Raw genomic sequence first — 1,123,833 nt, forward strand, 5'->3', positions numbered from 1 at the left:
CCAGTGACCCCACTTCTCATCAACTCCCAAAATGCATTATCTCCTCCTGACAGACTAGTGTAAAGAGGGGAGGGAGGGCTGCTTATGCAATTGAAAGAACTGTGATGGCAAGCTGGGAAAAGGAGGAAGAGGAGGGGGCAGATGACTCCACTTCTTTTCAACTGCCAAACTTCAGGAAGCGGTGGGGGCAGGAGGGAGTGGAAATACTGTACAGATTAAAAATATTTGCACATGCCCAGATACTGAGCAACCAGAGGGGATAAAAATGTAAAATTAGAGGGCAGGGCCACAAGGCAGAGCTTGGAAAAGTTACTTTTTTAAACTACAACTCCCATCAGCCCCAGCCAGCATGGCCACTGGATTGGGCTGATGGGAGTTGTAGTTCAAAAAAGTAACTTTTCCAAGCTCTGGAAATAGCAACACTAACCCTTCCCAGAGGAACATCTACTTGTGTGAATGCAAAACAACAGATTTGCAGCTACCACTGAGTATGAAGTGTGGACGATGCAAAACTATTATGATGGTAAAAGCAGTGTGTTTGCTACGAAGAAATGCTCCCATGTAGATAAGCCCTAACAGTCCTATGTATGCTTTACTCAGAAGAAAGTCACAAATGGGAAATGTGCTTAGGACTACAGCCTTACAGTACAATTCTATGCATTCCTACTCAATAAGTCCCACTGGATTCAATGGAACTTACTCCCAGATACTTCGGTTATAGGATTGCAGCCTTAACAGTTTTTTCCTGGTATTCTTTTCAATTAATTCAAATGAGAATTTTTTAATATATCTCTTCTTTATTCTGTTTCACATATTTTTCATAGGAAGAACGTAAAAATCAGGGCTTTCATCTCAGTCTTGGGAAATCAAGGGCAAATGGCATGATTCTATTGTTTTTAGCAGAGAGGGCACAAATTTAAATCCACTGAATATCCGTGCATTTTAAAATTGGGAATAGAAAGGAATGGGATAAGACAGAGAAGCTGCTACAAGAAGAAGTGGATGTCAAAGGATGGATGGAAGAAACTGGCAATTTAGGGTGCATAAGTCAGAAGTTAAGTGTGAAAGGGAAGAAGAAATTACAGGAGATAAGTAAAAACCATTTGAGAGACATGGTGTGGAGGGGCAAACAGAAATGTAAAAGCCTCCGTATTTACAGTTTCTTGATCAGCACATTCTTCCTAAAATGTCCGTAACTTGAAAAAAGATGAATTATGGAATTCTTTATTACAAGGAAGATGCTATGGCAAAACATTTAGTAATTTCTTAAGAGGGATTAGACATCAATAGAAAATGATATCAGTAATTGCCACCTGATTATGCCAAACTCCGCCTCCATCTGCCACCATTTTTAACTGGCTCTGCCCCTGCACCACCATCTTGTGGGCCTCAGTTATTTGAGCCCAAGGTATAGAACATTTAAAAAAACCTTGGGTTGTATTCAGAGTAGCTGTCAGGACCCCTCCCGTGTGGTCTCCATCTGTCACGATTCCACCTCAGGGTCCTGCTCTCTTAACTGTTCTCTCACCGGCCCTAGCACAGATCTCTCAAGATCCCACTGCTAGGCACCACCACCTGACACTCTCTGCAAATAATATAGCCTTGAGACTGTGCCTTAGTCTCCTCATGGCCTATTGCTACATTGTGTCTGGGTGCACTTACAGGCAACAACCCCCCTGTATCTTTGTGTCTATAAAGATTACAGCCCTGGGTTGTTTTGGATACCTGCTGATGTTACACTATCTCTTCACGGCTGCCACCGTTGATACTGTTTCCCAACCTTGGTATATGCCCTGCCCACCCTTCTCGTCTGTGAAACCCAGCCAAGGATAAAGCATTTTGGTAAACCAAGAACTATTTATTTATTTACACAGGGAATAACAAGATTACTTAAAGGTTCAGTCAACATGCTTGTGGTTTCATAAGATGTGTTACTCTTTATGTTTCTTAGTCATTAATAACCTGCCTCATTACCCACCTGAATCCAATCTACCCCTCCAAAAACCCCTCTCAGCACTCAACCCCCCTCACCACTGTCATCCTCTCATTTATACCTTCAGACACCCAGACTCTCAGCCAATCATCATACAACACTCATCAACATTCCAACCCATGTACTCCCCCCTCTCACTCAGTCTACTTATCTCATATACTCTAATAAACCTGCACTTACCATATTTACAGTATTTACATTTACAGGGGCATCACAGTAGCACTAAGCTGAATGTTCCATCAGTGCAAGAGTTTTTCCTTATACAACAGAATATTCTTCCCCCCTCCTCCCTCTGTGTTCCCCTTAATCTGTTCTGGGGGTTCCCTCAACCCTCCAGAGCAGATTTGGAGGCACACAGAGGAGGAGAAGAAGAGAAATCTCCTTGTGCTAATTGAAGTCGTTCTGCTAGCACAAGAATTTAGTTGAATACTGCCCTGTTTTAGATGGCAGTGCTATTATTTTATGATTTGTAACATTATCAATTTTTTAACATGTTGGGAGACACCTTGAGAGGGGCAACCCTGTATATAAATTAATTAATTAAAAATAAATAACAGAAAATCCATGAAATGGTAGTGTATATTTTTTTATGTATGGCTAATTTATTTATTTATTTATTTAGAACATTTATAACCCGCTCTATTTCCGAAAACTCAGAGCAGCGAACAAAAAACACTCACATACAAGATTAAAATTCACATAATAAAAATACTATTAAAATAAGCATAATCAACAGCAAGGTCTATCAAGAATTAAAAACATCCTATACATCACTTAAGTTAAATGCTTGCTGAAATAAAAATGTCTTGACCTGACGGTGGAATACAATAAGAGATGGAGACAGCCGCACTTCTATCGGTAAAGAATTCCACAGACTAGGGGCCACAACAGAAAAGGCCTTGGATCTAGTTCCCATCAGATGAACTTGAGAGGTTGGTGGGACCAAAAGAGGAGGGTCAATAGAGGACCTCAAGGGTCGGGAGGGTTCATAAAAGGACATACGACCAGCCAAATAGAGAGGGCCCAAGCTGTGTAAGGCTTTAAAGGTTAGAACCAGCACTTTGAATTGAGCTCGGAAGCAGATCGGCAGCCAGTGTAGCTGTTGTAAAAGAGGAGTTGTATGGGCCCGTAGGCCAGCTCCTGTTAACATTCTAGCTGCTGCTCTCTGAACTAATTTAAGCTTCCAAGCTGTTTTCAAAGGCAGCCCCACGTAGAGTGCGTTGCAGTAGTCTAATCGGGATGTAACTAAGGCGTGTGTTACCTTTGTCAAGTCGGATGTCTCCAGAAACGGGCGCAGTTGGCGGACCAGTCTTAACTGAGCAAAAGTGCTCCTGGAAACCGCCGAAACCTGGGCTTCCAGGTTCAAGGCCGAATCCAGAAGCACACCCAAACTGCGAACCTGAGTCTTCAGGGGGAGTGCAACCCCATCCAACATTGGTAAATTCCCTATGTCCAGATCAATCTTACGACTAACTAGGAGCACTTCTGTTTTGTCTGGATTTAATTTCAGCTTATTCACCTTCATCCAGTCCATCACTGAAGTCAGGCACTGGTTTAGGGGTCGGACGGCTTCCTTAGTTCCTGGAGGAAAGGAAAAGTAAAGCTGAGTATCATCAGCATATTGATGGTATCGAATTCCAAACCTCCGGATGACCTCACCCAGTGGTTTCATATAGATATTAAACAACATCGGGGACAACACTGAACCCTGGGGAACCCCACATGTTAGGGGCCAGGGGTCCGAGCAGAAATCACCGAGTGAGACCCTCTGAGTCCTACCCTCTAGGAAGGAACAGAGCCACTGCAGGACAGTGCCTCGCAGTCCCATCCCAGAGAGACGGTCCCGGAGGATACCATGGTCGATGGTATCGAAAGCCGCTGAGAGATCAAGGAGAACCAACAGGGACACACTACCCCTGTCTAGTTCCCTACGGAGGTCATCTACTAAGGCAACCAAAGCCGTTTTGGTCCCATGGCCAGGCCTGAAGCCAGATTGGAATGGATCATAATAATCCGTTTCATCTAGAAAACGTTGAAGTTGAGTGGCGACTACTCGTTCCACGATTTTACTTAGAAATGGAAGATTGGAAACTGGGCGAAAATTATCTAAACACAAAAGTGTCATCACCATGCTGTACTGTGGGCCTTGGTGGTATTACTATCGATGCTAGAGGTGTGTCTGTGTTCTTTTGTTATGTTTTGCTTAAAGTGATATTGCTTTTTTTTCAGCTTTGCTGCTGTGAGTGCCTACAATCCCAACTATGCTATGCTGACATTATGCCATTTTTGTTTGATTGTTTATTTTATCTATTTTGTCAATTTATTATACACTATCGCCTTTTGGGGGGGGGAAAGTTGTATAAGAAGTTAGTGTTCTGCCAGCATACCAGGACCATAGGATGGCTCTCTCAAGCAACAAATAGGTAACAACTGTGCATTTGTTGCAAGGGGGAAAAAAATTGATTTGTGGAAAGGTCCTGCCCATGTGGATTGCATTAATGTACTGATATTCCTGGACATTGTTTCAAGGTAGAGATTCCATACAAAAGAGTGTGACTAACTTCCTCAGACAGACAGTTCTCTTTTCAGCTATATTTTCTTTTCAGATGCATTCTGCCCAGATCAACTTTTCAAATGTGAATCTGGGGTGAAAGGAAGAAGGTGCTCCCATAAATGTACACAAGCAAGAAGCTTTCAGTAGGTTAATAAACTAACCCATTGCCTAGTTGGATATGTGTGTAGAGGGGAGTTGGTGAGGGTCTTTAATCCCCACTTTTAATAAATAGAAGACATTCTAGTCATAATAAAATGTGTTTTACACTCAAGGGGGGAATGGTGGGGGGCAATTGGCTGGGTATTGCTGGCTTCTGAGCCCAAACAATGAGGTTAAGAAACATAACTGTAACGCATTAGTAAATTGACAATGAAATTGCAGTTACTTCACTGGCTCTTTATTAAATAAACACAGCCTGAAATGGACCTGTCTGCCCTGGAGGTATTTGTATAGGGTTCATATTACTAACTCAACACTGCTGCTCACACACACTCAGGCACTGCATACCCTGGCATGCAAACACATTCCAGAACAGCCCCTGCAAGGTGGAGCAGACCTCCCTTTTCCCCTTGTTTTCCTTTACATTTCATCCTCGGATTTTATAGCTTTTGGTTGCTACTTCAGCTTCTTGTCCCCGAGATTTTAGCTTCTTTGGAGACTAATAGAGAGAAGTCTATACAGGATCATACATGCCAACAGCACCCTCCAAGACCACCCCACTAATGAAACAACAACACACACACACACACAGAGAGAGAGAGAGAGAGAGAGAGAGAGAGAGAGAGAGACCCTGCCTTACAACCAAAGGAAAATGCCTTCCTCCACCACAACCTCTTTCTGTGGCCTTTGAACAACTGCAGCCAACATATATGCCATTCCCAGTCTCGCCTTCCGACACAAGACTCCTTTACACATGCAGCTACAGCTAATAGCCATCCATACTCCTTTATACGTGTCACACAGAAAAAGTAAAAACTGTCAAACTGCATAGATTCTAGGGGCCAGAGTAGACATGATGTGGGAGATCCATGATAAGATCTCCTTAAGTAAATAAATAAAGCAATTGTGTGAATGTGGGGGAGAGGGACAGAGAAGGAGAGGGGAAGAGAGATTTTGATCTAGGCAGCAATACTGGGGGGCAGGGGGAGAGGAGTGGTTTTACCTTTTCCCCAGTGCAGAGGTGCTAACAGAATTTCCTGGGCTCAGAATACTGTATGTAGACTGGGTCCCCCACATCCTCACCCACCTCCTGGCAATCTATTGGTTTGGCAACATGTACATATATTACCAATATCAACAGTAATTTTGAATGCACAGAGTAGATTTAAGATGTATTTAAATAACAGATTTTAACTAGCCTTTCAGAGTTCCTGCCCTCACAAGGCATTTACAACAGTTATAAGTAGTTCATAAACCATAATCATATAACAGATCTAACATCAAAGTATTAAAAAGATAGCAGCAACTAAAAAAATCAAAATGGGAAAATAAATCAGACATCATAATAATTAAATGACATCTAAACATTAAAATAATATTAAAAGATATTAGCAGCTAAAAAAACTTTTCAAATAGGGAAATAAACAGTGTACATTCTTTATGAATGAGAACAATACACACATCTTTCTGAAAAAGAGCAATATCCAAGTGGCAGCAGTAGATCAAATGGCATGACATAATGAATAAATTACTTGGAACATGCTCTTCAATACCTTCTTCTTGCTTTTTCATTCACATAGATTCGTTCATTCACTCTCAGCCTAACCTACTTCACAGGGTTGTTACAAAGATAAAAGAGGAAGGGAGGACCCAGGAAGAAGAGAGAGGTGCAAATATATTATGTCATATTCACAGAGCATAAGAGAGGGGAAAAGCATGCACAAAGCCATCCAACCGTATTGCTTTAACAGCAACATTCCACAGTTCTGATATTTTACAGCACAATACCAATCAAAAAGGGCTTGCTACACACACAGACACTCCATGTATGTGCAGCTTGACTGAATCAACTCTCAGTCTAACCTCACAGGGTTGTTGGAAAGACTGCACACAAAGTAGAGATGTAAAAATACATATACCCCATATAACAGATAATTGTCAAAACCAGTTGGTCATTTTTTAAAAAAATCAGTATTAGTTTCCCACCAAATGACTAGACACCTAACTAAGCCTTGCCTAATTGCTTAATAATAGGGAGGGTGGGTGGGAGGAAGGGAGAGATAGTAATAACACAATCCTGTGTGACTGTCTTCTCAAAAGTCCCATTGACTTACAGCACAATCCTAACTATGTATATCCAAAAATAAGTCCTATTGAATTCAATGGGGTGATGAGACACTACAAATAAAAAAACCCACAAAGCCAGGAAAGTAGGCATCCCCCATCCTCCATGCTTTGATTGCTGCATTACACTCTTTTTTTTACCACAAAGAAGCCTCTTTGTAGAGTGTTCAGTTTGCATTTCCCAGTTTTTGTGGGGGGTGGGGGTTCTTTTACACCCGCTCATATTTACTGTGTAGTAGAATCCTCAGACAATAACTCTAGGGAGCATCTGATGATCAAACGGAGATTACAAAGAGACACATCGTTAGCCAGAGAGGAGAAAACAGCAGCTTTTGATTAGCTGATGCCCAATCATCAATCACTGCTCTGACTTCACTCATTGGCTAAAAACCTAAAGGGTGGGGACTTGGAGCAGCAGGCTAGCTCATTTTGCAAAAATTGTGTGTGTGGGGAGGCTCACATTTTGTTGTCTAGTTTTGTTTCTACAGCAGGTAGAAAGTTGCTTTTAAAAGAAAGAAAGAAAGAAAGAAAGAAAGAAAGAAAGAAAGAAAGAAAGAAAGAAAGAAAGAAAGAAAGAAAGAAAGAAAGAAAGAAAGCTAAGAGTCCAGGCTCCCTGATGGCCAAGGGCCCACTAGAAACCTACCCTTTCTACCTGTCTGTCAATGGCTCTGCCTCAGTGCCATTTTTCTGACTGAAACCACACCTAAAAGCACCTATTAGCCTATTAAAGATTAAAAAAAATAAAGGCATGAAAGGTCTGTGCGCTCCCCACCAGCAGCAGCTGGGAGATTGCAACTGAACACACTGTATGTGTATTAGGGTTGCCAGGTCAGAAGCATCCCAAACCCTGAGATTTCAGGGGCGGGCCCTACTGCTGTTAAAGGGGCGGGCCCTAGTGATGTCATTAAGCATGATGCATTAAGCATCAACCACAGTTGCTTGGAGCATACAGTTCAAACAAAAACATTTATCTGATTGGAATTTAAGATAGAAATCATAGCTAAAAGATGGAGTCTGGGTAGAGAACATTTAATCTAGCCTACTTGCTCTAGCAAGAAGGGTTTAAGTGCCCTGAGGCCAGCCCAGTCACCAGAAGGCCATTGTAGGAAGAAAGCCTAGCGTTGTGAAGATGTTAGATGGGAGCACTCAGGAGTTAAGAGGTATGCCCCTGAAGGCTGCAATTCTAAACGCACTTACTAAGGGACTAAGCCCCATAAAACTCAATAGGACTCACTTCTGAGTAGATATAATTTGGATTGTGCTGTTGGTAAAGCTTGACTAGGAATCCTCTGCAAAAATATCCATATCCAAGCAGGGTTGGCAACCCCCTGCCTGGAATGCCCTGCCCCTACCTTTTAACATGGCTGCTCCAAACTTCTTTACAGATTTGACCCTTGGGGACTGCAGTTAGTGCAGAATGCTGTGGCACCATTGTTGACATGAGTGAGACCCTATCAGCACATAATATCTCTGCTCTGAAACCTGCACTGGTTGCTTACTTGCTACCAGGCCAAGTTCAAGGTGTGCTTTCCATGTTATGGGTGCCACATAGTACTTGTTCTGCTCTTCTAAGAAATCAGTCCTTCATTGTGGCAGCACCTACGCTTTGCAACTTCCTGCCTATTTACATTAGGTAGATGCTTTCATTGTACTCTTTTTGGCACCTGCCAAACATATTTTTGTTTAGCCAAGCCTACCCAGGCATGTAGAAGCCATTGTGTTTTTTATCTGTTTTTAACTCATGGTTGGTTTTATTATTTTGAATGTTTTTAACTGTCTTTAACAGTCTTTAACTGTTTTTGCCAAAAATTATTGTTTTAATTTCTTCTGTAAATGCTTTGAGATTTTTTACAATAAAGCAGTATATAAATGTTGTAAATAAAATACATAAATTTTGGAGTCACTGTTGCCTTTGGGTCTCTTTCCACTTTTAGGAATAAAGGAATCTGCCTTATATTGACTCAGGTCATTTGGTACCATCTAGCTCAGTACTGATGAGATGGACTAGCATTGGCACTCCAGGATTCCAGGCAATAGTCTTTTCCTGAAATTGAATTTTGGACCTTTGCATGCAAAGCAAATGCTCTGCCACTGAGCTACAGCCCTTCCCCTGTTTTAAAAAAGTATCTTTTAAAATTGTTCATTTCAATTCAACACACATTTGAAGGACATACATCACGCCACACAATCATGGGAACTGTAGTTTGTTAAGGGTGGTGGGAACTATAACTTTCCAGGATTCTTTAGGGGAAGTCATGCGCTTTAAATGCAAATTGGATGTGCTTTAAATGTATTGTGTGGATCTACTTAATAAACCTTGCCTGCATGTAAATCATTTTAATTAATTTTTAAAAATAGAAATGAGTGACAAAGTTTACTGGGTGACCATGGGCTCCTCACCATCTCTCAGGTTAATCGGCCCATCAGGATGAAAACCATGAACACCCCAAGAAAGAAGGGCACACTGAAAATGTAGAGGAAGTAATAATGTACAACCATAGTGTGAAATCAGATACTTATCAAGACATAGTATGAAGAAATATTTATATAAGTATGACTGTCAAAGAAGTTTATTTACACAAACTGCAAAAGTATTTGTAGGGCAATCCTATGTTTGTTTACTCAGAAGCAAGTCCCAATGTATTCAGTGGGGCTTGTTCAAACAGGGAAGTATGCACAGAACTGCAACCTGAAGTGATAATCCAACCCAAAATTCCGTATCATGCCATTTTAAGCTGTTTTGCAACTGTTTATATTTTTTTGATGGTTATTGGATTTTAAAGGGATTTATTTCTTGTTGTGAGCTGCCTTGGTTTTCAGTCACCAACTCTACCTCACAGGGTTGTTGAAAAGACTCCGTATACACACAGACACTGGAGATATAAAAATACATACACCCCATATAATAGTTTGTTGTCAAAGCCAGTTGGTCACTGCAGCACATTTTTTTAAAATCAATATTAGTTTCCTGCATAATAAAAGCAGTGATACCTATGTAAACCCTGCATAATTTGGGGTGAGCTGTCAGCAGTATGCCGATGATACCCAGCTCTATTTCTCTGTAATATCTGAATCGGGAGAGGCCATGCAAGCCCTGGACCGGTGCCTGGCCTCGGTGGTGGGCTGGATGAGGGCCAATAAACTGAATCCTAGCAAGACAGAGGCACTGTGGGTTGGTGGTTCCTGAGCTTGGATAACTGGTCAGTTGCCTGCTTTGGATGGGGTCGTACTCCCTCTGAAAGAGCAGGTCCGTAGTCTAGGGGTGCTCCTGAATCCATCTTTGTCACTAGAGGCCCAGGTGACCTCAGTGGCTAGGAGTGCCTTTTACTAACTTCGGCTCGTAAGACAGCTGCAGTCATTTCTGGACTGGGATAGCCTGACCACTGTTGCCCACACACTGGTAACCTCCAGGCTGGATTGCTGTAATGTGCTGTATGTGGGGCTGCCCTTGAAGTTGGTTCAGAAGCTGCAGCTGATGCAAAATGCGGCGGTGAGACCGCTCACTGTGGCAGGGTATCGCCAACATGTCACCCCGCTGCTGAAAGAATTGCACTGGCTGCCCATTAGCTACCAGACCAAGTTCAAGGTTCTAGTTTTGGTGTATACAGCTTGGGACCAGGATACCTGAAAGACCATCTTATCCCTTATATATTATTGATTTATTTATTACTAGTATTTATTAGTAGCTTTTTTTCAACAATAGAACTCAAAGCGACTTACAAAAAGGAAGCAAGGACACAATAACTGAAATAGCTTGCAACAAAAGCAAACAATTACAAAACAATTTCAAGCAAAATAATACAACCATAATAGAAAAAATAACAAATAGCAAATATTACAACAATACAAAAACTATTTCCACACTATAAGTATATACCCAGTCAATCACTGCGCTCTGCAGGTGAGGGCCTCCTGCAAATACCATCTTATCAGGAGGTCCATTCCACACAACATAGGAAGCAGACCTTTAGTGTGGCGGCACCTACCCTGTGGAATTCCCTCCCCTTAAATATTAGACAGGTACCATCTCTGTTATCTTTTCAGCGCCTATTGAAGACCTTCCTCTTTCAACAAGCCTGTTAAGCTGAGACCTTATCCCAGTCTGTGTCTGTGTTGGAATTTCTTTTTAATATGTTTTTAAACCTTTTAAAGATGTTTTGTTTTAATGTATTTTAAAGTCAGTTTTTGTGATGTTTTAAAGTGGTTTTAATGCTTTTGTTTGCTGCCCTGGGCTCCTACTGGGAGGAACGGCGGGATCTATATCTACATCTAATCTATATCTATATCTATAAATAAATAAATAAATAATTGCTTTAAAACATAGGATTGGGAGAGAAAGATTAACAACACAAACACAATACTTTGCTATGTTCGGTCAAAAGTCCCATTAATTTACAGCACAATCCTAACCATGTCTACTCAAAAGTAAGTCCTATTGAATTCAATGGGGTTTACTCCAGATATGTGGGATTAGCATTGCAGCTTTACTTCCAGAAAAGCAAGTATTGAATTAAAGCTTCATATTGTGAAAGTTTTCAAAACACTGGCCTCTTCAACAGCCCAGGAAAATTTATACTTGTTTGACTCCTGCACACAAGAGAGAAAAAGACTGAAAGCTATATACTTACTGAGTTTATTAGATTTTCAGATCAGGAAAAAAACAGTTTTCTAGCCTTGCAATGGGGTCTAGGTACTACCTGGAGATCAACAGTTATTGGCTACAAACCTGAACGGACGAAGTTAGAGCAGCCACCTATGAGCTAATTTAACAGAAGTTGCAGGGGGTGGATGGGGTGGCTGACGTTTGGTGTATATCCTGAGAACCAAACCACCTAGAAACTTTTTTTTAAAAATAAAAGCTGAGAGTCTGGAGATTAAGGTGACTTACCCAGAGACCCAGAAAGGACCCCAGACATCCAGAGTCTCCAGGCAAAAAGTGGAGATCTGGCACTCCTAATTATGTGTGTGGAGGGAGGTTAAACACCCAATCTGCCAAATGGAGTTCTTCTGCCAGCACAGGGGCAGGTTCAATCACATATCTCCTGTATTGTGTCTGTTTAGTCCTAACTCTGTAGCTGAACCAGAATCCCATTGATTTCTGTACTCACAGCACAAACTGGCATCATTCCATCTTATGTCTACACTTCAAATTGAAACCTACAGTCCTTGTGCTACACATACAGGTTTAACTAAAGAACATCTGCTCTAATACTGTGTGCTAAACTGAAATGATTAACTAGCCACACACACACCCAATATAAAGTATTTGTGTATTTTATTTATTTTTGTAAAGAGCCCAGAGGACTTTGGTCAATGGTTATTCTAGAAATGGAAATAAATAAATAAAATATATACATGCATATCCATAGCCAGCAACCATCTCTTCCCCTTCCTACACGTGCAGACTGAGCAAGCTCTCAAGACCAGCTAACCAAAGCAAGCCACTGCCACCATTAACAGTCAGCCTTCCCACACTGAAATTAATCAACAGATGGCCTGACTTGGCCTTGTGTGCCTTTCTCATTTGCGGAGATGAAACAGTGGTGCCTAACATGTGAGTGCTAGAATTTTCTGCAGTTCTTAGGGTCACCTTTGTCTGAACAACTGTCTGTGTGGTTAGCTCTGATATATTGGCTTAAGGTAGAAAAAAATGCTTCCTGTACAATCACCCCTTCAGTAAAAATATCTGCTCCTATGATAAGCTGGAAATAAATATCTGTGTCCCTGATACATATATGATCAATTAGGATTCAGGCTGTAAGCAGACTATACTATGCTTTCCAATCATGTCACCATCAAACCAGCAACAATAACAAAATCACACTACTAGCAGAAACCAGTAATGATTTGAAACGAATGCTGGTGAAAGTTCAAGAGGAAAGCACAAAAGCAGGACTACAGCTGAACGTCAAAAAGACTTAAGTAATGACAACAGAAGATTTATGTAACTTTACAGTTGACAATGAGGACATTGAACTTGTCAAGGATTATCAATACCTTGGCACAGTCATTAACCAAAATGAAGACAATAGTCAAGAAATCAGAAGAAGGCTAGGATTGGGGAGGGCAGCTGTGAGGGAACTAGAAAAGGTCCTCAAATGCAAAGATGTATCACTGAACACTAGAGTCAGGATCATTCAGACCACGGTATTCCCTATCTCTATGTATGGATGTGAAAGTTGGACAGTGAAAAAAGTAGATAAGAGAAAAAACAACTCATTTGAAATGTGGTGTTGGAGGAGAGCTTTGCACATACCATGGTGCGAAAAAGACCAATAATTGGGTGTTAGAACAAATTAAACCAGAACTGTCACTAGAAGCTAAAATGATGAAACTGAGGTTATCATACTTTGGGCACATCATGAGAAGATCTGATTCACTAGAAAAGACAATAATGCTGGAGGCACATAACAACAACAAACAACAACATCTCAGTGTCTACCTGATTGTCCATTCAGTTAAAAGCACATGGCCATATCTGTGAGAGGGCAAGATAGTGTGATTTCTATTAATACTATTGCCAATTGCAATGTTAAATTTTGTTGATCAGCTTTGGTAGATCTGTGCTGATTCATCAGGTGATTATGTTTCGGTTCATTGGTCTCTAGTAAATGTACAGGCTTGAGATTGATAACTAACAATTGTTACACGTGTTATAACTGACAATAATTGTTACAGGTGTTATAGGTTGCAAATAACCTGAACCGTATATTTTGGAGCTGCCTTTATTTCCTTTTAGAAAGATGCTAGTGAACAAATCAACACAGCTCTGTCTCTGACATTATCATTTTAATTGAAGGGTCTTGTTTAGGAAACATTACAGCATTATATTAACAGTGCAACGTTAGCAATGGGCAAGTTGTTGCTGGTGGCCACACTTACTGTTTTCCAGTACTGGAAGTCCAAACACTCTCCTTCTGCAGAACAATGAGTTAAGGATTTATTGGATTTGTCCAATAAAAAAAATGTCTTATAACAGCAGGTGCCTCAGAGACATTTTATTCCATTTGGCAACCATTTTTATGGATGTTTACCATTTATTGTAATTTGTGGATCTTCACCGTCTCACATACAGAGGCAAGTTTATTTTTTATTACTGTTGTTATTTATGCTCACTCAAAAAGTTCATAACTGATGCACTCTTTTATATATTCACTAATAGGCAAAAAAACCCCTTGTGTTTTAAGAACGTACCTATAGCCAACAGATATTTCTATCAAACTTTAAAAAGCAGGGAACTTGAGCAGTTATAGTGAATGTACCAGGGGAGCAGGAGATCTGACCTCCTCTCTGAGATATAAGACTGTCTTACAAATTTGTAAAAATGCAAATACAATTTGGGTTGGTCTTTCCAATCCACTTCCTGTGTAGCTTGAAAGAATTTGGTAACATGCCTCTGAGCATATGGTGAGTGGTGGCAACCTGCTATCTCCAAAGATGGAAAATTACATTTTTGTATGTTTGTTGGTGTTCTTCTTACTTTGCTTCTTTCCTGTGTTACTACTGTTTCTATAGAAACTCTAACCTAGAAAATTATATTTCTCTCATTATTCATCCTCGAAATCTGTGTCAGATTTATTTTTATTAATTTCTAAGCCTTTTTAATGGTCAATTTCATATGATAGTGAAGACAGCCTTTTATGTTTCAAACTGGAGGTTATGATCTATTTCTGTTATGGGTGTGTTAACAGTCAAATCTGAAACTGCAGTTTGATGTAAAATCAGACTGATTACAATATGTTACTACTTAAGCAATGACTCTAGCTATTTGAAAAAACAAACTGGGCCTGCCCAAGATGCATGTGTTCAGCCTGCTATGCTTAAACAACTCCACTTAAGGAAAGCTGGACATGGTCAATTAAAAACATAGAGCACACCTAGAAATTTACAAGAATGTATTTCACCTCCACCTGTTTTATCTTGTGCAAATTGAGGCACTCCTCATGTCCATTGGAAACTATTCTGCAGAATAGTTCGTGCCATTATTCCATGTTTTTGGAGTTTTTTAGTGTTGCAAAGTGTTGCTGTACTTCACACCTAGAATTTTGCTAGAATGTATTTCACTTCCCACTGTTTTATTTTATGCAAACTGAGACACTCCTCATGTCCATTGGAAACTATTCTGCAGAATAGTCAGTGCCATTATTCCACAATTGTTTTTGGAGGTTTTTTAGTGTTGCAAAGTGTTGCTGTACTTTACATATTCACAGAAACAGAAGCAAAAGAAAATGATTTACTATAGGAAACTTCACTAAAATTGCAAAGTAAATCAAACATATTTAAAGTGACTATCTGAACTATATCAACTTTCTATATATTGTTGCTTCCTCCCTGCTAAAACAAGATCAGCACAGCACTTGTTTCTTTTATTTGGGCTGATTGCAGGTGTTGCCATCACTCACCATATACTCAGGGGCGCATGTTACCAAATTCTTCCAAGCTACACAGGAAGTGAATTGGACTATGAAAGACCAACCCAAATGGTGTTTGCATTTTGACAAATTTGTAGGGCAGTACAATATCTCAGAAAGGAGGTCAGGTCTCCTGCTCCCCTGGTGCATTCACTATAGCTGCCCAATTTCCCTGCTTTTTAAAGTTTGATAGAAATATCTGTTGGCTATAGCTACATTTTTAAACTGCAAGGAGTTTTTGCCTATTAATGAATTTCTCTGTTTTTTAATCTGGGAGATAAGAAATGGGATCCTGTGCAAGTTTGCTGAGAATGGATTGATCATTTCCATGCTTATTGAGTTCAGTGGGATTTGCTCCCATGCAATCATGCTTAGGATAGGTGAAACTGGCCATGGGGGGAAAGGAGGAGGAGGAAGGGCAGGGATAGGGGAGGAGGAAGGGCAGAGGAGAGGGAGGGGAGTAGGCAGCAGGGGGAGGGGAGTAGGCAGCAGGGGGAGGGGAGGAGGAGGGCAGGTTTGATCATTTGTATGTTTATTGAGTTCAGTGGGATTTACTCCAGTGCAATAATGCTTAGGATAAGTAAAACTGACTCTAGGGAGAAGAAGAAGGGGAGAAGAGAGGAAGGGAGAAAGGCAGGTCTGGTCATTTGCATGCTTATTGAGTTCAATCATGGTTAGGTTAGGTAAAACTGACTGAGAGGGAGGGGAGAAGAGAGGGAAGGAGGAAAAGAGGGGAGAGGGGAACAGAAGGAGAGGGAGGGGGAAGGAGGGAGTAGGAAAGGAAGGGGCAAAAGAGAAGTGATGGGAGGGCAGGTTTGATCATGTGCATGATTATTGAGTTCAATGGGATTTACTCCCCTGCAATCATGCTTAAGATAGGTAAAATTGACCATGGAAGATGGGGGGAGTGGAAGGAGGAGGGGGGAGGGGGAGGGGAGGGGAGGGGGAAGAGGGAGGGTAGGGTAGAGGGGAGTGGGAGGAGGAGGAGGGGAGGGCAGGTTTGATCATTTGCATGCTTTTTGAGTTCAGTGGGATTTACTCCTGTGCAATCATGCTTAGGATAGGTGAATCTGATGTGGTGGAGGGGCAGGAAGTGGAGGAGGAGGCAGTGGGAGAAAGGGAGAGGGAAGGGGAGGGGATTGGGTGGGTGGGTATTGGGCAGAACGGAAGCCCCTTTCCTTTCCAAACAGAAAACATTGTGAACAGTATCATTTTTCAGCATTTCCCCTACCTTTTTATTCTACAGCAGACACATGCAGGGCTCATTCACATGGGATCTGAACTTCATATTAAAGATGCAGCTTTTGCCATCGCGATAGATTTGCAAGGTTCACACGTCCTACCTTCAAATCTGCTGTTTTCCTTTCACTCTAGTTGGCGTTCCTCTGGGAAGGATTTTTACTACCTCCAGAGTATTGCTATTTCTAATGGAGAAGAGGTCAGTTTCATTGTTTCTTGTCAATTGTATGCCTCTCCCAGCTAAAGCTCTGGGGTGCAATTGACATGAAACTGATTAGAGAGGGGGAGTGAGTGAAACAGGCAAACAGAAGGGGATGGTTGTTTCTTGTCAATTGCAGGCCTCTCCCAGCTGAAGCAGAGAGCATTGGGTGCAATTGACATGAAACTGATTAGAGAGGGGAGTGAGTGAAGTAGGCAAACAGAATTCCAATGTGTGTCGGGAGGATGAGCTGGGCTCCTGGGGGGTTGTCAGAAGAGGATTCAAATGGCTGGCAGAGGGAGGAGGGAGGAACTTACCCTCTGTGGAGCGAAGCCGAAACAGAGGACATGCCAGAGATAGGGTCGCCTAGCAATGGGGAGCCTGAGAGCCTTGAAGTTTTAGAATCCCCCCCAGACATTCCCAGGCCCTCCCTTCTCCGCAGCTCAGAGCAAGAGGGAGGGCTGATCACAGCAGAAAGGCGGAGAGATGGTTTACCCTCAGCCCCTCCTTTATCACCCATAGGGGAATCGGACACTTCAGAAGAGGAGGAGGTGATGCCTCCCCCCTCACCACGCACACGCAGACGGTTGAAAAGACAGGAGAGAAGGGGGGGAAGGCGGGCAGTACCTGAGGGGGAGTTAAGGAGGAGTGAAAGGTTGCGCGCCCGTTTAGCCCCTTCTTAAAGAACAGGCGGGAAGCAGCCCCTTGCTCTGTCAACTTTCTCCCAATGTCGCAGGACCTGTATCCCTGTATTGCTTCATGAGAAAGCGCAGTCTTTGTTGGACATTACTCTAATAAAACACGAATTAACTACAACCTCTGGTCTGGTTCCTGAGTCGCATCCTGGGCCTGACAATGTGGGAGGACAGAGCTAGGCGGAAGTTGCTGGTTAAGCCACTTTTTTCATTATCAGCAAATTGGGTTGATACGGATTTAAAGGGGAATATCTTCTCCTTGCCTGCAGTGTCATGTGAACCACGCAAATTAAGTGGGGATTCAGGTAGCACCAATCACACAGTAAGTCACTGTGTGAACGAGCCTGTAGTCTCCCACACAAATTTAATCCAAAGCTGTCCCTGACCACATCCACACCAGACCTTTATTGCACTTTAGTCAGGCATAGCTTCTCCCAAAGAATCCTGGGAAGTGTAGCTAGTGAAGGGTGCTGAGAGTTGCTAGGAGATACCTTGTTCCTCTCACAGAGCTTCAGTCAGAGCGGCTGACTGTTAAACCAGTCTGGCCACTGGAGCTCTGTCAGGGGAACAGGAGTCTCCTCTCAGCCCCCTTCACAAATGACACTTCCCAGGATTCTTTGGGGGAAGCCATGACTGTCTAAAGTGAAATAAAGGTCTGGTGTGGGTGTGGCCCCCTGATTAGCCAAGCCCAGCAGCTGTGAGTCTGGCTTTTAGAACACTGACAGTTGGTTCTTACTGAGCATGCCCAGCCTTATCATTGAGTTCAATGATAAATTTCTTAAATTGATTAAAAATCAGCCAAGCATTTTTTTAACTTTTAAACTGCAGAAGATGGTCATAGTATGGGGCAAGGTCAGTAATAAGATTACAGGTACTCTGTGAACATGGCTGATTTTTAATTAATTTCAACAAATTATGAGAACTGTAAGAGAAAAAAGTCCAAAAGGGGTCTGTTTTCTAGCTCTCTCTTTTTACATGTTGAACTCTCGATTCTCTCTGACTGTTTTGTGTATCACCATGAAAACTTAGATGGTTGTTAAGCAAGCGTTTCTAAGTTCAGGACTATAAGTTTTGTAAGGTTTTGTTTTGAAATGAACTTATGGGAATCATCAAAGTAGCATGGGGGGTATTTTCAATTTAACATTGCAGAATGCAAAAAATCCTTGCTGGCTATAGTATACAGCCACTGTATTCCTTCTTTTATTTATTACATATTTGAGTATCCAATCAGCCTGTTTAGTATAAAGATTCAATACTGTATATGACCTAGCCATCTCTGCTATCTTTTCGGCACCTTTTGAAGACTTTCCTCTTTCAACAAGCCTTTTAGGTTGAGACCTATCCCAGTCTGCGTCTGTGTTAGAATTGCTTAATATGTTTGTAATAATGTTTTAACCCTTTTAAAAAGTTTTTTTAAATGTTTTTAAAGCTGTTTTGTTTTAATGTCTTTTAAGATCTGTTTTTATGATGTTTTAAAGTGTTTTTAGCACTTTGTTTGCCGCCCTGGACTCCTGCTGGGAGGAAGGGCAGGATACAAATAAATAAATAAATAAATAAAAATATGTATAAAGAATTCTAAACCAGATTTGGTTTGTTTGTTTGTTAAAAAGATTCTTTTCTGACCTTCAGTATTTCTGCTCCCAGGGCAGCTAACAATTAACAATAAATATTTAATAAACAATTAATAATAGTGAAAATAATAAAAGCAACATATCAGAACATAAATTAACACATTAAAATGTCAGAAACAATAAAACCAATTCAGGATAAAACCAATTCAGATACTATTTAGGAAACGTGGCCCATACATTAGTCTAACACAGTGTGACCTGCTGAGGTATCCTATTGAGGTTTAGAATTTTGGTAGTCACTTTTCTCTGCTATTAAAGTGATCTGCCAATGGATTCTGCAGGGCTTTGGGGGATGTCCCTGCTAGTATTGCTAGTCTTCCCTTTGAAGCCCTGGTTATTCTGTAGAATGACACAGTCATGCCCCAAGTGCCCTGTCCCTCCGATCAGAGTCCCTGCAGCTCCTTGGTATACCCCTGCTCAGAGCTCTTTATCGAGACCATTCTGTGGAGGTGATGGTGGTAAAGAAAGAGTACTTTTCCACCACAATTGGATCATCTCAGTGTCATTCAGAGGAGCTTTTCTGAGTAGTTACAATCCAGTCCAGAGAGATAGATGATAGAACATTTGATTGCACTGAAGAAAATTAATGTGGACTTGGGGTGGTATTCAACTAACTTATCCCATTAGTGCAAGGATTTCTGCTTGTGCAACAGGACTTTCTCTCCTCCCTTCTCCCCATGCGCATCCCACACCCTACCCAAATCTGCTCCTGAGGGTAGGGGTAACCCCTAGAACAGATATAGAGGCTGTGTGAGGGGGGGAAGTCCAATTGCACAAGCAGACATTCTTGTGCTGAAAGGATGCTGATTTAGCACTATGTTGGATACAACCTTTGAAGAAGCAAGCAACTATAGGCCAGTTGCTCACATCCCCTTCCTAGGCAAAGTGTTTGAGTGGGTGGTTGCTGGCCAACTCCAATCACTCTTGAATGAAATTGGTTCTCTAAATTCAATCAGACTTTAAGCCTGGGTTTATTTATTTTATTATTTATTTATTATTTGATTTATATCCCACCCTTCCTCCCAGCAGGAGCCCAGGGCAGCACTGTTCTTGTTCGGAACAGAAACAATTTTGGTTGTCCTGTGAGATGACGTTTGTTGAGAGAGGGGAAGTGGAAACTAACTCTTTTGGTTCTCTGGAACCTCTCAGGGGCTTTTGATACTATTTACCATGTTATCTTTCAGGATAAGCTGTCTGAGTTGGGTGTTGAAGGTACTGCACCAAAATGGTTCTGCCCACTTGGACAGTCGGTTCCAGAAGGTGATGCATGCTGAGGGATTATTGCTCTGTCCCTTGGAAATTAGGCTATGGGGTTTTACAGGGCTTTGTTTTATTTCCCATGCTATCTAACATCTACGTGAAACTACTGGGAGAGGTCATCTGGAGATGTGGACCAATGTACAAATAACACTCAATTCTATCTCACCTCTTCATCAGACCCAGGTGAGGCAGATCTTCATTTCATGAGATCCAGAGGAGCAGAAGCAATGAACAGGCATAATAATGGACCGCATGAGGGCCAATAAACTGATACTGAGACTCAGTCCAGACTAGACTGAGGTGCAACTAATACTCAGATGATTCACTTATCCAGCTGAGTGGTGTTAAACCTGTTCTGGCAGGAATTGCACTCTCCTTAAACAGAGGATCAGGTTCATAGTTTGGGACTGCTCAGAGACCTAGCATTGTCACTGGAGGCACACGTAATCTTGATGGCTCAGAGCACCTTTACCAGCTGAGGCTGATATAATGGATAGAGCTAGCCTTGCTACAGTTATCTGAGCCTTGGTAACTTTCCATTTAGATTATAGTGATGAGAGATATTTAGGGTTGCCTGAAAATGGTTGGGAAACCATGGGTGGTATTCACTGCTAGTTCTGCTTAGAGTAAACCCATTGAAGTTAACAGAATACTCTGAGTAGGACTTAGTTGAATACAACTCCATACAACTATATTAAACCAGTGTTTGTCATCCAAACAGGCTCTCGATCTATTTTTGGGTCCAGTTCAAAGTGCTGGTATTAAACTTTAAAGCACTAAATGGTTTGGGGCCAGTTTTTCTGAAGGGTCACCTTCTCATAAATACATCTGCTAGACCTTAAGATTGCCTTCTGAAGCCCTTCTGCAAGTGATCCCACCAAATGAGGTAGAGTGGGTGGTTACTAGAGAGAGAGAGAGCTTTTTTAGTGATGGCATCCTGGTTGTGAAAGCAATCCCAGAGAGGCTCGTCTAGTGTTTGTACTGTGGACTTCCATGTTCCCAGGCTTTTTAGATCCTTTGTATTTTATTTGCCATTGCTAGTTTTTTTATTTATAAAAATATTTGTATACCACAATTTCAAAGCGGTTTACAACACATTGTAGGGAAGGATATTTGGGTGCCTCAGAGGGAGACAATGGTAAACCACCTCTGATTACTGCTTACCATGAAAACCCTATTCATAGGGTCGCCATAAGTCAGAATCGACTTGAAGGCAGTCCATTTGTTTTCATATTTGGGTGTTTCGGATAAACACATGAATAAATATGGCAGTTCTGATGTGCTTCAGCAGCTATCCATAGAAATGAATGAGCAGGACATCACCGTGCTGGAAAGTGCTAAAGTATATGCTTCAGCCAGAGGAATCAGTGGGAGCCTGTAGCTTTTACAGGGCAATTGTGGTGACAAAAGCTTGCTGGACTCTCTGTTTTCTGCTTTCTGCCATTTGCCATTTCCTTGACATCTGATAGAAAAGATTGTGAGCAACTTACGAATTAAACTCTGCTCCTTGTCTCACTTTGCTCTTTGCCTAAAGACCTCACCAAAGGGGCTGTGAGTGTCATGGTGTGAAATCTACAATAAACCACCACAATACAGTATGTTAATTCACTTTGTTGTGTGTATCTTTTATTTAAAGCATGCAGTTTATAATTAAGGGACATCTTTTACCCACATAAAAAAACGTAATGTTTTGCAGAAGTCAGTAAAAACAAAAGCATGTGTGTTTATTTATTCGGTTTATCAGTCGTCCAATAACGACACTGTCTCTCTCTCTAGGCAGCGTACAATAATAATAACAGATCAAAATCACAGTTATGAACTGGATGGATAGTAATAGATTTCACATATTGTACTGTAGGTATCATTAAGGTAACAGAGCTAACTGTCTCAGTTCATATGATTCTCTCTTTATAGTTGCATGTAGTTGTAATCCACATAAAATTGAGTTTGTGTTTCCTCTCCATCTCCCACTCCTAAAGATGAAGAAGCAGGGTTATCTCTATCCAACCTTCTCACTTTATTGGTTAAGCTTCAGTTCTTGGAAAGTAAAATCTAAGAACAAGAAATGTAATTGATACTGTAGTTGGGGGGGTTATCTGTTGATGTTTTTAGGCTATTTGTCAGCAAAGCAAGAGGCAAAGCCAGTTCCTTCCTGCCAACAGTACTGTTGCCCCTCCATCATGATGTATCTTTCATCTGTAAATGAACTATCACCTGTCTAATGTCATGGAAAGCACTTCCATGTCAACTGATATAACTTCAGTAATTGTTTTATTTATTTTCTTGGGGAAAAGTAATAGTTTTCAATGATGACTGTTCACACATGCGGCTTCTAATAATCAAAGCCCTTTTCAGACGTTATATGTGCAGAAAACAAAGGTGCATGGTGGTATGCACAGAAGCCCCAATCTATGCACATTAATTAGAATGAGTGAACGCGTCCCTGTGTTGTATTTGAGAAGGGCTTAATCCAGCACGCAAACTTGTATGCACAAGCATGCTCTGTCCAGACATTCTAATGAATATGTGTAGGTTGGGAGCAAAATCTGCTCCCACTATCCCATACAATCATAGTATGTGATTGTGTATACAACATCCGAAAATTGTTCAAATATTAATCAGTGGCTAAGCAATCACATGAGAGGCATTCTTGCAAGCTTCCATGCTTTCACTGAATTGTGCCCACTACCCACACCCCTTTGATGTCAATGCACAAACTGAAGCCACACCCTGACAGCTGTGAATTTGGTATTAGTGAGAACACATGCAGATGTGCACATAGGAGCTCCTCCACTCGGGTAAGGACACTGAATGCACAGCCACTTTGGTGCTTTAGGTCATGAGCAGTGGATGCATAGGAGAGTATTACTTCAACACCCCTATTGTGTACGTGCAAGTTGACCAACCCTGTGTTATGAAACAAACATTTTAGTGTGAATTAGCATTTTGATTCTGAAGATTTCAATGTGCAGGCCTCTTGGCATAAATTCCCCTTAGGAAAGATTTTTGAGCATCATATTGACCGGATGCACCACAGCAGGACAGGAAAGGACCATTGCTCAGTGGCAGAGCTTCTGCCACTATATATATATAGTCCAGGGAAGGCTGGGAGATACCAGTCCGAAACCTTGGAAAATCACTGCCAATCAGTGTAGACAATACTGAACTAGATAGATCAATTGTCTAATATCAGTAAGTATAAGGCAGTTTCCCCACGTTCTAATGCTGTGGTTGGGTCTAACAAAGAGGACAAATGGAATATGTCCAAGGAAAGAGAGAAAAACTAACCCCCCACCCCCTGGTTTAGCATGAACTACATTTAAGTTGGTACTTTGAGCTGGGTTTGCTTCAAAAGGATTCTTAAGAAGAAAAGAAACGTATTTCCCCCTGAAGATGCTTATTTATTAAAATGGAAGTGGGGCCAGGGAACAGCAAAGTGATCAAGAGAATGCATGCACCATAAATGGTTCCTCTGTAGTGGAGAAACATGACACAAATGCCTACAGATGGCTAGTTCCTCTGGAAGAGATATGTTACTAAGGGTTTGTTTGGCAATACTCCCTTTCTACCCTCCATATACACAGAGTGCAGAGCTTGGAAAGTTACTTTTTTGAACTACAACTCCCATCAGCCCCAGCCAGCATGGCCACTGGATTGGTCTGATGGGAGTTGTAATTCAAAAAAGTAACTTTTCCAAGCTCTGACAGAGTGACCCCACAACTTGCAAATTGAAAAACCATCCAGCCTGGCTTGACTCGACTCAGTGCCATAGTTTTTTCCATCTTTTGCTGGAATAACAGGTTCCTGAGGGACAATGAAGCCAAATTTTTGTTGCTTCTATTTTCCTCCCTGTTATTATTAATTTTTTTCCAAGCAGACACAAGGCAGACATTGCTACTGATCCCACATGCCTGATCTAAGTGTTGTGCTATGGTTGCTTGGTCCATATGAGGTGATGGAAAACTGTTTCATCAGCATCAGGTGCCGCTGTCGAGACCAGCCATGCTCTAGTTACACTATCAGCAAACGTTATAAACACATAGGCACATTCCAAATATTTATCCCACATGAAATATCCCATCTGCTATTGAAGAAGTAAGAGGAGAGAGGGGGAGAGAGACTTAAAAAAAAAAAGAGGGTAGCTAAATTAAAGATAAACTCAGGGTGGAGCTAGTATCAGAAGCAGGGGTGCGGGAAAGAATTGTGATAGAATTTGAACTGCAACTCCAGTTTGACTTTGTGGGAAGGCTGCTGTAACCAACCTTCCAGAGCTGGAATCTGTCACCGCCTCCATTAATCCTTGTGAAATCAAAGCTGCAATCCTATGAACCCTTTCCTGGGAGTCAGACGAAATGAACTCAAAGAGGTTTACTTCTATTAATGCTAGGGGTGGGTGAGAATATCGATTCAGTTCACATTTCAAACAGAATTTATCAATTTTGCAATTTCTGAAACAATATGAGAACCAAAACACAGCCATCATTCGAAATTTGCATTTTTTAGAATTTTGGGATGCAGTTCGCCAACTAGATAACATTTACAAAAATGAATATATATGGGGAAAGTGTGCATAAAAATGAATACATGAGTGAAAATAACATGCAAAAAGGCATGAAATGATGAGAAATGGCTTGCAAAAATGTGCACCTTTGTCAAAACTGCTTACAAAAATGTGTTTATTTGGAGAAATTCACACTAAAATGGTAGAGAATTTTATGAGGATTTTTGGTTTTTTTAAAATTGCAGATCATTGTAGAAATGTAGAGAACTGAATTTAACAATGGAAAAATGAGAATCTGAGAGAACCGAAACAGGCCGATCTTTCCATCCCTAATTGATGTTCATCGGATTGTGCTCAAAGTGCTTGTTTATACTGGTTGAGGTTTTGTCAACATTAAAAACACATCTATAAGGTTTTGTTAACCTTAAAAATTGTATTGTATATAAGTGTTTTATTATCAAATGAAACAATGAAGACACTGAAAACGTTTGCTTTTTCTCTCTAATGTTGTAGCAGGCCTAAGCCAATTGCAACAAAAGGATGCCACATCAAACAAGGGAGGATTCCCATCCCAAAACTACCTGCTAGGCCAGATCCCCAGCTCATGTAGATTCCCAAGTCAAAAAGACTAACAATATGAGTTTTGAGTGCAGCTCTGGGTACAGATATGAAAGCATGCCTTCAGAATAGGTGGGGTCCATGTGTTATTTTTAGCTCAGCATTAATATCAGAGCAGAAGGATTTCAGTTTTCCTCCCCGCTAAGCCTGAATCTCATTCCAATATCTAACTATTTGCAATCTGAAAGTTAGAGTTGGAGTAAACTTTAACATGCTTAATATTCCAAGGATCTGACTTAAGTTGGCTACATCTATAAAAAAGAAAAGCATGCAAGGTTATAGCTGGAATCTGTCAAGATAAAGTTTGCTCCTTTTAATCATGAGAGAGGGGCTGTTTCCTTAGGACTCTCCCTCCCTCTCTTTTTCCTTTCTTCAATAGATGGTGTAAACACCTGCAAGTCTCTCTGACTTCAAGGAATAGCTCCAGGTGTCCCTCTGCTCCATGCTGCTGCCGCCAAAGTAACCAAGCAAGCTGTCAGCATCAATGCATCTCTTAACTGTCATCAGATGAGTAACCATCCAAGAGAAAGTCAAAATTGATTCTTAATTTAGTGAAAACCATCTCAGGTCACAATTACAATTGACATCTGCCCAAAAAATATCTTAACAATAACACGCCACATCTGTAGCTGGCGTAGGGTTACCAATTGACCAGAAGGGAGGAAAAAAAAAAAAAAAAAACAGCCAGGTCTACTCTTGTCCTTTTAACAGCAGCTTGATGTACAGAAATTAGCAGGTGATGCTTTTCTTAGCATGGAGATCAACATTCATTTGCTAAAGTCTTCAGATCACACTGCTGCTATAGGCATGGGTACAGTGGCTGGTTCAAAAGTTGGCAACCTAGGCTGGTGTACATGGACTCCAGCAGTGTTGCACATCCAATTCAATCAAGTTTGTCTTCCTTAAGATCTAAAAGATCTTAAGATCCTTCTTTATGATCTATAAGATCATAACATCTCTGAATTATTTCACAAAGACTGATTCAGTAGCACTAATGTTGCAAGTGCACTTCTGTAAACAAGGCATAAATGTGCCAAGATACCCATTGCTTTCAAAGTTTCAAGAGAGGTAGTTCAAAGTGCATTTGAACTGACTGCAGATGTTCTTGACTGCATAGTAAATCTATATGCTAGCGTAGTAGCTAGAGATAGGTGAATGTTTTCTGTCTCATTTTTCCAATCTTAAATTCAGTTCTCCACATTTCCGCATCAGTTTGAGATATTTTTTTAAAGTCCTCATGAAAATTCATCAGCATTTTAGTGCAGATTTCTCCTAATATACACATGTTTGTATGCCATTTTGCCTAATGCACACTTTTTTGCAAAGCAAGTTTCTCTAATATAATGCATTGTAGTATGTTATTTTCACTGGTCTGTGCCCTTTTCTGCACACTTTACCCTAATCTATGCATTTTCGAACACATACCTTGGCTGGAGAACTGCACTGCAAAATTCAGAGAAGTATGAAATTCAAAGGATGACTATGTTTTGGTTCTCGAATTATTTCAGAAAGTGTGAATTAGGAAGGTTTGCCTTTAAATGCGAATGGAATCTAATTTCTCCCCCCCCCCATCCTTAGCAGTAACCATGCTTGTTTTTCCTGGTTACTTATCTTTATGCAAAGCAGTCACAGGTGGGATGAGTAAAGGACTGGCAGAGGGAGAGGTTACCTTATCATTTACCCTCCAACTCTTTGCCCACTTAAAATTGCCCCTCCTCCAGCTGCTCTCTCATCCACAGAGGGAAAAATTCACAAGAATCACCAACATGATGCCCAAGTATGCCTCCCAGATGGCACTGCAAACTGTAGCATGAATGCTTCCCACCTCACCTGCATACCACTCACACTGCCTGCCACCGCCCACCTCACCTGCAGGCAAGGCAGCAATGGCAGTCTGGCTGGGGGGTCAGCTAGTGTGCCACGCAATGGAGTTTGTCCAGGATAGGTGGCAGGGCAGGGCAGCAGCAGCAGCAGCAGCCTTGGCAGGTGGGTGCTGTGCATCTGCACTGTTTGTCCAGGGTGGCAGTGGCAATAGAGGAACAGGCAAGGTAAGTGGCTTGGCAAGGGGAGTGGGGTGTCTGAGGGGGTAGAGGTTGGCGAGAGGAGTGTGGTTGCCTGGGAGGTGAGGGGGAGTTGGGATTGGGGGTTGGTGAGTAGGGTGAACAGAGTGAGTGGTGGGTTGGTGAGTGGGGGGCAGAGCTACCCTAGTACTCTCTAAAATCCCAATGCACAAGTGACTGTTGGCTTTCCTGTTAGCCCTGGCTCAGCCTCTCCTAAACTGAGCATTCCCTCTTAAACATGCCCATGTTTAATTGGATGCCAGGACTGGACACCCATCCTTCCTTCTGTTTCAAACAGAGAACAGGTGCAAAGAGCTTCTCTCTATGAGTGACTGACGCAGTGGCTGAAGTAGGTGTCTTCCACTCGCATTGATGAGGGTAGCTGGTAGAAGGGGAGAATCCCACCACTTGGTGGTTTTGTCTCTTTCTTCTCTTTAAATGTGACAGACATTTTGTGTTCTGCCACACACCCTATTGCTGCCATTTTGTGACTGGCACCCATGGCACTTTCTCAAAATTCCAGATATGTCCACTGGCCCGTAAAGATTGGTGACCCCTGCAGAACAGGGTCCCTGTATCTTTTTCTCTACAAACAGAAAAACACAAATGGTGGATGGGGGAAAGGGTTGAGCAGACTCTCCCCACCCCTAGTTCTCTCTGTTCAGCCTCTCTCCCTGCTTGCTAGGGCTTCCTCTAGGCTTGAGCCCTGGGAAAAGTGTCTTCAGGTCCCCTTCTACATCAGTAGCCAGGCCCTGGTGTCAGGAGACCACAGCACTATGAGAAACTGGCAGCTTGGAGACATAATTTCCATAATGTGGCCGGAGTAATGCTATGTTGGAGGCATTGTGAGACGAGAAGGCATCAACACAGAAGAGGATTATCTTGGGGCAATGTCCGGGATGCTGTATTCTGGTGCCAGGCCTGCTGCTTATTCATTCTACCTCAATGATCTGCCCAACCTAGTCACTTGTTGCATTAAAAAAAAAAGTTGAGCAATTGCCAGATCTTAACAGTAAGGAAGGTAGTGTAACCAGAATGTTAAGGATATTAAGGATTGTTCAATGGATGTTTGTCAAGCTATTTTAGAATCATGCAGAATCAAGGAGGATATACATGGGGGGAAGAAGTATGTTCCTCCTCTTTCCCTCCTTCTCCATCCACAGCAATGGATCAAACTCCAGACTTTACATAGCAAAAATCACTTTTCTTGCTCCATTTCCTGAGTTTTGTTGTGACTGCAAAGCATATTTGGAAGGCCCTGGCATCCAGCGAAATATATGTGTTAAACAATGGCCCTTGAGTCTTAAACCCTGGAATATAAGGTATACCTTTCCAGCTGAAACTATAGAAACACAATTAAATGCAGACCTATTTAATGTCAGACCATAGATCTGATTCTGGAATCGGTGGTTTCATTTATGTCGCTGGTTGGGGTTGATGGGAGTCATAGTTCAAAACATCTGGAGGGCCCCGGGATGGCAAAAGCTGTTATACTAGAGCTACATCACTCAGCTCAGCTGATAACATTTATGATATGTGTCTTTGCTATTTATACACTGTTACTTGAACTGCTGGCAGTAATGCAGTCAAATATCCATTGTCTGAACCACATATTGGTTATTCAAGGTTACTGTTTATGTGCTTTCTTGTAGCCCCAAGTCAGTATGACTATGAAAATAGCGCTTTTGCTTATCCGTTCCCCTAGGCCATTCAGATAAACCAGACGATAACTTGTCCTGTACTGTATTTCACATCTTGAAAATTTAATTGATGAAATGCTAAGATTCTGCAGCTTCAGTGTCTACATAGTGGAGGGGAACAGAGATTATCCCTTTGATAAATGTCATTATGGTAGATTTTAAGGAAAACTCATACATCCTCTAGCCTTCCCCCCCAAAGAATGAGGGTTTATAAAAGCAGTATTTACACACACAGAAGTAGGCTGCTTAAAGACATGTGTAGTTTGAGCTGGGAACCCGCCATGGATCTATATTCATGCCAGTTTTGAAAGGTATACAACTTTCCCAAAGGAATAAAATTAAGGAGCAATCAGTACTTCCTGTTTCTAGGAGAAACAAGCTGAGCAGAGTGCTGATTGGCTGGCACTTGTTGCAGTCACAATGTCACCCTATTCACCACCACCACCCAGAACAATGTTTCAAGATTTATTTATTTATTTATTTAAAGGGACACTGGTTTGGTTTGGTTTTGTAAGTGCTGAATAAACATGAAACTGGAAAAGCATGCAAAGCATACAAATTATGTTATTAAAGCAGGCAACTGCATGCCATGGAAGGAGGAGCAGACAAGAAAGAATGAATGAGGAAACAATGCTTAGCTGCAGAACCACATTATGAGAAAACTGAATCCAAATTAAGCTTCATCCTTTGTGGACCCAGGATCCAGCTTTTAACCTCAACTTACAACATGGGACCCACTTTTCATTTTGTCCTTCTTTGGGTGATCAGACCCAAAAGAGGCAGAGGAAAAAGAAGTTGCACCTAATGACATTTCCTCATCCACTTAATGACTCAAAGTAAAGGCTCTCTGTCTCCCTTCCCCTGCATATGATCACTCTTGGCTTACTTCCTCCCTCTTTCCTTTCTCTGTCTTTCCCCTTCTCTTAAGCAACCTAAACAAACACATACAAATACAATTGTTATTATGTTGCCCGTTTGCAAGTAGAGTGACCACTTACATATTGCCTCTCCCAAAAGGAAAAAAAAAGGAAATGCATCATAAAAAAGAGAGTACAAATTTACATAATATTTGGACTTGTTAATTTATATGCATAGGTGTGCATTTGCAAATAATTACCATAGTAGAGAAGACTGTGACCAGGTGACCTGTGTCCTTAGGCTACTTTATCTTTCAGCCAGACTTGGACCAGACAGCCAGGCCATCCTCTTTAAAGAAGGACATGTAGCCACCCTATTTGCAATCCACCTAAAATCAGGGTGGGACCCATGTGGGTCCTCTAACCCATCAGTTGAATATGAATAGCTTAAAGAATTTCAGTTGACTCTATGTAGGATTTTATATTCATGACCCCCTGCACGTATGCACACACGCCTTCTGGTCTGGTCTAGAATATTTATTTGATTACCTGTACTTACATGCACAGAGTTGTACCTCTCTTTTTTAATCTTGAGAGGATTGCCACCAGAGTGGCTAACAATTAAAAACATCTGCTAAGCAATATTTTGGTGATATAGTTTCTGCCAGAAATTATAGATCAGCAAATTGCTACAGTCTCTGCTCTCTGAGCCTTATACAGCTGTGGCTTCAGGCAAACAGAGAAGCAACCTGGAATCTTCTATGTGACATAATAGTGCTCAGGGGTGTGTGTGTGTGTGTGTGTGTGTGCAAGCCATTGGGGAGGGGAACAGAAAGAGGGGGGCATGAGGCTATCTACATTATCACTTTGTGCGCTACCTCCTTCTTGCCTCCCAATAAGATAAACAGGGCTCCTTTGGGAGGAAAGGTGGGATATATATTTAATTTAAAAAATCAGAGCTTAGAAAAGTTACTTTTTTAAACAATAACTCCCATCAGTCCCAGCCAGCATGGCCACTGGATTGGGCTGATGGGAGATGTAGTTCAAAAAAGTAACTTTTCCAAGCTCTGTAAAAAATACATAACTTACAGTGCAGACTGATTCATGAGGCTCTATGGTAGACAGTCCTGGGGCCCTGATTGGGGTGCAATCCAGTCAGAGTAAGCCCAGTCCAGAAAGTCCCACTGGCACTCACTATAGTGGTTAGAATGACAGTTTGCTGTCCCTGGATGGTGCCTGAAAAGATGTCCCCAACTCCTGTGGTGGGCCCATCTCATATTGGCTAGAGGTAGGATCCAGCTGGACACTACTATGCTGTTGTCTCCAGTTGGTGCCCTCCAGATGTTATTCAGCTCCCATCAGCCCCAACCAGCCTGGCCAATGGTCTGTGATAGTGGGAGTTGGAGCGTACCAACATCTGGAGGAGATCAGCTTGGATTGCTGAAGAAGCTTAAGGCAATGCAGAAGTTCATCAGACAATTCAAGAAGCCCATTTGTGTTCAAGATGAACAAGTGGTTAAGTGCTAAGGGCTCAGATAAATTGGCCTAAATCAGCCGTTATTTTCAGTAATCTGAATCATTTTCTATTATTTCTTCATGTACGTTCCCTTTCAGGTGTCACCCTCACAAAGCACACATTTAATCTGCAATGTGTATTTATTTTAATTGTGTGGATTTTCCTTTTTTCCGTCACCCCAGGTTATCTTGGCTTTGCTTTAATAATGTCTTAAGTTGGCTAAAACAGAAACAGAAAAGGGATGGGGAAGTGAGTGCAATATGGAAAAAGAGAAGAGTTTTTTTAAAAAGAGACTTTTTGCAGCAAAAACCACAAAATAAGCTTTTATGGACAAAAACTCACCCAGTAAGCTGAAAAAAGGCTTGTGCTCTGAAAACTTTACCTACCTTTAATTATATAGATGACATTTCAGGCATTCAGACTCCCCCTCCATATTGAAAACACCCATTTAACAAAAAAAAAACTTTACAAAATAGCTGCAACAAAACGTTTATTTAGTATAAAGTAAATCTTATAAAAATTCAATTGCAAAGTAGCTAAGGTATTTGAATTAAAAAAAAAATAGGGAAGAATCCCAAGAAAGGAAGTATTTGATGGCTAATAATCTCATTTCAATATAATAGGACCTTTCTTTTGCAAAGAGCAAGACAGGTTAAAAGATATAATTATGACTTTGCAAACTCTCCCAAGTGCTGGAAGATCATCTGACAGTTCTGATCCCAGGCTCAGCTCTCAAAGGGGAAAAAGTCTTTGTCTAGTTACAGAGTTAAAGAGACAGGATCCCTATTTCTCTCTCTGCCTACATTGCAATTTAACTGTCAAAAAAATCCAAGCTGCAAAATTGTCTTATTCCAACACAGCAAAAGAAAAAGAAAAAGAGAGAGAAAGGATTGAAACTGACCTGTCAAAAGCACCCTGTTTAAAAATGTATAATATATTTTAAATATTTTTTCAGGAGGTACTTAAAGGTTAAAGATGTGCCAAAAAAGTAGGACAATTTCCCCCTTTCTTTCATGAAAGCTTTTTAAAACAATTAAAAAAATCATTTCAAAATTAGGGATCATCAATGTATAATCCCCTAAAGATCAAAAAGAAACACATTAGAATCACATTAATTCAGCTTTTTAAAAATATAAAAAACCCTTTTTCAATGGAAGAAGAACTTTAAGAACATTTAATAATGTTTTCATTGTCAATTTACAACAAGGTGGAGCTGAGTTTTGGGAAAAGAAAAATCCCTGCAAGCTGTGCGCAAGCTGCAAAAATGGGATGCAGAAGACGAGAGCTGTGACAAGTTGACTACAGCGTGCGAAGCGGTTTCAAACTCGCTATTCCCTCCCCAAAAATATCCCCTTTCTTCTTTTTTTTTAAACAAGAAAATGTTTCAAAGAGCAAAAGGGAAGAGAGAATATGTTCTCTGCCAAGTTGACTCAAGAACAGGGCTATTGCCTTCTTTAGCCTTTTCAAACAAACCTTTTTAAAAAAAATAAATCTGAGAGACAGAGAAGGACAAATGATACTACTTGGGAGAGAGAACACAGAGCTTCATGGATGGAGGCCTATGAAAACTGATCAATAGGTATCAAAGGAAAGAAGAGGGAAATATGATACTAAGAACTACAATAAATCTATCCCAGTCTGTTAGAGAATTCTGCACCGTCTTCATCCCTGGCCCAGAAAAATCTCCCATCCAGTACCCAGGAGAATGTGTCAGTCTTATTTTGATTGTTAGGTATTTAGTTGTTTTTTTTTTAAGGCAGCATAAACACATAATCAAGAAAAGGTTCAAGCAAGTGAGCAAACACAGCACTCCTTGGGATCTGCCGACCATCCTCCTTTCAGTTGACACAAGTTTTTCTCCTTTGATGGACAACAGCATGTGTGGTAAATGGCCGCCATGAGGACAAATTCAAATAGCCTGTGTGGATTTTTTTCCTTGCCTCATTGCATGGCATGGAAAGTGGCAATCAGTATTTGTAGTAGCCAGATCACGTGATGGGACTGTGATTCATCACTAGGAATAGGGTAGACATTTAATTTGGTTCACATTTAAATATGAATCTATCAAAGTTCTGCTTTTTGTAACAGTATGAGAACTGAAACATAGCAATCCTTTGAAATTTGCACTTATCTGAATTTTTGCAATGCAGTTCTCCAACCAATGTTTACAAAAATGCATATATTAGGGGAAAGTGTGTGTAAAAAGGAATGCATTTGTGGAAATAGCATACAAAAAGGCATTATATTAGGATAAATTGCCTGCAAAAATGTGTACATTAATCAAAACTGCATAGAAATATGTGCTTATTAGGAGAAATTCACACTAAAATGCTTTAGAATTTTCATGAGGAATTAAAAAAAGAATTGCAAATTGCTGCAGAAATGTGGAAAACTGAATTTAAAACTGGAGAAATGGAGAGAACTGAAAGTCAAATCCTTCCATCCCTATTTACCACTCGTGCATTCCTTCTGTGCAGTGGGAGGCCGTCATAGTAGGAATCAGTCATTAATACCACCTTATCTGAGTAGCGTCCTCAACCGTACTGGTATAAATGCAACTGAGTAGACATGCCTGGTTTTCCTTTCTTTGATGAGCATAGCTTATTCTAACTGCATTGGTGGGGCAGGAGAAGATTCTCTAAATATAATGTTGCAAAGGTTTTTCTTGCAAGTTAGGTATGATCCCTTAATTTAACACCAATACTTATTTTTCTACACTGTTGTGTGCCTGACCCAATCACTCTGGATTAGAGCTGCACTTATATACACTTAAAAAAACACACATTCAAAATGCAAAGATCATCCAGAATCCTTCTGAATAGATGTACAGGTGAACTTTGTTGACAAATTCTGGATTCTATATGTGACATGTACTGACATTTAGGGAGCAGACAGTTGCCAGTTTGCTCACAATCTGGAAAATTGGGTATTGATCTGAAAATATTGTGTTTTATATACCAAATTATAAAACACAAAGGACCTTTTCTGCGGTGGCTTCCAACCTGGTTAAATGCTCTTCCAGGTGAGATTTGTCAGGTGCCAACACATTGCTGTTTTAGACATTTAAAATTTGAATGTTCAAGAAGGTATTTTGCTGGATGTTCTCCTGTCTTGTTCTTTTAATACAGTTCACTTTTATAGTTATGATTTATGGAATGCTGTTCATAATTTGATGATTTCATTTTATTATGAAGCTGTATTTTGCAAGCCGCCTTGACTTCACCTGAAGAAAAAAAAGCAGGATATAAGTTTCTTTAAAAATAAATAAATAAAACAATATTTTGATTGTCATGTATGATGTGAAGGGTTTGCCCAAAGGCAGTACGGCCTAGCGTTGCCACACTGCTGCAGATATCTCCTCTCCTGCCCATTCCTCTACCAGTCCTTCCAGCCACCCTTTCCCTCTACTTGCTGCACCAAATAACAGACAGGGAACGAAGACAGAGAAGAAGAACGAAAGGCCCAGCAGCTACAGCCTCCCTCAGTGCCTCAGAACAGCTAATGTGTAGGCTTCGTCTCTGAAGGTGGAGCTCACAAACTGCATTGTAGGTTTACTCTGGAACTCCTTCTGTACTTCTCATATATGCAATTTAAAATAGGCTGGGCTCCCCCCCTTCATCTCACGATTAGAAAAAATATTCTTAAAGAAACCACTACAAAACAAAAGGACAAATGGAATGATGGGGCTTGAACTCCAAAGAACAACAAAGATATTTAAGGCAGGAAAACCTACCCCAAACATTGTCCTTAGGAGAGAGGGTAGCTTAGTGGCAGAGCTAGATGGACCAATAGTCTGACCTTGTATGAGTCAGCTTCCTATATTCCCTCCTATGCTCTTGGGCACTTAAGTTCCTGAGTCGCAGCTAAAAATGGGACAAACTAAGCATTATGAAAGATGTGTGACATCTCCCCATCTCTCATCTGGTAAGATAAGGCATGTGATGTCATCATGATGCTCAGAGTTTCTCTGCTCCACTTCAGTGACTGCTGCTTGCAGAAGGAGGAGCAAAAACAACTGTGTCATGTAGGCGTCGTCTTTTACACAATGTTCCCAGGGAAAAGCAGGGAGGAAACGTGGGACTGCTGGTCTTGGTGGCAGCCACACATCCCATGTAATGTCTAGTTTGGTCCTTAGACTTTTGTGTAGTATATTGAAGGGAACACGAACACACAGAGAGAGAGAGAGAGAGAGAGTGTTCAGGGCCTCTCAGGGATAGGAGAAGGATCTAGATTTAGAGTTTCACCGGGTAAGGCCTTTTCCAAGGAAATAATCTGGCCCAAGAATCTATTGGAGACAGGTGAAGGGAGAGGAGCAGATAACAGGACTGATAGGAACCAGGGAAAGGTTTGCACTGTTGGAAGACAAAAGAACAAGCAAGGAAAAAGGAGTGAAGCCCTTAATCAGCACACACTAAGTGCTTTGTGTGTTGTTGCCTACTAGGGTTGCCTTTTTTAGAAACAACTCCAAATACCTCAGGTAAACTCAAACTAGAACAGCTTTATTTAAGTATTAGTACACATGGAGCCAATTAAGTCATTCTCCTCTAGGCCTCTCTTTCCCCTTTTGCTCCTCCCCCTCTTCTCCTCAAAAAGTCCTCAGTTCTAGTACTTCCCCTTGACCCAGGAAATAACTATCTACACATTCCTCCTTTTCTTTTAAATTCCAGTTTGGTTCTCCTCCTTTGGCACCTTCCAGATTTACAAATCCATCCGCTGTGGTGGCCTAACTTCCCAATCACTCCTGGTTCGGTATGATGGGAGTGGAGATTCCAGTTCCCCAGGGCTCTGTGGTTCTTCCTCATGCAGTTGCCCCTGTTGCAGTTGATGGGTGAAATAAAATGCAGAGACATCAGCTTGGGTTGAACAAGGGCCACTTTATTTAAATTACAATAAACAAAATCCCCAATTTAAAGTGACCTGCAGAGGGAAACCTAGGTGCGGGAACTGTCTATAAGCAAGTAGCTTAACACGCAGCTCTCGGGCGACCAGCCCCTGCTGGGGCAAGGGCAAGCCCATCTGCTTACCCTTTACCCCGGCCACACCTTGTAGGTCAGTAGGGGGGCCTTCCCACGTCATCCCCACCCGGGACCGTATAATCCCTGGGTAGATGAGGATAAGTTGGCCCCAGAAGCAGCCCATATCCTGCTCTAGGGCCGTAAAGCCCTGAGAGACAGGCCCTCCGGAACCGCCAATCACCTCCAAAGGTGCCTAAGGGGGCCACCTAGCTGTCCTTACCTATTTCCCTTCCCGCACCTTCCCGCCACAAAAGGGGGACAAATCTCTATTTAGTCCCCCTTTACCCCACTGCCGAGAAGCACCTCCCGCAGACATCTCTGCAGGTCTCCCAAAAATAAGTCGTTACCTGTGTCTGACAGGTGAACGCCATCGGCCCTGTATAGTTCACCCTTTTGTTGCTGAATTTGGGGATGTGGAATGACCAACCCCCCTTGCCCAAGAAGAGCCAACCGAATCTGCCGGTTGACCTTCTTCCTTGCTCGCTCAATCCCAGCTGGGTCCCAAACATCACGCCACACCTGGCGTGGAAGCATGTCTGACCACATCAGACGCACGCAAGGCCAACGCTGCCTTATCGCTTGCATGTCCTTACATGCCTGCACGCTGAGGGCCTTGCCCTTCACCAAGCCAAGGTCATTACCACCCAGATGAATGACCAGCACCTGCGGATTTGTCCGCACCAAACCTTGCCGGAACAGAGCGGGTAGGAGCCCCTCCCAATGCATTCCTCGCTGGCCAAGCCATTGTACCGCAGCCCATCTACTGAGGCCCAACTGCGAGCCCATGCTCGACTTCGCTGCCCTCCTGGCTGCCCAGAAGACCATGCTGTGGCCGCATATAAGGATCTGCGTCTGCTCCGTCCCCGTCCAGCAACCTGCCGAAACAAATAAAAGGTGTTAGGCTTCCGCATTCCCGCCCTCTAGAAGGGGCGAATGTAGCCCTTATATGCGTCAGAGGACCAACGTCCCACGGCCTGTACTGTCACCTGGGGAAAACCAAAACCAGCTGCCGTAGAAGCAGCTCCTATTCGGAATGAGTGTGTTCCGAATTGTGAGGCATCGTAGCCCATCCTTTGTAGTGCTAGTTTCATTAATGCCCAAAACTGGTAAATAGAAAGAGGATCCATATTCACATGGGTAAATAAATAGCCTTCAGCTGTTCCCCTGGTTCTTAAGAAATCAGTTAAAGCCCGTACCGGGCAGAGGTGAGGCTCCGATGATGGGGCCAAGCGCACCTGTCTCCCCTTACCTGTTTGGTCTGTCTTAGACCACCTCAAAGTGATACAAGCGCAGCCTCCTTCTATGGAGACATCCGCAAACTGGAGGGCACGTCGAGACATGTCATGTTTAGAGCCTGCCACCACCTCACCTATCCGAAACGCTCCAAAAAACAGCGTGAAGGCTACTGCCTGGAATAGCTTGGCCTCATAACTAGTAGAACAGACCATTTTCTACTGGTTAACCATCCCTATTATAATATCCAGTGAGAAAGGTCGACGGGAATCAGGTGTGGCGGGGTGTTCTTTAGCCCACCCAGCCAACATGCGGCGGACCCTAAAGTCCCCGGTATGATCCTGAAAACCACCTGCCTTTGCTGAAAAGGCAAGCCCTGCCAGCTTACCTTGCAGTGTTCGGACTGACAGGCCCCGTTTCCTGCAGTCCACCAGGAATTCAAGCAGGTGGCTCACCGGAATAGGCCACTCTGGCGCATGGCCTTTGGAGGCCCAGAAGTCCTGCATATCCCTACCTGCTCTCTGCTAACTGGTGAGCATACTGGGGGCAATGGAAAGGCTTATGGCCCTCTCCGACTCTGCTCTCCAATCTCCCATAGCACAGGGGGCACGGCTTCCGGCTGAGCCCTGGCCAGCGGCGCCAACTGCCGGAAACGGTCCATCTGGTTCCGTGACAGAGCATCAGCAACACTATTGTCAATGCCAGGAACATGCCGCGCCCGAAAAAGAATATTAAAACGCAGGCACTGGAGAACAAAAGAACGGACCAGACCCATAACCCTGGCATTCCTGGATGTGATGGAATTGATAACATGTACTGTAGCCATGTTATCACACCAGAAGTGGACCGTGGAGTTCTGCAACTCCACTGCCCACAAATAGACTGCTACCACTATAGGGAAAAATTCCCAAAAGGTCAGATCCTTGTCTAGACCCTCTTGAACCCAAGTCTGTGGCCATTGTCCCTTACACCAGGAAGATCCAAAGACTACCCCAAAGCCATAACCCCCAGACACATCGGAGTGGACCTGTAACTCAGCCTCCAGGAGCTGATCCTGCCTCCAGAAGGATGTTCCATTGAAATCCTGTAGAAAGGAGGACCACACAGCCAGGTCGGTGCGTAAAGCCGCTGTAACCCTAAATCGATGTTGGGGTCGTAAGAGCCCCACCATGGCCTCATATACACGCCTCAAAAATGCTCTGCCCGGTGCTATGACCCTGCACGCAAAATTAAGGTGCCCTGCTAGCTCCTGGAGGGTGGAGAGGAAAACTTTCCTCGCCCTTATAACTTCATTTATCTTGTTATGGAGGATTAGCAGCTTGTTCTGGGGTAGCCTACAGCATTGCTGCTCAGAATCAATTTCGATGCCTAAAAAGGTCAAAACTGGAGCAGGTCCCTCCGTCTTTTCTATGGCTAGAGGAACCCCCAGTTCTTCGGCCAAATCCTGAAACTGGGCCATTAAGTGTAGGCATTCGCCTGTACCAGCTCCACCCGCAAATAGAAAATCATCCAGATAATGAACGACAGCAGTCCTGCCCATCCTATGTTTGATAGCCCATTCTAAAAAAGTGCTGAAGCGCTCAAAAACTGCACAAGAGATTGAACATCCCATAGGCAAGGCGCGGTCCACATAGAATTTGTTGGCGAAACTAAAGCCCAGCAGGTCAAAATCTGCTGGGTGGACGGGCAGTAGTCGGAAAGCTGACTTAATGTCACACTTGCCCATTAATGCTCCTATACCGCACGCACGAACCATGCGCACGGCAGAGTCGAATGATGCGTAGTGGACCGTACATAGACTGTCAGGAATGAAGTCATTAACTGAGTGTCCACGCGGGTGGGACAAGTGGTGAATAAGCCTATACTCCCCTGCCACCTTTTTGGGTACTATCCCTAATGGGGATACTCGAAGGTTAGGGAGAGGGGGTGATTGGAACGGCCCAAGCACCCGCCCTGCCTGCACCTCTTTGTAGATTTTCATGCGCACTGTTGCCTCCTTACCTATGACAGATTTTAAATTTTGGGACATGTAAGAAACCCTAGGACTGTTGTAGGGAATTCGGAAGCCTGACAAAAAACCATTAAAAAGAAAACCGGCATCTCCAGCTACTGGATAAACGGCTAACAAGCCCTGTAAAACATGTAACCTAATTGGGGAGGGGCCCTTTTCCTTGATTAGCCCCAGGTGGGGGCTGTTTTCTGCCCCACTGCTGGTCCCTGCCGCCTCCTCTGTACGACCTGCCTCTGTTGCAGGTGGTGGAATGGTGTGAGGCTCCACAAATTGCACACTCGTGTCGGAAACGACATGGGTTGCGATTGCAGGTTCCACGGGCATTGAAATCCCAGCATAGCAGCCGTTGTTGAACCCCTTGTCCCGCATTAAAGCGGGGAAGGGTGGTGGTCGACTGCCTGCTTATAAGATGCCCACTATCACACCTATCTCCTGTCATGGCACGGGCCGCAGTCATAAACTGCAGCCATAGCTCAGGTTCCTTCTTGTCCCATGAAAGGGTCGCATCGCACGCCGCCCACATACGAAATGCCTCTTCATAAGACAGCCATGCCAGACCAGAGAATTCTACATACGCTCTGTATATTATGTCTAGATATTTAAAGAGAGACAATGCCCTTTGAGGCTGTCTCTCGATCAGCACTCCTGCGTATATCAAATACGCTGGTAGCCAATTAGCCCAGGTGCGGTCTATCCTCCTGCGCCTGGGCCTGTCTATGTCAGTCTCATTCTCCTTATCTTTGTCCCTTTTGGGTAGCTCCCTATAAAGTAGAGAAAAGACATCCACATACTCTCCTCTCCAAATTTTTTCTTTTGTTGAAGGGAGCAGGTGGAAACCCATGGTGACAGATGTATTCCCAAAAGGAATAGCATTACTTGCCACCGACCCTAGAGGGTCTGAATTAGTACAGGGGCTTGTAGTCGTGAGTGTCTGCATCTGTGCAGCAGCTAGAACCGCTGTTGGAGCCGACCCCTCCTGTGGCACAGCTGTTGTCATCACCTGTCCATTGTCTGCATGCTGCCAAATTTGGCTGCATGCAGCCTGGAGCGGCGGTTGAGGTACACTTTGAGGAGGCCAACCCAAGCTTGAAAACCCAGAAGCCTGAGCAGACCAGGCAGACTCACCCGCTCCTACCAGCTGCCCCGTCAGAGATGATGTCATGCCAGCCTGGGGTGTAGCCATCTCACCGCCAGTCCCCATTGCCGCTGTTGGAGCAGGAGGAGCCGCCATTCCCTCGCTCACCATCTGTGTGGAATCAGGAGGGGTTTCAAGCGCCTCAAGCCTGGCCAAAATCAATGCAAGGACATCACGGTTAGACCCTTGCTGTTGCCCCTTACGTGTGCCACCCTGAGCATTAGCGTTAGCTCGCTGTGGCCTGGTAACCCCCCCAGTGGAAGTTCCAGGAGTAGCAGCTTCCTTTGAAGCAGCTGGAGTAGACCTGGGTGCAGGGGTTGGCATCACCCTCCCCCGCTGTTCTAAAGCCTCAAGGCGCGATAATATGGCAGCCCATGGAGGTGCCTCCTCCTCATCCGAGGAGCCAGGCGCCGGGGTAGGGCGTTTTTGCGGAGGCCTGTGAGCTCTCCCCTTACCTTTTGCCCCCCCTTTTCCTTTTTTGGATGGCATGACAATTGTATCAATTTATAAACAATTTCAAAATTATTATTATTATTATCAGATCTTACTGGATAACAATGTAATATTATAAACAATTTATGTTATAGACAAGGTATATATTCAAAGTGGGTGTGATCTTGCTTAACTAGCTGCAAAGAACTTTGAATATTCAAAGCTCAGCCGCCCTTATTAACTGGCTATAGAAATAGCCTTAATGTAATCTTGTTTTAACTGGCTATGTAGAATAGCCTTGGAAGCGGCTCGTCTCCCTTCCCTTTCCCTCGTGGGGGGGGGGGCGGCGCGAGGCTCTGTGAGCCTTTGTAATGTCTTGTTACAGCTGCTGCTGCTTCACCAGCTCTCCCAATCTTGTTTTAACTGGCTATGTAAAATAGCCTTGGAAGCGGCTCGCCTCCCTCCCCCTCCCCTCGTGGGGGGGGCGGCGCGAGGCTCGGCAAGCCTTTTTTACAGCTGCCGCCGCTTCACCAGCTCTCCTTCGTGAATTCGCGGGTCCTAACGGGCCCGAACCAGCGCCTGAATGGCGGGAGGCCAGCAATACTGCCTGTATTGCCACAAATCGGTGCCTCGAAATGGCGCCGATCACATCGTTCACACGGTCAAAATGGCCGCCGCTGATCTTCTCCAGCTCCGTCTGTCTGCCGGCTGTTCCAACGTCGCCGCACAGCAAAGGAAGGAAGGTAGGAGGGGCGGCAGGACTTAAATAGTCCTGCAAGCTCCGCCCCTCCTGCTATGCGTCGCGCTTTTGTCATAAGCGCGACGCGCGACGTTGCCTCCATTAAAGATGGAGGCAGCGTCTTCACCCCCCCATCTGCAACCTTGCCCCGCTCGTCAGCTGCACGGCGAGCGGGGCATCATTTCCAATGACTGAGTCTCCTTGTCCTCTGACAGGGGACTCTGCTTGAGCCTGGCTTCATGACACTCAGGGGGATTGTTTCTATAGGATCTTGCCAAATGGAAGCTATTCCTTCTAAGCTTACCCTTTTGGGTAACATCCCAATATGATATTGGGTATGAGCTTTTTCAGCTACTGTCCCCCATGTTTCTTTAGCACAAACCCAAATTACTTCACCAGGTTTCAGCTCACTGCTCCATGCAGTTGGACTCCATGGAAGTTATCATAGTACCTCTTTTGCCTCTGCCTTCTCTGGTTTTCCCAGTTAGCCAGTTCCTCCATATCCACCTGTCAGGGGAGGAACTGATGTAGGGCCATTGGTAAAGTGGTTCTGATATGGTGTCCCATAAGCAACTCTGATGGGCTGTATCCATTTGAGAGGGGGGAGGCCCTACATTCCATCAGCACCTTATACGGGTCAACATTATTGTTTAATTGCATCTTTACTATTTTAACAGCTGCTTCCACAAACCCATTGCTTTGAGGGAACCTGGGACTAAATGTTTGATGCTCAAACCCATATTCTTCTGCAAATCTCTGGAATTCTGAAGTTTTAAGAGGGAGGAACTGGGGTTCATTGTCACTCCTGACAAGCTCTGGGATCCCATGTCAGGCAAATATGGACTTGAAATGTTGGATAATTTTATCGGAATTCAGACTGGACAAATTGGCTACTTCAGGGAATTGGAAATAGTAGTTTTGCCAACAGGCAAGAAAGATTCAGAATTTCAGAAGGCAATTAATCACACTGGTGGAAGACGATTAACTGTTTTATTGGAGATAATGGTGTAATATTAAGTTGCAGGCAGGTAGTAAAGCAATAAAACAGAGATAAAAGCAGCTAATGAGCCCCACCCCACCCCCAGTCTTACGTTCGCCTTTAATTGCTGGAAGCCCTGGAAGCAGCAACAGTGAGATCCCTGTGACCAATTTCTTATACAGCACCCACCAATCTGTATTGAAGCATACCGATCAAGATCTAGGGGGCTGTATTTATACCCAAAAGAGCAAGACGTGGGCACAGGTTTGCACTTGTGTTTTTAGCTGGCTATACTTGTGAGATACTTGGATCTCATGCCTCTGTCTTTTGTTTATCCCTTCTGCTGGTCAATGTTCTTGAGCTTTGCTGCAGCCTGCCCTGAGAACCCAACTTTGAGGCTATGTTCCAGCACTTGGTAGCATATGTGACAATACATCCACTGTCTGTTTTGGCTAACAGAAGGCCTTTCCCCAGCTTTTTGTACTGTTATGTTCAACATGAGAGCCAGTGTGATGTAGTGGTTAGAGTGTTGGACTATGACATGGGAGACCAGGGTTCGAATCCCCACACAACCATGAAGCTCACTGGGTGACCTTGGGCCAGTCACTGCCTCTCAGCCTCAGAGGAAGGCAAAGGTAAACCATTTCTGAATACCGCTTACCATGAAAACCCTATTCATAGGGTCACCATAAGTCGGAATCGACTTGAAAGCAGTCCATGCCCATGTTCAACAAGAGTGAGAAAATCTGTAAATTGAGCTTACTGGCCTAAAGAGAGCTTCTTAGACTTCTGTTCTATGCAAGAAGCCCAAGAAAGCAATAAACAAGCCCACCTGGCCTAAATGTAGGCATGGGACAGGAGCATGGAGAAACGAATGGAGCATGCCACTCTATATCTCCTCGGTTACATTGATATGTCTTCCATTCATTTTCCAATATAGCAGTCCATGAGTAGATGGTACCAGTTTCCCTGGCTATGAAAGAGATCTAGTGCAACCTTTTGCCAGGGGCTCTTGGGAAATTCCAAGAGCATAAATGATCCATGGCAGGTGCCACCCTCCTGAATGCAAACCCGGCATCACTTTACCATCTCTTCTATTTCAGTTGACAGTCCTGGCCACCAAACTGATTCCTTCACCTATGCCCAACATTTGTTTATTTATTGCATTTGTATACCGCCCCATAGCCAAAGCTCTCTGGGCAGTTTACAACAATTAAACACATTAAAAACAGATATACAAATTTAAAAACACCTTTTTTAAAAAGCAATTTAAAAACACATGCTAAAATGCCTGGGAGAAGGGGTATACCCTGGTGTTCACTATGGATTCTGGAAAGAATTTCTTCTGGCATCTTCATTGGAATGACCAAGTGGGCCCCCTTCATTAACAGCCCATCTTGAACTGCAATGTCATGGTGCACCTGCCAGAATTACACAGTATTTCTCTGGCCATCCTTCTGCACTGTGCTGTGCAATCTTACACAAAATGATACCTGTCTGCTGGGGCCTCCAAATTTCCTGCAAGTTTTTGTCCAAGGCTGGAAGGCTTGCCACGGTGGACGGGATATATTCTGTATATTCCTGTTCTATTTCCCCATTTTCACATTCCACTAGAGATTGTCTAGAAGGTGCATCTACAACAGTCAATTTCTTCTCTGGTACATGAGTAATATCAAAGGAGTATCTCATCATTCTCATCTGGAACCTTTGTAACCGACGGATCACATCATCCAATCTCTCAGTAATGAAAATGAGAACAAGGAGTTTGTGGTCTGTCTCAGTCATGAAATGTAGTCCTGTAACAAAGTCCTGGAGTCATTCACATGCCCAAAGCCTCCTTTTCAATTTGAGCATACTGTTTTTCTGATGGTGACAAGGTCCTTGAAGCAAAGACAACTGGACAGATGTGCCCATCATCCTGGCATTGTAGCAGTACTGCTGCTAAACCATAAGATGAAACATCTGCAGAAATAACAGTCTCTTTCAGTGCATCAAATGGCACAAGAACAGGCGCTGTCATCAAAGCCTCTGTGACAATTTCAATGGATAATTCTTGACATAATCCCCAGACAAGTGCATTGTCCACTTTTAACAGCTGGTTGAGTGGAACAGTAAGATCAGATAGACAGGGCAAAAATTGCCTCAAGAAGTTTGAAAAATTGACAGGCATTGGTAGATATGGGAACTGGGAATTTTCTATTTGCTGTGATTTTATCTGGGTCAGGATGTATCCTATCACCATAAATAACATGTCCCAAGAAGCACACTTGTTGAACCCCATACTCACATTTTTCACAGTTAAGAGTGACATTTGCCTTTGCCAGCTGCTGAAGGGCCCATCAAAATCTTGTGTCATGCTGTTCCATAGTGTTGCTAGTAATGATCATACCATCCATATGACATAACACTCCCTCAGTCCCTCTGAGGAGATGGCTCATCCTCTTCTGAAAGTCCTCTGGAGCTGACGTGATCCCAAAGAGCAGTCGCTTGAAGCAATACTCTAATGGCATCACAAATGCTGTCAGTTTCATGGAACATTGTGCTAATGGGATTTGCCAAAATCCACTGTTTGTGTCCACTTTAGAGAACTTGCTTCCCCCAACTGGCCAAGGGTCTGTTCCACACTTGACATTGGTTGCAGTTTTCTTTTCACACATTTATTCATCCATGCAAATACACACATCTCCATTTGGCTTGTCAATAACCACTATGGGAGCACACCAATCAGTGGGCTCATCAGCTGGCTCAATGACTCTTGTTTCAATCATTTCCTCAAGTTTTCGCTTGACTTTGTCCAAAGGTGGAATGGGCGCACGTCATGGAACACTTACAGAAAAGGGTTTTGGATCCTCTTTCAGCTGGATCTCATGTGGAGTCTTCATCAGACCCAGTCCTTGGAAGAGTGTGGGGTATTCTGCATATGAGTTTACCCTTGATTTTGTGGCTGACATAACTTGTTCCAGATGTTTGATTAATCCCAAGTCCTCACATGCTCTGAGTCCCAACAAGGGACGTTCAAGACCATTCACCACAAATATTTTCTTTGATGTCAGTGCCCTTACTCTTTTAAACAGTGCTGAATATTCCCACAGTTGTCAAGACTTTTTTGAAAGGTCCACTCAGAGTTTTGTCAGATTTTAAGAGACTTTTCTTGAACTTTGATTTAAATAGAGTTAACGGAATCACTGTAACATCTGCTCTTGGGTCCAGTTTAAACTCCACCAGTTGTCTATCATCCTTGATTTGTGCTGTCCAGGCTTTAGTTCTGGAATCTTGATCCTCTGTTAGGGACCCTAGAAAGCCAACTGGGTGTGTGGCAATTTATTTCACAACTGAACCTGCAAAGCACACTTTTGCAAAGTGCCTCTTTTTATTGCAGTTATAGTATACAGTATCTTTAGCTGGGCAGTTGTCCTTTCTGTGTCAATTCCCTTTACACCACAGACATCTGTCCTCCTGGCTTGGAGTATTAACTGTTTGGACTTTTCCCATGGGTATTTCATGCTGTAACTTTATTTACTCCCTCTGGGTCTGAATTCTGTCTACTTGAAGAATACTGTTGCCCTCATGGATGTCCAGTTTGCTGTTTCTTCACACTCTCCTGTTGCCTCACCATATTAAATGCTTTTCTCAGGGTTAGCCCCTCATCCAACTATAAGCGTTAAGACAGTTTGAGATCTATGACTCCCACAACAATCCTGTCCCTGATGATCTCATTGTGCAGCATGCCATATTTGCAATGTTCAGCTAGTGAGTACATAAAGGTAATGAAGACATCTACAGGTTCTTCCTCCTTTTGCCCACATAATTAAACTTAGCTCTCTCATATATTACATTGCGCCTCACAATGAAATGCCTCTCAAATCTTCCTATTACAATGTCATTTTTTTTTAGATCATATGGACTCAGTTGGAATGAAAGCAGAATATTGTCTGCCTGGTCTCCTATTAAGTAAACCAAGGTATTCTTCAGGTTTATTATTTAGTCCTCACGCTATCCTGAAACACTCAAATCTGTGCCTCCATCTAGGCCACTCCCCTGGGGTTGCAAATGCAAATTGCTCAGGAGAGCAATTGAACCTGAAAAGAAGCTGCTGCTATTTCCCCTTAGCCACAGACAATAGATGTTCTCTCTCACCTCCAATCTTAGCAGGCTGGAACAGGCCCAGGCTCCTTGGCTATTTTTCTTTTCCTTTATCTTTTCCTTCACCAAAGCTGTGGGTGTCAGGAATCCACTAAGCTGCCACCATGTGTTGTTGTCTAGTAGGGCTGCCTTTCTTAGAAACAACTCCAAGTACTTTGGGTAAACTCAAACTACTTTGGGCTCATCTATATGGTAGTTTACTGTTTTTGGTGCTACTCACATCTCCTTTTAATTTGCATGGTTCACATGATGTTACTGGCAAACAGAAGCTATCACGCAGTGTTCCTCCTGTAAATCTGTACTAACCCAATCCACTGATAATATGAAAAGAGAAGGAAAAAAACTTTACTCCATATCTCTAGTGCTTGCAGACTCTTTGCTCCAATGCTTTTAGGTGGGTGTGTCAATTGTTCCCCTCTCCATGCCCACTATCTCCTCCTCCCTTCTTTCATTTTGTTTCCTATAACTGACAAGCAACTTCCTGCTGCTCTCCTCCATTCTGCTGGCCTTTTTTATGTTGCTGCAAACGGTGCCTTATTTTTCTTTTCCCCCTAACCTGTGTGCAAAAGCATAACACTGCTCAAACAAAGATTTGTATTTCAGCTGTATCATACCAGTGAAAATACAAATAATCACACGTCTGGGTGGTTGTTGTTGCTTTTAATGGAACCTACTGTAGTTAGTAGAACAAACTGAGCATGCTTGGTTGCCAAGCAACCACAGGCAGTGGAAATGTTAAATTAGAGGGTGTGGTCATTAGGAAACTGTATGATTGATCCTTTCCCTCACTGTGAATAGAAAGCACCATATTTGCGGCTGGCATTGAGCCCTTACTGTGGACAGTGTAAACAGAAAATGGAGGTAAAAACAGCATCTTTAGTACAAAGTAATGCTCCTGTGTGGATAAGCCCTTCGGTGAAAAGCCAAATGCCATTTTTGGAGGTTATTTCAGGGCTAAATGACTGGGGGAGGGAGCAGTTGTGCCATGTCTGCAGACAGCTCCTCTGACCTACAGATGTAAGAACAGGAGCCCTCTGCATAGATTGTAGAGAAGAGCCTGCCACTGTGTGATGCCATTCCCTCCTCATGCACATTAATTGACCACAGATGAATGAATGAATGGCACTACTGTCTGATAATAAGAAAAGGAAGAAAAATTATATAAGAACAGGAAAGGGCAGCAACCAATCACACTGGGGAGTGGTAGAGCGAGGACAGGGAGTTGGCAAAGCTACTTGGACCCAGAAAGCCTATGGTTTTCCACAAGGATACTCAGCAGAGAAGGGCTCCAACCCAGCAATGCAAGGCCCACAGCTCAAGCCTGCCCATGGTCAATGGCCTTGACACCATAGCTCTTACGACCTTTTGGTAACTGATCTTCCAGAAATGAAAGGTGATGTAATGTTAATAGTAATAATAGTTAGTCTATCTTGCACAGCCGTGTAGTCTAAATACATTTACTGGGCATACACTGATTAGTCTTCCATCAACAGTTGGACTTTCTTTTATTATTCCAATCAAGCAATTTATAAAATTATTACTGCTCACTGGGGGCTTAAATGAAATTGTTGCCTTATTTTTGGCAATAGCATGTGGCAGAGTTTTGTGTAAAACTTCCACATGCTGTATTGCTGTATTGAGGACAAGTTTCTTCACAGAGACAAAAGAAAGGGTAGGATTTTCAGTATTTTAGGGTAAAGTACTAGAAAATATTTCTCACACCACCTCCAAATCCTGAAAACATAAGCATATCTGCAGACTTCCTTGTCTGCATACATCAAGCTGCACATTTAAGGTTATTTCAAAGCTGAAAGTAGTCTGAAAGATTATTTCCTTGAACCAAAGATGGTTGGGCCAGTATTACCTTCAAGGCCCATATTGACCTTGGTCATATGATCTTGGTTTGATTGAAAATAGGATCCATGGGTCTGTATGCATGTTTAGCACAACAAACAAAAGACATGACCCCAAATGTATGAAAAGGAGAATATGAGCTCTATATTGTTTACAGTGAAATAAGAAACAGTTCAAAGTACATGGATACAACTGAAATCATTCAACAACCATACATTGTTAGTGGTTCTCAGTGGACCCTCTTCCTCTCTGGTTTTGCACATGAATATTTAGCAGATCATATGTCACATGAGCTAATCACAGATATGCCAGAAATAATTGGGTATGTGGTAAATCCAGTTTCAGCCTGGTTCAGTGCTTGCCACATATGCCCAGCAACCTGTGTCACACTATACTAGGACAGTTGTTGTGCAAATTGGCTCCTGAGAAGCAGATTGGTCAAGTGTCTTAGGCTCAGCTGTGGGCCCCTTCACAAATTATAGAAAATTTGACATTTCCGTCATAGTTGTTGTTGTTTCGGTAAAATATGAAGAGCATTGATGTGTCTGGAAACATGCAAACATGCAATAGGTCTACCCTGGAAGCCATGATTTGCTGGGACGTGTTTACCAAACATGTATTTTTAGACATGTAAATAACCTATAAAAGAATATTGTCTTTTGGTGCAGTATGTGAAGCTACCCTGAGAGTCAGCTCCTCCTAAGGGCTACTATACATGTTGCAGCAAAAAAAAAAAAAAGTTCCCTATGTTTTAACATTTTGCTGTTTGCCACCCTGGGCTCATTTAGGAGGAAAGGTGGGGTTCAAATTTAATAAATAAATAAAATAAAAATGTTTTTTGTGCACATGCATTTCTCAGAACACACAGGAAACAAGTGCCCAGGAGCACCAGGTATACAAACATCCTTCAAATCCTACAGGCTGTCAACCTTTGGTGGAAAGTTTGTGTTTGCAGGTACAAAAATATCCTTCAAATCCTACAGGCTGTCAACCTTTGGTGGAAACGTTGGAATCCATCTTCAATGTAGCATTGTTTTAACATTTTGATGTTTGCTGCCCTGGGCTCCTATGGGAGGAAGTGCAGGATAGAAATCTAATGTCTTAGGGACCATCTGAACCCTTATATCCCAGCTTGATCACTGAGATCATCTGCAGAAGTGGCCTTGGTCATCCCCCGAGTTGGTGAGGTTAATTTAACATTGACATGAAATCGAGCCTTCAGTGTCATTGGCCCAGTTCTCTGGAATGCTCTGCCAACAGAGATTCAGCAGGCGTCTTGTGTTTTAACTTTTAAACGCCTGCTGAAAACCTTTCTATTCTACTAGGCTTATGCAGGCAATTAAGAAGGTGTCATTTTGCAATAGCTGACCTTCGTTTTTATTGTATTTTTAATGTTTTTATTGTATGGTGGTGGTTGTTTGTTTTGCTTTGTTTTATTTTTAACTTGTAAACCGCTTTGATGTTTTTAATGAAATAGTGGTATACAAATATATTTATAAAATTATAAATAAAAATAAATAAAAATAAATGTACATCAGCTATAAATCCCAGGCTGGCATTCTAGCTGAAGACTAATTTATTATTCATTCTAGTCTGGTACTCCAGCTACACTTTCTTAAACAAAGCTAGACATCTGGGCTACAGAAACTGAACCCTTGTCCTTCAAAACCTAAACTGTGGGTTAACTTGAATAAGCTCTCATTAATAGATTTGCTGTTGATTGGTACTACGAATCAGTGGTTCTATGGGTGAGTGTTCATCCTCAATCCACAAACCAGAGGAGGCAATTCCCATTCATGTTGCTACTAGCCCACATGGCTTTACAGGATTGTGATCACATTGCTTGAACATCTATTTCATGTACACCACACATACTGGCCACGCTTAGTAATGATCCCTTTATAAACAGCATTGTGTATCACCTGCCCTACACATTCATGCTTTTCCTCTTTACATCCTGTTGGGACATCAGAGTACAATAACCTGGGAAATATTATTTTATTGACTGCTGAGCTCCCTGTTTAGAAGGGGATGACTTTCCATAACATCCAAATGAATTCCCCCCTCCCAGTCTTTCAAATGCATGATTGTGGGTAGGGATGGGGGGAAATTCAATTCAGTTCACATTTAAAGCAAAATGTATCAAATTTGCACTTCTGAAACAATGTGAGAACCAAAACACAACCATCCTTCAAAATTTGCAGTAATCAGCGTTTTGCAATGCCATTCTCCAACCAATGTTTACAAGAGGGCATATATTAGGAGAAAATGTATGTAAAAAGGAATATATTATTGAAAAATGTAATACAGAGAATGTATTATATTAGGAGACATTGCTTGAAAAAATGTGTACATTAATCCAAATTGCATATAAAAATGTGTTTATTAGGAGAAATTCATACAAAAATGCTGAAGAACTTTCATGAAGATTTTTTTAAAAAATTGTACATTGCTAGAGAAATGTGGAGAACTGAACCTGAGATTGGAAAAATGAGAAACTGAGAGAACCAAAACTGACGGATCCTCCCATCCCTACTTTTGGGTGGAATGATGATTCCAATCCACAGTAGATAATTTCTGAGTACGCGATCAGGGGAATGGTAGCTATTCTGGTTAAATGAACACAGAATTGTGAGGTCTGTCTTTAAGTGGTACAAGAGCGTGGCTCAATCAGTGTGCTAGGTAGCAAACACTTGAAGATTTCTGTCTCCAGAAGATGTGAGAAGATGCCACTAGATGAATATGTGTGTGCGTGCGCATGTGCACAAATGGCATATGTCTGTGAGAAGAGCTAGTGTGCACTTTGCATTTATAAGTGATTCACTTTCATGCATGAATGTATGTCCAGTCTCTAGGTGTGGGTGGATCATAGTGTGACTAAGCAAGTTTATTGGAGGATGTACAAGTGGTAAGTGCTGCACTGGCATGTGTCAGGAAAAGGACAGGAGGGCCCAGACAGGGTCAGGGGCTAAGGTGCACTCAGAGGCCATGCGACTCGGCTGCTCCAAAGCAAAGGAGATCAGATTTCATGACAGACATGAAGCCAGGGGCTGCAAGGGACAGGAGGTGGGCTCGGCTGGCCTCTTTGCATTTCCCTGGCAGGCAGAAGAAGTCAGGTTTAAAAGAATATCCTTCCATTTAGGATTTTGTTTATTGTTCTTAACTAAGCAGCTCAGACAGGCAGCCTGGCAGGCCCATCTCCACACGGATTTCCCAGGGAGGGGATCAGAGGAGACAGAGCTTTCCAAGCTGGGGCACAAAGGGATGGCTGTATGGCTGCATCTGGGGAGGAGGCAGAGAAGGTGGATGAAAGGAAGCTTTGCAGCCCAGATGGTGGGAGAAGGCATCAGTAATACATTTAGGACATCTGTTTTTTGAATACTCTGCCTAAGGCTATTAGCCTTCCCTGAACATGTCATGGCAAGGAGTTCCGCTGGTTAACCAAATGTAATTGCACTGCTAGTACTCAGCCTGCAGCATTTGGTTTCATCAGTGTACTTTTACTCTTGAATTATGAGAAAGAATACATCTAATCACTCTGCTCCTTCCATGAACCTTGAGCATCCCTATTAAATTCCTTTCCCGTTGCCCTCCATGCATGTCGTCACACATGAATGTACCATGTTTACCCACATCACATATAGCAAGAACGCTTAGTATTATACCACTAGAATACTATAACAAGGTGCTTAGTATTTACTTATTTTAAGCTGCACTCCCCAGCACACACTGGGAAGTGACAGCACAACTCTATGTGTGTCCATGCAGAAGTAAGTCCCATTGAATTCAATGGGCCTTACTCCCACGTGAGTGGGTATTGCTAAATCCTGTTGTACTCAATGGACTTTACTTCTGATTAAACATGCATGGGATTGCATTGCACATTGTATCAGGAATCTTTACAACAATCCTGCAAAGGCAGGCCGGGTGTTCCTTTCCCCATTTTACAGTTGCAAGACTGAGGTTTGAGACATGAGAGCTTGCCTAAGGCTAACTAGTAAGGTAAGATTTGAGCCAGGGACTTCCTAGTTCAGAGCTCACTCAGCTATGCATATTGTGACATCCCATGCCATGTCTTTTCCATTCCAACGATAAACCATTATGCTTTATCTTGCTCTTTATTTCACACAAATGACATCTCCCCGAAGCCTCTATCTTTTCAGGGTTTCTCCCACATGTTTATGTATGTCAGTCAGTAGTCTCCTGTGTAATGTGCATCACATGATATGAATAAATATCCCTTATGTGCTATCCGCACTAATGCCTTGTTCTTGGTTGGCTCATTATGTGAAATTTTTCCTACGTGGAGATTACCTTGGTATATGGGGAGGGGGGGAAAAGTGCAACATCACGTCTGAAGCGCTCCATGCTGTTGTAGGGGTGTGTGCTCATTCTGTCATAAAAACAGGTCAAGAAAGTTCACTCCAAGATATCCATCAAGCTGAGGAGGAGAGCTGTGGGGAGTAGAATCCTCCTGAGATCTCACCAATGGGCAGTCAAAGAGGGATGGGATGTGGGGTAGGGAGGGGGAGAGGGAAGAAGGGCTTCTGATGAGATGGAAATAGCCACGTGAAGGCGAGAGAGAGAGAAAGAAAATAACTGTAAATGAAACCAGCCAGATTGCTGCAGCCAAAACAGGAGACAGGAAACGCTTGCTTTTTAGATTATTTATCCTAAACTCTAACCTATGGGCCACACGCTGGCTCCCTAACTGAGGAAGGGCTGCTCCGCGCCCTCCAGACTCAGCCTGCTACAGCCAACTTCACCCTCACACAACAATTCTCACTTCTGTTAGCAATTTGTTGCCAATAACAAACATCCTGCAGCAGAGTGGACCAGCGGGAAGAGCCTCCTCATTCCTGTAGGCACGGCGCCCCCATCTGGTGACCTGGTTAATAATAAGATGAAGCGGGCAGTCCTTTCAGTCTCTATTCCTCTCATTCTTTCTCTAACACCACCTCTTTCCCCTGCATTCCCCGCTTCTCTTGTTATATCTTATTTTTGCTCTGCATGTGCCCCCTCCATCTTCAATTATCAAAAGGGATTTGGATCTTTCTACTTCCTCTGAAATCATGACACTCCCACAGCATTTCTAAAGCCGTGCTCCCCCAAGCACACTTCTTTGGAAGGAAGTCCCATCTAAATCAGCCAGGTGCAGATCCTTTTATGCACCAGACACTACAAGACACTTCTGCCTGCCACACAAAATGTATGCTACAGGTGAAGAATGCTGTGCATTTGGGGTAGTTGAACCTAGAGGAGAAATCAAATGTATATTGATTCAATTTGGGCTTTATATTTGCGACCCTGATTGTCTTCAGCGAGCACTGATTGCAGCCTCAGACACGAATCCACCCTAGTAAATGTGACCATTGGAATGTAAATGCATTGAATTTGTATTCCCTCCCTCCTGCGGCAGCGGGAACAGGTCTCAGTACATGCCTTTTCGGCTTGGATCCCATTGGTCCTAAGATTCTAGGGTTCGTCAGAATAAACATCTCCCCCTTCTTTGCGGAGAAGCGTCTCTTTCTCCTGTCTCCTAATATTTTCCATATGAAGAAGCTTTCCTGAAGCTGCACGCTGCCCTGCCGGTGAGTCTTAGGCGGGTTAATGATGACCCTGGGATCCTTTAATCCTCTCTTTCTCTTTCATCCTCAGCCACAGCTGGATGCCCCATTGATGTGGAACAGACCAAACACCAGGCCTCTCACTAAGCTGCTGATGGCTGCTGTGGGGCCTCTCTTGCTTTACAATACTGCCAAGGCCACTGTTCTCATATGTATCTCTGCAAGCTCACCACCCTGTATACCCAGAGATCTGCCATACATTACATTCAGCCTATGCAGTGGCCTCCTCTATCCATAATTCCTGAACAAACACAGCTTGTTCTCACCTCGCCCCCAATTCAGATCGGTCCATCCAAAATCTTTTTTCCCCAGCTATAGTCCTTCTGCATCTGTTCTCTGATCTCTTCCTATATGTTCTTGAAGTCACAACTCAAACGTTCTATCTCAATTTCTTCCCCTCGCCTCGTGATTACTGACTGAGCTACCAATTTTGTGTTAAAAGCCCTGCCCTCTAAATGACTGAACCAAGGGATTGTAGGTGTGGATGCCCTACAGCAGGCTCCTTTCGGTGCTTTTCGTGCTCTTCGTGTCTGGGTGAAGAAGCACCCAGAAGGAGAAATATCAAGAGCCCAGGCACACAAAGGGAAGAGACAGTGGCACTAAAAGTACGGTTCTGAGGTCACTTCTACACCATATATGGATGAAAGAAAGCTTTGCAGCCCATTTAAAGCACATTACTCCCCCCCCCGAATCCTGGGAACTGGAGTTTGTTAAGGGTCCTGGAAACTGTAGGTCTGTGAGGGGTAAATTACAGTTCCCCGGATTCTTTGAGGGAAGCCATGGCTGTTAAAGTGGTATAAGAGTGCTGTACATGTATGGTATGGATGTGACCTGAGTATGTTCCAGAGCCAGAGGCACAATCTAACAGTCAGGGCAACTCTGTCCAACCAGTAGTGGCCGGTGAGGCAGTGTGGATGGGCTCCGTTGCTCTCCTGGCTTCTGAATACCACAGGTCACTGCTGCTGACTGAGAGGGGAAAGGGGGACGAATGGGGAGCACAGTGCAGCAGAGCCAGTTCGATGCTCCTGCTGCCACACGCCACCCTGTGTCGAGCTGTGTCACTCCACCAGCCACTGCTGAGTCCAGCCAAAGCTCCCCTTCAGTTCAGGGCTAAATTGTTGCACTGGCCTCTGAATGGCATTCTCCAAAGGCTTCCTGTCAGTCCAGCTTTTGAGGAGTACGTTTTTCTTTGGACTTTCCCCCAAGGCAAAATAACCATGCAGGAAGTCATTAGGAACATAGGAAGCTGCATTATACAAGGTCAGGCTTTGTCCATTTAGTTCAGTATTGTTTACTCTGACCAGTTGTGCTTCTATAGGATCTCATACAGTTCACATTACCTGAAGATGGCACCCTGGGTGCCTCCAGGAATTTCTCTGTGTGTGTGTAAATACTACAAACAATCCTATACAACTAGCATCAGAGAACCGGTTTCCCATTTCTGGTAGGTCTGGTGACTGAGTGGTGGTGAGGCCTGGATAGACCTGGCATCTGAAATACTTGTGTTCCAGGTCTATCTCTCCATTGGTTCTCAGTGGGTAGATGTGCTGGCCATCTACAGGTGGATCTGACATCCAGACAGCCCTTGAAATCCTCAGTTCTTTCCCTGACTCTCTTCACCTCCTTCATCCCTAAATTAATTGCATTGCTGCTATAATCAACTTCTCATCCCCTCTCCACTGCATTTCACCAAAAAAAACCCCAACCCAAATGGTTAACAACACTGGACTACACTTCAGGGTTACCATACACTTCCTCTCTCTCCCTTCAGCAAAATGGATATAACCGTTATGACTGTGCACCAGATTCAGCTGAGCACCGAGCTAAATCCGGCCTATTTGGAGGCATTTGGACCTCGGTTGAGCTGGGTTGAGATAGCCCCAGATCTCTATGGGTCAGGTTGGGGTGTCAGGCAGGAAGGAGAGGCAGGTGTGTGAGGGACCTCTCTTTCCTGCCAGGCCTCCCCAAGCCCTCCATAGTATCCAAATCCCCTTTTCGAGCAAAGAAGCAGCACCCCACTGTATGGAATCCTCTTGCTTATCAATTGGTAAAAGGGATGATTCATCCTGTAAGGTGCCAGTCACTGCTTATTTGCAGGTGGCTTCCCTGCATGTAGAGAACCTATCCACAAAGGAGCAGCAACCGACACTACACAGGATGGAATCAGCCTGCTTACCAGCTGGTAAACAAAGTGATTCCATCCTACACGGTGCTGGTTGCACCCGCCTGCTGTCAGGATGGGAGAAGAAGACACTCCCTCCTGACCATATTTTTAATTTTTTTAAAAACCCTTAGTGGGGTTTAGTTTGCCGTTAGCCAAGATGGCTGCTTAAATGATTAGCTCCTAATTCTGAATGGGCCTTGTTATTGTAGGCTGGCAGATAAAGACACTGATTTGCACTTCAAAAGGTGGAAGAAGTAAGGGAATGTACTTGACTCACAACAGAAAGCAAAATAAAGCTCTGAAATTATCCCTGTTAGAGGCAAATTCCTTGGAGGAATTGGAGCTGTCAAGCTTAGAGGAAACTGACATGATTCAAGGAGGTCTTAAATACGAAAAGGGGTAAAACTAACTATCACTATATTGGTGGAAGTGGATGTCACTTCTCATATGGAGCTACTTAGAAAAGAACTGGTGGGGGCCTGGCAAAATGCATTTGTTCCTATAGATGGTAAGCCTTTAGATTTGCAGTCCCAAATGTTGGAGGTTGCTACAACTGCAAAGGAAGCTCTCAGTTTAAATCTGTGCCATCAATCTAAGCTTGAGAAACTCAAAATGACCACTGATGATCTTCAAATAAAATGGGAGGAACAGGAAAACAAAGCCTGTGGAATGAATATTAGACTTTGTGTAATTCTGGAATCAGTTGGGAGGGATCCTATAGAGTTCATCTTCCAATGGAGGAAAGATCTGGACATTTCTGTTGAACTTTCATCAAGAAATATTGATGAAGTCTACAGGGTTCTGGGCCCATGCACCAAAAATGGCAGTGTTCAACATGATTTGGTGGTAAATATGGGGACCATGAAATACAAATATATCAGGATGTATAAGCAGACATACTTAAGCATAGACAAAGCTTTAGACTAGTAACAGAAACCCTGCAAAAAGCTGGGCTTCAATATTATTGGCATTTCCCCTTCAAACTTGTGGTCCACCATAAAGGAAAAAAAATTACCACCTCAACTCTGCATGAAGCAAAGTTACTTCTTTCAGAACACCAGGTGGAGTTGCCTAATGTGTGGGGACAAAGTGCAGTGGGACAAGCAAAAATCAGCTATTGGAGGATCCTCAGCCACGAAAGTAGTGAGAAACATCAGCTCACCATCTGGATAATGCAAACAACACAGAATGAAGCTATAGGCTGTCATTTTTTTCCTTTCCACGGCTTTTCAGCTCTATGTGTCTGTCAGCAACTAGTTATGAAATATAGCTGATTCATCAGAGGAGAGGGTCCATGTTGGGCTTAGTTATTGGGTCATTTAAGTCTAACTCTAGGTATATGTATGGCCTGAACATGGGTCAGGCTGACTTTCTGTGAGAAGTGCTGGCAGTTCTAGATACTTTTGGTCAGGGTATATATGTTTTGGAAGGAGACTTCATTACTGTGGCCCATGTGCTGGACAATTCAGGAAGCTTGAGGGATGATGTTTCTGGTCCCATCATATTAGTTGATATTGCCACCCATTTTGGTCTGGTGGATGTATAGCATCACAGTAACCCATAAGCAGTGGTGTGCTGGAGGCGGCTCGTATGGGCTCACGAGAGCAGATTGTTAAAGTTTCGAGAATTTTGCAAGCCGTTTGTTAACAGAGGGAGCAGGGGAAGTCTTCTGCTCCTCTGATTGGTGGATGAAAGACATGTGCCAGAAAAATGGGCTTCTGGGCAGAGTTTTAAAAAGTTACTTGTTTGAACTTCAACTCCCATCAGCCCAATCTAGTGGCCATGCTGGCTGGGGCTGATGGGAGTTGTAGTGTCCTGTCCAGGGTGCAATTAAACTCGTTTTATTAAAGTAATGGATACATCAAAGGCATTGCGCTTCATAGAAAAACCTGCTCTAACTCACTAAAATCCCTAACTACACTCTAGACATGCTCTGCGGCGTATGAAGGAAGTTGACACAACAGCTCCCCACTGTAAGCTGCAAGCTTAAGTAGGGAATGTTTTCAATCGTAATCTCTGACTCCTTCGCAAGTCCTGTCTCTGCCCTGTCTGTTTCTCGCGGCGGCAGGAGCAAGATGGGCGTGTCCAGAGCTTGGAAAAGTTACTTTTTTAAACTACAACTCCCATCAGCCCCAGCCAGCATGGCCACTGGATCGGGCTGATGGGAGTTATAGTTCAAAAAAGTAACTTTTCCAAGCTCTGGGCGTGTCTCTAATGTTTCATCAGAAGACACCTGCTCCTGAGTAACGGATTCAAGGTCAGGGGGCTGCGTCCACTGGTAGCATCCTGGGAACTGCCTGGTAAGGGAGGAGTTGGCACTTTTGCTGGAGCTTCCCCCAACAGGTCCTCAGCAGCAACTGGGGGCAGGGCGCTCTCCTTCTCAGAGATCGTGTCTTCCATGGGAACTGACTGGAATTCAGGCTTGCTTCCCTCCCCAAGGTCTCGCTCAGACTCAACAACTCCCAAGTCTCCTGTGTCTCCTGGCAGCGGAGGCGCCTGAAGTTCTTGCCTCCCTCCTTCCTGTCCCTTCTGGGAGAGCTGAGGCTCAACATGTAGTTAGGGTTGCCATATTGCCTGGTTAGCCGGGTTTTACCTGGATTCTTTGCATGTCACCCAGTGCCTGTTTAGCCCCTTAGGTGGGCCGGATTCTCATCTTTAATTAAAAAAAAACACTAAGTTTCTAGGTGGTCCGGTTCTCGATATATACATAAAAACGTCAGCCACCCCCGACTGTTAAATCTTTTTTAAAAACAAATCTGTACTTTATAGCACTTTGTAGCTCAGTCTAACCCCGCCCGTTCAGGATTACAGCCAATCAGTGTGAAGCCAGTTTGGTTGACCTGGGCAGTGTCTAGAAAACCTCACTGCAATGCCAGAAAATGGTGGTCCCCCCCCCCCCCGTTTATCTGAAAATCTCATAAATTGGGTAAGTATATACATTTCAGGTTTTTTTCCCTCTTGTATGCAGGAGTCAGATCCTGGGCAGTGTTTTCAAAACCTTCCTAATACTTGCTTTTGTGGGGGGTAAAAGCATGCTAATCCCATATGCCCAGAGTAAATCCCATTGAATTCAATAGAACTTTTTTTTGAGTAGACATGGTTATGAATGTGCTGTAAATTAATGGGACTTTTGAGTGAATGTAAAAAAGAATTGTGTTTGTGTTCTAACTCTTTCTGTTCCCCTAGTCCTATTTTAAAGCAAGTAGGCAGGTATTACAGTTTTTATTGTGTAGGAAACTAATACTGATTTTTTTAAAACTAATACTGATTTTTCTGCAATGACCAACTGGTTTGACAATAAACTATTATATGGGCTGTATGTATTTATACATCTGCAGTGTGTGTGTGTGTGTGTGTGTGTGTGTGTGTGTGTGTGTGTAGTCTTTCCAACAACCCTGTGAGGTAGGGTTGGGAAACCAAGGCAACTCACAATAAGAAATAAATCCCTTTAAAATCCAATAACCATAAAACAAGAATAAACAGTTGGAAAACAGCCTAAAGAGGCGTGATTCTGAATTTTGGGTTGGGTGAATGAAGTTTATTTATTTATTATTTGATTTATATCCCGCCCTTCCTCCCAGTAGGAGCCCAGGGCGGCAAACAAAAGCACTAAAAGCACTTTAAAACATCATAAAAAACAGACTTTAAAATATATTAAAACATATTTGAAAATATTTTTAAAGCTTTAAAAAAACATCTTTTTTAAAAAAAGAAAAGGCTTAAAAACATATTAAAAAGCAATTCCAACACAGACTCAGACTGGGATAAGGTCTCAACTTAAAAGAACAAGTTGAAAGAACAAGCTGCTTATCATCTGAGGCTGTAGTTCTCTGCATACTTCCCAGTTTGAGTAAGCCCCATTGAATACATTGGGACTTGCTTCTGAGTAAACAAACATCGGATTGCACTATAAATATATTTACAGATTGTGTAATTCATAAACATATTTGATAGTCATGTTTATATAAATATTTCTTCATACTGTGTCCCAATAAGTATTTGACTTCACACTATGGTTGTAGATGATTTTTTCCTCTACATTTTAAGCGTGCCCTTCTTCCTGGGGGTGGTCATGGTTCTCCATTGTTTTCATCCTGAGGGGAGGATAGGCTGAGAGATGGTGAGTAGCACATTTAAGGTCTCTTCACCTCCCCCCCCCTTTTATTTGTATTTATTTTATATTTCTCCAATATCTTCCCCTGGCTGTTTTTTATGTATTTTAAATATTTTTAGATTAAATAAATAGGAAATCATAATTGTGAACCTCCCTAAAAGCAATTTACCTATCCTTATGTTTTGGCAAAGTGATGGTGTGAAGGCATGCTGGTAGAACAAGAGACCATGTTTGAGGCATGTTATAAGGTGTTTGAGGACTTTGTCACACATTACTTTTTGAGACCCGTAGATTCATGTTGGAAAGAACACGTGCACATATTGAATGGTGGCGTGGGTGCTGTTTTTTCAGTCTACGCTGCACGCGTAGGGAAGGTGATACATCATCTGGCAGCTAGCTTCATAACGTGAGAATGAAAAACATTTGGATCACCATTCACTTGTTTACTTTTCTCACTATTGAGACCACTTCATATATTACTTTTTCATACACAGAAATTTAATCTTTGTATAGGAAAAAAGTATTTTGTAAAATATGAAGGACAGTGGCTGCCCAGTCAGTATAACCACTGTACAAGATCTACTCAGCCACTGTAATTACCTTTTTGTTTTGAGTGCCCTGGTGTCTGGGTCTTGGTTCAGGTCCAACTTTGATGTGCTTATGGAAGGGGTGTGCAAGTAGTGCCCCCCCCAAGTGTGGAGGCTTGGACAAACATTGTGTTATGGAAAGCCAAAGTCTGTGTGAAAGGACATATTTGGGAATGCCATCAGTGTAATCCTAAACACACTTAATAAGTAATATCAAATTTGCATGTCACAAAATATTTTACAGTCATGTCCATAAACACCAGAAGAGTAGTCGCCCAGGGGATCTTAGTCCCTCTGCTTTTTTGGGAGCAGGGTCCTTATGTCTCCAAGCATCCTATAATCAGCATGAAAAGGGAGTGTGTTAGTCACTGAAAAGAGTCTTCTAATATGCTTCCTTGCCTTTCCTGCTGATTGGAGCCAATCAGAGTGAAAGGAGGTGAGTCAGCCACTGAGAAGACTCTTCTCAGTTGCTAATGCTCTCCACTTACATGCTGATTGGCTCCTAGAGATGTTTGTTGTTGTGAGAGAATGCATTAACAAAGATCTCATTCTTAATCCAGGAGCAAAAAAGGGTATATGTGGCTGCAACTATCATGAAGGGACTCTGCACTTCTGAATTTTCTACTAACCAACTGATAAATACCTATGTAACTTTGTGTCTGGAGACCTATTATTAAGAATCACTTTCCATAATTGTAAGGAGGTATGTCCACACGCATGCATCCCAGGCACCTAAATGAGGGGTGAGAGCAGCATAGGGACATAAGCAGATGTCTTATACCAGGGGTTCCCAAACTTTTCTTCTACATAGACCACTTGAAAATTGCTGAGGGTCTGAAAGTATCTGAAAATATACTATGGGCATATGCACGATAATTAACTCCCATTAGTTATAAGAACAAGAATTTATAATTATTATTTTAATTAAAACAAGAGGCTTATCAGTACTTTGAAGAGGTGGTTGTTGTTATGTGCCTCCAAGTCGACTATGACTTATGGCAACCCTAGGAATCAGCGACCTCCAAGAGCATCTGTCATGTACCACCCTGTTCAGATCTTGTAAGTTCAGGTCTGTGGCTTCCTTTATGGAATCAATCCAGCTCTTGTTTGGACTTCCTCTTTTTCTACTCCCTTCTGTTTTTCCCAGCATTATTGTCTTTTCTAGTGAATCATGTCTTCTCATTATGTGTCCAAAGCATGACAACCTCAGTTTCATCATTTTAGCTTCTAGTGCCAGTTCTGGTTTAATTTGTTCTAACACCCAATTACTTGTCTTTTTTGCAGTCCATGGTATGCACAAAGCACTCCTCGAACACCACATTTCAAAGGAGTTCATTTTTCTCTTATCTGCTTTTTTCACTGTCCAACTTTCACATCCACACACAGAGATTGGGAATACCATGGTCTGAATGATCCTGACGTTAGTGTTCAGTGATACATCTTTGCATTTGAGGACCTTTTCTAGTTCTCTCATGACTGCCCTCCTCAGTCCTAGCCTTCTTCTGATTTCTTGACTATTGTCTCCATTTTGGTTAATGACTGTGCTGAGGTATTGATAATCCTTGACAAGTTCAATGTCCTCATTATCAGCTTTGAAGTTACATAAATCTTCTGTTATCATTACTTTAGTCTTCTTGACGTTCAGTTGTAGTCCTGCTTTTGCGCTTCCTCTTTAACTTTCATTAGCATTCGTTTCAGATCATTACTGGTTTCTGCTAAGAGTATGGTATCATCTACATATCTTAAATTACTGATATTCCTCAATTTTCACACCTCCTCATCTTGGGCCAATCTCGCTTCCCATATGATGTGTTCTGCATATAGATTAAACAAATAGGATGATAAAATACACCCCTGTCTCACACCCTTTCCGATGGGGAACCAACTGGCTTCTCCATATTCTGTCCTTACACAAGCCTCTTGTCCAGAGTATAGGTTGTACATCAGAACAGTAAGATACTGTGATACCCCCATTTCTTTTAAAACCATTCCATAGTTTTTTGTTATCTACACAATCAAAGACTTTGCTGTAATCTGTAAAGCACAGGGTGATTTTCTTCTGAAATACCTTGGTCCATTCCATTATCCAGCGTATGCTTGCAATATGATCTCTGGTGCCTCTTCCCTTTATAAATCCAGCTTGGATATTTTTTTTTCTGGAGAGCCGGTTGTTAAATATTTACCAGCACACCACTGCCCACAAGGGACCGATTTCTTGTTCTCATCCCATCATAATTCATACTCCCATATAAATTACATATTAATATTTCAGAGGTAAGAGGATAGGATACTGAACTCACATATTGGAATGATTTGGGCATCTGATCATGCCCCTGCTACTGCAACTTTGCATCTGCATGAAGTGGTTAATTTGTATTGCCACTGGTGACTCCCAATTCATTTGCTTCTCTGCAAAGAGGTTACTGATAGATTGAGGGAAGCAATCACAAAATACTTTGATAATAATATGGGGCCCAATATACACCCAGTACTGGTGTGGGATGCTGTTAAACCTGTTACCAGAGGGCATTGCTTCAAAGAAGCATCAATGCTTAAATGTGCTAGGGAGTCTGCCAAGATAACATTGACTGCTGAAATGGCTGAACTAGAACGAAAACACAAACTGTAGGAGAGAAGAGAAATTTAGAATGTAAATGCAGTGAACTGGCATCACTGGACATTGATCGTATAAACACTAGTATGATTTAATTGAACCATTCTGATTATGAATTTGGCATCAAGTTATCTCGTTTGTTAGCTAGGGTTCTGCAAAGAAAGATGGAATGCAACAAAATCCCCTATATTGTGAATGCAGACGGTATTTCTTGTTAGAGTGCCAAAAGGATTAATGTTGCATTTGTGTATTATTATTCTCGTTTGAATTCCTTGGACTCCACAGACCCCAAGTCAGTCATGAATTCCTCTCCAAACAGGTTTGAAGCTGCTATCTCCAAATCACTCAGCAGTACTAAATGCCCCTATCACTATAGAGGAAGTTTAGGAGATTGTTAAGAAATTTAAAAGGGGCAAGGTGCCTGGGATGGACAGTTTTGGGATTGGTTTTTATTTAAAAAAATTTGTTGATGTCTTAGCTCCCTAGTTAACTCCCCTATTTAATCTTATTATGGAGGGAGACAGGCAGCATGACTCTTGGAAGATATTGCCTTTAAAGGTAATTGCTAAGCCCAGGAAAGACCCAGCACAATTGGGCTGTTATTGCCCTATTGCCCATATTAAGTATTGTCAGCTGTTTTGGCAGCTAGATTTAATAGGGTAGTGACCGATTATGTCCATTCTGTTCAAAAGGGGTTTATTGCAAATAAGCAAACTGCTGATGCTATACGTAGGGCTTTAAATGTTATTCATTATAGCAGTTCCTATGGGCTGTTGGCATCCTTGGTATTGTTCAATATCCTTAAAGCATCTGATTGTGTTGAATGGTCTTATGTTTTGAGGGTACTAGATACTATGAATTTTGAGGATCATTTTCTTAATGTGGGTATTACATTAAGGTATCTTAAAGGTATCTACTCTGAGGCAAAAGGAACTGTGGGATTGTGATATCTCCCCTTCCCCCTTCATATAGGGGAACTAGGCAAGGTTGCCCCCTATCGCCTTTACTTTTTGTGGAGGTGGTGGAGGAGGGTAATGTTATCCAAATATTCATGGAGTGGACATGGGGGCAGGAGTCTCACACCATTAGCCTTTTTGATTATGATGTTATTTTTCTCAGCAGAACAATGCAATCTTTGTCAATTTTGATGGACGCTAATTTCAGAAATCAAGTTTATTATGCATAGCCATATCTCCCGCATTATTGAATAATCTCCCGCATTATTGAATACTATATATCTGACTGTAGTCAATAATCAAAAAAGTACCTTGCTTATACTATTTTAAGAATGTATCCTGCCTCATTTCTGTAATATGATTTTTGGACATGAAATGACTGTTACTGTCACCTCCCTGTTTATTGTTTATTGTTAAAATGTTTTATTTTGTTTAATTTGAAAATTCAATAAAAACGATTTGATTTTGAAAAACTTCTTAGCCCTGCTCCCCACAAACAGCTTTGGGGATGGATCCGGGGTGGAGCAGGTGGTCCCCTGTTCTGGCTAGGATGGATTGGCCTTCTCCTACAGATTGGGACCACAGGATGGAAAAGGAGGGCTGTGCACAGCCCTAATAACTACAACACTGAGCTACTTTGCAGGGCTGGCATAACCCACACTCTCAGCCACACTCCTGCTCCCTGCAAAATGGATATAATATCTGCCTTGGCATTAACAGAGTAATTTTAAAAAATCTGACTCAGAAGAAAACTTTTTTTTGTATGTAATAATTGTTTGAAAGGTCATAGGTGCCTGTCTTTGCTGCTACCTTCCCCCCCCCCGGTGGTACAATTCTCCCCTATCACGGAGGCACTAAAATGCTTATTTGCTATGAGGCAGAAACCACCTCTCCCCCACAGAAGACCAGCAGAAAACGATGAAAAACAAACAAAGAGTTTAGCACAGGTGTGTGGAACCTTTGGCCCTCCAGATTTTGCTGAACTACAACTCCCATAACTTCCATGGCCAATGGCCAGGGATCGTGGGAGTTGCAGTACAGCAAAATCTGGAGGGCCAAAGGTTCCACACATCTGGTCTAGTAGATAATGGTTTTTTTCCCCTTCATTCTAGCCTTCTCTTTGTTTAATTGGCTAGGTCGGCTTTCCTATGTGTCAGTCATTGATATGACTTCATTTATTGGCTAAAAACACTGAAAGGTGGGAGCAAGCTGGTTTCTCACAAAAAAGATGAGAAGAATAGCACCTGCATATTTTGCTTCATATCTCAGGTTTTTGTAAATGCTAGAAACTTACTTTTTTAAAAAAAAAAAAAAGAAAGCTAAGAATCTGGGGGCTATGGTTCTTCTTGGAGGGGGGGACTGCCTTGCTTGCCTCCCCCACCCCAGAGATACCCATGGATTAAACCTGGGACCTTCTACATATAGTACAATGCATGCACACTACCACTGATCTATGATCAGATTTCACCTGCCATCCCCACTCACAACTGATACACATCTAGCTTGAGCAGCCCTTGGACTTGTACAAATCCTCCTAGTTCTCTCGAAGTCTGCAACCTGTCCATAATGTTTATAATTGCATTAGTATTATACTGCAAATAACTGCATCAGTTATACAAATATTTTCGCTCCTTCCTTCCGTCCAAAGTGTGGTCTTCTTGCATACCTCTCAGCTGGAGGGTTTCTCTGCCTTACCAACCCTACTGTTTTCCTACAGGGATGGGGAACCTGTGGCCTTCAAATGTTGCTGGACTCCTATTCCCAGCAGACCAAGCAGGATACCCAGTGGCCACAGATGATGGCAGTTGTAGTCCAGCAATATCTGGAGGGCCACAGGTTCCCCATCCATGCTATAGTACCATTGGCTGGCCTACAGGAAGGAAGAAGTCCCTGGCAAATCAGTTTGAAATCACCTCTGTTCCAAGCCTGTCCAGTCCTATCGCACCCAAAATGAAGAATGGATCAATCTGAATACTGGTAGCTGCTGCTTCTTCCTGTTAAGTCAGTGAGGTGTAGTTAGGGGGGAAACTATACAGTTGGCAGATATGCTTGTGAGTCTTCAATAAAATAATCCTCGGTCATTTGCAGGACTGTGATCACAGAATACCATCAAGTGGCCACTGACTGAATTGTAGGCCTCTCACAAGTAGGGATAGGACACTATTAACACTTGTGTATCTCACCGACAGAATGCAATTCACATAATGCATTTCTTATCAAATCTGAGATTCTGAGTAAACATTGCTATGAACGTAGAGGTTTGCTCTTAAAAATTAAAACGAACAACTCTGAATATACAAGAAAGTGAGCCAAATAGGATTGATTTACTATCTATTGCTGCCCTGTTTGAAAACTGCCAATTGCATTTCTTTCTGATCCTTGACTGCCCTCTAGAGGCTGGAATGCATCAGTCACTGTAGGAAGGCAATGCAATATTCACTCCAATGAACTTAATACCATTATTTTTGCTTTTCAGTTCACAGCTACACTCCCACTTTGGGAGGTGTGGATAAGTACTGATAATCAATGGAATCAACTCCCAATTAAACTATCAATAGAGATTTATTTATATGTAGTAAAAATAAATATATACATAACAAACTTTCTTAAAAAATCAAATTACACAGATTCCATGTAGTATATGATATAAAGTTTGCTCACTGGGGCAGGGTATCGCCGACTTGTCACCCTGCTGCTGAAAGAATTGCACTGGCTACCTATTAGCTACCGAGCTAAGTTCAAGGTTCTAGTTTTGGTGTACAAAGCCCTATATAGCTTGGGACCAGGATACCCTGATCTTATCCCTTACATGCCCAGTCGATCACTGTGAGTTACCATCTTATCAAGAGGTCTGTTCCGCACAACATAGGAAACAAACCTTTAGTATAATTGCACCTACCCTTTGGAATTCCCTCTCCTTAAATATTAGACAGGCTCTGTTATCTTTTCAGCATCTACTGAAGACCTTCGTCTTTCAACAAGCCTTTTAAGTAGAGTCTTTATCCCAGTCTGCAGCTGTGTTGGAATTGCGTTTTAATATGTTTTTAAACCTTTCCTTTAAAAAAAAAAAGATGTTTTTAAAGCTTTTTTAAAACATGTTTTTCAATATGTTTTATTTTAATGTACTGGAAAGTCTGTTTTTATTATGTTTTAAAGTCTTTTTTGTTCTTTTGTTTGCCACCCTGGGCGCCTACTGGGAGGAAGGGTGGGAAATTAACAACAACAACAACAATAATGGCAAAGTCACCCTTCAGGGAAAGCTCTCTTTAAAAGCTAAGTTTTCAATAACCTCCTAAAAGCAAAACAGCTAGGCATGTGTTCAGTCAGCATATCCAGAGAACAGCTACTTCGAGTATGAAGTAAATACTGCTCAGTGATGTCACAGATATAGTACAGCATGTCCACCAGGGCCAGCCCTACTTCTAGATGACCACCTCAGCTGACAGATGCTGAAGGGTGACAGCAGTAGAAGCCCCCTGGCTGTTCCTCTGAAGGTCCCCTAGCTATTTCCCTCTTATGGAGGACAGAGCTGTGTATGCTACATGGTATGTTCTTGACCCCCATAACTTGACCCCCATGCCTCAGATGTTGTGGAGGATGCTATCCTGTCACCAGTGGTAAAGTAAGAATCAGTGGCTAGTCTGGCCGGCTTCTGTATGGGCCAGCTCTGATATCCACTCTGTGTGGTCAGAACTAGAAACCACCATGAATATATACAAATATGTATGAACCCTTAATCTAGACTTGTGTAGGTGCTCTGATAAGCACCCTTGGACTGTCCTAATCATCACTTTTGTGAACTGTAAAGAATGAGCACATGTGTCATGGCCCCGTCAGAGGACTCCTCAGATGAGGACGACTCGGGAGTAACAGCAGCAGACCCAGGAGCAGCAGGAGACACGGAGGAGCCTCCTGAGAATCCAGCTCCTTCTGCCCCTCAGCTGCAGAGCACCCCAGGGACAGCAGAGGCCCTGCAGCCAGACACAGACAGTGAACAGGATACTCCCCCCTCACCTGCAGAACGTAGACAGCAGAAGGTCAGGCAGAAGAGAGGCAGGCCTGTCTCCTTAAGGCCCAAACGCTGAGGGCTCACACCTGCTGTCCATCCTGCTCTTTATAAGGCACACCTTGGCTGCAGCTTGTTGTTGACTGCAACGTCAGGCGTGGCTTTGTGTAGACCTAGTTTCCCTGCAGCATCTCTTTGACTGACCTCCTTGGCAATTGATCCCAGACCTCCTCTGACTTCGCTTCTGGACTTCTGACTCGGCAAGTACGCTTCGGATAGGCCTGGCAGATTTACAACCTGACTGCTGGCTAAGGACTTTCCTTCCCTGCCAAAGACCCAGGAATTTCCAGCCCCCCCCCCCGACACTGCTGAGTGTAGAGCTGACAACATGGATTTTCTGGAACAGAATGCTACATCAGGGAGCACTTGATCGCAAAAAAGACAAATAATTGGGTGTTAGAACAAATTTAACCAGAACTATCACTAGAAGCTAAAATGATGAAATTGAGGTTATCTTACTTTGGACACATCACGAGAAGACATGATTCACTAGAAAAGACAATAATGCTGGGAAAAACAGAAGGGGGTAGAAAAAGAGGAAGTCCAAACAAGAGATGGATTGATTCCATAAAGGAAGCCACAGACCTGAACTTACAAGATCTGAACAGGGTGGTTCATGACAGATGCTCTTGGAGGTCTCTGATTCATAGGGTCGCCATAAGTCGTAATCGACTTGAAGGCACATAACAACAACGAAAAGAGATTTATTGATCCAACATTTTTGGACCTTATTTGTGCTTCTTCAGGGAAATCTAAAATCTATTTTATTTTATTTTTCTTTAATTACAAAACTGAATGGCATATATAAATTGTGAACTCTCTCAATAAACAATATATGTAAAGATCAGTACAGTCTAAAAAAGGAGAGCAATTTGTATCCCACATTCAAAACAAATGATAGAAATCAAATATATATCTCATCTGTCAAATGTGAACTCTTAAAAAAACCTTTCTAATAGAACAGTGAAAGCTCCAGTTCTTAATATTTATTTATTTATCATAGCATTTATATCCTGCCTTTCCTCGGAGAAGCTCGAGTTGACATATATGGTTCTCCTCCTCTCAATTTTGTACTAAATTTTATGAAAACAGCGTACATACAGGTGTATAAAAATGTTGAAAATAGACTACTCCATCCAAGAACAGTGATTCAGAATTCAGATGTGCTACCTCTTCTATTTCTTATGTTATACTAAATCAAACAGCTAAGACCAACCACTTACCAATCCTTATTCCAAACAGCTCTGTCTCAAAGTAATGACCTTAGTTGCTTGATAAATTTTAAATAGGAAATTATTGGCTGATTTCCAGCACATCACATGCTTCCAGTGTGCCCTGCATTGCTTCACAGGTTGCCCACTTTTAATGCAAATGCAATGATAGCTATGAATCTGGAAACAAAGGAGTCAATAATACCACATTGAAGAGATAGTTAACATCACTGGGATGTGGAGATACCAGGAGCTTCCAGACTGACTGTTTATTGAGCATTCATGTTGATATGTGCACACAAAACTTACACAGAGGTTATATCACCCAATTATTGAGCATTCATCCTGATATCTTTGTGCACAACATTATCAGCGGTTCTTATCGCACACTTTCCAGAATCCGCCAAGGATCGGTATTGGGACCTGAGCTTTTTAACTTGTTAATAAACGATTTAGAGTTAGAGGTGAGCAGTGAGGTAGCCAAGTTTGCTGATGGTACTAAATTGTAAAGGAATCACAAAGTGTTCCAACAGGACCTCTCCGAACTGAGGGCTCATCCAGATGACTGTATAATGTGTGACATGATCGGTTTGTGTATTCATTATTTTTCGGTCGTCCATATGACATCACGCACTTTTGCGCATTTTCATGCGGTTAAATCCGCTTTGGCATTACCGCAAAAAATGCGATTTGCTTTTTTAAATTGGGAATCATCCGCTGCAACATTAGGGGCTCGGATGCAATACCGTGGACTTTAGAGCAGGAGGCGTTCCGTGGGCGGTCATTGGGTGTTTCCCCATACTCCTTGCCGCATCCCCAGCCAATCATGTATTTCCACAAATGTACTTCACTGTAAACAAATGTATAATGATGCAAAAAATCTTAATTTCACATATACAGTATGCTTATTGGGGCTGAACTGGCAGTGACTGACCAGGAACGAGGCCTTGGGATCGTATTGGATAGCTCGATGTAGATGTCAACTGTTCTGCCAGGGGCAGATGTTCTTTTAGGATTTGAACGAGACAATAATCATGCCAGATTGATGTCTTTCCCAGATTTTATTTAGAGGGAGAGGCAAGAAGTTAACAACAAAGGCAAAGTGAAAAGGATCAGGCAGGTACACTAAACATATGTCCCTTTGGTTACTGGGAACCCTGCTGCAGTAACAGATGTGCTCCAAGGGCTGGTCAGTCATGGCGCATTCAAAACCTAAAAGAACCTCTGCCTCTGGGAGACTGTCAATACAGTGTGCAGAAGCTGTGAAAAAGTCAAATTCCATGCTAGGGATCATTAGGAAAGGAACTGAAAATATAACTGCAGATATTATAATGCCATTATACAAATCTGTGGTGCAGTTGGAGTACTGTGTACAGTTTACCCCAACTCAAAAAGGATATGGTAGAGTTGAAAAAGGTTCAGAAAGGTGCAACCAAAACAATCTGGCTAATCCAATGATCAAGCAGATGAAGCAACTCCCCTATGAGGAAAGGGGCTTTTTAGTTTAGAGAAAAGGTGAGTAAGAGGAAACATGATAGAGTTGTATAAAATTATGTGTGTTGGGGAGAAAGTGGATAGAGATAGTGTCTTTCATTTAACCTATGGACATCCAATGAAGCTTAATCCTGGAAGATTCCGGACAAACAAAAGAAAGAGCTTCTTCATGCAGGACATAGTTAAACTGTGGAATTCACTCTCACAGGAAGCAGTGATGGCTGTCTACTTAGATGGCAGAGGTTTAGATAAATACATGAAGGACAAGGCCATCAATGGCTACTAACCATAACAGCTATGTTCTACCCCACTGTTGAACGCAGTATGCTTCTCAATATGCTTGCTGGAAACCGCAGCAGAGGAGAGTGCTGTTGCATTCAGGTCCTGATTGTGGGCTTCCCAAATAGGCATCTGGTTAGTCACTGTGAGAATAGGATGCTTGACTAGATGGGCCATTGACCTGATCCAGCAGGATCTTCTTGTGTTCTTGTGTCCACTGCAATTTTCTGACACTTTTCATATTAGATTCTTGCTGTTAGAAAAGTGACTGGATAATTTCACTTAAAGTGTGGGATAGCAACCAAATTGTGTATGAATAAATAGTCCACCTGGAGAAGGGGAAAGGGTTAGTTATTTGTTATATTTTATTTATGCCTATTTCCAACAGTTGTATTGGTAATGGAAGATCTTTAATTTGAAAATCAATAAACATTATATAAAAAATAGTCCACCTGGAAGTGTCCATTGCCCATGGTTTTGTGCAATGGTTACAGTATGCTTCCCCATGCTCATTCTGCTAGTATGTTTGGACTAGTAATGAAGAGCATGAGAAGAGCACTGATTCTGTCTCAGTGGCTTGTGGATTTCTAATATGCCAGCTTATCAGTGTACACTCTTCACCTGCAAAAGTATTAACAGTCACTGCACAAAATGGCCATTTGGAAGCACCTTCAGCTGCAATCTTAAAACATACTAACAGCAGGTTCCTATACATGTCTACTCAGAACATAACAGGATGTACATGTAGGGGGGAAATGCAATACTTTTCATAGTGTGGAAAGTCAATTGTAATTCTGCTTTGTAGCTTAAAGCAGAAGAGCAATCCTTAGGTAGTGCTAGGAGCTGCCCATCTGGAAGCACCCCCAAGATTCACTTAGTCCAGCATTCTTTGCAATAATCTTGGCAGTTAGTAAGCACCGGATAGTCCACTGGTGGTCGCAGTGTACCTTCTACATTAGAAACAAAGTTTGGACATTTTCGTTTATATTTAAGAGGAGGATCAAAATGAGGCTTCTCAAATTATGAATAATATGGGGACAGTTAATGGCCAAGTCTCCATACATTTCTCAAAAGAATTGCATAACTGGCCTACACCAATAGATTTTAACCAGGCATTCTGTAAGCCAGTGCTAAGATTCAACTGTCAGTCTGGTTGGCTTTGGGACATGGAATGGGGAGGTGCCAACTTGTCCTTTGCCTCAGGCAATGTTTTCGGCCAGCCCTGCTGAATAATTTCTGAGCTTCCTCGATGCATCAGCCAGGTCACTATGGGAGGCGAAATGCTGGATGAAATAGACCTTTAGTCAGCTACAGACATTTGTATGATGCCTTTCCACATAAATGTACCCAAAGCAGCTCATGACACAAGAACAGCAACACAACAGCAAAAATGCACGTCAATACAAAACAACATAAGAAACCTTCTTATATTGAGTCAGATCATTGGTCCATCTAGCTCAGCTTTCTCTACACTGACTGGCAGCAGCTCTCCAGGGTTCCAGCCAGGGAACATTCCCAGCCCTACCTGGAGATGCCAGGAATTGAAACTGGGACCTTCTGCATGCAAAGCAGATGCCACTGAGCTACGGCCCTCATTACAATAAACCGTCATTTTGAAACATAAATTAGCAAGCCAAATAATCAGTTCATTTTGATAATATGATAACATCTTACAGTCATTATAAAAAAGCTATACCAACTATAAAACATATATCAATATTATTTGTCAATTGTTCAAGTAAACCAGAGTCAGTTATGAAAACTTTCCAGTGCAGTCAGGCATTACAAAAATAGTATAACCAGCAGCAGACAGTTCCTCAAAAGTGCCAAGTGCAAGAAATAGCAACCAGATTTTGTGCAGTGTGTACCAGATGATCTCTTGCATGTTCTGGTGCAGGTCCTGGAAGCACCAGCAGCAACACAGTGGATGGTGTCATTCAGTCTCTTCCTTTGTGCCTTGGCTGTTCCTACAACTGGAGGCTCTGCCATTGCTGCAGAGGAATCCCCACAGTAACTCACCTGCTGTGTGTTCAGTTTCTTTCCATGTTCCCAGGATAGAACTTGCTCTACAGCTGGAGTCTTAGGGGCTGGATGGCCTCAAACTAATTTGCCCTGAGGAAGCTTGTCTTGTCATAGCAAAACTAACAGAAGTTATTGGTCTGCAGGAACCAGAGGAGGGGAAAGCAGTTGTTCTTATTTTGCCTGGGTTTTGTTCCATCCAGATGACCCTTGAGTACAGAATCATGTATTTGTGGTTACACAGTGCCTCAGTTCACACGCAATAGTAAAGCCATAGTTCACAGCTGGGTGGGGCATCTTTTTCAGCCCAAGAGCTGCATTGCCATCTGGGCAATCTTCCAAGGGCCACATGCTGGTGGTTGGGCAGAGCCAGAGGCAAAAGAAGATGCAGCAATGAATGTAAACTTTACCTCTGTACGGCAGGCTAGTTTCTACACACATTCACATCCCCCTCTCTATCCTCCATCCAAGACAAGCTAGGGGCACTATCAGGGTTCAAAGACACATGAAAGACAGGCAAAAGCATTTGGTGTATGAAGCAGGACCAGTGAAGGGTTTGGCCTGGGGAGAGTTCTGAAGGCCAGACAGAGAGACAGAGAGGACTGCATTTGTCCCCTAGGTCTGAGGTTCCCCACCCATGCCATAATGGATGGCTGCAAACACAGCGATTGTTCCTACTTCACTCCTCCCCTGGCACAAGAGGGCCATGCTCCCTCTCTCAGCATTCTTACTGAACAAATTGTTTCACTCAAACAGATCATGATTGTAAGCCAAGAACAAAACTCCAACAAACCATTCCAACAAACCACAATCCCCAGTGCAGACTTAACTCTAAACCAGGGATTGCTGCTTCTGCTCACGCTAGGGGAGGCATGAAGTGGGAATCACATGTGCATTCACAGTAAACCAGTAGCAGAGCTTGAAGTAATTCGTTAGGAAAAACAAATTACTTGTCATTTATTACTTTTTCAAGGAACTAGTGGGTAATTTCTTTACATTTTGATTGTAATAGAATGAGGAGTCATTTCATTACTTTTCAGCTGTAATTGTAATGTTTCCGGCTTTACTTTTGGGCATTACTTGGGGGGAGGAGCAGGAGAAACATTCTGCTCCTCTGATTCATGGATAAAAATCATGTGCTTTTGTGCAGCATAGCTCTTCCCTTGTGCTCTGTGGGTGTTTAGGAGGCAAGAAGGGAGGAGGTGGAAAGTGAGGTTGGGGTGGAGTGGAGAAAATATGGTTAAAAATGGACAGTGGTGAAGAATGGAGTGGAGGGAGAAAGGAGCTGGAGGGCAAGAATGGACATGAAGAACTGTGGATGACGTATAAGAACATAAGAAGAGCCTGCTGGATCAGGCCAGTGGCCCATCTAGTCCAGCACCCTAGTCAGAGGCAGCATGGTTCTGAAAACCAGTTGCCGGAAGCCTCGGGAGGGGAGAGTGTTCTTGCACTCGGGTCCTGCTTGCGGGCTTCCCCCAGGCACCTGGTTGGCCACTGTGAGAACAGGATGCTGGACTAGATGGGCCACTGGCCTGATCCGGCAGGCTCTTCTTATGTTCTTATGTTCTTCCTAACAACCAGGATGCATCTGAGGAAGGTATTCCCTGGAAGTTTTTTCGTGCAAATGAAAAAATCCCTCTCCCCAAGGCAAATACAAAGAGTTCCAAACAGGCACTTGTCAAAAATCATTGCATAGTTAACTTACAGTACAATATATATGAGTCTACTCAGAAGTAAATCTCTTTATGTTTAATGGAGCTTACTCCCAGGTAAATCAGATTGGGTATAGGATTGCACTAATTAGGCAAGATAAGGACTGGCTGAAGCCTTGAAGCTGTACTAATTAGCTGGGGGAGGGAGGGAGAGAGAAATATGACACTTTATAGTACAAAGATGCATCAATCTGGTTAAGGCAAGTAAAATTTGATGCCTATAATACAAGGACTAACTGCAATCCAATACATGTCTTCTCAGAAGTAAGTTCCATTGGGTTTAATGGGACTTACTCCCAGGCAAGTGTGTATTGGAATAGAGCTTACTTCTGAGTGGACATGTATTGGATTGCAACCTTAGTTTCCTTTTGCAGCCATTTTAATTCCGCCTTCTGTATCTTCACAACAGCCATGTGAGGTAGTTTAGGCTGAGAGTTAGGGACTAACCCAAGGCAGTAAATAAATAAAAATAATGATGAGTAAAAATTAAAAATGTTCATGCTCAGAGTATTTTTGTCGCTGTTTGTCAAGACTTTGTGTGTGTGTGTGTGTTATGTCTATTGTCTCATAACTTCTTTTTGCCTGAGAATGTCGTATTTCATACAGTTACAGATGTTCTTTTTTTAAAAAAATTGCCCAAATTCTGTGGTGGTTCTTTTTTTTAACAGAAGTTCTTTGCATGGTTTAGGGTTGGCATTGCAGGAGATCAGGCTCTTGTGCATTTAATAGCTGTGGGGCAGGTAGAAATTAAATGGAGTAAACCTTTTCTACTATAGAAATAAAATTATGGGGAAAGCTTCACATGTTAACATTCTGTCTGTCAGACATCTTATTACTTGTGTGTGTCCCCCTCCCCAGATTTACTTCAGATTTGTGAATGTCGTGACCATTGCCATTTCCTCCCCCCATTTATCTTTGCAACAACCCTGTGATATAGCTTAGGCTGAAACAATATACGTACATAAGCAGCAGTTGGTAGTTGTAGTTGGTACAGCATTAATAAAGTATAGCCCCGAAATGCTGAAATGTAATCTGGTGAAGTTCAGTCCTATATATGTCTACTCTGAATTAAACCTCATTGAGTTAAATGGATAAGTATATAGGATTGCAGATTAATTTTTACTTCTGAAAGGAACGCTCTATCAGACATAGACTTTTAGAGACATACTTTTCTGGACATGTCTGAAACAGGCGGGTAGGTAGGAGGGGAGTTGTGTTAATCTAATTGGGCCATCAACATAGTACCCTCCAGATGCTGTTGGACTACAACTCCCATCAGTCTCAGATAACATGACCAGTTATCAGGATAATGGAAATTGTAGTCCTACAATATCTGGAGGGCACCATGTTGGCTATCCCTGGTCTGTAAGGCCCCACAAGTAACTTTTGTTGTTTGTTGCAATACATACAAGAACGTAAGAAGAGCCTGCTGGATCCAACCAGTGGCCCATCTAGTCCAGCATCCTGTTCTCACAGCAGCCAATCAGATGCCCTAAAGCAGCCTTTCCCAACCAGTGTGCCTGACTGTTTTGTGTATTGCCACGATAATTTAGAGCAGCCTTTCCCAACCAGTGTGCCTCCAGATGCTGTTGGACCACAACTCCCATCTTCCTGACCATTGGCAATGCTGGCTGAGGCTGATGGGAGCTGTGGTCCAACAGCATCTGGAGGCACACTGGTTGGGAAAAGCTGCCCTAAAGGGAAGCCCACAAGCAGGACCTGAGTGCAAGAGCAGCACTCTTCTCACTTGTATTCCCAGCAACCAATATTCAGAGGCATACTGTCTCTGACTGTGGAAGTAGAACATAACCATCACTGCTAGGTGCCGCTGATAGCTTTATCCTCCATGAATTTGTCTAATCTTCTTTGACAGCCATCCAAGTTGATGCCCATCACTGTTTCTTGTGGTAGCAAATTCCATAGTTTCACTATATGCTGTGCAAGACTACATTTTTAATTGCAGGAGAAGGGATAATGTTTATTCTGGTGGATTACTTTTGATATGCGCATTTTCTGTTTACCTACATCATGTCTCTTAAGTTCTACTTCTGGCAGTTCAATTGTGCATACATATCCACCCAATGAGCTCAGTGGGACTTACTCCCAGGTAAGTATGTACAGGATTAAGTGACCTCTAAGTTATACTGTTGACAAAAAAAATTACAAAAACAACTAGTAAAGTACTAAAGTTTGCATTTTTCTTTGATGATAAGGGATTGCCATATTGATAAAAATGTGTTTTAGTTGAAAGGGGTGCTGTGTTTTTTGCAACACAATACAGGCATGCCTTTAAGCACCGCAACAGAATGCCTGTTCAGTACTGGTGGCAACATAATGACTGTAAAAAGACATTCCTTGTCTTAGTATTGCAAAAGCACCATTTCAAGTGTAAAATTTGATTTCGAGTGAAAAATTATACGTGGTATCACCTTTGCTGGGGTAGGGGGTGGATGTGAGATTCTGTTATGCCATTCTGTTAACCTTATGGATAAAAAAAAATTCTACTACCCTCTGTGTGTGTGTGTTTATTTTTAATGTTGTTTTAGGCTACTTAGATATGCAGCAACCAAGGCCAGCACCTTGTAGGCACTCCATTTTTAAAACAAGTAACTTAAGTGTAATTGTAGTGATTACTTTTGAGTAATGGTAAAGTAATCCGTTACTTTCAGAGCAGTTGTAATGGTAATTTATTACTTTTGGGGGCCATGTAACAGTAATTGTAATTTATTCCTTTTTAAAAGTTATCTTCCAAGCTCTGACCAATAGTTATGTCATTACCATGACATGCAAATGCAGCCACTGAGTTCCTGTTTCACTGATGACAGCTTTGCCTTCCAGAATGTGGACTTATAAAGAGTGAGCCCCCAAACAGAACGTAAGATGTGCAACAGGAATGGAGTTGTGTGCAAACCAAGCACAGCCAATATGCGGAAACAAAATGTACTGCCACCTGTCTAGTCCCCCAAGCAGCAAACCCAGAGAGAAAAGAGCAATTAAGACACTGGACATAGAGGTGCAAAAGCGGTACAAACTGTACACAGCTGCCATGAAGCATGAGGCATTAAACCTTCCTACACAAACATACCCACGGAGAACAGCTGTGGAAAGTGACAGCCAAGTAGAAGTGGTAGGAAAGTGGAGGATATTTGCAGATACAAGCAGACAGGAGGAACTGCTAAACAAAGCAAAGAGAAAACAAGGATCATGGGGAACAAAAGCAGAACAAAAAGTACAGTGTGCTCATGAAGGCTGGGTGTCAAGGTCTGGTGGCAGACCAAAATATGCAGAGGAAGTGGCTTTTGCCAAGGAGGATACAGTATGCTGGGTGATTCAGGACATTATCCAGAGCATGATGAGATTTTTGTATGAAGGACACAAGAGCCCTGCTGGCTCAGGCCAAAGGCCCATCTAGTCCAGCATCCTGTTCTTACAGTGGTCAACCAGTGCTAATGGGAAGCCTGCAAGCAGGACTTGGGTGTAACAGCACCTCCCCCACTTGTGATTCCCAGCATCTGGTATTCAGAGGCATATTGCCTCCAAGAGTGGAGAAACCAACCACTGAAATTACTTAGGCCAGTGTCTGGAATGCCAATGGGCTAAGTTCATTTAACCCAGTTCCCAAGCGTAGTTAATACCCAGCTCCCAGAAAGCACCATCAAATGTTAACACAAACCTTAGCGAACTCTCTGTGAGTAGCTTACTTTCCTGAGGAGCTCAGATATTCAGTTCCATTGTGGCAAAACTAAAGAGGGCCTGCTAATGCCAGTCTGGTTGTAAGGCATAGGATGCTACAGTGCCAGCCTCATGTGGCATTGCTAAATATCTGGATCTGGGACACACAGAGACTCTTGTGCCAAACATAGAAAAACATAAGATTTTCAGGATTTCACAAAGCCTTACCAATCATCATCAACTGCGTGTATGCAAGCTTCTTCACTACTTTAAAGATATGGGGTGCTCTTCTGCCAGTCCCTCATATCTGCAATATTCTCTTCTTGTCCAGTTAAGGTGCATAAACTGTGTACCTAACATGTGAACCCAGTGCAATAAGTATGACACACACTGAATCATTATTGTTCATTTACACAACCTGTGAATTAAGGGACACTGCAAGTGCATTTATGGCTATCAGCTTCATATTTCAAGAAGTTGTATGAATCTTTGCAAATCACCAGAGAAATCAATGGGACGTCAATGAGCATCAGCAATGATGGCCATGCATGGGCTGTTATTGGGGATCAAAGCCTATCATCATGACTTCCTCTCCTGAGGTAGCAGTCCCTCTTCCCCTTTTAGGTTCTAGATCCATCCCCTTTTCAGGTTTTATACATATCACTGCTGATCCCTACATTTTCAGCAAGTGAGTTTTTTGCTGGTATATTGCTTAATCCACAACAGAGTGTGACAGAAGTTCCTGTTCTTTGTCCTTTGTGTCTAGTAAGGCAAAAGATCTACCCTTGTGCAAGAGTCTCTTTTCTTCTTTACTTGGGAACTTTCTCCCTTGATCTGCCGTAGAGAGATGGAGAACTTTGTGCATCTCATCTTCTTGGTCTCCTTGGCAGGTATGAAATTTAGAGTTCTGTACCGGTTGGAGTGGTGATAAATAGGCTATAGGAATAAATTATTGTCTGATTCACAGTATGAATGCGTCAAATAAGGACTGGATTGATATATATGCATAATGCTGAAGGCAGGGCACAATGGATGCTGCTGAGACCAAGCTTTTCATTTTATTTTATTTTACTAACATGTAATTCTTAATTTGCCAAGCACCACAGGTACATGTTGCTTGCTTCTACTGTCTCCTTGTGGCACATTTTGTAAACTGCATGAAATGGGATATTTGGCTAGAGATACTTTGTATGGAGAATTACGTTTCAGTACAGGAGATTGAGCTAATGACCCCAATGAGTCTCTTGTAGTTGTACAGAACTAAAACTCTATAAGCCTGAACACAATATATAAGGCTATGGAAACTCAAATTTGGCCATCCAAAGGGCAGAGCAGAAGCACTGATATCCTTGATGTTGCTCTATGCCACTTAAGAACATAAGAAAATCCCTGCTATATCAGGCCAGAGGCCAATCTAGTCCAGCATCTTGTTCTCTCAGTGGCCAACCAGATGCTTATAGGAAGTCCAAAAGCAGGACCTGAATGCAACAGTACCCTCCCCAACTGTGATTCCCAGCAACTGGTATACATACACATACTGTCTCCAACAATGGAGGTAGAACATAGCCATCATGGCTAGTAGCCACTTATGGACTTACCTTCCTCTGCTTCTATGTATATATTTATTTGGTTATTTGCTTGCTTGTTTCATATCCCACTCAATCCAGTAGGTTTAGAGCAGTTTACAGCACTTTGTCTAAATGTTTGTAGTCCTGTCCCCAAGCCGCTCACAATCTAAGCAAATCAAATAGTTTAAGGGATAGAAAATATTCTAAAAGGGGCCAAATAACACAAAGACATTATTCTAAACTTAAAACCTTTTTTTTAAAAAACCCAAAACACCACACCACTCCTTAAATAACCAGTCCAAAAAGAATCCACAGCAGAGTTCTTACTGCAGACCTATGTGGTTTGGTTTGGTCTGAGTTGGGCTGGCTAGGAAGCAGAGCTCAATTCCAGGTGTAGTGCTGAAGGTTTTCTCTGGAGCTCTGCCCAGGAAGAAGATGGAGGCACACATTCATCACTTGTTGACTGTAGCATCAGGTGATGATTTGCACATCACAGACTAAACACCACCGACAGACTAAACACCACATATTCCCCAGTATAAACATTGCAGACCCAATACTTTTCAATGGAAACAGCTCAGATTTGCAGCGGAGTGCCAAACTCCAATGCAGCTGCGTAAGAATGACGAAGAAAGTGGTCACTGCCACATTCATATAAAGGGGGGGAGGCTCTAAAGCTCAGCATTTTGACAGATGGCACCTTTCCCTGTGTGCACTTTTTCCCCTTCATGCTCACAATCACCCTTCTCCTGAAACTGCTTTGCCCTGGCTGTTTTCTTCCAGTGGAATTAACTCCTGGCAGGAGAAAAACAGGTGGGCAGGAGTGATTTCAAGGGGGTAAAGCAAGGGTGAAAGGAGTATTCAGCTCTCTTTGCTGCTCTCCAGTCATCTCCACTCTTTGCTTTAAATGAATTTATCATAGCCAAGCAGGGCTGTGCTGCTGAAATGTCTGTTTTGGCCTTGAGAGTCACCTGATGTTCAATAATTGACTGCTGAGAACTAAATTGTTGTATACTCTTTGGTGAACCAGCCTCTACATTCTACATTCTCTTCTGAGCTCCACTTGTTCGTCACTCTGCACTGTTTGGTGACAGGGCTGATCCATATGGGAGCATAACTTTGTGCTAAAGACGCTGTTTTTACCTCTGTTTTCTGTTTGCACTGTCTACAGTAAGGGATCAGTGCCATCTGCAAACATGGTGTTTTCTAGTCACACTTGAGGGGAAGCATCAATCACGCAGGTTCCTAAAGACCACGCCCTGTAATTTAACATTCCCACTCACTCTTGTTACCTGGCAACTGCACATGCTCAGTTTGTTCTACCAGTAAGTTTAATCAAAAACAACAACAACCTGGAAGTGTGATTATTTGTATTTTCACTGGTACAACACAGATGAAATACAAATCTTTGTTTGAACAGTGTTATGCTTTTGGGCACAACTAAGGGGTAAAAAGAAAATAAAGGCACCATTTGCAGCAATATAAAAGGAGCTTACAGAATGGGAGAGAGAAGCGGAGTTTCTCTTCATCCCACAGGAAATGAAATGAAAGAAGGGAGGAGGAGGGAGTGGGCGTGGAGAGGGGAAATATTGACACACCCACCTAAAAGCATCAGAGCACAGCATCTGCAAGCCCTAGAGATAAGGAGTGGAGACATTTTTCCTTCCCTTTTTGGACTATCAGAGGATTTGGTTAGTATGGATTTACAGGGGGAAAACTGCGTGATAGCTTCTGTTGGCCAGTGACGTCATGTGAACCATGCAAATTAAAAGGGGATGCAAGTAGCACCAGATACACAATAAATTGCCGTGTGGATAAGCCAACAGTCTACCCTGCTTTTCAGGTACCAACTGGGATGAGGGTGTCTTGGGAGGCATAGTGACAGAAGAGAAGATGCCTTGGACAAAAAAATTCTCTTGAAAGTAATATTGCTTAGTCCTATATTTGGAACACCCCGAGGTAACCCAAAGTTTGTGCGTGTTCACAGTTTACTGTGTAGACTTTAAATAAGACTGTCAGTATTTTGCAGGAGGGGTTCAGGCACTTACCAGAAATTTAGGGTCATGCAATCAAAGTGCATTAAAGTGCTCTGTCGCTTTAGCACAATAAATCCACTTTAAGAAGGGGAAAAGCCTAGCCTAGGAAAGTGGCTGGGAAATGTACTGAAAAGTGTGGGATGAACAAATGATTAACAGGAAGATGTGCAAACAGCCTGCAAGCAAATCAGGATGAATCCTCATTGTTGTCTAACTGCCCCATAAACAAATCAGAACAAATGCTCCCTAAAGACTCTACCACTGCATAAGCTTTGTGGAAAGAAATCAGGATGAATGTTGAAAAACCAGGTTGTTGGAGAGCCCTTGGGGACAGATGGAAGATGCCCACCGATTATTGTCTACTCTGACTGGTGGCGACTCTCCAGGGTCCCACCATCTAATTTACCACTAAGCTATAGAGCTGTGCCACCACCACCCCAGATTTTTTTTAATTATCTTTTTAATTTGTAACACAACAGACAATGGCAGTCTCCATTTAAAGAATGACAACTTGTCAGCTTGTTTTAAGAACAGGAGCAATTTAAGAATAGGATCCTCTGAAAAGTTCAGTGAATAAGGCAGGGTGAGTGCACAACAATAATAAATAATAATAATAAAATAATAAAATTTAATTTTTGTGTCGCCTATCTGACCGAAGTCACTCTAGGCGACATACATATTGAAATTCAATAAAATACAATATAATATACAATATAAATACAGAATAAAATACAGTGCAGTCAACAGTATAGAACAATGTAGGGCAATCAATAACCAATTTTAAACAGTCATAGAAAAATTAGCCTACCCCGGAGATCCCAAAGGCCTGTCCAAAGAGCCAGGTTTTTAAGGCCTGGTGGAATGTATCCAGGGAAGGGGCATGGCGAAGATCAAACGGGAGGGAGTTCCAGAGAGTGGGGGCCGCCACTGAGAATGCCCTCTCTCTAGTCCCCACCAACCTAGCTGTTTTCGTTGGTGGGACTGAGAGAAGGCCCTGCGTGGTTGATCTAGTCGGGCGGCTTAATTGGTGGTACTGGAGGTGCTCCTTCAGGTAAACTGGGCCGAGACCGTATAGGGATTTAAAGGTTAAGACCAACACCTTGAATTGGGCCCGGAAAACAACTGGAAGCCAATGTAGATGAAATAACACTGGCGTAATGTGATCACGGCGGCGGCTGTTTGTAAGCAAACGAGCTGCCGCATTCTGTACCAGTTGTAGTTTCCGGACTGTTTTCAAGGGTAACCCCACGTAGAGCGCATTGCAGTAGTCTAACCGAGAGGTGACCAGGGCATGTACCACCAGTGGGAGCTGATGAATAGGGAGGTAGGGTTGCAGCCTCCGTATGAGGTGTAGTTGATACCAAGCTGCCCGGCTCACTGCCGAAATCTGAGCCTCCATGGACAGCTTGGAATCAAGAACAACCCCGAGGCTGCAGACCTGATCTTTCAGGGGTAATCTCACCCCATTAAGCTTCAGGTCAGCAACACCCAACCTTCCCCTGTCACCCACAAGTAGCACCTCGGTCTTATCAGGATTGAGCTTCAGCCTGTTCCTTCCCATCCACCCACTCACGGATTCCAAGCACTTGGACAAGGTCTCCACAGCCAACTCCGGTGAGGATTTAAAAGAGAGATAGAGCTGCGTGTCATCAGCATATTGGTGACACCGCAGCCCAAAACTCCTGATGATGGCTCCCAGCAGCTTTACATAGATGTTAAATAGCATGGGAGAGAGGATAGAACCCTGTGGCACTCCACAAGTGAGGGGCCAAGGGTCTGAAACCTCCTCTCCCAATGCTACCTGTTGATGCCTGTCAGAGAGAAAGGAACAGAACCACTGCAAAACAGTGCCTCCTATTCCCAATCCCTCCAGGCGATCTAACAGGATACCGTGGTCGACGGTATCAAAAGCCGCTGAGAGATCCAGGAGGACAAGAAAGGTGAATTCTCCCCTGTCTAATGCCCTCCTCATATTATCTACCAGAGCGACCAAGGCTGTTTCAGTACCATGTCCAGTCCTGAAACCCGATTGGTATGGATCCAAATAAACAAAAGCCTCAACTGGAAGAACCACCCAAAGTCTGCTCATTCAAGACTTTCCCTGACTGAGTTTGGATTTTTCATGCTCACAATCACCCTATTATTACTTAAGTGAGCCTTAAAATTACAGCCTGTATATAGAACTTAGAAATATTAGAACTTTGTATTATGGGCTAGAGTTAGACTCCACCTCTTGGACTTTCCTTTGTTCTGCTTTTCAGTTTCAGTCTCAGTTCTGTTCTCTACTCTGCCAGCACTACCTGTTTGTTTGCCTGCAGAAATAAGAGGGTTTTTCCCCCTGCAGTTATTATGATGAGTAGAGCAGGGCTGGGTGCTTGTTGCTTAAGGGTGAAATAAAGAATTCACTTAAAGTGATCTGAAAAAATGGCTACCCTAAGTTACCCTTTACTCTTTTAAAGCTCTCACTATACAATCATAATGGCTATTTTTTCTTCTTTTTCATGAGTACTTGATTGCAAACAATGAAAATAGCCCTAGAGGAACAGAAATATTGCTCTGCACACTACAATTTAGCTAGCTGGCTGGCTGGCTGGCCGGCCACCTAGGCTGTAATCTCTGATTTTCCCAATGTGTGCATCTCAGCAAGGTCTTTTCAAGGTTTCTGGGCAGAAAAATCAACCCAGCAACCAATAAAAAAAAATCGAAGTGCTTTCCACTATTAGCTTCCATTCGCTTAGTCAGTCCTTTATACAGCAACCAGTTTAAAAGTTTTCCCTTGATTATCCAACAAGAATGAGGATCTAAAGGTCAGGAACAAGACTAGGAGGAGGAACCCTCAAGAAGGAGTTAACACCTTTTGGTATACCCTTGTTCACTGTATCCTTAACACCCTTTTTTATTATCAAACAAAAAAGATATGCAAGTCATTTAATTCCTGGTGTTCATACAAAATTTTATCTTGACCTTTACATAGCCCATTATGTAAGTTAACATACTCTCTGCATGGAGGAGGAGTAAGGGGGAAGATCACATGCCTTTCCTTTTCCCTGGCTTGGCCCTCACATCCTCTCCACCAGTGAGCTATGTGCCTCCCCCACAAAAAATTCCCAACCTAGAAATGTGGCTGCTCCATCTATGAAGGAAAGGTGAAGACAGGAGTGCATGCCTCTTCTGTGGCAAAGGAGTGAGGAGATAAGAGATGCATGAAACATCAGTAGACATGTTTAGACAAAGGATAAATGTTTATGTCTGTGGACCAGGAGCAGGATTAATGTTACATCACTGGCCAATGTACTTTTATCAGTGATCGATTCCCTGCCCCTGAGTGAGCCAGCAGTCTAATCTATGACTAATGCCCCAACTAGACATGATACAGAGGAATGTATATATCCTTCTAACTTTTCTTTAAAGCCAAAAACAGCCTTGGGAGGCTGTGAGTTTAAGCAAAGAGATGGGGATGGAGAGGGAATGCTAAACCCTGTCTCTTCTAGCTATTTTTCTGCTCAGCCTGACCCATTAAATTTTTTTCTCCTCAAAGGGGAAAACTAAACACATGCACACATGCTTTGAAAAGTTGCAATGTCCAAAATATGCATCATTTTGCTGGAGAAAAACAAGGACTAACACATAAATAGAATATTATTGATTGCAAGGGAATTGCACTGGTGTGAACACAACCTTAAAAAGCTGCAGTAAAAGGTATTCTGGACTATGAAGCAACATGAAACTCTTGTTTCAGGCAGCAGATTCCAGACAGGGCATTTTTGCTGCCTGTAGTCTCATTATGAAAAGAAAAATACAAGGTGCTCCAACTCAGAGAATGGGTCGAAGGCCATTTTGATTTCAAGTGCAAAAACCTCTAATTCCACTATACTGTGGAATCACCCATGTCAAGAGAAAAGGTGGGCGCTCCTCTGTCTATAACTATAGGTTTCCTTCTCTAAAAATTGGTAGCTGAGATATAGGGCTCTTCCAGACGACTTGAGCACTCATCCCGTGTTTGCACAAATTTTGCATAGAGATTATATCAAGTTATACTGAGCATTCATTCTGATTTGTTTGCACAGAGGTTTTCTGACCAGATATCATCTAATGTCACTGTTATGCCACACTTTCCAGTGAATTTTCCCTTTACTTTTCTAACCACAAAAAAATGGGTTTTTTTGAGGGGGGGAGGAGGATTTGTTGCACAAGAGTCCCAAATCCACTTCAATTGTTCAACCTACATTTGCCACGATACGACTGAATCATATCCGCAAAATAGTGACAGCCTGGAAGCAGCCTCAGCCTGCTCTTCCCCAACCCCCATATTGCAGGACTCTGTCCCAGGAGCAGCATGTATGTATGAGTCACACAGGGCCAAACTACATTACTCATGCTTTTCTTCAAAATGTGCTTAAGCTGGCCATTTTTATTTTGAACAAAATGCAACCCTGTGGACCTCTGATCCCGAATTTGCTCCTGATCCAAACTGATAGCCTCTCTGTTTTTCTGCTGAATATTGTCCCATCAGCTGCTTTTTGCCCCTGTGACTACAGTAAACAGCACTGAGAGGAGCGAACAAACAGCAACAGAAGAGGGGCAATTTTCAGCAAGAAATCAACACAGAGCCTGATCTAGATTAGGAGCATATTCTGAATCAAGGACCTACACAGCTGCTGCTCCTTTAAACTAAACTAAAATAAAAAATTGCCAGTTTAAGCATGCTTTATATAAAGTGTGGCTACAACAATGTTTTATATTCAGAGAACTCAAGATCTGATGCAAGCTGAACTTTTAATAGGTGTGGGTGTAGGCTAAAGCAATTTACATGCAAATTAGCAGAGGGGAGGGAGAATTTGCTTTCCTGAATCTACGAATCTCCTCCCCATTTATGCAGGGCATGCAGATGGCAAGCTTCAGACATGTGGGCCCTGCAGGGCTCTGGATGATGTGGTGTCGGTACTATAGTCTGGTCACCTCCCAATACAGAAATGAAAGAATAGAACACAACCCTTCTCTCTTTCCTAGAAGCATACACGACTGAGGATGTTGCAGTGGTGTATGGTATCGAAGGGGAGTCCATCTCCATCAACTGCACCTACCGCCCTAAGGAGAACCAATGGAGAGAGAAGAGCTGGTGCAAGCACATCAGTGAGATGGAGTGTCAGCATGTTGTCAGTGCCCGGCGGTTTTGGATGCCGTTCCTCAAGAGAAGGAATGGCACCACTGCCATTGCTGACAACATCCAGAAGGGGATCCTCACGGTGACCATAAACCCACTCCAGAAGAAGGATGCCGGTTTATATCAGTGTAAGACAGACTTCTTGGGGACCGTGAATACTTTGCAGAAGGTGAACGTGAAAGTGCTTGCAGGTAGGTCTCTCTAGGCCTTTAATTAGCGGAGTGCGCCGCCTTTTAAATAGTCAAGTCTGTGACAGAACATTATGACCCCAGTTTTGATTTCAGGCCGGCTGTGCAAAAACATGGTGAAAAGCAAGCAGAGTCCTAATCATCTTGCACAAGACAAAAGGGGTGAGGAAGAGGTCCTCCTGGCTTCTTGTATAAGTTGCCTATTTCCACAGAAACTGAATTTTTAGGCTACAGAGCAGTGTGTAAAAAGGTTGCAATCCACTGGGTTGAAAACAATGAGCCTTACTAAATTCTGGGTAGAAATACATAGGGTCCTACAGCTAGCTTTCATGTATCTAATACTGGTTGTGTGACAGTGGCCTGTTCTTTATGATTGCCTTAGTACCGGAGCAGAAGATAAATCTGATCAGGGTCTATGGGTAGATCTCTGACTGGTTTACAGTAGTTGGCAAGGGTTTCTGACTCCGATTGTCTAACAACATCAACAGCCATCAAAAACTTTCCTTCTCTGTATTAGGGTGCTGGAAAAAGAACTCTTAGGGGAAAAACAGGGGTGGGTTTTTATGGGAAAGGACCTATAAGCTTCATTCTGGCATTGATCACAAATTCCTGGGCAGAGCTTATGCTCAGATGCACTTGTTCCTTAATTTTTAGCATATGTCCACCTTCTGCAGGAGCTACTAATTCATACTTGGCTCTGGTTGGTGGGTCTCAAGGTTCTAGTGAAAAAACAAAGTATATCTGGCCTGAGGTCTGCTCACTCTTGCCTTAAGATAATCACTAATGTCATTTAAATTGCTGTTTCTACCCCCAGGCATATGGGAGACTGAGGCACCTGAGGAGCCTAGAGCAGTACACAGCATTTCCAGGTAAAACTGTACATTCATTTTAGTGAATAATTTACACCATTACAATAGCAAATCAGCGGGGGGGAGGGATAATTTGCTTTCCTGCATCTGGGAATCTCCTCTCCATTTATGCACAACATACATATATGTAGATAACATTTTTAGACTGTGAAAAGTACACTCTGGGTGGCTTAAAAGGCAAAATGTAAATCACAAAACACACTGAAATAAATAATAACTATCAAAACCTAAAAGTAGCAGCAGCACCCCACTACCACTACCTCCATAAAACATTTCAGCATACAGCTGGGGGGGGGGGAAGCCCAGCTGAATAAAATGAATAAATACCAAGCCAAACTTCTCTGGCCTGGAGAGAAAACAACAGGTTCAAAGCACCAAGCTTTGCAACTTTTACTATATGAAGATAAAAGAATGAAGGATACAAATGCAGTCGAAGATGGAACTTTGCTTTTGATTAAGGATATCTGTCTATCTATCTACACATATAATATTTTTGTAAGCCATCCCACAGTGTAATGGCAGCATTCCATGGAGCGGTTGGGGCTGCAGCGTGAGGCATGCGAGGATGACAGACCAGCAGGCAAGTGAGATGGGCATGAGGCAAGCAAGCAAGCAAAGTGGGAGAGCGAGGTGGCCCAGGCAAGCCATGGAGGAATTATCAGGGCAGCCCAGGGTAACCCCTTAGCAACCGTCCTTCTCTGCTCTTGCTATCCCTCCCTCCACCTCATCTACAGCTTCAGTGGCAGAAGGCAAGGAGGAGCGAAGTGGCGGGAGAGACCAATTGCTGAGGTGGTGCCCCAGCCACTTCCCACTCTTCCCGTATCTCTTGCCTCAGCCAGCTGCCTCCCTTCTCCTCGCAGAAGATCTACAGGGGAGAAGAGGAAAAAAAGCCTAGTAACCCGTTTGGGGAGAGAGAAGAGGAAGCTTAGCGACACTTGGGGGGGAGGGTGACCTGTTTAGGAGTCCATGTGTGTGTGTGTGCATGCATGCGTGTCTGTCTGTCTGTCCTAGGGGGGTTGGGAATCTCTCTCTGTGTGTGGGCTTGTGTGTGTGTGGTGGGGAGGTGGCAAGCAAAGCAGGCAGTGGGGGCAGAGCCCCCAGTAAGAACATAAGAAAATCCTGCTGGATCAGGCCAGTGGCCCATCTAGTCCAGCATCCTGTTCTCACAGTGGCCAACAGATGCCCATGGGAAGCCCAGAAGCAGGCCCTAAGCCCAAGAGCACTCTTCCCCCCCCCATACGATTTCCAGCAATTGCTATTCAGAACTATGCTGCCTCTGACTGTGGAGGCAGAACGTTGTGGCTAGTAGTCTACAGTTAATGATAAAGGCTGATGGCAGAGAAACCTAGCCAACGACAGACAAACAGGATGGGCAAATAAATGATGCCTATTCATTGACTAAAAGTGTCATGCAAATCACCTTGACCATCCATTATGATTATCCATTATGATTTCTTCTCTCTCACCATCAGAACAACAATCCCCTGTCCTGTAACTTAGTAGCTCTCGGGCTTATGTTCTCATATGGTTAAGTTATAGGCAGATCCTTGGCCTTAATAGTTGTTACCTTCTTGGAAGGTGGTTAATTTGTCAGGTGGAGCCCATATGTTCTATGTGGAAGGTCCCAGGATCAACATCTCCAATTAAAATGTAGCAGGTGATGGGAAAGACCTCTGCCAGAGAACCTGGAGAGCTGCTGCCAGTCAGAGTACAGAGTACTGCACTAAATGGACCAACAATCTCGTTCTATAAAAGGTATTGTCATATTTGATAGCTCTAAAGGGGATCAGGCAAATTCCTGGAAAATGAGTCCATCAATTGCAATTAATCATGATAGCTGTGTGTTGGCTAGGGTTGATGGAAATGATAGTCTAAAACACCAAGAGGGCACCAGGTCGGTTAAGGCTACTGTATGGTACTCTCATATTTAAAGGCATAATGCCTCTGTATTCCGGTCCATCTTAGGGACAAACAATGGGGGAATGCTTGAGTGCTTCCTGGAAACATATGATTGGCCATGGCTGGAAACAGAATGCTGGACTAGATAGACCCTATGTCTATCTTGGAATTAGATTTGCCTGACCATCTCTTAAAATTAATAAAAGAGGCACTATCACAATGGATGCTGTCATATGATTGGGCCTCCAGATCTTGGTCATTTGATGCAGGGAAAGTCCAAGAGCAAGGCTGAAATTTAATTCTCAGCAAAGAGATGGATGTTCAAAGCACATACTGACTATTGGGCAGCTTAAGATAACTAAAGCTGAGACTCTTATTGGTGGTGCAGTTAGGTCATTTTTTACTCTGGATTTAATGGCCTGATGTCCTTTCTCTGGACTTAATGGTCTTATGGGTGGGCATGTCTTTAGATAGTAACATGTATAAATTCATTGAAAATGTGGTGAGCCAATTCTGCTGCATTTGGGGACCTTCCTCATTCTGTTAAATGGGGGCCCTGGACTTCTGCCCCCACGTCTTGCCCTGATGGCACCACTGTACGGCATGCACAGGCAGCAGCTTCCAGCTCCTGTTCAACATACAGACTGTCAAAAAACCATCATGGGGAGAAGCACTTAATCCAGCTAGACTGCAGGGGATTGGAAGTACTCAAGTGCATTTCCAGTCCTTGGAATTAGATTTGCCTGACCATTTCTTAAGAAATTACCTTAATCATCTTCTCCTCCCCCCCTCCCCATGCTGCAGAAAGGAAAATGAATTCTTGGTCCTGTGAATTTCCTCAGAGACCTCTGATTCTGTGCATCCTCCACTCACCAGGGATATGCAAGATAGTTCTGACACAGAAATTACCAGTTCTCATTACAGTCCCCACACTTGCATTGTTATCAAATCACAAAGGGTGGGTTCAAATAAAACTGCTAAATGCGATCTAATCAATTGCCTTGTACATAACTCACTGGGGCTCTTCAGCTGTGACATCTCAGGGATGATGCAACTATTATTTGCCAGATTTGAGGTGCAAATGGAGAAACTGGTAACATATTGCAAGATAGACCTATAAAGCAAGGTAGGGGGAGAAATTTAAAGCAGAGCATGGGTGGACAGGAGGGGAAAACCAATCACATTCCTCTCCTGAACTCCTCTGCTCAAACTTGGATTACTGCCATGCATTATTGGGCTAGCCAAAGTAGTACCCTTCAGATGTTGTTGGACTACAAGTCCCATCAGCCCCAGCCACTATGATGAGTGGTCAAGGATAATGGGAGTTGTAATTCAAAAACATCTGGAGGGCACCATGTTGGCAACCCCTGCATTATACATAGGGCTGCCTTTGAAAATTATTGGGAAAATTCAGCTGGTCCAAAACAGGGCAGCAAGATTGTAGTTAACAGGCTGAACTGATCATATTAAGTCAGTGCTTTCCCATCTGCACTGACTTCAAATCTATTTCCAGGATCAATTCAAAGTTCTGGTATAACCTTTAAATAGCTTGAGGCCAGGAATCAACTCCTCACACATACTTGCCTGCCCCTAAGATCATATTCAGAGGCCCTTCTCCATCTCCCTGCCCCTGAAATTAGGCCACACAGCAGAGGACCTCTTCAGTGGTAGCACCCCACTTGTGGAAAGCCCTCTTCAGAAAGCCTCACCTGCCACACATATTTCTGACTTTATGCCATCAGGTGAAGACCTTTTTATATTTCCAGGCTTTTCGTTTTTTTAAAAAAAATTTAGACCTTGGGCCATGCTGTTTTCATTCTAAATTTGCTTTAACTAGTGCTTGATTTCATATTTTTGTCATATTTTTGTGTTTTATTTGTGTGTGTTTTTAAAATGTACACCATCCAGAGAACTTACTGTTAATGGGTAGCATAAAAAGGCTTTTTTAACAGCCACTTTTGTTCTGGTTACCTAATAGGAATTATTCCTCCCCCCCCCCAAAAAAAAAATCAGGAGAAAAAAGAACTTTTCAAAAAGCAGGTTAGGGTGTTGATAGGGAAGGATTTGGCCCTCTGTCCTTGCTACCCCACTTTGTACAGATTTGGCAGCAACCCAATCTTGACACTCAGGATTGATGCCATCATGTCTACTTTGGTGCTTAGAAAACAGAATATTTCCAGTCTCTATAGGAAGAATTTCCACCCTCCATTAGGCTTCCATGTGGAATGCAAACTCTTGGCAGTGAAGGGAATTTTACACTTGCCAAAAGCTATGTTAAACAAATGCAACTTGACAGGAGGAACATTTTCAAAGTACAATGAACTGTGAAGGAAGAAGAAAGCACCTCATAAATCTAACCAAGCTCAAAAATCTTCACTTTCCTCTTCCAAGTGAAGTTGAGAGCTACAGCTCCATATCCCACTTCTTTTTTAGGTTCCCAGGTGGGGTCTCATCCAGACTCAGGCCACCTTAACCTCAGCATGCTGCTGTATCATATTCCATCAGGCTGTGTCCTGGGCTAGAGGAGAAGGCAACTGAGCAGCTAAAGTTACTTTAAAAAACACCCCCCCACACCACTCCCCGCTGCCATCATCTGAAGTTCAAGTAGCCAAGTGGGATCAAGAAGCTCCCAAGGTTGCATACCTGCCTCTTCTCAGGGAGTGTGAACCCAGGACATAATTAATTCTTACTTTGTTCGTGCATGACCTGCCGCCTAAAACTGCCATAAAGCAAGTAGAGTTGAGGATCTTCTTCATATAGAACTTCATATAGAACAGAAGTTCCCAGCCTGTGTTCCATGGACCACCAGTAATCTGGCGGTCTGTGGCATGTCTGCATTAAATATTCATACTGATTTTAATGGTATTTTTATTGCTTCTTGTGTTTCCTATTTTGTATTTTATTGTACTACAGTTCATATTGATTGATTGATTGATTATTTGATTTGTATCCTGCCCTTCCTCCCAGCAGGAGCCCAGGGCATATTCTATGGCATACAAATTGAAATACAATAAAATGCAGCATAAAAAACAAAAGAGGCAATAAAAATACAATTAAAAATCATGCAGCATCTAGCGCAGTGCATTACAATTGCTACAGCAGGCAACAAAAATGGTCCGCCAAGACTATCAGCGATTGTCAAGTGGTCCCTAGGGGAAAAAAATTGGGAACCACCTATATAGAGGATACTGCACTCTGTAACTTTGGACATTCTTACACAGCAGCTGCTACATGTAAATACTGACAAGTGTTGGAGGATGAATCCTTGAGGTATCTCATAGGTTAGAGCAAAAGTCATCTAGGGGCAACTTCTGATACCATATGCGACATTAAGTGCTTGCAACAGCTCTGAGTCCCACAGCTCTAGACAACTCTGAATGTGAGGCAGGTGTGTGGAACAAAAGGAACTAAGCATGGCCCCGCAGAGTTTCACTCACTGAGCTTTTATGTTACTGCATAACATAGTTGGTGGAAACTGGCCCACCAAATGTTGTTGGACTCCCATCAGCTCCAGCTAGCATAGCCAATGGCCAGGGATCATTGAAGTTGTCCAACAACATCTGGAGGGCCACAGGTTCCCTCAGTCCTGTGTTACTGTATAAAAGGTAAACAGTTAAGTTCAAAACTAATTTTGGAACATTACGTCTGAGTTCTTATGGGACCCATGGAACCACTATCTTGTGGTGGTCTTCATTTTCATTGCTTTGCTATTTCTGCATGTGCTGTGCAATCATTTACTTGTCTGTTCAGAAGCAAGTTCCACTGTATTCAACGAAACTTAATTCCAAATAAGGGAGCATAGGATTGCAGTAAATATACTTACTTTATACATTTAATGTGTAATCAATGTGGTGCACTGAGCTGATTGTTGTGAATCATTATGTTATTTTTCTTGCAACAAAGGGGGGGGGTCTTGGGAGATCTAGAGCAAAGCAACATCCAAGAGTTATGGCCTCAAAAAATCCCCCAAACTGCACACATCAGCTCCCTGCCCCCCCAGCTTTTCTATTAACCAGATTCTCATAAACAAACCAAATATGTGTTTATCAGTAGCGCACTGTACAACAGAATGTTTAAGCATTAGGTGGGGCAGAGGTTCAAATAAATAGGTGTATTGATTGATGTTCTTAATTTAAAAAGTTTGTGTTTTAGGAAGTCAAATTTCACTGAATTCAAAACCTAAAAATGAGCCATTTTTAAAAAAAATTTATACCCCTATAAATTTATTTCTTTTAAAATATTATACACCTATAAATTTGAATGCGCATTTGCTTGAGTTACAGACTTCTAGAAATTGAATCCAATTTCACACCATATATTTAAAACACATCTCCACTGTAATATCCACCACCGCCCCAAGAATCCTTGGAATTGTAGTTTACCTGTCATATAGCTACAGTTCCCAGCACCCTTAACAAACTACAGTTCCCAGTATTTTTTGGGAGAACTGCAAATAGAATTTCAGCAATGTAAAATTTCAACAGCCGTATCATGAAATATCACCAGGAAATCTGCTGAAAAATTGGTTTTTCTTCCTCTGTATTATGTTTTCATAATAAATTACCTGATTCATACCATAGCACCCCATCAGATGCTCAAATCAATCTTCACTTCCTTGTGGCTACATTCTTGGGTTTCAAGCTCCTGGTTGCAGTAGTCCTCTTGATTGTTGCCAAGACCAGCTGCAGTAAAAGGCAGCAGATGGAAGCCTCAGCAGAGAAAATGAGCACCAGCTCCTCCCAATCACAGGTGATGTCACTACTTTGGGTGCAAGAGATTGAGAGCCAGGTTGTCACAGAGGTTATTTTTAAACACCTTATTATCAGAGCTTGGAAAAGTTACTTTTTTGAACTACAACTCTCATCAACGCCAGCCAGCATGGCCACTGAATTGGGGGAGTTGCAGTTCAAAAAAGTAACTTTTCCAAGCTCTGCTTATTATACAGACAATAGTTTGTACCAACCTAGTGGGACAAGGTATCAGGGGAGTGTCTCCCTGTGCAAAGCGAGACTGTAGCAGACGTCCTTGCATCATCACAGAGCATTCCAGAGAATACTACCAGATTACACAGGGAGCCAAAAATGCTAAAAGTAGCATGAGAGCCCAGATTTGTATGCTGTTTCCAGGAGGGCAAGTGCCCCTTGAATTGAATTTCCCCGGGCAACTGCCTAGACCAGCCTTTCCCAACCAGTGTGCCTCCAGATGTTGTTGGACCACAACTCCCATCAGCCTCAGCCAGCATTGCCAATGGTCAGGAAAGATGGGAATTGTGGTCCAACAACATCTGGAGGCACACTGGTTGGGAAAGGCTGGCCTAGACTACCTGTATACCTAGTCTCAACCTGAACATCGCAGGATTCTGAGGCCTGTTGTCAATTACAGTAGGGAGCTGGCCACACTGCAAATACACAATCTTGGACATCTTTATTGCTTCCAGAATAACTGGTACCTCTTGAATTGTGGCTCTCCTGGTGGTTGCCTATTCTGACTGTGTTTTTGAGCTCTACCCACACCACAACTGAGGAATACATTCACAATGCAAATACATGCCTTCCCTCAATTAATCCTAGTAGTTTAAATTCTGTGAAAATGCTGGGAATATGTTGAAGTCCCTCCCCTTTACAGTTCAAGCAATGAAACTCTGATGTGCTTTCTGGAAACAAATTCTTTTTTTTTTTTAAGGCAGAGTGAGTGTTTTATTTATTTATTAAAATATTTGTCTGCCACTACTTCATTAAAAACAACAAAGCAGTTTACAGCAGGTTAAAAAAAAACCCCATAGAATAAAACATTAAAAATACAATAAAAACTAAGGTCAACTGTTGTGAAAAAAGCATGTTTTTAATTGCCTGAGTAAGCCTGGCGGAACAGAAAGATTTTCAGCAGGTACTTAAAAGTTATAACGGAAACACCTGCTGAATCTCTGTTGGCAGAGCATTCCAGAGAGATGGGCCAATGACACTGAAGGCTCAATGTTGTGTTGATGTTAAATGAGCCTCGCCAACTCGGGGGATGACTAGAAACTCTTCTGCGGATGATCTCAGTGATGGAGCTGGGATATAAGGGTTCAGGCAGTCCCTAAGATACCCTGGACCTAAGTTCTTCAGGCTTTGTCCATTAATACAAGGATCTTGAACCTTGATGTGCAGCCAGTGCAGATGTTTGAAAAGGGGTATCACATGTTGTTGGCCATGTGCTCCCATCAGCAATCTGGCTGCCACATTTTGCACCAACTGGATCTTCCAAACCAGGGCCAAGGCCAGCCCAACATAGAGCGCATTGTAGTAATCCAACCTCGAAGTTACCAATGCATGAACACAGGGTATGCTATACAGTATATTGTTAAGTCTAGAATGGATCCGATGGGGTAATGGTAACTCTGGGCTGTATATGGCTCCCTGCTTCATCTAACTTTATGGCTATTCTTGTTTCTAGGATAATAGGGAAAGTTTGGCATAAATGGATATGATGGAAGGAAGAAGAATGTGTAAGAATTCACAGATAGGTGCGTAGAAGTGGCTCCAACAGACAGGATGAGAAAGATATGTTTGCTTTATCCTGTGCCCTGTGCCTAACGTAAGGACTACTGTGGTTCCATTTGCAAAGCCAGATTTTGCCAGCAAATCAAACAAACACTGCTTTGCTATAGACAATACCGTGTGTGAAACAGATGCTCTGTGCAGATGCACTTTTAATCTTATCCTGAGAACACACTATAGAGTGTAATAATTAATGTAGTAGTGTACATTTCTTTTTCTAAGCTTTTTCTATTGCAAAAGGGTGCATAACAACAATTATGTGCAGAAAAAAACAACAAAAGCTGTAACAAAATATACATAAATTGCAAGAATTCAAAACAAAGGTAATAAAGAAGAACTTCATTATGAACAAGTGATTGTTTCTTCCTAGGTATACTTCCTCTGGCTTTTGTTTTTAGAACCATGTGCATATACCTTTGTGGATAGCCTGTAGCATGAAGCGAAATTGCACCTGGAGCTAATTTGAAACGTCGGTATGACAATTATGTGTATATGTAAAAATGAGCCAGAGTTACATTCCTTCTGAGATACAGAAGGTTTACATAATAGAAGAGGCAACCTACTGGTTGGTTGACATAAGCATCCACTGCTAACCTCCCTTCCCTTAGAAATACTATTGAGGGAAACTGAAAGCAGGGAATGGTGTTCTTGTCTTTGGGTCTGTGATGCAGACAATGATCCCTCTGATGTGATCAATATCTTTCCGTTCTTTGAAAATCTGAAAGCAACAGGCTTGCAGTTCTAATCTAACCCAGACTCACCTGATCAAACCTTTCAAAACATTTCTTTATTAAATTGCAGAAGTGTTCTAGCAGTCTGATATGATCTGTCCTTCCAGTATATTCATGATCCTGTGCATTTCAAATGATGGTGACTGATAAGGTTGCCATTTATTCTCCCCTATTGCATGAAGGCCATGCTTTCAACAGCTGCATGACAGACTCGCAAATCTAGCAAAGAGCTGCAGAGATTCAAGACACTAGACCAGCCTTCATCAACCCTGGTGCCCTCCAGATGTGTTGGGCTACAATTCCTATCAGCCCAAACTAGTTCTGACTAGGGCTGGTGAGAATTGCAATCCAAAACATATGGAGGGCACCAGGTTGGCAAAGGTTCTACTGGACAATGGGTAATTTTGAAGCTGCATGTGTTGAAAACTGCTAAATACAAAGCTCTGGCACTTATAAAAAAATAAACAGGATCAAATGCTTAGCATTGCCATTTTTTTCTCTAGCAGGGCCACTGTGACTTTAATTCCTGCTTCCAGCACTTAAGCAAGTGTTATTTTCCCAGTAGAGGGATAAAGGCCCAGGGAAACCTAAGGCCCCACTTAATTTCTGCTTGCTATGCAGTTGTTAAAGACACACGCACAAAAAGGAGTCAAGAACTGTAACAAACTCCTGAAATCTGTACCATGAACCCTTGGCCACTTCCAGTGTCCCAGGTGCCAGGTTACTGTCAGAAGATAATGGGTGTTTTCTGCCTCATGACCACTGACGCCCAATTTACATGTGACATGAGCCACAACTAAAGTATTAACCCACATAAGGATTCCAAGTGACTTTGATCTCATTTTAATATACCTACCATGTTTACCAAGCCAGATGCATGCAGTGTTGGCAAAGCAGTAGCAGGTTCCAATTTTGAACTTAAATGTGCCACGTGGAACATTTATGCAGAGCGAGTGGTTTGCCCATAGTTCACATCATACCTAAATATTAAGTCCTGATTCCTAAGATTGCCAGCTTTCACACCAGAATCACTTTTTAAATCTCCTGCTGAAGCAAAAGTAAAGGTGTCCTGGGGTCCTCTTTGCCCATTTTTTCTGCAGTCCAGTAATCTATTCTCTTGATGTGCTGGCCGGTCTACAGATGTGCTACACAACAGGGGGCTGGATGAGAATGAGCAGGAAGACTCACAACTGTTTTTTAGCTCACTCAGAGATTTAGGGAACAGCAACTCCAATGTCTGTATCAAATGCTGGCAACCTGAAATATACCTCAGTAACTGCAGGATGAGAGATGGCAGGCTGTGCACTACACAGTATCCTCATGTTCACATACAATTTATGTGCATGTGGCCTAGAGACAAGGTGTATCTGTCCCGACTCACACATAATACAATCCTATTCAGTTTTTCTCAGGAGCATGTACCACTGTGATAAATGGGGCTCACTCTTAAGTAAATGTGCACAGAACTGCAACCTCAGAAATATGATTTACAGGGACCCCAAGGAGGAAGATGAACTCTGAAGAATGCTTGCTGTAGCAAATCATGCTTGCAGTGCAAACCTACACACACTGATCAGAGGGTAAGTCACATTGAACACAATGAGCAAACATGAATAGGAATGCGCTTTCACAAAACTAACAAGGCGACCCCAAAAGACAAAAACAAGGATGATGAGTTGCCAGGGCAGGTACCAGAAAAACAAAATGACCCTAATAATTTGGGAAGGCTAAATCTCTTTGTCGTAATTTTGTAGAATCTTGGGGAAAAAGTGGAAAATGGAATCGATACCAACAATGGAAGAATGACTATTGAAATTAATGGACTTAGTTGAGATGGACAAATTGACATGTCTTATTAGAGAAAAAATGACAGATACATTTCTTAAGGAATGGAAGCCTCTTTTGGACTTTTTGTTGAAAGAAAAAAATGAAATGATGATAATGGGATTTGACGATTAATTAAGATAGACTTTGGAAAAAAGTGAATTTCGTATGTTCTAGGAGACAGGTTTGATATATATTATATACTTATAGCTGATCTGTAACAAATCGGAAGTCAAGTTTTTCTTTTTCTTTTATTTTTTTCTGTTGTATTGTTTTTGTTGTATTTGTATTTGTTTTTATAAAAATTTGAATAATAAAAAAATTATTATAAAAAAAAATCTTGGAAACTTGTCTATGAATGTTACAGAATATACCAATCTTGTGCAGAGCCTTGGGAACCTCAGCTGCAAACTCCTTTCAAAGTCTGTAGATTCAAGAAGTCTGAAAGTTCAGGTCCATTGAATGTGGTGTACAGGCAGAGTGAGGTAGCCACCTGAGGGAGCAGAAGCTGGGGGAGGAGGGTGACAGCATCCTCCCTCCCCCCCAGCCATTCCTTCTGAGTCCCCTCCCTCCCAAATGTTTGCTTGTTGCTGGTCTGGGTTTTCTGGCTGTCTTGGTTAACTTCTCTCAATGCATTACAGTCAGTGCACAGAATGAGCAGGCAGAGAGGCAGTCAGGCTAGGCCACACACTTCAGTGGGCAACATTTGTGTGTAAGGGTTTGCTCTGATCACATGTTGCATGCTGGCATCACCCCAGCTATACTGCATTGGAGTGGGCAGGAGAGAAAATGCCAGAGCCATGAGCAAGCAGTGGTGAGAAGTTGGAGGACTAAGTGGTTTATGCTTATGTGTCTTGCTCTGCACCACTTAAGCTAGTCCGCTGCCCTCAGGTGGTGTAGAGGACACTGTCCTGTTGTCAGTGTTGAGACTGCCAGTCTAGTCAGCGCTCATCCATGGAAAAGGGATGTGCCATCTTGTCCTTTTCCTCAGACAGTAAAATGACTTGGGCCAGCCATGATGGGTGTGCTAAGGAAAAGTACAGAAAAATAGAGCTCCTTCTTCAGAATAAGGCCTTGTAAGGAGTCTGATCTCAATTCAAGTTGCAAAAGCCCATTTCCTAGTTGCACAATCAGCATGCTGCAAATATAGGAAAATCCAGCTACCAAACCATTGTTGCGGTTTATGCTTCCCCCACTGTTTGCAATGTCATCACCAACCTATAACTCCTGTTCATCATCACAAGCACTGGAGTAAAAATGTGCTTATTTCCTCTGGTTAGAGAGCTTTCTACACAATTAAAATTTTGACTAATGAATCTCTTTTAATGGAGCAAAGTAATATGAAGAAAACCATTTGGACCGTTTGTGTTCTAGATTGTCGTGCATAACCAATTAATCATGCTTACATTAGTGTTTAAAGCCCTAAATGACTTACGCCTCACCTCCTTCCTTACAGACCCTCTCACATGTTAAGGTCAGCAGAGAGGGCCCTCTTGATGGTTCCACTGTCTTCAGAGTTCAGGGGGTGGTCTAGGAGAGGCCATTCTCTGTGACAGCACCTAAGCCATGGAATTCCCTCATTTCAGTGATGCTTCTAGCATCTTCATTATTTAATTTCCATCATATGCTGAAGATGCACCTCTTTGACGCCTGATATATGTGACTATAATTTCTTTTAAACTGTTTGTAATAACTGTATTTCAAATTGTTGTAACCCAACTTCAGACCTTATGGTGAAGGGCAGGTAACAAATTGAATAAATCAGCAACAGAACAAAACCTGGATTCTGAATTTCAATTCCCGTAGCTAAATTATGTCTTTTTGATACCTGAGTGAAGGGTCCACTTCACCCAAATTGCATGTTGGCATGTATATTCAAAATCATCATGATGGACATCAATAATGCTCACAAGCTGTTTTTTGCTCACCTCAAATCTTGGTGAAGTGAAAGGAGAAAGCAGCTCCAACAGTCAACATACTCTCAACTAGGGATGGGCAAGAATTTCAATTCAGTTTGCATTTCAAGCTGAATCTATCAAATTTGCACTTCCATAAACAATATGGGGATCAAACACAGCCATCAGTTGAAATTTGCACTTATGAAATTTGCAATTCAAAATTTATGAATTTTGTGATGCAGTTTGCCAAACAATGTTTACAAAAATGCATATATTAGGGGAAAGTGTGCATATAAATGAATATATGAGTGAAAGGTAAATGCAAAAGGGCATTATATGATGAGAAATGGCTTGCAAAAATGTGTACACTAGTCAAAGCTGCCTACAAAAATGTGTTTATTAGAAGAAATATGCACTAAAATGCTGGAGAATTTTCATGAGGATTTTTTAAAAAATCCTGCAAGTTGCTGCAGAAATGTGAAGAACTGAATTTAAGACTGGAAAAATGAGAAACCAAGACGACCGGAATTGACAGATCTGTCCATCCCTACTCTCAACCCTAGAGAGGAGCACATGCCCCAAACATACACAGTCCTGTAATAGTCTTTGATCCATGAATAAATACAGACAATATGGAAAGATTATTGCGATAAAACCCAGCTTTAATCTAAAGCATTACAAAGCGACTAGTACAACCTTTTTTCTCAAGACTTTATGTAATATAACAGGAATTTAGAGCATGTCATCAAATCACTCTTTTCTCAGTGTTGTGTCTTTTGTCCCATGTAAGGGAACAGATTAAGTGATAGGCTCTATTGTTACAATTCCTACATATGCTTACAAATTGCCACTGCAGTCACATCAAATTGAGATACGAAGTTGCAACAAGCATAACTGGCTTTATCAGTCACTGTTCTGCCCAGTGTCTTGTCTATTAGGAGACATCTGGCAGCAACTGCCCACAGTCCTAGCTGGGCAACTCTTCCAACACTAAAATTAAGACCTTTTTTAGAGACTCTTCCCATAGCTCTAAACCAGCACTGCTGATCTGGGACAAGAAAAGTGACAGGCAATGACAAAGGGCATTTGTTTCCTTCCTGCAAAGGCAAATTGACTCATGTGGTGCTTTGCAATCTAAACGCTGCTCAGTTCCAGGATGAAGGGATCCTCAGGTCTCCCGCTAGTGCTGATGCTAACAGGTAAGTCACAGAAGGAGACTCCTTTCCCAGACATCAATATAGAATTCACTAGTATGATGTTGAATTAAAAGGAAGATTTTGCTTATTTATTTTTGTAGTTATCTTTGTAGTTGACAACCAAAAGGCATCAAGTGTTGTTCTCATTTGTTAAAAGACAGGAGGGAACAAGATTCCCTGTCATTAGGGGAAGTACCATAGCTCAGTGGTAGAGCATCTGACTTGCATGCAGAAGGTCTTCGTCTCAGTCACCAGCATCTCCAGGTAGGGATGAGAGAACCGTCTGCTTGCAGTCCTGGAGAGCCACTGCCAGTCAGTGTAGACAATACAGAATTAGATGGACCAATGGTCTGACTCAGTATAAGGCAGCTTCCTATGTTCCATTTATACAGTCCTAGTGATTCACAAGGGAAAAGCTAGATTATGAATAATAGCTAAATTATACTTTGGGTGGCGGGGGAAGACTGGTCACCACCACCTCCTTTTATGAACCAAAATAACCCCATTCATTTATTTCAGTTGTTCATACCATAATGTCAATGAAGGAGTCTGCACATTACGAACAATATGTGAATTAAAAGAAGGCTGCAGTGATGCTTTCAGGAAAGCAAAGACTATGACCAGTCTGATGGCATCACAAGATTCTGTTGTTTTTGCTGTAGCAGACTAACATGAGGAAGTACCTCACTGTACCTCAGCAGCAGAGCACACACTTTGTCACAAAAGGTCTCAGGATCAAGCCCTGGTTCTCTTGATGGGGCTGGGGAAGAAGATCCCTGCCTAAAACTCTGGCAAGCTGCTGCCAATGAGTGTCAACAATTACTGAGTAAGATGGACTAGTCATCTGACCTATTATAAAGTAGTTTCTTATATTCCTATAGCTAACCCCTCTGGAAACTGTAGGGAAACTAGCAATTAACCTCCCAACAAAAAAGCTCAGATAGCAATCATTTGCCTTCCCTGAATTTTAAGTCAAATAAATGGGATTGAAGTGTTTTTTATTCACATGAAATGATGTATGAAAAAAATGGAAATGGACTGCCTTCAAGTCAATTGCGACTTATGGTGACCCTATGCATAGGGTTTTCCTGGTAAGTGGTATTCAGAGGGGGTTTACCATTGCCTTCCTCTGAGGCTGAGAGGCAGTGACTGGCCCAAGGTCACCCAGTGAGCTTCATGGCTATGTGGGGATTCAAAACCTGGTCTCCCAGGTCGTAGTCCAACACTCTAACTGCTACGCCACACTGGCTCTCGAAATGATGTATATAAGATGCCAAAGTATATTGGAAAAATAAGTTCTTGATACATTTGCTAGAAATTGGGGGATGGGGTTGGTACCATCCTGCTGAGGAGGCACCCAGACCTCATGGCTAGATTTCAGACCAATTCTGCTATTTATAATTATCTGTGCCTGAGCTGGTAGCAAGTAGCTTTATAGCACAGCGCCAATTCATCCATTTCTTTCCTTCCAGGATCAAAGTTTCTTCTCATTTTCTAAAGGAAAATTAGGTAGATATCTGATCATTCCAAGAATGATCTATCTTGTACCTAGCCGTATTTGAAAAAGAAAGTGACATTTAGGATATGTCTAAACTTCAGCCTCCTGAAACATGTTGTACTAGAAACATAGGAAACCAAAGAAGTTGGAATTACACATATGTGGTTACTGCTGCAGAAACAGCATAATCTGTGTAAGTTAGCTGTTGAATTCAGCTAAATCCCACTCAGAGTAGACCCACTGAAACTAATGAACATAGGTTAGCTATGGGTATGAGCTTCAATGGCTTTACTCTGAGTAGGACTAGCATTGAATACTACCCCATGTTTGCTGCCACCTGACATGTGGGTAGGTGGGAGCTAGCATGTGGAGGGATTGCATGGAACAGATTATGTTGGATGCACACCTGTCCTCCTCCACAGCCATATTCTAGAGCAGCCCGACATCTCCTGTGTCAAACACATTCATCACTGTTTACTCTTGGAGAAAGCCTTGCACCTCACAATTTTAGTTCCAAGTGAGTACCAAATTAATTTACCTGAAAGGTCAAATTTTTGCCATTTGTCAATTGTATATTGGCAACTGTGGCTCCTGCTGGGAGGAAGGGCGGGATATAAATTAAATAATATATAAATAAATACACATATATTTTACCTGCTCTTGTCCCAGGAATTTTGTGCCCTCTTAAGGCTTACTCACCTCCAGTGTCTGAACATCTTCCCTTACAAGGCAGGAAAGAGTCCAGAAGAGGCGACACTATATCTCTTACAGGCTTTTTGTGCCCCTCACAGTATTCAAGGAGAGAAAATCCTTGCTGCCCTGGGCTCCTGCTGGGAGGAAGGGCGGGATATAAATAAATAAATAAAATCGGGTGCAAAGAAAAACTAAAAAAATGATGTGACCTTAGAGCACCTCTAAGTTTCTCAGGACCAGGATGGAAGCATCTAATTAATGAACCAAACCAAAAGATCATACCACAAAAATCTCCCACAGACCACTTGAAAATTACTGATGGTCTCACAGATCACTTCACAATTTTTCTGCCTGTTGTAGCAATTTTAATGCGTTGTGCTAGATGCTGTATGATTTTTAGTTGTATTTTTTACTGCTTGTTTTATTGCTTATATTGCATTTTATTGTATTATCAATTGCATTCCATAGAATTCAAACTGTAATATAATAACATGCTTCTTTTATTTCCTCTGTTATATTTTATTGTATGACTGAATTCTAAGGAATGCAAATTGTAATACAACAAAATATAATAGGTTTTATGTTCACCGCCCAGAGAGCTATTGCTAGTCGGGCGGTATATAAATTTAATAAATAAATAAAATAAATAAATAAAAGAAGCAAAAAAATACAATTAAAGATCAGTATCTTGCATGTGGACATACTATGGAACACCTGAATGAAACATGAGGACCACTGTGGTCCACAGTCACAGTTTAGGAACCCCTGCACGAGATCATTCAACAAATGGCTGTATTTCTTTATCCATGTGAGATCTCCAAGTTAAAGATTCAGGGATATTTTGGTTTGGGCTTTCTTTCCCTGCCTGTGAATCATCAAAGGGTGTATCTCTCCACTATAAACCTAAATTGGTTTTAGATCAATTTAACTGTCATAGATTCCCTCAAAGGATCCTGGGAAGTGTCGTTTCTTTAATGTGCTGAGAATTCTCTGTTCAAAGATCTCTCCCCTTCCACCCCAGCAGAATTAGTTTCCCGGAGTTCACTGCAGATAGAAATGACTATTATCAGTGTTGGTATGTTCATAGTCCACTGCTAAGAAGAGAAGCAGCCCATGGACAATACCACCACTCTAGTGAGTTGCTTAGAAACATGGATAACAGAAATCAAGAAGCAACAGAGGGAAGAACAGGCCAGAGGTTGGCTTATCCAGATCATCAGTTCAGAGATTTTTAACAATTGAAATATAATCCTGAAAGCCTTGATTCAAAGATAGTTATTTATACAATTCACATGTAATGGATTGGAGAGCAGTCTCACGATAAAAGCTGTGGTGCGGGAGGCATAGGGGACAACCTGTCCCTCTCCTCCATCAAGATGTTTTGTATTTTAATATATATATATAATTTTTAAAATAATGATGAGTTGATCTCTCTTTTCAAAGGACACTTGCAGATTAGCCCTTAGAGAAAGTTTGATGTTGCTCAATTTCAGTGTCTACTTTATGATCACTAACCAATTTCTCCAGTCTACTTAACTTGTGAATGCAAGAATCCTTAACACTGTAGTATTGTATGCAGAGCCCCAAATTCAATCCCCGGTATCTCCGGATGAGTTTAATCTACTCACCTGAGAAGAACAGGTTCAACTCCCAGCATTTCCAGTTAAAAACAAAAATAGGCAGCCAATATACAGAAAGACCTGAACCACTGCCAGAGTAGACAACACATTATTGGGATAAATGAACACATGAAAGGTCAACTTTATGTCACCGTATGTATTTTTGTTGTTATTCTCCTAGGTCTTCTTGTGCCTACCAACACTTTCTTACCTCCAACATCTAGGATTCCATTCTTTGAAAGGTCTAACAAGCCAAGGAGAAGACTAGAAGAGGTAACAAAGGTGCAAGGAGAGTCTCTCAGCATAGAGGGCTTCTGTTCACAGCAACAAGAGAAAGTTTGGTGCAAAGGAGACCTGCTTGGAGAATGTAATCCTGCAGAGCCTCTTAGCCGATCAGGACCAGGATGGAAGCATCTGACTACAGTACCAAACCAAAGGGTTATACTTCAGGATCTGAGAAATGGCTGTGTTTCTTTTTTCATATCAGCTCTCCAAGTAGAAGATTCAGGGATATACTGGTTTGGGATTCTAGAGGGCCTGAATATTACGCCTTTAAGAAAAATGAAAGTGATTGTTCAGAAAGGTGAGCACTGGTAGGTACTTGGGGGTGTCAGATGGTATAACCTTTCTGGGACTGTACCATAGTCTCAGGTTCAACCCCCAACATTTCCTGTTAAAAAAAAGGCAGCAATATTGGGAAACACCTCAGAGAGCCAATCAAAGCAGACAGTACCATATTGTGACAAATGGACACTTGAAAAGTCATCATCATTTGGGAAAGGGCCATAGCTCAGTGGCAGAGCATATGATTTGCTTGCAGGTCCCAAGCTCACTCCCCAGCATCTTCAGATAGGGTTGAGAATGTCCCATATGAAATCTTTGAGAGCCACTGCCAGCCGGCATAGACAATACTGACCTATATGGACCAAGGGTCTGACTCTGTACAAGGCAGCTTCCTATGTTCCCATGTTCTCATTTTACTGTATTTTTACTGTTATTCTCCTAGGTTTCCTTGTGCCTACCAATACTCTCTCACCTCCAACACCTAGGGTTCCATTCTTTGAAAAGCCTAGCAAGCCAAGAAGAGGACTAGAAGAAGTGATGAAGATTCAAGGAGAGTCCCTCAGCATAGAGGGCTTCTGTTCACAGCAACATTTGCACGAAGACAAAGTCTGGTGCAAAGGAGACCTGCTGAAAGAATGTAACCCTACAGAGCCTCCTAGTCTCTCAGGACCGGGATGGAAGTATCTGGCTACTGAATTGAACCAGAGGATTGCATTACAGGATCTGGGAAATGGCTGTGCTTCTTTTTTTATGTCAGCTCTCCAAGTAGAAGATACAGGGATATATTGGTTTGGGATTCTGGATGGCCTGAATATTACACCATTAAGAAAAATCAAAGTGACTGTTCGTAAAGGTGAGCAACGTAGGTAACTGGATGTAGCTCCAATCTACCACTTTAGACTGCATATAGTTCATTTTATTTATTAAATTTGTTAGTCACTTTTCTACACAAATATGGCACTCAAAGAGTGATGAAAGTTTTATAGTTAATAAAAATTAAAATTAAAAAGCAAAGATTAAAATATATATATAAAGTTAAAAACGAAACAGTACATAGGCAGTAGAGCAATCCTTCTTAGGAAAGCTACACAACCAAAACGCCTGAGTTCATGTTTGATTACTCTCCCAGACAGAAAAGTTGTGTTCTGGCATAGCCTTTCCCCTTACTTTTTTTTTTTTGATGTTCAAGAGTTTTTCTTTATCTGTGGAAGCATTGAACATGCTTCCTACAGTCTGAAACAGCCTTTCCCAACCAGTGTGCCTCCAGATGTTGTTGGACCACAATTTCCATCTTTCCTGACCATTGGCAATGCTGGCTGAGGCTGATGGGAGTTGTGGTCCAACATCATCTGGAGGCACACTGGTTGGGAAAGGCTGGTCTGAAATGTAGTGGCTTCACTGAGTCACTGTCAATGAGAGCTTTATTAGAACAGAGTCTGAGATACATCACCAGGGAAACATGCACAACTAGAATGAGAAAGCAATGCCTCCTCAGTTAGAACAGATGAATAATAACACCGTTGTCTTAAAAGGAAGCTGCAAACACTGTCCCAAAGACCTGTATTGAGTCCAGTGTTGAATATTAACATATCCATTCATGATCAGACAACAAAGGGAACAAAGTAGTAAAGACAGCAAAATCCAAATACACCTGGGAAGAGCAACAACGACAAAGCAACAAAAAAGTCTTGTCTTATTTGGTACAATTTTATTTTCAGGACAGCAAAATAACAGCACCGTGACAGCAGCCAGTGAAAATGAACAAAGGTACCAATATTACATTTATTATTTAAAGGCATCAAGATTAAGGATTTATGTATTCATTCTATCTCTCTATGTTGTACTGCAGTTGGGTCTAAACAATTTATGTGAGCAAAGAAGCAATTACAGGTTTTGACTTTTCCACTCACAGACTTATATAACGGCACTTCTAGACTTTTGTTTTATGTACTCTTAAGTGCTATGTTTCTCTATATCTAATATGCAGTATCTAATATGCATGTACCTTTTCTCTGTTGCACAACTGTGCTAACAAGCCTTGAACCATTTGCATACTTCTAACTTCCTCTGATAACAAGGTAAAGCTTGACTGCATGATATGCATACCAACCATATCCTAACAAATGTACTAGACACCTGTTAGCAAAGCCCATTGGCTGACTTTCAGCCAGTCACAGTATCTCTCCGCCTAAACTACTTCACAAGGCTATTGTGAGGATAAAAGCGGGAGAGGGGAGAACCATGTTCACCAATTTGAGAAAAGTAGGTTATAAAATGTAATTAACTAACAGGCAGGTTTAACTTATGTCCTATGGATTGTTTCAGAGTTTACCAGGTTGTCTTAGTCCTGGTTTCCATTGCAGTTGGCATAACTATCATAGCTGCTCTTGCATTAGTTGTTGTCACGATGCTCCTCCAGAAGAAAATGACAGGTATGATTGAGATTCGTTTGCTTTTATGTAGCTCAGCCATTTTAAACATTTCAGAACATGCATAATGGTACCTGCAGGAATATCAGTGAATGGATTTGGATTTGAATACTGTATAACAGATTGCCAGGACTTCGTTCTGGAATGCTTTTATTTGAATAGCTTTGTCCGCTTCCATGTCAGTTTGTTGAAACACTGTTTAAAAAAACCCTCTGTGCTATACGAAAGAGGAAGAGAATTTGAGGGTCTGTTTGATAGATATTCTAAAGTATGAACTGATTGTACTAGATGGCAAAAGGGGAGAAAGGACAAATCAGGAGAAGGGGTCAGGCTGAATGTATATGGGAGACCTGCTAAATACACAGAAAAGTTTTGACAGCGGGGGGGGGGAACTGATGACTCCCAAAATTGGCCTGAGGCAAGGGATGCACATGTTGTTGGTAAACCTCAGCAGCCATAAACAGCATTAGGGATGGGTGAGAATTTCGATTCAGTTCGCATTTCAAGCAGAATTTATCAATTTTGCAATTTCCAAAACAATAGAACTCAAACACAGCCATCCTTCAAAATTCACATTTATTAGAATTTTGGGGTGCAGTTTGCCAGCTAGACATCATTTACAAAAATGTATGTATTAGGGGAAAGTGTGCATAAAAATGAATACATGAATAAAAATAACATGAAAAATGTGTTTATTTGGAGAAATTCACACTAAAATAGTATTTTCATGAGGATTTTTGTTTTCAAAAAATTTGCAGATTGCTGTAGAAATGTAGAGACCTGAATTTAACATTGGAAAAATGAGAAACTGAGAGAACTGAAACAGACAGATATTTCCATCCCTAAACAGCATAGAGGTGCAAAGCCTTAGCCAATCAGGGCTGAGAATTAGGCTAATGCTTGCTTGTTACTTGTTTTCTCTCAACCAGGGGACTAAAGGAGGTAGTGAATTGTATTTGGAGGATGTATGCTTCCAGGCACGCATCCTTAATCCCCACCCTCTGCGGATTCATCTAGTTGCGGGTGTGTATGCTAATATTCACAATGTAAATCCACAGGAAGGGGCTAGAATTGATCTCTAGAACACGTTTCTCAGAGTGCATATTGTCCAGGATCCATTCACCACAAAAACATTCCCCTTCAGTAGTGAGGACCCTCCGTGGCGCAGAGTGGTAAGTGGTGGTAACGCAACCAAAGCTCTGCTCACGGCCGGAGTTCGATTCCAATGGAAGGAGGAAGTCGAATCTCCGGTAAAAGGGGGCAAGGTCCACTCAGCCTTCCATCCATCCGTGGTCGGTAAAATGAGTACCCGGCGTACGCTGGAGGCTAAAGAAAGGCCGGGGAAGGAACTGGCAATCCCACCCCATATATATGGTCTGCCTAGTAAACGTCGCAAGACGTCACCCTAAGAGTTGGAAATGACTCGCACTATGAGTGCGGGGACACCTTTACCTTCAGTAGTGAGAACGTCCAGGGGAGAAAGAACTGGCATTGGAAGATCCGTACCTGATGGCACACATTCCCTAAACCCAATTCTCCTGACAGGAGTTCTACCACAGCCCCTCTGTTCTAGTAGGGTGGTTTCTGGGGTTGCATGACAACAGCTGTCACCTGAACTGACTCCATGGAACCAAACTGGGGAAGATCTACAGCAGCCCATATGCTTTGGGGTCAGACATATGCATGTGAAAAGTGGAGATGGAGAGTAGAAGTAGGAAATATCTCCTTTTTGCTGAGCCTTTCTCCTTGAAATCTTTCAGAAGTCTCACACAGCAGATATTTAACAGGGGAATATTACCATTTCACAGTTAGCAGCCATCATCCTATCTTCTGATCCAGCTTCTCTACTTTAACACAGTAGCTTTTTTGTAATTAGTTGTGCTGATCAAGGAAAGAAGGCCAACACACTGAAGTAGTGCAGATCCACTTGCTGGATTAGGAACCACATATGCAGACTGGATGCAGATCTAGAACCCAATACATCTGGACATGAAACATCTAACACTATCCCACTCTATGACATGGTGGAGATGGGGATGCATGGCAGATGCACATTACCACCTCTTAAACAATTTCTCCAGTATAACACCTTACTGCATGTGACTATCTCACAGTCAGGATCAATAGCTTTACACTTCTCACAATCATCTTTTAATGAAAAACACAAGGATGACTTTCAAAAATTTCATTTCCTCTCAGCTCAGAGAAAGCCCATGTACTGAGTACATGCCACACTTTTAGCAATCTGTAAATATAAACAGAACCATTTCATATATTATGCAGAGGCAAACCTAAGTTTGCCAATGAACATACATTCAACAAGCAGCTGCAATTGATCAGTTTGCCATCTTCACTTTTTTAAGGTGTACACTTACTTACGTTTTTAGCATTCAACTAAAAATTTAACATGTGAAGTGGCCCATAGACAGGTACATTTATATACTAAAATGAGACTCTCTTCTTAATAGAAGCAGATGACCTGAATTTTGGTGATAACCCAAACTGTAGAGTAATAACATTACAGGTAAGATAACCTTTCACAAGTTAGGAGAAATTCTGACCATAGGCAGTTTCCTCACTGTGAAAAAGTAGTAGTATGAGCATTATCAGTTTCCTTAGGAACATATATTCAAATATGCATTGCTTTGCTAGATTATCACATTCAACTCAGACTTGCAATAAGATCTACAGGGATTCTGGAGCCTGTATGTGGACCAGAGTTCTCACCATTTCTAGCGGAATTTTTAAAAAAGTGTTGGCATTTAATTTCCTGAAAATATACAATTGCCCAATGCCCAGCATTAAGTTGCAAACTAGGCACCGACCTTTAGTGTGAATGCCATATGCAAAACTTCAGTAGCATACAACTGTCATATTCTCATTACTGGGAAATTAATGTGGGCTATTGGAAATGCATTTAATTCAGTCACAGTGCCTTTTCTTGAGCACTTCTGAGTAATGTGCACATTCACATTCTTACTCTGGTTGGCCACTGTGGGAACAGGATGCTGGACCAGGTGGGCCTTTTGTCCAATTCAGCATGGGTTTTCTTATGTTAATTATCAGTAACAGAATATGGTGTGGTGTGGCTTTTTAAAATTGTGTTTTATTTAAGAATTTTGTTGGGGTCCTGGCATAAGTACACTGTGGTTTTTCCAGTTCTGAGTGGCCTATAGAACAAGAAGAGCTGCTTTTATTATCAGTGCAATACTGTGCTCACAAGTTAATCAGTTGAGGGGCATTAGAATGAGATGGAACAAAGCCTTTTTGGTGGTGGCACTCTGGTTGTGGAATACCTTCCCTAGAGAGACTCGCCTGACACCCACATTATGATCCTTTCACCACCAGGTGAAGATCCGTTTATGTTCCCAGGCATTTGTAATTCTTAAGATATTTTGGTGATTTTTAATGCTTTTACATATGGTTTGCTGCTCTATTTTTAATTGTGATGTTTTGTTCTTGGTTGTTTTAAAACGTTTTGTGGCTTTTAAATTCACCACACAGAGACCACTAATTATAGGGTGTTACACAAATGTAAGTAAATAAATGATACCACTAGAGATGTGCAGATCCACTGCCTCAACCAAACAGCCGCCTACATAAATGCATGTGTAGAGAAAAGCTCCAACAGCTGAGTTCTGTCCACAAAAATGGGTTGGAGTAGTGGGCAGCATGGGGGAGGACCACATTTTGCCAAATCCTACCCCCCCTTCCATAGACATGCACACAAACACAGCAGAATCTATACCAGTTCAGATATCTTGGATGCTACAGGCATTCCAGACATAAATATGCCCTCCTCTCCTGCAGAAATGTGATAAGATTGCTCTATTATACTTTTTCGCTGGCCTATGCTATTGGGCTATGAATATATTACTACATACAATGTACATATTTATTCTAGTAGTAGTGCAACTAGCTTATTTTAAATAAGTCTGTCAAAACTGGAAGAGTCAGACAGAAACCCCTAACAAACCACTAATACATGCAGATACAATGCTAAAAATGGGAATTGACACTCGGAGATGAAATAAGGATGGTATTTAAGAAACTAATTATTTCCAAAATATTATTTCTCTTCCATTACTTATCAATGTTCAGATACATGAAAGCAATGCTACCAATAATTCTATGGACAAAGAAGCAAGCCCAGCATATGCCATATTGAAACAGCCAAAATCAAGGATAGAGGATGTGACGCATGTCAACACAAAGTTTCCAAGGTCAAGTTTCATCAAATGTTCTAGTGTGCTCTCCTCTTCAGGCCAGTGCTCTCCTGGTGTGCTCTCCTCTTCTGGATCTGTCAAGTATGCAAACATCATTTTTGGTTCCCGGGTTCAACATATCAAGGACTAAAGACAAACCGGACTTACCTGTATGAATTCTATGGTCCTGGTTCTGAAACGTAGTAATGAAATACACCTACCAAAGGTAGAAGTTACATTTGGCTGAGAATTCAAAGGTATTTTCCAGATGCCTCTTTAGTTTCTTAGAAGTGTTAGACTGATTATTATTTTAAGAGCTGTTAGACTAACCTAAAATATAATAGGTTCATTATCTGGAACTAATATGTAAGCCAGCCCACACATGCAGGCATCCCTACCCCCCACATGGGAGTAGCTTTGACCCCCACGCTATCATACGGAGGCACATTTCCTCAAACCAGGCTGTGCACAGGAAGCCAGCCACTATCTCTAACAGTGAACACCGTGGATGTGAAAACAAACTGTGCGTTTGCTCTCCCACCACCCCTAGACTCCCAAGTTCAGTTCTCATTCATGCTATGGATGCTTTAAACTCCTCTCATAAAAAATATAATTGAGTATAGCATGTAGCATATGTACGCATAAAGTGCCCTGAGTATAAAAAAAGGCTTTCAGCCCATTTTTCTCAACAACTGCAATTTGTGAAATATGTTGGTGAAGATAATTTCACAGACACAAGTGGGAAGAACATACTATATCTTTTTAGACACATGGGTTGCCTAAGACTTCTTGGCAGTGAGGAGGGGTGTTAAAATGTTTTCTTGTTCTTTTGATATGTAATGACCTGGTTATATACTTTTTAACTATGAACAAATGATATATTTTTTAAAAACCTGCAAAATGTGAACTATCAGTCAGGAAACTGGCTTCCCTGGATAACATCTGTTTTAAGGGTTCAAGCCTGATTAGGGGTATGACAGGGTGGGGAACCTTTGGCCCTCCGTATGTTGCTGAACTACAACCCCAGCAAGCACGGCTAATGGCCATGGAGGATGGCAGTTATAGTTCAGCAACATCTGGAAGGCCAAAGGTTCCTCACACCTGGGCTAAATAGTTGTATTTATTTAACATTTGTTGTAAACATTTAAGGCCAACCTTAACGACAACAGACATTCTGTGCATTTAAAACACTGAAGTATCCCATTTTGGGGGTGGGGGAGGAAGGGAGAGCAGGAGGGTTGTTTTAGCTCCAACACCAGATGTGTGTTTGAGCAGCTGAAAAGCAGTTGAGAAGGGCTGCGGGGAGACATGTGGAGGCACAGGGAGGGTTTAAGCCAGAGCTTGGAAAAGTTACTTTTTTGAACTGCAACTCCCATCAGTCCAGTCCAGTGGCCATGCTGGCTGGGGCTGATGGGAGTTGTAGTTCAAAAAAGTAACTTTTCCAAGCTCTGGAACTTTAAGCACCCCTCGCAGTTTGTTGGAAAAGTGATGTACTTCATGAATATTAGCTTTCAAGTGTGTTCAAATTTTTATGAGGCAATTCTAGTTGCTATTTATACGACTGCCGCTGCACTGACTACATGGAACTACACCATGAACTGTCTCTTTATAATTTTTCAATTGAAAGACAACTAATTAATTTACTTTTATTATTGTTGAATTCACACAAACAGTGACCATATTATGGGTTGGGGAAGGCAATTGTCTTATACTACATGCTAAACTAGAGGTATCTTTATCTCCAATCCCGGGAGTGACAGCAGTGCAACTTGCCATTGGAAAGTGAGAAAGATATAAAATGCTCTCTAATGGCATGAGCTTCCAGTGGCAATCCCTTCTCACAGTATGTGATACACAACATATTATAAGAGTTATGCAATTACCAAATTGCTTGGCGATCACTCTTCCTAAGTATATTCTGCAACTCAGATGAGACCAATACATCCAACACAAAGTACAGAGTTTCACCTGCTACTGTAAATAAAACCAAATGTGAGAATGTTCAACAAGCGTAGGTGAAAAAAAATCTTTAAGGCTCCCTCTGCTGGGCAAACTAGGAAGATATCTAGTTTTGATGGGCAGTCAAGGCAGTTAATGAAGGCAGCTCCACATTCCCTTCGCAAGAACAAGACTGGGAATTAGCATGTAGCATTATTTTATTTATTTGATTTGATTTATATCCCGCCCTTCCTTCCAGCAGGAGCCCAGGACGGCAAACAGAAACACTTAGAACACTTTCAAACATCATAAAAACAGACCTTAAATTAAAACAAAACAACTTTAAAAACATTTTTAAAAAAGCTTTAAAAACATCTTTTAAAAAGGGTTAAAAACATTAAAAAGCAATTCTAACACAGACACAGACTGGGATAGGTTTCAACTTAAAACGCTTGTTGAAAGAGGAAAGTCTTCAATAGGGCCCAAAAGATAGCAGACATGGCGCCTGCCTAATATTCAAGGGGAGGGAATTCCACAGGGTAGGTGCCGCCACACTAAAGGTCCGTTTCCTATATTGTGCAGAACGAACCTCCTGATAAGATGATATCTGCAGGAGGCCCTCACCTGCAGAGCTCAGTGATCGACTGGGTATATAAGGGGTAAGACAATCTTTGAGGTATCCTCAGTATACCTCTTATTTACCCACCAATTTCCTCACCTGCCCAAATTCCATGCCAAAAGGCAAGCACACATCTCTTTGAATTTGAACCTCTGTAGTATGAAGTGGGCAAAATGAGAAGGATCCTTAAAAGCAGAATCCAGCCAAAAAATTCCTGCTCAGCCCCTAAGCGGCGATTGGCAAAGCCCATACTACATACAGGGAAGAAGGGTGGGTGCAACAAAAGCATGAGTATCCTGGTCCCGAGCTGTATAGGGCTTTGTACGCCAAAACTAGAACCTTGAACTCGGCCTGGTAGCAAATGGGCAGCCATTGCAACTCTTTCAGTAGTGGGGTGACATGTTGGCGATACCCTGGCCCAGTGAGCAGTCTCGCCGCCACATTTTGCACCAGCTGCAGTTTCCATTACATTCACCTATCCAAATATTTTTTAGACATTTGCACCATTTGATGGAACCATACCCACTCCCAATTTGCTCATCCAGTTTTTTCACTAGCTTCTTGTTCTTGTTGAGTTTCTTCAAAGCCTCTATGTCCATGTGAGACATGGCAACTGCTTTGGTCTCATCACAGTGCTGCTAGTCCCCCAACACACAGAGAAAAACTTAGGCCGCAGAGCAGACTTGAGCCTGAGAAAGAAAGAAGGCAACACCACACATAACACTAAACATCTGCAGCTATACAAATCCTCAAAGAAAACTCAAACCATTGCTGAACACTCTTCCCCATTCAAATAGCCAGAAAATGTTCAACCACATCTACTTTAGCTTCTTAAAATAGTCAGAGAGATCCACAAGAGTACTTAAAGACACCACCCTCCCCTTATGTTCCAAGATCTAGGGTAAGGGGTCTCTACAGCTACATCCACTATTACACGGAAAGGTCTAAACAGGAACCCATTTCTCACATGGCCAACAGCAAATGCTCTCACCTATGCCGATCAACACTGCCTACGTGCAAGCACTTTCCTGAGCACACAAGGGAGCTTTGGGCACCCACCCTGTGTGAAGAATAGTCAGGACTGAGGGCCAATCTGCTAGCTTCCTACTATGCTGCCCTTCTCCCCATACACCTAAGAAAGGAAAATTATTTCGACAAGAAAAGAGTGGATGCAGCCAGGAAAAGAGCAAGTACCTCATCTTGGCTTCTTGTCAGTCACCAGAAAAGGAGTGCAGACATCCTTTCATGAGAGAGGTGAACCACCTAATCTTGTGAGAAGATGCGTCCTGTGGGATGCCATGCTAGGAGCAGGAACATGCCAACATTATGCAACAGAAGAAAAATAGTTCCGTGCGTGTTGGAGGGTGGGGTGTGAGCACACACTTACTTAGCAAATGGCAGGAAAGAGTCAAGAACCCAAGTAGATTGTGGCTGCTTAAACAGGTATATTGTCACCATTGAAGCTGCCCTTCAAGTCAGTCCTTACTGCAATACAGCAACAGGGCTAGAATTTGTCAAGAATTAAGTGAATTGTAAAATGCTGCTGTACTCAGCAATTCTAGCCCCAGCTGCACTATACATTTAACAGAGCTTGGGAGTAATTAGTTACAAAAAAATGAATTACCTGTAACAAGTAGGTAATTTATTTACATTTTGATTGTAATAGAGCGAGGAGCAACTTTATTACTTTTGAGGTGTAATTGTGTTACTTTTGGGTGTTCGGGGGGGAGCAGGGGAAGTCTGCTCTGATTCATGAAAATCATGTGCCTCAAACTGAGGTATGCAGCATCGCTCGTCTCGTGTTCTGTGGGTGTTTAGGAGGCAGCAAGGGAAGAGGTGGAGGGCGAGATGGGTGGAGAAAACAGTTGTTTAAAAAATGGATGGTGGTGGTGGTGAAGAATGGAGGGAGAAAGGAGTCGAAGAGCAAGAATGTGGATGGAGGAGAAGGCAGCAGCAGAATGAAAACAAAGAACTGTGGAAGTGAGAGATGATGATGTGTGCATGTTAATACTGTGTTTGTGCGCCTCTGCTGCCCTCCCTGGCTACTTTGCTGCATTTGCAGTGTTTTAACTTTTTGGCACCCCGGTGGAAAACGTTTGCTTAGTTGGTGGCAGGGCAGGGTCCGGGAAGTGAGAGAGATGATGCTTTCTGGCTGAGAGTGTGTGTGTTGGGGAGGGGAGGTTGCAATTGCTTTGGTGCACAAAGATCTGAGTGGTGGCCTCTGCCTCCCTCCCTGCTTCCCTTATCAGGGGAGAGACCACAACTGCTACCTTATGAATAAAAAGAATTCTACTACCTCTGTGTATGTGTGTTTATTTTTAATGTTGTTTTAGGCTACTTAAGGTGTGCAGCAGCCAAGGCCAGCACCTTGTAGGCACTCTAGGTTTTTTTTAAAGTAACTTAACTGTAATTGTAGTGATTACTTTTGAGTAACTGTAAAGTAATCAATTCCTTTCAGCACAATTGTAATTATAATGGTAATTTATTCCTTTTGGGGGCCATGTAACAGTAATTGTAATTTAAAAGCAGTATCATACAACTTTAAACAGTCATGGCTTCTCCCAAAGAATCCTGGGAACTGTAATTTGTTAGGAGTGCCATCAGTTGTCAGGAGACGCCAATTTCCTTCACAAAGCTACAAGTCCCAGAGTGGTGTAACAATCAGTCCCTCTTCCCCAGGAACCCTCTTCATAAGTAGTCTGCTTATTTCTGGTTTTATACTCTATTCATTGGCTCCATGTATTGTCCTGTGACCTAGGGCGTCCCATCTTTCCATCCCAATTCTGAAAAATTACATTGGTTGAACTGGATTGATTTTAACATGCCATGTTTATTAGCAGCCATACAATTAGGTCCGTTAACTTATGGAACCTAACACTTCAGCACTGGGATATATACCACCAATAAAATTGAGCTTGGACCCATTAACTGCTGTTTTCTGTCATTTAGTTACATTCCCCATTAACTGTATCACCTCACAACTTTGAGCTGTAGTGGCCTAGATCTTCCCAAGGTTGGCTCTCAGTTACTACTGTGGGCTTTCCCCCATTCCAGACCTCTTAACTTTTACCTACTTTACTCCTCATCTCAACTGCCCCAACTGGTCAGCCATCTCTCCTTTTATGCTCCATGGAGTGCATGTCCCTTGTCCCTGCCCCCCCCCCACATCAGAGATGCTAGGCAACTCTGAGTGATGCATCCTTAGGGTAACTCATGAAGCAAACATGCCCATTTGCCCCAGCAGTGGCATGCCAGGGAAGCTGCTACACCCACTACATACATGCCCTCATTTATTAATATAGTTAAAAATATATATTGCTTATAAATACACACAACATATGTGTAATCCTGAATTACAGCAATCTGAGAATTATGCATATTCCATCTGAGCCATGTAAGTGCTCAGACCAAGTCATCTAGCTAGCATTTTTGTAAAGTCACATAGATAAAGAATCAAGTTAAAAGTTAATGGTTCAAAAGACATGGGTATATTTGATTCCTCAGCCTCTTCAGTTTTCTTCATCTCATGGCTACCAGTATTAAAGAAGAGTTGCATTCTTCCACACAGGATGGATGGGTAGACCTGGATGCCGAAAAATCCCAATGCATTTTGATTGGCAGTAGACCTGGCCTCCCTGTCTTGGGACGGCAGGTCTGTTTCACCCATTTTCCAATGGAGACACCTGGATCCTGAAAAAAACCAGCATTTCTCAATGCACTCAAGTTTACTTTTTATCTGAAGTCACTCGCTTTAGTGCAGCCTGGAGAGACTTTTTCAAGATTGTTTTGTTGAGGTCCAAAGCACAAGATAAGCGATGCTGGTGGGCCAATGTAATCTAAAAAGGAAAACAAAACATAGCTCATGCTGGTGGAAACCCATAACTTCTTCATTACATTTACCTAGGTTGATTGTGCCTTCATCCTCTACTCCAATTGCCTAGGTAGTCTACAGTAAACACAAAAGCTCAAGGGCAAAGCCTATTGGTTTATTTCAACATTAATTGTAGGGCTCAGTTACACATTGCTTTCCAATAGATGGCATTTTTTGGTCATTCTCACAATCACTTGGGGCTCTGCTTCAAGATACAGTTTAAGGAATTTCATACGAGAAGCACATTAAAAGATGAGTTCTTTCCTTAATTTTGCAGATTCAAAGAATATTAATTGATCAAACACAATACACAGCTACGTTCACCATGCATTAGTAAGACCAAAGTCACACCTGGTGGTGCCATACTCTGAGAACATAGGGTTGGGAGTGGAATTCACTATTTTGTCTCTGTTTCTTAAGGTTTTCTATGCCAGTTGTGTCCTACTGGCCTTTCCAACCAAGCTTCTAACTCAGTCAATATTCAGTAAAGAGGGAAAATCTGGAAGGACTCCCTCTCTCTCACACACACAGAGAAACAACCATAATTTTAATACTGAGAACAATACACTAAGAATACAGAATTGGAAACCCAGCCTACTATCTAAGCTTCATTATCAGGTCAGAGGAGCACCTGTATTCCGCCACAGATCTCAACAGAATTGAGACTGCTCAACACTTCCTATGATAATCAGGGTCTCAGTTTCAAAAGGCATTCCAAGTTTATGCTGTGCAGTAATCCAAAAGGTAATCCAAATTTATGCTGGGCTCCTACTGGGAGGAAGGTCAGGATATAAATCTAATAATTAATAAATAAATAAGTGAAGGAAATGCTACACACAAATATACTGAAACAGATCCATTTCACCAATGGGATAGTATAAATCAATAGAGATATTCAAGAGATTAAGTTGCCATTTTCCATTTCTCTTCAAGCTCCTGTTGCAATTACTCACACTGCCTTGGTAATTGGTCAACACCGTTAGAACCACTTTTGCATAATGCATTGATGCGGCAAATTCTTGAGCCATCTGGCAAAGGTTTAAGATCAACATGTTGAAGAACTCTGTGGACAACTCCACCTAAAAAGAACAGAAGAGGAGGAAGAGAGGCAGCAGTTAGCCTAAATATTAATTACCCATGTGTGCAATATCGTTCAGGTATTCTCAATACAAGCCATATTGGTGAAGAATAAATTAGCACCAGGCCAGTAGAAAGTTGCCCAGGCAGAGGCTTCCTTACAAACCAAAGGAACTCAGACCACAAGTAGCTTTGTGCTACTTTTTGAGATGCTGCCATTTGTATGTTCCACATTCAACAAGGCACACACCGTGCTGTCAAGAGAAGGAACAAAAATGCACTCACCAGAGAATTGGCAGCACACTAGTCTGAAGAGACAAGTCTGAAAAGATAAGGTTGTCTCCATGGCTATCCAGCAAACATATTCTATATTGAAGCACAGGAAGATTTAAATGCATATTATAGTCACCTGTCTTCCCAACAAAGCATGCACAGCTGTGAGGAGATCTTCTGACCATGGCATCTCTATAATATGACTGCAAAGTAATTTAGAGGAGGAAAAGACAGAAAACCAATATTATATTTGTGGTGTACTTTGTGCCACTCACTAAGCCTATTCCCTGGCTCATGAATACGTTAATAGTCACAACTGGTTAATAACACTGTCTCAGCATTGAAAAGACTTTGGGTCTCTATGAAGGAGTGGTTAGAGAACAGTGCTGCAACCTTTAAACAATTAATTGATCAAAAGCATTTTAATAAATTCATAAGGCATTTCTAATGAACCAAGCAACACAGTTTCAAAAGTGATTTTTTAAAAACTGTAGGTGGCGGGCGCCATTTTACTTTTACACAGGACAAAATGCTTCTAAGATGATACCTGTGGACGTGTATGTGTACCATCTAACAAAAGCATACAAATTTTCTTCACAGCTATTATTGTAATAATATGGACATTTATGATTACTCATTGATTAGTGATTAAAACACCTGATTGACTCAGATTTCTTTAATCTTAGTGCTAGATAACATAAAAGTAAAGAAAGTACAAGAAATACACTTTTATAAGAAGTTGGCAACTTTTAATACAAGTTTGGGAGCCTGTGGCCCTCTAGATTTGGACTACAGCTCCCAGCATTCCTACCCATTGTCCTTGTTGGCTTAGGCTGATGGGAGCAGGAATCCAACAAGCTGAAGAGCCATAAGACTATCACCCCTGTTTTAATTTTTTTTAAAATAAGAGTAAGAAAAGATTTAGATTTTATTCATTGTTATAAAGTGCCGCTATATATATGATAACACAGAGGGACTTTATAATGAAAAAGTGGGAGTAAAATGAGATTGTGTGATATGCAGCAGGTGCATAATCTGCAATTTATGTTCATAAGGAGGCATAGAAGCCTTCCTATTACAGTCCCAGATGTCAGATCATAGCAACTGAGGATTCTAGAGCACTTTGACACTGACTAGGTTTCAGTCTGATCAAGATTGGAAATCAACTACTTTTTCATGCAGTTCTAATACTACATTTCACTGTATACTAGGAATGTTTACCTGAATACCAGCTTCACATATGCTGGGTCCAAACACTCCTCAATTAGTTTGCACACCAGCTTCATCTGCTCAAGGCCTGCAAAAGCAAAGATACCTCAGATTTGCATTTTATATTGTTTAAGGAACATTCAAGAACTTTATTACCAGAAAGGGGATGACTTAGTTAAGTTGGTGACATTCTTATTTGGTAATTTCTTTAAGAAACTTCAGAGGCTGATGATTTTATTTATTTATTATTTGATTTATATCCCGCCCTTCCTCCCAGCAGTTACCCAGGGCAGCAAACAAAAGCACTAAAAACACTTCAAAACATCATAAAAAGATGTTAAAATACATTAAAACAAAAGAACTTTAAAAACATTTTTAAAAGCTTTGAAGAGATCTTAAAAAAGTTTTAAAAACTTATTGTTTTAAAAAAACAAATTCACAAGTGTCTTGTACTCAAACCAGTAGTTTGAGTCTTAAAAAAAAGTGTTGTAGTGCCAGCCTACTCAGAGCCCTAACTCAATATACTAGTTCTTGTTGTGTATGGTTCTGATGATTTGGGAGAGATATGCTTTCTATGCAAGATCATAAGTCTATTTATTATAATGTTACATATTCTTGAACTGATGTAGATAAGTGTAAAATCTACAAGAATTTTATTATTATTATTATTGTTATATTTGTATTCCACTTTTCCACCAAATTGTGCTTAAGGCAGCTAGCAATAACACAATACAATAAAATATGATGAAATACAATGAAACACAAAATAAAAAGCATAAGGCAGAAAAAACAGCCAGTTAAAACCAACTTCAGCAAATCTACAACCCAGCCAAAGGTCTGTCGACACAAAGATGTCTATGTCTTCTGGAAGGTCATGAGACTCATGTTAGCAGGTTACCTGGGAACTGTCACTGAGAAGGCCCATCTTGAGTTCCCACCAAATATACTTCAGATGTTGGTGGGACACAAAAGGGTGTCTCCTCAGGATCTTAAAACCTGAAGCATGCTGATATCTGGGATAATGTGATCTTTCAGATAATAGAGGCCTAGGTCTCTATTACATTTATCATAGGCCTATGATATTAGTATCCTAGGGTCCTTGTGAAGATGATCACAAACATTGCAAAGCATTTTGCAAATTATATTGATAAATAGCAGGAAGTACCAGACTGAAGTAATATGGTTTAGCTTAGAACCAGAGGCAAATTTTAAAAAATAGTTTATAAGACCTTTAAGTGAGACCTGCAAAAAAATGTTTCAGTGTACCTAACATGAGTGCTTTTGTTCAGGGTTCCAACCAGAGAGGCAGCAATGCCTTCTTTTAGGATACTATAACCCAGGGATAGGGACCCTGTGGCCCTACAGATGTTGTTGGACTCCCAACTCCCATCAGTCCCAGCCAGTATGGCCAATGGTAAGAGATTATGGGAGTTGGAATCCAGTAACATTTGGAGGTCTATGGGCTCGTGCCCCCCCCCGTTATAAGAAATTCAAGCAGAACAATTTATTCCCCACCCTTTTCTATATTTCTTTTCCAACTGACACTCAACATTCTGTGGCTCCTGGCGATCACTAAGTATGGTCAGCATTCATTGGGCTTTTGCCCCGTCCTTTAACATTCTATTTATTGAAACATGCTGATACCCTCTCCCCCTTGTTTCTCAGTGGTCCCATTTTGCCTCTACTACTGCCACTGCTCAACCACCTGAATTTGCTGTTAGAGAGAACGACTTATGCCACCACTCAGGGCCAGCACTAGAGGGCGGCCAGGTTGAGCCATGACCAAGGGCCTCTGGGTCCCGAGGGGCCCCTCCTTAGGGTAGGTAGGTAGCGCTCCCTTCTGCAATCCACAGTAGTGTCGCCTCCCGACCCTGCCATGGATCGCGAGAAGGAGCTCCCAGGCACCCCCTCTACTGCCGCACAGGCCCGCAATGCCTACCTGTATGCTCCACCTACCTCTCCCTTGATGTAAATGTTGATTGTGCTGTAGGCGCAAGACTGCCATCAACCAAGATGGTGGCTGAGGTTTCCCTAAGAGGCTGATGTCCCGGCTGCCATCTTGGTTGATGGCAGAGATGCGCGCGTGTAGCATGCATGCATGCCATCAACCAAGATGGCAGCAGAGGCATCAGCCCCTTAGGGAAGCCTCGGCTCCCATCTTGGTTGATGGCAGGCATGTGCGCACATTGCGGGCAGCATTCACCAAGGGAAAGGTAGGTAGGTGGAGCGTGTGTGCATGCATGTGTGTGCTGGGGCCTGGGCATGCCTGGCACCGGCCCTGCCTCCACAATAAACTCAGCCTCAAGAAAAACAAATTAGTATTTTTTATTAGCAAAGCCAAAAAGCTCACCTTTCCCTGGAGCCTGTATAATGGAAGAAATCAAGGTGCAACAGATTGGTCGAGCATATTTGGAGCAGAACATCATTAGGGCAGTTGTGAGAGGCCAGGATGGTGGCTCAGTCAGCAAGAGAACCTAAAGACCAGAAACAGCACACAGAGAGAATATGGTTGGGTACACCATCGACAACCTTGCATACGAAGTCTTATGACCAAGGGTAAAATCACTAATAGGCAAAAAACCTTGTAAGAATGTACTTATAGCCAACAGATATTTCTATCAAACTTTAAAAAGCAAGGAAACTGGGCAGCTATAGTGAATGCACCAGGGGAGGAGGAGACCTGACCTCCTCTCTGAGATATTGTGCTGCCCTACAAATTTGTCAAAATGCAAACACAATTTGGGTTAGTCTTTCACATGTTACCAAATTCTTCCAAGTTACACAGGAAGTGGATTGGACTGTGAAAGACCAACCCAAATTGTGTTTACATTTTGACAAATGTGTAGAGCAGTACGATATCTCAGAGAGCTGTATAGGTCCCACACAGTGAAAGACAGACTAGCATGACTGGCCATAAACAACTGACATCGGGGAGGGGCAGGAAGAGGAGGAGGAGGGCAGGAAAGGGGAGGGGAAGAGATTGGATGGGTGGGCACTGGCAGAAGGAAAGCCCCTTTCCTCTCCAAAAGGAAAACATTGTGAACAATATCGTTTTTCAGGGTTTCCCCCATCTTTTTATTCTACAGCAGGCACATGTAGTCTCCCACCCAAATTTAAACCAAAGCCGTCACTGGACACATCCACACCAGACCATTATTTCACTTTAGACAGTCATGGCTTTCCCCAAAGAATCCTGGAAAATGTTGTTTGTGAAGGGTGCTGAGAGTTGCTAGGAGAAGCCCTATTCCCTTCACACAGCTACAATCCCCAGAAGAGGAGCTGACTGTTAAATCACTCTGGCCCCTGGAGCTCTGTCAGGGGAATAGGAGTCTCCTAACAACTCTCAGCACCCTTCACAAACGACACTTCCCAGGATTCTGTGGGGGAAGCCATGACCGTCTAAAGTGGAATAAAGGTCTGGCATGGGTGTGGGCCCCTAACTAGCCAAGGCAAACAGCTATGAATCTGGCTGTTAGAACACTGACAGTTGGTTCTTACTCAGCATACCTGGCCTTATCATTGAGCTCAATGCTAAATTTCTTAAATTAATTAAAAATCAGTCAGGCATTTTTTTTTAACTTTTAAACTGCAGAAGAGGAAGGTCAGAGTATGGGGCAAGGTCAGTAACAGGATTACAGGTACTCTGTGAACATGGCTGATTTTTAATGAATTTCAACAAATTATGAGAACTCTGAAAGAAAGAAGTCCAAAAGGGGTCTGGTTTTTCTCTCTCTTTTTACACTTTGAACTCTCGATTCTCTCTGTTTTGTGTGTTGCCATGATAATTTAGAGCAGCCTTTCCCAACCAGTGTGCCTCCAGATGTTGTTGGACCACAACTCCTATCTTCCTGACCATTGGCAATGCTGGCTGAGGCTGATGGGAGTTGTGGTCCAACAACATCTGGAGGCACACTGGTTGGGAAAGGCTGATGTAGAGGGTTGTTAAGCAAGCGTTTCTGAGTTCAGGACTATAGGTTTTGTAAGGTTTTGTTTTGAAATGAGCTTATGGGAAGCATCAGAATGGCATGGGGGGGATTTTCGATTTAACATTGCAGAATGCAAAAAATCCATGCTGACTATAGTATACAGCCACTCTTGTGGCTGTATAATACATACACCTTTGGTAAATCCAACAAAACCCATCTTTGGAGAGGAAGCTATAGCTCTCTTTAGTTAAGAGTGAGAAAAGGCTAATAGGATGATCCAATGCCCCTTTCAGGTTGTGTTGCTTCGATACCAGATGTCAGTATGTCTTATAAGATGAACAGCTCAAAATGCAGAACTAGCAGAATTCTGCAGAAGCATTTTGTTTCCACTATTCTACAGAAGGATGTGGAACTGATATCTAGAATGATCAAATTATGGACAATGAATACGCCAAATACTGATAACTGTCCCATATTTCAGGATGGTTTCCAATTGTCATTTCTTAAAAGGTACTGTTCGCAGGTACCTTTTGTTTGGCCATAAACTATAACAATGTTACTATTGTTACATTTTATGGCCAAATACATTTACTTAGAATGCAATCCTAACCTCCCCAATGTTGATGGCTGGGGCCCCCCAGTAAGGATGGCCTTTAGCTATCTCTCTCCCAGCCACTGTGGGGACTTTGTCCTAGTGGGTGAAAAGTTACTCCCAATGAAAAGTCAAAAAATGGGATGTTTCAGGGCAGGGCATTGGCAGCTTTAGATCCATTGGATACAGATCCTTGTAGATCCCTGGGCCTATCCGCTATGCCAGCTTGTGGCAAAAATGAGCAAAAAATTCCCACCACTTTTCACTCTAGCTGGCACGAATGAGAGGGCTTCCAATGCTACGACTGAAAGCCATTCCACTCCATCCTGCTTCTCCTGATTAGGGATGGAATCCTCTCCTTTTTTACATTTTGTTTTTAAGTGTGACCCTTTAATGGTCGTTAATGATCTGATTCCTTTTTCCTCTGATATCGTTTCATTTTTCCGATCTCCTTTGATTTTTTCTTTTGCTTTGCAGAGAATTATCAATGTTATCATTGCTATTTATTCACAAATCTCCATTGGTATTGATCTTTATTCTGAATTCTGTATTGCCTGTTTACATTCCTTTTCAAGTGCATTGCAGAGCAGATTAAGGAAGATAAGTCAGTGTCTTCCCCCTTGCTGCTTACAACCAACACCTCATTTCCCCCTGCTGCTTTCTGTCTGTCAGTTACAATCAACTCTTCATTGACATCAATGAAAGGGAATACACATTTGAAGAGCTTACAATGAAAGGGAATACACATTTGAAGAGCTTACATAGAAAGTATATAAAAAAAGTATCACTCACACTATTATTTCCAAGCAAATTAAAAAAAGAATCAGAAAAAAAGAAGAATCAGAAACCACGTGTGGAGAGTTCCTACTTCAAAATTCTCTCCACAAACATAAAGAATATCAGAAATAATAATTAATCCAATGGCTAATCCGATTATTGCAGAAACTGAGCCCATCGCTACTCCTGACTAGGGATTAAGTTTGCTTTGCCTCTTACTTACTAAATGACCTGCTCTCTCTCAAACACAGAATATGGCAGAGCAGAGACTAAAACATTCAGGTTTTGCGGCCCATGTCAGCAGCTTAGAAAAAATGTTATTTTAAAGGCTGCCTTCATCTATCATTTGACTAGTTGGTTCTCTCCCCCACTTCGCTTCTCCTTAAACCATTTCTATGAGTTTCAGTAGTTGTCTCCCAAGTCCCCATATTTCTCCAGTGTTTCAATCCTCATACATACATTTCTTTCCTATTCCTGACTTAGGCTGCAATCCAATACATGTCTACTCAGAAGTATACATGTCTACTCAGAAGTAAGTTTCATTGGGTTCAATGGGATTTACTCTCAGGTAAGTGTGTATTGGAATGCAACCTAAATCTATCCTAAGTTCTTAAGTTAACTGGTTACTTTATTTCTCTAAAAAGCTAACATTAATGTTTAAACTGAAATGCTTATTTGTAACAAGAAATAATACGTATGCAGAGTGTGGATAGCAGGCTACCCAGAGAGGAACTGCAATGTCCTTTAGCACCAAACATGTGCAACAGTCTCCTGATTTATTTATTTTTTAAAAACTGTGAAAAGTTGCTGTGAACGGTTGCAATCAGGAAAAAATGCAATCAGAAAATGCTGAGGGTGGGGTGGCTGCTTAACTCTTTCTTCCAGATGTTTACCCACTCAAATTCCCTCCTCCCCTGATACTTTTCAGATCTGTAGGTGAGGAAAGATGTGGATATATGTATCTCCCTTCCCCAATATCTATATAGAGGAGCAGGTGGAAAGCAAAAAGTTGAGACTGTTACACACCTCTCCCATGTAACATCTAGTCTGCCCTCTTTCACAACCTTTAAATAATTTCTTACTGATATGACATAGAACTGGAGCATGAAATATGTGAGCTTTATACCCTAATAAAATCCATAGCTAAATGTTATGTCTAATTACATCCTACACTGCAAATCTTATATTGAGCAGAATGTTGCATGAAGATGTCCAAGGTCCCTTTCAACTCTATGATTCTATGACAAGGAACTCTTTTTATAAAGCCTCTTTCAGGCTAGTGGACTTGAAAGCTTTCACCATTGAAAAAGCTGCTGAAGACTCTACTATTATTAAGGTAATATGCCTATCAATAAAGCACTGAAGTTTCTGCCAAAGGGAAAGGGACTTCTTCCTCATCCGATTGATATTCTTATAATATTTCTGTTTGCTCTTAGTCGGGCAGGGATGAGTTGCATTTTTTAGTGTATTTTGTGAGCATTTTAATATGTTTTTATTGTTGTTTTCAAGTCTGTGTTTAAAGTTTGTGAGCTTCATTTTGGAAAAGAGCAATTAATAAATAATACATACTTACCCGAGGTAGAAAGAGCTTTTTAGCAAGTACTGCTGCATTACTATAGCCAAGATCAGGTGAGAGCGCCACTAACCAAGTGCAAAAGTGCAGAAGTACATTTTCCGGGCACTCTGAGAGCTCCAGCAATGAGCACAGACTTTCCAACTAAAGGAAGAGGACACAAACATTACCAAGTGGTTTGTTTCCGAAATGTCAATACCACCTGGCTAGCTTTAAACAGGATACAGATTTAGTTGGTTGGTTTTGGTAAGATCCTGAAGTTTGGGGATATGGAATGGAGCCCTACCAAGTGAGTTATTTAGGATGCAATCCAATAAGTGTCTACTCAAAACTAAGCTCCATTGGGTTCAATGGTACTTACTCCTAGGTAAGTGTGTATTGGATTGCAGTCTTAGTTAATTAACTTTCTTAGATGCTTACAACTCAGCTGTTAACTACTTACATTCTTTTTACCCTACTAACCTGGCTTGGAGTACACTTGTTAAATACTTGTAGCTCAGGAGGAGCTGTCCCATCAGAATGCTAAAAGTCAAAGGAGAGAAACAGAAAATGTTTTAGAGAATAGAAGATGTTTTGTGCAGGCATTATGCCACTTTGTGTTTTTAAGGTAGAATGAGAGGATGTAAATATGCCTCCTCTTGAAATAAAATTGCTCCAACTGAATAGAACTTTCTTCAAGAGATGTTTGAGTAAAACTGCCAGAGCATCTGCCCCAAGTGGAAATGCAGTAACAAATACTTACATCAAACTGCATCTCTAAAAGCTCTTTAAGTTTTGGTACGTGATCCTAAAATACAGAAGAAAAACCAGTTAAATTTCACAAATTACTCTGAAATAAGGAGTCTGAAACGAAGCCGTTGTGATGTTCCTATATTAATGTATATATGGTAAGTGTTGTTGTTTTAGAAGATACATGGTAAGTGGAGTGAAAGAGGAGGGGGAGTGAATGGGCAGTAGAATGCGAGATGATTGGCTGAGTGTTTAAAATGGCTGAATGTATAAAAGGAAGAGTGAGAGTGGAATCGGGGGGGGGGGAGAAGAGAATGAGTGGGTTGCTTGGTGGGGTTTAGAGAGTTGTTTACCAGGAGGGAGGTGGAGTTCGGATTAGTATTGAGTAAAACCATATGCTTATGTGCCTTAAGAAGAAATCTTGTTAATCTTGTTAGCTTTGTTATCTGTAATAAATACTTAATTTGGTTTACCAAAGGCCTGATCCTTGGCTGGGGTTTCACAGACCAGAAGGGAGGGTAAGGTAATGACCAAGGCTGAAGGGGAACTGTAACAAATGGTGGCAGCGGTGAAGAGAATAACAATACCAGTATTCAGAGTCTCTGGGAATACTAGTATTGGGACGTTACTGGTGGTTGCCTAGCAGGGGGATCTGTTGAGATCTGTGCTAGAGCGGATAGGTAAACCATAAGAGAGTGCGGTCCGGACTGGTGGAGTCCCTGGTGGTGCCTAGAGACAGGCAGTAACTACGAGCAGGTAGGAACCTGACAGGGAGAGCCAGGGAAGGACGCATCACAGCCGTCTGTCAAGCATTTAAATGTTTCAGAGTAACAGAAGACACAAAAGCAGTTGGGATTGCTGCTGTTTCCCTTTCACCTCTTGTCTTATTTGTAAGGAACTCCCCATTGGAAAGTAACATATCAAAATGGCTGCTCTTTTTTTCTGGTAATCCATAAGCATTAAACACAGATTGCAGGCTTTCTTCAGACATTTCTGATGGACTGTCTGAAAACTGAGGTATCAAAGGAGCCCCAAAGTAATATAGCAGGCTTCCCCAAGTTGTTGCCTTCCAGATAGTTTGGACAAAAACTCCCATGAGCCCCAGCCACTGTGAGAGTTGCAGTCCAAAACATCTAGAAGACACCAACTCGGAGAAACTGTCAATATGGCACGGACATTAAACATAGGGGAGTATGGACCTTCATCCCCTCAAGGACTTGCCCTCACATTCCCTTGAGTTTGACACATTCTGCTCACTTTGCTGTCTGTTTGGACTTGCTAATCTTGTTCACAATGCAGCTTCTCAAGACCCACAAAAGATTCAGGTAGTAATTTCTCTTCAAACACATAGAAGAGGCAGATAGTTGTCACCAAAGAACCCATAAGTTTATCATGGGTTGGAAGATCTCACCAAAAAATGAAATATTTTTCCAATCCTGCTCCATATTTCCATAAACTAAGGTAAAAGATGCCTTGACTGCACAATCTACTCTGTCTAACATTTTCCTAAAGATTACAACTCACATTCTGTAATTGTAGAACATGCTCCAGCTGTTCAGTGGATTATTTTGCAGCCAGAGGGCCAATATTGCCTAGCAAGCATAAATAGAGAGGCCTCCCTTGCGCTCCTAGTTCACAAAAAAAAGTAAGAGAATCTGAATTTTTCATACCTTGATATAATCAGGGACCTCTGCAGCAGTGACCTGTTGGGGACTCTGATTGACAGTTTTAGTTTCTTCTGCTTTCTCCTTTGGGGGGCTTTGATATACATCATTGCTTAGATTATGAACATCTTCATTTCCAGAAACCTCAATCATGAGTTCATCCCTTGTGTTAGCTCCATCATCTCCCTGCTGCAGAGCACGTGGTCCAGCAAGTTCTGTATTCAGTTCAACTTCCAGTCGGGACGTCTTCCCAGGCACCTCTTCATCAGGACTCAAAGGTTCCCCTGCTACTTTCTTGTTTTTCCTAATCTGAGACACAGAATCAGGACCATCTCCAGACTGCACTATGCAGGGATCTACCTGTTTAACATACCAATGTAGTTTTCTTTCTAAACCAGGTTTACTGCAACTAGGAGCCATAACTTTCTGGCAAAGATCTTTCAGCTGCTGCTGACATGAATCTGATAGCGGGACTGGCATCAAAGAGCTATTCTCTTGCACCCCCACTTCTAGTAAATCCCTCAATCTCTGCACCCATAGGTCTGGGCTGGGATCCTGTCTAGAGGCGTAAAGTAGATGGCGGAGGCACTCTTTGGGCACAGTAGACTGTACTGTAAGCAGCAAGGAAAAGAGGTTTCTTTGACACAACACGGGAAGCAGCAGCAGTAGTGGTTTTCTGAAATAAACATATAAAAGAAGGAAAGGAAGAATAATTTTCCTTGATCATGACCAAGTTAAATGCTAACTCTATTGTAACATAGTAAGTGTTGGAAGTGGGGCAAGAGCAACTCCTGTTTTGTTCTTTTGTTTATGTTCCAGAGGGAAGATAGAGCTAGGGTCCTCCAGATGGATAGGCTTGTTTACCTTTACCTCTGATGCTCTGACTGACTTCCTTCTGTCGCTAGACTGTTACGTCTTTAGGGAAGCTTACCTGCCCCTCCTCCTCCTGCCCTTTTCACTCCTTTTCTTCTCCGACTGTCCGGAAGAGAGGAGACATCCTTTTTCTCTGCTCTCTCTCCTAGCATGGGGCTAACTCCCGCACCTGGGTGTTACACCTCCAACCTTAGTTAGTTAGTTAGAACTAGGTTTGCCTTTCTATCTCTATGTATTTGTATAAATAAACTAGCTTTTCTTATTTTACTAAGTCTTAAGTCTCAGTGATTTCAATGCAGGGTAAAAGCCTGCTTTCTTAGGTAAACGCGCACACACACTGGGACACCCCCATTTCAACATCTGCTGTTACTCTCTGCTTGCTGTTGTGCTGCTTTAAACGAAATTAAGCAACACAAACACACACAGCAACAGTAAGTACAGCTCAATGTGCAACATACCTCAGGAACTATACTTCAGGAACATTAATGAATGCTGAATGGGTTGAATGTTATTTACTGCTATTGCTGTTTTATTGCTATTAACTCCCAGTGTTGTCTTATGCAGTTTATTATTATTCTGTTGTAAAGGATGGCATTTTATATTCATATGATGGAAGCTGCCTTATAAGGACTCGGCCCTCGAACAGGGGTGGAAAACCTGTGGCCCTCTAGATGATGCTAGACTTCAAATCTCATCAGCCCCAGCCAGCATGGCCAATGGTCAGCAATGGTGAGTTATAGACCTACAATATCTGGAAAGCCACAGGTTCCCCAGCCCTGCTCTAAAAGGTGGCCTAAAAATACTTTCCTTTATATTGAATAGTCCTTTTTGCCAACATGTATTTATTTATTAGATTTACATCCCACCCTTCCTCACAGTAGATGCCCAGAGAAGTAGCCACTTTCCATCATGTTCTGGTGTTGTGTGCTTTTCTGCCACCAGGGGAAGTGGAGGAACCAGATACAACATTAGGACATCATGACATACAATGTTATATGAACATAAGGAGTTGCCTTATACTAAGCTAAAGTTAACCATTGTTTCATCTACCCCTGTGCTGTTTACTCTGACTAACAGCACCTCTCCAAGGTGTCAGGAAGAGAGCTTTCCCAGCCCTGCTTTCAAACTTTTTTTTTTAACTGGGGACACTACAGATTGAACTCAAGATCTTCTGTATGGAAAGACTTGTTGGGCTGTTGACCCATAGGCATTACTGTCTCTAGTTGTTTTCCATAAAGCCTGCAAGTTTGGAGAAGTAACTGTTATCTCCTGGCCTGAGAGAGCGCAGACATCCAAGGCCAGCGGTTGTCATGGTAACGTGAGATAGCAACTGGGAAAGTTCTAACAGAGTCTGTAAGTTGTGTCTTCTGTATATTGCCTCTGAACTGAGAGGTTGTCTTCTGTGTACCTTTGGAGAGAGATGTACCAGAAGGGGGGGTGACTGAAGAAACTCTACATGTATTTACTCTTAAGCCTGTTGGCCCTAATGTCTTAATAAAGACTCTTAACCTGATCTAATGCATCTGAGAAGTTTCTTGCTCAACTTAACTCCAAAGTAATGTATGCTGTGTCACGCAAGAACCGCCAACAAGACTGTGCTCTACTACTGAGCTATGGCTCCTCTCCCACATTTCAGAGGGAGAACCCAAGCAAAAACCTGATACGACAATGCCATTTTCAGCAGCAGTCCTGTATCTTCCTAATATGTAGTTCTAGCCGCAAAAGCCAGCTGAAGGCCTTTAACTACATAAAGGGCAGACAGGGTCCAAGCATAGATATGACCTTGTCTAACACAGTACAGAATTTTAAAAGGAAGTTCAGGTTGTTACTTCTGGATATCCAGAAGCACTGGGATCCAGAATTTGACCTGAGATCAAGCTACTAAGAGGCCATTAATGCAAGAAAAGAAAATGGAATTTCAACACAACACATTATAAGCACTATTATCAGCAAATAATACTTATTCTCTGACACAATCCAAGATTTTCATCTAAGCACAAAGGATGATTTCTAAAAACAAAACTTTCATTCATGCTCAAAGGATCAATTCTGCCATCTTTCACAACCCAGATTGCCTACTAAAATCAACAGGAAAGGTATATACACTTCAACACAATCTCATTTGGTTCTGAGCAACTTCCACAACCCACTATATCATCACTAAAGAATGTGTCAAATATTGCATAACTGAGGTTCTTAAGACTGAAATAATTCTAGCATATAAAGACACTACCTCAGGCTTTTTAATGAGAGATTTGAGCAACTCACAAGGTGAGGGTCTTCTCAGGCCCTTTGAGCACAGGCTCTTGAGAACACAGATTCTCTGTGAAGCTCTGCCAGCTGAAGCCCTGTCTTGGTTCTTCCCCAGGTAAGGAACGTTGAAGAGTTCGGAAGGCAGCCAGGGCTCCCCAATGCCCAGACATCAACGCACAGAGGAGAAGATGAGAAGATTTATCAAATCGCTGCAACCAAGGAACAGATGGACTATCCATGTTGACCGCACTGTTGATCAAATTCAAATGAATACGAAATAAAGTATATAAAACAAATCAACCATAGAGCAGGAATGAACCCAACAGTCACCTAGTCTAGCCCTAGCCTTAAGGCAACTATCTCTGTTACAATCAATAGCTCATACTTTAATCTCCATACAGCACTTAGAAAATGTTAAGTGCTTTATAAAAAATAATAATAATACTTTCCATATCACAAGTAGCAGGTGTAAACCGCATGCACCACAATAGAGGGATCCATGGAATAGCAAGTTTTGCCATGTTCCAATTTCATCTACTAAACACTTAAAATTTTCTAAGCACTGCACGTACAAGACAAGATAGATAGATGATCTAATAGACATGATACAAAAGGAAAACGAAATGAGCATTTTACACACACATAAATATACACGCACGCACACACATATATTCATTCCCAGGGTGAAATTCTGGCTCAGTGAATCCTTAGCTACAAGGTATTTCCCCAAGTACTTGTCTTTGTCAAACATTCAGTGAAAAGCTGTGACTCCTCAAGACAAATCCATTCTGGAGATTAGGGGTTTGACAGTTTCCTTAATCTTTCGAAGAGCCATGGGACTTACCATAAAGACTGCACAGCTGTTAATGAACCAACCTACCCAAAATGTTTGCCTCTCAGCACATTCACTCAAAACAGTGAAGTTATCTGTTTGAGACCAAAAGTCTTGTCATGCAATTCTTTCTGCATGATAGTTCTTTTCCTGCTGTAGCCTGAGTGGCAGCAATGGGGGAAAACAAGTCAACTGATTAATACAGAAACTAGCACAGTATTTTAAACTGCATTTTTCCTTTGTTGTCAGAGTGAGAAAAGCCTCACAACAGAGGAGGTCTAAGATTCTCTTTCCCTAACATCCAACGGAAGAATAAGCCGAGTTCTATAAGCATTTTCTTGAAAGTGAGCTCCACTGAACACAGCAAGCCTTACTTCTGTGTAAGCATATACATACCTACTTGGGACTGAGGCCCACTGCACTCAGTGGGGCTTACTTCAGAGCAGATACTCACAGGATCACACTGTAAGGTTGCAATTTGATGCATACTTCACCTGGCAATGCACCCACTGAATACAGCAGAATTAAGTTATAAGGAAACTGAGAAAGGCTCGAACTACACAGCAACTACTACTGTACTGGTCTAGCCCAGACGCAGTTCTCTTCGGGCGGGCGTTCCTCGCTCACCTCAGTCGAACCGCTTCTTTTGAAAACACGCAAGCGTTCGCTCAATCCGCCCTTGACTTTTCATCTTCCTTTCCCCGCTCTATTTTTCCCGCAGAGACGACTTCCAATCAGGTTGAAGATAGGCGGAGCCAGCAAGCTTGTCATACCCCTAGGAGATAAGAAAATATAGAGTAATTAACTTTGCTGTGAATCACTGGAAGTTTAGACCCTGTTTCTTTTTTTTTCTCCATCGAGACGACGATGAGAACAACCCATTGAAAACAATGGAGAAATCCTTGCTATTATCCCCCCAAAAGAGCTAATTCTCTTTCTAACAGTCCTTATATCGTGAGCGAAATTTATTTATGAATTGCTGTTTTATAACCATTTGAAAAATTGTCCCTCAAATGGCAATGCACTCCACTGTCCTCCACACGTAACGCAATGAGGAACAGGGCTTACAGCTGAGGCGCTGCAGGCGCAGTCACAGGTTAGCAGCAAAAGCATTTAACAGAGCTTGGAAAAGTTACTTTTTTTGAACTACAACTCCCATCAGCCCAATCCAGTGGCCATGCTGGCTGGGGCTGATGGGAGTTGTAGTTTTAAAAAAGTAACTTTTCCAAGCTCTGCGTTTTCATTTCGGCACACTTTTGCCTGCTGTTTTAAAGGTGCTGTGGTGTCTGCCCTTTGTTTGATTGTAATGTATGTGTAAATTAAATTTATGATTTCGTGATTTTAAATTATTGTAAACTGCTGAGTGTTGAGTAGGCACTAGAAGTACTGGGCAGAAATCTCTGTATGAAGAAAAAAATTAAAGGTTGCAATTCTGTACGTAGTTATCTCATAGTAAGACCCATTGAGGTCTAAGCGCCTACTGAGCAAGCATGGAATTGCTTTTTAACTAGTCTTGTAATAATGTGACCGAGAAGGAGGACTGATTTCCGATTTAATAGTTCTTTTTCCCCTAGCCGGAAGTGAGCGCTGCCCATTACAATCAATGGAGAAATTCAGGATTTTAGGCTGCAATCCGATAATGTTTACTCGGAAGTCCATTGGATTAAATGGAATTTACTCCCAGGTAAGTGTGTACTGGATTGCAGCCTTAGTGGAGTTGTGATTGGGCGGCATCTTGTCCACCGTAGCAAAGACGCTCGGCTTTGTTCTTTCTAACCTGCGTCTCTTTCTTGGGGGGAGGGGGTGCTTTGAGGCAGCCTGTGTGTGTGTGTGTGTGTGTGTGTGTGTGTGTGTGTTATTGGAGGGAGTTTTTATTTCAAAGCCTAACACGTCTGCATGCAACTCAAGCGTGGACGCAAGGCTTCTGGTTGCAGCTGAGCACTGGAGCCTGGCGGAGGTCCTGAGGAAGGCATGTGGGTAGGTTGATTTGCTGCAACAGTTTTACATGGATAATTTTTGGCTGCAGAGCCCCACTTCTTAACTAGCAATATGAACAGTGTACTGTATTGCAGGGATTTTGTAAACCACTCTTTCTGTCTCACTCTCAGACCATCTTCTTGCTCGCCCTTCAGACCAGGTACTAAGGACGCATAAGCATTTCCCCAGGGACACGTCCCCACTTCTCAGTTCCATAGACCGGAGACGACAGGAGGCAGTCATTTACCACAACAGTGTAGGGAATTGCTCAGCTGTGAAGAGAACTCCGGGCAACAGGCAGATGGATCAGGATTAGGAGACCCTGTGACACTTACCCATATGTAGGCTTCAATTCAGCCCACACGAGTCAGAGTGTTACATATACACACACCTCTTCATGCAAGCAAAACACTTGATCATGGTTCACGTACCAGCCAGGCAAAAGCATTTATTTATTAAACTTCTATCCTGCCTTTCCTCCCAGAAGGAGTTCAGGGCAGCAAACAAAGGACAAAACACTAAAAACATTTTAAGAACATTTAAAAAAATAAAACATCTTTAATACCTTTTAAAAAAACTTTAAAAACACCTCAAAAGGTAATTCCAACACAGACTGGGATAAGGTCTCTACTTAAAAGGCTTGTTGAAAGAGGAAGGTCTTCAGTAGGTACTGAAAAGATAAAAGAGATAGTGTCTCTCTAATATATTTAAAGGGAGGGTATTCCAAAGGATAGCTGCCACAACATTAAAGGTCTGCTTCTTATGTTATGCAGAATGGACCGCCTGGTAAGTTGGTATCTGCAGGAGGCCCTCGCCTGCAGATTGCAGTGATCGACTGCCTGATATTCAAGGGGAGGGAATTCCAAAAGGTATGATGATCTTTCAGGTATCCTGGTCCCAAACTGTATAGGGCTTTGTACACCAAAAACAGCACCTTGAACTTGGGCTGGTAGGTAATGGGCAGCCAGTGCAATTCTTTCCATAACGGGGTAACATGTTGGCGATATCCTGCCCCAGTGAACAGTCATGCTGCCACATTTTGCACCAACTGCAACTTACAGACTGGATCAAGGGCAGCCCCACATAGAGCTTGGAGGTTACCAGTGCATAGACAACAATAGTCAGGTTATCCTGGTCCAGAAACAGCCAACACTGGTAAATGGGACTCCTAGCCACTGAGGTCACCTGGGCCTCTAGCAACAAAGATAGTTCCAGGAGCACCCCCAGATTATGAACCTGCTCTTTCAGAAGGAGTACAACCCCATCCAAAGCAGGTAATTGACCAATTATCCAGACTCGGGAACTACCTACCCAGGGTACCTCAATTTTGCTAAGATTTAGACTCAGTTTATTGCCCTCATCCAGCCCACTACCAAATCCAGGCATTGGTCCAGGGCTTGCACGGCCTCTCCCAATTCAGATGTTACAGAGAAGACATACTGCTGACATTTTGCCCCAAATCTTCTGATGACTGCTTCCAACAATTTCATATAGTTGTTAAACAGCACTGGGGACAAGATGCCCTGCGGCACCCCACAGCACAACTGCCAGGGGACTGAAAAACAATCACTTAATGCTATTATCTGAAACTGACCCCAGAGATAGGATTGGAACCACTGTAAAACAGTGCATCCAATACCCATCTCACTAAGTCGGCTCAGAAGGATACCATGGTCAATGGTATCAAAAGTTGCTGAGAGATCAAGTAAGAATAACAGGGTCGCACTCCCCTCCTTCTCCCAATAAAATCATCCATCAGAATTCAGTACAGGAGCTATGAGGGATGTGGCCTGGAAGATGGAGTGTAGCCCAGGGAGAGCCTCATTCAGCCTATGTGCCTGTGGTTCCCACCACTGGAGTAGATGAACACACTGATGACCCAGGGCAGTGGTGGTTTCTTTGTGTATATCCACAGGACTGAGAGCAAGTGCATGCACCTGAAGAACATGTGCACTACAGCCAATTAGAAGTCAAGGTGAGCAATAAGGTTACACATTTAGCCTGTCCTATGTGCTGGTCAATGGACAAGATGGTTAGGGAGTAGTGGGTGAATATGCCAACCTGAGCATTTTTAGTAAGAAAATACTTCTCACAGAATTGTACTGCAAGAAATCCGCTTCAATATATATGTTTTCATTAGCAAGTGCAAGTGGTGTAACATGGAACCTAGGCTATTTCCCTCTCTCAACAGTGTATTTTTTAAAAAAAATATTTTAGGTTAGATATGAGAAATCAAATTAGATAGATATACTCAGCTGTTTGTCATGAAATGCCCAGAGGAGACTGTGGGAGATAACATAAGAAGAGCCTGACCGGTGGCCCAACTAGTCCAACAAACTGTTCCCTGAGTGGACAACTGGAAGCCCGCAAACAGGACCTGAGCACAAGAACACTCTCCCCCACCACGTGGTTTCCAGCAACTGGTATTTGGAATCATACTGCCTCCAACTGTGGAGGCAGAGCATAACCATTTGTCTAATCCTTTTAAAGCGGTCTAAGTTGGTGGTAATCACTGCCTCTTCTGGGAGCAAGTTCCATAGCTTAACTATGCATGAATGCATGATGGAATGCTCCATCATGCTGGCCATTGAATACGAACGGGAGGAATGCCTGGAGCACATCGACTTTGATAACCAAACTTTAGGTGCTGGACAGAGTCAGGTTTGTTGGACAGAAAGCAGCACCTAGAACCACTCAGCTGGGCAAGTGAACTGTTCACCCAACCCTGTCTGCCTGTTGCTGTTCTGGAACTCTCCCGCTCTGCCTGATAACACCGGCCTTTACACCAAGGAAGGAGAGAAAACATTTTACTTCTGGCTTGAAGAAATCTGCTTGCTGTGTCCAGCATTTGGCATTTTTGAAAAACTGGCTGCTGCTTATATTTTTGTTGATATTTCACTGTCACCAAAATCTGTTTCATGTCTAACTCTGGTTCATAAGTTCTGATGGTGTATTTTAAATGTTATAACATCCATGTTATCAAAATGAATTCTTTGTTTGGATTGTTATATTATGTTTGAATAGACGTTGGCCTGTTACTGTCATATTGATATGCATTTTTTCGTTTGTGTTGTGAGCCACTTTGAGCGCATTTGTGCGGAAAAGTGGCATACAAATTGAATGAATGAATGAACTATGCGCTGTGTGAAGTACTTTCTTTATCTGTCCTGAATCTTCCAGCATTCAGCTTTGTTGGATATCCACGAGTTCTAGTGTTACAAGACAGGAAGAAAAACCTCTCTATCCACAGTCTCCATGCCATGCATAATTTTATCAGCTTCAGCTAGTGGCCCAGTTATGACCCTATCAGGACAGGGATAGCCTGCCTTCTGTTTAGCTCTGCTAACCTCTAGGCTAGAATACTGCAATGTGTTGTACATGGGGCTACATTTAAAAAGTCTGGAAACTGCATCTGGTGCAGAATTTGGCAGCCAAATTGCTCACCAGGGTAAGACAGTCTGAACACATAACACCAATTTTGGCACAGCTGCATTGGCTAACAATTAGCTTCTGGGCTCAATTCAAAGTACTGGCTTTGACCTATAAAGCCATATATAGTTTAGGAGCCCAACACCTCAAGGACTACCTCTCCCCATATGAACCAACCCAGACCCTGTGTTCAGCATCTTAGGCCCTTCTTGTGTGCCTCCTCTGAGGAAGGTGTGGAGAGGTGGTAACATGAGAAAGGGCCTTCCCAGTGGTGGCTCCCCACATATGGAACACTCTCCCCATGGAGAGTGCCATCATTATCTATCTTTAGGCACCAGGCAAAAATATTCCTCTTCTCCCAGCCATTCAGCTCTTAATTTTGGGATGGTTTCTGACATTGTAGCCTTTTTTAGGGGGTGGGTTGTTCCACCCTGTTATGTATGTGTTGTGTTTTTTTAACTTTTTAGTTGTGTTAGTTTCATATTGGTTTTAATCTTTTTATTGTATGTCGCTTTGGATTCATTTTTGTGAAAAGCAACTAATAAATTTAATATTATAACAATAATCTGTCAATAATAATCTTACTCACCTTTTCTCTAAACTAAAAAGCCTCAAATGCTGCAGCCTTACCTCATAAGGGAGTCGCTCTATCCCCTTGGTATCACATTGAGGGCATGGCAGCAGAGGCTGTAGATCCAGCATTTCTCCCATTCCTCCAGTACAGGGAACAATCTATGCTGACCCTGGCACCAATGTAGTTTATGTCCTTCGCACAGGAAACCACAGGAGGAAAATCGTAAAAAGGGGAAATGCAGAAACACTGCATCTTTTGCCCTGTTGCCACATGCCTGGCAAGGCTTTGGATGATTAGGATCCCTGGGTAGCAGAGCTCCCCAACCCACCAGTGGTATTGTGCTGTAAGGTCAGGAGTTGAGCATGTAGGAACATAGGGCATGGCAATAAGTCTTTCAGATGCCAGCTGTAATTACACTGTTTGTAATGTTTCTGTAAATAATGCCTAAATGAGCAACATTTGCCACCGTAGCATTTAGTACTCATTATATTGTTAGCAATTGTTGTTCATAATTGAAATTATACATATTCTCTCTCTAGGGAAACATTTCTAATTTTTTTTTCTCTTTGAGAATAGTCTTCATCTCACTCCTGACAATAGAAGCGAACTTGAGAACTGCAGTAGGGGAAAAAGAGTGGCTTGAGGAAACCTTATAGCATGGTAGTGCAAGTCCCATTTTTTATTATTATTATTAAGACTCATTAGTCACTTGTTACATTTAAAAATAAACATAAATATATACCACTTACAATTCATATAAAACATTAACCATTCTCATACAATCACCTACAATTCATATACACAGAGACATGCAAAAACCAATACCCCCCCCCAATAACTGCCCTTAAAGCAAGGAATCCTGAATACAGAAGCTTGCACACTGCCAGCATGGGAATGCAGACTGTGGTTGCTTGGTACCATTTCTTCAGTCTTCTCAAGAAAGAATTGTGTTGCCTGGCCTGCTGCGTATACACAACAGGCCTATTGGTTGACTGTGAATGGAGAGCAGATTCAGAAGTGACAGTGGTAAGCAGAGCCTGATATGAGGCAGGTGTACTGTTTCCTGCAGCCTTGCCAAAAGCTTCTCCATGATACACCAACAGTGTGCTGTATTTGTACAATACAGCATTTCCCAGCCTCTGACAACCAAATTTCTCAAGTTGAATAGTCTATCAGCACACGCACTATCTTGAGACCCAAATTTGTTTGTTGAAGATGGGTGAAAGGCTGCCATGTAGCAGATGCCATTCTCACCTTTAAGGCATCATCATGCTCAGTTTCTGCTCCTGATGTCTTCCAATTCAGAGACAGATAAAGTAGAAGGAGCTGCTTTTGAGGATGGTCTCACTGTATGGTGTTTCAGGAAGTGTCTGGTTCCACTTGGTTTTGAGGCCACACATTGCAATATGCTTCTGTTGGCACTGGAACTGGTGAGTTTACCATGTTAGAACCAGAAGCTATCCCTCTTCAGAAACCCAGTCTATTACTCCATCCTCCTCTGAATTGTTATCCAAGGCCTTGACCAGCACAAAATTGTCTGCCTGGTCAGATCTTGGAAATCCTCTTGCAGTGATTCACCAAACACATCCTGAGGATTCAAGGTCACAGACAGGCAAATGCAGACTGTATTAAATCCTTGGTTATACAAGCTTCCACTATTTGATATCTCATTCTGCTGGCTGGCCGTATTGCTAGGATGATCACAGTGCAGCAATAAAGCAGAGTCTAGAAGAAAAATATTTTTTAAAAAGTAAATTATGTCTGCAACAGAGAAAAGAAATAGCTTAACACAGCTGACATTGCCAGGCTTAAATATGAGGCTCAGGGCAAATGAGGGAATAAAATGAATGAAATGGAACCTGGTATGTAAAAAACATTCAAGGAGAGCCAAAATTCACATCTTTTTCTACTAGGCCTTTGCAGTATATCAAGAACCATTACCCCCTTCCTGTTCACTAGTTCCCTGAATTCATAAATGAGTATATCTGAACTGGAGGCTGCAATCACATGCACACATACCTGGCAGTAAGTCCCATTGAACACAGTGGCAATTATTGCTGAGTAGGCATGTATAGCATTGCACTATACCCAGCTAAGTGAATTGTTTAGTTTTGTTTTAAAGGAGATATAATTTGTTGTTTGGAATTAACTCCTTCCAGGATTTGACAAAGTTCAGAAGACTTTTGGCATTTTCTTCTGTGCAGGAAGATTTTCTTTTTTGGGGGGGGGAGTCCTTGCAAGAATGTTGTGTGGTTGATGTCCCCATCCAGATCTAAAAACCGCTAGCTGGCTTTTTAAAAAGAGTAAGTCAGTTAATGGTGGAAATATTAATCATAGTCAGTTCATAATTACACCAAAATGAAAACTCCGTCTTCAAAAGTATACAACTATTTACCAGGTGAGAAAAATGTAGGGCAACTGCAGAACCCACACTCGATTAGCTGGTTAGTCTACATGCCTAAGAGCTCTTTAATATTTAAATCTGGCTCAGGAAAAGAGAGGTTAACCTCAAATTGCAACCAAAGCACATTCTACACCAAAATGCTTGGGGAGGTGTGCTCTATCACATACAAACGTTTTCCTGAAATCACATACACACACACCAGAAATTCCCCTTACACCTTTATGGTGTTCCTGTGACTTGATATAATTAATTGGAACAGATACATAAAAGTGCTAATACTTTGTCAGTGTCACAAAGGCCACATTTGCAGGTCATGCAAAATCATGGTTTTAGCACCACATCCATGAAACAGAATATACAGTTCTATTCACAACAGTGGGGAATGGGGAAACAGGCACAGGGTTGTTACTGCTGCCTCCCAGCATCTGCTAACCAAGACTGTTGTCTCATTATGCCTATGGCAGGGCTGGCTCCATTCCTCTCCCTTGCTACATTTGGAAAGTACCCTGTGCTAGAAACCTGTGAAGCCTTTTAGACCAGAGTGGGCAAACAGTAGATCAGGATCTACTTACTGCTAGCTCTCTAGGTGATTTGCAATGGATCAACAAGGATTTCTGACTCCCAATTGTTTATCAGCCTGAGTAACCAGATGTTTGTGTGTGGAGGACTTGGAGCTCTATTCAGTTCTCATATTCAAATCCAATTTCCAGGCTCAGAATTCTTCAATTCTAGATGTGCGGCTTCTGCAGCAGGCTCTGGTCAGTGGATCTCAGGGTAATAAAATCAAGTCGATCTCACAAACCTGAAGTCTGCACACCCATTTTAGACATTAAGATTTTTCTGTAAGTTTGTATAATTGCTGAGGAGACACACACAACCCCAAGAGATAAAAATGAGTTGTGTTGGCTATTTTATGACCACCCATTTTACGTAAGCTTTTCCTCAAGTGTGCATTACTTTATTGGACAAGTTTTATATCATTATTCAGTTTGTAACCTTGTATATTCTTCAGAATCTAATCCTGCACTCATCGCAAGGGGGCAGCGGCCAAGATTTGCAGACAGCTCACTAAGATTGTTCTTCAGTGGCATTTACTCCCATTTTACTGTTCTTTAGATAAGTATTATTGTACATAAAAAGATTACAACTAGGCTGTCAGAAAATTACCGTTTCAGGAGAATGGCAAATCCAGGAATTTACCATAGTGTAATTGGGGAATGGACACACTGGTATCCAACCAAAAGCAAAAGCAAAATGCCTGTTCTTTCTAACTCAGACCTTAATAAATTTTAGTCTTAAGGTGCTACAAGACTGTTTTCGCTACGAAATTAAATTCTTCACCATACTGTCCAGTCCATCCACTACATAGCTCAGTGACAGACTGGATCAAAATTTCCCATTGGAAAGTGTCCAATCAGAACAAGTCCAGTATGTTCACAAGGCAGAATACCCATTAGCCTTGCATAATTCCATTACATGCAATTTACCACCCATCGAACCATACAAGTATTGTGGCCCTTGGTGCTGAAGTACTCTCAGCTGGAACCTGTCTCTCAACATGCAGCCAAATCAAAACCTGCTAGAGCTATTTGGTTCAGGTAGTGTCATGAACTTGAAATACTGTAATTTAGTACTGGAATACTCTCATTGTATACGCCAGCAGCAGTGCTACTGCAAAGAAGCACAGGCCTGTTTTGTCTCACAATGGAGGATGGAAAATGGTTCTTCAGCACTTAAAAACAATTCTAGCAGTCAACAATGTAAGCTTCTTAGAAGCACCCAGAGATGGATGCACACTGAACCTTTGGTATCTTCCTAATAGTCACTCATCTATGGAAGATGGTCACAGGATAAGAAAAACAGGAAGAACAGGCTGTTATCAGAGTCAGAAACATAAGTAGCCTTCAAGGAAATACAATGTTTCACATTAGTTGGAAGTGCCAGTCTCCTAGATCATAATTTGGACTCAGTTTGCAGGGTGGGGACAGTCTATTGACCACTTCAGACTGCACTTACAAGTTTGCATGCTTAGGAATGTTGTTTGAGTGGCACTATACCTGCGCTCCTTGGTACCTTCTCTGTAGCCAAAGACAGCAATAGCACTCTGCCTAGCACTGTTATCTGTTACCATTCTGCCAGCCACACGGCCAGAGAAGCACATTTCAGTACTGAGAAAGGGCGGGGGGGGGCAGGATACCACAGAATATAGGAAAAGATTCCAAATGTATTTGTGTTCACATGCTGTATTTATATCTGTGTGTGCACAATATATTTTGATTAGTGATTATCTGTATTTTTAAATTGTGTTTTATGTTGTAACAGTCTACACTGCCCTGATATTTTATGACATGGCAGTGTAGAAACACTTTATAAATATAAATAAGATACTTGAAGAAACTGTTCATACATCACATCCAAACAAGTTTTAACAAGAACTGGAAAAAGAAGAGACTTTGCATGGCTAGATTTTTAAAGCTCATTTTATTTCGTGTTCTCCAGATCCTTCTAGGATTAAAAATACATTCAGGGGGCTTACACATCCCAGACCTAAGGGTTTAAATCACTGATTTCTAAGCCTCCAATACTAAATTGATCACTGCATCAATAAAAAAATCGAGATATAGTTTACACTACCCCATGTTACCCCTCCTTTGTAGGCTTACCATAGACACCCAGCACTGCTAGACAAAAAGCAAGATGTAGGTGCTGCCTGCTGTAGATAATAGCATTGCTCAGCAAGCCTGCCTTCCTGAGGAAACTAGCAGCAGCATGAACATACCTGATCACTCAGCCTGTCCAGTACACACAGACACTGTCTGAGCACCATCAGAACCTGGCACACTTCAAGAAGAGATAGCTGGGAGGCTCTTCATGGATCCCATGCTGGGAAGCCCAGGATGTGATAAAATGTTAAGGGCAGGGAAAAGGAACGTGAAGATAATAGACAAGCAAGGGGTAGGAAAAATTGCAATGCACTTGTGAGATGTAAAATATTATGTACTGACAATGGTGACAGCCACTATCTTGCCCTGTGCAATCAGGAGGCCTTCCCAACATAAAATAGGTCCTTGCCCTATATTCTCCCATCTTATGGATTCCAGCCAAAACACTATGAAGACCTGCCAGACAACTAAGGGCCATTAAGTTCATCAAGACACCTTTCATTCCCCACCCATCCTCCCCAAGCCACAGCTCCACATGTCATTAAGATTGTTCTCGCAGCCTCCGATGAGGTAGTCATCATCATCATCTAGTCAGAAGAATCACTCGAATTCCAGATGAGAAAGTCTGAATAGTCAATGTCTCTCTCTCTCTGCAACAGCGCAACAGTAAGAGCCCATTGGATGAGGTACATGTCATCATCGTCATCATCCGAACTCTCAGATGGAGATGGGTTATAGACCTAGAACATGCGACACAAGGAAAAGCATTCTGAAATCACATCACTGCTCTGCCAGCAAACAGGTTTGTGCTGAAAGCACAGACAGGTTTCACTAGAAAAGCAAAAGGAATTATTATGTATACCAGGTGAGGAACACCAATTTAGGCTGCAATCCAATACACACTAACCTGGGAGTAAGTCCCATTGAACCCAATGGAGCTTATTTCTGAGTAGACACACACACAAGCTGTTGTCATCTACAACTCTGAGGAAAACAAACCTTTATATTGGAATAACTAGGGCCAGACCAACTACAGCCAAAGCAGTTGTGTGGGGAGGCAGTGTGCATTTCAATGCTGCATCCTCTAGGGACCCCAGTATGCAGAGGCTTTGGGCAGCAGGGCTTGGGAAGGGCATCCTACTGTTCAGGGAAATAACCTGCCTTAAGATAATTAAAGGGCATCAAGGTGATTTTACTTACAACAGGTCGCCGTCTCCGCAGGTCAGGTCTCTGTTGTGGCTTTGCAGCTGGCAGCCGACCTCCAGGAAGCTCATGCAGGTAAATACACTCTGATTTAAAAGGGCACTGACCATTGCCTCTTACAAAGAATTTGCATCTTATTTTGCTAGGGAAGTTAAGATAATAATTAGACCACAGTAGAGCCAGCCTTTCATTAGCCAAGTCAGCTTCCACCCTAATTCTGCTCTCCTTTTTAGCTGAGGTTAAGTAGGTATATTGAGGTTTATGACACAAAAGCAGCTCAGCCGTATTATGCCACGTGTTAATCTTAAGCAAACACAGGAGCAACCTCCTTGATCAGCAACTTGTTACCTATAATAACAAATAGTCTGAAGGAACACAGGCGGTAATTAGAACTGACGAATCTGAATAAATGTAGACCAGACTTTCCCAACCTGGTGCCCTCTCATCAGCCCCAGCCAGCACAGCTTTGCAGACTGTAGTCTTAAGCAACTGAAGGATACCAGGTTGGGGATGTTTGTTAGGGACCAACATTGTCACCCAGAATTGAGGCTAACTGGAGCAGGGAACTGGGTATGCAGACAGAATCACAGGCACAGCAGCAAGACATGCTTAACAGTGAAAGGAACACAGAACTTGGAAAAGTTACTTTTTTGAACTACAGCTCCCATCAGCCTAATCCAGTGGCCATGTTGCCTAGGGCTGATGGGAGTTGTAGTTCAAAAAAGTAACTTTTCTAACCTCTGAAGGAACACCACAGGGTATGTACATGAGTGGAGCCTCCCTCCTCGGGCAACACTGATGGGTAGCCTTAATCAAAACACACTATTTCCTGTCTTTAGGTCTTAAACATCACATTTAACCACAATCAGAACACCTATTTCAGCTCAAGAAGCTTATCCTTGGCCTGGTCTTCTCCACAGTTCTTGCCAACGGTTTTGACTGAAGAACTAGGTATTTCAACAGCATTAGAAGTATTCAGTGACAATTGCTGAAGTGTTAGCTGCTTACCTAGTCCGTGCCTTGAAATTCTTAATCAGTTTTTCCTTCTCTTCTGAATCAAAAACCCAGTATTGGTTGGGGATAAAATAAGTTGAAGTGACTCTGCACTCTGGGCAGCCCCTGGGGAATGAAAATAAAGAGGCTGGGATAAAATTCACAGTTCATTTGAACCTTCAATCCAACATGTTCCTTAACTACTGGCAGCCCTCAGGTTTTCAGTCAAGATCAGACGCCTCGAAGGATTTCATCTTTTGACCAGCTGCCTTACCAGTAGGGATGCATCTCTTGAGACTCATAGCTGCTTCATGTATAGTACAACAAAGTACAAGGATCCCTGGGGTGTGAAATTGTGTTCTTCGTAGAACTGCATGGGGCAATTTATGCATGTAGCGTTTTTGAGATATGAAAAGTGATCCTAAAATCCTGCTGAACAGTACCGCACGACATTATCACTAGGTATTGCACTGCTCCTTGACTACCAGCGTGATGTAGTGTTTTATGTGTTAGATTAGAACCTGGGAGATAGGGTTCAAATCCTCACCCAGCACTGATATTCACTGGGTGACCTTGGACCACTAACGACCTCTCAGCCTAACCTACCTCATAGGTTTGTTGTGAGAATGAAATAGGAACCGTGTATACCTCCTTGCGCTCCTTGGAGTATAGGCAGGATAGAAATGTAATAATAAATAAAAATAAGTTATCAGCATGCCTAGTGTATGCTATGCATTGTTTTCATCCATCTAATATAAACTATACTGTTGTGATACAGAATTATAGAATAGTAGAGATGGACAGGGCCTATAAGGCCATTGACTCCAATCCCCTGCTCAATGCAGGAATCCAGCTTAAAGCATGCCCGACAGGTGGCTGCCCAGCTGCCTCTTGAATGCCTCCAGTGTTGGAGAGCCCACAACCTCACTAGACTTATAGACAAGTCTCTTTACAGTTTATTGCACCTGCATTCATTTTCCGATATTCTTTATGTATATTTTTTTAAGATTACGAGTCTTTCCAGTATCCAATTCCATGCTCATGAAACCTTCCAAAACTGTTTCCTTTCACAAACACCCATACGCCATGGCCTATTGCAGTCATGGTATGTGTTTAATATCACAACATCACTGGTGGGCCTGATAATCATCCTACCTCCCAGCAGAGTGGCAAAGGCCCATTAAAACAAATTAGCCCTGGTTATGACATTCATATTCAAAATGTGTCCAGGAAAAGTATCTCCCATGCAGCTGCAGGAGTGTATACACTGGGGGAGGAGGTCTTTACTGTTATGTTTATTCCAATTTCTCCCTTCTCATCAGCAACCCCATCTGTCCTTAAGCCTATACTTCTTTGCTAAGACTCTGAGAAGCGTTCAAGAGCATTCAATGAACACAACTGCTAAGGCAATGGCTAAACCAAGTTTGGGAAGCTATTGTTTTTCTGCAAGCCTGCATTCTCTGCCTTTAGGAACTATGTCCTTGGCAAGTGCCCCAGCAGATTTAATTTCTCAAATGCAGCACGTAATATACCCAATCAAACCCTAGAAGGATAATTGCTGTGCTTCTAGCTCAAACCAATATGCACAATACACCCAACGTTAAGAGTGTTTTGCAACGAGGGAGCATTACAGCAACCTCCTGGGTATGCTGGAGGGAGCAGCACAGCCAAGAACCCCCTTGATAAAAAGTGCTTTTATAAAAGGCTGCTATCCGACACACTCTTACCTGGGAGTAAGCCCAACTGAACTCAGTGGGGCCAACCAGAATAGACATGCAGAGGACACACTGCAAGACTTGCTATTTGGCAAGATTTTGTAAAGCTGATAAGGACTCGTGACCAAGACTAAGCAGCTTACCATATGCTTATAACCAAGATGGGCACCCTCATCAATACTTCCCCAGGTCCCTTAGTGGAAATCAGGCCATTCAGTGTTGAGGGTAGTTTATGCCTCCATTGTTTCCTCAAGAGTATCACTTCATTTCCACAGGAATGAATGGGAGAAAGTCAAGGTATATGTGCATGGACACTTTTGGTACTAGATGTGCCCTTCATAAACCCAGTGTTCCTGTAGGAGGTTAGCTTCTCCTCCAGTTGTGGCATTCCACTTACTTGCTCCCATACAACTTCAGTGGGAGCCTTCGAGAATAAAGCTTGCTCTTTTGTCCAGAAACCTGCCCTCACTTCCAATTCTTTTCCATTCTAGACCATTGGTCTTCAGCTGGTAGATCAGGAAACACTACAGGTTCATAGCCTGATCTCAGGTGGGTCACAATAACAGTAGTGGTACCACCACACAAATATATGGTAAAAAAAATAAGAAATGGGTCCCGAAATGTAGTTTGGTTAAAGGTGGGCCTAAAAAAGATTGGAAGCCTGCTGCTATAGACAGCACATAGAAACGGGATCCTACACTTCCTCCAAACAGCTCAAGGCAGGAAGAGAGGCTTTTCCTACATTGCAGACAAAACTGGTAATAGAGTACAAGAATCTGTAAACAGGAAAGTGACTGTCTGGCTGAAAGCCAGTGCAGAGATTTTATACACACCAGATAGCAACCTGACAGAAGTTTCAATTTACAAAAGCACAAGGCAAGCGACTGCCACAACGCGCTTACTTTATCACCGCGTTATGAAAGTCCCGGCTTTTCCGCCACTTCCGGATACAGCCCACACAATAGGCATGGGTGCAATTGGGAAGAATACCAAAGAGACGTTCCTGAGGCAAGGTCTTCTGAGAGACTTTGTCCATGCAGATGCCGCATACTACATCCTCACTCTTCTGTACCTCTTCAGCAGCTGCTGCCACCACTCCCAAACCATCAGTTGCCTGAAAAAGGAACACCACAGTTGGAAAGTACTTCATAAAGCAGATCCCAGCTGTCTTCTCTACTACTACGGTTGCTCTGAAGACTTGTCCTGCAACCCGAGGTCTGCACTTGTTCCACGTGGCAGGATGTACTCCAGAGCTTGGCTTCCCATTTATCTTATTTACAATGTTAAGTTAAAGAACTTCTGCAGCTCTGCAGCCTGTTTATTGCAGGCTCACACCAAAGGAAGACTATGGGTGGTGATAGTACAACCTTCACCAATCTGATGTTGGGTAGGTGGAATCAGCAGTGACAGCTGGGCTACCACAGGGCCTGGACCCAATAGGATCCCATGCTGGTATAAAATCACCACCCCTCCCTGTTTCCCACAGTTTTTCAGAAAAAATGAAAAAGTTAAGAAAACCAGGGAAGAACATTTTTTCCTGAAATTTTCCAGGCCTTTACATCTTTATTCCTCTTCCCAATCTTTTCTTTCCACATTCCATTTTTTCCCTGTTCCCTCTTCCAAGACTGCCTGGACTACCTTGTTCATAGCCACTGGAGCCTACCTGTTTCTTTTGACAGATCCAGCGTGGGTGGTAATGGGAGGAAAGGAAAAGAGAAAATACAGCATGCAGCCAGGGGAGAGAAAGGAGCATGTGCCAAGAGGTGTTTCTCTACAGGTCCCCATGTCCACAGGTTGCAAGATCCAGCTTTTGCACCATGCCGCAAGAGACCAGCTAGTTGCTTAAGATACGCTAAATATGTTGTTTATGACCAGTCATGCTAGTCTGTATTTCACTATGTGGGACCTATACAGCTGTTCACTAATAAGCAAAAAAACTTGTGGTTTAAGAATGTACCTATAGCCAACAGATATTTCTATCAAACTTTAAAAAGCAGAAAAACTGAGCAGCTACAGCGAATGCACCAGGATAGCAGGAGACCTGACCTCCTCTCTGAGATATTGTACTGCCTTACAAATTTGTCAAAATGCAAACACAATTTGGGTTGGTCTTTCACAGTCCAATCCACTTCCTGTGTAGCTTGGAATAATTTGGGTAATATGTGCCTCTGAGCATATGGGTGAGTGAGGCAACACCTGCAATCAGTCCAAATAACAGAAACAAGACATATGGTGTGCTGATCTTGTTTTAGTAGGGAAGAAGCAACAATTCATCTGCCTCTGGTCTCCTCTGCATGCCTGGAATAAAAGATGTTAGACTGACAGGCACGTGGGAGAGAGCTTTTTCTGCTGTGGCCCCCAAGCTTTGGAATACCCTCTCCCAAGAAGTCTGCTCTACTCCCTCCCTGTTGGTTTTCCAGAGACTTTTGAAAACGATCTGGAGAGCCTTTGGGAGGGACTGAAGGTAGAGCCTCTGATTTTATGCCTTCTATGTTAAATTTTACCTTTGTAGTCCCTTTAGTACCACCCCTATATGTGTGTGTGTATGTCTGTGTGTTTGTTTGTTTATTAAATTTCTTAGTCGCCCATCTGGCTGGTTATCCAGCCACTCTGGGCGACGTACAAAATAGGCATACAAATATAATAAACATTAAAATCTGAAAACAATGATGATAAAATCTAGCCTAATGGAATCCACTGGATTCCTGAATGCCCTGGGGGAGTTCCCAGTAGATAGAGCAGGTGACCCTGTTGAAGCCCTTGTCACACTGTGGAACAGTGAGGCGCTTTGGGCTCTTGACACGGTTGCCCCTGAGTGCCCTCTTGGGCATTGTGGAGCCCGGTCTGCACCTTGGAACACCAGTGAGCTAAGGGCAATGAAACAGGATGGCCAATTTTTAATTGAAATTAATTAATTAACAAATTATGAGACCACTGAGAGAAAAAAGTCCAACAGCAGTCTGGATTATTTTACTCTTGTTTTAGTCTTTGAACTCTAGATTCTCTCTTAGTCTTTTGTGTATTGCCACAAAACCTTAAGAGGATTGTGAATCAAGAGTTTCTGAGTTCAGGATTATCGGTTTTGTAAGATTTTGTTTTGAAATGAGTTTAAGGGGAACAACAGACTGGCATGGGGGATATTTTCAATTTAACATGGCAGAATGTGAAAAATCCATGCTGGCTGTATAATCTGTGTTTGAAAGCACAGACTAGGGGGTTTAGCAGCAGATCCATGCAGCACCAACATAGCGGCCTGCGCATTTCACTTGCTAACTTGCTGCAGAGAAGAATGGCTAGGCACCCCAAAAGCTGACGGTTTACTGTCTTGCCATATGGGATAGAAGCAACAGTATCTACGAGAACTCAAGAGAATCCCATTAATTTTTTTCCCCATTGGCAGTTTCCAGCCTTATCTCTATGTTTCAGACATCCCACCTACCTTTGGCTCCTCTGAGACCGCAGGAGGAGCAGCCTCCTTGGTGGATGCATCTTCTGACAGCAGGGATATGGTATCCAGTCTCTGTTCATGGGATCTGGAACCTGAGCAGCAGACAGACACCTAACTATGAGGTTAGGTGAAACCACTACCAGTCCAACCACTATCATTATGTTTATGAAATGCTTGAAAATGCTAGACTCTGCACAAATCAAATGTCCAGGGGTCTTCGTAACAAAGTCATTTTGACATAGATTTATTAGTTAGCTGTCATGAAGATCATGAGACACAGGCTGGGGTAATGCAAGAAAAAAACATAATTGGAATTCAAGTCAAAGGACAACCAGAGTTTGAGAGTCCCATGACACACTGCTTCTAGTGGAAGGTCATGCTTCTGGTCAGAATGAACTGAAGCTGGCACTTGCATTCCCACATGTTTTGCAGATGTGCCCCACTACATATCCAGGAGCTATATAACCATGGCTGCAAAAAGAGCCCAGCCCAATACACCAGCCTGTCTGCATTAGCCTTGCCGGGAGCTTACCTGAAGCAGCCTGCCTGGGAACGAATTCTTTACTGAGGGCCCAGTTTGGAGGATGCTGGGGAGTGATGGCTTTATCAGCATCTTCATCTTCCTCCTCAAATGTCATCCTCATGCTTCCAAAGTTCATCTGTAGCTGTGCCATACTGGAGACAGCTGGTTCAGAGCCACGCCGGCCTCCTCCCCAACTCCTTACTGAAGCTTCTGGTAAGATGGCTGGCTCTGAGCCCCGACGGTTCAGTGTCAACATGCCTCCCTGCAATCCATGGTAGGCAGACTCTGAGCCACATCTGCTCAAGGCTGGTGCTTCCGAGATATGCTGGTAGCTGAGAGATTGAATGTCAATAGCATCTCATTCACAGCATAGCAAGCAAGTGTATATTCTCACCCCAAAAGAGAGTCTAGCTCAATTACCTCATTGCTAAAAGTCTCAAACAGGGAACAGCTGCTTTTGAGAAAGAGACTCTAAAGGCAGCAGTTGCACCTCCATAAACAGCAAGACAGGATCACTAGAGCTCAACACACATTTCTGTATGTATCTAAACTCTGTTTCTCCAGAGAGAACCAGCAAACTACCACTGAAAGGGATACTGTGCTGGGATGATAAGGACAGCTGATGTTCCCTTGCTCTCTCTCTAGGAGCTGTCACCTTTTTAAAAGGTGCTTCATTGCCCAGTTAGCAGGGGCATAAGAACAGGACTCCCCTGCACAACTCATTTTTATTTAGTAACCTCCAACATCTTTTTTCTTATAATAGCTGGATTTTTCTTCTTCCAATATCAAATAAACTTATTCTACTGTTTCAATTAGTCTTTTCTTGGTAACCTCTCCCTCCAAGAGTAAAGTATGAAATCTTAAAACCATAATATTCTGTACCAAACATTATTTTCTCATTCTCCTGCTGATGGCAATCCCCCCACCCCCAGTTTTTAGTCACTAAAATCCAGACTGAGATAAGCATATTGACAACTTATTTTACTTTTTCATTTTCTCCAAGCCTTCCAACATGCCTGGCACATGTGGAAATTTAATTATTTGTAGATCACTCCACCAGTATTTTGGAACTACAGCATTTAACTAGAATATCCAATTTAAAAAAGGACTAGAGAGAAACTGATCTTATGAACTTTTGTACTTACAATACAAAGAATTTATGTACTTATAAACAAGGAGCCAGAAGAAAATCTAGCAGTAAAGCCTATAGTGTGGCAACCAAGGGTGAGACTTTTACCCACAGGCAAGACCTCAGTAAGTGAGATGCTTTAAAGCATCTGTGCTCTCTGCCCTTCCATATACAACAGGAGAGGGGACTGGATTTGACCAGTAGGCCCAATCCTTATTCCCCCTCCCATAGGCCAAGTCTGGCAGGTGAGTAGAGCTGCCCACCTGTCAATCACCTGTTGCTACATAGACATCAAAGCACAGCACTTTGCAAGTCCTGCCCTTTTGGTCCAGCCACATATCTACCTGACCCATGCCTGATGTCATATATGATGTCAGGTGGGTGTGGCTTACCATAAAGGACCGGCAGGCCAAATGGGGATGCCTGGCAGGCCTAATTAAGCCCAGAGGCTGGAGCTTCTGCACCCTGATCTTTAATATGAAGCTAATGTATTTATTTTATTTATTTATTTTATCAGATTTATATCCCACCGTTTCTCCCAGTAGGAGCCCAGGGTGGCAAAGCCCATTGTAAAAAGGTTTTCCCCAGATGAATTTTGAGAAGTGCTTTGAATATCCTGAAGAATGATATGAATTACCAACACCTTCTATAATGCTGCACAAAAGTGTTGTCTAATATAGTTTAGGGATCATTCAGAAGATAAGTAATGTACCTAGTGCAACATCTACTGTAAAGTCTTCACTGGGGAGATGTTTCATTAAGAGTCCAAACAGAACTTTGTTCTCTGAACAGTTGACAGTGGCAGAAACCACAGAAAGACGATTCGAGAAAGGGATGCTGTTCTAGCTACTAAATTTCAGCTCTAGATAATCTGCCCTTCCAGCCTAGTTTCTTGTGCTGGCCTAGCATCAAGTCACCATTTCCAACATCACCATAATACAGCAGGAACTTCAGCACATTATACACAACATCAGCTTGGCCAATGGGGTGTGTATTTTTACAATACGCAGAGGCCAAAACCGCCTGTCCCAGAACATCAGCAGTATTCTATTAACTCGTCCCATCAGCGCAAGGATTATTGCTTGCACAATGGGACTCCTCCCCATCTACTCCAGAGGGTTGGAGGAACCCCTAGGACAGATTTAGGGAGCGTGCGGGGGGATGTCCTGTTGTTCTAGAGGTAATTCTTGCACTGATGGGGCCCCAACTTAGTGTTATGTTAAACACAACCCTAAAAATGGCCTTACTGGATCAGACCAGGGATGTGCACATTTACAAGGAGGGTGTGAAGGTAATGCCCATTTCCTGTAGGTAACCAGCATCTAATGTGTAAGTATACCATTTCTGAATATTGATTTCATCCAATTACTATAAAGCCAAATACTATTCTGAAGCAGTTAGTTTTGTCTTTTCCCAAAGGTTTCTGCTACCTTAAATTAAGCCAATGTTTGTAGGACTGGAGACAGTCCTGGTGGAATATTTTTTTTCCTCAAAAGGAGTACTTCCACTGGGCCTTAGTAATCAGAATATTTATAGATGGGCAATATGATCTCGAAGTTAAATTTCCTTTCTCCTGTGGCATTTTTGTGCAATCCCCAGAACTTTATTTTAACTTGAAGGAATAACTTTGAACATAAGCCACTAATACATCTGAAAAATTGTGTTGTTAAGTTTCTAGTTCCTTCCATCTAGCAGATTTGGGGGTGGGGAGAAGGAAGAGAGTTTCTGGGTTTTTTAAAAAGAAGTCTTTACCTGCAGCGGTCTCCATAATCACAGAATCCATTCTGGAAATACCTGCAGATCTGAGCAGACTTCCTATCATGGGAGAATCGGCAGTTCTGACCCCATCTGCATGCTCCGCGGGCAAAGTTCCTGAAAACCAAGTAAAAACAGATTTGTAGTAGGTATCAGAATTCCATCCAAAAATGATAGTATCTAGATAGCAAAGTCCCAGTAAAATCAGTATGCCAAATAGAAAATACAAACACCCTTGAACTCTTTACTGGGCTTTAACAAGCTGCTTCCTACAAGGATGAAAAGAATTTTTTTATAAAAAAAACAAGCCACTAGCCTTTTTAGAACAAAGGTTATGAAACAATCTGCAGGCACTATTCAAAACAATTGCTTTGTGATATACAAGCCTGCTCCTACATTTCAGTGTTTTAAGCCAATGAGTGAAATCAGAGATGCGTCTGATGACTGCTAGAAAGAAATTTAGAGTTATATGTACGAGCCCAAATTGGCTTCAACATTGTTCATTTTGAAGCCGTTTTTTGCACTTCCTTGGTACATGTATAGAGTTTGTTTTCTAGATTCAGATGAAGAACCACTGCCATGTTCATTTTGAAGGGACTTCCTATTTCATTTTGATGCTGTTTTTCATCTTCCGTGATTGAAAAGTGATTGTTGCTCTGATAAATTAATTGAGAAATCTAGGGTTTCTCAATTGCAATTGGGCACTAACATGTCCATGCAAAAGCAAAAGGTAGCAGCAAAGATAGGAATCCATGCTCTTTCTAATTCAGGATTAATTCCATGCAATGTTAATCCCCCCCCCAGTAAGTAAACATTAAATCTATCCTTAGCATATCTATATTGCAGGGGGTGAGTATTGTGGCAGAGAAAGTGTGGGTTACATCATCCCTATGAAGTAGCTGTACCAATATTACTGGGGGGCTGACAGAGATTAATATACGACAACCTGCAGTGCAGTCCAGTGTTACTTTCCAGTCTCTTAGAATGTTGGGGGAGAACGTTTAGGGAAATGCAACTGGGGTTCAGTTCGTAGCACCAACCAAGTGAGTGACTAATTGCTTTCCCACCCATGGAAAGGAAAGGAAAATAGGGGACTCTGGGTTGTTGCTGCTGCTGTTATAAATACTAAAACTGGCATATTCATCTCAAAGGCTCATATACATTTTGCTCAAAAAATAAATAAAAGGTTGGTTGTTTGACCCGTGCCAATAACATTGCTGTCCTTATTAAATAATAAATAAGCACAACAAATGCTTTTAGAATACACAGCTTACTTTTTAAGTCTAATCCAGAATTTATTCACGCATAAGCACCTGAACCTTTGCTGCTGTAAATCTGAGAACTCTTTTGCCCCCATCCCAGCTATCTGAAACACCATACCTGGGCTTGCACTGAATGTAGTATTGCCAGCCAAAGATCAATTGATCAAGAGACCTATAAGTAACATAAATGGCTTACAACAAGCATTCTTTGCATGTTTTAGGGATGGCATTGGGAAAAGTACCTTTAGCAACTTGTGGAAGGCAGAAATTCAACAGGTCAAGTCTTTCTAGTATGAAATTACAATTACGAGGACAATCTTAACCTGTTAACACTGAGTCAGACATCTTATTACTTGCATGTGGTCCTGACTTATTTTTAGGCCCTCCACCCCCACATGCAAAAAAAAGGATACAAATCTGCAAACGGCGCAAAGCAGATGCATTTTTTATGTACATCTGTGTCCTCTTTTAAAAATAGGGCAGAGGGCCCAATCCACATGTAGTACACCGGGCCCAGAAAATCCTGCTGACACCTTGGCTGGGTATATACGGACACAGTCCACATGTCTAACGCAAGTTCAAGCATGAAGATGACCAGCAACATTCCTCATTCAACAGAAACTTATAAATGTCCAAAAGGATGGAGCAGGAGGTCACATTTGCCAGGCAGTAAAGGGGCTCAAAATTCCAGGAAGAGGTTCAGAAGAGCAGGACAAGAGAAGGCACCACTCTATGCCATTGCTGTGTTGAGTGAAAAACCTACAAAAGCAGACAGCTATATGGTAAGCCCTAGAAATCAAAGCCAGGACAGTCTATAGACAGATTTCAAATGTGTCCCTTAAGCACTTTTGAGCATCAGTCCCACTATTTAGTGTCATGCAAGAGACAGACAGAAATATGATTTTGAATATCCTTGTACCAGGGCTTGTTTTTAGTTTTTAAACATTATTATTAAATTTATTACCCGCCCTTCACCAGCAGGTCCCAGGGTGGGTTACAACAGTTTAAAATTAAATGTTAAAAACAATCAAAACAGATTAAAATCACAGGAATAGGGCGATGACTATTACAATTGCATTTCAGTTCAGATACATCCTATCCAAAAATGCATTTTCAATACTCCACCCATTATTTTGGTACAGAGTTCAACCAATTTGAGAATGGAACTTTTCATATTTTCTCCTCGTGACACAAAGTCTCTCTTTGATCACTCCTAACAGGCATGGCACAGTACTTGCCAAATTCCTCCTCCTTCACCATAACCCTCAATGGAATGACCATTGCCCATTCTCCCTTCCTCTAGCTGACAAACTGACAAGGCAGGAAAAGTCCTCAGATTAAAAAAAATTCTGATACTTTTTGAACTTTTATTGGAGGAGATAAAAAAAGAACCATAATGAAGGGTAGGGTAGAAAAGTGCAGATAAAGCAAGAAATGCTATTGGCATACAATCACCAGCCATATCACGATGGTACTACAAATCCAGTTGCAGGGCAAAACAGAAAGCACTTTTGCCTACGCTATTTGGAACGGCGGTAAGGAATATAGGAAGTGGTCCGATTGGACTTCCGGGAAGGGTGACTTAGCCTGTGCCTGCTTTTGAGACGGGCTCCTGCCTCAAAAGAAGCTTATTCAGATATATCAGTCAGTTTTTTCTTTTTTTTTTTGACTGATTAAACTTCTCCCGGGTAGGGAGAAACGAAGAGATTAACCTCAAAGCCTATTTTTGTTGGGACGACCAGATCTCATTAATTTATGGGACGAGGTCCAGCCGACGAAGGTGGGACGGATTTTTAACAGCAAGCTCTATCTGATAAAGCGAACGTTCACCTTATCTTCTAAGAGAGAACGCACTAACAGGCAAGCACCCTTCTTTCTATATTTTTCTTTTACTTGACTTAAATTGTTGCTGTTTAAAAGAGATTTGCCAGATTGATCAGTTTTTGACATCTCACTGGGGAGCCATAACTTCTCTCTGCTACGCACTAATTAATAGCTTATCTCTGTTTTTGTTGCAAAAAGCTGTCCTGGATTTGCATTCTAAAGATATACACAGAAGAGGGATTTCTATTCCAGATTTTTATTTTGAAAAATATTATACTGTTTTGAGACTACTCTCTTTTTGGTCTATTTTATTTTGACGAATCTGTTTCTTGACGATTGCCATTAATTGTTTCGATCCTGGGAACTGCATTTTGTTTACTTAACTATTGGAGAGATAAGGCTGTCTGCTCTGTTTATACTGTGATGTCACCAAGTTTGGAGTATTAACCCAATTGTTGCTGAAATAAGAAGTGGTTTTCCTATATTTTTCTTTTAAAATGGCAATTAAGAAAGTGGCTGAAAATCTGGAAATAACTATGTTTCAGAAAATAATGGATGAGATTGAGATAATGAAAATTGAATTGAGTAAAATGAAGCAGGAGATTAAAGATATAAGGGTCCCTGTGAGAGAGGTGACCCTGGAAGGGGTCCCTGTGAGAGAGGAGATCCCGGAGATTGGAACAGGGGTCCCTGTGAGAGAGGTGACCCTGGAGACTGGAATAGGGGTCCCTGTGAGAGAGGAGATCCCGGAGATTGGAACCAACGTGGAACAGGAACAAGATTTGGAGTCTATGGACTTTAGAAATAAAATCTATTGTTTGGAACTCAATGTTATCTCTGAAGAAATGAATGAAGATTCTAGAGATAAAGTTATCAATGGCATGGATAATCTTCTGGACTGGAATGATGTGATGGAGCCCAATATAGAGAAAATCTATGGAATTAACTGCAGCCATGTGACAATGGAAAAACTTTTAAGAGATGACCCAGTGTATTTTGAAAAAAAGAACAGAGATATGATTTTACAGCAGTATTTCAGCAACCTATTCAGAATGGATGGCAAGAAAATATTTGGGATAGAGGTAATCCCCATCAGACTTTTACTATATGACTATGGCTTTGACAGCAAGATTATTATGGAATACTGATAATGGAAGATTGGATATTGAAATTACTGGACTTAACAAGACTACTGAAGATGGAAGATGGAAAATGGAACTAATAGAGATAATAGAACAATGGCTACTGAAATTATTGAACCTAACAGATTCTGATGTGATGGATTAATTGAAATGTTTATTTTGACTATGGTTATGACAATAAGATTATCATAATTAGTAATGAGATGGATTAATCGATATGCTTATCTGGAAAAAAAAATTGATAGATATATTTCTTAAAGAATTGAAACCTCTCTTTGACTTTTTGTGGAAAGAATAAAGTAATGTTTATGAGATTTGATGATTAAGTAAGATAACTACTGGAGGAAAGTGATTTTATAATATGACTTAAGAGACAGGATTGTTATATATTATAGACTTATAACTGATTTGATCTTTGACAAATGGGAAGTCAATATTTTACTCTTTATTTTTTATTTTTGTGTTTTTTTTTTCTTTTTTTCTTTTTGTTTAACTATTTTTGATTTTGTTTTTTGTCTTTGAATGTTTTATGATTTTGTCTTGTATGTTTTATGAAAATCTGAATAAAAATTATTGAAAAAAAAAAAAAAAAAAAAAAAAAAAGGAAGTGGTCCGATTAATGAGGCAGACTATTGGTTTATCTGGTTCAGTACTGTCAACACTGCCTGGCAGCAGCTCTGTAGGGTTTTCAGATAGGGGCCTTTTCCAGCCCTACTTGGAGATGCCAGGAATTGAACCTGGGATCTTCTGTATGCAACGCATGTGCTCTGCCACTGAGCTAAGGCCTCTCCTTTGTGTGGTGGCATTTAGAGTGGGGATAAACAGCAACAGTACAGTCAACTGAAGAAGAAAGCCTTAAAGGACCTGGAAATGAGATGTGCAATTTGCACCTGATACATCCTCACTTCATTAAGTACTTATATTTAAAGCTGCAGCAGAGCCACAGGGGGATGCATGTATTTCTTTTTAAGGATACCTATTGCTAAAAACTAGGTTTGACACAAAAGTCAGCAATACACTGCTCCAAGCCAGCAAAAACGCTGCAGCGTATAGACAGTACAGCCAGCAAATCTGATAACTTATTTTATGAAGTTTGGGTGTTATTTGGGACTGTGGCCTTACTATGCCAAGACTTCTGTTCTAGCCTCATTCAAAGGGGCAGCTTTCAGCAAAAGTTGGTAACTCTTATTAGAAGTTCTCAGCCCTTACCACATTACCTTGGCTAAGAGACACCAATCCTAGACAGTTACTTGCTTAACCCTTATGAGCAGAAACTGAGCCACTCAGAGCGTGCCGCTCCTTATCCCGTTTTATTTAACAGCCAATGTGCCATTAACTTTGCACGCGTGCGTATTTTCTCCACATCGTTTTCCATACCAGCCGAACCGGGAGAGGGACCCTCTCAAAGTTTTTGTTTCAGAGGACAAAGGGCGTGATCTTGTGCACAGCTTTCCTTCGGCCGGGCTACAGCCAACGCCACGCCCTGAAAGTACGAGCAACAATACTGGGAAATGGTGTTTAAGAGGCCACCCTCGTATCCCCCTCTTCCTCCACCCCCACGATTGCGAGCGCCGCACATTCATTAAGGTAAAACAATCCAACCGGATTTACTCTTCCCGCCCGTCTCCATAATGTACTGGGCCACAAAGCCTGCGAGCGCGCTCCAAGTCCTCAGTCGGGGGGATAGGATACAAGCGGAAGCGAGGTCACCAAAGTTTGCCTACCGCTGGTAAGGAATCGCTCAGTTGTCGTGCAAAACAACACTGCTGCAGAATCACTTTCCCAGACCTTCGACTGCCTGTCCCAGCCATTCATTAAGTAAAGCCTACATCAAAACACACCCACACCCACAAAAGCGAACCAACCAGTCAGGGAGGTTCCACTTTTGAACCCTGCTACCATCAGAACGCACATGAAGCCTGGCACAACTCTTCTAAACTATCTGAGCGAGGAAATGCAATGCCGGAAGAGTCAAACGATTCCTTTTCTCGGCCATGATGCTCTGTACCTGCACGGAATCCTACTGGATCCACTCGCTTTGGTAGCCCGGCGGCCGCCACCGCCACCGCTTCCTCCTCCACCTCCTACAGGTAACCATGGTTCCATCTCCCTTGCACTCAGACCTAGAAACTCTGAAAGATGATTAGCTCTTTCTCCCTGCAGAAATAGTTATAGCAGGGGAGTGGTTTAGGGCAGCAAAGCCCATTGGAGAAGAGAGGACAGACACACACGGCTTCCCATCAGACGGCCGAAAGGAAACGCTTGCGTTTGAAAAGGACTCTCCTCCCACCATCCCGCCTCGTCGGGAAACTACGTTTGCCACAGTAGCGGAGGGCGGACAGGCAATGCGAACATCCTGTCTGTGGCTTCCAGTGTCTCTCTCTCCCCCCCCATTACGTTGTGTTCGCTTACAGTTCTGTACCCGTTTAGTTACAAGCAGAGCTTGGGAAAGTTACTTTTTTAAACTACAACTCCCATCAGCCCCAACCAGCATGGCCACTGGATTGGGCTGATGGCAGTTGTAGTTCAAAAAAAGTAACTTCCAAGCTCTGGTTACGAGTAAGGCCCATTGAACTGAGTAGAACTTTCTTCCGAGTAAATATACATAGGGTCGCACAGTTAATCTCTTTGCTGTGCCCCCAAAGTTTTATTACCAAGGCGTGGAAGATGGACCTGCGTACGTTGCGACATCTGCTGCGCAATTAAACCTATGAATAGTAAAGAGAGGGCATCAAAGCAACGTGATAGCGAGTGAACATCAAAGAGAGACTGCAACTTCAAACCTCTGAATTACAGTACAAAAAGAGATTAAGGGCTATCACTTGTGGACTGAACCGAGGCAAACGATGTTTAGCGTGTATGTGTTAATTGGCTTACCAATGCTAGGATCCCTTTGTTAGCAACAACAGTTTTGTGAATTATCAGTGTTAACTACCTTGGTTAGTACTTTTCTGCCTTTTATTTCCCTTTGACCTTACTGTTTACCCCCCCTCCCCCCGAAAAAAAAACCCCTATATTTGCATGTCTTACATATTTAGACACACAGTTCAGGATTATTATTTTTTGTTAAATTTATATCCTGCCCTTCCTCCCAGAAGAAGCCCAGGGCAGCAAACCAAAACGCTAAAAGCACCTTAAAACATCCTAAAAAAAAGAAAGACTTTAAAGCATATTAAAACAAAACGTCTTTAAAAACATTAAAAAGCAACAGCACTTGAAGATAACACTTTATGCATCTGATGAGGTGAACCATAGTCCAGGAAAGCTTATGCCATAATTTATTAGCATATAAAGTGCCTCAAGACTCTGTTCTTTTAGTTCCAAGATGGAGATTACAGACTGAAATACTCTCTGCTAAGTGATGTAAGCATCAGGCATACACCTAGGATTCTTGGATAAATAAAGTAGTAATGGCTGTTCTCCATTTTTTAAATACATAAAGACTGACAAAAGACATTGCCCAACTGTTGATTTTGCAGGGTTTTTTTTCTTATGGACTAACACTTCTGCCTTTGCTTTTTATGTGCCTTGAAGCATACTGAATTTAGCCATTCAGGTTGGAATTTACAACCAGAAGAACGTATTGCATTTTGAGGGCTACATCCCCTCCAACCACTAGGTAATACTATATAATTTGGCTTCAATTTACTCTTTTTATTTAGTACACCATCCAAAATTAATTCCTACCTTTGCTAAATTAAACACTGTCATGTTTCCAGTCACTTCTCTACATCAGTCTGAGGTAGGTTCGTTTAGGGTTTGGGACAGATCTGGGTTACAAGCCACACTTTAATTTCTCAGAAATGGTGACAGATGCCTTTGCTTCTTTAGCCCCAAATCCTAGGTGTGTAACATGATATCTGTAACACCTGGGGGAGAGAGACTTTCAGCCTGTGGTCTTCATCTTGGAACTGAGTCTACAAGCTGACCTCATAGCTACAAGAACAGCCTAATTTGTGGTGTTTTTTTCATTCCTTGTACCCACACCCCTGCTTTGTGTAACATCTTGCCTGAAGAAAAGGTCTGGAGAAACCTGAAAACTTGCCACACTTTTGTGCCATTTTGGTTGGTCACAACAAATATTTCCTTACTGTGAATTGTGGAATCTTTTTCCTATGGATCAACATGGCTCCCTGATTACTTCTGCTTTCTGTGCAGATCTGCCTCATACCCTAAGTGAAACATATTTGTAATTCTTGATCAAAGGGTTATATTTCATGTTGGCTTGGTATCTTGTGTCCCAAGGATGGAAGTAAGAAGCAAAAGTGCTGTATCCCACTTAGCCAATTTTTTTGAAATGTTGCTTTTAGTTTCCCTTTTTAACTTCTGAAAGTGAACGGAATAGCTTTGATGTATTATTTAAATAACTTTGGAAATATTGTGGAAGCAGTTCTTTCAGCATTCCAGTGTTGATATCTGTATTACTCTGACTATACATTTTCATGCCTCTGCTCATACTGGAGGGGAGGGAGTTAGCTTGCCTGAAGCCACCTAGAGTATGAACGCATTACAGGCTTAAATTGTAGCGAGGCTGTTTTTCCTCCCCAAGTTTCAATTGGATTTTGCAAATCCCAATACATATCGCTACACTTCGTTGTGTTCCCACACCAACTCCTACCAGTGAAGCTTTTATCCCTCCCTCCCAATTCTACCTCATCTTGTTGGCGTCATCTGCATCCATGATCCTATACATCTTCCAGATGCAATGGGATTTACTCCCAAGTAAGAGAGGAAAGGTCTAAGTGAGCACATTGCAGGGTTGACGTTTAAACTCTTTCTAAGCATTCGTAGTCCCTCCTTTGACTGATGCACATACACCTTTCTCCCACATCACCTTCTTAAAGGCCAGAAATATTTTTTTTCTGGCGAGCAGCAAGAGAGGCATGGGGGGGGGAGGGGAGGCAGCTGCTCATGCATTCCATGGCACCAACCAGAATATCTCAGCTTTGTTTCTCCTGGTGTTGCCACTTTAAATAATCAAAGTGAGAGGAGACAGATCCTCCCCTTCTTGTTTGCAGAGACTGATGGGCAGAGATAAACATGGGTCTCTTCCCCCCTCCTTTTTTTTCCCAATAAACAAGACTTAGATTGCAATCTTAACCCCTTCACCAAGGAGTAAGCCCCATTGAATTCAATTGGGGCTTACTTCTGAGTAGACACTGATAGGATTGCTGAAGGCAGATGGGAAGTGGGATGCTCCTCTAAGATACACCCTCCCCCCTGTTGACATCAGACATGCAGGACCATCCCCAGGAAACAGTTCCACTGTATACACCTGGGATTTACCAGTCACGTTTTGAAGCTGGAGTGCAGCTGATTTTGGGGATACCGCATCAAAAGACAGTATTTCAGAAGAAATGAGTGGACTGTGGGTAATTGTGGGTAAGTCATGTGTATGTGGTTTCAAAGAACAGGGGTGAGAACACACTGAAGCCAGAGTACACAATGCTGTAGTGAGTTCATAGCACAGGTCAGACTTGAACTGGGGGCATCCTGATTTGTGATGCAAACTCTCAGGGCCCCTACAGGCTGGTGTGTTTGTTTCTGCAGGTGTATTCTGCAATGTGTCATTGACGTGATAATAGTGTGTTAGTGGTGAATTTATAATGGACTATCCATGCATCCTTCTGCTTTAGGGATAATATAGGAAGCTTCCTTATGCCAATGCAGACCACTGGTCCATCTAGCTGAGTACTGCCCACACTAGCAGTGGCTCTTCAGAATTTTTAATGCACCCCTGGAGATGCAGGGATTGAACCTGGGACCTTTTGCATGCAAAGCAGATGGTCTATTACTGAACTATGGTCCTTCCCCTATGCTTTATTAATTGTTATGTAATGCTTTCCCAATGTTACTACATTATTGCTGTCTGGAGGGGCACTCCTGCACTATAGTGCAGCAAAAGTGGGACAACCTCCTCTATCCCCCTCAAAAAAAACATTTTGTAGTATAAAAGGTTAAAGGATTTCAGCAGGAAGCTATAGAATCTGCACCAATTGGAAACAAAGCAGTGGGGGGTATCTAACTTAACTCATTCTGTTAGTGCAAAGATTTATGCTTTCCCCCTCCTCCCCCCATATGCCCCCTAACTCTGTACTTAATGGTTCTAAAGGCTACATAATATGTAGTGTTACTTCCAAATGTGGTAATCTAGCACAGTATAGTTGGGGGCCTCCTGCTCATTCTGCTGGGTGGAACTTCTGCCCCCAAGTTTCACCCTGATGGTACCATTGTTCCAATCCACACAGACAAATGCATCTATTTGTACTGTTGGAGCAATGTGTGTCTATTATATGTACAAAGAGGATTTATTTGGGTGGTGATGGTTATAGGGAGCTCTATGATATTTTGCTTATCACAGCATTCCCCATTGATGTTTTCCCATGCCTATGTTGTAAGATGGAGTAAGCTTCCTCCCATGTTTCTGCAGAGCTTGTGAAGCTAAATATATCCCTGCACTCACAGCTCATGGGAGTGCCATGACCTTTTGTCAATGCTAACAGTGCATACTGTTGACACTCTGTGTGTGTGTTTGTTTATAGTGGAGGCATTGCAAAATGCCCTTTTTGTTATATTGTGAAGTACTCCAAAGCATTCAAGGTTAAGATCTATGACTGCATACTCTATCTAATACTCATCATGGTCCATTCCCTTTCTGGGAGACTATGGACACTAAAATAATTAACAGTGGAAGCAAGAATCCCAGAACATCTTAAAGATTAATTAACTTATTATGGTATAAGCTTTCATGCACTGGAGACTACTTTATAAAATGCATCTGATGAAGTGGTTGCTTTGTTGTTGTTATGTGCCTTCAAGTCGATTACGACTTATGGCGACCCTATGAATCAGTGGCCTCCAAGAGCATCTGTCATGAACCACCCTGTTCACATCTTGTACGTTCAGGTCTGTGGCTTCCTTTATGGAATCAATCCATCTCTTATTTGGCCTTCCTCCTTTTCTACTCCTTTTTGTTTTTCCCAGCATTATTGTCTTTTCTAGTGAATCATGTCTTCTCATTATGTGTCCAAAGTATGATAACCTCAGTTTCATCATTTTAGCTTCTAGTGACAGTTCTTGTTTAACTTGTTCTAACACCCAATTACTGGTCTTTTTTGCAGTCCATGGTATGCACAAAGCACTCCTCGAACACCATATTTCAAAGCAGTTGATTTTTCTCTTACCCGCTTTTTTCACTGTCCAACTTTCACATCCATACATAGAGATCGGGAATACCATGGCCTGAATGATCCTGACTTTGGTGTTCAGTGATACATTTGCATTTGCATTTGAGGACCTTTTCTAGTTCTCTCATAGCTGCCCTCCCCAGTCCTAGCCTTCTTCTGATTTCTTGACTATTGTCTCCATTTTGGTTAATGACTGTGACAAGGTATTGATAATCCTGGACAAGTTCAATGTCCTCATTGTCAACTTTAAAGTTACAGAAATCTTCTGTTGTCATTACTTTAGTCTTCTTGATGTTCAGCTGTAGTCCTGCTTTTGTGCTTTCTTCTTTAACTTTCATCAGCATTTGTTTCAAATCATTACTGGTTTCTGCTAGTAGTATGGTATCATCTGCATATCTTAAATTATTGATATTTCTCCCTCCAATTTTCACACCTCCTTCATCTTGGTCCAATCCCACTTTCCATATATGTTCTGCGTACAGATTAAACAAATAGGGTGATAAAATACACCCTTCTCACACCCTTTCTGATGGGGAACCAATCGGTTTCTCCATATTCTGTCCTTACAGTAGCCTCTTGTCCAGAGTATAGGTTGTGCATCAGGACAATCAGATGTTGTGGCACCCCCATTTGTTTTAAAGCATTCCATGGTTTTTCATGATCTACACAGTCAAAGACTTTGCTGTAATCTATAAAGCACAGGGTGATTTTCTTCTGAAATTCCTTGGTCCATTCCATTATCCAATGTATGTTTGCGATATGATCTCTGGTGCCTCTTCCCTTTCTAAAGCCAGCTTGGATGTCTGGCATTTCTTGATCCATACATGGTAAGAGCCTTTGTTGTAGAATCTTGAGCATTACTTTACTTGCATGGGATATTAAGGCAATAGTTCAATAATTACTTCATTCTCTGGGATTCCCTTTCTTGGAACTGGGATATATACTGAATGCTTCCAGTCTGTGGGCCATTGTTTAGTTTTCCATATTTCTTGACAGATTTTTGTCAAAATTTGGACAGATTCAGTCGCAGTAGCTTGTAGCAATTCTATTGATATGTCATCTGTTTCTGGTGATTTGTTTAAGAGCAGCTTTTACTTCACATTCTAAAATTTCTGGTTCTTCATCATAAGGTTCCTCCATGAATGAATCTGTCATCCTGTCATCTCTTTTGTAGAGTTTTTCAGTGTATTGCTTCCATCTTCCTTTTATTTCATCTTGGTCAGTCAGTGTGTTCCCCTGTTGATTATTTAACATCCCTAGTCATGGTTTAAATGTCCCTTTCATTTCTCTAATCTTTTGGAATAGGGTTCTTGTTCTTCCCTTTTTGTTGTCCTCTTCTATTTCTATACAATAACTATTGTAATAGTTCTCTTTGTTCCTACATTCTAGTCGCTGTATTGTTGCATTTAGGGTTCTGACCGTGTTTCTATCGCCTTTTGCTTTTGCTTTCCTTCTCTCTTTAACCATTTTAAGAGTTTCTTCAGTCATCCATTGAGGTCTTTCTCTTTTTTTAACTAGAGGTATTGTCTTTTTGCATTCTTCCCTGATAATGTCTCTTGCTTCACTCCATAGTTCTTCTGGTTCTCTGTCAACTAGGTTTAAAGCCTCAAACCTGTTCCTTATTTGATCTTTATGTTTTTCTGGGATGTTATTTAAATTGTATTTTGGCATTATGATTGCTTTGTTGCTCTTCTTTAGCTTTACTCTGATTTTCGATACGATCTGTACCACAGTCTGCTCCTGGTCTTGTTTTTGTCGAAAATATGGAACTTCTCCATCTTCTGTTACCAATTACATAATCAATTTGATTCCTATATTGACTAGCTGGTGATGTCCACGTGTACAGTCATCTTTTCAGTTGCTCAAAAAATGTGTTTGCAAGAAACAAATTACTGGCTTCACAGAATTCAATAAGTCTTTCTCCTGCTTCATTTCAATCTCTTAAGCCTAATTTTCCCACAATTCCTAGTTCTTCTCTGTTCCCTGCTTTTGCATTCCAGTCCTCCATGATTATCAGAACATCTTGTTTTGGTGCAAAAGTTTGTGAATGTGCTGATCCTTGCTTTGCATAACACATCCAGCCTGAGGAAGTGTTCTAGACTCAAAAACCTGCTCAGTATTTTTTTTATGGATCCTATTAAGGGCATGGAAAGCCAGTGTGGTGTAGTGGTTAAGGTGTTGGACTGGTTCGAAACCCCACATAGCCATGAAGCTCACTGAGTGACTGTGGGCCAGTCACTGCCTCTTAGCCTCATGGAAAACCTATTCATAGGGTCGCCATAAGTCGGAATCGACTTGAAGGCAGTACATTTACATTTTTTATTAAGGGTATTGCCCAAATACAGATGCAGGATTTCTGTGTTATTCTTCCTACAATTGAGTAATATGCCTACGCCTCTAGAAGCTACCCATGGAGATCCTTCATATCTGCTCTTTGAAACAGACAAAAAGTTAATTGTAAGTAACTTCATTAGCAAGTGTTGCCAAACTATAAGAAAAAGATGAGATATCCCACCTATCGAGCCCCAAATCACAGGGTTCCCTTTATTTCTAATTCTGAGGCATGATGCTTGTGTAGCCAAAACAGCACTGCCCACACAAAAGACAGACTCTCAGCAAGCTCAGTAGTCTTGAGAGTTGTAGATGTACAAAAATATGGTAAAAAATCTCCTAAGTGTTAGAAACTCAGTGGGGTGAAATGGAATAGCACAGCTGACTAAAACACTATAAACAGGAGCACTCTACACTGCAACACTTTGTTGCAGGTACTTGTTCATTGCTTAAGCCAGAAAGAGAGGCATCAGTTACTATTAGGGTCACAGTTATACTGCCAGGTAAACAGCAGCTGCCAGGTTAATCCTATTAAAATGGAACACAAAGTAGTTTCACTATCTTTATATGCATGAAAATCTACTTTTTTTTAAAGCCTTCTGATGCATCAAAGAAAAAAGGACAAAAGAATGCTACTACACAACAGTAAATGTCCTTCTGGGGCACTTAAGAACCATGAAGTACATTATAAGAAGAGCCCTGCTGGATCAGATGAAAGGCTCATCTAGTCCAGCATCCTACTCTTATGGTGGTCAACTAGATTTATTATTATCCCACCCTTCGTCCCAGCAGCAGCCCATGTTAAGATGGCTATGTTAAGCCTACAAGCAGGACCTGGGAGCAACAGCACTCTCCCCACTTGTAATTCCCAGCAACTGCCACCAGTACATAGTTTTATCCTCCATGACTTTGTCTAACCCCTTTTAAAGCCACCCAAGTTGGTGGCCATTACTATATCTTAGGGTAGCAAATTCTATATGTAATTTCGCACTGTGTGAATAAATACTTCCTTGTCTCTGTCCTGAATCTTCCAACATGCCACTGCAAAGGATGGCCCCAGTGCATGTTTACTCAGAAACGTGTCCTGCTCTGTTCTATGAAGCTTACTCCATAGTACTGTACTGTGTGTAGGATTGCAGCCAGGATATGCTTAGCAACTTGCCTAGGTTGTATAGGTGCTCTTTATGCCTTGTGTAGGCATCCTCCTACTCAATATTTATTCTGCACAATTGCTGTGGACAGGTTCAATTTGCACTGAGGTTAAGTCTCTGACTCTTTATTCAGTGCCAGTCCCTTTGCTCTGTATGCCTTTAGCAAGTACAGAGCAGGTAAGTCTCATCAATGAGCAACCACAGCCCACATCTAGGATTATGGAACAGGGCTTCTAGGTCACAGATTTCCTGATACCTCTTTTTGATTAGGAATTGAGTACTGCTTGTGTACAGCTTGCTTGGCGTAGGCAAGTTGCTAGTATTATGCCTCTTAGTGTGGTTGCTATACTGGACATTAGACTAGGAGTTATAAAATGACACAACATTGGTTATGGCAAGAAAAATGAGCCTGGAAGAGTTTCTACTGGAAACAGCCACCACTTAATTGCATGTGTTTTCTGCAGTGTTTGGAATTCAATACATCTTCATTAAAATGTTGAGGAAATCATAGTTTATAAGGCATATGCCAGAGACAATAAAATTAGGTCAAATCACACTTTTTAAAGAAGATCAACTTCTCTTAACGAAAACTCCTATTCAACTTGTATATGGCATGCGTATTTATTTATGCAGATATTTGGATTAAGCACACTGATGATACCCAGTTCTCAGGTCTTGGGCTGCGTCTAATCTGGCTTTGAGTGGTGCGTATGTGAGCTGGCCAGACTAAATCCACGCAAAGAGGAAACAATTGTGGACACTAGGTTCTGTTCCCTGGAATGAGGACAATTGTCACTGATAGTGGGCAGCTTCTCCCAGGTCAAAAAGGGCTGCCACACCTACACAGATTCAGCTAGTATCCTATGTGTATACACAAGGACCCGAGTTGAAAAACATCACTTGACATCATCTGCCAAAGTGAAATGTAGAGTGAATACATGCACTTATACCTGAGAATTTCAAGTTGTGCTAGAGAAGTTTGGTTAATTGCTTGCTTTTGTATTTCCAAAAAGAGAGCCTCTATTTGCTTTTCTGCCCTCGCATACTTCTAGATAACGCTCTGTCTTTTCACACGGCACTGTTCAGTTCTGATGAGCCTGCAAACCTTCCTCCATTAATCTAGCAAGATTGAAAGAAACTACAAGGCTTAATATAATACTTGCCCCACAAACAAATTTTCCCTTTAAAAAATGGTTTTGATAATCCTGTCCGAGGAATTATTTAGCGTAACTCAAAAGCTTGCATAATAGTGTGAATGGTGGTTATTCTTAATGAAAAGAATTTATAGTCTCTGTGAGTTTTAGAAGAGATAGATGAAATGTTAAGCCCAAAGAGAGCCTGCAATGGGTGAAAGAAGTGCTACAGTGTAATAGTTTCTTAAATATTTATTTCCAATTTAAAATTGTCAGTCACTATTTATATTATTAAAAACACCTGGAGTCTGAACTTCTAGCAAAAATATACATTTCAATCTGAGGATTGCTACAACATCCCATTAAAAAGAACAAAGAAAGGAGAGAGAGTGCTCCCCAAGTGCTGGAAATACATGCCCAGCAAGTCCTGAGGGAAGCAGAGTAACAGGTGAAGAGGCTTTCAAGGATAGCGGGCAAAAAAGGTTTAGGGCAGGTATTCAAAGTTTTTTTAAAAAATCACAAACTATTCTCAGTGATTTTTCCACCTCTGGCTCCTGCTACATGAAGGCTCCCAATTACTTTACTAAGACACATTCCATGAGCCTCACACAATTCCTGGGAGGTAGAAGTGGAACATACCATTATTCCAATCTGGAAATTTAGGCACAGCAATAATCAAGTACCAGCCAGTCCATCAGTGCAGTCTTGGAAGAAGATTGCAAGGATTAAGCAACTTACTTCCCTACACTAGCAATAAAAACAACATTCCAAACAATTCTATATATTAACCATCGTATCTAGGTAGTGAATGGAACAATCCTAAGGTCAAAGACTGCAAAGGATTTTATGACCATTAGGGACTTGGGAGTGAAGAAAAAAGCAGGTATGTAATGGAATTTGCTGTTAAAAGCATTGGGGGCCCTGAGATTGGAAGTGGCAGGAAAAAAAACATTTCCAGTTTCCTGCCAACAGCGATCCCAGGGACCACACAGATGCTCTACCAAGAAGAAACAGCTAGTTCCAATGCACAGTAGATCTTTGCTTTGTATTTGAGACAGAAGGGATCCAAAATGGCTCAGATGAGAGCGCTTATAGGGTCATCAGTGTATCCAAGAATTTTCTGCACTAGCCAGCACTAAAGGAAGATGAGCCAGGCATTGTAACACTGTAGGACAGTGGTCTTCAACAGGAGAGAGAAGGGTTGCAGCAGTGCTACCACAGCCATTTTGTTTTGTAGCCAGGACAGGTGCCTTCTGCCATGTGAATGGGGTCTTGGAAATAAGTCCCATTTTGCAGGTTGGGGTCCAGGTGCTACTTAAATAAGTCTTGCCTGTGCTATCATACGCCCACATCACCAGAAAGCTAATTTTGCATCAAAAGCACAAAGGGCAGTATCTAACATTGCAGTTCCACTTGAACTTCTTCCTCTCCTATACCCTCCAGCCCCTAATGTGCCCTCAAAATCAGCTTATTAGATATAAAGAGAAGATGAAGGGAGCATGCAGGGGGAGGAGAGGAAAGGGAGAGCCATTGTGCGAGTGTAATTCTGCTTGTGAAGTGACTGATACAATACTTCCGTATTGTCTGGCAGATGCAGAAGAGAAGCTTGGAGACAACACGTGAGCACTGCAGCTACAATCCTATACCCACTTATCTGAACTTACAACCTAGACACTTAACTCACTTCTTGCACTCTAAGGTAAAAAGACCCTATGGAGGTGACAGACTCTGGTACTGTTTGAAAAACAGCTGGTGACAAATTAGCCAACTTATAATCAAATTCGAGCCAAGTAGCCAATTCAAATCTCCATGACAGTGATTTTACATTTTTGGTTAATAAGGAATGCATACAGGTTACAGACGTCTATCCTGTGATGGGTGCAAAAATTTATCTCACAATATTATTTATTGCAATAGAAGACATTTTCCAGGCCAGAACAGCTGAGCTGCCTGGCTTTAAAACAGGAACAGAGGATATCTAACCTTATACCTAGTTAGATCATTGATCCAAGTAATTCAGTATTATCTGCATTGACTGACAGCAGTCTTACCTGGAGATGCTGAGGACTGAACCTAGGATCTTTTGAATGCAAAGTATGTGCCCTATCTCTGAGCTACAGTCCTGCCCCAAATGCCAGTGTTATGTATGTTATGGGAACAAATTCAGTTATGAATGCCTGTCCTAGCCCAAAGTAATGTATGATAGTGTCACTGAAAGAAAGAACACACATTTTGGAGGAGCTGGGATCTTTCCACTTTCTGTGTCAAGTTAACTAATATAAAGTTAATGACCATAAAAACAGAATAATCTCACACAAAGCTATGGGTCATTCACCCAGATTAGGTTCTGTTGCCCAGCAAATCTGCTCCACAATTCCCAAAGAAAAAGGTTCTCTTCTTGTCCCATTGAATGTGATTGGAGTAGAGAAAAATCTCAGAGGCATGTGGACCACTCTTTCAGGTCATACATGCACAAAAACTTGCACATCAAGTTTCCACAGATGGTGTGTTGAAGGACAGGAACTGCCAAGAACTACAGCAACAGAGAGCAGAACTGGTGTTATAGCTATTACTTCTGTTCTCCACATACTGTCAAGGGAAATCCAGATTAAAAATATATCATGCAAGATGCAGCAGACAAAGCAGAGGAAGATCATACTATCTGCCCATCAAGCACAGCATTGTCTGCTCTGACTAGTAGCAGCTCTCCAGGGTCTCAGGCAGAGGTGATTCCCATCACGTGCCTCCTGATTCTGTCTACTGGAGATGCCAGGGATTGAATCTGGGACCTTCTGCATACAAAGCAAGTGCTCTGCCATTGAGCTACGTTCCCTCTCCAGAAATATTAGGTGTATTTTAAAATAGCAAATTTAAAAATATTCCTACCTTCTAATGAATAATCTTTAGGATTCTCTGCACCAAAATCTAGATATAAAGGCAAAATGATAAAATTGCTATTTGGAAGATCCAAGGGAGGAAAAGCAGAAAATGTATATGTTTTGAGCTGAAATGGTTGGACAACTGGCAAGTTCAACAAATTTTTGCATCACCTAAACATCTGTCACCACAAACTTGTGACTATTACATTCTGTTTGCTATGTCAAAATGATTTTCACAGAAAGTTCTCTACCCCTTTGAAAGCACACTGTATTTGAAATGTACTGAAATAAACAAACTTGCCTAAAGCCGCATAGCAATACAACAGAATGAAAACCTAAGTGTAAAGGCTTGCAGGCCATTCCCAAACATCATGCTGATCTAATCCGATGCCATACATGCTGGGAATAATATACTGGAAGTCCCAGATGGAAGAAACTTGACAAGTCACACAGCGCTTCAACTATGTCTAGGTAGAATGGCCTCACATTGTCCACATAGGCATGTGAGAATGACCTCCCTGCCACTAGAGATCCCTCTGCAGTTACCAGCAAAGAAGACATGAATTGTTCAAAGTGAATGACAACAGGAAAAGGTGTATCTGGTGAGATCCTTAAGGGCTGAAGCAGGACCAACTCAGGAAGAGAAAAAGGAGCTCTAATATTTTGTAACCTGATCTTTCTCGGAAAACACAGAATAAATTGGCCATTTGGGGAGGAAATGTTGAGGGGGAGGTGATGAAATGCTGTTTGCTTCTGCAGTGGTTCTTGCTTTCACTTTTATTATGACGGTGGGGAAAGCAATGGGCAAAACCAGCAAGTTGTGCTATATGTGCTTTTGGAAAGGCACAGTTGCAATTCACATAAAGAGTCTTCCTTCAGATATCTTGGGCAGTTTGGGAACACCAGGAAGACCAAAGCAGGGGGTGGGGAGGTACATCAAAACAACAAAAGTAATCATCACTGTCTTGACTAACATCCTTGTATCACCTTGATCTCACAGTGGATTGTATGATGCCCTTTTAAGAGCAAAATCCGCATTATATCCACTCCAGGCAAGGAGACACTCAAGTGCTTATAATGATTCTTCTTTCCCGACTTTGTGGAGTGTTGAATCTATTCTGGAAGGACGCAAATGGGCTTTCTGCAGGTCTCATCCAAGAGCAAAATTCCACCCTCACCCCCGGTTAGGCCCAACTCCATTATTTGGCAAGTGCTAGAGCACAGCGCAAGGAACGGAAAAAGAAGCCCGTTTCTCTTCAGTAAGTCAGCAAGTGCCATACATACTCATAAGGGGCTTCAACAAACTGCACTGTATAATGACCCAAAGAAAGAAAAAAAGAAAGAGCCCAGTATGGAGGATAGGAGGTATGGCCTTTCATGTAAAAGGCGTTTCTATGCACTGAGGAGATAAGCAAAGGCCCTTCCCCCTCAAAGTGTCACCACAAGGAGTGTTCGTACCCTTCTTCAAACACTTGGAGGTTTCTTTGGATATGTATACACAGACACACACACACACACAAACACACGTGCCCCTTCCTTGTAACATCCTAGAACTTACATCTGAGGGCTGAGCTAGAATTCAGAGTGCAAAATAAAAATAATATACAACGGATATATAATGTAAGCGCTGTTCCTGTATCCGCCAGACAAGCTACTGCTTGCTCTGATTGTATGGAGAAAATCTGTGTTGTCCAACAGAACAATCCAACCCACCGTTCAAATGTATTTGCAAGGTGTAAACACATCAGCTGCTCTGGAACAGTGTAACAGCTGTACTGTAGCAACAGATATTTAGCTTATCATGTGCCTTTAAGTTTCACTTAGTGTATGTTAACGGAAGCCCTAACCTACCATCACGTGGTAGATGCCAAGTCCTTTGCTGTCCACCCCCTCCCCCTATGTACAGTATGCAGCAATAAGATAGAAAAAGCAATTCCAGTAGAAGGAATGGAAGACACAGGGGATTTCTTTGCTAATGTACAAAGCATCTTGCTGAATTCCATGGCTTTAACCTCTCTCATAAATATAGGTTCCTCAGTACATGTCCTTGTAGATTTCCTGCAAGAGTGGGTGCAGAGAAGTCTCTGTCTCTGTCTTTTTGATCTTCTGCACCAGCTGCGCATTCTCAGTCACTAACTGTCGCAAGTCAGCCATTTTCTGCAGCAGTTTAGGGAAGAGGTATTGAGTATCTGGGTGGTTGGCCTTCAGGTGGAACTCAAGGGCCTGGAGGATATTGTCTTGAATCTCTTCTACCTGTTTAACGTTCATTAGGCCAGGACGATCTACCAAAGAGAGAGAGAGAAAGAGAATTATTTTCCAAACATTTACCTGCCTGAACACGTCTCTGATTTAATATTCCCCATTTTACTAGGAAGAGCTCCTCAGCGTGATTTTGATGTCTGCAGGGAGCTTTTTTCATGAAGGAGCATTCAAACATGTCTCCTGAATACACAAATACATCTGCCACATGGAGTGACACAGTAAAAAAAAAAAACCTTAATCCCTTGATGCTGCTGATTATATAAACTGGAAAAACTAGCAGAATTTGAAAAATAAAACTGATTTCACATGTGCCATTTAAAACACTTTTGAGCTCAACCTGACACATTTCCACCATTGTGTCTTTCTGTTTTACTTGTGCATTGGTGTCTTCCATTTGAAGCACATTTTTAGTCATTACCCATCAGCTCTCTCATAAATGAATACCCATCTGGAAATGACTTTTTCACATGTTAGTCTTGTAAGGAAGCTTCTTTTTGGTTGTTTTGTGGGAACAGCTGCAGCACTAGGGGGACTGCGGAAGACTTGGCCTGGGAGTGCATATCTGAGCATCTGGGTGCTTGCTGCTTGCTCCTCTGGGTTGCTGTCTTTTGAGACACCTGAAGTTCCTGCTAAGTGCTGTAAGGACTGGGACCCCCTGCTTGACCCTGACTTCAGAGAGAGAGAGGCTACAGTTAATATTGCAGCCTCTTGCATCAGCACCTGGCTGGGTCAGGAGGCATAAAAGCCTGGCTGCCCTTGGATGGCGGGACTGCTGCTGGCGGGGTTGCCACTGAAGTGGCCCCCCGAGGGCTAGGGCACTACCTTCTTCTGTTTCTTTCTTTTCCTAACCAATCTGGAGGAGATTGGTAGTGGTGAGGGTGTATGGCTCATGTGTAATTCCTGCACAGGGTGAGAGCCTGTGCAGTGAACTGAATGATAAGACAAAGTCGCCAGATGCCTTCAGAGTGAGAGTCTGTAACTGGCAGAAGGCTGGCCCTCCCTGGGTGAGAGACAAAAGGGAGTAGATGTGCCCTGTGTGAACAATACTGAGTAAGTCTGACTGTTCCCAATTCTCGCAGAGGCCTACTGGGATAATTGGCTCAGGTAGGTTTTCTTGGTGGGCTCTTGTTGGGTCCATATCAGGTGTTTAGGAGGAGTTTTAGTAAGGAGGGATCATTTCAGTGATCACAGGTAGAGGGAAGTATAACCATGGGGAGGTAGTGAATTACCATAGAAGACAAGGGCAAGGCTATTTATGCCTTGTTCCTCCCTCCCACTCCTATCATGGATGGGTTCCTCATTGCCCATCTGCTATGCCCACTTGCTGTGCCCACTGGCCTGTGTGTGTTGTTTAACGCCAGATCGGTACACAATAAGACCACACTCATCCACACTTGTGGAGGTGCTGATTTGGTGTGCATTACTGAGACCTGGGTGGGGTGAACTGGGAGGAGTTGATCTGACCCAGCTTTGCCCACCTGGATACTTGGTGCAACACCAGCACAGGCTGCAGGGATGGGGGGGGAGGAGTTGCTGTGGTCTACAGAACTTGCATCTCTGTCACCAGGAAACCACTCTGTCTTGGAGCTGGCTGTGAGGGCTTGCAGCTGGTGTTGGGCCAAGGAGACAGAAAACTAGGGTTGCTGCTGGTGTACCATGAACCATGCTGCCCAACAGCTTCTCTGACCAAGCTGGCGGAGGCTGTCACAGCTGTGGTGTTGGAGGAGCCCAGAACAATAGTCCTGGGTGATTTCAATGTCCATACTGAGGCTGCCTCTAATGTTTGGGCTTGGGAATTCATGGTCTCCATGACAACCATGGGGCTGTCTCAAGTTGTCACCGGCCGGATGCATAGGGCAGGGCATACCCTCGACTTGGTGTTTGCTCCAGATGGAGGAAGGGGTGGTCTGGAGATGGGTGGTGGTGGATGTCATCCCATTTTCATGGTCAGACCACATCATGGTGAAGTTTAGACTTATGGATCTGATCCTTCCCTGCAGGGGTGGTGGACAGATTAAGATGGTCTGCCCCTGGAGACTAATGGAATCCACAGGATTCCTGAATGCCCTGGGGGAGTCCCCAGTAGATGGAGCAGGTGACCCTGTTGAAGCACTTGTCATGCTTGTCACTGCACTGGCTACCAGTTTGCTTCCAGTTCCAATTCAAAGTACAATCACAAAATTGTAGAGCTGGAAGGGGCCTATAAGGCCACTGAGTCCAACCCCCTGCTCAATGCAGGGATCCAAATTAAAGCATACCCAACTGGTGGCTGTCCAGGTAGCTCTTGAATGCCTCCAGTGTTGGATAGCCCACCACCTCCCTAGGTAATTGGTTCCATTGTCATACCACTCTAACAGTTAGGAAGTTTTTAAGCTGTAAAACTTTATATAGCTCAGGATCCCAATACCTCTCCCTGTATGAGCCTGTCTTGACCCCAAGGTAAACATCAGAAGGCACACAGGGCAAAATGTCCTCCCTTCACTAGCAGCAGCTAATGCTGACAAGAGAACTAGCCTTTTCTGTAGTGCCCCCCCTCATTTATGAAATACTCTCCTCAAGGAAGCTTGCCTGATGCAGACATTGACTTATTTATGGCACCAGATAAAGTAGTTTATCTTCTTCCAAGGATTTGTATGCTAATTTTTCTTGCAGCAGCCGGTGGTATTTTGGGGGGTTATTTTGTGGGGGCCAGATCTATGTTTGTGGGGGATGGGAATGGAGGGAGTTTTATTAGTTTGATTACTTTGTGTTGTGTATTGGTTCAAATATTGTGTACTGTATATTTTACTATTTGTAAGTTGCTTTTAGACATTTGAGTAAAATGGCAAATGACTCCAATGTTTTTTTAAACACCTTATCAATTTCATCAGATAATGGGCATCAGTGAAACTGACAAGTCTTTCCCTCCTCCAATTTTGTCTGTTTTACCAGGGATAGGGAATATGAAGGAATGACAGATGGGGCAGGTGAGAGGCAAACGATCTTACATACTAGCAGACTGTCAGCAAACACATTGTGAATTATGGTAAGCGGCATTGATTGAACTGGGGGAAGGTTCCTCAATTATTATCAAAGTGCTTGAAAACATGTATGTGGTTTCAGCTAAGGTTCTTGAACCTTTCTGTGTATGATCTGGATAAGCACTGACAGCTTGGGAATCTCAGGTACAACAGAAACTAAACACATTCATTTTAAGCACCTTCTGCTTCCAACTCAAATCTGTATGAGGATGAAGTCAGATGGCACATTTTAAGAGAGAGGTGGTTAGCTTGATGTCAGTTCCTAAAACATACACCGTATGCTTTTTTCTGTCCTCCTGCAAGCTCCAGTCAAATAACTTCTGTAGGTTTGGGGCAACTTTAGATGAATGGAAAATACCCAAGTCTCCTCTCAAAAGATTGTCAAAAACAGTGTGTGTAGGGCTGTTGTATGGCTAGTGCTTCATGACATGACTGGAGACAGGTAACACACCCCACCCCCAAAACCCCTGAAGTAGTTTTCCAACTGTTTTAAAAAGATATCACATACATACCTATGCACACATGTGAAGGATGAGAACATAGATACAGATGGGCTTCCATAAAAAAGGAAAACATAGTACAAGGCTAACTGCTCCTTTCACCCAATATTTATTTTTTAAAGCCACTCTTTATTGATCAATGCAGCACTAGAATGAACATCTCTTAGTAGGAGCAGACAGGCTTCCCCCCTGCAGCATGGTTTATTCTCTCCTTCACTACCTTTGTCTGGTAAATCAGCTATAGAAGCTGAACCAGACTGAAGTACAGAAGTCACACAGGTCAAAATGGCCAGAGATCTCAAAAGTGTTAAGGCAGGTACAGAGGACTAAGACCCAAAGAGCTAATGAGTTATGGGAGGTCAGAGAGGAGAACAAGAGACAGAAAAGATAAAATGAGAAAAGGGATTTAAAAAGAGGATTAAAAATGAGGAAGTGGCAAATATCCTAAACAAGAAGAAAGGAACAAGAAGGATGCAGTGGGCAGTTAGATGTGGATGCCTGGACATCTGAGGAGGCGACAGCAATGCAAATTACACCCTTGACGGGGAAGAGAAGTATGCTTTGGAATTAGGCTGGTGTACCCAGGGGAAAAAGAGTAACACTTAAGATGTGAAGTGCAATCCTATGCATATTTACTTTGAAGTTAGTCCCACTGTATTCAACAGGGGTTACTCTCAGTTAAGTGTCCACGGGACTATAGATTAGATGATTTAATAAATCTTATTAGCCTTTTAATCCTGTCTGCATTGCTAGCATAACAATTCTACCTTCAGACCATCATGAACGACCCTTAGTTCAGTAGGGTAATGTGCACTATCATGGTCCTGTCTTCAACAGCAAGCTTTTAGAATGCCTGCACTGTTGCTAACAGCTACCTCCCCCCTCCACCAGCTCAAGGACTTCCCAGTCTCACCTCCACACAGGATGATGGCAGCTACAAACAGAGACAGGTCACTGTCATCCAGCTCCAGGGCATTGAACTTCACAGCAAACTCAAATTTGGGCTCCATTATTTCACTGAAGGGCATGCGCAAGCTGCGCAGGAACTCACGTGTCACAAAGCCATTCCCACTGGCCACCAGGAGTCCATCCTTGTTCATGATCGAGGCAAGCATGGCAAAGATGGCCTCATGCACCCCATATTTCAGCAGAGTCACTTGGTCATTAAGATACAGGTTGACAAAGCTAGGGATGCTCTTGGCAAATTCTGTGAGCTCCCGCACAGTTTCCACGGTTGTGCACTGGCAGCGGTAAAAAACGTGGACACCAATCTCTTTGTATGGTGGTATCCCATTTACCAGCTGTTTCCACACCAGACCTTTTTCTGCTTGCCACAAGGTATCCATGTCATGAATCACAAAAGGCTACAAGAACAAAAATGTAAAGTTAGGATTCTGTAGTGAAGAATCAAACCACAGGCTGTACCCCAGTGACGGGGAACCTAAGACCCAGAGGCCAAAGGTTGCTCTCCAGGTCTTTCTATCTGGCCCTCATAACTCTCCAGGACATCCCATCCATTCCCAAGCCACACTCCTTACTAGCCCTGTTTGGTGCTCCAAGTGTTTTTGCCTTGAACTCTGCTAATGTTTCTTGCTTATCTGGATGGAGGGCACAGAAGGGGTGAGTGTGTGTGGGTAGAAAGTAGCCTACTGTTGCAAAAGTAAAATTGACATTTCTTGTTCTGTTCACTTTTGTTTTTGACTGCACCCACAACTAGTATGTGGCCCTCAGAACATTGTCCAGAAGGGAATGTGGCTCTTGGATTGAAAAAGGTTCCCAACTCCTGTTGTACTGAGTGACTCTGCTTATCAGCCAAGCCTGGGTCTGCTGATCAGTCAAAACCTTCCACCTTTGCACCAACAAAACACAACAAAGAAAATGGCAGTTACAGGAGTTTTGTGACTTCAGAAGATATCTCTGCCATTTTAGAAGCAAAGTGGCTACATTCCTTCCCATTTAATTATGAAGCTATTCTCCATCAATTCAAACTAATCATCTACAAAATTAAATGCAGTTGTGCAAACACAAAGTTTTGTTACTGTTTGTAGAATGAGGGTACTTCCACACAGAGGGTTTTGGGGAGTGTCTGGATATCCTGCTACAGTACATCTCGCTGTGCAAGCCTCCTGAGAACTGTGCCAATCCCTGCACTGATTTTTGCTTTTCTAATGGATCAGCAAATGTACTACAATCCAAATTGCCTAGGTTAGCACCAAAACCCCATGCTATTTGACACTTTTTCATACTTTTCCCCACTTTCCCCACATTTAGTACTAAAAATTGGGGGAAGTTGCAGTTCAATTTAGACTCAATGGATATTACTGTTTAAGTGGCAAGATCACTGATTCAATTCGTCCTGTTTGAGATATCGTATAACTGAAGCTTAAACTGTATCACTAACAAAAAAGCAGAAGTAACACGACCACGCTGGTAATGCTCCTGGATACCCTGGTGTCTCCAGTCATCAGAAACACTGGCAGACAACATTGTGCAGGATTCAGAGAAGAAACAGAGGTTAACAACAACAACCTTCCATAAAATAAAACTCAGGCTGATTGGCAATACAGAAAAAAGACAGCACTGAGGACTAGATGATAATCAGGATGGCGAGGCACTATATAAAACAATTTACTGAAATCTATGAAGTGCAAAGTGACGTACAGAATAAGAAACTATGGAACTTTCAGGCACCAGTTCTGATTAATGTGAGTTATGCTATAATTTTCAAGGATCACCTCCTGAGAAGGAGTAGGATATAAAAAGAAAGCCCAACTTACCTATCTACAATTATTATGACACTTGAGTACAATGGTGAAATAACATTCTTCAATAGTATTGTGCAGTATATTTAAATGTATTACTACTCCTTCATTACATTATAGGGATGCTTACGTTCTTGACCTTTCCCCCTAAAAATATGAGTTTTTCCCCTATTTCTGTATGATAATTATTCTCTCATACTAAGTTGTTTAAGTCACTGAAATAAGACATGCATCAGAGTTTTAAGATTTAATTATTTTATGTTGTTTTGAAATTTGGAGAGGTTTCTCTTAAGACTTTGAAACTAATGTTTTTATTTTTGTTCAGGTTTGCTTTGCTAAGTAGTTCACTTTTATAGTCCCTTGTGAGCTGTATGCACAAATAAATGTCTAATTCAATTATTTTGGGAAACCACATGGGACACAACCTTAGTAGGGAAGACGGATGTCTTTCCTTGGAACACACTCCCTCAATAGACTCTTTGTGTGTGCATGTTCAGGACTAAACTCAGTGCAAATGGTGATGGCCAACTTAATTCAGTAAAGGAAAATCAAGTACAGAAAACATTTGGCTATGCAAACTTTTCACAGCCTCTGGTGATGCAATTCAGGTCTCACCTGACTACACTAGAAACCTCAATATTAACAAACATCAAGCTTCTCTTTATAAGCAAGACCAAATTACTGATTAAAGTTTTTCAATGTCAGAGAAGATGTTTTGAGCACAGCACTAAATCTCTTGGACTGCAAGTGAAAGGGGCTTGCCTGGCAGTCTCTGCTCTATTTTTAGTCCTCTGGGACTGATACTCACTGGAGTACTGTTAGCTTTTCCCGTCAGGATGCCTCGTGCTTTCTTTTTGGTCATATTGAAATTTTTCAGGTAGGCGTTGTAGATGTGCTTGGAAAATACTTTCAGGTCAGCCACCTGCTGGTTCTGACAGTTGATCTCGCTTGCCGTCAGTCCTGCCACCAGCTTTCTTTTCTCAGCTTCTGGCATACGACCAAAACGAATAGCTGAAGAAGCATAACAAAGCAGAGGCTGTTAGGAGTCTGGAATCAGAAAGGCTGGGAATGGTTCCATTTACACATCACATCCCTATATCTTTCCAACTTTCATTGAAGACTTTTCTTGATACACAATTAAAGTTGGAGGAAGAAAAACAAGAACTTAAAATGTTACATATTACACTTATATCCCACCTTTCTTCCAAGGAACTCAAGGCAGCATATACCCTACTCCTTTATCCTCAAAACAACCCTGTGAAGCAGGTTAGTCTGAACACTAGTAACTGGCCCAAGATCACCCGAGTCAAGGCTTTGGTGGCCGAATGGGAAAGCATTGTAATTCAATGGTGAGAGCAATCTGCTTTGCATGTAGATGGTCCCAGATTCAGTCCCCAGCATCTCCAGGTAGGGCTGGAAGAGAACCCTCCCTAAAACCCTGGAGAGTTGCTGCCAGTCAGTGTAGACAATACTGAGCTAGATGGACCAACAGTTTGACTCAGTATAAGACAGCTCCCTCTTTAAACCTAGGTCACTCCAATCCTTATCCAACTCTAACCACTATACCACTCTAATTATTAAATTAGTTTGGCTCCCAAGGTAATTATTAAATTAAAACAGAGCTCAAATCAGTCTAAAGAAACAACAAGGAAAAAGAAACTGGAGACAACAGATATTAGACATGTATTTCTGAGGACTCTGATTTTCAGAAGGAAAGACAGGCAGCTCGTGGCAGTTTCTCCCACCTACATGGCTAATGAGGATGACTGTCAGAACCGTATGGTTAGACATCCCTTCCACACCCAAACCATCTCTAGACATCGCTAAACATGTTGCCTACAGGAAACACATAGTTCCATTTGTCCCTTCCTTGCTGTGCACTTCTCACCGCCATCCAGAGCTATAGAGAGGAGTCTCACCGTTGTGTGACATGCCCAGGGAGAGGCATTTCTGAAAGCGGCAGTACTGGCACTTGTTTCGGTTCTTTTTCTGAATCTTGCAACTCCGCTCACATTTCTCATACTCCAGCTTCATACGGATTGTTCGACGAAAGAAGCCCTGTTGGTGAGCAGGCAGAGCAAGGAGGCAGAGGGAGGAAATAAACAGGAAGATGGTTCTTGGTTAAAAGAGCAGTTCCTTGAAAGATATTCTATGATTATTGGCACCTTGAATCCCAGGCCAGAGAAATGTTCTCCATAACAAGTAGAGATGTCTTAACAGGGAGCCACTACAAACACAGACGTCATGCAGGAAAGATTGCTATAGGGAGGTGGAAAGCCTAAACATGGTTGTCCTGTGTAGAAGACATGGCACGAAACAGACTTGTGATATCACAAACAGCCAGCAGGAGGATAGGAATAAACAAATTAAGCTTCTCAACATCGTCCTCTCTCTCTCTCTCTCTCTCTCTCTCTCTCCCTCCCCCAGCACTTTTTTGTTATTATGTTGCATCACTTAGACAGTGAGTAAACTCCTTTGGCATTTCCAGCAGGGCATGGAATTTTGCGATTTCTGTAGCCAACCAAACAATTAGGAGCAGAATATGTTCACAGGTAGTCTGTGGAATATGTCAGCCAAGGATTACCTCTAAAAGCAATGTCTACGTTCTCATTAAGGCCAGAAATTCACTGGAGAATAATGACAGCGAAGGAGGATAGAGTCAATGCAGAGTTGGAGAACGTATTTGCTATGCAAAATTCCTGTGCAGCTTAGTGACTAATTCCAGAGGGACATCCATATTATTCTGTGCAGCCTAGGAATCTTACTACCTGTCCATTTCAAGGGGATATCATTACGTCATTTTCTCAGAATGCAGCACCTTGTTAATACCATTGGTTTGCAGAATGGTGTTCTGTTCTGCATGGCCAGAATAGAGGTCTGTCTTAGATCTCTGTTCTAGTGGTGACCTAGAGACATTTTAATCTTTAACTCAACAAGAAAGGATTCTGTTTCCTTCCACATTTTACTCACTGAAACCCAGTAGGCCTGCCTCTTATAACCTTCAGGCTGTACAGTAGGGGGTAGCCAACATGTGGTCCTTGTAGCTCTAGTATAACATATGCATATTCATATAATATATGGCTAATAAATAATGCTTTCAGTAATAAAAGGGCCAAGAAAAATGCATAGCTAAAAGCAGTGAGAACTCACAAAATAAGTAGACGAGACACTTGGCTCATACTTAAAAGCAAATAAGCTTGGGCAAGACCAAACGATTTGATGAACACAGACTTGTAGAATCAATATCCTTAGGTCAGGGCTTTTTAGCAGTATAGACCAACAAATGTCTAGGTTAAAGAAAGGAAAAGGAACCAGTTGGGGAGTGGCATGATGTACTACGCTGGAAGACAAATTTGGACATGATTTAATCTGTTCTTGTCTAAAAATGAAGCAATAGCAGGGCAAGAAACAGGCCAAAAACTTACCAACAGAGGAAGACAAAAATCTATGGAGCCAAACTGAAAAGAGACTCTCCAATTTGAATGAAGTCAAAGTGGATAAAAGACTATGGGATGATGGACCGTGGGGATGGGGGCTTTTGGGGTGGGAATCAGACCTGGGGTTATACCTGTATCTGGATCACCTGGTACACTTGAAGCAGAGGTCACCCATGCTTGCAAGCTAAGCATTCATTAAAAACAAGAACCAATATCTTAGTTGCTTATTCTTTAGGTTATTATAGTTGTAGCTTAATAAAACTTTGAAGTCATTTGAATTGATCTGTCACTGCCTGTTTCAGTTGGTGAGAAGACTCCTATGGACTCTACAAACACATAACTTTAAACAGGATGGTAGGATACCTGATGAAAGGTGCTGGGACCACATTTTAAACTCCCCTCAGCTCCAGTCAGCATGATCAAAGGCCAGAGATTTTGGGAGCTGCAGTCGAGCAACATCTGGAGGGCCACAGATTAGCCACCCCTTCTCTACAGACTTTGTATGTCACATGTTGTCCATACCTTGCAACCCTCACATGCATGCACTCCATAGTGGAACCCCGATGCCTTGTCACCGCAGACCCTGCACTCTACATTCAGACTTCCTGAAGTTGCCTCATCACCGCCCATCTGGAGTTGGTCTGACAGAGAAGGAGAAGAACTCTGGGAAAGATCTAATAGGGAAACAAAATGGAAAGCCATCACATTGCTATTCTGCACCAGTGTACAGCCAGGTACATAGCAACATTACAGCAGAACTATCTCAACCATATTTTGCATTGTCTAAACACAACCAATTAGCTGGCATTTGTAAAGCACTGGGTTTTAGAGAAAGTACCAGCTTCAGCCTATATCCTGTATGACTGAGTGTAATACAAGAGTTATAGAGTTACATATGGAGTTATCTAATCCATTGCATATAATGTATTTGTCATTTTCTTCATTTGTTTGTAACTAATTTCATCCAGTTCACAGAATCTAGAAATGCAATACCCATTAGAATCTAGCAGTGCTACTGCATCAGAGCCCTCCCTCCCCTGCCCAGAAAGTTTAGGTGTTTGAAACCAATACTCCTCAACATATGAAAATACAGGGCTGCTGTTCAGACTATAATTCCTTGCCATGACAACCAAGCCAATGGGTGGTATCCAACTACCTTGTTCCATCAGTGCAAAGATTTCCACCTGCGCAACTGAACTTCCCTCCCCCACCATGCGCTCCCTAAATCTGTTCTGAGTTTCCCCCCAACCCTCTGGAATAGATCTGGAGAAGGTGCAGGGCATGTATGGGGAGAGAAGAGGGAGGGGAAATTCCATTGTGCAAGCAGAATTACTTGCACTGATGGAAGAAGATAGTTGGATACTGTCCACTATCTCTTCTCAGTTTGGGCATTAGTACTGTACTAGGTGCCTATACCTTTCCTTTTCATTCCCTGGTCAGGCTAAATCATTTGTTCTTCTTCAACGGAATCATGAAGTCTTTTACAGTCTTAGTTCTCAATTAATTAGCTCACAAAAAACAAAAATAAGCCAACTCAGTTTGCATGCAGATATCTCTACAGCTCAGCTGATTGGAATAATACCTGAAAGTGACCAACATTTGATGTTTCAGAGGAAGATTTTCCCACCATTTAAGTCCACAAATCTGAGCATGCATGTACCACATGTTTGTGGCAGAAATACACTTAAGACCTTAGTCTAAGGCGTTAATTTGCCTTTCTTCCCCACTCATGGTATTACTTCAACATTCTTTTTCAGCATTTGTTGAAATGTTAATTCTAGTATCTTCTCTTATAAGTTCACTCATGTCTCTTAATGTGAGACTGGAGAATATACAGCATCATACTGATTTCAGCACAGCTTCTCTTAAGAGTATGACTAAACAAGAAGTGGAGCTGTAGTGAGTTTTTTGTCCTATGAGGCCAGCTGCCTCTTTCCTTTGAAACGTACATGAAAGATGCACCTACCAGTGAGTTGAATGCTGATTTAGTTAACAGATTTGCCCCTCCCCCACATTTCAGACCAGCTGTCCAACTTTTAAAAAGTTGTTTTTTAAAGTGACACATCTCCATTTAGTCATTTAAAATGTCCATTCATCCTCTATTTCTTTGTTAGAGGCCAGTCAGTTTAAGAGTTGCAAAACTAATCCAGGGATGGGAGGAAGGTAGGTTTGAGATGTAACAGGTGCCAACCAACTAGCGCAATGCACAGCTAATTTATGTTGTAGAGTCTACATTCAGTGAACCAGTTTTCTCTGAGATGCCCTCTGGAGAGAAAAATTGCTTGTTTGCACTTGCCATATTCTACATTTTTTACAAAACTTATTAACCCTGGCTTCTTCCTGCTTTCCTCACTTGCACTGAACACTGTAAAGTTATGCTATACAAACTCCCTAACACAACCTTAACAGAGAGGAGAGGATGCAGAAAATCTAGTAATGAATTTGAGTCCTGTTGCAGGACTACTTTCAGCGGATCCCTACTCCAGGGGAGTACAGAGCATCTGGTGTCGTCTTTGACAGGAAGGGTGTGGGTATAATCAGTTATTTCATGCATGAAGGGAAACATGAAGGTGCAGCTGGGATTAAGATGCAAAGGAGTAGAGAGAACAACAAGGAGAAGAAGATAAGATGAAAGAGAGCACAGCCTAAAACATTAATCTGAAATGTGAGAATTTCTGGCAGAGGAATAATATGAAGGCAGTGCTGAAACAAGAAAAGAGGCATAACCATAGCAAAAGAGGGAAAACATTATCTTATGGAGGTGTTCCTAATTGTCTCAGAGTAGAGAAAGCAAAGGAAAGTGAACAAGCAGAAGGCAACTGCAGTAGTCTAAACCAGATTTGGCCAGTTGGGGGTCTGTGGGCAAAATCCAGTCCTATCTAAATCAGATAGATATCTTTCAAAACCATGGATAGTTTTAACAATATAAACCATTATTTGAGCATTGGTATCGATAAGAGGAAGCAACAGGAGAATGACCATAGCCTGGTTGTAAAGCCATTAGGAGGAGCTGAATATCACTCCATGGATATAGTTCCTCACAGTGAAAGATATGTTTAGGACAAGTGAGTGGCTAAATGCAAGGATTGGAAATCTTCATGGCTAGTTGGAAACATCAGCAGGATACCCAAGAGGAAACTGACAGTGAGACATTCACACATGGGACTCGACAGAAAGCAAAAAGAGAAAATGAAAGAATAAATGCAACAATCATCTAAAACTGTAGGAATCACAGGAAGGTGGTAAGTGAAACAGAGTACAAATGGAAACACAATGAAAGAATGTAGCATGAGAAGTAGTAAAGGGTGAAGATCTGAGCCTAAAAGGCCATCTACAGAGAGACAGAGAGGGAGAGAGAGAGAGTGTGTGTATAGGGGGAATACTGAGAGTGGCGGAGAAGTAAAAATCAGCCACAGACAAGAAAGAAGAATGTTGTGGAGCCCAAACTAAAATGAATTAGCATCAAAGGTGACAGAAAATACAAAAATAAAGGCAAAAGAGCTACTTAGACAACCAGCTTCTGGGTGGGGGATCAGTATAAAAGGATAGATCCAACCTCCAACCTACCTGTGTAGCTGATAGAAGGTGCTGAATTATCTGGTCCTTCACTTGTGTCTGAAGTTCCACCTACTGCCGTTAGTGCCTCTTCCTCTTCCTCCTCCTCTTCCCTGACCTCAGGTACTTCCTCCTTTGGCTGTTCCATAACTGATCACCACCCTTAAGTGCCAAGACTGCAGTCCCTGTCATAGCTCTGGCATCATCCACGTCTGTCTGGAAATGGGCCCCTATCAGGCTCTTCCTGCTAGCCTTCAAGGAAGAGAAAAAAATGTTAGAGAGCTTCAATAAGAAAAAACAGACTGCACTGTGGCTCTTTCCATAGCACAATGAAAACTAGGCAAATGTATTCCAATTGCAATTGGAATATGTTGATTTTCACAGTCTTGATATGCTATGGCAAGGACCGCTGTCCTCAAAGTCAAGGAAGGAGAAGAAGCTCCTTCCTTATACCACTCAGGGTGGTATAACAATAGGAAACTGTGAAAAATAAGGGTGTCCTACTACTTGATCACTGGAAGATCCCATTAACCTCTGGACTGTCAGCAAGCAGAGAACTCACTATTTGCAAAAATTTCCCGTCACATAAATACAAGTGAGCCTCTGAACAGAGGGAGAAAGGTTATCACCTGCTGCTAAACTCCAGAGAATGTTGAGCATTTTCCAGAATGTTTCTGTATCCAGTTTAAGTTGTATTTGTTGTGTACATATGAACAGTTTCTGACCTTCCTTAGAAATGCATGAACAAACAACATATGAAGCAAGAAATCACAAATACGGTCAGCAACTTTTCTCATAATCGTAGTGGCACTACTTCCAGCCACTACAGCCATAGTAATTGCTGATAGCCATATCCCTGAGAACCCAGCTCATACAGTATCTTTGATCACGTGAATGTTTGCCTAGTAATAGATTGCTTTTATGTACATAGAACATAATGTGTAATATGGCACTCAAAGAGATGTTTCTATTTCAATATATGCTGAGGGATTTTTTATTCAATGTAGCTGCTGAGGCTGCAATTTAAAGCACAAGTCCAGTGCCCTTTTCCTTAGCTCATTTTTCTGCTCAAAGTCCTCCCCTCCCAGCTCCCTCCTCCTCACACACACACTGAGACATTTTCAAATTACTGCCCCAGTGGTTGCATTATATGAAAAACAACAAAAATAAAAGAGTATCAAAACTGCACATAAGGTATAGTACCATCCTACTTGTAAAAAATCTAATTCATCCAAAACCTCTTCATTTTTCTATATGTGCAATAATAATTTTGATAGAATTTCCTTGGATTTTAGATGTAAACCATTACCTTATCACATAGCCATTCAGAGTGCTGCAATCATGCAGCCACTGAAATTACTTCTGTGCCAAATAATGTAACAATAAAGAGTGTTGTGGCACCTGAAATACCAACACATTTTTATTATGGCTTAAGCTTTCATGGACTAGAGCCCACTCCATCAGATGCATGGAGTATAAATCCTCAGATAATTTATTTAATTATTTATAAGCCGCCTTTCAGGACACAGTCACCTTCCCAAAGTAGTGTACAAAAATCATACAACTAAAGCAATACATACAATTAAAACCACCCCTTGAAAAACTGAGCAGCAGCAGTTAGTTTATCAAAAGAATTAATAAAATGTGACTTGAAATAAAAATGGTTTAAGTAAAGTTTGTAGAGAATGGGGCTGCATACATTTCATGAGAAGGGCCATAGCTCAATGGTAGAGCATTTGCTTTGCATGCAGAAGGTCCCAGGTTCAATCCCCGGCATCTCCAGGTAGGGCTGGGAAAGACCCAGTCTGAAACTCTGGAGAGTTTGCTGACAGTCAGCATGGACAATACTGAGCTAGATGGACCAGTGGCCTGACTCAGTATAAAGTACCTTCCCATGCTTTTACTGCCACAATGGGCTCGTAATGGGAGGGAGGGATATAAATCTAATAAATAAATAATAAACAAGTGAGTTCCAGAGGTATGGGACCACCACTGAGAATGCTCTGGTACCCATCAACTTAACATCTCATTTTGATGGGCAAGAGAACAGGGCCTCAACAGCTGATTGTAATACTGGGGCAGGCTCATATGGCTTCAAGTCAACCTTCAGATATCAAGTACTTCAGCTCTGGAGAGAGGGGTGCACAGCCTTCAAGTAACTAAACTAAACCCACCAAGGCAGGGAACTACTGCAGTGGGATAGGGATACTCTTGCTGGGCTTTGGTTGTTAAATGGCTAGATGAGCACTCTTGCACTGAAGTAACGGGAAGCACTCAGATCCTTAAAAAAAGTTCTTAACACACAACACATAAAACCTCTGAAGAGTCCACATAACACAGAGGTCATAGGGAGGGAATGTGTTAATCATCAGTACCTCAGGTCATAGGTGCTGTAACATGCAGGACAAACAATCACAAGAGACAGGCAAGGTGGGAGTAGGACAGGACTGGGGCAGGCATTCCATTTTCTCAATGACAAACTACTGTGTTCGTTTGCTCAAAAAGCACAACATCCCTACAAGACAATCACCTCCTTGAGGGAAGGTGCCTGTATCCCAAGAAGCAACGGTGTAAAGACTTGTCACACACAAAAAATGACAATCTGGAAAGGGGGCCTTAACATCCAAACAATGGGTGTTTTACTTAAATTTGTCTGGATTAAGAGTATCATTACTGCAAGTTTAGCCTGTAGATGCACTAAAAATGTGGAATCATCATTTGCATTTATAGACAGGTGATATGAGTTCAGGGAAGCAGATGCTGGTATACACAGGTACTGTTTCACTTTGCTTCTGAAGCAGTTTGAAACCAAAGTGCATACATTATAGTTAAAATGAATGCCTATATATTGCTACAGATGAAGATGTAGGCCAGGAAAGGAATCTGTGGAAGGACAGGCACCAACAGGTCTCTAGAACTGACACTGTGGTTACTGGGCCAAATGCCACCCCCACACCCTTCACTAATTCATAAGAGTTAATTAATCCAGCACAAAATTGCATCTAGGCATTTTATGACTTAAAACATAGACAATATCAGACACAAGACAAAGGCTAGCTATTAAACTCCAATCATACAATGGGCTGGCAAGAAATAGCTAGCATGACTGATTACTTGCTAGAGCAACAACCTCTCCAGCTCAGCTGAGATCACGCCACTTTCTATCATGCTTTGAGACATCCAGGTCTTTTAAAAAGTTCTAGGTTAATTTTTATTCAACATGTTGTAACCAATTCTCCTTTTTGCTGCCAAAATTATCTTAGTGCTTTCTTACCAACCTGAGCAGATATTGAGCCTTATCCAACCACAAGGACCTATAACAAGATCTAGTCTGCATTCTTGTCTTGCTGCAGAAATATGACCAAGTCTTACCCACATCCTACCTACTTGAGCAGAGTCAGTTGTAATTATAACAATCATATACACTATGAAATGAAACAGCATATTCTTCATAAAACTGAAGGACAGCATACAAATACCTTACATAAAAATGTGTATGTTATATCCATTCATTTCAAGTATTTATAAGTCACTTTTTACAGCCAAGTCCTCATAAAATGATCTACATAAGATAAACAATACAAGAAGCGTAAAAGAAAGGTATACCTTTCCATGGTATCCCAACTACCAACAGCTTTGAATCGCATAGGTCATTTACACTGTCAAGGAAAGGCAGTTGAAAAGAGGTTTTCAAGGCCCTGTGATGAAGGGGCCAAGTGTAAGTTAACTGGAAAGGAATTCTGTAGCTGAGGGACCATCACTAAGAAGGTTCTGTCTCTCATGCGTGCCAGCATACCCGATTACTGGCAGACACATGAGGAGAAATCAGATTTTAATGTATGGGGAGGGTCATATGGGTGAAGGAAATGTTTACACTAAGCCAGTTCCAAATCATTTGGGTTTTAAAAGTGAACACTGGCACTTTGAATTGAGCCCATAAATGTATTTGTAACTAAGGCTGGTAGAAGGCACTCTTGGCCACTGCCACTACCTGTGTTTCTCCAGACAGCAACAAGTCCAGGAACACTCCTAAGCTGCATTCCTGTTCCTTCAAGGGGAGTACAACTCCATCCAGGATTGGTTTAATTCCTCCATCCATACTGGCCAATTTCCCATCCTACAAAACCTCTGTTTTACTCGGATTAAATTTCAGTTTGTCCACCCCAATACTGCATTCAGACACCTGTCCAAGAGTTACACAGCTTCCTTTGGATTTGCAGGTGAGAAACAGGTAAAGCTGTCTAACGCTGGTCTAATCTGATCAAGCAATATTATTTATTTGTTTAAAAGTAACACCTACTCCAGCCTTTCCCAACTAGTGGACCACCAGATATTGTTGGACTACAATTCCCATCTTTCCTGACCATTGGCAATGCTGGCTGAGGCTGATGGGAGTTGTGGTCCAACAACACCTGGTGGCCCACTAGTTGGGAAAGGCTGACCTACACCATACATTTAAAACACATGACTTCCCCCAAAGAATCCTGGGAACTGTAGCCTGTTAAGGGTGCTGGGAATTGTAGCTCTGTAAGGGTCAACTACAGTTCCCATGATTCTTTGGGGGAAGCCATGACTGTTAAAGTGATATAAATGTGCTTTAAATGTATGGTGTGGATTTGATTCCTCCCTGCCCTTCATCATAACCAATCTTAAGGAGAGAACATAGAACATATATTAATTCAATAAAACAGGAGGAGATAAAATGCACAAATTAAAAACCTATCACATTCACACTAAAACAATATTAAAATGGAAGACAATTCCAATAAAACTCATATCACAGAAATGTCTGGGAAAACAGAGACGTGTTTTAAGTTGAGACCGAAATGTTCTGTCCATGGAGCGGAACCATTGCTGGCTCTCCTACATATTATGCTATTTATGTTCTAGGGCATGTTCTGCATATATTTTATCATATCATTTGTTGCCCTGTGCTTGGCACAGGGAATGGGAGGTACTACAAATTGAGAGTGATGCATCTCTGGGCAAGCATTAGTATTGTATGCCCCATTCATATAGCCAAAGGCTCCACTGCCATTTATAAGCCTACCGCCTTATAAATAATGTAATCTCAGTGCAAGTTACCAATATATTGATCAGACTTAGTGGCACAGGCGTGAGGTGGCTCAAGATACAGCATCCACCTTTGAAAGACATTGATATACACCAATTGAGTATCTAGCCCTGTGGCAAAAGCCAATACGGTTTCGGCCCAGTTTATCTGAAGGAACGCCTCCAGCATCACCAATTATGCCGCCAGACAAGATCAGCCACACAAGACCTCCTCTCGGTCCCACCAGTCAAAACAGCTAGGCTGGTGCGGACCAGAGAGAGGGCATTCTCGATTGTGGCCCCCACCCTCTGGAATTCCCTTCCTTTTGACCTTCGACATGCCTTAAAGACCTAGCTATTCAGGCAGGCCTACAGGATTTCTGGGGTGGATTAGTTTTTATGATGTATTAATTGAAGGCTGGTTTTAGATTAACTGATGATTGTGGCTTTTTGATTTGTATGTTGTGTTTTACTATGCTATTGTACATCACCTAGAGTGTCCATTAATTCGGACAGATAGGCGACTCACAAATAAAATTTTATTATTATTATTATTATTATTATTATTATTATTATTATTATTATTATTATTATTATTATTATTATTATATCAGATACAATAGCGATAGCAACCACTATCAAGGAAAAAACAGCAACTGAGCAGTAAGTCTTTTGTGGTAGACGTGCAGTGGTAAATTGATGAGAATTCCTTAGAGAACAAAATCAGAATCTGCATTTCCCAATTAATCTATTAGTCATCTTCCCTATTATAGAAATGTATCTTTTTTCTACCTGGCCTCGCTAGGTGTCAGTTCTCAGGATGCAGATCATCTTATCCTTTTGTCTGCTATCTTAAAAAGCCCTGAATGATTTCTGTGTAAGAACATTTGTAACAGTGTTATGGCTTCCGAAGTGCTGAAATGGAAAACAGCCACCAGCTGGTTGCTGTTATGGTGGCCCATGCAGGATGACATGATGGAACTGAGTGCAGGCGTTAGTAGAAAGATAAACACTAAACAATACTACCTGTAGTTGATAGTTAAGCTATAGAACTCACTCCCAGAGGCAGTGATGGCCAACAACTTGGAGGGCTTTAAAAGAGGATTAGACAAATCCATGGACGATAAGGGCATCAAAGGCTACTAGCTATGATGACTGTGCTCTGCCTCCACAGTTACAGGCAGTATGCTTCTGAATACAAGTTGAGGGAAACTGCAGGAGGAGAGAGTGATCTTGTGCTCAGGTCCTGCTTGCAAGTTTCCCACAGGCATCTGGCTGGTCACTGTAAGAACAGTACACTGGGTTAGATGGGCCACCGGACTGACCCAGCAGGGTCATCTTATTTAATTTTCTTCCTGCTGAAAAACTAAGAATAAAGTTACAGAGATGTAATTTGTCTCTCAGAGTATAGGCAACTGAGATATTAAACATGCCACGATATTGTCAGGAGAAGGAAAAGGAAACATATTTACTTATAAATGCTTTCTACAGAAAATTAGCTCCTCACTGTCAAACTCAACCAACAAGCTATCCATTTCATACCATCTCAGCCAATAACATTCCATACACAGGCCAACACAGCCAAATTATCACTGCAAAGTGGCACCCAGTCACTGTTTCAAAATGGAACTGGTTTTCATCTCTTCCTGTTTCTATGATTAGCCTTATCTGGAACTGCTAAATCAGGAAGTGAAAGGGGGGGGGTTAAAAACAGAGGGTGTTGAATTTTAGAGCCTTGCCTTAGTATGCAACATACTGTACCCTTTTAGAAAATTGAGACATAATCCTGAAAAGGATTCTTGCAACAAGAAATTGCTCTCATTCTTTTGTAATTATTTTTTGTTATAAATGCATCACTACTACAATTAAAAATAGCTGTAAGCATGGCTTTCCTCTTAATTCGACTAGAGATTTCTCGTCTTATGGCAAGAAACTTGCCAACTCATGCAAATAATTGGCAGTTCTCTTCATTGTAAGCATTGCATCAACTCTGATGCCTAGCCAAGCAGGAATATTTAATGCCCTGCCTTTTTTAGAACAATTAAAAAATTACAAGTTAGAAGTGATTGTGACTATGTGTGTGCATGTGTAATTTAAAAATTGTGTTCTTTTATAGTTAATGAAATAGGGGGGAGATTGTGTAGCATAACACTTTCTAGGAATGTAAGTTTCTACTTATCCACTCCCCTTGTGCTCCAGTATTGAAGGCAAACGTTTGTGTGAATCTGAAGCAGAGGTTTCCTGTATGAGACTTCAGAGTGCAAGGCTGCAATCCAATACATGTCTACTCAGAAGTAAGCTCCATTTCGTTCAATGGGACTTACTCTCAGGTGAGCATGTATTGGATTGCAGCCAAGAGAGAAACAAAACTGAAGTATGCAACAGATGGATGAATATAGCCTTTCTGAGCTAACTCTTTTGTCTTAAGGAATGGACTTTGCCCTCCATTTTCATGCAGCCACTTCAGTGTTTCTTGGAGGTGTACACCTGAGCCACAGGGTTTTTGAAAACTACACTTGAGGATGATGATAACAACAATAACCGCACAGAACTCTCTAGTTTCAAGACACAGATTTCTTATAAGAGCTGGAGAAAACTGAACATCATTGCCTTCAGTGGAGGAAAGTTCAGTTTATTTCAGTTGGGCTGCATCCTGCTACTTTTATACTTCTAGAATATGGGAGATCAAGGAAGTTGTTGGAAGGAAATCACATGGGTATAGAAAAAGCTATAGATGTACCAACAAATAAAACCAACTCCAAATCTGCCTCACTCTGTTTTTAAAAGTGTCTGTATGAGACACAGAGAACTCTCTCAATCAGAGTTCCAGGCCTTTGAGGGCAAGACATGTTTGTGTGCACATGCATCTATTTATAATAACACACATGCATGTGCTTTTGTCTGTATTGACACATATAAATGTAGAGTCACTCCTTTTCGTGCTTAGAGCTGTAGTTCGGTGCATTTATCTATTTTAGGAATCAGAGGAGGTACCTCCCAAGCTTCTGCTCAAACAACCTTAGCTTTCATTTAATAGTGAAATCATATGAAAGCAGTGAGAAAAATAATACAGCATGCTTTTAAACAAGTGAAGAGAGCTCCCCTGTAGTGCCTCATAAAGGACACTGAGACCCCATTCACATGCAGTGTTATCCTTGGCCCTCTCCCACACACTTCCACTGTAGGAAATGGCACACACAGAGGAAAAACTATTCACTATAGTTTGAAAGTAATGAACTAAATCCTTTTTTATATACCTATATAAAAAAGAATGCAAGACCTTCAGGAAGAGCATCTGGTGGAGTGCTGAGATGAGGCTAGGCATGGAAAGGCATTCACAGTCATTACTCAGCCTCCAATTAGACTTCTTCCATCTTTAAATTCCATCAGAGCAATGAGGCTTGGGTATTTTATTTTAGAAGGATGTGCCCATGTTTCCTTTCTTTACAGTACACAGGGACTTGAACAGAATGCTGGCACATTCCTTAACATGTTTTTGGGGAGTATACTGATCTATTCCTCTGGACAAACCCAAAACAAAAATTAAAGCGTGCTGACTGCTAGCTGCTTAAGCAGAACAGACACAGTCCACTCACTTTGAGGCATCAATCTTGCCTACATAAAACAATGTAAGTCAAACCCTCTAAGAACATTTGGTGCAACATTACGGTTCATGACAGATCACAGCTATATAGTATATACTACCTTCAGGATCAGAAGCATCATGCCTCTAGATACCTCTGAATAACAGTTGCTAAGGATCATGAGCAGGAGAGTGCTAATGCATTCATCTCCTACTTGCGGGCTTCCCATAGGCATCTGTTCAGCCACAGTGGGAAACACAATGCTGGATTAGATAGGCCTTTGCTGTGATCCAGCAGGGATCTTCTTATGTTCTGAAATTCCACAATGGTATCTGCAGAGACTTTACAAAGAGGCTAATGCTCTGCCACAGGACTTGACATGCTGCATGAGAGGCCGACTTTAAGAACAGATAATTCATCCATCATTATTCACATTGAACTGCAGGTAACTTTGTATACAACACAGAGCACACAAAGGCATAATCTATAGCCAGTTTTTGTAAAGATCGTTAGAGAGCCAAGATATTACTGCCACGGGTGAGATATGAATTGCCAGTTTAGAGGTATTATGATTTCAATCTAGAATCTAGAATACATTTCTGAAATTAAATTACTGGGCCTGATCTTTCACCTGTACTACAAACACAATCTGCAACAGTGCTAAGTCAGGCACTTTCACCTTGGCAAAAGTTTCCAACCTGTGAATTGAAACTGAGCCCCCATTATGAAGGCACTGGTTGCAGAGTACTCCATCCTAACACTTAACAATATTAACAATATTTTCCACTGAAATGAACATACCCACATCCAAGAATGTCTATTTGATGTTTCACTTAAATAAATGAAAGTTACCTCTAAAGATGATGTTTCAGATGAGGCTGCAAGTGCTCCATATGATTATAACACTGCCTATAACACTTTATCCAGATCACTGAAATTCAGTATTCATACAACTGTGTTTTTGTTGCAACACCCTGCATTCCGAAGATGGCAGGGGGATTTGTTTCCTGTGGAATTAGTACTCACTTAAACACCTCACCCATTTCAGTAGATGAAAGGAAGACCAGTCATCATCCTAAGTAAAGCTAACACAGCAAGTAGGAAAGCAGCTGTTAGCAGTAGAAAGTAATCAAAATAGAGTGAAGGAAGCAGAGCAGCACAAACACAAAGGAACTTTGTGCCAAAAGACACTTTGGTGGCTGGCTCCAAGGATAACAACATGAAAGAGGTTTTTTATAATTGACTATAAAATGAGTTGGGAAGGGAAGCTTTCTGCTACTGTCAGCTAGCAGCCTTAAGATGGCAATTGCTAAAATACTCCAGGGAGCCTCAATCAAGTTCCCAACAGACTGTATCCACATCAGCATCATCATGACTGGAACGGGAGCTAATTTAAGAGCATTAATATTGAGAACACACTCCATTTTGTCTAAGATTTTATCTACACACATACACACCAATATCTTGGCAGACAGAAAACTCAAGCCACAAGAAATATTTCTAATGTCAAAAGGGGAGGGGTCATCTGCATGTGCCAATAGCAAAATAAAAATAAACTGCAGGTGCACAAATTCATGCCAAATGACTGCTCCCTTGATGTGTTTGGTCTAACGTCAACAGCTTTACCAGCCAAGTGAAGCAACTTTTGCAGATGCTCAAGTGACTGATTGCCTCTTTAGAGTTCAACAGAAAGAAAATGTGCAAGCATCTGTGGCACTTCTTCACTGTCATTTCCTAGATTTCTTCTCCTAATTATTGAAGAGAATATACTATGCACATTACATGTAAAAGCTGAACAAGTGTAACAAATGGTAAACTTGGTTCATGTATCCAACCTGCTCTGGGGGTTAGCAGCCACCTTTCTTGCCACTGCATTGCATCCTTGGTCTGAAACCTCTTATTTTTAAAAAAAACACTATATAGAGCCAAGGCCTTCCACACTGCTCATTGGCTTTTGCTAATCCTGAACAACCTAAGTACTTCCTAGTCATCGTTGCTCAGCAACAGGTTACAGTGTTTCTGTATCTTCTTCTCTACTTTCTTGGAGTTTACTTCTTTCTCATTTCCTCCAGCTCCTGTTCCACTTCCTTGCACACCCTGGGTTGGATTAAACAGTCAGCATTTGACCCACCTTAGATTTCAAGCCTGGATTACCTTTCATTGAAAACCCAGTAGATCAGACCTGATCTGCCTTCTTGCTATTCAAATCTTGCCTTTATTCACCATAATTTTAAAGCCAAGAGGCAATATAGACATTTATTTATAAATAAATAACACGCACAATCTCCAGTTTAGAAATCCATAATAGCTTTCCCTTGGGTGAAACTCTGATTCTGTTCCTATGTGTTGACACTGGGCTGGCTTTGCTAAATGCTGAAAGCAGGATTCTCAGTGGTGTTGCCACCTTGTTAGTCTTGCTTGCTCCTATGCCTTTAATAAGCACCACACACAAATTTAAGGAGATGATTACTTCCATGCCAGGAAAAGTTACACCTGCTTAATGGTTACACATCCAACTGTTTATGAAAACACTGGACCAAGGGCAGTAAAAAGGTTGCCCCCGTCAAACTCCTAGTTTTTATATGGGGCTCTTCTGTTTATACTCCTGCAGGTAAACATCTGTTCCTTCCTCTGATTGGAGCTTTCCCCCAAGTTGAAAAAAATGATTGTAAACTCATCTTCAGCAAGGCAGTGTTTTAATATGGCCTGTCTATGAGGCCCCATTTTGCCTATTTCACAGTACTGCATAGTTTGTTACTAAATCATGTACTTTTTCTGCCTCTGAATATAAACCTCATGAGAAGAAAATACGGCAAAGGGAAAAAAAGGAGGAAGAGGATAAGAATCTCAGTGTTTTTAAGTGTAGAGAAAGATGAGAGACTCATGACCCAATAAGGCTGCTCATATGTTCAAGCCAAATGCCCACAATGGATTTTCTAGACCTCAATTGCTCCCTCTATTAGCAAACAGGTGGTGAGTGCTAAAAGCATTGGAGCCCAAACAGGAGCACTGAGAAAGAGGTATCAGTGCTCAAAGGAACTTTTGAGGTTTACAGGATTTCTTTTATTTTTAAAGAAGTTTATCTCCTAAGGGGCAAAGCCCTTCCCTTCAAAAATAACCTAATTAGGACTATGCTTAGCAGCCACAGAATGTTGACTTTCAGATAGAAGAGAAAAATGGAAAGGGAGGAGGAACAGTGGAATAAAGCACCCTGGAGCAGAGCTTGGAAAAGTTACTTTTTTGAACTACAGCTTCCATCAGCCCAATCCAGTGGCCATGCTGGCTGGGGCTGATGGGAGTTGAAGTTCAAAACCAGTAACTTTTCCAAGCTCTGCCCTGGAGTAGAGCATAGCTATCTATAATCCTGAATAGGAGCACTCCTGTTGGAAAATGAGTACATGCTGCAATATTTTGTTGCAGGTCCTACTTGTAATTTTCTATTTGTGTTTTTTGTGCAAAGTCACTTATTTTATTGACTACATCTATATGTTGCTAGGCAGATACACCTTATGGGAAATTATGATTTATTTAGGCAGCTAAACTCTAGCATAAAATGTTTCTTCTAGTGTACAGCTTTTAACCACCATTCATGCAGGAGTATCTTAGAATCTGTCCTATTTCACAGTTTCAGGGTTTGTTGGCCATTTCTCCAGAGACTCATGCCTCACATTAAATGCTTAATACACCTTTCATTATCCTTCTGCCCCACACGGTAAACCACTGTTTCTCTTTTGCCTTTTGGGGAGATGAAGGGCTGTGCTGTGGCTCAGTGGTACACCTGCACTGCATGCAGAAGTTTCCAGGTTTTATTGCTGGCATCTCCAGGTGGGGCAGAGAGAGAAGGCTGTCTAAAACCGCGGACAGTCATTGCCATGCAGACCAAGATTGGACAAGCTGTGGACCACTAGGTGTGGAGAGACAGAAAAGGATCAGCTTCTTGGGAAAGGCTTACAGATCTGTGGTAGAGCATTGGCTTTGCATGCAGAAGGTCCAAAGTTCAATTCCTAGGATCTCCAGGTAGAGCTGGGGAAAACCCTAGTGTGAAGCCTGGAGATCTGCTCAGTGTGGACCACTGGTCTAACTTATAAGCCAACTTTCCATGTTCCTTTCAGATATAAGAAATGTCTTTAACATAAATAACTAGGGTGCAATTGCTTCCCTCCCACTCTTATTTTCATCAATGAGAACAAAGAGGATATTTATTATTTCTGTTGTAGAAAGGCAAACTATACATGCACTAAATTATCTTAATTTATTGTTTACAGTCTTCTCTTGCTTTTTTTCACCCAAACTCAAGGTATGTTCTCAGGTGGTCTCTCATTCAGACCCAGACCAAACCCAGATTAGCTTTGGTTCAGAAAAGTTGCTCCATCATGTGCCTATCTGTCATTGCCCCACTGAAGTGAACAGAACTCATTGGGGCAGGGTTTTGAAGCACTAGTTAATCCAGGAGATAATGACATGCTTCAAGTTGCTACAACAGTGGTATAAAATACATATACCCATAAAAGCTAAATGTTCTGCACTGAACTTGTTTATTTTTGTGTGTGCTTATGATCTGTTTTGGATTTCCTAGTACACTAGTAGCTGTTGACAATGCCCTCTACTCAACTGACACAGCACTTTAGGTGTTTTGTGATATCACTTACTATTAAATTATTTGTCTCTTTGAACATCTGATATGACAGTATGCCTGCATTTTTTTCTCATTGTTTTAAATTAACATACACTGCTGCGCACTCCTCAAAGTATGGATTGAGATTTGTGACTGCCTATTTAAATATTTAAATTTGTGGCCAGTTTCTGGCATCAGCATGTTTAGTACTGCATATTTTATTTTTATAAGGAAGTTCACCAGCTGAATATTTCTGTTCAGGGATCTCCACTAATCCAGCCTGGATCCCATTTCCTCCTTTTTCCAACAACTTATATATTTTTGTTACAACATTTGATCCAGCCGACAGAACACCTTCTTCACATAATGTATTGTATTTACATAGCACATAGCCCTTCATATACATGAGCATCCCTGCACATTAGGCTAGTACTATTCTCTCTCTACTGCAGAGGCTCAGGCAAACAGAAGATTCCCCTACAGTTCAACTAATTACATTTTGGAGACTTGCTGGCTCATAATACACTATTTTAGTTGCTGCATTACAGTAGCCCCCTTCAGATATTCTACTAGTGTACAAAAGCAACATGCAAGTAGAGATGAATGAGCTACGGTCTACCCCACCTCCCCACTTGCCCTCCACGAGCTGGAGGATGATTTTCTAAAAAAGCAAGGAGCCTCCTGAAGTCGTTGAAGCTTACCATGTGTTACAGAACACTGGAAAAATCAGTTCTACATCATATGGGGAGCTTTTATGAGTACACGAGGCCCCCTGCTTTCATGAGTACACAAGGTTCCCTGCTTTTTTAGAAAACCACCCTTGAACTTGTGGAGGACAATGCGGGGATGAGAATTAAAGCTTGCCCTGAAGCTCATGGAGATAATGGGGATAGCAGAGGCTGCAAGCTCGGCACACTTCTCCTCGCTCTCATGTTGCTTTTACATCATGAGTAGGACACCTGAAGTGGGCGAGTAAGATGATGCACTTTTATTTTTAAAAGTCGCATGTATTGAGGTTGCCTGGTCCCAGGGTGGATTTATTTAAATCAGGTGTAGTCAACATGGCACCCTCCAGATGTTGCTGGACAACTCCCACCATCCCCAACAATTGGCCATGCTGGCTGGGGGGGGGGGGTGACTGGAGTTCGGAGTCCATCAACATCTGGAGGGCATCATGTTGACAACATCTGATTTTAAATTAAGGCAATTAAGATCACTGATTTCACTTAGCAAGAAAAAAGGTCAATTTAAATAACTGATTTAAATCAAGCTTCCCATTGATATTACTTTTAATTTAGTGGCACAATTCTGACCACTAAATCATGTTAATTTATATCTAAATAGAGTATTACTTCCATAGTTTCATTCTTACAAATGAGGACTTGCATTCCTTTATCTGACTATATAAATTTTGCATGCTTTCCTCATTTTACCTATGAAGGGAATGTCTTTAAAATATTCCCCCGTAAGATCTTTCTTATGACAAGCACCCATGATCGTTTGTGAGATAAACAGTGTACTCCTTGTCAACTCAGAAAAAAGTCCCATTGAATTCATTGGGGCTTACTACCAGGCATGTGGGTATACGACTGTAGCCTAAGTAGGAAGCCACAAAGGAAGGTGAATTGGTGGAGAGGAGATGCAGTATGTTAGGAAGGCTTGTACCACAAGTTTAGAATCAAGATTAGACTTTCAAAGAATACATAGCAGCAAGCACCCTCCTAGCAGGAGATATATTTCAATTTGCATCCACTGCCATCAAAGTGAGACTACGTGTTAACAGCCTAGTATATCATAACTGCTTTGTGTACACAAACCTATGAGCCAACAGCCAATTCCAAGAACTGTGTTTACCAGGAAGCATCAACAGCGAATGAATTTATACAATGATTTATGTTTAGGATTTACTTTTATTTATATTTTTAAGGAAAAGGAATTCTCATTTTTTGTTATGTTTTTCCAAGCATATTATTTTCAGGTTTATGCATCACAGCGGCTGCCACTGTACTCTTTAGGTACTGTCCTAGACCTTCTCAGGTGGCAGGGCGTATCTTGTTGGCAGACATCCGATCATATTGGCTGAACAGGCTGTAAAACAGGAGGTGCTACTAAGTGCATGCTACTGCTAGAGACAGCCAGAATGTCTGGAACACTTCCCAAGGACACTGCACCATAAAACAACATTTCAAGGGAACAGGCAAGTTACAGACTGGTGAAATATATTTACATACGGAGTTCATATTATGGAATCTCAGCTTATGCTCTATGAATAAAGCTTCTCTATCACATGAAATTCTGTACTGCAACTAGTACAATAGGAAGAAATTAATTAGGCTCTAAACTCAATTCATTTCTGAGTACAGAGTCCCTGCAGAAATAAAAACAAATTGCCCTGTTATTTCTTGGGTAAATTGCTACTGTTGCGTGGGTGTAGGTGTGGACTGTGTAAACACACAACAAGCTAAAATAGAAGTGAAGCGACTTGAAAGTGGTAACTCTGATGTTTAGAAGACCAAACTGGCTCACTTGCCCGACATCTCTGGAGAGCTATATCTTGTTCTTATGTTACTATGCAGGCTGAGATAGTCAAGAACCACGTGGTATGTATTCTCTTCAGAAAACACCTACTGGGTAACTTCCTCTAGATGACCATTTCACACAGTGAAATATGAAATGCATGTGTAGGGATCCAATCCACCTGCTTTTACCTTATGCAAGTGGCCAAACATTTTGCCTGCATGGTACACTTGAAAAATCTAATAATTGCAGCACATACATGGGTAGTGTGGGGGGCAGTGCCTGCTAGTTTCTGCACACAGGATTTAGACATCAACTCCCAGGCTATCTGTAGTTTAATCAAGTAATCTGTAACCCATTCTTCAACTGAAGTCTCCAAGGCAGCTAACATATTTAAAACAATATTAAAATCCTCTAAACACTTATAAAGCCCTCTATAAAAACTAATAACAACAAAAACTGATCAGAGCAGCAGAAATGAGAGATTGTTAATCAGAGCAACCCAAAAGCCCTTAGGAAGACAGTTGCCTTGACCTGGTGTCTAAAAGCCAGTGAGGTCTAGTACTGGTATAGTGCTATCATCTGCACAACTCTCCTCTAGTTCTGCTTAACCATCAAAGCCATTAGCCTAGAGTTCCATGGAAATACAGAGGATGGAAAGGGGATACAAACAGCAAAAGGAACAAGAGAACGATGAAGGGTTGATAATTTCTGTTGCCTTGCTTGCTTACTTGCACCATGCATTTCTACACAAATCTGAGAACTACTTGCAAGTTCAGAAAGGATAGTATTCAGTGCTAGGAGGCATGACTAACTTAGGTTCATTAAATTTAATGGGTCTACTCTGAGTAGGACATAGCTGAATACAATCCTATGTCCTTTGGGAAAACAGTATGACTGGGAAAATTTAGTCATGTTCTAGGGGGATCTCTTCCCTCTGCAGCCTGTGGATATGTTCTGTCAGAGGACAGGCTGCTGTCAGTCTGGTAAAGTGGCACAGAAACTAGTACATTTCAAATCAAGAGGAACGCACTGTAAAGCTCCCAGGAGGGAAAACAGTTGACTTTGGGATTTAACTCAAATTATTGTCTTATTGCAAGACAATAGTAGATGTAGGCAAGTTACTGAAGGCACAGAGGAGGGAGAAAAAGTGGGGAAACTAGTGAACCAAAGGCTGTGTGGTAGAATCCAGGCAAAGGAAGAGCAAGGGAAAGGGAGATTTTAACTATTCTTCAGTATGCTGAAGTGCATGGAGGGAGAGGGATCTTCAGCTGCTGGGTTAGATCGAGACAGAGAGGTCAGGCTTCCAGACTACAGTAGGGTTTCTGCAGGGTGCAAAAGGAATTTAGGGGGCCTGGCATTTCCATGCCACAAAAGGGGTTCTACTGGGAAGAAATGCAGAGAGGTAGGACACAAAATAGGGTGCCCAGTGAGGAAACAAACAACTTATATTGTAATGCCTTCATATGAATCTAATGTGCAACTACATTTGGAGTACTGTACACAGTTCTGGTCATTGCACCACAAAAAGATATTGTAAAGTTGGGAATAGTGCAGAGGAGAAGTATGTTGTTCTGGATTTTTTGGTTTAGAAAAATGGCATGCAAGTAGAGAAGCATGCGAGATGTATAAAAAAAACATGGTGCAGAGAATGGTGCTATCTCAAAATAGAAACCAGGTCATCCAAAACTGAATGGTAGCAGATTCAGACTAGATAAAAGGAAGTCCCTCTTCACACTGCACAAAGTTAAACTATGAAATTTGCTATGACTAGTTGTAGCAATGGCCACCAACTTGAATGTCTAATTCCCCTTTCAAGGCAAATTTATGGAGTAAAAGGCTATCAGTGACTATGTATGACCTCCAGTACTGTAGGTGGTATGTCTCTGAAGAACAGTTGCCAGGGAGCACAAATGGTGAGAATGCTGTTGGGCTCATGTCCTGCTTGCAGGCTTTCCATAGACATTTGCTTGGCCACTCTGGGAAACAAGATGCTGAATGATAATCATTTGGTCTGATCCAGTAGGGTTTTCCTTATGAGAAAGAGAGACATGAACAGCATGGATAGTAGCAGGGTTATTCTCTTCCCAAGTTGTAAGCCTTGGGAAACAAAAAGACAAGAGTGGCTACTGAAAGGGGCTTTCCAGGAATATAAGAAGGCTGGAGATGCCCAAACTATTGTCTGAAAAAGAGGGCACTAGATGCTTGATGGATGTTTGGCACTAAGTAGGAGAACACAAAAATCCAAGGCTCTTGGTGTTATTACTCAATGAGTAGCAGACTATTATCTTGATGGCATTTGGATGCAGGGGTCTTTATTTAAAAATACTTCTAGACTGCTTTTAATTAAACATTTTTTGGTTAATATTAAAACCATTTTGTATGCACAAATATAAAAAATTAGGCTATAAGATCCAGTGTTAATGATCAAGAAAGCAAAGAGATGTGTTTTCAATAAATGACAGAAGCATGCTAATATTGATGCCTCCCATATAACACTTTGGATTTCATGCACCCAAGAATTCTGTAGCCCAGGGCATTTAAAGGTTAGGATACACTCTTTTCCATAGTGCTGCACATGTGTTACTCATGTGCAGTTCATAACTGTGTAGAGTTGTGCTTGTGCAGGTGTTCTGATCAGGCAGAGTCCTTACATGCAAGCAGGAGCTCATGCATTCAGCTTTCCTTATAGACAACCACACACAACATGCACATGTGCTAAAAGCACAGCCTGCTTCTGTCCCTTCATGGTCATGGCAACTACAAACAGACAAGATGAAAGCCAAAATGGAGATATCTGACAAGTATCCCTATCACAATCTTGCTCGGGCAGCATATATGCGGTCCTCTAAATCATGAAGTCTGTGTGTTTGCCGTTTCATCCATCCGACCAACACCAACAAACTGATCACCAGTGCCACTTGAAAGATTAAAATCACTACAATAGGATGGAGAGCAATATTTAGTATACCATTTGAACTTGGAGACCATCCAAGAAGCACCTCCCACCAAGCATAGTCTCCAGCTGACTTAACTGTGGCTACAATCTGAGCAATCTCCTGATTGCTATGTCGAATCTCAAGTGCAGCATTTTCACCCATATCTCTGATTTTCAACAATTCCTGCTTGAGGGAGGGGTGAGAAAGCAGATTTTTCAGAGTAGAAAGACCAAGGCCTAGAGAAATAGGAGAGATTTCTCTATACAAAGAGGGGTAAGCCTTCATGTGCTGCACAGTCCAAACAGGTACCCGAAATTGGAAATCACATCCTACAATCACACTAATATTGCAAAAACAACGATTAATATAAGGCAACATAGGTTGAATAACTAGACCATTAATTATTACAAACTCACATGGAGTTCTTACGCAAATACATCCCTTCCCAGTATACACAACAGTAGAAGTTTCTTCTTGGATTACATCAAAAGAGCAATGAGAACTATTTACAAACTGAGGAGAGAAGCATTCATGGTGTTCTTCTAAACTGCTGTCATCACATACAAAACCCAAGTTTTCCCTTTTTACACACCCTTGCACATTAACTGTTTGCCAATCACCGTCCCTCATCCGTGCCCACCTATTGGAGTCTCTGGAATACATGACCAAATCCTTGTCAATTTGGAAACCCAAGGGAACCACTGGATAGATTGGAATAATCTGGGTGGCTTCTACAGTCACTAAAAATAACCGCAACATATTCTTGGTGGAATCATAAGATGCATTGAGCAATTTCCACCAAGCTTCCAAGGCTATTTCTCCTGGAGTGAGCTCTGGCCGAATTAAATTGCTTACCTCCATGGGAATTTTTCCTGCCTTGGCCTCTCGAATCATTCCCATGACTATATTCTGTGTGATTGTTTGTGCCTGTTCACATGCTAAAGCCAGCGAAACATTGTTTTGGAGGGACTGGATTCCAGAGACTATCAAAATGTTGTCATTTTCTAAAATTGCTTCCCAGACGGGGAGCACTTTACTGATAGCTCGTGGCTGTTCTGTGAGCTGCAAGAGAGATTTGGTTAAGGGGGCAGTCAGTTTCCCTATCTGTTTTGTAGAATATGAAAGTTTGTTAGCTAGCACTTCTATGTTGGCTGCATCTATGAAAGAAACACCTGCTCCCAGGGGCCCGAGCCAATCCTTCAGTTCTCTTTTAGGCCTTTCCCCATAATGTACTCCTTCCCACATTTTAATCCATTCCATCCAACCTCTGTGACTGACTCCAAGAAAAGGCGCACATTGAGGTGCTCTCTGTGACACATTCAAGCCCTCAAAATGAATTTGCACCTCCTTCAGTGAGGTCTGGGGGTGCATGACAATTTGTTCAGGTTGATCCAGTTTCAAGACATGAGACCCAACAATAGGGTTTGTCATATGGCGAAGCGGGAGGAGGTCTGTTATCAGGGGATTAAATTTAAGAATTGTTTTGTTTTGAGAGCCAAATTCCACCCGATACAAACCTTGCTCACTTATCTCCTCTGTGATGGCAACATGACCATAGAATTTAAACCTAACAGAGGACATTTGGTGGTCACAGTGTGTCCCCTTGATGGGCACCACCCAATCTGGGGGACCCCATCTAATTAAGTCAGTTCCCTTTAATTCCCACTCCTGAGATTCCCAATTAACAATCAGGCGGGTGATGTTATTTCCAGAGGGTGAAATCAATGACAGCTGCAACTGATCTCCAAGAAATCTAGCGTTCTGGGTTCCAACTATAGTTCTTAGATGCAGTGGTGCACCAGGTTTCCATAAAGCAGCAGAAATTAGAACAACATCACATGAACCATCATGGGTGATGCTGCTTCCGGCTGAACGAGAGTCCAGGTGTGTAAGCAAAGGTCGGCAAGAAACAGGAATGCGAAAACTTGAACTGTCTGCTTCCATGCCATAACAAAAATGTCCAACTTCTCCACTGGCCTTCAGGGTGCAATTGGCTATGTCTCTCCAGTGGCAGCTGGTTGAGTCCGAGACTGCATGGAACATGTAGAGGCTCTGGAATGCTCCTGGGTTGGATCCGTTGGCATACAATCCATGCATGCGACAAAGCAACTTTGCTTCAGCTGCTCCTCCTTTTGGCAAACAGCTCCACTGCTTCACAGGGATAGCAGATACATTTGGGGTGGCAGAAGCAAGCATCCATCCATTCCACAGGAACAGCAACAAAGGCAACATCCTGGAAAGCACCTGAGAGAAAGAAAACAGAAAAAAGGGTCTCCAAAACCCCAATTGCTTGGGTGTGGACTGGTTATGTGTAAAAGTGAAACAGAGCATTTCTGGACTCCTCCTGCCAGATTTTAGATCAGAGGATCAGTTTCCTATCACTGCTTCCACCTTATGACAGTAATTTGCTAGCAACTACAAGACAATAGTGGCCTGATACTATCTGCAGTTAAGAACATAAGAAGAGCCTGCTGAATCAGGCCAACAGCCCATCTAGTTCAGCATCCTGTTCTCCGAGTGGCCAACCAGATGCCTATAGGAAGCCCAAAAGCAGGGCCTGGGTACAACAGCACTCTCCTCACTTGTGAGTCCCAGTAACTGGCATTTAGAGGCATACTGCCTCCAACAGTGCAGGTAGAACATAGCCATCACCTCTAGTAGCCATTGACAGCCTTATCCTCCATGAATGTGTCTAATCCTCTTTTAAAGGCTTCCAAGTTGGTGGTCATCACTACTTCTTGTGGAAGTTCCATTAATACCAGCCCAGAACTCTAAGTATTCAACCTACCAGTACTCCAATGGCTCTTCATTGCACTGCCCACGCAACCACATGTTGTCAGTGCCAGTGTGAAAATCCATTACACAGGTGGTGATCTTGGCTCCACATATATATAGCTTTTGGTGCATCAACACTGAAACTCCAGTTCTTTGGTGGCATATCACTGACAAGTGCAGTACACAAAAAAATGAAATGTCTGCTGGTCCAAGTTAGTAACAAGGAAGGCTGCTAAACGATGGACAGAATTTATACTAAACCCAGGAAGCCCTGGGATGTGCCCCGAGAAGGCTGCATATATTATTGCTCAGAAAGGAGGGTATAACAAGGGACTAGTGGCACAAATCCGCTAGCATCTTTTATTAATTCCTTAGCTGTTTTTCAGTATAAACTTATCCAGATTTGGTACCCAGAATCAGAGTATTTCTAGTGACCCAAGTTTAAGAGATGCTTGGCATCCCTGAAAAGAGAGAAGCTTTTTTATTTAGTTGTCTATAGATTTGGCATCCAACATGGAAATGTTCTGGCTAAAATGCTTAACAGACAGTCAAGGAACAGCAAACCAATTTCTACTTTAATTATGAAATGGATGTATGACTTATTTTTCTGAAAATTAATAAAATTGAAATTATTTTTTTAAAACTTTCCACTCTTCCTGACATTGTAAACTTCCATTCCAAACTTTCTATGACAGTACAATAATTATCAATCTTTCAAGATTTTTTTTACTGAAGTGACAGGACAATCTAGAATATAATCCAGGCAATGGGAACTGTTTAAATGCTTGAGAACAGAAATGCTGATAAAGCAGTCATCTATACATAGATCCTGCAGCTGAGCAATAGATGGAATTATATAAGCATTGCATTTTACTTGTACAAATAGGAATATGTATATTAAATTATGCAGTATAGCTGTAGCAATTATTTTCTTCATATACATATTTTTTAAAAATGCTAATAAACACCTCAAGACCACATTACAGTGAGCAAGAAATTCTGGTTTATTTCTGCCCTAAATGCTTTTTCCCCTTACCTTCTATGTCAGCCTTCCTCAATCTGCTGTTTCTCCAGATGTTTTGGACTATAACTCCCATCATTCCTCACCGTTGGTCATGCTGTTGGGGGCTGATGGGAGTTAATTCAAAACACTGTAGTGCACACCAGGCTGAAGAAGGCTGTTCTGCGTAATTAAACCCAGACTTACAGTGGACCATGTCTACTCAGAAGTAAGTCTTACTGAATTCAATAAGGCTTACTCCCAGGTAAGTTGGGTTAAGATTCCAGCCTTACTTTCTTTTATAAGTGGTCCATTCTCTGTATTCTGAATGAAAGCCTATGCTGAAGGTTCATATGATTTCACTCAATTACTCAAGCACTATCATCTAGAAGCTAGTAGATTCATCTCCTCCTCTGTTCTCTTAGGCACACAGAGTAACTGCAATTCACACCAGCAGTTCAGTGTTGTACTGGTAGCATTTGAGTCTAGTCTGCATTGAAAAAATGTTTAGCAACCCTTTTGCCTCCTCTGCAGATGGCTTGAAATTGCTGTGTACAAAGTGAAGAATCTGGGACTATTAAATTTATAGGGTTCCAGTTATATCAACTCTTTCCTGTCTGGTACCAAAATACATTTTCAGTGTATAAACAAAAACATCTGTGGACTAATAGATGGCCCTGCAATGTTATGACTACCAGACACTGTGCCTATGAGGTCCTTTGGAACTGGGAGTGCATTAATCTATATTGTGTTTGAAGAAAAGATCACTGAAATCACTCTCCTGGAGTCATTTCACTGTACACAAACAAACAATGGCACCAAGGCCAACAACGCAGTGTTAAGAGATAACAAAATCTACCCCGCCATCCACTCATCATCAGAACCAGAGGCCTCAGAGGACGTTTCAAGGAGATCATGGCAGGTTCCCTCATCCTTAGGGCAGATTAAAATTTTACAGCAGCACGTGTAATAAAATCAGATGAAAACATTTATCAAAATTCCTGCCTGTACAAGCTTAACTCTAGCCACTGAAAGCCAGCCCAAAAAAGGTGGTTTCCCCAACGCTTCTCAAAAGTGCTTGAGCTTGCTGAATCTCAAAAGAAGATAATTTCCAAATAATAGTGCAGCCACCAAGCACACTATATGACTTCTCCTTGCTTCCAAACCTGGCAAATAAATGGAATAATTAAGAGGGCCTTCTTAGCTGATCTATGATGTGTCCTTATATTTTAAATTACAGAAGATGAGGGTGAGAGAGAGAAATCATATTTGTCCACTTGTTTCAGAGCAAGGAAAGGAGGGACTCTTGAAAAGATGTCAGAAATGCCTTGAACAATAATTTAGCAGTCATTCAGTCACTGTCTCTCAGCCTAACCTAACTCACAGAGTTGTTGTGAAGATAAAATGGAGAGAGGAAAACCATGTACACCACCTTTAGCTTCTTGGAGGAAAGGTGGGATACAAATGCAATAAATAAATAAATGAAGTGGTCATTTGCTCACAAGCATGAATTTAGAACTACTCCAGCAACATCTGCGGACTCAAAAGTTGGGAAAGGCTGAAGAGCTAACTTTATAGAGCAGCTTTGACAAACCCATGAGTGAAGATTTAAATTCAAGAGGAAGAACAAAATACTGTCACAGGAGCATTTTTTTCCTACTAGGAAGTTGAAAGCTATGTGTGGAAACATTTATATGAATCAATCAGTCAGTCAGTAAGTTATGAAACAGGAACGAAGGCTTTCTATGGGAATCTAGAGATTCTTTTCTCCAGAAATCATAGCATGTTTACATCTAGGGGAACAATTTTAATAGTGAATTATTTTTTAAAAATTAAGAAAGGCATATCCAAGTCAAAAATTCAAACAAATATTACTCTTCTGTTTTGGAGAGTTCTTTTTCCTACATACACCAAAGGGGGTAACACACAAATTCTTTCACACAGTGAAGTATGTTCAAGGATGTTGTGCTGGTTAGTCCTGCCCTGGCAATGATATGTGCAACCAGCAATGTTCATTGGCCACACATTCAGCCATGTGTATGGACCCTAAATGCATGTACGCTACAGAGCCAAACACATGGCTGGTGGAGTGTCAGTGCATGCATCATCATCAGGGGCAGGGCTAGCTGGCATGTTTTCAATACATTAGGGGGTTCATTCAGATACTCTCAAATCTGAAGAGGTCACTACAAGAGTACAAAAGCCAGGCCCAAACCTTCTCCAAACAGAACTGTCTGTAAATCTTCTCTCTTCAGAAGTAGATCACTTTAGATAACATTGTGAAGATTAAAAGCTGAAGAAGCAATGGGAGATAATTCTGTTAACGATTTTCATGGGGATTTAGTAAGGCAAGAGTAACTTTCCTGCATTTCTCATGGCACTGTATTTATTCCTTACCCAAAAATATAACAGGCCTCAGTCATTGTTATTGGCTTTCCAGTCCAAAACAAGATAGATGTTGGAACAGATGAGTTGCTACGAAAGATTTAATAGGCATTTTTACTTGTCATAAAAGCAAACGCAGAATGAAGTGGTGCAACAAAAAGCGTAGGATCCCACTGATCTGCACTGGTCTTCAGAAATCACCAGAGATTTCCCACCCAAAGTTTATGAATATGGGTAGAACATTTACACCCCACCACATATGTACCTCAAACACTACCCAAATAGAAAGCAATGTAATACTATGTTGGGAGGCTGGGGAAGAAGGGAAGCCAACTAAAAGCTTTGTTTCTACTAACATTCAACATCAGTTTTAGTATGATATGTATCACTATAAATGCCCCTACTTTGAAGCATCAAGACCTGACAGTGGTGAATACCATGTTAAAATAGATTTACTACTGAAAGCTAGTATCAGTCTCTATTTTAAAGTAACACAAAAGGCCTGTGAGGAAGTGTCTCTGCTAGGGTGTAACCATAACTGTCCATCTGAAGAGTGGCATGATCCAGGACTGGCACCAGAGGGCGGCCAGGTTGGGCCCTGGTCGAGGGTCCCTGCGGGTTAGAGTGGCCCTTGAAGGGCTCCTCCCTAGGGTGGGAAGGTAACATTCCCATTCCACCATCTCCAGCAGTGTCGACTCCCATCCCTGCTGCAGATAGCAGAGAGGAAGCTCCCAGGCACCCCCCCATACAGACCACGCAGGCTTCAGTAAGTCTGCCTGCAAGGCCCACCTACCGCTCCCGTTGCTGTGAATGCTGTGCCAGCTGTGCACACATGCCTGCTATCAACCAAGATGGTGCCGGAGGCTTCCCTAACGACCCCTGCCACCATCTTGATTGATGGCAGGTATGTGCGCACATACTGTAGCGCACATGTGTGCCATCATCCAAGATGGCAGCGGGGGCATCATCCCCTTAGGGAACCCACCACCACCATCTTGGTTGATGGTAGGCATGCACACACAGCACGCATGGCACTCATGTTGATGCGATCGGAGAGGTATCGGCTGGGCATTCAGGTGGGTACCGCAGGCCCGGGGCAGACTGGTGCCCAAGGGCCCAGTCATGCCTGGTGCCCAAGGGCCCAGTCATGCCTGGTGCCTGCCCTGGCATGATCACTGCTTGTTCATATCTGGTAAGCTCTCTTGCTATCATCAAGGCCACATGATGAAAACAGACTGAAGTTGTTGTGTCAGTAAATACAAAGGAGACAGTGGCCACATTCTCAACTCAGAAATGAAAGTGGCAGTAGACTGGCTTACTATACTAAAAGTGAATACAACAAGTCTAATACTAATTTGTTGCATTTACATTCCATTCTTTCCCCAAGACGTGTACAACAGCATTAGCATACCAGATGTTTTGGTGATGGTGCATTAAGTGAGAAATTATTAAGAAGCCATTTCTAAATTACAGTGAAGCCATTTCCATAGCAGCAAAGGCTTCTTCCCAGAGGGTGACTTTGAACGTTGATGAATGGACAGCCCTTTCCTCTTGGTAAACTTCTAGCACACCTCAGATTTATGGTCTTTGCCCAGCCAAGCTAGATGCATGCAAATGCTGACCACTTGATTGGGCAACTGGTCCTGCACTCTGCATATTTCTTGAAGATGCCACACAACTCCACGCAGTGGTTCTGAAATGAAAATGTTTATCCTGAGGACAGTGTGAAACTCCAAAGAAAAGGGCTTTATCTTGCAGATTGTTTTGTTTCACAGATAAACAAAATTCCAGCTGTGAAAAGAGAAGCCAGGGCTTTCCAGACTCTATCACTAAACAGGAAATGAGTGGGCAAGGCTCTTTCCTAAACCCTTGATAAAGGCGACTGGCACTAAAAACTTTAGACAAGGGAAGATATGTGCATCCACAGTCCACTAATCTTTGAAAGAGTCTGCTGCTGGGCCTTGCACATATCCAATTTATGAGATGGCACAGAGAGACACTTAAGTGAATACAATGCTATTTTAAATTTGTATCCCATGTCTTTCTCCAAGAAACTCAAAGCAGAATATATAAATATATAAAAATGAAATGGACTGCCTTCAAGTTGATCCCGACTTACAGCGACCCTATGAAGAGGGTTTTTGTGGTAAGTGGTATTTAGAGGGGGTTTACCATTGCCTCCCTCTACGGCTGAGAGGCAGTGATTGGCCCAAGGTCACCCAGTGCGCTTCATGGCTGGGTAGGGATTCGAACCCTGGTCTCCCAGGTCGTAGTCCAGCACCTTAACCGCTACACCACACTGTCTCTCTATATAAATATATAGTGACTATTTTAAAACAAAATAGCGAAATTTATGGACACATTACTTAAAAAAAAAAGTAAATCCCCCAAATTTGTAAAATATCAAGTTTTCAGTTGTGCCCAGCATCTGTATCCTACTGCAAGGGCTCCCAAACGATGGTCCATGGACCACCCGTGGACCACTAATTCAAGTGGTCCATGGTGCGCCTACCAATTTGTGGTTGAAGGCAGTAGATGGCACATCGATCATATTAAATATTCATATTGGTTTAACAGTATTTTATAGCTTATTTTATTTCTTATATTGTATTTCAGTGTTTTATAAGAAATAGAGCAAACAATAAAAAATCCAATTAAAAATCATACAGCATTTAGCACAGTGCATTACAATTGCTATAACAGGTATAAAAAATAACTTAGTGGTCTGCCAAGACCATCAGCAATTTTTTAGTGGTCTGTGGGGAAAACGTTTGGGAACCACTGCCCTATTGAATATGCTGATGCCTTAGGTGTGAAACTATACAGTACAGCAGTTAACATAATAATGGCAATATCTCGTAAGTGTTATAATTGATGTTTAATCTTGCATACGCACTTTAATAGCTCAATCTACTTGACATGTGAAATTGCACGGGGAATGATTTCCTGCTGAGTTTGTTTGGAATGTTACATTGCTTTTTCAATTTTAGATTAATGCTCAGTCTATAAAAGAAGAAAGATAGTATAGGCACGTTACCAACATCTAAAATCTGCAGTATCTTTCACATCAAAAAGAATCATATTATGAGTCACTGATGGTAATGTCCAGCTAATGTTAGGAGGAAGAATGCCAAACCTTTACTTTAATAGCAGATTACAAGCTTAAATATAATTTGCTATAAAACAGTTACAGTGTTATGTGCTCCCCACTTCCACAAGCACTAAGTTCAGAAAAGCATTGCAAGGGTTTGTTTTGTTTGGGTGAGACAGAGAACACAGTTGATTTGTGTCTCTGTACAAAGGCAAAGCCTATTGAAAGCAAACTAGGCAAAAATCCAACGCCCATACAGTGAGCTTAATTAACATAGTTACTTTGAAAGAATCAGGGCAGTGGCATATTATACTAGCTTCCATGAGAATGTTCATAACAAAATTCACACAACTTATTCAAGGTCCCACAACTCAAACAGAACTGGGAATTGATCAGATGCTGCTCAAACACATTTCCAGCCTAGATCTCTGTAGGTCCTAACACAGTGTTTCCTTTTCCACATGCTAAGCAAACAGAATCAAAGTCTTATTGTCTCTAAGCAATAAATCTACCCTATAGCACAGCACCCTAGATACCCTCTTGCCTACACCCCTCTCACAGTATTTTGAAACCATGAAAAATAGCAACTCACCCACAAGGAGAATTCGACAGAATGCCTGCAGCATCTAAAAGGAGCATGTGACTTTGTGTACTTCTCTGTTGCTCCGCCTCTGCCACCACCACCTGCTCTGAGTGTTTATGGAATTGCTGGCCAAGAAAATAGCACAGCTACTGCTTCATAACTGCACTCAAGTTCTTTGCCCTTTCTCAGTACAGTTTTAGAACAGGGTTGTATGTAACTACTTGGGCCTGGAGGCAGCAGGGAGTCACCAGAAAATCCAGAGATGTGGTGTTATGGACCAATTATTCAGACCCATGTTATGGTCAGGGTGCAGGCATCTTCCTCTTTTGAACTGAGACAGGTCATCCCAGAGTGATTCAGAACTTGTACGCCTGTTCTGTTCCCTCCCCCACTTCTTCATTCAGGTTTACACACTTCCTGAAAAGAGGTTGTGAAATAGAAATCAGAGATGTAAGTAAGACTGACTGAAGTTGCTCTTTTGCCATGGAAATGTCATAGCCACTACAACATTCCCTTCTACTATGCTGAACATCAATAATACAACAGGCAGGTTTGAAAACAAGCCCTTTGGACTTGGACTCCTCTTTTTTGGGGCATGGTGTTAAAACTTGTAAGCCTCCTACAACTACAAACTCCGGTCAGCTCCAGGCGCTCTTGGATGAAACCGATTATCTGGATCCGTTTCAATCCGGTTTTAGGTCCGGTTTTGGCACTGAAACAGCCTTGGTCACCCTGTATGATGACCTTTGTCGGGAGAGAGACAGAGGGAGTGTGACTCTGTTGATTCTCCTTGATCTCTCAGCGGCGTTTGATACCATCGACCATGGTATCCTTCTGGGGAGACTCGCGGAGTTGGGAGTTGGGGGCACTGCTTGGCAGTGGTTCTGCTCCTACTTAGCGGATCGTCGCCAGAAGGTAGTGCTTGGGGAACATTGCTCGACACCCTGGACTCTCCATTGTGAAGTCCCTCAGGGATCGGTTTTGTCCCCCATGCTTTTTAACATCTACATGCAGCCTCTGGGTGCGGTCATCAGGAGGTTTGGAGTGCGTTGCCATCAGTACGCTGATGACACGCAGCTCTATTTCTCCTTTTCACCTTCTTCAGGTGAGGCTGTTGATGTGCTAAACCGCTGCCTGACCGCGATAATGGACTGGATGAGAGCTAATAAACTGAAACTCAATCCAGACAAGACTGAAACACTGTTGGTGAGCTCTTTCCCTGCCCGGATGGTGGATGTTCATCCTGTTCTAGATGGGGTTACACTCCCCTTGAAAGAACAGGTTCGTAATTTGGGGGTCCTTTTTGACCCTTCCTTGTCGCTTGAGGCTCAAGTGGCCTCGGCGGCTCGGAATGCATTTTACCATCTTCGTTTAGTAGCCCAACTACGCCCCTATCTGGACAGCGACGATCTCGCTTCAGTTGTTCACGCCCTGGTAACTTCTAGATTGGATTACTGTAATGCACTCTATGTAGGGCTGCCCTTGAAGACAGTTCGGAAACTTCAGCTGGTGCAAAATGCGGCAGCCAGGCTATTGATGAGGACCAATCGGTCTGCGCATATAACACCTGTCCTGGCCCGTTTGCACTGGCTACCTATTCGTTTCCGAGCCAGATTCAAGGTGCTGGTTTTGACCTATAAAGCCTTACACGGTGTGGGACCACAGTACCTTGTGGAACGCCTCTCCCGCTATGAACCTACCCATTCACTTCGTTCAGTATCTAAGGCCCTCCTCCGGGTACCATCTCATCAGGATGCCCGGAGGATTGTTACCAGATCTAGGACCTTTTCTGTAGTGGCCCCCGAATTGTGGAACAGCTTACCTGAAGAGATACGCCTGGCGCCTACGGTGCTTTCTTTTAGGCGACAGGTTAAGACCTGGCTGTACTCCCAGGCTTTTTAATGTTTTTAATGTTAATGTTTATGTCTACGTTTTATTTTAATATTGTTGTTGATATATGTGATTGATTTTATTATAATATTGTATTTTTAATCTGTTTTGTACACCGCCCAGAGAGCTACTAGCTATGGGCGGTCTAAAAATGAAACAAATAAATAAATAAATAAATCCAGAAACAAGGAAATGTAGCTTTTTAAACCAGACCAATAACCACAAATGCAAGCCAGACTTCGTCATCCAAACCTTCTACCCACCCTTTGTAGAAAAGCTCCTTTGTCTTTATTGTCAAAGACACCTTAATTGCAACAAGGCTCTGAGATATCCCAGATGTTGCTGAACTACAACTCCCATTAGCCCTGAGCATTGGCCATGCATCCCCTCTGCAGCCTCTTCTTTTTGCAGATTCATGCATGAAACTTGTTTCTACCTGAGGATCACTTCTTGAAGGACTTGGGCCACAAGCTGTATCTTGTATAATAGTCTCTTTTATATTTTGTTGGAAATTGCCCTGTGATTACAATAAAATGATGGGCAGTATAAAAGGAGTTAAATAAATAAATATCCCTTCCACAATAAGAGTCAAATTATAAATGTAAATGTACTGCCTTCAAGTCGATTCTGACTTATGGCGACCCTATGAATAGGGTTTTCATGAGGCTGAGAGGCAGTGACTGGCCCAAGGTCACCCAGTGAGCTTCATGGCTATGTGGGGATTCGACCCCTGGTCTCCCAGGTCGTAGTCCAACACCTTAACCACTACCACACTGGCTCTCAAATCATAGCGTCAAATTATATATATTTTAGAAGACATTTATTTATTTGGTTTCTTTCCTGCTCTTTACTATAAGGTCCCAGGGTGGGTTATACAAAATATACAATTACAAAACAAATACAAAAGCTATAGCCACAAAACAGTTCCCCATATAAAAACAATGCAAACATTTAAAAACAATTCCATATGTAAAAACAGTTAAAATGAGTTTGAATACAGATGCAGATATGTTCATTTCATAGCAACTATAGAGGTTAAATCTATATATTGTCCTTTAGATGAAAGGCAGGTTAGAAATATCCTTAATAAATAATAATTCTCCTTTCTTCTAATATCATATGTTTAGTCCAACAAAGATGCAACTTCCCACATAGGATTAAGACAAAATTAAATTGTAGAAATAAATCTTCTGTTCTGCAATAAACAGCTTTATTACCAACCGAAAGTTAAAGATTACAGTGAGTAAGTTTACTCATTAAAGTTACCTTTGAGGTCAATGGACAATAACATCTCAGATATACCCTTAATGGTTATAACAACCATCTCCTAAAAGTTCACTATTTATTATATTTTTATCTGGACATTTCTTTAAGGACGTCTGAATGTTTACTTTTAACCTTGCAACTCTTATTGTTTGTTATTTTGTGCTCACTTTATGGCTCAGATTCAGATTTTAATATATTTAGTGATATATTGATTATTTAAGAGGTTTTAATCATTTCATTTTATTCTGCATTACATGAAGCTTTGAAGATCCTGTGGAGTACAAAAGTGGTCTATGAATATAAATATAAACAAACAAGCGAACTGTGGATGCATGCCTTAATGTGGTGAGGGGGTTTGAGAATGTCGAAGAAGCTGAGAGCAATGCCATCAGGACCAGTCTAGACCAAGACGCTAGACTCCTAGCAGGGTCACCCAAGGCGGAATGGTCAAAGCTGAGACACCAGACTAAGATGCATCCAAACTCAGAGGAAGGCAATGGTAAACCACCTCTGAATACCTCTTACCATGAAAACCCTATGAACAGAGTATCCAAAATGCAACACAAGATAGTGCTGGAAGAGAAGAGCCCCAGGTCAGATGGCACTCAGCGAGCTGCTGGGGAAGAACAATACACAAGAACAAGTAGTGCTGTGACTAATTATGTCAATAGGTCAAAGCTGAATAAAAGCCCAGAGGCTGATGCGCACAGATGCAAAAGGAGAGTCCAGAGTTGTACGACCCACACAATAGGAACATGGAATGTGAGAAACGTGAACCAGGGAAAGGTAGAAACTGTCACACAAGAAATGGAACGCATCAACATTACAATACTTGGTGTGAGTGAATTAAAATGGATGGGAATCGGACATTTTCAATCAGGCAACTGATTTTATGCAGGAAAAGAGAAATTAAGAAGAAACAGTGTTGCTGTAATAGTGAAAAGTGATGTAGCAAAAGCAATTAAGAGCTATAACACAAGGTCTGAGCGAGTGATATCAATGAGATTAAATGGAAACCTATTAACATAATCATCATCCAAGTGTATGCTCCAATGGCAAACACAGAAGAAGAGGAACTGGAGAGATTTTATGCAGAAGTACAGGAAGAAATTGATCACATGCCAAACAAGATATGCTAATAATCATGGGGCACTGGAATGCAAATGTAGGGAACAAAGAACTAGAAATTGTGGGAAAATGGGGCTTAAGAGATAGAAATGAAGCAGGAGAAAGACTTATTGAATTTGTGAAGCCAATAATTTGTTTTTTGCAAACACATTTTTTGAGCAACCAAAAAGACGACTGTACACATGGACATACCAAATGGTCAATATAGGAATCAAATTGATTATAATTGGTAGCAAAAGATGGAGAAGTTCCATACTTTCTGCGAAAACAAGACCAGGAGCAGAGTATGGTACAGATCATGAACTTGTAATATTGAAAATCAGAGTAAAGCTAAAGAAGAACAACAAAGCAATCATAATGCCAAAATACAATTTAAATAACATCTCAGAAGAATATAAAGATCAAATAAGGAACAGACGTTAAGGCTTTACACTTAGCTGATAGAGAACCAGAAGCTCCTGCTGGGAGGAAGGGCGGGATATAAATCATATAATAAAATAAATAAATAATAAAAAACTATGGATTGAAGTCAGAGACATTACCAGGAAGAATGCAAAAAGACAGTACCTCTAGTTAAAAAGAGAGAAAGACCTCAATGGATGACTGAAGAAACTCTTAAAATGGTTAAAGAAAGGAGGAAAGCAAAAGGAAAAGGAGATAAAAACAGTCAGAACGCTAAATGCAATAATACAGTGACTAGTATGTAGGGGCAAAGAGAACTATTACACTAGTTATTGTATAGAAATAGAAGAGGACAACAAAAAGGGTAGAACAAGAGCCCTATTCCAAAAGATTCATTAGAGAAATGAAAGGGAAATTTAAATCAAGAGTAGGGATGTTGAATAATTAACAAGGGAACACACTGACTGACCGAGACGAAATAAAAAGAAAACAGAAGCAATACATTGAAGAACTCTGTAAAAGAAATGCAAGAATGACAGATTCATTCACGGAGGAACCATTTGATGAAGAATCAGAAATTTTAGAATGAGGTGAAAGCTGCTCTTAAAATAGTTGCAACAAATCAATCACCAGGAACAGATGGCATACCAATAGAGTTGCTACAACCTACTGAGACTGAATCTGTTCAAATTTTGACTAAAATTTGTCAAGAAATATGGAAAACTAAACAATGGCCCACAGACTGGAAGCATTCAATATACATCCCAATTCCAAAGAAAGGGGATCCCAGGGAATGCAGTAATTATCAAACTATTGCCTTAATATCCCATGCAAGTAAAGCAATGTTCAAGATTCTACAACAAAGGCTCTTAGCATATATGGAGCGAGAAATGCCAGACATCCAAGCTGGATTTAGAAAAGTAAGAGGTACCAGATATCATATCACAAACAGACATTGGATAATGGAACGGACCAAGGAATTTCAGAAGAAAATCACCCTGTGCTTTATAGATTACAGCAAAGCCTTTGATTGTGTAGATCATGAAAAACTATGGAATGCCTTAAAAGAAATGGGGGTGCCACAGCATCTGATTGTCCTGATGCACAACCTATACTCTGGACAAGAGGCTACTGGTATATAAAAAAAAAGACTTTTGAGTTTATGCTCAGAGTTATTCCCTTTCCGTAGGATTTTGAGTGTGGTGCTTCACTGTTACTTTCTCATTCATGCTTGCAACAATGCTGTTAGATAGATGGTACAGGGTATGAAAACAGACAAATGTTGATTTGCCCAAGCCCATTCAATGAGTATGATGAGAAAAAGATCTGAAGCCAGGTCACTCTGGTCCAAGTTCAACACCCTACCGACTGTCTACAATGGTTCTCATTAAAGGTGGCAGACAGGGCATCTTATTTGCCATGTATTTTATTTACTTATTTATTGCATGTACATCCCACCTTTTCTCCAAGGAGCTCAAGGAGGCGTACATGACTCTCCCCCTCCTCATTTAATTCCCCCAACAACCCTGTGAGGTAGGTTAGGCTGAGAGGCAGTGATTGACTCAAGGTCACCCAGTGAGCTTCGTGACTGAGTAGGGATAAAAATATTTTTTCTAAGAGCCAGACTACACATAATTCAGGAAATTTATTATTGGATCTTTCACCTTTAGAACGCAATCACTGCAGAGTAGAGGCTGCAAATTTGACTGAAACAGTTATGTGGGGAAGATGTGCTTAACCTGTTCCTCCCCAGACCAGTCCCCTGCTCCTGAGAAATACCAACCTGGTATTTTTTCCACAGGGCAAACAGTACGCTAGTTAGGATTTTGATAGTGAAAGCAGAGTAGAAGAGGAAAGTCTGACCACCACCATCCATCACTGATCCAATTAGGTGGGCAAGCCCCTGCAGCTGCATTTCATAAAAAAAGAAAATATCCAATAACAAATAACATACACTTTGAACTGTATAATCTGGAAGTTCATAAGAGTCAAGGAATTGCAATTATTACTGGGATTTTAAAACAAAACAGAGATTGCTATGTTTTGGGAGATTTTTTAAACTAATAGTATACTCCCATCCATATTATTTAAGCTGTTCCCAGCACCTAACCACTGTTTTCTAACAAAAGCATTAGAACACATAAACAGCCAAATGATCCCACTGACTGATTTACAAGACTAAATACATACCTGGAATCTTGGGGGTGGGGCAGAGAAGAGCAGCTTTTGGGGAAGTTATTTCAAGTACAAAAAACAGCTGGTGGGGAAAGAGTGCAGCCTTCCCTTTCCCCTGCCATTCCTCCTCTCAAATATTAACTACGGTTCATTTAAAAAAAATTAATGTGTGTAAGAAGTTAATATTTATAATTTATCTTCTGGCTACTCTGTGATTAGCTGCACTGCCAATTAGAGGCAATGCCAGTCTAGGCTAACATTCATCCTGATACACCTATTTTTTTAACGTTTTGTACTGTTCGGCCCAGAACTATGAAGAAAACTGACAGAATTCTAATCCAGAATCAAATTCAAATCCTGACAAAGGCAGGTGCAGCGTAACTGAACCAATGTGCCAAATATTTACACACTGTTGACAACAAACATCCAAACAGTACTCTAAAAGCATGGCTAGTACACACAGATCTTCTTGTGAGTCCTGCAAGACCTGGCCCCTGCTTTCTGTCTGGTTTATTTCCACCTGGCCTGGGAGGACAGAGCCAACTGACTGACTGCGGCTACAAAGGCTGCTTCTGCTGCTCAAGGGGGTCATTGGGGTGGGGTATTCTTTAAGGATTGTTGCTGCGGTCAAGACAGAGTTTTGGACATATGTTATTTTTGCTGCTATCTGGATTGTGTTCTTGTATTTTATCGTTAAACCTTATTGTGAATATCAGTGGATTGTTTAATTTTATTGTATATTTATTAATACAAGATGTTTTCACTAACCTATTCTGTTTATGACTATTTAAATTTTGTTACATCTTGTAATTGTTAGTGAATTATCTCACATAAACTTTTTGATGCATTTAGCTGCCTTGAACATGGTTCACCATGGGAAAGCAGCATACAAATAAATGTTGGTGGTGATGATAAACAGAAAGCTACTTGGGATTTCTGAAAGGATTCAGTTGCTCTGATTCATTCCAGCCAATCGCCATATACTACAAAACAATGATACTAATCCATGCTTGTTCCCTTAACAGACCACTGGATCAGTACAGGTGAGACAATATCACAACATTGCACAAAATTCCAGGAAGCATAGTACCTCCTCCCTTTACTCAGATACTATTTTACAAACTTTTGGTTTGGTACTAAAATGCTGAACTGGCAACGTGGGAATCTATTAAATATTAATAGAACAATTTGCAGAAGAGCACAAAAAACATCTACAATATTCTGCCCTCGTTTTTGAAAGATTCCATGCAGAGGGTGGAATTGTGCCATTACAAAACTGGTAAAGCCCAGGAAACACATAACCTACATTCCACAGCAAGAAATCACAATGTTATCTCAACTAAGGTAACTGGGTACACTTTGTGTCTCAGTCAGTTAAGCCTTCCAAGGACAGCCTGCTACATAACTCACAAACCAATTTTAATGTTTTGCATGTATCATAATTCCATAGTATTTACTGCACAGTATTTACCAGACAGCAGCGTGGAACAATTTCATGGGCTAACAGCACTGTACCTAAGTACCGAACAGACTGTTAGTCTCACCTGAAAGGTGGTTTTCCGGCCAGAGCTTGGAAAAGTTACTTTTTTGAACTACAACTCCCATCAGCCCAATCCAGTGGCCATGCTGGCTGGGGCTGATGGGAGTTGTAGTTCAAAAAAGTAACTTTTCCAAGCTCATGCCTAATGACATGCCACCTGGGGGGAAAAGGCATCAACTGTCACGGTTCAGTGTCTAACAAGCCTAATTTTAATGCTAATGATTCTTATTTTTAAAGTGGGGGTGCTACAGAAGTAAGATATGTAGAGAATAAACTACCAAAAATCAGCAGTGAGAATTTACCGGCATGCTACTCACACATACTCTTACTCCATAATACTCAGAATTCTAAAGCACAGGTTATAATAGATTAATATATATTCTCTCCAGAGCTTGGAAAAGTTACTTTTTTTTAACTACAACTCCCATCAGCCCAATCCAGTGGCCATGCTGGCTGGGGCTGATGGGAGTTGTAGTTCAAAAAGGTAACTTTTCCAAGCTCTGATTCTCTCACCCATTACTATATTTCACAGTTAGCACTTCTGAGACAGGTAGTGTTCATTCATATTGAGTATCATCTGTCCAAACATAGCACTATTATCACACATGCAGAGTTTGCAAACAATAGACTCCTACAACCACTACTGGGACCTTCCAGAGAACAACAGTATGTATTCAAAGATACCCAGAAGCCTCAAACTGCAATTTTAAAAGCAGGTTACCTCTTTGGACCAGATGTCTCCATTCACCTCCTAGTGAGAGCCAGCCTGTAGTTACCATGTCAGCATGAGGGAAGTCCCAAGTAGAAGACAACTGCAAGAGAGCAAAACATATTTCCACTCCATGCATAATTGGCACCAGAACACAGCTGCAATTCAAAGCACACTTACAAGGAAGAAAATTGTACTGAACTGAGTAGGGCTTACTTCCAAACAAACATATATAGCCTTAGGATTTATATTTAATGGACACATTGGACTACATCTTCGTTTATCCCTGACCACTGTCCATGGTGGTTGTAGGTGATGGGAGTTGGAGTCCAACAATAAATATTTATTTGTATCTGATGTGTTTTTAGGTTTTTATTGCCTATTGTGTTTCTTTTTGATTAGCTTTTAATATATAGATGCATGTTTAGGTTTTACTGATTGTGTGTGTGTGTTTATCTGGTTTTAATATAAGTTGCTTTGGGTCACTTTGGTGAGAAAAGCATCTAAATAGTAGTAGTAGTAGTAGTAGTAGTAGTAGTAGTAACAACAACAATAATAATCAGGAAGGCCACAGGTTTCCCATCCCTATGTTATTCCATCATGAGTCAAGAAAGTCATATTCTAAGTCACATAACTGCATTTTCCTTGTAGACTAATGCTGCAATCCAATACGTGTCTACTCAGAAGTAAGCTCCATTGGGTTCAAGTGGGACTTACTTCTACACAGATGTGCACAGGATTGCAGCCTATATCTATCAGTGAGCACCTATGTGGAAAAACTCAATTTTTAAAAAATACTATTTGGATGGCCCAGTAATAATATACGTTACCAGATGGCACCAAACAGGCCTGCCACATGAGCAGGAAGGAGTCATGGTTAGGTTTAGCTCATTAATTTAAATATCTGTACAATACACACAACTGTGAATCCTCATTTGTCATATGGTTACAAAATGTAACATAATATGTGAAACAGGAAATCTGAGTTCAATTCCCATATCCTTTTTAATATGGATATCTATATGTAATGCAACTGAATGAAAAATCACAAGGGCTCTCTGGTCTTATTGCTATATCAACTACACATCTCCATTCATATTGGCAGAGAGCTGACTATTTATGATGGCTTTCCTCCTAACAAGAGTCACCAGCAATTTGTACTCAATAGTACAGGCGGGCCCCGCTTATACAGCAGGTTCCGTTCCGGGCCCCCGCCATAAAGCGGAAACCCATTGAGTATAATGGGGCGCATCACGTGAAAATGCCACAAAATCGGCTTTAAAATGGGGAATGAAAGCTGCCGCATTAGCGGAGCGCCGGGAAGCGGGGCCCTACTGTACTCAACTGAAACCAATGGCAATACATCTTTGTCCAAAGTTCTGGTGTGCCTTCCTGACTTCAAAGCAATTTTGTCCCTACTTGATGCATTCTTGTGATTAGAAATAAATAATTCATAATGATTTGGGGTTTTCTGATATTTCAATCCAAATTTCAATATTGTTTTTACTCAAGATGACTAACAAAAGTACAAAATGTAAAACATACAAAATAAGCAAAATGATAATCAAAACTAAGAGTGTTTTAATTAATTGTTTGAGAACTCTAGCAATAATATTTTTCTATTTCAAAAGATCTAATACAATAATAACTAAGGAATTGCTTACACAAGACTGGTGTTATTTATTTTATTTTGAAAAAAACAGTTAACTAATACTTGGATAAAACACAGCTGCAGCAATAAATGACTGTATTCATATGATTCTATCTTGGCTTAAGAAACCAAGATGTGAATGAGCCTTTTCGTCACACATGCAGTCACTTCTCTCCTCCCTTTACAGCAGGAGCAAACAAACCATAAAGTGTTCCATTACCTATAGCTTCCCATTTTATCCAAACTAGGAAACTGTATTAGACAAGCCAGGGCACTAAGCTAAGTTCCAAAAACAGTTTACCATAGTTTCCTGGTTCAGGTGAAATGGGCAGATGAAATCAGAAACTATGGTTAGAAGACTTCCTGGTTTCTTTGCTCATGCCACAAAGGAAGGAGCAAAGGGGCTGCATACACAGTCAAAAGGTTCGTTCATATCTTGGCTTATTAAGACGTCATCCAAACTCATCTGTCCTGAAGCTTTCCAGCCTACCCATCCCCCCCACCAGCCCTTCTACTCTGCCTCCCAAATAATACAGAGTTAGGTACAGACATATAAGCAACTTTCAGTTTGAAGAGAATCACAAACTGACCTAATATCTACAAATAAACCGAGTATCTGCTATTTTCTGGGCTATCAGGAGAAAAGCTAGTTAGTAAATGATCTGTTTTGAACGGCCTTTGAATACAATTCTAGTACTGTAAATTAGTATAGTCAAAATGTCAGGGCTTCCACCATACCGAATTCAATATTCAGCACTTTGTGACCCAGGTCTCTCAAGTTCACCCTACTTCAAAAGAAAGCAACATACAAGTCTCTGCCCAGTAGAGGACAGCACTATAAAACATTAGCCTTCTTTTCAAACATTTCCTCAAATCTGAACAGATAGTGCACCCTAGAGATAGAAAAAAAGTAAAAAGTAAAAAAAGCCTGAACATGGTTTTCTAAGGACGCAAAATGGTAATGCTGTGTCCATATCTATGGTGAAAGCCTTTGCCTTGGGGAAAAAATAGTGAAACACAGCTCAATTTTATACCAGTAAATGCCAATAAAATAACATGGAATATTTTGAGATTGTCCCCACGCCTCCTTCTGCAAATGTCTGCCCCAACAATGTCACAAAACAAGTGTTCCTATTCAAGAGAATTCATTCACACTACATAGATGATCATTTTGGTCCGCTAGAAAAAACAACAACAAAAAAGCCACAATAGAATTATACCTTTATCAGGGCCAACCAAAACTCACACAGTAGCGAGTAAGCTTTCAAGTTCTCTGTAAATCTTGGAATTTAAGTAAAACTTCGGAAGGGAGAGAACAGTAGACAAGAGAAAGCCAGGCAAGATTAAGAATAAAGTTAATTAGATGTGACTATGCCAGCTGCAAAACAGATTTCAGGCTGTACCAAGGGCTACTGGGGACAGACACAATAGTGGCTGTTATCTCATTCTTTTGAGAAATATATATTTCTTTGCAATTTTTCTCTCCAACTCTTCCCTTCCCCTCCTCCTTCACTGATTATGTGCTTCTTTTGCCAGGACTAGAGTGCACAACTCCTACTATCTAAAAAGAAAACAAACATCAGATTGTCCTAACCTACAGGGCCAGCCCTTTCATTAGGCAAACTGAGACAATCTCCTCAGACAAGATACTGTAGGGCAGCACCCACAGCCATTCCTCCATTGGAGATCAGAACTATGTGGGCCACACAACCTGTCATGGACCCCCTTAAAGTAGCCTGCTGCAGTGGAGGATGCTACCCCATTGCTAGTAATGAGATAGGATTCAATGGTCAGCCCATTCAGCTTCTGTACCTGGAATGAGGAGGAGGCACTGTCTTGTCCTTGCTTCAGGCAACATCTTGGGCCAATCCTGCCAACCTAGCAAGGTTAGCCGTGCAACTTTTCAGTACTGGGGGGGGGTGAGCACTGATGTCTGAATAGGGCTCAGGGTGCCAGGCAAATGTGTATTAGGGATGGCATTCCACAATATAAAAGGGCCTGTCCCTGGCAGCCATGCCCCTCTCCTCTGAAGATGGAGGTACCTGCAGCAAGGCTCAGTAGATTATCTCTGTGATTTATAGAGGAAGGCGCGAACCTTCAGATTCCTTGGTCCAAGGTCATTTAGAGGTTTCTAAGTCAAAACCATAATTTTGAATTGCATCCAGAAACAAACAGCATGCCAGCAAAGAAAATTAAATCCCAACAAAATGTATGGCATTCACTATAGAAGTGATTACCACGGTTTGGGCTTCTATGGCTAACTTTCTGTACAATGCTCTGAGACGGACACAATATTCTACATGGGAAAGTTCTGGGAAAGCCTTTAGAGTAGTTCACCAACTCTTAAAAGGATTCCATCAACCAAATTTGCAAAGTACTATTCCAACATCTGATTCAGAAGTAACACCTCACTTGTTATACTGGTCTTATCACCCAACAGAGAAGCACAGAAAGCCATTGGCTCTCTATCTCTACCAGTTAATAATAAATAGAAAACGTGTTTCTTTTCTCTTTATCTCAGGGATCATTATGAAACACTCAAACACCTAGATCTGAACCATGGAATAGGATAATCTTCCTTAACCTGTGGCCCTCCAGATGCTGTTGGTCTACAACACCCACCATTCCTGACCATTGGCCATGCTGACTTGGGTTGACAGGAGTCAGAATCCAAAATATCTGGAGCGCACCAGGCTGGGGAAGGCCTAGTAGTTGAAAATGCTACACTTACAGCACTTCCCCTATTTACAGTACAAATACATATCCACTCCCAATAAACTAACTTGCTAATTGCTAATTTATGCAAAAAGCAACTGCTGATAGTCAGTGACAATTAAGGTTGCCAGATCTCCGTTTTTCGGCCTGAGACTCCAGTTTTTGGGGGTCCCCTCCGGCTCTCTGGCTGACCCACCATAATCTCTGGACTCTCCGCTTCAATTAAAAAAAAAGTTTCTAGGTGGTCAGGTTCCCGAGATATACACCAAAATATCAGCCTCCCCCCGCGACTGTTAAATCTGTTTAACGGATTTGTTATAGCAGCTCCTAGCAGAGCTTGGAAAAGTTACTTTTTTAAACTACAACTCCAATCAGCCTCAGCCAGCATGGCCACTGGATTGAGCTGATGGGAGTTGTAGTTTAAAAAAATAACTTTCCCAAACTCTGGTACTAAGCCCGCCCTTTCAGGATTGTAGCCAATAAGTGAAGCCAGGGTTGTGATTTGTTGACCCAGGCAGTGCCTACACTTAATTGCAAAGTCAGGAAATGGTGGCTTTGAGATCTTCAGTTTGAGTAAGTAAGAATATGCCTTAAAGGTTTTTTCATCTTGTGCGCAAGAGTCAGACCCTGGGCTGTTGGAGAGGGCAGTGCTTTGAAAACCTTGGCAATATGAAAGTATTTAATCCAATGCTTCCTTTTTTGGGAGTAAAGCAATGCTAATCCCATGTACCTGGAGTAAACCCCATTGAATTAATTAGGACTGACTTTTGAGTAGACATGGTTAGGATTGTGCTGTAAATTAATGGGACTTTTGAGTAAACATAACAAAGAATTGTGTTTGTGTTGTAAATCTTTCCCTCCTCCTCCAATCCTATTTTTAAAGCAATTAGGTAGGGTTTACCTAGGTATCATATTTTTATTATGTAGGAAACTAATATTGATTTTTTAAAAAATGTTCTGCAATGACCAACTGGTTTGACAATAAACTATTATATGGGGTGTATATTTACAAGTGTGTGTGTGTGTGTGTGTGTGTGTGTGTGTGTGTGTAGTCTTTCCAACAACCCTGTGAGGTAGGGTTGGTGATTGGAAAACAAGGCAGCTCACAATAAGAAATAAATCCCTTTAAAAACCAATAACCATAAAACAAGTATAAACTGTTGCAAAGCAGCTTGAAGTGGCATGATTCTGAACTTTGGGTTGTGTGAATGAAGTTTAGTTATTTATTTTTATTTATCATTTGATTTATATCCTGCCCTTCCTCTCAGTAGGAGCCCAGGGCAGCAAACAAAAGCACTAAAAACACTTTAAAAATCATAAAAACAGACTTTAAAATATATTAAAACAAAACATCTTTAAAAACATTTTTAAAAGCTGTGACTCCAAAATTTATGTATTTTATTTACAACAGTTACATACTGCTTTATTGTAAAAAATCTCAACGCGGTTTAAAACAATAAAATTATTGGCAAAAACAGTTAAAGACATGTATTGAAAAACATTCAAATTAATAAAACCAACAATGAGTTAAAAACAGATTTAAAAACACAATAGCTTCTACATGCGTGGATAGGCTAGCCTAAACAAAAATGATTTTAGCAGGCGCTGAAAAGAGGCATCTGCCTAATGTCAATAGACAAGGAGTTCCAAAGTGTAGGTGCTGCCACTTCGTTGTTGTTGTTGTTATGTGCCTTCAAGTCAATTTTGACTTATGGCGACTCTATGAATCAGTGACCTCCAAGAGCATCTGTCATGAACCACCCTGTTCAGATCTTGTAAGTTCAGGTCTGTGGCTTCCTTTATGGAATCAATCCATCTCTTGTTTGGTCTTCCTCTTTTTCTACTCCCTTCTGTTTTTCTGCATTGTCTTTTCTAGTGAATCATGTCTTCTCATTATGTGTCCAAAATATGGTATGTGTCCGAAGTCAGAGGAAGGCAATGGTAAACCACCTCTGAATACCACTTACCATGAAAATCCTATGAACAGAGTATCCAAAATGCTGCCACTTGACAGGACTGATTTCTTACAAGAGCAGAACAAGTACTATGTGGCACCCATAACATGGAAAGCACAGTTGAACTTGGCCTGGTGGCAAATCAGCAACCAATGCAGATTTCAGAGCAGAGGTATTATGTACTGATAGGATCTCACTCATGTCAGAAATCATGCTGCAGCATTCTGTATTAACTGACTGGCTGCAAGGATTTTTTTAGTTTTGGTTTTTGGTTATGAATCCTGACTGGTTGTGGGATGCTAAGTTGTCTGCCTTACTCATAGGAATCTTGTTGTGTTTGGTATGGTATTGCATTTAGGAAAGCATCGCTGTATTTTGTTTTTCAGTTTTTGTTTGCATTTCATTTACCTTTAACCTCACTCCCTTACATCCATAGAAGCAACAGCAGTGGTTGCATGTGCTCAGCTCAACCTCCTAAAATCCAGTGATGATGCACCTTGTTGGTTTCATGGCAGTTTGTTTCTTGCCCAATAGTCGTAAAAGAGAATTCACATATTTGAAAGTGTGGCTGCAGTTGTTGTTCCCAAGCTGCTGCCTGTGAAGGTAGACCAAATCATGTGTGTTTTCTCTCTGTCAATTATTACTCACTGGAATCGGGTTGGCTGTCAAAGTGATTTTATAGCAGCCCACAGGGTAGACAGAAAGGGTAGAGAATCTTCTTACTCTTACTCATTTCTCAGACCCCTTTCTGAAGTGAAGGGTCAAATCTGTAAAAAAGTTTGGAGCAGCCACATTAAAAGATAAGGGCAGGGCATTCCAGGCAGGGGGTTGCCAACCCTGCTTGGATATTGATGTCTTTGCAGAGGATCCCTAGTCAAGCTTTACCAACAGCACAATCCAAACTATATCTACTCAGAAGTAAGTCCTGTTCAGTTCTATGGGGCTTAGTCCCTTAGTAAGTGTGTTTAGAATTGCAGCCTTCAGGGGCATCCATCTTTACTCCCAAATGCTTCCATCTAACATCTCCACAACAATAGGCTCCTTTCTTCCTACAGTGGCCTTCTGGTGACTGGCCTGGCCTGGTGGCACTTAAACCCTTCTTGCCGAAAGCAAATAGGCTAGATTAAATGTTCCCTACCCAGGTTCCATCTTTTAGCTAAGATTTCTAGCTTAATTTCCAATCAGATTTTTTTTTAATTGTATGCTCCAAGCAACTGTGATTGATGCTTAATGTACCATGCTTAATGACATCACTTGGGCCCACCCCATGACATCACTCGGGCCCGCCCCTAAAATCTCCGGTTTTGGGATGCTTCTGACCTGGCAACCCTAGTGGCAATGCATGTTAGAGCCTGGCTGCTCATACATTGTAACAAGCCTGAACTTAAGTCCACCAACCAGGAAAGATTTAGGAGAGAAAAACACAATGACAAATGCCAGAACATATCACTACAAAACAATGCAAGGCAATACTTATGTCAACTAAGCATAACAAGAGTAAGGTCCCTGACAACCTCTGAACACTTCCCCCATTGTCACCTTATTTTTTCAGAGACACAAATATAAACACCTATGAAAAATAATAATTCTAAATCAAAACCCACTTGATCGTGTACAACACACTACAATGAAAAGAGACACCTAAGAGAAGTATGTGGTCGTCTCTTCTCTCATATGTCTCATTATCTTTTAGGCACCGTTTTGATTCTTATGGAACCCTGCAAAGCACAGAAGTACAGTTGGATAACGAACCATCTTACCTAAAACTCAGAGATGGTAGCACAATAATAGGATTCACCCTATTTTGCGGTTTTTGTTGTTATATGCCTTCAAGTCGATTACGACTTATGGTGACCCTATGAATCAGCGACCTCCAACAGCATCTGTTGTAAACCACCCCGTTCAGATCTTGTAAGTTCAGGTCTGTGGCTTCCTTTATGGAATCAATCCATCTCTTGTTTGGCCTTCCTCTTTTTCTACTTCCTTCTGTTTTTCCAAGCATTATTGTCTTTTCTAATGAATCATGTCTTCTCATGATGTGTCCAAAGTATGATAACCTCAGTTTCATCATTTTAGCTTCTAGTGATAGTTCTGGTTTAATTTAACACCCAATTATTTGTCTTTTTCGCAGTCCATGGTATGCGCAAAGCTCTCCTCCAACACCACATTTCAAATGAGTTGATTTTTCTCTTATCTGCTTTTTTTACTGTCCAACAAGTTCTCTCATAGCTGCCCTCCCCAGTCCTAGCCTTCTTCTGATTTCTTGACTATTCTCTTCATTTTGGTTAATGACTGTGCCGAGGTATTGATAATCCTTGACAAGTTCAATGTCCTCATTGTCAACTGTAAAGTTACATAAATCTTCTGTTGTCATTACTTTAGTCTTTTTGAAGTTCAGCTGTAGTCCTGCTTTTGTGCTTTCCTCTTTAACTTTCATCAGCATTCATTTGAAATCATTACTGGTTTCTGCTAGTAGTATGGTATTATCTGCATATCTTAAATTATTGATATTTCTCCCTCCAATTTTAACACCTCCTTCATCTTGGTCCAATCCTGCTTTCCGTATGATATGTTCTGCATATATTTTAAATAAATATGGTGATAAAATACACCCCTTTCTCACACTCTTTCTCATTGGGAACCAGTCGGTTTTTCCATATTCTGTCCTTACTCTTGTCCAGAGTATAGGTTGTGCATCTAAACCACATTTGTGGTTTAGATGGTTGTTAATTGTTTTCAATGCTGTATTTTAAAATTGCTGTAACCCATCCTGGGACCTTTGGGTGAAGGGCAGCTAATAAATGTTAATAATTATATCTACCTAGATTTCTCAAGACTAATGCCCAAACTGGGCCATTCTTCTTCTGCTTGGCCAAAAAAACAAAACAGAACAGAACACTGGAAAAAAAACAAGAAAGCCAATGTGGTGGTGTAGCTAGAATGTCAGACTAAGGCAATTCCCTTTTCAACCATGACATTCACTAGTTACCTTTGAACTCTATTCACACACACTCTCTCAGCCTCGACTATCTCACAGAGTTGCTATGAAGATAACATGGAAGGGGAAAGAACCATATTCTCAGCTCCTTGGAGAAAGAGGGATAAAATATATTTAAAAGAAACCATAAAAGTAAGCAAGCATGTATGAGTCCCCTGTTATCAGTGGACCAACGGGGTGACCACAATTTGCAATTGTCCCTAAAGTCACTAGGAGGCTTAGATGGGTAATTTCAGAGCAGTTTTAAAAAACATATTGCCTTTACTACAGAAATCAGGATTCAAGAGAGCCTAGAAACTGACCCCCTTTCATATGCCAATATATAACCAAGTTGAGCTTACTTGCCACTTCCTATATCCTAGAATTCCACAAACTCTTCATTCTTTGGCAAACTCCATTAAAACCACCTTTATCAGTGCAACCTTAGACATGTCTATTCAGAAGTAAAAAAACCCTGAGTTCATCAGGACCTACTCCCAGGTAAGTGTGCACAGGTCAGATTGCAGCCTTAAATGTTGTGAAACTTATTGGGGGCAGGGGGAGAGGGGAAATCACTTTCAGGTGCTTGCCATCTACTAGACTGGAAGAATAATTAATGTATGTTAAGTTTCAGGATAAAAAAATCAAGAGCTGCTAGTCTTTCCGTTAATGGAACATACTATTCTAGGTAACTGCCAGGCCAAGTGCTTCCCATTTGGCCCAAGCATTTTATTTAAATGTTTATATCCTGCCTCTCCTGCATTTGAGGTGACCTACATTTTACCGAGTATCCCACAAGCCCAGGGTCCACCTTATTATGCAACTCAGCAACTGTCTCCCATAGCTTGACATGGACCCTTGCCCTCTACCCGCAAACTGTGAACAGAACCAGAGATTCTATCAGAATTCTGTCCCTCAGTGCTCATTCTTGTTTCCCATTGTCTTAGCTCATGGAGAAAATGAAAGGTTGAGGTGCATATTAAAAAGTTCTATTATTGTCTGCTGATGCTGGGGAGGAAGCGGTTAAAGGACCCTTTGGCTTTGTCCACTTACTCACTCCCTCGTGAGGCAAGTCACAGACAGTGACGCTGGCCCTTCATTGCTTAATTCAAAATATGGTTCCTGTTTAGAATTATTGGTGAACTAGAGTATTTTCTGCCAAGCAAAGTGAGAAGATTACTTTCTTACTACGTCAGGGGAAGGAAACATGTAGCCCTCCAGATATTTTTAGACTACAATTCCCATCATCCCTTACCACAAGTCATGCTAGATGGGGTTTATTTATTTATTTATTATCATTATTTTTACCCCGCCCTTTTTCCAAAACTGGAACTCACGGCGGCTTCCAGATAAAAGCACACATATAATTAAAAACATACAAAAGTCTAGATTAAAATCGAATTAAACTATTTACAGTATTAAAACCATTCATACATACAGTTAAAATAATTCAACCTCAGTTTAAAATAATACAGTTAGGCAACAGCAATGCAGCACCCTTCAAGTCCTGTCCTTAACAGCTTTCAGTTCCAAAGGCTTGTTGAAATAAAAAAGTCTTTGCTTGCCGACGGAAGGACTGCAAGGGAGGGGGCCATTCTTGCTTCCCTAGGAAGGGAGTTCCAAAGTTGATCTGTTCTAGGTGTTTGTGTAGCCTATACTTAACTTAACTTAAAGCAAGTTGCTTAATTAGTTTTGATGGCTAGTGGCTACTTCAAGTCACTGGAATGTTTGTGTTACATCCCATTTCCTTGTGCGGGAACTGAAGAAAATAGTTTGGTAGTTTAATTACATCCAGCAACAGGGCAAGGGGGAGGAGTTGAGTCTTTGCAGCTGCCCGGCAAGAAATAGTACTGGAAATCTGCTGTTGCTTTTGGGGACTGATGCTATGTTAAGACTAGTATTGCTGCACTGCCTGCTGGTCTGCCTAATAGATTCCCCTCCCCTTCTCATTTTGCACGTATGTAAACAGATAAGTATCACAAACACATTGTAATTCTCCTGTATACATTCCTCCCAAGGAAAGTGATGCTGTATTCAATCAAATTTCAGCAAGCCCATCTTTCCATCCCGACCCGTGCTCATTCTAGAGATTTCTGAGCACTCCTTGCACTGTTTCCTACATTTGTATCTGTTACACACGGGGAATTAACTATCTTCCTGCCCTACCTTCCAGTTCTTTCAGAAGTTACTATTGTAATGCTGTACAACATTGTCAACTAGGAGCATGTCCAATATATTAGAGATGTTTGTATTATGGAATGACTGCACTACATTATGCACTTCAAATTACCATTTCTCCATCTCTGCAAACCAAATGGGTTTCTACTGAAGCTTTCATCCAAGTCTTCTTCCACACATTAAAACTAACAACAAACAACATTTCTGAAGTATTTCCAATGAGGTTTTTGAAACCTAGACAAAAGTAGGGAAAGCTATGTGGTGGACAAGTGGATAAATATTAAAACAAATACAAGTAAATTCAACACAGTTAATCTTCCTTGTCATCTTTATATATTTAACTCAATTAAACAAAATTAATTTTAACGCATTTGCCTTAATCTCTTTGCCATTTAATTTATTTGATTATGAGCCTGTTAGGAACCGAAATGTATGTGCCAGGAAGAAGTGTTTTAAATAAACTCTACAGGGATGGCAGATTTCAGGCTTGCAGGAAATACTTTTTTACTAGAACTGAAGTCCACCAGTTGGAGCTAAGTGCAAAACAGTGGCTCAGGCAGACAAACATAAACTAAGAATTAAGGGACAGGGTACCCCTGAACAAACTGCTCAGGCAGTAATTTGTGATGGATATCACAACCAAGCTGACACGTTCTTTCAAACAAAACCTACTCCTTACTTCCCCCAAAAGTTCTTTTTAAATTTTTTTTACAATTTTATTTTCAAAATAAACAAAATATAAACATAACCAACAAAATAAACCCAAAATATTACATTATGCAGATCATAATCATATTGCTTATAAAGATTACATTTTGATTATCCATAGTGAATTATTAACACAATTTTAATTCATACATTAATACTGTTCCCTTTTTTCCTTTTCCAAGAGTTCTTTTTCAGCAACTTAATTGTGTGTGTGTGTGTGTGTGTGTGTGTGTGTGTGTGTGTGTGTGTGTGTGTGTGTGTGTGTGTGTGTGTGTGTGTGTGTGTGTGTGTGTGTGTGTGTGTGTGTGTGTGTGTGTGTGTGTGAGTGAGAGAGAGAGAGAGAGAGAGAGAGAGAGAGAGAGAGAGAGAAATAGTTATTTAGTTGTTGTCCTCAGACAACTGGGAGCCAGAAACCTTGCTGATCTGCAAATTACTCAGCGATTCCCAAAAGATCCAGATCTACCTTCTACAAGATAGAGCAGACTATAAATCTGATAAATGAAGCATAATAAAATCAGTTACTCTTATTTATTAGATTTATATCCCGTCCTTCCTCCCAGCAGGAGCCCAGGACAGCAAACAAAAGCACTAAAAACACTCTAAAACATCATGAAAACAGACTTACAACAAAAGATCCTTCAAAACATATTAAAACAAAACATCTTTTAAAAAAAACTTTAAATATATATATATTTTTAAAAGCTTTAAAAACATATTAAAAAGCAATTCCAACACAGACATAGGCTGGGGTAAGGTCTCTATTTAAAATGCTTGTTGAAAGAGGAAGGTATTCAGTAGGCACCAAAAAGATAACAGAGATGGTGCCTGTCTAAGGGGGAGGGAATTCCAAAGGGTTGGTGCCACTATGCTGAACCTATGTTGTGCAGAATTGACCTCCTGATAAGATGGTATCTTCAGGAGGCCCTCACCTGCAGAATGCAGTGATTGACTGGGTATATAAGGGGTAAAACGGTTGTTCAGATATCCTGGTCCCAAGCTTTATAGGGCCTTGCACTAGTGGAGCATAGATTCTTAAAAAGAAAACAGCACACACCAAACCAAAAACTCCAACAATTATGCAAAAGCCTTGACTTTTCCCAAAGGCTTAGGTCAGGGATGGAAAACCTTTTTGGCAGGCCAACTTTGACAGGTGGGTAGGAACACCCACCTGTTAATCACATGACATAATTGTGGATGGTTGAAGCATACCTTGCTACAAGCAAAGGAACAATCAGGAACCTACTTTAAGCTTCTGACTTCCTCTGAAGCCACATCTGTACCTGCCCCACATCTGATGTCACTTATAGCATCTGGTATGGGGCAGGACAATGTGGCTTGAAGAACATGGCCTCACAGACTAAACTGAAACCCCTGGCAGGCCATGTTTAACTTGCGGGCTGGAGGTTCTCCATTCTGGCTTATGTATTCTTCATAAGACAAGAACATACACTATTACACTAGGGAAAGCAAAGCAAAGTACACAGCTTGTGAAGGTTGCCTACCACCATCCTGTCTATGGAAAAGGGGACACAATACTTCCTTGGTGCCCTATTACAGATACAATACCTGTGTCCTATTCAAAGCAATCTGATTACTCTGGGATGCTAGTTCAAGCACTAGAACAATCCCACCTACTCCCAAAGCTAGGGCAACACCTTCAGTCCCAGAGGCAAACCAGAGCATTTGGAAACATCCTGCATGACCAAAGTGAACTTCTTTTAAAAGTCATTTCAAAAAACCCAGGTAATAACTGTCAAAGAAGATAGCCTTTTCTTCAAATATTGTAAATTCTATGTTCTGAATATCAAAAGAACTTTTACAAGGATTTTACTATAATTCCAACCGTTAAATAATGAACGGTAATAACTAATGTTATTTTAAAATATATGAACTTCCACAAAAAAGAGTTATTTAGAATCAGAGACCATAATCAGGAATGCATTTTATTTAGATTTGTAGTCCACTCAGTCCTTCCTCCTAAATATCGGGATAAGATGAATAACAAAGCAAAGTAAAAATTTCAGCTATCCATTACTCTGTCTTTCCCTATCACTTTTTCTGACGTGCTGTGCTTTGGTTTTTTTGCCATTGCTGCTAGGTGTATGACTTTTTGCTGGCACATAATCTTGTCAAGTCTCAGACAGGACAGTCTTTGTTTTAATGTTAATTTTTAACTGTGTTTAAAAGCAGAGTTGTATGTATTTGGGATTTTTATTAAAACAGTCTATATATTTAAAAAATAAGTATGCTGGGGAGACGATGGTGGTGGCAAGACAGAAAGGCAAATCTATGTCTTAGCCTTTCCTCTTTGTACTTCCAAACCCGCAGAGTCAGTACTAGGTTATAGGGATCTTCAACAACATGTCTCCATTGCTCCTAATCCTTCTCACGACCCCTATCTGACAAATACAGTCCACTACACTGCCAAAAAGGAGGGGGGTAACAAGCTGGGCAAAGATGGCAGATCATGTGTGCTCTTTCTGGGTAGCACGCTAGGAAGGTTTGGTCCCAATGCCACTGCCCAGCGACAGAGAGAGAGAGAGAGAGAGATGCAACCTCAGCTTGCTTGTCCTTTTCTCTCAGATTACTGCCTTAGGGTGACCAAGGATTGGGCTCCTGGGTCCAGTCCCTGCTGATATTCCACCCAGAGGGAAAGTACAAGTGAGTGAAAGAGGATGAGACAATTGCTTCATGCTTAGGCTGGCAGCTGAGTCTGCCCACTTGAACATCCATACTCAATCTCTGGGCATCAAAGTGGTGGGTATTGGGCCCAATCATTTCTCCTGCACCACCTAAGCAGACTGTAGTCACAGGTCACATGCTTTCCTTAAGGAAGTGTTGCAGAGCCTAATAACCTGCCCAGAGATAGAGGGTGAACAAGCTAGAGGAGGCAAGCTACTCCAAGTACAGGCACTGCCTTCTCTAGGCAGATCTGCTGGCTGGACTTCTCCCCACAGTGGCATCCACAGTGGACAGCGGCCAGAGCAGCTACCGCTCACCTCTGTTCTCTGACTGAACAGTGTGGTGAACCCAATCCCTACCGCTGGACCTCCCAAAGTGGCAGGCGAGCCATCACGGGCAGCATAAGCCAGTCGTTGCAACCACCACTCACTTTCCCCCTTGAGAGAAAGCCAGCATCACCTGCCCTGTGCCATCTGCCCTTGGGGGGGGCGGCATAACAGTGGGGATTTGGGCCAGTGAGCCCAATCCTTATTCCTCCTAAAGCAGTGCCCACAAAGGAGGGGGGTAACAAGCTGGGCAAAGATGGCAGATCATGTGTGCTCTTTCTGGGTAGCACGCTAGGAAGGTTTGGTCCCAATGCCACTGCCCAGCGACAGAGAGAGAGAGAGAGAGAGAGATGCAACCTCAGTAAGCACGTACATAAACAAGCAGAAGTAGCAGATCACACTCTCTTAGGGAAGTGCCACGGGCATACCCCTAACATACTATTCAGAAACAGCATGTATGACGCGCCACTCGCTTGGGTGCCTTTGAGGAGCACGCTGGGGTGGGGTGGGGACTGAGGAGGACGGGGGTGTTGAAGGTGAGTCGCTCAGGGTCCAACATAACCCACAGCTAGCTGGAGGGGGCAGGGGGGGAACGTAAGAAAAGGCTAAGACACAGATTCACATTTCTGTTACCTCTTTCCCACCTTCCAAAAGGGAAAAAAGCACAGACAAGCGAGCATCAGCTGTCCTGCGCCATCCCTCCATCATCACCCCAAAGTCTTGAGAAGAAAAGGTTTGGAGAGGGTGGTGTTGGTGTCGCTGTGCAAGGCACAGAGCCAGACAACGGCGCCCAAACCTCGCAGAGACTGTTGCCCCTCAGCAGCAGCTGGCCAACACCCGGCGCCACTGGGTACTCCTGAGGCCTCGGCAGCACCCCCAACGTAGACATCCCCCCTAATCGGGAACACTACGCTCCCTATTGTGAGTTGTCCCGCACCACAACCCGTCCCAAGGGGGGAGTCGTCCTACCAACGCCAGGCGCTCCTCCGTCACCTCACCTGCTGGCAACGAACCACGCACACTCCTCGGCCACGCTCGGCGAAGAACTTTTGTCATTAAAAACCCCAACCCGGCCCGACAGCCACAGCTCTCCCCGCCCCTCCCTCACGTCACGCGTGATGAGTCTGACGCCACCACGCATTGCCACCCCGTTGGCCAGTCAGCGGCGTGAGGATGGTATTAGCATATCGCCACGACGACGGCCCAAGCCCATCCCCGCCCCCAAAGAGAGGTTTCCGTCGTCAGCAAATAGAGCCGACCCAGCGCGCTCCCCCGGCGGCGGTTGGCGGGGGTTCTTCTGCTAGAAGGGGTGTGTGCGTGTCATATAAGGCCGTCTGAGGGCGGAGAGTTATTCAAACTTGGGTGAGAAACGCTGGGTCGTTGCCTGAGTAGAATTGGTCTCAAACATTTCACGGACGGATGTAAATAGGTACAGGGGATGGATGAGCAAGCAAACAGTTTCCAAAAGAGTGCAACAGCAACCTAACGTTTACGTCAGATACTGTATCTGCATCATAGAAGCTATACCCTCTTACCTTGGAATAAGCCCCATTGACATCTAGGGGACTTACTTCTGAGTAAATATGTACAGGATTGCATGGTTAGATCTGGGGAAGAACCTCAGCTCAGTGGTAACAGAGTATCTACTTTGTATACAGAAGGTCCCAGGTTCAATCCCCTGCATCTCCAGGTAGAGCTGAGGAAGAAGGGCCCTTCCTGAAACTCTGGACAGCTGCTGCGTGTTGACAGTACTGAGCTAGATGGACCAATGGTGTCTCTCAGTATAAGGCAGCTCCCTATGTTCTATAACAGGGGTTCCCAAACTGTGGTACCCAGACAACTAGTGGTCTGCAAGCTTCATTCAGGTGGTCTGTGGCATATCTGTGGATTTGTGGTTGAAGACAGCACATCAACCACATTAAACACAATGTTTTTAATTGTATTTTATTGCTTTTATTTCTTATATTGTATTTCACTGTATTACAATTTGAATTCTGTGGAATTTGAACTGCAATACAGTAAAATATATAAGAAATAAAAGAAGCAATAAAAAATCATAACAGCATCTAGCACAGCACATTACAGTTCCTATAACAGGCAGAAAAATCATTAAGGATCATTAAGTGGTCTGTCAAGACTCTATTTTCATGTGACCGAGAGAGAGAGAGAGAGAGAGAGAGAGAGATTTACTAGGATCTCTTAGGACATGGAGTTGGGGAAGGGAATCTTATTTATTGTTAACAGTGACAATTTCTATACTGTGTTGTGTGTGTTTTGGATTAGCCTGACATTACTATCTAATTTCTAAAAAAGAGATCAGTCTAGATTTAGATCAGCCTAGAAGCCACATGCTTTTAAAGCCTTCCCTCCTCCTCCCCCATGCACAACACAACATAGACACATTAGACTCTGGCACATACACAGAGGAACTTCACTACTACTCAATATTGATAAGCTCACTCCACTACTCACAAGTGGCAAGAAGTTTCTAGGGCACAGTGCTTGCTCAGGTTTGGTTCCCTGTAGGAGATCACTACAGCCTTCCTGGCGTTTTGTAATATTTGCATTTATTTACATATACAGGTTGACCACAGATGAAGGCACAGCTTAAATACTCTTAACAAGGCCAAAGCCCATTGCTTCCACATCTGATTTTCTGGGAGATACCCAGCACCCTAAGAAGCTTAGAGAGCCCAAATTCAACTTTCTGTCTCTCTTCCTCTATCAGTCCTGCTTAACCCAGAAACACCTTGATTACCTCATCCTTAACTGGGAAACAGGGAAGTTCTGCCTTTTGCCCCTGTCAATGTATTTCCAACTTAGCTATTCAGGATAAGAGAAACAAATTTGAAGAACTACTCACATGACAAAGCTTTGTTAGTGACTACCTGCAAATCAAAATACCAGTTAAAACATTTATTGGGCTTGTGGCTGTTGCCTTTTTAGAAACATAGTTGCTGGGAGCAATGGAGGCTGGTGGCTCCCCCCCTGGCTCCAGGGGGGCAGTGAATCTGCTCCGAGTTTTAGTCCAAACTTTCAAGGTTGTAAGTACCTTGGACAGCTCCTTGGAAGTTTGGACTAAAACCCAAAGCAGATTCACTGCTCCCTTGACATCAGAGCCACCAACCTTCACTGGCTGGGAATGAAAACAACATAGTTTGAGCAAACCACCAAATCTAGATTTCATGGTTTTATTTTTATGGTGTTGCCAATATGTTTTCATTTATCTTTATTATTTTAAATACTGCCGATTTAACTTTGATACTGCTGCTGATTTTTGTTAGCTTTTACTTCATTGTATTGTTTTAATCACATTGCTAGCCACGTTGAAAACTATACTAATTGGACAGGATACGTTGCTCGCCACCCACGCTATTTATTATCTCGGTTTATGGCTTCAGAGGCTGAAATGAGCAAGGGGGAGTTGAGTTGAGCAGTGTCTAACCCACAGGCCAAATGAGACCCACCAGGACTCCCTTCAGGATACACTACCTCTTCTTAGGCCTCACACCTCCACAGTTCTATTCTGGGCCCTCAAGTGCCCTGCTGCAATACACTTGACCATTGCCTAACCCTTATTGTCTCAAGAATCTGGGGTGGTAGCCAAGTATAAGCGGACTTCTATACCAATATCTCCTGTCTTTCTCCCTGCCACTCTTTATTGATCCTCCTGCTTTTCTTTGCCATTCTGATCACTATTGGGAAAAAGTAGTCAAGGATCAGATCCACCAGGACAAGTTAGTACCTTTGCCCAAAGAGCAAAGTTAGACAGCACGGTATTGGAGGGGGAAAAGATTTCTTCTCTTTCTCTCACACATCGATGGTTTCTGGCTACCTTCTTGATCAGCAGCTGCACTTTGAATTGTTACAGAGGATAGCCAAGTTACTGCCAACACCCAAGAGAGAGGCTTGTGGCACTCTAAAGACTAACAGATTAATTGTAGCTTAAGTCTTTGTGCACTAGAAACCACTTCTTCAAATGCATAAAGAATTATCGCCAATGGGCAGGTATAGAACTGGGTATGTTTAAATTGGAGAAAATTATGCAGAGATATGATCGCTGACTTCAGATATCCAAAGGGCTATCATGTAGGTTAGAGCAGACTTGTTCTCTGCTGCCCCAGAGGGTAGGACTAGAACTAATGGGTGGAAATTGAAAGGAAGTCACTTTCAGCTAAACATTTGAGGAAGCTCCTTAACAGTAAGAGCCATTTGACAGTGAAACAGATGGCCTTGGGAGGTGATGGTTTCTCCTTCACTGGAAGAATTTAAGTAGAGGCTGGATGGTCATTTGTCAGGTCTGCTGTTGTTACATCCTGCACTGAGCAGGGGGCTGACTAGATGACCTCTAAGTTACTTTCTAACTCTTAAATTTTCTGACTTTATAATACATATCTATAAACACACCCACATGCATGTGCACATGAAGAAAAATCTGTAAATTTAAAAGCTCTCATTCCCAAAGGCTTATACCACAAGATTCTTTTTTGAGTCTATCTTGAAGTAGCAGCCTCATACCCAGTGGTGCTTGCGAATTCTACGAAAGCAAAAAATCAGTGTGGTTTTGAAATCAATGGTTAAAATTAGTGCAGTTTTTAAGTTCAGTCAAATTGTATTCAAATTCAGGTCACATCCACACCTTAAACTTTACGTACTCATTTGCTTCGGACCCTGCAAAACCTGTAGGATAAAAGACTTGAGGGTGTATGCCACTTTAGAGTCATGGCTTCCTTCAAAAAAAAAAATTCTGGCAACTAATTTGTTAACAACTCTCAGCACCCTTAAACTACAGTTCCCAGGATTTTCTGGGAAAAGCCATGCCTCTTAAAGTGGTATAAGAGTGTTTCAGATTTATGCTGTGGATGTGACTGTGAGGCGTCCTTCCCTGGCTCTCCCTGTCAGGTTCCTACCTGCTCGTGGTTACTGCCTGTCTCTAGGCACCACCAGGGACTCCACCAGTCCGGACCGCTCTCTCTTATGGTTTACCTATCCGCTCTAGCACAGATCTCAACAGATCCCCCTGCTAGGCAACCACCAGTAACGTCCCAATACTAGTATTCCCAGAGACTCTGAATACTGGTATTGTTATTCTCTTCACTGCTGCCACCATTTGTTACAGTTCTCCTTCAGCCTTGGTCATTACCTTACCCTCCCTTCTGGTCTGTGAAACCCCAGCCAAGGATCAGGCCTTTGGTAAACCAAATTAAGTATTTATTAAAGATAACAAAGCTAACAAGATTAACAAGATTTCTTCTTAAGGCACATAAGCATATGGTTTTACTCAATACTAATCCGAACTCCACCTCCCTCCTGGTAAACAACTCTCTAAACCCCACCAAGCAATCCACTCTTTCTCTTCTCCCCCCAGATTCCACAATTCACCACCTCACATTCACCCAGATTTACCTGTCATCCTTTCATTTATACTGTCAGCCATTTTAAACATTCAGCCAATCATCAAGCATTCTATTACCCATTCACTCCCCCTCCTCTTTCACTACTTACCATGTATACTCTAAACAACCAGCACTTACCATATATACACTAATATATAGGAACATCACAGTGACCATAGACAAAAAACTGTTCCTTGATTTCAGACATGCAAAATTTGGCTACAGTATCTTAAGAGTTGTCCAAAGCCATAGCAAATCCATGTTTCCAAAACATACAGTAGATTATAGTGGTCTAGATAGCTGCCTGTTGTTCAGTTCAACTGAGCAGGCCCCTCCTCAGTGGACTTTATGCAAGGCAAAAGTGGCTATGGCCCTGAAATCTCTTGCTACAATAACCACAGTCTCCAAAAGGTACCATATGCCTTCTTTTCAAGTTAGCAATTCAGCTGCCCAACCTCAGGCAGTAGTAGTTTGCATGCCTGAACCATTTGGTGACCTGTTACCTCCTTCTCCCACAGTATTGCCTCACTCTGCAAACCTTTCACTTTTAACAATTTTAAAAAATGTACATATTTTTGTACATGTTCTCCCTGCTCTACCAATGCGCACAACCACCAGGATAGCTTTTTTTAAAAAAAACAAGGCAGGCAGCAAGCAACAGTACAGCTATTCTCTACTCCCCTTCCATCTATTATATGTGAACTAGGCATCATGCTAAAATGTTATCTACTGTGGAAACCATCATGCAGATATAGTTGAAGTGCACTTTTACTGATTATCGAGATCAGCTGTAATACACCAAGCAGGTGTGTGGTGTTTCAACAGAGGACGCACTCAGCAACATGCTGCTGCAAGAAGTTTCTTCTCTGATGGCAGCTTAGTAGGACCAGAAATAAAGAGAACAGAAACAACACTGCTCAGTGTTTTTAGCTGAAAAAAAGAAATGTTTTTAAAAGCCAGTTGCCACCCACACTGCATATGAAGTAAAAAGCAAGCGGAGCTTATCTTCATTTCTTGAGGAGGGATAAAGTCTAAACAATAATACATTTATAGTGGTTGTTTCCTACATTCCATGCACAAGAATCTCTTCACCATGAAAGCATTCTACCAACATTTACAGAAGATGCATGTTTTCACTTCAAATGAATGTAACCTTATCAAGAGAAAATCAGCAACTGGAAGCCCCAGGGCCAATTCCAGTCCTTGAAGGCATATGCATTACCTCATTTGTTAACCAGTGGCAACAGAAGGATGTGGAAGCAACAGCACATATGACAGTTGAACATGCCTAGGCCACTTTGAGGGATAGAAGTTGGGATCCTGGTTCTCAAAGCGGCCCTCCAGGAAATCTCATTGCTGGACAGGGCTCTGTAAGATTCTATGATAAAAAATAAAGTTTTCTATTAAGACATGAGAATGTTTAATTGCTAAAAAGGAAATGCAAAACCAAGCAATTCCTGCCTTCACTGGCCAATATGGTAAGCCTAATCTCTTGGATGGGGTTGTAAAAGAGATAGGCGTTATTATGCAACACTTAGGTCCCATACTGAAGCACTGGCAAGTCTTGTTTTTTAGAAAAAGGACCAGGTGCAGGTAACGGGAAAAACCCAAGACTCTGGACAGATGCTGCTAGTCAGAGCAGACAATCCTGGGCTATGTGAACAATGATGAGCATACAAACTGATCATTTACTGTTTGTTAAGTTTGCAGTGCCATCACCTGTGACAAGGAGTAGGTGATAGACTATATGCCCAATGCTGCCTCTTCTTTATACATACATATCAGTTAATAGGTACTGTCAAAACCAACTGCTCCCATCTTCTCAGAGAAGAATACACACCCTCAGTGATTCACATTCAGTTTGCTACTAGATGCGAGAAATTGTCGATCAAAGATAGTATGAATAATTCATGCCTTATTATCATATATTTATGATCTTATTTATTTATTTATATTATATTTATTTATTATTTCAATTTATATACCGCCCTTAGCGAAATAGCTCTCAGAGCGGTGAACAAACAAAATAAAATACAATATATCATAATAAAAATACAAAAACATATACAAACAAACAACGAAAAGCACAGCAAAAACAAAATAAATACTACAAAAATTAAAATACAGATTAAAAGATTAAAGATTTAAAGATTAAGATCTTCATTTTACAAGTATTAGACACAGTGGAACAGCTGCCCATTTCCACTGAAGGTAGGGAAGGAGCATTACTGAATGCTCCAGAGAAGGGTAGGAGGGAAATCCCTGCACATAAAAGTAACTTATCAGGAAGAAGGCCAGACTAGAATTCTTCTCCCCAGTATTGAAATTTAAACACATGGAGAGGAATTTGATAAAAGCTTAGATTATTTTTATTGAGACTGTACCCTGACAATTGTTTTTCAGAGAGTTGAAGCTGGTATGTCAGAACCATCATTGCTCATGGTGTATCCCTGGTCAAACAGGGTTTGCAGGCTTTTTTGTAGTGCTTCGGACCCTGCAAAAACTGTGGGACAAAAGAGGGTGCATACCACTCGTACCACTTTCTGCTCTGAGAAACTACTATTAATCTTTCCGATTCCTAGGTTGCCATTCTAAATATACTTTGTAAGGAGTAAGTCCCATTGCATTCAGTGGGACTTATTTCTGTGATTAGGTTCACATTTTATCATGCTATAGTGCAAAGATAAGGTCCCCACTTCAAACTTTTTTTTAACTACTTCTATTTAGTTAGAACTCTTTTCTTACGCTGGAGCATAATATCTTTCTCCTTCACTTTCCCACCCTGTCTTCCACTAATCCTTCCTTTCCCTTGCCTTTCTTACTACTCTCCATCCCCCCCCCCCGATTACGCACCAGGAATTCTATTTACAGTTGCTTTTATAAGAGACTCTTCTTAGGACACCAGCTGTGGCCCCTCTGCAAAATGTTATGATGGATCTTCCAGGGCCTTTCCTCTCTCTAAAGAATTCTTAGCTGGCTCTTTGCATTTTGGAAACAAAAGGGGCATATATTTCATAATGCTTGCTAAAGAAAAGTACAGATTTTCAGTTTAAAATTCATACTATATATTACACAGCTGTCCACTGAAGTTGATTGTTCCAGACAACCTCTTTGACAAGGTTGCCGATTGGTTTCAAGAGAGTTAGAAACATAATTCATTACACAAACTCTGGCTGTACGTGTTCAGTAGCTTCAGCTGCCAAATAATAAAAGATTAATGAAAGAAGCAGAAATTAAACAATATTACCCTGAAGAAACAGGGCCTAGTTTTTTTATATGAACATATTCCAAACCACAATAGTGCATAATATAGATTTTACCATTAAAAAAAAAAACTTTTAAAGAGAATGAATGACAAACTTCTTGGCATATTACAGTGGTGGTAACCAGCAACAGCAGCCGTTAGGAATTCCTCGTGCCAGTAAGAGCAAAGTATGAGACAGTGTGACCAGGATTTCTCATCTTCTGCTGAGGCCAAATAAAGTGTGCCACAGTGGGAACTGTAACCCCAAAGAACCATATTCATGTATTTTGGATTCTGTCCATTTTATATACATCAGGTGCTAGAATCATCACCATACTTCCCTATACAATCTTTACATCTGTTCAGTACTCATATGTATATAACCACAGCTATTTCAGGCTGTTGTGGTGTCTAATTCCTGGTCCCTAAACTTCAACAAGTGGGTTTGCATCACTTCTGTAGCTAATCAGAGAGTTTCTGAACTAGGATTTTTCTTATCAGATGCCTGCAGCTGCTTCTCAGTCTCTCCATTTAGGTTTTCCTGGTTTCCATTCTTCATAAAAGAATCATCAGATTTCTTCTTTTCCAGATTCTGCTTCAGTTTGAGGGAGGAATCTCTCCTGGACAGGAGTGCAGGACTGAAACCAGGGAACCCTCCACTCACTGCTGTACGCTTGTCTAGAAAGAGATGAATACAACCACATGGCAGCTTAACTTAAAAACAAAAACAAAGTATTGTCACACATTGGCTCATCACTATCAGTGCAACCAAGCATCTTCAAAAATGTGCAATGTAAAAGTGTGTGTATTCAAAGTACATGTAGTCTCCTTTGAAATGGAACTTAGCAGTCATGGCAAATAACAGCACAGGACACAAATGAGCAAGTTGGAATGTTCCAAATCACTGGAATTAAACAAGGACATTTGTATTTGTATAAGAGCACAAAGGCTCTTTGAAACAACACTATGGTTCATAAAACCTGGAGGGATTTGACCTCTGCGCACAGTCAAAAGGAACATCAAAAAGAATCACCGCTATCCCTTTCTACAACACAATATTATCCCCTAGTAAGCAAATAACTACCAGATAGAGCTGTGTGCAAGTTTGTACCAACAAGTTAACTGGCTACAATTGTTGTTAGATTTAGCCTTGTATTTGCTCCAAATTTGAAAATGGTGTGCAGTCACTTACCTCCTGGGGCAATGGGGTGCATCAGCCGATTCATCTGAACATTCCAGTGTTTTACATTCGTGCTGGCTTGTTGGAGCTTCTGCTGGGCCAACTGCAGTGAAACGGGGAAAGTGTTAAACAATCAGAAAACACCACATTTTAATCATGTTTGTTTGTTTATTATTTTTATATATGCCCATCCAATTATTCAGGGCAGTTTATTATTAGTATTTATTCAATTTCTTATGCACCTTTCACCATCAGGTCTCAGAGCAGGTTACAACAATTTAAAGTTCAATATTAGAAAGAGTTTAACACAAATTACAGTGATAGAAAACATTAAAATATAAAATACAAATTACAGCAGAATTAAAGAAACACTTAAACCAAGATTAAATAAAGCACAACAGCAAAAACTCCAGCTTTGTATAGCACTTTGAAGTGTTCAAAGTGCTTTACATGCATTAAAATGAAGAGGCAACAATGAACCACAAGTCTTGAACCAGGGATGAGACTGTGCTGGGACCATCAAGGGGCAAGCATTTCCACCTGCCTTGCCCCACCCCTCTGCCTGGGCCTTATCAGGAGGAGCTGCGGGCTGAGTCGTGCTGCTGCAGGGATGAGACTGTGCTGGGACCATCAAGGGGCAAGTATTTCCACCTGTCTTGCCCCACCCCTCTGCCTGGGCCTTATCAGGAGGAGCTGTGGGCTGAGTCATGCTGCTGCAGGGATGAGACTGTGCTGGGACCATCAAGGGGCAAGCATTTCCACCTGCATTGCCCCACCCCTCTGCCTGGGCCTTATCAGGAGGAGCTGCGGGCTGAGTCGTGCTGCTGCAGGGATGAGACTGTGCTGGGACCATCAAGGGGCACGCTTTTCCACCTGCTTTGCCCCCCACCCCTGCTCTTAGTGACATTTTTCTGGGGACTGCCCTTTACCAGGAAGATGAATGATTTTGGTCTGCTGTTCCTGTTTTTTTAGAGATGTTAGGACTTTGTTAGTTTGATTTTTTTTTGTAATTTGTATTGTTTTTATTTGTATTTTGTATTTGTATTTTTTTGTGTGTGTGTAAGCCGCCTTGGGGGCCTATTTGGCCAAAAGGCAGCCTAGAAATAAAACATTACATTACATTGAACCAGTTGCAAGGAGTCATCATCTTGCTCCTTGAATGAAGACTTGTTCTATTTATTATACAGCAGGGAGGCCTGTTGAAATCAACACGGATCAGTAGTAGGGCTGCATTGTTTAATTGGTCTAACCGATTACAAGATTAAAACTTCCAATTAATATTAGTCAGCTGTTTAAGAACCTTTACATTATTTGGACTATGTGTACTGATAAAAACTACAGATGTCAAGAAGGAAACGCCTCTTCTAAGAGGAGGCCTCCTATGACACATGTGTACACCATCTGAAAAACAAAATGTTTATTTCTTCAGAAGTATTGTTTTTACTTGTATACAAATGTTATTAAATTATTCATTCATGTGCTTCAGTTAATTCACGAACCACCTAATAGTGCAATCCGAATGAGGGGGTAGGGAGGAGCAGAACAGTGGATCAGACACATCTTAAGTCGTGCTGGCTGACGTGGATAGGATTTTCATTGCTGTTTGTGTTACACCAGTTCCTGGGGTTCCACAAGGCTTCAGATTCATTGGATCCCATCCCATGGGTGCTCCACTCTTACCCCTTGAAATCCTATTTCAGGACTTTCTATGCCCTATCACTGGCAGGAGAACCACTGGTGGGAAGTAACCATCCACTGGGGGGGGTAGCTTGGGTCTCTGCTGTGTCACAGCCCTGCTGCAGCAATGCTCCTTTATGCTGAAAAAGGCCGGAAAAGAGGAATCTACATTTTATCCTAATACACATACCCAACGATTGGCATGGGGTGGGGTATTCAGATTGTGCTTTACGGTTTTTTTTAATCAAATCGCAGCTCTAGTAAAAAGGCACTCTGTGATTGGTAGGGTCGGTGCAGATGATTGGCTAAAGTCACCAATAATTCTCGAGGAATATATTAGCATTGAAGTGCACTCGACACCTCGGAAAAATCACTCATTCCAGAATCTTTCTCAAATGGCAAAAGGCTGGGAATGGATGATAATCACAGGAGTTGCTTTGTTCATTTTTAAAGAAGCTACTAAATGACTGGTGATTTGATCACCTTATATTTTCAGGGAAGTGCTGATAACTATAAAAAAAGTTAGCTTCAGTACTTCTGTTCAACTGAAACAAAGGACTGGCATATTCTTTTAGTGCTTTTGATTCCCACAATCAAGAACTGAGGGCAGGGTGGGCTCAACTGCATAAGCCACCACACCAATTCCCAAAGACAGCAATATTTTTAAGAGTGCTAATGAAGCAACATTCAATCCAAGAGCCAAGTCTCCTTGTAAAGTTACCAGGGGTACTGGGATGCAATTTTCACACTACATACACCATCTGGAGCCATCTTTCTACAGTGTACCATACTGCTTTTCTGCTAATGATTTTCTTTGGTCCAGATTCCACAGTTTAATGAGTGTGTCTATATGTATGGAACAGGTTTGAGTAGAAGGCTACACAAGATGGCCTAAAAAATATGGTAAAACAAACAACAGCAAGAGCACAGATGACTTATTTATGTACTTTTGTGCACTTAACTGGAAAGAGGCTTTCTGTTGAAACCCACAGCTTAGTCCTGTCTGCTACATCAGTCCTATGTAAGTATAATTCTGCTTCCAGGATGATGGCCTGTACTAGTATAAATTTAATTTAAATGTAAAGGTTGTTATTATTATTATTATTATTATTATTATTATATCACAGCAGGAGTATGTTACAACAGTTTAGAATTCAATATTAAAAACAGGTGTCAAAGGACACATCTCAGGTGTCAAAAACCAGGGTAAAGAGGTGCATCTTCAGCACTGATCAAAAACTGTACAGTGAAGGTGCCAGACACACCTCTGTGGGGAGGGAATTCCACAATTTAGGGCCCACCACAATGAATGCCCTCTCCCAGGCCACACACACACAGCCTGAACTTCTGAAGGTGGCAGAACTACCAAGGGGGCTCCCTCTGCTGATCTTAACACCTGAGAGGGTTTGTAGGAAAGGAGGTGATCTCTTTGATATTTGGAGCCTAAGTCATTTAGGGCTTTAAACACCAATGTGAGCACCTTGAACTGGGCCTAGAAACAAACTGGCAAACAAGTAGGTGCTTTGGTATCTGTAGTCTCACTTTCTTCAATATTAATCAAAATTATGACCTTAACAAGAGCATCTGTTTTTAAGATGGAAATGCTGACTTCAACAGTTAAGTAATATTACATTGCTCTTAGCCTCCAGGCCCATTTTGCGTGAGATTAAGTGAGCATCTATCATATTTTGGAAATGCCTTCCCTAAAGAGATTCACTTTAGATCTTGCCTGCTGGCATTCATGAAACAGGGAAAGCATTTTCGGTTTGCAAATACTCAGCACTCTTAGAGGGATTTCTAAAATGAATGAATGAAACTATAAATATTTAAGCCTTTAATGTGGTTGCATATTCCAGTTTTTCACCATGCAAATGTTATAATCATTTGACTGTTATACCATGTTATTAAGCATGCCTTAATAGTTAGCCACTTTCTATCCTGCTTCCCCAGAAACAGCTCAAGATGGCAAACTAAGATAAATGACATGTTTCCATAGGGCAAATCATTCTAAGAGGGAATGAGAAGCAGGGATATCTCCACTACTCACCATGACGTCCTGGTCCACCCTTTCTCTGTTAACTCTCACTTCTTCCAGCTGCTGTTGGGCCTCTTCCAGAAACTTGCTCTTGTTTTCCATCTCTTGCTTGAGGACCAGCTTTTCATGTTGGGCCTTGATGATGTACTCCTCCTGCTCTTCCTTCAGCTTCATCAACTGCTTCAATTTTTCTTCCTCTTCAGTCAACAGCCTAACAAAATTGTGCAAGAGTCAATTACAGTTCACACACACAGAGAGTCCATGGGTTATATTCAATGTAGCACTAAGGCAATAGTTCCATCGACGCAAGGATTTCTCCTTGTGTGAGGGAACAACCTCCCCTATTCCTCTCCCCAAGCACCTCATAAATTTGTTCTCCAGAGCTGATTTGGGAATAACATGGGATGCACATGGGGGGGGGATCTGTTGCACCAGCTCTAATGCAAAAAGTTAGTTGAATATCGTCCCATACTGTGAAAGAAAACAACATGCTCTGCAAGAACAGTGCATAATTGCTTATGGCATAGTGAAGAGGTGGAAAAAAAGAGTGCAGGGAAACTCAAATATCTGCTTTATCCATAACTCTCATTTTTTATGATCCCAGGATTCAATCCATTGCCAAGTACTTTAATTTCACCTTTTGCAATATTGCAAAATATGGTCCTTCCTCTCCATCCTCTCAGCAAAAACTGTGGGTCATGCTCTGGTCATCTCTCAAACTGACTACTGCAATCTTTTCCTGTCTGGCTTTCCATTGTCTCACTTCAACCTCTATCTACAACTATTTCATCAAAATAATTCACCTCTGTTGTCACGCTGACCATGCATCTTCTCCTTAAATCCCTATGCTGCCTTCTGTCTGCTCCCAGAGCCAGCACAAATCCCTTGTCCTTTCTTTTAAAGTCCTCCAAGGCCATACCTCTACCTTATCTTTCTGCCCTTATCCTGATACATGCCTGTCTATGACCTTTGCTCCTCCAGCCTCAGTTGTCTGAAGGTTTCCTGTTCCCTCAAAAGCTTCCCCCCCCTCTATGATGCACACCTTAACGTGGTGAGGGGGTTTGATAGTGTTGAAGAAGCTAAGAGCAATGCTGTCAGGAGTCTAGACCAAGAGGCTAGACTCCTAGCAGGGGCACCCAAGGCAGAATGAAAGACCTCAATGGATGACTGAAGAAACCATTTGGTTAAAGAGAGAAGGAAAGCGAAAGCAAAAGGAGATAGAAACAGTCAGAACCCTAAATGCAACAATACAGCGACTTGTATGCAGGGACAAAGAGAACCATTACAATAGTTACTGTATAGAAATAGAAGAGGACAACAAAAAGGGTAGAACAAGAGCCCTGTTCCAAAAGATTAGAGAAATGAAAGGGAAATTTAAACCAAGAGTAGGGATGTTGGACAATCAACAGGGGAACACACTGACTGACCGAGATGAAATAAAGGGAAGATGGAAGCAATACACTGAAGAACTCTATAAAAGAGATGGCAGGATGACAGATTCATTCACGGAGGAACCATATAATGAAGAACCAGAAATTTTAGAATGTGAGGTGAAAGCTGCTAAAATACTTGGAAGAAACAAATCACCAGGAATACATGGCATACTGATAGAGTTGCTACAACCTACTGAGACTGAATCTGTCCAAATTTTGACTAAAATCTGTCAAGAAATATGGAAAACTAAACAATGGCCCACAGATTGGAAGCGTTCCATATACATCCCAATTCCAAAGGAAGGGGATCCCAGGGAATGCAGTAATTATCGAACTATTGCCTTAATATCCCATGCAAGTAATGCTCAAGATTCTACAGAAAGGCTCTTACCATATATGGAGCGAGAAATGCCAGACGTCCAAGCTGGATTTAGAAAAGTAAGAGGTACCAGAGATCATATCCAGCTACAAAAGCAGCAACTGCTGAAGGGGCCAGAGACTGTGTGTGTGTATGTGTGCGTGAACCTGCTGCTCGGGATGTCTATGGACTACTGGGGTTAGTTGTTTTTTAGTTGTTTTGGGGGTCAAGATTTAATTTTGGAGATTCATTTTTGCTGTTATTTGGACTATAGCATATTTTTGTTAAACACTGTTGTGAAGTGTGTGGGGATTGTTTAATTGTATATTGAGATGTTCTCATTAGTTTGTTGTTTATTATTATTGTTTGGCTACTTATATACTGTGTATATTTATATGTTAAAAATAAAAATGCTACTTATTTGCTGGGAAATTGAAGATTTTTATCTAGGCCTTTTTATAAAGTGTTTGGTTCTCTTATTGTGACACATTTAAATGTTTTTTCTTTTCTTTTAATAATGTTATTTGTTATTTAATTTTGAGAATTGCATTATTGTATTTATGCTTTATGATGTGTTATATTCATGTTTTTGTAAGCCGCCTTGAGGGCCTTTTGGCCATAAGGCGGGATATAAATTTAATAAATAAAATAAATAAATAAATATCACAAACAGACATTGGATAATGGAACGGACCAAGGAATTTCAGAAGAAAATCATCCTGTGCTTTATAGATTACAGCAAAGCCTTTGATTGTGTAGATCATGGAAAACTATGGAATGCTTTAAAAGAAATGGGGGTGCCACAGCATCTGATTGTCCTGATGTGCAACCTATACTCCGCACAAGAGGCCACTGTAAGGACAGAATATGGAGAAACCAATTGGTTCCCCATCAGAAAGGGTGTGAGACAGGGGTGTATTTTATCACCCTATTTATTTAATCTATACGCAGAACATATCATAAGGAAAGCAGGATTGGACCTAGATGAAGAAGGTGTGAAAAATGGAGGGAGAAATATCAATAATTTAAGATATGCAGACGATATCTTACTACTAGCAGAAACCAGTAATGACTTGAAACGAATGCTGATGAAAGTTAAAGGGGAAAGCACAAAAGCAGGACTACAGCTGAACATCAAAAAGACTAAAGTAATGACAACAGAAGATTTATGCAACTTTACAGTTGACAATGAGGACACTGAACTTGTCAAGAATTATCAAAACCTTGGCACAGTCATTAACCAAAATGGAGAAGAAGGCTAGGACTGGGGAGTGTAGCTATGAGAGAACTAGAAAAGGTCCTCAAATGTAAAGATGTATCACTAAAGTCAGGATCATTCAGACCATGGTATTTCCGATCTCTATGTATGGATGTGAAAGTTGGACAGTGAAAAAAGCGGATAAGAGAAAAATCAACTCATTTGAAATGTGGTGTTGGAGAAGAGCTTTGCGGATACCATGGATTGCAAAAAAGACAAATAATTGGGTGTTAAATTAAACCAGAACTATCACTAGAAGCTAAAATGATGAAACTGAGGTTATACTTTGGACACATCATGAGAAGACATGATTCATTAGAAAAGATAATAATGCTTGGAAAAACAGAAGGGAGTAGAAAAAGAGGAAGGCCAAACAAGAGATGGATTGATTCCATAAAGGAAGCCACAGACCTGAACTTACAAGATCTGCACAGGGTGGTTCATGACAGATGCTGTTGGAGGTCGCTGATTCATAGGGTTGCCATAAATCGTAGTTGACTTGGAGGCACATAACAACAACAAAAGCTTCCATTCTTTCTACCTTTTTTAATTATTATTATTATTATTATTATTATTATTAATAATAATAATAATATCCCACCCTTCCTTCCAAAGGAGCCCAGGCAGCCAATACACAAACAATAAAACATCTAAAAATTCTAATTCTAATACAGATGCAGACCAGGAAAGATCTCTACTTAAAAGGCTTGTTGGAAGAGGAAGGTCTCCAGTAGGGGCTGAAAAGACAACACAGATGGTACCTGTCTAATATTTTATGGGAGAGAATTCCAAAGGGTAGGTACCATAATACTAAAGACCCAATTCCTATATTGTGCAGAATGGACCACCTCATAAGATAGTATCTGCAGGAAGCCTCACCTATAGAGTGCAGTGACTGAATGGGTATATAAGGGGTAAGACAATCTTTCAGGTATCCTGATCTCAAGCTGTATAAGGTCTTTATATACCAAAACCAGCCTGTAGCTAATTGGCAGCCAGTGTAATTCTTTCAACAATGGTGTTACACAGTGGAGATATCCTGCCCCAGTGAGAGGTCAAACTCATGCATTTTGCACTATCTGCTTTTAACTGCCTCCCAGAAGATCTGAGTGATATTCTGCCACCTCTCTTCCTTCCTTTAGACCCCTCCTCAAAATTCTGCTTTTCTATGAAGACTTTGGCTTCATGCATACCCTACTGCCTATGAGCCTAAATATATGCAACTGTAATAGATGCATATCCTCCCCGTTTACCTCTATCTCCATTTCCTTCCCCTTCCTCCGTTGTAAGCTCCTTTGTACTTTGTAAAATGCATATACATTGATGTCATTACATTACATTACATTATACTGAGCAAAAGCATCCAAACTAGGAAATGTTGTAGTAATGGATGACCTCCGCTACCCTCACATAAACTGGCTACATATGTGTTTCAGTCACAATAAAGAGATCAAATGTCTAGATACCCTAAATGACTGTGCCCTAGAACAGTTGGGCCACATCCACACCAGACATTTATTCCACATTAAGCAGCCATGGTTTCCCCCAAAGAATCCTGGGAAGTTTAGTTTGTGAAGCGTTCTGAGAATTGTTAGGATACCATTATTTCCCTGACAGAGCTCCAATTCCCATAATTCTCTGAGAAGAGGGGCTGACTGTTAAACCACTCTGGCCATTAGAGCTCTGTCGGGAATAATAGATTGGTATGGATGTGGTCTTGTCACGGAGCCAACCAGAGGTGCAGCGACCCTGGATTTAACTTTAAGTGGTGCCCAGGAACTGGTGAGAGTGTTGTCAAACTGATCAGGGGCAGTGACCATAGTGCTATTAAATTAAACATACATGTAAATGACCAATTGCCAAGAAAATCCAACATGGCCACATCTGACTCCAAAAGAGGAAACTTCCCAAAAATGAGGGGATTGGTAAAAAGGAAACTGAAAGGCAAAGTCAAGAGGAAGAAAATGCTTGGGAGTTGTTTAAAAACACAGTATTAGAAGCTAAATTAAGTGTACACAGCAGATCAGGAAAGGTACCACCAGAGCCAAGAGGCCAACGTGGTTAACGAGCAGAGTGAAAGAAGATATTAGAGGCAAGAAGGCTTCCTTCAAAAAATTGAAGTCTTGTCCAAATGAGGAAAATAAAAAGGAACACAAACTCTGTCAAAAGAAATGCAAACAAACAAAAGGGGATGCTAAAAAAGAATTTTAGGAGCACATTGCTAAAAACATAAAAACTGACAATGAAAAATCCTTTAAATATGCTAAACGCAGACTGCCTAGGGAGGCAGTTAGACTTTTGGATGCTATAGGACATTTGGTTGTATTCAATGTAGCACTAAGTCAGGGTCCCATCAATGTAAGGATTACTACTACCCTTCCTCCCCCCTCCCCTTGTGTGCCCCTTACATCTGTTTTAGGAGTTCCCCCAACCCTCCAGAGCAGATTTGGGGAGGGTGTGGGACACGTGTTTGTGTGTGTGCGAAGTCCTGTTGTGCAAGCAGAAATCCTTGCGCTAACAGGATGTGTTAGTGGAATACCACCCTATATTTCCAGAGTTATTCAAAGGAAGGAAGCTGAGCATACACCAGCCGTACCTGGCTTGTGCATATCTCACAGACTCTTCATCCTGACGAGCTTTAACCTCCTGCTGCAGTGCATCTTGGAGTCGTTGTTGCATCTCCTCCAGTTCTGTGATGCGCTTGCGCTGACGTTCCGCCTCTGCCTCTTTCAGAACCATCTCAGCCTGCATGTTAGCACGAGCCTGCAGATATGAAAAGAATATGCAGTTAGTATGTAGAGTACACAGCCAAACAGTAGGGGGCAGAATCAGCTACCTAAATTCAGCCTACTCGCCAGCAGGTGGTCGAGACGGTAGCATGACTTTTGTCTGGGCAAATACCAACTGTATTGTCATTTTTAGAACAGAGTAACTGAACTGCATATGTACAAAGAAATATATATAAGAACTAATGGCAAAGAAAGAAGCAAAAGTGATTGGCTCAATGGGATCCCGGCCTCAGATCTGGAATTCTTTGGAATAACAGTTATTGGAAAGTTAGAGGCTGAGGGTCTCTGGTCTCCAACTATATGAGACTGCCTTGGTGGCTAACAAATGATGCTGCTAAGAATATTTCTATGCTGAGTTGGATACCCTGGAATATGGCTGTCACTTTTGAGCTGGATGGTGCCTGCACCGAATTCCTCATAAAGCAAGAAAAATATTTTTTCAGATAAGTTTTTTGTTGCATGTTGACTCTTTTTACAGCTTTCCCCCCCACTTAGATATGTGACAATCATGCCACAAATAATAAGAAATCCACAGGCCATGACAAAAAAGAAGCACGGAAGTTACTAGCATATAGCAGTCCCTTATCTATGTCAAGCTTATCCATTAACGTGATGTGCTCCTTCTGGAAGGAACGGTGGGATATAAATTTAATGAAGAAATAACTAAAAAAGTAGTTTTCAACTGCATATTGTCTTCAAAATGCCACAATATAAAGGAAAATTACAACTGTGAAGCTGAACATTGCAGGCCTCAAATATTTATCTTCCATCCCTAGGCCTAGGTAAGGAACTCTGCCTGAGGAGACTAACCCTCACCAACATATCCTGTAGTGGAATCACACAACCATATTTGCTCACATCTTCCTATCTCCTGGGTGCCACCACTTTTCCAATCTTGTCTATATGGTTTCAGCCAGTTTGGGGACACTGCAGGAAAGCCACATGACTGCAATGCTCCCTAATCTGTAACCACATCCCTGTATATGGGTTATGTACCCTACTCCAGCAAACTCTTCCCACACAACAGGGGTGAGGAACCTGTGGCCCTCCAGACATTGTTTTGCTCCAATCTACATCAGATCCAGCCAGCATGACCAATGGTCAGGGACGAGAGATACTGTAGTAGCATAGCCAATGGTCAGGGATGATAAGTGTTGTAGTCGAACAACATCTGGAGGGCCACAGGTTCCTCATCCCTGCCCTGCAGCGCAGTCATTTCTGAACAGCTCAACATACTTAGATCTGCTGGACAATGAGAAAGTAAAAGAAAACTCTTAGTCAACCTCTAGGGCTCAGTGGGGGAAATGGAGCTAACAGCAGAAGGCTGCCCACTGCAAACACCACAAGGTTTCTGGCTTTTTTCTTTAAAATTCGAATCCTTTATTTTATTATTTATTTATACAAATATTGGTAAACTGTCCCTCATATAAAATATTGGGAAGATGTACAAGAAAATTCACAAGTTCGTTTCTTTCCTCGCTCTCCTCAGCTTCTCTTTTTTCCTCCTTTTTCTTCTCTCACTCTTTCTAGTATTAAGCTCTTTATCAAGGTAATATGGTTTTTGTTAAGTCTTCTATATTATTCTTATGTATAGATGGGATTCGTTGGCTGGTGCCGCTTCGAAAGAATTCTGCCGACCTAACAGGCAGTGTCAATTTGAGTTCGTTCTTTGTCTGCTATCCACTGCTTTTACCAGTCCGATTTTTTCCCTCCCCAAAAATATTGATATTAACATCAATATTTTGAAAGGAAATATCAATATTTTTGAAAGAAAATATCAATACTTTGCAAGGTATTTTTTAAAGAAAATATTGAACATTTGAAAGAAAAATTTCCTTTCCTACTGATTTATCAATAAAGGAAAGCGGCTTTGCCACCTCCTCCTCCTCCTCTGCTGCTACTGAGGCTGGTCAGTTTTCACATCAGCAAGCAGAGACCAAATGTTTTCCTGTTGGAAAGGAAAGCAGTTTTCATTGCCCCCCCCCTTGTCCTCAGCAAGCCCTGAGTCCTTAACGTGGGTGAGTCTTGACTTGTTTCCTTCCGCTTGGAGCTTGGATTATTCAAGTGGAGGAGGGTGGCAGAGGGAAAGAGAGAGAGACCTGTACTGCTGTACTGTGAGTAAAATCAATAAAAGAACAATATATTCAAGGGAATATTTGAGGGGGGGGGAAACGGAGTCGGGGGGAAAACTGCTGAAGTTTGGAGCAAGCGTGATCACTCCACAAAGATGGAGAATATGTGGACCATGGAAAAATCTGGTGCTAAATCTGAATTCAGCACAATTCTTGCCTGTCTTGATTCTTATGTTATCGAATTGTAAACATTATTTGAATTTTTTTAAAAAATATTACAAGTACAATTAAATTACAAGGTACAATAAAATATCATAAAACAATACAGAATAATCCTAAAAATGACTGCTTCATCTTTAAAAAAATTAAACTGAATAAGCTTGTTGGCATAATATAAGTCTTCAAGAGATATCTGAAGGTTGGCAGTGAAGATGTCTGCTGAATCTCTACTGGAAGAGTATTCCACAGCATGGGATCAGTGACACTAAGTGCCCAACTCCTAGGTGAAGCTAGTTGGGCTTCTGAAACATGGGGGACATCTAACAGTGACTGTGCTGTGTTTTAAGGGCTCAAGCGGGCCTTAAGGTATCTTGAACTCAAGTTGTTCAGGGCTTTACAGAAGAATACAAGAACCTTGAACCTGGTAGCATATGGGCAGGCAGTGCCTATGTTTTAGCAGAGGTGTCACACGCTGTCTGCCATCTGTCATCAGCAGTCTAACTAACCACTACATTCAGCACTAGCTGGAGTTTCTGGAGCCACCCAAGGGCAGCCCCACATACTGAAATCATAGTAGACTGCTTAGAAGTGTGGCTTACCAGCCTTAAGATAAGGGAAAGTAGGCCTTCCATTACTTCATGCATTTCGAAAGGATGTGTTCCCTTCTAACTCAACCAGAGAGTCTGGGATGGATGTCCCAAGGACTGGTTGCACAGGCTAGGGGAATGACAAGCCCCCCCCCCCAAAAAAATCCATGAGATTTTCTAATCACTTCTTGGTAACTTTGGCAAGTTGGCTCACCAAAAATACCAGGAAGGGATTAGAATCTCTACTGACTGATGTGGCATCTGTGGCAGGCTGCGGAACTGGGAGGTGGCTTGCCTTCCTTGCACCCACCTGTTCAGCCTCCTGCAACTGTATCTCCAGCATCCTCTGCATTTCCTCATGCTGCTGCTGGCGCCGCTGCTCTTCCTCCTGGAGCAAGAGCTCGGCCTGGCGCTGGGCCTCCTTCAGCAGCTCCAGCTCCTGCAGCTTGCGCTCCTTCTCCTCCTGCAGCTGCTTCAGGTGCTGCATCTCCTCCTCCTTGGCGGCCTTCTTTCGCTCTCGCTGCTCTCGCTGTTCCCGCCTCTTCTGCTTCAAATCCTTGTGCAGGGACTTCTTGCTCTCTGCCTGGAGGCGGATCGCCATCTGGATGGCTGCCAAAGGAGGAAAGGCCAGAGATATCAGCTGCGGGCATTTTGCTGCCTCCACTGAAGAGCCCCTTTTCTCTTCATCCCTTAGGTCAGGAGTGGGGAACCTCAGGCCCAGGGGCCAAATGTGGCCCTCCAAGCCTCTATAGCCTTTTACCTTGCTGAATTGGTCTATTTATTATCTGTCAGTATATTTAATCATTTTTATAGTGTACTGTATTGCATTTTTAAAAATTGGTAAACTGCCCTAGAATTGATGTTAATGAAGGGTGGCATAACAATATTTTTAAAAAATGAAATAAGGAAGAGTTGTAGCATTTCAGCACCCATGTTGCCCAGACATTTGGAAGAGCTTATCAGGAGCTACTCATTAGAGGCTAAACCAAAGTTTCATGAGATAGAACCAGGTTTACTTGCTAGACTGCAAGGATCATGTTTTGAGGTATGCAAACAGAGAACAACACTACACACATGAGGAAGAGTCAGACTGGCATGACTCTGTGGTCCCACCTTATCAAGTTTCCTGTCTCTAACATTAAATATTACCTAGCCACTAGTAGGTGATCCAAGATCCCCGCAGAAGATAATGTTGAAAGAATCTGCCCCAAAATCCCAAATAGTTACAAGACCAGCATCAAATCCAGGCTCATGTGCGCTTTTTGTGTTTTTGTAAAAATGTTGGCAGCTTGAGTTACTTTAGCTTATGCTGCTCAAGTCATACAAGGAAATAGTTCATCCCTGAATAAGAACTAGCTGAAGGGCCAGAGGCTGCTGCTCTTGCTACTGTCAATTTAACCTCTTAGTTTCAGCAAATCTCCAAAACAGCAGGAGAGAAGGGCCACAGTACTCACCAAGAGTCCACTCCTGCCTTTGCCGGGTGTCGGAGGCGCTCATTTCATAAGTCCGAGAAGCTGTTTTTACACAGAACATGCACCGTTTCCCATCCTTGTCGGGCAAGATCTTTGATTAAGGAAAGAAAAGTTAACTTCTCCCTACTGGCTACAAGCCCACTAAGAACAGTGTCAGGGTATGAAATGCCTCATGCCAAGGATAGCAGTGATTGCCTTTTCCATGGCATCTCTCAACCTTGAATCAATACCACCCCAAATCAGGACTCTGCAATCTAGCCTGGAAGAAGCCACCCGCTTCTTGCTCTTTCTTCACAGTGAGACAATGAAGGGTTCTCACAGCCATGTTTATCACCTGATAACTGAAAAGGATCATAAGATCTCATTGACGTGAGAAAGAGCCTTATCATCACATGAATACAAGAAGTGAGGCAACCTAACAAAATGGTAACATCCAACTTTTTTTTAATAACTACCATACGAGTGATTGGTCTGATCCCAAACCCCTTGATGATTCTGATTTCCCTCTTTTTTTAAAATAGCAGATGTGCTCTCAGTTCCCCATCTTTACCCCATGGGACCCAGAGTCCATATTCCAGCCCAGTTCTCTCCAGCCCTTTCATTCCAAGCAAGTTAGCTGGATGGGAGAGAAAATTCGGCTTTTAGCTTCCTCCTTCCCTCTTCCATTTAGAGAGATTTTTACAAATGCCACTAAAACCACTTTTGAGCCTTCCTTGCACTGTTGGCAATGCACACATATGTGAACAGCAGCAATGTAGCTGTAAATGAGTTCATATCAGGTTTTTAAAAATCAATCAATGCTATGCAGGAAGATGGATAGGCAACTGCATTACAGTCTTCCTGCATTTTTGTGTTACCTTTGAAAAGCATTATTAGACTTAAACCGGTACATTTTACAACAATGTGTCATCAGATGTGCAGGGCAGGTAAAGCTCCGGCTGCAGAGGAACAATCAGAAGCCTCTAAATGCATTCCCAGTTGTTCCTCTGCAAGCAGGGAATTCATTCAATGCCTTTTCAAACTGGCCTCAACTGCAAGCCCTAGTAGGAGCTCCGGAATGAAGCTGATCCCTGCTGAAAGCACGGTTTGCAGTAAGAGCTAAATTTAAATTCAGCACTGAGTGCAAGCTGGAACCGGCTCTGTTCAGGAATTTCTGATTGGACCTGATCCCTGCTGAAAGTGGGGCTTGCAGTCAGTCCTGAATTTAGGCTGTGAGCACACTAGTTGCCTACAGCAAAGCATTTCCATTGGCCACATCCAAACAGGGAACAGGTCGATTTGCCAATCAGTTGTGGAATCTCTTCGAAGCAATTTTTTTTTAAATGGAATCAAGCTAATCCCATCAGGTTGTACCGTAAAAAAGGGTGAGGTGTGACTAGCATTGTGTGCCCCCGTTTTCAGAAAAGAGAGGTGGAGACGCACTGGAACCAGCAGAACAGTGAGTGTGTCTTTACCCTTATTTCCAGTGCCGAATGCAAGTCCTACTTTCAACAAGGATCTTTGCGACCTCGGCCTGCCTTCAAATCACAGCTGCAAAGGTCTTTCGTTTACAACTCCGGCTTTTAATTAAAGCTGGAGCTATAAAGGAAGAAAGAAAGGATCACCTGATCATATGAATGACAGGTAAGCAGCCCTGACCACTTGCCAAAAGTGGCTCATAGAGGGTGGGGCAGTGCTGGGCTGGATCCAGTTCCGCCAGCCCTGCTCTAGAATCACTATTAACAGGCATGGCATGGCTCCCTTTCTCAGTTCCTCTCAGTGATACAGTAGATCATTTTAGATTGTGGACAGAATGGACTTACAAGGGGCGTCCATATTTAGACATTAACACATAGTAGTTCTCTTCAAAATGTGGTAAGAAACCCCTGGTGCAACTGGAGATTCTCCTGCTGACATTGCTAAGCAGCGGCATAAACTTTCTGTCATGATGGCACCACTGATTCTTCCTTATTTTCTGTGATCTTGGGCATTGGCAGAATGGCCATTTCCTCTTCTGTATCTCTGTTTTTTGGGGGAGGCTGGGGAAACTGACAACGGTTGGGGAAAGACTTGTCAGTTTGTTTTGACTTCTTTGGCTGAAGTTCTTCTCAAAGTGTCCTCCTTATCAGAAGCCAGTGTAAAATAATAAAAGAAAGGGGCTGGGGGGTGCGATTATAGAACACTGTCCTTAAAGAAGGGTGTCTGACACCCACATTACAATTTGTAGGTTAAAACACATTTTCCTAGGCTTTTTTAATGTATGTAACACTTTAGCCTGCTAGACGTTTTTAGCTGCTGCCTCATATTATGGCTAATAGTGGCCATTTAGTGCATATTTTTAGTGTTTTATGATATAAATAATGAATTTATATTTGTCGTTCACAATCTTGAAATCTATTGGCTGAAGCGCAGGATACAAATCCTTTGATTAAATAAATAATGTCCTTAGCAGGTACTTTTTTCCCTTCAAAAGGACATGTATATAAGCTTCAATCATGAAGCTGACAAGGCCTCATCAGTTTCACAGGAGACCAGATGGGGTGGGATAGTGAAGGAAATGGGCTGGGGTAGGCGGGCAGCTAATGCAGGGGAGGGAGTGACACACACAATCAAGCTCTCACCAACTGTCTCATGAGAGGGCTGCATCTACCTATTGTGCTCCTTTTCATTCAGAGTAAGTCCAATTACCTCCACGCATGAGTTTCTGTCCAAAGAAATGCTCCCCTTTTTCTCCTTCCGTTCCTCACTCACATAGTAAGAGAGATCACTGGGTTTTAGGGTGAACCATCGCTCAGACCAGTTCCGCCTCAGATGACCTTTCTTCCACAGATAGCCCTGCTCCCAATCAGAATGGGGCAAGAAAAAGACAGAGTGAAAATGAAGAAAGATCTTTGCAAGACTCCACCTACATCACAGATGTAACAAGAATTTGTGTCACAAAGGAGCCAAATCCCGTTATCAAACTTGCATGTTCATAGCCTGGTTTATGTCAACTGGTCCCCAGTTCATCTCACACAGGCATACTTATTAGAAATATGTAAGAGTGTATACATGGATATTCTATATTCTGACAGATAAACTAGATCACTGGCATCCTATGAGGTTGCATCCATGTAGCGCCTTCTGACATGGCCAATTTAGTTCCAATGTGCTAATCTAGGAGTGGAGATTTAGGAAGTACCACCAACTGGCATAAAGCTTTCTGCTTCAGTTTTTGCTTTTGAATGACCCAGATACTGTTCTTGATCTAACATCTGAACTGGTTCAAATCAGTCCATGTGCTTTGTGGTTTTCAGGAATGCTGACTTGTTTTCCTTCCTCTTAGTGAACTTAGCACAGTGTCCTATTTCCTCATTGGCTGCTGGCATTTCCTCAACGCTTTACACTCAGCGTGCTTCTAGAAGGAGAGGGGATTGCCCACTATCAGACATGCTGACTTGGCACACTTGACATCCCACAAGCCACAAGGGTATTGTGATTCCTGACTGGCCAATTGGCCAATCAGGATTCAACGGGATTAGCAAAGCATGAAAAATTCCAAAACAAGGACTTGCATGAAAATCCCCACATCTTGGCATGTAGAACCCAGGAGAAAAATGGAACATATATACAAGCTTCAGGCTGTCTACCAGATTCTCTTTAGAATATTCAGTTACCATTCCATAGGAAAAGACAAATATCAGTACAGGCTCTCTGGTCTCTCCCCAGCTGGCTGCTCCCCGCTCCTTTCGCTTTGTTCTACTGCTCCTCTTACTTCCAATACTACAAATGATATCATTTCCCATTCATTTAGCATTCTTATTATCATCGTCCAAAAGGTTACTAGAATGTGCAGTGGACACAGTCCCCATCATGGCAATACAGACTTTCTTGGTTAGAAAGAAAGAAAGAGGCCTCTGCTGGGGACCCTTGTTTCTGATTGCTATACCAGTACAGATTATTTGCTGTTCGCAGGTGGCTCTACAAACCCAGGCAAAGTGTTTCCTAATCAAGAATCAAAGTGTTTCCTAATCTTTACCTGTTTGAGCACATCTCCAATGATCTCCTGGTAGACCTCTTCAACAGCCATACTAATGGCCTCACGCTCAATTCCCCGTAAAAACCGGCCTGAGTTAACCAAGTCAAGAAATTGCCAGACTGTCAAACCACTCTGTTGTTGGGCTTCTTGGGAAAAGTAGTCCTCTAACTCACCACTGCTGAGCTCAATGCTCATGGCTGTACAGATCTTCTTCAGGAGGTATTCCACCTGGAACAAGCAGGAAAAGTCAGCAGGGAAGGAACTAACCATGTTTTGCACCTATAGGCATCAGTTGCAGTCTGCATTCTCCATGAGATTACATACATTTCCTTTTTGCTCAGGGGCATTTCACTCCTTTTTGCTTCAAGTTATTTCTTGCTTCAAGAATCCCAGCTGTGGTTCCACATGGGAATAGTGCTACATTCTCCAAAAAAAAAAAACCAATAACCATTCCCATGGAAAAGATTATCAGTACAGTTGTTTAGAAGTACCATTCAGTTCAATGGAACTTATTCCTAGAAGGTATAGTTAGGACTGCAAATTTCAATCAGCAAAGGGTCTCCTCTCCTTTAGGAGCAGAATTACAGCCACTTCTTTCAAGTTGGCTAGGACTGCCCCCTCTCACAAGAAGGCATTTATTACCCCCTGGACTCAGCCAGTCAACCCCCCTTTGCTTGATGTTATCAATCATGAAAGGAAAGACTCAAGTCAACATGTGGTAGATTGTACCCCCTGAGCGGTATACGTTCATGTCATCAGGCTACAATAACTGAAAATTCTCCCACAAAACCAGAACCAGGCAGCGTTCTGGATTCATTCATCACCTGAACAGTAAAACCTGTGGTACCCAAGTCATAGTAAATGCAAACAAATTTACACTCAAAGTGCCTTGCAAACATGTCACAAGATGCTTCCAAGGGTACTTGTACATCCACCTGTGGGCCAAGCTGAAGTAAACCCTGAACCACTCAGAAAAGCTCTGCTAAATGACATCCCAATTATGGAATGGTGACAAAGAAGTATTGCCTTTTTGCTGCCATCACCACCAGAGTAGGCACAATAACATGCTCTTACCTGTGTGTTCAATTGTAATCACACTGAGTTTTACACCACCTGTATTCCAGCCATCTCCCTAGCTGCTTCATCACCCCCAGTTCCCTAGTAAAACAAAGGGCTGACTGGACTTTGCACTGCAGGAGGCAGCTCTTAGAAGTGATCATGTCAACCACACAAATCATTAAAGAACACAGAAGGACAATAAGAGTGTTTATCAATGGTTCCTTCTCAAACTGGGGGGAGGTAAGGAGCGGGGGTACCACAAGGCTCGGTCCTGGGCCCAGTGCTCTTCAACATTTTTATTAATGACTTGGATGAGGAGGTGCAGGGAATGCTTATCAAATCTGCAGATAGATACAAAATTGGGAGGGATAGCTAATACCTTGGAAAACAGAAATAAAGTTCAAAGGAATCTTGGCAAACAACAGAATTAAATTTTATTTATTTATTTATTATTTGATTTATATCCCGCCCTTCCTCCCGGCAGGAACCCAGGGCGGCAAATTTAACAGGGATAAGTGCAAAGTTCTAAACCTAGGAAAAAGAACCAAATGCAGTTATAAGATGGGAGATACTTGGCTCAGCGATACTACATGCGAGAAGGATCTTGGGAGTGTTGGCTCATATTCCGCTTGTGATCGACAACAGTGTGATGTGGCTACATAAAAGGCAAATGCTATTTTAGGCTGCATAAACAGAATAGTTTCCAAACTGTGTGAAGTATTGCTTCCCCTCTATTTGGCACTTGTTAGGCCTCATCTTGAGTACTGTGTCCAGTTCTGGACACCACACTTTAAGAAGGGCAGAGACAAACTGGAACAGGTTCAGAGGAGGGCAACGAGGATGATCAGGGGAGTAGAAACAAAACCCTATGAGGAGACATTGAAGGAACTGGGCATGTTTAGCCTTGAGAAGAAAAGACTAAGGGGAGATATGATAGCACTTTTCAAGTACTTGAAAGGTTGCCACACGGAGGAGGGCCGGGATCTCTTCTCGATTTTCCCAGAGTGCAGGATACGGAATAATGGGCTCAAGTTGCAGGAAGCCAGATTTCAACTGAACATCAGAAAAAGCTTCCTAACAGAGTGGTACGACAATGGAACCAATTACTTAGGGAGGTGGAGAGCTCTCACCGGAGGCATTTAAGAGACAGCTGGACAGCCACCTGTCAGGTATACTTTAATCTGAATTCCTGCATTGAATAGGTGGTTGGACTCTATGGCCTTATATGCCCCTTCCAATTCTATAGTTCTGTGATTCTATACAGAAAATACTACCAATGCAATTTTTTGGCTGTGATATTGTCTGGATTCCTTGCAATAACTGAGTAAACAAGTGATGTTAATTCCAGAGAAAATGGTTAATATGGAAGCAACCATGGAGAGATAATGTTCTTCAGTTCATATCTGAGAGGTTTCTTCCCAATAACAATTGGTTCTAAATCTTATGAATCATTTCTTTATTTACAAATAATTACTTCATCTTATCAACAGAAATGCAGAGTGTTGTATCCAAAGTTACTCGTACTCAGAACAGCCACATTTAAATTAATGGGCACAACTAACTTAGGCCCATTCATTTCAATGGATCTACTTGGAGTAGAATTTAGCAGGATAGAACCCAGAATTGTGAGGAGTCAGGATCTGTATGAGGTGTTGGATAAAGACCTCAATATTTACTATATGGCCTAATGTGATTTGATAACAATACTTTTGGCTGGTACTAAAGACAGTACCTCATGGATGTTTTGCTGAGATAAATATGATCAAGTTGGCCCAGGATCTGAAGGGAAAAGGGACAAAAGTGATGGGTGTAATTTATAGGAGAAAAATATGCCCATTAAAAAAAATAAATTCAATTATTTTTATTTGGGGTGGTTTTGTTAAGTTAACTTTTCAAAGTACCTGCCTTTCAGATGCTACAGTTCAAATCAAGAATTAAGTTTGGATTGCTACCTGGTAGCCTGCCTAGAATGTCATCCTATAGGCCATGCCTCCTTTGCTCTTCAGGCTTTGTTGTGCTGGGACTAGCTGGAGAGGGAGGAGGAGCTTTACATGCTTACTCAGAAGCAAGTCCCACTGAGTTTAATGAGGACTTACTCCTGTGCCTTCGATTGCAGCCTTACAGCCTATTCCTATGTATGCTTACTTAGAAGTAGGGCTGCTTTCACACATGGGGCTAATAGCGCTAGTTTAAGGGATTAAAAAGGTAGCGCTTCTGTCTCGATTTCTAAAATACCTTTCACACTGCAGTACCTCTTGCAATAAGGAACAGTACTTTTTCAGCCAATATAGTGGCATTTCGCGCAACTGTCTTTCACATAGCTTGTTTTTGTCCCTCACCCATGCATACTGTTCCCCCTGTGTAGGAGGTCTAAGATCTTGTCCCGTTGCCATGCAAGCCCTCTCCCTTTAGGATCTGACTTTTTAAATTGTTTTAGTTGTATCAAGATGGGTGTGTGTGGGAAATGCTGCTGCTATCTGCGCCAATGCTGGAATACCGGTACAACTTTCATCAGGCAAAAAAAATAAAAGCCTGCGTGACTAAAGGGCGGGAACGCACTGCATGCTGGGATGTGTTATGTGAGCGGCGGCAGCTAGCGAAAAACTCCCGCCATCTTCCAGGTTCCCAGCCTTGCTAACAGTATCATTTATTGCGGAAATTAGCACTATACTTGCACTACATTCCACCAGAATTCCGGAGCTACCCAGTATGTGGTGTGAAAGCTCAAATATAATGTGTAATTTACCAGGTAAGAAATCGTCAGAATAACGGAATAAAGTGCAGTGTGAAAGCACCCCAAGTCCCATGGTATTCAATGGGGCATACTACCAGGTATCTCAACCAGAGGAAGATCTTCAGAAAACTCTGACAATGCAAATGAAATTACCAATCCCTGCTCCAAGTGAATAGTACTTTTTCAGTGCTTCTGGCCCTTACAGTCCAGACCTGCTAAGCTGGTCTACACAGCTTACAAGAGATAGTGAGTGACCAATTCAAGTTATGCAGCTCATAAGGTACTTCTTCACGCAGCTCATAGTCAAACTACGGAATTTGCTCCCACAAGCGGGAGTGATGGCCACCAACTTGGGTGGCTTTAAAAGAGGATTAAACAAATTCATGGAGGATAAAGCTAGCAATGTCTACTAACATTGATGGATGTGTTCTGCCTCCACTGCCAGAAGCTGTATGCTTCTGAATACCAGTTGATAGGAACTGCAGGAGGTGAGAGTGCTCTTGTACTCAGGTCCTGCTTGCGAGCTTCCACAGGGATCTGGTTGGCCACTGTGAGAGCAGGATATTGGACTAGATGGGGTACTGGCCTGATCCAGCAGGCTCTTCTTATGTTCTTATGTGAGCATGAATGCATTCTAGGAGAAAAAGGTGGTGCCTGCCTTTGCCAGAGATACTGCTATATCACTATCCCATGGAGGCTGGTCCATTAGGGTGAATCAGGCACTGCACCACCAACTTCAATCTGCCCATATCCAGCCCCTACCTGCTTGCCTTTGCCCAGGGGGTGGCACTGGCTCTCAGCTTCCTCCACCCTAAGCTCAGTACTGTCCTTCTGCACCTCAGCAGGGAACAGGATGGGAACAAAACTACAATTAGTTATTGTTGGCTTCCCTGCTTGCCGCCCTACCAGTCGCAACTGGGTACCAGCCATCACTGCCACTACCTGTGGTATGCAAAGGTGTTTAAATACACCTGAAGGCTGCAATCTTATACTTACTACCCTAGGAAGAAGCCCCAGTGAACTTATTTATTTATTATTATTAATTAGATTTATATCCCACCCTTCCTCCCAGTAGGAGCCCAGGGCGGCAAACAAAAGCACTAAAAAGACTTTAAAACATCATAAAAACAGACTTTAAAATATATGAATATATATGAAACTTATGAATAGAGGCACATCAGATTGCACTGTTAAGTCTCCTAGAATTTATTATTTATTTAAATATTTACTCTCTGCCTCTTAGGCTCATGTCCCCAGAAGGCAGCTGCCAACACTAGATTTTTTTTAAAAAAAGCAATTTGTGCATCCTCCTCTATTGTGGATGCTTACACAAAAATACCTTTAAAAAAAAAAAGCTAGTTGATGCTCAACTGCTGACAATGACAGTGGAATTAGAAAGACAGCGTACTTTTTCAAGACCTGAAGAACAGGAAATGCCGTGGTGAGAAACAGGAAGCGTAGCTGGTGACTACATGTGCATGCAGGGCCCTTTTCTGCTGAACTGTAAGGGGGATGGAATAAGAGCATCAGACACCGTGAGAGTCGAAAGCTTGTGAGTTCTTTGGAAATAGGGCGGGGTATAAATATTTTAAATAAAATAAATAAATAAGTTGTCATCCCATCTGACATCAGCTGGTGAGCAGGATGCAATGGAAACTGCCAGAGATTAGTTTCTTTCTGGTTAGGCCTTTATTGGCTTGGGGACCAATGTGAGTGGGTTTTTTATTTCCTGTAGACTTACAAGCCACCTGATTGAGATTTTGCCTCTGTACCAACCAACAAGAGAAACCTCGCTCCTTTCAGCATGCCTTGTGGAATTTACAGAATATTACTGTTATTACTAGCTTTGTTAGACTGAATAGCATTTCTTTATTGCAATTAATCCTTTGGGTGGCATCAGCATTTTTCAGTCATACATCAATGTGTTCAAGAATGAGTGTGTCTAGACCTGCAGTTTTTCAGTCTACAGCAGAAAACATAAGATATCCTGTCACTGTACACTCTCACTCTAAAGCATGGATGGCATTAATTAGAAGCACATGTTTCTGTGTGACTAGCCTAAATGGAAGTCTCATGCTGCCCCATTTTCTGGCTATTAAGCCGCCCTGAGTGCCCTATTATAGGGTAGAAGGGCGGGATAGAAATATTTTAAATAAATAAATAAATATTGTTTCTCTCCTCCTCCAAGCTGGCTTGTTTATTTGTTGTTGCCATTTTTAATAGGGAGTCACTGGCACTATAATTGTGCATCCATTCATGTAGATACCTTGTCCATTTGTTGGTTAATCTTTTTTAGAAAGGTAAACCTGGCCACACTGTGATCCTAGAATACAGCTACTTCATCATCTTATCCCTCAAAATCTCCCCACCATAACTCTGCCTGAGGCCATCTCCATGCTATATAAATGTAAATGTACTGCCTTCAAGTTGATTCCGACTTATGGCAGCCCTATGAATAGGGTTTTCATGAAGCTGAGAGGCAGTGACTGGCCCAAGGCCACCCAGTGAGCTTCATGGCTATGTGGGGATTCAAACCCTGGTCTCCCAGGTCATAGTCCAACACCTTAACCACTACACCACACTGGCTCTCCCATGCTACCTTATTAAAAAAACACTACATAAAATGTATCAGGTCAGGTATGGAACATAGGAAGTTGCCCTGAACTGAGTCACACTCAATGGTCCATCTCGCTCAGCATCGTCTATACTGACTGGCAGTGGCTCTCCAGGGTTTCAGACAGGAAGTCACTCCCAGCCCTACCTGAAGATGCTGGGGATTGAACCTGGGACCTTCTGCATCCAAAGCAGATGCCCTACCACTAAGCTACAGCCCTTCCCCTGTGTTTGTATGTATTTTAGGTGCAACTGGGCAAATTCAGCATTTAAGAACCCCCAAGAGCCTCCTGTTTTAGGAGGAGAAGCATGCATGTATGGGAAGCACATAGATTAGTATCGGGGCACCATGGGATGAAAGTGAAATGCAAGACTTCAGAAGGAGCGTAGCTCAGTAGTAGAGCACATTCTTTGCATGCAGAAGGTCTTAAATTCAATCCCTGATATCTCCAGGTAAGCCTGGGAATGACCCTTGCCTGATACCCTGGAGAATCACTGGCAGTTAGCGGAGAATAGTGAAGTAGATGTTCCAATGGTCTGACTCAGTATTCAGGCGCTTCCTGTGTTCCCTGGACAAGAATGTTAGTTTGGATGCACCCAAAAACAATGCTATTTGAAAGTATGAATGAGGAACAACTCCCTACAGAGGAAAGAGCACTAGGCTTAGTTGTCTTGATAGCAGTATGTAACAGGGGGGAAAGTATAACCAACCTGTACTTTTCATTGTATCTGCCAGTGTAATCTGAGTAAGAACAGATCTTATATTGTGCAGGATAATAATAATAATAATAATAATAATAATAATAATAATAATAATAATAAAATTTTATTTTTAGGCCGTCTATCTGGCCGAATGAACGGCCACTCTAGGCGGCATATATAATTAAAAATACAACATATAATACAGTTTTAACATATAAAACAATTATAATCCACCAGCCTACATCTATACACTGTAAACTAAAATTATCTAGGAGACTTGTATGCCCGCTGAAACAACCAAGTTTTCAATCCTTGGCGGAAACCTACCAGGGAGGGGGCATGGCGAAGGTCGTATTGCAGAGAGTTCCAGAGGGTGGGGGCCACAACTGAGAATGCCCTCTCTCTGGTCCGCACCAGCCTAGCTGTCTTAACTGGTGGGACCGAGAGAAGGTCTTGTGAGGCAGATCTCGTCAGGCGGCATATTTGGTGATGCTGGAGGCGCTCCTTTAGATAAACTGGACCGACACCGTATAGGGCTTTAAAGGTTAACACCAACACCTTGAATTGGGCTCGGTACACAACTGGTAGCCAGTGCAGATCTTCCAGCACTGGGGTGATATGATCCCAGCGGCGGCTGTTTTTAATCAACCGCGCCGCCCCATTCTGTACCAGTTGTAATTTCCGGACCGTCTTCAAGGGTAGCCCCACGTAGAGCGCATTACAGTAGTCTAAGCGAGAGGAGACCAGGGCATGCACCACCCGTGGGAGCAGATGGACTGGAAGGTAGGGTCACAGCCTCTGTATCAGACGTAATTGATACCAAGCTGCCCGGCTCACCGCTGACACCTGAGCCTCCATGGACAGCTGGGAGTCAAGAATGACCCTGAGGCTGCGAACCTGGTCCTTCAGGGGCAATCTAACCCCGTTCAGCGTCAGGTCAATATCTCCTATCCTTCTCTTATCTCCCACAAGCAGTACCTCGGTCTTGTCAGGGTTCAGTTTCAGCCTGTTTCCTCCCATCCATTCACTTACAGACTCCAGGCACTTGGAAATAGTCTCCACAGCCAACTCCGGTGAGAACTTAAATGAGAGATAGAGCTGAGTGTCATCCGCATATTGGTGACACTGCAACCCAAATCTCCTGATGATAGCTCCCAGCGGCTTTACATAGATGTTAAACAGCATGGGAGAGAGGATAGAACCCTGTGGCACACCACAATTGAGAGGCCAAGGGTCTGAAACCTCCTCTCCCAATGCCACCCTCTGGTGCCTGTCAGAGAGATAGGAACGGAACCACCGTAAAACAGTGCCCCCAATTCCCATTCCCTCCAGGCGATCCAGGAGGATACCGTGGTCAACGGTATCAAAAGCCGCTGAGAGATCCAGGAGGACGAGGAAGGAGTGTTCTCCCCTATCCAACGCCCTCCTTAAATCATCCACCAGAGCGACCAAGGCTGTTTCAGTTCCATATCCAGTCCTGAAGCCCGAGAAAGTGCCAGAGAAACTGGGGCAGTAAGGAACAATTCTCATAAGTGTTTGCATATGGTCATGCAACACATTAAAATGTAGAAAAGGGCACCATCTTATTCACCAGATTCATCACTTGACCACACAGGGTGAAATCTTTATCATATAATGTGAGAGACTGCATTGTTTGGATCTGCAGAAATCTATAGCTAGATTCATACACATCCATACAGAATAATACTAATTATTATTATTATTAAAATTAAAATTATTTACCACCCTTCCTCCCAGTAGGAGCCCAAGGCAGCAAATAAAGACACTAAAAACACTCTAAAACATATTAAAAACAGACTTTAAAATATATTAAAACATCTTTAAAAACATCTTTAAAAACATCATTTTTAAAAAAGCTTTAAAAACATCATAAAAAGCAATTCCAACACAGACGCAGAATGGGATAAGGTCTCTACTTAAAAGGCTTGTTGAAAGAGAAACGTCTTCAGCAGACGCCAGAAAGATAACAGAGATAGTGCCTGTCTGATATTTAAGGAGAGGGAATTCCAAAGGGTAGTGCTGCCACACTAAAGGTCTGCGTCCTACGTTGTGTGGAATGGACCTCCTGATAAGATGGTATCTGCAGGAGGCCCTCACCTGCAGAGCGCAGTGATCAACTGGGTATATAAGGGTAAGATGATCTTTCAGGTATCCTGGTCCCAAGCTCTACAGGGCTTTGTACACCTAAACCAGAATCTTGAACTTAGTTCGGTAGCTAATAGGCAGCCAGTGCAATTCTTTCAGCAGCAGGGTGACATGTTGGCGATACTCTACCCCAGTGAGCAGTCACATTGCCACATTTTGCACCAGCTGCAGCTTCTGGATCAACCTCAAGGGCAGCCTCACATACATGTAGAACGCATTACAGTAATCCAACCTGGCGGTTACCAGTGCATGGACAACAGTGGTCAGGCTATCCCAGTCCAGAAAGGGCCGCAGCTGTCTTACCAGCCAAAGCTGGTAAAAGGCACTCCTAGCCACTGACGTCACCTGTGCCTCTGGCGACAAACATGGAAATAGGCTTCAGACAGTTATTACAATCAGATGGTTAAGCCCTAGCAATGCAAAATATGCATGGTGCAACTCATCCCTTATCAAAAGCACTACAAAACAAAGAAGAAAATTGCTTAAAAGCAATCATACCTCATCAGGAACCATAACAAGAGGGTACTTGTCTTCCGATAAGAAGTTAAAGAGACACCAAAGTTTGAAAGCATCTTCATGGGGTACAACACTGTTCCCATTCCGGTTTGGCTTGTAATTCTTCTTTGCTGTCAATGTCCAGCAAAGCTCATCAAAACTCTCTTTGACGAAAGCACCTTCTTCTACCTGCAAACAAAACAGCAGTGATAACTGCAGCTTCCACCAATTTTACGTGTGGCTTTAATCCTTACATGAGTGGAATTGCAGAAAGAGTGGTATTGACAAGTATTGGTGGCAATACTGTTATGTGTTTCCATCTAGGAAGCTTAACAGAGAATTGCAACACACTTTCAGAACCATCCTGTGTGAGATAGATAATAATCTCTATTTTCACATTTGAGCCTACTAAATAATAGGCAGGGAGCAGATGCAACACAGGGTAAGGCTCTTGCGCCATTATCCATTCTGTAGGAGAGGAACTTTCAGGAGATGCAGGCTGCCATAAGGGGTGGAGTTTAATCACACAGTGGTAGCAAGTCATCCTTGAATCAAATGCTGTAGTATTTCCTTTTAAATTTAACCATCACTGGTAACAGCCTTACCATACATTTAAAGTACTTTTAAACTACATGGCTTCCTCCAAAGAATCCTGGAAATTGTAGTTTCTTAAGGATACTGGGAATCATAGCTCTGTGAAGGGTAAACTATAGTTCCCAGGATTCTTTGGGTAAAGCAGCGTCCTTTAAATGTGCTTTAAATGTATGATGGAAATGGGACCGTAGTCTTCTAGTTCACTGAATTCATGGTGGCTTAATACAAGGGTGGGGCATCTCTTTCTGTCAAGGGCCACATTCCCCCAGAAATAATATGCCTGGGGACGCATGCCTGTGATGAGTAGGGTCAAAGCCAGCAGTGGGTGGGGCCAGATCCACCCCCTCTCTCTTTATGTCACTCCCTTTTCTTTCTCTCCTCCTTTCTTCCTGCCGAGCAGACTGTCAATAAAGTGACGGATCACTCTTTCCAGAGGCCTGAGTTGATCACTTGCCAAGTATTTCTCCCTTCCATGCCTTCCATTGCTACATCCACTTGGGCTTTCCCCCATTTTTTCTCTCTTACACTCTCCTCTTCCTCTGGGCTCCCCACTCCCCACTCCCCACCCACAAATGAGGCCAAGGTCCACATACGGCCTTTGGTCCTCAGGTTGCTCACCTCTGGTTTGATCTTTGGCAGCTGAACAGACATATTTAGCATCTGATGGCGGCTAGTTATTGATCTCATAGGCTTGTATCCAGTGTAGCTCTAAGTAGCTTGTTCTGTTAGCGCAAGGATTTACACTGGTGCAAAGGAACTTCCCCCCTCTGTGCCCCTCCTAAATCTGTTCCAGAGGTTCCCCCAACTATCTGGAGCAGCTCTAGGGAGAGTGCTGTGTGCACAGAGTAGGATGGGGGGTGGAATTCCATTGCACAAGCGTAAATCCTTGTCATAATGGGAGAAGTGCACTATATACCACCAATGGCATCTGGTTTCAGCAATTCTAAAAGGCATACCTTTGGGGCACTTGTCTTTGGGCTCCTTCAGATGTCCTTTTTATTGTGCACTCATGATTATTTGTATTCATGATGCTATCAGGGTGGTTATGAGCAACCTCATTTTCAATACTATGTGCACTTCTCTGTTCATATAGAGGTGAGACAAGCTACACCTACTGAAATGTCCTTATCTACACAACTGTTAATGATAAAAGAGCCCTATCTCCTTTTGAATGTGGTTACCCTAACAGCGACAAGCAGTGAGTGAACTACTTTTCCTTCAGCTGGGGGATCTGCATTTACACACTTTCTTGGGGAAAATGTTGATCTGTTTTCAGAACTTATAATACTGCACCAGCACATGTGTATTCCTGTACCTTAATAACAATATTCTTCCTTTAAGAGTGCAGCTCCTAGCACCAGCCATGGTAGAGAGCTACTTGGAAATTCCAGCCACCACCTCTTCCAAAAAACCCGCACTACACTCAGGCATAAAATAGGGCTGGATGCAGAGGAAGAAACCACACATTTATAAGAAACAATCCAAGAGAATTGTCTCAAATAGTATGGATTAACTAAAATAGTATTTTAACTTTCGTCATTGTTCTCTCTTTTTTTTATAAAACACTTCTGCTTTCCAGTTAATTTTCAACAACAGCATAACATCTCACAGAACATACAAATTACACACCAGTCTGACCAAGCTCTGGAAGCTTCCCCAACACAGATGGTCTAAAGCTTAAACCGCCTTCGCCAACATGCGCTGGCTGGGGCTAATGGGAGATAGGGCTCTTTTATCATTAACAGTTGTGTAGATAAGGACATTTCAGTAGGTGTAGCTTTTCTGGAGGGTACCAGGTTGCAAAGCATCTGGAGGGTACCAGGTTTGCAAATGCTACTTTGTATACTTTCTAAGCCCTCCCACAGACCATGTGACTTATAAAAGGTGCACCTACACATCTCTGCTATCACATGGGCTAGAGGGAAGGCTTACAAATCTGATATAAAAATGGATTCTGCTTCAGCTTTAGCCCATTTGGATAGGGAAGCTGCTATAGGCTGTAGGCACGCTAGTTGCTCCATAAGCAGCCAAAATGGTTTTTTTGGCTGCGTTTTGAAGTGACTCTGCCCTCTGATGGCTACACCTCTCTTCCCCACTGCTGACTTCAGACCTTTCAGGACTGCCCACAGCAAAACCTTGGGCCAATCACTGTCTCTGCCGGAGCCCGCAGCAAAGCATTTCCAGTGGCCACAGCTGGAACACAAACGAGTTGATGTACCAGTCTGTTGCAAAATCTCCTGTTAGCTGAATTTTTAAAAAACACATGTGAGACAAGGTTTTAAGAGTAAAAAGGGGTAGAGTTTGACTAGCGTTGTGCGTCACAAAGCAGAGGTAGAGATGCATTGGAACAAACAAGTGCAGGGATTGCATAGTTCCTTTGCTCTCTATTTTCAGAAGCTTGTTTGAATCAGTACACATCTCTGTGTAAGGTGTGATTAGCATCCAGGAGTTGGATAAAAACATAAAGCAGCACTTTCAATTTCAGTATAATTTGCTTAGCCATTCAATTATAGGTTCTCCCTCAGTGAATATGCAAATTTTGACACAAAATCCAGCTTAGCTTCATCAGATAGAGAAGATTCTCAACAAAGACTGTTCAGTTGGGTGGCCTGGTCAAGTACTTCTCGGCAACCAGTGAGTGTTTCATCAGGAGTGAGGGGCTTATGTTAAAAGAACTTCAGTGCATGTATCTACAAAGCAGCAACTTCAGTGCATGTGCCTACAAAGCAGCTTGGTCAGGGGTAGGGAACCTTTTTCAACCCAAGAGCCACATTCCCTTCCAACCTTGTGGGGGCCATATACCAATGGTGGGAAGGGACAAAAGTGGGCAAAGCAATAAATATTAATATTACCTTTGTAAGCAGGCTAGCTTCTTAACACTCAAACATCCCTCTCTATCCACCATCCAGGCAAACAACAATTATTAATTATTAAAATTCAGTCTAAATACAATTTAAACAAATTACATTCACAAGAATAGTGTGGGTCCTGAAAACATACATCTCAAGTGCCAAAGGCCATAGTATAAAATGCATCTTTAGCATTTGCTGAAAACTGCACAGTGAAGGTACCAGGTGCACCTCTGTGGGGACGGAATTCCATAACTTAGGGGCTGCCACAGAGAATGTCCTCTTCCATAACTTAGGGGCTGCCACAGAGAATGTCCTCTTCCAGGTCACCCCCCCCACTTCTGAGGGGGCAGAATTACCAAGAAGACCCCCCCTCTGCTGATCTTAACACCCAAGAGGGTATATAGGGAAGGAGACAGTCTCTCAAATATTTGGGGCCTGAATTGTTTAGGGCTTTTTACACAAGCATAAGCACCTTATATTGAGCCTGGAAATGAACTGGCAACCAATGCAACTGTTTAAGAATAAGGGTTATATGAATTCTAAAAGAAACCCTAGGCAGTAACCTGGACCAGTTGAAGTTTCTGAGTCATCTCTAACGGCAGCCCCACATATAGTGTGTTGTAATAATCCAATTTGGAAATTACCAAAATATGGAGTACTGTGGTCATGTTATTTCTGTCCAAAAGGGGCCACAGCTGGCAAACCAGCCATAGATGGATTATTTATTTATTTATTTATTTATATACCACCCTCCCAGTAGAAGCCCAGGGTGGCAAACAAAAGCACTAAAAACTCTAAAACATCATAAAAACAGACTTTAAAATGTATTACAACAAAACATCTTTAAAAACATATAACAAAACACCTTTAAAAACATCATTTTAAAAAGCTGTAAAAACATCTTAAAAAACAAATTCTAACACAGAAGCAGACTGGGATAAGGTCTCTACTTAAAAGGCTTGCTGAAAGAGGAAGGCCTTCAATAGGCACCAAAAAGATAACAGAGATGGTACCTGTCTAATATTTAAGGGAAGGGAATTCCAAAGGGCAAGTGCCGCTACACTAAAGGTCCGCTTCCTATGTTGTGCGGAACAGACCTCCTGATAAGATGGTATCTGCAGGAGGCCCTCACCTGCAGACATAGTGATCGACTGGGTATATAAGGGTAAGATGATCTTTCAAGTATCCTGGTGCCAAGCTCTACAGGGTTTTGTACACCTAAACCAGAACCTTGAACTTGGTCGGGTAGCTAATAGGCAGCCAGGGCAATTCTTTCAGCAGAATTCTTTCAGCAATAGACCTCCTGATAAAATGGTATCTGCAGGAGACCGGTATCCTGGTCCCAAGCTATATAGGGCTGTCCAGGCCACCAAGGCCACCTAGACCTCAAGTGACAGCGCTGCATCCAGGAGTATACCCAAGCTCCTTCCAGGGGAGTGCAACCCCATCCAGAACAGGCTGTCTTCCCATCTCCTGCACTTGAGAATTTGTAACACATAACAGCTCAGTTCCAGCTTTTTGGCCCACATCCAGTCCATCACTGCCTCCAAATACGTCTGGCACCTCAACCACCTCTCCCAATTCAGATGGAACAGAGTGACAGAACTGGGTGTCAGAGTCATTAGAGCTCACCATTGTATTCCAGTCAGGCAAAAACACTCAAGGAGTGTACAAAACAGGACTGAGGAGGGGGTGTAGTCCAGGAGGGTATGTGGACTGGGAAGAGGGCCAGAGAGGTCTGGAGGGCCACCTTTGGTCCCCTGAACCTGAGATTACCCCATCCCTGGTCTAAATGCTAACTGTTCATGAGCAGAATCTGGTGTTACATTCTGAGCTGGAAAAGAACTGTTCATGCAAATGATGCCCTTGTAAGCTGTCAATTATATTATCTCCTATATGGCAAAGGAGGGGTGGCGAGAGTGACTTCGGCTAAGAGTTCATGGCAGAGGTAAGATTTAAACTGGGGATTTCCTGCACAGCCTAGCCTCTTATCTACTAACACTGCACCAGCTCTTTATTTGTTTCTGGTGTGCAATAACATCAAGCCTGAAAAAGTACTTTGCAGTAAGGAAAGTGGTACAGAATTGTTGCCCAGCTCTTTAAACAGAGGTAGGATTTTGTGTGTTTCTTATTTGGACATTTTCTGCGGCTACTCCAACAACTGATTCATTATTTCATCCAGCTAAAGATTATTATGCCACCATGACACTAGGCAGATGTGCCAGTTCTGCAACTGGCTAAAGGGGGCAAAAACGATAATAAAACAGCTATGAACATCCTTGTGATTTGTAGCTGGGCACCACTTACTTAGTTGCCAGCATATAATTGGCATTCAGATAATTGTGGGCAGTGAGTGGCAACCAGCCAGGAATTCAACACATGTCCCGTGACTCAAGTCTGTGCTTTATCCAAGGAATGAAAGAGTCCAAAGCTCATGAACATTCAACAATTGGAACTGAAAACCATGTTCTGGAAGTAAAAGAGTCTAAGCTTAAACCTTAAGCTTAATGTGATGGCTGAAGTCTAGCATTACCTATTAGGTCTTACCCACATTTTACAGTCCTATAAAGCATGCCTGCTACTTGGAAGGGTATTAAGCTACATCCGTACAAAACTTGCCTAAACTCCCAATTTGATGCTCCTGCGCATTATCAGAAAAATCCCTAGCAAAGACAGACATCTTTTTGCTTTAGGACACAATATGCCACTAAGCATTCCCAGCTTGAGGCAAGCGACTTCTGCTGGGGTGGCAATTAAAGTGCAAGTCAGGCCTGCTACTGAATAATATTGGAGGGGAGGGGAGGGGACGGGAGGGGACCCTTAATGAAATTCACAAGCTCCACCCCATGATTCTACCTTTAGCCAAATCTTCCCACCAGTATAAGCCTTTTAAAAATAGTAACCTATGGGAGGATCCTAAGCTTGTTTGATCATATCTAAGTCCCATTCAGCTCAATGGGACTTTCTTCCTAGTAAGTGCAGTTTGGATTGCAACCTAAGGATATCATCCGAAAAGGTAAGAGGGCTGGACCCCTGCAATTCAAGCACTCCTGAATTCCCTTGCAACAGGGATGATGAACCTGGGGTCCTCCACATGTTGCTGGACCACAACTCCCATCACCCCTGACCACTAGCCATACAGGCTGGAACTGATGGGAGTTAAAGTCCACCAATATCTGGAAGGCCACAGTGTACCTTATGAGGAACAGTTTTATGCTCAAGAGAAAAAAAAATCTGTACATAACTACAGGTTCAAATTGTTATGGGTTTGGAGTTGAGATGGATGATTTCAATGAGCGCCTTCCAGCCTCTGATTTGGAACCCAGCACTTGGGGGTGAGAAACCCGCTCCGCTGGTCAGATGAGCCCCCTTTTGTTAATCTAATAGACCCATTAACTCACCTGGCCAGATGAGCCAGGGAGATCCTATTGTAATTGAAACTTTTCAGGAGAGCCCCCCCCCTTTCTGAGGCCAAGGAGAGGCTTGTATTTTTTAGTTGGGTCTGAGGAAAGGCTGGGAGCTGGAGACACACAGAGAGGCTTGCTCCCAGCACCATGGCTTTAGGATGCTTCCTGTAAGCACCTGTTTGACAACCAAGATCAATTGGACTGCTGATACTTTGAACCCCTCCATCTTAAGCTCAGGCTGGAATGTGTGCAAATAAATAAACCATATTTCATAAAGACTCCACAGTCTCCGCTGACCTTCTTTCCAAGGAAACCAACCCCTGGGTAAGCGTAGGGAGATCTCTCACTGCTCAGAGATTGGGGTGACACACAACAATATGCTTGCTGGCCCTCCCCCAGCCTGTGTAGCCATCAGACCCCACAACTGAGGATGTGAATTTCCTTCATCACAACAAGGCATTGAGGTGACCAGGAATAATGGGAGGGAGGCTGTGGCCACATCCCCACCAGACATTTATTCCACATTAAACAGCTATGGCTTCCCCCAAAGAATCCTGGGATGTGTAGTTTGTGAAGCATGCTGAGTGTTGTTAGGAGACTCCTATTCGGCTGACAGCTCTAATGGCCAGAGTGGTTTAACAGTCAGCCCCTCTCCCTAGAGAATTCTGGGAACTGGAGCTCTGTGAGGAGAATAACAGTCTCCTAACAACTCTCAGCACCCTTCACAAACTACACTTCCCAGGATTCTTTGAGGGAAACCATGCTGTTTAATGTAGAATAAACGTCTGGTGTGGATGTGCCCTTAGGACAGCGTTTCCCAACTAGTGGGCCACCAGATGTTGTTGGACCACAATTCCCATCTTTCCTGACCATTGGCAATGCTGGCTGAGGCTGATCGGAGTTGTGGTCCAACAACATCTGGTGGCCCACTAGTTGGGAAAGGCTGCCTTAGGAGCACTGCCAGCCACTTTGCTGTAGTAGCAAAAAGTGCTTAAAGCAGGAATGGGGAACCTGTGGCCTTCCGAAGTGCAACTCTCATCAGTCCCAGTCAGCATGGTCAACTGTCATGGATGATGTGATCTGTAGTCAAATGACAGCTGAAGGGCCACAGGTTCCCCACCCTGGCTTGCAGTTTAGCACTAAAACTTCAAATAGCTTTTGCCACTGCAACAACATGGCTAGTGATGTTCCTAGACTTCTAGGTGGTCCACAGCTCACAAGGGGCAAGGAGTGGGTAACAGCAGGGGGCAGCAGGCACCTGCTTGCTCTGCCACCCTCCCAATCCCCCCTTTAGCCAAAAGGCTCAACTTCCCTCATGGGAGGGCCAGCTATATGAAGCTGTCATGTTATTTTTTCCCTTTCTCCAAATGCCTGGAGAAGACAGCTCATAACTTTCCTCTTTAAAGAACGAAGATGCCTTTCAAATGCAGAGAACCAGAGAAAAACATCAGACTTTATGAACGCATTTTTTAAAAAACACTTCTCTTCCTAACAAGCATCCAAACAGATTTTAAAAATGAAGAGTGCTTTTTTGTGTGTGCGCAAGCCACAAGTTATAAATGAAAAACACTCAGATAATACTAAGTACAAAAATGCAAAACACAGATGACTGTGAACAAAATATGTAAATACAAAACAAATGGAATATAGCAGAATATCATCTGCTTTAAAATGAAACTGAGGCATTGAGGAATTGATAGCTGCCATTTGACATATTCCTTATACTTATATCCTCCATTCTTTGAGAAAGCACAAAACAAGTTGGCAGTCTTGGAGAGCTCTGTACTGATATACTTCGGAGTCCTGTTTCACTTATCATCCATTCGTTTTGGATTTGGATTTGCATGTTCCCTAGGGTCTGATGGCATGGGGAGGGCAAACCTGCTACCAGTTGCTGCCCTATCTCCTCAATATTAAGTAGGATTATATTCATACTGAAACATGTTGAGTACCTGCCAAACCCAGGTATTCCATGCAAGAAGCCTTATTACTGCCTCATAGTCACCCTTTTTTTGGGAGGGGTAGCACAGCTCTGACCACACTTGGAAGAGCTTCCATTCTACTTCTCTCCACCTTCCCTCCTCACATGACACACCTACAGCTTTCGAATCAATGCTAACTGCCTCTTCCTTTTTGCTCTTCTATCTATACTTTGGATGGGTCTCTTCCCCCTCCTCAGAAACACTCCTAGCAAGTACTGGAAATGTGACAGTGCAACTCAGCTTGAAGCCTGGGAGGGGATTACATGCTACATGGGAAGTAGAGTGGTAGAGAGAAGTCCTCCTAAGTTCCTAGACTGTTCTGTTTCTGTTCTGTAAACTGATATCTTCAGAGGAAACAAATCTCCCTTCCTGCTCCTTCTCAGTCTTCCTTTGTTCTTCATGCCAGCATGGCTCCCTGAGGAGGAGCACAGTTGCAGCAGACATCTCTTCTGCAGCATCTCCTATCTAGTCAGTCAGATGTAGGTCTTTTCTATCTAAACTTATTTCCTACAATAAACTCAGTTTGTTATTTTTCTTATACCAGACTCTCAATGCATTTTCTACCAAGCTGAAGTGCAGCTACTGCTTAGTGTTTACCACATGCACTTAATTCCCCCAAACACCATTATAATCCATAGATCTTAACAGCAAGTTCATCCACTTAAAAGTTTGTTTGATGCCTCACTTACATTTTTTAAATAAAAAACTCAGTCAGGCTTTTTAAAGTTGAAAAACTGCTCTGGGGATTGGGAGGGAAATGGAAGTGCTTTTGCCACACAAACCCCCAGCCATTCATCAGTGTGCACAGCTGCTTCTGCTGGCAACTAGTAGATCTGGCTTTCTCCCCTGAGTTTGATACTCCCTAGAACAGCCTTTCCCAACTAGTGGGCCACCAGATGTTGTTGGACCACAACTCCCATCAGCCTCAGCCAGCATTGCCAACGGTCAGGAAAGGAATTGTGGTCCAACAACATCTGGTGGCCCACTAGTTGGGAAAAGCTGCCCTAGAAGCTTGCATGTCTGACCAAAATGGGGCAAATGCAGTTCTATAACAGCTGGAGCGATGTAACTGTGTATACCTGTCTGCAGCCTCAGCAGTCGCCACTATTGAAGGAGCAGCTGCAGTTACCATGCAGCACTCCTTTGAGTTAGAAAAAAATACCTTTAAGGACATTGAGTTTCAGCACAAATCCTGGCTGTTAATTGGCCCTACTTTCCCCTTCCATTCCTGTCACCCCTCTGTTAATCTTGAGACTGTAGAGGCAGCAGTACACAGGAATGGAAGGGGATTTGGAATATACATGGATAGGAATTGGCATAGGTTTAAGCCTGCGATCCTGCTAGTTGGGAATATAAACAGCTCCAGATCTACCAAGACCATTGCATTCTCATTATATAAATACAATTGCAGAACACTGTTGATTCCTAGGGAAACTGTATCTAGACTTCTCTGGTCATGCTCTATATTAGGGCTCTTGATCTAATTTTGTGAGGATGGGGAGAGCCCAAAGGCAGAAAAGGAAGGGGGAGACCAGGAGGGAAAGCCAAAATGGATGGAACAATGGCAGGAGAAGGAAAAATAAGCAATCTGCAAGCCATCAGTTCAGATCTCTGGCAAGATCCATCTGTCTTTCTTCCCATGGCCCACTGGGTGGGGAAGGGGAGGAGATAGAAGTGGGTGGCGGGGGGGGAAAGAGCACCCACCCACTTTTGGCTCTCATCATCCCACTCACTACCATCATGTGGCCCCTAATAGTGCCCTCCCAAACTAATGCAGTCCTCAACAACAAAAAAGATTCCACTATGCATCCCTACGGTAGATCATATTCCTTGAGCACTAGGCTGAGTGAAAGTATTATTTTATTTATTACATTTATACCCTGCCTTTCTTTTCATGATAGAAACCCAAGGTGGCTTACATACGATTCCCAGGCGGTCTCCCATCCAGGCACTGACCAGACCTGACCCTGCTTAGCTTTAGCAGGGTGCTGGCCTCATGTGCCTTCAGACCATGGCCTGGGATGCATCTCCAATGATGTTTCCAATTAGAAGTTTTAATCAGAACAAAATTTCTGTAACAGAAAAATATCCTGACTCTAGTCACATTTAATTGGGGAGAAGCCCCATTGAGTTAAATGATGTGTGTGTCAATCGGACTCTTCTCTCCTCCCCCCTGGGATCTTACTGGATTTGAATCCCCTATTTTGGACTAGATGTGTTCCTGTGACAGGAGAAAAGAAAAGGAGTAGTGTAATACCTGATAAATGTATGAGGAGCTCTACAACAGCAGGCCTACTGTTGTATTCAGTTTATTTAGCACTGAATATATGTTGATACACTTGTATTATGTCTATGGACATACATAAAATTCAAATGAATAAGTATACAAAAAAATCCAATGTGTACTTCTAGATAAGTAGAACACATAAATTACAACTACAAAATCTTCTTGAAACAGAAAACTCAGGGCTTTTCCTTCTTAAAAAAGGAAATAGCATCCCTACTCTTATATACAATCAAGTAAGGCAGCTGTTGGGAGGAACAACTTGGAGACTACAGAAAAGCAAGACAGGTGGATCAGGATGCATGAAGGTGCATAAAGCCACCACCTTGCTGAAACTCAGCAGGTCTGGGTCTAGCCAGTGCCTCAATGGGAGACTACCTGGGAACCACATGTACTCTTGCTTCCTTGAGATCCTTGATGAAACAAAAACAGGATATACTTGTAAGCAGGAGGTAGGGAGGGAAGTCCCCCTTAGATGCCATTCATGTCTAATGTTTCATGTCCCACCAAAGACTGGAACTGCCAGTTTATCTGAAGTCAGGGGTGGGGAGCCTGTAGCCCTCCAGATACTGTTGGACTATGTGGCGGTCCTTCCCCGGCTCTCCCTGTCAGGTTACTACCTGCTCGTGGCTACTGCCTGTCACTAGGCACCACCAGGGACTCCACCAGTCCAGACCGTCCTTTTTTATGGTTTCTCTCTCTGCTCTAGCATAGACCTCACCAGATCCTCCTGCTAGGCAGCACCACCAGTCACGTTCTATAACCAGTATCCCCAGAGACTCTGCCTGAGTCTCTCTCAATCAGGTTACCTCTGTGACTGCGTGCTCAAGCTGTCCCACTCCCTTTGTATCAATGCAGATACATATATTTCTGATTTGTTCTGAATACTTGTGGTGTAATTCTTCCCTTCCCCGCTGCCACCATTTGTTACCCTTCAGCCTTGGTATTTACCTTACCCTCCCTTCTGGTCTGTGAAACCCCAGCCAAGGATCAGGCCTTTGGTAAACCAAAAGTATTTATTAACTAACAAAGATAACAAGATTACTTTAAAAGGCACTTAAGCATATGGTTACATCTATTCCTGAGGTACTGGTCTTAGTATTAATCCGAACTCCACACTCTCCTCTCATAAACCCACCCAAACAACCCACTAACATCCACCTCACATCCACCTCACATCCACCCAGATTTACCTGTCATCCTTCCATTTATACTGTCAGCCATTTTAAACATTCAGCCAATCATCTAGCATTCTACTGCCCATTCACTCCCCCCTCCTCTTTCATTCCACTTACCATGTATCTCCTATACAAACAGCACTTACCATATATACACTAATAGAGGAACATCACATTCCCCCCCCCCTTAAAACAACGGCAGAGTATTATTCCTGTTCCAGGATTTATACGTCGCGTTAACAATATAACAAGTCTCTATGGGGAAAATGTCTTTCTTTGTTCCTCCGTCTGGTCACGTCACTGCAGTCCCAGCCACTTGCCTGGAAAGTCCATCGGCCAATATATTGTCCTTGCCTTTTATGAACTGGAAGTCCACTTGATAGTGTTGTAGGGCCCAGGACCACCTCTGCAGCATAGTGTTATGGTTTTTCATAGTCTGCAACCATAACAAGGCCCGATGATCCGTTGTTACCGTGAATCTTCGTCCCCACACATATGGGCGCAACTTGGTCAGTCCCCACACGACCACTAGGCACTCCTTTTGGACCGACGAATAGTTTTTCTCCCTCGGCGTCAGCTTGCGACTCAGATATGCCACTGGATGTCTGGTGCCTTCTCTCTTGCAGCAAGACGACTCCCAGCGCGAGGTCTGATGCATCTGTAGCCACGATGAATGGTTGCTCATAGTCTGGTGCTATTAATATGGGTCCTTGGCACAAGGCTTGCTTCAGCAGATCAAAAGCCTTCTGACATTCATCTGTCCATACCACACGCTCAGAACACTTTTTCTTTGTCAATTCATGCAAGGGGGTTGCTATTTCCCCAAACCTTTTCACAAACTTCCTATAAAAACCAGCCACACCTAGAAATGCCCTAACTTGTTTTTTTGTTAAGGGGATAGGCCACGCTTGTATTGCCTCCACCTTGCTCCATAAGGGGGTGATTTTCCCACTCCCCACCTTATGTCCTAAATAGACCACCTCCTTCAACCCAAACTGGCATTTCTTCGCTTTTATTGTGAGTCCTGCCTTTCTTAATGCCTCTAATACTGTTGTCAGGTGTTGGACATGCTCAGGCACCGACTTGCTAAAAATGGCCACGTCATCGATATAGGCCACTGCAAAATCTGACATGCCTCGCAACACAGTATTGATTAGCCTCTGAAACGAACTTGGTGAGTTCCTTAGTCCCATGGGTAAGGTCACAAACTCATATAACCCATCCGGTGTACTGAAGGCAGTTTTGGCTCTGGATTGCTCGTCTAGTTCTATTTGCCAAAATCCTTTACAGAGGTCTAACGTTGAGATAATGGTTGCTGCCCCCAATAACTCTAACATTGCGTCTACCCTGGGCATAGGATACGCATCTGGGACTGTAATTTTATTGATTAGCCGATAATCAATGCAAAATCTTGTCGTTCCATCTTTTTTCGGAACCAGGACAATACTTGAGGCCCAGGGACTGATGGATTCCCTGATCACTCCTAGTTCCAGCATATCTTCCACATCATACACACGTTCCCTGGCTGTTCTGTTATACCAGTAACTTTGCTTCTCCTGTGCTTGACCCAAATTCTTTTTCACTACTTCCATCATTGATAATTTATTGTGGAATTCCAATACAAAATCTACTACAGATGTTTTGTACTCTCCCAGGGTTCCTTCCCATGAATTTTTTAACAGTTCCAAAGGTCCCCTCACTTTTCTAGTGAACATCAGTTCAAAGGGTGAGAAGCCTGTTGACTCCTGAGGGACTTCTCTGTATGCAAGTAAGAAGCATCCCAAACGTTCATCCCAGTCTTGTGGGTGATCTTGAACATAGCTTCTGATCATGCCCTTCAAAACTCCATTGAATCTCTCAGTTAGCCCATTAGTGGCGGAATGGTAAGTAGTGGTCTTTAGATGTTTTAGACCACAACATTTCCACATACATTGCATCACTTCTCCCATGAATACACTGCCTTGATCCGTCAGCACTTCATGAGGGAAACCCAGCCTCATAAAGATTTTTAATAAAGCCTCTGCCACTACAGGGGCTTCTACAGATCTTAGTGCTTCTGCGTCTGGGTACCTGGTGGCAAAATCCACCACCACCAATAGATATTTCTTGCCATGCCTTGTGGGTTTGGAAAAAGGGCCCACCAAATCTATTCCCACTCTATAAAAGGGTTGTCCAATTATAGGAAGGGGCTTTAAGGGTGCCTTAGTCTTTACTCCACTTTTTCCCACCTTTTGGCATATACCACAAGATAGACAATGTTGTTTTACATCTTTGGAGATGTTTGGCCAATAATAGTGTGCAGCCAATCTCCTCTTGGTCTTTTTTATTCCCAGATGTCCTGCACATGGGACATCGTGGGCTACCTCTAGCAATCTGGTTCTGTATTTGCTAGGTACTATCAATTGCTTCACTGGTTCACATTCATCCTTTCTCTCAGCAGGCATCCACAGTCTATATAAAATCCCATTCTCACACACAACTTGATTCCTCAGTTTGTCAGTGAAAGGAATCTGTTGGGTCAGGGCTTGTTCCTTTATTTGACTCAAACTGGTATCCTTATTCAGTTCTTCTCTGAAATGCTCTGTCTCTTCCCCAGAGACCAGTTGATACAGTTTGTCTCCTTCAGCAGGCCTGCCAAGGGTTGCTATGGGGACCTGAGGCTCGTAAACAGATTCCACCCTGTTTCCTTCAGCCCCCCTTAACATGGCTTCTGTTTCTCTGCCAAGTTGGTGTCTGGTCATCACATATATTTTCCCTTGTGCCCCCATAACATCTCTTCCCAGTATCACTGGTTCTTGTTGCTGGGCATTAATGCCTACTTTATATCTGCCCTCTCGGCCTCTCCACGCCATTTTCACCAGGGCCACAGGCAAGCTTTCTGGTTGACCCCTCACTCCTTGGATAGTCACCGTTTCCTGAGGTAATATTTCTTCAGATTTTATTAAATCTGGCCTCAGTAACGTCTGAGCGGCACCAGTGTCAAGCAATGCCCAATAATTTGCCCCTTGTACACTCACTTCCTCTCTCAGACTTGAATCAAGGTCTGTTACTTCTGTCCAGTTTATCTGGCAGAACTGAACCTTTTTTGTGGTTAAATCTTTTGGTTCTATTTTTACTGCCCTTGCCTGAGCAGGATTACTAATGGGGTTGGCAACCTCACATTGAAAACGTAGGTGCCCCGGTCTACCACATTTGTAGCATAATTTCTCCTCACTTTTAGGGTACACAGATCCACTCTGGGGTGTCCTGTCCCCTTCAGATTTTACTGGAGGACTCACTCGCTGTGGCACCACATCCTTTCTGCCACCATTATATGGTCTGGGTTTAAACTCTCTTGATGTTTTCCCCACCCAGCCAGTTCTGTTGGAGGCGAAGTGATCCGCCATCTCTGCGGCCTCCTGCACCGATGTAGGGGAACGGTCTTTGACCAGGAGCCTTATTTCTGGTGGTAACTGATGGAATAATTGATCCAGTATCATGAAGCTTTTCACCTCTTCCACTGACTGAGCTTTGGCACTACTCATCCACTTTCCAAATATATCCATCAACTTAGCTCCCAGTTCAACAAAAGACCTCCCTGCTTGGATCTGACCGTTTCGGAACAACTTTCTAAAATAGTCAGGTCCCAGTCTGAACCTTTTGTATACTGCCTCTTTAAACTCAGCATAGGTGACGGGCTTGTCTGAGGGGAAATATTGGTATACCTCTGCCAATTCCCCTTTAATCAGGTTTGATAAATATTGCATATATTTATCCTCTGGTAGCCCCCACAATTGAGCTGCCTTTTCAAAAGTGCTGAGGTAAATCTGTGGATCTTGTCCAGGCTCAAACACTGCAAAGTCTTTTGGTGTAACTTTTATTTTTGTTTCATTTCTGTCCTTTCTTGTTTCATCAGAATGAAACTTCTCCCTTTCAAACTTTAACTTTTCCACCTGTAATTCAGCATCCAATGCTCGTTGCTTCTCCCTCTCCTCAAACCCCATTCTCATTCTCTCAATTTCCAACTCCCTCTGCTTGTCTTTTTCCTCAGCCTCCATCCTCAACTTCTCAGTTTCTAACTCTCGCTGTTTATCTTTTTCCTCAGCCTCCCATCTTAACTTTTCTCTCAAATACTCTATATAAGCGGGATTGCTTGAGTATCCTTCTAGGGTCTCTTCCCTGACAGGTTGTTTTTGCTGGGCAGTTGCAAATCCTATAAGTGCTACCCTCAATTCATCTACCCCTTTACCCTCGTGAGGTAAATTGAATGTTATGCACTTCTCCACCAGCTCCTCTCTTTTCATTTTTATATATTCAGCCATGGTCACTCACTCTTTGCCAGTCACTCTTTGCCAGTCACTCTCACAAGTAATCTTGTTTTGTTATTTCTGTTTGCCACACCACTGTTAGGGATTCTCTAGTATTCGTACCACCGCTACAGCCAACACCTGTGACATAGTCTCCTTTGTTCATATCCCACCTCTGCCACCACATGTGGCGGTCCTTCCCCGGCTCTCCCTGTCAGGTTACTATCTGCTCGTGGCTACTGCCTGTCACTAGGCACCACAGGGACTCCACCAGTCCAGACCGTCCTTTTTTATGGTTTCTCTCTCTGCTCTAGCATAGACCTCACCAGATCCCCCTGCTAGGCAGCACCACCAGTCACGTTCTATAACCAGTATCCCCAGTATATACACTAATAGAGGAACATCACAGACTACAACACCCATCATTCCTGACCATTCACTATGCTGGCTGAGGCTGATGGGAATAGAGTCAAACAACATCTGGAGAGCATAAATTCATTCCTTCACTATAGCTTTCATCATTCCTAACCACTGACCATGCTAGCTGAGGGAGTTGGGAGTCCAAAACTTCTGGAGATCCCCATCCCTGATCTAAGGGCATGTACAAGCTGTGCAAGAATGTGCGTTCAGTGCTTGATGCAAGCACTTTTTGGGGCTGCTGTACACATGGCATTATCCCCATGTTGTCCCTGTCCTACACTATTTCTTGATCTAAAGCACATTCTGCTGGCAAGGTTATAATTTGTTTTGTGCCGAGAGTGCACTTCTTAAGTGCTTGTTGCATACATGTGTACCCAGAGAGTGCTTTCTTAGGTCACCTCCTATTGGGGCAGACCTACTGACATCGCATGGCTATGCTGCTCCCCCTCACCATGTTTAACTTGTCTATGAATGAAATTAGGCAGAACAGGAAACAGTACAGTAACTTAACTGTATATGTTCTCCATATCAATATATCAACACAGTAGTTTCTGTGGGGGGAAAAGGGTTTGTGGAAACACTAATTTAGAGGAGCGGACTTTGAAGACACACCCAGCTATGTATACAAGCAGCATGGATAGTAGCTGCCACTTGAGATGATGTGATCCTGTGAAGGTGTGTACAACTGCAAACCACTATGTACTAAAGCACACTGAAAAAAACAACCCCTGTGCATTTCAAAGGCTACACAGGTGCACAGCCTAAGAGAAAGGAGCTTCACATACATGAGTTAAGAGGAAATGGACTTACTTTATCCAGGATGTATTTGTTGAGATATGGCATATACCCCTGACTTGATACTGGCCCATCATCATCATCCTTGAAGTGTTCCTCCAGTGCCACAGGATCATGAGGGATGCAAAGCACAGTGTAGAGGTTGTGAGAGAGCACCTGGGACGGTAGAGGAAAGACAGCCAATGAGGACAACACAGGACCAAATTAGATGCATTGGGGGAAGCCATATCTGTTTGTTCATTATATATGCCTTACTGATATAGCAAGCAGGGAATGGAATGGGGAAGGGTTCAAGTACCCTCACGTGCACACCCCTATTGATGCTCAAATTGGCCCCCCTGCCCTGCTTCCCTTTGGCCTATACACAAGCAAATGCAGGAGCATGAACAACACACATGACTGACAAAACATGATCCTCTGATACTTTTTTGTTTAAGCCTGAGTTATGGCAGTGTATGGTATGTTGGTATTCAGCCTCTAAGCAATTGCATGCAAGGGTTGGGGAAGGGCCATAGCTCAGTGACAGAGCAGCTGCCTTGCATGCAGAAGGTTCCAGGTTCAACAGCCGGTATCTTCAGGTAGACTCCTGTCTAAAACCCTAGAAACTCTGTACCAGACAGTTTCTTATGTTCCTAAAAGAGAATATCCAATACTTCAGTTTAAAGGCATCCCAGAACGCACTCCTAACTCACACCCTGAAATTATGCTCAAGCAGAAAGCAGAAAATTATTTTGCAAAGAAGTGGTGGATGTAGGAATTTATTTACTCAATCAAACTTCCACCCAAATAAAAAATACATTTACTTGGAAGTACATCCTACTGGTAGATTCATGCCGAAATAAGCGTCAGCTGTTGAATTTCAGCTGTACACAGCCGTTTATGCACAGGAGCCCTGAAAGGAAAAAAAAAAGCTGGCAGCAGCACTATGAGAGAGAAGCTGCCTGCTGAGAATTTCCCTTCAGTGTAAATATTAGAGGCATGGGAGACCTTGTCCTGCATTTAAAGTCTCAGTCTGATTTTCCATCCCTATAACCAAAAAGTGTAAGGCACAAAACAACTACTGCCCCCTCCCCCAAAGTCAAGCTGTGATTAGCTGGCATAATTCAAAACTCACCCTATTCATCTTTCGCATCCAACCCAGCACAAAGGTGTTTGTTATTAAGTGCTCAGCTATTGGAGGATAAATAATCTTCAAAACAATGTAAAATTATTTCCTTTGCTCAAGTATGCAGGACTTCTGGAACTGATATACGCGCTGTTATACAACTGATGTTCTGGCTACGCCGTAAATGGCCAAGCTGTTTGCCATAGGTGACTGTGGCATGATTGGGAACAACTAGGAAAGGTTTACAGAAAAGGGTAGCAGGTTGCCTAGGAAGGGGCTCACCACTGCCAGAAAACAGCTGCTATCCGTTGCAGTGTTTGCCTGCAGGGGAAAATTATCTGTGATGGGATCTCCCAACAGTCATTTCCTTTGCTTAACAGGAACTGCGAGAACCCCAAACTGGATCAAGGCCAGGTGCTGGCAGAGGGGGAAACAGTAACACCAACAACAATGCTGATTATGTCCTGCCTTTCTTTGAGTTTATTTACAAACAGTCTAACTGGATTAAAAACAGCAAAACATCAAATACAATAAATATAAACAAAGCAAAACCACAAACACATAAACAGAAGGAAGGGGACTCGACAGCCCTGAGTTTTAACAGATGAAGGCGGCAGTCCTTAACTGGGAGTAACTCCCATTGAATTCCATGGGACCTACTTCTGAGTTGACAACATTAGGATTACACCCAAAATCATATTCATCAGAGGAGACCCCCTGAATCAATAATCTTCTGCATTGATTTTAGTGGGTTACTCTGAGTATGACTAAGCAGGATATATCCCTAGACAATAACCAGCAACCCAGAAAAGAAAATGAACTGACTGAATATTTTTACTACTCTTAGTTTCATTGTTGGTTATGTTTTATATTGCATTTGTAAATTGTAAATTTTAAGTGTGTGTGTGTGTGTGTGTGTATACATATACACCACATCCTGAAAACTATTTTTGGATGAAGATGCAGCTTCTAAATGTATAAAAGCAATCAACAACAAAAATTAACCAACAAATATCCCACACAATTTCACGTGGTTCCAAATGCCTTCCAAAGGAGTCATGTTTTCACTTGATGCTTTGAAGATACATTGTGTTAGAACTAGGCCTGCCTGCCAGGGAAGGCATTCCATAAAGCTGGCACCACCATGAAAGTTCCTGGTCAACTCATCAGAAGTTGAATGGATAGCATGAGGATATACTTCAAACTTTTCTCTTCCTGCCATTTCCTGGACTAAAGTTTTTCCCACACAGTTATTAGCCAAGGGATGAAGGAAGATAGGCATCACACCATACCTTTCCCCCACCATCACCCTGTACAGGGGTTAATAGCAGCTTTGGGATTATTTCAATAAGGGAAACAAAGAGTAAAAATCCTCTCACCCCATACTGTGGCCTCAATTCATTATGGAGAGAGGTAAGGCTGGGTTTTGGGGGGAATGATATTGGGAGATCTGATTGTGGATCTCACATGACATGCTTACTTTGGCTCCAATGGTTTGGTGCAGAAATAACGTTCATGTACAGACACTTGTAGTAAGGAGAGTAGCCATGTGTGGAAACTAGGTATTTAAGGTATTCTTCAACAAATGTTAGATGAGCATTCTTACTTTTGAAAAACAAAAAACCTGGAATAGAGATCTTGAGGCTAAGATTTGCATGAAATATCATGCTTGCATTTCCACATTCCTTCCCTTTAGATGAGGGGTGAGGAACCTGTCACCCTCCAGGTGTTGTTGGACTATAACTCCCATAATCCCTGTCCTCTGGCTATGCTCACTGGGAGCCTGGGGCTGATGGGAGTTAATAGAGACTAACAATATCTTGAGGGCCACAGGTTCCCCATTCTTCCTCTAGGTCAGGGGTGGGGAACCTTTTCTGGTCAGTGAGCCAGATCTTAAACTTTCCAAATCCAGCTTGTAATGTCAGGAGATGCTATGCTTTGAGATTGTCTGGGACTTCAAAGAGCAACGCGGGCATTTCAAACAGCCCTTTGTAAACATTCCTGTGCTGTTCTTTAAGCCTCCAGTTTTTGGAAGCTCAAGGAGCAGTGTCAGCACTTTTACAAAAGGCTGCTTGAAAGCTCTGCGCTGTGCATTGAGACGCCAAAACTCTAATATGATGCAATAATAACCAAACACTAATAAGGTTACTGGCAGGCCCAAGCTTTTGAATCATTACCCAAGGCAAAACAAGTATACCAAATATATGGAAAAGCAGAATAGCATATAAAATTAGGTATACTGTGAAGATATTTGGGCTTTGCTAGCTTTCACTCTCTGCTGGGTATACTGAAATTGCTAGGAAAAAGACAACTAGGAGTCTTGTAGCACCTTGAAGACTAACTAATTTACTATGGCATACATTTTCAGGGACTAGAAAGCACTGGAATTTACAATATAAGTATGTGTGCAGGGTTCCTGATCATTGGGAAGCCCTGTGTGTATGTAGTTCTGCACACACAGGGCCTTCTTCACACTAATGTCTAATGCACGGCTACCAGAGGGCATGGGCCCATTTCCTGCATGGGCCCCTGAGATTCATGCCCAGTACAGATGGGCACAGAAATGTGGTCAGCAAAGTACAATCCAATCAGGAAAAGTGTACGGGAGGTTGAATGCACACACCTACTTGTTTGAACATTTTCCCTTATCAATTTGTAAATAAAAATTTAAAGGCTAGAGCAGGGATGGCTAACGTGTTTTGGCCTGAGAGCCACATTCACCCTCCTGGGGCTGTATCCCAGTAGTAGGTATGGCCAAAAGTAGGTGTGGTCATTCCACTCTCACTTGCACACACACAGAAGCAGACATATACAAAGGCCTACACTCTTCCTTTTCCTCAGCTGATCTGTGCAGATTAAGTTGATGAAGGGGGTTATTAGCCCCTCTATACTTATCAGATGATCCATCTGATGACCAGGAAAAGGTCATCTCCATCAAAGTTCTAGGCTCTGCCCACCCCAGCATTGTGGCTAGTTTTTTATCACTGTGAAAATCAGTGGACTCTTGGGGGGCAGATAAGCCCCCCAGAATCTGGGGTTTAGCCACCCCTGAGATGAACTCTTGTAAATGAAAACTGAAAATTCAGGACCGAGCTCTATAATATTCCTGAGTGAGTTATACAGGCTATAGCCGCGAGAAAGAGGCAGAGGCACAGCATGACTACAGCCTTATACTGGGGTTAGCTAAGGAACAGCATCTGGCACACTGCCTCCTTGCTTTGGCTCTGAATGACTGATCAGATGGATTTCCATTTATTTCTTTGAGATCCTGTATTCTATGATCAGAAAGGCTCACACAAATCCCTTTGGTCTACTTTTGGCTGGTTTCACACCTACCCTTCTGCTCCCTCCGCCTCCATACATTTACACTCCTGCTTTTATACAAGTCAATCATTCAGTTGGTATCCAAGCCTGCATGGTTAGGCCAGGTGTCTCCAGAGGGATGTACATGGTCTGATTCCAAGGTGAAGTTATATGCTTGCTGTTAAATACACACACATACACTCTTTCCCCTGCTTCTTCTGGCATTCCCAGTCCCAAAGAGGGAGTTGCAATCTGGGCTATGACAACGCCTCCTCTGTATGAGATCACTTGACGGGCTGGAGTGAACAGTGTTCTTTGCTCTAATTCACAGCAGCAGCTGTGCTGGTCCAGTGCCTCCTGGGTAGGAGACTTGTTGATTACTGGCCCAACTTAGTAGTTAGACACATCAAAATATACATTCCACTTGCATTGTTTTTCCAGTCACATGCCTGGCCTAAGAATCCTTGACTGAGTCCCTGAGATAACTGTTCTCTACAGGTGGGTACAGGAATATGTTCAGTGAAGTACAATCTAATCACATTCTGTTTCTGCTGCGGATTTTGTATAAACTCAATCATGGTAACAATAGAGTGCCTGTTAAGCTGATCTCCACCTGCCCAGGCTAACACTTGAAGCATTTGCTAATTCAACTCACACACAAAGGTTCTGTTCTACCTTTAAGCACATTAAAAATTAGAATCCATGGGTCTTAATATGGCCCCTCCCTGACGTGCCATTAGCCCTATTTATACCAGGTATATTGACCGAAAGCAATCTGGCACAAATCCCCACCCCAAACCAGTAAACACCAGATTCTAGGTGCTTTGCAGCCAGTCCATAGGACGGCGTAGAGCAAAGGACAGAGCATAGTAATCAAGTGCATGTCCTAGAGACCTATGCCATGCCAATCTCAGTGTGGGCCTAAGAAAGTGACATAAGAAGGGCCCTGCTGGATTAGACCAAAGGCTTATCTAGTCTAGCATCCCATTTCCCATACTGGCCTATTTTCCCATATTGTTTCCTATACTGGTCAATACTGGTTAGTAGACCAAAGCCAATGGATATCCCATAGGCAGGACATGAGGGAAATATTTATTATTTATAAAATGTATATCTCACCCTTCTTCCCAGTAGGAGCCCAGGGCAACAAACAAAAACACTGAAAACACTCTAAAACATATTAAAAACAGACTTTAAAATAAATTAAAATATATTTAAAAACATCTTTTTTAAAAAAGCTTTAAAAACATCTTAAAAAGCAATTCCAACACAGAAGCAGATTGGGATAAGGTCTCTACTTAAAAGGCTTGTTGAAAAAGAAAGATCTTCAGTAGACGCCGAAAAGATAACAGAGATGGTGCCTGTCTAATATTTAAGGGGAGGGAATTCCAAAGGGTAGGTGCCACTACACTAAAGGTCGGCTTCCTATGTTGTGCAGAACGGACCTCCTCCTCACCTGCAGAGCGTAGTGATCAACTGGGTATATAACAGCCATCTCCTGATGTCATTCCCCAGCAACTGGCATTCAGGGACAACGCTGCCTCTGATTCTGGAAGTAACATGACTACTAGTCATTGATAGCCTTATCCTCTACCGTTTCTGGAAGCAGCAACTGAATCTCTCTCACAGATAGTGCTTTTGACATGGGCAGGTCTGCTCTTCACTCCCTAGCCCAAAAGCGGTGCTTGAATGATAGCTGTGTAGTCTTCAACCTGGCATGTCCCAAAGGCTTCTGGTGCAGACTCCTCTGAGACACAGGAGAGGGCAGGTGCCGGGAGCCACACTGGTTATTACTGCTTTAGATATTTCAAAACTGCTTTGCTTGAGAAAGTCTTCACAGCTCTAAGCTACCGGGGCATTTCATGAAGGCTGATAACTATGCACTTTAGTACCATTATGTGGGAGACAGAAACAGAGAAAATGAAATGCCAAAAATGCAAAGGATACATGGAACTGAACACCCTGTGCAAAATATAACTGCAAAGAAAATAGAGCCAAACAACTAGGAGCTGTTTTTTTACTGAACCAAGCTATTATGTACCTCAGGGATGGGAAACCAGTGGTCTTTCAGTATACTGCTGGACTCCAGCTCCCATCAGCCCCACCCAGCATGGTGCACCAGGGATAATGGGAGTTATAGTCTGGAAGGAGGAACAGAGGTTTCCGACCCCTGATAGAACTCTTTCCTGACTGACAGTGATTCGCCAAGGCTTTAGGCACAGGCCTTTTCCACTCCCTAAGCTCCTTTAAAGTAGAGACGCCAAGGACTGAAACCAGGATCTTTACATACACCCAATGATGGAGGCTGCAAGCATTTATTTATTATTTTATTTATTTATTTATTATTTGATTTATATCCCACCCTTCCTCCCAGCAGGAGCCCAGAACAGCAAACAAGAGCCCTAAAAACATTAAAACATCATCAAAACAAACTTTAAAACACATTAAAACAAAACATGTTTAAAAATGTTTATTTAAAAAAGCTTTCAAAACATCTTCTAAGATTAAAAACATTTTAAAAAAGAAGGTTTAAGAACATATTAAAAAGCAATTCCAACACAGACGCAGACTAGGATAGGTCTCAACTTAAAAGGCTTGTTGAAAGAGGAAAGTCTTCAATAGGGGCCGAAAACAGAGATGGCGCCTGTCTAATATTTAAGGTGAAGGAATTCCACAGGATAGGTGTCGCCACAATAAAGGTCCATTTCATACGTTGTGCAGAACGGTCCTGGTAATAAAACGGTATCTGCAGGAGGCCCTCACCTGCAGAGTGCAGTGGTCGATTGGGTATATAAGGGATAAGACGGTCTTTCAGGTATCCTGGTCCTGAGCTGTATAGGGCTTTGTACACCAAAGCTAGAACCTTGAACTTGGCCTGGTAAGCAAATGGGTAGCCAGTGCAATTTTTTCAGCAGCAGGGTGACATGTTGGTGACACCCTGCCCCACTGAGCAGTCTCACTGGCACATTTTGCACCAGCTGCAGCTTCCAGACCAACCTCAAGGGTAGCCCCACATAGAGCACATTACAGTAATCCAGCCTGGAGGTTACCAGTGCATGGACAACAGTGGTCAGGCTATCCCGGTCCACAAACGGCCGCAGCTGTCTTACCAGCCAAAGCTGCTAAAAGGCACTCCTAGCCATTGAGGTCACTTGGGCCTCTAGCGACAAAGATGGGTCCACAAGCACCCCAAGACTACTGACTTGCTCTTGCAGAGGGAGTACAACCCCATCCAAAGCAGGCAACTGACCAATTATCCGAACATGGGAACCACCAACCCACAGTGCCTCCGTCTTGCTAGGATTCAGACTCAGTTTATTGCCCTCATCCAGCCCACCACCAAGTCCAGGCAGTGGTCCAGGGCTTGCACGGCCTCTCCCGATTCAGATGTTACGGAGAAATAGAGCTGGGTATCGTCAGCATACTGCTGACATCTCACTCCAAATCTCCTGATGACCGCTCCCAAGGGCTTCATATAGATGTTAAACAGCATGGGGGACAAGATGGTACCCTGTGGCACACCACAGCACAACTGCCAGGGGGCCAAAAAGCAGTCACCCAATGCTATTCTCTGGGAACAACCTTGGAGATAGGATCGGAACCACTGTAAAACAGTGCCTCCAATACCCTTCTCACCAAGTCGGCCCAGAAGGATACCATGGTCAATGGTATCAAAAGCCGCTGAGAGATCAAGTAACAATAACAGGGTCACATTCTCCCTCCTTCTCCCAATAAAGGTCATCCATCAGGGCGATCAAGGCTGATTTAGTCCCATAACCAGGCCTGAACCCAGACTGGGATGGGTCAAGATAATGTTTCATCCAAGAGTACCTGCAATTGCTGCGCCACAACTCTCTCAATCACCTTCCCTAAAAAGGGAGTATTTGCGACCGGTCGGTAGTTGTCAGAAACCAATGGGTCCAGGGTGGGCTTTTTCAGGAGCAGTCGGATCACCACCTCTTCTGCAAGCATTTGCTGCACATGTATTTATTTGTAGCTGCCACTCTCCATGAACAGTGACAGTTGCAAACAATTCATCAGAGATAGAGGGAGACATCCCCTCCCCCGAATATTTGGTTGTGATCTCCCGTCTCCTGTCATCTGGCCCTGAAAAAAGCATCATTGCTTCAAGGCAGGTGGTAGATATGCATTCTGGTGCCATTTCCCCATATCTTCAGCACACTGTATCTGTTTCTCTAAGCTGAATGTGGAATTATAATTGGCTTTTGTGTGGCACAGAACCGTGCTCTGCAACAGGCGCCAGCATGAGTCAGGGGTGGAATGTTTAATGCAAGAGGAGAATGAAGCGCCTTTTCTTCTCACTGGTTGGGATGCTTGGAGACTATTGCTCGAGTCTGGAATGATCCTTTGGGTTTCAGATCAGCAGCTTGCCTTGCATGTAAAAAGGTGACAAGATGCTGCATGTATGATAGAACCAAGGTTAGCAAACCAAAGCTCTGTAACAGAGAGGGAAAGCATGCTCTGTAAAGGTCAGAGGAGCTGAACTCTTTCCCTGATATGCTATGTTCCCAGGGCCAAGTTACTTCACTGCAAAAAGGACTGCAGCATCAAAGAAGTAAGGGTAAAGAATAGATTCAAAACCCTTTGATTCTGTGCGTGGAACAGAGAAACTGATGCAGCACCTGTATGTCTAGTTAAAATGTCGGATCTCTGCCATGTCAGATTATGGAATACCAGTCTATTTTCTGGACCTGGGACACCAGGCCACGTCCCATAGAATGATAGGGTTGGAAGGGACTGTAAAAGTCACCTCGTCAGTACAAGAAATCTACGGCAAGCACCCTTGACAGGTGGCCATCCAGTCTCTGATTTAAAACTCCTAACAAAGGAGACCTTGCTCCCTTCCAAGTCTTTGCCATGGATTCACTGTGAGGTCTTGGACAACTCACTTCTCCCTTGATCTGAGTCCCCCATCTTGAAAATAGAAACAACAACAGTAACTGGTGTTACAGTTTTTTGGAGAGGAAAAGAGGAAAAACGTGGGAAGGACTTACCACACAGTTCTGAGAATGAAATAGGAACACCCTATGTATGTAGCAATGGACTCCTTGAAGGAAGGATGGACTATAAATATGATTGAAGCCCAGAATAATCAGTGGTGGGGCTGTAGCTCAGTAGTAGAGAGTACATTCTTTGCATGCAGAAGGTCCCAGATTAAATCCCTGGCCTCTCCAGTAATAGGATCATGTAGCAGGTACTGGGGAAGACCTATGTCCGAGACCGTGAAAAGGTGCTGCTATGTCTGCCCCACAGTCTTCTCTTCCCAGTTCCTTCAAACTTTATTCATAGGACTTGTCTTCTATACCCTTGATCATCTGTGATGCCCTCCTTTGAACCCATTCAAACGTGCCTATATCCCTTTTAAAGTGCAGTGTCCAAAACAGGATATAGGATTCCAGATGAGGTCTGCCTAGTGTAGAATCAAGTGGAACTATTACTTCCCACAACTTGGAAATCATGGCTCTATTAATTCACTTAAAATCACATTAGCCTTTTTTGCAGCCATATCACACTGCTGACTCAGGTTCTGTTTGTGACAAAGTACAATCCCAATATCCTTTTCACGTGTATTACTGCCAAGCCAGGTATCCCTCATCCTACACTGATGTCAAGCTCATTTTGAATTTTATTCCTATCTTCTGAGGTGTTAGCTATCCCTCCCAGTGTTGTGTAATCTGCAAACGTAGCAAGGATTTCCCCTATCCTTGTCACTGATAAAGACATAGAGAGCCCTACAGCACCCACCCCCACCTCCCACTTGAACCTTGCTCCAATTTGATGAGGAATCATAAATGAGAACTGTTTTCCAACCAGCCGTGAATCCATCTAACAGTACTATCTTTTAAACCGTTTGGTAACCAAAATATCAAGGGGGACTTTTTCAGCAAAGCATTTGATATCAAGATAAACTGTGTCCACAACAATTCTCACAATCCACAAAAATAGTAATCCAATCAAAGAAAGAGATAAAGTTAGTCTGGCAGGATTAATTCTTGAAAAATCCATGCTGGCTCCCAGTAACTACTGCATTGTCAATCAATATTGAGTCCTTTATCATCTGCTCCGGATATTATCTTCCCTGGCATGAAAATCGGCTTGACCAGTCTGTAGTTTCCTGGATCTTCCTTCCTTCCCTGCCCCCTTTTGAAGTTTGGGACAACATTTGCCCATCTCCAGCCATGTGGCACCTCTCCTGTTCTCTAGGATATCTCAAATTAGATAGTAATCTTCCCAATACCACACACCTATTCTTTCAGCTGAAGAGCACCAGCTATCAGACAACTTTCAAGAATGAGTCACAGCTTCAGTCTGTAGTGTGGGTGCTTTGTCTGTCACAGCAACCCCCACTTCACCAGAAGCAGAAACCACTGTTCAGCAGAGCACATATTTGGGAACGTAAGTGAATTCACTAATAGGCAAAAAACCTTTGGGTTTAAGAACATACCTATAGCCCACAGATATTTCTTTAAAAACTTTAAAAAGCAGGGAAATTGGACAGCTACAGTGAATGCACCAGGGGAGCAGGAGACCTGACCTCCTCTCTGAGATACTGTAATGCCCTACAGATTTGTCAAAATGCAAACACAATTTGGGTTGGTCTTTCACAGGTGTGAAAATTGGAGGGGAAAATATCAGTAATTTAAGATGTGCAGATGATACCATACTACTAGCAGAAATCAGTAATGATTTGAAATGAATGCTGATGAAAGTTAAAGAGGAAAGCACAAAAGCAGGACTACAGCTGAATGTCAAAAAGACTAAAGTAATGACAACAGAAGATTTATGTAACTTTAAAGTTGACAATGAGGACATTGAACTTGTCAAGGATTATCAATACCTTGGCACAGTCATCAACCAAAATGGAGACAATAGTCAAGATATCAGAAGAAGGCTAGGACTGGGGAGGGCAGCTATGAGAGAAATAGAAAAGGTCCTCAAATGCAAAGATGTGTCACTGAACACTAAAGTCAGGATCATTCAGACCATGGTATTCCCGATCTCTATGTATGGATGTGAAAGTTGGACAGTGAAAAAAGCAGGTAAGAGAAAAATCAACTCATTTGAAATGTGGTGTTGGAGGAGAGCTTTACGCATACTATGGACTGCGAGAAAGACCAATAATTGGGTGTTAGAACAAATTAAACCAGAACTGTCACTAGAAGCTAAAATGATGAAACTGAGGTTATCATACTTTGGGCACATCATGAGAAGACATGATTAACTAGAAAAGACCATAATGCTGGGAAAAACAGAAGGGAGTAGAAAAAGAGGAGGCCAAACAAATGGTAGATTGATTCCATAAAGGAAGCCACAGACCTGAACTTACACGATCTGAACAGGGTGGTTCATGACAGATGCCCTTGGAGGTCACTGCTTCATAGGGTTGCCATAAGTCATAATCGACTTGAGGGCACATACAACAACAAGCCTCTGAGCATATGGTGAATGGTGGCAACACCTGCCATCTCCAAAGATGGAGATTTATATTTTTTTATGTTTGTTGCTGTTCTTCTTACTTTGCTTCTTTCCTATTACTAATGTTTCTACAGAGAATCTAACCTAGAAAATTTTATTTCTCTCATTTTTCATCCTAGAAATCTGTGTCAAATTTATTTTTATTAATTTCAAAGCCTTTTTATTGGTCAATGTCATATGACAGTGTGAAGACAGCCTTTTTTGTTTCAAAGTGGAGGTTATGGTCTATTTCTATTTTGGGTGCATTAACAGCTGAATCTGAAACTGCAGTTTGATGTAAAATCAGACTGATTACAATATGTTGCTAAAGAGGATGCATGTTTTCAGCCTGCTATGTTTAAACCACTTCATTTAAGGCAAGGTGGGCACAGTCAATTAAAAACATAGCGTACACCTGGAATTTTGCTAGAATATATTTCACCCCCCACTGTTTTATCTTGTGCAAATTGAGACACTCCTGATGTCCACTAGAGACTATTCTGCAGAATAGTCAGTGCCATTATTCCACAATAATTTTTTGATTTTTTTAATGTAAATTTTGCAAAATGTTGCTGTACACATATTCACAGAAATAGAAACAAAAAATGATTTCCTATAGAAAACTTCACTAAAATTGCAAAGTAAATCAGACATATTTAAAGTGACCATCTGAACTATATCAACTGTTTTATTAATGTTGCTTCCTCCCTGCTAAAACAAGATCAGCACAGCATATGTCTTCTTTCTGTTATTTGGGCTGATTGCAGGTGTTGCCACCACTCACCATATGCTCAGAGACACGTTACCAAATTCTTCCAAGCTACACAGGAAGTAGATTGGACTGTGAAAGACCAACCCAAATTGTGTTTGCATTTTGACAAATTTGTAGGGCAATCCAATATCTCAGAGAGGAGGTCAGATCTCCTGCTCTCCTGGTGCATTCACTATAGCTGTCCAATTTCCCTGCTTTTTAAAGTTTGATAGAAATATCTATCAAAGGAGGGAGGGCAGTGGGCAGTGGAGGAGGAAGAAGGAAGAGGGGAGGGGAGGAGAAAGGGAGAGGAGAGGGGAAGGAGGGGAAAGGCAGATCTGATCATTTGCATGCATATTGAGTTCAATGGGATTTACTCCTATGCAATCATGGTTAGAATAGGTAAAACTGACCATGAGGGAGGAGGAGGGGGAAGGAGCGTATTGGAGGGGATAAAGGAAGGGGGAGGGCAGGTTTGATCATTTGCATGCTTATAGAGTTCAATGATATTTACTCCTGTGCAATCATGCTTAAGGGAAGGAGGGGATTGGAAGGGGATGGGGATGGGTAGGAAGGGGCAAAGGAAGGGGGAGGGAAGGGGCAAGAGGGAGGGGATAGGAGGGAGCAGAAGGGATGGTGGGTTTGATCATTTGCATACTTATTGAGTTCAATGGAATTTATTTCTGTGCAATCATGTTTCAAAATGGAAATGGACTGCCTTCAAGTCGATCCCAACTTATGGCGACCCTATGAATAGAGTTTTCATGGTAAACAGTACTCAGAGGTGGTTTTACCATTGCATTCCTCTAAGGCTGAGATGCAGTGACTGGCCCAAGGTCACCCAGTGAGCTTCATGGCTGTGTGGGGATTCGAACCCTGGTCTCCCAGGTCATAGTCCAACACTGACCTAGGGGAGGGGCAGGGAGGGTAGGAGAAGGAGGAAGGGAGGAGATTGGATGGGTGGGCACTGGGCAGAGGGGAAGCCCCTTTCCTTTCCAAAAGGAAAACACTGTGAACAGTATCATTGCTTTTCAGCGTTTCCCCCACCTTTTTATTCTACAGCAGGCACATGAAGCCTCCCACCCAAATTTAAACCAAAGCTGTCCCTGGCCACATCCACACCAGGCCTTTCTTTCACTTTGGACAGTCATGGTTTCTCTGAAAGAATCCTGGGAAGTGTAGTTAGTGAATGGTGCTGAGAGTTGCTAGGAGACGCCCTGTTTCCCTCACAGACCTTCAATCAGAGTAGCTGACTGTTAAACCAGTCTGGCCACTGGAGCTCTGTCTGTGGAATAGGAGTCTCCTCTCAGCACCCTTTACAAACTACATTTCCCAGGATTCTTTGGGGGAAGCCATGACTGTCTCAAATGAAATCAAAGTCTGGTGTGAGTGTGGCCTCCTGATTAGCCAAAAGAAGCAGCTGCGAATCTGGCTTTTAGAACACTGACAGTTGGTTCTTACTGAGCATGCTCAACACTATCATTGGGCTCAAAATTTCTTAAATTAATTAAAAATCAGCCAGGCATTTTTTAAACTTTTAAACTGCAGTAGATGAAGGTCAGAGTATGGAGGTCAGTAATAGGACTACAGATACTCTGTGAACATGGCTGATTTTTAATGAATTTCAACAGATTATGAGAACTCTGACAGAAAAAAGTCCAAAAGGGCTCTCGGGTTTTTTTCTCTCTTTTTAGACTTTGAACTCTCGATTCTCTCTGACTGTTTTGTGTATTGCCATGAAAATTGAGAGGGTTGTTAAGCAAGCGTTTCTGAGTTCAGGACTATAAGTTTTGTAAGGTTTTGTTTTCAAATGAGCTTATGGGAAGCATCAGAATGGCATGGGGGGTATTTTCAATTTAACATTGTGGAATGTGAAAAATCCATGCTGGGTATAATATACAGCCATGCTCGTGGCTGTATAATATTATGGATGTCCCTGGAGGAGAACCTAAACATGACATGGGATTATTGAGGGACCGCAAGGGGCTGTCCCTTCTCTCACGTGACTAACTGGACATTTGTGTCACAAGACACACACAGGCATCATTTCAGCTCATTTACAAGATGAAATAAGGTCCTCCAGGGTATAATCTGTTTTAACCTTTAAAAGCCTGCTGAAAACCTTTCTGTTCTGCCAGGCTTATGCAGGCAATTAGTAAGATGTCTTTTCACAATAGTTGACCTTTGTTTTTATTGTATTTTTAATGTTTTTATTACATGGTGGTGGTTGTTTTTTTAACTTCTTGTAAACCGCTTTGATGTTTTTAACAAAACAGCAGTATACAAATACATTTATAAATAAATAAATCCTATACAAACTTACCCGGGCCTAAGCTATATCAAACATACTGGGATTTATTTTTGGATAAACATGCATAGGATTGCACTGCCTGTCATACTGGATGGCTTGTTAAGGCATCCTATCTTTTGGGTGGGGTGGAAGAAATGTTTATGATAAGAACAATTGTGTTTGTAACCGATTCCCTCATTTAATCCTCTTTTTGTGCCTTGGTAGTTCCTATTTATATTTTCAGTGCTATATAAAAAAGTGTGTTGCTTCCAGGACAACTCATTTAAATTATCTTCAGCATTTTTGAGATTACACTATTTCCACTTTAAATTCTGATGGCCCATGTGGCACTTTGCCTAAGAAATGTGCAGGGTTCTAAATTGTGGGGCATCAGTGGGAAGTAATCAACAAACTCCCCCCATATCTTTCCCCCAAAACAATTGTAGCCACTCACACTTCTGTCACCAAAAGTGGACATGGGGAATTTTCCATCATGCTTCCTTCATCTACTAACACTTCTCTTCCTCCTGATCAGGCCACCACAAATCTGGTTTGCCAACTTGCCAGGGCTAGTACCTTTGGCCCTCTGGCAAGGCAGGCCACTGCCAGTACACAGAGTTCTCCACAAACTGCAGAGAGGTTCAGGAACGGGAGGGTCTTTTTTGCTGAGTTGTGGAGCAGACAAGAGTTCATGTTCCTAAGCTTAAAATGCTGAGAAGGGAAGCAAGGTGGTCCTCTACTTTCGAACAGGCAGAATTCCAAAGTCAGCATAATGTAAGAGACTATCTCAATCCCCTAAGGACTCAGACCCACTCAGATTTAGGGCAGACCAAGTCCTCAGATGTAGGGAAGAGAAAGAAACAGTGGCAAGCAGAAATAATGACTGGCTACTGAGCAAAGGGAAAAATTCTGTACACCCCTTGTCCTAACAAAGAATACCATTCACAATTTTTTTCTCAAAGAGCTATAAAGAAGGGCCCATTCAGAACAATGCTACTTCTATCATTTTGCTCTGCTCCCCTCCCTGCCTCGTAATTAGTAACTACACGGAAAAAATCACAACAGCTTGTGATCGACAGCAAGAGACAACATGGCTTGAGGTAACTTGAAAGTTTAGGCAAAACAGATGTTCCTTTTGCTGACACCAAACTATAGCTTCGAGCAGGTCATTTGACTCCTGCCTGGACTCAGAGGCTTCACCAGCAACTTCAGAACAAACTTAAAAGTACATTTTAATTACATTGATTAAACAGTATGGTACCCTCGGACTTCTGTTGGTTAATCGTACTGCCATCCGCTTAGTTAAGTTCTCTAAATTCAACTCAATAGTTCTTACAGGCCAATCTTACGAGAAGACGCATAGGTATGGTGACTGCTTAGGGATGGAAACTTCTGTCCATTTCGGTTCTGTCACTTTTTCATTTTTCCAATGTTAAATTCAGTTCTCTACATTCCTAAAGCAATCTGCGATTTTTTTTAAAAAAAATCCTAATGAAAATTCTCCATTTTAGTGCGAATTTCTCCAAATAAACACATTTTTGTAGGCAGTTTTGACAAAGGTACACATTTTTGCAAGTCATTTCTCATCACATCATGCCTTTTTGCCTATTATTTTTGCTCATATATTCATTTTTATGCACACTTTCCCCTAATACATGCATTTTTGTAAATATTGTTTAGTTGGTGAACTGCATCCCAAAATTCTAATAAATGTGAATTGCAAAGGATGGCTGTGTTTCGGTTCTCATACTTTTTCGGAAAGTACAAATTTGATAAATTCTGCTTGAAATGCGAACTGAATCAAAATTCTCACCCATCCCTACCGAGATCAGATAGTTGTGACACAGCATTTCCCCCTGCCCTTTTTACAACCCCACATGCAGTACTTAACTATCTCTCTTTACAACACTGACAGCAAAGGACTAGCCTGGGCAGAGGGTCATGGAGAATACTATCTAGTGATCCACTGTTGTGCAGCATGGAAACTATATCCTATACATTAATAGTGAACACATTATCTGAGAGCTGAGCTGGATGTAGGCAAGACAGCGCTATCTGCACACAAGAAGGTGGTATCAGCAGGCTTGCGTAAGTACAAAATATATTTAGGGGGAAAACCCCAAATAGGCTGAAAACTGAATGTGCTCAGTGGGCGTGGAATGCTGGCTGACTGGGTAGGAGGGGAGTTGGAATAGCATAGCCTAGACATTTTGTTGCAGCCCCCACTTCTTTCTATTATACTGCAATCCCCACAGTGCTGCCATGTTCTGCACCAGGCCACATGGCGCCCTCTGGATGTCACTGGACTCCAACTACCATCTGTCCCAGCTAGCATGGCCAACAGTCAGGGATGATGGCAGCTGTAGTCCAACATCACCTGGAGGGCACCACATTGGCTACCCCTGTTCTATACAGCAGTTCCTAGATCAGAAATAAGGAATCTGTGGCTGTCTAGATGATGTTAGACTCCAGCTCCCATCAGCTCCAGCCAGAATGGCCAGAGATTTATTTGTTCATTTGTTTAGAAAGATTTATAAACCACTCTCTAAGTAATGTGCACAATAAAATTGCAGATAACAGCTAAAATCCACAAAATTGTTTAAAATATATACATAAAATAACCATCATTAAAATACAGATAGAATCAGTAAAACTATCAAAACAAATATAGGTAACTAAATTATCTCTCTGGGTAGGCTTGCTGAAATAAAAGTTTTCAGCAGGTGTCCAAAACAATATACAGTAGCAGGGATTCCTGCCTAATCTCAATAGCACAGGTGCTGCCACACTACAAGATCAACACAGAAGTAACATTATGTGGCACTTGTAAAACTGCACATTCTGCAGATTGAAGCAGTCGAATATGGGGCAAGGTGATCTTTTAAGTAAACTGGTCCCAAACTGTTAAGGGCTTTCGATACCAATAGCAAAACCTTTAACTTGGCCTGGTAACAAATCAGTAACCATTACAGATCTTTGGGCAGGAGTTTAATATGCTGACAGAATCTCACTCCTGACAGCAATCTTGCTGTACCATTCTTCACTAACTGCAGTTTCTGGATCAGCTGCAAGGGTAGCCCCACATAGAGTGCATTGCAGTAATCCAATCTGAAAGTTACCAGTGTTTGAACTACTACAGTCAAGCTATCCAGTTCAAGAACAGCCACAGCTGATGTACCAGCCAAAGCTGGTGAAAGGGACTGTAGTCATCAAGGCCACCTGGACTTCCAGTGACAAAGCTGGATCCAAGAGTACATCCAGGCTGCATACCTGCTCCTTCCCCATCCAGAGGAGGCAATCAGCCAATTTCTAAGGCACAAGAACTACTCACTCACAGGGCATCTGTCTTGCCAGGATTCACTCTCAGCTTATTTCCCTTCATCCAGGCATCAGTTCAGGGTCTGCACAGTTTCTCCCAATTCAGATGTTAGTGCTGAGTGTCATCAGCATACTGGTGGCACTTTGCCACAAATCTAATGACCACACCCTATGATTCCATGTAGATGTTAAACAGTGCTGAGAATAAAACAGTGCCCTGCGACATTCCATAGCATAATTGCCAGGGGACCCAAAAGCACTCTTTGAACACTGTTCTCTGGACTCAGCCTCATAGGTTGGACAAGAACCACAAAAATACTGTGCCCGATACCCATCCCATAAAGTTGGTCCAGAAGGATACCATGATAAATGGTATCAAAAGCTGCAGAGACATAGAGAAGAAGGAGCAAAGTCATGCTCCCCCTGTCCCATTCCTGATAAAGGTCATCCATCAGGGCAACTAAGTCCGATTTGGTCCCATCCCATTTGGAATAATGGGAGCTGGCGTCCAACAATATCTGGAGGGCTTCACTTTGACTATCACTATCCTACTCTAAGCAGTTTCCCACATTACTTACTGCCCACTGCCTAGCATCAGACTTAACCTAAGGAGCTAGGCACAAACTTGTGGCAATAGTAGAGGTGCAACATTTAGTTTATCAAATAAAAACATTTTGATTGACTAAGAGAAAGTGCCCCAATTAACCAGGCAGCATGTTTTAAATGTAATTCTCAGTACAACTACTTTAAAACTGCACATAGTAACTACCATTTTAGAAAAGGCATACCTTCCTCTGAGTGAGAGAAGGAAGAAAACTTAAAATATCTTTTCTAAGATTGTATTTCCTGCAATGCATGTGCACCACCTATAAAACAAAGGGTGCTTATTTTCTTTAGATTAATTGTGTTTTTCTCATATGCAAATTTAAAATCAGCTATGAATTATACAATTAATTGACTAAGCTTTTGTTAATCCTGTGTTAGCCCTAGTTAACAGTAAATTAGAAGCATATGTAAACAGCCCAAGATAATATGGATGCCCAGAACTATCTGTTACACACATTTAGCTTTTCCACTATAATTTTGCTGCAAGGTAAAATATTTTAATTTTCACCAGTGGGTTAGATGAGAAGATTCACAAGCTGTAAAAATTGTTGGATTTTAAAAGGAGATAACGTACAAATCACATGAGAATTACTACTTTGCTGTAAAACGCAAAGCATAAGAATTACTAGCAGCACCAACATGGTTCCACATCTGCAAAAATCCCCCTTTCTGAACTGCACAGGAAGCCACAAATGCAGTTGCACCCTCTGTTTCAGCATATATTTTACTGTAATATCATCTCTAAGAAGCGTTGAATTCCTTAGTGAACCTGCTGTGAGAAAAAGTTTCTACAGGTAAGCAGACTGGAGCACACACTGTTTTAAACAGGTGATAATTTTGCAAAAATGAAAGAATTCGGAGCTCAAGCTTGCCTCAAAACCATATACGTCACACTTAAAGCCCTACTCAGTAAAACCAGTTGTTGGGGAAAATGCATTCTGCATATGCATAGGAGGCACTCATATTAATGTTGGCTGTGTTTGCATGTAATAAGTCTGACTTTCTGGCTTATCATTTCTTACTGTAAATGCGCAGCATGCTGATTGTGCTGCCCAGTTCCTTCCACTTGGCTTCTCTCCTGGCAAGAATAGGATAAGACAGGAAACATTGGCATTCCATTACATCCAAACCAGGAATCATAGTTTGTTGTTCCCTAACAAACCGCTGCCAGCAAGTCAACAACAAACCATGTTTTAAAGTTAGCTAGCGATTGTGACTTGTTAGAGAACAACAATCCACAATCCTTGGTTCAGATGTAATGGGAAGGCAAGGTTCCCTGGTTCATTTATCCTGCTCTTGCCAGGGGAAGAGTGAAGCAGAAGCAACAGGGCAAGGTGTACCAGCACACTGCTCAGTCACAGTAAACTATGATAAACTAAAAAATCTGGCTCACTGTTATGTTCAAATGTGGCCATTGCAGGCTCCTGGGCTGATGTCTGGCTTTGAAAACAGGTCTCCATGTTAAGTTTGCTAACAAGCCAAGAGATATACTTAACAGGCCATGCTGAAAAGGCAATGCTGGCCTCAGTTTTGTTTTGTTTTTTATTTATCAAATTTATATCCCGTCCTTCTTCCCAAAAGGAGCCCAGGGTAGCAAACAGGTGACAAAAACATCTTAAAAAGCAATTCCAAAACAGACACAGACTGCGATAAGGTATCTAACACTGTTTTTATGCTCTTTATTTTTATGCCCTTTATTTTTAATTTTTATCTTTTGATTCCTTTTAGTATCACTCCCCCGTATATCTATGCATATATATACTCATGTATATATGTCTGTCTGTATGTATATATATGCATATTGCATTTTATGTATTTTAATTGTACTTTATGTATTTTAATTGACTGTAATGTTTTGTGTTTTTATTGTGCATAATTTTATTATGTATGTGTGTGATTTTATTGTAAGCCGCCCTGAGTGCCCTATTGTAGGGTAGAAGGGCGGGATAGAAATATTTTAAATAAATAAATAAAATCTACTTAAAAGCCTTGTTGAAAGAGGAAGGTCTTCAATAGGCACCGAAAAGATAACAGAGATGGTGCGTGCCTAATATTTAAGGGGAGGGAATTCCAAAGGGTTGGTGCCACTACACTAAAGGTCCGCTTCCTACGCTGTATGGAAAGGGCCTCCTGATAAGACAGAATGTGCAGGAGGCCCTCACCTGCACAGCACAGTGATCAACTGGGTATGTAATATTTAAGACAATATTTTATCAAGGGTAGAGCACATGATTTGCATGTAGAAGGTCCCTTGTTCAGTCCCTAGAACCTCCAGCTAAGAGAGGATCACGCAGCATGTGATGTGAAACCGCTCTGCCTGAGCCCTTGGAGAACCACTGCCACTCAAAAGTAGACAACACTGGACTAGCTGGACAAATAATCTGATGCAGGAGCAGGCACCTTCCTACCTTCCATCAAGCAGAGCATTATGGAGGAAGTTTGTTCCCAGCACCTAGTCTACAGGTGCCTAATGTGTTGCCCTCCAGACATTCTTAGACTGCAACTCCCATCATCCATAATCATTGTCCATGCTGGCTGAGACTGATGGGAGCTCCTGTCCAACAACATCTGGAGTAGCATACCTTAGTCACCCCTGGCCTAAGCAGCCTTTCCCAACCAGTGTGCCTCCAGATGTTGTTAGACCACAACTCCCATCAGCCTCAGCTAGCATTGCCAATAGTCAGGAAGATGGGAGTTGTAGTCCAACAACATCTGGAGGCACACTGGTTGGGAAAGGCTGCCTCAGAGAAACACCACCACTATAAATTCAAGCTATTATACTACAAGAACTATGGCCACAAATGCATCATTCATGGATTTGTTCAATTGTGAGGCAGCTCGAGAGCCTGGTTTGGCAATAAGGGGGGGGGAATCATTCTTTAACATGGCACTGTCTTAAGCATGTTTACTCAAAGGTAAGCTCTACCAAGTCCAATGGGACTTACTCTCTAGTAAACATGCTTAGGCTTGCACTAGTAGCCATAATCTTAATTGGTGGCAATGAGTGCCTTATAAACTGGGTAGCTCAGCAGCATTTATCATCAAGTGCTGTGCATTCTTTTAAACACAACAGTGCAGTTCACTCTTTTCCAAAGCTGCAGGAAGCAGTCTTATAGGAATCAAGGGGAAAATGTGATTGCATTACAGTTCAAATTTATTCCTTGTTGATTTCTAAGCAGCTCAGTCAAGATGCAAAATATTTTACCTATGCGCACCAGTTTTAAAACCATGAGGTTCTGCAATTGTCTAACAGTGTAGCTTTCTAGAGAAGCAAGAGATGTGTACAACAGGAAGAAAAATCTTATCGCTAACGTTAGTACCATCATTTCTGCATACCCACAGGAAGCATATCTGTGAGGCAAAGCACAGTTTAACAACCATAAGCGAGGGGAAAAAAAGCCCCACAAAGGCTCTACCTATGTTACCTAATACTTGGAATCCCCACTTTTTTCCCCAGCAGGGCAGGTGAATAGAGGTGATGTTCACTGCATCCTGATGCTGAGAAAACTACCAGCTAATGTAGGGATTGCCCTTCAGATGGATGACTGGATTACAACTTCCATGATCTCTGACCAGTAGCCATGTTGGCTGAGGCAGATGGGAGTCCAACAATATCAGGAGGGCCACCCCAACCAATGGCCTACTGAATTACTGCCTGTCATACAGAAATGACAGAAGGAAACTCTCTGGGGGAAATGTAGGAATCCTATAAATACTACTGGCGGTAAGAGAAACAGTATTTTGTTCCCCTCGACTATAATTTTATTTCTAAAACTACCTGTATACCACAATTTCATTTAAAAACAATCAAAGCAGTTTACAAGAATTATATACACACACAATAAAAACTACATAAAGATTCCTTCTGGCATAAAGATTTAAAATTGCAGATCATCAGCCAACTATTAAAGAAAATGTTTTTCTTAATTATCCGTATAAGCCTGGGAGCATAGAAAAGTTTTCAGCAAACATTTAAAGGTTAATATAGAAGTTGCCTGCTGAATCTCTATTGGAAGAGCATTCCACAGGACTGGGCCAATGACACTAGACTGAGGCCTAGCTTCATATGGATGTCAATGAGCCTCACCTACTGGGGGGGGGACACTAGTGATGCTCCTACAGATGATCTCAGTGACCAAGCTGGGATAGAATAATTCAGGCAGTCCCTAAGATACCCTGGACCTAAGTTGTCCAGGGCTTTGTAAATCAATACAAGGGCCTTGAACCTGGCTCAGTAGTAAATAGGCAGCAAGTTCAGATGTTAACAATGCTGCCACATGTTGTTGGCCATGTGCTCCCATCAGCAGTCTGGCTGCCGCATTCTGCACCAACTAGAGTTTCCAGATCAGGCCCAAAGACAGCCACACATAGACCGCATAAATATTTTCTCCTTTCATTGATGAAATAACTACTCTGTAGTTAAAGTAATTAATAAGATCAGGCCCCTCTGGATGAGTATATGATGTTATTCCAATATTCAGAGTACTTATATTACATGAACATCCATTGCACACAATACAAAGGCTCTGAAGTGTCCTTATTTTTAGTGACCTCACTTGTGCAATGTGAATACCATTGGCTATGGACAGTCACATAATAGTGAATTCTGAATAAACATGCATAGAATTGTGCTGTTAATATGGCTTAGAATAATATAGTCAAGAAAATCCAAAGTTTCATTTGTTAATTATTTTTACTGGAATACTTATAAACAACAAAACAACTGAAAACCACACTGTTTACTTTTTCAATTTTAACAGAGAAATGGAGGTACCAAAAATATTAATATTAATTTTACCAGGCCTGAAAAACTATGTATATAAATGTGCATGCTTCCTATACAAAGTCACATGAAAAAAGTTAATTACTTTAATTCTAGATTTGACTAGTATTATATCCATTTCAGTTAACCAATTTGACTGGTATTGTATCCATTATGGTAGTAATTACATTTATAAAACAATGCATTTCCAGAAAGAAAAAGTTTTAAATGGAAAAACATATAGCAGGAGAAAAAATTCCAGCCCACTAACCATTAAAAAGAGGAAGGCCAAGCAAGAGATGGTTTGATTCCATAAAGGAAGCCACAGACCTGAACTTACAAGATCTGAACAGGGTGATTCATGACAGATGCTCTTGGAGGTTGCCATAAGTCAGAATCGACTTGAAGGGACACAACAAAAAACCATTAAAACAATTAAATAGGCCCATGTATTATGCAGGCCCATGTATTATGCATGTCAAAAAGCACAAATTTATTTATTTATTGTATTTATATACCACCCCATAGCCGAAGCTCTCTGCTTAAGCACACACACACACAGGGACTGTTTGACCTGTGCAGCAATGTAATTATGATATGTAAAATGGGACTACAAAGAATGCTTGTAAATGGTAGGGAATTGTTTTTGGTTTTGTATTATATTTTATTTAGAAGATTTCTCAATCACTTCATATTCAAAAGAATCTCAACACAATGTACAAAATGGAAATCAAATTCAATAGAACAGGATTTCAAAACAATGTACAAACTTGCACCTATCCTCCTGACATCTGAAATGGTGCCCCTGCTTTGAGTGGAAGTTGCTGACACAAGCATGCAAAAATTTTTGACTTTCTGCTCTCCGCAAAAGTCCATGAAGAAATGTCTGTGATGTAATTCTTGCAATGGCTCAATGCTGCTGTTTGTTTTGCTCTTCACCCTTCATGCACTAGCATGCACAAATAAACAGAGACTGGCCCTTATCAATGCTCCTTTTCATACTGGACGTGTTATTTAAAAAAGACCACTACAGACAAATAATTTCTCAAAAGCCAAATGAGTACACATCCGCACACCTAAAGCCAAGTGTAGCCTGGGGCTGCTAGAAAGATGTTTTGAAAAATTCTGCTCTCTGGCCTGCTCAAGTAGCATGTCCAAGTAACAATTATAGTGTACTTAGGGGAAGATATACTAATAGGGAGGGGGGAGACTGTAGTACAATGCTACCTCCATGAGATATCTATCTCAAACTTTCATGAGACAGAAAAAGGAAACTTCTGCAGAAGTTATAATAGCGTACTTGCAAGAGAAACAGCACATTTGACACATAGTGGCATTCAGGCATAAGAACTAGCAGAATATTTCTACAAAAAACACAACCTGCAGCAATGTGAGAGTTCTCTGAAAACAGTTGGGAGATGCTCCAGCCTTTACATTCATTTGGCACTGCTCAAGGGCTGTGGATGGTGGTCCAGAAGTACAAAAATAGCTTTCCATTGATTCAGTCACCACTTTTAAGTAAGAGCAATGAAGGAAGACAGCCACAGCCTTTATCACTTCCAAGCTTGTGTTGATTCCACAAGGTGTCGGCACCATTTGCATCAAACATTCTCCGCATTTTTTTCTGCCCTACTTTCGCCAGCTTGCATGCATTTGCATCTCATCTGCTCCTCTCTTCCCCCCAACTTCCTAAAACTGTGATTCAACAAGCTCCAGCATCTACATTCTAATTCAAAGCACCACCTTTGTTATTACTTAAAAGTTAACCTTGCAGGAGAGTCTCTCTTCTCCCCCCCCCCTTAAAGAAACCAAGGGTTGTCAGCTCGTAAGATCTTTCACACCCATCCAAACAAGACTAACGGAGGACAGAGACAAAAATCTATATTCGGCACAAGATTTGCCCACTTGAAGCAGCCTGCTATGAGATCAGAAAAAGGGTGGGCAAAACCACAATATTTGCAACCAGTTGCTTTTATTTCTTCAGCGCCGAAATTCAACAAAGAGGAGGCAATCGTTTATTTCTTTCCCCCGTTACCCCCCCCGACCCAGGTGTATAAATAAACCATAGTGCAGAGATAGGGCGAGGGAATCGTTAAAACCATCAGAACATTTATCCCTTCCGTTCTCTCTCTTTAAATGATCTCTTTGGTTTCCTTGCAAAGACGGGAAATATCTAAACAGTTAATCACCACCACAACTACGAGGGTTTGTTTGTTTTGCTTTTTGCTACCAACATTCCCATGCAAGCCCCAAGCTGTACGCCCCGCAACACGCCTGGCTAGCAGCCTCGCTGGGGACTACCGGAGAGAGCCCTCAAAGCCCGCCGCGGGCTCGCAAGACAGACGCGCTGCCATCTTCGGCAGGTCTCTCTTTCTCTCCAGCGTGCTTTTTAAACTTACTTTCAGCTGAGATTTGGACACTTTGCCGCTTTTCTCCGCGTCCAAGGCCGTGAAGGCGTACCAGATAGATTTTAAAAGCTCGGCTCGCAACTCCATGATTCGAGAGCCCCGATGACAGTCTGCCGCTGCAGCGGGGAGGATCCTCCTTCTATCTCTCAGGAAACTCGCCTCTCTTTAGCAGCCGCCGCCAGGGGGTAAGAGCCCAGGAGCCGCAGCGCCTCCTGTCGGACCAACGCTCAGAAACTCGCCCGCTGCTCCGCTTTCCTTTGGGTTTTCAATATAGTTGAGAATAGTTTTTAGACAAATAAAACAAAAGGTTCGCACATCGTCAAACATCAGCGGGAGTCCAGTTTGTACTCAGTCCAACAAGATTCAAATCTGGCATATTATTCACCACTCAGTTTTATTCCCGTTCTCCCTTCTCCCACGCTGCAATGCCCTGCTTGCAAGTAAAGCCCACTTATTTCCATGGAGTTTAGAATCATGGAATAATAGAGTTGGAAGGGACCTATAAGGTCATCAAGTCCAACCCCCCAGCTCAATGCAGGGATACAACTTACAGCATACCCAACAGGTGGCCGTCCAGCTACCTCTTGAATGCTTCTAGGGCTGGAGAGCCCGCCATCTCCCTAGGTAATTGCTTCCATTGTTATACCAGTCTAAAAGTTAGGAAGTTTTTCCTGATGTTCAGCCAAAACCTGGCTTCCTGTAACTTGAGCTTGCTTACTAGAAGCTTAGAGTGTAGGATCGCAGCTGGTGGTAATAGTTTCCAGTTAATTCAGTGGGGCATGCAAAGGACAGGCTCACATAAGTATTCTGACAGTTTTTTTCACCTATTCGGCAATTCCCCCTCTAGGATGCACACCTTAACGCGGTGAGGGGGTTTGAGAGTGTTGAAGATGCTAAGGGCAATGCCGTCAGGAGTCTAGACCAAGAGGCTAGCAGGGGCACCCAAGGCGGAATGGTCAAAGTTGAAACACCTGACTAAGATGCATCCAAACTCAGAGGAACAACGCAGCAATTTTACTTATTATTTAAAATATTTGAGCTGTGTCTGTCCGTTAACACACTCAAGGCAGCTTATAATATACCCAGTCTGGGAATGCTCTAACTCTAGATTTCCTGCAGGGACCCAGGCCTTAGACTAGATGGGTTACAAGGGCCTCTCCAACGCTACCATTCTTGGTAAGACAATTACATTATCAACACCAGATGAGAAATGAGATTACAGGGCCTCTTCATCAGTTCTGCCATAAGAGCCACACGTTTCCCTTCTTCCTCCACTTTAAATCTTTGCATTCCAGTTGGCAATTATGACTTTGGTACCTAAAAAAGAGGTTGCTTCCAGACACATTTTTTTAAGCATTCATCCTGATTTTTTCCTCACAAAGTCTGTGGGGAGGTTAGACACCGCTCGCTATTAACTGAGCATTCCTTCCGATTTGTTTGTGGGGAGGTTATATAATGTCGCATCAAGCATTATCCCACACTTTCCTGTGCATTTCCCTACTTTACTTATCACAGAAAGTTCAATTTGGGGGGAGGGGATGGGTTTGTTGTGGAAGAGCACCAAATCAACTTTAATTGTGCATCATAATTTGTTGGAAAGTGACTGAACCCCACCCCAAAATAGCAATCCATTTTGGTTTTTCCCCTCCTCCCCCCCAGACCCTTTTCCTTTTATGTCTTATCTTTTCAACTGTGAGCCTGAAAGCGGAAGCTCTTTTAGCACTGACATTCGTATGTCTCGGGAGCCTTTTTTGGCTGAGTGGGATAAAACAAATAAAACTTTTGTTTCAGTCATGTCAACCCATGCATGGTTATTAAAGACAGCACTCCTCCTCCCTTGCCACAGGTGTGGTTGAATCCAACCTGCACCTGCAAAGAAACATTTTTTCCTTTGCTTCACAGCTTAAGATCAAGGTGGGCTGCAAAGAAAAATGAGGAAAAGTTAAAAATGGGCCCTGTTGAGGTGGCCTGTGGTGGGTAGCTCAGAATCCAGTCCACCGACTGGATCCTATTCCCTATCCTAGCTCTCCGGGACAGCTCTAAAGCAAATCCCACTAAGTTCAATGGGGCTTACTGCCAAACAAGTGTAAATAGGATTGCAACCTAAAAGCTGCAATCCTACTTAATTCATTGGGAGTAAGTCCCACTAAAAGCACACTAGCACTTGCTTTAGAGCAGAGGTTCCCAAACTTTTTCCCCCACGGACCATTTGAAAACTGCTGAGAACTTTGGCAGACCACTTAATTATTTTTCATGCAGCAACTGTAATATACCATGCCAGATGCTGAATGATTTTTACTTGTATTTTTATGGACACACTGCCAACTACCCGAATGAAGGTCATGGACCACAGTTTGGGAACCCCTGCTTTGGAGTAAATATGTATACCTTTAAATGCACTCAGCTCTCATCTGCACACCCAATGGAAAGTCTAGAATTTGAGAGCTTTGCAGTAAAAAAAATTCTGTCACATAAACACAACTCACAATCACAAAATCAAAATTAATTAGCATGTCCTTTTGGGGGGGAATTGCTTTTGAACAGCAATACAACTGTCAGACTACATTTTTAATTTGTTGATTGGCTCTTTACTGATAATCTTATAAATACATTTACATATTTAATACTTTTCCATTAATTGATAGAGGAATGCAGTACATTAACATTTTAATTACATTGAAGCCAGAGTAGCTTTAAAAAACCCAGTATGTTCAAGGCTCACCAAATTCATGGAAGATCCTAGTATACCTAAACCCCCACTGATTTCAACAGAGCAATGTCAGCTTTTGATTCCATGAGATTGGTTCTTTTTGTTAAAAGGTATGCCACACTAAGTTTGCCTTTCTGCTTGAAACATCTGCTACGTTTTTAGATACAAGCTGGATGCAAAAGTGATATTTTAAGTTTCACTTTCACCAAATGTAGTGCAGGGGGAAAGCAAGCACTTCTTGTACCCACCCTGCAAGCTTTTCAAGAATTTCAGCTTTGCTTTTCAGTTCCCCACTGGTGTGTACAATTTTTATTCTGCTGTTGAAGCTTTGTATCCATTCCCATGCATGCTCAGACATAACTACCACTGATCTCAATGGGATTTAGTCCCAAAGAAGTGTGTATAGGATTGTACTATACTTCCCAATCCAAAGCAGAGTTACACACATCAAAGCACATTAAAGAAATCAATGGGATTTTAGGTACATTACTTTGCATAGATTGTAGCCTCGTTGATTCTTTACACCAATTAAAACTTTGTGCCCTGCATACGGTCAAGAAATATCACCAAGTCTCATATCCTATAACGCTTTGGATACTTTAATAACTTTTCTTCAGTTAAGAGAGAGTAGTGAAGCTCAGGAAAGCAGTAGTGAAGCTAATGGACACGTAGATTAAGAACCTAAGAACAGCCTGCTGGATCAGGCCAATGGTCCATCTAGTCTAGCATCCTGTTCTCACAGTGGCCAACCAGTTGCCCATGGGAAGCCCACAAGCGGGACTTGAATGCATCATTGAAAATGTGCATCATTGGATTTCTCTGAAATCTCTAAGAAAGTTACATTAGTTTTAAGAAGGTCCTATAACTGTGGAACTAGCTCAACATGCAAGGTATTTCTTTATCCCTAGAACTCAATAAAGATAAGTTAATTCCCTTTGAGATCATTCCTAAAACATCAGTTTCTCATCTCTCAAATAATCCAGTCTAGGTTGCATACTTTATATTTTATCAGCTTCACTCCTGCCCCTGTAACAATTGATACAAGTTAATCATATAAAGCTCTCTCCACATCAGAACATTTTCCAGTTGATCAATTCTTCATGTCACCAGGCTGCTGCTGCTGGCTGTTCACCAGCTGCACACCAGCAGAGTGCTGCCTTGGATTTATCTCCTTTAAAGTCACACACACATAGCCCTTTCCCATCAGCCGACAACTCAAAGAGAATGGCTAAGAGCTGCTTCCCATTCCCTACCTTACCAGCTGCATTGATAGCTTTAAGAGGAAATGATTTGCCAGGATGCTGGCCTGACTACATGTCAGACTGCTCTTAAAAGAAACCAAGAGCAAGGTGAGGTGTTTACAAAAGCCATAGCAGCCTTTTTGTGACCATAAGACAGGAAGGCTTTAGCCACTTCCCTTCCTTCAGGGCAAAGGAAGGAAGAAAGAAATCACCAGGTTGCGGTGGGGGGAAGAGAAGACAGTCTAGGGAAAGTCTGCACCTTTCCGATCTATCATCCTCCCTCTGAAAATCATGGCCCTAAAGATAGATACAATTCTTCACAACCAGGGGCTGCGAAAAATGGTGAGGGGGTAGAAAGTGAAAGACACACAAGGAACTTGTAACAGGTTTCCTATCATGCTTTATTAGGAAACCTCATTTTTTTCAGTCTAAGAGAACAGAGGTCCTTTCTCTAAAGGATCTGGCAATACTGGAGTACAAAAACTGTGTTTACTCTTAAGTCAACTTGGATGTGTCTTCCTGGTCTATAAACCTTCTAAGATTTGCTCTCAGCACTTGAATCAAATGTCAAAAGAAAAAAAGGGTGTGTGTTACTCCTTATAACACTTGGTAATGCTCCAAGAACAAACGGTGATGGTCCACAGAGGCTTGAAAAGACACTTAGTACTGCACTTGGTAAATATTTAAATAAAATGCAACTGCAAGAGAAAAGTACAACAATATTTGAGTGGCGTGTGTCTCCATCTTCAAACCAATACAGCTTAGTAAAGAGAGTAAAATAATATAATTGCTGAGCTATATTGGAATATGCAAAACGAACAGAAGAACAAAGAAAAAGCAAGGTAGCATCAATTTAAAATGGTTCATATTGCCAAAAATGGGATAAGCCCATTCAGAGCAATGTGCTCCATGTCTTGGTTGGGCAAGCTGTTGCCTTTCTCCCTCATGCTACAGAATGCCCATTTAGATGGCAGAACTCAATAACCTCTACTTGTCATCTATTCTTTGTCACTCATTCAGGGGACCTGACAGGATAAAAAAAACACCTGTATGGTAACATCAGTAGAGATCTCTACTGAAGGTTGCTTAACTGGATTATGGTCACACAACTGTACAATTTCTTGTAGTGGAGTATTACTGAGGAGGTGGGCACATTTTGCTTCCATCTCAATTCCTTAACAAGGAAGTCCATGCTGCTCCTGAGAAAATAGAAAACATTGAGTCCAAAGTTTTATTAAATACACATTTAGTGTCTTCCACTATGTCAGAGAGTGAAAGAGGCGAATAAAATGTCATACAAAGCCTTTTCTTTTCCTTTCAAGCTCTCTATTTACATTGTATGTCTGCTTTAGTCTATTTCACTTGCTGAGGCTGGGAAGCAACCTTGATAAGTGGAGGGAAGCTCATAAAACAGAACCACCACACAAATATTTGCCCTTTCCCTGTGTGGCCCATCCCAGTCCTGCTCAAAGTGGACTTTATTGCTCCCATGCTGACAATTCATACTCCCATGTGTACTAGGAAGGAACGGTAGAGAGCACCCAACTACCTGTGATCCCTTCTTCAACCATCTAAGCCTAAAGACACATTTAAATGCCAAAATCTTTGACCTGATAAATGGCGTCCCTTCCAAGAAATGAAAGGTGAGATACAAAGGCTTCCACCTTTCATGTCACCTTCATGTCATGTCCACCTTTAATGTCAGCAGACATTAGAAAGGGTGCTATCCCAGAAGTTAAGGGAAGGCTTTCTTACAGAGGCCATAAAGCATGTTGTAGCATTTATAGGAGGGCCATTTATAAACAGAGTCTTATCCAACAGTCCAAGTAGCTCCATCTTCCATGCTTGTTGATTATCATCCAACCTATGCTGGACAGATGGCAGCAAATATTAAGGGCTATTTCCAGGTCCAGAGGAATCAGTACCCATTCCTCGGCTTTTGAATTGAAGGTTCTGAAGTCTCCAGTTGTCCATCCAGCTTCAGTTGCTTCTGCTCACTGTGAGGTCTCAGCATCCATTGTTTGATGTGGATATCTTAAGAGATGCAGACTCCTGTTGAATTGCTGAGGTTGCCCTGCTAATGGCATCCTCCAAGCTCTGTTGCGCTTTCACCTGGAAAGAGAAATAAACAGGGCATTACTCTCAAATTTGCAAGGGAGTAAATAGAGACTCCCACCTACCCAAGTCATGGTGCATAATACCCAAGGTCAAATAATTTTGGGACCCAAAAAAGACCATCCCACAAGCACTTCTCCTCCTCCCTGGCAGTAAAAATGCATAATAAATTAAAATAACCAATAATTTGCTACCTGTTCATGACACCCAAAATCAATTGCCTGAGGAGACTCCCTCACTCTCCCTAATGACACCATAGAGTGTCAGGTGTTCCCTAGTGAAATACAGAAACATGGATTGCAGAAAGAGACGTATTTGGTTAGGTCACACACAAGTGATGATCAGGTCCATGGAGGATGATAGTAGTAATATGAGGTGTACAACAAGATTAACACTAAGGATTTATTCACAAACCGGCTCTTCATGTAGATTTCGCAGACACAGGAATGACTTTCAGACCCATGCATACAAAAATATCCCATGTACATAATCATACCATGTGATGGGATGTATATACCACAGCCATGCAACCTGTTGCCCACAAAAGGGGTGGACATATCATATGCATGCCTGTGTAAAATACACCTGATCAAACAACAGATCTACACACAAGGCTGGAGAGGACGCACCAGCCAAAGATTCATACCTTTACCCCGCACCCTTGGGTACAGAGATTACATGTGTTGTTGTTATGTGCCTTCAAATTGATTACAACTTATGGCGACCCGATGAATCAGTGACCTCCAAGAGCATCTGTCATGAACCACCCTGTTCAGATCTTGTAAGTTCAGATCTGTGGCTTCTTTTATGGAATCAATCGGAACTGCAGCTGACCCTGTTAGGGAAACTGTCTAGGAATTCTAAAAATAAAATCCAACATCAGCCAAAGGAATACCACTTACAAAGCAATGACTAAAATCCTAGATGTCTATATCCAGAGTGTTGATACATGCATACTATCAAATCAAATGGGGTAAAGTACAGTAAAAATAGACATTCGCATAGAGAATTAAGTTTAGCTGACCACAATGTAAAATCAGTGCTATTTTTGAATGACAATGGGACTATTCCAGCAGGATAGCTATGAATGTCAATTACAAAAAAAGTCATCTTGTGGTATCTTTAAAGATTACCATCACAGTCCTGTGTTTAGTTGGAAGCAAGTCCCGCTATGTTTAATGGGGCTTACTCCCAAGCAAGTGTGTATAGGATTGTAGCCTAACAGACTTTAAACAAAAGAATAATGGTAGATCTGTGCATGTCTGTGGAAAGTCCAGATGTGTACTACAAGACAAGTGTAACTCATTCAAAATACCAGTAGCTGGTAGTGACAGTAAGCCTACAGTAGGCCAATGTATTTATTAGGACCAAACACCTAAGCAGGGAAGAAGCCCATAACCCTGATCAAGTTTTGAATTAAATAAAATTTACTGATAAATTCTAGTTCAGCAATTTCATACCAGAACATTCCTTTCAAGTCTTTGCTGAAGTATAGCACCACCAACAACAACAGAGTGTCTTAGTCACCCTAAATGTTACCCCATCCCACCCCTAGTAGCTGAGCCCATTTTGAAGTGTCAGATTTATTGCCATTTATTCTCTTGCTGAGATCTGTTTGCCCTGTGTGAAAAGCAAAAGGGCATTGCTAGTAGATGATGTGGCATATCATGTTGGAGGATGAGCCCATGGTGGGATGAGTAACAGACATATTTTCTATTATTTATATCCAGCCTTTCCATCACATGAAACCTCAATGCAGCATACAAATATCGCTTCGAACAGTATACAATAAAACAAAAAAGTTGAAATAAGCCCAAAAAAATCCCAAAGCCTAAATCAGGAGCAGGAAACTTCAGACGGGGCAAAGCGGCCCTCCAGGTCTCTCTATTTAGTGCTTGGGACTCTCCCTAGGTCACCACCAGCCCTGCTTCGCACCCTCCTTGAGTGTTTTTGCCTTGCTGGAATTTCTCCTTGAACTTTGGTAATGGCTGTTGCTTGCCTGGCTGGAGGACAGTGTATGTACACTACTGTACAAAAGGAACATTCATATTCATTGTTCTGCCCACTTTTGTCTCTAGCCAAACCCACCACATGCATGCACCTCCTGGAAGATTACCCTGAAGGGAATGTAACCCTCAAACTGAAAAAGGTTTCCCCACCCCAGCCTAAATAAAACAGACAGCAACGAGAATCAGATTAATATTAAATTGCCATTAAAGGCTCAGGCCTGGTGCCTAAAAAATTACCACCATGGTACCTGGCAAATGTGTTTATGGAGAGAATTCCATAATTGGGGTGATGCTAGAGAGAAGGTCCTATGTCCCAACTTCTGAAGATGGGAATGTTCAGATCTTGTAAGTTCAGGTCTGTGGCTTCCTTTGTGGAATCAATCCATCTCTTGTTTGGCCTTCTTCTTTTTCTACTCCCTGCTGTTTTTCCCAGCATTATTGTCTTTTCTAGTGAATCATGTCTTCTCATGATGTGTCAAAAGTAAGATAACCTTTTTCATCATTTTAGCTTCTAGTGACAGTTCTGGTTTAATTTGTTCTAACACCCAATTATTGGTCTTTTTCACAGTCCATAGTATGCACAAAGCTCTCCTCCAACACCACATGTCAAATGAGTTGATTTTTCTCTTATCTGATTTTTTCACTGTCCAACTTTCACATCCATACATAGAGATCGGGAATACCATGGTCTGAATGATCCTGACTTTAGTGTTCAGTGATACATCTTTGCATCTGAGGACCTTTTCCTAGTTCTCTCATAGCTGCCCTCCCCAGACCTAGCCTTCTTCTGATTTCTTGACTATTGTCTCCATTTTGGTTAATGACTGTGCCAAGGTACTGATAAGTTCAATGTCCTCATTGTCAACTTTAAAATTACAGAAATCTTCTGTTGTCATTACTTTAGTCTTTTTGACTTTCAGCTGTAGTCCTGCTTTTGTGCTTTCCTCTTTAACTTTCATCAGCATTCGTTTCAAATCATTACTGATTTCCGCTAGTAGTATGGTATCATCTGCACATCTTAAATTACTGATATTTTCCCCTCCAATTTTCACACCTGTGAAAGACCAACCCAAATTGTGTTTGCATTTTGACAAATCTGTAGGGCATTACAATATCTCAGAGAGGAGGTCAGGTCTCCTGCTCCCCTGGTGCATTCACTGTAGCTGTCCAATTTCCCTGCTTTTTAAAGTTTGATAGAAATATCTGTGGGCTATAGGTACATTCTTAATCCGCAAGGTAGAATCTTGAGCATTACTTTACTTGCATGGGATATTAAGGCAACAATTTGATAATTACTGCATTCCCTGGGATCCCCTTTCTTTGGAATTGGGATATATATTGAAAGCTTCCAGTCTGTGGGCCATTGTTTAGTTCTCCATATTTCTTGACAAATGTTTGTCAAATTTGGACAAATTCAGTCTCAGTAGGTTGTAGCAACTCTATTGGTATGCCATCTGTTCCTGGTGTTTTTCTTTCTTCCAAGTATTTTAAGAGCAGCTTTTACCTCACATTCTAAAATTTCTGGTTCTTCATCGTACAGTTCCTCCATGAATGAATCTGTCATCCTGACATCTCTTTTATAGAGTTCTTTAGTGTATTACTTCCATCTTCTTTTTATTTCATCTCAGTCAGCAGTGTGTTCCTGTTGATTATTCAACATTCCTACTCTTGGTTTAAATTTCCCTTTCATTTCTCTACTCTTTAGGAATAGGGCTCTTGTTCTACCCTTTTTGTTGACCTCTTCTATTTCTATACAATAACTATTGTAATAGTTCTATTTGTCCCTACTTACTAATCCCTGTATATTTGCATTTAGGGTTCTGACTGTGTTTTTATCTCCTTTTGCTTTTGCTTTCCTTCTCTCTTTAACCATTCTAAGAGTTTCTTCAGTCATCCATTGAGGTCTTTCACTCTTTTTAACTAGCAGTATTGTCTTTTTGCATTCTTCCCTGGTAATGTCTCTGACTTCATTCCATAGTTCTGGTTCTCTGTCAACTAAGTTTAAAGCCTCAAACCTGTTCCTTATTTGATCTTTATATTCTTCTGGGATGTTATTTAAATTGTATTTTGGCATGATGATTGCTTTGTTCTTCTTCTTTAGCTTTACTCTGATTTTCGATATTACCAGTTCATGATCTGTACCACACTCTGCTCCTGGTCTTGTTTTCGCAGAAAATATGGAACTTCTCCATCTTCTGCTACCAATTATATAATCAATTTGATTCCTATATTGACCATTTGGTGATGTCCACGTGTACAGTCGTCTTTTCGATTGCTCAAAAAATGTGTTCACAAGAAATTCTGGCTTCACAGAATTCAGTAAATCTTTCTCATGCTTAATTTCTATCTCCTAAGCCCCATTTCCCCACAATTCCTAGCTCTTCTCTGTTTCCTACTTTTGCATTCCAGTCCCCCATGATTATCAGCACATCTTGTTTTGGTGTGTGATCAATTTCTTCCTGTACTTCTGCGTAAAATCTCTCCAGTTCCTCTTCTTCTGCATTTGCCGTTGGAGCATAGACTTAGATGATGGTTATGTTCAATGAGATTAAATGGGAAACCTATTGATATCACTCGCTCAGACCTTGAGTTGTAGCTCCTAAGTGCTTTTGCTATATCACTTTTCACTATTAAAGCAACAGTTTCTTCTTAATTTCTCATTTCCTGAATAAAATATTTTGTAGTTCCCTGACTGAAAATGTCCCATTCCCGTCCATTTTAATTCACTCACGCCAAATATTGTAATGTTAATACGTTCCATTTCTTGTGTGACAGTTTCTAACTATCCTGGTTCTTGCTTCTCACGTTCCACGTTCCTATTGTGTGCGTCGTACAACTCCGGACTCTCCTTTCGCATCTGTGCACATCAGCCTCTGGGCTTCTTTTCGGCTTTGACCCAGCTGCATCATTAGTCACAGCGCTACTCGTACTTGTCCTTTGTTCTTCCCCAGTAGCTCAGTGGCCTTCTGACCTGGGGGTCTCATCTTCCAGCACTATCTTGTGTTGCATTTTGGATACTCTGTTCATAGGGTTTTCATGGTAAGAGGTATTCAGAGGTGGTTTACCATTGCCTTCCTCTTAGTCTGGTGTCTCAGCTTTGACCACTGCGCCTTGGGTGACCCTGCTAGGAGTCTAGCCTCTTGGTCTAGACTCCTGACGCATTGCTCTCAGCTTCTTCAACACTCTCAAACCCACTCACCACGTTAAGGTGTGCATCCTAAAGGGGGCTGAGACTACATCGCTGGACAGAAATGTGTTGTTGTCTTCATTTTAAAGGAAGGCCCCTTCAAGGAAGGGATGGAGGCAGTGGGCCAGTTCTGGCCTACCTCACTTCAACCCTACAAAGTGCACTACTAGCAGCAATTCATATCATAACAGATACCAGTAGCTCCACATTTTGCCATCCTTTGCATCTGTATTGGCAAGTGAAGAGTCAACTGGCATTCCTCAAGGAGCCTGATTTGGTTGTGTAGCTTCCACTTAGTAATCACTGGTCTACTTGCTAGGCTAGCATGTGAACTGGCTCTAAGATGTAGTAGGCAATGGAGCACAATTTGGTTATACTGGGAGAAAAACAACAAATGCCCAAAATTTTACAAAGTCTCTTGAAAGCAAACAATGGATACAAAGTACACCACTGCAGGCTCTATATTTTACATAAACAATTTTAAGATGACAATAGCTGCTTCCTAATATGAGCAGTAATTGTATATACACACTACTTAGAAGCAGTTGTGAAGAAGCAGAAGTAGCTCAAGGAGGAAGCAAAGACACAACATAGTAAGTTATGTGGAAATGAAGCAATTCCATGGTGGGAAAAGACAACAGATGGCAGTGTAAAAAGGTGCACACAGAAACCTATGAACATATAATAATTACACTCTTCAGCTTCATCAATTCTATACATTGTTACTTGGAAGAAAACCTCATTAAACTCAATAGACAACTTCTGAGTAGACATGCATAGCATTGTGCTGTTGATGACACTACTCTATGAGGAACAACTACTTAATACTGCCCTCTATAGACAAGTATATGTGCTCTTTATAAATCCTAAACCACAATAAGAAAAAAAGTGCAGTACTTTAAACAATGGCCCACATACTGGAAGCATTCAATATATATCCCACTTCCAAAGAAAGGGGATCCCAGAGAATGTAGTAATTACCAAACTATTGCCTTAATATCCCATGCAAGTAAAGTAATGCTCAAGATTCTACAACAAAGGCTCTTACCATATATGGAGCGAGAAATGCCAGACGTCCAAGCTGGCTTTAGAAAGGGAAGAGGCACCAGAGATCATATCGCGAACATACGTTGGATAATGGAACGGACGAAGGAATTTGAGAAGAAAATCACCCTGTGATTATAGATTACAGCAAAGCCTTTGACTGTGTAGATCATGAAAAACTATGGAATGCTTTAAAAGAAATGGAGGTCCCACAGCATCTGATTGTCCTGATGCGCAACCTATACTCTGGACAAGAGGCTACTGTAAGGACAGAATATGGAGAAACCGATTGGTTCCACATTGGAAAGGGTGTGAGATCGGGTTATATCTTATCACCCTATTTGTTTAATCTGTACGCAGAACATATCATACGGAAAGCAGGATTGGACCAAGATGAAGGAGGTGTGAAAATTGGAGGGAGAAACATCAATAATTTAAGATATGCAGATGATACCATACTCTTAGCAGAAACTAGTAATGATTTGAAACGAATGCTGATGAAAGTTAAAGAGGAAAGCACAAAAGCAGGACTACAGCTGAACTTCAAAAAGACTAAAGTAATGACAACAGAAGATTTGTGTAACTTTACAGTTGACAATGAGGACAATGAACTTGTCAAGGATTATCAATACCTCGGCACAGTCATTAACCAAAATGGAGAGAATAGTCAAGAAATCAGAAGAAGGCTAGGACTCGGTAGGGCAGCTGTGAAAGAACTAGAAAAGGTCCTCAAATGCAAAGATGTATCACTGAACACCAAAGTCAGGATCATTCAAACTATGGTATTCCCAATCTCTATGTATGGATGTGAAAGTTGGACAGTGAAAAAGGCGGATAAGAGAAAAATCAACTCATTTGAAATGTGGTGTTGGAGGAGAGCTTTGCGCATACCATGGACTGCAAAAAAGACCAATAATTGGGTGTTAGAACAAATTAAACCAGAACAGTCATTAGAAGCTAAAATGATGAAACTGAGGTTATCATACTTTGGACACATAATGAGAAGACAAGATTCACAAGAAAAGACAATAATGCTGGGAAAAACAAAAGGGAGTAGAAAAAGAGGAAGGCCAAACAAGAGATGGATTGATTCCACAAAGGAAGCCACAGACCTGAACTTACAAGATCTGAACAGGGTGGTTCATGACAGATGCTCTTGGAGGTCGCTGATTCATAGGGTTGCCATAAGTCGTAATCGACTTGAAGGCACATAACAACAACAACAACTTAAGCCTGGACCTTATCAGGAGCAGCTACAGACTGAAAGGTACTGCTGCAGGGGTGAGACTGTGCTGGAACCATCAAGGGCACAAGCTTTTATTTATTTATTTATTGCATTTGTATACCGCCCCATGGCCGAAGCTCTCTGGGTGGTTTTCCATTTGCTTTGCCCACCCACCCTTGCTCTTAGTGACATTTTTCTGGGGACTGTCCTTTACCAGGACGATAAATGCTTTTGGTTAGCTGTTGTTGCTTTTTAGAAATGCTAGGATTTTGTTAGCTTGATTTTTTGTAGATTGTATTGTTTTTATTTGTATTTTGTATTTGTGTTTTTCTATTTGTGTGTAAGCCGCCTTGGGGGCCTTTTTGGCCAAAAGGTGGCCTAGAAATAAACCGTAATATAACATTTTAAAACACTCACATGCACACTCTACAAGCAATCTTAACTGATGTGGAACAATCAAAGAATTCTGAATACAAGAAGGAAGCTACCGAGGTAAGAAAATGAGTAGAGTCTAGATGGGGTGCACACATTAAATGGGAGACAAGTGGAAAGCACAGCAAGGCAACGTAGAGACATGTGTGCAAAAAGAGTGGGTGGGGGGTGTTTTTTTTTGCTGCAGAGGTCTGCTCTCCCTCCTTCAGTCCTAAAAGGACACAAGTACCTGGTTGTAAATTAAATGTAGCTCATGCTTCAGATTGTGTCTCCTTTGTTTTTCAAGAACCTGCATTGTTCTGTGCTCAAACCTTTTGTGCATAGCAGTTTTTTTTTACACTTGAAAACCTGCTTTGTGTGACTGAGACAAAGGCTACCTAACCGGTGCAGTGCACAGCCCTGCTCCAAGATGGAGTGGATAGCTTCATGACTGACATAATGGTCAGCCAATCAATGCTCTAAAAAAAAAGTGGCTTCTGCTGCAAACTGGAAAAGCAGGTTTCCCCTGGGGGCAGCCTTGGGAAGGGGAAGGTAAGTGTGTCTAAAATGTGGAGAGCATAATTCCACAGTGCGCTCACCACTGAAATTATGTACACCTGTATTCACCCGTGGGGAGGGAGACAAAAGGCTCTCTTCCTACTTTATACAAACAACTGTGTCTGCAACACAATGTAAGTCTAATACTGACACTCCTACAAACATTTTTAAATCCGACATGCTGCATTTCTATACACACATGCAGTTTACTAGAACCTGGCACAAATGGCAAAGGAGTGGCTGACTATGATGGGGATTGACAGCCCTCACCAGTTATCTCAGACAACACATCACAAACATACTCTGGCAGGAGAATCAATGGCCAACCTAACACTTCTGGAAAGGTCTGAGTCCTGGATATTCCACACTCGGGCACAGTTGACATGACCCCTGAAACATGCACAGCGGGTACGAACCCTTTAAGAGGAGCATGATGGGGGATAGAGGGAGGAATCAATGCTGGGTGAACTAGGAGAGCTAGCCTAGGAATATACCTGTGGCCTTAAGCCTGGCAACCAAAAGGTCTTCTGTATCTTTAAAAGTTGTGCAGAGGCAAGGGAGAATTCCACCATGTGGTTTTTCCCATTACAGAGTTGTGAGAACACCTGCACTTGGCTGACTTTCTCTTCTCCTAAAGATACAGGATCAGTCTCAGGGACTGAACATGGCAACCCTACTTGTAGCAGAAAGGCGATGCAGAGAGAATCATAGAGGGCAGAATCTAACTCTAAGCAACACATGCATAGGAAATACCTGAACTGCAATGTGAGTGCCATTAGCTGTTGCCAGCACTGCCAACCGCTGATGGTGGATGGATGTTGTGGGTGAATCCTCAGATGCATTTGCCCCAGAAGCAACAACTGTAATCTGAAAAAGATCACATTACAGCCATTACATTTTAAAAAGCATTCCTCCAAACTATGTCCAAGAAAGACAGTTTGAAGAAATCTGTACCGGATGTATCTCGGTCCCATCGGCACCAATCAAAGTCACAGCATTTGCACCGCTTGTTGAAATCTGTTCCTGGGGCACTGATGCTACTGCGCCACTCTGTGTTACCATGGCGATATCACAGCCAAGTGCCTGCATGTCTTCATGAGACAGACTGACCTGCAAAGAGCAGATGAAAATGCAGTCAGGACAAATCACAGGCTACAGGTAACAAAGATAAATAAAAAATAAAGCCAGTTCATGGGCTAAGAGCATGGGGAATAAAAGCAGTGAAGTGAGAAAGGGCTGGTTGTCAAAGGTGTGTTCTTCATCTGAAATTGTGCTATACATTTCTGGGGAGATGTGGAACCATGATGTTACTCTGCTGGTTTACCAATCTTTGTGAGTATAGATTAGGCTAGACAGCTTTGTTATTTTTATCTGTGACTTGAACTCTCTCTGCCTTTTGTATTTTACCAAACCCTAGCGGTGTTTGGTTTAAGGAACTATTTCGCTGCTATACTTTTTACACATATTTTATTCTAATAAAACTACCTCTTATTTACCAGTGTGTGCTCATTTCAGGGGGGAATTGGCTCTGAATCCATCAATTAGCCACAGACTACCGTATATTTGGGTATTTTGCCTAAGGCTCCAAGACAAGGAGTGCATCTTTGGCTCTTGTCTTCTGGAATCCTTGGCAGGTCTATTTCTGCCACTTTGGGTTTCCCCAGAGTGGGTGACCAGGTTTCAGTGGTGGTGGCAGTCTACCAACCTTGCAGGGTTGTTGTTGGTTTACTTAGCCCTGGTAAGGGAGGCACAGGTTGTGCCTGGCCAGGGTCAATTACCCTCCTCGATCTCGCAGCGGCTTTTGATACTGTCGACCACAGTATCCTTCTACTTCGCCTGGAGGGATTGGGAATTGGAGGCACTGTATTACAGTGGTTCCGTTCCTTTCTCTCCGATAGGTACCAACAAGTAGCATTGGGGGAGGAGGTTTCAGACCTTTGGCCTCTCAATTGTGGTGTGCCACAGGGCTCTATCCTCTCTCCCATGCTATTTAACATCTATATGAAGCCGCTGGGGACAATCATCAGGAGATTTGGGCTGCAGTGTCATCAATATGCGGATGACACTCAGCTCTATCTCTCATTTAAATCTTCACCAGAGTCGGCTGTGGAGACCTTGTCCAAGTGCCTGGAATCAGTGAATGGATGGATGGGAAGGAACAAGCTGAAGCTGAATCCTGATAAGACCGAGGTACTACTTGTGGGGGACAAAGGAAGGTTGGGCGATATTGACCTGAAGTTCAATGGGGTGAGTCTACCCCTGAAGGACCAGGTCCGTAGCCTTCGGTTGTGCTTGATTCTAGGCTGTCCATGGAGGCTCAGATTTCGGCAGTGAGCCGGGCAGCCTGGTATCAACTACACCTCATACGAAGGCTGCAACCCTACCTTCCTGATCACCAGCTCCCACAAGTGGTACACGCCCTGGTCACCTCTCGTTTGGACTACTGTAATGCGCTCTACGTGGGGTTACCCTTGAAAATGGTTCGGAAATTACAACTTATACAAAACGCGGCGGCTCAATTACTTACGAATAGTCGCCGCCGGGATCACATCACACCAGTGTTGTTCGATCTACACTGGCTTCCAGTTGTTTTCCGAGCCCAATTCAAGGTGTTGGTATTGACCTTTAAATCCCTACACGGTTTCGGCCCAGTTTATCTCACGGAGCGCCTTCAATGCCACCAATTATGCCGCCCGACAAGATCGGCCACACAGGGCCTTCTCTCAATCCCGCCAACAAAACCAGCCAGATTGGCGGGTACTAGAGAGAGGGCATTCTCAGTGGCGGCCCCCACTCTTTGGAACTCCCTCCCACAAGATCTCCGGCACGCCTCTTCCCTAAATGTATTTCGGAAAGCCTTAAAGACCTGGCTCTTTCAACAGGCCTTCGGGGTTTCTGGGGAGGGTTAACTGCTATAACTGTAATGCCTCCTGCCCTCTTTTAATACTGTTGTTGCAGATTTATAGATTTGACACTGTTTTATATTGTATCACTGTATTTTATTAATTGTATTTTAATGATTTTGTACGTCGCCTAGAGTGGCCATTGGCCAGATAGGCGACACAGAAATTAAATTTATTATTATTATTACTATTATGGGTTTGGGAACTGAGTCCTGGTGGGAACTGGCAACATTTCTTGACAAGTTTGGCAAGGAGAATGTGTTACTATGGTTTCCTAGGAGATTGGAATCTCCAGTGCTAAAGTAATGAAATTCAATAATCAAAACCTTGTTTAATGCAGAAATAACTGGGAGAGGGGGGAGGCATACCTGAGATTAATACAATGCAGAATCGGGAACTATGTCACCATTAACAGACATATATCATAACAATGCTGCTCCATAATGTTTGTTTACCCAAACTGGTATGATTAGAATCTAGGTTTAAATTATGAGATGTTGAAAAGTTTCAGCAAGCACCTAATTCATGTTAAAACAAGAAAGCCCAAGCCCCAGTAACTGTAGACATCCTTCTAAAATGCCACAAAACCCTGGTCCTGTGACATACCAGCAACTAAGTACCTAGGATGGGGCCTAAAATGGATGTTGCAGGCAGATACACTATAGCAAAAGTTTAAGTTTAGAGCATTTTCAGGGTAAAGATTACCATTAGAATAATATAATCTGATCTGTCCTAGGTATCAAAACGTCAAGATTTTTACCTCTGGATTTAGTTTCAACTTCTGCAGACCCCATACCTGCTCTGCTCCATCCTGAGATACGAGAACTGCTGGCGTAGTCATGCAGTCCTCCTCCTCCTCCTCCTGTTCCACCTTCACAGAAACAATACACTGGTGTTTCAGTAAAGGCATAGTAATCGTGGCAACTGAGGGAACAAGGAAAGGGGGGTCAGTGGAAGTATCCTATTGAATGGGGGCACTGAAGTGGCCTTTAGAAAAGTCCCTGAAGGCAAGACAGGCACAGCAAAAAGGAGTATGCAAAGATTAGGAAGCAGAAGGCTGAAGAGCAATGAGCTGGAAAGTGACAAGAATATATAAGCCTAAGATGTGAAGCTTCCCACAAAACTCTAGCACCTACTAACCTCTCATTTGCTGCTCATAGAGGGCCTGTTCGCTCTCTTCTGTGGCCTCCAGCTCCCCATGCCCTGTGCGCTTGTGCATAGCCAAGGTAGAGGTCTGGCGGTAGGTTTTGCCACAGATGTTGCAGGTGTATGGCTTGCAATGTGTGTGAACCACATGATGTTTGTAAAGGCTAGAATATTCAGTAAAGCGTTTTCCACAGCCTGGTACCAAGCAGGCATATGGCTTCTCCCCTGGAACATAAGCAAATACAGAAGGGTAGGTCTCTCACTTCATGGCATAAAATAAGGTTGCAACCCTAAAACACACTTACTAGGAAATAAGCCTCACTGAACACAGCGGGTTTTACTTCCAAGCAAACATACATAATACTGCACTGTAAGAATACAGTAAGCAAGGGGGGGATTCAAACCTCACTCCACTGGCTTTACAGTACTAGTTCAACACACCTTTTCTTTTTCCTTGTCATTTTACTGATGTGGACCCATTCAACTGAGCAAGCCTAGTATAGTTTGTTTCCACATGGATCCCCAGAATCCAGAAATGTGTCACTGGTCTCGTCTGCTAAATTGTCCACCCAAGTTCAATCAAATGTCACCACCCCCAAAGACTCTGAAAGTATACCATGCCCAAGATTACCTGTATGGATTCTCATATGGTTCTTGTAGTTGGTGGCACTAGTGAACCCTCTCCCACAGTTGCGCTCTGGGCATGTATACGGTCGCTCACCAGTATGTGTCCGGATGTGGACCTTGCGTATATTGGAGGTGGTGAAAGAGCGGCCACAGCCTTCAAAAGGGCATCTGAAGGGCCTCTCACCTTCAGAGGAAGGAAGGAAGAGAAGGCATCTTCAGTGAACCAGTGATAGCACTGACACTTCAAGACACTCTTTCCTTTAAGTGCACAATACATCTACGCTAAAGTTGTGCGAATACCATACTGTCAAGCTGGGCAGGACAATGGCAGGGGTCTTCTATCTTCATTACAGTTTCAAAGAGCCAGATATTATAACATATGTGAAGCTATTACTAGCAAGACAGCTTAGAAGGCCCTCAGTTATTTCCCTCAGATAGCTACAACTTGAACAGTGCCTCATTCTAGATCAGGAGTGGGGAACCGATTCTGGCCAGTGGGCTGGATACTATTCTCCACAAACAGCCCAAAGGTCAAGTTTGACTGCTGGGCATCAATCACCTGATGTCACAATGAGATCAGGTGACCTGTTTTTGCCCACATGGTTTGAAATCAAACCACAGACAAAAAACTGTATGCAACACTTCCCAAGCACCATCAGCTGATGAGTCTTTGCAGTCACTGCCAATCAGCCGATTAGTGGTGCCTGCAAAGCCCCTTTCATCCAAGCCCCATCTTTACCTGCCCCACACCTGATGTCATATGACATCAGGGGTAAGGCAAATGGGCTTGACAGAAACAGCTTGGCAGGCCAAATGGGGAGGGCTAGTGGCCTAATTAGGCCTGCAAGCTGGAGGTTCCTTACCGCTCTTGTAGACACTGGAGGCAGGGATGGAGAACATTTGTCTGTCAGTGTCTTATTTTACAAAGTGACTAGTGGGCTACATCAAAGATGCACTAACAAGCTCACACAGGCATCGACACTCTCCCTTTCTCTCAGTACTACCAGCTGGGATCTGTGCAGCTCCAAGAGGGCACAACTACTGGGAATGGAAATGAGGAAAGCATCCTTGTTCCCTGTGGTGCTTCTCCCTGCCTTTCTAAGCAGCTCTTATCTCAGAAGCCCTACCCTGAGCTTAGGTGGCTAATAATACTGTTAACGGGAACAACAGTTGGAAGGGGCTTGGTGGAGAGCACATATTTTGTCTCATAAATCTGAGTTTCTCCATTCTGACTAAGGGTTTAGGCAGGAAAGCATACTAATCTCAAGTGGCTGACAACACAGGAATGTATTTGCCAAGAAATGTGCTGCGATAGTCTTGTTTGAATGTCCTAGTGCTGTAAATCAAGACAGGCAGCAGCTCATTTTTCAGGGCATCACTTATTTTCATGTATTCTTAATTGTGGTAGCCTATGGCTTTGAGCAATAAAAATTCATTTCATTTCATTTCTTAATTATGATAGTTTCCTTTTTAAAAGAAACCAGAGATTATCATCAAATGGAGAGGGAGAGAGAATGAGAGATCATGTTTGCTAGCATATCTGTTCCTAGACTATTCCTGTGAGCATTCATGGTCCCAACTCATAAGGAGCCTACATGCATCCAGCAGGCTTTCCTTCTGCAGACATGCCCCCTAATGTGTAGAAAGAGAGGCAGCGGGGATGACACTGCTTGCTCACTCTCTCTTCACGTGATGTTATATATGGAGATAAAACAACTGAATAAAACTTAGGTCTCTAATCCTCCCAGCTATGCTAAATGAAGCTTCAAACAAAGCTTTCAATAATGTGGAAGAAAAATATTTTTGTTCCCAGCACAAATCTTTCCCATTGCTCCAAAGATTCCTTGCTTCTCTTCCTCTGACCTTTAGCACACCCGCCTTTGCCAAAGTTCTAAACCACACCAAAACTCAAACACTGTGCTAAAAATTATGCAAATGAAGTACATTTATATACATTTGCACAATTTATTCTGGATCAAAAAATATGGAATTCTTTGGTACAGAATCTGGACTTAAAACAAAAAATGAGTACATCTTTTGATTCCATTTGGAATATTGGGTCTTGTTGTCGTCGTTGCCCCCCCCCCCGCTTTTCTTGTTAAGACTTCAGTTCCTGGTTAGCCCTGAATTAAAATAATCAGCACAGCAGCACACACCAGTATGCGTCCGGATATGTTTTTGCAGGTCTCCAGAAGTTTTGAAGGCTTTGGTGCATAAATCTTCTGGGCACTTGTATGGCTTCTCGCCCGTGTGGGTTCTCACATGGCTCTTCAGGCTATATCCTGTAAGGGACAAAGTCATGCAAGGTTAGCACCATCACAAGGTGGTGCAAGCAACACAACAACACAAAGAACCTTCCCCAGATACAGCACATTGACTACAGGAAGTTTCCGGTAAGCCAGGTGGCCTTGCTCACCAAAAACTATACCTTTTGTCTTGCACTTAATTTCATCTCTTCATCCTTTTGAGTTCAATACTTTTCAGGTTACTGCAACTGGATCGTCATCTTTAGACCTGCATAACTCCACTAGAGGAACAGAATCTTTTGTTCTTGACATTTTATGGTGTCTCATGACAAATGACCTACAAGTGTTACCTGTAGCAAAGGTTTTCCCACAGCTTGAAAAGTCACATCTGTATGGACGATCACCTGTATGAATCCGCTCATGCACCTGTAGAGAAATACACAAGAAAGCCGAGCCTCAGGTAAACTGCCTGGGGCAACGCCAATTTGGAATATAGAAGCAGAGGGGAGGAGAGATTTACACTCTCTTAACTCCACTGTATCAGATCCTATCCATTCCCCCAGAACTATTCTGAGAGAGTGTTTTGTTTTAGCTTGCATTGGTGAATTGTCATCTAGAAGGGCTATGTGACTTTAAGGCAGGGGTGGAGAATCATTTTCAGTCCAAGGGCCACATTCCCTTCTGGGAAACCTTCCAGTGGTGGATGGGGCCGGAGCAATAGTGGGCGGTGGAATTCATGTAAAGTTTACCCAGATACGGCGTTAGCATAGTTTCCGCACAAACTTCTCTCTAGCCTCCACCCAGACAAGCAAGCGTCATTAACAGAGTTCAAGGCCGCACTCCAGGCAGGCAGAGCACAAGGCAGGGCCAGGAAGGGTATGGCTTGGGGAGAGTTCGAAGGGCCAGACAGAGAAGCTTGGAGAGCCACATTTGGCCCCTAGGACTGAGGTTCTACACCCCTGCTTCAAGGTTTGCAAAGACGAGAGATTCCAACTGTTGTGTAAGCTGTGTGCATGTTAATATTTTAAATGATACTTTAAAACAGGAGTAGCCAATAGGGCTGTGCACAGACGCCCCATCCACCCCATGGCTCCAATCTGGAGGGGGGGCATCACCTGCCTTGGGTTGACCCGGGGACCACCTACCCTGGCTCAGAGACACTCCCAAATAAGTTTGGGGGAGCATGGCTCATGTTTAATTGGGGCAAAGGAACCCTAATTAAACATATGGTGGGGAGGGGGAGCGGAAAGGAAACGTTGCATCTCCCCCTTCCCTGACTGAGAGCAGGGCCCATTTATCCTTGGCAATGCTGTTTTGTAAAGAAAGCCCCTTAGAAAAGAGCACCCAGACCCTCGGAAGCTTGCTGCCTCTGCTCATCAGACAAGAACAAGAGCTGCAGCTGCCTCTTCTTCCTGCCTAATGCCCCACCCCAAGAGCCCCGGGTTGCTCTTGGTCATTAAATCCAACCCACAACAATCCGTGGCTGTCAGAACCGACTCGGCCAAGGCTCAAAAGTGTCCACTTGGGCCCAATTTGGCTTGGGCCATGGCCAAATCTGGTGCGCAGCCCTAGTAGCCAACATGGTCCTTTCCAGATGTTTTTGGACTCCTGCTCCCATCAGCCCCAGCCAGTATGGCCAATAGGGATGATGGAAGTTGGAGTCCAACAACATCAACACCCTACCCTAGCAACAGTTAGGCTGGACTAATACAATTACTTCTTGCTGCTCATTTCTAGTGCCACTAGCCCCTCTTTGCTAACACACAGCATCAAGGGAGCCAGTACCAACTCTGTGCTAAAATTTCTATAGCTCTGCCTAAGCCCCTCCTTTCTGCCTCCTAGCTCCCAGCACTACCAGAGTCACTGCACACTGACAACTGAAAACTGTGCACACTGACAACTCTGCAGTGCTCGTGATTTCCCATTATGGCCACAGCAGAGCTTTCAGTCCTCTAAATGGCAGTATTACAAGCTTACATTAGGCTGAAGGTAGAATGACTTACCTTCAAGTGGTGGGATGTAGTAAATAGGCGGCTACAACCACTGTACCCACAACAATAAGCTCTATCAGGAACCTTGGATCCCTTTCCATTGCTCTCCACTTCCTCCTCCTGGAAGCCCTGTTAGGCAACATAAAGAGATTAAGCCTGAAGGACACCTGCAACTGATCTTTCCCTCTCACATATATTATAAACACCCCTCCCAAAAGCAGAGTCATATTGCCAGACAAAGCACAACTATCAGGCGGATCCACAGTTGGCTCCAGAATCGTACTCAAAGAGTGCTTATCAATGGTTCCTTCTCAAACTGGGCGGAAGTAACAAGTGGGGTACCACAGGGCTCGGTCCTGGGCCCAGTGCTCTTCAACATTTTTATTAACAACTTGGATGAGGAGGTACAGAGCATGCTTATCAAATTTGCAGATGATACAAAATTGGGGGGCATAGCTAATACTGTGGAAGACAAAAAGAAAATTCAAAGGGACCTTGATAGGTTGGAGCATTGGGCTGAAAACAACAGAATGAAATTCAACAGGGAGAAATACAAAGTTCTACACTTAGGAAAAAGAAACCAAATGCACAGTTATAAGATGGGGGACCCTTGGCTCAGCAATACGACATGTGAAAAGGATCTTGGAATTGTTGTTGATCACAAGCTGAATATGAGCCAACAGTGTGATGTGGCTGCAAAAAAGGCAAATGCTATATTAGGCTGCATTAACAGAAGTATAGTTTCCAAATCGCATGAAGTATTAGTTCCCCTCTATTCAGCACTGGTTAGGCCTCATCTTGAATACTGCATCCAGTTCTGGTCTCCGCACTTCAAGAAGGATGCAGACAAACTGGAACAGGTTCAGAGAAGGGCAACAAGGATGGTCAGGGGACTGGAAACAAAGCCCTAGGAGGAGAGACTGAAAGAACTGCGCATGTTTAGCCTGGAGAAGAGAAGACTGAGGGGAGATATGATAGCACTCTTCAAGTACATGAAAGGTTGTCACATATAGGAGGGCCAGGATGGGCTCAAGTTGCAGGAAGCCAAATTTCAACTGGACATCAGGAAAAACTTCCTAACTGTTAGAGCCCTATAACAATGGAACCAATTACCTAGAGAGGTAGTGGGCTCTCCGACACTGGAGGCATTCAAGAGGCAGCTGGACAGCCATCTGTTGGGAATGCTTTGATTTGAGCAGGGGGTTGGACTTGATGGCCTTATAGGCCCCTTCCAACTCTACTATTTGATGATTCTGTGGAGTCAGGAGTGCTGTATATTTGTTTTAAGACACTCTGGGGGCCAACAGCAGTGGATGGGCACGATATAACTTTTAAAAATAAATACAGTTAATACTCATTTATCATTTCTGTAGATTTATAATGTGCAATGTGATTTACCCATCTTTGTGTTGTTCATTTTAACAGCAACCACATGAGGTAATACTATTTTATGGATGAGAAGCTGAGCACAATCAGAATGACTTATCTAAGACCACTCCTAGTGGCTGGGTATACATAGATCTCCCAGGTCCAGAATCCTAGGTAGGAACTGCAGTTCCTCTATTCCTTTGTTTCCTAACTCATAAAGCACTAATGAGCACCTTTGTTTCCTAACTCATTTACATCACCCAAGAATTTTGATGTTTCATTCTGTTTACAGAACCATCTAACTTCCTGAATAAATGCATTACAAAAGACCAAAGTACCCTGCATCCATAATTCACCCTGCATGCATATCACACATGTAATCTTGTCCAAGCCTTACAAAATGCAACTGATCTCTTGACCATATCATGGCATTGTGATATAAGCAAATTAAATCTTCCGAACTTCAGAGTCATAGTCATGCTAATAATGAAATTCACGTTTAGTAAGAACTGGAAAATCTCAGAACACTTGAAGCCAAAGCTGCACGCTGTAAAAGTGGGAGTGGAGGAAGCAAATACATGAACTAACACAGGCCAGTAGATTCACTTCTCAGCTGGAATTGCTGATCTGTGCAATGGAGGTAACAGTAGCTACCTCAACAGGCTGTTGCAATGATCTAGTTAACCCTAAGGGTAAGGCAGACTATAAATAAAAGGCTATAATGTTAGCAAGAGGAACATGGTGAATAAAGATTACACCAATGGCAAATAAGGCTCCTCGTTTGGAATATGTAATCCTGGATCTACTGGCAATGTAACATTATGAAGCACAAACTTGTGAAAGAACATTGCAGGGATTATTGGTCTGAAAGTGGCAGATGTTAGCCACTCCCTCTTCTTCCTCACAGGCCTGCAAGGCAGACTCTTTAACATCTTCAACCAGCCATGTGTGTAGCATTGAATAAACAATTTGCCTAAGCATTCTTTCATAAGTTGCTGTCAACTATAAGGGTGCACTAATATGCAGTGGCAGAGGAGTTAGGACTTTGCCTGACTTATGGTTACACTGGCAATTATGTCTATACTTTGACATACAGTTGAAACAATCCCGTTCCGTGCCCGGTACCTGCCGGGCAAAAGGGGCGTGTTTGCGGCTGCTGCCGAAGCCAGGCCGCCATCAAGGGTGTGTGCGTGCGCACGTGGCGCGCCAGCGCGCCGTCGTGACGCACAGTAAGGAGGCGGGGCAGCTGAAGGCCATTTAAGGCCACTCCACCAGCCTCCCGCCCTCCTTTGAATTTTGGCGGCGGAGGCCTTGTGGCGGCGGCTGCTGCGCGCCGCGGGGAGCCTTCCGGCCGCGGCGGGCCCTTTGGTGCGCCGGCCTAGCGGGGGCAGCGGCGGCAGCGGGACGCGAGGGGCCTTGGGGCCGCGGCGAGGCTCGGGAGGCCTTACGGCCACGGCGAGGCCTTTGATGGGCCGGCCTCGCGGCTGCGACGAGGCACATGGGGACTTCCAGCGGCGGCGAGGCACGGGAGGACTTTCAGCCGCGGTGAGGCCTCTGATGGGCCGGCCTTGCGGCTGCGACGAGACGCGTGAGGACTTTCAGCCGCAGCGGGGCACGGGTGGCTTTCCAGTTACGGTTTCAGTTTCAGTTACCCCTGAGGAAGAATCTTTATTCAGAACATGTCAGGCCTAAACAAACTGCACTGCTATGGGGGCACCTTTGATGCTCTTCTGCTCTCTCCTGTTTCTTTCCTTCAAACTATCACCTTCTGATTCCATCATTTATCATAGAAATAATGTTTGGGATTAAGGGAAACACAACAACCTACTTCTAGTTAAATAGTACCCTAGACTTTCTATCATAAACCTGGAATATGTGGAGTAGGGGGAGAGACAATGTTTAAAATTTAATTCTATGCTGATAGTAAAAGAGAGATTGAAAAGGCCAAATATGTCTTGCAACCCAGGGCATGTGTGTCTGTGTTTTAAGTATGCAGAGAGAAATGTTTACTTTAGCTGAAGGTGAATTACAGTCAGCATTTTTATGGATTAAATATAATTTGAAAAGAACAGTAGGGGAAAAGGTTATTTTAAGGATTTTCTATTTAAACTAAACAAAATATTTATGCAGGCAGGCTTCTGTGCAGAACATAGAGGCAAGTATTCATGGAGAGCTCCTGTCTGTTTCTCTAAGCATAGTAATGCAGCAGGTAAAGGGATGATGCATAGACGAAGAGCTGTCTCTCTCCTCTCCTATGTATTTAGGTCCAGTTCCACACCTTATGTGGCAATTGACATTGCCACTTGCTCACTACATGTCTCTCACAATGCTGTAATGGGTGGCAAACCTCCAGTTAGGGCCAGGAGATACTTCTATTGGGGTCCCCTGCCCATTACAGAAAGCAAAATAGGAATAGACTCCTTTTCTTGATACTGAAGTGTATTTTTAGTTTAAACTAAATGTTACTTTTCAGTTACCAATTACCTAGAGAGGTAGTGGGCTATCTGACACTGGGGGCATTCCAGGGGCAGCTGGAGAGGGGATGCTTTTATTAAGGGATGTACTGAGAAGGCCATCCCACTTCCTCACTGTTTTGCAAACCAGGAAAGTTCAGAGAAGGGGTTAGTCAATTAGGGAGAACTTGAGATGAGAGCCCCCCCCCCAAAAAAAAAAAAAAAAAAAATTGCCTGCACTCCCACACCCTTCTGCTGCCTGTGGCCGCCACTTCTTTTGCAGAATAACCTAGAAAGATGCTCTGTCATAACGTAGCGGCCATTTGGATTGGAGCAATGCAATGTAATTACAAAGAGCAGAGGCTTTCTGATGAGGGTGGGGGGCAGCTGGAGACAGAAAGGAGGCTGCAGGAGCCAGTAGGGACCCCCAGTTAGTGCTGCAACCTCACCTCCAAAACTACTTCAACTCCAAATGCAAAGGGAACTCATCCCCCCTTTTTTCACTGTCAAGCTTCTCCCCCCCCCAAATACGTTCTTCAAAACCCAGGTAAAAATATATGAACCTTTCCATCAGTTAAGTCCCATAAACCTCTGTCCTAAGACCCATTTAATCTGTGGTATTCTGAGTAAACACACATAGGATTCTGCTGTATGTGTGCAATCACATGCACCCTTCCAGGGGAAGAAGTAACGATACACTCGGGGATTTTCTCATAAGTAAGTATGCATAGAATTGGTCCAATTCATATTTCTCTGAGTAAATTATTTAAACATAATGGAATTAATCACGTGCAGGCTGCACATTTGCTTGCATCTTCTCTTTAGCTAGTTTACAAACTGGTCTGTAGATAAGGTGCCCACCTTTTTTACAGGCCTCTAGTCCTGTGCTTTTAAGAGTCATCTGATCTGCAGACATTAGAAGATGACATTGCTTAACTCCATGCCATCTAATAACTGCTGAATACGAACCTGCTATTAAAGGCACAACAACAAGCCAGAAGGATATGTGGGGCCAGGGCCCCCCAAAGGAGTGGGAAGCAGCCCCCAGCAGAGGCTGCTTGAGAAAAGTGTCCCTTCCCAGCTACGCTCGAGGGCTATGGACCTTGCTTGCAGACTGCCCAGTTATGGGGAGACTCATTTTATGATGTGGTTTTTCTTTATTATGCAGTTTTCCGGATCCTATGGACGCACTGGTCCAGGGGACAATTGATGAAGACACACAGTTGGGCAGGGTTATTGGCCCCTTCCCATCATCCCCTACCTCTGCTCTCTCAGTGCCCCCCCTGTATAGTGCCCAAAGTGGCAGTGGGCAAAGTCTACCTGATTCACCATCCGTCATACAAGTGGGGTCAGTCAGTGATGGCTTCATACCAGATAGTCTATGCACAGTGCACTACACTTCATTCAATATAGTGCGCACCTGTGGCAGAGATGCCTTATGGGCAAGTGTGGCAGCTAATCTGCCTGCGTTGCCAGCTGTTACACATGGTGGATTTTGAGCTGCTGAGTTTTGCCTTTTAGGTCAACTATGCAGCAGAGCATTACCTATGGGCTGCTGTATTCTTGCATGGAGCACTTCAGCCCCTTCTGGGAAGGGACAGCCAGGAGACGAGAGGCCCCAGAAGCGGTGGGGCACTATTTTCATGATGTCCAGTTCTCGGGTAGGGCAGACTTTGGGTGCATGTTAGCGCTTGATGGCACAGTTTATAGCGTAGCTATGAACTGGGGAGTTCTTTTGGCAGCTGGGAAAGTGGAGGATCCTGCCCCAGTGTTCACCTTCCAGGGTATTAAAATCGACTTTTGGACCCAGGGCTGCAGGCTGCCTGGAAAAAGCTTGAATTGTTGCAGATCAAGATCCTGAAGTTTTCAGGGGCTGGGAAAGTGTTTGCTTTCTGCCCTTCAGGTATTGGGGGCCTTCTGTGGTGGGGTTTATAGTGCCATAACAGGGATTTCACAGCCTCACCACAGGTTCAGGGTTTTGGCTGCCTTATGCGCCAACCTGCGGTGTGGCCCCCTCCGTTCCTGCAGTGCGTCAGTGGTGTTCCAGTTAGAGGAAGGACCGACTCTGCTAGTCCCATACCGCATACTGGGAGATGGGGGAGGGGAGTCAGAGATGGTCAGGGCAGGAGGGGACTCCTGGGAGTTGGGGGGATGGCAGGGGCTATGCAAAGCGTGGCCTATTCCTAGGAATCTCGTCCTGGAATTCATCACAGATGGTAGGAGTAAAGCTTGTCTGCCAGTGTGTCGCAAGGTAGGCTTGCAGGGGGCCTTTAGGACCATTCACATGTCTTGGGATATGTCATGTGCTGGCCAGCTGGCCCATGCACACCCCCATACCCCTTATCCTCACCCTCCATGTTCACCTGACCCGCCAGGGATTGTTGATCAGGGAGGTGCCCTGTGACCATCATGCTTCAAAGCTCAGCGGTTACATGTAGCACCCCTCACACTTAATTTTGGAGCCTTCCGGATGGGGGGTGGGGGTGTTTGGGGCCAGGTCAGACTTCCCTTCGAGCCATCCTGGGGTCCAAGGTTTGTTTCCAGGCAGACCAGGGGTACAAGAGTCATTCCACATTATTTTACCCTCCCCTGGACTGGACACTTCCCCATGACGGCGACATAGTGTTTTTGGCCGGAAGCTATAGGCCTGGCTGCCTGATATTCAGGGGGAGGGATCTTCCCTCATAAAGTTTCGGTCTAGTGTCGCGATGCCTGGGAGCGGACCCATGGGGGTTTGAGGGCCATGCCCCTCCGGAATTGGGGTTGCCTACCCGGCAGTGGAATTGCCTACCTGGGACGGTCTATTTGGTTTTTGTATATGCAGGTGCAGGCCGCTAGGAGGTGGAAGTAGGGGGCGCATGGAATACATTCACCCCAGGGGCGAGTCTGAAGGTCTGGGACCCAACTGTTCACGATTGTTTCTGTTTTTGGCAGGTTGCTGGACGGGGATGGAGCAGATGCGCAGTCTACTCTGCAGCCATGGCATGAGCTCATAGGCTGGCCTTGGGGCCGCAAACGCACATTGGTTCACAGCTGGGCCTCTGATGGTGGGCCATGGTTTGGTGACTGGGTTGACAGAGTATGCGCTGGAATGGTCTCCTACCCATGTCGTTCCAGCAGGGTTCAGGGCAGAAGGTTACTGAAGGGCAAGACATGTGAGAACATGCAGTTGAGGCCACAATAGCCTCTGGTCGTCTGCTATGGTCAGACAGGAAGGGCAAGGCCCTCAGTGGCAGGCATGTGAGGACATGCAGCTGAGGCCTTGGTAGCCTCGGGTCGTCTGCTGTGGTCAGACATGGAGGGCAAGGCCCTCAGTGGCAGGCATGTGAGGACATGCAGTTGAGGCCACGGTAGCCTTGGGTCGTCTGCTGTGGTCAGACATGGAGGGCAAGGCCCTCAGTGGCAGGCATGTGAGGACATGCAGTCGAGGCCTCGGTAGCCTTGGGTTGTCTGCTGTGGTCGGACATGGAGGGCAAGGCCCTCAGTGGCAGACATGCTTGGACATGCAGTTCGGGAGGCAACGATGCCATCCTCCTGATGGACCTGCAGAGGGGTCTGCATGAGATTCTTATCGGGTGTGGGGTAAAGGGAGACTAAGCAGAGGCTTGTCCCCCTTTTGTGGCAAAGAAGTGCGGGAAAAGGTTTAAAGGGAAAGGGCAGCTAGGTGACACCTTTAGGCACCTTTGGGGGCGATTGGCGGTCCGGGGGCCTGCAGCTCAGGGCTATACGGCCCGGGGGGCAGAACACGGGCCGCCTTTGGGGCCAACGTGCCTCATCCGCTCGGAGTTTCACGGCTCCGGGGGGCGGTGATGCGGGTTGGACCCCCTACACATCTTCAGGGTGTGGCTTGAGCTGGGGTCTGGCATAGGGCAGCCCCAGGCTCAGGCAAGGTTTAGTCGCCCTATGGCTGCAAGCAGGCTTTGCCTGGATCATCAGAATGCTCCCGCACTTGATTTCCCCTCTGCAGGTTCATTATTCTAATTGATTCCGTTTAATAAAGTGGCCCATGATTTAACCCAATGAATGGTGTTTGTGTTTTATTTCGGCAATAGGCCGCAATCCCGTTCCGTGCCCGGTACCTGCCGGGCAAAAGGGGCGTGTTTGCGGCTGCTGCCGAAGCCAGGCCGCCATCAAGGGTGTGTGCGTGCGCACGTGGCGCGCCAGCGCGCCGTCGTGACGCACAGTAAGGAGGCGGGGCAGCTGAAGGCCATTTAAGGCCACTCCACCAGCCTCCCGCCCTCCTTTGAATTTTGGCGGCGCCCGCCCGACCCTCCCTCTACTGCAGTGTGATTCATTTGGTCGCTACGGGGCCGACTAGGAATTTTTGGCCTGCCTGCCTCGCTTTGCTGGCAGGTTTCTTTTGCCTACTCCACACTGTGGTTGGGGGGACGGGTCAAGGGTTAGCACGGGTGCCTTTGGGGTTAATAGGCTGATTGGTGTGTTTTTAGCTTCAATATGTCAACGGTCACTTGTGGCAAAGAAGTGCGGGAAAAGGTTTAAAGGGAAAGGGCAGCTAGGTGACACCTTTAGGCACCTTTGGGGGCGATTGGCGGTCCGGGGGCCTGCAGCTCAGGGCTATACGGCCCGGGGGGCAGAACACGGGCCGCCTTTGGGGCCAACGTGCCTCATCCGCTCGGAGTTTCACGGCTCCGGGGGGCGGTGATGCGGGTTGGACCCCCTACACATCTTCAGGGTGTGGCTTGAGCTGGGGTCTGGCATAGGGCAGCCCCAGGCTCAGGCAAGGTTTAGTCGCCCTATGGCTGCAAGCAGGCTTTGCCTGGATCATCAGAATGCTCCCGCACTTGATTTCCCCTCTGCAGGTTCATTATTCTAATTGATTCCGTTTAATAAAGTGGCCCATGATTTAACCCAATGAATGGTGTTTGTGTTTTATTTCGGCAATAGGCCGCAAACAGCATGTGGTCTCCAACTGTATTGAGAAGAGAACTACACTGCTGAGAGTAGTATTGTGTAACAATGAAGAGAGTGATCTATGAGGCTGAAGGTCCAACGTTCACACCTGATCTCTGCCATGAACTTATCAGGGGTCTTAGAAAAGCCACTCTCTCTGAGCCCCAACCTCAGTAATATAAGACATACCTTATATGGCTATTGTAAGGATTAGTAACATGTATGGGTCAACTGCTTTGCATACGCTAGAATGGAAATGCTACACTATTATTACTGTAGGTAACAGTATCCTGTGTTTGATTGGATGGACTCTGCAATTAAGATGATGCATCATCTGTTTGGTTTAAACGTCATCAGTGCCGCTTTGATTGTGCCACAACTATTACGGGTTTGAATTTTTGTTAACAGGAGAAAGATGCTCAAGTCTGATTTAGGCTATGTGCACAGTTGTTCCTTAAAAAGCAGTGAGACAGTTTTGTCTGGCTGTGGCTTGAAACTAATCTGCACGCATCTATACATATCTTTATTATTTGATTGGAATACACCCAGCCACACTGCTGATGTTAGACCTTTTAGGACCGCCCACAACAAAGCGTTTTGATTGGATGCACTTCACAGTCACAACGGGTTGACTGACCAAACAGTTTTGAAGTCGGTGCGAAGTTGGCTTGAAGGAAAAATGCATCTGATCTCAAAAATCCCAGAGTCTGAGTAAAAAGGGCTGGAGTTTGACTGACGTTGTGTGTCCCTGAATTCACAACACAGAGGTGCAGATGCACTGAAACCAGTATAGCTGCAAGTGTGTCCATAGCTCATGTCACCACTTATTGACATGATCATTTTTTAGGGCAGCTAAATTACTAACAATCAATAATGCCGTTATGAATAAAGAGATTACAAATCACACCCTTTGCCAAATATTGAGAGTGTTCTTGCTCATGCAACCAGCTGAGAACACCTGGGACAATGAAAGGGGAGCCATCAGCTGATGGAGGCAAAAATAAGTAAGAAACTAAGTGCAAGCAAGGCCAATGGACAATTACACAATGATGCTATGCTTGGGCATGGTAGGTTATCATAAGTTATCAGTAAGGAGCCTAGAATAGGAAACCATGTCAGATAAATAGGACAAGGAATGCTATTGAATCTGAAAAAAATTATGGATATTTCATTTCATTTTTAATTTGTCTACTGCCAGTCTACATTACTGTACTCAAGATGTTTACAACCATAGCAATGACGAAGTATACCAACAAAACCCCACTGTCATTCTATAATAATTCAAAATATAACTAAAAATAAACAATTGGCAAAGTATTATCATAATGACAAAATATACACATATGACAATAAAACAAAAATACCTTCATCAATTACGATAAATCATAAAAAACCATACCTGCATCCAATAATACAATTCAGCCACTTCTCAGGTATAAGGTGACAGCTGTCTAGCATGGAACTACCACCTTATATGTACATTGGTATAAAGCAAATATAAAACAGATTCTACCCGATAGAAAACAGAACATGAATGGAGTGGAACCACATGCACCTACATCCAAAATATGAGGTTGTCTCCTGATACTTGCCCTTTCTGAACTGTTGACAGATTAAAGTTGTGGATCCATTTTCAAGTTCAAAGACAGATACAACTGAAATTAATCCAAGTCTAAACAATGAACTATTTCTCACAGCTCTGACACAAAACCACCTGTATTAAATTAAACTCAAATGGTCCTTAAGACAGTTGGAGAAGCTCTAGGCTTTGAGCTAGAAGCACACTGTCCATTTCACTTAACAGAGGGACTGAAGGAAAAATGTGCCCCAATGCTAGTGAGAGTCAAGAAAATTGATGTAATCTCCACACAGGACCTTGGCTTATCTGTTCTGTAACTACCATACTGCACCCATGCCACTTCAGCTCGCTATAATTGATTATTTGAATTCTGCTATTAGTATGTCCCAGAGAAGAAGCAGAATATCCTCACCTCGCCAGCATAGTCCTTCAGGGCAGTAATGGTATCAAGTTCAAAGGAATCCTCTTTCTCTCCTACAGCCAATTCTTCCAGTCCCACATCTGTTTGCACTGCCAGGATGGTGCTGCCCATTGACATGGAAACAGGACGATGTATGAAAGCTGTAGATCCATCTTCCAGCTGGATTGCTTCCAAGGTGTTGGGGTCATAACCCTCTGGAGGGGACCACAAACACTGCAGTAGCACATGTCAGCTCTAATTGCTACTTATCTACCACTTGATCATTTAGAGCTGGCAAAAAGACGAAGAGTTAAAAGGATCAATGGCAAAATCTTCACTGCATTTCAAAATTCAATCTTTGCATACCAATAGAGCCCAACTCTATTTATGCCGAAAATTGGCAACATGAAACACATTCCGCAATCAAAGGGTGTGTAGAATCATTATACAGACTTATTTTTAAAATGATGTCCATAGAAGGATCCCATCCACCTTTGATTTGTTTGAAGAGCAATCAGGAAGAAGTTACTGGATTATTTTTGCATGGTAGCAATTTCTCCTTCTGGATGGCATATCCTGCTTGGTTATAAGGAAAAGATTAGATAAAATCCTGACATGGGCCACATTCCCAATCTCCAAACTGCTTATTCTTTCATCTCCTTCCTAATTTCCTCATACCACAGTTTACCATGATATCCAAACCAGCAAGTGTGGCTTTCAATTATCCCTCCTAATCAGGAAGGGAGGATGTAGCCCTTTAGGCTGCTCATCCCAGACCTCCAACTCATGGTTTGCCAACGATGCAAAGTGGTACACCATCTGCCTACACATCTGAAAATTTTCTGAGAGTTTCAGAAGCTACCCATTTTCACTGCTAACCCTGAATTGTTTTATATCTTGACTTGGGGTGAGGTATAATTAATTAATCTAAGTCATAGAGCTATAGTGTTTAAAAAACAATCGCTGCATACACAGCTATGATTACATTCCATACAGGCCTGTCTGAATTCTTTTACCTAGCAAACTGAAAGGAAGATTCAAAGACACACCACTACCTTGGGGAGCATGATGTATAAAAGCCATAGTGCCGTCTTCCAATGCTACTGGCTGACCATCTTCAAAGGTGATAGACTCTACAGAACAAATCAGAACACACATACACAAAATTAAATCCAGACATCAGTTTGTTCAGTTTATTATGCAACAGAAAATGAACAAAGCTCACTCAACAAGAGTGACTCAGAGTTCCTGCCATGTCTTGCTCACAGGCCTACCCTGCCTCTTTAATCCTTGAAGAGAAGCCACTCCATGTCAGTTCAACAGACAGAAATAAGTTATCCATTTGTATACAGCAGAAATGAAACTTATTATCAGAGACATTTCACACAGTATGGACGGTAGTAGATAGACTTGAACCACAGGTGGAGGTATTATTCACTGCTCCTCCCACAACAAATCTTACATGTGGTAAGTTCAGACATCAGGGAGAGGACCCTTTCTCCCTGTTGTACTGCATGACTACATGCAAGCCATTTGTATTTTGCTTTTATATGGAGGCATTAAATGACAATGGCACAAGGCTTCCAACTGGAATGAGCCCAGTCCTGACTTCTACCACCTCAAATCTACAACTGCAATCTGCTTCATAATGCGTAACACAGTTCTCAGATAAGATATCGAGGGTATTTAAGTTGTGATGTATACTGTAGCAGCTGACGCCCACCAGACCTGATGGGGCTGCGAGGAGGTCACAGCGGCATGGCTAAATTGTTTTGGTTTTCTCCCCATCTTCCTCCCTTGCAAAGAACAGTGTAGATCAGTCTTCACTCCCTGAATGTTGTCTGCTCCCCACTGCCGCTGAGGACAACACCTCCCCCTTGCTCCAAAAGAGAGGGACTTTTGCTGAAGCGGCAGAGCATCTTTCAGGCATACCAAGGGCAGGCATCTGCCTACAAAACACATGGCAGATGCCGAAGTAGACTGAGGATTGAGCTACCAGGAAGAATTGTTGTAAACCACCCAGAGAGCTTTGGCTATGAGGTGGTATATAAATGCAATAAATAAATAAATAAATAATAAGAGGGGATTACTATCACCAGCTCCCGTCTCCTCGCACTACCGCTAACAACGCCCTTGCTCAGAATGAGAGGAAAGCCTTTCCGTGAAGCAAAAGGAAGCAAGACTACATCAATTTTTTAACTCCCCACTCCCAAATAAAACCCCTCAAAGCCACACATTCTTTCCTGTCCCACAGACATTTTATACTTCTATGACCTTCCAGAGACTGGGGGAGGCATTTCAATTTCTCCTCACCTTTCTGCAATGTAACATGTTGAACAAAAGCTGTGGATCCATCTTCAAGTTCAATCACTTGCCCTTCAATTAACTTCTCATCTGAAATAGATGAAAAGAGAATTCTTTGTAACATTGAAAAGCCTTCTAGGTTAGCAGGATTCAGAAGTTTCATATATGCTCACCTGACAATCTCTCATCAATGAAGGCAATTGCAAAGCAGAGTGCTTTTGAGAAGCCCAAGCCTATGCATGTTTATTCAGAAGCAACATAAATTCAAAGGTAGCATGAATTGAATTGCAGCCTATATTTATCTTCTCAGAAGTAAGCCTCACTGAGTGCAATCTAAAAGTAAGACTCACAGAGTTATGTGAGACTGCAGCAGTAATCAACATCTACTTACATTTATAAAAGAGTTGGATACAAGAATTCATATGTCAATAAATATATTTCTCTTCCCTAAACTAAGGGGGGGGGGAATCGAGTAAGAAAAACATTACTTTTAAAAAATCAGAACTTTTCTGCGAACACCTTTTTGTAATTAGTTATGTACATGTTTTTAAAAATATCTTGTAATGACTTAAAAAAAGGACGTGGGCGTTCTCTTTTCCTGCACGTGGTTAAAAAGAGATTTCTTAGAAAACATACTTTAATTACTGACGCAGAAAGTACTTTCTCACATAGGTAACTGTAAAAATTTCACTACTCTCTTATTTTGGTAGCATATATCCAGGTGTGCTGCAGTTAAAGGTCAAATTGCTTTGTTGGTTATAGCTGCACCATACTGATCATTCAGTCATGTTCTGATCAACCTGTACTCACAAATGACTTTCCACCTCTCTTCTTTCAAGAAGCACACAGTACAACAATTTAGCGGTATCTCAATTAGATTATTATGGAAATGTTCAATAGCATTAACTTAGATGTGGCTTATAATCTTACCTTATAGAAGAGTCTGTTTTCCTCTATTAATTACTGGAAGGTGCCTTTTAGTACATTCTGAACTCTGTCTCCTCCGGTGGCCCTCCCAATGTTGTTGGACCATCATCCACAGTCAGCATAGCCAACACTTGGGGATTATGAAAATTGAAGTCTAGCAACAACTGGAGGGCCACAGGTTCCCCAGACCTGGTGCGAGGAGACACTGGCCACATTCACACCATACATTTATTCCACTTTAAACAGTCATGGCTTTCCCCAAAGAATCATAGGAAGTATAGTTTGTTAAGGGTGCTATTCTCCTCACAGAGCTACAACTGTCAGAGTGGTTTAACAGTCAGTCCTCCTTCCCAGGGAACTGTAGCTCTATAAGGGAATATAGGTCTCCTAACAACTCCCAGCACCCCACAAACTACACTTCCCAGGATTCTTTGGAGGAAGCCATGACTGTTTAAAGTGGAATAATAGTGTAATAAATGGATGATGTGAATAAGGCCACTGGCTCAGGCATGAGCATGCTCTGTCCTTCCCTGCCAATGTATAAAGGGAGGGCGCAGCAAAAGGAGTGGGAGACCAAGCTCAATACATGACTAAGAGCAACTGATTTTGAAGGTGAAAGGCAGAAGGATCCTGTGGCATACCTTGAAGAGGGAACCACTTACAAGGTAAATGGGTAAGCTACTGAAAAGAGGTGTGAAGTTAACTCCATAAATACAGGTCAGAATTGTGAGGATTTTGTTTTCCCCTGTTAAATGCTGGAAGGTGCTGAAAAGGGGCAGGCAAACATAATACTTGATATATGTGGGAGCCCTATGCTGAGAAGCGTCTTGAACTTTTGTAACTCAAATATTGTAAACCACTTTAGAGGCAAAAAGTCTTCCTTCAGAAAATGGAAGTCTTGTCCAAATGAAGAAAATAAAAAAGAACACAAACTCTGGCAAAAGAAATGCAAGAAGACAATAAGGGATGCTAAAAAAGAATTTGAGGAGCACATTGCTAAGAACATAAAAACCAACAACAACAAATTCTATAAATACATTCAAAGCAGGAGACCATCTAGGGAGACAATTGGACCCTTGGATGATAAGGGAGTCAAAGGTGTACTAAAGAACGATAAGGAGATTGCAGAGAAGCTAAATGAATTCTTTGCATCTGTCTTCACAGTGGAAGATATAGGGCAGATCCCTGAACCTGAACTAACATTTGCAGGAAGGGATTCTGAGGAACTAAGACAAATAGTGGTAACGAGAGAGGAAGTTCTAAGCTTAATGGATAATATAAAAACTGACAAATCACCGGGCCCGGATGGCATCCACCCGAGAGTTCTCAAAGAACTCAAAGGTGAAATTGCTGATCTGCTAACTAAAATATGTAACTTGTCCCTCGGGTCCTCCTCCGTGCCTGAGGACTGGAAAGTGGCAAATGTAACGCCAATCTTCAAAAAGGGATCCAGGGGGGATCCCGGAAATTACAGGCCAGTTAGCTTAACTTCTGTCCCTGGAAAACTGGTAGAAAGTATGATTAAAGCTAGATTAACTAAGCACATAGAAGAACAAGCCTTGCTGAAGCAGAGCCAGCATGGCTTCTGCAAGGGAAAGTCCTGTCTCAGTAACCTATTAGAATTCTTTGAGAGTGTCAACAAGCATATAGATAGAGGTGATCCAGTGGACATAGTGTACTTAGACTTTCAAAAAGCGTTTGACAAGGTACCTCACCAAAGGCTTCTGAGGAAGCTTAGCAGTCATGGAATAAGAGGAGAGGTCCTCTTGTGGATAAGGAATTGGTTAAGAAGCAGAAAGCAGAGAGTAGGAACAAACGGACAGTTCTCCCAATGGAGGGCTGTAGAAAGTGGAGTCCCTCAAGGATCGGTATTGGGACCTGTACTTTTCAACTTGTTCATTAATGACCTAGAATTAGGAGTGAGCAGTGAAGTGGCCAAGTTTGCTGACGACACTAAATTGTTCAGGGTTGTTAAAACAAAAAGGGATTGCGAAGAGCTCCAAAAAGACCTCTCCAAACTGAGTGAATGGGCGGAAAAATGGCAAATGCAATTCAATATAAACAAGTGTAAAATTATGCATATTGGAGCAAAAAATCTGAATTTCACATATACGCTCATGGGGTCTGAACTGGCGGTGACCGACCAGGAGAGAGACCTCGGGGTTGTGGTGGACAGCACGATGAAAATGTCGACCCAGTGTGCGGCAGCTGTGAAAAAGGCAAATTCCATGCTAGCAATAATTAGGAAAGGTATTGAAAATAAAACAGCCGATATCATAATGCCGTTGTATAAATCTATGGTGCGGCCGCATTTGGAATACTGTGTACAGTTCTGGTCGCCTCATCTCAGAAAGGATATTATAGAGTTGGAAAAGGTTCAGAAGAGGGCAACCAGAATGATCAAGGGGATGGAGCGACTCCCTTATGAGGAAAGGTTGCAGCATTTGGGGCTTTTTAGTTTAGAGAAAAGGCGGGTCAGAGGAGACATGATAGAAGTGTATAAAATTATGCATGGCATTGAGAAAGTGGATAGAGAAAAGTTCTTCTCCCTCTCTCATAATACTAGAACTCGTGGACATTCAAAGAAGCTGAATGTTGGAAGATTCAGGACAGACAAAAGGAAGTACTTCTTTACTCAGCGCATAGTTAAACTATGGAATTTGCTCCCACAAGATGCAGTAATGGCCACCAGCTTGGATGGCTTTAAAAGAAGATTAGACAAATTCATGGAGGACAGGGCTATCAATGGCTACTAGCCATGATGGCTGTGCTCTGCCACCCTAGTCAGAGGCAGCATGCTTCTGAAAACCAGTTGCCGGAAGCCTCAAGAGGGGAGAGTGTTCTTGCACTCGGGTCCTGCTTGCGGGCTTCCCCCAGGCCCCTGGTTGGCCACTGTGAGAACAGGATGCTGGACTAGATGGGCCACTGGCCTGATCCAGCAGGCTCTTCTTATGTTCTTACTTAGAGGGTTTGGGTTTTTTTACAATCAAGTGGTATATAAATTTTAATAAATAACTACACTTTCTCCTAGAAGAATAAACGACCCGCAGGAACTCTCAGTGAAGAATAGAGGGTTCTGGGGCTCTGAGGGTACATTGAAACTAAGCAACATTTATACTGAAGGAAAGACAGTGAGTAATCTCACATCTGGTTTAGATGGATGGTGGAGGAAAGGGCTACTTTTCTGTTCCTTTGCCAATTGCCCAGGTAATTTTTTAAACTATGCATTATCCTCCAAAATACACATGAGAAACAAAGCAGCCAAACGCAATCATGCCATCTATTTCCCAAGTAACACAGAACTTTATTCACGTGGGGTATGCCTGCAGACCTTTAGCAACTAACATCTAGTTGAGGGTGAATCCACTCTTGTTGAAGAAGTTGTCATTAACTCAAAAACTAACCATTCACTTTGCTAGTGATCCAGCAAGTCTCTAAAGTGTAAATAAAAACATGAAGGGCTCTGAATAGATAAGAAACACCTGAGAATGATAGAGATCAGGTCCCTATTATCTGAAAGTAACTGTGACCCTATCATCTGCCTCTGATCAGCAAATACTTTTATTTCAGTTAAAACATTCGCAAGTCCGCCAGTTCTCTCAACTCAGTGCTGTGTGTCTGTTATTTTTTTATGTTCAAAATTCCCATCCTACTCGAGAGAAAACCACTTTAACCTGTACTGTTTTTACCTTTATTTATATTGAAATACATGCACAATTTGTTGAGCAGAAATTGGTCCAACGGACTGTTTTAACCTAGCTTATATATCCAAAGATCTTCCCATGTGTGTGCAGTGATTTAAGCATTAAATATATGATCTCTGATTTGTCCCAATCTCACCAACCATAACATGGCAGCTGCCACCACCCCAAAGCAACTCACCATCAGCACCTTGCTGAACGTAGGCGGTTGTCCCATCAGAAAGGGTCATTGCCTGTAAGCTCAAACTCTCCATTCTGTTCTTGTGGTGGCTCCTTAGACATGTATTCAGCATTAGAGATTGCACTCCGTGTTAGAACTAAAACATAAATTGCAAGTTATATATATTTCTCCTCATTTCTTCTTAACATTTGTATGAAAAGTAATCCAAGTAGAATTCTTTGTACAAGCTTAGAAGATAGGCCTATCAGATAATCTTAGCCATGATAGTTAAATGGAATCTCCATGTTCAGAGACAGTCTACCTCTGATGGGGGACAAATAACATTGAATAGTTATTGCTTTCATGCCCTACTTGTAGGTTTCCCCAAAGGCACCTGGCTGGCCAGTGTTGTAAAAAGGAGTCTGGAGCTTCACTGGCTTGTCAAGAACTCACAGTCCGTAAACTTGCAGGACAGCTACATCCTTATATCCATGAAAGACAACCGCTACAGAGTAGCTGTTTTAGTCCAGGGATGGGAAACTGGCGGCCTTTAAGCTGAAGCCCTTTCAACACACACACCATGATTAAACTTTAAGTCATACAACTAGAAAAGATTCAGATATATTTATACTAGCTGACCGAGATGCTTTGTGAAGGCTTTAAATACATAAATAAAATTAAATAAGAGCAAAAACCTAACCTCCTGATGTTGATGCTTGGGTGTGGGGGAGATTAGAATTGTAAGTAGTCTCCTCTCCACCAGTGCCAATGGGAGGTGGGGTCTCCCACAGTGGAGGCCCCAGCTTGACCCAGGCTTCTCTGTCATCTATAGGAAGTGGACAGCTCTGAAACAGGGCATTTTGGGTCAGGGTGATGCACTAGTGGCCTTCGATCCCCCCAACCTGTGAGTGCCCTGATGCTAAGGTCCATTAACTATGCCAGGTTGGAGCTAGTGTAGACTTTTTGCAAGTGTCCCTGCTACACCTTCTACCCTTGCTGGAGCTAGCTATCAAGATTGTGGCTGCAGTGCATGCTCCACTACAATCTCCCCCTCCCGGGTACATAGGATTACTCTGTCAGAATACTAGATGGATCCTCAGTCTGATTTAGCAGGCCTGCTATTATATTCCTGTGATACCATTATATATTTTCCAGCTTTAGCAGTAAGCAGATACAAATAAATAAACACAAACAAATATACAAATAATGTGTAACCAACAAAAGTCCTTTTCCGTATTAGGTAGAGTTTAAAGAGAATGGCCAGTTCTTCACAGCTGCAGGCCCAACAGTTATGATTCTTGGATAAAACTTAAAATGGCAAGAGTTAGCTCCACTCCTGTAGGCGCCTGGCTCACTTTATTGAATGTTGAGAGGTTCCATACTTCTGTTGCAAGCAAAGAACATTTACCCTAGCAGATCAGCAACCGAAAAAATAGAGAACAAGAAAAGAGAGGCAGGTTGTCCCAGACCTACCCTGTGCTTCCTCTTACGCCTGAAGAGAGAAAATTCCAATTTCAGAATTACTTTGACTAGCCTGGTGACACAAGAGAGATTATTTCTGTAAAGCCAGTTAGAGCCATGCAAGGCCTAAAGCTAAAATGAACTTTAAGCATGCAGAGAGTTGCAGCTAACAAGCCATATCTGGCTCTGTAAAATAATATGTTGGCCTCAGTTGGTGCAGTTTATTGTGCTGGTGCTAATTTAAAGAGCTGTCACAGATGACGGACCAAATTTATGTTCGGCTCTTCAATGTGGTAGGACCCGAACCAAGAAGTTCAAATTACAAGGAACAAGACTAAACATAAAGAATTTCCTGAGTGTACAAGCTGTATGTCAGCAGAACAGACTGCCTCAGAAGGTGGTGAACTGTCCCTTAAGAGGTTTTATGACCACCTATCAGGGATGCTGTAGTACAGGGGCAGGATATCTCAGAACTGGGGGCCAAATCTCTACCTGGCCCCTGGAACTCTTCCAAGGCCACACCCCTCACTAGCCTTGCTTTGCACCTAGGTGTTTTTGCCTGGCTAGAATATGCCCTTTAACTCTGATAACCACCTCTTGCTTGTCTGGATGGAGGATAGAGGGTTGTATGACTGTAAGCATAGAAACTAGTCTAGTATACAAAGGTAGGGTTTAAATTTGTTGCTCTGCTGATGTTTGCCTCTCACCCTGCTCACCTCTGGCATGTAAACCAAAGATTTTCTGCCCCTGCTGTATTAGGTTTCCTGCATTGGCAAAGGGTTGGACCAAATAATCTTTCAGGTACTTCTAACTAGCTACCAGCCATGATTCTTAATGAACAAGGCAGCTTTTTGCTGTAGTGCAAGGCTCTGCTTGCTTAGTCTCCCACCTCCAATACCCATGAACATATTCCTATGTCATGTCAGAACGTCTTTAAAAACAGCTTTTAAGAAATAACATAGAACATAAACATAAAAATAAATTCAGGTAATTGAAAACAGATTGTGATGCACAAAGACAGTTTTATACTGTCATGGCATAATTCTTTCTTTGGGAGATTAAAGAAATTACAGAAAGATAAATCAGGGATCATGAAAATTGTCAGAACTTCTTTGACTCCTTGTTTCCCAGAACAGGCAGGTGAGCATCATTACTTCCCATGCTTTGGGTTATGTCTGTATGTGGCCAAATATAATGCTTCCATTTACAGACTCATGCTATTTTGCCTATTAAAAAGAGACTAAAAAGCAAATTCATATATGGGCATAGCAGGGCTTTTCCTCAATAACTGTTGTTGCCCAGAATGCAGAAACCTCCCTTGGTCTTCCTTGCACAAGCAGCATAGCACCACAGACTTTGTTCGCAGCAAAAGATCTTATAAAGAGGCTAAAAATATCCAAGGTCTACATAATAGGCTGTAGTAAATTGGCTGGAAATCATACTCCATTTTACTCCATAACACAACAATTTTTATATATGTAAGTCTCCAACAGATGCAGTTCACGAAATCTGCAGGCAATCAGTTGGTTCCAATAGGGGGAAAATTCAGTTGCTGTCTTCAAAAATGCAGATGTTCCTTTTCATTACAATATGGAGGAGGGGCTGGCAAGCACATACGAAATCCAAGTTCCCAGACAACTGGGCCACTTAGCCTGGTATTGTCTACTTTGACAGCTCTGCAAGGTCTTTCCCAGCCCTACCACCTTTCAATGAAGATGCCAGCAATGAACCTTCTGCATACAAGAAGGGATTGGATGCTGTGGTATACAGAGAGAACCTGTAGCAGTACAGAAGTTGGGCCAAGGACTGAAGTTGCAGCAACATGTGCGGTGGAAGTAAAGTAAGAGCAGTGAATGTGGAAATATATTGCCTGAATCAATCATCTGGAGAGTAACTGGGGTGAACAGGTCAGAACAAAAGAACTGAAGCCTTAGCCTTGAACAGAAGAAAAAGCTCATTAGATTAGGTCTGCCAAATGAAAGTGAGACATATGACAGTGGATACCGATAAAGGGACTGGATGAGTCATCACAGGCATGGAATTGAACTGATATAGTAATGAAAATATTTAACATGCAAGAGCTGGCGAAAAGAAAGCACACAAATTAAACTACTAATTGTGTAATGGGTACAGAGCTTTCTCCTCCCAGGATTTCTCCTAACGTTTTAGAAAGCAGTGTGTCACATTAAATGAGGGGGAGAAAAACTGGAAACATGCTCCATAATTTGGAACACAAAAAGCTGCCATTACTGAGTCTGACCATCTAGCTCAGGATTTTGTACAGTGAATGGCAACAGCTCTCTGGGGTTTCAGGCAGGACTATTTCTTAGCCTTATATGGTGATGTCAGGCACTGAACCTGGGGCCTTCTGCATGGTCTACTAGTGAGCTACAACAACTCCCCATTGTTTGCTTTTCATACATTTGTGTTCCTCTCTCCTTTTCTATCAATGTGAAAGGAATTGACATTATTCTGGAATTTGCTGAGTAGCCTTCTGAAGGGCATTGTCCCATTTTATTTGATTAAAAATACAATAAAAATAGAAATATGTAATTGAAATGCATCCAGGTTTTACTTTTTAAGAAAAGCGGGGGAAAGACAGGGTCAGACTTGGGGAAATCTGTTAAATATCAAGAGAATATCCAACAGTGGGCTTGGGGTATAATGCAATAGATAGATGATACTGTACAAGAATAGATGAAGGGTTACAGCTGAGGATTTAGCAACCAAACCTCAAAGCTAAAGTGTTAGCATTTGAACTCATGAGGTACAGCCAGCGCTCAATTTAGATGAGGGATGCAGAACTATGACAGATTTTACACCAAAGCAGAAAAGAATTGGGAGATACTTCACAGAAAATTATCTAGCTGCCATTATTTTCTGGCCATGCTCCTGTGCTTATAGCTGCATGTCAGACAGAATTCAACAGTGAAACATTTTCCCAGCACCCAGCGTACTTAATGGGAAAACATTAGGCCACTGGATTTTTGCTTGCAATGCTGCAATTAATACACAGGAGCCCTCTCAGAAAAAGTTGGCAACTCTGGTAGCATACCATCTTTTTCCTCCCTGGCAAATTAACTCTTATGACTTTAACAACCTCATACAGACAGAAACTCAAGAAATGCAGCTTCCCAACGCCGTCAGGAAGATCTTGACTTGAATTTTTGCCTGCCAGGCAACTGTTAAAGGCCTCTCAGAATGGGGGAGGGGATGGGGATCCAGGAATCTTGAGATGCCAGGAAAGAAAGCGAGAAGATACAAAAGGATGGGCAGGTCGTGCAAAAAGGGGAGACATTGGGACGTAAGAGGGGGACAATAAGGGCTCGATTGGCGGAGGGGAGCCTCTTTCTTTTCCAGGGTTCAAAAAGTGGGGACCGGGCCGGTGGGTGTCGGCGGAGGAGATGGAAATCCTCCCCCCACCCCATGATGAGCCGAGGTTCTGCATCTCCCCTCCTCAAGCCTGCCTCCCTGCCGGCACCGACCTGTGGAGGGCCGAGTCCGCCGCCTGACCGCCATGCACCGGGCCTCACCCGCAGCCACGAACCCTGCAGCCTGTATGACAAGCCCTTTATCCACCTTCCTCAACCAGCGGTCGGTTTTCATTCAGGTTCCAGGGCCCCATAAAGTTCTTCTCCAAATCCCGGAAAAGGAAAGTAGTACCCATGCTGGTTGTTAATACGCGTGCTCCGCATTTCTCGACATGCGCAGGAAATACGACGAAGCATGTGCCCTTTCTTCGCTTTACACCTTACAGGTGACACAAAAACAAAATTGCCTCAAAACAAAGTTAAATCATGGCGAGGTGCTCCCTCTGCTGGATTTGTGGCAGAAACCACAGATCAGGATGCTGTCTTGGTAGAATCAAGTGGCAAACGGCAAGAATATCCTTACCGCCGGCACCGCACAGTTAAGCAGAAAGGAAGAGCTCTGCGAAGGATCAGTCCAGTTGCCCAGCCCAGCATCCTGTTTCCCACAGAAACCAGCCAGATGCCTACGGGAAGCCCACAAGCAGGACATGAAAACAGCAATAGTCTCCTCTTGCTGTTGTATACCAGCAACTGGCGTTCAGAGGTATGTCGCCTCTGATCTTGAGGGACGCTCTAGTTCATAGCCATCATGACTATAGTAGCCATTGGTAGCTTTATCCTCCACGATTTTTGTCTGATTTCTTTAAAGCAGTCCAAGTTGGTGGCCAGCACGCTTCTTGTAGCAAGAATTCCATTGTGTACCTATGTGCTGTGTAAAGATGTACCTACTTTTTTCTCTCCTCAGTCTCCTTCCATTCAGCTTCATTAGGTGACCCCATGCTACAGTATTAAGACAGTGAAAGAAAAACAGCTCACCACTTTCTCCACACCACAAATACCTTTATACGTTTCTGTCACATCCTCCCTTATTTGCCTCCCCCCCCCCATAAAAGTCCCACATGTAAAGAGAGCCAATGTGGTGTAATGGTTAGGATGTTGAGCTATAACCTGGGAGACCTGGGTACGAATTCCCACTCAGCCATGAACCTCACCAGGTGACTGTCAGCCTAACAGGGTTATTGTGAGGAAAAATGAGGAGAGTCATGTATGCCACCTCCAGCTCCTTGAAGGAAAGATGGGATGTAAATGTAATAAATAAATAATATTTCCAGGTAAGGGAGTTGCTCCAGCTCCCTGATCATTTTTTTCTGGAACTTTTCCTTCACTAGATCATCCTTTTTGAGGTGAAGTGACCACAACTGTACACAGTGTTCCAAGTGTATCATATCACAGATTTGTATGCAGGCATTGCAATAATATTGGCATTTTATTTTTGATCCTGAATTTGCCATTTTCACTGCTGCTGCATGTTCGATTGATGATTTCTTTGAGATAGCCACCAAACCACCAAGCAAGAACACTCCTGGTCAATCAGGACCTGCTCAGACTCCATCAGTGTTTATATGAAGTTAAGGGGTTTTGCCCCAAGGTGCATCACTTTACCCTTGTTGACACTGGACTGCATTTCACTTTTTAAAAAAGTTTTTATTTATATGCAAAGAAAGAATAAGTAGAGAATACAGAAATGACAGAACTGATTATCAATGGTTCTTGGATATTCTACAATACTGTGTAAGTTTTAGTTAACAACAGTCTGGGCTACAGAGTTAATTACTATTTTCATTTCTCTTCTCATTTTGTGGAGAAAATAATTTAGATGACATGATTAGTACTAACTGTATAGGGGTAGATCGAAACAGAAATAATTTTTCAGCAAATTGTCTTTATGATTTCCATGCTTTCAGGAAAGGATGAGGGATACTGCATGCCATTTTGATTTGTGTGTGAAGTGTGTCATGTTGCATAAAAATTACTTGCTTTGCTATGCCTCTCATTGTTTTGACTTCACATCTAGTTTTTCAGCAGTTGCTATCTTCCAGACATTCCTGTACCACAGTGCTATATTTAATTCTTTTGAATTATCTATGGATAATATTGCTGCCATTATGAAAAAAAAGCAGCTCTACAGGCGTTATGTTATTTGAATTGGGACCTTCAAAGTAATAGGATAATAAAATTAATTCAAGTATATAATTAATAGATTCTCTCAAAATTTAAGAGATTTCTTCTTATGACCCTTGGCCAGATCCACCATAGATGGTATAGGTACCTCGTCGTCCACAGTTGTGCCAGCAAGTTGTGGAAATCCCATTTACAAAATGTGCTAATTGCATTGGAGTCCTGTACCATAATTTCAAAGTATTTTCTTTTATATATGTGGAAGTTGACTGTATTGGTTTGATTAACCAGATAAATTTCCTTCATATTCCTCCATGGGTTGACCCACATCAGGTCCCATATTATCTTTAATTGCGCCTGTTGTGATTTTTCTAGCTCTGCAATAGTTTTGATATTAAGACTCATCCAGAGACATGGATAGATTGCACAAGGCATGGGAGTGGGCAATATGCCTGTACTTGGATGCCATTGTCCTTAAGGGTACAGTTTAACTGGTGTATTTGTAACCAATTCAAGTTGTTCATTGACTGCCCTTAATTGTTCCATAGTGACAGGGTGTCCTGCCCAGAGCCCGAAACACAAGACGGAGATGAGGCTTAATTTAATTCTCTTTTTATTAGAGTGATGCTTATGTCCAAAGCAGTACGCTTCATAGACCTGTCTACTCTAGCTCACTACCTTCCCTAACTAAGCTACCTGGATAGTCTCTGGAGCGTGTGGGGAGAGTTGAATCAGCACTGAAGCCTGGGCAGGCACCTGCTTAAGTAGGGAAGGTCTTCGCCCATAACCGATGACTCCTCCGAAGTTCCACCCTCTCAAGGACCCTTTTCTTGTGCCGTCTGACGTGGGGTGAGGGGGGGGCGAGCCTCCACTGGCCCATCTGACAGCGGGACTTCTATAGGCGATGGCTCAACCTCAGGAAGCGGGAAGCTGGTTGGCTGGGAGGCATTTCAAATGCCAGGCGGGGATTCCTGTGGGGGTGTGGTTGGCATGCACGAAGGGTCGCTTCCCAATGGCTCAGGCGAGGGGCTCGCAGGCAGAGTGGGAACTACCTCGATGGGGGGGCTGGCTGATGGAGTCTGTGGACTGACTGTGCTCTCCCTTCCTTCAAAGCTCCCAGGGACCTTGTCCTCCTCTGACTCCTCTCCCTCTCCCTCTCCCTGAGCTAACTCCTGGAGCGCCTGGGGCGCAACACAGGGTTACAATTTTGGTAAAAATGTTTGAGTCTGAAATACCCTTTCTCTTCCCATCTTGTTATTTTATTTTTAACTATTTCATATTTAAATCTGGGATGATATGCAAATGATATTAAAGGGAAAATTCCTGGAGATATATGCCTTTGCCATTTCTTCCAGTTTTGGAAGTTGCATCTGGTGTCTGGATTTTTAATTTGGTGTAGAAGTGATAAGGTACAGTGGTGAAAAGGCAATACCCATAAAGTATCTGCCCCATGGCTTTTTTCCTCTTTTTTTAATTCAAGGCTTTTCTGCTTTTACAACTATCTGCTACATATTTTGGAAGGTTTTTTGTCTGTTCGCTGTCCATGTGGACATCTCTTAAAATATTGTAACCAAATTTTGGACAATGGTTTCTGAAATGAAGGAGCAGGTTTTCATCTATGTTTGACTACAATTGGACACCATTTTGAATCAAGATGTCTGACTGGACCTTTCAAAACTGCACTGATTTTTTGTTATTTCTTAGAATTCCCAAACAATGCTGGGTGTGAGGCTGCTAGTATAACGTAATTGGCAAAGTTGGAAGATATCATAATACACAGCCAGGTTAGGGTGAGGCATTTCACATTTTAATGCCCATTCACCAGGTTTAGTGAGGGGCCTCTGGAGCACCTCACAATTCCTCTTGTTTTTATCACTCTTAATTATTTAGTGTTGTCAGGAAGCCTTGCCATCTCTCTCCTCAGTCCTGGGCTTAGATATGCCTAATTCTGTATGGGGACTGACCTGAAATTGCACCCATTACTCAGTAGTTGCAGAAGACCAAGACATCATTCCTTAATATTAGTGCTGCTATCAATTGTTGCAAGGACCTGAATCAGAAATCTGATTTTGCTAGCATTCAAACATTTTTGTTGGAAAAATGAGATTTTTTTCTTCTTGAAGGACTGTGTCGCAGCCACCTCATTAGTTAGTGCCACTGATGACAAGTGATTCTGCTCCTCTTCCTCTTCATGTCTGGACTGTTTTTTTAAACTTTTATAATTTATTTATTCTACTGAAAGAAGCACTTTCCTCACTGTAAGCTAAGGCCAGCTCCACAGGGTGGCCAGGTTGGGCATTTGTCAGGGCCCCAAGACTTGTAGAGTCCTAATAGTGCTACCATTTCACTTATGCCCAAGAATATCAGATGCAGCTTCAGGGAATTCTCAGCATGCCTCATTTTTCCAAGGTAGAGAGTACCTTATTGAAGGCACCAGACCCAAGCCCCCCCTCCAAATCCTGCATCCTGATTAAAGTGGTGGAACTCTTGTCTAGCCCTTTAAACAAACCAAGTATCAAACATTAGCAAAACTACCCTCCTCCATGCAATATTGTTTCCCAGACCGTTCCCCCCCCCAATATATTTTTGGAAGGTTTTGCACCTCTCCTTTCCTTACATTCTTTATTGAATGTAAAATACATTTCCTGAATATTTTATACAGATAGATGTACCTGTCAACTTAATTTCCTTGATTCTGACAGCAAGGATGTGAAACTGACAGCACTCTAGACAATGCATTATCTCCATTTATACTATTCTGTTGAACACTGGATTTAGAGTTAGATGGTTGGAGACCCAAATGAGATGTTAATGATGGCAAATGTATGGTCCAAATCCTGCATTTGCCAAGATAATGGAATACTATCAAATGACTACTAGTCAAGATGGCTATATGATATCTCCAAGATTCATGTCTAAATATCAGTTGCTGGGGAACACCAATAGGAAAGAGCTATGGGTTCTCTTGTCCTGCTTGTGGGGCAGTATGAGAAACAGGATTCTAAAGAATGGGAGAAGAAATTACAGAAGATGGGCAAAATAAGAGGCATGTGCAGATGGGAAGGGGAAAATATGACTCTTCTCCACTTGGCGCCTCTTGAAGAAAGCTAAGTGATGGAATGCGTTGCCACAAGGAAAACACTGTGGCAAAGAATATACCAGTAGAAAGTGATGTCAGTAATTGCCAGGTGATTATGCCAAATGCTGCCTCCATCTGCCCACAATTTTTGACTGCCTCTGCCCCACCATTTTGTGACTGGTGGGCCTCAGTAATTTTCAGCTGTCTCAGGTGGGCCCTAGGATTAGAGAGTTTAGGAACCCCTGCCCTATAACATCTAGTTTTGCCCTGAGAGTTGTGGGAGGACTGCATAGGGAAATGATTATTATGCTTGGCAGGAATGAAAGTGTTTTTTCCTCCCACAGGCGCGACCAGTTGCTAAAAGTATTGCCAAATGTTGCTTTTCTCCAGTGACTGTAGGGCTTTCATGGTTGATTGGCATGCATACGTTCTGGCCATCAGGAAGCCAGTCATCAACTTTGTCTGTGACTCGACTAATTGCCATTAGACCAAATATACTAGTAGGATCAACAGTAGGAGAGACAACTATGATGTAAAAGCAACAACAGCTATCTATTGTTCATATTCTATCATTACAAGGTCCTCTTCCGTGAAGCACATTCTGCTTCATGTCTAGTTATGCAGTTACCATTGATATGGTGACACCCCAAATCTCTGTATGGATGGAGAAGCACTCTGTCTTTCTTTGTGTACAAGGAGATAGTTTTTGATGAATAAATGTTTTTGTTTCTACCATTACCTTTTTCGCCTCCATTTATATTATGGATGCATTATTTTCTCGTATGTTGTTTGCTCTTGGGTTGGGAAAGAATGAAGGGTGGGCTTTATTTTTCTTCATCTGGCATCATGGTGGACTGTATAAGGAATGCCACAGTACTCAAATAACTAGGTGTCTAGAAGCCTTATAGTGCAAAAATCTGTCCGTTTCCAGAGTAGAAAGAAAGTGGGGAAAAGAGAATAAAATTCCAAACAGTAGTAATGCTATGCATTAGGAATGTACAAATAAGCAGTAGAAAGCACATGTGAAAGATCAACACAACACCAAGAAATTCCATTTAATAATTAAAAAAGACAATATGAAATGCAAACTTTTGTTTTTACAAGCTCAGATACATTTTTTATCAAGTGCAAATAACTTTATGGACTACACCTTTTTCATCATTTAATCATTACATTATAGGAGATACTGGACTGTGGCATACTGCACAATGCAATTATAAATATTTTACTTTTGTTGTTTAAAATTGTTATATTTCTTATGTTGAGATGGAATTTTCAGCTTTTCAAACCTTTAGATTTTCTACATTTTGATGACAGAATGGAAACAAGGGAGCTAGCTAGAAGGAAATCAGGTAGAATTTCTAAGCTGAATTCAACACAAATTTTGCCTTCACAGCTGGCCCTAGTTTCTGGTTTGGCCTCTTCTACCTTCATCCATAGTAAACAATAGACTTGCATATGTCCCCCTCCCCTCAATATAAACAAATGCTTATATGCAACATGAAATAGTTGAATAGGATGACATCAGAGCTGGATATCACTTCTTATCTGTCACTATAATATTTGTCCTGGTGAAGTACTGCAAAAATGTTTACATCAGAGGGAATTCTACTTCAATGCTAAGATAATTCCATTGAATTGAATGGAGCAAACTCTTGATTCTGAACAACAAAGGGAGGAAAAGCAAAATATTAACACCCAGTCAGAAAAGCTTGCGTACCACTAAAGGAAATGGGAGATGATCTGATCCAAGTGCAGGCTTTTAGATACATTTCCAATTGTAAGTTTCAGGTCATGGCTCAGAGGAGGCAACAATTACTCCAACAGAAGTTGGGATTTCATCACTAGTATTTGCACTGGATTATGGATCAGTGACTGGCGAGGGAAATTTTACATTGACAAAGATGACACACTGGTCCGTTCAATATCAGCCAGGGCTCACCAGAGCTCACCCTAAAACCTGTGTTTATTGCTGAGCTCAGCTTTGAACATGGGAAGACTAGAGTGCCTTTGACTAGGTGCAGAGAGCATTTCCCTTCTCACTGAGAATCCATGGCTACAGCTCTGGGTTTAGGGGGAAAAGCCTTCAAGTGGAGGATGTAACTTCCCAGAAAACCTGAGCCCCAGCACCTCTTATTTCAGAAACCAGAGCCAACTGAACCATTCAGAAGGGGAACTATACCACCTCAATATCTAAATGGTGAATCATAGGTTTGAACATATCAAAACCTCCCTGCCTGTACAAAGCTAACTTGTCAGAATGAGTGACGGTTAGTCTATACTCTGCACGTCCTGGGAGAATTTAACATGGGGATGGATTTCAATATGTGATTCTAATATGCCTTTGGCAATATTGGATCAAGAGTTGCTTGTGGCTAAAACAATTTCCAAACCTCTGGAAATGTTCTGTGCATGCCCTGTGTACCTTCACTGGTTACAGGATAATGAATGAGCTTGATCTTCTGGATTTAAACTGGAATTTACTGTGGTAAGGAAAAACAAGATTCCAAGAGCTGAAAACATAGTCGTATTTAGTCATAATTTCCCCAAACCCTTGTTTGAATTCATTTCCATTTCATTTTAACACATGTGCGCGCATGCACACACACACACACACATACACACACACATTCTCTTTTCTCAGGCAGGTATAAATATTGTAGTTTCTAGGAGAAAAAAACCTTCCCTCTAAATAATATAAAGACAACTCAAAAATGATTGCACTTAATAATATGAAAAAGGTAGAAAGGAGAACGTCCTAGTGCACAAACATTCACTCACTCCTGCCCTTCACACTGCTTGCTTTTTGTCATTGAGTTACTCTTTGGCAGAGCTTATAAGAAGTCTGATCTCTCAGCATAAGTGTCCATGGGGGAGAAATCACATCGGAAAGTCTTACTTTTCACCACATTTTCCTCCCCTTTTCCCAGACATCATTCCTTATGAGATTGTGGCTAGGCCATGTTTTCTTTGACAAAAAGTCAGACTCCATCATGAAATGATGATACTCTTCTTCACCAAACCTGCCATCACGAACATGGGCTATTTTCTTTCACACTTCTGTGATATGTCTCTTTCTTTTATATGATCTTCCTACATTTTGTTTTGTCCTGTCTGATCCTCTCTGCAAGACCGTGCTTAATTTATTTTGTTTTCTTTAAAAAGACAACAGTCTGATAAATAAGGAATAACCTTCTGCACTCTGGATGTCCTTTGTCCCCAGTTCTTTACCAAAGAGTTCAGCTAGACCAATTCCAGTGCTTAGAAGCCGGTCAAAGTCTCCCCATTTCATCTGTGACCCAGAAGCGGAGGCATGATATGGTAGTAGCCAGGGTGTTTCTTTCTAGAAGAAGACAATCATGCAGAGGGAGGTACAAATGGCCACTTTGGCAACTGCCTTGTAGCAAAAGGGGCTGCGCATAATTTGCATATATGGGAGAAGGCGGAAACTGTCCTAGAGTGACAGGTCCCAGTAGAGGCCACTTGTGAAGAGTTACTGGGATATGTGGTCTCCATAGCTGAGATTCCAATATGGAAAGCTCAGGGAATGGCTGCCAGCTGCTCCTTCCATGGACAGTGTCATCAGTTAATTTGGTTTGGAGAAAAGCCAAGGAAAGACCAATGGTTAGTGTCATCTGCATAGTGAGAGAATTAGGGGTTGTATTTGTAGAAAAAGTCATTGGAAAATAAGAATTAAGTGTAAGAAAAAGTTTTCTTGGCTGTCAAGGAGCCTTGAAGGCTAGTGAAAGTGTCATGAGGCTATTTATAAGGCCTGAGAAAGCTGGAAACTTTGGAGCGGAGAAGTTTGATAAAAGAACGTGGCAGCATTTCCTTGTGCTTCTCTGTGTATTTGAAGTAGTTTTGCGGGTGTGCCAGCACGTCAAAGAAGGCTTTGATCAGCTTCTTGTCCTGTAGTGAAAACAAACACAACAGATACATTACCTTTAGGAGCAAGAGCCTGTAGTACATATTGCCGAACTCTACAGGAGCTGCCTCCAGAGAGTGCTACCCAATTATTGCTCTACCACCATAGACTACAAATACAATTGCAATTTACTTTCCACACTATCAGGAGTATTGCACTTTTTCTGTCTGTACATTTTGCTATATTCTGTCCATACCAATATTGTAGTGCTATGATGCTGTATGACAAAAGTGTTATAGTGCTATACCTTTCCTTCATTTTTAGTTTCCCAATATATCACTGCCCATGTCAAAATCCCACATTTTAAAAAAGAAGGAAGAGTAGTGCTCAAAGCATCTACATTTGTGGAGACTGTGCTGCTGTTTGTTCTTCTGTAGTCTAACAAAAAACAGAAGAACTACAGGGAAAATACAGAATGATAGTGACACCGTCATGTAGGTGCCCCATGAAAACTGAGTGAATGAAGCATGGCAATTCCACACTAAATGCCTAGTGTGGAAGAACCCAGGGTTTGCCTTGACAGATGAACAGTCAGCCTCTAAATCAGTACCAACTTTGCTGTGTTAATTGCAAGACTCAGAAAAGAATCTGCCTATGCTGATCCAACAACTTGAATTTCAGTCAACAGATTTTAGATGACATATGCTAAACCTGGATTCCTAAACTATTGTGAAGTTGTGACTTTGGGATTTGTGGATGGTGGACAGACTTGACAATCCTTAGTAGAAATCCATCACATATAGGTAAGTCAAGGAAACCTATTGGTACACAGCTATACACAGTGATGGCAAGTCCTTGAGCTGTTGTTCTACTGTTTCATACCTGCACAACTTGGGGCTCACCAAACCAAATCAAGCGCACTCTAGTAGCCATGGATTCTGACTTTCCAAGTAATTGGCTGTACTTCCCCAGTTTTGCAGGCCCAAGCAGGTAACAAAATCAGGAGTGGTTTTGTGCCCATTGTGGACTGCCATACATGGCTAGAAAGCAACGGTCAGCTTGGTGAATCACAACACGTGTAGACCTGTGCTAAACCTATTTGAACAGTATGATTGAAAACCAAACTATATGTAACATAGCAAAGATGGGACAGATGTGGCCCTCCAGGTGTTGTTGGATTACAACTCCCATCATCACTGAGCATTGGCCAGTGTTGGCCGGGGCTGATGGGAGTTGAGAGTATGTGTAGTTAAAAAAAAAAGCATGACTTGACAGCCAAACTACACATTATGTTTAGCACACATTTTTGAAAGTGTGCTAATAACTCACTACTCTCTCTCCCTTTTTTTAAGCAAAAGCAGCAGGAGCTCCCAATCTAAATTGGGACTATGGTGGGGAAGGGGGTTTAACTTTTTCCTTCCTGGATCATTTTTGTAGCAAACTGCACTTCTGGGGACACACAGCAGCTTCAGATGCAAAGGGGTCATTTTTGGTAGGAAAATTGTGCAGGAAGGGAAGAGTTGAACTCTCTCCTCTCATGCCACAGTACTGATCTGAACTGAAGTTCCCTGCAGCTGCTTTAGCAATTTTAAAAAAAGGTGTGGCCAATTGTAAGCATGCTGTGAGTGGCCAATTGGAAGTACGTATCAGGGATGTTGTAGTAGTAGATTTACTGCACCAACAAAGGGTTAGACTAGATGGCCTTTGATATGCCTATGATTTTTAAAGTGCATGTTTAACATAATGTCTAGTTTGGCTCTTTAGGTCATCAGATTAGTGTTTCCCATCCCCTGCAAGGAGCTCTCCAAGGTGAGAAGCACAGAAATCTTTCCTAGTCCTGCTGTCTGAGATCCTTGTTCAACTGGAGATGCCTGGGCATGAATATGGAAGCATGTGCATGCTAAGCATGTGGTCTACCACTGAGCTATGTCCACCCCAAATAATGCAAGAAAGCAGCCTCACCTTCAGTATTTCCTGATGGTTTTCGGATGCATATAGCCTGCCATCCCGTACAATGTCCTCCACCAGCTGTTCATAATCCTCTGCATTGTTGAGAAAGAAAAAGGATCAGAGAGATACTGAAGAAGAAAAAGCAGTCAGGAAATTAACTTATCTGCCATTATTTAAAAGCAACACAGGATGTACACGATACATAGCTATCTGAAAGAGGAATGTGATACTCCATAATGCTGTTTCAAGGGCCTTTTTTGGGGGGTAGCTCCTTTATTTCCCAGAAACTCTGAAGACAGCATACACATTTCAAAATGGCTCACTGACCTAAAGGAGGGCAGCTGACATCAGCCTGGAAGCTGAGGGGCCACTAGCAGCCGGACAGACTGTTCAAGGGACTTGCCTCTTTCTTCTATTGGAAGTGGGGCAAGAGTAACCCCTGTTTGGGTTCTTTTGTTTGTGTTCCAGAAGGAAGATAGAGTTAGGGTCCTCCAGCTGGCTAGGCTTGCCTACCTTCACCTGTGCTGTTCTCTACCTAACTTCCTTCCATTGTAAACTGATATGCTCAGGGAAGCTGACCTGCCCCTCCTTCCTTTGTCTTCTTCTTCAACTGTCTGAGGAGAGAGGAGACATCTTTGTCTTTGCTCTCTCTCCTGAGCCATAAGGACAATACCCAAGTCTGGGCATTGTGCCTCCAACTTAGTTAGTTAGAACTAGGTATGCCTTTCCTATCTACTATGTATTTCTATAAATAAAGTAGCTTTTCTTATTTTACTAGGTCTTAAGTCTCAGTGATCTAAATGCAGGGTAAAAGCCTGCTACTTAGGTAAATACACACACTGGAACACACACAGCTCAGATGCTGAGTATCTCTGCATATTTCCATAACATCTCTTCTCCCCCAGCTAGGTGTAATACGGGTCAGAAAGAGAAGAGACGATGGTGACAACAGCAAGCTTGATCTATGAGACCCAGAGCTAGGGAAAACCAGGGACTCATAGGCTAAGGTGGGGGAGGGAAGAAAAGATCTGCAGGATGAAAGAAGTGGCATCAGAGAGGGAGGGGCCGTGCCTACCAACCATATCAAGATTTTTGCATTTCTTTAGGCACTGGAACTTAGGGTCAACCTAGTTCTAGAGCTACTGATTCAGAATGGAGGGAAAGGGAGTGAAGAACTCTGTGAATACAGTGATGGGCCAGAAAAGCAGGGGCTGTCAAAGGTTAGAAAAGCAACAAATGCAGTGGCTGCAGAAGTGAATTTAAGAGATGCTGATAGATTTCTGTGGTCCATAATAAAACTTTCTATTATTTTAAATTATCTACTTCTTAAGCTTCACTGCGCACCCTTTACATTTTGTTATCTATGTTGTTCAATGGGAACAGAAGCCTTTTGAATAAAAAAAAGCCTTTTTGCAGCATTGCATTTTTGTCATAGAGTGCAGGAGGGTTAAGCACCTCGGGCCATGCTCCCATCCTTAACCATGCACTGGTTTCATACACACATCCTATACAGATGTTCATCCAACTGTAGGGCAAACACATGGAAGATAGAGAGGTTCTAGCCCCACTCCTGGTGTTGTGCTAGCCCTGCTCCCCATCTCCATGCAATGAGCACAGACACCTGTAGAAGCCTATTAACAAAGAGTTGCATGTGCACAGGCTCTCTGAAAGGAAGGCTTAATGCATCGACTTTGGGGAGTAGGGGCAGCATGATGTCAGGGGCAGAAGGTACATCCCCAGTTCATCCTCCAGATATCTGTCCTACACACAGAGGAATTTTTGCATCATGCAAATTATGCACTCACCAATAGTCTTTCCTTCCTCCTACTTACCATCATAGGTGACATAGGGGATCTGGAAGCCTCTGGCACTGTTGGCTTCACTAGTTTTAAAGTTGATCCACAGCTTTCGGGACCTTGCAGTGAAGGCAATGGGCCTCTCATAAGTCTGGCATGTCTCATAGGTTGTGATGGAGGAAGGAGAGGCTGCAAGGGAAAACAGTACAGGTCCATGTATTATCTGGAATCACCCATACCTCATATCCCCAGAGACACTACATTAAAACATCTCAGAAGGCAGAACAAAAAGGAAAGCTCTACTGAAATCTAAGCAAGGCTCTTGCAGATTCCTTTGCCTTACACCTTTGCTGAAGTCCTAACAGCTGTGAGACAAAAACGAGCATGTGGTTCCTTTCCAAGGAAGTGCACTTTGAGGATAGCTTAAGGCCATTTATCAACTTTACTGGAGACACCTTTCGTTTTCAGTTGTGATGAAGCTGAAGAAGTGCAGATTCATTCACATAGTAGCCACTTTTTGAAGATTTGGATATGAAGACTCAAAAATGTGAAGTTTGGGTGTATGCATCGTATTTGATGGCAAAGCAAGATTGCACTTCATGCAAGCAGAAAAGGCACCATGAAAGAGAACTTGCAGAGTCAAAGTTGGTCCATCTAGGACAGGGATGGGAAAACGTTTCTGGCCAGGGGGCCAGATCCTTGCCTCCTCCCCCTTTGTTGGTCATTCTGACAGGTGTGTGGGGCTGCTCACCTGTCAATCATCTGATTTCAGTATGATGTTAGGTAACACCTTCAAAGGGGCTTGCTGTCAGTTCTGATCAGGTGACTGGTGTTTACAGCACACCTTCAAAGGGACTCTCTCTGAGTCCTACTTTGTCCAATTGTAGGCACAGTTTGAATCTAAACCACACTTGCAAACTGACGAAGTGGGGATCCCAGCAAGCCCCTTTGATGGGGCACTGTCAGTGCTGATCAGCTGACTGGCACTGAAAGCATGCCTTCCAATGGGCTCGCTTTCTGCATCAATCAGTGCTGACAGCAAGCACCCTTGGCTGCAATATTGGGAATTCCCTAGTGCAGTTGATTCCCATGGGGCTTACTGTCAGCACCAATTAGTTGATCTTGCTGACATGACAGCAAGCCCTACTTTTAAAAGAAAAATTAGGAGTGCACTTTAAATACCTGATTGTTCCTTTGCCATCACGTCGTTATCATCATTGTCATTATTATTATTTGCCCGCCCTTTCCCAATAGATTCCAGGGCGGGTTACAATATCCTTACCTGCCTTTTTCCTGATGTCATCTATGTCAGGTAAGAGCAGGTGGGTGTGGTTTGGGGAAAACAGCCTCATGGGAAATATTTGAACCCCTGCTCGGTCTAATCTGGGTCATGGGCTGAGGGTTCACCTTGCTTGATCAAGGAAAACTGCTCCAGAGAACCCTACAAGAATCCTACTGATGGATGCAGCAAGGAAAATGTACACTGGTCCCAAGCCCATCAGAATGACTGACAGGGACCATTGTGAGACAGTGAAGGCTGTGCAGTCTACAGACCCTTACTACAGCGTTAGTTCAGGGATTGCCCAAAGCAAAACTATTTTAAAAATAACTTTTTCTGCATTTACAGTTTAAGTATATAAGGACATTCTAAGCTAATTACTCAATCCAGAGGAAGCCAGTTTTTTTCCAGCTGCCCCAATATCCTGTGGGCTGTCAATACTGTAAGGCACCAGGAGTCTCAACCTGGAGACTCCAACAACAGAACCCAGGCACTTTACATTTTGCACACTATGACAGCTTCCTGGAGGAAGAAGTTCACTGCAGCACCACCACTGTGGATGGCAAGGGATGGTTTTGCAGTAACCAGTTCAGCAGAGATTTTATTTAGTATTGATTTATTTATTGATATATCACTTAATCATTCACATTTCTAAGCAGTGTGACTGATCAGGTGACAGCTAACTTATAAAGCTGCTGACTCTCGCTTGGTCCCCAGTCACAGGATGAATTGTCATCCCTTCTTCCCATCAGCCTTGGGAGGCACAAATCACTTGGCTTGGCCACTTACTGGTGCAGACAGGGAGACAGAGTCTCCATTGCTGCCTAGGTTTCCACTGTCCAGAGAGCTGGGAGGAAATGGTTTCCACTGTCTCACTACCCTTTGCACGGCCCTACACAGCATTTGGTTACCTACAGTTTTTCCGCATGACTAGGACATCCCCACATTCATCCTCAGATGGCAGGAAGATTTCAGGCACCACAATGAGAATCTTGCGCTTTGGTGGTGGGTTGATATTCCAAGTACACTCTACATTTGAAGGGTAGTTTCCAGGGTAGTTGGGAGACTCAATATAACCGGTGTACTCGCCCAACTCCCCTCCACATTGACGGTCTGCAACAAAACACATAGAGATCACTGGAACATTATTTGCGAAACAGAACTCGATTGGCTGTCAAGGGAGACCTGTCTTGACACTGTACAAGCACAAGAGGTGGCACAAGTCTCATGCATATCAGTGTATATATAGGTGTTGTGAGTGAACACAAATACAGACTGGTCCATAAGCTTGTCCATTGGCATGCATAAGGAAAAACAGTACAAAGCCAATGACACTGAAATAATTTCAGTGAATGACTCCTATACATAACACTAACAAGTCCCTACTCTTCCCTTCTTCCAAATACCATACAATCTACAGAGAATAAAGCATACTTTTGCACTGTGACACAGAGGTCGAGCCGTCAAAGTCTGTGGTGGTATTCCCAGGGCATGTGATGCAATAGTTCTGGCGGAAGTCAGGCTGATAAGTGCCTACAGCGCAGCGGATGCAACGATGGACGCTGGTGTTATAATAATGGCCTGGGGAACATTGAACTATATGCCGAATAAAAGAGAGAAGTGTCAGGGGCATAAATAAACAATACAAGACCAGCAAGCATTATGTACATGAAAAGTCATTTGTACAATTGCTGGTGGTATACTTTCACTAGTTATGCAAGAAAGCTGTATGAATATCATAGAAATGATGCAAGGCAACTTGAGGATTAACTCTAAGAGTGTATAGTAACACTTGCTGAACATTATTTTAACTTCTCTTTTTGCCTCCTGATAAAATACACACTGAATTTGGAGGCTGATTATTTCTGTACATTGGTCCTAATGAAAACGTTTACCATCTCACATATGGAACCATTATTCTGCAAGCAATACACAAATTCCATTTATTAAATTATTAATATTAATTTAACACTTAATTTTTTATAGCGCTTCCAAGTGTTCAAAATACTTCCCACACACTTTCTAGTTGTAATCTTTACGGCAATCCTGTAAGGTAAGTCAACATTATATCCCATATACTACAGATGGATAGCTTGCTGAAGGCCACCTGGTGAGTTCATGGCAAAGGTAAGAGTCAACCCAGGGGCTTCCTGATTCATAGCTCTATTTCCTAGTTACACTCTTATGCTACACTTTAGTGTTTTCATCTCTAGCTGCTTTCTGGTGGGTTACTGAACATTGTGAAGCACTAGCATGATTTGGAGAACATATGCATACTGGAAGAAGGTCTGCTGGTCAAATATGGATGTTCAATCCACTCAAGAGTCAACCAATTGAATCAAGGGCAACATGCCACCTTAGGAATGGCAGCCATTTGTACCCTTAGACCAGAGGTGCAAAATCATTTGCAACCTGAGGGCTGCATTCTCGGCAACCTTTCAGGCCACATGCCAGTGGTGGGCAGGGTCAGAGGCAAAAGTGGGCAAAGCAGAGAATATGAATTTTACCTTTGTACAGTAAGCTACTTTCCTCACACATTCCTCCTCTTCCAGGCAAGGAAGACACATTATCAGAGTTCAAGGACTTATTCCAGTCAGCCAAAAACACTCAAGGAGAGTGCAAAGCATGGCCAGTGAGAGATGTGGTCTGGGGAGAAGGGGTGTGGCCTAGTGAGAGCCCTGACGGCCAGATAGAGACTGGAGGGCTACAGCTGGCTCCTCAGCCTGAGGTTCCTCATCCCCAGCTTAGATGGAGCTGTTCCCAAAAGCATACCTTTGGTATCGCAGTCCTGGAAGGAAAAAGCTCCATCGTGCTTGGTGTTCAGTCCCCCACCACAGTGGAAACACAAAGCTCGGCCTGCTTCAGGTTGGTAGGTGCCGCGTGGACATGGTTGGCAGGGTTTGAAACCATCTACAGAGTACTGACCAGGAGGACACTGACCTGTGGGCCATGCAGAAGAAATAGATGCTCATTGGTCCACCTTAAGGATTGCCTCCTCACACACATTGCTTCTAATGTACCAGCAGCATGCAACATGCACTATAATGTATGGAGTCATGGGAGAACACCTTGGGAGCCATCCACTAGCCCAGAAATTGGTAAGAGCAACATTTGTGCCTCTGCACTGTAATGTGGTCATGCCATGGTATGAAGGAGAAAAGCCACAGACCCGTTTATCCAAATCTCGGATGTGAAGTACCTTGGATGAAATGGGTCATCAAGCTGAACTGTCCAGTGGCTCCAGCTTCAAAAACCTGTATTTAACTCAGATCCTTTATTTAACTCAGGTGTGGGGAACCTCTGGCCCTCCAGATGTTGCTGACCTACAACTCCCATCAAACATGGCCAATGGCCAGGGATGATGGGAGTTGTAGTTCAGCAACATCTGTAGGGCCAAAGGTTCCCCACACCTAATTTAACTAATTGTTGTTTGGTAGAACAGTTTGTCATTTCAGAGTAACAACCAGATGCTACATTATTTATTATTATTATTGTTGTTGTTGTTGTTGTTGTTGTTGTTATTGCTGCTTGCCCTTCACCAGCAGGTCCTAGGGCAGGCTACAGAAAGTTAAAACACACAACTAAAAATATGAGAAAGGGAGGAATTCTAAAAATTGTCTGGCACTCCCTGTTGCCCATCCTACCCCAATTTGAAGTGCAATTTATGTCAACAGCTATTTTCCTGTCAGTAGTTAGAGAATTAGGAAACATTTTGGAACATATCTGCAGCTGTAGCCTCTTGTGAATCACGGATTTTTCTGTGATTCAAAGTGGAGTAAACTCCAGATTGACAAGAAAAAAATACTCAAGGGCAACCAAAGTGTCTTGTTATCTTTGGGACCTTTTTCAAAGGGAACATTGAGATATTGCTGTAGCTCATCCCTGTACCTGCACAGGAGTTTATATTTGTTGCTCCAGCTGGCCCATAAGGATCACTTCCAGGGCAAAGTTTACAGGAAAGCTAGCCTTCTCTCACCTGGTGTCCTACAGAAGTTTTGGTCTACAGTCTCCATCTGCTCAATTTAGCATAGGTAATGGTCAATAATGAAGGGACTTGTACTCCAAACATCTGGAGGGCCTAGGGTTAGGAAAGCTGCTGTAGGCCTGAAGAGGCTACAATGACAGTTACTTACATACAAAACCACCATTGTAGGCATTTTGCATATGTTGGCTTTAGGGCCAGTACTCATAAATTAGAAGCCCTTATTTGGTGTGGAAGGGCTGTATATATAAGGGAAATAGCAGATATCACTGCAATACTCTTTTTATGGATGTTGCTAATACCACTCTGTTTGCTGGGGTCAATAATTCCAACTAATTCCTAGAGGTACTGTTAGCCACTGGGACAGGTTTGTCAAGTGTACTAGGATACCGGACCTCAGCTATAAGCTTAGGGTACCTTGCAGCTCATCCCTGTACCTGCACAGGTGCTTATATTTGTTGCTCCAGCTGGCCCATAAGCATCACTTCCAGGGCAAAGGTCACAGGAGAGCTGGCCTTCTTTCTCCTGGTAGGTCCCTGGAGGGCAAGGGACACACTGCTCCATCTGACCATGGTAGTATGTTCCTTGCAGGCAGCTAACTAAGAGAGAGGCAAAAGAGCTAGTGACACATGTGTGAAGACAATGCTCAAGATAACCCTTGTCTTTCTTGTAGGACAGAGACCCTAGGATCTCCCCTTGTCTAGGTTACAATAATACAGCTCAGGCCCTCAAAAGTATGAGCATAGTAACTAACTATTGTCTATAAACACATGTGGCTGCCATGGATGTTAAGAGTTGGCCGCAGGGACATCAGAGCAGCAGTGTAGCATTAAAGGCTTGCAGTTAATTTGCAAAAGGTTCTTTTACTCTCCCTTTCCTCACTCTCAACCAATTCAGGTAGTTCCTTACCACACTTAGATCCCAATCTCTGCTGTCCTGGCCCACAGCTCTCCTGCCTCTCAGGAGTCATGCTCAGCTTCCGTGCCACTTCATACTCCATCCCTGAAAAGCGGATCAGGAATCGCTCCTGGTTTATGGATTTCTTCAGTGTTTTGATTGCCGACTTCAGTTTTTTCTCCACCTTCTGCCGCACACAGTTCATATTGCAGCTGGCTGGAGATGAGGGAAGGAAACTGTGCTGTTTACATAGCACTAGGACGGGGTGGGGAACCTCCGGGCCAGTTGTGGCCCTTCAGGGGGTCTCATTTGGCCCCCGAGGTAATTTTCCCCAAGCCACGCCCACCCATCCACCAGCTGATGTCACTAGTGACGTCAGCTGGTGGGCAAGAGGACAGGATTGAATCCTGCCTTGGTTCCACAATCCCGTTCCCAGCAGGAAACAAGATTGCACAGCAAAGGCAACAGGATTTAATCTCTGCTCATCAGCTGATTAGCAAAGTTAAATCCTACTCAGTTCAAACAGGTGTCCCTGTCTGAAAGCTCCCTGCCTCCTCCATGCTGCTGGTCTTGCACCAGCTCCTTCAGTTCTCTTGTTCGCTCACTTGTCTAGTCTGAGGGGGCTAGTTAAGCCCAACAGCAAAGTTAGGAAGAGAGAGAGTGTGTAGTTTCTCCTCTCCTCTTCCCTCTCCTCCCCCTTCTCTTCTCTTAGTCATCCTGCCCTTTGCAAGAAGCTGGCTTTCTTCCTCTTCTCCCCTTTTGCCCATCAGCAGTTTTCCCTTGGGAAAGGCTGTCCCACGGTCGGGGCAGCAGGGTAACTGAGAGAAGAGAGGAGAGAAGCAACTACTTTTAGGATACAGACACACTTAGGGTTGTGCTGTCTTCAGTGCTTCTTTTTTCTGAAGCTGGACACACATGGCACTAGTCAAACTCCACCCCTTTTTACTCCCAAACTTGGGGAAACGCAGCTCCAGTGCATTTCTCTGAGAAATCAGCTTGAAGCTGAAATCAAAACTTTGGTAGAGCAACTCATTTCCACTCTGTGGTGTGTCCAATGAAAATGTTTTACTGTAGGTTGGGCACAGACAGTGATTGGCCCAGCGCTTTGCTGGGGGTGGTCCTAAAAGGTCTGAGATCAGCGGAGGGGAAAGGAAGTGTGTCCAGCCATGGGCAAATGTGCTTTAAATGTCTTTTAAACCGAAGCCAGAGAAACGGTCTGGCAGCTTTAGAGGCAGCTAGTGTGTCTGCGCCCTCAGTATTTTATAGGAATCACTGTGCTCAAAAGAAACCCCTTTTGCAGTGAATTTACAAAAAGAAGGCTTTTACCCTCTGCTTTTTGCAGATCTGCTGCAAAAAGAGCTTCTCTCAAGCACAGCGATGCTTGTAAAATACCAGGTTTTTCACCCTCCAAAGAACCACATTGGAAGCCCTATGTTCAGGGCTTGCAACAGAGCACTGTCTCCCCTCCCCATGGTATTTTACATGCATTGCTGCACTGGAGAGAAGCCCCTTTCACAGTAGATCTGCAAAAACTAGTGAAAATAAACCTGCTTTTTTAGATCCACTGTGAAAGGGGAGTCTCTTGAGCACAACAATGCCTCTCGCAGCAGATATGCAAAAATCAGATTTGTTTCCTCTGCTTTTTGAAGACGGGATTCTCTCCAGTGGAGAGATGCTCATAAAATACCAGCATCTTTCTCCCCACCCCTCCATGGGGAGGGGACCAAAAAAAACAGCTTTGCCAGCCATATGCTCAGGGAGCACAGGGCTAGCAATGGCCTTCGTGCTGCAGTTCCCAAGCACCGACAACCTGCTGGCTGTCGGGTGCTGTGGAATGCCACAAGGAATTTTGACAGGTGAGTAGGACACCCCCTTGTCAATCATGTGAGAACATAATGATGTCATATGATTGACAAGTAGGAGCCCTGTCTGTCGAATTTGGCCTGTGAAGCTGATTCTGATGAGGATCTGGCCCATGGAGCCAAAAAGGTTCCCCACCCTTGCACTAGGAAGAAGGAAATCATTTCTGTAGACAACCTTATGTCCCTTCCTACTTCCAGCCATTGTTCAATTAACACCATTTCAGTCTCATGCAACAGGAAGGTTCATAGTTCAGTAGCACACCACAGGTTTTACATATAGAAGGTTCGAGATTCTATCTCTGTCACCCCCAGTTAAAAAGACATCGGGCAGCAGAACTGGGAAGAACCTCACCTGAGATCCGAGAGAGCCACTTTCAGTCAGAGTAGACAGTGCTGGACAAAATGGGCCAATGATCTGTCTCTGAATAAGGCAGCTTCATGTATTTCATGAATTTCCCCAAACTGGTGCCCTCCGGATAATATAGACTAAAACACCCATCATATTATAAGTTGGATACAACTTCAACTCAGAGTACACCCACTGAAGTTAATGGACCTAAGCAAGTCATGCCCATTAATTTCAATGGGCCTGTTCTGAGTAGGAATAACATTGGGTACATTCCATAGTTCTGTGTATAGATATTTGTGTGTTTACATATTTATGATATTTTGGTAATAATTACTGGTTACTTCTTTGAATATTAAACATAAATAAAGTGAGACATTAGCATTGCCTTTTCTATGCACTCTCTTAGCAATGCCTAGGGAAGGTGGGCCTATTAGTCCCCCCCTTCTCAAACAGGTGCTCCTGGAATGTAAGCCTCTTCCCTTTTCCTACTTTGCCCCATCCCTTTGGGGGAGCCGAATTTTCTAAGCCACCTCCTCTACCTGTGATCTCTTCGGGTTTGATTTCAGCTTCAAACTCAAGTGTGATGCGAGTCACCTCCTTGTTGGGAGAGTTGCGGGCCCGGCGTCCTTTGCCCTTCTTTGATGAGTCACACTTTAAGTTCACAAATGTCACCTGGCAATCTGAGCAAGGGGCTGGCCCACCTAGTAAAGATGGGACAGTGTCAATATCCTTTAAGCAAGATCTCTCTGAAATCCTGACTGGCATTTGCCTCTGTTACAACCAAGCAGGACTTTTCTCCTTTATCCCATGAGTAGGAGCTCATATTTTGACTCCCTTGTCTGCCCCACATCAGCTAACGCACTTCTTTGGGCACAGATGCCTAATGATACAATCCCACACAACAAAATGTGGCACTTTTGCTTTCACTTTTTTCTCCCCACTATACCATCTGCTGTGGAGGGTAGGCCCCCCCTGCTTAGGGTTCTTTATCCTCCTTTTTCTATTTCTGGGCTCTTACATCTTCAGATAAGGCCCGAAAGCATAAAAGCCTCAACCTGATTCTCCTCAGATCACACGTACTGAGATGTCTCTTAGCCAGACAGTGAGCAAAAGAAGCCTGGACTTTCTGAGCCTCAAGCTCTCTCTGGAAGTTATGCCTGCTTTTTAATGGTTACAGTATGTAGCTTTATGGCAACTGCAGAAAGCACGGTTCCTGCCTGGTCATAAAAGCATCACAGGAGTATGTTTACAAGGACTACGTGTTGCATCCAGAGAGCTGCTTTCAGGACAGACAACACTTAGCGTTGGAAATACTCCCAATGGAACACTGTGAGAAGACATACAAAGGAGAGAGTACCTCACCTAGTGCACCATTCCTGCTCGCCTCATCCTGCTTGCCTTTCATGCGTGGGTGCAGGTAGCATTTAGCATCCTTGATTTTGAAAGAAGCCTTCTGTTTGATTGGAGCAGTGACAGTCTCTAAAAAAAAAAGACAGGTGCTAAGTATCAGGGGGGCCACCTGGGTCTAGGAAGGAGCTCTAAAGGCTCAGAAATTAAACTTACCAACACAGGAATTGCTGACATTGCTGGACTTTTGTGGAGGTCCCTGCCGCAGGATTGGGGTCCCACAGCTCACTGTGTAGCTATTGTCAGACTCTTGAAAAGAGAAAGAAGCAAGGCGGTGTCAGCAGAGGCTTATGGCCAGATGTTTCTAAATGCATGCTTGCATGGACCTGTATTTGCAAGCCCAGCCCAACCCAAACCCCAAATGTACTTTGGAAAGATTAGTCCAAGCCTGATCTTGCCCACTGATCATATGGATAAAAGCAGCCCAGTTTTGGCCAGAAACCATTACCATGTTATTTTCATTATTTGTCTTCAGAAAGGATAAACAACACTCCAAATAATCCCAGTGCAATAAAAGCACATTTAAAAAGCACAGATGGTGCCAGAGTGTGACCCATCTGAGTAAATTCTCATGGCCCACAGCCTTTGTGGAGCCATTCATGAGTCAGAACACATATCTGATTAGAAGGAGGGTGAGCCAGAGCTAAATGCATGAAAACTAGTTTATCAGAGTCCCCGGTGGAAGCTACCCCTGCACAGCTATTAACAGGAGATGAAGATGGACAGGAACAGATAAAATGTATTAATCAATACATAGAAGTTAAGGGTAGTGACAAGACAATGAAATAATCTGGGTTTTTCTTTTGGGATAGGCTGTTGGGTTGGCAGAGGCATGTATTGTCCCTTGCCTAGAAAACCAATCAGTCAGATGTGTATATTTTTCAATCTTGGAAATCAAATGAACACTGCATAGACAGAACCACCTTCAGGTTTGAAGAAACCCTTGACAAAGTGCTACGTGGTCAGCCTCCTCTTCCGGCATACCTGGTGGTGATGGCAGGCAACAGTAGAGTGCTGAATTCTGCACTGGGCAGTTGGAAGCTGCTTGCTATTATAATTTCCCACTAAATCCTCAATCATAGCATTGTGGGAAATGGTGCAAAGCTGCTATTCCAAACTGCCTCTATGGCAGACATCAGCGGTGGGCCCTGCTGGGGTAGTAGGGCCTTGGCATCTGCCCAAGGATACCAAGTACTGATGCTGGCCCTGCACATGAGTTAAGCTCTATACTAGCACAGCACAAAGAACCTCAGTTCAAATCCCAGTTCTCTGTCAATTGCTTCTCCTTCTACTAATGCTGCCACTGAAATCAAAGCAGAAAACCTCCAAGATCTTATGTGGGAGCAAGAAAGGGAACAAGCCATAGGACTGGGGAGTGGGACTGAATAAGACTTCAAATGCAGCAGAAAAATGATAGAAAAGGGTACAGGTGTGTATACAGAATTACATCTCTGGTAGCAGGAGAATAACATGGCCCCATAATGGCTCAATATCCATGAACCTCCAAATATTGGAGCCTGAAGCTACTGTATTTCTGGGTGAGAGGGATCTGTGTACCTACCTGGCAGAAAGCGAGCCTTAGAGGAACAGGTGAGAGAGCAGCTGTCCTTCTTGCCATTCTTGTTGCAGGCAAGTGTGGCTCGTGAAGATATTGTGCCAGCCAAACATATCACCAGCTCTGAAGAACAAGCATCAATTGATACATGCAAGTGAGAGAGTACAGTTTACAAAAGAGCTGCCAGACTCAACTACTGGGATGACTACAGTGCAGAGCTAACCCTGGTTCTACAGTGGAAGTAAATAAGCATTAGTTACACCATAGCTGTTTCCACTTGTCTCTGCCATGGCAATGGCTTCTCTGCATGTGCTCTCGGTCTTTCAGCTCATTGTTGAAGGCATAAATTCTTATTAATAACTTGGCAACTTTTAACAATGCAGAAATTTAAATTATGAAAACAGTGCCATGCGACAATGCCATGTTTGTGCTGCTCCATGGGCTAAATACAGCCTCTAAGTAATTGTCAGTGTCATGCTCAGACTCAGAGGCAATAAAAGTCATTCACATAAAAAAACAGTTTCCTTGTTCTCTATTCGGCAACTACAGTAATATTGACTCCAGCTAAAACTTTGTCTGCTGAAATGCATTCTGCCTCTAGGGGGCAGCATGACCTCAGCCCTTTTATACACTCACCTATACAATCCTTTTTGTTCCAATGAAGTTTGCACCCAGCAGGACAGGTACACTCATAGCTTCCAGGGGTGTTTATGCAGCCAAACTTGCAGCCTCCTCGGTTGATGCTACATTCATCTACATCTGCAGGGCGACAAATTAACACAAGTAACAATTTAATGGCGACATCACACAAAACAAACATTCTCACTATGGTAACCAAGATTCCTAGATCTGGTCCCAGAACTGTAATGTGGGATGGTAAATGGATCAAAGAAAATAAGGCGTTAAGAGTAAGGAGGAAATGGGGGGGAGGGAGGGGGGAGAGAGACACACACACACACAGAGACAGAGAGAGACAGAGATGACAATAAAAAGATAGGGAAGCTCTGCTGCTTGTCATTCAGGCAAGACAGCTGCTAGACAAGTCATTCATTCATTATGCGTATTGTGCCATGAGTGTACATAGCGTTTTACAGCATAAGCAAAAGATATAAGGTCCTGCCATCCCAAGGTATTTACAAGTTTGTCAATGGGGGAGAGAACAGAGGATAGGGAAAGTCTAGCAAAGGTATTGATACTGAGCTGAATGACTAGAAATGATGACAATCCTATCGATACCTGCGGTTTGTGCAGTAGCACTTGCACTAGTGAGTAGGTGAGCATGCTAAGATGCATGGTGGCCAGGAATCTGTCATATTGGCTTTCCATTCAATGTGAAGCTCAGTGGTGGACCATCTTGATTGCATACAGAAGGTCCGAGGTTCAATGCCCTGCATCTCCAGGTAGGGCTGGGAATGTCCCTCCATCCAAAACCCTGGAGTGCCATTCTGAGAGCTCATTCACACAGAACAATACTGAGGGCTCATTCAGATGGGAGCGGAACTCCATTTTAAAGACGAAGTTTTTCCCATTGCAATAGAGTTTAAAGGTTCACACTCCTACCTTCCAATACGCTGTTTTCTGTTCATTCTGAAAGGAAAGAGTCAATCATGCAGCTTCCTAATGACCTCTTAAGGTCAAACTACTACTTCCTCTAGTTACCTTGCCAACCAAGCATGCTCAGTTTGTTCCAGAGTAAGTTTCATTAAAAAAAAGAAAAAATCCTCAAGTATGAGTAGTTGCATTTTCAGAATCCAGCAGAAATACAAATATTTGTTTGCACAAGTTAGGGGGGAAAGACAAAAAAAAAAGCACAGTTTGCAGCAGGCTTACAGAACAGGAGCCAGCAGGAAATGACATGAACAAAGGAAGGAGCGGGGAGTGGGCAGGGACTCACAAAAGTATCGGAGCTAAGCATCTACAAGCCCTAGAGATACGAAGCACAGACAGTTTTTCCTTCCCTTTTTGGATTAGAATTGGATTGATTTGATGCGGATTTAAAGGGAAAACAGCAGCATGCCTTCGCATTCACAGATACGTCATGTAAACCCTGCAAATTAAATGGGACTGCAAATAGCGCCTGATTCACACTAAACTTCTGTGTGAACCAGTCATGAGCTATCTTGATCAATGTTCTGAGTCAGTATAAGGCAGCTTCTTATATTCTATTCATCAGTGCTCAACACAAACTATAGGATTAGACTGGTAGATAAACAGTTTTTAAAGCATGCTGTAGTCTGGCATGCCAAACTAGAGTTTCATGGGAAATTATTTTCTGAGAAGTCTAATGCCTTCATGCCATAAGGAAACAAGCATGGTAGAGGAGGTGAAAGAAGAGAGACTTTAGAAATATGAACTTGCTACTAAGTACTGCTTAATTCACACATACAAAATTGCTCCATCGCAGATGCATCTAAGTGCACATTCCCCAGCATCTGCTGCAGCTGTGGCCCAGTCAGTGACATGATCTCTTTAGCTCATGGTAGTCCTTTTTCCATCAGTCCAACCTGGCTCCCAGTTACACCGCAACTTATGTGGCTACATTGCCACAGGACAAATTCAGCTTTTGGTATGCTACTGCTAATTCACATTTTATTTGGTATTCCAAAAGTCAAAGTTGGTCCCCAATGGAACAACTACACCTCACCAGCTGATGGCAATGCAGTTTCCATAGGCTGAAAGGAATAAATAGGGCCTGAGATACCTGAGACAGGCACATTTTGAAAATATTGCTTGGTTCCTTCCTCAGCTTGGTGGTCTCTAGGTGTTGTTGGACTACAACTCCCATCTTCCCTGACCGTTGGCCATACTGGATGAGGCTACTGGGATTTGTAGTTGAAACATCTGAAGGACACTAGGTTAGGGAAAGCTACTCTAAATCTGTTCTAGGAATACTGAACAATTGTCAGGAAAAGCAGCCAGATTCCTGCTTAGTCTATGTAGCATTTCCCACAATGGAAAAGGTCTTATCACCTCCATCATATATGAAGCCTGCCTACCTTTGCAAATAAAGGTGAATGGGCAACCAATGATGAGTGAAAGAACTCATCAGACCCTTCTTTAGAGTAATTCCAGAAATCAAGAGTGGAACTGGTAACAGAGATCAGAAATAAATGGAAAGGCTTGGTAGCTGAAGTTCAAAAGACAGCTATGTCAGACAGTCTACCAATGCTACCCCATTTCAGCACACACACCCAACCTTAGGGCACACAAGAACCACAACCATGAAAATCAGTTCTAAAGGTCTGGCATGAAGCAAGTAAACAATGAGAGAGGAAGAGTCAAAACAACTCATGAAGGCAGAGCTTTGTTCTGAAACCTCCTCTTACAAATGCTTCAGTCTTCCAGGCTTTGCCAAAGCACGATCCCACACAATGGGGCATGCTAAGGTCAAGACTTTGCTCCCAACTCCTCAGCGCTGACTCATATGGCATTGCCAAGGCATTCTCGGGCTTGGTTACACCCCACCATGTTTCTTTATGTAACTCACTTTCTCCTGTCCTAAGTGAGCCCTTAACTAGAGTTATGAAAACAGAAAGGTGCCTTACACCAAGTCAGACCCCTGGTCCATCTAATTTATTGTCTATGCAAGGAGTGGGCAACCCTTTTATCCCTGAGGGCCACATGCAGTGGAGGGTGGGTGTCCAGGGGCCATATACCAGTGGCCCCACCAAGTAGGAGGTAGGGGCAGGGCAGGCATTCAATCTTTCCCTCCCTCTCACAGACACACAACCTTGCTCCCCTCCTCTCTCACACACACCACTTTAATGAGGTTCACTAGGGAGGTTTAAGCCTGCACTCCCCAGGAATCCCAATGCAGCTAAAGTGCTGTCATAAATGTCTGCCTGCTTCTCAGCAGATGACTGATCAGCTGGGCAATGAGAAAAAGCAGACAGGGCTCTCTGGAGCTTGGAGGGTCATACTGAGAGCAGCCAAAGGGCTGATTCAGAAATAACTGATCCAGAACAGTACAAACTGAAAGTGTTTATGCAACCAATAAGCATGGATGAATGCTTATTAATATGCATAATTTATTTTGACCAGAACTGAGTTAATTTTGTACAGTCCACAAAGTTTTTACCTATGCTGACTCAAAGAGTTATAGGCTTTCCTTTTAAGTCTGATGAGGGCTTCTCTGTGTGTAATATTGAGGGGTTTGGCTCATAATCATGTTGCACACTTGAGTCTGAGTTATTTCTGCAGCCTAACAAGGGCATTCATGGGTATATCTCTAATGGTGCTTCTTAATAAGAAGGTCTGTCTGACATTTCCCTTTTTGTTTTGCTTCTTTCAAACTTCCCCCACAAGGTTAAGTCCAATTTACTGAGAGAACACAATATTCCTGGGGCTTAGATTAATGTTCTAAACCAGCACTGCAGATTGTTTCAAAAGGTCTTTGATAAAGATTCCTTCGCTGCTTTCAGTGTGAATCAGAGAATTCCACAAAAGAACTCAAAGAACGCTAATGATCAGATTATATAGCTGTAAGGTAAAGCAAGAGATCATTGAGTTAAGCCCTACTCTGGCAGGAAAGGTGAATGCCAATCAAACTATCTAGTGCCAATGTTTACTTCTCTTTTTTTCTTTTCAAATAATTTCCAGTTATCAAGTTTCTACAACCTCTTGTAGTAGCATGCTTCATTGATATATAGTTTTAGGGTTAATACTTATTATACAACCATAAGAGTGGCTGTATGCCATAGCCAGCATGGATTTTTCACATTCCGCAATGTTAAATTGAAAATACCCCATGCCATCCCGATGCTTCCCATAAGCTCATTTCAAAACAAAACCTTACAAAACTTATAGTCCTGAACTCAGAAACACTTGCTTTAACAACTCTCAAGTTTTCATGGTAATACACAAAACACTCAGAGAGAATAGAGAGTTCAAAGTGCAAAACGAGAAAAAAAATCCAGACCCCTGTTGCGCTTTTTTCTGTCAGAGTTCTCATAATTTGTTGAAATTAATTAAAACTCAACCATGTTCACAGAGTACCTGTAATCCTATTACTGACCTTGCCCCATACTCTGACCTCATCTTCTGCAGTTTAAAAGTTTTAAAAAATGCATGGCTGATATTTAATTAATTTAAGAAATTTAACATTGAAGTCTATTAAGTCAGGCATGTTCAGTAAGAACCAACTGTTCTAAAAGCCAGACTCACACCTGTTTGCCTTGGCGAATCAGGAGGCCACACCCATGCCAGACATTTATTCCACTTTAAACAGTCATGGCTTCCCCCACAGAATCCTGGGAAGTATAGTTTGTGAATGATGCTGAGAATCATATTCCACTGACAGAGCTCCAGGAGTCAAGAGTAGTTTAACAGCCAGCTTTCTTCTGGGGATAGAAGCTCTGTAAGGGGAATAGGGCCTCTCCTAGCAACTCTCAGCACCACAAACTATATTTTCCAGGATTCTTTCGGGGAAGCCATGACTGTCTAAAGTGAAATAAAGGTCTGGTGTGGATGTGTCCAGTGACAGCTTTGGTTTAAATTTGGGTGGGAGACTACATGTGCCTGCTGGAGAATAACAAAGTAGGGGAAACCCTGAAAAACGATATTGTTCACAATGTTTTCCTTTTGGAGGGCTTTCCCTCCGCCTAGTGCCCACCCACCCAGTCTCCTCCCTCTCCCCTCCCCTTCCTCCCCCTCCCCCAGGTCAGTTTCACCCATTCTGAGCATGATAGTACAGGAGTAAATCCCTCGGAACTCAAAAAGCATGCAAATGATCAAACCTATTTTCCTCTCATCTTCCTCCCTATCCCCCCCTTTTGCCCCTTCCCTTCCCTCCCCCTTCCCGCACCCCTCCCTCCCCATCTTCCTCCCCTTCCTTCCTCCTTCCCTCTCCAGTCCCCTCCCCATCCTCCTCCTCCATGGTCAGTTTTACCTATTCTAAGCATGATTACATGGGAGTAAATCCCATTGAATTCAATAAGCATGAAAATGATCAGACCTGACTTTCCCCTCCCCCCTCTCCATCCCATCCTCTTCCTTCTTCCTCCTCCCCTGCCCACTCCAGTCCTCCCTTCCTCCTCCTTCCCCCCCTCCCCCCATGGTCAGTTTCACCTATCCTAAGCATGATTGCAAGGGAGTAAATCCCACTGAACTCAATAAGCATGCAAATGATCAAACCTGCCTCCTCCTATACTCCTCCTCCCCTCTGCCCTTACTCCTCCCCTCCCTCCTTCTTCCCTCTGCGCTCCTCCTCACGTCCCCGTTTCACCTATCCTAAGTATGATTGCAGGGGAGTAAATCCAACTGAACTCAATAAGCATGCAAATCATCAATCCATTCTCAGCAAACTTGCACAGGATCCCATTTCTTACCTCCCAAATTAAAAAACAGAGAAATTCACTAATAGGGGGAAAAATCCTTGTGGTTTAAGAACATACCTATAGCCAACAGATATTTCTATCAAACTTTAAAAAGCAGGGAAATTGGGCAGCTATAGTGAATGCACCAGGGGAGCAGGAGACCTGACCTCCTCTCTGAGATATTGTACTGCCCTACAAATTTGTAAAAATGCAAACACCATTTGGGTTGGTCTTTCACAGTCCATTCCACTTCCTCCCTGTTCAACAGCTCCCACTCGTAATACATGCCCTGGTCACCTCTCGATTGGACTACTGTAATGCGCTCTACGTGGGGTTACCCTTGAAAACAACCCGGAAATTGCAACTTGTACAGAATGCAGCGGCGCACTTACTTACCAACAGCCGCCGCCGTGATCACATTACGCCGGTGTTATTTGATCTACACTGGCTGCCGGTTGTTTTCCGGGCCCGATTCAAGGTGTTGGTATTAGCCTTTAAAACCCTGTACGGTTTCGGCCCAGTTTACCTGAAAGAGCGCCTCCACCGCCACCAATTATGCCGCCCGACCAGATCAGCCACGCAAGGCCTTCTCTCGATCCCACCAACCAAAACAGCTAGGTTGGTGGGTACTAGGGAGAGGGCTTTTTCTGTGGTGGCCCACACTCTCTGGAACTCCCTCCCGTTTGATCTCCGACATGCCCCTTCCCTGGATGTATTCCGCAAGGCCCTGAAGATGTGGCTATTTCAACAGGCCTTTGAGATCTTTGGGATGGGTTAATCTCCATGATTTTGTCATCTATTATATGCTGTATATGTAAATGTTTTTATAAATGTACTGATGACTGTCCAGTATTTTATTTATTGAGATTAATGTGACTGCATTTGATACTATTGTATTTTATCCCATTTTAATGTACGTCGCCTAGAGTGGCTATCTGTCAGATAGGCGACACACAAATTAAATATTATTATTATTATTATTTTCCTGTGTAGCTTGGAAGAATTTGGTAACATGTGCCTCTGAGCATATGGTGAGTGGTGGCATCAGCCCAAATAACAGAAACAAGACATGTGCTGTGCTGATCTTGCTTTAGCAGGGAAGAAGCAACAATATTAAGACAGTTGATATAGTTCAGATAGTCATGTTAAATATGTTTGATTTACTATGCAATTTCAGAAGTTTCCTGTAGTAAATCATTTTCTTTTGCTTCTGTTTCTGTGAATATGTGTACAGCAACACTTTGCAACACTAAAAAAAGCTCCAAAACAATTGTGGAATAATGGCACTGACTATTCTGCAGAATAGTTGCCAACGGACATGAACAGTGTCTCAGTTTGCATACGATAAAACAGTGGGAGGAAATATATTCTAGCAACTTTCTAGGTGTGCTTTATGTTTTTAATTGACCATGCCCACCTTTCCTTAAGTGGAGTGGTTTAGCACAGCATGCTGAACACATGCATCTTGGGCAGGCCAAGTTTGTGTTTTCCAACAGCTAGATTCATCGCTTAAGTAGCAACATAGTGTAATCAGTCTGATTTCATATCAAACTGCAGTTTCAGATGCAACTGTTAATGCATCCAAAATAGAAACCTCCAGTTTGAAACACAAAAGGCTATCTTCACCATCATGGAATCATAGAATAGTAGAATTGGAAGGAGCCTATAAGGCCATCAAGTCCAACCCCCTGCTCAATGCAGGAATCCAAATCAAAGCATTCCCGACAGATGGCTGGCCAGCTGCCTCTTGAATGCCTCCAGTGTTGGAGAGCCCACTACCTCTCTAGGTAATTGATTCCATTGTTGTACGGCTCTAACAGGAAGTTTTTCCTGATGTCCAGTAGAAAACTGGCTTCCTGCAATTTGAGCCCATTATTCTGTGTCCTGCAATCTGGGATGATCGAGAAGAGATCTCGGCCCTCCTCTGTGTGACAACCTTTCATGTGCTTGAAGAGTGCTGTCATATCTCCCCCTCAGTCTTCTCTTCTCCAGGCTAAACATGCCCAGTTCTTTCACTCTCTCCTCATAGGGCTTTGTTTCCAGTCCCCTGATCATCTTTGTTGCCCTCCTCTGAACCTGTTCCAGTTTGTCTGCCTCCTTTTTTTTTTTTTTTACAATAATTTTTATTAACCAGTTTGTCTGCCTCCTTCTTGAAGTGTGGAGACCAGAACTGGACACAGAATTCAAGATGAGGCCTAACCAGTACTGAATAGAGGGGAACTAATACTTCACACAATAATTATACTTCTGTTAATGCAGCCTCATATAGCATTTGCCTTTTTTGCAGCCACATTGCACTGCTGGCTCATATTCAGCTTGTGATCAATGACAATTCCAAGATCCTTCTCACATGTCGTACTGCTGAGCTAAGTATCCCCCATCTTATAGCTGTGCATTTGGTTTCTTTTTCCTAAGTGTAGAACTTTGCATTTATTCCTGTTGAATTTCATTCTGTTGTTTTCAGCCCAATGCTCCAGCCTATCAAGGTCCCTTTGAATTTTCTTTCTGTGTTCCACGGGATTAGCTGTGCCCGCCAATTTTGTATCATCTGCAAATTTGATAAGCATGCTCTGTACCTCCTCATCCAAGTTGTTAATAAAAATGTTGAAGAGCACTGGGCCCAGGACCGAGCCCTGTGGTACCCCACTCATTACTTCTGCCCAGTTAGAGAAGGAACCATTGATAAGCATTCTTTGAGTATGATTCCAGAGCCAACTGTGGATCCACCTGACAGTTCCATCCAGCCTACATTTAGCTAGCTTGCTAATCAGAATATCATGGGGCACTTTGTCAAAAGCTTTGCTGAAGTTGAGATATATTATGTCCACAGCATTTCCTCAGTCTACAAGGGAGGTTACCCGATCAAAAAACGAGATAAGATTAGTCTGGCAGGATTTGTTCTTCATAAATCCATGCTGGCTCCTAGTAATCACTGCATTATTCTCAAGGTGCTTACAGACTGACTGCTTTATAATCTGCTCCAGAGTTTTTCCAGAGATTGATGTTAGGCTGACTGGTCTGTAGTTCCCTGGTTCCTCCTTTCCCCCTTTTTGAAGATAGGGACAACATTAGCTCTCCTCCAGTAATCCGGCACTTCACCAGTCCTCCATGATTTCGCAAAGATAATAAACAGCGGTTCTGAGAGTTCTTCAGCCATCATATGACACTGACCAAGAAAAAGGCTTTGAAATTAATAAAAATAAATTTGATACAGATTTATAGGATGAATAATTACAGAAATATAATTTTCTTGGTTAGATTCTCTGTAGAAACAGTAGTAGCACAGGAAAGAAGCAAAGTAAGAAGAACACACACAAAAACATACAAAAATGTAATTCTCCATCTTTGGAGATGGCAGGTGTTGCCACTACTCACCATATGCTCAGAGGCACATGTTACCACATTCTTCCAAGCTACACAGGAAGTGGAATGGACTGTGAAAGACCAACCCAAATGGTGTTTGCATTTTGACAAATATGTAGGGCAGTACAATATCTCAAAGAGGAGGTCAGGTCTCCTGCTCCCTTGGTGCATTCACTATAGCTGCCCAATTTCCCTGCCTTTTAAAATTCGATAGAAATATCTGTTGGCTATAGGTACATTGTTAAACTGCAAGGGTTTTTTTTGCCTGTTAGTGAATATACATTTGGCTAAAAATGTGACGATACCAGTCCTTGACCACCATCATCTTTTTAGCTGCTATTTCCTCACAAAATGTTATTGAATATTCCAAAGGCAGAGGTGGAATGGCCAGTTTTAAAAGCAAGTACATCTACTGTGAGGAAATTAGAAGGAATAAAAACATCATACTGTGCCTAGAGATTTGTGGGGCTGCTTACTGCAGGTAGAATGTGAAGCCATGCAAAGCTTTTTAGTTTAGAGAAAAGGCGGGTCAGAGGAGACATGATAGAAGTGTATAGAATTATGCATGGCATTGAGAAAGTGGATAGAGAAAAGTTTTTCTCCCTCTCTCATAATACTAGAACTCGTGGACATTCAAAGAAGCTGAATGTTGGAAGATTCAGGGCAGACAAAAGGAAGTACTTCTTTACTCAGCACATAGTTAAACTATGGAATTTGCTCCCACAAGATGCAGTAATGGCCACCAGCTTGGATGGCTTTAAAAGAAGATTAGACAAATTCATGGAGGACAGGGCTATCAATGGCTACTAGCCATGATGGCTGTGCTCTGCCACCCTAGTCAGAGGCAGCATGTTTCTGAAAACCAGTTGCTGGAAGCCTCAGGAGGGGAGAGTGTTCTTCCACTCGGGTCCTGCTTGCGGGCTTCCCCCAGGCACCTGTGAGAACAGGATGCTGGACTAGATGGGCCACTGGCCTGATCCAGCAGGCTCTTCTTATGTTCTTATGTTCGGTTCTGGTCTAATAAGTGAAAGAGGATGGGGACTACCACACACAAGGCCTTCGGATTTGAGGGGCAATCTGCTGTAGAGAGATAGGGGAGATATGGAGTCTACAAGGAAGAGTGACTGAGGGGATAGATCATGGAGAAAGAAAAGTGACAGGGAAAGTCCCACATATGGTTTAGGGATTATGAATTGCACCTGAATGGAGAGGATTGGGGCTGAAGGTCATGTAGTCAAGGAAGGAAGAGAGAGATGTAGGAAACTTCATACAGTCTTGCAACAGGAAGGACTGTTTTTGAAAAGAGGTGTGAAAAAGTGAGGAAAGCAGAAATTCACATATTAATTCAAATTAACTGGGCAAATCTATGACTGCTAGCATATAATTAAAGTTCTTAATCACTTAGCTGAGCCAAGGAAAGCAAAAAGTAGGCAAGTCCTAAGTATACCAAAGCCTTTCAGTCTTGTCTTCTGAGATTTGCAATTTTTTATTGTCTTCATATTATTGCATCTGAGGCCCAAAACAAAAACAGAACTGCCATCTTGTGTGGTGCCAACCACAATATTTCTCTTGATAAAACTCTCAAAATGATGCGTACCTTCTTCAACAGGACTGCCCTGTCAGCACTCTAATTACTCATTTTCCACTTATATATCATAGTATCTAGCTCCTTTTCTGTTGTGCTGTGACCTAGCCAGTTGTCCCTAGCTGCCTTGTGTATTCATTTGGCTGGTTTATTTCCTCAAGAGGTAATGTGGCATAGTGGATAAAGAAGCTGTGCTATGAGCCTGGAAGCCCACCCTTCAAATCATGAATTCATTAGGTAGCCTAAGGTAGCTGTGCTCTCAGCTCCACCCCCACCAAATAATTCTGAAATGTTTTTGCCATTGGAACTAGATATGGATGCAGTTTGCTCTGCCAAAATTTCAGATGGACTGTGGAACAGAGAAACGATTCTGCAGTTCACTCTGGGCATATGCAGATAGCCCTAATGCATCCTGGTGTTATCCCTGAGCTATGCTGGACCTTACTTCACAAGCATGAAGGCCTCCAGTGCAGCAGCCCTCTTTAGGCATTCAGTCTGAAAGTGTGAAGGGGCAAGTGGGAACACTTGGAGACAGCCCCACCCCCTCAACACTGTACACTCTACCCCCAACATCCTGTCGATTTCATCCCTACTTTTCATGTACAGAGTAGGAAAATCTGAATGAGCAACCATCATGTATTCAGCTAAACTTTCTTAGAAATCTCTCCAAAAAGTCAGGAACCCTGACCTTGTGGAGGATTCTAAATGCATTCAGCTAAACGTCTGAAGGTTCACCCTTCAGACCTTCCTGCTCAACACACAAAGGTCAGGGGTAGAGCTGGTAGGGATAGGTACATTGGGGCTGGGGCTGGTGTAAGCGGCCCTGCCCTCCACATGTTCTTTGACTTTGTGGAGGAAAAATTTCTGAAAGAGTGTTTGGAGTAAATTACATCATCAATCTTGCACTCCACCAAAGGCCTTCACAGGACTTCAAAACATAGGAACGCACTGGATTCCTTTGAGTAAATCATTCTCTCTCTCAGACTCAGTTCCACCCCAGGCCAAAATAAGACTAAAGGGTGGGAAAAGATTTTTTTAGCCCTATAGTCCTTATTTTTCCTAGGAGCGTCCCCCCCCCCCGTTTAGCAATACTGCACTAGAGGTATGGGAGCTTCCTATACATATGCATCTATGGCTAAAAAAATCCCACCTTCCTTTGCAAGCTTCCTTTGCAATACAATAATCCTTTAAAATCAGAATAATTAAATGTCAAAATTTGTCCCAAATCACAAAATATGCTACACTTCTAGTGATGCAGGCATGCTCCATCTAGAAGAGTCTCTTTGTTATGTGATTTCTGCATTCCCACCTGTGAACCATAGATGGGCTGTGCTGTTATCATGCAAACGACTAAACAAAATTGGTTGCCTAAGCAGAAACAGCTTAATCTCAAAATAATAGAGAGGATCTGTACTTGGCAGCCACAGAACCTTAGCACACTTTGGACAGACATCAAATAATGGTCCAGTTTAAACAATACTTATAAATCTATGTGCCTGACAACAGTGGCATATGAACAATATGCTGTTTCTGATTTGTGATTATGTTGAAGTCCACAAATCTGCGCCAATTTGACATGAGTAGCAAATATAGCCTACTGGGTGAATTTGTGTTTGCAGTTTTCAGGTGCACTTCACTTTTGCCAGTCTACATACTTTACTTGTGTGCATGTTTGTGTGCGTATAACTGCTTAAGTCTGTTTATGCATCTGCCTCAATCTGTGTAATCTAGGGCATCTTGAGAGATATAACTCTTCCTTAAATTTACCCTGGCAAGCTACACTGCTGCAGCAACATGCTCCAACAAACCCCTCTACGCCTTCCATCTGCATTTCCATTTTTCTTGCTGGGACAACCCCAACCCTTTCCTCCCCCTTCAAGGAGCAACTATAAAATTTTCTGAAGTTCCCCTCCTCCCACCTCAAATTCTCTGCCAAAAACTCACAGTGGGGATTTCCCTACTCCCATCCCACCGGACAAGACACAAATCATTCTTGTCGCCTTGTTTATAGCTGCAGAGACAAGTATCTGATCCTGCCACCCTCTGTAAAGAGCAGCAAGCATCTTTTAGGAAAGATCATTCATTAAATGTTGCCTCACCAAAACTTAAGAGTTAAGAAAAATAAAAAAGAGAGAGATCTTCTTTGTGGTCCAGGTGCTGGAATGACAGGCCTGGATTTAGGAAACCTGTTCAACTCTTGACTAATTCATTGGCTCGGGCAAATCTGTTTAATTTTAGTGTAAAATGAGAATTGTTGTGATAGAACTGTTTTGTGGACAAATTAAGAATGGATTATAAAGAACATAAGTATTAAATATTTCTATATAGACCATAATAATTCTATATTACTTCAAGCAAGAATAGAGTCCATAAAATCCACCAAATAAGCAATGTAAGGGTTCAGGGTTCACCATACAAAAACTCCCTGACTAGACTCCCTAAGATGCATTGGGAAGAGCTCAGGGATAGAGCACATGTTTTACAAGGTCACAGGCTCCATCCCCACTACTTACAATCAAAAGGATCTCAGCAAGACTAGAATATATCTCTGTCTGAGATTGTACAGAGCCGTAGATACTAAGAACAGATTATTCTGGGCTATATGGTACAGTGATCTGACCCATTATAGGTAGCTTCATACATTCATACGCTTACCGATGATGTGAGGAGATCTAATAAGTGTTTAGCTTTGCACAGTTTATCTTTGCAATGAACAGATTTGCTTTTGTTTTCCTTTCTTAAAGGATAAACCACCGGAATAATCCAGACAGAAGCACTGGGATACCAGACGCCCAGTAATTTGTGGTACACAAATAGCGAGTGACCTGTGTTCTGAAAGGCTCTTCCTATCTGTGCTTGCAGATTTTCACAGTTCTATGTTGGTAACCTTGCCATCTCCACGGCCACCCGTGGTCATCTTGGTTATCAGCTGCTCCTGAATTACATTATTCTAGTTATGTCTGAGCCATGAAGGCAGGAGCTGTTGGATCTAAACTTGCTGCAGCAATGTCCTGTATAACATTGATGCCATACTACACCATAACTTACTTACTTACTGAATTTATTTATTTATTAAATTTATATCCTGTCCTTCCTCCCAGAAGGAGCCCACCACAGTCGAGATTTCATTACTAACTGCCTCACCAAGTGGGAGGAAATATGAAACTGCAGTGCACGAGAGCAGACATGTTCTCAGTATTTAGAATAGGAGATCTTTGCAAAAAGCTTACTCAGTGTCCCCTTTTTGTTATCATTGACCTGATCTCAACCTAAACTGTTAATAACCTTGTTCAGCATCCTGTCTATAGATTTCCATCCAACACAATATGCAGGAGAGTTATCTTTGATTAATAATGCATCAGTTGCCTTTCTGAGCCTGCAATCCACCATCTCATAGTAAAGCGTCCCATTTCCAACTGAGGCCAGCAGCTACGTCTTCTGAAGATAAAAGAAACTGTGTATTCATGAACATTACCTTGCACATTAATAGGAATCAGCTTTCTAAATTCTAGCAGTGATAAAATGCAGCAGAAAGTTTTTAGTCATATCTTGGGACTTAAAAATGACTTCACCTATCAAATGGGCAGCTCTTTTCTAACTTCCGTTCAGCTCTTGGGCTTGCTGATATTCTTCAGGATCTGTTCAACTAGAGCTAAACGTCCTGATGAGAGGACAACTAAGGGTTACTGACAATATTATAGGGTGGACAGAAATGGCATGAACAATGGAGACTCTCAAAGCATCTTGTCCATAACTGAAGACCAATCCTATGTGAGGCCAGCGACTCTGAACTGGTCCCTTGGAGATCAAAGATACTAGATTCCAGCTTGCAGCAGAAAGAGGACAGCTCTACTGGAGAAAGGTAGAAAGTTTAAAGTTCAAGAAAGCATCTAAGAGGCCACAAAGACAGCCAAGCCCCACACATTCCCATCTGTCACACGGATACCTCCACAGTGGGTGAGTCCATACAGTGTGTAGCCTTTGTGACACAGGCACTGGAAGCTCCCTGGTGTGTTTACACAGATGTGGTCACAGGTTCTGTCAAAGGAGCATTCATCAATATCTGGGAACAGGAAAAGAGAGCATAAGCCACATTCCAGCAAGTAGGCAGCACCTCCCTGAGGCCTGGATTATTTTACTTCCTCACTAACCAGATATTCTGAAACTGTACCCGTTGTCTGGGTCTGGATAACATTTCCTTTGTCAATCTCATTTAACAGCAGCAAACAGGAAAAAAATTGTCCAACTGTCATTATTGCCTCTGTAGTCTAGGCTCCATTGTCAGGTCCAGCACCCTCAAGAAAAATAACCATGGAAGTACACATATTCATGATCATTGCATGCACATCACTTACCCCTTAATGCTCTTAAATACCACGTTACACTAAAAATAATAAAGACTGAGGAAGGTTCAAATCTCCATTTAGCCGTGAAACTCACTGGGTGACTTGGGGCCAGTCATGCTCCCTTTCTCTCAGCCTAACCTACCTCACAGGGTTGTTGAGGATAAAAATGGGGGATGACGACAATGTATGCCACTCTGAGTTCCTTGGAGGAAGGCTGGGATAAAAATTGAATGAATAGGTCTGTTTCCCCCATTTTTTAAGTACATGATGGCCACAAGTGAAACAAATATTTCAAACTGTGCTAGTGATTACAAGTACAGAACTGGGAAGGGGAGAAAAGGTGGCAATTATTGCCAACTAATTAATATATACAAGAGTACATGCTTGGGTATGAGAGCCTATACATTCCTCATTTTAGCATGCAAGTCAAATGGCTGAATCTTAGGGATGACACAAACCTCCCAAACTGGAACAGAAGGGCTGGGTATGGGAAGAATATCTGCAAATTTTCCATTGCCACATTCCCAGGGAGATGCTGAGAAGTAACCATAAGTAAAATTATGCCTTCCCAGTAGTCATTACTGAAGGAGATGCTAAGGCAACCTACTTTTTCCTAATAGGGGATTTCACTGGAGCTGTGAGGCACAATCTGTGGGCCACAGTCAGTCTATTGGCTTCATGTTTACCTCATTGGTTTCACAAACCTAATTGCCACAAACTCATAAAAATGCATGAAAACAAAACCTGGATGGAGATGAAAGCCTAAGCATACAGCAGCTCTCCCCACTTCAATCCCCAACACATGCCCAGCTTCCCTCATGCGGTCAGAATAAAACACCTGAGGCCTAGGTTGTGACCTGGTATCATGTCAGTCGACCGTGGAATGTATGAGGGTTAGCTAACACTTTGCACACTCAAAGTGCCATGTGTCTCCAAGGTATTTGCACAGGAAGAGAAAGCCTTTCCCCTCTTTACAGTTAGTCATGCTGAGGCAAAGCATAGGGAGGTGGGATTACTTTAGCTGAGTGGGATTAAGCACTATTGGGATTTACAAAGAAAAACTTCCCTTTTCTATCAGACCTTGTGGTCTTACATCTTACTGGGATTACTTAAAGTTTTTAATTGCATTTTTTGGGGATACTGCAATTAATTAATGTTAATACTTCTTATGAGGTTGTTTTTAATTGTTTTCTGTATGACACCTGGAGAGCCTTCATAGGGCCTTCACATTAACCCCACAAGGGCGGTCTATGAGGAGTGATTGCATAACAACAGCAGCAGTGTAAACCCCTTCCCTTAGGTAGACTGAGGCAGAAACTGCTGGGCTAGGGGAGCAATGGCAGCCACACATCCCTTGCCATTCCTTCCAAGGGGCTGGCCATTCCACTCTGTTGCAGGAAGAACTGTATGTGTCACATGGTCTGCCTGATGTTCCTTAAGCTAACCTGCTGTCCTCAGGTGTAGTAGATGATGGCACCAGTGTTGAAGTAAAATTCAATTGCCAGTCTTACAGAATTTATTTATTTATTTATTATCATTATTTTTACCCCTCCCTTTTTCCAAAACTGGAACTCACGGCGGCTTCCAGATAAAAGAACACATATAATTAAAAACATACAAAAGTCTAGATTAAAATAGAATTAAACTATTTACAGTATTAAAACCATTCTGTACATGAAAGGGGAGGTTGCCATCTTGTCCTTTGCTGCAGGCAGCAAAATATCTTGGGCTGGCCCTGGGAAGTGGACAAAGTACCCCTGCAGCTGCAAATGCACCCTAAATTTGAAGATATGCTGAAGTAACATCAATTTCAGTACAGCGGGGTTTTAAACAGAGCACCTAGGTGAAAAAGAAGACAGAGTTCCTTATTGTTAATTTCTGCAGGTAAAATTCCCTATTCTACACAAAAAAATTCCTCGTTTTCACCTAGTTTTAAACTTTGTTTTCAGTGTCATCAAACCAACATTTTAAAGTGTTCAGAAGTATGAATTAAAATTAATGTTTATTTGTGCATATCTTTACTTCTTTATTTTTAAATAAAGACTATAATGCAACCTTTGTATTAAATTTTTCAGCTAGGTTTTATTGAGGACTAAGGATAGAGACACACTTACTGTTCTGCCAGTTCCAGTGTGTCTCCACCTTTTTTCTAAAACCGGGGGCACACAACACTAGTCAAACCCCATCCCTTTCAATTGTAAAACCTGCTGGGACCTTGAGCGCGTTTTTTTAAAAAAATCACTTCAGAGAGATATTGCAACTGATCAGCAGATCAACCCATTTCCCCTCCAGTTGTGGCCAATGGAAAGACAACAAGTGTGCTCACAGCCTAAGAAGGCAATTTCACTTAGGAAAGAAGCCCAAGGGAAAGTAAGGTGTTGATTAAATGCCATACAGATAATTTTATTGCTGTTCAATACCAGGTTGCCAGGGGTTAATAGGAATGGTGACTAATGTATGCAGTTTTATCCTGCATCAGATCCCTCTTTCATCTCTGAACCAGTATTTTAGAATCTTTCCTTTCTGCCTGGGTGGGTGTCTGAAGGCATGGCTAGTTAGCATATGGCCTGCTACTGCAGTCACATCTGTGATCATATCTTCCAAAGAATCTCAACTGCTGTTGTTTTTACTCTAACAGAGAATGGAAGAAACAAGTGGCAATCGTGTTTCTTTGAAAATTACCCCATCACTTCTTAGCTCTGGCTTATGTTGTGTGTTTGGAAGAAGGATCAGTCCAATGTTGCCTGTTTTAACAGTAAGCAAATTAAGAATGGAGTATATCTCATCTAGCTCAGTATAGAATGGAGTATATCTCATCTCATCTAGCTCAGCTTTGCACTGAAACAATATTTGCATCATTATTTTCAGCAAAGATCCTAAGAAGACTTTACCTTGACACGTCCTTTCATTGATCAGCAGCTTATATCCTTTCTTACAACTGCATTCAAAACTGCCCACAGTGTTCCTGCAGATGTGGTCACAGCCACCATTATTCAACCTACATTCATCAATATCTGTAAGGGGGAGGGAAAAAACACAGGGCAAAACATGCTTAGCTAAGGGAATTAATTAAGAGAAGTGTGACAGCTGGGGACAGAGGAGAAATTAGATTCAGTTTGCATTTAAAGCCAAATCCATCAAATTAACATTTTCCAAAACAATATTAGATGAATCTACATGTATCCAAATTTCCTGATGCATTTTCCAAAGAATGCTTTAAAATGCACATATTGGGAAAGTATGTACAAAAATGAATATATTAGTGAAAATAACATACAAAAATACATTACCTTAGGAGAAATTGCTTGCAAAAATGTATACATTAGTCAAAACTGCATACAAAAATGTGTTTATCAAAAGATAAAAGTAAAGGAAAAGGTGTCCCTGCACTTATAGTGCGAGTCGTTTCTGACTCTTAGGGTGACATCTTGTGACGTTTACTAGGCAGACCGTATATATGGGGTGGGATTGCCAGTTCCTTCCCCGGCCTTTCTTTACCCCCCAGCATATGCCGGGTACTCATTTTACCGACCACGGATAGATGGAAGGCTGAGTGGACCTCGACCCCTTTTACCGGAGATTCGACTTCCTCCTTCCGTTGGAATCGAACTCCGGCCATGAGCAGAGCTTCGGCTGCGTTACCGCTGCTTACAGTTTTCATAAGGACTTTTTTTTAAAAAAGTGCAGATTGTTGCAGAAATGTGGAGAACTAAATTGAAGATTTAAAAAATGAGCAACAGAGAGAACTGAAATTAACAGAGCCTTCAGACCCTAGTGACAGCTGAATGTGTGCCCAGACATGCAGTGAAGAAGAAAAGGAATGGGCGTGTGGGACTCCTGGGTTCAAATTATAGGACACGTTTGCACATAACACTAAGTCAAACCATGGCTTAGGATGTAGATACAGGCTCCCAGGGAGGAAACTGCAGCCTCTTTGCTCCTCCCTGGTACTTTTAGCTCAGTGTGGCAGAGCAACTAATGAGGTTGGGCTTGTGATTAAGCCCTTCTCCTTAACCACAAGCTGTAGCCAAGGTTTGTTCTTGGCTATAGCTCGTAAATAAGGAGGAGAGAGTTTAACCAAAAGCCCACATTCAGGCTACACACTAAGCCAAATCTGGCATAGCTGCTGTGTTGAGCTAAAAGGACTCAGTTCAAGCAGTGGCAGTGACCTTATCCAAAATGTGCCATTCATTGCCTCTTTCAGGAGAATAGCACCAGAAAGGTGGAAGCCAAGAGAGAGGTGAACTTCAGAGGAGGTTATGTGCACTTGTTTATATTAAGAAGCATGTATGTTGTAGCCCACCATAACGTTTTGAGTGTAACTACCTTCCTCAGAGGCAATTGCTCAAAATACATCCTTGTGCACAAGTTATGTTGCCTAAGCTGATGTTGGTCATGCACACAGTATGCTGTCTTCCTGCAGCACTGCTCTAAAGCAGCAGTATTATGTCAAAGATGAACAGGAAGCTACCAGTTGTCGAGAAGGAACAGATATGTGGCTAAGGCCTGCCATGGATTGCAGGACCACAATCAACAATGTTTGGACAGCAGCAGATGGCATGGTGGGGTGGTGCCACTCACCCGCCCTCTGATCAGTTGTGGTGCTGCTGGTGCCTTTGCATTGCATTAACCTAGCCACCTCCCTCTCCCCCTCCACCTCTCGGTAAACAGCAGTGACACAACTGACTGAGGTCAGGTGAGCACTGCCACCCCAACATACCATCTGCTACTTTATTTGGATGAGAGGGTGAGCAGAACAATCTGACACGAAAGAGAAAATCCAAGGTGAAGGAACTGTCCGATCCAGCACCCTGACAGACTCACACCAGCAGGATAAAAAGTGTGTGTTTTAGGGGTTTTTCTTCACCTATCTGTCCCAATGAGAGGGAAAATAAATACAGCCAAAGAACTGGCATACATCCCTCCCCCTATCCTAGGAGTGCATTGGAGGAATTGGGGGGGCGGTTGAATCCCATGAATCCAAACATGCCATTACCACCATCAGAACAGAGATGACAGAGCAGAAAGGGCAGGGTAGGTTTCTGTGCCCACAGCAGAGAAGCTTATGAGGCCAGACCTCCTCATCTGTTCAAAGACCTCCCTCTCCACAAGCAGAGGGGGAAATCTGCTCAATCCTATGATCCCTCTAACACCTGCACAGGGACTACAGAATTGTGTCCTAAATGGGGGGAAGTGGCAGTGGCTTAGCCTTATTAGCTGCTTGAACATGAAGACTAAAACCAGCTGTAGACCCCAAGATCATGATAATCAGTGTCTGGATGAAATGGCTAACTAGCTTTGAGCACTCAAACAATGAGCAGGAGGGACTGCAAAGAAACAATTTTCAGATAACATTAATTTTGAATATAAATGTTTGCTGTTTTGCAAACCCCATCATCAGCTCCCCGCTCCTAATAATTCCCTGAATTTTCAAGTATCTCCTGCTACCTGCTAAGGAATATTTTTACTTATAAGCCAGAAAATTCACTGCTAGGAAATGGGCTGTAAAATAGAATGAGCCAAGGCTGATGAAGCCCAGAAAGAGAGTTCAAGCAGATCTCATCCAAGGCTGCCCCCTTGTCTCTCCTTCATCCCATCAGTTCTAGTAGGAACTATGAAGTTGGAGCTTTTTATTATTATCATTGTTGTTGTTGTTGTTGTGAGCAAAATGAACTAGCAGTAAAACAGCTCCAAACTATAATAAAATCCCAGACATAGGGGATATAGCTCTGGGTTATTATGCTTTCCTGGAACTCTAGCATCTTAGAGGCGGTGAGCTCTGAAAAATAATAACGAAGCAAATGGGGTCTGGAATCAGTAAGGTGGTTAGACAGCTTTCAGCAGAACGACTTTTTTCCTTTTAACTAAGGTCATGTTCCCTGGAGCTGCCAGAGACAGAAAACAGACGCCTTACATTTGTGGAGTCTCACCTTTTTCTCTGCGAGCCATTCCAGATGATAAAAAAAGCACACACTTCTCTTACTGAGAAATTCATGCTAGTGCTGATCCAGCACCAAGAATGTGAACTCCTGTCCTCATTTAATTAATTGAGAAGGAGGAAAGCCATACAAGCACAAACAAACAAATAAATGAAATACAGCTTGATCTCTGGAAGGCCCAACCCTTAAGGAGTTAATAGAAGTAAAAAGCAAACAGTCCATGAAATTGAAGAGCACCGCTGTGATTGGCAGGAGGAGCATTTTCCCAGCAAAAAAGCAGTGCAATATGAGTGCTGGGTAAATGTGAAATCCTCACAACAGAAGTGCTACCTGGGGGGAAAATGTTGGATCCTGTTCAACAAGTAAGTAACAATTACACTTGCACTCTGTGTGTGTGTGTGTGTGTGTGTGTGTGTGTGTGTGTGTGTGTGTGTGTGTGTGTGTGTGTGTGTCTTCTAAGAAAGCCCACCGTAGATTAGTGGCAAAGCACATGTTTTACATGCAGAGATACATCTCTAGATAGGGCTGGTGAAAGACTCCTGTCTGAAACTCTGGAGTGACACTGCCAGTCAGTGTAGACCAATGCTCTGATGTGATACAAGGCAACTTCCTATGTTTCCTAAAAACATTGGCAGGATCAAGGATCTTTCCTTAAGGCAATATATGTACATACAGAGTTAGTTTAGCATAATGGTTAGAAGAATAAGCTAGAAAATCCAGGGTCAATGCTCAGCCATGAATTAACTTGGGGATGCTTCAACTAAAGGAGTTTAGTGTGGAATAGCCATGGTTTGTTTACTCATTTTTTAATGGGGATCATAATAAAATCTTCTCCTCCATTTTCCCCATGCCTTTTATGCCTTTTCTCAAACTTTGGAAAATCCATCTTGTTTAAAAACAAAAAAGTAGAGTAGCACAACCCCCACAGGTGTACATCACATTAGTGCTTCTCTTCTGTCTTTTTTACAAGACATGGTTTAATGTGTACAATGATGAGTAGCTGTTTTGAGTCTATTATGTTTGTTTATTTATTTAAAATATTTATAACCCACCCCTTATATTGTGATCTCAAGCCAGAGAACAATAAAAACTTCATTTAAACCAACAGTCCTTTTACAAAGAAGAACAGTTTTTTTAAAAATGCATATTATAATCCGTCATAAAACTGCAGAACATCTAAAAATTCCAGCTAAACATTAAAGGCTTCCAAAGGCTTGAATAAATAGACATGTTTTAAACGAGCATTTAAATGCTAAAAAGGGTAGCCAAACTTCAGAGAGGAGAGAGTTCCCTAATGAGCATCACAGCAGAAGTGGCTCTCTCTTGCATTACTGCACAGTGTATGACCCCTAGTGATGGGATGCTAAAAAGGGCCTCCCCAGCAGATCTTAACTTCCAGACAGGATTATATAGGGAGATGTGCTCCTTCAAGTATTCAGGTCCCAACTTGCTCATGGCTTTGTAAGTCATCAGCAATATCTTGAATTTGAACCAGAAATGTATTTGCAACCAGTGCAATTCTTTTCGGTATGCCTTCACTATTACCTTTCAATTCATTTTCTGATTTGGACTTTTGCACCTCAAAATATTCACGCAATAACACTTACATGAAAGGCGCTTTAGTGCAAATTTAAGCCCTGCTTTTTTAAAATAATGGACCCCAAAAGGTTTTAAAAATATGTCCCGCTCAGATGAATTATCTCTTCCCTGCCCACACAGCTATGTCATACCCACTAATGAGGATGGAATCTAGTGAGATGTATACACACAGAGCTCTATGCCCTCAAAAACTAGAAAGTCAAGCTGCATCCACACAGTAGGCCATTCATGCATACATGGGTCACCATGTTTGTACACCTTCGTCCACACATGAGTGCTTTCAATTTTATACCTCCAAAATCTATGTCCATGCTTTCTGTCCACATTAGTGGGCAGTGCTTGATGAGATACATTGATGCTGTGTGTTGTCCTTTCCCCTCAATGATTATTTCTGCACCAACCATAAATTCCAAAAGCCTGAGGTCCGTTGCTGGCAGGTGCACAGGTATGTATTTAGCTGTGTATACACCTTTAAAATTTTTATTTTTGAAATATATATATATGTAGGGGAAATCTAGATTTCAACTGTGGCATGGGGGAGGGGGAGCTCTTCCCCTCACTATGGCCCCTATTGAAATTGGGGAAGAAGTTTGGAAGCTTTCATCCTGGGGCAAACAGCAGATTCTTGCTCAGGCAAAGAAATAATGAAATATTTGGCAGTCCTTTTAAATAATGATGCTTGGTAGACCTGTGAAGAGGAGAAAATGAGAGTAGATTATGGCTGCTTTACAGCCTTGAGATGCCCACAGACCCATCACTACACTTGGAAAACCAGGTGAAGCAGTGGCTAAGACAGTTGTCATCAGCACCCTCTGGTGAAAAGGCTGCAGTCTTAGATTTGGACCAGTAGTTTTAATTCATGACATAACAATCTTAAGGACTGATTTAATATAAAACTCAAGACATGAGTATATCACTAGAGGACTGTTTGGCAGCCACAGCAGAGTGTGGCAGAACACTCTTTCATGGATAGAGGCAATTGGAGATGTCACATAATTATAGCATACCACCTAGGTACAAATCAGCTTACCAACTTGTAAACACTCAACCATATCTAGTCCTGTCCTCTGGGGAAAGTGCTCTCTCATACACTGGATGCACACTTTGCTGCCATTTACCTTTGCATGTTTTTCTGTCAGGCTGAAGCATGAATCCCATTGGGCAGCTGCAATGCACCCCAGTGGCTGCATCATGGCACTTGCTGTCACAGCCTCCATTGTTGACAGCACAAGTCTCTGAAAGAAGATAAAGAAATAACTGAGAACATTAAAGCATGCATGAATTCATTATTTCAGTGACAGTTCCTGAAGGCCATTCAAGCAGTGATAGTCAACATATGCAGTTCTATAAAGATTCTGGGTAATATCCAGTGTTAGGCATGCTCAGAGTAGATCCACGGAAATAAGTGGACTTAACTTACTTAAGTCAATTGATTTCAATGGATCTACTCTGGGTATGACTAACATTGGATGTTACCCTCTGATTCTGACGCAGGAATGTCCAGTTTGATATCTCACTAGTGGATTTATAGAAGTATTAGCTCTAATTCCAGGTTCTAAATTTACAAATATTTTAACTCAAATATCGAATCTGAACACATCAATTAGACACAAATCTTTAAACTTCTAAGTCTTAGATTTTATAGTAGGGTAAAGTTTTTTAAAAAATGAACTAACAGTAATTGAAAGTTTATTTCAATAAACTTCAATATTTACATTTCAAACTTTACTGAATCCAAACTTGAATATCTTCATTCACTGTAATTTAAAGATATTAGTTACAACTTTAATTTAGATAACTTTGTTCTGAATATCAAATCTCAGCCTTAGTCAATTTGAACCAAAAGAGAAAAGGAAAAGGTCCTTTTACTTGCCCTCTCATCAAGGACAGTTTGAGCTAGCTAAATCAATGTCTAATACTTTTCATTCCTATTTTTATTGTATGAATGAATGAATGTATTCATACGGTCAGAGACCAATACAAAGGCATCAAAAGTAGTATTAATATAACCAATACAAAAACATCAAAAATACAATATTAATACTGCACAAGTTAAAACAAGACACACGTTCTAGGGAAGGCTGGGACCACCTAAAAAGGCCAGCGATCAGGACTGGGCGGGCTGTTGGCCTAGCAATGTTCTACGTTGTGTAATTGCAGTGGCACAGAATCTCGCTACCTTGCTTGTAACTTGGGGTTTTTGATCTGATAGCATTTTATAACATAAAATACGTCGTCCCTACCCGGGAATTGTTGGATGATAGGGGTGATGGTTAAAAGACGAAGGTCACGATAAAAAATACAAGCTAAAAGTACGTGGCCAACAGTTTCCACTTCACCCGCACCACAGGGGCATAACCGCTTGGCAAAAGGAATCTTTCGGAATCTACCACCAAGAAGAGCTGACAGTATTACATTAAGCTTCGCCAGCGTAAATGCGTTTCTGAGCTGAGAGGTGGGAAGAGAAGTTAAATAATATGCTGGAACAAAAGCCCCGGTGGTGTGAATAGGGCCAAGGTTGGACCCTATCTGGGAGAGGTGGTTTTGGTAGTCAATGTCTAAAATTCGTTGAAAGATGGCCTGCCTTGCGTTGGTGAGGCCTAGCAGGGAAATGGCAGGGAGTGAAAAACCTAGACTTAAAAGTTTCTTGTTTAGTGATTTTTTCCAGCTTGATAGGTATACATCAGAAAGAACAAGGGGAGCCAGGCCCACAGGAGAGAACAACAGTTTTAACCAATACCCAACCTTGAGCTTCCATATACGGGCCTCGATTGTGGGGAAACCTACTTCGAGGCGCAAAACATTGTTTGAAACACAATATGGAATACCCAGAATAGATCTCAAGAATTTGGATTGTACAGGTTCAAAGGAGGTGTATTTGGAGCAGACCATTACCTGGGAACCATACAGCAGTTGGGAAATGACTTTCACCACAAAGACTTGTATAGCAGAGGGGACATATTGCCCTCCCTTCGTGTAAAAAAACGAGAGGAGAGCCTTAGAGTTCCTCTGTGCATTGGTAATGGCGTTCTTGGCGTGGAGATGCCATGTTCCAGAAGAGTGGAAGGTCACTCCCAGATACCGATACGAGGGTACTTGTTCAATTGGTAGGCCGTTCAAGTACCAACGGTGCTTCCTCTTTTTCCTAGTGAACACTAGTACCTTCATCTTGTCCTGGTTGATGACTAAGAGTTCCTTAGAGCAATGGTCAGCGAGTGCTTTCAGCAGTCGTCGGAGGCCGATACTAGAAGCGAGATTAGAACTGCATCATCAGTGTACAATAGAATGGACACTGGTTTATTCAAAAGAATAGGCGGGTGAGATGAAACTTGTGCCAAGTGTCCAACCAGAGAGTTTATATAAAAGTTGAACAGGGTAGGAGCTAGGATGCAACCCTGCTTGACGCCCTTGTAGGTGGCAAAAGACCTAGTCAGATGGCCGGCCTTATTGCACCTGATGCTCAATGTGGTGTTTTCATGGAGGCACTGTATAAGAACTAAAAGTCGTCTGTCAATATTACTGGTCTCAAATTTTTCCCATAGCTTATCTCTGGGAATGAGATCGAAAGCTGACTTGAAGTCTATAAAGGCTGTACAGAGGCAGCCCCCCTTTCTAGATGAATATTTTTCTACAAGATGTTGGAGTATCAGCACATGGTCCATGGTGGAGCGCTCCACTCTGAAGCCTGCTTGTTCTTCCACCAGGATATTTTCCTGGTCCATCCAGCTTTGCAGTTTTTCGAGTAGATGGGAAGCATACAATTTGCTAATGATGTTTAATAAGCTAATTGGTCTATAATTAGCTGGATCAGATCGGCTGCCTTTTTTATAGATTGGGATAATGATAGCTAAACCCCAATCTTCAGTCAATACTCGTGAAAAGGGCTGCCAAGACCGGGGCCCACCAGTCAATATTGGATTTGAGTATTTCAGGAGAGATGTTGTCGGGCCCAGGAGACTTACCCGGCTTCAGTTTTGTAATTAATGAGGAAACTTCCTTGACCGATACTGGAGGCCATTTGGGGAGATTGTTTAGCGAGAGCTCAGCATGCTGGGTTCAATTCTGGCCCCTTGAATAGATATTATAAAAGTGCGGTTCCCAGGATTGCACAGAGATGTGATAGTCCAGACTAGTGGACGGTCTGGGTCATCCCCTGGCCACCAACTGCCAGAAAGTGGCTGCATCTTTAGCCCGTGAGGCTTGGATTAGGGTTTGCCAGAGCTGGATCTGGGCTGATCTTTTCTTTGTCTTAATTAATAGTTTGTATCTCTTCTTCAGTGCTAAGCAATCAGTAGGGAGTGCCAGAAGATCCTCATCCCTGTAAACTCTATATTTAGTGATTAGAAGTTTTTTCAGGTCAAGGCATTCTTGGTCAAACCAAGGTTTAGAGTAGTATAGGCATGTACATGGCCTTGCCTTGGACTTGGCAATTAGACATTGTTGAAGATCAGCAATCAAAGCTTGATACTCCACGAGTAAAGTTTCCCCAGAAGCCGACGCCAGGATAGTCTCCCGCTGACGAAGGCATCTGGATGAGTATAGTGTTCCTTTAAATTCCGACTCTGTTTTAGTTGACCATTTGACACGCACAAACCTTGGTGCATAATCTAGTTCCACGACGGGGAACCAGTCGGTGCGGGGAAACGCATTGCCACAGCACAGGGATAGGATCAATGGGAGATGGTCACGTTCCGTGCGATTGCCTACTGAGCAATTGGATACTGCACTTAGAAGATCAGAAGATACAATAAAAAAGTCTATAGCAGATGCACCAGATCCAGAGAGGTAAGTGAACTCGCCATTTCTATCGCCGTCGTTCACCATGGTCAAGTTCAAACTATGTAATATTTGAAGCAAACAGTAACCGGCAAAGTTACATCCTAAATCTTTTGATTGTCTGGCCGGAAGATTGAGCGCCTCATCTGCAGGAGGTGGAATTTAGTGGAAATAGGCGTATAATGCTCTGTCGTTCAGGCCAATTCTGGCGTTAAAATCACCAGCAATCAGCACCATGGCATCTGGAAATAGCGAGGACAGACTGGAAATATAGCACTGTAGCTTCTGGCTGATAACCTTTACCATAGTTTTCTGGTGAAGCGGGGGCAAATAAATGTTTATAAGTAAGAGCCTAGCCTAATTAGATTCAATACATAGTGACATGGATAGCCCAGGAAGAGAAATTAGTCTGTTGATGGTGGCACAGAGATTTGTGGCAACCAGCACAGAGAGGCCTCCTTTAGGCCGACCCCCTTTGTCACTTAGTGTTGCCTCCAGCGAGTAAGCGGAGAAGCCATTCAGTTTGAATTGTTCTCTGGCCCACGTCTCCTGAAGGAGGATAATATCATGGTCATTCAGAAAGTCTAGAAAGGAGGGGTCCGTGGCCTTGTTCCTCCATCCAACGATGTTCCAAGACAAAATTGAAAGCCGGGGAGTGGAAGAACTCATGGTGCGTCAAGCTAACCTAGTTTGGGTCTTGTTGATTGAATGAGCAGTTGGCGCATTGTAAGAAGTAAGAGGGTTGGATAGGGCAGACGGATTGGCCGGCGAGGAAGTTATTACCTCTAGGGAGGGCTCTAGTTGGCTGACATTTGAGATTGCCTCCTTAGATAGGATGACAGGAAAGACCACTGGAGTGGGCACCTTAATCGGAGAACCCTCTTCGCTTTTATCCAACAGTCTCATATCAGTCCAGGAGGGAGTTGAGCGTGTACACTCTGAGTTCTTCGGATTGCATTTTTGTGTTGTTTTATATGCTGGTAAGTTGATTTCAGCTACAGTCTGTAGGAGAGAGGTGCCTTTGCTCATGGGCAAGTTTGATGTTGGTGCCTTTAGCCTGGCAGTGTTGGTAATTTGCGGCTCATCGACAACCTCCGTCGAACAATGTTTTCCGTTCATGCGACAGATTTTGCGCTCAGGTTTCAACAGTCAGTCACGGAGATGCTTTATCAGTCTCTGGAGTCTAGCAATAATGTCCGACTGAGCTGGGAATGGGAGGGCACCAAAGGCACTTAATAGTCTCTCTTCGTCTTCGTTAAACTGGATTGGTCCGTCATTATTTTCTGAAGTATATTCAGGACCGTCTGACCCGTTGTTAGTTACATTGGCCTGGATCGAGTGGGCTTCGTGAAGAGGAAGCTCAGGCTGTGGCTCTGACTCGGTAGAGTTCTTTGCCAACTCAAGAGTTGATTTCGCCGATCTCTTTTCGGGTTTGACAGAAGGAGGGAGTGGATCTGGATCCAGATCAATAAGATTATTTACTATGTCACAGTCTGGTTTTTTTGGGCACACTTGGTTGGATGAAAGAGAGAGGGCAATTAGTGACGGAGGCCAGGCAGCGTTCTCAAAAATCCTTTGCGTAGTGATTCCAATTGTATGAAGCGCATCTCTGTTAGAAAGAAAGAGACTGGCTTTGTCAGGATTGCTAAAGGTCACCACTATACGAGCGTTGAAGGAGTTGTGGTAAAGATGTTCTATGTAATTAATATCGTCCCAGGTGAAAAGACCTGGCATAATGGGGTCTAGAGTCTTCAGAAGATGAGCTTTGCATTCCGTCTGCGTGGGATGACCATAGGGTTTAGAATAGTTGGATAAAACTAACTTTTGGCGATTTAATATTAATCACCATCTGGTCTCAGACAACTGACTCTGGGGATGTTTAGGTCCCTGGGATACAAAAGTCCGCGGATCCTGTTGCTCAGAGTTCTGAAGCTGAGACGAGCTATCAGTAAAAGGAGACGATAAGCGTGGAATTGCCATAACGTTCAAAGGATTGATGTTAGTTTTATCATCCTTGGAAGAGTCATCCAGTTTTGCGGTGTTGGATTCTTGACTGTTCCTCAAAGTGGGAATGGAGTCTAGTAGTTTGAACAGTTTGGCAAAGTTCATTTTCCTATAGCGAAGGAACTTAGAGTGTTTGATGTTCTTACTCTTTTTGACATCAATGTTCCTTCTTTTTCTAGAAGGTCCCATATGAGCTTTGTGTCCCTTCCGTTTGGGATTGGTAATCCGTGGTGGTTGCAGTGGGCCAGTGCATTGTCGAATGGTCTTTGTGTCAATTTCATGTTGTGAGCCAGGTTTCCTATGGGCTTCCACCAATGTGGTTAGTAACTTGTTGGATTCAGTCAGATAGTCTTTAATACAAATTATGTCCCTAGTTATCATATAGAGCCAGCACTCAAGTAGGGGCTGGTCAGATTGACCTGTTGGCGAGTCAGGTATCCTGTTTGTATCCGTACTAGATTTAGACTGTTTGGGACTTGACTGCTTGGGTTGTTCAGGGCACTCGTTGGTTGTTTCATGAGAGAGCTTATCCGTCAGCACGTTGTGTGTTCTGTGCTCAGCCAGGTTCTCCGCTAGCTCTATCTCATGTGCGAGACTGGTGGAAAGAGGGTCAGCAAAGTCCATTTGAAGGGGCCCGTTAGTATCCAGGGACCAATCCAGGGGAGCGTTGGACTGGTTTGTAGTAGTTGGTTCGGACTCCGTAGCCGTTAGAGCATAGTTCTTATCAGGTCTCTTTGCATCCTCAGGCGAATCTAGTCTCCCAGTCTTCGCTTTAGGGGGGGGGAATGTATAATTTTCGACTGCCTTGTACTTTTTGTGTGTGAAGGCATCTCACAGTTTGGAAGGATTCCCAATTTCCCGTATGTATTTCTGGTATAAACCATAATGGGATGCTATCACTTTAAAAGAAAAGGAGAGCTAAAATTACAGCTGCTGTTGTCCAGAGAAAGCCAGAACGCAAAACTAAGGCAAAGCAATTCTTTATCTTTTCGATATATTTGTTCTCCCCAGGAATTCAAACAGCCCAGGAGGGAGGGGAAAGGCTGCGACAAGTCATAAATTGTGAGAGTTTCTTACTTGGAAAGACTCTTTGTCTGTGGTAATCCCAGGTAAAAGGAAGCTGAGAAATGGACGCCAAGCAGACCAGAAAAACAGTCCTCCTCACGCTCAAGGTCGACCAAAACAAACACCAGGAAAGAGTGGGTGGTGTTGAAGTTAGTAAATCAGCATGTCGATAGGAAAAAGTAGGCTGCAGCTGGCATTTGGAGAGCACTAGAAAGGAATGGTCAAGGGAGCAGCTGGAGTAGCTACCTATCAGTCTGCCATCTTTTTCCCAACTCCATTGTATGTTTTGATATTTCCAAGAGAGGTAGAGGGAGATGAATGCACCACATCATATACCATGATATACCACATCATTGCACCTGTGTCACATAGTGCTTTGAATAGAGATATAAAATTTCCAGAAATTTTGAAGCCACAGAAAAAAACTGTGCTCCCCCCATTCTTTTCAGAAAAAACAATGGAAATGTTGGGAATAATTGATTTATAATCAATATACAATACTTATTTTTAAATACCTTTTACAGATCAAAACTCACTTTGTTACCTTAGGTACATAAAATGTATCATGTACAACTTGGTTTGCCATTAAATTATCATGTTTGGTATATTAGTAGTACAGTTTAATAATAACAAATGTAATTCACTTTTTAATGTTTTTTAAAAAAATAGTTACAATTACAAATGAAGCTACAAGCTGCTGAACTAGCATCTCTTTTGTTATGCCAGTTTATGAGAAGCAGGCAAAAGGCAATAAAAATAGGAAAAACCATCAACATTATAGTAAAAAAAAGAAAACAATTTTGTATTTTGGAATTTACTATGTCTCCTCTAGTCCACAGTGTCAAGCAGACATAAATCACTCATTTTCATAAAAGCAGCTGAGAAAAAGAGTTGAGGAAAACAAGACTCATTGAATTCTACATGAAATTTAATCAGTCTGATTTCTGAGCTATTACTATCAGTTTCTGCTTCCTCATATGTTTATTTATTTATTATTTTATTTATATCCCACTGTGTTTTTAGTGCTTTTGTTTGCTGCCCTGGGCTCCTGCTGGGAGGAAGGGGGGATATAAATCAAATAATAAATAAAACAAATAAATAATAAACCTTTTATTCTGAATAGGTCCACCATAAACTTTCTGCAGTGATTGCTATGGGTGGTTTCTTTTAAGCATTTCAGTGTGATATTCATGTTTTCAATTTTTTTATAGCTACTCAGAATTTAAAAAGACAAAAACTACTATTAAAGACAGTGGCTCATTGAAAGTTCGAATGAAAACTCGGAGCAGATGCCACTGCCCCACTGACATGCAGCCAACAGCTAACACTGATTAAAGATATTTATCACAGAGGTATCTCATCCTTTCTCCAAGCAGGCCAAGGTATATGAGATAAGTGAGGTTTATCCCACTTTATCCCCACAACAACCCTGACAAATAGAAAAAAGCAAAGGAGCCATGTTGCTCTATGAAGAAAAAAAATCCAAAACCTATGTTCAAGCAATACCTTTAGGACCAACCAAAGTGTCACAAGACAGTGAGTAAGCTTTTGAGTTCTAGATGTCACTATTTTGATGCATTGGGTTGGTCCTAAAGGTATCACCTGCATGCTGTTAGTGTGACAGAAGGTGACAGGGCTGGACAAGAATTTGCAGGGGAGAACGGAGGGGTTCTCCCTTGCAATTATCAATTCCTGGTATTTTTAAAGGGTTTTTCCTTCCTAGTTGGGTTCTGAACCTGGAAGTGAGTCTATCTGAGGAAAATGATTGCGATAAAGGGCTTTAGCAGAAGAGAATTGACAGACTCAGGTTTAAGGAAACGAACCCTCCCCTCTAAATGTCTACGCTGCCCGCTCCAGTCCTGTTATATCGGCAAATGCAGAGGATTTACTGGGGAATCTATTGGCTCAGATGAGTATTTAATTCCATCCTTTGGGTGATAGCCAATGTTAGTCCTACTCAGAGAAGACCCATTGAAGTTAATGGACATGACTAATTTAAGATTTATTAATTTCAATGGGTCTACTCTGAGTAGGATTTAGTTGACTACAATCCTATGTTTTTTGCATATGGAAGACCAAACTGCAGAAGACGACTGATGTGCCTTGTTTGAGATTCAGAGGTAATGCATGATGGCAGTACACTCATTTGTGTAAACCTGCATCTGACCCATAAAATCATAGAGTTGGAAGGAGCCTATAAGGCCATCGAGTCCAACCCTCTGCTCGATGCAGGAATCCAAATTAAAGCATATCTGACAGGTGCCTGTCCAGCTGCCTCTTGAATGCCTCCAGTGTCAGACAGCCCACCACCTCCTTAGGTAATTGGTTGCATTGTCGTACTGCCCTAACAGGTAGGAAGTTTTTTCTGATGTTCCGTCGAAATCTGGCTTCCTGCAACTTGAGCCCATTATTCCGTGTCCTGCACTCTGGGACAATCAAGAAGAAACCCAATTATTTATGAAGAGTATGTGTAAAAGGGTACACCAATGAAGTGAGCTGAACTCTCCCCTGGCTGTTGTTTACCTCCCATAGTCTCCCTTCCCTCTGTGCTTTTCTCTCAGTCAAACTCACTTCTGGTACTCAAGTTCAGCTGGAGATAAAATTGCCCAGGGAGACAGACAGACAGTGAAGGAAAAGTTTAGTGGTCCTCACCTTGACACCCATCTTACTTTCACAATTGGACATACACGGTTTTCTGTGTAACTGGGACAAGTCCAGATTTAAACAAGATGTCTTCTGCCATCATATTTAGTTTGAGCCTGAGTTGCAAATTGGAAGAGAACCCAAGGCACAGATTCCTCACCCTCACTTTTATCATCCTTATGCAAACCTGTGGAGTTTCCACTCTAGCTCTCCTTCTCAGCCTATTCAAAAGAAGCTGCTCATTACTAAAATCTCTGTCTTCTGCAACATCCTGGTTATATAATCTCAGACAAGAGAGGTGGGGAGGGGCAACCAAGACCTGATTTTTCTGACAACAGGCATTGTCCACCCCCACCCCATTTATTTAAAACGTGTATCAGGTAAAAAAACAAAACACAAGAACAGATGTTAAATAGTGTCAGCATATGAACTTCAGGTGAGAGCTGGGCAAAGAGGTGAACTCACTTCCATCTTTTGATGTATACACATGGACAAGTTAACAGACACAGGTGTGTGCTACTGTGACAATGAGATAAACATTTCCCAGAGAGGTAGCCGTGATAATCAGATGCAGCAAAAATGATGAAGAGTCTTATGGCATCTTAAAAAAAGGATATCAAACAATAATAAAAAAGGATAACAAATTTAATTATGGCATAAGCTTTCACAGGCCACTTCATCAGATGTATGAAATGGAATCCAAAATCGGCAAACTGGGAAAACAGTTTCTTCTGTAGCATCTTCAGAGTAACAAGTAAAAGTCTTGACAAAATTTCATATTCAAAATAAGTAATAGTATAATGGAAACAGGTTATCAATGAAGCGTTAACATTTTATTTGGAACACTAGCAAAAGCAGCCTGAAAACGAAGCAAAAGTAGATTAGGTAATGCCGAGGCAATAGCTTTCCATGAACTCAGCTAAGACCACTCTTTCAAAAGAGCAGAGCACCCAAGATGTTCATTCAGTCAGATAATCTATATCACACAACTTCATTCTGTCAGCCAAAGACATTGGAAATATACATGGCACCCCTGACAGAGTATGTACATGGCAGAGTTTATTGTGCCACCGACGCACACACACCCCTTCACTGAGCCCAACTGCCATACGAGGAAGAGAAGCAGCAGACAGTGAGGAACTGTCATCGCCACATGCTGCTGTTCTCATCAGCTAGGCTGGGCCCCTCCACCCCCCAGGATTTCAGAACCAACTGCCCAATGACAGAGACTAGAAAAGCCGTCTGTTCTGAGGGGTGAAAGTATTAGTTGAGTAGCATCCTGTGGGTCCATCTCCTGAAGCCAGAACATTCTAGTCAGACTCCTGGTGGGTGAGACCCTACCCTGTAAGCTCAACAACTTCTGGCTGCAGGCACTTCAGCGACAGTAGGCTTACCAGGCTATTTCTCAGTGGCCCAACAAGGCCTCTTGCAAGAACTCTGAGCAGCCTGATTCCATGCCAGTTGGTTAACTTGGTAAAATTTAGTTTGCTTGTTTTCCTCTTCCCTTCCCACCTTTTTTTTGTGTGTATTGTATTTAAGATTGCAGGCTGAGGGTAACAGCTGTCTTATTTTTATTGATAGGTAAGCCACTCTGGGAACCTTTCTGGCTAAAGAGTGGGATATAAGTACTTTGCATGAATAAATACATGCATACATAGAAAACAGTAGCAGAGAGTTTGGGCGGATGCCACCACTCACCTGATCTCCACTCAGCCGTGCTGCTGCTGCTTACCAGGGGGTGGAGGGAGAGGGGCAAGGAACCAGAGACTTTGTCATGGTGAAAATGCACCAGCAGAAACACCAGATCGGCTCCACCCATTTGTTTGCACCACGTCAACCTCGCACCTCCACCTCTGCCTTCCAGTAAGCAGCAGTGATGCAATTGACTGGGGTTAGGTGATTATCGGCGGCCCACAGTGTTGTCTGCTACTGATCCAGACATAACCTGCCTGTGTGTACAAGAGCAAAAGCATCACTGGCTAGGATTTTACTTCAGCTAAAGTGTTCACACCACCTCAGATGCTTGTTACACAGGACAGGGAAACATTTAACTCATTGGTCACAGCTTGACAAATGTGCTTGGAAACTGACCTTCATTTTTTGCACCTGCCACAAGGAACACTGCTCAGTAATCAAATAACTTGTTAATGAAGATTAATATTCAAGAATATTAGCAACTATGTGTCTGGGCTTTAAGGAATATAATGTGATCCACTATTTACAAGGGAAGAAATTGGAATGCTCTCCATTTAAAAGTACCCCATGACTATGAAACTAAAATACTATAAACATACTTCCTCAGTTTATGTAATGTTACCCACCAAAGGAAATGTAGTACTTTAACCCTTGTAGTTTCAGGGCTGGGCCAAAGCAAGTGAGTGAAGATTTTATTTCCTCTTAAGCATACTTTGGGGGAAGCATCCACAAAGTCTGGGCTTAGTTATGATTTGTTGTGAGGCAGAAAGAGAAGACAAACAATAAGTTCCGAAGACAGCAAGAGTTCATGTTCAGGGTACTAGTGGTTACACAAGTCTTTCCTTTGGGGAAATATGTAATCTCTTATTCCAGAACAAGGAAGTTCAGAACAGAACGTTGTGGGTGGCCCTCATTAAGAACACACTAGTTTCATTGAAAAGCTCTTATGTGTCCTTCTTTTAACATTTTTAAACAGCAATATGCTTACATAGTGAACTTGAAAAGTAATTGCCCTCAGTACAATTATGAGGTAATGTCACAACCATTTTAAGGTATGTAACTATACAAGGGCTATAGCTGACAACAGCATTTTCCTTACAATATAATATTATATAATGATCTGATCTTCTGAATAGGAAGAAAGGTGTGTTACATTACACTTTTTTTAGCAGCCCCCCATCTCCTCAAACAGGGCACCTATGCATGCATTTGCACTAGCATTTTAGATCAATTTCATTTACTATTTCTGCAACTATTACACATTTTAGGGTGCAATACAACTCAAATTTAATTTGAGCTTTATGAGACATGTACTGCACATTTAATTTGCACCAGTGTTTTACTAGGCACTCTGCAGAACATAAAAGTGACACAGTCCTGTAGAAAGCATTTTGCCTAATTACATCTCTCCCTAAACATTCCATCACTGAAGCTGCCTCTGCCTCCCCGTCATTCTGTGACAACGGCTTGTCCAGTGATTTTACAAAGAAAACAATGAAGCCTCAAATCTTACTAATCAGAATTTTGAGAAATTATATTACTTGAACATTGTGTTATCCGGCAGTAGCCAATGTGGTGTCCTCCAGATGTTTTCAACTACAACCCCATCAGCCCCAGCCAGCATGGCCAATGGTCAGGACAGACGGGAGTTACAGTGCACAATATCTGGAGGGCACCACACTACCTATCCTGCATGTCAAATTTTGGGGATACATGCCTAGACCAATAGTGCACAGTAAACTTGGTTTTTCTATCTGTGTACAAATCCACAAACAAGATTCAAAGACTAACTAGTACTACTAATATTATTCATATTAATTAGTCATTTGATTTTAGATTAAGCAATGTAGGTGGTTACCTTCCCATTGCAATTGTTCAGCAATTGCACACCCACTATAAGATGCAACCAGAAATATTCAGATCAAACTCAGGCAAGTTATCTTCATCATCATCATCACCATCATCAATCATTTTATCTCTTTACAAACATCCTAAAATTCTGTTTTCCATCTTAAACTTTGGATGGGGAGTACTACTGAGCTGGTGATTATCAATGACAGATCCACAGTTACCATTATCCCATACACATATAGAGCATTTCTTGCCTCAGAATGCAGTAGCCCTAAAGCACACATAATTTGAAAGGTCATCAACATCCTATGGAGCTGTAGACCTGGAATAAATAACCAAGATCTTTTCTTTCTCTTGTCATAAGTACTAATGAAGTGTTTTATATTTGCTTACGTCTAGTATGTAACAACTACATAATTATGCAACAACTGCTATATAATCAGGATGTTAAAATGTTTTAAACCTATCAACAATGAATTGTACTTTGTACTTTATTGCTCTGTCATAGTTTTACATGATCCTTCTGTAACTCAACCATCTGTGCTGAATTTAATTGCCTTGAGTAATTTTGTATTGTTTGCATATTTCATCTGTTCACATTAATGAATATCTTGTGTCGCAGATTAAGAAACAACATATCCTGCTGTTAACCTCTATGCGAGATGCACTAATGAGCCATATAGGATAAGAATATATTGCAAACCAATAAAGACATATAACAATATTCATGCAGAGAGGAGGCATCTGATAAATCAGATGAATGATAAAGTAGGCTGTTGCTTATAAACTAATGTTATAAACAATAATCCAGTTAGCCTCTAAGATGCTGCTCCAGTAGCTGCCAACAATGTGTCCTTCAGATGTTGTTGGACTCCAGCTCCCACCAATCTCAGCCAGCATGGCCAAGTCAGGGATGATGGGAGCTACAGTCCAACAACATTTAGACAGCACCATACTGGAGGACACCAGTTTTACTGTGTACCCACCATACCTATAAAGCACATTCAAGCACATCCCCCCCCCCAGAATCCTGGCAACTGTAGTTTACCCCTCACAAAGCTACAATTCCCAGCACCTTTAACAAACTAAAGTTCCCAGGGTTCTTTGGAGTGGAAAATGTGCTCTGAATGTGCTTTAAAGGTATGGTGCAGATGCAGCATTGCCCTTCCAAAATTAAGAGACAGTGGTATGTGCAACAGTTTCTATTGCTTGATGGCAATATTCATCCTGAGTGATTAAGGGGAACATGGCTCTCCAGACCTAAGCAAATAAACATGATTCACAAAACCACACAGCACACAGCATCCACAAATATCTGTTGAATCATAGGAGGCAAGGCTTCTAGAACACTACTAGATTGCTATACAGCAGATGCACTGGGCTGCAATCAGCACAACTTGCTAACAAAGAAAAAGGTCCATGTGTGTCAAGACAATATCTCAGACACCATACTCCTGCTTCTACTCTATGGTATCCTGCCAAATCAATAATGGCTAGGTTCTCAGTCAGGTGGTAGACCTATGTCTGGATTGTATTACTTCAGAGAAAGCAAGTCTCCCATAATTAAAGGCTGCCTCATGAAAAAAAATATAGAAAACACAACTACACATGAAACACTAACAGCCTAGGCTACTATCCTTCTCCCTGAAACTTAGTTTTCTATGTTCAGGGATTGTCTTTGTTTTTGTGGAATGGTGGGGCATCGTGTAACTTCTCCTTCCAGTCTGAAGTTTAGACATGGGTTTAGACACAGACTTCCAGTCTGAAGTTTACATAGGTGAGAACACCACCTATGCTCCACCTGTTCCAGTTCATTCTATCTCTCATCGCGATCTTCGGGATCAGCACCCCTTGTGATAGTGTTTATTATTATTCCTGCACATAAACTACATGATAAAGGACCACCTTAGAGCTCAGATTGTAAAACTTGCCAATTTTAAGATCGGACGAAGAGCGATGACTGCCATCACAATACAGATGGTTCATTCACTGAAAGGCAACGCCTTCCTGGATGGAACATGGGAGTTGTTTAACCGTCAACCGGACATCTCCAAGCTGAAAACAAATGAGTTTCCACAGCCTGAACAGAAATGTCAAGCTAAACATCCGGGTTGCAAAAACAAGGAAATATGCAACACAGACTGATGAGTGGACTGAATTATATAGCAGCCAAAGCAGCTTTTTCTGAATATGAAGCTGACATGTTGGACTCTAATCTCTACGTGTAAGTGTCATTAAAAAGGAAAAGGATCAGCTTCAGTCCAGAGCAGGGGTGTGTGTGTGTGTCATTTTGAATTTATTTATGGTGCAAAAAGAATTTGTAAATGGGTGTAATGAAGCCCAAATGTTTGCTTTAATAAAAACAGTGGGAGGCAATTTTGTTCAGATGAGCAGCAATGTGGGAGGAAAGATGACGAGAGGAGGAAAACATAACCATTTCCTCACCAGTTTTTGGTTCAAAACTCTAAGCAGCCTTCCCCCCCCCCCCATGATTCCAGAAGCATGCTTACCCTCATAGCCACAAGTCAAAACCTTCTGCATTGAAAATTTTATAAGCACATTTCAAGGGCATTGCAAAATATCGACAATGTCTTTGCAAGTTTACACCAGAATCAATGTGGTCTTGCAGACAAAGAGATGGATGTGAAGACCTTGGTTCAAACCTCTGTGGTGTCATTTAAACAAGTCAGCATGTCTTAGCCTCAGTACCCTGTCTGCTAAATGGCAATAATAGTATCTGACAGCCAACAAAGCCTGTTATATACATTATGCAAAACCATTTGTTTATTTATTTGTTTATTTATTTATTAGACTTATATCCTGCCCTTTAACCCAGTAGGAGCCCAGTAGAGCAGTGGTAATAGTAGATTGTGCTAAACTAGAGTGAAATGTCTGATGGTATAGTTCCTAAGTGATTTTGTGTGTGTGGTATACATCACTTAATGTAATGATCCTCTCTCTTGTGAATATTGAGGGGCAGATTTTAAGCAATAACAATAGTTATATCAGTAGAGGGTAGTGATAGCTTAGCCATTCACTCTAGTAACATGAAGCAGAAGGATAACAGAACAAGGAAGCCAGCAGCTTTCTGCTCTGCAGACATAACAGAAAGAATAAACAAAAGCAAATTGAGAGTTTCTGAAAGAGTAGGGATGTTGGAATGCAAATGACGAAGAGTATTATATGCTGGCAGTTTTAGTTATTGTTCTATGTACCCATTTTGTTTCAAATACTATGTAAACCAAATAGAGGTTTGTGTTTCTTTTAAGAAAAAAACAAATAAAATGAATATACAGATGTAACAAATTTGTGATAGAATTAGATGGCATCTTATTGTCTGAGTAGTGACCAAAGATGCTAAGAGCTATTGTGATTCTAGAGGATTGCTTCTGAGAGCAAAAGACCCATTTGCTGCATTATGTTTTTCTCATTTTAGATACTTTGAGTTTATATAATGGATTTCAATATCCTGGATTTTCTTCTTTTCTCCCTGGCCACAAATATGTCAATTCATTTTTATACAAGCAGGCTGTTCCTTAATAAATTTTCTTCCCACCTTTAATCAATATTTACATCCCTGCATGTCCTGACTGACATGATACATTTTACATGATACATGATACATTTTGTCTTCCCTTATATCATTAGTTTTAACGGTTTTGGCAAAGTTTCATCAAAGACTATGTGGGCTAGGAAGACACATGAAATATGTTCCAATTTTTTTTTTTGGAAATTACTTTCTGGAAGAAGCATGAGACCTGGGCTGAATCTATAGCTGTGTAAGTTGGCCTCAAATAGGAAAAAAATAATCTAGGATCTCATGATAGACTCCACAGCATGTCCGTGGGTTGCTATATTGGTACCATTATGACAGACAAAAGCATATTCCCATGGAGGACATGCAGAGCCCTTGCTTTGAATTAAATAGCAGTGGGTGGTCCATGTAGAGTAGGGAGGGTGGTTGGGAAGTAATCAAGACTTAGCACTCTTGTGATGTAAAAAAGTAAAATAAAAATGGATTGCTAGTGATGTGAGACATGCAAGGGTGATACCAGCAACCTGAAAAATTACCACTCTGTGTAAATAGGTATCCTTCATTTTAAGCACTGGGAATGTAAAACAACTAAGGGTTTGAGGTATAGACTGTGCATACCTGGTGCAAACCATCTATTAGCGAGGAGTGATGAAATGATTTACTATCATCCACAAAAAATGATAATCCAGAAGAGTCCTTAGAAGAATATGCAACATATTCAGCTTAAAAGAAAGGGGGTTGTCTATCACCGATTATGTCACCACCTTGTTTCAAACAATTTTGCATTACTGTGGGAAAAAACCCCGTAAGAGGCCCTTTAGTCTCTGCAGGTGTTATCTTTACTATCTATGAGATACAAAATAGAATTTATTTTTGCCTTCATCCAAGGTCTGCTTCAAATTCATCTCAGTGCTTGACTCCTACCTCAATTCCCCCATTACAAAATAAGGCAGCAAACAGCAGTTTTTTTCTTTCTTTCTCCCAGTCACAAAAGACTTTCTTCTTATGTGTATGTTATGGAAAAATAGGGGAATGATGCACTTAGCTTACCCTTATGCTTCTGTCTAGACTTCAGGGTCGCACACAACAATGTGCATTAGAACAAAGCCACCATTATCAGTAAGTGGCAGAAACGAACTAGCCAATGGCATCCACAGCATGTCCCACTGTTCTTCAAAGTTCCCTGCAGCATCTTTAGAGTTAATATGGATGTAATTCCCACAGTAACTACTTAGCATCCAAGTACAATTCCCCATCTTTATCCAGAAGGCCTGTTAGTATCTGCTGTTGTAAGCTACTCACAGCCCTTTCATTAGGTAGAACAAAAGCCAGTATTTGATGTAGTGTGTGGTAGTAATGAGGACTCAAAAGCAAGTTTCCCAAATGGAATACATACAGGCTCTCAACACCATCTTGGGTAAGTCACTGAATCCTTGTTGTCTTGTGTTTCCATTGATGTAATACTGCTAGCCTTGCACACATTATGATACATTAAAGATTGTCATAGTTTTTTTTTAAATGGAGTGATGAAGGTCAGGTAAGTACCTCACAGAGACAGAAAAGCTTCTGGAATATTCCTAGATAGAATGAATAGTCTGGGTGACTGTTTTAACAATTATATAATATAGAAGCAAATAAGAGAACACACACTGCCCCTTACCCCTAAAAACTGATGGTTATATTTTCTAGCAAAAGAACAGGCCATTAGCACAAGCAAAGCAAGCAGCCACCTGAAGCCCCACATTCCACAAAAAAATTGTTCCTTCTGTTGGTCTGCAGGTCTTTCTCCACCATCCAGGCAGCTCCAGACCTGCACCCTCTTTTCTAATAGCTTGGACCATGCAGATTACAAGGGCAAAAAGGGGATTTAGAAATGGCAGAGGTGGGGCAGGTTAGATAGATAATAAACACCAATGCCCCTTTTAGCAGCCCTTCTGCCCTAGTCTCTAGGGTGCAAAGTGAGGCATGCAGTTAGTACAACAGCTCAGGCCCCTGTGCCCAGTTATTATATTCCAAAATACAAAATGCAGCTACAGTTAAAACTCCTCATAGAGATAGAGAACAAAAATATTTACCATTAGAAAACGTCTGGGGGGTAACGTGCTGCTGGAGGTGCCTCTCCCCTGTTTAACATTATAAAAAAGTGGTTTAGAAACAGTATCCAGCAAGGAGTTTGGCTTTTTAAAAAATTGAAATATTCCCAAAGCACAGATGAGTCACAATTTTTCAGTGATCCTCCCTTCCCCCCACCCCCCTCAAATCTAGCTAAAAGAAACTACCCAGTCACTTGGCCAATGAATCATTTTCATAATGGTTTCCTTCCTGTTCACCATTCACACATCCCACCTTCGTTATCATAGATTAGGCTCCACTAGAATACTACTAGGTTTATCAGGAGATAGGCTGAGAAGCAATAGACAAAAAGAGAGAGATTAAAAATGAGTATTGAAAGTATATTAAACTACCGTCTTGAGCCAAATGTAGAAGTAACTTTGAAAGAGCTCTTGTTTATCACAGGATAGGACAGCAATGTCTGGCTAATAAGGGAGCACGCATGTAAAATAAAACGTGACTGTTCAGAGCAGCAAAGAATTTCAGCTAATACAGAACAAGTGGCCAAACGGCTTCTGTTTTAAGGGGGAGTCAGAAGATCTGCTTTATGTGTGAAGTTGTCATCTGCAAACAGGCACAGACGTCTCCAGAATCAAGTCAATTAACTGAACTACTACAGCAAAATATAAAGGAATTACATTTCTAATAACATCCTGTGATGATTATTCAGAAGTAGGTCCTACTGAGTTCATTTATTCTTTCCCTCTAGTAAGTGTGCATAGAATTGCAACTTAATTTGTATTTAGGGGTGTAAATTCAATACAGCCCAGCTAATTGCTATATAGTCCCTAATTTCTTAGGTGCTAAATGCATTTTCCAAGGCATCTTCCACAGAATTTGACTTTGGACTCTTCAGATACCAGCTATGACTATGCACATCTCATGGCTAGAGATGCACAAAAGATATCACATGAGTTTTCCCAAGCCTGCTTCCATTGCTTTACTGAACATGCATCTTCTCCAAGGAATACATGTTTCAGATATCTGAGCTGATGTCTGGGAATACTAAATCGGGAACAACTAGGCCATGATCTACAGTGCATAGTGAACCAAAGGCTTTCTCAAAGTTTTTCATGCAGTGGTTGCCAGTGCTGAATTGTGCAACAATTTTTAAGCTTCATCATATAAAAAGTGATTTCCTCACCCAGGGTCAAGAGCTGCTTTTAAAAACGACAACAACAACTATGAAAGATGCTTTGCAGTTCAGCAATGCTTTCAAGTTGGAAGTGCAACCAAATGGTCCCAGGAGGACTGACAAAACAATATCCTGTTTCAGAAAGGTATCGGTTACAGTTGAAGACCAGAGATATTTTGAGTAAGCTCAGTTGCAGTGAAGCAAGGGTTCAAAACAGGTCCAAGTCATCTCAGAGGAACATATGTTATTAAGGAGGGCTTGGAATGGATAGTGAGCAGCACAAGATCTTTCATGCAAAAGAAATAGGGAAGACCAAGAATCAACCTATGTTTGATAAAGCCTGGACCTATGGCCTATTCCAGATTTACTGGAGCCTACTAAGAAATGAACTTGTGCAAGCTTCCATTTCCATTTCCTTCTTTAAAAGGACATGAAGAAGTGAGGTTTGTAGCAGCAATGGGAGGACAACTTCATGAAAGCATCTGCCATTCCTGGGACATCTCAGGGTTGACCCATATTAATGCCTTGCACTTGCAAACACAAAGAAACAGCTAATTGGACATGCCTAACCCAAAGTTCAACAAACTGGCAGCACAAGAGAGCATACAACCGGGTAGTGCACACCAAGCATGTGGAATAAATTATCCCAAGGGGAGCAAGAGAGAGTCATAGGGTCTGAGTGCTAGCTTGTTAGGCCTAATGAGAACCAAATACTGGAGTCAGGAAACAGTGTGGAGAAAACACAGAGATGCACCCTGAAAATGGGAGAGAGAATAAACAGAAAGTAATACCCCACTCCCCATTGCTCCAGGCAAAGTCAAACCCACAATTTTCAGCACATCTTGCTGCAAATAACATCTCCATATCTTGTACTACACTTGGCAAACAGCTTTTGTAAAAAGGGCTCATAAAACAGGTTGCAAAGGATCAGCTTTCCCCTCCTTGCAAAACATTTGAGCATGTATGTGTGTCAGGGATGGGTGTTCTTTTTTCCTCTGCAGCAGAGAGGAGAGGAAGATTTCTATATTGTCAGCCCCCAAGAATCCAATGGTTTTTCAGTTTTCTGCTCATCCACCTTTCAATAGCATTCTTTCCAAATCTGTTTGTTTCATCCACAGTTCTCATGCTTCCCATAAGACTTCTGGGCCATCTGAGTTTTTATGCTTGGCATTAGGCAGCCAGCAGGGTGGAGCACAGTCAGCAGGACCTGGGCCTTACAGATTATCCAGCAAACAAATGGGCAGGGAATAGAACAGGAGCCAGGCAAACATAGTTGGGCCAAGGCCAATCCTAGCCTAAAAGTATTTATACACCTGTCAGATCAGCAGAAAACAATGGCTCACTGGATGGGTGGACTCCGGAGCATGAGAGGACATCACTGCCCAGGGAACCTCTCATCCTGAAGGCTTAAGTGGTTCACCAGACAAGACAGCAGAGCACAACCCCAAGGGTTGCTAGGTCTAGTCCCAGAAACTCCTGACATTGTTAATTGTGAAATCAAAATGTTGAGGAAAACAGGATGATTAAGGAGCACAACCCCACCTTTTCTGTTAATCTCAGTTTAGTGCCTACTGGACAGATGTGTTAGAAAATAATATATACAGATACATGGTAAATTGGCCATTATCTGTGTATATTAAATTGTTGTCTCCACAAAAGTAAATAGGCTGTCCACTAACACTACCCTCCGGAGCAAGATCCTGAATTCCATGTACAGTCTGTATTTTGAAATCACCCACACAACGGATAAGGAATTGGGAAGCTTCACAAGTACAATAGCAAGAGCTCTAGATTATGGGATATATGTATCTTGCAATTCATGAATAAAATATAGTTTGCTTCAGACAGCATTCAAACAGTACATTCTGGAGACTCATGTCCACTGCCTGCTGAACTTTCTAGGCCCAACTACCAGAACTTTATTATCAGGTATGACCCTCATCTGTTCAGAAAGTTACTTCATATCCAGAATCGGGCAAACAAGAATCCCTCAGACTGCAGTGTCCTACTGGGTATATAAGGGATAAGCTAGTCTCTCAAATAACCTGGTTCTGAGTTGTAGAGGGCCTTATATATTGGTACCAAACCTTGGTCCAGTAGCAGATTGGCAGCCAGTGAAAATCCCGCAACCAAGATGCTATATGCTGATGATAGTTTGCCCCTACAAGCAACCTAGCTGCTACATTTTGCATCAGCTGCAGCCTCCAAACCATCCTCTAAGGTAGCCCCACAGACACTGCATTGCAGTAATCCACTCTTGAGGTTACCAATGCAAAGAAAACTGTGGTCAAGCTATCCTGATCCAGGAATGACCACAGCTGCCTTACCAGCCAAAGCTGGTAAAAGACACTCCCAGCCACCAAGGGCATCTGTGCCTCTAGTGACAGAGATGGATCCAGGAACACCCCCAAACTATGCACCTGCTCCTTAAGGGAGAATGTGACCCCATCCAGGGCAGGCAACTTACTGAATTCCCAGACCCAGGAACCACTCACCCACAAAGCCTCTGTCTTTCCAGGATTGAGACTCAGTTTATTTGCTCTCACCCAGCCTACCACTGCATCCAGACACTGGCCCAGGGCCTGCTCAACCATTCCTGATTCTGATGTTACAGAGAAATAAATCTGGATATCATCAGCGTACTGACGACACCTTGCTCCAGATCTCCTAATGATCACTCCCAATAGCTTCATGTAGATGTTAAATAGCACTGGAAACAGTATTGTGCCTCATGGCACCCCATAGCTCAACAGCCACGCAACAGAGAAACACTAATCCAATGCTACCTTCTAGAATCATCCCTGGAGATAAAAACAGAACCACTGAAGAACAGTGTCCCCAATACCCATCTCCCATAGATGATCAAGGAGGATACCATGGTTAATGGTATTAAGAGCTGATGATAGATCTAGCAAGAGCAACAGGATCACATTCCCCCGTCCCTCTCCTGATAGAGGTCACCTATCAGGGCAGCCAAGGCAGATTCACTTCTGAACCCAGGTATGAACCCAGATTGTAATGAATCTAGATATTCAGTTTCCTCCAGAAATGCCTGCAGCTGTGTCACCACAAACCTTTAATCAGCCATGAAGGGCAAGGTTCAAGAGGGCATGTGGTTGGGCTCATACTCACAACTAACCCGTCAATGTCAACAGGCTACAAAAACTGAAATTGATCTCACAAAACATGGCCTGATGGAGCATTGGAGCTACATCAATTGTGCCATCTGGCTCACTACAGAGACAAAGGACTTTGTCCTCAAAGTTCTCAGCAAGCAATTTACAGAGGATATCTGAGGAATCCCAGATTTCATCCATCAACATAAGTGTCATCAGCCTACAGATCACCCTTAAGCGCTCCGCAGGACAATTACTCCAGGACGTGATCAACCACTTTAATGGTTAATCCAATAATAATCCCCCAAGAAACCCAAGGAAGCAAAGATGAGCATCTGAAAATTACCAATTGTGCACCACTGACAGAGCACTATGCAGTAACCTCTGTAAACCAGTGCTGCTGGTTCCAGGATTTTAAGGGCTGTCCAGCAAGGTACTCTCAGGAGTCCCCCAAAACCTGGAAGAGGCAGGTAATGTAAACTGAGTATTCTCTTGGGTGCTCCATGTAAAATGAAATTGTGGCACTACTGGAGTAACAGGCTATCTGCTGGTCTTGTGGCTTTGGCACATGTCAGACCTTGCACCTTCTGAAGCTGGTCCTGCTCTGAACACAAGTCCTAAAAGACTGTATTTAACATCTGTCTCCTTCCACTTATATAGTATTGAATAGTGAGTATTGATTTGCCAATTCTATGATGCACCTCTCAGACAGACAGACAGACAGACACACACACACACACACACACACACACACACACACACACACACACACACGTTGCTTGATCTTACAAACAACTTAATGCAGGCAGAATGCATCTTTCAATAGGAAAAAAAATCTGAATTCCAAGAATTTGATGGCTAATGCTATGGGGCAAAGAGAAGTTGGGATAGAGCAAACTGCCATTGAAAACAGCTTGGAGCAGTGGTGTTTAGTGCCAATGACTTCAGGCTATGAGCTGCTTGAAGTTGGGCAGTGAAATTTGAGAGGTATTCAATGGCTTATGTACAGCAACTGTGGAAGATCAAAAACTCCAGTACTTAGTTTTGTGATGCTACCTCTCATAAATGGCCACTGTACTCATTGTTCAACAAAACACCAAGAAACCAGTGGTTTAACCAGCTTTATAGGTCATCAAAAAACAAGGGAAGACACACTGTTGGAAATGACATATGGGAACATCATTAGTCAGTCTGCAAGCTTGTCAGTCTTGTCCTGATGATATGCTGTCTGGCTAGGGTTGCATAGTCTGTAGACTGCACAGCACCAATGCAATGTTTGTGCCAAAACAACATTAAATGGTAGTAGTGTCCTTAGAGCAAATTGCAAGAAGAAAGCAAGTCACTGTTATAATAAAATATCCACATATGTGAGCTCTATCAATGTTAACTGGATTTTGTACAGAATTATATAGAAGCACATTAATTCTGCACATATGTTTTTGAAATCCTGTTCAGCAGTTACCCAGATACATCTCATATATGTTCTTTTTAACGGGAAGAACCAGAAACACTGTCTCATAGTCTGTGGCACTGCATATAATGGGTCTCACTCGAGCTGGGCATTTATCTGCTCAATAACTGGCAACTGATTTTGGAGCTATGTTGTTTCCAGCAAGAGAAGGAGGATGAACTGCATAGGACACCCCACCAGAAGTTCTCAAGCAACACCTCAGTGGATATCCAGGGTAATCAAGTCTCATAATTGATTTTAAACAAGCACGTTAACTGCTATAGTAGCATATTCCAAACAATATTTGAATACCAAGTTTACCAAGCACATGATGAAACAATAATAAAATTATTGCACTTAAACTGTGAGATTGACCACCTTCTAAAATCTTTATCCTTCCTTAATGGCAAAAAACTGAATTTATCTACAATCAATTAATAAATGTAGCAGTGCACACTTATTCTCAGGACTGTGTATATATTGCAATATTATGTGCACAATAAATCATGCAAATAAAGCAAAATTGCATATATTTACATTTTTCTTCTGCTGTTGGCCATGAGGCGAGGAAACACAGAGGTATGTGAAGCACTTGATCCCCAATACTGAATATATGAAGCTGCCTTATATTGAATCAGCATCTGGCACATCAAGCACAGCAATGTCTACTCTGATCAGCAGTGGCTCTCAAGGGTCTTAGGCAGAGAGTCTTCCCATCACCTGGTACTTCATCATTTTAGCTGGATCTGCCAGGGACTGAATTTCTGTAAGCAAAGCATGTACTCCACCACTGAGTGATGGTCTTTCCCTCATTAAAACTTCTGCTCATCCTTCCACAATTTCACTGGTCCTTGTCTGTATATTTTTCAATTTCGCCTCTGTAGCCATAAGGGCTAGAAGTTTGCTTTTATTTTATATTTTTAAGAATGAAAATTTTTAAATTCTCAAAATGCTGAATCCTGCACTGAATTCTGCATACATACAGTACTATTAGCACTAATGCATGTAAACACAAGTTCATTGTTTTCATTCTGCTCCCATGCCTGTTAGGCTAGTCTTCTACAAAACCATTGTGCAACACTTTATTCACTAATCATTTTTATAGAAGATAAATAACTGATACTTAAAAGTTACTGCCTCTCTTCCCCAGCCTTTGATCCCAGGGACAAGGCAACCTTCATTAGGATTGACCCAACTCTATAACAGGAATGTTATTCATTATCTACATTTTTAAAAGCAGCATTAAAAAGTGGGGTGGGGGAATGAAAAATACTAGCCGTGGCCTAATGAAACTGTCATTCAAGCAAGCTCATTGCACTTCCTGCCACAGTGTGATCTGAAGGGGACCTGTATTAGGCGACCTGTTTGGAGCAGCTCTTCAAACACACCGCATTCAATTTCAAAGTGCTTGGTCAAGGGAGTGGGTTTGCATTTGCCTTGCTAGAAATTTTATTCCCTGTGAAATGATAAAAATATTTCAGTGGAAATGAAGGATGAGAAGGGGGAGTGGGTGAGGATGGCTGTTTGCTAAGACTCAACTATAAAACAAAAAAGGGCAGTTATAAATATCGAAGCAGGTATCTTACTCTCTCGCCTAGCTATAAATCTGTCCCCTGGGTTTCCTCCACAGGGAGGGAAGGTTAGATGACATGTAATAACCCTTGCCTGCACAATCAACAGTGTTTTCCAAGTGAAGCAGCTATGAGCAGAGAATACCCTGCAGTACATACTAATACGATGCTTCAGCCTTCACTGCTTTCCTTCCCATCCACATAGCTGGGAACAGAGACAAAGAGGACAAGTTCAGGCTATGTGCTCTGCAAGACCAGCTTTTCAGTTTCTGTGCAGAGGTGTCCCATGTCTCAAGTTCCCTGCCTTTTTTCCATGAATTCTTTGATGTGCTCCCTGTTGTTGTAGAGTCCACAATAAGTTCCTAAGCAAAATGGAACCTATCTTGTGGCCGACAGTAAAAATAGAAAACAGGACTAATACTGCCTCAAGCAGTCCTTGAAAATATATTGGTAAATGCCTTTGAAAAATATCTACCTATCTCTGGCCCAGTTCCAACATAATGGGAAGCCATGACAGCAAGCTTTGGGCTCACACACATCCTCCTCCTTTTTCATAATCCAGAGGTGACTGGAAAGTTTCACTTCTGATTTTAACAAACCAGTTCCCTGTAATCTCCAAACTCAGCAAACTGTGGTTGTTTAAATTATGGCAACTGAGAATATGCCACAATCCAATTAAAGCTTCAAATCCTGGCTTGTTTTGAACCCACGGTTTAAACCAGGGGTGGGAAACCTCTGCCCTCCAGATGTTACTGGAGCACATCTGGAAAGCCGCAGGTTTCCTACCCCAGTTTAGACCACAGGTGTGGGTAACTTATGGTTCTTCATTTGTTGTTGGACTGCAACTCCCATCACCCCCATCCAGTATCACCAACAGTCAGGAACGATGAGAACTGTAATATTAGAACTAGAATTATCACCGACACTGTACTGCACATGAAAGAGCTGAAGCCAAATTGATGGTAGAGGCAAGAGTTGAACAGGGACTTCCTGATTCACTGCTCAGCCCCTTAGCCTTTATACCACGGATGGGGAACCTGTAGCCCTCCAAATGTTGCTGGACTCCCAAATCCCATCATCTAAAAGAGGGGTCTTTATCATTTATCAGTGATGAAACTGTACACACTATCCCATAAGGTTCCATGATACTCATACAATCTCATTCAACAGAGCAGAAAGGACTGAAGATGATTTTTTAAAAAAAGTTTTTAAATGGGATTTTATTTATTTATTTATTTATTTAAAAGCTCGATTTCAGTAAATGTTTCTATCTAAAAATTACCTAGCTTAAAAGAAAATCTGAATTTAATACAAGCGTGTTTAACCCTATACTTATATATTCTTAAATCTGAAGCATGGCCATTTACCAAACACAGAGCTAAATGCTATTTTTCTGTGTAAAAGAGAGAACTATCTTGATGCTAATAAAAGGCACTGTAATGTACTATACTTTCATTCTGTACTTTCTACTGGATCCAGGGACTGGTAGGTCATCACCAGTGCTGGCATTTTGGAGATGCCATCTTCATCTCACCAGGATCATCACCTGAGCCCACTGTCCTGCCCAGAGCCTGAGACGGAGGTGAGGCTTGGTTTAATTCATTTTATTAGTTTGATGGTTACATTCAAAGCAGTGCGCTTCATACACCTGTCTATTCTGACTCACTGCTTGCCCTAACTAGTCTAACTAAGCAGTCTCTGCAGCGTGTGGGGAGAGTTGACTCAGCACTAGAGTCTGGGTGGGCACCTGCTTAAGTAGGGAAGGTCTTTGCCCGTAACCGATGGCTCCTCCGCAGTTCCACTCTCTGATAGTCCCGCTTCTTGCGCCTTCTTGGGCGGGGTGAGGGGGGACAAGCCTCCAATGCCCCATCCGACAGTGGTGGTTCGCTAGGTGACAGCGTGACCTCAGAGAGTGGGAAGCTGGTTGGCAGGGAAGTGTTTGAAGTGCCAGGCTGGGATTCTGGCGCAGGAGGGGTTGGCGTGCGAAGGATTGCTTCCCAACGGCTCAGGAAGGGAACTTGCCTCGACAGGAGGGATGAGTGAGGAAGTCTGAGGACTGACAGAGTCCCCCCTCCTATAATGTCCCCAGGGACCTCATCCTCATCTGACTCCTCTCCTTGACCTGACTCCCCTTGCGCCTGGGGCGCAACACCCACATGGATGATCATACATTCCTGTTTTATGCCCTCCACTACCTGAGTTCTATAATGTTCTCAATTCCAACTATTTATAATTCTACTAACCAAAAAGGATGACTCCTTTTCCACCACAAGAAGAAACACTACTTTTGTTAAGTACATATCATTCCTTCTTTCTGGAAAGTTCTGGAAACCCGTTACAACCTGATCCTATACATATATACTGTGAAGTAAGTCACCCTTTGTTCAATGGAAATTTCCAACTAATTGTGCATAAAACTGTAGCCTTAGCTTTTAATAAGTGATCTTGTTTATCCTTGTATGTGTAAGAGTGAACCATACAGAAATCTGTCTCCTGTTTTGAAAGCAGACATCGGTATGTAGTGCAAAAGGCACTTGAGCTCCATGGCCAAAGGATGCTTCTAGACTGTATAAAAGCCAGGATGGGGAAGCTGGGCCCAGATGCTGTTGGGTTCAGTGCAGCCAGTACAGTGTGGTAGAGCCATAGAGCTATACTCCAAAAGCCGGCATCACTGCAGCTTAGCTGAACAGGGCTGGGGCATGTCAGGGGCAAAGTCAGGACTGTGTGGATGCACTGGGGGAGCCATTCCAGTACTACCGCAGCTGCAAAGTCCCAACCTCACAGCCACTTTGCTTCAGCACTGTCCAGGTAAGCTGCAGTTATGCTGATGTTTGGAGGGTAACTCTGCAGCTCTGCTCCACTTCAGCTGCTATTTTTTGGACTACAACTCCCATAATCTCCAACACATTGATATGCTGGCTGGGGCTGATGGGAGCTGAAACCCAACAAATTCTGGAGGGCCACATTTTCCTCATCCCTGATATACATTCAGTTGCAAATCAATATGTTTTAATTGTTTTAGCAAGCAGTTATTACGTATATTTGTATGAATTTCAAAATGAGAAACTTGATTTAAACTTGTATTTTTACTTGGTGATTTAAATCACAGATTTTTAAAATTTAGAAAAAATATTTTTAAAAACTCATTGCTTTAAATCACCTGCATTGAAATTATTCCACCCTGCTTGCTAGTACCTTGCTTGATGCATTAGTTAAGTGAAACATTTGTATTTTCCCATCTACAATATAGTTGTTGGGGTTCTGGGAAAATATAATGTTCTTCAACAGAAGTGCTACTTTTAGGGAAAATGTCTCGGTTTCATACTATAACTGAGCATTAACTGTGGATCTGTTACACTATTAAGTTAATTGACTGGAAAGGCACTTAGTGAGTGAAAGGTACTTTCCTGCCAAACTCGAAGAACTCAGACTCAAACACAGCTGTAGCTTTTTCTTTTACTGTAGTAAGAGACAGTTTCAATTTAGTGCGCTTCATGAATCTACCTACAGCTTACTCAGAACTCAGCATCTCTCTAGGCTAACTAGGCACAACTTTGTGGCATTAAGACTACAACTACTTCCCCCTCTTGGCTTAAGTAAGGCTGGGCAGGTTCCCCCTGCTTGCGTGTGCCAACTGTCACTGTTGGGAGCAAACCCATAGGTGAAGACTCGGCCTCAACTATGTCTGTGGAATCTCCCACCACATTTACCTCCTGGTGCGAGGCGAGGGCAGAGCCTCCATCACCGTTCTGTCTTCCCCCTCTGAAAGAGGAGGGCTGCTTGTTGGGGGTGCAGATGCAGGGGAAGCGTCTGGCTGGAAACAATTGGCTGGTCTGGTTGGCTCTCCGCTGGGATGTCTGGATCTGCGGGAGTTGAACTATCAAAGTCTGGAGCTGGGGCACCCACTGAGTCCAATTCCCCACTTGGCCCTTTCCCGGCTTGAACTTCCCACTCTTCCTCTCCCTCCTCTGCTCCATTCTTGTCCATCCACCCCCTCCCAGCAGGACTCACGACAGGTACAATATAATTGGCATCACCTGAAATCAGACTGAATAGATGCATCAGTGAACATAGATGTGAATGAACTCTATCACATGACTAAAGAAAGCCCAGATGATTATATGCAGAAAGAAATAGTAGTCTTCATTTCAAGAGTTCTACATTAAGCTGAGTTTTCTCTTCCATGCTTTAAGTTACTCACAATCCTCAATTTGAGCACAATATTACATGGGGAAAAGGAAGATGTGGTGTGAAGACAAGCCATACAAAAAGTGATGAGAGAACTACTTTTTTAGAATTCCACTTTGGCAAATAAAAAAGCTAATCGTTATTCCATATGACCAAAATTAAAGATGAGTCTTGGCCCTTAACACAGGATCAAGCTTTTAAACTGCACCCTTAAGCACATTACTTGGAAGTTCAATTGAAATGAGTGTGACTTATTTCCAAGTTTATTTGCTAGGAATCCAGGCGCCAGCGTTTCTGGACCACAATTCTCCATACATTACATAAAAATAACAGTACCAAATGGCTGACTTGGGAATACAAACTGGTTGTAAGATACTCAGCTACTGCCACAATGGAAGAGATATGTATTCTATGCTTACAATAATGGTGGGGGGTGGGGGGGAGCAAGTTTTGGGTTGACTTTGGTTGGTATGGCAGCAACATCACACTGGATGTTAAATCAAAGGGGCCTTTCACAGTACTCAGTGAATGGATCAAGATTGGCTTGACTGCCTCTAGATCCCAGCAAGAAATTGTCATGTGAAAACTGTGCAGAGTACTGAGAAGCTCAGGAGATGCACTCAAGGGTAATATCTGAACTGTTTTTAATTCCTTTTTTAAAAAACGCAATAAGAATAGAAATATTTACAGCAATTTGTGGCTTGATCACTTCCTATATGGGACTTCTTAAAATTAATCTGCTGTCAAGCTGCATAAGCATCTGAAACCAGTAACCTTTCTCTCTCTCTCTGATGTTTTAGTATTCCAAAACACACACAAATCAAATATGGGGAACTCTCTTTCATTCTGGCAATTGTTTTCAGGCTGAAACTTCATGATGCCAAGTTTTTTGTTAGAACTGGCTGTTATGTTCTAATATTAACCTTTCCAATCCTTCCCAGGAGAGCAGAGGATAATAATTAAAGACAAGACAGCAACTGTCCCTGGTGCAAGTATCAGACTCCTTCCTTCAAGACGCTGAAAATTCTGTAATTCCTAAGCATTGACAGAGTACATGTCTGAAAGAGGACAAATCAGAAAATAAACCAACTGTGCATCAATATAACATTATATTCAATTAAATGGAGATGAACAAACATGAATATGTTAAATGTTCACACATATTTTCTGACTGGCATGTTCATATTAAAATTATATATTAGAGAGAGAGAGAGAGAGTTTGGATATTCATCCACATATCTCTACTAATATTGTGGTACTTGATTAATTCTTCCATTTGTTCCATCATACTTTGTTCCCTTTATTTCAGACTCAGCACAAACTATTTGGGCCAAAATAAACCAATAGCTGGCAAGGGGCTGAGCTGACATAAATATGACTTTTACCACATAGTTTGGCATTGTGTCACTGTTTTTTGTTTAACCAATAGCTGCCGGGGGAGAGGGTTCAGCAGGACTGGGCCCACCATACCTGCTATTTGCATTGGATTGGAAAAGTAAGTTTCTATTGGAACAAATGGAACTTTTTCCCAATGGCTGCAATCTGTCCATCCCACCACGCACACGCACACACAGTGCCAGCTATTGGTTAAAGAAAATTAGCCACACACAACCAAGTACATGAAAAAGGGCAAAACTAGCCATAAAACTAAACTTATCTCTGTTTGTTATTTAGTTTTAAAGTGACATATTGTACGAACGCCAAGTTCCAAAGATGCAGTATATTCCCAGCTAACTCTTTCTTGTTGCAATCCCTAGGAATTTCCAAATTTATTGCGCACAACCCTCCATTTGTAGTATTAAGCAAGCACATTTTTATTTTTAAACCTTTTAGCAATAAAATCTTTTTTAAACTTCATTTTGCATTAGGAACCTGAAGAATAGCTGGGCAACAATGATTGTAGCCAGCATGGAGAACATTCCTATACATGTAGCTTTTGCATTGCATTGCGTTATTTATCTGTCCCACTGCTACCCTCTCAGCAAAACTACAGATGACAGATCTGTAATGATCTCTCCCACTGTTTTTTAAGAGCTTAAGGCTGCCGTCCTATACAGTGTCGCAGGGATGGTGTCAGGACTTGGCTAGACACTGGCCAATGGTCCCAGGACTCAAAAGGCCCCATTACCACTCTAGCTGCTTCTTCTACCAGGGCTCCTTGCTGGCACTGCTGTTGCCCCACTACTGCCAGTCACTCATGTCTCCCCTTCCAGACAAATCCCTGACTAGCAGCAGTAGTGGCAGCATTTTGCAATGGGAGCTGAGTTGATTTCCCAAAATGCAGTCCTCAGTGCTAATGTTTTGCATTTTGGACAATTTAAGATTGAAGGCTGCCACCATGCAACTGAGCTGAGCATCAGATTGCCTCCCTTTTCAAACAGCCATTGCCTCTCATTAGGGAAACACATCCAGGCCTAGGCAGAGGAGCAGAGAGGAGTGACTGGCAGCAGTAGCACCTGCTTCAGCAGCGCCAAAGGTGATCTGGGCAGTGGGAGCCAGGCTGATGCTGGCCAGGAACTAAGAAAGTGTTGTGGGCACCACTGAAGTCTGGTGCTGGCCCTGTCAAATCCTCTACTATCTAGCAGGTGCAGAGGCAAGGAGAGGTGGCACACTTCCACTCCCCCCTCGCTGTGTGGCTGGAGGAAAAGGATGGAGGCACTTCCTTTCAAAGCTGCAGTATGAGGTCAGCTACAAGGGCACATCCCAGCAGCTACAAATGTTTGCTTGGCCACCAAGGCCTTGCTCAGCAGTGGGCGAGGGCTGTTGTGACTGTAACACACACAGAGAGAGAGAAAGGAGGAGCCAGAGAGAGCAAATGGGGTGGCTCAGCTCATTTCTGGCTCTGCCTGCATCCATTGTCAGCTCTAGATCAACACTGCCTTTTCCTGTAGATCAATGGCCCTCCATCGAAAAAAAGTTATCCGCCCCTGCTATCCACATTTGGAAGTAAGTCCAATGAATTCGACTACACATGTATAAGATTACACTGTAACAGGAGCTGCAGCCCCCCTCCCCAAAATCCAATGGGAACCATAACACTGGCTAGGAGGGAACTAACCTTTCCTCCCCATCCCCATCCTGTCACATCTCCAATATCCCACAGGGGGAAATACAGATATGTGTATGGAACCTATACCGTTTCCCTGTAGAAACATATAGCAGCCATGGTGTGTATACAATTTTCGATGAGAAAACAACAAGGAGATAAAGGATTAAACTTCCCTCCCTCAACACCATGGTCCCAATCTATTGAGGTTTTTAAAAAGCTGAGATTGAGGTGATTTTTAAAAAAAAAACAGTGGGAGACCCGATCACTGAGCTGCTGTCATAAAGTCTAGTCTGGTACCCTGAAAGGGAGGAGGACTGAGCTCATCCTTTCAACTCTGCTTTGGCCCTTAGGTTATTCAACAAGATGCAGCCTGGCTCTGTGCCTTACAACTACCTAGTAGTGTAAGTTACCTGAATGTAGTAATCTACAGAAGGAGAATGGTGAAGCCAAAAGGCTTTCTACACTGAATAAGAACTAGAGGCCAACAATCACCATTGTGACCTGCCTGTGAATGGGACTGCCAGATTGTCTTGATTTTTCATTTTTCCTCTCCCTACTCCCTCCTGTGCCTTTTTTACAAAAGCAGTCTAATACACAGATATTAAGAAGGCGAAACTTCCCCTGAGAGGGCCCTGACTAGGGATTGGGAAGAAATTCAGTTTGGTTCAAATTGTGATGTGAACTTAACCTAATCAGCCCCTTCCAAAACAATATGCAGACCGAAACACAGAAATCCTTTGAAATCCACACTTCTCCAAAATTTGTGAGGCAGCTCTCCAACCATATAATATATTTTTAAAATGTGCATTTTAGGAGAAAGTGTGTACACAAATGCATATCCTAGTGAAAATAACATAAAATGCACTGTTAGGGAAAGATGCTTGCAAAAATGTGTGTATTAGGAGAAATTTGCACTAAAATGCTGATGAAGTTTTTGAAAAAATCACACACTGATGCAGAAATGTGAAGAATTGAACTTAAGACTGGAAAAATGAAAAACTGAGGGAAATCAAAATTAACAGATTCATCCATCCCTAGTCCCAACACTGAGTTGCACAGAAGTACATTTAATTTGATACGGCTTTTCACAGTCATATTCTAGCAGAGACAGAAGTGGCACTTGGTGGACTTTCCCTATTCTATGCCTCTCTTAAGAGTACAAGCTTTGGTTCTGGCAACCCTATCAGGCTCTCTCGCTCACAGTCCTCTGGCTTCCAAAGCTCCCTTGTCTATAGTAATGTCACTTTATCTTCCCTCTGGCCCCACTCCTCTGCAACCAGACACAGAGACAGTAACAGACAAAGTTTTTCTAGGTAGGAGATAAGATCATAGGGGAAAGTGCATCAGCCTAATTTCTACGTGATAGGCTGCTGTTAAAGGCACAAGAGAACAAATCTATAGGATGTCTGTCTTGCCTTGCAGCCCCTTGCAAAAGGACTGGAGGCTATATCAAAAGGAAGGTAGGAAGCAATCACAGGGATTATGGAGGGCAGAGAAGGAGAAGAGGGAGAGAGAAACCAAAGCACATACTGACCTGGGGGGGAAGCATCTGCTGCCAAGCCTTAGAGGCACCAGGATTTTCTTCTTCTCCTTGCTGCCAGAGCCAGCTTGTTCATTTGGAAGCAAGCAGTAACAGAAGCATGGAGAAGGAATCGAATCCTGCCCTCTCCCTCTGGGAAGTGCTGAAAATTGGGTCTACAGGGACAGACCAAGTAGATATGAGAAGGTATAGTGAAGATACCCAAGGGGCTCCTCTTCCTTCAGGGGACATCTTGTCCAAAGCCCCCCTCTCCCCAAAAACTACAGCCAACACTCACAGCATTCCCTTATAGCAGTTGCTTCCAGACAACCTGTTTATTAAGCATTCAACCTGATTTGTTTGCAGGGAGGTTATGTACTGTCTGCTATTCACTGACCATTCATTCTGATTTGTTTGTGAGTAAATAACAAATCTCTTGCCTTACAGCAAAAAAATCTGGCGGTTTTTTTGGAAGCAGGTTTGTTGCTCAAGAGCACCAAATCCACTTTAATTGTCTGACCTGAATTTGCTGGTATGTGACTGAATCACAACTGCAACACAGGAATAATCTGGAAGCAGCCAGAGGCAGTAGAGATATTTTCCTCCTGAGGAGGAACTTGTAGCATTGCTGGTAGTGCAGAAGGCTCTTAGCGCTTCTGCACTTTTTTTTTTATCAAGAAAACATTTGTGTGAAAGCTCAGCAACCAGAATATTTGTGTTCTGCCAACACATATTTCATAGTCAGGTTATATGGAGAATGAAAATCCTAGAAGACAATTTATATGCACATAGGTTGAAGGAAATGTATGCGTTCATCCTAGAGAAAAGGAGAAGGAGAAGGGGCGGCACAGTTGCAACTTCTATATATTTTAACAGGTTGGGATGGGGAAAAGCTCTTTTTGACCATATTATCTGAAGAAAGTACAAGAAACAAAATTATAAACATTATAGCATGGAAGGTTTAAGTTGAAGCTTGGGGGGAAAAGAACCTATTAACTCTAAAAATTAGTTCACCAATGGATCAAGTTGCCAGAACAAATTATGAAGTCACCTTCTTCCCTATGTGTATGTGTGTGTGTATGTGCATGTGCACACCAAATAAAAGCATCTGTTGGTGAAGATTTGAATTTTAGATGCCCTGCCTCAGGGCAAAAAGTTGTACTAGGAGATATGTGGAACCCCTTTGATCTATAAAGGCTCACACACCTCATTAATGACTCAAGACCAGCAGGGATGAATTCTCCAAGTTGCACATCCATTTTTGTAAGTATATATTTCATAGAATCATAGAATAGTAGAATTGGAAGGGGCCTACAAGGCCATCGAGTCCGACCCCCTGCTCAATGCAGGAATCCAAATCAAAGCATTCCCAACAGATGGCTGTCCACCTGCCTCTTGAATGCCTCCAGGGTCGGTGAGCCCACTACCTCTCTAGTAATTGGTTCCATTGTCATATGGCTCTAACAGTTAGGAAGTTTTTTCTGATGTCCAGTCAAAAACTGACTTCCTGCAACTTGAGCCCGTTATTCTGTGTCCTGCATTCTGGGACGATCGAGAAGAGATCCCGACCCTCCTCTATGTGACAACCTTTCATGTACTTGAAGAGTGCTGTCATGTCTCCCCTCAGTCTTCTCTTCTCCAGGCTAAACATGCCCAGTTCTTTCACTCTCTCCTCATGGGCTTGGTTTCCAGTCCCCTGACCATTCTTGTTGCCCTCCTCTGAACCTGTTCCAGTTTGTCTGCATCCTTCTTGAAGTGTGGAGACCAGAACTGGACACAGAATTCAAGATGAGGCCTAACCAGTGCTAAAAAGAGGGGAACTAGTACTTCACGCGATTTGGAACCTATACTTCTGTTAATGCAGCCTAATATAACATTTGCCTTTTTTGCAGCCACATCACACTGTTGGCTCATATTCAGCTTGTGATCAACGACAATTCCAAAATCCTTCTCACATGTCGTACTGCTGAGCCAAGTATCCCGCATGTTATAACTGTGCATTTGGTTTCTTTTTCCTAAGTGTAGAACTTTGCATTTCTCCCTGTTGAATTTCATTCTGTTGTTTTCAGCCCAATGCTCCAGCCTGTCAAGGTCCCTTTGAATTTTGTGTCTGTCTTCCACGGTATTAGCTATGCCCCCCAACTTTCTATCATCTGCAAATTTGATAAGCATGCTTTGTACCTCCTCATCCAAATCGTTAATAAAAATGTTAAAGAGCACTGGGCCCAGGACCGAGCCCCGTGGTACCCCACTCGTTACTTCCACCCAGTTAGAGAAGGAACCATTGATAAGCACTCTTTGAGTATGATTCCAGAGCCAACTGTGGATCCATCTAATAGTTGTTCCATCCAGCCCACATTTAGCTATCTTGCTAATCAGAATATCATGGGGCACTCTGTCAAAAGCTTTGCTGAAGTTGAGATATATTATGTCCACAGCATTCCCACAGTCTACAAGGGAGGTTACCTGATCAAAAAATGAGATGAGATTAGTTTGGCAGGATTTGTTCTTCATAAATCCATGCTGGCCCCTAATAATCACTGCATTGCTTTCAAGGTGCTTAGAGATTGACTGTTTTATAATCTGCTCCAGAATTTTTCCAGGGACTGATGTTAGGCTGACTGGTCTGTAGTTCCCCGGTTCCTCCTCCTTGCCCTTTTTGAAGATAGGGACAACATTAGCTCTCCTCCAGTAATCCGGCACTTCACCGGTCCTCCATGATTTCGCAAAGATAATAGAGAGCGGTTCTGAGAGTTCTTCAGCCAGTTCCTTCAATACTCTAGGATGCAGTTTCTTGCACCCTGGAGATTTGAACTCATTCAAAGTCATTAGGTATTCCCTGACCATTTGTCTGTCCATCTCAAGGTCCAATCCAGACCTCTCTACTTCATGTTTCCCCTGAGGGTCAAAGGCCCTTTTTTGGGAGAAGACTGAGCCAAAGTAGGAATTGAGCACTTCTGCCTTTTCTTTGTCATCTGTTATCATTTTGCCATCCACAATGAGTAGCTGTGCCCCCATTTGTGTAGAACATGTCCTCCCCCTGCAAAAATGTGTAAGGTGCTCCTTCAATCAGAAATGACCCCAGCTGGCCTATGCTCTATATAGGGATGGGGCAGAAATCCAATTCAGTTCACATTTAAAGGCAAATCTACCAAATCCACACTTTCGGGGGGGGGTTGCCACCCTGGGCTCCTTCTGGGAGGAAGGGCAGGATATAAATTTAATAAATAAATAAACAGTCAGGGGACATGGTTTTGAAAAAATGTGTATATTAGACCAAGCTTCATACAAAACTGTGTTTATTAAGAGAAATTTACACTAAAACACTGATTAATTTTCATCAGGATTTTCACAAATGGCTGCAGAAAGGTGGAGAAATGAATTTAAGGTTGGAAAAATGAGAAACTGAGAGAACCAAAACTGACAGATCTATCTATCCCTAGTTCTATAGCAGGTCAGTCAACATATTACATTAATCTCAGTTAGTACAAAACCTTTGTCAGATGAAATCTGTCATCCTGGAAGAGTACTATTTTTAAGTCCCCCTTTCCTTCAAATGTACCAGATGGTAAGCAATCCAGAATAGCTGGACCTTTGGGTACAAGCTTGAATCATCATATGATTTTATGGATTCCAGGAATTATTGTTATTTGATTTATATCCCACCCTTCCTCCCAGCAGGAGCCCTACACTACAGGAATGTAGTGAGACAATTTTCATTGGGGAGGCAGAGACAAAATGGGGGAGCAGAAGGGTTGAGACATTGGTCACTATAAAAAAGGTTTTTGGAGGAAAAGTCTTCATAGATAATGACAAAAATAAACTCTAATTCATACATTTTAATTAGGACCTATGACTTGTGAAATTTACAGAAAAGCAAATCAATTTAAATACAATATTTTCCACATGCAAAATAGTGGTGTAAACTAAATAACAGTGACTAGGAAGTAAATGTATATTGTGCAAGTCATCCTACCATAATTATCTAAGTTGTTAATAACGTCTAATGCACTGTGATTCCTCTGCAAACTTGCAGAGGAACTGTTCACTTGAAATTCCTTCAAATATGTTACTTTCAAAAGCCAAGATTACTAAGTTTGCTTTTCTCTGATTAAGCATCGAACACCTGTATGGTGTCAGCACATGTGTCAAAGTTGAGAATGAATTTTCACACACAGCTGTAGATGCACCAAAGGTGAGTCCTGCAGCATACAAAGTATACATGCGTGGAAAGGCTTCCTTGTACAGGTACAATGTTTTAGTAAGCTCATGAACTGTGACTTCAGTTCTCCTAAGGCAGCTGCTTCCCGGAACTAACTACCCTGGACCCCTTTGCCATGCCAGAAAAGCAATTAAGAGAATTTTCACTTTAAAAAACAAATTAATACCTATAAACATCACTTTTCATAAGGAAATGCTTGACAGCATCACATAGGAACTATACGTCTCTCCAAACTACAGGTGCTAGAATTAACTGCACAAGCACACAGTCTCTATTCTACAGAAAGGCCTTGGGCTAGCCAGCTAACACTGCTTCTGATGGCTCTACCAGCAAATGTCACATGCCCTATTTTCGTAGTACAAAGTTAAATGAGATTAATTATTTATAATGATTCGTACAGTTGGGTGTAGGTCTAAACTGTTGCAACTAAGGCTCTAGCCACATTATACTCTTCAAAACCATTTTGAAAGGGTATCTTTTTCAACTTTTTTAATGAACTAGGGAACAAATGCCTCCCAGACACACAAGCACACACAATATTCCAGCTCCCCATTGCCTGATCTAAGTTAGTAAGGACATTAGGCTTCCTGGGCCTTGGAGAGCTAGCTCAGTCACCTCTCGGCTTCTTCTCAGGTCCTGCCCCGGACTCGACTAGGCTGCTGCACAGTCTAGACCTCAAATCCTAGGCACACCCACCAAATGCACTAATAGCACGCGCCACCTACAGAAGCTGCCTGAGCACTATAGGGGAGGGGGATATCAGTGTTGCCAACAAGAAAATAATTTCCCCACCAGACCCACGCCCCAAATCCACCAAAATCTGACCTTAACTCACTACACACCATGTTTGAAAACATTCTTGCATTATTGTGAAACACTGTTATGAGGAATCACTTAACAAGATGGGTAATAGAATTTTAAAGTATTAGCAATGGTTGGTGTGTTGTATTTAAGTTTGGAACTGCAGATATAAATATGTGTGTCTTTTAGACCTGAGAGAAGTATGGAGGTTTTGCATTCCTGGCTTTTTTAGATTTAAAAAATGCTTTGCGCGTGTTTGGTTGGTTACTCTGAGAACAGGATGCTGGACTAGGTGGGCCTTTGCCTGATCCAGCAGGCTGTTCCTGTGATGATTATAAGATGTACTGGGTTTACAAAAGATACCCGTTGTGGAATTACCTTATTAAATACAAACAGAGGTTCTTCATTGGTGAGGCAAGTGCACTCTGTGCAAGCTCAGGCCATTTATTTCTGAGGCTTATAGTTTCTAACCATCACATCTCCTTTGGTGGTGCTTAGGCTGCATCACATTTTGATTGGGTAGAATATTGCCTGCACATTTTGCTTCTCGGTAAGACAATTGGCAAGAACCTCCTTGTCTTTATACCTTTAAAAAACAAGCACTCCAGAGGATCTGGACACTTGACTTAAAAATCCTCCTCTCCATTTTCCTCTGGTATCCTTTCAATCAAAGGGGTAGCCAACTAGCCATGGCTTACAGCAAAAATGCAAACAGTCAAGTCGCACTTTAGAGACTGTACATAGGAACAGAAATGCAAACAATGAAAAATACAAGAAAATATCCAAAAGCATTTTTTTTTAAAGGCTAGGGTTTGGCAACACAGTTTCATGAAATACATAATAGCAGGGGAAAAATGAAACTGAAGTATTTGTAAAAAAAACCCCACCAGATTCTGACCATAAAATGTTTGACATCCACAAGATTTCCCACTAGGCACTAGACAGAAAAAAATTGCCACCAGACATGCACTTAAAAACAGTAGATTTTAGTGGGGAAATCATCAAATTGGCAACAATGGAGGAGATGCTCTGCAGTGCATCACAATATTGTCCTTCCCATCTTGCCTTCCTTCAATTGCATACCCTTAGGTTTGCCAACTCCCACCCTCATCCATCAAGATTTGTGTTCATTCACACTTTTAACTCTTATATCTGCTGTGTTGGTATCTACCCCCTTTTATCCATGAGAGAAATATACTGTGGATTCTCGAGGCGAGATCTTTATTGATTATATCCAGTCACATTCTTGGCCTAATCCCTCTTGCCCCTTTTCCCTCTCCTCCCAGCTCCTCCCCTCAACTACTAGGCCCTGCTCAAGACAAACTTCTTAAACTCAAACTTCTTATTAACAGAATACAACAATGTGTTCACATTCCCTTGGTAACTTTGCCCTGCCCCTCTCTTTGGATGCCTAAACTGTATTTCTAAAAGCTCAAGTGAAGTTTTAAGCCAGAAGTTTGGGGACTGAAGGAAAATTTCATTTGGGGGGCAGAATTATCATTTGGGGGTCAATGCCCTCATTTCCCCCCTCCCCATCGCTACATCCCTGATGGATTCTATTCCCAATGTGAATGGTGGCAGATGGCAGAAAGATGCCTTTTGACACAGTGATGCTTTATAATGGCTATGTTTGAACTTCAAGCTACTCTATGGTTTAGTGTAGGGATCCCCAATCTCTTTGCATTTGGGGACACACTTGAAAATCTAAGAAATTGTTGTGGGCACCACAAAATATCCATTTCACAGGGAAAAAACCCTGGTGATACTCAGAGCCTCCCCTAACAAGCAAAAGCTTATTCTGTCAAAACAAATAAAACACAGACAAAAAAAGCAGAAGAGCTCCCCTCTCCACAAAATCAGACAACCTCCTTCCACCACAACAAAAAAGCCACCCCTCAATTTAAAAAAACAAAAACAAAAATAAACTGGGATGGGCAAGGGGTCTTGGCAATCTCCAAAGAGGGTATCTAAGGGTGCCTTGGTGTCCAGAGACACCATATTGGGGCCCTCTCTTGCCAATCTAACCTGTGACAACTTAAGCACAAAAAGGCCCAAGGCGAACGAGTCTAACCTCCTCTCAGGCTGACTAGCTCTGTCTTCAAGGCAGCTGGGAGGAGGAGTTTGGAAGCTTTTGATAAGTACAGCATACCATGTCATCCAAACCCTGATTCGAATGTTAACTATGGTTAATTTAAGCAAGCCACCTTCAGGAACCATGGTTTGAAGAAGGCTTGTTTGAAAGTAACTATAGCTAATGTTAACCACAATTTTTCAAGTTTGGATGACAAAACAAACTATGGCAATAATAACTGGAAGTGAAAGTTTCTGAACACCTCCTCTGCGCCACATGGGAGGAGGAGAATGGAGGGTGAAGTACACAATCGCAGGAAGAGGCTAGGTTTATTCACATATTGCTAAAGTACAGTTTAGCATGATGTCTGGTGCCTTGGACATTTTTAAATTGTAGGGTTTTTTTCTTATCCTCTCTCAACAGTGACTTTTATAGGGACAGATTATAGCATCATATTTTATTCATCTTGACCATAATTTGGAATTAAAATTACATAAGGTGGCAAAATGCAAACTGCTATAAATGATAAAGACAGAAGCCTTACACAGTCTTAACCACACGAAGTTTAATAAATACCACACTCTATTCCCCATTAAAAATACACACACACACACAATTTCAGGCAAGGTTTGCACTATAGCTCTCACCTACCTATGCATGTCTTCCCATCAGAGTGCAGCACAAACTTCACATGGCAACCACACTTTGGCCCTTGATCTGTATCATCGCAAGTGTGCTGGCATCCTCCATTGCCATAGTTGCAGGTTACTGGAAGGGGCAACAGAACACACAAACGCTAAATAGCAGCTCCCATATATTATCATCATGATATCAATTACACAGTAATTGGGTCCAAGCTGTCAGGGCACTGGAAATGCCAATCAAAATAAAACTAAATGGTTTATTTATTTATTTATTTATTGCATTTGTATACCGCCCCATAGCCGAAGCTTTCTGGGCAGTTTACAACAATTAAAAACATTAATACTTCAAGGTCATTCATCAGATCATCCAGAAGGCTTGTGGCATCAAAAACAACACGTTTTTGTAACACCTTAAAAACTAACACATTTATTACAACATAAGCTTTTGTGGAGTAGAGTATTCTTCCCCAAATCAAACAGAAAATCTGCTCCATTAGCCCAAGGAAAATCGATTTCCTTCAGGTGGCACCATGAGGAAGAGATAGATGGAAGACAAGAATTGGTTCCCAAATGGTACAGCAAGATTTTATATATATATAGTGTTGGCCCTAACTGGAGTGGGAAGGGATTGGCATTTTGACTGTGCTCCAGGTAGCAAAAGGTCTTGGTCACACGCTGATCCCAGCAACCAAACTTCCTTCCTATAAAATTTGACCACTTTAATCCATTCCACCATCTCAGTTCTGATCTAATGTAAGGGAGATTCCCTGCATTCCCAGGCAGATGTCTTATTGCACAACTGAAAGTATAGGGAAGCAATCTAGAGAAAAGAAGGCACAAAGAGAGTTTCTTGCACCAACACCACATCATTATCAGTAAGAACTGTAGTAGCCATTCATAGCCCTGGATTCCCCATGTCTGATGTGTAGTTGAGCAGACGGTCACAGCAAGCAATGCACAAGTACCACATACCTTGTATGTTTTAGAAGCACTTAGTTGCACTCCCCTAAAAAACACCTCGACTTGAAAATGTCCTGACCAAGACAATGTAGGTCATCTAATTCAAGCTTACTTCCAGCCATAATGGATCAAATTTTAACTAGATAAGCAAGAGGAGATCAGCAGGGCACTAAGTTTCATGGACATAAAATCCATTTCATAGTCTAAGTAATTATAATACACAAAGTAATGAAACAAAAGATGATTTAGGGATTAAGTCTTTAAAAAGTGCATGAGGAAATGGAATATAATTTCTCCTTGAAAGCAATCACACTTGGAAAAACTAGAACTGTCCTCAAATAGGCAGTGAAACCACAAGTGTGAACCTGCTTAAAGAAAAAGTGTAACCAGACCAGCATTTTTTTCCACACAATCTGTTCTAACAAAAAATATTTCATGAGCAGGGACACTACACCAAAAGCTTTGATCAGCCAGTATGTATGCACCCCACTTCCTGGCTTGTACCTCCTTAAAAGATGTGTGTTGCAAGACTGATGTGTAAAGAAATCTAATACTATCACTTTTCCTGGCTGCTATCTCAGTCCTATTGCTGTTTTTTAAATGGTAAATTTGTATCAATACACCTGGATACATGTTAGGAGACCATGCTAATTTCATCAGCTACTTTCTTTTAATAGTAGCTAACCATGGGCAATTTCACAATCTGGATCTGGCTAATTTGTAATCCCTTTTTAAGGGAAGGTTAACTTTTTTCCATTAGAACACTGCATCAAACATATCAGGGCAAGATTGGGTGTATGGATACATAGATATGCAATTTTTAAAAAATAAGCCCCCCAAAAAATGGAGCCTGCAGTTTTGTCTATCAGGTCTTAGTCACAGAATATGAGGTTGGAGTTGTGCATTTCTTCCCTCTTCTAGGAAATGGCACCATTTCATTAAAAATCCATCCAATGTTGCTTCTGTAGGGCTTTCATGACAGACTCTCCAGACAGTTACTTACACTTGCAGTCTCGTTGATTCTTGGTGAGCTCAAAGCCAGGTCGGCATTCACAGGCAATGCTACCCTTTGGGGTCTCCCGGCAGATGTGGGCACAACCATGATTTTTGTTCATGCAATTCATTCCTTCTAAAAGAGAAAGGAAACAACATAAAAGCTACCCATAAGACACCAAGACAAGCAAGGAAGACCTCCAGATAACCTCTGGAGCTCTGAGGCAGATTCTGTAAGGCAGCCTTTCCCAACCTGGTAGCCCCCTCCCCAGATATTCCAGACTACAACTCCCATCAGCTTTGTTCACTGGCCATGCTGGCTGGGGCTGATGGGAGTTGTAGTCCAGAAACCAGGCTGAAGGGCTGTAAACCATAACTGGGATTACAGGTTGTGCAGAAAGGCTGGTGTCTCTTCCTATTCACAGCAACAAGTCAGCAATCTGGACTGCACAACCCATGCCTGTCCCAGGCACTAGTCTCTATCAGCAGCTATGTGGGAAAGCCCACTCTGAAGCTCCCTGTATGACTAGCATGCAAGGCCTGGACCTATCGAAACAGCACACTGAGACCCTTAATGTGAGCTGTCTGGATGTTCCCATTGTTAAATGCAAGAAAGCCCTGGCTAAAAGGGCTGGACAGCCAGCTTCTGGGAATCTATCTCTGGGTAGCAATGAAAATATCTGTGGAAAGTGTACTAAGAAGAATGTGGTATAGACACATACTTTCTAAACACATGAGGAACAGCAAAAATTCCTGGTCTCCATTAATTTCAATAGCAATCTAAGCCAAAGTTTATTAAACATATACAAGTTAAAATACATATAAAAAACATAATAAATGAAAAACACAACACCAAGCCCAGTAAAAGATTGTACTAACTTTAAACACTTACCAAACCAAAGAATGAAGTAAAATTGCTTGAGATCAGCTGATTACCCTGGAAAGCTTATCTGAAAGGTAGGTTTCTGAGCCCTGCTAAAATCTTGCAGGCATAGACTCAGGCACAATTTCTATAAAAATGTACTACAATGTGGAGATGACTATCGTTCACACCCTTCTAGATGAAAATCTAGGATGCGTAATATGTGTTACATAGCTTATCACCACTTACCACTGCATTCCCTCGCATGTCATGGTATTGCCATCACTCCACAGTGGCCAAAGCTTAATGCCCAACTTTTCCCATTATATATCCCACATCAAACAGAAAACCATTCTTCAATTAGATCCTTCCAATCATTCCTACACGCCAACCCATTCCCTTCATCCTCCAGGAGTGCAATACCCAAAGTAGCCTTCTCATTCCACATCCCAGGCTCTGTTCTCCAGTGATGCTGCAGGCAGGCAATTCAAGGCCCCAGGAGGGATCAAAAGTCTCTCAGGCACTCTCTGTGTTGCAGACTTGCCAGAGGCAGCATTAGCTACAGACACTGCTGTCTGGCCAATTGAAGCTGCAAACAAAACAGGGTGCTTCTGACTCATGCCTCTGGATTGTTTGTGCTTTGCTCTGGTATGGAGGACAGCAAGTTCCAAGTATTAGCATTCATCTCTCCATGTCAGCCACCCACCACAAGCAGAAACCAGAGCCAGGAGGGCCATGCCCCCTGCCTCATGGCCTGGGAGAGCTGAAGCAGACTAGGAGTCATAGGGATTGGGTCTGTCTGCCTGCCTTGTTGCACAAGGCAGATGTTAAGGTTTGAATAGGAGAAGCACCATCAATGAGTAACCGGGACTTACCACAGAACATTGAACCCAAACACAGTATCTAAAGTGCAATGCTAAAGGCGTGTATTTGGAAAGAGTTTCATTGAATACAGTTGTATTTTTTCTGAGTTGGAATGCATAGGCCTGTAGCAGCACATAACCTAGGAAGAGCTACGTCTGAGAAACCAATGTGTTCTCCTGGATAAGTGGTGTGGAAGGGACCACTCAAGTCCCAAATATAAAAACTGGAACTCCTTAGCAACTCAGAAATGAAGAATAAGGAGTCAGGCTTCAGTAGGAGTCTTTTATTCATTAGAATATACTGTTCCTGACTCAGATGATTACAAATGAGGAATATAGCAATGAGGACCCATACAGTTATGACATGAGAGTTCATGACGTAGTAAGCATCTGTAAAAATATGTTTTCCTGCTGATCCAGGTAATAAATTGATATGATGGCAAAAAAGAATACCTAAGTGAGCAGCCATGCTCATTCTGTCTTCCTACTGCACTAAACTGTGGTGTTGTTTCTGTCTCATACAGTAAAATCAAAACTGGTCCCAGGCTATGGTCTGAAGGCACATAAGGCCAGCTCCCTGCTGAACCTAAGCAGAGTCGGGTCTGGTCAGTGCCTGGGTGGGAGACCGCCTGGGAACCATATGTAAGCCACCTTGGGTTTCTATCATGAAAAGAAAGGCAGGGTATAAATGTAATAAACAAACAAATAAATACATATAAATAAATATAAAATACATGAAATACATGAATAGAAGAATGCAATCAGTATACAGAGCTACAAATCTGTGTGTTTAACCAACCACACCCCAAGATTATAATGGATTCCTATATAATATCATACTATCCAACAGCAAATCTGGGATAAAGTATCACAAAATAATCTGAGTCTGGCTGCTATGTACCCCAAGTTCAGGGACAACAGGAGACCATTGGTGCCCATGCATTATTAAAAAAAATGAATATCTCTAAATTCAGAAGACCTTTCACTGCAGCTAGGTTCAATGTTCTGCCATCTGCTCTCTTGGATGGAAGGTACAGAAGGGTAACCTATCATGAATGGGTGCCCATGAGTAACGGGAGAAGTGGAGAGTGTGGATCATGTTTTATTATACTGTTCCTTCTATAGGGATTTTGGTAATTCTTTTATTACTCCAATTCTACAGCGTATTCCAGGTAAATCTGATGGTTTTTACTTAGCGCATTCATTGGCAGATATGAATCTACAGGTTATGGAAAAAGTGGCTAGTTTCTGTCTCATATGTACCAGTGCCAGAAATTAAGACTATCACACCAGTCCCACATATGTAATGACTGGTATTGCTAATGTGACACCCATAGATGCAACGATGCCCTTGAAAACTTCCCCTGGTACCTGCAAAGCCGTCCAGCTCACTGCCCCCTTCCTCATGAGGTGGCAAGGCTGGTTACCTTTCTTTACCCCACCCCTTAAAAATATAGAGAGCTGAAGAAGCTGGAAAAGTGACACTTTTTCTCACTTCCTCTTTCAGCTCTATGTGCTTTTCAAGGTTCAGACTGACACTCAAGCAATTGAACAGAAAGTGGAGCACTGAACGTTGAGGGAAAGGGGAGTGTATGGGGAAGAAAATAGAGCAGCAAGTGTGGGAGAAGATAGAGTGCCACAGTTGCCAGGACTGCCAGAGAAACAACACATCTCAGATCCAACAGAATCTCTTGAAATTTCTTATTTTTTCATGAGTTCCTCCCCTGTCTCCATCAAATGACAGATCACATCCGTCTCCATTGACTGAACTGTAAAAACCATGGATCTATTGCTTTCCGGTGCTGTCATGGTGCAAAAAAAGAAGGATCCGAGGCACAGATCCTTAAGGAGCACCAACTCAGACAGACTTCTGAGGATCTCAGCAGCAATTCAGATCTGTTTTATTCCTCACCATCACTATTATTTTTGGCAGGCTTATGCATCTCCTAGCAGGAGAAGGCAGAGCTCTGTGTTGCGGTCTCTGCCCTGCCAAAGAACTGCTGGCAGAAGCACATCAAGGAGCCCTTAAACAGGATCCATAATTTGTTAGCCTCTCCTCCAGTGAGCAACATATGCACAGCCTGGATTGCAAATCTGAAGGCATTTGATATTAAGTACCTTATGGAGCCCTTCATGGACATTTCATGGCCTTTTTACTACTTCTGCTGGTAACAACCCTAAACATTAATGAAGGAGGAGGAATGAGACAATGGGAAGAAAGAGAATAAGACTTCTGTCCAGACAAAAGCTTTTTAAAGAGATGAAGCATGGTGGCATTAGTACATGGAGTGGGTACGGACACATTGCAAAAGGGGTACTCAATGAAAAGCTGACATAGCCTCATATTCTTGTAACATTTGGTTGCATCTTGCTACTTTCTGGTTGGCCACTGTGAGAACAGGATGCTGGACTAGATGGGCCACTGGCTTGATTCAGCAGGCATTTCTTATGTTCTTACGTTCCTTGGAAGGTAGTCTAGAGGTGTTTGGAACAGGGAGTTGGGAAAATGTGTTGGGAAGTATAATTTACCATTTAGTGTTGCCTCTCTATATGTGTGTTTTTGGAAGGAATCCTGCTATGTTTTAGAGAGCACAATAAATACTCAACACTGTAGGAAAACAGAAGTTCAAGTAATTATGGTTCTCTCAGATGACACAAAAACTTTTGCACAAACAAACCAGAATGTAGCAGAGAAATAGTGACAGTACACAATGTATTCCATAATCTGTCACTATTTCCCTGCTACTTTGATTTTTACAAGCATATTGCAAATAAATGAATAAATAAATAACTGCACCAACACTCGATTATCCCAATATCTGTTGGGAGACAAATTCTGCCAAACACGGCCCCTCCAAGAAATTTCTGACTTGTGTTGGAGATAACTTTCTCCTACAGAAAGTAGAGGAAGCAACCAGAGGATCAGCTATACTGGACTTCATGCTAACCAACAGAGATGATTTGGTGGATGAAGTGGCAGTTACGGGAACTCTGGGGGAAAGGGACCACACCATACTTGAATTCTTGATTTTAACAGAAGCAAAAGCTGACAGTAGCCATATGCGCACCCTGGACTTCAGGAAAGCTGATTTTAATAAACTCAGAACAATTATAAGTACAGTTCCATGGCAAGTGACCCTAATGAGAAAAGGAGTCCAAGATGGGTGGGAGTTTCTAAAAAAGCAAATTCTAAAAGCCCAATGGCAAGCAATTCCAACAAGGAAAAAAGGGGGGAAACAGCAAAAGAAGCCAGTGTGGCTTCACAAAAAGTTTAGAGAGGACCTGAAAACAAAAAAGGACACATACAGGAAGTGGAAAGAAGGCCAGGCCACAAAGGAAGAGTACGGGCAGGTATCACAAAATTGCAGGGATGGTGTCAGGAAGGCTAAAGCTGAGAAGAAGCTGAGGCTAGTGAGAGATGCTAAAAGCAACAAAAAAGCTTTCTTTAGGTACGTCCATAGTAAAGGACAGAGAAAAGAAATGGTGGCACAGCTACTCAATGAGGATGGCAAAATGACAACAGATGACAAAGAAAAGGCAGAAGTGCTCAATTCCTACTTTGGCTCAGTCTTCTCCAAAAAGAGGGTCTATGACCCTCCTGGGAAACATGACATAGAAGGGTCAGGATTGGAGCTTGAGACTGATAGACAGTCAAAGAATACCTAATCACTTTGAATGAGTTCAAATCGACAGGGCCTGATAAACTGCATCCTAGAGTATTGAAGAAACTAGCTGAAGAACTCTCAGAACTGCTGTCTATTATCTTTGCGAAATCATGGAGGACCGGTGAAGTGCCGGATGACTGGAGGAGAGCTAATGTTGTCCCTATCTTCAAAAAGGGGGGAAAGGAGGAACCGGGGAACTACAGACCAGTCAGCCTAACATCAATCCCTGGAAAAACTCTGGAGCAGAATAAAGCAGTCAATCTGTAAACACCTTGAAAACAATGCAGTGATTATTAGGAGCGAACATGGATTTATGAAGAACAAATCCTGCCAAACTAATCTCATTTTATGATCGGGTAACCTCCATTGTAGACTGTGGGAATGCTATGGACATAATATATCTCGACTTCAACAAAGCTTTTGACAAAGTGCCCCATGATATTCTGATTAGCAAGATAGCTAAATGTGGGCTGGATGGAACAACTATTAGATGGATCCACAGTTGGCTCTAGAACCATACTCAAAGAGTGCTTATCAATAGTTCCTTCTCTAACTGGGCGGAAGTAACAAGTGGGGTACCACAGGTCTTGATCCTGGGCCCAGTGCTCTTCAACATTTTTATTAACGACTTGCATGAGGAGGCACAGAGCATGCTTATCAAATTTGCAGATGATACAAAATTGGGGGGCATAGCTAATACTGTGGAAGACAAAAAGAAAATTCAAAGGGACCTTGATAGGCTGGAGCATTGGGCTGAAAACAACAGAATGAAATTCAACAGGGAGAAATGCAAAGTTCTACATTTAGGAAAAAGAAACCAAATGCAAAGTTATAAGATGGGGAGTACTTGGCTCAGCAATACAACATGTGAGAAGGATTTTGGAATTGTCGTTGATCAGAAGCTGAATATGAGCTAACAGTGCGATGTGGCTGCAAAAAAGGTGAATGCTATATTAGGCTGCATTAACAGAAGTATAGGTTCCAAATCGTGTGAAGTATTAGTTCCCCTCTATTCAGCACTGGTTAGGCCTCATCTTCAGTACTGTGTCCAGTTCTGGTCTCTGCACTTCAAGAAGGATGCAGACAAACTGGAACAGGTTCAGAGGAGGGCAACAAGGATGGTCAGGGGACTGGAAACAAAGCCCTATGAGGAGAGAGTGAAAGAACTGGGCATGTTTAGCCTGGAGAAGAGAAGACTGAGGGGAGACATGACAGCACTCTTCAAGTATATGAAAGGTTGTCACATAGAGAGGGGCCGAGATCTCTTCTCGATCATCCCAGAGTGCAGGTCACGGAATAATGGGCTCAAGTTGCAGGAAGCCAGATTTCGACTGGACATCAGGAAAAACTTCCTAATTGCTATATGACAATGGAGCCAATTACCTATTACCCAGAGAGGTAGTGGGCTCTCCGACACTGGAGGCATTCAAGAGGTAGCTGGACAGCCATCTGTCGGGAATGCTTTGATTTGGATTCCTGCATTGAGCAGGGGGTTGGACTTGATGGCCTTATAGGCCCCTTCCAACTCTACTATTCTATGGTTCTAAGCAATTTATAGGCTAACAAGGTTCAGCCGCACAACACATTAGGCCCTGTGTGAACAATGCTCACTGGAACTATAACTTGTCAGTTCATTCAGTGTGATTGTTTGCTGGCATATGAAATGCTTGAATTTCCAAGGCAGATGCTATGCCTGGGCAGTGCTGTGGTGGTGTCTTCCCAGCTATACAAGTGAGAGAAAGAGAGAAAGGAGGAATATCAAGAGGAAAGCTGTGGCTGCAATTATAGACCTAACCACACACATACAATCAAAGTCTGTTACAGGCAGGAGCAGTGGTTGAGAAGGATCAGCACTAGCAGAGCTTTGTTGCTACTCCACGTGGCCTGGAAAACCAATTGTGCATTTTATGGGCCTCAGCTCCACAATATGCTAAAACATGCCATATGAAATACTCACTGTCCAGGATCAGCAACAGAAAAATAAGCAGAGAAAAATAATGATGGCTCTGTCCCCCCAACACCTCACCTTCCTACACGCATACACACGTGCTTTCCTCCCCCCCCAACAATCTCTCTGCCTCATCTGAACTGGAAAACCAAAGATCTTGTGATGCCCACAGTCCTGGTTATCCCATTCTCATCAGAGATAGGAAAAAGTCACCTATAACCTCAGCTGTAAAAGGTGAGTTCTGTGGACACTGAATACAGCATTGAATAGATTTTAAATATTATTTTAAAAAATCCACAGGCAGACAGGAGGAATGGAGACAGCTAGCATAGTCACACAGAGCTTGATTCCAGTAAGAGATTGAACGTTGAATGCTCTGGCCTGTTTCCTCAGAGGCATCTCATATTAAGCACAAGTACGGTTCATGACAGATGCTCTTGGAGGTTGCTGATTCATAGGGTCACCATAAGTCGTAGTCGACTTGGAGGCATATAACAACAAACACAGTGAGCAGCTGCAGCCTTATTCCCTCTGGGAAAGACTACATAGGAAGCCCAGGGTTTCTCATGCCATTTTATAGCATCAAGAAGGAACTGATGCAACTGCAACAGTATTCTGACTATTTTACAGTCCATCCAGGGTATAATCTCAGCGCAGTGCCAAAATTGAACTGAAAGGCTACTTGACTTCAGGACAGATCTTGGTGCTGAATGGCCAGCTACAACACTGAAGGATCCTGTTGTAATTGCCCGGGCAAGGAAGCAAAGGAAAGCCCCTCTTCAACAATTGAGGCATGTTTAATGGGTATGGGGAGATGCTCATGGTCTGAGGGTTCTTCTGCATGAAAGCTATTCAGGGATCAGATGTGCTCAATTCAACCACTCAGCCTCTATACTTATGTTTCTCCATTCTTTGAAGACATGAAAACATGGGAATATAGGAAGCTGCCTTGTACTGAGTCAGACTATTGGTACATCTAGCACAGTATTGTTTGCACTGACTAGCAGCAGGTCTCCAGGGATTCAGACAGAAGTCTCTCCCAGCCCTACCTGGAGACATCAGGGATTGAACCTGGGACCTTCTGCAGGCAAAGCCGATGCTCTACCACTGAGTGCCATCCCTTCAGAAGCTTAGAAAGTACCTGATGCATTTAGAGAAAAGAGCAGAGAAAGCCTTGCCTCATTCTCCACACTCCCTGTAGATTTACTGTTATAGGTAGTAGTGCTTTACACTTTTTTAGTTGGCTCAGAATTCCATAACAAAAGGTCACAGTATGAAGACATGTTGTCAGGTACCAGATTCAGGGTTTCAATACAAAGGAAGTATACACAAAGCATTTTAGTTCATGAACAAAGTGTTACTAGAAAAGGCAGGAATGCTTTCTAGAGTGAGAATCCTGTGGCAAGCCTGTGCATCTATTCAAGCAGACTATAGAAGCCACACTGACCCTACTTTCACCCTATATGCACCTCAGATTATAGGGGTGGGGGCAAGGAGAGAGCAACACAGACAGAGGGGGCTTACTGTAGAGTACAGGGCTCAGATGTGCATTTGCTTGTGCTAAGAAATATGAAGAGATCTAGCCTTTCACAGAACTAGAGTTGAAACACCCATGACTTACACCATGTTTGGAAGGAGAATGAACAAGAAATAAAAGCTCCCTCAATTCTAAGTTACTGGTTTGAGTCCAACCCGAGTCATTAAAATCAAGTCTATTTCAATCCCATGGCTATCTAGCTAGATGCATGAAATTGGTTTTGGGAAAGCTTGCTTCAGTTTCTCAGAAGTTTATGATCAGTTTACATTGTAAAAACTGCTGCCACTGCAGACTTTAACTGACACCTCCCCCTTTCTGGCAGTCTCAGTTAAAATGAATTGAACAGGGAATATACACTGAGCATCTACGCCAGGACTGAAGAGGAATGGTGAGATGTCAACGGGAGAATTACAAATTACTGTAGAAAACATGATGCCCATTTCTAGGGAACTTCTTTCAATATCCATGTACAGTTGAGCACAAACAATTGTCCAACACCAGCACTGCAAAGCTGAGCAGTAAACTTAAGCAGAACTGCTTCCTGGAACAAATAGTTAAGCCAATAGTTTGTTGCTAAATTGAGCCCACAAAGCATAGCCACACATGCCTGGGTTTCAACAGAGAGCAACAAAGGCTGATTCCTTCTAAGATTTGGGGATGAAGAGTGTAGAAGATCAAAAGCTTATAATTCCATGTAAGGTCCACTGAAAGTTTAACAGAAGTTGGTTGAATCTAGATATCTGAATGGGAGCAGAAACAATAATACTGTTGCACCAAGAATGACCTGTGAAAGATTTAAATGATTGGTCGGACCTACCCTTGCCCATCTTAAATGCAATAAAGCACAAAGGTGCTTTCACACTAGGTGTTAAGTGTGGAATTGCTATGCTTCATTCACTCACTTCTTACAGGAAATCTGTATGACTTGTATTTTCCCTACTGTTCTTCCATCTCCTCTCAAACTGCAGAAAGTCCGACTTCAGAAGAATGGAACAGTAGTGCAGTCTTCGCAAGCGTAGATGCCTTTAGCAGTGCTCTTTCATCTTTTTAAAAGAGTGGGGTTTTAACACGGGCAGCGATGTATTGAGAAACTAAACCTATCACAGTTCAGCAAACACAATCCCCCTCAAATCTTTCAATTAACACAATGGTTATAAAAGAGAAGTATAGAGCACTAATACCATAAGGCCACAATGTTAATATATTCATTATTTTAAAAACCCTTCTGGTCACCACCATTAAACACAATGCTAAATCAACCATCTTGCTAAAACAGTTATTTTTAAAAAATTGTGTCATTGTATTCTAGTGCTATTGTATTGTATTTTAGCACTATAACATCATAATACAAAAATTAAGATTATATCGTTGTGGTGTTATAGTGCTATAATTCTCTTTCATTAAAATAATATACAGTATAGCTAGAGAAGTGTTTTAGTGCTAATTAAAAGATCAATTTAAAAAAACAGTGTCATAAAATGGCATCCATCACAAGAGGTACAGTGCATGTGTGCTGAGGTTCATATGGTACCACCACTCATAGCAACTATATTATACTCACTGGCATGGGTGGAACAAAGCGGATGTACACATAGAAAAGAACCTAGAACAGCCCAGTAGCTAACAGGTAGCCAGTGCAATTCGTTCAGCAGCAGAGTGACATGTTGGTGATACCCTACCCCCAGTGAGCAGCTTTTGGACCAACCTCAAGGGCAGCCCCACATACAGTGCATTACAGTAATCCAGTCTGGAGATTACCAGTGCATGGACAGTGGTCAGGCTATCCTGGTCCAGAAACGACTGCAGCTGTCTTACCAGCCAAAGCTGGTAAAAGGCTCTCCTAGCCACTGAGGTCACCTGGGCCTCTAGCAACAAAGATGAATCCAAGAACACCCCTAGACTATGGACCTGCTCTTTCAGAGGGAGTACAACCCCATCCAAAGCAGAAAACTGACCAATTATCCAAGCTCAGGCACCACCAATCCACAGCGTCTCTGTCTTGCTAGTATTCAGATTCAGTTTATTGGCCCTCATCCAGCCCATCACCTAGTCCAAGCAGCAATCCAGGGCTTGCACAGCTCTCCCGATTCAGATATTACAGAGAAATAGAGCTGGGTATTGTCAACATACTGCTGACACCTCGCCCCAAATCTCCTGATGACTGCTCCCAAGGGCTTCATATACATGTTAAACAGCATGGGGGGAAAAATGGTACCCTGTGGCATCCCATAGAACAACTGCCAGGGGGCCAAAAAACAATCTCCCAATGCTATTCTCTGGAAACGACCTTGGAGATAGGATTGGAACCACTGTAAAACAGTGCCTCCGATACCCATCTCACCAAGTCGGCCATGATCAATGGCATCAAAAGCCACAGAAAGATCAAGTAAGAATAACAGGGTCTCAACCCCCTGTTCTTCTCCTGATAAAGGTCATCCATCAGGGTGACCAAGGGCAATTCAGTCCCATAACCAGGCCTGAATCCAGATTGGAATGTGTCAAGATAATCTGTTTCATCCAAGAGCACTTGCAGTTGCTGCACCACAAACCTCTCAATCATCTTCCCTAAAGAGGGGGTATTTGCGACCGGGTGGTAGTTGTCACAAACCAAAGGGTCCAGGCTGGGCTTCTTCAGGAGTGGTTGGATCACCGCCCCTTTCAGGGCAGCTGGAACCACTCACTTCCACAATGATGCATTGACCACACCCTGGATCCACTCAGTCAAACTCTCTTGGCAAGCTTTAATAAGCCAAGAAGGACATGGGTCAAGAAGACATGTTGCTGGCTGCTTTGTCGTAAGCACCTTGTCCACATCATCAGGCCGCATCAACTGAAACCAATCACAAGAAGCTGCAGCAGACATTGCACTGGACACTTTACTGGGGACTACAGTAGATGTGGATGAGTCATCAAGATTGCTATGGAGGCGAGCAACTTTACCCTCAAAGTGCCTTGCAAACAATTCACAGTGGGCCTCCGAAGGGTCTAAAACTCCATTTCCTAGAAGTGATGTCAACAGACCCCTGACAATGTGGAAAAGCTCCACTGGACGGCTACTTCAGGATGCAATGGTGGCAGAGAAGTGGGCCTACTTCGCCACCCTCACCACCACACAGTAGGCATGATTATGATGTTTTACTCATGCCCAATGAGCCTCACAGCACATCTTTTGCCACTTGTGCTCTAGCTGTCATCCAGCCTGTTTCACTGCCTTTAGCTCACCAGTGTACCAAGGTGCAAACCGGGCTCCACAATGCCAGAGAGGGTGCTCGGGGACAATCGTGTCAAGAGCCCAATGTGTCTCACTGTTCCACAGCGTGACAAGGGCTTCAACAGGGTCACCTGCTCTATCTACTGTGAACTCCCCCAGGGCATTCAGGAATCCTATGGATTCCATTAGTCTCCAGGGGCTTAATCTGTCCACCACCCCTGCAGGCCATAAGGCATAAGTCTAAACTTCACCAGGAAGTAGTCTGACCATGACAGTGGGGTGACATCCACCTCCCCATCTCCAGACAACCCCTTCCTCCATCTGGAGCAAAAACCAAGTTGAGGGTGTGCCCTGCCTTATGTGTTGGGCCCGTGACAACTTGAGAGAGCCCCATGGTTGTCATGGAGTCCATGAAGTCCCGAGCTGGAACACTAGAGGTAGCCTCAGCATGGACATTGAAATCACCCAGGACTATCATTCTGGGCTCCTCCAACACCACAGCTGAGACAGCCTCCACCAGCTCGGTCAGAGAAGCTGCCAGGCAGCAGGGTGGACAGTACACCAGCAGCAACCCTAGTTTACTGTCTCCTTGACCTGACACCAGGTGCAGGACCTCACAGCCAGCTCCCAGACAGAGTGGTTTCCTGGTGACCAAGATGGAAGTTCTGTAAACCACAACAACTCCTTCCTTCATCCCTGCAGCCTGTGCTGGTGTTGCACCGAATATCCAAGTGGGCAAAGCTGGGTCAGATCAACTCCTCCCAGCTCACCCACCCAGGTCTTGGTAATGCACACCAAATCGGCATCTTCACCCACGATCAAATCATGGATGAATGCGGTCTTATTATGTACTGATCTGGCATTAAACAACACACACAGGCCAGTGGGCACTGCAGATGAGAAACAAGGAATCCATCCATGGGAGGAGTAGGAGCGGGGAACAAGACGTAGATAGTCTTGCCCTTGTCTTCTATGGTAGTTCACTACCTCCCATGGCTATACCTCCCTCTACACATGATCACTGGAATTGGGATGACATCAACCATGTCTCTCCTTGCTAAGACTCCTCCTAAACACCTAATATGGACCCAACAAGAGCCCACCAAGAAAACCTGCCCGAACCAATTATCCCATTAGGCCTCTGAAAGAATTGGGAACAGTCAGACCCACTCAATATTTTTCACTTAGGGCACATCTACTCACCCCGGCCTGTCTCACACCCAGGGAGGGCCAGCCTTCTGCCAGTTACAGACTCTCACTCTGAAGGCATCTGGAGACTTTCTCCTATCATTCAGTTCACTGCACAGGCTCTCACCCTGCACAGGAACTACACATGTGCCATAGGCCCTCCCCACTACCAGTCTCCTATAGATTGGTCTAAAAAAATGGAAGGGGGTAGCACCCTTGCCCTCAGGACTCCCTAAGGGGCAACCCCCTTTGGTGGAAACCCCAAGGGCAGCCAGGCTTTTATGCCCCTGACTCAGACAGGAGCTGATGCAAGAGGTTGCAAGATTAACTGCAGCTTCTCTCTGGAGTCAGGGTCAGGCAGGGGGTCCCAGTCCTTGCAGCACTTACCAGGGACTTCAGCTGTCTCAGGAGACAGCAAGCCAGAGGAGTGAGCAAGCAAGCACCCAGATGCTCAGGTGCTCACTCCCAGGATGGGTGTTCTCCAGTCCCCCAATGCTGCAGCTGTTCCCCTGGTCAATATGCAGACTTTCAACCCTCCTGGAATGTTGCACAAGGGTTTCCTTTGCCACACTTCTGTTCTGTGTCCCATTTTGAACACATGTGAGATGAGTGGTAGCCATCATGATGCTAGCCATCATGAGAACAGAGGCACAGCTGAAACACACACTTTTTACTGAACAGAGTCACTTGCGGAGTAACTTCTGTGATAACAGTATCACAACGGAATGAGGGCTGCTACCTTTTTGTTCTTGTTCTCTGTGTCTTTGAAAGTGGCTTGCCAGCCAAAGGAATAACAGATGCAACTTCACCCATTTTACACCTTTTTTTTTTACTCAACTTTACATCCATTTCATTAATGTCTTGCAAGCAGCATTCAAAGGTACAGGAGCCCGGTAAGAACAAAAAGCTGACAACCCCACAGTGGAACAGCTGACTTCCCATGGATCACTGCTGTTGCTGATGCAGATTTTGCTTGTGGTCTGCATGGCACTGGGAACACTTTTGTCTTTGTGCCTGCTGGAAGGCTGCCTGGAGAGACAAAAGAAATATCAGGAGAGTGATACATAATGGGAAGCAGCTGTAACAGATAGTGTGTGTGGTGGGGTGCTTGAAAAATGATTAACTGAGAAAAGGTGCCATCACCCTGGTGTTCTTATGTTCCTTGTGCTACACTCAGACTCTACTTTCCCAGTGAGTGTGTCCTCACCTGGCAGACTCCCCTGGGGGTCACCTGTTGGGGGAGATAATTCTCCCCTATCCAGGGCAGGGAGTGACACTAGAACTCTTTCCCCAGCTATTATTTGTTCTGCTGTGGCTCAGATCATGCAAAGGGGAAGAGTTTGGCCAACGCTAGTAATAAGTGGAATTGAGTACTTGGTGTTCACCAAACTAGCTGTTCCCTATTGCCTTCCCCAGTGCATAATCAGAGCTCACGTGGGTTTGGGGGGTTGTTGTCAACACGGAACCTTTTGACGCAAACTACTTACTATGTGTCCTCTTTATAGGCATGTCATGTTCTTCTCTTACACTCTTCACAAATAGGATATTCTTGCTCTCCATTTTTTATAAGAGATCTCCATTCACACCCCATTCTAGGTAAAGAAAGATGTCTCACATCCATCTGTTTCGTTAGGGAAACTGATGACTAGTAGTCCTTTTCTGGGATTTCTGGCTTGTACTTTACCACTCCAAAATAGCATCCCCACAGCTGAAGCAGATATGCTAGAAAGTGCCACCTACAAATAGCCAGAAAGCTTTGGTAATTCTTACTCTCTGTGTTTCCCTTTTCGCTGTCTTCAGCCTGTACTTCTCTCCTTCCCTGATTGTCACTTCCAGTCTTCTCTCTCTCTCCTCTATCCAATTCTCTTCCAGACCTTCTCCTTAGTTTCCACTTCTCTTATCGACACCCTGTTGGGTCTTCCAAATTGTTCTCCTTCTGCCATGGAGAAAGGCCATTGTTCAGTATAGAGCATCTGCTTTGCCAGCAGACAGTCCCAGGTCCAGTCCCTGGCATCTCCAGGTAGGGCTGGGAATGTCCTGGTATGAAACCCTGGAGAGCTGCCGTCAATCAACATAGACAATACTGAGCTAGATGGACCAATGGTCTGACTCAGTATAAGGCAGCTTCCTATGCCCTCTACTCTCATCCTTGTTCATGCTTTAGGTCTTTCAGACTTTGTTTCTCTCACCTGTTTGCTCTCTTGCCTCCAATGCCACTTACTCTCCTGCCTCAGCTCACCACCTTTCCCTCCACTAGGACTTCAGTATTGTCTCCTAGTTGTGCCATATACTGCAGAAGTTTGTTTTATGCAAGCAGCGGGAGGGCCTTTTCTGTTGTGGTGTCCTCTCTATGGAATCACCTCCCCTCTGAACTGAATCAGGCACTAACACTGTTGTAATTTCAGTCCCTGCTGAAGGCACACCTTTTCTACCAAGCCTTTTCTAGCTTTTAGTACCATTGGTTTAACTTTGCTTTGTTATATATGGTTTTAGTGTTATATTTTACCGTTATTCTACATCTCCTTGAGATTTTATGGATGACAGAAAAAATGTTTAAACCCAATTCGACAGCTGGCAGTGTCCCTTTCCTCTCTGCAAACCACTCCATCAGCCTGATCTGACTTTTGGGCTGGCACATAGGCTCCTGGTGCTGTCTTCTGTCAGAACTTGCAGAATTCAGCCAACATGGATCAGTGCCAGCAACGCTGAGGTGGCGGCATGCTGAATCCCAATGATTAAGGAGAAGTTTGCATCACCTGTTGAGTAAGAGTAAATTTTTGAGTGCAGTTTCTTCAGGTTCCAAGGACAGAGGGGGACATACTTTGTGCTTATGGCTAGAGTGCTCTGCGCATCTTGAAGTGCTTGGGGGGTGAGGGATGAGAGATGTTCAGGAGACATGTTTTTGGTATGTGCTTCCCCTCCCTAATAAACCCCCTCCCCACTTACTTGTTTTAGGGGTCGTCTTCTTGCAGCCACGGGTACAAAGGCGAGTATTTGTGTCTGGGGTCCTGAGGCACAGAACCTGTCAGGGGATCTGAGAACACACGTATCAGCAGTCTGCCCTTTCTACTTGTTAGCCTTGATGTGCCCATGTCTAAAGTGTGCTTTCACCAATGTTCCCCCACTTGTGTGATCAGACTTCTGTTGATGTCAAGGTAGAGTGAAACAAACTCATGTTGCACATCTTGGTATGGGAGCAATATTCCCTTGCTGGGGCTTACATGGTCCTGGTGCTGTGCCAAGACTGACTATAGAATTAGTTGACTTCTGATCTCCCTGTATGGCCATAGAATGAGGGGTATGTGGAAGCAGCTGACGTCCGAGTCTCTGAGATGCCTTTGATTATAAAATCACCTTTATCCCTTGTACTCTTTTGCTAAAAACAGAGTTACCTTATAGGGAAGGGTAGGCTCTGGGCATGGGTGCCTGGGCCAACCTACCTCCTCAGTCTCCAGTAAGTGAGATCTCAACCATTTTCTCCATTCCTGATTCTTTTCTTTAGGCCCTCAGGGAGCAAGACAGCAGACTAAAGCCAACTGTATGTGCTTAATGCAACAGAACTCATAGCCTTAGAGTCACAACCTGCCATGTGCCATGATTTATTGATCTGCACAGGTCCCTGCCCACATGCTCACAATCTAAAATATATGAGAGAAAAGCCAAGGAAATGCAGAGGGAGGGGGGAACTTTGCATGTGCTTGGTTGTAAAGCAAAAGAAGTTAAAATAAATTCTGTTCAATAAATGATCTAACAAAACAAAACAAAACCAAAGAGAATTTCAAGGAGGAAATACAAGGGAGAAAAAGTGATTTTTAAAATTAGTTTCCTAAAGTAGGACAAAGAGAAGGCATACAAGAAACCACACAGATGGGCAATAGCACAAGGGCATGCAAGTTTAGAAAAAAGATGAGTATTTGAGAAATGGAGGAATTGAGGAACTGAACAGATAAGGGCATTAAAGGTTAGAAGAAGTTTAAACTTAATAAAGAACAATAAAGGAAGCCAGGAAAGGGAAGCATATTGATATAACATAATTCAACTACAAAAAATAAATGAGCAGAAGAACTGAAAACAACCGATTAGCTGGAAGGCAGGAAAACCAGTAAGCAAAACATTACTTGCTCATCAACAATTAATCAACACAGGACAGAACAGGAGTCTGAATAAGGGTTACAGTAGAATCAGCAGATAAGAAAGGACAATTTTTAGAAGTATTATAGGAGGAAAGCTTGCAAATCTTAGCTAGAGCAGTACTGTGCACCGAGAAAGAAAGAGAAGCATTAAAAACAATGCCCAAGCTCTTACCTGGACGTACAAGGACAACTGAGAGACAGAGAAGGAGTGAAAGTGAAGTGGAGATACTGATCTGACATCTGAACAGAAGTAGCTGTAGGACAATTTGAAATGTGAGCGAGAAAAGAGGAATAGAAGGAGGGAACAGAAAGACAGAACTGGAGTTTGTGAGGATGCCATCAGTGATACTGTAGACCAAAGGGCAGTTTAATTGCCAATAGGAAGAGGCTGAAGAATGAAGAGAAGGGGGGCTAAAAATGACCCTTGAGAGATTCCAGAAAGAAAGGAAACTGTGAAGAAAGAGAGCCACTGGCTTCATTCACACATTATGGTAAATCACAGTTAATGGTTTACTATGACCCTGCTGATCTTGGCCACTTGCTCCTCCCTGCTTGCAGTGGGATGAAATAAATCATAACTGCTGGCATAACATTGCATCTGAAGTATAGATTTTGGTTTGGTTTGCTCCCGCAAGCCATGATATGTAACCAAGGTTTGTTCTTGGCATACTGATGATCTTGGTTTGTTGAAGCAAAACAAACTGTGATCCCTGGTTCAGATGCAGTGCTAAGCCAGGGGTCTCAGTATACTAGAAGAAAGGAGACAAACATACCAGAAAGGAACAGTATTTCTCAGTGGTGGTTCCCCATCTGTGGAATGGTCTCCCCAAGGAAACATGTCTGGCTCCATCATTGTCAGTTTTTAGGCGCTAGGCTAAGATATTTATATTTACCCAGGCTCTTGGTGGTTAAGTCTCTACTGTGGTGCTCATCTTTTAATAGGATAGAGTAGGACAGGTCCTTTTTATTGTATTGCTGAATCAGCATTTTAGGAATTTTGTATTGTACTGTTATTTTAAATATGCTTTTTATTGATTTTATCTGTTTGAATTGTATTTTGTTGTTAAGTTGCTTTGACACATTTCTTTTTGTATAAACCAATGAACAAATGTAAATTATTATTATCATTATTCATGGCAAACCATTACTTACAGTTTACTGGGATGTGAAAAAACAAATGTTTTGTGAAATGAAAGTGAAGCCAATAAAGGACAGTGTCACAAAATCCTAAAGAATGTGAACTAAGAAGCAGAGAGTGATCAAAACAGAAGATAAAAGAAAGTAAGAACAGAAAAGAGTTCTTATGACTTAGCCTATAGATGGCAATTAGAATGTAGAATTTGAAAACTAGACTCGAAGAACAACAGCAAGTTGAAGCAGAAGAGGGGAGTGTTGAGGAGAGGAACAATGAAGTGGAGGAAACTCTATGGAAAAGGATGACAGGAGCAGAAGAGCTAGAAGACACACTGTACTAGTGGAACTATGGAACTGTTTTCAGATACTTAAGGATGAGACTGGAGGACAACCTCCAGAGGAAGAATTACAGGAGACCCTGTGAGGCAGCAGACAAAAAGCTGAAGCTCAGTCAAGAAGGCAATGAAACCATGCCCCACAACAGCAAGAAGAGAAGAGGAGGAGGAGGAGGAGGAGACTCTCTTCCATGTGGGATTGAAACCCAAGTGTGCCAAGAAGGCCTATGGACTTGCCAAGTATGTTGTCTAATCTAGAGAATAGATTAGAGCTGTGACTGAAGGGTTGCCAAACACTCATAAAGCCCACTAATACTTATCCCTTTCTTGTCATCCATGTGGGAACAAATGATACTGCCAAGTGGAGCTACAAAGAAATCATGTCAGACTTTGAAGCTCTGGGAAGGAAACTCAAGGACTTTGGGGACCAGATAGTTTTCTCATCCATACTTCCAGTACTTAGAAGAGGAGTAGAAGGGGATAAGGAAAATACACAGGGTGAATGACTGACTAAGAAGGTGGCGTCGACGCGACAGACTTGGATTGTGGGACCACAAGTTACACTTATTTAATCTATATGCAGAACATATATAGAAAGCGGGACTGGACCAAGGTGAAGGAGGTGAGAAAATTGGAGGGAGAAATATCAATAATTTAAGATATACAGATGATACCATACTACTAGCAGAAACCAGTAATGATTTAAAACGAATGCTGAGGAAAGTTAAAGAGGAAAGCACAAAAGCAGGACTATAGCTGAACATCAAGAAGACTAAAGTAATATCAACAGAAGATTTATGCAACTTTAAAGTTGCCATGTTCACTGCCCAGAGAGCTATTGCTAGTCGGGCGGTATATAAATTTAATAAATAATAAATAAATAACACTGAATGACAATGAGGACACTGAACTTGTCAAGGATTATCAATACTTTGACACAGTCATTAACCACAATGGAGACAATAGTCAAGAAATCAGAAGAAGGCTAGAACTGGGGAGGGCAGCTGTGAGAGAACTAGAAAAGGTCCTCAAATGCGAAGATGTATCACTGAACACTAACGTCAGGATAATTCAGACCATGGTATTTCCAATCTTTATGTATGGATGTGAAAGTTGGACAGTGAAAAAAGCAGATAAGTGAAAAATCAACTCATTTGAAATGTGGTATTGGATGAGAGCTTTACGCATACCATGGACTGCGAAAAAGACAAATAATTGGGTGTTAGAACAAATTAAACCAGAACTATCATTAGAAGCTAAAATGATGAAACTGAGGCTATCGTACTTTGGACACATCATGAGAAGACATGATTCACTAGAAAAGATAATAATGCTGGGAAAAACAAAAAGGAGTAGAAAAAGAGGAAGGCCAAACAAGAGATGGATTGATTCCATAAAGGAAGCCACAGACCTGAATTTACAGGATCTGAACGGGGTGGTTCACAACAGATGCTGTTGGAGACAGATGCTGTTGGAGACAGATGCTGTTGGAGACAGATGCTGTTGGAGACAGATGCTGTTGGAGATAGCTGATTCATAGGGTCGCCATAAGTCGTAGTCAACTTGAAGGCACATAACAACAAGAAGTTACACTTCCTGGAAGATGGACTGCTGGTAGCTTATGAGTTTTACCTCACAAGAAGTGGAAAGAATGTGTTTGGCCACAGCATGGAGAACTTCATCAGGAGAACTTTAAACTAAATCCTAAAGGGGAGGGGAACAGAAACTTGGACATAATTATTAATGAAGGCTTATGCACAGTAACAGGAACTGAGACAACAGCTCTAATGGGGCCTAATAAAAGTCTTCATAAAAATTTAGCAAGGAAGCCAGACCATAAATCACTTGGTGTTTGAGGTCTATATACTAATGACCAGAGCATGGGAAACAAACAGGACGAACTTGAACTCTTAATACAGGAGGGTAAATATGACTTGATCGATATAAGTGAAACTTGGTGGGATGACTCCCATGACTGGAATACTGCAGCTGAAGGATATAACTTCTTCAAAAAGAAACAGAAGGAACAGAAAGGGAGGCAGAGTCACACTATATTTTAAATATATATGTCCCTGCACAAAAATATAGGAGGATGAGTTTGGTAGTCCCACTGAGAGTATTTGGATTAAAATAAATGGGGCAAGGAATAAAAGGAACATGGTAGTTGGAGTCTATTACTGACCACCCAATTAAGGAGAAGATGAGGATGAAACATTTGAAAAGCTCATTGCCAATGTCTCAAGGAGAACTAACAAACTGAGACTCAATCCTGACAAGACTGAGATGCTGTTGGTGGATGGTTTCTCTGATCGGATGGTGGATATATACCCTGTCCTGGATGGGGTTACACTCCCCCTAAAGGAACAGGTGCGTAGTCTGGGAGTCATCTTAGACTCTTCCCTCACACTTGAGGCTCATGTAGCCTCGGTGGCCCGGAATGCGTTCTACCAACTTTGGTTGGTAGCCCAGCTACGTCCCTATCTGAGTAAGGAGGACCTCACATCAGTGGTACATGCTATGGTAACCTCACGTCTGGACTACTGCAATGCGCTTTACGTAGGGCTACCTTTGAAGACGATTCGGAAGCTACAGCTAGTGCAAAATGCGGCGGCCAGACTGCTAACAAGAACTAAGAGGTCTGAGCATATAACACCTGTGCTAGCCCGTTTGCACTGGCTTCCAATATGCTTCCGGGCCAGATTCAAAGTGTTGGTACTTACCTATAAAGCCTTATACGGCGCGGGACCACGATATCTGTCGGAACGCCTCTCCCGATATGAACTGGCCCGTACACTACGGTCTACTACGAAGGCCCTCCTCCGGGTTCCGACTCATAGGGAAGCCCGGAGAGTGGTGACAAGATCTAGGGCCTTCTCAGTGGTGGCCCCCGAACTATGGAATGGTCTCCCCAAGGAGGTGCGACTGGCGCCGACACTATCATCTTTTCGGCGCCAGGTTAAAACCTTTCTCTTCTCTGAGGCATTTTAATTCCTGTTAATTCTAAATTATTATATTTTGATTTTAGACTGTACAGTTTTGTGTACAGTTTTGTATTGTGATATACTGTATTGTGTTATTTTTATTGTATTTTTAATGTTCACCGCCCAGAGAGCTGTTGCTAGTCGGGCGGTATATAAGCTTAATAAAATAAATAAATAATAAATAAAATAAATAAATAATAAATAAATGTAGTAGTAATGGGGGATTTCAATTATCCCAATATATGCCAAACACTGCTGCTCCAAGAAATTCCAGACTTATATTGCTGATAACATTCTCCTACAGAAAGTGGAGGAAGAAACTAGAGGATCAGCTGTCCTTGGCAGTTACGGCAACTCTGAGGAAAAGTGAACATATGGCTTCATAAAAAGCTTAAGAAATGACCTAAAACCAAAAAAGAGCACATATAGGAAGGAAGGCCAGGCCACAAAGGAAGAGTACAGAGGTAGCACAGGGATGGCATCAGGAAAGCTAAAGCTGGGAATGAGCTGAGGTTAGCGAGGAATGCTAAAAGCAACAAAAAAGCTTTCTTTATGTATATACATAGTAAAAGACAGAGAAAATAAATGGTGGTTCAGCCAGTCAATGAGGATGGCAAAATGATAGCAGATGGCAAAGAAAAGGCAGAAGTGCTCAATTCCTACTTTGGCTCAGTCTTCTCCCAAAAGAGTGTCTGTGAGCCTCCTGGAAAAAGTGAAATACAAGTTGAAGGGGCAGGATTGCAGCTTAAGACTGATAGATAAATGGTCAAGGAATACCTAATTTCTTTCAGCAAGTTCAAATCTCCAGGGCCCGATGAACTTCATCCTAGAGTATTGAATGAACTAGCTAAAGAACTCTTGGAATCACTGTCTATTATCTTTGTGAAATTGTGGAGAATGGGTGAAGTACCGGATGTCTGGAGGAGAGTTAATGTTGTCCCTATTTTCAAAAAGGGCAAAAAGGAGGATCCTGGGAACTTCAGACCAGTCATACTGACATCAATTTCTGGGAAAATTCTGGAGCAGATTATAAAGCGATCAGTCTGGAAGCACTTTGAAAACAATGCAGTGATTACTAGAAGCCAACATGGATTTGTCAGACTAATCTTATGTCATTTTTTAATTGGGGAACCTCACTGGTAGACTGTGGGAATGCTGAGTACATAATATGTCTCAATTTCAGCAAAGCGTTTGACAAAGTGCCCCATTATATTCTGATTAGCGAGCTAGCTAATTGTGGGCTGGATGGAATAACTTTCAGGTGGATCCACAGTTGGCTACAGAATTGTACTCAAAGTGTGCTTATTAATGGTTCCTTCTCAAACTGGGAGGAGGTAAGGAACAGAGTACCGCAGGGCTCAGTCCTGGGTCCAGTGTTCTTCAACCTTTTTATTAATGACTTGGATGAGGAGGTACAGGGAATTCTTATCAGATTTGCAGATGATACAAAATTGGGAGAGATAGCTAATACCTTGGAAGACAAACAAAATTTAACGTGATCCTAATAGGCTGGAGCATTGGGCTGAAAACAACAGAATGAAATGTAACAGAGATATGTGCAAAGTTCTACACCTAGGAAAAAGAAACTAAATGCACAGTTATAAGATGGGGGATACTTGGTTCAGCAATACTACATGCAAGAAGGATATCACCCAACAGTGCAATGTGGCTGCAAAAAAGGCAAATGCTATTTTAGACTGCATTAACAGAAGAATAGCGTGAAGTACTAGTTCTCCTCTATTCAGTGCTGGTTAAGCCTCATCTTGAGTACTGTGTCCAGTTCTGGACACTGCACTTTAAGAAGGATGCACACAAACTGGAACAGGTTCAGAGGAGGGCAACAAGGATGATCAGGAGATTGGAAACAAAGCCCTATGAGGAGAGACTGAAAGAACTGGGCTTGGTTAGCCATGAAAAGAGAAGACTGAGGGGAGATATGATAGCACTGTTCAAGTACTTGAAAGGTTGTCACACAGAGGAAGGCCAGGATCTCTTCTCGATCATCCCAGAATGCAGGACATGGAATAATGACCTCAAGTTACTGGAAAAATTTTGGCTGAACATCAGGGGAAACTTCCCAACTGTTAAACCAGTATGACAATGGAGCTAATTACCTTGGGAAGTGGTGGGCTCTCCAACAGTGGAGACATTCAAGGGGCAGCTGGACAGCCACCTGTCAGGTATGCTTTAACTTGTATTTCCATTGAGCAGGGGGTTGAACATGATGACCTTATAAGCCCCTTTCAACTCTACTGTTCTATGATTCTATCCTTTGCCAGTGCAAAACAGAAAAAAAATGTCAATGGTTAGAAAGGAAGTCAAAATAATTAAAGAACAGAATCCAAGGGTTGGAACCTGTGGCACTCCAGAGGTTGCTGAACTGCAACTTCCATACTCCCTGCCATTGGCAATTCTAGCTAGGGCTGATGGGAGTTGGAGTCCAACAACAACATCTGGAGAGCCACAGGTTCCCCACCCCTACTCTAATGATTAGGTTTGGGGCGTCAGATCTGGGATTACAACGCAGATCATGGATCAAGCAATTCAGACAACTTTGAATTGTACCACGAGCCAGGTGCATGAGAACAAAGTTACCTCAATAAACTATTATAGCTAGAGAGAAAGCAGGGATTGGAGTGGGGAGAAAAACAAATCAAAACAGAGCCCTGTGCCAGCTGGAGACAGCAGCTTTAGTGGCAAAAACAAGAACTCTTTATTGCTTGGCTTTTCAGCTTTTCTTAGAGGTTATTCCAAACAACAGAAAATAAATGCCAAGGATGAGATGGTAAAACTAAGAAGACACAAGAAATGACAAGAAAAGGCGAGTTCTGTGGGTTGTTGTGGCAATATTCCCTCCCCCATCTTTTACTTCAGTAAATCATTTGAGATATACATTAGCTGCCTCTACGTGGCATTAGAGTTTCACATTCCTTTGAAAGGCACCTGCAAGGTCTTTGATGCTTGGATCAAAAAGCTTGTCTGGTTTTACTGCAGCTTCTCTAACTGACATAGTCACCAACAAAACTAAGCCCGACAATCAACATCAAACACAGATGTGCCTATTCCTGACAAAGCTGATGGTGGAGTCTTCTGCCCTGCTTGCTTAGAACTTATCTAGCATAATGGCTATGAATCTGAGATACATATCAGGGAGCTGTCGGGGCTACAACTGGGAACCTTTTGTTCTGTGGGCAGCTGCCCCATGTGGTAGACCATTAGAAATGCAGCTAGGAGTTCTCAGCAGTGAAGTATTCTCAGGTTCTAGACTGGCCCCATCCAACCAGACTGGGCTTTGGGGCCCTCTTGGACAAAAGGGCTATGAAAACTTCCTGCTTGGGCTGGAACCTTGCTTCCTAGCTCTGGTGTGTTTCTGTGCTGACTCTTGGCCTTGTCCCTCAGCTCTGATTCCTTAATTCAACTCTAGATTCCTGCTCCTGGCTCACCTCTGACAGCTGTCAGCCTTGACAACAGGTTTGAATCTCATTTCTGCCATGAACTTATTAAGTAGCCTTAGATAAATCACTTTCTCTCAGCCTCAGTTTCCCCATTTGCAATAAAAGAATATAAATCCCAAGTAGGTACCAGACCTAGCAATTTTCCTACTTGGCTAATCCCGCTGATCTACTTTTCTCTCTCATGGGAAAACACTAAATCATAAAATTCCTACAAAGCATAGGATGATGGCATGATAGCAATTAGGTACCATACTGATGGGCACAGTAGGAGGGCCATTTCAAACCACCAATTTGCCATGTTGGTAACATGGGTTAAGTAGATCTGTGCATATGTCACACTTGAATAATCAAGTGTACAATTGCATCCCCACTCCCAGTTTGCAATATAACCCATATACACCACAACAGCAGCAGCATAACACTGTCCAATGTGACTAGGCAAAGGTAAACATAAGGTGAATGATGAGATAGGTATGTTTTCTTTAAAAAATATATTTTAATTTATATCTGTCAATGATAAACTTTAAAACAATTATTCAAACACACACACACACGATTCCTCACATCTGATGCCCCAGACAAAGGAGTTGACACTTAATACAAAAAGCCCTGATTGTAAATGGTTTAGTTGTAGTTCTTAACTTTAGGCTCTAAATCCATATGATCTTATTAGCACATCTATAACCAAGAGACAAAACACAACATATGAGACATTATGTGCAGAAAGCCTCCAGAACTCGCAACTTCAGCGAAAGAGACGGAATTTCTAACTAGGACTACAATTAGATGTCAACTTGGAGAGTTTCCAGAGTCTATAGCAAATGAATATTCTGAACCAGTATATTAAAACCTGCAGTTAATGTGAGGAATGGGACTGGCCCATTCCCATAATGATCACTGTTAATCCAGACAGACCAGAAAAATCAGAGACCAGCAAAATTACCCACCCTCCCTCTGCCCTTGACCTCCAATATGGGACTATCAGTACATCACTTTTTGAAGTGATGTCAGGAAGTGCCCAACCTATGATCTAAAGACTTTCCAACAGGGGTGTATTCAACCATATATAAGCCCCATTCAAATTTGACATCCTATACTGCCCATACAGATGTTTAGCCATTTATTTTTTCAAGTTTAAAGTCCAACGGAGGCAGAGAGTGACATGCATGGCAGGCAATATAGGCTTTAATGACCAACCTTCTGGACGCTGGATGCAGGTGTGCTGGTTATCACTCAGAAAAAAGCCATCACGGCAGTGGCATTCGTAGCTCCCCATCATGTTGACACAAGTCTGCTGGCAGCCACCATTCCCCTCTGCGCACTCATCCACATCTGTTCCAGGAACCAAAGGAGAGAATGAGGAGAGTCTGATGCTTACACTGTTTATTCAACAGAAGGACACTGGAGTATATAAACATGTCACTTTATAAAAACCAGTTCCCAACAGTCCATTAAAACCACCCACCATTCTAGCACAGCCAAAAAACAGAATGCACAATGGAGCTATGTAGGGAGGAGCAGTCCTGATAATTAATGGCTGGGATCACTAGGGGCAAGTTTTTTTCTGAGTATATCCATTTACTTTTCCCATGGTGAAAAGTGAAGTGCCATACTTAGGGATAACATGGGTCAGAGTGAAGAACCTATCCACTTACATGCCCCATCCTCTTATAATCATGCCATGCAATATACAAGCCCTCCGTCCATACAAATTCTGTCCATCATAATGACCGACCAGCATTAGTAACAGCCTTACAGAACACTGTTTAGGTAGGCAAAGCCATTCTTCCGTTCACAGACTTTTTACCGTGCATCTGTATGACACCATTGTTTGTATGTTGCATTTCTGTGTTTTCTGAGTAATCATCCTGTGTTTTTTCAGATTTGAATTGTGGAAGTATGTGTGTGTGTGTGTGTGTTAAAATACCATTTTCAGCACTAGCCTGCCCAGTGTGAACAGGCAAAGCCTCATTCAGATTTTTTAGTCTGAATCTTCAGTATCTTTAAACTGAAGAATTTCTCTTTGCAAGTTCCTCCTCTTTTAATTGTAAATCTGGGCTACAGGATTTGGGCAGTATTCAACTAAATATGTGCGTGCACAAGGATTACTACTAGCACAACAGAACTTCACCCTTCTCCTCTTCCCACACAGGCCCTGCACTGTCTCCAAATCTGCTCTGGAGGGCTGGGGGAAAACCCAGAATGGATTTGGGGGGGAGAGGGGGAGAATATGCCATTGAGCAAGAAATCCTTGCACTGATGCAATGAACAATACAATCCTTTGTGATCAGTATCCTTTGATTTGCCCCTTGAATATTGATTTATTTAAAACATTGCCTTTTAAAGTAACTACCCCCAGAAGATGGGTTCCATCCAGTGTTGGAGTCAGTAAGCCTATGAATATCAGTGCCTGGGAATCACAAGTGGAGACAGCACTGTTGCGTTCAGGTCCTGTTTGTGAGCTTCCCATAGGAATCTTGTTGGCAGCAGTGAGAACAGGATGCTGGAGTAGAAGAGTTCTTCTTATGTTCTTACATGTTAAGTTCTTATACAACATTAAAAAAAAAAAAACAGCAAACATTTCCCAAAAACTATCACACGATATCAGGAAATGAAAACCCTATATCAGCCATAATAAAATACCTAATCAAGCCTGTATAATGCTATTTAAAACCACTAGACCTTAAAAAGCTTATAGCCAGTTAAAACCCTAAAGGACCATAGCAACTTTTAGAAAAAGCCCCGTGAAACAGATGTGCCTGTTTAAAGGACTGTAAGGATGGAACCATTCATATGCACCCCTCCAGACACAACTAAAAGGGTCCTCCGTCTTTATTGTTCCCCACCAGTAATTGATCACACTGGCAGCCATACAAGGAGGATCTCAGAGGCTGATCGTAAAGCATGGGCAGGCTACTACGGGTAAATGTTCAGATGACCTGGCCCCCAAACATTTAAGACTTTATAGGGTATCACCTTTGTATATTGTCCCAACGTCAGCTTCTCTTTGTACCACAGAGAAGGGGGTTGGGCTTTCATTATTGATTTCCTCTCATTACCTTTTCTCTTCAAACGGCAACATGGGGTTATTTTACAATTTTTTTTTTAAATTGGGAGAAAACCCACGAGGCTTTCAATCACCATTAGAAAGGACCTTTGCTAAAGTGAATCTACTTGTGAATAGACATAACATTCACTAATAAGCAAAAAAAGCCTTGCCATTTAATAACGTACCTATAGCCAACAGATATTTCTATCAAACTTTAAAAAGCAGGGAAACTGACCTCCTCTCTGAGATATTCTACTGCCCTACAAATTTGTCAAAATGCAAACACAATTTGGGTTGGTCTTTCACAGTCAAATGCAAAGACGTATCACTGAACACTAAAGTCAGGATCATTCAGACCATGGTATTTCCAATCTCTATGTATGGATGTGAAAGTTGGACAGTGAAAACAAGCAGGTAAGAGAAAAATCAACTCATTTGAAATGTGGTATTGGATGAGAGCTTTGAACATACCATGGACTGCAAAAAAGACAAATAATTGGGTGTTAGAACAAATTAGACCAGAACTATCATTAGAAGCTAAAATGATGAAACTGAGGCTATCGTACTTTGGACACATCATGAGAAGACATGATTCACTAGAAAAGATAATAATGCTGGGAAAAACAAAAGGGAGTAGAAAAAAAGGAAGGCCAAACAAGAGATGGATTGATTCCATAAAGGAAGCCACAGACCTGAATTTACAGGATCTGAACAGGGTGGTTCACAACAGATGCTGTTGGAGACAGATGCTGTTGGAGATAGCTGATTCATAGGGTCGCCATAAGTCGTAGTCAACTTGAAGGCATATAACAACAACAAGTTACACTTCCTGGAAGATGGACTGCTGGTAGCTTATGAGTTTTACCTCACAAGAAGTGGAAAGAATGTGTTTGGCCACAGCATGGAGAACTTCATCAGGAGAACTTTAAACTAAATCCTAAAGGGGAGGGGGACAGAGACTTACAAGATCTGAATAGGGTGGTTCACGACAGATGCTGTTAGAGATTGCTGATTCATAGGGTCCCATAAGTTGTAGTCGACTTGAAGGCAAATAACAACAACAAAACCCCCTTTTTTATTCTACAGCAGGCACATGTAGCCTCCCACCCAAATTTAAACCAAACCTGTCCCTGACCACATCCACACCAGGTGTGGCCCCCTGATTAGCCAAGCCCAGCAGCTGTGAGTCTGGCTTTTAGAACACTGATAGATGGTTCTTACTGAGCAAAAGGAGCCACAAGAAATAGGAAGTAACAACAAGAAGTGGCCAGCATCCAAACCAAGAACAAAAGGGGGGGGCAAAAACCAAGATGCTAGAAAAGTAGGAATTTATTGTACAGGCAGGCCCTGCTTATACAGCAGGTTCTGTTCCGGACTGCCGCCGAAAAGCAGAAACCGCCGAAAAGCAGAACCCATAGACAATAATGGTGTGTGTCTCACGAAAATGGCACACAACGAGAAAACCGCTGTAAAAGCGGAACAAGCGCCTTAAAGCGGGGACTTTCCGCATTTGTGCAACACCGCATTAGCGGAACGCCAAAAAGCGAAGCGCCATAAAGCAGGGCCCACCTGTATGTATAAACCCAAAGCGTTTCAGCCTGTTGAAATGCATTGGGTTTATGCATACAATAAATTCCTACTCTTCTAGCATCCTGGTTTTTGCCCCCCCTTTTGTTCTCACTGAGCATGCCCAGCCTTAACATTGAGTTCAATGCTAAATTTCTTAAATTAATTAAAATTCAGCCAGACATTTTTTTTAACTTTTAAACTGCAGAAGGTCAGAGTATGGAGCAAGGTCAGTAATAGGATTACAGGTACTTTGTGAATATGGCTGATTTTTAATTAATATCAACAAATTATGAGAAGTCTGACAGAAAAAAGTCCAAAAGGAGCCTGGTTTTTCTTTCTCTTTGAACTCTCAGTTCTCTAACACTTTGAACTCTCAATTCTCTCTGACTGTTTTGTGTATCGCCATGAAAATTTAGAGGGTTGTTAAGCAAGTGTTTCTGAGTTCAGGACTATAAGATTTGTAAGGTTTTGTTTTGAAATGAGCTTATGGGACGTATCAGAATGGCATGGGGGTATTTTCAATTTAACACTGAGGAATGCGAAAAATCCATGCTGGCTATAGTATATAGCCACTCTCGTGACTGTATAATAAGACTCTCAGCCATGGGGAAGGGCACTGCTCCATGACATACAGACATATATGAAATACTGACATGCTGTGTGTCACCTCAGCTAATTGTGGAAAAAGAAATCCCTCAAAGAAATGCCTCAGCTGTACTAAAGAGCTCCAATACAAATCCTCTTGCCATGGACACCTGACCCAACATAATGACAGGCTAACAGTAAGTACCCTGGGTTTGTTTGGTGATGGTGAGTAAAAGACTGAAACTCTCCATCCCTCCCTATAAAGTCCCAGTGTACATATATCTCGGCTGGGGCCTCCAGCAGCCAGCTTCCAGTGTCTTAGCTCCTACACTACCTGGTCCTTCAGCCAGCCAGTTGGACAAGGCTCTGTGGGGCAAGAGCACCCCCTAGGATGCAGTACCAGCTTCATTAGTCAGGAGGCGCCACAGCCTGAAGCCAGTCAGCTGACCTTGCAAGCAAACAAGAGACATGCCAGAACTTATAACACCTGTCCATGCAAGCCAGTTCCTCATTCTGGGCAATGCACTGGACCAAGTAGCAACAGATACTTCCTTGCTTTGCTCCACCTGCCTTCTCCAGTATCTGATTACAAGCTATCCATAGTGGTTTCTGTGGCCCATGGCTCCTGTTTGCCTGATCCAGTGCCTGTTAGACAGCCCGTCTCTTACCTATGGCCCATTTGACTCTGTGTTAGAATTGGACCCCAGCTGCACCCTATTTTAAAACTAGGCTCCAAGCCTGACACTCCCTCTTGTCCCTTGCATTAGAATGTAATTAATGGAAACTCCTAGGTTTCATTTTATTTGGTGCCAGTGAGTAGATATATTTTTATCCATGGGAAAACTCCCTTATTTGTAATTTTTAAAAAGTCATTTGCACTGAATTGGGTGATACTTTGCAAAAGGAAGCAAAGATTGCCAAGAATCACAACAGTATAAGGCTAATTTTCAAACAGATGCTGGTTTTTCTCCGATTGGTTGATGAAGCAAAGTACACTTATCCAAGTGTTCTTTGCATAGCTCAGATGCACCTTTGCAGCTCTTGTGCTGGCCAAGGTGTTATGATGACCAAGAATCACTGGGTAGCAACTCAAGATACAGCACAGGACCACAAAGGAACAGCCACCATTTTCCGGTTTTGCCTAGAATGCAACAAGCTGCCCTTATTTTTTTTTTAAGTTGAGTTGGTTTTGTGGGGGGAGGGAACTCTTTATTTTTTTGAGAGAAGAAACAAACCTTAAGTGAAACATTCAAAATCTTAATCAGAGAAGCTTTCCAGTTCTTTTTGCCTTCTTTAAGGGCCCAGAACTTAACAGATGTTTTGGTATTTAGAGCAGAAAAGCCTCTGCTCAGAAGTCATTAATGGTAGGGAAACTCTCACCTCCCTGTATACTCTTGTGAGCTCTTGTCTGCTTGCCTATTTTGGTTTAATAAAACAAAGCTGTAAGCAAGACATAATGCTTGCAAGACCTATTAGCTTGATTAAAAGAGTTGTGTGCTTTCCTACATTATTACTTTAGGCAGACACAGCCACTGTCTCTCAGCCTTACCTTCTTCAATGCATTGTTCTACAGATAAAGGGGACCATCACTCATGCCAACCTGAGCTTCTTGGAGGAAAAGTTGGAAAATGAAGATTGTGAAATCAGATCATGCATAAGCAGCTTCCACATCACTCCAGTAATCATGAATTAAACTTAACCAGAATGCCTAGAATGTCACTCTTGAATGGTTAGATCTATAAAGCTAGCTAACTGTCATTTGGGGAAATAGTTGATATCACCAACTTCCCCAATAAGATTACTGTCTCTCAACTTCTGTAGTTGTTATGCTCCTAAATTGTACATCTTTTCCAGTGGGACACTAGCTAATTTAAATGTTAGAGGCAGCTGATGGAAAAGATACATGCCTCAAGTTGGCTCCCATGTGGAGAAGCCCTAGCATGAAAAGCCTCTGGGCATGGGAAGGTTCACATGCCTGAATGACCTGTGCAGATGTTCTGCATACCATTGAACAAAGATATAGTTTGGGGCAAAACTGACAGATGATTTAATACATAAAAGAGTAGAAGTGTTGACTTAACAGTTCATGAATTCAGCTACTCCCTTTGCTTATTGTATTTTTTTATTTATAAAATTTATATCCCACCCTTCATCACAAACACTGTCAGAGTGAGTTACATTCCAATAAAATAATGCAAATGCACACAATAAAATCAATCAATAACTTATTTATTTAAAACATTTTAACCTGCCTTTCATCCCAATGTAATATCAAGATGGAGTACAATAATATGAATTAAAAACCACTCAATACAATCATAAACAAAAAAAATTAAAGAAGCAGATAAAATCACAAGAGCAGCAGTAACATGAATAATCAGACACCAATATTAAAAATGTTTTGCAGTCATTCAAGAAAGGTACTAAAGAGGAAGGAAGACACTGGGTCCAGCTTTTATTTTTAAGATTCAATGCAGGGGCGTTCAAAGGTTTCAAGGAAAGACTAAGGAGAGTATGTGCTAGAAGCCTTTTACAGAGGTAACTGTCAGTTCTGGAGCAGATCTTTAACAGACAAACTTTTGCTTCAGTGGCTAGCTGCTCTACAAACAAATCCATTGAGACGCAAAGGTCAGCACCAGCAAAAGGTCTGTTTCTTTTCCCCCAGCAGGCCTTCTTGATACCACCCACTGTTCTTGTGACTTAGTGGTGGTGACCCTCCCTCAGATAACAGCTTTTTAGTCGGGCTCCAGCCTTTGCTTTAGTAATTCATTCAGCTCTCTCCTCAGGTTTGGTTCCTTTGCTGCTTCAGTATCTTGACCTGGTTCCTGCAGCCTGCTGGTTTACCATATTTCCCATTGCTTTTTTTAATGCCCCAGTGTCCTAGGTGCGGCTACCTGGTTGTTGGCACCAACTGCACTGACAAAGTCTGCTTTGTGGCCCTCCTTGGACCTGGAAGTTCTTGACAATTATTGACCAGTCAAAAATATCCTCTTTTTAGGCAAACTGCTGGAGAAGCTATTCAAGTGTGCTTGGGTGAAGCAGATTATCTATACCCCTTTTCAATCTGGCTTCAGGCCTCATTTGGCACTGAAACATTCTTGGTTACTCTAATTGATGACCTTTGTCAGGAATTGCACATGAAACATGTAACCTCTTTGATTCTCCTTGATCTCTTGGTGTCTTCTTATACCATCAGCTAGCGATGGACTCAGTTTCTGCAGTAATAGGATTTGCAATCGGATTATCAATTTTTTTCTGATATTCTCTATCTTTGCGGAGAGAATTTAGAAGTCGCAACTCTCCATGCCTGTTTTCAGAGTCGTTTCCCCCCCGATTCATTTTTTAATCTGTTTTGAAATCATTGCTAGTGTGAGCATTAATTACATTACATAGCTAATTTAAAATAAGCAAGCCTCATTTAATTGCAGGGGTAAGGGTTTTTTTCTTAGGAAACTGACAGACAGAATAGGGGGAAGACAATATTTATTAAATTTCTATCCCGCCCTTCCCCTCAAAAGGAGCCCAGGGCAGCAAACCAAACACTAAAAACACTCTAAAACATCTTAAAAACAGACGTTAAAATATAGCAAAACAAAACATCTTTAAAAACATATTAAATATATATATATATTAAAAACAACTTTAAAAACTTCTTAAAAAGCAATTCCAACACACGCAGACTGAGATAAGGTCTCTACTTAAAAGGCTTGTTGAAAGAGGAAAGTCTTCAGTAGGCACCAAAAAGCTAAACAGAGATGGCGCCTGTCTAATATTTAATGGGAGGAAATCCAAATGGTAAGTGCCACTACATGGAAGGTCCGCTTCCTATGTTCTGCGGAATGGACCTCCTAATAAGATGGTATCTGCAGAAGGCCCTCATCTGCATAGTATAGTGATCAACTGGGTATGTAAAGGGTAAGACATTTTTTCAGATATCCTGGTCCCAAGCTGTGTAGGGCTTTCTGCACCAAAACCAGAACTTTGAACTTGGCCCAGTAGCTAATGGGCAGCCAGTGCAATTCTTTCAGCAGCAGGGTGACAAGTTGGTGAGACCCTGCCCCAATGAGCTGTTGTGCCGCTACATTTTGCACCAGCTCCAGCTTCTGGACCAACCTCAAGGGCAGCCCCACATAGAGCACATTACAGTAATCCAGCCTGAAGGTTACTAGTGCATGGAAAACAGTGGTCAGCCTATCCTGGTCCAGAAATGGCCCCCACTGTCTTACCAGCCAAAGCTGGTAAAAGGCACTCCTAGCCACTGAGGTCACCTTGGCCTCTAGCAACAAAGATGGATCCAGGAGCACCCCAAGACTACAGACCTGCTCTTTCAGAGATAGTACGACCCCATCCAAAGCAGGCAATTTATTAATTATCCAAACTCGGGAACCACCAACCCACAGCGTCTCTGTCTTGCCAGGATTCAGACTCAGTTTATAGGCCCTCATCCAGCCCACCACCGAGTCCAGGCTCTGGTCCAGGACTTGCACGACCTCTCCCAATTCAGATGGTACAGAGAAATAGAGAGGGGTATCATCCACATACGACTGACACCTCGCCTCTAATCTCCTGATGACCACTCCCAAGGGCTTCATATAGATGTTAAACAGCATTGGAGAGAAGATGGTATCCTAGCGTAATTTTATCCCTATGTGAAATATCTGTATACTTTGTATTGACAATCTGAGTAGCAAAAAGTTCAATTTAGTAATGGAAATGCTAATAAAGACTGTAGTGGAATTGTATGTCCTTAGTTTCATGTGAAACAGCCACCATATAGAAGCCACTTTGTTCATCAGATTTTTATGCTGTCCTACAATATATTATGAACAGGGTGATTTATAAAAGTTGGAGTAAAATGCAACAAAACACCAGCAAGTTCATAAAAGCAGCATTAATAACACAGGTCAAGAATGCCTACAGATGATTAAAAACTCAGGAAAATAAATCTTTGTCTGGCACAGTTCTACAAATCAGGCACCACAACAGAGAAGGCCCTCTCCCATGATTGCAGTTTATAGCTGCAATGCAATTCCAGTGAGCTGTTTTGCAACAATTTATGTTAGCTGGCTGCCATCACATGGTTTGTCTCTGCAGTATGGCAGTTTGTGGTGACTGTACAGCAACTGAGCTATAACAGCCAGATGGCTTCCACAGAATTGTTCATAGACAATCTACACATTCAGGCAAAGAACATGGTACAGTCCTCCTAATCTCTGCAGAATTAGCCATAGGAGAGGTTGAGAGATAACAGTTGTAACACAGCTGAAGCACAACCTACAAACCTGGAATAAGCATGTGCTTCTGTTCTCATGGGACTGCATCACTTCGGAACACAAGTGTGGTGGGTTCACCCACCTGAATGCTCTCCCATGTATTATGCCTCCTTCAGATGAATCCTCAGAGGAGGATGAGGAGCAGTGGACTGGCACAGCAGACCCAGGAGAGGGAACAAGCAGACTCATCCAAGATGAAGCTCCTGACCTCCCACCACTGGAGGATGTTCAGGACACAACTGGAGCCCTCAGAGCAATGCAGGCGTTCTGGCAGTTTAAGGCTACAAGCTCCTGGGAGTCGGAGGGCTGATTGTTAGCACCTGAACCAGGGAGGGGAACTTAAAAGGCAGTGAGAGGCCTTTTGCCCTTTGCGGGAAACAACGTCAGACACCAGCATCAGACCCTTGCTAGCCATGCCCTGTTGAGTCTTGTAACCGGATTGCCTTGTTGGAATATTGAACCTTTGATTTGCTACTGACCTTGCCTTTGGAAGATGAACTGGTACATGGAACTGAAACTCCTTGACCCCCTCCTTTGCTTATCTATATTCTCTTTAAGCCTTGTCTGCTTTATAACCAAGCCCCTGCTTAGGCACCTGCTGGCTAATTGTTTTACAGCGCCATTAATCACTTCGGTGCAGCCAGCAGAGACTAACACCATGTAAAACAAATAAACAAACAAAACCCCCAAAACAACAGAGGCTTCCCTCAAATAAGCACTAGGAGGATCAACACATCAGCTGACTTTAAAACGGCACCTTGCACTAACCTCTTCTGAACCTCAAAGCAACCCTTGGAGAGAAAGGGGAGGACAGAAGCTTTTTCCTGTGGGATGTGTTCTCTTTTTGAACTACAACATCTGCTTCCAATGTCTCCATCACAAGAACTAGGGACAAATGAGATTTTCACTAAAATTGAACTTGGCACCAGACTTCTTGATATGTTTGCTGTCTTTGCAGACCAGTCTTGAATGCTGTGAGTTTCTGCAGCTTTTTCCGACACTGGATTTTTGTTTTTAAAATCCAGATCAAACTTTGGTTTGCTAATATGAAACTGACCAGCCTGTGCCTTTGCTTTGCTAATGTTAAACTGACCAGCCTGCTCTTTGCTTTGCAGCCTGTTTTTGCTTTACTCAGCCTGCCTCTTTTCTTTGCTAACTGTGAAACTAACCAGCTTGTGTCTTTGCTTTGCTAACTGTGAAACTAACCAGGAGATTTCTTGCTTGCTCCTATGGTAATTGACTAGGCAATCTCTCGCTTTCTCCCAGGTCAGGGGGTGGGGGGGAAGGATCCAATATGATTTGGGAGGAGAAGGAGTCAAAGGGGGGACTGGGTTGGGGGACACTGGGCAGAGGGAAAGCCACTTTCCTTTCCAAAAGGAAAACATCAGAGGAGCAGCCTCTGAGCAACTTGGCCAGGGTATGTCTGTTCCTCCCTCAAGCTAAAGAATTTGGCCACAGATGATATGAAAGGGGAAATATATTGCTAGTTATATTTTCTAACCTACTTATGATTTTGTATTATTCAATCACAATCTCCTCTTAGTCATCTCTTTTCCAAGCTACAGTCTTAACCTTTGTAATTTTTCCTTGGTGTGCCACACATCCCCCTAATGACTGTTACCGCTCACCACAGTGCTTTTCCTGCTTCTGCTATGTCCTTTTCAGGACCAGAACTTCACACATTATTAATACTCACTGTGACTAATGTACATCTTTTTCCTAACAACTTCCAATACCCTGAGTATCTTTTCGGGTGACTGCTATCAAACAAACTCTCATTTTCTGGCAGCCATCTACAATTACTCCAAGTCTCTTTCTTGAGTTATAGCCAGTACTTTGGGAGACTAAAGAACATTTAGATCCAACCAGGTCAGTGGTTTGGCCTAATGGGAAAACCTGTCCAGTATACTACTACCATAATTTGTCTGATCTTTTGAAATACTGATGGCTAGAAATAGACATCTTCTCCTTTGAGCTATTATGGGCCAGATGACCGGATGAAGTGCTGAGCCAGTGCCCTGAACAGAAGAAAGGTGCATTTCTTACTCTCAGAATTTTTCATGACCTTGATCAAAGAAGAGAAACGCAACCAAACTCATTTATCAACACACACACACAGAGGCACACACACACACAGAGGCACACACACAGAAGGCAAGAGGCCCAGTGCCAAAGAAAACCTCCTGTGAACTCGAGCATTTGAAACCCAACAGCTAAGTGGAAAGCTGAGCCCCTCGGACATCAGCAGTGGGGCCATGGAGAGGACTCCGGAAAAGCCAGAATAGCAGGTCGATGACAGCATGCAGAGGAAAGGAATTTCAGATCAGACCTGAATACCTGAACAAATGTCTAAGGGGCTAATTAAAACACACACACTGGCGCATATGCACAAGAAAAGCCAAACGTTCTGTCATGTGTGGCATCTGGCAGACAGACACCATCATTGCCAACTATTAAGATATTCTTCCCAAACATATCAATTTTAAGGATTGTTTAACCTTCACAAAAAAGAACAAAAAGTTTTGTTATTTTCAACTTTAATTTTAATCATCAAAGGAAGGCTTGACGGTAACTATATGCATAGGGGTTAATACAGAAGAAACTCCTCATCGTTTTGTCAAATAGTAACATTCCAACACAGTATCAGGATGTTTTGGAGCCTTGCCTTACCATTTTCCAGATTTTGATACATAACAATTATCAATAAAGAACTAGGTTTATACATATCTACTGAAAACACAAGGAAAGTCAACACAAAACGTGACAGAGAGACATGGAAGATCAGGGAAAGGGTAATGTCCTTTTCACCTGTTTGCATGCCTCATAGTATTCAGTATTTGGCGGGTACACACACTCATAATCTAAGCTAAGGTTGTGTCAGAAGCTGCCATGCCTAAAACCAGGAACCCATGAACTGTGCGTTGCTATCCTCTGTGGAGACCCATCAAGCTTCAAGGCAAAGCATTCACAGGAGACCACTGGCTATCCTGTGACCGGGACGGAAGAGAAAGCTTTCCATGTCAGCCAGGGATTTTGCCTGGACAGCAGCAAATAGTATCTACTGAGCTTGATTCCTGTTTCTTCCTCAGTGGTTGCTTAAGGCCCAGCACGGATATGTGTTCCTAATTCATTGGAAAAGACTATGGCCACATTCACACCATACACTGAAAGCACTATTATACTACTTTAACCATCATGGCTTTCCCCAAAGAATCCAGGAAACTGTTGTTTGTTATTTGGTGCTGAGAGTTATTATGGAGACCCCTGTTCCCCTCACAGAGCTAGAATTCCCAGAGTGGTTTAACAATGAATCTATCTTCCTGGGGAATTCTGAGAACTGCAGCTCTGAGAGGGGAACAGGGGTCTCCTAACAACTCTCAGCACCCTTAACAAACTACAGTTCCCAGGATACTTTGGGGGAAGCCATGACTCTTAATTTGGTATAATAGCGCTTTAAATGTACTGTGCAAATGGGGCCTATGTGCATACAGCAGGCTCCCCTTCCCAGGTAATTCTCCTCAGTGAATGGATGGCAGGAATGGGGTGGTAGGGGATGTGATGGTGGGTGGGTGCCCAATGAGCACAGCCCTGCTCTCTCCCTCCACACAAATAGTTGCATGGAGGGGAAAGCCCAAACAGATCTCCCCTTCTTGAACTAATTATCTGCGTAGTGGCAAGGTTAGCAAAGAGGCAGCTAGTTCAGCAGACAGACTTGTACCTGGAGTCCTGATTTCAAGTTTCATCTTGTTACAATTAAATAAAATGTAAACCAAGAGAGGGTGTATTAAACTCAGAAAGTGCCAATAAGAAGCATTCAAGTCCCACCCCTGCCGTGAACTCATGTGACGCTTTGGGCGAATTTCCCATCTGCAAAACTGTAATAAGAGCAACCCCTCCTCACAGGGTTGTTCTACCCGTACAAATTATTAAGGATAATAGAGGCTAGCTACAAAGCTGTTCAGAAGGAATTTTGTATCTGGGTAATAGAGCTTCCTGCTGCTCAGCTTCAACCTAGATAATATTCTTCTGAAAACACAGCTTTCAGCTTTGGCTCTAGAAGTGTGTTCCACCCAAGTGTCAATGTTCAATGGAAAGAACTATCCTAGACTGTCCTTGAGACAACTTTAAAGTGGTGAAAGACATGCTGTGAGGCTGATTGGGAACAAGTAAAACTTTATAACCATGCCTACTGTGTGGCAGTCAGGGTATAGAAGACCTCCATCTCTGCCTCCATTGCATCCTCAAGTAACCATCCAGTGGAGCTTTTCCATATTGTCAGGGGTTTGTTGGTATCAACTCCAGGAAATGAAGTTTTACACCCTTCGGAGGCCCACTGTGAATTGTTTGCAAGACACTTTGAGGGTAAAGTTGCTTGCTTCTGTAGCAATCTTGATGCATCATCCACATCTACTGTAGTCCCCAGTGAGGTGTCCAGTGCAATGTCTGTTGATCTGGTTTCAGTTGATGCGGCCTGATGACACAGACAAGGTGCTTGTGACAATGCGACCAGCAATATGTCCTCTCGACCCTTGTCCTTCTTGCCAAGGGGGTATGATCCAGTGGATCCAAAAGTGGTCAACACATTGTTTCAGGAGGCAGTGGTCCCAGCTGCCCTGAAAGAGGCGGTGAACCGACTGCTCCTGAACAAACCCATCCTGGATCCACTGGTTTGTGACAACTACCATCCAGTTGCAAATACCCCCTTCTTAGGGACGGTGACTGAGAGGGCAGCAATTGCAAGTACTCTTGGATGAAACAGATTATCTTGACCCATTCCAATCTGGGTTCAGGCCTGGTTATGGAACTGAATCGGCCTTGCTGATGGAAGGACTGGAGGACTGCAACCCCATTATTCTTCCTTGATCTCTTCGCAGTTTTTGATGTTATTGACCATGGTATTGTTCTGAGCTGACTTAGTGAGATGGATATCAGAGGCACTGTTTTACAGTGGTTCCAAACTTACCTCCAGGGTCATTTTCAGAAAACAGCATTGGGAGATTGTCTTTCAGCCCACTGCCAGTTGTGCTGAAGTGTGCCACAGGGTATCATTTTGTCTCCCATGCTGTTTAACATCTATATGAAGCCCTTGGGAGTGGTCATCAGGAGATTTGGGGTGAGGTGTCAGCAGTACGTTGATGATACCCAGCTCTATTTCTCTGTAATATCTGAATCGAAAGAGCTGTGGAAGCCCTGGATTGCTGCTTGTACTCGGTGGTTGGCTGGATGAGGGCCAATAAACTGAATCTGAATACTAGCAAGACAGAGATGCTGCGGGTTGGTGGTTCCCAAGTTCGGATAATTGATCAATTGCCTGCTTTGGATGGGGTCATACTATCTCTGAAAGAGCAGGTCCGTAGTCTTGGGGTGCTCCTGGATCCATCTTTGTTGCTAGAGGCCAAGGTGACCTCAGTGGCTAGGAGTGCCTTTTATCAGCTTCGGCTAGTAAGACAGCTGCGGCCATTTCTGGACCAGGATAGCCTGACCACTGTTGTCCATGCACTGGTAACCTTCAGGCTGGATTACTGTAATGTGCTCTATGTGGCGCTGCCCTTGAGGTTGGTCCAGAAGCTGCAGCTGGTGCAAAATGTGGTGCCTAGCAGCTCACTGGGCCAGTATATCACCAACATGTCACTCCACTGCTGAAAGAATTGCACTGACTGCCCATTTGCTACCGGGCCAAGTTCAAGGTTCTAGTTTTGGTAGACAAAGCCCTATGCAGCTTAGGACCAAGATACCTGAAATATTATCTTACCCCTTATCTACCCAGTTGATCACTGCATTCTGCAGGCGAGGGCCTCCTGCAGATACCATCTCATCAGGAGGTCTGTTCCACACAACACAGCAAGTGGACCTTTAGTGTAGTTGCACCTATCCTTTGGAATTCCCTCCCCTTAAATATTAGACAGGTACCGTCTCTGTTATTTTTTTGGTGCCTACTGAAGGCCTTCCTCTTTCAACAAGCCTTTTAAGTAGAGACCTTATCCCAGTCTGTGTGTGTGTTGGAAATGCTTTTTAAGACATTTTTAAAGCTTTTTTAAAAAGATGTTTTGTTTTAGTATAGTTTAAGGTCTATTTTTATGATGTTTTGGAGTATTTTTGGTGTTTTGTTTGCCGCCCTGGGCTCCTTCTGGGAGGAAGAGCAGAATATAAATTTAATAAATAAAACCAAGAAAGAAAGAAAATAAATAATAAAACAATAGCATAAAGGGGGGAAAATTAGGTTGAAAAGAGTTGGAAGAGGGGAATCAAAGAAAACATACATATTGCATATAAATTTTGTATCCAGGAATTTGCACTGTTCTTGTTGCTTCATATATATACACATACATACACAAACACTTACTTACTAAATAAATAAATAAATATTAGATTAAGCCATAGCCAGATTATGTCAAACGGCTTCAACAAGGCAGGAAGAATTGTGTGTTTGTGGTATTATATGTATGTGTGTTTTCTTAATAATATCTTAGACAAGTCCCCATCATGCCAGTAACTCTCTGTAAAACTCTTACTGATAAAGAACCATAACTCCTTAATTTCCCTAATGTCAGCCTAAGAAAGACAAAATGATGGTTAAAACTAGTAGCTAAAGCAAGACTGCAGACCTAACGCCTATTTTATTAAAGGCAACACAGACAGGCAGAAGACTGAAGATCCCCATCTTTGATTTGGGCAGCAGCTCAAATTCCTGTTCTGGATCAAAAGGTCACTCAGAATCTTATTAGGGATAAAGCAAGATATGATATTGGGATTTATTCTAGTAATAGCCAAGTTCCCAACAATCTTCTACAGGCCTCGAAAAAAGCAAATCTGTAATACCCTCCTCAGACCCACACTTTCGCTCTCCCATATTAAGAGTTAGGCTGAAGGCAGAAGACAGACTTATTAGGTTATTTAGTCCTGCTGAGGCAGAACTCTTCCATAATCATCAGGAAGTCAAATTCAACAAATGTTTCTACACACTTAATATAGCTCTCTATTCCCTATAACCAGTGCTCTTTTTTTCTTTTTGATACAAAAATGAGGTGCCGGTACTCATACCTTAATAAATGTGCTGTGGGTGTCAGCACAAAATGGTTGCTATGGGCAGCAAAAAAAAACAGGTGGTGGTACTCTGTACTGGTAAGTACAGTCACAATCACTGCCTATAACAATCTTGCAATTGTTATCCCCGTGGGCAAGAGCCTAATATATTTACTCAGAAGCAAATCCCATTTGGTTTAATGGAAGTTACACCTAGAAAGTGCATTTAGGATTGCACTCTTCAATCAGTAAAAGTCTCCCTGTTTAACACACAGCGCTCTTCTCAGCTTCCACTCCTTTCTACTACTACTACTACTACTACTACTACTACTACTACTAGCCCTTTATTTAGTCACATCCTCCTTCCCTATTTGGTTTTAAAACAGCTCCTGCTTCTCCCTGCTACTAACTCTTTAGTCAGTTCTCATCCATCCCAGTCCAGCATTATAGATCAGCCCTTTACAGAAAAATCTAAACATGCCTACTCAGAAATAGAGATGTGCTAGAATTCTGCCTAATTCAGATTTGGTGCAGAATTTTCCATTAATTCTCTTATAGTAAGACTTCAGTTAAGAATTCTCCGGGAAGTAAGCTCCTTTTAAGGAAGGCTTTTTTAAAGGTGAAATTGACCACCTTTGCTTTGCTATTGATAAACTTTCAAGCTTGTGCCTTTGCTTTAAAGTGAAACTGACTAGTCTGTGCCTTTGCTTTGCTTTGCTAGGGTGCAACTGACAAGTCCATGTGCTTGCTTTGCATTAAAGACATCTCTTGCTTTCTCCCAGGGCTAGGGAAGGAAAGATCCCATATGATTAAGAGGAGGAGGAGGAAGAGAAAGAAGGGGGAATGGGTGGGTGCTGAGTAGGCACCATTTAAAGCTGCCCCCACCATCTATGAGTGGGTGTAGCACCCTATCCCTTTTCTTTCCATGTTACTCCTACCTTAAAGAAGTAATGTCCAGGAACACAACTACTTTGTTAACTAAGATATTACTGTACTTTCTGTCATTGAGGATCAGATTTTTATGTAGTGATTTTCTGTAGTTATTTTCAAAATTGATTTTTTTTAAAAAAAACAGTCTCTAAAATAATATTAAGAACAATAATTTTATCAATATTTCCTTTCATTTATTGATACTTCCTTTAAAAATATATATATTAATATCTGTATATTTTGCAAAAGGAAAAAGATTGGTAAAAGCAGTGACTAATGGACAAAGAATGAACTCAAATCAGTACTGGCTTGTTAGGGTGATGGAATGCTTTCAAACCATCACCAGCCAACAAATCTCATCCCTACTCAGACAAAGTCCCATTGAGCTCAGTGAATTAATATTTGCTTTTCTGAGATACTGGCAGACATTGCTCACACACTTCCAAACATGTATCAATTCCCAACTGTGTCATAGGTATCCTTATCACTTGGCCATGTACTTTCAGCATATAAACTGGACATAATTGTATTTCTCTTCTCACATCTGCTAAAGGGTGAGATCCATAGGCTGAGGAAGTTAGTGTCTCTTCTATAAGTTAGAAGAAGGGGCTAGATTCTAGAGGTTTGATAGGGGTGGGTGTACGAAAAAAAGTGTACGGGTGTGAGAAAGTGATCTAGAAAGAAGTGTGGTCCAAGCACTTAATTCCTAGAGTTCTAGCCCTAAGTGATGTCCTTGCCAAAGCCAAGTAAATTAATGATCTTGCTTTTCAAAATGTCAGGGTTCATACTCAGCATCTGAGTATCAACTGTTATTAAGCCAACTCTGCAGGAGGCAGAGACCAGTAGGAAATGGCCAGGTTTGCCATGAGAAGAGAGTGTTGCCTCAGAAACGATAGCATAATCTGCAGCTACCAGTTCTCTAAAATCAGCACTTAAAAACGTTGCACTGAACATTGCTACTGTACACTTCTGTGCTGTTTCAGAGATTGTATTGCTAATTCTATTGATTTAAATTTTATTGGTTTTACTTATGTATTGTGAATTTCCCTGTAATCTTAATTGATAAAGGGCACTCTTTAAATGGAATGAATGAATGACTAAATAATAAAATAAAATAAAAATGTGGCACCTTTGAAAAGATGAAAGTGTTCACCTTGGCAAAGGACTCAAAATCAAGGCGATAAGACAAGACAGGCAAGGAGGCCTATCAAAGCAGCTGTATCCACAGAAACATAGGGATTCCAAGGAACCTTCGTTTTGTGATGAAGGAAATGGTATATGGAATAAGGGATGAAAACCTGGCGTGTCTGAAGGAAAAACCTAATGGAATTAAGGTTCCTCTGCACCCCATTATCTTTCTGTCTCACACACCCTAAGAATGTAGGAAGAACCCTGCCGGCTCAGGCCAAAGTTCCATCTAGTTCAGCATCTTGTTTTCACAATGACTAAACAGAAGCCCAGAAGCAGGACCTGAGTACAACAGCACTCTCCCCATCTGGGATTCCCAGCAACTGGTATTCAGAATCATACTGCAACAGTGAAGGGAGATCATAGCCATTGTGGCTGGTAGCCATTGATAGTCTTATCCTCCCTGAATTGTCTAATCTTCTTTTAATGCCATCTGAGTATATGGCCATCACTACATCTACATAATGAGACATGAAAATGTCACCAAATATTTCTGTGAGGAAACACAATTAGAGCCTCTGGTGGTCACTTGGGAAACACTGTCTCATAAATTTGAAGCAGCAAAAAAGCAAAATCCCACATGTCACTTTAAATGTGGAGCCTCTTTCCCCCTACACAGCCACCAGAGTATGAGCCAAAGCAGCTACTTATATGGAAGGACAAAGTATAAATTGTGCCTAGATACTCTCAAGAGCATCTTTGTACATTCATTCCCCTTTTTAAAATAAACCTACCCTTCATCATGCTGATGTTTTAACCAGGTGGGTTAAAGCATTTAACAAACTTCAAACAAATCAGGCTGGTGCAAATCACACTAATTACCATAAAAGCATTTTAAAACATTCACTTAAATTAGTGAAACAGTTCATAACAATCCAGCATAAGATAGGCAAGGAAGCACAAACAACCTATGTTGAGATGCACACGTTTCAGACACATTAGTTGCTAATAGATATCACTGTGAGTAGACCTGTGTGGGGTTACTGCTCTGGACCTTATGCAAGAGATGCAAAAAGGAAAAGAGCTAATCTCCCACTTTTCCTCTCTCCCTCTCTCTCTTATTTGTAATGTGTGGTGCTGTTCTTAAGAATGAACCAATCAAATAATTTCATTCTTCCTCCTTCCTGTGTTCAGCTGGAAAGCAAGTATGGAGCCAACGAGTAAAAAAAAGACAACAGGTGTACTGACTTTCAGTACAACTGCCCCCATTGTCCTTTCTGCCAAAACCACCTTCAACATGGATCTGACTAAGCACAGTAATACCTCAGTGAACAAAGTAGATACGTTTCTGGACATCACTTCTTTAACAGAAACTTTGGATACCAAAGGTAGGAATAACATGGAAAGAATAGGAATAGATTCCTACACCCACTCATAGATGGTGGGGGCAGCTTTCAAAGGTGCCTACCCAGCACCCACTCCTTCCCTCTCCTTCTCCTCCTCTGAATCATATGGGATCCTTCCTTCCCCAGCCCTGGGAGAAAGCAAGAGATGTCTTTAATGCAAAGCAAACACATAGACTTGTCAGTTTCACCCTAGCAAAGCAAAGGCACAGGCTTATCAGTTTATTGATAGCAAAGCAGACACAGACTGGTCAGTTTCACCTTAAAGCAAAGGCACAGGCTTGAAAATTCATCCATAGCAAAGCTGGTCAGTTTCACCTTTAAAAAAGTCTTCCTTAAAAGAAGCTTAATTCCTGGAGGATTGGTGAACTGAAGTATTACTGTATTTATGCTTCTTTCTTTCTTTCTTTCTTTCTTTGGGCTAAATATATCACGGGAAAGGAAGGCAGGAGAATGGCTCCACCCTTGGCTACTTCCAGCTGTTTAAACTGTAGAGTTTAGGAGTGAACTAGACATCCAAGGGATTGTGTTTAATGGAAAGCTTATGTGTGAATAATCCTTTTATAATAAGCTTACTAATGATTCCTCCACATACACTAATTGGAATGAAATCTGCCCTGCCCATTTCTCCCATTTCAAGAGGATTCAAAGATGGTTCCATAATTGCCCTTTCCTCTTTGCTGCTCTTTCAGACTTTCAAATTCATCAATAGAAGGCTCTTGTGGGTGGGTCAAAACAATATCTAGCATAGCAACCCTAAAGAATGCAAAAGGAGGAAGTGGACAGGAGATTGTATCCTGGGAAAGACAGTTTGCTTTTGTTCTTAAATTTGGGACACTGCTCAGGAATCTGCTTTTAGCACCAGTATCAGCACTGAAACATGTGAAGTTGGTATGTCCTACTATAGGCAGTGGTTTTTGGTTTTTTTAAAAAAATGAGATGCCCAGCACTCATACATTGATTAAAGTGCTGTGGGTGCCAGAACATAGTGGTTGCCATCGGCAGCAAAACCACAGGTGCCGGTGCTTCACACCAGTGAATACTGTCACAAAAAAGCCATGGCTATAGGTCTTGTTACAAGCCCTGGACTCCTGATGGGAGGAAGGGCAGGTTATAAATCAAATAATAAACGAATAAATAAATAAATAAGCTACAGAAATGAATCAACCTCTCTCAACAGAGAATGAATATTCACCAGCTGTTTTTATGTTGCCAAGTTGCATTCACAGCTAGAATAAATCAAAGAATGTCCTGGAACCTCAGATTCCTGTATCATGCATACAGCTGGCTCTGTTTTGTTAGAACACAATCTAACTAGAAATGATAGTGCCTCTGACCATGTGCACAGTGCCAGTTCAGCAGCAAAGATGTTAGTGGATGCTTGTCCATGGGATCATATTACACCTATTCAACAACAGCTGCACTGTTTGCCAATTTGTTTTCAGACACAGTTCAAAGTGTTGGTGATTATCTTTAAAGCCTGTCGGAGAGGCCCTTTTCTGTCTCTCATCTGTGTCTGAGACTTGTGGCTCATCCACACGGCAATTTAGTGTGTGTCTGGTGCTACTTGCATCCCTTTGTAATTTGCATGACGTTGCAGGCAAGCAGAAGCTATAATGCAGTTTCCCCCTTTAAATGCATATCAATCCAATCCAATCATAATGCAAAAAGGAAAGGAAAAAACATCTCAGCTTCGCTGTGCTCCTCCATGTAGGCGCTTTGCTTCAATATTTTTTTAGTGGGCGGGCTCTCTTATGCCCCATCGCCCGCTCCCTCTCTCCCTGCCGCCAGCAAAAGCTGCCGCAGCCACTGCCTACTTCTTCTTTCACTCACTCCTCCCTCTAATCAGTTTCATATAGTTTCATAATTTTTTCTAAACAATATGTTTTTAACCCTTTTTATTTAAGATGATTTTAAAGCTTTTTTAAAAAATGTTTTTAAAGTTGTTTTGTTTTAATGTATTTTAAGGTCTGTTTTTATGATGTTTTAAAGTGTTTTTAGTGCTTTTGTTTGCCGCCCTGGGCTCCCGCTGGGAGGAAGGGCAGGATATAAATCAAATGGTAAATAAATAAATAAATAAATTGCACCCCAACAAGCTGGGAAAGGTGTGCAATTGACAAGAAACAATGAAACTGACAAAAAATCTCTACCCACTGACAAGAAAATCCCTCCCCTTCTTTATTAGCAATATTATACTCCAGAGGGAGTAAACATGTAAAATTGGGGGCGGGGCCACAAAGAAACAGCAATACTAAACCTTTCCAGAGGAATGCCTACTTGTGTGAAAGGAAGAAGTGTGGACCTTGAAAAGTTATTGCAATGGTAAAAGCAGCTTCTTTAGCATGAAGTTAGGCTCCCGTGTGAATAAGCCCATGATTGGACAGGACAAAAACAAGAGGGCCTTCTCATGGCTGTGTCCACCTTACCCCATGAGATCTACTTGTTCCTCCCCCTTCCTGTCTTTCACTAGCTGGTTAAAACTTTCCTGTTCTGGCAAGATGATTCTTACATGGAAGACTCTCATTTTAAAATGTTTTTATCTGCCAAGCTGGTTTCTGTTTATATGCTGTTGTTTTATTTCTTTTATGGGATTGATTGGGTTTTGGCCCCATCTGTACTATACATTTAAAGCACTATTTTATCACTTTTAATAGTCATCCCTCAAAGAATACCGATAAATGTAGTTAGTTAAGGGTGCTGAGTGTTGTTAGGAGACCCTGCTTCCTTCACAGAGCTACAATTCTCAGAAGAGGGGTTTACTGTTAAACCAACTGTAGCTCTGTGAGAGGAATAGGGGTCTTCTAAGAACTCTCAGCACCCTTAAAAAAATGACAGTTCCCAGGATTCCTTGGGGGAAGCTATTACTGTTTAAAGTGGTATAATACTGCTTTAAATGTATAGTGCAGATGGGGCCTTTAATTTGTTGTAAGCTCCCCTGAACAATGCCAATGAACACAGAATATAACTTATCTAAATAAAAGAAACAAACAATTCTTCAACATTCTTCTCCCACGAATCTGCATGGGATATGGGAGAGAAAGCTAACATGACAGGGGTGCGATTTCCAAGCAAACCTGAGCATTAATACCTCTGTTTTTATAAATTAATGACAACAGGGTGGCTCATACACTGAGTTGGAGGGAAGGAGCGCAAAGGGTCTCAAAAGCGAGGCCGAAGGTTTGTTTTGGCCAGGGATTTATTTGCACATTTCCTTCTTGTATTATGATTCTCACCATATTTGCTATTAACTCATTTGTTTGGGCAGATGTGGGGCTCACCCCTGTGTTAGTAGAGCAGGAACCTGGGGCTTCTGCACTGGGAGGAAGGCCTGTCTTCTCCCACCCACCAACCCACCCAGCAGGGTTAATTGGAAAAAGAGGTGTGCTCCCACACATCAGCAGGGCCAGAGGGACAGGCAATTTACATTAGTTACATTAAATATGTCAAATGATCCTTGTGGGAAGTCACTCATGGTACAGATTATTACAATGTCTTTAAGCTTCGGGAATCACAGTACATAAAATCAATGCCACCTTTCTATGGAAATAAATAATATTTTCTGACTAGAAGCAGCCCTGTCTGTTTACAGTGCACTCTGTAAAGAAACGCCAGTTCTTTACTCTTAGTGGGAACGTGGCTTGCTGAAATTTCATAGGCAATCAAGCCAGCAGAACATGCAAAATATTAAAAGGAGGCATGGCTCATCAAGTTTATAGCAATATAACTGCAGTTATGTCAACAAAGGAAGAGCAGCAGACCTTCAAATGCTCTCATGTTATAGAACCAACTGAAGAAAGGTAGACAGGGGCCATCCATAAATTCCAGGCTAGGCTTTCTGATGGCATGCAAATCCCATTCCAGTACTAAGAAAAAATAAAAGTCCATTCACTGCAAGATTGTCAGCTCTGAAGCAAAAGCAAGAACCTTCCCATGGCTGTTCCCAGAAATAAAATCTTACTGTTATAAGTCGCTTTGTAATGAAAGTGACTATTATTATTATTATTATTATAGCTACGGTGTACCCAGCTATGCCAAACAGGAACCAAGGAGGCACGGCAGTACACCTTCAAATAATGTCACATAACATGTCAGAAGCAAACCGCTTCCAAAAACTGAATAGATCCACTTTGGATCAGCCACATTTTTGGAGTTTTCGCATCTATACAGGTCACCCTTTTTTCCAGTAAGAGGAAATTGCATTAATATGGGGGGGGGACTGGGGATGCATATCATCGTATGGATCCCCCCCAACCCCCCCTCCCACACACAAAATGAGTACCTGGGACATTGCAAATACACAATAAGTGATTAGTGTGGATGCTCCCTAAATGGACAAGATACAGAAAGGGCTGTGACTGGGTGCCAGTCATTCAAGGCTTGGGCACTGCTATCACCCCCATCAGTAGCTCTACATTCACAAATTTATTGCATGGGAGTAAGAATCCAGAGCCAGTTACCTCCCCTGTCAGCAATTTCCCCTAAAAATGTGTTTGAAATATATAACTTGGAGATCGCAATCTTTCAGCATGAGACCCTGGGGCTCTGAGGGTGGGAGGGGCAGCATTTCACTGATGAAATGTCAGTGTTTAAATAAGTCTGAAGAATCCCAGCTGTTGCTGCTGTTTTTACTTAAACTTGTATGTCCAGACACAACAAAAAATAGTTACATGACAATTCTTTCTCAATATTCAGTTTGATACAGGTCTATACTGGAAAAGTTTTACAAAACGGTACTGAAATGAAGCTGCAGAAAACAGGAGGAAACTCAAAAGGAGGTGCTCCAATATAACTGCAGAAAGCAGGCAACTGTAGAAGAGGGTACACTGCTGCAAAATATGCCCACAGCCCAAATTTTCACAAGGAAACGAAGACCTGTCTGAGAGAAGGAAACAAAGTGCCAGATAACAAGAGAGGGATTAACGCGGCAGAGATGACAAGTCACTCAAGAAAACAAGTCGCTAGACACCCCTAGTAGGCACTGAAGGTCAGGTAACATGTTCTTTTTTTGTACCTCCCTACCTCATTTAAATCTCATATTTTCTCTAAGTTGCTCTGGGAAGGATAAAGGGAGGGGGGAATTCTTGCTTTCTCCCCAATTCATATTTAATTTTCCTGTTACAGATTTTGATTGTTTTATTGTAAGGCTTGCCATTTTTGTGTGTTTGGTTTCTCCGGGGTAGCCAGTGTGGTGCCCTCCATATGTTGTTGAACTATAACTTCCATCATCCCTGACTATTGGTCATACTGGCTAGGGCTGATGGGCCCCAACAACATCTGGGGAGCATCAGACCAACAATGGAGACACTTTTGACAATTCTAATCTGGACAAAAATGTCAAATTATTCCACATCCACCATGCTTCAGCGGCAGAACATATATTTTCCATCTAGAAGGTCCTAACTCCAATCCCAATCATCTCCAGTTAAAGGATCTCAGAAAAGAGTGCAGAATGACCCTTGCCTGACTCCTAGGAGAGGAACTACCAGTCATAAGGGACAATACTAGGCTAGATGGACAATACTAGGCTAGATGGACCAATGATTAACTCAGTATGAAGCAGTTTCATATAGTCATAATATGCCTTATATGCTCCTTTTTGTTCCAATTTCAGAAGCGTAAAAACCTAAGTGGTGTATAATGTTTGAAAACACAGAAATTGAAAGGGAAAAGGCAGCACTTTATAACCCATAATTAAATTCTTCTCATCATTTGTGGCTGCAAGTCTAATGATTTTATTCATCCCTATGCAAGAGGCTCAGTGAATCATCCTGGCAGGCAGGTAATCCATTTGCCAGCTGGCAGTATCCAGGGGCTCGCCAGAACCTGCTGCTGACAGGCAAAGTTTCTAGGAATGTTGTCTCTGAACGTATTAAGGAAAACCTGTAGCACTGCTCACTTGCTAGAACAAGAACTGAAGATAAGGAGTGTCTGACTTAGGGATGCAAAGGCTCCCAGTGTTTACCGCCCCCCAAAGGATCAAGAAATTCCAGGTGTTCAAACTGAATGCCCACAAAAGTTCAATGGTTTTACAAATGTTCAGTTCTAATGCTCATAGGGCAAAGGGCCTGCCCTTGCCACTTCCACTTTCCCACAATTGGAAAAGAGGTGGCAGGCCATTCCAGGCCCCAGTAGAACTTTTTTTCCCACAAGGAAACCAGAACAGGTACTACAATTCCCAAAACGACAGGGAGGAAACAGATCCTATGCAAGGGAAAGTGATTTCTTGGTTAAGATTTTGGGCCTTAGAAGAAGGAAAGGTTGAAGAAGCAGCTCACAGGATCAAAGTTAACACAGTCCTGTAAAAAGGGGTGTGCTCAACTTGGTCCTGCTCATAAGCATTTGACAATATCCCTAGCCTGAATGGAAACCTCCAGATGGCAATGAGAAGTTTGCGTGATGGATGGTGCTTTGAACTACTTGAGTGTTAATTGAAGCTGTGCATATTGTTTCCATTTCTTCATAGGGAGACTGTTGATTTCCATGTTCCCATTTCAGATTTCGGCGTAAAAGCATTGTTTTGAGGTCCCTGAAATTTTTTCCCTTTTACCATCTGAAAATGCTCACCTTTTTTTCATGCTTGTTCACATTGTTGACCCAATCTTAAGCTGTTTCAGCAATGTTTTTACCCTTTCTCAACACCATTTCCCCATTCTTCGGACTTTTCTCCCACCCAATTAGAGATCACACTGTGAACTTGATGATGCCACAGCGTTATCAGATTAGATTTGGCTATGTGATATCATAAACTGACAGTGAGGGCAGTACTTCCTGGATTAGTCATTTTAATGATCCCAGCCAATGTGATCCCTGATTGACTTCATTCTGAATGGCTGACTACAATTGCCCTTTTTCCTCACACAACTTTCCTCACAACAATTGCCAAATGGGGGTGCACTTTCACCAATGCCAAAAGTACATATGAAACGTAACCCATCTTTTCAGCTGAGCCCAGTTTCAACGTCTACAGCTAAAAGGTAATAGAAAGCAAATGCTATTTGACAGTTTCCCTCAAGAATCTGTATTGGGATTGGTGTTTTTAATTTGTTCATAAACAATCTGGAGTTGGGGTGAGTAATGAGGCGGCCAAGTTTGCTGATAACCCCAAATTGTTCAGGGAGGAAAAAAAAGAAAAACAAATCTCTCTAAACTGGTGAATGGGTATTAAAATGGCAACTGTAATTCCACAAAAAACAAACGCAAAGTGATGCACAATGTGGCAAAAATCCTAACTTCACATATATACAACAGGGTCTGAACTGGCAGTAACTGACTATAAAAAAGATCTTTGGGCTGTTATGAATGAAAATGTCGACCAGGTATGTGGTAGCTGTGAAAGTGGTGAATTCAGTGTTAGGGATCATTAGGAAAGGGACTGGAAACAAAACTGCCAATATCATAATGCTGTTATGCAAATCCATGGTGCAAACCACACCAGGAATACTGTGTACAGTTTTGAACACCACATCTCATAAAAGATATGGCAGATCTGGAAAAAGCTGCAAAAAGGCCAACTAAAATGGTCAAACGCCTGGAGCAACTCTTTTATATGGAAAACTTTGGGGCTTTTTAGTTTAGAGAAAAGGCAAGCAAAGGAGGGATATCATATAGATGTACAAGATTATGCACAGTGCAGGGAAAGTGGGTAAAGAGAGATTTTTCTTTCTTTCCCACAATAGTAGAACCCAGCTGAATGTTGGAAGATTCCAAACAGGCAAAAGCAAGTAGTCCTTCACAAAGCACATAATGAAATTTTGGAATTCAGTATCAGAAGGTATAATGATGACCACCAAGTTGGGCAGCTTTAAAAGGGGATTACACACATTCATGTCTAGCTACTAGTCATGATGGCCCTTTGCTACCTCCAATATCAGAGGGAAGAGGCACCAGAGATCATATTGCAAACATACATTGGATAATGGAACAGACCAAGGAATTTCAGAAGGAAATCACCCTGTGCTTTATAGATTACAGCAAAGCCTTTAATTGTTTGTATCATGAAAAACTATGGAATGCTTTAAAAGAAATGAGGGTGCCACAGCATCTGATTGTCCTGATGCGCAACCTATACTCTGGACAATACTGTAAGGACAGAATATGGAGAAACCAATTGGTTCCCAATCAGAAAGGGTGTGAGACAGAGGTGTATTTTATCACCTTATTTGTTTAATATGTACACAGAACATATCATATAGAAAGCAGGACTGGACCAAGATGAAGGAGGTGTGAAAACTGGAGGGAGAAATATCAATAATTTAAGATATGCAGATGATACCATACTACTAACAGAAACCGGTAATGATTTGAAACAAATGCTGATGAAAGTTAAAGCAGAAAGCACAAAAGCAGGACTACAGCTGAACGTCTATCTTAAAGCCTATCTTAAAGAAGTCCTCCTTGGATCCCCAAGTTTTGAACAACTTTGGCCCAGTTTCGAATTTGCCATTTTTGGGCAAGATCATTGAGCGAGTGGTGGCTGACCAATTGTCAGCACACTTGGATGAAACGGATTATCTGGATCCATACCAATCGGGTTTCAGGACTGGACATGGAACTGAAACAGCCTTGGTCGCTCTGGTGGATGATATGAGGAGGGCATTAGATAGGGGAGAATTCACCTTTCTTGTCCTCCTGGATCTTTCAGCGGCTTTTGATACCGTTGACCACGGTATCCTGTTGGATCGCCTGGAAGGACTGGGAATAGGAGGCACTGTTCTACGGCGGTTCCGTTCCTTTCTCTCTGACAGGCATCAACAGGTAGCATTGGGAGATGAGGTTTCAGACTCTTGGCCTCTCACTTGTGGAGTGCCACAGGGTTCTATCCTCTCTCCCATGCTATTCAACATCTATATGAAGCCGCTGGGATCCATCATCAGGAGATTTGGGCTGCGGTGTCACCAATATGCAGATGACACTCAGCTCTATCTCTCGTTTAAGTCCTCACCAGAGTTGGCTGTGGAGACCATGTCCAAGTGCCTGGAATCCGTGAGTGGATGGATGGGAAGGAACAGGCTGAAGCTAAATCCTGACAAGACCGAGGTGCTGCTTGTGGGAGACAGAGGAAGGTTGGGTCCTGTTGACCTGAGGTTTAATGGGGTACAATTACCCCTGAAGGACCAGGTCCGCAGCCTTGGGGTTGTTCTTGATTCCAGGCTGTCCATGGAGGCTCAGATTTTGGCAGTGAGCCGGGCAGCCTGGTACCAATTACACCTCATACGTAGGCTGCAACCCTACCTCCCTGTTCATCAGCTCCCACTGGTAGTACATGCCCTGGTCACCTCTCGATTAGACTACTGCAATGTGCTCTACGTGGGGTTACCCTTGAAAACGGTCCGGAAACTTCAACTGGTACAGAATGTGGCGGCTCGTTTACTTACAAACAGTTCTCGCCGTGATCATATTACGCCAGTATTATTCAATCTACACTGGCTTCCAGTAGTTTTCCGGGCCCAATTCAAGGTGTTGGTGTTAACCTTTAAATCCCTATACGGTTTCGGTCCGGTTTATCTGAAGGAGCACCTCCAGCATCACCAATTATGCCGCCCGACAAGATCAGCCATGCAGGGCCTTCTCTCAATCCCACCAACAAAAGCAGCTAGGTTGGTGGGGACTAGAGAGAGGGCTTTTTCGGTGGCGGCCCCCACTCTCTGGAATTCCCTCCCGTTCGATCTTCGGCATGCCCCTTCCCTGGATACCTTCCGCCGAGCCTTAAAAATGTGGCTGTTTGGACAGGCCTTTGGGACCGCCGGGATGGGCTAATTACATACTGAATGCCTGTTGTTGTGTACTGCATATGTTGTTATTTTTGTTACTGCAGATTATATTGTATTTTATTGTAATTATTGTATTTTATTGTAATTATTGTATTTTATTGTATTTTATTGAAATTTAATATGTACGTCGCCTAGAGTGGCTTCGGCCAGATAGGCGACCTAAAAATTAAATTTACATTTTACATTTACATTTAACGTCAAGAATACTAAATAATGACAACAGAAGATTTATGTAACTTTAAAGTTGACAATGAGGACATTGAACTTGTCAAGGATTATCAATACCGGCACAGTCATTAACCAAAATGGAGACAATAGTCAAGAAATCAGAAGAAGGCTAGGACTGGGGAGGGCAGCTATGAGAGAACTAGAAAAGGTCCTCAAATGCAAAGATGTATCACTGAACACTAAAGTCAGGATCATTCAGACCATGGTATTCCCATTGTCTATGTATGGATGTGAAAGTTGGACAGTGAAAAAAGCAGATAAGAGTAAAATCAACTCCTTTGAAATGTGGTGGTGGTGGAGAGCTTTATGCATACCATGGACTGTGAGAAAGACAAATAATTGGGTGTTATAACAGTGTGCCGTAGTGGTTAAGGTGTTGGACTATGACCTGGGAGATATGGGTTTGAATCCCCACACAGCTGTGAAACTCACTGGGTGACCTTGGGCCAGTCAGTGCCTCTCAGCCTCAGAGGAGGCAATGGTAAAACCCCTCTACTACTTACCATGAAAACCCTATTCATAGGGTCGCCATAAGTCGGAATCGACTTGAAGGCAGCCCATTTCCATTTTCAACAAATTAAACCAGAACTAGTAGCTAAAATGATGAAACTAAGGTTATCATACTTTGGGCACATCATGAGAAGACATGATTCACTAGAAAAGACAATAACACTGGGAAACACAGAAGGGAGTAGAAAAAGAGGAAGGCCAAGCAAGAGATGGATTGATTCTATAAAGGAAGCTACAGAACTGAACTTATAAGATCTGAACAGGGTGGTTCATGACAGATGCTGTTGGAGGTCACCGATTCATAGGGTCACCATAAGTTGTAATAGACCTGAAGGCACATAACAGCAACAATGCCTCTGAATACCAATTTCAGGGAAACATGGGTTGGGAGACTGCTGTTGTGCTCATTTCCTGCTTGTGGACTTCCCATAAGCCACTAGTTGGCCACTGTGAGAGTAGGATGCCACATTAGATGGATCTTTGGACTAATCCAGAAAGGTTTTTTAATCAGCAAGTGTCTTGGAATCGGACAGCACCACAACTGCAATCCAGTACTTTGTTTTCCTAAAAGTCCTCCAAGGAGTGCAGAGCCAGCTACTGCTAAATTGGAGGAATACTCTGACAGATGTCTTTCTGTTTCAGTCTGTTTATTGTTGCAATGAATTGCAATCCTTTATGCCTTTGATCATTCTGCGATACAAATTCAGCATCAGAGGCACATCAGACAGGTAAGGTGGAGCTACCCTTGTGTAATTTACAGAGTTGGTATAAAATCTCTTTTTCTTAACCACTTCATTCCAAACTTCCATGAAGGAAGGGCTACAGCTCAAAGGCAGAGCACATGTTTGGCATATAAAAGTACTCAGGTTCAATCCCTGGCATCTCTACGTAGGACCAGGGCAGCTGCTGCCAGTCATTATAGAAGACAGTACTTATTTAGATTAATCAATGGTCTGTCTTGGTATAAAGAAGTTTCCTAAGAAAGCTTGGTCCAAAAGGTACAGGGCGTACTCATACAACAACAACAGTTTCACCATAATGATCATTCACTGGAGATACAGCTTTATCTGCCATAGTTACAGTTCCCAATATTTTGCCAAGTACACATCCGTAATGTAAATATATCCAGAATGGCTCTGTTGCTCAAACACTAATACTGCTAAAGAATCCACTGCTTTGCCTGTTGCACTGAAGCAGCTTAGCTTTTCTGATCAGTTACAGTTATTGAACTGTACAGTTTACAGTTATTAAATCCTGAATCCTTAAATATAAAACGTCTTAACTTAGGGGGAAAAGGAAAAAGCTGTTCTAACAGGTAAGCTGATAGTTTAAGGATGTAAAAATTATCAGCAACTATTCTTGTTCCTAAAGCTCCTCCACTAGCATTTACCACCTCCACCTCCCCCACTGTATCTGGCTTTTTCCCTACTGTAGCAAAAGGATGGACAGTTTATTTACCAACACGTTTTTTGCTCCATTACATTTTTTGCTCCATTGGAAAATAAATCCAGCAGCCTCATTTCTGTCTCCTGAGAAAGGGTGAAGATTAAAGTATGGTTCTTTAACAATGACAACAGAAGCCACTTGAGAAAAGTTTGCATTTCTCTGTGGGATAGAGAATCAATAAACATTGCAGCAAAACTTCTCATCTGGAGTGTTTATGCAGTGCCATGTGATGGCAGAGAGTCAGCAGAAATAGTCTTCTATTTCAACCATAGCACTGGCCCAAGATACTTTTCATCTTTCCACTGTACTTGCACAAGACAGTGCAAAAGGAAAGAGAGGAGAAACAACGTGTCTGTGGTTCTAAGAAAGGATGCTTCAGCAGATACTGTAAACATTATAGAGTTCATTGCCTGTGACTGCTTTTAAGAGTGCAGTGCTCTATAGTCACATATGTAACAGTGATGAATTTGACCACATGACAGCCCCCTTCTGCATCTCTCCCCCCCTCCATGTACTTGAGTCAGAAAAGGCACATTTAGCAAGTCTCTGGAAGAACTCAACATTAGGATTCAGACTGCAAATATTCACACCTCTGTGAGCTATTGTTTCAGGAAGTCTACACAGCAAAACGTATGCTTTTTGAAAATATTTTCTGAATATAAACAGTTTGACAGTATGTGAAACTCTTACCAAGGCAGTTATGGCCATCATGTGCCAAGCGGAAGCCATCGTAGCAGGTACATCGATAATTCCCTGGGATGTTGACACATTCGTGGACACAGCCAGCATTGTCATCACGCTCACATTCATCAACATCTGAACACAGAAGAAAGAAGATTCATGGTCTGAGAAAACCAAGAATTATTTGGAATTAAGCAATTTGGCTGCCTCTGTACCAGTGTTAGGACTTTATCTCCCATGAGTGATCATTGAAGCCATCTTGAAACAGAATTGTGATGGCCAAACTGTAGATCATGTGATAAACAGGGACTTGGGTTTTGGTACATCCCTTACCAAGATCCTGAGGGTACCATACACATGAATTCCTGATAGTTGAAAATAAAAAGGCTATTTTCTGGGATTATGTTGGATCCATCCATCCTTCATTTAATGTAAAAATCACAAAACACAATTATGGTGGTTTTAATAAATGCCCATACTGAGCATTAGTAGCAGTTTCTGACAGGATATGTCAAGAGGGATGGATCGGTAACCCAGCTGCACAGAGTAACTTGGCCATTCCTTTGATTCAGGTTTTCAGCAAGAAAGGACCACAAAGAAATGTCAGATGAAGTTACATTGTAACAGCACCTGGGGTGGGGATAGGGTGTGTACCTCCATTGTTCATCATGTTTTAGAACAATTACTCATACCCAAATGCATTTGTCAAAAAACACACAACGGAATCGAATTGTATTGAATCAAAGTTTCATAACTGGAGTCAGCATACATGAGCCTTTGTAGCAGCCTTTTCTGCGTAAGAAAAGCCTACAGGGGCTACTAAATCCAGTCTGGGTCCTACAGATTAGATTTGTTAGATTCTTCCTTTGCCAGCAAAATATGCTCTTGGCTGGTGCTCTTCTGAGTGGTGCCTGTAAGAGGTAGAGTGAGCCTCATCTGTAGGGATTACAAGATGGATTTAAGCTTATACAGCAAGGATGGCTAACCTTTTTTTGTCCAAGGGTATCACCCCAGAAGGGTGGCCAACCCTCCAAAGGCCATTACCTCATGTGTGTACACACAGTTGCATGCACATATGCAACACATTCATCGCATATATAGCGCGCACACACACACACATTTAGGCAGCCCACCCTGCTCTTCTGTCAATCAGCAGAAGAGTGCGGGGGGGGGGGTTCTTCCCCACTGTGGCATTGGGATCTGGTGGGCAAACAGGGAGATGGAAACTCTCATCTTACAATTAAAAAGGGCCTCTTCTTGTTCTGCAGCGCTGCCATTGCAAGAACGATCTCAGGAAACAGGAAGGCACCCTCTTTCCTGAGGTCTACAACCTGCAATGGCAACAACTCAGAGGGAGAAGGGGCCCCTTCGAAAGGTAAGAAAAAGTGCCCAATTTGATGACTGAAGGCACTTTGGACACCAAAAATACCTGAAACGGTTAGCAAGGATAGCATGGATGAGGAGGAAGTGGTGGTGGTGGTGGTGTGTGTGCATGTGTTTGAAAACAATGTTTTTTTAAAAGGTGAAATTTGAGAGGAGTATCTTGGGGCACTCCACATAAATGTCTGGGGGCCAGATATGAGCCACTAGTTAGCCACATCTCCTATACAGGATAGCCCAGAGTCCGAGGAAACAGACCAACAACCTCCTTGCCTGAGGTTCTTTATTGCTGTCACTTTGTACAGTCTCTCTGTTCCCCTCCCTCTCCCAGCATGCCTGTTTCATTGTCTTCTGCTTCCTTTTCCCACCTCCTCCTCAAACCTCTTACTGCTCAGCACCCCCTCCTTGCCTGCCCTTGGTTCCTGGCCATCCTCTCCATTATTTTTCCTGTCCTCTGTTCCTCCTTACTTTCACTTGCTTCCTTCTCCTCACCTCTTCCTCCCCCTACTGAGAGCTGCAGTTTAAATAGGGTCAGACGTGTCAAATGGCCACCCCACCCCACTGTTTCTAGCTGCAGTAAGTCAACTTCCTGGCTGGTGTGTGAGCTCCCACCACTCAACTGATTTGCATCAGTAGGGGCTTGTGCCTGTTTAGGAGGAGCCTCCACATCAATAGGGCAATGGGGAGGTAGATTAGAGGGATACAGGAAACTTCCTTATACTGAATCAGACCATTGGTCCATCTAGCTCAGTACTGTCTAAACTGTTTGGCAGTGGCTCTCCATAATTTCAGACAGGGAGACTTTCCCAATTCTACCTGGAGATGACAGAGACTGAAACAGGGGCCTTTTGCATGCAAAGCAGATGCTCTGCCATTGAGCTACAGCCCTTCCCCGAGAGACAGGCTGTTGTGTCCTAATGGGGGTTGACATACACAATGAACAAAAATATCCACAAACTCTTAGGGACATGTGGATTCTCTATGCTCAGTAGTGAGGTGGCAAATTCAGAAGTGCAGGGTCCCTTCATGATAGGTTTGAGAATGAGATCCTTGCTAATGCCGTCTCCCACAGCAACAGATGTCCCGAGGAGCCAATAAGAATGAAAGGGGAGAGTGTTAGTTACTGAAATGAGTCTTCTTAATGGCTGACTCACCTCCTTTCACTCTAATTGGCTCCAATCAGCAGGAAAGGACAAGGAAGCATGTTAGACTCATCTCAGTGGCTAACACACTCCCCTTCATACTGATTGGTTCGTAGGATGCTGGAGCCACAGGGACACTGCTAGGACCTTGGTCCCAAAAAAGTAAAGGGTCTAACCCCCCCAAGACCCTTAGCAACTGTACCCCTGCTTATGCTGTGGCAGACAACTGGGAGCATAGGGATTGTTGGGGGGAGGTGGCTTTTTCCCCCTCAGGACATATCTGTAATTAGTACAGGAATGTACAGTACACCAGGATCTTGTGCAAGTTTCTTTCAGCCATGATGACCAGTGAAGACCACTGCATCTGACTGTGGTGGTGGTAGGGAGGATAATGAAAGCTGAAACAGAAGCCACCAAATTCTTTGTTGCCCGGAGAATTATCAGAGAGTACATATTCAAGCTATGCAAGCCTCTGCCTGGTCAGTGTCTAAACAGAGGCAACCTGAGAGCACCCATGCAAGATGCTGGATTTCCCAAAGACACTGAGGAACATGTGAAACAAATAGTACATTTATTTAGCCAAAAAAATAAAATGAAAACAATCTGGAAAAGCCATTATTCTAACCATATTGGCTGTGATTGCAGCAGAGCCGCCTTCACTTTTTAAAGAGGCACCTAAGAAGTTTCACTGCAGCTAACACACATGTAAAGAAACTCTTTGAAAAGTAATGGGTTTCCCTGCGCCTCCCTTTAACAGCATAAATGAGCATGCAGACACGGCTGCTTTTCCTCCTTACCTTTGCAGTGCTTCCCATCCCCCGTGTAGCCAGATTTGCAGATGCATTTGTATGATTTCGGAGTGTTTTGGCAGATGGCATCGATGTGGCAGTTGTCAGTCCCATCAACGCATTCATCAATATCTGCAAAGGAAGAGGGGGAAGTGACATCATAAAAGTCTGAACTCTTGAGTTTCATTAAGTACACCACCAACTTTTATCTCAGGAAGCTTGGAAACCAAATTCATAAGAGCAGGTACATCAACGGAATATCTCCAAACACCAGTGTTATGTTTCAGAAGGGTCACATTTTGAAGCGATAGGTCAGTTTCCAGGATTATGGCAAACTGTTCCTCAGTGGCTAAAACTTACAATTGTCAGAACGGTTTGGACTGCAGTGAAGTGAACTTGCCATGTGTTCTCTTTGCTAATGTGCAGGATCTGATTTCAGCAGATACTGGCAAGCACTTCTCCTGTGCTAATAGCTACAAATCCTCTGCTGCGTGCATCCAAAGCTGCTGTATATGCAGGGGCCACTGTGTATAGGCTTTTCAAGAAGCCACCACATGCCTAAACAGTTATTAAAACCACAGGCCAAATCCCATGAATTTTACAGGAGTCCAATCAGCATATACAGAAAGTTCTAATTGGTCTGCCAGATGGTAAGTGTAATGCATAATTTTGCTGAATTCATACTGTTCTGTTCCATTACTTATTTTATCATTGTAATGATTGTATCTATTTTTACAATAGTATGTTCTATTGTTATAACCTGCCCTGGGACTTATGGTGAAGGGTGGGTAAGAAATCTTATAAATGAATGAATGAACGAATGAATAATTATAATTTGTTGTTGTGTTGTCATGTGCCTTCAAGTCGATTACGACTTATGGCGACCCTATAATACAATATATATTATATATTAATATATAAATGAATTATATATTGTTGTCCACACACTGGTAACCTCCAGGCTGGATTACTGTAATACGCTCTATGTGGGGCTGCCTTTGAGGTTGGTCCAGAAGCTGCAGCTGGTGCAAAATGCAGCGGTGAGACTGCTCACTGGGGCATGGTATTGCCAACATGTCACCCTGCTGCTGAAAGAATTGCACTGGCTGCCCATTTGCTACCGGGCCAAGTTCAAGGTTCTTGTTTTGGTGTACAAAGCCCTATACAGCTCAGGACCAGGATACCTGAAAGACTGTATTACCCCTTATATACCCAGTCGATTACTGCGCTCTGCAGGTGAGGGCCTCCTGCAGATATCATCTTATCAGGAGGTCCGTTCTACACAACATAGGAAACAGACCTTTAGTGTGGCAGCACCTACCCTGTGGAATTCTCTCCCTTTGAATATTAGGCAGGCGCCATCTCTGCTATCTTTTCGGCGCCTTTTGAAGACTTTCCTCTTTCAACAAGCCTTTTAGGTTGAGACCTATCCCAGTCTGCATCTGTGTTAGAAGTGCTAAATATGTTTTTTTAATAATATTTCTAACCCTTCTTTAAAGTTTTTTTAAAAAAATGTTTTTAATGCTGTTTTGTTTTAATGTATTTTAAGATTTGTTTTTATGATGTTTTAAAGTGTTTTTTGCGCTTTGTTTGCCGCTCTGGGCTCCTGCTGGGAGGAAGGGTGGGATACAAATTAAATAAATAAATAAATAAATAAATAAATATATATATATATATATATATATATGAACGTAATTGTGATTAACCAAACAGAGGTTTTTATTGTATTAACAAAATGTTTCAGCTTCCGCCTTCATCAGCTGCTAACATACAAATGCTGTTACCAAGGTGGCAGTTATAGAACTTTGAGGATGGAATGCTCAGAGGGGCTTCATTTGCAGAAGCTAAGTAGTGGTGGTGCTGTCCTCCAGGTTCAGGCCATGTGGTGCCAATGTGTCCAGAGAGTAGATCCAAAAATTCTCGCTTTTAGACAATGCTGCTGGATCTGCTGGCATCTCTATAGCTGTTATAGAAAAGTCCAACAGGCTGTGACCCTCAGTGGACTAGCCTCTTGGTCTAGACTCCTGACGACATTGCTCTCAGCTTCAATACGTATGTCTGAACTGGTATCCCAGTTCAGACATACGTATCTCAGTTTAATTAGCCAAGCACAATCCTTGTGCAACATACTCCTCCTTGAACCTCACCATGATTCAACATTTCCCGGGCTAATTAACTATAGTTTCCTGGTACACTTGAAAATAGAAGCTATGGTTACAAGGATGCATACAAGCCAGGATCATAAGCCATGGTTTGCAACTGATTTAAAATCCTGGCTTGTTCTGATCCTGGTAACTCTAGTTTCCCATTCAGATGTAAAGCGAAACAATGGTTAACTGAGACTTCCTGGTTAATCATGGTACACCAAAATGGGAAGAGAAAAAGAACAGGGCAAATACCAGGTGTTTGGGCACAATGCTTGTGAACATCTTGGCTTATTAAATTGAGATATGAATGTCCAAAGCAGAACAGTGTTTTGAAGAGTTAATTTTTGATATTAGATAAAGCAGTAAAAAAAAGTAGTATTTTTGTCTATTTAAAAAAAACATTTTTCAGCCTGATCCAAGCTAGAATAAGGAACATCTAAAATCCATTGAGATTAGTAGGCTTAGACACATCTAACTTTTCATAGCATCAGCCAGTTTGCATGTAATAAATATAAATATGAAATGTAATAAATAGTATTCAAAAAAGGAAATCAATGGCAAGATTCCCAGGAGCAGGAATGTGGCTTTTGTCTTGTTAAACATATTCCTTATGCTTCATTTACTTCTGGCAGGGTTCACTATGGTTCTTCCAGCTCCGCTTGTAGAACACTACAATCTGCATTATAATCTATCAAAAGGGCTAATCTCTTAAGAATGGTATAGAGGATTCTGCTTCATTGCATGGGGCTGAAATAGATGGCCTTTGTGTCTCTTTCAGCACGACAATTCTGTGAACCTACAAAGCCAGTAGGCGACATAATTAGTGGTGAGTATAAATAACTGTGGTCTCTTCTAAACGTATAATTTTTGGTTTCCCTTTACTGAGCATTGTTACTACGATTGCTCACCTGGCTCCTTTCAAGCCTCAACAGCACAGTGACTAACCCTTGTTCTCAGGTCCTTCAGGAAAGAACACGATTAATAATAATAAGCTCTGGCTTTGCTCAGGATGTGGTTCAGTTGGTAAATGGTCAGATTTGGGTCATGCCTGGATCTTGAATAAAGCACTGTGCATGAGAGTCTTCACAGCTTTTCTTCTACTGGTTGTAATCTACACATTGTCTGTGCAGTATTCAAGACTTTAGGCTTTAAAGCTCAGAGAATGGTCAAAAAGTATGTGACATGATTCTCCTGCTAGAGCTCAACAGGTCAGGTCCTGACCAATGGGACACTGCACAGGAACAATGTTGCTCTGATCTCTTCAGAAATAAGTGAAATAAAATAAAGAGTATTTCATGCATGCATATTAAGTCATGCTATATCTCATATTTAATCTAAATTCTGACTAAGTTCTATTTGTGGTGTTTACTGTCACATTTGCAATTAATCTTTGGTGTTGCAGTCAATGGGACATCTGGACACGATACAGCAAATGTATGTATTTCAAAAAACTATGTGGGAGTGTGGAAAATGCCAGTACAAAGTAGTCATAAACAGACTCCTTAATTTATAAGGCAGGACAGAGGAATCTGTGAAGATGTTGTTACACTACAACTACTTTCGTCCCTGACCATTGGCCATGCTGCATGGAAGCTGGAGTGTTCATCAGTCCCCTCCCCCGATACTACAGCGGAATGGGGAAGAATTTACCCTTATCCTCATTTTCCCATGATCTGGTGGTATTATAAGTCAGATGTAATAACTTTGGCTGTCTTCCCAGCCCAAGTCATTATTGCTGGCTTTACCTGTGTGTGCAACATGACATTCCAAACTACAGAGTGTGTATTTTAACCAAACTAAAATTACTTTACCAAACAGAAGACTAGTAAAGGGGGTCTGTAAAAGTCTCCACCTGAGAAACGCATGACAACCGTAATCCCTTCCTTATTCCCTCCCAGATCGTTTCATCCCGCAATTGCATTGCATCTGGCATGGAGAAATTAATGTGTGTATATGTGAAGCTTATTCTAAGCTACCAAGATGCTCAAATTTAGCAAAATGTACAGAGCTAAAATCTCACAAGGTGCTCTGCTTTGATCTATTAACTCAGGTTTTGCTAAGCTTATTTTTCAGTTGCAGGAATGTTACTTGTACTTTTTTTTGTTCTGCCTTCCAACTTTGGCTCTTTCAAATATTGCTTTAATAATCACTAGGAAATTTCAAAGATGACAAAAAACTAGTCTGAGGAAAAGCAAAAATGAGAGATTAGACTTCAAAGTGGGTGGATGGAAAAGAGATCAGCCCTAAAGACAGTGGACTCTTCTTCAAAGCAGAGGAGAACATGCCAGTCTTCTCATTATAATACTCAAGGACCACCACCAAAAAAGTATCACCGGAACCACTCACTGTGTATTGGTTGGGTTTAATGACTTGTACACAGGAACACAGCCCCAAACATTATAATGTCATTATAATGTCAGTTCACAGAGCCAGTGTGGTGTAGTGGTTAAGGTGTTGGATTACAATCTGGGAGACCCGGGTTCGAATCCCCACACAGCCATGAAGCTCACTGGGTGACCTTGGGCCAGTTGCTGCCTCTCAGCCTCATGAAAACCCTATTCATAGGGTCGCCATAAGTCGGAATCGACTTGAAGGCAGTACATTTACATTTTTTAATGTCTGTTCAACCATAAAAACCTGTTCACTTCTGTCGGGCTCCCATCCTATGCTTTTTAAAACTGCATGACAGGCAGAAATTCATCAAGTGAATCACTGGAATGATGTGCCTGGGAAATCTTCACAGGTTGAATTTCTACTGCAAAATTCTATTTATTCATTTATAAACATATTTATAGGCTGTCCCTCATAGAAAATATCAAGGTGATATACAAGAAAATATGAAAGTACAACAAAACATAAAATATCAGATAATACAAAATAAGATATTAATTGGAAGTCGCTTTGGGTTCACTTTTGTGAAGAAAAGCAACTAACACATTTCATAAATAAATAAAATAATCATAAAAATGTCTGGTTCATCTTGAAAAAGTTTAAACAACTGAATCAGCCTGTCAACAGAAAAGGTCTTCAAGAAACATCTGAAAATTAAACGCAAATATACCTGCCAAATCTCTGATGGAAGAGTATTCCATAGCATAGGACCCAATGACACTAAATGTCCACATCCTGATTGAAGCCAGTCAGGCTTCTGAAACATGGGGGACAATTAAAAGCGCTCCTCCGGATAACTTCACTGATCAAGCTAGGATATAAGGGCTTAGGTGGTCCTTAAGGTATCCTGGACCCAAGTTGTTCAGGGCTTTGTATATTAATATGACAACTTTGAACCTGGCCCAGTAGCATATGGGCAGCCAGTGCAAATTTCTCAGCAGAGATGTCACATGCTGTCAATAGTCTGCCCCCATCAGCAGTCTAGCCACTGTATTCCTCACTTCCAGTTCTGCCTTGATATTTTTTCACTAGGAGGAGCAGTAAAAATAGCCTCCGTGCATGTTAACTGTTGTATGCTATGAAAAAGGTCACTCACCAAGCAGGAGAAAAGCCTAAATGTTACAATGCATCCCCTCTATTACTATTCTCATATTTCCAGTATCTTTTACTAGGAAGCTTTAATTTGCATCAGCAAGGCAGTACGTACATATGCAGTATGCACTGTATAAACATTTACACAATGTATTCATATTTGTTGTTTTACATTAACCACAGCCCAGGGTAACCACCACATCCCTGGGTCATCAATCAAGAATTACAATCTGACCCAAACCACAGGAGACATGAAAAGATTTACAACAGGGAGAGGAAAACTGAATCCAACTTTTTGTTGAAAGACTCACTTCCTTGTCTTGTGATAAAGTAGCATTGTGAAATTGTAATTTGGCCTGATAACACAACTAGACTGCTAAACTGGCATGAGGTGACACTTGGCATTGCCAAGTTTCATTATTTTACCACATATATGAAAGCCAAAACTGATCTCTGAGTAAAAATCGGAGCTTCTTTAAATCAAGTAAGGCTGTTTTCACAAGTGATGCTTAAGTAGGTTTTTTGCATTTCCTGGATCTGTATTTAGGTTGTAAAACTATACTGGCTAAAAAGTACAATTATCAACCCTCAAAACTGATGCATTCTAGACTTGTCCTGCAATCCTAAGGTCCCTGGGAGGGCATCTCAGGGGTTAGTAGAAGAGTTCCAACCTCATAAAGGGAGATCCAACTCTCCACATGGAGCAGCCACTTCCACAACCCTCACCCCACCAACACCGGAGATCTGACTTCAGTGGGGACGAGAAAGGGGGTCTGCTGGAGGAAGGCATAATCTGAAGGATCCACAGCCTTCCCAGTCCCTCAAAATGCCCCCTAACCAGGACATAAACCACACCAGCTCTGGAGCTAGTGTAGCTTCATCCCTTTAATAGCTGGGGGGGGGAGAGAACAGGAAGGCACAGAGGTACTCAGAACTCTAATTTCTGCCAGCAAGACCCCCCACCCCCAGGATTGCAGCCTAAAAGGCATTTCTTCATGTCTTTTGTAAACCTTCCTCCTGCAAGGTTGCAATCTAAATATACTTCCTTGGAGTTACAAGTTGATGGATCAGTCTATTTCTGATTTGCTTCAGTTTCATATATGTTTCTGTCCTGTTTGCACATTAATCTGCAAATTTTGAAACAGTCCATAGAAACATTTGTGCTTAAATGCATATTTTATTGCAAAATATGTATTTAAGTATTATTTGATCTCTCAATGTATGCATTGATCCTAAGATACACTTTTTTTACACATTTTCATACTTTTTTGAGCCAAGAACTATATCATAAAATTAACAAAGCATGAAATCTGAACAATAATTCTGTTTCAATCCATGAATTAGCCTAGGAGGTGCAAATTAGGTCAGTTTGCTTGTAAAATGGAAATGGAAATGGACTGCCTTCAAGTCAATTCCAACTTATGGCGACCTTATGAATAGGGTTTTCATGGTAAGCGGTATTCAGAGGTGGTTTACCATTGCCTTCCTCTGAGGCTGAGAGGCAGTGACTGGCCCAATGTCACCCAGTGAGCTTCATGCCTGTGTGGGGATTCGAACCCTGGTCTCCCAGATCCTAGTCCAACACTCTAACCACTACACCACACTGGCTTTCATTTGCTTATGAATGTGAACCAAAAGAAATTCTCCTCCATTCTCTCTTGGAATGGAAATTAAAAAAAAAATTCAAAACAAATGGGTGTAAATTTCCTTGACTGACAAGAATTCTTCTGAATAGCTCACAAAAGGAATGGGGGAATTAAACAAACATGTTGTTACTAAAATATTCCTACCAACCATATGTATAATTATGAGTGTAGTATATTGTAGTGACAGAAAGGCTCATAGCCATGAAAAAAAGATATATGTGAAGATGGATGTTCTTCCTCATTTCCCTGCTCTGAATGTTTGACAAACTCAGAACGGCCAGCTGAAATATTTTGGATCTCAGCATAAGTTTTCAGATCTAAACATACTCAAATTATTACTTATAAATTAACAGCCCTAAGAATTCTGTTTTCCTTGTATCCCCCGCCATGTCTAAAATATGTACAAATATTATAAATGTGTTCATCAGTAATGACTGTTAACATGAAAATATATGATACAACCAAAAAAATCTAGCATAATGAAATAGTCCACGTGTTAAGTTTGCATACAGAATCTAAAGGTAAGTTTTCAGATAACTTGTCAGATCTTTGGGTAACAAACAACTAATACATCCAACCACCACCACCACCACCACCCCTTGCAGAAAGGGCATAGCTCAGTGGAAGAGCACATGAAAAAGGTTCTAAGATCAGTTCTTGGCATCTCCAAGTAGTGATGGAAAAGATTCCTGCTCAAGGCCCTGAGAACCACTACCAATACAGTGTAAACCATACCAAGCTACATAAACCAATGGTCTGAGTAGCTTCCTATGTTTCAAATACAGGTGTTTTGTTTTTTTTCCAAAGATAACCAAGATCCTTAGGATATTACCAGGATCCATCTCGTCACAGTACTACCATCAGCTGACTCTGGGAATCCTCACAGCCCCATCTCATACTTCTCAGTACAAGGAAACCTCATGAACCTCAGAGATGGGAATCACAAATCTATCGCAAAGCAGGAGGACCTCCATACCCTGAGCCTTTCAGACACAGCTAATACAAAATGCAAATAGAGAATTAGCAAAGTGCACATCTGGCTGCATTGATGTTGCCTCTTGAAGAATCCACTTGTAGCTAGAAAAATTGAAAGTGGCTGTGTTGGTCCATTGTTATTAAGCCTATACTTGTTCCTGATTGCATATTACCCTTAATATACATGTAGGGATAGGGAAGAATCCACCTTACTAAGATTCCAAAGCAACCTCACCAGATCCAGTCTGGGCAGATCATGACCCTGATCAGATCAACAGTCAACTTCAGAATGTGCACTTTTGCAGATTCCATCACAAGGTGGTCTGAGGGTTATGCATTGCCTCCATTTCCCTTCTCCCATTTTTTCCCTTTAAATCTTCTGAAATAGTGGATCCAGCCACCCACAGCCTAAGCAGCTAATGCATGAGCTCCTTGCCAATGTGCTATGATGCACATAGATAAAGCAAGTCCCTTTGGGAGTGACAGGCCTTGATGACATTTTAACATTCCCAGGAGGATGTGCTCTGTACTCATTGAAAGTGTGCAGCAGCAAGGAGCCCTGCACACTAGCTCTGGGAACTGGGATTGACCAGACTTTAATGGGTCTGTCCATCCCTTCTGGAACTACAGGAGCATGATATTGTGAGTTCTTGGGCCCAAAGTTGTAGCATACCATGGGGAAGTTGAATGATATTCTTATTGTTAGGGGAAATTAGCAAGAACCACTAAGTCCCAATTTGGGTACAAACTAAATTTGTAATAATAAACATTGTAATAACTGTACACAAATTGTAATAATAACCACCAAAATAGCATCAGAGAATCTGGCACATTGCCATGGAAGGCTAGACACACCAGGGGAAGCTCAAATGTATATAGCGGGGCTTTGGGCCATGTAAAGATAGAAAAGATAGTGAGATCTAAGAAACTGGGGAGATAGAAACAGAAGTATAGAAATGTCCCTCAAATAACACTCACAATCTGAAAATTCTGAAAGGCTGTCTATGATTCATCCAGAGGAATAGCAATGATTGCAGGAGGAGGGGCAAAGGTAGGCAAACCTTCATAGGTCACCCCTGATCCCCACACAATGCAATTTCCAGATAGGCAACCTGAATTCCTTAAAATGGTAAAAGGTAGAAAAATTGTCCTTGAAGCAAAACAAACACCATTATTCCCTTTCAAGGGTCCTGACTAACCTAAAGAAAACAACAAACAAGGAGAAGAATTATGGGGATGGAGGAGCAGTGGCAGGATAAGAGCTAGCTGGTGTTGGAGCAACCTATCCTAGAGTGTCCCATGGAGGTTGACACCTAAGTAGACTGAACAGTGTAGTCCTTTGGGGACCAGAACATAAAGACTTTGTTACCTATGGGCAGGATCTATCTGAGATAAAAAAGTGAAAGGGAATAAGACTGTGGGTAGAGGAAAGAGGGGGTTCCAAAACAGATGGGTTGTATGCTACATGACCAGAGGTATGACAATATATGTTTCTGTCTACAGGATAGATAGGGCAGTCCTAAGGAGCTATGGTGAGGACCATGGCCAATCCAGACAGGTATCCACAATTCAGACTGTACTTGGCCTTGAGTGCTGAGTGCAAAACAAACTAATGGAGTCCCAGGTGCAAAACGTACACTGAGGATCCTATCCTTAAAGAATGCAAATGGCTGCTGATTACTGGAGGAGGCTGTCACTATGGTCTCACCAGGGCAAACTGATGGTCAAATTGTAGTGTGTGTTGACAGTTAGCAAACAGATCAGGTGCAGAGTTAGGCATTTGCTTACCTCCAGAGCTCTTGCCCCTCCCAGATTCTGAGAGCACATTTGCCTCCTATTAATGAGGATAGTTGATTTATATCATGATTTGCTGCTTCTGTTGTGCTTGTCAAAGCCTCATGCAGAGTGAAGCTAAAGGGGCCAAGGAATAAAGTTGGATGCTCAAGACACCAACCAGACTGGACAACTAGGTAATACCATTTGAAAATAAATAAATCCAAAAGCCACATTAGGGTGATAACTTTATAAAGACCAACTAAAACTTCACAAGTTGTAGGAAGTTGAAAAAGCTTAGCTTAGCTCCCAACTTCTTAAAACAAGATGCAACCTACTCCATTTCTTTAAATCTGCTTCTGTCCCAATTCAATGCCCTCTTGTGGGCACTCAAGGGACATGCACATTTCCTCTAGTAGAAATTCTCCTTGACAGCACTACACTGTTTAGCACAGAGATACACACAAGGGCCAGAAAGTGCAGCACATTCACTATCTTACTATAGAATCAAAGATCAGAGTATGTATGTGCACGCTCATATGCATATCACAAGGTTTGCAAGCCACACTGGAAATATTTTTACATTGGTGGATGAGGTATATATATATCTTCTCTCCCACCCACCCCGGCTTTTAGAGCAATGCATAGTTGAGAAAAACTGAGTCCCCAGTCAGAAAAAGACAAAAAAGATAATACCACAAGGTGCTAAAGGAAATGATATAATTCATTTACAAAGGCACCCCAGTTTTCTGTTGTTTTGCCTAATGTGTTTCAAAACTGCTTTCCCAAAGGACAAATTCCCTCATTCAGGAGAGAACAAATGACCATTACCTTTGACAAAGCAGTCCTAGCTGAGGTCCCAAACTCCATGTTACATTCAACACATTGTTTGGCAATGTGTACTTGTGTTTTTCACTTTAAACAGCAGCTGTGGGCCTCCGGATCAGGGAAAAGGGAGTTGGCATTTTCCTTCTGCCCTGCAGATGTTACTGACAAAAACTGCTCCCCCTTTAGGCATGAGAGGGAAGAGATTACACTCCTCTTCCTGAAGACCACAGTCTTGGTCCCCCCAGCACCAATGGCTGCTGATTAAAGTGGCAAAAAATAATCATGCAGTGCCAAATTAGAGTATGCATTTAATGTAGCATATTGTTTAGGCCAGGCGAGCGTGGAAGCACCTGAAGTTTCTACTGTTATATTAATTGAGGAGGCACACTTAAAAGAACTTACCCACTGTACCCTACATATTTTAATTTAATTTAGGGGAGGAGAGATGTGATTATTGATTATTGGGGTTAATTAATTGAAGAGAAAATGATTTTGGAGCAGAATCTGGATAATCTGAGTAGGAAATTAATTTGGGTAATGAGTAAAGTAACTGAAGACCTGAATCGGACCATCTAGAATGAAGTGCAAACATTTATTTGGGCTGATTTGGCTGAGGAATTAATTGGCTTCCGTATGTGAAATTTAAATTCTACAAATATTTTCTAACTTTGCATATATGCATATAAATTAGCACATGAAAATTCTATGCAAATGTGTGTTCTCTTTCATCCTCTTTTTCAGTGGTACATATCCTCTTTTTTGGCAATACATAAGTGGCCACCGTACCTCACTACTTCTGGAACGCAGCAGAACAGAGGTGAATCACTTGCTGAAAATTACAAGTGTTACGAATCAATAGGTCTGATTTGCAGGAGACCCAGTTATACTCCCCGGATTTAGGGATCTGGCAAGAGAAAGGAATCATCTGTTCCTCTGAGGCATCTTTTCACTCTGGTATAAGAAGCTTGTCTCTATTCAATTCTACACATACATGTAACCAATGCACATGTAGATATACCCGACACACCTGCAATGACATCATTTTTCATATTTAAAACATATGTAAATAAAACAGATGAGAAAAAAATGGCAACAGCCCGCAAGAAAGTAAATTGTACTCTGAGTCATATTTTCTTACTCCTGGGAATAGAACCAAGCCTTCAAAACAAGACCATACAGAAAACTCAAGTGACCACATTTTCCTAAATGAGACTAGGGGTTCATAGAGAGCCTGCCACAGAATGGGAGCGGCTCCAGACCCTTGGAGATATTAGGCCAGTAACCCACGAGTGAGGCTGTGGTTGAGGGTTCATAAGTTAAATACTAACAACTCACTGCAGGATAACCTAACCTTTTCCTTCCACTTCAAAGCGGTGGCTGTTGCTCACATGTAGCCGCAGGCTCCACTTTCTGACCCAAGTCAGATTTAGGGCTTCTTCATACTTTGGCAAAAGCCTTGATATGGACAATAGCATCTTGTCCCCCAGCACATCACCACTGGTGTTGAGTAATTCTAGCGGCAGGTACTGGAGCTTTGGGCAGGAACAAGCCAGGGGCTTGCCACCATGCATCTAAATCACTTCTCATTCAAAGGGCAATTCAACTAAGATGACCGGCCTTAAAAAATTGGCATTGCATCCATTCAACTGTAAAATAATATTTACCTTTGGGTAACCCTTTCCTTCTCTTTTGAAGGGCCATTGAGGTCAGTAAGCATTACTACTGGCTGCCACCCTAACCAAGAAGGGCTGTGGCTTAGTGGCAGAGCATCTGCTTTGCATGCAGAAGATCCCAAGTTCAGTCCCCAGCATCTCCAGGTAGGGCTGGGAATGTTCCCTGTCTGAAATCCTGGAAAGCTGCTGCCAGTCACTATTCATGATACTGAGCTAGATGAATCTCCGGTCTGACTCAGTATAAGGCAGCTTTCTATGCAACTTTGTTTCTATCTTCTAGAGGCCTCTGGGGACATTAGCTAAGAAAAAACATAAGGAAAACATTAGCTTCATTTTTTTTAATGAAAAGTAAAAGTCAAGGAATAGCACCTATTTTCCAAAAAAAAGCTAAATACCTATGTTAACAATTGGTTTTTACAGGCAATTCTGGTTTTTTTGGCAATTGATAGGATTCACAACTACAGAGCTAATAGGATAATGCAATCTATAGCAAACTACACAGACCTTCTGACACCCAAATAGCTTAGCTGTAATGCAGAGGGAAATCACAGTTTTCTTCCCCTTCACAGCACTGGGCTGAGAGGACAGGGACTGCTCTTCCTAGCCTAGTGTTGCAATGGTGAGGAAAGCCCTCTGCTTGCCTTGCAAAGGGCCCTCCCCACCCCCGGCACAACACCACTGATAGGTCTTGGCACTCAAGGAAACAAGGAGCGCTCCTTCCTGTTTCCTGAGCACTAAGACCTCCTAGCAATGATGGCATGCAAGAAGAGGCACCTTGCAAGAGGAACAGGCACCACTGATTCACTAAGCAACTGACAAACCACTTCAGATGATAAGCCTGATCATGCTCACAGGCCATTGTTTGTAAAACTATGAAGTGGCTGGTTCCTTCTGGCACATTCTGGAAGAGAAAGGAGAGAATAGCACTCAAGCCTGAAAGCAAGCTCATTCAGATAGCATTAAACTATGGTTTAGAGCAGGGATGGGGAACCTGCAGCCTCCAGATGATGTATAATATCTATGCATACATATCTGGCTATTCAGACTATGCACAAAACATAATTATATCAAACAAAATAATGTATATCACTGATGAGGAACCTCCAGTTTGAGGACCTAATCAGGCACACCAAGCCTTGAAGATTGGCCTACAATGTCATTTAGGATGTAGTATGTCCACCTTTCCCCAATATATGCAGACATCTGTGTCATTATGTTATCAAGTGACAGCTTGTACTGGATTCAGGAGCAAACAGGAAGCCAGTACAGAGATTTAAGGAGGGGCATCACATGATCAGAGTGATGAGAGAGATCATAATTTGGGCAACACAATGCTGGATAGACATGAGTGGACCAAGATAAAGAGATGACCACAGAAGAGACATCTGCAGTAGCTGAGGCAAGAGATGATCAGGATGTGGATCAGAGTTGTTGCCATGGAGGCAAAGAGAAATGGCAAAGGTTTTGCGATATTTAAAGGGAGATGCAGCATGCCTTGGCAATGGATTGAATGAAGGGGACAAAGGGATCAAAGATAAACACAACATTACATGCCTGTTTAGCAGGGTAGATGGTAACATTGTTAATGGATGAAAACAGACAAAAAAGAAAGGAGCTTAGGAGGAAAGATGAGAAGTTCAGCCTTGAATTTATTTATTATTACATTTACACCCCACCTTTCCTGCAAGGAGCTCATGGTTCTCCCTCTCCTCATTTCACCTTCACAACAATCCTTTGGGATCGCTTTAGGCTGACCCAGTGAGCTTCATGACTGAATGGAGATTTAGACCCTGGTCTCCCAGGTCCTGGTCCAACATGCTAACCACTAAACCACTGGCTTACAATAACAGCAGCAAAGCATCCAAGCTAAAATATCAGAGACACATTTGAAGACATGGGATTTGAGTCAGGAGACAGTTCCCAGTTACAGAGGTGCAGCTGGATTTGATCAGGTCACCCAGGGACAGCATGTAGAGAGAGAGAAGCAAAAGGCCAAGGACAGATCCACAAGGGGCACCAACAGAGAAGGGGAAAGCAGAGGATATTAGAAATATTATACATAATGTAAATAAAAATGTATGTATAAGTGGAGTGGGTGACAAGGATAAGCTTCTGCCTCTGCAGGGAAGCTCATCCCACCCTTGAGAATACAGCTATTCACAGATTACTGCTTTTTATTTAATGATGAGATAAAAATCAAAGAATAAATCCAAGCTCTTACATTCATATTTATAGGCATGCATAAAAGTTGGTGTGATATATATAAAGTTGGTCTAGATATGCTATGGGCAGGCTGCCATCCAGCTGTTCAGGAGGGAGCTTGCATCCCAAACATACCAAATATTGACAGATTTCCACCAGCATCAATTAAGTTACGTCTTACTCTTATTTCATTAGGATGCTACAAGGTCTGCAGTTATCTTAACAGGAGACTAAACTTCAACAGTTATCTCCACTGTGTCAAAGGTAGAGTGGCTCTAGAGTTTATCTCAGTATTGATTGAGGGAGGCAGATTGATGTGGAAGTGAAAAAGCCTTCGTCAGTGGCATTAGCACTTTTAACAAGGTCTTGGGTCACTGGGTACTTAAAAGTCAAGGTTTTTGAGGATAATACACACCTAGGACTACATTTGCCCCAAATCAACATAGAGTGTTCATTTGTGGAATGAGTGACCTAAGTGGAAGAAATGGTCTTTCTTCCACTTGGTCCTACCTTGGCGACCTTTGGAAAACCAAACTCTTTAGGGCAGAGGCTCTGTAGAACTCTGTGTACTTTAAACATGCAACCATCTCAATATGAATAGAACTAAGAATCTAAAAACTAGGAAAACAAGTGTAACACCAAGCAAATAAAATTACAGTCCAACAGTCTTGACCTATACTGTATAACTGTAAGGCTGCGAAATTATTTTTAAAAGGGGAAGGGGGCACTTAATTTACGTCATTGAATACTTGTCTAACAAGGTTGAAGTTAGAGAGGGTCCAAGCAGCACCCTTGTGAGATGTATATGTAGTTACAGAAATTCTATTGGGCTGGGGGTGGGGAATAGCCCTCCAAGGTCATTTCCCTGCCTGTCCCCATACTATGGCTAAATCCATGCATATAGTCTTGCAATCACATGGTAAGCTTTTTATATAAGTGATTCCTCACACAGTAGTGGTTATTTCAACTGTGCCACAGCAACTATTGGAGAGGGGATTTTTGAATTGGAATGCTGAAATCACTGCAACTATATAGGGAGGCACCTCTCATGAATAGCTTACCATGGTGAGCTGCATTTTTGTGGCTGTGGTTTAAGTGGGCACTATACAGATAGCTGCTTGCGTGGATCAATTCACAACTGTTCATTATCTGATTTTTACCCATATGCAAATGAGCCTCCTCAATATAAGCTCTGTGGATGTCCTTGCAAAGCACACCGGCAGCTCATAAAATGAAGTTTCAAGAGACACAGCTTCTTTTATATTTATTTGGTGGCTCCCAATACATTTTTCTGTTCCATATCATCACCCTATTATTCTCACCTTCAGGAAGAGGGGACTTCTAGACTTTGCCCTGAAGATACTACTCCCATATGTGATGTGACAATAATTTCTTGAGATTGTTGTGCAGCTTAAATTATTAGGTTTATCCAGCATCTGCTGATACTGATAGCACTATGAAAGAACTCATTCACATGACACACCTGTCACATTGAAAATGTGCATTCATCTAATATATCCAGGGAAGATTTGGCACAAGCTAAAGTGAAGTGACTTGGAAGTTAAGCAGTAGCACAATAAATATGGGTTGAACACATCAGGCTGAGCAACAGGCTGAAGCAATTGCACAACTGCTTCTGCAAGTGCTGAATACTCACTCTATGGATTGGATCCACTCTATCCCTATTCACAGCATGTCAGCTTGGTTGTGCGAAGTGGCCCTTTGCTTTCCAAAACTGACAGAAAGCAAGTTTAAGGACACATCCCACGTCAGGTAAAAGCTCTCAAGGAGGATGCAAAGTCATTGATGCTTTCAGCCTGGGGAGAATGGGTGTGGCATACAGAGAGTCCCCAGGGCCAAAGATAAGTGACTGGAGGGCCACAATTTGGCCCCAGGTCTGAGGTTCCCCACCCCTTCTTTAGAACCAGGTACACAACCAGAATATTGAAGCAGAAAGAAAGAAGGAATGCACATTCACACATGTGAATGCCCACTAAGAACATAAGAAGAGCCTGGCTGGGTCAAGACCAAATGCCTATCAAGTCCATCATCATGCTTCTCGCAGAGGCCAGCCAGGTGCCTCTGAGAGGCGCACAAGCGAGATACGAGGACAATAGCCTACTCTTTCTGTTGTTCCCTGTCAACTGGTTTTCAGAAGCATTGTACCTCTGATCCTGAAGGTGGCATACAGCCATCATGACTAGAAGCCATTGACAGCCTCATTCTTCAAGTCTCAGGCCCGTAGCTTCTCTAATCTAAGTGGTGGCTACTTGTTACATTACACAGAAAAACAAATCAGAATAATATACGCATAACCCAATCAAGCAAATTCTTCTGTAGATGAACAAAACTATTCCGTCCTCTTTGTTAGCAGTTTAAGAGGGATATTTTTTCTGGAGGAGACACTGGAGTGGTCCAGTTGCTTTAGCTGTTATGAAACTCAGTACATGTTATCTATAACAGTTAGCCCCAAGCTGGATTTAACATTCATATACTATTTGCTATACGTGAAAAAAATGAAATGGCCTGCCTTCAAGTCGATTCTGACTTATGGGCGACCCTATGAATAGGGTTTTCACGGTAAGCGGTATTCAGAGGGAGTTTACTTTTGCCTTCCTCTGAGGCTAAGAGGCAGTGACTGGCCCAAGGTCACCCAGTGACTTCATGGCTGTGTGGGGATTCGAACCCTGGTCTCCCAGGTCCTAGTCCAACACCTTAACCACTACACCACACTGGCTCTCTTTTGCTATACATAAGCATACAGAAAAAAATTATCCCACTTCACATGCTTGTCATCTCTCTTAAATGAGCATGAAAGGCCGCATCCTTCCCTACAGACCCTCTCAGCAGAGATCAGCAGAAGGGGCTCTTTCAGAAGTTTCACCACCCTCAGAAGCTCGGGGTGGTGGTGGCCTGGGAGAATTATCTGTGGCAGCCCCTAAGCTGAGAAACTCCCTCAGGTATGCCTGGCAACTTCACTGTACAACTTTCAGCGAATTCTGAAGACATACCTCTTTACCCTGGCCTTCGACACCTGAGATGTATATTTTTTAGGGCCCACCTTATTTTCTGTGATGTTGTTTAGGTTGTTTTTAACTGTTTTAATTATGTGTTTTAAAATTATTTAACTCACCCTAGGAGCTCTAGGTGAAGGGTGTGTAATAAATTATAAAAACAATAACAAAAGAACAATAATGACATACCTAGCTGTTACATACATACATGCTACCTTCCCTTCCAGCTAACTCCTGTGCTTTAAGTTTAAAGCGCCAGCCAATTATTGTAAAGAGGGGAAGATGGGAACTGGGCAGCTAGCAAAAATAGAAAACTAAACAAGAAATCCATAATTTTTTTTTCAGTCCCAAAGAACTTCACAGGTTTTTAAAAGTGACTTTTACTTTTACTTTAATATAATGTACATTAACAGGTATTTTGTATGTGTGTTTCATGAATGTGTATATGTGTAGCTGTTGGCAGCCTTGCAGAGTTTCCTCTTGAGTTAATGCCAAATTAAAGCTTTATAACTTCAGTAGCCCTTTTTTTACCAGCACACTAATAACCACCTCAGACACTGCGGTACACTTTGTTTGGCTCAGAGCACAGCAAGGGAGAATTGGAAGGAGCTTGCTAAGGCAATTTGTATTGCACTTAAGGAGTCTGGTCACAAGACAACAGATTGCTTTGTCTGGAAGATGATGAAAAGGGGTGTCAGCAATGCTGAAACTCTTGGCTCCCCCACCTCCAAAGATGGGTTTAAAGAGCCTGGGGGGCATTCTTCGGGTATCGACAAAGAACTTGGCTTGCTGTGGAGATTTTCCGTGGAATCATCAACTCTGTCTGGAGTTATGTCTAAGTCACTTCAAGGATGGGTGAGATTTACAGGCATTTGCAGTAAGGAGTGGCATGGGATGGGGGACTGATCAAAGCAACACCTAGCACAGCATTAGATATAATCTATATATACACAACAGCTAGACTCTCAACATTCTATTATACTCTAGAGCAGCCTTCCCCAGCCACTGGCTATGCTGGCTGGGGCTAATGGGAGTTGTAGTCCAAAACATCTTCAGGACATCAGATTAGGGAAGACTGCTTCTGTTTGGTGGCTCCCACTGACATCTATGAGACAAAGTAAGTGGGGTGCAATACAGCTGGAGAGAGTGGAGAGAGGAGCTGATGGAAGGACTGTAACTGTAAGTGACTGTATGTGATGAATCTTAACAAATTGCCCTTAATACTTTGTTTGCTGTTTTTGCCTGCTTCTTTGCTTTGTCTTCAGGCACTGCAGGTCTTCAAGGATATGAGAGAAGACACAGACCATTCAGCAACGATATTTGTTGCAATTAAATCACAAATAAAGGAAAAGGAGGGGAAAATCCCTACACAAATAAAATAACATTTACAAATAAGGGGGGGGACAATACAAGGGAGTTGTGGCATTTCAGGCATATGAAATGGAGGAAACAATGTCCACTATAGTAAATGACTAAAGAGCATGTCTCAAGAAAAGCTATCCAAATGTCTTCACATTTTTCCTCTTTATGCTTCCAGTGATACATGACAACCTCCACATGAACAAGGAGTACAAACCATTATCCCATTCTTCTGTCCTCTCTTTCCAGTGTTGAAGCACCATATGCTTAGCTGTCCCTGCCATCCTAACTTGTTAGTAGAATGTTGTTATCCTCCATGGCTGTGCTCCCCATGTGCTCAGCAGTGTGGGCTGAATTCAGACAATTGTCCAAATAAGCCATGGGCTCAAGCAGTGGGTGCAGCTAGGGTTGGACCCCAGGGGCATCATTTCTTCCTATAAGAAGGTTTGAGGGCCACCAGCCAGGCATATTACATGCTTACAGATGCTCATTTTATTATTTTTACTTTATATGGTGCTTATTCCCAAGTAAATGGAGAAGCAAACCCCATTTATCCCTCTAGTCATGATTGTGCTACGATTTAAGTGAGTTTCAAATGTGAACCTGCACACACCCAAGAGTATTTCTTTTTCATCAGGGTTAGCAACCTGTTTTTTGTTCCAACATATCAGGACTGCAGAAACAGTTATAAAGCATGCTGGGGGGGGGATAAATGTTAATTGTGTGCTTCACAACTGACGTAATACACATGGCTGTCCAAAGCTGCCCCACCCCCTGGATAAACCATTAAGTCCAGGGTTTAAAATTATCTGGCTGCACCACTGGGCTCAAGCACTCTCTTGCCCTCTCGTAAGTGCATGGCTTACTCCAAACCAGAATTGGAAACCACAGTTCTAGTTTGGAGAGCTTGTAAACTGAAAAGTTGAGTGGACTACCAAGTGCCAGTGCTACAAAGGGATAGTGTGGGGAGGGAGCACTTAAGCAGCCCATGGCTTATTTAATGTCCTCCACAGCATGGAATGCATACATCAGTTGGCCAGGAAAGAGTTCTCCCCAAAAATGATCTGTCCACATTCATCCATTTTGTTAAGTAAAAGTTTGAATCTTCAGATATTATGTTGGGACATGCCTTGCTTCTTGTTAGGCACGTTAAGTAAGGGAAAGTAATTTTACTGTATGATTACAATGAGACAGCAGACCCTGTATACATAAATCATGAGATGGTATTATATGGTTAGCATGTCTTTGAAGTCCATAAAAAAGAATGTGATGTATAATTTTTCTGCCATTAAAAGGGCCCAGTCCTTTTAGTACTCACTCTCATTTCCATCCCTTTGAATAACCAGTCATCAAATCAAACCATCAAACCAGCTCTTTCATTAACACTACTTGCTTGGACCAAATAGTCAGTTTGAGCACTCCTAAAGTCATGGGAACAGACAGGTGTAAGTTCTGTACTCTCTTGAGGTCTGCTGGAGCCAACAGTTATATTAGGAATGGGGCATTTGACAGAGTTTTCTACCATTATAGCTTGCTGTCTTTTCCTTGTTTATTAAACATTCATTCCAGTTTGTTTGTGGGGAGGTTAGATGACATTGCATCAAAGCAAGTATTATCTCACACTTTCCAGTGCGTCAGCCACTATACTTATTGCAAAAAGTCCAACCTTTGGGGGAAATGGGTTTGTTACACATGACCTCCCAATCAACTATAATTGCATAGCTTGAATTTGTGGATATGTTATTGAATCCCACCCCAAAATAGTGACAATCTAGAAGCGCCCTCTGCCTCTTGTTGCTTTTTACAATCAAATTGTGGTCATGTGAATTAATACTGCCAAACTGGGCATTATAACTGGGATCATGCAATATTAAATGCCTTACTGAAACTTACATTTCTTGAATAGATTTCATTAATTATTTTTGTTTTCTTCCGTAAGAGGCAAATTTGGTTTTAAATAATGTCCCAAACTGTTTTTCTATGGCCTGTCCTGGAAAAAGAGCAACAATTACTGTTAGTGATTACTGCATGTAATTAGTCTGTATTTTAGAAAACCAGTCATGAATTTTCTAAATCAGAATTATAGCCTTGTATTATTAAGTTGATTTCTATATAAATTGATGACATATTAGTCATAAAAGCGAATGGGCAACCTTCTCCACCCCAAATAGAAATCTCTACTTTTTTAAGTGTTGTTTTTGACTCGTTAAAACCGTCCTTAAAGTACTTACATTTTGTTGGAGAAAACAAAATTTACATGAGCTTCAGGATTGGAAAGAAGCCCATTATGTTTGGTGTATAAGCTGAAGGTCAGCCAGTACACTGAGGCTAGTTTTAAGATTGTTAAGGCAGAGTACAATTTATTTATCATCATCGTAAGCATCTCTTAAGCCTCACTAGGGACTTATAACTGAAAATGAAGGTTGAAATTATTCTGGAATATTTTCCTAGGTAACTACTCCAGTGTGACTTTTCTTGTAAAAACAATATAACCCTTACACTTTGGAGACAGTAATGCCCCTCAGGACAGGATGATTCAAGGTGTCTGAAAATTTAGACTTGGCATCAGTGTTACAAAAAAACCCACAAAACTTTTGCTCCTTCCCCCAACCCCCTTTCCCTGTCAAATCTAAGTGCAGGCATGTTAGATGTCTTCAATCAAAGTTCTTTGAACTGCTGCATGTTGAAATGTTTACAGTTTTATATTTCAGAGGTGCAGGAGCCTATCCTCCTCCTCTATGGTTTTTTTGAGTGAATAAGCAGAAGAAGGAGAGGACGGAAGGGAAAGGGGGAGAGGTTGCAGTAAGAAGTACTGAAAAGGGAGGGGAAGAAGAGTAGATCATGATGTATCTACAATCAAATGAATTTTTTTCTTTAAAAATTCCCCTGTTTTAAGCCTTGCAGGTGCATTCTGACTTTAAAGAACTCAACTCATTATCTCCCAAGCCCATCAGTGCTCTACATCATCCATCTCATAATTGTACTCTACGCCATTGCCTCTGGGCAAGTATGGATTGTAATGGGAGTCTGAGTAAATTCCACTGAAACATGATCCACAGTTGCATTAAATTTTAGCGTTGCCAAATTAATGATTTTAACTGTGAATTGACAATTATTTGAGTTATTCATTCTACCTTAATTCTCACTAGATCTTTAAAATGTCATTTTGCTTCACTGCTTTTGACATCAGAAAGTTTTATTTGTTTACTGGCATGTGTAAAAGGTACAATTAAAAACTGTGAGTGGAAAAAAAATTCTGAACTCTGGGCTACATGAGAAACCCAATGCATTGTTACCTGCTTCTGAACACATGGAGGTTTCCACTGGTTTCTTGATTTGAAGAAGGTCTAAAAGAAACTAGTGCTTTATTGGGTCAAATTAATTGTGTACCTTACCATTGCCTAGTTTCACAAAGACAAAAAAGGATCCAGGCTGGCCCAACAAGGGGGACAAAATGGTGATCAGGGAGGGAGCAGTAATGAATGATTACTCCAGATTTATATGCATTCAATCACCCATCACCATCCACCACCTGAACACCATGGCGCCACATATGAACAGCCATCAAGAACATGGCAAGAACAGGTTGAGATAGGAATTCACTAACAGGCAAAAAACCTTGCTGTTTAAGAATGTACCTATAGCCAACAAATATTTCTATTACACTTTAAAAAGCAGGGAAATTGGACAGCTATAGCGAATGCACCAGAGGAGCAGGAAACCTGAACTCCTCTCTGATATATTGTACTGCCCTACAAAGTTGTCAAAATGCAAACACAATTTGGGTTGGTCTTTCACAGTCCAATCCACTTCCTGTGTAGCTTGGAAGAATTTGGTACATGTGCCTCTGAGCATATAGTGTGGGAATGGGCAGGGGAGAAGGAAGAAGAAAGAGGGGAGAGGAGGAGGAAGGAAGAAGGAAGGGAGAAGAGAGGGAGAGGAGAGGAGAGGAAAGGCAGGTCTGATCATTTGCATGCTTATTGAGTTCACTGAGATTTACTCCCATGCAATCATGCTTGCAATAGGTAAAACTGACCATGGGGGAGGAGGACGGGGAGGGGGGAGGGGGGAAGGAGGGGATTGGAAGGGGATAGGGAAGGAGGGGAAAAGGAAGGGAGAGGGAAGGGACAAAAGGGAGGTAATGGGAGGAGGGAGGGCAGGTTTGATCATTTGCATGCTTATTTACTCCCGTGCAATCATGCTTAAGATAGGTAAAACTGAGCTGGGGTAGGGGCATGCAGGGGAGGAGGAGGGCAGGGAGGAAGGGGGAGGGAAGGCTGAGTGGAGAAGATTGGTTGGGTGGGCACTGGGCAGAGGGGAAGCCCCTTTCCTTTCCAAAAGGAAAACATTGTGAACAGTGTCATTGGTTTTCAGGGTTTTTTCCACCTTTTTATTCTACAGCAGGCACATGTAGTGTCCCACCCAAATTTAAACCAAAGCTGTCCCTGGCCACATCCATACCAGACCTTTATTTCACTTTAGATAGTCATGGCTTCCCACAAAGAATCCTGGGAAGTGTAGTTAATGAAGGGAGCTGAGAGTTGCTAGGAGATGCCCTGTTCCCCTCACAGAGCTTCAATCAGAGCAGCTGACTGTTAAACCAGTCTGGCCACTAGAACTCTATCAGGGGAATAGGAGTCTCCTCTCAGCACCCTTCACAAACTACACTGCCCAGGATTCTCTGGGGGAAACCATGACTGTCTCAAGTGAAATAAAGGTCTGGCGGGTGTGGCCCCTGATTAGGCAAGCCCAGCAGCTGTGAGTCTGACTTTTAGAACACTGACAGTTGGTTCTTATTGAGCATGCCCGGGCTTATGATTGAGTTCAGTGCTAAATTTCTTAAATTAATTAAAAATCACCTAGGCATTTTTTTAACTTTTAAACTGCAGAAGATGAAGGTCAGAGTATGGGGCAAGATCAGTAATAGGATTACAGGTACTCTGAACATGGCTGATATTTAATTAATTTCAACAAATTATGAGAACTCTGACAGAAAAAAGTCCAAAAGGGGTCTGGTTTTTCTCTCTCCCTTTTTACACTTTGAACTCTCGATTCTCTCTGAGTATTTTGTGTATTGCCATGAAAAGCTAGAAGGTTGTTAAGCAAGTGTTTCTGAGTTCAAGACTATAAGATCTGTAAGGTTTTGTTTTAAAATGAGTGTATGGGAAGCATCAGAATGGCATGGGGGGTATTTTCTATTTAACATTGCGGAATGCAAAAAATCCATGCTGGCTATAGTATAGAGCCACTCTCTTGGCTATATAATATGTCTAGCAATAATACCTTTACACAAAACACTGATAATGAGATTAAGGTCCCCAAAGAACCTTCTTCCTGATTTCCAACCATTAAAAGTGCAGCTCTTGTTTCTGTCCGAGTTTTATGAACAAAACCTAGTTGATAAGCACATTGGTTTCTAGGTGGATTACAAAATGGTTTAAGAAAATAAAAGGATAAATTAATGTTTTTAAAAAGCACAAACATCTAACTATTTGAATTAGTCATTCCGAAAAGATAGGTTGGCACCAATCAGTACATCACAGGAACCTTGTGAGTGCATTTTAAGTCTGCCATCAGAAGCTGGGCAAAAATACCTCCAGTGGCTCTACTTTTGGAACAGGGGGAGGAATTGATAGATGAGCCTTCAACAAAGGCAAGATTCTTTGGGTAGGCTTCACTGTTAAAAACAGCTGAAACCATGAACATGAGAACACTTTCCCTTCTCCATGGTTGCAAAAGCATCTTGGCTCCAATGTTTATAGTGAATTTATCATCACTTCACCCACTTCCAGATGAAGTCAAGCCCAGTAAGATCAAATCCACTTACTCTAGAGGAGCCCCAGTAAGTACAATGTCGGCTTTGGTTTGAGAATGGCAACATAATTGAATTATCAAAATTTGCACACTAAGTATGAACCCCAAAAAATATTACTTAGATTTTTCTGGCCAATGGGTTAAGGCAATTTTTGGCTAGTCCATCTTTCTTCCTGCATCAGCAAATAACCAAGCAAATTCCACCTTCTGAGCAGTTTGCCTCCAAGTTTATGAAAAGGAAATAGAATGTTCTGGTAGTTCAACACTTGCAATTCTTTGTTTGTTACCATCTTCTGTTATCTGTTTTTGAGATCCAGATTATGTGGGTTTATATAATTCTGCCCACCATTCCAAAACTGACCCAGCTAGTTTAATAGAGACCCAACCATTCTTAAATTGCCTGGCTTCTCTTGAAAGAGGCCTGGAGGATGATGGAAATAAAGCTGTTTCTTTCTTTCAGACTAAACATCCAGCAGGAAACTCATAGCGTTATTAAGAATGTCAGCAAAAAGTAGTCTAATATTCCAAATAAGCCAGCAAGCCAAACAAATGCAGGAATCATTTTTTTTAATTGTTAATGAAAATGCAGGCAAGTCCCATGACATGCTGTTGTGATGCCTTCAGCACAGTTGTGATTGGGCAGTAGGCAGGTGAAACCTGGGCAAATCCATAATTTAAAAGCCTGCTCAGCAATTATTTTTCCTAGAGGGCCAATTTGAAGATCAGATAGTGAAAGATAGAGCAGCTCTCCTGCACCATCCCCCAAATTAGACAGGCAGCTATCACATTCCATAGCCAGAGGCAATGCTTCTTTCATGCCCTTTTTTTGCCATGGAACAGTAACTCTGCATGAAGCTAGATTTGACCCTTGGCCTCCACTCACTGATTCATGAAGGTACTCCACTAACATTTTGTAAGAGCCACAGTGACCTGCTGTTGTACAACTACGTTGGGGCACATATTCACACACGCTTGCTAAGGATAGGTCACACTACTATTAATCAGAACAAGTGTAAAGCCACATTATCATTATTGTTCATTGTTGTTGTTACCTCCAGGGCCGGTGCCAGAGGGCAGCCAGGTTGGGCCCTGGCCAAGGGCCCCTGTGGCCCAGAGGGACCACTTCTTAGGGTGGGAGGGTGGAGCTTCCATCTCTTGATCCACAGCAGCATCAGGTCCTGCAACCCAACCCTGCTGAGGATCGCAGAGAGGGAGCTCCCAGGCACACCCCCAATACAGACAGTGCGGGCTTTAATAAGCCCCTGCACACTCCACCTACCTCTCCCATCAGTGTGAATACTGTGTGTGCCGTGCGCACATGCCTGCTATCACCCAAGATGGTGGTGGGGCTTTCCTAAGGGGCTGACACCGACACCACCATCTTAGGTGATGGCAGGCATGTACGCTACGCACACACTACAAGACAGGAGAGGTAGGTGGAGTGCACGGGTGGGCTTATTAGCCCCATGCCACCTGTATGGGAGGGGGACTTTGGGATACAGTGTTGCAGGCCCAGTCATGCCTGGCGCTGGCCATGGCTACCTCCCCCTACCTATCTTTTTCACTGTAAATTAAATATGTTCTTTTAATTTTAAATCCTAAGTGTGAATGCACAAAAAAGAAGGAAAATTTTCTTTCTTTTAGCCCTGCATCTCCACACGCACATGCTACCTTACCACATCCAGCTAAGGGAAACACAGACTAAACTGGGTGCACATACAAGTGTAGATATGAACTACCTGCACTGTGTTGCATTCACAGGGATGCACATCCTGCTGAAAGCAATGCAGTGTAGACAAACTGCATCAATGTGGATAGGCCTCTGGTTTATCTCCAGTTCCTGACCCAGCAGGTCACACATGCCCAGAAGCATGCTTCAGCATGCAGATCTCCAAGTAAAGAAACAGGGCACTGTGGAACTGCCTCTGGGATCAGCACCTCTGTTTGAGTGCACCCTGTTTGGGCCTAAGGCGCTCTACTGAACTCAATGGGACTTATTTACGAGTAGACATATATAGGATTGTGATGTCAGCTTAACACCCAGTCTCACCAGCTTCTCTCTCCTGCCAACATTTGGGGACAGCTTGAGGACAGTGTAAATATGTCACACTTCAGGGTTTGAAAAAAAGGGGTTTGGGGACAGCGATTTAAACCTGCAAACCTCTGGCATGCAGAAATGCACTTGTGACCCTCTGCATACACTAGTTTTGCCACTCAACACATCCATTCACAATGCACCCACTTTACTAATAGGGGAATGATACCTCAAAACATGCAGTGCCCCTATTCTTAATGTACTGGTATTAAACATTCACTTCTTCACTTCCCAGGGTCACTTGCTCATTCAGAAAACAAATGGATGCTACTTTTCAGATGAGGATTTTTTTAAAAATCCAATTATGCCTATACTTCTTTCAATGTAAACTTTGTTACTGTAAAACATCACAAATCTGCCATTTTCATTCATCATCACAACAGAATCCAGAAGAACAGAAAGAGCAAGGAGCCTCAAGTTCAAACTTTTTTGTGTGGCTTTCGCTCCCTCCTCCCCTTCCAAGAAAACATCCCTTCCATGAAAAACAGCCAGTGTGTGAGTAACGGAATATACACATCTTGCAAGATGGGCTACTGATTCAGGTATTTTGAAACTGAATGAGCTCAATACATCAGGGAAAAAAAAATTTCAATGAACATTAAGATTAAAAAGAAAAAAGGTCTGGGTTCTCAGCTAATGTAAGTCAGCATGGCTCTACCAAAATGTCATTTCAGTTCTCCTCTACTGGAAAATCAGATAGTTTTTATGTGCTAATTCTTCATCAACCAAGAATCTAGCCAAACTCCACATCATGTTCCCTCCCCTTCTTCCCCTAAAGGTATCCGTCAAGTCTCTACAGGATGGAATTTTGCTTTGCTATTTTAGCATAAATCTGGCCAGGGTTTCAATGGAATTTGAAACCAAATGGCCTTAATAAATAAATATTGTGATAAGAATATGAAAGCACTGAAGATAATCAAAGATGGGAGAAAAGCCTAAGCATTCCTTTCTGAGCTAAAATCATAACGCTTTACATGAAGCCAGATCTTCTCTTTATAGAGCCTATAAAGGATAAAATAAAACAATAAACAAAGAACACCCTATTTTACTTTTCCACTCTGACTTCCTTTAACATCTATTGTGTGTTTGCTTTTAAAAAACTCTTTAAAAGAGATAACACAATAACCTTGAGATTCCTCCCCCCCTCCAGTGTTGCAGGAGAAAAGAAATAGGAGATACAATCCACATGGCTAATATGTTGTCATATTACAGAACTTAACACTTACATGGTGGAATCATTAAAAACATCTCCCACTCTGGTTTTTCTGCCACATGCTGTCCTTCCATTTCATCTTGAGGTGACATGCTACTATTACAGCAAAAGGAAAGCTATACACTCTGTATGTGTGTCTCTGTGTGCATACACATCTGCTTTCTTTTTAAAAATGTGAAGAGGATGCAAAATAATCAGGCTACTTGCAGGTAGGCACGTGTAAAATACGTCTCTTCACTACAAATATCTGTGTCTACACCTCAAATCCCAGTGCAGTGTATAAACACTTATCAGACTGAACAAAGATAACCATGCATTTGTATGACCAATTAATATTTTACAAGCAATAATTTCTAAAAAATATTATTAATCACATAAGAGATGGAGGAACCAGGGAGGGGGACTATTGACAACACTTTTCTTGTTTCTAGTTCTGGGACTGGGGGGGGGGAGAAACTTTCCCCCAATATCCATTCTCTTCCCACCCCAAATCACTGAACAGCAATTTTCAAAGAATCCAGTAACAAAACACAGTTACTAAAAGTTTACGGCGCTTGAAAGGGTTTGCAGTTAGGCAGTTAGATATTTTGTTCCTGCTTGCTAATCTCACTGGCTGATTTAAGGGGTTAAAAATTAAGGGTATATACATACATACTGATGGGGGAATGGCGGAGGGGGGAGAGAGACAGAGAGAGATTCTTCTTACCTTGACTAGCTTTGGCCATGGTGTTGCCAGAGTACAGGAGAAAGGAAAGCATGTACAATCCAACCATCTCCAGGGCCCCCATTACTATTGGCTTGTATGCAGAAAGGTCGGACCAGGAAAGGAGGGAGGGGGTGTCTTCTCTGTTGCTTTCAAACAACGCACTGAGCGCATGCAAACTTTAAACCAAGAAAGAAAGAAAAAGAGATCTATTCTTTTCTAGCGGTGTATACTGGAGAAAGCGGTACTAGGGCAAGGCTGGCCAGAGCTGCTCAGGATTCTGTTTGGCTTTCCTGATGCTAGTTCAGTAGGAAGGCAGACCCGCGGCGGAATCTTTTAAGTGGACTTGGTCGTCCTCCCTTCAGCTGCTTCCTTTTTGAAGAAGGAATCCAGCCCGTTCCAGTTTTGTTAAGAGAGCAATAGATAAAAAAAAAGTGCCTTGGTCTAGTGCTGGGGACCTGTGAAAGGTCCATCCAAGCAACGCCCTTCTCTCTCTCTCTCTCTCTCTCTCTCTCTCTGCCTTTGCCAGCTCCTTCTTCACTCCCTCCCACCCGCCGGGGCTCCGCTCGACTCTGCCTGCAGGAATTTACAGTCTGCCACTGGGGGAGCAGGGCCAGTAGCCATGGAGACCGCTTCCCTGGGAGCAAGGAGGTCAGGCGAGAGACCATGTGCAATCAATGGATCAATGCAAACGCCCGTGCGAGCTCCAGACCCAACAAGCCCTTTCGCGGCCGCTTCCCCCCACTTTGCCGGGCTGGGGAGGAAAGAGGGGAGGGGCACGGGAAAGGGGATTGTGTGCAGAAAAGAGAATTAAGAAGGAAATAAGAGGAGGAGGAGGAGAAGAAGAAAAGGGAGGGGGGGAGAAACCAGCTTGCAGATGCCATGACCTGCAGCACTCCCCCCTCTTTCTCTTTTTTTTTACTTTTTGGTGCCTGGGCTGTAGGCAAGGGACGTGTTCTCGGATCAATGCAAACTCCAGATCAAACAGCCTCAGGCGCTTTCTCCCCTTTCGGCTGAGCAGAGGGGGATGGGTGGGATGGCGAAGAGGCAGAAATCTTTTTTTTCTCCCCAAAATAAAAACGCTAAGCAAAGAGTCTTTGCCTCCATCCTGAATGAACCTCCGACGATTTTTCTACCAACTTTTTCCCGAAGTTAGATCAACGAAGTAGATTCCCCGAAGTTTCTTGTTGTGCGTCCTTTTGGACGGGCCGTCATCGGTCGTCCCTGATTAAGTCCAACGATTTGTTTTGTTTTTAAAGAACGAGCATTGTTCCTGGATAAATCATAAACTCATGGAGTCCAGGAGTTACAAATCAAAGTCTGAGAGGATCTGGTGGTCTACATCTTAGAGCAGAGGGCGGGCAGATTTCAGGCTTCCGGGATCTAATAGAACTCAGAGATCCACCAGGTGCAAAATGGTGGGGGTGGGAACAAGGTGCCTTTGAGTAGATGCTCAACCCAGGAATTTGTTCGCAGTAGCAGGACAGAGTTCATAGGCCTGTCGCACAAAAATCCACTCTTGGTTTTTTTTCGTGAAGGTTCCTCCAGACGACCTGTTCATTGAGCATTCACCCTGATTGGCTTGCACAAAGCTTCCTCGGAGATTGCACTATGCCCTGTCTCTACTGAGTGTTCTAATTTTTTTTTCCAGGGAGGTTATATGATGAGCATTTATCCTGAATTCATCCTATTTGCTTATGCTGGGATTATACTTCTTCCCCTGAACATTTATTTATCCCACACTTTTCAATGCTTTCCTCCATCACTTTCCTAACTGCAAAAAGAAGGGTTTTTTTTTAATGAAGTGGATTTGTTGCACTTTAATTATGCAAACCTAAATTCCTGGTATGTCTTTGAATCCATCCCACACCCCACAAAATACTGACAGTCTGGGGGTACCTATGTGACCGAAATACAATGGACTCCAAATACTCTTATGCTTTTCTTATGCTTTTCCTAGCTAGCTACACCTTGTTTCCTGTCTTACACCAGTGGGTGGTCCTTGATTAAATGTTTCCTTGCTATTGGGTTCTCCCCTTAGTAAGTACTCCCCAGCCCTCAACTTCCTTTTCCCATTCTGGGAATGCATGCAAATATTTCTGTACTTGTATGCACGCTCACTTAAAAAAAAAACACAGATGTGTGCAAGAGCAAACATTACCAGTCCTTAGTTATCATGTTCCACAATGAATACAATGGATTCTTGTGCTCGGGGAGGGGGGGGGAGTGGGCAACATCCATTTCCTGGGAGCTGTAGTTTACCCCTTATAAAGCTACAATTCCTAGCTCCCTTAAACTACATTTCCCAGGATTCTTTGGAGGAAGCCATGGGCTGTATCCAAAGTAGCACTAGGTAATGTGGCTGGTCAGCACAAGGATTTCCACTTGCACAACACGACTTCCCTCCTTTCCTCCCCCCGTAACCCCTAAATCTGTTCTACGGGTTCTCCCAACCTTCCACAGCAGATTTGGAAATAGCACAGGGCACGTATGGAGTAGAGGAGAAGGGGGAGTGTCCTGTTGCACAAGGTGAAATCCTGGTGCAGACAGGATATGTTAGTTGGAAGCTGCCCCTTGTGCTTTAAATATATGGTGTGGATATGACAAAAATAATAATAATGCAGAGGTCTTGTATAAGACTGATATTTAGCTGTACTTAAATTCTGATAAACAGCTCTTGTGCAAGATCTTTGTACTAACTTTTTAAAGTGCCAATGTATGTACTACAATTACAGTCTTCAAGGTAATCTCCCACGTGTCACAATCTTGAGGGAACAGCTCCTCCAAACTGGGTTGTTGAAATTTCAATGTGCCTTCAGCATCTGGCAATGACAGAAGTAGGCACACCAGCATCATAATTTTGCTGCTGGAAAACAAAATATCTATATTGTGTTCAGGTGAGGAATGAATGGAAGTTTGGATATGATGACACAGAACACCCACTGAAACAACCACACACAGCAAACCGCCCACCAAAAAAAATGTGCTAATCAGCTTCCATACCATCAGTGACTGTGAATGTATAATGGGTTATTCTTACTTTTCAGATTTACTGTTAAAAGGAAATCCAAATTAAAATTTTTAAAAAGTACAGGCTGGCATGATGATGACATCATGTGGACAGTGCAAAAAACACACATGCATAAGCAGCACCAATTCCACAATGAAATCCTGTCTGTAAGCACCCTTAAGAAGAGAGAATTAACAAAGGGCAAGGTGAGATATGTCATGGACAAGACCATATAGACGATTAACAACAGAGTGATCCTGGATGTTGTGATTTACTCTTTGCTAAGTTGTGTTGGGCACTGAATATGAAATGATGGGCTAAACTTTGTTAGAACAAATAAATATTGTGTTACATTAAAACTGAGGACTGTGAGGTTGCAGGCTTTGCAAATGCTATGTCCCACATTTCAAGATGTTATGTCTGTTACTTTTTCTGTCCCTTATTCATATTGTTGAACCTTGTAATCCCTACACTCTAGTTACATGGTACAATGATAAATTCTAAGTAGTCCATTTCTGGAGTTTCTGCTTCACAGCTGTCAGAACTAATCTCATCCTGCTGAATCAAATAGGATCAGCTATGTAATCAGATAGCACAAGGATGGGCTGGAGGAACACATTTAACAAAGCGGCTGAAGGACAATCAATAACACAGATTTTGTTTGCCAGTCGGTCAACATCAAATTAGAACCCAGACCTCAGCAAGTTGAAGATCACGTGCTGATTGCATTAACACTAGCAAACAGTATTTAGCTCCAAGACAACTTCAACTCTTTACAATCAATAGCAAGGCAATAAAAATCAATAGCAGTAGGATTAGGAACCTGTGGGACTTGAGAAGTTGATGACAGGTGTGGAGAAACAAAGGTGGGATGGGAAAAGAGAGAGAGCGTTCAGGAAGAGCTTACTGCTGTGGGTGGGCAGAGCAGTATTTGCAAGCAGGATGGGGTTGTCCCTGGGTACATTTTTTATTTTTTTTATCATGTTTACAGTTGTGAAATACAAATACCTGTCCACCCTGACAATAAACATGTAGTACTTTCTTGCAGTTATCTATTTTGTTCCATAACTATGATTCGTAAATAAATCTCTTGTCTAGATGGATGGCTCCCTATAGTCCAATAGAGCTTTGTCTCTTAACACCAGTTCCACTTTAAAGGTGGAACTCAACCCAAGAGGTCCATTGATAAAGAGCCAAGAGTGAGTTCCAGGCAACGTGATCATTCTTATTAACACATTTAATGAACCCAAGCCACTGTGCTGCTCAGTCTTCATTGGTTAGTAAGTTTTTCTGCCAACATCAAGGTACATAATATATTTTGAGATATTCCATGTCAGGAGGCGTCAATCTGCAGAAGTTAGTAGTGTATGTTCTGCCTTTGACCTTGTTGGATCACATCAACCACAGATGCTTCTTAGTGCCAACATCAAAGCATGCAGAGACTTGTACTAGTACTAGGGGCTCATGCACAATAGCTCCTGACTCAAAGTCAGGCAAACCTATGGATTTGATATCTTTATACGTTGTTGGCAACATGGGACCTTTTCAGATGACAAGTGGAGAAAACATGGTTTTTAATGCAATACTAACAATGTCCTTATCTAGCATTCACAGTACAATACTCTTTCTCTCTCTCTACACAGTGGGTGGAGTCAGCCATGCCCTAGAAAGAACACAGCCATGCCAGGGTCGGTGGGCATTGCCTGTTTGCCACTATTTTTGGAAGGGGAGTCTGTAAAAACACAGGTGGCAGATATTCCACTGCTGCAGAGGAAGACTGCTTAGAACTAAAAAACAAAAACAAAATGATAGAAAGGTTCCAGGGGATAATAGAAGCAGATGGAATAGACTTGTTAGGATTTTTTTTCATATTTAAAGAAAAAGATTATTCCGTGATATTCATGCAACTGCATTCCACACAGTGCTGACTCCAAACATGCACAAGCAGGGAGTGTATTGCAGACGTCTCCAGGATTTCAGGGGGGGAGACTTTCTCATCTCTACCTGGAGATACTGGGACTCTGCATGCAGTTCAGATGCTCTACCACTGAATACCACTTCTGAGTACCTTTGAATACCAGTTGCTGTGGGAGAAACAGAGGGAGAGAGGGGTTTGCTTTCATATCCTGCTTGTGGGCTTCCCAGAGTGGACCACTGAGAAACAGAGGTTGCTTGACTAGAAAGGCCTTTAGAGTGATCCAGTAGATTATGGTCTGAAGGCATTTACCACCTTGCTGAAACCAAGCAAGTCTGGGTCTGGTCAGTGCCTGGATGGGAGACCTACTGAGAACCACGTGTATGGTTCAATGCCAGAAGAAAGATAGGATATAAATGTAAAAAAAATAAAAAAGAAGCCTTCCATCCTTGTTGGAAGGACCTCATGTTGACACCAAAGGATAAAGGTATTTGATCCATACATTTATCTGACTCAAGTTTAGGAGCTATTGTGAACAGATCTTTAGTACTGGTTTCAAATTTCTGCATGCATTCATGCCAGCACTAGGAAGCATCTGCTGTCAATGTGATCCAACAAGGTCAAAGGCAGAATATACAACACTGACTTCCACAACTTGGTATCTCAAAAGATTTTTTGTTTCCTGAAAACCCCCTCTTTGCTTGCAACTGCTACTCCCCCCCCCCATTTTTCCTGCAGAAATTTCCAGGCAACAGCAGGCTGTAGCTTTAAGTACCGGGAAAAATAAAGTGACATTTATCACAACAGATGGGCTGCTGAGAGAATTATGTTTGGATTCCCACAACAACTGAGTAACAACTGCATCATCTGCAAAAGCCCGTGATCCCTGACATTTCAGCATGCTTTCTGACTCTGACCTTTTCTCCAACATCTACAAAACTGTTGTTCTCCCCACTCCCATTGATTCTTGTCTGCAGCTACTGACAGATACAGAATGGAAATCTCATGGTATGATCTATCAAAATGCTTGAGATATTAGAGCTGTTGATGAAAGTTCATGCAGACATCCTAAAAGAGATAAAGGAAATAGTTTTTCTTTTACATATTATTCATAGCTAATCTACAAAAGGGAGGCAGAAAGAGGAGACCGATCGTATCTGTGCCAAGTGTATGTTTGTATGTGTTAAGGGTGTTAAGTGGTTTGTGTGTGCATGCACAATTACATGTCTCTGTGTGAAGGGTTATGATTGTCCTCTGTCTGGCCCCCCACACTTTTAGAATGTGCTTTTCTTTTCCACATTATTCATAACTAATCTACAAAAGGGAGGCAGGAAGAGAAGGGGAGATAGTTGGTATCTGTGCCAAGTGTATGTTTGTATGTGTTAAGGGTGTTAAGTGGTTTGTGTGTGCATGCACGATTGCATGTCTCTGTGTGAAGGGTTATGATTGTCCTCTGTCTGGCCCCCCACACTTTTAGAATGTGCTTTTCGCAGTGATAATGTGTCCCTTAGCCCCAAAAGATTAACATCTCATTGCCACAAGATTTCATGAAGTCCTGTGGCTGACTAGAAATTACTTTTTTCAAAAGGACAGCTTTTATGCCCCCACCTGTTATTCTGACTACATTTCATAAGATCAGTACATATTTTAAAAATATAAATGAATGTGTTGTATACAGAATGAGTAGAGCATGCTAAATCATGAAGTACAAAAAAGAAAAAGGAAAGAATAAATCATAGTTTCTGTAGTGACAATTTGCTACTTTAGGCCAGATGGTAACATCTCATGGAAGATCAGGAACAAAAGTCTTTGGAGTTCAGGTTTTCACATAACTGCCTATAGTAGCCTTCCTTACTATACAAAATAAAGTATTTCACAAAATGAACAGATTAAATTCACTGCCCCAAGATGTGGTGTCAGCCATTGGCATAGATCACTTTAGAGATATTCATAAAGGATAGAACTACTAATAGCTCTTAGATATGATAGCTAAATGCAACCTTCATGTTCATGGGCAAACAACAGGGGAGGGTTGTTGCCTCCAAGTCCTGCTTATGGGTTTCCTAGAAGCACCTCCATGATCACTATAGCAAACAGGATACTAAACCCAGGCTGCAATCCTGTACCCACTTACCTGGGCGTAAGCCCTTTTTAGATCAGTGGGGCTTACTTTTGAGTAGATATGTCTACAATTGCACTGGAGCCTGGATCTGATCTAGCAGGATTCTTATTACACCCTTTGACTTACTTTATTCATTTAATTAATTTGTGCCCTTTGGAAATTATGTCCAGGGGGATTCACATAAAAAACCCAGCATATTTTTAAATCAATAAAAGAGCAGGATTTAAAAAACCACCCAGCAGCATAACATGTTAAATTGGAAGTTCTCCTCAGTGATGCCAATAAAAGCAGTAATGTAAGCACATGGCAAGTTTCCCTAGGAAGAGCATTCCATCAGTGGAGTGCCCCAACTGAAAAAGTCCTCTTTCTCCACTCACCATCCACCTGACCTCAGATGGACGTGGGACTTAAAAGAGGGCCTTAAAAGAGGGCCTCTAAAGTTTATGGATTAAATTGTTCTTCAGGTGTCTAGATCCCAAACCATGCAGGGCTTCAAACGAAAGCTGTTTAGATCTTGCTGAGAATTGAAGTGGATGATAGTGCAGTTCTTTAAGCACAGATGAGATATGTTGTCATTGACCAGTCCTAGTTAGTAGCCTAGCAGCTGCATTTTGCAGTAACTTAAATTTCTAGTCTCCACAGGTATCTGCTTGTACAATGCATTACAGTAATCCAACCAGATATTTACTAAAGCATGGATAACCACGGTTAGGTTTTCTCTATTCAGGAGAGACTACAGTTTGTACACCTGTCTCAGTGGATGGTTCGATAATGCCACTTGAGTCTCCAGTGACACAGCTGCATCTATAAGCACTCCAGACTTTGGACTTGGTCTTTTAAGAGGAATACATCCGGAGAACAGAATGAACCACCAGCTCCCTGAGCAAACCACCCACCAAAAATACTATCACCTTGTCAGGATTGAACTTCCCTATGAAACGTCATCCAGTCCACCATCATCATCATCATCATCGTTTAAATTTATTTCCCACCTTTCCTCCCAGTAGGGTGGCAAACAAAAACACTATAAATACTATAAAACATCATAAAAACAGACTGTAAAATGTATTAAAACAAAACATCTTTAAAAACGTATTAAGACAAAACATCTTTAAAAACATCCTTTATTAAAAAAAAACACCTTTAAAACATCTTAAAAAGCAGTTACAACACAGACACAGACTGAGATAAGGTCTCTACTTAAAAGGCTTGTTGAAAGAGGGAGGTCTTCAGTAGACGCCAGAAAGTTAACAGAGATGGCACCTGTCTAATATTTAAGGGCAGGGAATTCCAAAGGGTAGGTGCCACTACACTAAAGGCCTGCTTCCTATGTTGTGCGGAATGGACCTCCTGATAAGATGGTATCTGCAGGAGGCCCTCACCTACAGAGCATAGTGATCAACTGGGTATATAAGGGGTAAGACGATCTTTCAGCTATCATTTTCTCAACGGTATAAGGCTTTGTACCCCAAAACCAGAACCTTGAACTTAGCCCAATAGCTAATGGGCAGTCAGTGCAATTCTTTCACAGTGGCATAACATGTCCCCATGCCCCATGGGGCAGTCGCATCGCCGCAATCTGCACCAGCTGCAACTTCCCCAACCTAAAGGGCAGCCCCACATAGAGCGCATTACAGTAATCTAACCTGAAGGTTACCAGTGCATAGACAACTGTGGTCAGGCTATCCTGGTCCAGAAATGGCTGCAGCTGTCTGAGGTCACCTGGGCATCTAGCAACAAAGAGACTATGAATTTACTCTTTCAGAGGGAGTGCAACCACATTCAAAGCAGGCAACAGATCAATTATCCAAACTCAGGAACCACCAACCCACAGCTCCTCCATCTTGTTAGGATTCAGACTCAGTTTACTGGCCCTCATCAACCCCGTCACCGAGTACAGGCACCGGTCCAGGGCTTGCACGGCCTATCCCGATTCAGATGTTACAGAGGAATAGAGCTGGGTATCATCAATGTACTGCTGACTCCTCACCCCAAATCTCCTGATGACTGCTCCCAAAAGCTTTGTATAAATGTTAAACAGCATCAGGGACAAGACGGGACCCTGCGACACCCCTTAGCACAACTGCCAGGGGGCCAAAAGGCAATCACCCAATGTGATTCTCTGAAAATGACCCTGGAAGTTGGATCGGACCCACCGTAAAACAGTGCCTTCGATATCCATCTCATCAAGTCAGCCCAGAAGGATACCATGGTCAATGGTATCAAAAGCCACTGAGAGATCAAGTAAGACTAATAGGGTCGCACTCCCTCTGTTCTTCTCCTAATAAAGGTCATCCAGCAGGGTGACCAAGGCCGATTCAGTCCCATAACCAGGCCTGAACCCAGATTGGAAAGGGTCAAAATAATCTGTTTCATCCAAGAGTACTTGCAATTGCTGCACCACAACCATCTCAATCACCTTCCCTAAAAAGGGGGTATCTGCGACTGGGCGGTAGTTGTCGCAAACCAATGGGTCCAGTGTGGGCTTTTTCAGGAGTGGTCAGATCACTGCGCTTTCAGGGCGGCTGGAACCACTCCGTCCTGCAACAACGTGTTGACCACACCCTGGATCCACTTAGTCAAAACCCCTCGGCAAGCTTTAATAAGCCAAGAAGGGCAAGGGTCAAGAGGACATGCTGGCCACATTGTCGTAAGCACCTTGTCCACGTCATCAGTAACTGAAACTGATCCCAAGATGTTGCAGCAGACATTGCACTGAACACCTCACTGGGGACTACATTAGATGTGGACAGGGCATCAAGATTGCTACAGAGACAAACAACTTTACCCTCAAAGTGCTTTGCAAACAATTCACACTGGGCCTCTGAAGGGTCTAAAAGTCCATTTTCTGGACTTGATGTCAACAGACCACTGACAATATGGAAAAGCTGCACTGGACAGCTACTTGAGGATGTGATGGTGGCACAGAAGTGAGCCTTCTTCGCCACCCTCACCCCCACACACACAATAGGCACGGTTATGATGTTTTACTCGTGCCTGATCAGCCTCACAGCAAGTCTTTCATCACTTGCGCTCTAGCCAGCCTGTTTCATTGCCCTTAGCTCACTGGTGTACCAAAGTGCAAACCAGGCTCCACAGTGCCAGAGAGGGCACTCAGGGGCAATTGTGTCAAGAGCCCGACATCAGATTTAAGAGAGAGTAGGGTGTCTTCTGCATGCTGATGATACCCAAATCCAAAACTTCAGAGTTGTCAGCAGTTTCATGCAGATGTTAAAAAGTACTTTCTTTTTAAATGGTTCAGAGTCTCCTTTGGTAATAATGACTAAAAGGAAGAGGTGTAAAAAGCCAGAGATGTTTTTGCACATTTTCTGCTTCATCTTTTTCATTTGTAACACTTTTTCATATGAAATATGTTAATAAGCATATCATTCATCACTGCAATTATGATGCATCATTTATCATTGTAACAACCTATTTTACAAATGGGAAGCAAATGCCAAGGTAAGATAAAACTACAAGGCCAGCAAGGATGTCAATGATCAAACAGAAAGCTTAAATTTATGTCTCTCCAAGCCCTTCAATGATGCAAAGAATCTTGGTGGTTGTGATGTTAAAAGTCTCAATGACAACACTTTCTTATAACAATTTTGTCCATATGGGATGAGTCTATTTCCCTGTTTTCCAAACCCTGTTCCTGCTCTTTGAGCTGGCACCTTTTAAAGAGAATCTTGTGGTTACTGGAGTGCCTCTTGATAGCTGCTGTTAAGAAACATATCCTGGGACCACATATACGGTTGGCTTGCTCCTTGCTAGAGCATTTGCCACTGTTATGAAGCAGACTTCATTCTTCTTCATATGTAACCAGCAGAAAGAGAACCACTTCTGTGTGGTGTAAACTCATTTTGAAATGGCCCATGTGCAAATAACATGATCATAGAAGCGATGAGTTTTTCCCATGCAATCAATGCTCCTCTAGGAGGGACAGTGCCAATTAGATGGATCAGACTGGTGCAGTCATCCCTGTTTATGTGACTATATTATTTAGAAGCATTGTAGGACTGCAAGTGTTTCCCACATTGCAAGATGCACATTTGAAGAGGTGCTCTGTGAACAGAGTCTCAAATAAGAGGTATATAAATGTCTCATTTATGGACTCTTTGAAGTGGGAAAGTTACTCTGGATTAAGTACCAATATGAAGCTCAGCTAGTTTATTCTCTCAAATGTTAAACGTTACCCCATAGCTGAATCTCGGTATGAGAAGCAAGTTGTGCTTCAGTTATGAGAAGCAACTCAACTAGACAAGTCCCTGGGCCCAGGGCCATGACAGCCACTGAAAGATCCAGATAGGAAACAATTCATTGTGCATATGTAAAATTTTCTGACAAGCCGTTGCCCCCCAAATTGTAGATCAAAATATTCATTCCCCCCCCCCCCATATGGACATAACTTTGCTGTAACTGATGATGGTTGGTTGGTTGTTGCTGGTGCCTGCTTTAGTTCAGAGCAGTATATGGCTCCCCCCGTGGACTGCAACTAGAGGAAAACTAAACAGTATTGTTTTTTAAAGAAATCTTCTAAATCTGGAAACAGACTTCAAGGCACATGGGAAAAGACCTTTAACTATGTTGATTTATATGCTGCAGTTATAAATTACACATTTACACACTAGTGTAAACACTCATAAAGCAGGCTTATATCCACAGTATTGCATGCAACCAAACGCCAAAACACTGAATAGATATGTACATAATAGGAAAACACAGGGTATTAGTAATGCACTACCCAATCAAATTCAGAATCAATAGCTGCACAGGGACAGCCAGCTGCTACTCCATGGAGAAGTCAATAGGATTATAAATATTGATTTTAAATAGGATGGGCAGTCTGAGCCCATCCTTATCTGATGTTAATTATCCATAATGTGTGATGAAAGCAATGAACTTTGCTGAATCACAACAGCAGCTGATCTTGGCTCTCTGTACTTGGGACACATTGCTCAGAAGGAGTAATTGCACAGATCAGTTACATACACCTACACATTTTTTTTCTACTCAAGATAGAGATTTTGCTTTTGATTGTGAATATTTAGGAGGAGAATAGCTCAGCATATCCTCTGCAAGGAGAAGGTCACAGGTTCAGTCCCTCGTGCCACCAGCAAAAATGATTTCAGATAGGGTACTCACATTTAATGGGCAGCTGCCAGTGTCTTTAAAGACTTGCACGAGAGGCAGAAAGGCATACATTGAACTCTATTCTTAGGATATAGATTTATTTCTGATTTAAAGAATAAATGTAGTGATGGGAAGAGGTTGCAGTGATGGGAACAACTTCAAGTGGCAATCCCAGTCATAGGTAGCAAGGTTAGGAAAGACTTCTGCCTGACCCCAAACACAGTAGGCTGTACTGAGAACTTCAGTACTGGTCTGAGATCATCATATGTTCATAGGTTTCAGAATTAACAACATCTCAGGATCCGTTGATAAATACACATCCTTTCCCTTTAATACTGTCTCCCAAACCAATATTTCTATGTCAAAATCCATATGGCAAAATTGGAAAAACAATCAGGGACAGGTCCTTAAAAATGATCTGGCAAGTGAAATGCCTTCCATACAAGGAGGAATGGAAAATTAATGGGATTTTCAGCTTAGGAAGAAAATGGTACACCATCTGATAAAGATCTATGAAATCAGAAATGATGTGAGTGTAGTCCAAGAATGCCTATTGAAACAGGTGTGTGTTTTCATACAGTGCAGTTTGTATGTAGAACAAATTACAAAGGGGATTTGCTAAGGTCAAGGCAGTGTAGTATAATCAGATTTTTGCAAGACTAAGACGCATCCATACTCAGAGGAAGGCAATGGTAAACCACTTCCAAATACCTCTTACCACGAAAGCCCTATGAACAGAGTATGCAAAATGCAACATGAGATAGTGCTGGAAGATGAGACCCCCAGGTCAGAAGGCACTCACTGAGCTACTGGGGAAGAACAAAGAACAAGTAGCACTGTGACTAATGGTGCAGCTGGGTCAAAGCCGAAAGGAAGCCCAGAGGCTGATGTGCACAGATGCGAAAGGAGAGTCCGGAGTTGTATGATACATATAATAGGAACATGGAATGCGAAACAAGATCTGTACAGGGTGGTTCATGACAGATGCTATTGGAGGTAGCTGGTACATAGGGTTGCCATAAGTCGTAATTGACTTGAAGGCACATAACATCAACAAAAAACAAATATATGGATATATCTATCAGTAGCCATTAGTCAAGGCACTGAGGGGAACAGACATGTTTATGGTGTCCCCAAACCTCAGAATGAATGAAGTTAGATCACTTGCATTTTCTGTGTGTCTCTCTTCTGTACTATATCTAGCATCTTGTTGCTGGCCACTATTAAGGCCAACTTCTGATCTAACCTGACAACTCTTGTCTCCTTTACCATTTCACATTAATTCTTCACACATTACTAGAAACAACGCATGCTTTTAAAGATGTGTACATGCAAGAGGGAACCTTGAGCAGTTAACAGTTCCTTGATACATGCCCCACTTCTTTTGGAGGGATGCTGTTTTAGATTTCAGAGGAAAGACTCACAGGAAGGATAAAAGACATGCTCTTTGATGTATTCAAGATGAACAGTGCAATCCTATCCATGTTTAGTCAGAAGTAAATCCCACTGTGTTAGAATTAGAGCCCAAATTATGTTTCTTCACATTTAAGAGCATTAGCTGTGGATTGTTTGTTTGTTTGTTAACAATACATGGAAATATAAGTAAGAAATAATCTCAAGGAACCTGAAAAATGGGGTGTGTGTGTCATCTGTCCCTGTCTCACAAATGGCACCTGTGTTTTATGCCACCATATATGCCTTTCAAAATACACATTCATCTCCATTACACATATGTTACCATACTAGTACATATTTACAGCAAAGAGCTTCTAGACATCGATTGACAATGTGTGGCAAATGTGGGTTGAACTTCAGTCCAGGAACTTGGTGAAGCAATCACACAACTGTGTCACAACAAACCTAGATGAGCCCAAATACACTCAGTCCATGCAAATGATTGTACAATCCTTTCCATGTCTACTCAGAAGTAAGTCCCACTGGGATTAATGGAGCTTACTCCCAGGTGAGTGGATACAGAACTGCACTCTTCACCTTTAGAGCCTGTCATTACAGTGAATAATGTTCATGTAAAGAAAAAAAGTGAAATAAATGAAATAAATAAATACTGTGAAATTGGGACAATTTTCTCCTTTCTTTTATTTATTTATTAAATTTATATCCTGCCCTTCCTCCCAGTAGGAGCCCAGGGCAGCAGCAGGATTAAGGACTGGACAAAATTGTCCAAGGCTGCAGTCCCAAGTATAATTACTTGGAAATAAGACCAACTGAAACCAATGCAACCAATTTCTGAGATATGCTTAGAGGCTCAGAGTCTAGGAACAAAAAACAGATCTGACTTCCTTGACCACAGAACATTATCCCACAGCTGTGCAAATTCAAAGTATTTTCAGTGGTAAGGTGAGACTCAAATTGCGCAGACCTCCCTAGCCTTATCTCTTAGGGGTACTCAGAAAATTAGCCAATCTCTATGGCAGAATGGGAATATATTTATTTTATTATTGCTATTATTATTATTTTACTTGGCATTGGTTTCCCTCACAAGAATCCTGGGAGTTATAGTTTACTGAGGTGCTGAGAAGAACCCCAGACACAGAGTGACTATTGCCAAGATTTTCTAGGAAAAGGAATTGACCGGTAAACCAGTCAACATTTTTAAATACTCTTTGTCTTGATAATGATGAAACTGCAATGAACTGTATTTTGTGTTGATAGCTACTTAGACACAATCTAGGGTGGCCATGAGATCTATTTTGCACAAGACAGTCCTCTGTTTGAAAAGTTGTCTGGTCCACATCCAGTTAAAAGATAAAGAACCCTAACAAGCAGGAGTAGGGACCTTGCAGTTGCCTATCATCTGTCAGCAACATGAACAGTTTCACGTTACTGGTCCCAGTCTTCCTCACTATGGTGAGATGGATCATATCTCTGTTTAAATCAGGTATGGGGAAATTTGGCCTGGTATGGGTCCCAATTTGGCCCACGAGGACTTTCCCCCCACACCATGTTCACTTGCCATGCATCTGACATAATATGCAATGTTAGGTGTGGGACAGGTAGAGGTGTGACTGGATCGGATTTACATACAAGCCTCTTGTTAGAAAGAAAGAAAGAGGGGCCTCTTGTTAGAAAGAAAGAAAGAAAGAAAGAAAGAAAGAAAGAAAGAAAGAAAGAAAGAAAGAAAGAAAGAAAGAAAGAAAGAAAGAAGTTTACAACATTGCCACAGGGAAGCCATAAACATAATAATACAAAATGAAGATAATTTTTGGTAGCTATTGAATATCATTGTTGTGGCTCGCTTGCCGACAACAGTAAACAGTAAACAATTCTATTGAACATCGTACACATGCGGCCTTTTGGATTCTTGCAGAAAACAGCCCTTGTGTATATATAAATATTATATCTAATTTATGTATTATAGTCTTATATTATATTGCTTAATTATGTTGTGTTTGACAAACTCCCAAATAAAGAATATGCACACATATAACTTGCATTTTTAATATCTATATTACACGACTATCAACTTCCATTTAATTGTACAGCCTACATTTTGCATTTAATTTTTTTATTATTTGTTGAAGAGGGATGGGCCTCACTCATGTTATAGCTTAGGGCCACAACAAGTTTAAATCCGGCCCTGCCTGTGTGACTGGGTTCTCTTGGGGAACTCCATTGTGTAGCTTATCCCTACAGAAAGCAGGCTTTAAGTCACTGCGCATCATGGTCAATAACTTCAAGTCTGCTGATAAATGGTGCTACAAAGCACTGCACAGGGCTCTTTGCAAGCTCTGGTGAGTTAGTTTTGGCTTGTGAGGTTTAGGGGAAATGAGAATCTGGTCTGCTGGCCAGATCAGGTTCCTCATCCCTGATTTACATTAAAGGAATCATTTTTAAATTTACATTAAATTAGTGTGTGCAAAGTTGATGCAAATCTGCATCCTCTTTTTCGGTAATGCATAAATGGCCCATAATGAAAGGCAAACATTCTAAGAGGCAAACTGAAAAGAAAAACACACAAATCCACATTTAGATAAACAGGCAGCACGTCCACAGATCAAAGGAAGTTTCCTTCTTGTTCTGTTTTTAAGAAGATTCTGCAACTGTGAAGTGTTTACCCAGAAATAAATACACATGCATTGTACCAATGTTGTTTCCTTTCTTCATTTGGTAGAGAGCGGTTCAAAAGAGATGGCTGTGAGATCATGCAGACCTTGTGTTGACTTCCTCATCCTACAAAGCCCTCAGGCCAAAGTACAATTAATTTCCCATTAACAACTTGCAAATGTTTTTGTTTTTCCTTTTAAAAATCTGGGTTTTTATTTATTTATTTATTTATTTGTTTCATTTTTAAACCGCCCATAGTGAGTGGCTCTCTGGGCGGTGTACAAAAGATTAAAATACAGAATATCACAATAAAATCAACCTACCAACAGTAAACATAAACAGCAAACAAAAAAAGAGATTTAAAATTAAACGCTTAAAATGCCTGGGAGCATAGCCAGGTCTTAACCTGGCGCCGAAAAGATAGAAGCGTTGGCGCCAGGCGTACTTCTTCTGGGAGGCTGTTCCACAGTTTGGGGGCCACTACAGAAAAGGCCCTAGATCGAGTAACTGTCCTCCGGGCTTCCTGATGGGTTGGTACCCGGAGGAGGGCCTTAGATGCTGAGCGAAGTGACCGGGTAGGTTCATAGCGGGAGAGGCGTTCCACAAGATACTGCGGTCCCACGCCGTGTAAGGCTTTATAGGTCAAAACCAGCACCTTGAATCTGGCTCGGAAACAAATGGGTAGCCAGTGCAAACGGGCCAGGACAGGTGTTATATGCGCTGACCGGCTGGTCCTCGTCAGCAGTCTGGCTGCTGCGTTTTGCACTAGCTGAAGCTTCCGAACTGTCTTCAGGGGCAGCCCTACGTAGAGCGCATTACAGTAATCCAACCTAGAAGTTACCAGAGCATGAACAACTGAGGCGAAGTCATCCCTGTCCAGATAGGGGCGTAGCTGGGCTACCAACCGAAGGTGGTAGAACGCATTCCTTGCCACTGAGGCCACTTGCGCCTCAAGAGACAAGGAACGATCGAAAAGAACCCCAAGACTACAAACCTTCCTTCAAGGGGAGTGTAACCCCATCTAAAACAGGGTAAACATCCACCATCTGGGCAGGGAAGGCATTCACCAACAGTGTCTCAGTCTTGTCTGGATTGAGTCTCAGTTTATTAGCTCTCATCCAGTCCATTATCGCGGTCAGGCAGTGATTCAGCACATCCACAGACTCACCTGTAGAAGATGAAAAGGAGAAATAGAGCTGCGTGTCATCAGCGTACTGGTGGCAACACACTCCAAAACTCCTGATGACGGCACCCAGAGGCTGCATGTAGATGTTAAAAAGCATGGGGGACAAAACCGACCCCTGAGGGACTCCACAATGGAGAGTCCAAGGTGTCGAGCAATGTTCCCCAAGTACTACCTTCTGGCGACGATCCGCCAAGTAGGAGCAGAACCACTGCCAGGCAGTGCCTCCAACTCCCAACTCCGCGAGTCTCCCCAGAAGGATACCATGGTCGATGGTATCAAACGCCGCTGAGAGATCAAGGAGAATCAACAGAGTCACACTCCCTCTGTCCCTCTCCCGACAGAGGTCATCATACAGGGCGACCAAGGCTGTTTCAGTGCCAAAACCAGGCCTAAAACCAGATTGAAACGGATCCAGATAATCAGTCTCATCCAAGATTTCTTTTCCATGTCTGTTTGTACTGGAGATGATGCAATTATAACAATATGTTTTCCCTGAATCAGAAAGGTTCAGCAGAGCAGTAAGCAACAACTCAAGTTAGATGAACGTAACTCTGAAAAGGCGGCATTCACCTGAGCACATGAATAGACAAATGAGACCACATTCACTCCGTGGAGGGAGCTACTTTTAACCACACATTTGGAGAGGGAGGAAAGCTGGTCCAGCAATGTGCAAGTGGATGGCTTCCATAGGCCAAACACATGCAAATTAAATGGATTCATATGAACAGTCAGCAGTGAATAACCTATGTACTAAAAGCAGGACTTCCTCCTATTGCGTTAACTGTACAGACAGCTGCACAGGTAAAAATAGCAGCCTCTTGAAGAGATTTCCCTCATTCCCTATCCTTCTTCCATTTTCACACATTGGTGAGGAAAATGTACTCTTCACATTTAAGGAAATAACTGATTGGCATTTGAAAGGGTGGATCTACAGAAACATTTGAATTCTGTCCTCTCACTCTGATGCAGAACGGTTGGAAACAAACTGGAGTGCACACAAAAAACTCTGCTGTTTACCATAAACAGGCCCCTTTTACTGAGTCAGGCTATTGATTTCTGACTGCCTATCCAGTGTGCTCATGTAGAGGACTTTCCCAGATCTTTTACCTGGGATCCTTTTAACTCAGGTGTGGGGAGTACATGGTCCTCAATATGTTTTGAGCTACAACTCCCATCATCCATGGTGGCTGGGGCTGAGGGGAGTTGGAGTCCAATTCCCTCCTTTTTTAGAAGACATTAGGGATGGAATTTGGGATCTTTTGAATGCAGAGCACATGCTCAATCATAGCTGTGATCTTTCCTTCCTTTAGCAAGGGTTTGCAGCCTAAATCAGCAAGCATTGCTTCCAAACACTGTTCCTATGACTCAAATGTGGAGAACCTGTGGTCCTCCAGATTATGTTAGACTACAGCTTCCATTAGGCTCAGCCAGAATGGCCAATGATTAGGGATATGGGAACTGTAGTCTAGCAATGTCTGATGGGCCACAGGTTCCTGGCTATAAGCAGGATCATTCTAACAATTCTATTTCTCCCTCCTCAGCCAACATATGAACAGAACTGGTTGCTATATTACAGCTGCTACAAAAACTCTTTGGTGGTTTGGTACACAATCAACAGCTATAAAGTGTAAATGGGACCCTTTATAGTGGGACCTCTTACACTTACAGCACAATCCTGTACATATCTACTCAGAAGGCTCATTGATTGGAGCTTATTTTAAGGTAACTGGGTACAGGATTGCAGCCTTAAGTCTGTTTGTGCACCATTGCTTAAACCTCTGTGTCACACATGGTCATGGTACCCCAGTTTGAACAAGGGCCTGATCCTACATTGCTAATAATTTACTTCCGCAGTCAGAGCTTTAAAGTAAAGCACATTCATAAGTGGTACTCACTGCAGCATAAATATGTGTTTGATTTCTGCCTCACATCAAGTGAAACTGAAAGCTGACCACGTATCTAAATGGGAGCCTGCAAACTTCATCCAAGTTTGCTTTTTGGTCTGCCTAGAAGATAATCCCTTTCAGAGGCGGTTCATGAATCAATAGCTCTTAACAACTTGTGGTCAGAAATTATAAACAGTGACTGAAAACAGCTAACAGAATGCTTGTTTGCTTACATAGGAAGCAGAACAGTTATTAGGTGTTGAGTGTAGGATTGCTGACTCCAAGTGTCCAAGAAAACATAAATGGGGCCCATGGAGTTGGTTTATCAATATGAGATTTTTTAAAAGAAAGATTATTTGCTTTATAGTTTCTAAAACTTTAGGGTCTCTCTTCAGTCATAACATCTAGCTTTTCTGCTCAGGCAGGAAGGTTAGAAATGTGGGATCATACACACCATGAGATTTACTCAAGGGTGTGTTTAAGGCTGGGACTTTTTTTTTTTAATGAAAGCTGAGACCTTATGAGTCTGTCTCTAAGAAACAGCTAAAGTTCTCAAGATAAAATCATAGGATTTAGTAACCCTGTAATTTCACATACCAAAACTTATATTTAATCAGCTAGAACAGACAATAATAAAAAAATGGCATAACTTGGCTACTTCTAATTTTCAAGTTTCCCTGTTGTGCTCTAATAGTATATGTTTTCTAATCACACTCACCAGCATTTTCAAATTTGTTTCTGACCTTAATCTGACCTCAAAAAGATCTGATTGTGGTTGTAATCAGACACTTGTTTAATCCATCTCTCTGTCCTTCCTTTTCTGGTTTTTTTTTCTCCTGCGGACCTTTCAGACAATGTTTGAATGCTTCCTGCAAAGTTTTTGCTAGTTTCTCGGGTTTTTGTCTCCTGGAAAAGGATTTGTTGTGATTATTCATAGCACAATAAAAAAGCAATTTCAGTGCATATTTTCCAGATCAAACTTCCCGCAGTTCTGCCCACTGCTTACCACCTTTGTGGTGGGTGTGGTTCATGCGCTAGAAGGCATTTCTTATAGCACATAGCTGATTGTGCAGACACAATGTACATGTGTAAGACAAGCAACAGGGTGAGGGAAGAAGTGTGGTCAAGGAGGGGAGGAGCAAACAGTACTTCAATCTGTCACCATAAGGCCATACTCACTAGCAAAAGGCAGTTTTTGTGGGACATTCCAACTGAAAACCCACATGGTGCAAATACATCATTGAAAACTGCTAACAAGAAAATGTGCAAAACTCACTCAAAACAGTTTGTGTCTGAATACCTACTAAATACATACATACATCCCAGGCTATGGTCTGAAGTCACATGAAGCCACCACCTTGCTGAAACTAAGCAGGTCTGGGTTTGGTCACTGTCCGGATGGGAGACCACCTGGGAATCACATGTATGCCACTTTGGGATCCATGGTGAAAGAAAGGTGGGGTATAAATGTAATAAATAAATAAATAATACTAAGGGTTGTATTCAACTAAATCCTACTCAGAGTAGACCCATCAAAATTAATGAACTTAAGTTAGCAATGTCTGTTAACTTCAATGGGTCTACTCTGAGAAGGACAAATACTGAATACCACCTTAAGTCCTTGCATAATAAACTTGAATGTAGTATGTATGCTGAGTTGTAATAATTTTATCCAGTACTTTCCCATACCTGCTATTTTCAAAAAAATGGTTAGTCCATAAAACTCCTTTAGCATAAGGTTAGCTAGAACTCCTGATACTTTGCCACTTATGTTGTAGAACATCACAGATCACCCTCTAAAGCTGAAATCCCTGGACCATTTCCTTGGGATAAACCCTTGGAAATTAGCAGAGCCAAACAGGGATAGGGTTGCACTATATCTCAGAGTGTTAATTTCAAATTTTGTAATAGCTAGTCTCCATAAATCAAGATAATATTTACTAATAGGCAAAAAACCTTGTGGTTTAAGAATGTACCTATAGCCCACAGCAATTTCTATCAAACTTTAAAAAGCAGGGAAATTGGGCAGCTATAGTGAATGCACCAGGGAAGCAGGAGACCTGAACTCCTCTCTGAGATATTGGACTGCCCTACAAATTGGCCAAAATGCAAACACCATTTGGGTTGGTCTTTCACAGTCCAATCCACTTCCTGTGTAGCTTGGAAGAATTTGGTAACATGTGCCTTGGGGGGAACTGTTGCCCACCAATGACTGATATCAGAGACCCTACCCTGAGTGAATCTCTGCAATATATACTGCAGCATCAGCTCACAGAATCTAGCCATGAGGGTTGTGCTGAGTGCTTGTTCAATTCCATACAAGCACACAGTAGTATGAATGTAGTATTGGATTCTAAGAATTTCTATCTCAGCTTTGATGAAGTGGGGAAAGTAAGCTTCCAGTCCATATGATTACAAAGTTTTGATTTTGATTTGATTTAATATTTGTGCCACGTTTCCAACAACCAAGATGAGCTCAAAACAGCTGACAACAATAACAAAGCATTAACAAATAAAAGCACTCCTCCATACAACAGAAATATACAATAAATCCAATAAATGAATCAAAACAATATAAAACAGCAAAACCACAAGTCAATCATGGGCTTGACAGCATTTGGGCAAGAACTGAATAGAGTGGTCACATGCATTGTCAAAAAAGAGGAAAAACAGCTTCAAAAATATGACAGAAGAGGATGCCAATTTGCATAGGATTTGCATTGGCTAATTTATTATATGATGCAAATTAAGAAATTATTATTATAATTTAAATATATCTCACCCTAGTGAGGGACTGTATGCCTGCTCAGTCTGCTGTGCAGGGGCTAACTGTTGATGCGCAACTAGAACACACTGGCTCTCTTTATGTGTGTATTATCATTATGTTTTATAAAATCATGCATTGTTATCCTTTTTCTGGACATTCCCCACACACAATTTAAGACCATGTAGGAAAAGGAACACAGGAAATGTTCCTCAGATATCTGGAAGATATGATCAGCATAATTCCATTCAGGATTGTCTCCCATCCCAAGGAGTTTTCTCACCCTGTAGAAAACCTGGTATTTGCAAATGTTGTGTAATATGTCAGACATTTTCTGCTTGCATTTTCCTTCCCCACCTCTATACTGTTTAACAAGACATCTGTTTCTTTCCAGAAGCCTCAGCCAGGACGAGAGCCAACTGCTCAAATTTTTTTGTTACTTTCACAAATGCCACTGCTAGATTCAACATTCAGAACGGAGTTATTAGAGGTTGGGTTTTTATTTCCAAACATGGGTCTTTAAGATGATGTATGCACAGCCCTTAGAAAAACAGTTACAATAAAACCCTTTCAACTGCACTTACCTAGAAACTGAGACAGCACTTGAAAGGGGAAAATGCTACCTGGGGGCATTGACCTGCCCCAAAGTATTTATTTCTAAGCTCTTCTACATGAATAACTGGGGAATAATACAGAAGTGTGAAAAGAGTGAGAGTCTGGGCTCTGTGAGAGTTTTGGGCTCTGCAAGGGATATCACTCTCTTTTGAAGTTTGTATCCCAGGATTTGAATGTGTCAGGGCCAAACTACATGTTACACTTATAGTGTACCATGTAGCCACATCTCTTAATTTTCATTAATTAATTAAAGGTGTGAGGCCCCTTAATTGTTATTAGGGTCATAGTGCACAAAAAGAGGGGATGTTTAATTCCTCCCCCCACACACAAACCCCCATCTCCCACCCCATGCATGACTATGAGGCTTAAGGGAAATGTTTCCATTTATGCCAATGGAAATGTTTCCATTTATGCCAATGGAAACTTTTTTTCTTAAACCTTGGAGCTATATGGGTATTTGTATGGTGTTTTAATGGGGGTCAAGGCTGGAGAGAGAAAGAATAAATCTCCCCTCCCTGAATGCTGCATTCCCAACAACCATCAGGCCCTTTGCACCTGTAATTGATTAAAAAAGACAAGAGACATAGTTCACATTGCACGTTAAGTGCAACATCTAGTTTAGCCATCAAATGTGCTGGATCATTGTGTTTCACACCTGCATTCCATGGGAAGACTATGCAGATCCCTGTTATGATCACTCACAGGTACCCCTCCACTGTTTTCCATGCTAGATTGTAACTGCTCCAAGAGATACCTTTTCCTTCCCTTCCCATTGGGAACATTAAGTCTGGCGAAAACAGGTCTTTGGAATACTACAGTTGTATCTTCTGTGCCTTTAGCAAGCACATGCAGTAATGGAGAAAACAGCTGTTAAAGGCAAAGGGAGCCCTGTTGGATAAATGTTGGCAGTTCCAGCCTTCAGACTTCATTTTCTCACATAGGACGTAACCCCCATCCATCCACCCACTGACCCACCCACACTCTGCCTCATGCAGTTGAACCCAGTGTGTATTTCTCTGCCTGTCAAAAAACTAGGCCATTAAATTTTTGGCCAAGCTTTTTTTCTGTCCAATTTCTGCTTGGTGTCATCCACTAACTTGTTATGAATAGGGTAGAACAGACATCAACCTCAGTATTTCAGCTCCAAGAAAAAGAAACATGCTTTCTGAATCTGTTGCTAGACTAACAGTGCAATCCTATGGATGTTTACTCAGAACTCTCACTGTCTTCAGCAGGGCTTTTAGAAGGGCCGGCCTTGCCATTAGGCAGAGAGAGGTGGCAACCTTGGGTGGCAACACCTGAGGGGTGAGAGGGTGATGGATCTCCTCCTGGCCATTCTTCCAGAGCTCTTCCCTGGCTGTTCTCCTTGAGTTTCCTGGGTGTTTCCAACCTCGGTGGTGGCAGAGCTTGCTTGTTGCTAGCCTGGGCTGCTGCTCGTCACCTTTTCCCAACATGTCCCTGACACCATTTTTGGGAAAGGCCCCCGAGTGAATGAGCAGGCAGAGAGGCAGTCAGGCCAGGTCACACATTTGGTGTATGCATGTATTGCTCTGCTCACAAGATGCTCACTGGTACTGCTGTTGCATTGCAGGAATTGTCTAGGCAGGCAGTGGGTGTCAGGCAAGGTAGCGAGTGAGGTATTGGAAGAGAGAGCTGTACAGGGCTGGCCCTACCATTAGACAAAATGAGGCAACCACCTCAGGCAGCAGATGGTGAGGAAAGCAGCAGCAGCCTCCTGCTGCTTAACGTAATCCCTTTACAACTCTTCAGCATAATCTCCTGGTCAGTCCTCTCTGCTGGAAGGCAGAGATGTGTATGTATGCTACACACCCTAAACTAGCCTGCTACCTCAGAAGTAGAGGAGGAAGGTTCTCCATTGTCAGTGTTGAAATAAAATTCCAGTGTCAGTTCATTCAGCTTCTGTCCACAGAACAGGCAGGAGGTGCTATCTTGTCCTTCCCCGCAGGTAACAAAATGTCTTGGGCTAACCCTGGAGCTCTATGTACCATGCAGTCTGCCCTGCACCCTGTAAATTAGCCAGCTGCCCTTTGGTATATAAGAACATAAGAACATAAGAAGAGCCTGCTGGATCAGGCCAGTGGCCCATCTAGTCCAGCATCCTGTTCTCACAGTGGCCAACCAGGTGCCTGGGGGAAGCCCGCAAGCAGGACCCGAGTGTAAGAACACTCTCCCCTCCTGAGGCTTCCGGCAACTGGTTTTCAGAAGCATGCTGCCTCTGACTAGGGTGGCAGAGCACAGCCATCATGGCTAGTAGCCATTGATAGCCCTGTCCTCCATGAATTGGTCTAATCTTCTTTTAAAGCCGTCCAAGCTGGTGGCCATTACTGCATCTTGTGGGAGCAAATTCCATAGTTTGACTATGCGCTGAGTAAAGAAGTACTTCCTTTTGTCTGTCCTGAATCTTCCAACATTCAGCTTCTTTGAATGTCCCATTGCCAGTGCTAAAATAAAATTCAGCTGCCAGTTGATGGACTAGGAGAGGTGCCCTCTTGCCCTTCATTTCAGGTAGCAAAATGCCTTGGGCTGAACCTGGAGGCTTACTCTCTGGTTAAGTGTGCCTAAAGATAATGGGAGCCTTAACATATTCTGAGACTCTGCACATCTACTCATTCCCAACTCTTTCTTCTCCTGCCAATGCTCAAGTACACAGAAGCAGTCATACAAACTTGCAGATACATGCACACATTTTCTCCTTCTCCTGCTAATCCCAGCCCTGATTTATGCCACATAATGGGGGGGGGGAAGTGTTCTGTTGTTCTCATAACTACCACTTATCTTTTCCATAATCAAGGAACATGCTCACCATTCCTCTGCCATGTAATAGCAGAACAATCACCATTTTCTGAACTCATGGGAATGTGTGTGTGTAAAGGAGCAAATGTAGTAAGAAAAGCAAATTCCCCACAATTTAGTGCTGTCAAATAATTTCACTATGGCAAGGGGACCAGCAAGCCAATTCTATAAATATACTTACCGTAATGGTCCAGATAAGAGACATTATACTGTCTGGTGCATTACTATTTGGATAGGAGACATTATACTCTAGTAGACCTTAGATTTAGGCTTCATGCCCCACCTAGTTGACCAGATACAAAGGACTGGACACATGGAATCCACTGGATTCCTGACTGCCCTGGTGGAGTTCCCAGTAGATAGAGCAGATGACCCTGTTGAAACCCTTGTCACACTGGGGAACAGCGAGGCGCATCGGGCTCTTAACACGGTTGCCCCTGAACACCTTCTATGGCATTGTGGAGCCTGGTTTGTACCTTGGTACACCAGTGAGCTAAGGGCAATGAAACAGGCTGGACAGAGGCTAGAGGGCTGCAAGGCTGATTGGGCACAAGTAAAACATAACAACTGTACCTACTGTATGGTGGTGAGGGCGGCGAAGAAGGCCCACTTCTCTGCCACCATCACATCCTCAAGTAGCTGTCCAGTGCAGCTTTTCCATATTGTCAGTGGCCTGTTGACATCAAGTCCAGAAAATGGACTTTTAGACCCTTCAGAGGCCCAGTGTGTATTGTTTGCAAGGCACTTTGAGAGTAAAGTTGCCCATCTCCATAGCAATCTTGATGCATCATCCACATCTATTGTAGTCCTCAGTGAGGTGTCCAGTGCAACGTCTGTTGCAACTTTTTAGGATTGGTTTCAGTTGATGCAGCCTGATGATGAGGACAAGGTACTTGCGACGATGTGGCCAGCAACGTATCCTCTTGACCCTTGTTGTTTTTGGCTTGTTAAAGCTTGCTGAGGGGGGTTGACTAAGTAGGTCCAGGGTATGGTCAATGTGTCATTGTGGGAGGGAGTGGTTCCAGCCACCCTGAAAGAGGCAGTGATTTGACTGCTCCTGAAAAAGCCCACACTGGACCCATTGGTTTGTGACAACTACCACCCAGTCACAAATACCCCCTCTTTATGGGAGACACTGTTTTACAGTGGTTCCAATCCTACTTCCAGGGTCATTTTCAGATAATCACATTGGGCGATTGTCTTTTGGCCCCCGGCAGTTGTGCGATGTGATGCCTCAGGGTTCCATCTTGTCCCTGATGCTGTTTAACATTTATACAAAGCCCTTGGGAGCAGCCATCAGGAGATTTGGGGTGAGGTGTCAGCAGTACATTGATGATACCCAACTCTATTTCTCTGTAACATCTGAATCGGGAGAGGCCATGCAAGCCCTGGACTGCTGTCTGCACTCAGTGATGGGGTGGATGAGGGCCAGTAAACCGAGTCCAAATCCTAACAAGACGGAGATGCTGTAGGTTGGTGGTCCCCGGGTTCAGATAATTGGTCAGTTGCCTGCTTTGGATGTGGTTGAACTCCCTCTGAAAGAGCAGATTCGTAGTCTGGGTATGCTCCTGGATCCATGTTTGTCCCTAGAGGCCCAGGTGACATCAGTGGCTAGGAGTACCTTTTACCATACCAGCTTTAGCTGGTAAGACAGCTGCAGCTGTTTCTGAACCGGGACAGCCTGACCGTTGTCCACTCACTGGCAATCTCCAGGCTGGATTACTGTAATGCGCTCTATGTGGTACTGCTCTTGAGATTGGTCCGTAAGTTGCAGCTGGTGCAAAATGCAGTGGCACAGCTGCTCACTGGTGCAAATTATTGACAGCAAGTCACGCTGCTGCTGAAAGAATTGCATTGGCGCCCTTTAGCTACCGGGCAAAGTTCAAGTTCTGGTTTTGGTGTACAAAGCCCTACGCAGCTTGGGACCAGGATACCTGAAAGACCGTCTTACCCCTTATACACCTGATTGATCACTGCACTCTGCAGGTAAGGGCCTCCTGCAGATATCATCTTATCAGGAGGTCTGTTCCATACAACATACAAAGCGGATCTTTAGTGTAGTGGCTACCCTTTAGAATTCCCTCCCCATAAATATGAGGGCACCATCTTTTTTTGTTGCCTACTGAAGTCCTTCCTCTTTCAACAAGCCTTTTAAGTAGAGACTTTATCCCAGTCTGCATCTGTGTTGGAAATTACCTTCTAGGATGTTTTTAAAGCTGTTTGGTTTTTAATAATGTTTTGTCCTCATATGTTGTTAAAGCTGTTTTGTTTTCATATATTTTAAAGTCTTTTGTTTTTAAGATGTTTTAGAATGTTTTCAGTGTTTTTATTTGTTGTCCTGGACTCCCTCTGGGAGGAAGGGCAGGATATAAATGTATTAAATAAATAATAGTACTATTGCAAACTGCTTTGATTTTTTAAAAATAAAATTATGGTATACAAGTATTTTTATAAGTCAGTAAATGAATATACCCACCCACCTGGTAAAACTATGTAGCACATGCAGAGCTTGGAAGATTACTTTTAAAAAGTAATAAATTACAGTTACAATTACATGGCCCAAGAAAGTAGTAATTACCGTTACAATTACGATTGCTCTGAAAGTAACTAATTACTTTATTTTTCCTCAAAAGTAATCACTACAATTACATTCCAGTTACTTTTTAAAAAAAACACCTACAAGGTGCTGGCCTTGACTGCTGCACATCTAAGTAGCCTAAAACATTAACATAAACACACACATACTGAGGTAGTAGAATAATTCTTTTTATCCATAAGATAGCAATGGTGGTCTCTCCGCTGGTAAGGGAGGTGGGGAGGGAGGCAGAGTCCACCACTCAGATCTTTGCACATCAAACCAAGTACAACCTGTCCCCCCTCAGCCAGCAAGCATAATCTCAATTAACCACCTCCCGGACCCTGCCCTGCCACCATCTAAGGGACACTCACCCGAGCAAAGCCTTCCCCTGAGGTGCAAAGAAGTTAAAATACTGCAAATGCAGCACGGTAGCCAGAGAGGATGATGGAGGCCACTGTGTGTGCCAAGTGGAAAGAAACACATACACACACACACCTCTTTCACCTCCACAGTTCTTTATCTCCATTCTGCTGCTGCCTCCTTCTCCTCCTTTATCCATGTTCTTGTCCTCCGGCTCCTTTTTCCTTCCACTCCATTCTTCTTCCCCACCATCCATTTTTTTAAACAATTGTTTTCTCCACTCCACCCCGTCTCCCACTCCACCTCCTCCCTCGTTGCCTCCTACCCACTCACAGAGCATGAGGGAAGAGCAACGCTGCACAGAAGGCCAGTTTAAGGCATATGATTTTCATCCACAAATCAGAGGAGCAGAAGACTTCCCCTGGTTCTCCCCCCCCCCCATGTAACGCTCCAAAGTAATGCTGGAAACATTACAATTTCTCCACAAAATTCATAAAATTACTCCTAGTTCTATTATAATCAAAATGTAAAGGAACTACCCACTCGTTCCTCAAAAAAGTAATGAATTACAATTCATTACTTTTAACAAATTACTTCCAAGCTCTGAGCACACACCCCTCCCCTGCACACAGGCTTCAACACTGGAAACAAATTCCACTTGAGAAAAATGGGCTTGGGATGGGGCATGGTGTTGGGAACCCCATGTATTGTAGCATGTAGTTCTGCCCTCAGCCTACAAGAATGGGTACAGTTTCCCCCACCCTCTGTGTTAGCTGACTCTGGTGTAAAGTCATTTGAATGCCTGACCCATGTGCTTCCTGTTTTAAGAAGTTATCAAATTGGCATGCAATTCAGCCACATGAGACTAACACCATTTCAGTAACATATGACTTGGCCCTTAGTTAGATACAGGCAAGAGACATATGCAAGTGTATTCCATTTATATAATTAATTTGGCTAATCACAACATTTGGGTTTCCTTGGCACATATGTTGGACTTTTCTAGCAAAGTCTCAGATAAAGGGGCACATAACATCATCAGTATCAAAACCACATTCAAATGCCACGATCTAGACACCGGCAATTAGGAGACTGATCTTTACAAGTTTAAATATGGAAGTTTTATACATGACTTCTGATTCTTGCACCGATTTTAAAGTCGCTATTGACAAATGTAATGTTTTGTATGATAGTATATTCCCTCCTGTCTTCATTCCAAATTACTTCCAGCCTAATGTATATTGATTAGCAGACGTTAGGGCAAATCCTTTAATAACATGGAATGATGGACTTTTTTGCATGTTGTAACAAATCCCCACCCCCATCTCCAATTGTAGCAAATGAAGCCAAATTCCTCTGGATTGAGCATGTGGAAATTGCACCGTACCACAAAAACAGATGCTGTTAAGTTGCATTTTCTTCTGAAATCAGGGACTCCCTATTTTCCCATCAATGCCAATGCAAATATCAGATGAGCAATTAATTTGATGTGCTGTGGTCTCTTGACTTTTCCACTTACCTCCCTGATCACAAGGAATATACAGTGCCGTGTGTGGTATAGCACTCATTTCAGGTGAATGTAAACATACAAAGCAAAACCTGTTGAAAATAAGTCATTATTTTTGCCCAAGGAACCCTCCAGAGAGAAACATCTAGCCATAGCCATTTAGAAAATCCCAGCCTGGCCTTCTTGACATCCTGTAAGAACTATTGCTTTCCTGCAAATTCAAAGTCTCCACAAAGTAATGATCTTGATAATTATAATTTCTTAATTAGGGTTGCCATTCACATTTTTTTACTTCTAGAGATCCTTTGTCTTTAATAGATATGTGGCAGGCAGATTACAACCCAAACAGCTTTCCCACCACCAAATCTCCAGGCTAGGAACATTACCTGTTGAATTTTTGTCTGACAAGTACCAGTTAGAGGCATGGGAGCGTTGCCAGAATATTGGAGGTTAACATTATTTATTTATTTATTAAATTCTATCCTGCCCTTCCTCCCAGCAGAAGCCCAGAACAGCAAACAAAAACACTAAGAACACTCTAAAACATCATAAAAACAGACTTTAAAATGTATTAAAACATCTTTTAAAACATATTTTTTTAAAAGCTTTAAAATATCTTAAAAAGCAATACCAACACAGATGCAGACTGGGATATGGTCTCTACTTAAAAGGCTTGTTTAAAGAGGAAGGTCTTCAGTAGGCACCAAAAAGATAACAGAGATTATGTCTGTCTAATATTTAAGAGGAGGGAATTCCAAAGGGTTGGTGCTACTACACTAAAGGTCTGCTTCCGATGTTGTACGGAACAGACCTCTTGATTATGGTATCTGCAGAAGGCCCTCACCTGCAGAGTGCAGTGATCAATCGGGTATATAAGGGGTAAGAAGCTGGTCCCAAGCTGTATAGGGCTTTGTACACCAAAACCAGAACTTGAACTTGGTCCAGTAAATAAAGGGCAGTCACTGCAATTCTTTCAGCAGTGAGGGTAACATGCTGGAGATACCCTGTACCAGTGAGCAGTCGTGCTGCTGCATTTTGCACCAGCTGCATTTTGTGGACCAACCTCAAGGGCAGCCCCACATAGAGTACATTACAATAATCCAGTCTGGATGTTACCAGGTAATCAATGCAGCATTAAGCAGATTGTTCCATCAGCACAAGGATTTCTTCTTGTGCAATGGAATGATTTCTCCCTCTCCTCCCCACTAGAATTGTTCTGAGTTCCCCCCAACCCTCCAGAGCAGATCTGGGGACAGAATGAGGCTCACAGAGGGGAAGGAGAGGGGGAAAATCCCATTGCATTAGCACTAACCCATGCGCTGGCAGTTGGATACTGCCCTATAGCTATAGAATTAAAAATAAATAAATCTAAAATCAGAGATCATCAGCTGACTGTTACAGAATGATTTCTTAATTGTTTGCATAAGCCTGGAAGCATAAACAAGTTTTCAGCAAATGTTTATAGGTTAAGATAGAAGAAGCCTGCCTTACAGTAGTATAGAGGCAAATTCAGAAGTGCAGGTTCCCTTCATGATAATCGTGCCACACACCCCTTACAGCCACTCCCCCATTTCCACTTTCCCTCGTTTCCCTCACTCTCCCTGTCGTCTTGCAAGCCAATCAGCATGAAATGAGAGGCTGTGTGTTAGCTATTGAGAAGAGTCTTCTGAGTGCCTGGCTCACCTCCTTTCATTCTAATTTACTCCAATCAGTGTGAAAGAACAAGGACTCTTTTCCATTTTCATGCTGATTAGCTTTGGCTCATACATAGAGACCTGGCTGGGACGCAAAAAAGTAACGGGTCTATGACCCCCACGTCCCTGAATGACCACACCTCTGCTGCCTTATATTTAGGGGTGAAGAAGAGAAAACTAAAGATGCCATTTTTATGCACACTTATCTGTGAGTAAGACCCATTGAACACTGTGAGATTTACTTCCAAGTAGATGTGGAAGCAAAAAAGGACAGGTGCCCCACCCATCCCTAAACACTGACATAAGGACCTGCTGAAGTAACATATCATTCCATCCTAACTGGATGTCTTTTTCCCCTCTCTTATACCAGGTTGGCTCTGTTGTGTGGTTTAGCCTTAACAGCAAAGATTTTTCCAAAGGATACTGGAATATTTTATTCTCCCTTTACTGGGACAAGAAGATCACCTGAGCAATTTAGCCAAGCTACTGGGGGAAATAAAAAAAATGCTGCATTACTAAATTGTTTAATTTGAGGAGACATCCCCTTTGAGTCCATATATAGTAGGGGTGGCTAACATGTGGCCTTCCATTTGTTACTAGACTCCATTCTCATCAACCCCAGCCATCGTGGCCAACAGGTGTCATAGTCCAGCAACATCTAGAGAGCCACAGGTTATCCAGCCTCTCCTGTGGCTTAGGCTGCTTGGGCCTACATGACTGGTTGTTAAAATGCCTGGGAGAGCAGAGGGGAGATGGACTGAAGCTGCAAAGCAGCAGACTTGGAGTTCAGCTGGCAGTTCTCCTACTCTTGAGGAGACCACAGAGCAGTGGGAATCCTGCACCCTTGCTATAGAGAGAAAGGACTAAAATGGGTTCATCAGGGCTACCAACCTACCCTACAGCATTGGCACTGGAGCTGGGGACTGCTCTACCATTACAGGTAATATCAAAAGGTTTCATCACATACAGCAATAAACCACTACTTCTCCTCAGACACTAAAATAAAGACCAGTAGTCCTTTGCAAATGGGATCTTCGCACCTCCAGAAAGTTTTGAGCAACAGAAATGTACCCCGTAGAACTCCTCTTTTAAGAACAGGAGTAACTTCCATACTAATGGCTTTGGCATAACATCACATACCCCACCCCACACCAAATAAAATAGTCAGCACAGTATAGTGGATATAGCCCCAGAGTGGTAGCCAAATAAGTCAAAACAAACCCATTGAAATCAGTGGACTTGAGTCAATTGATTTTAATGGGACTGTTCTGACTAGTAGTGGATAGCACTCCTGGGTTCTAGTCCCTGCTTAGCCATGAAGCCAAACACTATTTCTCAGTCCAGCTACCTCACAGGATTGTCCTGAGGTCAGAAGAAAGATGGAAATTCCATAGAGAAAGGGCAGAATACAAATGTAATAAATAAGAATTAAGTGGTAGATGAGCTATTTTCTGACTCAGTGCAAAGGGAGGGCGTTCTGTTCTCCCATAGGTGCCTAATTCCTCACCAAACAGACAAGTAGGGGCATAGATGAGAAGCCTGGTTATAAAGCAGTAATGTAAATTATAACCTCATACTGAAAGCTGCAATGTACTTAACATGAAATCAGAGCTTGGAAGATTACTTTTTAAAAGTAATAAATTACAATTACAATTACTTGGCCCAAAAAGTAGTAATTACCTACATTCGCATTTGCTCTGAAAGTAACTGATTACTTTGCTTTTTCTCAAAAGTAATCACTACAATTACATTTCAGTTACTTTTTAAAAAAACTCCTACAAGGTGCTGGCCTTGGCTGCTGCACATCTAAGAAGCCTAAAACAATATTAAGAATAAACACACACACACAGGGGGTAGTAGAATAAAAAATTTTATCCATAAGATTAACATAATGGCATAACAGAATCTCACATCCCCCCAAGCAATGAAGATACCCCAACTCTTGAAATCAAATTTTACACTTCAAATGCTTTTATAATATGTTTCTGTTATGTCTCAAAAGAACAAGATGCTCAAAGAGCATGTCAGACAAGGAATGTCTTTTTACAGTCATTACGTTGCCACCAGTACTGAACAGGCGTTCTACTGCGGCGCTTGAAGGCATGCCTGTGTCGTGCTGCAAAAAACACCTCAGCACACGTGGAAAGCCATGGAGTGATGACACTTCCCTGCTGGGAGACCTCAGGTACCTCACCAGTTCCTCCTCAGCAGTGTCCACTGCTGACTTCTTGCCCTGGGGCAGAAAGTTAAAGAAGTCATCTTCTAAGTCATCTCCTTCCTGGTCTTTATCAGAAGACTGATCACTGTCCTCATTAAGTACACCCATCTTTATTTCAGCTTTCAACAAGGCTTCCATTGTGTATCTAAGAAAGAGAGAGGATATGTTAACACATATATGTTAGGAAACCATCATCTGCTCTTCATTTCCTGATGCTTGTCATGTCCCCTGGTTCAGGGTCCAGCCTGAGCCTGTGGATGATGACATGGAAGGTTGGGTTGATCCAGTCGGCTGTTACCCCAAAGTAACTCTTCTTGTCATTGGTCCAACAATTTGCAGTGGTTGCTATATATGCCACAGCACCCATTCGGTTTGCAAGAGTTTCTCTCATGTGGCATGCTCTCTTCTCAATTCTGTCTCTCAGAGTCTTGGCACATATGATGGTGAGATCTTTGGGGAGTCCAATGCGAACCAGATTAATGAATGATGGTTTGTCCACAGTCTGAAGTGGTAATGTCTCCTCTACAATGAAATCAATGATTCTCCTGTCGAGATTGCTCTGGGTGACAGGCTCCCTGCCAGATCCCCACCTCTCAAGGGTTGTCTGCTGCTGCTTCAGCATTTTGGGAGGAGGGGTGTCATGCATTGGTTCAGGAAGGCCACGTCTCCTTGCCTTTATTGCTTCTTCAATTGCTCTCAGCTTCTCAGGGTGTGCCCTCTGAGAAGAAGAACAAAGCATGAATCCAAGAAAAAATGGAAGAGGAACTTCACAATTTAAACATAAATAGACAATGGACACTCTTTGAGGACCAGCATGACAAAGGCTTACCTCAAAATATTTCTTCACATTGGATGAGGAGGAAACAGCTGATCTCAGATTTTTGATCCTTGGAAGGCAGTAATTGCATCGTACAACAACATTTTTCCCACTCTGGCTCACAAATGTACAAGCTTTCTCAAAGCCAAACCATGGTACTTGCTGTTCTGCAGATGTGGCTGTGGGCAACTGGCACTGCTTCATGCCCTCCTCCTCCTCGTGCACAGGGCCTCCTTTCTGAACCTCACTTTCTAGTTTTGCCTCCTCAGGATCAACAAGCTGTGACTCAAGTGGCCGCACTAACTGACTGCTGCTCTCAGCAGCAAAACCTGCAACAGGCGTCTCTGTAATAAACAAGAGATAATGCTCCTATATGGGTGAACTTCAGCTGTGATGTGCCCCCATCTCTTCCCCATGCTGCAAGATCCCCCAGTCAGAGTGGAAGTAAGCAGGTCGATAGCACAATTAAAAGAGATCCTATTTGCATCATTTTTGCTCACTGAATAACCCTGCCTGGGCCAGTCTAACCTACTATCTCACAGGTTGTTGTGAGAACAAAATGAGACTAGGGTTCAAATCCCCACCTAGCCATGAAGCTCACTGGGTGACCTTGGGCCAGTCACTGCCTCTCAGCCTCATGAAAACCCTATTCATAGGGTCACCATAAGTTGGAATCAACTTGAAGGCGGTACATATATTTTTTATTTTGAATATGATGATTATGATAATAAATATGCAGCATTTCAAATTAATTCTGTATGAGAAGCATTCCATGCCAAGCTTGGAAAACCAAGGATGAGGTATAAAATGTAGACAAAAATACTTTTGACAAAATGCCGTTTATCTTTTATATCTATATCTATAATTAGCAATACAGCTGAATGATGTATGTAAAGTATTTTTTCTTTCCCTTTTCTTTTTTATTAATATTTTAGTACCACTGCTAAAGTTCTGATGAAAGAATAAAGCATTCATTAGCCAAATTCAAATGATTAGAACACATCACATAAATTCCACTGAAGTTGGAGTTTTTGCCATAGACAATGAAAAAAACATATAACCTATGATAGCCCAATAGACAATCAGAACTAATATAAAACCCTATCGCTTCTCATTTGCAAATCTTGCAAGATCTAAGGTAACTCTAGATCATGTGAGTTCAGGTGATGCATGTTATGTACATTTGTATAGATATTAGCAGAGATTGTCAACAGTCTATCTCTCTCTGGGACTGGGAATCTCTCTCTTCCTCACAGAACATGAGTTTGAGAGCTGGGGGACTGAGAGGAGGAGCTGCAAGGACCCTACTTCTCAACTCATCTCTGCCAAGAACAAAAAAATCAGCCTTAAGCCATTTATTATACGCCTAATGATTTTTTATTTTTATTATTATTATTACTGAGACAGTTTTTGTCCCACATACAATTCAGTCTTGTGATTAAACAGGACAAAAATACAAATAAAAAGAAAGATGGAGTTCAAATAAATATACAATAAAAAGCTAGCCGGCATTTTAAAAGGCAGGAGTGCTCTGTCTGGATAAATACAGCACACAGGTATACATGGGAACAAGGGGGAGAGTTCAAAAAGGGGGGAAGGAAGTAGGCCGAAGTTTCGGAAGTGCCTTGTGATTGATGGAGGGGGTAGCAGAGGCAAGGAGAGGCAGTGGAGGGGCAGAACGGGGCAGTGGGGGGGCAGAACGGTGCCACGGGGGGCAGAACGGTGCCACGGGGGGCACACACACACACACACACACACAAATCGTCACTCACCTCCACAGCTCTTCGCCATTCTGCTGCTGCCTTCTCTTCCGTTGTCCTTGCCCTGGCTTTTTCCTCTGGCGTCCATTTTGTCCTCTCAGACGCTAGCAGGCCCTGCCTATTCACCTCTTCTCTCGTGCATCCTAACACAGATCACGAGGGAAGAGAGAGTCTGTGCAGAGGTCCAATCAGTGTGAGGCACATGTCTTGTGTTAACCAATCACAGCCAGGAGCTGTCTTCCCCTTGTTTCCGCCCCCAAAGTAACGTGCAACCTAACGTGAAAACGTTAAAGTTGCAGCTGAAAAGTAGGGAAATTACTAGTCGTTCCATTACTTGCCAAATGTAATGGAATTACCCACTCGTTATTTAAAATTGTAACGAATTACAAGTAACTCGTTAAAAATAACGAGTTACTTCCAAGCTCTGCATGAAATATCTGAGTTAACTGTGTGAACCAGATGAGGGGAAAATGAAATTAATTTAATCAGAAAGCCCAACTGAACTCATTAAAACAGTATATAAACTTACCTGCTCACAGCTCTCTTGGGGCATCTTCCTTTATTGCACTTTAAAGTCATTGGGGACTACAGAGGAACTGGATTTCATTCTAAGCAACCTGCAGGAAACACATTTAAACGCACACTCATTTGGCCAGTTGCAACTTCTAATGTCGCCAGCCACAGCAGGAAGGAATAGATGTGGTATATATGATGCAAATATATATATATGCAGTCTTGTGTCCTTTGAGATGTGGGCCTGGAGAATTTATAGACTGAGAGTTCTGGGCTCTGAACAAGATTTATTCAAAGCTTTGCCTCCAGTTTATTTTAACATTAACCTGGCCTCCCACATTCACACAAGACTGACCTAAAAAATAAAATCTTTAATGCCAAAGATCTAAACGAGCTCTGGAACTCAGCAAGACATGCCTCGGTTAATTCAGGTGGGCAGCTATCAAAAACAATAAAGGAAGACTGCTTGTCTCCTTGTAAGGTTTACTTGAACACAAAGAACCCAATAGGAACATGCTACAGACCAAATGTTCCAATACAAGCACTGCAATGTTGCAGATTGGGTGAGAACATAGCAGTAAAAAGCAATGATTTGCCAAAATCTTCTTCCTCATTACTATCTATGGCTGGTGATCCCCCCACAAAAAAGGGATCCATAGAAAATGGCCACCAATACATGGGATGGCAAGAGGCCATAAATTAACCCATAGAGTGCTTGCTTAGTGTGTGATTAAGCCAGGTTTGGTTCCTGACATCTCCAAAGGGAGCTCCATTATTGTCATGAAGGCGTATGATAAAGTAACCTTTCTGAAATTTATTTATTTATTTATTTTCATTTCTAAACCGCCCATAGCTAATAGCTCTCTGGGCGGTGTACAAAACAAGATTAAAATACAATATAGAATAAAATCAGTAACAGAAAGGAACACATTAAACTAAAACATTAAACATAAAACATTGAACATTAAAATGCCTGGGAGTACAGCCAGGTCTTAACCTGGCACCTAAAAGAAAGAACCGTAGGCACCAGGCGTATTTCCTCCGGTAAGCTGTTCCATAATTCGGGGGCCACCACAGAAAAGACCCTAGTTCTAGTAACAGTCCTCCGGGCAGCCTGGTGAGTTGGTACCCGGAGGAGGGCCTTAGATACTGAACGAAGTGAGTGGGTAGGTTCATAGCGGGAGAGGCGTTCCACAAGGTATTGCGGTCCCACACCGTGTAAGGCTTTATAGGTCAACACCAGCACCTTGAATCTAGCTCGGAAACAAATGGGTAGCCAGTGCAAGCGAGCCAGGACAGGTGTTATATGCGCAGACCGATTGGTCCTTGTCAACAGCCTGGCTGCCGCATTTTGCACTAGCTGAAGTTTCCGAACAGTCTTCAAGGGCAGCCCTACGTAGAGCGCATTACAGTAATCCAATCTAGAAGTTACCAGAGCGTGGACAACAGAGGCGAGATCATCACTGTCCAGATAGGGGCGTAGTTGGGCGACTAAGCGAAGGTGGTAAAACGCATTCCGTGCCACCGAGGCCACTTGAGCCTCGAGCGACAAGGAAGGGTCAAAAAGGACCCCCAAACTACGAACTTGTTCCTTCAAGGGGAGTGTAACCCCATCTAAAACAGGATAAACATCCACCATCTGAGCAGGGAAAGAGCTCACCAACAGTGTCTCAGTCTTGTCTGGATTGAGTTTCAGTTTATTAGCTCTCATCCAGTCCATTATCGCGGTCAGGCAACGGTTCAGCACATCAACAGCCTCACCTGAAGAAGGTGAAAAGGAGAAGTAGAGCTGCGTGTCATCAGCGTACTGATGGCAACGCACTCCAAAACTCCTGATGACCGCACCCAGAGGCTGCATGTAGATGTTAAAGAGCATGGGGGACAAAACCGACCCCTGAGGGACTCCACAATGGAGAGTCCAGGGTTTCGAGCGATGTTCCCCAAGCACTACCTTCTGGCGATGATCCGCTAAGTAGGAGCAGAGCCACTGCCAAGCAGTGCCCCCAACTCCCAACTCCGCGAGCCTCCCCAGAAGGATACCATGGTCGATGGTATCAAACGCCGCTGAGAGATCAAGGAGAATCAACAGAGTCACACTCCCCCTGTCCCTCTCCCGACAAAGGTCATCATACAGGGCGACCAAGGCTGTTTCAGTGCCAAAACCGGACCTAAAACCGGATTGAAACGGATCCAGATAATCGGTTTCATCCAAGAGCGCCTGGAGCTGGCCGGCGACCACCCGCTCCAAAACCTTGCCCAAAAAAGGGACATTCACCACCGGTCTATAGTTGTACAAAACATCTGGGTCCAAAGAAGGTTTCTTTAAAAGAGGTCTTATTACTGCCTCCTTGAGACTGCCAGGGACTACTCCCTCTCTCAAGGAGGCATTTATTACCTCCTTGGCCCAGCCGGCAGTTACAGTCCTGCCAGTCTTCACCAGCCAAGATGGGCAAGGGTCCAGAGCAGAGGTGGTCGCCCGCACCATTCCAAGCACCTTGTCCACTTCCTCGAGCTGCACCAACTGAAATTCATCCAATTAAGCAGTTTTGGGTCTGACTTAGTGTCTGGATGAGCAATGACCTTGGAACCATACCTATGCTGCTTTGAATTCTATGATGGAAGAAAGATGGGATATGTCCTGGCTCCTGACCAAAGAAGACGACTTGGGACTCGAAGACAGGGTTTGGCATGAAGCTTTATTCCAGCAGTCACTATAGGAATGCAACATCAAAACATATGAGGCATATCAGGATACAGAACAGGAACAAACTAGGCATGGAAGCAGTAACTGAGAGTTGTCACAATGAACTTATTGTGCCCAGACACTCTAAATAAAAGAGAGGTGGGTGGGCAGTTTACTTGCCCGAGTTAACTTTAGCACTTTCTAGCTTTTGTGGAAAGGGAAAGGCTCCTTCTAGGAGCAGAGGAAAATCTCTGAACGCCCTTTTGCTTCACTCTGTGTGACCTTGGAGAAAAACTTTGACAAACTACTCTCATTCTTATCTCTCTGGAAGAGTCCAATCAATTTATTAGAGTCTATCTATTAAATGGATATGTCTGGGCTCAGTGCCAGGGAGGATTCCTCTCTCTCCAGCATAGGCGAAGGGTGGGGGAGGTTACTGTCATCAATAGACTCACTGGACACAGAGCTGCCAGAGGTTTCTGGAAGCATTGCTCCCATGTTTTCCCCAGTCTCCTCCACAACTTCTGTAAGCTACTCTCCATTCTTCCAGTCCTCCCAAAGATTCTCCATGGGGTCCATGACAAGATATAAATTTAACTAACAAAATAAAAATAAACTGCTGGACTTGGAAGGACATCTGCCTTAGACCCCAGACAGCTGCTGCTGGGCCTGTGCCAATCTAGTCACTACATATCATTGATGTGGTGTAGAAAACCCTTTAAGCTAAAATGATATCTGTCATCAGGTCCCATGTGGTAATTAATTGTGTATACATCTTAACAAGGATGGCTTGTGTGTGCATATCAGTGTAGCAAAAGCACTCAGAATCATGCCCTTTTGTAAAATCTTGGTTGATGTTTCTCTGTATTAAGGTGGCAGTGTGCATATTGATATCCTTTCCAGTGCAATCTATTACCTGTACCATGTGAAAATAGGTATCTCATTCCCCATAAATATTACTGTTTTTGAAAGGGAGGCAGATTGGGCCAGTTTATTCCACTAATCATAGATCTTCAAGTCTAGCATGAGAACTGTAAGGACAGAATATGGAGAAACTGACTGGTTCTCCAACAGGAAGGGTGTGAGACAGGGTGTATTTTATCATTCTATTTCTTTAATGCAGAACTTATACGGAAAGCAGGTTTGGATCAAGATGGTGTAAACATTGGAGGGAGAAATATCAATAATTTAAGATGTGCAGACGATACCATACTACTAGATGACTAGACTTTCCTCTTCTCCCATGTATTTTTAAATTGCTTTTTAAAAATGTGTTTTTAAATTTGTATATTTGTTTTTAATGTTTTTCATCGTTGTAAACCACCCAGAGAGCTTCAGCTATAGGGCGGTATACAAATGCACTAAATAAATAAATAAATAATGGAGGTTTGCGTGCTCTACTAGTAACAGGATGCCAGAAGCCTTTCAGAAACTACCTCTGCAACCACTTGATGCCTTTTATATATACCATCTTCAGAATATGACAGAGATCCAAATTTCTACAGTTGCCAGCTGATCTAACATCTGCAGTTCCTTATCATGAGACCTGATATCTGGTGAAAGACATTAACAACTTGCATTCTTATTCTGTCTCTGCTTTGACAATATCCTGCACAGCAAGAATGCCACAAAAACAAGATGGGAACAGCCTTGTACAGATCAACACTATGTATCTCTGGATGAGCACACAATGAAATTGTTAAACAAATGCAAATTGAGACAGTAACATAACATACAGTCAATGTATTTATCAGCCTACAAAACACTATGACCCTCCTGGCAAACATGAAGTACAAGTTGAAGGGGCAGAATTGCAGCTTGAGATTGATAAATGGTCAAGCAATATCTAATTACTTTGAACGAGTTCAAATCTCCAGGGCCCAATAAACTTCATCCTACAGGAATTGGCTGAAGAACTCTTGGAACCACTGTCTGTTATCTTTGCAAAATCGTGGAGGATGGGTGAAGTGCCAGATGTCTGGAGGAGAGTTAATGTTGTCCCTATCTTCAAAAGGGGCAAAAAGGAGGATCCTGGGAACTACAGACCAGTCATTCTGACATCAATTTCTGAGAAAATTCTGGAGCAGATTATAAAGTGGTTAGTCTGGAAGCACTTTGAAAACAATGCAGTGATTACTAGAAGCCAACATGGATTTACCAGACTAATCTTATCTCATCTTTTTAATAGGGGAACCTCCCTGGTAGACTGTGGGAATGCTGTGGACATAATATGTCTCAATTTCAACAAAGCTTTTGACAAAGTGCCCCATGATATTCTGATTAGCAAGCTAGCTAATTGTGGGCTGGATGGAATGACTTTCAGGGGAATCCACAGTTGGCTACAGAATCGTACTCAAAGAGTGCTTATCAATGGTTCCTTCTCATACTGGAAGGAGGTAATGAACATAGTACCACAGGGCTCAGTCCTGGGCCAAGGGCCCTTCAACCTTTTTATTAATGACTTGGATGAGGAGGTGCAGGGAATGGTTATCAGCTTTGCAGATAATACAAAATTGGGAAGGATAGCTAATACCTTGGAAGACAGAAATAAAACTCAAAGTGATCATGATAGGCTAGAGCACTGAGCTGAAAATAACAGAATGAAATTTAACAGGGATAAGTGCAAAGTTCTACACCTAGGAAAAAGAAGCCAAATGGACAGTTATGGGGGATACTTGGCTTAGAAATACCATGTGAGAAGGATCTTGGAATTGTTGTTGAACACAAGCTGAATATAAGCCAACAGTGTGATGTGGCTGCAAAAAAAGCAAATGCTATTTTAGGTTTCATTAACAGAAGTATAGTTTCTAAATTGTGTGAAGTACCAGTTCCCCTCTATTCGGCGCTGGTTAGGCCTCATCTTGAGTACTATGTCCAGTTCTGGACACTGCACTTTAAGAATGCAGACAAACTGGAACGGGTTCAGAGGAGGGCAACGAGGCTGATCAGGGGACTGAATATTGGAAGATTCAGGACAGACAAAAAGAAAGTACTTCATACAGTGCAGAGTTAAATTATGGGATTCATTCCAAGAGGCAGTGATGGCCACCAACCTGGACAGATTTAAAAGAGGATTAGACAAATTCATGGGGGGCGGGAAGCTATCAGTGGCTACTAGCCATGATGACTATTCTCTGCCTTCATAGGTGGAGGCAGTATGCTTCCAAATACCAGTTGCTGGAAACTGCAGGAGGGGAGAGTGCTCTTTGCACTCAGGTCCTGCTCGCGGTTTTCCTATGGGCAATTGGGTGCCCACTGTGAGAACAGTAAGCTGGGCTAGATGGGCCATTGGCCTGATCCAGCAGGCTTTTCCTATGTTTCAGTTCAAACCCTAAGGTACTGCACACTACATTTTTGGAAGTTTAGCAGAATAATCATGAGATTATGTTGTTGCTACTGGAGATCCCCATGTGTGGAATGAATTCATTTTATGTTAGTTTCAATGCACTTTGGAAACCATTCTGCAAACTAAGTTTATCTTTAGAAAAGTAAGAAAACATTACTTGCCCTTTTAAGTAAAGCCATATATTTAATTAAATACTAAGAGTATGGAGGTGACTGTTAATACCTGCTCCTAGGGTCGGCCTCTTTTGGTTAGGGTGGAGATTAGCACCTTGTAATACTAAGATTATAGGGCAACTCTGTGGCTTTATTGCAAATCCAAGGAAATGACCATTCCACGGATACCTAATATGACTTTCCATTCCAAATAGTCAAAGTCACTGGATCTTAATTCACTGATACTTCCTGGAATGGAAGGCTATACCAATGCTACTAAAAGATAAGAAAATAAAAAGATCCCTTGAGTTCTTGAAACTGGTCCACGTGTAGAGTTATAAAAATCTGCTAAGTATTTTTAGCTAGTTCATTAGAAGTCACAAGGTTGGGATTCCTCCTGGCTTGCCTACCTTCATCTTCCACTAAGAGCCTTTGTCTATTGTTGTGTGATTCTCCCCTCCACAAACTAGACTCCTGGTGGATACATACTTACTGTTCTGTGAATTCCAGTGTGTCTCCACGTCTCTTTTCTGCAAATGGGGACACACGACGCTAGTCAAACCCCATCCCTTTTTACTGTAAAACTTGGTGGGATCACCTCAAGTGCACTTTTTAAAATTCAGCTTCAAACAGATTTTGCAACAGATGAGCAGATCAACCTGTTGCCCTTCCAGGTGTGGCCAATGGAAATGCTTTGCTGTAGGCAACTAGTATGCTCACAGCCTCTATATAACATAAGGCTTTGTATCCTGTATGAATGAAGATGGTATAGAGAAGAGAAAATTCTTATCTGCTACTACAGCAAAACAGATTGCCACTTACTCCCCATGGGCAGCCACTCAGGTTTAGAGAGTGGTATGGCTAGCCTACAATAATCAAAACAGGTCAGCCAGGGATTGACCACAAGAATTTCCAGATGCAGTGAATCCAGAAACATGACAAATGTCCAACACTTACAAGTCAAGAGCAGCTGAGTACTACCTTTTACAGGTATCCCTGTCTAATCCTGAATCACAATCTGCCGGCCATTATAATTATCTTAGGTGTCTCTGGGTTCATCTTAATTGGCTCACTGGCTTCATTCACATCCAGCCTCCTTCTGTGGTCAGATGCGAAGAAGCCCATGGCATTACAAGATTAGATTTGATTAGGTAGTACCGGTGTATATCATCAGAATTTTAATGCCATACCACTGTGCAGCCTTGGGGGTCCTCTTTCTGGGATCTCCCTTAACAACAATGATCAGAACCACTGAATGCCCATAGGTTCCTACAGTCTTGTCATGTTGCAGTCAAGCACACATGTATTACTGATACAGAAAACATGTCTGTAATTGCAAACCGATATGACATAGCAGAATGGATGAGGACAAGGCCACTTAAGGATTTTGTTCAGGACTGAACTTCACTTATTCAGCGCTCCCCATTGCTGAAAGACACAGAGCATCCTCGGCCAACTCACATGGAACCCCAATCTGTCACTGTCCAAATGAGACGAGAAGCATAATCCCTCCATACCACATTGTCTCCCCACTCCAGTTTCCATTTCCTGCACCTGGAGCATTATATGAAACTATGACATTAGGAGCATGGGAAACTTCTAAGTGGGGAGATCTTGAATCTCTGCATATGGTCAAAGGAAAGTTAATTTAAAAAAATGGAAAATAAAGGTGACATGAGTTTTGCTGTGACTTTTCCTTTTTGACCTTTCATCATGGAGAGCCACAGGATGCCTTGTGGCTGGAAGGATCCAATGTAGTGCCCCTCCATATGTTGCTGGACTCCAACTCCCATCAGCCCCAGTCAGCATGGAAAATTATCAGGGATTATGGAAGCTGTAGTCCAACATCTAGAGGGGCTTATTGTCCATCTTGACACTTACAAAGGCTGCAGAACCGTAGCACAACTGCATTTAATGAATGGTGGGTTGGATCCAGAGACCTCCCTCCAAGAACAGACTGGTTCCTTGCATTTGTGGATATGACTATGATCTTGGGGATGCTACTACTTCGCTAACTGGATGCTCCTGCATGTGAGAGGGGGAGAATATGGCTTTTGATTATTATTCCTCCCCTGTAGCCTCCATGCCATCTCCTACAGATTGGGATCCTCCAATCCTTTGGCATAGGGATGGTGTAGGACCCTTCAGAAGGAGGGACGAATCACCAAAAATCACCCCCCTTCTGCCTTTGGGAGCATCCAGTTAGCAGAGTTCCTCTGGTGGTTAGTCTGGATCTAACCTCTATTTATTTTATTCCCCATGTTATCACATATTGGTATATTAAATCAGTGGCCTAGGTCAGGAAATAAATCAAAGAAATATTGAATGGAGGCAGGCAGAGAGACACTGAAAAACCTACCAGAACATTTTCCTATCAGGCGAGTAAGATTAATGCTCAGCCAGACCGTATTTCTTTTCACCTCAAAGGAAAACTGTTCATAAAATAAAGGGCAGGGCCATTGCCTCTTCCATTGTCTCCCTAGTTCTCAAGATTTCTATTAACTCTGAGAGATCTAGGATTAATACCCCCATAGTTGACAGGCACTAAGCTGGGGCCTTGCACAGGCTTTAGATGTAAAAACAATCAGCCATCAACCGATGCCATTACTCCCCCAGACTATAGAGTATGGAAAAATTCCTGCCATTCCAGAGAGGGTGAGGGGACTCGGACAGGGTGATCTCCTTTTGTTCCATTCCAGCTCCGCTCAACCAGGGAATAGCTTCCAAATGATTTGTGAGTTCCATCTATGAGATGCATTGTAGAGGACTGAGGAGAGAGACTTGGGAGCGTCAGCAGATTGCTGAGTTATGTCTTTTTCAAAGCAAAATTATATAGCACATACAGGAAAAAGGAGAAGCAAGGAGAAATTGAAGAAGTGGAACCAGATTTTCAATGGTGTGATTACCATTTCTTTTGATGCCACTATATGTCCAGTTCCCACACAATTGTCATGGGGCCTGTGCAAAACCCAGTTAGATGATTAGAAGGAAAGCTAGATGTATGGATAAACCTTCAGGTTTACTTTCAATATACTGGTATATAAAGTAAAGTTCCTGATTACAGAATCAAAGAAATGGTAGCACAGATAAAGGAACGTACAACACTCCACTTCCCAGGAGGATCCCTACGCCTGTGCAGCCTCTGAGACGAGCTCCGTCTTGGATGAAACTTATCCAGTTTAAATTCAGTCAGAAGGCTCTTTTCTGACTGGGAATAATTTCTTCCGGATAAGGAAGAAACGTGAGATTTCCCACACAGCTTTGCTTTGATTGTTGGAGTCTGGAATTCGTCAGAATTGTCTGTCTTCCAGCAGCTCAGCCAGAGCGAGGATTTTTATGCTAGCTCAGCTGGATAAGTGACCCGTTTTTTTTTATACGGATTAACAGGCAAACATCCTCCTGTCTACATTCATCATTTTCTTATCTATACAGCTAAAGAGATTTGTCAAAGTAACAGCAATTGAGATAACCTAGGTGAGGTAAGACTTTCCTTTTTTTATTCACGGAACTAAGGGGGAAGAAAATATAAATAGCTTATCTTTTTTTTATTGCAAAACGCTGACATGGAAAATAGCATTTTAAAGATTACAACGGACGAGAGATTTCTGATTGGGAGAGATAAGAAATCTTTTTGATTTATAAGACTTTTGTGTAATATATGGCTGGGACTATTTTTCCTGATCTACTTTTTTTTTTGACGAATCTGCTCATTCTCTCTGCTACTAGTTATTTGGACGCTGTGAACTAAAGCCGTTCTTACACTTCCGGGCAGATAAGAGATAAGGGCTGTCTAGCCTGTGACGTTAGTTGGTTGGAAAGATTAACTCCTTTGTAACTGGTTAAAGAAATAAGCTGCTCTTTGTTTGAGACATTGAAAATTGAAGGAGTTTTGCTCCTTTGGCTTTAAGAATGACAATTAAGCAGATCATGGATGTACAAGAAGGGACTTTATCTCTAGACATGTTTCAGAAAATAATGAATGGGATTAACTCAATAAAACAAGAACTGAGAAATAATAGACAAGCGTGGAGAATTGAATTTCATGAAATGAGACAGGAGCTGAAAGAAACTCAGGATTCTATGAGAAAGGAGAATAAAGATAAATCTGGAAAACAAAAAAAGGATGAAAGAGAAATTAAAGGCAAGGTTCAAACTATGGAGATTGGCTTAATTATGGACATGAAAAAAGATTTGGATTTCCTGGCTGTGATGGATCATGGAGACAAATATTACAGTTTGGAATTCAGCGCTGTCCCTGAAGGAATTGAAGAGATTGGAGATAAAGATATTATCGGTTCAAAAAAATTCCTGGACTGGAAGGATTTGATGGAACTTGAAATGGAGAAAGTTAACAGAATTAATCCCTGTTTTGTGTCAATGGAAAAACCTTCAAGAGATGTACTAGTGTATCATGTGGAAAAGAGGAACAGAGATGCGGCTTTGCAACAATACTTCAGTGATACGTTTGGATTTGATGGCAAGAAAATATCTGTGATGGAGGAAATTCCTATCAGACTTTTATTATATGACTACGACAGCAAGATTTTTGGGTGCGTAAAGATGGAAGATGGACCCAATATGGATAATGACAGAAGAGCGATTTAAAATTACTGGACTTAGTAGATTTGATGAGTTGGATTAATTGATATGTTTATTTAGTAAAAAAATTGATTGATATATATCTCAAGGATTGGAAACTTCTCTTTGACTTTTTGTGGAAGATTAAAATGATAGGATGTTAATGAGATTTGAAACCAACTAAGATAACCGCTGGAGGAAGGTGATTTTATAATCTATTAAGAGATAGGTTTGTTATATATTATAGATTTATAGCTGAATTATAGCGATTTGAAATTACTGGACTTAGTAGATTTGATGAGTTGGATTAATTGGCATGTTTATTTAGAAAAAAAATTGATTGACATGTATCTCAAGGATTGGAAACTTCTCTTTGACTTTTTGTGGAAGATTAAAATGATATGATGTTAATGAGATTTGAAACCAACTAAGATAACCGCTGGAGGAAGGTGATTTTATAATCTATTAAGAGATAGGTTTGTTATATATTATAGATTTATAGCTGAACTATAGCGATTTGAAATTACTGGACTTAGTAGATTTGATGAGTTGGATTAATTGGCATGTTTATTTAGAAAAAAAATTTATTGACATGTATCTCAAGGATTGGAAACTTCTCTTTGACTTTTTGTGGAAGATTAAAATGATATGATGTTAATGAGATTTGAAACCAACTAAGATAACCACTGAAGGAAGGTGATTTTATAATCTATTAAGAGATAGGTTTGTTATATATTATAGATTTATAGCTGAACTATGACAAATCGGAAGTCAATATTCTTTCTTTTATATATATATATATATATATATATATTTCTTTTTGTATTGTACTAGTTATTGATTTGTGTTGTTTTCTTTTTATATTGTTTTGGTTCTGAAAATTGGAATAAAAATTAATTGGAAAAAAAAAAAAAAGGAACGTACAACACTCCCTTGCACTGAGGCAGGATCTATCCCACTCTCAGCATTCCTGGTAGATTAACCATATAACAAAATAATAAAGTCTGTGATCAAGTCGGGTCACCATAAGTCGTAGTCAACTTGGAGGCACATAACAACAAGCAGTCAGCAGGAGGGACTAAGGCACCCCAGTGTCAGAGGCCTTCAGATAGGAAGTAAATTTAAGAGAAATTCAAATTATTTAAGCAAGAAGTTGCATCACATGTAAGTAAACCAAGTAAACCAAGTATTCTTTAGGAGAACAATTTCTGGAACAAAGCTGGGATCTTTTCTTGGTTCCTCCAGTTGATCTGTTTATTATTTGCTTGCACAAAGATTACACAGAGGTTAGATTATATCTGCTCTTCACTGAGCATTCATTGTGATTTGTTTGCTGGGAGCATTTGTCCTGCATTCATCCTGATTTGTTCTTGGGTTGTTTAGACATCTTCCCATTACTAACTTGTTCATCCCACACTTTTCAGTGCATATCCCCAGTATATTTTCCAAATGTCAAAGAGCCTGATTCTTTTTTAAATTTGTTGTACTATGTTGACAAAACCCTTTAATCCATAGAATCATAGAATAGTAGAGTTGGAAGGGGCCTATATGGCCATCAAGTCCAACCCCCTGCTCAATGCAGGAATCCAAATCAAAGCATTCCTGACAAATGCAATCCCAGTTTAACTGCATAAACCTAAAGTCCCGGTATGTGCTTGAATCCCTCCTACAAAACAGTGACAGTCTGGAGCACTCAAGTTACTACAAAAAAATCTACATTTTAAACAGGTTATATATCATGTACTGAAATGGCTGCTGCCATCTGCTGGAATGTGTCAAAAAAGCTTTATAAAGATTTCCCAAAATGTATGCTGCACTGACCAGTATACAAGTTGCTGTAGAACTGCATTTCTTTTAGACGGGAGCTCAATAGAACAATTGTCAGGGAAATTAAACTGACCTTCTAAAGCAGGGAAGGAGAGCTTGTCGCCCTCCAGATACTGTTGGATTACAGCTCTCATCACATTGGCCATGCTGGATGGGACTTGAAGTCTAATAACATCTGGATGGCCACAGGTTCTCCATATCTGTTCTAAAGGCTATCAGAAGGCCAACACAAGAGTCCTATATACTTAGTGGCCCTTCTCTACTCTGAAACTCCCTTCAGCCTGAGCTTACATATTTTCAGGAACTAATGATGTAAAACCTTTTTACTGGAATTTTTTATAACATGGGCTTTTTTAATGGTTCCTTTTCTCTACACTGAATTAAAAAATATCATACTTTGTCTTTACAGAAACAAAATATAAAATATAAAAGCAACAAGAGATCAAGGAGCCTCCCATAGAGACTTTTGTCACAATCCATTGCAAGGTGAAAAATGCTTAAGCCCATTGAATATAATGTGCAGAAGGCAGCATGCTGGTCTATGCTGGACTGTGCCCATCATGTACAGAAAATGTATAACTTTTTAAAATATGCTAACACAGAGCACCCCCAATAACTTACAGACCAGTTTTCTCTCATCTCAAAAGTCCATTTCAGTTTATATAATCCTCATGTATGTACATTACATAGCATTTAGAATGTTAATAAAAATAATAACATTAATTTTTAAAAGGCCAAATATTTAAAAGAAATGAAGGCTTAGCTATATCTAGTGATGTGTTCTATGATATTTTGAGAAGCCATTGATGTGCATTTGGCACCTGCTTTGTTCTTCAGAATTGTGCAAATCATCTGCTGATGATAAAGCAAGAGTTGCAAATTCTTCCTACAGTGCAACGCTATGCTTGTTTACTCAGAAGTCAGTCCTGTTGCATTCAATAGCATTTACTCCCATGCACAGGATTGCAGTTTGGAGTGTGATCGAACTAAATCACACACAACAGCAGATCTGCTGAAATCAGTGGATTTCAGCTTGTCATGACTTGTCCATTGATTTCAATGGGTCTACTCTAGCTGGGTACAATCCTGAGCCATTGTGGAGATGCATGGAGCCATTGTCTGTAATGAGCAGAACCAATGGTGCCACTGGAGACCTTTTTCATAGCTTCAGGGCAGAGGGACTTCTCTATTCCAATCATGATGGAGGGATGAAGAGATAAGCCTCTCCTGCCCAAGAATCAGGCTTCTCTATGCCTGTAATTATTTAAGGAAAAACAAAATATGTAGCTGCATGCTACATATTAAGTGGATGCCTGCTTTGATCCCTGGGCATAGTGCAAAAGCTTGTAATACCCTTGATTTTACTACATACCTGCCCCCAGAATATTTTACCACCTGGGAAAGACCATGACATACATACAACTCAATATATTAAATGAGCTACCATCAAGCCAACTGCCTGTGGAAAGAGTGATGTGGCAGGAACAGCCCTGACCTCAATATTCTTATCTGTCTCAGTTCCACATTAGTCAGGAAGGCAAGTACTTCTAGGGAGCAGTTGCCGTTTGCCCCACCAACAAGACTGAAACAGTCAGAACTGCCACTGACATTGGCAAGCCAGTGTAGTGTGATGGTTAGGGTGCTGGACTATGGGTTTGAATTCCCACTTAGCCATGAAGCTCACTGGGTGACATTGGGCCAGTCACTGTCTCTCAGCCTAACTTACCTCACAGGGTTGTTGTGAGGATCAAAAGGGGAGGGAAGAACCATGTGTGCCATCTTGAGCTCCTTGGAGGAAAGGTGGGATATATACATAAGAAACTAAAATAAATAAATAAATAAGGGCAACACCACCAAGCTGCCTTGTAGGAAGGTTCCAGCTACTATCAAAAGCCAGTTCCCTCCCACCTCCCTCATTCCCCATTTTGCTTAATATCCAGTCTGATTAAAGAGTTGTAGTCAGCTCAAAAGTCACTATTTTATAATATTTTGGTTGTTCATAATAAAGGGATTTTGGAGTTTTTCAAAATAAATCTGGCAGTTTAACCTTTAGCAATGCATGCTCATGTAACCTACCTCTTTCTCTGCTTAGGTTATTTGGCGAGTTTCTTTAAAAAAAAAAAGCTTGTTTAATTAGCATCCAGAGGTTTGACACCCCAGGAGATGACATCATAATCTCTGCTGTAAAACAAGTTGTGCTCCTTCAGTCCCTGCTCCACTACACCACAGATGAATGACTTGAACAACATGGAAATAGATTGGACAATTGAGCCAAAGTTGAGCATATTTAAGTCAAATTCATTGTACTGGGAGCAGGTTCTAAATTCTCTCCCATAGAAATAAGGAACTGCTTCTTTGGCCTGAAAGTGTTTATTGTGTTTTCAGCTACTAGGAGATCTGCTTGATTAAACAAATGTAAAAGACCACGAAGAATGGGCCTGTACAGTAGCAGGTATCTCTTGGACAGGTATGGATTTATGTGTGGCATTTTAATTTTGGTCTAAGAAAAAATGACAAAAGGTTTGTAATTAAGATCTTGAAAACCAGCCATAGCTCTTCCTTGCTCCCCTCATGCCTGCTGTTTTTACAATTTGCCAGAGCAAAGTCTAGAATTAATGTTGGTTTGCCACCAGTATTGAATAACACTGTTAATTTCCACCTTTGCAGGCTCTATATGCAATGTTTAAAAAACCTTGAACACAACGTTCCAGGCCCAAGCTTAACATGAGCGCAGCCAGTCCCAACTCTTTCACACTATTTATGCTACACCTAACACACGTGGAGACATTAGATGGCGCTGTTATCTTCCCCTGTGGCATTGCCAACAGTCCCTTTTAGGAGTATCCATTTGGTGATGACAGAGGGGAAATAAATAATAATAAATGGATATCTATGACAACAGCAGCATGGGGGAAGATTAGATATAATAATAATTTCTGATATCTCATCGCGGGAGAAAATTATTATCAAGGAATATTAATGGGAAGTCCCACTTCTGTGACAGTTAGTTCGGTCCTCAGAGGTACGCGTCACTAACGAGGCGTGGAGCAGCCCATTCAACGGAATAATTAGGGATAATAGACAGGTTAAGGAATGAAAATGTAGGAGAGAAAAAGCCTTACTGACTTCTGTTTGATCCTGAAAGTGAAAAAATACAGCTTTCCTTTGAGAATAGACGACGGGTGTTTCTCATTTGCGCCTTCTCTCGGTTTTGTGCGAGATGACACCTTCCCTCTCCCGCTGCCGACATGTGGTTGGTTCCATCCAGTTTGAATCTGCCAGGGGAGGAGGAGGGGTGGCAACACCAACGAACGCCCTAGAAACGGCGGCGTCTGCTTTGAGGCGGCCAGAGAACACCGGCCGCACCTCTTCCTCTCCCTTTGTCACCGCCGCCCGGTCCGGTCCGGTCCTGTCCTGTCCTGTCCTGCCCTGCCTCGTTTCCCCCCCCCCGAAAGGTGAGAGAGCGCATACTCCAGGCCCATCACCGCTTGCCCTTTAGTCTTTGCGCTCCTGTGCGCTTTGCCGAACCTCCCTCTCGCCCAGCACGGACCAGTCGCAGGTGGAGAGAGAAGCTCGCCATTCTCACCCCGCTCTAGCAGCTATGCAAGTATATACGGGCCAGTGAATACCTGGAACGCGGCTAGAGGCGAGGGAGCTGCCATGCCTTGCCTTTCAACAACCGCAAAAGCAAAATAGTTTTAGGGCACGAGCGTTCGGAGGTTAGAGCTCTCTACCAGGTGTATGAAGGGGTTATCCTGTGGCGGCAAACACGCTTCTACACCTGTTTATTGAGCATTCGTTTTGATGTGTTTGCAGGAAGGTTAGCCGGTGTTCTGTCAAAGCAAGGGTTATCCCACATTTTCCAGGGCATGTGCCATTCACTTTCATGTTGCTATTTTCCAGCGGGATTCAATCACATGCAATTAAAGTTGATTTGGAGCAACCTTGAAAGATCAGACTTTCTGTGATAAGGAAATTGACGAGGAAAATGCACTGCAAAATGCGGGATAACACTTGCTTTGAGGCAATGTCTTCTAACCTTCCTGCAAACAAATCATTAAATAGCCACCATCATTTGAGCTCCCTGCAAATAAGTGAAGATGAATGCTCAATAAACACTCATCCAGAAGCACTCTATATGACTGAATCCCACTCTAAAATACCAAGAGTCTAGAAGAGCCCATAGATGCTAAACATTCTAAATGGGGCCCAAAGGCTTCAAAAATGCAAGAACATTTTTATTATGTCCACTTCCAGACTTTTATTATTTAATCCATAACGGCCCCCACCAGACTTTTTGAGATAAGGAAATTGATAGGAAAATGTATGGGATAGTGTGGGATAACAACACAATGTTATATAACTTCCCTACAAACAAACAAATGCCCAATAACCAGCCAGTGTTGTATATAGGGTTGCCAGGTTCTTGGCCTGAGACTGATCCTGTATCTTTAGGAGAAGAGAAAGTCAGCCAAGTGCAGGTGTTCTTGCAATGCTGTAATGGAGAAAACCACAAGGTGGAATTCTCCCCCCTCCACAACTTTTAAAGATACAGAAGACCTCTTAGTTGCCAGGCCCAGCTTCCAAGAGGTCTTCTGTATCTTCAAAAGTTGTGGAGGGGAAGGGAGAATTCCACCTTGTGGTTTTTCCCATTACAGAGTTGCAAGAACACCTGCACTTGGCTGACCTTCTCTTCTAAAGATACAGGATCAGCCTCAGGCCATGGACCTGGCAACCCCAGTTGTATAATCAACCCCAAAACAAAGCAGAATGAATGCCCAAAACCGATCATCTGGAGGCAAACTATGACATTTGTTGCAAACTATGAAACCCTGCAAATAACAAATGATACCCAGTTTTCCAGACAATTATTTTATTATTTTATTTATTAAGTTTATTAGTTGCTTTACAAAAGTGTGTCAAAGCAACTAACAAATAATAGAGATGGTGGGGTTAATCCCTTATGCCCAACTCTTCATTGAGGTACATGTGAAGAAGGGGGGCAAAGGGACAGGGCATGGGATGAAAAGTAGATTGCTACCTATTTGTGGTACAAATAACATTAAAAATCGCTGCTAGAATATATTGAGCTTATTCACTAATAGGCAAAAAACCTATGCGGTTTAAGAACGTACCTACAGCCAACATATTTCTATCAAACTTTAAAATGCAGGGAAATTGGGCAGCTATAGTGAATGCACCAGAGGAGCAGGAGACCTCACCTCATCTCTGAGGTATTGTACAACTTTGTAAAAAGGCAAACACAATTTGGGTTGGTCTTTCACGGTCCAATCCACTTCCTGTGTAGCTTGAAAGCATTTGGTAACGTGCCTCTGAGTATATGGTGAGTGGTGGCAACCTGCCATCTCCAAAGATGGAGAATTACATTTTTGTATGTTTGTTGGTGTTCTTTGCTTTTCTTGTGTTACTACTGTTTCTAGAGAGAATCTAACCTAAAAATTATTTTTCTCTCATTCTAGAAATCTGTGTCACATTTATTTTTATTAATTTCAAAGCCTTTTCACTGGTCAATGTCATCTCATGGTAAAGACAGCCTTTTGTGTTTCAAACTGGAGGTTATGTTCTATTTCTATTTTGGGTGCAATGGCAGTTGAATCTGAAACTGCAGTTTGATGTAAAATCAGACTGATTACAATATCTCTTGTTTTGATGGATGAAATTATTAATTTTTGCCATTTAAAAAATATTTCTGTGTCAATTTGAATTGGAAGGATCTGGAATAGGAAATTGAAATGGGGTAATACTTACATTTTTACAGTGGCTATCCTGCCTAACCAAGAAAGCTGAAGATTGTTCCATTTTTTCATGTCTAGTTTAACAGATCTTACCAAGACATCAAAATTCATTTTCTTCAGCATTTTCCAGTTTTTAATAATAAGTACACCAAGGTACTTTATGTGTTTAGGACATAATTTAATTTTAGATAATTTGTGTAAATGTAATTGATCAGGTGGTGATACATTAATATTCAGCATCTCAGATTTTTTGTAGTTAATTTCCATTCCTGATACACCACCATAATCTGTGATTTCTTTAAGTACTGCTGGTAAAGAAGACAATGGGTTTTCTAACATTAAAGCAAAATCATCTGCAAAGAGATTTATTTGTCTTGCTGTATCATATTGTGATTTTATTGTATTCTCTGTGTTCACCGCCCAGAGAGCTATTGCTAGTCGGGTGGTATAAAAGCCTAATAAATAAATAAAATAAAATAAAATATGTTACTACTTAAGCAATGACTCTAGCTGTTGGAAAAAACAAACTTGGTCTGCCCAAGATGCATGTTTTCAGCCTACTATGCTTAAACTACTCCACTTAAGGAAAGGTGGGCATGATCAATTAAAAACATGGAGCACACCTAGAATTTTGCTAGAATATATTTCACCTCACACTGTTTTAAAGTGTGCAAACTGTCATGTCCATTGGAAACTATTCTGCAGAATAGTCAGTGCCATTATTCCACAATTGTTTTTGGGGTTTTTTTTTAAGTGTTGCAAAGTGTTGCTGTACTTCACATATTCACAGAAACAGAAACAAAAGAGAATGATTTACTATAAGAAACTTCACTAAAATTGCAAAATGAATCAAACATATTTAAAGTGACTATCTGAACTCTATCAACTGTCTTAATATTGTTGCTTCCTCCCTGCTAAAACAAGATCAGCACAAGCACATGTCTTGTTTGTGTTATTTGGGCTGATTGCAGGTGTTGCCACCACTCCCCATATGCTCAGAGGCACATGCTACCAAATTCTCCCAAGCTACACAGGAAGTGGATTGGACTGTGAAAGACCAACCCAAATTGTGTTTGCCTTTTTACAAATTTGTAGGGCAATACAATATTTCAGAGAGGAAGTCAGGTCTCCTGCTCCCCTGGTCCATTCACTATAGCTACCCAATTTCCCTGCTTTTTAAAGTTTGATAGAAACATCTGTTGGCTATAGATACATTCTTAAACTGCAAGGTTTTTTTTTTGCCTATTAGTGAATTTCTCTGCTTTTTAATCCAGGAGGTAAGAAATGGGATCCTGTGCAGTTTTGCTGAGAATGGATTGTATTTGCATGTTCATTGAGTTCATTGGGATTTACTCCTCTGCAATCATGCTTAGGATAGGTGAAACTGAGCATGGGGGGTGGATGGGAGGGTGGAGGAGGAAGGGCAGAGGGAGGAGGAGGAAGGGTGGAAGGAAGCAGGGGGGAGGGGAGGAGAAGGGCAGGTTTGATCCTTTGCATGGTTATTGAGTTCAGTAGGATTTACTCCTGTGCAGTCATGCTTAGTATAGATAAAACTGATTATCGGGGGGAGAAGAGGTAAGGAGGGCTGGAGTGGGCAGGGAAGGAAGAAGAGGGGAGGGGAGGAGGAAGGGAGAAGAGAGGGAAAGGAGGGGAAAGGCAGCCCTGTGAGTGATGCCGTTGGGAGTCATGTACTCACAGCAGTGTTACCCATGGCAGTAAGGTCAAGGGAGAGGAACCAGACAAAGAACGATCCAAGAAAGTCCTCAATGGCAGAACAGGCAGAGGATAACAATGTGTTACAACGGCTGTGAAGGCGAATGAAGGCTGCAGCAGATAAAAGACTTCCAATCATTGTGGTATCCATGCCATTGGATCAAAGCCTTTTTCTGTCAAGATTGTATGTTGATCGTCGTGCGCCGATCTTCCCACATAAAAAAAGTCATGCACAGGGATCTTCCAAGCAAACCAAACCAAAAGTCCCATGGTGATCGGTGAATGGCGACAGGGGCAGGACTGTGAAATCCGGAAGCCCCTAGTCATGGACCGGCACATGGGCGGTGGAGACAGACTCAGTTGTCCTGGCTCAAGGACCAAGCCAGTTGAGTAGTTCGGCAGCTATATCCACGACTGAGCAGTCCTACTCAGGATCCACTCTGCTCACCCTGTATAGGGAGGGGGCTAGAAAAGGTGCCCTAAACATAGTCTTCCTAATCTCTCTCCCTGACTGGATTACCGCATCCAGTGGGGTTACCACTTAGCGGTCGCAAAAGACAATTGATTTTGGGAACATGGAATATATGGACATTGCTGGACAATACAGATAGTGAACATCCTGAATGCAGGACTGCCATCATCACGAGGGAGTTGAGACGTTTTAATAATGACATAGCAGCACTCCAAGAAACTTGAAGACCAGGAGAAGGACAACTGAAGGAAGAAAAATGAGGTTATACCTTCTTTTGGAAAGGACTGCCTGAACAAGAACGACGAATACATGGAGTAGGCTTTACTATTAAAAATAATCTTGTGAAGCTCTTGTCAGAAGTTCCTATTGGCATTAATGAACGACTCTCAACTCTCTGGTTAAAACTTGCCAAAAACCAGCAGGCAACTATTCTAAGTGCTTATGCACCAACATTAGATGGTGATGAAGACATCAAGGAAAGTTTTTATAACCAGCTGGACACCATCTTATCAGAGATACCTAAGGAGGATAAAATTATCCTCTTGGGTGATTTCAATGCAAGAGTTGGGTGTGATTTCGATTTATGGCCAGAAACTACTGGAAAAGGAGTTGGCAATAGCAACCTGAATGGCATTCTACTTCTGACTAAATGTGCAGAGCATAATCCTGTTATTACAAACACACTCTTTCATCAGAAAAAGAAGTTTAAAACATCATGGAAGCACCCTCAGTCAAAACACTGGCATCTCCTGGATTATGTAATTGTCCGTGCCAGAGATTGTTGTGATGTACTCCTCACTCAGGCCATGACGAGTGCCGATGACTGCTGGACAGATCACCAATTAATTTGATCCACTATGGCCATTAATATTGTTCCTCAACGTAGGCTCCAAGGAAGAAAACCAAGGCGTGAAATGAACATCCATGCCCTTCAAGATCCTATTAAGCAAGCCTGCTTTCAAACAACTCTCAAGAAACATCTACTGACGGAACTCCCTGAAAATGTCGAGGAACACTGGATTAAACTGAAGACATCCATTATTGCAGCATGTGAACAAACTATTAGATACCAAACTAAGAAACATCAGGATTGGTTTGATGAGAATGACAGTGAGATTGAACATATCATCGACAAGAAAAGGAAAGCCTTCCAGATATGGCAGAAAGACATTAACTGTGCTGCTAAGAAAAAAATCTATGCCAGTGCAAAGGCTGAGGTCCAAAGAAGAACTAGAGAATTTAAGAATGCCTGGTGGATAAAGAAAGCTCAAGAAATCCAGCACTTTGCAGATGCTCACTATGCACAGGGCTTTTTTAATACCACAAAGGCCATCTATGGACCAACAAATTATGGTACAAATCCCTTAAGTTCAATGGACAGTAGCAAACTTCTTAAGGATAAAGCGTCTATTGCACTGCGCTGGAAAGAGCATTACCACGACCTCCTTAATGGTAACTGTGTCGTGGCTGATGAGGTCTTCTCGCAAATTCCACAACAACAAACTAGAGACGAGCTTGCAGTATCCCCTAATTTGGATGAAGTCAGTAAAGCCATCAATCAAATGAGGAACAACAAAGCTAGTGGACCAGATGGGATTCCTGCTGATGGTGGGCCTGAACTTACACAACAAATTCATAAGCTCATCAAAAAAATCTGGATGAGAGAGGAGATCCTGGAAGACTTTAGGGACGCCATAATTATCACCCTTTTTAAGAAGGGTGATAGAACAGATTACAGGAACTATCGAGGTACCTTCCTTCTTGCTACCGCAGGTAAAATCCTTGCAAGGATCCTCGGAAATTGCTTCCTGCCGATCTCAGAGGATGTCCTCCCCGAATCTCAAAATGGTTTCCGCCCTTCCTGGGGGACAGTGGACATGATCTTCACTGCACGGCGGCTTCAAGAAAAATGCCGGGAGTAGAATCGACCTTTATATATGGCGTTTATTGATCTGACTAAGGCCTTTGACACTTTGAATCGAACCGCTCTCTGGTCCATGCTTCTGAAAACTGGATGGCCTGGTAAATTTGTGAATATTTTGTGACTCCTTCATGACAACATGACAGCAACAATTTTGGACAACAATGGCTTTCGGAGCGATCTATTCAGAGATGGATCAGGCGTAAAACAGGGATACGTCATTGCTCCTACCTTATTTACTATCTTCATTGCTATGATTCTACACCTTATTGAGGGAAACTTCCTGCTGGTGTGGAAATCATATATCGAACAGATGGAAAGCTTTTTAATCTCAGTAGGCTGAAAGCAAAAAGTAAGGTAATGTCAATCTCTGTTGTGGAACTTCAATATGCCGATAATGTAGTCTGTGCACATTCAGAGAAACATCTTCAAACTATCCTAAATGTCTTTGCAGAAGCATATGGAAAGCTTGGGCTCTCACTTAATATTAAAAAAACCAAAGTGCTTCATCAACAGGTGCGAACTAGTCCCTCTATAGCACCATCAATCCGGCTTAATGGTGTGACGTTGGAGAACGTTGATCACTTCCCCTATCTTGGCAGCCATCTCTCTGTAAAAGCTGACATCGATGCTGAAATTCAACATCATCTGAACTCTGTGAGTGGCGCATTCTCTCAAATGAAGCGTAGAGTGTTTGAGAATTGTGATATTCGCAGGGAGACCAAAATGCTTATTTACAAAGCCATTGTACTACCGACCTTACTGTATGCCTGTGAAACATGGACCATTTATAAACGCCACTCCCAACTTCTCCCAACACTGCCTCTGGAAAATTCTGCAAATTACTTGGGAAGACCGATGGATTAATGTTAGCATTTTGGAAGAAGCAAGGACTACCAGTGTTGAAACAATGATCCTTCAACATCAACTTTGCTGGACCGGCCATGTTGTTTGAATGCCTGATCACCGTCTTCCAAAGCAGCTACTTTACTTAAGGATGGAAAATGGAACATTGGTGGACAGCAAAAGAGGTGTTATTAAAGCGAATCTAAAAAAATGTAACATGAACATCGACAATTGGGAAGTCTTGGCCTATGAACGTCCCAAATGGAGGTCGGCTATCAAAGGTGCTGTGGACTTTGAAGAAGCACGAATACAGGGCGAATGGGACAAATGAGGTAAGCAGAAGGCACGTCAAACAAGTCCTCATCGTGATCATCTTCCATCTGGAAACCTATGTCCTCTCTGTGGGAGGCTGTGTGGATCCAGAATTGGCCTCCACAGTCACTTTTGGACCCACTGTTAAAGACCTTATCTTGGAAGACAATCTTACTCGGCCGCGAGTGATCACCAGTGATGATGCTTATTGAGTTCAGCCGGATTTACTCCCGTGCAATCATGGTTAGGATAGGCAAAAATGACCATGGGGGGGAGGAGGAGGGAGAGGGGAGGAGGAAGGGAGGGGAGGAGGAAGGGAGGGGAGAGGGGAGCGGAAGGAGGGAGGACAGGATTGGAAGGGGAGGGGGAGGAGTGAAGGAAGGGGATGGGAAAGAGCAAAGGGGAGGAGGAGGAGGGGAGGGCAGGTTTGATAATTTGCATGATTATTGAGTTCAGTGGGATTTACTCCCATGCAATCATGCTTAAGATAGGTAAAACTGACCTGGGAGAGGGACACGGAGGGGAGGAGGGGGACAGGAAGGGGAAAGGGAAGGAGGAAGGCAGAGGGGAGGGGAAGAGATTGGGTGGGTGGGCACTGGGCAGAGAGGAAGCCCCTTCTCCAAAAGGAAAACATTGTGAACATTATCATTGCTTTTCAGGGTTTTCCCCACCTTTTTATTCTACAGCAGGCATATGTAGTCTCCCACCCAAATTTAAACCAAAGCTTTCTCTGGCCACATCTACACCAGACCTTTATTTCAATTTAGACAGTCATGGCTTCCCCCAAAGAATCCTGGGAAATGTAGTTAGTGAAGGGTGCTGAGGGTTGCTAGGAAATGCCCTGTTCTCCACAGAACTTCAATCAGAGCGGCTGACTGTTAAACTACTCTGGCCACTGGAGCTCTGTCAGTGGAATAGGATTCTCCTCTCAGCACCCTTCACAAACTACACTTTCCAGGATTCTTTGGGGAAAGCCATGACTGTCTCAAGTGAAATAAAGGTCTCATGTGGGTGTGGCCCCTGATTAGGCAAGCCCATCAGCTGTGAGTCTGGCTTTTAGAACACTGACAGTTGGTTCTTATTGAGCATGCCTGGGCTTATCATTGAGTTCCATGCTAAATTTCTTAAATTAATTAAAAATCAGCCAGGCATTTTTTAAACTTTTAAACCACAGAAGATGAAGGTCAGAGTATGTGGGAAGGACAGTAATAGGATTACAGGTACTCTGTGAACGTGGCTGATTTTTAATGAATTTCAACAGATTATGAGAACTCTGAGAGAAAAAAGTCCAAAAGTGGTCTGGTTTCTCTCTCTCTCTTTTTACACTTTGAACTCTCAATTTTCTCTGACTGTGTTGTGTATTGCCATGAAAACTTAGAGGGTTGTTAAGCAAGCATTTCTGAATTCAGGACTATAAGTTTTGTAAGGTTTTGTTTTGAAATGAGCTTATGGGAAACATCAGAATGGCATGTGGGATATTTTTGATTTAACATTGCGGAATGCAAAAAATCCATGCTGGCTATAGTATATAGCCACTCTCGTGGCTACCTAATGATTGCTGCTTGTCATAGGAAGGAGTACGTTTTTTATAGTTTGCACTAAAACTGATTTTCCACTGCCTTCAGGAATGGCTCTGATAGTCTGTCTCAACATTTCCTTACATCTGCATCTTCCAGTAGGAACAAGATGCCCAATCCTAAGGAGACCACCTCAAGTGACAGCAATGACTCTCAGAACAAAGACTGTAATCCTAGAAAAGTAAGGGACCATGAAGACAGCCACAGTGGAGACTTGCCCAACCTCTGCACACCTGACAGCCTACCTTGTACGTCCAATTCTGATTGCTGGAAAAACAGGTGTCATTTATACTTAGAACAAAATGGATGGTATCTTGAAGCGTATCCGTCCAGAACTATTAAAGCAAAATAGTAATTGTTGTGCCTCTTTGGTGGCCTCTCTCTTTTTGCTTATAAATTGGGTAAAATTCCTTCGTGGCTGAAAGGCATTATAATACCAATTCATAATAAAGGACCCAGAGAGGACCCCAATAATTACTGTCCTATATATTTACTATCCATCATAGGAAAAGTTCATGCCAATTTCTATGCAACAAATGTAAAAGTTGGATTAGTCACCATAAAGGTTGTTGTTTCTTAGAACAAAATAGTACATCTCAGGAAAAAATGTGGTTTTACAAGGTGATTGTTGGAAAGATCTGAAAGTGCTTCTGACAAAGATAAATCATAAAAATGGGGTGTAGCAAAGAGTTTAGGCTAATGTGATGACATGAAGTCCTTGAGGCTGTGACTTGTTTATTTTTCATACATTTTTTAAAAAAGTGTGTTGAAAACCAAAGTTCAGAACATGCATTAGAACAGAGGTTCCCAAACTGTGGTCTGTGGACCACTAGCGGTCCGTGAGTTTCATTCACATGGTCCACGGCATGTCCACATTAAATATTCCTATTTTTAAATTGTATCTTATTGCTTTTTTTATTTCTTATATTGTATTTTATTGTATTACAATTTGAATTATGTGGAATGCAAATTGTAATACAATAAAATATAATAAAAGAAGCAATATAACTACAATTAAAAAGCATACACACCTAGCACAGCATATTACAATTGCTACAACAGGCAAAAAAGTCATTCAGTGTTCCCACCAAGCAATTTTCAAGTGGTCTGTGGGGGGGGGAGTTTGTGAACCTTTGCATTAGAAGAACTATAACTATTTTTGTGATTATTTTCCACATTTTCATTAAGTGAAATCACATTATGGTATAAAATGAGGGACTGGGGATGGATGAGTTTTATATAAAAAATTGACAATTTGGCATCTGAACAAGATGCCTTATACCAAGTTGGATCATTGGTCCTTGTAGCTCGGTGTACTGTCTACTCTTACTGGCTGCAATTTGCGAGGGTTCTCTGGCAGGGGTCTTTCTGGTCCTTGCTACATGATATTTTGTTTTACTGGAAATACTAGAAACCAAATGTGGAATCTTATATTGCTCTCAGCCTTTTAGCCTCCCTAGGCTATTGGTCCTTCTAGCCAAGTACTAGTAAGTGGCAGGAAATCTCAGGCAAATGTATTTTTGCCATCCATTTGGTAATGTCACATTCCCTTTTGTAAGTTTCATGACAATGATGTTGGGAATATCCTGCATTTGTTTTTAAAAACACATAGGGTAGCAAATGGAATGTTTCAACTCGGGCCTCCAGAACTTATGACCTACCAAGTCAAACACAGACAAGCAGTGAACTGATAAATGTCTTGTTTTTATGACTTTATACTTGCCTAGAACTGCAAAAACAGAGCAGTGTGTATCAAAAATTCATGGTTGGTAGGCTATGATTGGCTTGGTATGTTACAAACAGTGCCTGTTTTTTTCATTAATTCAGTGTAAGGTAAAGAGTTGCATTTTTCCTTCCTTATATGAATATTTGTTTCACCTTAGGTGTGTAAACTAATTGTCATTCTATTCTATTTTTATGCAGCCAGCCCTCCCCAAAACCTTTCTGTGACAGAACTCATGGAAACAGCCAATGAAGTCTCAAAAATGACTATAGCACATGAAATTGTAGTAAACCATGACTTCAAATTGCAAGAGGTGAATTTCTCACCAGACAGGTAGGTTTTATTCCAAAACAGTTTCCTGTTAACTCATTACAAGGATATTGCTGGTAAATAATAAGAAATATTGATGGCTCTAATTCTTTTACCGGTTTTTGATGTGTAAAAAGAAAGCCAAAATATTTGTTTTAACTGACTGTTGCACTTTTCTAGAGCATGTGCATGTTTTCTCAGAAGTAAATCTAACAAACCTTTCTTTTTCCTTATTTCAGAGAGTAACCTTGGCTCATAATTTCACATGCCTTAATGACCAAGCAACATACAAACCTATTCCTACCATATTGTGGTGTTTTAGGGAGAGATAATGGAATCAGGTGCAGATTTAGTTCTAAACACAAGACATTTTCCTGAAATACAATGAAATACACATAACCACATAAGTAGAGCCTGCTGATTAGGCCAGTGGCCCATCAAGTTCAGTGTCTTGTTTTCACAATGGCCAGTCAGGTACCTACGCATTCTCTTTACTTGTGATTCCCAGCAACTGACATTCAGAGGCCTATTATCTCTGACAGTGGAGACAGAACATAGCCACTATGGCTAGAAGCCGTTTATAGCCTTATCCTCCATGAATTTGTTATCTCCCTTTAAAACCATCCAAGTTGGTGGCCATCACTACTTGTGGGAGTGAATTCCATAGTTTAACTATTGCTATGTGAAGTACTTTTTTTGCTTGTCCTGAATCTTCCAACATTCAGCTTTGTTGGATGTCCCTGAGTTCTAGTGTTATGAGAGAGGGAGCAAAACTTTTCTCTGTCCACTTTCTCCATACCATGCATAATGTCATCTCTAACTCACCTTTCCTCTAAATTAAAAATCCTGAAACTTTTCCTCATAGGGGAGTTTCTCCATCCCCTTGATCACTTTGGTTTCTGAATCTTTTCCAGTCTACAATACCCTTTTTGAGGTGAGGCAACCAGAACTGTGTACAATATTTTAAGTATGATTGCACCATAAATTTGTATAATGGTTTATAACATATTTGATATTGGCAATTTTATTTTCAATTTTTTAAAAATGATCCATAGCATGGAATTCACATTTTTGACAGCTGACACACACTGGGTTGATGTCTTCATTGAGCTATCTGCTAGAACCCCAGAGTCTTGGTCCTGGTCACTCAGTGCCAGTTCAGACTGTCAAGAACTCGCAAGTTTCCTCTGGGGTCAGCTCCCAGGGCAATTGATTCCGGCCTGGCACAACCCATGCCTTCTTTACTAGGGTTGAGTTAAACCAAAACCAACCCTGCTAGGTAGGTAGACTGCCCCCCCTTAAAACTTGTCACCTACTCTGGGTCAGGAGGAAACCCAAAGTGCCAGACCTGCCAGGGATTCCAAAAGAAAAGAGCTAAGAATGCACTCCTTGTCTTGGAGCCTTAAGGCAAAATATCAATCTATACAGTAGTCTGTGGTTAATTTAGGCCAGGGTACTGGATTCAGAGCCAATTTCCCCTTGAAATGAACACACACTGGTAAATAAGTAGTAGTTTTATTAAAATAAAACATAAGCGCAAAAATAGAGCAGTAAAATAATGTTAAACCAAACACCGCTAGGGTTTGGTAAAATACAAAAGGCAGAGAGAGTTCAAGTCACAGATAAAAATAACAAAGCTGTCTAGCCTAATCTATACTCACACAATATAAGTAAACCAGCAGAATAACTTCATGTTTCCACATCTCTTCAGAGATGTATAGCCTGGATAGCAGATGGAAGATGGAACCCCAACATCAGGTAGCACCAAGGAACATTGGGGAACAAAGATCTAAGCTCTTGGTTCTATTCTTATGGGGAAAAGCCCAGCAACAGCCAGGAATTAATTAGCGAATCGGGGCTTTCACGCCTAACGGTCACGCGCTCTCTAACCTTCCCAGGCCTATAGCCTTGATGTACAAGTCTCGGCTGATAAGCAAGTGTTCTTGCTTACTGCTTAATTAACTGAGTTCAGCTGTGAGAAGTGACAGTCTCATGGCCTCTCAGAGGCCCTAATTCAGGCTAGATGTTTTCCCCACAATTCCTTGCCACTGAACTATTCTCTCATGGATAACAGAGGTCTCCAAGTAGGTAGTGTAGCTCCCCCTACAGCTCAGAGACAGGAAACACTTCAGCAAATACTTTTGCTCCTCCCCTCTTGCTGAGGCTTAGTTCGTTTCCTGTCTCAGCTCGGAGTACATCCTATTTGATTTCTCTATTCTCTGTGCTGAGGACTGTATGGTCCACCTTTTTCCTATTTTATGCCTCTCTGTCCTTCCCTCATATCTTTCTTTGGTTATTCATAAAAAAACTCTCCTGTTTAAAGTTTTCCCCCTTTCTTCACTAACAATGGAAGGCTGTCTGTTTTTTACATTTCCCTTCCCATCCCTCCCCTCATAATTACTTACCTTTAAAAAAAGAAACCTGTCTGTTTATCATCTCCTGAATCTCCGCTTTCTATTTGATCATGGATAAAGCTAAGGAACAAGCTAAGGCACAATCATCAAAGAAAAAAAACATCTTAAGAAACCTGGGCAGTACACGATGGTAGCCATTAACAGTGTTACATAAATTTGTATAAATGTTAGCTGAGATTATCAACAGTCTGAGGTGCATGTGTGACAGTGTGTGTATTTACCCGAGTAGCAGGTTTTACCCTGCATTTAGATCACTGAGACTTAAGACTTAATAAAATAAGGAAAGCTATTTGATTTATAGAAATACATAGTAGATAGGAAAGACATACCTAGTTCTAACTAACTAAGTTGGAGGCGCAACGCCCAAGTTGTGGAATTGCCCTCATGGCTCAGGAGGGGAGAGAGCAGAGACAAAGGTGTCTCCTCTCTCTCAGACAGTCGAAGACCTCCACCATCCGCTGCATTGCACGTTGCTTCCCTGTCAGAGGGATGGCAGCCACAATCTCCAGATAGCAGCCATACCTTTCCCCAAATAAGACTGGGGCTTGGAGCTGCTGTCTTCAGATGAGGAAGAGGCAGTGTCTTTGCGCGGAGTCAGCAGATTCAAACTGTGGAGCAGGAGGCCTAATGGGCCGCAACGGAGTGCCCCCCCTTCAGACTTAGGGTAGGAGCAGCTGTCAGCAGTACAGCTGCAACAACAGCCACTCCAGGTCCTGTTGTCTGCTCTTTTCCCCCCTGCAGTGCTCCAACAACTGAAGGGCTCTATGATTGGTGATTTGGCTTCTGAATTGGCAAAGGGAGGGGCACCAAAGCGATCCCTACCTCCTCCACGGGGCGCTATGGACATAGATCCCTGGCAGTTAAAGAGACACTCAAGGGAGCAGCAGCAAGACATTTTGTCATCCCCTAGCCCTTTCACGGCTGCTAGAGGGCATAGTTTGATGGTAGGAGCTAGGCAGCAGTTGTCTGCTGAGTGCGACTCACATCTTGAGACTGAAGGGGAGAACATGTTACAAGAAGGGGAATGGAGTGATGGTTTGGGTCTAGATGAATTTCAACAAGAATATTCATAGATGTATATTACCCTCCTTTGTTTTCCAAAGTAGTAAGTGCTCTGGATTTATCTCCAACCCAGCAAGAGCAGCAGCAGGAACCAGCCTCCAAAAGTGCCTTTGTTCTACCTGTTCCAAAACGTCAAGTAGATGTATTCCATTACCAGCTCCATTTAAGGACGTTATGAAATCAGAGTGGGATTTACCACTTCAGTACAGAAAGGGTGTTGATTATGCAAATAAGTTTTATGTTCTAGATCAGCCTTTCCCAACTAGTGGGCCACCAGATGTTGTTGGGCCACAATTCCCACCTTTCCTGACCATTGGCAATGCTGGCTGAGGCCGATGGGAGTTGTGGTCCAGCAACACCTGGTGGCCCACTAGTTGGGAAAGGCTGTTCTAGATGCTGATGTCATGGAGCAACTCGGGACTCCAGCAGTGGATGGCCTGGTTTCTGCTCTACTTTCCTGTGCGCTTTTGCCCAAGGATAGAGATGCGCAGCTGAAAGATTCAAATGAGAGAAAGGTCAGATATAGCCCTGAAACGCTCTCATGATGCTAATGCTCTGTCAATACGTGCTTCTGTTGCAGCTTCTGTATTTGCTAGGGCAGCATTGCTGTGGGTGGAAGATCTGTTAGATAATGCTAATCAGGATCTGACTAGAGCTAGGAAAACTCTGCTGAAAGTTTCCAGATTCTTGACATATATAGCGGACACAACTATGGACTCAACTCAGTTTTCCTGCAGGGCTATGGCAGTGGCAGTAGTCGCTCGGAGGAACCTCTGGTTGAACCATTGGGAGGTGGATGCTTCCTCACATGCTAATCTAGCTTCGGTCCCCTTTTCTGGATAAAAGTTGTTTGATGAGGTGGCGCTAAAGGACGTCCTGGTAGAGACTAAGGACAAAAAGAAGATGATGCTGTTGCAAAGATGAGAAGATAGACGTTCATACAGGTGACCTTTTATCTCCTATCAGTCCTATGAATCATTTCCTGGCTTCAGACTTGCAGGATAAGGTAGGGACTTCAGAAGTGGCTGTCCCTCTTGGAATAGACTGAGGTTCCAGCAGAAGCCCCAACAAGCTCCTTTCTTCAGGAATTCTTACAGTCGGGAGGCAGGGACACCAGAACCAATGGCGATTCTGACTCAATTGCACTGCCACCAGTGGAGGGAAGACTCAGCAAGTTCTTCCATCCGTGGCAGGATATCACTCAGGACAGGTGGGCACTCAAGATTGTCAGGGAGGGATACAAGATAGAGTTGATGGAGTATCCACCTGCCAGGTTTCTTCCTTCACCTATTTCCAGGTCCAGCGTGAAGATGCAAGCGGTCTTAAACAAGATTTGTCACTTATTAGACATCTCTGCGATTGAGGAAGTGCTTTCTGAGGAGTTTTTCTCAGGGCTCTAAGTCTTCTTGGTAGGAAAGAAGGACAGCACGTGGTAATCTATCTCAAGTTCCTCAACCAATTTGTTACCCAATGGAAATTCAGGATGGAGACCCTTTCATCCATAAGGGAGGCCCTTCAGCCCCAGGACTTCCTAGCATCAGTGGACTTGAAAGAGGCCTATCTGCATGTCCCAATATTCCCAGCACACAGGCGGCTGTTAACGTTTTTATTACAACGGGGGCCATTATCAATTCAAAGCCCTACCTTTGGGCCTGGCCTCAGTGCCGAGAGTTTTTATCAAAGTAATGGTGACATTGGTGGCCAGTCTTCGGGTGCAAGGTGCCATAACTCCCAAAGTGCCATGACTCCTTTCTTCAATGTTTGATGGTCAGTTGACCTCATTCCTAACACACTGTGTTTCTATTAAGTTTGTTGTGTGGTTGAGTGTTCTCTTGTCTATGTGCCATGCTTTCATCCTTGAGTTTTCTGTTGTGGCTGGCTTCTGGAGCTTTTCCAAGAAATGAACTGAGCCTCAGCAAGAGGGGAGGAGCAAAAGAATTTGCTGAAGCATTTCCTGTCTCTGAACTGTATGGGGAGCTACACTACCCACTTGGAGACCTCTTGTCATCCAAGAAGAAACACCGTTTACAGTGTTCCTTTTAGCGGACACCTTTTCAGACCAAGTGTTCTTGACACAGACCTCTTGAGCATATATCTGAAATTACGAGTTTTTGCCCAATGTGCATCACTTCTTCTTTACATTGAATTGCATTTGCTATATAAAGTCAGAGCACCCTAGCGAGGGAGCCTGCTCCACGAGTTAGAGGGAGCCCCAGCTGATGAAGTGTCAAGGCCCCAGCTGACAAAGCGTCAAGGCGAGTTAAGCAACAGAGCGAAAAGAGGGTAAGTAGCTCCCATTTATTCCATTATTTAATTGAAGTAAAACAGCTCAGAGCAATAAGTAATAAGGGCAGCCCAAGGTCACCCTGAGCTAGGAGCCAAATTCTGAAAGAACCTATATCTTAGGAGACAGATCCTAGGAGAAGGAAGCCTATAGAAAGCTAGTTTTCAACACCACCCTAGCAGGAAAGCTTCAGGGGACACTGTAAACAAGGCTAAATTCCAGTCGGAGAGAAGGGGAAAAAGGAAACTCCACCGATACATACAGGGAGAGAGTCAGCTCAGTCCTTGCTAAAAAGGGCAGCTTTAGCCCTCCTGAAACACAACCACAAGCTCTGTTTCCCTAGGTTAAAGAAAGGTCAGGCTGTTCTAGGTGGGAAAACAACAAACAAAAAAGACTTTCCTGGAAGTCGCAGCCCCTTGCTTACATTAAAAGCAGCCAAAAGCTTAAACAGCCCCTCCCCTCTCTCAGGAAGGAAGCCTGCCTTCCTGCCTTCAAAGGAAGGAAGCCTGAGATAATCCTAAAGAGTTAAGCCCCAGCTGATAGTTGAGCCATCAGCCTCAAGTAACACATCATTGGCTGGCAGCAGTAGCTGGGAGGAATCAGCCACACATATAAAGTCAGAGCACCCTAGCGAGGGAGCCTGCTCCACGAGCTAGAGGGAGCCCCAGCTGACGGAGCGTCAAGAGCCCAGCTGACGGAGCGTCAAGAGCCCAGCTGACGGAGCGTCAAGAGCCCAGCTGACGGAGCGTCAAGAGCCCAGCTGACGGAGCGTCAAGAGCCCAGCTGACGGAGCGTCAAGAGCCCAGCTGACGGAGCGTCAAGAGCCCAGCTGACGGAGCGTCAAGAGCCCAGCTGACTGAGCGTCAAGAGCCCAGCTGACTGAGCGTCAAGAGCCCAGCTGACTGAGCGTCAAGAGCCCAGCTGACTGAGCGTCAAGAGCCCAGCTGACTGAGCGTCAAGAGCCCAGCTGACTGAGCGTCAAGAGCCCAGCTGACTGAGCGTCAAGAGCCCAGCTGACTGAGCGTCAAGAGCCCAGCTGACTGAGCGTCAAGAGCCCAGCTGACTGAGCGTCAAGAGCCCAGCTGACTGAGCGTCAAGAGCCCAGCTGACTGAGCGTCAAGAGCCCAGCTGACTGAGCGTCAAGAGCCCAGCTGACTGAGCGTCAAGAGCCCAGCTGACTGAGCGTCAAGAGCCCAGCTGACTGAGCGTCAAGAGCCCAGCTGACTGAGCGTCAAGAGCCCAGCTGACTGAGCGTCAAGAGCCCAGCTGACTGAGCGTCAAGAGCCCAGCTGACTGAGCGTCAAGAGCCCAGCTGACTGAGCGTCAAGAGCCCAGCTGACTGAGCGTCAAGAGCCCAGCTGACTGAGCGTCAAGAGCCCAGCTGACTGAGCGTCAAGAGCCCAGCTGACTGAGCGTCAAGAGCCCAGCTGACTGAGCGTCAAGAGCCCAGCTGACTGAGCGTCAAGAGCCCAGCTGACTGAGCGTCAAGAGCCCAGCTGACAGAGCGTCAAGAGCCCAGCTGACTGAGCGTCAAGAGCCCAGCTGACAGAGCGTCAAGAGCCCAGCTGACAGAGCGTCAAGAGCCCAGCTGACAGAGCGTCAAGAGCCCAGCTGACAGAGCGTCAAGAGCCCAGCTGACAGAGCGTCAAGAGCCCAGCTGACAGAGCGTCAAGAGCCCAGCTGACAGAGCGTCAAGAGCCCAGCTGACAGAGCGTCAAGAGCCCAGCTGACAGAGCGTCAAGAGCCCAGCTGACAGAGCGTCAAGAGCCCAGCTGACAGAGCGTCAAGAGCCCAGCTGACAGAGCGTCAAGAGCCCAGCTGACAGAGCGTCAAGGCGAGTTAAGCAGCAGAGCGAGTTCGGCAGCAGGGCGAGGAGGCCAGGGCCCCCCACTCCGCCCGTCTGTTCCCTAACCTCAACTAAACCGCAGTCTCCAACCCATTGACGTAATAAACCTTAAACAAAACTATGCAGGTAAGAAGTCAGCAGGGGTGTGGGGGCTTTCCAGTGTTTTGCACTGCAGCATGTATGACTATCTGCCTGTTGGACAGAAGTCGTGGGTGTGCTCTCGGTGCAATGAGCTCCTGGCTCTCCGGGAACAACTTCATTTCTTTGAGACCAAGGTAGCAGACCTGGAAAAGCAGAGAGAGGCAGAGACGTGTGTGGAGGAGGCCTTCAGGGACATTATAGCTGTGTCCCACTCCAGCGATGATAGCTCTCCTGCTATCCTGGAGAACGATGGTCTCGGGGAAGGAGAGCATCCAGCTGAGGAAGAGGGAAACGATCCCTTAGAAGGGACCCATTCCTTGGGGGATGAGCAGCTATCCTCTCGTGCAGAGGATATATCTCCAGGGGGTGGACGGATCCTTGTAGTGGGTGATTCGATCATTAGGAACATAGACAGTGGGGTGTGTGATGGGCGTGTAGACCGCAAGGTGTTTTGCCTGCCTGGTGCGAAGGTTGCGGATATCGCCCGTCGTTTAGATAGTTTGGTAGACAGTGCTGGGGAGGAGTCAGTGGTCGTGGTGCACGTTGGCACCAACGACATGGGGAAATGCAGCCGTGAGTTCCTGGAAGCAAAATTTAGGTTGCTAGGTAGGATGCTGAAAGCCAGGACCTCCAAGGTGGCTTTCTCTGAAATGCTACCTGTTCCACGCACAGGACCAGCCAGACAGGCCCAGCTTTGCAGTCTCAATGCGTGGATGAGACGATGGTGTCGGGTGGAAGGGTTTGGATTTGTTAGGCACTGGGGAACATTTTGGGACAAGCCGGGCCTGTACAAAAGGGACGGGCTCCACTTGAACCAGAATGGAACCAGACTGCTGGCACTTAAAATTAAAAAGGTAGCAGAGCAGCGTTTAAACTGACTGAGGGGGGAAACCTGACAGGAGCTGAGGAAGGTCCGGTTCGGAATAAACCTCCCCCCTGGGATAAAGACCAAAGAAATGATGAAATTTTAAAAGGGGTAGGCCTAGAAGTAGGCATTGTGAGAGCAGGGGCACAGGATATATGAGAGCAGGGGCACAGGATATAAATTCAGAAGAGCAAAATTACCACAGGCCAAACCACAAGTGCCAAAGACACTTGAAGAGAGACACTGCTTACAAGTGCCTGTACGCTAATGCTAGGAGCCTCCGAACCAAGATGGGAGAACTGGAGTGCTTGGTCTTAGAGGAGAGCATTGATATAGTGAGCATAATGGAGACCTGGTGGAATGGAGAAAACCAGTGGGATACGGTTATCCCTGGATATAAACTATATCGGAAGGACAGGGAAGGACGTATTGGTGGCGGAGTCGCTCTATACGTGAAAGAAGGCATTGAATCCAGCAAGCTCGAAACCCCAAAAGAGGCGGACTCCTCCACAGAATTGTTGTGGGTGGTGATACCATGCCCCAGGAGGGACTTAATACTGGGAACGATCTATCGTCCCCCTGATCAAAATGCTCAGGGAGACTTTGAGATGAGATATAAATTGAGGAAGCATCCAAACTAGGAAATGTGGTAGTAATGGGTGACTTCAACTACCCGGACATAGACTGGCCGCATATATGTTCCAGTCATGACAAAGAAGCAAAGTTTCTAGATATTCTAAATGACTGTTCCCTAGACCAGTTGGTCATGGAACCGACCAGAGGGACGGCAACCCTGGACTTAATCCTCAGTGGGGACCGGGACCTGGTGCGAGATGTAAGTGTTGTCAAACCGATTGGGAGCAGTGACCACAGTGCTATTAAATTAAACATACATGTAAATGGCCAATTGCCAAGAAAATCCAATACGGTCACATTTGACTTCAAAAGAGGAAACTTCACAAAAATGAGGGGATTGGTAAAAAGAAAGCTGAAAAACAAAGTCTAGAGGGTCACATCACTCGAAAATGCTTGGAAGTTGTTTAAAAACACTATATTAGAAGCTCAACTGGAGTGCATACCGCAGATCAGAAAAGGTACCGCCAGGGCCAAGAAGATGCCAGCATGGTTAACGAGCAAAGTCAAGGAAGCTCTTAGAGGCAAAAAGTCTTCCTTCAGAAAATGGAAGTCTTGTCCGAATGAAGAAAATAAAAAGGAACACAAACTGTGGCAAAAGAAATGCAAGAAGACAATAAGGGATGCTAAAAAAGAATTTGAGGAGCACATTGCTAAGAACATAAAAACCAACAATAAAAAATTCTATCAATACATTCAAAGCAGGAGACCATCTAGGGAGGTGATTGGACCCTTGGATGATAAGGGAGTCAAAGGTGTACTAAAGAACGATAAGGAGATTGCAAAGAAGCTAAATGAATTCTTTGCATCTGTCTTCACAGTGGAAGATATAGGGCAGATCCCTGAACCTAAACTAACATTTGCAGGAAGGGATTCTGAGGAACTGAGACAAATAGTGGTAACGAGAGAGGAAGTTCTAAGCTTAATGGACAATATAAAAACTGACAAATCACCGGGCCCGGATGGCATCCACCCGAGAGTTCTCAAAGAACTCAGATGTGAAATTGCTGATCTGCTAACTAAAATATGTAACTTGTCCCTCGGGTCCTCCTCCGTGCCTGAGGACTGGAAAGTGGCAAATGTAACGCCAATCTTCAAAAAGGGATCCAGAGGGGATCCCGGAAATTACAGGCCAGTTAGCTTAACTTCTGTCCCTGGAAAACTGGTAGAAAGTATGATTAAAGCTAGATTAACTAAGCACATAGAAGAACAAGCCTTGCTGAAGCAGAGCCAGCATGGCTTCTGCAAGGGAAAGTCCTGTCTCAGTAACCTATTAGAATTCTTTGAGAGTGTCAACAAGCATATAGATAGAGGTGATCCAGTGGACATAGTGTACTTAGACTTTCAAAAAGTGTTTGACAAGGTACCTCACCAAAGACTTCTGAGGAAGCTTAGCAGTCATGGAATAAGAGGAGAGGTCCTCTTGTGGATAAGGAATTGGTTGAGAAGCAGAAAGCAGAGAGTAGGAATAAACGGACAGTTTTCCCAATGGACGGCTGTAGAAAGTGGAGTCCCTCAAGGATCGGTATTGGGACCTGTACTTTTCAACTTGTTCATTAATGACCTAGAATTAGGAGTGAGCAGTGAAGTGGCCAAGTTTGCTGACGACACTAAATTGTTCAGGGTTGTTAAAACAAAAAGGGATTGCGAAGAGCTCCAAAAAGACCTCTCCAAACTGAGTGAATGGGCGGGAAAATGGCAAATGCAACTCAATATAAACAAGTGTAAAATTATGCATATTGGAGCAAAAAATCTTAATTTCACATAACGCTCATGGGGTCTGAACTGGCGGTGACCGACCAGGAGAGAGACCTCGGGGTTGTAGTGGACAGCACGATGAAAATGTCGACCCAGTGTGCGGCAGCTGTGAAAAAGGCAAATTCCATACTAGGGATAATTAGGAAAGGTATTGAAAATAAAACAGCCGATATCATAATGCCGTTGTATAAATCTATGGTGCGGCCGCATTTGGAATACTGTGTACAGTTCTGGTCGTCTCATCTCAAAAAGGATATTATAGAGTTGGAAAAGGTTCAGAAGAGGGCAACCAGAATGATCAAGGGGATGGAGCGACTCCCTTACGAGGAAAGGTTGCAGCATTTGGGGCTTTTTAGTTTAGAGAAAAGGCGGGTCAGAGGAGACATGATAGAAGTGTATAAAATTATGCATGGCATTGAGAAAGTGGATAGAGAAAAGTTCTTCTCCCTCTCTCATAATACTAGAACTCATGGACATTCAAAGAAGCTGAATGTTGGAAGATTCAGGACAGACAAAAGGAAGTACTTCTTTAAAGAAGTCCTCCTTGGATCCCCAAGTTTTGAACAACTTTCGCCCAGTTTCGAATTTGCCATTTTGGGGCAAGATCATTGAGCGAGTGGTGGCTGACCAATTGTCAGCACACTTGGATGAAACGGATTATCTGGATCCATACCAATCGGGTTTCAGGACTGGGCATGGAACTGAAACAGCCTTGGTCGCTCTGGTGGATGATATGAGGAGGGCATTAGATAGGGGAGAATTCACCTTTCTTGTCCTCCTGGATCTTTCAGCGGCTTTTGATACCGTTGACCACGGTATCCTGTTGGATCGCCTGGAAGGACTGGGAATAGGAGGCACTGTTCTACGGTGGTTCCGTTCCTTTCTCTCTGACAGGCATCAACAGGTAGCATTGGGAGATGAGGTTTCAGGCCCTTGGCCTCTCACTTGTGGAGTGCCACAGGGTTCTATCCTCTCTCCCATGCTATTCAACATCTATATGAAGCCGCTGGGATCCATCATCAGGAGATTTGGGCTGCGGTGTCACCAATATGCAGATGACACTCAGCTCTATCTCTCGTTTAAGTCCTCACCAGAGTTGGCTGTGGAGACCATGTCCAAGTGCCTGGAATCCGTGAGTGGATGGATGGGAAGGAACAGGCTGAAGCTAAATCCTGACAAGACCGAGGTGCTGCTTGTGGGAGACAGAGGAAGGTTGGGTCCTGTTGACCTGAGGTTTAATGGGGTACAATTACCCCTGAAGGACCAGGTCCGCAGCCTTGGGGTTGTTCTTGATTCCAGGCTGTCCATGGAGGCTCAGATTTTGGCAGTGAGCCGGGCAGCCTGGTACCAATTACACCTCATACGTAGGCTGCAACCCTACCTCCCTGTTCATCAGCTCCCACTGGTAGTACATGCCCTGGTCACCTCTCGATTAGACTACTGCAATGCGCTCTATGTGGGGTTACCCTTGAAAACGGTCCAGAAACTTCAACTGGTACAGAATGCGGCGGCTCGATTACTTACAAACAGTTGTTGCCGTGATCATATTACGCCAGTATTATTCAATCTACACTTGCTTCCAGTAGTTTTCCGGGCCCAATTCAAGGTGTTGGTGTTAACCTTTAAATCCCTATACGGTTTCGGCCCAGTTTATCTGAAGGAGCACCTCCAGCATCACCAATTATACCGCCCGACAAGATCAGCCACGCAGGGCCTTCTCTCAATCCCACCAACAAAAGCAGCTAGGTTGGTGGGGACTAGAGAGAGGGCTTTTTCGGTGGCGGCCCCCACTCTCTGGAATTCCCTCCCGTTCGATCTTCGGCATGCCCCTTCCCTGGATACCTTCCGCCGAGCCTTAAAAACGTGGTTGTTTGGACAGGCCTTTGGGACCGCCGGGATGGGCTAATTACATACTGAATGCCCGTTGTTGTGTACAGCATATGTTGTTATTTTTGTTACTGCTGATTATATTGTATTTTATTGTAATTATTGTATTTTATTGAAATTTAATATGTACGTCGCCTAGAGTGGCTTCGGCCAGATAGGCGACATAAAAATTAAATTTACATTTACATTTACATTTTACTCAGCGCATAGTTAAACTATGGAATTTGCTCCCACAAGATGCAGTAATGGCCACCAGCTTGGATGGCTTTAAAAGAAGATGAGACAAATTCATGGAGGACAGGGCTATCAATGGCTACTAGCCGTGATGGCTGTGCTCTGCCACCCTAGTCAGAGGCAGCATGCTTCTGAAAACCAGTTGCCGGAAGCCTCAGAAGGGGAGAATGTTCTTGCACTCGGGTCCTGCTTGCGGGCTTCCCCCCGGCACCTGGTTGGCCACTGTGAGAACAGGATGCTGGACTAGATGGGCCACTGGCCTGATCCAGCAGGCTCTTCTTATTTTACTGCCCATTCACTTAGTTTGGAGAGATCCTTTTGGAGCTCTTCACAATCCCTTTTTGTTTTGACCATCCTGAACAATTTGGAATCATTTATGCATACAGGTTCTTTTACAAATGGTGTAAAGTGTTTGCACACTTTTTTTCGTACAGAGAGGAGATGTATCTCAGAATAAACATCTTGTCTGAAGTTATCCTAATCCAGAATATACTATTTAGCTGTTTAATTGGGAGTAGAAGTTACCTCAAAATGAAGCATTTGTGTGGCAAGCTGCAATTACCTCGTATAAGCATGTCTTTAGAGAGAGATGCTTACGGATTCAACACTGCGTTAGTGAGTACTGCAGTGGCCACATGCATATTTTTGACTCTGGTGTCAAAGGGCTATTGCAAGAGAAAAAGAAAACATTCTCATCCACATGTGGAGCTGGCTCAGGATAGCACTGAAATGGCTGTATATGCATCTCTGGTTCTCTCTCATAGTTTCAGAGAGCTAATAGTAACAGTGTGTTTTTTCGTGACAGTGGAGATGTAAATAGGTTCAGAGAAGAAATACCTAAGGGTTTACTATGGGACGTTCCATATTAAATTGTAAGTAAAAAAATGTTAATAGCAACCGCTTTTGACTCACAGTTTGGAAAGCAGAGTGAAAGAGACATTGCATACAGCTTTTTGGGACGTTCTGAGAGAACAGCTCTCCAAAGTGCCACCAGACTATTCCCATGTTATCAAGCTACTTAAAGAAATCAAAGAGGTGAGATGTGTGTGTGACTTCATTATTCATTCCTAAAAGTAGGCTTTGGAAATTTTTTTGGCCAGTGGACCAAATCTTTATCTCCCACCACCCTGCAGGCCAACTCTGATAAGTGGCCAAGCCACTTACCTGGCAATCATCTGATGTCATGGTGACTTTGCCAGCTGATGAGCAGAGTTCATTCTGCTCTCTGGGAACACACTGATGAAGCAGCACCCAGCAGGATAGAACCTGCAACTCCCATCAGCTGTGATGTCAGCAGATGGACAGGTGAACGTGATTTGGGGAAATGGCCTGGTGGATGAAATTGCACCCCCTAGCAGGTGAAGATTGGGATTTTAGACCCATGAGGTATGGTATCTAGTGTTAATGGAGAAATTACTGCAAAAGCTTAGGGTATTAAAAGTTCTATAAAAATCAGACAAATTTGTTTAAATATGCTGTGATTTTGTTAGTTTTATCAATGTGAAATTACATAACAAATTCCCCTCACATTAGCAAGTTTCTGAAATGCATAACAATTCCAGTGATCTTAATTCTTTTTTCCCCTTAACAATACATATGAGTTCATCTTAACTTACTGTTTGAGAAGCTATCAGATTGATGGATCACCATCAATATATGTTGTATCCACAATCAGGTAGTGGTGGTTGTTTTGTTTAGAGACTTGTTCTGTTTCCTCCTTCATTAGCTATGTTCTTGGGTGTTTTCTTAACTGGTATTTCTTTAGGCATACTATAATAATAATAATAATAATAAAATTTGATTTATGAGTCACCTATCTGGCTGAATTAACGGCCACTCTAGGCGACGTACATTAATACAATAAAATACAATATACAATCAATAAGACCATCATTTCTAGTCAGAGGCAGCATGCTTCTGAAAACCAGTTGCCGGAAGCCTCAGGAGGGGAGAGTGTTCTTACACTCGGGTCCTGCTTGCGGGCTTCCCCCAGGCACCTGGTTGGCCACTGTGAGAACAGGATGCTGGACTAGATGGGCCACTGGCCTGATCCAGCAGGCTCTTCTTATGTTCTTATGTTCTTATTTATCTAAACACCACTCTACCAATTAATAACAACATTAATAACTAACCCGCCCCAGAGATCCCATAGGCCTGCCTGAATAGCCAGGTTTTCAAGGCCCGGAGGAAACCTATTAGGGAGGGGGCATGGCGAAGATCGAAAGGAAGGGAATTCCAGAGGGTGGGGGCCACAATCGAAAATGCCCTCTCTCTGGTCCGTACCAGTCTTGGTGTTTTAACTGGTGGAACCGAGAGAAGGTCTTGTGTGGCTGATCTCGTCAGGCGGCATAATTGGTGATGCTGGAGGTGCTCCTTCAGATAAACTGGGCCGAAACCGTATAGGGCTTTAAAGGTCAACACCAACACCTTGAATTGGGCCCGGTAAATAACTGGTAGCCAGTGTAGATCTGCTAACACCGGAGTAATATGATCACGGCGACGGCTGTTCATGAGCAACCGAGCCACCGCATTCTGTATCAGTTGTAGTTTCCGGACCGTTTTCAAGGGTAGCCCCACGTAGAGCGCATTGCAGTAGTCTAAGCGAGAGGAGACCAGGGCATGTATCATCCGTGGGAGCAGATGGGCTGGAAGGTAGGGTTGTAGCCTTCGTATCAGATGTAATTGATACCAAGCTGCTTGGCTCACTGCCGAAATCTGAGCCTCCATAGACAGCTGGGAGTCAAGAATGACCCCAAGGCTGCGGACCTGGTCTTTCAGGGGCAAGCTTACCCCATTGAACACCAGGTCTATATCTCCCAATCTTCCCTTGTTGCCCACTAGCAACACCTTGGTGTTGTCGGGGTTTAGCTTCAGCCTATTCCTTCCCATCCATCCACTTACGGATTCCAGGCACTTGGACATGGTATCCACAGCCAACTCTGGTGAGGATTTAAACGAGAGATAGAGCTGAGTGTCATCCGCATATTGGTGGCACTGCAGCCCAAATCTCCTCATGATGGCCCCCAGCGGCTTTACATAGATGTTGAATAGCATGGGGGAGAGGATAGAACCCTGTGGCACTCCTCAAGTGAGAGGCCAAGGGTCTGAAACCTCATCCCCCAATGCCACCCGCTGGCGCCTGTCTGAGAGATAGGAACGGAGCCACCGTAAAACAGTGCCCCCTATTCCTAATCCCTCCAGGCAGCCTAAAAGGATACCGTGGTCGACGGTATCGAAAGCCACTGAGAGGTCCAGGAGGACGAGGAGGGTATATTCTCCCCTATCCAACGCCCTCCTCATATCATCCACCAGGGCGACCAAAGCTGTTTCAGTTCCATGTCCAGTCCTGAAGCCCGATTGGAATGGATCTAGATAATCTGCTTCATCCAAGTGTGTCTGTAACTGTTTGGCCACCACTCGCTCAATCACCTTGCCCAAGAATGGTAAATTAGAGACTGGGCGAAAGTTATTCAACTCTTGGGGATCCAAGGAGGACTTTTTCAAGATAGGTTTTATTACTGCCTCCTTGAGGGCTAGTGGCATTGCACCCTCTTCCAAGGATGCATTTACCATTGCCTTGATCCCTTCGCTCAGTTTCTCTTTGCAGCTCATAATGAGCCACGAGGGGCAAGGGTCCAATAGACAGGTGGTTGGCTTCACAGTAGAGAGCACCTTGTCCACTTCCTCAGAGGGAAGAGGCTGAAACCGATCCCACCGGACCGGAATGCAACTGGCCGACTCTGGCTCACTTCCTGTATCCACGACATACGGAATCATGTTCTTCAGGCATTCGATTTTATCGGCAAAGTGTGTAGCAAACATGTTACAGGAGGCTTTAGAGTGCTCCATGGGTTCCTGAGCAACTGGACCGACCAGGCTTCAGACCACTTGGAACAACCTCCTGGGATAGCACTCTGTGGACGCAATAGAGGCAGCAAAGAATTCCCTCTTTGTTGCCTTTATTGCCACCTGGTAGACAGCTATTGCTGCTCTAACCAGTGTCCGATCGTCTTCAGAGCACGATTTCCGCCATCGGCGCTCTAGTCTTCTCACCTCCTGTCTCAGACCCCGCAGCCGTGGTGTATACCAGGGTGCTATCTGAGCTCTATTCAGGGGGAGAGGACATTTCGGAGCCACCCGGTCTACTGCCCTCGTGATCTCCCTGTTCCACTCCATCACCAAGGTTTCGACCGGGCGTCCTTCAGCCGGCTCCAGATCTCCCAGCGCATTCAGGAATCCTTTAGGATCCATCAGGCGTCTGGGGCGGACCATCCTAATGGGTCCTTGTCCCCTGCGGAGGGTGTGTGGCATTGAGAGGTCTATATTCACCAGATAGTGATCTGATCATGACACGGGTTTGGAAAAAACAACCCCCGTTTTCAGAACACTTCCCTCCCCTCCTGAGACAAACACAAGGTCAAGAGCATGACCGGCTACATGGGTGGGCCCTATATTACTAAGGTGCAGTTCCCAAGAAGTCATGGTTTCCATGAATCCCGAGGGGCTCCAGTGAGGGCTGCCTCGGCGTGTACGTTGAAGTCCCCCAAAACCAGTAGGTTGGGGGAAAGCAACCGCACACCCAAGACCACCTCGAGCACCTCGGTCAGGGAGTCTGCTGTGCAGCGGGGTGGGTGGTACACAAGCAGAATCCCTAAACTGCCCTTTGGGCCCAGCCTCCAGTACATGCAGTCAACAAACTTGGTCTCATGGAGAGGGGGTCTGGTGAAAACCAAGGACCCCCGATAGATAACTGCCACTCCCCCTCCCCGCCTACCAACCCTCGGCTGCTGTGCGTATTGGAAACCGGTTGGACACATGGCCTCAAGTGTAGGAGCCGAGGCCTCATCCAGCCAGGTCTCCGTAATACACACCAGGTCTGCGCTCTCATCCAAGATCATATCATGGATGAGCGTTGTTTTTTGTGCCACAGACCTGGTGTTACACAACAGCAGTCGAAGGTCAGATGGAGTCGTGCGTCCCCCAGTTATCTTCTGGTTATGGGCAGGCCCGGAACAAGGGATGGATATTATACATCTATCCCTTGTTCCCCTAAACTGGTATGGCCTGCCACCAGCACCTCTCCAGGATCTGCCGCCTAGCCTTTTAATATCATGGCTCCCCACCCGTCCCACGGTATCTCTCTCCGGTCTGCACATGCCCCAGTGGAGCCCGCACACCGGCTACTCCAGTCCAGGTTTTTCAATGTCTCTGCTCCTCCTAATTGCTTGGCGGGGCTTCGGTCTGGGGACTTCAAGCATTGGTCACTGGAGGCGACGTCCTTCGCCCCATCCCTGCTGGGCTCGTGTCTTGACTGCCGGCTTACTTCTACGGTGTCCACCAGCGGCTATCAGTTGCTCTTCGCTGCCGCCGCTGCGCCCAGAACGCAGGCCAGAGAGCAACGCCTCCCCCGGCCCTCGCCCGCCCGGCCCAGCAGTCTATCTCCGGGTCTTCAAGAAGAGTGGAGGCCAATTCGGACCCCCACTTCAGAAGCAGCGCCGGAGCCAACCGGACTCTCCAGCCGCAAGAACGGTGGCAGCCGCCGCCTACGACTTAGCCAAGATGACGACGGCGGCCAGAGGCGGCGACGGCGAGGACGCTGCAGCAAGTGAAGCACAGCCGCCATGGCGGGAGGCACGCGCCAGGGCACAAGACTGGCAGCCGCGGCGAGCGAGACCGGGAAGCGACGCGGCTCAGCACAGTCCGTCGGAACGGGCGGCCCCCCCTTGCGCTCCGGCCCAGGCGGGCGGGAGACTCGCCTCCCCAGACGCTGCCAAAAAGTAAGCTCACCCGTGGTTGAGCGCCTCCTTGCAGGGCCAAACCGCGGCTACTTTCTCCTGCTCCGTCACACACCTCTCGGTTCCTTTCCCAGCCTAGTTGTTCTCAATGGACTAGTCCCAGCACAACACAGCTATTTGGGGTGGTATCTTAGCCTGCCTTGGTCTTATAGTAGCCTTATAGTTATTAGGGAAAGAAGCTCAGCAGCACTCAAGAGCCGTTTCGTGTGTATCCAGGCTCGCCGCCGCCATCTTCACTGTATATAAACATATTTACTAAGTATCTAAACATATTTAAATGATAGCTGTTTAGACATATAAAGTCAAAATCAATAAAGATTTTTTTTAAAAAAATTATTTTTAAAATTTACACTTTATTCTCGTGTAGATCCTGCTGTCTCTGCTCCTGCCCTGGCAGACGCGTTTGCGAAGTCAGATTGAAGAAGCACTGGACATGGAATTGATAAAACAGGAGGCTGAGCATGAGGCTTTGAATATCCCCAACCTCACCACTTACATCTTGGGCACAATGGCAATGCTGTGTGCACCTGTTAGAGATGAGGAAATACAGAGACTACGAGTCGTGGCAGACCCAGTTCATTTGCTCAGGTGGGCACCATTGGCTTGGACAAAGGTAATTTTATAAAAGTAATATATGATTTACTAAAGTTATCCTAAAGGGAGATACATCATTTTGCTACCCTAGATGTGCATCATCTATCATCTGATATATCCTTGTTAATTGAAATCTCACCCCTGGAAAGTTTTACATGCTATCTAAAATCCACAAAGCGAACAATCCTGGACACCTTGTTGTCTCAGGCAGCAACACAGCTACTGAAATGATTTCTCTGTACATTGACTTAAATTTACAAAACATGCTGCAAAACCTCCCATCATATATTAAAAGACACCAATGACTTCTTACTTAAAATTGAGTCTCTTAATAAGCAGTATCATTCTCCCTGGAGAACAGCCCATCAGATGGGAAACATCGCCACCTAGCGTCAGCAGGCAGGAATCACATGTTTTTTTTGAGGAAGCAGCTATCGCGAGACCCCGACCATTCCTGCCTCCTGTGTCCAGGTGGATCATTTTTCCCTCGCTCCTTTTCAGTAGTGATCTTTATCTTCTATTACATTTCCCTTATCTTTTTATTCTATTTACTTTCCCATTTTCTAGTGTGTGTGTGGGGAATAGTTTTGGTTTTTTTCCCCTCCCTTTTTTTGGGGGGGGGGCTGTCTTACTTAGTCTGCGGTCGGTAAAGCGAGGGCCTACGAGCCTCGCTGATTACTATTTTGAGGGTGTTTTCTCTCCCTCCTTCAGGCAGCTTCCCCTGCTTACTTTGGCCGATGCATCAGTGACAGCTAGTCTCGCTAGGGGTTTTGCCTTTTGTCGTCCTCTCCCTTTCAGGCGGCTGTCCCTGCTTGTGTAGGCGCTGCGCGACTGCCAGTGAGCCTCGGTGACGGTGATTTTTTCTTTTGTACTGTGGTACGTTATTAACAGTGCGCCAGGGGGGGAGTTTACATTTTCCCCCTCCCCCTCACACCGACACACACAGGATAGCTGCTTCCTCAAAAAACGTGATTCCTGCCTGCTGATGCTAGGTGGAGCTGTTTCCCATCTGATGGTCTGTTCTCCAGGAGAAAATACATTCAGGTAAGGCCAATGGCCCCATTCCACAAGGATACTATATTAGTTATTTTAGATGCCACATCTCTTTATACCAATGTACCACATAATGATGGAATTCAGGCTTTAAATGAGTTCCTTGACACCAGAAATTCTAGCAATCCTCCAACAGAGGTTATCACAACTTTAGCTACCCTTGTCCTGACTTGCAACAACTTTACATTCAGTGGAGCGCAAATCTGTTTATGGGTAAACTGGAACAAGAGATCCTCAAAAAGGACATTAACAGACCACTTATATGATGGTGATACATTGATGACATCTTTGTGGTCTGGACAAATGGTAAAGAGAGAACAATTTAAAAATTACATCAACTCTATTCATTCATCTATTAAGTTTACATTCAGTAGTACAAATGATAATCCACACATCCCTTTTCTTGATGTCCTTCTCACAGTTGAAAACAATAAAATAGACACTGATTTCTACAGCAAATCCACTGATGCCCATACCTGTCTAAACTGGAAATCCTGCCATCCTACGCATATAAAGGAAAACCAGAGCTTGGAAAAGTTACTTTTTTGAACTACAATGCCCATCAGCCCAATCCAGTGGCCATGCTGGCTGGGGCTGATGGGAGTTGTAGTTCAAAAAAGTAACTTTTCCAAGCTCTGAGGAAAACATTGTCTGTAGCTTAGCGCTCGGAATCAAATGTATTTGCAAGAACAAAGAGAAATACCAAAGAAGGATTAGTGAACTTGAAGAACACCTTCTTCTGAGAGGATATCCTCCATTTGTAATCGATTGCAACATGCACTGGGCCTCCATTCTGTCCAGAGAAAATCTCCATCATAATGAGGTTTCAAAAAACAAAGAACTATGTATTCAATTTGTGGTAGATTTCAATCCAACATCTCCCAATTATCACCTAGCAATCAGGGACAGCTACCGATTGCTAGCAAACTCTGAACATCTTGCTGGAGCCATCAACAAGCTTCCTGTTGTAGCATTTCGCCAGCCTTGTAATCTAAGTAACTATTAATGAGAGCTGTGCTTAAGCCACCTACCAGTAATCCTGGATCTCATCTGTGTCACTCCAAATGCTGTATCACCTGTGTGTACCTCATGGAGACAACCACTTTCAAAAGCACAAGGACAGGCAGAATTTATTACATCAAACAGAATATAATCTGCAGGTCCTGCAACATAATTTATATCATCAAATGCAAAAAAACAGGATGTCATATCCGGTACGTAGGAAAAACTACAACTGACCTACACACGTGCTTCAGAAACTACAAATCGGCAATCTTGACTAAAAAGTGGAACAACAACACTGAGGGCCACAGCCTGTTGGACTTACCAAAACAGCTGTAGAGATGCCAACAGATCCAACAGCATTGACTAAGAGGGAGAGCTTCTGGATATACTCCCTAGACACATTGGCACCACATGCCCTTAACCTAGAAGACAGTACAAACATCACTTAGCTTCTGCAAATGAAGCCCCTCAGCATTCCATCCTCAAAGCTCCATAACTGCCACCTTGGTAACAGCATTTGTATCTTAGCTGATGAAGGCGGAAACCAAAACATTTTGCTAGTAAAGTAAAAATCTCTGTTTTGTTAATCACAATTATGTGAATATATTTTTAGGTGATTAAGTTCTGTTTGTTGCTTTCAAAACTGTCTACACACACACAGACACAAATTTATTATTTGGCTTTCCTTAAGAATTCTTGGGATAAAATAAGCCTTGAGCTTCCAACCATTTTCCTCATCGCTAAAACATGTCATAGGTTAGGACATAACTATATAAAGCATATTTATTATTTATTTATTAAATGTATATCCTGCTCTTCTTCCTGAAGGAGCCCAGGGTGACAAACACATCAATAAAACAATTTCAACAACAACAAAAGCATTCTAAAAACAATTTAAAATGTTCTAAAAACAGTTTCAGTTAAAACATTCTGAAAACATTTGTAGATAAGAACATTATTTCATCCAGTAATGTCTGGGTTGCCAGTAACAGTCTCTTTCAGCCACCAAACAGAAATGTTTTCACATTCCTCCTAAAAGTCAACTATGATTAAGACAGATGTACCTCACCGGGGAAGGCTGTGACGGCCCTTCCCTGGCTCTCCCTGTCAGGTTCCTACCTGCTCGTGGTTACTGCCTGTCTCTAGGCACCACCAGGGACTCCACCAGTCCGGACTGTCCTTTATTTTATTTTTTCTCTCCCCGCTCTAGCACAGATCTCAACAGATCCCCCTGCTAGGCAACCACCAGTCACGTCCTAATACTAGTATTCCCAGAGACTCTGAATACTGGTATTGTTATTCTCTTCACCGCTGCCACCATTTGTTACAGTTCCCCTTCAGCCTTGGTCATTACCTTACCCTCCCTTCTGGTCTATGAAACCCCAGCCAAGGATCAGGCCTTTGGTAAACCAAATTAAGTATTTATTAAAGATAACAAAGCTAACAAGATTAACAAGATTTCTTCTTAAGGCACATAAGCATATGGTTTTACTCAATACTAATCCAAACTCCACCCCCCTCCTTCTCCACTCTCTCCTGGCAAACCACTCTCTCAAACCCACCAAACAACCCACTCAGTTTCACCTCATCCACCCAGATTCCACTCTCACTCTTCCTTTTATACGTTCAGCCATTTTAAACACTCAGCCAATCATCTAGCATTCTACTGCCCATTCACTTCCCCTCCTCTTTCACTCCACTTACCATGTATCTTCTAAACAACCAACACTTACCATATATACATTAATATAGGAACATCACATTTCCCCCCCCCCTTAAAACAACGGCAGAGTATTATTCCTGTTCCAGGATTTATACGTCGCGTTAACAAATAAAAGTCTCTATGGGGAAAATGTCTTTCTTTGTTCCTCCGTCTGGTCACATCACTGCAGTCCCAGCCACTTGCCTGGAAAGTCCATCGGCCAGTACATTGTCCTTGCCTTTTATGAACTGGAAGTCCACTTGATAGTCCTGTAGGGCCCAGGACCACCTCTGCAGCATAGTGTTATGGTTTTTCATAGTCTGCAACCATAACAAGGCCCGATGATCCGTAGTCACTGTGAATCTTCGTCCCCACACGTATGGGCGCAACTTGTTCAGTCCCCACACGACCGCTAGGCACTCCTTCTGGACCGACGAATAGTTTTTCTCCCTCAGCGTCAGCTTGCGACTCAGGTACGCCACTGGATGTCTGGTGCCTTCTCTCTCCTGTAGCAAGACGACTCCCAGCGCCAAGTCCGACGCATCTGTAGCCACGATGAATGGTTTCTCATAGTCTGGTGCTATTAATATGGGTCCTTGGCACAAGGCTTGCTTCAGTAGATCAAAAGCCTTCTGACATTCATCCGTCCATACCACACGCTCAGAACACTTCTTCTTTGTTAATTCATGCAAGGGGGTTGCTATTTCCCCAAAATTTCTCACAAACTTCCTATAAAATCCAGCCACACCCAGAAATGCCCTTACTTGTTTTTTGGTTAAGGGGATCGGCCACACTTGTATTGCCTCCACCTTGCTCCATAAGGGGGTGATTTTCCCACTCCCCACCTTATGTCCTAAATAGATTACTTCCTTTAGTCCAAACTGGCATTTCTTAGCTTTTATTGTGAGGCCTGCTTTTCTTAAGGCCTCCAACACTGTTGTCAGGTGTTGGACATGCTCAGGCACCGACTTGCTAAAAATGGCCACGTCATCGATATAGGCCACTGCAAAATCTGACATGCCTCGCAACACAGTATTGATTAGCCTCTGAAATGAACTTGGTGAGTTCCTTAGTCCCATGGGTAAGGTCACAAACTCATATAACCCATCTGGTGTACTGAAGGCAGTTTTGGCTCTGGATTGCTCGTCTAGTTCCATTTGCCAAAATCCTTTACAGAGATCTAGTGTAGAGATAATGGTTGCTGCCCCCAATAACTCTAACATTGCGTCTACCCTAGGCATAGGATACGCATCTGGGCCAGTAATTTTATTGATTAGCCGATAATCAATGCAAAACCTTGTCGTTCCATCTTTTTTCGGAACCAGGACAATACTTGAGGCCCAGGGACTGATGGATTCCCTGATCACTCCTAATTCCAGCATATCTTCCACCTCCTTTTTGATCTCATTCAAAACTTTCCCATTCACATGGTACGGCATAGATCTGATTGGGGCATGATCTCCAGTATCAATGGAATGTATAATTATACTGGTTCGGCCAGGTTTATTGCTAAAGAGATTCCTATAGGTTTTCAAAACTCTCAGAATCTCTTCTTTTACTTCCTCCTTCACCTCCTCTGACCATTCCACTTGATCTACCCCTCCTTTGTCTTTGCTTTCCTGTACCAAATCTGGAAGTTCAGGCCCACTTCCCTCAGGGAATAAGGTAACTTGCAACACCTTTGCATCCCTGGTATGGTAAGGCTTTAACATATTTACATGAACCACTTTGCTTTTGTTTAATTGGTCTGTGGTGATTACATACGTCACTGTGTCAAGCCTTTCTCTGATGGTATATGGTCTTTCCCAGTTAGCCTGTAATTTGTCATGTTTCCTGGGTATGAACGCCATAACCATATCTCCCACATCATACACACGTTCCCTGGCTGTTCTGTCATACCAGTAACGTTGCTTCTCCTGTGCTTGACTCAAATTCTTTTCCACCACCTCCATCATTGATGTTAATTTATTGCGGAATTCCAATACAAAATCTACTACAGAAGTTTTGTACTCTCCCAGGGTTCCTTCCCATGAATTTTTTAATAGTTCCAAAGGTCCCCTCACTTTTCTAGTGAACATGAGTTGAAAGGGTGAGAAGCCTGTTGACTCTTGAGGGACTTCTCTATACGCAAATAAGAAGCATCCCAACCGTTCATCCCAGTCTTGTGGGTGATCTTGAACATAGCTTCTGATCATGCCCTTCAAAACGCCATTGAATCTCTCTGTTAACCCATTAGTGGCGGAATGGTAAGTAGTGGTCTTTAGATGTTTTAGACCACAACATTTCCACATACATTGCATCACTTCTCCCATGAATACACTGCCTTGATCCGTCAGCACTTCATGAGGGAAACCCAGCCTCATAAAGATTTTTAATAAAGCTTCTGCCACTACAGGGGCTTCTACGGATCTCAATGCTTCCGCGTCTGGGTACCTGGTGGCAAAATCCACCACTACCAATAGATATTTCTTGCCATGCCTTGTGGGTTTGGAAAAAGGGCCCACCAAATCTATTCCCACTCTATAAAAGGGTTGTCCAATTATAGGAAGGGGCTTTAAGGGTGCCTTAGTCTTTACTCCACTTTTCCCCACCTTTTGGCATATTCCACAAGATAGACAATGTTGTTTTACATCTTTGGAGATGTTTGGCCAATAATAGTGTACTGCCAATCTCCTCTTGGTCTTTTTTATTCCCAGATGTCCTGCACATGGGACATCGTGGGCTACCTCTAGCAATCTGGTTCTGTATTTGCTAGGTACTATCAATTGCTTCACTGGTTCACATTCATCCTTTCTCTCAGCGGGCATCCACAGTCTATATAAAATCCCATTCTCACACAGAACTTGATTCCTCAGTTTGTCAGTGAAAGGAATCTGTTGGGTCAGAGCTTGTTCCTTTATTTGCTTCAAACTTATATCGTTATGCAGCTCTTCCCTGAATTGCTCTGCTTCTTTCTTATCAGAGACCAGTTGATACAGTTTGTCTCCTTCAGCAGGCCTGCTAGTGGTTGCTATGGTGACCTGAGGCTGGTTAACAGATTCCACCCTGTTTGTTTCAGCCCCCCTTAATATGGCTTCTTTTTCTCTGCCAATTTGCTGTCTGGTCACTACATAGATCTTTCCTTGAGCTCCCATTACATCCCTTCCCAGTATTACTGGTTCTTGTTGCTGGGCATTAATGCCTACTTTATATCAGCCCTCTCGGCCTCTCCAAGTCATTTCCACCAGGGCCACAGGCAAACTTTCTGGTTGACCCCTCACTCCTTGGATAGTCACAGTTTCCTGAGGTAATATTACCTCAGATTTTATTAAATCTGGCCTCAGTAATGTCTGAGCGGCACCAGTATCAAGCAATGCCCAATAATTTGCCCCTTGTACACTCACTTCCTCTCTCAGACTTGAATCAAGGTCTGTTACTTCTGTCCAGTTTATCTGGCAGAACTGAACCTTTTTCGCTGTTTCTAAAGCCTTGGGCTCTGTTTTCACTGCCCTTGTCTGAGCAGGATTACTAATGGGGTTGGCAACCTCACATTGAAAACGTAGGTGCCCCGGTCTACCACATTTGTAGCATAATTTCTCCTCACTTTTAGGGTACACAGATCCACTCTGGGGTGTCCTGTGCCCTTCAGATTTTACTGGAGGACTCACTCTCTGTGGTACCACATCCCTTCTGCCAGCGTTATATGGTCTGGGTTTAAAATCTCTTGATGTTTTCCCCACCCAGCCAGTTCTGTTGGAGGCGAAGTGATCCGCCATCTCTGCGGCCTCCTGCACCGATGTAGGGGAACGGTCTTTGACCAGGAGCCTTATTTCTGGTGGTAACTGATGGTATAATTGATCCAATATCATGAGGTTTTTCACCTCCTCCACAGACTGAGCTTTTGCACTTGTCAGCCATTTCCCAAATATGTCCATCAGTTTTGCCCCCAACTCCACGAAAGACCGCCCTGTCTGTATCTGGCAGTTTCTGAAAAGCTTTCTAAAATAATCAGGCCCCAGTCTGAATCTTTTAAACACTGCTTCTTTGAATTCAGCATAGGTTACTGGCCTGTCTGAGGGGAAGTACTGATACACTTCAGCCAATTCCCCTTTAATCAGATTTGATAAATACTGCATGTATTTATTTTCAGGTAGCCCCCACAACTGAGCTGCTTTTTCAAAGGTGCTGAGGTAAATTTGAGGATCTTGACCAGGCTCATAGACAGCAAAGTCCTTTGCAGTAATTTTTATTTTTGCTCCATCTCTGTCCTTTCTTGTTTCATCAGAATGAAACTTCTCTCTTTCAAATTTTAACTGTTCTGCCTGTAATTCCGCATCCACTCTCATTCTCTCAAATTCCAACTCCCTCTGCTTGTCTTTCCCATCAGCTTCCATCCTCAACTTCTCAGCTTCCATCCTCAATCTCTCAGCTTCCAACTCCCTCTGCTTGTCTTTTTCCTCAGCCTCCCATCTTAACTTTTCTCTCAAGTACTCTATATAAGCGGGATTGCTTAAGTATCCTTCTGGGGTCTCTTCTCTGACAGGTTGTTTTTGCTGGGCAGTAGTAAATCCTATAAGTGCTACCCTCAATTCATCTACCCCTTTACCCTCGTGAGGTAAATTGAATGTTATGCACTTCTCCACCAGCTCCTCTCTTTTCATTTTTATGTATTCAGCCATGGTGTTTGAGTTCACTCACTCTTTGCCACACACTCTTTGCCAGTCACTCTCACAAGAAATCTTGTTTTGTTATTTCTGTTTGCCACACCACTGTTAGGGATTCTCTAGTATTCGTACCACCGCTACAGCCAACACCTGTGACGTAGTCTCCTTTGTCACCACATGTCTTTGGGACTCTCTTTGGTTCGTATCCCACCGCTACCACCACCTGTGACGGCCCTTCCCTGGCTCTCCCTGTCAGGTTCCTACCTGGTCGTGGTTACTGCCTGTCTCTAGGCACCACCAGGGACTCCACCAGTCCGGACTGTCCTTTATTTTATTTTTTGTCTCTCCGCTCTAGCACAGATCTCAACAGATCCCCCTGCTAGGCAACCACCAGTCACGTCCTAATACTAGTATTCCCAGAGACTCTGAATACTGGTATTGTTATTCTCTTCACCGCTGCCACCATTTGTTACAGTTCCCCTTCAGCCTTGGTCATTACCTTACCCTCCCTTCTGGTCTATGAAACCCCAGCCAAGGATCAGGCCTTTGGTAAACCAAATTAAGTATTTATTAAAGATAACAAAGCTAACAAGATTAACAAGATTTCTTCTTAAGGCACATAAGCATATGGTTTTACTCAATATTAATCCGAACTCCATCCCCCTCCTTCTCCACTCTCTCCTGGCAAACCACTCTCTCAAACCCACCAAACAACCCACTCAGTTTCACCTCATCCACCCAGATTCCACTCTCACTCTTCCTTTTATACGTTCAGCCATTTTAAACACTCAGCCAATCATCTAGCATTCTACTGCCCATTCACTTCCCCTCCTCTTTCACTCCACTTACCATGTATCTTCTAAACAACCAACACTTACCATATATACATTAATATAGGAACATCACATTTCCCCCCCCCCTTAAAACAACGGCAGAGTATTATTCCTGTTCCAGGATTTATACGTCGCGTTAACAAATAAAAGTCTCTATGGGGAAAATGTCTTTCTTTGTTCCTCCGTCTGGTCACATCACTGCAGTCCCAGCCACTTGCCTGGAAAGTCCATCGGCCAGTACATTGTCCTTGCCTTTTATGAACTGGAAGTCCACTTGATAGTCCTGTAGGGCCCAGGACCACCTCTGCAGCATAGTGTTATGGTTTTTCATAGTCTGCAACCATAACAAGGCCCGATGATCCGTAGTCACTGTGAATCTTCGTCCCCACACGTATGGGCGCAACTTGTTCAGTCCCCACACGACCGCTAGGCACTCCTTCTGGACCGACGAATAGTTTTTCTCCCTCAGCGTCAGCTTGCGACTCAGGTACGCCACTGGATGTCTGGTGCCTTCTCTCTCCTGTAGCAAGACGACTCCCAGCGCCAAGTCCGACGCATCTGTAGCCACGATGAATGGTTTCTCATAGTCTGGTGCTATTAATATGGGTCCTTGGCACAAGGCTTGCTTCAGTAGATCAAAAGCCTTCTGACATTCATCCGTCCATACCACACGCTCAGAACACTTCTTCTTTGTTAATTCATGCAAGGGGGTTGCTATTTCCCCAAAATTTCTCACAAACTTCCTATAAAATCCAGCCACACCCAGAAATGCCCTTACTTGTTTTTTGGTTAAGGGGATCGGCCACACTTGTATTGCCTCCACCTTGCTCCATAAGGGGGTGATTTTCCCACTCCCCACCTTATGTCCTAAATAGATTACTTCCTTTAGTCCAAACTGGCATTTCTTAGCTTTTATTGTGAGGCCTGCTTTTCTTAAGGCCTCCAACACTGTTGTCAGGTGTTGGACATGCTCAGGCACCGACTTGCTAAAAATGGCCACGTCATCGATATAGGCCACTGCAAAATCTGACATGCCTCGCAACACAGTATTGATTAGCCTCTGAAATGAACTTGGTGAGTTCCTTAGTCCCATGGGTAAGGTCACAAACTCATATAACCCATCTGGTGTACTGAAGGCAGTTTTGGCTCTGGATTGCTCGTCTAGTTCCATTTGCCAAAATCCTTTACAGAGATCTAGTGTAGAGATAATGGTTGCTGCCCCCAATAACTCTAACATTGCGTCTACCCTAGGCATAGGATACGCATCTGGGCCAGTAATTTTATTGATTAGCCGATAATCAATGCAAAACCTTGTCGTTCCATCTTTTTTCGGAACCAGGACAATACTTGAGGCCCAGGGACTGATGGATTCCCTGATCACTCCTAATTCCAGCATATCTTCCACCTCCTTTTTGATCTCATTCAAAACTTTCCCATTCACATGGTACGGCATAGATCTGATTGGGGCATGATCTCCAGTATCAATGGAATGTATAATTATACTGGTTCGGCCAGGTTTATTGCTAAAGAGATTCCTATAGGTTTTCAAAACTCTCAGAATCTCTTCTTTTACTTCCTCCTTCACCTCCTCTGACCATTCCACTTGATCTACCCCTCCTTTGTCTTTGCTTTCCTGTACCAAATCTGGAAGTTCAGGCCCACTTCCCTCAGGGAATAAGGTAACTTGCAACACCTTTGCATCCCTGGTATGGTAAGGCTTTAACATATTTACATGAACCACTTTGCTTTTGTTTAATTGGTCTGTGGTGATTACATACGTCACTGTGTCAAGCCTTTCTCTGATGGTATATGGTCTTTCCCAGTTAGCCTGTAATTTGTCATGTTTCCTGGGTATGAACGCCATAACCATATCTCCCACATCATACACACGTTCCCTGGCTGTTCTGTCATACCAGTAACGTTGCTTCTCCTGTGCTTGACTCAAATTCTTTTCCACCACCTCCATCATTGATGTTAATTTATTGCGGAATTCCAATACAAAATCTACTACAGAAGTTTTGTACTCTCCCAGGGTTCCTTCCCATGAATTTTTTAATAGTTCCAAAGGTCCCCTCACTTTTCTAGTGAACATGAGTTGAAAGGGTGAGAAGCCTGTTGACTCTTGAGGGACTTCTCTATACGCAAATAAGAAGCATCCCAACCGTTCATCCCAGTCTTGTGGGTGATCTTGAACATAGCTTCTGATCATGCCCTTCAAAACGCCATTGAATCTCTCTGTTAACCCATTAGTGGCGGAATGGTAAGTAGTGGTCTTTAGATGTTTTAGACCACAACATTTCCACATACATTGCATCACTTCTCCCATGAATACACTGCCTTGATCCGTCAGCACTTCATGAGGGAAACCCAGCCTCATAAAGATTTTTAATAAAGCTTCTGCCACTACAGGGGCTTCTACGGATCTCAATGCTTCCGCGTCTGGGTACCTGGTGGCAAAATCCACCACTACCAATAGATATTTCTTGCCATGCCTTGTGGGTTTGGAAAAAGGGCCCACCAAATCTATTCCCACTCTATAAAAGGGTTGTCCAATTATAGGAAGGGGCTTTAAGGGTGCCTTAGTCTTTACTCCACTTTTCCCCACCTTTTGGCATATTCCACAAGATAGACAATGTTGTTTTACATCTTTGGAGATGTTTGGCCAATAATAGTGTACTGCCAATCTCCTCTTGGTCTTTTTTATTCCCAGATGTCCTGCACATGGGACATCGTGGGCTACCTCTAGCAATCTGGTTCTGTATTTGCTAGGTACTATCAATTGCTTCACTGGTTCACATTCATCCTTTCTCTCAGCGGGCATCCACAGTCTATATAAAATCCCATTCTCACACAGAACTTGATTCCTCAGTTTGTCAGTGAAAGGAATCTGTTGGGTCAGAGCTTGTTCCTTTATTTGCTTCAAACTTATATCGTTATGCAGCTCTTCCCTGAATTGCTCTGCTTCTTTCTTATCAGAGACCAGTTGATACAGTTTGTCTCCTTCAGCAGGCCTGCTAGTGGTTGCTATGGTGACCTGAGGCTGGTTAACAGATTCCACCCTGTTTGTTTCAGCCCCCCTTAATATGGCTTCTTTTTCTCTGCCAATTTGCTGTCTGGTCACTACATAGATCTTTCCTTGAGCTCCCATTACATCCCTTCCCAGTATTACTGGTTCTTGTTGCTGGGCATTAATGCCTACTTTATATCAGCCCTCTCGGCCTCTCCAAGTCATTTCCACCAGGGCCACAGGCAAACTTTCTGGTTGACCCCTCACTCCTTGGATAGTCACAGTTTCCTGAGGTAATATTACCTCAGATTTTATTAAATCTGGCCTCAGTAATGTCTGAGCGGCACCAGTATCAAGCAATGCCCAATAATTTGCCCCTTGTACACTCACTTCCTCTCTCAGACTTGAATCAAGGTCTGTTACTTCTGTCCAGTTTATCTGGCAGAACTGAACCTTTTTCGCTGTTTCTAAAGCCTTGGGCTCTGTTTTCACTGCCCTTGTCTGAGCAGGATTACTAATGGGGTTGGCAACCTCACATTGAAAACGTAGGTGCCCCGGTCTACCACATTTGTAGCATAATTTCTCCTCACTTTTAGGGTACACAGATCCACTCTGGGGTGTCCTGTGCCCTTCAGATTTTACTGGAGGACTCACTCTCTGTGGTACCACATCCCTTCTGCCAGCGTTATATGGTCTGGGTTTAAAATCTCTTGATGTTTTCCCCACCCAGCCAGTTCTGTTGGAGGCGAAGTGATCCGCCATCTCTGCGGCCTCCTGCACCGATGTAGGGGAACGGTCTTTGACCAGGAGCCTTATTTCTGGTGGTAACTGATGGTATAATTGATCCAATATCATGAGGTTTTTCACCTCCTCCACAGACTGAGCTTTTGCACTTGTCAGCCATTTCCCAAATATGTCCATCAGTTTTGCCCCCAACTCCACGAAAGACCGCCCTGTCTGTATCTGGCAGTTTCTGAAAAGCTTTCTAAAATAATCAGGCCCCAGTCTGAATCTTTTAAACACTGCTTCTTTGAATTCAGCATAGGTTACTGGCCTGTCTGAGGGGAAGTACTGATACACTTCAGCCAATTCCCCTTTAATCAGATTTGATAAATACTGCATGTATTTATTTTCAGGTAGCCCCCACAACTGAGCTGCTTTTTCAAAGGTGCTGAGGTAAATTTGAGGATCTTGACCAGGCTCATAGACAGCAAAGTCCTTTGCAGTAATTTTTATTTTTGCTCCATCTCTGTCCTTTCTTGTTTCATCAGAATGAAACTTCTCTCTTTCAAATTTTAACTGTTCTGCCTGTAATTCCGCATCCACTCTCATTCTCTCAAATTCCAACTCCCTCTGCTTGTCTTTCCCATCAGCTTCCATCCTCAACTTCTCAGCTTCCATCCTCAATCTCTCAGCTTCCAACTCCCTCTGCTTGTCTTTTTCCTCAGCCTCCCATCTTAACTTTTCTCTCAAGTACTCTATATAAGCGGGATTGCTTAAGTATCCTTCTGGGGTCTCTTCTCTGACAGGTTGTTTTTGCTGGGCAGTAGTAAATCCTATAAGTGCTACCCTCAATTCATCTACCCCTTTACCCTCGTGAGGTAAATTGAATGTTATGCACTTCTCCACCAGCTCCTCTCTTTTCATTTTTATGTATTCAGCCATGGTGTTTGAGTTCACTCACTCTTTGCCACACACTCTTTGCCAGTCACTCTCACAAGAAATCTTGTTTTGTTATTTCTGTTTGCCACACCACTGTTAGGGATTCTCTAGTATTCGTACCACCGCTACAGCCAACACCTGTGACGTAGTCTCCTTTGTCACCACATGTCTTTGGGACTCTCTTTGGTTCGTATCCCACCGCTACCACCACCTGTGACGGCCCTTCCCTGGCTCTCCCTGTCAGGTTCCTACCTGGTCGTGGTTACTGCCTGTCTCTAGGCACCACCAGGGACTCCACCAGTCCGGACTGTCCTTTATTTTATTTTTTGTCTCTCCGCTCTAGCACAGATCTCAACAGATCCCCCTGCTAGGCAACCACCAGTCACGTCCTAATACTAGTATTCCCAGAGACTCTGAATACTGGTATTGTTATTCTCTTCACCGCTGCCACCATTTGTTACAGTTCCCCTTCAGCCTTGGTCATTACCTTACCCTCCCTTCTGGTCTATGAAACCCCAGCCAAGGATCAGGCCTTTGGTAAACCAAATTAAGTATTTATTAAAGATAACAAAGCTAACAAGATTAACAAGATTTCTTCTTAAGGCACATAAGCATATGGTTTTACTCAATATTAATCCGAACTCCATCCCCCTCCTTCTCCACTCTCTCCTGGCAAACCACTCTCTCAAACCCACCAAACAACCCACTCAGTTTCACCTCATCCACCCAGATTCCACTCTCACTCTTCCTTTTATACGTTCAGCCATTTTAAACACTCAGCCAATCATCTAGCATTCTACTGCCCATTCACTTCCCCTCCTCTTTCACTCCACTTACCATGTATCTTCTAAACAACCAACACTTACCATATATACATTAATATAGGAACATCACAAAGGCATTTTACAAACGGAGCCACTACCTAAAATGCCCTGTCACAGGTCAATGCCAATAGGGCAGTCCACGATGGCAGCACTACAAAGACTTCACCTGCCTTTTGTAGAGTCTGAGATGGTTGATACTGGGGAAGGCGCTCTTTTAGGTACTTGGATTGCAAGCCCTTTAGGGCTTTTTATGCTGGTACTAACACCTTGAATTGGGTCCAGTAGCTCACTGGCAGCCAGCGCCATGCTCTCAGGACCAGTGACATATGGTCCCATCAGGCCACTCCACTTATCCACTTACCAGTCTAGCAGCTGCATTCTGCACAGATGGGAAGTCACCAGAGAATGGACAACTGAGGCCAGGTTATCCTGGTCCAGGAATGGCCATAGCCAGTGAATCAGCCTAAGCTGGGCATTAAGTACTGCTAGCCACAGAAGTCACTTGGGACTGCAGTAACAAGTTGGAATCGAGGAGTACTCCCAGACTATGAACCTGTTCCTTTTACAGCCCCTCCCAAAACAGATTGTACACCTAATTCGTGGACACAGGAACCCACCCACAGTACTTCTGTCGTATCAGGTTTCAGCTTCAATTTATTGGCCCCCATCCGACCATCACTGCCTCCAGACATCTGTCCAACACCTTCTCAGCCTCTCCTGATTCAGATGGAGTATAGAGATAGTAGACAGATTCAGATGGAGCAGAGAGATAGAGCTGTGTATCTTCAGTATACTGATGACACCAGTATGACCCAGATGACAGCTCCCAACAATTTCATATAGATGTTAAATAGTGTAGGAGACAGAATCGATCCTTGTGGGACCCCACAGGCCAAAAGCCATGGAACCAAGCAACGGTCTCTTAGTACTACTTCCTGGTAGCAACCCTGCAAGTAGGAGTGGAATCACTGTAATACAAATGCCTCCAGTTCCCAGAAGAACAACATATAGATGGTGTCAAAAGCTGCTGGGAGATTGAGGAGAACCGACAGGGTTGCATGGTCCCTGTCATTCTTCCCAAAAATGTCATAAATCAGGGTCACCAAGCCTGTTTTGTTACTGAAACTGGGCCAGAAACCAGACTGGAATGGAATTAGACAATGTGATCGCTCCAGGCATACCTACAGTTGGTTGACCACCACCCTTTTGGTCACCTTATCCAGGAATGGAATATGAGGCTGGATGATAGTTTTCTAAAACCTCTGGATCCGGAGAGGATCTCTTCAAGAGGGGCTGCATCACTGCCTCTTTCTAGGCAGTGGACATAACTTCCTCCCATAACAAGCCAATGACCACTCCTTGGAAACATCCAGCCAATCCCCTCCTACTAGATTTTAGTATGAGCACGGATCAAGAGGGCACAGTCAGCCTCACTGCTGCAAGTGCCCTGTTTTCATCTTTGGGCTGCAACAACTGAAACTAATCCCACAAACTATAAATTTATTGTGCTCCAGGGACCTCCAACAAGCCTCAACCAATTGTGATTTCAAGTTTAGCATGGATCTGAGTAATTTCCCCTTCAAAGTGACTCACAAATCTCTCACACCAGCCTATTGAGTGGTTGTTAATGATGCCACACAGGTCTGGACCAGCCTGGGCGATTCACTTGCAATAGAGGGTGAGAGAGACGCTCTCTTCACCGCCACCACTGCTGTGTGGTAGAAAGAGCTGTGTACTTGTACCTCTGTTTGGTCAGATTCACACAAGGACCTGGGCCACTTGTGCTCTAGCTAACATCCGGCCTGATTCATTGTCCGGAGCTCATCTGTAAATCAAGGCACCGCCCAGACTCCTGGTGGTGGGAGAAGGTGCTTAAGAACAATTGTGTTGATGGCCCTTTCCATCTCACAATTCCACAGTGAAACTAGGGCTTCAACAAGAGCACCAGCCATGTTACCTAGAAAATCCCCTAGAGCATTTAGTAATCCCTCAGATTTCACTAGTTTCCAGGGGCAGACCAATCTGACTTGTCCTCCACTCCTGCAAGAGGGGTGGGGTCAATCATAGCCAATCCAGCCTCACCAGGACATGATCTGTCCATAACAATAGAGCAATATTCCCCCCCCAATTACGAGATCCGTCCTAACGGCCTCTGTAGTGAAAGCCGGATCTAGGATGTGACCTGCAGTATGTATTGCTACCGATATGTTTCCGGGCCAGATTCAAAGTGTTGGTTCTTACCTATAAAGCCCTAAACGGCATCGGACCGCAATACCTGATGGAGCGCCTCTCTCGCTATGTACCTACCCGTTCACTACGCTCGACGTCGAAGGCCCTTCTCCGGGTCCCAACCCATAAAGAGACCCGGAGATCAACAACTAGATCTAGGGCCTTCTCGGTGGTGGCCCCCGAACTATGGAATGCCCTCCCAGACGAGATACGCCTGGCGCCTTCTCTGTTAGCTTTTCGGCACCAGGTAAAAACTTACCTTTTCGCCCAGGCTTTTTAAATTTTGTAAATTTTTAAATATTTTAAATTTAACATTCTAAACTTAATATGATCTTAATTTATAAATCTCAGTGGCAATTTTATTAATGTTTTATAATTGTACTATATATATATATATTTTCCACACTTGCTCATATTTTAATTGTGATTTTATTTGTTGTACACCGCCCTGAGAGCTTTCTGCTATAGGGCGGTCTAGAAATGTAATTAAATAAATAAATAGATAAATATTGGGTGCACGACATATTGGGACTGCCCCATGCTTGTCATGGCAACCATGAAGTCCCAAGCTGGCCCAGACATAGATACTGAAGTCCTCCAGTACTAATGTCTTGGGATTCTCCAACACCACATCAGAGACTGTCTCTGCCAGCTCAGTCAGGGAGATGAATGGGCAGTGAAGTAGATAGTACACCAGTAAGTTCCCTGTTCTGTCTCTGCCTTCCAACACCAAGTACAAAGTTTAGTGCTATGTGCACAAGAAGCAGCAAAGAGCTTGCACGGTTCTCACTCCTCTCTTCCTTTGGGACATCTGTGAAAGAGTTTCTTATGTCCAGACAGAAACAAGTTTGGTTAGTTTAAACTATGGTTTCTTAACAACCCAGAATCATAACTTGTTTGAACAACCATAGTTTACACCAACGTTAGAACCCTGCTCCTTTCCCTCAATGTGCATATTATAAGAAACTCAAGTTAATTTTAAAGAGAAAGTGAAAGCCTCCTCTCTCATTACCATGCTGGCAGAGGAGAACATGAGAGTCTGGCTGTTGCTAGTGCGCATAGAACTGAACTAGCATTATAGCTCAAAAGGCAGAGAATCACAGTTGGCAAAGACCAAAAGGTTATGTGTTCTAATCCTTTACTGTAAGCCAGGATAGTTATTCTAAATTCTAAGACAAGCTTTTAATATGCAATTGCTCTGCGATATAGTACTATATCTCCTTTTGAGTAAATTTCTTTCAAGAATATAGATCTAGTCAAATTTTCCTTCGGTATATCTAGGTACAGCATCTTCTTGAGTTGTGCTTGTTTAAATTGTATTACTTCTGTGATTAGTGTCATAGTCTTAAAATAGCTCATTCATCAATGGGAATGGGTTTATTTTTTGCTCAGAAGTTCTTTAATGTGACTTCCTAGATTAAAGGGGACATTTTTGGGTAGTTAAATGGAGGGAATTAAATCTGTAGTAGCAGAAAATTATGTTAAAGGTATTTTTAAAAAGTATGAGTAATTAAATAATGAATCCTCAGTGTTAGAAATACTGGTTTAGCTGCACGGATAGTTGACTTTATTCTTGTTGGCTATGGTAGAGAGATCTTCAGAGTTCTGAACTTAATGAAAATGGATATGGCAAATTTTACCATACAACGCCTTCGACCCCATCTCCAAGAGCACTCTGTTCAGTATGAAAGAAATAAATTCAAGGAGCTTCTGAACAAGCTACCTGGTGTGTACCAAAGATGATGGTAAAATGGTGCTAGACTCTCCATTATGGAGGGTTAGCACGTCACAACGACATCCATGGCACTTCTTAAAATATAGCTGCACATAGACACAAAGAGACAACATTTAAGTTTTGAAATACCAGTTTATACCCAAAGAGTTGGTGAAAGTCAGAACTGCCTATTTTCTGCCTCTACTTCTGTTATCACATACTGTAGAATGTCCTCTTGCCAAATTATGAGGAGAGATTGAGAGGATGCTGTAGGTTTGTATGGTCTCCTCTCTCTCAGATGGGCATCCCCCATCAGTTTTAAGGGTAATTATGAATGGTGTTGCATCTGCATTGACATTTTCACTACACTTTTAATTTTTATTTTATGTACGGGTGTACACTACCTTGGGAAGATTTTTTTCTCATGATTTAACAGTATAGAAATTTATGCATAAAATAAATATAAAAACTATTAGGGCAGAACCAGTTTCAGTGGTCAGAAGCAGTTTTGCAAACTGTTTTGGTGCTAATTGTGGTTAGTGAACATGAAGAGCAAATGCAATGCTAACAGAAGCTCTGCCATCCACTCCATCTTTTCGTGAAAAGTGAATTTATGTGAGAGAAGGTGGAGGGAGAAGCAAGTGAGCCCATGGTGCAGCTAATGAAAGCAAATGTTATGCGTTCACTAAGCCTATCTAAATACATTTCTGAAATTTAGTAAAAGGAAAAGATACTAGATTAATTTTTGCCCCTCAGCTTTCACTTCCTTGAGGCTTCCATGAGGTTCCCTTAATTAACTTTTAAGTTGCCTAAATTAACTCACAGACTCTGGACTCCCAGCCAGGCTCTCCTCCCCACTGTGCTATACCAGCTGATTCTTTTCATTTCAAATTAACTTTCCTCTTAACTTTTCACTAGTTTTTGCTTGCCACAGCTTTAGTTTGGGATAGCTTATAACAAGGCCATATTATTTTAGAGAAGGTGGGGGGAAGCAAGAAAGTAAGCACAAGAGAAAAAAACTAATGTATACATATAATTCTCGTTTTTCCCTCAATTCTCTGATGTCACACTTCAGGCAGCCTCACTTGCACAACTGAGTGGCTGCGCAAGGCAGCAGCTGAAGTATCAACCTCTGATCTGTCGCCCTCCTCATCCAACTCTGAGACCAATGGATCACCTCTTCCATTCTCCTCTATGGCTGCTAGAGAAGTTTCATCTATCCGGAGTCCTACAGCTGTGTTAAACCAAGCATACATGAACTTGCTGCGCTGGGAGCATGGAAGAGAATATCCTGAGGTAAGAGGTCTCTCTTGCCTGAGTCACGTAATATTAGCTGTGCTATTTTTTTCAGAAACAGGCCTTAAGATAACAGTATGGGGGCACATTGAGGCACACTAGTTAGTTGTGAGCTAGTCAGCAAAACTCAGATGCAATGATGCATTTTCTGTCTCCCCCACCCCCTTTAGCAGCAGTAAACTCACCAGCCTAGCTTAGCTTTCACACATTTCCTCTTGCTCCAGTAACTTAAGATGTATCTCAAGTGCTAGAAATTTTGGCAGAGTATCCCAGTGGTTTATACTGTTATTTCTTGGCAGACTCTATTGATGGACAAAGCCCGCTTGCATGCCCTTCAGATAGAAGTGAATCAGCTAGCCATGATTGCTGCAGTCCTACTAGTGAGCAGCAGTACATGTGGAAGTGGGGTGTTCAGCTCACCAGGGTGCGGCGATAGGCTGAAACGGGTAACAAAAGCCCTTCTGGAAGGACTCCCTGACACAAGGTAAAGAGTTTTAATCTTATGGCATTGAAGGCAGGGAAGACGCTCTACCAACCCCAGTCTCACAATGGCTGCAATCTGAGCTTAAAGGTTTGTGACTCTCTAATATAGAGATCAGTCTGGAGAGGCAAGCAACAGGCAGGACCAGACTTAATCTCTCATTCATGCTGCTTATAAAAAGGTAGTGAGAACCTATGCAATTCCTTCTTAATGTAGGTGATATTCTTCTTAAAATGGTATGCCCACTTTACTTGAGGTAACAATAAACGGTATGTTGTAAACATGCTATAGCAGAGAAAGGAGGCAAAAGATTGAACAGGAGTGCAATATGAGCCAAACTAGGGGCACAACTGCACATACAGCTCCTCTGTCAAGATGGGTGGGAGAGGGTTACTTCAAATGTATCACAAACTAGTTATTGCCTATTCTAAGGAATAGGCATCTTTGACCCTTATATGGAAGACTTTAATTCTGTGGGATTACAGATTGGCCATCTCTTTGATGTCATGCTGAGAGTATCTCCTCAGTTATATATCAAAGAGCAGTCAGGGTAACAGTGCCCCCATCTCTGCATGGTTTAGGTTAGATGATGTTTTAATGGATATCAGCAATCAAATACATCAGGAAGTCAATAGGATACTTCTCCAGTTGGGGTACCCTGCTCTCAGCACTGACAAGGCTTCTTCACTTAAAGGCCAACTAAGGAGTCTTGCTCAGAAGGACAATGCAGTACGGATCCTAATTGGTGAGTCATTTATTTTTGTATATCTTTAATGGAATATCATATTTGAGTAGGAAGAGGCAATGTAAGTATGAACTTTATAACCATGCATTTTAACTCCAACCTGTGAATCAGTATTAACAACTATATCTCAATTCCTCCATTTTTATATGCATTTCCACAGATGCTTGTTCCTTGGAACATCTCCTCAAACCAATCCTTTTCATAAAGATAAAAATAATTTAAGGGATGGCCATCATGCAAGGGAAAGCTGGGAGTGAGGCTATTAATACTGCTCTTTCCTGTGTAAGATGCCCAAAACGTCACAACCCTTTTCACAAGTCCCCAACATAATCACAAAAATGGTTGATCTGTATTTGCATCTCTTTTTTGAAACATGAAAAAAATGAGATCCTTGATATTTGAATGGGATAAAATTAATTGAAATGTGATGTTGCGGGTACTCTGTGGTCCCCACAATGAACCCTAATTCCACATACAAAATCCCTACGTAGAGTAGGGGAGGGTTTAATATCCTAACAAGTAGAAGAAATGTGCCCCTACCTCACTCTCCAAATCATTCCCTCATCTGTACTGTGGAGTTTGCAGGAGTTCACTGGAGCATGTTAAAAACTGTAGGCATAATTCTGCAATAGATTGCCTCCACATTGTGATTGGAAAGGGGCTGGTATGTAAAGGGTCTTTCCTTATGAGGGATGGGCCACAAAAAAGTTTGACCCCTTCCAACTCTTGATAGTTTATGGCACTGGAACAATATTGTTAACCATACAGTTGAAGTAACATTTTGATCCATTAACAATATATAATGAAAAATAGCATAAAAGGCACCTTAAAATACCATGTATACGGCAATCACAGTGCATATCTGAATTCCATATCATCAATATCTGTATGATATTTTAGCAAACAGTTTCATTCCAGTCCTTTCATCCTTGATTATATTTGCCTTTGTGATTTTTCAGGCAACTTACTAGAGGGTCAATTACAGGAATCACTTCTGTTTCTAAATCTGTCTTAATTCCTATAGAGCAGCGGATCCAAGCTTTTTTTAGGTGTTGCTTGTATCCTGGTGGTCAGAACTCTAACAATCTACTCCAAGGTCTTGCTTCTATTCAAGAAGAACTTCTGGAAGTTGGCCAGACATTTGGCAGTTTGATTCATCACAACAGACAGGTGTTTGGTCCCTACTACTCAGGAATACTGAAGAAATTGCTGCTTCCAGAGGTAGTCTGAAGCAGGGACAGATTCCTGTTAACCATCTCAAGTAAGGCAGTGCACATGGCGGCAGGGAGAGGGGAGAAAAAGACTGGCAATTGTTCAGACTGTGTTTTGGCTCAAAGTCTACTGCAATCAACTGAGCAGCTGCCCTGCTCTGTGCTGTGGTATCTAAAGCACTCATACAGCTGGACTACTGAAGCTGTGGGATACAGTTACATAAATACCAACTGACAATGCCAAGTTTGCCGCAGTAAACCTTTAAACAGCTCAGAACGTTGTCTTGTGTTTTTAGACCAGCTGATGCGCTTTCCATCAATTGGGAGGAGCAAAACTAGTAACTTGATGTTGTAGCCATTAATGCATAAGGTAGTCTTAGTTGATTTCAATGCAGCATAATTTACAAGCATATTCAGGATTAAAGTATTGTTATAATACACAGTACAGAATAGTATTCATACTACAGCAACCCATATAGAGAGGTGTCTAATTTTATTAATTTAGACTGTTCTAAATCATACAATTAAGAAAAACAAACAACAAAACGACCGCTGGAAGCCCAGGAATATTTACAGTCTCGCCTTGTTGTAGTGAGGTCAGTCTACGTTGTTGCACAGATTGGTTATGTTTGGTACCACAAAAACTGGACAGATTAACATTTTTTTATATACAGAAAATAAAAAGGTAATAGTTCAAGTATCAAAATACAAAGACAGATTAAATAACATTTTTATTACAAATCAGTCCCACTGCCATACAATTAGCAAAAGTGTGTCTACATTGTAAACCAAACTGCCTCTTACCAAGAATCTACCGGCCCTCTTCAGATACAAGTGTAGCGGAAATTCCTGTTGATAAACATTCATACTGATCATGCAAAAGGAGAAAGTGTAGGAGTGAGGTATCATCCACTCATTTTAGTTTCACAGGTGTAGAAAATATTTAAAAAGGTGAGGTACCATTAGTTATCTGGTATGCAAGAACAGCACAGCTCTTGAAGCTACTCTAGAATTTCTTTTTTGAAGGGAGGGTCAGAATTGTCATGTACCTAAAATTCAGGTAAGACTTTCATCTCAAGCTACGAAAGTCTAAAGGCCAGTTTCCATGAGCCAACAATGGCATGCACAGAATAAAAAGATTACAAGAGTTTATTTTAATAATGTGATTTTTTTTCATTCAAGAGCTAATCAACAGTTTCTTCATCCATCTTAACATTTACAGAGTGTTTTCATCCTGGACACATACAAGGTAAAAATAAGTCTATATAGAAAACAGACATTTCTTCTTTTTTTGAAAAGGGGAATACATGGGGCACTGGAAAAACAAGCATTGATGGTGCCACTTCAGCACAGGCTGGCTCTACTATAGCAACAGAATTTTCATTGAAGACTTAAAGACACATTCAGTACCAGGAATGTAGGGCACTTTTCTCAGTGTGCTGAGAAAAACCCATAAAGAAAGAGTCTCAATTATTGTACAAGTATTCAAATTGCTTGGAGCCTGGGAATAACTAAAATTCATAAAAAAGCTCAAGTCCAGAATGGATTTGATTGCCTTATAAAGAATGCCTAAACGGGAAATGCAGTCAGATATTGCTATGTCCATGTAAACTCCTAGAAAGGAAGCACCTGATCACTGGAAGAAGCACGTTGGAAGCTTTCACAATTTATTTCTGTCACCATGTTCTAAGGCTATCCCCTTTCCCATAGCAAAACAGTTCAATTTGCATTCTCTCAGAACTGACTTATAAGTACCCCAATATTTATACCAACACCAGCATATCATTCACATATGGATATAAAGGAATGTTATGTTTCCAGAATTCATCCATCAATTCTTTCCAAATCCAGGTCTTTGGAGCGGTGATTTGGTTTTCCCCACTACCGTTTCATCAACTGGAATAAGACTAAATTACATAAGACACAGCAGTAACGGAAGTTGAAACAAGCCATTAAAATAATAGCAGGGTATCACAAGCTACCACATCCACCCACAGATTTATGTGCAGTTCCTCATCTCTTCCTCAGATAGGCTATAGAAAGATGCATTCATCACAGCCATAGCCAGAATCAGTATTCGAGACTGTGATACTCTCTATGTGAAGCATAAGCACAGCTTCCATCTGAAGCAGCTGTTCTTGGGTGGAATCAAATAAGAAACAACTGTTTTAGCATAATGCCCAAAATCTCTCCACCTTTTTTTCATACTGTAAAATTGATATACTACACATCTTTAAATAATGAACTAGTATAAAAGTGCTAATCAGTGAATTAACTACTTAAAAATCCCAAACCATCAGGGCACAACCACATTTTCAAAAATATGGTACAGGAACAAGATGCCACAGTCCACTTATTCAATGGAAATATAAATGTGTGGCAAAATTGTACTTCACCGGAAAAAGAAATATTGCAATATGTTTCTTTGCAGTGAAAGCAGGCTTGTACCAGGCTTCAGTTCAGTAATTGTCATGAAGGGGTAAATATTGATAATTTTTAATTGAGATGCCCTATTTCCCACTTAAATGTTCACTGCAGCAGTGAAGGGTGTACAATTAATAACCTAAGTGCCAGTACCTTCAAAGTTTAATATTTCAGTGACTTTGGAATCTCTGTCTACTGCTTAGCAAAGCTCAATTGAAAGTGTGTAACGTTTAATATTCTGGCATCCACTCAGCCTATACTGTGAGACAGGCATATTCACATTTTCTTTTAACAGTTAAGATTCTCAACTTCCATCAGCACAACATGCTATGCTGAAATGATTTCATAATATCACTGTGTGTAAACCACTGTTTCCAACTAGAACACACATCATCAGTCTCTTAACCTCAGATGTTTCATTCTTTTGCTAGAAATGCATACTGCTTTTTGTCAGCTTGTGGCTGCAATCCCTTTTCACTCAACTCTGGAAGTCCTTAATGAGCAGCCAAGGACATATCCCAGAGCCGGGTGTTGATCTTCATACCATCACGGCTTCACTGCTTCTTAGAGCTCTGCCCCTTTACTACATTTCCATGGAGGAACGTGGATGTCTGCAGTTCAGCTTGGCAGAAGGCAAACAGAAGGGGGACAATATTAATAATAAGAAAAAAATGGAATAAGCTATTCATTCATGTAAAACTACTCAGGGAAGCTTACAATTACAGTGATAGAGACGTTAATAGCTACAGCTTTGTGTGAGTTATAGCCATACGGCACAAGCCCTCTGTTCATGACCAACTACTCTGGCGTTTCTTGGACAGTTTACTGTTAAGAGGCACGTGTACCCAATTATCTGGTTTTCAGAAAAACTAAGCACCAGTAACTCATATAGATATTAACTCAGAGCTGTAGGATGTCTGAGATGTAAACTATTCAAATGAAGAAAATAATAGTTTGCTTTTTAATTTTCTTACAAGTCTGCACATCAAAGTTGGGAATAAAAGCAAAGCACAGATATATTTATTAAACTCATAAATGCTTTGGGAAATGTTTCTTAAGTTCTCTTTTTAACCCTTTCCCCTCAGACCATGAAGATTAGCAGCCTAGTTCATTACTATAATTAGAGAAAATGAGAAAGAGCTTCAGCATGTGTTTGCTAGGGTCCTGCAAGTTTCCAAAGTCTTACGTTTGTATGCTAACACCACTCAATTCTAGGTCAGTGCAACATACCAATTTGAAGTTGCTTGTTTTGGAGGGCAGAGATTTTCTGTTCAAAATAGATTAGGGGCAAGTATTTATTAAGTGCATAATTTTTGTGTTCAAGCTATGGAAGACATTCTAAAAGCTTCAGAAGCCACTGATGGAGGGTCTTATCATAATGCTATATCTATTATTAGTTTTCTGCTGTCACAGAGCAAACTCCAAATATGAGAGGGAATGTATAGCGGTCTAAAGAAACAGAGATCTTCACCTGCCGTATTTATACCTAGTTACAACTTGTGCAAATGAAGCAAGGAAAGGCTGTGGCTTAGGGAGAAGTGGAATTGTGAAGGAAAGTGCCCCTAGAAATTATTCCAGAGACAGTGGGCAGATGTCAGGTCCCATCTTACTCACCATTAACAACTATTTCACTGTTGACTCTATCATCTCTCTGAACAAACAGGGATAAAATTATTTGCTGGAGATTTTTGTCCAGTGTAGTAACCTTTGTTTTTCTGCATAACAATATCAGAACTAATCACTATGGGGAGAAGTATTTTGGCCTTAACCTTAGCCAAAAAGGATTGATCATAATCTACCCTTCCTTCATAATAACTATTTGAGAAGCTAAGTGACGTTTGCCAATTGAAGAACATAAGAAGGCAAAAAACAACAGACTACTTGCCTGCTTGGAGACAATGAAATGGCAAATATTTAATAGCGCTTGTGTGCCCAGAATGCTACATTTAGCATATTTTAAAGGGATATAATCCACATGAAACTTTGACTACTTTTCTTCTAAAGGGGAACATGTTCTAAGAGAAAAAGAATACTCCATTCCCTTTCTGTAGCTTTGTCTAGATCTGAGACTTTGCTTGTCGGTCTTTCTGTACAATTTAGTGACGTGCCTTTGAAAGGTTCAATCTGAGTTCAGAAAATGCAATTCAAAATTATTCTTTAAAGGCAGATTGGTTAACATGAACAGAAAATGACAAATCCAGGAAAGGATGACAAACCATGTCTAACGGACAGCTGAAAATATTCCTGTTTGATATTCTCTTAAACATACCAAGTGTAACTCCTAGGAAAAAGGAAAAGTGCTTAATAGGAGCAGTCACACTGCCTAGCAGACTTTTATATTATACCATGCATTCAGGTATCAAAGGATAGCAAATATTGTGAGCAGAATCCATGCTAGGAAATCTGGTGAGCAAGAGGATTGCAAGCAGTATCACAGTGGTTAGTGTCTTCTGAGATGACAGGTAAAAGAGCGCTACTTGTGGAAAACAGTTTTGTGGCCATGACTCAGTATTGGAGGTATAAATTTAAACTAAGACAGCAAGTACATATGAGACCAAGGTTGTAGAAGAGTCCAAGAATAAGAATGCTAAAAAAAAAGGCCAATGAGTGTTACTTCACTCCCCAAATTCACAGTGTCAAAATGAAGAGAATGTCAAGAAACACCAGATGGTTTCTGAAATCCACATATTCGACTCCTATAGGCTTTGTTTCTCCCACCTCAAAGACATCTAAAACAGGTAGCTCTCTCAATGAGTTATACTTGTTTCCATTAGGAGAATTCACAGTGTTCAGTAGAGATCAGATACAAAAAACTGTTTAGTCTATGGTATCTTAGTGCTGCTGTCTCTGATGGTGCCACATCTAGTGCCAGCAATGGGAAGGAGGAGGGATGTAGAACAGCAGACAGGTCAGAATGCAAAGGCACAGGTTAGACTGGATGGATGCAGGATTTGTTTTCAGAAGATTGTAGTCTCATACTTAGTGCTGAGGGTCCTCTTGGAATCCTGCTTGGGCTCTACAACCCAGGACACACTAGCATGGGACTGGGAGTCTTGGTCCACTTCAGATGGCTCAAGCTAGAAAACATTGGGAGAAGAAAACATGTTAGCCAAGCTGTTCACTTTGAAACTGAAGGCAGAACTGGATTATTTTTTAAAAGCTCTATACAGTGACAAGGCAGTTTGGGAGGGGGATTTCTAGGCCAGGTATTTAAAAAGTATTTAAAGTAGAGAATGTGAATATGTACAAGGATTTAGCATTTAAAATGTATCATAAAGACTTGGACCAGTTTTTCAGGTATTACAAACAGCTCATTTTGGGATGTGAACAATTAAATTTTGTTTAAGCACAAATCAATATGAACTCAAGATACAATCCAGTGGCAGTTTGCTGAAATTCAGTAAAAGGAGATAAATCAGGAATGCGTAGTTGGATTTTAAAGTGATATAGTCAGCTATCTACAATTATGTTTTTATGGTCTGACATATTCTCTCAGACAACAGAACTCCCTGAATGTTATATTGATTTTAATAGGGTAAAACTCAGCAAATTTTGCACTAAAGCAATGTTTTACACTGGGGAGAAGTGTTAAAATCTTGTCTTCTAAACTCCTCTTGTGTAATGTATGGGGAACTTGAATGAATTAACCTAACAAGGTCAAAACAAAAGGGAACATAGACAAAGCAGCAAAGCTAAGGAGAAAGAAGGAAGGAAACGTTGAATGTGAGTTGGCCTGATTACAGAAAACGTTTGTAATGAGAGACGTGACTGCAAGAAGGGTAAAGACCTTAGCTCCTTGACTAACAGATTGCAGCGGCAGATAGGAGGGACGGTGTGTAGTACAGGTGTGACAGTAACAACAGCGACTATCAGGAGGGAGCGGCACCTGAGGAATGGGAGCAAGCAAAACACAGACAAAGGTAACATTAAAGGACAGCAACAAGTACACAGAGCACATGGGCCAGTACTCCAGTATGTTTATTTCCTTACTAGATTGACAAGGACTCTCAGTGGGAGCTGTTGAAGAACATAAACTATCTACTCATTAAATGTGTCACTGATTACGTGTTCCTATCAGTCCTACAGAGGAAACCTGAGAAAGAAAGGGAGAAATATGTGTGTGCAGAGCACCAACAACTAGTACTACTCTTTTTAGTATGTTTAGATAATTCATTAGATATTAGTAGATTATGCACAGTGGGCTCCCATCACTGTTGCCAACACAGAAGGCCAAAATAATTCTTGCAATAAAAAACAGTTAAATCATTTTAGGGAGAGAATATAGTGTACAGGCTGCCTGAGCACCAATTCTTGAGGGGAAAAACTACCGCACAGCAGTCTTGATAGCAAAAATACTGTCCAGTGTCTTCACGGGTACTCATTTTATTGCATTTCATCAATTCCATGCACAGTTCTAAGCCAAGATGTGGTAGCATGTAACATGCTTAACTTAAGAACTTTTAATTTTAGTTTCCAGATCCATGTAGTCTTGGATCTTTGGCAAACGCCTCACTACAGCCAGAGCCTTGCCATTCAGTGGTTGGTAAACTAGGGCATTATGCACTTATTCCTTAATTGACATTTAAATTAGACACATGAATCCACCTCATGAATTCATAGTGTGAAAGAAAATCCTTTTCTGAGAAAAGTGTTTTCCCCTCACTACCCACCTTTTTGGACTTTCAAATTATCAGCATTGTCAAGATAAAACATAAGATTAACACATCCAAAATTACATGAAAAAGAAACCATGATCCAAAGCAGTCATATGCACCATCAGAATGCAAGACTAAAAAAAACCTTTATGAGTCTTCTAATTTACATAAATGAACAGTTCTGGTACTTGGCCTTTTGTCAAAACAGCAACATTTGTTTTAGTATAATTTTAAGCCTTTCCAATAATTTGCAATTCATTCTATTGTCTCGTTACTTGGTGGGCTATTAGCTACCTCACCTTACCTGAAGAAGCTCACTGAATTAAAAAAAAAAAGTTTTGATTGCTCAGAAAGAAAATAAACACAGAATGACTATTGGCTTTGTATAGTCTAGTTTTTAACCACCTGTGCTCAGGCGTTATGTTAAATACTAGCATAACTACAGGAAATAAAATTCTTTTAACATACGTACAGCTGATTTCCTCATGCTGGCTCGAGGTTTAGGCACCGGTTTTGAAGATTTTGTTTCTATCGTTTCAGCTGGCAAAGCACCTGGATGTTTTGGTTTTTGGGCTTGGAGGGCCAGTTGGTAGGCTACTTCAAATGCTTGTCCCAATGTCAAAATGATTTCATATGTTAGATTCTTGAGAGAACAAACAAAAGGCATAACTTACTTCAAAGAATAATGCCAAAAGAGTCTGTGTTGATGAACAAAAAATCTAGTGTCTTAAAGATCATTTGACATCACAATCCTATGCATATTTACTAGAATAAGTTCCATTAAGTATAACGAGACAGTGGTGGCTATGCCCATTGGGACTAGAAGGGCAGAAGGCAGGGAGGCAAATAGTAAGTGGAGCCAGAGTGAATGACAAGCAGAGCCAGTTAATTCTAGTTTTGTCCCCATCCTCCTCCCTGCCAAGTACTGCAAGGGTAACACCAAGACTAAAGAGGAGGAAGCTGACAGCCAGTGTCATCCCTGGATTGCTTCTAAGTAAGAAAACAGTTGGGTGGGAGTTTGCTGAGGGCAAGCTGAGGTTGGTGAAGCAGTGTTTTTTTTGTCCTAATGGATCAACCTCTACTTTAATGAGGGTTACTTCAGATGGTGCAGATTGTTTCTGAACATCAAATCTTTACATGAAAAAAAGCTGTCTCCCAAACAATAGGAGCAACAAGTAGTAATCAACCTCCCTTCTTACTTCACTCACCACTCACACTGCCATTTAACTCATGGTTGCTTGCATAAGCACTGGTCACTCTTGTCTGTTTATCCTGCTGGATGAGCATTCCAAATTGCTTGTCACATCTGTGACTGCTGATCTGTCTGGCACTCAAAATGATACATTGGCATTTACCGTGAAGGTGCGGTCTCTGGTGGATGAAGGGAGCTAGTCACTGTTGGGTTAATGCCTCTGATAGGTTCAGAGGAGGTCAACAAGGATGATCAGGGGGCTGAAAATAAAGTCCTAAGGGGAGACACTTAAAGAACTGGGTATGTTTAGCCTTGAGAAGACTGAGGGCAGATATGATAGCACTCTTCAAGTACTTGAAAGGGTATCATGCAGAGGAGGGCCAGGATCTCTTCTCAATCATCCTAGAGTGCAGGACACGGAATAATGGGCTCAAGTTATAGGAAGCCAGATTTCAGCCGATCATCAGGAAAACCTTCCTAACAGTTAGAGCAGTACAACAATGGAACCAGTGGGCTCTCAAACACTGGAGGCATTCAAGAGGCAACTGCACAGCCATCTGCTGGGGGTGCTTTAACTTGGATTCCTGCATTGAGCAGGGGGCTGGACTCAATGGCCTTACAGGCCCCTTCCAACTCTACTATTCTATGATTCTATGACTGACCTAGACAGGAAATTCTTCAAGCAATTTGCATGTGCTTCTCCTCTCTTCCAGGAGACCTCAGTTTTGTTTCTGTTGGAAGATTCTTAAGAAAAACCTATCGAACCTCATTAACAATGATAACCTATATATGAACTTTCTAAGAATAAAACATCGAACAGAAGAACACATTTTGCAGTGTCATGAGTGAGCAGCTGCATGCAGCGTGTGACCACTGACTGGCTCCCTTTGTCCACCAGATAAGGCACCTTCACAGTAATCGATAATGAATCATTCTCCTGGTGGAGCCAATCACCAAGGGGACCTACCAGAGCCTGCATATATTGGGTGTGCAAGCCTAGAACCACTCACTAATGTTGTGCAGAACATTCTGAAGGATGTGCGAGCCAAATGCTGTCTCTGCTGAGGCAAAAGGGTCCAACTTAAAATGGGCGCATGAAAAGTTAAGTGGAGGCCTAGGTTCCTGCTCTGCATATTTCAAGATACTTGTGTTAGTGGCTATAGTCATTGAGGTGACTGCCACCCTAGTAGAGTGGGTTGTGATGCAACCTGGAATGCAAAGGCGCTGTCCCTCATGGGCTAAGCATGCCTTAATCCACTTCACAATGGTCACAGCTGATGCTTTCTATCCCAGAGTCCTGGGATGGAATGAAATGTAGAGGTTGTGCAAAAGTCTAATGTGTTTGGCCCTTTTTATAGTTTTAGTGCCCGCCTGACATCCAGATTGTGCCAGGCTCACTCTGCTGGATGAGATGACGAAGGTCAGAAGGAAAGTAATGTAAGTTCTTGTCCCGTATGAAATGGAGTGTTCACTTTAGGCATGAAGGTAGGATCTGCACAGAGAACCACTGAGTCCTTGTGGAAAATGCAAAGTTCCTTCTTCACTGAGAGGGCGCAGAGCTCTGATATGCTCCTGGCCAAAGTAATGGCCATGAGAATGCCACTTTTAGAGTCAAAATCTGTGGGGGATGGTTCCCAAAGTTCAAAAGGCGGCCTGCAGATTATCTTTAGCAACCTGAAATACAAAGTAAAGCATCAAGACTTTTACATTACATATTACTTACTACATCAACGGTACTGAAGACATGGCAGTAGTGGTGGCTAGTCTGCAAGTCCTTAGTGATATAGGCAAATGTACAGAGATCTTCTGGGTCCTGTGCAGCACAAGAGATGTTCCGGATTTCATGCTCAGCAATAACATTCTGCCAAACAAATAAACAGCTGCTTTTGCACAATGATTGTACAGTAAGGTTATCCTATGCAAACACTATTCACAATAAAACAAGGTTTTATTAAATTTATAACTTCATACAAAACACTGATTGCTATTGATTACCAGCTGATCATACTACTAGCCAAGCTTTGTTGTAAGCTTCCTGTTGTGCTTTGTTTGGAGGAAAACAAACCATGAGCACTGGTCCACACATAATACTAAGTTAGCACTGTAGTTTGTTTCCTCCCAACTCAGCAAAGAGAAGAGTGGAGCAGATTTGATTTAAGCAGCATGCACCAGCACACTGCTTGTTTATGGTAAGCTATAGCTTGTTTCAAAGTATGGCTTACTGCAATGTGTAAATGGGGCCAGTATAATAGAAGAATATAAAAAACAAGTAATATTCCTTGGCTTCAGAAGATACATCCAAGGAACAAATTATAAATCTCAGCGGTTTGAATGGTCTGCGTGCTCATGGTAAACCACAGTTTGTTTCAGACCATGGCTTAATGTGACATGTGAATCAGACCATTGTATTACATATAAAGGGCAGAGAATTGGGTGGCAACAGGAGAAGGCAAATGGTGAGGGAAGAATTCTCTCTGCTCCACGTCCTCCAGCCATGTCAAATTATCACAGGTCTATTCATTGTCCACCGCAGAATACACTTGTGATTCTACCATGCAGAAACCATCTCTTTTTAGTTCCTGCCTACAAATACAATTAATAAGTTAACAGAAATAAAATACCCAATAATGTTTACTAGACAGAAGTGATAAACAGAGTAACAAAATGGTTACAGTTAGCAGTTTCAGCATCTTAAGTGATAATATGGGGTTTTCACAAAACAACCCTGCCTCAGCAGGAATCTACTTTATACTGAATCAGACCATTGGTCTATCTAGTGCATTATCATCCACCCTGATTGGCAGTGGCTCTCCAGGATTTCAGACAGGACCCTGCTCCATCTGGAGATAGAGGAGATTGAACCTGGGAACTTCTGTTCTACCACTCAATTATGGTCCCTCCGAGCTCCTACCTAGACACCTCTTACATGCAACTGCATCTATATGGGAGCCTCTTTCTGTGATGTGATTATGCAGAGCTGGGAGCTTCATGTGAATGACCCAATAGCAGACTGCATGGGTGGTGGCTGACTATCTGATTCGGGTTTAAGGGTGCAGTTTGTCTCAGATGTGGTTGCACTAAAAGATGAGGTATCTACTCTTGAGGGTGCTTCTTGACTTGATGTTCTTTTTAGATCTGTAGGTGGTGGTCTGTAGCTACACCCTTACCTGTTGAAAGAGGATCTTTCTACATTCATTCATGCCCACATTACTTCCAGGTTAGATTACTGTAATGAGCTCTATATCTGGCTGCTGTGAAAAGTGTTTGGTTAATGCAAAATGCTGCTGCTAGTGTTAAGTTGCTGGAAGAAGGCAATCAGAACAAATTATGTCCCTTTTGTTTGACCTACACTAGTTGCCAATTTATTTCCAGGTCCAATTCAAAGTTCTGAAAGCCCTATAGATATATAGGGTATATTAAGGACCACCTTTTCCCATATGTTCCATTAATCAAAGCCCCTGCTCTAGATTCTTTGGTCATCTAAGGCATGATGGGTGGAAAAAAGAAACAGCCTTTTTTGTGGTGGCTCTCACTCTATGGAATTCCCTTTTGGGTGAGACTGCCATGCTCCAAACACTTCATGGTTTTAGGCATTTGGTCAAAATCTGGTTGTTTATGTTGGCCTTCAGCCAAAAAACATTTACCTATCTGCTATGAATATGTTAAGGTTCTTTTCCTTTTTCTGTGCATTCACTTTTTGGGGTTTTATGAGTTGCTGTTTTTTCTAATTTTGATTTTTTTTAAAAAAATGTACTTTTTGATGGCTGTTAATACATAAATTTTGTAGGGTTGGTTGTATTATACGTATAGTTTATTGTTGAAAGCCACTTTGAGTTTTTTTTTCTTTTAAATTGACCAATAAATAAAATCAGGAAGAGATTCGCAGTTACACAAGCAGGATGGATCATATCACAGAAAAATAGCTCCCATCTAACTATCTATGAAGGCCACACTAGGTAAGTAGTGTGTTGAACCTGTCTAGCATGAACTGGAAGTGCAAAATAAAATTCCTGAAAACTTGCATGAGTATAAATGATTCATACATGTAATTCAGGTCCAAGGCTGCACAACATGGAATGGCAAGGTTGGAAGCAGACTCCATTTTGATTCCACTTACCAAATCAGAATGGTGTTGACATTTGGTAACAACTTAGATCTTGGGTCAGAATATCCTGCCTTTTCTTTCAGCAGCAAAACCAACATCAAAATACAAACAAGCACTACCTGATAAACTGGTCCAAGGGAAAAATCAACCTCTACCTTAAACTTCTGTTGTGGCAATTTTGACAGGATTTCCCAGAACATTTTGACTTCTTACTGACAAGGAGTGAGTAGTTGCACTATAGATTAATTCCCGCCATGTCACTATCACTTCAAGTGATTATCACTTGACATTCAAGATTTTAAATATTAACTATGAATTCAAGATGGTCCTTACCTTGTTAGATGCATCAATGAACTTCACTCCTTTGTAAGTGATAGATAATACTATAGTTGGGATCTTCTTCATATGCTCTGTAGATTTCTTCATACAAGAAAAAACTAATTAAGAGCATGATTAAAACATTTTGGGGGGGTATGTAGGCAGGATGTTTTAAAATATCCTCCCACATTAGGTCATGTTTTTGAAGAAGTATGCTAAATGAAGCATTCAGTGAAGAATATATAATATAAAAGTGAAATCTGAGTTCACATCCTAGCAATAATTCAAAGTTTTGCAGCTTGACTTTATCTTGTGCTTGCAGCAGAACCTCCATATCTGGAGCTACACAACAGAGTTTACTTTTCAATAATAGTATAAAGAGTTTTGTTTTTATACTGTGCACACCTACCCTCATTTTTGCACAGGCATCTTGTGTAGATTCTGTCCCTCGAAGATCTTTGATTAACATGGAGCCTAAATACTTAAAATATAGAAGAAACAGCAGCAACTATTAACAAATATCTGTACACATTACCACAAAAGATGAGAAGATATTGTCACACTTTCTTGCTTCCCAAAGGAACAAGCCAAATTTACTAACTTCTGTTTGGCGCACTAAGTAACAGCCGCTATTATGTAGATGGCAGGACTATGCTTTATAGCAGAGATGGGAAATCTGTGGCTCTCCAGATCTTGTTGGATTGAAACTCCTATTAGCCGTGGCCAGCAGAGCCAATGGTCAGGGATGATGGGAATTGTAGTCCAACATCTGAAGGTTCACAGGTTCCTCATCCCTGCTTTACAGGGAGAACCAAGATTACGCACCAGAGGAATTGATTTGTCTAAGAATCTAGAATTCACTTACGTTAGCTTCATACCCACAGGACTCAAAGATAAGTTTCTCTGGTTGATGCTGCCAGTGTTGGACAGGGGCATAAGCAGCAGCCAGACTAGGTGGTCTGAGTGTAAGTTTGGATTCATGACGTTCCTCCTGAAAATGCAAGTCACACTTTCAGTCACAATTGGGTCTAGGATGCATGCTGTATAGGGCATTCATCACATTTATTTTAATACTTTTATAACCACTTTTCTGCAAAGCTCAAAGCTGTCTATACTTAAAAGTACATTTAAGACAAAGCAGCCACAGAACATTACTAGCTTTTCAATAAGATAGCAATGTTGGTGTCTTTCAAAGTTTGGGGCTATTGCTGAAACAGCCTGACCCTTGGTCCCTGCTATCCAAACTTGTGGCATAGAAGCAAAGGATAGTAATACCAAATTAACCTCAGTTGGCAAGTGGGCTCACATGGGCCATTATTAATGTGAATATGACTTGACACCACATCATCTTTGTGACTAGGGCAGTGTCTGGTCACCTCTAAAAATGCCTCCGGCTATGCAGGCACATTTCCACTGCCACAACATAAAGCATACAAGGACAGACAAAGCTTGAGAAACAGTGAGCCTGTCGCTGCTGCATCTCAGCAAAAACAAGTAAATAAATAGTCAAGGCTAGGAACAACCATAACCAGTCACTTGTTCTCCTTGGAATGGACAGCAGCAATGCACTAAAGTTGCTGCTTTCACAGTGGAAGCTTCAGAGGCAGCAGCCATAGCTCATTGATGTGGCTCCCCAGCCGGGAAAACTGTGCTATGGCTGCCGTGAGATTCCTCCTCTTTTCTACAACCCTACTGCCATAATAAAGTAGCTTTGATTCTTAAGTACTTGCTACATCTCACAGTAGATGTGGGAACCAAACTAGCTGCAAGTGTCTTGTTGCCCTCACCCGCCAATATCAGTCACCAGAGCAGGCAGTCATCTTAGACCATGACGATCCATTTCTGATTTACTAGATCCAACCTTTACTCTCCTATCATTTTGCAACCAGCCATTCCCCCGGAACCCCAACAGCTCAACATTCCTAAAGTGTCCAGAAGCCCCCCCCCCCAAAAAGGGAACTTGTGTCTTACAAATTAATAGAGGAACCTCTAGAAATAAATTAATGGAAGACCTGTGCCTTGAGTCTCTCAGTTCTGGGGTATGATGCCATATCATGGCTGCTCTCGTGTCTCTTCTTTCCAGGTTCTCCCAAAGGCAGCAGGAGATCTGCAGACCTCCCTGTGCAAGAGTCACTCTGGCTTAGGGGTGAGGATGTCTGGGATATCAAATCCTGGCACTGGAATCAGACAGATACAAATAAAAAATGATCTTTTACTGGGTATATTCAGAGCATCTTTCCAAAAATCCATGAAGGTGACACTATTTGCAAGGGTTTTTTTTATTTAGTATGACTATTAAGATCAACGTAACCAGAAAAAGATAGTTTATTATATATTGCTTTTCTACACTGAACTGTGCCTAAAATGGCTCACAACAAACATCAACTTAATATAGAAATACGTAATATTTGAAAACAATTCATTAAAAAACCTATCAATGCATTCAAATAAACCCTAGTTAACACTTAGGTAACATCCATTCTGAAGGAATCTGCTTTCAGACAATGAAGAACACTAGGAAAAGTTGCTTTCTGAGGCACAGGTCTAGCAGTGGTACAGTGCAAACAGACCTAATAATGCATTGCAGATATTAAAGCAAGTCTACTGTGCTTGAAATGAAATTAAACACTCTTAGGCTCTGTTTGATTTAGACTGACAGGTTGCTGTGAAACATTACTTGCTTAGGGTCTGAATCAAAGGACTACCAGCTAACAAAATCAGTAACAGGGCAAGTATAAACTTTACAAAGATAGTTTTGTGGTTTTTTGGAAATAATGTTCTTCATTCTAACAGTGGTTTCCAAACTTTTTACCCCACACACCACTTGAAAATTGCTGATGGTCTTGGCAGACTACTTAATGATTTTTCTGCCCATTGTAGCACTTGTAATGCACTGTGCTAGATGTTGTATGAGTTTTAGTTATATTTTGATTGCTTCTTTTATTTCTTATATATTGTATTTTATCATATTACAATTTGCATTCCATGGAATTCAAATTGCAACACAATAAAACAAAATATAAGAAATAAAAGTAGCAACCAAAATACAAGTAATATCAAATTTAATGCAGACATACTGCGGACCATCTGCATGAAGTTTACGAACCACAGTTTGGGAACCCCTGTGTTCTAGCATACCAAAAATTTTTACATTTATAGCCGCTACTAATTAATCTGTTTTATTTTGAGCTGTAACAAGCTGGAATGTTGTCTGGATACAGCTGTGGAATGGATGAAGGCTAATAAACTGAGCTTGAACCCTGGGAAGACATAGGCACTGTGCATGGGTAACTCCTGTGTCTAGGAGATTCGTAATTTATCCGTCCTAGATGGGGTTACTTGCCCTCTGAAAGAACAGGTGCATCGTTTGAGAATGCTCCTCATTCCATCTCTGTCACTTCAGGCTCACAGCCTCAGTGGAGTGAGTGCTTTTTACCAACTATGAGTGGTGTGCCAACTACAAGTATTCTTGGACAGGGATAGCCTGCTATGGTGCTCCATGCACTGGTAACCACAAGCCTTGGTTATTACAATGCACTCTGTGCAGCTACTCTCAGGCCTGGTCCAGAGGCTATAGCTGGTGCAAAATGCTGGGGTCAGACTGTTGATGGGCAGCACATTAGTTCAGGAGGTGCAAATCAGGTCACATCAGAATTAACAACAAACAAACAAAATTCTCAAGAATTTCCTACATACTATACTCAGGCAGGAAAGCTGTGTTCCATTTCAAAAGACCATTTCATAAATGTTGCTGCTGTTATGTGCCTTCAATTTGATTATGACTTATGGAGACCCTATGAATCAGTGACCTCCAACAGCATCTGTCATGAACCACCCTGTTCAGATCTTGTAAATTCAGGTCTGTAGCTTCCTTTATGGAATCAATCCATCTCTTGTTTGGCCTTCCTCTTTTTCTACTCTCTTCTGTTTTTCCCAGCATTATTGTCTTTTCTAGTGAATCATGTCTTCTCATGTGTCATCCAAAGTATGATAACCTCAGTTTCATCATTTTAGCTTCTAGTGATAGTTCTGGTTTAATTTGTTCTAACACCCAAATATTACTTTTTTTTTTTGCAGTCCATGGTACGTGCAAAGCTCTCCTCCAATACCACATTTCAAATAAGTTGATTTTTCTCTTATCTGCTTTTTTCACTGTCCAACTTTCACATTCATACATAGACAACGGGAATACCATGGTCGGAATGATCCTGACTTTAGTGTTCAGTGATACATCTTTACATTTGAGGACCTTTTCTAGTTCTTTCATAGCTGCCCTCCCCAGTCCTAGCCTTCTTCTCCATTTTGGTTAATGACTGTGCCAAGGTTTTGATAATCCTTAACCCTGGATTCCTTCAATATCCTCGTTGTCAACTTTATTACTTTAGACTTCTTGACATTCAGCTGTAGTCCTGCTTTTGTGCTCTCCTCTTTAACTTTCATCAATATTCGTTTCAAATCATTACTGGTTTCTGCTAGTAGTATGGTATCGTCTGCATATCTTAAATTATTGATATTTCTCCCTCCAATTTTCACACCTGCTTCATCTTGGTCCTATCCTGCTTTCCGTATGATATGTTCTGCATGTAGATTAAACAAATAGGGTGATAAAATACACCCCTGTCTCACACCCTTTCCAATTGGGAACCAATCGGTTTCTCCATTTCCTGTCCTTACCAGTAGCCTCTTGTGCAGAGTATAGGTTGTGCATCAGGACAATCAGATGCTGTAGCACCGCCATTTCTTTTAAAGCATTCCATAGTTTTTCATGATCTACACAATCAAAGGCTTTGCTGTAATCTATAAAGAACAGGGTGATTTTCTTCTAAAATTCCTTCGTCTGTTCCATTATCCAACGTATGTTTGCAGTATGATCTCTGGTGCCTCTCCCTTTCTAAAGCCAGCTTGGACGTCTGGCATTTCTTGCTCCATATATGGTAACAGCCTTTGTTGTAGAATCTTGAGCATTACTTTACTTGCATGGGATAAGGCAAGAGTTCGATAATTACTGCATTTCCTGGGATCCCCTTTCTTTGGAATTGGAATGTATATTGAACGCTTCCAGTCTGTGGGCCATTGTTTAGTTTTCCATTATTTCTTGACAATTTTTTCCCCAAAATTTGGACAAATTCAGTCTCAGTAGCTTGTAGCAACTCTATTGGTATGCCATCTGTTTCTGGTGATTTGTTTCTTCCAAGTATTTTAAAGCAGCTTTCACCTCGCATTCTAAAATTTCTGGTTCTTCATCATACAGTTCCTCCATGAATGAATCTGTCATCCTGGAATCTCTTTCATAGAGTTCTTCATTGTATTGCTTCCATCTTCTTTTTATTTTATCTCGGTCAGTTAGTATGTTCCCCTATTGATTATTCAACATCCCTACTCTTGGTTTAAATTTCCCTTTCATTTCTCTAATCTTTTGGAATAGGGCTCTTGTTCTACCCTTTTTGTTGTCCTCTCCTATTTCTATACAGTAACTATTGTCATAATTCTCTTTGTCCCTACGTACTAGTCGCTGTATTGTTGCATTTAGGGTTCTAACTGTGTTTTTGTCTCCTTTTGCTTTCCTTCTCTCTTTAACCATTTTAAGAGTTTCTTCAGTCATCCATTGAGATCTTTCTTTTTAACTAGAGGTATTGTCTTTTTGCATTCTTCCCTGATAATGTCTCTGACTTCACTCCACAGTTCTTCTGGTTCTCTGTCATCTAAGTTTAAAGCCTCAAATCTGTTCCTTATCTGATCTTTATATTCTTCTGGGATGTTAGTTAAATTGTATCTTGGCATTATGAGTGCTTTGTTCTTCTTCTTTAGCTTTACTCTGATTTTCAATATTACCAGTTCATGATCTGTACCACAGTCTGCTCCTGGTCTTGTTTTCGCAGAAAGTAAGGAACTACTCCATTTTCTGCTACCAATTATATAATAAATTTGATTCCTATATTGACCATTTGGTGATGTCCATGTGTACAGTCGTCTTTTTGGTTGCTCAAAAAAATGTGTCTGCAAGAAACAAATTATTGGCTTCACAGAATTCAATAAGTCTTTCTCCTGCTTCATTTCTATCTCCTAAGCTCCATTTTTCCACAATTCCTAGTTCTTATCTGTTCTCTGCTTTTGCATTCCAGTCTCCCATGATTATCAGCACATCTTGTTCATAAATATGTTTTAAAGAATATTTCATGTAGCAGTGATTTTCTTGTTGAGGCAAACAATTTCCTTATCAAACAAAAAACTACTTATGGAAAAGATTGGGAGCCAGGGGAGAGCTCAAGATCTCTCAAGGCATCAGTCATGCCCTGTGTAAGCTGATACTTCCATGCATTGGGGTGAGGAGGCTCCATGACAATAGAAGAGTCCATTTGCTGTACCACCATCACCTCAAATTCAAAAGTTCTGGAAAACCATCCTTCCCTTGATGACTGCAAAGAACTAGTTCCATAAACGAAGCTAAATTTCTGAGGGCCATGACTTCCTTAAGAGGTTTTGCTGTTGTCTCTGCTGGGAAAATCAGTCACAGCTCACTAGAAAATGTTCTTTGGGCAAAGCAAACTGGCATGAAAGGTGGCAGAGGGCTGGGCTGCAAATCTCCTTCTACACCTGGTTTTCTTTGTAAAAGGAATGCTTTGGAAGGTGGGGCCACTTTAATCACAGAAGTCCCCATCTGCAGACAGCAGTTATAATGTCCATAGAACAGGCTTTACCACTTCATCTCTTGCTTTTGAGTACTAGGCCTAAGTTATACTTGCCTGAAATTCCTGCTATTGCACTGCCCTTCTGCTGTTCTTTACTGGCCTTTAAAAAAACAACACCCACTGTCATTTGATCAAACCTGCACTCAATTTAACAAGTCACTCCAGCAGCTCCCAGCAGTTCTGATAATTAAAATCTGGAGCAGCAGCAGTTTGCATACAACAATTGTGTGTATGGGTGATGCAGGGCATTATATGCATATATCTATAAAGATTTGCACTTGATTGATACACTTTCTCTTTTGCAAGGAATTAACTGGAGGATTGAACATACATGTGTACAGTCACAAATATGGAGATAGGAATACATGCAGCTGCACTATGCCACCATGCATACGTAACTTCTAGTCAGCAGTTGTGTGAACTGGACCACAGTTTCTCAGCCTTCCTATCTGTATTCATCATATGCTGAAAACAGGGTAACTTTTCTAAATACAAAGCAGTGCTTTATAGTCTCTAAAAATAGAACAAAGCAGTTATTCTATCAAAAACCATGGAGTTTTGAACATCCTGCTCTCCAAAGAAGAATGGGCTGGGTTTGTTTGGGGGAGGGGGAGAAAAAAAGAGAAGAGGAAAAAAAGGACTGAAAGCACCGCACCAATTGTTCTAGTACTGTTCGATATACAGTGCCTTGCAAAAGTAATCAGACCCCTGACCAATGCTCTCATATTACTGAATTACAAATGGTACATTAAAATTATCATACAGAATGAAATTACATTTTGAAACACTGAAACTCAAAACCAATTATTGTAAGGTGACATTGGTTTTATGTTGGGAAATGTTGGGAAACAAAAAACTGAAACATGTTGCTTGCGTAAGTATTCAACCCACACACATTAATATTTTGTAGAGCCACCCTTTGCTGCATAACAGCTTTAAGTCTTTGGGGGTAGGTACCTACAAGCTTTGCACACAGTGTCAGAAGGATTTTGCCCCATTCTTCTTGGCAGATTCGCTCCAGGTTGTTCAGGTTGGTTGGATGTTGCTTGTGGACTGCAATTTTCAAAGGGCGCCACAGATTCTCAATGGGATTGAGATCAGGACTTTGCCTGGGCTACTGCAGGACATTCACCTTTTTGTTCTTGAGCCACTCCAATGTTGCTTTGGCCTTGTGCTTGGGATCATTGTCCTGCTGAAAAGTTAATTTCCTCCCAAGCTTCAGTTTTTTAGTGGATTGAAGCAGGTTCTTTGGCAGTATTTCCCTGTATTTTGCTGCATCCAATCTTCCTTCAATTCTAACAAGATGCCCAGTCCCTGCTGATGTGAAGCATCTCCACAGCATGATGCTGCCACTACCAGACTTCACTGTAGGGATGGTGTGTCTTGAGCCATGGGCAGTGTTAGGTTTGCGCCACACATACCGCTTTTGGCTTTGGCCAAAAAGCTCTGTCTTGGTCTCATCTGACCACAAAACCTTTTCCCACATCACAGCTGGGGCACTCTCATGCTTTCTGGTAAACTCCAGATGTGCTTTCAGATGGTTCTTTTTGATTAACGGCTTCTTTCTTGCCATCCTCCCATACAGGCCAGTGTTATGCAGAACTCTTGCTATGATTGACTGAGGCACCATCACTCCCAGCCACTGAACTCTGTAGCTCCTTCAAAGTGATAGTTGGCGTCTGTGGCTTCTCTCACAAGTCTCCTTGTTTGAGCGCTGAGCTTTGAAGGACGGCCTTTTCTTGGCAGTCTCTGGGTGGTGTGATGAGGCTTCTATTGCCTGACGACTTAATAAAGGTGCACGTATGAGAGACAGCACAAGCGCTCCTCTCGGCAAAACAGGTCGCGGCTCTGCCCGCAGCTTCCCGGCCCGATACTCTTGTTCCTCCTCTTCGCCACACTGATCCCACTACCACCACGGTGCGGACACTCCCCTGAGGCGGTCGATTGAGGAAGGAGAGAGGATGGAAGGAGGGGGAATGAGCCAGGTGCTTGGTGCCAGCAACACCCACTCGCCGTCCTCATCGTCGCCCTGCTCCTCTCTCTCGGTATCTCTGGCTGGCCGCGGGGCCGTTCAGAGACAGGTGCAGAGGCTGTGGTGGCTTCCTAAGCAATTGCCCCTAGTCATCCCTCCTTCTCCTCCTTTTCATCAGGAGTGAACTGACTGAGGCAGCTACGACTGCTGGAAGCGAAACCTCCCTTCACTTCAACAACAGCAGAGTGTCCTCAACGGGGGCAAAAGGTCTCGTTATTCTTTTTTTTCCCCTCCCTTTTTTTTCTCCTGGCTACAACGGCTCTTGCTGCTGGGGTCTCGATGTCAGCCAACCCTTTGCTCTCCCCAAGGGCCTGCCCCACAGCCCACCGAGAGAGAGTCTCAAGCAAGAAGCCTGCAGAAGGTGTACTGACGAGTACAATAGACCAAACATAAGAAATAAGACACAATCACATGATGAAAATATTGGCTCTTCCACGCAGTTGCCAAACACACACGTGCGAGTGAAATGGTGAATTTTTTTATTTAAACTGTAGTGGCCTTGTAGGAGTTGCTGCGTGAAAGTGTTTCTCTGCCCACTCCTCCCAAGGGGTACACTGCATGAGCCCACCTCTACTGGTAGTGTTAAAAATGGATTTGGTCAGCTCTTTCCTTTCCTCCTCCCGAAATCTGAGCTGTCCTGCCTAACAGTATTCTGAGATAAGGGATGTTTTTAGGATGCTGACTTCTGCTGGGAAGACATAAAAGACCAAAATAAGGAATGCTTATTTTAAAATATTTTATTTTATTATAAGATGTATATGCTTGCCTTTTAAAAATGGTTTTGGCCATGGGTGATTAGATCATGTTAAAAAGAAAATACAAGCCATAAAATGCAACATTAAATCTAGGCAATAAATAAGAACATGAGAATAAATCAAGAGGTATCTCGATGAAATGTTAAAAGCCAGTGTCATTCACATATATGGGGTTTGTTTGTAATCTTTTTTGTAGTGGTACTATTATGCAGTACTGTCGCCTCTTCCTTCCCTTTTGTTTGGTGCTGGCACCTGTAGCACTTTTACCAAGGTGTAAATATCGGCACCTCATTTTTAGCAAACGAACAAAAAGCTGTGTGTGCATATACACACATACAGATATATAAATATGACAGAATTGTCAACCTCAAACCCATCTCCATTCGTCATAGTTCTGTCCTTACTTCCTCTAATAGGAATATCAAAAGTGATTATTTGCTGGATGAATGCTTTTTGTCATTAATTTTGAGAAATGTCTTTTTCCATCACAGCCCCTCAAAAACAACGTGTTTATTCTACATGATCATAGGATGACACAGCTCTAATAAAATCAACAAAGATTTTTGTGGTACTTATTGTGGTAGGGACCTTTTTCTAGGAAAGAGCCTGTGTCATTATATGCTCCTAGTCTACAATCATAAACACACATACTACACAGTAAAGATGGGACAGGTTTGGACTGGAGCTAATTGTATAAACACAGAAACATAATTGTTTTCTAGTGCAGATACCACTGTCAGTGCCATAAAGGATTTCTGTCTAGGGCAGTGAGATAAGTGTTCCAGTCTTGCACTGGCAGCATGCTGTGTAGATGAAATAATACCAGCATAAACGTGCAGAAGGGGAAATTAATCAAAGTGCTTTGCAACACATTTTCTCACAATGTGTGTGTGTGTTACCCTTTCCAGCCGCTTCCCCTGCCGCCCCCTGCCACCCCCTGCCACCCCTCAGCTTGTCCTGCCCCCCACTCGTCCTGCCACACTCTCTCTCTCTCTCTCTCTCTCACTCACCCACACACAAGAGTTTATTTATTTATTTATTGCACTTGTATACCGCCCCATAGCCAAAGCTCTCTGGGCGGTTTACAGCAATCAAAAACATTAAAACAAATATACAATTTAAAACATATTTTAAAAACAATTTAAAACACAATTTTAAAATTTAAAACAATATAAAAACAATTTAAAACACATGCTAAAATGCCTGGGAGAAGAGGAAAGTCTTGACCTGGCGCCGAAAAGATAACAGTGTTGGCGCCAGGCACACCTTGTCAAGGAGATCATTCCATAATTTGGGAGCCACCACTGAGAAGGCCCCCTCCCTTGTTGCCACCCTCCGAGCTTTCCTTGGAGCAGGCACCCGGAGGAGGGCCTTTGATCTTGAACGTAGTGTACGGGTGGGTTCTAACGGGAGAGGCGTTCCATCAGGTATTGTGGTCCCAAGCCATGTAAGGCTTTATAGGTCAAAACCAGCACCTTGAATTCAGCTCGGAAACATACAGGCAAGTGGGCCAGAATTGGTTTTATATGTTCGGACTGTCTGGTCCCTGTTACCAATCTGGCCACTGCATTTTGCACAAGCTGCAGTTTCTGAACCGTCTTCAAAGGCAGCCCCACATAGAGTGCATTGCAGTAATCTAATTTGGAGGTTACCAGAGCATGGACAACTGAAGCCAGGTTATCCCTGTCCAGATAGGGACGTAGTTGGGCCACCAACCAAAGTTGATAGAAGGCACTCTGTGCCACTGAGGCTCTCTGAGCCTCAAGTGACAGAGATGGTTCTAGGAGAACCCCCAAGCTACGAACCTGCTCCTTCAGGGGGAGTGCAACCCCATCCAGAACAGGTTGGACATCCACCATCTGGTCAGAAGAACCACCCACTAGCAGCATCTCAGTCTTGTCTGGATTGAGCCTCAGTTTATTAGCCCTCATCCAGTCCATTGTCACAGCCAGGCACCAGTTCAGCACATTGACAGCCTCACCTGAAGAGGATGAAAAGGAGAAATAGAGCTACATGTCATCAGCATACTGATGGCAATGCACTCCAAAGCTCCAGATGACCGCACCCAACGGTTTCATGTAGATGTTGAACAGCATGGGGGACAGAACTGACCCCTGCGGAACCCCATACCGGAGAGTCCAGGGTGCTGAGCAATGTTCCCCAAGCACCACCTTCTGGAGGCAACCTGCCAAGTAGGAGTGGAACCACCGCAATGACTACACTATTAACTGAGCTACTAGAGAGGAAAAGGACAAATAGCTTGAGTAGTTAACTCCTTATAAGCTTGTCTGTGTTTTATAGATTACAGCAAAGCCTTTGATTGTATAGATCACAAAAAACTATGGAGTGCTTTAAAAGAAATTGGGTTCCACAGGAGCTGATTGTTCTGCTTTGTAACCTATACTCTGGACAAGAGGTTACTGTAAGGACAGAATATGGAGAAACTGACTGGTTCCCCATCAGGAAGGGTGTGAGACAGGGTGTATTTTATCATCCTATTTCTTTAATGCAGAACTTATACGGAAAGCAGGTTTGGATCAAGATGAAGGAGGTGTAAAAATTGGAGAGAGAAATATCAATTTAAAATGTGCAGACGATACCATACTACTAGATGACTAGACTTTCCTCTTCTCCCAGGCATTTTAGCATGTATTTTTAAATTGCTTTTTAAAAATGTGTTTTTAAATTTGTATATTTGTTTTTAATGTTTTTAATCATTGTAAACCGCCCAGAGAGCTTCAGCTATGGGGCGGTATACAAATGCACTAAATAAATAAATAAATAAGCTAGTCTCCCCAGAAGGATACCATGGTCGATGGTATCGAAAGCCGCTGAGAGATCAAGGAGAATCAACAGAGTCACACTCCCCGTCTCTCTCCCAACAAAGTTCATCATACAGGGCGACCAAGGCTGTTTCCGTGCCAAAACCAGGCCTGAAACCCGACTGCAATGGATCCAGATAATCAGTCTCATCCAAGAGTGTCTGGAGCTGGCCTGCAACCACTCGTTCAAGGACCTTGCCCAGGAATGGAACATTTGCTACCGGCCTATAGTTATTAAGATTTTCTGGGTCCATTTCACATATCCCTCTCTCTCAGCCCAAGTGCATCTCTTCTTCTCAGACCACACATACATATACTCTTACCCTCTCACACACACAGAGAGAACATCCATCCATCTCTACCTCTCTCTCAGTGCATCTCTCTCTCCCACAAATACATGGGCACCTGCAGGGATGGGGGGGTGCAAAGTAAAACAGTGTGTGTGTGCGTGTTGCACTTGGTTTGATGTGCAAAGATCTGAGTAGTGGCCTCTGCCTCCCTCCCCACCTCCCTTACCAGCAGAGAGATCACCATTGCTATCATGGATAAAAAGAATTATTCTACTACCTCTGTATTTGTGTGTTTATTTTTAATGTTGTTTTAGGCTACTTAGATGTGCAGCAGCCAAGGCCAGCACCTTGCAGGCAGTTTTTTAAAAAAGTAACTGAAATGTAACTGTAGTGATTACTTTTGAGGAAAAATAAGTTACTTTCACAGCAATTGTAATGGTAATTACTACTTTTTGGGGGCCATGTAACTGTAATTTATTACTTTTTAAAAGTAATCTTCCAAGCTTTGTTTCTGCTGAGATAGTTTATGAGAAAAAAATGTTTACTTTGTAGAGATAGAAGAATGAATATTGCTTTCCAAATCCATGATGGGAAGTCAATCTGGAGCTGTTCTGAAGCACCTGACCTCTAAGTTAGCATGCTGCAATGGTTTCCAAAATCCAGAGGCATGTGTTCAATTTCTACTCCCAACACAAGTTTAGTATAATTAAAGGCAAATTAAAAGAAGATCAAGACCCACTGAGAACAGACATGCTGTAGCCTCCTGTTTTTCCTGGAAAATTGTTAGGCAGTCCGAAATTTAAACAATGACTCACTCTTAGCTGAGAGAACCGTGGTGGTTTCTGTGGGGGCTCCTCATATGGTCTGTCTGCCAGAGAGGCTATTATCCGCTTACGATGGCCAAGAAGATTTACCTTGAGCACCTGTAAGGAAGGAGGAATTCAGCAAAACATTCTACAAAAAGCTTAATATATTGTGACTTCTCAGTATAAACACAATACTCTAGTCCTGGTGTTTATCTTCACCCTGAGAAGTACTAGAATTTCCATGTTAACTGAAATTGAATAGGGTGAGCGACTTACATTTACTAGTTCTAGTTCCCAGAGGTTTTTCACAGAATCTATAGAGCTATAACCACTTGACAGAAATGATTGAATGTAATCCTGCAGCCCCAGAGAGTCGAGCCAGGCAGGAACAGAAGGCTGAGTCCCATCACAGCCCAGGGATTTCACCTGCATTGAGAATAAGACAGAAAAGTATTATAAGCTGCATGATAATCAGATATGAACATTTTAATTTGACTGTGTAACTTAACTCTGTATTTGGTGGTAGCAACTATGCAAGATTTTTCAAGTGATAAGAACTCCACAATTCTCTGTGAGGTAGAAATATTTTCTCTGTTAAGTAGATGAGAGTACACAATGCATGACATCCCAGAGCTCTCCCCAGCCCCGGGATAAACTCTTTTGTGAGTCTAAGAGAGAAATTTAAGTGTAGAAGTAATGAGATGAGGTTCTTCATCTTTTTCTCACTTTGTCCTTCTCTGTTTCAATGTTGTGCCCCCTAAAACTGCTTTTCATCCAAACACCCCCTCTTACAGCTGCTTTTTTATAGGAAAGGCCCACTAGAGTTCAGATACATGTATTTGCATGCAGTGTTTATTTACTCCTACAGTTCCCTAAGTGGCTAGAAGTTAAAGTGAGTCGACTTCGAAGTGAATTGTCAGCAATAGATCCAAATTCTGAATGTCAGCAGCACAGTAACCACTGCAGGGGAAAAGTGGAACAAATCCAAGAGGCACTGGTCTAAACTAGCAAGTGATTGTTGGCCATATTAAAGAACCAGTACAGGTTTGCATAAAGATGGCCAACAATCAAGAACTTGGGGAGAGAATCCCATGACGTAAAACTTGTTAAAACTCATTCTTGGAAATGCACTCTTCCACAATATTCCAAATATGACCAGAGGCTTTTATTGGTCTATTGGGGAAAAGAGAGCAAACTCAGTAAACAGCACAAGGCAATTAACTGAAATTCAACCAGGGAAAATATCCAATGTAAACGTATAGATCTACAGTCAAATCCTATCACTAACAGAAATTCAGCTTCTTCTGGTACTTTGATTGCTGCTGCAATCAAAAGCTTCCTGTATGGCAAAGCATAATATAGAAGTGGTTAGCTTACTGCTATGGCCTCTGCTTTGTTAAAAAAACAGACACTACCATTTCCTTTACTCTTGGATCTGTACGACTGTTTTGGAATGCAAAAATCAAATATCTATTCTAGGAGGAGCCATTTCACTCACATAAAAACCTTAGTGCTCCACTCAGTAAAAAAAGAAGACAAAGTACAGTTGGAATATATAGAAATACCCTGTATTTCCAATAATAGAACCAGACAATATAACACTTTATTGGTACATTTAAAGATAGAAATATTATTGGCATCCTTGAAGAACTGAGACCCTCCATTGTCTATACAAACGGGGGGCGGGGGAAACTATTGTGCGACTCAGGAAATTGTTATGCTCTCCATCACAAATCTAATCACTACTCTAATAAAGGTTTTATCACGAGAGAATTGCAAATTTGTTCACAACGTTTGTGCCTGATTTGACAGTATCCTCTCCTTAATTCAGTTTACTCACAAGTTGCAAAAAACATCTTGTATCTTTCCCCATAATTCTAACTGACCCACTATGTAGACCTCTTTCTGACTCAAATGTTTAATGAAAAAGTGCCCTTCATTGTTTACTAAGCCCTCTCCTAACTCCTGTTATTATGGAAGAATGCAGTTATTTGCTTATCCTCCTGTAAAATGATTTGTCTATTCATAATTATATTCTAGATAATCTTACACTACCATAACTCTGTATGTGAAAATATATATTGTTTTAACCTTAGGAAGAGAACGTGCTGCCTGAAGAAGTTTTCTGCGATGCGGTGGGTCGCTAATACCAATCTCTCGAAGGTCCTGATCTTCCATGACATTGCTGCCCTGTTGGAAGAGGAAAGAGATATGAAAGAGAGCACAGCAGGAGAATAAAGATGAAGCACAGCAGCTTTGCACTTCAATAAAATCTATTTGTGTTTCACAATTTTTGTTTTTACCGGATCTGTGACTGTATAATAAAATTTGTTTTTGTTGTTTCACAATTCTGTACCATGCATATGCATACACATACATACACCATGTAAATACAGAATTTGGGCACAGAATTGAACATTCTGAGAATCTCAGCTTTGATTTTAAAATAAGTTTCTAATTCTTAAAGCAGTAAGGATAGCCTTAAAAATGTGTAGGAAAAGCAACGAATCTCAGTAGCCAAATTGGAAAGAGCCTGATTTCTAGTAGTAAGGATAAAGATTTAAGGTCTGTATGCCTTTCTCAGGTAACAGCAGAATTATGCAAGCAGATATATTTGCATAACATCTGTACAGATCAGAATCCAGCTTTTCTTAACACAGAATTTGGGTTACCTTTGTACAGAATCAACCTTTTGCTCACAGCTTCATTCTCGGCCCACGTGTGAAAATGGAGAGCAGCACAGAAGCCCTTAGAATAAAAATTCATGGTTCCTCACTAGCTGCTGCTTGATTATCATTACCAATAGGGTCTGAAAGCAACAGTGCTCTCCTCATCTGTGTTTCCCAGAAACTGGTACTGAAAGGCATACTGCCTCCAACAGTGCATGCAGAACATAGCCATCATGGCTAGTAGTCACTGAAAGCCCTATCCTTCATGAATTTGTCTAATCCTCATTTAAAGCTCTCCAAGTGGGTGGCCATCATTACATCTTGGGGGAGCGAAAATAGTTTTGAAGTGTTTTCTTTTGTCCTGAATTCTCCAACATTCAGCTTCACTGGATGGCCCCCAAGTTCTAGTATTATGAGAGAGAAGAAAAAACTTCTCTTTATCTACTTCCTCCACACCATGCATAATCTTATACAATTTATACAACATAATCTTATCATATCCCACCTTACTCTTTTTTTCCAAAGCGAAACCTTTCCCCATTGGAGATTTGCTCCAACTCCTTGATCATTTTGTTTGCTTTTTTCTGAACCTTTTCTAGCTCTACAGAAGAGAGTGGGGGAAATGCAGTGATGGAGACTACTAAGCACGGAATTCATATTTGTTCCCACTCGCAATGACTCTGTTGCTGAGGTCTAAGACAAAGAGCAACTGATCCTCCAACAATGGTTCTCTAGCTCCTTGCTTTCATGGCTACATCGAAGAAGTCTTTGTGTCAAGTGCACTGCAAATTCCCCACCTGCATGATACAGGCTAGCAAAGCCTAGTTTTACCGTTTGCTCTGCTGAATCTCTTTCTATCCAATAAATTTTAGCAGACTGATTTACATGACCTTCCCATTTCATACATGCTCACTTTCATCAGTCATCCCTTTGATCACAGTTTAACAATCCAGTATACCCTGATGCAGCTTCAGCTGCCTGCCCTTTCCTCATAGTCAGCCATGCTAGTATACTGCACTGGCATTCAGGGAAAGCTTGTCTTTGCTTGAATTCCCTGGAGGGCCAGAGAGAGAAAACGGAATTTATTTTAGAGCACACCAACAATCCAGGGAAGGTCAATATCACTGTAATCTATCATGCGTCTCCACGGAGATGGAAAACACTCACCCCTCTCTAGAGGAGTAACTTTCATCATTACACAATCTTTACAAAGCTCATTATCTCCACATGTGAAGTGTGGAAGAATGAATGAAAGTGTATACAGTGATTTGTGAAGACAATGTTCAGCAGCCGCTTTACTATGTATCTTGTTTTACTTAAAGATCCAGCCCAGAATAGCCCCTTTATTATTTAAATGGATAGAAAACAAAAGCTACCTTTGTAACATTATTTGCAATTGTGATTAACTACTTTAGACTACTGTCCAATTGTGCTAGATAATGTTGATATATACGTTTAAAACTAAACACATTTTTCTACACTATACTAGCAGATTCTACTTTTCTCTATGTTTTCATAATTATTTTTTTTCTGAACAGACAACTGAATAGGTGTGCGAGACTTTTTAGGCAGAAGTATATATAAAAAGCTAAGAGTGTAGAGAAAGGAACACAAGATCATATTCAAAGTAACTATTTTGTTTTACGTTTTAAATTAACTCCCTTTTGTAAGAGACTACACCTAGAGTGTGTACTACAATAATTTTTATACTTGCAGTGATGGAAGAACTAGATAAAACCACTAGCATAGATGATTCATACAGCCATGCCTTTTACATGAAGACTCCCAGTATCATATGCTGGCCTTGCCATCTGAAACACATCATGTGTCAGCTATTGACACATTTATGCAACAGCCACTGAGGAATATAAAGGAGAATTCTTCAGTAAGTGATCATTACCATTCCAAATTATATCCCTCTTAATTCTATCAGTAAGGGGGACACTATTCAAAAAGCTGCTTACTATAAACATAGTAATAAAATATTGGAGACCCATTTAAGAGGGAATTTGCCATCTGTTGAATGTGTAAGGCCAGACCATTTTCTTCACACATGAAATGACCGGTAATTGCACACTGTAATGTAGGCCATCGCATATTTTGTATGACAGCATAGACTATGAACAGCACAAGATACCTCTTTTGCTTGCCTTGTTTGCTGTGGAGATGGTTTAATAAAATTTTTACATGGCTATATCCAGAATATTCACACAATATGCTGTTTCTGTTTTTTTATGAATATTAAGCTGTTTTAGCCATTGTATCTACAAAAATGTCACATATTCTGGTAAAATGACAACAAAAGACTTAATTGTATCAATTTCCATGTTTATTTGCCATAAAATTACCATGCCAAATGAAAGGTGTTTTGAACCTTAGTATTAATGTTTCATATGTGAGCAAAAGCTAAATGTTTGCTCCGTTCCGACTTACTAAATTTTAACATATGAATAGCAGCTACAGCTGTTTCCTAAAGCATAAACCTGTCCGCATGTTTTGCTTAAAATTAAAGTGTCACCAATGACAGGTACACATCACTCATTTAGTACATCTCACAGGCAAGTAAGTCCTACTTCCAACTCAGTAGACATGCATAGGATTGTGCTCTTATGTAACTTGTTCAGGTGCTATAGAGTTAATCCATGTAGTCTCATGTTTATTCCTCATGTATGTGCCACTACCAGGCTTGGTACACATCAGGAGGCTAAGGTGGATTACAGAACATAAAGCCAGCACATTTAAGCCAAACCATACAAGGTTTTAGTCATCACTTTTCAAAATACTATTTTGAAGGAGATTTTGCACCTTTGTAATGATCTTTTTTTATATTAAAACTCTTGTTTTGGCCTACGGTTTCCTTATAAAATGTTAGCTTTCGCACTTGTAATAAATGCTAATGACATTAATGCTTTTGATCCTGAATCTCTAAGGCTTCACAAAATAAAGCAAACTGATGCACATCTATGCACCATCATCTTGCAGTGGCAATGGGAAGTAACCTTTGGCAACACAGTAAAATAGGTGGGTCTTCTGAAAGAAGCACATTGCTCTCTGGCTGGACATAGCAAATGCTTCCATTTATGTAGCAAGTTACATTTATACCACTTTCTGCCTGAATTCCCACAGTAGCCTATTTCCCCTGCTTCTCCTAACCCAACATTTCCTCCAATACATAGAAACAGGGCCAAGTTTCTCATCCAAGACAGTTATCAGCATATTTCCCCAGTGACTGAGAACACTTCACCTGTCACCTGTCACTATGATAATGTAGATTTAAAAAACAAAATACAACTTTTATTATAAGAAACAAATAATATTCCAAAATAACATATACAGAGTAAACACATCCTCTCTGTTGGGAAGAAGGGCGGAATATAAATTAAATAATAAATAAATAAATAAAATAAACAGTATGGCCATAGCTAACAATGCAAGGTAACATCAAATCCCAGGTACAGGTGAGGAGAAGGGTTTCTGTATATTTTTGTGTTTCTCTGACATTCAGGCCATTTTGGGGACTATCCTTAAAAGGAGCATCTCCCAACTCTGGTTCAAATTTGTTACCAGATTTGAAGAAACCTTTTATGAGTCCCACATCTGTGTATACCTAACTGGGACTTGTCTCACCATCTTCCTCATTAACAAAAGAAAGTCACTCTAAATGGCTGAAACTAAATCTGTTGCCTTTGGGTTTCTTAGTGACTTAAGACGGCATGTTAGTTTCTCCATTATAGCCTAGTCCCAAAGTTTGGTGTATCAGTTCTAGGTATTCAGTCCCAAGGAGTTCTTCCAGTGCTGTGCAATAATTAAACATGCTGTCAAACCTAATCAAGTCCTTAGAAGGCGCTTCTGCATTATCAAGAGAAAATATGGATAACCAGCACAGACTGGGGCCTTTAATCAAGTGCACCAGCTGTGAGATATCAGCAGTGTGTGGTTTAACAGAATTTTCTCATACACTGGCCGACACCCAGCAGAGGGGCCGTTTGTCTCCAGGCTTTAGCATCTAAGGGTTGCCCCATGAAGCTCTGAGGACATCAAAATTATTTGAGGGGATACTGAGCAAAAGATTATAAATTTTAGAGACCAGCACTTTCTTTCAGATTTAACATTAAGTGCCAACTTCTCAAAAAGCATCAGGGACCGGGTAGCCTGCTCTTTAAGCTATGTGACCAACAAAAGACTGCATAGCTGATATATATGTAGCTCACTCTCCCTGAAGTCCCTGGGACTCCCTTGGACATTAATGTGAGTCTGTTCTTCATTAAGAGGATGTGATAGGTGACAAAAAAAATCCTTTGATTCTGTACTGGCCCTTACCCTTCCATTATTTTTTTAAAAGCCTCTATTGCCTGTGAGACATTGAGGATGCTAGCTAAGAGATATCATGTGGAATTCTTGAAGTGAGACTAGTATAGGGTTCTCAGATAATGACACCTCAGAGGCTTTACTCTACAGTAGGGGTGAGGAACCTTTGACCATCCAGATATAGACTACAATACCCATCATCTTTGGCCATACTGACTGGGGCTAATGGGAGTTGGAGTCCAACAACATCTGGGCAAGAGGTTCCCCATTCCTGCTCTACAGTACACTTGCATCACGATCCTTAACATAAAATGCGTAACATCCATTGAGATGGTCATTCTTCAGTTTCACCGGATATGCCTGTGATCAGGGTATAGGAATTAGGATTCAGCCAGATGTGTTTTGTGTAAAAAAAAGGAAGTGACCTCTCTTAGGAACATAGGAAAATGCCTTATAGTAAGTCAGACTATCTACACTGACATCTAGGTCAGTACTGTCTACACTGATTGGCAGTGGCTCTCCAGGGCTCCAGGCAGGGTTCTCTAGCACAAATGCTTGGGACTGAACCTGGATCTTCTGCACGCAAAGCAGATGCTCTACCACTGAGCTATGGCCCTTCCCTTTTGTAGTAGCAGATTTGAGACATTCACTTGAATTGACATATTTGCTTCAGGATCATCAGTACCTCTGCCGGCACCATATTTGAGCATTTCATTAGTATTTCAGAAGCAGAGGCTACAGCAGGGACTTAGGTTCTAGGGGCAAGTGGGAGTAATAGTAATAATTTTTACAATCAAAAAGCCTGTGGGAGGATTGTTTCAGGGATACATCTTCTCATTGTTGATCCAAGATCCATCAAGCAGTATTTATAGAGTTTATGACTGGGGAATTCTCCCTGTGCATCCCCTCATTCATGTATCGTTAATCAACATTCTAAAAGTACTTAACATGCATAGCACAACATTCAGTAAATCATTATAGACTTATACATTTGACTTATACATTTGCTGAATTGTGTCTCCAACGGAAATGTTTGCTTTCCTTTGCTGAAATGGGCCCCCTGCTTCCAACCTAAGTACAGAGCTTGTACATTCCTTAAGGCTGCTTATGAGAACTCCACTCTGCTTTCTATAGCCCAATTGACTCTGCAGGACTAAATGGCAAAGACTATTTTAGTTTCTCTGATAAGCAGGCAGAACTGAACACACAGGTAGAAAATCCATATGGGAGACAAGAGGCATTTTGACTTAATTGGTTCTGAGAAAAGATGCACATTTTAAAGCAGAGGGAAGTCTTCACTAGGTTGTCCTTTCTTACAAGTTTTTGATAACAAGATGGACTGGAGACAGACAAGACCTGGCAGGAAATCTCTTAATGTCATCATGTGAACCAAAGTAGTACAAATGTTATGGCAATATTCTGTCTGGGTATCCATTGTTTTAAAAAATCTTTGAAGAGACATTACCATAACTCCATCCAAGAGAGATTTGATACTCCAGTCTGACTGTTATAATGCTATCACAACCTACTCAGATAAATTATCCACAATACAAAGGCCCACCCCATGCTATCAGTACCTTACAGCTCAGTTCTCAAATTCAGCTAGACTTAGTGCAAACATACCATCAAGTCTGTTTTTGGAATATTCCTGAGAAGGAATATGATTTACTAACTACAGCCTGAGTCACAATTTGCACTGTGCCCAGCATCTATGCCCAGCATCTTACGAGGCCCCATTCTCTAGCCTTCAGAAGGAAAACTTCACCTCCAGTTTGTAGAATAAAATGCCCTTCTCTATATCAATGCAGAAAGCAAGGTCATTTTTGAGACAGTACTAGATGCAGAATGACTCCTAAAGAATGCCTCACTAAAAATGAAAATAGCACCACCAAGTGCTTCTTCCCCAAGGCTCAGGCAGGGGCACTATTTCAGAATTCAGTGCGTGTGTTGGGGAGATAACAACAATATCTGGTAAGGTCTAAAGGCCTCAGATATATTCATGGTTCAATTGAGAAACTATGCATTTTAATGTGATTTTTAAAAAGACTCATAACTGCTATAGCTATGTTATCAAGGCACGACAAGTAGATATATCCCCCATTTTTTTAAAGAGATGAGTGCCCATTATTATGCACACCTAGCACATAAGGCCATTTATTTATAAATTGTCACTCAGTGCATAAAACCAGAAATTCAGCCCAAAACACAGGTGCTCCTAAGGAACAATATGTTGCTTGAAACAACCTAAGGATCAATACGTTGCTTGAAACAACCAGGTTGAAACAACCTGGACTCAAAGGAGATAATATTAATTTTTATCTTTGTGCTAAATATTCACAGTTTTCTGACTTTAAAGCAGTCTTGTATTTATGCACTCACCTGATACCCATAGGTAAGAAGGAATGGCATGCAGGTTAGTGAATGGGCTCGTGGGGGAGGGACAGATTGTTTCATCCCTCCTCTGTATCCAGCATAGAAACAAATTCAGTAGCTAAAGGTAGAGGAAGGATATTCACTCTTTTACAGGCAGCACAGAAATACAGAAGGCTGCTAGAGGAGGGATGCAACTCTCTGCAACCTACAGCAAGGTAGTAAAGCTTAAGATAGGCTAATAAAGTTTGTAAGCTTAGTTAGGGCTGCTTTAAAGTACTGCACCAATTTCATTTCTGCAATACACTAATTTCTCCAACTACATTCAAGCACATACAATTTACAGACCTTAGCCTCTTTTGGATACAATGCTTAACTGTGATTTCATGTTATGTGAACAAGCCTGGATGCAGCACAGGCTTGCACACTCTTCCCAGTGTAGTCACAAGCTGAAGATCAGAAACTTTCACTTCCATTTTTTATTAACCATGCTAATACAAACTCTAAACTGCAGTTAATCTGTGTTGAAACAAGCCAGCTTCAAGCCATAAATTCAGATTTGAAGATTTGAAGTTGATGCTTCAAGTGCTAGAGGGAGCTCCAGCTGACAAAGCGTTCCTGCCCCAGTGACAAAGCATCAAGGTGAATTTAGCAGCAGAGCAACAAGAGGGTAAGCTACACCAATTTATTTATTTAATTAAAGCAACAGCTCAGACTAATAAGGGTAAAATAAGGGCACTGTATGCTAGGAGCCAGATTCTGTAATAACTCAGGAGCTAAATTCTAATGGAAGGAAGCCTGTAGAGAAGCTTGAGGAAATAGACCAAACTCCAATTTTGGATGAGGGCAAAAAGATCCGCCCACCCAAAACATATAGTTCCACATAATTTAGCTAGTGAGAGTCAGCCTTAGCTTTTAAAAGGTAGCCTTAGCCTTTAAAAACAAGCCCAGTGTAGACTGTAATTTTCTGAGACTAAAAAGGTTAGGTAGGTTTTGTCGGTGAAAAAAGCCTGAGCTGAAGGTTTAGCTTTCAAATCAGTTTAAAACCAGCCAAAAACAAGTCCAGCTAATCAAGCTAGATGCAAGTTACCGCTTAAAACTATAGAGCATCTTGCCCTCAGTAAAAAGTAACTTGTAAATTAAAAGTTTTAAAATATGAATGCCTCTCAGTGAACGAAGGAAAAATTCCCCTGGGAGTTAATCGCCAGCCATTTAACAAGTGCTTATTTCCCATTGCTGAATATAAACTATATTGGAAAGTCAGGGAAGGACATATTGGAGGTGGTGTCACTCTATACATGAAAGAGGGTGTTGAATCCAGCAAACTAGAAACCCAAAAAGAGGCAGACTCCTCCACAGAACCGTTGTGATTTAGTACTGGGGATGTTCTATCATTCCCCTGATCAAAATGTCAAGGGAGATCTTGAGATGAACAATGAAATCAAGGAAGCATCCAAACTAAGCAATATTGTAGCAATTAATGGGTGACTTCAATTACCCCAACACAGACTGGCTACATATATGTTCAAGTCACAACAAAGAGGTAAAATTCCTAGATACCCTAAATTACTGTGTCCTAAAACAGCTGGTCATGGATCCAACCAGAGGGGTGGTGACCCTAGACTTACTCTTAAGTGGTGCCCAGGACCTGGTGTGAGATATAAGTGTTGTCAAACTGATTGGAGCAGTGACCATAGTGCTATTAAATTAAACACACATGTAAATTGCCATTTGCTAAGAAAATCCAACACGGTCATATCTCACTTCAAAAGAGAGAACCCCCCAAATAAGAAGTTTTGTAAAAATAAAGTTGAAAGGCATAGTCACGAGGGTCAAATCACTCCAAAATGTTTGGGAGTTGTTTAAAATCACAATATTAAAGCTCAACTGGAGTGTGTACCACAGATCAAGAAAGGTACTACCAGGGCCAAAGGATGCCAGTGTGATTAACAAGCAAATATGCTATTAGAGGGAAGAAGGGTTTCTTTAAAAAATGGCCAAAAAAGTCTTGTCTGAATGAAAATAAAAAGGAACACAAACTTTGGCAAAAGAAATGCAAGCAAACAATAAGGGATGCTAAAAAAGAATTTGAGGAGCACATTGCTAAAAACGTAAAAGACTAACAATTAAAAAAATTAAAAGCAGGAGACTGTCTAGGGAAGAGGTTGGACCCTTGGATGAGAATGGGAGCCAAAGGTATGCTGAAACAGAATAAGGATATTACACAGACGTTAAATAAATTCTTTGCATCTGCCTTCACAGTGGAAAATATAAGGCAGATCCCTCTGCCTGAACTACTTTTTGCAGGAAAGGAGTCTGAGGAACTGAGGCCAATAGTGGTGATCAGAGATGGAAGTTCTAGGCTTAATAGACAAAATAAAAAATGACAAATTGCTGGTTCCAATGGCATCCACCCAACAGTTCTCAAAGAACTCAAGTGTGAAACTGCTAATACTTTAACAAAAATATGAAACTTGTCCCTCAGATTCACCTCCATACCTAAGGACTGGAAAGTGGCCCATGTAATACCAATCTTTAAAAAGTGATCTTGGGGGGATTCCAGAAATTACAGGCTGATTAGCTCAGTGTCTGTCCTGGGAAAAGTGGTGGAAAGTATTGTTAACGATAAAATAACCAAGCATATAGAAGAACAAGCCTTGCTGAAGCAGAGCCAGCATGGCTTCTGCAAGGGTAAGTCTTGTCTCACTAACCTATTAGAGTTATTTGAGAGTGTCAACAAGCATATAGATACAGGTGATCTAGTTGACACATTGTACTCGGAATTTCAAAAAGCTTTTGACAAGGTACCTCACCAAAGTCTCCTAAGTAAGCTTCACAGTCATGGAATAAGAGGAGAGGTCCTCTTGTGGATCAGGAACTGGCTAGGAAAAGGGAAGCAGAGAGTAGGAATAAATGGATAGTTCTCCCAATGATTCATTCACTCAATTTGGAGAGGCCCTTTTATTTTAACAACTCTGAACAGTTTATTGTCATCAGCAAACTTGACCTCCTCACTGCTCATAAGTTAAAAAAGCACCAATCCTTGGGGAACTCCACTTTCTACATCCCTTCTACATCCCTTCATTGGGAGAACCTACTAATGGCATTATGATACTGGCAGGTCTATTTGAGTGAATGGGTAGTAAAACGGCACATGCAATTCAATGCAAACAAGTGTAAAGTTATGCATATTGGTGCACAAAATCTTAATTTGACATATACACTAAATGACATATACATCTAAACTGGCAGTGACTGACCAGGACTGAGACCTTGAGGTCATAGCAGACATCTTGATGAAGATGTCAGACCAGTATGTAGCAGCTGTGAAAAGGCAAATTCCATGCTAGGGATCTTTAGGAAAGGTACTGAAAATAGAACTGCTAGTATCATAATGCCATTATAGAAATCTATGGTGTGCTTGCATTTGGAATACTGGGTACAGTTATGGTTGCCTCACCTCAAAATCAATATTGTAGAATTGAAAAATGTTCAGAAAATGGCAACCAGAATGATCAAAGAAATGGAGCAACGTGCCTATGAGGAAAGGGTGAAGCATTTGGGGCTCTTTAGTTTAGACAAAAGGTGAGTAAGGTGACATGATATAAGGGTATAAAATTATGCATGGCATGGAGAAAGTGGATAGGGAAGTTTTTCTCCCTGTCTCATAACACTAGAACTTGTGGACAGCCTTTGAAGCTGAATGTTGGAAGATTCAGCACAGACAAAAGAAAGTACTTCTTCACACAGCGCATAGTTAAACTATGGAATTTGCTCCCACGAGGGGCAGTGATGGCTACCAACTCGGATGGCTTTAAAAGAGGATTAGACAAATTCATGGAGGATAGGACTATCAATGGCTACTAGCCATGATGGCTATGCTCTCCATCCATTGTCGGAGGCAGTATACTTCCAAATACTAGTTGCTGGAAACCACAGGAGGGGAGAGTTACTGATCCAGCTTGCAGGCTTCCCATGGGCATCAAGTTAGCCACTGTGAGAACAGGATGCTAGACTACATGGGCCACTGGCCTGATCCATCAGGTTCTTCTTATGTTCTTATGTTGTTTCATTAAACCATAGCTGTTTGGAAGTAGACATAACTGCAGTTAGTTAAATATGGAAGTAAAAGCTTTCAACTAGCTCCTAGCACCTAGATGGCAGAGGGAAATAGAACTTCATGAACCTGAGGCTCATTCTCTCTCAACAGAACCATTGTGTCAGACTGATCTGGGACAGGATATGACTAAAGACAGTCTTGTATTATACAGCCACAAGAGTGGCTGTATCAGAGCTTGGAAAAGTTGCTTTTTTGAACTACAACGCCCATCAGCGCCAGCCAGCATGGCCACTGGATTGAGCTGATGGGAGTTGTAGTTCAAAAAAGTAACTTTTCCAAGCTCTGAGCTGTATACTATAGCCAGCGTGGATTTTACACATTCCACAATGTTAAATTGAAAATACCTCCCATGCCATTCTGATGCTTCCCATAAGCTCACTTGAAAACAAAACCTTACAAAACGTAAAGTCCTGAATTCAGAAACGCTTGCTTAACAACCCTCTCAATTTTCATGGCGATACACAAAACAGTCAGAGAGAATAGAGAGTTCAAAATGTAAAAAGGGAGGAAAAAACCCAGACCCCTTTTGGACTTTTTTCTGCCAGAGTTCTCATAATCTGATGAAATTCATTAAAAATCAGCTATGTTCACAGAGTACCTTTAATCCTATTACCAACCTTGCCCCATACTCTGACTTTCATCTTCTGCAGTTTAAAAGTTTAAAAAAAAATGCCTGGCTGATTTTTAATTAATTTAAGAAATTTAGCATTGAACTGAATGATAATGTCGGGCATGCCCAGTAAGAACCAACAGCCAGTGTTCTAAAAGCCAGACTCACAGCTGCTGGGCTTGTCTAATCAGGGGGCCACACCCACACCAGACTTTGATTTCACATGAGACAGTCATGGCTTCCCTCAGAGAATCCTGGGAAGTATAGTTTGTGAAGAGTGCTGAGAGGAGACTCCAATTTCCCCGAGAGAGCTCCAGTGGCCAGACTGGTTTAACAGTCAGCTGCTCTGATTGAAGGTCTGTGAGGGGAACAGGGCATCTCCTAGCAACTCTCAACACCCTTTACTAACTACACTTCCCAGGATTCTTTGAGAGAAGCCATGACTGTCCAAAGTGAAAGAAAGGCCTGGTGTGGATGTGGCCAGGGACAGCTTTGGTTTAAATTTGGGTGGGAGGCTACATGTGCCTGCTGTAGAATAAAAAGGTGGGGGAAATCCTAAAAAGCAATGAACTGTTCACAATGTTTTCCTTTTGGAAAGGAAAGGGGCTTCCCCTCTGCCCAGTGCCCACCCACCCAATCTGCTCCCTTCCCCCTTCTCCTCCCTTCCCTGCCCCTCCCCCAGGTCAGTGTTGGACTACGACCTGGGAGACCAGGGTTCGAATCCCCACATAGCCATGAAGCTCCCTGCGTGACCTTGGGGCAGTCACTGCCTCTCAGCCTCAGAGAAAGCAATGCTAAAACAACCTCTGAATACTATTTACCACGAAAACCCTATTCATAGGGTTGCCATAAGTCGGGATAAACTTGAAGGCAGTCCATTTCCATTTTGAAACATGACTGCAGAGAAATACATCCCACTGAACTCAAAAAGTATGCAAATGATCAAATCCACTCTCCCTTCTCCTCCCTCCTGCCCCTCCCCTCCCCTCCCTCCCCATCCCCATCCCCTTCCAATCCCCTCCTCCCCTCCCCCCTCCCCCCTCCCTCTCCTCCTCCCTCCCATGATCAGTTTTACCTATCTTAAGCATGATTGCACAGGAGTAAATACCATTGAACTCAATAAACATGCAAATGATCAAACCTGTCCTTCTCCTCCCCTCCCCCTTCCGCCTGCTCACATCCCTCTCCTCCCCTCTGCCCTTCCTCCCCTCCCTCCTGCTCCCCTCCCCATCACCTGTTGTCAGTTTCACCTATCCTAAGCATGATTACAGGGGAGTAAATCCCACTGAACAAAAAAAGCATGCAAATTATCAATCCATTCTCAGCAAAATTGCACAGGATCCCATTTCTTACCTCCTGGATTAAAAAGCAGAGAAATTCACTAATAGGCAAAAAACCTTGTGGTTTAAGAACGTACCTATAGTCCACAGATATTTCTATCAAACTTTAAAAAGCAGGGAAATTGGGCAGCTATAGTGAATGCACCAGGGGAGCAGGAGACCTGACCTCCTCTCTGAGATATTGTAATGCCCTACAAATTGGTCAAAATGCAAACCCAATTTGGGTTGGTCTTTCACAGTCCAATCCACTTGCTGTGTAGCTTGGAAGAATTTGGTAACAGGTGCCTCTGATCATATGGTGAGTGGTGGCAACACCTGCAATCAGCCCAAATAATAGAAAGAAAACATGTGCTGTGCTGATCTTGTTTTAGCAGGGAGGAAGCAACATTATTAAGAGAGTTGATATAGTTCAGATCAGCCTTTCCCAACCAGTGTGCCTCCAGATGCTGTTGGACCACAACTCCCATCAGCCTCAGCCAGCATTGCCAATGGCTGAGGCTGATGGGAGTTGTGGTCCAACAACATCTGGAGGCACACCGGTTAGGAAAGGCTGGTTCAGATGGTCACTTTAAATATGTCTGATTTACTTTGCAATTTTAGTGAGCTTTCCTATAGGAAATCATTTTCTTTTGTTTCTATTTCTGTGAATATATGAAGTACAGCAACACTTTGCAAAATTTACACTAAAAAAACCTCCAAAACTAATTATGGAATAATGGCACTGACTATTCTGCAGAATAGTCTCCAGTGGACATCAGGAGTGTCTCAATTTACACATGATAAAACAGTGGGAGGTGAAATAAATTCTAGCAAAGTTTTAGGTGTGTTCTATGTTTTTAATTGACCGTGCCCACCTTGCCTTAAATGAAGTGGTTTAAACTTAGCAGGCTGAAAACATGCATCCTCTTTTTTCCAACAGCTAGATTCATTGCTGATTTAGCAACATACTGTAATCAGTCTGATTTTACATCAAACTGCAGTTTCAGATTCAACTGTTACTGCTCCCAAAATAGAAATAGAACATAACCTCCAATTTGAAACACAAAAGGATGTCTTCACCATCACATGACAATGAGTAATAAAAAGGCTTTGAAATTAATAAAAAGAAATTTGAGACAGATTTCTAGGATGAATAATGAGGGAAATAAAATTTTCTAGTTTAGATTCTCTGTAGAAACATTAGTAACACAGGAAAGAAGCAAAGTAAGAAGAACACCACCAACAAAAAAATATAATTCTCCATCTTTGGAGATGGCAGGTGTTGCCACCACTCACCATATGCTCAGAGGCACCTGTTACCAAATTCTTCCAAGCTACACAAGAAGTGGACTGGACTGTGAAAGACCAACCGAAATTGTGTTTGCATTCTGACAAATTTGTAGGACAGTACAATATTTCAGAGAGGTCATGTCTCTTGCTCCCCTGGTGCATTCATTATAGCTGCCCAATTTCCCTGCTTTTTAAAGTTTGATAGAAGTATCTGTGGGCTATCGGTACGTTCTTAAACCGCAAGGTTTTTTGCCTATTAGTGAATCAGAATAAAGTGAAACGGAATAGAAAGCAGTTAAGCAGCTCAGGCTTGGAAGTCAGGAGACTGTCCAAACACAAAAGATTTTAAAATGGGACATATGCTATCAACATGCTGCTAATATGCTGTGTAAGTAATTAAGTGGTAATCCAACTAAATGAGCAATATTGTGCAGTACCTTAATCACATCGCAACGGCAGCAAGGATTATTAACACATTGGGGAATCTGGAAGATGCCTGTGTGCCAGTCACCAAGTATATAAAAACAGTAACAATAGATTCATGCATGTTATGGTTGGTTTCCATAACGGTTTCACCACATTTTCTTTAGATGGGAAGATCATGGGACTGACATATTCTATGTATGCGCTTTAACATCATATTTTACATCATAGTACTTTTAAAATTTTGTTTCCCCAATCATTACTGAATCAATTAGAAGTGAATAGGAGTGCAGAAAGACAGTTTTATCAAATAAAACCAAGACTGTTCTTGCATCTTGGAAGTACATTCTCCAAACCACTGACCATACCAAATGCATGGTCTGGGCTGGTGCATATAGAGAGAGGAGGTCCTTGAGGTATTGGGGTAGCTGAAGATTTCCTCAACACTGTATCATGTGAAAGGGTGATAACCACTGGAGTTGACTTTAAAAATAAATCCTGAAAAAAGATGCTTAATTGTTATTCAGTAGTTTCTCTGCCTAACATATGCTCAAGTCAAAGACGCTTGACTAGTAACACCATGCTGCTATGCAATACTAAACTGAAACAGCAAGATTGTAACTATGGAACTCTGCCAAAACATCTGCGGCAAGATATCTAGCTCTGTACCTTAAAAATGTTTTTTAAAGATCTTATTCTGTATTGGCAGTGTAGCCTCACCCATAATAGTTTTGTTTCTGAGCAGGTTCAATTAAGTTTATATACCAACATTTGAATGTTTACAAGCTACCTTAAAAGAAGATGGCTATAAGATAGCACCACACAAAGACCGGCATAGATAAATTAGAACGTGTCAAGAACAGCAAGGCTGGCCAAAGTAAAATTGCCCAGCCTAAAGGGATTGTGGGGAATATCCTGCATAGGTTCCTGGGATGCTTTCAGCTGGGAAAATTTAGGGTGTCTCATACCATCCATCCGCAGCCTGTTGATCTGAGGCAGCAGAATCTTAACTGTACTGCTTGGTACCAAAGTCAGGAGACCTGAGCAGCTGTAAATTAGTAGGCCTGCCCTTGCAGTGAACTTTGGGACTATTCCATCATCAAGAGGTGTCATGATTGGTTAATTGGCCCTCTCACTGTTGCTGGGCAAATTCCCATAAAAGAGGGGCTATCTTTCACCAAATTGTCCCATTCCATCTTGGCTTACCTATGTGATGTCTAGCGGTATAAGGGGCCAAGGGGGGACCCGCTCTTATACTTTCCTGTTTGTGAGTATTTAGTTTAGGCTAGGTAAGTTTTGTTACATTATGTCTGTGTGAACCTCTCACTATATTTTGTATGTATATTGACTATGCCTAGCCCTGTTTAAGGGTGTTTGCCTTAAAAGAAATTGTATGCTGCTCTTTTTATATGCACCTTTATTATAATTAATAAACTACCTCATATTACTTTGTGCATGTTACATAGGGCTGTTACTCTGAAACCAGTACCTTGACCAAAAGCTACTGACTACTGATTTGGGTTTGGCTGAAGGCTCCAGAGCAATGAGTGGAACATTCTGCTCCTGCTCTTGGGAATATCTGCCAGTCTATTTGGTGCTCTGAGTTCCCCTTGACTCAGAGTGGGAAACCAAGTTAAGGGGTGGTGGCAGTCTACTTACCTTACAGGAGTGGTGTTGGGTGTGGCTCAGCCCTGCTAAGGGGAGGCACAGGGTATGCCTGTCTGGGACAATTACATTGGGGTTAGGGGATTAGTCCCAGGACTTTTGACATTGAGTATACTTGAAAGGCACAGCTGGTATAGCACAGTGGGGAGGACAGCCTGGCTGGGAGTCCAGAGTCTGTGAGTTCAAATCCCCGCTTGTGTCTCCTGGGTATAAAGGGCCAGCTAAAGATCACCCCCACAGGGAGTGGCTCAGGGGTTACGTGCTCTGCCACCTGTGCAGCCATGGGCAAGCTGCATAGTCCCAAGGGGCCCAGTTGCTCCCCAGCTGGCAGTTGCGGACAAGGAATGGGCTTGCTTGTGCAGCTGTGGCAAGCTGAGCAGGCTCTAGTCAGCTGGGGAGGACTAGCCTCAGAGGCAGGCAATGATAAACCCCCTCTGAATACTGCTTACCATGAAAACCCTATTCATAGGGTAGGCATAAGTCGGGATCGACCTGAAGGCAGTCCTTTTCCATTCTATTCTTGAAAGGAAGACACATGCTAATTACACATAGTATTAACTCATTTTAGTGTGATACAGTACATGGAAAGTTGGGGTTCTGGATAAATTATTTCTGCTATTATGTAGCAGTATCTTTTTGTAAATTATGTTACAGTGTAAATGATAGGATTAGTGATAAATCAACCAAGACAGACATCCATTGCTCAGTATACATATCACTCTCAAAAGAATTAGTTTATTAAATCTGTTAATAAAAGTGAACTCAAAGCAACTTACAATCAACAAAAAGTTAAAGCCAGAAACAAAATACAAAAGTTAAAAACACATAAATATAACAGCGGTGGAACAACCCACTCCCTAAAAGAGGCAATGATATCAAGAGCCCTCCAAAAGCCCTCCAAATTTATGAGCCAAATGCCTGGGAGAAATGTTTTTGCCTGTGACTAAAAATAGATAATGATGGTGCCAGGCATGCCTCCCTGGGTAGAGCATTCCATAAGCAGGGGCCACCACTGAGAAGACCCGCTCTTGTGTCTCCACCCTCTGCACCTTCCTTGGAAAGCACACACAAAGAACAGCCTCAAATGCCAAATGCATGGTCCGGGTTGGTTCATATGGGGAGAATCAGTCCTTGAGATATTGGGGTCCTGAGCTGCACAAAGCTTTATAGGTGAAAACCAGTACTTTGAATTGAGTCCAGAAACTGGTAGCCAGTGTAGTTGTGCCAGAACTGGTGTTATGTGCTCAGACCATCTTGAGCAATCTGGCTGCTGAATTTTGTACCTTTCTGAAGTGTCTTCAAAGGCAATCCCACATATAAAGCATTGCAGTAATCTAATTTAGAGATTACCAGGGTGTAGACAACAGAACTCAAGCTATCCCATCGAGATAAGAGTTGTAGCTGGGCCACCAGCTGAAGCTGAGGGAAGGCACTCCTCACTACTGAGGTCACTTGAGCCTCAAGCAACAGTCATGCATCTGGGAGTACCCCCAAGTTATCCACCTGCTCCTTCAGAGGGAGTGTAACCCCATCAAGAGCAGGCCACACACCCTTCATCCAGTGTAGGGAACAACCCATAACCAGTGCCTCAGTTTTGTATGGATTGAGCTTTAGTGTATTGGCTGACATGCAGTCCATAATCAACGCAAGACATTGGCCTAGCACATCCACTGGAGATGTAAAGGAAAGATAAGAGTTATGGGTCATCAGCATATTGCTATGTGCTTCAAATCTCTGGATGACCCCACTCAGCAGTTTCATGGAGACTTTCAAAAGCATGGGAGATAAAATTGAACCCTGTGGAACTCCACACTGAAGGCTCCATGGGCCTGAATAATACTGCCCAACCACCACACTCTGACAGCAACCACTGCAAAGCAGTGCCATCCACCCCAACTCAGACAGCCGCTCCAGAAGAATACCATGGTCGATGGTATTAAAAGCTGCTGAGAGATCGAGAATTGATAATGACACAATCTCCCTACTTCTCTCCCGATATATGCCATCATACAGGGCAACCAAGGCAGTTTTTGTGCCAAAACCAGGTCAAAACCCTGATTAAAATGTATCTAAAATATCAGTTTCATCCAAGAGAGCCCAGATATGGCCTGCAACCATGCATTCAAGAACCTTGCCCAAAAAGGGAACATTAGTGACTGGCTGATAATTATTTAGATTTTCTGGATCAAGGGAGGGTTTCTTAAGGAGTGATCTTATCACTGCCTCTTTTAGGGAGACAGGGACCCAGCTCTCTTGCAATCATCTCCCTGGCCCAGCCAGCCATCTCTTCCTTGCTACTTTTTATTAGCCAGGGTCAAGGGTCAGGAAAAGGGCCAAGAGCCAGTTTGGAAATTCCACCTGGTACAGAATGCAGCAGCCAGATTGCTGACCAAGGCAACACAGAGCATACGTAACCAATTCTGGCATGACTGCACCAGCTACCAATTAGTTTCCAGGCTTGATTCAAAGTGCTGGTATTGACCTATAAAGCCTTATAGATCAGGACCTTAATACCTCAAAGGTATTTTCCCCCCATGAATCAACCTGGCCTGTGTTTGGCACATAAGGCCCTTCTCCATGTGCCAGTTCTGAGGGAGATGTGGAGGGTGGCAACATGAGAACAGGTCTTTTCAGTTATGCCTTCTAGCTTATTATTTATTTATTTATTTTATTTTATTAGATTTATATACCGCCCGACTAGCATTAGCTCTCTGGGCGGTGAACAACAGAATATAAAAATACAAAACATCTCAGATCTCATAATAAATACAACATAAACATATATAAAACAAGAAATCAAAAACAATTACAACAAAATTTAAAACTAAAACGAGTTACATATTAAAACACCATAGCAAAGAGGCAAGTCTTAACCTGGCGCCGAAAGGAGAGCAATGTCGGCGCCATACGCACCTCTTCGGGGAGACTGTTCCACAGTTCAGGGGCCACCACTGAGAAGGCCCTAGATCTTGTCACCGTCCTCCGAGCCTCCCTATGAGACGGAACTCGGAGGAGGGCCTTCGATGTGGAGCGTAGTGTACGAGCAGGTTCATATCGGGAGAGGCGTTCTGATAGGTATTGTGGTCCCGTGCCGTATAGGGCTTTATAGGTCAAAACCAACACTTTGAATCTAGCCCGGAAGCATATTGGCAGCCAGTGCAAGCGAGCCAGAACAGGTGTTATGTGTTCTGACCGCCTGGTCCCCGTTATTAATCTGGCCGCCGCATTTTGGACAAGCTGTAGTTTCCGAACTGTCTTCAAAGGCAGCCCTACGTAGAGCGCATTGCAGTAGTCCAGTCGTGAGGTAACCAGAGCATGTACAACTGATGTTATGTCCTCCCTGCTCAGATAGGGACGTAGCTGGGCTACCAGCCGAATGCTCTCCTCAGGGAGTCATGCCTGGTACCCATCAGATCTACTTTTAATCACCTGTTAAACATGTTTCTTTTTACACAGGCTTTCAGCCCTTAATTTGGAGGGTTTTAAGTTATTTGTGGTCTCTTCTCAATGGGTTGGATGTGTCAGACCCGCCTTTTTTATGTACGGATGTGTTTTTAGGTTTTCATTTTGTTTTGGTTTTATACTGGTTTTAATCTTTGTACTATTATTTGTAAGTTGCTTTGGGTTACATTTTGTAAAAAAGCGACTAATAAGTGCTGCTATTATTATTATTAACAACAACAACAACAATAATAATAATAAACAACCCAATTCCTGTCAATTACAGAAGTGATGTTATCAAAGTTGGATTCCATGTATGTCACTACTAAATGTTCCACTATTGCAAGTCTTTATTTATTTATTTATTTAATTAATTAATTGATTTAATTTATATACCGCCCTAAGCCCGAAGGCTCTCTGGGCGGTGTACAAAAAGATAAAAAAACAAGCAATATATAAATACAATAAATACAATAAATCAAGAAAACAAAACAATAAAAGAACCAAACAACATCCAAAAATACAAATAATGATGAAAATGCCATTAAAACACACTTTAAAATGCCTGGGAGTATTCCTTCTTTGATGTATTGAATACTGCAACAGTGTGGTTCTGCTAGTACGATTTCCTCTTCAATCCTGTGTGCTCTCAAAATCTGCTCTGGAGGGTTCCTCAAATTTGATAATTATTACTGATCCACTTAATCACCACTGTAACATTGCCAATACAAAGGTAAAGAATTTTGAGCAAAAATGGAGCAACTGCAGTACCGATTCAGATTAATTATGCATTTTTGCATTTTAGTCATGCCAAGTTTTTTTAATAACCAGTGATCAACTGACAACCCTTTAACATGAATTAATCCTTCCCAGTGTGAGTCCAGAACTCTCAAGCTACATATCAGTTGGAAGAACATGAGAAAGAAAACATTGGTTATAGGCCTTGGGATATCTTGCAACAGAGAAACAGGCATACAGATATGCTTCTCATGCAGGACATAATCAACTGTTTTTATCAGGACAAAACTATTTTTTCAGAGATTACATATGGTTGTGGCTTAAGTAGAGTGCATCATGTTTCAGAAGAGGGGCATTTTCTGTTCCTACAACAGGGACAGTGAAAAACTAAGATGAAAAAGAAGTGCAAGGAATATATAAAAGCAGCATGCAGACATGTCCACACCAACATACTGCTTTTTGAGAACACAGCTAAAATGTAACATTCCTTTGTATGTAAGTTACCTGTGCAATTCATGATTCATTCAACGAATTCAAGTACAAAAAACCCTGCATTGGCTGTGATCCAAAAACTTATTGTAAGTATGCAGTAGGACTTGCACCTAGAGTTTGTTTTAATTATTGTATTCTCATTTCAAACTGTTTTTGGAACATACTTGAATTTCAAAATTTGCACATACGAATTTCATAACCACAGCTTGAATGCACTTTACCTTGAGTTATCTCATTTTTGAGTAGAGCTTAATTCACATCTTCAGCTGCAAAGGGTTGTAGAATCAAATTATGAGTAGGCAATATAGTCATGATTATACAGTCACAAGGTCTAAGAACTAGGCCTCAAAAATATAGCAAGGTCAGAGTCAGTAGTGTAAATTCAGTTCAGAGCAGGATCAACACTGGTTGAAAATCAGATTACTTCTGAGAAACAAGTATCATTGGCAATATAGAAAAGTCTTAGGTTTCAGGCTAACTTAGTACACTACATCATTAGGCTGCTATGTGACGGGTTTGGGGATCATATGCTGGGGATCTATGAAAGCAGAGAGGAAGATTTCTAATCTTAGGGCCAAAGTAGATGTGACAATGGAGATGCACAAGAAAATCCCCACTCACTGAACTTTTGCCTTCAAGTTGATCCTGACTTATGGCGACTATGAATAGGGTTTTCACGGTAAATGGTATTCAGAGGTGGTTTACCATTGCCTTCCTCTGAGGCTGAGAGGCAGTGACTGGCCCAACGTCACCCAAGGAGCTTCAGGGCTATGTGGAGATTTGAACCCTGGTCTTCCAGGTCATAGTTCAACACTCTAACCACTATGCCACACTAGCTCTATGATCTTTTCATTAAACTTATGTAAACAGCAAAATCTCCCCACTGCCAAGCTGATATTTTCTAGCCAGACAAATAGCTTCAGGGAAGGGAGAATTTCCTTTCAGGAAATTGTGTAGTTTGGCCCTATTTTTAGATGTCAAAGAAGGGGTTGTACACCAGAAGTGACAGACATGTTGCAGAGCTAAGACAGTACCACTTAAGCTAGGAACACAAAACACAAATTAATCAGATCTCTCTATGGAAGACAAATCATTGCTTGCTCACTCTTTGGGAGAAGGCAAATAGTCCTAAAATATTACTCTCTACACATTTAATTTTGACAAGATGGGGAAGGCATTTATCCATTCAGCATACTTTGCTATTGCATCCAATGTTTCTGTGGCTTTAAATTCTACTTTGGAATGAAAGGAAGAAAGGGGAAGGAAAAAAACACACAAGCCTGGTAAAGATCACTGCAGGCAAATCAGACTTGACAATCAATTACATTTAGTCAAATTCATGTCAGAACTTCAAATTATTTGTGAACATTCTGTACTTTAATGCCCTCAATTTACTACCTCATTCCTCCAATTAAAAAATGATGCCAGATGAGCCTAGGGCACTACATGAGGAGATCAGATTTGCTTCTAACACAGTCTCGTTGAATCACTGTTGCTTTCCATACTTTTTTATGGGAAACTCAGCAATGAAAAGGGAGAGAGGCAAAAAGTAAAAGACTGTAATGGCCTAATGTATTGGTTCTCAACGTTTATGTGTGTGGGACCCCCTTTGTAAGCTCAAAAAATTTCATGATCCCCCCATGCTAATTGTAGCAGCAATGTGAGGAGATGGGAGTCAAGACAGTAATCCTCTCTTCTCCCTAGTAGCTCCACCCTCAGCCTCCTTTGGCATCTGCCATATGTGGTATAAGCAGATGCCTGCCCTTGGCGCACCTGAAAGATGTTCTGGCGCTTCAGCAAAGTCTTCCCTTCTTGTTTGGAGCAAGGGGAAAGTGTCATCTGCAGCGCAATGGGGAGCAGACATCATTTAGGGAGTGAAGACTTTTTAAAAATAATTCATTTCTTTACTGTTTGCAGCCCCCTCTGGATTACTTCACGGCCCCCTGGTTGGGAACCACTGGCCTAATGTATCTACAGCAAGATGTAAAAAGGTATATTGGTATTGGGATGTAGCATGCATCACCCTTCCTCAGCACAAACTGAAAACTGTTTCTAAAATTTTGATTCCGGTAGAGTTAAATAGCAGCCGTTAACTCAGTTTCTAACAACCAAAAATACCACTGCAGATTCATTCTCTACCCAAACAGGTTTTTATTTTTCCTTGTCTTTAAGGAGTATATTACTTTCTAAAAAGTCTCCAACACACACTTTGGATTAGATCCTAAGTTAAGATTACTATTTCACTACTACTACCACCTACATTTACATCCTTTCTGTCCTCCAAAAAGCTCAAGGCACACATTGTTCTTCCCCCATTTTTTTCTCACAACAACCCTCTCAGGTTAGTCTGAGCAATAGTGACTGGCCCAAGGTCACCCAGTTTCACGGCTGAATATGGACTTGAACCAATCTCTCCATTTCAAGTCCACTTCTCTAATCACTACACCACACAGTCATTTTATTTGCATAATAAGGCAGTGTAACATAATTTAATTTTCTAGGTGTAAAATTACATTTGCCCCCATTTCTGATTAAAAGGCAAGAAAATTACAATCTTCACGTTTACTACAAACTTTACCAATAGGTTCTATTACATCTGTAGGGGATGCAGAGAACCTCTTCCCATCACAAGCTTGAAGAAGGATGCACATACTTGAATTCTGATCCATTTTTCCAATTCACAGATATGCAGTTTTGTGAGCACTACTAATTGTGGCATCAGGTCAGCATTTGTCCTGTTCAGAGCAGAGGAGTGCAGGTGCACACGGTTCAGTAAGTTTTTCTCTTTTTATTAAAGTTACATCAATCTTAAAAGCCTTTCGACTCATTCAACTAACTATACTTTCTAGGAACTATTTCCCTGACTGGCGCTGACTAAGCTTCCCTCCAGTCACAGAAGTTGACTCAGTACCCCCTCCTTGTCACCACCCACTTAAGTAGGTTTCTCTTTCGAGCGCAAACATTTGCTCCTTTGAACTGCCAGCCGTTGCTCTTTGTGCCTCTGGATTCTGCAAGAGCAGGGAGAGAGGGGCTGGACCTTGACTTCCCCCTCTCACTGAGCGGGGCTGATAGCCTGGGCAGGCATAGGAATCTGCTGGGTGCTTGGCTAGGAATCTACCAGTTGGTCAGGTGGTTCCTGCGTCACTGGAGAAGGGGGCATGCTCTCTGCAGCGACCTCTGACAGCTCTCTCTGCACTTCCACAGGGAAAGTGGGAAGTTGGGGACGCTGCAAGCCCTCCTCCCTCAAACCTTCAGTCAAGTCCTCAAAGTCAGAGTCCTCCTCCCTGTCCTGGGTCACTCACAACAGCATTACAAAATTGTATTAGGCTCAGTCAGAGACAAAGTGGGATGGATTTTAAAAGATAGTAATACAACCAATGGTTCACAGTTCATTTCTCCTCTCTACCCACCATACACCCCTCTTACTTACAAGCACAAGAGTTTTCCAAGGAGTTACCATGAAAACTCATCATTGTCCACAGGTGTTTGTATGATACAACTGTTAACTCACATTGGAGAAAAGAAGAGGTTGATGTAGAAAACTGCTTTTTATCATCATCATTAGAACAATGTGAATTATGTTCTGCCAGGCTTTCTAATGATGGTTTTGAGGAAAACTACAAAAGAAAAATCAGAGCTATTTATATAATACAGTTTCTGCCATTTTAGAAGTTTCATCTGTCTACATGAAAATGTGAGGAATTCTGGGTAACTGCATACAAACGAGAAAGTATTTAGGGATTTTCTTTTACAAGCATCTCTCATTTATTCCAATATCTCTAATTTTTTATTTCTGTTTACTCCTCAAGATGTTAAGTGATAATAGCTAATGCTATGTCCACAAATATGCACATCACTTTATATTTGCAACCATTTCATTGTCTTCATTTCTGCTTCAAACTATATTAGATAATTTGTGGTCTTTTTGATAGGTGTTGCTATTTTACTTTTTACGTTTTTCCAGGTTGCTCATTAGTTTAGAAAGCATATATATGGCACAAATCTTTGGGGCATTTTGCTATTCACCCTATACATTTTACAGCAAGCTAGACTATCTATGCACTTATTTCCTATCTTTAATCAACAGCTATGCCATTTAGGTCACCCATTGTAGCAGGAGGAGGAGGCTTTCACTTTGGACTATGACACACTCTGAAAGTAAAAGAACAGCATCTTGCACAGTATGGTTCAGCCACTTATCAAGACAGAAGTAGAAAACACACTTTCCCTAAGAAACAGAACGAGGGCCACCTTTAATAAATTAGTGGTGGTTCGACTTCCGGGAAGGGTGACTTCGCTTGTGCCTGCTTTTGGGACGGGCTCCCGCCTCAAAAGAAGCTTATTCAGATATAAATCAGTCAGAACATTTTTTTTTTTGACTGATGAAATTTCTCCCGGGCAGGGAGAAACGTAGAGATCAACCTCAAAGCCTGTTTTTGTTGGGAGGACTGGATTTCATTAATTTATGAGATAAGGTCCAGCCAACAATGCCGGACGGACTTTCTAACAAGCTCTATCTGCTTAAGCGATACGTTTATCTTTTCTTGAAAGAGAGAACGGACTAACAGGCAAGCACCCTTCTTTCTATTATTTTTTTTACTTGGTTTAAATTGTTGCAGCAAAAGGAGATTTGTCAGATTGATCGGCTTTGGACAACTTCTGGGTGAGATATAGCTCTTCTCTGTTATTCACGAAATTAACAGCTTATCTCTGTTTCTGTCGCAAAAAGCTGTCCTGGAAGTGCATTCTAAAGATAATAAACAGAAGAGGGATTTCTATTCCTGATTTCTATTCCGAGGAATATTATATTGTCTGGGACCATTCTCTTTTTGGTCTATTTTATTTTGACGAATCTGCTTCTTCACGACGCCACTAACTGTTTTGATGCTGGGAACTAAATTTATTTTGCATTCTTGAACATAGAGAGATAAGGCAGGTTGCTCTGTTTATACTGTGATGTCATCAAGCCTGGAATATTAACCCAATTGTTGCTGAAATAAGAAGTGGTTCTTCTTTATTTTTGTTTTGCTTTGTTTTCGTGGTTTTAAAAATGGCAATCAAGAAAGTGGCTGAGAATCTGGAAGTAATTATGTTTCAGAAAATAATGGATGAGATTGAGATAACGAAACAAACCCTGCGACAGGGTAGTAAGGAGCTGAAAATTGAACTGAGCAAAATGACGCAGGAGTTTAAAGAAATAGGGGACCCTGTGAGAGAGGAGAATGAGATCAGAGATGAGAAAAGAAAAAATAAAGGGAAGATACAAGCCCTGGAGATTGGAACAAATGTGGAATTGGAAAAAGATCTGGAGTTTATGGATTTTAGAAATAAAATCTACTGTTTGGAATTTAACGTTATCTCTGAAGAAATTAATGAAGATATTAGAGATAAAGTTATCAATGGCTTGGATAATCTTCTGGACTGGAATGATGTGATGGAGCTTGATATAGAGAAAATCTATGGAATTAACTGCAGTCATGTGACAATGGAAAAATTCTTAAGAGATGAGCCAGTGCATTTTCTAAAAAAGAAGAACACAGATATGAATTTACAACAATGTTTCAGCAACTTATTCAGAATGGATGGCAAGAAAATATTTGGGATAGAGGAAATTCCCATCAGACTCTTATTATATGACTATGGCTACAACAGCAAGATTATTATGGAATACTGATAATGGAAGATTGGACACTGAAATTACTGGACTTAACAGGACTATTGAAGATGGAAGATGGAACTAATAGGGATAATGGAATAATGGCTATTGAAATTATTGGACCTAACAGATTCTGATGAGATGGATTAATCGAAATGTTTATTTGGACTATGATTATGACAATAAGATTATTATAATTATTAACGAGATGGATTAATTGACATGTTTATTTGGAGAAAAATTGATATATTTCTTAAAGAATTGAAACCTCTCTTTGACTTTTTGTGGAAAGAATAAAGTAATGTTTATGAGATTTGATGATTAATTAAGATAACTACTGGAGGAAAGTGATTTTATAATATGATTTAAGAGACAGGATTGTTATATATTGTAGACCTATAACTGATTTGATCTGTGACAAATGGGAAGTCAACATTTTATTTTTTTTGTTTAATCATTTTTGTTTTGTTTTGTTTTTTGTCTTTGAATGTTTTATGATTTTGTTTTCTATGTTTTATGAAAATTTGAATAAAAATTATTGTAAAAAAAATAAAAATAAATTAGTGGTGGTTCAATTATCAGATGGAATCTGTTCCAGGAAGAGATCACACCTCATTTGAGGGAGGTGGAAAGGAAAAAAATATCAAGCTTAGCCTTTAGTTGCTTACTTAATCCTCTTAAAGACAATTTTATCAGATTAAACTGACTCAAGAGAAGCAATATGCATCTGCACTTTTCAAGTCAATTTTTGTTTGCTTGTTAGAGTAGTTTCAAGAAAATGTGATAATGTAGCCAGGAGAAAGGAGAAAAAAGCCTTATTCACTTAATTTAAGCCAAAGAATATCTTCATTTTTCTCAGGATTTGGACTCCCTTATTTTGAATTCAGTAAGTAGAATATTCGACGTTAGTGTGATATTGTGTAGGGTCAAAGTTAATTTAACTGTTCTTAAATTACTTTTACACCTGAGATAGATGTAAATGGAACAACATTTCATATATAGTAGCAACATACCATAAAAATGTATCAACAGATTTTTGTATAGTTACAGAACAACTTGTTGGGGAAAAGGAAACATACCTGTGCACAGGAACTCTTAACATTTACTCTTAATATCAGCAGACCAAACAAGTGCCTCATCAACCCCCAACTGAACATTTGAAAAAACAGTGCCAGCAAATCTGTATTCAGCTGAAATCTCTTCATGGTAGAAAGAGGCTGTTCAGCAATAGTTAATGGCACAAGTAAAGAGTAGCAAAAGTTCTCTAAAAAAGAAAAGCAGCAACGAAGACTAACAGTTTACAGATACCTAAATATACCATTTCTTAATTCTAAGTATACAACTTAAAGTTGTCAACTCTTGGGAATGGAAAGTTGGATTGATTTTGAAGTAAATGAATAGCTCTAGATTCTCTTGTTACTGGATTATTTTATTTTATTTATTTATTTATTACATTTATACCCTGCCTTTCTTTTCATGAAAGCTGCTTACATATGGTTCCCAGGCAGTCTCCCATCCAGGCATTGACCAGACCTGACCCTGCTTAACTTCAGTAGGGAGCTGGCCTCATGTGACTTCGGACCATAGCCTGGGACCATGGATTTCTTAGAGCCGCATCTGGGTGTTCCATTTGGGGGAAATAAGAGCTACTTCTGTGCTTACAGTGTGTAATAAATTTACTATGTAATTTGGTGTTTAAGACTGGTGTAATTAAGAGCATACTCTGCAGTACATCTGAGATTCCACACCATATCCTGAAACTTGCCCACAAAAATGTGGTATCCAAACCAGTCATTTGGGGCCTTCAAATAAAACATTGTATCATCCTCATAATTATTTTCCCACACTTTCTAGAAGATTCTGGATTTTAAAGTAAAAGTAAAGAATAGGGAACTGAGGAGTGATCCTTTTCCTTATATACATTTGCTTCCCTGTCCTCCGTAAATGGGAAGTAATGACGACATACTACAAAGGCTTCCATTGCATAATTATATTACTTTTTCGCCCACTTAGGCATGGGCTAGTGCTGGAAGCCACAGCAGTTATTCCAGAGAAAGTTAGCACTGTTCTAGGCATCAAAAGCAAGGCTACACAGCACATGATGCAGCCAATTAAAAAACACCTTAGCCCTTTCTATGATTCTCTTCCACTTGCAAATAACCATCTTAGACACTATGAAGGCCACAGCATATTTCTGAACGAACTGTACACTGACTGCAAGTCAATGATGAACAGGTAAGTCATCATGCATTATGTTCCAGAACTAGTTAATACTGGCTACTGTGAAAGTAGAACCAGAATTTACTTTTGTAGAAGAAGACATGTGCAAGAAATCTTACTTTCCCCCCAAAGCTTGATTTAAAATAACTATAAACTCCTACCTAATTTTATATCTAAAATCAGTAACCCTCACTGAGCTAGTCTGCACATTAGATTAAGCCACATTTTTTTAAACCATGACTTAATCTTGAATGTGCCTCCCACCCCTCACAAAGCTTCCCTCTGCCCCCACAGGTGCCACATGTGGCATAAACAAGCCATATTAGGGTTGCCAGGTCAGAAGCATCCCTGAGATTTTAGGGGCGGGCCCTAATGATGTCACGGGGCAGGGCCCTAGTGATGTCATTAAGCATGATGTGTTAAACATCAACCACAGTTGCTTGGAGCATACCACTCAAACTCATGCTAAGGGACTAAGCCTCGTACAACTCAACCGGACTTACTTCTGAGTAGATATGCTTAGGATTGTGCTGTTGGTAAGACTTGACTACGGGTCCTCTGCAAAGATATCCATATCAAAGCAGGTTGGCAACCCCTGCCTCTAATGCCCTGCTTGCCTTTTAATGTGGCTGCTCCAAACCTCTTTAAAGACTGGACCCTCCACTGCAGAGAGAGGTTTGAGAAATGAGTAAGAGTTAAGAAGACTCTCTACCCTTTTCTGTCTACCCTGTGGGTTGCTATAAACTCACTTTGACAGCCATCCCAATTCCAGTGAGTAGTAACTGACAGAGAGAAAACACACATGGTTTAGTCTATCTTCACAGGCAGTAGCTTGGGAACAACAGCAATTGAAGCCACACATCCCAGTATGTGAATTTTCTTTTACCACTATTGGGCAAGAAACAAACCACCATGTAAACAACAAGGTGCATCTTTATTTATTTATTTATTTTTATTTATTTATTTCATTTCATTTATAAATCGCCCATAGCTAATAGCTCTCTGGGCGGTGTACAACAGAGTTAAAATACAATACTACAATAAAATCAATAACAAGTATCAGCAAAATTTAAGCTAAAACATTAAACATAAACATTAAAATGCCTGGGAGCATAGCCAGGTCTTAACCTGGCGCCTAAAGGAAAGTACTGTAGGCGCCAGGCGGATCTCTTCAGGTAGGCTGTTCCACAATTCGGGGGCCACCACAGAAAAGGCCCTAGATCTAGTAACAGTCCTCTGGGCATCTAGATGGGTTGGTACCCGGAGGAGGGCCTTAAATACTGAACGAAGCACACGGGTAGGTTCATAGCGGGAGAGGCGTTCCACAAGATATTGCGGTCCCACGCCGTGTAAGGCTTTATAGGTCAACACCAGCACCTTGAATCTGGCTCGGAAACAAATAGGTAGCCAGTGCAAACGGGCCAGGACAGGTGTTATATGCGCAGACCGATCGGTCCTCGTCAACAACCTGGCTGCCACGTTTTGCACTAGCTGAAGTTTCCGGACTGTCTTCAAGGGCAGCCCTGCGTACAGCGCATTACAGTAATCCAATCTAGAAGTTACCAGAGCATGAACAACTGAGGCGAGATCATCACTGTCCAGATAAGAGCGTAGTTGGGCTACTAAACGAAGATGGTAAAACGCATTCTGTGCCACCGAGGCTACTTGAGCCTCAAGCGACAAGGAAGGGTCAAAAAGGACCCCCAAACTACGAACCTGTTCCTTCAAGGGGAGTGTAACCCCATCTAGAACAGGACGAGCATCTATCATCTGGGCAGAGAAAGAGCTCACGAACAGTGTCTCGGTCTTGTCTGGATTGAGTTTCAGTTTATTAGCTCTCATCCAGTCCATTATCGCGGTCAGGCAACGGTTCAGCACATCAACAGCCTCACCTGAAGAAGGTGAAAAGGAGAAATAGAGCTGCATGTCATCAGCGTACTGATGGCAACGCACTCCAAAACTCCTGAAGACTGCACCCAGAGGCTGTAGATGTTAAAGAGCATGGGGGACAGAACCGACCCCTGAGGGACTCCACAATGGAGAGTCCAGGGTGTCGAGCAATGTTCCCCAAGCACTACCTTCTGGCGACGATCTGCTAAGTAGGAGCGGAGCCACTGCCAAGCAGAGCCCCCAACTCCCAACTCCGCAAGCCTCCCCAGAAGGATACCATGGTCGATGGTATCAAACGCCGCTGAGAGATCAAGGAGAATCAACAGGGTCACACTCCCCCTGTCCCTCTCCCGACAAAGGTCATCGTACAGGGCGACCAAGGCTGTTTCAGTGCCAAACCGGGCCTAAAACTGGATTGAAACGGATCCAGATAATCAGTTTCATCCAAGAGCGCCTGGAGCTGGCCGGCGACCACCCGCTCCAAAACCTTGCCCAAAAAAGGGAAATTCGCCACCGGTCTATAGTTGTTCAGAACATCTGGGTCCAAAGAAGGTTTCTTTAAAAGAGGTCTCACTACTGCCTCCTTGAGACTACCAGGGACTACTCCCTCTCTCAAGGAGGTGTTTATCACCTCTTTGGCCCAGCTGGTGCTTTCAGCCCTGCCAGCCTTCACCAGCCAAGATGTGCAAGGGTCCGGCGCAGACGTGGTCGCCCGCACCATTCCAAGCACCTTGTCCACTTCCTCGAGCTGCACCAACTGAAACTCATCCAATAATAAAGGACAAGGCCACGTTCTGGACACTTCAATGGATTCATCTGTCATAACATGGAAGTCTAAGTCCCGACGGATGCATGCAATCTTGTCCTGGAAGTGCTCTGCAAACTCGTTGTAGCGGGCTTCAGATGTCTCTTTAGTATCATGAGGGCCGGAATGTAAAAGCCCACGTACCACCCTAAAAAGCTCCGCTGGGCGGCAAAGAGATGATCTAATGGAGGCAGCAAAATAAGACTTTTTTGCCGCCCTAACCGCCTTTACGTACAACTTAGTGGAAGCACTTACCAAAGCATGACCACATCCGTCAGGAGTTCGCCTCCACCTGCACTCTAGCCTCCTTCTCTCTTGCTTCATCACTCTCAGCTCCGGGGTATACCACAGTGCTGTATGAGTTCTGCACCGAAGGGGGCGCGCGGGAGCGATCGTGTCAATGGCCCGGGTCATCTCCATATTCCACAGGTCAACCAAGGCCTCGACAGGAGCGCCAGTACTATCAGCCAGAAAAACTCCCAGAGTCCTCTGGAAAGCAACAGGATCCATAAGCCTCCGGGAGCGGACCAACTTAATAGGTCCCCACCTCTGCAGAGGGAGAGGGCTGTCGTGAGTCTAAAACTCAGCAAGCAGTGATCTGTCCATGACAATGGAGTAGATGAAAAATACCCCACCCTCAGATCACCATCTCCATGACCAGTGGCGAAGATCAAATCAAGAGTGTGTCCTGATACATGCGTTGGGCCAGAAACAATTTGAGACAGCCCCATGGTTGTCATGGAGGCCATGAAGTCCTGAGCCGCCCCAGACAAGACAGCCTCGGCATGAATGTTGAAATCCCCCAGTACCACAAGTCTGGGGGACCTCAACAACACCTCCGAGACTATCTCTGTCAGCTCAGCTAGGGAAGCCGTTGGGCAGCAAGGTGGGTGGTACACCAACAGTATTCCCAGTCTGTCTCCATGGCCCAGCACAAGATGAAGACACTCGAGACCAGTCACCGTCTGGACAGGGTGCTTGGTGAGAGAGAAGGAACTCCTATAGACCACAGCAACCCCACCTCCCCGGCCCTCAGATCTACCACAGTGCTGCACCGAATACCCAGGTGGGCAAAGCTGGGAAAGAGCAACTCCTCCCTGCTCACTCACCGAGGTCTCGGTAATGCACGCGAGATCGGCGCCCTTCTCCACAATCAGATCATGGATAAGGGGGGGGGTTATTAAAAACCGACCTGGCATTTAAAAGCAGCACCTGGAGATCCGAGAGCTGGCTGACAGTACAACCAACAGTTCTGTGGATAGGAGGAGAACCGGAACAAGGCACAGACACAACTTGTCTGGGACGAGTTCCCCTTACCTGGCACGTTCTCCTCCCAACACCATACCTCCCATTACCCGTCACTACGTTAATTGGGCCCCCCGAAAGTCCCCTTGCCAAACCCAAAGTATGTTCTCCCAGGCACATCTTAAAATAAGTCTAAACACAACAAAACACTTAGGAAACATAAACACAAAATACATACACACATCCACTCAATCTCATTCACGCAAACAACAGCAATTAAAATACAGCCAAGCAACAGCAATAACAACTGGCATTAAAACCCTCATCCATAGCAGGCCTTGTCCATAGAAGGTGTCGTCAACAATGCTGGAAAATATCCTCCGCAGCATTCACCTACCGCCGCCGCTGCCGCCGCCGCCGCCGCCGCCAGTCGGGCCACGACGACAACCTGGCCTCCTCCTGCGGTGCTCTCACCACCGTCAGGCCAGGATATCTCCAACAGAGCTCCACACTCAGCCGCTCCGTGCAGCGCACTCCCGCCATCGCCCCTCCACGCCAGGCCGCCCCGGGTCGCGCCCAAAGCCTAACCGGCCTCGTCAGTGCTCTCACCACCGCCAGGCCAGGATGTCTCTGACAAAACCCCACACTCAGCCGCTCTGTGCATCGCTCTCCCACCGCCGCCACTCCGCGCCGGACCGCCCCGAGCCGCGCCCAAAGCCTAACCAGCCTCGTCAGTGCTCTCACCACCGATGGGTTGCTACGCGGCCGTTGGGCGTTCACTCCGCGTTGTTCTCCACACTCCAGCCGTCTCACCCCTCCAGCGCCACTCCACTCTGTGCCCCGAGAATCTCTCTCAGCCTCTCGCGCCGCTTGGTGTCCCCTATATCATGAGCCTGGTTTCTTTCCAAGATGCTCTCACCATCGCAGGATCCAGGCTCCGCACGCCGAGCTCGGCCGCCTCGTCAGCGCTCTCACCACTGACGACAGGCCGATGCTCCCGCGGCCCGCGGCACTCAAGGCAAGGCAAGCTGGACACCTCCACAACGCTCTCCTGCTCCCACTTCACTCCACAACAAGATGCACCCAGGTGAGTAAATAACATACTCACTTAGGAGGGTGTAAAGGTGGAGGGTTAGATATTATAAACAGAGCTCCGGTTAACGCGTCCATCCACTATGCCGCCATAGTTGCACTTAGTGGGTTTAAGGGGGTTGAGCTGAGCGCATGGAACCACTGTTACTGCTTTTATGGATGTAAGGGAGTGAGGTCAGAGGTAAATTAAATGCAAATAGAAAAAGACAGACAAAAGACAGTGATGATTCCCTAAATGCAATACCATACCAACCACAACAAAATTCCTATGGCAGAAAAATTAGCATCCCACAACCAGTCAGGGTTCTTAACCAAAAGCCCAAACTAAAAAAACTGGCAGCCAGTCAGCCAAGGACACAGAAATCCCCAAGCACCACAACCTGACTTGGGGCTGCAGTTAGTGCAGAATGCTGTGGCATGATTACTGACATGAGTAAGATCCTGTCAGTACATATCCTCTGCTCTGAAATCTGCACTGGCTGTTGATTTGCTACCAGGACAAGTTCAAGCTGTGCTTTCCATGTTACAGGTGTCACATAGTACTTGTTCTGCTCTTATAAGACATTGATCCTTTAGTGTGGCAGCACCTACACTTTGGAACTCCCTGCCTATTGACATTAGGCAGGCACCTTCATTGCACTCTTTTCAACACCTGCTAAAAACATTTTTTGTTTAGGCAAGCCTATCCAGGCATGTAGAAGCTATTATGCTTTTCATCTGTTTTTAACTCATTGTTGTTTATTTTTTTGAATGTTTTGTAATACCTGTTTTAACTGTTTTTGCCAATAATTTTATTGTTTTAATTCCTTCTATAAACCGCTTTGACATTTTTTTTACAATAAAGTGGTACATAAATGTTTTAAGTAAAATACATAAATACATTTCAGAGTCACTATGGCCCTTTGGTCTCCCTCCTCTTTTAGGAACAAAGGTATCTGCCTTAAACAGACTAGGGTCATTTGGTATTATCTAGCTTAGTACTGATGACATGGACTAGCACTGGCTCTCCAGGATTACTCCAGGAGTAGTCTTTTCCAGAGATTGGATTTTGGACCTTAGCATGCAAAGCATGTGCCCTACTTCACTGAGCTACAGCTCTTCTCCGGTTCAAAAATTATCTTTTATAATTTCTCTTTTCAATTCACTAATGAATGCACATCATACCTATGGCAGATCCACACCATGCATTTAAAGCACATTCAACATACATTTGAAGCACATGAATCATAGGAACTGCAGTTTGTTAAGGGTGGTGGGAACTATAGCTGTGAGGGGGGAAAGTACACTTCCCAGGGTTCTTTGGAGCAAGTCATGCGCTTTAAATGCGAGTTGGATGTGCTTTAAATGTATTATGTGGATCTGCATTACTTCTTAAACTTTGCCTGCATATAAATCATTTTAATTAGTTTTTTAAATGGAAATCAGCTACAAAGTTCACTTGGTGACCATAGTCTACTCACCATCTCTCAACCTAACCTACCCCTCAGGGTGAAAACAATAGAGGGTATCATGACCACTCCAAGCAAGAAGGGCACACTTAAAATGTAGAGGAAATAATCATGTTCATTCATAGTGTGAAATTAGAAAAATCGACACACAGTATGAAGAAATATTTATATAAGCATGCATATAAAAATGTTTATTATTTATACCATCTGTAAAGATATTTACAGTGCAATCCTATGCATTTTTACTCAGAAGCAAGTATTCAACAGAGCTTACTCAAACAGGGAAGTGTGCACAAGACTGCAACCTCAAGTGACAAGGAACTTCACCCATCCAACTCAAACTTCAGAATCATGCCACTTATAATAATATAATAATAATAATATTTAATTTGTTTGTCGCCTATCTGGCAGTTAGCCACTCTAGGCGACGTACATTAAAAAAAGATAAAATACAATAATATCAGATGCAATCACATTAAAACAATAGATAAAAATACTGGACAGTCATCAATACATATAAAAGCAATTAAATTAACAACATACGATAGATGACAGACTCATGACGATTTACCCATCCCAAGGACCTCAAAGGCTTGTTGGAATAGCCACGTCTTCAGGGCTTTGCGGAATACACTTGAAGCTGTTTTGCAACTGTGTTATTCAGCCAGGATGGTGTAGTAGTTAGGGTGTTGGACTACGACCTGGGAGACCAGGGTTCGAATCCCCACACAGCCATGAAGCTCACTGGGTGACCATGGGCCAGTCACTGCTTCTCAGCCTCAGAAGAAGGCAATGGCAATGGTAAACCACCTTTGAATACTGCTTACCATGAAAACCCTATTCATAGGGTCGCTATAAGTCAGGATCAACTTGAAAACAGTCCATATACTTGTTTTATGTGATTGGATTTTAAGTGGATTTATTTTTTGTTGTAAGATGCCTTGGTTTCCAACCCTACCTCACAAGGTTGTTGGAAAGATTCCACCTACACACACACTGGAGATGTAAAAATACATACACCCTATATTATAGTTTATTATCAAAACCAGTTGGTCATTGAAGAACAATTTTTTAAGAAACTGAGTATTAGTTTCCTACCAAATAAAAGCAGTGACCTTTGGGTGAAGGGTGGGTAATAAATTCTACTTCTAATAATAATTCTAAGTAAACCCTGCTTAGTTGCTTTTTAAAAAAGGACTGGAGGGGGAAAGAAAATTTTACAACACAATCCTTTGCTATGTTCACTCAAAAGTCCATTGATTTACAGCACAATCCTAACCGTGTCTAATCAAAAGTAAGCCCTACTGAATTCAGTGGGGTTTACTCCCATGTATGTGGGATTAACATTGCAGCTTTAACCCAAGAAAAGTGGGTATAGGATTAAAGCTTCATATTGGGAAGGTTTTCAAAACAGGTTATGAATTAGACAAATAAATCTTCAACAATCCAGTAAAATTTAAACTTGTTTGACTCCTTGTAATGAGAAAAGTATAACATATTGTAATGGCATCGTGAGCTGCAACATGTACACTTTTTCAAATTTCTGTTCAAAAATTATTTGAAAGATAAAAGGTATAATATGTATAATATGCTATTTTTGCAAGTAATTAAAAAACCTGCATGTACACTTTTAGTATAATCATAGTAACTGAAATTGTTTACTGTGTATCTCTACCAAGATCCTGCCGTGATCTTCAGTTCTAGATTTCCTGGTATATTATTGTAGAAAGGCAATATTGCTGCTGCTGAAAGTTATATACTCACTCAAATTCTGATGTGCAGACAAACAGGAAAAAGAAAACTTTTCAGGATTTGCAATGGGTTCTAGCTATTGCCTGGAGGTCAGCAAATCTCTTGTCAATCACAACCCTGACTTCACTTTTTGGCTAAAAACCTGAAAGGGCAGGGATTAGAGCAGCCGACTTCTAACAGAAGTTGTGGGGGGGTGGCGGCTGACATTTTGTTGTATATCTCTTGAATCAGACCATCTAGAAATGTAACTTTTTTTAAAATGGAAGCTAAAAGTCTGGAGATTGGGGTGACTCGCCCAGAGACCTGGAGAGGACCCCCCAAAACCAGAGTCTTCGGGCCAGAGATGTGGCAACCCTAAGCCATAGTATGAGTTGTCATGTCATATGAATCCAGTTTGTGGTTTATTTGTTTCAAACAAGCCATGAGTGGTAAGCCAGAAATAATCAAAGAATAAACCTCAACTATACATTGAATACATGCAGAAGAGTAAATACAAATAAAATTAGGGGATTTGTACTTAACTACACTTTGGTGGCATCATCCACACCCTTTGTCCATATGCCACCCACAAACTTGCCTTATCAAGCTACAAGAGTACTACCAAACCCAATAAATGTTACTGTGGGATTAGAATTTTGACTGCTTAACGGCTGATGTGATATTGTCCAATATAGTGCATTTTGTGGGTGCATGTTTAAAAAAAATCTTTGGGTTGTCCTTTTTGTACTTGTCATAATAACTTTTCATTAACAAAGTTATAACAGAGTAAACACTATAACTGTACTGAGTCTTCTAATATGCAACTTACAAACAGGTTGCCCACTGAATCAAACAATGATTAGCAATAGTGATGTTACCGATTTAATGCAATCCAATCATGCAACTTCCTGTATGTAGCATTTCTTAGCAGAGTGGACATTAAGCTACAGAAAGAAAGAATATGAACTCCATTACAGTCTCTACCCAAACTAAATATGCCATTTTTGGAGTAATGACTTTGCTTTTCACAGACAAATTTAGACAAAACCTAATTATAATTCTCTGCAGCTATTCTTTTCCACTGTATCTTACAAAAATAACTTACAAGTAGAATGAAGCAAAACAACAAACTTCAAAATTCACAGTAAAAATAAATAAATACAGGAACACCATGGCAAAACTACAAGATAAAAAACAGCATTTTTCATGCAGGTTAAAAAGATAGCATGGATCAAAACAAACCAGAGACCAAGGTTTATATGAGCCAAACCAAATAAGCCCCAAAGTCTTCCTGGGCTAGGGTTTGATTTGGCAACCAAAGGTTCACAGTGTTGGGGCCCAGGGAGAGCTTTCCACAAAACTGGAAATTGGTCCTGCTCCAACCCCTAGTCTGTGGAACCATTTATCCTACTGAAATAAGGCAAGCACCAACTCTGAGTTTTTGTCCCCTTCTGAGAACACATTATTCACCCAGGCTTTTGTGGATTACTGATGCCGAGCCTTGAAAAACTGTCTGGCTATTGTTGTTATTGTTTGTATTTTACTCTGGTTGTTTATTGTGATGTCCTTTTATTTAGCTTGTTTTAAATGTATTGTTTTCTTAAGTTGTGTTTTACTGCTGTAAACCACCTTGGGATTTACATGAAGGCCACTATAAAATACTTTAAATAAATGTAAATGAATGAAAGATTGAATGAATAAATATTGTTAAACCTCATTTAATGAAGGCACACTGAACAGGGCCTTATGCAAAACAGAACATAACAGGGGCACATATGAGAGAAGATAGTCAAGGTACCCAGGCCCCAAACCATTTAGGGGTTTAATGGTAAAAACTGGAGATGGAGAATTTCATTTGATCAGCGTTTTAAAGCCAACCAATCTAATTCATAGTTCCTGGACTTACCTATGGATTGGAATGCAGTTACCATTTAGACTCTACTTCTCCTAATTTTTGTGATGCATTTTTGGATGAAAAATGTTTTTTATGGGTAAAACTTGTTAAAAATGATTATTTTAGGTTGAGTTGCATAAAACAGCATGCAAAGTGCATATTTTGGGAAGTAAATACTTACAAAACATATTATATGGAAAATGTGTACAACTTAAATGCAAAATTTTCATAGAGTTTAAAGAACATAAATGAATGTGGTGAATTTTAAGTAAATTACCGTTTTGAGATGAATCATCAATAGAGAAATGAAGACTGTAAACTATTTCTGGATATCATAATAATTCCCATACATAGCAATTGTTGTGTTATATGTAATTATGATATGCCTTATAATCTTTTATAACTTCTATTTACCACTTACTTGGTTCTTGTGTGGACATGAAAGTTGGCAAATCTGTAGGGGAGGAGAGGGTCCCTACCCTTATCCAAAAACAGAAGGGTTCAAAACAAGCCGAACTCCTCCTAGACGTGCAGAAACCGGAAGGTTGCACAAGCATGCTTCCTTCAGTCCAGTGTAGATCCCAGGCATCAGCAGATAGCATGTAGGCCAGCTGTTTAGCTCTCCAGATGTTGCTGAACTACGACTCCCATCAGCCCTAGCAAGCATGATCAATGGCCAGGGATGATGGGAGTTGTAGTTTAGCAACATCTGGAGTGCCAAAGATTCCCCGACACCTAATGTTGGCATTAGCCCTGACTCTATTTGCTGAGGAGAAGGTGCAGACTTCTAAGTTCCCTTTCTGAAAGAGCCTTTGAAAAGATACTTCTTTCAAGGAGCAGGACAAGGGAGAAAGGAAGCCCACTGTTTCATCTTCCCACCCCTATCCCTAGGGTCTAATCACATTACCTCTTACACCTTCCATGAATTGTTGTGACTCCCCAATTGTCTGTCCTATATCTAACACCCTAACTAAAAAAGAATTATTAATGGTATGTGGTATCTATAGATCTCATGATTAAAACGAAAAAGGATAATTTCACATATCATTTTTTCTAACCATCATATTAATACTTATGTTGGGAAACATATTTATAGCCGCAGAAGCATCACTCTTAATTTGAGTATTTTCACAAGGAAGTAAATTAAGTAGAGACTTTACTGTACACTGTACTCAGAATAAAAACAGCATTTGTACAACTCTATGTAAAATGCATTACATGGTCCTCCTGGCACTTGAAATATGCTTGAGATATTTGATCTTGTCAGAATAAATCTACTCCTGATTTTATTAAAAAAACATAATTGGAAAGCATCAGGAAGGAGTGTGTCATTTAATTCATCCTCTTCCATAAGGCAATATGTATATTTCAAGCACTTGTCCCACTTTTCCTTGAAAATTCATAACAAAAGATTAAACATCCTCCCCAGGCATTTGTCCCATTGCTCAGCTATTGATGTAGCTCTGAGCATTACAAAAAATGCAGCATATTTTGAATAGTTCAACCCAGAATCTAACATAGTTCATTCTATGTTCTATATAAAAGAAATCCAACTTATTTTTTATTATTGTTAAAGCAATTAGCCTAATAGTCTATCTGGCAAAGTGCAAACCATTACCCACCATGCTTTGCAAGCCTCTGTGTCAATGAGATTTAATGCAACCCTTTTGATCTGTGCCAATCATTAACAACCATATAACCCCAGAAAACGCATTATTCAGTTTAACAAAAACTGTTAACATTTGTGCTGGCAAAAAATGAGATAAAGTTTGGACAGATCTTTCTAGAGAATTCTGTCCAAACTGGCTTAACCTGTCTGAACACTTTGCTATATCTGTTAAGAGGTTTTGGATTACTAAAATGTCTGTAGATAAATTGCACCTCAGACATATGTCCAGATTCTGTTCAAGGAGGAAGAAACTGACTTTCAAAGTTCCTTTTATTGTAGCTTAATTCAAATAAGAGCACCAAAGCCAGATGTGGAAACAACTAATGTTGATGAGAAAAATAAGTGGGTAGCATTTACAGTTCTTCACTTTCTTATTTGGCATAAACTTAAATACCTTAAGTGTACATAAATTATAGCAGAAAATGGAAGTTATAATTTAGTTATAAAACTAAACTGTTATTGAAACATGTCAGAGAAAAATACCCTTAAAGGCATCACTATGAAAGACAGATAAAATGGATTGCATCAACCTCTTCAAAAAATGTGCAGTAGCAATGTTAGCTTTTCTTGTGAGAATCAAACTGCTCTGGAGCAAAGAGAACAGAGTTGTACTGATTCAGTTCCTGAGATGTGTTCTTTAAAGACAAAAAACATAAAATAAAAATAAAGAAGATACAAAACACTGTAAATAATAATCTGAATTGGAATGATGCCTTATATACACAGGTCAATTAGCCATTCATGGGACTGAACTAAAGCACACTCTGGAACTCAGAAACGAGGGTCATCATTTTCAGTATCAGTTCTAATGTCTCCTAACCAATGAAATATTAAGAAATGCAGAAACTTGCACAGAGGAGCCTTACCATAAAAATTAAATCTTACAAAACCCCCAAAGAACAGATCACTTTAAATGAAGTGCAGAATGTAAACATGCTACTCTTGCTGACCAGAGAAGCAGTTATAATTCTTACAGATCTACTAAACCAAAAGGAAAAATATTTGTGGATCTAAATATTTCAAGAAAAGAATGCAATAGAAGTCCTTTATTTCTGACATGGCAGAAGTATTACACAGCACCTTATCTAGGGTTCTATACCTCTTACTATAAGGAAGCTGTCCAGGGTATTGGAAGTGATTATGGGAATGGAAAGGGTTTACAGAAAAGTCTCAGGTCACTTCTCTATATTCCAAAATTCACTCTTCTGTAAGGAAAAGCACTACAGCTAGAAGAATGGTCACACAGGTGCATGGTTGCTAATGTGCATTTCAGGAACAAAAGGGATACCTGACCTCCCATTTGTATTGTATGCAACTATGTAACCTCATGTACAACAATATGATTATCTTTAGCTCAGATATGCTGCATTAATTTCCCATTTAAGAGTTGGTGTTAAACAAGAAAATGTAGATGGGCAAGGGCTTTGGAGCACTCCTTAGCAAAACTACTATGACAGTATAATACATGACTTCTGTAGGCAAGAGTTAAAAGTAATTAAATTAAATTAAGAAATTAAATAAATCATAGACTTAACAGTGTTTTATGAAAATATTTAACATGCATTTATGCCTGTCAGCATTCATTAACAGATGAATATACCACCACAATATTATTTTAGAAGAGGTATCTGAAAGATGGTGGAGATAGTTCCCTAATTATTTGCACTGACTGGGACTAAGATAGCAAGATTCTCTTTAAACCAGTTCTCTTACTTTTGAAACTGGGGAACATGGGCAGTGTAATAGTTATTGTTCACAGGGAAAATGCACAGTGAATGTACATGTATTCCTTTTATTTCATTTTCCTGCTTTAAAAACAAACTTATACTTTAATTTTAAAAATGTATCAAGCTTTCCTAAGGATTCAAATTGAATTCAAAATTCAATATTTGGTGACAATATTAGTGTCTCAATAAAGATAGGTGTGGTTTTAAGTCTGAATAGAGGAAAGGCAATATTAAAATCAGCCTTGCTTAATGCAACTGAATTTTAAATGCATGTAAGGGGCTTAACAGGAGCAATTATAACTAAGTTGTCTTCCACATACATCTCTCCACTCTCATATTGTTATCACAACACCACCCACCACAGCAGTAGGATATCAGCAGTTTGGAACATGATTTTTGAGTATTATTTATTCCAGTTGTTTGCCACATACAGAACTGTCATAAATTGTTAACAGTTAATATATTATTCAGTCATTAACAATATAGTTCCAAAAGGCTACTCCTTTAAATGGCCAATACTACTCAGATCATTTAAGAACACAGATATCCTAAATGGTTTGCTCTAACACAATGTCCTGTGAAAGACGAAAGGGCAGTCTACGTCAATTGTTGAATTGTCTCCATTTCAGAAGAAATTTTACTGCTTTCATATAGCTAGAGTTTTATAAATGTTAAGGAAGGGATATCTGATCACTTTTCAATCTTGGAACTGCATGTAATTCAGATATCAGATTTTGGCCTTCAGGAAGATGGAGACTGACTAAAAAGTCTACTGTAATGAAGGATTTGCAAATGTGCAGTTTACATTTCCTATGAAAGTGGGGCAAAGAGTGATAACCCATCATTCTAGGCTGCTGAACTCTTGCTTCTTCCACAAAACCACTTCTCAAGAAGTTGGCATGTCAATAATTCAAACTCAGCAAGGATCACCCCAGTAAGTACCTATTCCTGCCTTGTGCCAATGAATGATTGAGCCTAATTTAGCTAAGTGCTGACAGGGACAACTAGTGTTCAGCAACATTGATTGCACAAACAATGTTGTACTTTAAGAAGCTAAGTGACATGAATACCAAAACGAGACTATTCCTATTAAGTAATTTAACCAGAATTGTCAAAGGTTATTCTGTTTTAAACTGGCCCTGTCCCCAGATATCAGGCAGACATTAAGAAAGTATAGTTGTGATCAATACTACACATGTGAAATGTGTTGGAAATAATGCACTGGAGTTTGCTTCTGCAGCATTGAGTATACAATCTACCTTTACCACCTAAAGAAGTGGCATCCAATTGTTTCTATAACAAGCAACAAAATACACTAGTCTGCAGGTTGCTGAAAGCGTTCAAGAAGTTAACAACTGCAGGAAAAATTCAAGCATTTCCATGTTATTTCTGTTAGAAGCTAATAGTTCAACTCTCCAAGTAAGTCTAACCTACACCTACCCAAAGTCAACATGACCAGTTCTACCCTTCAAGCTAGAAGAGCTTTCTTGACACTGTTTATATCAGTTTAGGATTTTAATGAATTCACAAGAGAAGCTGAACTTAAAAAAAGAAAAGAAAAACAATTTTATGTGCAGTGTCTCTACTCATCCAAATAATCGGAAGAATTCAGCTTTGTATTTCACTAATTTGATCTGATGATACTACATAAACTGCTTTGTTTGAGAGCCAAATAACACAACAATCTATCTATAGTGTACTGTATGACTTTAAAATTGTTTTCCAAAAGATCAGGTGTACAAGTCCCAAGAAAACCTTGCAACAGATTCTCACACAGCTACTTACCAGGAAGCGGACATCGTCAAAGCCATTGAGAAGCAGTTTACTCTCGTACTGCTGTAAACCGATGGTCTCCAGCCACTCCCCAACACTCTGCTCCAGCATCCGTGAACCTGACGAGAGATGAATCGGCAGATGCTTGAAAAAGGAAAACCCATTAAGGCGGTAGCAGCGGCACTCTGAGGAAGACAGGTGGCATTGCCACATCATAGTCATTACCATAAAGAAGCCAAATCAAGGCCAGAGTACAACAATTAGCTGACAGACAGTTCCTCTTCTGCACACAAACCATGAACAATAAGCTTCTGTCCTGTTCAAACTAGTGTGTTAATTGGTCTCCCGGTTATACTCAAACAAACTCTGAATCCAAGCTGTTTAGAACCATTCTGGAGGCCAAGACATCACATGCATTATTTCCTGGCTCAAGTGTGCTCCTTGCCAGGCATAAGCAGCCCAAACCTCACAAGACTCCTGGGTCAGCTCCTTGTTTCATCTGAGGGGGCTGCAAACTTTCCAAGGCATCACTCCAAGCTAGGGCTACAGGCACGAGAGACAAGAGAGGGCCAGCTCACAAACACATACAGCCCAGCAGATGCTTGCATCCATGCAACTTCAGATGCATTACCCTGCCCAACAGGCCAGTAAAGAAGGCTGTTAGCACTGGAGGTGCAAAGCAGTTAGAGAGAAAATACATCTTCATGCATCTGAGAGAGACAAACAGACATGATGGGTGTTCAGAAAAGCAGCAGCAGCAGATTAGTGAACAGCTGTCCAAAGGAAGACATGCAAGACAAATTAAAAAACACACACAGACTGCAGTAGAAGAATAAAGTTATACTTTTTTTCCCCCAACAGTCCCGAAACAGGCAAACCATGGTAGGAGCTTTTCGTTGTTATTTTATTACAAGGAATGGAAGCATGAGTGACAATAAGCCTGAGCTTGGAAGTCCTGCCACTGTCAGTTTACCACCTATCCAGAAGCATAACATCCTGATAGCCTGTATTGACTGAACTGGGCTAGGAACCAGGGTCAGCATCTAGACTGGAACAAATAAGTACACTGGGACATCCAGTTATAGCAAAAAGGTAAGTGATCAGCTCATTTTCCACCCAACATGCCTGCTCCTGCCAGTTCTTTATTGACTTGTATTTGCTAGTCCTTCATTTTTATCCACTACAGGCAAGTACTACCTTCAGATAAGAAGCAGCTCTCAGAACAAAGCATTTTAGCTCCATGGTTTAAGGGAGGTGGTGGCAAATAAGATGAATGTGCCCACTCCCCCTTTCTCTGCTGCAGATAGGGTTAGATTATGTTCTGGCACCTCCTTTCAGCTGGTTAGTCAGAAATAAATTCTTCAAGAGCCCTCTAGAAGCCACAGGGAACAGCTCTTCTTTTCTCCACACGTAAGAAGAGAGCCTAGGAACGTGTTACTTTCCTTGTGAAGAACTGGTGATATTTGTTGAAGCAAGGAAAGTTCAGACCGCACGTCCTTGGAGTCCTCAGAGGAATTGCTATGCAAGTCACGCAGAATTTTTTCAGTCTTCCTAGCATGTCCGTCATTGAAGGGCATTTGCAAAATACTGATGAAGACACTAGGGTTGCAGCCTTTGAACCCTGTGGTTATCTGAAATTCTGAACATTCTAAACTAGCCCCCACCCCTTTCTTTCTGTAATGCCTACACAACGCAGTGCTGGCTATTATCTGAACAATTGAGGGTATAGAGATCCTGCTGTACTGGCCTGCAGAAAAGATCCTCTGTTAAGCAAGTCAATGTTAATGAGTGCTTGAGAGCTGGCCAGCCTTCTTAATGCATACTGCAGCACCAAGGATGCAGCACTCACAAGATTTCCTCCTCCTTTCTCTGACAAAGCCCGGGCAATGTGACAGCATCTATCCCCAGAATTCAAGTAGCAGGCTCTTGCTTGACCAGAGATTCTTTCCTTATCCAGGACAGATTCCCTTCTATTCTGTAAGCAGGCTTAATGACTATAGTATTTTCCCAGGCAAGCATGTGTCCTTTTCAGAGAGCTGCAGCAGACTGCTTTGTCTAAAAGCAGCAAGCTCCACACTTGCGCCGTCTCTTGCTCTCTTACTGGCTGTCCCCTCCCCCCTCCTCATGCTCACACCCCTCCCAACAGAAGCAGTGATCAGGTTTCAGAACAGAAGCTGTCAAGGGAAAGAGAAGCAAGACAGCAGCTTTATAATATTCAAATTGCAATGACAATATTTACTTGATGGCCCAGAGCCACATGGCTTGGTTTTACAGCATAAAACAGATGCAGTGTGTTGGGGTTAATTTATTAGAATAAGCTGAAGAGATTTCCAGATACTATTTATTTATTTATTATTTATAATTTGATTTATATCCCACCCTTCCTCCCAGCAGGAGTCCAGGGCAACAAACAAAAGCACTAAAAACACTTTAAAACATCATAAAAACAGACCTTAAAATACATTAAAACAAAACAACTTTAAAAACATTTTTTTTTAAAAAATACTAAAAGGTAAGCATGGCTTGAAGACAGGCAGAGCAATCGGAAACACACGCTAGCTTTCTCTATAGATCCCAGGTACTTGCATGTAATGTTTGCTTTGTCTGGGATTTTTAAAGACGATTTCTTTCCACAAATCTGATATAATACTTAAATTATTACATTGAAAGCAACCTTTGTGAATTACTGGGTAACAGAAGTAGGGCATGAAGAAGCCAAGTTACTGAACTTTCCCTTAATTGTTTGGGGGCAGCAATGTACAAGAGCCATGCATGGTTTTTGCTTGGATGTTTTAAAAACAGAGCAGCCCTGATAATTCAAAAGGGCTTGAGCAGTATTATAGTAATACATATTGCTTCCAACACCCAACTATTGGAATGTAAAATAAAATCAAAATCAAAACACCACTCCATTTAAATGTAAAGTCTGAGAGCCTACAGAAAGTGTTTATGTTACGAATCTAATCCAGCTATTTAACACAGTCTCAACAGTTTCCCTCTTAAGTTTTGCATTTGTACAGCATGGCACAAGAGAATTAAACAAGAATTATGGAGCAATACCTTACTACCCAAATACTATCAACAAGCCTAATGATCTACAGAGGAAGCCATGGACAGAGTCTGAATGAATTTACAATCCACAGCCAATAATCATTGTGGTTCACTGGATACATTTTAGCTTAGATAAATCTCATTCAGCCCATTACTATATAAGCAATATTTTTTAGTTTCATTCCTTGAAACCAAAATATATTGCCATCTAATCTTACAGACCAGCAACTCTTACTCATACATCAGCATGCCCCAACAGGCATCACTGTACTGCTGTTAGATTACCAGGGAGAGGGGCATCATGTTATGTCCAGGAAGTCATAGCATTGCAGTAATGCAAACACTTTCTACCACACTGGTAAACTGGCAGTTTCCAGAAATCTGTTATATAGTTAAGAATGATTACGCAGAAGTGTGTGACTAGGGACAACTCACTCACGCACCATGGTGGGAACTATTTGCCCACCATGAAGCCAACTACATTAGTTCAACCCTGAGCACTACAGATTTGGTAGCAGTTTATTATGACAGATTTCAACTGGCTGGCTGCATACAAAATAACCTTGGCAAGCATAGGACACTACTCTAACTATACTACAATGAGCAACTCTGTGCCTTCATGGTTGCACATCACTATGAAAGACTTAGGGTTGTTGGAGAGGCCACTCATTTCTCTCTAGCATTTGCCAAGACATAATAAAGAAATAGTATCCTGATACATGAATCTGCATTAGAGAATGATGCTCAGTGTTAAACTCAAAGCAGATCACCTACAGCCATCAAGAAGCTTGTCCACGGGTTCTCAAATTTTCTACATCCAGGGCCCACAAGATGGCTTATTCAAACTTGAGGCCTGCCAGACATAGAATCATAGAATCACAGAATAGTAGAGTTGGAAGGGGCCTATAAGGCCATCAAGTCCAACCCCCTGCTCAATGCAGGAATCCAAATTAAAGCATTCCCGACAGATCACTGTCCAGCTGCCTCTTGAATGCCTCCAGTGTCGGAGAGCCCACTACCTCTCTGGGTAATTGGTTCCATTGTTGTATGGCTCTAACTGTTAGGAAGGTTTTCCTGATGTCCAGTCAAAATCTGACTTCCTGCAACTTGAGCCCATTATTCTGTGTCCTGCACTCTGGGATGATTGAAAAGAGGTCCTGGACCTCCTCTGTGTGACAACCTTTCATGTAATTGAAGAGTGCTATCATATCTCCCCTCAGTCATCTCTTCTCCAGGCTAAATATGCCCAGTTCTTTCAGTCTCTCCTCATAGGGCTTGGTTTCTAGTCCCCTGATCATCCTTGTTGCCCTCCTCTGAACCTGTTCCAGTTTGTCTGCATCCTTCTTGAAGTGCGGAGACCAGAACTGGATGCAGTATTCAAGATGAGGCCTAACCAGTGCTGAATAGAGGGGAACTAGTACTTCACACGATTTGGAAACTATACTTCTGTTAATGCAGCCTAATAAAGCGTTCGCCTTTTTTGCAGCCACATCACACTGTTGACTCATATTCAGCTTGTGATCAACGACAATTCCAAGATCCTTCTCACATGAGCTAGTCTCAAAAGTGTTGGCACATGGAGGCAGTTTGGCATAATCAGGTGATAATTACTGACATCATTTTCTATAGATATCTATTAGATCTTTGGAAACTGCTAAATATTTAGTCTCATCAAGGACACGGAGGTATGTTGTCATAACAAGGACAGGGAGTTCCATAGCTTAGCTTTCTTCAAGCTAAGTGCAGTCATTTGCTCTGGAAGTATTTTGACAGCCTTCTCATTTTAGGCAGAATCTACTGATTCAGAGGCTCTAAGTGAAGAAGGCATTTTCTTTTATATTTTTCCTCTCTTTCTCCCCTCATGCTTCTCAAAAGTATTTTTACCTATCTTCTGTAATTTCCCATTCTCTTTTCAAAGTCAACTTATATCCTATTCACCCCCCCACCTACTCTCAGACTGCCAGTTTCTTTCATCCCTCCTCTCCAGTCTTTTTGCAATCATTTTTTCTCCAGTAATAGCTTCCATCTCCTGTCTTTCTATTCCCATTTTATTTATTAATAGTATTCACTAACAACAGTATTTTATTTCAATTTCCAGTTTCCTTCAAAACTTCCTCTGGCCCTTTCCCCTCAGAGGAGGGAGACTCCCCCTCCCCACGACCTTCTCTTTCTCAGTTACCTTTACTCAGCACACAAGGAATTGCTGGTGCTGGTATTGGTCCAATCAAAGGCTATGGTAGAGTTAGGGGATGGGGTAGGCAAGTGAAGAGAGACTGGGCAGGGTGTGGAACTGAGGTTCATCTGAAAATAGCCCAAGCCCCACTGGTGGGTCCCCGTCCATTGTCTGAGGCGGTAAACACACTAGTCCTCAGATCAAAGCATTTCCTTTAGCCACACTGGAAGGAGAATGAGTTGATCTGCCAATCAGTTGCAAAATCTCTTTGAAGCTGAATTAAAAAAAACACACTCAAGCTGCTCCCACCAGGTTTTCCATTAAAAAGGGGCAGGGTTTGACGAGCGTCATGTGCCCCCATTTTCAGAAGAGAGAGGTGGAGACACACTCAAACCAGCAGAACAGTGAGTGTGTTTCTACTCTGAGAAACTGGGTTAGACTATGGAACTTAATGAGTCCTAATCTGTACCAAAAGGATAACATTCGTATCATTTGCCAGTCCTCAAAACACAGCAGTAAATAACATTATCAGTATGACTACAGTATTTAAAACCATGAACTGAATGCAGATTGCAACAAGCTTTTGTGTAGTAGAATATAGCACTTTTTAAGCTATATTGTTTAACCAACTGAAGAACTAACTTGTAATATTGCACATGAATGCTCTCTAATGCAACAAGATTTATTTAAGCTAACTGATATTGCAGTGGCCACTCATTCTTTGGCTTTTGGCAATAATCTGACTAAAGGTATCATTGTAAAGATATCACTGTAAGGCCAGCACATTCTATACAACCTCTCCATGCTAGGGGAATCTTCACGCGCAAGAAAACTGCAGCACAGAGAGGGGGAGTTTATGCCATGAAGCCATTTTACTCCCACTCCCAGCATCGTAGTTTTTCAGGTAGAGCAGTAGGAATAGCGAGTGGATTAAAACCAGATGGATTGTGCTGAAGTCAAAATAAGCCTTATACTGCAAATAGAGGCCTGAGGCCAAGTTGTTGCAGAAAAACAAAGCATTTTGTTTTCATGCTGCAGTCCCTTTTTACAGAGATGTTTTTCAGAGGCAGCATGCTTCTGAAAACCAGTTGCCGGAAGCCTCAGGAGGGGAGAGTGTTCTTGCACTCGGGTCCTGCTTGCGGGCTTCCCCCAGGCACCTGGTTGGCCACTGTGAGAACGGGATGCTGGACTAGATGGGCCGCTGGCCTGATCCAGCAGGCTCTTCTTATGTTCTTATGTTCTTAAGATGTGTTGCCCTTTCAACAGATTTCTTAATCAGCGATGCTAGTGAAAGTATTCATGAACAAGGATCAATGAACACATTTCTATTGGGATAGAATGTTCACTATTTGTAAAGGCTTAGAATCCATCTCAGCAGTAGTAGTTTATACTGAACAAGGCATCCACACATCCTAAAGGAAAGCAAGGTCTACAGCCTCTGCAAAAGACTCCAAGCCTTTTAAATTTAAAAAATTCCCCTAATCAGAAAAGCAATGCATATTGAAGAAATCAAGATGGGATCAAAAGAGCAAATTTCCCACAAATGTTCAAACCTTAACAATGAGAGTGGACATGTGTTTAGTAAGTACATAACCTCTTTAAATTTGAGAAAATCTGAGCATGTGATATGAGGTAGTTCTTATTTTATATACACATTTTTGTTCAGCAGTGTGAATATTTGGGTACTGCTACAAACAAATGATCTGACAGTGCCATCTGAACCCTATCAACTCAGTAGTAAGTCCTACTGAATTTAATGGGGCTTACTTCTAGGTAAGTGGGGAGAGGATTGCAGCCTGAGTTGACTCTGAATAACATGTGGTACATTTTGCATATGCTCCAGAAAAACAGTAGGCTGTGACAGAGAGCATGTGCACACTCTGCTTTATCTCTTCCCATATAAATGCCACTCCTATTTCCAACAGTAAAATAGTCAATAGGCTGAAGGCTGGAAGTCATTAACAGAATGTAAAGGGGAAGAAGTCATGCTACACCGAAGTGCCTATCTAGAGTTGCAACTCTTAAAGGGGGAAATCCCAGAAGAAAATAGCTATTTCATCCTACCACAGACAATACATAAATCCCTGAAAAACCTCGATACACAGGAATCTATCAAGCACGGGGAATCCTGCTCATGCTATGGGCTTAATTCCATGACCTGTGAACTACATCATGCAGAGCCCTGCCAGCTCACATTACTTTATATCCAAACATTTGGATTGTATCAAATGCACAAAAATGTATGCATATGGGTACATTAAGTAACACAAGAATGTCTCTGTGTTAATTTAAGTATGTGTGCATCCAAATATATGCATGCACAGCCAATTATCTGATACCCTGTACATTCCTTGATAAAGAAGCACATATCTGCTTACATTTAGGCTTGTCCCACAGTGCTGAAAAGATGTCCAATTCATATGGCAGCTTCCCCCTTGGCTGATTTAGTGCTGGAATCCTAAACTAATATGCAAGGGAAGACTCTCTCAGATGAGAGCTACTGACTGCAGGGGTTTGTTGCACAATTTCGTTTTTTATATTGTCCCCCTTGCACTGATCTGCAAGTGCCCAATTTATCATGTGGACTAGGAGCAAGCAGCACAAACTCAAAGAATATGCTTAACACTCAAGGATTTCCCATTTGAAAGTGCCCTTTGCATAAGATGAACTGTTTTGCTAATTTTGCTTTTGTTGCTCCCCTAATTCAGAAATCTCAGAAGTGTGATTAGCAAATGTTTGGTGAAAAAATATTCAGATAACTTCAAGGAACAGCTGAAATTTTCTTGTTGTGTCAACTAGTATTACTGAATAGACAAAAAACCTTGACCCCGCCCCCCACAAGCTTTGAACAAACTGGCAAAACTGTCACATCTCAAACACTGCAGAGATTGCTTTGAGGTTGTACAGATTATGTGGGAATGCAGATTATCTTTTTTTTCAATTAATTTTTATTCAAATTTTCAAAACCAAAACAATACAAAAAGAAAAAACACAAATCAATAACTAATACAATAAAAAAAGAAAAAAATATATAAAAATATTGACTTCCGATTTGTCATAGTTCAGCTATAAATCTATAATATATAACAAGCCTGTCTCTTAATAGATTATAAAATCACCTTCCTCCAGCGGTTATCTTAATTGGTTTCAAATCTCATTAACATCATATCATTTTATTCTTCCACAAAAAGTCAAAGAGAAGTTTCCAATCCTGGAGATATATGTCCATCAATTTTTTTTCTAGATAAACATGTCAATTAATCCAACTCATCAAGTCTACTAAGTCCAGTAATTTCAAATTGCTCTTCTTCCATTATCCGTATTGGTTCCATCTTCCATCTTCCATCTTTACGCACCCAATAATCTTGCTGTCATAGTCATATAATAAGAGTCTGATAGGAATTTCCTTTATCACAGATATTTTCTTGCCATCAATTCCGAACGTATCACTGAAGTATTGTTGCAAAGCCGCATCTCTGATCCTCTTTTTTACATGATACACTAGCACATCTCTTGAAGATTTTTCCATTGACACAAAACAGGGATTAATTCTGTTAACTTTCTCCATTTCAAGTTCCATCAAATCCTTCCAGTCCAGGAATTTTTTTGAACCAATAATATCTTTATCTCCAATCTCTTCAATTCCTTCAGGGACAGCGCTGAGTTCCAAACCGTAATATTTGTCTCCAGGATCCATCACAGCCAGGAAATCCAAATCTTTTTCCATGTCCATATTTAATCCAATCTCCATAGTTTGAACCTTGCCTTTAATTTCTCTTTCATCCTTTTTTGGTTTTCCAGATCTGTCTTTATTCTCCTTTCTCATAGAATCCTGAATTTCTTTCAGCTCCTGTCTCATTTCATCAAATTCAATTCTCCACGCTTGACTATTATTTCTCAGTTCTTGTTTTATTGAGTTAATCCCATTCATTATTTTCTGAAACATGTCTAAAGATAAAATCCCTTCTTGTACATCCATGATCTTCTTAATTGTCATTCTTAAAGCCAAAGGAACAAAACTCCTTCAATTTTCAATGTCCCAAGCAAAGAGCAGTTTATTTCTTTATCCAGTTACAAAGGAGTTAATCTTTCAAACCAACTGGCGTCACACTCTAGACAGCCCTTATCTCTTATATGCCCAGAAGTGCAAAAACAGCTTTAGTTCACAGCGTCCAAATAACTAGTAGTAGAAAGAATGAGCAGATTCGTCAAAAAAAAAGTAGATCAGAAAAAATAGTCCCAGAAATATATTACACAAAAGTCTTATAAATCAAAAATATTTTTCTTTTCTCTTCCAATCAGAAACCCCTCATCCGTTGTAATCTTTATAATGCTATTTTTCATGTCAGCTTTTTGCAATAAAAAAAAGATAGGCTATTTTTATTTTCTTCCCCCTTAGTTCCGTGAGTAAAAGAGAAGGAAAGTTTTGACTCGACTCGCCCAGGTTTTCTTAATTGCTGGTTCTTTGACAAATCTCTTTAGCTGTATAGATAAGAAAGTAATAAGCGTAGACAGGAGAATGCTTGCCTGTTAGTCCGTTTTTCTTTAAAGAAAAAAAAACAGGTCACTTATTCAGCTGAGCTAGCTAGAAATCCTCACTCCGTCCGAGCTGCTGGAAGACCTTCTTTCACAGACAATTCTGACGAATTCCAGTCTCCAACAATCACAACAAAGCTGTGTGGGAAATCTCACGTTTCTTCCTTATCCGGAAGAAATTATCCCCAGTCAAAAAAGACCCTTCTGACTGGATTTAAAACTGAAAAAGTTTCATCCAAGACGGGAGCCCGTCTCAGAGGCTGCACAGGCGGAGGGATCCTCCTGGGAAGTCCGTGGGAATGCAGATTATCAAGGTTCAATATAGACATTAAGACAATATGGAACACTAGTCTCTATACAAATGGACCTGCAGAGACCACAAAGTAGTAAGAGTTCTTTCAATTAGAATTATACAAGGATAGCCATAGCAATCTTAATTAAACACACACAACCTGAGTCCAGTTGCACTTTAAGACTATGGAAGGATTTGATTGAAAGAGCATGAGCTTTTATAAGTGATTTCAATAGTATCATGTTATAGAGTAAAACTATTGCTCCTTCACATATGGCATGAAAAAATCTGACAACTAACAATAGATGAAGAGAGAAAAATAGTCTACAACTGGTTGACATAATTAAAAAGCAAGCCATAGCCAAGCCAGTCTCATTCAAGTTTTAGCTTGAAAGTCATTTCTTTTCCTATTCCTAGAATGAGGTTATTCAGCCTGCACTTAAAGACTAATATTTTTAGGTTCCATCTGGAATCTGCCCATGTATGAAATTATTTCATGATAAATATTTCATGATTACCACTTCATAGCTGGTAATTTTAGTTCATGCTGATCTCAGAGGATCATCTAGGTTTGAGCATCAATATATTTTCATATTTTCAATGTCCTCTCATGGAAGAGCAGAACTAGCAGTTGGAGAGCATGAAAAGGATCCCCACCCATAAGTAGTCTTCTGTAAGCTTTTTTTCTTCCTTATGGTATCATGCAAATATGATTAAGAAAATGAAAATATTTATAGGAGCCCACTCCAAACTACACTAAGCAAAGATGGAGAAACCTAGACTGATTCATTAGAAAATAGAATCATAGAATTGTAGAGTTGCAAGGGGCCTATAAGGTCATCAAGCCCAACCCCCTGCTCAATGCAGGAATCCAAATTAAAGCATTCTCAACAGATGGCTGTCCAGCTGCCTCTTGAATGCCTCCAGTGTCGGAGAGCACACTACCCCTCTAGGTAATTGGTTCCATTGTCGTATGGCTCTAACAGTTAGGAAGTTTTTCCTGATGTCCAGTCGAAATCTGGCTTCCTGCAACTTGAGCCCATAATTCCGTGTCCTGCACTCTGGGAGGATCGAGAAGAGATCCCGGCCCTTCTCTGTGTGACAACCTTTCATGTACTTGAAGAGTGCTATCATATCTCCCCTCAGTCATCTCTTCCCCAGGCTAAACATGCCCAGTTCTTTCACTCTCTCCTCATAGGGCCTTATTTCCAGTCCTCTGATCATCTTTGTTGCCCTCCTCTGAACCTGTTCCAGTTTGTCTGCATCCTTCTTGAAGTGCAGAGACCAGAACTGGATGCAGTATTCAAGATGAGGCCTAACCAGTGCTGAATAGAGGGGAACTAGTACTTCACACGATTTGGAAACTATACTTCTCTTAATGCAGCCTAATACAGCATTTGCCTTTTTTGCAGCCACATCACACTGTTGGCTCATATTCAGCCTGTGATCAACAACAATTCCAAGATCCTTCTCACATGTTGTACTGCTGAGCCAACTATCCCCCATCTTATAACTGTGTATTTGGTTTCTTTTCCTAAGTGTAGAACTTTGCATTTATCCCTGTTGAATTTCATTCTGTTGTTTTCAGCCCAATGCTCCAGCCTATCAAGGTCCCTTTGAATTTTGTTTGTCTTCCACGGTATTAGCTAAGCCCCCCAACTTTCTATCATCTGCAAATTTGATAAGCATGCTCTGTACCTTCTCATGCAAGTCGTTAATAAAAATGTTAAAGAGCACTGGGCCCAGGACCGAACCCTGTGGTACCCCACTCGTTACTTCCGCCCAGTTTGAGAAGGAACCATTGATACTCTTTGAGTACGATTCTGGAGCCAACTGTGGATCCATCTGATAGTTGTTTCACCCAGCCCACATTTAACTAGCTTGCTAATCAGAATATCATGGGGCACTTTGTCAAAAGCTTTGCCGAAGTCGAGATATATTATGTCCACAGCATTCCCACAGTCTACAAGGGAGGTTACCCGGTCAAAAAATGAGATAAGATTAGTTTGGCAGAATTTGTTCTTCATAAATCCATGTTGGCTCCTAGTAATCACTGCATTGCTTTCAAGGTGCTTACAGATTGACTGCTTTATCATCTGCTCCAGAATTTTTCCAGGGATTGATGTTAGGCTGACTGGTCTGTAGTTCCCCGGTTCCTCCTTCTTGCCCTTTTTGAAGATAGGGACAACATTAGCTGTCCGCCAGTCATCTGGCACTTCACCGGTCCTCCATGATTTTGCAAAGAGAATAGACAGTGGTTCTGAGAGTTCTTCAGCCAGTTCCTTCAATATTCTAGGATGCAGTTTATTGGGCCCTGGAGATTGGAACTTGTTCAAAGTGATTAGGTATTCCTTGACCATTTGTCTATCGCTCTAAAGCTCCAATCCTGCTCCTTTTACTTCATGTTTCCCGGGAGGGTCATAGGCCCTTTTTTGGGTTCAAATGATTGTCTGCCAATAAAAAAAACAATGTAGAAGGCAGCAATGAACCTATTCAAGTGTATACTTTTCTGTTAAGTTAAGCTTATATTGGCTTGGCCAGTTTTTGGATAGTTAAGACCACCTCAAAATACAACAAGCTCCTTAAAAGAAAGTGAAATATATCCATTCTCTTGTACTACTGAGAAACTCAAGTTAAATGGTTTCAAAGTCAAAATACTTTTTCACAAAAACTTATATACAAAGGCTTTTTGAACCCATTCGGTATTTCTGAAACATGGCACTAACTGGAAATTCAAGGCAAGTATGTTCCAGCCAGATTATTCAGTTTGGGCAAAAGGTTTGTCGGTCACTCCTACAAGAGCAGAGACAAAGAATGACCATATGAATCCCTTTCCCACAGATTCCCAATGTATGGAGGGGAAAGAAAGACTGTGCCTGCTGCTTCCAACATTTAGATGGCTCCTGGCCCTAACCCACACATTGCACAAAATGTAGGCAAGGGTGTTGCATGTAGGTAGGTTTTCTACAGTATGTCAGCAGGAACTCAGCTGTAGGCATCCCTCATTATAGTTTCACTCAACATGTAATCATCCAGGGGAGGATCTGGAGGGCATGATCCCACTTTCTCCTCCATGTTTCGAGTATTCTTGTGGAGGGAGGGGGCTCTTGTGAATAGCTCACAGTTCCCATTTTGGAATTAAGGGAGTAAGGAATACCCCAATTACAAATATGAAAATTATATATAGTGGCTGCATTCATGCAACCTGGTAATCCATAGTTAATGGTTTACTGTGAATGTGCAGCTGCCTCCCACTTTGCTCCCCCCCTAGAAACAAGCCACGATCCCTTGCTTAGCTTTGCACTGAGACTGGAATCCATGGTTTGTTTCACTCCAAACAAACCACAATGTGAAGCCAAGGGTTGCTCTTGGCTTATCCATCACGGTTTAAGCAAAATAAACCACAATCGTCAGTTCAGACACAACACTAAGACAGGGACTGTGCTTTGTTGCATCCAGTTGTGCTAGGGGAACAGTCAAGTGGGAGCCATCTACACATGCATGCTAAATAATTATGTTTACTATTACATGCAAATTCGGCTGGTGATAACCCAGGAAGTTGTGGAGCTTGAATTAATTTATAAAAAAGGAGCTATGGCTCGTGAAGGAAATGTTGTCATATTCCAGATGGACCTGGATGAAAGTACCAGCCAGCAGAGGATGAAGGCATAGCTGGGACAAATTGTTACGAAAGATGAAACAAGTCACAAATAGGGTTTAAGAGGGAAACACAATCTTCCAAGTGAGATCAGAAGTGACAAAATAAATGACACTGGGCAGTCCTGACTATCAGCTGTTTAAGAGACACTGAAAAACAGAATATAAAGTGATACAGCCCACACATGTAGGAGACAACAAGGCCCATCTCCTAAGGTAGAGCTACTGAAGAGGCAAATCTCATTTGATGGGCTACATGTAAGGCAACAGGTAGCTTGAAGGCTATGCCATTGGGAGTGGCTACATTCCAAAGGCCTCAAAGAAATTCCTGCTACTAGATAAATGTTATTACTATTATTTAAAAAGAACCACTCTCAACCAGGCTGAATGCTATGTGATATTGCATAGGACGTTCATCACTCCTGTATCAGGAGTCTTACATTGTCTATTAACAAACATATCAGAAATGCCCTTAAAAGCAGATGATAAATGTATGAGCACAGCTGCACAATTGCAAAATTTAAGTGAGTAAATGTAGGTAAATCGAAAAGACTGTTACACAAAGACAGGGTTCTTTTATGTGAACACAACAACCAATTACTGAGCCCATTCAGAAAGGGGTATAATATGCTGAGGTGGGAAATCCAATCCAAAGGACAGTTTACTAGTTTCTTCTGAGACTTGAACTAATCTGAAGATGATTCCTCATGTTGAAGAGGGAGAAAGGATCTGTCTAGACTGAAGCTCCAGCAAATTTTCCTCATATAACCTTTGTAAAAAAATTCTTATTCTGCAACCATGTAATAAAATCAGGTTATTTTATAGGAAAATGAAATGACTAAGGGTACAAGTGCTCCAGTAATGACATACATAGTGGCATCATTTTCCATGGACATACAAAAGGCTCTTATTTCACTCCTTTAGCTAGTGTAAGCAACCAACCATAATCCCTAATTTAGCATTACATCCATTGTTTTGCTCCAAATGAGCCATGATGTTAAGCCAGTATTTGTTCTTGGTTTACCAATCATGGTTCGTTGGAAGCAAAAAAACCATGAGCCCCAGTTTGGACATAATGCTAAGCCAGAGACTGTAGTTTGTTGCTTCTGCAAGCTGGAAAGGAGAAGTGAACCTGAAGCAATATCTGCCTTCACAGTGAACCATTAAGTGTAATTTACTGTGACGTGAACTGGGCCAGCAAGAAGAAAAGGCTGTTGATCAATTCAGATTTTTAAACAAACAAATAATCAGAGCAGTATTATGGAGTAGGGTAGAAAACTGACAGAAGCAAACGACATGGTAGTCAAATGTATCTCTGATATAATTTAGTTTAACTGATTTGTCAGAAAGTACATTTTTCTGCATCAACCAAATTAAAGAAACGTGAAAGAACCATTTTGCCAGGCAAGAACAGTGAATATAAATACAGTGGCTTTCTTCAATGCCCACTTTGAAGTAAGTAGTTGTATTTTACTCAAACCTTCAAGGTTAAATATACTTGGTAATGAAGAAGTGCTATGGATGACCCTGGATTCACCAGGAAGGGGTTCCATATACAATCTTTTATATTAAATTTTTCTACAAGAACTAAATTCACTTTTGCATAGACTTTTGGTACAACTCAGAGTTTCTTCCAGTTTTTCAAAACAGCGTATTTTATAGCAACAAAAAATAAACAAAAAGGATGTTTATTCATTCTAATACATGTCTACCCAGAAGTAAGCTCCATGTCGTGTCCAGGACTAGACTCAGGAACCAGACCAGTTGGTGAAAGCAATTCAGTTTTTATTAAAGTAATATCCAGACAAAAACTGCGCCTTCTCATGAAGTAACACTATCACACATATCCTGCAGCATAGAAGAGAGTTGACAGAACAAGGTCTCCCTATTCCCCCTGTCCCTTAAAAAGGGGGCTTTCTGGCGCGAATTCTCTCACTCCGCCTCAAAGTGCTCTCATCTACACCCCTCCTCTCTCTTCCCCTTGTCCTTTTTTGCTGTCTCCATGTTCGTGGTGAAGGGGGAAGAACTGCCCCCTCCCCTTCTGAGGATTCTGACTCAGGTATGGGGGAAAGCGGGGGGGCCATGCTTGAACCATCAGGCTGGCTTTTTCCTGTCTCAGGAGGGAGTTGAATTCCCCCTTGCCCTCCCTCCTTGTCCAACTGCTCTAGTCTTGAAAGAGACGGAGGCGTGGGAAGCTCATGGAAAGAATCTGTGTCTGTGAGAGTTTCAAGGTCTTTACTGCTAGACAGTTCTATCTCTGGGATTCCCCCCCCTTCCTCAAGTGCTTCTTCACACAGTTCTGGCCAAATAATCTCTTCTCCCTCCTCATCCTCTGAAACAACAGGGCCCCAATCCTGCATCCTGACACTCCATTGGATTCAATGGGACTTGAATGAATGCACTGCCTTCAAGTTGATTCTGACTTATGGCGACCCTATGAATAGGGTTTTCATGAGACTAAGAGGCAGTGATTGGCCCAAGGTCACCCAATGAGCTTCATGGCTATGTGGGGATTTGAACCCTGGTCTCCCAGGTCGTAGTCCATCACCTTAACCACTACACCACACTGGCTCTCCCTCAATGGGACTTACTCCCAGGTATTTATTTATTATTTATTTATTTATTGTATTTATATACCGCACCAGAGCCGAAGCTCTCTGGGCGGTTTACAGTAACTAAAAACATTAAAAACAGATGTGTATTGGATTGCAGCCTTAGGTGTTAATTTCAAGATACTCAAGATACTACAGTATGTGAATACTAATCATATTGCGACATTAAATATGTGATTGGCATATAGCAAGCTTAGCACTTTCAAGCAAAATGCACCCCAAAGAGGCAAAATGGGCTTTTATAGAAAGACAGCTCTGAATATTTTTTGAAGATGAACCTTTTAATGCTGGGAACACACAAGAACTTCAGTTTCTCATGAGTTGCACACACAACTCTTTATAACATGGATCTTTTGAAGAGGTGGTTTCTAACAACCACAGTTGTTACGAGTAGATTCATTTATAATCTAAACTGAAATAAATACCTATGAATCTGGAACACTTTGACATGTGCTGCACAGAGCAGTATAAACCTGTAAGTTAAAGTCACTATATGTTGCATTGCTCATTCTTCCCTGTGAATAAACATTCACTGTTATGAACAATGCAACTACACTGGCAGTCACCTTCCCTGGAACCTCTTGCCTGTTCTGTGCAGCCTAAGCCACAAGAGACTTGGGCTATGAGGGTCCACCATGAGATGAATGGTGGTCACCAAAATTCAATAGATTCAGACACACTGAGATACCCAAGCTTACACTACTGGGTGTCAAATAAATCACAGAATCATAGAATAGTAGAGTTGGAAGGAGCCTATAAGACCATCAAGTCCAATGCACTATCCAAGTTAAAGCTTACCCAGCAGATGGCTGTCCACCTGCCTCATAAACACCTCCAGGGTTGGAAAGCCCACTCTTAAAAGGGAATGATGTATGTATCTCTTCATCTTAAAAAAAACATGTTTCTAAATATTATTTTAAGAGTTCTTTTTATTGTTGTTTTTATTTGTTGCAAAATTGTTGATTTTACAATGTAAAAAAGTGGAACCTGCAACAAAATGTTCTCCTGTTCTCTTGTTTAGGGGTCTAGCCTTTCAAACAAGGCATGCCTGTTTCTCCCCCACCCTACATACTCTTCTTCCCTTTTAAATTATACTCAACATTCCATGGCTACTGAACATGCTCAGCCCTCACTGGATTGTTGTACTGTTTCTTGTCCATTTTAGATTGCTTGTTAGAGTGTTTAAAGATTTCTGCAAACCTCAAGGGTCACCCAAACATGCTAATATCTCTCACTCTTGCTTCTTATTGGCTTCATATCTGCATTCAGCCATCTGTAGTTAGAGAAATTATTTTTGCATACAGCATAGAGCTTACTGCATGAAATGACAATTGGAGCAATTACTGTATATTCTGCTACTCCCCCACCTTCTGAATTGTGGGGGAGCATATATATTGGCTCCCACACTTTGAGGGAATGAAGCGTGAAGCAGCAAGGGACTAGGATGGGCTATAACTGTATGTATATGCCACAGAGTGAGTTTTGTAGCTTATTTCAGCTGTATTTCTTAGCTCATATTTTCATTCCAGGTGTGGGAGCAAATCTGTTAATTCATATTTTTCTATATTAGCACCCTTTAAAGACCTGTAAAATTGTGAAACACTTCTGGTAATTTTCTGAAACGAAAGGCTATCTTCTGCAGCACCTTTGAATATTTTCCTGTTTTTGCCATGGATTGTAATTGCTCTTTTGTTCTCATCTGCATTTTGAAAAAGCATTACTAAAATGCTCCACAAGCTATAAGGGTTTAACTAGAGATGAAATCCTGAAAACGTAAGAATCACTTCTTCTATATTCCTTACATGATAAAGTATTGCTGATAATACCTTGATATGTTGTATCAACACCATCTCCAGATGATACCTTGAAAATGATGCCTTAATTACTAAATTAAGGCTTTTTCAATTACTTGACAAAGGCACCTTCAGCACTTCCTCTTGGTACAAATTACTGCTCAAGATGTGGTAGGAGACTAGGATTTAATCTTTAACCTTTATCAGAAAGTCTCAGTCAAGGTCGGGCAAGTGTGGAGACACGGAACTGAAGACACAGGTATAAAAGGCATCTTTTCCAATGGCAAGTGCAACTCTGGCTCAAGTATATGCAAGAATCAAAAGGTCAGTAGAACCAGAAAGCGACATTTCATAAATGGACAGTATGGGAAATTCTCAGACATATAGGCCCCTTATACTGATGTGTTTACATAAGGTTGCATAAAAAGTACAAAATGTTTAAAAACTCAATAAAAATTATAAAAAGAGAAAAGCAAAAGAGTCCAGTAGATCTATGCAAGTAAGCAAAAGGCAGCAGAAAAAACTACAATGAAGGCAAGGTCTCCTCCTACCCAACAACTTGCTGTATCTTTATTAAGCCCTGCTCTTGCCTTTCACCCTGTATTCTCCTTTGCCTAGCCCTGTCTTCCATTGTAATCCCTCTGCACACACACCCATTTCTGTTCTGTGTAGCAGCTAGCACAATGCAGACACTTCCTTTTTCAACAAGCCTTCTAAGTGGAGATCTTCATCCCAGTCTGTATCTGTACTAATTTGAAGTTGTTTTTACAATTGTTTGGTATATATGAAATAGGTTTTTTATTGTTGATCTTTTTATTGTGAAATCACTTTGAGATATTTTATGGGAAGGGAACCATAAATGGAATCAAATAGATAAATGAATAAATAAATAATATGTTAAGGAAAACAAAACTAGGGTCAAAAGACATAATGTATGGTATGAGCAGCAGAAAAATGAGTTCTAGTAGCTGCTTGTGGGAAAAAACTATCCATCAAATTAAGCATCATGGGTGACATCGATATCATGCAAGCTGATTTCCTCTCCTCCCTCCTGCAGCTCCAAGCCCCTCTCCTCAAATTTGCTCTAGAGGGTCCCACAATCTTGGAGTCCTGCCATTCCGTAGGCTGACTAACACTATTGGATACCCTGTCTGTATATCCTCATCTAATAATAGGCAACTGCTGTCTCTTATCTAGATTCCTAGACTTAAAGTGAACCCTTGAGATAACAGAAAAGAGTTAAACCATGGGTTGAGAAAGCCAAGGCCCCTAATGTTAAGTCCCAACATTTTGCACTGCTCTCTCACTTGCTCTTTTGAATGCAAATGTAAGTTCAGATGGCTGTCCAGAGCAGAATTCACTCATACTCCTCAGCAGTTCAGTATGATACCTGAAATCCTCTGCTGTTCCTGAGAAAAGTCAATGCCTTCACCAATGGAGCTCATGATTTTTTCAATCTGAAAAATATAAGAAATTATTAGTGAGACTGTATTCATAAATGAGGAGCATCTGATCAGAGCAGTTTCTTTCTTAATCATACAACTTTATAAAGGTACATGTTCAAGAGATGCTGCATTTATATTGTTGTTTGGAATAATAAATTCATGGTAAACGTAAGAGATAAAATTCTATAAAAGCATCTTACCAAGCTAATAACTAGCAAGGAATGATAATATTTGTTCACACTACAGAGGAATATATGCTTGCATGAATGTAAGAATTATTTCAAGCCTCTGATTTCATGTTAATATACACAAACTTCCTCCTACCAGCACAGAATGCACCACTCCAACTAAGAAGAGCTTTCAAGGCATATATCACAATACCAAGTTGCTTCTACTGAAAGCCTGCAAAGGCATAATAAACATGAACTGCATAACATGCAAAAAGCAGACGCTTTCTAAAGTACTCTTCAACCAGGAAGAAAAAGGCAATTCAAAAGAATCTAAACAGGTCTTCAACCTTCACAGCTTGAAGCCCAGGTACATCTTGGGTAATCCTGGAAGAAGAAAAAAGGAGTTTCCCTACAGGCTTGCTTGCATGCTCAAAAGCTTAGGAATGCTGTCTGTGTAGTGGGGCACAATGCTATGTCTGCCACTGTACTGATAGCATACCGTGTTAATGGGTTATGCCCAATTCCTGAAAAAGAAAAGGAAATAAAAGCTAATTCTGAATTTACCTCTGCACTGGTCAACCCACAAAATTTTGACATAGCTAGTTACTGCACATCTCATTTAAAGGGAAAGATGCAATTTAACAACACTGGAGATAAAAGACTTCTAAGTTATTACTTCCTAAGATCTGCAACCTTACACTACCATAATAAAAGATTCAGAAGCTTATTATGAAAGAGTAGACTGAATCTCAAGATGACATCCCTGACAAATTACTAAATCAGTATAGAACTATTTCTTATTAGCATATGGCTACAGGATCAGTCTCAGGCCATGAACCTGGCAACCCTGGATGTCATATATGACATCAGGTGTAGGGCAAGTGAACAGGGCTTGGCTGAAATGGCCTGGCTGGCCTAATTAGGTCCATGGACTGGAGGCTCCCCACCGCTCTCCAAAGCAATGAAGACATCCAGGGATGTGAAGCCTGCTGATAAGAACATTAGGATAAACTTTTTCATGTTGATTGAATCTGGGGCCTTGTGTATACAAAGTGAGCTCTCCATGTGGAAATGTGGGAGATGGATTGCAGCTGAAGGACACAATATAGCCAAATCAGGAGCCCAGGGCAGCAGTATGATTGCTCACATATCCTTGCCGAGGGCCCAGAAGAGCATGGGTCTACAACATGTTTCTGTCCTTCAAGTATGACTTCCAGGAAAGAAGAAGAGTAAAAGAGCTGCCTCAAACAATGGAACTCCACCAGTTCTCCAGAAGTGACAAAGGCCAAAGAGATTGATTGTACTTGTGTATTTAAGTTTAGATTATTTCTTTTGTAAAATTGAATTTATTTTATGTTTGCTAAATTGTTTACTTTTGTCTTATTTGAATGTATAGCTATGTTTTGTAAACTGACTTCTCTCCCCGACCCCAGTGCTTTTATTTTGAGTGTTTGTTGTAAGCCACTTTGGGCACAGGTCACTGTGGAAAGGTGGCATATAAATAAACCCAATCAATCAATATGGCTAAGCGCATGTAACGGACACAATCACATATTTTTGCTGTTCACATCACTTCCCTTTCATCTAATTTCAGACTGTAAGCTTTTGGGGGCAGGGACCTGTTCTCTTGTTCTTCGGAGAGCATCATGCACATGAATTGCACTAAAGTAAGTAAGTAATATCTTTCAAAAAGTGCTTGCATGCCTGAGCCAGATTAGGCACAGTGAAATGCAGAGGTACAGGGGGTTTCAAAAGTCGCTCCATGATGCAGTATTTCCAGTGGTTCTCTCTGTCTGCAGCTTTAATACTGCTCCAAAGTGGGTCTTGTGGCTAAATCTCTCACATAATGTTTCAAAAAGTGTTCGCTGTTAATGAAGGGTCTGTAGTTATATAAAACTGGCGTCTTCATACAAAATAAATTTGTTTCTCATGCCCTCCTTCTCTCCTGCTCTAACTCCTAAGTGGGCTCCTTCTGGGAGGAAGGTCAGGATATAAATTTAATAAATAAATAAACAAACCAACTCGTTGCTCCAGTGTTTTCTTGAGTCACTTCCCTGTTGAGGGTGTGTTCCCTCAATCTGTCATCGGTTTTCTCCTCTCACCTGTTTTCCTGACTGAGTTCCACAAATTCTTACAACAACAACAAAAGTAGTAGCAGTTGATTGGATATTGCCTCTGCAGACACCACCGCTGCTTTGTTTTAGCCAACTTTTTAAAAGCCATGAAAAGTCACTCCGCTTGTATCTTAGACTCCTTTGTGGTGCACCTCAGAAGAATTTTCAGTAAATTCACACCTCCCTAACTTTGATTTTAGAGAGCCCAGAAGAACTAAGCTTGTACCACAATATCTAAATGGCATAGACCTCCTGCAGATAAAAAAAAACATTTTTGTCCAATAAACATGTGAGTTTCAAAATGTTTGGCACAGCAGATGAACTTTTAAGTGAAACTACAATTCTCATAAGAACCAACTCAAACGTTTCCTATAACCAGCAAAGGAAAAACACAAACACCAAGAAAGCAGAAAATAACTGCACAACTAAGCAACCTCAGCAGTCAGTCTGCTTTCCAGCAGAGGCATAGCTTTGCATGTTTCTTACATTGGCGAAAGACTGAACTTCGGAGGCATCAGGCACCTGCTGCTGAAACTGCTGGGAAAGAGCAAAACATGCAATTCAATTGTTAAGCACAGTTCAGTCTAGGAGAACAGATTACACAAACAAGGTCTCTTCCAAAGAGTGTTAGTTCCAGATCAGCACAACTGGCCAGGATTTCATAAGGGACCATGTTTCCTTTTCTGCACCCTGAGTTGCCTCCCGGTCTTAAACACTGCAGATACAATTTAAAACATTTCTGCAATTTTCTGTGGTTTGCTTCACAAATTAGCACGGAACTGCAGCAGTGTAATACCAGAAGCAGATGTGAAAAGGGATTTATTCAAAGATGTGGAAATATTTATTCAAATATTTAAGAGTTCCTGTTTCTCACACTTCCAAGAAGTGGATATTTTACAGATTTCTACTTTATATATTTATTTGGGGGCAAAATCTTGGAAGGCACATTTTTTGATTGCAATCCCATATGGCACTTATAGAAAAACAAACATGAACTCTTCCACCATTTTAAAAAGTCCAATATATACAAAACAGTCAAACCCAATAAAATTGTTTCTTAAGTACATAACACGACCCAAGAGAAACATGATCAGTTAGTTTGACTAAGAGAATAAAGCCTTTTTAATTCTTGACAAAAGCTGTTATTAGAGAGAGCAGAAATCTTGCTTGAATACTATGGCTTAGATCCTAATACACATAAGCAATATCCTCCTTAGGAAATGGGACTTTCTTGCCTCCTCTTCTTCACTGCAGCCCCCCAGTATCTCAGAAAAAGCCTACCTTGTGAAATACGGTACAGAGCAGGGGTAGCCAATGTGGCATTCCCCAAAGATGTTGTTGGACTATAATTCCCATCATCCCGATCAGTGGCCATTCTGGCTGGGAGTTGGAGTGCAACAACATTTGGAGGGCACCACTTTGGCTACCACCCAGTGTAGGGACTCAGAGGATAATCTTACCATCCCCTTATATGAAAGTGCAAGAGACCTTTGGATCCAAACTACATGTTCACATGCATTCAGAGGATGCACTGTTCCTCCCCTGACCACCTTCTCTCTCACACATACATGCTTCACAGCATTTGGAAGATATCCTTAAGTCTTATTTACTGAAATAATTGAGAGGGGCAGTGCTGTTCCATCACAGGTATGTTGAGTAGTTTCTTCACTACCAAAAACCTCTGATAAAACTCAAGTGAGAGCTTTTGGGTTGCAGATTTGTTTTTGTTTTTTAAAAGACAACACCCTCAGATTACTTCTTATGTACCAAGATGATAGCAGTATGGGAGGAGGGTCTTGTGAAGCCCACACATTTATAATCAAGTTAAACAGTCAGCACTAAGTAAATGCAAATACCTATTCTCTGTGACCAATTTGGCAACAGTTCCTTATACTTATTATTGTATTTATACCACCCATAATTTGCAAAGGGAACCTTGAGTCTACCCTTCAAAGACAGCTGCAATCTGGAAGGTCATAGATTTACAGATGCTTTGAAGCATACATAAACTCAAGGTTTTGTTATCCAAAAGTATTTGTGATAGCTTTTTTTGCAGGGGGCAGAGGAGAGACTAGAGGAGTCTAAGTAAACAGTCCCTTTTGGTAAAAGTAACTAGCTCTGCTCTTCTACCACTCCACCAACAAATCCTGTTACGCACACCCAACATGCAAGTGCCTCAGTGTTTAAACCTAAGAAATTCCCTCCATTTAGAACAGCTGTGCTCCTCCCTTAGTGGAAAGGTGGACAATTGCCAAAAGGCTTCATTTAGCATGCACTAACAAAAGCAGCTTGATATACTCTGCACTGAAACAAACAGAACTTTCATGTCTGTTAATGTCTTTTGCCTCTTCAATCTTACCTCACGCATAAAACACTTAAACATAAAAATTCTTCTATAAAAAGGTAAATGCCCTGAGGGATGCTTCAAGGCTGCCCACTTTGATTTTCTCAGTCTCTGTTAATTTGTTTCAAGAGTATTATTTAGGATAAAAATGGCTCAGTGAACTTCACTGAAGGAAAGTACAGAATCTTTTTGTACCAAGTTACCTCAGTTTTGATGAAATAATTTAAAAAATCATCACAAACAGCACTAGTTCCATCTCGGGGCTACAGGGCCTCCAGTATCAAACTGAAAAATGTGTCAGAGGCAAACCCACCCCTTCCATGTATTTCTTCTCATGAAATCATGTTGAAGTAGTTTCCCCATGTATAATCCCTATGACCCCTGGATTTAAAAAGCAATTTGGCATTTGGCATGAGAGCTACTTTATGGAAAGCTCTTTCTTGTGTGCCCATGCTATTTTTGTCTGAATGTTGCTTTAAGTAGTTCTCCTGCCAACCTCAAGAAACTGCTTTTTAAAAATAGTGTGAAATCACTAAAGCCCTGTCTCTGATCACTCACAAGCCTACTGATTGCCTCTTGCTCAGCTTTTGAGTTTTATCTAGCTATCCTTTTGAGTCTTATCTCCACCCCCATAAGACCAAGGAGCTTGATTTTTTTTTCTTTTTCTTTTAAAAAGTTAAGTTGCACATTTCTGTAACAAGTATAACATTCTATGTTTGTGCACAGCTATTCCTATATAGCAGGGACACAAGGTTCAGCGCCTGTTGTGGCTTACATACGGTATGCATAGTAACTATCTACAGATAGGCTGAAAACTCTGCCAGTCAGAGGCAGCATGCTTCTGAAAACCAGTTGCCGGAAGCCTCAGGAGGAGAGAGTGTTCTTGCACTCAGGTCCTGCTTGCAGGCTTCCCCCAGGCACCTGGTTGGCCACTGTGAGAACAGGATGTTGGACTAGATGGGCCACTGGCCTGATCCAGTAGGCTCTTCTTATGTTCTTAACTAATTCAAAATAAAAAGTCTCTATTTGATTAGAGAGTTTTCAAGCACTACACAAAATATAGTATTCTGCCACAACCATTTTTTTGTAAAAGAGATGAATTCTTCTCATTGTAACATAACAAAAATCTAATTCTGATAACATGAAAAACCCAAGGTAGTATAAAAAGGCAATGGCTATGCTGGTGCAAGTCAACCTGTTCTAACAACTTGCAGAAAATAGTAAAAATCGTGGGAGGTGAACTGCTGTAGGGGAATTTAAGGTGTGGGCAATCTACAATGTAAGAATTTAAACAGAATTTAGTAACCACTCTAGCTTCTAAAATAGCAAGATTTCTAATTCTCATGATTGTGGGAATAGATATTAAAGCATTTGTCAAGTTGTTCATCTTCACACGTAGTCAACCCAGCACAGAATAAAGCTCTCACACACTTGTCCCATCCTCTCCAGGGGAATGTGATTTCTCCCAGTGCAAGCACAAAAATGTTAAGGTTAAATTCCCACCAACTTCTAGAATTACTTTGTCCTCAGTTCACTCAATCATATACCAAGGTGAATGTTGCCATCAAGCCTACCCCTGTGTATGTTTACTCTGGCAAACTCCACATAGTTCTATGAGACTTCTGCCTGAGCATGCATGCACAGGATTGCTTTGCTCACTTTTGAAGCAATTTGGTATCTTAGTGTTTGGCTGAACACCTGACAGCTTTGGAGTAGAGGAAGGGAATCTGTCTAAAGCCCAAGACAGATTCATATCTGCCATGATTATTATTTTTTTTAGCTCAGATTTGTGGGCTACATCCCATGATCAGACAAGGTTGGGAGGGGAGTTAAAGCTTTTTGTTTAAAGCTAGAACCTAATATGTATCCACATAAAGCCTATTACTATATTAGCAGCTAGTTCTTTTGGGAACACTTAAGCTACAGGCTTCTTCCTTCTTAACTTCATCCAGTACGTTCCATTTTTCAAAAAACTCTTGACACAAATATTGTTTTTAAAAGGCAAAGTTATTAAATAGGCTTCATTGAACCCAAACGCTTTGCATATGGCATGACTTTTGCACTAGGCACATGGTAAAATATAGCTTACAGTGCAGTGCAGGCTACCACATTGCTGGCCCCAATTCAACCTTGAAATGCTGTACTGCAGTCAACCTGAAACTAGTAACTTTTTCCAGAAAGCTTAAAGTAGGAGTGGGCAGAAGGTAAATCAGGCTCTATATATTCTGGATAATTTCAAGTTGATTGGCCAGGCTTTCTGACTCTCAGTTGTTTAATACTGGCAACAAAATGGCTCTGCCACCCTTAAATTATACCGCTGGAACAAAAAGAGAGAGAGAGAGAGAGAGATTTTGTGAAAGGTCTGTGACCTCAGTTTTGGTGTTGTAAAATAAAATTCCAAGTCTCAGAATTCTTTACATTCTAAGTATCTTTTTAGGGAAGGTATTAAGAGGGTTGTGGCATAGCAATTGCAAGTACTCTTAGATGAAATAGATTATCTTGACCCATTCCAGTCTGGGTTCAGGCCTGGTTATGGGACTGAATCGGCCTTGGTCACCCTGATGGATGACCTTTATTGGGAGGACAGCAGCTTTTGATACCATTGACCATGGTATCCTTCTGGGCAGATGTGGTGAGATGGGTATTGGAGGCACTGTTTTACTGGTTCTGATCCTATTTCCAGGGTCATTTTCAGAGAATAGCATTGGGTGATTGTCTTTCGGCCCCCTGGCAGTTGTGCTGTGGGGTGCCGCAGGGTATCATCTTGTTCCCCATGCTGTTTAACATCTATATGAAGCCCTTGGGAGCGGTCATCAGGAGATTTGAGGCAAGGTGTGAGCAGTACGCTGATACCCAGCTCTATTTCTCTGTAACATCTGAATAGGGAGAGGCCGTGCAAGCCCTGGACCGCTGCCTGGACTTGGTGGTAGGCTAGATGAGGGCCAATAAACGGAGTCTGAATCCTAGCAAGACGGAGGCACTGTGGGTTGGTGGTTCCTGAATTCAGATGATTGGTCAGTTGCCTGCTTTGAATGGGGTCGTACTCCCTCTGAAAGAGCAGGTTCTTAGTTTAGGGGTGCTCCTGGATCCATCTTTGTCGCTAGAGGCCCAGGCGACCTCAGTGGCTAGGAGTGCCTTTTACCAGCTTTGGCTGGTAAGACAGCTGTGGCCATTTCTGGACTGGGATAGCCTTACCACTGTTGTCCATGCACTGGTATCCTCCAGGTTGGATTACTGTAGTGCGCTCTATGTGGGGCTGCCCTTGAGGTTGGTCCAGAAGTTGCAGCTGGTGCAAAATGCAGTGGTGAGACTGCTCAGTGGGGCAGGGTATCACCAACAAGCCACCCTACTGCTGAAATAATTGCACTGGCTGCCCATTTACTACTGGGCCAAGTTCAAGGTTCTAGTTTTGGTGTACAAAGCCCTATACAGCTTTGGACCAGAATACCTGAAAGACCGTCTTACCCCTTATACACCCAGTCGATCACTGCGCTCTGCAGGTGAGGGCCTCCAGCAGATACCATCTTATCAGGAGGTCCATTCTGCACAACATAGGAAATGGACCTTTAGTGTGGCGGCACCTACCCTGTGGAACTCCCTCCCCTTAAATATTAGACAGGCACCATCTCTGTTATCTTATCAGCGCCTATTGAAGACCTTCCTCTTTCAACAAGCCTTTTAGGTTGAGACCTATCCCAGTCTGCTTCTGTGTTGCAATTGCTTTTTAATGTGCTTTTAAACCTTAAAACAACTTGAGCCAGCACCCTGGTGAAGCTAAACAGGGTCAGGTCTGGTCAGTGCCTGGATGGGAGACCGCCTGAGAACCATATGTTTCTATCATGAAAAGAAAGGCGGGGTATAAATGTAATAAATAAATAAATAATAAATAAATAAATAAATAAAAATTCTTCAAAGCATTTTTTAAAAATGTTTTTAAAGTTGTTTTGTTTTAATGTATTTTAAGGTCTGTTTTTATGATGTTTTAAAGTGTTTTTAGTGCTTTTGTTTGCCCCTCTGGGCTCCTGCTGGGAGGAAGGGCGGGATATAAATAAATAAATAAATAAATATTAAGTATCTGTCCGTAGTATCTGTCTCTAGTTGGTGAATCTCATGTTTTAGAAAGTGAATAATGAGTTCTAGTTAAAAATAAAGTTCCTACAAGCATGAAATCTCCCTGTCCCTGGTCTACATTTGATAATCAGATTTCCTATCAATCCTCAAGTGTGGCATGCCTCTTTAAATATGCTTCTGATAACATTATTCCTGTTGCTTCCTAAAGCTCAATAAAACCAGAAACCCCACAAAGATTGTTCACACAAAAAGCATAAATAATCCATGTTGGTCCATAGAAAAAAATAATCAGAACATAAGATCATCCCTGCTGGATCTGACCAAAAGCCCATCTAAATCCTGCATCCTGTTCTTGCCAGAAGCTCACTGTCTCTGACATTGAAGACAGGACATAGCCATCCTGGCTAGTAGCCATCTCCCATGCCTGACATTTAAAAGCCATCCAAATTGGTGTCCATCCCTTCATCCAAGATCTACAGAAGGGTTACACCTTTATTAGGACACATGGTTGTCATTATATTAGGACACATGGTTGTCATTATATTAGCAAAACATAAGATTATTCTTAGGTGTTTGCTAGACTGACCAGTGTACTCAAGTGATTTGCTTTACCAGGCCCCTAAAGCAGAGATAGGAAACCTGTGACCCTTCAGATGTTGTTGAGGTCCAATTCTCATCAGCCCCAGCCAGCATGGCCAATGGTCAGGGAAAATGGGAGTGGTAGTCCAGCAACATCTGAAAGGTCATAGGTTCCCCTGCTCTAATGCAATTCAACCACCACAGAACAAGCTTGTGAAGGCCCTGACTCCCTCATCAGGAACGGCCCTAAGTCAATGGTACAGCATATGCTTTGTATGCCAGAAGTCCCAAGTCCAATCCCTTGCACCTCCAAGTAGTGCTCAAAAGAAGCTCTGTGGAGAGCTACCGCCAGCTGGACAATATTGAGCTAGATGGACCAATGACGTAAGGCAGCTTCCTATGTTCTCTACTGCACTCCCATAAGGAAAACTGTCCCTTTTTAAAGGAGACAAGTGTAATGTAGTACAGCTGTGCACTACCACCACTTCAAAGTGTTCAGAACCAAAACTACTCTCATACTTCTGACTACAAAGCAACATAGATACCAACAAGAACATGTACAACATTTATGGCCTTCTGCACAAATAAAACATGTTCATTTAGAGATACAGATTTCAGGGTCAATCAGCTGAAAAAAAGTTAGTGCTGATATTGCCTTAAAAAAGCAAAGCCAGTAGTATATCCCTGCACATGTGAAAATCTTCCAATAAAGGACAGCCCTGGAGCTTGAGAGGAGTAAAAGGAAAATGTGTAGTCATATTCTTCTCAATAGCCCAGAGCAGTAAAAATCATAGGATTCGGTTTATGAATTACATGACAACACTGGACTAAAAATCCTAAGGGAATCTGAAACCAATGCATAATAAAGGTAACATATGACTTGTCACTATCTTTCCTACAAACCAAAACCAGGACTTCATAAGACAGTAATTACTGCACAAACACAGAGCAAAGCTAGGGCAGTTTATAATGCTCAGCTTATTTTGTCAGCAGATTCATGCCACAGAATTATAGGTCCATAAGTCACTGTTATTTCATTCCACAAATACATAATATAGTAGTCTTTCCTGTTAAGAGCTTGGCAGTACTAATACTGAAGACCTGAAAATTTAATGCTATTTTTATTAACCTGAATTCAAAGTAATAAAATAAAGCTGCATACTTTACAAATCACATAACTAAATGCATGGCCTTTCTTTAACATGGAATATTCTCTGGACATGGACTAAAGACACAGCAATTTCAGCACACATATGCTTCCTGGCTCCATTTCCTTTCACATAAATTAGATGGCTCACTTTCATTGTGAATGGATCACAATGGAAAGGTTAGTAACATGGATCACAAGCTAAACCCTAAGCAGCCAGGGGAATATGAGCTGGCAATGTGCCATGCTTGGGATCTGAAGCTCCCAAACAAAAATGTACTTCATCCAACTTTTAAAAAATCATCCAGGTATTTTCAGGAAAGTATAACATATTTTGAAGAGTTATCTGACTACAATTTCTTTTAAGATGATGTAGTTTCATTTTTTTTACCATATAGTGGCAGTGTTTACAGTTTGACATTCACCTGACAAGTGTTTGCCGATGTTTGGAGCATTAGTGTTTTCCTATGTATGAGCATTGAGAATTCATACCATCAAAACAGTTATTATGGCAGCAACCTCTGAACTTTTATCAGTGCAAGAACAAGGATTCAATATTAAATGCTCAAAAAACCTTCTGGTTTAAGATCAGAAATAAGGCTCAAGCTCCACAAAGCCAGGAAAATGGAAATGAAGGCTGATACCTTAATAGGTGTCATCCATGACCAGCAATGGTGTTATGTAATCTCAAACTGTATTTGCTTATCATTTACCCTCCATGCACCCATATTTTCCCTTGGTCTTTCAAGCCCAAATCCAGATGGGGAGGATGGAGTGCCTGGGACCACCAAAGATGCCCCATGTTGTCTTGGTCCTGTATTACCTTATGAACTATCTGAGAGTTACTGTATTGCTAAAGGAATCCTCCTGTGAATTGACCCATGCCCATTTGTTGCTTATATCAACAGCTGGCAGAATAAGATAAACTATCCTATTATCCTAATAGAAGAAGTGGGCCTTCTTCTAGCACCATTAACAATCCTTAAGGTGGCTCACTCACCACAGAGGTAGTATTTGAGTATCACTACAGTAAGACTGAATGATGTGAGAGGTCAAATGTCTTATTCTGGATTTGGAACGGCAACTTAGAACAAGAAAAAAATATTTCATTCACTGACATGTTGAGATTTCCACTAGGAGGCACGCTACAAAACATCTGGGGCTGCTTTGGAACCCAAGAAGCTTGCTGGTGATATTAGTAGTCTGGTGTTACAGTTGAAAAGTAGTGATAAAGTAGAAGGGTTTATTTATTATTTATTTTATTATTTGAATTTATATCCCACCCTTCCTCCCAGTAGGAGCCCAGGGCGGCATTAAGCACCCTTAAACACCCTTTTCTAGCACACCACTTCTTTGCTTCATATTGCACCCTCTCAACAGAAAGGGCTAAAATGTTTGAGCTCAGTTGTTTAAGTTGATATTCTAAGTCCCTGTGAGAGCGCTTTTTTGGGGTGGAGGAGGGAAAGAGGCATTGGCCTACAAATGAACTGAAATATAAATAATTAAGCAAACAATTCCTACTCAAAATTAGTATGTTCACCAGCTCCACAGTGCCAAGAAGCACCTTGTCTTGTAGCCTCCTTAAAATCTATCAAGCAGGTGGGTTATTTTCAAAACTTGCTTTGAAAATTTTCATTACTGGTACAATGAATCATAACAGTACCAGGAAACAAGGCTACACATACCACACCCCAAGTCACTAGCAGCAGTATCCGTCTCACCCTTACTTCATCACAGGATTCACCCATCTCTCATTAGGGAAAAAGGCACCTGTATCAACCACCAACAGAAGAGATTGTTATCTCTTGCACCTGCTCAGAATGGATGGGAGGATGACTGTCCAATCCTGGTATCCAATGAAATGTGGACATGTTTAAGGATATTTACTTGATTTAGGAGAGGCTGAGCCAGTGCAAACAGGAACTAAACAGGAAAAGCAGACAGTTTCCTGTGCATTGTGGACTTTTCATATATACTGAGACCTTTTGTGGATGATATAAGAGATACTTGTGGGCACACTGGCACTCATGGGCATCATTCTGGCAGCCCATAACTTCCTCCTTTTGATGAGCTCTGACTGTCACTTTACATATAAAATAGTGAATAGTGATTGCATATATTGCAAGACTATAATAAAAATCTTAAGAACATTATCTAGAATGTTGTGACTGGCAATCTAAAGAACCTTTGTCACAGTTCCTAAAGGAATTAGGGTTGTGGAAACCACCTACATGTCAGAGCCTGACATGTACACAAGATTACAAGTAGAGAGGCTGCTTGCACTGCTGCTACTACAAACCCCCTTCCAAGGCATATTGGAGAATACAACATTACCTCCAAAATATGCCAGTCAGCCAGCTCTAAGAGAGCAAGTAAACAGGGAGAGCTAACAGGAATTTGGCAGTGGAGTTCAGCAGGGGACGTCCCCTAACAAAAAATATTTTCTGGTAGGATGCACCACATACCAATGGGACACTCATGTTTACCCTGAAGTTGGAAAAGACAAAGTACTGGGCATTCCAATACAAGCAGAAAGAAAGAAGGACAGACAGACAGAAAGGGTAGTAGAGACTATGGCTGGGAAGGACACTTCAGTGCTGGTGACCTGCAATTTTCATTGCACTTGAGGATGAGACTGGAGGACAGCCTCCAGACGAAAATCACAAGAGACCCCATGCAACAGCAAGCGACAGGCTTAAGCTTAGTCAAACAGAGGCAATGAAACCAAATCCCACAAGAAGAGAAGAGTAGTAGTAGTGGGAGACTCCCTACTGCGTGGGATTGAAACCCAAGTATGCCAAGAAGACGCATGGATTTGCCAGGTATGCTTCTCCCTGCAGAATGGATAGAGATGTGACTGAAGGGTTGCTATTACTTATCAAACTCTGTCATGTATCCCTTTCTTCTCAATACATGTGGGAACAAATGATACTGCCACAAGCAGAGCTATGAAGAAATCACGCCAGACTCTGAATCTCTGGGATGAAACTCAAGGACTTTCAGGCCCAGACAATCTTCTCATCCATCCTTCCAGTACTTCGAAGTGGAGTAGAAAGGGAAAGAAAAATACTCTGGGTGAATGACTGGCTACAAAGGTCATGCTGACCGGAGAGATCTGGATTCTGAGCCCCCAAATTACACTTCCTGGTCGATGGATTGCTGCAAATGATGGGTTGCACCTCACAAGGACTGGAAAGAATGTGTTTGGCTACAGCATGGAGAACTACATCAGGAGAGCTTTAAACTGAATCCTAAGGGAGAGGGAGTCGTAAACTTGACGGTAAAGACTGAAGGCTTATGCACATTAACAGGAACTGAGGGAACAGCTCTAATGGGGCCCAATAATAGTCTTCATAAAAATGTAGGAAGGAAGCCAGACTGTAAATTCACATGGTCTTTGATGTCTGTATACTAATGCCCAGAGTATGGGAAACAAACAAACTTGAACTCTTAATACAGGAGGGTAAATACAATGTGATAGGTATAAACTTGGTGGGATAACTCCTATGACTGGAATACAGCAACTGAAGGATATAACTTGTTGAAAAAGAACAGAAGGAGGCGGAGTTGCACTGTGTGTGTGTGTGTGCGTGCGCGCGCGCACGCAAGCGCCTGGTAGCTCCACCGTGTGTATTTAGATTAAAATAAATGGGGCAAGGAATAAAAGGAACATGGTAGTTGGAGTCTACCACCCAATCAAGGAGAAGACGAGGACGAAACCTTTAAAAAGCAAACTGCCAAAGTGTCAATGAGACATGATGTAGCAGTAATGCAGGATTTCAATCACCCTGATATCTGCCAAACATGGCCATTCCAATAAATTTCTGACTTGTGTTGCTGATAACTTTCTCCTACAGAAAGTGGAGAAAGGAACTAGAGGATCAGCTACCCTTGACTTGATTCTAACCAACAGAGATGACTTAGTGGATGAAATAGCAGTTACAGGAACTCTGGGGGAAAGTGACCACATTATAATTTAGTTCTTGATTTTAACAGAAGCAAAAGCTGAGAGTAGCCATACATGTACCTAGGACTTCAGGAAAGCTAGTTTTAATAAACTCACAACAATAAGTAAGGTTCCATGGCAAGCAACTCTAACGAGAAAAGGAGTACAAGATGGGTGGGAGTTCTAAAAAAGGAAACTCTAAAGGCAAAATGACAAACAATTGCAACAAGGAAAAAGGGGGGGCAAGACAGCAGAAGCCAGTATCTTCACAAAAAGCTTAGAGATGACCTGAAAACAAAAAGGAACACATATAGGGAGTGGAAGGAAAGCCAGGTCACAAAGGAAGAGTACAGACAGGTAGTAAGGAATTTCAGGGATGGTGTCAGGAAGGCTAAAGCTGAGAATGAGCTAAGATTAGTGACAGATGCTAAAAGCAACAAAAAAGCTTTCTTCAGGTACATCCACAGTAAAAGACAAGAGAAAAGAAATGGTGGCACAGCTAGTTAATGAGGATAGCAAAATGATAACAGATGACAAAGAAAAGGCAGAAGTGCTCAATTCCTACTTTGGCTCAGTCTTCTTCCAAAAGCGGGTCTATGACTCTCTTGGCAAAGGAGAAATTGAAGGAACAGGATTACACCTTGAGATTGATAGACAAATGGTCAAGGAATACCTAATCACTTTGAATGAGTTCAAATCTGCATGGCCCAATGAACAGTATCCTAGAATATTGAAGGAACTGGCTGAAGAACTCTTGGAACCACTGTCTATTATGTTTGCAAAATTGTGGAGGACTGGTGAAGTGCTGAATGACTGAAGGAGGGCTAATGTGGATCCTATCTCCAAAGAGGGCAAAAAGGAGGAACCTGGGAACTACAGACCAGTTAGCCTGACATCAATTTCTGGGAAAATTCTGAACAAATCCTGCCAGACTATGTTATCTCATTTTTCATTGGGTAACCCCCCAGGTAGACTGTGGGAATGCGTTGGACATAATATATATTGACTTCAGCAAAGCCTTTGATAAAGTGCCCCACGTTATTCTGATTAGCATGCTAGCTAACTGTGGATCCACAGTTGGCTACAGAATCAAACAGTGCTTATCAATGGCTCCCTCTCAGAGTGGGAAGAGGTAACAAGTGGGGTACTGCAGGGCTCGCTCCCGAGCCGAGCGCTCTTCAACATTTTTACTAATGGATGAGGAGGTGCAGGCAATGCTTATCAAATTTGCAGATGATAGAAACTTGGGAGGGATAGCTAATATCCTGGAAAACAGAAACAGAAACAAAATACAAAGTGATATTGAAAGGCTGGAGCATTGGGCAGAAAACAACAGAATTAAATTTAACAGGGATAAGTGCAAAGCTCTACACCTAGGAAAAAAACCAAATGCACAGTTATAAGATGGGGAATACTTGGCTTGGCAATACTACATGCAAGAAGGGTCTTGGAATTGTTGTTGATCACAAGCTGAATATGAGCCAACAGTGCAATGTGGCTGCAAAAAAGGCAAATGCTATTTTAGACTGCATTAAGAGAAGTATAGTTTCCAAATCGTGTGAAATACTAGTTCCCCTCTATTCGGTACTGGTTAGACCTCATCTTGAGGACTGCGTCCAGTTCTGCACACTGCAGACAAATTGGAATGGATTCAGAGGGGGCAACGAGGATGATCAAGGGACTGGAAACAAAAACCTATGAGGAGACACTGAAAGAACTGGGCATGTTTAGCCTTGGGGAGAGAAGAGTGGGGAGAGATATGATAGCACTCTTCAAGCACTTGGAAGGTTGTCACACAAAGGAGGGCCGGGATCTCAACTCAATCATCCCAGACAACAGGACACAGAATAATGGGCTCAAGTTACAGGAAGCCAGATTTTGACAGAATATCTTCCAAATTGCATTGGCTGCCTGTATGTTTCCAAGGTCGATTCAAGGTGCTGGTTTTAACCTATAAAGCCTTACATGACTTCGGACCACAATACCCGATGGAACACCTCTCCTGATACGAACCCATCCGTACACTACGCTCAACATCTAAGGCCCTCCTTCGGGGCCTGCTCCGAGGGAAGCTCGGAGGGTGGCAACAAGGGAGAGGGCCTTCTCAGTGGTGGCCCCCAAATTATGGAATGATCTCTCTGATGAGGTGCACCTGGTGCCATCACTGTTATCTTTTCAGTGCCAGGTCAAGACTTTCCCAGGCATTTTAGCATGTGTTTTTAAATTGTTTTAAATTTTTATATTGTGTTTTAAATTGTTTTTAAAAGATGTGTTTTAAATTTGTATATTTGTTTTTAATGTTTTTAGTTACTGTAAACTGCCCAGAGAGCTTCGGCTATGGGGCGGTATACAAATACAATAAATAAATAAATAGTTTTATTTATTTCTTTATTTAATTTATATCCCACCCTTCCTCCCAGGAGGAACCCAGGGCAGCAACTGTTACGAGAGGTATGGAAATGCAACCAGTTATCTAGGGAGGTGGTTGGGTCTACAGCACTGGAGGCATTCAAGAGGCAGGTGGACAGCCACCGGTCAGGTACGCTTTAAGTTGGATTCCTGCACTGAGCAGGAACTCTCCTATGATTCTATGTTAACCATATAAAAATGTTCCTTTCTTTAGATTTTGTCCCACAATCCAGGCCTCTTTCTTAGTAACTAAAAAAAGAACAATATATCTGCACTTAACATTAGTGTGTCATTTTAAAATATAAGCTGATTTTCTGTTGATGTGAGCTTCGATCAGTATAACCTGTAGCTCAGATCAGGAAACAACAGCTGCTTGATAAGAATGTAAGAATCCAGTGTCAAGGAATTTGGTTGGAGTTACTGGGTCTGTGATGACTGCCAAGTTTTCTCAGGTAAACACTTGTACATATTTTATTACGAATGAAGCAAAATGCTGTTTAACCCAGATAAGCTAACTTGTGCATTTTCCTGACACAGGATGAAAAAGCTAATTCTTAACCTACTTTCATGCTCCAAAATTAAGTCCTCTGAATAAAATAGCCAAGTTTATCTGTACCATGTAAAGCAGGAGTGGGAAGCCTTTTACAGACCAAGGTAAAAGCTATATTACTTTGGTGGAAAAATGTTTGGAGCTGAATTCTAACAGTGGGCAGGGCCATTAAAAACACACCCTTCATACACAAACACAATGACACATTACAGTAGGGCCCCGCTTTACGGCGCTTCGCTTTACAGTGATTCGCTAATACAACAGTCTCAGTTAGACGCAATTAGACTAAAGCCCCACTCATACGGCGCTTATTCCGCTTTAACAGTGGTTTTCGGGCATCATGCGCCATTCTATTCAATGACTTCCGCTTTACAGCGGGGGTCCAGAATGTAACCCACCATATGAGTGGGGCCCTACTGTATTCATATCCACGCAATGCCCCCTGCTCAGCACCCCCTACCAAAGCTGATCTGCGCAGATACGAGGAGTATCCTTGAGCGTGAGGTGGTGGTGGTGATTTTCATTTCTAATGCAGCACACTGGGCCAGACCCCATGTGCTGGTACAGGGTAAAAATTGTGGTTTATTTACTTATTAAATTTACATCCTGCCTTTCTCCTAAAAGGAGCCCACTCCCTGCTACTTGGCTGATCAGCACAGATCATCCTGAAGAGCAGGGAGGATCTGATTTTAATCCCTATCACAGTGTATACAGACTACATATCCCATACCTGACACTGGGCAGGAAGTGGTCCATCAGTGGAGCACAATCTAACTTCTGCTCATCTCATCTAGAAAATGAAGTATCATAGAGGCATTGGATCCAGTTATGCGGCTCTGGCAGGAATATACTAAAATGTGGGTCTTAGAATGGCCATTGGAATGCATTGTTTTCTTCCAAAATGCCACAGAAATACAATGAATTTCCAAATGGCCATTGGAATGCTTTTAACTAAGGGCAACTGATTGGTTACAAGAGGAGTAGGCAGCTATTTTCACCCTTTTGGGCAACCTCCTGGGGGCTGTATGCCAATGGTAACTGGGGCAGAAGCAACATTGGGTGGGGTAACATGTGGCTGTTAACTTTGTACAAAAAGCTGTATTCCATTCACCTGGTTGGGGTGGGGGGAAACCAAAGGATGTTACCCACCCACAGCACATCTCTCCATCCACACATGCTAGAGGCATCAGCACAGTTCAACGATACATTCCAGACAGATAGAAGCACTTCAGAACAGCACAGAGGATGATTATTACCTGGTGAGAGTCCCAAGGGATCACAGAGAGGTCTGGAGAGCTGCATTTGGCTCACAGGCTAGAGGTTACCCATCTCTGAACTAAGGCTTGTGTATCCTTCCATTAAAAGGAAACCTTGTGACAAAGCCTATAGCCTGAAGACCTAGACCATAAGAAAGCATTCTTCAATTCTGACAGGGCCCACCAGAGCTTAGCATTTTGAACAACCTATTTTTAACAGCATGGCTTAGTCCAAAAGATTTGAAACATTATTTCAATTTGTATGCTGCTTGTTGCAGCTGAAGAGGCAACTAGCACCTTTGTCTTTGAAGAGGGAAAAAGGAGCAGGTGGTATTAACAGGCAGCCAATGGGCAGTTGGGATTCTAGCTGCAAAATCAGGGATGTAGGTGCCACAGATCCACCATGATGGAGAGACTTGTGTACAAGCCATTGTGTGACTTGTAGCTGGCTACATGTTGCAGTATCTCATGTGGGAAGCAGGCAGCAGCTGACTGTGTTTAGAAATAAAGAGCTCTTTCCCACAACTGCCTCTCTAGGCAGGGAAGGCTAGAACAGACTGAAACACTGGCCCATCACGTGAGTGTCAAACTCAGAGCACTCTCTCTCAGGATCCTTCTTCCAGCATTGATTTTAATCTGCTACTGTCAAGCCCCAGGTGACCCAGGGGGGCCTGGATGAGGAGGTGGAGGAGCCCCAGGGCCCCTTCCTGGCACAGAGTGACCCTGGGGGGGAGCTGTTTGAGGGCACACCCCCAGCTATGCAGATAGGAGAGATATCAGATGTGGAGGATGCTCCTGAAGATCTGGGGGGAGGAGACATGACCAACCACTCTCCGATTCCCACGGGAAATTTGCCCGCTCACGTGGAGACCCCTCCTTGGCCAAGTGCCCCAGGAGAGCTGTTGGAGCAAGACCTCTCACACATGCACCAACTCCACCCCCCCCCAGGATTCCTTGTCTGGCCCTTCAAACGCTTCCCTGCCAGAAACGTCTCCTCCCCCATCAATGGAGCTGGCACCTGAGGAGTCTAGACTGTCCGATGAGCAGATGTGTGCGCACCCTCTGTCACCTCATGTGCGCCGCTGAGAAAAGAGGGAGGTCCCACGCAGGAGTCAGAGATTATGGGCGAAAACCTTTCCTACTTAAGCCCGAGCCCCCCTGATGAGGGTGCTGAGTCAACTCCCCTTACATGCTGCAGAGTAAGACTGAATAGTTTAGTTAAGGATTACAGTGAGCTAGTTAGGGAAATCTATGAGACGCCTTGCCTTCGATGTTACTCTAATAAAACAGGAATTAATTCCAGTCTCACCTCAGTTTCATGATTCTCACTCTGGGCAGGACAGCTACTCATCTCCAGCAATTGAAAGGAGAAAAAAGCAGGGAAGATTAGAAACTTAAGAGTTAACACTGAGGCACCTTCTCCGGTTACAGCAATGAGGACATTGCTCTGGCAAGGAGCTATGGTTGTGAGGCTTGACACAACGGGTCTCTAGAAAAAGAAATGAGATGAAACTAGTATTTCAATCCTTTCTAGCCTTCCCTACCTGTTTGAGGAAAGGGCTCTCTCCCGTAACTGCCTGACATGGTGCCCTCCAGATATTGTTGGACTACAGCTTCCATCAGTTCCTGCCAGCATGGCCAATGGTAGGGATGATGGGAGGTTAGTCCACAACATCTGAAGGGCACCAGGTTGGGGGTGGATGGTCCAGATTGCAACATATAAGGCACAATTTCCCTAATCAACAAGAAATTAACCATTTGCTAAATCCTGCCATTGGCTGAAAACTGCTGGACTGAGTCATTTTAGAATATTTTAGGATATACTGAGTTTGGGGTGGTGGTGGTTAATGCTTAAAATATTAGGCAACAAAATAAAAATTATCTTGCTCCCATTTGTGAGGTAAAGTATTGCAACGTCTGAAATTTGTAAGACAAAAGGGAAGATACAATCTTCATATGTACTCTTCGGTTGAAATCCAACACATGTCTCTCCCAGGTACAGTATGTGTGTATTGGATTACAGCCTTAGCTTGTAGCATCCTTATATGTACTGCTAGCCTGTAACACAGGAGCACTCAAGTTCAGCTCCAGCCTAAAATTCAAAAAAGACAGGCAATAAAATGAGTAGGGAATTTGTGCAGGTAAAGTGATTTTTATGGGTTATTTAACTGTGATCAAACGTTTAGGCAGATGTAACAGACTAGGCAGAACTGTATCATAATTTGGCAACAAATTGTGTAGAACTAAATACAGGCGGGCCCCGCTTATATGGTGGGTTCCGTTCCGGACCCCCGCTGTAAAGCGGAACCCCACTGGATATAATTGGGCGCGTCGCGCAAAAATGTCGCAAAATGCCACAAAAGGGCAAAATCGGCTTTAAAACAGTGAAATCAAAGCCGTCGCATTAGCGGATCACCGGGAAGCGAAGCGCCGGTAAGCGGGGCCCTACTCTATGTTAAGGTTGCTTCACATGTTACAATTCAGGAACAGTGAAGTTCTCTCTTATTAATAGAAAATAAAGTCAGGAATAATTTAATATTTGTTAGCAGCTTCAAAACCACAACATTTGCTACAGATCCATTGCCCTATTCTTGCAGTACACAGCTTTCTTGAAGCTAGATAAAAAGTCTTGTAATCATTCCCATATGACTAGTTTATGTACAGACAAGCCTGTGTGTGTGTGTGTGTTACGTGCCTTCAAGTCGATTACGACTTATGGCGACCCTCTTGGAGGTCACTGATTCATAGGGTCGCCATAGGTCGTATTTGACTTGAAGGCACATAACAATGAATCAGTGACCTCCAATAGCATCCGTTGTAAACCACCCTGTTCAGATCTTGTAAGTTCAGGTCTCTGGTTTCCTTTATGGAGTCAATCAATCTCTTGTTTGGTCTTCCTCTTTTTCTACTCCCTTCTGTTTTTTCCAGCATTATTGTCTTTTCTAGTGAATCAGGTCTTCTCATGATGTGTCCAAAGTATGATAACCTCAGTTTCATCATTTCAGCTTCTAGTTATAGTTCTGGTTTAATTTGTTCTAACACCCAATTATTGGTCTTTTTTGCAGTCCATGGTATGTGCAAAGCTCTCCTCCAACATCACATTTCAAATGAGTTGATTTTTCCCTTATCTGCTTTTTTCACTGTTCAACTTTCACATCCATAGATAGAGATCAGGAATACCATGGTCTGAATGATCCTGACTTTAGTGTTCAGTGACACATCTTTGCATTTGAGGACCTTTTCTAGTTCTCTCATAGCTGCCCTCCCCAGTCCTAGCCTTCTTCTGATTTCTTGACTATTGTCTCCATTTTGGTTAATGACTGTGCCAAGGTACTGATAATCCTTGACTAGTTCAATGTCCTCATTGTCAACTTTAAAGTTATGTAAATCTTCTGTTGTCATTACTTTAGTCTTCTTGAAGTTCAGCTGTAGTTCTGCTTTTGTGCTTTCCTCTTTAACTTTCATCAGCATTTGTTTCAGATCATTACTGATTTCTGCTAGTATTTATTTATTTATTTAGTGCATTTGTATACCGCCCCATAGCTGAAGCTCTCTGGGCGGTTTACAATGATTAAAAACATTAAAAACAAATATACAAATTTAAAAACACATTTTTAAAAAGCAATTTAAAAATACATGCTAAAATGCCTGGGAGAAGAGGAAAGTCTAGTCATCTAGTAGTATGGTATCGTCTGCACATTTTAAATTGATATTTCTCTCTCCAATTTTTACACCTCCTTCATCTTGATCCAAACCTGCTTTCCGTATAAGTTCTGCATTAAAGAAATAGGATGATAAAATACACCCTGTCTCACACCCTTCCTGATGGGGAACCAGTCAGTTTCTCCATATTCTGTCCTTACAGTAACCTCTTGTCCAGAGTATAGGTTACAAAGCAGAACAATCAGATACTGTGGAACCCAATTTCTTTTAAAGCACTCCATAGTTTTTTGTGATCTATACAATCAAAGGCTTTGCTGTAATCTATAAAACACAGACAAGCTTATAAGGAGTTAACTACTCAAGCTATTTGTCCTTTTCCTCTCTAGTAGCTCAGTTAAAAGTGTAGTCAAAAATATTTGTTAGCGCAAACTAAATTGGTTAAGTCAAATAGATACTAATGCTCTTCCCAACTGCCACATTTCAGAAGCCTTACAATCAGCAGAATCCAATGTTGTGCAAGCAGACTTTTGCTCATGCAACAAGACTTCACCTTCCGTTCCTCCCCAATGCAGTCCCCTGAAGATTTTCAGGGCTCGAGGGGGGTCTGCCAGGGGGGGAGAGGAAAGTGCAGTCCTATTGCATAAATAGAAGTCTGTTCCACTCATGCACAGATAGCATTAAAAGTTTTTCATTACCTATGAACACAAGAACATAAGAAGAGCCTGCTGGATCAGGCTAGTGGCCCATCTAGTCCAGCATCCTGTTCTCACAGTGGCCAACCAGGTGCCTGGGGGAAGCCCGCAAGCAGGACCCGAGTGCAAGAACACTCTCCCCTCCTGAGGCTTCCGGCAACTGGCTTTCAGAAGCATGCTGCCTCTGACTAGGGTGGCAGAGCACAGCCATCATGGCTAGTAGCCATTGATAGCCCTGTCCTCCATGAATTTGTCTAATCTTCTTTTAAAGCCATCCAAGCTGGTGGCCATTACTGCATCTTGTGGGAGCAAATTCCATAGTTTAACTATGCGCTGAGTAAAGAAGTACTTCCTTTTGTCTGTCCTGAATCTTCCAACATTCAGCTTCTTTGAATGTCCACGAGTTCTAGTATTATGAGAGAGGGAGAAGAACTTTTCTCTATCCACTTTCTCAATGCCATGCATAATTTTATACACTTCTATCATGTCTCCTCTGACCCGCCTTTTCTCTAAACTAAAAAGCCCCAAATGCTGCAACCTTTCCTCGTAAGGGAGTCGCTCCATCCCCTTGATCATTCTGGTTGCCCTCTTCTGAACCTTTTCCAACTCTAGAATATCCTTTTTGAGATGAGGCGACCAGAACTGTACACAGTATTCCAAATGCGGCCGCACCATAGATTTATACAACGGCATTATGATATCGGCTGTTTTATTTTCAATACCTTTCCTAATTATCGCTAGCATGGAATTTGCCTTTTTCACAGCTGCCGCACACTATGAGAACTCAAAACTTAACACAACTTAAGATACAGTACATGTATGATTTGATTTTGCACGTCTGGCATGATTAAGCGTGTTTGGAAACCATATAGCTCTCCAGTGTGCAAACTGGGACACAGAATAGAATATTTTCTGTTAAAAAAATACTTTTAACAGAAATACCTCATAACACTGATACAATCAGTTTAAACATGTTTCACAAATTATTAATGTAAATCGATTACATTGTTAATGGTAAACAGAAATATTAACCAGGCAGGATTATTAAGGTAGATGGACAAGAAACAAAGTGTAATCAAAGGCAGACAAATTCAAAATACTATATATTTATTACATTTATATCCCACCTTTCTTCCAAAGAGCTCAAGGTGGTGTAAATTAAATGAATCTCTCTATCCCCATTTTATCCTCACAACAATTCCATGAAGTAGGTTAGGCTGAGAGACAGTGACTGGCCCAAAGTCACCCACTGAGCTCCATGGCTGAGTGGGGATCTGAACCTTAGTCCCCAACTAAGTCATATTCAGAGGTGATCGACTAAAATCAATTAATTAGATTAGCAATGATTTTAAGGAGTCTACTCAGAATTTGGCTTAGTTGGATACCACTCTTTGTGTTTTTTAATTTCTTAGGTATTCTGTTTGTAAAATATATGCTTCAGGTCACTCATTTAGAGGTTCCTAAATTGTTTGTATAAAGTCATAATTAGATTCCAGAAGTGGGTGAAATTACTTCTGTCTGATTTATGTTATGATGTCTCTATAGGAAATTTATTCAGTTCATATTTAAGAGAAAGTATTACGCATAGCTTTGTTCATTTGCTTGAATGGGATAGACGGTTCTTTAAAACAATCAAAGCCATGTGCAAAGCCAAGTCTAAAGTTGCTCTACAGCTGGAAAAATGCATACATACAAGTTAAACATGTCTCTGAAACTAGGATGCCAGCATTTCACATCCTGGCACAGGAGTAACACATCCTACTCCAACCTTTCAGAACAAAAACAATTTATTCACATTATATACAATTTAGTGAGCTTTGACTGCTGCACAATGAATTCATGCCTGCTGAATATTTATTAGCAGATTATAAAAACAAATTTACCACTTTCGCCTTCAGCTAAATTTAAAAGCATTCAAATATTTATGATAACTACAGCCTGTCCCAGACATAAGTTCAATCCTTAATTTTTCAACAGTGAAGTAAGGCAATAAGCAAGATTCTTTTAGCTGATGTTTTGCTTCTTGCTTTGATATTTCTACTGTTTGCTTGTGAGCCATTCTCAGGATGCATACTTCAGCCTCTGCCATTCAACAAGACTTGAGCAGGATCTGAAATAGTATAACAGTGGCTCAGAAGGGCTCTTACTGAAGGCCAAATCAGCAATATTTGTCTTACTTAAGGGATCGAGGTAGGGTAGCCCATGTCCCATACAGCCTAAATTTGGGAACAAAAGTGAGCACCTACAATAAGTCATTCCTTTCCATTCTATTCTAACTTGAACATGCTTTGTACTTCAGCATTTACTCAGTTAACTTTGGTCACTCTCTGTTGTACATCAAATGTCTATACTTAACTATTCAATCACCTTCTTGTATGTTAAGCCACAATCAATTTCTCTAAGGTGCCAGCACATTTTGTTGTCCTGAGTCTACATTCACCCAAGACTCTGTAACTTAAAAAAGCTGATCAGGAGGTTAATGACTAAACTGTGATTTGCACCTGAAAGTCCCTCATCCAAACCTAACTATACCACAGCAGCTTCAAGATTTAGCCAAACTGATTACACACAATTTCTTCTCTAAACGAGGTTTATATAGCCACTACTAAGTACTAATATAGGCCAGATTCTGAAAACACACAATCTTTATCATAATTCACAAACATATTACAGTCAGATTTAATTTTATTGTGATTCTTCTGTTAACATATGAAACATCTGATTTGAATCCAAGAGCTGTATTTGGTAAGATGAATGATAGTATCAATACATTTAAACACAATTTTCATAAAGGTGACAAGGTGTTTTAAGTGGAGGGACACTTCTAAGACCTGGTGCTGTTATAACTGCCATATAGTTAACAAGTTAAGAATTCATGAGTAAACCTCAATCTTCCCTCCCCCACTCATGGAATTTCTGTCTCCTTGTCTATGTTAATCATGAGGTAGCTCTGTATCTGCCAGGAATTACATTAAACATGGGTTGCAAATCAGCTCCAAACTCCTGGTTAAAAAAAGTAAGCTGACTTAATTAACAACAGTGCAGACATAGGGTTGGATTCAGATTAAGTTAATCCTGAAACCAATGGGACATAAAAGCAAAATGATGGTTTGTTGGTCCATAAGAGGGGGGAAAAAGCTTAAGTCCACAATTGGGCAATATCTTTATTAGAAGCAAGCAAATTGTCACAAAACAGTGAGCAAGCTTTCCACAATCTTTCATCAGGCTGGATGTTGTACAATGCAGAGGGCTGAGTGAAGGGGGAGAGCAAAAATTGATTTGTGCCAATATCAAAATTCAGTGTCAAGATGGACATTGCGGGCCTTAGTCTCTGCTCAGTGCTACAGGTCTCAGGTTACACCCAGTATCTCACAACCAAGAAGTAGTGGCTAACCCCCATGACATGAATTGGTCATGTTATTTCACACCAATTTCAATGGGACCTAAGTATGACAAGCTTTGGGTGATAGCTAATGAAGTTGTCCCATTAGTGTAAGGACTTCTGCCTGCGCAAAGGGACTTCCTATCCCTCTCCTCTCCCTGCCTGCTCTGTGCACTCAACTCCCCAAATCTGTTCTGAGGCTTCCTGAAACCACCTGGAGCAGTCTGTGGGGATCACGGAGAGAGGAAGTCCCTTTGTGCAAGCAGAAGTCTTGCACTAACAGGACAACTTTGATGGATACAACCCTTAAGTCTGGACCCAGCCCATAATGCTAGGCTAAATCATGGCTAATGCTGACAAGGGAAGACAGACTTCACGTGGGAGAAGAGCAAGGAGTATGAAAGCCTATGAAAGGAAAGTTCTATTTTCTAACCAGCCCAACAGCCTGTATAAACATAAAATACTTTTAACAGTGATTGGTGTTCTGCTAAATATGTACCAGAGAGTTTTCCTTTATTTTTCAAAATACAGCCTTTACTACCATCAGAACACAGATGGAACAGCAAATAACCATTAGTACAGAACAATAGGATGAGTAACTGTTCCAACAGTTCTCTGTAGTCCTAGCATCATTAACTCTGATCAGAGTCTTTAAAGATGATGTAACCATAATTCTGAAAGAAACAGACTGAACATTAAAACACCATTGGGAAAGTATTGGGAAAACACTTTTAACACCCTGTTTGGGAAACAGAGCATCTTGAATTATTTAAGGTCACAACAGACCATTTTTGACACCATTTATATTTTTCCAGCAGAAAATATTTAGACAGGACTTAGTAACAAAGATTAAAACTATAAGGGTTAATGACAGCAATGTTCAGGACGGTTTCTAGACCAAGAACTGTTATATATGCAAGACCTCTGTAGTCTTACAACAAATTGAATCATATGCAGTACTTCCAACAAGCTAGCCTGACTTGCTCATATGAACATGTGTTACATGAACTGAGGCTCTGGGTAGAAAAAGCTCATGTTGTGACAGGAAGATATGTAATAAACAGAAACTATGGCTCTCTAGATTCTTCTGCAGTTAGTTGGTTCTATTCATTTTGCCTGCTCTTTTGCAAGTTTATTCTTATTAATTATTATTAGAGATGCTTCCTTCAGCTAGCACATGTGAAGGTGATTGCTTGACAAGTGAAAATGTATGATTATGGCACACAAGACACCTGTGAAATTGGGGCTAGTGCAAACCCAGTGAACACTTTCTAGACCTCAGTCATATATTATGTGTGTTCCATTACAATTGTTTAATGCACTGAAAACCTTACTGAACTTTCAGCATGTGAAAGGCTGGCCTTTTGCAGGCAACAGCAGGAAGAAAAATACTTTGACATGATATGACTCCATATGTATATGAACTTGCTTGAATAACACTGGCTTGACTGATGAGGGTCCTAAGTGAGGATAGTGACATTGGAACTGAGGCACTCTAATTTCCCCACTTTTCCTGTCCATCGCGTCCTTTCTATCAGTCGTTCCTGTCCCCAGTTGATTATCTGTTGCCTATGTTGTTTTGGTAAAGGAAATATTCTTAAAAACTTAATGAAAATATTAAGAAAAATAAGACATAGAATGCATATAGTGTTAGATTTGGGGAACAATGTTTCCAAAACAAGTCCTCTGTTTTGGAAACTACATCCCACTGCCATCTTAGCTAGGTGGGCACAGGACAGGTTCCCTTGTTATTTTAAGTAAATTATGGAAATGTATCCCCAAAGGTGGGGATTAAATAATCATTTAATAGAAAATTTAATGTATTTCTTATGATTATGAAGACATGCCTCTGAGCTACTTTAATAAAACTTTAATAATTATTCTATTACATAGTGATTACATTATTTCAACCCACATAATTTGCCAGACAAGAAAATCTGATTTACATTCTTTTTAGACCAGGCATGCATGTCCCCAAAACTGACCCTGAGCTAAGGTGTGATTGCCCTTTTACTTATTACAAAGCAGTTTACACTGCCATCTTTCATGTAACTCTACTTTTAAGAGTCAGTAGAATCAGCAGTACTGAAGAATGCTGCAGTAATGCTGTGGTGCAATTTCAAGAGGGACACATAATGTCAGCTGAGTTATTCACTAATGCAACCTTCTATCAGGCAGTTTAACCAGTTACTGGTCTTGGACATATAACAATAAGATAGCTTTCTATTAATTCTGTAAACTAGCTACTTTATGCTATCTGTGCAAAAATATTTAGATATTCCCTATCTTTACTGATGCTTTCTCATTTAAACAAAGCAGACAGTGATGACCCAAATATGTGACCCACTCTTTCCTACAAACTATTCTAAAGAGAATAAACTGTGGGAGCTTATTCCACTGCAACAACTGATTCTCCAGCATTATCTGCCCCCCCAAGCAGTACAAAATTCATTCTACAAAGTCACAGACAAGCCAAGGGAAATTCACACTCTGAACCTAAACTTTTAATAAGAATTCTATTATCTTTTAAGCCTCACCCTCAATTCTAAACCAAATATGTTCAAAGCTCCAAGGTCAACTTTTAAAGATAAATTAGAGGAAGTTAAACAAAGATATGACAAACAGCATCTTTCTACCTCAAATCTTTCCACATCCAATCTTTCTACCCCAAAATGCCCTACCAAAATCAACTCATGCAGCAATATTTCACTGAAAACAGATTTATAAGGTCAAGGCCAGCCTTACCTCATCCCACTCTGAAGCAAACGAAGGTGATTTCTCCAGCCTTTTCTTTCCAGCACTACAGTTGGAAAGTGATTCACTTCTGCTCCCCATAGTATCGTCCTCTGTTGGTGAGGTGGTCAAAAGGTCAGAGTCTGATTTTGACAAGCTACGACTAAGTTTGAGTTCTGCTCTGGGCTTGCCTCCTGAGTGAACTCTGCCCACAACACTGCTCTTGTCTCCTTCCTCAACACCACCAGGGTGCTGTGGCAAGTGAGGATGTGCTAAAGTTTCAGGGTCCAACTTGTTGTCACTCGTATGGTGGATGGTTGAATAGACCACTTTATTCTGGTTTGCAGTGCTAGTCTGTACTGATCCAGATTCCTCACCATCTTCCAGCTGCATAGCAGTCCCCTCTGTACTTCCTTTGCCCACAGCAGAAATGAGTCTGAAAGGGTCCTCATTTATTTCACACACCGGAGAAGAACCATGCAGCAGACCTGAGAACTGATCCAGCACTTGGACATCCTGGGCATCTACTTGGCTGTGGCTACCACTGCTCCTCCTTTGGTCTTCAAAAGGATGGAAGCAAAAAACAAAACACAAAACCCGAACAAACAGAAATTGAGAAATAGAGAACCAGATTTCCTCCACTGAGAGACAGAAATAAGAAAGAACAGTTCAGTATTGTTCTGAGTGCTCAGATTGTATCCGAAGTCAGAGCATTTATGAAATTCCAAACACTAGCCTGATTTATGCAATCTGGCAGCCCGCTCCATTTCATTTTATTCCTGTTAACACTAACAATCAGCCCTTGCTATATAAGGTTTGGAGAAGTGCTAACTATACTCTGCAGAGAGAGGGACAGGCTGAGACTCCTGGAACATGAGATATTTCCATAAAGGCCAAAGTGTTATTTAGAGCAGCACTCCCTACCCTTGGCACAGAGCACTGGGTGGGGAAAAATAAGAGCTGCAAACAACCTGCAAGTTCAAAAACATTTTCCCCTCCTCCCTACAGCTGCTTCCTTCCCTAGTGGCTTGATCTCACCTCCTTATGCAAGAGAAATAAGAGCTTTGGAGTGGGGTTAACTCCACCAAAGCTTGCTTTCCATTAACTAATTCTTCTACATAGAATGTATTGCCCTATTGCTACAATCATCTACTTGCAATATGAACTGCTGCTGAAATGTAACACAACCAATTAAAATGAGTCCAGTATGAGGACCAGCTTAAGGCAGATATGAATTATTCAAAAATTCATAGCAAAGCATTAATGTAATTAATATAAGAGAAATTCAAAGTCCTCCCCCATCTAGCATCCTTACTACAAGACAAAGGTATTCAGAATTGTCCTTAATAACTAAATACGGGATGGTCTTTGAAGGGCTGAAGGGGAAACTTGTTTCTGTGGACTATACTTTTCAAATATCAACTCAAGTCTAAAAGTCAAACCCTTCTATTAGCAGATTTTCTTTTACTGTCATCCCTATATTAATTGCTTTATCTGAACAGAGCATCCATTTTATATCATTCACAAGTCTTACTCATCAGTAATATCATCAATATTTTCAGTCTGTTTATTCTGATAGCTTTTTTACAGTGACGCTAGATTTGAAACAAAGATTACCATTAAATTTCTGATTTTGCTACTATCTGTGCTTGTCCTGGTGCAACTCTGCAAGCTTCCCATTCCTTGTCAAATTATTCTAGCCAAACTGTAAATATCAACTGTTTCACAGCAGGCAAGTGATTAGAGCATCCTAACTGCTTTAACAAACTTGCTGTGACAATGAATGCTCACAGTAGCAGTTTGTTACAGGAATGGGCAAATTATAATGGTGCCATTATAATGCACCATGGCCCATGCCTACAAGGGAGTTCAGACGCTGAGTTTGTTTTTTAAAAAAAACAAAGTAAGCTTCTAGCCCTTTTGGGAGGAAACTTATCAAGCCAGATGGTGCAGGCAACCTTGAGTAATTACTATGATATCAGCCAGCCTGGTTGCACCCACATTTCAGTGGTTTTAGCCAGTGAGTGAAGTCAGAACTGTGACTGACAAGTGAATTGTTTGGACACCAGACTACAGGAATCCCTGGGGTCCTAAAGAGCTGATGTTTTCCCCCTTCCCTTTAGTGCAGTTTTCTTTCCTGATTTTGTCTCATTTTCTAGTCCTTTGTCTTCCGAGCAACCAGGATGCTGAGATCAGGTACTCCCTACAAGCTATTTTCTGCAAATATTACTACACAATAAGTGCAGCTGGATGTTAAAGACACCCCCGCTCCATGGCAAATGCTAAATGTGGAAACTTTTCAAAGGGGCATGTCTCCTGCTATGCAGATGCTGAGGTCCAGGCATTCATTAAGAAGTCACTGTATGCATGTCTACTCAGAAGTCTACAAGCCAAACATTGGAAGTGGGTCATATCCAATGCTACTGTTCCGGCAGCGGCTTCCACTTGCACAACCGAACTCCCCTCATCTTCCTTGCAGCCCCTCCCCTCACAATCTGCTCCAGAGGGTTGGAGGACCCTCCAGAGCAGATTTCGAGGGAGTATAGGCACAGGAGAGGAAGGGGAAGTCCTACTGTATGAGCAGAACTCGATGCGTGCAGCACTGGATAGAATCCTTTATGTTTAATGAGGCCTACTCCCAGGTAAATGGGTACAGGATTGCAAAATCAATTTTTTTTAACACAATAACATTATTATTTTATAACATTCAAACATCTTGTTATTGTTTTTGCCATTGATGCAGAACATTGAACTAAAACCTGTTCCCATTTTCCAATTAGGACTATGTTTTTCCTTACTATTTTACCTGTAATAGCAAATAAATAAATAAATAATTTAAACATGAAAGCAGATGACTCTGCTTTCCACAACTCCCCCTCTGCGCTCCCTAATCTATGAGTAAGGTCAACAGAACACTAGTGGAATTTATGCATCTAAACCATGCAATAATCTGGCCAGATTAAGGTTGGCTGAATGCTTCGAGCTATACTAAATTATAAGACGGGCAGGACCAAAAACATGGTCTTTTATAGTACAAAGTTGCAGACCATGGTTAAAGGAATCAAATTTTTATGCCTATGATCAAGCACTAACTTGCCCTTGTATGTGAGGTAATTTAGGCTGAGTTAATGACTGGGCCAAGGCGGTAAGTAAGCAAAAAACAATTAAACACTTAAAGTGAGTTTAAAATGTGAAACTGCACATGCTCAGAGTATGTGTTGTTGTTGCTGTTTATCAAGGGTTGGTAAAATGTTTTTTGTTTGTGTTTTTTGAGAGTTGTGAAACTCCACAGGCTCAGAGTATTTTTTGTAATTCAAGAAATATTATGCCATCATATATTTGTTAATCTTGAAGATGCCACAAGACTTATTTTGTGTGCTCCTTTTTAGAGGAAGTACAGCACTATTTTGGGAACTGCGCCAAGACCCCCCAATCACTGTAATCTAGCCAGTCAGAGGAAAGAAAGAGATATGTAAAGGTGCAGAATGCTTCCATACTTTACCCTTTGCACATGAACTAGGATTGTTTAATGTGGCATCTATACATAGTATTAGCAATTAGCAGCACAGCATTCAGAGGGTGGAAAAGCAGCTGACAGCGTGTGTTTGCACCCTGGAACATTTGACTGTCCCAAAGCCAGCAATAAAGCCCAACAATAGGGTCACTGTTTGAGTGAAACAGTGGATGTGCTTTCCATCTCCTGAAAGCAAAACAGCAAACACAAAAATATCTTCTGGCATGAGCACAGTCTTGTGAGAGACATTTGAAAGCATTTTAGTCATGTGCCATGTTTAACACTCCAAATGATGCTCTGCATACAGAAGAATGTGTGTTGCTTTTTTTCCTATGTACATGTAACCCTCATGCAGATTAGACAAAAAAAAATCACACTGGTTAACTTTGAGATATATTTGGACCCCAATGAGATTTCCAGTGGAAGGATGGGGTCACTTTGTTCTCTAGAGATCTTTTTTTTTTTTGGTCACCACAAGACTGCTTGACACTATCAAAGCACCTGGAGCCAAAAACATTTATTCAGAGGAGGTAGAATTTTTCTGAGCAGCATACATTGGCCCTTTCTCCATGCATATTTTTGGACCTCAGTGGGGTTTTTGTTTCTAGAAGGAAAATGGTTAAGTGGTAACTGGCTGAGATTTGGGGATGTTGTAGGGGTGACAGTTTGTGACAATGTCCTAGGAGGACAACCCTGTAGGTCTACTCATGTGTAAATTACAAAATACAAGGGAGACATTTGTACCCAGGGCTTCTAGGGTATTTTTGTCTCACAGTGGTTTTTTTCCCCAGAAGGGAAAGGATAAGTGGTAACTAACTGAAATTTGGGGATAATGTACAGATTTAAATTTGTGACAATGTCCAACAAGGACATCCCTGTAGGTCTACTTAAGTGTAAATTACACAATGAAAAGTGAACCTGGGGCCAAAAAGTGCCCGACAAGTCTGTATGAGGGTTAAGTGAAATAAGAAAGACTTACCTTTTGATTCAGGACTTGGATATTGCTTAGAATGACTTGAAGAAAAGTCAGAAGAAGCTTGGCAATTCAGTGCCCACTGGCTATCTTGGGAAGACAGACCTTTTCGAGACCAAACCTGCAAAGGGATCTTCCATTATTATTGTAATGCCATTATCAAAGCAGGATGTGCCAACACTCAAATTCTACACCCGAATAATAGTTTTGCAATTTAATTACAATAAGTTTTCTATGTATCCTGCTTCCAATATTTCAAGCTGTGACTTTGTACACATGAAAACTTTGACAAGTGGCAGAAGGGAATAGAAGGGTAAAGAGAACAAAATGTTGGGTTAGATCATGAACAAGGTTAAGGGAAAATAAAACAGCATGGGAAACATTAAAGCTCTAGCCCCTGAAAATGCCTACCTCCTTGTTTTGATGAAGCTGCCTGCTTATCTCCAAGCTGCTCTTTACTACCATGAAGACCATAAAAATGTTTTTTAGAATACAGAAACATAAGATTCTCAGAATGCCAAATCTACCACCAAATGCCTGATACCATCTTGCACTCCACACCTGCCAATATGCATGTTGTACACCATACTCTTTGCTGTTAAATCAAACATAACATTACCCTTCTTGATGTGACGACTAACCTACCTGAACACGTGTTACTACAGCAATCTTCATTAAAAGTGTCCTAATCTATCTCACAGAGTTGTTGTGGGGATAAAACTGGGGGGGCGGGTGAAAAACTATACTCTGCCTTGAGCTACTTGGAAAAAAGATGGGAAATAAATGTAATACATACATAAATAAAATATAGGCTGCTTAGAGTGGAAAGTTAATCTAGGCAGTTACCATATTTGGCTATCCATTTGATTCATTCAGCAAAACACGTGGACATTGCACGAAGACCTCTTTAGTTTACATAAGTGCATCTTAACAGAGGAAGAAGCAGCCCAGTAGCAAAGCATCTCTCTATAAAAATTCTCTCTCCATATATATTATGCAGTGCTTAATACTGAAAATACATTATCACTTCTATTATTTCACACATATGTTCCAATAGTATAGGATTGAAGATGTGAAAACTACCAAACAGCCTATCAGTACAACAGTCTATATAAAAAACAGCTTCATCTTCTGGCTTTCCCACTTCTGCAATCTCTTCCTGAAAATCTGTCATCCACACCTGTCTGAGGGTTTGTGAGCAAGCCGTGTATGTGTGTGCATGTGTGCACATGCATGCAATCTGGAGCCAAGAGTGGAGTGCTTCAGGGAGTCAGTACTATGCTAGATGTTTGCTGTAAAATGCAAAGGAAATGGAAACACGTGCCTACTATAGCAATCTCTATCTTCACAGTTAAAAAATAACTAGTGCATACTTCTCTTAACTTCTTTTCCAAACAACTAATTAAACCTCAGAGAATCTAACATCAGACTGCACATCATATTTTATTACCTCTTTCCCCCATGCAAATACATCACACACGGAAGTCACAGGCATTTTCCTTATTTCAGTTCCAGCATGTACAGTTTCTTTACCATTTAATCCCATTCCAAAGAACCTTAAGCATTAACTGTATATAATTTTAAATGGTTTTCTTTTAACAGTTGAAGATGCAAATTGTTTTTTCTTCTACATAAATGTAAGATCATGTTTCCTCCCCAGCTGTTTATATCGATTCTATATGTTTATTATTTATTATTTGATTTCTATCCCACCCTTCCCCCCAGCAGGAGCACTAAAAAGCACTAAAAACACTTTAAAACATCATAAAAACAGACTTTAAAATGCATTAAAACAAAACATCTTTAAAAATGTTTTTTTTAAAGTTTTCAAAAGTTAGATACATATTAAGGATCAAGTATGTCCTACCTGTGGCTGGACACTGCTGGCAGCACCTGAAGATGATTCACCTAAGAATTAAAAAATAAAAATATTTAACATTTGCACTATGCATCTCTGTCCCTGACCAATTACAATTAACAGCAGGGCTAGCAACTTTGGAAGGTGGGACCACTTGAATACTATTTTCAAAGCTCCAGACAGAAAGTAGGACAGATGCTTGCCACCCTCCCTTAGTAGAGTGGCTCAACTTTTCCTGCATTGCATGGACAACAACTTATAGCCTAAAGTGGATCGAGCTCAAAATGAAAGCAAGATGCGGGGCTACTACATAAATCCTACATCTGGGGCAACTATCAAATTTGTGGATATACCTCACAACACTAGATTACTATCAGCAGCACAGTGGTACAAGCTGGGCTGCATAAAACTAAGACGGACCATAGCTCAATGGGAGAAAATGGACATTTTACTTACTGTGAATTTCTGTGTGATGGTGGCAGTGGAGGACATTCTGTCACAGGGAAGACACCTCCCACTGGAATGACAGGCAGGGTTCAAATTCCTTTTGTCTCATCTCCAGGGGGAGGAGTCATCCCACCCTCTCCAGTATGACTGGCAGAGCAACAACTTCTCAACCCCTTCTCAACCCCATCGCATCGTTGTAACCACAAAGCCATGCACTTAAGATACTGTACACTGAGAAAAACTCTCAACAAAGAAAACTTCACATTAAGAAGTCAAAGGCCGTACAAAAAAAAGAACAATGCACAGAGACAGCCTAAACAGGCTAACAAAGTAGGACGAAGGCAGAACCCCTTAGGAGCCCCTCCCCCACCCAACAGAGAACCAGCAGAGGAAGGAGAGGTGGGGAGAATGTCCCCCATTGCCAATATCAAATAGAAATTCATGGGAAGTAAAATGTCCATTTTTTGCATGTTGGTAATAGGGGACATTTTGTCACAGGGACATATCAGAGCAGTCCCTTATGACTTGGGTGGGCTTCCACTGCTCTCACCTACTGCTCAGTTACCCTCTGAAGTACCTTCCTACCAAATGCTGCTTCAGCTGATGAAAAACTATTTTATAGTATTTTACAAAGGTGTGCGGAGTAGCCCAAGTAGCAGCCCTACAGATGTACAATACTGGAAAGCTTCCCTTAAACACTGCAGAAGCCGTGCCCCTCTGAATGAATGTGCGGTGAGTTCCCCCAGAGATCTTTGCCCAGGGCCAAATATGCTTGCAATATTATGGAGTGCAACCACCTAGAAACAGATGAAGAAGAAACTTTCTTCCCTTTAAACAGACCTGAAAATGTTACAAACAGATTCTCTGAACATTTAAATTCCAAGGTCCGATCCAGATAAAATCTGAGTGCCCTATGAACGTCCAGGGAATGCCAGCATCTCTCTTGGGAACAAGAAGGGTTTGGACAAAAAGAAGGAAGGACAATTTCTTGCTCTCAATGAAAAAATGAATTTACTTTAGGTAAAAAGTAAGGGTTTGGATGTAGCACCACCTTGTCTTGATAAAAAATACACAACTGTGGGTCAGCAGAGAGAGCCCCTGGTTCTGAATCCTGGGACGCAGAAGTTACTGCGACAAGAAAAATTGTCTTAATGGTCAAAATGCTCAACAGTAGCCATCTGTTCAAAGGGCGCCCCAGTCAATGCTGATAACAACCATTTAAGAAACTTGTTGGAAACCTGTGTACCGTTTGAGGAGAAATCAAAGAAACCTCTTATACAACAAGTGGGTCAACAAAGACTGACCACCCAAACTGAAGAAAATACTACTCAAGACCGCAGCCTGCCTTTTAATAGTATTGGCACTCAGTCCTTTGTCTACTCCCACTTGCAAAATGCCAAGGAAGTCAGAGATCACACAAGGTAACAGATCCACTCGGGCCCTGGAACACCAAGACAGAAAAGCCCTCCATGTGACACAAACTTTGTTAGTGGACTCATGCCTGGAAGACAGTAGGGTTTCTAACACTTTCCTAGAAAACCCCAGCTGGGCTAACCACAGCTACTCAGCCTCCAGACTGTTAGCTGGAACAGCTCCAGTCTGGGATGCATTACAGACCCCTGAAACAGAAGATCATGACACAATGGCAGTCTCCACAGTTCCCCCCCCCCCCAACATGTGAATCAGATCAGGAAACCATGGCTGCCTGGGCCAGTGGAGAGCAACCAGCACCACTTCTGCCTGGTTCTGAAGGACTCTCTGCAGTATTGACTGAATCAGGCAAATAGGTGGAAAGGTTTATGACAGACCTGATGGTCATAGAGTCACCAGAGCATCCATCACCAGAGAGGGAAGGTGTGATAAAAAACTGGTAGCTGAGTGCCCTCTGCTGAGGCAAACAGAGCCGCTTGCTGATGTGCCGAAGCAATCCATTATCATTGATAGCACTTGTGGATTCAACTGCCACTCCACTTCCTTTATAGCTGTACGACTCAGCTAATCTGCAAAGATATTCTCCAAACCTCCCACATGTTCAGCCTGCAGAGAGAAGAGATTGGTCTCCACCCAACAAAAAAAGGGCCTCTGCCTCAGAGATCAGGGCACTTGATCGAGTTCCCCCATTTGTTCACATATGCTTTCTCAAACATATTGTCAGTGCACACAAGCAAGGGAGAGCCCCAGACCTCCGACGCCAGTGCTGCGAGCCCCAGATTAATCACCTGGAGTTTCAACATGTTGATGATGTGTGGTGATCTTGGTATCCTCCAAGTAGGAACTCTGTGACGGGTTGTAAACTGGTATACAGTTTAGACACAGATGCAAATGGAACACCCCTCACTCTGAGAAAGGCTACCAACAGCACCAATATCTTGGTGAAGACTCTCGGCACTAAGGAGAGGCCCAAGGGCAATGCCCGATACTGGTAGTACTTCCTGTCGTAGCTCTATTCGGCACTGGATAGGCCTCATCTTGAGTACTGCATCCAGTTCTGGACACCACATTTTAAGAAGGATGCAGACAAACTGGAACAGTTTCAGAAGAGGGGAAGGAGGATAAACAGGGGACTGGAAACAAAGCCCTATGAAGAGAGACTGAAAGAATTGGGCATGTTTGCCTTGGGAAGAGAAGACTGGGAGAGATATGAAAGTACTCTTCAAGCACTTGAAAGATTGTCACACAAAGGAGGGCCAGAATCTCTTCTTGATCATCTCAGAGTGCAGGACACAGAATAATGGGCTCAAGTTGCAGGAAGCCAAATTTCAACTGAACATCAGGAAAAACGTCCTACCTGTTAGAGCAGTATAACCATGGAACCAATTATCTAGGGAGGTGGTGGGCTCTCCAACACTAGAGGCCAAGACAGCTGGACAGCCACCTGTCAGGTATGCTTTAATTTGGATTGCTGCATTGAGCAGGGGGTTGGACCCGATGGCCTTATAGGCCCCTTCCAACACAAGAGTTCTATGATTCTTGGACACCCAGATGTTTAGCTATTTGTGGTCTAGCATAGTTCTGATATCCCCATTCCTTTTTGACACCAATAAAAAAATGGGATATGCCTCATATTTCCTCTACGAGAGAGGGACTTCTTCTGTAGCTCAAGCATCAAGCAGTTGTTGAACAGCCTATTGATACTTTTCATGTTTGTCTGGATCCCGTGAACGCAGGGTAGGAACAAAAAGGTTGTGTGGGATGCTGGTGAACTGTAGAGAGTAGCTGTGAGTCAAGGTGTCCAACACCCAATTGTCTGTAGTTACTTCCCCCCACTGATGGGCAAACTGAGCCCCCACCAGCCGAACAGGGAAATCTGAGAAGTCATGCAGAGGCGGGCGTCTTTACACCCCAGTGAAGTTGGAGGAAAAAGCAGAGTTTCCCCTGTCCTTGCAGAAGGGCGTTCCCCCCCCCCATCCTGGTGCCCCCTGTGTGGTCAATAAGAGAAGCTCCTTGATCATGAAAATTGTTTATAGGGACGAAAAACAGCTGCTGACGCCCCTTGCAGTTATCTTTCTGTGTGGAAGTACTTTCCTCTTATCACATGAGTCAATAAGATGCTCCTGTCACGGAAAAGGTTGGCTCCTGAGAAGGGAATACCAACTAACCTCATTTGCAAACTGGCATGAACTTCCCATTGCTGAAGCCAAATATTACGCCTCACCACCACTGTAGATGCCATAGAATCATACTGTAAGGCATCAAGGGCTGCATCTGCTGCCAAGTGAGATCTTTTTCAACACATCTTTTACAAATTTAGGCACATCGTCTTGAGCCCCTAGTTCCTCTGCCCACATGAAAGCTGCCCTGGAAAATACTGAGGCAGTTGCAGATGCTCTAAAAGCCACAGCATCCACCTCAAAACTTTGCCTAAGAGCATGTTCCACTCTTGCCACAGGCATCCTTGGGGGCCCCTTCTCCCTCCAAAGGAACAGCAGCAGAGGAACCCATAGCAGCAACAGGGGGGTCAACTGCCAGGACACGAAGCTGCTGTGTAACAGTCTGAGAAAAATTGTAATGCTTCCTAGCCACATGAGACACCAATTCCCCTTATTGGGATGCGCCCATTCAGCTTTCCAGGCAGGGTTAAAAATTGGGAAAAGGGACCAAGAACGCCTTGGTTTGAATTGATGGAAAAGCCTTCTTCGCGCCAACAGACGTGGAAGTTACTACATCCTGTAGTGCTTCTTCCTCAGTATAAAGCTGAAGCACCCTGCAAGTCTTAATCAATAGAGGCTTCAGAGTCAAAAAGTTTCGGCTGAGTAGAAACTGTCTCAAGCTGTTCTCCACATAATTCCCCCTCCTGCTGATGAGGATGGGAAACATCAATTTTGGGGTCAGAAACACCCTCCTGTTCTATTGTGTAATGACTCCCAGCAGCAGGTTGTTGAACAGGAAGACGCATGAACAGAAGGTCCCACTACATTTGGTACGGACAAGACTTGAGCCTCACCTGCATCTGCAACAGACACTGGGACCGCAGCTTCCACACTGAATACAATAGGAGCTGCGTCCCTAGACCTGCTGGAAGGAGGCTCCATGCATGATGGAGAAACAGGAGAAGGAGATGTCAAAGAGCTGTTTGATGATGAAGATCTGTGAGACCTCTTCCTCCTTCTATGCTTAGAGTGACACTTGTGCCTGGATCTATGAGCATTTCCACCCTTAGATCCATCAGATCCAGAAATGCCAGCTGTCATCAAGCGCCCTGAAGTTCCAAGGAAATACATGTGCATACCCAGGACATAAGCTTGGGGTAATCACCCTCTGAGGGAAAGGGGAGGTTTCCCCCTGGAAGGAAACAGTGCTGTCCCTCCTGCTATGCACACTAGGTGAGGGAGAAATTGCATCCCTCTGATGAGACACACTAGGGAGGGAGACGCTGGAGTCAGAGCCATCCCTCTCCCTACAAAGTATTTGCTGACGTTCTGAAATATTGGCAGGGGAAGTCATGAGTGACTTCAGGCTGCCTGCTGCCTGTGAAGTAAAAGATGGTAGGAGCTGTCAAAGCATGTTATGCTCAGAAGTATGGGGAGAACCGCTGCCCCTCCCACTGCCAGAGGCAGTCCTTAACTCAAGTGCTTGAAAAAAAACTATACTTGGAAGGGCAACTATGTGATCCCGCTAGATTACCAAGGGTTGTGGGGTAGGCTGGTCAATAAAACAGCAGTAAAGGCAGCCGCAATCCTTGATAGCAACAAGCAGAAAAGCATCCGCAACCGCCCAAACATTTTTTTCTAAGATGAGAGAAAAACCAGGTGAGCCCGCTTGGTTCCTAAAGTTTGCAGAGTACGCTGACCAGATAAAACATCTCCAAAAGGTGACTGCAACTGCTGGGAGCAACAAGTAGTAAAGTGGCCGCAACCACCACAACAAAATGGCTCTCTTGCTGTTTTCTGGTGTTTCCACCACTCTTAACACTCCCTAAAACACCACAGTGGAAAGGAGAACAGGGCAAACCCTGACAGCTCCTACTGATTCCAATGAAGCGGCTGCAACAGTTGAGGAAAGATCTTCACAAATGCAACCACAACCGCTAAGGCAATCTCCTAACAGACAAACTATTTCACTCGCCTACAGTGGCAGAAAGCCAAAAAACCCACTGGGTGCACAACGGCAAGAGCGGAGCACTGTTTCAACCAGACCTGGGGTGAACCTTGGTAGTCACCAACAAAACCTGCAGGGCACCTATATAAATTCTTTCCCAGCTCCAGATCCAAAACACAAAGTCTGGAGCAAAGTAACTCTGGAAGACAGGTAAAACAAAATACAAACAACATACACACTTTCTCTCTCAACAGCACACACTCGAGGGAAAAGGAGAGGAGGAAAATGAAGAAAAAAGGAACTCGCGTAGAAAAAAGGTTATAAAATCACAGAGGAATTAAGCGAAGCAAAGCACCCTAACCGTCACTGACCACAGGCAGGGCCAGACTGAAGAAGTCACAATGAATGTGACATCTTCTGCATGCATGTTGGCAGTGGAGGACATTCTGTCATAGGGATGATGCCTCCCCCTGGAGATGAGACAAAAGGAATTTGGACCCTGCCTGTCATTCCAGTGGGAGGTGTCAGCCCTATGAAAGAATGTCCTCCACTGCCAACATGCAAACACATATTTTGCATGCAGAAGATGTCACATTCAATCCCCACCATTTACAGTGAATACAATACTAAGCTACATGGACCAATGGTCCAAAACTAGGTATGAGACAACTTCCTATGTTCTGAAGAAATAATTTTCCTGGCAGACCACAATCAAGTGACTTATTGTAGGTTACGTTTTTCCAATTAGTTCAAAGTTTCTTCACACAAACACACTACTCTGCGTAGAGAGTAAAAGCAAGCATACTATTTCATGAAGTAAAGTAGTCAAAACCAAACAAGACCATCAGAATTATAGAACTGATAGCTGGAAGGGTCCGAATGGATCGTGCAATCTGAGTTTGTGACTGAATTGACAATTTTTTCTCATTGAAGTTGCACCTGCTTGGCAACAATCCTTTGAAGTGTTTAGGTCTACATTAGAGTCTCTTACTTCCTGGCAATAGTATAAAGAAAGTAAAGTTAAGAATGCTGTGGCACCTGAGAGACTAACTGCTCTGTTGAGACATATGCTTTTATAGCAATGTCTACTTCATGTCCCTGCATCTGAAATAAACTATTGTTTAAAAAACACAGGACACAAAGTGGCTACTCTCCAAGGAGCCATTGCACTCTTATCTTTTGCTACACAGGATATAATGGCTCCTCAACTCAATGGCTAAATACAAGTGGGAATACTTCCATGAACAGAGTTTTGCTAACAGGATGCTCCCACTGATGGAAGGGGTGGCAGCATTTTTTGCTGATCTCCCCTTCCCCTTTGCAGCCCCTTGGGGAAAAAATCCATAGTACTGGGGAATCCTCTCAAGCAACGTAACAGGCAGCGTGGGGGAGGCACTGCAGGAGAGATTAATGCCCTTGTACACCAGCAAAAGCTTCTTCTGGAACCCTTCCATTCACAGAGAGCTAGTGAGGATCCAAACTTATATGACCTGATCTTTCTTAACATATTATCCATTTTAATGTTAAAATTAGTTGGTGTGTGGCTCAGAAAGCCAATACTGTTTTATGAGACAATTTAAGGATTTATTCACGACTCAGACCCATGCACTTTTCATCACTTGTAAAACCATAATTAAATACAGTATTCAAGGTGGTTCTCGAGAGCCTTAAAAAACTACAAAGGAACTGGATAGATTTCTTGTGAGAAAAATATTAAAGGAGATTGCACAGTCAGTTCACAGGTATTTGAAAGCATATCAGAAGATGTTAATCTGAACCAAGTGCAATAGGACAAATGAGTATGATTTGATAGGAAAATACATTTTTATTAGATCAGTGGTGAGGAAACTTTTTGAGTCCTACATTCTCTCATGGGCAAACTTTTGGAGGGCTAAATACTGGTGGTGAGCAGGGCCAGAAGCAAAAATGGGCAGAGCAATGGATACAACTCTTACTTTGTACAGTAGAGTACAAAGCCACACAAAAGGCAATTAATTTGTTCTACACTCGCATCTCTCTGTCTCCCATTCAGATAAGCAAAGGGCATTATCACAGTTCAAGGACCATGCAAAAGTATTTGAGGAGGGCATGGAGCAAGGCTGGTCATGGGTGTGGCCTAACAAGAGTCCCAGAAATTGGATAGAGGGGCCTTGAGGGCTGCATACAGCCTGTGAGCAAGAGGTTCCACACCCCTCTATTAGATGGATAATATGGACAGTGTTTTTATGATTAATGCTTGCAGCTACAATCACATGCATTCGTAACAAGAGGTTTGCCCCGCTGAACACAGCGGGACTTCCTTTCAAATCAACATGCACAGGAACAGACTGTATGACATACTTTGTACCGCAATGGCTCTCATGAAAGTTTCCAACATCCAAGTATAACTTGGCCTGGGTGTCAATCCATTTAGATGTATAATTAAAAAGGGAGTGGGGACAGTGAGATATAATGTTCCTTGCCATTACGGGTGTACATATTTGCAAACACTGGAGTATACTTGGAAAATCATATTTATTTAGTTTCTACACAAACCAAAGCTTTTAGCATCATGCTGCCAGTGATATGGAATACTGTTCCTACTGAAACCAGGGAGGGGCCTACAATTCTGATTTTGTTGCCTGCTGAAAATATGTTTATTTCACCAAGCATTTTTAATAATTAATTTGATTCAGTGTTGGCCGTTTGTTCTGTATTTTATGATGTTTTAATTATTTTATTGTACACCACCATGGTATTTTTAATGAGTTGGCAGCTTATAAATATTCTTATAAATAAATTTAAAAAAAGGAAAACTGTAATATGAACTATTCTCAAGTTATCTCTCACTTGAGAGAAGCGAAGAGGAAATGAAAGCTTTGCAATTGCTCATAATACAATTCACACAGCACTGAGATTATCAATTCACATGTAGGACACATTAGCTGGGCTCCTGTAAAAGAGAATGATTTAAGTACTGAATTTGAGGGGATGGTCGATTTCCACTAGGTGAGCAGATTTGGTTGTACGTATTTGTCTCTTTTCCTAATAACTTTCTCAGCTGGCTTTAAAAAAAGGAGCATATTATTTTTACTCAGGAAACGGTATCAGCTAGTGTCATGAAAGGTACACTGATCAGATCTATTCCACTAAGCCTTGCATACCAACAACCTCCATGACCCCTGTTGACAAGATGAGAGATTTTCACCTAGCGTCATTTTTCCTAATTAAAACATTTATAAAATCAAAAAGTTGACACTACTATTGCTCATATTTACCAGAAGAATGAAGACTCCTTGATGCTAAGATGCCAAGGCAGGAATACTTTAACCAAAATCTTACAAATGCAGCTTATCAGCCACCACAAAATGAGCCAGCCCACACAACTACATGTCTTAAGCAAATGCAAGAATTGTTTGAATGTTTCTCCTTCTGCCCAATATATAATAATTACATATATTTGTAATCACTTTCACCTTTTGTTTTTTTGTCCATTGCAACATGTTTCTTAGTTTCTGCCGTTAGCAGCAGTTCATAAGGATGCTCCTCTTCTTCATCAGCTGTGCTTCCCCGACTCTTCCTCTTGGTGACCAAACCCTGACCAGATACAATACATTAGCACACCATGGGAGATGCAATTAGGTCATCTGCTGAAGACGCACCTCTTTACCTTGGCTTTTGACACCTGAGATATGTGTTTTCAGGACCCACACTATTCTAGTGTCTGTAATTTGCTTTGTTTTTAATATTGATTTTAAATTGTTGCAATCTGCCCTGGGACCTGCTGGTGAAGGGCAGGTAATAAATCATCATCATCATCTGTCATCAATTATCAATGCCATGGGCACCTGCTCTTATTGGCCATGGAGCATGCTTAAGAGATTAATGTCTCAGATATATTAAGTCAGCAATATAACCTTCAGTAGTACAACCTCTTCTTCCCCAACATACATGATCCTCCATCTTCTACAGCCCTATTATTATCATTCTCCCTCAGCTATATCCCCACATCCCTCACCGCTGCTCCTCTCCCACACCAAAGGCCCCACACCAAAATTCCCATTCCATGCATCCTTCCATCACAGTTTTCAGCCATAATACTCCAATTGGAAGCACACTTTGTGGGACTGAAGAAAATTTGCAACTTCTGCCTAATAAATAGATGTTGAGTGGGGTGAAGGAATTTGGGTCAGTATTTATTAATAATTTATATTATGTGTGTATTATCTGTATTATGGTTGTACATTTTTTATAATACTCGTTGTAGTTGTTTTACTTTTCTGTACACCGCTTAGAGATCTTTTTATATATTAAGGGGTATAGAAATAGTCTAAATAAATAAATAGGGGTTGGTGACAAAAGTGATGCCTGGGGAAAGGGCAGAACTGGTATGGCCATGCACAGGGATAGAGAATGAGATATCAAGAATGTATAGGTGTTTTTCCAACCCCAACATCTTACATTATGGCTGTCTTCATTGGAAGACATCTCCAGGCCCACAGATTTTCCACACTGAAACCAGCAGCGACAGCCTATTTTATTCCCGTGTCTATGAAGGTCACTAGATTTCAACACACATCAAGCACTTATAGAAGGTACTCCATTATTTCATTTCGTGTCATACACTGTTTTTCATGGCAAAATCACTAACAGTAGCTTAGTACAACTGTAATGGGAAACCACCATCATGAGAATGAATTGCAGTAAACCTCTGGTTTACACTCTTCTTCCTTACCTTCTTCATGTTCACAAGGAAGAATTACTTGCATTTTTAAGCTACAGTTTCCTGTTACATCCAAACTCAAGAAGCTGTAGTTTATTTAAACCAGGGTGGGAAATCTGTGGCCCTACAGATGTTGTTGCTCCAACTCCTATTAGCCCCAGTTGGGGATGATAGGAGTTGGTGTCAAACAACACTGGAGGTCCACATGTTCCCTATCTCTTATTTAAACTACGGTTTGACAACTAGCATGGATGTGAAACCATGGTTTGATCTTGGCCTGTTCTCACTAGCCATTGTTTAAAGTTTAAACTTTAAACAAACTGTAGGTCCTGAGTTCGGATATCAAAAGGAACTGTAGTTAGTTAAAAGTGAACATTTTCAATCTCCTCTTCATAAGTGTGAAAGCAGAGGAGGAGTGGGGCATGGATGGCTCATTCTCATAGTGGAAATCCGTTTCTGAACTGAGCCTCAGTTTTCAGTGCCTAGAGTTAAACTTTTCTTAAAAGGGAATATATTCTGTCAAACAAGGTGTCAGAAACACTCTAGGCAACACATGTCCACATGTGCATATGATTTACAAGTACCAACTGGTACCAGTTATGGAATAAAAGATGTAGGTGCTCTGAACAAGAGTGAGGATGGAGTGAGCAGTAGATGATGTAATGTAAAAAGACTCACTTTCATAATAATCATACAAATGTGAAGAAAAGATTAATCTCATCTAAATATATTAAAATGTTTGAAGACATAACAAAATGTTCCTCCGCAATAACAAAACCCCAAAGGGGAACAATACACTTACCTTAGAAGGTACACTCTGCTTCTCTACATGTTCCTCCTCTTCATCAGGGGGAGGCTTGGCAGGAGGTGGCGGACGCTCTCTCTACAGTATAGAAAGCCACTATCAGTGTCATATGACAAATTCATTTCCAACTTTCAAATCTTTTTGCAAGCAGCAGGCAATAGATTAGCTGCACCAAAGCAAATGAAGGATATGCTCTGGAAGAGGTGATCTTGCTTCCCTTCCACACTTTTTAATGGTAATTTAATGTTTTAAAACAATTAGCTCATTAATGTATTACAGATCATGACTAGACTGACTAGAGAGAATTTCATACTTGGCAATATGTCAGTGCTTTGAAAACTACAAAATTTCATTGCAGGTACATTGTGGTGTTCTTACTACTTGACACTTTTTTGTTGTGGTACCTGCCCTGTGGAACCACCTCCCCTCGGCAATTAGACCAGTGCTGACAGTTATGCATTTCCAGCACTTACTGAAAGCTTATATATTTGCCCATTCATCTGAGCCACTGCATTTTAACTGGTTATGGTTGGTGCTGTATTTATTATTGTTTATTGTATGTATTTCAATGTATCTGTATTTTAGCTGGTTGTAAACCACACACACACACACATATGGTGGAATATTAATGCTTTTAAATAAAATAAATATGTAAAATATCTGTCTTGGCATTATTCCCACCAGAGAGATTTTCATGTTCCTTGTACCATCTAATGACTGACTAAGTCAGTTTTAGGCAACAGGTATTGAATATACAACATGTACATCTGTGCATGGAAATAATGCTTTATGGCATTTTGCTTCAAGTCAGCTTGATTAATATCCTAAATTTTCAAATGTGTTTCTAAAAAGCACACTAGCAGGTATTAATGCCAGGGTGGGTCAGAACTGAATACAGAACTCAAGTAATGTCAAGAAGGAATGCAGACCTATATGGAACTAGTCTGCACAGGCCAAATTCAGAAACTGTATGGAAACCACCCAACCAATAGAATACCGGAATAAGTTATATGGTTCCTCCTTGGCTTCTATAAAATGCTTCCTAATCAGGCTTGCTCATCGGTCTGAACAAGGACACCTTGCTGTAGTGTTACCTGTTGTGAGCCATGCTAGTAGGGGGTAGACCAGTGATAAGGAGGGGGACAAGGAGGACTTGGACTGGGATGTTCCAGTTGGGGAAGGACCCAGCAAGGGGAGGGACGATGAAGCAGCCCCCACTCCAGACGTTGACGTGTCCCCTCCAGCAGTCCCAGACACCCCCCGGGGAGACCACCAGACCTGCCGGTCACTCCTCCATCTGATGAGGCGCCTCTCCCAGTGCCTGCTCTGCTGGCGGACAGCTCTCCTTGCCCTGGTCCAGGAGGCAAATGTGGTGGGAGATTCAACAATCCCAGCTCAGGAGGAGTCTGCGCTTACATGCATGCCTCCAACAGTGACTCAGGGTACACGCAAGCAGGGAACCTGCCCAGTCCTACTTATGCTGGGCGAGGGGAAAAGGTTAGTTGCTGAGTCAATGTCTTATTGCCGCCAAGCTGTACATAGTTAGCTAGAGAGGGATGCTGAGTTCTGAGTAAGTTGTAGGTAGATTCATGAAGCACACCAAACTGAAACTTTCTCTTACTTCAATAAAAGAAGAAACTACAGCTGTGTCTGAGTCCGAGTTCTTCAAGTCCGGGCAGGATATTACCTGTTACAGGCCCATCTTCATATATGTCTTATCGCTGCCTTGCTTTGCCTCCATCTCTTTTTCCCCTTGCCCCAGATATAAGTTAAGCCTGTCTGATCCGAAGACTGTCTTTCCAAATAAGAATACAGGCGGGCCCTGCTTTTTGGCGCTTCGCTTTTCAGTGCTTCGCTTTTCGGCGTTCCGCTAATGCAGCATTGCACAAATGTGGAAAGTCCCCGCTTTAAGGTACTTGTTCCGCTTTTACGGCGGTTTTTCTCGTCATGCGCCATTTTAGCGTCATTTTCGTGCGACGCGCACCATTATTGTCTATGGGTTCCGCTTTTTGGCGGCAGTCCGGAACGGAACCTGCCGTATAAGCGGGGCCCACCTGTAGTCCACTTTCAGGTTTAGCTCATGGTGTGATTTTGAATTGTTTTGTCTATTTATAATATGCAGTAATCAAATCTTTGCTTTAATAGCTGATATATCAAATTCCATACTGCACTAGAGTATAGCTGTCAGTTAGCTGTGGGGATTTCTCTTTTCCTGTGCTCCAGTGTTGCGCGATGTACATTTTTACAGCTTTCTATAAAGCTATTCAGCCAGAAGTAACGAAGCTAAGGTAGCATGCTTCCAAAACCCAACTGTATCTGCTCTGTAGGCCATACAAGCCACGAGTTGTTAGACCCAGCAACTGCAGATACTTTAAGGCAAGATTGGGGGTTTTCATGGTTACTATATAATTATCCTGTAAATTCTCCAAGCTCCCCCTACTGGCTTATATCTATAAATGCCACAAAGGACTGATTTGCTGCAAATCTTAAAATCAAAAACTAACATAGTGGCAGAGAAGCATGGCATTCAAAATTCTTTTGATGGAGAAAAGCTGGATGAAGAAAAAGTATTTAAATCAAAGCCATGCTCTACATAAGCTTCTTTCCTTTTAATGGAGTGAATAACTTGAGGTAGCAGTAGCAACATGAAGAGATTTGTTACAATGAACACATTCCACAGCCAAATAGACTGGTGTAGAATTTTATCATGAACTTAAAATGCTCAAGAGCTCTGGGAAAACACTACACGTAGCACGTGCAGCAGGGACTGGTTTCCAATGCTCAGTAAGCAAAGCCTTCTGTAATTATTTAATATTGCCAAACTGTACAGCTAGGCTATCAACTTACTGCAAGTGTGGAGAGTGCACAGGCCTGGAGATATATCCCAGACTACTTTCCATAAAAAGGAAACAGACAACACACATCAGGCTACATACAGGCCTCACTCCTGTCACTTTAACACTGGTCATCTCCGCTTCCCTATTCACTGAATCTCTGTCTGAAGATCTTCCACTGGCCAGGCTGTCTAAAGAGTGGCAGGATGTTGCATTATACAAGACTTCATACGGACACTCCTCTGGCTTTCCGTCAAAATCTATTATCAGTTCTGTTACTGCTTTCTCCACGTTCCCTAGAGAAAACAGAAATTGACAAATCATCAATAGTTGCAGTCATCCTGTGCTGACATGCAACTGAAAAAGTCCAGGGACACATGGAATTGAGGACACCCAGAAAACACACAGAATATAGGGACTCAAGAGTGAAGAGATTAAACAGAAAGAATTTTATATCCAATGAAAGGTCATTTGAAAGGGTGAATAAAAAAACAGGGAAGCAAGGACAATACTGATGGGTACTAAGTAACAATATATTAAATGATTGTACTGGACAAACAAACATGGGTGCAATATCGCATTCAGCCAAATACCCATCCCTGCAAATTTAACTTAACTGTCCTCTCTTCCCCTTGCTACACAGATTCTTACACAACCCAAAAGGCTGGACTTTTGTTGTCTTTCTTCATATCAACTATTTAATCAATAAAGCAGTATTGGTAGTGGGTGCTAAAAACCATCCTTCTTGGATATATGGATACTGCCCCCAAATTTTGTGCAAACATTGATACATTACCTAGTCTCAGAATTAGGAAAATCACACGTCTACAATCAATCACAAGCTTGATAAAATTACGCCTGTACTTAATAGTTTGAGATTTGCCTCTCATACACACCAAAAGAGCATGTGTTATTTTAGTTTCTGACCACAATTAAGGTTTCCCTTTCCACCAAATTTCTGACCTTGAGGTACCCGAACTGAGGTTTCAGTAGAAGTAGCTGATGCTGGTGGTGTCTTCTCTTCTGCTTTTGCCATCTTCTTCCCTGTTGTGCAATCTGAACAAATAAAAAGTGCAAGTCAGCTAGAGATACAAAGAACATGTAGAAGCAATAGTGGCATAGGTTTTACACAGAACAAAACTGCTTAGCTTTACTTTATTCAGAATTGAAATATTATATACTTTCTCTCTCTCTAGATTGCTACAAATCAGACAATAGAGTCAAATAGCACTAAGCCTGTTATGACCAGATATAAATGCTTGGAATATCCTTGTTTTCCCATTGATGAATGATGGCAGTTCTATCAATAGTAGTTCAACAGTCAATTCTAAGGTATATTTGTTCATAATCAACTAAAACTGGATAGGGAAAACTGAAGAGATGAATATTCATATTCACTACTCAAAATATACAACACACACTTTTACTAGACTATTTAATAAAATAATAAAATAAAATTTTATTTTTGAGTCGCCTATCTGGCCGAATTAACGGCCACTCTAGGCAACGTACATTTACTTAATAAAATACAATAAAACCAATAAGAATCACAACAACAATTAATAATACCAATATTAAGAACTAACCCACCCCAGAGATCCCATAGGCCTGCCTAAACAGCCAGGTCTTCAAGGCCCGGCGGAAGCCTATCAAGGAAGGGGCATGGCGAAGGTCGAAAAGAAGGGAATTCCAGAGGGTGGGGGCCATAATCGAAAATGCCCTCTCTCTGGTCCGCACCAGCCTCGCTATCTTAACTGGTGGGACCGAGAGAAGGTCTTGTGTGGCTGATCTCGTCAGGCGGCATAATTGGTGATACTGGAGGCGCTCCTTCAGATAAACTGGGCCGAAACCGTATAGGGCTTTAAAGGTCAACACCAACACCTTGAATTGGGCCCAGTAAACAACTGGTAGCCAGTGCAGATCCACTAACACCGGAGTGATATGATCACGGCGACGGCTGTTCTTAATCAAACGTGCCGCCGCATTCTGTATCAGTTGTAATTTCCGGACCGTTTTCAAGGGTAACTGTGATGTTCCTGTATTAATGTATATATGGTAAGTGTTGTTTGTATAGAAGATACATGGTAAGTGGAATGAAAGAGGAGGGGGGAGTAAATGAGCAGTAGAATGCTGGATGATTGGCTGAGTGTTTGGATGGCTGAGAGTATAAATGGAAGGATGACAGTTGAATCTGTGTGGACGTGAGTGGGTTGTTTTGGTGGAGTTTGGAGGTGGGTGTGAGTTGGTGTATGTCAGGAGAGTGTGGAGAAAGAGGGAGGTGGAGTTCGGATTAGTAATAAGTCAAATATCACAGTAATAGATGAAACCATAAGCTTGTAGATCATTATCAAAGTTATCTTGTAATTAATGTTTTTTAATAAATACTATTTTGGTTTACCGAAGGCCTGATCCTTGGCTGGGGTTTCACAGACCAGAAGGGAGGGTAAGGTAATAACCAAGGCTGAAGGGAAACAGTAACAAATGGTGGCAGCGGTGAAGAGGAGAAGATAACATTATAAGTATCCAGAGCAACCCCGAGTTATGAGTTCTCTGCATTGATACAAGGGGGCTGGGAACAGCATAGGCACGCAGTCACGAATGTAACTGGATAGAGAGACTCAGGCAAGGTCTCTGGGAACATTGGTTGTAGAACGTGACTGGTGGTGCTGCCTAGCAGGGGGATCTATTGAGATCTGTGCTAGAGCGGAGAGAGAAACCATAAAAAAGGACAGTCCGGACTGGTGGAGTCCCTGGTGGTGCCTAGTGAAAGGCAGTAGCCACGAGCAGGTAGGAACCTGACAGGAAGAGCCAGGGAAGGGCGTCACAGTAACCCCACATAGAGCGCATTACAGTAGTCTAAGCGGGAGAAGACCAGGGCATGTATCACCCGTGGGAGCAAATGGGCAGGAAGGTAGGGTTGCAGTCTTCTTATCAGATGTAATTGATACCAAGCTGCCCGGCTCACTGCCGAGACCTGAGCTTCCATGGACAGCTGGGAGTCAAGAATGACCCCGAGGCTGCGGACCTGGTTTTTTAGGGGCAATTTTACCCCATTGAACACCAGGTCTATATCCCCCAACCTGCCCCTGTCTCCCACGAGCAACACCTCGGTCTTGTCGGGATTAAGTTTCAGCCTATTCCTTCCCATCCATCCACTTACGGATTCCAGGCACTTGGAAATGGTATCCACAGCCAACTCTGGTGAGGACTTAAATGAGAGATAGAGCTGAGTGTCATCCGCATATTGGTGGCACCGTAGCCCAAATCTCCTGATGATGGCCCCCAGCGGCTTTACATAGATGTTGAATAGCATGTGGGAGAGGATAGAGCCCTGTGGCACTCCACAATTAAGAGGCCACGGGTCTGAAACCTCAGCCCCCAATGCCACCCGTTGATGCCTGTCTGAGAGATAGGAACGGAGCCACCGTAAAACAGTGCCTCCTATTCCTAATCCCTCCAGGCGATCTAAAAGGATACCGTGGTCAATGGTATCGAAAGCTGCTGAGAGATCCAGGAGGACGAGGAAGGTAAATTCTCCCCTATCCAACGCCCTCCTCATATCATCCACCAGGGCGACCAAGGCTGTTTCAGTTCCATGTCCAGTCCTGAAGCCCGATTGGAATGGCTCTAGATAATCTGCTTCATCCAAGTGTGTCTGTAACTGTTTGGCCACCACACGTTCAATCACCTTCCCTAGAAATGGTAAGTTAGAGACTGGGCGAAAGTTATTCAACTGTTAGAGATCCAAGGAGGGCTTTTTCACGATGGGCTTTATGACTGCCTCCTTGAAGGCTAATGGCATTGCACCCTCTTCCAAGGATGCATTTACTATTGCCTTGATCCCTTCGCTCAGTTCCTCTTTGCAGCTCATAATGAGCCACGAAGGGCAAGGATCCAACAGACAGGTGGTTGGCTTTACAGTAGAGAGCACCTTGTCCACTTCCTCAGAGGGAAGAGGCTGAAACCGATCCCACCGGACCAGAATGCAACTGGCCGGCTCTGGCTCACTTCCTGTATCCACGGCGTACGGAATCATGCTCTTCAGGCGCTCGATTTTATCGGCAAAGTGTTTAGCAAATGTGTCACAGGAGGCTTTAGAATGCTCCATGGGTTCCTGAACAACTGGACCGACCAGATTTCGGACCACTTGGAACAACCTCCTGGGACAACACTCTGTGGACGCAATAGAGGCAGCAAAGAATTCCTTCTTTGTTGCCCTTGTTGCCACCTGGTAGGCAGCTATTGCTGCTCTACCCAGTGTCCGATCGTCTTCAGAGTGGGATTTCCGCCACCGGCGCTCTAGTCGTCTCACCTCCTGTCTCAGACCCCGGAGCCGTGGTGTATACCAGGGTGCTATCTGAGCTCTATTCAGGGGGAGAGGACGTTTCGGAGCCACCTGGTCTACTGCCCTCGTGATCTCCTTATTCCACTCCATCACCAGGGTTTCGACCGGGTGGCCTTCAGCCGGCTCCAAGTCTCCCAGCGCATTCAGGAATCCTTTAGGATCCATCAGGCATCTGGGGCGGACCATCTTAATAGGTCCATGTCCCCTGCGGAGGGTATGTGGCATTGAGAGGTCCATATTCACCAGGTAGTGATCTGACCATGACACGGGGTTAAAAGAAACAGCCCCATTTTCAGAGCACTTCCCTCCCCTCCCGAGACAAACACAAGGTCAAGAGCATGACCAGCTACATGGGTGGGCCCTATATTACTAAGATGCAGTTCCCAGGAAGTCATGGTTTCCATGAAATTCCGAGGGGCTCCAGTGAGGACGGTCTCGGCATGCACGTTAAAGTCCCCCAAAACCAATAGGTTGGGGGAGAGCATTCGTACACCCGCGACCACCTCGAGCACCTCGGTCAGGGAGTCTGCTGTGTTGCGGGGTGGGCAGTACACCAGTAGAATCCCTAAACTGCCCTTTGGGCCCAACCTCCAGTACATGCAATCAACAAACTTGGTCTCATGGAGAGGGGGCCTGGCAAAAACCAAGGACCCTCGATAGATGACTGCCACACCCCCTCCCCGCCTACCAACCCTCGGCTGCTCTGCGTACCGGAAACCGGCTGGACACATGGCCTCAAGCACAGGAGCTTTACTATTTACTAGGGATTTATTTACTACAACACACACTTTACTAGTTCATTTACTAGGAGTTGTTTTTAGTGTGTTACACCCAGACTAGAGTTCATTGAACAACCCACAACTTTCTGAAATAGACTAACTTAAGCCAAGTCACCACACTTTGTGTGTGTTTGTGTACAATAATTTTATTTCCATGCAGTGTTAAGCATGGCTTCTTCCTGTTCAACTTCAGATATTCAGGCCGCCATCCCCTCACATTCCATATTATTTACCTTCAATGAGAGCTGCTATTTGTTGGCTTTTCTGAGATGGAAGCTCCCTCACAATCTCCAAAGCAGTCAGGCCTCTGTTATCTTTTATATTCACATCAATGCCTTAGACATATACAGAAAGGGTTACAGATATATATTTTATAAAAATGTGGCTTTGTACACAGTTTATCATTAAAAAGCCATGGTCAGATTGTTGCCTATAATGCAAGAAACTAAAGAGATGTTGCACATGCACCCAGATCAGAAGTCTAATGCAGATTTTGAATTAGCACAGAAGCACATATGACTTTTTGGAGATATGGTATCCATTCCTATACTCTGCATCTGAAAATAGACAAAACTAGACCCCACCACTGACACATGAACAACTTAGGGTTGGTGCTATTGTTTAATGTTGCTTACTTTCATGTCCTCCTTGTGGGGGGAGAGAAAGGTGGGGGTTATTTGTTATATACTGATACTTGTTAATGGAAAATTCAATAAAAATATTTTTTTTAAAAAAGAAGTCTGATGCAGATATAACATTTCCAAACTCAGAACCTGATATAGACATCAAGAATATGCTGAGGGCTTGCATAATCCTTTCCTTCCCCTTTTGCATGTGCATTCTGCTCTGCTTCCATGGTTTGCTTTATAATAATAATAAATAATAAAATTTTATTTCTAAGTCGCCTATCTGGCCGAATTAACAGCCACTCTAGGCAACGTACAGAAAATTAAAATATAACATATAAATACAAATACAACATCAGACTCTACTTAATCTAAACCCACCCACATCTTTACAGAATAATAGATTACCCATAAGTCCCGTAGGCCCGCCTAAACAGCCAGGTTTTCAATTCTCGGCGGAAACCTACCAGGGAGGGGGCATGGTGAAGGTCACATGGCAGAGAATTCCAGAGGGTGGGGGCCACAATTGAAAATGCCCTCTCTCTGGTCCGCACCAGCCTAGCTGTTTTAACTGGCGGGACCGAGAGAAGGTCTTGTGAGGCTGATCTCGTCAGGCGGCATATTTGATGATGCTGGAGGTGCTCCTTTAGATAAACTGGACCGAAACCGTGTAGGGCTTTAAAGGTTAACACCAACACCTTGAATTGGGCCCGGTAAACAACTGGTAACCAGTGCAGATCTTCTAGCACTGGAGTGATATGATCACGGCGGCGGCTGTTCTTAATCAACCGTGCCGCCGCATTCTGTACCAGCTGTAGTTTCCGGACCGTCCTCAAGGGTAACCCAACGTAGAGCGCATTACAGTAGTCTAAGCAAGAGGAGACCAGGGCATGTAATTTAATCATAGCTTACTTTTACTGTGCTGATGCATGCAATAACAGTTAAAGCTATTCAGAATTCTAAAGCTACATGAAGGCTTTTAATTTTACAATACAAAATTCTGATGGATTCTGGCAAGCCTTAAATGTAGCTAAGCTCCAACATAAATTTGGCACTCAATGTGATGAAAGCAAAATATGGCAAGGGGAATAGTGTGAACCTACAGCACATAGACTCCTGATCTCCAAGTCATAATTATGACTGCATCAGGCCATATAAGGCTTCTTATATAAATAACCAAACAGAACATAGCATCCTGAGACACATTATAGATTAACAATTTTATTATGGAATAAACTTGTACCTCAATAATACTGTTCACCTTTGTTATTTTTGCTATAACATGAATACAACTATACCTCTGTAACAGAAATCCTGTGTCCTATCATAGGAGTTTTGAATCTGCTGAGAACACAGTCCTAACTGTTCCACCCATGTGCCATGTCCAGACAAGGGTATGGAAAATGATATTCTTGGTGGCCAGCCCAAAATGATAAAACTGCCTTTCCTGAAGACATTTATCAACACCCAAACCATTTTTGGAATCACAACAAGATCTCTCTGTTTAGACTTATTTATGGTGTCTAAGATGATTAAATATTAGGTTTTAGTATATTCTATTTAGCTTTCATTAACACGGCTGCATTTTTATACTGCAAACCTTTCCAAGCTTGGGTGTGAAATATCAGTAAAAAAAGACTCATGGAGAAAAAGACTACTTTACTCCAGAGGCCTAAGTCTATCTTATGTTGCTCATTCAGAAGAACTATGCCAGATGTTTTCAACAAAAGAAAAAAAGATGTCAAATGTTCACTACTGTTACAAGATTGTGGTACAACTGATACATCATTTTATCAAAAAGATTCTTACCTGCAGCTAGCAGTATCTGTACTACATCTGTTTTGCCAAATAAAGCAGCCTCATGCAAAGCACTCCCTTTTTCTGTCTGTAAATCAAACACAGCATGAAGCCAAGTTGTGAATGCAATCAGAGAACATTGAAGGCAATACATTCAGATATACAAGGATTCATTTCACAAAGGCCAGCTGCTGCAGTTCATCCACAGCTAGCAAAAATTCTCCAAGCTTCTTTACCAGCACTGAGATCCTCATGTTCAAGGCAGCTTCTTTAAAATAAGAAGTGATCACTCAATCACACCAGTTAGAAAGTACTTAACCTCTAGTCCACATCAGATGCTATTTCACCTCTAATTCAGTCTTAAAATCCTGTGTGCTTCTCCCAGTGAAAGGGCTAACACAGAAACATTGTAAATTTGTTGAAAATATAGCCACTTTTGTGTACCTGCTATAGGAGCATGCTTGCTGGAGAGATCATAGAACTGCCAGCCTATGTTCAGGTTTGTTAAAAGATTGGAAGACTGTGTGGAAGTGAAATGAGAAACTATTTTTATGTGAACAATGTAAAATGTACATTGTAAATGTTATCAGGGCCAGCATCAGGCATAAGGATTGCTGGACCCCAGATGAGACCCATACTTCAGTAGAGGGCCCATTCCCAACACCTGAAGCTTTCTAGGCCTGCTTTTCCTCCTCCTCTGTGCTCCTGCCTCTTTATCTGCCCTCTCCAAGCAAGCAGGGAGAGGAAGTAGGAGATGCAGCAGTAACATTTGAATGTTTAATGGACTGGAACTAGAGGGAGAGGCAAGCAGCTGTACTGGAATGGGAGTAGTGACGGGCACATTCAGGGAGGGAGCTGAAAGAGCATTTTGCCCAAGAGACCCCCAAAACCTGGAATTGGCTCTGATTATAACTACAGAATTGCATGGTGGCTTTGAACACCACAAATCCCCTGACAACCGTAACATTTAGAGCAATCTGGAACTCAACCTATGGGTCAGCCCCTGCAATCCTCAAGGCACTCCCAAAGGAGAGCTCTGATTAGGTTTTACTATTCCAAGTGAGCTAATGGCAATATCCAATACCCAGCATATTACTTCAATGTGAAATTCACAAAACCACAGAAGAAAATACCTGGTAATTGTTATCCATGCCAGCATCCAGGAGAACATGAACTACAGCTTTATGGCCATTCCTAGCTGCCAGATGTAAGGGTGTGTGTTTCTTAGTGTTGCAGCTTAAAAGATTGGGATGAGCATTGAGCAACATCTTCACAACCTCCAATCGCCCATAGAGCGCAGCCAGATCAAGAGGAGTCTCAAACTTGTTATTGCGCATAGTAGGGTCAGTCAACTCCTCCAGGAGAACCTTCACCACTTCTGTATGGCCATACTGAGCTGCACAGTGCAGTGCTGTCTCATTGTCGTTATTCTGAGATTACACAAGAACAAAACCCATTAAGACTCAGATTAAAATCTACCTCATCAATATTACAAGTGAAGGATGGCAATGAATGTATGCACACTCATCCAATGATTGCAAACAAGAGAAATTTACACAATGCAATGGCTTTGAGTTCCCTTGCTTATATTTTGTTTATAAAAATATACAGAATTTGGAAATGGAAATGGACTGCCTTCAAGTCGATCCTGACTTATGGCGAGCCTATGAATAGGGTTTTCATGGTAAGCGGTATTCAGAGGGGGTTTACCACTGCCTCCCGCCTCCCTCTGAGGCTAGTCCTCCCCAGCTCGCTAGGGCCTGCTCAGCTTGCCACAGCTGCACAAGCCAGCCCCTTCCTTGTCCGCAACTGCCAGCTGGGGGGTAATTGGGCTCCTTGGGACTACGCAGCTTGCCCACGGCTGCACAGGTGGCAGTGCATGTAACCCCTGAGCCACTCACTGTGGGGGTGATCTTTAGCTGGCCCTTTATACCCAGGAGACATGAGAGGGGATTTGAACTCACAGACTCTGGACTCCCAGCCAGGCTCTCCTCCCCACTGTTGTATACCAGCTACAGAACTTACCTGTAGTTAATTAACCTTGTACTACTACTTAAAAAAAAGTTCCTGTGATAAAAAGAACTGAGAAACTAGATCTATAAGCCCAAAGAGGGCTTTAGACTTCTCTTGAGCAGCAACCCCCAATGACACAATTGCTTTTTACACAGGAGCACAGGAAGTTGCCTTATACCAAGTCAGACCATTGGTCCATCTCAATCAGTACTGTCTACAGTGTCTGGCAGCAGCTCTCTAGGATTTCAGACAGAAGTCTCTCCCAGACTTACCTGGAGATGCCAGAGATTGAAAGATTTTTTTAAACAAAAGGAATGTTTAAACATAGTTTGTTATGTGGTATGCAGAGTCAGCAAATTCATATGTTTTGCTAGGCTAAGCCTCTCTGCATAAGTCTACGCAACTCTTCAGTTTGTATTTAGATGAAGGTACTACTGAAAGAACGTTGAAGAACTTCAATGCATAGCCTATGGATGTAACTATCTGGCTTGCTGTGGGTTGACTTGTGTAAGCAAGGGCTGCTTCTGTCAGAAATACTCCCATTTGACAAAAATGCTACTAATTCTAGAATCTTGAAAGCTGGGAAGTCTTGCATGGGACAAGCTGTAATATAGGGTACTCTGTAGCTTGATCCTGTGTGCTATGGTTTGCGGTAGCTATTACATAAATCAAGCTGGACCACATGGAAGCAAGACAAAAATGGTTGAGATAGAAAGAAGCAAGATCTACATTCAGGAGTGCATTTTTAAAAGCATGCTGAAAACAATAAGGAAATTAATATGAACAGCGACATATATGCACAAACATTTGAAAAATGGAAGGAAAATCAACTGCTCATGAATTACAAAGTAACAGGCCAAGATGAGGAGCTGTTCAGGGGGGAGATTTACAGCAAAGGTGAACATAGATGAGGTAATGCAACATTCAGAGCATGAATAGAAACCTGCAAGAAATAAAGGGAGAGAACATATGGCTCAGGATTTATAATTAAGATGTAGCACTCAAGTGCAGGTACCAAAGAATCCTGACGTCTTTTGACAGAACATTATATAAGAATCATATATCATGTGACACAGGAGCCAATATCATCAGGAAAATGAATCAAGAGTGCTGGCTTTGTCTTGCTCTGCATACTTATGTAGCCTCTACTATTAGCAGAGATGGATGTCCCTCCCCGCTCCCTATTCGTACCTGGTTAACGTGTGACTATTAACTGAATCGGCAGAGATACTAGGAAAATGGGATATATATTATTAATACTTAAGGCTGTGCATGATTAAACTTTAAACTGTCTTTTAACTAGTCAACTGATTACATTTAAATCTGCCTAGCGACAATACATGAATATAGGCGCTTTTGAGATATGCATAAGGGTTACAATTTAAACAAATGCTCCCATTAGATTTTAAGCCCTCCTGCTCAGTATCTAAACCTGAAGAAACTTTTATAAGTAATGAAATATGAAACTACCAATCCTTCAGAGGCTAATCCTCAGCGTTTTCTCCAATTTCCTCACACACCAAAACCAAAAGGACCCTTAACTCTGTTCCACCAGTCAGCTAGAGCTTCAGATGACTAATGCAGAAATAAGGTAGAAATCTTGAAGCTCAAGCTAAAAATACTATCTTATCGTATATCTGACAGCCCCAAATTCTAAGGACTGCAGAAACTTCTTGTAAGGCTGAGGGGGGGGAAATAACATGGTCCATATAATTTCCAGTGGCTTGATAAGCCAGAAGGATGTTCTTCCTCCACCTGCTCCCAATGAATGTGAAAGGATGACAGATGTTTTTCATTTGTATGCATTTATTTAAAAGCATTTCTGAATCATTTAATATTTAAAAATCTCTAAGCAGTATACAAAAATACAACATAAAACCAATAAAACATAAAAACTAGATACAAACATTAAAATAGTAACATTGCATTTATAAAAACAGAAATTTAAGAAGGTCCAATTTTATGGATCAGAGAAAACCTGGGCAAAAACATATGTTTTTACAAGATGTCTGAAGCAACTGATGGATGATACTATATGTGGAGGGAAGGGTATTCCACAGTGCAGGGGCATGGTAGAAAATGCTAGTTTTTGGGTCACTACCCTGTGATATTCTGTAAGTTGCAGTGCCATAAGTAAAATTTCTCCAGATGATCTAAGTGATCTTATACATCTGTATTAGGGGCAAGCAATAGATATGCAATCTGTATTCTAACAGATACATTGATGCAATTGAAAAAGATCAGCAGGTCACACACATTTGAGTACTGTGCACTGGATTGTATGTGGCACCATATTTGAATCTCGCAAATTAGAAATCATTTGCATCATGGGGGTAAATTTAGTTTGGGGACATGCTTTTGTGATGTGATGCATATGAATGAAATCTAACAGCGCAATCCTGTGCAGGCTTATTCAGAAATCAGTTCCACCAATTTCAGTGGAACTTATTATCAGAAAAGTGTGCATATGACTGCATTCCAAGGGACAATTCACTCAAAAATGCTAGAGTTAGCCAATGCAAGTACTGTGCCTGCTCTGTCACTTTTATAAGGCATGTTGGGGAGGAGGGGAATTCTTGTTGCCTCTACATGCCTAATACTGTGTTCCGATTCATGCCTAGAATGTTTGATGCTGTGTTCCTGTGCTGACTTCTGGAATAAAGCTTCATGGAAACCCCAGTCTCAAGTCCTGAGAATGCTTCTCTGGTTGGGAGCCAAGACTACGGTGGCCCCTAAGTTGTGAAACTCCCTCCCCACTGAGGTATGTCTGAAGATGCACCTCTTTACCTGGCCTTTGACACCTCAGATGTCTATTTTTAGGACCCAACCTATTTTGTGATTTTAGGTTGTTTTTAATGCTGTATTTTAAAATTGTTGTAACCTGTGCCCTGGGTCCTTTGGATAAAGGGTGGGTAATAAATGTTCATAGTAGTAATAGTAGTAGTCATCGTTGTCCTATAATCAAGTGAAAATGTATACCATTTGTATAGGTAAATTCTGTTTATGTCCTATTATGGGCATGCATGTCTCCACTGATAACACTGCAGAGAACAGTTCTTTGCCATTGCAGAACCTGGAATGCCAGAACAACAATGTTTCATACACAGATGCATCTTCTTCAACAGCCCTACTGATGTGAACTGTTCATACATTCTATCAATCCATAAGTGGAGCTGCATTGACTAGCTCTGTTCCCCCAACATGACACACAATGACTAGCTCCTGGCATCCATGTATACAGTGTGAACATCTGCAAGGAGAGAACCTTCACATGCACACATCTGTACACACAAAGGTTTCCTTCCTGCAGATGTTTATGGCGTGTGTGAACAAGAAGACCCCAAGAGGTGAGTGGTTTGCTTTTACAGGAACAATGTGTCCAACATCAAAGCTGAAATAATCTGAAAATAGAGGGAACGATGAAGTAGGACCTAGAATTGTAGTTCCTATTCTAACTCCATATCCCCACTTTCACTGAAATTTCACACTCAATGCATGATTTTTCAGACATTAGGCTCTGACCAGGCAGTGCACGTGTATGGGTGTAGTAATAGTCAGTGGGACAGGGTGGTGGCACTCAACTGAACTCTCGTTGTCCACACCACTGCCACTTACCAGGAGGTTGAGGGAAAGAAGACAGGCAGTGGTGAGGCTGGTGCAGTAGAAATACACCAGGGGAGCCAATCTGGTGCTCCTACTAGTGCATTTCCAACATGCTAACCTCCCACACACACACCTCCCAGCAAGCAGCAGTGAAGTGCAATGAGAGATCAGGTGCCCACTGCCACCCCTGACTACTGCCTGTGTGTTTCCTGAAAGATCAGATTATGAGGCTCATCTTCTCTACTCAAGCTTAGCTCAGGTCAGGCACTGCATGAATAATAGAGTAGTAGAATTTGAAGGGGTTTATAAGGCCATCAAGTCCAACTCCCTGCTCAATGCAGGAATCCATCTAAAGCATACTTGACAGGTGGCTGAATGCCTCCAGTGTTGGAGAGCTCTCCACCTCCCTAGGTAATTGGTTCCAGTGTCGTACCATTCTAATAGTTAGGAAGTTTTTCCTGATGTTCAATCGAAATCTGGGTTCCTGTAACTTGAGCCCATTATTCTGTGTCCTGCACTCTGGGACGATTGAGAAGAGATCCTGGCCCTCCTCTGTGTGACCTTTCAAGTACTTGAACAGCGCTATTGTATTTCCCCTCAGTCTTCTCTTCTCAAAGCTAAACATGCTGAGTTCTTTCAGTCTCTCCTCATAGGGCTTTGTTTCCAGTCCCCTGATCATCCTTGTTGCCCTCCTCTGAACCTGTTCCAGTTTGTCTGCATCCTTCTTAAAGTGCGGTGTTGAGAACTGGATGAAGTATTCCAGATGAGGCCTAACCAATGCCAAATAGAGGGGAACTTGTACTTCATGCAATTTGGAAACTATACTTGTGTTAATGCAGCCCAAAATAGCATTTGCCTTTTCTGAATGCCTGAATGTGTTCTTCCCTTTCCCAAAGTTTTCTTCAGTATTCTGCTGGGTTTAGCAAAATATAAGAAATGCTTGGGAACAACATGTATCTCCTTGTAGCTTCCTGTCCTTCGAGATGGGGTGGGAGACTGAATAGTCTCTCTTACTTCTAAAGCCTTAATGCTGCTGGAAATTAGAGAACCCATGAAGAGGGCTGTTTCTTACACTAGGTAATAAGTTTTGACCCCCATCGGTTCTGGAAAGTCTGTCAATACAGAATTTAAATTCAATCTACAGCTTCTGTGCTTCCCTTTAATATCTTAAAATTTTCTGCCTTTAAAGGAACCTGCTACAACCTTCAGATGTATTGTAATAGCCTTGTGGCATTTAGATAAAATGTTTACAGAAACAAAGTCTAAAACCTTTCTGTCAAACAGTACATTTAACAAAGTTCTAAAGATCATTCCCTCCATTTCAAACGGGATACATGCAGTATGATGAGCAACAAGAAGGAAGAGGACTGAAATAGGTCCCTACGTATATAACCCCATACATATACCAGAATGTGAAGATAACGTGTTCTTTAAAAAGACCTGTCCCTCCCACCTGCCAAGCATCCAACTTAGAGCAGGGCTGGCATGCACACTGCCCTTATATATTGCCTCCAATTACTGGCAGCAGATAACATGGAGACATAATCCCTTGCACCAAGTAGCCTGTTTCCTTTCAGCCTGAGGGGAACAGTAAAAGGATGTATTTTCTGAGCCCATCTCTCCCCACCTCCTGGAGACATGCCAAACAGAGCACTTCTGGCTTGAGCAAGCAACAGCCACACTCAGAGTTGGCTTCATGACGCTAGGTGGACTGAGGCTGACAGAGAAGGAGAGGGCTTCAACGCACATTCCACTTGCGAGATCAGCAACTGTGAGTGTAAACTGAATGTTCATCCAATGCACATTCAAGTGTGCACTCCACTGAAATACAGTGCAGACTCCACACCTCAGATGCTCATTTGGGTGTGCTTTGGTTTATGCTATTGACACTTAATCCAGCAAGTGATATACATGCAAAAGCAGGCTCTCCTTACTTGCCCTGGGACAAGGAAGTATGGGTTGGGGATAGACAGGTAAAAGGTAAAAAGGAAGGGGGAGATTATTTTTGCTCAACTTCTGTTTCAGGTTATATTTTTCAGGGATTCACTTATAAAAAGGCAATGTGTTGCAATGTAACAGATAGAAGCAAAACAAAAACAACACAAGAACGCAAACATCAATTTGTCAGGGGCCCGCACTTGTACTTTATAACATTCAAGATCAAACATTACTTCATGTATATGGTCAAATCAAGTGACAGAAGTATTTTTCAGATGGAGACAATATGTCTTGAAGTCTTTTCTCTTTGACAAATGAATTTGCTTGTTCCAAGGTACCAGACGAACGTAGCGTCAAGCAAGAAATAAAATCTTTTTTAGAGAAGTTTCAGTTCTATGACAGCCTAAAATTAAGAATATTACTGATGGGTATACAACTGGATGTTTTAGATTTTAGACTACAAAACAAGGTACTGTTTATATGGGCAGTCCATTCAGGTTTATAGTAGACTTTTAGAGATTTGTTTCTTGTCTGCTTCCATAGAATGCTTAACAACTGATATTTCTGATGGATAAATCACTGTTTAAAAATTTCATAATTGACTATGTACGTTAAAAAGAACCAGATTAGGTTTGAAATGTCACCTGATTTTAAAAGCAGCATGAAGTCCTTATTCAAATTTAATTATGTTTAAAATTTCACTAAGCCATATGAATACAAAGTACTTTGACTCAGAGTAGTCCCATATATGAACATTCCGTTCATTTGCCCCTGCCACAAGCACTATCCTTTCCTGAAACATTTCCTCCCCTCTATCTGGAAAATTTGTCCCTCTGCATCTCACTTAAAAAAAGCAGAAATGATTGGGCAAACATCAAAAGATTCCTTTGATCGATGTGGAAAATGTTATACATCTGAACACTACACTTTTTCAAGATATGCCTTTTTCAATTACAGAATAAAAACTTAAATACTAAGCAAGTCTGGTTATCATTATATTTGCATGTAAGTGAAGTGCCTATACATTGTGTTAAGTACTTTTCAGTTTGTAGCAAATATGAAAAATGTGGAATATGATATAAATTTATGAAGTTATGGCATGGAGAAACTGGACTGAAAGAAACATATTCTCTGAGCCCAACTCTCACCACCCACTGGAGACATGCCAAACAGAGCAAACTTTGGGGCCACCCAATCAAATTCATTAACAGTGGGTTAAGGGCTAACAAAAGGAAGTAATTATGTACCATGTATAACAATTAACATTGAATTACTATCAATACATCACTATAAGATATGGTGATGGGGACCATTTAGATACCTTTTTAAAATTTATGGAAGATAGATCTATCAATTGTTATTAGCTAGGGGTGAGGAACTGGATCCAACCAGTGGGCTAAATCCTTATCTCCCCTACTTCCTGCACGTCAAATATGATAGGTGGGCAGGGCTGCCCACCTATCAATCAAGCAACTTCATGATGACAACAGGTTACCAGTTTTCACTCAAGCGACTTGTAGAGAGCTATGTGCAGTGCTCTGAAGCCCTGAAGATCAGCTGATCATTTGGGCTTCAAAACACTGTGCATGGCTCTCTGCAAGGAGTGACACACAGCTGATTGTTGTGGCTTGCAAAGAGCCACACAGGACTCTATGCACAAGACTGCAGGTGCTGCTGATTAATGGTGCCTCCAAACTCCTTTTTGGCTCAGCCACATCTTTACCTGCTCCACACCTGATGTCAGGTGAGTGTGGCTTGGCCAAAACGACCCTCCAGACCACATGTGGAGGCCTGGAGACTTCATTATTGACAGCTCCTATGGGTCCCCTGCTATGCTGTGATGCCCAAAGTGTTTTTCTGCTCCCTTCCATGCTCCTTCAAAAATATTCAATTTTTGGTGCAGAAATGGCTGCTGAGCTGTTAGATGGGACGAGGAGAGAGCACAACACAACACTCCAATTTTGAAGGCTTAGCCGTTTTCCAGTTAGCATGTAAAGCCCTAAATGGCTTGTGACCCAAGTACCTGAGGGAGCATCTGCCATGTTACCAGCTGACCAGTTTGCTATGACCAGCAGAAGAGGCCATGCTCATGGTCTTATCCTTGGTGGAAGCGGGGGTGGTGGTGACATGAGAGGGCATTATTGGTGGCAGCACCCTATTTAGAGAACTTCCTCCCAGCCGGTATTCTGTCTGTCCTCACAGTGGATGCATTGTCAACTGAATGCATATGAATGCATACGTCAACTGAAAACACTGTTTATCCAGGTTTTTGGTTCATAATTTGTTTCATGCTGGGGGCGTGGTCCCTTTAGTGTTTGCACTGCTGAACTGTATTTTTTGTAATGATTTTAAGGCTGTAGTTTATTTTAGATGGTTGTTGAATGATTTATTACATCACTTGTCTTCAATCTAGGGTCCCCAGATGTTGATGGACTACAGCTCCCATCATCCCTGATAAGAGACCATGCTGTCTGGGGATGGTGAGAATTGTAGTCCAACAACATCTAGGGATCCAAGGTTAAAGACCAGTGTCTTATGTGAAGCCACCCTGTTCACCAAATTAGAGGAAGAGCATTGTATAAAAATATCAACTAAATAAAATGTACTGTGTTTTTATGACAAGTTATGAAAATTTGTGACTCCATAAATACCATGGGCATTTACTTTCCATCTAAAGGAGAAAAACAGCTATTCAGTAACTACCAGCTCTTTCTTCTGGAAACCACAGAGACTTGTTTCACGAGAGGCTTGCACTAGCCTAATAGATTTTGACCTTTTTGTTGTTGTTGTTAAACTCCCCATGACAAACATCTTTAGAACTCCACTTTTAATTTCAAAGCTACACCATTTCAGAAAAACAACCCTAAAGCCCACTCAGACTCATGAAACCAGTTCCCGGATTCTTTGGATACAAGTCTGAGACTTTAAGTAAATGATCTTGCTTTGTGTTCTTGCATGTGTTCAGAGAGCCAAAACAAAATTCAGTTCCACAATTGCCTCCTTGTTCTATGGGGATATAAATTCTGTAGTGCAAAAGGGGCATAGGCTGTATGACCAAATATTTTGGATTACACTCTAGGATAGTATAAGTGGGTTGTATCTAGCAAAATCATTCTGTTAGTGCAAGGATTTCTATTTGTGCAACAGAATTTCTCTTCCATCTTCTCTCCTCTCCCCACCTCTTGGCAAAACCCAAAACAAATTTGAGGGCCCACAAGGGGACAATAAGTTCCATTGTGCAAGCAGAAGTCCTTGCGCTAACAGAATGACTTTGTTGGATATAACCCAGTGATCTATTGACTTGCAAATCTATTTTAATTATTTGAGTCACCAAAGAGGAAAAGTTGATTTAAATCAATTGGTCTTTTTGGATTAGCAATTTAAAATAATGGGATTGTATCCAGTTGTTGCCCCTGTGAAAGCACAAAGGTTTTTGATCCAGCAGGCAACAACCACTAATAAAGGAGGCAAAGCAGATTTTGCCAATTCCCCTCCCAAAAGTTATTCTGAAAGATCTTCCAACATTCAAAAAAAAGTCTAGAGGGGATATTGAAGAGCTGGCAAAAATTGCCTCCCTTCTTCCTGTCAGTGGACAATTTCCACTAGATTAACAGCACTAGGAGAACCAATTGGCTTCTGCCCATTATTTATACATTAACCGATTTAACTATTTGTCCATCCCAGTTGCAGTGTTCTTCACCATCCCGTAAGAATTGTTGCTGCATGTATCACAGAGTGTGATATACAGTCTTTGTGAGTACCAAGGAGGTGGAGAACATGGTTTCTGAAGTCCCTGATGCCCCAAAATTCTCACAGGGGCCAGGCCAAGCAAGCAATAAGCTGCTGCCATCACCAAAATTTGTGTATTATTCTTCCTAGCACAGGTCATTTACTATACCAAAGACTGGGTCATAAGAGCTGTGGTACATAGTTTATGTCTCACATTTCTTGTAATAGGAATCTGCTAGCAAAAGATTTAAGTTAAATGGTTTCCTATTAATTTCCAGCCAATGTGTTTTAGAGAGTGTGTGTGTAAAGCCATGCAGATGAAGCACAGTAAGATTTTAGTTCACCCTTAACAGTATTTGGGTAAGTATAACAGAATAGTTTCAAGTCACCCTGGTATGTAAAAAAAATACTGACTGCTGTATATTATTTCTTGGGAGCTTGATTATAAGAGCCAATTAAGTAGGGTGGTTCAAAACATACTACTGTATTGTATATGCAGTAACCTCAGATCTCCAACAATTCTCAAAAGGTTTGTTTGGCAAATTATTTTTGTACTTTATCTACAAAAGAATTACTAAGATACAGGTAAGACTGAGACAAAGCAACAGTTAGATGTCAAAAGGCAACCAGTGAAGCAAGGAAGGATACACATATATATATACACACAGAGAGACAGAGTGGTTGTCCTCAGTCAACCACCACAAGAAGTATTTTGGAATTCTACAGTGTCACCCTCATTAGGTAACTGAAGTTTCATCTACTTTTAGAGTGGTGCATGGCATAAACACACACAGTATTTTTTCCCTTTCTTATTAAACATGGGAGCCAATACTGGAACATTGTGAAATCATCTATTAAAATTCTGCATCCAAAGTGCTGGAGGAATGCACTAAATATCAAGTAGAATTCCCCCATCCAGTCTATCAAAAGCAGCTTAACACAAATTCCACAGTAAAATATTTGCATTTTACAATCACCACCTCCCCCCCCAACCCCAAGTAGGCATCATCAACCAACTAGATGATAATGCACCTAGAAGCACAAAAATACAATGTGGAGAAATGAGTGAAATACTGGCAGCAAAGTACACACCTTGGCATTGATATAGGGGTCAAAGGGGCCGTACTTTTTGAGTTCTTTGATCTCAAGAGCATTCTACAAAAAGGAGAGGAAAAGAAAACGTGATGATGAAATGGGCAAGATATAGCAACAAAGCAGTGAGTGACTCTGAAGGGGAGGAATGACAGAACATAATATTTCATTCCAACGAAAAGCAATTAATCACACTGGCCATTCCAGCTGTCATTAACTGCACCATGCACATCATTTTAAAGACAACATGCAAACTTTAAGTGACAGTTCATTTACAGTTCACTATTTAACATTTTTGTATATTTGTCCTCATGCTAGCCACAGATTGCAAGATCATTCACTTTCATATGGCTGCTTTTAATACCCTAGAGAATGGTAAACAGTGTTTTAAGCTTAAATGCTGTTGACTAGAACAAGCTGAATGATCACAGCTGCACTTTAACACGAGTCGAGCCCATATTTTAAAAATGATTTGCAAACAATATAAGCAAAGGCCATTTTAACATACACATTTAGTTATTTTAATATGAAGAATGTTACTAATCAGCAACTGAACAGTTCTATCGAGCTTCCTTTCAACTAGAAAATTTGTTCCTAGAAAAATGTATGAGAAATAAATATGACATCAGATGTTAAACCCCCATAATCATGAAATTTTATCTTTAATTCTGGTGTGCTGCCCACTCCCTATCCTGGTTGCAATGTGGTCCACACTGTCTAAAGTAATTACCCAGGCTATGGTCTGAAGGCACATAAAGCCAGCTCCCTGCTAAAGCTAAGCAAGGTCAAGTCTGGTCAGTGCCTGGATGGGAGACCGCTTGGGAACCATATGTAAGCTGCCTTGGGTTTCTATCATAGAAAGAAAGGCGGGATATAAATGTAATAAATAAATAAATAATAAATACTGTGTGGTTCAGCATAGGTGATGCTTTCTTCTGAAAGCGGAGATATCCTCAACTAATTTTAAGTCTCACCCCCAATGATAAAAACACAATTTGCCCACAGCTGGGATGCCATAACACAACCTGGTAAAAAAAAAACTCACCAGCATTTCCAAATACTCCAGTTTCTTTGAATACTAGTACCTTCTTAATTTGAAGAAATATTGGTTGCAAGAAATCTGAAGAAAATGTGTCAACCAATTATAGTTCAACAGTATTAGAACACAAATACCCCAAAGACCAGTGTTTCACACAAGAACCAAAATAGGAAGAAAATCTATCCTCTGTAGGAGGAGGAGTTAGACTACATTAACCAACATACACATTTTATTTTCACTGTGGGTTCAGTGGGAGTGTAAAGGACATTTGGTTTCTCAATAGGAATTTCAAGTGTGCTAGCTTCCAAGATAAATACAAGTTGTATGGTACAACTTTTTTCAATAAGATACAAGTCAAATGCAATGCAATTTAAACAGTGGGGACAAGTACATATCTCCCCCTCACTTGAATAGAACCACTGCTCTTTAGTAGGTTAATTAGGAATAAATGAAAATTGTACTATAATGAACTCCACAAGATTAGCTTGCTAAGTACAAATGCTAGAACAAACTAAGAGCAGCTACAAAAATATGGCTAAAGGAGACTAAGGTTAGTTTAACTGGCTGCAACAAGGAAACAAACTGGTATATCAACTACACCAAGTTTCAAATTACCCAGCAAATGGAAGAAAAGCAATGGTTATTGAAATTAATGGATTTAGTAGAGATGGATAAATTGACATGTTTACTTAGAGAAAAATCGACAGATACATTTCTTAAGGAATGGAAGCCTCTCTTAGACTTTTTGTTGAAAGATAAAAATGAAATGATGATAATGGGATTTGACGATTAATTAAGATAGACTATGGAGAAAAGTGATTTTGTATGTATTAAGGGACAGGTTTGATATATATTATATATTTATAGCTGATCTGTGACAAGTCGGAAGTCAAATTTTTTAATTTTTTTATTTTTATTTTTATTGTTATGTTTTTGATTTTGTTTTGTTTGTTTTATGAAAATTTGAATAAAAATTATTGTAAAAAAAAAAAACTACACCAAGTTTCAAATTACCCAGCAAATGGAAGAAAAGCAATGGTTAACATCCTTTCATCCTGCAGATGTTGCAGCTCATGTACTGCTTACTTCTACAGTTTCTAATCAGGTAGCTGGCCAGAAGTGCAGCTTTCAAGACAGGAGTTTGTTTTCCTGCATAGAGATAAATTTTAAATACTAACTCCTTTCCAAACAAAAGGTCTGAAATAAACTTGAATTTCATAGGTGTTGTATTCACCATCTGCTGGGGAATAATCCTAATATTGTTAGGTTGTTAAGAGCATGAAAATGAGAAATATATTCAGACCTGCTCATTCACTTTAGTGTGAGATGGTCCCTGGTGTATCAGCAGTTTCACTATCTCGGCATCTCCCTTCCAAGCTGCCAAATGAAGAGGATAACAGCCTTTGCAGTCAGCCACATTGGTCAACGCATCATTTCTCAACAGAACTTCCACAACATCCCTGTAGGAAGAAGAAACAATGTTGTGAGATCTTTAGAGCAAGTCTAGTCATGAGTCAAGAAAAAACAGAACATATATTCAGCATTCAAAGTACTTGTGAATTCAATTGTTCAGCTACATGGCTGCTTAGAACCACAAAAGTGAAAGCAATCTTGTTGTTAGTCTCATCTAGGAAAAATAAAACTACAGTCCAAAGTACACTTACTGAAAGTAACTCTTGGTAGAGTCAGTGGAGCTTGTTGTTTAGGAACTGCGCTGTAAGAATTCCTTTCATTCAAGTCACATGTGAGCAGGCAAGGGTTATTGTACTGCTCTGTAAAGTGGAGCTAGAGCTTATCCAAGTAACTGAACTCCTGAATGCTCATAAGCTAGCTATGCTCACACATGAAGAGTGGCTTGAACACAAAGATCAAGGCTGGTGTTTGTTGTTTCACCGCTTTAGTATATGTTGAGTTTTATTTGTACAGAATTTATGAGCATAAAATAAACTGTAAGCAGGTCATAAATAGTCAACACTCAGTGATTCCTCAAGTATGACAACACTGGAATTGCTATAGAACACAGGGTTGCAAGTGACAACTGTGAGTCCAGTTTTTCCAGACTGCAGAAGTAGTAAAACGGTGAAAGTTGTCAGTGCTGGAGAAGGCACAGGAATAACCAAAAGGTGCAGCACTGTAGTGGGGCTATAAAACCAGTTAGGTAAGGTTCTAAAAGGTTCTGAGGGGTTAAGAAATGGAATGACACATTTCAGAAAGTGGCTTGAGAAACACTGGATTAGATTTTCAAATTTTCCATGAACTAAAGCTTGGGGGAGCTGTTCTAGCAAGCAATGGAATACATATGTATTAGGAAGATCTCACACAATTTGCACAGAAATACCAATACGGGCTTCACGACTTTGTTAAAGTAAAGGAATGAGGTAAATCATCATTGGGCCTTTACTGATATTTAACCAAGAATATATATACAGTAAGGCCCCTCTTTACAGCGCTTCGCTTTACGGCGCTTTGCTAATGCAGCAGTCTCAATTAGACGCAATTAGACTAAAGCCCAAGGGTACCTGACCTTTCTCTTAGAGAATACTACTACTTTAGATCTGGAGTAATTAATTGTAAGGAAGTTTTCTTTACAGTATCCCACGAAGCCATTCAGTAGTCTCTTAAGGCCCAGCCGAGTTTGGGAAATTAAAACCGCATCATCTGCATAAAGCAGAATAAATACCTTTATATGCCCAATCTTGCGTGGATGGGATTGTGTTGTTCCCCAAACAGAGGGAAGATCAGCCAAATATAAGTTAAATAGGATAGGGGCAAGGACACACCCTTGTCTGACACCATGTGAGGAGGTAATCTCCTTAGAGAAGTGACCTCGATAACTACAACATACCTGAACAGATGTATTTTGGTACAGTATGCGGATCAGGAACAGTAGCCTTTTCTCAATAGAAAGCTGTTCTAATTTACTCCACAGATGGTCACGCGAGATGGAATCGAAAGCAGATTTTAGGTCTATAAAGGCTGTGAAAAGTTTACCTCCCTCTTGGTTTAGAGTGTTTATACACTAAGTGGGCCAATACCAAACAATGGTCAAGGGTAGAGCATCCAGGTTTGAATCCTATCTGCTCTTCCCCCAAGATGTTATTATCACTTATCCACATTTTCAGTTTAAGGCCTAAGAAGCTGGCTTTCCCAGGCCACCCTTCTGAGTTTCTTCTTACTGTTTTACTTGAGGGTTCTGATAAGGCAACCACTGTGCAAGCGGCCAAATTTTTGAACTTGGCCATTTTGACCAGACCCTGTAAGATTGTGAATGGCAATTTATTCCACTGAACTGCTTTGCTGTCTGCCATAGCTTCTGTTACCAAGTAGTCTTATTTTTAATACTTAATACTATGTTTGTATTTGTGGTTGGTTGACTGAAAATAAAGATTGACTTGCTACACAGATTAAAGCCCCACTCATATGGCACTTGTTCCACTTTTACGGCGGTTTTTGGGCGTCAAGCACCATTCTGTTCAATGAGTTCCGCTTTTCAGCGGGCGCCCGGAACGTAACCCGTCGTATGAGTGGTGCCCTACTGTATATTTTTAACAATTCAAATTTCAGGAAAACTTGTAAAACACATAAAGCACATGTATTGGTTCTAGACTTCACAATAGCCTCTCACTTCACTATAAAGTTTATCAGGAAAAGTAACTGAACCCTGACACCCTTCCCTACTACACACACACACCCCTTTGATATTTGACATGGAACAGAGCAGCAGCAGTATGAGGGTATAAAAAGATTTTCTTAGAGCTGCCTCACAGTTGTGAATGCTCTTCTCCCTTTAGGACTCAGAATTCAAGCCAGGGCATCTTAGAGGTTGAGGTGTGGGCTAGCATTTAGTGGATGGAGTCAATTTGGGGTATAAGTGGCCACTGTTTGGCTTAATGTTGTTGGGGTTCAGTAGGCTGATCTTTCGTTGATTCCCCCACCCCTCAATTTCGATGTTCAAGATGACTGTAAGCAACACCCAGGCCTCAGCAGTGATAAACAAACTAACAGCAACATAGCATAGTTTGCTGCTTGCCTTGAAGAAGGTGTAATCTTGGTGAATTGCTGTCTACTACATGTGGCAGAGTTCACATGGATCAAATAGGGAAATTCTACATACGTTAGTTTTAAAAATTTGGGTGACTTGGTAGTTACAAAGTTTCACGTATGGGTAGCTTACTTGTGACCATTCAAAGCCGCATGGTGCAATGGAGTATATCCAGTACTGTCAACACAGTTCACATTTGGTCCTCTCCATATGCTGTAAAATAAAAATACACCAATACAGTAAGACACAAGACACATTAAGAAAGGCAGAACCAGACTGAGACATGGTTTCTGTATATTTCTTACCATAAAATCTCAGTTGCAAAGCTGTAGTAACCTAAAATAATTTGTAAATGATCTTAACATAAAGGAAGCAGTAAAGAAAAGAACAATCCTGGTCAAAGCATGTAACACCAATGTTGTATTAATTGCACTGGCTCCCATGCATTTCTGGGCCCGATTCTGAGTGTGGGGTTTGACTTTTAAAGACCCAAATAGTTTGGAACCAGGGTACATGAAAATCTTCCTACATCCATATTAACCTTGAAGTTCATCTTCAGAGCAATTTGTGAGTAATTTGGTTGGTGGATACAAGCAACTAATGTAGCGGGGCCTTTCCGGCAATGGCCCCATGCTTACGGAACTTTATTCCAATGACAGTTCATATGGCTCCATCATTGCAAGTGTTCAAAATAGGCATTAAAGACCTATTTGTTCCAAAATGCTTTTTCTTGATACGCATGTTTTACTGCTGTTAGTTTATCCAGTGCTGAATTATTTTATTCATTGTACTGAAATTCTGCTGAGTCATTGCTATTTCTTGCTATAGTTTTGCTGCTATTTTGTTTTTATTCTTAGTGCTGTTAATGTTTATGTTTTACTATATTTATGTGGTTTTGTTTTTATTGTGATTTTATTATGATGGATGAAGGATTCTAAAAGGCCACTTAAAATATCTTAAACAAGTTTTCCAACAAGTGCTTCCTTTCCCTATGACTGAATATCATGTGTGGGTGAACCAGGAAGTTTCAGAAAAATAATAGTAGCATAAAGCCACATACAAACTGATTGGCCAAGAGTGCCAGTATAAACTACCGGAAAAGCTTTTAATTAATGGGACGGGATTCACATCATAGTTTCTTCCTATCCTCCATTCCCCACACTACAGATGAACCTTTCATCTACCACTAATTCAATCTCATGTACTACCAGAAACATTTTTATGAAACAGTTGTCCATGGGGCATGTGAAGCAAGTAGGCTTGGCGACTTCACAAAAACTAAAGTCACAACTGTATTTCATTATTACCCATCTCAATAGAAAGATAATTGAATTTCTTTCTTCACTTCCATTCTGAAGAAGTATTCATCCAGAAACGGGTGGAAACATCAGCAGAGAGGATGCAGGATACCCAAATATTACTATAATGCTTAAACTACAACCCACATACATGAGACAAATTATTATCCTTGAAATGAAACATTTCCAAACCAACCAACCAATATGAAACAGGATGTAAAAGTTATTTCGTAGCATCTGTAGCACATGATGAAGACAATGGCCTGCGCAGCAGTGTAAAATTTTAAGAAGTTAGACAACCTGAATTAGAGTGATTGATAGAATTTTTCTCAACAGACTTTTCCTATTAACAGTCCACTGTCAAACAACCCGGATTTAGTGGTGTGATGTGCTTAGAAGTGTAAATAGTTTACACACCTTACAACCAAAATTTGGACAGTCATCCTGACAGAATGAACACACACAGTGTTATTAATAAATCTGATGGGAAATTAGAGTGTATAGTATTTACTATCCTGAATAATCTGACAAGGAGCTAATGTACAGCTGAGACAAGAGACATGCAAGATCATTATAGTCCTGATGCACACAGTAGATGAGGAGATACATCCACCTTCCATACATTTTACAAATTTACAATTATTCTGGGACTGCAGAGCTGAAGGGAGACATACTCTGCCGCTAACCAGGAGACTAAGGCCTACTGGAAGATTTCACCTCCCAGAAAGAGCATCACAGCAAGGGGAAGTTCAACTTGGCCCCATCCATCAGCTAGTGAAGGTACAGCTGTTTTCTTCCTTCCCTTTGTTTCATACATACAGTAGGGCCCCGCTCATATGGTAGGTTCCGTTCCGGACTGCCGCCATAAAGAGAAATCCGCCGTAAAGCAGAGCACATTGACTAACATTGTCTGAAATGGTGTCCGACGCCCGAAAAACGCCATAAAAGTGGAATGAACGCCGTAGGAGCAGGGCCTTTCTGCAATTGACAACCGCTGTATCGGTGGAACGCTGCAAAGCGGAGCGCCGCAAAGCAGGGCCCTACTGTATAAGATTGTGAACCTGCAGAAAGGGGATCTTAATATCTGCACAGAACATAGAGAATTTAAGTGCTTTATAACTGTTAATAGCATGAAGCTTCCTATTACACCTATCATGTTTTTCCTTACTCTGCCTGGCATTATAAGGGCATCTGACATAGTGGAAGGATTAACAATGCATGCAAATGTTACACTGCCTTCAAGTATCTCTGCATTAAGGTGAAAAAGGTGCACACCTTTGGGACTGATACCTAGGTCTTCTTGCCTTTGAATATTATCTTCCTAAGTGAAGAGAAGGAGTCCTTCCATAGCATCTCAATTTTTCTCAACGAGAATGATTTTTTTATGTATTACTTAATTTCTCTGAAAGAGCATGGAATTGCAAACACATTGTGAAAGATATGGCCTGTACTGTACATTTCTAAGCAAGCTGACTGGCTGTATACCATAGGAACATAGTTGAAGAATAAGATGGAAACAATATTATGTTTTCTTCTAACTTCCTGGGCTATGTGTATGCATAATGCATTTTATGTATTTTAATTGTATTTTATGCATTCTAATTTACTGTAATGTTTGTGTTTTTACTGCGTATTTTATTATATATGTGTGCAATTTTATTGTAGCCACCCTGAGTGCCCTATTGTAGGGTTGAAGGGCGGGATAGAAATATTTTAAATAAATAATAAATAATAAATTAGTGCTATACTACCAAGCATCTTGATCAAAATGTATGACTGGGTTTGTTAACTGAGTCCTGTTTTCAGAAGATCCTGGCCCTCTTTATACTTGCCTAATCTCATCTACTCATCATGGGAGCACCTGGAATGAATCCCAAAGGAAATAGTACCCTTTTCTCAAAGGTTTTTAAAACTACAGAGAGTGCCCCCAAGTTCTGGGCTATAAAAGTGTTCCCCAGTGAAGGCAGCAACACTTTCTTTAAAAGCATATAGCAAAACATCCAGTAATGATAGTGGTATCCAGTAATGATCAGAATCAGGAGTATGGTGTGGTGTAGTGGTTATGGTGTTGGACTACAACCTGAGAGACCAGGGTTCAAATCCCCACATAGCCATGAAACTCACTGGGTGACTTTGGGCCAATTACTGCCTCTCAGCATCAGAGGAAGGCAATGGTGAACCCCCCCCCCCTCTGAATACAGCTTACCATGAAAACCCTATTCATACAGTTGCCATAAGTCAAGATTGACTTGAAGGCAGTCCATTTCCATTTTTAAAAATAAAGGACAGAAAGACACAAGAAAAGTTTTATCTTCAATCGTTTTCCAGTATCTCCTATTTAGTTTTCCTTTTCACTCCTCCAGCACACTGCATTGATATTTTCAGTGAACCTCCTACTAGTGATCTAAACATCTTTCCTGCTCACAGCTAATTCAAACCACACCAGCATATATTTGAAGTTAATCTGTTGATTGGCAAAGGAAAGCATCTGTGCTGCTCACTGCAAGGGGATTTATTTTTGTGAACAGAAGAAACTTTGGTAGAGTATATTGTTTTGCTATAAGCTGTTTAGCTTTAATAGTTTGTGAATTTTCCATTTTAAACTGAAGTATTTCATTTTAAATTACATCTATAACAGCATTGTATTAAATAGACAACTGAATATGAAATACAGGTTCATGACTGTAAGAGCCATGTATACACAATAGTCTTATAGTGGCTGCCACATGCCTTTCCCAGACTTATATTCCTTGAAGATAAGAGAAGCAGTGTACCATGGCAGAACAGGGAACACACCTTCCTTCTACAATGAGAGAGAGACAGTTCCCATCCCAATGTATTCTGGTTCCCTAGACACCAAGCAGGCAGGATGGACTTAAAAGCCTTTACAAACTATCCACTGCTTAGTAATTTAAAAGCACTGGTAACTTGGCTGGTTTGTTGTTATATGCCTTCAAGTCGATTATGACTTATGATGCCCCTATGAATCAGCGACCTCCAAGAGCATCTGTTGTGAACCACACTGTTCAGATCTTGTAAGTTCAGGTCTGTTGCTTCCTCTATGGAATCAATCCATCTCTTGTTTGGTCTTCCTCTTTTTCTACTTCCTTGTTTTTCCCAGCATTACTGTCTTTTCTAGTGAATCATGACCTCATTATTAATTGGTAGTTCTACACATTTATAAACCATTATTTTTTTAGAGTAGAAGGACTCAATTTACTATTGGTTCCAGATAATGGAATCATATAAAGATAAGCTATTGACCCAAAAGATAAATATGCAGCGCCTTGCAAAATCAGACCCCTGACCAATGCTCTCATATTACTGAATTATAAATGGTACATTGTAATTTCGTTCTGTATGATATTTTATTTTGAAACACTGAAACTCAAAATCAATTACTGAAAGGTGACATTGGTTTTATGTTGGGAAATGTTTGTAAGACACATAAAAAACTGAAACATGTTGCTTGCGTAAGTATTCAACCCACACACATTGATATTTGGTAGAGCCACCTTTCACTGCAATAATGGCTTTAAGTCTTTTGGGGTAGGCATGTACCAGCTTTGCATATAGTGTCAGAGGGATTTTGCCCATTGTCTTGGCAGATTCGCTCCAGGTTGGTTGGACATCACTTGTGGACCAGAATTTTCGAAAAGCGCCACAGATTCTCAATGGGATTGAGATCAGGGCTTCGACTGGGCCACTGTAGGACATTCACCTTTTTGTTTTTGAGCCACTCCAATGTTGCTTTGGCCTTGTGCTTGGGATCATTGTACTGCTAAAAAGTGAATTTCCTCCCAAGCTCCAGTTTTTTAGTCGACTGAAGCAGGTTCTCTTGCAGTATTTTCCTGTATTTTGCTCCATCTATTCTTCCTTTAATTTTAACAAAATGCCCATTCCCTGCTGATAAGAAGCATCCTCACAGCATGATGCTGCCACTACCAGACTTCACTGTAGGGATGGTGTGTCTTGAGGCATGGGCAGTGTTAGGTTTGCGCCACACATAGCGCTTCGAGTTTTGGCCAAAAAGCTCTATCTTGGTCTCATCTGACCACAAAACCTTTTCCTACATCGCAGCTGGGGCACTCTCATGCTTTTTGGCAAATTCCAGACATGCTTTCAAATGGTACTTTTTGAGTAACGGTTTCTTTCTTGCCACCCTCCTGTACAGGCCAGTGTTATGCAGAACTCTTGATATGGTTGACTGAAGCACCATTACTCCACTCCCAACCACTGAACTCTGTAGCTCCTTCAAAGTGATTGTTGGCCTGTCTGTGGCTTCTCTCACAAGTCCCCTTGTTTGAGCGCCAAGTTTTGAGGGATGGCCTTTTTCTTGACAGTGCCTGGGTGGTGTGATACAGCTTCCATTTTCTGATTATTGATCCAACTGTGCTCCCTGGGATATCCAAACACTTGGATATTATTGTGTACGCCTTTCCTAATCTATGCATTTGTATTACATTATCTCTCACTTCTGTAGAATGCTCTTTCATCTTCATTTTCCTTCAGATCCACAGCCTGACCAATGGTCCTTCAACAGTGGGGGTTTTATCCTGACAGTGTGACAGCAACTTTAATGGTTCACAAGTGGAGGTCAATGGTAAGGTAACTGTGTCCTCAATAGGGCAGTTCCTTTCATCTGTGTAAACTGGGAGTTTCCACAGCACAGGGGTTAAATACTTATGCAAGCAACATGTTTCAGTTTGTTATATTTCTTACAAATGTTTCCCAACATAAACCAATGCCACCTTACAATAATTGATTTTGAGTTTCAGTGTTCCAAAATAAAATATCATACAGAACGAGATTACAATGTATCATTTTGTAATTCAGTAATGTGAGAGCATTGGTTAGGGGTCTGATTACTAAGGTAAGAGAAAGGACAGACCATTTGTACATGTCACACTGCAAAGAACAACTCCAAGGAAGAGATAAAAGTCACCAAGCATTGTCTGAAGGCATGCATTTCTTTTTATCCTAAACTAATCTAATTATAGCAGCTCTCAGCAAACTGCTCCCGTTATCAGATTATAGCCAAGTAATCTGACCCAATACAGCAATAAAGTTCATATCCCTCCAGGCAATGGAATAAGTGGTCCATGTGAATACAGTACTGATAGCAAAGCAAAACTATCCTGTCTCAACACCAGTAAAACCACCTATTGGGATATACGCTGCCTCTATGAATGGAAGACCCACAAAGACGAGATCAGATCACTACAAAGGCCGGGAATACAATCCTAGGATCGGCTGTCAAAGGAATATGCTCCAATTTCAGTCTGCATTGGAAGCAGACTGAAAAGATATATTATTTATCCTTGAAAAAGCATAGAAAATGTGAACTAGAAGCAACTAACTGGACATGCCATTCATTAAAAGGCAAACATAAATTAATGCTAATAATTCATCCTCAGATTGGAAGGGAGCAATTAGACATCTGCATTTCCAGAAAAACAATGGAATACAGGACAAAATTCAGATACATAAGCACAGCAGCAAGCAGTGAGTAGAGGCAGCTGAAACAAGGGGAGTGGAGAGGAGGCAAGGCACTGAGCCACACATCAGCCCCCTTGCAGAGCCAGCTGTCTACCAGGGAGTTGCTGTTGTTGGGCTATCTGAGAGACACGTAACATCAAGACTAGGCCCTGCAGAGGCTGCGTTCCATCAAACTAAGTGGCTGCAGCTAGCCAGAATACTTCCCAAACTTGTATTGGTCCTGGGAAGGGGAAAATAAAAACCAGACCTGCAAGGGTGGCAGGTGACACACTGAAAACAGGGCTGACCCTGGTGGGGGTGATGGCTCCCTCTCCCTTTAATCATGCATATGACATGATTTTATGACTAAAATAGTTTTGTTTTCCTGTTAGGGGTGCATTATTGTGATTTTCTCTGGAACATTTTGAGGGTGAGAGAATGGAGATGGCCTGGAGCGGTGAGAGAGAAAATAGTTCCTGCCCCTAGAGTGAGAGTCCAATTCAGCATGAAACTGTGCTTTTCCCTAAAGGGAAATAGGATACAGTGATTTATATCTCAGGTGAGAGATGTAGGTGTCTCCAAGTCTGATGTCCTTTGACATTGATTGGTAAAAGCCACAATGGTATTACTGTATGATTGTTATTGAGCAGCTGGATGCATGTAGTGTGTGTATTCAGTATTTCTCCGAGAAGTATTGGGCTTTGTAGGAATAGCGATGTCCTTTCTATCTCTATGACCTTGGGTTGAGAAAGGTACTGCCCAGGGGGAAGAGGAATCCATCATAAGAAATGGGATGCCAGCTGCTTGTGAATGGTTCCCCTTTCTTTTACCACTAAAACACCCTCAAATCTGACTGTTGTGTTATTTAATGCCAGGTTGGTTCATAATCTGACAATGGATTAAGGAGTCAATTTGATGTGAATGGACAATCTTGGAGAAGTGGATTTTACCCAGCTTTTCCCGCCTGGATACTCAGAATAACATAAGCACAGACTGGAGGATCAAGAGGGGGGCATTGCTGGAGTCCATAACTCTTCTCTCCACCACACTAGGAGACCTCTCCATCTAGGGGCTGGCCTTAAGAGCCTGTACCCAGTATTGTGGCAAAGAGACTGACTAGGGATGCCCTGTCGTTGGAGAACCCTAGGATTATTGCCCTGAAAGACTTCAACTTGAACTCTTAATACAGGAGGACAATTATGACTTGACAGGTACCCTGGACTTCAGGAAAGCTGATTTTAATAAACTCAGAACAATTGTATGTACGGTTCCATGGCAAGCCACCCTAATGAGAAAAGGAATCCAAGGTGGGTGGGAGTTTCTAAAAAATGAAATTCTAAAAGCACAATGGCAAGCAATTCCAACAATGAAAAAAGGGGGGGAACAGAAGAAGCCAATGTGGCTTCACAAAATGCTTAAAGAGGACCTGAAAACAAAAAAGGACACATACAGGAAGTGGAAAGAAGGCCAGGCCACAAAGGAAGAGTACAGGCAGGTATCACGGAATTGCAGGGATGGTGTCAGGAAGGCTAAAGCTGAGAATGAGCTGAGGTTAGCGAGAGATGCTAAAAGCAACAAAAAAGGTTTCTTCAGGTATGTCCATAGTAAAAGACAGAGAAAAGAAATGGTGGCACAGCTACTCAATGAGGCTGGCAAAATGATAACAGATGACAAAGAAAAGGCAGAAGCCCTCCATTCCTACTTTGGCTCAGTCTTCTCCCAGAAAGGGATCTGTGACCCTCCTGGGAAACATGAAGGGGCAGAATTGGAGCTTGAGATTGATAGACAAACGGTCAAGGAATATGTAATCACTTTGAATGAGTTCAAATTGGCAGGGCCCGATAAACTGCATCCTAGAGTATTAAAGGAACTGGCTGAAGAACTCTCAGAAACGCAGTCTATTATCTTTGCGAAATCATGGAGGACTGGTGAAATGCCGGATGACTGGAGGAGAGCTAATGTTGTCCCTATCTTCAAAAAAGGGGAAAAGGAGGAACCGGGGAACTACAGACCAGTCAACCTAACGTCAATCCCTGGAAAAACTCTGGAGCAGATTATAAAGCAGACAATCTGTAAGCACCTTGAAAACTATGCAGTGATTACTAGGAGCCAACATAGATTTATGAAGAACAATCTTACCAAACTAATCTTATCTTATTTTTTGACTAGGTAAACTCCCTGACTGTGAGAATGCTGTGGACATAATATACCTCGACTTCAGCAAAGCTTTTGACAAAGTGCCCCATGGTATTTTGATTAGCAAGCTAGCTAAATGTGGGCTGGATGGAATAACTATCAGGTGAATCCACAGCTGGCTACAGAATCGTACTCAAAGAGTGCTTATCAATGGTTCCTTCTCAAACTGGGCGGAAGTAATGAGTGGGGTACCACAGGGTTCGGTCCTGGGCCCAGTGCTCTTCAACATTTTTATTAACGACTTGCATGAGGAGGCACAGAGCATGCTTATCAAATTTGCAGATGATACAAAATTGGGGGGCATAGCTAATACCGTGGAAGATAGAAACAAAATTCAAAGAGACCTTGATAGGCTGGAGCATTGGGCTGAAAACAACAGAATGAAATTCAACAGGGAGAAATGCAAAGTTCTACACTTAGGAAAAAGAAACCAAATGCACAGTTATAAGATGGGGAATGCTTGGCTCAGCAATACGACATGTGAGAAGGATCTTGGAATTGTCGTTGATCACAAGCTGAATATGAGTCAACAGTGTGGTGTGGCTGCAAAAAAGGCAAATGCTATATTAGGCTGCATTAACAGAAGTATAGTTTCCAAATCGCGTGAAGTATTAGTTCCCCTCTATTCAGCACTGGTTAGGCCTCATCTTGAATACTGCATCCAGTTCTGGTCTCTGCACTTCAAGAAGGATGCAGACAAACTGGGCAGAGGAGGGCAACAAAGATGATCAGGGGACTGGAAACAAAGCCCTATGAGGAGAGACTGGAAGAACTGGGCATGTTTAGCCTGGAGAAGAGAAGACTGAGGAGAGATATGATAGCACTCTTCAAGTACATGAAAGGTTGTCACACAGAGGAGGGCCGAGATCTCTTCTCGATCGTCCCAGAATGCAGGACACGGAATAATGGGCTCAAGTTGCAGGAAGCCAGATTTCAAGTGGACATCAGGAAACTGTTAGAGCAGTGGTTCTCAAACACGTTCTCATGGATATAATAAATCTCTATACAAATAGGTTTCTTCTCATTTTTAAAATATACTTTCATAATATTCGCGGCACACCTAGTCACCCTCTGGCGGCGCACCAGTGTGCCGCGGCGCACCATTTGAGAATCACTGTGTTAGAGCCATACGACAATGGAATCAATTACCTAGAGAGGTAATGGGCACTCCGACAATGGAGGCATTCAAGAGGCAGCTGGACAGCCACCTGTCGGGAATGCTTTGATTTGGATTCCTGCATTGCGCAGGGGATTGGACTTGATGGCCTTATAAGCCCCTTCCAACTCTACTGTTCTATGATTCTATTTGCTTATGGTTACGTGTATAGTTTTTCATGTTCTAATAATTACCATAATTTTATTGTCACTTGACTTCCTGTGACTTTTTCTTTTTTGCTGTTGTATGACATCTTGACATGCTTTGGAATTTGTAAGCTTGTAATTTAAAAAATGTTTGTGTAATAAGTTACAGTGCCACAAAGAAAGAGCCTTTGTTTAAATATACATGTTAATAGTTAACGTTTCTTGTAGCCAGCTATTGTCAATAATACAATTTATGTAAACAGATACTTGTAGCACTGCAAACTGGTCTACTTCGAGAAGGAAGTTGTACTTACAATAGCCATGAGAACATGAATGAAATATTTAAGAAAAAACAGCATGGACCAATTAAGACCTTTGTGCAATCAGAAAGCACTTCAACTCACATGAGTAGGGCTGTCCAATTTCCATTGATGCACCCCAGCTGCAGCCTATCCCTACACACACTGTTTGACACCTCTCAACCTTAAGGGGAGGCTTTTTAGGGACTGCAGCAGAAATGAGGTTGTCACAGGAAAGCCCAGCAGTGTGAGTGTAATTAAGTTCATAGCCCACTACATGAAGCATACAAGATCAATAACATTTGCGTGATCAGTTTACCTGAATATTTAACAGTATTACAATATAACTTACAACATATGGATAGGATTTGCAAACTTAGTTGCATGTCTGCAATACTCTGATGTTGTATTGTATTCAGTACACACAGTTCAAAGCCCATACTTTTAAGACCAGTTCTTGGCACAGGGACCTGTCATTTGATGGTGCTGTTCTGCAAAGCTTTGTGTATATTGCTGGCACTATGGTGATTACTGTACATTGGCTGGAACCTATGGAGACATGGCAAATTCACAGGCAAGGCGGTGCATTATCCCACAAGCTGCCTGGTTAGCTCTAGTATATATTACACAGCAACAATAGTCAAGGTAAGTTTTACTCTTCCACTAGAAGGCAAGTTCAGTCATTCTTTATAAACACAGCAGTAGCAGATATTTTAGGCAAACACAGTTACTTCATATTGTACGTTTTTCAATTGAGCTAATTCTAAAGATCCATCAAAATATAGAAGTTATTCTATGACGTGTGTATACATAGAGTTTATAAGATTCTCAAACATTCAATCATGTATACATCAATCAACTGTAAGAACTTGCACTATTTTGAGTAGTATCCATGCTGTTTTAATGTCGTATATATATTGGCTAAGTAGAATATAAGTCCCCCTTTAGGATGCACATCTTAATGTGGTGAGGGGGTTGAGAGTCTTGAAGAAGCTGAGAGCAATGCCGTCAGGAGTCTAGACCAAGAGGCTAGACTCCTAGCAGGGGCGCCCATGGCAGAATGGTCAAAGCTGAGACACCAGACTGAGATGCATCCAAACTCGAAGGAAGGCAATGGTAAACCACCTCTGAATACCTCTTACCACGAAAACCCTATGAACAGAGTATCCAATAAGCAACACGAGATAGTGCTGGAAGATGAGACTCCCAGGTCAGAAGGCACTCACAGAGCTACTGGGGAAGAACAAAGGACAAGTACGAGTAGTGCTGTGACTAATGACGCAGCTGGGTCAAAGCCAAAAAGAAGCCCAGAGGCTGATGCGCACAGATGCGAAAGGAGAGTCCAGAGTTGTACGATGCACACAATAGGAACATGGAATGTGAGAAGCATGAACCAGGGAAAGTTAGAAATTGTCAAGCAAGAAATGGAGCGTATCAACATAACAATACTTGGCGTGAGTGAACTAAAATGGACTGGAATGGAACATCTTCAATCAGGCAACTACAAAATATTTTATGCAGGAAATGAGAAATCAAGAAGAAACAGGGTTGCTTTAATAGTGAGAAGTGATGTAGCAAAAGCAATTAGGAGCTACAACTCAAGGTCTGAGCGAGTGATATCAATGAGATTAAATGGGAAACCTATTAACATAACCATCATCCAAGTCTACGCTCCAATGTCAAAAGCATAAGAAGAATTGGAGAGATTTTACGCAGAAGTTCAGGAGGAAATTGATCACACACCAAAACAAGATATGATGATAATCATGGGGGACTGGAATGCAAAAGTAGGGAACAGAGAAGAACTAGGAATTGTGGGGAAATGGGGCTTAGGAGACAGAAATGAAGCAGGAGAAAGACTTACTGAATTATGTGAAGCCAATAATTTGTTTCTTCCAACACATTTTTTGAGCAACCAAAAAGACACCTGTACACGTGGACATCATCAGATGGTCAATATAGGAATCAAATTTATTATATAATTGGTAGCAGAAGATGGAGAAGTTCCATACTTTCTGCAAAAACAAGACCAGGAGCAGACTGCGGTGCAGATCATGAACTGATCGTATCGAAAATCAGAGTAAAGCTAAAGAAGAAGAACAAAGCACTCATAATGCCAAAATACAATTTAAATAACATCCTAGAAGAATATAAAGATCAAATAAGGAACAAGTTTGAGGCTTTAAACTTAGATGACAGAGAACCAGAAGAACTATGGACTGAAGATCACGGAAGAATGCAAAAAGACAATACCTCTAGTTAAAAAGAGAGAAAGACCTCAATGGATGACTGGAGAAACTCTTAAAATGGTTAAAGAGAGAAGGAAAGCAAAAGCAAAACGAGACAGAAATATGGTCAGAACCCTAAATGCAACTATACAACGACTAGTACGTAGGGACAAAGAAAACTATTACAATAGTTGCTGTATAGAAATAGAAAAGGACAACAAAAAGGGAAGAACAAGAGCCCTATTCCAAAAGATTAGAGAAATGAAAGGGAAATTTAAACCAAGAGTAGGGATGTTGAATAATCAACAGGGGAACACACTGACTGACCAAGATTATTTAAAAATAAACTGAGAGACTGGTTATACAGGCTGGATAACAAACAGGATCTAGACCTAATTAAATTATCAAATTTCTCCCATTGGTATGGTTGGTTGAAATCAAACCACGAAACAGCCCAATACTTACAAATGCTCACTTTCTCCTCCGTGAGAGTTGCATTTACAGAACTACGTTTTCAAACCATGCCCTCGGCCGTTTTGGATGGAAGATATAGGCGAATTCCAAGAAACCTACGGCTCTGTATCTGTGGTGGGGGAGAGGTAGAGGATATCCCTCACTACCTACAATTTTGCCACCTATATCAGACCCCCAGAGAGAGATTCCTGGGTCAGATTTTGACAGCTTTACAGGGCGAGACCCCTTATGTGAAAGTTTGTTGGTACTGTCAGATTGCAACCCATATGTTACACATAAAACAGCCCTGTTTGCTAAGGCAGCAAAACATATTTAGGCAAATACCTTGAATGCAATCGCAGTGGACTGCACAGGGGACTCGTTAAATTGATTTTGCTTGTACCTTGTTTCTGTATACTTATATATTATTTTGGGTTGTGACGTCTTTTAGTCAAATTCAATAACATGATTCTGATTCTGACAGAGATGAAATAAAAGGAAGATGGAAGCAATATACTGAAGAACTCTATAAAAGAGATGCAAGGATGACAGATTCATTCATGGAGGAACCATATGATGCAGAACCAGAAATTTTAGAATGTGAGGTGAAAGCTGCTCTTAAAATTCTTGGAAGAAACGAATCACCAGGAATAGATGGCATACCAACAGAGTTGCTACAAGCTACTGAGACTGTATCTGTCCAAATCTTGACACAAATTTGTCAAGCAATATGGAAAACTAAACAATGGCCCACAGACTGGAAGCGTTCAATATATATCTCACTTCCAAAGGAAGGGGATCCCAGAGAATGCAGTCAAACATTAATATGCCTTAATATCCCATGCAAGTAAAGTAATGCTCAAGATTCTACAACAAAGGCTCTTACCATATATGGAGCGAGAAATGCCAAACGTCCAAGCTGGATTTAGAAAGGGAAGAGGGACCAGAGATCATACTGCAAACATACGTTGGATAATGGAACGGAGCAAGGAATTTCAGAAGAAAATCACCCTGTGCGTTATAGATTACAGCAAAGACTTTGACTGTGTAGATCATTAAAAACTATGGAATGCTTTAAAAGAAATGGGGATGCCACAACATCCGATTGTCCTGATGCACAACCTATACTTTGGACAAGAGGCTACTGTAAAGACAGAATATGGAGAAACCGACTGGTTCCCCATCGGAAAGGATGTGAGACAGGGGTGTATTTTATCATCCTATTTGTTTAATCTGTACTTAGAACATATCATACAGAAAGTGGGATTGGACCAAGATTAAGGAGATGTGAAAACTGGAGGGAGAAACATCAATAATTTAAGATTGTAGATGATACCATACTCTTAGCAGAAACCAGTAATGATTTGAAATGAATGCTGATGAAAGTTAAAGAGGAAAGCACAAAAGCAGGACTACAGCGGAACATCAAAAAGACTAAAGTAATGACAACACAAGAGTTATGTAACTTTAAAACTGACAATGAGGACATTGAACTTGTCAAGGATTATCAATACCTTGGCACGGTCATTAACCAAAATGGAGACAATAGTCAAGAAATCAGAAGAAGGCTAGGACTGGGGAGGGCAGCTGTGAGAGAACTAGAAAAGGTCCTCAAATGCAAAGATGTGTCACTGAACACCAAAGTGAGGATCATTCAGACCATGGTATTCCCGATCTCTATGTATGGATGTGAAAGTTGGACAGTGAAAGAGGGGGATAAAAGAAAAATCAACTCAATTGAAATGTGGTGCTGGAGGAGAGCTTTACGCATACCATAGACTATGAAAAAGACAAGTAATTGGGTGTTAGAACACATTAAGGTTTTGTGTTTCTCATGCTGTGTATAACTCAGGTTTAATTTAATTTTTTAACTTTCCCACGCCCCCATGTATGTAAAATTACATAGATTACTAGATTACCCTGCTAAAGCAAATGAAAATAAATTCTTCATTAGTACATTCATAGTGCAGCAGTGGGGAGGGGTGGATATAGTGCTTGAGAAAGCATAGGTTACATCAGCCCTGCAAAGTAGCCTAGTGTGGCTGTACAGATATTGGGGGGGGGCTGAGAGGGAGTTGTGTATGACAACCCTGAAGTGTAGTCCAGTGTTGTTCAGTCTCTTGGTTTTGTGTTTTTTCTTTTTCTTTTTTGAAAAGAACTTTTAAATTGACTGTAGCAGCAGCATTTATTTTTTTAATTTATTAAATTTATATCCCACCATTCCTCCCAGAAGGAGCCCTGGGCGGCAATGGGTGGAGGGATCATTGCTTTCCCACTCATGGGAGAAAAATAGAGGCTTCTTGTGTTTGGGTTGATGCTGGTGGTATAAATCCTTAAATGGGTTTATAAATGACAAACGCTCAAATACTTTTTGTTTGAAGTGTGTGTGGCTGTTTGACCTGTGCTCATAACATTGCTGTAGTTATTTTGAGAGTTGATGCGACTCTTTGTTTTTAACACTTTAATCTTGAATTTAGCTCTTGGTTGTTTAATCTTAAATCTCTTTCACTCACTCACTATCTAAAATTAGTCCTGTGTTGAAGCCCCCATCTGAAATTAGTGCTGTGTTGCCTACTGCCTCTCACTTTTGTGAAAGCCTTTGCTGTATAGGGAAGAGGCATTTTCCTCTTCATCTTTTGCAGAGAACAGAAGGTCTTCATCAAACATTTGCAGGGGCATCTTACATTTGCAGTTAGTGTAATACCATATTACACTAATGAGGTGGCCACGTGGTTTTTCTGTTTGTGACCAGTAGTGCAGTAGCAAATTAAAAAGTGCAGGGTCTCTTCATGATAGTCACAGCCATGCCCTTCCTTTTTTTTGCTGCTCGGTTGAGAATAAGATCCTTTTTAATGCCTTCTCCTATAACAATAGACGCCCCTAGCTCAGTACTGACTGACAAGGTTTCAGATAAGGATCTCTCCCAGCACTAATTGGAGATGCTGGGTATTGAATGTGGGGACTTTTGCATGCAAAGCATGTTCTCTGCCACTAAGCCATGACCCTCTTGTAAAAGTAAAGGCATTCTTGATGGTAATATAACATTTAAAATACACTGCTGAACTATTTCTGTTACTGCTGGTGCTAACTTGCACAGGATCCCATCTCTTACCTCCCGGATTAAAAAGCAGGGAAAGTCACTAATAGGCAAAAAACCTTGCGGTTTAAGAATGTACCTATAGCCCATTGCTATTTCTATCAAACTTTAAAAAGCAGGGAAATTGGGCAGCTATAGCGAATGCACCAGGTGAGCAGGAGACCTGAACTCCTCTCTGAGATATTGGACTGCCCTACAAATTGGTCAAAATGCAGACACCATTTGGGTTGGTCTTTCACAGTCCAATCCACTTCCTGTGTAGCTTGGAAGAATTTGGTAACATGTGCCTCTGAGCATATGGTGAGTGGTGGCAACACCTGCAATCAGCCCAAAAAATAGAAAGACATGTGCTGTGCTGATCTTGTTTTAGCAGGGAGGAAGCAACATTATTAAGATAGTTGATAAAGTTCAGATGGTCACTTTGAATATGTCTGATTTCCTTTGCAATTTTAGTGAAGTTTCCTATAGGAAATCATTTTCTTTTGTTTCTATTTCTGCAAATATGTGAAGTACAGCAGCACTTTGCAAAATTTACACTAAAAAAACTCCAACATAATAACGGCACTGACTTCTGCAGAATAGTCTCCAGTGGACCTCAGAAGTGTGTCAATTTGCACAAGATAAAACAGTGGGAGGTGAAATATATTCTAGCAAAATTCTAGGTGTGCTGTATGTTTTTAATTGACCGTGCCCACCTTGCCTTAAATGAAGTGGTTTAAACATAGGAGGCTGAAAACATGCATCCTCTTTTTCCCAACAGCTAGAGTCACTGCTGAAGGAGCAACATATTGTAGTCAGTCTGATTTTACATCAACCTACAGTTTCAGATTCCACTGCTAATGCACCCAAAATAGAAATAGAACATAACCTCCAATTTGAAACACAAAAGGCTGTCTTCACAATCATATGACACTGACCAATAAAAAGGCTTTGAAATTAATAAAAATAAATTTGACACGGATTTCTGGGATGAATAATGAGGAAAATAAAATTTTCTAGTTTAGATTCTCTGTAGAAACATTAGTAAGACAGGAAAGAAGCAAAGTAAGAAGAACACCAACAAACATACAAAAATACAATTCTCTCTTTGGAGATGGCAGGTGTTGCCACCACTCACCATGTGCTCAGAGGCACATGTTACAAAATTCTTCCAAGCTACACAGCAAGTGGATTGGACTGTGAAAGACCAACCCAAATTGGGTTTGCATTTTGACCAATTTGTAGGGCAGTCCAATATCTCAGAGAGGAGTTCAGGTCTCCTGCTCCCCTGGTGCATTCGCTATAGCTGCCCAATTTCCCTGCTTTTAAAAGTTTGATAGAAATAGCAATGGGCTATAGGTACATTCTTAAATGGCAAGGTTTTTTGCCTATTAGTGAATTGATGACATAAGCTGCCAATGAAAACTACATCAAAACACAGTATCAGCATTTCTATTATTTCACTCACTGACACTGCTATATACTAGCTTTAGGTATGTATTCATGAATCCTAGTATTACATGTAAATCTGCAATTACATCTCTTCATGCAATTAGTAGCCTTGAGCAGAGGCCTTTGAACAAATTAACCTACATTGTCAGCTTGGAGATGCAATGCCCATTTATATCCTAATATTTTATGTATTCTTCGTTAAATTCAAATTTCTTATCCACCAAGTGGTCCCAGGGTGGGTTACAACAATTTAAAGGTACCATCTTAAAATCAGTTAGAAGTATATGGCATAGGAGCTCAAATCTGGGGAGGCAGTGTCTCTCCTACCAAGCAAGAGGTATGGTGTAGCACGGTGAGGTGTAACCAGCATCAGAAATGGAGAATGTCTAGTACACAGAGACTGCAATGCACCACATTTGAATAGAGATGCAATCTCATGCATCCTAGCAATTGCAGACTTGCTTTTACAGAAATATAGAGTGTTGATGCAATATGCATGTAGTGCTTAGTGCCTCTACCATCAGCAGTTCCAGTTTGAATATCCATGGTAACTATTACATACAGTTTATGAACACACACAATCTCCATTTGACAGTGTATGAGAGGAATATTGGGTATACGTACACACAGATCTATCCCATACCACTCTACATATCACATATTCATCAACTGCCTATAGCAATGAGTGTTGAATAAAAACAGCATTACTGAACTTACTCATTCATGGATGTTAATTTTTTTCTAAGTTGTAAGGTTCACTCCCAAAGTCTGGAAAAATAGTTTTTTATGCCAGAGATTGCCAACCTTTCTGGATCACATTTGGAATTTTGAGAAAGTGCCATAGGAGTGTGGCATAATACAAGATGGTTGCCACATCTAAAACAGCAAGGAACACAAAATGGTGTGGGCATGCCACCACTACCCTCACAAGTCACCCCATGAATGTGTCAGCAACCACTGTACTTACTCACAGAGAGAGGTTCCTTGCACCTTTCCCCTTTCAGAATGGATGGGAGGGAGTGTCTAGTCCTGATATCCATGTAATGTGACCATGTTTAAGGGTGTGTGTTCAATGTAGGAGAGGCTAAGCCAACACAAAAAGGAAATGAGCAGGAAGACAAAACAGTATCTTTTGTATTGTGGATGTCCGATGATATATTTATTGAGACCTTTTGTGGGAAGATACTGGCAGACAAATTACACCCACGGCTGTCACGCTGGTGACCCCTGCTTTAATGCTTTCTTCATATATTTTTGGCAGTAACCACAGTTATGTTATATTGATCAACTAGACAAATCAAAGAATGGTTGTGACTGACACAGGGACTTTGTAACTACAGCTATTGTAGGAGTAAAGAGGCCCCACTGCACCCCAAGCACCTAAACCACAACAAGAAACATGTTCCCTACAGAAATTTGTGCCTTCCTCATCAGTGTTTAGAAAGTAAAATAAGAAAAAGCACAAGAAAATAACACAGCTCAAGACAGACTCAGAGATATTGCTGTTGCAGTGGTCAGAAGAGAACTAATAAGAAAAACATTTGCTCCACTACTGAAAACATATGGAAAGGTCAATCCTATGAAACCTCTACAAGGCTCTAAAGATACTCAGACTGGCACATACCCAATTGGGGATCTGCACCAAGTCCATGAAGAATACGGAAGTGGTTACTGTCAATACATTTTATTGCACTAATAGTCAAGTTGTAGTGTAATAGAATAATCACATAATTAGCATCAGCAACAAGTACAACAGCCATCATATCCTCAGCTGCCTAAAGGTCCAGTCCACTGGCTCACGTGGAACACAATTAATTCCTCTCTTTCCAGAACAGTTGCTTGCAGGGACCACTCCACCTGGTCATTATGCAGCACTATAAAAGAGTCAGTACTTGTATTTGCTGATCTTCCTACCCCACCCTTGCTCTTTTTGTTTCATCTCCTGGACTCCAAGTCATCATTTCAAACTGTCAGTTAGTGTGTGTGTCTTGGTAAAAAGGCATTCTGCAAAATAATTCTTGACTTCTAGCATTTTCAGAAGTTTAAGACTGATTTCCTTGGTCTTTATCAGAAGACCAAGTCCCTACTTCTGGATTTCCTCTTAAGGACTGGTTATCTGTATAAATAGATTCTGACAAATGCTTTAGTACTAAAGAAAATTTGTAGAGTGTGAGAAAAAATATGCCTAGAAGTAATGCCTCAATAAGACAATTTGTGAATTTTCTTGAACAATCTTAAGCTGTATTTTTATGACTGAAAAGATGTTTCAAATGTATACTTTTATCAAAAGTGACAACTATTGACAAAACAGCGGGCCTATTCTTTACATGACCTGATTCTTTGCATGCATTGCTGATTCAGATTTATTTGGGACTAAATGTTTTATAAAGCTGTATTTTCAATGATGATGATTAATTTCATTTGTTTTGTTACCCACCCTTCACCAGGAAGTCCCAGGGCAGGTCACAATTTAAAATTCAATACTGAAAATAATTAAAACAAATCAGGGTCACTGGAATAGGATAGGTCCTGAAAACACATATCTCAGGTGTCAAAGGCCAGGGTAAAGAGGTGCATCTTCAGCATACGGAAGAAGCTATATAATGAAAATATAACCATCCATGAATTAATATTTTGATTTAGAACAAGTAGCAAGTTAGAGTTAACTACTCAACAATCGTAACTAGAAGACTGCTGTCCAGTTGGTAGTAATTAGCACCCCTTTAGTCAGGGTAAAAAATGCTTTTGAAACTAGACCTCGTACTCACGGACAAACTTGATGTGACTGTAATTGCTTTTTTATGTAAATAGCAGCCATAGAGAAAAATGAATAGCCACTGGAAATGGGAAGGGGGGCATTTACGTTTCTTTCCCCCCCCCAAGCAACACAGGGACAAAAGTCACCCTTTTTGAAGGAAGCATCCATTGATACTAGTGTAATTTTACTTATTTAACAAGCAGTTCACAAACACTTAAAACAAGAGATATAATTATTTTTTTGATTAGAGTGCAGATACTTGATTTGTTCACTGACCTGGAAGTTCATTACATTACAACCCAGCCCCATTTAAAAACAAAAAAAACTTGTTCTGTTGCTGAAGAGGGCAAATAAACATTTAGAAAGTAGCAAAAGATTCCTTAAAACCTTTCTTGCCCATCTCCTGACACAAAATGCTTGCTCAAGTAAGCTGATCTTGCATCGCTTCTGAAAGATATTCAAGTTTACTATCAATGTGACAAACACATAACAAAGCACTCTTGGGTAGAAGTTAGCATCAAATATATTGATAGTCAAATGTCAAAGTGGAAGATCGCCCGGAGAGTGACCACCGACCCTTAAACACTGTTCTTAATTGTTGCTCAACATCTTTATTATTGAACCACCAGACTTTTACTAAAAAGGAGGTAGACATTCGTCCGGGAAGGCTGAGATGGATACCCAAATTAGAGAATGAATTAAATGTATGGTTAAATTCTCCAGCTATTTTAATGATAAGAGAATCCATCACTACAATATCTTATCCTGACGACCCATCATCCTACTTTCAAGAACTAATCGCTTCCTTCCAAAAATCCTTTTTAACAACTTCTAACTGTAATAGGAAAAATCTTCAAAAAAAATCAAAATCATGGTTCGACCAAGAATGTCGTGACAATAAAAAACAATTAGTGTTAACTTATAAAACTTATAAAGTAAATAGATCACCTGAACATTTATTAACCTACTGTATGGCAAGGAAACAATATAAGAATTTGCTTAAAAATAAAAAGAAAACAGAATTGAATAAATCCTGGCTACGCCTACTACATGCCTCCAAGTTAAAAAATTCTACCTTATTCTGGAGACTTGTCTCGTATAACTGGCCAAAACCCTTATCCAACTTAGATTGCCATATCCCCCCAGCTGTCTGGGAGAATCATTTTACCAGATTATACCAAAAGAACACTGATAGTGGTGCTGTAATACATTTCTCGGAAGATGAAATTCCTGAATGGGCCCCTGTTACTATACCGGAGGTCCTCGAATTAATCGCCAAACTTAAGCTGAGGAAAGCTCCCGGTAGTGATAATATCCCAGCGGAAGTGTTCAAATTAAACCCAGAATGGTGGGCCCCTTTATTAGCTGCTCTGTTTTCTTATATTAACCGCTCAATGAAAATCCCTAAAGAGTGGGGCCTTGCAATAATTATCCCGATATATAAAAAAGGTACTCATACCGATCCAGCCAATTACAGACCGATAAGTCTTTTGAATATAATTAGCAAACTTTACGCGACCCTTTTGTATGGAAAATTGAATGCATGGGTAGAGCAAAAGAACCTATTGGCCCAGGAACAAGCAGGCTTTAGGCCTGGACGTTCAACCATTGATCAGGCCTTAATTCTTCACCATTTAATATCTAAATATTCGACTAAGCCTTATACCATGATGTACACAGCTTTTATTGACCTTAGATCAGTGTTTGATTCCATCTCTCGTGAAAGACTCTGGGAGAAATTAAGTGCCCTGGACATTGATAAAAGACTGCTTCTATTGATCCGAGGACTATACTTGGACACATCCCTACGGGTTAGATGCAATAACAAGGGCCATTTATCTAACCCTATCCCTACATTTAAAGGGGTTAAGCAGGGATGTGTTTTAGCCCCTTTACTATTTAACCTATATATTAATAGTATAGTAGATTCCTTGGCCACTATCTCTGCTCATGCACCGATACTGGCTGGCAGTCCCAGGTCCATACTTTTATACGCTGACGATATAGTTCTGTTGGCAAGATCTGTGGTTGGCCTTAGAAGACTCTTAACAGCTTTGACTACATTTTGCTCAAACGAATTGCTGACAATTAACTACGAGAAAACTAAGGTTTTAATATTTACCAAAAAAAGACTGAAACATCGTTGGCAAATTAAGGGTCACTCAATTGAACAAATAAATACTGTCATGTATCTAGGCTTAACATTCCAATCTACTGGATCATGGCAAATGCAGATCAAGGCAACGATCTCGAATGCTAAAAAAATGCTGAAAGCCCTGTTATCATATTTTTTCAATAAAGGGGGACAGCTTATTATTCCAGCAATTAAAGTATTCACTGCTAAAGTAATTTCTCAACTACTCTATGGAATACAAGTCACCACCCATGAGAACTTTTCTGCTTTGGAATCGTTACAAAATTCTTTTTTGAGGACTATATTTGCAGTCCCTAAGTGTATTCCTAGCTTTATTCTTAGACTCGAGGCTGGATTACCAACTATAGAATCTAAGATCTGGACTTTGAGAATTTCCACTTGGCTGAAATTGAAATTTGATCCCACTGGGCTTTCTCCCCAAATTCTTCAAGATAATTTTCAATCTCCTTGGGAGAAGTTGATAATAGATAAAATTCAGAATCTGGGCTTTTCTATCCCTGCGATCCAAGAAATGGGCTATTTAAAAGCCAAGATGAATATCTCACAAAGAATTAAAGATATTGATTACCAACACCACCTAATGCAAGTCAGGAAACATAGACATAACCCAAGTTTTTTATCCCCAATGCCATATTTGTCCAATCTCACCATTCCCAGTCACCGCAGAGCATTTTCCCTCGCAAGAATGAATATACTGCCATCAATGCTCCTTGATGGCAGATATAATAAAATCCCATATTGTGACAGGAAATGTCCCTGCGGTGAGGACGAGGTAGAAACTATTGCCCATGTCCTACTACGTTGCTCTTACTACCATGATTCCAGAAATCAAATAATTAAACCTATCCTAGACCTTATAACTGGTAGAAGTGAGGATAAGCGTTTGGAATATCTACTTGGAGATCATCAACAATTTATTACAGAGAAAGTTGCTAAATTTTGTGTAATTGCAATTTTATCTAGGAGGATCCGGGTAAATGACTCTCGAAATTAAGTTCTCTTTGGCTCTCCTTGTTTACTTTTAAATTCTCGGGATGAGTTTTAGCAATTTTAATTAATATGCTTTATTCTATATTAATATTATGATTTGTATTCTTATAATATTTAGCCTTATATTATAACAAATAATAATGAATAATGAATGAATAATGAATATTTTATTTAGATCTGGAAACTAATTCCTGATTAGTGTTTTAAATTTGAATGTCCCTATCTTAATAATTGTTTTATGATGTTTGTTTTACTTTTATATTGGTCTTTGGCCATAATAAAACTTGATGAAGCAAACGATGAAGTCAAATGTCTAATTGTTTATCCATATTCCACTAAATACCAATAGATGCTACAAGCTACTGAGACTGATTCACTAGAGAAGTCAATACTGCTGGGAAAAACAGAAGGGAGTAGAAAAAGAGGAAGACCAAACAGGAGATGGATTGATTCCGTAAAAAAGCCACTGACCTGAATTTACAAGATCTGAACAGGGTGGTTCACGACAGATGCTCTTGGAGGTCACTGATTCATAGGGTTGCCATAAGTCATAATCAACTTGAAGACACATAACAACAATAACATCCCACTAAATATACACATGCTGTAAACTGGCTTTTGAGGAAACACAACAAATCAGAGCTTGGAATGAACTAGTTTGGCTTAACGAAATTAATTGAATCCATTTAAAAATCTCTGAATGCCACCTGAAAGTAGTTCCCATAATCTCAGGATAAATTAAATGTGAATTAAATTTGTTTTGCTGTGGAACTTGAGCAATGTTTTAGTTCTACCCCCCCCCGAGTAGAGGGCCAGTGAGCCTGCACGTTCTCTGCAGTACTGGCATCCAGCTGCGCAAGGAGTGGTAGTGCACTAATGAGCAGCTATGCTGGCACAGAGCGGTGTGAGTTGGACCGCATCTATCTGCTACAACAACTACTAATGACCTGGGTCTGGAGTTCGGCAGAACTTTTAGTAGCATAAAAAAAAAAGCTTCAAGCCACTCATTAAGCACTGGGCCTTCCCCAGTTTGCTTTTCTCCAACCAGAAACCAAAACCAAAACCAAAAACTTTGCACAGGCCGGCTACCTTTTTTGTGGAGGGTAGGAGTAGCTGCTATGACTGAGTGAAAGATCATAATTGTTGGACGAAAATAATTCACATTCCACTGTGTCTTTTGATGTTTTCTTAGTCTTCAGTATATTTTCTGTATCAGCACAGCAGCTTGTAACATTCTGAACACTGGAAAAGTTGCAAAGGATCGGACTTCCGGGAAGGGTGACTTCGCTTGTGCCTGCTTTTGGGACGGGCTCCCGCCTCAAAAGAAGCTTATTCAGATATAAATCAGTCAGAACATTTTTTTTTTTGACTGATGAAATTTCTCCCGGGCAGGGAGAAACGTAGAGATCAACCTCAAAAGCCTGTTTTTGTTGGGAGGACTGGATTTCATTAATTTATGAGATAAGGTCCAGCCAACAATGCCGGACGGACTTCCGAACAAGCTCTATCTGTTTAAGCGATACGTTTATCTTTTCTTTAAAGAGAGAATGGACTAACAGGCAAGCACACTTCTTTCTATTATTTTTTTTACTTGGTTTAAATTGTTGCAGCAAAAGGAGATTTGTCAGATTGATCGGCTTTGGACAACTTCTGGGTGAGCTATAACTCTTCTCTGTTATTCACGAAATTAACAGCTTATCTCTGTTTCTGTCGCAAAAAGCTGTCCTGGAAGTGCATTCTAAAGATATAAACAGAAGAGGGATTTCTATTCCTGATTTCTATTCCGAGGAATATTATATTGTCTGGGACTATTCTCTTTTTGGTCTATTTCATTTTGACGAATCTGCTTCTTCACGACGCCACTAACTGTTTTGATGCTGGGAACTAAATTTGTTTTGCATTCTTGAACATAGAGAGATAAGGCAGGTTGCTCTGTTTATACTGTGATGTCATCAAGCCTGGAATATTAACCCAATTGTTGCTGAAATAAGAAGTGGTTCTTCTTTATTTTTGTTTTGCTTTGTTTTCGTGGTTTTAAAAATGGCAATCAAGAAAGTGGCTGAGAATCTGGAAGTAATTATGTTTCAGAAAATAATGGATGAGATTGAGATAACGAAACAAACCCTGCGACAGGGTAGTAAGGAGCTGAAAATTGAACTGAGCAAAATGACGCAGGAGCTTAAAGAAATAGGGGATCCTGTGAGAGAGGAGAATGAGATCAGAGATGAGAAAAGAAAAAATAAAGGGAAGATACAAGCCCTGGAGATTGGAACAAATGTGGAATTGGAAAAAGATCTGGAGTTTATGGATTTTAGAAATAAAATCTACTGTTTGGAATTTAACGTTATCTCTGAAGAAATTAATGAAGATATTAGAGATAAAGTTATCAACGGCTTGGATAATCTTTTGGACTGGAATGACGTGATGGAGCTTGATATAGAGAAAATCTATGGAATTAACTGCAGCCATGTGACAATGGAAAAACTCTCAAGAGATGAGCCAGTGCATTTTGTAAAAAAGAAGAACAGAGATATGACTTTACAACAGTATTTCAGCAACTTATTCAGAATGGATGGCAAGAAAATATTTGGGATAGAGGAAATTCCCATCAGACTCTTATTATATGACTATGGCTACGACAGCAAGATTATTATGGAATACTGATAATGGAAGATTGGACACTGAAATTACTGGACTTAACAGGACTATTGAAGATGGAAGATGGAACTAATAGGGATAATGGAATAATGGCTATTGAAATTATTGAACCTAACAGATTTTGATGAGATGGATTAATCAAAATGTTTATTTGGACTATGGTTATGACAATAAGATTATTATAATTATTAACGAGATGGATTAATCGACATGTTTATTTGGAGAAAAATTGATAGATATATTTCTTAAAGAATTGAAACCTCTCTTTGACTTTTTGTGGAAAGAATAAAGTAATGTTTATGAGATTTGATGATTAATTAAGATAACTACTGGAGGAAAGTGATTTTATAATATGATTTAAGAGACAGGATTGTTATATATTGTAGACCTATAACTGATTTGATCTGTGACAAATGGGAAGTCAATATTTTATTTTATTTTTGTTTAATTATTTTTGTTTTGTTTTGTTTTTTGTCTTTGAATGTTTTATGATTTTGTTTTGTATGTTTTATGAAAATTTGAATAAAAATTATTGTAAAAAAAAAAAGTTGCAAAGGATCATTTTGGTGAACGTTTGAATTGAAATGTGAATTGAATATGAACTGAACTACTTCCCTTTATAAGGCAACAAACGTGATCCAGAATTAGTTCTATTTTGGGCATGCTGAACTAGAATGTGAAACAGGTGCTTTTTAAAATGAACTTTCCAAGCTCTGGTCACAATCAACCCTTAAAATTAAAAAAGTAGTCTTGTTTACAGTTGACATATTAAAAAATAAAAAATCATTAAGAGAAGGTATGTTATTAGCACTATACGGCACAATTCAGAATGTGCCCAAAGGTAAGAGTGAGATTGCTTCATAACTGCTACAGTTTTGTAGCAAAAAACTGAGGGATTGTTATATTTGCAGTGAAGCAATTCATGTAAGGATGAAAAAATTAGCATCCTGGGGCTGTACTAATATTATTGCATTTTCTGAAATTTAAGGTCTACATCCAAGTTCCACCATGTCAGCATTGCAATCTTAAAGTTAGATAACTCCTAAGAAAGTTTGTCCACCAAGACTCTCATTTTATTTGTCTAATTGCTTTGCTGCTTGCTTTCTAAAGTAGCAAAAAACGTATGCCACAGTTAGTTTTGCCTTTACCCAGATTTTCTTCTCAGCAATAAATCACATGTTGGTTCCTATTTCATCCCCAAGGACATATGTAAAAGCAGCTAGTGGGGTCATGCTTTACATTTCTTAAAACATTAATTTATCTGCTGTGATAAAGCAAAACAAAACACTTGTCATTGATGCAGTACTGTTGGTCAGGGTGGTGCATTCTGTTGCAAGGAACCTGCAATAGAGCAGCCAGTAAATTAGGTATATGAGATTTCGTGCATCATTTACTCCATTTCTCTGCTCCTAAAAGGATTTTTGTTTTGTTATGTGTTTAAGTACAAGACTGGGGAAAGTTCCTTACCTGTCTCAAGTACCACAAACACCAACCCCTTTCACCCACCCAAAGAAATGGTCAATATGATAGAAAGTGAAAGCTTTTTGCTGGGCTACAACAGCCATTCTGGAAGCATACATATTTATAACCTAGGTTTGCTCTTTTTCCAGTAGGATGTATAGGGGCACTGGCTAAGTAGCACAGCAATCCAATATTCAAGCAAAAGACATCATTTATAACTATGAGTACTACACCAAGTTTTCACCCACAGACTTTTGGTGGGCAAAAGATGCATTTGGGAGGGCTGAAGCATTTCCTCAGCCACTGGCTTTACCCTGGCCTTTGACACCTAATATATATTATCTGCACACACCCTATTCCTGTGCGTAATTTGTTTCAAACCGTATTTAATAATGAATTTTAAATTCCTGTAACCTACCCTGGGGCCTTATTAGTGAAAGGTGCGTAAGAAATTGAATTGTTGTTGTAACAGACAAACAGTACTATATGTGTGTGAAGGAAACTGTTGCAGCACAGCAAAGTAAGGAGTGTTAGTTTAGTTGGCTTTGCAATTGATGTGTATTTCCTTCCCATTCACACCTGCACAATGGGAGAACTGTTTCATCCAGTTTTAATGATACCCAGTATAAAATGCCAAGAAAGAAGAATTCACAAAATTGTTTGTGAGAGCACACCTCTTTATTTCAGCGTAGCCCTAATAAATACTATCAACTGTAGGCAGACATAAGACAAATTTCCTTTCATTGACTTGTTCAAAAACTTTTGAAAGGCATAATGCTAAAAACCTTGATAGACATCTTAGGAACTGAGCAAGCAATGACCCAGATTACATATCATAAAGAAGTGGCTTTGGATATGTATGCTTTTTAAGTACTGCTACAATCAAACAGAATTAACTCAAGTGTGTATGAATAAGCAATAAATACTTAACATTATCTGTCCTTAAACTACATAGCTGCCACCTGTCACATTCATCTAAATTTAAATTGCCAATTGTGTTATCTACAAAAACAGGCAATTTCCTTCTAAAGCACTTACAACACAATATAACTAGTGTAAACTGATATCTGCATGTAGGAAGCCATTCTTTTTTAAGATAAACTCAAAGTGTACTAGTTAAAAATCACGCAGGAGGGGAAAGCTTACCACAAGGGAATGAATTTGGGAAGCAGAACTCATTTACCGTCATGTCTCTTGAAGCTGGGAATCCATTAACTGGCATGTTTTGGGTTGAATTACGTATTCAGTAGCTAGCCTGTGTCAAGTTTTTGGTCACACAAATTTGCAGTGAAACTCATAATTACTACTGCATATTCTCTTCCATTAATTCTTTGCATGTGTTTCTTTCACAAGTCTGCAGCTTCATTGTCACTGGGTGGTAATTCAACAGAATAATGTTAGCACAAGGATTAGCACTAGTGCAATAGTACTTTCCCCTCTTCCCTCCCTCTACCACAAGCTGTCTCGAGATCTGCTCCAGAGGGTTGGGGAAAAACTCAGAACAGATTTAGGGGGCACACAGTGGGACGAGAGGGAGAGTATGTTCCACTGCATGAGACGAAATGCTTGTGCTGATGGAACGCTTGCCCATTTTCTTTGAAGTGACCATAGCCAATAAGGGATCACAAGTAGTATGGCATCACATCCCTACACCAAATCAGAATTGAGGCAATGCTCCTGCCGTTATTCTGAGTTAGCAAGCATTTGATCCATTTTAACACATGCCAAACATTTGCTGCACAAGGGTGATGAGAAAAAAAACTGTTTGAGCAAGTAATTGAGGTATGCAAGGCTGAGCACCCACCTGTCAGTTTCCAATGCCTTTTATGACCCTAATATGTGGAACTGCATTGCACTCCTTTCAGGAAGTTCTTTTACCAGCCTCTAAAGCCTTAGTTGGTATAGACATAAGCCAATAAAGGTTATTTCAGCCTTGGAAGTGGAGTGGAGGAGGATATATTATATACTAACATCTTAGGAGCAGTAACTGAACCCCACAATATAACAATATTTCTGTTAGTACCAATCATCCTTTGTCTTAAAATACAATTCCATAATTCATTGTTGTTGTTATGTGCCTCCAAGTCGACTGCGACTTATGGCAACCCTGTGAATCAGCAACCTCCAAGAACCACCTTGTTCAGATCTTGTAAGTTCAGGTCTGTGGCTTCCTTTATGGAATCAATCCATCCCTTGTTTGGCCTTCCTCTTTTTCTACTCCCTTCTGTTTTTCCAAGCATTATTATCTTTTCTAATGAATCATGTCTTCTCATGATGTGTCCAAAGTATAACGTCAGTTTCATCATTTTAGCTTCTAGTGATAGTTCTGGTTTAATTTGTTCTAACACCCAATTATTTGTCTTTTTTGCAGTCCATTGTATCCACAAAGCTCTCCTCCAACACCACATTTCAAATGAGTTGATTTTCCTCTTATCCCCCTTTTTCACTGTCCAACTTTCACATCCATACATAGAGATCGGAAATACCATGGTCTGAATGATCCTGACTTTAGTGTTCAATAATACATCTTTGCATTTGAGGACCTTTTCTAGTTCTCTCACAGCTGCCCTCCCCAGTCCTAACCTTCTTCTGATTTCTTGACTATTCTCTCCATTTCGGTTAAGGACTATCCTTGACAAGTTCAATGTCCTCAGTGTCAGCTTTAAAGTTACATAACTCTTGTGTTGTCATTACTTTAGTCTTCTTGACGTTCCGCTGTATACCTGCTTTTGTGCTTTCCTCTTTAACTTTCATCAGCATTTGTTTCAAATCATTACTGGTATTGTCTACATATCTTAAATTATTGATATTGCTCCCTCCAATTTTCACACCTCCTTCATCTTGGTCCAATCCCACTTTCCGTATGATATGTTCTGCGTATAGATTAAAAAAATAGGATGATAAAATACATCCCTGCCTCACACCCTTTCCGATTGGAACCAATCGGTTTCTCCATATTCTGTCCTTACAGTAGCCTTTTGTCCAGAGTATAGGTTGCACATCAGAACAATCAGATGCTGTGGCACCCCCATTTCTTTTAAAGCATTCCATAGCATGCCACTTATATTTGTTTAAAAACAAAAGCTAGCAAACAGCCTACTCCACATCTAAATAGTTCTACTCTAAAACTAGTAGCAGAATTAAGGTTGTGGGCACTTATTTTTACTGTTTTTTAAGAATAGCAGTCACCTCTATTGTTAGCAGTTTTTCTACTGTCTAAAGGGGCTTACAGTTCCCCTCACCCCCAGCACTGAAACTGTACACAGTTTGAGGCCACAGATATAGTCATCAGAGCAAGCAGGGAGGAGAGAGAGGGGAAAGAAGACAATGCACAAAGGAAAAGTATTAGTGCACACCTAACGTCCATGGCATTTCTCACAGTAAAATAAGGTATGCCATAGTTAATAATTACTTGCTGCATAGGGTGTGGAATACCAGCCAGATCAACTGGGTGAGAGGTTCTCATTAATCACAGTAGCACCAAGCACAGATAAAATGAAAGCTCAACCAGATTTCTATTATAAGCCTTATCAGTGGGACCTGTAATCAAATGTTGCAGTGTCGAGTGCTTCTGTTCAGTGTCCCAATCAGCCAAGCGTAGGATATTCTAATCCCCTTCCTACTCAGTCATTCATCTCATCCCCCCACAGCCAAGTCAATGTTCTGTGGCTACTGAGCATGTTCAATCCTCATTTGGCTGTTCTGGGGATTTCTAAGGGGTTTTTCAACTTATGCAAATGTTGAAGTGCCCTCCAAGACTGCCAGTACCTACCTCTTGGGCATGGATGGTGCCACACCTTGGAAATATAATGACTGATGAACCTTAAGAGTATAGAAAAGAAGCCTACTGAGGAAACAAGATTGATATCAGTGCATATAGCCTTTAAAAACCTGAACTCTGGGACCAAGATTAATGCTCTTTTAACTGCAGTCTAGGTATGTACAGTAGGGCCCCACTCATATGGCGGGTTACACTCCAGACTCCCACCAAAAAGCAAAAATCACCAAAAAATGGAATTCCATCAATAAAATGGCACCCGATGCTCAGCTGCTGAGCACGTCATGCTGAAAAATGCCGTAAAGGCGGAACAAGCGCCGTATGAGTGGGGCCTTACTCTAATTGAAAACCGCGTATTAGTGGAATGCTGAAAAGAAGGCTGCCGAAAAGCGGGGCCCTACTGTATTATGTAATATCACCCTCTGAGGTCTGGTCATCTTTTTGTTTCCTTCTATTATGCTAAGGTCCAACAAAATGCGTTACAAAACTAGAACCAGTATGTTGAGATATCAGGAAACATGTTCAAATATTAAAGTAGTTGAAAGGAGGGACCATAGCTCACTCACCGAGCTAGACAGCAATGAGGGATCAATACTGAGGTCTGTGCAAGGGAAGGATACAAAAATTTCCAATACTGTGACACTATATAGCTCTGATGCTATTTGAAGTCGCTGATTCATAGGGTCGCCATAAATCGTGATTGACTTGAAGACACATAACAACATAGTTCTAAAACCTTGTAGATCAAAGCTTTTGTCCTCCTTTTCTAATGTACAGTAGGGCCCCGCTTACCGGCGCTCCGCCTCCCGGCGTTCCGCTAATGCGGCAGCTTTCCTTCCCTCTTTTAAAGCCACTTTTGCATCATTTTCGCGCAACACGCCCCATTAAAATCAATGGGGTTTTGCTTTACGGCGATTTCCACTTTGCGGCGGGGGTCCAGAACAGAACCCGCCGTATAAGTGGGGGCCTACTGTATGTCCTTTTAGACTACACTTCCCAGCAAGCAGTGCTTCAAACCCAGATGATCAGAAGTAACACTGTATCAGAATAGAGTTTTCCTGCCAACGTGGATTTTGTGCACGTTTTAGGTGAAGTTGCTCTCTATCAATCAAAACCTGTGGCGCTTTAAGCTATAATATCTATGTTTTAAAAGATACAACTTTTACTTGCAATGTTTTACATAAAATGTGGACAGAAGTGAATCTATGCTATTGCTCTGAGGCCCAAGTAAGAACAGTTTTACTGTCCGTCCGTTCCCCCCCCCCAGAAAACAGAACTAAGCACACAGAATAACAATCAGCTAGCCAAGTGTTTGGACAACATTTAAAAAGATGTGCATATTCAAGCCAACACATGTTTAAGAGTGAGGGGAACACAGCAAGGCACTGGTGAGACCTCCCAAGTCATCAAATACTGGTAAGTATTCCATGCCCAAGAGGCTGGTACAGCACAGTAGGGAGGAGAGCCTAGCTGGAAGTCCAGAGCCTGTGAGTTCAAATCCCCGCTCGTGTCTCCTGGGTGTCAAGGGCCACCTAAAGATCACCCCCACAGGGAGTGGCTCAGGGGTTACGTATCCTGCCACCTGTGAAGCCGTGGGCAAGCTGCACAGTCCCAAGGAGCCCGGTTGTCCCCCAGCTGGCAGTTGCGGACAAGCAACGGGCTGGCTTGTGCAGCTGTGGCAAGCTGAGCAGGCCCGAGCCAGCTGGGGAGGACTGGCCTCAGAGGGAGGCAATGGTAAACCACCTCTGAATACTGCTTACCATGAAAACCCTATTCTTAGGGTAGCCATAAGTCGGGATCGACTTGAAGGCAGTCCATTTCCATTTTTTTCACTCCATGCCCAATTATGACTAGCAGAAACATCCATCAACTTGAAATATATGGAATACGTGAAATACAAGAAAGGGAGGCATAATTTGCAAACTGAGATTATGAATCTAGAATTGTAATTACACCTTTTTATAATGTGTATATTTGACCTGTTTCAAGCTCACTCATACAAGGGCAATGGCAAAGCTAAACTTCATGGGAACCACTTCCATGTAGCTGGACCTCTATACACCTCTGGCAGTAAGAATCAGCCCTCAGAGTTGATCCCTGGAACTGAATACTACAAAGCCTAAAAGAAAACAGGCTACAAGTCATATTACAGAACTTCATCAGATTCCTTTTGTTCTGCCAACTAAGATTCATAGCCATATAATATCAGTAAGCTAAGAACTCACTATTAAGACCCTACGTGGTGCAGAGAGGTAAGCGACGGTAACGCAGCAGAAGCTCTGCTCACGGCCGGAGTTCGATTCCAATGAAAGGAGGAAGTTGAATCTCTGGTAAAAGGGGTTGAGGTCCACTCAGCCTTCCATCCATCCATGGTCGGTAAAATGAGTACCCGGCATATGCTGGGGGGTAAAGAAAGGCCGGGGACGGAACTGGCAATCCCACCCCATATATATGGTCTGCCTAGTAAGCGTCGCAAGACGTCACCCTAAGAGTCGGAAACGACTCGCACTACAAGTACGGGGACACCTTTACCTCTTTTAAGAACTCACCTATAATACACATTCTGCCAAGCCCCATGAACCTTTCCCAAAATCCTATTTTCCACCTGCCCCATGCAAAATGTCCTTAAGAAATTCAGAAGACTAGCACAAGGTCCCAGCCTTCCTCCCAAAATGCTATGTGGAAAAAGTTTTTTTTAATGCTACAACATTTTTAAAAATGCAATTCTCAATCCACAGTCTTAAGTGGTAGAATTCTAAAAGAATTCTATCACATGATTTTGCCAACATATAGTTCAGCTCAAAAATAGGTTAGAAGAGAGGTGTGATACAATTTTTCTGAATTGAACTGGGCGTATGTTAAGAGAATGCCAGATCGTTTCCTTACTTATGGTTTTACAATTTTGCAACTATGAACACACACACACACACACACACATTTTTCATCAATAAAACAGAAGTGGTACACTCCTCCCATACCAATGCCTAAATATATTAATTTACTAGACTTGGAAAATATATACATAATATAAGAATAGCCTGCCAATTGCCCACCTAATCCAGCATCATGTTCTCACTGTGGCCAACCAGATGCCCATGGGAAGCCTGCAAGCAGGACCTTAACACACAAGGGTACTCTCTGTTCCCTCCTGTGGTTTCCAGCAACTGGTATTCAGAAGCATACTGCCTCAGACTGTGGAGGTAGAGCATAGCCATTGTGACAAGTAGTCTTTGATACCATTATCCTCCATGAATGTGTCTAATCCTCTTTTAAAGCCATCCAGGTTGATGGCCGTCACTGGCTCCTCTGGCAGAGAGTTCCATAGTTTAACTATGTGCTATGTGAAGTACTTCCTTTTCTCTGTCCTGACTCTTCTGACATTCAGCTTCATTGGATGTTCACAAGTTCTAGTGTTATGAGAGAGAAAAACTTTTCTCTATCCACATTCTCCATGCCATGCATGATTTTATACACTTCTATCATGCCATTTCTATCATGCTACCTCTTACTTGCCTTTTCTCTACACTAAAAAGCCTCAAATGCTGCACTCTTTTCTCATAGAGGAGTCACTCCATCCTCTTGTTGGCCTTTTTTTGAACCTTTTCCAACTCTACAATATCCTTTTTGAGGTGAGGCAAACAGAACTGTACACAGTATTCCAAATGTGGTTATACCATAGATTTGTACAGCAGCATTATGATATTTGCAGTTTATTTTAAATACCTTTCCAACTGATCCCTAGCTTGGAATTTGCCTTTTTCACAGGGGCCACACACCGGGTTGATATCTTCACTGAGCTATCCACTATGACCCTAAGATCTCGTCCTTGGTCAGTCACTGCCAGGTAAGACCCCATTAGTGCATATGTGAAATTAAGATTTTTTTGCCCTGACATACATCACTTTACACTTGCTCACATTACATTGCATTTGCCATTTTGCTGCCCATTCAGTCAGTTTGGATAGGTCCTTTTGGAACACTTTGTTTTAAAAACCCAGAACAATTTATTACCATCAGCAAACCTAGCCACCTCACAGCTCACACCTAACTCTAGATCATTTATGAACAAGTTAAAAACATAGGTCCCAAAGCCAATCCACTTTCTACATCCCTCCATTGGAATAGCTGTCAATTTATTCCTACTCTCTGCTTCCTGTTGTTTAACCAGTTCCTGATCCACAAGAGGGCTTTCTCCTCTTATTCCATGATTGCTAAGCTTTCTCAGGAGTTTTTGGTAAGGTGCCTTGCTGAAAGCTTTTTGAAAGTCCAAGTACACTGTCAACCAGATCACCTCTATCTTTATACTTGTGGACACTCTCAAAGAATTCTAACAGGATGGTGAGACAAAACTTACCCTTGCAGAAGCCATGCTGACTCTGCTGCAGCAAGGCTTGCTCTTCTATATGCTTGGTTATTTAATCTAACACTTTCCACCAGTTTTACCAGGACAGACATTAAGTTAAATGGCCTGTAATTTCCAGGATCCCCTCCCCTGATCATTTTATGATTGGCATCACATTGCCCACTTTCCAGTCCTCAGGTGGATCTGAGGGACCAGTTACATATTTGTGAGAAGATAAGCAATTTCAAATTTAAGTTCTTTGAGGGTTACTTGGTGGATGCCAACCAGACTCAGTGACAGCTGTTATTTTGTCTTTTAAGCCTAGAACATATCTTGTCATCACTATCTGCCTCGGTTCCTCAGACTCTTCCTGCAAAAGTTAGTTCAGGCACAGGGATCTGCCATATACCGTATATTCCGGTGTATAAGACGACTTTTTAACCCAGGAAAATCTTCTCAAAAGTTGGGGGTCGTCTTATACGCCCAGTCGTCTTATACGCCGGAATATACGGTAGTTATTTCGCAAGAGTGGGCATTGTTGGACTATTGCCGGCGTGCCTTTCCGCAAACAAACGTGCAGGCTAGGGCTGGTGTGTATACACACACACGTGTGTGTATACACGCACAGACACCCGGCGGGGAGGGCAGGGGGCGGGGGTCAGTAGCGTCAGGCTCCCATGGCGTCACTACTGACGTCTCGCATTCCAGCCGCTGTATGAAGAGGCCTCTACGGCTCCTCTCGCATAAATGACGCGCGGCGTGGAGGGAGAGGGAGAGCAAGCGCGCACTCAGGAGCCTCCTTCAGTTACAACCGACAGGGACGGGGACAGGCTCTGAGCGCGCCGCAGCTAGCCGGCCGGCCTATATAAACAAAGACATTGCTTTGGCTTGGACTCCTTACTCAGTCCCAACTCTCACAGCAGCGACACGCGGGAGACGCGGCTTCGCTTCACTGCTGCTATATCCCGGCTCTCCCCCGCCCCTTCCAACCATCCAATGCCTCAGGACAGCACCCACCTGCTGAGGTTTTCAGGGAAATAAAGCGTTGGACACACTACATGTAAAGACGGAACCGCCACAGCAACCGAGTCCGTACACAGTATTATGAATGAGGTGCTGCTGCAACAGGGGATGGAGGTGGCGGGGAGACACTTGGGCAAAGTTTGGGTCACTTTTGGTCACGGCAAATCCGGGCAGGGAACAAAACGCTCCGTCTTCGCGGTAGTAAAGAGGAAAGCGGCCAATCAGAATTGAACTCGCCACTTGAAGCGCCAGTCTTGGGGATGTGGGCTCTTCTGTGCAGCCTGCTCTCTCGATCTCGGCCAGCGGTGCTTTCTTTCCTCTGCTTGTAGTTGTCATGGGGATGATGCTCGTGGGCTTGCCCTCCCAGGCTTGATGAATGGCGGCAATTTGTCCTCGTCCCGGACAGCCGCAGCGGAGCTTTCTCTCGGGGGGAAAAGAAGTGCTCTTGGACCTTCCCTGTTGGTTTTTGCTGCGCGAGCGTGGCTTGGGCAGAGGTTGGATTGGGGATGGGAGAAGAGGGGAAAACAAAAGCCAGCGGGATAGCTTAGAGGAGAAAGCGGGGCGGGGAGCTCGTTAAAGGACCTGGCGGCGGAGATGATCTGATCTGGTGCGCGGAAGGGCCTGGACAAAAGTTGAGGGGATTGCGCCTCGTTGACGCTTTTCAGCTACGACAAGCCCGCACGTGGAACAGGGGGAAGAGAGGCAAAGGGGTGGCTTTTATGTTTACATGTTTGATGACAAACAGCCTTATGTTTATAAGTGACAGTTTTCCTGCTAAGTACCTGCATGTCATAAGCAGGGGTAGTCTTATACGGCGAGTATATCCCAAACTCTATATTTTAACTGGAAAAGTTGGGGGTCGTCTTATACGCCGGAATATACGGTATTCTCCACTATGAAGAAAGCTATAAAGAAATCATAGCAATTTCTCTGCAATCTCCTTCTCCTGCTTTAGTACTCCTTTGACCCTTGTCATCCAAGGGTCCAATCATCTCCCTAGATGGTCTCCTGCTTTGAATGTATTTAAAGAATTTTTTGTTTTTAGCTATGTGCTCAAATTCTTTTTTTAGCATCCCTTATTGTCTTCTTGCATTTCTTTTGCCAGAGTTTGTGTTTCTTTTTATTCTCCTCATTCAGAAAAGACTTCCATTTTTTGAAGGAAGCCTTCTTGCCTCTAACAGCTTCCAATATAGCAGTATATACTCCAGTTGAGCTTCTAATATTGTGTTTTTAAACAACTCCCAAGCATTTTGGAGTGATTTGACCCTCTTGTTTATGCCTTTTAACTTCCTTTTTACCAGTCCCCTCATTTTTGGGAAGTTCCCTCTTTTGAAGTCAAATGTAACCATGTTGGATTTTCTTGGCAATTTGCCATATACATACATGTTTAATTTAATAGCACTATGGTCACTGCTCTCAATCAGTTCACCAACGGTTCACCAACAGTTACATCTCAACCATGACCTAGGCACCATTTAAGACTAAGTCTAGGATTGCCACCCCTCTGGTTGATTCCATGACCAACTGTTCTAGGGCACAGTCTTTTGAGGTATCTAGGAATTTTACCTCTGTATCATGACTGGAACACATACATAGCCAGTCTATGCCAGGGTAGCTAAAGTCACCCATTACTACAACATCTTAGTTTGGATGCTTCCTCGATTTCATTGTTCATCTCAAGATCTTCCTCAGCCTTTTGATCAAGAGCACGAAAGAACATCCCCAGTACTAAATTACTATTGGGGCCCAGTATCATCATCCACAACAATTCTGTGGAGGAGTCTATCTCTTTTGGTGTTTCTATATTGCTGGATTCACTGCCTCTTACATGTATAGAGTGGCACCACCTCCAATATGTCCTTTCAATACAGTTTATATCCAGGGATAACTGTGTCCCACTAGCTTTGTCCATACCATCAAGTTTCAGTTATGCTCACTGTATCAGTGCTGCCTTCTAAGACCAAGCACTCCAGTTCTCCCCCATCTTGGCTTGGAGGCTAATAAGCATTGTGTTTATTCAAGTATCTTTGGCGCTTTTGGTTTGGCCTGTGGTACTTCGGCCTCTCTGAATTCCTATCCTATGCCCCTGCACTCACAATGCCTACCCCATTTAAATTTTCATCATTTTTAATGCCTTTATCCCAAGACGGAGATTTGTTCCAAACCAGACACTCCTCAGCTTCCATCAGTTCCCCACTCCTGTCAGTTTAAAAACTGCTCTGCCACCTTTTTGATTTTAAGCACCAACAGGTAGTTCTCTCCTGATTCAAGTGGAGACTGTCCCTTTTGTACAAGCCCTGCTTCTCCCCCAAATGTTCCCCAGTGCCTAACAAATCCAAACTCTTCCTACTGACACCAATGCCTCACTACAAAGCTGTACTTGTCTAGCTGGCCCTGTGCGTGGAACCAGTAGCATTTCAGAGAAAGCCATCTTGGAGGTTCTGGCTTCAAGCATCCTACCTGAATTTGGCACTCAGCCAAACCTGAAGCATTCAGCAACTTGAATTTGGTTCCAGGACCTCACAACTGCATTTCTCCATGTCATTGGTGCCAATGTGCACCACGATCACTACCTCCTCTCCAGCGCTATCTACTAGGCTATCTAGAAAACAGACAAAATCCACAATCTTTGCACAGGCAGGCAAATCACTCTGCGATCTGCATGCCCGTCACATACCCCACATCTAAGTTCCTAATGATCAAATCACCCACAGCTAGACCCTCCACCCCCAGGAGAAGTATCCCCAGCCCAAGAGGATATCTGTTCATTCCCCCAAGGAATAGGTCCCTTCTAAGAAATCATTTCCCTCTTCCTCAGATAGATGCTCTCCTTCCCAGAGGCTCTCATTCTCCATGATATCAGGAGAGCTATCATCCGGGAAGTGGGACACAGTGTTCTATGCAGTCTTGTCCATGCATGAACAGAGCAGATTTCCACTTGCACAACATGACTTCACTGTCTTCTCCTCCTTATTGCAGCCCCTGTGCATGCCCTCCAAGACTGGGACAGGACAGTGCATTCACTCCCAAACAACATAGGCAGCAAGTGAGCCTCCCAGAGAAAACAGTTGCATAGAAGGGGTACAGTGACAGAAGGCCCTCTCCTGTTGCCATCTCCCCTACCTAATTCCCAGGATGAGGAGCATATAATGGAGAAGGCATTCCTGCAGGTATTCTGAACCCAGGCAAAGCATGGCTTTAGAAGTAACTACTTCTAACAAACTGGGCTCAGAAACTGACTTTGAACCAGTGGACTCTTTTAAGCATTAATGAGATATTTTCCCTTAGCCCAGTCATGGCATTTTGCACTTGTTGCCTCTGAAGAATAGCCCCATGTACACACAACACATTGCAGTAGTCTAAGTCTATAGGTACTACATTATTACTTTCTGTGCCCAGGAGGGATCACAGGTGACTCACCACCCTCAGGTAATAAAAGGTGCTCTGTCGCACTAAGGTCACTTAGGTCTTGAGTGACAAAGTTGGATCTATGAGCACCCAAAGGCTGTGAAATTGTTCCTTTAGGGGCAGGGATGCAGCCAAAACATATCACCATCTCCTCTGACAGACAAACCATCCACCAACAGCACCTCCTACATATCAGGATAGAGCTGTAGTTTATTGGCCCTTACCCAGTTCATTACCAGAACAAGACACAAACTATTTTTAAAAAAAAAAAAACTAATGAGCAAAAAAAACATTTTTAAATGGTACATCGTGTAGTACATAATACTTTTGGGTCACAAATTCAATACTGTCAGCATCCGAATCAGATGTAAAAGACCCACAGAACTGGGCATAATCTACATACTGATGACACCCAACCCCAAATGATCTCATGCAAAAGTTTCATGTACATGTTAAATGGCATGGCTCCCAAGTTAAACACTGCAAGACCCCACAGCATAAATACCATAGTATACCATGGGGCTGAGCTGTAGTCCCACAGGACTACCTTATAAAATTGGTCCTACATATGGGAATGAAACCACCAGAACATTTTCTTCCCCATTCCCAACCTAGAGAGCCTATTCAGAGAAGGATACCATCAAAAGCTGTTGATAAGTCCAGAAAAATTAGCCGTGTCACACTCCCCAGCTGCATTCAGATATCACAATAAACCATGGTTTGTCTCAATGGAAATAAGCCTAGCTCCTCCTAGGCTCTTACACTCCTCTCTTCCCTCTGGTGTGGCCACTGAGGAACCTAGAAACTTTTGATTCCAGTTTCAATTAACTTCAATGTAGCATGATATTTTAAACCTAAACTGTTGTTACTCTTTACTATGGTATGTTAAAATAAGCCAGTTTCATAAACATGACAAGCAAATGTTTCCAAACTCCCTCTTGGCTGCACCAGAGATTGAGTACACAAGTCCAAGGAGAAGCTAGGTAAGCTCTTGTCACAATATACCATGGTTTGACATGATGTCCAAATGCAGTCACGTCCTTCTCCTGACCATCACAGTAGCCAATATAGTTTGTACAAAATCAAGCCTGAAGCCACAATGAAATGGATGCAGATTATCAGACATAAAATGCTTCTCTCAGGAAAAACCAAACCAAGTGATTTGTTTATATTTGAAAATGATATACTACATTTCAGACATACCTCCAGGGCAGTTTATATAAAATACTGCAAAGTAAAATACAATAATTCAAGATACAATGAAGTAGAAACACAGAAGCATAACAAACTAAAGGCCTGGAAGAATAAAAACATCTTTGTCTGGACAAGGAATTCCATAGGTGGACACCAATACTAAGGCAACTCTCTTTCAGATCACCACCTGCTTTACTTCAGATAAAACCACTTAGGGACCATGTATATTAGGTAGTATAAAAATAATAAATAATAGGGGCACCTGGAAGAGAGCCTCTGAAGAGGACTGCATACAGACTGATTGGAATGGTGCAGAAGCAGGCATTCCTTCAAAACCCAGAGTCCCAAGCCATGTAAGGTTTCCAAAGGTAAGCTAAAGAAGAGGGTCCCAAAATATAAAAAGACAAAGTCATAGGAATCCAAATGAAAATATCAAAAATACTTCTTCTAAAAACATGAGCTGTACACAGTACATATGAACATGTGTAGATGCATATAAAGAGTACAAAATTACAAAATGCAGGCACAAGTTCTCAAAACCATAAGCACTAGAAGTTCTCCAAACAATACAAATGATGGACTGATGAGATCTCCAGGACTGTCTTTCATTTCATACTTTAGAATCTGAATGGAGAATCAGTCACAAATGGCAGCCATAATTCCCCTTCAGTGCCTTAACTTTTTCCTCTTACTTTCAGGAAAAATACTATTCCTGTTAATATTTTACATCATGATATTTTTATTATTATCCGTTTCCTATTAGAATATATGCATATATGTTTAAAGTTACAAAAAATACTACACCTCCTTTGGTTCTTCTGTGACCACGTAAACCACATGAATTTAACCTGAAGGTTGTGGACTTGAAAGACTGTAATGAAAATGGATTGCGATATTAAAAAAATAAAATTTAGAAAACGTTAGAATATATGTTATAAAATTTTAAATTCAAACCTGCAGTCCAGAAGCAAAGAAATTTTGAGTCCTGGGCAAGGAGTGAGTATACCAATATGTTACTACTGCTGATGATGACCAAACAAAGTTTGGCTGAGATCTTACAATAGGGGATCAGTTGCGAATCCATATATCTACAAACAGCTATGATTCTCACATTTGACTCCAACACATATGTAAATTAATTGCTCTACAGTAAAACTACTTAGAGGAAAACATCTGGTATCGTTAAAGAGTCAGATACAACAATGTTAAAACTTAACAAAAATACAGACAGATTTATCTTGTCATTTAATCTAGCTGGGGACATAGTGTTCAGAGCACGTGAGAATAGCAAATCTAAAGATGTCATTTTATATGAATACAGTAGAATGAAACCTTTCCACAGCAAAAAATTATAAGTAAGAAGATCTATGACAGTTTTCCTGAAAGTGCAAAATTAATGGAGCTTCCAAGTTCACAATGCAAATCTTGGATTTATGCTCAGTGGTCTTCATCTTGAAGTGGTCTGACCAACATATAGTTTTGCACATGCGCACATGATCACTTACACAGCATAAGTAGAATTACAACTGGTAAAGAATTTCAACATATTTCTTCTCAATTGGGTGAAAAATTCTTTTATTTCTAAACTTGGAGAACATGTACAGTGACCACAGTTATAATATCCAATTGGTTCATTCAACTGAAGTGTCATATGCAAAATATCTGAATGGACTAAGTTATCTGCCAAAGTTTAGGTTCTATGAAAGCCAATACAAGGGGCTCTTTGGCCACCTGGTAAATCTTTGAACAATATGCCAATGTTTGTGTACTATCCATTTTTATATTAAAGACTGAATTATTAAATTCCAAGGACCAAAAATAGTTTTGTCAGCTAGACTCAGGAACCACCTGTTTTAGGAAGCCCCTTCATGTAAATCCAGGGAAAATTGATTAACCTGTATTCTGTACACTTGCTCTGATGTACAGTTTCTCTTTAGACATCCAAACTGTTCATATGGTTGGTTGCTCTTCAGATATTTGGTATGATTACTCAAATAATGTAATAATGAATTTCTATCCAGAAGTTTAGTATACCCTGTTACACAAATAGTTATTTTCAATGTAAATTAATACATCCAAGAATGGAAATTCTTTAGGTTCATATGACAAGTAAACCTAACATTATTAAGTTAATCCACCCAAAAAAATTAACACCCTAAAAAACACAATGAAAACATCAACATATCGCCCATAGTATTGAAAATATTAAGGGATTATGGGTAGAGTTTAAGAGGATGGTATTTTCATGCTCAGTTATATAAAAATGGGCAATGCTGAAAGCTGCTGGGCTGCCCATAGCAATCCCCTTTATCTGAAAGAAAAACTGAGTATCAAACCACATTTTTACTAGGATAATGTCCAATAAATCTAATAAAAATGAATCGGTTGATTAGCCAGTGCATTTCTTTAAACACTGGTGAACTGAGCTCTCAACAACCAGTTATATGTTTGACTAATGGCAGCTACCAGTGTTCAAAGGCAGTCCCACATAACAACACATTAGCTAATTTGGGGGTTACCAGGGCACAAACAAATGAAAGGCACACTTGGGGCCTCTAGTGGTAAAGCTGGATTTAGGAATACTCCCAACCTGTAAAAACTTTATCTTGGGGGAAGGAGGGATGCCCCCACCAGAAAAGATTAAACACTATTTCTGAACAGACAAACCATCAATCCACAAGTGTCGATCTTATTGGGCCTGAATTTCAATTTATCGGCCCATTATCTGACTCATTATCATGTTCAGGCAGCAGTTCAACACTTCTACCACCTCACCCGATTATGATGAAAAAGAGAAATACAGCTAGGTATCATCAGCACACTGATGCAAAAAATGGGACCCCAAGATTCTCATGTTTCAGATTTTCTTAAAATGCACCCTCTCAGAACTTATGGAAATCAATACAGGTACCTCATCAGCAAAGTGAGAGACCAAGCCCTGATCAGTGGCCAGATTTTGACAGCATCAAATGCGTTAACTGGAAACAGGGTTCTAGTAACCTATGAGGGATCAAACAAATAAAATTTGCTGATTTTCTGACACATTCAGGCCAAGGAACAGGAGCCATTGTGGTGTAGTAATTAGAGTGTTAAAAATTAGCAACGGGAGAAACTTGGTTTAGGAATGTAGAAAGCTGGGTTAGGAACACAGAAAGTTGCCTTATAGAGACTCAGACCAGTGGTCTATCTACATTTCAAATCCTACTCAGCTATGAAGTAACTAAGAAAGTTTTTGTTATTACTCAAATCCATAAAATAAGGAAGGTGAAATATTTGTAGCACAGAGAATGCTGATCTTTTGAATTCCACTTGCATACTTTAGTCAGAGTATTTCCTTAACACATACAGTACTGCATTCTGCCAAGTTTCAGTTTAACCTACAAGAGTCCCCTTTGTGCCCCCTTGTTTATATTTAGAACTATCCCGTTTTGAACGTCACATTTAGGAAGCCTGTACGGATTACATAAAGGTATTTAAGGCATCTCCCTGCTCACAAGGAACTGTAACTCTTGTTCCTCAATTTCCAGTTACCAACTGTCCGCTCTCCAATCAGATCTCATTTCATTGCAGTTCCTTATTTTATCAGTAACATTCTATATTAATGTTCTTCAAAAACACTTCAATTACAGTTGCCAATTCCATGCACTTCCCAAAGAAGTGCAGGTGGGGGAAATGTTCAGGACATCTCCAGATTCTACAAAACACAAAATTAAACCAATTACTACTGTAATGGGGCTCTGCAACAGGGGCCAACATAAACATCACATGCTACAGGGCAGAGAGAAGGTAGCAAGTAAACAGAATTGCACAGCAGCCATGCATGCATTTCCTTCCAAAGCCCTGAGGTCTGAAGCACTCATTCTATCTCAACTATAGAGAGTGAATCAAGATTCATATTCCTTCTGTGCAAATAGAAAATGATAAAATCCCTACAAACAGGAAACCCTTTGAAAAATCAAACAGGAAACAAGAAACATGAAAAATCAAACAAAAAACTCATCAGTCTTCTTAAAGGTTATAGCTTTTAAAAACACTAGTCACACTGGCAAATTGAAAATTCTTCCTTTCCTACAGCAATAGGTGTAGTTGACTTTGAGTAACCAGTATAAATTTTGGATGCTGCTTAATATTTTCCGAACAGCAACCTGGTGTTTCACAGTAAGGGTATATTTATAATAGCCCTACTGTTTGTGTAGTCACATGGAACAGAAATATTCTGTTCAGAATCATCCAAGCCTACATTAGCAAGTTCAGCAAGCCAATTCATCGTGCCAGACTCTCAAACACAGTACAGATTTACACTCACTATTTCTAAAACAGATACATTTTCAGCCCAGTAACTTCAAACAATTCTGACCTTCCAGATATTCAAACCATGCTTCCAAACAGGATGTGCCCACATGCCAAGTCACAGGCTCTAACCAATTCCGGGAAACATGCATTTAAGTTCAAACGCACACAAGTTCTTCTAATGACTCCGATGGGTTACTCACATTAAATGTTTGTAGGACTGGAACTTGTATCATAGGATGATCAGAAACCTGCTTAGGAATATTGGAAACCTAGGAAAGTCATAGGTGGAAAAGTATCTGTTAAGACCTTCAGACAGTTGTCATTTCAGGAAATCAAATCATTTTAGAATTAAATGCTTAGATTACCTTTAACAAAGATCAGACAAGGCACAATACCAGTGTGGAACTCAGCTAAATCTTTATATAGTGCACATATTTGTGCAAATGGCAACACACACTATTTATACTTCACCTGACTAAAAGGCAACTGTCCCAGAAGCGCAGCAACAAAATAGTCCATCACTGTAGGCAAGTGTTAAGTTTAAATAATTTGTTTATTTTTATTTTTAACACAGATGACACTGTTTGTAATTCAGCTACCAGGGTTGATCTAACTACTATACGAAGGTAAAGAGAATTGTAATGCTTTCTAATCCAAATCTCAAAATGAATTAAGTTGTATACACAAACTATAAGAGGAGTAAAGTGCAGTGCAAACAGAAGCAGATGTTTACTTTTTAGACAAAACATAACCATGTTGATCTTTTTTGGCAAATTCCATATTGTTTTAGTTGAACAAATACCTTTATTAAATATTAGGTAAATGCCCAATGTAGTGTATAAGTTTGAGTTGAGGAGCGCTCTTCTTCAGGCTGGAGTAATCAAAAGGAAAGAAACAATGTTACTTGGCACAACAGAAGTCCCAAGCCTCACTCTGTAACAAGTGAACTGAGTCATTCTGCATTCTTAATTATATTAGACTGTATCTGTAAAAAGATCTCAAGCTGCAACAAAACATGCTGAGACCAAGAATGTTACCTTCCTTTGAAAATATAAAAACCAGCAATTATTTGAAATGTCTCTGTAGCACAACTCTGAATTCTTACAAGGTAAAGAGCAGAGGTAAAGGAAAACATGATAGTAAATAGGAAGATTAATTTTAGATTATGCTCTTATAGAACACAAAAGCAAGTTACAAGTACCACCCAGCAGCTGGAAGAGTTAAGCATGTTAAATGCCTCCTCCATTCTGCTTGAGACAGATACAAACTGGGGCTTGCTGTATTCCTCTTCTCCCCATCACCACCTCACTTTTTATTTAATAACCAGCCTGAAGAGTTCTGATCAACTCAGATGCTTGTGTAACTTGTCACTCAAATAGTAAAGGTATTTGTGTCACTTTTCTAATGGCCTTGCATGCCAGAAACAAACTCAAACACTGGCTTCTATACTTTCAGAGAGAAAGCTGAAATGTTGTTACCTACAGAGACCAAGACATGGTCTTCTTAGATGTCTGCAACTAACAGGCCTCTGCTGTCCTAATCACAGTGAGGAAGATATTACAAGTCACGTTACCAGCTTTTTGAAACAAACCACAAAAGAGAAAACTTGAGAAATCAAACAATCAGCCATTCAGCTGTGAGAAATTGGGAAAGTGGAGGATGCATCAGAGGAACACCACAGAAGATTTAGAAACTGCCAAACTAGGACACAACTATAGCAGAGAACTCATAGGTCTTAGAAGTCGTGTTTTATCTGTACTTGACATCCACTCAAATTTACACCTGTTCTCCTTTGCATGCAGACTCCAATTTCCCTTGTTTTCTTTTTCTCTTGTAATCACTCTTCTGAAGAAGAAAAACCACTTTCAACCACAATAAAATAAAATGGTGGCAGTGCCACTGATGGAACCCATCCTAGGTCCAGACAAGACTCATCAGCTGAAGACAAAGACTAAGCTTTAAAAGTGTAAGGCACAGGTTGGAAGGGGAATACAAAATCTGATTAAACTTGGCTGAAAAGCTACAGATTAGTTAATGGAAATTCAGTTTTATAAAAGATTCCACCCTCACACCAGATCTGTCCATGTTAACCAAAAGCCATCCTCACACAACAGTGTCAGATGATGTCTCCAAAATACGTTTACAAATACTCCCCCAGCCAAAGCCTCCATCTCTTATTAGAGGAACCTCAGCCTATCAATAGAAAGCCACTTTCTCTAGGGAACCTGAAAGCCCCAAAAACACGCCCCTGCCACCTTTACACACACACACATCGGCGCCCCTCGGCCCGAAGCTACCTGGAGCCTTACTTTCCTCAACACCCACACACGCACAGAACCACGCTGACTAGAAGCCGCAGGCTTAGACCTCTGTCCCCGAGATAGCTCCAAAGGCAGTGAACTCAAGCACATGGGTGGCCTGACCACTAAGTCGCCTGGTTCCCGCGAGCCTTCGGGAGGCGGAGATTCCAGCCGCGGACAACCGCACCTCAAGGCATTCGCAAGCCACCGAGAAGACACACCCCCAGTTGCCGAATGGCAAAGCAGACCTGCACAGGTTCCCACTGTCAGCTAGCCGGCCAGCCTCCGCAACATCGCCTCAAAAACTCCGCGAACCACACCCCTGGCCGAACCACCTACCTGAGAAGACTAGAGAGCGGGTGCCCACCGCCGCTGCCACCTCCACCGCCGCCACCGCCCCCGGAGCCGCCCCCGGAGCCGAAGCCCGAGCTGAGGCGCTTGCCCGAAAGTAGCTTCTCCACTGCGGACAGGTTCCCGGTACGGGCGGCCTCCAGCAGCTCCTGCTCTTTCCCCATGGCCCGGGCCCGGCCCGGGAAGCCAACCCTCCACCGTCTCTACCACCCGTCTTGGACTGCTGCTGCTTCAGCCCGGCCGGCGCGTCCTTCCGGGGCGGAGCCAAGAACACCACACCCCCTCAAAGACCTGCGCCTGCCCCCACCACTACTGAGGACAAAGCGGGAAGGGTGGGGAAAGCGGTGCTTGGTAAGCGCACGCTGGCAATTCCCTTTCATTCAGCGGCTGTCGCGTGAAAGGATGAGGTAAGGCAAGGTAGAAGTGGGCGGTTACTGCCCTTCCCCTATAGAATAACACTGAACATTCCCGTCACTTTCGGCCATCTGCAAAAAAATATGAAGGGTCCACTCGAGCGCCACAGCAGCTTTCTTCGAACAAAAAGGAGCTTCTTTTTTTTTTAAAGGACAAAGGGGCTAAGAATCTCGCAGGTGAAGATCACTCGACAGTTGTTTTACAAGTCACTGAGTTTCTTCAAGGAGGAATTTGTGGAAAAGCTTCCGTATAAATTGTAACGTATGATGACATTTTGTTGTTGTTATGTGCCTCCAAGTCGACTGCGACTTATGGCGATCCTATGAATCAGTGACCTCCAAGAGCATCTGTCATGAACCACCCTGTTCACATCTTGTAAGTTCAGTTCTGTAGCTTCCTTTAAGGAATCAATCCATCCCTTATTTAGCCTTCCTCTTTTTCTACTCCCTTCTGTGTTTCCCAGCCTTATTGTCTTTTCTAGTGAATCAGGTCTTCTCATGATGTGTCCAAAGTATGATAACCTCAGTGTCATCATTTTAGCTTCTAGTGACAGTTCTGGCTTAATTTGTTTTAACACCCAATTATTTGTCTTTTTTGCAGTCCATGGTATCCGCAAAGCTCTCCTCCAACACCACATTTCAAATGAATTGATTTTTCTCTTATCTGCTTTTTTCACTGTCCAACTTTCACATCCATACATAGAGATCGGAAATACCATGGTCTGAATGATCCTGACTTTAGTGTTCAGTGACACATCTTTGCATTTGAGGACCTTTTCTAGTTCTCTTATAGCTGCCCTCCCCAGTCCTAGCCTTCTTCTGATTTCTTGACTATTGTCTCCATTTTGGTTAATGACTGTGTCAAGGTATTGATAATCCTTGACAAGTTCAATGTCCTCACTGTCAACTGTAAAGTTACATAACTCTTGTGTTGTCATTACTTTAGTCTTTTTGACGTTCCGCTGTAGTCCTGCTTTTGTGCTTTCCTCTTTAACTTTTATCAGCATTTGTTTCAAATCATTACTGGTTTCTGCTAGTAGTATGGTATTGTCTGCATATATTAAATTATTGATATTTCTCTCTCCAATTTTCACACCTCCTTCATCTTGTCCAGTCCCGCTGTCCATATCTATTCTGTGTACAGATTAAATAAATAGGGTGATAAAATACACCCCTGTCTCACACCCTTTCCGATGGGGAGCCCATCGGTTTCTCCATATTCTGTCCTTACAGTAGCCTCTTGCGCAGAGTACAGGTTGTGCATCAGGACAATCAGATGCTGTGGCACCCGCATTTCTGATGGTTTCCCCGCAAATTTCACCTTACGTGTAGGAAATATTTAAAGTTTCAAGCAGCCTTTCCAGCCACTCCCCAGTAGTAGCCAATGTTGTGCCCTCCAGTCAGAAACGGAACACACTGCTGCCCTTTGAATGTAAAGTACAAAAAGCTATAGCTGAGACAAACATACTGGCAGATGCTTCAGTGCCTTTGCAATGCCTTGGTGACCAATGTAGTTGTTTTTAACTCGAAGCTTTTTTTTCTGCTCAGAGTTACCCTCTGGCTTCTCTAGTTAACAGGATCAACCTTGGCCTGTCCTGTCACTCTTTAGAGCTGGAATTCTTGACTTGTGGATCCATGGATGGGCTTCATGAATCAGGTGCAAAAATTTTTTCCAATGCAATAAAATAAATCTTATTTATTTATTTATTTGGGTGTATAGCTTTCGTGACATTCTTAAAAGAGCCTTTGATTGTGTAGATCATGAAAAACTATGGAATGCTTTAAAAGAAATGGTGGTGCCACAGCATCTGATTGTGGTAACGAGAGAGGAAGTTCTAGGCTTAATAGACAATATAAAAACTGACAAATCAACAGGCCTGGATGGCATCCACCCGAGAGTTCTCAAAGAACTCAAAGGTGAAATTGCTGATCTGCTAACTGAAATATGTGACTTGTCCCTTAGGTCCTCCGCCATGCCTGAAGACTGGAAAGTGGCAAATGTAACGCCAATCTTCAAAAAGGAATCCAGGGGGAATCCCGGAAATTACAGGCCAGTTAGCTTAACTTCTGTCCCTGGAAATCTGGTAGAAAGTTTTATTAAAGCTAGATTAACTAAGCACATAGAAGAACAAGCCTTGCTGAAGCAGAGCCAGCATGGCTTCTGCAAGGGAAAGTCCTGTCTCAGTAACCTATTAGAATTCTTTGAGAGTGTCAACAAGCATATAGATAGAGGTGATCCAGTGGACATAGTGTACTTAGACTTTCAAAAAGCTTTTGACAAGGTACCTCACCAAAGACTTCTGAGGAAGCTTAGCAGTCATGGAATAAGAGGAGAGGTCCCCTTGTGGATAAGAAATTGGTTAAGAAGCAGAAAGCAGAGAGTAGGAATAAATGGACAGTTCTCACAATGGAGGGCTGTAGACCCTCAAGGATCGGTATTGGGACCTGTACTTTTCAACTTGTTCATTAATGACCTAGAATTAGAAGTGAGCAGTGAAGTGGCCAAGTTTGCCGACGATACTAAATTGTTCAGGGTTGTTAAAACAAAAAGGGATTGCAAAGAGCTCCAAAAAGACCTCTCCAAACTGAGTGAATGGGCGGGAAAATGGCAAATGCAATTCAAAATAAACAAGTGTAAAATTATGCATATTGGGGCAAAAAATCTTAATTTTACATATACGCTCATGGGGTCTGAACTGGCGGTGACCGACCAGGAGAGAGACCTCGGGGTTGTAGTGGACAGCACGATGAAAATGTCGACCCAGTGTGCGGCAGCTGTGAAAAAGGCAAATTCCATGCTAGCGATAATTAGGAAAGGTATTGAAAATAAAACAGCCGATATCATAATGCCGTTGTATAAATCTATGGTGCGGCCGCATTTGGATTACTGTGTACAGTTCTGGTCGCCTCATCTCAAAAAGGATATTCTAGAGTTGGAAAAGGTTCAGAATAGGGCAACCAGAATGATCAAGGGGATAGAGCGACTCCCTTACGAGGAAAGGTTGCAGCATTTGGGGCTTTTTAGTTTAGAGAAAAGGCGGGTCAGAGGAGACATGATAGAAGTGTATAAAATTATGCATGGCATTGAGAAAGTGGATAGAGAAAAGTTTTTCTCCCTCTCTCATAATACTAGAACTCGTGGACGTTCAAAGAAGCTGAATGTTGGAAGATTCAGGACAGACAAAAGGAAGTACTTCTTTACTCAGCGCATAGTTAAACTATGGAATTTGCTCCCACAAGATGCAGTAATGGCCACCAGCTTGGATGGCTTTAAAAGAAGATTAGACAAATTCATGGAGGACAGGGCTATCAATGGCTACTAGCCATGATGGCTGTGCTCTGCCACCCTAGTCAGAGGCAGCATGCTTCTGAAAACCAGTTGCCGGAAGCCTCAGGAGGGGAGAGTGTTCTTGCACTCAGGTCCTGCTTGCGGGCTTCCCCCAGGCCCCTGGTTGGCCACTGTGAGAACAGAATGCTGGACTAGATGGGCCACTGGCCTGATCCAGCAGGCTCTTCTTATGTTCTTATGAGACAGGGGTGTATTTTATCATCCTACTTCTTTCATCTATACGCAGAACATATCATATGGAAAGCAGGATTGGACCAAGATGAAGGAGGTGTGAAAATTGGAGGGAGAAATATCAATAATTTAAGATAAGCAGACAATATCATACTCTTAGCAGAAACCAGTAATGATTTGAAACAAATGCTGATGAAAGTTAAAGAGGAAAGCACAAAAGCAGGACTACAGCTGAACGTCAAGTAGACTAAAGTAATGACAACACAAGAGTTATGTAACTTTAAAGTTGACAATGAGGACATTGAACTTCAGAATGCATATGTTGGTTAATAAGTGTAAATTTTAAAGATCTACCATCCCATTTAATATTCAAGTTCAAGGAAGACACAGAGCTGAACTTACAAGATCTGAACAGGGTGGTTCACGACAGATGCTGTTGTAGGTCGCTGATTCATAGGGTCTCCATAAGTCGTGATTGACTTGAAGGCACATAACAACAACAACAAACTTTAGAGAGTTGCTGCCAGCTGAAGTAGTCAGTACTGGACCAAAGCAGAGAAGCAGCTCCCACTTTTGCTTACAAAGCAGAAAAGCAGGTCCCTAGGCTTTTGTCCATACACTTTTTTCTTTATTCCCAACCTCCAGCCTTCCATACATTCCATTAGATAGCGCTATTTCCTAAGGTGCCCCAGAGACTGCCTTTCCTTCTGTTGTGAGCCAGTGTGGTATATTGGTTGTCAGACTATGACTGGGAGACAAAGGTTAACATTCTTACTCTGCCATGAAGCTCCCTAGTTAACCTTGACCAGTCACTATGAGTTGTATCCAGTGCTAGTCCTACTCAGAGTAAATCCATTGCAATTAATTTCCATTACTAACTTGGATCCATTAACTGCAGTGGGTCTACTCTGAGTAGGCCTTAGTTGGATACAGCCCTGTCACTCATTCAAACCTTCCGCACAGGATTGTTGTGAGGACAAAATGGAGAACTCTGTATGCCACCTTGAACTTTATTTACATGAAATAAGTAACAGATAACCCAGCAGCCCAATAGCTTTATATGGGGAAGTAGGCACATTCTCATGCTCTCCAACACACATTGAAAATAATTTATAAGATGGACTTGGTATTGATAACATTATTTTAGTTCAATTATCTTCAAAAGCTTAAGAGATGTTTTCAATTTATCTCTGAAGCTCAAGACAGACAATAAGGTTAAGAAACCTGAAGACAGAGCCATTGTTCATAGATTACACACTGATGTCTTTGGTTCTACCATTTCTAGTTAAACAGGTTTTGATGCATAACAAAAACTTACAAAACTTGCAAAACCTGTTGACCAGAGGCAATAATGGGACAGAAAAAAAATATATACACTGCAAACAATTATGGCTTTATAGCAGTCTTGTACTTTCTTTTAAAAAGCACAGTCTGTCTCAAGTCCTTTTTGATTGTCCTTTCCTTCTTAAAATATCTTTCCCCCCTGAAATTGAAATGGCATCCCAGATTAGGGTCTGCTAGCCTAGTCCTCCCAATTGGGAAGACATTCAACATGTGACTATATCTCATGGTTTGTTTATTTTCTAAAATGTATATAGTAGGGCCCCACTTTTCAGTTGCCTGTTTTTCGGCAGCCTGCTAATACGGCAGTTTTCAGTTAGAGTAAGGTCCCACTCATACAGCGCTTGTTCCGCTTTTACGGTGTTTTTTGGGCGTCGTGCACCATTTTATTGACAGAGTTCCACTTTTCGGTAGGTTTCGCTTTTTGGCGGGGGTCAGGAACTTAATCCGCTATATGAGTGGGGCCCTACTGTATCTTCCCCTTCTTCTGGCATGGAACCTAAGGCAGCATACATGTGGTTCCCAGGTGATCAACCATCCAGGTACTGATCAGATCCATATCTGCTTAACTTCAATAAGGTTGTGATCCCACATTCCTTTGCGTCCATATCAAGTTAATCAAATGCCTTCCTGGATAGAGAAGTAAAGGGAGGAGGACGTTTTGCATTCCAAACTGATAAAGAAACAGGAACGCATTTGCAACAATTAAGACTTTTCTTGAACGTTCTGAATGCTGGGTAAATTATGGTACCATCATACAGGGTTTTTGTGCTATCCCACAGTTTGTTGTTTCTGATACTGCTTTGTTGTTTGAGAGAGAGCCTGCTTCACCTATGGTAGCAATGGTTTGAAGCCTACACACCTTGGGTGCATGATAATAATAGCTACACTGGATGAATGAATGATTCTTATGACTAGTCAGGGTGTTAGCCTGTGAGTGACTCAATCTTTGTGATTTTATTTCCAGACCTACAGTTTTACTTAATGTGTTTAGATACTGCTTTTTATTCCAAAATACCGCTTTTACTTCCCCTACCACTGGATGTGTACTCATAAAGTAGCTGTATGCACAGAGCACACCTTCAATGGTCTTTGCCAGACTATTAGATCAGGCAAGTGCAAAGACAATGGCAAAAATATCCTCCTCTCTAAGCTTCTTAAAACATCTATATATTAGCTAACTTTGCGTATAACAACCCACATTCCTACCATCATGAGGCAAGGATCTCAAAAACATTTACAAAAATAAGGGCTTCACTTCTGTACACGTTGTCTGATTTAATTGTATTCTCTGGGACAGCACTACTAAAGGGGCCATGAGACACCCACACACACACAAAAAACCCCACAATCTTTATACCTTCTGGGCAATATCCAACTAGTGCAAGCATTTTTGTTTGCATAATAGAACATCTCCTCCCTGTCCCTTCCCTGCACGCCCACTGTGTTCTTCTCAAATCTGCTTCAGATGGATGTGAGAAACCCAGAACAGATTTCATTTCATTTCATTTTCATTTCATTTATTTCATTTTTAAACCGCCCATAGCGAATAGCTCTCTGGGCGGTGAACAAAACAAGATTAAAATACAATATTACAATAAAATTACAATAAAATCAGCAACAAGTTAAACGGAAAAAAAAAATTAAATGAAACACATTGAACATTAAAATGCCTGGGAGTATAGCGAGGTCTTAACCTGGCGCCTAAAAGAAAGTACCGAAGGCGCCAGGCGTATCTCCACAGGTAGGCTGTTCCACAGTTCGGGGGCCACCACAGAAAAGGCCCTAGATCTAATAACAATCCTCCGGGCATCCTGATGAGTTGGTACCCGGAGGAGGGCCTTGGATATTGAACGAAGTGAACGGGTAGGTTCATAGCGGGAGAGGCGTTCCACAAGGTATTGTGGTCCCACACCGTGTAAGGCTTTATAGGTCAAAACCAGCACCTTGAATCTGGCTTGGAAACAAATAGGCAGCCAGTGCAGGCGGGCCAGGACAGGTGTTATATGCGCAGACCAGCGGGTCCTCGTTAACAACCTGGCTGCCGCATTTTGCACTAGCTGAAGTTTCCGAACTGTCTTCAAGGGCAGCCCTATGTAGAGCGCATTACAGTAGTCCAGTCTAGAGGTTACCAGAGCGTGAACAACTGAGGCGAGATCGTCACTGTCCAGATAGGGGCGTAGTTGGGCTACTAAGCGAAGATGGTAAAACGCATTCCGTGCCACCAAGGCCACTTGAGCCTCAAGCGACAAGGAAGGGTCAAAAAGGACCCCCAAACTACGAACCTGTTCCTTCAAGGGGAGTGTAACCCCATCTAGAACAGGATGAACATCCACCATCTGGGCAGGTAAAGAGCTCACCAACAGTGTCTCAGTCTTGTCTGGATTAAGTTTCAGTTTATTTGCTCTCATCCAGTCCATTATCGCGGTCAGGCAACGGTTCAGCACATCAACAGCCTCACCTGAAGAAGGTGAAAAGGAGAAGTAGAGTTGCGTGTCATCAGCGTACTGATGGCAACGCACTCCAAAACTCCTGATGACCGCACCCAGAGGCTGCATGTAGATGTTAAAGAGCATGGGGGACAAGACCGACCCCTGAGGGACTCCACAATGGAGAGTCCAGGGTGTCGAGCAATGTTCCCCAAGCACTACCTTCTGGCGACGATCCGCTAAGTAGGAGCAGAGCCACTGCCAAGCAGTGCCCCCAACTCCGCGAGCCTCCCCAGAAGGATACCATGGTCGATGGTATCAAACGCCGCTGAGAGATCAAGGAGAATCAACAGGGTCACACTCCCCCTGTCCCTCTCCCGACAAAGGTCATCATACAGGGCGACCAAGGCTGTTTCAGTGCCAAAACCAGGCCTAAAACCGGATTGAAATGGATCCAGATAATCGGTTTCATCCAAGAGCGCCTGGAGCTGGCCGGCGACCACCCGCTCCAGGACCTTGCCCAAAAAAGGGACATTCGCCACCGGTCTATAGTTGTTCAAAATATCTGGGTCCAAAGAAGGTTTCTTTAGAAGAGGTCTCACTACTGCCTCCTTGAGACTACCAGGGACTACTCCCTCTCTCAAGGAGGTGTTTATCACCTCTTTGGTCCAGCCGGTGGTTACAGCCCTGCTGGCCTTCATCAGCCAAGATGGGCAAGGATCAAGGGCAGACGTGGTCGCCCGCACCATTCCAAGCACCTTGTCCACTTCCTCGAGCTGCACCAACTGAAACTCATCCAACAATGAAGGACAAGACCGTGCTCTGGACACTTCAATGGAGTCATCTGTCATAACATCAGAGTCTAAGTCCCGACGGATGCAAGCAATCTTATCCTGGAAGTGCTCCGCAAATTCGTTGCAGCGAGCTTCCGATGTTTCCTTAGTATCAGGAGGGCCAGAATGTAAAAGCCCTCGTACCACCCTAAAAAGCTCCGCTGGGCGGCAAAGAGATGATCTGATGGTGGCAGCAAAATATGACTTTTTTGCCGCCCTAACCGCTTTTACATACAACTTAGTGGAAGCACTCACCAAAGAATGACTACATTCGTCAGGAGTTCGCCTCCACCTGCACTCTAGCCTCCTTCTCTCTTGCTTCATCACTCTCAGCTCTGGGGTATACCACGGTGCTGTTTGAGTTCTGCACTGAAGGGGGCGCGCGGGAGCGATCATGTCAATGGCCCGGGTCATCTCCGCATTCCACAGATCAACCATGGCCTCAACAGGAGCGCCAGTGCTATCTGCCGGAAAAACTCCCAGAGCGCTCTGGAAAGCAACAAGATCCATAAGCCTCCGGGAGCGGACCAACTTAATAGGTCCCCCACCTCTGCAGAGGGAAAGGGTTGCCGTGAGTCTAAAGCTCAGCAAGCAGTGATCTGTCCATGACAATGGAGTAGATAAAAAATACCCCACCCTCAGATCACCATCTCCATGACCAGTGGCGAAGATCAAATCAAGAGTATGTCCTGATACATGCGTCGGGCCAGTAGCAACTTGAGACAGCCCCATGGTTGTCATGGAGGCCATGAAGTCCTGAGCTGCCCCGAACAAGACAGCCTCGGCGTGAATGTTGACATCCCCCAGTACCACAAGTCTGGGGGATCTCAACAATACCTCCGAGACTATCTCCGTCAGCTCAGCTAGGGAAGCCATTGGGCAGCAAGGTGGGCGGTACACCAATAGTATTCCCAATCTGTCTCCTTGGCCCAGCACAAGATGAAGACACTCCAAACCAGTCGCCGTCTGGACAGGGTGCTTAGTGAGAGAGAAAGAACTCCGATAGACCACAGCAACCCTGCCTCCCCGGCCCTCAGATCTACCACAGTGCTGCACCGAATACCCAGGTGGGCAAAGCTGGGAAAGAGCAACTCCTCCCTGCTCACCCACCCAGGTTTCGGTAATACACACAAGGTCGGCACCCTTCTCCACAATCAAATCGTGGATAAGGGGGGTTTTATTAACGACTGACCTAGCATTTAAAAGCAGCACCTGGAGATCCGAGAGCTGGCTGACAGTACAACCAACAGTCCTGTGGATAGGAGGAGAACCGGAACAAGGCACAGACACAACTTGTCTGGGACGAGTTCCCCTTACCTGGCACGTTCTCCTCCCAACGCCATACCTCCCATTACCCGTCACAACGTTAATTGGGGCCCCCGAAAATCTCCCTGCGAGGCCCAAGGCATGTTCTCCCAGGCACATCTTAAAATAAATCTAATACAGCAAAACACTTAAACAACATAAACACAAACACACATTCACTCAATCTCATTCACACAACAACAGACAGACAATTAAACAAATTAAAATACAGCCAAACTTATTGCAAGTTATAAAACGGAGGGGAGGCGTTCCTGATCCCAAAAATAACGCTAAAAGGTGATTAAAAGGTGTTAAAAGAAACATATGGTGGCGGAGCTCCAGCCGTAGCGAGCTCTTACGCCGCCATCTTCATTATGCCCAGCAGCAGATCTTCCCAGTACAAGCAGTTCAATGAGAAGCGCAGCAATGATGACAATCAAAAGAAGACAGGAGCAAACAGCAATAATAGCTCTCACTCCCTGGGCAGCTGGAACAAATGCTGTGTGTAAGAACCAAAGTAGCAGCCACAGCTGCTCTCTTTCTCTAAGCAACAACAATGTTCCTCTTCCTGTAGGCAAAAAGGTCTCCACACGTCCCTCAGTCCGCAGTCAACATATCCCTCCAAAGGGTAGATGGAAAAAATAAACCACGGCTGGCTAAGGTTCCTGGGACCCAATCCTGCAGGATATAGTGCAAATCAAACAACAGCAATCCAACAGGGAGGGATGATGATCTTGTTTTACATTTCTTTATTGCTGTCGCCAAACTACAGATGCAAAGAGAGACACATCTATGTGGCATTGTTCTTCAAAGTAGAATCATTTTCTTGGTTTTGGTTTTACCTTGATAATGTTGTTCATGTCCTGTTTAAGATGGATAATGCTCCTTTCACTGCCAATAACCGCTTGTAAGTTAAGGCCGTTCGGCTTCCCACGCACAGCTGCTGAGGCATGCAGGGAAATGAGAGGGAGAAGTAGTTCTGTTGTGCAAGCTGAAATTATATATCTATCTATCTTGGTATCTAAATATCAAGTCAATTATAATACCTCCATTTACCCACTAATAGCAATGGATAAGTATGGTACAAAATAATACAAATTCTATTTTAAAGTGAAAAACAGCCAGCATGCCCATCAGGGTGAAGGATGATGTCCCACAACATCTGGAGGACCACCCCCATTTTGCTCAGTTATCCACCCATTTTTCTCTTTTCTTTACTACTCTTATTTGTTTTTATAGCTTTTAACTGTTATTGTTAACCACTCAGAATTGTTAATTGGGTGATGGACAAATGATGCAAATAAATAAATGAATAATGTTGTTCCTTACCATTTGGGATACATCAATGTTCGATTCCATTGTCTTTCTTCTACTGCCTGCAGCATCCATATGTTTTCTTTTCAGCTCTAGTGGGTTAGAACTATGCAGTATCCCCAAGTTTCTACTGCAAACATTCCTACAAAGTATGGTTTACTGACACTATAAACACCACAGGATTTTTCAAAAGACTGTATAACAGACTAGTTATATTCAATCTTCAGTAAACACAACCTTGTTTAATGTAATAAAAGAGGGCATGATGATGCCCATCCCATTGGTGTTCATTACAAAAGGAGGAGGGGGTGAGAGCACAAGAGGTAGACCTGGATACAATGCCTACTTTTGCTCCTTCCATTATCCATCCTAGTCAGTTGTTAAGTGATTCTTCACAGATATGAATGTGGAGAAAACTCATCCTTTTTGCTTGTTTGTTAATGTGGCTGCTTCTTATTTGCATTGGTTCAAAGGTTTAATTGTGGCCATATAAACCTGGTCCAAAATATGGAGAAACCGATTGGTTCCCAATCGGAAAAGGTGTGAGACAGAGGTGTATTTTATCACCCTATTTATTTAATCTGTACGCAGAACATATATGGACAGCAGGACTGGACTAAGATGGTGTGAAAATTGGAGAGAGAAATATCAATAATTTAATATATGCAGACAATACCATACTACTAGCAGAAACCAGTAATGATTTGAAACGAATGCTGATGAAAGTTAAAGAGGAAAGCACAAAAGCCAGGACTACAGCGGAACGTCAAAAAGACTAAAGTAATGACAACACAAGAGTTATGTAACTTTACAGTTGACAATGAGGACATTGAACTTGTCAAGGATTATCAATACCTTGACACAGTCATTAACCAAATTGGAGAAGGCTAGGACTGTGGAGGGCAGCTGTAAGAGAACTAGAAAAGGTCCTCAAATGCAAAGATGTGTCACTGAACACTAAAGTCAGGATCATTCAGACCATGGTATTCCCGATCTCTATGTATGGATGTGAAAGTTGGACAGTGAAAAAAGCAGGTAAGAGAAAAATCAATTCATTTGAAATGTGGTGTTGGAGAGCTTTGCGGATACCATGGACTGCGAAAAAGAAATATTTGGGTGTTAGAACAAATTAAGCCAGAACTGTCACTAGAAGCTAAAATGATGAAACTGACGTTATCATACTTTGGACACATGATGAGAAGACCTGATTCAGTAGAAAAGATAATGATGCTGGGGAAAACAGAAGGGAGTAGAAAAAGTGGAAGACCAAACAAGAGATTGATTGATTCCTTAAAGGAAGCCACAGGCCTGAACTTACAATATTTGAACAGGGTGGTTCATGACAGATGCTCTTGGAGGTTACTGATTCATAGGGTTGCCATACGTCATAATTTGCTTGAAGGCACAACAACAACAACAAAAACCTGGTCCAAAGGCACATGTCTTTCATTTTCAGCCACCTTTACAGTCTCGGGATTTTTGTTTTGGCCATTTATTTATGAACACGTTCAGAATGCATATGTTGGTTAATAACTATACATTTTAAAGATCTACCATCCCATTTAATAGTCAAGTTCAATTTAAAAAATAAGCCACCAGCCCAAAAGTCCCCTTGTCCAATAGCTATGCTCCTTTATGACCCCCTTCAGCATGTCCACTATTCAAACGGGAGTCTTTTTGTTTGTACTGTAGCCGACTAAGACGGCCACCGCTCTGGAATTTTTCACCATTTGGTTCAGCTATTTTTCGCTTCCTATGCTTGGGCATAGTGAGTTGCTATGGAAACAGCGGCCGGAGGTGAAGGAGGCCGCTCTGATGATGTCATCAGAGTCCGACAGACTCTGCTACTGGGTATGATGGCTGAAGCGGTGGAGTTTCGTACGGAAGATGCTGTTCCTCCACCTGCTGTGTCTTCTCCGTCTGTTGTCGAGGAGTCCTCTGTTATTGCTACGGGATTAGCCGAGGGGCAAGAGGACCCTGGTGAGGTGAAGGAGGAGGCTCAGGTTGGAGAGGTGTGTAGGAAAGGAGGAAGCGACGCGCAAAGTAACCATTTTGTCTTCGACTGCTGTCCCGTTATTCTTTGGGTCGGTGGGCTGCTGCACCGGAGATGCTAAATTTCCACTTGGAAGGAGTATAGACTTCCCCTGCGCTCCAACTGCTTATATTTATCAGAGACAGCCTCTGCTTTCTGATAAATCTTCCAAGATGTTGTGACACCTTGAAGATGAACACATTTATTATAGCTTAACCTTTTGTGTGCTCAGTTCCACTTCATCCGATGCATGAAGTGTTATCCACAGTTGCAGGTATTAACATGGAAGAGATTATAATCAATGAGATTAGAGGGAAATGAACTACAGAAAGTATAGCCAGTGACAATTAAGGGTAGGGTTTGGGAACCTGTAGGCATGAGTATTGTAATACAACTCCCATCATCCCTGACTACTGGCTGTGCTAGCTGGGGCTGATAGGAGTGGGAGTCCAAAAACATCTAGAGGGCCACAGGTTTCCCATTCCTGAAGTAGACCCTAAATGTATGGAAAATAAGCTGAATGACCCTCACTGCTGTTATAAAGATGCTTATTTTGCATTTAGGCTCTGTTTTAACTGTCGCTGTCTTTACAGTTTGCATTTCATTTCATTTTGATCTCACTGTTTACAATCCTACCCCCCATGCATTGCATACATACAACTGAGGATAATACGCCATGCATCTAATGAATTTATTTATTATTTAAATCATTTATATCCTCTTCTTTAGCTAAAAGGACTGCCACAGCAGCTTACAAATATCAGTAAGACAGAGGAAAGGACTAGGTCAGTGGTAGGGCATTTACGTTGTATGCAAAAGGTCCCTGGTTCAGTCCTCAGCAGCTTCAGGTAGGACTGGGAGAGACCCATCTGAAATCCTGGAAAGCCATTGCCAGTCAGTGTATGAGCAAGATGGACCAATGGTCAGATTCAATATAAGGTAGATTTCTATGTCCCTATGACAGTGCCCAACCTCAGGTATACTGTCTAAAAGACATGACATAGAAAGAAAAAGGGATGGACAAGGAGGAGGGAAAGGCAAGCTCAGGCACCACTTCTTAGCTGTATGATAGGATCTATAAGTTTATCTAGTTCTGTCTGTGCAAATTCTGTCTGTCTTGGGGACCCACGCCCTAATCAGATCCAGGTAGAGGGCATATAACAGTGTTTTTAAATTCTTTTAAATTGTTTTTTAAAAAAATTAAATTGTGTTTTTAAATGTTTGTGTTTTAAAATTTGTATATTTGTTTTTAATGTTCTTAATTGCTGTAAACCGCCCAGAGAGCTTCGGCTATGGGGCGGTATATAAAAGTAATAAATAACAATGTCCAGGACAGCCTGCTTATGCCACACAGTTCTTTCCTTGGTTGGAATCTTCTGAAGCAGACTCTAGTCTATGAGAATTTATGCCGTAATAAATTTATTAATCTTATAAAATGCCACAAGACTCTTTGCAGTTTTTACTGAAACAGACTAATACAGTTATCCCCCTAGAAATTCTGTCCATCTTGCCTTCCATTCACATCTTTTAAAATATTTGTAGGTATGCATACACATACACTGCCTGAGGTCTCTGCAAATTAAATCTTATTTGGGTTACTACTGTAGTCCACCAACACAAAATATCAGTGCATTGTTTGGATTCCATTTCCCCATCACCACAACTGCCTATCCAGATTACTGGTTGTGTTCAAGTTGGTTATTCTATAGTAAGAATTAAACATTGAGGGCGGTATCCAATGAAGCAGTTCCATTAGCACAAGGTCATCTAGCTGCTCAACAGAACTTCCCCTCCCTGTCCTCTTCCTGTGTACCCTCTAAATCTGTTCTGTGGTTTTTCCCAACTCTCCAGAACAGATTTAGGGAGGGCACAAGTGTTATGCAGATAAAGAAGAGAGCGTGTTACACAAATGGAAATCCTTGCACTTCATTGGATATTGCCCTCAGTTATACTTTTATTCTTTTAAGAGAACCTTTTTTGCCATTCTGTTAACACATCCTGCTTCCAAAGCTAGCACAAGACAGGCTGTTAACAGGAAAAAAAATAGTTTACAGCATGTACAGAAGAGCCTTTAATTATGCGTAAGGGAAGGGGGTGGCTATTGGACAGTGTTTATATGCAAATGTTGATATTTTATCTGTGAAATGCTGAAGAATGTGTCTACTATTTGTTCTCCCCTACATGCTTCCATGCTGTGTGAATGACTGGTGGCAACAAAATACCAACATTGGAGAGAAGAGGAAAATTGTTTTAAAAGCTGCTCAATTATTTTAAGAAGTTCAAATCTTTTTCTTTACTAGCTTTCGTTAAAGAAAATATGCAAATCAGGACACGTACATGGTGATATCAGAGAGTGGGACTGATATTAAAAATCCTTGGTGATTAATAACTAATTATAAACAATTACTAGTTATATTGAGGTGTTTAAGATGTGTAAAAAGGAATGTAACCATAATCAAGCTGAAAATAATTTCTACACTAGATTAAAAACAACGAAGCTTCTGAGTTGGTCCCAGGAGAAACAGAGGAATCTACATCACAGTGTTGTGCAGCCAAGAAAATAAAAATAGAGATAAAGGAGAAAAAAGAGAAAAAACAAAAAGTAGATGAAGATGAGATTCAAAAAATGCAGTGAGTAGTCTTGTCTCTACATGGCAGGCAACTTCTGTTATTAATGCTATAATGCTAAATGACTTGTATATGACTGTGTCTTGCTATTACCTATTTAAGAAGCCACACTCTTGATTTTATTTCCTTGCCTTTTGTTCTTATTTGGGATGTGAGGAGGAGGATGTTCTAAGGCTGCAGTCTTATGCATATGCATTTGGAAGTAATCATCAAGAGTTACAAGTAAATATGCATAGGATCAGGCTGGAAATCTGTATCCAAGAATTTGTATCCAAGAAATACTGCAGTAGCAATCCTGTACTTGCTTATCTGGGAGTAAGTCCCATTGAAACTTTGTAATTTGTATGCAATGTTTAGTGATCACATCTTTTTGGAAGGACATAAAAGTTGCATATATAAAAAATGAACTCACTGACTTTTGAGTAGACATGCGTAGGTTTGTGATATTAATAGTCTAACTTTTATTTATTTATAAATATATCTGATTTAAAAACATCAAAGTGGTTTACCAGTATAAAAATACAGTAAAAACCAGTAGAAATACAGTAAAAACAAAGGTCATCCGTCAACTAACATCAGAAGTAATAATTATCAAGTGGCACTGCACTATACTCAGCCCTTCAGACTATCTTTATTGTCTATCAGATGAAGTACTATGACATTGTATTTCCCCTACCTTTATAAGCTATGTATTTCTGTAGCTATAAAAATGCTTTTAAGTGTGAAAGTGATGTTTCTAAACTGTGGTATAATTGCTATTTTGTCTAGAATACTTGTTTCCTCTTTTTCTGAAGAACAACTAAATCGTTATGAGATGTATCGCAGATCAGCTTTTCCTAAGGCTGCTATTAAACGGGTAAGGTTCTCTTCCAGTCCAATTTAAAATAAAGCAGATTAGCCTAACATGATATGCCTTATGATGTGTACAAAGGAATCTGCAACAAAATGTTACAGTATCAAGTGCTTCATGTCAGGATTCGTTATTTAGCCATGCCTTCTTCCATATTACATTCAGTTCCCCTCTCCTTTAGCTTTCTGCCTCTCTTCCCTCCTCCAAATAGTCAGCCAGTATTCCATGCCCACTGAGCTTGCTCTGTACTCAGTGGATTGTTTTTTTGGGTGTGGGGTTCCTCCTTTGTTTAGGGCACACAATGACTTGGTAGGATATAGCCCAATAGGTGGAATATTTTTATAGAATAGGTATTTCATTTTAAACTTAAATCTGTCATAAAGTATGCTGAAACCTCTGCTGCAGCTAAGTAATTACTATTGCACAGTAATGTGCAGGACTGAAACATTAAAAATGTATATCATAAAACTGAATTCTCAAAATCTTCTCTTTCCCCTCTTCAGCTAATTCAGTCAATTACTGGAACCTCGGTGTCTCAGAATGTGGTTATTGCCATGTCAGGAATTTCCAAGGTCTTTGTTGGAGAGGTAGTAGAAGAAGGTGAGTAACAGAAGAATATTTTGAAGTTGCATCAAGTTAAAACAGGTTGTCTATAATCTAAATATTATATATCACATTTATTTGAATCCGTAACAGTTCAGTATCATTTTAGAAGCTTACTGGGTGTTCTTGGGCCAGTCACTGCCTCTCAGCCTCAGAGGAAGACAATAGTAAACCACCTCTGAATACAGCTTACCATGAAAAAACCCTATTCATAGGGTCACCCATAAGTCGGAATTGACTTGAAGGCAGTCCATTTCATTTTCAACAGTATGAATCAGTTACACAAGCGCTTGTTTTCTGTATACAAAAATCTAGATCTATGCATGGTGTCAAGTCATGCATCCCACCATTGTGTATGCTCCTAATTTTATACATAAATGTAAGGAAGACATATCACATCTGAATTATCCACAAATGAAGAATTGTGTATTGCTGTTTCACGTCTTGAGCCAATTAGTAGAATTAATCTGACACCTATCCCCATCTTATATTTTTAATAGAAATAAGAAGCTAGAGGAGCCCATATCTTTAATAATGCTATTGTGATTATGTTTTAAGTTTTGGTACTATCATAACAGAAATGGTATACAGTATTGTTTTTTCTTCTAACATGTTTAATTTCCTTTTTTTCCTTTTTTGATTCTCAGATGCAAGTTACAGTGCATTACATTACTACAGAAATTGACTATATAATGGAGACAAATGCTTTTGCTATTGTTTCCATAGGCTAAATTCTGCTATAACTGGCTGATACAGTTAGAAACTGCACACATCAACTGCCTTTAAGTTAAAACTAAAATGTTTGTATAAATAAGGCAGATTGTGTAGCCGAATCTGGGTATCTTAGATATATTGAACTGACAAAGTGATATAAAAAAATCTTGTGTTTGTTTCCAGCACTAGATGTATGTGAGAAGTGGGGAGAATTGCCACCTCTGCAGCCCAAACACATGCGTGAGGCAGTCAGACGATTGAAGTCACGAGGGCAGATCCCAAACTCAAAATATAAAAAAATTCTGTTTCACTGAAGAGGAGTAGGAGAAGTCTTCAGTGGGATGAGAATCTTTCAGCTTGGAATGAAAAGGACTTTTGCTGATTGTGCCTTCAGATCGCTTAAAGCCATCTATATGTATATGATATCCTCATTGGAGAAAACATGACAGAAGCAATACTGCTGTTTATTTGGACTGATTATAGAAACATTTCAGTCTGCAATCAATAAGCTTTTTATAATCCTTCGTACATTTATATGAAACAAACTGAGAGCTTTTTTAAAAAGAGAATAAAGGCAACTAAATGAGAAATACATTGTTACTGACAGTACTAAGAGTGAAACTTAATAACTACATTTAAATAATGTACGTCTTGGCACTAGAGTCTGCATCTAGTTCTCTAATGTTAAACTAATAAATTGTGTGACCTATTAGACCTGATCAGTATAAACAAACTCCTAGAGTGCATCACAATCAAATCAAGAGCAGGCAGTAACAGCTCTGAAAACCAGCAAAGAGCTGCCAGAGTATTGGGTGTAGTTCTGTAATGACTAACTTTGATGTCTTCTAATAAAGGTGGAACAAAAATTCTTCACTGGAAAATATGTTAATATGTACCACTTATCACTTCAAATTACCAAGCACTGTTGGTTTTTTGTGGCAGCAGCAATAGCAATAAAAGGATAAGCTATTGAAGATCAAATCAATAGAATTATGCTGAAAAGTTAAAGTTGAGAAATAAATCAACAGAAACAGAGTAAATCAATTTAATTTATAACTTAGAAGTGGTTCACAGAACCAATACAATCATAGGAATAAAAGGTATACTGAAATAAAATCCAATACTGTTGAATGCTTTAGTTAAGATTCAAGTGCGACTTGTATTCAGTACTCTCCCTGTACTTGTAGCATTCCTGGTTGAAGATACAGCAGGAGCTAGAAACTAGGATAACATTGCTACAAATAAGAATTTCTTGGTATATCACATTCATGGTACCACGAAGCAACAAGTTTTGCTCTTGACTTTTTTTTACATTTAAATATAGCACTGGAGTGTCTTTAAGAACAGAACTACAGTAATGTAGTTTAGTAGTCAAGCATATCAGTATCCGATTCAGTGGATTTCCGCCCTATTCCAGTGGTAAATTTAGAGGAATATGTTAGCAGAGGGGAAGCATCTGGACTATGCCCACCACAGCAGGCTGATAAGCAAGACTCTTTCTATATCAATAATTAAAACCAAACAAGTCACACCATACAATTCTCATACCAGCATATCTTCTTTACATTTTGCCTTATTTTAAGCCTAATTAAAAATATTGGAAACTGTTAGAAATCTATTTTCAGCAGGACAAAAATGCAGAGACAGCACTGTGCAATTAAATTCTCTGTACTGTTCTTATACACCTGTCTTCACATTTAACATGCTGCATTTTGCAATGAAAGGTACAAAAATGCATGTTTTAGCATTCCAATTAATAAAAAACAATGGTGAGCCTATATAATCAAACCATGGATAAGAATATCTTGCTTCATTCTTACTCAACAAGAAGAGAAGATAGGCATATGCAGACCCATATGTTTAATGAAAATTCAGTTATCACTGGGCAGCAATTGCACTTGATCAGCAATTGCATGTAGGAAAAAATGCTCTACTTTTATATAGTACACTTACCTGTCAAGTTCACAGAAAGCATGTGATTATACTTAAGATGTATTAATTTGGTATGTTGTCTTGGTACCATAGATGGTACTATATATAGTAGCAACTGCACTGTCAACCCCATAAAGACAAAGTTGCAGACTACAGAAACACAGTTCTATTCATTAGACAAGAGTGGTTCTATACATAAGAGCCAACTGTAACACATACTACTCTTTTAATAGAGTTTTTATGCCACTGCATTGAAGGGCTACCACACTTGGGCATTTTCCAATATGGAGAGGGTAATCAATGTTTACTCCAGTGTGTGGCCTGGATTTGAGGGGTGCTTTAAACAGGATACCCTAGGGAAAAGGCATCAGCAACAGTTCATTGCACAGAAACTGAACAATCAGAAGCGACAACACCTGCAGCCTGATATGCAGAAATCACCACTGATGAATTAATGAAAGTGACAGTACCACAGCACAGCTGGCAAAACTTTCTGGAGTTTAATGGCCCGTGCTAGCCTCAAGGGCTGGCAAATTATTTTAGGCAGCTGAATACAGATTCCCCCCCTCCCCAGTTCAGAAAAAAAAATTGTTTTAAGCCGTTCTCTCTGATTCACATAGTGAAGGTCACATGACTGCTCCAAGGCAATCAGATCAAGGCAGACAAGCAGATGTCAAACACAAAAATGCATTCTGCAGCTGTAGCTGGGAGCTAGCACTGCCTTCAGCTACAAACTGCACAAGTACTAGACAAAGATTAGTTATTTCACTAACCAATTCTAGTATTTGGTTTAACAATTAAAAGACATAATATAAAGCAATCCATTACACTCTTAATGCTCCATTTTGTTATAAGCAACACATTAATACAATCTATAGTTTTGAAGGGACATTACACAACTGCATACTCAGAATATTTATCATACGTATTCTATTATGATTTGCGCAATACCTTTTAAAAAAATAAACGTCATGTTCATAGTCACTGTTTAAATATCTTTAATACATTAAACAATCTGACTAATCCAACATGTACTGTAGCATATACTTCCTCCCTAGATGTAAAATACTTGATTTAAAACCAAAACACCAAACACACTAATTTCCCTTAACCTCCCAATCCTAATCCATTTCCACCTTTTAGTAACCATATCTACCTATACCTAAATTAATTCTGGTCTCCACTTCTACTATTTTAATATTCTCCTTTTTAAAAAATTGTGTAAGAACACAATCAGGCCTATAAGTTATAGCTATGTTTTCTTTCTAGTGGGGAAAAATACCAAAGCTCAGCACAGACTTAATCATATGTATCAGCCTAATCACAGACAAAATCACCCTTTGAATTTGCACCTAGACATGAGGTTTGAGAAGACTGCTACTCCCTTCTTGTTGCCAGAATGTAGTGCACATGTGTATCATCAATTTGTTTTGCATCCAACATTAAGATAGTGCCTCATACTATATACATCTAGACAAAAACTAACATGAAAAGTTTGAAATGTATTAAAATCTAATAGTCTGAAAAGTCAAATGCTGTCAGTGGCTTTTCAGTAGAGCGCACCTGTATTAATTGTAGTTATATCTTGCAATGCCTCACAAGAAGGGTTACCACCAGTCTTTTTCACATTTGTTTCTCTAATGTAGGGGTGGGAAACCTGGGGCCATCCAAATGTGCCTGGACAATTCCCATCAGCCCCAGCCAGCATCGCCAACAATCATGGCTAATGGGAGTTTTAGTCCAGCAACATCTGGGGGACTACTGGTTCCCCACCTCTGGCTCCACTGGGTCTCATATGCTCCTTAGGGACATGGTGCATCACCACTTTCTTGGCCGCTCTCTGAAACTGGCTTTCTAACAATTAACGTTTTATTGAGTTGTGTGTTTCATTTATCAACCAGTAACACAAAACCAAACTAAAGTAGAAAAAAAAGGCTGGTAGAGGGAAGAGGGGGAGAGATGTGTGTTAGCATTCACAGCTTTTGCACATTCCCAGAGTCCTCAACTTCCAGGAGTGTCACATGATATACCTTTACATTCAACTAGGTACAGGATTCAATATTGGCTTGCGTTATACTTAGTACTGTAAGCATCTAATTTCTGTAATATTTGATACTATTGCTAGTTCATGTATAGTGGGCAAGGACAGATCTGTTATTCATTGTAGATTGTTGGACTGTGTTTACTTGTCTGAGACTGGCTTTGATTGATTGGAGAGTCATCTTGTACTATTTTATAGGTTGCAGTCCCTGGATTATTATGCGCTGGTTTGTGCTTCTACCAAGCGGTATGTAGGTGCGGTGAGGGCGGCGAAGAAACAACATTTCGCCGCCACTATTAAGTCATCTCTCTCCCGCCCAGCAGAGCTTTTTAGAGTTGTCCGAGGGCTACTCCACCCTGGCCCACAGGACATGGTAGATACATCGGTAGCCCGCTGTAATGAGTTTGCTAAGCACTTCCAGCATAAGATCTTATGCATTCGTCGGGACCTAGATTCCCATTTTATGACAGTTAGTCCTAATGAGGTGTCTGGAACACAGTCTAGTCATGTTTTGTTGGATGAGTTTCAGTCGGTTCAGTTCGAGGACGTGGACAAGGTGCTTGGACAGGTACGTGCAACCACTTCGGTACTTGATCCTTGCCCGTCTTGGCTTATAAAAACTAGCAAGGATGGAACAGCTGGCTGGGCCAAGGAAGTGATAAATGCCTCTTTACGAGAGGGAGTGGTCCCTGGCTGTCTGAAAGAAGCGGCGGTGAGACCACTCCTGGAAAAACCTTCCTTGGACCCAGAGGACTTTAACAACTATAGACCAGTGGCAAATGTTCCATTCTTGGGCAAGGTCTTGGAACGAGTGGTTGCTGACCAGCTCCAGGCGCTATTGGATGAAACCGATTATCTAGATCCATTTCACTCGGGTTTCAGACCTGGTTTTGGCACTGAGACGGCCTTGGTCGCCCTGTGTGATGACCTATATTGGGAGAGAGACAGAGGGAGTGTAACTCTGTTGATTCTCCTTGATCTCTCAGCGGCTTTTGATACCATCGATCATGGTATCCTTCTGGAGAGACTTGCGGAGTTGGCAGTGGTTCCGCTCCTACTTGGCGGGCCATCTCCAGAAGATAATACTTGGGGAACATTGCTCGACCCCGTGGGTTCTCCAATATGGGGTCCCGCAGGGTTCGGTCTTGTCTCCCATGCTCTTTAATATCTATATGAAGCCGTTGGGTGCAGTCATCCGGAGTTTTGGAGTGCGTTGTCATCAGTACGCTGATGACACGCAGCTCTACTTCTCCTTTTCATCTTCTTCAGGTGAGGCGGTCGATGTGCTGAACTGTTGTCTGGACACGACAATGGACTGGATGAGAACTAACAAACTGAGACTCAATCCGGATAAGACTGAGATGCTGCTGGTGGATGGTTTCTCTGGTCAGATGGTGGATACATACCCTGTCCTGGATGGGGTTACACTCCCCCTAAAGGATCAGGTTCGTAGTTTGGGAGTCGTTTTAGACTCTTCCCTATCACTCGAGGCCCATGTAGCCTGGGTGGCACGGAAAGCGTTTTACCAACTTCGGTTGGTAGCCCAGCTACGTCCCTATCTGAGTAAGGAGGACCTTACATCAGTGGTTCATGCTCTGGTAACCTCACGTTTGGACTACTGCAATGTGCTCTACGTAGGGCTACCTCTGAAGACGGTTCGGAAGCTACAGCTAGTGCAAAATACGGCGGCCAGACTGCTAACAAGAACTAAGCGGTCTGAGCATATAACACCTGTTCTGGCTCGCCTGCACTGGCTTCCAATATGCTACCGGGCCAGATTCAAAGTGTTGGTATTAACCTATAAAGCCTTATACAGCGCGGGACCACGATACCTGCAGGAATGCCTCTCCCGTTATGAACCGGCTCGTACACTACGGTCTACTACGAAGGCCCTCCTCCGGGTCCTGACCCATAGGGAAGCCCGGAGGGTAGTAACAAGATCTAGGGCCTTCTCAGTGGTGGCCCCCGAATTGTGGAATAGTCTCCCCGAGGAGGTACGCCTGGCACCGACACTATTATCTTTTCGGCGCCAGGTTAAAACCTTTCTCTTCTCTGAAGCATTTTAATCTAAGTTATTTATGTAAATGTTGTAATTGGTATTTTAGATGATGTACTTTTATATTTGTTATATTGATCTTGTAATTTTATTATTGTATATGTTTCTATGTTTGCCGCCCAGAGAGCTATTTGCTAGTCGGGCGGGATATAAGCTGAATAAAATAAATAAATAAATAAATAAATAAATTGATGGAGTCTTTCTTTCCTCGTTTTTTACCATTTACCATGAAGGCTTCATCATGTCTTCCTTGTTAAAACTGCTTTTGGACAAAAGCCCCTCTAAAATTGTTTCACATGCAACAACATCTTTATGGAAGCATCAAAGAAAACTAGAAGTGGCCAAGCTTGTTTCAGAGCTTAACTGCTGCTGTTTCATTCATTCTAAATAGCATACCGCAAGTGAAATCAGAAAGAGAAAAGGGTTGAGCATTCAGCAACTTTACAATCACACACTAAAACAATTTCTACCAGCATTAATCTGGATTACAGAATGTTGCAGGATAGTTTGTCATTCATCATGTACCCAATGAAGTTCTAAGTACAGAGGGAACTGGCAGAACCCACTTCCTCTGTTCTGTCCAAGCTTATCAGTGTAGTGTAATGCAAAGGAAATGTACTTCCAACACATTTCAACTGTCAAGGATGGAACACTTGTCAATCAGGCAGTTTCTCTCCAAGTTACACCCAGTAAGGGTTGTGATGCTGCAAGAAGGCAACAGTGAAGGAGATCAAGTGTGCTTATGAAGAAGCGTGAGGAAAGCTGATGAAACACTCTATTAAACAGAGTGTTATTGGAAAAGGGGAGAGTAAGAAAAAAACAGTTTAATGGAACATTGCAACCACCTAACTGTCTTTTTCATATCAGGACTGATTATGGATTTTTAACTTTCTGGTCCTAGCAATCTATTTCCTCTGCTGGGCCTGTACCCCATCCTCATCTTTCTATGCTCCAGGCTCATGCTGCTGCACCAACGTTCCAAGAAATTTATTTTCAGTGTCTAACAATGCTTCAACTAAGAAGATTCACCTTACTGCTTTGGTGTACAACAAGCATGTCCTCAACACTACCCATCACCTTTAACAGGAATGAAGCAGATTATGATGAGAAAGATTAGTTATTTTTTTCAGCACCACTTGTAGATAACTTGGACAGGATAGACACCTGGTTCTTCCTTGTTTGGCTTTGTAGCTTTTTAGATTCAGTGCTGCCATGTTTCAGTTGAAATGCAGTTTCATCCCATCTAGACACTGTAAAACCCAACACTTCAGATCATCTCATTCCCACATGTTCTCTTGCTGCCCCTCAACTTCCATGTTCCATCTCCTGTAATGGCACTCGTTTTCTGTTCCTCAAGGCAGTTACTCTGGATTGGAAATGGCCTAGGTAGCTGTTATGTAACAAGCAAGCTTTTTTAAACTGCTGGTGACCTCTGGTTGCCTGAGCATCTGTAGCCCAGTCCTCTGCTGTCAAAGCTGGAAGAGAGGGTCATATTTCCTAATTTCCTGTAGTAGGCGTGTTTTGTCCAGATTGGCTTCTGCAAGAGCTTTTTTGGTGATCTGTAACTCTCTCTCCAAAGCAGGCACTTCTTTTAGCTACAAAGACAAAATAAGGAGGGGGAGGGAAGATAAAGTATTTTCCAAGCTGTAAATGTAAGGCAGAATTTGAGTGATGAGGCATTATACCCTTATTACTCAAAGAGGTAACTTCCCCAGCAAGAGTACTTGCGGATAGTGTAGTCTTAATAACTATTAGCTTTCAGGGGTTTTTGTAATGCACTAATTCTTATTTCAGACATTCTGCTAAGTAGAAAATTATTAGGGTTCCAAATGTTTTATCATATTAAAAGGGGTTTATATTACAAGTTCTCTCCAGCCCCCTTTATCTTTCCTTTTTCAAGAAAGGAAAAGTAGATTGCAATCAGAGACCATTATCTAAGTTCCTGAAAATATGAGCCAGGTTCTCTCTATCCCTGATTTTTCTGCCCAGTTTTTGGTTTTAAGTTTTCCATTAATATCCAAAATTAAAATATAAGCATGTACAAGAAAAGATTTGCAAAATAAAACATCAAAGCTAATATTAGTCAATCAGTAACAACGTAAGAATATAAGAGCCCTACTGGATCAGATCCTGGGCCCATCTTGTCCAATACCCTGTTTTCCACAGTGGCCAACCAGATGTCTATGAACAACCAAATTTATTAATGCACAAGCCAAAGGCCACAATATCTTTCATCTTTAAAAGAACAAATAATGCAAAACAGCACTATGCATGTTATACTGATACCTATTTGTATGGGATACTTTCTCTCTATGTATGTATAGATAGATAGATGGTGTGTATGTGCACGCACACACATCCATCCATATGTACACAGGTTCCCAGTTCATTTCACTTTCAGGAAATCCTGTTTATCTATTAACATTCACATTACAATGAACTGCCTTTCTTTTACTCATACCATGAGTGGAGAATGTTTCATAAACTTGTCTTTCAATAATACAGCTCACAGTGGAAGCCACAATATTAAAAGTGCTTCTCCTGAATTATTGATATGTTTTTGAAATAAATTTGCATTCTCTGAAACACTAAAAAGCAATAATAAAATACTGGAAGAGTTGTCTTTTAAAAGGAAACATGTAGGTTAGTACTACACTGGATGTTTTCCTCTAAAAGGCAGATCTTTTTATTACCATTAATACAGCACTTTTTGATGTAGTCCACAATTCAGATTTTTTAAAATTTTGTTAATTTCTCATTACCACAATGCAAGTCAATCAATTGTAATTTCTATTATGGAAAAGCAATAAATATTTTATTATAATGTTTCAAAATTCTGTTTCAGAAAGCAGTCTTTACAAGAAATGGCACAGTAGTGTATCTGAGAATCAGCAAGGTGACATACTTGCCCTTGCTTCTGCAAATAAATGTGAAAGGAGAGAAGGGAACTGAAGCTGATATATCCAGAAAGGAGAACTTAAGAGCTGGATGTCTGTAAATACACCGAAAAGGAAATACACATGCAGGCAGGGGCCTTGTGTTTCCCTACTCCTTTTACTTTTGTGACTGCAAGTTTCTCACAAGGAGATATGGCATACCTGTAGCTTGTCACTCGTTCCTACTGAAACTGCAGAGATTCTCTCTACCGGGATTTGCTGTTTTTTAAGGTCTTTCTGAAGCTTCTTCTGCATAGAACCTTCCCCCTCAGAAGCTGGAAAATAATGTAAAAATGTACACATCATAACATTCACATCCTGGAGCTTATTTCAAGAGAACTCCTCCACTTTTTACAGAATGAGAAACTGAGGATTAGGGAAGGCAATGGCTGAGAATGAATATCCAACAGCAACAGAGTTTTAGTCTCACTGTAAATATTTTACACAGCACTATCTTAAACGTCTTATTAATAATCTTAATGTATCAGTTGCAACAAAAAGAAGCTGGGGTGGGTTGAAGATTCTTAGAGGTGTAGCTGTTTTAGCTGCAGCTTCTTCCAGCCAGTGCCACTGGTATTTTATGGTACTGACCTGTTATAAAGAACACTCCATCATCATTACAACAAACAACAATGTGGTCCACTGCTAGGATTACAGGGATAGGACCAGGCGACGTAGGGTACACCCGAGGAGTGTCATCCTGCAAAAGAAAGAATATTGGCCTTTTAAAATATATATATATATTCTCTCTCAAATTTTTGCAGTAACAATATTGCTGATGCAAGCGTTTCCACACTCTATCTCATTAAATAAGAAAGTACTGTTAAATACAATAGAATATCAAATCCAGTGATGCCCATGCACAATACACTGCCACGTGTGTGGGATGGGAGTAGGGAAGATGCAGATAACCTTTGGCAGCAGCCCCCTGCTCTCATCTGTAGCAGAATACCACTACCAGATATGTACCCAACCTCTGGGTTTAGCTTTTTAGGGGACTGCCATTGAAATGGGAAGGTTGAAAGACCACACATACTTGTGATAGATTCTTCATGGTTCTTTAGATTCAAGCCTATAAGGTTTCATTTATTACACATCTGAAGTGACTTATAAAACACACCAACTTTTTCTTTGCTACAGATACCACTGCACTCTCATCAGGTAATAATGGATCCTGTTGCATGATACAGAACTTTACAACAGTGTTGGAATATTTTAAAGGCTACATTATAACTTGGGAAAGCAAAACAGAGTATTTGTTTATTTTTAGTATCTTGCTGAAGAAGGCTAACAAAATCAAGCAGCAGAAGACACTTAGTCAGACCACAGCACACCAAGCCATGAACAAGGCTAATGTCAGCAGTAAGTACATCCTTGTTATCAGTTCCCAGAATGAAGAGCAATCAGCAATGATCCTGTAAAAGGACAGGTAGCTATCACACAGGGATTTACTTCTGATGGTTTGACATTACAGGTGCTGTGCCACTTATAGTAATGCTGCTAGCCAATCTGGGCCAGCAGCGATCATCATGAACAACAGCATAGTGTCTATATCATTGTGGGTATCAAGCATGGGAGGTGGTGCTGGGGGAAGGGAGGGGGATGAGAACAAATTACCTCTCCCTTTCTCCAGTGGGAAGCCTCCACTGGATGTAAGTCCCTTCTGCAAACAGGAAGAGCCTTTTCATTCACAGAATAGCAAATCTGAGTTCAAGACATGGAATTTGGGCTTCCTCAGCACAAATTGGGGGATATTTTGGCACAAGATACACACAGCAGGATGAAGAGTGAAGACTACAGGGTTGCACACTTCTTTAACAGGTTTATTAGGGTAGGGCACAAGCTCAAAAATCCTTTTCAAATTATTTATGGGGTCAATGAAAAGACAAACCATACATTTGACATCTGAAGGTAGTTATGGGCCATCTGTTTGTTCAGATCAGCTCCAGATTGTTCATATCCATATTGACAACTGTCAACATGAAACTAGAACCTTTCAATCAGAAGCAAGTGCAAGAGATTGGAGGCAATTAACTCAGCACTGGCAATTTAAAAGGCAAAACATTTTTAAAGAGAGGGGGAGGGAGAAGGTTCTGAACTCTCACCTCAAAACTGGTTTCAGTTTGTCTTTGCAGTTACAAGAAGCAAAACAAAATGTACACTGAATTTATTTTGCATTTTTTCTGTTATCAATTAATTCCAGTGTTCATACATTACAAGAAAGGTGGTCTGTTCTGCAAGGAACATTGACACATCCAGTCAATGATGTGTCAATAACAAAACCTATTCCCAAGGAAAGAAAGGAGACAGGAAGAGGGAAAAAGCCAAGCACAAAGCTTGGTGATGAGAGTAATATTAATAGAGCATTCAATCATCCCTGTAGGAAAACAAGAACAATAGAGCAGACCTGTTAGATTAGACCAAAGGCCTGTCTAGTCCAACATCCTGTTTCCCAACTGGCCTATCAGATGCCTATGGAAAGTCCACAACCAGGAGATGAGTGCAATAGCCCTTCTTCTGCTGTTGTTCCCTAGCAACCTGTGTCCTCTGATCCTTGAGGTAGCATATAGCCATCGTGATTAGTAGCTGATAGTCGTATCCTACAGGAATTTGTCTAATTCTAATGTCATCTGTCACCACATCTTGTGGCAGATAATTTCACAGTTTAACTATACTCTGTGTAAAGTAATTCCTCTTATTTGTCCTGAATCTCTCAGCATTCAGCCTTACAAGATGATCCCAGGTTCTATTATTATGGGGGGCGATTTTATCTACACTGTATGTAATTTTATAAAGTTCATGTCCCCTCTTATTCACTTTTTCTCTTAACTGAAAAACCCCAAACGTTTGTAATCTTTCCTCACTGGGGAGTTGCTTCAGCCACCTGACCATTTTCTGCACTTTTTCTAGCTCCACAATATCTTTTTTGAGATTTGGCAAACAGAACTGTATACAATGTTCCAAGTGTGGTCACACTATAGATTTGTATGAATACATTGCAACAACTGACAGTTTTATTTTTGATCTCTTTCATAGAATCATAGAATAGTAGAGTTGGAAGGGGCCTATAAGGCCATCAAGTCCAACCCCCTGCTCAATGCAGGAATCCAAATCAAAACATTCCCGACAGAAGGCTGTCCAGCTGCCTCTTGAATGCCTCCAGTGTTGAAGAGCCCACTACCTCTCTAGGTAATTGGTTCCATTGTCTTATGGCTCTAACAGTTAGGAGGTTTTTCCTGATGTCCAGTCGAAATCTGGCTTTCTGCAACTTGAGTCCATTATTCTGTGTTCTGCAGTCTGGGACGATCAAGAAAAGATCCCAGCCCTCATCTATCTGACACCTTTCATGTACTTGAAGAGTGCTATCATATCTCCCCTCAGTCTTCTCTTCTCAAGGCTAAACATGCCCAGTTCATTCAGTGTCTTCTCATAGGGCTTTGTTTCCAGTCCCTTGATCATCCTTGTTGCCCTCCTCTGAACCTGTTCCAATCTGTCTGCATCCTTCTTGAAGTGCGGAGACCAGAACTGGATACAGTACTCAAACAGTGCTGAGCAGAGGGGAACTAATACTTCACACGATTTGGAAACTATACTTCTGTTAATGCAGCCTAATACAACATTTGCCTTTTTTGCAGCCACATCACACTGTTGGCTCATATTCAGCTTGTGATCAACAACAATTCCAAGATCCTTCTCACATGTCGTATTGCTGAGCCAAGTATCCCCTATCTTATAACTGTGCATTTGGTTTCTTTTTCCTAAGTGTAGAACTTTGCATTTATCTCTGTTGAATTTCATTCTGTTGTTTCCAGCCCAACGCTCCAACCTATCAAGGTCCCTTTGAATTTTGTTTCTGCCTTCCACGGTATTAGCTATGCCCCCCAACTTTGTATCATCTGCAAATTTGATAAGCATGCTCTGTACCTCCTCATGCAAGTTAATAAAAATGTTGAAGAGCACTGGGCCCAGGACCGAGCCCTGTGGTACCCCAGTCATTACTTCCGCCCAGTTTGAGAAGGAACCATTGATAAGCACTCTTTGAGTATGATTCTGGAGCCAACTGTGGATCCACCGGATAGTTGTTTCATCCAGCCCACATTTAGCTAGCTTGCTAATCAGAATATCATGGGGCACTTTGTCAAAAACTTTGCTGAAGTCGAGCTATATTATGTCCACAGCATTCCGACAGTCTACAAGGGAGGTTACCTAGTCAAAAAATGAGATAAGATTAGTTTGGCAGGATTTGTTGTTCATAAATCCATGTTAGCTCCTAGTAATCACTGCATTGTTTTCAAGGTGCTTACAGATTGACTGCTTTATAATCTGCTCCAGAGTTTTTCCAGGGATTGATGTTAAACTGACTGGTCTGTAGTTCCCCGGTTCCTCCTTTTCCCCTTTTTTGAAGATAGGGACAACATTAGCTCTCCTCCAGTCATCCGGCACTTCACCAGTCCTCCATGATTTCGCAAAGATAATAGACAGCGGTTCTGAGAGTTCTTCAGCCAGTTCCTTCAATACTCTAGGATGTAGTTTATCGGGCCCTGCCAATTTGAACTCGTTCAAAGTGATTACATATTCCTTGACTATTTGTCTATCAATCTCAAGCTCCAATCCTGCCCCTTCTACTTCATGTTTCCCGGGAGGGTCATAGACCCTTTTTTGGTAGAAAACTGAGCAAAAGTAGGAATTGAGAACTTTTGCCTTTTCTTTGTCATCTGTTATCATTTTGCCATCCTCATTGAGCAGCTGTGCCACCATTTCTTTTCTGTCTTTTACTATGGACATACTTGAAGAAACCTTTTTTGTTGCTTTTAGCATCTCTCACTAACCTCAGCTCATTCTCAGCTTTAGGCTTCTTGATACCATCCTGGCAATTCCGTGATACCTGCCTGTACTCTTCCTTTGTGGCCTGGCCTTCTTTCCACTTCCTGTATTGTCCTTTTTTTGTTTTCAGGTCCTCTCTAAGCTTTTTGTGAAGCCACATTGGCTTCTTCTGTTGTTTCCCCGTTTTTTTCCATGTTGGAATTGCTTGCCATCGCGCTTTTAGAATTTCCATTTTTAGAAACTCCCACCCATCTTGGGCTCCTTTTCTCATCAGGGTCACTTGCCATGGAACCGTATTTACAATTGTTCTGAGTTTATTAAAATCAGCTTTCCTGAAGTCTGGGGTGCGCGTATGGTTACTCTCAGCTTTTGCTTCTATTAAAATCAAGAATTCAAGTATGGTGTGGTCACTTTCCCCCAGAGTTCCCGTAACTGCCACTTCATCCACCAAATCATCTCTATTGGTTAGAATCAAGTCCACGGTAGCTGATCCTCTGGTTGCTTCCTCTACTTTCTGTAGGAGAAAGTTATCTCCAACTCAAGTCAGAAATTTCTTGGAGGGGCCGTGTTTGGCAGAATTTGTCTCCCAACAGATATCGGGATAATTGAAATCCCCCATTACTACTACATCATGCCTCCTCAAAACATTGGCAATTTGCTTTTCAAAAGTTACATTCTCATTTTCTCCTTGATTGGGTGGTCGGTAATAGACTCCAAGCACCACATTCCTTTTATTACTTCCCCCATTAATTTTAATCCAGATACTCTCGGTGGAGCTACCAAGCTCATCTTCCTGTATTTCTGTGGAGGGATATATATTTTTAACATATAGTGTGACTCCACCTCCCTTTTTATTCCTTCTGTTCTTTTGAACAAGTTATATCCTTCAATTGCTGTATTCCAGTCATGGGAGTCATCCCACCAAGTTTCAGTTATACCTATCAAGTCGTAATTACCCTCTTGTATTAAGAGTTCAAGTTCATCCTGCTTGTTTCCCATGCTCTGTGCATTAGTATATAGCCATCGAAGACCATGTGATTTATGGCTTGGCTTCCTTACTACATTTTTCCTAACAATACCTAGCATAAAATTTGACTTTTTGACAGCTGCTTCTCACTGGGTTGATGTTTTAATCAATCAACCTACCACAACACCAAGATCTCTTTCCTAGACAGTTATCATAAACTTAGACCCTATCAGTGTATATGTGAAGTTTAGTGGTGGAAGTTGCCCAAAGGTGAACTGCATTTGCTATTTTGTTGCCCATTCTCCCAGTCTGAAAACATCCTTTTGGAGCAATCCACTGCAATCCATTTTCATTTTTACCACCTTGAATACTTTGGTGTCACCCACAAACCTAACAACCTCACTGCTCACCCCAAAGTCAGATTATTTATGAATGTTAAAAAGTGAGTGAGAGGGGAAAAGCAACAAGATGCACTAAAATGCTAAATAATTTTCATGATGATTTTTTTTAAAAAAATGCAAATTGCTGCTGAAATGTGGAGAACCGAATTTAAGATTAGAAAAACAAGAAACTGAGATAACTAAAACTGACAGATTTTTTCATCCCTACCAGTTACTAATCCATAAAATGATCTATTCTCATCGCATTATCATGGCAAAGGACTTGATCAAAAGCTTTTTTAAAAGTCTAAGAATATGTCTACCAGATCATCCCTGTTCACATGCCTGTTGACGTTCTTAAAGAATGCTAACAGGGTAGAGATGCGGAATGTAGTTTTGCAAGACATGTTCATTCTTCTTCAGCAAAACTTGTTCTTCGATAAACTTTTAAATGTTAACATCTAAGCTACCTCCCAATCTATTCTATGGCTAACATATATACATGCAGATACACACACACACACACACACACACACACACACACACACACACACTCACTTTCAGAGTAATCGTGGTGTCCACAATTTCAATCTTCATGGGAATAACTTGAGGGATCACCTCATCCTCAAGGAAGGAAGCAATGCTGGAGAGATAGGATGTCAGCAGCTCTGCATGATAGCTGTGAACGATCATATGGAAAAATCCATTCTGAACAGCCAGAGGTGAGTGCACTATAGCGCTCGGTCCTATTTCATACTGTAAACGCACCTCAGGCTGGGTCAGGTTAGTTTCACTGGTTGTAGGTCTCTCTGAGTTTAGATCTCCTAAAAGCAGAAAGTGATTGAAGTGGGAGGATTGCATAGCTTACAGTGCTGATAATTATATAATAACATTTAAATTGTAAACATTTAAAACTGTTGAACTAATCCTGTTAATTGTAGCAGCTAGTGTAGGGATGGGGAACTTGTGGTCCTGCAGAAGTTGTTGGACTCCAATTCCCATCAACTCCCAGTCAGCATGACAAATGGTCAGGAATAATGACTTTTTTATTTATTCAATTATTATTTATTCAATTTATATCCCACCCTTCCACCAGTTGTAGTCTAACAATATCTGAGAGGGCCACAGGTTAGCCACTCCAGAGCTAGTGGAAGGAACAATTACTGTTCAGAGGCTCCATGCAGATAGATTAAATCAAATTTTCCTTGGACCATCAGTCTTCCTAAGAGAAAACACAATTACAGTTGGCCTCTAAAGAAAGTCACAAAAGATAGAATAATTTAACATGAACCCAAACAGTTTACAGTGCAGTGTTCTTATGTTCATAGGTAATGAAAAACTTTTAATGCTATCTGTGCATGAGTGGAACAGACTTCTATTTATGCAATAGGACTGCACTTTCCTCTCCCCCCCCTGGCAGACCCCCCTCGAGCCCTGAAAATCTTCAGGGGACTGCATTGGGGAGGAACGGAAGGTGAAGTCTTGTTGCATGAGCAAAAGTCTGCTTGCACATTGGATTCTGCTGATTGTAAGGCTTCTGAAATGTGGCAGTTGGGAAGAGCATTAGTATCTATTTGACTTAACCAATTTAGTTTGCGCTAACAAATATTTTTGACTACACTATTAACTGAGCTACTAGAGAGGAAAAGGACAAATAGCTTGAGTAGTTAACTCCTTATAAGCTTGTCTGTGTTTTATAGATTACAGCAAAGCCTTTGATTGTATAGATCACAAAAAACTATGGAGTGCTTTAAAAGAAATTGGGTTCCACAGGAGCTGATTGTTCTGCTTTGTAACCTATACTCTGGACAAGAGGTTACTGTAAGGACAGAATATGGAGAAACTGACTGGTTCCCCATCAGGAAGGGTGTGAGACAGGGTGTATTTTATCATCCTATTTCTTTAATGCAGAACTTATACGGAAAGCAGGTTTGGATCAAGATGAAGGAGGTGTAAAAACTGGAGAGAGAAATATCAATTTAAAATGTGCAGACGATACCATACTACTAGATGACTAGACTTTCCTCTTCTCCCAGGCATTTTAGCATGTATTTTTAAATTGCTTTTTAAAAATGTGTTTTTAAATTTGTATATTTGTTTTTAATGTTTTTAATCATTGTAAACCGCCCAGAGAGCTTCAGCTATGGGGCGGTATACAAATGCACTAAATAAATAAATAAATATTCAGAATTAAGCCCCAGTGAGTTCAGTAGGGCTTGCTCCCCCCACTGAAAGCAAGAAAATATATTAAATAATTTCTGTGTATTTGATTATGATTAAGCTTTATTTATACAAAAATAAAGCTGTCTCTGATAATTAGCTCTACCCCTTAGTAAAACCGGCTTTTTAAACTAGAGTTCCCTTTCCAACTAGGATTCTTTTGTACATCACCCTCACCCCATTGCATTACCAGAATATCATCCTGACATGTCTTGTGCCCTCTAATGGCCAAAAGATAAACAAAAGCACAAACAGAGAGCCACATTAAGTACAGTAGGGCCCCACTCATATGGCAAGTTCCATTCCAGGCCCCCGCTGAAAAGTGAAAACCGCAAACTGCCAGAAAGTGGGGCCCTACTCAGCTGTAGCGGGGGAGTTCCCTGCGCTACAGCTGACAGGGATCATCTGGAGCACGCTGGCTGAAGCTCCCCATGCTACAGCTGATTGCTCTGCTGGCGCTGCTGTATTAGCGGAGCGCCGACAAGCGGGGCCCAACTGTACAACTCATGTCCTTCTTTTGAAGAAGATACATTAACTGGAAACTTGTGCTGCTAAAATAACCCAGCTCAAGTGTCTGAAGTCTCAAGGACAGCACAGGGATAGCAGCCATGTCATTTTGCCAGACATCACATTGCTATCCTACACTCACATCTCATTCTGAAATCTAGTCTTGTCAGTATGCAGAGTGCAAATCCCTCACCCCTCACTGACCATATCCTGACACCACCCAGTATTAGGAACAAGAGCTTCCAGTAGACTTGAGTCTCAGCATCTCTTTTAAAAAATATTCACTGCCTTCCTCCACACCAGCTCTTTTTTGCCTCCCTCGCTACATTTATTCTGCTTTTTTTTTTTTACATCTCAATACAATCATGTGCCTGCTGGTGGTGGAAGAGCCAGGAAATGGTGACCAATACTCCCGTCTGGAGAAAGACACAGATGTGTGGTACACCACATGCTTTGCATACCGAAGGTCCCAAGTTCAATCTCTGGCATCTCCAAATAGGGCTGGGAAAAGACTCCTGTCTGAAACCATGGCAAGCTGCTGCCAGTCAGTGTCAACAATGGATGGACAAATAGTCTGACTCAATATAATGCAGTTTTATATGTATGTTCTATTTTCAATGGACTTTCACTTGTGCAAACCAATCATAAAACTTTTTTGTAGACCTGTATCATGCAGCTGTTTGTAAGGAAAAATTAGCTATTCTTTTCTATGAAAGAATGAAAGGCAAATATTCCACACATGCACCTAGTCTCCTGATAACATAAGAAGAGCCAATGGCCCATCTAGTCCAGCATCCTGTTCTCAGTCGCTAACCAGTTGCCTGTGGGAAGCCGGCAAGCAGGACCTGAGCACAAGAGCACTCTCCCCTCTGCAGATTCCAGCAACTGGTATTCAGAAGCATACTGCCTCCAACTGCGGAGGCAGAGAATATTGGGTCTACAGAGTAAAATCAGTGCAGTCTTTGTATATACAGATCTCTATACATTCCTCAGAGCTGCTGAATTGTGGCCAAATGTTTTCTTGGCCAGTAACATACCTGTGCACTCATTTTGCAGATACTGCCACATACTTATATTTCCTAGGTGTGCAGGGGTTAGCTCCACAACTTGAAGGGCAAGTCCCATATCATCTCCTTTTGTCTCTATCACACAGTTTACTTCATTCATTTTCATCACCAAGACAGATACCTAAAACAGCAAGTCATAGAGCAAATGAGTGATGCAGCATAGTTCTTTCTCTCAAACTCCTCAGAGAAGTAACAGTTAAAAGAAGAGGAAAAGGATGAAATCTGACCAGCTGGGGGCTGGAGTCTTGTCCACTCTGAGAAGCTGAGCTGTTGATATATGTTGATCCTCTTTCCTCATCTGCCATTGGGCTTACTCTGATGTCTGTATCATCATGGACCTGGGGAAGGTGTCCTGGGGTAAGAGGATCCAGGCTAGACTCTGGGGGGGGAAATTAACACATTCAATAACGGTGCTATTAAGACGTTTTGATCTGCACTTTTGTACAATTCTTATACTACATATAGGATTGCCAGAATCCTGAAACATCTGTCCAATCTGTACAAAGTAGTTTTAATTTAAATTACCCATATTTGCAATACCAAGGAAAATTTGTATTTCTGAATAAGAACATATGTGCAAGGCAATTGACTAAACATTTTTGCATAAGGCAGGGGAGGCAACGTTTGCTTCTTTCCCTCTGCAGTGCTCAGCACCACTCCCCATGCTGTTCTGCAGCATTCCCAACCCTTTGGAACAGATGTCTGGGAGGCACAGGAGGCTGCTGGTAGAAGCGGAAATAGATGAAACTAGCCTCTTCCCCACTTCCACCAGCAGGATCTCTCCACTGAATCAAAACCTTCCATGGGTAGAAGGATTCCTTCCATCCTCAGAGAGCTCCATTTGGATCCAGGCCACAGTCTGAGTTACAAACCCCTTCTCCAACCATTCAACACCAATTCTAAATGAATTCCCTAGAATCCATCCCACCTAATCACCAAGAAAGTAGTGCACTCTAATTACATAAATGCTGTTTGTTTTGTAAATGTGCCCAAACGTTTAGGCATTCCATACACCCGTTTGTTTTTTTAAATCTAGCAATCAATGCAAACATCAAAACAAGAATGGTATAATTCCAGTGTGACCTTTTCATGAAAGGGTATGAATGGGTGCTCTGATAACTTTGCCAAGCTATTCAAGGCTTTGAATTATGGTATTTAAAGAACTCAAGACTACTAAATTAGGTTGCGATTTATTAGTATTGTTAGGGAGAACAAAACAGGTTAAGAGAAACATCATGCCTATCTTTTCACATGCCGGAATTTCAGCTCCTATTTCATATTTCCTGGGTAAAGTCACTTGCTCTACTTAGATGACCATTCTAAAACCATCAGGAGTCCTATGGCCACTGGGAGGCTGAACCCCCTTGCCTGCCAGGAAGAACAGCATGGCAAAAAGTAGACCAACCTGGGACTGGTACATACATAGCACTTAGAGAATGTCAGGTCCTTTGTCAGTGTTTAAAATAAAAATACACATGTCAGGTTCTTTATAAGTGTATAACAACAGCAGCAACTTTCTGCTCAAGGAAACTTAATTTGTTGTTATGCTGCCAAAACTTAATTTGTTGTTGTTATGTGCCTTCAAGTCGATTGCGACTTATGGCGACCCTATGAATCAGTGACCTCCAAGAGCATCTGTCATGAGCCACCCTGTTCAGATCTTGTAAGTTCAGGTGTTTGGCTTCCTTTATAGAATCAATCCATCTCTTGTTTGGCCTTCCTCTTTTTCTACTCCCTTCTGTTTTTCCCAGCATTATTGTCTTTTCTAGTGAATCAGGTCTTCTCATGATGTGTCCAAAGTATGATAACCTCAGTTTCATCATTTTAGCTTCTAGTGATAGTTCTGGTTTAATTTGTTCTAACACCCAAATATTTGTCTTTTTTGCAGTCTATGGTATGTGCAAAGTCCATGGTATATGCAAAGCAAAGAATACGGTTCTTGTTCTACCCTTTTTGTTGTCCTCTTCTATTTCTATACAATAACTATTGTAATAGTTCTCCTTGTCCCTATGTTCTAGTCGCTGTATTGTTGCATTTAGGGTTCTGACCGTGTTTCTATCTCCTTTTGCTTTTGCTTTCCTTCTCTCTTTAACCATTTTAAGAGTTTCTTTAGTCATCCATTGAGGACCTTCTCTCTTTTTAACTAGAGGTATTGTCTTTTTGCATTCTTCATTTCAAAGTACATCTGATAATGTCTCTGACTTCAACCCATAGTTCTTCTGGTTCTCTGTCAACTAATTTAAAGCCTCAAACCTGTTCCTTATTTGATCTTTATATTCTTCTGGGATGTTATTTAAATTGTATTTTGGCATTATGATTGCTTTGTTCTTCTTCTTTAGCTTTACTCTGATTTTTGATACAACCAGTTTAAGATCTGTACCCACAGTCTGCTCCTGGTCTTGTTTTTGCAGAAAGTATGGAACTTCTCCATCTTCTGCTACCAATTATATCATCAATTTGATTCCTATGTTGACCATTTGGTGATGTCCATGTGTACAGTTGTCTTTTCAGTTGCTCAAAAAATGTGTTTGCAAGAATCAAATTATTAGCTTCACAGAATTCAATAAGTCTTTCTCCTGCTTCATTTCTGTCTCCTAAGCCCCATTTCCTCACAATTCCTAGTTGTTCCCTACTTTTCCCTATTAAACCTAATTAATAAATGCCAAAACCTAACTGCTTAGCAGAGCAGGCAGAAAGGGCTTGGTTTAATGACGTACAAACTTTAGTATCCAGATAATCAGGAAAAACTCCATCATCATATTTGTACTATATTTCATACTAACCATCTATTAGAAAAGGAGGGCTCCAAGAATAGGAATAGGCCTCTGCAACAGAGAAGTCTTAAATGTGGCTATTGATCCTATCACAGATACAAAAATGCTACACATAAACATTTCAAAACATCTGCTTTAGGGAATGTTTTATTTTTGCCCTTTCATGCAGTCTCCCAGCTTCTGGAAAATATTACTAGAGATCTGCCAGATGGATTAATTACTGTAAATCAACATATAAATTCAGCCACCCTTCAACCTAGCTGGTTTGTCTTCCTTCTCAACAAATCATAGCCTTAGATTCCAGGTGAGGCTTCTCAGTGACCTTCTCTCATGCCCCCCCACCTTCATTCCTCTACCTCTTCCATTCCTCTTTCCTCTAAGCTCCCGCTTTTTAGATCCACTGCATCCTACAATCAACATTCAACTCTCCTGACTCCTTCAATCTCTCTCCTCCCACTCTGATTACAAGCCCTCAACCTATCTAGGCAAAAGCACACCGCTCTTCCTGTCCTAGACCCTGTATTTTGCCCAGTCAAAATAATTTTTCAATTCTCATAGAAGCTGACTTAATAGTCACAACATTCCAGCTACTGACGCTTTTCCTCTAGCACAGCCTTTCCCAACCAGTGTGCCTCCAGATGTTGTTGGACCACAACTCTCATCTTTCCTGACCATTGGCAATGCTGGCTGAGGCTGATGGGAGTTGTGGTCCAACAACATCTGGAGGCACACTGGTTGGGAAAGGCTGCTTAGCAGCCGGAATGTTCACAAACATTTCCTGACATCACAGCAGCTCAGCCGATGACTAGAAAAGATTTTATTTATTTTATATAATTATTTAATAAAAGTTATATATTGCTTCAATGTAAACACGTCTTAGCGGTTTACAAAAAAAAATAAAATTATCAATAAAACAGTTAAGAAGTAATTAAAACATATTTAACAGGTACTAACTAAAAAAAATTAAAACAGACCAACATTTATGTGTCTGGATAGGCTTGACTAAACAAAAATGTTTTAAGCAGGCACCAAAAGGAATACAGTGAAAGCGTCTGCCTGATGTCAATAGGCAGGGACTTCCAAAGAGTAGGTGCTGCCAAACTAAAATAATGATTTCTTACAAATGCAGAAAGAGTATTATGTGGCACCTGTAACAGTGCCTATTCTGCAGATCAAAGTGCTCAAGTGGGCACATATGGGGTACGCTAGTCTCAGAAGTAAACTGGGCCAGAGCTGTTAAGGGATTTATATACCAGTAGTAACATCTTGAACTTGGCCTGAAAACAACAATTGGCAACCAGTGCAGATCTCTGAACAGACGTATCATATTTTGACAGGGTCTCACTCCCATCAGCAATCTGGCTGCAGCAGTTTCCAGGGCAAGGGCAAGGGAAGCCCTATGTAGAATGCATCGCAGGAATCCACTTGTGAAGTCATCAAGGAATGGTTGCAATAGTCTCACTAGGTGTAGCTGATAAAAGGCACTCCTAGCCACTGAGACTACCTGAATCTCCAGTGACAGAGCTGGATCCAGAAGCATCCCCAGACTGAGTATCTGCTCCTTCAGGGGGAGTGCAACCCCATCAAGGGTAGGCAATTGACCAATTTCTCAGATATGGGACCCACTCACCCACAGTGCTTCTGTCTAGCCAAGATTGAAGCTCAGCTTATTTTCCTTCATCTATCACATCTCTGTGTCTAGGCACCAGTCCAGGAGCCACACAGCCTTTCATGTTTTGGATGTTATGGAGAAGTAGAGCTGAGTGTCATCATCATACTGATGACACCTTGCCCCGAAACTCCTAATGACCGGTCACAGCGGCTTCATATATTAAATAGCATTGAAAATAAGATGGTACCCTGTCGCATCCCATAGCACAACTGCCAAGGAGCCGAAAACCAATCACCCAGCTCTAATCTCTGGACCCAGTCCTGTAGGTTGGACTGGAACCTTCGTAACATGGTGCCCCCCCATTCCCATTCCATGGAGCCAGTCCAGGAGGATACCATGGTCAATGGAATCGAAAGCTGCAGAGACATCGAGAAGTAGGATCAAGGTCGTGCTACAGAGTTCGCCCATCAGGGCAACCAAGGTTGACTCAAGTCTCATGGCCAGGCCTGAACCCAGATTGGAAAAGATCTAGATATTTTTTAGATTGTGAATGAAACTCAGTCAGTGGCATAAGACCAGCTTTCACTTCATTTTTCCACTGGAGTATTTTATAACTCATTTGATGAATTTACAGCAGGAGAGGAAACATAAGCCAGTTCTTATTACCAGAGTCCATAAGCATCACAAAACCATCACTACCATCGCTGTCCACTGACAACCTGTCTTCAGGACCACTGCCATCTAGTGAGCTGGTGTCAAAGGAATGTTGGGAGGCGGTCCTCTTCATGGAGAAGAAACGCATTCGTCCGCTATTGCCTCCCACTGGAGTCAACAGCCCCTCTTCAGCCTTAGGTGCGGGATCCCTAACAACAAGCACAGATCAAAGTTTTTTGGTATTAGTGGATTGTATGCCAATAATAATAATAAAATGCCCATCATTATGATAGGTATTATGATTCTACTATTCTATGATTCCTATTAAGATAGGACTAGATATTGCAGGGAATGTACATGCATGCAAGATGTTTTTGTACTCAACGTAGAAATAAATTGAACTGCCCCCCAACAGCTTCCCTGTTATTGTAAACTAGGCCATCTACTGTCAGAGTTAAATGAACACGTTTTTCTCTCCTAGCCACCTTGTACATTATTCTGACATGTAGCACTTTACTGGAAACCACTCATTTACATGAGAATAAGGTAAAGAAGATGCACCCGGGGACACCTAGTTGGCTAGAGCTGGGGTGTGGAACCTCTCTGGATATTAGTGGACTACAAGTTCTGTCAATGCTAGTCAGCATTACTCATGATCAACGATGATAGGAGTTGTAGTACAATATCAGACTTTGTTCCCTCTCAGGTGTATTCCAAATTGCTGTGTGCTTATTTTACCTCACAAAAGTCAATGGTAGCCATTGAGAACCAAACCATTTCCCTATATTCATAGGCCATCTCTAGCATCTGCCCAGCCCAGGTGATAACTTTGAACCTTGGAAGCGAGTGTACTTTGAAATGAAAAAAAAAAAGTCTAAAGATTTGGAGACCTTTGATTTTAACACCCAGCACAGTAAGGTTGGATTGTCTGGCATTTAATCTACTTTCCATAAAACCATTTCCAACACTATAAAGAAAACACAGTGTGAAACACCACTATCACCACAATTATAGTGCTGCTACATAGATGGTTAGAAGAACCACTCACTTAATTTGGGGGTGGAATAACATTTTCTGCATCGTGGAAGCCATCTTTTCCCTACTCAAGCTAAAAGCATCTTTTGTCATTGACATAGCTTCTTTGGTGAGGTCCATGGTCACATGCAAGGCTTCTTTGGTGGCACCCTTAGTTATATGCAATGCACTAGATAACTCCATCTCCATGCTTTTCAAAGGCATCACCTCTTCTTGTCCATTGGGAGAGACTTGTATGCTACCCAAAGGATCTACAAAGGAAGATGGGCTACAAAGAAGACCCTGAGAAGTCTGAGAAAGATTACTGAGCTCACTTGGTCTTCCTACACCAAGGATTTCTTCAGCTTCATGTGCTTCTTCTATAGGACCTCTTTCCATAGTGGTTTGACTGTGAAATTCTTCTCCTGCTAGGGATCCACCACTCTGGGATTTCAGCATTCCATCTTGCAATGGAGTCACATTTGTATCTGTGTTCTCAGTTTCACTGTCTTCTAGTATCTTTGTGGGGCTGCCATCTTCCTTCTCTGAGCTAGCATCTGATCTCAATTCCCTGCCTTCAGTAACAAGTCCCTCCCTGCTGTCTGAAGGCGAGAGTTCAGATTCTATTAGACTTGTAGTATCTGAACCCATAGACCTAGGTTCCAATGCAGAACCTGGAGTAGGATGCATTAGTAAGGCCAATTCAGTGCTGTTGAACATGATGCCCATACAAGTGGTTATGGAATCTAGAGGAGACCCAATTATTTCCTGAGTGTCTTGGGTCAATTGCTCTTGAAAAGTCTGGAGCACTTCCTTCATCCTAAGAAGCATCAAATACTGGTAATGGTTGAGTTGCACCTTCACATGTGCACTTGAATACAGAAGAATATGGACATCAGCAGATACTTCCATGTCATCAATATTTCCTTCACCATTAACACTGCAGATGCCTTCTTCCAAGACTTCCTTTGTCTCTGGGGTGAGGGAGATGCTTTTCAAATCCTGCTCGGTCTTTGATCTTTGACAGAACTGCTCCTCTCTGGAAAGGTCCTGATGTTTGGCATGGTTACTAAAACTAGCAGAAGGCTTGATTTTAACTTGTGAGGTGGAAGAGAACTGCAGCATTGATGCTTGGGCCATCTCCCATCTCTTCGGGAGGCAACCCCATACACAGAGTGGGAATGGGTTGATAAAGTTAAGAGCTTTGCCTTTTGAGCTCTTTGTCCCCTCAAAGTCCAGGGAGAGTTCGGTGAAATTAACAGACCAAAGGTCTTCAGAAGCTGAGGACTTCCCAGAGGAAAGCCGACAGTCTGTATGTTTCTGGGCTTGAGTCTCCACTTGGTATGCATGACGTAAGAAGAGGGTATGAAGGAGGCTGAAGTTATCCTGAAATTTAGGAAACTGGGTGTAGCTGGAGTGGAAGAATTCTGAAGCAGCAAATCTGCGGAACAGGTTCTGGAGGGCCAAACAACTGCAGTGAGGAGCATGCCTCGTGTTGGTAGCTGTCATTTCTGATGTGTGAATGGACAGGCATTGGGGACGGTCTCGGTGATCAATCACTTTCTTCTCTACAGGGATGTTTAGCTACAATTAGGAAGAAAGTGGGAAAGGATCAGAATAGACACAAATAAAAAGGATCAGGATAGACACAAATACTATATCCTTAGCATGAAATCAAAATAGTTATCTCTTATTTGGATGCTTTTAATAAAAAAGATGCTTTACAGAACATTGCCCATTCCCCCCAATAACCATGTGAGGGTAGATTATTAATATTGATAATGGAGAATGAAGATCATCAGGTTGTGTGGTCTCAGACAAATCACAGTGATTTTATGACTGCATCAGAAATTGATCAAATTTCCTAATTTCAGCACCCTACCCAACAAGATCCCAGTAGGTTACAGCACATTAAAGGAAATATACTAGTGTTTGGTAAAAGAATTTTACTACAAACGGTGAGAAGGTTCTAAATCAGCCATCCCCAATCTGATGCCCTCCAGATGTTTTGGACTACAACTTTCATCAGCCCCAAACAACACAGCCTAAACATAGTCCAAAACATCTTGAGGGCACCAGGTGCAGAGAGACTTGCTCTAGACTGATATACAGTAGGGCCCCACTCATACGGCATTTTCCATTCCACGCCCCCACCGAAAAGCAAAAACCGCCGGAAACTGGGGCCCTACTCAGCTGTAGCGCAGGAGCTCCCGGACCTACAGCTGATCGTGCGCTACAACTGATCAGCTGGAGTGCAGGATCAACTGTAGTGCAAGGAGCTCCAGCCGCCCCGCTACAGCTGATTGCACACTACAGCTGATCAGCTGGAGTGTGGGATCAGCTGTAGTGCAGGAGCTCCAGCCACCGTGCTCCAGCTGACAGCGATCAGCTGTAGCACAGGGAGCTCACGCATTCCAGCTGATTCCTGTCAGCTGGAGAGCGCTGGGTGGAGCTGCTGGCACTGCCATATTAGCGGAATGCCAAAAAGTGGGGCGCCGACAAGCGGGGCCCTCCTGTACTTGGAGACCAAGTACCTTTTACCATTCAAAGGCCTTTTCTGTAAACAAGATTCCCAAGAAACTGGTCTTCACAAAATCCTGTTTAAAATTAGCTTATCTGGCTTTGACTATACATCAATGGCATAATAAATAAATAACAGCATAATCTGACAACCCCCCTGAAGATTACAGTAAAGATTACAGTAAAGATTACAGTAAAAACAAAATCAGTTATTAAAATAACACAAAATAATTGAAGCAACTATCAGCTACCAAAAGGCTGATGAAATAAAAATGATTTTTGTTGCTCATCTTAAAGCCACTAGTGAAAGAGGCAGACATCACTCGGGATGGCTTTCCACATCCTAGATATCATGTCTGAAAAAGCCCTCTCTTTTCATGTCCACTCATTGCATTTCTCCCACTTGCTGATATTATTATTGTATATGATGCTATATATTCTGATTACTGAACCATCAATACATTACTGTTAAACTAGGAACTTTTATGGTTTTCCCCAATAATGACAACCTTCCACAAGCTGCATAGAGGATAAATAACAAAATTATCATTCAGAAAAGGCAGATGTTGTTCCCCTCACCCACCCACCCTACTTGTATAAAGCAAAAGGAAACTCTTGAGACAAGTCAGTGCAGAACAAAAAAAATACCTTTAGCATGAAGCCATCCAGTCTAACATCAATGTGCTCATCCTGCTTGCCAGAATTCTCTAGTTTGTATATAGCTTTGAATTGCTGTAAACTACGATAGAGATCAAGGCAGAACAAGTTCACCCAAAGCATGCTTACTGTGTCCAAGGTGAAAATCAAACTATTCAGCTGCAGGTAGAGATTTGGACATGGGACTAGAGAGAATGAAAAAAGGACAGGTTCGCATTCCAGTGGTTTGGGCAGCATTAAGTAAAGTGGAAAATATAATACTTGGTTAGAGCTGCATCTATGTAACACCATAGAGGCAAAATACTGAGCTAGATGCTAGAGCAATCAATGTCAAGATATACCTTATGGTTCTATATGGGAAATACTATTACCCTGACATTCTTTTAAAGTTTACATTCATCAGATGGGTTCTAGACATCCCTGATAGTGTTTATGAGCTTGATTACTTTTTGTATTTAATTTGACAATTCCTTCCTTGAGGCCAGCTGTAATACTGCTTTTCAACAACATCCCAGGACAGTGTAGACTACATGCCAGTCATGTATTGTGTGATTGTTCTTGTTTCTTGAAGTCACATTCATGCCTGCTTTTTAGCTCTTAAAATTACCAGAGAAAAAAATCCCATTCACTCTTAGCTGGAATATAGCCCTCAACTCATGAATTAGCCCAATAAAACAGGACTCAGGATAGGACTATGCAGATAGAGGTTGCTGAAATTCTTAATGGCTCCCACTGAGTTCTAGAAAACAAAGTAAATGGGATGTAATCTGGACACAGCTGAGAGGAGGAAAAACTTGCTTCTTATTCAAGGCACAGGAAACAGGCTTTGCCCACACACCAATTACATCCTTGACTGCAAGCTTTTACTTTCTTCCATAAGTGAATGGCAGCCACTCATTCCTGTTCAGAAAATTATTCCAGTGCTTTTCCCAATTCAAATCAGAAGCTGGGCTGAAGGGTGGAATGAAGGGAAGGAGAGAATGTAGAGGCATTACCTCATCCTTTGCCCTCTACCCTTAATATAAAACTTCCGGGTTGGAAGGAAAGGGGAATTTTTTTTACCTCCTTCTCAGGGCATTGAAGCCGTGTTTGGTTCAGGTAAACAGGGTAGATCAAAGCAGGCCAAGCCCTGCCTACTTTGCTCCAACCATGGTAGAGTCTTCAATAATACACAGAAGGGCAATGAATTGGGATTCAAGAAGTAGATGAGCGTTGCTAGAAGCACTAAGTGAGGGAACAGAATGAGATACAGAAAAGATTGAAACTTCCCACCTCTCCTCCCATCCGTTTTTAACACTTTCCATTACTAAGGCCACTTTGCATCCAATTATCTCAAACATTTTATAAGAATTAAATCTCCACAACACCCACTGTAAAATAAGGAAAACACAGATCACACAAAAGAGCAATTATTGAATACAATGTTGCTTGAGATTAGTGGCAGGTACCTAAAAAGAGAAACTAGTAAAATCTAATTCAGTGCAAGGGAAAGAAGAAATGAGGCCTGGGTTGCTGAGGGGATTGACAACACTGTGGGCAAGCATGAGAATGCCCCCCCCAACAAACATCCAGTTTTTAATCTAATCTGTTCTGTGACAGGAGTCCTCTCACATTTTATTTCCCCCTCTGAAAACATGGTATCATTTCTTATTTACTGAAACAACATCTTCCAAAGGCCTGGAATGGTTTGAAGAACAAGAAGTGGTATCACATTTTCTTTATAGGAAAAAAAGAGGAAGCACTAGGAAGATTTCTCTGATCTCTGAAAACCAAATTAAATGTGGGATGCCTAAAGCCTCCTACAGGCTTTCTTAAGGCAAATTTCCAAACCTGCAGAAAGATACAGGATCAGCCTTCCTAGACTACAAAAACAAATAAAAAGAAATAACAGTTGTAGTTTAGAGAAATAGGGCCAAGCTAGTTGATAAGCTCCATATCTACGCCCTCAATTGTAGCTGTTTGCTAAAAAACATAGGAAGCTGACTTATACTGAGTCAGACCATTGGTTCATCTATCGCAATACTGTAAATTCTCACTAGCAGCGACTCTCGAGGGTTTTAGCCAGGTGTTCTTCCCAGTCATACCTGGAGATGCCAGAGATTAAACCTGGAACCTTTTGCATGCAAAGCATTTTTCTATACAAATTGTCAGTACAGATGCCACCCCAATCTGGATAAGGACCCTAGTGTGGGAGGCTCTAACCCTTTGCCCCTTAACCATGGTCCCAATTCAGACTGATTGCCCCTGCTTCAGCAATTTGCACAGGAAGCTCCTACTGAAGTTAACAGAAGGAGGAAAGAAGGTAAGAGTACCGCAGGGCTCAGTCCTGGGCCCAGTGCTCTTCAACATTTTTATTAATGACTTGGATGAGGAGGTGAAGGGAACGCTTATCAGATCTGCAGATGATACAAAATTGGGAGGAATAGCTAATACCCTGGAGAAAGAAACAAAATTTGAAGTCATCTTGAGAGGCTGGAGCATTGGGCTGACAGCAACAGAATGAAATTTAAGTGCAAAGTTCTACACCTAGGAAAAAGAAATCAAATGCACAGTTATAAGATGGAGGATACTTGGCTCAGCAATACTACATGCAAGAATGATCTTGGGATTGTTGTTGATCACAAGCTGAATATGAGCCAATGGTGTGATGTGACTGCAAAAAAGGCAAATGCTAGTTTAGGCTGCATTAACAGAAGTATAGTTTCCAAATCGCGTACTAGTTCCCCTCTGTTCATCACTGGTTAGGCCTCATCTTGAGTACTGTATCTAGTTCTGGACACCACACTTTAAGAAGGATGCAAACAAACTGGAACAGGTTCAGAGGAGGGCAACGAGGATGATCAGGGACTAGAAACAAAGCCCTATGAGGAGAGACTGAAAGAACTGGGCATGTTTAGCTTTGAAAAGAGAAGACTGAGGGGAGATATGATAGTACTCTTCAAGTACTTGAAAGATTGTCACACAGAGGGCAGCCAGAATCTGTTTTTGATCAACCCAGAGTTCAGGACACAGAATAATGGGCTCAAGTTACAGGAAGCCAGATTTCAGCTAAACATCAAGAAAAACTTCCTATTAGAGTGGTACCACAATGGGACCAATTACCTAGGTGGTGGGCTCTCCAACACTGGAGACCTTCAAGAGGCAGCTGGACCTGTTGGGTATGCTTTAAGCTGGATTCCTGCACTGAGCACGGAATTAAACTCAATAGCCTTAAAGGCCCCTTCCAACTCTACTGTTCTGTGATTCCCCACTGTTCCTCATGCTGACAATCTGTATTATAAAAACCTTGCATTTAAGTGCAGAGATATGGAGCTAATGTATCATCTAGTTTGGCCCATCAACTCAGGAGATGTAGGACAGTTACCTGGAAAATCTGGATTGTCTGGGAAGTAGTACTCCGTGAACTCAATATGGATGGCTGAGGTATGGTCAGGAAGATTCAATAATTTCCTCCTACATGAGAGCAGGGTTGAGGGTTTCTTACTTCGTTGCCCAGCTGTTGAAACCTGAGAAACAATGAATAGTAGGTATGCACTAAAGAGTAAGAAACATGGCTGTCTGAATATGGAAGACCATGAATTGGCCTTATGGTGCCCAATAATATTTAAAGACAGAATAACTGTGTTCTTCATGTGCTATTTCAATCTAGGATCTCAAAACCTAAGAACTCTGAAGCGGAAAAACACCTGAATATGAAAAAGTTGATAGCAAAAAATTACTACTACCATACTACTACTGACCAAATAATAGTAGTACACTTGCTCTCTTGAGGCTGAGTAATCCTCTGCTTCTTTGGAAAAAAAATGCTAGAGTATGTGATAATAAAGGCAGTAGCTTTGAATGAAAAAATATTTGCGAAGAGGCCTACTTTCTGCCACAGAAGAACACTGCACTGATACTGTTTAAGATCAAGTAAATAACGAACAAGTCTTGGGCATTTGTACTTTAAAGAAGCCAAGAATCTATGTTTTGATTCACAAGATAGGAAGAATAAGTAAGTAGCAATGTAGCAGCAGCAGCAGCAACCCTGTAAATAACTTTACCTGATGAATATCCAAATCATCAACTCGGACAACCACACAGCTGGACCGGAGTCTATTCCATGCAGGCCGCTGGAGTCCAAACAGGATAGGATGTGGTATGCTTGCTTGAGGTATCCCCTTCTCTGGTGAGCTTTTTTGAGAACTAGAAAGAGCATCTTAAAGACATTTTTAATCATCAGAACAGACAAAATTCTATCTTAAACACTAAATCTAACAAGGTATCCCCTTACACCACTTTCCTCTTCCCCAGTGCCTCTACCGATGCTGATAAAGCCCTAATTTCTTATCAAGTAATTTGGAGTAGACACCCAATGATCACACTATAAATTGCAGCAACAGACTCCTATCTCCACTTTTCCACAAATCTCCCTCAACTCCCATTCCTAAGAAAAAGAAAAAGTGTGTAGGACTGGAAAACACTCTCTCCCTAGTAAACCTAAAACAAAAGACATGGTGCGTTGTGAAGCTTATTTTTTACAATTGCCAAATGGTGGCCGATCCTTTTCCACCACCCTTGCATGCTGCAATTTTGAAGGATGGAAGTAAATTTTCTTACTTAAATAGTTATATCAGAAAGGGAAGGTAATTCCTTTGCCTTCTTCCACTCACCCACTGCAAATCACCATCTCCTCATATTTCTGTGCAGGATGCCCCTACTTGCCTAAATACTTACAACCTGGGGGGGGAGATGGGGGAAGGGAGGTGGTGTACACTGCAGTGCCTGCTGGCCCTACTTCTTCTCCTTGATGGCAACCCAGGGAAGGGAGGCTGCTGACACAGCTCACCTGGCAAGTTGGTTTGTGGAGTCCTAATTAATGGGAAGGAGAGGGTGATTTTCCTTTCTATCCAGGCTGCAGTTGCTGAAAGTCAACAGTTCCAAAAAATGTGTCATATGGGAAACAAAGGTTGCTATATCACCCAATAGCTTCCGAGGCAGATTCCAAAGTTCATATCAGATGAACCGAAACTAACATTAAAGTACCAGAGCCATCTCTGTCTGCAGTTTGGAATAAGAGGGAACCTACTTTCTGCAGTATCGGGCATGGTAGTCTGTAGCATAAATGTGTAGCAAAAAAGGTCTAAGCAGAAGGTTGTCCAGAATTAAAACAATATGGATATTGTTTTATTCTGCCCTGATCTTGGACCTAACTTTCATGATGTTCAACATGGCACATGAGTTCTGAAACAATGGACGGTGGAGGCTTCAATAGCAGTTTATCTATATGGTGAGTGTCACCATATGTCTTCTCAAAAGCCTCCAGAAGCTGGTGAGTTCATGGTTAAGTAAGAATGTTACCTGATCTCTTTTTGAAGGGAGATTCTCTTCCCATAGCTTTGGAGAAGGCAGAGCTTAATTCTTCACCATGTTTTCCCATCTTGCTTTGAAATTCATCCACCAACTTTTTTGCCCACTGTTCCCGGGTTTCCATGGCATCACAATATCGCACCCAGTGTCTGCAGCTGTCTCCTGAATAAAACAGTGGGTTAATATTGACAAGACCTCTCCCTCAACTTTTCAATCAATTATTTATATGCTCTTCTGTTGTATGGACAACCTATCTCAAACAAGCAAAGCTAAAGTTTATATTCCTTGTTAACGGCATTGGTTAAGTTTTCAGATAGGAGAGTTTCTGTGCATGTGATATTCTCCTTTTAGTACCACTCATCTTAAAGGTAAACAAATCTTGACACTATGGTTTCAAATTGGAAAGGTTTTCAAAGCTATTCTCATATCTCTGCTCATTGTTGTTTCTTAGGGAATTTCTGCACAATTTTTTGCACAATAAATATATAGTTGCTCATTTGCTATGCTCAGTCCAGTCCGTTGATAGTGTACTCCTGTTGTACAGAAATCACATTTCTTCAACACTGGGTACACTATATTCTGTGCATTGATGGTATGACTGCTGTAGAGAATGTTCTTGCAATTAGTGCAACCTCAACAATGAACTGCTCACCGAGGCCTACTAGACCCGCACACAAACCTTAACCAGAAAGGCTGGGTATTCCTTTCCACACATCTCTTTTGTGCACCTTTCCTCCTCTCCCTACCCATTCCATGGTGGGGACAGAATACTGTGCGTACTAGACCAGAGTCTACTGCAGTATCTCACTAACAAAACTAATTAGAGGTAGACTGTCTTTAATAACTAACATTCCCTTTCTTCAGCTATTAACTCTGTTTCAATCACAGATGAGACTCACAGAATGTTCTTACCTGCCCAGTGGAAAGGATAATAGTCAAAGGCCAGCCTCCTAAATGTTAGTTGCATTGCACCTCCCTTTATTCCATGTTTGGAAGCACCTATCATAAATGGAATAAAAATAATCAAATTATGTCTGCCACATACCTAGTCTTATGTCAGGAGAATCAGAAATGAACTGTGTAGGTGGATTTTTCTTTGAATGGTACTGAGTCCACCATTCTCATAATGGCTGATGAGGATGCTAAATCACAGTGCTATATCCACTCCATTTCACCACTTTGGGGCAGTCAAGTTTTTCATCAGTAATGATCCTGTCCTATTGTTTGTAGCATAAAATCCCTGTCATCCTACCTAGATTCTTCCACTGTAAGCTACATGCAAACTGCAAATTATTTCCATACTATCAGAGATATTCCACATATATCACTACATTTAATCCACAGCAATGGGTGTGATATTATTGCTGCGGGGTTGTAAGAGGAAGGTCCAATTCAACTCAGTGGCCACTTTAAAAAAAATAATTCTAAGACATCCTAAAAAATATACATTTATTTATTTGATATGATTGCCCAATTATTGATCATGAAATGCCAAAAGATGTTCCCTAAGGCCCTTCTTGAGAAACTTCTTTGTTTTTAGGGTAAAGGAGTTTGTCAAGACTCCTCTTCTTTCCTGTCCATAGCTCCAATGGAGTTAATTTCAACTGACACTCAGGTGTCCTCCTATCCAGTGCGAATTATCTTCCAAGCTCCATGTTTTGATTCCTGACCAGTTTCAGGTCTCTCTTGCTGTTTCTTGTTGTTCTCCTTTCCTTGCCTACTCAGAGTGTTATCCCCCTTTTCTCCCCCTCCTTCTGTAGTCCAGATCGTTGGTTCTTCCTCTCTGTCCTCTGCTGCTGCTTCATTCCTCTTCCTCAGCTTTCTGTTGGTGTCCTTCAGCTTTCCCTTCTACTCAGTTTATCTCTCCTCTCTGTGTCTGAATGAATCCACCTCTGCTCTCTCTCTCCAACTTTCTTGTCCTCCCCACTCCACAGGACAATTGATGTTTAGGTAGTCCTAGCCTGCCTCTTGCCTCTGTCCTCTCCAGTCTTCACAGCCAATTTGACCAACTTCCAGATCTGCTCACTGATATCCTCATAGATTGTTAATCTATGTGAACATATGTGAATCAGTGGCCAGTGTGGATTAACTTTCACCATGCTGGAGCTGAAGGGTGGCAGCATGCCAAGTCCTAAAGATGTATGACGTATGTAATCGCATTTTTAAACTGTATTGTTAGCCACCTCAGGGAAGCTTTTGAAAGAACATGATACCAATATCTTTTAAAAAATCCCAGTCTCACAAAACTTCTAATCTGTTATCACTGGCCCTGACAACAAAATTACTGCAATATACACACACTATGCAGTGTTAAGAGCATATCCCAGGACTCTAGTGCTACTGGGTGGAGGTACTAATTTCTCAAGCATGCACACAGCTGTAGATAATGAAGCAGCTGGGAAATATGCACTCTTATTGTGAGAAATAAAACAAAGAAATTGGATTAAGGTTAAAGAAACAGAACTCAGAGAAAAGAACTAAGCAGATCTGTTCGAGATATACTGTTCTAATAATAACAACACTCACACAGGAATAGTATTCACAGGAATAGTATTAAAACTAAGAAGAACAAAATCCAGAATCAGCAGGAAAAAGCTCTTTAACAGTGAGATGAATACTCGAAGAGGCAAAAATCCAATTGCTCCAAGTGAAGAAATATCACCAGAAAACACAGTGACTCAAATGTATCTAGTTGAATTACTCCAGATTTTCTCAATCAGGATTCCAAAGCCGTAAGAGACCAAATAAATTTGAAAGGGGTCAAGTTCTTTTCAATAAGATCAAGCACACAGTATCTGTTCTTTGTATTTATCAAACCCACTTTTCAACTCCCACCAGTCTCCTTAAAAAATAACGCAAACCAGTCTGGTTACTTCAGCATAAAAAGAAATAAACAGACAGACTCCAGATGGAACTACACATTACCTCAGACAATACAGATTCCAAAACCCCTATTTGCTAACAAATATAACGATCATTTGACGGAGAGAATAAGTGGGCAGGAGAAGAGGGTGCTTAGATGTTCCTCCCACCCTGGCTGTTTTATCCCAGACATAAATATTCAAAGTATGGCTGGGAATAGATTAAAAATGATTAAAATTCTGAACTGAACATAGGGGAGAGAGATTTCTTTTCTGCATCCTGTTCTTCCAATCTCAGATAACGATAATCTCAATCTCATAACAAGAATAATAATGCCAGTATGGATTTTTCGCATTCCGCAATGTTAAATTGAAAATACCCCCTGTACCATTCTGCTGCTTCCGATAAGCTCATTTCAAAACAAAACCTTACAAAACGTATACTCCTGAATTCAGAAATGCTTGCTTAACAACCCTCCATGTTTTCATGGTGATACACAAAACAGTCAGAGAGAATCAAGAGTTCAAAGTGTAAAACAAGAGAAAAAAAATCCAGACCCCTTTTGGACTTTTTTTTCTGTCAGTGGTTTCATAATTTGTTGAAATTAATAAAAATCAGCTATGTTCACAGAATACCTATAATCCTATCACCGTCCTTCCCCATACTCTGATCTTCATCTTCTGCAGTTTAAAATTTAAAAAATGCATGGCTAATTTTTAATTAATTTCAGAAATTTAACATTGAAGTCTATTATAATGTTGGGCATGCCCAGTAAGAACCAACTGTCAGTGTTCTAAAAGCCAGACTCACAGCTGCTTGGCTTGGCTAGGCTAATCAGGGAGCCACACCCACACCAGACCTTGATGTCACTTTAGACAGTCATGGCATCCCCCAAAGAATCCTGGGAAGTGTAGTTTGTGAAGGGTGCTCAGAGGAAACTCTATTCCCCAGAAAGAGCTCCAGTGGCCAGAGTGGTTTAACAGTCAGCCACTCTGATTGAAGCTCTGTGATGGGAACAGGGCATCTCCTAGCAACTCTCAGCAATCTTCACTAACTACACTTCCCAGGATTCTTTGGTTGAAGCCATCACTGTCTAAAGTGAAATAAAGGTCTGGTGTGGATGTGGCCAGTGACAGCTTTGGTTTAAATTTGGATGGAAGACTACACGTGCCTGTTGTAGAATAAAAAAGTGGGGGAAACCCTGAAAAACAATGATATTGTTCACAATGTTTTCCTTTTGGAAAGGAAAGGGGCTTTCCCTCTGGCCAGTGCCCACCCACCCAATCTCCTCCACACCCCTCCCCTTCCCCCTCTTCTCTCAAGTCAGTTTTACCTATCCTGTATAAGCATGATTGTACAGGAGTAAATCCCACTGAACTCAAAAAGCATGCAAATGATCAAACATGCTTTTCCCTCCTATCCCTCCTTTTTGCCCCTTTCCTCCCCTCCCTCCCTCCCCCTTCCCTTCCAATCCCCTCCCTCTCCTTCTATCTCCTGTCCCCTCCCCCTTCTCCTCCTCCATGGTCAGTTTTACCTATTCTAAGCATAATTGCATGGCAGTAAATCCCACTGAAGTCAATAAGCATGCAAACGATCAAACTGCCTTTTCTCTCCTCCCTCCCCTCTCTCCTCTCCTTCCCTTCCTCTCTCCCTTCCCTCTTTCTTCTTCCTCCTCCCCTGCCCACTCCTGCCCTCCCCCTCATCCTCCCCCATGATCAGTTTCACCTGTCCTATGCATGATTTCACGAGAGTAAATCCCACTGAACTCAAAAAGCATGCAAATGATCAAACCTGCCCTCCTCCTCCTCTTCCCCTCCTCCCCGCTGCCCTTCCTCCCCCCCCTGCGCTTCTTCCTCCTCCCCTCCACATCCCCTCCTGTGGTCAGTTTCACCTATCCTAAGCATGATTGCAAGGGAGTAAATCCCACTGAACTCAATAAGCATGTAAATGATCAATCCATTCTCAGCAAACTTGCACAAAATCCCATTTCCTACCTTCTGGATTAAAAAGCAGATAAATTATTTATTTATTTATTTATTGCACTTGTATACCACCCCATAGCCGAAGCTCTCTGGGCGGTTTACAGCAATCAACTCCTGCAAGCCCCAATTAAAGCATATGCTGCTTAAAGTATTCTGAAAAGAACGTGGAATAATTTTCCTGTTAGCCTGCCAGCTAGTTTCAATCATGAAATTCACTAATAGGCAAAAAAACTTTGCGGTTTAATAATCTAATTAGCATTGCAACACATGCAATCAGCCCAAATAACAGAAACAAAACATGTGCTGGGCTGATCTTGTTTTAGCAGGGAGGAAGAAACAATGTATAGAAAGTTAATATAGTTCCGATAGTCACTTTAAATATGTTTCATTTACTTTGCAATTTTAGTGAAGTTTCCTATAGCAAATCATTTTAATTTGCTTCTGTTTCTGTGAATATGTGAAGTACAGCAACACTGCAAAATTTACTTTAAAAAAACTCCAAAAACAACTGTGGAAAAATGGCACTGACTATTCTGCAGAATAGCCTCCAATGGACATGAGGAGTGTCTCAGTTTGCACAAGATAAAGCAGAGGGAGGTGAAATATATTCTAGCAGAATTCTAGGTGTGTTCTATGTTTTTAATTGACCATCCCCACCTTTCCTTAAGTGAATTGGTTTAAGCACAGCAGGCTAAAAACATGCATCTTGGGCAGGCCAGGTTTTTCCAATAGCTAGATTCATTGATAAGTAGCAACATATTGTAATCAATCCGATTTTACATCAAACTGCAGTTTCAGATTCAACTGTTAATGCACCCAAAATAGAAATAGAACATAACCTCCAATTTGAAACACAAAAGGATGTCTTCACCATCATATGACATTGACCAAGAAAAAGGCTTTGAAATTAATAAAAACAAATTTGACACAGATTTCTAGGTTGAATAATGAGAGAAATATAATTTTCTAGGTTAGATTCTCTGTAGAAACAGTAGTAACACAGGAAAGAAGCAAGGTAAGAAGAACACCAAGAAACATACAAAAATGTAATTCTCCATCTTTGGAGATGGCAGGTATTAGCACCACTCACCATATGCTCAGAGGCACATGTTACCAAATTCTTCCAAGCTACACAGGAAGTGAATGGATTGAAAGACCAACCCAAATTGTGTTTGCGTTTTTACAAATTTGTAGGGCAGTACAATATCTCAGAGAGAAAGTCAGGTCTCCTGCTCCCCTGGTGCATTCACTATAGCTCTCCAATTTCCCTGCTTTTTAAAGGTTGATAGAAATATCTGTGGACTATAGGTACTTTCTTAAACCGCAAGGCTTTTTTGCCTATTAGTGAATAATAGTTTAAAGTTCTATCCCGCCCTCCCTCCCAGAAGGAGCCCAGGGCGACTAATAAAGAACAAATAAAGAACATAACACTAAAAACATCTCAAAAACAAAACACTTTAAAAACATTTTTAAAATAAAACATCTTAAAAACATATTTTAAACAAATATTTTTAAAAATCTAAAAAGCCATTCCAAACAAACTGGGATAAGGTCTCTACTTAAAAGGCTTGTTGAAAGTCTTCAGTAAACACCGAAAAGATAACAGAGATGGTGCCTGTCTAATATTTAAGGGAATGGAATTCCAAAGGGTAGGTGCCACATCACTATAGGTCCGCTTCCTATGCTGTGTGGAATGGATCTCCTGATAAGATAGTACCTTTAGGAGGCCCTCATCTGCAGACCACAGTGATTGACTCGGTATATAAGGGGTAAGACGATCTTTCCTGTCTCCTGGTCCTAAGCTATATAGGGCTTTGAAAACCAAAACCAGCACTTTGAACTTGGCCCAGCCTCCAGTTGGCAGCCAGTGCAATTCTTTCAGCAGTGGGGTAATATCCTGCCCCAGTGAGCAGCCCCACCACCGCATTTTGCACCAGCTGAAGCTTCCAGACCAACCTCAATGGCAGCCCCATATAGAGTACATTACAGTAATCCAGCCTGGAGATTACCCCTGTATAGGTAACATGTTTGGGTACCTGTCTCTCGAGTGTGACTGTCATCACAGATGTGAAGGTCCAGACGAGAGATGAGAAGATGGTAGGAAGACTCTTTCATATCATGTTTCTCAAAGTACTGGCTGATCGCTTTTTGGCTGCTCCCAAATGATTGTGGCCAGGACTGTTGAGCATTTGGAGCAGGAGGTGTGATCTATAATACATAGAAATTAAGGCTGTGGGTATATTCATACAGAACCAGGGGAAAACAGTGGATTTATATCTTAGGAGGATGGAGATGACACAGGTTACACTAAAAGTCCCCAAATGGTGCTCTGCAGAGAAAGGAATTTGATGCAGGGAGGAAATGGTTTTGAAAATGTCTCATTAAATGAAGATTATTTCTTTGTAGCCCCAGCTCCTCCTTTTCATTCCCAGCATGAGTTCAAGTGAAGGATGCAAAGAAAGAATCTTCAAGATGGGTAGAAATGCTGCCTTTTACCTGTACTTTTTAAAGCTCAGGAAGCATTTATCTTAGCTCTGATCTTAGCACTAAGAGATGGGCTTAATTAGGCCCATGGGCTGGAGGTTACTGGCTACTAGCTATGATGACTGTGAACTGCAGCAGAACCTCACTATAACGCAGGGGTCAGGGAACAAAGAATGCACCCGTAGAATAGGGCTTCTGCGTTATAATGAAAACTGCTCTGCAAGGGTTAAAATACAGCAAGTACTGGAGTACTGGTTCCTAGATCGGCAAAGAACTGTTGTGGCTGAGAACTGAGCGGGAAGGAAGAAGTGGAGATGGAAAAACAAGTTAAAAATAATAAAACTCCTAAGAACTTGAAGAAGGCTCAAAAGATAAGTATCCCTTAGGAAAAAACTGCCAGGAAGGAAAAGGGAAGGAGGGAGGGGGTCATCAGGAAGCAGGTTTTTAAAAGGAACACTGAGAGGAAAAAAGACCAGAAACACTGAGGGAAAGCAAATGGAAGACTCACCAAGAACAAGGAGCACAGAAGACAATAAAAAGGTATACAGTATTTTACTTGTGGGGGCATGGTTGCGCCCGCAGTGTATCTGATTCCACAGTACCTTGAGACGTGTTATAACAAGGTTCTACTGTACCTCCAATATCACAGGGAGTATACCAAATACCAATTGTTAAGAATCACAAGTGGAGAGAGTGCTGTTACACTCAGGTCCTGCTTGCAGGCTTCTCAAAGGTCATTTGATATTTGATGGGCCACTGTGAGGACAGGATAGGCCTATGGTCTGATCCAGGAGGGACCTTATATTGTTATTATTCAAACTCCTATTTACCATTGCTTTAAATTTCACCAGTACAAAGCTACCATCTCTAAATCTCTTTCCATCTCTTCCCTTTCCATCTCATCTTAATTACTGAGCCAAAAAAGTCTGTGGAATGTTTTTAGGAAGTTAGTTTGAAAATTACTACAGAAAATAAAATTGGATCATATTAAGAGCAAGGTGCATATGCTATCTTGATAGATGGATTGTAAGATAAAATTGTAAAAGGCAATTAGTGTGAGGAAGGAGATTTCCGATTCTTGGCTTTTGGTGTCATTTCTTGCTTTTTATAATCAATATAATATTGCTAGCTTAAAAGAAATTAGTTATATGAGGTTTGAAAGTAGAAAATATATTAAGGAACTATGTTTGACTAGAAACGAAAGTAACAGCTGCTGACAGTTTGCGATTAAGCTTGATCAGCAGTTGCATTGATCAGCAGTTGCAAATATTGCAATGTAGCAGAAAAAATGAGAAGTATATGAGGCTATTGGACTGTCTAAGTATCTTGTGTTATTTTTCATGTAAACATGAGGAAATAAAGGGGCAAGGCCCAGATGCATCTAAAGGGGCTAGGCCAAAATACATGCTGGTACATGGTAAAAGGTAAGGGGGTTGGATATGGACAAATCTAGAAGGGAAATGGGTTGGATATAGATGAATCTAGCTATATAAGATTGATTATAAAAAGCTGTGCTGTGCTGTGATTCGGGAGAGGGTTTTTGCCTTGTGCCTGCTCTCCCAATAGCGCTATTGGTCTATGGTCTATGTATTTTGGGCAATAAATTCTGTTCCTTGATGCACCTCCATTTGTCTGGAAAGTTTTTCCTTCCACAAGTGTGATTTAAAGAGAGAAAACTGGGGGGGGGGGAATAAGGGGGAGATCACTGCACCGAAGCAGAGGAATGATAGTAACTGCCTTCACATGAAAAAATTGTAAGATGACAGCTTAAGAATAAAAACATTGGGACAGAAACACGATCATGAAAAGAGATGTTAGAACTGTTCAATCAGCGGCCTATCTAATATGCCTTGTTCCATAAGTTGGCAAAATTTCTGCAGCAGCCTCTATATGAAGACAAAAGGGCAACAATCCAACTGTGACAGCAAATACTATGCCTAGCATAAACTTCTTCACTAACATCTTTTCTAATTACTGAACATCATCCTATGTATGTAAGCTAGAGCTGCTTGCCTGGACAGGTTCAGGAGCCAAACTTTTCCTCTGCTGGGCCGACTTCTCCATGGCTTCACTTAAGGACTCTGCATACTTCATCATTGCCTTCAGCTGAGAATCAGTCAGCACCCACAGCAAGTCATCAAGAAGGAATATGAGCTTTGATGCCACCACGTTACAATCCTTGGTCTGTCTCATAAACAGAGAAAGTTTAGCACAAACATGGTCCAAAAGCATTTACTCCCATTTCTGATGGGAATCACAGAACTGATTAACTGTGTTTCTGTGGCCAGCATATGCAAACAAAACAAAAACTTGAGAGGGAAGCAACTCCTCTGGCTGATTGTGGAACTCCTAGACATTTATGTGGGCTGCCCTTGTATCTGATACGGAAGCTGCAGCTAGTGTAGAATGCAGCAGCCAGACCGCTCACAGGAGCAAATTACTGACATGTTACCCCCTTGCTGAAAGAGCAGCACTGGCAGTCAATTTGCTATCAGGCCAGGGTCAAGGTACCTGTGTTAATACACAAAGCCCCAAACAGCTTGGGCCCAAAGTACCTTAAGGACTTCCTGACTCCTTATGTTCCATCTTGATCACTGAGATCTTTTGATGGGGGACTTTTGGTGGTTTCCCATGCCCCTGAAATTCAGTTGGCCTCCACTAGGTCTTTAGTGTGGCAGGCCTGCCCTGTGGAACTCCCTACCAATACAAGTTCAGCAGAAACCACCTCTCCTTTCTTTCAGGATTCTTTTAAAAACCAAACTTTTCAGACAGGCCTTTTAATATTATTTCCCCCTCAACCATCACAGTATTATTGATCCTTTCATTATTGTTTTTAATTGATATTTTTATTGTTTTTAATTTTTTATGCCTTTGTATGTTGTAAAAGCTGCCTTGATGTATTTCATGAAATGTACGTATAAATACTTTAATAAATAATTTGATGAGAGCTGTATTTTCCAGTATGCTCAGAGCTCATTGTTTATCATTTTTATCTGAAGAAAAAAGGAACAGGTTACATTGTTAAACTTGCTAGTGCTTTAAATTGCTTTAAGTTGAATACGCTGTATGGCTATTTCAGTACTCATCTCACTGTGGCAATTTGTAGATACAGTAGGGCCCCACTCATACAGCAGGTGAGGTTCCAGACCCCTGCCGAAAAGTGAAAACCGCCGAAAAGTGGATCAGCTGTAGCGTGGGGGTCTGGAACCTAACCCGCTGATCGTGCCAGAGGAGAAGATCAGCTGTAGCACGAGGGTCTGGAACCTAACCCGCTGATTGCATCAGAGGAGAAGATCAGCTGGTATCACAGTCATAGACCACACCACAATGTCCAAAAGAGGGCATGCAATCTGGAGAACATGACAGAAATTTGACACGCTGAGGTTTTTTAAAAAAATCTAATCCTTGGGCTCCTACTGGGAGGAAGGGCGAGATATAAATATACTACTAGTACTACTACTACTACTACTACTACTACTACTACTACTACTAATAATAATAATAGTTGTTAAAAACAACATAAGGCCTAGCAAGTAATCAGGAGTGTGATTTTGCCCTGAACATAGTTCCCAGCACCTGGCATTCTGCTTCTGCACACCTATTGCCCACCCTAATGTTATATGAATCCCTAATCCTCCCTATCCCTGTGTGAGATAAAACACACTGGAATACCACACAATCTCCCTCGCAAATCCCTTAAAACTAAAAGTAAAATAAAATGCAAATTTTAATAATTTATTCCAATCACAAAATGCAGACTTTCTAGTTGCAGAATTTGAAATGACTTCATAAGCAAAGAATTTCAGCTCCAATTTTCAGTAGAAGACCAAAGGATACTACAAGTTTGTTATCTGAACTCTAAATGATTTAGGTCCCAAATATTTGAAAGACCACCTCCGTCCCTACAGACTTTCTTGGGTGTTGTGATCAGCAGAGGGGACCCTTTTGGTAGTTCCGCCACTCTTGGAAGCTCGAGGTGGTGGTGACCCAGGACAGGGCATTCTCTGTGGAAGCCCCTAAGCTGTGGAACTCCCTCCAGGTAGGTCTGGCAACTTCATTGTACAACTTTTGGCAAATGCTGAAGATTCACCTCTTTACCCTGGCCTTTGACACCTGAGATGTATATTTTTAGGACCCACCCTATTTTCTGTGACACTGTTTAGGTTGTTCTTAACTCTTTAAATTATGTATTTTTAAAATTATTGGAACTTGCCCTGGGACTTCTGGGTGAAGGGTGAGTAATACATTCTAATTCTAATTCTAATGATGATGACGATGATGATGCCATGCATGCTAGGTAGTCCATCCAGCCACACTTTCCAACAGAGAATATACTTGCCTTTCTCTTAAGAGATATTTGGATTCTGCCCTGGTTGGTAATAAGTCTTAGGGGGGTGGTGACAGAATCTTGATCTCCATTTTCTGTAGCATCTGCCTCTATCTGAAGAGTCTGCCAGGTGAGTTCTTTAAATGTTAAAACCTATTCAGAGAGGAGAGAGAGGCACAAAGACAAAAAAGGAAATATCTTGAGCTTCTAAAGATGGATACAATGTATAAGAACATAAGAAGAACCTGCTGGATCAGGCCAATGGCTATCTAGTCCAGCATCCCGTTCACACAGCAGCCAGATGCCTGTGGGAAACCTGCAAATTGATCCTGAGTGCATTAGCACTCTTCTTTCCTGTGTTTTCTAGTAAGTAGTATTGAGCATACTGCCTTCGACCATGGAGGCAGAACAGAGTCACTGTGGCAAATAGCCATTGACAGCCTTATCCTCTATTGCAGCAAATTACAGTTTAGGAAATAGACTTTACCGAAACAAGAAGCAATAATGCATGTTTGGACTCTAGAAGGAAACAAACAACAGAACTCTTAAGCACTCCACCTTGTTTCAAAATGAGCTGTGGCCAGCATTAGCATTAGATTAGCGATGGGGAACCTCTGGCCTGTAGGCCTAATTAAGGCTAGCACAGGTTGTCATTTTGCCGGTGAAGCTGTACCCCACAAACCAAGCCGACCTGCCCCACACTTGATAATTGGGAGGTTAAAGGGAGCTCCCAATTATTCCTCGCAAGTGGGGCTCCCTGTCAGTGCAGATCAGCTGATCAGCAGTGACAGGGAGCCTCAATGAGATCAGCTGCACAACGTAGCTCCCTGTCTGGGGCTTGCTTTTTCAGGTGGTTTGGGAAAGGTGGTTTGGATTCAAACCTCTTCCTCAAACTGAACATTTCCCCCTCTGCAGACATCCAAATTTCCAATTAGATTTCAAAGGGCTTCCCTATAACCACCTATTAGCTAATCTTCAGTTATAGCAAGTCCCTTTGAAGGTAACAACCAATCAGCTGATGGGTTAAATAGACACTCTCTTAATCTTTTACAGTAGCAGATTGTATAAACACTAAGTGACCTCTCTCATGTCTATATCATCATGAGAGAGGTCACTTATAGTGTCTATATTGTAATGGGAATGTTCAGGGCAATTAGTTAAGATCCAAATCTACAAATCCTTGTGAGTCCACAGAAGAGATTCCAAATAAGAGGTATTTTGATTACAGTCTTACCTCTCCCCTGTGTGAATCAGTGATGCGGGTAAAGCGGAGGTCACTTTGCTGCCAGTTGGGGTTGACACTGTATCCTTGAAGCTGCCACAGTTCAAAAGAAGCATGGAAGGCCTTGGAGTGGATCTTGATGGTGATGGAATTGACAACAATAAACATACCCTCTACTACCTTCTCGGCAAAGCCATATTCACTGTAAGGAAGGAAACTGCTTTTAACAGGGCAGGAAGTCTTAGCATAGTGGCCATAGTCTGATCATTGCAGCATGACGGAACACTGTTACAAGGAAAGTTTATACTAAGCAGCATAGATGGGTGCTAAACTCAACAGACTCACAAGCTAGATATGATGTTGATGTTTATAGTCGCAAACCTTTTCAGTATCAAGAAACACAGTACAAATAAGATTTCTCTCCCCCCCCCGAATATGCTGCAGTTTCAGAATACAACATAATTAATAATTTAATTTATAAATTAAAACATTTACAACAATTGTGATCAGACAGGAATAACAGAGGTAAGCAATTCATATTTTTCTTCTTCTGAAACATAAAAATATCCAGAGATACTATACTGAAGTGTACAGATAGTGTTGATTTAAAATCTTAGGACTAGAAAGGATGAGGCAGTCATGATATACAACCAGAGTTGCTAAGGCAGGATCTTCTGTATCCCAGCTACGTAAAGACTGACTTACACAAACCAGAACAAAGCATGTCACAAAACTGGAAGCAAACAAGGGTCATCACACACAAAATGCCCAAGATCATATAATTCCAGATAATAACATCATGAAGTTTGCTAAGCCACATGCTAAAAGGGAAAGCAAATTATGTTAGTTTGACAGGTAAATCTGCTTTGAATATTCAGTAATTTACTTAATCCATATGTGGATTTTTTCTTTAGGTTAAATTAGCTGGTGAACAAAATACATGATTTTCCCCACATATTTTGGTTTTATCGAGTATAGATACGTTGCCAGGATATCTATGCTATCTATGACTGCTTCTTGCAAATGGGTCTCTACTCCACTATAGGTTAATACAATCATCTCAAGAATGATCATCAATTTGCTATATATTTAAACTTTATTTATCACCAACTATAGTTTTTGCATCTCATTGCCACACAACTCCCTACAATTTTTTTCTTTATATATCTGCCAACTAAGATTTCACTTCATGCATCTGACAAAGAGAGCCTGAGTCGATGAAAGTATATCCCATAATAAGTTTGTGAGTCTATAGGATGCCACAAGACTATTTGATTGTTTTTGCTGCAAGGAACTAACATGTTTTCACATACTTTAAGACAGATTAACAAGTGTTAAGTACCCCTCTGGAAATATACTATTCTGGTATACCAACTAAACTGCTGGAATAGTTTGGGTGTGTTATATATTGCTCAGTGAAAGCAGCTAGATGATCCCTTTCAACTCTAGGATTTATGATTAGCAACATTAAACACTGCAGTAGCCAGCAGGGCAGCATTGCTTATTTGGCTTCCTAACATCATGCGTTGCTACCAGTTACTGAAAGGGAGAAGAGCAAAACAGCAGGGAGTTCACTGCATGCATGATGGCAGAGCTGGTATGACGCTCCTGCCACTCCACTGAGCTCCCCAAAGCTTTGCCCCTATCCCTCTCAGTAATTGGCAGCAACCCATGGTGTTGGGAAGCCAGGTAAGCAGTGCTACCTTGCCCATGCCACCTAACTGGCCTCTAGTGATTAAACAGTCTTACATGTATAGTACCATACAACAAATAATTCTTGCTATATTAACAAAAATATTTATTTTCAATCCAGCCAGAAACGGTTTAGCAAGGAGTGAGGAACCTCTGGGCTACAGGGTTAATTAGACCCAGCAAGCCTCCTCACTAGGCCTGCCACATCATTTTAGTGAAACCATGCCCATCTGACCTATATCTGATGCCAAATATGACATCAGGTGTGGAGCAGGTAAAGTCACAACTGGGCTAAAAAGGGGCTTATAAGGTGCTCTGAAGCTTGGACTATCAGCTGGTTTTCAAGGCTTCAAAGCACCGGACAAGGTTCTCTGCTTGCATCAGCTGATTGTGGGTGCTTGAAGAGACCCATGCACAGACAACAATCAGCTGATTGTCAAGGCTGCACTCTGAAGCCCTGACACTCAGGTGGGAACAGCTGTACTTTGAAGCCCTGATAATAATCTGGTATCGGTTGGGAATTCCCTAGTGCAGATGAGGGCACTGGAAGGAGCTTGGATTCAAATTGTTTTCTCGGCACAGGGGAAAACGCTCCTAAAACTCAAGCATTTTCCCCTCTGCTGAAAGAGAGGTTTCGATTCAGGTGCTTCCTCCAGGGCTTTGAATCCCAAACTACTTCCTTTGGAAAGAGAAAAATGCTCCATTTTAATGCCCCTGAGTGAGTACTCTGAATCCAAAATGCTTTCTCTGCAGAGAGGAAAATACTCCCTATTAAGGAGGATTTTCTCCTCTGCAGAAATTTCAAGTGGGCTCCCCACAGCCACTGACTAGTGGTTACAGGAAACCCCTTTGAAGGCAGGCTCTCAGCATTAATCACATCTTTGAAATTTGACAGGTGTCAAATCACAAATCATCATTATGATGTCAGATGATTAACAGGTGGGTGATCCCACCCATCTGCCAAAGATGGCCTGCAGTGGAGCGGGAAGGAGGATCTGCCTGCTGGCCAGATCCAGTTCCCCACCCCTGCACTATAGCATTTGTTGCAGAGATGTAACGAATCCTTCCTCTCTTTTAAAATGTTTTAAATACCAGCTCTTTGAATGACTGTCTCATGCTATGACAATATGCTAAATATGCAGTGCCGCTTTAAGTGACCAGCATGAGGAATTCTACAAGGAGCTTCCAGATCTCTCTGTCTTTCCTAACCTATATGTAAAATGTCCACAGGTCTTGAAATAAAGGCTGATTACCCCATATGATCTCCAGAAAGTTACACAATTGGCAACATAACCTATAGATAGGATTTTGAGTTGCCTAGAATGACTCCAGTAATTGGATGCTCCCATGGGTGGAAGGAGGGAGGAGCCCATTTTCACTGCTTTCCCTTGCAGTCCCCAATGCTCCTCAAAAATCTATTCCAAATGGTTATGGACCCTCCAGAACAGCATGGGAGATGGTGCTAGAGACTGAAGAGGACAGGGGAAATCAGCAAGAAATTATTCCACCCCTTCCTTCAGTGATAGCCACTGCTGAAGCCCTTCCATTTGTGGAATAGCAGGTCTAGGTCCAACCTTATGCATGTTCATTAGTTACTTATCCTGTCAGAATCACAATGTGAACAGTCTCAGATTTCTAGATCTGGAAATTACAAATATTTACAAAGACGGCAACTAGTAAAAGCCAAGCTACATATGAAAATAAATTATGCATAATTTCCCCCTTATATATATATATATAAGTGTGTATGTATATATATATAATATACACACAGTAAGGCCCCGCTTTATGGCGTTCCGCTTTAAGGCGTTCCGCTGATGCAGCGGCTTTCGTTTTCCATTTTAAAGGTTTTTTTTCCCTTTTGCGACATTTTGCGCCATTTTCGCACGACGCGGCCCATTAAAGTTAATGGGGTTCCATTTTACGGCATTTTCCGCTTTACGGCGGGGGTCCAGAACGGAACCCGCCGTATAAGCGGGGCCCTACTGTATATGAAGAGAGGCTTCTTAACCTTTCGCTCAGTAGTTTTTCTAAAACAAAAAGCTTTCCCCATCTGTTTTTCACACTGTAGGTCCTGAAGTGTTGGGAAGAAGGGGAAAACAGCTTAGCGGGATTTTTAAGCAGAGAAAATATTAGAGGGCAAAGGGTTAAGCTATGGCTCCATTGTAAAAGATAAAAAGGCTCAAGGAAGAACTACACAAGACTCACAGGATGGCAGCTACGACACCAAATCCATATAAAAGTAGAATTTACCATGATTTTGATTCTGAACGCACAATATCTTATTCAATGTAGAAATGAGGCTGTGTATTATGTTGTACAGGCTCAATGTAAGAGTTCAGTTTAGACAGCCTTTCAGTACAATCTCAAGTAGGAAGAATTGAAAAGTAGAAAACTCACATTGAAGTCAGACCCAAAGTCATTTAAGTTGGGAAAGCAGAAGTAACATCAAACACTGCAATGATAAAAGTTGGTTACAAGCGATATTAACCTTTGTCCTGATGCAAGTGCAATAGGAGACTGTCCATTGGGTTGCCGGGGCTCTTCACATGTTCGCATCTCCACTTCAACTTTATCTAAATACTATGAACAGCAGGGAGAGAGAGACATGGAGAAATACATTACCTAAGAAAGAAATGCTCATTGGCTATCCTAATGGCTTTCAGTTTAAGATATCCAGGTTCCTTCTGCTGCAATATTAATTCCTAGCACAAATAAGAGCCTCTTGATACTTCACAAGGAATTCAACCTCTGGAGATTTTCAGGTTAGACCTTAAACACTATTCCCAAAGACACCAGATATCAGTTCAAAATATTATGTTGCATACTGTTCCATATTCAGGACAAAACTACTCTGTTCAGGATCTAGCAACTATCAAGAGGTATACCTAACTGCAATTCATGCCTTTGGATATCTAGTACAAAGGATCTACCAGACTGTCTCCCTTTCTATCTATGAATACAAGTCCACAATCAGCACTACTTTTTATAGCAGAAGGTTGGCTATTTTTAAAAAAAAATCTTCATTAGAATGACTTTTAAAGACATCTTAAGACACTTTTATTTCCATCTGTGTTTTTATTGTGATAATTTTCAAAGTGTCATAATGCGGATTTTAATTTGATGATTTTATATGTTTTATATATTTTGTACACCACCTTGTGAGGGCAATTGCCTTGAAAAGCAGTTGATAAATCTCTTAATAAATCAATCAATAAAACAATATATCACAACAGGTGCTAGGCAAGCAAGTTTATTCTAAGCTCAACAGATTTCAGAAATGAAAACCTTCATTAGGGCGACTCTCCTTATACAATTATTACACAGCAATATTGTTTGTACTGTCTACTAGACTCTTTCCTGTTTGGGGTGATGTTGCTTATTTTTCTTCTATCCTGTAAGATCTTGATCTGTGTTCCAAGTCTGTACGGCTATTTGTCTAAGTGCATATTTTTAAGAGCTGATGTCTCTTAGTATTGTTATGTATACCAGGTAATATCTAACTATGTCATACTCAAAGTAATAGACCCATTGAAATCAACTCTGAGTATGTCTTAGCTGGATATCACCCGTTATTACTACTAATTCTGTTCTGCCTTATTCCCCTCAAAGACTCAAGGCTAACAACAACAGTAGAAACAAGCATAGCGCGCGCCCCAACAGCTCAGAGATTCACAGCACACAGTCATTCAGTATAGTTTTGTAGAAGCAATAAGAAACATAAGACTTCCAATCTTTCTAACATAGGATCAGAGGAGTATTTGCATGGGAGAACTGGTGGGCAGGACGAAGGATGCCTGCTGACTGTCCCTTGCATGCACTTTTAGGTAGTGATTATACTTTTTTTGCCTAGCCAGGTCTCGAAACTAGAAGTAAGCCCAGTTAAAAGGAAAACAGTCTTGGAGTGAGGGAAATCTGCAGGTGAACACTGGCAAACACATGTGGGATTAAGCCCCATTCTCTCCCATTCAATTATTTGCCCTTGCAGATATCTCTAACTCCTATAATTACTTTACTTCAGAAAAAGCAGGCTTGGGAACACATGTTTGCAAGGTAACATATAGTTCTACCATTACTTATTTTATCCCTGAATTCAGGGCAAACCTAGGGCTGCTTTACATATTACAGAATTTCTGTATGACCGACATTTTTAGGTAAGGAATTTACATACTGCCCATGTGTGTCAAATGCACCTAAAAATACCAGCAGTGTTATCATCCCCCCAAAAGACTAGGGTTAGGACCAATGAACTGTTAACCACAAAATAAATATCATACCCTGAAAATCATCATCAGCATAGGCCATAATGCAAAGAACTGCTTAACCCACAGCATGAAGAGCAATCTACCAAGTTTCATATTCATGTTAAAATGTTCTTTCATTCTCAAAAGTCACTACTGTAAAAAACCCAAAACTATGTACTTGTGTATAATTTGTGAGTGAACGCAGGTAAATCAATAATCTCAAGTGGCTTAGCACAACTGAATCTGACCTACCAAAACATATTAGTATAAACCCTTCCATCACTAGATATTTGTCTTGGGAGAAACTGTAAAAACCCACTCCCAAGAAAGTACAAAGCAACATCAGAAATGGCTCATAAACACAGAAATGTTAAAAAAAAAACTAAAGGGAAAAATATCCAATTATTTTGAAAGTAGGTTAAGTATTAGTTCTTTTTCACCCACATTCTAATTTTCATCATAGGAATTATACAAGACTACACCTGTGAATAAAAATTGTAATGTGGGAAACAGCTCTATGGTGGAACCAATTTGACAAACAGCAGAGCTATTATATAGCCTTATGTTCCAGTATTAAAAGGGTATGTTCTCTTTTTTCTGAAACAATCCAGTTACAAGTTCTTACTAACAGAAAGGAGATAAGCAAAGCCATTACCAGACAGATTGGGTGCGTCTTCAGCTTTGTCCACTGGATCTGTAACAAGAAATTGGATGTAAATAAACAGGAACAGCTGCAAGGGCTAAACAGATTCAGTGTGACACTAATAGGGTCAGTTCATGCAAACTCTTGTTCTGAAAAATGACACTGTAAAAGCAGCTCCATGATGTACAAGCTCTTTGAGGACAAAATGATTTCATATAAAATGTGCTCTGCACATAAAGGAAGAAATTTGATAATGAATAACAACTGCTTCAGGTCTTTATACTAGCTGATTTATTATGCCATGAGCTTTCATGTCTACTTCATCATATGCATAAATACAATTACAACAATGGCTTGGAGCCAAAGATCCTGCTGCACAAACTGAAGGCACTTCCACTTGTGTAGGAAGGTCACAGGTTCTGTTTGCAATCCCTGAAAACAAACACTGTTTGCAATCCCAAATGTCCCTGAAAACTGGCTCCAGAGGGTTGGAGGACCCTCCAGAGCAACTGAGGATCCCACATTTGGTGATCCCCCTTGCATGAATTTTAAGGGCCTTCCACTCATGCAGTGGAATCTTTGCATCCAAGCCAATATAATTACTGCAGTGAAACCTACTCATAAACCTTATTCATAAAATGGAATGCTATTAGGTTTGTTAGTGAACTGTTACAAAATTCCTTTTCCAGATATCCTCTCAAATGCTTTTGAAGTACTGACCCCTAAGGTAAGAGATGGTATTTCTAAACACAATGAAATGAAACCTTCACCCTGCGGGTTCCTGTAATTTCTGTTTTAAGTGTCCAATATGTATCCATCTATTTACCTACAACAGAATGGAATTGTAAAATTTTTCATAACCAAACTTGCCACTGTGAATGCAGATCAAATCCTGAGTCATGTTACATATGAGAAATCTTGCTGTTTGCATTAATTATATTTGGGAATAGAAAAAACAATTCACTTCCTTAGTGTGTTTGCTTTGCAATTTTGCAAAGCCTGCTTTTCATGTTAATTTATCAGCAAGTATATTAATACCCAAAGTCAGAAAAAAAATAAAAATGTACTGGTAAAAAGAGTATCAGTAATTTCAACTCCCAAGTGCTTTCTCCATACATGTACTGAGGGGGAAACAGACACATCTGATGTTACAACTGGCAAACTTTTCCTGAAATGCTGCATGTATTAATACCCATGTCAAAAAGCAGTAACATGAAAAGCAGCTGACTATTAAAGAAAGCAGGTAGCAGTTCTGAGGGGGCCACTACTGTGGTCAAATCAAAACATCACCTTTTATTAATAAACTCCTAAACCATTTTGCATGAGGTTGTGCCATTACTCGCTTACAACTGAAAAAATAAATTTCCTGCTCCAAAAAAAGCTTGGGGCAAAATGTTCAAGAGGAGAACATTGTGCTCTTTTGTAAATGTGCAACTGTGACTATTAAATACAACCCCTGCAATTATGCATTGAAACAGAACAATTTCAGATGAAACCAGCCATCAATTTAAAACTGAAATTAACCAGACTGCTTGTAATTTCTGCAGCATCTCAGGTTGATAATTTGATCCTTTCATGCAGGGCTGACGCCAGAGGGCAGCCAGGTGAGGTCCTGGCTGAAGGCTCCTGAAGGCCCGCTTCCTTAGGGTGAGTGGTAGCGCTCCATTCCGCAATCTGCAGCAGTGTCAGCTCCCGACCCTGCCACGGATCAGATAGGGAACTCCCAGGCACACCCTCTACAACCATGCAGGCACATGATTCCCACCTGCACACGCCACCTACCTCTCCTGTTAGGGTGAATACTGGCTGTGCTGCATGCATGCCTGCCATCAACCAAGATGGCAGCCGAGGCTTCCCTAAGGGGCTGATGCCTCTGCCCACCCTCTTGGTTGATGGTAGGCATGCTGGCACAGCGCGGCCAGCATTTACCGCAGCGGGAAAGGTAGATGTGGGCGGGTGCTGGGCAGGCTGGTGCCCAAGGGCCCAGTCATGCCTCGCACCAGCCCTCCTTTTGTGCCAGTAACTGCAGCAGATCTCATAGCACATGTATGGGAAGATTAGCGATTTGGGTACAAAGCCAGAGCAACTTGCCATGAGGATTGCACTTGTTTAGTATGAAACTAAAAAGATTAGAAAGTGGTCAGAACAGGAAATATCTTCAGTATTGCAAACATGTTTGCTGATAATTGTGGAATTTTAACTCACCCTGATGGAAGCCTTGTTACAAAAAACCCGCGTAATGGCAAGCCAGGTGGGCAATTCCAGTACATTCTGCAGAACTTCTTCATCCAGCTCGAGGTTAGTCAGCTGCCCCTGTCCTTTGAGTGTGCTCAAGTTGATTTTATCAGGGGAGAGGTTCTTTGTAAACCTATACCCAAGAAAAAGGAGAAAGAGTGGAAAGCTTGTAAGGATCAGTGGATAGAGTGCTGGATTGAGGCCTAGAAGATAGAGGTTTAATTTTCATCTCAGCTATGAACCTAATAAACCTTTGTCTCAGTATCAGGGCATTCACCATTTGTAAAATAAGAATTATGACATAAAATAGTCTACTTCTTACAGTGTTCTGCCTTGTAAAGTTGGTGCAAGGATGATGAAAATTTTAAGATTCAACTTTCATTAAAAACCTACATACATTAATACAAACAGCAACATTTATGTGGGGGAAATTCTGTTTGAGCACATCAAGTTCTTTCTTGTTGTTAACAATTATAATTCACTAAAAGGCAAAATAAACCTTTCTGTTTAAGAACGTACCTATAGCCAACAGATATTTCTATCAAACTTTAAAAAGCAAGGAAATTGGGCAGCTATAGTAAATGCACCAGGGGAGCAGAAAACCTGACCTCCTATTGTACTGCCCTACACATTTGTAAAAGTGCAAACACAATTTGGGTTGGTCTTTCACAATCCAATCCACTTCCTGTGTAGCTTGGAAGAATTTGGTAACATGTGCCTCTGAGCAATCATGTTTAGGATAGGTGAAACTGATCTGGGGGAGGGGCAGAGAGGGGAAGAGAAGGGGGAGGGGAGAGAAGCGAAGGAATGGTAGCAATAGGGAGGAAGAGGAAGGGGGAGGGGAGGAGATTAGGTAGATGGGCACTGGGCAGAGGGAAAGCCCCTTTCCTTTCCAAAAGGAAAACACTTTGAACAGTATCATTGTATTTCAGGGTTTCCCCCATCTTTTTATTCTACAGCAGGCACATGTAGTCTCCCACCCAAATTTAAATCAAAGCTGTCACTGGCCACGTGCACACCAGACCTTTATTTCACTTTGGACAGTCATGGCTTCCCCCAAAGAATCCTGGGAAGTGTAGTTTGTGAAGGGTGCTGAGAGTTGCTAGGAGACACCCTATTCCCCTCACAGAGCTACAATCCCCAGAAGTGGGGCTGTTAAAACACTCTGGCAATGGAGCTCTATCGGGGGAACAGGAGTCTCCTATCAACTCTCAGCACCCTTCACAAACTACACTTCCCAGGATTCTTTCGGGGATGCCATGACTGTCTAAAGTGAAATAAAGATCTGGCATGGGTATGGCTACCTGATTAGCCAAGGCAAAAAGCTATGAGTCTGGTTTTTAGGACACTGACAGTTGGTTCTTCCTGAGCATGCCCGTGCTTATCATTGACTCCAATATTAAATTTCTTAAATTAATCAGCCAGGTATTATTTTAAAAAAACTTTTAAACTGCAGAAGATGAAGATCAGAGTATGGGGCAAGGTCAGTAATAGAATTACAGGTACTCTGTGAACATGGCTGGTTTTTAATTAATTTTAACAAATTATGAGACCACTGATGGAAATAAGTCCAACAGGGATCTGTTTTTCCCCCCTCTTGTTTTACACTTTGAACTTGCTATTCTCTTTGACTCTTTTGTGTATCACCATGAAAATTTAGAGGGTTGTTAAGCAAGTATTTCTTCAGGACTATAAGTTTTGTAAGGTTTTGTTTTGAAATGAGCTTATCGGAAGCAGCAGAATGGCATGAGGGGTATTTTCAATTTAACACTGCGGAATGTGAAAAATCCATCCTGGCTATAGTATACAGCCACTCTCATGGCCATATAATTAGTACTGTTAATTCCTTCTCCAAGAAAGCATAGTTATCTTTCAGTTCAATTGCCACTGATTACTTCTCAAATATTAGAGTCTATATATGATTAAGAACAGTTCAAATGCTGAAAAACAATTACAAAGGCTTTAAGGGTAAATTGACAGGTACAAGAATGTAATGCAATAGACAGTGACACTGGCTTTGGTATATGGGAGATGAATATATTAAGCAGTAGGAAAGCAAAGCTGGAAGTGAATCTATGAGTTGCATGTGTTTTAAAATTATTCTTGGACTTCTCTTTTGAAATTCAGTCCTTTGTAATTCTCCAGTTGCAATTCTCTGCTCATTTATGAATGCATATGCAGCAACTCAGCTGCAAATCTTTCGTGTATGCTGGGAGATCTCGTCTGACACTTCCAAGCCACTTACATATGCTGGCTACCAGCCATCTCCTAGATATCCACTGCAAAAGATAGTTGCTGTACTTTTTCACCTGTTGTTAATTGCTGAGTTCCCTGTCCAGAAATAATATATTGTATAATTAATGTTTGCTCAGATGTTTTTTATTTATTATTTATTTATTTATTTATTTTATTACATTTTTAGACCGCCCTATAGCAATAAGCTCCCAGGGCGGTGTACAGCATAATAAAAATCCTGTATTGTCACTGTAATCTGAAGTTACCACAAACTTTCTGTAGGCAAACATTTAGCATGAGACTGGACATAAACAGCATGAAGGAAGGAGTTTATAACAACCCTAAATTAAAAGGCAAGTTTGCTGTGGGATTATGTAAATAGATGAAATGGAAAGGCATTTCAATTTCAAAATCTAGAATAACTATTTAAAGAGGTAGCTATGATAGCCTGCAGCAGCAAAACCAACAAATAATCTTGTAGCGTTTTAAAGCAGGGGCACCCAACCCTTTGAGGCCTGTTGGCATATTTAGAATTCTGAAAAACTAATGTGGGTACCACCACAAAATGGTGCAGGGGGACCTGGCAATTTACAAAGTGGTTGCTGCATCCTTTCTTGCTTGTGGATCACATACACTAAAACTCTCTCTTAACTCCCCCATTGCACCTATTACTGCACCTGCCTGTGTAGTATACAAGTAGGGGTGAAAACAAGACGTTTAAATATGTCTGATAATTTTTTATAAACCACTTCAAGGTTTCATTACAATCAAGCAGTATATAAGTCTTTTTGAATAAATAAAAATAAGTAATATTTTATCATAATATATGTTATCACTTTCTTTCTCTGCCCTAATTCATATTCCTAATTTCCTACACATGGCTAGGATATCAGGAATGTTCTACAGGCTCATATACTTCCTCAGTCCCACCATAGCATAATATTATAACTGCATCCAGAATTAACATCAACTAGGATTGCTGCCATAACCAGATCTAGAATAAGAACTTTAAGTAGTTACATGAAGTCTGATTACAAGGCCAATCCTGATTAGCATCAGCCATTTACTGATGCAGAGAAAACCAGGTTAAAACAAACCAAGGGAAAGAGTGGGAAGGAATGGACAAGCTAACATTATCATGCTCCCAGTCATGCCCCACCCCCAAGGGGCATTATGCTGTACGCATAATGAGAACATTGGTCCATTTAGTATTTAGCTCAATGTTGTCTACACTATGGGTGGGCAACCTCTGACTTCTGGGACCTATTTTATTTCTCTGGAACCCTGAGATCTACCAATCAGAGCCAGGTACAGACTCAGCCAGGCAGATATACACTAAGTCTTAAGAATTAAGGAACAGGGTGCATATGAGTACATGCTCAGTCAGTCAGGAATTTATTATCATTACCCTAGCAAAGTTCGCAAGTGCTTTCACACAAAAGTCCATTCCTAATTCCCCCACCCCACCCGAGCCTTCTTTTCTTCAGCAGCCTAATTCAGAAAGTTAAAGCTTTTTAGTTGCTGCTACTGTTAGACAAATGGAAACCAGAAACTCTTGCTGATCTACTGCAAATCACCTAGAAATCTACCAGACCTTTTGCCCAACTCTGGCCTACACTGCCTGGCAACAGCTCTCCAATGTTTCAGGCATGAGTCTTTCCAGATCCTACCTGGAGATGCCAGGGAATGAACCTGGGAACTTCTGCAACAAAAGCAATGTTCTATGACAAGATGCAGTCCTCCTCCCCAACACAAAAAAGAGGAAAATAATGTACCAATATATTTGATCTACCATGCACAAAGATGCTCTTTGCTAAAACTGGAAATTCAAGGAAAGAGAAATTAGCATATACTCCAGAGGTGGTCAGAGCTTTTAGTGATTTGGAGTGCCTGATTTAATTAGTTATCTTCAATGATGTTAGCAGTGCCTGGGGCTTTTTCTCTCCTATGTATACAATAAAGATGTGAACAGGGCCATGAGAGAACAATTTAAACCTTTATTTCTCTCTAGACACGTGAATCCCTAGGCTCTATCTAATCTGCAACTAGCAGACTACTACATCACTCTGAAAAAGATCAAATCTATTTAAAGCACATAACATTAACATGATTCAATATCACACTGGGTTGGTGCAATAAGGCTGTAACCGGTCTCTTAGTGTGGCCACAGGGACTATCAAGTGAAAAACAGATTGTATTCTCCTGCACCCTTCTCTCTCTGAACCACCTAACTCCACAGAAATATGTTCTCAACAAGAAAGAATCCAGTACAGAACTGAAATTGCATGATACTATATCTTAACAACCTGGGATCCAGAAAGGATGGAGATTATTTGCCTAATGATTTGCTAATGATTAAAAACCCAAAAGCATTTCACACACATTCCTCTCTACTAATTCTACTTCTTCACAGCAGCCCAGGTGGTGGAGAAGAAAAGGCCCCATTGTTGGCAAGAGTAAGATTATATTCCCGTGTTAATTATGCCTGTGGTTCTTTCATTTCCCTTTTTTTGCCTGCTAAAGCACTACTTCATTGTGCCTTTCACAAAATCAGACTTCAGTAAAACTCTGCCAGAAACTCACTGGGGGACAGAAGAGCAAACAAGAGCTATTCTGGTCACAAGTAGAATCAGTTCCAGGTTTAGCAGCTAGCAATAGTTGCTGAACTGGCAGCCAAGAACCTGCTAAGTTCAACTCTGGGCTAATTCATAAGTTCCACTGGCCACTATACATGCATTTAGTAGCATGGGCAAATTATCTTATCATAGGAAAAGTGTAACATCTGAGGCAGATACTCTTCAGTATTACAGCAGGAACTTTCATGAATGGGGTGACTGAAAATGTTCTTCCACATTTTACATATTATACTGCTCATGGGGAATATGCTCAGAGGCACAAGTTACCAAATTCTTCCAAGCTACACAGGAAGTGGATTGGACTGTGAAAGAACAACCCAAATTGTGTTTGCATTTTGACAAATTTGTAGGACAGTACAATATCTCAGAGAGGAGGTCAGGTCTCCTGCTCCGCTGGTGCATTCACTATAGCTGTCCAATTTCCCTGCTGTTTAAATTTGATAGAAGTGTCTGTTGGCTATAGGTACATTCTTAAACCGCAAGGGTTTCTTTGCCTGTTAGTGAATTTCTTTGCTTTTTAATCCGGGAGGTAAGAAATAGGATCCTGTGCAAGTTTGCTGAGAATGGATTGATCATTTGCATGCTTACTGAGTTCAGTGGGATTTACTCCCCTGCAATCATGCTTAGGATACGTGAAACTGACCACAGGGGAGGGGAGGGGAGGGGAGAGGAGGAGAGGAGAGGAGAGGGGAGGGGAGGGGAGAGGAGAGGAAGGGCAGAGAGGAGGAGGGGAATGGGAGCAGACAGGAGGGGGAGAGGAGGAGGAGAGGAGGAGGGGGGCAGGTTTGATCATATGCATGTTTATTGAGTTCAGTGGGATTTACTCCCATGCAATCATGCTTAGGATAGGTAAAACTGACCATGGGAGGGGAGAAAGAGAAAGGGGAGGGAGGGCTGGAGTGGGCAGGGGAGGAGAAAGAAGGAAGAGGGGAAGGGAGGAGGAAGGGAGGGGGGAGAAGAGGGGAAGAAGGGGAAAGGCAGGTCTGATCATTTGCATGTTTATTGAGTTCAATGGGATTACTCCCATGCAATCATACTTAAGATAGGTAAAACTGATCATGGGGGTGGGGGAGGGGAGGGAATGGGCAAGAGTGAGGAAATAGGAGCGAGGAGGAAGGGAGGGCAGGTTTGAACATTTGCATGCTTTTTTAGTTCTATGGGATTTACTTCTGTACAATCATGCTTAGGATAGGTGAAATTGACCTTGGGGAGAGGGGGAGGGGAGGAGATTTGGTGCATGGGCACTGGGCAGAGGGGAAGCCCTTTTCCAAAAGGAAAACACTGTGAACAGTATCATTTTTCAACATTTCCCCATCTTTTTATTCTACAGCAGGCACATGTAGTCTGTCCCAGGCCACATCCACACCAGATCTCTATTTCACTTTAGACAGTCATGGATTCTCCCAAAGAATCCTGGGAAGTGTAGTTAGTGAAGGGTGCTGACAGTTGCTGGGAGATGCCCTGTTCCCCTCACAGAGCTTCAACCAGAGCAGCTGACTGTTAAACCTCTCTGGCACTGGAGCTCTGTCAGGGGAATAGGAGTCTCCTCTCAGTACCTTTCACAAACTACACTTCCCAGGATTCTTTGGGAAAAGCCATGACTGTCTAAAGTGAAACAAAGGTCTGGTATGGGTGCGGCCCCTGATTAGCCAAGCCAAACAGCTGTGAGTCCGGCTTTTAGAACACTGACAGTTGGTTCTTACTGAGCATGCCTGGGCTTATAATCGACTCCAATGCTAAATTTCATAAATTAATAAAAAATCAGCCAGACATTTTTATAACGTTTAAACTGCAGAAGATGAAGATCAGAGTATGGGGCAAGGTCAGTAACAGGATTACAGCTACTCTGTGAACATGGCTGATCTTTAACAAATTATGAGAACTCTGACAGAAAAAAGTCCAACAGAGATCTGTTTTTCCCCCTCTCTCTCTTTTTACACTTTGAACTCTTGATTCTCTCTGACCATTTTGTGTATCACCATGGAAATTTAGAGGGTTGTTAAACAAACATTTCTGAGTTCAGGACTATAGGTTTTGTAAGGTTTTGTTTTGAAATGAGTTTATGGGAAGCAGCAGAATGGCATGAGGGGATATTTTTAATTTAACATTGAAGAATGTGAAAAATCCATGCTGGCTATAGTATACAGCCACTCTTGTGGCTGTATAATACAAACTAGTGTTATAGAATAACCTGGCCAGGTTTGAACACTGCTTTCTGCTTCTCTATCCTGGTTAATGTCTTCTCCCAGAACAACAACAGGTGTCCCTAGAGCTTATCAACATGAAGGGTGAGTGTGTGGGCTCCTGCTGGGAGGAAGGGCAGGATATAAATCAAATAATAATAATAACTGAGAAGAGTCTTTTCAGTGGCTGATTCACCTCCTTTCATTCCGATTGGCTCCAATCAGCAGGAAAGGGCAAGGAAGCATGTTAGAAGACTCTTCTCAGTGGTTAACACACTCCCCTTTCATGCTGATTGGCTTGTACGATGCTGGAAACATAAGGACCCTGTTGGGACCCTGTTCCCAAACAGTAAAGGATCTAACATCTTCTAAGACCCTGAACATCCACACGTCTTGAGTATTATTCCTCCCTGTCACAAAGAAAAATACTCAGGCCAGGCATTTTCTGGGATCACTACAAAAGCTGACTGTCTTGAAGTATTAAGGCAAAAGAATGTGATAAGAGTATGCTTCATGTTATAACTTACAAAAATTCATCTCGCTTTTCAGACCCTCTTGCTAGGAAGATTAAAGTTTCAGGTTTGAGTCTGAAGTTTATTCTTCAGGCTCTGGACAAAGTTCTTTTGATTTTAGCCATTATAAGGTTATATTCACAGCACTGGGAGCTGAGTAACTTTCAAACATATTGCAGTTTGAAAAGATGCACCTTTATACTTTTCCCAAGTGGTAAAGTTCCACTCCACTAAAGGTACATCATCCATTTTTAACAGTTTGGAGTTTTGTGGTTTAGCACTTCCTTTCAGCTGCGACAGAAATTTTAAGCAACAGCAGTCTCTCTTTTAACAACGTGTTGCAAATTCCCCAGCTACATGAAAGAGGTTATTGTGTAAATCAGGGGTTGGGGAACTTTTTTTTGTCAAGGACCACATTGTCTGGGAAGTAATCCATTGAGGAGTGCCTACCAGCAGTTGAGGGGGCTGTGACGTCCTTCCCTGGTTCTTCCTGTCAGGTTCCCACCTGCTTGTGGCTACTGCCTTTCACTAGGCACCACCAGGGACACCACCAGTCAGGACTATCCTTTATATGGTTTCTCACTCCACTCTAGCACAGATCTCACTAGATCCCACTGCTAGGCAGCACCACCAGTCACTTCCTGTAACCGATACTCCCACAGACTTTGCCTAAGCCTCTCTATAGCTTGTTACTTTGTGTGCCTATGCTGTTCCCAACCCCCTTGTATTTTTATATATAAAGCATACAACTCTGGGTTGCTCTGGATACTTGACTTGTCCGCTGCCACCATTAGATACAGTTTCTGTTCAGCCTTGGTAATTACCTTGCCCTCCCTTCTGGTATGTATATTCCCCAGCCAAGGATCAGGCCTTTGGTAAACCAAATAAGTATTTATTTACTAACAACAGGAAATAACAAGATTACTTTAGGAATGTTTCACAAGCGTATGGTTTCATATATGGTCACTCTTTATGTTTCTGTTCATATATATACTCTTTAAATATCAGCCAAATACAATCCAAACTTCCCTCAGAACTCTGCCAATCAACCCTCACCAAACGACCTCACTCCAACCAACTCAACAACTTCTCCCTCCATCGCTCACAAACCTCCATTTATACCTTCAGCCAGCCAGCCACTCAGCCAATCATCATCCAGCATACTTCAGCTTCTCACCCATGTACTCCCCCTTTCTCCCTCAGTCAATTACCATACATCACCTAATAGACCCACACTTACCATATTTACAGATGCTTAACCTACAGGAACATCACAGGGGCTGATGGCCAAAGTGGGTAGGGCACCCTCTTTTCTCTTTCTACCTTCTCCTTTTCCCATTTCCTTCCCTCCTGGCCAATTGTATGAAATTGAACCAAGGGCTATATACAGTCCTCAGGCTGCCCACCACTGGTATAAAACAGTAATGAAGGTAAAGCGGCTCTTTTTATGAACATAGGAAGCTTCCTAATACTATTGGCCCATCTAGCTCAGTATTGTCTACACTGACAGGAAGCAGCTCTCCAGGGTTTCAAAAAATAGTCTGTCCCAGCCCAACTTGGAGATATTGGGGAATGAACCAGAGACTTACTGCATGCAAAGCAGATACTCTGCCATTGAGCTACAGCTCTTCCCCTATATGTATGAATATATTCAATAACAGTGCATGGGATATATGGGCATCAGAGAGATAGAGATAGTCAAAAAAATGAAAGGATCATAGAATAGTAGAGTTGGAAGGAGCCTATAAGGCCATCGAGTCCAACCCCCTGTTCAGTGCAGGAATCCAACTTAAAGCATGCCTGACAGGTGGCTGTCCAGCTGCCTCTTGAATGCCTCCAGTGTTGGAGAGCCCACTACCTTCCTAGGTACATGGTTCCACTGTCATACATAGTTCCATTGTCATCTCTCTCTCTCTCTCTCATATTTTTATGATATATATATCCCAGCCACAGAGACCCAGGAGTCCAAGGCAGAGAAAAGTAAAAAGGGGAAGTAAATCTACATTTCTACTTTCCATCTTATCTGGAAGATACCTAAATTCTATCTATAGCCTCCTCCTACTCTCATTTAATTGTTACAACTAGAGCATCCAACTACCATTCAGGAGCCTCTGGGTTGGCTGAATGCCAGCGCAGTCAGGAGCTGCATGCAGAGATCAGAAAATACGTGTGTGCTCTCCCAAATACCCCTACCAGAAAGGAAGTCCTCTCCATTGACTTTTACTACAATTATTTTCTTACACTGACTTTTTCCCCGGTGTAACTTTTGTCTGGATTGGGACCTGCATGAGTACTCCAAACACAATTTAAATGTAGCCTAAGCCCCCTCGCCTCAGCCGCTCCCCTGACACGTCCCTTTTCCAGGCCTTATGCCAGCTCCTCTTGCACCTGTCTTGGCTGGTCCAGCTGAACCAGGCTGAGGGACTTATGCTGGCGTAGCCCACCTGAGCTGGGACCCAGCTGGCTCAGCAGGAGATCTACCGCATCCAACTCCCCTCAGCCCAGCATAAATGCAAGCTGTATTGCTCTCTAAGAAATCCAAAAATCTTCTCTATTAGAGCAATTAATAATTACATATGAAGAGGACTTTGATCCATTTCTTAGAAGCCCACTGGCCGTAGAAAATAAATTAAGAAAAGTCTCATTACCGCTGCTTATTCAGCCCCTAACCCAACCAATTTCAGTGCAACAGAATAAGTACTTCCTTTCAGGGTATTGCACTGTGTCACCTAAAACCCATGAGTTTGCCTTACAAATATTTTTTTTAAAAAAGAACGTATGAGTTTTAGTGTTTGCTCTGTAGGCAAGAAAAGATTCTGAATGTGTCATATAGCTGAGAATAGATTCAAGTGGGTCTTAAGGTTGTAGACAATAATGTTCAAGAGAATGATAATGAAGTGGCCATGAGCAGATCATTCCAAAGGCTTTGAATCACATAAAGGACTTATGTCAAGGACAGAGCAGAGATGCAATGGAAGATTGTAAAAGGCATGCAAGGCAACTATTCTTCTACAAGCATAAGAACATAAGAACATAAGAAGAGCCTGCTGGATCAGGCCAGTGGCCCATCTAGTCCAGCATCCTGTTCTCACAGTGGCCAACCAGGTGCCTAGGGGAAGCCCGCAAGCAGGACCCGAGTGCAAGAACACTCTCCCCTCCTGAGGCTTCCGGCAACTGGTTTTCAGAAGCATGCTGCCTCTGACTAGGGTGGCAGAGCACAGCCATCACGGCTAGTAGCCATTGATAGCCCTGTCCTCCATGAATTTGTCTAATCTTCTTTTAAAGCCATCCAAGCTGGTGGCCATTACTGCATCTTGTGGGAGCAAATTCCATAGTTTAACTATGCGCTGAGTAAAGAAGTACTTCCTTTTGTCTGTCCTGAATCTTCCAACATTCAGCTTCTTTGAATGTCCACGAGTTCTAGTATTATGAGAGAGGGAGAAGAACTTTTCTCTATCCATTTTCTCAATGCCATGCATAATTTTATACAATTCTATCATGTCTCCTCTGACCCGCCTTTTCTCTAAACTAAAAAGCCCCAAATGCTGCAACCTTTCCTGCATACCACACTGTTTCTGTTCTGAAACAAAGAGAGGGTGAGTGACTGCTTGAGTGAAAAAGGGACTTTTCCTCCCCAACACCGTGGCAGGGGGAAAGCCCTCAACACACGGCTTCAGTCTGTCCACAAAATCCCATCCTGCACAGGCAAGATTAGTGGACAAACCCATTCCCAGTTCCAAAATGATGGGAATCTGCATGCTGGCTAGAAAAGAAGGGGGCTTCCACATAGAGCAGAAGTCCCCAAGCCTTTTGGGGGCCAGGGACACATTTGGAAATCTAAGAACCTGTTGTGGGCACCATAAATATGCAAAGAAAAAAACTAGTTATTTTTCAAAGAAAGAAACCTGGTGATGCTCAGAAACCCACCCACCCCCTGGAAAAACACAGACAAAACTACTGCAAAACAAATGAAACACAGATTTAAAAAGCACATATCCCCCCCAAACAAACAAAAGCCAAAAACAGCCATTTTCAAAAATTGGGAGAGGTTAGGGGGTCTCAGCAGGTGCATGTGTGTGTGTGAGGGCACTACATTGAAGACTCAGGTACAGAAGGTCAAGGAAACTTGCTTTCATTTTTGGAACTTAAGAATGGCCTCCACCTGTGCTTCCCCTTCCCTCTTCTCAATTCAGTTTTGTTTCCAATAGCCCATCAAAGCAGTCTTGTCTAACCACTTTCTTTTTCTCTTTCACCCACACTTAATATTTCCTACAAGTCTTATGGGCTTTGAAAATATCATGATTGCAAAGATCAACTTCAGAAACCACTCACAGGTCTCATCCTCCAGAATGTTTAACATCCACACATTCCATTGTACAAATTACAGTTTCAGTTCATTACAAAATATACTATATAATAACTTTATATTGGCCAACTACAAATCCCAACAATGTGCTCACTTTCAAATTGCATAGAACTCTTCCTTAGACTCAGCATGTAGCAGTTCCACTCCTAGTTTGTCAGTTCCAGAAGGTGATGCTGGGAGACTTTTGTTCTGGCTCACAGAACCTACAATTTGCAATTTCTGTGGGTTAAATTTTATCCCCTATACCACTGTACCTCAACTTTGGGTCCTCAGATATTCTTGGACTACAACTCCTACCATCCCCAACCAGCTCAGTCACTGCCCAAGGGATCATGGCAGGTCTAGCCCAACAACATCTGGGGACCCAAGTTGAAGAACACTGCCCTATACTATTTAACCACTTAATGTTACCAATGAGTGAGGCCATCCAGAATTTTGGAGTGTGCCATAATCAATATGCAGATGACACACAACTCAATTTCTCTTTTTCAACTTTGGCAGATATCACAGGAGGATATGCTAGACTAATGCCCGGCTGTGGTAATGGATGATAGCCAATAAAATGAAGCTCAATCATGACAAGACAGAGGCTCTGTTAATGGATGCTTCCTTAGAGTACCCTCTCCTGCTGAGATCCAAAAGGTAGCGAACAAAGACAAGGCTTTCTTAATACTGCCCCTCTGATTTCCCCAAAGAGGCTTGCATGATGCCACCTCTAGTCTTTTCATTGCTAGGCAAAGACTTCTCTTTCTTCTGAGACCTTTTCACATTATTTTTTAGCAATTTCAACATATGTTATTAGCCAATGTGTAATATTGATTGTTGGAGTTAAAAAATGGTATAGTAGCCAATTCAGCAACTTTTAACTAGTTTTGAACTAGTTCAGATACATCTAAACAGAAACATTTGTATACTTTTTTAAACTGCAGTGTAACTCTTAAAAGCACCAATACATTAAAACAAAATAACTTGAGAGGAATTTATATTCTGAAACATGCAATCTGTATGCACATGATGCCATACCATCTAGGATGCCATTAGTGATATTTGACAACTGAGAGTACACAGAATGAATTTCAGTCCACTAGTATTATTTTGGCATTAACTAGCATAGCAGAACAGAAAGCACACATTTTAGGTATTTCTGTTTCCCTCTCTCTCTCTCTCTCCAAGTAGTATAAATGCCACTATATAAATGTGTGATACAGCCACTTTTACCATAATGCATACTGTTTTATTTATTCTGTCTTTAAATATTAGGAAAATTCACAGTTGGATCCTAAGCATGTTTAATCAGAGCCAAGCCCCACTTTGTTCAATAGGACAAACTTTCAAATAAGTATGCATGCATAATATTGCAGCCTAAAAATCCCCACATGCTTGAAGCATCCTAGACTGCATATATACCATATATTTAAATCACATTTAAAGCACATAACTTTCTCCAAACAATCTGGAAGCTGTAGTTTATTCCTCACAGAACTACAATTCCCAGCACCCAGTTCCCAGGATTCTGTGGGGAAATTCATGGGCTCCCTCAGGAGGAAGAGTGGAATATAAATTCTATATAATATAAAAATATAAATATATATAATATAAATTCTAAATAATAATAATAATATAAAAATAATAACAATAATAATAAGTGTGGTGTGTATGCAGTCCAAGGAAAGTCAAATAAATTGAAGCACTTTTTGGGAGAGAGAAAAAACAAAAGGGTTTTATAATCTTTTAATGGCTATACATCACAGAAAAAAATGTTTTTCTCCCACTAGACTTGGAATACTCACTGAGGTTGATAGGCAGTAATTTCAGGACTGACAAAAGAAAGTACTGCTTCACAGAGTACATATCTTACCTATGGAAGGTATGGCAATGGTCACTAGCTTAAGTTTTTTTTAAAAAAAATTAGAGAAATACATGGATGGTCAATCTGTCAAAGACTGTTAGCTATGGCAGCTAAAAAGAAGCCCCATGTTCAGCCAGCATACATTTTGAGTATAAGATGCTGAGGACAAATTACAAGGGGGGTGGCTATAACACCATGCATTGATTCATAGCTGGTAGCAAAATAAAGCTGAACTTGAGAAACCGTGGATCTTATCTACCAAGGATATTCTTGTTAAATTCTTATTTTCACTTTCACTGAGACAATCTAGGGAATGACCAATATGTTTGTAGATTTTTTAAAAAAGCATTTCTCGCTTCCAGGAATTGATCAAGATCATTCTCTGAACTAGCCAGACATTTCTGATTGAAAAGATCAACCATTCATCATTTGAAATGTCTCTGGAAATTTCACACTGCTGTTGTTGTTGTTATGTGCCTCCAAGTCGACTGCGACTCATGGTAACCCTATGAATCAGCAATCTCCAAGAGTATCTGTCATGAACCACCCTGTTCAGATCTTGTAAGTTCAGGTCTGTGGCTTCCTTTATGGAATCAATCCATCTCTTATTTGGCCTTCCTCTTTTTCTACTCCCTTCTGTTTTTCCAAGCATTATTATCTTTTCTAATGAATCATGTCTTCTCATGATGTGTCTAAAGTATGATAACCTCAGTTTCATCATTTTAGCTTCTAGTGATAGTTCTGGTTTAATTTGTTCTAACACCCAATTATTTGTCTTTTTCGCAGTCCATGGTATGCGCAAAGCTGTCCTCCAACACCACATTTCAAATGAGTTGATTTTTCTCTTATCCGCTTTTTTCACTGTCCAACGTTCACATCCATAGAGATCGGAAATACCATGGTCTGAATGATCCTGACTTTAGTGTTCAGTGACACATCTTTGCATTTGAGGACCTTTTCTAGTTCTCTCACAACTGCCCTCCCCAGTCCTAGCCTTCTTCTGATTTCTTGACTATTGTCCCCATTTGGGTTAATGACTGTGCCAAGGTATTGATAATCCTTGACAAGTTCAATGTCCTCACTGTCAACTTTAAAGTTACACAAATCTTCTGTTGTCATTACTTTAGTCTTTTTGACGTTCAGCTGTAGTCCTGCTTTTGTGCTTTCCTCTTTAACTTTCATCAGCATTCATTTCAAATCATTACTGGTTTCTGCTAGTAGTATGGTATCGTCTGCATATGTTAAATTATTGATATTTCTCCCTTCAATTTTCACACCTCCTTCATCTTGGTCCAATCCTGCTTTCCTTATGACATGTTCTGCGTATAGATTAAATAAACAGGGTGATAAAATACACCCTGTCTCACATCCTTGCCGACTGGGAACCAATCGGTTGCTCCATATTCTGTCCTTACAGTAGCCTCTTGTGCAGAGTATAGGTTGTGCATCAGGACAATCGGATGTTGTGGCACCCCATTTCTTTTAAAGCATTCCATAGTTTTTCATGATCTACACAGACAAAGGCTTTGCTGTAATCTATAAACCACAGAGTGATTTTCTTCTGAAATTCCTTGCTCCGTTCCATTATCCAACGTATGTTTGCAATGTGATCTCTGGTGACTCTTCCCTTTCTAAATCCAGCTTGGATGTCTGGCATTTCTCGCTCCATATATGGTAAGAGCCTTTGTTGTAGAATCTTGAGCATTACTTTACTTGCATGGGATATTACGGCAATGGTTTGATAATTACTCCATTCCCTGGGATCCCCTTTCTTTGGAATTGGGATGTATATGGAACGCTTCCAGTCTGTGGGGCATTGTTAATTTTTCCATATTTCTTGACAGATTTTTGTCAAAATTTGGACAGATTCAGTCTCAGTAGCTTGTAGCAACTCTACTGGTATGCCATCTATTCCTGGTGATTTGTTTCTTCCAAGTATTTTAAGAGCAGCTTTTACCTCGCATTCTAAAATTTCTGGTTCTTCATCATACGGTTCCTCCGTGAATGAATCTGTCATCCTGGCATTTCTTTTACAGAGTTCTTCAGTGTATTGCTTCCATCTTCTTCTTATTTCATCTCGGTCAATCAGTATGTTCCACTGTTGATTATTCAACATCCCTACTCTTTGTTTAAATTTCCCTTTCATTTCTCTAATCTTTTGGAACAGGGCTCTTGTTCTACCCTTTTTGTTGTCCTCTTCTATTTCTATAGAGTAACTATTGTAATAGTTCTCTTTGTCCCTACATACTAGTCGCTGTATTGTTGCATTTAGGGTTCTGACTGTGTTTCTATCTCCTTTTGCTTTTGTCCTTCTCTCTTTAACCATTTTAAGAGCTTCTTCAGTCATCCATTGAGATCTTTCTCTCTTTTTAACTAGAGGTATTGTCTTTTTACATTCTTCCTGATAACGTCTCTGACTTCATTCCATAGTTCTTTTGGTTCTCTGTCAACTAGGTTTAAAGCCTCAAACATGTTCTTTATTTGATCTTTATTTGCTTCTGGGATGTTATTTAAATTGTATTTTGGTATTATGTTTGCTTTGTTAGTCTTCTTTAGCTTTACTCTGATTTTTGGACTAGCCCAGTTTAATTAGCTTAGTTTTGTCTTCATCTTAGAAAGGCAGTTATACTTTGAGGACAAAGCAAATTCAGGAAAAAACAGTACGACCAGTTCCAGAATCCTCCCTCCTGCTCCTGTTCTAGAGCATAAGAATATAGGAATCAAGTCATAACAATAGCTGCTTGTTGTATGTTTCTAGTCATAATACCTATAACAAAGTCTTGACATGAACACTTCAATACAAACAGAATCAGAAAATAAATTATCACTATTCAATGAAAATTCTTTATATTTTAAACTCAGACTAAAACAACAACAATTTGAAATTCATTCACTATACTCAGGTAATCACAAATCAAATATTTTTCAAGTCACAGCAGGGAAGTTAATTCCATGAGAAAACCTTTAGAGGGAAAAATGTTTTAGCACACGTAGCAACTCAAACACTGAGGGATTGCATTAACACTGAAAAAAAGCAGAAAGTGAGTTTCACTATTCAGATTAGATTATTTTTCATCCTTCAGCTAAATACTGTATCTCAAAGATCACACGATCATATATCATCTGATGCTCCGAAACCTGCAGGCAAACAATTGTATGGTGAAAGGCAGCAGATAAAAAGGCAGCAGTTCCTTCAGATGCAGATTGTGAAAAGAAACAACAACAAAACTAGAAATAATGATTCAGCAACACAATCCCTTTACAGGAAACAACCTGGGAGCTTAACACTAAGAACAAAACAAAAAAATATAAATGTAACGGCTTGTGTTTTTATAGCAACTCTCCAATCTTGGTTTGCATGACACAGTAAGCCAAAGTATGCCTTACTGGTACCACACAAATGTACAAGCTCCTGGAAAAGAGCTCGCAAGCTTTGCTCCTCCATGGTCCTTTTTTACTCCTGTGCCACACTGACCTAAGCCAAGGTTTGGCTTCACACCTCCTCTAGATCAGACCGTGTAGTTAAGCTCTCTCCACAATAACCATGACAGCCCCTGCCTGCACTTTAGGAAGACGGCGCCACACAGAAGCTGCTTATCATTGGATGGGGAACATCACTTGGAATACAGGGAAGATGACTGAGAGCCTTCTGATCACCACCAGGTTTCCAGGATACAGAGTTGTAAAGGGAAGGAAAAAACTCAATTAAAACTGGAAATCCACAAATAGTATTTTGATCAACTCTAGATCATTTCATAAAATACTACTTCCTGCCCTGATAAAAGGCAGGAAGTAATTTTGATTCTGCCAGAGCAAAATATAAAACATTGGCTTGGCCCTGTTTTCTTGGTCCTCCTTTATGGAACTGACAGCTTCATTTCCTGAGTGCACATTGACCTTATCCCTAAATTGTGCACTTTGACCTGGCTCCTTCCAATTAGGAAAATTCAGTCAGTGGGTATTATTGGTCTTGCTGCTTGATCATAAGAGACCCTCATCCTGTTGGGAAGCACTGGGTTCTGCAAGACATGGCAGACACTGGGATAATTTCTTGAACCATCCTAAATCTAGTTCTCTGTTGCCTGCAACCAGCTCTTTCCTTCCCCATCCCTTCAAGTTTAACTAGGTTTTAAACTGCAGATACTGGCAGCTTCAGCTTTTACATATAGTACATGAGATACTGCAGTAAAGAAAGGGTGTGTGTGATATATTATACAGTTTGTCTTATGGCAAGGAAGATAATGCTCTTTTGCCCAAATCTCAAAAAGCCCTCATGTGTTTTGTAAGCCTATCAGATATTTTAATATATTATGGCAGTTTTGATACATCTCCCTCCGTTCTTTAGCAAAACAAGAGCAGATTGAGAAACTAAAATGCCTAACTTATCATGATTGTATTCCTGATTTGGTACAGTTTCTTGAACAGCAGCACTATGAGTAAGTGGTGAGTAGGGTTGCCAGGCTCAGAGCCTGAGACTGATTCTGTACCTTTAAGAGAAGAGAAAATTCAGCCAAGTGCAGGTTTTCTTGCAATACTGTAATGGGAAAAACCACAAGGTGAAATTCTCCCTTCCCCCTGTACAACTTTTAAAGATACAGAAGACCTCTTGGTTGCCCTCCAAGAGGTCTTCTGTATCTTTAAAACCTGCACTTGGCTGAATTTTCTCTTCTCTTAAAGATACAGAATCATTATCAGGCCCTGAGCCTGGCAACCCTAGTGGTGAGTCACTGAATTATACAGCCATGAGAGTGGCTTGTATACTATAGCCAGAGTGCATTTTTCACATTCTGCAATGTTAAATTGAAAATACCCCCTCATGCCATTCTGCTGCTTCCCATAAACTCATTTCAAAACAAAACCTTACATAACTTATAGTCCTCCTGAGCTCAGAAATGCTTGCTTAACAACCCTCTAAGTTTTCATGGTGATACACAAAACAGAGAGAATCGTGAGTTCAAAATGTAAAACAAGAAGGAAAAAATCCAGACCCCTGTTGGACTTTTTTCTGTCAGTGGTCTCATAATTTGTCAAAATTAATTAAAAATCAGCCATGTTCACAGAGTACAGCAGGGCCCCACTTATGCGGCAGGTTAGGGACCAGACCCCCGCCGTAAAGCAAAAATCGCCAAAAAGTGGAACATCGATCAGCTGTAGTGTGGGGAGCTCCAGCTGACAGCGCTTGGCCCCTGAAGCTCCCCTCACAACAGCTGATCAATGTTCCACTTTTCCATGCATCGCCCTTTCCCCCCCTGCTCACTCGCCCTTGTTATGGTGTGGGAGTAGTGCTCTCCTTCCGTGGTAGCTCCCTGCCACGGATTGCAGGGAGGGAGCTGCCCACCCGCCTGCGCCCGCTCGCTCGCCCTCCACCGCCTCCCTCGCTTGTCCCCCCTTGCCCACTTGCCCTCCCCCTGCCTGTTCGCGCACTCACTCGCTCTCCGCCGCCTGCCTCACTCCTTGCCCACTCGCTCTCCCCCCTACCTGTTCGCTCGCACACTCACTCGCCCTCCGCTGCCTCCCTCGACAATAAAATGGCGCTGGATGCCCTTCTCGGACTCAGCTGCTGAGCACGTCATCAGAGCTTGGAAGCGTTTCTTTTTTGAACTACAACTCCCATCAGCCCAACTATAGTTTAAAAAAGGAACATTTCCAAGCTCTGATGACACGCTCAGGGCATCGGGCACCATCAATTCGCGTCATGCCACAAAAACAGAACAAGCGCCGAACATATGGGACATGGACACAATTCAAAACCGCCGCATTAGCAAAGCACCGAGAAGGAAAGCGCTGTAAAGCGGGGCCCTACTGTACCTGTAATCCTGTTACTGACCTCGCCCCGTACTCATATTGAAGTCTATTATAATGGCAGGCATGCTCAGTAAGAACCGTCACGTGTTCTAAAAGCCAGACTCACAGATGTTTGGCTTGGCTAATCAGGGGGCCACACCCACTCCAGACCTTTAGTTCACTTTAGTCATGTCTAAAGAACCCTTCGAAGTGTAGTTTGTGAAGGGTGCTAAGAGATGTTAGGAGACTTCTATTCCCCTGACAGAGCTCCAGTGGCCAGAGTGGTTTAACAGTCAGCCCCTCTTCCAGCGATTGTCTCCTGTTCCTCTGGTGCATTCACTACAGCTGCCCAATTTTCCTGCTTTTTAAAGTTTGATAGAAATATCTCTTGACTATAAGTATGTTCTTAAACCACAAGGTTTTTTGGCCTATTTGTGAATAATCTTAGAAGGGGTGTAACTGTAAGTGGGCATAACTGTGATTATCACGAATGGACCCTGCTCTTCTGAATTTTCCACTACACTACTGATAATACTTGCTTTCATTAAATTCCTTTGAGAGGCTTTAAAAAGGCAGAGTTGACTCCTTCAGCCTTCAGGGATATAATCTGCAACTCTGGATGTGTTGCCCAATTTCCCTGCTTTTTAAAGTTTGATAGAAATATATGTTGGCTATAGGTACATTCTTAAATCACAAGGGGTTTTTTTGCCTATTAGTGAATATATTCACCGGCTTGCTGCAACCCAGTTTAAGGCCATACATGTTCTTCTGCAAGATATTAAACCTGTATTACTTTTGATCCAATTATATCAAAAGCTTGAAAATACCAAGTTTAGCAGGCGAATGTCAATGTTTGAAACCATGGCTCAAGTTCTACAATGAGCTTAGGCCAGGGCTTTTCCAGACTACTGGGTTTTTCTACATAATAAATGTGTCTTAGTAATGCGCTCACACAATTATAAAGTTGACATCATTATTAATTTGTTCTGAGGGATCTACACATTTCCATTGTAAGAATATAACATTTTTATAGCATTTCAACTGTAATACTTTGGAGCTGAGAAAAAGAAATTAATCTTTCAACTAGCACAATTACAATAAATGTCATATGGACTATGGCTATATAATTGCCACCTTTCTGTAATTTGTTCTTTCTTGGCTCTTTCACTGTTTAGATGTTTTATTGCATTTAAAAAATAATTTTTATGCAACTTGTTTCTGGGGGCCCTCTTAAGAGGGAGAAAGGCATCAGAGAAATTTATTTCAAGCATAAATGTGCACCCATTATCAGTTTCAACCAGGAATTATCTCACTTGTAGGCCACAATCATACCCATCCACCAATGCTACTTTGTATATTTTCCCATTTAATGTTGTTAAAATTATTTCTTGGGCAAGAGCTACCATTTTTCATAGCACCAACATGTCATTCCTCCAAAAACACTTTTTAAAAAAGAAATGGAATTGAGGAGAGGGGATGCCTGAAACATTCTCTTTGTGTTCCCAGCTCTAAGTTGCCTTGTTTCACACTGGTGATTATCTTGCACTTTGGAGCCTTGCTATCAGCTTCCTTCAGCAGCTATATTGTTCTTTTCCTTGCACCAGAATACACAGCCATATAGTTTAAAAGAGAGGGAGGAAAGGGATAGGCAGCATGGTTGCAAGCAAGGCTATCCCTTCCCCATAAGATGCACACTGGCTATCACATTCTGAGGAACTGAGAGATTACTGGGGTAAGGGGAAACAATGTGACTGGGGCACGTGTTAACTGATCACATGAAAAAGCTTTAACTTAGTTGGTATCCTCTTGCAAACTGTTTCACCTCCTTGTGTCTCAGTTTTTGGTCAGTATTATAAACAAAAGGCAACTTCTTAAAGGCCCCAAATAGGTAAGATTTTCAAAAGAACACATGATATTTTCAATCAGCACCATTTGTCCCATGTTTTCCATCCTAGGAGTTTTCCATGCTAACAATAGCCAGAAATATCAACTTACTAACAACTAATGACACAAGTAAAATGTGGTATGAATACTGTGTACAAACAACACAGATGGTGAATTTTGTGTTGGATGTGAACCCAGATTTCCAGAGTTTCAGCCTTTTGCACCAGTAATTTGCTGCTGCTCTTACCTCTGTATAAATATTGGTCATTTTAGCATATGATTTCCTCGGGTTTCTTTCAGTGCATCAGATAAGCAAGTTGTGTGTCATTATTTGTTCTCTCCATGTTAACTGCCCAAGATTTTTCCCTCTCTGTACTAGTAACTCCCTTCAAAAAGATGTGCTCCTTCTAGGAAGAAGGGTGGGCTAGAAGTTAAATAAATAAATATTATTAATCCCAAGTGCACAGGAAAAACTAACATCCTTCAGTTGTTTAAGGCTCTGGGAGCTAGTCGAAGAATTAAACAAGTAAGCCAGAAAGATACAAGCTTCAGAACTGTAAGCAGCACTTCAGACCTTTCTAACGACTGAAGAGTAAGAGAATATGTTCAATCTTCATTTACTCTGTGCAATTTTTTTCCTAATGAGGAAGAAGAGGAATCTAAGGGAAGAGAAAGGGTTTTATCCAATGTTAGTTCTACTGAGAGTATACCCGTTAAAATTATTGGGAATGACTAAATGGGTCTATTCTGAGTATTATATATACACATTATATAGCTGAAGGATAAAACGGCAACAGCAGGATTTCTCCTGGTGCCAATGGAGGGAAAAGGGCAGAGGGCAGAAGAGAGACGGAGAGAGACAGAAAAGGGCACCCTAAGGGAAAGGTGGCAAATGCCACCAAGGGAGAACAAACAACAACATGTGGAATTCGAGGCTGGGTGGGGAGGGAGTTGAAGAACACAAAAAAACAAGCATTTTAAGGGAGGAAGATTGGGGGGGGCTCTCGTGAACCTTCTCCCCTTCATCTAGTGACTTTTGCTGTCGCAGAGCCCTTCCCACTGAGGCTGGTTTCCCCGGCCCCTTACCCCCGCACTCCGCCCCCGCAGCCCCCCTTCAGCGGCTGCTTCCTCTCTTTCCTCCCCACAAGTCGAAGTGGGACACCTCCAAGTCGGCCCCGGACGAGGCTCACCTGGACAGGTGCTTCAGGATCTGCTTCTTGATGAGGCCAGCCATGCCGGGACCGGCCAAGGGTCCTCCTCTTAACGCCTCAGGTGCCCCATCATACCCTCTCTCGCCACCCGCCGCAGAGAGAACTACTCCTACAGCCTTCTGTCATCTCCAGTCCCCTCCCTTCCACCCAGGCCCAGACTCTGCCAGAATCCCGACCACCACCGCGGCGAGGTCCGCCAAAGCCGCTCTTCGCCCCCGCCCTCCGGAGAGAGGCGGGACGAACGCGGCGGCGTGACAGCGCCCTCTGTTGGCTCATAGGGAGATCAGCAGCCGCAGCAACCTCCTCTCTCCATGGTTGTCGCCGAAACTGTGGCCGAGGCACAACGATTAGCTTACGTTGGTTTAGGCATATATTCAATTGGCAACTTTAGCTGTAGGTTGGCACAAATATGCACCTAGCTTCTGTTTTCAGGTGATCTGCATAAGGACAAAAAATAAGGGAGGGTCTAAATGACCTTTCAAAACCACTCACCTGAATTTGAGTTTCTCTTGCTTGTGATAGGAGGTAATTTCATACAATACAGGCACATACATGGGTTGAGAGGATTTGTGTAGTGGGATTTGTGCAGACAGCACCAGCACAAGGCATTTTGCTGCCGACGTAAAGGTCAAGATGGCACCCCCTTCCCAATTTTTTTTTTTTTAGCGTGTTTTGGGACACAAGATTTGAATGTGTGTGTGTAGTTGGAAAGCTGATAATGTGCAGTCTGGAAAAAAGAGGGAATTAGACATGTTAGATGTATGTGTTCATTAAGCACTTAAATGACAGGCTATGTGAGGGTCAGCATGTGCACAAAATTTATATGGATAGAATGCACTCAGTTTCCACATTTCAAATAAACTACACAAACCATATTAAAACACCTTTTTGGCCAAAACCTTCTCTTCTGCACCTTCATCTTTGGGCAGGTAATGCTTTGTCACATCCTTGTAAATACCCATAAAGTACTCCTTTTTGTGTACAATATGCTAAGGTCAATTTATACTATAGTATATAAGAGCTATTACTCCTGTGAAGGAACTGCTATTGCCACAGAATGTAAGCAAGGAGCAAAACATGCTTCTTGTTCATTCAGCTTTTTTCTTAGTGTGGGCTGTCTGATGGGGAATTTGTGCAGGTGGGAATGCTTTTAAAAAATCCCTATACCTCCCATGCCATGTGCAAAAGCTGACCAGACTGTCAACTGACTCTTGCTCCAACACTGATGATGGGATTGGTGTCTTCCACTACACCCAATGGTAGCAAACTGGCTTAGGGTAGGCCACATGGTGCAAATACACACAGCGGACTGCCTACCATCTTGCCACCCTTGGCCCCCCAGCATTTGATGCCCAAGGGGAGTACGTTAGAAGCAGAGGTAGTCATCCGGGGTCTCAGACCCTTTACTTTTTTGGGAGCAGAGTCCTAGCAGGTCTCTAACATCCTACAAGCCACTAAGCGAGAAAAGGGAGTCTGTGAGAAGACTCTTCAGTAGATGACTCTCTCCCTTGTCATGTTTATTGGCTCCTTGGACATCTGTTGTTGTAGGAGAAGGCATTAACAAGGATCTCAATCTCAATCCAACAGCAAAAGGGGGGGAAGGGTGTGTGTCTGTGATTATCAGGAAGGGACCCTGTACTTCTGAATTTGCTATATTACTGCTAGTGACATCTAGACTAAGTTACTGTAATGCTTTTAAGAGGGGTTGCCTTTAAAGATGTTTCAGAAACTTCAAGTGGGACAAAATGTGGCTGCTCAGCTCTTGGCTAGAACCAAGTGAACAGAGTATATTATACCAGTACTCGTTCCAACTGATGACCTTTAAAGCCCTGAATGGTTTTGGGACCAAGTTACTTGAATGATCACCTATGTCCATACAAGCCTGTTTGTATCTGAAGATCTGTGCTTGAAGCCCTATTGAGAGATACCCACTAGCAAGGGAAGTTAGGCTCATAAGCACATGGGGCAAGGCATTTTCAGCAGTGGCCCCACAACTGTGGAATACTAACCCATGAAATATTAGGTAGGCTCCATCCCTGGATGTTTTCAAATGGGACTTAAAAGTTCTTGACCTTCAGAAACTAGTTGTGACTGCAGATCTGACAGCATGGCCTGGTCTGGATGACTATATCATACTGTATTTTTGATGTTGGATTGCTAGATGTAACAATATGGGATTGTTCTATCAAGATGTTTTTAAAAGTTATATTTTTTATTGTTGTATTTCATGTCAGGCATGGATAACCCAGGCTTGGGGTCCAAATGTGGTCCTCCAGGCCTCTCAGTGTGGCTCTTGGAACTCTACGCAGGCCACACACCCTATCCCCAGGTCACATGCCTCACTGGCCCTGCTTCACACCCCAAGTGCTTTTGCCTGGCTGGAATGTGTCCTTGAACTCGGATAATGCCTCTTGCTTGTCTGGCTGGAGGATAGAGATGGTGTGTGAGGAAGCTAGCCTACTGTACAAAGGTAATATTTACATTCATTGCTCCCCCCACTTTTACCCCTGGGCCCACCCACCACTGGAATGTGGCCCCTGGAAGGATGCCCAGAAGGGAATACAGCCCTTGGGATGAAAAAGGTTCCCCACCCCTGCATTATGTGAACCACCTTGGGAAGAATTTTGTTCTTGAAAGGCAGCATGGAAATGTATTGAATAATAAAAATAAATAGTTCCCAACGCTCTGCCTCCTGGCCACTTCTGGACTCCATGCAGCTGGGGTTGGGGGAGCCCACCAGCTACAGCCTGTCCCTCCATATCTGTTCCAATCTGTCTGAATGAGGTTGTTCAGGTGCTGGACCAGTGTCTGCAGGCAGCAGTGGGCTGGATAAGGGGCAATAAGCTGGGTCTGAATCCTGCAAGAAAGTGGTGTAGTCATCCAGGGTCATGGGGAAGTTGTAGACCCCTTACTTTTTTGGGAGTAGGGTCCAAAGCAGGGTCCCTATGTAGGAGCCAATCAGCATGAAAGGAATGTGTGTTAGCCACTGAGAAGTCGTCTCACTTGGCTAACAACATGCTTCCTTGTCCTTTCATACAAATTGGACCCAATCACAGTGAAAGGAGGTCAGTCACTGAGAAGACTCTTCTCAGTAGTTAAGAACATAAGAACATAAGAAGAGCCTGCTGGATCAGGCCAGTGGCCCATCTAGTCCAGCATCCTGTTCTCACAGTGGCCAACCAGGTGCCTGGGGGAAGCCCACAAGCAGGACCTGAGTGCAAGAACACTCTCCCCTCCTGAGGCTTCCGGCAACTGGTTTTCAGAAGCATGCTGCCTCTGACTAGGGTGGCACAGCACAGCCATCACGGCTAGTAGCCATTGATAGCCCTGTCCTCCATGAATTTGTCTAATCTTGTTGACACAAATCTTCCCTTTAATGCTGATGGGCTTCTAGTTCATGGCAAAGTAGCCTGGTTTCCCAAATCCTATCACCACACTTAACTTCATTTCAGAATTCCTAAAATCAAAACATTTCTGGCAACATTTAGTTCCCAGACAACTATTGAGCGGGGGTGGGGGTGGGCGGGGCCTATACACACAGCAGTTTTATTCTGCTTCTATTTTTCCGTAATTGCAGAACAGAAAGTGAATCCTGGAGCCATGGCTGTGAAAAGGAGTGGTGTGACAATCATGAAGGGACCCTGCGCTACTGAATTTGTCACAGCAATACTGCTTGGGAGTACTCTTAATTTGAACTGCTCAAGGCATTAATCTGATTAAAATGAGTCTCCAAAAGAACCAAATGATTACTTTTAATTTGGAGTCTGGGAAGCCAATTCATAATATTAATAAACTTGCACATTACTACACAGAATACTATTAGATCCAACAGGCATTGCTTGCTTTCTCATTTCCTTATGATGGTTGCAGAATGTGACTGGGTAATATATCTGCACTTATTCACTTATGTTACACCTCATTTGTCTAAGATTTGGTCTACGCTTCTTTTTTGCATGTACAAATTACTTGTGTAGTGCTTTTTTCCATAGTAATTGTTAGTTTGTATTATTTTCGTCACACTTTTAGAAAATAGTTTATAAAAACACTGAACAAAAGAGATCCATAACTTAACAAAGAGAGTTTGGGATTCCTTAACAAATAGTACACCATGAGGTATGTGTATGTGCGTGGGAGTAAATTAACATAATTATAATTCACAATACTTTTCAGAGCATATCAAGGCAAATGTACAAGAGATGCAAAAAAGTTTCAGATTATCAGAGCTGAATGCTTTCATTTGATTGCAAGACACTGCTCTTTTAGACAGAAAAGAGCCAGTCAGTTGCTTGCACCCACATTTGATGTAAGTCCAGTGCATGCTAGCTTCTGCCTTAAGCCACATACTACCATCCTCTAAGGTAGGGGTGGGCAGAAGGTAGATTGGGATCTACTCATAGTTTACTGGATGATTTGTAATAGAGCAAAGATCTTTGACTCCCAATTATTTAACAATAGCAACAAAGAAGTTCCCCACCCCCATACAGCAGGTATAATCCCTGCTTTGTAGCACACCAGATGTCAATTTGTATATAGCTCATGTGGTGCATTTGATACATCTTAGTGATACGTTCACAGTATATGTCTTAAAAAAAATAAAAAAATATGGCAGCATATGCCTTGTGGGATGCTCCACCCTCTACACCACTATTTTGTACCTGCCTGTGCCTTCCCTCAGTAATGGTGCTGCCTAAACAAATTAATAAAGAGTGCTGCCAGCTTGCATACACAGTTCTGCTCACCAAGTACAAGTAGCAAACTGTCAATTGTACTTCAAATTAAGCAAGCATGGCAGCAATTCTTTAGAAAAACTGAAGGCTACACTTCAGCACATACAGAAAGAAAACATAATTAATTGTAAGGCAGGTCACATGCTATTTTGATTAAGCTATTATCCATGACCCATTGTCCATGTCTAAAGTGCAATCTAATTACACTTAGGGTGCTATCCAATTCACCTTTCTGCTGGGCTGGTTGAGTTGGATGCTGCAGCTGTGCTGGGCTCTGCCGGCAGCAGCCCTCTTCTGTGGCTGAGCTGTGGCACCGCCAGGAGCCTGCTGGTGCCACTGGGGGTCCACCACGGACGGCCAGCCTGGTGGATGAAGGGCCAGCAGAAGCCCCCAAATGGGGCGTGCCATGAGATCCTCATGTTCAGAGGGTCCCCTGGGTCCTGATCCCCCACAAACTCCGGCAGCCAAAAGGCTGGCACAGTAAAATATTTTTAATTATCCCTGTTATGGCCTGTTGGAGTGCTTACTCCCCGGGAGGCTGTTTGTCAGAGTTGGTGCTTCCTGGTCAGCTTGTGTGCACAGCTCCTGGCGAAGCTGGTATTCAGATGGGCCAGTGACTCCTGAGTGGGAGGAGGATCCCGCAGAGCTTTCCACCAGCTCCTCCTCCGCCAGCCCCCCTTTCGCCGGCTCCCTGGCATTTGGACTGCTGTGCTCTCTGGGAATAAGTCCCGTTGAACCCAATGGAACTTACTTCTGAGTAGACATTTATTGGATTGCAGCCTAACACTGTCGAAAAGTAACCAGGCATACCTTTCATCAAGGAACATTGTTGTTGTTCACAGTTGCTGGCTCAACACCCCTGGTGACTACGTGTGTTCTCATAAAAAGAATGGGTGGTAGCAAAGCAATCTATATCATGCAAAACCAGAAGCTGTTAATAAAGTCATTAACACTTTCACATCCACAATCTGAATCCAGAGAGCAGTGAACTTTCATCTTTCAAGTAGTGTTAGAACTGCAGCCAAATTTGCATGACGTCTCCCTTTAGGTTACAGAAATTGCTGGTGATAAGAATCTGGCTTGATATTTCAGCTCCTGCTTTTAAGTAGTTTTCAACTATATGGTTTTTAAAAATTGTATTATCTATCTTTGTAAGCCATCTTGCAAGCTTTTTTCCCTGAAAGGCAGGATGCATGTCATATGCAAGTAAATGTTTTTACATGTTGAGAAATTAACTCTCTTGGAAACAAATGGTCTTATACATTGCTGAAGTACTAATAATCTTTAAAAAAAAATTAGTTTAAAGAACACATCTTCATTTACAAATTGCGTATTTTCTTCTGCAGCATCAAACTTTTTTATATGTGTCATATGTAGAAAACTTAAATTAGAGCAGTAAACTGAAATGTCATATTTGTATTATAAGTTTTAAGGAATATAAAACATCAACTGTTATTCTAACCAGTATATTATGAGTGGCCACTCAGACTGTGCTCAGGAATCACTTGCATCTCTCAGGCTGTTCAGAAATACAACTCCCTAGCAGTGCTGTCTCAAGGATCTTTGTGGACAGAAGACTTGCCTCTTCTTGCCATCCCAGCCACACACATAGAAGGGATGTCGGAGCAAGAGGTGATGGTAGGAAAACATTCTGGGGGGAAGGAGCCTCCAAAGCAACAGGTCACTAAGGATCATGGGTAGTTAGGAACACTGAGGTGGAGAGGGCAAGTTGGGAGGGGGAATTGATAGCAGTGGGGATGAGAAGACACTGTGTGCAGTTCTTGGGGAGAGAGGGAAGAGCAACACCACACCTATCATAGGCAGGAGAGGTTGGGCAAAGGGAATTTTTTGGAAGGTTGTAGTGGCAGCATTGTGAGTTGCAACTCAAACCACATGACAAATCTTGTATGCGACTCTTAGACTTTGTCCTACTGCACCATGTACACAGAGGATGTGTCTAACAAGTATCAATATTTTATTCTAACAATGGGCAAGAAAATCTATTTCAGAAATGTTACAAGGTTTTAGTCCAATATTCTGCTTCTCCCACCTCCTCCCTCACCCATTTTAAGCCTGCAAACTGAAGTTTCTTGGTGTTTGGGGCAATGCAACTCCCAGGGCTTTCTGTCACAGAAGGACATTCATAAAATACAGGCAGAATGGTGCTCCCACTTCCACTTTATCTATCTGGACGAGCCATTCCTGGTCTGGTTGGCACCATCATGGGTCTGGATGGGGGTCTCATCATTGGTGGCCCTGGCATCATTGGCATGTGTCCTCCCATGGGCGGCCTCATTCCTGGAGCTACAGTAGGCAAAGTAAATTGAAAACATAAAAGAATGTACTAACCAATTTCTCATCAAATATGTCACAGTTTCTATTAAAATTGTACTGAAAAGGCCATCTTGATTTCTAGGAAGAAGTTTCTATGTTTTCAGTACAGAAAAAAAGAAAACCTTGCTAGACAAAAACCAAATTTACAAGGAACCATTAAAGGCAGTGTATGACCTAAAAAAAGCTGTCTTCCCAATTCTTCAGTGCAGAATCACATTGGTTTGGATTCATAGAATCATGGAAGGGGCCTATAAGGCCATCAAGACAAACCCCCTGCTCAATGCAAGAATCCAAATTAAAGCATACCCAACAGGTGGCTGTCTAGCTGCCTCTTGAATGCCTCCAATGTTGGAGAGCCCACCACCTCCCTAGGTGTTTGTCTATATTCTAAATTGCTCTTCTATTTGCACAAGATGTGCATGTGTGTGTTTCGGTGACCTCCCTCCACCTGCAACCTCCCCCCCTCAATGCCATTGAAAGGTGGGATATCAATGTTACAATAAATAAAAAAAATAAGAGTCTTCCACCTCTCTGGAGCTGATTTCAGAGGGTACAGGGAGCTTCAGGAAGAAAAGGCAGACAGGAATGCCCTGCTCCATGAATGGAGCTTTGTTTTCTGGAAGGAAGTTGGGATCTAAACCATTGTTTTCCTATTTATTGAAACTACAGTAGTACATACTTTAAAATCAAGTACTAGATTAGATAGCCTCCAACTGCAGATGATGCCCTCAAAGTCCCAGAATTGCCCAATACCTTGCAACATCGTTGCACACGGTCTTTCAAGGGATCATACTTTGCTGTTTTATACCCCAGTATGTATTTGGTATTTATATGGTGGACATTTAGGCGAATCACTCAACTTAGACTAAATTAGCTGGGCATACTTAATTGTCACAAGGTAAAGAGCATCCTCAACATTTTACTCATTGCTAAAAGGTTATTTCTCATTTTACACACTGTGAATGGTGGCAAGGATATTAGTAATCTTGCCTGTTCCAGTACTGCTTGATGAACAGTGGTCTGGTTCAGATGTGGTTGAACCATGATTTGGGGATTACAAGTACCTTCCTCCCTCGCTTGCCTAACCATAGTATAGTGCAAGTTCTGAATAAGGCAAACAATGGTTACTGCTGACTAGGGAACCTTCCGAACCATAGTTTGCAAGCCCACTTCAAGCCATGGGCTGGAGGAAATTCTTGGTTAGCAGTAACCATAGTTTTCTGGCTTTGGGCTTCACAGAAGGCTAAAACCCAGGAAAGGAAATTTACAAAGCATAAAACTTGTATTAGTTAAGTTACAAAAGATGCATTTGATGTTGGTAAAGCAATAAAATACGCATAGATTTGATAAGAAAGTAAATTATTATGGATATTTCAGTGTTTCCAAAAAATTCCATTTACCCTCTGGAGAAAAAAAACTGTAAGCAACTTCCTCTAAAGCTTTCACAAGCTTTGTCTTTACTCCCTGAGGAGACCTAGCAGCGCCCTCAAACCCATAATTATTTGAGTTGCACAAGCATGAGAAAAACAATGACTTTGTATTGGGTACTGTACAGGACAAGGGAAGATCCTGGGAATTGTTATGGTCTGTGGCGGCATGAGGCAATTCCCAAGAAAACAAAAGACGGACATCCTAATGCCAGTTCCAGATGGGACCACACAGAAAGTTTAGGTACAGAAATAAGGCGAAACTCCAGGTTTCTCATATGGGATGAATTTTGCAGTCAGCTTTACTTTGGAAATGGGACACTAGCTGCTCCGAGTTATCAAACTGGGCTAAAACTATTGTGTATTTAGAAAGGAAAGGTAGGCTAAACATTGTATTGTATGTAATCTTGCTAATAGTGTCCTGTAAATTTCCCCAAATGCCTTTAGGGTCACAACACCCACCCTCCGAAATGTTTTCCTCAAGGTGCCATTTTATAACTATATTAAAACAAGGTTAAGGATACTAAAGGCAGTATAAAAGTATTTTTGTTGTTTTTGTTGTTATGTGCCTCTAAGTCGAGTACGACTTATGGCGACCCTATGAATCAACGACCTCCAAGAGCATCTGTCATGAACCACCCTGTTCAGATCTTGGAAGTTCAGGTCTTTGGCTTCCTTGATGGAATCAATCCATCTCTTGTTTGGCCTTCCTCTTTTCCTACTCCCTTCTGTTTTTCCCAGCATTATTATCTTTTCTAATGAATCATGTCTTCTCATTATGTGTCCAAAGTATGATAACCTTTTTAAAAAATAAATAAAAAGTAAAAATATGACTGATAGAGATAAACTTAAGACTGATTTAGACAAACATTTCAGCTACCCCCTTCATCAGTAAATATATTTTTTCAAATCTGTATCAATGCATAGAGTTATGAGGTTTTATGAATGGAAACTTCCCAGAGTTCAAAGGAAACAGGCAGGATAAAAATTTAAATCCATAGTAATAATAATCTGGCAGGAGGTTTATCACACAGGGAGAAAACTGGATTAACCCAGACACTGGGGAGAAGGGAGAATTTCTGGGCAATAAATTTTAGCTGGACAAAAAACATGGGAGCTCATGCTGTAGTTAAGGGTATTGTATACACACGCCTTCAGAATATAAGGAATTAAAGTAAAAGACAAGTATGTGATCTAGAATTTACCGGGTCCAACTGGCATCATTCCTGGGGGAGGTGGCCCCATCATTGGCATCATTGGAGGTCCACCCATGTGGGGTGCTGGCATCATACCAGGCCGTGGAGGACCCGCTAAAGTATGAAAGCAATAGACAATGTCAAAATAAGTTTATGCATAAACTTATGAACTTATGCAGCTCAGAAACACTTGAGGTTTTTTTAGATTGCCAACTTTTTTTTTATTTTGCAATTGTTTGCTGGTTCTTCACCATAAGGTATTTCACTAGCTCCTAAATCATAAAACTGTTTAACTATTCACCATTACAGCCAATTCATCAGTTATAAGTTATGCATCCATGGGGCTCCTTATAAAAAAAAAGATGCAGTGTTATTATCAACTACTTAAAGGCTGCTATTCAGTTTACAGTACTCCCTCTAATATCTCACAAAGTGTTTCCCGTAACATACACCAAAGTATATGTCCTATTTCCATAACAGCCAGAGATAAAGCATCAATATTAATACTTACGGATATTAGGTGGTGGTGGTATCATAGCTCCTCCTGGAGGTGGAGCAGAAAATGGAGTAGGGGGAATTTTGCCTTGTTGAAATGCAGCCGCTACATTAATGCAAAAAAGCAATTTTTAAAGAAGGAAAAAAAGAGGGGGACACAGATGTAATTAGTAAACAGGGATACTGCAGATTTCCTATACATTTCAGTTTTTTTGTGACTGACCAAATGCATACTTTCCAAGTGTGACTGTTTCAAGTTCTCTAGTCATGCAGTCTCTTCACTTCTGCAGCTGTCTCAATTTATTCTTCCAACCAACATATCTAACCCCACAAGCAGGCAAGCATCATTAATTTCAATAAACCATATTTTCAAGTAAGTATAAAAGTCAGATAACAACAGTTGACATGCACATTTTCTATCAAACAAGATTGACCTAAAGAACTTTGCAACATTTTGTAGTACAATCCTATGCATGTCTCCTCAGAAGTAAAGCTCACTAAGTTGAACTGGACTTAATTTCAGGTAAATCTGCTATCCTAAGCACAATGATTAGTAAGTAAGCTCCACTGAACACAGTGGGACATGCCTTCAAGTAAACACATATAAGATCCTGCAGTAAGCCCTTTCAAATGGGCAGATGAAACTGATGTGCTTTCAAAAAGTTTCAAAACTAGGTGGATTCTAACTTAGGTCTGCATTCCTATACCCACTTATCTGACAGTAAACCCAACAGAAGTCAATACAACTTACATCTGAGTAGATGTGCATAGGATTGCTCCATACAATATAGAAATTTATTTATTTGCAAAAATTTGTAAAACACCAACATTAAGAAAAAATATCATGATGGGGAACAGCATGAAATCAACGATAAAATTACATTCATAAAAGACGTACAAAATACATCACAAAACAGTAGATCAATTTAATACATCAACCTAGCTGGATCACCCCCAGCAAAAGCCTGGGTGAACAGATGAGTTTTAAGCAGGCAACTTAATGCCAATACTGCAGGTGCCTGCCTGATGTTCATTGGAAGCACATTCCAAAGAGCAGGTACCACCACACTCTTAGCAGACATAAGATTAAATGCAGGAACATATGACACTACTAAGAGTGTCTCTTAGAAAAAAATATTTATGTGCTGGACAAGGAAACTTTATAGGAACCTTTTTCCAAATATTTTAAGAGAAACCTCACAAACTATGGTCCCATAAGTTCAATGGCAAGACTATATAAAATATAAATAAAATACAGTTTTTGTTTAGGGTTTGCTTGTGAAAATATATAGCATACATTCCATAATTTTTCAACAGGACATTCCAATGGAAGTTAGTATGTATTATTAAATGACACCGCATGTAAACTTTAAGGGCCCAGCAGTTGCACAACTTTCCAATGAAGGGAGCTGATGGAAGCAGTTTCATTTGCAAACATATTATGGAAAAAAGAGCTGAACTGATTCCCTAGGAAACTAAACTCTAACCACATGCAATATGTGAGTCATTGCATTGATGACTTACTTGTTTTGTCAATTAGGCTCTGCGCTTGTTCTTCCATCCATTTTTGATAGTAGTCTTTCACATTTTCTTTGTGTTTCCTGCCACTGCAATGGGTTTTCCTCACAGATGGCTGCAAGACAAAAAACAGTTGTTCTTCAAGCACTAACCACACCTAAGGGTCCAAGGTTTATCTCCAGTATATACAAAATATTAAGAAATAACATCACATTCAATGCAGAACGTACTGACACAAACTGAAAATGAAACTGTTCCAGTGCTGATTTAGAAGAGGAGGATTTCTTGCTTAGTGAAGCAGTTCTAAAACATTTACATTTATTTCCCAATATCGTAATAATGATCATCATCTCAAATTAGTGAACTGCATAGATATACTGAGTACACCTGAGAATCTAGTGTGTTCTAACAAAGCTACATCTTGTTCCTCATTTCATCATCTTTCAGTGTTAGGTACCAACACACTGTAAAATTAGCATTTCTTTCTAGAAATAAAATTGTGAGGCTCAACAGACAGCAGCACAGTAGTTTTACTAAAGTCACCATTGATCACAAAATATTTCTCCTGCAGCCAACCAATATTTTTCAGTTCACAGATCTTGAACTCATGCATATTTAACTTCTACTCTGATCTGCCTCATTGCTTTAATGGTAACAAAATTAATCATGTATCTAAATATTTGCAGCATGACAGAAAAAACTGTCCAAATTCACCACCCAGTTTCACTTTAAGACTATTTTCAGAATGACATCTATTTTTTTAAAAAATGAAACAATGAAAGTACCAATGATTAGCTTCCACATTAGACTTCATTTATGAATTGTATTCAGTAATAATACTTCAAAGAAAATAACTGTTTTAACTTGCACACAGTAACATTGTGAAACTTCCTACTTACTGAGTCATGAGTGAGGTAAGTATCACAGTAATCACAATAAAACCTGGAATGAGAGACAAATATGCATTAGAAGTAGGAATAACGACTATTTGCTTCTTAACATTTGAGAGGTATAAAGAGATTAATATCCTTTTCAGTTAGTCTAATAAATTAGTTCTGTTGCTTTTACAATAAGAAGATAATTCACATATATTTTCCCCAGAAAAACTAACTTTCACTTGTATGCAATGACAGCCTTTTTGCTTCAAATAGATTAATCTATACCTATGTGCAAGGGGAGATTCCATCTACAGTCACTCCCTAATACTAATACAAATCCCTTCTTAATAGGAAGGACTGATAAAAGAAACCTTTGCTATCCAATGCTGTCTGTGTGCAAGGGACTCTCCTCCACCTGTTGTCGACCTCAAAATCTGTTCCAGAGGCTTAGGGGACCAGATTTTGAAGGGTTGCTTTGGGAAGAGAAAATGGTGAAATCTCCCAGCACAAGCAGAAGTCCACTCATACAACATTGGATTCTGCCCATTATTTTTATTTTTTCAAGTGACAGAAGAACAAAGTGCATAGGTTAACAGCTGTAGTGTCAGTCACAGAACAGCAGATCCCCCAATACAGGCAACTGAGTCTAGGAGGCACCAATTATTTTAATTACTCACAATGCCCCAGATATTCCAGGGCATGGTGGGAAATTAAATGGGTTCTTCCCAAAGGGCACTTTGTCAGGAGCCAGCCATACTGTCAATAAACTACACAGTCAAATCCCATGCTCAAAAGGACTTACTCAGAAATAAGATGGGCCATAGCTCAGTGATGGAACCTGTACTTTGCAGGTCAATAAATAAATAAATCCCAGGTTCAATTCCTGCCATCTCTTAAGAACAGCCTGCTAAATCAGGTCAGTGGCCCATCTAGTGCAGCCTCCCATTCTCGCAGTAGCCAACCAGAAGCCTAAGACAATGGATCCCAAACTTTTTCCCTACAGTCTGCTTAAAAAATTGCTGAAGGTCTTTGTGGACCATTTAATGTTTTTCCTGCCTGTTGCAACAATTGTAATCCACTACATCATTTTTTAAAATGTTGTATGATTTTTTATTTGTATTTTTATTACTTCTTTTATTTTTATATTGTATTTTATTGTATTCCATAGAATTCAGATTGTAATACAGTAAAAAAGAATATAATAAAAGAAACAGTAACAATACAGTTAATTTTAATTATATTTAATGTGGACACACCATGGATAACCACAATGAAGCTCATGGACCACTGGTGATCTACAGATCACAGTTTGAGAATCGCTGGCCTGTGGGAAGCCCACAGTCCCCTGGTTGGGCTAGGAAATCCTCTGAAATCTGGAGAACGGATGCTAGTCAGTACAGTACACTGCAGACGGTACTGAGCTAGATGGACCAATGCTCTTGAGCTGATACAAGGCCGTTTCTCTATGTTCCCATAAATACAAGAGACCTCAGCCTTAAGGCCTCTGCACCGCTCCCCCCAAAAGGAAGGGGATATTTGTGAGGAGCCCCACAATGACAGCAAGCATTAAGAGACATGATTCTCATTAGAGAAACTATCAGCAAGCCCAATTAAAAAGAATTAAACGTGTATAAACCTGAACCAACACAGAGAACATACTCCACCAATATCTAAGAGACAAACCTCCTGTTCCTCTCCCTTCCTCCCTTCCACAATATATCGTTCTACATACTCAATCTCCACGCCCCTTTCCCCCCTCTCAGTTCCCACAATCACTTTTTAATTCCAGCGCACTCCAGTATACCCACTTCGGCATGTTGCTCTGTAGCGATGCGCTCCCACTCAAGCAAACGTCTAAAGGAAATGGCGAAATCACCATGCGACAATCTTTCTTTTCACCATAGAGATAGAAAACAATATACAAACTGGACTTCCGGCAAAAAAAGGAAAAACGCCGTTAGTTATAATTCTCTGTGGAGGACGATACAGACTAGCTATGGCAAAACTCCTATGCAATACCCCGAAAGTAATACTAAGCGATTATTACTATTACTATCATCATGAATGGCGCTTTACAGATTAAGCTTTATTTATTGTTTTTCTAAAGCAGAGTTTCAGTGTGATTATATCTAAGGTAAAGTGGGAATCAAATGTGGATTCACACACAGATCAGCTACTACTGGTGTTTTGCTGTTCTGCCAGCAGTGTTAGCATCATGAGCACCTACTAGCTTACATCAGTCTGGTAGTATTTTGGCTTTTTGTTTTGTTTACTTTCTGGATCTCAGATCAACTTTCAAATAGTTAATTATAAGGAGAAATTAATTTGACAATAGTCAAGAAATCAGAAGAAGGCTAGGACTGGGGAGGGCAGCAATGAGAGAACTAGAAAAGGTCCTCAAATGCAAAGATGTATCACTGAACACCAAAGTCAGTGTCATTCAGACCATAGTATTCCCAATCTCTATGTATGGAGGGTGAAAGTTGGACAGTGAAAAAAGCAGATAAGAGAAAAATCAACTCATTTGAAATGTAGTTTGGAGGAGAGCTTTGCACATACCATGGACTGCAAAAAAAAAAGAAAGAAAGAAATATTTGGGCGTTAGAACAAATAAATCAGAACTGTTACTAGAAACTAAAATGATGAAACGGAGGTTATCATACTTTGGACACATCATGAGAAGACATGATTCACTAGAAAAGACAATAATGCTGGAAAAAACAGAAGGGAGTAGAAAAAGAGGAAGGCCAAACAAGAGATGGATTGATTCCATCAAGGAAGCCACAGACGTGAACTTCCAAGATCTGAACAGGGTGGTTCATGACAGATGCTCTTGGAGGTCACTGATTCATAGGGTCGCCATAAGTCATAATAGACTTGAACGCACATAGCAGCAACGTACATAGCAATATATCATTTTAACTCAGAACATTCTAAGGATTACAGTATTACAGGCCTTACCCTGAAACTGCCAGGTGAATTATATTTGTGAGGTTAAGATTAACAAAAATCACACAATCCCAAATTACTGAAACCATTTAATGTGAGAATTCTCACATCCTCAGCCATTGTTGTATACATTCAGTAACATTGTGCGGTAGTACTTCCTGCTCAGTAACATTTTGGACCACAGGAGAGGGAATAACATTTTTATATTCTCCCTCATGTAAAAAGAAACTCCCGTTGCATGTAGAAAACTAGAATAACAGGTCTGATGAAGAGGAAATCCCTGATATAAGCAGACTGAAATGGTAAGGTCCAGGAAGGAAGCAACCATGTGATTTTGTTGACTTTATGAGTTGTAATACTACAGATCTTTAAATGCAAGTCTTTCTTTATTCACAATAGGGACAGCAGGATCATAGGGCAAAGTGGTGTTAGACACATGCTATTTCTAACAGTAGAATGGGTAGACTTACTCTTAACCCTTATCCCTAACCAGAGATATATGTCCAACAGAGTACCAGTTATCTTGGGAAAGGCAAAGCCACATGCATTCAGCATACTCTTTCTATAGCTGACACTGGGAGTTCCATTCATTTGTGATTTTCTGGATCATGCCAATGATGTTTACAGAACCACACCGATAGAACTTAAACTGCAGCAATTTCCAATGAGTGCAACTTATTATAAAGTAAATATGACAACACAAAGATGGATAGGATATTAGCACATAATAATAACAGCATAGCCATACATTATAAAATAAAATATGCATGGCTAGTATTATGTTTTACCTACTTCTTGACCTCACTGCTCATTGTATGATCAATCTATTTATAACACATGGAAGTATTTTTCCATGATATTTATCTGAGGATTACATACATTTATTTCCACTGTTGCACTATTGGAGATTTTTGCCTTATGTCAATATGCTCCTACAAACAATTTTTTAAAAATTGCTGTATACGCATTTCACTAACTGAAACTCATGTTCTATGTTAGTTGCTTTTCCCTCCGATAGATCATAAGAAAAAACACACATCATAAGCCAGAAAGAAAAACTCATTAGAATATTCTGTCAGTTGCTCAAGGCCAATGATACCCCATCTTTCCCCATTTTGATATACAGCATTTTCCTTTAACGCACTGCCCTGATTTTCCCTGAATTTGTGTTGTAATATTTACTTTACAAACATTGAAAGACAAAACACTCTGGTGTCTTTGTAGTATTACCCATGTTTGTTGTTTAAACCATCTGTGTATTCAACACTGCAGTGCTTCCAGCTTCATCCCTACCATATCCCAAGACCAACCTGATTATACAGCAGGGTGAAGGCCTCATGTTGGGTGGTAGATTTGAGCACTATTGTGGACAAAGTATGCGATCTTAGTTCTCAGCCTTACAGCAGTAACAATTGGAAAACAGCTCCAAAGGACACAGACATTATACCCATCCTCCTGAAACATCTTGTCGCTCACATCTTCAGGCAGTGAAAATATTAAGGCTAGACCTGACTTGATTCTAACCCTGCCTCAGGATTTCTTCCCACATAGCTGACTATATCCAAAGAGGCGGGCAATCACATTAGACTTGGTTTTCAAACTTTCTCCTTTTTTGCTAGACAATGGAACACCGGTATATGATTGGCATCTTCATTCTAAACACTTGGGGCACAATCCTAAAGGACTTTAAGAGTTAAATAGTAAGACAATGAATGCACATAATTAAAAATAATGCACCTACTTTATAATATCTAAAGGTTTAATTGAAGTAAATTATATTTTATTATTAGCCATGTAACTCCTTTTTGTTATTAGCCATATAACAATTTACAAACATGAGTCAGCTGAATTAATTTGCTATGATTACATGGACAGATTTTGTGACAGGATTACTTGTCTTTTAAATGTGAACTTCCACGGTCACCCAGAACAATGAAATGCACAGACATGCTGGGCTCATTAAATATTGTTATAGTTACACACTTCTGTGCATTTACATATACTTTTGGGGTTGTTTTGTTTGCCTGTGAAAATACCTACAATTATATTGTGTAACACAGTAAACTTCATTTGCATCCTTGTTTCTTTTTGAAACTGAAAATGTTAAGTTACTTTGTCTCTATAAACAAAGAGACAAAATCAGACTTAGTGAGATAAGCAAATTTAGACTGGTGAAAACTTTCCAGCTTGCCTAGTTTGAACTATCGCTGCATTCTTATGCGCAATACTAACCAAGGCTGCAATACTAACCAAATCTAAACAGAAGTAATTCTATTGAATCCACTGGGCGTGCTTTCTCCCCCAGGCAAGTGGCTTTAGGATTGCAACCCCACCTAGGAGCAAGGTCCGTTGAATTCAGTGGAACTTACTTGTATGTAGACCATGATCCTGCACACAATTACCTGGGAATAAGCCCCATTGAACTCAATGTGATTTACTTCGAGTAATGTATAGGCAGGTGGTCTTGGATGTGAGAAGGCTCACTAAGCTCAGTGGAAGTTATTTTCGAGTTAACATGCCTAGTATTGCACGCGTTTCTTAACTGCATCATCATTAAACGTAACTTTTTATTTTCACGCCACTGTTTTATATTTTTAGCTTTCAGTGCCTAAACTGAATACCATCGTGTCAGAAATCTTGCGTTTTGGGATTAAGAAACAACAATCCAGAACACAGAAACTAAAATACACGGTTTTTATTGGGAGCTTTTGGGGTTATACAAAATAGTTAACAATATAAATCACTGAGGGTTGCAGCAAATGAGTGTAAAGGGGAACAGCAAAACAAACAGAAATTTCGCTTCTAGCAAGAACAAGAAGGCTACAATCTTAAGTACACTTACTTGGAAGCAAGAAGCCCCGTGGGACTAACTTCCAAGTAAACAAGCGTAGGACCAGACTCTACGTGCCTTCCTACTCTCTAAATACTCTCACTCTACAGTTCATTTGCATACAAAAATGACCACCTCTTCCGCCTCTCTTTGCTGCATTGGGTTGTTGGTGTTTTGGTCACCCCCTCTGCTATGAAGTCACCAGGTCTGTGAGGTCACGGTACGTGGTGACGCTAGCAACGTTGGCGTGCCCTGCGTGCTATTCGTCCGCTCGCTTTCTTGCACTCTCCCCCCTCCCTTCTCCATGCAGCTCTGAGGAGGCGATAGTGGTGGCTCACGGGCAGCCCGGGGCCTAGTTGAAGGGGCCGGGCTGGCGCGGGCAGAGGGGGTCCCATCGCCATGGAGGGGATGGACGTGGACCTGGACGCCGAGCTAATGCAGAAGTTCAGCTGCTTGGGAACCACCGACAAGGACGTACTCATTGGCGAGTTCCAGCGGCTTCTCGGCTTTCAGCTCAGCCCGGCCGGCTGCGCCTTCTTCCTGGACATGACGAACTGGTACAGCCCTGAGGGAGAGCAGGGCAGCGGGGGGAGGGGAAGGTGAAGAGTGACCGGGGTGGGAGGTCGACTTGACTGTGTCTTCTCGGGAGGGCTGAGCGGAGGCCCGGGGAGCTGACTCTTCCAGGCCCAACTTGCTCTTCCTCCTGGGGAAGTTAACACGTTAAAGTTCTTCGGTTAAAGGTTTGATCCCAAACACACTGGCGAGAGGGGTGTAGCGTTGCGTTTCTCTCTGAGGTGGACCAACTCCGTCCAATGTAAACAACCTCAGTGTGACGCTTCTTCATACGCAGAACATGTCATATAAGTGCCGCCAAAATATAAAGGAGTCACTTTTTATTATTTTTAAAAGCACTGGATGAGGCCCTCATTGAACAGGTTCAGGCTTCACCTTGGGTTCAAGTCCTTGGGTCTTGTTGCTAGTCCCAAAGGCTGTGCTTTGTGACAGGTTCTGTCATGTTTTGGTTTTCTTTCTATTGGCTCTACATTCAGCCCTAGGAAAAAGTTTTTCCTGCATTTTAAAATGAAGAGATCAAGGCTAGAATGAGTATTCGCTACTATGAAAAGTAGAGTGCACATTTATGGCCCCTGCACATCTTGATGTTGTTTTCTTAATTGGAAGACTGTTTATATAATTTCTTTGGCTGGATTACATACTAGGAATGTGGATTATTGCTTTTTACAGCTCTAGAGTTTGGAGAAACATCTTCTCTTGGTATTGTTTTCCTAAATGTGACCAATTTCTTCTGCTAGGCTTATGGTTAAAAATTGACAAGGTCTGAAATCTGCTGTCAACAGTCATGGATTTATTAATCAGTTCTTGATTTGCTCTCCTTTTGAGTGTTTTCCTTCACAACTTCCCTGTGAGGTAGGTCAGTCACAGTTCCCCCTTTTTTTCTAATGGGGATTTAAAGCTGAAGGGTAGTGATGTCCTTGCTGGCTGTGTAATGAAGCAGGGCTTGAATTCCAGATCCAATCTCAGTTCTCTGTCAAGTACACTGTAAACATCGGAGGTAGAAGAACCTGTATACAGTTGTGGACCGTGTGTTGCTGAGCACATCTGTATAGCCACACAGGCAAAGGTTTGGAATCATAAGAATCTCAGCCTTAATTATTACTTCCTAAAGACCTGCTAGTCTTCAGGTTTATAAATAAAAGCTTCTAAAAATCCATGCATGCAGTGTGTGAAAATCCAGTGATAGAGAGGTGTGGTGTCAGGGCATGTTTTCAGCAGCTTGCTTTTCTCATATCTTCCCAACACTTTTCCTACTGCCCCTCTTTATGCATAACTTCCTCTATTCCTTCATCTATCAATTTTCTTTTACAAAAATCGTAACACTATATAAATATTAAAATTTGAAAAAAATACAAGAAGCTGGTGCACCTTTAAATTACTCTGAGCATGGGATTTACATCATCTTGATGGTGAATTGTAGCTCAAACAGTTTTGTCAGATGGGGTGAAAAGAACATTCTCGCCACAAGTCAAGGGTAATTGAAAATAAATCCAGTTGAAATTAATGAGGTAAATGTAATTAGAATTGGACTATTATCTAATACATCAGAAATGTGTTTTCTATCTAGTGTATAATTCCTTTATTTTATTTGTCACATACGTATTCAACCCTTTTTCTAAGGATCTCAGGTGTACATGAGGTTCTTATTTTATCCTAACAATACTATTAGGTGGGTATAATTATACTGAGGCTAGAGCCTAGTACTCACAAGCTGAAGATGAGAGAAACCTGTGTCTGGAATACACCATTTCAGAATGTAGGTGGGTACTTACAGAACCGGGGGGGGGGATTCCTGCATGTAGAAAGCAAGTAAGTCTCAGAGAAACCTAGGCTAGAAACCTCTACCCTGATTTCTAGTTCATTGTGTCAAGGTGTTTATTTTGGGGTGTACCAACAGTATCATGTAAGCCCCCACTTGTAGTCTGAAGCTGTACATTCCAGAAATAGATGCCATCTTATCTGCTTTTTGTGGTAACTAGCTGTGATGATTTGCCCAAGGACACCCAGTGAGATTCAGGGCATAAAAGGGATTTGAGTCTGTTTGTTTTTTGCAACCTTTTCCTTTACTCCAACTGCCGTACTATACATGGATATTTTAGAATCCCGTGTAGTTGAACACTCATATACAGAAATATGTGCCAGGAAGCTGGGATTGACCATGGACACCCATGGATTTGTTGCGCTTATAATATATGATGTATTTGAGAAACAGGAAACCTGCTGTGTTTTAGTATGTATGCATTATGTACCATAGACTCCGTAGTTTGTCCACTTGTAATGTGTGGCTGTTACTTTATGGTTGAAGTGGCTGAGATATCTAGCAGAAGAGTTCATGTGACATACATACAAACAAACTTGTCCCATACAAACTGGGAGGTGCAAAGAATTCATGGGGAGAGTAAAGCATGAGGGGAGAGGAAATTCGGCTCCTCGCATGTTTAGGAGTCTAAATAACAGAGAGAGCCTTCCCACTTCTATTTAATCCTTCAAGATCAATTCAACCTTCCTTTCTACATAATCTCCCTCTTTCCCACAAATTATTTGTTTGAGCAGATACACAATAGAAATAACCATTTTTGTTAAGAACATTTTGATAAAAGCGCAGACGTAGCATTTTCTAGAAGAACACCAGCGTCCAGCAGCAGGAGGTGCCTGGTAATATCTGGTAGACATGTATCTACCTGGGGGTCTATCTATCACAAACACTGTGGACACGTTTTCAGACTGTGATCAGATTTCACTGGTACAGTTCAGCTGTAGAGTGCAGGTGTGCCAAATATTCACTAATTCATTACACTTCCAGTTAAAGGCTCCCAGGTAGCAGTCTTGGGAAAGATCTCCTCTTTGAAATATTGGAGAGCTGCATCTAATCTGCATAGTTGATAGTTGGCTAAATGGACCAGTCTTCTTACTCAGGACACATAAGACCATACCAGAAGAGGAGATCAAAGACTGCTGCTTTTGATTTTAAACTCGGATTAGTTTCAAGTTTAAACTATAGTTGGTGAACCATCAACCATGGGTTGATTTTCACTTGTTTAAACTGACCATAGTTTAAACTAACCATGGAGTCCTTTAAGTTTAAACACTAGAGGGAACTCTGGTTAGTTTAAAATAAAATGAAACCTTTTTATCTACTCTTTGGCATGCAGAAGAAGAGAACATGTAGGGAGTGTGTGAGCCTGAGGTTTGTTGTCGCTTGTGCACATGATGCTAAATTGTGGTTTAGGACATGTTCTGTCCAAAAGGGCCCTTGTAGTTATGCCTCTACATCATCCAGCTTGCCATAACTTTCAGTCTTACCCACTCCTGGTCGTGTTCCCATCTTCCTTCTTTGTCTATTTACTAGTATGTAGATAGTATTTTCCAAAGGCTACTGGTACTCCCCCCCCGTGACAACTGTCTTGTACCCCACAAAAGAGGTTTGGCTGTCTGGGGAGATGTTGAGCTCTTTCACTAGAACAGTGTTTCTCAACTGGTGGGGTGTGCCCGGTTAGCGGTGGCTTTGAAGATCTGGGGGGAGTATGGGTGTTTCAAAAATATGCACATTATAAGTAAAATTTGAATATTGTTTTAAAAATATAAGTATTATTGTTATTATCATTATTATTAAGCCCAAAATTTTATTTAGAATTAAAAGTCATGATATTTCAACCTCTTTGAAAAATCAAATGAAATAATTAGCAGAGCCAGGTTGGAAGGTGTGTGTGGAATTTTTATGTTAGCTACAAGGGGGCATGGGTTACAAAAGGCTGAGAAACACTGTTCTGGTAGTCAGTAAAGTGGCCAGTGGTGGGCATAGTTTTCACAATTAACACATATAGCATGCAATCTGAAGGCAGAATGCAATGTTGCTTGAGCAGAGGGTTCCCCAACCCTCATGAGCAAATTTTGAGGATGCATGGTTACAGAGGGGAGAAGAGGAAAATGAACCCCCTTAGTGTGAGTGGAAATCTGTTCCGCTCATGTTTGAACAGTGCTGGATACAAACTGAAGGATGGGATTGGGAGCGGGTGGGTCTTCCTACAGTCACAGCTACTTACAAAACCAAATATGCAGATAAGTTATGTAGGATTTCTGTCTGTGTATGTTGTAACAGTATCACCCAAAAACATATGTATCTGGCCGCCTATGGAGAGAGACAGTGGCATTTTGTCGAATGGCTTGCAGCTGGCATATGCAGTACTTTCAAAAAAGATTTTTCTTAGGGGTGTGAGAGTGAGTGAGTGTGGCTACTTCTATCTGAATACTATCTTCTCAGTTCCACAAGTGTTGGACCTCCCTTCTCATTTAGTGTGTTCTCACTCTGATGTGCTCCTAGAGTTCTTCATTAAAAGAAGCATCTGTTAGGCAAGGTGATTGTGTCAGAGATGCTATATTTCTTTTTCCAGGGTAGCTTACTGTTTTCAAACACATATCCAGGTAGTTTTTGATCTGCTGCTTGTTTCTTAGCTGTGTTCCCACACAGAATAATAGAGCAAAGGTGGGTGTATGGTCAGCAGCTCTAATTGTATGATGCCCACAGTCATGAGTGTCTGTGCTTTGCAATTTTCTTCCTGTGGTACCATACTTTAGCTTTTTGCTTGTTGTTGTTGTTGTTATGTGCCTTCAAGTCAATTACAACTTATGGCGACCCTATGAATCAGTGACCTCCAATAGCATCTGTTACAAACCACCCTGTTCAGATCTTGTAAGTTCAGGTCTGTGGCTTCCTTTATGGAACCAATCCCTTGTACTGGCACTTAATTGTGTTCTGTTCATACTTACCATATGCTGTCTACATCTGCCACCAGCTGGTTGATGGAGAGGAGTTAGGTCAAGGGTGGAGAACCTCAGGCCTGGGGGCCAAATGTGGCCCTCCAGACCTCTCTATCTGGCTTTTGGGACTCACCTTAGTCCATTCCTCCTCCCAATGCCATCCCTCCCCCACCAGCCCTGTTCCACACCCTCCTTGAGTGTATTTCCCTGGCTGAAATGTGTCCGTGAGCTGTGATGATGTCTCTTGCTTCCCTGGATAGAGGTAGGACTGTGTGTTTGTAAACCTCTGATTTTGTATGGATGGAATGTAGCTTACTGTACAGAGGTAAGTGTTTCTCTGCCCACTTTTGCCTCTGCCCCTGTCCATCACTGGCATGTGGCCCTCAGAAGGCTGTCCACATGGAAGTATGGTCCTTGGGCTGAAAAGGCTTTCCTAACCCTTAATTAGCATCTCTCTTCCACATTTCAGTAACTGTAGCTATTGATGTGTTAGTGTCCAGATTCCCATCTCTATCCTGGGAATGATTGTTAAGGGAGGGTAAGGGGTGAGGTTTTTTTTAGTGTTGAAGGGTATATGCTGTTCTACCCATTCTAATTTCATTTTGGGCCCCAACGTTATTATTCTTGGGGTGTTTTGTCCTTGCATTCCGGTTAAAACTTATGTTTTGAATTCTTGGGGGATGTCTGTGTCCAAAGGTCTGTAGTAAGACTCCTTTAGATAGTCTGAGAACACATGTGTTGTACAGGTGCCATTCTTTGTTTTGTTTGATTCTATTGACCTTGAGGATAGTACTTGATGCATGAACTGTTTTGCTTGCTGTATCATGTGTATCCAGTGTTATGACTGGCTACTGGGCAAATATTACCATGCACTTGTGTACAAAGAGGTAGTCATGATCTTGTTCTCCAGCCTGGCTAGTCAGTGGGATATATATGTGTGTATTAATTTCTAGAGCTGACCATTGATTGTTACACTGATGCAAGAAGGATCAGCACTCTGCAGGTGAACAAGATACTAATTAAGTTGGCCCTCTTCCAACCTACTCTTCGTACATCTCCCTGTACCATGTGCCTGTGTTGATGTACCTCTGCAGTGCAACTGTGGTCCTCTTTCCGTGTGTAGCGGCATGGGAGCTGCTGCAGCATGGTACCTTGCACTACTGCTCAGTAATATGAGGTCCAAAGTAATGTGAGAAGTCCTTGCTATAGCTGTTTGCCTCACCACTATCAGTCCTCCATGCAACTGGAACAATGGAAGGAAGGAGCTGTGGTATAGATTCCCTTCATATGACCTTGAACTTTAGCTGCTGAATAGTGTTTTAAGGAGTGATGCTACAGGATCTTCTTGCACCACTGCAGCTATATTTCCCAGGTGGAGATCTGATGTGGTAAGAAGCAATGGTGTGGGCTTCTTATATGAACACCTCTGAAAGTAACAGTGGAGAAAGACCCTCTCTTGTGCTGACTTAGCTTTGATTCCTCATAGCTGCACCAGGATGTCCTGTGACTGTCTACCCACAAAAGGCCTTCTGCAGTCTAATACTGTTTACAGTCTCTGTGAACAGTATAACATATTTATATATTAGGATTGTGTTCACATAAAATAATATTTAAAAATCTACCTTGGTGTGCTTTGCCCTTTTGAGTTGCATCATTCCACTTCTCAAAATATATGAAATTGTGCTCGTAGGGGAACTTGCGGTCTCTAATATGTCCATATGAGCAGTATTCCCATTGCCATGAAACAAAAATGTTACTCTTGTTGATATTGAAAACTATGTGGTTTTTTAAAAATGGGTTTGGGTGTTGTTTTTAAAAAAGTCACTCAAGCTGGAAATTAGATGCTTGGGTTTATAGTTGACACTTTACTGCCAGTTGATAAAAGAGGTTCTACTATGTATTAAATGTTGTGCTTAACATGCTGAGAATGCATTGAATTCTGCTCTTTTCTGCCAGGTGATGTGTAATCTAGAAAGTCTGCTGACTTAAGTTTTTGTATTTGGATTAGAGAGCTGTCTTCACCCAATTTATTTTTTAGGATTTTCTAGCTCCTTCAGTAGTGATGTGCTTCAGCATGCCTAAACATGTTCTAGTTCTTTAATGGTGTGGAGTTGCCACCTGTCTGGTTTTAAGTTGGCCTAATTTTGGGTTTCACCCCTTTCCTTTTTGGGGGGTGGTGATTGTTTTATTTTTAGCTCACTCTATGTGGGCAATCTAAAGTTTACATTCATCCATTCATTGATTTGATTTACATCCTGCCCTTTCTCCCAGTGGGAGCCCAGGGTGGCAAACAAAAGCACTGAAAACACTTTAAAACATCATAAAAACAGACTTTAAAATATATTAAAACACAGCAACCATTAAAAACATACTAAAACAAAACATCTTTAAAAACATTTTTAAAAAGCTTTAAAAATATTAACAAAAAGAAAGTTTAAAAATATATTAAAAAGCAATTCCAACAAGGATGCAGAGTGGGATAAGGTCTCTACTTAAAAGGCTTGTTGAAAGAGGAAGGTCTTCAGTAGGTGCCAAAAAGATAACAGAGATGGCACCTGTCTAAGGGGGAGGGAATTCCAAAGTGTTGGTGCCACCACACTAAAGGTCTGTGTTGTGCAGGACAAAGCTTCTGATAAGATGGTATCTGCAGAAGGCCCTCACCCAAGCTGTATAGCGCTTTGTACACCAAAACTAGAACCTTGAACTTAGCCCGGTAGCTAATAGGTAGCCAGTGCATTTTTTTCAGTAGCGGAGTGACAGGTTGGTGATAACCTGCTCCAGTGAGCAGTCTCGCTGCTGCATGTTGCACCAGCTGCAGTTTCTGGACCAACCTCAAAGGTAGCCCCACATAGAGCGCATTACAGTAATCTAACCTGGAGGTTACCAGTGCATGGACAACAGTGATCAGGCTGTCCCTGTCCAGAAACGGCCGCAGCTGTCTTACCATCTGAAGCTGGTGAAAAGCACTCCTAGCCACTGAGGTCACCTGGATCTCTAGTGACAAAGATGAATCCAGGAGCATCCCCAGACTACGGACTTGCTCTTTCAGAGGGAGTATGACCTTATCCAAAGCAGGCAACTGATCAGTTATCCAAACTCCGGAACCACCAACCCAGAGCATCTCCAATTTGCTAGGATTGAGAGGCAGTTAGCCTTTAGCCAGCCCACCACAGAGTCCAGGCACTGGTTTAAGGCTTGCTCAGCCTCTCCTGATTCAGTTGTTACAGAGAAATAGAGCTGGGTATCATCAGCGTAGTGCTGACACCTTGCCCCAAATATCCTGATGACCTCTTCCAGGGGCTTCATATAGAGGTTAAACAGCATGGGGGACCCTGGGGCACCCCACAGCACAACTGCCAGGGGGCCAAAAGACAATTGCCCAGTGTTATTCTCTGAAAATGACCCTGGAGATAGGATCAGAACCACTGTAAAACAGTGCCTCCGATACCCATTTCACCAAGTCGTCCCAGAAGGATACCATGGTCACTGATATCAAAAGCCACCAAGAGATCAAGTAAGAATAACGTTGCACTCCCCTTGTCCTGAGCTTTTTCAGGAGTGGTCGAATCACCACCTCTTTCAGGGTGGCTGGAACCACTCGGTCAGACCCCTTCGGTAAGGTTTAATAAGCCAAGAAAGGCAAGCACCTTGCCCACATCATCAGGCCACATCAGTTGAAACCATTCCCAGAAGTTGCAGCAGACATTGCACTGGACACCTCACTGGGGATTATAGTAGATGTGAATGAGGCATCAAGATTGCTACGGAGGCGAGCAACTTTACCCTCAAAGTGCCTAGCAAACAATTCACAGTGGGCCTCTGAACCGTCTAAAACTCCATTTCCTGATGTCAACAGACGCCTGACAATACGGAAGTGCTCCACTGGGGGGCTGCTTGAGGATGCAGTGGTGGCAGAGGTGGGGCTTCTTCGCTGCCCTTACTGCCGCACAGTAGGTACGGTTATGATGTTTTGCTCATGCCCGATCAGCCTCACAGCACATCTTTCACCACTTGTGCTGTAGCCGTTGTCCAGCCTGTTTCATTGCCCTTAGCTCACTGGTGTACCAGGATGCAAACTGGGCTCCACAATGCCAGAGAGGGTGCTCGGGTGCAACCGTGTCAAGAACCTGACGTGTCTCACTGTTCCACAGCATGATAAGGGTTTCAACAGGGTCACCTGCTCTATCTACTGGGAACACCCCCAGGGCATTCAAGAATCCTGTGGATTCCATCAGTCTCCTGGGGCGGACCATCTTAATCTGTCCATCACTCCTGCAGGTGAGGATCGGAGCCATAAGTCCAAACTTCACCAGGAAGTGATCTGACCATGACAGTGGGGTGAAATCCACCCCCCCATCTCCAGACCACCCTTTCCTCCATCTGGAGCAAAAACCAAGTCAAGGGTGTGCCCTGTCCCATGCGTTGGGCCGGTGACAACTTGAGACAGTCCCATGGTCATCATGGAGGCCACGAAGTCCTGAACCGGAACACTAGAGGCAGCCTCAGCATGGACACTAAAATCACCCAGGACTATCGTTCCAGGCTATTCTAATACCACAGCCAAGATGGCCTCTGCCAGCTCGGTCAGAGAAGGTGCCGGGCAGCAGAGTGGATGGTACACCAGCAGCAACCCTAGTTTACTGTCTCCTTGGCCTGACACCAGGTGCAGGACCTCACAGCCAGCTCCAAGACAGAGTGGTTTCCCGGTGACAGAGATAGATGTTCTGTAGACCACAGCAACTCCTCCCCCCCCCAGTCCCTGCAGCCTGTGCTGGTGTTGCACCAAGTATCCAGGTGGGCAAAGCTGAGTCAGATCAACTCCTCCCAGCTCACCCACCCAGGTCTCAGTAATGCACACCAAATTGGCACCATCCATGATCAAATAATGGATGAGTGTGGACTTATTGTGTACCTATCTGGCGTTAAACAACAGCACACACAGGCCAGTGGGCACAGCACATGAGGAATGAGGAACCTGTCCATGAGAGGAGTGGGAGCAAGGAACAAGGCATGGATAGCCTTGCCCTCATCTTCTATAGTAGTTTTCCACCTCCTTCTACCCATGACTATGCCTCCTTCTACGCATGTTCACTGAAATTGGGGTGGCATCACCCATGTTCTTCCTTACTAAGACTCCTCCTAAATACCCGATATGAACCCAACAAGAGCCCACCAACAAAACCTTCTTGAACCAATTATCCCAGTAGGCCTCTGTGAAAATTGGGAACAGTCAGACCCACTCGATATTTTTCACACAGGGCACATCTCCCTTGTCTCACACCCAGGGAGGGCCAGTCTTCTGCCTTTTACAGACTCTCCTCTGAAGGAATTTGGCAACTTTCTCCTATCATTCAGTTCACTGCACAGGCTCTCACTCTGTGCAGGAACTACACATGCACCATATACCCTCCCCACAACCAATCTCCTACGCATTTCTTTAAATGAATTATATGTACACACATACAACTGGAATCTTTTGTTTTGAAGATGAGCAACACTGCAGTAAAGTTGCTCTATTTTAAAGATACTAGATTGCAGCAGTTTTGAAAAAGTGGTATATACAAAATTTTTGTGCCTGTTCATAATACTTCAGTTTTGGAACTAGTTGAAAGCAAATAAAATGAACTAAAATCAGAGTTGTGTTACAGGTTATAATAGTATCTTTTTTCAATACTTAAAACTTGAATTTCTTTCTGCCATAAGAAAACTTGGAGCTGTCACTGTTTCCACTAGGATAGTGTTCATAGACCATTAAAATGACATTTCCAATTAAAAGGGCTTCCTTGTATCAAGGTTTACCATTTTTCCATGTAAGATAACTTCCATTGATTTTGTCTCTTGCATTATTTCCCTCATTTCCTCCTGATAAGTCTTGCATTTTTTGTGTGGCTTTTAAAATAATGATTTCATGGCATTTGGTTTGGTATTTCACTGTTAACCTATTTTGGCTTAGCCTTGGTTAATATATTTGAATATCTAAACAGTGTCTAAGGATTACTAATAAACCACAATGTGAAACAATAATTTGAAGGAGGTTCTCCAACTATGCCTTTCATTAACCTTACTTGCACTAGCAAATAAACTCAATGTAGATAAAACACTTGACTGTGGTTTGTGCTCATCATGGTTTCTTGCTTTAACCTTGGTAACTTTCCTACACATTGTTTATTTTATTTACTAATAAGATTTCTTACTCACCTTTCACCATAAGATCCCAGAGCTGGTTACAACAAAATAGCACAATATTAAAATCAATCAAAATAATTTACATCGGAAAGATAATAATTTACATTGGAAAAGGTTCAGAAGAGGGCAACCAGAATGATCAAGGGGATGGAGCGACTCCCTTACGAGTAAAGGTTGCAGCATTTGGGGCTTTTTAGTTTAGAGAAAAGGCGGGTCAGAGGAGACATGATAGAAGTGTATAAAATTATGCATGGCATTGAGAAAGTGGATAGAGAAAAGTTCTTCTCCCTCTCTCATAATACTAGAACTCGTGGACATTCAAAGAAGCTGAATGTTGGAAGATTCAGGACAGACAAAAGGAAGTACTTCTTTACTCAGCGCATAGTTAAACTATGGAATTTGCTCCCACAAGATGCAGTAATGGCCACCAGCTTGGACGGCTTTAAAAGAAGATTAGACAAATTCATGGAGGACAGGGCTATCAATGGCTACTAGCCATGATGGCTGTGCTGTGCCACCCTAGTCAGAGGCATCATGCTTCTGAAAACCAGTTGCCGGAAGCCTCAGGAGGGGAGAGTGTTCTTGCACTCGGGTCCTGCTTGCGGGCTTGCCCCAGGCCCCTGGTTGGCCACTGTGAGAACAGGATGCTGGACTAGATGGGCCACTGGCCTGATCCAGCAGGCTCTTCTTATGTTCTTATGTTCTTATGTTCTTATAGGGATCCATATATATATTATACAGCCACGAGAGTGGAAGTATGCTATAGTCAGTATGGATTTTTTGCATTCCGCAATGTTAAATTGAAAATACCCCCATGCCATTCTGATGCTTCCCATAAGCTCATTAAAAAAAACCTTACAAAACTTATAGTCCTGAACTTAGAAACACTTGCTTAACAACCCTCTAAATTTTCATGGCGATACACAAAACAGGCAGATAGAATTGAGAGTTCAAAGTATAAAAAGTGAGAGAGAAAAACCAGGCCTCTTTTTGGACTTTTTTCTGTCAGTTCTCATAATTTGTTGAAATTAATTAAAAATCAGCCATGTTCACAGAGTACCTGTAATCCTATTACTGACCTTGCCCCATACTCTGACCTTCATCTTCTGCAGTTTAAAAGTTAAAAAAAATGCCTGGGTGATTTTTAATTTAAGAAATTAAGCATTGAAGTCTATCATAATGTTGGGCAGGCTCAGTAAGAACCAACTGTCAGCATTCTAAAAGCCAGACTCACAGCTGCTTGGCTTGGTTAATCATGAGACCACACCCACACCAGGCATTTATTTCACTTGTGACAGTCATGGCTTCCCCCAAAGAATCCTGGGAAGTGTAGTTTGTGAAGGGTACAGAGAAGACTACTATTCCCCAGAGTTCCAGTGGTTAGAGAGGTCTGATTGAAGCTCTGTGAGAGGAGCAGGGCATCTCCTAGCAACTCTCAGCACCCTTCACTAACTACACTTCCCAGGATTCTTTGGGAGAAGCCATGACTGTCTAAAGTGAAATAACAGTCTGGTGTGGATGTGACTAGGGACAGCTTTGGTTTAAATTTGGATGGGAGGCTACATGTGCCTGCTGTAGAATAAAAAGGTGGAGGAAACCCTGGAAAAGAATGATACTGTTCACTCACCATATGCTCAGAGGCACATGTTAACAAATTCTTCCAAGCTACACAGGAAGTGGATTGAACTGTGAAAGACCAACCCAAATTGTGTTTGCATTTTGACAAATTTATAGGGCAGTACAATATCTTAGAGAGGATGTCAGGTCTCTTGCTCCCCTGGTGCATTCACTACAGCTGCCCAATTTCCCTGCTTTTTAAAGTTCGATAGAAATATCCAGTGCTATAGGTACATTCTTAAACTTCAAAGTTGGTTGCCTTTTAGTGAATATATGCTGTCAAACACCAGAGCAAAGAGAGTGGGATCGAAAGGTATGAGTGGAAGGTGGCTCACACAAACTGCCCCGTCCTCCATCTGTGCCCCCCCAACCATTCCGAGAGGTTCAGAGAGCTCCTAAATAACATGGACTGTGGGGGCAGGGGGCTGTAGTGGAAGGAGAGAAAGAATCATCCAAAATAAATCAGAGGCACCTTCCATGAGCCTCAGTTTTGAGTGCTTTCCCCCCTTCCACTGCAGCTCTGTAGCCCATCATATTCAGGAGGGTCCTTTGAACCTCTGGAAGGGCTTGTGAAGATGGCTCAGGGGGCTATGGGAGAGAGGAGGAGATGGGAAGGATTGTTAGATGAGTGTTCTTCTCCTCATGCAGTCTTCGGATCCAACCCAATGTGAAACTATGCTTCAGCTTGTAAAGCTAAGGTCTCTCTCCAGAGGGTGTGTACTGGGAACCACCTGCAAGACCTGCTTGTTTCCTTACAGGCTGAGAGTCAGAGAGATAGGAAACAATCTTAACCACAGATACCATTCAGAACTGGCTGATTTAGCATCCTGATATCCACTGCTGAGACAACCAAAATTTCAGAGTAAATGTTTTGTTAATTCATAAGATTTTCATCCATACAATTCACTCTTAAGTCTTCCTAGTACATCCCTAAATGCATGTTAGTGAGGCCCATACATTTTGTTGCCTCCCGTGTCAAAAGATTGAAGGTTATTTAGCCCAATTGTGTGAAAGAACATCTAGGAACCACTGGACAAAAATGTGGCTACACTCCTGAATATGGCTCATCTTAATTTCTCCATATTTTTTAGAATGTCCTGACACATTCTGATGTTTTTATAATGGGTTGGGGGTTTTTTTGCACAGATGTTTTCTGGGTAACTAATCCAATCTAGCTTGGTCAGGTAAGATTACTCTAAAGCACGACTCCCCAATCTTTTTGGAGCCAGTGAGCGCATTTGGAATTCTGAAGAAAAGTCATGGGTACCGTCCCAAAACAGCTGCCATGAGAGGGGGGTGCCCAACCCATTTCAAATTGGTGATGCTAAAAAGCAAGCAACTTGGCCAAGAACCTGAGTATGAGATAGAGGTGAGATCTAAGCTCCAAAACACAAAATTTGCTTCGTTGCTGCCACTTTAATGGGAGAATCACATCCCCAATCCCCCCCCCAAAAAACACAGCAAAGCCACCTCATCCCCAACAAAAAAAAATGCAGGCATCTGTCTTCCCAAAAAACAGAGGTGAAACATTCCAGCTCAGTCCTACTGCCCCCCCTGCCCCAAATTTTCTAGGCAGGAGCAGGGATCCTTCTACTACTTTTTCTAAATACTTTTAGCAGATGGCTAGAAGGCAGAAGCGTGGCTTCCAACTGTCCCCTTTCTTACATTTCCCCAGGTTTGTGATTGTTCAAACTGAACCAATCAGATAGAATAAAATAGTTTATAATAATAACAATAATAACAATAATAACAATAATAACAATAATAACAATAATAACAATAATAATAATTTATAAGTCGCCTATCTGGCCGATGGCCACTCTAGGCAACGTACAATTTAGTTGCAATAAATGCATCACAATAAAATACATATAAAATACATATAACAGTAAAACTATGAATAAAGAATAATAACAGTTCAGAGTAATAGGCGATTAGTCCTAAAAAATTAACCCTCCCCGGAAGTCCCAAAGGCCTGTCTGAAGAGCCAAGTCTTCAAGGCTTTGCGGAATACATTCAGGGAAGGGGCATGCCGAAGATCATACGGGAGGGAGTTCCAGAGAGTGGGGGCCGCCACTGAAAATGCCCTCTCCCTAGTCCCCACCAACCTAGCTGTTTTAGTTGGTGGGACTGAGAGAAGGCCCTGAGTGGCTGATCTTGTCAGGTGGCATAATTGGTGGCGCTGGAGGCGCTCCATCAGGTAAACTGGGCCGAAACCGTGTAGGGATTTAAAGGTTAATACCAACACCTTGAATTGAGCCCGGAAAATAACTGGAAGCCAGTGTAGATCGAACAACACTGGGGTGATATGTTCCCGGCGGCGACAGTTTGTGAGTAGTCGAGCCGCAGCATTTTGTATAAGTTGTAATTTCCGGACCGTTTTCAAGGGTAACCCCACGTAGAGCACATTACAGTGGTCTAAACGAGAGGTGACCAGGGCATGTACTACCAGTGGGAGCTGATGAACAGGGAAGTAGGGTTGCAGCCTACGAATGAGGTGTAATTGATACCAAGCTGCCCGGCTCACTGCCGAAATCTGAGCCTCCATGGACAGCTTGGAATCAAGAACAACCCCAAGGCTGCGGACCTGGTCCTTTAGGGGCAATCTCACCCCATTGAACATCAGGTCAACGTCTCCCAACCTTCCCTTGTCTCTCACAAGCAGCACCTCAGTCTTATCGGGATTCAACTTCAACCTGTTCCTTCCCATCCATCCACTCACGGATTCCAGGCACTTGGACATGGTCTCCACAGCCAACTCTGGCGAAGATTTAAACGAGAGATAGAGCTGAGTGTCATCCGAATATTGGTGACACTGCAGCCCAAATCTCCTAATGATTGCCCCCAGCGGCTTCATATAGATATTAAATAGCATGGGAGAGAGGATAGAGCCCTGTGGCACACCACAATCGAGAGGCCAAGGGTCTGAAACCTCCTCCCCCAGTGCTACCTGTTGATGCCTATCGGAGAGAAAGGAGTGGAACCACCGTAATACAGTGCCTCCTATTCCCAATCCCTCCAGGCGATGTAGAAGGATACTGTGGTCAACAGTATCAAAAGCCGCTGAGAGATCGAGGAGGACAAGAAAGGTGAATTCTCCCCTATCTAATGCCCTCCTCATATCATCAACCAGAGCGACCAAGGCTGTTTCAGTTCCATGTCCAGTCCTGAAACCCGATTGGTATGGATCCAAATAATCCGTTTCATCCAAGTGTGTCGACAACTGATTAGCCACCACTCGCTCAATGACCTTGCCCAAGAATGGTAAATTCGAAATTGGGCGAAAGTTATTCAAAACCTGGGGATCCAAGGAGGACTTCTTTAAGATGGGCTTTACAATTGCCTCTTTGAGGGCTAATGGCATTACACCCTCCTTCAAGGATGCATTGACCACCGCCTTGATCCCCTCGCCCAGTTTCTCTTTGCAGCTCACGAGGAGCCACGATGGACAAGGGTCATTTAGACAGGTGGTAGGGTTCACAGTCGAGAGCACCTTGTCCACATCCTCAGAAGGGAGAGGCTGAAATCGATCCCACTTGACTGGCTTGCAACTGGCCAACTCTGATTCATTCACTTTATAATATAAAGGGCAGTGCTAAGTAGTCACAGCAGAAATTATATGTATTTATTAAATCAGATTAAAACCCTGGGAAAATAAACATATATTTGCCTAGCGCCTTAAGTAAGTACTAGGTGAGCTTCTCTAGGTGGGGTTTACATTTCCTTTGGGGAATTGGCACAGGCAGCCAGTGTAGTAGGATTTAACCTTCCGCTCATCACCTGCTAGCATCACCTTTTGTGGTCAACTCTCCAGGTAGGAATCACTAAAATGTGTGAAACACCCAGCTCAGCCTATCCATATGGATCCCATGGTCAAGGGTATCAGAAACCACTGAGATGTAGCAGAATTTGCATAGTTGTACTCCTCCTGTCCCTCATAGGCATAGGTCATCCAACAAGGTGATTAAGATATCTCGGCAGAACAAGGCCTGAAACCAGAATTGGAATGGTTCCAGATAATTCGTTTCAGTTACAAGCCCCTGGAATCGCACAGCAATCCCCTGTTTATTACAGTTATCTAGACCCAAGAAAGATTTCCTTTGGAGTGCAGGTACACTCTTTTTTTTAAAAAAAGTGATAATTATAAAAACAGTTTTCAGCTCAACCCAGCATGTCTGATGGGCCTCAATAAACCAAACCTAGGTTAAATTCCAGTTTTGGAGAGGGTTCTATTTTTTTTTTTACACAGCAATCCACCAATATATACAGACCTTGTTGTTATGTGCCTTCAAGTCCATTACGACTTATGGCGACCCTATAAATCAGTGACCTCCAAGAGCATCTGTTATGAACCACCCTGTTCAGATCTTGTGAGTTCAGGTCTATGCCTTCATGGAATCAATCCATCTCTTGTTTGGCCTTCTTTTTCTACTCCCTTCTGTTTTTCCCAGCATTATGGTCTTTTCTAGTGAATCATGTCTTCTCATGATGTGTCCAAAGTATGATAACCTCAGTTTCATCATTTTAGCTTCTAGTGACAGTTCTGGTTTAATTTGTTCTAACACCCAATTCGTAGTCCATGGTATGCGCAAAGCTCTCCTCCAGCACCTCATTTCAAATGAGTTGATTTTTCTCTTATCCCCCTTTTTCACTGTCCAACTTTCACATCCATACATAGAGATCGGGAATACCATGGTCTGAATGTTCCTGACTTTGGTGTTCAGTGATACATCTTTGCATTTGAGGACCTTTTCTAGTTCTCTCATACCTGCCCTCCCCAGTCCTAGCCTTCTTCTCCATTTTGGTTAATGACTGTGCTGAGGTATTGATAATCCTTGACAAGTTCAATATCCTCATTGTCAGCTTTACAGTTACAGAAATCTTCTGTTGTCATTACTTTAGTCTTTCTGGCGTTCAGCTGTAGTCCTGCTTTTGTGCTTTCCTGTTTAACTTTCATCAGCATTCGTTTCAAATCATTACTAGTTTCTGCTAATAGTGTGGTATCATCTGCATATCTTAAATTACTGATATTTCTCCCTCCAATTTTCACACCTCCTTCATCTTGGTCCAATCCAGCTGGTGCAGAATGCTGTGGCCAGAGTCCTCACTCGGACTAAAAGATCTGATCATATAACACCTGTCCTGGCCACACTGCACTGGCTACCAATACGTTTCCGGGCCAGATTCAAAGTGTTGGTTCTTACCTATAAAGCCCTTAACGGCACCGGACCGCAATACCTGATGGAGCGCCTCTCCCACTACGAACCTACCCGTTCGCTGCGCTCGACGTCGAAGGCCCTTCATCAGGTTCCAACTCACAAGGAGGCCCGGAGAGCAACAACGAGATCTAGGGCCTTCTCGGTGGTGGCCCCCGAATTATGGAATGCCCTCCCTGACGAGATACACCTGGCGCCTTCTTTGATATCTTTTCGGCGCCAGGTAAAGACCTACCTCTTTGCCCAGGCATTTTAGTTTTAGTTTTAGTTTTGGTTTTGTGTTTAATTTTAATGTTATTGTTAATTAGTTGTATGTTCTATTTTTGTCTTAATCTGTTTTAATGTTTTTATATTTACATGTTTTATCCACATTCGCTGGTTTTAATGTGGTTTTATCATATTGTACACCGCCTTGAGAGCCTGTTGCTATAGGGCGGTTTAAAAGTGTAATAAAATAAATAAAAATCCCGCTTTCCGTATGATACGTTTTGTGTACCGATTAAACAAATAGGGCGATAAAATACACCCCTGTCTCACACCCTTTTCTATTGGGAACCAGTTGGTTTCTCCTTATTCTGTCCTTACAGTAGCCTCTTGTCCAGAGTATAGGTTGTGCATCAGGACAATCAGATGCTGTGGCACCCCCATTTCTTTTAAAGCATTCCATAGTCTTCATGATCTACACAGTCAAAGGCTTTGCTGTAATTTATAAAGCACAGGGTGATTTCCTTATGAAATTCCTTGGTCCAATCCATTATCCAACGTATGTTTGCGATACAATCTCTGATGCCTCTTCCCTTTCTAAATCCAGCTTGGACATCTGGCATTTCTCGCTCCATATATGGTAAGAGCCTTTGTTGTAGAATCTTGAGCATTACTTTACTTGCATGGGATATTAAGGCAATAGTTCAATAATTACTGCATTCCCTGGGGTCCCCTTTTTTTGGAATTGGGATGTATATTGAACTCTTCCAGTCTGTGGGCCTTTGTTTAGTTTTCCATATTTCTTGACAAATTTTTGTCAAAATTTGGACAGATTCAGTCTCAGTAGCTAATAGTAACTCTATTGCAGGGCTGTGGTGTCGGTACGCCAAACCTTCGACTCCGACTCCTTTATTTTTCTACTGTCCGACTCCGACTCCACCCAAAATTGCTTCCAACTCCACAGCCCTGGAAAGCGCTGTAAATGTCTTCTTAAATAGGAAGCTCTCATAGTAGCATTTTTATCGCTGCCTGAATATGCGCTGATCTTGTCATCACAGTATTTGTCTTCATCTGGGTCCTGTGTCATACACTGACACACAAAATGTTTTCCATCTTGAGTTATGGTGAAATGCTCAACTACAGCTGACTTCATGGGAAGCTTCTTTGACATTTTGAATTTATATTTTAAAAAATATGTCAATCAAAATTTATTTTGAAGTCTGAGTCGGTACATTTCTGCCAACTCCAACTTTGACTCCACCCAAAATTGCTTCCAGCTCCACAGCCCTGCTCTATTGGTATGCCATCTGTTCCTGGTGATTTGTTTCTTCCAAGTATTTAAGAGCAGCTTTCACCTCACATTCTAAAATTTCTGGTTCTTCATCATATGGTTCCTCCGTGAATGAATCTGTCATCCTTGCATCTCTTTTATAGAATTCTTCGGTGTATTGCTTCCATCTTCCTTTTATTTCATGTCGGTCAGTCAGTGTGTTCCCCTGTTGATTATTCGTGGTTTAAATTTCCCTTTCATTTCTCTAATCTTTTGGAATAGGGCTCTTGTTATTCCCTTTTTGTTGTCCTCTTCCATTTCTATACAGTAACTATTGTAATAGTTCCTTTGTCCCTACGTACTAGTCGCTGTATTGTTGGATTTAGGGTTCTAACAGTGTTTCTATTTCCTTTTGCTTTTGCTTTCCTTCTCTCTTTAACCATTTTAAGAGTTTCTTCAGTCATCCATTGAGGTCTTTCTCTCTCTTTAACTAGAGGTATTGTCTTTTTGCATTCTTCCCTGATAATGTCTCTGACTTCAACCCATAGTTCTTCTGGTTCTCTGTCAACTTTTGGCCATAAGGCAGGGTACAAATTTAATAAATAAATAAATAAAACTAAGGTGAAAACCTCAAATCTGTTCCTTATTTGATCTTTTATTCTTCTGGGATGTTATTTAAATTGTATTTTAGCATTATGATTGCTTTGTTGTTCGTCTTTAGCTTTACTTTGATTTTCGATATGACCAGTTCATGATCTGTACCACAGTCTGCTTCTGGTCTTGTTTTTGCGGAAAGTATGGAACTTCTCCATCTTCTGCTATCAATTATATAATCAATTTGATTCCTATATTGACCATTTGGTGATGCCCACTTATATAGTCGTCTTTTCATTGCTCAAAAAATGTGTTGGCAAGAAACCGATTATTGGCTTCACAGAATTCAATAAGTCTTTCTCCTGCTTCATTTCTGTCTCCTAAGCCCCATTTCCCCACAATTCCTAGTTCTTCTCTGTTTCCTACTTTTGCATTCCAGTCCCTCATGATTATCATGACATCTTGTTTTGGTGTGTGATCAATTTCCTCCTGTACTTCTGCGTAAAATCACTCCAATTCTTCTTCTTCTGTGTTTGATGTTGGAGCGTAGACTTGGATGATGGTTATGTTAATAGGTTTCCTGTTTAATCTCATTGATATCACTCCCTCAGTCCTTGTGTTGTAGCTCCTAATTGCTTTTGCTACATCGCTTCTCACTATTAAAGCAACCCCATTTCTTCTTGATTTCTCATTTCCTGCATAAAGCTGATTGAAAATGTCCCATTCCTGTCCATTTTAATTCACTCACGCCAAGTATTGTAATGTTGATACATTCAATTTCTTGCTTGACAATTTCTAACTTTCCCTGGTTCATGCTTCTCACATTCCATGTTCCTATTGTGTGTGTCATAAAACTCTGGACTCTCCTTTCACATCTGTGCGCATCAGCCTCTGGGCTTCCTTTCAGCTTTGACCCAGCTGCATCATTAGTCACAGCGCTACTCGTACTTGTCCTTTGTTCTTCCCCAGTAGCTCATTGAGCGCCTTCTGACCTGAGGGTCTCATCTTCCAGCACTATCTCATGTTGCATTTTGGATACTCTCTTCACAGGGTTTTCGTGGTAAAAGGTATTCAAAGGTGGTTTACCATTGTCTTCCTCAGAGTTTGGATGCATCTTAGTCTGGTGTCTCAGCTTTGACCATTCTGCCTTGGGTGCCCCTGCTAGGAGTCTAGCCTCTTGGTCTAGACTCCTGATGGCATTGCTCTCAGATTCTTCAACACTCTCAAACCCCCTCACCATGCTTTAAATCAAAAGGGTAGGTTTAGCCTTTAGCTCATTCTAGGCTTCAGGGGAAGAGGGCGATTAGGTTAAAAAGGTGAATATTTAAGCCAAAGAGTCAGGATAGACCTTTGCTGTAAGTTTCAGCTTTCAGTTCAGTTTAAAAACTAGTTCATATTTCAGAATAACTGTAAGTTACAACTTAAAAATACAGGGTAACTTACCCTTGTAAAAACCTCACAAGTTCACACACAGGGTAGGCCTGGTTTAAGGTTAACTGCAGCATATAAGCTAAGGTCAAAGAGTAGGCCTCAGTTGAAGTTCAAGTTTCATCTTTCAGTTCAGTATAAAACCAGTTAAAAGCTAGTTTCAGTTTTAAAAGAAAACTTCCACAGGGAGTTAATCCCCATCCATCGTCTACTCCTCTGACAAAAACACCAATTCCCAGGGGACTAAACTGGCTTTAATCCATCCTCCTTCCAAATTCCTATTCACTGGAATTGGGTGAGCTATAGTAGTTGAGCCACACCTGATCTAATTGTATCAGCAGCTGGAGAACCTGCCTGGAGAGCCAGTATGGTTTACTGGTTAGAGTGTTCTCCAATCAGCCATGAAGCTTGCTGAGTGACCTTGGGTCAGTCACAGCCTCTCAGCATAACCTACATCACAGCATTGTTGTGAGGATAAAATAGAGAGGGAGGAGAATTATGTATATCATTTTGAGCTCTTTGGAGGAAAGCTGGGATATAAACATAGTAATAAATATAAATAAATAAATTTGGAACAACATAGCAAGGAAATCCACCCCATGAGCTAGAGGGGGGCCCCATCTGACACAGCATCTCAGTTCTAGTGACAAACTGTCAAGCAAAGGTAACAAGATTTATGCAGCCGACCTAATTCGGTATCAGAGCGAGGAAGCTATGGCAGACTACTCTTTCCCTTCTTTGACTTTACAAATCCTAAGCTCCCAAGTAAACTAACTCAACCAAGAACAATACCAGATATGCATTTAGAAAGGCAGGAGGGTGTGGGGTTATTCACTGTATTGTACAAAATGTCACATGTACCACTGGCTGCCTTTAGGAATATGCTTGGTGTAATGAGCTCCTGGCCCATGGGTTGTGAGTTTGTTCCCTTGAGGCCAAGGTGAGTGACCTGGGGAAATTGAGAGGCAGAGAGGTTGGCAGACAAGGCCTTTGGGGACATGATAGCTTTATTCCACTCTTGTGGAAGGAGGGGGTCATTCTGAGGAAGAGTGAAGTAATCCCTAAGTGGGGACCATTCCTTCAGGAATTTGCAAATTATTCTTTTGTGCTGAGGATACTCCTTCAGAGGATGGGGAGATCCTGGTAGCAGGTGGTTGGATTGTTAGGGACATACATAGCTGGGATGTTTGAGATAGATGTGCAGACTGCCTGGTGATTTGCCTGACTGGCACAAAGATTGTGAATGTTATTACACATCATCTAGATAATCTGGTACATAGTGCTGGCAAAGAGTCAGTGCTGGCAAAGAGTCATTGTGATGTCACATGATTGAAAGGTGATTTGTCCCACCCACCTGTCAAAATCTCTTGTGCGGGTTTCCCAAGTGCCAGCTAGGAAGTGCCAGGCACTAACAAAAAAAACTGCTTAGATAAGAAAGAAGACAGCATTTTAATCACTGCATGTGAGAGATGTCCCTCTCACAGCCGATATTTGCAAAATAGGCTTCTCCCCCCCCCCCAATGCTTTTTGCAAATTAGCTGCAAGAGGGACTTTCCCCTTGCCCAGCCAGGGCTTGGAAAAAAACATGGCTGCTTTCTTTGGCTGTACGTGTGGTCCCAGCGGGGAATAGGGGTGCATAAACAGCTAGATGTAACCCTCACTTGTCAGCTGTTGCGTGGACGTTAAATCTTGCTCAGTTTGGTTGTGAGTGCCTGTTCCCTGCTATTGTTCTTTTCATAATAATTGCATTTTAGAAACTTTATGTGTCTTATGTACATTGGAAAGATTAAAGTTGGAATTATATTTTCATACATATTTTAGTAGCAATTTGCAAATATTTTTACTCATACCCAATTTGTGCTTTAGTCTACCTCTTGAGGTTGGGTTTTGTATTTCCATTTCTTTGTATCTGACAGGAGCACAGCCAATGCACAATTGAAGCCCACCCTCCTGGCCATCAGCTGACATCACAAGTGCCATTAGCTTATTGATAGGTGGGCATGGTTTGGAGAAAATGACCTGGCAAGCCACTTTGGGGCCCCTGGTGGGCCCAGATTGCCCACAGGATGGATGTTCCCCACCCCTTTAGTAGGCAGGTTTTTTCCCCAGCTCTGAAGCTATATATGAGCTGTTTGAAATAGTGTCATTTGGTAACTTTTGTGGACACTGTAGTCTTCAAGTATTGTCTCTGGCCATACTTGTCCTTGCTTTTATTTTATTTGATTGCCATTGAGCATCTGATTGGGAGTGCTCTTTTGTATGGGCAGACTTCTCAATTGAAAAATAACAAATTTGCACTGCTGGCATTGTAACACTTGTAGGAACATAGGAAGCTGTGTTATACGGAATCACACCAGATGTCCCTCCAGTTCAGTATTCATTGCTGACTGTGTCAGCCCTGTCTAGAGATGCAGGGATTGAAACTGGGACTTTCTGCATGCAAAGTCCATGCTCTGCTACTAAGATATGACTCTTAAAACCAGCACCTGATATAGTTTATCTTGTGTTGGGTGACCAGTGCAGTGTCAGTATTCTCGTGAATTTTGGATACTGATGTTAAAAACTTGAAGCTACTATAGCCACCAAAGTAGAAAAACCTTGGGTTGTAACCAATAGTGACTTTGCCCTAGTGGAAGCACTTCTCCTAGCTTGGGAGTTACCAACCTGTTGCCTGCGGGTGCCATGATGCCCACAAAGGCCTTCAGTTATGCCACCAGTAGGTAGCCTAGAATCTGAGCTTTCCTTTAAAAAAAAGTCTGCAGCTTTTCTAGAGATAAAGTTATGCAGCAAAATGTGTGCAGATACCCTGCTAAGTGATTTGTGTGAAATGAGCCCACCTGACTGCTCCTGCCTTTCAGTGTTATTAGCCAAGGAGTGAAGTCAGAGCTGTGAGTGATAAATGAGTTGTTTGAACACCAGGCAATAGGAATCCCTGGGATCCTAAAGAGCTGCAGTATTGCCTTCCCTTTTAGTGTACTTTTCCTGCTTCTGTTTTCTTCTAGTCTTTGGAATCTCAACAGATCCATTCCTTTCCCCCTAGCAATCAGGATGCATCTTTCCTGTGCTGGATTGGCCTGTAATCAGGTGGTGTCTAGAAGTTATTTTCTGCAAATACTACTACCCAATAACTATGGGTGAATGTTAAAGAATCCCCCTCCCCCCAAGAGACAAATGTGAAAACTTTGCAAAGAGACTTAAGTTTTTCTCCAGCTTTGCAGGAGCCAAAGACCAGGCACTCATTAAAAAAAATCACTGTATAGTTAACTTACAGTGCAATGGTATACATGTCTACTCAGAAGTAAGTATTTTTGTATTTAATGGGTACAGTATGGCAGCCTAGGCTTTGGTTTAGGGTTGGCATTGGGGGGGAAAACAAGGTTCTTGTGTCTCGCTGTATGGCAGTCAGAAATTCAACAGGTCAGTCCCTTTCTAGTATGGCAATACAATTATGGGGAAAAGTTTCGCCATGACTACTCTGTAATTTGTGTTATGACATGCCTCCATAACAGCCATTGTGTGGCTGGTGTCTCCAGCACTCTCTCAAAATTTGAAATGTACTGTCTGGTCCAAAAAGGTTGGCAACTTCTACCCTAGGAATATCCCATTCTCTCCAATCTCCCACCCCCCAACCAACCAACTGCTATCCTCTGCATATCCCATACTCTTCCAGAGAGTCCCTCAACCCTGAGGAGAAGTTTTTTTGGGAGAAGACAAGCTTCATTGGATAGGAGGGATTGATAAAAATCAGGTGCCCCACTTGTACACACAGAAGAACTTCTCTTAGCTCAAAGTCACAAGTGGGTGTAACCCATCATTATTTTACTTCTATACTATTGATTAGATCCAGAGTGCTAGTTGAACCTACCTACATTGAAATCAGTAGGACAAGTTAGTATGACTTAAGTTCCATTGATTCAGTGGGAGCTAAGTGTAACTAATACAGCCTGGATCCATTCCAATGAACCTAATGGCTAGGCTTGCTGTTGATGATGCTTTCATTTCCCCTAGGCTGAAACATGGAAATGCACAGCTGAAACGAAGAATGGCTCTGTATTTCAACTGTACTTTGTGCCGAAGCACATCAGGGCTGTTAGCTGAGTTTGTCTACAGCAGAGGTGGAGAACCTCAGGCCCAGGAGCCAAATATAGTCTACTATGCCCTTTACCAGTTCTGCTCTGGAAGCACTTGGAGTGCTTTGCCTGGCTGGAATGTCCTTGAATTGTAAGAAAGCATCCTGCTTTCCTGGATGGTGGAAGGAGAGATTGAGGGGAGTGGGGTGGTGAAACATCTGGCTGTTGTATGACTGGAATGTATCCTACTGTACAAAGGTTGTTCTACCCATCTGCTCTTCTGGCTCTTGGCTACCACTGGAATTCAACCCCTAGAAGTTAGTAGGAAGTAGCATAGTTTGTATATTAACATGTTCAGCTAGTTAAGTAACTGACCATCCTGCAAGTCATAGAATCATAGAACAGTACAGTTGGAAGGGGCCTATAAGGCCATCAAGTCCAACCCCCTGCTCAATGCAGGAATCCAAATCAAAACATTCCCGACAGATGGCTGTCCAGCTGCCTCTTGAATGCCTCCAGTGTCGGAGAGCCCACTACCTCTCTAGGTAATTGGTTCCATTGTTGTATGGCTCTAACATGAAGTATTTTCTGATGTTCAGTTGAAATCTGGCTTCCTGCAACTTGAACCTATTATTCCATGTCCTGCACTCTGAGACGATCGAGAAGAGATCTCAGCCTTCCTCTATGTGACAACCTTTCATGTACTTGAAGAGTGCTATCATATCTCCCCTCAGCCTTCTCTTCTCCAGGCTAAACATGCCCAGTTCTTTCAGTCTCTCCTCATAGGGCTTGGTTTCCAGTTCCCTGATCATCCTTGTTGCCCTCCTCTGAACCTGTTCCAGTCTGTCTGCATCCTTGAAGTGTGGAAACTGGAACTGGATGCAGTATTCAAAATGAGGCCTAACCAGTGCTGAATAGAGGGGAACCAATACTTCACGCAATTTGGAAACTATACTTCTGTTAATGCAGCCTAACATAGCATTTGCCTTTTTTGCAGCCACATCACACTGTTGGCTCATTCAGCTTGTGATCAACGACAATTCCAAGATCCTTCTCACATGTTGTATTGCTGAGCCAAGTATTCCCCATGCAAAACTGTGCATTTGGTTTCTTTTTCCTAAGTGTAGAACTTTGCATTTCTCCCTGTTGAATTTCATTCTGTTGTTTTCAGCCCAATGCTCCAGCCTATCAAGGTCCCTTTGAATTTTGTTTCTGTGTTCCACAGATTTTTTATCATCTGCATATTTGATAAGCATGCTCTGTACCTACTCATGCAAGTTGTTAATAAAAATGTTGAAGAGCACTGAGCCCAGGACCGAACCCTGTGGTACCCCAGTCATTACTTCCGCCCAGTTTGAGAAGGAACCATTGATAAGCACTCTTTGAGTACGATTCTGGAGCCAACTGTGGATCCACCTGATAGTTGTTCCATTCAGCCCACATTTAGCTAGCTTGCTAATCAGAATATCATGGGGCACTTTGTCAAAAGCTTTGCTGAAGTCGAGATATATTATGTCCACAGCATTCCCACAGTCTACAAGGGAGGTTACCCGGTTAAAAAATGAGATAAGATTAGTTTGGCAGGATTTGTTCTTCATAAATCCATGTTGGCTCCTAGTAATCACTGCATTGTTTACAAGGTGCTTACAGATTGCCTGCTTTATAATCTGCTCCAGAGTTTTCCCAGGGATTGATGTTAGGCTGACTGGTCTGTAGTTCCCCGGTTCCTGCTTTTTGCCCTTTTTGAAGATAGGGACAACATTAGCTCTCCACCAGTCATCCGGCACTTCACCAGTCCTCCATGATTTTGCAAAGATAATAGACAGTGGTTCTGAGAGTTCTTCAGCCAGTTCCTTCAATACTCTAGGATGCAGTTTATCGGGCCCTGCCAATTTGAACTTGTTCAAAGTGGTTAGGTATTCCTTGACCATTTGTCTGTCAATCTCAAACTCCAATCCTGCCCCTTCTACTTCATGTTTCCTGGGAGGGTCATAGACCCTTTTTTGGGAGAAGACTGAGCCAAAGTAGGAATTGAGGACTTCTGCCTTTTCTTTGTCATCTGTTACCATTTTGCCATCCTCATTGAGTAGCTGTGCCACCATTTCTTTTCTCTGTCTTTTACAATGGATGTACCTGAAGAAAGCTTTTTTGTTGCTTTAAGCATCCCTCGCTAACCTCAGCTCATTCTCAGCTTTAGCCTTCCTGACACCATCCCTGCAAATTCCATGATACCTGCCTGTACTTTTCCTTTGTGGCCTGGCCTTCTTTCCACTTCATGTATCTGTCCTTTTTTGTTTTCTGGTCATCTTTAAGCTTTTTGTGAAGTCACATTGGCTTCTTCTGTTGTTTCCCCCCTTTTTTCTTTGTTGGAATTGCTTGCCATTGCGCTTTTAGAATTTCCTTTTTTAGAAACTCCCACCCATCTTGGACACCTTTTCTCATTAGGGTCGCTTGCCATGGAACTGTACTTACAGTTGTTCTGAGTTTATTAAAATCAGCTTTCCTGAAGTCCAGTGTGTCCATGTGGCTACTGTCAGCTTTTGCTTCTGTTAAAATCAAGAATTCAAGTATGGTGTGGTCACTTTCCCCCAGAGTTCCCGTAACTGCCACTTCATCCACCAAATCATCTCTATAGGTTAGAATCAAGTCCACGATAGCTGATCCTGTGGTTACTTCCTCCACTTTCTGTAGGAGAAAGTTATCTCCAACACAAGTCAGAAATTTCTTGGAGGGGCCGTGTTTGGCAGAATTTGTCTCCCAACAGATATTGGGATAATTGAAATCCCCCATTACTACTACATCATGTCTCCTCGAAACATTGGCAATTTGCTTTTCAAAAGTTACATTCTCGTCTTCTCTTTGACTGGGTGGTCGGTAATAGACTCCAAACACCACATTCCTTTTATTACTTGCCCCATTAATTTTGATCCAGATACTCGCGGTGGAGCTACCAAGCTGATCTTCCTGTATTTCTGTGCAGGGATATATATTTTTAACATATAGCATGACTCCACCTCCCTTTTTATTCCTTCTGTTCTTTTTGAACAAGTTATATCCTTCAATTGCTATATTCCAGTCATGGGAGTCATCCCACCAAGTTTCAGTTATACCTATCAAGTCGTAATTGCCCTCCTGTATTAAGAGTTCAAGTTCATCCTGCTTGTTTCCCATGCTCTGCGCATTAGTATACAGACATCGAAGAGCATGTGATTTATGGCTTGGCTTCCTTACATTTTTCTGAGGACTGTTACTGGTCCCTATTAGCCAATCTCTCTGTTCCTGTTACTGTGCACAAGCCTTCATCAGTCGTTACCACCAAGTTTACGTCTCCCTCCCCCTTAGGATTCAGTTTAAAGCCCTCCTGATGAACTTCTCCATGCTGTGGCCAAACACATTCTTCCCACTCCTTGTGAGATGCAACCCATCACTTGCCAGCAATCCATCTTCCAGGAAGCATAGCCCGTGGTCCCAGAATCCAAATCTCTCACATCGGCACCACCTTCGTAGCCATTCATTCACACAGAGTATTTTTCTTTCCCTTTCTACTCCTCTTCTAAGTACTGGAAGGATGGTTGAAAAAACTATCTAGGCCCCAAAGTCTTTGAGTTTCCTTCCCAGAGCTTCAAAGTCTGATGTGATTTCTTCATAGTTCCGTTTGACAGTATCATTTGTTCCCACATGGATGAGGAGAAAGGGATACCTGTCGGTGGGCTTGATGAGTGATGGCAACCCTTCCATCACATCTCTAATCCGTCCTCCTGGTAGACAGCATACCTGGCAAGTCCACGGATCTTCTCTGCATACTTGGGTTTCAATCCCACACAGTAGGGAGTCTCCCACTACTAGTACTCTTCTTGTTGTGGGGTGTGGTTTCATTGGCCCTGCTTGATTGAGCTTCAGCCTCTTCTGAAGTCGCACAGGGTCTCCTGTAATTTCTCCATGACAGGCTGTTCTCCAGTCTCATCCTCGAGTGGCTGAAATCGGTTCCATAGTTCCACTGGTGAAGGGTGTCTTCTAGCTCTTCTGCTCCTGTCACCCTTTCCTGTGGAGTTTCCTCCACTTCGTTGTTCCTCTCCAAAGCAGTCTCCTCTTCTGCTACCACATGCTGTTGCTCTTCTATTTGCTGATATTGTTCCAGCGTTCTAAGAACTGTTCATCTTCTCTTACAGTCCTCTGTTCACTTTTGGAATGAAATTTGAGTAAAAAAATTCCAGAATTTATATAAGGTTAAACATCTGAAAATGTGAATTTAAGAAAATGGCCCAAATTTACTTTTCAGCATTGTTAACTTGCATTGAGATTTTTACAGGGATTGGGGGTTTCAGCAACAGGGAAGGTAAAGCATAATGTTGCCACTTTGAAGTTCTCTACAGATTGTCTCAGCACCTTGACCTTTGCACCATTTTAAGATTTTTCTCTGTGAGGACTAAAAATGATCTCTTCTAAAATAAAAGCTTAGGATCTTGGAAAATTAGATACCTTATGCTACAGTGCACACATGCGCACACACTGTTACAAGCATTTTCTATGCAGATATTAAACTCCAAAATTTAAATATATTTTCCTTCCAAATGTTTTTGACAGGTTTCCTAGTAGGCAGAAATCAAAAACATTGATACTTTGTAAGCGGTAGCCTGTTTCTGGTCCCTTGGACAAGGGATGGGATATACTATAAAGGGATTATTTGGAATGAATATGTGTATGTATGTAAAATGCATAAATACTTTTTTAGTACAATCTCATACGTGGATAGAAATAAACGGGAGGAGAGGTGGCAGAATCCTCAGATTCTCTGAATGGCCCTGAGGAACAAAAGCTCTTTTTATAATAGATCAATGTCACATACTGTATGTGTGAGTGTGTGAGAAAGAGAGAGGGAGGGAGGGAGAGTGGCTTCTACAGACTCTCATAGGTACTCCTGTGGAATTTTTGCTCTTCAGGGTTCATGTTTGACTATAAACATGTCTCTGCTGGGAGACAAGAGACTTTCTTGCCACTCCCGAGGGTTTTGTAGACAAACGTTTGAATGTATATCTTGTCAGTTTTGCTGTAATAGGGTGCAGTCTCAAAGTGGGTTACATTGATAGTTCGTTTGATTTTAAGCAAAAACCAAGAAAAATGCTGTTAATTATATATATCTTTGAATGTATTCACCATTACTGTCTCCTGTCTCAGGTTTCTGTACAGACTCTGTGGGCGTCACCTTGAATAGCTCTGTGGCAATAAGCACTTGTTCAGTTGAACTTCAGTCAGACATTTGCTTTGTCATCCTGACTCTGCTGGTGTTTCTCCCACACCTTTACTCTTGTCTAATACCTGCATTTTTTTGTTGATTCTTGAATTTGCCATCAACTTCTTACTGAAAAGGTCCTAGATTGAAACTCTCCAATGTGCTAATTTTGTCTCTAATACAGCAATGTATAGAAAAACAAGCCTAAAATACATTAGGAGGATGAGCTAACAAGTCTCCTTTTCAGCTTGCGTTGCCTTCAGTTAGATTTTAACTGGAACAGACACTGAAACCATTCCAAGTGGCAAAGCTGGGTGATGAAATATGACACATGGACGGGAGGAGAACTGGCAGTGAGCCCTAATGCACAAATAGCCCTTTCCCCTTTGAAGCATATTACTGAATGGAGAATAAAAACATTATCAAGCTGTGGGATTTTCTTTTCTTTGTTGTGGCAAATGTTTTTGAGAAATGTTCCCCAATATCTATTGCGTGGCTGTGATCTTTATTTTGTTAGCATTTGTGCTATTTACATGTACAATATGTGGTGTCTGAAGACATCAGTATTTTTAATAGGCTGTAGGACGGTGGGGGGAATTGGCTGGTGAGGGCAATACTGTGCAGTGTGCATTGCTGTTTTCTTTTTCACCTCTAATGAGTTTCATCTCTGGTCAAAACAGAAGGGAAGACAAATTAGCATATTAACTGACTGATTAGAAGAAGAGTTTCTTGACATATCCCCATTATGAGTTATGTAAATCTCATTTTGTGTAGAAGCAGCTAGCAGCTGGTGACAAAAAGCATTTGTCTTCACTTAGTAGTTTATGTGACATGTACCTATCCCATAGCATTTGGCTAAACTGGCATTTTTAAATATAGCCCTGTACTCCTTGTTTAGAAAATGGTTAATGCTTCACAAACATTGTAATGCAGGATTAGTCAAAATGTAAATGTCTGATTATACTGCCTGGGCATCTAAAATATGATGATGCAGCTTATAACTTTGAAATATTTTTTCAATCATGTATAAAGGTATTATTGAGTATGTGTAACTGACATACTATCTCAGAGTTAAAAGAAACTGTATGGATGTGCTGTTGGGATACCTTCCCAATGGGAAATTCTGCAGCACATGTGTTATCATGTTTATAAATTGTGCATAGAGTTCCATTAGTCACCAGCCCCCTACTTTCACATGGCTGCCATGAAAAAGACAAGCACATAGTCATATCCCATGGACTTCCAGCACAGAGCAGAACAGAGGGGAGTAGGTAGAAGCTCACATATACACTCCAGTTCAGGTCATTATTTTATGAACTTATCCTGTGCTGCATGCAGTTGGTATACCCTATAGATTGCAGAGGGACAGCCCAGTTTCCTGAGTGTAACTTTCGGATCATTAGAGGCAACAGACTTACCTATGGCTGTTTCTGCCTTCCCTAATCTTCATGAAAATCTTTTTCAGTCTTCCTCAGGGGTAGTGAACTCATAGGCTGGATGGAACCTGCCTTGCCATTGCCACCAGTGATAGCAAAATTTGCCATGGCATCTCTTCTCCCTCTTGTGCACTACCACTGCAAGCAAGTTGGAACACTTTGGGAACAGCAGGGAGTGCTCCTTCCTGTTTCTGGAATGCTGCAACTTTCCTGCAGTGGTGGTGTGCAAGAGGAAGCAGGGGCCAGATGTCCATGGGGTTGGTGTATCTTCACTCTCAATTGCAGTACTGGGCAAAAATGTTCAACTGTGCCCTACCCAACACTCTGGTGGGGAGGAAAAAATGTGCTGTGTGTTTTGTCAGAGATATTCAAACTTTGAAGAGCAGAGAGTGGATTTTTTCTCCCTGTTGCATCACTGTGCTGGGTGAACAGGTTCCTCTGATCAGCAGAGGAGTGGAGGGGGGCTGACTGCAGTTGGGAGAGAGAAGATGGGAGTGGAATATTGGATTTGGGAGAGAGAAGATGGGAGTGGAATATTGGATGGCCTCCCAACTTTGATGCCCACATTTGTTTTGGCCACATCTTCTGCTGGCATGTGGTCCTTGGATGGTTGGCCAACAGCAAGTGTGGTTCTTGAGCCAAAAAAGCTTACCTGCCCTCGTCTACATAGTACTACAGTACTCTCTCTGTTTAAGATCTATTGCATACGGCTTTCATTACATGTAACAAGTTATCTTCTAGAGGGTTAAACCAAGACTCAAGAGTGGGTAAACTTCATTTATGTTGAAGCTCATGGTGCAAGTTAATAAAGGCAAAAAATAAATATTGACCATTACTGTGATATACACATTTCTAACGCTATAATACCTAGGACTGTGCATCTATACTTCCTTCACATAGCATTCTGCATTTGTGTTTTCTGAAAGAATTAGGATAGTACTAAGGCATTCCTCTTGCCTTTAATCTAGTCTTCTTAAAAACAATTTTCACCAAATAAGAAATGCATTGTGCTCAATTCAGTCTACCATGGGTGCAGAATCCACATGAAATTATCTCCATAAGGTATGACAGAGTACTGTGTTTTCCCTCTAGAAGTCTGCACATGATCAGTCAGCATGACTGTTGCAGAAAAGGAGAGGTCTGAGTGCGTCTCCTATATCCCTAACCCAGCCCTCCCCCATCAGTTGAGTCAAAGTGATTGGTGGTTGTGTGATAAGTGGCAGGGAGATCACACAGGTCTCCCATTCCATATAGCAGCTTGGTACACTGTCTGCATACATTTTTGTCCAAGTCTAGATGTAAAATGCATAACAACTTTCTGTCTTCAAAGCACCAGTTCTGTGGTATCTTAAATACATTTATTATAACATAAACTTTTGTGGACTTGTGTTCACCTCATCAGATACCTGAAGTGTAATCTTCAAATCCTCAGTTGGAAGGTATATATACACACATTTGAATGTAAAAGAAAAAAGGTAGAAGTTGGAGTTCAATGAATTGCAAAAAGTACAATTGTCACACTGTACTCTTTGCATTTCATTGCCAGTTAGCTCTGAATTCTACATTTTTTTTGCTTTATACTCATGTGTGTATATATATCTGCCAACTGAGGATTATCCTTCATATATCTGAGCATTTCACTTCAGGTATCTGGTGTTGTGAACTCTAGCCTACAAAAGTTTATGTTGTGATTACTGGATTACTTTAAGGTCCTATAAGCCTTTTGTTTTGCAGCAACCAACTAGCATAAATTCTGTAAATTGTTTCCCTTCTTAGTTTGTGTTTAAAATTTTAGAGGCTTAGTTTCTAAATCGCAAATGTCTTAGCTCAGAACATTCATTAAAGTCCCTTTATCGTTCGTGCAAGTATACTGTTTATTATCCACAAAAATCACAAGCCTTTTTCACAGGAGCTTTTCATTGACCCTTGACATTTAAATGATGAACATGATGTCTGCACATGTGCAAAGGGGTGCCTGCATATATGGACCTTTTTGCAGATATCCCATTCACTGTTGGACATTGGGGCTATGGTCAGTAGGTAAAGTCCCACTCTTCCTCCGTATTTGTAGTCTAAACATGGAGGGCAACCTGTGAGAAGGGCTTCAATCTCTTACAAATATGAGCAAATTCACATTTTGAATGGGATATGTAGTTATCTCATTAAGGGGCTATCTGTTGCTGTATGGAAGAGCAAAACTTTTGTTCTTTTTCCAGGAACTTACAAGCAGCCATTGGAGCCTACTATGATTTTGAGAGTCCAAACATCAATGTGCCCTCCATGTCCTTTGTTGAAGATGTGACTATAGGAGAAGGAGAGTCCATCCCTCCCGACACCCAGTTTACGAAAACATGGAGGATACAAAACACAGGTGAATGGTGAAACATCTCTCCTTGGCTTCTGTCTTGCTACTGGTTTGTGTTTGTTTCCCACTAAAAATAATAAATAAATTATTTCAGGTTATTTAGGAGAAGATGTTTCAAAGGCAGTTATGTGGAAGAATGTTTTTTTCAGAACAGTATATTTCATAGCAGACAATGCTGTAACCAGCTATGTATGGGAAAGGGGCTCGTTGTTCTGTAGTTGTTGAAAATGCCTTCTTGATTTGTATGTGGGTACACAGGTCTACAAATTAGCTTGCTATGGCAAGCAACCTTTCCCTGTAGCAAATGTGATGATCCCCTGCCCTGCCCCCAAGCTTGGAGATGCTCAGAGCAAAACTCAGCATGACATCAGACCCTACTACTGGCCTGAATCAGAAATATGGGGTATTGGTGACCACAAAATTTGGTTGGCAAAGGCCAGCCAAGATTTGTAGATTCCTATACCTTGGAGCCCTATTCAGGCATTTAGCGTAATGTGTGAGGGGTTTGCAGGGCCCCATGGGAATTATTTGTTATGGTTTGTTACGTTTGAAGGGGCCAAAGTAAGATTTTAGTTGTTTGTATACTTTCCCAACTCCCTATATACCATTATATATTATTTGAAGCATGTTCTGTAACTATTTGCTGAAGTTCCCCCCCCCCCGGTGTTTTGATTGCCTAGGTACATAAAGTTTTTACTCTGACAATCCAAGTCAGGTCATTCTGTCATATATGGATGAACAATGATTTCTCCAAGCTTTTGTTTTTATGTACCAAATGCTGAAGATGTGGTGTATTTGCTACATGTTTTAAATGCTACATGTTATAGCTGGAAAGTAGCAGAACCAGTGTAGAACTTTAGCATTTCAGTGTGTTAAGCTTTTCGATATATTCATATTATAATATACATTATCTGGAAATTTTTAAGTAAATATTTTATTAAATCTTTCAAGGCAACAGCACAACAGATTTCCATATGAACCTGAAAGTTAGTGTAGTTGACATTATGTTTAGCTGGAATAGTAACAGATTGGAGAAACAGTTGGGCATATTAAAAATTTTGTTTGGTTTATATTTTTTTAAAACTCCTTTTTAGGATTACAAGGGGGGAAATTAAAAGATGTTGGATTCATTTGGATTGTATTTCTCATCTGTTTTGAAAACAGTTTATGGTGTGGGAGGACTCTAAAAGTGATGGCAAGGAGACTCTTAAAACATTTAAGCTAGAGTAGCTGTTGTGCAATAGTATTATTATTACTTTAAACTCTGGAGATAAGGCTATGATGAAATTTTGAGAAGGGATGAAATGTGGTGAGATGAACAACCCTTAGCACTAATCTACTGGGATATAATTATGAGAGAGAAATGAGATCTGATGCAAGGGAAATAACTATAAGAGATGTCACAATGACAGAATATGATCTGTATTGTTGACTTATGTATCAGTGCTTTGATTATACACAAAACTTCTGTGCAAAATAATTACAATAGAAAAGAGTGTTGTCAGCAACTTCAGGTAAATGCTGTTTTATCTTTAAGATAAATATCTGCTGTGGTATGTAGATATTGTAAAAAATAAAAGCACCTTCCCCTGCCCCTGTGGCCAAAATAAAAGCTATTCAGGTATTTCTGTAGATTGACAGTCATGGATTCCCCAGGGCTACACAAAGGTTCCAGAATTAACATTCAGAATGGGTGGACAAAGCCATTAATGCCTCTTTTCTATCAACTTCAATTGAGAATTTTCCTGTTTTTTAAAAAAATCCTCAATCAGATTCTCATTCAGTATTTTATGTGTGCGATACTGAAATGCTTTTCCCCTCTGATGGTGGAGTCTGAGGAAAATAACTCACAGCTTAAATTTCTTGGTATGTTTCTTGGCACTGTATAAGGAGGTATGGCCATAAGGAGGGTCTGATTTCTGTGTAGGCTAAACATTAGTCTTTTTGTGAAATCTTTGTTGCTTTATTCAAATGTCTGCTCATGTAAATCTTGTTTAGTGGCAACCCACTTTATTCAGTCTTGATTATTAGGTCTCTGCAGCAGATCTAACAGTCTCACCTTTAATTCAATATATGGATTAATTGTTGTGCTGTAAATTAGTATATTCGTTAAGAAGAGATTTATAGTGGTCTGAAATGCGTGTGTGCGTTTACCTAAGAAAGCAGGCTTTTACCCTGCATTAGGATCACTGAAACTTGAGACTTAGTAAAATAAGAAAAGCCACTTTATTTATAAAAATACATTGTAGATAGAAAGCCATACCTAGTTATGACTAACTAAGTTGGAGGTGCAACACCTAGGCTTGGGAATTGCCCTCATGGCTAGGAGAGAGAGAGAGAGACAAAGGTGTCTCCTCTCTCTGACAGTCGGAGAAGAGAAGAGCGGAAAGGGCGGACGGAGGAGGGGCAGGTAAGCTTCCCTTAAGACGTATCAGTCTAGCAACGGAAGGAAGTCAGTCAGAGCATCACAGGTAAAGGTAATCAAGCCTATCCATCTGGAGGACCCTAACTCTGTCTCCCTTCTGGAATATAAACAAAGGAACAAAACAGGAGTTGCTCTTTCCCCACTTCCAACATTAATTAAGCATGTTACAGGATTGCAGTGGTGTTCAACAAATGTTGTCCTGCCAGGTGAATGCTGGTGAAGCAGTGTGTCTTAATGGCACTTGGAACAGTTCTTGATTTGTTGTGTTGAGTTATTTCTGGCTATGAATGAATTATGTCAAGTGTTACTTTGAGGATTACTTTATTTGAGGATTTTGATGCCTTAAAATGCAAGCTATTGAATATTTAGCTGGTTGATGAACAGATAATTTATAATGTTAGAAAATATTTTGGAATAATGTGTTTTCTTCTGTTCATATCTTAGTATGTGCCTGGCTTGTTTAATAGCATTCTCCTCTAAAAAAAAACAGTAGATGGGTATAAATGTTCATTCTTCTCTATATTTGGTATCTCCTTGGAAATCTATATACCAAAACAGAATTGCTTTCTAACTTATTTACCCACACCCTTTCATTCAGTTCAAATTTAAAGCCACTTGCACATTAACAGTCTCCCTGGTGTTATGAAAAAAGAAAGAAAGAAACTGGATTTTTAAATGTTAACTTTTTTTGTTACTTGTCCAAAGAATATGGTGGCTACATAAACATGATTTAAACTATTCCATGCTTTGTTATATGCCTTCAAGTTGATTACAACTTATGGCGACCCTATGAGTCAGCAACCTCCAATAGTATCTGTTGTAAACCATCCTGTTCAGATCTTGTAAGTTCAGGTCTGTGGCTTCCTTTATGGAATCAATCCATCTCTTGTTTGGTCTTCTTTTTCTACTCCCTTCTGTTTTCCACAGTATTATTGTCTTTTCTAGTGAATCATGTCTTCTCATTATGTGTCCATTGTATGATAACCTCAGTTTCATCATTTTAGCTTCTAGTGATAGTTCTGGATTATTGATTAAAATAGCTTCAAGTGATATCCTCACACTTCTAATTCATGAAGCACACTGTAAGCATAGGTTACTGATATATCTCTCCTCCACTCCCCCTGGCCATTTACCTCTTCTGGAATATATCTATAGATGAATCAAGAGCTACTGTGTGTCTTTCTTAGGGTCTAATCTCAATGCATGAGATCCACTTCTCCCAGCTCACCCACCCAGGTCTCAGTAATAAATGCCAGACCAGCTCCCTCATCCTATCAAATTGTGGACAAGTAAGATCTTGTTATGAAGAGATTTGGCATTCAGTAACAGAACAGTCAGACTGGAAGGTGTTATGGTAGTTAGAGCAACGAGGACTTTGAGTCTCGGGGCAGGGACGACAGAAAAGGTATCTGTGTAAGGCACCTAATATCCCATCTCTTATGATGGAATCCTCTCCCCCAAGGCTGTGCTTTCCCTGGACCCCCATTCCCACCTTGCCCCACACTTCCCAGACACATATCAAAGACACAAGGGCACTCTCACACATCCAGCTATTCAATAATACAATAGTACCTGTAGGTCTTTTGCCAGTTGATGTCAAAAAACATCCAACTGAGAGGCACCTATAACATAAAAATATCAGGCATAATCTACCCCCAGCTGTCACTGGGACAAAAATGACTTCCTCTGTCTCCTACCCAGGAAGAGCATAATTTAATGCTAGAATGGACTTTCACTGCATAGGCATGAAACCACTTCTCTCTCTCTCTTTTGTGCAGGATCAGAGCGTGACATCTGAAGCGAGCCATAGTGCTGACTTCTTGGAATCAATATTCTTTATTGTTCAATTTCTATTTTTTAAAAGACAGACTTTGACCACAATGAACTTAAAGCTTTTTCCATTGGGGGAAATCCTCATGGTTGAGTGAGACCTGAGTGAAGCAGTCATGCACCACATAGTATTAGATTGCATCCCTTAAATTGCAGTATGCTGGTTTAAATGCTCTAGAGAGCCTTGGGGTTTGTGTGACAATTCATGTTAGATTGTGTGCAGAATTCCCCTGAGCTCATGAAAGAGAGGGTGAATTTTGACAAGCACATTTCACACTAAACTAGCCTTTTCTGCATACATAAACACAATTCCTGGTTCTGCCATGTATTGGCATGTATGTATCAATAGTTAATGTCAGCAATAAAAACATGTCTCTGACTTGCTACCCAGAAGGAACTCTCATCTGTTATACTGGACACATGTTATCTTCAGTTTATCAGTTTATGCATATCAGTTTATGATAGAGCTGAAAGTCACTCATCTGCACGCACACAACAAAGAATTGTTTTGACATAAGTATGCATCTGAGCTAATAGTCACCCTTAGCAATGAAAAATGTGAAAGAGAACTTGTTTTTGCTAAGCATTTAAAAATATTTGCTTGCTTGCTTGCGTAATGAGGCGGCACATATTTTAATGATGAATGTGCTGTCCATTAATGTTTGCCATATTTTGCATCAATGTAGTCTCTCCATTAACAAATGCTTTAAAGTAATGTTTGCTGAATCTTAGGAACAGAAGCATGGCCTCCAGGTGTTTGTCTTAAGTACGTTGGGGGAGACCAGTTTGGCCATGTGAACATGGTGATGGTCCGATCATTGGAGCCCCAGGAGATTGCAGATGTCAGTGTACAGATGTGCAGCCCCAGTACTGCGGGAATGTATCAAGGACAGTGGCGAATGTGCACTGCCACAGGACTCTATTATGGAGGTAAGTGCTACCTTCTCATTATACTCTTGCAACATTTGAGCAACCTTCTGTGTTGCTAGGACTGTCTTGGTTCATGTCAGACTAAGATCTGCTATCAATTACAATACTAAGTTGAAACACGTGTCCCTTTCCATGTAACATTTTGCACCACACCAAAGTGCTTCTCCCCCTATTGTAGTTGCCTTTCAGGAAACACAGATGAGTGAAAATGTTCATTTTAAATGTGGCAACTGCCACATTAACAGGGGCCTTTTGCAGTGCTATCTGCTGTATAGTCCTTCCCACCTTTCGGCAAGTGTAGGATGAGAATCACAGTCAGCATGTTGCTAAAGACTGCTTCCTTTAAAGAAGCTGCAGCTCCTTTTAAGGGTGCAATTCAAAACATGATTTTTTTCAGTGTTCGAAATTAATATCCTACCTACTTTCTGAGGAACTTAAGATGGTTAACAAAATTAAGGGTGTTTCAAAATGTAAAATAACCCTGAAGCTATACCCAAGTTTCCATTTCTCTTAGAAACTGCCTTTTCCAAAAAAAGGGAAAGGGATTATGATCTTGCAGTGAAAGGCAATATTTTTTATCAGAATTCTGCTCTTTGGTGGAAAACTTTGCACTCTTTGTAAAGTCATCTTTTACTGCAAAAAAACGCACCACGAATCCAACAAAAAAAAATTGGTATATTTTCAATTGGAGTATATGCCTTTATAGTCCAGGAGCTTCTGGTATTAATTGTTCTATTGAGTCATCTGTCTGTTTTAGCATTCAGCCGTACTGTCTATTGATGCTGGGTCCTGGGGTGACTTGTGGCTTAAGGGTATGTTCACTTTGTCTTTGGCAATGTAGACATGCCTAACACTTTGTGGGAAAAGATAGGATATCTGGGTCACCAGTTCAGTCAGCAATTTGCAGAGGATGCACACAGAATGAAATATTTTTTTCTACAAAAGTACATGAAGGTTGAGAATATTACATCATGTATCGTTAGAAATGAAAAGCTATTCTGTCTTCTGTTGGCAGACTGATCATATTAGCATTTTCCCATTAGAAATATGGGCTTATTTTGCGCTTCTTGCAGTGCGTAACATTGCATTGTTGATTATTATGTATGGCGTACAGATTCCCCCCCCCCCCGATTCTTATATAGTTAGTGGCTCACTCCGGCATCCCCATAATAATAGCAATCTCATCCGATTGCCAGTCCTTAGTAGACAGAATGCCATCATCTACACACAAGAGGAAGGTACTGGCAGACTGGAGAGGGATGGGGACTCCTAAGTTTGCAGAAGTAGGAAAAAATCTTGAAAGGGGAAGAACCCCTAAGGGGTCATCCATCTCCAAATAGTCCAATGAGGACTGAGCTTGCTCTTTGGGCATGAAGTGCTGGCTGACTGTTGAAGATGAAAACATGGGAAACCACAGGGGAGCAGGGGAATGGAATGGAGTGTCCTGAAAGAAAGTTAAACAGGAGCACTAAAGATAGCAACATTTTGCTGCAGTGCATACTTTAGAAACTAATAGCAAACTTAGTTTTCTGAGTGCCAAGTCTTGTGTAGCCAACATAGCAACGTGGAGGAGATGTAGTGGAATATTTTGAAAGAACTCTGAACAGGAGCACTTCAGATGTTGCAGTAAGTACTTACGTTAAAGTAAGTAATTCAGATGTTAATTGTAGGTCCCACCTGTGAGATTTTATTGCTCATATTCCTGTTTTTATCTCCTGTTGATTGGCATAGTTAACAACTTTCACATCCAAACTGTGGTGTTTCTTTCCATAGAAAGATGAGGCAACTTGCACTGGCTTTTCTTGTTGGGGGCTTCTGGTATAATTCTTTTTATGCTTGGGAGTACTAGAATAAATACCAAAGTTAACAGAAGGTGGCAGTAGTTCACAATCTTCAAATTTTCAGGATGCCAAATACCATATCACTCGGCATGGCTTTTGGCAAGCAACAGACCCTGTTGTAATGCTTCTCATGTATTTGAAACATGCAAGGATTTGGCATTTTTGTTGCCTACATTTGTTCATCAGCAGCATGCCGACTTTTGAACTTAAGTGATATATAGTAAATTGTATTTTGTGCTAATGAGGGTTTCTCTTTCATAGACATCATCTGGGTGATCCTCAGTGTGGAAGTTGGAGGACTTTTAGGAGTAACGCAGCAGCTGTCGTCTTTTGAAACTGAGTTCAACACACAACCGCATCGCAAGGTAGAAGGAAACTTTAACCCATTCGCCTCTCCGCAGAAGAACAGGCAACCAGATGAAAACAACCTAAAAGACCCTGGGGGTTCTGAGCTAGACACAATCAGCAAAAACACATGGGGGCCTGCTCCTGACCAAATTGAACAAGATCAGACTGAACTGTCACAAAACTCTGTAAATCTCTCCCCCAGCAGTCACTCGAACAACTTATCAGTAGTGACATACAGTAAGGTAGGTGTCCTGGGGGTACAGGAGAATGGGGAGGTCATGAGTCCATGGCCTATATTATAATAGTCCTTCCTTACAGACTGCATAGCTCCCCTTTGTGCCTCTGCATAATCCACTTAAAAGGGCCTGCATTTGACTGTTCATCTTGCAGGTCCTCTCACTGAATTAAAAGCAAGCTAAAACAAGACTATGTTCAAATGCTAAAGCTATCTTAACATTTTGTTACAATTTTAACATTAAAAAAGTATTCTTCAATTGGTACATGCTGGATTTGAGAAGGCAACAATTTACAGCTGATTTTTAAAAGTAAACTTAAGATTGAAAGTGTATTAGGTGCGTAAGTGTTAAAATATATAGTCTGATTTGGAAGCTAAAATGCATGGATAGAGTATATTGAGCAGAATGTATTCACTTACAGCTTTCCCTTTTGGTTTTTACTTTACTTTAAATCATTTCTTTACATGGTTAGGTTCACCTGTTAGCTTTTGTATCCTGATTTCATTGAAAACGTATTGCTGCCTTTTGCATAAAAATATATAAAAAGTTTTGGAATCACACTCTTCATAATACAGAGTGATGTAGATAGCTTGTTTTTGCATTTTCCATATGGACAGGTCCATTCAACATGCTTTGCTTTATGTTATTCAGGGCACTGAGGTAATTGCCAATTGGTGTAAGTTTGAAAATAGGATGAATAAAATGTGTTGAGCAGCTGAAGTAGAAGGAAGGCAATTGAAGCAGATAGTGTAGTAGTAACGTGTGACTAAAGCTACCCTCAAATGGATTGGGTAAGTGTAAATTCAAGTCATGACAAAGAAACAACAGTTCTAGATGGAAGTGATTATTGTTCTTTGGAGCAGTTAGTCATAGAACCAACAACAGAAGAGGCAGCAATTTATTCCTAAACTGTGTCCAGGTTTTGGTGTAAGATCTAAGTATTGTTGTAATCCTTAGACTGTGATCACAGTTTCTATCAACACAATGGAAAATTGCCCAGAAACTCCAGTACAGTCACGTGTAATTTCACAAGGTAGAATTGTTCAATGGGTTAAAAGGAAGTTAAATGGTGGAAGGATCAAATCTCTTTGCCAGGGGCGTAACACATAGACAGCCCACATTCCCTTTGGGGTAATCTTTCAGGGGCAGCATGCCAGTGGTGGCCAGGATCAGAGCCTCACACTCAAACACACCATCCATCCATTCAGACACACACAAGCATGCACTTCATTCATTGTTCATCCATTCATTCTTTCTCACACTGACACACTGCACCCACATGTGCTGCGTATATATCAAGATCCTTATTGGAATTGAGACCAGCTATCATTCTTTATTCTGTCACTATGATGGTTTTAACACAGGAAATAGATAAAACATTTCATAATAGGACATTGAAGACTCAGCTTCCCATCAAAACATACTCAAGCAAAATGACAATTGAAAAAGTAAAAATCTTTTATGAGAGCTTTATAATCATTCATAATATTTCAGGAACTACATATTTAGTAAATATATTTCAGCATAAAAATCCTTTTAATTTGCATCTAAAGAAAATTTTAAGATGCTTAATAGCAGCACCTTTACTATTAAAGGTCTAAAACAATTATGCTGTAAAAAAAAAACTGCTCATAGCAGGCAAGGATGGGATAAGAATCAGTGGATGGATGGGTGGCTGGGAAAAATGAGGGAATGGAAAACTATCAATGGCTTATACAATCTCTAGTCTTGGAGGCACTGCCTTTGAATCACAGTTCCTCAAGTTCATGAGTGGGAGCTAATCATATTCATGCCTGCTTGCCATGTCATAGCCATCTGGTTGGCCATTGTGAGAACATAATGTTTAACTAGATAGGCCTTTGGTCAGATCCAGATCTTATTTTGCTGCAATTTCTTCTCGTCCCCCTCCATCGTTATTCTCCTCACTGCAGTCCAGCTACTGCGATGGGGGAGAAGAGACCAGGAGGAAGATGCATGTACCAAGCTTGGAGGCCCAACCATGGTGCATGGTAGGTAGAGCATCTTTCTGAAGCACAATGCGCCACTGTAGCCATTGCCTTCCATGATTGAGCCTCCCAAGTTCATGCATGCCCCTCTGTCTCCAGCGTGCACGTTCTCCCTTTCTTTCCATGGTGGATAAATAGCAAGAAGTAGAGGGTGTGGGTATGAGTACGAGAGAGAGAGGCGATGAAACAGAGGAGGTGGTGAGCGGAGACTAGGAAATCAACAGAGGAGCGGGTAAGACCAATGGAAGGGAGACTGCAGGCCAGATCAGAAGTGACAACTGCCTATGCTCCGTGTCCTATTTTTAACCATCAAAGGTACGATCGGGCCTGGAGGCTGGTGGTTCCTCAACCCCGTTTTCACAAAGCTTGGGGGTTATTTAAAATTATTATCATAGATATGTACCATATATTTTAAAAGTCTCTTGTGACAGCGTGATTACATGAAACTAATAGACAAATTTTAAAAACTAGGGGCTTTGCTCCCCAACCCCTCCAACCATTGACAACCTCCCTTTCCCACAGCTCACCAAAGCCCCCATCCCCTATTCTATTCTAAAAAATATTTGTGCATTAACACGATCTGCATGAACAACTCCCTATCTTACCAACTCCCTGTCATGTGGGACAATCGCATGATAACATTTGAAAGTATAAATTAGCTCTTTAATATAAAATGAAGGATGTTGCACAATTTAAAAATTCTTGATTGTTTCTCAATGGTCATGAGCTATTTTTTTTTAAGAATGACTGTTTGAAAATCCATCTAGGAAACGCATAGTGGCTGCCAGCAGGTATGTTGACTGTCCCTAGTCTTGGGCCAATTTGATGGTAACTCATTCATTTAGATGGCTTATGTTTTATTCTTAGAATCATAGCGTTGTAAGAGGCCTATAAGGCCATTGAGTCTAACCCCCTGCTCAATGCAGGAATCCAAATTAAAGCATACCTGACAGGTGGCTGTCCAGCTGCCTCTTGAATGCCTCCATGTTGGAGAGCCCACCACTTCCCTTGGTAATTGGTTCCATTGTCATACTGCTCTAACAGCTAGGAAGTTTTTTCTGATGTTCAGCTGAAATCTGGCTTCCTGCAACTTGAGCCCATTATTCCGTGACTTGCACTCCGGGATGATCGAGAAGAGATCCTGGCCCTCCTCTCTGTGGCAACCTTTCAAGTACTTATTTATTATTTATTTATTATTTAGTTACATTTCTAAACCGCCCTATAGCTAATAGCTCCCAGGGCGGTGTACAACAAGATAAAATCACAATATTTAAAATACAAGCAGGTGAGTATTGCACCATACAATTATAAACATATTAAAACAGAAATAAAATAAAAAATTAAATTAAATTAAAATAGGCTTAAAATGCCTGGGCGAAGAGGTGGGTTTTTACCTGGCACCGAAAAGATGACAGAGAAGGCGCCAGGCGTATCTCATCTGGGAGGGCATTCCATAATTCGGGGGCCACCACCGAAAAGGCCCTAGATCTAGTTACTGTTCTCCGGGCCTCTCTATGAGTTGGGACCCGGAGAAGGGCCTTGGACGTCGAGCGGAGTGAACGGGTAGGTACATAGCGAGAGAGGCGTTCCATCAGATATTGCGGTCCAGTGCCATTAAGGGCTTTATAGGTAAGAACCAACACTTTGAATCTGGCCCGGAAACATATTGGAAGCCAGTGCAGTTGGGCCAGAATAGGTGTTATATGGTCGAATTTCTTCGTCCCAGTAAGAACTCTGGCCGCGGCATTCTGCACTAGCTGAAGTTTCCGAATCGTTTTCAAAGGTAACCCTACGTAGAGAGCATTACAGTAATCCAATCTAGAGGTTACTAGAGCGTGAATAACTGAGGCTAGGTTCTCCCTGTCCAGATAGGGTCGTAGTTGGGCCACCAGCCGAAGCTGGTAGAACGCATGTCGTGCCACCGAGGCTACCTGGGCCTCGAGTGACAGAAGCGGATCTAATAAGATCCCCAAACTATGGACCTGTTCCTTTAGGGGGAGTGTAACCCCATCTAGGGTAGGTCTGACATCATCCATCTGGGCAGAGGGCCCCCCAACCAACAGCATCTCAGTCTTGTCAGGATTGAGTTTCAGTTTGTTAGCTCTCATCCAGTCCATTATCGCGGCCAGGCAGCGGTTCAGTACAGCAACAGCCTCACCTGAAGAAGATGAAAAAGAGAAATAGAGCTGCGTATCATCAGCATACTGCTGGAAACACACTCCAAAACTCCTGATGACCTCACCCAGCGGCTTCATATAGATATTAAAAAGCATGGGGGACAGAACTGAGCCCTGCGGGACCCCATATTGGAGCATCCAGGGACTCGAGTAATGTTCCCCAAGCATCACCTTCTGGAGACGATTCTCAAGATAGGAGCACAGCCACTGCCAAGCAGTGCCTCCAACTCCCAAATCCGCGAGTCGCCCCAGAAGGATACCATGGTTGATGGTATCAAAAGCCGCCGAGAGATCAAGGAGAACCAACAGAGTTACACTCCCTCCGTCTTTCTCCCGACAGAGGTCATCATACAGGGTGACCAAGGCTGTTTCTGTACCAAACCCCGGCCGAAAGCCGGATTGAAATTGATCCAGATAATCAGTTTCATCCAAGAGGGCCTGGAGTTGGTGAGCGACCACGTGCTCTAGAACCTTGCCCAGAAATGGAACATTTGCTACCGGCCTATAGTTGTTAAAATTATCAGGATCCAAGGAGGGCTTTTTTCGGAGCGGTCTCACTACCGCCTGTTTCAGGCAAAGTGGGACCACTCCCTCTCGTAAGGAGGCGTTAATCACCTCCTTGGCCCAGCCAGCTGTTCCATTTCTGCTAGCTTTTATTAGCCACGAGGGGCAAGGGTCCAGAGCAGAAGTGGTCGCCCGCACCTGTCCAAGCACCTTGTCCACATCCTCGAGCTGTACCAACTGAAACTCATCCAGTAGAACAGGACAAGACTGTGTTCTGAACACCTCATTAGGTTCAACTGTTACAATATTGGAGTCAAGGTCCCGACGGATGTTTATGATCTTATCTTGGAAGTGCCTCGCAAACTCATTACAGCGGGCCGTTGATGGTAATATTGCATCCAGAGGACCAGAGTGTAAAAGTCCCTGGACAACTTTATAAAGTTCCGCTGGGCGGTTACAAGATGACTGGATGGAGGCAGCAAAGTATTGCTTCTTCGCCGCCCTCACCGCCCTCACATAATGTTTGGTAGAGGCCTTCACAAGTGCATAATTACAGCCGTCGGGAGTTCGCCTCCATTTGCCCTCCAGCCGTCTCTTTTCTTGCTTCATCACTCTTAGCTCCTCGGTGAACCAAGGAGCCAGTTGAGCTCTGCAATGGAGAGGGCGCACCGGAGCGATTGTGTCAACTGCCCGGGTCATTTCCGTATTCCACAGAGTGGCCAGGGTTTCGACAGGATCGTCAGTTTTATCAGCCGGAAAATTCCCCAGAGTGCTATAATATCTCCCTTCAGTCTTCTCTTCTCCAGGCTAAACATGCCCAGTTCTTTTAGTCTCTTCTCATAGGGCTTTGTTTCCAGTCCCCTGATCATCCTCATTGCCCTCCTCTGAACCTGTTCCAGTTTCTCTGCATCCTTCTTGAAAGTGTGGTGACCAGAGCTGGGCGTAGTACTCAAGATGAGGCCTAACCAGTGCCGAATAGAGGGGAACCAATGGTTCACGCAATTTGGAAACTATATTTCTGATAATGCAGCCTAAAATAGCATTTGCCTTTTTTTGCAGCCGCATCATACTATTGGCTTATATTCAGCTTTTGATCAACAACAATCCCCAGATCCTTCTTGCATGTAGTATTGCTGAGCCAAGTATCCCCCATCTTGTTAACCTTATTCTTGGTTTATCTATTTCTTGAAAGACTGCATTGAAGACTACCCAGTCATTCTGACTACCAAGTTAAATGCTTTGTCTTGAAAGAAAAATGTCTTGTATGCTTCTCTTGGGAAGAGAAGTCTGGAGCCTATTTTTTATTTGTAGAAACAATTGGTTTCTCACCCTAGATATTTTTACATGTGTAAGTAATTTTTGGCATCTACAGTTACATTCACATAATAGGTGTGGTTGATTCACATTTGGCATGTTTTTTGGGTTGAAATGCACCATTCTCTAAAAGCCAATTCTAGCAGGGAAACCTTGGGAAATGGCATTTACTAGAAAGAAATACTTGGTATTCCCCTCCCCCCTTTTTCTTTTAGATGAAGCTAGGTTTTGAAAGAGGTATGCTGAATTGTAAAAAGCATGAAGGTCCCTCTAATTCTGCTTTACCTGCCTGATTCTTCTAGTGCTCTTTTAGATTGAGGGGTAGTACAATTACAGTTTTAACAAATGAGACACCTGGCTTAAGGGTGAGAAAACCTGAGCCATAGAATTCAGTCAGCTTCAGCAGTAGTGATACATACGGTTGAAACATTCCTGATATTTTTGACTGAATTACTTAATAATCCTGAATTTTTTATCATCGATGGGTAGATTGCCATGTTTGTGAATCATCTTATGACATACACCAGAACAAATTGGCTTTGTTCACATTAAAGAATAATGAACTGCTGCTAGCTTCTGTACTGAGGAAATTCCAGATTCCTCCTCCTCCTCTTCCTGCTACATTTGTGCAAATAAGTTTGAAAATGCCTTGAGGTACTGCCTCCAATTGGGTCAGCTATGTTGGATACACTGACTGGGGGCATTATGAAGTCTAATAAGTGCAGAAAAGTTTTGAGGGTAGTATATTCCTTTGGGACCAAATGTAGCAACAAAATGCTTGTTAATAAAATCGTGTTTTGCAATACAGAAGTGTATTACTGAATGCTGATTTTTTAATTATGGGTTGAATCCAGTTAGTGCCCTTGCATTCACAGAAGGAATGTTTATCCCTCAGATACCTTCAGTCACAGAAGAGATAGGGAGGGGATTTTTGCAGATTTCCTGTCTACCTTGCAGCTCCCAATGTCTCCCAAAGTAGCTCCAGAAGGTTTGGGAATGTTCAGAACAAGGTAGAAGATGGCATGGGGACCTGCAGGGTGAAGGATGAATCAGCAAAAATCCCCTCCCCTCCTCTTCTTTCAGAGGAGGCGGCCATTGAATCAAAGGATACAGGGCTGTGGAGTCGGTACGCCAGACCGACTCCGACTCCTCTATTTTTCTACTGTCCGACTCCGACTCCTTCATAAATGGCAAATGTATATTAACTAGTAATGACACATTTACTGTAGTAAAATGGTAGCACAAGGCATTTCATCACCACCAGGTGAATCCAGAGCTTGGAAAAGTTACTTTTTTGAACTACAACTCCCAGGAGCCCAATCCCTGGTGCTGATGGGAGTTGTAGTTTAAAAAAGTAACTTTTCCAAGCTCTGGATTCACGTGGTGGTGATGAAATGCCTTGTGCTACCATTTTACTACAGTAAATGTGTTATTACTAGTTAATATACATTTGCCATTTATGAAGGAGTCGGAGTCGGTACATTTCTACCGACTCCACGACTCCGACTCCACAGCCCTGCAAGGATACCAGTTGGATTTCATAATATTTATTTATTTATTTTATTCCATTTATATACCACCCTTTGTCAAGAGACCCCAGGGTGGTTTACAATACGGAACAGAATAATGATGATACGACATACATTTTGCAGAGCATAGCTTCTTCTACAAGCTCAGGGTCCTCCCCCTCATAACTCATATGAGTTATTTAATGCAGAGGGACTAGATAGCCATTAGTTCCTGTGAACTCTCTTATTCTGTAGTGTGGGAGTCGTCATGCTGGTGCATTATGTGTGTCATTATTAGGATTGCCCACCTGTCAAAATCCCTTGTGCTTTGCTTTTAAGTCTCCAAGTTTAGGAACTTAAAGGGAAAGGGGGGAGACTTGCAGAAGCCTCTTCGAAGCTGGAGATTTAAACAAAGTGAGAAGACTAGGAAAAGGCTTTAAGATGGCCATCTTTCTCCTGTTTGAGTAAACAGGAATGCAAGGGCTTTCTTAAGCCTTTGCAAGCCTCTTTGAAATAGCCTGCACAGGTGAGCTGCTTCAAAGAGCACTTTTGCACAGGGCTCTAATCTCCACTCAGCTGATGAGCAGAGGTGAAGTCCTGCTGCCTTGGCTGCACGATCTTGTTTCCTGCTGGGAAAAGGAGTGTACAGCCAAAGCAAGTTTAAACCCTCCCGCCTATCAAGATTAGTCCTTCCGTCTATCAGTTGACATCACTAGTGGGGGAAATGGCCTTGGGATCTAATGGGCCCCCCTGAAGGGCCATGACTGGGCCAGAGTTTCCCCAACCCTGTTATGCCATGCCCCCCAGGGCAGCCATGTTGTGTTTTGCCACATCCCACAGAAGCCACTTTGTGACTGGTGCCCTCAGCACTATCTCAAGATTTAAATCATGTCTCCCGGTCCAAAAAAGTTGGTGGTCCCCACTGTAGTGCTTAACATTTTCTCTGTCAAGGCCTAGTGATTGGTCTGGGACCAACAAAATAGCATTATTGACGCTAATTGGGTGCAGATTTGATTGGTAATCTGAATGGGAGACCACTAGAAGCTTCGTGTAAGGAGAGAGACCTGTAAATACTTTATTAAAAACCACATTTTATTTTTAAAAACAAATGTTGGAGAATTCTTTCTCCATTGGGATCTTTTGCTGGGGGTCCTTAAAGAAAATATTTGAGGACACAGGCTTGAAGCAAAAAGGTAGGCCTTTATTCTTTACAAGCATATGAAGGGCCATATGCAGGGTCAGCCCCCCAGAAACATCCAGGAGAGACTGCAGTGAGGCACTGTGTGCAAGCTCTTTTAGAGTACAGTTACAGCATGTGACAATGATTTCACCAATCTCATGAGTCCTTGCCCACATAACATTGTTCCAAACCAATCAGAAAGTATTAGCTAACTCCAGTGGTGATTCCAAGATTCTGTCCATCTTGTTAATATTTCCATTGTCCTACTTTCTTTTCAAGACTAATGAATTTTGGTTCTAGTTGGAACAGTTACTATTGTGAATATGCTTGCAAGCATACTTGGTACATTCCGTATGGCATTGTTTCCTGATGGGTCAGGCTGCCTCAGGTACATTGGAGAAATTTGGACACATTCCCTTGAGTTAAGTTTTGCCTCAGCTCAGGGTGTTTGGGAATGTATGAGCACCCCCAGTTCTATTCCTTTGCCATAGGGGTTCTTATGTCCTTATACTTTCTCAGAAATCCCATTTCCTTACTTATAAAATACACAACTCATGAAAGAGGATTTTGTTTAAAACCCCTGAGCCTTGTGAAACCGCACAGACGAAGGAAAAAGCTGGATGACTATGGCTAACTAGTATATTTCAGCCTCAGAGATATATAGAGGTGGCAGGCCACCCCCTCTTTCTTAATGAAAACACCACCTTTTTCTTAATGAAAACACACTTATAAAGTTGTAAAATCATTATAAAATTTCACTATTTCTCTTCATTAAAACATTTGATTTATGCTATAAAACTTTTCTCCTTTTGATGGCATTCAAGAATCAAACATTGGCAATCCCTACTTATTACATGAATCACAGCTTCTCACAATTTGAACGCTCCTTGATTCCGAACAATAAAGTAATTAATTTTCTGCATGTGGTTTTGGCAAAGAAACAGAAGGTCTCTTTGACCGCTGCTGTTTTGCAACAGGTTTTATTTCTTTCAGATCTGAATTAAATGCTAAGATTCAGGGTTCTCTATAAGCAATAGGCCTGATGTTCAATATTTAACTCCTTATGATTACAAAAGAAATGTGCCTTAATATCTATGATTATATATATGTGGATATATAAAATTCCCCATTACAAAGCTTATCAATTCCACTGAAGTCATGTATTTTTAGGTATAAGATGAAAGTTAAATTTGTACAGCATTGATCAGATCCTACACATTTCCTTTATATGGTAAATATTTTGTTACCCATTCACCCTTTCTTCCAGGAAGTATAAAATGAAACAGCTTCATTTTATATAATCTTGTTCAAGCTACCATTTTCATGCCTGCAGTTGTCAAATTTTTTGGCAAGAACTTTTATAACTGTTTACAGAAAGTTAGCACAATATATAGAAAAACAGAAATATAATCCCTGACGCAGAAATTACATTTGCACTCTGTCCTCATTTCGATGTCACTTGCATGAAAACTAAAACCAAAAATTGTATTCCTAAAGAATTACTACTAGAGGCAGGCTGAAGTTTTTGGGTACTCCCTTCTTATACTGTGTGCTAAATATAAATGTTCCTACATTAATAGATGTCTTCATGCAGGATTTTTTGTGTAGGGGAACACCTAAAAATGTTATTCCCCCTTGCCGCACATTCTGAAGTGGTACAATGCAAAGATAGAAGAATGTTGTGCTTTTTCTGAACATGTAGATCAGCTCTCTGTTTAAGTAGAATAGGGGAACATATGGATTGTAGGGAAGAGCTTTGAGGTAGTGCTTTATATTTGTGGAGCATGCTTTTGGAAGGGAAAGTGCTCTCTTCTGTTTGTCTTCAGTTTGTATTAGTGATTCAAAAGAGCCTTGGGTAGTTTGGAGAAGCACTGACCAGGTACAGGACAGGAAGTTAGGAGAAATAGAGGACGATTGAGTAGTTCTATCTGAGGCTGCCATCAGTGTAAGCTGGAAGACTTCTGTTTTGTTGTGCAGCCATGCATCCAAAGCTAATATCTTTTTAAAAAAAATTAAACTGTTCCTTTATTTATTCAAACTCCACAACAAATAAAAGCAAGATAAAGCCAGTGATGTTTTTCCTTTCCAGTATTTTCTATGTATTAGGGTAACACCTAAACTGGGAGGCAAACTGATGTCAAGGTACAATTGAGGAGCAAATGCGTATCCCTAAAGTGCCATTTCCCAGTTAACATCAATACCAACAGTGATTATACAGCCATGAAAGTGGCTATATACTATAGGCAGGGTGGATTTTTCACATTCCGCAATGTTAAATTGAAAATTCTGATGCTTCCCATAAGCTCATTTCAAAACAAAACCTTACAAAACTTATAGTCCTGAACTTAGAAACGCTTGCTGAACAACCATCTCAATTTTCATGGCGATACACAAAACAGTCAGAGAGAATAGAGAGTTCAAAGGGTAAAAAGAGAGGAGGAAAATCCAGAGCCCTTTTGGACTTTTTTCTGTCAGAGTTATCATCATCTGTTGAAATTCATTAAAAATCAGCCATGTTCACAGAGTACCTGTACTCCTAATACTGACCTTGCCCCATACTCTGACCTTCATCTTCTGCAGTTGAAAAGTTAAAAAAATGCCTTGTTGATTTTTAATTAATTTAATAAATTTTGGCTGGAACCCTATGATAACGTTGGGCATGCTCAGTAAGAACCAACTGTCAGAGTTCTAAAAGCCAGATTCACAGCTGCTGGGCTTGCTTAATCAGGGGGCCACACCCACACCAGACTTTGATTTCACTTGAGACAGTCCTGGCTTCCCTCAGAGAATCCTGGGAAGTGTAGTTTGTGAAGGGTGCTCAGAGGAGACTTCTGTTCCACAGACAGAGCTCCAGTGGCCAGAGTGGTTTAACAGTCAGCCACTCTGATTGAAGCTCTGTGAAGGGAACAGGGCATCTCCTAGCAACTCTCAGCACCCTTCACTAACTACACTTCGCAGGATTCTTTGAGAGAAGCCATGATTGTCCAAAGTGAAATAAAGGCCTCGTGCAGATGTGGCCAGGGACAGCTTTGGTTTAAATTTGGGTGGGAGGCTACATGTGCCTGCTGTAGAATAAAAAAGTGGGGGAAATTCTGAAAAGCAATGAATACTGGTCACAATGTTTTCCTTTTGGAAAGAAAAGGGTCTTCCCTTCCGCCCAGTGCCCACCCACCCAATCTCCTCCCCTCCCCTCCCTGCACCTCCTGCAGGTCAGTGTTGAACTACGACCTGGGATACCAGGATTCGAATCCCCACACAGCCATGAAGCACAATGTGTCACCTTGGGCCAGTCACTGCCTCTCAGCCTCAGAGGAAGGCAATGGTAAAGCCACCTCTGAATACCGTTTACCATGAAAACCCTATTCATAGGGTCAACATAAGTCGGGATTGACTTGAAGGTAGTCCATTTCCATTTTCAAACATGATTGCACAAAAATAAATCCCATTGAACTCAAAAAGTATGCAAATGATCAAACCCACCTTCCCTTCTCCCTCCTATTCCCTCCCCCTTCCTTTGCTTCTCCCTACCCATATCCATCCCCTTCCAATCCTCTCCTTCCCCTTCTCCCTCCTCCCCTTCCCCTTTGTCCTCCCCATGGTCAGTTTTTCCTGTCCTAACCATAATTGCATAGGAGTAAATCCCATTGAACTCCATAAGCATGCAAATGATCAGACCTGCTCTTCCCCTCTCCTCTCCCTCCTCCCCTCCCCTCTTCCTTCTTCCTCCTCCCCTCCCCTCTTCCTTCTTCCTCCTCCCCTCCCCTCTTCCTTCTTCCTCCTCCCCTGCCCACTCCAGCCCTCCCTCACTCCCCCCTGGTCACTTTTACCTATCCTAAGCGTGATTGCATGGGAGTAAATCGCACTGAATTCAATAAATATGCAAATGATCAAACCTGTCCTTCTCCTCCCCTCCCCCTCCTGCCTGCTCCCATCCCAGTCCTCCCCTCTGCAAATTTGTCAAAATGCAAACCCAATTTGGGTTGGTCTTTCACAATCCAATCCACTTGCTGTGTAGCTTGGATGAATTTAGTAACGTGCCTCTGAGCATATGGTGAGGGATGGCAACACCTGCAACCAGCCCAAATAATAGATAGAAGACATGTGCTGTGCTGATCTTGTTTTAGCAGGGAGGAAGCAACATTATTAAGACAGTTGATATAGTTCAGATGGTCACTTTAAATATGTCTGATTTATTTTGCAATTTTAGTGAAGTTTCCTATAGGAAAACATTTTCTTTTGTTCTTGTTTCTGTGAATATGTGAAGTACAGCAACACTTTGCAAAATTTACACTAAAAAACTCCAAGCATAATTGTGGCATAATGGCACTGACTTCTGCAGAATAGTCTCCAGTGGACCTCAGGAGTGTCTCAATTTGCACAAGATAAAACGATGGGAAGTGAAATATATTCTAGCAAAATTCTAGGTGTGCTGTATGTTTTTAATTGACCGTGCCCACCTTGCCTTAAATAAAGTGGTTTAAACATAGCAGGCTGAAAACATGCATCCTCTTTTTTCCTACAGCTAGAGTCATTGTTGAAGTAGCAACCAGGGCTGTGGAGTCGGTATGTCAAACCTTCGACTCCTTTATTTTTTTACTGTCCGACTCCGACTCCAACTCCTCTATTTTTCTACTGTCCGACTGGAGTCAGTACATTTCTTCCGACTCCACCCAAAATTGCTTCCAACTCCACAGCCCTGGTAGCAACATATTGTAATCAGTCTGATTTTACATCATACTGCAGTTTCAGATTCAACTTTTAATGCACTCAAAATACAAATAGAACATAACCTCGAGTTTGAAACACAAAAGGCTGTCTTCACCATCATATGACATTGACCAATAAAAAGGATTTGAAATTAATAAAAATAAATTTGACACAGATTTCTAGGATGAATAATGAGGGAAATAAAATTTTCTAGTTTAGATTCTCTGTAGAAACATTCGTAACACAGGAAAGAAGCAAAGTAAGAAGAACACCAACAAACATACAAAAATATACTTCTCCATCTTTGGAGATGGCAGGTGTTGCCACCACTCACCATATGCTCAGAGGCACATGTTACCAAATTCTTCCAAGCTACACAGCAAGTGGATTGGACTGTGAAAGACCAACCCAAATTGTGTTTGCATTTTGACAAATTTGTAGGGCAGTACAATATCTCAGAGCGGATTGCATTCACTATAGCTGCCCAATTTCCCTGCTTTTTAAAGTTTGATAGAAATATCTGTGGGCTGTAGGTACGTTCTTAAACCTCAAGGTTTTTTGCCTATTAGTGAATAAATATAGAGTTAAGAATGGGTCCTGACCCAAGAGTCTAATCAAGTAGTGTTGTTCTTTTTTTATTGATTGCGATTGGAGACCAGTGCAGCCTGATCCTGGCCTTGTTTACTCAGAAGTAATTCTTGTGCTAAATGGGACTTACTTCCATGTAAGTGTGCATACATTTGCAGTCAGAATCTGAACTTAATATTTTAACTGAATTCATGTGCATAGCCCTAGTTTTTAGAAGGATGTGTCTTAAATCACTTTTTGGTTAAAGAAAATGTGCAGTTCTATTCTATTTCCTTTGAATGATAGTTGTAGCAAAACTAATGTCAATTTTGCTCAAAAAGCATTATAATGTAAGAGTTTGGTACATTGCATAAAATATGGGATAGTTACTTGGTTGTGCTGGCTGAGAAGTGTTACACTAGATGCTGGACAAAAAAGGAGCGCTATTAGTAAGTCAGTAAGAAAACTTACAGAAGAAATGTTTGCACTACTAGGGTAATCATGCCACATTAAAAAAAAAAGAGAGAGTGATGTTTTCCAGATTACTGTTTACTTCAGGTATTGTTACCATCAAAGCACAGACCAAAGGATGTATTCTATGGTAAATGAAGTTGTTTATAACGACAAGAGCCAAAGGTGTTGCATAATATACAGTGCAATTGGCAACCCTCTTGCTGTTGCCACTGCTATTTTCTGGGTGTGTTTCCTAGATTGTAAAACTCTGTATATAATGACTGGCATCTAATATGTATATATACTGTATATAAGGTAAAGAGCCATTGCTTGGTGGTAGAGCAGATGCTTTGTATGCAAAAGATCCCAGGTTCAGTCCTTGGCATCTTCAGGTTGGGCTGGGAAAGACCACTGACTGAAACTCTAGAGACCCACTGCGAGTCAACGTCAGTAATACTGGGCTAGATGGATCAGTGATCTGACTTGGTATAAGGCAGTTTTCTTTGTTCCTGTCTTTCTGGAAAGTTGTAAGGCCACATAAAACACATCAGTATTGGATTTATTTTCCCTGGGATCTCATTTTCTTAAAATAAATAAATAAATAAAATCTGCAGCACCTTGGTATTAGTACTATGGGGGTTTTTTGGTAAAAAAAAATGTTCATATTACTATTGGTCCGGTATAATTTTGGTAAATCCCTATGGTCATTTAGGAGCCTAAAAACAGCATGATGTTCTAGCATTTGAAACATTTTGTTCAGTGTTGTAGCATCCTCCTTCCATTGATACAGGGACTCGGGAATTAAAAGTGTTTTTTATCTCTGTGCCAAGAGCATGTGAGGTTGGTTAAAGTAGAAAACAAATCCATTTTAGAGGAGATTTATTTGAAGAATTCACCATTTGAGAATGATGTATTAAAAGCAGAATAAGGAATGACTGGTTTGAAATATCCTGGATAGGAAATTATACGTTTATATAGCTCTTATTATATATGCCATTAATTTAGATATTCATTTCTGCCCATTTTTACCCATGGTGGCAAGCTAGTGAATAGCCATAATAAAGAGCTTGTTGATGTGTGGCTTATATCAGTGCTGCTTACCTTGAGTTAAGCCATGTAAAAGCTGACTCATTGCAAATAAGGCTTTTGAAAGTTTATTGTATGCATCTTTTGGAATTTGAACAGGGTAGTCTTTGCTAATACTGCCAATTCCTGCTTGTCAAAAAATATGCATGAGGTCTGCAATTCAATCTGGCATCCTTGGTTGGGGAGACAGAACCAACCTTCAAGCCTAGTGAGCAGTTTTGTGTGCGCATAAACTCTTGGGACAGGCACGGTTCTGGGTTTATGAAAATGTGTTATAAGGATTTTCAGAGGCATGTAAGGAGCTTAATTGCGTTGTTTTAGCGTTCCAAGAGTTTAGTATATCAAACTCCTTGAATGTGTTTTAATATCACAAATTGAACTATAATTCAAAGGCTTTTGCTAGTGTTGTGGATTTCTCTTTGGGCTAAATATGACAGGTGGGAAATGAATAGCACTTCTGGTATATATTTTGACTGTGTAGACATTGAAGTGTAATACTGAAATGGAGAGGAGAATGGGTTAATTTGAAATGAAATGTATGCACTTCTGTAAAACGTGAAAAATTGCTCTGGAAGATAGCTTGCAGAGGATTTCATGTACTTGGGATGTTATATTGGAGCAGACATTGCTGAACTTACTCCCCTTTCTGAAATTAATTTTTTGTCTCTATTTCTCTTCCAGGGTTTTCATGGTCCTTATCCATTTGGACAGTCTTAAAAACAAAAACGGGTATCGTCAAGAGGAGAATTTGACAAAGAACAGACTTGGGAGGGAGGGGGAGTTCTTGTGGCTTATAGAAGATACAGCATGAACCCCCTTCTTGGTCTCCATATCCTGGGATAAGAAGAAAACAAACAATAACTTAAGACTAGTTGTTTCCAGAAAAAAAAAACTAAACTAAAGTATGCATGTGTGAATGCTGAATTTCAGGAGTGCTGTTCAGTGCTATATGAGAGAGAAAAATACACCAATGTTTTGTTTAGAAGTCATTGTCACAGTTAATTAAGTAGACTAAAAGAAGTTTTTTAAAAAAAGATTCAAATGGAAAAGCCATCTCTTTTTAAAAGAAATAATTTTGCCTACAGAGAAGTTGTAGTCTGAGCAAAAGTTAATTTTTTGTTCCTTGTTCATAACTTTTTATAAAAGGGACAGCGTGCATTTTTATGGAGATGTGCTTGCTATGAAATGGAAGCTTGCTTAGCTTTTTCTTGGTTAGTGCAGCTGCTATGTGTTTGTCAGATGGTATTAATTTCTAGCTAGATTAATACCCAGATCCATGAATTTTAATCACATCTTTTTTTTAGTTATTTATCATTAGTCTGCTTTTGGTATCGTTCTTCTGGGCATGGTGTGCATTAGTCATCCACTAGTTCTTTTCTATTTCATAAAGTTGCTCAGATCCAGTTTTGCCATTTGTTGTGCAGGACAAGAATGCAGAGAGGGCAAAAAAGACTGAGATGATGGAAGAAGGTTGCTTTGTGCTTTCATAATGGCACATGCTCTTACTCAACTTCCAAAAGTTTGCCTTGAATGGTTAGCATATTGAAATATTCCCATGTTCATTAATGTACTATAACTGTCTTTGACACAGCTATGCATGTATGTGTCACTTTTGTGCCAAGAAGTAATTTGATTTTCCAGAGTGGTAGAGCACCAATTATTAAATTTTTGTGTCACTTCTAGATGTAAATTTCACATCTTCTGTTTTATATTGAGATAACCACTTTGATTCTTCAGTGATAAAAATACTAGCTTGTTGGCAGAGACTAAATTGCTTTGAACATATGGGAGAAAAAAGAACGAACAGCTGCCACTCTCAGTAATTCCTTCTGTTTGTCAGCTTTCTTGTTCTCTGAACCTTTGGTTTTCTAGACTGGGCTTTGTGTGTGTGTGTGCGTGCGCATGTATCAAGAGTGTGGAGGTGTTTCAGGTCGAACTGTATGCCACCCATGAAGAATGATAGCCATATAACTGAGGCCAAGCTATCCAGTTCCATAGAGAATTAACAGAGCAGGGTCTCTAGAAACTCTTGGGTTTTGCATCAGTTTAAGACTTTGAAAAAAGAGGAGGGAGGTTCTGTCTAATTCAGAAACTTGAACTAGGCCACAGCAGCCATCTGCCAAAGATAGAATAATATGCAATGCCCCCCTTCCTTTCATCTCACTCAAAAGACCAAACTGCCTACTCTGAGATAATAGTGGGAGTATGAATATGTACTGATTGGGATAATGCAGAATGCTGTTAGGCCCAAAGTACCATACTCCAAGCTATCTTGTTTCATTAATTAGTGTAAGGAGCCTTTTTACTATTCTGTATAGCTGACCAGAATCCTGTTTCCCACCAGACCACTGTGTACCACCTGCAGAGTCTAAACAGATCTGGTTGGGATCCTAATAGGCAGGAGGCATTTAGGTATTCAGTCTTCTAGGGCATTGAGTATCTAACGTGATGTTTTCGTTTTTGGAGAACATGTATAATATAATATTTCTGCCACCTAAATAATTTGAAGAATATAGTTTGTCAGTATAGCCATGAACATTGGGACAAATAATTGATTCATCTTGAGAGGGCAAATTATGGGGGTGTAGAAACTAATAAATGCCTGCCTTTACCCCTTGATCATTCTCCCAGCATGGCTCCCCAAATACATATCTTAATCATTATAAGCAGTATATTCTCCAAATGCAAAATAGGATATTGAAATTGATTATGTATAGCATTAGTCATGCTGGGTTTTAATTTTTCTTGCTCTGAGCAAGCAACTTTTTTGATAGACAAGTGAAAAATTGAGTGCATTGTATGGGTTTGGGTGTGCGTGCACATGTGTGTGTGTGTGTGTGTGTGTGTGTGTAAGAGAGAGAGAGCATGTCCTAGTGGCAATATTGGAAGTCAGTCACAACTGGCAACTACCAAAACAAGTCAAAACAGCTTCAGTTTTCTCTTTAGGTTAGTTGTTCACAAACTTCGCCCTCCTAAACTGGCAAATGTTGTGGAGACTGTTCTGTTTTTCCACTGTGCAGCAGGAAAGCTGATATTTACTGCCAGTTACTGTTCTTTTATAACAGGTAGGGATGCTCATTCTGTGCAGGTCATCTTGAATGCTATCTCCTCTTTAGAGTGAATGCTAGTGATTCCATAGTCACTCTACTGAGAAAGGCAAAAGCTAGAGCCAGGACCCTGCTGGGTTGCAGTAAAAGTTGTCCTCTTATTGTTACTCGTTCTTGAGATCTTTCTGGGGATAAATATTGTTTTTCTCTCTGGGGATGATCTCTGTGTAAATAGTTACAAAGGGCTCATACCTGTTTGCAGGCATTTTGATCTGAGTGATAATCCTTTCAGTGATGACAATAGGAGGATGTTTAAAATGCTCATTATTCTGTCTCTAGTTTCTTTTCTCAAATATTTTCCCGTTTTATACAATGCCTCCTTTATTACTTACTGAGCTTCTTAGGACTCAGATTTAAGTTAATTGGCTTTTAAGGCATTGATTATGATTTTGGAGCCATTGAAATGGCAGAAGTCAAAATCATGTTTGCTTGAGAGCAGCACTTTCAAACTTGAACAGCTAAGGAGGACAGGATGTCTTTGAGTCTATGCATAAAGGCTTAATTTTTGCAAGTGTGTAATACCTGCCTCATAATCATCAGGGGAATGTGGCACTATGAGCTGTCACCTTTTTCCTCCCCAGTAGATGCCCTGTGGCTTCAACAGTAGGACAAGTGGAAGCTCAATAGGTATAGCTTTACATAGCATGAAGGTGTAATAATGGGGGATAGCTGCACCTGTAGAATAGCTATATGTCATTAAATCATGACCTGTTTATCAGAAAAAGGTGGCAGTGCCAATTGTTGCCTAGGTTTAACCCATGACACTGTACAGATATAATCATATGTAGGGGGAAACAGTGTACACTGTTGAGTTTAGAAGCGGCACAGATGTTTGGATTGCCAATAATATGTATGCTTGAACGTTGTGAATGGCTCTGACACTGTAATTGCATCAAAACAAGCTCTCTTGCCAACTTCAAATATAATTGTGTACTTGCTTCTCCTTCCCTTCTGCGTGATCTGTAGAAATATGTTGTGAATAAAATGACCCTCAGCCCTTTTTACTGAAGTGATACTGCTTGGTCATGGAGGAAGCTAAGCACTGCTTGACCCATACCCCTGTCCCTGATTTTAGACGCCTAGTGACTGATCCTTTCTCCCCCAAATTTAGCTTGTTTCATGTAACAAGTGTGGTTAGCTCTGGCCCTTTCCCTAGTGATTCTCATTCTGGAATAAATGATGGATTCCTGAGAGGGAAAAGGCAATTGTAATTTAACAAAGGGAAGTTTGAATTTTTCATTAATAGTACTTGTTTGCAGCATTCTTTTTTTTTTAATGCAAACTTAACTGTAGCCCAAGCTGTTGAGTTCAAAAACATGCTGGTAACCTCTCCATCTGAAAATGTGGCAGTAGCCTAGGATGGAAGAGCATCCACCCACAGGGAAACTAGGCTGGCTTGGAGCCTTTTTGAGTGATAAGCTCTGTCCCTGTTTGGAGATGAATGTCAAACCTGCACTATCTGGCTGGGTTTATGTTGTTGCTCCTATTTGGGGCAGGTGAAAGGTGTATCCTGAGGTCTCACAGATTTGAGAATGTATATTCATCCCACTCACCAGCTGCTGATGAGTGCATCTTGAATCTCTGCTGGTACAAGTATAGCTGGAGTACTCTGAGGCTAAGAAATGCACGCTGTCCCATGTCTGGGTTTCCATTGTTTTTTTTTTTTTCTCTTGAGTGAGTGGTTGATTCTGCAGCCTGTCTTTATTCTCTCTGGGGGGAGTGCATGTGTAGAGCAGGATGGTGTGTTGCTTCATTGAGTCTGGGAAGAATCCTGTAATAGCACATTGTGGGGGAAAACAAAGATGCTTTTTCCTTAACGTATAAATGAATATTTGTATGATTAAATTAACACAAAATGATCCTATAGTTCCTGAGTTTTTATTGAATGAACAAAGCTTGGCCCTGCATTGTCTTTTTGTAATTTACTTTTTCTTTCCCATTTGTTGGGAGGGTACCATGCTAGCCGGAACTGAGCTGAAAACTCTGCTTTTAAAAAAATAAAATGAATTCTTTTAGGGTGCTGGAGATTCCCCATTGCACTATATTATCTCAGCATCTGTGTACAGACATATTGCCTTTTTTCTCCTCCTTCTCCAGCCAGGAATTCCCAGGCCAATAGAAGTAAGAATTTGGGGTGGTTGAATACTGCATTAACTATGCCCATTGCTTATTACTGAAACTTAATAGTTGTCTAGCTCTCCCTTGGGTTGCAAGCAGAATGGGAGTTAATATTTGCTTCCTTTTTTTCAATCTCACAGCACCTAATTTGCATGCCGTGCAGCACTTGCATTATAAAGATTTGTACTGACATGGACTTCAACATAAGTTGCATACTATGGACTCTCAAGTCCCAATTCTTTCAGCAGCCTTGGAGTTTTGTAACTGAGGTAGATGTGTGAAGACACAGGAGTGACAGAAGCCAATATTTTATTACAAATTTCAGTCAGGCCAGTAACAGATTAGCCTTTAAGCTTAAGGACCAAGACATTTCTGGGATTCCGTTGCTTCCATAAGTCTGTAAGGAAAAATATACACAATTTTGTCATCAACCTCAATGGAACAGTATGGGAATTGAGATCAGAACGGAGTGATCTGATTAGATCAGGAATGCTATCTTAATATTCCTCTAATCAGCATACCTGTTTCTAAGATGGTGTTGAATGTTGAATCTGAAGTGTCAGTCTTGTTGAACTGGACCTGAAGAGCTAGCTTCAGCACATATAATGAAATTGTCTAGAAGAATACAGTACTGTAAAACTGATGAAATAAGCTGGTATGCCCGTAAAATCCCAGTATGTATTATGCCTCTTTTGCTAGGGATATACAAATTGTATTGGAGTGTTTCTTTCTGGTAGCCTCTTATTATGCACAGTTGCTCTGCCTGGCTGGAATAATCTGGATAAGTACTCACCCAAAAAACTTTCAGGCAAGCAGTTTTCAGCAATGCGCATGAGATCAATAGCCTGCATTAGATGGATGGGTGGGTGGTTATTTACTGCCACCAATATACTGAATAGCAGCAGCAAATCAGAGGATATCATTCTGCGATGGAACATGGACAATAGAACAGGTAACACCTATCTTCTTCCCATGGTACATTTCTCCCTACTGAACCTTCTCTTACATATTATGACACCCGTGGGTCCTATAACCTCGCTCCTCACCAGCTTAGTTGACCTTTCCATCTTGGTTCCCCTCTCATCTGTCTCTGAAGACTACTTACTAACAAGCCAATCAGGCTGTAGGTAGAGGACAGTCCTGCACAATTGGGTGAGTGAACTGCAGGCCAATGTATATTTGCCATCACATGCACAAGGCAATCAAAACCAATCCCAGTTCCCTTGTATATGTTCCCTTAATATGTATGCCTTGCTTGCACCCTTACAAAATGAAATGTGTGAAACATCCTTTAAGCTTGCAGAAGAAAGCCCCCAGCATCTTGAAAACATTCCTGTTTTCCCTACAAAGTAACCATTCTTGCACCCCCGATTTACACCACTTTTCTGCCACTCAATTTTTTTTACATCTGCTCTCCAGATGAGAGTTCTTTAATGTTCTTAGATTTGCATTTTGTTTGCCTTCGTAGTAGGCTCCACTTACACTTTGTAATTAAAACTTTCGACTTGGCCTTTTAGATCAGAAGTTACATTCCTAGAAAAGTGATATTTTTTTAATACTAGGAATCCTTGAAGTACCACCTTGAATGGTATGCTGTACGTTCCTATCCAAAGGCTGCTTTACACACTTGAACCTGTAACTGAGGCACATAAAACAACCCTTTCTGCAAAATCAGTGCCCCAAAATAATATAATAACTATATAATTATTGGGAGCAGGCTAGCTTGGATGAAGGGCAAGTCCTGTCCAGTTACTTTGGTTGTCAATTTGTATTTGATTTCAGTTTCTACACAACACAAAAAGCTAGTAGATTTTGTACATTTGAATAAGTGGAATGCAGCTGTTCAATTCTGAGTGATAGCGCTGTCTTTGTGCTACCCGGCTGTGGGTGCTCTTGGCTATTTTGTCAGGGACTGAATGCACCTCTAGAGACCGGTATGCTCCCTGCTGTGTTTTAAATGTGTGTTGGATGGATTGTCTGAGAGTTCTGCTTTCTCTTCCTTCCTTCACATTTACTTGTTTACTTTCAGGATTGTTTGCCTTTAGGGCTGCAACCTGTCAGGAGCTCATCAAGGCCAGGCAATCAGATCACACCTTCATTATAATGCTATCTTCGGAGCAGGCAAATAAATTGTGCTATCATTATGATGCACTCTTTATAAATGAAGCAATGTGCCATGACCTTTATGTGGTATATGCCAGGGGTGTGGTGCAATATGCCACAGCCAAGTCAAATAGCTGTAGAGTTGAACAATGTAAGAACTTTTGCAAAGAACTGAGGAAAATTTAAATATTAAAATATTGTTCATTCAGTTTTCTGCTTCAAGCAACTCAATGCCACCCATGGACAGGAAGCAATTTCTTATAGCTTGGTTGTATATCTGTTCCTGGAGTTACCTGTGCCAGAACATTGATCCATAAGCAAACCTTTATGAATCTTAAAATTTCAATCAGATTTTTTTTTAAAGTGCTGATTTACAAAATCAAGGTTTGGAGTTACTGGTAAGTGCTGTTCTTAAGCTAGGTTCCTTTTCCCACACAAACAGTGAACCGTGGTGCTACAAGAACTATGAACCAAATTCACTCCTAGTAGTGACAGGGTCACTATTTCTTTAGGATGAGATGCAAAGATAACTTGAAGCAATTTTTTTTAAGCAATCATCTGGCCTTCCCCTATACCAGTTCAAATGTTCAGAGACCACATAGTGCATTGTTCTCAGGATTGTACCAGTTCAGCACACAGGCAGATGGAGAGGTGCATATTAGAATATTCTCTACATCACAATAATACATATAGAAACTTGTTGCGCCAGAAAGAAAACCAGGCTGGTACCTTTTTTCCTTATGTCCTCATTCTCCATGAATAGGAAACCTTATATAAGAACATTCAAGTGTAATTGTCTCCCCACCTCTTGAAATGGCACAGTCTAGGTAGGACTGTACTATGTTTTTTCAGACTGTTTGAATTAATATGGTCAGTGCTGCTGCTGTGGTGTAATCGGGATGCTTTTCCTAGACTTCCAAGTGTTTCTGGGTAAAGGCGAGTTCTACAAAAGTCAATAGGAACATTGCTGAGTACAGCAAGGATTAGCAAGTTAAAACTCCATATGTTCCCTAAAGTGCCTGCACAGGGCAGATTTCTACTACAAACAAACCAACCCACATGCACACCACAGCCTGACCTACAGGAAGCGTATTGTAGCTGTTGCAAGTAATATTGCACTCGAAGGAACTTCTCAATAGGCAAAATGGTTTACAGTGTGTGCCTTTTCTGCTCTGTGACATTGACTCTCACTAAACTCCATGCCCAAGCAAGCTTTTGAACCTGAGTCTCCTATACCTTAAAACCAACCCTCCTTCCTTCATGCAATTAGGTAAATTTCCCACCCTGCACTGTCAGCAGTTCAGTTGTTCGGCACTCTCCTAACTCCCACACCTCCAAGAACATTATACCATTTACCCAAATTTCTCTTTGAGAAGGTAAGGGTGGATTCCAAATGCAGTGGAAGGCAGTGTGTGGAAATAAGTGTGCCCAGCCTACTGTCTCATATTCGGATTTGCTCTATATTACTCTAGGAAAAGATTCCCGAAGTTGCATGTAGCCAGTCTGTCCCAATAAAGATGGGAGCTTTGCTAAAAGACTGTCTTACCCCTAATATAACTCAGTGGAACACTGCACTCTGCAGGTGAGGGCCTCTGCAGATACCATCTTATCAGGAGGTACGTTCCTCACAACGTAGAAAGCGAACCTTTAGTGTTATGGCACCTACCTTTTGGAATTCCCTTCCCTTCAATATTAGACAGGCATAATCTCTGTTATCTTTTTGGCACCTACTGAAGATCTTCCTCTTTCCACAAGTGCTTTAAGTAGAGACCTTATCGCAGTCTGCATCTGTGTTGGAATTGCTTTTAACATGTATTTAAAGATTTTTTTAAAATATACATTTTTAAAGATGTTTTGTTTTAATAGGATTTTAATGATTTTTTAAAATATATTTTTAAGTCTGTTTTTAAGATGTTTTAGAGTGTTTTTCATGTTTTGTTTGCCACCCTGGGCTCTTTCTGGGTTGAAGGATGGGATATAAACAAACAAACAATAGTGGCCAGCTCATTCAAATGGTTTCTACTAGACTGAAAGACATTTCCAAAAGCACTTCCCAAGCAGGATTTAGGAACCTGGGAAGCTGCCTTTATACTGAGTCAGTTTGTGTCAGAGAGGAGACCTTTTTTCTGTTGAGGGCCGTGTTTCTTGAGAGGTTTTCTGTTAGGAGCAGCTTGCTACTGGTGGGTTGGGCCAGAGCCCAAAGTGTGCAGGGTACCCCTTTTTCTCTACCACCATGTTTCCTCTCCTTGCTACCCACATGAAGTTAGTCTGAGAGCCACATACAGCCCTGGGACTGCAATCTGGTAGCATTCACTCTCCAGGGTTTCAAATGAAAGCCTTTTGCAGCCCTACCTAGAGATGCCAAGGATTGAAACTGGGACCTTTTGCATAAAAAAAGCATGCGCTCTGCTGCTGAGCTACAGCAGTGCACTTTCCCCAAAATTTCTAAAGGTATGATCTTTTCTCCAGCACAGGGGCTTGTATGGAACTCTTGTACCTAATGCACTAATCCTATTGCTAAATCAACAAGCCAGACACAATTGGGTGCTTTCTGAAACCTAAGTAAAATGAGAGTTATTTTGATCGGTTTTGTTGCGAGTTGATAGAAAAGCCTTCAAGGAGTATTCAACTAAATGTTTCCACTAGCACAATAGGATTTCTCTCCCTCCCATCCTCATGCCCTATGCTATTCCCAAATCTGCTCCAGAGGGTTGGAGGAAAACCCAGAACAGATTTAGGAGCGGGGGGGGCAGAGAGGGGGAGAATATACCATTGTGCAAGTACAAATCCTTGCACTGATGGAAGAATCCGTTTAATGCTACATTGAATACAGCTCTAATTTGTTTTAGCATGTTTATTACCTGCACTTCACCAAATGTGCCAGGACAGGTTACAACATGATAAAACAATAAAACACAGTAGATTATTATTTATTAAATTTATAGCCCACCCTTTCTGCAAAGGAGCCCAGGTAACAAGTAAACAAGATATAAACAAGATATAAAATCATATGCAGAAAGTAAGCAATCATTGCACATCCAAACAGCCTTGTAAAAGATATGCCTTCACATGTTTTCTGAAAATCCCCAATACTGAGGCCAGGTGTACCATGGGGTCAGGGAGTTACAAAGATTGAGGGTTTATGAAAGTTTATCATTTTATGAAAATGATATTGTAAGCATGTCCATGAGTTTTGGTATTCTTATGAGAGGTTATCTAAAGGACCAGATTATGTGCGTCTGGCCCCAGCAGCAAAAAACACAGGGAGATTAGTTGCTGCTCTGGGAACAGATGGGTGATTTCCTCTGATAACTGCATACCCAACTGTGGACTCGTCTTATGCACCTACTCGGCTACCTTTGCTTTTTATGTACCTTGAAAGATAAAGTTGGATTAAGGTGGTTGGGGGCCCTGGTGCAATTGCCCAAAAAGGCACCCTGAACCCCCAGAGAAGAATGCATGATTTTTTGGGGGGAAAAATGTATTGGATTAATGTTTATTAATTTTATTAGATGTATTTGTAGACTGCAACACATGCATACTCATATCTGAATGGTGTACAAGTCTGACTAGGATCCAGGAGATCAGGTTCAAATCTCCACTTAGCCATGAAGTTCACTGAGTGACCTTGGGCCAGTTATTATTTCTCAACCCAACCTGCCTCACAGGATTATCGTGAAGATAAAATGGAGGGAGTTAGAACTATATACACTGCATCCTCTCACCTTTTCTAGCTGATGCTAAGGCTTGGGGGACCACCACAGAAAAGAACCTCTCATATACCACTGTCCCTCAGTTGTCTGAGGGTGGTGGAATTGCTTTTTTTTTTTTACAATAATTTTTATTCAAATTTTCATAAAAGATACAAAACAAAATCATAAAACATTCAAAGACAAAAAACAAAACAAAACAAAAATGATTAAACAAAAAAATAAAATGTTGACTTCCCATTTGTCGCAGATCAAATCAGTTATAGGTCTACAATATATAACAATCCTGTCTCTTAAATTATATTATAAAATCACTTTCCTCCAGTAGTTATCTTAATTAATCATCAAATCTCATAAACATTACTTTATTCTTTCCACAAAAAGTCAAAGAGAGGTTTCAATTCTTTAAGAAATATATCTATCAATTTTTCTCCAAATAAACATGTCGATTAATCCATCTCGTTAATAATAATAATCTTATTGTCATAACCATAGTCCAAATAAACATATCAATTAATCCATCTCATCAAAATCTGTTAGGTCCAATAATTTCAATAGCCATTATTCCATTATCCATATTAATTCCATCTTCCATCTTCAATAGTCCTGTTAAGTCCAGTAATTTCAGTGTCCAATCTTCCATTATCAGTATTCCATAATAATCTTGCTGTCATAGCCATAGTCATATAATAAGAGTCTGATGGGAATTTCCTCTATCCCAAATATTTTCTTGCCATCCATTCTGAATAAGTTGCTGAAATATTGTTGTAAAGTCATATCTCTGTTCTTCTTTTTTACAAAATGCACTGGCTCATCTCTTGAGAGTTTTTCCATTGTCACATGGCTGCAGTTAATTCCATAGATTTTCTCTATATCAAGCTCCATCACGTCATTCCAGTCCAGAAGATTATCCAAGCCATTGATAACTTTATCTCTAATATCTTCATTAATTTCTTCAGAGATAACGTTAAATTCCAAACAGTAGATTTTATTTCTAATATCCATAAACTCCAGATCTTTTTCCAATTCCACATTTGTTCCAATCTCCAGGGCTTGTATCTTCCCTTTATTTTTTCTTTTCTCATCTCTGATCTCATTCTCCTCTCTCACAGGATCCCCTATTTCTTTAAGCTCCTGCGTCATTTTGCTCAGTTCAATTTGCAGCTCCTTACTGCCCTGTCGCAGGGTTTGTTTCGTTATCTCAATCTCATCCATTATTTTCTGAAACATAGTTACTTCCAGATTCTCAGCCACTTTCTTGATTGCCAGTTTTAAAACCACAAAAACAAAACAAAACAAAAATAAAGAACCACTTCTTATTTCAGCAACAATTGGGTTAATATTCCAGGCTTGATGACATCACAGTATAAACAGAGCAGCCTGCCTTATCTCTCTATGTTCAAGAATACAAAACAAATTTAGTTCCCAGCATCAAAACAGTTAGTGGCATCGTGAAGAAGCAGATTCGTCAAAAGAAAATAGACCAAAAAGAGAATAGTCCCAGACAATATAATGTTCCTCGGAATAGAAATCCCTCTTCTGTTTATATCTTTAGAATGCACTTCCAGGACAGCTTTTTGCAATAGAAACAGAGATAAGCTGTTAATTTCGTGAATAACAGAGAAGAGTTATAGCTCACCCAGAAGTTCTTTAAAGCTGATTCATTTGACAAATCTCTTTTTGCTGCAACAATTTAAACCAAGTAAAAAAAATAATAGAAAGAAGGGTGCTTGCCTGTTAGTCCATTTTCTCTTTGAAGAAAAAATAAACGTATCGCATTAATCAGATAGAGCTTGTTAGGAAGTCCGTCCGGCATTGCTGGCTGGACCTTTTCTCATAAATTAATGAAATCCAGTCCTCCCAACAAAAACAGGCTTTTGAGGTTGATCTCAACATTTCTCCCTGCCCGAGAGAAATTTCATCAGTCAAAAAAAAAATGTTCTGACTGATTTATATCTGAATAAGCTTCTTTTGAGGCAGGAGCCCGTCTCAAAAGCAGGCACAAGCGAAGTCACCCTTCCCGGAAGTCAGGGTGGTGGAATTGCCAAGAAGGCTTTGCTTGGTGATTTTAAGTCCCAGGCTGATGTATAAAGGAGGTGATCTTTTAGGTATTTGGGACCCAAGGCATTTAGGGCTTTTTATGTTAAAGACAAAACCTTGAATTAGGCTCAGAAGTGAATAGGCAGCCAGTGCATTTCTTGCAGAACTGGTGTAATATGAGACCTACTAGCTGTGGTGGTCAACAGTCTAGCTACTAGGTACTGTATTTTGCACTTGTTGCAGCTTCCAAGGCACCTTCAAAGGAAGCCCCATATAGAGCATATTGGAGGTTACTAGAGCACGGATAATTATTGGCAATCCCCCGAGTCAGTCTAAAAGGTATTGAAAGCTGCTGAGAGGTCAATGAAAATCAGCAGGATTGCACTCTTCCTGTCTCCTGACATAGGTCATTGACCTGGGTTAAACCTGTTTTGGTTCCAACATCCAGGTTCCATGGATGTAGTACTATTCCATTCTAGACTTACTATTTATTTATTTATTTAAAATATTTCTATCCTGCCTTTCTACCCCACTATAGGGCACTCAGGGTGGCTTACAATAAAATCACACACATACATAATAAAATTATGCAGAATAAAAACACAAGATAAAACAGTAAGTTAAAATACATAAAATACAATTATTTAAAATACAATTAGCATATATACACAAACAAACAAATGTGATGCCCAGGTGCCAATGCCTTGACACTCTGCACCGTCCCAGGAGTCAATCCCTCACCCAGGCCAATTGATCTTGGCAACTATCTCCCCCTAACAGGATGAAGTAATCCAACAACACCCCTGTAGGGTAGGTAGACTGCCACCACCCCTTAACTGGTTAGCCACTCTGAGTCAGGGGAAACCCAGAGCCTGGAACAACTTTGCCAGGGATTCCAGGAGTCAAGGGCCAAACTGGCACTTCTTGCTTTGGAGCCTTAGGCAAATATCCAAAACTATACGGTAGTCTGTGGTCCATGGCCCAAGGTACCAGATTCAGAGCCAACCCTCTCCCAGAATGAATACACACTGGTAAATAGTCTTTATTAAAGAAAGAATAGGTGCACAGTTAACAGCAGCAAAATGTTTCCTTAATATCCACACCCAAAAGGGGCAAGGTAAAATACAGAGAGGTCAGTCACAACAGAAAAGCAAGAAAGCTATCTAACGTAGTCTGATACTTACACAGAGGTATTCAGTTGCATACCCCCCTCTCCTCAGAGAGGGAAACGGTCAGGATAATAGATGGTAAGTTGGAACCTTCCAGGCACACCAGTAGGCATGATGGACTATGGTAACATCCATTCCCCCATTCATGATCATTAAATACCACCAGAATGATTTGGCAGACTGAACTAACTTGAACAACATTTTCTTTTACAGTTAGATAGGATATACATTACAGTGATATCCACAATGCTTACGTTTCTAAGATCAACAAAATAATGTTGTATTACAACAACCAAATAGTTATTTTACATTAAAGCTTAACAATTTTTCAGTCTTCCTTTATGAAGACAGTAATCTCCTGCAGTGTATTCTAGAGGGGGATGAGGAACCTGTGACACCAGACGTTGTTGGGATCAACACCAGCCAGGATGGCCAATAGTCAGGGATGTTGGGAGTTGTAATCCAACAACACATGAAGGCTTCTTCATCCTTGTTTCAGAATAATCTTATTGTAGTGTGCAAGCAGATATATGGGAAGCTATCTACAGCATTTTGCCATGTAGTGAAGTGTGGTGTTTTTTTAACTCTGCACCTGAAGTCATTAAGAAATGTAGGATAGTGGGGACATGGCCTGATCAGAAAAATGATGAGCTTCCTGTGTGTGTGTTTGCATGCATCCTCCTGCTGTTACATTACAAGCAAGCACAGTGTGATAAAACAGCTGCTTGTGTCCTCCCAAATATACGAGTCCTATAAGCCTGCTTCTAAACAAAAATAGTTTAATTGCATAAGTATGCTGTTTGAGACCCAAGACCCTGATGAAAGTTCTTCTGAAAGTGAATGTTATCCCTGGAAAAAATGAAGTCTGGCAATCACCCTTTTAAGTATGTAAAGTATGCTATAAAGAAGGTACTTTTTATCTTCTGGTAGAGAAGGCACAGAATAAATTCAAACTCCTGAAAAAATCTAGTGATGTAACTAATTCTGGACCATGCACTGAAAGTTGGTGGTAATTATATATACTTTGTTTTATTTCTGTCTGATTAACATATACTTCATTAATGAGCTGAAAGAAATCCAGTTAAATAATTTACTTATGAAGCTCTGAACATACTCTTATCACATTCATAAGATTGTGAGATGAATGATATAATGAATTCAGAAAGAAAAAGGGAGCATTCCAAGAAAGGAAGCAAACTGTGCCTAAGGGAAAGACAACTGCTTCATCCATCAGTATCTGGATGATGGATACGGCATTCACTTATGACTCTGCAAGTGAGCTTGATTTACCTAAAACTAAATTAAGGCTGCAATCCTAACCTCACCTACCTGAGAGTAAGCCCCACTGAATAGGGCTTAGTACTGAGTAGATATGGTTAGGAGGATTGCACTATAGGTTAGTTATATTCTCCCTGCAGTGATAAATATTTACATAACCAGGATCCCGGGTTTGCTTTATTTATGGAGGATCAAGCTACTCCACCCATTGAGGCTCAGCAATTATATGTCACGTTGTCCTTCTGGATAGGGAGACCATATCCCCTTCAGTTCCTATACTTCCTAATGATGTTATCCCTGAAATTTACCCACCCAGAAGTACCCACAATTCCAATGGCATATATCTGCCACTAAGGCACTTTGTATCCTATAGAATTTCCTTGCTTCCAGTTCAAACAACATAATGCTGCCCCTCTGTGCTGTCTGTTTCAGCATGTGTGGTTCTTGTTGTTCTCTGTAATGCCTTTCCCCATTTTCTTTCCTCCTCCCTCCCACCACGCTCAACACCCTTTTGATCCCAACCTTATCACTGAGTTTGCTAGGTGAGCCTAAGTGAAGAGTCCTAGTGCCTGTCCTGTCACTGCAGCAGCCCCAAAATTCTTTATTGAGGACCCCAATAAATTTGTTATCCTTGACTAGAAACATTCATACAATCATAGAATAGTAGAGTTGGAAGGGGCCTACAAGGCCATCAAGTCCAACCCCCTGGTCAATGCAGGAATCCAAATCAAAGCATTCCCAACAGATGGCTGTCTAGCTGCCTTTTGAATGCCTCCAGTGTCAAAGAGCCCACTACCTCTCTAGGTAATTGGTTCCATTGTGGTATGGCTCTAACAGTTAACATTGTGTGTGTTATGCTTTTTTTTTTTGGCAAATGATGCACAGACAAATTTGATATTTTTTCATCTCTAACAATAGATTTGGGTGGACTTGATTACATCATAGCTGAAAGCAGGCAATTTCAAACTGTTGTCTAAAAAACACTTAATTTTGAAACTCATGGAAATTGCTGCGGAATTAAAGTTATATGTAAAAATAGTGCTGCGTATTATGTTTGTAGCTGGGAAGGTAGCACCTCTGCTTTCTAATTATACTGTGCTTAATATAGCTTCTTAAACAGCAAGATAAACATTTCATATTTCTCCTTACATATTGAGCAGAATATTTTCATGTTAGCTGAAACAAACTAGCTCATATATATATGTACACTGGCATTAACCAAAACTGGAGAATTGCAAAAAAAAAATGCATAAATGTTGGCATGTGGGACTGAAAAAATATATTTCTTGGAGTATTGACGTGTGTAGTCTGGGGTCATGGTGGGTCCTAGACTCCTTACCTTTTGGGGAGCAGGGTCCCAGCCAGGACCCTATGGATGAGCCAATCAGCATTAAAGGGAGTGTGTTAGACACCGAGAAGAGTCCTTGTCCTTTTTTGTTGATTGGAGCCAATCTGAGTGAAAGGAGGTAAGTCAGCCACTAAGGAAACTATTTTCGGTAGCTAACACACAGCCTCCCCTTTTATGCTGATTGGCTCTGGGATGTGTGGACTGTGAGAGCAAGGGAGGTGAGGGAAAGTGGGAATAGGGTGTGGCTGTGACTATCTTGAAGGAACGCAGCTCCTCTCAATTTGCCACTACACTACTGAGTATAAAGTTTCATGACCAGTTTGTATTTTTGCCAAATTTGGGTCCCAATTAGACTTTTTTCCATCAAGTGATGGCTTTGTTTTTGATGTTATGGTTTCCTAATTGTCTGATTGTTCTTCAACATTGTGTAATGTGTGCATGCTTGTGATGACCACCCCCCTAAAACATGTAGCTGTAATCTGGTAGTGGCTTGATTTCATAGCTTGGAAGATTACTTTTAAAAAGGAATAAATTAGAATTACTGTTACATGTCCCCCAAAAGGAATAAATTACAATTACAATTGTTCTGAAAGGAATTGATTACTTTATGGTTACTCAAAAGTAATCACTACAATTACACTTGTTACTTTAAAAAAACTAGAGGGCCTACAAAGTGCTGGCCTTGGCTGCTGCACACTAAGTTGCCTAAAACATACAGAGGTAGTAGAATAATTCTTTTTATCCATAAGATAGCAATGGTGTCTCTCCATTGGTAAGGGTGGTGGGAGGCAGAGGCCACTACTCAGATCTTTGCACGTTAAACCAAGTGCAACCCCCCACACACACACACCCTCAGCCAGCAAGCATAATTTCTCTCACTTAACTACCTCCCGGACCCTGCCCTGCCACCAACTAAGGGATACCCACCCAAGCAAACCTTTTCCTCTGAGATGCAAAAAAGTTAAAACACTGCTAATGCAGCAAAGTAGCCAGGGAGGGCAGCAGAAGCTGCTTTGTGTGCCAAGTGCATGCGTGCACACACACACACAAACACATGAGTCATCTTTCACCTCCACCATTTCTTTATCTCCATTCTGTTTCCGCCTCCTTCATCCATGTTCTTGCCCTCCGGCTCCTTTCTCCCTCCACTCCACCACCACCATCCATTGTTTTCTCCACTCCATCTCCATCTCACTCTCCACCTCCTCCCTTGTTGCCTCCTACCCACCCACAGAGCACGAGGGAAGAGCACTGCTGCACAGAAGCCCAGCTTGAGGCACATGTTTTTCATCCACAAATCAGAGGAGCAGAAAACTTCCCCTGCTTCCCCCCCCCCCAAGTAATGCCCAAAACTAATGCTGGAAACATTACAATTACTCCTCAAAAGTAATGAAATTACTCCTCGCTCTTTTACAATCAAAATGTAAAGGAATTACCCACTTGTTCCTCAAAAAAGTAGTAAATTACAAGTAATTCATTTTTGTAACTAATTACTTCTGAATGTGGCTAGTGGACAAGCAGAACTATAAAGATATCTGCTTAACCACTGTTGGAAGAGCATACTCAAGAATTAATATGTCAGCAGATATTTGAAGAACCACTAGAGGGAGTTGGATACATTTGCTGATTGGTTTTTAGAGGCTGAATATTAGAGGATGAAAAAAGTTTCCTGGGGTATATAGTAGGTCGGATATATGTGTTTGTAAACACTGAAATGGCACATTCGTCTCAGGATGGTATATTCCATATGAATAGAAAGATCTGCAGAATATTTCCTATTCAAAAAAGCATGGGAAGAAACTGTTGATCATTGTAACTTTGGAAAGTTACAGAAAGGTATCAAACAATTATATATTCCCTTAACTTAATATTCCCATACCACCTGTTGAGTATCCTTTAAGCTGGATTTCTGCATTGAGCAAGGGGTTGGACTCTATGGCTTTATGTTGTGTTATGGTTTATTTCTAGGCCGCCATTTGGCCAAAAAGGCCCCTAAGGCGGTTTACACACAAATAGAAAAACACAAATACAAAATACAAATAAAACCAATACAATTTACAAAGATTCAAGCCAACAAAATCCTAGCATTTCTAAAGAGCATGCTGGCAACTAAAGACCAAAAGCTCTCATCTTCTTGATGAAGGACAGTCTCCAGAAAAATGTCACTAAGAGCAGGGGTGAGGGGGCAAAGCAGGTGGCCAAGCTTACCCCTTGATGGTCCCAGCACAGTCTTCCCCCTGCAGCAGTACCTCTCAGTCTGCAGCTCCACCTTATAAGGTCCAGGCAGAGAGGTGGGGCAAGGCAGGTGGAAGAGCTTTCCCTTTGATGGTCCCAGCACAGTCTCACCCCTTCATAGGCTCCTTCCAACTCTACTAGTCTATAATTCTGTGAACTGTGTGCAGCTCATTCCCCAGTGACTTATGCTCAAGATGTATTTACCTCTCAAGCATGACACCACCCTGAAATGAGAGCCTGCACATGTCCTGCACCATTCTATCTAATTCTGTAGACTATATTTTGCTATAAAACAGGGGTGGCTAACCTTTGACCTCCAGATGTTGTTGGATGACAACTCCCATCATCCCTGACCATTTGTCATGTTGACAGAAGATGCCATCAAACACCAGTAAGAAATGCCACTGGTAAGTTACTCCTGATATAACACTTCTCTAGGAAAGTTTATGAAAATGATATTGTCAGCATGTCCATGAGCTTTGGTATTTTTATCAGAGGTTGTTTAAAGGACCAGATTATGTGTGTCTGGCTCCAGCAGCAAAAAAATAGGGGGATTAGTTGCTGCTCTGGGAACAGATGGGTGATTTCGTCTGATAACTGCATACCCAACTGTGGACTCTTCTTATGCACCTACTTGGCTTCCTTTGCTTTTTATGTGCCTTGAAAGACAAGGTGGAATTAAGGTGGTTGGGGACCCTGGTGCAATTGCCCAGAAAGGCACCCTGAACCCCCAGAGAAAGATGCATGATTTTTTTTTTAAAAAAAAAACTTATTGAATTAACGTTTATTTATTTTATTGGATGTATTTGTAGACTGCAACACATGTATACTCATATCTGAATGGTGTACAAGTCTGACTAGGACCCAGGAGATCAGGTTCAAATCTCCACTTAGCCATGAAGTTTACTGAGTGACCTTGGGCCAGTTATTATCTCCCAACCCAACCTGCCTCACAGGATTATTGTGAGAATAAAATGGGGGGAGGTAGAACTATATACACTGCCTTTAGCATCCTCTCATCTTTTCTAGCTGATGCTAAGGCGCACATTGCCAGAGACTCTGGTAGACAATATGCATATCCTTGTTTTCCAGTCTTTATGGCAGGTGAGTCATAGCCCTATCTGCAATGTTAGTGAGACAGCAGCTACCCCTATTAAGTCCCTACTTTTTTAAAGGACAGTCAGTGTGGACAAGTGGAAGGGAAAGAACAAAGGGTTTCAGTTACAATAGTTTGGCTCTTCCTATTTCCAGATGAACTACTGTGACCAGTGCTAAGCAGATGGGACATATCCCATACAGATAGGGAGAGACACTTGATTTCCACGCCATTCATAGTCCTGCCACCCAAATGGCAGCTCTCAAATTAGAAGTGAAATAATTGTCTTTCTAATCTCTTCTGAGTTATGCAGAGCAAAGAGGAAATTAAGGCTACAGCCCTTTGCCCACTACAGGAATAAGTCCCGGTAACCTTAAATGCACTGTTTATAGATCAAGACAAAAGAAATTAGTTTACAGTTTTTGGTGATCGTTATAGAGATGGGACTTCTTCATACAGCACACCATGTGTTGTGGGCCGCTGGCTTACCCATCCTTTTAAAGATGATTAGACAAAGCAGGATGTGAGACCAAGAGCCCTTTCCTATTATTAGCATCCACAACTTCAGCTTATTCACAGGTAGACTGGCTCTGAACTTGGAGGTTCCATGCAGCAATCTGGTCTAAATATCTATTGATGGACATTTTTCCTTCCCTAGGTTCAGAGAAGTCTACCTCTGATTATGCGCAGGGAGGGCAGACAAGCAACAGAAAAAGTTTGAGACTCAACCCTGCTTATGGTCTTCCTGATGCACCTGGCTGCCGCTGTGGGAAACAGGATGCTAGCCTAGGTGGACCTTTGTTTTCATCCAATATGGTTGCTCATATATTCAGAGGGACTCCCCCCTCCCACCACCATTTTTTAAAATTATTGTTTTGGATTTGTTAAGTCTATGTTTTTTGCTAATCTGTGAACAATCCTCATTGCTTCAAGAACTCAAGCAAGTGCCACTGTTCTGAAGCAGCAATATTTTTATTTTGCATACTGTACGACTAACAGAAAAACAACACAATGCATTTTTAACCCCCTGTTCAGCCAAAAAAGGCTTCCAGAGTGGCTTACAAAGATCAGTAGTAAGATAAATTATAATCAATAATAAAACCTTAAATGTTCATAAATCAGCCAGCTGTTTTCCACACACTTTTCACTATTATCACTTTGCTTAGAAATCAAACACAAATCTCAACATGCAAAGTCCAGCCCTGTTCAGATCAAATTTAACCAAACTCTTAACTACATTTACACAGAACACTATAAATCACTTCCTGTCCCCAAACCTCCAGACTTTCTCCTCATTTATTATGCTTTTGTATGTGTCGGGAGGAGATAACCAAAACATTTAGGATAGATAAGACTGTACTATATAATTGCAAATTCACATATTGTTCTCTGACCTGACTGACTGAAGGCTGCTGGGCCTGGGCAAACTACAAAGATAGGAAACGGAAACCAAAGGGAAGGGGGAAATAGCTCTTTAGGACCTAGTTGCTGTATCCTGGTGTTGAAACAATTGACTTGTCAGTTACAGCTCTGACTTCACTCATTGATGGAAAAGGCAAGCAGAGCAAAGCTGGCTCATCTGTCTGCATATTTTGTTTCCTGCCTTCCTTAACATAAGGCCAATTTACTAACTTTGTTTAAAAATAAGAGCTCAGAGTCTGGGTTCTCTTGCAAGCAGGGCCTTGGTGCAATTGCTCCAATTGCACCACAGATAATTCAGTCTTGTTCAAGGATACGCAATCTAGCCATTTGGGGAGGAATTTACAACCAGAGGATCTTCTACCCTCAAAGATAAACATTGTGATTTGAGGAGTACATCACTTCCAACCATTAGTTAGGAGTGGGCTGTAGCCCATGGGCCAATCCTCCCTATTTGGCCTGTTAGGCCACTTAGGCCAAGCCATACTCACCTACTCTACACTCGTTGTCATATATGTGACACTGGGGTAGGACAGGTAAAGTTATGGCCGGGCAAAAATGACTTTACATATCATTGCCTGCAAAGCCCTATGTACAGTGCCCCTGTGACTGATCATAGGTGCTTGCAGAGAGTAGGGAATGGTACTTTGAAGCCCAAGCGATTAGCAGATTGTCACGACTTCAAAACATTGATCACATGAGGTGAAAACAGGTCACCTGACATCATTTTTGCATTTTCCCCCTCCTCTTCCTCCTCCTCCTTTGTGCAACATCTCCAGATGAAGAGTTGTGGAGAACTCCACACCTTGACACATTTTGTGACTCTAACTTTGGAATTTGAAGTTTGGAGATTTTTCTTATGGGCCCACAGGGCTACCTTTGCTTTTTATGTGCAGCTTCTGTGGAGGTTAGATAGGTGTGGGGCAGCTGCAGCTCCTGTTTGTTTATTTATTAAATATGTCCCGCCCTTCCTCCCAGAAGGAGCCCAGGGCAGCAAGCAAAACACTGAAAACACTCTAAAATATCTTTAAAATTTTAAAATATATTAAAACAAAACATCTTTAAAAAAACATTTAAAACATCTTAAAAAGTAATTTCCAACATAGATGCAAACTGGGATAAAGTCTCTACTTAAAAGGCTTGTTGAAAGAGGAAGATCTTCAGTAGGCACTATAAAGATAACATAGATGGTGTCTGTCTAATATTGAAGGGGATGGAATTCCAAAGTGTCGGTGCCACAACCCTAAAGGTTCACTTCCTATGTTGTGCAGAACGGACCTCCTGATAAGATGGTATCTGCAGGAGGCCCTCACCTGCAGAACAGTGATCAACTGGGTATGTAAGGGATAACACAATCTTTCAAGTATCCTGGTCCCAAGCTGTGTAGGGCTTTGTATACCAAAACCAGAACCGTAAACTTGGCCCAGTACTAATGGGCAGCCAGTGCAATTCTTTCAGCAGTGGGGGTAACATGATGGCGATACCCTGTCCCAGTGAGCAGTTGCACTGCTGCATTTTGCACCAGCTGCAGGTTTTTGTTTTCCAATAGTGCAGGTAAAGCAATAGCGAGTCAATTCCTAAAGCACCTCTTGTCCTGGGAGGCTTTCTAAATATCCCCTCTCCCTCCATGAATTACACACAAGTTAAGGGCTTCTGTCAATCCATTTGCAGCACTGTATGAACCAGACTTTGAGCCGTTTCCATATTACCTGTTTGTTGAGCATTTATCCTAACTTGTTTGCAGAGAGGTTATATGAAGTCTTGTCAAGCAATTGTTAACAGTACATTTCCCCAGTTTCCTTCCCATAAAACCCCCCATTTTTTGAAGTGGGTTGTTTGCTCACGAGCTCCAAATCAACCTTAATTGCACAACTAAGGGTCGCCATAAGTCGTAGTCGACTTGGAGGCACATAACAACAACAACAATTTGCCAGTAAGCTGTTGAATAGTGTGGAAGTGCTCTTGGTCTCTTTGGCTTCATATATTATTAGAATCAGATGCCATGGTATTAGCTGGAACATTACCTGATGTCCTGGGATGTCTTTATCACAGGGCTGATGCTTGTGCTCAGGCCTATTCTTTCCCTCCACTAGGGTGTGTCTCCAAAAGGTGTGAATAGAGGATGGCTCATTAGAAACAGTAAACCTCACTTTACACCATGCGTCTCATCAACTTGCCCAGCCAGGTTTTCAGTTGATCACCCAGTTAAGCAACCAATACTGTTTCTTAATTGTCAGTTAACGGCAGTTGCCAGCAATCCCATTTCTCATACAAGTTTTCCGTTATGGGCAATGGAAGAACTAAAAGCTGCCAGGACCTACTTGACTATTTAAACAAATTAGGGCTCTCACGGAGAAGACACTAAAAGAAGTTAAAGGGAAAGACAATTAACCTCCCCTAATAAATTTGGAATTCGTGCAGCATATCCCACTTGTCAGCATGACAGACAGAGAGCATACATATATTCTGGAGGGGGGGAGCAGATTTGCAAGTTAGAAAGAAGTTGCAGAGGAGAATCGCTACATGTCTGTATAGAAGCAGGATTGCCTTACATGCTGTGAGCAACAGGGCGGCACCATTCCAGTCTGACCAGTTCAAACAAGGAGAGCAAGCTATTTATATATATATAATTTGCACACTGCCTTTCTACAATTAAGCGTCCAATGTGGCCAACAAGAACAAGTTAAAAGCTGCAAGTGACTAAAAGCCAACAGCACCAACAAATTGCTGCAACACACCAAAAGCTTGTCTAGACAGGAAGGTTTTCACTTGCTGTTGGAAGAAGGTTAGCAAACAGAAGGTGGAGTGGCCATTCGTCTGGGGAGAGTTCCAAAGCTTTGTCACAATCACCAAGAAGACCCTCTCTCTCTCATCTCCCCCAAGCATGACTTAAATGTTGGCTGTGGCAGGTCATAGAAAAGAGTCTTTCTTGAATAGGGATGGGCGACAGTTTCAGTTCAGTTCCCATTTCAAGCTGAATTTATGAAATTCACACTATCCGAAACAATATGAGAACTGAAACACAACCATCCTTCAAAATTCAGCACTTATTGGAATTTTGCAATGCAGTTTGCCAACCAACCAATGTTTACAAAAATGCATATTGTTAGGGGGGAAAAGGTATCCCCGCACTTGTAGTGCGAGTAGTTTCCGACTGTTAGGGTGACGTCTTGCGACGTTTACTAGGCAGACCGTATATATGGGGTGGGATTGCCAGTTCCATCCCCGGCCTTTCTTTACTCCCCAGCATATGCCGGGTACTCATTTTACCAACCACGGATGGATGGAAGGCTGAGTGGACCTTGATCCCTTTTACCAGAGATTCAACTTCCTCCTTCCGTTGGAATCGAACTCCGGCCGTGAGCAGAGCTTCGGCTGCGTTACTGCCGCTTACCACTCTGCACCCCCGAGGGTGCATAAAAGTGTGCATAAAAATGAATATATGAGTGAAAATAACATGCAAAAGGGCATTATATGATGAGAAATGGCTTGCAAAAATGTGTACACTAAAAACTCCCTACAAATATGTGTTTAATGTGCACTAGATTGCTGGAGCATTTTCATGAGGATTTTTTTTTTAATCACAAATTGCTGCAGAAATGTGGAGAACTGAATTTAAGACCAGAAAAATGAGATCTGACAGATCTTTCCATCCCTACTTCTGAAGCTCTGAAAACCCAGGCAGCTTCATAAGGTTGCTGTTATAGCTTGCTACAGCAAGAACGTAGTTGAGCATCTAATTAACATCCTAGGAATGGATACCTCAATCCAGCCATTCCAGGTTTTCTTTAAGGTTGCTGTTATAACAAAATATCCAGGCTTAATGATCATTGTAGACTTGCTATTCCTGTTCTTACTCTCTTTTAGGTAGCCTGTGGACTCTCCCCCCCAGGTTTTAGTCTTATGTGAGGAGAGAGGGAGCTTCCCCACAAAAGGCATTTGCTAGTTAGAAGAAAGCATGCAAATTTGCCACCAGTAGTTTCACCAATGGCTGTATCAAGATCTAGCTCAAAAGTATCTCAGCATTTTTCCTGCAGTGCCTGGAGACCTGCAACTGTGATGTGTCTCCAAGTGCCACAATAAAACACTTCCTTGTTATCTAATCTGCCTTATTTCCCTTCCTTACTCTGTTTACTATGACCTGGTTTCCTCAATAATTCTGACAGCTGCAGGCAGGGCTGTGACGTCAAGCTTAAAATGATTAAGTTCAAGAGGTGTTCCTGTGAAAATTAATCAGGTTGTTTGTTATAAACTTAATTCATATGTAAAATAACCTGCCTCAGAGCTATTTTTGGGGGTGGGGAAATAGTTTTTAGAGAGACCTCAATGCATAAATGTTCCTGGAATTGAGGTATTTTGGCTACCAAATCAACCACAACGTAAGAATGTTTCCTGTCAGAAGTAGGCTCTTGTGAAATTCTGGACTTCACATTAAAAGCATCCATTTGTCCCCCTTTCTGCACCAGGAAAGGCCAGGCTTTTACGTAAGCTTCTTGCAATAATCATTCTTTGTATTTATTTACAGCACTCAGTCAAGACACAAAAGCTTTGGTTAACATCACCCTGACTGTCACCTTGAAGCCTTTTCTGCTAGACTTCACAGCTTTGAGTTTCTTCTTCCCTCTCAGGCCCTGAGTAAAGTAAATATTTCCCACAATTCTCTTCCTTGGAGGCTTTCCACACAAGTTCTCTTTCCCCCTTGCTCTTCCTTTCTTCAGTTTCTTCTCGTGTCTCAATGGCCTACTAGTCTCTCTGCTTCATCTCCCAGGCATTGGACCATGATCTGGTCCTCCTTGCTCTGTTTCGTCTTTTCCTTCCTTAGTCGAGGAAAAAATACTGGGGGGAAACCCTGAATCCACAAACAATTGCGATAGAAGCTTTTTCAACAGTTTCTAGCCCAGAATAACCTATAACATATCCAAAACCCACAAAGTTCTAAGCCCGAGAGAACCTCCAAATTGACAGAAAATGAAACTGGCTGAAAAATGGCAAAATGTGAAAAGTTAAATTCCAATATTTTAATGTTTGTGCCAAATAATCTGTAATTTTGGGTTTATTTAGGCACAGGCAATGCTTGCCTGGTCTGTGCTACATTAATACCCCTTTTTATAGCTAATTCCTTCTGGCCATGCCCTTCTGCAGTGCTGTCCTTTTTCTGTGGCTAAATCCATAAAATGTCTTCAGCATCTGGCTCATCCCACAGCTGTCTCTCACCTGCCAGTCCACTCTTTCCTAGGCACTGGCCCTAAGTACTGTTGCTCTGCCTCCCATTGTCTCCTTCAGCCAGGTGACAATCATGGCACCTGCCAAGCCTCGGCCACAGTGTGCTACTGTCAATTCAGAAAAGAGCCAAAGCCTATTGCCGTAGTACCCACCTCTTTATATTCCATTGAAGGGTGCCATGTCACAGCCTCCTAGGAGGGAACTATGGAACACTTTTCAAAGCAGAAACAGAAACAAAAGAGCCCATCTAGCATCCTGTTCTCATAGTGGCCAACAAGATGCCTATGAGAAGCCTGCAAGTAGGACATGAGTGCAACAGTACCCTCCCCACTTGTCCTCCTGAGCAACAGATATTCAGAGTCATATGCATTGCATATGCACAAGTGGGTGCTCGATCTAGATTAGCCTTTTCCAGCCTTTGGGTCCCCAGATGTTGCTGCACTACAACTCCCATCAGCTGCAGCCAGCATGGCCAATGGTCAGGAATAATGGGAGCTGCAGTCCAGCAACATCTGGGGACGCAGAGGCTGGGAAAGGCTGATCTAGATCTAGAGGCAGGCCAGTTCCTAAAGCTTCTTTCTTTAGCCATTGCCTTTCCCATCCTTTGACTGATTGTACTCTTCCTGATTTCAAGGGGGCATTAGAACCATCTAATTTCTAAAGGAACTTACAGTTTGGAACCCATTACTGGTGACCTTTTACCAACTGTTGTTATTGAGGGCTCACTTATGCCTCTGCGCCAGTCGGCTTTGACATTGTTGCCCTTGTTCCACTTCTCATGCTTTCTCTTGTTTGCTTCCTGTTGTATGTGTACTTCACTCAGCTTCTTTGACTCATGTTTTTTGGCTCATTTTTATTGCTGATGTACAGATAATTTTATATGAAACTGTCTAATTTATCCTTGCAACAACCTTGCAAGGTAGGTTAGGAAGAGAGGTGGCAATTTGCTAGAGGTCACTCCATGAGCTTTATGGCTGGTTAGTGACATGAGCAAAGCTTTCCCATGTTCAGCCAACATTCTAGCAATTGCACAACCCTAGATGCACCATGTGCTAACCAGGCTTCCTTCCACGGACAAATAATATCTATTTTTCTGCCTGTGATTTATTTTCAAAGGCATGTTATCTCAGTGTCTTGACTAAAAATCTGAGGAACTGACTTATTTCTGGCAATGAGATAAATGGATGTGAATAGGATTCCCAGGATGCTCAATAGCAGAGACAATCAGATCAGGCAACAGTGACTACTGAACTAATTTCCTACCTTATGAAAATGCCAAGTATCTGAGCAAAATAACATTGTAGTACAAATATCAAGGTGCTCCTATGACTAAACCTGGTGAAAGGGAACAAGAAAAAAATGAATGTTGACTGAGCAGAGAAGTGGATGTTGCAGTAGGCAATTCTGGGAAGGAAGACATAAAAGGCTAAAATTTTTCTCTTTTAGTAGCTCCCTGGTTTCAAACTGGATATAGGCTGATGCTCCATAATAATTGTCAGGATTAGTCTGTTTCTGCTTGTCAAGACAATTGGCATTCTCCCAATGGACTCTACACGTGTCACATCGACTTTTTTCAGCTGCAGCCTTGTTTACACATCACAGTTAATTGAACGTGCTTTTTGCATCTTTCATAGTTAATGTGACCTGTACCTGCTTGTTTGATCAATAGGGTCTGGGAGCATTGTACGTCCTGAACTAAAATAATGGATTTCAGTGGCTTGATCTATTTGCTGCAAATTGATGGTCTCTGGGTTGGGCACAGAATGAACAACTCGACACGAGCACTCTTGGCTGTATTTATTCGTTTGCAGAAATCTTTGTCTGAACAGATGTAGGATCCCACTCTGTCATTTATAGCACAATTCTGTGAATGTCTACTCAGAAGTAGTTTAATGGGCCACATAAGTGTGCATAAGATTGCAGCCTTAGTGCTGCATCAAGGTAGGCTACTGGAAGAATATTGTAAAATCAAAGGGAATTGGGTTATGGTGATTTAAATTAAATCTAGTATCACCGGATATCCCCATTACATTGAAACTAACACAAGCAATTTTATTATCCTTGTCAGATATGTTGTGGAAGCTACCTCTGCAGCAATATGTGAGCCTTCAAGAACTGGAAAACATTGTCCCAGCCATGACCAGTGAAAATTTAATTGTTTGAAGGAAGGTTTCTCATTTCTCTTTCTCTGAGGATCATTGGAGTTAAATTTCTACATGGAGAGGGAATTGATTACTTATTATTGATGTTATACAATTTTACTACTTAGAGCACTGATGAATTGTTGCTGTTATTGTACTTTCATGCTTTTCACCATACCTCTTGTTTTGTGTAAAAAGAATCCTCAATTATTAGTTTTAAGTTAATGTATTGGTGATCTAATGGGAGAATAGTTCTGTTCCTGTCTGTTGGGCCAAATTCTCCACATGGTCTAAATTTTTTAAACAAAATTTATATACCTCTTGATTGTAGAAATCTCTATGCAGTTTACACAAAACTTTAACATTATCAATAAAAACTGCAAAACCCAAGTAATTAAAACATTTTAAAACAATTAAAACAGCAATAGACTAAAAAAATTAAAACACATTGCCATCTGTGTGTCAAATCAAAACTGGACAGTACAGAAGAGTCCTCCTGGAGCTGTTATTGTTTCTGCGGCAAGATGGCTGCCGTTCCCCACAGCTGTCAATCCAACACCTTTCATCACCACCAAATTCGCATGCAGAACTGAACAAATAGGCAGGTGTGAGGTTTATTTTTGAAGCACAACTGCTGAAGCACACAGTTGCTACTCCCAAGAATATGCACGTAAAGAAGAGTTTCCCTGTGAGACAGAGAGAAAATAATGACGTTTTTTATAATTTTTTTCAGGACGTAGCTATTTTCTTGCCAAAGTGCAGGTTAGGTAACCTTGTTTGCACAACCAGAGTAGAAGCAGTAAAAAACAGACTACTATAAACAAGTAAGCAAGCAAATAATGAATAGGGGGTGCCCTTGGCACATGGGGGTAGGTATCTCATTGACTTCACTGAGTAACTGACCTGGTTTAGCAATTAAATGAGGGCCAGACCAGATCTGTCACCATTCACACAATTAGGAGTTGTGTGGAAGGCTTTTTAAAAAGGAAATTGTAGGCACAATCTGGAGTGGGCCCCAGCATGGGAGGGAGGGGGTCTTTAACCCTTTCCCCCCATTGTCTTAATCTGAAGAGGGTATGTGCATTGCACCTGCAATTTACTTTTCAAAAGTCATTCACACAATTACAGATTGCATTGGCTTCATTCTTGTAAGAGACTCTTTGAAAACAGCAGCAACCCCAGTTTAGACTAAATGTAAGTTTCAATATTCAGTTTCTTCCCAGCTTTCATGCTTCACAGATTATTAAATAGGGTGGCTGACATGATCAAAGCACTATCTACAAAGCAGAGGAGTCAGATTTTTCATAGAGGGGTTGGTGAAATTGTCAATTGCTCATTATCCTTCACTGTTGATGCTACGCTTCTAGCAGAAGTCAGTTATCTTCTCCAGGCATCTTGACTATTTGGAAGATCTTCAGGAAAGCTTTCTCTCTTCCTTCCAAAATGCTTTTGACTAGTAGTGGTTGGTGCCTGCTACACCTGGTGGGGCTGCTGGGATATCGCAGCGGTGTGATCATAGGATTGTAGCCATTTACTGGTTTTCTCCCCATCCTCCTTCCTTACAAAGATTCTGTAGACATTTAAGCAGTGCCATTTTGGAAATGGCACCTAACTAAACTGTAGTGTCTTACTTTGGTTCAGAAGGGGTCTCTGCTATCAGTTGCTTCTCTGAAATAAAAAAAACTGTGGTTCTCTCCCTATCCTCCTCCCTTGCAGAGAAACAGTAGACACATAGGCACTGCGGTTGTACAAATACTTAGCATCTACGTAAACTGAAAAGATCTATAAAGTGTTAGCAGCCACCACTGGTTGGAAAGTTCATTTTTAAAGGGAATTAAATAGTTCAGTTCAAGTTCATCCAAATGCACTTTTTAGTTCATAATCCTGCCTGCCATCTAGCTGTTAAAAGCAGAAGTGTGCTGCTCTCCCCCAATGTCAGCCTTAAACCATGCACAGAACTCAAGAGTAAAAGAAAAACAAAACACATATTTGGGCAACTTGATAATATATTTCAATTAAAAAAACAGTTAAAACAAGCACGTGTAATTGTATAAATATAAGTTCAAGGTTCTGGTTTTGGGGTACAAAGCCTGATACAGCTTGAGAAAAGGATACCTTATCTTACCCCTTATATACCCAGTCCATCACTATGATCTGCAGGTGAGGGCCTCCTGCAGATACCATCTTATCAGGAAGTCCATTCCGCACAACATAGGAAGTGTACCTTTAGTGCAGTGGCACCTACCCTTTGGAATTCCCTCCCCTCAAATATTAGACAGGCAGCATCTCTGTTATCTTTTCAGCACCTACTGAAGACCTTCCTCTTTCAACAAGCCTTTTAAGTACAGACCTTATCCCAGTCTGCATCTGTGTTGCAACTGCTTTTTAAGATGTTTTTAAAGCTTTTTAAAATATATTTTTGAAGATATTTTGTTTTAATATATTTTGAAAGATGTTTTGTTTTAATATATTTTAAAGGCTGTTTTTAAGATGTTTTAGAGTACTTTTAGTGTTTTGTTTATTGCCCTGGGCTCCTCTGGGATTAATGATGATGATGATGATGATGATGGTTGGACTAGGGTCTGGTGGAAGACCAGGTTTCTATACCCAGAAATAAACACAGTGGGGCTTACTTCTAAGTAAAATGAATTGGATTAATGTTGGTAACCACAGCTAAATCATACCTCTTCCTAATAGTTCCACATTACATATACAAGACTAAATCACTCCTGTAGTGAAAACAGCAAATATTATGTTCTGGTATATTGTGTTTTACTTAAGCTATGCTGGGCTTATTCCCACGTATGCAGAAAGAACCTCCCTGGCCTGGAGTATTATATATAAGTATCATGGATAATAGTCATTGGCTAAAGGTCTCCAGAGTTTCTTTTCTTTTTTCTTTTGTAAAAAAAACTGTAAGCTCCTCTTGCAAAAAAAAAAAAAAAAAGATGTCATGGGGTGGAAAAACAAGAAGCCAAAATGTTAGAAATAAGAGCCTTTCACACCATATGATCAGTTCTAGCAGTCAAGTTCTACAAGTTTCTTCAGTACTACACTAGTGTGGACACTCAGACATTCTTTAAGTTTCTTGGGTTTTATAAACACAGGGCTTGGCTTAATTAAAAATTCCTTCTTGATTACCCCACATACCTATTTACCCAGATCAAAACACTGTTCTAAAGTGAATTTGGAGCTGGAAGTGTGCAACAACCCCACACATGCTTTGCAAATTGGATTACCAATGGTGGGATACCTCTGTTATCAATTACTCTCTTCTCCCCACCCCATCATGAAAAACACAGTTGTGGGCTCAGAAAGAAAATAAACATCTGGTCTTCAAAATATTGCTACTTTTTTGTTTTAATTAAAATAATTATAATACATTCTTGCTCTTGTCATGAATGGAAATTATCTTGCACAAGCCCATATCAAAGTTTTGGCTACTTTAAATAAAAATAAATTTAAAAGGCCCAGTTCGGTCCAAGAAGAAACCAGATCCCACACACAAAGATGCCAACCAAACATTTTTGGAGGGCAGTTTGTGCTGGAAGTGTTGGTGTGCAACTCATTGTGCACAGAAGGCTAAGGTGTCTGCATGGGAAAAGCAGACAGAGAGAGGAAACCCATGCTTCCTAGGCTGTCTTTCCTTCTAACGTGTGTTGATCTGACCTCCCTTTCTCCTTCCTCTCTCTCTCTTCTTCCATTCCTTCCTGAGACAGAGACTTTTTGGATCTCTCTTCTCTTGCAATGAAGAAACAAGCATGCCTTGTTGCATCTCTATCTTAGTTAGCCAGAACTAGGGATCTTTCCTATCAACATGTATTTCCTTTAATAAATGCCAGTTTATTGTTTTCTTAAACCCAGAATCACTGTGTGATTGAATCCAGGGTAAAGTGCACTCTTTCAGCAGGGATTCTGTTACAGTTCAGCTTCTGCTAGCATTCAACTTCAGTGCTAACAGTTTGTCACCAAGAATCTCCTCTCCCTCTCACCCTGGCAATAAAAAAGTCTAGTCAGCTCATGAACAAACCAGATTCTCCACCACCACCACCCTGATGCCAGCCACACATGGGAGGGGGGAGTTTTCTGCCAAAAATGTCATCTTCGTCCCACTCCTGACAATTAAAAGAGCCCAGTCTAGCCTATGAAGAAACCAGATTTTGCTGATTTCAAAGGTAGCGCTTGCTGCTGCTTTAACGTGGTGTTTGCAAATGGAGAGAATAGTACCTAGGCCTCAGAGACAAGCTTAGATACTGAAGTACATGTCTCATCTCTAGGCCACCCTTGGCCTGCCCGCCTGCATTCAAATAGTTATACAGAACCGTGCAATGCAAGGGCTACAGAAGATAGTACCCTTCCACTGCTCTGAATCTCAGATTGCACATACCGTCTTCTCGGTCATTTGATGGTTCTTGCTCTATATGAAGTTATTAGTACTATTCAGTGTGAAAATAAAATGATGAGGTTCATAACTCAGATGTGTAAAATCATGACTGGATCAGAAAAAGTGCATAGAAGAGTTCTTAACTGCTAATGTGCAAAGTGAGTTGCACTCATTAACTTCATTAATGAATTGTAATTTTATGGTGTTGCCTCTGTTAGTCCTTTCTTACAGATGAGAGGCAGTGACTCAGTTACTTTTTGGCTGTGGTGGAACTTTGTACTCTCAGATCGAAGTCCATCACTACCCACTGGATCAATCTTTCACAAACTTTCCTGTCTGAGCTAGAAGGATGCCCAGTATTATTAACATACATTAGCCCTTAAAAGAATTAAAGAAGCTGTCAAGTCAAAATAGCCCTAATGTCAAGGCCACTGGAACATCACAGCAGATCAGCTAACAAGGGAAGGCAAATATAGAAGCACTTTTTCACACAACTGTAACTCAGTGATAGAGCACATGCTTTGTACAATCCTTGGCAACTCCAGGTAGGGCTGGGAAAGACTCCTATGTGAAACCCTGGAGAGCCTTTGCCAGTCAAGTGTAGACAATAACCACTAGATGGATTTGACTTTGTATAAGTCAGCATCTTACATTCCTGACCAACTGCACATCTAGCAACTGTGCATGGGAGCGAATGGGATTGTTGTTGCAAGCCCTGCCCCTTGTCATATGTGCATTTTGTTTGCACACACATACAAACTCAGCTTGTTACCACAATTCCACCCCCTATGTACATTTGAAGCATGAAAGAAGCTAGAGAAATATGAGGCAGAGATTGCAAGAGGACAGGAAGAGTCCCATGACACCTGATCTAGAATGCTGATAGGCTCTTTGTATTATTAAGTGCTGTATTTGCATCTTCATTTGTTGAATTTACTTGTCCTGTCTCCATTCCACGGTCAATGCTGCTGTATATCTTAGTTTAAATGGAAGAGTTCCTATATGTGTTATCTCCCCAGTAAAAAGATTGCTGAACTTATCTTATGAACTTATTTTTGAAAATCACTATTTTTAGCTCATACTGTCGTAGCAGATTCCCTTCCCTGGATGTATTCCGCAAGGCCCTGAAGACGTGGCTATTTCAACAGGCCTTTGAGATCTTTGGGATGGGTTAATCTCCATGATTTTGTCATCTATTATATGCTGTATATGTAAATGTTTTTATAAATGTACTGATGACTGTCCAGTATTTTATTTATTGAGATTAATGTGGCTGCATTTGATACTATTGTATTTTATCCCATTTTAATGTACGTCACCTAGAGTGGCTATCTGCCAGATAGGCGACACACAAATTAAATATTATTATTATTATTATTTCTTTTTTTAAGTCTGATTAGGATCTTCACAAGCCCAAGCTGGCAATGATTTTTTAATGCTTGTTTCTGGGTAATGGATTTGCCACACATATAACTAAGCAACATATGTTCTGCTATTAATGCAAATGTTTGTGCTATTTGCAACTGAAAAGATGCTTCTAGTCACTAGAATCTAGTGCATAAGTAAACAGCAGGCAAGAAATGGTGCAGGAACGTCTTGGTGACTCTGGGTCTGTCCCCATCCTCTTAAAGAAATGCTAGTGCTTTTTGTAATTACTTCTCTTCCCCTGGCATCTTAGGAAAATACCTAGTTTTTCCCCAAACAGTTTTTGAAGAAAACATACGGCAGCATTTCTTGTAAGGAGGCTTCCGTGTTTAGCCTGGGCAACATAAATGAGAAGCCATATTTTAGAGGAGCTGTAATACAGCCCTACAACAAGTCCTTGGTGAATGTTTCCATGCTCTAATCACAGGAGTGAAGGAAAAGACTGAAATAAGCATATTTGGGGATACTTTTTGTTGTTGTTATTCATTACTTTTTTCAATTAGTAACTGTCCACTGGGAATTTCTTTGTAAAATATTTTTGCTAAGATTTAATCAATGTGGTTACTATCGTACTTAATGGCTTTGCTTGTTTGGAAGATATACCCTTGCTTTTTAGTGGTGCTAATGTATATGCACAATGCTTGGCAAAACTCAACAAATCCTTCCTTCAACAGAATACATATTAGCAAAGGAGAAAGAAGCTCTACTTTTCCAAGCACTTGTGTCAGTGTCACAACATAATCAAATGAAGGTTGATCAAGGCTGTCAAATCTTCACCCTTTGAATCCCCACCTCCTGGTTTCCCCCTTCTCATCCTGTGCAGAAATAAACTGAAACAGACTTTTTTCTTTGTAGTTAGGCTCCTAGTCACAGGAAACAGCTGTCTTTTAAGCTTCTGAGCTGAATTAAATGCAACTCTTAAGCCTACCACAGCCCTACTACAAATAAATTATGCTTTGGGATTGGTAGCATGCTCTAAGGGCCCCTCCACATGTCCTTTTGTTGTGCATTCATCATGATTTGTGCTCATGGTGCTATTGGGGAGGTTATACACAATTGTACTTCCAATACTATTTGCACCTGCATACGTTTTGAGTGCACATACTGCTTCATTTGCAACTGGTGAATGCCCCATAATTTCATAGAATTACAGAAATTGTAAAGTTGAATTTCCTGTTAAAATCCCATAACTTTTTATACCACAAGTGTTTCAAGGTTTTTTGGGCCACTTCTGTCATGCTATGGTGCAAGGGTCCTTTGCGTCAGGAACCAGAAATAAAGAGGGAAGACACGGATATGGGATTAAATTAGGGCCACTTTATTGACTACAGCTCAAATGTTGTGAAATTCAAACTAAACTAAACTGTAAGGGAAGTGAGACAATGTGCAGGAAACTATAGCTCTCCATCAGGCTCCTAAGCCTGTCCTTACTGGGTGAGGCTACCCCGCAGGGAGTCCAAGCTGGGCTTAAGTCCAGCTTTTCCCTCCACCACACCCCTTAAGGGTGAGTAGGGAGGTCTTTCTGATTCATGCCCCCTCAAAGCCTCAAAACTCCAAGTAAGTGACACAAGGTGACCCCAATAGTGATCCATAACCCACCCCCAAGATCTCACAGTCCCTAGAGCAAGTCTCTGGACTCACTATTCACCTTGAAAGTGCCTCAGGGTACTAACCATTCCTACCCACCTCCTCCCTTTCCTGCACACACCTGCCAAGTGACCAAAGCCAATTAACCTAGTTATGTAGCACCCACCACTAACTGTACCAGCTGAGAAATACAGTGCAGAGTAGGTGGAACAATTCCCATCTGCAAGCCAATCACAGATGAGAACAAAAAACACCTGCTCGGTCCCATCTAAAGTGACCAGCTAATCCCACACTGCAAACCGGGCGGGCGGGCTGGGTGCTATATTCTCACTGAGAAAGAGGGAGAGAGCTGGGCAGAAGGGTCTTATATATCCTCCGCCCATCCCTCCTTAGTGCTTACATGCAGGCACTGGAAGTGGCCTCTTGCCAGTCTTCTGGTCCTGCCGCAAATGTGCTCCTGCCCAGAAGGCTTTTAGCCCAGATGGGGGAGCGGTGTTGGCGATGTAGCAAATTATATTTGCTTCTGTGTGATGTGCCAGTGAGCTTGCACGATTGCACCACTCCCACATACTTGACTGATGCCCCATGGCACACATGGTCATTTGGCTTCTGGATACATGCACAAAACTGGTCACAATGTGACAGGCACCACACGGAAAAAGAAATGAAAGTCCAGTCGTATGGTGTCCTAGTGCAAGTAACTTCCACGTGGGGAAAAGGGGGTGATAGGGATGGGTGGAAAACAGGCAGTTGAATAGGCAGACCTTAGTACAGAAAGTGTGGAAGGGGATAATGTGGGAAAATTGGGGAAAAATTGCACAACATATAATACAGTGGGATTAAGCGTGGACGTTCTGGTATCAGTCCACCACTAATTCACTGTTATTCTGCCAACAATTTAGAGAATACAACTGCAAAAAAACCCACCAGTCTGGAGGGACCCTGAGTGTGGTAGTGGAGGTACAGATTCTGGCAGCTTTAATCCTCATGCAGCATTTCTCAAAATGAAAAAGTCATCTTACTTTTTCTAATACACAAATCTCTGTGCAAAATTATTTTCATAACTCCCCTGAGCCTTTCCCCTTGTGGGTGTTGCTCAATCCCCACATAGATTTCTTTACTGTATGTTCTTTTTGTGATTTAAAAATCCAGACTCTGAATTAATACTTATATCCCGGTGGTGCCCAAGAAACCTATAAATTGTATCAAGTTTACATGATACTGAAAACTCTGAAAAATTTACAAGATCAAGGGAACTCTTCATAAGACGTTTCTTAGCTTTGTTTAAAGGGCAAACTATTCCTGTCTTTCACTCTATTTTAACAGAGTTTGTAGGCTTGGGATTAGGTTCATGTTGACAGAGCAAACATTTTACTGCCCTTGGATCTACCAGTAGGAATGAAAGTTTAAAATCTTACAATGCCTTTGCCCTGCCAACGTTAACTGAAAAAGTGAGCAAGCCAAAGAGTTGGAGAGGAAGTAAATGTGTTTGCTGGTATATAGAAAGTGGGTTGGGAGTTGGAACTTGCAAGGTGTCTGCACATCTCAGTTTGGCCTCGTGTACGCATCTGGCAAAATTAGGTAGTAGAATCCTGAGGTGCTAAAGTGACCTGCATCTCTTCAGGCTGCGGGCAGGCAGATACTTTTTAAAAAATGTGGAGAACTGCTTGCCAATAACCTATTACCTAAAGGAGTGGCTATAATACTAGTTTTCTACTTGCAAGCAGTCTCAAAGAAAAATAGAAAGATTAGATTAAAATTTTCTTCTGCAGCCTGAAGAGTACAGTCCACCAAAGAAGATTAATATGAACATATACTGTACTTCTGCAATTATTTTCTCCAGATCACTCACTTGGATCGCCCCATAATTCAGCCATGGTTACAGTTGTATGAATTTTCTGCTTAAGTCAAAGGCTGCAGATGTTGTTAGTTAGTGCCTGAAGAATCTGTTAAGATAGTCCTGGTAAGGAGTCATTGATCACGGATCATGTGGGTACTGGGTCATCAAAAGATGTAGGCAAAGGGTCCTGGAAGCCAGATCCAGATTGTTAGGCTGGAATGTCTTTGTAGCTGGGTGGCTGCTTATGCATTACCAAAAAAGAGAGAATGCATCACCACCCAAACCAGCATACATATTTGCATAAATGTACACATGCTAATTTATATGCATAGGTGCAAATTTAGAAATAACTATTGTACTTTAAATAGAAGCACAATACATCTCACCATAGCGGAGAAGACAGATGACTTGTGTGCTTGCTGAGTCTACTGTCCAAGGTGCTAACTGTTGATAGGCAACTTCAAGGCCCCTGCTCTTCCTTCTCATGATTCTTTCTCTTGAAACCAGTTGACTAGACAACACTTCAAATAGAAGGCTGTCCTGTGTAAGGTAGGACACACAACCACCCTTATTTTCTAAAGCTGGTTGCAGATATGATTTTGTTGTAACAAGTGCACAATATTAACGCACCTTGGCATAAACAATGCTAACAATATACATGCACTGATGCAATCTGAACTGGAAAAAAGCTTGGAGGGCTGTATGGGAAAGCAAGTGAGAGAACCAATGTGGTATAGGGGCCAGAGTGTTTGATTTACATCAGGGACAGCTGGATTGAAATTTCTACTTGACTGCAAAGCTTTCCAGGTCACCTTGAGCAGGTCACTATCTCCCCTAACTTACCACACAGGTTTGTTGTAGTGAGGATAAAAGGGAGGATATGGATGGAAAGAGAGAAAAGAACTACAGATACCTCCCTGAGCTCTTTGGAAGAAGAACCAAGATAAAGATGTAATAAAGTAAATACAAGCTCACTGCAAATCATACAACTGTGGGTATGTGGTACATTTCTCCACTATTTAAAAAAACAGGTTGAGTTTTTAAAATGACTACAATTTATTTATTTTTCTTATGTTCTCTATTCCAACTTTCTTGTGAGGAGCTAAGAAAAATGTCAAGCAAAAACTCTCTGAGGTACTTTAGGGTAAGACATAGCAGCTCTCTCTCTCTCTCTCTCTCTCTTTCTCTGTCTCTCTCTGTCTCTCTCTCTCTCTCTGTGTGTGTGTGTGTGTGTGTGTGTGTGTGTGAGAGAGAGAGAGAGAGAGAGAGAGAGAGAGAGAGAAAGAGAGAGAGAGAGAGAACTTTACTTTCTTGGATAAAGAAATAAGCTACCCCAACAGGGCTCTGAGCCAAATTAGGGGGAGAATACATTGCTGTCTGACTCATCCATCACTCAGAGCTGTGGTAACATCGCATCAGCTCCTCATCCTTTCTTTATTTGTCTTCTGGTCTCATATGACAGATGCTGGATGGCTTGTGTCCTATCCCCTGCCCCCACCCTTTGCCGTGCTGTTGGTAACTATTGCCAAAGTCTGCAAGAGTGTAGTCATGTGTACATAGGAATACGTGCTGTTTCCTTAGAATGGACCAAAGCAGTGACCTAGCAGCATGTTGTAGACCAGTGATGGGAAACTTGTGGCCCTTCTGGATGTTGCTGGTCTCCAACTCGATCAGCCCCAGCTGGCATTTGCCAATGATCAGGGATGATGGCAGTTGTATTAGAACAACATCTGGTGGGCCAATGGCCCATCCCTGTTGTCGGCTGGTTGGGCAGCATCTGCATACTATCCTGAGCTGTTATTGAGAACTGACTTGGACTCCTTATTAACTACAGTTGTGCCAGATGTCCCCAAAGCTTCCTCTGGTCATTTTTCTATGTATACTTTTCAACTTGTAAAGCCTGAGGATGTGGACAGGATTCTGGGAGAATGGAGGGCCGCTACTTGTCCCCTTGACCCTTGCCCATCCTGGTTAATCATATCTGCCAGAGGGCAAGTAGCTGACTGGTTGGCGTATTTAATTAACACCTCCCTAAGGGAAGGTTCTATGCCAACATTGTTGAAGGAGGCTGTGCTAAGACCTTTGTTAAAAAAGCCTTCGTTAGACCCTGCGGATCTTAACAACTTCCGCCCAGTCTCTAATCTCCTGTTTCTGGGCAAGGTGATTGAGAGGGTAGTGAGTGCTCAGCTCCAAGTTTTCCTGGATGAATCGGACTATATAGATCCTTTTCAATCAGGCTTCATGCCTGGTCATGGGACAGAGACTGCCTTGGTTGCCCTGCTTGATGACCTATGCTGGGCATCAGACAGGGGGAGTGCATCCTTGTTGGTGCTGCTGGACCTCTCGGCAGCCTTCAATACAATCGAGCATGGTATCCTTCCGGGCCATCTAGCTGGGATGGGATTGGGAGGCACTGTTTTACAGTGGCTCTGGTCCTACCTGATGGACAGGACCCAGAAAATGGTGCTGGGAGACTACTGCTCGACCCCCTGGCCATTGGACTTTGGGGTACCGCAAGGTTCCATTCTGTCTCATATGCTCTTTAACATTTATATGAGGTCATCAGGAGAGGTCATCAGGAGATATTGGAGTACAATGTCATCAATATGCTGATGACAGTTCTATCTCTCCCTACCATCTGATTGCAGGGAGGGAGTGCTCATCCTAAACTGGTGCCTGGAGGCTGTGAAGGGCTGGATGTAACAAACTGAAACTTAATCCAGACAAGATGGAAGTACTGGTCAAGGGAAAACTGCACCAGGGATGGGGTTGCAACCTATTCTGGATGCGGTTGCACTCCCCTTCAAGGAGCAGGTCCGCAGTTTGGGAGTCCTCCTGGATCCTGCCCTGCTGCTTGAATATCACATGACTGCGGTAGCCAGGAGTACTTTTGGCCAACTCAAATTGGTCTACCAGCTGCGTCTGTTCCTGGAGGCAGTTGACTTGGCCACAGTGACACATGCATTGGTGACATCAAGGCTTGATTACTATAATGCACTCTATGTGGGGCTGCCTCTGAAAACTGTTCAGAAATTGTAGTTGGTTCAAAATGCAGCAGCCAGAATGTTAACTGGAGCACGGCGCAGGGAGCATATCACCCCTGTGCTTTATCAACTCCCCTGGCTCCAAATTTGTTTCTGGGCCCAATTCAAAGTGCTGGTTCTGGCCTTTAAAGCCCTAAACAGCCATGGACCAATATACCTGAGGGACCGCTTACGTCCATATGTACTTGTCCGGGATTTAAGATCATCTGTCTCTGGTCTCCTGTGCGTGCCTGGAATAAAAGATGTTAGATGGACAGGCACGCAGGAGAGAGCTTTTTCAGCTGTGGTCCCCAAGCTTTGGAACACCCTACCCCAAGAAGTCCACTCTGCTCCCTCCCTGTTGGTTTTCCAGAGACTTCTGAAAAAGATCTTGTTCCAGAGCCTTTGGGAGGGACTGAAGGTAGAGCCTGACACTGATTTTATGCCTTCTACATTAAATTTTACCTTTGCAGTCCCTTTAGTACCACCCCCTATACATATATGTATATGTGTGTGTGTGTGTGTAGTATTTTATGTATTTTAATTGTATTTTATATATTTTAATTTATTTTAATGTTTTTGTGATTTTAATGTTTACAATTTATTATGTACATGTTTGATTTTATTTTTGTAAGCCACCCTGAGTGCCCTATTATAGGGTAGAAGGGCGGGATAGAAATATTTTAAATTAAATAAATAAATAAATTGAGGAATAACTCCATCCTTCTAGAAAGGTGTGTTCTGGAAAAGGGTGATGCAGATATGGAATCATAACGTATGGCACCAAATTTCTGGAGTTCTTCAGAACTCATTACCAAGCTAGATATTGAGCGAAAGAGAGGGGAGGGGCGTTGTAGAAAATGCTGTGTGTGCTACTGTTATCCCACTAGTGATTAACCTTACATTGCTCCAAACAGATTTCAGGTTGTAGTGTCCAGCACTTATTCAGTTTTGTCTCCAAAACTAATTAGAACAAGAAGACAGAGGCTATTATCAAGGCTGGAGATTATTTTTAGGTTGTGCACTTGGTGTAAACGAAATAGAGGCTAATTTGGGTTAGAAAGTATATAACCCCCACCCCCAATCCCAGTTAAACCCCATCTTCAGGTGGTAGAATATCATTTCCCTCTAGTTTTAAAATCACTCTTGTGGATTAGTAAATGCATTATTCTCCAGAGCACACACAAATTGTTGGTAGTCCATAGGGAAAAAATTCAAAAGCCACAGCATGTTAATATTTTTATTACAGAGTTGAGGAATGATCTCATAATACTAGGAAGCAGACATTTTTACTTCTTTCTCCCAGTAGTTGTAAATGAATCCTGAATCTTTTTGGCACCTAATGAGACTCATGTAGTTATATCTATATAACTGTGATTTTTGGAATTTTCTCCCCTAATACACCATAATGGCTACTTCCAATTATAATGTGAATTGGGGACTAATGATCATAAGAATTATTGCTGTACTCACATACATACTCACATAGTTTAAATAATACTTTATTCCCAATCTTCCTTAGGCATGTGATTGCATAGATCAGTGGTTCCCAACCTGGGGGCCGGGACCCCCAGGGGGGCCATGAAGTAATCCAGAGGGGGCCGTGAACAGTACAGAAATGATTTTTTTAAAGTCTTCACTCCTTCTACACTGTCTGCTTTCCACTGTCGCTGCAGATGACACCTTCCCCCTTGCTCCAAACGAGAAGGGAGGCCTTTTGCTGAAGCGCCAGAGTGTCTTTCAGGCGCACTAAGGGCAGGCATCTGCCTATAAAATACATGGCAGATGCCAAAGGAGGCTGAGGGTGGAGCTACCAGGAAGAAGAGGGGATTACTATCACTGATTCCCGTCTCCTTGCACTGCCGCTACTGACAGCGCCCTTACTTAGAATGAGAGGAGGGGTTTTTGTGAAGCAAAAAGAAGCAAGCCTGCAAGGAAAGGCTGCTTTCCCCCTTCCTTCCTGGCAGCCAGCCTGCCTCCCTGGGGGGAGGGGGGTCACAAAAAAAATTCAGCTTATAAAGGGGGTCCCGTGCTCACAAAGGTTGGGAACCACTGGGATAGATAATACTACCTCAGGATGACTAGGACCACTCTCTTGTCACAATGTTGCAACCTAAGATAAGAACAACCTAGGGTATCGTGCACAAAAATGGAATGCTTTTTGAACAAAATATTTGACTTGAATATATCTGAGGTTGTGTACATACCATATCCTTAAAGCACATCTCCATCTCCAGAATCCTGGGAACTGTAGTTTGTTTAGCATGCTGGGAACTGTAGCTGTGTGAGGGATAAACTACAGTTCCCAGGATTCTTTTCTGAGGGAAAATAGGCTTTAAATGTGTGTTCAAGGTATGGTGTGTATGCAGCCTGACTGACTGTTCCCAATAAGAATTTGGCATGGCACTGCAAACACTTTTGCCCTTCCAAGAATGGCAGTGCCTTCATATATCCCCCACACAATACAAGGTAATGACTTTGGTACAGAAGAGCACTAGTAGTTTCAAATGGTTATTAGAACAAATGACTCACCTTGCTGCATGGATATCACCTTTTGGTACAATGCCTTGCTAGAAAATGCCTCCCTTGCTTTCTCTCAAGTAGGAGGATGGCTAGAGATGAGAAGCCTAGGAGCATCTTAGAAATGTTAATTTCCAGTTGTAGAGAGCTTCCCCATGCCATGCCAACCCCATATTTAAATTCTTTACATTTTCACTTTTTTAAAAACTTTAGCCAGTAGTGTGGTGACAAATTCAGAAGTTCAGGGTCCCTTCAGGTCAGTCATAGTCATGCCCCCCTTTTTTGCTGCTGGGTTAAGAATGAGATCCTTTTTAAACCTTGTCCCAGAACAACAGATATCCCTAGGAGCCAATAAGCATGAAAGGGGAGAGTGTTAGCTGCTGAGAAGAGTCTTCTCAGTAGCTGACTCACCTTATTTTACTCTGATTGGCTCCAATCAGCAGGAAAGGACAAGGAAGCATGTTAGAAGACTCTTCTCAGCAGCTAACACACTCCCCTTTCATGCTGATTGTCTCAGAGGATGCTGGAGACATAGGGACTCTGCCCCGAAAAGAGTAAGGGGTCTAAGAGCCTCCAAGACCCTGGACAACTACACCCCTGACTTTAGCATTGCTGGGTGAAACATGGTGGGGGGGTCCCTTTTATGCACTGCAGCTGATTGCCTTCACCATAGGTATGTCAAACAAATATTAATCTAATTATGATTTAGAGGCAATTCACATTATAGTAAGAGGAGAGAAAATTATGTCTGGGTGACTGTAGCCATGATAAGTCAGATGTAATTGTGTAGCTAGGTGTAGACTCTTGCTCTTATATCTAAGATGAACACCACAGACGGGTTATTTTTCTCTGTCTCTCCTTCTCCCTGATGATGTTATGTACCTAAATGACTCAGGAAACAGGCCCATGACACAAATTTGCATAAAATTTACATGTGCTAATATATATGTATAGATGCAACTTGGTCTGTGAGCAAATTAAGATGGTGGGTGACTGGCGGTCTCGCCAACACTGTGCTTTGCAGGATGCCCAGCAGCCCTTTAAGCAAAGTAATAAATAAACTGGGGGGGGAGGGAAAGGGGTAGGAGAGCTGGGGTTTAGTGCAAAAGACCTAGTGTTCAGGTCACCCCTTAACACTCCCAGCCCCCACTTCTCTCACACACATACTCACACAGAGATTAACAAAGAGAAATCCTCTTTTGGAGCAAATGGTCTTGACAGAGGATCATTTGCATGCAGGATGACATTTGCATTTCTCCAAGGCAAGTACTGTGGGAACTGAAGTAGCAGTGAGTCAGGCTCTGCTGTAGTGTGACTCCACACTGGCTGCTGTGTGAAAAGACAACATGCCCTCCTTTGGCAGGTGTCACCGCTGGTTTCACCTGGCTGGGTGTGTATTCCTGGGAACAACGGGAGAGAATAGCCTATTGCTGAGGGGTGTGGGATGGACAAGGGCAGCCTGCCCCGTATATGACCCTCTTCTGATGGGAGGTGGAGAGGCAAGGCCAGAGGGATTAAAGTCCCACAACAATGGCTTTTCATTGAGTGTGAACATTCTCATTACTGTGCAAGTTTCACAGTACCATAGGGGAACCACAGCATAGCATGACTCATGGCAAAAATTAGGAAGCAGTTCCATCATGGCAGAACTCTGGGACAGAAGTCCAGGGGGGCTAGCTTACCATATATGGAGGAAGTGGAATAATATCCATTAGCATCTAATGATGCCCCCTGCCTGTTAAGACAATTCAGTCCAGAATTACATAACCGTACCACTGCTTGCTGCTGCTTCTTGTTTAGGGTGACACTCTTTTCAGATGTTTAATTTGCACAAGGGTATTAACTACAGTTATGATTGGCTACTTTGGACACTTCATGCTGCACATTATGGCAAAAATCCCTCTTAAAAATGGCTTCCCTAGGAAAAGCAGAAATGTTCTTTATATGCCCACTTTACTTTGCATGTATGTCCAGGCACATACTTGCAATGTGCAAGTGTGGTAGAACTTGGGGCCTCTTCCCTTTGCAATCCCCCATCCCCCACAAAATGCAAGAGCTATGTTGTGCCCACCTGGACTCACAGGGTGCTATGTAAGTCCAAACTACTTACTTAGTAAGTATCATACAGTAGCTTGATTGCTGTTGTTGGTCTAGGGCTGCTGTGCCCAGGGCCTATAACGTGTCAGCAAAAAGAAATAAAATTGCTGACTCCCAGAGATTTGATTTCAAGAGGGTGCAACTTTGCACAGGACTTTCCTGCAATAAAAAAAAATCCTCTGTGGATGATCATTTCCAACATCACATGTTCTGCAGGAATGGCTCCAAAAAGGAACTTTGTGGTTGGTAGATTAGAAACTGGTTGTTATCAACTAGAAAGGGGAGGTTTCTCATGTTTTGCTCACAACTCTATGTGAACAACTTTTTGTTCCATTTATTGAAATCAGCTCCCCATGACCTGATGCTGCTATGAAACCACATGAAATGGTGCTTTTAAGTCACAGCACGTGGGAACTTAACTGACTTCTCTCCACAAATGCCTTCCCTCTTTTTGCCTTCCTACTGTGGGAAGTCTTCTCAAGAATCTCCCTCTTTAACTTGTGGGCGGGGAAGGTGTTTGTCCTTCTGATTGTGAATTGAGGATTACCTGAATGAACTGCACCCTCAACAACCTCTCATACAGATTCCAGGGAGACATCCATGTTAGTCTTGTTGCAAAAAAAGGAAAAGGAGGAGGAGGAAGAGGAAAAGGATGAGGAATTGTTTGACACCTTAAAGGCTAAGCTTATGCCATCATAAATTTGTTAGTCTTGAAGAGACTGCTGGAAGGCAGCACAGATCACATGAGGTGCTGAAGGTAGTAGGAGGGCAATTTTGAATAATAATAAGCCCTGAATGGTTTAGGACTAGGGATGGGTGAATCTGTCAGTTTTTTCTCTCAATTTCTCATTTTTCCAATCTTCAGTTCTCCACACTTCCATATCACTTTGCTTTAAAAAAGACCTTCATGAAAATTCATCTGCGTTTTAGTGCAATTTCTCCAAACATACACATTTTTGTATGCTCTTTTGCCTGATATACATATTTTTGCAAGCAATTTTGCCCAATATAAGGCATTTTATGTTATTTTTACTAATACATTTTCACTAATACTTTACACATACTTTTCTAATATACAAATTTCTATACACATTATGTTTGGGAGAACTGTATCACAAAATTTGGAGAAGTGCAAATTTTGAAGGATAACCATGTTTTGGTTTTTATATTGTTTAGGAAGGTGTGAATTAGGTAGGTTTGCATTGAAATCTTAACCCCAACAAATTTCTCTTCCATCACTAGACCCAGATAAGGCACTGGCTATCCTGAGTGACTGCCTAGGGCAGCGTTTCCCAACTAGTAAGCCACCAGATGTTGTTGGACCACAATTCCCATCTTTCCTGATCATTGGCAATGCTGGCTGAGGCTGATGGGAGTTGTGGTCCAACAACATCTGGTGGCCCACTAGTTGGGAAAGGCTGGCCTAGGGTCAATAATGGACTGAATAAGGCCCAGTAGTATAGTGACGAGTTCAGAAGTGCAGGGTCCCTTCATGATAAGTCACGCCACACCCCCTCATAGCTACATTCCATCATTCACTTGCTTGCTCTCCATTGTCATCTCTACACTACTCAGTTCACATGCACCTTCTCCCAGAACAACAGATGTCCATAGGAGCCAATCAGCATGCAAGAGGAGTGTGCTAGCTACTGAAAAATGTCTTCTCAGTGGCTGGCTCACCTCCTTTCACTCTGATTGGCTCCAATCAGCAGGAAAAAACAAGGAACCATGTTAGAAGATTCTTCTCAGTGGCTAACACACTCCCCTGTCATGCCAATTGTCTCATAGGACGCTGGAGACATAGGGACCCTTCTGGGTCCCTGCTCCCAAAAACGTAAGGGGTCTAAGACCCCTGAGACCCTGCACCACTAAAACCCCTGAGGCCTGATAAACAGAAGCTCAGCCCAGACAAGACAGGATAATTTGAACACATAGTTTTCCATATGTGAGGGTGGCATTTAAGCAGTTCTGGATGGGCTTGTATCCCCCTTGCCCCATAATGGACATGTTTACAGGATGAGGCTGCTTCTTGATTCAGCTTTGCTTCCATAGCATGTAAGTAGAGAACACGTAATATTGAAAAAAGTCCTAACCTGAAAAAAATTCTAGTATCTATTACCTTAGTTTTTTTTCTGACAGGCAAATGACAGTTGTGTAGTCTCACCTCTGAGGCCACTGCTACAACAGAATCAAAGCTGTATCTCTATTACAGTGGTATAGGGACAGTCAAGAAATTAGAGTCAGTTCGCATTTCAAGCTGAATCTATCAAATCTGTACTTTCCGAAACAGTGTGAGAACTGAACACAGCCTTCCTTGGAAATTCGCACTTAATCAAATTTTGCAATGCAGGTCACCATCCAATCAACGTTTACCAAAAAATGCATGTGTTAGGGGAAGGTATGCATAAAAATGAATATATGCATGAAAATAACATCCAAAGTGCATTCTATGATGAGAAATTTATTTCAAAAATGTGTACATTAGAACTGCTTGCAAAAATGTGTTTATTAAGAGAAATTCACACTAAAATGCAGGAGAATTTTCATTAGCTTTTAAAAAAGAAATCACTAATTGTTGCAGAAATGAGGAGAACTGAATTTAAGATTGGGGGGGAAATGAGAAACTAAGACAACCAAACCGGACAGATCTTTCCATCCCTACAGCTGAGTTACTGCTGTTGTGAGTGGCTGACTTCCTGATGCATCAAGTTAGCCAGTTTGTAATAATCGACTCTAGCTAGTGCAACTACTACTGGACAAGTTAATATGTGCTGAGGTCACTGACCTTGCAGGAGGCATCTACAAGGGTTTTAACATCCTGATTCCACATTCTACTTTTACCTCCATTTGGCAGAAAGAGAGAGGGGCAATGTATGAGCTGTGTAAGAGCATACAATGGAGCTAGGAGCAAATAAGGATTGACGCTGGTTGAAAAGTTATTTGCTGAGGAAGAGATTTCTTTGTATATGCACCATTCACAAGAGAGAACCCATAGCAACGTATCAGGATGGTTCCACTGCTAGGCTGCTGCCTGCCACAACTTCTGGCATACGTAAACCCCACTATAAACCGCTTTTATGACAGCATATGGGAGATGGAACATCAGATGATAATAAATGTGAGTGGCCTCTAATCTGTCTTTTGCAATTTTAACCAGGAAGCTGAGATGAGGAAAGCATTTATTGGAACTCGCCTAGCCCTCAATCTGGCAAAATCCCAAATGGATTGGTCACTATCAGGTATAGAGCCAGGTGGAATTGGGTGGAATTTCAAGTTTGTGTAATGAAGTGAGTCAAATTAGACATGATAATACTTCCACTTGTGTTTAAAATCAACAGACTACTCTTATGAAATTTTCTGCATTGCAAAAGTTGCAGTCCTAGGCATCTTTACCTGAGAGCAAGCCTTATTGAAAACAGTGGAACTTATTTGCAAGTAAAGCAAATAAATATGCATCTGATTGTCCTCCATGTTTAGTGAGGCATGTGGGTTGTGATAGTGCTTCAGATGGAGAGACAATTGTCTCCTCAATGTTTTAAATGTGTCCCCTTTCACTTGTCTTTTCATTTGTGCATCCAGTCACTTTGCTTTACTATAATGTGTTACCTGATTTCAGAGCTTGGAAGTAGTTCATTACAAGTGACGAATTACTTATAATTCATTAATGTTTTGAGGAACGAGTGGGCAATTCCTTTACATTTTGATTATAATAGGAGTAATTTTATTATTTTTGTGGAGTAATTGTAATGTTTCCAGCATTACTTGGGGGGCAGGGCAAAGCAGGGAAAGTCTTCTGCTCCTCTGATTTGTGGATGAAAATCATGTGCCTCAAACTGGGCTTCTGTGCAGCAGTGCTCTTCCCTCATGCTCTGTGGGTGGGTAGGAGGTGACGAGGGAGGAGGTGGAGAGTGAGACACGGTGGAGTGGAGAAAACAATTGTTTTAAATAATGGATGGTGGTGGTGAAAAATGGAGTGGAAGGAAAAAGAAGCCGGAGGGCAAGAACATGCATAAAAGAGAAGGAGGCAGCAGCAGAATGGAAATAAAGAATTGTGGAGATGAAAGATGACAACGTGGTGTGTGTGTGTGTGTGTGTGTGTGTGTGTGTGTGTGTGTGTGTGTGTGTGTGTGTGTGTGTGTGTGTGTGTGTGAGTGAGTGAGTGTGAATACTGTGTTTACACTTGGCACACAAACTGGCCTCTACCACCCTCTCTGGATACTGTGCTGCATTTGCAGTATTTTAACTTTTGTTTGCATCTCAGGGGAAAATGTTTCCTTGGGTGAGTGTCCCTTAGTTGGCGGCAGGGCAGGGTCCGGGAGGTGGTTAAGTGAGAGAGATTATGCTTGCTGCCTCCCTGCCCACCTCCCTTACCAGCGGAGAGACCACCATTGCTATCTTATGGATAAAAAGAATTATTCTACTACCTCTGTATGTGTGTCTTTATTTTTAATGTTGTTTTAGGCTACTTAGATGTGCAGCAGCCAAGGCCAGCACCTCATAGGTGTTTTTTTTAAGTAACTGAAATGTAATTGTAGTGATTACATTGGAGGGAAAGTAAAGTAATCAGTTACTTTCAGAGCAAGTGTAGTTGTACCGGTAATTACTACTTTTTTGGGCCATGTAGCTGTAACTGTAATTTATTACTTTTTAAAAGTAATCTTCCAAGCTCTGCCTGATTTTGAAGTTGGCATATTTTTGTTAGCAGCTTTCTCAGGCCTAGCAGGGAAACAGAAGAGCCCTTTTTGTTACCTAAGGTAGGGGAAGGAAACTTGTAGTCATTCAGATATTGCTGGACTGCAACTCCCGTCATAGTGAGTGGGTTTATTTATATACTGCATTTGCCAGAAATACATTGGGCTCAAAGTGGCTCACAGAAAACAATTTGAGTTCAACAGCACAACAGACATAATAAATAAAATAATACATTATAGTATACCATTGACATTTCAATAACTACAATTCATATATAACAGGAAACAAGCACCAATAATATCAACATTATGCCTTCTTTAAGAAATTCATAATAAGATATCTAACAATATCAAGCTAGCAGCAAAAGAGGAAAAGATAAAACTAACAAAAACTGAACTGCCCTTACCAGCAGCTCCAACCAAACATACATTCTGAACTGTACTATGCTATGCTATCCTATATCTTCCTTAACCTGGTGCCTGGTGCCATAAGTTTTTGGACTCCTAACTCCCATCATCCCCGGCCAGCATAGCCAATGAAATGATGGGAGTTGTAGTCCAAAACATCTGGTGGGTTCCATGTTACAGAAAGCATACTACAGCATATAACATTATACAGTATATAATGACTGACCATTGGCCATATTGGCTGAGACTGATGGGAGTTGGAGTCCAGCAACATCTGGAACCCATAGGTTCCCCACCACTGACCTATGGGGAGAATGAACAGCAGGTGATAATAAATGGGAGAGGCCTCTCTTCTAGCTCTTGCAATTTCCACCCAGGAGATAAAAGAAAGGAAGCATGTATTGAGACTCTCAGCTAGTCACTGCTTTGGCAAAATCTCAAATGTATCAATCATCAAAACCTTTTCTGATGTAAATCATTCTGATTTGCAATCAGTTCTGGGATATGATGCAATCTCAAGGAAGATTTAGGAGGGACACTGGGATGCTAGCCTGGCACGATGCAACCCAATGGCTGTGGGATGAGCTCTCTACTTACTGTTGCATCAAGATGTGCTGATGCTATAATATTTACAGCTTCTGGAGAAGACTGCTCCTATTGGATGTTATGCAAGCTTGAATAATTCTGAGATACGTGAAAGTCATACAAGAAATGCTCAGGTAGAGCAAGCTCAGGACCTGAATTTCCTGCTGACTGTGCCAGTTTGGAGACATATCAGATTTTGTGGCTAGACCATTGCAACAGCATTGCAAATCTTGATGACTTTACACAGGCTAAAGCTCAGTAACTTGCCAAAGAAACAAAAAGAACAGGTCATGTGACATTTACAAGTTGCAACAGTGCGGAAGTGATACCTATAGAATTCCAATCTCTGGCAGCCAAGGAGCACTAGATTTGTATAACTCTGTTTATAAAGCTTTGCCCTTCTCTAGTAGCAATTTCCCCTCATTCAAGTCAGTGCATTTTGTGTGCACTAAGAAAAACATCTGTCTCCAACAAAGTCCTCTCAATACCCATCACCATGCACAATTGTCAGTCAGGCCCATCTGATGGAATACAACCTGTCTAGGTTCAAATACTGAGTGATGATTAAGTTCAAATACTGAGTGATGATAGCTGGACTGGCTATCGCTCCACAGCTCCGAGTAGTAAACACATTTTCACAGCTTTATCATGGGAGAGATATATAATATAATATAATATTAATATAATATTAATATAATATTAATATAATATTAATATAATATTAATATAGTAGAATAGAATTAATATAAATGTATCCTATATACCTGTATTTACCCATTATAATTTTATTTGTCACAAACTTCTTTCAAGGTTTTCTAGGGAGTCCTAGAAAAGATTCCCCCCCCCAGTGTTTTAAAGTCCTACTGCTGAAGTGGCTGCTTGAACCGAAAGCCTTGATACTAACTATACAACATGGAAATAAGTCATACTGAAATGGGGGGGGCACTTTCTCAAAATGAGTGAAGCCCAAAACTCTACATAAGGCTTTAGTTCTTTTCCACAATAGTAAATCTCTAGTGCATGCATGGAGTTCTCCAAGATGCACAAGATACTCCAAGTGTTTATTTTATGTGTGCATCTAGTTTGCTGAGTTCCACCTGCACAGGGGCTTCCTTACTGTCTTTTATGAATGTGGAAGTCCCAGTGCGGGTGAGGTTTAGTGAGCACACTAGACCCACTGTATTTTGACCAATGTGATCAGCAACAGGTTTGTGCAGCTTTTCAGGTTTCTCTGTATAGAAGCCATTTATGGCACTGGCAGGTCATTGGTTTGGTACTTCTGGACCACTTCATATATAGAACCCAAGTTCATGCACTTGTAAAAATAAACATGCCATACTTCAGAAGTGACATTGTAAATGTTTTGACTATGGAAATTACATCTGTGTGTAGGGGAAATGCCACATATAATGTTCTTAAATTTTGTTAAAGCTTTAAGTTTAAGCTGTTTAAGACCACATAGTGGTCTTAAATTTTGTTAAAGCTACTAGTTGTGCAATTGGAGATTTCACCCGCTTAGGAAGCTTTGGAGGCACATATATGTCCCAGCAACATTAGTGGGAATGCTGCAATTCTTGGCTTCACTCAAGGTGTGCTCCAAACAACTTCTTCCAACATGCCTAAGGAAAATCTGTCACTGAAAGAGGAATCTGCAGCCTACAGAGGCATCTTATCTTTTGCACTGTTGTCAGAAACCCTCCTTACATGTATACCTTTGTACATGTAAAGCTCAGCACTTTGTATTAAAAAAAATGGCCCCAATGTGGAAAATGCTTATCTACAGTCATCCTTGGCATATAGAGTCAACTGAATTAAAATGAAGAAGCACATTTCATACTTTCCACTAGTGGAACTTTGCTACAGTTTATAACAGAAGTAAATTCTCAGAGCACACATGTTAAAATTTCCAGCTGGAGTTTGGGGACAAAAGCATCCTGAAAACTCCAGACCCATAGGAAAATGTGATCCACCTATGGTAGGGATGAGGAACCTGTGGCCATCCAGATGTTGTTGGACCAAAACTCCCCTCATGGCTAACCATTTGTCTGTGCTGGCTGGGGCTTGTGGGGGGTTCGAATCAACAACATCTGGAGGGCTACAGGTTCTCCATCCTTGGCCTAAGGAAAGTACTCTTGTCAACACCATATCGACAGGCATACAGCCATTTGGTCAGCTTTCATGGACACTTATACCCACAGTGAAACAATACTGAATCTTTAATTGATGGAACTTGGCCACAGTTTCAGGACTGAATGTCAAACCTTTTCTTCCCCTCCTTTTCTCTTCCAACTCTTCATTCCTCTCTTCCCACTCTTCCATCTGTGTCTTATAGTAACAACAATTCATAAAATATGAAAAAATCTGTTCTGAAAGACAAAAAACAGGAAAGTTTCCTGTGGATTAGTTTGTGAATAGGAATGCAGTCAATATTTCCTTGCTGGGACAGTGGAAATTAACACATTTCTAAAAATATTGTTTGTGGACAATTTGAAGTACCCCACTGATGTAGGCAGGTTGTTTCAATTGGAAGGGGTCTCTTAACATGTATAAATGAAAACTCTATACACATCTGATATGTGTAGAATTTTTTTTTATATAGGTGTAGTCCAGTGTCCAAAGAGCTGGACTTGCTCTGGAAGTCCTGGGTTTCAGTGTCATTTGGGCAAGTTCCTGTCACTAAGCTCAGTTTCCTATACTTCAAAAATTTGAGGGCAACTCTGTTCAGCAGCACCAGATTTGGTGGGATGTATAAATGTCAACTAGCAGCCCAGACAACAAATGAAGCTGAAATTGAATGATATTCATAGGCAAGCCAGAAGCAATTTCTTGTCAATTTCACACTGGCAGCTAATTCCACAAAAATCTCAAGGCAAAATCTAAAGTCTCTCTACCTTTGTTTGTGTGGGTGTGTGGATGCATATACATTGTAGCCCACTGGAAGAGCACATGCTTTGCCTGCCAAAAGTCCCAGATTCAATCTCTGACTTCTCCAGTCAGGGCTGGAAAAGACCCTTGTCTGAATCCCTGAAGAGCTGCTGCAAGTCATAGACAATATTGAGCTAGATGGCCCTATGAACTCCTAGCCTCCAAGGCCAAGAAAGAGAGAGAGGATATAGACAAGGGACTTATTTACACTTTAGTTTGATATTGTTAGGTTCCACTCCTGTGAGAGATCCACTTTTCATAGACTAAGTTCCACATTCTGTTTCAGGCCTTCAGCCTTTCTGGCTGGTTGGATTCAGCTCAGAGTGATATGAAACTCTCAAAATCAGCCACTCCACGTGTGTAGACAAACTGTGTATCATCAGTTTTTAAAATAAATACATTTCAGTGATTTCCTGTAAGGATAGTTACATAGAAATAATAATAAACTCTAAATTTTACCATGAAATATGTGACTCACAAAGCATCAAGTCCAGGAAGTTCCACCTGATGCTGTAAACGAGTCATTCAAGAATGATGGGTCTGTGGTTTATTTAAAGATATCTGTGACCTTCAATGGTTTTATTATAGGCTACAATAGGTTACATGACTATTGTTCTTGTGGTGAACCTGAGGTTAGCTGAAAGGGCAGGGAGATTCCTTCAGACCAATTCATTTTTTTCTTGCCCTCTGGTGCCATGATCCTGCAAGCATGAGCTGTGCACTTTAACTCAACCCAATCAGTTTCCAGAAAGGACAAGGAAAAAAAGAAGAAAAATCATCCTTTGTTTATTTTCCCTTTTATTATAGTTTTTTTTTCTGGTGCTGTGCCCTGTTCTTTTAATTCCACTGTTTTGCCTATGTAACTTGATATGTTTTGAATGGCAGTTGTGGCATATATGTGGTTGCGAAATGCTGGGTTTTCAGTAAGTTGCATATGTGAGAGAGCCTATTATGTCACCTGTTGTCTGGAGCAGAAGAACCTGAAAATGTGAAGGAAATTCAAGAGGCTCACACAGCAGCTGGACTTCTGAACTGAACCCATGTGTTATATACTCTGTGACTGTCTTTCTGTTTCTTAAGCACCCCAAAGTAGTCAGTCTTCTTTATTGTATCTTGAGAGAAATGGCATAATGTGGAGTTGCTAAGCTATGGCTGAACTACAACTCTCATCAGCCCCAGCCAGCATGGCCAAGGGTAAGGAATGATGTAGTTCAGCAATATCTGGAGGGTCACAGGTTGGCCATCCCTGGTGTAAGGTATTAACACTCTTATGATTCATTTATTATTCCATTATGCTTCATCCACACTAGCTGATTTCTTCCCTGGCTCCAATAGACCAGCAATATTCAATTTGTCCCCTCCTTACCCTAGTAAGTTCTGTGCTTACCACATTTGAACAAAGAGCAGCGGAGACTTTTTCATGAGTAAAGTTCCCAAGCTGTGCTTAATCATGAGTAGATCTGATGGCAGAGAAAGGACCAGACTGGAGCCTTCTCTTGTAATCAGATCTTCTGAGGCTGGAGGAGAAGGAGGCTGCAAACCTTTCTCTCAAATGAAATCACTTTCAGTGTGTTATAGCAACAGACTGGAGCCCTTTTCAGTCACTTGATGTATTTGCAAATGTGAGAACATAAGAAGAGCCTGCTGGATCACGCTAATGGCCCATTTTGTCCCAGGCTTTGGTCTGAAGGCACATAAGGCCAGCTCCCTGCTGAAGCTAAGTAAGGTCAGGTCTGGTCAGTGCCTGGATGGGAGACCGCCTGGGAACCATATGTAAGCCGCCTTGGGTTTCTATCATGAAAAGAAAGGCGGGGTATAAATGTAATAAATAAATAAATAAATAATATTGTCCAGTATCTTGTTCTCACAGTGGCCAAAGAGATGCCTGTGGGAAGCCCACAAATGAGCCTGAGTACAACTGCGCTGTCCCCTCCTGCAGTTTCTAGCAACTGGTATTCAGAAGCATGCTGCCTCCAACCATGGAAACAGCACATAACCATCATGGCTCGCAGGCATGTATACCCTTATCCTCCATGTATTTGTCTAATCCTCTTTTGAAGCCATCTAAGTTGGTGGCCCTCACTGCCTCCTGTGGGAGTGAATTCCATAGTTTAACTATGCTATGTGAAGAAGTACTTTCTTTTGTCCTGACTCTTCCAACATTCAGCTTCATTGGATATCCACGAGTTCTAGTATTATGAGAGAGGGAGAATGACTTTTCTTTATTCTCTTTCTCCATACCACACATAATTTTATACTCTTCTATCATGTCACCTCTTACTCACCTTTTGTCTAAACTAAAGAGCCCCAAATGCTGCAACCTTGTCTCACAATGGAGTTGCTTCATCCCCTTGATCATTTTGGTTGCCCTTTTTTTTTAAGCCTTTTCCAACTCTAAATTATCTTTTTTGAGGTGAAGCAACAAGAACGGCACACAGTATTTGAAATGTGGTTGCACTGTAGATTTGTATAACAGCATTATGATATCAGCAGTTTTATTTTCAGTTCCTTTCCTAATGATCCCTAGCATGGAATTTCCTTCTTCACAGCTGCCATACACTGGGTCCACATCTTCATTGAGCTATCCACTACGTCACTTAGTGGCTCTTCTTTCAAGTAACTCTGCTTTGCAACTAATATTACTTATATCGACTATTTAGACATCACTCAAAATACAGTAGTACCTCTCAAATGAGATATTTACATCCTTGGCCCCCGAACTAAAAAAAAGTAACAACCCCAATTCCTTGGCAATGGAGTCCTAATGATGGACATTACTAGGATGAGATGTGGGATGCCCTTGCTGTTTTCCCTGAGCCATATTTTGGGGGGAAAGCTGCTGCAGATACACCATTAGTTTCTAGAAGGTAGTAGTTTCTAGAAGGTAGTAGCTGCCTTAGGCAGCAGATGTTGGGGTGTCACAGAATAGTGGCAAGGTGTTGGGGGACAGAGATATGTGTACCATCCAGATTGTTTTACACCCCATAAGCCTACCTTTGCTGAAGAACTCTCAAAACCACTGACTATTATCTTTGTGAAATTATGGAGAATGGGTGATGTACCGGATGACTGGAGGAAGGCTAATGTTGTCCCTATCTTCAAAAGGGGCAAAAGGGAGGAACCAATCAGTCTGATGTCAATCCTTAGGAAAATTCTGGAGCAGGTTATAGAATGGTCCATCTGTAAGTACCTTGAAAACAATGCAGTGATTACTAGAAGCCAACATGGATTTATCAAGAACAAATCCTGCCAGACTAATTTTATCTACTTTTTTGATTAGGTAACCTCCCTGGTAGACTGTGGGAATTCTGTGGACATAATATATCTCAACTTCAGTAAAGCTTTTGACAAAATACCACATGATATCATGATTAGCAAGCTAGCTATGTGGGCTAGATGGAACAACTATCAAGTGGATGCACAGTTGGCTACAGAATCGTACTCAAATAATGCTTATCAGTGGTTCCTTCTCAAACTGGGGGAAGGTAACGTGGGGTACTGCAGGGCTCAGTCCTGGGCCCAGTGCTCTTCAACATTTTTATTAATGACTTGGATGAGGAGGTGCAGGGAATGCTTATCAAATTTGTAGATGATACAAAATTGAGAAGGATAGCTAATATCCTGGAAGACAGAAACAAAATTCAACAGGGATTTTTACTCAGCACATAGTTAAACTATGGAATTTGCTCCCACAAGATGCAGTAATGGCCACCAGCGTGGATGGCTTTAAAAGAAGATTAGACAAATTCATGGAGGACAGGGCTATCAATGGCTACTAGCCATGATGGCTGTGCTCTGCCACCCTAGTCAGAGGCACCATGCTTCTGAAAACCAGTTGCCGGAAGCCTCAGGAGGGGAGAGTGTTCTTGCACTCGGGTCCTGCTTGCAGGCTTCCCCCAGGCACCTGGTTGGCCACTGTGAGAACAGGATGCTGGACTAGATGGGCCACTGGCCTGATCCAGCAGGCTCTTCTTATGTTCTTATGTTCTTATCTTGATAGGCTGGACCATTGGGTTGAAAGCAGCATAATGAAATATAATAGGGATAAGTGCAAAGTTCTACACCTAAGAAAAAGAAACCAAATGCACAGTTATAAGATGGGGGATAAATTGTTTCAGCAATACTACATGCAAGAAGTATCACATGTCTCCACTCAGCCTTCTCTTGTCAAGGCTAAACATGCCCAGTTCTTTCGGTCTCTCTTCATAGCATTTTGTTTCCAGTCCCCTGATCATTGCCCTCCTCTGACCCTGTTCCACTTTGCATCTTTCTTAAAGTACAGTGTCCAGAACTGGATGCAGTACTCAAGATGAGGCCGAACCAGTGCCGAATAGAGGGGAACTAGTACTTCACATGATTTGGAAACTATACTTCTGTTAATGTAGCCTAAACTAGCATTTGCCTTTTTTGCAGCCACTTTGCACTGTTGGCTCATTTTCAGCTTGTGATCAACAATTCCAAAATCCTTCTTGCATGTAGTATTGCTGAGCCGAGTATCCCCAATCTTATAACTGTGCATTCAGTTTCTTTTTCCTAGGTGTAGAACTTTGCACTTAACCCTGTTAAATTTCATTCTGTTGTCTTCAGCCCAATGCTCCAGCCTATCAAGATCACTTTGAATTTTGTTTTGTATTAGCTATCCCTCCCAATTTTGTATAATCTGCAAATTTGATCTCAACCCAAGTTACTGTTTTAGGCCTATTTTAGGCTATTTTAGAGTGCATCTAGTCCTAGTAGTAAAGCTTGGACAACTAGATTTAATCTGATGAATCCCAGGGATGGGATGATAAGGACCCTCCAAAGGATCCTGGGTACGTCACACTTCTGTTAGTAAACCAAAGCCCAATTAACTGTGGTATTCCAAAAATAATTCTTAGAGGGGAACCAATTCGGTTTGGAGCCTGGTATTACAGTCCCGTAGTTAGCACAAATTCAGCCTTCCTAGCCTCACTTTGAGGCTGCAGTAGGTTGGCAGGCTTCCAAAGCAGCATTTGAGTTGATGCGCTGTAAACCCTTTTGCTACAGTTCCCCTCGAGGCACAAAGAGAAAGTAAACAGTCCCTTGGGATTAATTAAATTGCAATGGAACTGAATATTTTTAAACCCTGGAAACGCAACCTGGCCCTGGACCCTTATTGTAATAAGCATTTGCTCTGTGTACTTTTCACACACAAAGATTCTTCTGCTCTGTCTCCTTTTAGGTCAGGGGTGTTTGCAGAAGGAATGTTTTCATTGGGGAGATAGGCCAGTTTGGAAAACTCTCAGACAGATGCAGCTTTCTTAAAATGGCCACTGTGAGTGCTACTGTGTTCCGCTACAGCAGCCTTTCCCAGCCAGTGTGCCTCCAGATGTTGTTGGACCACAATTCCCATCTTTCCTGACCATTGACAATGCTGGCTGAGGCTGATGGGAGTTGTGGTCCAACAACATCTGGAGGCACACTGGTTGGGAAAGGCTGCGCTAGAGCTCTTAGCTCGAGCATATTCTACCTAGGGACTAGACATTTTTGACAAATGAGCAAGAGCTGGGGAGTAGCACTTCTCTTGCTTATAATGGCCTCCAACTTGTGACTGATCTCATTTCACTTTCTGGACAAATTCAGGAGATTCTTCCAGTGCCATCGGGTGTTTGTGATCCAAAGTCAAACACTTTTGGATCCCATTAATGCAAGTGAAAGTAATTAACTTTAATCAATGCAAGTTTTTAACTGGATGGGTTATGCTAAAAGCTAATTTCAAGGGTTTTTCTTGGTTTGGGCTATATTGATATTTTAATTTAATGGATGCTACTGCTGTTGTTTTTAAAAAAGTTTGTTTTTTAATTGAGAAATTTGTTATTGTTGTGGTTATTCTTTCAATTCTTGTTTTGCCCTTTATTTTCTGTGTTCCTTGTTGAACAAGGAAGACATCTAACAAATAACTAAAACAATTGATCTAATTTTAAAGTCTAGATACATGAATTGGGTGTAGTTGCCCAGGACATTTGACTGAGAAATGTGCTTCTGCTTGAATGTAGGAAGGTGTTTTTGAAGGTGCTGCGTACTTTTGGGTAGAGAATATATTTCAGAGGATGTGTCTGAGGGTAAAGACCCATTCACTGTTCTGCCGACTCCAGTGTGTCTCCACCTCTCTTATCTGAAAACAGGGGCACACAACTCTAGTCAAATGCTGCCCCTTTTTATGTAAAACCTGGTGGGATCTGCTTGAGTGGGGGTTTTTTTAATAGCTTCAAAGAGATTTCACAACTGATCGGCAGATCAACCTGTTCCTTCTCCAGGTGTGGCCAGTGGAAATGCTTTGCGGTAGGTGGCTAGTGTGTGCAGGTATTTAAACAATAATGAATAGGAATAGTATAATTACTTCCATTGGAGCTAGGCCTAATAGCATCTGGTGTGTGTATCTGTGTGTGTAGGTTTAATCAGGACTGGGGTGTGTGGAGAAAGGGTTAATCCCATTTGTGTGCCATGGTCTGGATCCTGCCCCCCCCCAGTTGTGTTAAACTTTAAAAACTAAATATATGTAGTTTGGCCCCAAATGAAATAGAGGAACATCAATATACAGGAAGATACATTGATTTTTTTTTTAAAAAAAACTATCTGTGATAAAAGTTTAGCAATGCAGCAGAGATACAGAGCATATATATAATAAAAAACCGGTGCATGCCCTGTAGCTTCCTGCTGAAAGTGTGTAACTGTTTATACCACGTATGTTTCGTGTGTGTGTTATCCTGCTTTTGTTGTGCTATAGTGCCAGAGTACCCCTCTAGATGGCATTAATGCAGTAACACTGAGGAACATTGTAGAACAACTAAAAGCGAAATGATGTGTCGATGGTACAGTACAAATCCACCACTAATACCCTATTGTTGTGTCAATATCATGTTGCAGAATATGCTTGCAAAAAACAAAACAAAACAGAAACAGCCATCAGTCTGGAGGGCCCCTGATTCTGTGGATTCCAGTGGCTTCTCGAGCTGGCTACCTTATCCCTGCTTCCAACCTGGGTTATGTTAGCTGCTGCAGGAAACCTTTCAACAGCAATTTATGAGGCTGCCAGGAAGGGGTTGTTTATTTTACGTAGTAGATTTCTCCCATTATGCCATATCTTAAGTTTCCACATTTAAAGACACACCTGTATTTCTATTCATAAACTATGATAAAGTTATCTTTGCTTAGACAGAGCGCAAGTGGAGGAGCTGAGACTTGCTCAGAGTGCAGCTTCCAACTCTTTACATAAAATAACTCTAGGTGAGAAGAATACTAGAGTTTGTAGAGGCCTTCCAGCAATTTTCCTTCTGTTGATTACCCCTGCCTATAGAGGGCTTTGATCTGGCTCTTCTGATAGCCTTGCACAGACCTTGACAGCATCAATTTGCTGCATTAGATGGGCTGCAGCCAAATGGCTCCATGGGCAACTTGCTTTCTCAATGGCCCTTTGTTCTCTTTTGGTAGAAAAACAATGTGCTTTTGTGTACATGGGGGCTGATCTTTCAAGGCTGAAAGGCATGGGGCTCCTCTTAAGAGAAAGTCAGCATCTTTCCACCTTATAGGGTTGGGAGGACATGAGGGCATGCCTTTGACTAAAAATGAAAGCACAGAGAATGAAAAGAAGAATCTCATGAAGAACAGAAGTATGGCTGGTCCCTCTCTCTGCTATACATGAAGCAGCAACCATCAGTTGCTTCAGATGTCTTGTAAAGACATATCTTTTTTGCCTGGGCTTTCTCTGGCCCATTAAGATTGGACCCTGTTTGAATGCCTCCTATGTTCTTGCTTTATTTGTTTTTAGGCTTTTATATTAATTTTAATATAATTTGTTTTATTGATTTCTTGTTGTATTTTTGTTTTAATGACTTTTTATATTGTACACTGCTTAGAGATTTTAAAATATTAAACAGTTTATAAATGCTTTTAAATAAATAAATACATTTTCTCTGTATTTCTCCTAATTATGATAAAACACTACACAAAGGCACACAGGAACATAGGAAGGTGTCTTATACTGAGTCAGAGCATTGGTTCCTGGTAAAAACAAAAAGGGATTGCGAGGAGCTCAAAAAGGACCTCGCCAAACTGAGCTAATGGGTGGTAAAATGGCAAATGCAATTCACTGTAAACAAATGTAAAGTAATGCATGTTGGGGCAAAAAAATCTTAACTCCACATATACACTCATGGGGTCTGAACTGGCAGTGACTGACTAGGAATGAGACCTTGGGGTTGTAGGGGATAGCTCAATGAACATGTTGACCCTGTGAGCAGCAGCTGTGAGAATGGCAGATTCCATGCTAGGGATATTGAGGAAAGGGACTGACAATAAAACTGCCAATACCATCATGCCGTTATATAAAGCTATGGTGCAACTGCATTTGGAATACTATGTACAGCTGTGGTCACCTCATCCTCAAAAATGGTATTGTAGGGTTAGAAAAGGTTCAGAAAAGCCAACCAAAATGATCAAGGGGATGGAGCAACTCCCCTAAACTAAAAAGCCCCGAATGTTGCAACCTTTTCTCATAGGGGACAAAGAGGAGGTCAGCTTGATATTTAGAGGAAGAATGTTCCACATGTAAGAGACCACAAGAAAGAAGGTACAGAGATGAGAAACAAAACAAGGATGAGGAGATTTACCAAGAAGAGTAATGTGTGATAAAGGGACTGAAGAGGAGAATAGAGAAAAAGCAATAAAGATAGGTGCAAGACCATGAAGACACTAAAAACAGAAGAAATTTAAACATAAATAGGAAATGATAGATGGAAGCTATTAAACAGAGCATGTAGAGGTTTGGTATGACTAAAGCAGGGCTAGTGCCAGAGGGTGGCCAGGTCAGGGCCTGGCTGAGGGACCCTGTGGCTCAGAGGGGCCCCTCCTTAGGGTGGGATGGTAGTGCTCCTGTTCTGTAATCTGTGGCAGCATCAAATCACAGAAAAGGAGATCCCAGGCATCCCCTCCCAATATAGTCAGCGTGGGCTTCAATAAGTCCGCACATATGTGCCACCTACCTCTTCTGTTCCTGTGAATGAGGTGTGCGCTATCATCTTGGTTGATGGTAGGCATGCACACACAGTGCATACTTCATTCACAGGGATGGGAGAGGTAGGGGGGACGCACTGACAGGTTATTAGCCCTGTGCCGCCTGTATGCAGGGTTGGGGCTATGACACCTCAACCCCATGGCAGGCTGGTGCCCAAGTGCCCAGTCATGTCTGGCACTGACAGTGGACTTAAGTGTATAGAAAGAAAAAAATGAACAAGAAGGTTTGAGAACAGAGATAATTTATGCTGAGAGACATGAAGACCAATGGATAAAATATGGTAATTATCAGAACAAGATAGAATGAGCATCCTAATAAGATTTTTTTGTAGTCAGTAGATTGAAAAAATAAGTTTTTAAAAATTATATAGAGAACCAAACCTTAGCTAGTGCACCAATGTAAGCCAAAAAAAGAAGAAATTGATCAAATATAACAGGAACAGAAGAGGTAGGTGGCACATATGTGCGGACTTATTGAAGCCCACACTGACTATATTGGGAGGGGATGCCTGGGATCTCCTTTTCTGTGATTTGATGCTGCCACAGATTACAGAACAGGAGCACTACCATCCCACCCTAAGGAGGGGCCCCTCTGAGCCACAGGGTCCCTCAGCCAGGCCCTGACCTGGCCACCCTCTGGCACTAGCCCTGCTTTAGTCATACCAAACCTCTACATGCTCTCTTTAATAGCTTCCATCTATCATTTCCTATTTACGTTTAAATTTCTTCTGTTTTTAGTGTCTTCATGGTCTTGCACCTATCTTTATTGCTTTTTCTCTATTCTCCTCTTCAGTCCCTTTATCGCACATTACTCTTCTTGGTAAATCTCCTCATCCTTGTTTTGTTTCTCATCTCTGTACCTTCTTTCTTGTGGTATCTTACATGTGGACACTTAACCTGCTGAGAGGACTGAAGGATAATGTTTTATTCGTTTGTTTATGGAATCTAATTTATATACCTTCATCAAAAAGATTCTAGAGATGTGTACAAAAACATTAAATACAATAGTGTTGCCAACTGAAAGCAAAAGTGAAGGTTTAGGAGACACATAATAAATCCACAAGTTGACTTTCCCAATAGATTTCAACTTGTTGAACTGATCTTGTAAGTGCTTAAACACAACTCAATTATTCAAGCCAGTTTTCTTAGATTTTTCAGGACATTCATTAGTTAAGTACACCAGACATCAATCATTTTTTTATTTTGACACCAACAAACTGTCATGTGAATTTGCTCCTCCTATGCTGCTGTAATACATAAATAACTCCTCAGATTGTTTAGGGAAGAGAACCTGTGGCACTCCAGATGTTGTTGGACTCCAATACCCATCATACCCAGCCGACATGACTAATGGCCAAGCATGATGGGAACTGGAGTTCAGCAACATCTGGAGGGCCACAGGTTCCCATCCCTGGCTTAGAGGATGAGTATATCTATAACCCAATTTCATCCCAAAATAAGTACCACTATCCACTTCTTCCCAGTGGGAAGAGGGGCAATGACTGCAGCATCCATGGACTGATGGGATTCGTCTATGCACAGACCCAAGCTGTTTTAGTACACAGGCAGATGGGACCAATGAAATCTTGTCTTGCAGTTTGTGAACCTTTCATCAAGGACCAGGGGCTGCCAGTTCATAGGAGGCCAAGAGGGAAAGTCAACTGGAATGGATGCAGGACAATAGTTTTCCATTGAGCATGAACCCTATTCCTCTCTTACCTCCTGCCACGTGTGTAAAGCCTGACTTGGATTATAAAGCACTCCTCAAAATGAGAAAAGAAAAAAGCCACCCGCAGTGACAAAGGAGGCAATCTAGAGAAAACTGTTCCTCCCTGATAAGATAACATTGATATATTTCAAAAGGGAGGTTTAAACCCCTTTAAGTTATTGATAGCATGGGAATGTACATGGAGTGCTTATGCCAATGCTTGTGAAACGTTAATGTGTAGGCATCCTTTAATTTTTGTAGCAAAACAGTGTTTTGATTGTGCGCTTATCTGTCTTGTGGCTTTCAGTTGAAAACATATTAGTGAAGAAAGTGGGGACCTTTCCCCTTTGGATCAACCACAGCCTGAACTATTGATGGCGAAGGAGTTTTTCTGTATGGGTCTTGGGCTGCTAAGTGGTACTTTAACATTCTAAAACAAACAAGAGCTTGCCATTTCCTCTCTGATAACAAAGCAGCATTTACATAGTATGACACTGGCTTTTTCAATGGAATCCACAGATTCTGCTCTGCTTAAGGACTAGAGATGATCTGCCATCTTTCCAGATGACAGAAAGGTTGATCTTGCTTGACAGCTGAGGAAATCTGCTATTCTTTGCTATGGTGGAATCTGATTTTACCTGGATGGACTAAACTAGACCTATGTAGAAAGGGCAGAGCTTGGAAAAGTTACTTTTTTGAACTACAGCTCCCATCAGCCTAATCCAGTGGCCATGTTGCCTAGGGCTGATGGGAGTTGTAGTTCAAAAAAGTAACTTTTCCAAGCTCTGAGAGAGGGTGGGGAAAAAAGAGAAACAGAGGAAATGAGCAATGTAGTGAAGAGAGGAAATAAAAACAAAAGTATAAGGTTGTAGTCAATGTTAGCCATACTCAGAATAGGCCAATTGAAATGAATGGACATGACTAACATGTCCATCAATTTTAATGGATCTATTCTAACCAGAACTTAATTTGGACGTAACCCATATTGGGTCAAATAAATTGTCCATCTAGCTCCATATTCTGCCTTTCAGTTGAGGCCAGGCAATTGCCTGCGAGGAATTCATAGATATCCATGAATTCCATGACCAGAGGTCTGCTACCTTTGAGCATGGAAGGTGGGGTTCTAGAGAACATGGGCAATGGCTGTCATGAACCCCCATGACTCCCAGGACTCAGTTCCCAAACCCAGGGCAATTGATCCAGGCAAGGCATAACCTGTGCCTCCTTTACCAGGGCTGAGTAAACCAACACCAGCCCTGCAAGGTAGGTAGATTGCCACCACTCCTTAATCCTGGTCACCCACTCTAGGCTAAAGGGAACCCAAGGTGCCAGAAAAAGACCTGCCAAGGATTCCAGGAGCCAAGAATGCACTCCTTGTCTTGGACCCTTAGGCAAAATATTCAAATATATGGTAGTCCGTGACTAATTGGCCAAGGTGCTGAACTTAGAGCCAAGTCTCCCCTGCAATGAACACTCACTGGTAAATAAGAAGTAGCTTTATTAAATAAAATGTAAGTGCACAAGTATAGCAGCAAACTAATTCCTTAAAACCCACCCCTGAAGGCCAAGTAAAATACAGAGTTACAGTCACAGATAAAAATAGCAAAACTGTCTAGCCTAGTCCATACTTACAACAGAGGTAAACAGCAAAATAACTTCATGGTTCCACATCTTCCCAGAGATGTATAGCCTGGATAGCAGAGGGAACATGGAACTTCAACATCAGGTAACATCAAGACCATTGGGGAACAAAAACCCAAAGCCTGGATCCTATTCTTATGGGGAAATGCCCAGCAATAGCCAGGAATTAATTAGCCAATCAGAGAGCTTTCTGATGATGAAACTTTCTGGAGCTTTCAATACTAATGGTCACACACTCACCAACCTTCCCAGGCCAATTGGCCTTGAAGTACCAGTCTCAACTGATAAGCAGGTGATCTTGCTTATAGCTTAATTAACTAGCTTCAGCTGTGAGAACTGAAATCTCATGGCCTCTCAGAGGCCCCATTTCAGACAAGATATTTCCCCACACAAATTCCTTGCCTCAGAACCATTTTAGTTTTCAAGCTTTCAAACCAGGCATTCTTGACAATGGCCATTGATAAACTTCATCTCATCCATCTATGTAACCAGTTTTTTAAAAAAAATTATGCTAGAAGTCATAATACCCTGTGATGATTAATTCATAGGACTTATTGTTGGAACACATACCTATTTTTGGTTGATCCTACTATCTAGTTATTTCATTCTGTCTTTATGTTAATATATTTTGAGAATGAATCATTTTTCATGCTTTCTCAATGGATTTTATAAACCTTTGTCACTTCCTCTCCTGCAGCCATTTTCCCTCCAGGCTAAAAAAGCTAACTGTTTAATCCCTTCATTGTATAAAAGACTATTTCCCTGATAATTTTAGTCAGTTTTTCTAGTAAAAAAGACCAGCCTCTGTACTGGTAACTGCAGGACCGCAGTATTTGCCTTTCTCCATTGTTACCTCTTATCATTTCTTGCTTTAATCAATTCTCAGTACGCATGAGATCCAGTCCCCCTTATCCCATAGCTGTCATGTGTCCTCATGAGTTTTCAATGAGATATTTGGTCTTCCTAAAAACCAAGCACACTCTGTTGGTTGGATCTCTATGTTTGTTGACAACCTCAAAAATGTGTAGTAGGTTAGACATCTGTGACTATTTCAATAGCCATGTTTAGCCTTCCTCTTGTGGCATTTGCCTCTCCAGGTAGAGCAATGCTAGCAGTTTCCTTGAGATAGAATTTAGGCTGACACAGGAAACTCCTTTATGCAAAGTCAGACTGCTTGCTCATCAAACCTAGTGTTGTCTATTCTGACCAGCAGTGGCTGTCCAGGTTTTCAGGACGAAGCCTCTCACATCTCTGTCTACTTGATCCTTTTAAATAGAAAGGCAAGACACTGAACGTTGAGATCTTCCATATTCAAAGAATCAGAGCTGGCATTAGCAGTGGGCATTGTTGGGCACCTGCCAAGATCCATGCCTCAGCAAGAGGACCTCTGACATCTATGGGCCCCTGACTCTCTTGATTATTTTCTTGCCCTTTCTGAGTGAATGAGTAGTGACAGGAGCAAGGAGGAGCAGCAACTAATACTCCTCTCCCCCTCTGAGCAACCATGGGGATTGGACCTATAGGAAGAGGACATCCAAATGGGCAGCAGCACTGGAGGTAAGAAGGTGGGCATACACAGGGAAGAGGGCGCATCTTGCCCAAGTGCTCTCCAAAATCTGGAGCCAGCCCTGCATGCACTTGACCACTGAGCTATAACACCTCCCCAGGACTTGTTCCCTGGATTGTGCTGAAAAACAGCTTTCCTTTGGGTCTTTCTTCTTGATGTGCACCCTTTAAATGCATCAGCAAAAAACAGGACACAAGAGGGCATGGATTTGCATAAGATTTGCATATGAAACATATGAAGCTGCCTTATACTGTATTGAATCAGATGATTGCTCCAGTTAGCTCAGTATGTCAAGATTGACTGGCAGTGGCTCTCTAGTCTTCTGGAGATGGGTCTTATCTGCCCCTGCCTGGAGATGCAGGGGATTAAATTTAGGACCTTTTGCATGCAAAGCATGTGTACTAGCACTAAGTTGTGACCCTTCTCTAATTTATATGCATACATGTACATTTAGAAATAATATAATTTAAATAGAAATACAATGCATTTCACCATAGCGGGAAAGGCTGTAACCAAGCTATTTGTGAGCCTGCCAAGTTTGCTGTCCAGGTGCTCACTAATGATGGGCAACTTAACGGCCTCTGGTCTCCCTTCTTATGGTTCCATTCAGACTGGACTTGGACCAGACATCCATTCATATAGACAAATCCTTCTAAGGGAGGACTGCCCTATTTTAAGCAGAGCAATAGTCACCCTGACCTCTCTGTTCAATCACTTTCTTCTCTAAAGGATATTGAACTCCTAATACCCTAGAGAAGTTGGAGAACTGCCAGAAAACCACTGTGGACAGAAGATAGTTGCTAAATCTGACTTGAATTATCAGCCAGCCTTCTGAATTTGAAAGGTTTTTGAGCCCATTGCAGTGCTCTAGGAATACTCATTATATTTCTATACCCAGGGCTGACATCAGGTGTGACTGGGCCCTTAGGCATTAGCTTGCCCAGACCCGCAGTGTCATACTCCCCAACACTGCCTTCCGATGCAGGCAGAGTGGGGCTTAAATAGGCCTGCCCACCTCGCCCACCTCCCACGTCATCGTGTCAGTGTGCATGCTCTGCGTCCTGTGTGCACATGCCTGCTATCATCCAAGATGGCAATGGGGGCATCGACCCCTTAGGAACTCCCCCCGCCACCATCTTGGGTGATGGCAGGCATGTACAGGCAGCATGTGGGGCGTGCGCAGTGATGCACTAATGCAGGACAAGGTGTGCTGGGCAGGCTTATTTAAGCCCATGCTGCCTATATGGTGTGTGTGATCCACGACAGCACCAAGTTGCTGGGTGCCACAACCCAACTCTGGTGTGGATCGCAGAGCAGAAGCTTCACACGGCTTATCCATTTGTCCCCTACTAAGTGCCTTGGAGAAAGGGCACTTTATAATATGAGAAACAAAACTATAATTTTAAAGCAATAGATTTTTTTTGTATGTGCAAAAACCTGATGCATAGTGCTTTAAATGGATTTTCAGACTGCATATTTGCATTGTGTGCATGTGATTGGCTCAACATGTGTATGATTACTACCATATTGACCCAAATATAGGTCATACTTCCCCGCCTTTTATAAAACCTGAGTGTGGCCTATATTTGGGGCAATACAGTACTTGTAGCCATGTTAGCAAGATGTCCACCAGCTAGTCTTGGCCTTCACTGTTACTTACTTTTGTTTCTATACAGTAGCTGTGCTAATTGCTGTTCACTTGTATATGCCCATATTTATTCTTGTCATTTTGCATCTAGGCCTGCAAACCATGGCAGGCTTTTCTCCTTCATTGCTAGGCAACCATTAAAAATATTGAAAGGGAGACAAGAGTCAGCAGGTGTGAGTCCTGGCTGTTGCCTCACCATGCCAGCTGCTGATGCCAAGCCTGAGTAGATGGACTCTTGGTCTAATTCAGCAGGGCTTTCCTTATGGTCTTATGAGCCCTTCTGTCTCCATTCATCACAAGGCTGCTGAGACAACCGTTGAGGCTTAGGGCAGCACAGTGCTCATGACTATGTCTCCTGGACATTCTCCTGCCAAATGGTCCAGTCTTACAAACAAGGGGATTTTGAGCGGTTAACATTTCAGTTTACAAAGGAACGAATATGTTTCTTGAATAAAGTATTAGAAACTACATAAGTGTGAGGAATAACACTCATAATTCCTAATTTAGAAGACAGGTGCTCAGCTGCCAAGCTATAATGCCACTGCTTTTCACCAGATACCTCTCTGAATGTATGGAATTGGCCTATAGGGGCTTTTTAAATTGCTTGAAAACCCCTAGTCCAGCCTTTGACAACCTGGCACCCTCCAGCTGTTTTGGACTACAATTCAGCCTACAACTCAGCCAGCATGGCACCCCTGAACAGTTTCTCTTATCTGTTAGGCTTCTTTTTGGACCCCATGTACAGACATGCTCTCTCTCTCTCTCTCTCTCTCTCTCTCTCTCTCTCACACACACACTCACACACACACACACACACACACACACACACACACACGCTTCAGTGGTTGGTAACAATCTCACAGCTTTTATAGTTCCAATCACCCATGCTTAGTTCAAGAGGAACAAGAACCACTTGCTTGCTTACCTGTATACATAAATGTACAGAAAACATGTAACTTTAAAAACAACCTGCCGCTTATATAAACAAGCATTTCCATTTTTTTGTTTTTAGGGAAATCTTTATTATTGAATTACTAAGCACTTATCCTTCCCAATTCTTTGGCAGGATTCTAAAAGTCTAAATAATTTGGCAATAAAATGAACATAAGGAAGTCTGGAATAAGATGGTGGTTTTTGTGTGCACATTCTCCTTCTGATGAGATGCTTTGTCATATAATGAAGAAGGACTGTTGCCAAGTGTTATTTTTTGGGAGGATTGTTCTGGTGATGAAGTTGGAGACACCCTTTTTTAAGGTGACGGGACTGAGTCAGTAGAAATCGTAGGTTGGTTTGATCAGGGAAGAATCATCATTCTGGTTTTCCCAGATTCATCTTAAACATTTTTTTCTTAAGATTTGTATAATGAATATTTATAGATAGTTCAATTAAAATAAAATTAATTAAAAAGGATGGCTACAATCCATCCAAAATTACATACATAAGGCTGCAATCCTATATTTACCTGTGTGGGAGCAAGTCCCACTAAACTCTATGGGATTTACTTCTGAGTACACGTGTTCAGAGGATTGCACTGTAAGATTCTTTCACTGAAATCAGTGGGTGCTTAACTTTGGATGGATCATATCCAAATTCAGATTTCTTAAGATCCCATTAACTTGTACCTAATTTGTACTGCCCAGTTTTACAGAGAATTTAGTGTAAAATATCCCAGGAACCACGTTGTTGTTATGTGCCTTCAAGTCAATTATGATTTATGGCAATCCTATGAATCAGCGACCTCCAATAGCATCTGTTATAAACCACCCTGTTCAGATCTTGTAAGTTCAGGTCTGTGGCTTCCTTTATGCAATCAATCCATCTCTTATTTGGCCTTCCTCTTTTTCTACTCCCTTCAGTTTTTCCCAGCATTATTATTTTTCTAATGAATCATGTCTTCTCATGGTGTGTCCAAAGTATGATAACCTCAGTTTCATCATTTTAGCTTCTAATGATAGTTCTGGTTTAATTTGTTCTAACACCCAATTATTGGTCTTTTTTGCAGTCCATGGTATGCGCAAAGCTCTCCTCCAACACCTCATTTCAAATGAGTTGATTTTTTTCTTATCAGCTTTTTTCGCTGTTCAACTTTCACATCCATACATAGAGATCGGGAATACTATGCTCTGAATGATCCTGACTTTAGTTTTCAGGGATACATCTTTGCATTTGATGATCTTTTCTAGTTCTCTTTCAGCTCCCTCCCCAGTCCTAGCCTTCTTCTGATTTCTTGACTATTGTCTCTGTTTTGGTTAATGACTGTGCCAAGGTATTGATAATCCTTGACAAGTTCAGTGTCGTCATTGTTAACTTTAAAGTTACATAAGTCTTCTGTTATTACTTTAGTTTTCTTGACGTTCAGCTATAGTCCTGCTTTTGTGCATATCGTGTGGAAAACAAGTCCTGTGAGAGGAAAAGGTTGGAGGTATGTCTAGTTTTGAGAAAATGACTGAGTGGGAGATGGGGAGGACATAGAATAATAAAATAGAGTTGGAAGGGGCCTATAGGGCATTCGAGTGCAAGCCCCTCCTCAGTGCAGGAATCCAGCATACACAACAAGTGGCTGTCCAGCTGCCTCTTCAGTGCCTCCAATGTTGGAGAGCTCATCATCCCCCTTGGTAATTGGTTCCATTGTTGTACCACTCTAACAAGAAGTTTTTCCTGATGTTTAGCTGAAATCTGGCTTCCTGTAACTTGAGCCCTTTATTCCCTGTCCTGCACTCTGGGATATTCGATAAGAGATCCTGGCCCTCCTCTGTGTGACAACCTTTCAAGAATGTGAAAAGTGCTATCATATCTCTCCTCAGTCTTCTCTTCTCAAGGCTAAACATGCCCAGTTCTTTCAGTCTCCCCTCATCCTTGTTGCTCTCCTCTGAACCAGCACTGATTAGACGGTAACTAGTACTTCAAGCAATTTGGAAAAGATACTTCTGTTAATGCAGCTTAAAATAGCATTTGCCTTTTTTGTGGCCACATTGCAC

General features: G+C 41.9%; 15 protein-coding genes and 3 long non-coding RNA genes across 70 annotated transcripts in view; 8 read left to right on the forward strand and 10 right to left on the reverse strand.

Moving 5' to 3' along the window:
- The first annotated feature begins 80,310 nt into the window (after positions 1-80,310).
- On the forward strand, positions 80,311-100,571 carry LOC133386682 (triggering receptor expressed on myeloid cells 2-like). Of its 2 annotated transcripts, XM_061630392.1 has the most exons (5): positions 80,311-80,463; positions 88,188-88,532; positions 89,344-89,398; positions 95,878-96,046; positions 97,733-100,571. In XM_061630392.1, the coding sequence occupies exons 1-5, from the start codon at positions 80,421-80,423 to the stop codon at positions 97,754-97,756; spliced, it is 636 nt and encodes a 211-aa protein (XP_061486376.1). In that variant the 5' UTR covers positions 80,311-80,420; the 3' UTR covers positions 97,757-100,571. The 2 variants fall into 2 exon arrangements, with proteins under 2 accessions (XP_061486376.1, XP_061486377.1); XM_061630393.1 differs by lacking the exon at positions 95,878-96,046.
- Positions 80,439-95,929, reverse strand: LOC133386683 (uncharacterized). Its single transcript, XR_009763240.1, has 3 exons — positions 95,862-95,929; positions 81,172-81,307; positions 80,439-80,509 (listed from the first exon to the last, which is right to left on the reverse strand). It is a non-coding gene; the product is annotated as an uncharacterized LOC133386683 (long non-coding RNA).
- A 2,791-nt stretch (positions 100,572-103,362) lies between the features above and the next one.
- On the forward strand, positions 103,363-119,312 carry LOC133387475 (uncharacterized). The gene is made up of 7 exons (XM_061632294.1): positions 103,363-103,488; positions 107,477-107,878; positions 108,302-108,712; positions 109,578-109,626; positions 110,185-110,291; positions 112,757-112,812; positions 114,390-119,312. The coding sequence occupies exons 1-7, from the start codon at positions 103,446-103,448 to the stop codon at positions 114,642-114,644; spliced, it is 1,323 nt and encodes a 440-aa protein (XP_061488278.1). The 5' UTR covers positions 103,363-103,445; the 3' UTR covers positions 114,645-119,312.
- Positions 119,313-119,860: 548 nt separating this feature from the next.
- Positions 119,861-137,574, reverse strand: FANCE (FA complementation group E). 5 transcript variants are annotated; one of them, XM_061632302.1, is made up of 11 exons: positions 137,327-137,568; positions 135,883-136,116; positions 132,748-133,417; positions 131,091-131,135; positions 130,811-130,870; positions 130,349-130,492; positions 125,831-125,954; positions 123,493-123,568; positions 122,408-122,474; positions 121,875-122,000; positions 119,861-120,886 (listed from the first exon to the last, which is right to left on the reverse strand). In XM_061632302.1, exons 2-11 carry the CDS (start codon positions 136,104-136,106, stop codon positions 120,776-120,778), a joined length of 1,647 nt encoding a protein of 548 aa, XP_061488286.1. In that variant the 5' UTR covers positions 136,107-136,116; positions 137,327-137,568; the 3' UTR covers positions 119,861-120,775. The 5 variants fall into 5 exon arrangements, with proteins under 5 accessions (XP_061488286.1, XP_061488288.1, XP_061488287.1 ...); XM_061632304.1 differs by lacking the exon at positions 137,327-137,568 and adding an exon at positions 137,194-137,320; XM_061632303.1 differs by lacking the exon at positions 137,327-137,568 and adding an exon at positions 137,096-137,320.
- Positions 137,575-147,545: 9,971 nt separating this feature from the next.
- Positions 147,546-164,977, reverse strand: LOC133387480 (probable E3 ubiquitin-protein ligase makorin-1). Its single transcript, XM_061632324.1, has 8 exons — positions 164,749-164,977; positions 158,510-158,629; positions 155,638-155,960; positions 155,097-155,197; positions 152,560-152,771; positions 149,958-150,068; positions 148,947-149,091; positions 147,546-148,486 (listed from the first exon to the last, which is right to left on the reverse strand). Exons 1-8 carry the CDS (start codon positions 164,844-164,846, stop codon positions 148,334-148,336), a joined length of 1,263 nt encoding a protein of 420 aa, XP_061488308.1. The 5' UTR covers positions 164,847-164,977; the 3' UTR covers positions 147,546-148,333.
- A 1,217-nt stretch (positions 164,978-166,194) lies between these two features.
- On the forward strand, positions 166,195-185,232 carry LOC133387481 (uncharacterized). 3 transcript variants are annotated; one of them, XR_009763496.1, is made up of 4 exons: positions 167,763-168,122; positions 176,134-176,241; positions 182,615-182,708; positions 184,921-185,232. It is a non-coding gene; the product is annotated as an uncharacterized LOC133387481 (long non-coding RNA). The 3 variants fall into 3 exon arrangements; XR_009763498.1 differs by lacking the exons at positions 167,763-168,122; positions 176,134-176,241 and adding an exon at positions 166,195-166,359; XR_009763497.1 differs by lacking the exon at positions 176,134-176,241 and having other exon boundaries at positions 167,773-168,122.
- Positions 174,299-246,898, reverse strand: PPARD (peroxisome proliferator activated receptor delta). Of its 15 annotated transcripts, XM_061632318.1 has the most exons (9): positions 246,799-246,898; positions 230,621-230,711; positions 221,508-221,915; positions 192,970-193,209; positions 189,925-190,076; positions 187,885-188,023; positions 186,774-186,976; positions 184,117-184,567; positions 174,300-179,703 (listed from the first exon to the last, which is right to left on the reverse strand). In XM_061632318.1, the coding sequence occupies exons 4-9, from the start codon at positions 193,103-193,105 to the stop codon at positions 179,456-179,458; spliced, it is 1,329 nt and encodes a 442-aa protein (XP_061488302.1). In that variant the 5' UTR covers positions 193,106-193,209; positions 221,508-221,915; positions 230,621-230,711; positions 246,799-246,898; the 3' UTR covers positions 174,300-179,455. The 15 variants fall into 15 exon arrangements, with proteins under 15 accessions (XP_061488307.1, XP_061488302.1, XP_061488301.1 ...); XM_061632323.1 differs by lacking the exon at positions 221,508-221,915 and having other exon boundaries at positions 174,299-179,703; positions 184,255-184,567; XM_061632317.1 differs by lacking the exon at positions 221,508-221,915.
- Positions 246,899-253,206: 6,308 nt separating this feature from the next.
- On the reverse strand, positions 253,207-327,361 carry DEF6 (DEF6 guanine nucleotide exchange factor). The gene is made up of 11 exons (XM_061632326.1): positions 327,095-327,361; positions 301,100-301,240; positions 283,290-283,475; positions 273,518-273,745; positions 272,188-272,334; positions 269,503-269,611; positions 268,359-268,657; positions 264,978-265,144; positions 259,345-259,543; positions 255,633-255,723; positions 253,207-255,118 (listed from the first exon to the last, which is right to left on the reverse strand). Exons 1-11 carry the CDS (start codon positions 327,188-327,190, stop codon positions 254,907-254,909), a joined length of 1,875 nt encoding a protein of 624 aa, XP_061488310.1. The 5' UTR covers positions 327,191-327,361; the 3' UTR covers positions 253,207-254,906.
- A 4,910-nt stretch (positions 327,362-332,271) lies between these two features.
- On the reverse strand, positions 332,272-373,431 carry ZNF76 (zinc finger protein 76). Of its 2 annotated transcripts, none has more exons than XM_061632328.1 (14): positions 373,314-373,431; positions 368,341-368,476; positions 363,541-363,621; positions 362,283-362,360; positions 361,240-361,442; positions 350,529-350,645; positions 348,876-348,951; positions 348,436-348,561; positions 346,284-346,463; positions 345,647-345,877; positions 345,303-345,430; positions 342,558-342,713; positions 342,357-342,470; positions 332,272-333,166 (listed from the first exon to the last, which is right to left on the reverse strand). In XM_061632328.1, the coding sequence occupies exons 2-14, from the start codon at positions 368,450-368,452 to the stop codon at positions 333,062-333,064; spliced, it is 1,707 nt and encodes a 568-aa protein (XP_061488312.1). In that variant the 5' UTR covers positions 368,453-368,476; positions 373,314-373,431; the 3' UTR covers positions 332,272-333,061. The 2 variants fall into 2 exon arrangements, with proteins under 2 accessions (XP_061488312.1, XP_061488311.1); XM_061632327.1 differs by having other exon boundaries at positions 373,266-373,431.
- A 6,007-nt stretch (positions 373,432-379,438) lies between these two features.
- Positions 379,439-609,869, reverse strand: SCUBE3 (signal peptide, CUB domain and EGF like domain containing 3). 14 transcript variants are annotated; one of them, XM_061632355.1, is made up of 24 exons: positions 557,901-557,919; positions 556,982-557,157; positions 528,063-528,185; positions 524,753-524,878; positions 492,346-492,480; positions 465,847-465,972; positions 463,891-464,007; positions 440,081-440,128; positions 421,555-421,671; positions 415,790-415,912; positions 412,499-412,615; positions 397,927-398,049; positions 397,297-397,413; positions 395,892-395,984; positions 395,691-395,807; positions 394,868-395,029; positions 392,130-392,333; positions 391,658-391,819; positions 390,011-390,178; positions 388,673-388,834; positions 388,154-388,351; positions 385,996-386,148; positions 384,176-384,255; positions 379,439-382,257 (listed from the first exon to the last, which is right to left on the reverse strand). In XM_061632355.1, the coding sequence occupies exons 2-24, from the start codon at positions 557,061-557,063 to the stop codon at positions 382,108-382,110; spliced, it is 3,003 nt and encodes a 1,000-aa protein (XP_061488339.1). In that variant the 5' UTR covers positions 557,064-557,157; positions 557,901-557,919; the 3' UTR covers positions 379,439-382,107. The 14 variants fall into 14 exon arrangements, with proteins under 14 accessions (XP_061488339.1, XP_061488325.1, XP_061488324.1 ...); XM_061632341.1 differs by lacking the exons at positions 556,982-557,157; positions 557,901-557,919 and adding an exon at positions 609,648-609,865 and having other exon boundaries at positions 465,847-465,969; XM_061632340.1 differs by lacking the exons at positions 556,982-557,157; positions 557,901-557,919 and adding an exon at positions 609,648-609,865.
- Positions 512,027-528,576, forward strand: LOC133387489 (uncharacterized). Its single transcript, XR_009763499.1, has 3 exons — positions 512,027-512,093; positions 516,801-517,092; positions 528,480-528,576. It is a non-coding gene; the product is annotated as an uncharacterized LOC133387489 (long non-coding RNA).
- Positions 608,801-663,738, forward strand: TCP11 (t-complex 11). Of its 10 annotated transcripts, none has more exons than XM_061632356.1 (10): positions 608,801-608,988; positions 619,218-619,366; positions 621,042-621,174; positions 635,189-635,309; positions 640,437-640,657; positions 659,211-659,347; positions 660,411-660,631; positions 660,931-661,115; positions 661,694-661,857; positions 662,882-663,738. In XM_061632356.1, exons 1-10 carry the CDS (start codon positions 608,954-608,956, stop codon positions 663,085-663,087), a joined length of 1,572 nt encoding a protein of 523 aa, XP_061488340.1. In that variant the 5' UTR covers positions 608,801-608,953; the 3' UTR covers positions 663,088-663,738. The 10 variants fall into 10 exon arrangements, with proteins under 10 accessions (XP_061488340.1, XP_061488345.1, XP_061488344.1 ...); XM_061632361.1 differs by having other exon boundaries at positions 661,807-661,857; positions 662,882-662,971; XM_061632358.1 differs by lacking the exon at positions 608,801-608,988 and adding an exon at positions 609,791-609,976.
- A 2,383-nt stretch (positions 663,739-666,121) lies between these two features.
- On the reverse strand, positions 666,122-878,870 carry ANKS1A (ankyrin repeat and sterile alpha motif domain containing 1A). 9 transcript variants are annotated; one of them, XM_061632333.1, is made up of 29 exons: positions 876,083-876,130; positions 874,501-874,589; positions 830,173-830,253; positions 827,302-827,458; positions 824,960-825,022; positions 813,718-814,014; positions 812,597-812,672; positions 810,395-810,496; positions 806,001-806,093; positions 805,140-805,333; positions 802,201-802,281; positions 800,152-800,272; positions 790,721-790,761; positions 788,860-788,974; positions 784,379-784,926; positions 758,081-758,131; positions 755,256-755,322; positions 735,764-735,870; positions 691,248-691,346; positions 689,433-689,582; positions 689,166-689,273; positions 677,775-677,939; positions 676,628-676,753; positions 676,172-676,243; positions 675,778-675,864; positions 673,063-673,200; positions 670,620-670,790; positions 669,280-669,378; positions 666,122-668,569 (listed from the first exon to the last, which is right to left on the reverse strand). In XM_061632333.1, exons 1-29 carry the CDS (start codon positions 876,113-876,115, stop codon positions 668,450-668,452), a joined length of 3,651 nt encoding a protein of 1,216 aa, XP_061488317.1. In that variant the 5' UTR covers positions 876,116-876,130; the 3' UTR covers positions 666,122-668,449. The 9 variants fall into 9 exon arrangements, with proteins under 9 accessions (XP_061488317.1, XP_061488315.1, XP_061488314.1 ...); XM_061632331.1 differs by lacking the exons at positions 874,501-874,589; positions 876,083-876,130 and adding an exon at positions 878,522-878,870 and having other exon boundaries at positions 758,081-758,128; XM_061632330.1 differs by lacking the exons at positions 874,501-874,589; positions 876,083-876,130 and adding an exon at positions 878,522-878,870.
- Positions 878,871-891,451: 12,581 nt separating this feature from the next.
- TAF11 (TATA-box binding protein associated factor 11) lies at positions 891,452-897,384 on the forward strand. The gene is made up of 5 exons (XM_061632367.1): positions 891,452-891,700; positions 894,203-894,351; positions 895,117-895,204; positions 895,702-895,798; positions 896,699-897,384. The coding sequence occupies exons 1-5, from the start codon at positions 891,467-891,469 to the stop codon at positions 896,827-896,829; spliced, it is 699 nt and encodes a 232-aa protein (XP_061488351.1). The 5' UTR covers positions 891,452-891,466; the 3' UTR covers positions 896,830-897,384.
- Positions 897,385-897,546: 162 nt separating this feature from the next.
- BLTP3A (bridge-like lipid transfer protein family member 3A) lies at positions 897,547-974,584 on the reverse strand. The gene is made up of 21 exons (XM_061632329.1): positions 974,356-974,584; positions 951,687-951,849; positions 949,494-949,532; positions 947,086-947,177; positions 942,915-943,104; positions 941,693-941,833; positions 939,367-939,537; positions 936,906-937,077; positions 930,938-931,024; positions 930,017-930,187; positions 928,720-928,874; positions 928,041-928,182; positions 924,668-924,861; positions 921,534-923,083; positions 920,498-920,694; positions 915,673-915,824; positions 915,416-915,566; positions 912,210-912,475; positions 906,072-906,180; positions 905,643-905,755; positions 897,547-904,139 (listed from the first exon to the last, which is right to left on the reverse strand). The coding sequence occupies exons 1-21, from the start codon at positions 974,397-974,399 to the stop codon at positions 904,014-904,016; spliced, it is 4,425 nt and encodes a 1,474-aa protein (XP_061488313.1). The 5' UTR covers positions 974,400-974,584; the 3' UTR covers positions 897,547-904,013.
- Positions 974,585-981,061: 6,477 nt separating this feature from the next.
- Positions 981,062-988,857, reverse strand: SNRPC (small nuclear ribonucleoprotein polypeptide C). Its single transcript, XM_061632369.1, has 6 exons — positions 988,760-988,857; positions 986,973-987,015; positions 986,080-986,188; positions 984,572-984,661; positions 984,070-984,174; positions 981,062-981,407 (listed from the first exon to the last, which is right to left on the reverse strand). Exons 1-6 carry the CDS (start codon positions 988,828-988,830, stop codon positions 981,283-981,285), a joined length of 543 nt encoding a protein of 180 aa, XP_061488353.1. The 5' UTR covers positions 988,831-988,857; the 3' UTR covers positions 981,062-981,282.
- Positions 988,858-992,890: 4,033 nt separating this feature from the next.
- On the forward strand, positions 992,891-1,055,755 carry ILRUN (inflammation and lipid regulator with UBA-like and NBR1-like domains). The gene is made up of 5 exons (XM_061632368.1): positions 992,891-993,287; positions 1,027,529-1,027,683; positions 1,032,665-1,032,862; positions 1,034,965-1,035,293; positions 1,051,471-1,055,755. Exons 1-5 carry the CDS (start codon positions 993,130-993,132, stop codon positions 1,051,504-1,051,506), a joined length of 876 nt encoding a protein of 291 aa, XP_061488352.1. The 5' UTR covers positions 992,891-993,129; the 3' UTR covers positions 1,051,507-1,055,755.
- A 63,355-nt stretch (positions 1,055,756-1,119,110) lies between these two features.
- The window catches only part of SPDEF (SAM pointed domain containing ETS transcription factor), a 49,647-nt gene continuing 44,924 nt past the window's right edge, over positions 1,119,111-1,123,833 (forward strand). The window contains exon 1 of the mRNA XM_061630394.1: positions 1,119,111-1,119,197. Coding sequence (XP_061486378.1) covers positions 1,119,179-1,119,197 — 19 coding nt within the window. The 5' untranslated portion in view covers positions 1,119,111-1,119,178. The remainder of the gene's footprint in view (positions 1,119,198-1,123,833) is intronic.

This window comes from Rhineura floridana, chromosome 6 (genome assembly GCF_030035675.1).
Source record: "Rhineura floridana isolate rRhiFlo1 chromosome 6, rRhiFlo1.hap2, whole genome shotgun sequence".
Taxonomy (NCBI): domain Eukaryota; kingdom Metazoa; phylum Chordata; class Lepidosauria; order Squamata; family Rhineuridae; genus Rhineura; species Rhineura floridana.

What these genes read in the sequence shown, in the direction of transcription:
- PPARD (XM_061632308.1), bottom strand. Translation starts at nt 213,896, where the DNA reads ATGTTGCCTTTGTTGCTGTTCCTGTGGAATGGATGGATGCTTGCTTCT.
- LOC133386682 (XM_061630392.1), top strand. Translation starts at nt 80,421, where the DNA reads ATGGAGAACTTTGTGCATCTCATCTTCTTGGTCTCCTTGGCAG. An exon ending in CTTCTTGGTCTCCTTGGCAG is followed by an intron (nt 80,464 to 88,187) that starts GTATGAAATTTA and finishes TCTCTTTCCTAG; the next exon opens with AAGCATACACGACTGAGGAT. An exon ending in GCAGTACACAGCATTTCCAG is followed by an intron (nt 89,399 to 95,877) that starts GTAAAACTGTAC and finishes TTCATACCATAG; the next exon opens with CACCCCATCAGATGCTCAAA.
- ZNF76 (XM_061632328.1), bottom strand. Translation starts at nt 368,452, where the DNA reads ATGCTGAATACATGTCTAAGGAGCCACCACAAGAACAGAATGGAGAGT. An exon ending in CGTTCAGCAAGGTGCTGATG is followed by an intron (nt 363,622 to 368,340) that starts GTGAGTTGCTTT and finishes CATCTATTTCAG; the next exon opens with ATGAGAAGTTAATTGAAGGG. An exon ending in TATACATCATGCTCCCCAAG is followed by an intron (nt 361,443 to 362,282) that starts GTAGTGGTGTGT and finishes GGTCCCCTCCAG; the next exon opens with AGGGTTATGACCCCAACACC.
- TCP11 (XM_061632356.1), top strand. Translation starts at nt 608,954, where the DNA reads ATGGGCCTGTACAGTAGCAGGTATCTCTTGGACAG. An exon ending in GTGAATTTCTCACCAGACAG is followed by an intron (nt 621,175 to 635,188) that starts GTAGGTTTTATT and finishes TTTGACTCACAG; the next exon opens with TTTGGAAAGCAGAGTGAAAG. An exon ending in TACTTAAAGAAATCAAAGAG is followed by an intron (nt 635,310 to 640,436) that starts GTGAGATGTGTG and finishes ATTCTCGTGTAG; the next exon opens with ATCCTGCTGTCTCTGCTCCT.
- SNRPC (XM_061632369.1), bottom strand. Translation starts at nt 988,830, where the DNA reads ATGGTGATTTCGCCATTTCCTTTAGACGTTTGCTTGAGTGGGAGCGCA. An exon ending in CTACAGAGCAACATGCCGAA is followed by an intron (nt 987,016 to 988,759) that starts GTGGGTATACTG and finishes CTCTCATTCCAG; the next exon opens with GTTTTATTGTGATTACTGTG. An exon ending in CTTACCTCACTCATGACTCA is followed by an intron (nt 986,189 to 986,972) that starts GTAAGTAGGAAG and finishes TTTGTCTTGCAG; the next exon opens with CCATCTGTGAGGAAAACCCA.
- BLTP3A (XM_061632329.1), bottom strand. Translation starts at nt 974,399, where the DNA reads ATGGCTGGCCTCATCAAGAAGCAGATCCTGAAGCACCTGTCCAG. An exon ending in CAGTCACACTCGAGAGACAG is followed by an intron (nt 931,025 to 936,905) that starts GTACCCAAACAT and finishes CATTTATGATAG; the next exon opens with GTGCTTCCAAACATGGAATA. An exon ending in ACACCACGATTACTCTGAAA is followed by an intron (nt 906,181 to 912,209) that starts GTGAGTGTGTGT and finishes TTTCTTTTGCAG; the next exon opens with GATGACACTCCTCGGGTGTA.
- LOC133387480 (XM_061632324.1), bottom strand. Translation starts at nt 164,846, where the DNA reads ATGGAACCATGGTTACCTGTAGGAGGTGGAGGAGGAAGCGGTGGCGGT. An exon ending in AATTTCAAGGCACGGACTAG is followed by an intron (nt 149,092 to 149,957) that starts GTAAGCAGCTAA and finishes TAACTTCCCTAG; the next exon opens with CAAAATAAGATGCAAATTCT. An exon ending in TGCGGAGACGGCGACCTGTT is followed by an intron (nt 148,487 to 148,946) that starts GTAAGTAAAATC and finishes CGCATGTTCTAG; the next exon opens with GTCTATAACCCATCTCCATC.
- DEF6 (XM_061632326.1), bottom strand. Translation starts at nt 327,190, where the DNA reads ATGGAGTTGCGAGCCGAGCTTTTAAAATCTATCTGGTACGCCTTCACG. An exon ending in TGTCCAAATCTCAGCTGAAA is followed by an intron (nt 301,241 to 327,094) that starts GTAAGTTTAAAA and finishes CTACCGTCCCAG; the next exon opens with GTGCTCTCTCACAACCTCTA. An exon ending in ACAGAAACTCATGCGTGGAG is followed by an intron (nt 269,612 to 272,187) that starts GTAATTGGACTT and finishes CCTTAATCAAAG; the next exon opens with ATCTTGCCCGACAAGGATGG.
- ANKS1A (XM_061632330.1), bottom strand. Translation starts at nt 878,697, where the DNA reads ATGGGGAAAGAGCAGGAGCTGCTGGAGGCCGCCCGTACCGGGAACCTG. An exon ending in GCATGGATAACAATTACCAG is followed by an intron (nt 812,673 to 813,717) that starts GTATTTTCTTCT and finishes TTTGATTTACAG; the next exon opens with ACAGAAAAAGGGAGTGCTTT. An exon ending in CCAGCAGTGTCCAGCCACAG is followed by an intron (nt 788,975 to 790,720) that starts GTAGGACATACT and finishes ATCCCTTTGCAG; the next exon opens with GTTTGGTCTCGAAAAGGTCT.
- ILRUN (XM_061632368.1), top strand. Translation starts at nt 993,130, where the DNA reads ATGGAGGGGATGGACGTGGACCTGGACGCCGAGCTAATGCAGAAGTTC. An exon ending in CACAGGACTCTATTATGGAG is followed by an intron (nt 1,032,863 to 1,034,964) that starts GTAAGTGCTACC and finishes TCTCTTTCATAG; the next exon opens with ACATCATCTGGGTGATCCTC. An exon ending in CAGTAGTGACATACAGTAAG is followed by an intron (nt 1,035,294 to 1,051,470) that starts GTAGGTGTCCTG and finishes TTTCTCTTCCAG; the next exon opens with GGTTTTCATGGTCCTTATCC.
- FANCE (XM_061632302.1), bottom strand. Translation starts at nt 136,106, where the DNA reads ATGGATAGTCCATCTGTTCCTTGGTTGCAGCGATTTGATAAATCTTCT. An exon ending in TTTTAGAGATGCAGTTTGAT is followed by an intron (nt 130,871 to 131,090) that starts GTAAGTATTTGT and finishes TTTGACTTTTAG; the next exon opens with CATTCTGATGGGACAGCTCC. An exon ending in TGACCAATTACCAAGGCAGT is followed by an intron (nt 120,887 to 121,874) that starts GTGAGTAATTGC and finishes TTTCCTTTTTAG; the next exon opens with ATTACATTGGCCCACCAGCA.
- SCUBE3 (XM_061632340.1), bottom strand. Translation starts at nt 609,771, where the DNA reads ATGTCGGCAGCGGGAGAGGGAAGGTGTCATCTCGCACAAAACCGAGAG. An exon ending in GGATGGGAAGCACTGCAAAG is followed by an intron (nt 524,879 to 528,062) that starts GTAAGGAGGAAA and finishes TTCTGTGTTCAG; the next exon opens with ATGTTGATGAATGTGAGCGT. An exon ending in ACCATCAGGAAATACTGAAG is followed by an intron (nt 382,258 to 384,175) that starts GTGAGGCTGCTT and finishes TTTTCACTACAG; the next exon opens with GACAAGAAGCTGATCAAAGC.
- TAF11 (XM_061632367.1), top strand. Translation starts at nt 891,467, where the DNA reads ATGGAAACAGCGGCCGGAGGTGAAGGAGGCCGCTCTGATGATGTCATC. An exon ending in AGGAGGCTCAGGTTGGAGAG is followed by an intron (nt 891,701 to 894,202) that starts GTGTGTAGGAAA and finishes TTTCTACACTAG; the next exon opens with ATTAAAAACAACGAAGCTTC. An exon ending in GATGAGATTCAAAAAATGCA is followed by an intron (nt 894,352 to 895,116) that starts GTGAGTAGTCTT and finishes TATTTTGTCTAG; the next exon opens with AATACTTGTTTCCTCTTTTT.
- LOC133387475 (XM_061632294.1), top strand. Translation starts at nt 103,446, where the DNA reads ATGAAGGGATCCTCAGGTCTCCCGCTAGTGCTGATGCTAACAG. An exon ending in CAAAGTGACTGTTCGTAAAG is followed by an intron (nt 108,713 to 109,577) that starts GTGAGCAACGTA and finishes TTTTATTTTCAG; the next exon opens with GACAGCAAAATAACAGCACC. An exon ending in GTAGAGTAATAACATTACAG is followed by an intron (nt 112,813 to 114,389) that starts GTAAGATAACCT and finishes ATCAATGTTCAG; the next exon opens with ATACATGAAAGCAATGCTAC.